The sequence below is a fragment of the Diabrotica virgifera genome, chromosome 2 (assembly GCF_917563875.1).
Source record: "Diabrotica virgifera virgifera chromosome 2, PGI_DIABVI_V3a".
NCBI classification, from domain to species: domain Eukaryota; kingdom Metazoa; phylum Arthropoda; class Insecta; order Coleoptera; family Chrysomelidae; genus Diabrotica; species Diabrotica virgifera.
Window position 1 is genome coordinate 1,469,147 of NC_065444.1, and position 1,153,433 is coordinate 2,622,579.

Consider the following 1,153,433-nt stretch of genomic DNA (forward strand, 5'->3'; position numbering starts at 1 on the left):
GGTCAAGACCAACCTCGGGTTGTCCTGATAGGAAAAGAAGAAGAAGAATAAGCTCAAATATAGAGCAGGAAGAAGATTATGATTTGGGTTTTTTAATGTATTTCTAAAGCGTTTCTGGCTTAATTTAGCGTTGAAATCTTTAGATTTACAGTTTTTTTTATTCATTACTCTTAGCTATTAATAATAAAAATTTTAATCTTTTCTCGTGGATTGTATCAGTAGCAAAAAACAACTCTTAACATTAGTTGTATAAATATATAGATCTAGGGAAGAAAAAAAAAATTAAAGCACTCATGGGAGTGACGACAGAAGTGAAAACTTCGTATAGTATCTAAATTACGAGCTCAATGCTTTTTCCCCATCCAAAAAAGTGCTATAAGTACCTATAATATATACGCGTTGCGTACGTTGTATGTTATTTATGGATACATATACCATATACATAATATACAGGGTGTAACAAAAATACAGGTCATAAATTAAATCACATATTCTGGGACCAAACATAGATCGATTGGACCTAACGTACCTTAATACAAATGTGCACATAAAAAAAGTTACAGCCCTTTGAAGTTATAAAATGAAAATAGATTTTTTCCAATATATCGAAAACTATTCGACATTTTTTATTGAAAATGGACGTGTGGCATTCTTCTGGCAAGAACATCTTAAAGAAAAAATTATAGTGAAATTTTTGCACCCCATAAAATTTTTATGGGGGTTTAGTTCCCTTAAACCCCCCAAACTTTTGTGTACGTTCCAATTAAATTATTATTGTGGTACCATTAGTTAAATTCACTATTTTTAAAACTTTTTTGTCTCTTAGTATTTTTTCGATAAGGCAGTTTTTATCGAGTTGCAGCTTCTTTTTTAATGTGTTTACATAAAAATTTTATGGGGGTTTTGTTCCTTTACACCCCCCAAATGTTTGTGTACGTTCCAATTAAACTATTACTTCGCTACCATTAGTTAAACACAATGTTTCTAAAACTTTTTTTGTCTCTTAGTATTTTTTTTTCGATAAGGCACCTTTTATCAAGATGTGACTTCTTTTTTAATATGGTTCAAAATATGCCTAAAAATGTAAATTATAAATAAATTTTCATACGATTACCAAGTCTCCATAATCGTACTTAACCATTTAAAAATATGTGGTGGATTTGAATAATATTCAAAATATTTCAATAAAAACTGACTTTTCGAAAAAGTACTAAGAGGCAAAAAAGCTTTAAAAACATTGTGTTTAACTAATGGTACCACAATAATAATTTATTTGGAACGTGCACAAAAGTTTGGGGGGGTTTAAAGGAACAAAACCCCCATAAAATTTTTAATGGGGTGTCAAAATTTTACTATAATTTTTTTGTAAGATGCTCCTGCCACAAAAGTACCACATGTCTAGTTTTACTAAAAAATCTCTACGAATTTTCGATATATTGGAAAAAATCGATTTTCATTTTGTAAATTCAAAGGGCTGTAACTTTTTTATGTGCATATTTATACTAAGGTAAGTTAGGTTCAATCGAACTATTTTTGGTGCCAGAATATGCGATTAAATTTATGACCTGTATTTTTGTTACACCCTGTATATACGTACGAAATTTAGTTCGGAAAAGTGATGATGGTCTAAAACACAATACTTTTTCCCTATCTAAAAAGTGCAAAACGCCCCTAATAAAGTTTTCACTTCACAAATTTATTTCGTCGAAGCAATGACGGCCGCTAATTTAATACTTTTTCTCCATCGAAAAAGTGCAAAACGTCCCTAAAGAAGTTTTCACTTCAAAAATTTATTTTCGTCGAAGCAATGACGGTCGCTAATTCAATACTTTTTCCCCATTTAAAAGGGCAAAACGTCCCTAAGAAAGTTTTCACTTCAAAACATTACTTCGTCGAAGTAATGACGGTCACGATGACGGTCACTAATTCAATACTTCTTCCCCATCTAAAAAGTGCACAACGTGCCTAAAGAAGTTTTCACTTCAATAATATTACTATTATTATACGTATACGTATTTCGTCGAAGCGATGACGGTCGCGAAATAAATCCTTTTTCCCCATCCCAAAATAGATTGTACATTAATTTTAAATTTAAATACTTCTACACAATTGACATATACATACACATAATAATTATACGTACAAAATTTATTTTGCCGAAGAGATGACGGTCGCGATGACGGTCGCGAAATAAATCCTTTTTCCCCATCCTAAAATAGGTTTTACTTTTATTTTAAATTTAAATACCTCCACACAATTTATATATACACGCACATAATATATAACATAAGCGACGACGGTCGCTATGAAGGTCGCGAATTCAATGCTTTTTTCCCTATCTAAAAATCGCACAACGTCCCTAAAGAAGTTTTCACTTCAAAAATTGTCAAAAAATAATATGATTACTTGGTTTTTCTATTTTTGATAGCAGCTCTAACAATGTATCACCACCATTCAAATTTCTTATCCATCGATCGATGCTTCCCCATGCGGTCTCCATGCATTTCTACCAATATATCCCAGGCATTGTTACTGAGCTCGTGTCAATGTGTATTTTTCTGTGAATTCTAATGTTGAAATCATTTTTATTATCAATTTTTGTAATTTTTAAAACTTGAATTAACTCTACGACGAAATTTTCAAGGTTGTGAGCATCAAATAAAAACTATCAATATATGTAGATAATTAAAGTAGTCATATACCCATGTATAATTAATTTAAATATTATGTTTACTTATATAGAATTAAGCCACAAATTATTGATTGTAATTCGTCGGCTTAGGGACACACAAACCTAACTACATTTCAGGTAAAGGCGAACTTCCTATGATAATATCATAGGAAGTTCGCCCTTACCCGAAATGTAGTTAGGTTTGTGTGTCCCTAAGCAGACGAATTATATTTGACGTTTCCATTTCCACTTAGGCCGATGCCACATTATGCGTTTTGACCGGATGCGTTGAAAACGCATCCGTTTCCAACGCAACCGGACCGACCTGTCACACTATGCGTTTAGTCTGGTGCAGTTTGTAAGCACGTACCGATGACTCAAAACGCATTCGTTTTCAACGCAACCGGACCGATCTGTCACACTATGCGTTTTCACCGGATGCGGCGGAAACGCATCCGGTCAAAACGCATAATGTGGCATCGGCCTTAGGAAATCGTTCTCAAAATGCAAAACAATTAATAATGTTAATTAATAAGAGTTTATTAGCTTCTACGTTTCAAAAAATATTCATAGTAATTGTGATAAAACTGCCATTAATTTTTTTGTAAAATTGACTTTTAAATACATAATAATTATATTTCTGGCAAAGTCTGAATTAAAGATAATAGCATGAATCATGTATTTCTTTTTGATACTTTCAATAGAAAGTTCTATAATGCTCTAGAATCTAGAATAAATACTACACGAAAAGTCATAATTCATTAAATTCAGTTATTTGGCAAAAACAATGAAACAAAGTTGCACATTAAATTTATTTTTTACCTTTAGCATTTTTAAAATAATAGAAAAGATTCTAAGTAAAATATTAAAATAAAATCTGATGACGTATTCGTATTTAGCGACCCCAAAAACCCCTGAGTAACAAAATCTGGCCCTTAATACACTTATCTAATTTAATTTTATTAGATAAAATAGAATAGACTAGAATAGAATAAAATAAAATAAAATAAAATAAAATAAAATAAAATAAAATAAAATAAAATAAAATAAAATAAAATAAAATAAAATAAAATAGAATAGAATAGAATAGAATAGAATAGAATAGAATAGAATAGAATATAATAGAATAGAATAGAATAGAATAGAATAGAATAGAATAGAATAGAATAGAATAGAATAGAATAGAATAGAATAGAATAGAATAGAATAGAATAGAATAGAATAGAATAGAATAGAATAGCGTATGAGGCGTATAGAAAGAAGCCTTTGTGATGTGGGTTTTTCGAAGGATGTTGAAGATCTCTTGGATAGAGCAGGTGACCAACAATGAGGTGCTGAGAAGACTAAGAGAAAACTCGTAAATATTGTAAAAAACAGAAAAGGAGTTATCTAGGACATATTTACAGAGGAGAAATATACAACTTTCTACAACTCATAATGGAAGAGAAAGTAGAAGGAAGAAAAGACCCAGGAAGAAGAAAATGCTCCTGGTTGAAAAACGTAAGAGACTGGATAGGCATGGTCACACATTCGATACTAAGAACCACTCAAGATAGAGAGCAATTTGCTTTAGTTATAGCCAACCTTTAGTAAGGGAGAAGGCACCTTAAGAAGAAAAAGAAAGGCGAATATTGCCAGATGTAGGTAACATTTATTTATAAATTAATACGAGGAAGACAAATCACAGAAAAAGCCATCGAGTACAATAAACCAGCATATCTATGTTTTATAGACCTGACAAAGGCTTTCGATCACATCCAAGTCGAAGACGTCTTACACCTACTGTATAAAAGAAACATACCAATCAATATTATACAAACCATCGAAAACATCTACTTCCATAATCGAATACAGGTAAAGATAAATGGAAAACTAACACAATTTATACCAGTACAAAGCGCAGTCAGACAAGGTGACTCATTAAGCCCACTGCTCTTTAATATAATAATGGACGAAATAATAGAAGCAGTACGTAAAGGTCATGGTTATAGAATGGGGAACAAAGAAATCCCAATATTATGTTATGCAGACGACGGACGCCGCATTAATCGCCCAGACAGAAGACGATCTCCAAAGATTAACACACATCTTCAATACAACAGCCAAGAAAAACAATATGATAATATCAGCAGAACAAACCAAATGTATGACAGCATCTAAATACCCATTACGATGTAAAATCGAAATTGATGGGAAAATAATAAAGCAGGAAGCAAGGTTTAGATATCTAGAAATAGATATAACTATATAATTACGGAGATTATGAAGATGAAGACAAGGCACAAAAGCAAGAATCTATAAAGCAGCAATTAGACCTATATTGATATACCTACACGGCGGAGACAAGACCTGACACATCTAAAACGAGAAGACTAGTAGAAATAGCAGAGATGAAAATACTTCGACGAATATCAGGGAAAAAGTCTGTTGGATAGAGAGAGAAGCGAAAACATAAGAAGAGCATGCAATGTAGAAGACATAAATGGATGGGTGGCAAAACGGAAACAGGAGTTGAACGAACACATTAGTAGAATGGATATGATAGTACGAATAGCACCAGATAAGTCGCCAAATGGACGAAGAAGTATTGGCAGACCAAGAAAAAGATGGTGCGATAATTTAAACAATTTAGGAGGCTAATATTGAAGAAGAAACAGGCTTTAAAGCCTACATACAAGAAGGAAGAAGAAGAAGAATACGAGGAATCAGTGATGCTAGTGCTGTTTTGGAAAAGATTTACCAACGTACCTCCTGTAGAGACACCAGATTTCAAGACTTACTTTATTTAGAATTTCATTATTGAACTTATACTGTAGATAAACCCAGGCAGAGAATGTGTAGAAATACAAACAAATTTAATAGTTATGAGTTTTTTCATTTTTCACTATCAAGAATAAGATTGAAAATATATTTTTGTGTAATCAGACTTTGCTGTAATAGTTTAAGTTCAATTTTATTTGAATTGTAAAAAATGGCAAATCCGTAAATAAACATTACATTACTAGTTCAGAGAAATAAGGAAAAAATATCCTGTTGGTGACACAACCCCCTCCAGGCCGAAACCAATTTTTTTGAGTAGTATGGACATCTACATTAATAACATATATGTTTCCTGCAGCCGATTTTGATGATATACATAGTTATAAACAAATGAAGATCAAAAACGGTACATTTTCGCTTTTTTCGTCTATAACCAAAAAGTTAAGTATTTTAAACAAATTTGAGAGTGAGAAACTCATAAACCGTATAAAAAACTTTAATAAGGCGTTCGCTGAATATGTCTATCCTTATTGGTTGCTTAGAAAATTGCAAAATAAATTATAAATTTTGAGTTTTTATAAATATTCATAACTTATGTAAAAATTACCTTAGAACATTCTTATTACACGGAATGCTGAGACTTCTGGCGCTTAAATCATACCCTAAATTTCAAAGCAATTGGTCAAATAGTTTAAAAGGTATTTAATTTGTTTATCCCAAATTAATTTTTTTTGCAACGCTATAGGTCGGAAAATGGTGAAGACAATGCAGTCTTTCCAAATATGAAAAAATAATTTTTTTACGGGTAACGGTTAAAAAGTTATTCTAATTGTTTATAAGTAGACAAAAAATCGACGTGTTTTTGCAAAATAATTTTACACTGTTTAAAATTACTTTTTGTCATTTTTTTTTAATTAAGGCACTAAATTAATGTTCTTCCATAAACTGTCAGAAGTCTTATGTAACCTCATAATTCTCTGACTTATAGTGTTACAAAGAAAATGAATTTGGGATAAACAAATTAAATAACTATTAAACCATTTGACCAATTGCTTTGAAATTTAAAATATAATTTAAGCAACAGATGTCTCAGCAATTTGTGTAATAAGAAGGTTCTAAGTTAAGTTTTACATAAGTTATGAATATTTATAAAAACTCAAAATTTATGATTTATTTTGCAATTTTCTAAGCAACCAATAAGGATAGGCATATTCAGCGAACGCCATATTGAAATTTTTTAGACGATTTATGAGTTTCTTACTCTCAAATTTGTTTAAAATGCTTAACTTTTTGGGAATAGACGAAAAAAGCGAAAATTTACCGTTTTTTGATCTTCATTTGTTTATAACTATGTATATCATCAAAATCGGCTGCAGGAAACATAAAGGTTATTAATATTTATAGATGTCCATACTACTCAAAATATTTGGTTTCGGCCTGGAGGGGGATGTGTCACGAGAAAAATTTTATTTCTCTGGACTATACATTCCCTTGAAATTTAATAATCTATTCAAATTTTGCTAGAGCACAGCAAAATTCAGTTTTCGAAAGAAAAATGTGAATAATCTTCATCATTATTTGAAAGAAATGTCCTAATTAGGTGAAGAAAAAGAAAAATATCAGTTTATTGTTTGTTCTTTATGAAATTACCTGTAAGCACGCATTAACAGAGCAAGCGCAGTGGCCACGTACAACAGGCATTCCACTTTTTCCGTACCTACCGGCAAGCAAGAAGCAAAATATCAGTCGTCGCGCGGCTTCTCCAAAAGTAGGTGATAGCGGATACGCTGTCAGTGAGTTCGGCAACGAAACACGTCCTCAAAAGCTCTAACTTTTCGTGAACTGCAACAGACAATTTTCAAACTACGTTCACAGAAAGCTTCGCGCTCAGGATAATGTACTAGTTTCTACGTGTTTTTTAGTGTTAAGTTTTTTGTATATACTCGTATGTGCTGTGTACTAGTGTAAAATGCGGTTCTTCGGGGGCAACCCCGCAGTTTTTAACTACTTCTTCTCGTTGGTGGTGTGCTGTTGGAGTATTTCGCTGATATTGGCCGATACGAGGCTTCTACCGAATTCAGGTGAGTTGACATTTCGAAAAAGTTGTCGGTGTTTGTTGAGAGGTGAATAACCGAACTCAACTGCCACACTCTGCTGTTGTGTGGGTACGTGTGTATGTGTATGCGAGAATGTGGAGCACTGTCAACTTCAGCGGTTTACTGTTGATGGTGATGGTGAAATCCAATCAGGAAAGTTAGATCAGAATCAGAATGTGATAAATGGAAAATGCGACAACGAATTTAATCCTCTTCTCTCTGTAAAGCTTTCATTGTTATAGGTACAATATGTACTGACTTTATTGTCGAACGAGCAAAAAATTTAACAACAGTTTTTAATACTTTTCTTCAGTACCAGTAACGTATCTATGTAAACAATATAATTGAATATTTTTAAATATTTGCCAAGAAACATTGTTAAAATATGAAAAACCGGCTTTTGTTTTACCGGTTTGTGATGTTTGACTGACAATACTTTTGTTTTATTATGTGAATAACATTTTTAAGCTAAAAATTTTCTGACGACAAGTCAACAAGAGTTTTTTGATAAAATTTCTAGTATTTTATTCTTTAGCTACTTTTAATCCGGCATTTTATATTCTTCTGTTTAGCAGCACAATGTTTAAATTTAAGTTTCAAGTGATAGTCTTGTCATTTTTTCTTGGTATGACGTATGACGTTTAATAACAGTTCACTATTTCATTGTTTGCTATATTATGTAATATTTTAAAATTAATTGAACTCTCCAATTTCAGCATATTTTTATCTTAATTCTCTTCCTATTTACTCATCACATTTCTTTAGATCTACATTATTAATGTAAATCTTTCATTAGGTCTTCGTATTTTTAATTTACTTTTTGTATTGCTTTTTTATGATGGACATGCGCTGACATATGCCATAACCCATATCTTTATGTATCTCTTGTAGGTCTTGTCTCAAGATACTTTAGACCAGAGGTCGGCAACGCGGCGCCCGCGGGCGCCACTGCGCCCTTTAATAAATTTTAATGCGCCCTTAAACTATTGTTAATTTAGACAAGAAATTCAAAACGTATATTTTTTATACGTTTATATTTATATATTTGTTAGGTCAAAAAATAGTTGGCGCCCGCCATGAATTTTTAATTTACTTTTTCACTCTTTACATTAAAAACGTTGCCGACCTCTGCTTTAGACAGTTTTTCAATTGATTCTAATCAATATGTATTGACACTTTTAGTTAATACGATACTCTATTTTTTGTATTGTACATATAATAATATCTCTAAAAATGTCTTTTTCCGGTGTCTAGCTTTTCTCTTCAGTCTCTCTTTGACAAGTCTTGCTTTACTGCTTCCAACCATTTCTGACGTCTTCTTCTTTTTCACCTTTTGTTCTTGCTTCCTCTTTGATCTCGTATTATTGCCGTAATTATTGGTTTTCCGTACATCCTCATTATTTCTTAATTGTTCGTCTTCTCCAAATGTTCTCTGCCGCCTGTATTTCTCCGAAGATTTTTCTGAGTACCTTTCTTTCCCATATCTTTAATTTCTGTTCTAATTATAATGTCTCGTACCCTCGCTATTTAGCGGTTCTTGACACATTTTTTGCTTCTCAGTATTGAATTCAGTGACCCTATCGCTCTGCTCCCTTTTAATTATCTTTTGTCTATCTCTTTTTTCCCGTGTTCGCAATGGTTACTCCTGAGTATTCAAATTCTGACACTTTTTCAAAGCTGTAGACAGCCCCTGCTTCCTTTTACCTCTTTGTTTATTCAGGCTTCTTCTATGTTTTTCAATAGATTTTCTAGATGTTCCCGTTTCTTCTTTATGCAAACTCTTTTAACATCTCTTCTTCTAGCCACATAGTTTTCGGTCTTATTTTGAGTATTTTCTTTGTCTCTTTGTAGTTTTGCCCTGTTAGCGGGTATTCTAGCCCACTTTCTTCTTCAAACAGTCTTGACGTCTACATTCTTCATTCTACATTATCTCACTTACGTTTCACCATAATTTTGGATTCTTACCTTGTTATCAAGTATATCTATTATTATATTATGATATTCCTATTATATTTTATTGTAATTATATTACATTGATTCTTATGATATTCCCGGCTTAAGCCTAAGATCTGTTGGTGCAACCAGCCATTAAAGCTCCCGGCTGATATGTACCTCTCACATTCTATGTTCCAATTTTTATTATTTGCTTGGACTGTTATTTTTCTTGTGTGCTTATTTTTACGTTTTCCGTAGTCGTATTCCTTTTTCTTGCCGTTTCTGTATCATACTTCCCCAGCTGTTTTTCTTTTACTAGTTTTTTTTTGGCAATTTTACGTTGGATTTTTACTCTGGTTAAAATCACCACTGTTCTAGATCATTATTGAACTTTCTATTGGATAACAATATAATTGTTGTTTTTCTTGATTACATATCCATTTTTACGATCTTCTATTCTTCCATTGCCTTCTACACCTCGGTTCTAGTCATCGAGTCGTAGGCATTTTTAAGATCTACAAAAGCCAGGTGGACGGATCTATTTTTGGCCATTCTTTTTTCTATTAGTTGTTCGACCATGTAAATGTGATCTAATGCATGCTTTTTTCGCTGTGAACTCTGCCTTGTCTTCTCCGATTTTCTCCTTTATTATTTGTATGAAATATTATAGTACTACTTATTAGTACGAAGTAATTAATTAAAATCCACTTCTGCTTTATTAAATATCTCTGAATTTCTCGAAAGTTAGCGAATATAAATAAAACAGCAGAATGATAAACGTACATAATGAATTGGAATCGGACTACATCATTACAAGTGCCAAGTACTACAGGTTTGTAGCAAGATGTGGGTCAGGTGGCAATGGCAATAAATACAAAAATTGTGTTTATCATACCATAACAGGAAATCCGCTCAACGTCAAACTTTTACATAGATTTTATAAAAAGGAACTTAAGAAGCAGGAATAACGCGAATAAAATGTGTCATATTTTCACTATCAATACACCAGAAGTTATCTATTATGTCATATTATAGATATAAGTCGATTTCTGAGCTTTATAGATCAGTGCATTTAGAACTAAAAACACCGGAATAAATCGATTTTTAAATACAGTACCTAATAGAGACTTGACACTTTTTGCATTGTGTTACCTGGTACCGGAGTACCTGGTGCTCAGAGTCACTGTTAAGGCACTGTAATTTCGAGGGATTTCGACTCTAAATTGTTGCAAACAGAGTATTCGGGGGTTTTGGTGACACGAACTATAATGTACCGGGTGTCCCAATAAGAATGCCCCTCGGACATATCTCAGGAACCGTTTATAGTACAGCTTTGAGAAAAAAATATTTATGACAAAAGTTGCCTCGGGAAAAGCCTGGAAATTATTTTCATAATTGTAGGTCCACCACTAGAGGGCGTAATTGAATATCCAAAAATTAAAAAATCAAAATTTTACAAAATTTGCCCAATGAAAGGGCACTGGAAATCCCATCATCGTATTCTTCATAAAATTCTGCGCATATTTGATTTCACAAGTTTAAGTCTATCTTTGCAAATAAGACGTGGGGGTGAGTGGGAACCTTCTTATCAAAAAATGGCTGTAAGTCCGGTTCTGCTATTTAGAATTTTACATACTTAGTCTTGTTGAAAACAGCTCTTTTTCGTCAATGTAAATGTCTTATTTTCGAAATAGTCTAATAAGTGATATGCCAGCTAGGAGGCGTTATTTAATTATTTTCAGAAATCTAGTTTTCTTTGCAAAATAATAACTACAAGTAAGCATTGTTAATCCTGTATTGCAAAATAAGACAAAATAAGCAACAGAATACTGAAAACCGCATGTCGATACCTTTTTTCTATCTTGATATATCTTAAGAAATGTGTAAATTTTAAACATAACTGTTTCTGTCGCCGGGAAACGAAGTTAAGGAAAAGTAGTGTGCTATGGAAAAAGCAAAGAAACATTTTCCGGATGTAAACGTATATAATTAATTAAAACAACAATAAGATAAACAACACTATAAAATATAACAAAGAAATAAAAGCAACTACTTACTTAATGATGACCTAAATGTTCAAATTGTTGCCCATCATGTTCGATGCAAGCATTTACTCTTTCAAGAGTAGATTGAACAGCAATTAATCTATCAGCCGACAACAATATCGAAGAAGAGGTAAAGGACCAAATAATTAAAGCCTGTAGAACGACCGGATGCCTAAACGACAAAATTATCAAAAACAAACACCTAAGAGTGGAAACAAAGGCCCGAATATAAAGTCAGCTATTAGGCCAGTTATGACTTACACGGCCGAAACAAGACCAGATACAAGCAAAACACATCTGCAAGACATCTGCAGACCAAAAGACCAGAAAAGGTCTACAGGACAGGGTAAGAATTAAGGAAATCAGACGCATGTGTGGGGTAGACAATATAAATAACTGGGTAAAGAACAGAAAAGAAGAGTGGAATTAACACATAAGCAGGATGTCTAAATCAAGGATAGTAAGAATAGCCAGGAACAAGTCACCGTTAGGCAAAAGAAGTTAGTTCAGAGAAATAAGGAAAAAAATATCCTGTTGGTAACACCCCCCTCCAGGCCGAAACCAAATTTTTTGAGTAGTATGGACATCTATAATAATAACCTATATGTTTCCTGCAGCCGATTTTGATAATATACATAGTTATAACAAATTTTAATAAAGATCAAAAAACGGTAAATTTTCGCTTTTTTCATCTATTACCAAAAAATTAAGCATTTTAAACAAATTTGAGATTAAGAAACTCATAAATCGTATAAAAAACTTCAATATGGCGTTCGCTGAATAATATGTCTATCCTTATTGGTTGCTTAGAAAATTGCAAAATAAATCATAAATTTTGAGTTTTTATAAATATTCATAACTTATATAAAAATTAACTTAAAACCTTCTAATTACACGGAATGCTGAGACTTCTGGTGCTTAAATCATACCCTAAATTTTATTTAATTTGTTTATCCCAAATTATTTTTTTTGCAACACTATAAGTCAGAAAATGAAGTTACAGTTATACTTTGGATAGTTTATGAAAGAAGAAGATTTTCACTATTAATTTAATTAAAAAAAAATGGCCAAAAGTATTTCTAAATATTGCAAAATTATTTTGCAAGAACATGTGAATTAAAAAAAAAGGGGGCTAACTTCGTCCTTAGTTGTCCTAGGACAATTGTTTTTCTTTATAAATGTGTATAAAAATTCAGTCTTTCTAAATATGAAAAAATAATTTTTCTACGGGTAACGGTTAAAAAGTTATTCTAATTGTTTATAAGTAAGCAAAAAATTGACATGTTTTTGCAAAATAATTTTACACTGTTTAAAATTACTTTTTGCCATTTTTTTAATTAAGTTAATAGTGTAAATCTTCTTCTTTCATAAACTATCCAAAGTATTACTGCAACTTCATCATTTTCTGACTTATAGTGTTGCAAAAAAAAATAATTTGGGATAAACAAATTAAATAACTTTTAAACTATTTGACCAATTGCTTTGAAATTTAGGGTATGATTTAAGCACCAAAAGTCTCAGCATTCCGTGTAATTAAAAGGTTCTAAGTTAATTTTTACATAAGTTATGAATATTTATAAAAACTCAAAGTTTATTATTTATTTTGCAATTTTCTAAGCAACCAATAAGGATAGACATATTCAGCGAACGCCATATTGAAGTTTTTTATATAATGTATGTCTTATTCTCAAATTTGTTTGGAATGCTTAACTTTTTGGGAATAGACGAAAAAAGCGAAAATTTACCGTTTTTTGATCTTCATTTGTTTCTAACTATGTATATCATCAAAATCGGCTGCAGGAAACATAAAGGTTATTAATGTAGATGTCCATACTACTCAAAAAATTTGGTTTCGGCCTGGAGGGGGATGTGTCACGAGAAAATGTTTATTTCTCTGGACTAAGTATAGGACGCCCATAGGAAAATTTAGGCGCAGAATAAAAGGCACCGTTGAAGAAAAACAGGCAGTACTGCCTACATAAAATAGGAAGAAGATATTACATCTCTTTTTAAAAATACCCTTAGAAATATAAAAATATACTCAACGCGAAAACCAAACTATAAAACTAAAACAAAAAAGTATTTTAAGTACTATAGCTTGGATGATTTTCTTATTCAGATATAATTTAAGCACATTCGCAACAAAGGGGCAGTTAGCGAAATTCAGTTAACAAAAGTTGATAAAAACAGGATAATGGCGGGAACAAAACCAACCTCACGACATTGGCCTAATAAAGGAGCCACTACATATTACATAAAGTTGAAATTCAAAAAAGTGGGACGTCATTATGCTCTACGTCCAACGGAATAATGAATAAAAGCGGGGAACGAAAGAATCCGGATCATTCCATCACATTTGCTTTTCGCGTATTACACTCGAAAGAACATCAGACACGACGTTAACGAGAAAAGAGACAATTAAGTGAATTTTGTTTAAAATAAGAGTAAAACATTAGGAGGAGCTTCATTAAACGAGACAAAAAATGTTTTGCATAAGAATAAAAGTGAGATAATGTATTTGAAAAGATAACTGTGGAAAAATGAATATTTTTTTGTTAGAAACTTGTATTAAGTAATTATTACAAGTTCTATTATTTTATTTATCTTGATATCGGTCTTGTTATTGATACAATTTTGGTCTTTCTTTATGTGAATCATATCTAATATACATCTTTTGTTATAGTTCTGTTCTTTTTCTAAAATCTGGAAATTTTTAAAGTCAAAAGCGTGGTTATTGTACACTATCTTTGTGTGTAACAACTCTTATATGTATATATTGGTATGAACAGTGTTTGCATATAACATATTTGAGTATAGATACAGGGGTATCAAGCCACTATATGAGGGCATTAGCTCAAATAGTACCATATATATATCTTAAGCACATTTTGGACAAATTGTATTATTACCCTCGTATTCATCGATAGCTTGACTTTAGATTAATACATATTTAATATTTCAAATTAACCGCCAGGACTATCTATTTTGACACCTGTCGCTTCATTTACCCTATTTCCGGCGTTGTAAAGGTAGTGGTAAAAATGTCTTTTAACTTTCAGTAATCATAGAATTTGCACATGGTGCTCTGGTAAACCATTCTTATATGACCAACTTACTGTAACATACTTCAGAAAGTTAGTAGCCTTTCAGACTAAGACACTGGTGTCGTGTCTGACAAAGGTGTCCGCTACCGGCAGCAAAGCATTGTTTTAAATGAACGACTACAGACGAGCCTCTTTGAGTCTCTGGCTGATTTTAGTGGCTCAACTATGATTTGCTGCAATTGAACACCGGTGCCACCGGTGGCGGTGTTCAATTGCAGCTGCGTCAGACACCAGTATCTTAGTCTGAAAGGCTACTAACTTTCTGAAGTATGTTAGTAGCCTTTGAAGTATGTATTAACCAAGGAACTACAAATTACAGTAACCGAGACACCAACCACAACGGGGGGTCGCTGATGACCCATTCTTAAAAGCGCCCACAATGCAGAAAACGACATCTAAGCCTGATATTAATGTTACTGTTACAAAATCAAAATAAGCTTTTATTTTTGATAAAAAAGTGTCGGGCTACCTTTAATCTCACTCTTACTTCTTGTTTATAATTAAGTTGATTGTTGAACTAGCAGCCAAGATATTTGTATTTGTCTACGAATTCAAGCTGTTGGTGGTTCACATAATATTCGAAGAGATAATTCTTTGTTCTTTGATTTTTCATAGCTTTGGTTGTTACTTTTTTATAAAGCTCTATAAAGCCTCCTTAAATTACGTTTTTTATACCTCAAAATTAAACAAAGGTAGTTATCTACATTTAATGATTATCACTGAGCAATGGCTCAACAAGTAAATCCTTTTTTAATTCTCCTTGCCCATATTAAACTCTTTTTTTCACGGTCAACATTTTCGCATCTCATGCTATTAATTCCGAACTTCACACAACTTACTTATATAATTTTAAAAATTTAAATAATTATTGTAATTCGGCCATTTATATTCAAAAATATCGCCGTTACACCGGCGATTTCTAAAATTTTTAATCCTTGACTTTGTAAATGCTTTTCTTAAAGCCGATCATTTCTGGCTAGAGGTGGGTAAGTTCGTGAACAAATTGTTCTATAGGACGATATCGCAGTGGAAACCGAATGAGTCGGTTGAATCACAAATTAAAAATCTTCTTCTTAGCCTCGTATCGTCGATTTTTGCACATCGGCCTCTCCCCACTCCTTCCATCGATTTATATCCTGAGCAACGTACATACTGCCCTACTTCTGGCTATTCTTTTTATATCGTCTACCTATCTCATCTGTGGTCTTTCCCTTGGTCGTTTACTTTTGTAAGGTATCCAATGTTGTATTGTGGCGTTCCAACGTTGGTCTTTTTGTCTAGCAGTGTGGCTTGCGAAGCTCCATTTGAGTTTGTCAATTTTTGTTGTGATATCACCGACTTTTGTTTTTGATCATACCCAGTCGTTCTTCTTTTTATCTGACAGCCGTATACCTAACATTGCTCTTTACATTGCCCTTTTTGTTATGACTAGTTTATTCATATTTGCCTTGGTTAGGGTCCAGGGTTGACATATTATGTCATGATAGGAAGGATGCACTGGTTGAACATTTTGCTCCTCAAGTATTGGGTATTTTGTGGTTCGTAAGTATCCAAATAAGTTTCCTAAATTATGCCTTTACCAGTCTGGCACTTCTAGTGATCTCCTCACGTTGTTTCTCTTTGTCAAGTTTCCGAATTTGGCCCATATTCATGGATTTTTTCTATCTCACTGCCATTGATTTATACGTCTGGGGTCGTCTGTGTTTGTCATTGTTTTTGTTTTTGTCATATTCGTTTTTAGGCCGACGTATTTGTTCCTCCATAATAATTTTCAACCCCTCGAATATGCTCGCTATAATCACGATATCGTCAGCGAATCTGATGTGGTTTAACTTTTTGTCATTAAAGGACACCGCACACATCTTATGGAAAATATAATGTCACTCAAATGAAATAAAATTTACATGAATAGATGCGTCCTGAAATTTCAATAATTTGATACCATTCCGCCAACTCTGTATTTTGATTAATATTAATATTAATATTAATTAATATTAATTTTTTGATAATATTTAAAATTATTAACAAGCAAGCTCCTCAATACTTCAATAATTATGTCATTAAAAGATCACTTTTGTTAGGTCAGTATAATTTAAGATTTGATAATTATCATATTGAAAGGTTCAATACAAGTGCCATGGAAAAAACTCTTTTTGTTGAAGGACTAAGAATATTTAACAGTCTACCATCTAGCATAAAAGATTCACCAAATGTTAAAGTCTTCAAAAGTAGGTTAAAAAAATTGTATTTTAAGAATTAGTTGATTTTTCGTTTTTAAGTTATAGTTATTTAAATATATGTAAATGTTTATTTGTAATGTAATAGCTAAAAAGCTAAATAAATCCTATTATTATTATTATTATTATGATTAACAAGAGCGTAAATTGATAAAAATAAATCTAAAATTAAATAGGAATGTACGTGTGTCAAAGAGAGAAAAAGATCATGTGATTCACTTACTCCATAAATCTTTCTGAGAGATTAAGGCAATAGCTTACTCTTATCTTTTCCTATTATTATTGATAAGAAAGTAGGTATAATTTGGTTAGTTGTACCGCCTCTAATCGGCTTAAGCTAGTGGTGAATAGACTGTTTTCAATAGCCTCTAGATTAATATTTATGAATGCCAGTTTTATGGACTTCAAAATGCGAATTCGATAAACTTTAATTACAATTAACGCCCTAATTAATCAAAATTCAGAGTTGGCGCAATGGTATCAAATTATTGAAATTTCAGGACGCATCTATTCATGTAAATTTTATTTCATTTGAGTGACATTATGTTTTGCATTAGATGTGTGCGGCGCCCTTTAAACTGATATGTTGACCAATAATTAGTTTTGAAGACGTCTTCTAGGGCTATATTAAATGGCTTTGGCGATATTGGCTAATTCACAATATACGCTAGATATAGAGCTCGTAGCTCGTATACGGAGAAAAACTGGAATATGTGATTTATCACATGAAAAATTGATCGTACACTTACAAAATAGTTAACGGAAACAGTTAGTGGGACCTATCAAATATTTGTTTACATCTGATAACATCCTTAATCTCTGCCTTTTACAATTTATAAGGCAAGGAGGCGACGAATAAGGAAGACGAAAGGGACTCTAAAATAAATGCAGTCGCAGAAAGGAATTGATTTTGAGCAAGAACTAATATTAAGGATTCGACTCATTAAAAGTAACGATGGTTCCCATTTCTATTTTGTTCATAAACACGTTTTTTGTGGACTTGAGGTATAATAAGAGAAGCGAAAATTAGAAAGGTTTTTTGCATGGAGACTTCAATGCTCCGTTAGACAAGAAACCTCTTTTTTGTGGGTTGAAAAACTGAAAATGTATTAAGCCAAATACTTCACTAACTTCCGAAATATTTAGTACTTAAATGATTTTAACCAGAATAAGTATTGTGAAATTGTAAACTCAAGTTTTTGCGTTGTTTTATGCACTGTTTCATTATTACATTATTTATTATTTTTGTTCATTATTGTTGAGTTTAGTTTGGACGAAATAGATTTTAAAGTATCTTTGTAGAATGGGCTTATAGTTTTGTATTTTCGTCTGTTAGGCATTTTTATAATAGGTACGTTAATGTTATAATATAACATATTATATATTATATCACGGTTCCCGGGAAGGGGGGTTATCGTGGGAGGTCTTGTCACTGGGAATTTTCCGGCGTCAACTTATTTCTTAATGATTCTTTAGTAAAAATTCACTGAGAGCGAAATCGCAGCACATTCTTTTTTTAATTAAGCACGAAATGCATTTTTTCTGCACAAAGCTCTATATTCCGTAAGTATTTTACATGGTTTGATATTCATATTGTATTTCCAATATTTTTTTTCTTTCAAAAACTATCAGAAGTACTTTCGGGGACATTATTACATTAACCCGAATTTTTTTCAGATTTTTCTGAGTACTCTAAGACTACTTTTAGAGGCTTTGAAAATGATTTTTTCACTTTTTTGACACTTTTAAACACTTTTGAGATAGTGCTCTTTTTCCGGGTGTGAGTATATAAATATACTTTATAAAATTCAATGATATATTAGTATATATATAAACACAAAATACAAGCTTAAATTAGGCGCCAATTTGAAAAATAAACTATATACACTCACAGACAAAAATTTTGCATATTTTGAAATTAACGTGTGAAATAAAAAAAATTGTGTTGCCCCCAGTGTTATAGAAATAAGATTTCTTTTCAGAATCCAATGTTTTAATGTTTCATATAGATGGTATAATCGGATTTAAATTTAATGTGGGCTATATGGTGGCCAATATAATTTTTAAATTGAATCTCATCAAGGTAAGTATTCACTATTCTAGAGACATTAAGACCTGCGTCATTGTAAATGGCCAAACATGATCTTCTAAAATGTTTTTAATGTACATATCAGCTGTCATTCACCCAAGCACCTCCACAAGTTCACTATCTTCTTACCAAGAAATACCACTCCATAGCACTATGCCGCCACCACCAAAATTAACCCTCTGTATGAGGTTACATCTGGCATACCGTTCACCATATGGAAGCAAGATTTACAAGACTTCGTCTACAGAAGAGTTGGCGAACAGTATGCCAGTTGTAACCTCATACAGAACGTTAGTTTTGCTGGTGACACCATAGTGCTACGGAGCGGTATTGCTTTGAAAGGATATACCGAAAACGTGAAGGTGATTAGGCGAATGCCAATTAATATGAACATTGAAAACATTTTTAGAAGATCATGAAAGCCGTATTGGATATGACATATTGGTGCTAATGCACTTCTTCATGTATGTCGTTAGCATAGTGAATACTTATCTTGATGAGATTCAATTTAAAAATTTTATTGGCTAGTATATAGCGCAGATCAGACTTAAATCCGATTATAGTATTTATGTGATACTTTAAAAAATGGCATTCGGAAAATAAATCCTATTCCTATGATACAGGGTGGCTAAGGATAGCAGCACAAAAAATTTCATTCCACATGCATATGCAATATTTTTGTCCGAGAGTATATAAGTGAGATACGTATTTTTGCACTATAGGTGTTAAAGGTAGAAATTCGATAACATACATAATTATAATATTATATTATTTATTTATTATATAAATAAATATGCAGATATATGTTGACCGCAAAATATTAACAATTATTAGAGATATTAGATGTATAATAAATTGGCAAAGTGTTTCAACATTTTTTGTACTGAAAAAGAAAACAATTTTTTTTAAATAATAATATTATTATGACATTATAATGCCATTTTAAATATGCGTTCCATTATACCTTTGTACGGCACTAATTTTTTGTCGAATTCGGCATGGTTATTGAATTTCTACCTGTAACACCTGTGATGCAAAGATACATACCTCTCTTATAGTTAATTTTTTAAATTGGCGCATAATTTAAGCTTGTATTTTGTCTTTATATAATATATACTAATAATATTATCATTAATCTGAATAAAGTATATTTATATACCTACTCACACCCGGAAAAAGAGCACTATCTCAAAAGCGTTTAAAACTGTTAAAAAAGTGAAAAAATCATTTTCAAAGCCTCAAAAAGTGGTCTTAGAGTAGTCAGAAAAATCTGAAAAAATTCAGGATAATGCATTAATGTCACCAAAACTACTTCTGATAGTTTTTGAAAGAAAAAAAATATTGGTAATACAATATGAATTTCAAACGATGTAAAATGCTTACGGAATAGTAGAGCTTTGTGCAGAAAAATGCATTTCGCGCTTAGTTAAAAAAAGAACGTGCTGCGATTTCGCTCTCAGTGAATTTTGACCAAAGAATCATTAAGAAATAAGTTGACGCCGGAAAATACCCAGTGACAAGACCTCCCACGATAACCCCCCTTCCCGGGAACCGTGATATATCATATATTATATGACGTACTTTAAAGTTCACTTCTGATAAGACCGAAACGTTTGTTCTGAACAATTTTCAACAATTGTAAAGAATTTGTATTCTTGATTCAATCTTTTCATTAAATTTACAAGATACACTTCTCCAAAAAGTTAACGCACCGCCTTAAAAATGGGTCATTTTTGATCTCTCCAATTCCTAAACCTGTTGTCCGATTTAAGTGATTTTTTAATATGTTATAGCCTTATTCTTTAACAATATCGCTGTAATAATATTTTTGCTAGACAGGTAAATTGTCATTGTATACCGGGTGTACTTATCAAACTGTGATTAAAGCACAGAGAACGATATTTGAGGCATATCGAGAGAATGGGAAGTAAAAGAATGCAAAAAAATAATACTCTCACGAAGACCAATACAAAAGAGAAGGAGAGGCAGGCCAAGGAAAAGATGGTAGGACAGTGTATACGAAGACCTGAAGAAAAGTAACATTGAGAGATGGAAAGAACTAGCATTGGACAGAAGGAGATGGAGGGACGTGGTGAAGGAGTGTGTAAAAAGACTGAAGTGTAATTAAATAAAATTTATAAGATTAAAATAAAATGTAATCAGAAATATAAACATTTTAACCATAGGCTTACAAGGCCTGTTGAGCTTAATAAATAAATACGATAGGTACTTTAACAACTAGCATTGTTTTTCGTCAATACAGGGTGTTTTTAAATAAGTATGGCAAACTTTAAGGGGTAATTCTGCATGATAAAATAATGACAGTTTGCTTTATAAACGTACTATATAAACTTTAAATTTATTTAAACGTGCTTTATAAACTGACTATTTATTTATTGCTCTAAAACTGGTTAATATATGCAAATGAAATTTGGTAGGTTTTAAGAAGTAGTTATTGCGCATTTTTTGACATACAATTAAGAATTTTATATTCACCATTGGCGTGCATACGGGTAATATAACAGATATTACTAATATCTCTTAGTTTATGCTGTGTTCGTGGTGCCTTAGGGTATTTTTTGAAAATATTGTCGTTTTTTACAGAGAATGAATTAAGAATCTATTTATAGGAAGTCAGCTACTATAATTTTTTTTACCAGGTAAAATTTTTATTTGTATCTTATTAAGTACTATCCTGACGACCACAAAAATTAAGTAATAATTAAAGTCTCGGTAATGGTATAACCTCAAATTTAAACCTTTTAATTGCATAACCTGCGGCCATTGAGTTCCTGCTTTTCTATAAGGTAGCTATTAATTTTGTGGTCTGAGATCCGACTACTTTGTGGTTGAAAGCATCACGATACTATTATCTTGAGACAGTCATTTTTAGCTCCTTGAATCAGATTTTTTTCTGCTTATTTTAATGTTATGCTTAGGTATGTATATAATATAGTAAATGTTCCAGAATAGCTTTACTTCTCAGAAGCAGAACGTTTCAGTATTCGTATTTCAATTTGTAAATACACTGCGGGTCATAGAAAACGGGCCACACACAAAATGCGTCATTTTTGATCTCTCGAATTTCCTAAATCTGTTGTCCGATTTAAGTTATTTTTTTAATATGTTATGGTCTTATTCTTTAACAATACCGATGTAATAATATTGTTGCTAGACAGGTAAATTGTCATTATATACCGGGTGTACCAATTAAACTGTTATTTTTTCTCCAAGTTCGCAACACCCTGTGGAATATTCTAGCATTTATAAAATACTGAAATTAAAACCAACTATAGCCTCAGGTTTTCTTAAAATTCTGTTTTTTTATTCATTCGCTTATATATTATATCGGTTTTATAGCATTCTACGCCTTTCCTTTCCTAATCGCCACTCCTTTCTATTGTGACAGTCTTCCTCTCTTAGATTTCTTTCAGACATCGCCTTGTAGATGCTCTTTATCCATGTAGTTGCTACTCTTCCTCGTTTTCGTTTTTCTGTGGGGGTCCATTCTAACACTTTTTTGGGGATTCTCCTTTCGTCCATTCGTCTTACGTGTCCATACCAAACTAGCTGTTGTCTTTCGATGTCATCTATGATTGTTCTTTCTATTTCCATTTGTTGTCTAATGTCGTCATTTCTTATGTGTTCTAGTCTAGATCTTCTTGCTGACCTCCAAAAATCCATCTCAGTGGCTAGTAATTTATCTTTGTACTTGTTGGTTAATTGCCAGGCTTCAGCTCCATAAGTTAACCCTGGTTTTAATATTGTGTTGTAAATTCGTTTTTTATTTTCTGTTCTTATATTTTTTTGCCACAGTATCGAATTCAGGGCTCCTATCACCTGTTTTCCCTTTACTATCCTTTCCTTAATATTTTTTTTGTTTTCGTTTATGCTGGATTAATATTCATTCGCTTATGCCATGGATAATAAAAAGTTAGGTATTTTAACAACTAGCCATGTTCTTCATCAATACAGGGTGTTTCTAAATAAATGCGACAAACTTTAAGGGATAATTCTGCATGAAAAAATAATGAACGGTTGTTTTATAAAAATATGTCCGCAAATGCTTCGTTTTCGAGATACGGGATGTTGAATTGTTTCTTACAAACTGACGATTTTATTTATTGCTCTAAAACCGGTTGAGATATGCAAATGAAATTTGGTAGGTTTTAAGAGATAATTATTGCGCATTTTTGAAGTTATACTTCTTTAGGCGCGATTGAGAGTAAAATTTTTCATAAATCTGCGCGCATGCGCACACAGACAGTATGACGTTTAGTTGCTAATCTTTCAAATTATGTATCAGCGCAAATAAGCCATTAAAATAATATATTAGTGTTTTTTAGTAAATGTACTATTTATTATAATTTTGTGTCTTTGGATTTGTCTTCCTTGGGCGTAAAATAATAAAACATCTATTTTTATATTTCACTTGTCACCGTGATGTGTAATTATGTATATCTGAAACGTCAGTAACGTGCGCCTTGATGGCCTGGTTGGTAGAGCATTGGACCAGAAATCGGGAAATCGCGAGATTGCGTGTTCAAATCCCGGACGATTCATACTTTTTTCTTTTTTTTTATATTTGGCATTGTTAAGTTTTGGTTAATTTTTGGTAATTATTGTTAATTTTTTGTATTGTAACTGTTAAGTATATTTATTTCGTTGAAATTATATAATAGAAGTATAACTTCTTACGTGCGTACAAAGTACACACACACACATTGTTTTTTTGACATGCAATTAAGAATTCTATATTCTCCATTGGCGCGCATATGGGTCATGACGGGCGCGCATACGTGTCATGTCCAGGCGGGATCTGTCGAAAAGCAGACCATAATAGACTTGTTAAATGAAAAGCAGACCATAATAGACTTGTTAAATAACATTCTAAAAAGAAGAAACATATGTCAACTGATGGTGGTGTCCTCTGAATAGATTTAAATCTAAAACTGTCTTTTTTTATTTTTATTTTATATTTTAAGACATTTAAAGAGTTTACATTTATACAGGGTGTCCCGAAAAGATTGGTCATAAATTATACCACAGATTCTGGGGTCAAAATAGGTTGATTGAACCTCACTTACCTATATACAATAGTGCACACAAAAGAAGTTACAGCCCTTTGAAGTTACAAAATGAAAATCGATTTTTTTTCATATATCGAAAACTCTCAGAGATTTTTTATTGAAAATGGACATGTGCCATTTTTATGGCAGCAACATCTTAAAAAAAATTAAGTAAAATTTGTGCACCCCATAAAAATTTTATGGGGGTTTTGTTCCCTTAAACCCCCCCCCCAACTGTTGTGTACGTTCCAATTAAATTATTATTGTGGCACCATTAGTTAAACACATTGTTATTAAAACTTTTTTGCCTCCTAGTACTTTTTCGATAAGCCAGTGTTTATCGAGATATTTTGAATATTTGTCGAATTCACCACATATTTGTGTATGGTGGTTAAGTACGATTATAGAGACCTGTTTTAATAATCTGAAAATTTATTTATAATTTACATTTTTAGGTATATTTTGAAAAAGAAGCTACATCTCGATAAAAGGTGATTTATGAACAAAAGACTAAGAGGCAAAAGTTTTAAAAATACTATGTTTAACTAATTGTAAAACAATAATAGTTTAATTGGAACGTACACAAACATTTGGGGATTTAAAGGAACAAAACCTCCATACAATTTTTACGTAAATATATTGAAAAAGAAGCCGCATCTCAATAAAAACTGACTTATCGAAAAAATACTGAGAGGCAAAAAAGTTTTAAAAACGTTGTGTTTAACTAATGGTACCACAATAATGAATTAATTGGAACGTACACAAAAGTTTGGGGGGGTTTAAGGGAATAAAATCGTCATAAATTTTTTATGAGGTGGACAAATTTCACTATAATTTTGTTTTAAGATGTTCCTGCAATAAGAATGATACATTTCCATTTTCAATAAAAAATCTCTAATAGTTTTCGATATATTAAAAAAAAACGATTTTCATTTTGTAACTTCAAAGGGCTATAACTTTTTTTATGAGCACATTTTGCACTAAGGTAAGTTAGGTTAAATCGAACTATTTTTGACCCCAGAATGTGTGGTATAATTTATGACCAATCTTTTCGGGACACCCTGTATAGTTTGGTGGCTCAAGCATGTATACCTGTAAGCAACACTGATGATGACATTTTTTGTTCGAAATTGTTCTGTAATGTAGCCGGAAAGGGTATTTTTAATACAAATAGGTATCATATCTACCTTTTAAAAAAGATTTTTTTAATAAAGATTTATAATGAATGAGTGATAGTTATTTATCGATTCTCATTGAATAAAAACCATTTTGCTATAAAACTAAACTGGTTTTGGCTATAAATAGACTTACCAATCTCCGTACTATATACCAAGATTGAGGTATATGTTCTTATAGTTACATATTAATTTACATACATGGTACATAGGTAAAAACCCAGCTCTTTCACTCGCTGGTTAAACATTTTAATGATATGGAAAATTTTATTTTGGCGTATACAAAACAAAAATAAGTGGTCAGAAGTAAATATTCAGGTTGTTTAGAAAAACCCAACTGTAGATTTCCACTATTTAAGTAACGATTTTTCAAAGAATTAAAAGGTTGTTAATGCAGTTTTTATAACTTGTTATATTTATAGGATACCACTTTGGATTAATGTTGTTCGTGAAATTGTGTCCAGTAAAACCAAAAGTGGTACTGCTTTGTACCACTTGAGTTGTAATCAAATTAGTGTGGTTAATGTGTAGTAAACAAAAAATTATTTCTCTCTTTGTATTATATTTATCACAAAAACAGGGTGACTACAGGAAGAAATAAAACGTATCTAAAAATAAAACTGAGAAATAAAACGAAGAAATAATCACGATCTAGCAAAAGTCGCTGTAGCAAAGATGTCCAAAATTTTTTCATGAACGCTAAAAATAAGATTAATCAACTGCTTAATATTCCCAATACTGACATAAAGATTAAATAATTAGACCCTAAGATAATTCTTTCGTGTCCTTTAGACGTTTCGTGATCTGTAAGCCTACTATCTGCATGTTTCCAACCACAAAATCCTCTGTGGCTAAAATGTGTACGAACACTATAGATAAGAATTTACAAACTAAGCAATGCACTCACACGGTGGAAGGTGAAAAACATAACCATGAACAATGTATTATATTATCACTTCTACGCTCCTTCATTTTATACATTGTCGAGTTCCTGTATCTCCTGCCAATATCTGCTTAAATGAACCTCTCATGTTTGGGGCTTTGTGGGGGCCCCCGAAATGTGGGGGCCCCGAGCAGCTGCCCAGCCTGCCACCCCTTAAATCCGGCCCTGTTCCCTTGATCTTCCAATTCTGTTTCGAGCCTTTCGTAGCTAGATAGTGTGATGCCTAGATATTTAAACTTCATCACTTGTTCTATTATCTGACCCTCCAACTCTAATTTACATCTTGGTAGTTATAACTACGCGTTTTGTTTTGTGGGGAAATTAACATGTTAAATTTTCTGGCGATTATATTAAATTGGTGCAGCATACGTTGTAAATCATCTTCACTTTGGGAGATTGGACGGGGTCGAGTTCGCTCCCAATGGTAAGAATTTTACCTGAACTAAAAAAGGTAGAGTCCGAATTGGCTCCCATAGACAAAATTTATTTTACCTAAACATGTCGAAAATATCACCCAGCGTTGTCACTTCTTTCAAATTTTCTCTTTTTGTTAGAAACAGGTACCTTCCTAGAAATATCTATGGGAAAGGAGGAAGACCTAACCCTTCGGTCCTAACTTAACTTTCGGGTATTAGAGTGTAGAGCGCAAACCGGCCGATTTCAGGTAAGAGCGCAAAACGGTCGAGCGCATACCGGCCGACACCGATAATTTGTGTTAAAATTGCCACATATGCCAATGTTGAACTAAAACAAACTCTAAAAGTATTTGTCTAAAAGTATAATTTTCCTATAAAAAATCTATATCACTATGTAAATTTCCTAAGCAGTATAAATATTACACGATTTGGCAACAATGTCTAATGTTTCCGCGATTATATGAGAGCCTACCCGCATTCATGCGGGAGCCAATTCGTACCCTTCTAAAATATACCTGAACGAAGCGGAGCGAACTCGACTTCACCCGGGAGATTAGTATTGTATTATCTGCATAACAGATTATTAAAAAAAACAGTAAATCCTGTATAAAAGGTATATTTAAAAAACCCTCAAAAGGGCCACATCAAATTCACATAACTAATTTTCGACTGGTTTACCAGTCATCATCAGTGCTTATCTAAAATGAATATAACCTGATAAAAAAGGCAAAGATGTTGCCTTTTTTTGGCAAAGATGTTGACTTTGCCTTTTTTATCAGGTTATATTCATTTTAGGTAAGCACTGATGATGACTGGTAAACCAGTCGAAAACTAGTTCTGTGAATTTGGTGTGGCCCTGTTGAGTGAGGGTTTTTTAAATATACCTTTTATACAGGATTTACTGTTTTTTGTATCACATGGTATACACGCAACTACAGGAAAACTTTTTGTTTGTGGAGATTATTTTACGTTGTTTTTCTCTTTTTTAGTTCTTACTTTTTTATTATTTTATCCATGATGAGGTTTGACAATAGAGTACTCAGGGAATCCTCTGTCTTATCCTACTGCCAGTTTCAATTGGCTTATTTAATTCTTCTATTTTTACTTCTATTGTGTATGTCACCTCAAAATACTTTTGTGTATACTTATGCACCAAGAATAATATGTACAAATAACCATAAGACGAACTACTTTTAAAAATATTTTTAATCAAATAGATGAATACAAAAAATAATAAGTTCCATAAGTAATTTCTGACACTATAGACAGAGAAATCTCGAAAGCGACCATAGTAATGAGGTTATCGAAAAAACACAATTATATCCGAAAGTAGTCCCCCCTCCCCATCTTTGTTTCTTTCTTATTGAAAATTATTTAATTTATCGATTCGAACAACAATTCAGTCGCTGTTATTTTTTTTTAATGCGTACCGTGACTAAGTTGGGAAGGTACCCAACGGTACTGCTAGAGGTATCTATATCGAATAGAAAGTTACTATTAAAGTGTATTTAGAAGTCATTAGCGTTAGGCCAGTAAATCGGAAGAAAATATATATACAAACGTGAAGAAAATCTACAAGAAACTATTTTATTTTTCTCCATCTTTATACAGGGTGTCCAGAAACTCTACCGACAAACGAATACAGGAGATTCCTCAGATAATTTTAAGATATTTTAACCCAATTCACCTAGTCCGAAAATGCTTCCTAAGGGAGCTAGAGCTCTTTGAAGATGGCGTCTTGTAATTAGTTTTTCTTAAATAACTCCAGAACCCTCCCATTGAGAAAAATGAAAATTGGTATGCGTATTTACTTTCCAGAAATGAATCGATTCCATCCATTGCGAATTTCTAGTACCGGTCATAGGCGTCCGTTTTGGGTAGGGCAACGGTTATTTTATCGCCTAACTTTTTTGTATTTAATTTTTAAGCATTTTTGACTCTGAATTATTAAATTCTGAGGTATTTTAGTACTAAAAGGTACTCTTAATTTAAGTCGATAGGACACACCGTTTTCTAGAAAAATCGATTTGAAAATTTTTCGTTCTTTGAATTTCAAAAAAAAGATTTAAAAAAAAACTATTTAGAAAGATGAAAACTGGTACAATTATTTATATTCCAGAGATTAATCGATTTCATTAATGGCGAATTTCTAGTGCCGGTCATAGGCGTCCGTTTTGGGTAGGTCAACAGTTATTTTATAGCATAACTTTATTGTCTTTAATTTTTAAGTATTTTTGACACTAGATTATTTAGATTATAGATAATTATGAGATATTCGAGTACTAAAAGTTGCTCTTGCTTTAAGTTGGTAAAATACATCGTGTTTTTTTAAATTTTTTTCAATTTTTTTTTTCAAATTGCCCAAACTAAAAACTTTCAAATTGATTTTTCTAGAAAACGGTGTGTCCTACCGACTTAAAGTAAGAGTACCTGTTAGTACTAGAATACCTCACAATTTAATAATCCAGTATCAAAAATACTTAAAAGTTGAAGACAAAAAGGTTATGCGATAAAATAACCGTTGCCCTACCCAAAACGGACGCCTATGACCGGTACTAGAAATTTGCAATGGATGGAATCGATTCATTTCTGGAATTTTCAAATTTCAAATTTTCGTTTTTCTAAATAGAAGCGTTCTGGAGGTATTTAAGAAAAACTAATTACACGGCGCCATCTTCAAAGAGCTCTAGATCCCATTTTCGGACTAGGTGAATTGGGTTAAATTGTCTTAAAATTATCTGAGGAATCTCCTGTCTTCGTTTGTCGGTAGAGTTTCTGGACACCCTGTATATGTAATGAATTACCTTTTTTCTTTGATTCCTTTATGTTTTTAAAAGGGAAAGAGTGTCAAGAAAAATTCACAACCGAAGAGCCCGGAAAGAAAAAAAGAAATAAGTAAAATCATTAGAAAAGAATTGCAGGGAAGCTACACAATACTAGATGTTAATAAAATGAATAGAAATTGAACAACTTCAGGAATGATATGATATTATCTTTAATGTCCATAAAAAAAATAAAAGCAATGACAGATAAACACAGAAAGAGACATGAAACAATATTAAGTAATAATAATAACAAAATAATTAGAGGTACCGAAGATAAACTGGAGTGATGGAAAAAATATACATATTCAGACACTTTTAGTTTTTGACGACAATAGATCTTGTTCTCCACCATCCATAGATGATCGAATAAATGAAAAAGGTCCAGAAATAACCAAAGAAGTTATTGATTCAGTAAAAACTCGGAAAAACGGAAAAAATCTACCGGTCAAGACAATATCAATAAAGTCGAAGTATTTAACTGCGGATAACGAAAGTAAAACCATCTTCCTTAGTCTCAGCATCCGTATGGCTTGCAAATTGTAGAAGCCTCGGAGGTGTAACCAGAGAAGGTTCCCATTGTTTTCATTCTGGTGGGATATGCTATATGCCATTAGAGTGAAAACTTAGTCTTTTGCTAGCAGTTGCCGCTAGGGCATCTATGCCATTTCGTTCGTTGCAATTCGGGACTGCACGCTGGGGTTTGTTTTGGTTGGATCAGGGAGAGCAGCATATGTGCCTCCTGATGAGAGACTAATAAGTTTCGAAACCGGTAGAGGTGCTTGCAGCACTCTCTGATTGGACTGGAATATGGTTCGGCTGTATTTTCGTTTTGCAACGAAATTGAAAATGGTTATTCATTTTTTTTTTAAACCATATACTTGATAACAGCCCTATTATATAAGATATATCACAGCTAAAATACCATCAGACTGGCTAAAATCAATATTCGTAACATTACAAAAAAAAAAACAATTCTTCACAATGCGATGACTATCAGATATTAAGCTTGGTGTCTCGTGTCCTTAAAACTTTCCTCAGAATCATCCATACACGAATTTTCAAGAAGTGTGAGTTTCAGAGGATGAATTCGGATATCGAAACATATTTGGAACATGAGAAGTTCTATTTGGATAAAATGTGTTAACAGAACGATTCACAGACATAAATGTAGATGCATATGCACGTTTTATTGATTATAGAAAAGCATTTGACTGCGTTAACCATCAAAAGATTGTTGAAATTCTGAAAACAACTATTAGTCCATGTGGTGAGACCGCTCCCGTCTGAAAAAAATTTCTGATTCGGTTTCTGTGTGGATTCCTATTCAAAAATGTCCCCTTTAAACAAATCTGAAGGGTGCCCGGCGGAATTTTTGGGCAGAAATTGTTTAAACAATTTTTTTAAACAAATACAAAAGATCATGTTTTTTTGCTCTGGAGCATATATTTTTAGATTTTTTGGGTCAGTCTAAATAAGAAAGGTATCTTGTTAGTTTTCTCAGAAATTGATAGTTTTGGAGTTATAGGCGATTTAATATCTGAAAAATGCGAAAATACGCATTTTCGAAGCTCAAAAACGCATATTTAGATTAGTATTTTTAAGGTTGCCAGATACTTAGATTGGAGACTGAACATTCAGCTTCGAGATTCTGAAGAGTGATCGCGTCTAACTTTAATTTATACCGTTGTTTTTTAATTGTTAAATATGCGTGTTTATCCGATTTTTTGCCGGTGCGGCGCGCTCCACTTCAAAAATCTTTTATGATTCTCCGAAAAATTTTTTTTTCTAGATTATTTGTGATATTCTAAATAAAATAAGTTTCTTGTCATTTTTCTCAAAAATTAATAGTTTTTAAGTTATAAGCGATTTAAAATCCGAAAAATGACAAAAAATGCAGTTTTGGATTTTAAATCGCTTATAACTTTAAAACTATTAACTTTTGAGAAAAATGTCAAGACACTTATTTTATTTAGAATGTCCCAAATAATCTAAAAAAAAATATTTTTCGGGGGAAAATAGGAGATTTTTGAAACGGATCGCGCCGCACCGGCAAAAAAATCGGATAAACACGCATATTTAACAATTAAAAAACAACGGTATAAATTAAAGATAGACGCGATCACTCTTCAGAATCTTGAAGCTGAATATTTATTCTTCAATTTAAGTATCTGACAACGTCAAAAATACTAATTTGAATATGAGTTTTTAAGCCTCGAAAATGCGTATTTTCGCATTTTTCAGATTTTAAATCGCCTATAACTCGAAAACTATCAATTTCTGAGAAAATTTACAAGATACCTTTCTTGTTCAGAATAACCCACAAAACTCAAAAATATACGTTTCGGAGCAAAAAAACGTAATCTTTTGTATTTGTTTAAAAAAATTGTTTAAACAATTTCTGCCCAAAAATTCCGCCCGGCACCCTTCAGATTTGTTTAAAGGGGACATTTTTGAATAGGAATCTACAAAGAAACCGAATCAGAAATTTTTCCAGACGGGAGCGGTCTCATAACATGGACTATATGCAATATGAATCTATATTCAGAGAAGCATTAGACGAGGTCCAACGTGGAATCAAGATTAAAGAAATCAGCACAAACAACATCAGTGAAAAATCTGATTTCCTCCAATGATCCTGAATTACACTAATAAGTACAAAGCAAAAGATCAGTAGGAAGGAGCAGTTTCCAAAGCTACAATTGCCATTTGGATGTCCAACCTTCGAAAGAGACGGTGCTATAAGAAGAAGTAATAGATAAAATGAGGATCATGGTATTAGTGCTTTGCTTATAGGCTATTGATTATGTTGAAAATAAGAGAGCTAAAAGCAACTACAACGTTAACGCCATTGTGCTACCATTTAGATAAGTGCTACCATTTAGATAAGTGCGTTTTTGAGAAAGAGGTGAATTAGTCCCTAGGCACAGGGTGAATTAAAGTGAGTTATATTCACTTTTGGTACAAACACGCCTACAGGAAAATTGTTCTAGGTTAAATTTACTATCGAAATATCACATTATAAAGTCAAAAATGGCGTGTCTCCTCTTCAACATAGCTCTGGAAAAGGCGGTCAGAGATGCCCGAATAGACAACAGAGGAAATATTTTTAATAAATCATCCCAAATTTTGGCATATGCCGATGACGTGGACCTAGTTGCCCGCACAATACGCAAACTAGAAGAAATGTATACCACCTTCTCAAATGCCTAAAAAAATATGGGCCTGATAGTAAACGAGGAGAAAACTAAGATGGTGGCATCAACACCCAACAATAGAGCCAGAAACATCGGTCACCAATTCTCTGTTGATAACTCTACCTTTGAAGTGGTGGACACATTCACATACTTAGGCTCCCTGATCACCAAGGAAAACGTCATGACAGAAGAAATCAAGCGAAGGATAATCCTAGCGAACAAATGCTATTTTGGACTGAGTAGACATATGAGAACCAGAAACTTAAGCCAAAAAACAAAAATAACCATATACAAAACCCTTATACAACCAGTGTTGACATATGGATCGGAGACATGGACCATCTCCAAGGCAGATGAAAACCTTCTGCTTATATTTGAACGAAGGATCCTGAGAGGCATATTCGGTGGCATCTGTGAAAATGGTATTTGGAGGAAGAGGTACAACTACGAGGTATACCACAGATATAAACATATATTTGGTGGAAAAGACGTAGTATCTCTTATAAGAATAGGACGACTAAGATATGCAGGACATCTAGCAAGATCACAGCATAACAACCCTCCTAGAAGAATCCTTATGTCACAACCTGTGGGAAGTAGAAATAGGGGTAGGCCAAAACTTAGATGGAAAGATGGTGTAGATGAGGATGGGAGAAAAATAGGCGCAGCAAACTGGCAACGGTTGGCAATGGATAGGACTGACTGGCGTAATAGACTTGGGAAGGTCGAGGCTCTCTCATAGGGCTGTAGCACCATTGATGATGAAAGTCAAAAATATTTTTTTTACAAAAATATATTCAAAAGAAAAGCAAGAAAAAACACGAAAGGAAGCAATTTTGTTTTTTCCCCATAACCTTTTTCCACAAAGATATAGCTATAGGCATTGCTTTACCGAAAGAGAACTTCCATCCTTCTCTTTAAAATGAAGTTTGGTAAAAGTCTCTAGGATTTATAGTTTTCGGAATAGGATTTTTAGAAGTTCTCCGCTCACAGCATTTTTGGGTCACTTTCCCCATTATTTCGCAAACATTGTTCTGTAACTTTTTTCTACGCACTTTTAGGTATATGCAATAGTACATTTGGTAGAAAGAGAAGTCAATTACCTTTAAAATGGTCTATTGTGTAAGGTTACACGGCTCTTTTTAAGCAAGTTAAGCTTTTTCAAGGTTTTATACTTTTAATGATTTTTGATATTTTTAATGATTATTTTTTAAATTTCTCATTATGACATTTTTTCTTGTACATTTAGGTATATACATACTGGAAAAAAGCCTATCTTCTTTACTTTAAAATGGTGTATTGTAAAAAATTATCGGACTATTTTTAAACAAGATATCTGTAGGATATCCAAGGGTATCCGTAATTTGAGAAAAATTTTAATTTTTTTTATTTTTTTCAATTAGAAGAATATAGTTGCATAATATAACATAATTTTTAATTCCAAATAACTTTTCTTAATAACACTTTCCGATATTGTGAAATATAAATGTACTTTTTACTCTTGAGCGAAATTCATATTTTTTAACATACCTCGTACACTATTGATAAAATTGTATATCTGATGATTGTATCTTAGGTTTTAGACTATGCAGAGCATTTTATAAAGAATATTTTTTTTTCATAAGTTAATAATAAAAAAGTTTTCCATATGGTTTCAACTTAGTGGGAACTATTGCATATGTATGTCACATTTTGAAAAAGCATATCTTGCTTAAAAATAATCCTAGAATTTTTTACAATACATCATTTTAAAGTAAAGAAAATAAGATTTATTTTTTATTGTACGATGTATATACCTAAATATACAATAAAAAAAGTTATAATGAGAAATTTAAAAATAATCGTGAAATATATAAAAAATCATTAAAAGTATAACATTTTGAACAACCATATCTTGCTCAAAAATCGTCATACAGCCTTCTACAATAGACCATTTCAAAGATAATTGTCTTTTCTTCTTAATAAATGTAGCATTGCGTATACTAAAGCTACGTAGAAAAAAGTTACAGAATAGTGTTTGAGAAGTAACAAGGAAAATGGGCCAAAATCGCCGTGAGTGGATAACTTTGAAAAATCATACTTTGGAAACTGCAAATCACAGAGACTACTAGCAAACGGCATTTTAAAGAGGAAGGATGGAAGTATTTTTTCTGTAAAGCAATGCCTATACCTATATCACCGTGGAAAAAAGTTATGAGGCAAAAAACAAAATTGCTATCTTTCGTGTTTTTTTTTCTTGATTGTCTTTTGAATATATTTTTGTAAAAAAAATATTTTTGACTTTAAAATGTGATATTTCGATAGTAAATTTAACTTGGAACAATTTTTCTGTTGACGTGTTTGTACCAAAAGTGCATATAACTAACCCTAATTTGCCCTGTGTCTAGGGACTAATTCACCCTTTTCTTAAAAACGCACCCCTTTAAATGGTAGCACTCTACGGGTTTTTCATATTTAGAGGTCCATTGACTATATGAAACAATAAAACCCCGTTAACGTTGTAGTTCCTTTCTAAAATACATAATCAATAGCCTATTAGCATTAATCCTCAGATGGTTATAGCGATCTGTGTTGATTGATGTACATTTTTCTCTGAATTTTAACACACATTACAATTTTAAATATCAATTTTATTACTTCTAAAACTAGTATTAACTCTACGACCATATTCTCAAGGTGATGCGCTAATGCTACTTATTATGAATATACCTAAGTAATAAAGTAATTCCAATCTAAAAAACATCCTGTACCTCGCCGTACCTAGTCGCAAACAACAACTATTTGTTCATTATAGTTATAGAACAACACACGACGAAATATATAAATATTGCTATCAGCAAAATCAACAAAAATAACATACTTTGACGCAATTTAATAAGTAGCTAGCATCAGCAAAATTGAAAGTTTAAATAAAAGTGGTACGGCAACAGTGGCAACACGATCCAGCAAAATGTGAATTATGTTTTAGAAATCATCGACGTAACGACGGTCAAAAAATTTACACAACTTATTTGCACTTTTTAGTAGAAATTAAAACATTGTAAATGAAGTTAAACAACAAGAAGGAGACAGATATTTAGAAAAACACTTAAAATTACTCTTTTATAAATTTTAATACTTTTTTTATTTTTGGTTTACTACTAGTACAACTACTTGTCAATTTATAGGATTTTTCACCCTTTTTCCGATTTTCAACCATCACTTTCTCTTTCCTTCTGGTTGTCATTTAATATTTCCTTTGGTATTCGTTGTTCATTCATTCTTTGTATATGTCCGAACCAGATAAGTTGTTTTGTTAATAAGTCATCTCTGAGTCGAGGAACAATATACGAATTTCTTGATTCCGTGCCATCTTTTTTTTACTACATGTAATCACTAGTTTACAACGTTTTTTACCCAACCATGGAACCAACGTGTATAAGTAGTATAATCAATCCTAAATAAGGTTAGGTAGTGAAAAAAAAACAGGAGGTCAAGTTTTTTTATATTTATTTTTTAAGTTTTTCATAATTATTCATATAATATGTTAAACAAAAAAAACCAAAAATGACACAGATTACTTTTTATTTTATACTGATTTGTATCAGTTTCTCTTAATGTAGACCAGCAGTAGTCGGCTAGCATATTTTTGTCTCAAAAGCCTTGGTATCTCTCTTCAAAAGTCTTCAAGTCTTGATGAAAACGTTCGCCGTGTTCGTCTCTTACGCTTCCCAGATTTTCAGGAAAAAATCTAGGTCGAGTGTAAAAAATGAATTTTTAGGGACATATTATTGTTCACTCCCATTTTGTGGTAATTCTTAAGCAAATTGGAAACAATTACTTCATATTCCTCCATTTTGTTGTTTCCTAGGAATTGTTTCACTACCGCTTTAAAAGAATAACAAGCATATTTTTCAACATCGGACAAATGGTGGTGAATATTTTCATCTTTTAGTATTTTTCTTATCTGGGGGCCCACGAAAATGCCCTCTTTCAGTTTGGCATCGGAAAGATTAGGAAAAATATTTTTTAAATATTCAAAGACAGTATCATTTTTGTCAAGCGCTTTAACAAAATTTTTCATTAATCCTAGCTTAATATGCAGCGGCGGTAAAATGACATTTTTGGGATCAATCAAAAGATTGTGTTTTATATTCATTTTGTTGGGTATATATTCATCACGTGCAGGCCATTCTTTCTTAATATAGTGATCTTTCCTAGCCTTACTATCCCACAAACACAAAAAACAATAATATTTGGTATATCCGCTCTGCAAACCAAGCAGAAGTCCCACAACTTTGAGATCTCCACAGACTTCCCATTTATGATCCTCATATTTTATTAGATTAATTAAGGTTGTCATAGTTTCATATTGTAACAAAATAATTATTGACCTACCCTCGTATACTAGCTCCCGTCTCCGGACAGACAGAACACTATCGATGTTTCGAGCTACGCCGATGCAGCGCCGATGACGTGCAAGCGGTCACATGGACATAGCTGGAGATATATAGATATTTCTGGAATATCTGTATCGCATATATAAATAGGACATATTTGTAAATAGAGTTAGTCTTAAGCTAAAGTTTGTAAAGTAAACTTGTATAAAGAAAATAAATAAAGTCGTATATAAATTACGAACCGCTAGTTTTATTGTAATTAGAAGTAATTACACTAATAAACGCTACAGTTGGTGTTAACGGTGTGGAGTGTAAATAAATGAAAAGTAAAAAAAAAAGACTTTTGAACTTTATTCGTCGAGAATAATCGGAGTGCGTTAATTGTTCGGTATTCGGAAAGACTTTTAAAAGACTTTTGAACTTTATTCGTCGTTAATAATTGAAGTGCGTTGATTGTTCGGTATTCGGAAAGACTTAGACATTTTGAAAAGTACGTGTGTGCCGACCAAAGATGTTGCTACAAGAACTGACCATAAAACAGCTCCGTGAACAATTAGAAGAGTACGAATTAGACAGCAGTGGGTGCAAGATAGTCCTACAAGCACGACTCAAGGATGTCCTCACGAAGAACGGAGATGACCCAGAGACGTTCCACTTCCAGTCAGCAGAACAAGTAATCTTATCGAAATTAAAAACTGTTTCTGAAACGATCGATGAAACTTCTAGAAGAAGCGACGAGAAACTTGAAGAAGTTAGTAGACAGAACAACGAGAAATTTGAAAGTGTTTCTCAAAAGATCGATGAAACTTCTAGAAGAAGCGACGAGAAACTTGAAGAAGTTAGTAGAAAAAGCGACGATAAATTCGAAAATGTTGCTAAAAGATTTGACGAGACTTCTCAAGTAATTAAAGAAGTTTGTAGACAGAGCAACGAGAAATTTGAAAGTGTTTCTCAAGTAATTAAAGACGTTTGTAGACAGAACGACGAGAAATTTGAAGAGGTTTCTAGAACATTCGATAAGATACAGAAAAGCGTAGACGACAGTAAAGAAATGTTAGAAGATAAGATCAAACAACTAGAGACTATGGTAACCAATACGAAAGTGCTACCTTCAGTTAATGCAGTAGTTTTGGCCGTAGAAGAGAAGATCAAAGAATTAGAGAGCATGATAACCGATACAAAAGTGCAACCGTCAGTTCATGCAGTAGCTTTAGATCCTGTAGTGAAAGATGAACTACCGAGAGAAGAAATGTCGCATAATATGAGATTCAAATTACCACCATTTGATGGAAAGTCCTCTTGGTCCATATATCTTAGACAGTTTGAAGCTATTGCGACCGCCAATCATTGGACCGAACAAGAAAAGGCTGTTTCCTTGACTGCTGCTTTACGAGGTGATGCTGCAGATATATTAAGGTCAATTCCCAAGGGTCAAGAAAATTGTTACCAGACCTTGTTCACTCGTCTAGAAAAACGCTATGGAGATGCCCATCTACAACAAGTATACAAAGCACAACTGCGAAGTAGAAGTCAACGAGCAAGTGAGAATCTGCAAGAATTTGAAGCAGATGTGGCTCGTGTGGTGCGGTTGGCTTATCCAGAGGTGCCAGACAGCGTTTTAGAAGAAATTGCAGTAGATACCTTCGTCAATGGGCTGAAAGATAATGAACTACAGAAAGCTTTACGATTAGCAAGACCGAAAGTTTTAGATGAAGCACTTGCTATTGCATTGGAACACGAAACGGCTAGTCAAACTTCACGAGGCCATAGAGTAAGAACCATTGAAGAAAGTGACGAACACAACGATGAACGTCTGGAGGAAATGATACGGAGAGTATTAAGTAATCAGATGCCAAAGAGACGCGAGCCTAGATGTTGGAATTGTGGAGACGTAGGCCACATTCGTCGTAATTGTAAGAAGATCGTACAGCCGTCGGAAAACTAGAGCGGGTCGACACCAAGGGGCAACTGCCGACCTCGAGAACTAGAGCCCCCATAGTAACTGTCAACCTTACGTCCTCCGGTGGAATCCACAACTTATACATCGAAGGTCGTATCAGTAATAGATGTATTTTGGTGGATACAGGTGCAACGAGAACTATCGCACGTCCAGATGTAGTACGAGACCATAATAAATTATCACCTGCAACAGTAAAGCTTAGAACAGCGACTGGTGAGCTAATTAATACATATGGCGAGGCTAATATGTCAGTATCCATTGGCCAGACCACAGTTGAACATCAAGTATTAATTGCCGAGATCTCCGACGAGTTCATATTGGGGATGGACGTACTACGAAAAGTGGGGGCAATATTGGATGTTCAAAATGGAGTTCTCAGGATCAACGGTGAAGAGTTGCCCTTTCACGACGACAAAGAAGATGTCATCCGCTTACTAACTACATGCGACGTAACCATACCCGGTAATAGTGAGAAAATTCTGATGACCATGCTTGATGGACACTGCCGAGAGGGAAGTTTAAGGATGGTCGAAGATGTAGAAAATGTCGAGTTCCTAACGGCGAAAACTTTGGTAAAAGTTCGAGATGTCATCCCTGTAAGAGTTATGAATTTAAGGGAAACTGCTATTAAGTTAAGTAGAGGAGCTTTGATCGGACAGTGTGTTCCCGTGGCTTCAATTTGCTCTATGAATACCAATGAGAAATCATCAAAGTCAAAGTATCCAAAAGACCTTGTCGAGATGATCATTGAAAGATGCCAAGACCTTGACTATGAACGAACGGAAAAAGTAAGGTCTATGCTGATAGAGTATCAAGATGTTTTTGCTATTGATAAGAAGGATAAGGGCAAAACAAGCATAGTAACGCATAAAATAAATACCGGAGACGCTCAGCCAATCAGACAACGGCCTAGACGACTTCCATTTGCGAAAAGAGATGAAGCCGAAGAGATTATCAAGGATATGGACAAACAAGGGGTAATTGAACCATCGAACAGTCCATGGACATCACCAGTAGTTCTGGTAAAGAAGAAAGATGGTTCAACGCGTTTTTGTATCGACTACCGCCAGCTCAATGCGGTAACAAAAAAAGATAGTTATCCTTTGCCCAGAATAGACGATACATTGGATACTCTCTCCGGTTCTCGTTGGTTTTCCACACTCGATTTAAAAAGTGGATATTGGCAAGTAGACATGGAGCCAGCCGATCGGGAGAAAACCGCATTTTCGATAGGATCAGGGCTTTGGCAGTTTACGGCTATGCCGTTTGGTTTATGTAATGCCCCTGCCACATTTGAAAGATTAATGGAGGCAGTTTTAAGAGGTCTAACATGGAAAACATGCCTGGTTTACTTGGATGATGTAATTGTGGTTGGAAGGTCCTTTGATGAACATGCCAAGAATCTAATAGAAGTCTTTCAACGATTGAGGGCAGCGAACTTGAAGTTAAGTCCGAAGAAATGTCACATGTTTCGACGAGAAGTTAAGTATTTGGGACATATTGTATCGAGTAATGGTGTAACAGCTGATCCCGAAAAGATTGAAGCAATTAAAGATTGGCCAGTACCAAAAGATAAACATGAAATTAGAAGTTTCCTTGGCCTATGTACATATTACCGACGATTTGTCAAAGGATTTGCCAATATCTCCAAGCCCCTAACAAAGTTGACGGAGGAGGGCAAAGAATATACATGGAGTGAAGAGTGCCAAAAAGCTTTCGAACAACTACAAATGGCTCTGATCAGTGCACCGATATTAAGCTACCCGGGACAGGCAGGAAAATTTGTTTTGGATACCGATGCTAGTAACAGTGCTATAGGAGCTGTTCTCTCCCAAATCCAGGACGGACAGGAAAAAGTCATCGCTTATTTCAGCAAAGTCCTGTCGAAACCGGAAAGAAACTATTGCGTTACCAGAAGAGAACTGCTGGGTGTAGTGAAGGCTTGCGAACATTTCCATAAATACTTGTATGGCAGAAAGTTCCTTCTTCGCACCGATCACGCTGCTCTAAAATGGCTCATACAATTCCGTAATCCAGAGGGCCAGATGGCAAGATGGTTAGAACGATTACAAGAATATGATTACGAGATAGAACACAGGGCCGGAAGAGTTCACTCAAATGCTGATGCCCTTTCGAGACGACCATGCAGTGCGAATTGTAATCACTGTGCCAAATTAGAGGAACGATTTTGCCCCGTGAGACGAACCACCGTAATTAATGAGCAATGGCAGCCCCAACAGTTACAAGACGCCCAAGAAGATGATCCATGTATAAAAAGAGTATTGGATTGGATGCGGCAAGGTGAGAGACCTAGTTGGCAGAACATTAGTGCATGTAGTCCAGAAGTCAAGGCCTACTGGAGCCAATGGAATTGCCTGGTACTAAAAGATGATCTTCTGTACAGAACCTTTGAGAACGATGATGGTACAGAATCTAAGCTTCAGTTAATTGTACCTAAAAGTAAAGTGTTAGAAGTATTGCGTCAGTTGCATGACGGTACATCAGGTGGACACTTTGGTATTACGAAGACTCTGCAAAAGGTTCGAGAACGGTTCTATTGGGTGAACTGTAAAGATGATGTAAGAAGATGGTGCCGAAAATGTGAACCGTGTGCATCTGGTAATGGTCCGGTTGGTAAAAAGAGAGCACCCATGAGACAGTACAATGTTGGAAGTCCTATGGAAAGAGTAGCTATCGACATTGCAGGTCCATTTCCAGAAACCGATGCTGGAAATAAATACATCCTGGTAGCCATGGATTATTTTACAAAATGGACTGAGGCCTATGCATTACCAAATCAAGAAGCTGCTACCGTTGCAGAGGTACTTGTTAAAGAATTCTTTAGCCGATTTGGTGTTCCCTTGGAGATCCACTCCGACCAAGGGCGAAACTTTGAGTCAGCTCTTTTCCAAAACGTTTGTAAATTGATTGGTGCCAATAAGACCAGAACAACACCCCTGCATCCTCAATCAGATGGGATGGTCGAGAGGATGAACCGAACGATGGGTAAACACTTGTCCAAAGTTGTATCTGAACATCAGCGAGATTGGGACCAACACATTCATTTATTCCTGATGGCCTACCGCTCGGCCGTAAATGAAACTACAGGTCAAACACCAACCTGCCTGATGTTGGGTCGTGAAGTTCGGTTGCCCTGCGACCTAGAGTTTGGCTGCGGACCTTCCGAGGAACATGTTGCAGGCGAAGACTACGTTGACCGCCTGAAATTACGAATGAACAACATTCATGAACTTGCCCGACAACACATCCAGATAGCCAGTGACAGAATGAAAGATCAATATGATTCTCGATGCAAGAATGAAAGCTTCGAAGTAGGTGATCTTGTCTGGCTTTATAATCCGCAACGTCGTCGAGGCTTGTGTCCTAAACTGCAAAGACAATGGGAAGGTCCGTATGAAGTTAAGAAGAAAATAAATGACGTAATATATAGAATTAAGAAGTTGCCAAACGGTAAACCAAAAGTTATTCACATAAATCGTCTTGCACCATATGCTGGCTCAAATGAAACAGAAGAAGCACGAGTCCTCCAACAGGAGATGAAAGATGTCGCACAGCCAAGTTTTAATCAATTTATGTCAAATTACGCAGAAAGAAAGAGTGCTAGATTCAGCGTGACCACAGAAGTTCAGCAAGATCTGTTTGGTGTTCCAGAAAACGTCTCTCTAGCCCACTGTGTTGCACAAGACCTCGAGATGACTAAAGGAATCTCGTCCGTATTCAATAGAAAGTTCGGCCGCCTGGACGAGTTAAGGAATCAACAACCTAAAATTGGAAGAGTATTGCGATTGGAAGATGGTCCTCGATCTTTGCTGTATATAGTGACCAGGAAGTCTTATACGGACACGCCAAGCTACGAGAACATATGGCGTGCTCTAACTAATTTGAAGAAAATGGTCTGTAATTATGACATCAAAGATTTGGCTTTACCAAAAATTGGCCATGCAGTAGAAAATCTGGATTGGAAGATTGTGAGAAGCATGCTGGAAGTGATCTTCAGAGAAACTGGCGTACGGATTACTGTGTGTTGCATGAACCCGAAGATGTCATACCCTTCAAAGACAGTAGACTGTTACTTCTTTTCTAGGGGTGTATGCAGAGCTGGAGAATCCTGTAGATTCCGCCATCCTGGGCCATCTAGAGTTGCTGATCGGGACGCTCAGATCTTAAGAGGGGAGCAGTGTAACAAAATAATTATTGACCTACCCTCGTATACCAGCTCCCGTCTCCGGACAGACAGAACACTATCGATGTTTCGAGATACGCCGATGCAGCGCCGATGACGTGCAAGCGGTCACATGGACATAGCTGGAGATATATAGATATTTCTGGAATATCTGTATCGCATATATAAATAGGACATATTTGTAAATAGAGTTAGTCTTAAGCTAAAGTTTGTAAAGTAAACTTGTATAAAGAAAATAAATAAAGTCGTATATAAATTACGAACCGCTAGTTTTATTGTAATTAGAAGTAATTACACTAATAAACGCTACAATATGATTCTTTACAATTAACTGCATGTCCTATAGGAATAGAGGATTTTTGTTGCCATTATGTAATAATACAGTTTTAAGGCTTACTTTGGAAGAGTCTATAAACAAACGCCACTCTTTAGCATCGTAAGACTGGCCCATCGAAACGAAAAGAGCAGGAATATCACTGCAGTACTCATATCCATTCTTTGATTCAAAATAAAGATTTCACTCTGTGAAATCATATGTGCTCCTTCATCTCCAAATTCACATCTACTAGCACTAAGCACTACATCATCAGATTCATCCAAATTAATGTTAGGAATCGAAATCGGGTTTTCTGTCTCAGTTTCCATATATGTACTCTGGTTTATTTTCTCTGCAAGAACTGCTAGGTAATGACGGGTAAGGAACTCCGTCTGAATGCAATATAGGCTGTGTCACCGATGCAACATCAGGGTATTGTATGTATATGCTTTGTGTTTTGTGTTGTTAAAGCCTCTTGTTTTGTCAAGTAACAAAGGCAAAAGTAAAAGGCAAGGTTTTTGTTAAAGGGAAAAGTAACAGTCCGTGGCGTGATTTGTTGGTTCTCTCCACAACATTGGGACTCCGAATTGCAAGTATTTTTTATTACCTGCAGCCAAGATCGTTAAAATACTTCTATAATTTTCACATACTAACACCAGGAACCCATTTTTTATCAAGATTTTTTATCGATATTTGGAAGTATTGAAAATGTGCCTGTTTTACTGCTTCTGAGATCGGTCTCTTCTTTTTTGTTAGGATTATTTTACCACATACATGGCAAAAGTTGTTTGGGCTTAATTTACACTCCTTTGATGACATTTTGAAATTAATTTAAATGTCGATAATCACTTTAACACAACAATAGCGAAGGTCAAACCCGTGTTGAGCTGCCCCCCCCCCCCCACTTGCAAAAATCAAAAAACAAATAGCCCTGATTTATGAATGAGATATTTATGAGCTCTCATATTCCGCAAACTAAAAATTTTGAGCTCGTTCCACTGAGCAGGAATTTGATACTTTAGTGGGGGGGGGGGTTGAGTCAGCCCCCCCCCACTTGGGTTGAGTACTTAAAAATAGGAATATTGAATCGGTTTTTGCGGCAGAATTACGAGCTATTTATGAGCTCTTGAAATTATATAGTTTAGATTTTTGAGCTCATCCCCTTCACCCCCAAACAACCCTTTAATTGATTTAACTTAAGAGAAAAATGCTGAGAAAACTTATAGTGTAGGAAACAGAGATTGAACCTTGCAAAATGGACACAAGTCCGGTTTTATTTTTTTTCTGGCATATCAAGGGGTGCTTATTAAAAGACTAACTTTTTCTGAAAACATTTCGCCCCGGAACCCCCCTTTTCACCCCTTTAAAGGGGGTAATTTATGGTTTTTGCAGAACGTAGCCCTTCCTGTACCTTTTACAAAAAATTTCTTTTATAGAAATATGAAGAGGACTATATTTTCTACGATTTATTTCCGACAGCATCTCTCTATCATCCACCGTTTAGCAAGGGTGGCGCCCCAAAGTTGACAAGTTTTTAAAAAAGATGTTTTTAGAAAAAATATATTTTTCGCTAACTGTAACGGAAATTAAAAAGAAATGCTACGGAGATTATTAACAAATATATGATTGATTTTTTCGTATAGGTTTGACTTAAGGGTAATTGCCCTTTTTTTAATTACAGGGTGTTACATTTTAAAAAACCCCTTTTTATACCATCTGAACCGTTTACGCTAGAGTAAAAAGACTTTCAGCGATTACCCATGTACTGGTGTTATTTACAAATTTGTATAATGCACCCCCATTTTTTCCCCGGAACCACCCAAAAAAGAAGAAGAATTAATAAACAAAGTGATTTTCTTGGAATCCTTCACACACAATTCCCTTCATTAATATGCTTCATATATCATTTTGTGCAAGTTATTATTACCCATGCATGGACACTAAACGCGATTTCCTAGTGCAACCCTTGTAGCAAAAAACAATAAATAAAATGGGGGGTTAAAATTTTTTTTTTGTTTTTTGCTTTTTGATCCATATGGGCATATGCTTCATCAATAGTGCTTTTCAAAAATATATATGGTTATTGCAACATCCCTGCGCAAACCACCTCTATCCTTGAAAATATACTGCAGAAACTACCCCTATACCTTATCCAGCATGTTTTTACGATTTTCTCATTACCTATTCATTTTTTTTAAACAAAACTTATACAAGGTTAAAGACCACTATTTACTCTAAAAATTAGGTCCTATTCATTTTTTTCGTTTAAGCAACCGTTACGGCACAGTGGCGCCGTAAACCTCATATATGCTTTGACGGGCTCCAGTTTTTGTTTATTTTTTCGTCATCTGTTTGTTTTATTGATAAAGTACTTATGTAAAATAAAACAACACAGTGTAACCTACAAATCATGACCTATGCACATTTTACATTCTTTGCTCCCCAAAGTTACAGTGGTGGCCCAAAATAAATTTTTTCATATTTTCGCCACCTACACGCATTTTATTGCGTTAGTGCTACCTTAATAGCACAATATTCACCCCTAAGTGGTCGCTAAGCAGTGGCGGATCCAGGGAGGGGTGATGGGGGCGATCACCCCCACCCCTCTCAAACCAAGTGATATTGTATTTGAAGATTATAAAAATATTCATTTTTTTTTTTATAGAAATACTTATATAATATTAATATTATTTTTATAAGAATGACTTTTTATGCTTTAGCGACAGTAGCGGATCCAGCATCGTTAAGAGGGGGGTGCCAATTGGTTAAATTTCTATAAAAATAAATGAATATTTTTATAATCTTTGAATATAATATGACTTGGTTTGAGAGGGGGGGAGGTGTTCACCCCCATCACCCCTCCCTGGATCCGCCACTGCGTAGCGACCACCTAAGGGTAAATATTGTGCTGTTAAGGTAGCATTAATGCAATAAAATGCATGTAGGTGGCAAAAATATGCAAAAATTTATTTTGGGCCACCACTGTGGCTTTGGGGAGCAAATAATGTAAAATGTGCATAAGTCATAATTTGTAGGTTACACTGTGTTGTTTTATTTTGCATAAGTACTTTATCAATAAAACGAACAGATGACGAAAAAAAAAACAAAAACTGGAGCCGGCCAAAGCATATATAAGGTTTACGGCGCCACTGTGCCGTAACCGTTGCTTATACGAAAAAATGAATAGGACATCATTTTTAGAGTAAATAGTGGTCTTTAACCTTGTATAAGTTTTGTTTAAAAATAATACATAGGTAATGAGAAAATCGTAAAAACATGCTCGCCAAGGGATAGGGGTAGTTTCTGCAGTACATTTTCAAGGATAGGGGTGGTTTTCGCGGAGATGTTGCAATAACCATATATATTTTTGAAAAGCACTATTGATGAAGCATATGCCCATATGGATCAAAAAGCAAAAAACAAAAAAAAAATTTTCAACCCCCCATTTTATTTATTTTTTTTTGCTTGAGGGGTTGCACTAGGAAATTGCTTTTGGTGTTCATGCATGGGTAATAATAACGTCCACAAAATGATGTATGAAGCATATTAATAAAGGGCATTGTGTGTGAAGGATTCCAAGAAAATCAATTTATTTATTAATTCTTCTTTTTTTTTGGGGTGGTTCCGGGGAAAGAATGGGGGTGCATTATACAAATTTGTAAATAGCACCAGTACATGGGTAATCGCTGAAAGTCTTTTTACTCTAGCATAAACGGTTCAGATGGTATAAAAAGAGTTTTTTTAAAATGTAACACCCTGTAATTAAAAAAAGGGCAATTATCCTTAAGTAAAACCTATACCAAAAAATCAGTCAATTATTTGTGAATAATTGTCGCAGGATTTCTTCTTAATTTCCGTTACAGTTAGGGAAAAATATATTTTTTTTAAAAACATCTTTTTTAAAAACTTGTCAAATTTAGGGCGCCACCCCCGCTAAGCGGTGGATGATAGAGAGATGGTGTTGGAAATAAATCGTAGAAAATATAGTCCTCTTCATATTTCTATAAAAGAAATTTTTTGTAAAAGTTACAGGAAGGGCTACGTTCCGCAAAAACCACAAATTACCCCCTTTAAAGGGGTGAAAAGGGAGGTTCCGGGGCGAAATTTTTTCAGAAAAAGTTAGTCTTATAATAAGCACCCCTTGATATACCAGAAAAAAAATAAAACCGGACTTGTGTCCATTTTGCAAGGTTCAACCTTTGTTTCCTACACTATTAAAATATATCGTATTGCGGATATAATTCCTATAGCTTATATACTCTAAGAATAAACTATACCACCCTATCTTCCCTTCTTAAGAGAACGTTGTACTTAAAATGCATTAAACTAATTATTTGGCGACTACATATCATTGAATAATTTATAAGCTTCCAAATTACGCGCATTTAGATCAGTAAATTGCAATTTATTTTGTATAGTGCAGTCACTGAAGGTAAAAATCAACAATTACCTTCAATTTCGGTGAACTTTCATCGATTTTCACGAAAATTGGTCAGTGGTTAGAGGATGAGTCAAGAAACAAAGGTGACATGGTACCACCTTGCGCCTTTACCCTGAGGGTGGAGACCGCCCCTTCTCGGGGGTGAAAATTGTTTTATTAAAAATAACTGCACAAATCAATAAAAGAACAAATTAAAAGCAAAATTTATTATATAAAGTTAATAAAATAAGTCAATACTTTTTAAGTTATTAAAGATCAAAGATTTTAATTATTCGTGAAAAAAATGCATGTTATGAAGCGGTTTTTCGTAAATCACTGAAAAACTGTAAGTTTTTACAAAAAAGTTCATAGTAGTTTAATTCGTATAGCTTATATTCTAAGAATAAACTCTTAAATCACGCGCCTTTCGATTATAGAGCTACAACCCCTTCGTAAGAAAACCATCCCATATTCCCGGCATAAGAGAGAGTTGTACTTAAAATAATTTAAATTAATTATTTGGCGACTACATATCGTTTAATAATTTATGAGCTTGCAAAATATACGCATCTCAATTATTGAATTGCCATTTTCTTTCTATAGTGCAGTCACTGAAGGTAAAAATCAACTATGACCTTCGATTTCGGTAAATCTCCATTCATTTTCACGAATTAACAATAACAAGTTGGGGTTTTAACCTGGGGTATATGTCACCCCTTCTCGGGGGTGAAAATTACTTTATTAAAAATAACCCCACAAATCGAGAGAGGGACAAATTGTAAGCAAAATTTGTTATATAATGTAATTAAAATAAATCAATACTTTTTGAGTTATTAAAGATCAAATATTTTAATTTTTGTGAAAGAAAATGCATTCTTTAAAGCGATTTTTCATAAATAACTCAAAAACTGTAAGTTTTTACAAAAAAGTGTTCATCACTAAAATTAAAGCTAATAAGAAATGTAATAAATTGCTTACTTGAAAAACCCTTTAATGTTAATTTAAAGTAAGTTATTGGTAATTAAATGTATATTGTTTCTGCGACTATTAAAATCTAAGGATTCAAGCTTAAATAACGGGAAAGAGATGCATTTTATAACACTTAGGTACTAAATACTTGTCAAAGTACTTAGAAATACCTATCAAAAATGAGCTCCAGAAAAAGTTGATAGCATCAAAATCCGTTCACCAATTTTCGTGAAAATGAATGGAGATTTACCGAAATCGAAGGTCATAGTTGATTTTTACCTTCAGTGACTGAACTATAGAAAGAAAATGGCAATTCAATAATTGAGATGAGCATATTTTGCGAGCTCATAAATTATTAAACGATATCTAGTCGCCAAATAATTTATTTAAATTGTTTTAAGTACAAGTCTCTCTTAAGCCGGGAATATAGGATGGTTTTCTTGCGAAGGAGTTGTAGCTCAATAATCGAAAGGCGCGTGATTTAAGAGTTTATTCTTAGAATATAAGCTATACGAATAAAAGTACTATCAACTTTTTTGTAAAAACTTACAGTTTTTCAGTGATTTACGAAAAACCGCTTCAAAACATGCATTTTTTCACGAATAATTAAAATTTTTGATCTTTAATAACTTAAAAAGCATTGACTTATTTTAATAACTTTATATAATAAATTTTGCTAATAATTTGTTCTTTTATAGATTTGTGCAGTTATTTTTTATAAAATAATTTCCACCCCCGAGAAGGGGCGGTATCCACCCTCGGGGTAAAGGCGCAAGGTGGTACCATGTCACCTTTGTTTCTTGAGGTATCCTCTAACCACTGACCAATTTTCGTGAAAATCGATGAAGGTTCACCGAAATTGAAGGTAATCGTTAATTTTTACTTTCAGTGACTGCACTATACAAAATAAATTGCAATTTACTGATTTAAATGCGCGTAATTTGGAACCTTATAAATTATTAAATGATATGTAGTCGCCAAATAATTAATTTAATGCATTTTAAGTACAACTTTCTCTTAAGCCGGGAATCGGGAAGATAGGGTGGTTTTCTTGCGAAGGGGTTGTAGCTCAATAATCGAAATGCACGTGATTTAATAGTTTATTCTTAGAGTATATACGCTATAGGAATTATATCTGCAATACGATATATTTTAAGTTTTCTCAGCATTTTTCTCTTAAGTTAAATCAATTAAAGGGTTGTTTGGGGGTGAAGAGGATGAGCTCAAAAATCGAAACTATATAATTTCAAGAGCTCATAAATAGCTCGTAATTCTGCCGCAAAAACCGATTCAATATTCCTATTTTTAAGTAGTGGGGGGGCTGACTCAACCCCCCCCCCACTAAAGTATTAAATTCCTGCTCAGTGGAACGAGCTCAAAATTTTTAATTTGCGGAATATGAAAGCTCATAGATAGCTCATAAATCAGGGCTATTTGTTTTTTAATTTTTGCAAGTGGGGGGGGGGCAGGTCAACACGGGTGAAGGTCAAACAGGACGCAAGGAAAAAATGACTGAAAAATTTCATGGGGAAATATCGCAAAAACTTGACGTGATAAAAATTTGTGAGATAGGTTTTGGTTATACGAGGGCAGTCAGAAAACAAATTATGTATGAATTGTTTTTGGGTAAAAGAAAATATATATATTTGTAAACTAGTGAATCAATAAGGTATAAAATACAAAAGAAGTATAATATGTTGGATATTTGTTTTGAATTATTATTGTAGGTATAAAAATATTTGTTTAAAATTTGACATATGTATCCGTTTAGCAGAACTTTTCATCGTTCTGTATAATTAATACCTTTGCCCAATATCACTTACGAAAAGTTCTTCGTATGGGCAAATATTAGTTTACTGTGGCTTTCTAAAATCCAGCAAAGCCGCATACTCTGTGAAGCTGAGGCTCGTGGTTTCTATGGACGACCGATCTGAACATACAATAAACGTGGGTAAACATTCCCTACTACGAATTTTCGAGTTCCTGAGCTCTTAGACATCCTCAGATTCGAGAGAATAGTTGAATAGGGCATCACTTCAACCGTAATGCGCGCTTTTAGGCGAATTATTCTATGCTGAGTGCACATTTTTTGCTCTGATATTAATTATCGCTAATGCGGTGGTTTTTCCGTTTACTGATATTGCATTAATCTGAGCATTACAAAATGTTTACTTATAGTCGGAGAGCTCATCGTAAACAATGGAAGCCCTTATACTAACACCGTCTAATAATTCTGTTCTTTTTTTCAAGGTCACGTAAGGAACTTGTCGACACCAAAACGGTGAATCTAATAGATATTTTGCATGTGTCAAAATCAAAATGTTTTTCAATAGGTATTTAGATTATACAGGGTGTGTGAAAAGAAGCGGGACAAGAATATTTCGCAAAATGAATACTTATCGAATCTAAAAACTGAAAAACACATGTTCAATAGTTTTCAAAAATCTCAAAAACTTTAAAATCTTAAATAAGATTCTTAATTTTTTATTACATATTTGGATTTCTTATTTAAAAATGAGTAACTTTTATTCGAGACATTTTTTCGAATTATTGATAGATGGCGATATAATCGAAAACAAAACAAGATTTATCCGTATACCTTCATTGGGAAAATTATGGAAACAGTCTAATATCTCGAAAAATACAGTAATAAATAAAAAAATCAAAAACACATGAAAAACACATGACCCCACACCCATTAAATACATGGCGTCCAGAGATTTCTAGAAAGAATTAGGTCATCCTAGAAGTTAATACACGGCAGGAATAGTATGGCGAATATTGGAGATTTTTCCGGATGTTATAATATATACAGGGTGTTTGGTAAATAATGGGCCATTAGCTTAACCTCAGGTTCCTGAGGTTAAAATAGGCCGATTTAAGCTAACTTACCTTAGTACAAAGTTTATAATAACCCAGATACAGGGTGTCAAAGTTAAACTTTTTTTTATTTATTATAGAATATTTCCTGACAGGTATGAGTTAACAATATGAAATTGGGTATGTGGGGGTTTTTTGGTTTTCGAGAAAACTAAATTCCCTACCAAAAATTATGTATTGCCCAGAGGGCGCCACATACGCCTTTCAGCACTCATTTATTACGTTCAATTTTTTTTATCCCTCACTCTGCATAATTTTGATATTAAAATTTTTATTCTCCTATTAGTTTTACTTAAATAAAGGTATACTTCTTTCATCTCCCTAAACTAAACTCAACCGTTTTCGAGATAAACTTTAATATACGGGAACACTGGAACAGGGGAAGTTTTAATTGTGGAACAGGTTAAAAATTTGGAATGGTCAGACCACGAAAACGGCACATGTATTTTGTCCGACAGAACAGATTTAAACTCTTCGAACAGAGATTAAACTCTCATTAAAAAATCAGACTGCTATTTATCACCAAATGGGCGTTTTAATGAGTGGAACATGTAGAATATGTCAAATGACAGGAATTATGACAGGTGATAAATAGTAGTCTGATTTTTGCATGAGAGTTTAATCTCTGTTCGGAACAAATTTCTGTTCCAAATTTTTGACCTGTTCCACAATTAAAACTGCCCCTGTTCCAGTGTTCCCATATATCAAAGTTTATCCGACTAGACACCCTTAAGCTATTAACACATTTTCAGCTTGCTATTAATCAACTTTTTTTTTCATACGCGGGATTCAGACCTAATAATAATTGTGCCAGTTCTCAAATTTATGTATTTGCATCGAAAATTCCATTTGAAGAAATTTGCGATACATTTTTGGATAATTTTATGGTTTTAGGTTATTTTTCGGGTGTAACTACAATGATATTATGCTAAAAATGATGGTGTATCGCAGATTTAAAATGCGTTTATCTCGAAAACGGTTGATTTTAGGGACATAAAAGAAGTATACCTTTTTTAAGTAAAACTAATAGGAGAATAAAAATTTTAATGTCAAAATTATACAGAGTAGTTACACCCGAAAAATAACCTAAAACCATAAAATTATCCAAAAATGTTTCGCAAATTTCTTCAAATGGAATTTTCGATGCAAATACATAAATTTGAGAACTGGCACAATTATTATTAGGTCTGAATCCCGCGTATGAAAAAAAAAGTTGATTAATAGCAAGCTGAAAATGTGTTAATAGCTTAAGGGTGTCTAGTCGGATAAACTTTGATATATGGGAACACTGGAACAGGGGCAGTTTTAATTGTGGAACAGGTCAAAAATTTGGAACGGAAATTTGCTCCGAACAGAGATTAAACTCTCATGCAAAAATCAGACTACTATTTATCACCTGTCATAATTCCTGTCATTTGACATATTCTACATGTTCCACTCATTAAAACGCCCATTTGGTGATAAATAGCAGTCTGATTTTTTAATGAGAGTTTAATCTCTGTTCGAAGAGTTTAAATCTGTTCTGTCGGACAAAATACATGTGCCGTTTTCGTGGTCTGACCGTTCCAAATTTTTAACCTGTTCCACAATTAAAACTTCCCCTGTTCCAGTGTTCCCGTATATTAAAGTTTATCTCGAAAACGGTTGAGTTTAGTTTAGGGAGATGAAAGAAGTATACCTTTTTTAAGTAAAACTAATAGGAGAATAAAAATTTTAATGTCAAAATTATACAGAGTGAGGGATAAAAAAAATTGAACGTAATAAATGAGTGCTGAAAGGCGTATGTGGCGCCCTCTGGGCAATACATAATTTTTGGTAGGGAATTTAGTTTTCTCGACCCAAAAAACCCCTACATATCAAATTTCATGTTGTTATCTCATACCTGTCAGGAAATATTCAATAATAAATAAAATAAAAGTTTAACTTTGACACCCTGTATCTCGGTTATTATAAACTTTGTACTAAGGTAAGTTAGCTTAAATCGGCCTATTTTAACCTCAGGAAGCTGTAGGACAACATAACAGGAAAGTTACAACGAAGTGTTCCACGGTGTTTAATGTTTGCTGATGATATGGAGTTAGTATAAAATAATAAAAGAAAATTAGGGAAAAGTACACACAACCAAACTTTATGGAATCATCTGATATTTTTTATCATTTCAAGTGAATTAAAAAATACTTCTACTTCTTCTTCTTCTTCTTCCTAATTTATAAATAGGCTCAATGCCTGTTTTACATCGGTTTTTAGCCTCAATTGACATTGTCTGACCATCTTTTCCTCGGTTGTCCCAATGATCTTCCATTTGGCGATTTGTCTCTTGCTATTCATACTATTCTATTTTCTGTCATTCTTTGTATGTGTTGATTTCATTATATTTTTCTTCTTTTGGTCCACATGTTTATTTCTTCTATACCACATATCGCTCGTATTTCCTCACTTCTTACTCTGTCTCTTAGAGTTTGGTTTGTTATTTTTCGTTAGACTTTCATTTCTGCTGTTTCCGGCAGTCTTTGTGTTTTCGCTGTATCTGCTCTTGTTTCCTCTGTGTACGTCATTATCGGTCTTATTGTTGATTTATATATCGTAAATAAATAATACAGGGTGAGTCATGAGGAACTGTACATACTCCTACCTCGTGTAGAGGCTCCTATGGGGAATAACAAATGACCATTAAAAAGTGTCTGCTGCCATTGTTTAATAATATACAGGGCGAGTTTCGCATTTTGACAGAAATTTGTATTCGTCATAATTTTTGAACGGTCAGATCGATGTGTCTCTTATTTTGGTCAATCGTTACACTATTACCACCTAATCAACTGATTTATTCAAACTAGAAAAAAATCCGGTCCGGCTTCAAAGAAATTAGTTCGTTTGGGTCTTAGAAAAAATTTCACCCTTTATACGCTTTTTGAAAACTATAATATGAATTTTACAAATTAGACAAATAGGCAATTAAAATGGCATATTTATTTTTTTCCCCACACGATTACTTAATTTTTTATAAAAAATCAAATTTGACACTGAATAATTAAAAGTTTGGTAAAGTGAACCATACATTTTAGAAAATTAACTTTTATTACAAAATTTAATTTTTTTGAACAAATATTTAACTTATGTTACCACCCAATAAACTGATTTATACAAACTAGAAAAAAATCAGGCCCGGATTTAAAAAATTAGTTCGTTTTGGTCTTAGAAAAAATTTCACCCTGTACCTATACTCTTTCTGAAAACTCTAATATGAATTTTACAAATTAGACAAATGGTAATTAAAATGGCATATTTATTTTTTTCTCCACACGATTACTTAATTTTTTATTAAAAAATCAAATTTGTCAAAATCGGAATTTTAACCTAAAACTGAAAAAAAAAAATGAAATCACGGTTTAACTCGCTACAACTCTGTTCCATTTTAATATTTTTTTCTGAAATTTTAGAGCATATATCTCTTACCATTGTGAATATAAAAATTGTTGTAGACTTTCCGTCTTCTTCTCATAAAAGTTATGAATTTAAAAAAATTAAAGGTGCAGATTCGCGAATTGCAAAGTTAAATCGCAAAAATTAAGTGAAAAAATTTAAGATTTATCTATTTGATCACGTCTACGTTAAACTATAGAGCCCAAAGAGAAGTGTTATCGGTTTTAGATCTAGACGTGGTATAGAAAAAAAAATGGTGAAGCTTTTAATTTTGAGAAAAACGTTGTTTAATTTTTTTTATTTTTATGGCAAAATTCCGATTTTGACAAATTTGATTTTTTAATAAAAAATTAAGTACTTAATCGTGTGGGGAAAAATAAGTAAGCCATTTTAATTGCCTATTTGTCAAATTTGTAAAATTTATACTAGAGATTTCAAAAAGCGTATACAGGGTGAAATTTTTCCTAAGACCAAAACTAACTAATTTTTTAAATCCGTGCCTGATTTTTTTCTAGTTTGAATAAATCAGTTGATTGGGTGGTAACATAAATTAAATATTTGTTTAAAAAAAATTAATTTTTATAATAAAAGTTAATATTTTTAAATCTGGTTTCTAGTAAATATTGTTCACTTTACCAAACTTTTAATTAATCATAGTCAAATTTGATTTTTTTATAAAAAATTAAGTAATCGTGTGGGGAAAAAATAAATATGCCATTTTAGTTGCGTATTTGTCTAATTTGTAAAATTCATATCAGAGTTTTCAAAAAGCGTATACAGGGTGAAATTTTTTTTAAGACCGAAACGAACAAATTTTTTAAATCCGGGCCTGATTTTTTCTAGTTTGAATAAATCAGTTGATTGGGTGGTAACATAAATTAAATATTTGTTCAAAAAAAATTAATTTTTGTAATAAAAGTTAATTTTTTTAAATCTGGTTTCTAGTAAATATTGTTCACTTTACCAAACTTTTAATTATTCATAGTCAAATTTCATTTTTTTATAAAAAATTAAGTAATCGTGTGGGGAAAAAATAAATATGCCATTTTAATTGCCTATTTATCTAATTTGTAAAATTCATATTAGAGTTTTCAAAAAGCGTATACAGGGTGAAATTTTTTTTAAGACCGAAACGAACAAATTTTTTAAATCCGGGCCTGATTTTTTTCTAGTTTGTATAAATCAGTTGATTGGGTGGTAACATAGGTTAAATATTTGTTCAAAAAAAATTAATTTTTGTAATAAAAGTTATTTTTTTTTAATTTATGGTTCACTTTACCAAACTTTTAATTCATACTCAAATTTTATTTTTTTATAAAAAATTAAGTAATCGTGTGGGGAAAAAATAAATATGTCATTTTAATTGCCTATTTGTCTAATTTGTAAAATTCATACTAGAGTTTTCAAAAAGCGTATACAGGGTGAAATTTTTTCTAAGACCAAAACGAACTAATTTTTTTGAAGCCCGACCTGATTTTTTTCTAGTTTGAATAAATCAGTTGATTAGGTGGTAATAGTGTAACGATTGACCAAAATAAGAGACACATCGATCTGACCGTTCAAAAATTATGACGAATACAAATTTCTGTCAAAGTGCGAAACTCGCCCTGTATATTATTAAACAATGGGAGCAGACACTTTTTAACGGTCATTTGTTATTCCCCATAGGGGCCTCTATATGAGGTAGGAGTATGTACAGTTCCTCATGACTGAATATGAGTTTAATTAAAAAATACCAACGTACGAAGTCAAACAATAGTTATTTTAAAGCAATTTAGTCACCAATACATAAAAATTAAAGAAAACAATACATTCTTGAAATAACCCTTAAAAAGCCCTTGCTCCTAATCAAATTGTCAACATTTTGTTAAGGTTGGTTCTTCCACTTGTCAAGAGCAGCTTGTACTAGCTGTAAGGCGTTTTGTGGATTATCCAGGAGAGCTTCAGTTCGTCATTTAAGCATATATTACATATTATACTCTACAGCAGGGGTCACCAATTAGTTTCCCTGAGAGTCCGTTTCGAAAAACTATGACACTTCCAGGGTCCGGATTTAATGCTACCTGTGTCTGTAGTACAGAGAAATAAGGAAAAAAAATATCGTGTTGGTGACACATCCCCCTCCAGGCTGAAACCAAATTTTTCGAGTAATATGGTCATCTATAATAATAACCTATATGTTTCCTGCAGCCGATTTTGATGATATACATAGTTATAAACAAATGAAGATCAAAAAACGGTAAATTTTCGCTTTTTTCGTCTCTTACTAAAAAATTGGGCATTTTAAACAAATTTGAGAGTAATAAACTCATAAACCGTATAAAAAACTTCAATATGGCGTTCGCTGAATATGTCTATCCTTATTGGTTACTTAGAAAATTGCCAAATAAATCATAAATTTTGAGTTTTTATAAATATTCATAACTTATGTAAAAATTAACTTAGAACCTTCTTATTACATGGAATGCTGAGACTTATGGTGTTTAAATTACACCCTAAATTCCAAAGCAATTGGTCAAATAGTTTAAAAGTTATTTAATTTGTTTATCCAAAATTAATTTTTTTTGCAACACTGTAAGTCAGAAAATGATGAAGTTACAGTAATATTTTGGATAGTTTATGAAAGAAGAAAATTTACAGTATTAATTTAATTTAAAAAAAATGACCAAAAGTAATTATAGATATTGCAAAATAATTTTGCAAAAACACGTGAATTAAAAAAATGGGGGGGCTAACTTTGTCCCTAAATGTCCTAGAACAGTTGTTTTTCTTTCTAAATGTGTATAAAAATTCAGTCTTTCTAAATATGAAAAAAAAAATTTTCTACGGGTAACGGTTAAAAAGTTATTCTAATTGTTTATAAGTAAGCAAAAAATGGACATGTTTTTGCAAAATAATTTTACACTGTTTAAAATTATTTTTTGTCATTTATTTTTAATTAAGGTAATAATATAAATGTTCTTCTTTCATAAACTGTGCGAAGTATTATTGTAACCTCATAATTTTCTGACTTATAGTGTTGCAAAAAAAATGAATTTGGGAAAAATAAATTAAATAACTTGTAAACTATTTGACCAATTGCTTTGAAATTTAAAATATAATTTAAGTACAAGAAGTCTCGGCATTCCGCGTAATAAGAAGATTCTAAGTTAATTTTTACCTAAGTTACGAATATTTATAAAAACTCAATATTTATGATTTATTTTGCAGTTTTCTAAGCAACCAATAAGGTTGGACATATTCAGCGAATGCCATATTGAAGTTTTTTATACGATTTATGAGTTTCTTACTCTCAAATTTGTTAAAGTGCTTAACTTTTTGGTAATAGACGAAAAAAGCGATAATTTACCGTTTTTCGATCTTCATTTGTTTATAACTATGTATATCATCAAAATCGGCTGCAGGAAACATATAGGTTAATAATATAGATGTCCATACTACTTAAAAAATTTGGTTTCGGCCTGGAGGGGGATGTGTCACGAGAAAAACCTTATTTCTCTGGACTACTGGTTATTCTAATTCGCTTTATAATTCTTGTTAAATATGATCTCCTATTAGTCCAGAAAGCCACTGCGCATCCGCTAGGAAAAATATTCTAATTCGGATTTTTTGCACAATCTTACTCAAAAAGGACTCCTTTTAACAAATTTGCATGTTGCCAGGACCAAAAGGTGGTCAAAAATTTTTTAAACGTTTTTTTTTTGTTTTTTTCCTAAAATTATTTTTTTTTGCATGGAACAATTTTTTTTTAGGTTTTTTGAATCATTCCAAACAGAAAAGGTCTTTAATGACTTTTCTCTAAAAATGATAGTTTTTGACATATAAGCGATTAAAAATTGAAAAATTGCGAAATCGGCCATTTTTAACCCTCAAAAACTATGTGAAAAAGTTAAAATTTGAATGTTGCCAAAGTAAGTAGATATTCTTTAAACATCGATTCATGAAATCCCGAAGAGTTTTTTGCAATACAATATTCAAAACTCCTTTGTTTTTTAATTGATAATCAAGCGTGCGCGACACTATTTTCCACCGACAGTATGGTGCAAATGAAAGGAATAAATTCGTTATTTCGTAAACCGGCGACTTTAAGGGAAAATCCCGAAACAGGTCGATTTGTATTTTTATGTTACGATATTATGGCATATATGATATACTAGTGACGTCATCCATCTGGCCGTGATGACGTAATCGATGATTTTTTTAAATGAGAATAGGGGTCGTGTGCTAGCTCATTTGAAAGGTTCTTCAATTCTATATTTAGTAATATAAACATTTATATAATTATTTATACAGGGTGTCCTTCTAATTCTTTTTTGTCAAATAATAATTTAATAAAAATTTTTTGGACACCCTGTATAAATAATTATGTAAATGTTTACATTACTGAATAGAGAATTGAAGAACCTTTCAAATGAGCTACCACACGACCCCTATTCTGATTTAAAAAAATATTCGATTACGTCATCACGCCCAGACGGATGACGTCACTAGTATACCATACATGCCACAATATCATAACTTAAAAATAAAAATCGACCTGTTTCGGGTTTTTTTCTTAAAGTAGCCGGTTTACGAAATAACGAATTTATTCCTTTCATTTGCACCATACTGTATACACATGCAACGGTGGAAAATAGTGTCGCGCACGCGTGATTAGAAATTAAAAACAAAGGAGTTTTGAATATTATATTGCAAAAAACTCTTCGGGATTTCATCAATCGATGTTTAAAGAATATCTACCTACCTTGGCAACATTCAAATTTTCAGTTTTTCACATAGTTTTTGAGCGTTAAAAATGGCCGATTTCGCAATTTTTCAATTTTTAAACGCTTATATATCAAAAACTATCATTTTTAGAGAAAAATCACTAAAGACCTTTTCTGTTTGGAATGATCCAAAAATCCTAAAAAAACTTTGTTCCATGCAAAAAAAATAATTTTAGGAAAAAAACAAAAAAAAACGTTTAAAAAATGTTTGACCACCTTTTGGTCCTGGCAACATGCAAATTTGTTAAAAGGAGTCCTTTTCGAGTAAGATTGTGCAAAAAATCCGAATTAGAATATTTTTCCTAGCGGATGCGCAGTGGCTTTCTGGACTATATAAACAAGTCAGAAGGGTGCAAAATTTTTGGGCAGAAATTGTTTAACATTTTTTTTAACAAATCCAAAACATCACCTTTTTTTCCACGAAAATGTTTTTAGCCTTTTTGGGTCATCCTAAACAAAAAAGATCTTGTCATTTTGCTCAAAACTTGATAGATTTCGAGTTTTAAGCGATTTAAAATCTGAAAAATGCGAGAATAAGCATTTTCGAAGCTTGAAAACTAATGTGTAAATTATTATTTTTGCCGTTGTCAAATGCCTTAAAACATTCAATTTCAAGATTCTGATGAGTAATCGGGGCTTATTTCAATTTAGACCGTTGTTTTGATTGGATTATTTAATTAGCACATTGACAATAATTAATTGAATAAATAAATAAATTATTAAAAAAACTATGTTAATAATAAATTATAAAATATTAATGTCAAGTATTTTTTGGGAACTTTTCGCATAATTACGTATAATATGTATAAGAGCGACAGAGACGCACCATACCAACAAGGGTCTATATTGAAATAAGCCCCGACTACGCGTAAGAATCTCTAAATTGAATGTATAAACTTCAATTTAGGTACTTGGCAACCTGAAATCTAATAATTTACATATTTATGAGTTTGCAAGCCTCGAAAATGCGTATTTTCGCATTTTTCAGATTTTTTTTTTTTGAGTGAATTTGATGGCCTTGGCCGAGCCCATTAGCCAGACATTTTGTTATTTTAAAAACAAACAAATTTGATTTTTCAATCAGAGGAATTTTTTCTGTATTTCTAACTCTAAATACATAACAAACTAACATTATTATCTAAATAATACTCTGTTTTGGTTGTTCATTTTTTTTTGTAAATTTTTATTTTTTTTTGTATTTTTTGTTGCATTTTTTTATATTGTTAATTTGTTTTTTTTTATTTTTTTTATTGTTATTTTGTATAAATTGTTTTTTTTTTACTACGCTAAGACGTAAACCCGATTCATCCTCGCGGAGGTTTACATCTTCTTAGTTTTTTTTTTCTTTTTTTTTGTTGCTTTTTTTATTTGTTCTGTTTTTTTTTCTTTTCTCTTTTTTTGTTCTTTTCTTTTTTCAATTATAATATACAATAATTACTTAAATCTACAGGGTTTAAAACAAAATAACAACAAACAAACATGTTTGTTTTGTTTTAACAAACATGCCTGCTTTGTTTTAACAAAATGTCTTAAATACAGGGTAAATTTTATTGCTACAATCTATAATTTACAGTTTTTGATATGTTCGTAAATTGTTTTTAATATATTAATATCTGCAGAAAATATCAAATTGTTCAGGTAGACGGGAAGTGGAATTTTTAATATATTAAGATTATCATAAAATTTGTTTATATTTACTGATTGATGTGAACATTCGAGGAGAATATGTAGTAGATCACCTTCTTTTCCACACTCACAGTTAGGTGACTCTGTGAGACCCAAACTGTACATATGAAGGGGGGTAAGAGCATGATTACATCTCAATCTATTTATAACTCTTATGAAATGGCGATTTGATACAGAATGAAACCATCTTTTAATGGGAATTTCAGGCTGCATTTTCAGATTTTAAATCGCTTATAACTCGAAAACTACAAACTTTTGAGAAAAATGACAAGAGACCTTTTCTGTTTAAAAGTACCTAAAAAACCTAAAAACACCAACATTTTTCGGACCAAAAAGGTAATTTTGAATTTGTTTAAAAAACCTTTTTTTGCAGATATTCATCTGTAAGCTGAGATCTTACTGATTTTTAATAAAGTTCTTCTTGATAAAGCGGCTTCGAACACATCAGTTGAGCCAAACACACAATTGAGTACACAATTTCATGGCCAAACATTTTCAAAATTGCCAAACATTTTATTCTGAATTTAATGGCGGTCCGCTCAAAACTAGCCCACGGTCCGGATGCAGACCGCGGTCCGCTAATTGGTGTCCCCTGCTCTATAGTATAGGGTTAAAGTCGGGTGAGCAAGCAGGACACACCAGAACAGTGATAATAGTTCTACTTCAAGGAAGTCTGTAGTCACTCTGCTGGTATTAGACTAAGAGCCGCTATAGGTGAAAATTCTTAATCATTTTAGGCACGACGGGACCCTATAACTTAAATAGTAGAACCTAAAAGAAAACGTTTGAACACTGTGCCGTCACTTTTCAGTGGCACATGCGTCTACAGTGGCGCATCAAACTTTCCACTTATGGACGGGATACATAAATTAAAAAATACCCTCCCTAATTACCAGAATTTAATTTTTTTCATTTTTTTAAGTTTTATGTGATTAAGACATAAGATTCATCGTAATTTTAACCCACCACCCCCTTCTCCCTGCCCCCACCATCAAAAACTTTATTTTTAGATTTTATTTTTTTTTTTGGTGGGATGCAATCAATTTTAAAATTTCAAAAATTTACACGCATAGTTAAGGGTTTTATAAAACACGTCTATTTTTTATAGACCTGTAGGTTGAGTGTACATAACCTCAAAAAAATTTTAAAATTTTTTTTTTGAAAAAAAGTATAGAACTTTTTTTTGGGGATAGCTGCAGATCTAATTTTTTCTTAGTCTTGTGTATTTTATCAAACACTATATTTCTAATTTTTTTCAGATTTTTCTGTAACCTTGGTCACCTTCAAAAATCCAAAAAACTGTTTTTTAAGGGGGTTTTGGGGGGTTTGAACGTGTTTTTCTGATTTTTAAATATTCTAAAGAACTCAGTTACTTCAAATTACATATAACCTATAAAAACAAAATTGATTTGATATATTATGAAGTCTATAAAATAGGGAAAATCCCCCAAAACCCCCCAAAAAACAGTTTTTCGGATTTTTGAAGGTGGGGAGACTTACGGAAAAATCTGAAAAAAATTTAAAATATAGTGTTTGATAAAACGCACAAGATTAAGAAAAAATTAGACCGGCAGCTATTCCTCAAAAAAAGTTATACGCTTTTTTGAAAAAAAAAATTTCTTTTAATTTTTTGAGGTCATGTACACTTTACCTATGGGTCTATAAAAAATAGGCATGTTTTATAAAAGCCTCAACTATGCGTGTGAATTTTTTGAAATTTTAAAATTGATTGCATCCCACCAAAAAAAAAAATAAAAACGAAAAATGAAGTTTTTGATGGTGGGGGCAGGGGGGAGGGGGTGGTGGGTTAAAATCACGATGATTCCTATGTGTTAATCACATAGAACTTAAAAAAATAAAAAAAATTTAATTCTGTTAGTAAGTTCTGTTAACTTTTAATTTATTTATCCCGTCCATAAGTGGAAAGTTTGATGCGCCACTGTCGACGCATGTGCCACTGAAAAGTGACGGCACAGTGTTCAAACGTTTTCTTTTAGGTTCTACTATTTAAGTTATAGGGTCCCATCGTGCCTAAAATGATTAAGAAATTTCACCTATAGCGGCTCTTAGTCTATATGTGGAGTTGTAATATCATGAATGAAAGTTAACTTTTTCTCTCATCGCATCTCTCCTTCAAAATTACAGCTTTTCAAAAGAAACAAATATTGGTTTGTTTTTATTTATTTCCTTTTATTTATTTATGTTTATATTTGTTGCAAAAATTACTAAAGATTGTTCGATTTAATTTTACATTATCGATAAATTATTTAACTTTTTATGTAAGAAAAAAATTAAAAAAGACAATACATAATGTTGGTTTTTCTTATCAATAGCAACATTCATATCGTCCTGTAGAATTGAACCGCTTCATTTACTGGCAAAAGAAACAAAATAACTGCATAATAAAAGCCATTTATCGATTGAACATTTTTCTGTCCCTATTTCATGTTGTATTTATTATTCACAATTGCTTCCAAAGTACAGTTATTCATTCTAGCACAAGCACAAGCACAGCGTTTTGTATATTACAGCGATTCAATGTAGAAAAGCCGCAGAACAGCGCGTCAGTCGACATTTTTGATATTGAATTCAATGTAGGTTATGTTGCCGGTAAAAATCCATCTGTGTACCTACAGGATTTATTTATTGCCGCTGATTGTTGAATTTTCAATAGTGAATCGAGAATTTAGTTACCTAACATATGTATACTTTCGCAGTAAAAATATTCAGCTCGACAGAAATGAAGAAAAGTGTAGAAAAAAAGTAGGGGTATCAGGGCATTCTATCTCTGCAATTCCAGGTCTATCTCAGAAATACCAGGCTTTCGAAATAACGGATAGGCACTATAAGAAGAAGATCTCTGAAAAAATCATCGATTTTACGTAAATGTCTTGAACAGGCTTTTGAAAGGTTCTAAAAGTTATACGAGGGATAGCTGATGACCGAACAAAAGATTGAAGACGTGCAGATGATTTTGCTTTGTTTTTTTTTAATAATCGTAAAAGGTGAAAAAATCACTTTTTTCGATTATTAAATTTACCTTTCTTATACATTTTTAAGAAAAATAGTTCAAATAAAAGTGGTAGATCTGGAAAAGTTCTTTAGTTTGCGAGTTCTAAATGAAAATACATAAACAACTGACCGAGATAGGATCCAAGATAGCATTTTTTTCTTAAAATCACATTTCCATTGTTTTTTGTCATTTGTCATTGAGAATTGAAAATTGAACAGATTATAAGTGAAGGTCTAAATTTTATGATCCAATTTATACCTGGCATATGCAGAGAAGGTGTTAAAAGTTAGAACCCGTTAAAGTGATCGAATTTGTAAAATTTCGCCACGTTAAAGTGGGGAAGAGAACTTTCCCAGCTCCCTTTCTTTAGAATGGAAATAAAAGCTCACTGAAAAATTTGCAATATCTCGCCTTCCATGGCACGCAGAATATTAATTTCTTTTTTAACTGGGGTAGCTCGAAAAAATAATAAGAGCTATGCTACTTTCACCTCCGGAAAAATAGGAATATCTCGGAAAAATAAATAATTTTTTACATAAAATTAATAAACTTTAATATTATGACGTAAGAAATAATTAAATATTAATAATGATATTTTTCATATAAATACAGTCGGAAAAATGAAAGAATATCCATGAACGAACATATAAAACACGCTGTATTTTCCTGTCACCGTGTCACAAAGAAAATTGTCCAGTGCAAGTACATGTAACAATAATAATTATTATTACATGTACTTGCGCTGGCCAATTTTTTGTGTGACACGGTGACAGGAAAATACAGCGTGTTTTATATGTTCGTTTATGGGTATTCTTTCATTTTTCCTACTGTATATAATATTAATTACAAAATAATACTCCAAATGTGTTTATTTAAATTAAAATATGGAACGAATTATTTTTTTAAGGAAAAGTTTTTACATTCTCTAAATAAATAGGTTTAAAATAAATTTGGAAACGAATATTTTTGTACTTTACAAGAAGAGTTAGTAATAATTATTATATATAAATACATAATATAAATTAATAAAAAAAACTTAAATTTTTCTTACAAAATAATAGTAGAATTCAACATACAAACGCATAACATCAGAGTCTATAGATCCGCAGAATGTGGAAGTGATCATCATTTAGTAAAAGCCTTGGTAATACCAATAATTCGAAATACCAAGTACCAAAAAAGCCAACTGGATAACAACATACTAATAGAATTGGACACACCTCAATATAATAATTTAAGAGCGAAAATACCACAACCTTATACAAACAGGCATTAGGCAAACTGATCCCACAAGAATATAAACACAAAACAACGGAGAACTTAAACAATTTAATTACTAAAGAAATGCACCAAGCAACAAAAGAATCACTGGGATATAAAGAAACTAGAAAAACAACAAAAAATTTCTGATGGAATAATCAACTTCCAAAAATTAAAAAAAAAACGACTATATCTCAGGTAGTCACTAGTTGCAAAGAGAAGAACATAAGAGAGAATACAAAGATGCATCATCAAAATTTAAGTCTGCAACGATATAACCAATAAATAAAAACTGGGAAGATACAAATGTCATGAATTAGATAGGTACTTACTCAGTAGAACGACAATATAGATTATTTCATTCATAGGAGATTCTGACCAATAGAAAGCTACAGAAATCTGAATTAAATCGATAATTTTTGATAATCTCCTGTCGTTAAGTATATTACGTCAGATGCCTTTCGTTGCTACGAAAAAATACATTCAGTGACATTAATGACAATTAATGTTTTAAAAATTATAAAAGTGATGACTTTCAATCGTCAAATATTTATAAAAACTGTGTGTTTAATGGTACTTACAGTCGGAAAAATGAAAGAATACCCATGAACGAACATATAAAACACGCTGTATTTTCCTGTCACCGTGTCACAAAGAAAATTGTCCAGTGCAAGTATATGAAACAATAATTATTACATGAACTTGCACTGGCCAATTTTTTGTGTGACACGGTGACCGGAAAATACAGCGTGTTTTATATGTTCGTTCATGGGTATTCTTTCATTTTTCCTACTGTACATAAATAAATTACAATAAAATTTTGGTTTTGAACAGTTTTATTCATGAAATAATCGCAAAAAATTGCACTCGACCTCTGAAATTAATATAGAATTTTTGCTCTCGTGGCACTTTGACATAATTTCACTCGCCTTCGGCTCGTGAAATTAAAACTGTCAAAGTGTCACTCGGGAAAAATTCAATAATTTCAGAGCTCTTGTGCAATTACTACTGAGAATCATGCAGATTCATAAAAATATTCGATCGATGGAAATAGAGAAAAATAAACCCTATATCTCTTATAAACCCTATAAACTGTTTCTATCAGCGATAAAAAGTCCAGACAGTCTTAATGATTTCAAATTTCCGATAGGAGCGGTAAAATAACAATAAGAAAATTATTGTGATTATTTCATTCATAGGAGATTCTGACCAATAGAAAGCTACAGAAATAAAAATTAAACTGATTATTTTTTAATGATTTTAACTTTCAATTGTATAGTAAGATATTTGATCACGTGTTTAATTCTGTCCAATTAGATTAAAATTATACTGAGAATTATCTACTGTAGAAAATTACCGATAGAATTTTTTTAAGTAGATTGTTTCTGTTTAATGGTAACCAGTTTCCTAGTTTTGACAACTGTCACATTTAAGAAAATATTCATAATATACGTATTAAAAAATAATCTTACGAATATCACACGACAGTAAGAATAAATAAGAAAATAATGCTTCATTTTTGCTGCGGGCTCTCGTGTCTATTGCCAGACAACAAATTTTCGAAAAACTATCGCATTATTTTCAATTTATTCTCACTCTTTTGTGATATTATACCTGATTATTTTTTAATGATTTTAACTTCAAATCGTATAGGAAGATCTTTGATCACTTGTTTAATTCTGTCCAATCAGATTAAAATTATACTGAGAATTATCTACTGTAGAAAATTACCGATAGAATTTTTTTAAGTAGATTGTTTCTGTTTAATGGTAACCAGTTTCCTAGTTTTGACAACTGTCACATTTAAGAAAATATCCATAATATACGTATTAAAAAAATAATCTTACGAATATCACACGACAGTAAGAATAAATAAGAAAATAATGCTTCATTTTTACTCAAATTTGTTGTCATTGGGCAATAGCCACTCGAGCCCTGCGGGCTCTCGTGTCTATTGCCAGACAACAAATTTTCGAAAAACTATCGCATTATTTTCAATTTATTCTCACTCTCTTGTGATATTATACCATACCCGATAATTTTTGATTTCCCGTCGTCAAGTATATTACGTCAGATGCCCTTCGTTGCTATGAAAAAATACATTCAGTGACAATAATGACAATTAACGTTTTAAAAATTATAAAAGTGATGACTTTCAACCGTCGAATATTTATAACAACTCTGTGTTTAATTGTACTAATTTGTACTTACATAAATAAATTACAATATAATTTTGGTTTTGAACAGTTTTATTCATAAAATAATCGCAACAAATTGCACTCGATCTCTAAAATTAATATTAAATTTTAGAGCTCTTGTGCAATTACTACTGATAGTACCAATCTTTTAAAGAAAAGCGCCATAAAAAGACTTCCTAATAACTAAAAATATATCTATAGTCTGGGCTGATTATCGGAGAATAGGCCATTTTTGGGAAAAGTTATTTACCAGCAATTTTATTGCTGGAATCGAATCTTATGATTGTATATATTAATAATATAGATATGCAAAGTCCGCAGATAGTGTGCTACTTTTTTTATAAACAAAATGGCGCCCGAAAATCGTGTTTTTTTCAATTTTTGGTCTATAACTCCAAAGATTTTAACTTTAGACCAAAAACACCCAAATAAAAATTCACCGCAATTAAATTCTGCATAGCGACTTGTTTTTTCCGATTTACTTCGACGAAAACTTTCCCCGGAAAAAGCGGGTTTTTCCAACAAAATCTTTAATTTTCAACTAAACTTTTAGATAAGTTATTGTTAATCAATAATTAAATAACTTGGTAACGTAAAAGCCCTTTCCGTATATATTATAATTCCAGAAGTCTATGGAAATTGAATCAACAGTTTAGCAACAATTGAAATGTTACTTAAAAATTTACGGTCGCTATAATAACGACAATAATGATGATGCATAAGAAAAACTATGATTTTTTCATAAAAAGACACTATACATATCTAATGTACTTTACAGAAACCGGTCAAAGTTGACCGGAATTTACGGCAAAGATATAAACAATAGGATCATAATTTTCAAACCATCACCTTTTTATTTTTGTCCCTTTTCTCCACACCAATTTTCATATCTTTAAAATCCTCATAACATATATTATTATAATAAAAACTATCGATAATACGTGTGAAAATTGCCAATAATAGCAAAATTCCAATCAAAAATTAGGTTGGAGAAAATGTAACCCTAAAGTTCAAAATCGGTATACATTAACAAAATGCATTTTCTCGCCTTCCCATGGAGCAATTTCCTTCATTCTTTTTTTGTTCCCAAGTAACTCGAGTAGAGCCATCGAACTAATGCATTATTAAATGTCAAACTTGCTTTTGTTTTGTTTTAATAAATTAATTTATTTATTATAACACAATAAATTTAATTTGTTTAAATAAAAATTGTTTAAATAATTATACAGCTTTCAAATGAGAATATTTATGTTTTTAACTTTAAAAGGTACACTCCTAGTAAGTTTATCTAAAAAAAGCCTACAACTGGAAAAAATATGTAATTTTCTGTTCTTATAAATAAATTAATCTATTATAACAAAACAAAAGCAAGTTTGACATTTAATAATGCGTTAGTTCGATGGCTCTACTCGAGTTATTGGGGAACAAAAAAAGAATGAAGGAAATTGCTCCATGGGAAGCCGAGAAAATGCATTTTGTTAACGTATACCGATTTTGAACTTTGAGGGTTACTTTTTCTCCAACCTAATTTTTGATTGGAATTTTGCTATTTTTGGCAATTTTCACACGTATTATCGATAGTTTTTATTATAATAATATATGTTATGAGGATTTTAAAGATATGAAAATTGGTATGGAGAAAAGGGACAAAAATAAAAAGGTGATGGTTTGAAAATTATGATCCTATTGTTTATATCTTTGCCGTAAATTCCGGTCAACTTTGACCGGTTGTATCTCAGGAACCACTCGTCATAATTAAACGTTTTTTTCTTTTAAAAGAAGCATCCTGCCGCTGTCTTTCGAATACCGTTTTCACAATTTAATTTAGTTTAATATTTCCCGAGATATTCTATTTGTTTATAAACCAAAAAATTGTTTATAATTTTAAAATATTCCTGAGGCCCCTTAAATAGTCCAATTTCAATTCTGTAAACTACATTAGATATGTATAGTGTCTTTTTATGAAAAAATCATAGTTATTCTTACGCATCATCATTATTGTCGTTATTAAAGCGACCGTAAATTTTTAATTAACATTTTAATTGTTGCTAAACTGTTGATTCAATTTCCATAGACTTCTGGAATTATAATATATACGGAAAGGGCTTTTACGTTACCAAGTTATTTAATTATTGATTAACAACTACTTATCTAAAAGTTTAGTTGAAAATTAAAGATTTTGTTGGAAAAACCCGCTTTTTCCGGGGAAAGTTTTCGTCGAAGTAAATCGGAAAAAACACGTCTCTATGCAGAATTTAATTGCGGTGAATTTTTATTTGAGTGTTTTTGGTCTAAAGTTAAAATCTTTGGAGTTATAGAGCAAAAATTGAAAAAAACACGATTTTCGGGCGCCATTTTGTTTATAAAAAAAGTAGCACACTATCTGCGGACTTTGCATATCTATATTATTAATACATACAATAATAAGATTCGATTCCAGCAATAAAATTGCTGGTAAATAACTTTTCCTTGTATTTTGCTAATTAGCCCAGAGTACTAATTGTTCCATTATAGGGATAACTACTTTTTACAGCATACAAACTACGGTTTATTGAGAGCAAAGCCCACCATTAAAAGAGATTTTAGCAATTTGGAACGTATAATGTGAATGTGGGTGCTCTAAATAAATAAATTAGCGGCGTGGAAAATAATAATAAAAAAAAAACAATGAACTTGCACGATTACGGTTCATTCACAGCACAGAGTGGCTAATCACAGTACATACACATACGTTGCAATATAAAAGTCTTTGTTGCGTTCAATTGTTCATTTAAATAAACAGTTTTTGTTTATGTGGGTTTACGTTGGAAAAAAATTATACACACAAAATTACGAAAAATGCGCGTGTTTTATTACATTAAGGATTAAAAAGGTTACTGAGTAATACATAAAAACGTATTTATTATACAGTGTGTTAAATTGTCGGATAACACAGTTTTAAGGTGAATACTGGCGAAAACGCAAAATAATAGTATATTGTGCAACAAGTGCAGAAAGGTACTAATTTCTCACGAGTTTGAAAAGTTGCGGTACGAGCGCAAGCGAGTGCCGCAATTCAAACGAGTGAGAAATTACCTTTCTGCACGTGTTTCACACTATACTTTTTCTACAAGCACAGTTTTTCCTAAAAATAAAAATCACAATTTCCAAACGACGATTAATTATAATAGGTACCTATGTGATAAATTTTAAACTGTATTTAATTAATACCTACTAATCAATTTAAATTTCTTATACCTAAATAAATTGTACAAAAATCAGTTAAAAAATTAATGCACTGCCTTAATTTGTTTAAATTTAAACAACTATTACACATTATTGACATTATATTTATGCAGTCACGGATTTACACAAAACCTACTTCATTCGACGTCTCTTGCACAGGTTGCTAAATCCTTATTGGTTATTTGATAATTATAAAATGTTTAATAAGAATAAAATTGTAAAATAAAACAGTTGTAACATCCATAATTTAGTTTCTATGCTATAGTTAAATATAATAATTGTCTTATAGGTTATATATTTGTCTAAAGTTTAACCACGGATGTAAACAGAATATAACGTTACTCAGAATGCGGTAGTCCACAGATGTAAACAGAAAATAACGTTACTCAGAATGAGGTAGTCAACTGTGCAGAAAAGAACTTTGCGGCACAGAAACGTCACTTTTCTGCACACTAATGTCAAATATCTTATACTGTGAGAAAATATCAAGTTTGCTAACATAAAACCGTGCAGAAAAGTGCAATTTGAATAGTGGTTGTAGAAAAAAGTTATTTTCGACACGCTTACAGCTAATCACAGCAAATATACAGACTTGGAATAACACTCAGGGTGATTTATTAAGAATATCCAATCTCTGAGTTGTAGATTGTAGACCTCAAAATATTAAAATATTAAAATGTGGCTCCTTATTGGGATACAGTATGGAGCAAGACTCAGTTGCGCCCAGTACTTCAGGGTACAACACAGGCAGTTCTGATGGCTCTAAAAAGAAGAAACATATGTCAACTGATGGTGGTGGTCCCCGAGTCGAATTTAATCTAGAGCTGTCTTTCCTTATTTAATTTTACTCATATTTCAGTTCTAAGGAGGCAGAATGCTGTTGGATTTTTCTCCCACGTCCGCTTATCGGTCCGTTTGCTTTATAAATTGCAAAAAGCTCAAATTATAGATTGTTACCAAGAATTCTAAGACACGCGCCAACTGACAACTTTTAATGACAAAAATTTTCAAATTAACATGTATACCGGCCAATTCGTAACTTTTCTACTACCTGAACCTGCCAACTCGAAACCTTCTACAGGTGAATTCGAAACCATGGATTAAATCTAATACCGTTCTAATACCTCAGGTAGTTAGGTTAAAACGTAAGAAATAAATTTGAACTGTAACGGATTAAGCCAACACGGGGCCTATCGCAAATGTATACCTTTCATTAATGGTTATTGATAAATAAAGCTCCAATTCTATTTTACTTCAACTCATTTTAAAGCTATTTCAATAAACTGATCGGTTCTTTTTTTCAATTTTTTTGTAAAATGTCGTAACTTATAGACGAAACTTCTTAAAATCGGCTATTTTTCATTTAAATTGTCAATATATTTAGAAAAATAAATTTTCTTATTCTATCCATATAGAAATTAAAACAATTGTTGCATATTATAATAGTTAGTAGTTACACCGAGTTTCATAAAAACCGTGTATTGTTACTCACTTCTTTGGGCTATTTCACGTAATATCGAGATTGAAGTTTTATTTTTACTTGAGTTATTAACGTTTAACTGACTTAATTTATAGTTATATAAGCAACAATTAAGTATAGCAAGATTTATAAAACCGTGTTTAAATTGTTTTACATGCACTATAATGCGGGTATCTTAAATTTGGTTTTAAATGCTTTTCTCCTTACTGGTACATCAAATTGTTGATAACCAACATAAGTGTTTGTTACTACTCAAGATATTAAAAAAAAACTTACCGTCGGTATAATACCGCCTTGCAACCAGATGCAGAACAGTACCTACCATAAATGTTTTCCACTTTTTAGCACTTTCTTTAAGTGAAATTTAAAATTATTTATCACCAATAACTTACACCCACGTTCACTCATTACGAAATCTGTTACAAGAATTTCAGCCATTTTCAGAAAATTTATTTGGATTTTCTCTAGTAACTCTTCCAAGAGACAATACATAAATGATGAATAACTTTTACACCACCTTCAAAGAGGGTAATTTATACAGCTACATACCTGAAATACCGGTATTAGATTATCAACATTACTTAAAAAATGAAAGTTGCAAATTCACCGGTAGTTAGTGGATTATCGAAAAATTAACTGCGCGCCAGAGTTGCCAGTTGGCCTGTAATTAGGATGGGGATTAAAATAGTTACGAATTCACCGGGACCCGAATTCTGCATTTCGACCTAAAAGAGAATTTTCTCTTTTGTTTAAATATGAATACAATTTTTATTTATTTGGATGTGATTTGAACAAAGCTACACTTTATTCACAGTCGAAATATTTAGATATTTTATTTTGGCATTTATTTTATTTCTCGTGTATTTAATAATCGTGCAATAGGAGGAAACAATTTTAGTTGATATTGAACTACACAGAAATGATTAGTTGATTAATATCTGTTCACCGGAGGAAATACTGTAGGTACATAACCATCGTATTGGATTTACACAAAAGACAAACCAATAATAGATATTAGTTTCAATGCCCTCAAGTAAGTGTACATATACAAGGTAGACACCACCAGTGGCGGCTCGTGATTTTTACAATAGGGGAGGCTATACCTAACTGTAAAATATCTAGACAAATTTGCACTAGCAAAATGCAAAAAAATGCGCCAAAAAATGTAATTTAAGGCCCCATCTTTTGACCATTTTTTATTTACATTTCATAATATCATCCTAATTCATAATTTCATGATATCATCATTTTAAAAATAGTTAGTCTAATAGTAAAAGTTTAATACCAAAGTTTGTGTCGTTTATTTGTTAACAATTCCATCTATTTGTAAATAGATACCTATGCATATCAAAATAAATACAGATTTGAAGTTTTGCAGTCCATACATAATGAAGCTTCAAATTTTTTAAGATACTCAACTGAATTTTTTTAATTCTAAACGCGGCCTACTGCGAATTCAAAAACACGATAAATTACCGATATTTTGCTTTGAGTTAGAGATATCGGAAAAAGTTATTTGAGCAAGTTGTTCCAAATATTATTATAACCCCACATACCAAATTTCATAACAAAATTCGGACTTTTAGATTTTTCATTATTTTTAGTCAGGACCCTAAAATTCGTTGTCCCGAGACGCACCCAACCACCCAACGGAGCTGAGAAGCTACACTGCCTCCCTTGGTATATCTCCGGGCAGCGTGTGATGGCGCCGTAGATGCCACTGTTAGGAGACCGGGTCTCCTTAAACGCCTGCTGCGCTGCACGGAGCATAGAAAGCTGGGCTTCTCGGCTCCGTTCGTGCATCTCGGGATAACCCAGGGTCCTGCCTACAATAATATGTAATAAAACTGAGACGGGATCATGCGTTCTAATGCTAATGCTCCGTACGTATGGATAATTAGTGATAATATGGAATTTACACGTTGTATAATAGCGAGAGTAATTGTTGTTTTCGCGATTCATGATAAACAAAACAGTATAGAGTGTGTAAAAAATTTATGGGGAGGCTGAGCCTCCCTTGCCTCCTCTGACGAGCCGCCACTGGACACCACTATGGAATAGAATTATTTCTGTCTCTGTTTTAAAAAATTATACAAAACGCTATACACGTCAATTTTTAAATTTAAGGGGAGGGTGTATGGCTTCAAATCGGGGTCCGGACAAATAATCCCTGGACAAGTAATCCCGGACAAAAAATCCCCACAAATTATCACTGAACAAAAAATCCCCGGACAAAAAATCCCTGGACAAATAATCCCCGGACAAAAAATCCCGGACAAATAATCCCCACAAATTTTTTTGGACAAAATATCCCCACAAAAAATCCCCAAGAAATATTTTGCTGACGAATAGTTCTCTAAAAGTTTTCCAGAAATTTTACCAAATTTGGAATTCCAATTCCATGCTGAAAACTTTAAAATTTACATGACAAATGAGTGTGATATTTTTCAAAAATCGTGGAAGATATGGGGAGTGAGCTAAGGCTCCGTTCTCTTGGCAGGCGCTTGATAACGCGCGTTTTAATAATGCCCGATTACAACTAACGTGAGCGGCTGTGGAGTAACGGCATAATCGCTAGCCTTATACGCCAGTGCACGTGGGTTCGAGCCCTGCCAAAGACAAACCATTTTCATTTCCAATAATGACACGAGCCGTCTCACCGTGCCTCGGAGAGCACGTAAAGCCGTCGGTCCCCCTGGGCTAGTGTACATCGGCAGTAGTTACTTAAAACAGGGTTAAAGATGTAAATGGCGTCGGAACTGTCCGAAAGGATCTCCCCGGCAAAAATGCCATACGATTTTATTATTATACAACTACAGACATTTTACTTAAGACCGTTCACATGCTAACGCGCGTTTTAGGTCATTAAAACGCGCGTTGGCACGTGAACGGTCTCAAGTAAAATGTATGTATGTAGTTGAAATCGCGCGTTATCAAAACGTACGATATGCGACTGTCATGAGAACGGGGCCTTGGCTCATTCCCCATATCTTCCACGATTTTTGAAAAACTCACACTCTTTTGTCATGTAAATTTTGAAGTTTTCAGCATGAAATTGGAATTCGAAATTTAGTAAAATTTCGGGAAAGCTGTTAGAGATCTATTCGGCAGCAAAATATTTCTTGGGGATTTTTTGTCTGGGATTTTTTGTGGGGATATTTTGTCCAAAAAAATTTATGGGGATTATTTGTCCGGAATTTTTTGTGGGGATCTTTTGTCCGGGGATTATTTGTCCGGTGGATTTTTTGTCCGGGATTATTTGTCCTAGCTTCTTGAAATCAACATTTCAAGCACATTTTTGTGATTTTTTTTAAACTATGGTAGAATCATTTTATTTTAAAATTAAATAAACATATTCAGCATAATTTAAAGAATATTCGAAAAAAATTCAAGGCAAAATATTTAAAAATAGGCCAACAGTGGCCAATTTTCACAGACACTTAAAAAAATGTATTTTGCGGTGGACATGAGAATTCGTCATTGGATAATGTGAAACAAAAAATTCAAAAAGATTTTATTAGCTTTTGATTTTATTAGCGAGGTAACGCTTTCGAGTTTTTTAGTTTTAACGATTTTTAAGTTTTTGGTATCACTCAAAAGTCAAAATAATTAAATTTTTGGCAAAAAGGATGAAAATTAACATACTTATTATTGTTAAACAAAAAAAGTATAAAACAAAAAATATCTCGACAGCGTTGCCGCATGAAAGGTCTACAGAAAAGCTGTGTAAAATTTCAGGTATGCTGTTGGTGACACAACCCCCCCCCCCCCTCCAGGCCGAACCAAATTTTTTGAGTAGTATGGACATCTATAATAATAACCTATAATATGTTTCTTGCAGCCGATTTTGATGATATACATAGTTATAAACAAATGAAGATCAAAAATGGTAAATTTTCGCTTTTTTCGTCTATTATCAAAAAGTTAAGCATTTTAAACAAATTTGAGAGTAAGAAACTCATAAATCGTATAAAAAACTTCAATAAGGCGTTCGCTGAATATGTCTATCCTTATTGGTTGCTTAGAAAATTGCAAAATAAATCATATATTTTGAGTTTTTATAAATATTCATAACTTATGTAAAAATTATCTTAGAACCTACTTATTACACGGAATGCTGAGACTTCTGGTGCTGATTAATTTTTTTTGCAACACTAGAAGTCAGAAAATGATGAAGTTACAGTAATACTTTGGATAGTTCATGAAAGAAGAAGATTTACACTATTAATTTAATTAAAAAAAAATGACAAAAAATAATTCTAAATATTGCAAAATTATTTTGCAAGAACATGTGAATTAAAAAAAGGGGGTGCTAACTTCGTCCCTAATTGTCCTAGGACAATTGTTTTTCTTTCTAAATGTGTATAAAAATTCAGTCTCTCTAAATATGAAAAAATAATTTTTCTACGGGTAACGGTTAAAAAGTTATTCTAATTGTTTATAAGTGAACAAAAAATCAACATGTTTTTGCAAAATAATTTTACACTGTTTAAAATTACTTTTTGTCATTTTTTTTTAAATTAAGTTAATAGTATAAATCTTCTTTTATAAACTGTCCGAAGTTTTACTGTAACCTCATAATTTTCTGACTTATAGTGTTGCAAAAAAATGAATTTGAGATAAACAAATTAAATAACTTTTACACTATTTGACCAATTGCTTTGAAATTTAAAATATAATTTAAGCACAAGAAGTCTCAGCATTCCGTGTAATAAGAAGGTTCTAACTTAATTTTTACATAAGTTATGAACATTTATAAAATTTCAAAATTTATGACCTAGCATGCAATTTTCTAAGCAACCAATAAGGATAGACATATTCAGCGAACGCTTATTGAAGTTTCTTATATGATTTATGAGTTTCTTGTTCTCAGATTTGTTAAGAATGCTTCACTTTTTAGTAATAGATGAAAAAAGCGAAAATTTACCGTTTTTTGATTTTCATTTGTTTTTAAATAACTATGTATATTATCAAAATCTGCTGTAGGAAACATATAGGCTATTAATGTAGCTGTCCATACTACTCAAAAAATTTGGTTTCGGCCTGGAGGGGGATGTGTCACAAGAAAAATCTTATTTCTCTGGACTACAAATAGTTTTTGACTTCCAATGTACACCGCCTTTTAAAAAGCAGTTTTGAGAAAAATGCGTTTAAAGTGTTGACAACTTTTAGTTTCAATTCTTTTTTGGTCCATCAAATCGTAAATTGATGCCTACCGGAATATATTTTTAAATCACGGAGTAATTTACAAAAGAGAAGGGGGAAAGCTGTTAAATGTTTCTAACTACGCTCAAGCATGCTGACACGAAGCTGCTGCAAAGTAGTACAAAGCCAGTAGAATTTTGCTCTGATCAATCTGAAATTTTCAGAGTATTTTTGAAGATATGTACCTTCATTTTAAATAAAATTAAAAATCAAAAATCTCAAAATTTTCAAACTATACCCCCACCCCCTTAAATGTGCGTTTTTTTAAAATATAAATTTGAATGTATAAGGTGATTAAGGCAAGTCTAGCATTGTCCAACACCTTATTTCTAATAAAACTACACCAGAGATCTATCTAGAAATCTATATGAAAGGAAAACGTTCATAGTGACCTAAATGTAAGATAAATACTAAACTAAATGAAAAGATAGCTGTTAGAAAGATAAACGGGTACATGATAAAAGGCTGCCCAAAAAATATACCTTATTAATAACTCAAAGCCAAAAGATTTATTTGCAAAAAACAGAAATACAGTGTGAAAAAGAAATATTTCATTTTATATAATTACTGATATTGACATAACTGTGTCAATTAAAATCTCAATAAACAATTTATTTACCTTTATTTGCCCTTTTTGCTTTTTTTCCTTCACTTTGTGCTCGTGTTTCGTAATTATTATCGTAATTATCTCACTTCATTGATTTCAAGTTTCGGGTATCACGTTACGACGCGGCGTCTAAAGCGAATATTTTCCAATCAAAAATTGTAATTTTAATTAAAAAAAAATGAGCTCTTTAATTAAAAATTAATTTTTTATTCAATCATTACTATGTTTATTGGCGTCTGAAATTTTATTTTGAGCAAACAATAATTTAAACGGGAGCTACTAGAAAAGTGTTTAAATTAGTTTTATTTTATATGAGCTTTTCTACAAATACTAGTCCGATAATAGTAACCTCATTTGAAATGAAAATCATGTTTTTCCAGAAAATTCTTTTATTTTATTTGATATAGTCTACTTTATAATATAACGATTTCTGCGATTTTTTAAGTTCTTTATGCTGACCTAATAATAGGTCTGGATACCGCGTAAAAAAAAGTTGATTAATAGCAAGCTGAAAATTTGTTAATAGCTTAACGGTGTCTAGTCGGACAAACTTTGATATATGGGAACACTGGAAAAGGGGAAGTTTTAATTTTGGAACAGGTTAAAAATTTGGAACGGTCAGACCACGAAAACGGCACATGTATTTTGTCCGACAGAACAGACTTAAACTCTCCGAACAGAGATTAAACTCTCATGCAAAAATCAGACTGCTATTTATCACCAAATGGGCGTTTTAATGAGTGGAACATGTAGAATATGTCAAATGACAGGAATTATGACAGGTGATAAATAGCAGTCTGATTTTTGCATGAGAGTTTAATCTCTGTTCGGAGAGTTTAAGTCTGTTCTGTCGGACAAAATAAATGTGCCGTTTTCGTGGTGTGACGGTTCCAAATTTTTAACCTGTTCCACAATTAAAACTGTCCCTGTTCCAGTGTTCCCATATATAAAAGTTTATCCGACTAGGCACCCTTAAGCTATTAACAAATTTTCAGCTTGCTACTAATCAACTTTTTTTTCATACGCGGGATCCAGACCTATAATATGCAAATATGCGTTTGTGCTGTCAATATCTCTTCGTTTCAACTAAATTTCTTATTTTCAAGCCATCTTTGTAAATTTGGGAACATATAATACTCGAAGAGGGCCAAATCAGGAGAATCAGCTGTATCAGAAAACAATTCGAAGCTCTACTCACGAATTTTTATCATTGTCATAACTTTTTATCATTAAAAAATTGAAACTTCTTTGACAAACTGCCCAAATTTCAGCTCTTAATGTTTATAAACAATTGCGCTTATTAAAAAAAAAGAAATAAATATCTCCTGTTCTATGGGTCGTATGAACTTCCCTTTTTTTTTAAAGATGTTTTTTCATAACCTTTCAGAGGGTGTATTTTGTTTATTTGTAGAGGTTAAAACTGCGCAGATAATTTCATTGAATCGAATTAAACAATTAAAAATGACTATATATGAAAAAATGTGAAGAACAATTAGACAACACACAGTTTAGATTTAAAGGTGGAATAGGAACAAAAGAGGCATTGTGACTCTCGGCACAAGAATATAATAAAACATATTCATATGTTATATATATTTCCAAAAAGCGTTTGACAGAGTTTAACATGGTAAACTCATACATGCATTGAAACACATACAACTATTAGATCCCAAGGATATTAATTTAGTCAAAAATCTATACTACAATCAACAGCAGCGGTCGTACACGGGTGGAAGTTAGTAAGACAAACCAAGTGGAAATTTAAAGACAGGGATGCGTGCTGTCGCCACAATTATTTAATCTGTATTCTCAACTAATATAGGCACTATGGAAAAGAACTGAAGGTGTAAGGATTGGAGGGAGCGTCATTATTAACATAATATTTGCAGACGATACCGATATTAACATAAGAATCACAGCAGAGAATATAGACGATTTATAAATTCTTCTAGAAATCATTAACACAGAGAGCAAAAAGATGGGGCTAACAATGAATATAGATAAACCAAATACATGGTGATCTCAAAAAACCATGTTGATGACATACATCTGACATTGGAGGGTAAACCGTTAGAGAGGGTCGACAAGTATAAATACCTCGGAGCAGTTATAAAAATCACAGTTAGATCAGGGTGACGAGATAAAGGTCAAAATAGAAATAGCTCGAAAAAGATTTATAAAATACAAGTCAATGTTTACAAATAAGAAATTCAGTATGGCCATCAGGTTCGTCGAATTATTATATGGGGTAGAAGCTTGGATTCTGACAGCCCAATCCGTAAAAAAATTGGAGGCATTCGAAATGTCGCTATACAGGGTGTCCCAGACTAATTTATCCAGGCTGTACCTCTTAAACGAATAGAGATTTTCGAATGGGACAAAAACCGATCTATTCCATTTGTAATACTCTTTAATATGGCGTAGAAAAAGTCATGCCTAAATATTCATTCCTTAGTTACAACCCCTAACTTTAATTTATTCAATAGTACTCTGTGACTAAGGGCACTGTTATCCGACATTCTCGCTATAGGTCCAGCCCAATTCCACTTAGGGTCTTAGGGACCCTAAAGTAAAGGAACGCCATATCGTATATAAACTTGGTTCAGTGGTATTTTCGTCTGTGACTAATGGACTATTTAAATTGTGTTTCAAAAAAATCAAAAATTGTGTACATTATTTACAAAAGTTAGATTATATTTATATTTTTTCTAGATTTCTTGTATTACTGTGACTATATTCAAAGGAAGAAAGGCACATTCCATGGCCTATTAATTTTTTTTCAAATGCTCCAGACAGCGATTCACGTAATTAATTTCTGTATTTACCTATTCTCGTTTAACATCTTAAATAATAAATGGAAAAGTGTATTATCAAGAGTCTCTTTAAAAGTCTTTTATAAACGAACTGATATCTTTCGGGGACTCCCATTATTGTATATAATTAAAATGGATACATCTGCGGCCCTTCTGTGTCTGCCCTTCCCTTATTTTCCATTTCAATATGACTTATCTAGATGAGAATCGAAATTGTGGTGATGCACCTAAGAAAGGGAATAATGGAGCTCTCCTCTAAAGGAAGATTAAATTTACTCAAGCTCATAAAATTATAATTGAGAAATCTATTGTAATGGCAATCGTCTTGAAATTTTAAACGACTTGCAATTCCACAATGAAATGACTGGCCCCTTTTCTTTCTGGCTTCAACGTCAATCTCCGTTGGCGTTGACAAATAATTATTCAAATATTTTTTGTCCCTCAGTCAAAGAAGGAAAAATTTGCGATGTTGTATGCTGTGAATTTTAATTTGTAATTAAATTTTTTATTCTTTCAAATATTTTCGTATCTTTTATCTTATAAATCTTTTATCTTTGTTGAAGTATAATAAGAATTATTAAAATTATGAGAACTCATTAAGCCAGAAAAAGCTGATATTATGTCCTACTGTATACAAATTTTACCTAACACATAAATACTATGAGTTTCGTGGTCAATAAAAAATGAAGGTACAGTGGAACCCCGATAGGTCGGAAAATATTACCTCAATCATCTAAGATAGCCATCGTGACACCCTCAGCTTAGCTCAGTCACTCAGATGTGTGTTCGTCACGTTGCGTTGGTCGCCAGTGAAACGAGTAAGCGATGTACTACTCCAGCTAATTGAAATAATATTCGAAAATATTACCTCAATCATCTAAGATAGCCATCGTTACACCCTTAGCTTAACTCAGTCACTCAGGTGTGTGTTCGTCTTGTCCTAACCTCAGATAAGAACTCTGAAAATTTAGAATGGTAGCAAACAAAACAATATTTTTAACTAATCATGTTTATTGTTCATAAAGATATAATAAAAATATGACTTAGTAAATTACATTAACAAATGTATTCAAATTCTTGCCAAAAACTAACAATTCTGGATTATCCTTATGGCTTTTGGTATTCGGCTCGATGGTAACTTCTTGATGTCGAATGGTACTGCTGTTGTGGACTTCTCGTAGGCCTGGGCGGATCTTCGGCCCTAGGCCACTGCAGCTAAAGGTGTTGAATGCTGGAGTCTGGATGTCATGGTCCCCATTGTGTCAGCCTTAGTTCCATCACCGGTGTGGATGGCTTGAAACTCCCGAAGGGAGAAAAGTGATTTTATCCAAAAACTATAAAATAGAGACACATATCAATCATCAAGAAGAAAAACCAACGTGTGGCATCTGCCGTTCTAATCGTCAGAAAGAGTAGCAGATGACAAGAATAAATTAAATGAAATTTAGATGAGGAGAATAGTTAAAATTCTGATTACTAAACGTGCATACATGTAAATTAAAAAGATAATATATTTGAAACTAAAATATCAGAACACATGGTCTGACATTGGAAGTTAGGTTAGATATAAAAAAAAACATTAGAAAAACTGTTAGACGGAGAAATGTAATTACAATATAATATTATTCTTACCCCAAGAGAAATGATTTGATGGAACAAAATGATTTAATTTTGGAATTACATGCCTTTTTAAGGATTAATTTTTCCCTTCCAGTTTATGTCAGGGAGTAGGAGTCAAGTCGATGAAGTGACACTGTCATTGAAAACGACATTTAAAATGACAACCAAGTACTATGAAGTAGCGGCATGTTCCGTATTGATATACAGATATTTAGAGAGTATGAATATACGAGGTATGTTCAGTATGTTCAATCGATGATTTAGATTTTAGATGAAAAGAAATACAGTCGGAAAAATGAAAGAATACCCATGAACGATCACATCAATCACTGATTTTGTATTTGCTGTCTTTTTCTATAACAAACGTTTGTTATTTATAGAAAAAGACAGCAAATACAAAATAAGTGATTAATGTGATCGTTCATGGGTATTCTTTCATTTTTCCGACTGTATATTAAATAGAAGATAATAAAGAGGGTAATAAAAGAGGGCGCCAACCGATTTTTAAAGGGGGAAATGGGTAATCCAAATAGAAGAAGATAATTATTAATTAAATATTAAAGGAAATAAGGTAAAATAATTATTTAAAAATAAAATACCAAAGATGTGACGTTTGTAACGTTACACTATAATCGTTGTATATATTTTCCACCACCGAAAGTAACAAATAATAAACTGTAAATTACGATCTTCCCACAACGCCGATTATAACGAAACTAAAACGAATTGTAAAGCACATTCCAGTGATAGGTTGGATACATAAACAAGATCAAAAATTAAATTTTTAAATATATTTGCAGGAATTCTTATATCTGGCGTACAAAATACGCCAGCGCGTGTAGTTAAAGGTTAAAGGAAAGGAAAATAATAAAGAGTTTTTAAGCCCCTTATTTCAGCAACGTTAAACGTTATACGCTATTCTGCTCATACGCATTAACTGAAAAATAACGTATTACTTTAATAGCGGATAAGGTATCCCCTTATTTAGGTAGAAATAAGGTTCACGTTATTAAGGGATTACGTATTTGTAAGATAACCAAATGTCATATATCTAAATCATAAAAAACGAAAAAAGGTCATATGAGCTGAACCAAAGACAACTAGAATAAAAAATATAGTAACGATGTATAAAATTGTAATCAAAATTTGTTCTTCTTAAAAACTATCAGGTAATAAAAATATTATATAATTATAAAATAAAATTTTTATTTTTAATTCAGTTGCAATGCGAAGGCAAAACAATCTTACTTTTCAATTAGAATACGGAGCGCAGTCCAGTCCTCTGAATCGCGATTTTCGGCTCTTATTGGAGCCTCATCGGAGGCTTGTTCTCCATAGAACAAGCCTACGTTCTCTCCGATGAGGCTCCAATAAGAGCCGAAAATCGCGATTCAGAGGACTGGACTGCGCTCCGTATTCTAATTGAAAAGTAAGATTGTTTTGCCTTCGTATTGCAACTGAATTAAAAATAAAATTTTTATTTTATTTTTATATCGGTCTTTACTCCTTCGAGTAACTAGGTACATTTTCTGTTGGAATTTACCAGCTGAACAGACGGGGTCGTGAATTGTAAGTTTTTTGAATTCCCTCTTGTCTTCTTCGCTTCAGCATCCATTTGGCTTGCAAATTTTAGAAGCCTTGGAGGTGTTACCAAGGAAATGGACCAATAAGTTTTCAATTCAAAAGTCTTTTAGTAATATTTTAATATTTTCTAAATATTATTAATAATGTTATTAGGATCGAAAACTTCATCTCTCATTATATAATTGAATATAATCTGCTTGACAACCCTGGTAGAATAATTCTAAATTACACCATTTCTTGAGAAATCTGACACTTGATTGAATTGTCTTGTTAAACTTAGGATGGATGTTTTGTGTTCCTAAAGTAGTAAATTGTCTTTGGTGAACGTCTTAATACATTTTCTTCCATTATGGCAAATAATTCAATAAAATAAGTTATAGCACAAAACTGCCGTTTTATAGGTTACGTTTGCCAAATGTCAATAAACGTTAATCTGTGTGCGTATTTTCTGAAGAGTTTCAAAAACTATTTTAAGCAAACACGTTATCCCTTATTTATCACTCACTGCGCATGACAAGTATAATGTTTTACGTTTGACGTACGTCAAAAAGTAGAGGGTCTAAAATCTCTCTAATAATCAACACAATAACGTACCTGGATTAAGGGGAAAGGCGCAAAATGTCGCCTGTCAAAATTTTCAATGTGTTTTAAATGTATTCACTTTTTTTAAATCCTTAGAAAACTAATAAGTATTTTTGAAAAATTTAAACGCAGAATGAAAGATTACATTATTTCCGAGGGTTGGGTTTTAATCGATGATTTTTTTTAATGAGAATAGAAGTTGTGTGTTAGCTTATTTGAAGGGTTATTCAATTTTCTATTCAGTACGATTTGAGTAACGTACTCTTCAAACGTTTGAGTACGTTCTATTTTCTAAAGTAGTAAATTATATTGTATACTGAATATTTTTATTTTTTGTTTCAGGTAATTGCATTCTAAATAAAACGAAATATAACGGAGTTAAGTTTTCTCAGATTATGTGGTAAGTTGTTGTGTTTTGTTACCTATACTAAACCAGAAATGTTCAAAAATGTGCACTAATGTACACGCGCCAACTCGCAACTTTTAATAACAAACATTTTCAAATTAACATGTATACCGGCCAAATCGTAACTTTTCTACTACCTGAACCTGCCAACTCGAAACCTTCTACAGGTGAATTCGAAACCGTGGATTAAATCTAATACCTCAGGTAGTTAGGTTAAAACGTAAGAAATAAATTTGAACAGTAACGGATTAAGCCAACACGGGGCCTATTGCAAATGTATACCTTTCACCTGTCATTAATCTTTATTGATAAACAAAGCTTTAATTCTATTTTACTTCAACTAATTTTAAAGCTATTTAAATAAATTAATCGGTTCTTTTTTCAGTTTTTTGGTAAAATGTCGTAACTTATAGACGAAAATTCTTAAAATCGGCTATTTTTTATTTAAATTGTCAATAAATAAATAAATTGAGAAAAAATTGGTCAGATTTACATAAATTTTTTTATTCTATCCATATAGAAATTAAAACAATTGTTTCATAATATGGTAGTTACACTGAGTTTCATAAAAACCGTGTATTGTTATTACTCATTTCTTTGGGCTATTTCACGTAATATCGAGATAGAAGTTTTATTTTCACATGAGTTATTAATGTTTAACTGACTTAATTTATAGTTCTATAAGCAACAATTAAGTATAGCAAGATTTATAAAACCTTGTTTAAATTGTTTTACATGCACTATAATGCTGTTATCTTAAATTTTGTTTTAAATGCTTTTCTTCTTACTGGTACATCAAATTGTTGATAACCAACATAATAAGTGTTTGTTACTACTCAAAATATAAAAAAAAACTTACCGTCGGTATAACAGGTTGCCTTGCAACTAGATGCAGAACAATGTTATAAATGTTTTCCACTTTTTAGCACTTTCTTTAAGTGAAGTTTAAAATTATTTACCACCAATAACTTACACCCACGTTCACTCATTACGAAATCTGTTAGAAGAATTTCAGCCATTTTCAGAAAATTTATTTGGATTTTCTCTAGTAACTCTTCCAAGAGACAGTACATAAATGATGAATACCTTTTACACCACCTTAAAAGAGGGTAATTTATATAGGTACATACCTGGAATACCGGTATTAGATTATCAACATTACTTAAAAAATGAAAGTTACAAATTCACCGGTAGTTAGTGGATTATCGAAAAATTACCTACGTGCCAGAGTTGCCAGTTGGCCTGTAATTAGGATGGGGGATTAAAATAGTTACGAATTCACCAGGATCCGCACTGATCTATCTTCCGTATTGTTAATCAGTTTTTCTAAAAACGGACCAAAAATTAACCAAAAGCGCTACTAAAGCTCTTTCTGAACTACATAATAAGGGCTGCACAGCATAGCGCTTACTATGTAGTTCAGAAATACACACTAGTAGCTTTGTTTTATCTGAATACTCTCCGTTCTAATGTGTTCTTAATTTGTGTCTCAAGATCTCTGTACTTGATATTGTTAGGTAGCACCACATGGAGAGACCGAATAAGGAGTGAAGAGACGTGAACAAAATGTAATTTACACAGTATAGAAACTAGTGGACACTAACAGAAAAAAAATTTGAAACAATCACATCAGTAGAATGAGATACACACGAGTTGTTCAAAAGAAGAAGAGATTATTACTATATAAGACGTTGCTGGTAAAAGTTGAGTTGTATTTGAGTTTTAGTTGAATATCTGTTTTGATTTTTAATCCCACATAGACCAGGGTAATCAGCTAGAAATATACCATGTTCGGGACACTCAAAGATCCGGGTAGCTGACTACTTTTTTAGTTATTGTAGACCTATAGGAAGAAAACCTACCTGTTTCCTGCCTAGAGTTCGCGTCTGTTTTTTAATTATTAACAATTTAGTGCAAAAATCGCGATTTTTTCGATTTTTTGCACCCCATTCAAAAGCTAAATAGTTGACATAAAATTACAAAATTTAATTTTTTAGAACATTAAAAACCTTCAAAATGCCAATATTTGAAAGTTAAAAAGTTAATTTGTTGCTACGCAAACTGAAAAATAAGGGAAAATCGTTATTTGTTAATAACTTTTATTAAAACCACCTTAGAACTTTAGTGTTTTAGCCAAAGTTGGGTATTGGAGTACTTAACAAACCCTCAAAATTTGAGACCGATCCATTAATTAGTTTAAGAGTTATTCTAATTGTTTATCCCAGAGACCTTTATTTTGCAATAAGATAAGACAGATAATAATGAAGATAGGGTAATTCTGAGTATGCCAAATGAAAGTAGAAAACTGATACTATCAAAATGTACTAAAAAACGATAAAAAGATTATCTAATATAGTCAAAAATCCTAATGCCAAATTTGTGAAATTTTGTAGTTTAAAAACATTTAGAATAACTTTAAAAATATTTTCTGCAGAAAAAGTCATTTTACATATTATAAAAGCTGGTATTTTACACGAATTTTTAAAAATGTAGTTAAATTGGTGACTAGTCGTGGTAAGTGAAGGGGGAACTGGGAGCCGACAAATGCACGAGTTCAAAAACTATAAAAAGCAACTTAAAACTACTATCATTTTCTATATCTCGGGACCTACTGAATATATTTTGATCGTTCTTTTTTAATTTGTATGTTATTTTTCTGTACATTACAAATATGCAATTTATCTAGATATTTATTAATTAATAAACAGTCTAATTTGTTTAAACAATTGCCAAAAATCCATGATTTTAATCATACTATCCCTATTAATCATACTCGTAGAAACAGTTAAGGTATATTTTAATAAATAAATTATCTTCAATAAATAATTATCTAATAAAAATCATTTATTTATTAAAGTGTACTTTAACTTTTTCTGTGATCATTAATGATACTATGATTAAAAAAATAGATTTTTGTAAAAAAATATTTTTTCAAGAATATTTTAATTTCAATAAATTTATGAACAAATTGCATATTTGAAATGTACGTAAAAATTACATACCAATTAAAAAAAGAAAGATCAAAATCCATTGAGTTGATCCGGAGATACAGCAAATTATATTCGTTTGAAATTGTTTTTTCGGTATTTTAACTCGCTGGATTTGTAGATTCCCCCTAGTAATCGTTTGCACTACATTTTTGAAAAATCGTAGAGGGTGCTGTGAAGGTATAATGTTTGTGCAAATTTTTTAAGAGAAAATACAAATCCCATTCTTTAAAGTGGCATTAATGAGATTCCTTAATTATTATAAACAAATTAGCTGTGAATTAAAATTCGTGTTAAAATACTTTTTCAAATATATAAAAATATTGTTTCTACGGACAACATTTTTAAAGATATTGTAAATGTTTATAAACTACAAAATTTTAAAAATTTGTCATTAAGATTTTTGAATATGTTAATTATTTTTTATCTTTTTTTAATACATTTTGATACTATCGCTCTTCTACTTTCATTTGGCATACTCAGAATTGCACTATCTTCATTATTTTCTGTCTTATCTTATTGCAAAATAAAGGCCTCTGGGATAAACAAATAGAATAACTGTTAAACTAATTAATGGATCGGTCCCAAATTTTGAGGGTTTGTTAAGTAACTAAATGTCCAACTTTGGGTGAAATACTAAAGTTTTAAGGTAGTTTTAGTAAAAGTTATTAACAAATAACAATTTTCACTTATTTTGCAGTTTGCGTAGCAACAAATTAACTTTTTAACTTTCAAAAATCGGCATTTTGAAGGGTTTTCAATGTTTTAAAAAACTGAATTTTGTAATTTTATGTCAACTACTTAGTTTTTGAATGGAGTGCAAAAAATCGAAAAAATCGCGATTTTTGCACTAAATTGTTAATAATTAAAAAACGGACGCGAACTGTAGGCAGGAAACAGGTAGGTTTTCTTCCTATAGGTCTACAATAACTAAAAAAGTAGTCAGCTACCTGGATCTTTGAGTGTCCCGAGAAAATCCTTATTACCCTGGGCCCTGGACTAACAGTGTTTTTGAACAAACTCAACACAACACTGTTTTATATTTATTTGTAATCAAAAATTTTTAGTAACTAATACGTGTTTTAGTAATATTATAACAAGAAACAAGATGATCATATTAAACAATTAACTGCAATTTCTGAAGTTTCAAGTAGATGCTATAAGGCAATACAAGGTATAGTAGTATAGTAGTATAATTCGTATACAAGACTCCTGACTATTCCCCAATTATCTCCAAATTTGAGTCCCTTTGAAAAGTAACTTATAGACTATGGCTGAATTAACACGTATATTAACGAAGTTGAATCAATTTGTGAAACAAGCAGTAAGAGTAAGACTTGGTAGGTAGTTCATTGTGTAAGTTATAAACCGATTTGCTAGGTACGTCTAATAATATTTCGCCCTCAAATTCTCTGTAACTTCTCGAGAAACTCCCGCTGTAACATAGGGATAGAGTGTGTAAATTATAAGGTGCACTTTGGGACATAATCTATATGCAAATCAGAAATATTTGGCGCTAGCTGACTTATGTGTTTCTCAATTTGCTCACTTTCCACACATTCCTAGAGAGGGTTAATTATCTAGGAGGGATTCGCGAGAATAATTACATTATGTTCGCTTACGTTACGCTTCTTTGTCTTTGTCTGGGGATAAAAGTTATGTTTTTGATTAAATAATCTGTGTAACGAACGAAAAAACGAAAAAATTGATACTCTTTCGTATAATATTACATTGTCTTTTGTTTTTAATTTATTTAGTCGTTAATTTTTAACTACATTAGCATTAACTTCTTCTTCTTCTTCCACGGCACTACAGCTCAAATTGAGCCTTGGCCTCCTTTATTTTTTGCCTCAACCCATGCTTGTCTGTGGCTGCTCTTCTCCATACACGGACTCCTAAAAGGGCTTGTGCGTCGCTGTTTACTGTGTCTTCCCAGCGCTTTCTTGGCTTTCCAACCGGTCTCTTTCCCTGCATTCTAGCGTTCAGCGCTCTTTTTGGCAGCCTATCCTCTCCCATTCTTATCACATGTCCGGCCCATTGCAATCTTTGTATTCTAATGAAGTCTGACAGGGGTGCTTCCTTATAAAGTTGATAAAGTTCGTTGTTGTATCGACTTCTGAAGATTCCGTTTTCCCTCACAGGTCCTAGTATTCTCCTCAGTAGTTTCCTTTCGAATGTGTCGAGTTTGTATATTTCAAATTATGCATTTGACGAAAAAAGCTAATGTTTAACATCCCGTATCTCGGTTTGTATTGGTCTTAAAGATATTATTAGAAAAAAATTTGGTTTGTGTTACTAAAAGATACAATTTTGATATCTACAGTTTTTTTGATTAAATGCATATTTTTCGAAATATTCTCAAAAAACCCTCTAAAAAAGTCGATTTTTTCGTCGAAAAACTGTTATTTTCAAGCGCGAATAACTCGAAAAATATTAGTTTTACGAAGAAAAGCATTTTTTTCTTAGAATCACTTTTTCCATCGAATTACATGGTTAAAATGTAATAAAAAATTCCCACCCCCGAGATGGGGTGGCAACCACCCTTAAGGTTTTAGCGTATGATAGCGGCGTGATATAGAAAATGATCCTTGGACTATTTCCTACCTTCTGTAAAAATTTCAAGTAAATCCATGCTGGACGAAAAAATTGCGAGTCAAAATGCTTCATTTCCTCAATCGACTATTGGAACCGACCAACCGGCTCTGTCCCGTTATACAGCTGCCCGACTATAATAACTTTTATTTATATTTAATTTAGAATGTGTGCACCGATTTTCAGCCTTAGTAAATGGATTTAATTACCTTCGTAGGAAAGCAACTTTGATACCCTCTTAGTAACCCCTGTTCTACGTTTCGCTTGACCGACCGCAGTATGTTTCTCTACACACTCACAGTAATCAACTGTGAGAAATCTAGCTTTAGTAAACTCAAATAGATTTTTCAGCGCTGCCTCTTGGTCTATTTGGGACATAATCTATATGCAAATCAGAAATATTTGGCGCTAGCTGACTTACGTGTTTCTCAATTTGCTCACTTTCCACACATTCCTAGAGAGGGTTAATTATCTAGGAGGGATTCGCGAGAATAATTACACTATGTTCGCTTACGTTACGCTTCTTTGTCTGGGGATAAAAGTTATGTTTTTGAATAAATAATCTCTGCACTGAACGAGAACACGAAAAGGTTGATATGGCTACAGCCTACAGCTCTTTCGTAGATTATGAGAAGGTATTCTATAATATAAAATTTTTCTTCTTCTCATGTAAAGGCCCCGGTTGCTGACGATATTTTCAGTTTCGATATTATTTTCACCAGAAATTTGGAGGTAAAGTTTAATCTTCTAATCTCTCATTATATGCTTTAAAAAGTCCATTTAGGACAATATTTTTATCGTCTTAATTTATTATTAATATATCTACATGCCATTCATATGGACTTGAGTCAAATGCTTTCTTTTAGTTAATAAAATCAGTAAAGGGGTTCCTTTTTTGGTGTACTCTGGTATATTTCCAGAAATGACTCGATGATTATAAGTTATTCTTTGCAGTCCATGGAATCTTTAGCGCATCTTTTCCGTTGGGGCTATATGATGTTCAAAGCACAGTGTTGTTAGATAATATGCTGGGCTACACTAGATATGGCCAATTTATACAAAATTGGAAGACAAGATTTTAATGCTTCGGTACTAAAAAAGTGGTTCCCTGAGTACGAAATGATAGTAATTCCTGCAGATTAGAAATAACAAGATTAGTTATTATTGATAAAAAATCATGAACACTCTAAAACTTCTTTTGCCAGAAGATTTAAACTTCGTCTGGTCCAGGGATTTCCAGTTATGAAACTCTTTGATCGCTACTTCTTCAGTGGTGAAGGGTTCGCATGGAATATTACTGTAGTATTGACAGTTCGTCGTACTTCAATCCATCTAGCATTGGTGTTAGAGTAGCCGGCGTTGCAAAGACACTAACAAGAACGACTACAATAAGAAAGTGGGTAGCTCACAAACCTTTGGAATGGTGGAGGAATTCACCAGGTCAAAGACAGGCGAAACAGTTACAGAACATTCGTCAAAATTTACGGCAGACCTAATAAGCAAAGACAGGAAAACCAAAGTTAAGACAGTGGCATTGAAAGTTGATTTCCCCAAAAATTGGGAATCCCCATGGCGATCACCAAGCAACGACACTAAACATAAATCACCATTTTAATGCGTGTGCATTTTACACCTACTGCCAGGGGTCAGTTGTTGTTCCACGGCAGGTATTCCTGTTATCGTATGGGTATTGATGCTAAGAATACCCAGAGAATGTCTCCCCATTCGCAGGGGGCGCGCCTGATAGAAGAACTGACACAAACTCCCACAGGGGAACTAGCAAAAAATTACCATAGGATTATTGTTATTACTACTACTACTACTATCGGTTTACAGCGTTCTCCGACGCCTTCCGACTCCTAACCGCCATTCTTCTCTCTTTTTAATCATAGACCTGGAGGGATTTCTCTTTCCTCTAGTTCTTTTTCAATTATTATATTATATTAATATAGTATATCACTTCAAAAACGTGTTGATCAATTTTTTGGTAATATGTTTTCTTTTTTTTTCTGACGTACAACTAGAAGTTGTTTCTTTTTGAAGTTATACTTCTTCAGGTACGAGGGTAAATGTTTATTTTACTGGACGCATGCGCACACCGACAGTATGGTATAAACGTTATACGGGATCTGATTGGGTGTTAAAATCATCTGTCAATAATTGTTCAATATGGAGATTTTGGATAAACAAATTAATGTTGTGTATATTAGTTTTTATTGTTGTGATGGCAAAGAAAAAAGCAGGTTTATAATATTGTAGTGACTTTTTAAATAGTTTTTCAGTAAATGTTTCAGTATCCTACTAAAAAATTTCATAGGTACCTACCTATTGGGAAAATTTAAAAACAACCTACCAAAATAGTATGTAATGCTTTGATTTACATAATTTGATTACCATGAAAATTTCTATCAATATTCGCCTAATATATTGTTTTCTTACTCTATGTTTTGTTGTATTTTAATATTTCTTTTAATTCTAAATAATTTCATTTCAAAATCAAAATAATTAAATTCAGAACCGTCAAAAGTTTAATCCGTTTAGTTAGTTGATCTTCGCACATGATGACACATGGTCTCCGTGGGTAAAAGTTTAAGGTGAATGAATTTCATTACTAACTGCGCTGATAAGTGGTTTTTTTTTATTTTTTTTTTACATTTTATGATTGTAAGTTTATTTATTATATAATTTTTTTTCAGAACATAGGTATTTAGGTAAAAAATTTTCCTACATTGTTCAGAAATCATTTGTGGCATTTTTTAGTGTGTTTGTTTGTGTGATTTATTCTTTTATTATTTTAATTTTTGGTACTGTTTTAATAAAAAAATTTGAGAAGTAGTAAGTATTAAAATTAGTTTAGTATTTAAATAAAATATAAATAAACGGTTTAAAGTATATCAATTTCGTTGAAATCATATAATAGAAGTATAACTTCTTACGTGCGTACAAAGTACACACACATTCTTTTTTATTGCATATTTTTAAGATATTATCAACTTAGTTCCGTCTTTAATACAATTTTTAATTCTCTTTTTTTATATACAGTTCTACTGCTACGTGTAATTTCCTTTTATTTTTATAAAAAATTTGTTATTTTTTAAACTTTTAACATATTCAGATGTGCCATTCATGTTTAGCTTGCATTTCACCTTTCGTTTTCGACCAATTTTCTAATACTATCGATACCTAAAAGACAAACGTTCCTAAAAGACAGTCCGTCATACTTAATTAGTCGATTTAAATTTATTGTAATGTAGTCTTCGCGGTCTGATATATAATGATGATGACTACTACTACAAACAGAGGAAGTACGTAATTACCGTTGAGTAAAATGCTCTAGGTCAATGCCCAAGACAAGAAAAAGGATTTACGGAATCATAATGATAGTATTTCTGCTGTCTTTTGCAATACCAATAATCTGTATGTTGGTCTAATTACTAGTTTTCACTCGTCTTTGTAAAATATACGTTTTAGAATTGTATGATACGTGTAATAAAGTTTAAGCAAAAAACCGAAAGACAGCGTATACGTAAGAGAGAAAAAAAAAGAATGTGTGTGTACTTTGTACGCACGTAAGAAGTTATACTTCTATTATATGATTTAAACGAAATTAATATAGTTTTTATTTATATTTTATTTAAATATTAAACTAATTTATACTTACTACTTCTCAAACATTTTTATTAAAACAGTGCCAAAAATTAAAATAATAAAAGAATAAAACACACATAAACACATTAAAAATGCCACAAATGATTTCTGAACATTAATTGCCGGAAAATTTTTTAACTAAATACGTATTTTCTGAAAATAAAATTATAAATTATAAATAATATAATAAATATACTTACAATGATAAAATGTATAAAAAAAATAGAAAAATAAAAGTTTTTATTGGGATTCGAACCAGCTATCAGCGCGGTTGGTATATTGGGGTTCATTCGCCTTAAACGCTTCGCCACGGAGGCAATGTGTCATTATATGCGAAGATCGACTAACTAAACGGATTAAGCTTTTGACATTTTGAATTAAATTAAATTATTTTGATTTTGAATTGAAATGATTTAGAATTGAAAAAATACAACAAAACATAGAGTAAGAAAACAATATATTAGGTGAACATTGATAGAAATTTTGATGGTAATCAAATTATGTAAATAAAAGTATTACATACTATGTATTTTGGTAGGTTCAAATAGGTAGGTACATATGATACATTTACAATTATTACGTACCTGTTGCTTTTAAAAAATATTTAAATGTCACTACAATTTTAAACTTTCTTGTTTCTGTCCTCACAACAATAAAACTAATATATTATACATTTGTTTACCTTCATATTGAACAATTATTTATTATTGACAGATCATTTCAACACCCAATCAGAGCCCGTATAACGACTAATACCATACTGTCGGTGTGCGCATGCGCGCAGATCAATATAAATTCACCCTCAATCTCAATCGCGCCTAAAGAAGTATAACTTCAAAAATAATAAATATGAATATTTAAAAATTAAAAGATTGAACTGCAATTAGAAATATATATTATAATCACTAAGACATTTACTACGCCAGTCAATGGGAGCAAGAATAGGATATTACCTCCGAAGCGATCGGAAGCGATCTCCGGAGCCCAGGGTACCTACTTCTTATGGAGTTTTCGGCAAATTCATTAAAAAATTAGTCAAAAATCATTACTCGGGGGATTTTGGGTCGCTGACGACGAATATGACTTCGGAAGTGATCTACGGAGTACCTGGTACCCAGGGTACCTACTGTTTACCTCGTTTTCTGGAGTTTTCGATAAATTCATTAAAAAATTAGTCAAACATCATTAGTTACGAGATAAACAGTAGCTACCCTGGGCGCCAGGTACACTGGAGATCACTTCCGATGTCATATTCGTCGTCAGAGACACCAAAAACCCCTAAATAATGAATTTTAACTAATTTTTTAATGAATTTGCCAGAAACTTAAAAAAACGAGGTAAACAGTAGGTACCCTGGGTACCAAGTACTCCGTAGAGTACTTCCGATGTCATATTCGTCGTCAGCGACCCAAAAAACCCCAAGTGATGATTTTTGACTAATTTTTAATGAATTTGCCGAAAACTCCACAAGACGAGGTACACAGTAGGTACCCTGGACACCAGGTACTCCGGAGATCACTTTTGACGTCATATTCGTTTTCAGCGAACCCAAAACCTCCGAGTAACAAAATTGAACTCACTTCCGCCGATTGACGAGTTCTGAATTTTTTTTATTGTCCGTTTGAGATGCACTTAAAAAATGCATTTTTTGTATGCAGTTTTTCAATATTATATCATGGCTCCGAGTCACAAAGTTTCCTGGCGCATTCACGAATCGAATGCAAAAAGAATTATTAAGAACCGTCTTGCCCTTTTTTTTCGGAGGTTCAGTGCTTTATTCCTTCGACTATATAAGCACTATTAAATTTATTATGCTCAGGATATTCACTTCATAAATAAAACAAAATCTGGCTAATTGGTCCTAACCGAAGCCATCAATACCATGAATAAAAAGAAGAAGAAATATTATCTACTTAATAGCACGAGAAATTGGCGTTACAACATTGGCAAATATTTAAAAAAAAATTGTTTAAAAATCTGACTAATATTACTGAAAATAACTTCTTCATTATATGTCACGTCAATGCAGTGAGTATTTCAAGTAGGTACATAAATTCAACCTTACCTACTTTCATTTACATACAGATCCGTTATACAAGTAAATAGTCTGTAATTAAATGAGGTATGAATTTAATTAGCACTTCAGTCAGACCAAGCCAAGCATGCCGATTAAAAAAATATAAGTGTTCTTTATTGGTTGTAGACGAATTATAATGAATTTTCTTTTAATAGCATACACATTAGTCATTCAGATAGTTGCAATATATTTTCCAGTCAGATAAATACACAATCATATCCCTAATACAAAATTCATTCATTCATTCATTAACCATTACAGTCCCTAGGGATTATTATAGCTAACGCCATGACGCGACGTTTAAAATCCTATTCTTGGGTGAAGTGGATTACTCCTCTGTCATTTTATAGCTTGCTGTGTGTTTTTGCTGTTCTCGTGACTCTTTTCCATTTCTTCCTGTCCTTGCAGTGAACTTTCCAGTCTTTCACATTCATTGCTCGTATGTTTTCTTTTACATCATCCAGCCATCTTCTTCTGGGTCTTCCTCTATACCTGAGCCATATGTTAGTTATCCTTCTCACAGTGGCGGCCGGTCAGGGTCGGCAGGGTCGGCAGTGCCGACCCACACATTTATATAGATAGATTTTTTTAATATTTGTATCTATGAAGTAAAAAAAAATGTGTCAGATAATACAGACTAAATTTTATTCATGGTTTTTAAAAGGATTTGATCAATCCGAGCGTTAAGTGATCCCTGCGCATAACAGACTTCTCAAAAAATGAATGATACGAGCCATTCATCTGACTTTTCGGCTAGCCGTACCTAACTCATCCGTAGCACTCCGTAGCTTGACGATTTACGCGTAAAACTCAACGAAATAACAAGTCGATGAGCAAGCGAACATACATTCTCTCCGTAGGCAGGTACGGCATATTTAAATCTGCCGGTCGGTGTTTCATTTGGCATCGCCAGATCGCATCGGCAGAAATTGTCAAAAATAAATTGTCAAAGTTGTCAGGAATTATTATTTAGTGCAGCGGTTCTCAATCGTTTTGAGTCATGTACCATCTAAAGTTTCTTTTATTATATTGCTATATTTTTAGATTGTATAATCAAGACTTACTATGTACTACTATTTTAAGTTTTTGTGTGTTTTGTGTACCACCGCAAATAATGATATGTACCACCAGTGGTACATGTACCACAGATTGAGAACCGCTGATTTAGTGGACATGATGGATCGAAGCGTTTGTTAAAAATCAAAGTAATTATAGAGAAAATAATGAAATTGTTTTAGAAATATTTACTTTCTGATTCGAAGTGTATTCGTAATACAGAATGAACTAATACATACTCGTATACCTAATCAAATAGTTACATTTTGAATAACGTTATTAGAGAGATATCGAAACCCTATTTAATAACGTCCTTTAATAAAAGATCCTTTATTTTGACATATACGCAAGCGCAGTAACACGTCCTTTATTTTTGTCCTGTAATAAAATGCAGGCCGCCCGTATTTAAGGAAAAATAGAGGAAAAAAATCTTTTAATAAAGGATCCTTTATTTTGACGTAACGTGTCAAAAATGTGACAAATTTGTCAAATTTTGTGAAGAAACAAGAAAAGAAAGTCGTCTAACTTCACTTATATTTATGTTTTTATCAACAAATAGAATTTTATAGGTTATTTTTATATTTACAAAAATATTTAATGTGTCATTTGTCAAAATAAGAGATTCCTTAAAACTGCATTTCCGATAACTCTCATTAGACAAATCCTGTATTTGTCCTTTATTAAAAGATCCTGTAATAAAGGAACTTTTAACTTAGGGTTTCGATATCTCTCTATTGAATCTGAGATTTAGAAAACCATTTGCTTTTCGCTGGAAGTAGATGAAACTTCTGATTATCATGTCATTCACAATTATCAATTATTGTTGTTCGATACGCGTTACGTGGTAATATTTATGAGAGGTTTTTAGGTTTTAGAGACGTGAGTAAAAGCAATAAGGCAGAATATATTTTTGGTGTTTTAAAGAACAGATTAAAATTTTTTGATATCAAAAATAAATTGGTAGGGCAAACTGGGGCAATCTTATGACGGCGTTGCTGTGATGTGTGATGAATTGAATGGTCTCCAGTAAAAAGTTAAAACTACATATTGCATCACAAGCTTTATTTACTCACTATTATGCGCATATAATGAATTTAGTTTTGCATGATACGTGCAAAAAAATAAAGAATATCGTCTTTTCTTGTCAGTTTAGCTCACCTAAACGGATTACTGCTTTAGAACAAATTTGTTTCGAAAAAAAAGCGAAAAGTTTGTCAGACGCGATGAAATTTTAAATCTCGATTAGTTTTATCTAAGCAGATTATCTCTGGTAGTTTTAGTATCTGTAGCAGATTTTCGTGAACAGCTTTTGGAAGTTTTTGATTTTATTATCGAAGGCGACGACGATTTTGAAATTGGCGATACCTCGATCCGTGAAGCAATCGGTTTGAGAAATTTATTAAATAATTACTCTTTTAATATTCTTTTAAATATTTTTAAGACAGAGTTTGCCCAAGATATTCATTATTGTTCAAAATCAGTCAACTGACATTATTTATTCAAAAAATAGAATACGAAATATTTTCAGAAAGTGGGAGAAGTTACAAAATATGTATGTATAATTCTATGTAGTAAGTACTGCAATTCATTATGACAAACTGTTCATCAATTTTCTTATCACCACTACCACCAATTTCTGCCTCAAATAAACGGGATTTATCTTGTCTCAAAAGAATCAACACGTATTATCGAAACACCATGAAACAAGAGAGAATGTTAAGTACATCAAATAAAAAACAAAAAACAACAAAATCTCCTATGATGATTTAAGCCTTTTAGTTTGATGGTATACCTATATGAGACAAAAAAACCTTGCCGACCCTGTCACCAAGGCCACGAGCCGCCACTGCTTCTCAACATATCTAATTGTGGGTGTCTCTGTATATGTCCTATTCATTCTAAGTGAAGCGATTTTATGTATCTAACTATATTTTCTCTCTTTAATTCGCCGCCGTCTACGAAAAGTATAACTCCGAAAAATGCCGTTAAGAATAGAACTTTCAATGAACGCCGCGAAAAATATTATTTTCGATTATATGATTGTGAAAATTATAATTATATATAATTTCTGTTTGTCGGTCCACGAAAATTATAATTAGTAAAAAGTTCTCAGAAATAATTGTTTTCGTCGGCAGAAACAGAAACAGATAGGGAAATAATTGTTTTCGTCGGCATCTATTATGAACAAAATATTTTCATTATAAATATTTTGGGAGTTATAATCTTCGCGGACACGCATATAAAAAAAATTGTAATCGCCAATACTTATCAAAGAGTTATTATTTTCACTGGACATGTATTAGGAATCACATTAATCATAGGTATTATATCAGCGAATTATTCTTCAATTTCGGCATTTGTCTACAATTCGTATTTATCCTTCTCTTGTTACATTGTGGCCCAGTATTGTTCTCATTATTTTTCTTTCAAATTTCAATTTTCTTTCCTCTTTCTTGTAAATCGTTGTTGTTTCCATCCCATATGAAACAACGTCTTATTGAGGTCTTATATAGCTTCATCTTGGTTCTCTTACTTAGGGTTTTGCTTCTCAGCAGATTTCTATTCATTCCATATGTTTTTTTGTCTTTTAGAATTCTTTCCACTGTTCTCTATTTTTCGGTTCTCCCTATTGTTACTTTCAAGTAGCTAAAGGTGCTAAAGGTGGATACAGTTTCAAATTTCCACGAAGTTCCAAGAATATTAATGAAAGTGGTAAAGGCACTCTATACAAGAATATCAAAGTAGCTATCAAAACGGGCAATAGAATATGCAGTCCATTTAAGATGACACAGGAACTGTACAGGGCTGCTCCACATCCCTTATTCTGTTCCAACATATTCCTAGAAAAATCCCTGAAACCATGGAAAAAGTTCGAAGAGGAATGGGCATACCAGTAAGAAAAGAATACCTATATACCACAAGTTTTGTTGACGACCAAATAGTGATCGCACAAGACGAAGTTGACCTCAGCTTTCTGATGAGAAAACTTCTTCTTCTTCTTATGCCACTCCTATCGGAGATTGGAAATCATCAAGGCTACCCTGACTTTGTTTACAGCTGACCTAAAAAGTTCATTAGTGGTGCAGCCAAACCACTCTCTCAAATTCCGCAACCATGACATTGTTCTACGGCCTGGATTCCGTTTTCCTTCTATTTTTCCTTGCATTATATTTTGAAGTAATGCGTATTTATGACCTCTCATCAGGTGACCCAAATACTCGAGTTTTCTTCGTTTTATCGTTAACAAAATTTCTGGGTCTCTTCCTATCCTTCGTATTACTTCAAGATTTGTGATTCTTTCAACCCAACTTATCTTCAGCATTCGACGGTAGCACCACATCTCGAAACTTTCAATATTTTTTATGTTGTTCTGTTTGAGAGTCCAGGCCTCTCACCGTATAATAGCGTGTTAAATACGTAGCCTCTTAGCATTCTTAATCGTAGAGGGATGCTTATATCTCTGTTGCAGAAGAATTTTCTCATCTTTATGCTGGCCCTGGCAATTTCGATACGTCTTTTTATTTCATTGTTTTGGTCTCCAGTTTCGTTTATTAAAGTTTCCAAGTATTTATAACTTGATACTTTTTCAATTTGAATGCCGTTTATACTAATATGTGCTGGTTGTGTCATGATTTTACTGAAGACCATATACTTGGTTTTTTTGATATTAATGTTTATGCCATAATTGTTGCAAGCAATATTTATGTTTGTAAGTAATCGTTGTAATTCTTCTACTCTTCTTGTAACTAGTACAGTGTCGTCTGCGTATCGAATATTATTTACAACCTCTCCATTGATTACGATTCCTTCATTTGCTTGCGCAAAAGGGCTTCCTGACAGATGCTTTCACTATACCTATACATTAAATAGCAGTGGTGACAAAATGCATCCCTGTCTTACTCCTCTACGTATTTCTATTGCTTTTGATATCTCGTTTTCTATTTTGATGTTAGCTTTCTGATTCCAATATAAGTTGAGAATTATTCGCAGATCTTTATTATCTATGTCTTTTCTTTCAAGAATGTCTCTTAGCCTATCGTGGCGTACTCTGTCAAACGCTTTTTCAAAATCGATAAAACATGCATGTACTTCTTGATTAACGTCTAGGCATCTTTTGTGTAAGAACATTCAAACCGAAGAGAGCTTCTCGAGTACCTAGTCCTTTTCTGAACCCAATCTGTGTATTATTAATATCTGACTCCAACTTTTGATAAACTCGGTTGTGGATGATTTTTAGAAATATCTTTAGTAGATGGCTCATTAAAGATATTGTTCGATGTTCTGAACATTCTTTTGCATTGGATTTCTTTGGCAGTGTAACGAATGTAGACAGCAGCCACTCTTGAGGTATAATGTATAATACCAGTATTGTATACTGTGTTAAATAAGTGCAATATTATACCTATTGATTCATCATTCAAGAGCTTTAGTAATTCAGTAGGAACCTCATCGGGTCCATTTGCCTTTCCAGTTTTGGAATTTCTAAGTGCCATTTCTACTTCACATTTTAGTATTTCATGTCCCGTTTCACCATTTACCTTGTCAATGTTATTTCTGTTGTCCTCAAACAATTCTCTTATGTATTCACTCCATCTATTAATTTTTTCTGTTAAGACTATAATAATATTTCCGTCTTTGTCCTTAAGCAAACTTATTTGATGTCTTCTTTGGGTTCCTGTAAGTTCTTTTACTTTTTTATGTATATTGAATGTGTCATACTTTCTTTCATAGTCTTCCATTTCTACACATTGTTCTTTAATCCATAATTCTTTGGCCTTCTTTATTATTTGCTTTATGTTCTTATCAACCTCTCTGTATTTTTCTGAATTATTCTTCAATTTGCGTCTTTCATCCATAAGTTCTAGTATGTCTGGTGTCATCCACACCTTATGTTTCTTTGGAGATTTGGTTAGGTGTTTCTTTCCCGTAGTTCTTATTATAGTGTTTATATACTTCAGTTTTTCATCTATGTTGTCTGTTCTGCGGATTTGGTTTTCTGCTACACTGAGGCCGGTGTTGATTTATTCGCGCACTGTTTGTCGTCGGTGTTCACTTTTAAGCTGACTTAAGTCTAACGCCGGGATGATGGTTTTTCTCATTTTCTTTGGTCTAGCTTCTAACACAGATACTACTGGATTATGATCCGAACCGATATCAGTTCCAGGGTAAGTTTTATGGTAGGGGAGCAGAGTATGCTAAATGTGCAGTCACTCGAGCGCTTTGGGGACCTATTGGGTTGTGATTATTAGGTCCTAAAACCAAAAAAAGTTAAGTAAAACTTCCCATTTTAGCGGGCGCTTGCCATTTTTTAATTTAATTTTCCATTTCCATTAATCGTTGTTTTTTCCGAATATAGCGCCATCTATCCATAATTCGAAAAAATGTTTCGAATAAAAGTTGCTTATTTTTATGCAGAGAATTCAAATCTGCAATAAAAAATGGGGGCTCCCATTTAATATTTTAAAGTAAACCCCCACCCCACCTCCGTGGTGGGTCGCGTTTGATACCATTCGATATATTTTTCAAAAATATTAAATAAGTGTATTTTGCAGTTTTTCGATCTGATGTTTATTTTGCTAAATATCGCGGGATTTGTATTTAAAATTTTAAATTTACCCCCCACCCCTCTCTGTGAGGTGTCGTGTTTGGTATCTATCGATAGATTTTTGAAAAATATTGAACGTGAAGTTTTTAGTTTTTCGATCTGACGTTCATTTCGCGAAATATTCGCCTTTTCCTTGTGAAACTTTGTGACTCAACAATTCCCTTACGCCCCGCTCAAATCGTCAGATTTTTTAAATATACACTGTTTTGCATTTATTTAACTTACCTTATCTTAATCTGACAATTTCGAGTATTTTTAAGGATAGATTTTTTTTTTTCGGGCCCCCCTAAACGAACTCCCCTGTGTTAAGAGCCAATATATGGCAGAGGTACATCTGCAGGGTACCACGTTTCTCCCCATATGATAATCTGACGCGCTCGAGTAACTGCAAAAATCCCCGCTTGGGCTTCCCTACCATTAGTAGATTTCACGGCATTACGGTATCTTTTTGTCACCATTATGTAATCTATTTGGTTTCTGATTACTTTTTCTTGTGTGTGTTGAGGTGACGTCCACGTATACAGTCTCCTTGGGGGTAATTTAAAGAATGTATTAGTTATTATTAAATCTTCGCTTTGACAAAACTGAACTAAACGATCACCCCTTTCATTTCTATTACCTAAGCCGTATTCACCGACATTTTCTCCAACTTTACCCTGACCTACCTTGGCGTTCAGATCGCCCATTACTATGTTAATGTGTTGTCTCTTTGTTGTTCTCATCACCTCTTCTAAGTTATTATAGAATTGTTCTATTTCCTCTTCGTCTTTGTCTGCTGTAGGAGCGTACACTTACACATGAGAAAACTGGAACATTAATATACAAAGAATGGAATGGAAATAAACCTAAAGAAAACTGAATGCCTAACACTTTAGAATACAGAAAAAAAACAGCTGGATATAGACCAAGGTAAACAAATCAAAAAAACAGACAAGTACCTATATTACAAGTATTTAGATTTCATAATATCAAAGGAACAACTGAAGAAGATATAAAAAACTAGACTAGGACAAACAAGAGACTTGAGTGAAAATTGAGCCCGGTACTGTAGGATAAGAACATCAGTATAAAAAAAGAAGAATATATAACACGATGACAAGAAATATTCTGACTTGGGTGTGAAAATTGGATACTAAATATGAAAACCAAAAATTAAATAAGAGCAACAGATATGGAATTCCTAAGGAAAAGCTGCAGAGTAAAGAGAAGACATAAAATAAATTATCTAGAGATTAAAAAAATAATGGGAATGATATAATATACTAATTAGAACAGAAGAGATTAACTTGCTACGGACATGTCAAAAGATCAGACAAACGTTGGATAAACAGAATAACGTGGAGTGCGATAGGAAGAAAGAAGAGATGCAGACCGTCAAGTGGACGAAGCAATGGAAAGAAGAAATCTGCAGGAAGGAGACTGACAAAACAGAAAGAACTGGAAAGAATGATTGAGTGAAAAAACGAGTAAAAACTGTGGAAATACTTAGTATATAATATAATAGGATCAAGGAAACTACGTAGTTACTTGCTTCTTGTCTAGGGGCCCATCAAGACATATCTTATAATGAAATAGAACCGTACAGATATTTACTACATAGAAATTCTCACTATATTTCGATACACATAACACATTTAAACTTATTGCCCCTGATTCATACTACCCGTAAATCTAGTTGGACAGGAATAGTTTTTTATTTTCTTCTTTGGATTTTTTAAACATCGATTTTTGACCGATTCTACATATGCTGCCTCAATGTGTTGATTTGCTGTTAATCTAGTGATTTTAGTTATTTGTATAATATTTGTTGATGATTTGTTGTTGGGCAAAACAAAAATGATGACCAATCTTGTCCCCAATGAGCTAATAGAAATCGAGAAATCGCCCATAGAACTTGTGGAAAAATATGTGTTTGGGTCACGAAATAAGGTGATACAACTAAACGTTTACGTTTTAAATGTCTATTTAAAACATAAAGCTTTTAACCAGTGCGTTCTAACAGTCCTCACATACGGAGCAGAAACCTTAACTATACCCTATTCCACGAACGTACGCCTGTTTTGGATTATTTCGACAATGAATATTTTACTGTGCAAAATAAGAAGAACGAAAGTAAATTGCAAATTACATTGTTGTTTATTGGAATCCAAAACAGGCGTATGTTCGTGGAATGGCCCATATCACAAAAACAGATGAAAAATTGATAAGGACACAACGAAAGATGGAGATCAATGCTTGGAATAAGCTTAAGAAATAGAGTAAGAAATTGGATAGCAGAGGAGCAGAACAGAAAAAGATGGGAATATCTGGAGGAGGTCTATGTTCAACAGTGGACAAATCAGGGCTGATTGATGACGATGACATTTGGTTTGCTGTAGAGGTTATTCCATTTCGTTTCCGCCAAAGAAAGAAAATGTTTTTTCTAATTTTTATAGCTGTATAGAGTATAAACATTCATTAAAATAAGTGTGATGCAAAAATAACTCATTTTAATGAATATTTTTCTTATCAAGTGCGACTCATTGACGTTTACACTTCCTAATTATTATACGATAATTATTAACAAATGCAAAGTTAGCAACATAATAGTTCGTAGTGTTCGTACTAGTCATACTCGTTAGAACATGCATAACATTCTTGACATTTCATCAAAATTGAACCTTGAACTTGCCAATCAATGCTAAGAGTCAACAAAGAACGAGTTTTTTTATAGGTGTAACTGTATAATATGAAGCATTGTATTCTAGACATGGCGACATGGTTGATGGTTGAATGTCCGAAAAGATAATACTCTTCGAGGCATACACACCCACCACCTATACAGTATTTTTACGCAACAACTGCTAGACATACCCATCCACCTATTTTTAAGATTTATCGTTAAAGGATTGAGGTGGACGTCTGTCAAGTTAGTGTTTGCAATAGTTTTGTACATTAATCTCTCCAAAAGGAAATGGATTATTTATTGATATTATTTCTTAAATGTCAACTAGTGTTTAAATTAAAAGCAACTATTTAAAAGGTCTGGTTTTAGATATTACCTTACTTTGATATAATTCTTGTTAGGTCTTATTTCTTATAATACTTTTTTATGTTCTTCAAACTACGCAATCTGAAAAGGGACTGAAGGGGAGGAGATCTTTCTTTGGTCCAGCTTAATCACTGATACCAAATATACATATTTATATTTGATCTCTCAATTTATTGCATATTATGTGGTGTTTTTTCTTAAACTATGTATGTCCAATTTGTGTGTTGATCTGTTCACATTCCGTCTAGCAACTTTTAAAATAATCCTGTTTTTATGATCTGTACAGGGTGTTTTATTAAGAATGTTCAATCTCTGAATTGTTGATTATACACCTCAAAATATTAAGATTTAACCAAAATCACTTAAATAAAATATGGCTTCGTACTGAGTTACAGAGTGTTTTATTTAAAAATTTAAAAAACATTTTTGCTCAGTATATTATATCCTTTTCATACTTGGCAGAAAGTGTAGGTACTATACATTCTATGAAGTTATGTTAAATAAACGTTTCTGGCTATTAACAGAGGCGTACGACATGGGACAGCGAATGGTTGTCCAAACAAATTCCCAAATTTTACGCCACGCACTGGTGGAATTGCCAATTACTTTATTGCAGGCGGGCACCTTATACCCTAGCAACGGCAGTGGCGTAACAAACTCCGTCGGGGCCCCCCCGCAGAATTTGAAGTGGGCCCCTTTTAACCCGGGAGCAGTCGCGCCGTTAGAAAAAATCCAACTTTTTATCATTTTCCGTGATAACCTAATGAAAAATTTTGCAACATAACTTTCCACTTGTAAGTGTCTCGAAGAAGATTGTAGTAATGCGTAGGATTTTTTTTTAATTTTTTAATTTCATTTTTATTTTTTTTTTTGTGGAATTTATGGCTTTGCTGGGAACCAATTAGTCTTAGAATTGTTAGAAATAGGTATTTTTAACATAACAAGCAAACAAAAATATTATAAAATTGAAATTTGTTTTAAATTCATATTGTTAGATTTTGTTCTACGCGCGACTGCTTACGTGACAGAAGTGAGCGCGACTGCTCCCGCGTTAAAAAATTACTAAATAAGACTTATTTAACAAAAACTTTTTTGTGTTAGCGTTATCATTCACTGTTCATAACAACTTAAATTTCTCATCTTTATTGGTATACAGACCCATTCCGACCCGGGTCTAGGACGTTTCATCGCCGCCGTTTCGATGCCGCCAGTTCGATGCCGATGCCGGCCGATTCATCGCCAGTCAATTAATCGCTATCTGATATATTTCCGAATTTTCGACAGTTACAATTATTAGTTATTTTTAGTATTAATTAGGAATTCTAAAAAATGCGAGATATGACGGTGATGAAATGGACTGGCGATGAACCGGCGGCATCGAAACGGCCAGCGATGAACCGGCGGCATCGAAACGTCCCATTCCGTTCCGACCCGGGGTGCAAGGGGGCAGCGTGAGCCGCCCTAATATAGGGAAAAAACAAAAATTTTATAAGGAAATTATAAAAATTATAAAAACATAAATATATGAATAAAGATTTACTTAAGTAGATTATTGATTAGATAACACAAAAATTTTGTAAGGAAATTATAAAAATTATAAAAACATAAATATATGTTAAAATCCATAAGGAAAATTTTCCTGTAGCCGGCTGTATACCATTAATTACAAAAATTGAAGAAAAAGATCTTCTGCGTAAAAGATATATTAGTTTAAAACCCCAATAAAGGGCTACATTAAAATACAGAACGTTTTCGCTCTAAAGAGAGCATCATCAGTGTTCTAAGCAAGCTCTACTATGTTTAAATATGCAATTATATCATTCCAGTTGAAATATTGTGAACTATAAAGGTACTTAACTCTTAGAGAGGAATTCATATTTTTCGACATACCTCCTATAAAGTTGGTAAAATGTGATATATTACGATTGAATCTTCGTTTTGAGATAATACAGAGCTTTTTATAAAGAATCTGATAAGAATTTTATAAAGAATTTTTTCGTAAAATAAAAAAATTAATAATAAAATAGTTATTATAATTGTAATAAAATGATGTCGGTTATCGGTAATTTGAGAAATATTTGGAAAAATTTATTTTTTATTTACAAGGATGTAGTTACATATTAATAAAATTAAAATCGTATATTGTTAAACATAAAAGTACTTTACCCTTGAGTTAAATTCCTATTTTTTGACTTACCTCGTATAAAATTGATAAGCTTTGATATCTGATGGTTTATCTGGCTTATTTTGTATCTCAGATTTAAGACCATTCAGAGCATTTCATGAAGAATAACTTTTTTCGTAAAATTGATAATAAAAATGTTTCCCATATGGTTCGAAGACACGCAGACATACTGTATAAGTGCTCAAAAAAATTTATTTTGAATTTTCAAATTGTAATGTCTGACAGGACCGTAACTATCATTGGGGTAACCGGGGCAGTGCCTCGTGGCCCCCGGCGAAGGGGGTCCCGCGATTTTAATCGCGTTATAGTGCCTATAGGCAATATAATGCGATTAAAAACCTACATTATAGCCGAAGAATGTAAGTAACATTATAGTATGTAGTATATTTTTTATGAAAACAGAAAATATGTTATATTGATGGTAAATATTTTCAAAATATTTAGCTTAAAATAATGTGATTTCAATTTTTTTTTGTGTTGGTCAACTAAAATAGCAATATGTAGGTAGGTACAGGAAACTTCAGTCATGGGGTACATTAAAATGTGTTTTCAAGTGGTTAAGTATCAATTTTCCCGGACTCCTTCTGCTGGTTGATTAACCCCAGACCCCCGGTAGGGGGCCCCCAGATCACGTTTGCCCCGGGGCCCCCAACATCGTACTTTGGCCCTGATTGAATGTCATATTCGAATTCAGCATAATCAAAAAGCAAATAGAAACATTTTTGAACAAAGTAAAATGATGAATTCACCAATATCTTTTAAAATTATTTAATATAAAACAGTTTTATTGTTTAAAGAATTAATAAACAATTAGAGGCATCTGTGAGTAGAACTTTTCACTTGAAGATAAGATATATATAAACTAACAAAAAATGTTTTAGAAAAATATAAGCTTGTTTGATTTTTTCCGAAACCGAAACAATGAAAGTTTTTCTACATTGACTCCCCTAAAGCGTTAAGTGTTATAATTTCCTTATCTTACCGTTTATCTGTTGAGAGATTGTCCAATGATTACACTAGAAAAGTCGTCAATAATTGCTAAATAAATGCGTATCAAACACAAACATAAATAACATTCAATGCAAACAACCAATATGAAATTACTGGCGATAATATTGTATCGAAATACTAAAAGTAGGTAAAGAACAGAGAGAAAGAAAACCCATTTTTAGATTTAAAAATATTCTTCTTAAATTCGGCAAATTGCAATTCTAGTATCTTTCAATAGTCACGTACAAAGCATTATATAGTTTATTGTCGCTGTCATAAAATTTCGGTAGGCCGGAAGGGATTAAGTTTCTAGATATTATGAGATGATTCACTTGGCAAATACGTCTATATATTAGTTAGAAATTTTTACGTTTTTAAATTTAAACAGACCATGTAAAATAATATAACAAGAACAGATTTTTACATAATATCAGATGACAAGATGGGGCCCGCAAGCTTCATGCTGCGGGGCCCTCTGTTACGCCCCTGAGCACCGGGACTGCGCCTTCTGTATGTTCAGAAAGGAGCGTAGAAAGAGAGCGAGCCAAGAGCATAGAGCAAATCGGCGAAATCAAACTACTACTGGGAAACGGAGAAATTTCGCCGCTTTGTTCTTTGCTCTTGGTTCGCACTCTTTCTACGCTCCACTCTGAACATACACTTAGAAAACAATGACGCAAGAGAAAGTTACAACCAAAAGGTAGAAGAAAAACTTGAATCAAAAATTGTTGAAACTCAAACCAAAAGTGGGAAGACATTTTAGAAGCAATTTTACATGAAGCAGTACTATTTTGATGAAGCAAACTATCGAAAACAAATCTTAAAATAGAAGAATCTGGATAATAATAAATTAAATACAAGGAAAAGCTTCTCGAGTATATTAAATTTTTTTTCAAAGATCTGGAAATTAAATACACAAGGAATCAATAGACCAAAAGGTGGGAATCAATAGACCAAAAGGTAGAAATCAATAGATAAAATAGATCGAGCTAGCAGTAGATACTACAAAAATGGACTAGCGCAGTAAATATATGAAAAATGAACTGACGAAATAAAATAGAACAGAAAGCAAGAAAAAGAAAGAGCTAATTTGAATATAAAATTGTCACAAAAAGTTGTTCCAGCATATTGTTCATTATAGTTACGGTGACCATATCTTTTGAAAGAAAAAAAAGTACAAAAAACAAAAATGTATTAAAAACGCAAAATGTATCTTGTTATTGGACAAATATAACTTTTTTGCATTAAAAATAAATAAACTATGTAGCTAAACATAAAAAATTATATCAATTAAACTAAACATAACACATTACTTTAACTCTGAAAAATTTACAGGCCTGTAATTAAGAGTTTTTAGATGAGGGACCTGGAATAGCCTCAACTTCTTCCGATTTTTTGCATCATTCATATTTTTCTGAATAATTTAAAATTAATTTAAGAAGGTGCTTCGACTGAAGTAAATGAAACATTTCATACAAGTCTCATCAGAACTTGCGTACACCAGCATCGCTGCTTTGAGAGTGGATATGGACATTTGTGACTTTTCCGACGTCCAATAATAATTATTTATTACAGAAAATAAACGCTCGATAGCCGCACTAGTACCCGGAAGACAAAAAATAAATTCGCATAATATTTGTAAGTTTTTCAGTTTTAATTGATCTACACACTTAAAAACTTTAAGCCATCGATCCTGACTATTGTTTCTTCTCTGTTCCACTCAGCAATTTTTTCACTTGTAGCCACGTCTTTCAAAATTCCCAGTTCGTCAAAGAGTTGATCTTCGTTTCACGTGGTTGCCTTGGTATACAATTTAAAAGCTTCGAGAGAATAACAAACATCGTTCCATGTTATTTCACTTCTTATGCGAGCTCCACACTCTCGCCGAAGTCGATCGAGGTTCAACAAGTACGAGAGTGTAGACGGCCACCTTGTGTAACTTTGCCTCACTTCGTTCTACTTCCATTCTCTGTCGGTCTGGTCAAAGGGATCTTTGTTGGTATCGCACCGCTCTTTGTCGGTATCACACTTCCTCGCGAAGTAGAACGAGTTTGTAGAGAGGGTACTTCGGACTTCGGTCAACTTTGGCGAAGTAACTTCGCCGAGAGTGTGGAGCCCGCTTTAGGTCTATGCTTTTGAATAGTTTAAATTCATGAAAATTTGTACTCCAGTTTTCTAGGTAGGTTACACTTTTTGTGTAAAAATGTTTCACTTGTGCGGTGAAGTTTTGTGTACCACCACCGCACCATAAGCCTAATGTCTCACACACTTAAAATGTTTTTAAAGATCATTCATAAACGCATTTACCAAACACTTGATATGGATATTGAAGAAACCCACTTTGGATTTACACTACTAATCCAGAGATGCTTGGATGTGAACCAGGATATGTACGTCTGTTTCATAGATTACAACAAGGCTTTCGATAAAGTCCGCCACAAAGAGCTAATGGACGTCCTCAAAAGCAAAACAGTTACAATACAATGACCTTTGAATTATAACAAATCTATATTATAAACAGCAGGCACACATACGCATTAACGAACACACATCAGAAGAGTTCGAAATTAAAAGAGGAGTGCGACAGGGGTGTGTATTGTCACTACTACTATTAAATGCATACTCTGAAGAAATTATGAAAAAAGTTCATGAGGGAGAAACAGCAGGAATAAAGGTACCTAAATGGAACGCCAATTATTAACAACATTAGATATGCGGACGACACTATCATAATAGCGGACACCCTCCAAGACCTCCAAAAGCTAATGAACAAGATAGTTGAGTGTGGAGAACAATATGGATTATCAATAAACATCAAGAAAACTAAATTTATGAGGATATCAAAAACCCAAAATAATGATAAAAGCCTGACAATTAAAGGTAAAACTTTAGAACAAGTTGAAAACTACAACTATCTTGGCACAATAATTAATCACACAAACGATTACTCCAAAGAAATCAAAGTTCGAATAGAGAAGGCAAGAACCAACTTCAATAAAATGAGAAAGGTAGTTTGTGCAAGAGAACTGAAATAATTAAGACTTGAGAGTTAGGCTGACAAGGTGTTATATTTCTGGACTCTGCTTTAACGGGATAGAGCATGGTCAATTAACGCGTCGACTACTAAAAAGTTGGAAGCATTTGAATTGTGGGTAAAGGTACCTGAAGATAGCATGGACCGAGCCTGTAACAAACAACGAAGTCATGAGAAGAGTCAACAAAAGAATGGAAATATTGGAAACCATCAAAACAAAAGCTGCAATACCTGGAACAGTATACAAAGAAATTTGTTTAAAAGTAGTAAAAGATAAAAATATTCATTTTTTAGAAAAAATAAGTACATTCGCGTGTCCTTAGAAAGGTTTTAAAGTACATTAGGATAATATCTAAAAATAAGTACTGTCCTACTTAAATAAGTACATATGGTCACCGTAATTATAGTTTAGTTTTTTCTGTATCACGAAAAACACTCCGATCAATCAAGACATCCTACCACAAAATTTCGTGGACAGGTGTTCAATTTTTCAAGATCAAAACCCTGTAAATTACACTTACTATGTGTCACAGTGATTCATAATCTACTCCTACCTGCTTTCGCCCGAGAAGAGAATATCAGGTGTTACTTTACAAATGCAGAGGCGCTGCTGAATATGACCTTATGCATAAACAAAACAAGAAGAGGAATATAGATGCTTTAAAACGCAAAGCGTTCAAAATTGTCTGAGCAAATATGGGTTGAATGTTCAGAGCAAATATCACGTTTCTCAAGAGATTACACCGGTGGACGGCCTATTAAGATATTAAAAGTATACAGGGTGAATATTTTATTAATTAACACTGTTACAGGAGAATTTTATGTATTTAGAAGTAATTGTGAATTAAATAATAAAAGTGGCTAACTTTGACCTCAATTAACCAAGGCAAAAAGTTTTTCTTTTGAAAATTCGTGTAAAATACCAGCTTTTAAAATCCCAAAGTAGATTTACTCTCCACTCCAGTCAATATTAACAAAGCTATTCAAATTGTTGTTAAGCCAAAAATGACTACTGTAGTAAAATGTCGGAATGATAAAAATGACTTTTTATATATTTTTTAAATGCTTTGGAAATTTAAGTGTTTTGCTTTCATGTGGTTTCCACCGAATTGCTGTATCCTTATTATTTTCTGAACAATAACATTTCAAAAAAGCTCTTTTAGATAAACAAATTGAATAAAATTTAAACTAATTGACGAATCGTATTGAAATTTTTTGTGCATGATATGTACTAGTTGTCTCAACTTTTCATGCAATATCAAAGTCTTAAGTTCATTTTTGCAAAAGTTATAGCACATTTTTTATTTTCTAAATTTTTGTTGTTTGTTTGGGTTTATATGACTGCGGACACTAAATCCATTCGCCAATTTTACTATTTTTTATTTTATTAGTCATTTTTTCGTATCTTATCCTAAAACTAATACTAATATAACAAACAATTCTACTAATAAATAATTATTTTTGTATTTTTTTTTAATAATTTTTTATATATATATATATATTTTTATTAATTTTTTTCCAAATGATGTTCTCAGAGTTCCACAGCAAAAACTGCAACATTCTTCTTTAGCCCTCTACTTCATTCGAAAGCTATTTTACTATGGACTGTCCAAGTTCGTCATTCATTTTTATCTACATATTTTTTTTTTATATTTTTTTTAATTATTATATTTTTTTTTCTATTTTTTTTTATATATCTTTTTTATATTTTTTCTTTCTTTTTTTTTATTATTTTTTTTTTTTTTTTTTTTTTTTTTTTTTTTTTTTTTTTTTTTTATTTTTATTTTATTATTTTTTTTATATTTCTTTTCTTTTTTTTTCTTTTCTTTTCTTTTCTTTTTCTTTTAACATATAACAATTTACAAGAAATACTTACTCTATATTTTACAATTACAATTTAAGCTTAATATCTAAAATATGTTTATACAATAGTCGGTATACCAACTCATTATTTTCTAATGTTAATAAATAATTTAAATTAATGGGATGGTGGACATCAGTCAAAGAATACAGTGAATTTAAAAACATATTAACTTTATTAGAGATAAGAGAACAGGTCAAAATTTTGTGTTGTAGATTGCCCAACTGTCCACAAATACATTGTGGACTATCAGCTATATTAATTTTAAATAAATATGATGGAGTAAGACAGTGGTCAAATCTCATTCTGCATATGGTTCTTATCATATCTTTTGTCGACTCCATTTTAGAAAACCAAGGTTTATCCGTTATATAGTTTCTGATTGATCTGTAGTGGTTTCCTGTATTTACGTTTTCATCAATATACCTTTCTTTCCATTCTTTCTTAATCTCTTTGAATAAATTTGATTCAATATCTTTTGGCGTACAAAGATAATGGGTTAATACTCCTTGTGTCACCGCGTTTTTAGCCAATTCATCTACCATTTCATTTCCAGTTATTCCACAGTGGCTTTTAACCCATGCCAACTTAACAGACTTTCCTTGTTGCTGAAGTTCTTTAATTTTATTTATGATATATAATTCAATGTAGTTCACTTTTGATTTAGGATTTATAGCACTAATTTTACTAAGAGAACTTTTACTGTCACTAAAAATTATAAACTTTGAATGATTTATATTAGATAAATATTTTAGTGCTTCCATTATCGCTATTAATTCAGCTGTGTATATACTCATAATAGAATTTAGTTTAAACATTTTACTAATTTTATTACTGCTATCCCAATAGGCACATCCCACACCTTCAATATTTTTTGATGCATCTGTATATAACATACAATAATCTTTGAACATTTGTGAACTGTCGGAGATAAACACTAATTTTCTTAAAGATATAGGCAACTTGCTATAGTCCCTTAAAAAGTATACCTGAACTTGTTCCATACTATTAAAGTCAATATTATAATTTGGGTTTATGTCATATTTATAAAGTTGTTTATCATATATTGTCATTTTTGAATATAAATCTACCATATTTAGAGTTTTCTTTTTTATCCAATATTTTTCTGTCAAGTCTGCTAAAAACAGTTGATGTATTTTGGAAATTAAACTTGCCTTTTTTTCATACAATCTAACTAAAAGGTTGATGCCAAGTTTTTTTCGTCTTATATCCATCGGCATTTCACAGCATTCAACTTGTAGATTATTTATCGGTGTACTTCTTAGGGCTCCTATACACAATCTAAGGGATTTATTAATGATTTTGTCTATTTTATTTAAATGACACTGTGATGCGTCACTGTATAATATTGATCCGTAGTCGAATATAGCTCTTATATTATTTTTAAATAACAACAAAGAAATATTTGGATCTGCTCCCCAACGTAAGTGTGATACGAATCGAAGAAGGTTTATTCCTTTTTCTGTTTTTTTAACTATATGGTCTATATGTTCTTTCCAGAGAAGCTGTCTATCCAGAGTAATACCCAAATATTTAACATAACTTTGTACAGGATAGGATATATTGTTTATTAAGATGTGATTGGGTATTTCTTTTCGTTTTCTTGTAAAAATACATAATTTGGTTTTGGAATCAGATATATTTAGTCCATGTAATTCACTCCATATTTTAATATGTTTGTCTCCTTCTTCAATGGATTTGACTGCATTTTCTATTTTAATGTTTTCTTGATAAATAACTATATCATCTGCAAATTGTAAAATTTTTGTTGAGTTTAAATTTTTTTCTATATCAGAAGTGTAAATTAAATATAACAAAGGGCTTAATATTCCTCCTTGAGGTAAACCACCCATCGCTAGTCTTGGACCAAATGTGTTATTATTTACCGATATATAAATTTTTCTACAGTCATACAATTTTATTATTTTTTGACAGAAGCATTCTGGCAGACCTATTTGTATCATTTTGTTATATAGTATATTTAAATTAACGTTGTCGTATGCTGCTTCAACATCTAATAAAAGAGCGATTACTGAAGAATTTTTCGTAAACGCTAAATTTATATCTGTTACCAAATGACTCACAGCTTCCACAGTAGAATGATTTTTTCGAAATCCAAATTGTGTTTGTGATAATTTATTGTTTTTTTCTAGCCAACTTTCGAGCCTAAGTTTTATCATTCTTTCCAGTGTTTTTGTTATGCAGGAGCTCAATGAAATACCTCTATAAGATTCTGCTGAATCAGGATTCCGATTTGTTTTGAGAATAGGAATCACCCGGTACTCTCTCCAGTTATCTGGAATATCTTCTGATAACCATATTTGATTAAAAAAATTTAATAGTGTTTCTTTCCCTTTTTGATGTAAATTGGCCAACATAATATAATGTACATTATCTATACCTGGAGAAGTATTTTTCTTATTCTTAAGGCTTATTTCTAATTCACAGAAACTAAATGGAATTGAAAGTGGATGCATAGAGTTTTTTCTTTCCATTACATTAATTTTTGAAAATATATTATCTGGACATAATTTTCTTAAAAACTCCTCAACCCATTCTCCTTCAGTCACTGGATTTACTTGTGGTTTAAAAATGTTTTGTAATCGTTTGGCTTGATTCCACATATCTTTAATTGGTGTATTTTTGTTTAAAGTTTTACAAAAATTTCTCCATGCATTACGCTTACTCTCTAATACAACTTTTTTGGTTTTCGCTACACATTTATTATAATTTATATAATTTTGTATATTAGACTGTAGTTTAAACTTGCGTAAAGCTAGTTTTTGTTCTTCTATTACCTTTTTACAATTTTCATTCCACCAAGTTTTTCTAAATCGTGGATTAGTCCCTGTTCTCTTCTCCGGTATACATATCTTACAATATTCGTTTAATTTATTTAAAAATTGTTGGTAATTTAAATTATTATCTATTTCCATGAAATTATCAGTGATAGAACAGAAAAGAGACCAATCCGCTTTATTTATGTTCCATTTGAATTTTGTATTTACACATTCCGCTTTATTAACATTAATATTTGACTTAATAATAATAGCAAAATGATTTGATCCTAATGTCTCGTCCACAACATCCCAATCTAAATTTTAGTCTTATTTTGCAATATCCGAAGCAACAAATAATCGGACCAAAATTCAAAAGCTGCTATTTTGAACCTTTGCTCATCTACTAAAAGACGAATACTCTAAAAGTAAGATATTTAATTAGCCTATTTTTACCTGTAGCGATTTAAACGAAAAAACTGCCATTTTTGACCCTTATTTGTTAATAACTAAAATTCTCATCCGAACTATGACGGGCATTTTTGTATTTATAATGTATTAGGTATATAGTACCCAAAAAACCTATTTGCAACCTGGCTGCTCAAATGTCCCGACAAAAACCTTACTTCTCTGGACTATAGAGTTCTCTTATTGATTGTTATTCAAGTAATTCATCTCTAACTTTTCAAGAACTGTTGCATGAAACATTGTTATAACTGGTATATATCAGCATTTAATAGAATATGATGAAAGTTGATGGTTTTGTTGAAAGAAAAATGATTTACTTTGTAGTACATTGAGATAGATATATACCAGTATTTATTATAGTTTATTATACTTCTTAGAAAAGCAACACTATCGTAAAGTAAAATTTATATCAAAACCCAGAAGTGCAATAAACTGTTCTATATTACATTTGATATAGGTATACCTCAACCACCATTTATAATTTGTTTTCCTCGGAAAACATACACGATGAAATATTTTATTGTTCTAACTCAGACATAAATAGCGGGAAAAATTATATATGTCGCTTCGGCAACGGTCCGTTCCCCAAGGAGACCTTAACTGGGGGAATTTCAAAGCACGTCTGGCCCGCAGGGGTGACAACTAAACGGATTGACTTTATTTCAGTGTGTAGTTTGTTCCTGTGCGTTGCATGGCCAAGTGGATGTGATAACCCGGTCAGAATTATGTGATACACTTGGTTTTTATTGCCGCCAAGGTGCCTTTTTAGTTTTCCTTTGTACTTCTGCGTGGCGCGTTGACAAATTTATGAAATTAAGGCATATTTTCTTGTACAGGCGACAACTTATTTGTAGAGATGGGCGAAAGAGATGAAGATTACACATAAACTTACTTCATAAATATCTTTTAGCGAAAATATAGCCACGCTGTTGATCGGTCCTCATCATACACTTATTTTACAACATTGAAAATAATCAGATACTTCGCATGTTTTTATGCCGTCTCTGATAGTATAAAAGACCGAACAGAAATCCATTAAAACATTATCTGTGTGTTGAACGAAGGATAACTAATGATCGGGATAGGTGCGCTGAACGTATTCCGAAGCCTTCTGAACCCCGTCGATTTGGTGAGTTGAGCGAAATCGACGAATCCTTGTTCTATCCAATGACTATGTGTGTTGAACGTAGATATTCTTTTTATCTGACGCGTTGAGCCAGATACCTCTTCTTTATACATTAATTGATTCTCGTAACTAATTCTCTCAATCGTCGGTTTATAATTTATATCACGAATATCGTCACACTAACCTTATGAGGTTAGCTTCTGCAAAACCCTATATCCTATATAAAGAACATAATTAGATCTAAATACCGAATAAGTAAAAAAGATAATTATCTTTTTTTTGTATGTTTAGTTCAAAATAAATGTTTTAACAGAAACGAATCTTGTCTCCCTCTGAATTTATTAACCGAGTTTATCACAACTTCATACAAAAAAAATTGTATATCTGAAAAAGGACTTAAAACTTGTTAAACACACTGTACATTCATTTTATATTTAACACAAAATATTATTTAAGGTGCCCAATCAATTAATTTATTTACAATTATAAAAAATCCAGGGCCAGATTAAAAAATATTGGAAAAATGTTCTGACCCAAAACAACAGCCTGTACATTAATTTTTTTAAATGGATTTTGCACAAAAGGGGACGATAAACAAAATGATTTTTCTGGTAAAATTTTGAATTTGAATTCTGAAATTATGTGAATTGCCAGAGCTCGAAGTATAAAAATTAAACTGTAACTTAATTTTAATTAATACCATCATTTAATCTAAATTGGCTAAATGCTAACATTTTAGTGTTTTTTTTTTATTATGGCGACAAATAGTTCATAACAAATATTCACCTTTAATTAATGAATAAATAATAAAAAAAGTCCACAAAAAATACATAACTTTAATCAACGAACTATCTTACAAATTAAAAAAAAACAAAAATTTTCCAAAAAATAACTTATTAAAACTATAGTAATTGTTCAAAATGGCCACCACCTTGTCGAAGACAAAGTCTTGATCTTTTTGTTATTTGTCTGACTGACTTCCTAATATCGTCAGGGTTATTCTTCATTTATTGGAAGGCGTCTCGAACTCGGTCAAGAAGTTCTTCTCTACTATTTATTTCCTCGTTATAAACTTTGGATTTTAGATATCCAAAAGTTATTTTTCAGCAATCTTTTTCTGTTTTTAATGTTTAAGATAGTTCGTTGATTAAAGTTATGTATTTTTTGTGGACTCTGTATTATTTGTTTATTAATTAAAGGTGAATATTGGTTATGAATTATTTGTCGCCATAATAAAAAAAATACTAAAATATTAACATTTTAACAATTTACATTAAATAATGGTATTAATTAAAATTAAGTCACATTTTAATTTTTTTTACTTCGAGCTCTCGCAAGTCACATAATTTCAGAATTAAAATTCAAAATTTTGCCGGAAAAATCATTTTGCCGAAAATTAAAAGTATAACACTAAATTTAGTTTTCATTCTCTTTTCAAATGAAAAATCTATTTTAAAAAAATTCAATGTACAGGGTGTTGTTCTTGGGTTGGAACATTTTTCCAATATTTTTTAATCCGGCCCTGGATTTTTTATAATTGTAAATAAATTAAATGATTGGACACCTTAAAGAATATTCAGTGATAAATATAAAATAAAAATAAAGTATGGTTAGCAAGTTGTAAGTCGTACATATTTCAATTTTTTTCTACTTCGAGCTTTCGCAATTCACATAATTTCAGAATTCAAATTAAAAATTTGACCAGAAAAATCATTTTGCCGAAAATTCAAAGTATACCACTAAATTTAGTTTTTCATCCTCTATTCAAATGCAACATCTATTTTAAAAATATTCAATGTACAGGGTGTTGTTTTTGGGTCGGAACATTTTTCCAATATTTTTTAATCCGGACCTTAATTTTTTACAATTTTAAATACATTAATTGATTGTACACTTTAAATAATGTTTGTGTGACAAATATAAAATAAATATACAGTGTGGTTAAAAAGGTATGGACCAAATAAAAAAATGGCAAAATAGATAAAACACCCAGTATCTTTGGTAATAATGAAGTAAGACCCATTAAGTATGGTATTTTTGAGACCGCCTAAGTGTCCTCTTTCTACAGTTAACGTATGTTACTTTCCCAATGAAACACCCTGTATACTACTCAAGGGAACGTCTGACTGGAACGTAGAGATAGTTGTACCTAATGACAAGAAAGGACATCAAACAATTTGTGATAACTACAGAGTAATTAGGTTCTTCTTCGTCTTCTACGGCACTACAGCCCAAATTGAGCCTTGGCCTCCTTTATTTTTTGCCTCCACCCTTGCCTGTCTGTGGCTGCTCTTCTCCATACACGGACTTCTAAAAGGGCTTGTGCGTCGCTGTTTACTGTGTCTTCCCAGCGCTTTCGTGGCTTCCCAACCGGTCTCTTTCCTTGCATTCTAGCATTCAGTGCTCGTTTTGGTAGCCTATCCTCTCCCATTCTTATCACATGTCCGGCCCATTGCAATCTTTGTAATCTAATGAAGTCTGACAGGGGCGTTTCCTTATAAAGTTGATAAAGCTCGTTGTTGTATCGACTTCTGAAGATTCCGTTTTCCCTCACAGGTCCTAGTATTCTCCTAAGTACTTTCCTTTCGAATGTGTCGAGTTTGTTTTTGGATGTTTCTTTCAGCACCCAGGCTTCACTGCCATAGCATGTTATTGGTCGAATTAAGGTTTTATAGATTCTCATCTTTGTATTTCGGTGGACACTTTTAAACCGAAATATATGGGAGAGGGCCAAATAAGCTCTCTTTGCCTGCGTTATTCTCTTCCGTATTTCTCCATCTTCTGATCCGTCGGCATATATTTCTACTCCCAGGTATGTAAACTTTTCAACCGTTTCAATGTCATCTTCATGTATAATGTTTTCTGGGACTATATTTCTTCTCGTCTGAGTCATTATTTTTGTTTTTTTCTGTGTTAATTTCCAGACCTAGTATTTTTGTTTGTGTTTTTAACTCTGCATATGTTTCCTGTGTTCCTGTTGATGTTCTACTCATAATCTTAATATCATCAGCATAAGCGGCCAGTTGAACCGTTCGGTTGGTCAGTAGATTTCCTCGTCCAGTTTGCATTTGCCTAACCGCATACTCCAGTGCCAGGATAAACAATGTTGGGGGCCAGCTCATCTCCCTGCTTTAGTCCCTGCGAAATTTTGAAAAAGTCTCTCCGGTGGTTTTGTATTCGTACACATGCCTGGGTTTCATGCATTGTGGCTTTAATGAGTCTTATTCACTTGTGTGGTATTGCCAATTCAGCCAATATATAGTATAGTTTGTTCCTTTTGACCGAGTCGTATGCCTGTTTGAAGTCTACAAACACGTTGTGAACATCAACATCGTGTTCCCATGCTTTGCTCAAGATCTGTTTCACTGTAAATATTTGATCCAGTGTCGATCTTCCCCGTCTGAAGCCCGTCTGATACTCTCCAATAATATTTTCTGCTAGTGGTTGGAGCCGCTGGTTTATAATATACGTGAGGACTTTATATGCTGTACATAGTAGAGAGATTAGGTTCTACCTTTTACTAAACGCGACCTACAAAATATTAGCCTATATTCTTTACGATGGACCATCGGGATATTGTGTAAACGTCATAGGCAAATAACGGCCCGCAAAGAAAAATCTATCCATCAACTATTCCTTCCAAGACTAGCTTTGGAAAAAATATATCGACAGAATCGCACTATACAAAGTCATGATAGAATTCAATATCATAATATTACAGAGTAATGAGAAAATAGGTGGAGATGCCTGAAGAAAAATTAAGGTTGGATGACTGAATTGAAAAGAAGCGAATGGTATGTTGCGTGACAGGAAGATTCCAATGAAGCCGAAGGGAAAATTGTATAAAACCGTAAAAATGGATAAAAAATAACAACGTTTGCAAATGGTGAAAAAAGGAAGACTAAAGAAGACCTGAGAAAGACGCTTTAGGTAGGACAAGTTGGTAATGGGGGTTGTAATGGATATGGCCCAAGATAGAAACTTATGGAGAAATGAAATTTATTTATTTATTTAGATCTGTATATCTAGGCTCGAAAACTATATTCTGACTAGATTGTTCATTGTTCATTTTATTTAGTGTTTTCTTGGAAATTACTTAAAAAACCGAGGTGTCATAGACAGCTTTCGAACAATAAATTTTATTATAAACCGTGGGTTCATTTAATGAGATTAGATTTCTTTTTTAATTACTTTTTTTCCACCTTTGAACTTGACCATCATCTTAACCTTTAACATATAGTCCTGTGACCTTATTTTTTTACTTTGGAAACATATACAGGGTGTAACAAAAATACAGGTCATAAATTTATTCACATATTTTGGGACCAAAAATAGTTCGATTGAACCTAACTTACCTTAGTACAAATGTGCACATAAAAAAAGTTACAGCCCTTTGAAGTTACAAAACGAAAATAGATTTTTCCCAATATATCGAAAACTATTAGAGCTTTTTTATTGAAAATGGACATGTTGCATTATTATGGCAGTAGTATCTTAAGAAAAAATTATAGTGGAATTTGGAAACCCCTCAAAAATTTTATGGGGGTTTTGTTCCTTTAAGCCCCCCCCCCCAAACTTTTGTATACGTTCTAATTTAATTATTTTTATAGTACCATTAATCAAACACAATGTTTTAAAAACTTTTTTGCCTCTTAGTACTTTTTCGAAAAATCAGTTTTTATCGAGATATTTTGAATATTTGTCAAATCCACCACATATTTGTATTATATGGTTAAGTACGATTATGGACACTTGTATTATTGGTAATAATATGAAAATTTATTTATGATTTACATTTTTAGGTATATTTTGAAGCATATTAAAAAAGAAGCCACATCTCGATAAAAGGTGCCGTATCTAAAAATACAAAGAGCCAAAAAAGTTTTAAAAAGACTGTGTTTAACTAATGGTACCGCAGTAATAGTTTAATTGGAACGTACACAAACATTTGGGGGATTTAAAGGCACAAAACTCCCATACATTTTGTATGTAAACGTATTAAAAAAGAAACCGCATCTCGATAAAAACTGCCTTATCGAAAAAATACTAATAGGCAAAAAAGTTTTGAAAATATTAAATTTAACTAATGGTACCACAATAATAAATTAGTTGGCACGTAAACAAAAGTTTGGGGGCTTTGAGGGAATAAAACCCCATAAAATTTTAGGGAGTGCACAAATTTCACTATAATTTTTCTTTAAGATGTTCCTGCCACAAGAATGCCACATGCTTATTTTCAATAAAAAATCTCTAATAGTTTTCGATATATTCGAGAAAATCGATTTTTATTTTGTAACTTCAAAGGGCTGTAACTTTTTTATGTGCATATTTGTACTAAGGTAAGTTAGGTTCATTCGAACTAATTTTGGTCCCAGAATATGTATTTTAATTTACGACCTGTATTTTTGTTACACCCTGTAGTTAATAGTTCAGATTTATTTTTGTTAATTGTTCTTTATTCTGAACTAACTTGGACACACCATATATTTGCCAAGCGAAAACAGTTAGTAGAAAACACAGCCGGGAGAGAGGCAACACTAAAGTGACTAAAGAGCCAGTCGGGAATCAGTCTCCCTTCTAACCAGTTTCATCTTGAACCCACCTTCGGGACTGTCAGCTCTTAGATGCCCTTAGTACTGTTTCTTTTTGAGTATTCGTTCACTGGGAGAGACCACGTTTTATGAGAAAATTTTAGAAAATAAATTTATATCAGAAGACCACGAACATTATAGATTTTCATTGCCCTGTATATGACCAAAAATTGTAATAGGATAATTTCGTGAGTAATCAGTGTTTTCGCGGAATAGTGAAATCGTTAAGTTGTTTTTTTTAATGAGTTTTTGAACGTACTAAAACAATGGTGCGGTCAGAGTAGACAATACAGTTTTATTTCGCTTTGCAATGGACAATAAGACATTTTATAAAAAAATTCGAAGAAGCTTAGGCGGTAAACAAATTTATTGATTTTAGAATGTAAGGCTTTTTGTTTATCAACGAGAGTAATTTGATGTCTCCCAGAATTTAACAAATTGAAAAAATCTTTTCTTAAGAAATGATAATATGGGTGTATTGGATAGAAAGGATGTTTGGCGATTGGTGGAAAATGATGGATGAAAGGGATGAGAGTGTTGAGTCTGATTTTGATGAGAGAAAAAATAGGCACTCTGTAATGAATATCTGGAGACAGCAGTCCAGTTTTTGAAAAGTGAAAAGTCAGTGTAAAGTGGTGAAATTGGCCTTTGCGAGCAGAATCAAGTTGAAACGAAATCGTTGACCGGTTTGAGAAGTTAATTTTCCTGTGTCCGAGGAAGATTCCTGTTTCTGTCTAGAACGAGTAGCCGATTGGTATCTATTTGCACAAGATATCGATCAGAGAGAAAACTGAGTCGAGAATTCTAGCGAGTCCTGTTTGTTTGTTTGTGAAGCAGTTTGGACGAGAGGGACCTTTCGCAACATCCTAAGAGTAGGTGTAGGAGAATCGAGGACGACGCAATCCGGGAAAAGAAATAGAGAAGAAATAAAAAGGTTAGTCAAATCATTTGTGAAACGGAGAGAGTTTGTTTATATCCACACCATATTTGCTTAATTTTTGTATTGAACAGTTCTATAACATAATTAGTCATTCCAAATTTTAAAGAAGAAATAAGTAATAAATTCAAAAGGAAAAAAGTAAATTTTATTAAAATTTGTAAGAATACCTAAATAACGAATTATTTAAATAATTTTTTTTTGTTAAAACAGAGTAGATATCAGAATTAAAGCTTATTTATTAGATGAGAAATAGTTGCAACAAATTTAGATTTTAGCATATTTTTAAATTCTATGTTTATGGTATATTGGATAGATAAATAATATTTTTAACATTTATATGACATTGAGTGTGTTTAATTTCCCTGTTTTTTTTCCTGGATGGAGTAATCAACCAGAGATACCAGAAGCCACAAACCAAAGGTAAAGCATCAAAAATAAAATAGCCCTGAGAATAAAGTTTATTAGAAAATTTAATTTAAATTTGGTTGTTTTACATAAGCAGTAATTAAAATAATTGAGTAATTACTTAAATTAAGAATTTGCTCATGAATCTCATAAAAGAGAGAAATACAGAGCATAATAATATAACTTATGACATATTTCTTAGAATACAACAGTTCCTTCCAACAATAACGACTCCATCTTTCCCTCATATTAGCGACACAGCATGTTTTTAAGGAATGCCGGATTTTGACAGTTTTATTCAATGGCTAAGAGGGTGAAAAGGAGAGAAAACAATTTTTTCAGACATTTTTTTTCTCACCCGAAGAATAGAACGCTTGATATTATAAGACTCTGAAGGTTGTAAGTGAATGTAGCTATAATTTCCGTATTGAAATGGGGAAAATGAGGCAATATCATCAGCATTAAGAACTTACAGAGCCTTAGGGGGTGTTTATGAGCGACGTTTTAGTATTATTGTTGTTTTGAATTAGAGAAGAAATAAAAAAGGAAGTGCTTAATGTATTATTAAAAACGTCTTTTCGGAGTCTTTTTATAGAGATTTGTGAAGTTGAAATACAACAAAGAAATTAATTACAAGAAAATACGGCGTAAACATTGTTTACGAAAAAGAAAATATTCTGTAATTATTTGAAAACTGTATTATTTTTTTGTTGTCTCATATACAATATCTATTTGCAACTTTTACCATCTTTGAATAAACATCAAACCAATTATAATTTATAATATTTTTGTTAAGTTTAAACAAACCACATTTTTAAATGCTCTACTGCAGTGGTTTTCAATGCTTCTGAGTCATGTTCCACAAAATTCTTATAAGTAAATTATTTTTGGTACCACCTAATTGAAATACCTATGAAGGTAGGCAATCTAATTAAATACAAATATGCTAGATTTTGCCTGTGTTTTTGCGTTTTCTGTAGCACCATAATGATATGTACCACCAGTGGTGTATGTACCACAGATTGAGAACCCCTGTTCTACTGCCTTCCCTCCTTTTGTAGTATAGGGCTTTTCATCGATTGTCATTTGTTTCGAGCTTCTGTCAAATGTCGTATAATCCGTGTATAATATTAATATACACAGATTATACAACATATGACAGAAGCTCGAAACAAATGACTGTAAATGAAAAGCCCTATTTGGCGCTCTTGATTAGAGTTGCATAAGTTTAACTTGAATGTTTGAACTTGACTTGAGTTTGACTTAATTTCAAGTCAAACTCAAGTCAATCCTTCTGACAAATAATTCAAGTCAAGTCAAACTGGTCAATCGTACAGGTTTGAAAATTCAAACTATTTGTCAAACTAGTTTGAAAGAGTTTGAAAAATAATTTATTTAGTAGATATACTTTTTTGTCAAGATTGACATGTTAGTTGCCAATTAAGATAAGAAAATTAATAATACAATGAGTGCCACATAAAATTATCTTGATACAGGAAGCGATTATAATCAAAATAGGGTAAATTTTTTGAAAATTATTCCTGTATGCTTAGAATTGCTTGCTGGTAAGTTTCGTTTTACCGATATAACTTTTTTATATTTAGGTGTCACTAGATTAAAACAAAGAATTCGTTGGATAGTTTTTTTATCATATCAAGTGTAATTTAATCTACTTTGGAAGCTTTAAAGTATTACGTAACGCAAGTTGGGGGAGGGTAACGCAAGTTAGTAAATGGACTAATTAATCATCTAAGATCTAACAACATCACGAGAAAAACCAAATTCAAAATATACAAAACCCTGATAAAACCGGTCCTTATATATGGATCAGAGACATGGGCACTGTCGAAAAGCGATGAGAACTTATTAGGTATGTTTAAACGAAAAATCCTCAGACACATAATTATAAAGGGGTGAAAGAAAATGACGTATGGCGCAGAAGATATAATTTTTAACTATACGCAGCATACAACGAACCCGACGTCATAACATCCATAAAGATCGGACGTCTGCGCTGGATAGGCCACGTTAAACGGATGTTGAAGACCTAAACACCAAAACATATAATGAAGCAAACACCAGTAGGGAGAAGGTCAAAGAGAAGACCGAAACTTAGATACATGAAACAAGTGGAACAAGATCTAAAAACTCTTGAGATTACCCACTGAAAGAACAAAGCAAGGAACAGAACAGCATGGCGGAAAATCTTAGAACAAGCCAGACCCAAAAAGGGTTGTCGAGCTACTGATGATGATAAAGTTGGGGGAGGGGTCATGTAAAACATTAGGACGCGTTATACGGTAGAGGGAGTTCGAACAGCGCGTTAACATTGTTTTTAACTTAAATAAAAAAAAAAAACTACGAAATCACAATCTCCCAACTTTTCAACTTTCGTTTATATTTTACATAGAACTCCTGGATTGTATTATATTGCCCCTTCCCGCTCCGCTCATGTTACAATAGGACAATAGTATTCAAGTGAGAAAATCTTAAAATATTTGTATTAACCAGATCAAGCACAGTAATACATGTTTGCAATAAATAGCTGGACTTTTCTTCACAACAAAAGATGAAAAGGTATCTACAGATGGGATAAAGAGGTTGTAAAATTGTGTTACGATACTTGAACGGCCCCTTTACAAAAATTTATAAAGGAAGAACAAAATATTATATTTTTGATAGAGTAGGTTTAATGAATTTTTTGCGACTTTGCAATATCGTCTTAAAGAATTAGTTAACTAATTGTCATTTTATAACACTGTTCTTTATTTTTACATAATAGAAGTATGCACTTTTCAATTTTCATTGTTTTGAAATCACCTGCCGCAATATCAAATAAATCAGTATACATATTTATTTTTCTTAATTAATTCTACTGCAACTACAGATTTTTTTCTCTTAATTTTTGCAGAGGAAGAGAAGGGATACCTTCAAAATCAGACTCAATTTGATCTGGTACTTGTTCTGAGCCGAAAAATATTCAGGTTCAGATATTATTTCACAAAGCACACACTTAAAAACGAACGTAATAAACAACCAAGCACATACTTCTTAATATGAACTACAAACTAATTTGCGGAGTAGCAGAGTACAGATTCGGACATACCTATCCAAATAAGTCAAAACAAAAGTCGGTACGCTCTCAATTAGAATTGGAAATAAACACGTTGCGCAATATGATATTCAAACTGTTTGAAGAAGTTTGATTTCAAGTCAAACCTAAAGATATCGAAATCAAGTCAAGTCAAACTTTTTTACAAAAAAAGTTTGGTTTTCAAGTCAGGTCAAGTTTGTTGAATAAAATCAAACTAGTTTGACTTGATGCATCTCTACTCTTGATTTTCTTAGCAAAAAGTGAAAGATGACTGATTGGCATGATCGGCGCATCTTCTTTTGTTTTATTCCTTCGAAGTTACCTCTACAAGTAGTATATTCTATTCCTCTCTATGTCTCGCCCTCTGTTTGATCTTTAATTCTTTCATGGGAGTTGTAAGGCTTTGAAGGTTTGTCATGTTTTGGTAGTTGTTTCTTCCTATCTCCAAGATTCTGCGCCATACAGTAATATACTCTTACAGTTTTTAAATATTTTGATTTTGGTTAATTCTGATATATCGCGTATATTTCAGATTTTCTTTCATTCTTTCACGGTTTTTGCTGTAAATTTTAAAGAACCGCTTGGATTGACATGAAATTTGGCATACACATAGCTAACATGTCAAACAAAAGAAGTGATATTGTGCCGATGTGTGCTTTAGCCCCAGGGGTGAGTTTCACCCTATCTCGGAGGTGAAAAAATGTATGTCCAAAATAAGTCTCGAAGTGGATAAACTGACTAATTTTAAGCAACTTTTGTTTTATAGAATTTTTTCACCAAATTAACATTTTTCAAGTTATTTGCAAGTGAATATGTTCATTTTTCAACAAAATAACCACGTTTTAGACGGTTTTTCGCAAATAACTCAAAACGTAAGCATTTTGTCTAAAAACATATTCTTAGCAAAACTATAGCCTATAAAAAAGTGAACAAAATGGTGTATATGTTAGGTCTCTATACCTAGCAAAAGCAGAGTTATAGCTAATTAAAAATAGGTTCATATTCGAAAAATTCCAAATAGAATAATTCATTGTGAAATATCCAAATAATGAAACATTCTTGGGGAAAACACATTACAACTTTTTTAAAGTGTTTAAAAAAAGCTTTATGTTTTTATAAAAAAAATTTCTAACATCAAATGTAAGCAAGTTACGCTCAAAATAAAGTTGGTCACTTTTGTTTTGGCAAAAAAATCAGGAAGATCACCCCCAATTAGCAACTTAAATGAAATTAATCGTTACCGCTTCACAAGTTACTTTACTTATGTTTTGTTTATATGATCTGTAAGTTTCATCGATTCAAAGTGCTTATTTTTGAAAAATTTGGTTTTAAAGTAAAATTTTTAAAAATTTTAAACTTAAAAATTGTTAGAGATACCAAAAATCTTAAACAATAAAAAAAGTCGGCTTTACTTTTCTGAATATTTTGTATTTTTTTGTTTTCCTGTAAGACAAAAATTGGTTAAGATCGGTGTTTCTAAATTTGCATACACTCTTGATAAGTGACTCGTTCAAGCCCTTTTAACTACAGCTCTTTCAAAAATAAGGACTTTGAACCAATGAAACTTACAGATCATAATATTATCAATACGTACGCGAGTAAAAAACTTGTGAAGTGGTAACAATTAAGTTCATTTGAAATGCTAATTAGGGGGTGATTTTCCAGATTTCTTAACAAAAAAGGGACCAACTTTATTTTGAGCGTAACTTGTTTACTTTTGATGCTAAAATTTTTTTTTAAAAAACAAAAATAAGCATTTTTTAAACACTTTATAAAAGGTGAAATAAGTTTTCCCCAAAAAAGTGCTTCGTTTTTTGGTTATGACACGTTAAAATATTCGATTTGGAATTTGACGAATATGAACCTACTGCTTCTGCTTCTACTGGGTATAGTGACCTAATATATACACCATGTTTTTCACTTTTTTTCGGTGCTATATTTTTGATAAGATTTTTTTTTCGGCCAAATACTTACTGATTGATGTATTTGCGAAAAACCGTCTGAAAACATGGTTATTTTGTAGAAAAACTAACATTTACTCGCAACATTTCACCAAGTGTTAACTTGGTGAAAAAACTTTATAGAACAAAAGTTGCTTAGAATTCGTTATTTTATCCATTTCCGGACTTATTTCGAACATATATTTTTTACTCCCAAAAGGGGGTGAAACTGACCCCTAGGGCAAAAGCACACATAGGCACAATATCACTTTTTTTCTTTGACTTGTTAGCTATGTGTATGCCAAATTTCATCTCAATCCAAGCGGTTCTCTAAAATTTTGAGGTTTTGCAATATTTTACTGGTAAAGAACGTACTATAAGGAATTATATACATGGTGTGCCTTTACAATTCTTTTTCTGCCTCTGATCTACTACCGCCTTTTTTCCATAATTGATTTCAAATATGTAAAGTTATCTACTTACAATACTAATCTCTTATAATGAAGATGCAAAGTTATAACAGCAAATTTACTAAGGTGTAAATTAAAGCTGGAGGGTCAGATAATAAAACAAGTGATGGAGTTTAAATACCTAGGCATCACACTATCTAGCTACGAAAACCTTCTTCTAGAAGTGGAAGATCAGGCGGATATAGCAAACAGAGCCACAAGTTGCGTAAATGATACAATGTGAAGAAATAAAAATATCGGGAAAAAATGAGAGGCAACATTTATAAAAAAAGTCACCAGACCAATAATGACATACGCAGTAGAAACACAAAAAAAGAATGCTAGAAATAGCAGAGTTGAAAACCCTTCGAAAAATCGATAGTAAGACACTATGGGACAGAGCTACAAGTGCAGATATACGACAGAGATGTAAAGTGGTGAACGTTAAGAACTGGGTAAGAAACAAAAGAGTAGGACTACACAAGCCGAATGGCAACAAATAGAGTATTTATTATTTAGCTTCACACAGTTTTTGTATATGAATATAGATAACAGTACATTATACATAATAATTAATTTTTATAAATGAAAATTTAGTTGGTAAATATATTCAATCGACTCATTGATCGCCACTAAAATATCGGACCGATTGCCACTCTGTCCGATCTGATGGGGCATTCCTCCACCAAATGCTTAATCGTTTGTCTTCCAGCACCGCAATCGCAATTTGGAGAAGGTATTTTTCCCCATCCAAAAAGTGAGTCAGAGCACCTACCACAGTTGGTTCTAATTCTGTTTAGTGTCGCCCAAATCCATCTTGGTTAATTGAAACCATCTGGCTTGCTTGTAATACATGGCATATTTCGGATGTCAGGTGGAGCGTGGAGGATCCTTCTCCCAATCTTCTTGCCAACAGTCGGATATTTCGAAGTTCCTTTCAATTAGTATCCTTGCAGGATCCAGAGGGTTTTTCCTTGAACGAAGCCTACTTATGTCTCTGTCGTTAATACCAACGTGAGAGCGGAGCACAGGATCGGCGTTAATTTTTCTATCCTCCATGACAAGGGCATGTTCTCGACGGATGTATGAGGGGGCTATGTGGCTTAGTGCTGGTAGCCAATACGTTGGCGTGACCTTGATTTTACCAAATGGAGTAAGGACGGCAAGAGACGGTTTCTCAAATAGGATGACGATCAGTGGGAAGACCACGAAAACGATGGAAAGACAACTTACTTGAGGCACATTGAAAAATAGTCATGTCTACGCAAAAAGAAGAAAAAGAAGAAGATATTTTAGTTGATTCTTAAAACACAATTTTTGTGTAATCAGAGAGTATTATAGTAATTCTAAACATCCTAAAATAATGTGTATTTCCTTCATCTCTATAAATCCTTGGCCCTTTTTATTTACTTTCCTGAGTAAAATCCTTACTAAGTGACACCATTTTGTGCTGTTAATGTTTCTGAAACGACCCTGTATATATCTGGTTGTGCAAATAGAGTGTGAAGTTCATTAACGAATCTCGTTCCGCTTACTGCTTTCTAGTTCTAGTCTTTGCTAAATCGTTTTTACTTTTTTACAGGTAAGGAAACGGACGATAGATACTGCTCAGAGTTAAGAAGCTACTACGAGTAGATGAAATTGCTTAGCCGGCGATAGATGCTCAAATTGGAATTGGTAATGTACTACTACACGAGAATAATTTTAGATAAGTTCGTTTTTTCGTCTGTTTTTCTAGTGCTACAAGTAATGAGTTATTTTAATTGAAATTAGTGTATTTAATAGTTAGCTTGTAGTAGCTACATACTTTTAAAAACAATAGAAATTAAATATTTGTTTTTAAAGTTTATTTCACAGTAGCTGCTCAGTAGTTTTAGTAGTAGTAGTAGTAAGGAAGTAAGTATTTTTTTTTACATGAAGCCAATTGAATTACACTGGTTTACAAAAAGTTTTCTTTGTACAGGCAGAATCTCCTTTGAATTGGACATTAGAATCACTTCAGAGTGTACATTTTATCATTAATCACGATATTTGACAGTCACACACTTTGTGCTTAGTTTTTTAACTAAAAAAATCTGAAAGAAATCGGAAATTTTTGTTTTTTGCCCCCATACACTTTTGCCTATAAGTCGGAGAGATATGCTCTACAAGGAAAAATTATAATAAAAAATTTTGTGTTTCAATTTTAAATAATATTTGACTAGCTTCAAATTGAAAATTTAGGGCCGGTTGTTCGAACGCTAATCAACATTGATCACTATCAAATATTTAATTACTGTCACAACTGTCAATGTCAACTTTGGTTGGGTTGCTGAAAACATAGTTAATTATAATTATGAGATTAGTTAGTCAATTAACATAATAATTATTAACATAATTGATTAACTAATTTCATAATTGTCATCAATAATTATGTTTTCGGCAACCCAACCAAAGTTGACATTGACAGTTGTGACAGTAATTAAGTATTTGATAGTGATCAATGTTGATTAGCGTTCGAACAACCGGCCCTAAATGTTTATTGTTTAAAAATAGCAATACCTAATAATTCAGGAAATAGTTATTTATGAAACAGTTCGTGAAGTATGCTTTTTGCGAACGCACGCGATGTTTAGAGCACGAGCGACAGCGGAGAGAGTGCTATACATCGCGTAAGTTCGCAAAAAGTACTTCACGCACAGTTTCATACAATATTTTATCTACGATAAACAAATAAAAAAACTGTAACTCTTCGTCACTGGAATTCATTTCTATTCTACAATTTTTAGAACTTTGACATTTAAAAATTCTAACTTCTTTCAAATCACAAAACTGTTAAAACTTTTGTCGTAATTTATTGCTGACAATGTCATCACCATGACAACGCGAAAGTTAAGGATATTTGATTATATGAAAGTGTGCCAAAAAACAGTGCCAAAAAGGAAATCCCATTTAAAATACATTGTTATTTCACGCACACTTTAAATCCTTCACGCACTGCTATCTGTAATGACAGTTTTCACAAACTAAAAACTTATACATAATATGAGATAGAGTAGATAAAGAGTTTTTTCTTTAAATTTTTTAGTTTCCTGTATAGTGTGACCTACTCCAATTGAGTCGAATTCGGGACGAGGCTGAAAAAAATACCTGAAATCCGGGACATTTTTTTTAAATATAGAACTTTAAAATCATCATTTTATTGATTATTTAACATTTTTATGTTGACAATGATATTTTTGATGGAACAATTGGTTGTAATCATAATTGTATTTTTGTTAGTTTTTGACGTTTCGACTTCCAATCCGGAAAACGTTCTCAAAAAGAACAGAAATTTGAAAATCAACTGATGTTGGATTTCCACGTAAATATAGGTAACCTAAGGTTAATATAAAAATGAAATTTTCATTGTGGCTTAATCCCATCAAAAATATAATTTTTTTCGTCCCACCAATTCAATTTGATGTGAATAACGTAATCATAAATTCACATAATAAACTAGAATTCCACCAAAACGTTGAAAATTCGGATGACCCGGAAGCCTTGTCCGGGACTCCGGGACACGATTTCGTAATTCTTTTTTGGACTAGTTGGTCACACTGTATGATGATTCTTGCCCACGAAATTTGGTCGATACAGGATTTTCCCATTATCAAACCTGCTTGTTCATTTCTGAGAGTTTTGTCAATTACGTTGTCGATTCTCTGATCAATGCTAATATTTTATTTATGGAACATAACAGCGTTATTCCTCTCCAGTTTTCGCATAATTGTACATAACATTTTTTGAGGAACTTGAATATAATCCCATTATTCCATTCTCTAAGTAGGTGTTTTTCGGACCAAATACCTCCTAATAATGGTGCTATTAGCTCCACGGTTCCCTAAAGGTCCGCTTTCCACAATTCTGTTGAAATATGGTCAATTCCGCTGCCTTGTGTTGTACCTCAGGTGTCGGATTGTTTCAGTTATTTCTTTCTTTGTAGGTGTCTCTTCATTTATCCTTAGGTAGTTTTCATTCGGCTCTACGTCATTATCCTGTTGCAACCACGGCTCATTTTCTTCTTCTGACATATGTAAATTCCTGTAATACTCTTACCATCTTCGCTTTTGCTCTTTTGTTGTTGTTTTTATACAAAAATTTTTTTATACAAAACTATTAAATAGGTATAAAGAGCAAAATTTAAAGTTTTCACGACTCACGACTATGCAAAGTTAAGCCGTTGTGACGGACCACTTTCAGCCATTAACGCCCACACCACACGTATAATACTGTTTTGTTCGCTTTTCTAACGTGAGTTTCGAAGTAAATATAATCCGAACTCTTAACAATAATCCAAAATCGACCCGAATGAGGCCCCCGACCTTTCCAGATAAAGAGCCACCCCCAACGCCACCGCCAAATTTTCCCGTTAGGGTGTTGCACTCAAGTGTTCAAAGGAGCCACTTTTTTAGAAATTTTCTTTGAGAGTTTCATAGTCGACACACAAAACAAGAGCTTTTGTTCAATTTGTATTTTGCTAAGAGAAAATGGAAAATACCCGCTCCGTTTATTTATAATCGAAATCAGTCACAAATAATATACTTTGGGTTAATTGTTTTGTTTTTACAGTAAAAGCTTTTAGAGAGAACTCTAAAATGTATTTAAGCAGAATTGTGAATATTTATAGTCATTCATCGAAAATAGGGTAGAGTAGATAGATGTAGGAAGGAACCGAATTATCTGAAAAAAATTTAATTTTTGCAAGGCAGAATTAAACATTAGACTAGGAGCCGGTATTAGGACCGTGCAAGTTCGGAAAAGCGACACCTGGTTTCTACGCTCTGCAACATTTTTCGCACTTTTAATTATATTTGCCAATTATATTGGCAAATAAGACACACGAAGAGTTGTAGCGCCATTGATGATGATGATGGATTATATAAGTCCTGGTTGCTGGACAATTGTCAAGGCCATAGCCCAAAAAAATTATAAGAAGAAAAAGTAATATTAAGGTTATGTTATTAAAAGGAAAACAATTGTATGTAGTAAATAAAATTAATTATTAAAATGCACTACTACAATCAAAATACAATTGATTAAATTTACTTTTATATAATAATTGCATAGGTATCATATCAATATTGTGGAGTAACATATAATTTTTCTTCTTCACTGACAGTAGATATGAAATATACGTCAATTTGACAATTTCAATTGACAATAAAAAAGAGAAAAAAAAGCAAAAAAAAAGAGAGAAAAAGCAAAAAAAAGAGGAAAAAAGCAAAAAAAAGGATGAAAAAAAGCAAAAAAAGAGAAAAAAAAAACTAAGAAGATGCAAACCTCCGAGATGTTGAATCGGGTTTCTGTCTTAGCGCAGTAAAAAAAAAACAATAAAAAATATAAAAAAATAAATTACAAATATAAAAAAATACAAAAAAAATAAATATTAAAAAATACAAAAAAATAAATATTTACAAAAAAAATATTTACAACCAAAACAGTGTATTATTTAGATAATCATTGTAATATGTTAGTTTGCTATATATTTAGAGTTAGAAATACAGAAATAATTCCTCTGATTGAAAAAAAAATGTTTGTTTTTAATATAACAAAATGTATGGCTAATTGGCTCGGCCAAGGCCATCAAGTTCACACAAAAAAAATTGACGATATGAATTATTTAAGAAAGTTGCAATATTTCTTCGCTATTCGCGCACGATCGTTTCTCGTATCCCCTCCAAGTACTTGCACACGGCGAATAGGTGCAATTTGCTAATAATTTTAGGCACGATAAGAGTCTATAACTTAAATAGTAGAACAACAAGGTATAATAGGTGAGTTAAGTATATCCCGACCATATTCCAAAACCTACCGAATCTCCTCGGCTTGGCTAGCTGACCGTTTCGACGCATCACAACCCCATCCCCTACGCGAGTTGACCGTAGATCCTTACATGTCTTACCTCTGGCGAGTTGAGCGAAATTTACTGTCCTTATGTATCCATTTCACGTCAATAAATAGTAAAATTACGTATCCAATTTTCACGTAGAAAATAAATTTCTCGTTTAGTATCATTTATTCATGTATCAAATATCGTCACATCGGCCCGAGATTTACGAAAGTCCGATATGTAGATTGTAAATATATTTTGATAACGAAATTAATTTTTTCATAAAAAAACAAAACCAAATTTTTAGTGTTTAGTCGAGACCCACATCCCGATGTAAAGCTTCAATTAAACGGAGTCCAAGTTGAGAAAGTTCACAAAATGACATATTTGGGAACTGTGATAACAGACCAACTAGATCCAGACATAGAAATAAAACGTAGAATAGCAATGACTAAAACTACTTTTATGAAAATGAAGTCATTTGTTTGCAATAATCATCTCAGTTTAGAACTAAGACAAAGAATGGTCAAGAGCTATATTTGGTGCGTACTTTTGTATAGTGAAGAAGTGTGGACGCTAAAAGTATCGATCATGAACAGAATTAAAGCATTGAAAATGTGGATTCATAGACGGATGCTGAAGATACCCTGGACAGCAAGAAAAACTAATGAAGAAGTACTAAGGAAGGTCAACAAAAATTGAGAACTGCTAAAGACTGTTAAACATCGAAAAATGTCTTATCTGGGACATATAGTGAGGGGAAGTCGATATAAAATAGTACAATTGATCCTTAAAGACAAAATAGAGGGCCGAAGAGGTGTAGGAAGAAAACAAGTTTCTTGGTTAAAAAACATTCGTGAATGGACTCAGATATCAAATGCAGGACAACTATTCCATATTGCAGAAGATCGAGAAGCCTTCGCAATGGTGATCGCCAACGTCGGATAATTCTTATATGGCACGTGAAGAAGAAGAAGAACGAAATTAATAAGTAATTAACGCTAATTATATTATCTTTTGTATGTTTGGTTTTAAAATAAATGCCTTATAAAATCCCGTCTTCGACTGAATTTGTTACCCGAGATCATCACAAGTGGTCTACATACAGCGTGTCTACTTGAGTTGGAAACATATGGGAAACTTTTTTATTATTAATTTTACGAAAAAAAGTTATTCTTTATAAAAAGTTCTGCATGCTCTAAAACCTAATATTCAATCATCAGATATCAAATTTTCTCAATATTATACGAGGTATGTCAAAAAATATGAATTTCGGCTAAGGGTAAAGTACCTTTATTTCTCTCAATATCGAAAATTCTTATGATAAAAAGATGTTTGGAATTAAAAACTAAGGTGAAATATGCAATTACATGCTTCTTATTGAAAAAAAAAATATTTTTCTCAAATTCATGGATACCCAACATCGTTTTTAATTATTACAAATATCATAACTCGTTTATTATTCATTTTACGAAAAAAAGTTATTTTTCATAAAAAACTTTGCATGGTCTAAAATCTAAGACGCAACCATGATATATCAACTTTTATTAATTTTATACGAGGTGTGTCAAAAAATATGAAATTCGCTCAATATTATAGCACCTTTATATTTCACAGTATTTCAATTAGAAGGATGTAATTGCATATTGACACATAGTTTTTAATTCTAAACAACTTTTTTAATAACCGTTTTCAATATTGTGAAAAATAAAGGTACTTTACTCTTGAGTGAAATTCATATTTTTTGACATAACTCGTATAAAATTAATAAAATGACATCTGTTGGTTGAATCTTCGGTCTTAGGACATACAGAGATTTTTATAAAGAATACCTTTTTTTCGTAAAAGTAATAATAAAAGAGTTATCGTATGTGTAATGAATAAAAACGAAGTCAGTATCAACAAATTTGAGAAAAATTTGGAAAATATTTTTTTCCAATTAGAAGCATGTAATTACATATTTGAGCTTGGTTTTTATTTCCAAACAACTTTTCATAATAAGAATTTTCGATATTGAGAGAAATACAGGTACTTTACCCTTAGCCGAAATTCATATTTTTTGACATACCTCGTATAATATTGAGAAAATTTGATATCTGATAATTGAATCTTAGGTTTTGGGGCATGCAGAACTTTTTATAAAGAATAACTTTTTTTCGTAAAATTAATAATAAAAAAGTTTCCCATATGCTTCCAACTCAAGTAGACACGCTATATTTCGGAATTGATTCTAGATTCTTCTTACGGTATGCCACAGATCTTCTAAGTTTGCTGGAGCACGTGGTAATTGGTTTAGGTTTTGACCTATCATATCCCACACATGTTTGATGGGTAACAAATCAGCTGATCTTGGTGGCCACTTCAAAGTGTGTATACCAGATTCTTGTATGAACTTCATGGTTTCACAGGCAATATGAGGTCGTGCGTTATCCTGTTGAAATATCACATTTGGAATGGTTTGTAGGTAGGGATGTAAAACCGGTTGCAGTTCTTCACCAATATATCGTCTAGCCGTCAGATTACCTTTAATAAGAACTAGAAGCGATCTGCTTTCCAAACATATAGCACCCAATACATAATGCTTGGTTGTCTTGCTGTATGACGTTCAACAGCCAAGTCCATATTTCGTCTCTTACCTCGAATATGTCTTACCCTTATGCGCCCATCAAAGCTACCCAAAAGGGAGAGAAGTTGCCAGAGACAGGGGTGAAGGCAGGATTATTCTGAAGAAGGCTTTGGCTCATAATGAGCTGTGATGACGATGTTGATGTAATTAAATTAACAAATAAACACAGCAGAACCAATTCAGTTGTTGAATCTAGGTATTCTGAGTCTGGTTATAAAACTCCCTTCTTTTAAAAAATACTGTAACAATACAGTTTAAATTTCAGTTATAAATGTTATTAAGTAACGGAAATCGATTTAAAACAATTTAACATTGTGATTAATCGTTCCATAATCAAAATATGTATTGCAGTTAATAATTCACTGTAAAATTCTAATTTAACGGATAAATACATGCAATGGCCTTGAACGTTCGATTACATAAACATTAATTGTCGTTTTGATACTTTTTATATTCATTGTTACGAAGATTTAATTTCGCGGAAGCATCATAGGTCTATTGTCTATTACAGGTGTGTTCAGGTTTTTCGAAATCCACTTTACTTGCCTTATTTGCCCTTTAAAAATCAAAATTTTTAAACATTTTTTGTTGTAAATTTCAAAGTTTTATTACCAGTTTTTTTTTATTTATCTAGAATTATTTAAACAATATCTATTAAATAAAGACTCTATCATTGGTAACCTCTAAGAGACCCCCCAGATGCGACCTAGCAGCTGATGATTAGGGAAAAAAGAGGTGAAAGGTAGAGAAAAGAAAGTACAAATTAATTATTGGTTTGACAAGGAATTTAACCAAATTACTGAAGCTAACAATTATTAAAATACATGTCAAAATAAACAAGAACATTGACACAGACGAAAGTTTATTAACAAAATTAGCAAGATGCGATGAATCGTTCCCAGGACATGTGGTCATTAGATAATACCTTTTTCCAGAATCATATTTTTACCATCGATGAAATAATCAACAAAAGGCTATCGAAAGGACAAAAGAAATGCCTAGCCGTTTTACACATGAAAAAAGCATTTGATAAAGTGCCAAGTGAAAAGGAGATATTTTTTTTTATTATTTTGCTCAACAGGCCATGTAGGCTCTGGGCGTGAAATACACAATTACATTTTTTTTACTATATACAATATACAATAATAATTTGTCTATTAAAAATATACATTATATAAATATATACATAGCTCTCATTTTAAAGTTCATGGCATATTCTTGTGTTGCAATTTCTCTTGCGCTCTTCTTACCACTTCTTTCCATTCTCTTCTGTCTAATACCTTGTTTCTCCAGTTATCTATTTTTAATTCACGTAAATCTGTTTGGACGCTGTCAAACCATCTTTTACGGGATCTTCCTTTCCTCTTTTTCCCGACTGGTTTCCTGTTCAATATCATCCTGGTCATTCTGTGATTTTCCAATCTTTGAACATGTACCAGCCATCTTATTCTATGCGCCTTTATGATTGCGGTGATTTTTGGTTCCGTATACAGCTCTTCCAACTCTTTATTTATCCTTCTTCCCAATCCCATTTGTGTATTTATGCCTCCGTAAATTGATCGGAGAATTTTCCTCTCCCATCTTTCTAATCTTTCTTCATCTGCCTTTCTCAAAACCCATAAATCAGCTTCATATACAATCGTAGCTCTAATCACTGTCTTGTAAATTCTTTCGTTTTTCTTGAAAAAAACTTAGACTTCATTAGGGATCTCAGTATTCCGTATGGTTACCTTTTGTAATTCTGGATTCTATTTCTTTATCTTCTTGTCCATTTTCCTTTACTTTCACACCAAGGTAGGTAAACTCTTCCACTCTGTCAAAACTGTATATATAATCTTTCTCCCCTTGTATTTTTATAAACTCTTCATTGTCTTGCTGTGTATCCCCCATTATCATGTACTTAGTTTTTTTTTCATTTATCTTTAGGCCAAACCTATTTGCTTTTTTTGTATCTTTTTCACAATGCTTTTCAATTCGTTCTTTGATTTTGCTAATATTGTTAGATCATCCGCGAAAGCTATACATCGATGTTCATTTTTAAATATGCTTTCTTCCATTTTTATGGTGCAATTCCTCATTATTACTTCAAGAACAAGATTGAATAAGTGGTTGACATCGGGTCACCTTGCCTAAGTCCTTGTTTGATTTCGAAGTCCTCTGAGACATCTTTCCACACTACTTCACTTTTCGTTTTTGTCAACGTCATTTCAATCAAGTTAATACATTTTTTGGGAATTTTTAATTCTTTTAGAGCACGGTACATTTCTTTTCTATTTATACGATCATATGCCTGCTTGAAATCTATGAACAGCGCATACAGGGTAGTTTTGTACTCATAGCAATTTGCTTGTAATTCTTTTAGCGTAAAAATCTGGTCTGTTACCGAACGGTTAGCCTGCCTGGTACTCCCCCAGAGTATCCTCCATGAATTCGTTCAGTCTTCCACGTATGCATTGTGCTAATATCTCATACCCTGTCTCTAGGAGTGCTATTCCCCTATAATTTTCACATGTTTGTTTATCTCCTTTTTTATGTATGGGACAGATTGTAGCCAGCCTCCAGTCATTTGGCGTTTTTTCCTCTTCCCATATCTTTTTCACCAACCCATATAGTTGCTCGTACAGTTGTTCTCCTCCTGCCTTTAACATTTCAACTGTTATTTCTTTCGCTCCTGGACTTTTGTTGTTTTTAAGTTGGCTGATTATATTCATTATCTCTTGTTTTGTTGGCGTCTCCACTATCGTATCGTTTTCATCCATGTTCTGTATTATGTACTGTGAAAAGGAGATATACACCTGGTAAAATAATAAGAGATGTTCAATCATTCAAACTTGAGCAAGATGATCGAATGGATTACCTTGGATATCAGGTAAATTGTAACGTATAGGGTCACAGTGAAATTAGAGCCAAAATAGAGCAGGCCAGAACCGCTTTTAGAAGGATATCCAGATGAAAGATAAATGAAGGATTTAGAAGGAAGTATTATGTAACAGAGACCTAAAATTGGCATTGAGGATCAATGCTAGGATCAACCTACTTCTCTGCTACTCGTTTTTTCGGTCTTACTTTATGGTGTCGAGTCTTGGACTGTGAATCAAATTGATCTAAATCGCCTTGCGGCTTTCGAAATGTGGTGCTATAGAAAAATTTTAAATGTCTCTTTGGTGGAGAAGATTCGAAACTCTACAATACTAAAACGTCTCAGAAAGACTACTGAGATTATAAAAAAACATCAAGACGAGAAAGCTGGAGTATTTAGGACATGTAATGAGAAGTCCCAAAAATAGCAGGCAAACGTAGTCCAGGACGAAAGAGGTCTTCATGGTTAAAGAACTTGCGCGATTGGTATGGTATTGATACAAGCATGCTATTTAGGGTGGCAGTGAATAAAATTAAGATAGCTAAGATGGTAACCAACGTTTTGAAAGGATATGGTACATGAAAAAGAAGAATTATCCAATCGTGAGTTTTATAGAACACCAATGGAAGAACCACATTTTTATTTTTGGCAATTTATATTCATATGGAATATTTTTATGGTTTTAAGTAAATCTTTATTCTCACATCCACAAAATACCAGAGCTTTCTAGAGAACTAATAATCATAAACACAATACCATTTCTTGAAAGTGAATTATTACATCGTGTCAATAATAGACATATATTATGAATAATTTCAATTCATTACATTTGTTTACATTTTTAATCCATCCTTTAAACCAGTATGTAATGTTTGTTCATGGTTCTGTGGTACCATCGGTACCATGTCAACGTCACTCGAAATTCCCAGGCATAAAAACACTCAACAAGATAACCTTCATAGGCGGCACCAATAGGAATTAAAGAATTAATAATAAAGTTTTATAAAAGTAATGAATTCAATTACAAAAAAAGTTCAAAGCTTGCAAATTCATATTACGTTTTTTAACTTCACGCTGTTTGATTGAAGGATAAAATTTTGCGATGTAATCCTCTCTCTCTGCTTCATCCAATTTATAGCATGGTACAGGAACGGAAACGTAAAACATTTATAATATAACAACTAAATTATCATAAAACATAAAAGTAAATAAAAATTTTATGCGACTATAGAATTATATACGATTCAACACTATTCTTATTCTAGGGCAATTTCGTTTATCCTACTTTCCAGATATTTTAAATGCAGTATTTGTTCGATATTTTTGTCATAAAAATTTTTACGATATCTATCATATTATTTATAATTAACTATTTTGATTGGGAAATAAGCCACAATTAAATTGAAGAACTAATTTTTTTAACGTTTGCCCAAATCGGATGTCGTTGTCAAAATACAAAATATTAATAAATTAAATAAATTATTAGAAGAATTTTTTACTAAGCAACAACATTTTTGTTTAATTTAGTAATATTTTGTATTTTGACGACGACATCCGATTTGGGCGTCGAAACGTTAATAAAATTAGTTTTTCCATTTAATTGCGGCTTATATCCCAATCAAAATAGTTACTTATAAAAATGCCACAAGGAAATAGCTTCAGAACAACGCTATCATATTTAATTGGAATTAATCACAATCAATTTTAATTTAAAATACGTTTATTTTGAAGTTTAGATTTCCGCTTCAATTGAATTATCTATACTAAATTTAAATTCAAGATGCATGCAGTGGAAATAAGCAAACCAAGACACGTTAAATGCTACTAGGAGCACTCCCGAATCATAATTTACAATGTTTAAACTTTGGAAATCATAATTTTGTGAAAACTATAGAGGGATATCAGTGACTAGTACATTCAGCCGTTTGTATGGACGAATAATTAGAGACCGCATTGAGAAGGAGTACAAAGACCAAGAGGAAGAAGAACAATCCGGTTTTCGAACAGGAATAAGCTGTACTGATAATATCTTCTGCCTCAAACAACTAATAGAAAAAAAATTAAGCACAAATCAAGAAACCCACCTCATGTTTATTGACTTGCAGAAGGCGTACGATACAGTTCCTGTAAACAAACTCTGGAACGTGTTACGACAGACGAATATTAGTGTCACCTTAATAAAAGCCTTAAGAAATTTGTATGAAGGGTCAACATTACAAATAAAAACTGGAAACAGATTATCGCAAAGCTTCCTGGTTAATAAAGGTCTACGTCAGGGGTGTTGTGTATCACCGACCTTATTTAAAATATATGTTGCAAAAGCATTGAAAGAGTGGAAACGAAAATGCAGAGGCATGGGCGTAGACCTTGGAGAGATTTGCTTATATACATTGCAGTTTGCTGATGACCAGGTTGTTATAGCAAACGATAAAGATGATCTAGAGTACATGGCAAGGAAATTACAAGAAGAATATAGAAAGTGGGGATTAGAAATTAATACAGAAAAAACAAAATACCTGCCAATAGGTACCGAACTATCGAACATCACATTAGAAAATAATGAAATCATCATGCCCTGCGACCATTACACATATCTAGGAATCGTTTTTGACACAACGGGGAAAGATGATGAAGAAATAAAGAGAAGAATAACACAAACCAGAAAAACAATAGGTTGTCTAAACAGCGTACTATGGAGTCATGAAATAGGAAAAAGAAGAAAACACAATATCTACGAATCTCTTATTAAAAACAGTCTATTGTACGGAGCAGAAACTTGGCGGATAACCGAAAACAACAGAAGAAAACTGGAGGCAGTAGAAATGGACGCTTTTAGAAGATCAGTAGGAGTGTCACGCAGAGAGAGAATACGTAATGATGAGATAAGACAGCGAATGGGGGTTGACGGCTCTCTAACAACAGACATAGAAAGAAAACAGCTGATATGGTACGGACACGTCCAGAGGATGGATAACTCAAGACTCCCTAAAATAATTATGCAATGGGTACCACCAAACCGCAGAAAGAGAGGAAGACCCAAGAAATCTTGGAGAGAGGGAATAACGAAGGCGATGAGCGCAAGAGATCTTAGAGAGGGCCAATGGGATGATAGAGTGTCATGGAAATTAGGCATCGGACAACGTCGCAAGACGTTTTAAAACCGATTGATATATAAATCATAATTTGGGATTTACAACGTTATTTTTAGATTTTCTATTGGGACCAGGTTGTAGAGGGTGACACCTTTTCAAATTGACACACTGTAATATTGAAGTAAAACATTCAGCTGATAAAACTAAGTCAGTGAAAAGTTATAAAATTAGCAAAAGAACAAGTGGTAACAAAAGAAATGACAGAGAAATGACATTTACATGGCGGTAATTTCAAAAGGTGATCTAGAATTTTTTTTTCTATAGAGTCTTCTTTGGTCTAGATTTGTCATAGGACAGAGATTTCTGAATAGGTTATTGTTTTTGAATACTGCAAATAATATTTAGCCGGCCACTCACGATACTGCGATGTCGTTCAATTTTGTCGATTTCGACTAATTGACAAAAATTTTGATTGTGTGTGACAAAATCGTCACATCGTCAAATTCCAATTTGACCACAGAGAAACTGGCCTGTCTGCTGCAGTACTGCAGAATTGATATCATCGATGATTTTGTGAAGGATGAAGCAAAAGAAGGCATAAAAATCAATGGATAATTGACAAATAACATCCGATATGCGGACGATACAGTCGTACTTGCCAGTAGTATCGATGAACTTCAGTATCTTATGGACATGGTACAAAGAGCGATGAAGAAAGAGGACTTAACCTCAACAGAAATAAAACAAAATGGATGCTGGTCAGCAAAACTCAAAAACCTGCCAGACAATTGAAAATAAAAAACCAACTAATTGAACACGTTGTCTCGTATACACTGTGAGCCGAAGTAAAGGAGTACATTTTTTAGTTGAAAATAACTTTTTTGTTTTTTGGGCGATTTAATTTATTTTTGCAGAGCTAATAGCCTAACAAGTCCTCAACATGACTGCAAATTTGGAAGCAAAAATAACGTACAGGGTCGGACTTTTATGTAACGGTGTATTTGAGCTCGTTGCAAATGAAAACTGTCTTAGCTAAAATTTAACCGATATGCTCTTTTGGTAGGTTAACCATCCAGAACACTTCAGTAAAAAGGAAATTTTTAAAAATTATCGGATTCGCAAAATATCATTTTTTTATTTAAACAATGTTCAGAACACGCCTTCACCATAATCTTTAAAAAAATCCGGAATTTATAATCAACTATTTATAATGAGAAATAAGCCACAATTTTACCAAAAAAAGATTTTATTAACGTATAATATACGTCTTATAATAATGTTACTTTAAAATGTATAATATACGTCTGATTTGCCAATATAAATGAGTCAGATTAAATAAATTATTAGAATAATTTTTTTACTTAGAAACAACATTTTTGTTTATTTTGATTTGGGCTTCGAAACGTTATTAAAATCTATTTTTGGTAAAATTGTTGCTTATTTCCCATTATAAATAGTTGATTATAAAAATGCCACAAGAAAATACAGAACAACAATCCGGAATTTGTAAAATATCATTTTTTACTTAAATTAGGAAATCTTATTCGAGTAGTTTTCGAATATGTTCACCAGAACGAAACCCTCTTAACACTAAATTACATCTTTTCCATCATTTTTGCCTCATATTAGCAGTAATTTTTCTTAAATATTTTAAGAATTTCTCAAACGCTCAAATATGTCAATTTTACTTAGTAAGCCATTACTGCTTAGGTTACCATGGAATATATAGATAAATAAGTAAATTGGCCAGTTCATAATGCCCCTTTTAAGCAAAGAGGATAGAATATTAATTAAATATTACCGTGAAAAATATAATTATGCTGCAAGAAAAATTGTAAATGCATTACATGAGAAAAATTGGCATATTGGAACGATACGAAAGTTCTTAAGACATATAAGGGAAACCCATGGGTCCATTGAACATAAAAGTGGAAGAGGAAGGAAGCGAAGCTCAAGAACTGGGGAAAATATTTCTAGAGCAAAGGTTGTTTTAGGAAATTTGCAACCTGGCCAATCTGTTGGAACAAGAAAAGATTTTCCGCACTTAATTAAGATTACCATCTTAAAGTATTTGAAAAAGTTTACTGTCAAAGACGTACTGCCAATGTAACAGAAAAACGACTAGAAATATGTAATTTGCTACTAAGAAGATTCCGCTCTCGTGCAGACATTAGAAAAATATGGTTTTGAGATGAAAAAATGTTTTATTTACGGCCTCCTAAAAATACTTAAAATAATAGGGTGCATCTTTTAATTGAAAAAAGTCATTTGCTCAAAAGGTGTAATGGCCTCTATGCAGTATCCATGTTGGGAAAGTCTCGTCTGTTTTTTGTTGATGCCTGGGTAAAACTTAATTTAGATAGATACCAAGAACAAATCTTGCAGCACCTATTACTTGAATTTGAAGAAGTATGTTATAATTGTCGGTCTTGACGGTCCAGTTAGCTGGGGCGCAGTCGATCGACAAGTTTAGTGGATTTGCGATTTGCGGTCGCTGGTTCGAGCCTCAGCTAGGTCATGAAATTTATAAAAGGCCAACGCCGTAGTATAAAACTCGATAGAGTCTACGGCTTGGTCTGGATAAACTGGCGTCGGATCGGCCTATGGAGAAGCGGTACGGTAAGAGATAAGGGCTTGCGGCTTGGTGATACTCCTTCATAGATCCCTACCGAAGGGCGTTGACGCCTAAGAACGGTGTATGTTATAATTACACTTTCCAGCAGGATGGTGCTCCTTCGCACAAAATAATAGGGTGTATTTTGACGTACAATTTAAGAGAGAAATTCCTCTAAAGCATATTTTAATTGAAAAAAGTCATTTCTCAAAAGGTGTAATGGTCTCTATGCAGTATCCATGTTGGGAAAGTCTCGTCTGATTTTTGTTGATCCCGGGGTAAAACTTAATTCAGAAAGATATCAAGAACAAATCTTGCAGCACCTATTACCTGAATTTGAAGAAGTATGTTATAATTACACTCCAGCAGGATGATGCTCCTTCGCACACTTCCCATAATACAAGGATATTCTTGAGTGAAAATTGAGCCAGAGATGTGACCACCTAACAGCCCAGAATTAAATCCGGTTGACTATTCAATTTGGGGAATTTTCGAACAAAATTTGTATGACGGACAACAATTTGAAACCATCGAACAGCTCAAGAATGCAGTTTGTTTTGTTTGGAACAATTTTGAACAGGGTGTAATAAATGGGGCTATCAATTTATGGCGCAGACGACTTCAAGAAGCGGTAAAATATAATGGTGGCCACATTCATAATATTTTAGTCTAAGTTTTAAAATTATTAAACTGCTATCATAAATGTGTTATTTGTTAAAATGTTATATTTTCCCAATTTAATAAAAAAAAGTATTTTGCAAATCCTGTAATTTTGGAAAATTTAATTTTTACTGAAGTGTTCTGAATAGCTAACCTACCAAAAGAGCATATCAGTTCAATTTTAGCTAAGACAGTTTTCATTTGCAACGAGCTCAAATGCACCGTTACATAAATTGTTCTATAAGTCCGACCCTGTACGATATTTTTGCTTCCAAATTTGCAGTCACGTTGGGGACTTGCTAGGCTATTAGCCCTGCAAAAAGAAATTAAATCGCCCGAAAAACAAAAAAGTTATTTTCAACTAAAAAATGTAATCCTTTATTTCGGCCCACAGTGTGATATACCTTGTAACAGTCGTCAACTCGAAACGGGATCAAACAACCGATTTTGTCGAACGACACCACAGTACCGTGAGTGGTCGGCTTTAGGAATAAACTTCCTGATGAAAATTTTATAATATAAGCTGTTAAAGTAGTGTTTTTAGATTTTACTTGAGCTAGCTCATAAATTTTCTTATCTATCCGCACATCTGCTAGTTCTGCATAATTTATTTCCCATTTATACCCATATTAATTAAAAAATATCTACTTGCTGCTTATATTTATATTACTTATTCTATGAATTCTATGATTCTTGTCTACAACAGCCGGTATTGTGATTATAACAGTAAATAACATAAAACTACAACTCCATACTTAAGAGACAGAGTCATCAGGAAGCTATTCTTGTAAGCAACAGACCGGGAAATATTTATTCCTCAACCTTGATAATATTATTTCTCCGTGTATACCAGTCGTTTATCTAACCTTTCACATAATTACAATTTAACTTTTATGCCACATTCTAGTGATTGTGATTGAAACATTCGAGATAAGCCATTGTTCGATAGCAAGTTTTGAAATCTTCACGTGCGCCTCCTGAGAATAATGACAACATCCAAACAATACTGTGAAAGTTTAATACTAATTTTTTTATGATAGCGCAATTGCTTCTTCCAAACAAATAATGAATGGAGAAAAAATGTTGTCGTGAGTTGGAGGTAGAAAATGCAGTGTTTCATTAAGAAAATTATCTATTCAGAGACAGATCGGTGAAGTGTTTATGGGAATTTGTTAGAAAAGTTGAAAGTTACAATTGCGGAATACAACAAAACAAGTCTGCTTTTATTATTTTTTAACTGTTTTATCGAATACGGAAAGCCAGCTTTAGATTTAATTCGATTCGGGGGTCACTACCATCGGCTGTCCAAGGTTTATACTTTTCAGTATCGTCAGAGCCGCCTGAGGTGTATTTAGAGTCCGCCGACTGGTGGATTTAGTTCGTTTTGGGATACACCACAGGCAGGCGGCCCTGAAGAGACTGAAAAGTAAAAACCTTAATATTTTACGGTTTTGCAAATTCTTTCATCAAACAGTTGATAATATAAGAAAAAATGAGACCTTGTGCGCTAAAATCAGTGCACTGGACTAAAGAATATAGCTGTTCAAATATACGGTAAAAGAGCTATTTTTGACCCTTTCGAGGAGCATATTGAAGTCCCAGGGTCACCTAGAGGGCTAAAAAATAGGGATTGTCTTCTGTTTTAAGATACAATAATGGGTATAGTAAAGTATAGGACTGCACTGTGCACACGGACCAAACAGTGGCACATAATAGACCAGATCTCGTACTAGTTAATAAATTAACAAAGCAAACAACACTGATTGATGTGGCGATACCTAACAACAATATAATCTACGTATTAAATTTACCGAAAAGATCGCCATGTACAGAGATCTGTAAATTCAAATACGAAGACAATGGAGAATGCAAGGTACCCAGGCGATACCCATTATTATGTCTACTACTGGAGTCATTCCGAAGAACCTCCTCGAAAACATAAAGAAGCTTGGACTAAATGAACAACTTTATAAGACCATGCAGAAAGCTGTACTACTCGCGACGGCCAGATGTGTACGAAAATTTCCTGGAGATACTCCAGCATACCAGGTCACCTAGGGCTGGATAACACGTAAAGAGTCACCTAGAGATTTAAAATTTCCGGAAAAATTGGGTACAGGAAAAAAACCTGTTTTTTCCCGAAAAAAACAGGAAGAAAAGGAAAAATACAGAAAAATTGAAATTTGTTACAATATACTAAACAAATTCTGCATCCCATATTAAAATCGATAAATTTGTAGAATTGGATAGATCTATATTATTAGAAGTGCCTTTTGTCTTTAATTATAAAAGACACAATATTAAATATTCTCCAACAAGTTGACCAGACTAGTTCTCTTATCGAAAGCTTGCTAAAATATGTTGAAGAACGCTACGAATTTTGTTCTAAGTAGATTCACTTTGCAGCCAATCTTTGTGCTCGCTTTAAAGGAGAACAATTGAATGAAGACCAACTAATGGAAGCTATAGACTTACATTTCTGAAATGGCTCATTCACTAAATCTAGATGTAGCGAAGGTGGTGGCAAATCTGGCCCAATTTAGAACAAAAACTGGATTATTTTGGTCTAAATTCTTTATGGGATAGTGCGAATAATACTCATCCCGTTATATGGTGGCAAGGTTTGTGTACACCGCAGCCACTTATGCCAATTGCTTCCCGAATTTTAAATGGATCTCCATCTTCCGCCTCTTCAGAAAGAAACTGGTCTTTACACAGCCTCATACATACAAGCAAACGAAATATGTATATTATCACAGGATAAAATTCAGAAGTTGTTGCTATTCATTTAAATTTGGTTATAAACGAAAAACAGATATTCATTTACGATGCTAGACCAGATCCACTTTTAAAAGAAACTGACAAAAATCATGTTGTTTTATCCGTCCAGGATGATGAGGCAGGGTCTTGCCAGGATGATGGTGTAGGGTGCTTGGTCTGAAGATTCAGACTCCGATTAAAATATACCACTGAGCGCTTTGGTTAAATAATGTACCTTCTACGTTTGAAGTTTCGATTTTGATACTTTGAATTATTAGATAATGATTATAATTTTTGACCGTATATACGTCATGTTTGTACTTTTATCTTAGATATTATTATTATTATTTTTACCAAATATATTTTTTCACGTTTCAAGTCTCAATGAAAAAATATATAAATTTTCCCATTTTTTCCAATTTTTCTAGTGTTTTTCCCAATTTTTCCCGTTTTTTTTTCAGATATGTTAAATCTCTAGTCCCACCAGAGCTCAATCCTTTTGATACCATAGGTATCCGAGATGAGTCAATTTTCCCCTTAGAGGGAGTGTGAGCCGTAAAATTTGTTAAAAATCCGAGGGCCCCCTACAAAAGTGGCCGAAAAGTAAAAATATTACTCATATATTAAAAATTTAACACATTTTAATGTTTTATTTTCAATTTTATTTAAAATTAATAATCGATTTTGTATTCTAATACAAAAATCACGTCTTCTAAGACAAACCTCCACTATTCAAAAATGCCAACCAATTACCTAAATTGCTACCCGTACTTCAATAACAACGTGATTCTGAATTTGACATTTTCAGTGAAACACTTGAAAAATTATATTAAGACGTGCTCTCATTTCGTAGAAGCGCGCGTGAGAGAGAAAGCAACAATGTTATTTATTGTAAACGAATTAATAGTTTTTTTCAGAAATCCTTGAATGTTTGAACGTAACAAGAGTTTATCGTTGTTTTTCTCAATCTAGAGGTTCATTTATCAAAATTTATAGACTTCGTGACACTTGGAATTTTCTGCCGAGCAGATTCGTGAAAATCGTAACATTTTTCAACGATTAAAAGTTGTTTACGGATTTTTATGGATTTATTTTGTAATTATAATTAATTGCAAAAACAATAACAAAGTATATTCAATTGTGTCTTGGAAAACGTCATATATTACAAGTATATTGCGTAATAAAAGATTTTAAAAATTCTGATAGGTATTACAAATTATCTCTCTTTTCTGTTTTAAAAGTTTTCTTATTTCAATGACCTCGACCCGACCTCGCTCATTGAACGTCAGTTTAATTCAGTTTTTTATTTAGATACCTATGTTGTTGCTCGATGGTCGTTTAATTTTTGTCTTCATCGTATTCCACTTCATATTTATGTTGTGAAGATGTTCGTGAATTGTGATCTTGTTTCAGTCCGTAGTTGTGAGTATCTAAATCTTAGATCATGTCCGATCCAAGCTGTTTTTTCTATTAAATATATCCTACTCGTTTCTTATCTGTTTGTTCTACTATTTGATCTTCCATGTATTCGTCTACCATCTTATTTGCAGCCACTTTTGATATGCTTGTTTCTTGTTTTGCACTGCATTAGCGATGTCATTTGTCGACTACAATGGAGTATTCCTTTTTGTTCCTTTGTATCGTGACAAGCGCTTCATAGGCTGTTTCATTGATTTTATTTATTATGTCTTGGTAGGTATTCTGGATTGAGGAGTAGATCAGGTTTGTTAATTTTTGGCTAAGCCGTAACTTACATAAAAATGATATTTCGTCTCATGTAAAAAATCTTACGTCTTAGAACGGAATATCATTAGATATGATAGATATGGGTCCTGCAAGAAGAAAGAAAGATTTAATGCAGACGTGCTCCTGGTAAAAGATAAATGGATTATATAGATAACGTTACCGCATGGTTACAATTCTTCTTCTTATTATTCAGCCTGTTTGCATCCACTTCCGGACAAATGCCTCCCTATGAGTTCTCCATTCTTCTTTGTTTTGTGTTATTTGGTGCCAGTTTCTCCTCATTTTTGCTTTGATATCGTGCAGCCATCGTTTTTGTGGTCTACTTCTACTACGACTCTGCTCGCGTGGTCTCCAATGTACAATGTTTCTTGTCCACCTTTCATTGTTTTGCAGTGAGTGTCCTACCCAGGTCCATTTCATTTGTGCAATTCTTCCAATTACATCTTACACCTTTATCCTGCTTGGCATGTTCTCATTTCGTAAATGTTCCTTCAGAGATACTCCTAACATAGTTCGTTCGATCGCCCTCTGGTTTGTTCTCAGTCTATTGGCTGATACCTCTGTAAGTGTCATGGTCTCCATTCCATAGGTCATAACTGATAGAATACAACTGTTGAATACCCTTTTCTTTAGATTTATTGGATCTGTTTGTTTTTCAACACTTCACTGAGTCTTTCTACTGCTGTCCAAGTCATTCGGCATGAAGACAATTAACACACTAAAAACCTCGCTAAAAACCAATAAAAAAATGCCAAAGTAGGGAAAAATGTATAGAAATAATTTCCAAATTCTATTCAGGAAACGGCACTTAAAGATGACGAAGACGAACTAAATCTATTTTCAACGTTCAAATATATTTACATTTCTTTATCTGAAAACTCAATCTGTGATATTTTTATTTTCTCTCTCTACAATAATTTTGACTGATGTACAACAAATTTACACCATTACATAACTGAAAGTTAAGCACAAAAGTTTTATGGCCAACCAGGACGATAAGAATATTTTGGTGTATTATTTAAATTGCTTGGAAAGTCAATTTACTTCTTTATATAAAGTTTGATGAGTCGTCATTATAACAAAATTAGGCTCATTAGACTTTTTGAGTCTTTTGATATTGCGGTTGCTCGAAAGCGTTGATTAATTTTATAATTGGAAACCCGAAATCTTTGAAAGGAAAATATTCTGAAACAGTTGTTTAATAAAAGTTTTGCAAAATGTATTTAGTGCTGGCAAAGGAATACAATTAATTCGGAAATAATAAGCTGTAATATCCATTTAAATTTGGTGGGTTGAAACATGAAAAGCCTAATACAAGAATATTACCAGGTATTTAAAAAAAAATCAGAAAAGAAGAATATATAAACAGTAAATAAACAATACAGTGATCTAAAGAGGCATTAAATAAAGTCGGTAAAGACTTTAAGAAATAAAAAATTAAGCGATAATTAATAACATAATTAGTAAATTAATAGTAAACAAGGTTTTAGGCCGGGAAAATCACGCACTGACTTTATAGTTATAATGAGGCAAGTTCAAGAGAAATCATTAAAATACACCAAGCCGGCGTACTTATGTTTCGTGGACCTTAAGAAGGTATTTGACAGTGTCAAATTACAGGACGTTATCCATTGATTATACGCAAGAAAGGTACCTGTAGAAATAATTAAAGCGATCGAAAATATCTACCAGAACAACAAAATAAAAGTAAAAGTAGAAGAACAACTAACTAACCCAATTGAAGCTAGCCATGGGATAAGACAGGGGATTCCCAGAGTCATCTATTGTTTAACCTGATCATGGATGAAATAATAAAAAAGCAAGAAAAAAAGGATACCAAATGGGAGAAAAACAGCTTAAAATAATCTGCTATGCAGACGATGCGATACTAATATCTCACAGTGAAGATGATTTACAATGTATGATGCACAAATTTAATATAACAGCCAGAAAATGTAATATGTTAATTTCCCCAAAAAAAGACAAAATGCACGGTTATAACAGCAAATCCAATAAGATGTAAATAAGAGCCAAAGTGTCAGATCAAGTGAATAGAGGAAACAGAGCCGCAGGTTACCTGAATGAAGCAATATGAAGAAATAAAAATATCGGAAAAGAATTGAAAGGCTGAATTTACAAAACAGTCATCAGACCAATAATTACAAACGCGGTAGAAACACGACGTGACACAGTGAGGATAAAAATAATGCTAGAAACAGCAGAGATGAAAACCCTTTGAAAAATCGATAGTAAGTAAGACACTTAATAACTGGGTAAGAAATAGAATGGAATAAACACATAAGCCGAATGACAACAAAAAGAGTAGTAAGGACGGCGAGTAACGGTTCCCCAATAGGAAGATGATCAGTGGGAAGACCACGACCAAGATGGAACGAAAACTTACTGGAGGCACATTGAAAAAACAGAGTCATGTTTATACAAAACGAAAAAGAAGAAATTAGTAATTGTGATATTTTTAAGTCAATTTTTGAGAGTCGTACTTCACTTAATCTCTGAACCCACAGAAGAATGGAATAACAGAAATAATACAGTAGACTACCACAACCAGAAAGTTAAAAACAAACAATAAAACACTTGGTGCAAGAATTGTCATAAATTACACATTGACTGAAGACAAATATCTTTTGGATCTTTTTCATTCTTCTGAGAATCTCCTCATTTGGGACTTGGTGAGTCCACGGGATCTTAAGTATTCTCCGATATAGCCACATCTTAATGAAAAATACTAGATTTGTTGTAAAAGGTATATTTTAAAATACCCTAAATAAGGGTCACAATAAGACAAAAAGTTTTCGGATTAAGAAATCCATCATCAGTGTTCTAAAAGCCAAAAAATAGCATGCCTGAGCCACCAAAATGTGTTTGGTAAAAGCCTTTAAATGTAAACGATTATGTTATGTTACATATTTATATAAAATTTAAATGATGTTCTAGATATGCCTGAATGTTACCAAGGGCAACACAGGACTCTTCCCACGTGGTTGGATTTTTTTTGGAGAAAACCTCACATATTGGATTTCAGAGTTGGCCATTGACATCCAATATGTGAGGTTTTCTCCAAAAAAATTCCAACCACGTGGGAAGAGTCCAGTGTTGCCCTGGGTAACATCCAGGCATATCTAGAACATCATTTAAATTTTAAATAAATATGTAACATAACATAATCGTTTACATTTAAAGGGTTTTTACCCAACACATTTTGGTAGCTAAGGTATGCTATTTTTTGGCTTTTAGAACACTGATGATGGATTTCTTAATCCGAAAACGTTTTGTATTATTGTGACCCTTATTTAGGGGGTTTTAAAATATACCTTATACAAAAAACCTAGTATTTTTGTGCTTTATGGTATACAGCCAACTACAGGAAGTTTATTTTCCTCTTGGACATCTTAATGCTTTCCATCTTTTGTGCATATGTTCGTTCAATATCCACAATTCTTAGTCGCTGAAAATAGCATTGCAGCATATTTACTTTTATACAGAGAGAAGTTGTGGAGACAAATATTTCACTGCAAGAGTTGCAAACTGACAAATATATTTTGTATTGACTTAGAGTAGACCATTGAGATTTTATATAATATGTAGATACACGACAATCAACCAACAGAATATCGAAAGAGTCGAGCAATATACATACATATCTGGGCACCAATTTAAATAGCCAATGGCACCAATCAACAGAGATTAAGCAGCGAATAATAAAAGCGAAAGGAGCATACTGTAACAAAAACGAGCGTTCGGGTATTTATTTACGACTTTATTATTTATTTATACAAGTTTACTTTACAAACTTTAGCTTAAGACTAAACTTTATTTACAAATATGCCCGTATTTATACCCAGTTGTTATTCTGGAACAATCGACGCCCATCTCTAGCTATCAGCGTGTTCCGCCTACGGGTCGTACGTTCGAGAAGTTCCTCCTCCTTTCCGCCGAGGCCTAGATCATTCGATGACGTCATTCTCGAGGTGTTTACTGTTATACTTCGTTTTTTGAATATCTTCGTTTTTTGATTATAACTTTAAAATTATTCATTTTCGAGAAAAGTTGAACTGACATAAAAGTTGCGTAATTAAATTTTTTACAATATAGGATTGGTTAAAAATTTTAAAAATTGTCACCCTTGTTGCAAAATAGCAATAATTGCGAAAAAACCATAAAAAAAACAAGTATTCGCATTTTACGTTTTTCAACCATTTGTGCTAAACTTACGACTTTCATTTTTCACCCAGAAAAACTATATTATATAATAAAACAATACTGTAAATTTTATTAAGATCGGTTTAATAGATTGTGCAAAATAAATTTTGCAATCCAGCATTCGCAAAAAAAAAACCATTTTTTCAAAAGGTTGCAGGATTGAAAATAAAGCAGACAGCAAATTGAATTTTTTTACATGTAGAAGAATACTGTATCTTTCATTTGCAATTTGCAAAATTAAAATCGGTTAACCACCACGACGTCAAGAATTTTTTTATTAAACATTAATTTTTGGTGCTACGCGCAGGACAGCGTATACGTTTGCTCTGATTGGGCATTCCAATGACTTTTGATAATGATTGAGAAATTTTAATTTGTATTAAATTTCGATATAAATAAATAAATTTGTTTATTGCAAAATAAAAACACATACTCTGTCCTTTGAAATAACATTTTTTTAGCAAAAACTTTCTTTGTTCGTATTTTAACTTAGAGAATAAAAGTTTATTATTTTTAAACATATGCAATTGTTTAAACAATGTTTTAAACAATAATCAAATTAGTTTGATTTTTGTGGAATTAAAATATTAAAATACAACAAAATATATTGGAAAAAATTCCAATAAATATTGGAAGAAATTTTGGTGGAAATCAACTTGTGTGAATCGAACACCGCTGTCCTGCGCGTAGCACCAAAATTTATGTTTAATTAAAAAAATTCCTGACGCCGAGGTAATTAACCGATTTTAATTTTGCAAATTGCAAATGAAGGGTACAGTATTCTTCTATATTATGTAAAAAAAATTCAACTTGCTATCTGCTTTATTTTCAGTCCTGCAGCATTTTCAAAAAATGAACTTTTTGGCGAAAGCTGGATTGCAAAATTTATTTTGCAAAATCTATTAAACCGATGTTAATGAAATTTACAATATTGTTTTACTATATCATAAAGTTTTTCTGGGAAAAATATGAAGGTCCTAAATATAGCATAAATGGTTGAAAAAAGTAAAATGCGAATATTTGTTTTTTATGGTTTTTTCACAATTATTGCTATTTTGCAACAAGGGTGACAATTTTTAAAATTTTTAACCATTCTTATATTGTAGGAAATTTAATTACGCAACTTTAATGTTAGTGCCGTCATAACATATGCTATTGAATATGCTGTTGAAATGCTACATATTCACAGTTTTGCTCTACGGAATGGAAATATGGTGTTATAGGCGTTTCTTACGTATATCCTGGGTTGACCGAATGACTAATGTGGAAGTCCCGCGTAGAATGGAGAAAGAGTGTGAAATTCTCATGACCATCAAAACAAAAAAATTAGAATATCTAGGACATGTAATGAGAAATCAAGAACGTTACGACCTTCTCCAACTGATTATCCAAAGGAAGGTAAATGGTAAAAGAGGACCGGAAAGAAGACGCATCTTCTGGCTTCAAAATTTACGAAAGTGGTGTATCACGTCTACCACTGATTGTTCCGCGCTGCAGTTAACACAGACAAGAGATAACCATGATCATCCGGAACGGAAAGGCACTTTAAGAAGAAGATATGGGGTCTGAGTACGGGGAATATACCAAGAGTAAATGGGAATAGAGTCGAAATTGAAGAATGAAGATTATATAGAATATTTAGTAGAGGGAAGGTTGAGCACCAACTATTTTTATAATAAAAATAGTAAAACAAAACAGAAAGTTAACAAATGAATAAAATCAAAAGAAATTGGAATATAATAATTATTATTTGAAGAAAAATGATAAACATGTGACGTCTATAACGTTACAGCTTATTTACAGTCACTTCGTGTGATGTAGTTTGAAATTATAAGATACTGCCGTGTACTGGAATTAAAATAAGGTATATTTTAATGCAAATTATGCCCTTTTGTAACATCTAATTCCATTTGGTTTCACTCAAACCCGACCGTAATTACTTATGCACGGTGCTCTGTATCATTTTCCATTTTAAGTACCTAAGTATAAATTATGAGAAGACCGCAAATCGCAGAAATTTTAGTAACGCGTAACCTAAATGTATAATTACAGAGTTACACGGTCCTACAACAACCGAAACAACAACACACAACACGCAGCGTAAGATACCACCACCACCATATGCAAATTAATGATCATATATTAGGGTTACTTCTCTCTAAATTAACATGTCAACCAGAAATTTACTACGTGGACACAATTTCATAGGTCTAATTAACTGACGGCTTCTGTTTGCATAGAAATAAAGAAAATATGTTTGATACTAATATTCTTTAAGAAAGAGAAACAATGAAGTCAAACTGTGATAAAAATAATAAAAATAAATAGGTCATACATAATTTCTTTTTCTATAGGTACTTTACATATTATTACACTTGTGTCTTGTACGGTACCCATAGTTTTTGTGGGATTTTGCGATTCTCCTTCCTTTTGTACCATACCTAGTGATCTAGATTTCGGAGAACTAATTGTAGAACAACGGTACACAATAGGCTCGAAGGCACCATTGCTCAGTCCGGGGTCGTTCTTAGAGGTGAGAAATATAAGAAAGAAAAGACACTAAACAACAATGAAAGGAAATACGGAAAGAACAACTCTTCAAATAGGAAAGGGCGCCACTGTTTTTAAATATTTCAGAAATCGAATAGTTACAAATCAAAACGCAAGACGGCAATATCATTTTAATAAAAAAGGTAAAATTGACTATATCATATATATATTCAAAAATGTTAATATCACAATTATCACAAAATAGACACAAAATATCCAGATAAATATTCAAAAAATGCGTATTTAAACCTATCAGATATTAATAAAATTATTCTTATAACACATGCAAACTGTCTTTTTAAAATCTTTAAAAAACTACTTACTAAGTCCTTTCTTTGGATTAACTTGTTGAAAAATAATAAAATAAAAAAATACGCTATTCAGTTTTAATTATACGAAAAGAAGAAAAAAATTACTGTTTATTTAATCCACCTAGGATTATGGATTAAACTTGTTTAAAGTGCAGACTGCACACAATTATTGAGTAACAATAAATATCTGAGAATAACAAAAAATAAAGAAGAAAAGAAAGTAGAAAACTCAAAGAGGTACCACAAAATGTATATTATAAAAATGTCATACAAGGACGCGTTTCGGCTCTTACCGAGCCATCATCAGCTTGAAATACAGGAGCAAAGTCTAAAACTGTCCTACAATATAAAGAGAAAATTTTTTAAGCATGTGGTGATCACGCCCACCTCGGCAAAGGAACTTACCAGACCAGGAAGGAGGAAGAATCTAATAGCTTACATTGTATTGGGTTCTTTAGGTTTCATTCTAAGTTATAAGTAGTGTATTGACATTAAGGGTATAAATTCATTTAAATTCATTTAAATCTTAAAATGAATTTATACCCTTAATGTCTAATACACTACTTATAACTTAGAATGAAACCTAAAGAACCCAATACAATGTAAGCTATTAGATTCTTCCTCCTTCCTGGTCTGGTAAGTTCCTTTGCCGAGGTGGGCGTGATCACCACATGCTTAAAAATTTCCTTTTTATATTGTAGGACAGTTTTAGACTTTGCTCCTGTATTTCAAGCTGATGATGGCTCGGTAAGAGCCGAAACGCGTCCTTGTATGACATTTTTATAATATACATTTTTGTGGTACCTCTTTGAGTTTTCTACTTTCTTACCTCGAGACCACATTTGAGAATGGATACTTCTCTTCATGTAAAAAATAAAGAAATATTCACCGTTTCAATATGAGATTTGAAGTATTAATTTCGATTAAAGTTTTAGTCTCTTGTTATATTGGTAACTTTTTTTAAGAAATAAGTTTACTTAAATCGGCTGACATGTATTTACTTTGTGACATGTGCTGTTATGTTTACTCTACCTCAGATTGAGTTACAAAAGAATCGACTGACCGTTGACATGCTGTGTGGCTAACTTTCTTATGATGAAGACTGGAGTAACGAAGAGTACGGGTCTTAATTTTAGAAGATATTGACTTTTCACACTGTCTAGCTACGAAAGCTCGAAGTGGGAGGGGATAGATCAAACAGAGTCGCAAGATGCATGAATGAAAAAATATGGAGGAATAGTAATATCGGAAAAGAATTGAAAGGTAGAATTTACAAAACCGTCATTAGACCAATAATAACATAGGCAGCAGAAACTAGGCCTGACATAGAAGGACCAAAAATAATGCTAGAAACAACAGAGACGAAATCCCTTAGCAAAATCATATGTATGTACGTCTTCAAGAATTTGTTATCATCTATCTCTCATATGCTTACCTTCTAGAACCTTCAAAAACCGGTGTAAGATTTTTTTTCACCCACCTCTACCGAAAGTATACTTTTACGGACCTGATTGTAGGGAGCAAAGTTGTACTTTTCCTCCCTAGTGAGGAAAATATTATCCCTCCCTAGGGAGGAAAAGTAAAAGTGACGTCATGGTATTTTATTCATGAAATATAACTTATTTGACGCCCTGTACACTATCTATTTTCTATTACGTAAGTATCTATTAAGTATCTATTACGTAAGTATAGTCAACAAAGTCAGAATAGCCATGTTAGTGTCCAACATCCGTAACGGATAGGCACCATAAGAAGAAGAAGTATCTATACATTTTAACGTTTATTTATAAAACACCCTGTATTTTGCAGAATGGTAAAAAACAGTAAATTGTTATTTCGATTTAACAATGTTTACACATTAATAATTTGACTTATATTTGACAGTTGACAGTTAGATTGTACCTACTTGTTAGTTTTAGTTTTAATAAATTTTGTTGGTTAGTTACATAAATAAATTAAGTAATAAAAAAATATGAAAAAAAATTTTTAAGAAACGCTTTTCTTTAGTTATGAGTGACTAAAATTTAAAACATTATAAAAAAATTAAGTAAAAAGCAAAAAATAAGAAAATCAAACTCGAAGGATTATTCGAAAAAAACTTTCGTTAAAAAAATGAAAAAATCTAACACATTCGTTAAAGAAAAGCGTGGGGCGCGTCTTCATCGAATAAACGGTTTGAGGATAGCGCCCCGCGCTTTTCTTTAACGAATGTGTTAGATTTTTTCATTTTTTTAACGAAAGTTTTTTCGAATAATCCTTCGAGTTTGATTTTCTTATTTTTTGCTTTTTACTTAATTTTTTTATAATATTTTAAATTTTAGTCACTCATAACTAAAGAAAAGCGTTTCTTAAAAATTGTTTTTCATATTTTTTTATTTGCATTTATTTCAACATTTGATACATTGTACATTTTCTGTAATTTCTTCATACATCTAAATAAAAATCAATATTTCAATTTTCGCAGTCTTTCCATCTCTTCTAATGCTTTACTATTGCACGGTGTAGACCCTGTTAATTTCTCGCAATGCAATTCTTCGATGCGCAAGCCGTCTAATGATCGCACTCGGCTCAATGCAACGTAAGCCTGTCCTTCCGCAAATACTTTCGGGCCCAAGTTTACGACAGCGTAGTCAACAGTCGAACCTTGCATATTATTGAATAAAGAATTGAATGACCTTTCAAATGAGCTATCGCATGTCCCCTATTCTCATTTAAAAAAATCATCGATTACGTCATCGCGCCCAGAAGGATGACGTCACTAGTATGACATATATGCCAAAATATCGTAATTTAAAAATAAAATCGACCTCTTTCGGGATTTTTCCTTAACCCTGGATCGCTACACTTATTTTCTAAACTCAATCTGCTACATCGAGGTACAGTGGTACCCCAAATAAAATCGACCTAAAATATTTATATATGTATGTTTTAAGAACTTATGACAAAAACAATCTTAAGATAACATGCTAAGAATTTGTTTTGTATACAAAAATATTTTATTATATTATTATTCACAAGTTTATTTTCATATTTTCTACACCCACTACTGCAAATTGGTGTAACTTACAAACAAGGTTGGGGTACAAGTGTACCCCAGGTAGCATTCCAGGGTTCAAGTCGCCTTTTTACGAAATAACGAATTTATTCCTTTCACTTGCATCGTACTGTATATACAAATATATGAGTGTTCAAAATTTAAAACTTTATTGTTTATTTATGACGCATAACGTAAACAATTAACGTAAAAAGTGAAATTATGTATAGCTTATATCATTAGCTACCATCCGTAAAAGTTTCAAGTTTCTACATTGTAAAAAACAAGAGAATTTAGGCCTTTTTCCATTAAAATCGTTTTTTTTTTATTTAAACAATTAATAAACATAAACAAAAATTTTTTGTTGTCTATTCGTGTATTGTCACTGCGAATGCATATGTCTGCAAATTTTCATTCATTTGCAAGGAAGAAAAGGTAGTCAAATTAACATCCAAAAATTTGACGCAATCTATTGAACTAAATAAAAGCGTTTAAAAATGAAAAAATGACTTGTTATTTGAGGAAGGTGGAAAAACCATATGTATAACATGGGAGTAAAGTGGCTTTTCCTCCCTTGAATGATTACTGCCCTCCGCTACGCGTCGGGCAGTAAACTTCATTCTCGGGAGGAAAAGTAGCACTTTCCTCCCTTGTTATGCAAATAGCTATTTCAGCTGTTTTTTTTCTTTACTGGCATAATTTTCGAGTACAAACATTTATTGCCCATCTCAAAATTTAACTAATAATCTCTCGTATAAAATTTATTTGACGTTCAAAAGAAGGAATACTTACAAATGAAATGATTTTAACTTAATTCGGATAATTTTTTTTATATTAGACTCTTATTTTTATCCTACGGCTTTCATCGTTTGATAGAAACGACCGATCAAAATTAAATTAAATTATTTTTCAAGGGGTTTCATAACTTTGAAACAAGCTGTAAGGATTCAGATAATCCTATCTTATTTAAATAATTCCTCACTTACATTTACGTAATAAATTCTACCTCTTTACTGCACAGAGCAAATTTAATTAGTCGAGAAACGTCGAATAACCAGAGTAGATTAAAAAGCTTGCGAAAGAGTTTAACTACTTTAATAGCATTATAGCGTTAGTATCCCAAAAATTGCATTTAGAACAGAGGGAAATGTTAAGCAGGGAATAAAATGTAAGCGGAAATGATAAAAGATGAGCTAATTGGGATCCGTTTCATTTTTTCGTTGCAGTTCTATTATGAAGGTATTTTTTTAACACCGCCACGACTAGGAGCTTAGTAATTGTTTCTAATTATTCAAGAGCGACTCCTATTAAAGATTTATAATATAACAGGAGTACATAGGTTTTTTTTTTCGAATTGTATACTAGACCAAAATCTTCTTCTTCTTTTTGTATAGACATGAGCCTGTCTGTGTTTTTGATGTGCCTCTAGTAAGTTGTCGTTCCATCGTTTTCGTGGTCTTCCCACTGATCGTCTTCCTATTGGGAAACCGTCGCTCGCTGTCCTTACTAGTCTATTTGTTGTCATTCGCCTTATGTGGTCATTCCATTCTATTCTTCTGTTTCTTACCCAGTTATTAATGTTGTCCACCTTGCATCTCCGTCATATATCTGTACTTCTAGCTCTATCTCACAGGCTTACCATCGATTTTTCGAAGGGTTTGTATCTCCGCTGTTTCGAGTAATCTTTTTGTCCTCTCTGTGTCGGGTCGTGTTTCTGCCGCGTATGTCATTATTAGTCTGATGACTGTTTTGTAAATTCTGCCTTTAATTTCATTTCCGATATTTTTATTTCTCCATATTGTATCATTCGGGCAACCTGCGGCCCTGTTTGCTCTATTCACTTGATCTTCCACTTTTGTTTCGAGCCTTCCATAGCTAGACAGTGTAATGCCTAGATATTTAAACTCCATCACTTGTTCTATTATCTGACCCTCCAGCTCCAATTTACATCGTATTGGATTTGCTGTTATAACCATGCATTTTGTCTTTTTTGGGGAAATTAACATGTTAAAATTTCAGGCGGTTATGCTAAATTGGTGCAGCATACGTTGTAAATCATCTTCACTGTGAGATATTAGTATTGCATCGTCTGCATAGCAGATTATTTTAAGTTGTTTTTCTCCCATTTAGTATCATTTTTTGGTTCTTACTTTTTTTATTATTTCATCCATGATCAGGTTGAACAATACAGGATTCAAGGAATCCCCCTGTCTTATTCCATTGCCAGCTTCAATTGGGTCGGTTAGTTCATCTTCTACTTTTTCTTTTATTGTGTTGTTCTGGTAGATGTTTTCGATAGTTTTAATTATTCCTAGATGTACCTCTCTTGAGTATAACAAATGGATAGCTTCCTTTAATTTGACCCTGTCAAATGCTTTCTTAAGGTCCGCGAAACATAAATTTGCCGGTTTGTTGTATTCTAACGATTTCTCTTGAATTTGCCTCATTATAAATATAGCGTCGGTGCATGATCTTCCCGACCTAAAACCTTGTTGTTCTTCTGCTAATGTTATAATTTAATTTAGTTTGTTTGTTATCACTTTTGTTGGTAATTTTAGTCTTGTGTTTAATAAGTTAATTTCTCTGTAATTCTCCGGGTCCGATTTTTCTCCTTTTTTAAAGAGAGATATTAGGATGCTTGATCTCCATTCGTGTGGTATTCTGTTTTGTTCTCATATTTTTTGTATTAGGTAGTTTTGATTGTTGTTTAGTTAGATCTTGTCCTCCGTACTTTAAGACCAAATTCGAGTAACCTAATATTTAAGGGTTTTTTAAGGACAAAAACACACGGGCCACTCTGTGGATCCACAAAGCAGCTTCCGATGATTGGCCGTGGGTTCTTATGTGAAATGGACGTTACGCCCCAGATGCATATAACCCACGGTAAACTACTTTTGTGGATCCACAGAGTGGCCGGCCACAGTCTCCCGTCTGTTATGGCGCTAACACTGATTATACAGGGTGAGCCACGCTCAACGGGACGGAGCCTACCGGGGAAACGGCTAAAGATATTAAAAATTCCTTCCGTAGGAATACGTAGGTCAGTACCGGCTACAAATTAAAATTTGTGAAATATATACAGGGTGTCCCAATTTAGCGTAATGATATAAAGTTATATATTTTTAAATGGAAAAACTTATATTTCACTTTAATTTTGAATTCTACTGAACAAAATAATGTTATTTTATTCAACATTCCCTATACCTATTCTTGACAGATTTCGATTTATTTGGGTTTTTCTGAAAATGTACTATTCGCGAAATTAATTATTTACACATTATCGCATGGATTTTAATTAACGTCTTTTTGTCACTTAATTGTCAACTGTCCATGCTTTACATCAGAATATTTACCATTTGAAACTAATCTACAGAGTGTTCGCAATCTGAAGTGTCAATGCTGTACAATATTTTGTATAATTACTTTCTTAACTTAAATGGGACACCCTGTATTTTACTTTAATTTTGAATTCTAATCAAAAAAATAATATTACTTTATTAAACAATCCCTATACCTATCTTCGATAATTTTCGATTTATTTGCGTTTTTTTGAAAATGCACTATTCTTGAAATTAATTAATTACACTTTATTACATAAAGTTAAACAAAACACACTGGAAAAAAATAATTTACATTAAATGTTCAAAATGGTGTCAATTTTCTTCAATACATAACCTCACTCTGTGTTCAAAATTTTGTTTTACTTTTCTTAACATTTCTGGAGTAACTGTTGCAAACGCATTACGAATACGCGTTTTCATGTCTTCCGCAGTTGTAGGTGGAGTTTGATAAACCAAACTTTTAATATATCCCAAAAAAAAAGTACATTGATGTTAACCCAGGTGATCTAGGAGGCCAATTGACAGCACCACCCCTACCTATCCACTTTCCGGGAAATTTTCTGTCTAAATATTCTCTAACATTAGGCGTGTAATTTGCTGGAGCACCGTCTAGCTGCAGAAACATTGTTCTTCTAATATTTAAAGGGATATTTTGCAAAAGTATGACTGTATGACTGCAAAAGTATAACTGATTGAATAACTTCTAATTCGGTATTTTCATCTTCAGTTATGGGATTTATCAATTTTCGTTTAGTATAAACAACACTGCCAGTTTCACGAAACCTTGTTAAGACTCTTTCAAATACTTCTTTACGAGGATGACGTTTTAAGGGAAATCTCTCAGCATAGACTCTTGATGTTAACAAACTGTTTTGATCACATTCATCATGTATTAAAATCATATTTACTCGGTCTTCAATTGAATAATCTGCCATTTCTATTAATTGAGAGCAATAGGGCTTTTCATTCACAGTCATTTGTTTCGAGCTTCTGTCATGTGTCACATAATATTAATATATCTACGTCATACGTTATTGGTATATACCAATGATACAAACCAAAGACGTATGGCGTAGATATATTAATATTATGTGACACATGACAGAAGCTCGAAACAAATGACAGTCGATGAAAAGCCCTATACAGTTAATAGTGTGACTATTAGTTTGACAGCTAGGTACCTTTTGTTTTTTCATGGCATTCTTTATAATGTATAATGAGCTATGTAATTAACGACATTTAATGTTCCAGATAACATAATGCAAATAGATCTGAAGATACTAGATATTAATATAAAATGTTATAATAGTTTGATTATAATAATTGTTACATCATTCAAATATAGGGTATTTTGTTTAAGTTAGAACTTTATGTACCTAATAAAGTATAATTAATTAATTTCTAGAATAGTGCATTTTCAAAAAAAAGATAGGTATAGGGATTGTTTAATAAAGTAATATTATTTTTTTGATTAGAATTCAAAATTAAAGTAAAATACAGGGTGTCCCATTTAAGTTAAGAAAGTAATTATACAAAATATTGTACAGCATTGACACTTCAGATTGCGAACACTCTGTAGATTGGTTTCAAATGGTAATTATTCTGATGTAAAGCATGGACAGTTGACAATTAACTGACAAAAAGACGTTAATTAAAATTCATGCGATAATGTGTAATTAATTAATTTCGCGAATAGTACATTTTCAGAAAAACCCACATAAATCGAAATCTGTCAAAAATAGGTATAGGGAATGTTGAATTAAATAACATTATTTTGTTCAGTAGAATTCAAAATTAAAGTAAAATATAGGTTGTTCCATTTAAAAATATATAACTTTATATCATTACGCTAAATTGGGACACCCTGTATATATTTCACAAATTTTAATTTATAGCCGGTACTGACCTACGTATTCCTACGGAAGGAATTTTTAATATCTTTAGCCGTTTCCCCGGTAGGCTCCGTCCCGTTGAGCGTGGCTCACCCTGTATATGCTCTTTTTCTTTTTTTTTATATAGGTAGAGATATGACCCTGTCTGTTTTTTAATTGGCCTCCAGTAAGTTCCTCCAGTAAGGCCTTCCCACTGATCATCTCCCTATTGGGGAACCGCCCTTTATTTGTAATCATTCTGCTTATATGATCGTTCTTATTCTTTTCTTTCTTACCTAGTCCTTGATTTTTTTCACTTTGCAGCTCCGTCGTATATCTCTACTTCTAGCTCTGTCCCTTAGTGTATTGCCATCAATTTTTCTAAGGGTTTTCGTCTCTGCTGTTTCTAGCATTACTTTTATTCACTCTCTGTCAGACCGTGTTTCTGTCGCGTATGTCAATATTGATCTAACGGCTGTTTTGTAAATTGTAAAAAGACTGTTTTGTAAAAAGAAAAATACTTTATTCTTTTCTTCACATTTAGTCACAACTTCGTCTCTAAACCGAGGGGTTTTGTTGTTTGATATGTTAGTGTTAGTTGCTTTCCTCTCTCCAAGTGCTTCTGTTACTGCGTTATTACGTTATTTCTGAGTTTTCCTGAGATTTTCTTGATGTTTTCTTTTACTAATATTTCATTCTCAGCAATCTTCTTTAATTTCTATTATTATTTTTCTGTATACATAAGTATTTTGTAGATTCTGTATTTAGTCCTTCGACTCTGATTTTCATTTTTGTTGATGCTGCTCAGGTTAGTAACCTACAAATCGTGATGACGAATACTGCTCAAAGGAATCATGTGAAGCCTTGGAACCGGACTGACAATGTGAAGATGATCACGGGAAGAAATAAGGACAAGAGAATAATGAAATGCATTATGAACTACGTTATAGACTTTTCTTTGAACATATTGAATAAGTGTATTTTTCAGTTTTTCGATCTGATGTTCATTTCGCGAAATATCGCTGGATTCGTATTTAAAATTTTAAATTTACCCTCCACCTCTGTCCGTGGGGAGTAGTGTTTACTATCATTCGATAGATTGTTGACAAATATTGAGCACGTATTTTTTAGTTTTTAAATGTATCGTTCATTTCGTAAAATAATCGCTTTTTTTTGTGAAACTTTGTGACTCACCCATTTCCTTACGCCACGCCCAAATCGTCAGATTTTTTAAATATACACTTTTTTGCATGTACTTAACTTATCTTAATCTGACGATTTCGAGTTTTTCGAGGATAGATTTTTTTCGGTCCCCCTTAACGAACTCCCCTGTGTTTAGAGCCAATATATCGGCGCCGCCTACGAAAAGTATAACTCCGAAAAATGCCGTTAAGAGTAGAACTTTCAATGAACGCCGCGAAAAATATTATTTTCGATTATATGATTGTGAAAATTATAATCCCTAATAAAGTGTTAGCGAAAAAAATTATTTTTTGAGGAGTATCGGCAAAAAACATCATTTCTGTTTGTGGGTCCACGAAAATTATAATTAGTAAAAAGTTCTCAGAAATAATTGTTTTCGTCGGCATCTATTATGAACTTAATCTTTTCATTATAAATATTTTGGGAGTTATAATCTTCGCGGATACGCATATAAAAAAAATTGTAATCGCCAATACTTATCAAAGAGTTATTATTTTCACTGGAAATTTATTAGGAATCACAGTAATCATAGGTACCAGCGATATGGTAGAGGTACATCTACAGGGTACCAGGTTTGGGCTCCCCTACCATTAAGGCTGAAGAAGAATGTTTCACTTCTGATATCGGCTGTGTGGCCTAATACTGGCTTTTAGATTGTTTGGTATTTTCTTCTCATCTTGTTTGTTGAATGTAAATTCTATTATTTCAGTTTACATCGTATATAAGAGGATTAAATGCTCCAGCTCTTTTACCAAATGGCACGCACGTTTTTAACTTTTTGTAGCCCATATCGAAAATTAACAGGGGATTTTGAGCCGGTGGCAGTTCCAAGCGAATTCAAATCGAAATGCAAATGCGTCGACAGAAGGGCAGCATCGCAATTTTTCCAGAATGAATGTATATAAATATTCAAACGCAGATAACATGCAAATTGTTTTGGAAAAGAACATTTTCACCGACGATCGACTGCACACGGAAGTTGGCCGAGTGTCGGCCTAGTCTGGTCTGGTTGAATTATTCAACCACGACCAGAGCTGTACTAGGCCTTTGGGAGTACACTAAGAATATTTAACGTCCCAGGGGGTTTTCGTTCGCAGCTATACCTGGAATCGTAAAACAAAGGGAACGGAAAAAAGTAAGCGGTTTTTTTATAAAAATAAAAAGGAAATGATTTGATTTCTATTCAAATGTTACCGAAGCTTGTGTTAGTTTAAAGTTTGGTACAACAGACAAATAAATAAAAAAAATCTTTCTCAATCATATTTATTAAAGAAGGAAACTATTGGTATACATTTCTTAAGAAGGTTTAGTTATTTGTTTGAATTAAACTGTTTATATGTTGTGCAATAAGGTATTTTGTAACAATTTGTTTAATACACTATTTTATTATGTTAACATACTTTTGTATGAACAGTATAATAATATAATGTAATACATTATTTTATTGTTATTTACATTCCAAACATGGCAATTATAATAGTTTCTATAGCGGTTTTAAATTTCTGCATTGGTAAAATTTAAAAAAACTAAAACATTTCTAAAACTAATAGATTACACAAAATTACAAAAGATAGTACAGCTTCATTTTTAGCTAGTACAGCTACATTTTTATGCAGTTTATTCCACTTTCTTCTATCCATTGCCGTCATTCTCCAGTTTCTCGTTCCCATTTGTTGCTTTTTTTACACGCTTGCAGACATTTTGTTGAATGGCGTCCATTTTTCTTTCCTTTTTTCTCTTCTCAACAAGGAATTTCTGCATTTGTTCGTCGCATCCAATCCTTGTTTGTCAGTCTAATTCCACTGAAAAGTTTAAACAAATTTTAGAGATATTGTGGATAGGGTGGATGAACTAAAACATATGGTTTCAACAAGACGCTGCCACATACCATACAACCCATGAAACAATTCCATTATTGCATTAGGTATTTCCTGGTCGTGTACTCTCTCGTTCTCGGTGATCAGAATTGGCCCCCTGGATCGTTTAATTTAACATCGTTGGATTTCTTTTTATGGGTTATTTGAAGTCAAAGGTCTATGCGAACAAACCTACAACTACCTGTACATTTAAAGAGAAAAATCTACGCTGTATCAACGAAATTGAGCTACATTTATGCAAAATAATCATGTAAAATGTCGACAGAAGATTGAGTATGTGCCAGCAAAGACGTGGACACCATTTGTCTGATGTGTTATTTAATCCATAACTCTAGTTTACGATTTAATCAAAAATTACAATCTAAAGAAATAAATAGTGTTTTTAGGTCAGGGTAATAAGACAAAAACATATCCTGTTCGTGACATTTCAACAGCCACGGTACTGAAACATTTTTTCGGCAGGTAATACCTATAAGAACAAATTGTAACTTAATGTTGTTCTGAAGCTATTTCCTTGTGGCATTTTTATGATTAATTATTTATATGGGAAATAAGCCACAATTAAAATGAAAAAAATAATTTTATTAACGTTTCGACGCCCAAATCGGGTGCCGTTGTCAAAATACAAAATATTACTAAAATAAACTAAAGTGTTGTTGCTAAGCAAAATTGTAACTATTTCCTGCGTAGGATCTGGCGGCCATTTTTATTTATAAACAATTTAGTGTCAAAAAACGGCCTTTTTTCCTTTTTTTTTCAAATTAGTGGAAAACAGTAAGACTTCTTAATGTAGGTTTTAAATAAGTAAATATGGTTTTCTTAATACAGACATCTTCGAGAGAATGGAATAAGCTTTAAGATGGCATATTACAAAGGCATATACACTCATTTATTGTTAATATTATTGCGAAAAAAGGTCGAAATTTCAAAGAAATTAGTTTCGCAATAACTATTGTAAAAAATAAGTATAGAGCTTTGACATTTTTGTCAAATGAGGGTTCTTTGGTGCTTAATATGTGACAAAATTTTCAAAGCGATTCATTCAATTGTTTAAATGTTATTCAAATTGTTTATCCCAGAAAGCTTTTTTGCAATAACATAAGTCAAAAAAACATAATGTTAGAACCATTGTACAGTTGTCAAATGAAACAGCATGAACTACGTTTTCAAATTGATTTAAAGAATGTGAATAAAACATGCATGTATTAGTAATAAATAAGTATGCAAAATGGTCGTCAATTTTCAACGAAAACATTTCGTTTATAAATTCGCAAAAGTGTGTGTGTTATTGCGTTGCCGCTCCTGCAATACTCAGATCATATTTATTGATGGATTCTTATGTAGTTTTTTCTTCTGAATCTAAATCTGAAAACGGCATTTCGATATTTCTAACCGTCTTCGAGATAATCGACCTCAAAGTCTAAAATGTGACATCACAATCGTTTTATTTTCTGCCGACACACTACACGTCAGATGAAATCGTTGCTATTAAGTAGGCTAGTTTTTTAATCTCGATTTGTTAAGCAAATCATAAGTTATTTACATTTGAATTTGACACTTCGTGAATGTCAAACTAAATTTTAAATTAAGTATTAATAAAACATCAATGACATTTGATAGTGAATTTAATTTTTATATAAAATAAATAAAATGTTCAAAAATACAATATGAGTATATTTTAAAAGCAATAATTTATTAACAGCTTTAAAAAGGTTTATACGAGTATACGACCTCCCCTTTATGATAAATGGACTGTTCCATTTGCTATGAAATTAAAATATAGTCGGTTCGCTAAACTCAACACAACTGGCTAGTGGTTTTAGTAGGTAATTTTTTTGTTTTTTGCGAATTTTGCCAAAATTGGCAAAATTACTAATTATTTAGTAATTATTAACTAATTAGTAATCATTTTTTTTGACCAATTGGCAAAATTATTGACTAAAATCACTAGCCAGTTGTGTCTGAGTTTAGCGAACCGACAGTATATGAAATAATATTGTTTGGTATAAAAAATTATGGTCTGATATGTGCAATTACATCCTTCTAATGGAAAAAATATTTGAAGATTTTTCTCAAATTATGGATACCAACAACATTTTCATTTATAACTCTTTTATTTTTAATTTGACGAAGAAAAGTTATTCTTCATAAAAAGCTCTTCATGTTCTAAGATTTATGATGCAACCATCATATATAAAATTTTATTAGTTTTATACTAGGTATATAAAAAATATGAATTTCGATCAAGAGTAAACTAGCTTTATAGTTCATAAAATTTAAATTAGAATGATATAATTGCACATTAAAACATAATTATTAATTCTAAACTACTTTTCATAATAGCAATTTTCCATATTATGAATTAAAATACGTAAATAAACAAAGTTTTCGTTATGATAATGCTCGCATTTTCAGCTTGTTCCTTATAAAGTTTTTGAATAATTTTTTTCAAAAGAAATCTATTTTTTACCGTTTTTTAGGTGCACAACTACCAAGTAAAATATAGTGTTATATATAAATGATAATTGATGAAAAATTGTAATATGTAAATATATATAATTTATTATATAAAAAAATAAAAAGTTTATAAGGAAAAATTTTTGCACACATACTTTTACATAATAATTATTACTAATAAATGCATTTTTTATTCACTTTTTTAAACCATTTTGAAAGTTTAGCTCATGATCTTTTATAATAAATAAAATATTTAATAAAATTTAATAAAATCATTTTTAGGTAAAATTGTGGCTTATTTCCCATTTGAATATACTTGATTATAAAAATGCCACAAGAAAATAGCTTCAGAACAACATGATCTTTTATTTGACACCTGCACAATTATTATTGTGCATTATTTTTTTCTAACATTATTTTTTTCTGACTTATGTTACTGCAAAAAAAGCTCTCTAGGATAAACAATTTGAATAAAATTTAAACAATTGAATGAATCGGTTTAAAATCTTTGTCACATATTAAGCACCAAAGAACCCTCATTTGACAAAAATTTCAAAGCTGTACTACTTATTTTTACAATAGTTATTGCAAAATTAATTTTTTTTAAATTTCGTCCTTTTTCGCAATTATATTAACAATAAATGAGTGTATTAAACTTTGTAATAAGCCCTTTTAAAGCTTTTTCCATTCTCTCGAAAATGTCTGTACTAAGAAAACAATAAGTCCTCCTGTTTTCCATTAATTTGAAAAAAAAAAGGAAAAAAGGCCGTTTTTGACACTAAATTGTTTATAAATAAAAATGACCGTCAGATCCTACGCAGGAAATAGTTACAATTTACTCTTATAGGTATTACCTCTCGAAAACACGCTTCAGTACTCTGGCTGTTGAAGTGTCACGGAAAAAAACCTTATTAGCCTGGACTATTTATGTGCAATTTAAATCCTAAGGACAGTCATTACATGGGCCAAAACACCTCTAAGTTATACGTCAAAGCTATCTTGACTAAGCTATAAAAATCACCCAAGATTAGTTTTATTACAGTGATTTGAGTTTATATTAATATCTTTGTACTGATTTCCTTGTAAAAATCTAATTTGGCTATTAAAATTGTGAACTTGAATGATTTGATGGCAGATACTCATAACTCCATCGAATAAGTAAAGGTTTATGACTATATAAAACATATAATATTTTTTATTCCTAGCTAATAAAGTTACAAACAATGGCCTGTAAACAAACTGCTAAAGGAAAACTAATGTTACATTCGTTTTTCTATTCCATAAGTAACTTTATAATAAAAATGCTTAGTTTGTTTGCTATATTTTTTAATAGAAAGTAATTATTTGAAGTAAGCAGAATTTCTTGTTTACCTTTAGTTATACTAGAAATATTTTACTATGTAAAATAACCTTCAAATGCATAGATAATGTGTTTAGTACCTTGTTGTACGTCGTGGAAGCATGAACTCTCAAACGGAACAATATAAAAAGCATTTAGAGTTATGCGAATGGACAAAACGCCTGGAGTAATACCATAAAAGAGAAAATTGGAATATTTGGTCCATCTACTGCGGGGACAAAAATATACATTCCTTCAAAATAGAATGCAAGGAAAGATACAAAATTGATGAACGAAGGAATCTGGGCTACAGAAGAAGATCCTGAGAGAGTAGTTTGATTGCACTACAAACGAACTAAACTTAGGTGCATAGAAATCGGCCCACTTAAAAATTTGGTCATTTTTGATGACTCGTATTTCCTGAACCTGTTGGCCGATTTAAGCGATTTTTTAATATGTTCTATCCTGATTATTTAACAATATCGCTGTAATAATATTGTTGCTAAACAGGCAAATTTTTATTGTATACCGGGGGTACAAATCAAACTGTGTTTTTTTTCTCAAAGTTCGCATCACCCTGTGGAATATTCTAGCATTTATAAAATACTGCAATTAAAACCCAACTATAGCCTCAGGTTTTCTTAACATTCTGTTTTTTGATTCATTCCCTTATGTTGGATAATAAAAAAGTTGGGTACTTTAACAACTAGCCTTGTTTTTCGACAATACAGGGTGTTTTTAAATAAATATGGCAAACTTTAAGGGGTAATTCTGCATGAAAAATAATGACCTTTTGTTTCATAAACATATTATGTCCGCGAGCGCTCCGTTTTCGAGATACGGGGTGTTGAATTTTCTTCTTAGAAACTGACGATTTATTTATTGCTTTAAAACCGGTTGAGATATGCAAATGAAATTTGGTGGGTTTTAAGACGTAGTTATTGCACATTTTTTGACATACAATTAAGATTTTTATATTGACCATTGGCGTGCATACGGTAATATGATCGGTCATATTACCCGTATGCGCGACAATGGTGAATATTAAATTCTTAATTTTGTGTCAAAAAATCGGCAATAGCTATCTCTTAAAACCTACCAAATTTCATTTGCATATCTCAACTGGTTTTAGAGCAATAAATAAATCGTTAGTTTGTAAGAAAAATTCAACATCCCGTATCTCGGAAACGAAACATTTGCGAATACACGTTTATAAAGCAAACTCTCATTATTTTTTCATGCAGAATTACCCCTTAAAGTTTGGCGCACTTATTTAGAAACACCCCGTATTGATAAAGAACATGTCTAGTTGTTAAATTACCTACCTAACTTTTTTATTATCCAACATAAACGAATGAATCAAAAAACAGAATGTTAAGAAAATCTGAGGCTATAGTTGGGTTTTAATTTCAGTATTTTATAAATTCTAGAATATTCCACAGTGTGATGCGAACTTTGAGAAAAGAACACAGTTTGATTCGTACACCCGGTATACAATAAAAATCTACCTGTTTAGCAACAATATTATTACAGCAATATTGTTAAAGAATCAGGCTATAACGTATTAAAAAAATCACTTAAATCGGCCAACAGGTTTAGGAAATACGAGACATCAAAAATGACCAAATTTTTAAGTGGGCCGATTTCTATGCACGTAAGTTTATTTAGAACACTGTAAACAAAGTTCGTAATGCTGTTAAATGTACTAAGACGTACCCAGGAGCTGATATAGGCTCAGATCATAACCCGGTAGTTACTGTGATAGAGGCGAGACCAAAAAAGATTAGGAGACCACACAGAAAGAAACTAGATTTAGATAAACTTAGAAATAAAAATATACGACAAGAAACAGGAGAAGAAATAAATGAAAACCTCAGTTCAGTGCAACAACAAATTAATGATACGGATAACGTTAACCAAAAATTAAAGTACATAAATACAGCTATACAAACAGCAGGAAAGAAACATCTGACAAAAACAACAACAAAGAACAAGGGGTGGATGACACAGGACATACTAGACTTGATGGAACAAAGAAGAAAGATGAAGAATTACCTAGACAAATACAAAGAAATAAACAAACACATAAAAAAGAGAATAAAAGAAGCCAAAGAGGCGTGGATTAAAGAACAGTGTGAAGAAATGGAAACCTATGAGAAAAAGTACGATGCGTTCAATATGCACAAAAAAGTAAAAGAGATAACAGGAAGCATAAAGAAATGCGAAATAGGTAAACTTAAAGACAAAGATGGAAATCTTATTGTAGATCTAGAGAATAAAATAAAAAGATGGACAGAATACCTGAATGAATTATTTGAAGACGATAGAAACAACTTAACTCAGATAATCAATGCAACTGGGCCAGACATATTGAAAGAAGAAGTAGAATACGCAATAAGAAACGCTAAAAATGGAAAAGCAAACGGACCTGATGAAATCCCTACAGAACTGCTGAAGCTTTTGAATGATAAATCCGTAACCATAATATTGCATATATTCAATACAATATACAGTACTGGTATAATACCGCAAGAATGGTTGCTGTCTACGTTTGTCACCATACCGAAGAAAACGAAGGCAATGCAATGTTCAGATCATCGAACAATCTCCTTGATGAGTCACCTGCTTAAAATATTTATCAAAAACTAGACATCGATATTAACGATACACAGATGGGATTCAGAAAAGGATTAGGTACAAGGGATGCTCTCTTTGCCTTGAACGTTCTAACACAGAGATGCCTAGATGTTAACCAAGAGGTACACGCCTGCTTTGTAGACTTTGAAAAGGCCTTTGACAAAGTACGCCACAGTAAACTCAAAGAAATCCTGGAGAGTAAGAACATTGACACCAGAGACATACAAATAATATTAAATCTGTACTGGAATCAGCGAGCTAATATAAAAATAGAAGAACAAACATCGGACGAAATAGAAATACGTAGAGGAGTACGACAGGGTTGTATATTGTCACCGCTCTTATTTAATATCTACAGCGAACAAATATGCCAAGAAGCTCTCTCCTATGCAAACGAAGGGATAATAGTCAATGGAGAAGTTATCAATAACATTCGATATGCTGACGATACTGTGATAATGGCAAGAACAGCGGAAGATCTACAACATTTAGTTGAAACTATGAATGAGATATGTAATAACTACGGCATAAGGATGAACGTCAAAAAAACCAAATATATGACCTTCAGTAAGAATCCAATAAATGACACTAGTATCACAATAAACGGTACCCAACTTGAAAAAGTAAACGAATACAAATACTTGGGAACCCTTATCAATGAAACAGGTGACCAAAATCACGAGATAAAAAGACGTATTGAAATTGCCAGGTCTACTTTTATAAAAATGAAAAAATTATTTTTGTAATCGTGATATTAGTATTCATCTACGAACTAGAATGTTAAAATGCTATGTATTCAGTACTTTGCTCTACGGTGTGGAGTCATGGACTCTTAAACAGAGGAATATTAAAAATCTTGAAAGCTTTGAGATGTGGTGCTACCGCCGTATACTACGAATAAGTTGGGTGGATAAAATTACAAATGAAGAAGTAATACGCAGAATAAATAACGAGCCAGAAGTTCTACGGAGTATAAAAAAGAGAAAACTTGAATGCTTAGGCCACCTGATGAGAGGACGAAAGTACACATTCCTACAAAATATAATGCAAGGAAAAATCCAAGGACGAAGAAATCCAGGCCGTAGAAGAATGTCCTGGATGAGAAATTTGAGAGAGTGGTTTGGCTGTACCACTAACGAATTGTTCAAAACAGCAGTAAATAAAATTAGAATCGCCCTAATGATATCCAATCTCCGATAGGAGAGGCAGTCAAAGAAGAAGAAACAAAGTTCGAATGCCCTTGATCATATAGGAACGGAAAGAAGAACAAGAAGAAGAAAAAAAGCCAAAAGTCATACATTTTTTTTTAAATTCTCAACTTCACCCTTTATTTGAACCCATACAATGAGGGATGCTTGTTATATTTTTTTAATCCTTATTACTTATAAAATAACGTTTTGTTGTCTCTATTCTTTGTCTTTTTATTAGATTTTAAATAAAAAAAAGTCTGCAATTTCTTCTTACATCTGGATAGCGAATTGAAAAAAACCCAGAAAATGTTCAATTGTACATTTACCGGTTCAAAAACATTGCGGATTTTTTCAGGGTAATGAAGTATGATGATACTAAAAGTATCATCATAATACTAAGTACTACTAACTACTAGTAGTACTAGTAGTTAATTTGTACAAAATAATTGCGAAATCGTGAAGATTTTTCCTTGCAGGTTTAAATAAAAAAAGGTGATTAGCAAGTACCTGGTACCTAATAATCAATACCGTAGCAAATATTGTAATTAAAATCAATGACTCCAAGAATCTTTATCACTACACCATAATCATTGTTTATGTAATTAGTTCCATTAATTGCTTTATGGAATTGATAAAAGCCATTGCTCACTGATTATCACTTGCACAGGTATGCATGTTTTGGTACGTGGTACCTAATGGTACCGAGTGCATTAATTAATTACTTTAAAATACCTTGGTGTGATATTTTTCGGTTTGGAAATTCTAAGTATGAAAATAAAACAATTAATATGTCTAATTTGATGTTATCGACCATTTTGGGAATCATTGCAGGGCAAAGTCGATTTTCAGTGGAAAGTAAATAGTCTGATTGATGTTTAATGAACTATGAACCTGTCGCATTACTTCTTTCAGTTGACTTTTTATTAATTTTTGTATTATCACTCTTATCTGCTTTAAAGTTAATATATGATCCTGTATACACCTACCATTTCTAAATCCATTTTATGCTTCGTTTAATTTGTATTTTTTTTTAAGAGATTCATACATGTACATTTGTACATAGCAACATCAATTTTAGGTATTTAGTGCATTTTTTCATATCTCCTTTTTGTATTTGGTTACTGTTAGTGACACTTTCCAATTTTCAGGGATATTTTCATTTCTTTTCCATTTTTTCCCATTTTTTTTATAATTTCTATTGTTATTCTATCCATTTAAGGAGCTATTCTATATTTCAACGTTTTTATTGATTTTTCTAGTTCTTGTTTGTTGATTGAGTTTACTGTATTACCTTCCAATATACCTATTATTTTAATCTTCATTAATGTCGTCGATGTTCCTCCATTTCTTCTACATATTATGTTTGTTTTCCTATTCATAATATCTCGTACTCGTTCATTCGTTTTGTGTGAGACTCTAGAGAGGCAGGCCGACCTTCGCTAGAAGTCCATTTCCAGTGCGAGTAATTTCTGTTCTGTTCGCTTATTCAGTTGACAGATTTCATAGTAGCACGCTTTTAGCTATTATATAGCTGTGTTTTCTTTTCTTTTGATATGGTTTTTGACCAAAGTAGTGAGTTCAAAGCTCATATTGCTTTCTTTCCTCTATTTCGAATTCTGTCCTTCCACTGTGTTAGATTCTCGTTCCAAGATATACACAATCAGAGCTTGGTTCGATAACTATATCATCATATAGTTGTAACTAATTTTTCTCTCCTCCTATTTGTCATAAATAATAGATCATCTTTATACTGGGCAATCACCACCTGATCGTCAGCAAAATGTAGTGAGTATAGTGTTGAGTCGTCATTTAGCTCTATCCCCATGCCAGAACATGATTTCCGCCACTTATTCAAGACCTCATTTATATAGATTTTAAACAGTGTTGGCGATAAGCTGCATCCCTGTCGTAGTTCCTTATTCACCATGAAGTTATCGGATAATATGTTGTTGATTTTTATGTTTGCTTCGATGTTGTTATATTTTATAATTTTTGCACTGCTTTTATTAAAGTTATATTGCCATAATTTATACAGTGGCACGGTATCATATGCTTTAGTTAGATCGACGAATAGTAGATGTATTTCTCTGTCTATAGCTACTTTTTTTTCGTTGAGTTGATTGAACGTGAAGATGTGGTCGATGCAGGATCTTCCTGCACTGAATCCTGCTTGTTGTTCGATGTGTAAAGATGCATATTCATTTTCTATTAGAGCTTTCAAAGTTTTTCTATATAATCTGCTAAAGGTGCTGGTTACAGTAATACAGCGATTGTTCTTGCGGTCTTTTTTGTTACTCTTTTTGTGTATTGGGGTTATCCACCCTTTTTTCCAATTTTCTGGTATGTTTTCTCTATTTGTGTAGTTGTTGAAAATTAAGGCTATTAATCTGATTAATTTTGCAGTTCTGTTGTTTATAAGTTCCGCTGGAATTCCTTCTGAACTACGCGCTTTTTTATTTTTTTGTGATTTTATCATTCTCTCGATAAATTCGTCATGTAATTCTACCCGTGACCCGTCAAAATAGCCCGGTCAAAACAGCCCCGTCAAAAAAGCCCCGTCAAAATAGCCCGAACACAAAATAGCCTCGACAAAATAGCCCGCAAACAAAATAGCCCCGACAAAATAGATCGCACACAAAATAGCCCCGGTCAAAATAGCCCCGGCTAAAATAGCCCGGGCTAAAACAGCCTCTTATAAACAATTACATAATTATTTATACAAGGTGTCCAAAAACTTTTTTTTGATTTAAATTATTTGACAAAAAGGAAGAATGTATTTAATTTATTTAATTTAAAATGCATCTTACTGTTGCCCGAAAACAGAAAAAAATGTTTATATCATAAATAAACATTGATTTTCGCGTAACTTAAATGTTCAAACTTCCAAGAGGCAGGGAAGACAGGACTCGAGTTCTCTGAAAAGACCATTTTTATTTAATGTGGTTAAGATAAAATCTGAATAGAGGATAATTACCAATTCCGAAAAAATGGATTTTTAAGGAATTATTTCATGATGAATTCTGAAGGGAGCTTTTTTGTCGGGGCTATTTTGTCGGGGCTATTTTGTCGGGGCTATTTTGTCGGGGCTATTTTGTCGGCGGGCTATTATTCCGCGGCTATTTTGTCTGCAGGCTATTTTGTCGGAGCTATTTTGTGTGCGGGATATTATGTCGGGGCTATTTTGTCGGAGCTTTTTTGACGGGGCTATTTTGACGGGGGTACCAATTCTACCTCTTGTCCATATGGTGGTTCCTCTTTATCTGAACCATCTCAGATAATTGAGGGGTGGTTACCCCCTACCATAAGGGTTGATGAAGTAACACTACTCACTGTAAATTCATTTATTTGTACGCTGAAGTAACTACGGTAAAGAGCTGGTGGTAAAATATTTATCCGCTGTGATGTTTACCCGTTGGGATCTCAAATACCAATGACTAATCTTTACGCAATGAATTTAAAACTAAGAATGTGGAATCCCCTGTTTAATGTTTTGATATATATAAAAGTGAAAGTGTTTGTATTAAAAATGCTGTGTCGACTTGATTATAAATAAAGAATAATATTTGCTACTGCAAGCTGACCTTGTATCGAAAACTGATACACTGGTGTGGTAATATGGGTCAACCATGTTTATTATAAACAAATGTATTTGTTTTACCAAGGAAATTTAAATATTAAAAGAATTTGTCTTGTACTTAATAAGATGATTACTAAGAGATGCAGTGTATCCCAATACATCCATTTAAACTGTACTGCTTACGTGATCTATTTATTTGTCATTTTTTTTTTGTTTATTTCATTTGTCATTTGCCACATATTTATACATGTCTATTTTCTTGAAGTTCTTTGTAGTGGGTTTTCCATTTCTTTAAATCAATAATTTGAAGGGTCTGTAATAGAGATTTATAAAGAATAGGTACTGTGTTTATTGTGAATACTTCCTATAGCTTATTCACTTATTAGACTATCAAATTAAAAGTCTTAGTATTTTGTTTCTTTATAAATCTCTGTTTTGTCGACATTTAAATATTTAATAGTTTCTATAAAATTAAGGATTAAAAGTAAACATTTTTTTCAATTACGTATTTTCTTTCTAGAATTTTTTGCTATTCACTTTCTATTTTCGTGATGTAGGTCCTTCTTGCGTTAATCCACTTGTCAGATTCAATCTCACGATGTGCTAACCGACAATTGGTCGGTATATTGGCTCTTCGCATTATCATGCGATTCATCTAAACCAAGTGTTTTGGGTTGTTCTTTCTGCTCTATAGAATCTCAAATCAAGTCGAAGAACTTCAGGAGGTTTGATGTGGGGCACTTCGCTCCTCAACTCTGTGGATTTTTCTCTTTCCAATTTTGTTTTATTTTCCTTTTGTGGGGAGAGGATTCCGGTCTCGGTGTATGGAGTCCGCTCGATCTATTCGGGTTTATTTAAGGGACCTGGAGTGGATCGGGAAAAAGCGCATCAAATATTTTCGAAAGGGTTGAAAATACACTGGGAAAAATAGAATTTGAGAGATGGGGACTGTCGATAACAGTAATATTTGATTTTATGCGTAATTGTAGATTATTTATTAAAAAAAAAACAAAAGTTGTGAGAAAATTTAAAATAACATGTCATTTTTATGAAATTTATCAATGATACGCAGATCTTCAACCAATAAAATTAATCTATCTGGTTTTTTTTTCGTGAACGAAGATATACCTGTAAAAAATCGAAATGAACAAATCGGGAAATATGAGAAAGCATATTGTTATACAGTGCACTGGAATAAGTGTTACCCCCCTTATTAACTTATTTATTTTTAGCACTTAAGCAAAACGCTCGGACAGGTCGATTTTTAAAATAATCATAGTATATTATAACATCAACGTTTCGAACTTTGCAATCCCTCTTCAGGTGACAGGCATAACATTAATTTTTTTAAATGGGAAAGTACATCATGTGATACCTCATTTAAAAGCTTTTGAAATACTGATTACAAAAATGTATAATACTTTAATCCTTTTTGAGAATCTAGGCGCAAAATTTCGGTCGAACTCGTTTTAAACGCATTCATTTTTTTTTTGAATCCTGAGAAAACTAATAAGTATTTTTGAAAAATTTAAACGCAGAATGAAAGACTACATTATTACCAAGGGCTGACAGTCCCTTAGAATAAACAAAAAGTTTTTTTTTGATGATATATTTGAAATTAAAAATCAGACTAAGTTTTCTCTTTTTTTTTTCACCCCTGTGACTTATTAAAATAATCATTATAGAAGTTCTCAGGCACTTTTGACCATCGAGAATACTGTAATATTTCATTCTGCGCTTAAATTTTTCAAAAATATTTATTAGTTTTTTCAGGATTCGAAAAAAATGATTGCATTTAGAGAGAGGTGTTACATGATGTACTTTCCCATTTAAAAAAATCAAAGTTATGCCTGTCATCTGAAGAGGGATCATGTAAAGTTCGAAACGTTGATGCTCTAATATACTATGATTATTTTAAAAATCGACCTGTCCGAGCGTTTGACTTATATTCTAAGAATAAATAAGTTAATAAGGGGGTATAACACTTATTCCAGCGCACTGTATATTACGAATCAGTAAATGTATACTATCCATTGTGTTCACAAATCTTCTTTTCCTGCAGATTGTTTTTGTACATAAGTAGCCGAAGGATAAATTCACCACACATTCATAAATATAAATCAAAGAAATTTCGGTAAAAATGGAGTCCGCAAACATTGAAAAGCAATCTGCAAAATCACAAAAACGATATTTAATAATTTAACGACACCTTTAATATTATAGTTCTTAACACCCTGTATAATCGTAGAAAAAGTTTAGGGCGCAAAGTATAAAAACTCGCAAATTTAATACTTGTTGAAAATTTCTAACTTTTTTTAAATTCTTTTTATAGAATCTGTCTGTTGCATATGCTACCCTTATAATCATTTTAAGTTCATTTATTTTTCGACTTATTTATTGCAAAAAAAATATGTTTGGGGTAATCAAATTCAAGTACTTTTAAACTAATATAATTGATGGATCACTCTGAAGTTTTAACCACATTTTTAACACTAAAAGACCCAACTTTCGACGCAATATCAAGGTTGTAGGTTATTTTTTTACAATGGTTATTCATATTTATTGAAGATTAAGAATTCTTACGTTTTATTCTATTTTCTAAGCGACAAATTAGTAAATCAACATTAAACACCGCCATTTTTACCTCCAAATTCGTTCAAAATACTTTTTCGAAAAGAGACGAAAGTTCTTAAAATGGTGCATTTTTGGCATTAAATTGTAATTGGCAATTATCTATAGTAGGATCTAAGTAAACCTATGACTGAACTTATTTGTGAATTTTTCAACGATTTTCAACGAAGCGATTTTTGAGGTTGATTAGTTCAAACATTTTCAACAATTTCAGAGAAATAAGTAAAAAAATATCCTGTTGGTGACACAGCCCCCTCCACGCCGAAAACAAATTTTTTGAGTAGAATGGACATCTAATATAATAATAACCTATATGTTTCCTGCAGCCGATTTTGATGATATACATAGTTATAAACAAATGAAGATAAAAAACGGTAAATTTTCGTTTTTTTCGTTTATTACCTAAAAGTTAAGCATTTTAAACAGTAAGAAATTCATAAATCGTATAAAAAACTCAATATGGCGTTTGCTGAATATGTCTATCCTTATTGGTTGCTTAGAAAATTGCAAAATAAATAATAAATTTTGAGTTTTTATAAATATTTGTAACTTATGTAAAAATTAACTTAGAACCTTCTTATTACACGGAATGCTGAGACTTTTGGTGCTTAAATTATACCCCAAATTTCAAAGCAATTGGGCAAAGAGTTAAAAAGTTATTTAATTTGTTTATCCCAAATTAATTTTTTTTTGCAACACTAAAGTCAGAAAATAATTAAGTTACAGTAATACTTTGGACAGTTTATGAAAGAAGAAGATTTACACTATTAATTTAATTAAAAATAAATGACAAAAAATAATTCTAAATATGGCAAAATTATTTTACAAGAACATGTGAATTAAAAAAAGGGGGGGCTAACTCCGTCCCTAATTATTGTCCTAGGACAATTGTTTTTCTTTCTAAATGTGTATAAAAATTCAGTAAAATAATTTTTCTACGGGTAACGGTTAAAAAGTTATTCTAATTGTTTATAAGTAAGCAAAAATCGACATGTATTTGCAAAATAATTTTACACTGTTTAAAATTACTTTTTGTCATTTTTTTTTAGTTAAGTTAATAGTATAAATGTTTTTCTTTCATAAACTGTCCGAAGTATTACGGTAACTTCATCAAATTGCTTTGAAATTTAAAATATAATTTAAGCACAAGAAGTCTCAGCATTCTGTGTAATAAGAAGGTTCTAACTTAATTTTTTACATAATTTATGAACATTTATAAAATCTCAAAATTTATGACTTATTTTGCAATTTTCTAAGCAACAAATAAGGATAGACATAATCAGCAAAGCCATATTGAAGTTTTTTTATATGATTTATGAGTTTCTTATTCTTAAATTTGTTTAGAATGCTTCACTTTTTAGTAATAGGCGAAAAAAGCGAAAATTTACCGTTTTTTGATCTTCATTTGTTTATAACTATGTATATCATCAAAATCGGCTGCAGGAAACATATAGGTTATTAATATAGATGTCCATACTACTTAAAAAATTTGGTTTCGGCCTGGAGGGGGATGTGTCACGAGAAAAATCTTATTTCTCTGGACTATTATGAAAGTTTCGAGCTTTCGTCCATCCTTGCACGTCTCTCAGTGTTAATAAATTATAAAAACTCGAAAGAAAAATAGTTTTTCCTACATAAAATAAATAAATGATTTCCAAAGTAAAAACAAAAAAATCTTTAATGTGGTATTTTCCAGTTACTGGGCCTCATTATTAATTTATAGGCAACTATAAACTCGTAATAAATGTAAAATATTTCTGATTTAAAATTAATTTATAGCCAGTTAAAATGTCCTCAAGAACTATATGCATGACATCATCCGAATATATTTCGCTTGGCTATAGAACTCCTACAAATAAATTTACTGATGAAGATCTTACGATTTAAGTAATAATTATTATTCATGACATTTCAATAAAATAATTTAACACTTTTCATTATAATTTCAATTCCACTCGAAAAGGTTGAGATACATTTAAGTATGCCCAAGAATACCGTTGAGCAGTATGCTGTTTATCTTATTTTTGCTTAAGTTACCTACCCATTTAAATATTCCCATTGTCTACTTATTTTCCCTAAATATTTAAATTCGACTTCAAAAGCATTTTTCCATTTTTTGGTGCGTTCGTGTATCATTAATGCGATCTTTTCGGGAACTTTTTCGTTAAGAAGTGGGAACGAAGGAAAAGATCTTTTCTTTTGTTGTTAGCAATTTAATAGGCTATGAATAAATTCCGGGCTTGTATGACTATCTTTCATTTATTATAAAAATTTATGGTGATTATGACTTCTGAGAAGTTTCTTGGCAGAAGGATATTTCCGTAAGTAAATTAAAAAAGAAAGTTTTTTTGTAAACGACTGAGCTGAAGGCTGAAATTCAGTGAAAGAATAGTCCAAGCTGTGAGGCCGATTCCGCAGATATAATGTTTCTGATTCGGTTTCTTCTCAAAAAGTTCCTAAAGCGCTGGTTTCCTCGAAAGCGACACCGACAAACTGCAACCGTAGCACTACGATGAATTACGTCAGATTCCATCCATCCAATGGCACTACAGCCCAAATCGAGCCTTGGCTTCCTTCAATAAGCTTCTCCAATCATTTCGATTTACCGCTGTTCTTTTCCATGAACGCGTTCCCAGAAAGTTCCTGGCATACTCATCGACTTCGTTTTCCCATCTCTTTTTAGGTCTTCCAACAGGTCTTCTTCCCTGCATTCTTACATTCAGCTATTTTCTGGGGGGATTCTATTCTCATGCATGCGGACCACGTGCCCTGCCCACCGTAATCTCTGCAGTTTAGTGTGTTGTGCTAGAGTTGATTCGCTATATTGCTCGTATATTTCTCTATTATACCTAATTCGCCAGTTGTTATTTTCACTTATTGGGCCCAGTATCCTACGTAATACTTTTCTTTGAAACACAACTAATGCATTGGCAGATTTCTGTGTCACCACCCATGTTTCGCAGCCATAACTTACTATGGGCCTGATTATTGTTTTATATAACCGGAGTTTTGTTTTCCGGTGTACGTCTCGCGATTTGAATATGTGGCCCATCGCGAAATAGGCTTTATTTGCCAGCACAAGCCTTCTATTTATTTCCGGTTCTTCTTCATTGCTTGCAACCAGATCCATTCCTAGGTACGTGAATCTATTCACATGTTGTATATCGTCAATAAAGTGTTGTTGCGCCGGTCTATTTGATCTGGTTTGTATGAGTAGTTTTGTTTTATTTGTGTTTATTGCTAGCCCTACTGCTTCTGCACTCTGTTTCAACTCAACGTAGGTTTCTTCCGCTGCATTCATTGTTCTGCTCATTATGTTTATATCATCCGCGTATGCTGCTAATTGGGTAGATTTGTTTGTAAGTATGTTATTTCCACTCACCGTCAACCGTCTAATTACATATTCAAGAACAAGATTAAAAAGCGTTGGAGCCAGTCCGTCGCCTTGTTTCAGTCCTTGCGTTATCGTAAATGCATCAGTGATCTGTCCTTGAATACATACCTGTGCTTCTGTTTCTGTCATTGTCATTTGCACTAGTCGTATTAATTTTGATGGTATTGTCCTTTTCATGATCATTTTTCAGTGCGTAACAAATGATAGGAAAAAGGGTAAGTCCGTGATAATACACATTTATGACATTTATTCTAACATGACATTTTACTTAAATCTGACAGTTGTCACATTTTATTTTCAATTTGGAATAAAAACAAATCAAATGTGTTTCTTGCATTTATAAAATGGTATTTTCTTTGATTTGTATAGTCTTATAAATTATACAGATTATATTTGTAATATTATTATCTAATTAAAAAAAAATATTTTTTTATTATGGCGCCATCTATCGACAACTAGAACAACAAGAATAAATGTTATAAAAATGTCACCGACGAAATGTAATCACCGACGTGCCTTTTTTTCTGTCACATACAATTTAATGCTTTAGAAAGAAATCGAAAAACTGTGACGCACTGAAAGATGATCATGAGAAATACTGTATGCCAAATTCTTCCAATATATTAGGTAGAATTGTTCTATCTATTGAATCATAGGCTTGTTTAAAATCTACAAAGAGATTGTAAACGTCCATGTCATATTCCCATGCTTTGGCTAGTATTTGTTTAACTGTAAATAGTTGGTCAATGGTAGATCTATTTTGCCTAAACCCTGCTTGATATTCCCCGATGATTTTTTCCGTGAGAGGTTGAATTCTTCGATTAAGGATGTTTGTTAATATTTTGTATCCCGAACAAAATAAAGATGCCTCTATAATCTGAATTACGTCAGATTACGGTGAAAAATTCAAGGTTCTTCACTGCGGCAATGGAATGTGCAAACTCAGCAAGCGGTGGCTTCCAACGCATCCTTGGAAACCACCGCTATTATTTTGCATGGTACAGATTTTTATGACGTAATTCATCGCAGTGTTATGGTCGCAGTTTGTCGGCACCGCTTTCGAGGAAACCAGCGCTTTAGAAACACTTGAAATTAATTTAAATTTTCTTCTTTTTTCTTCTTTTAATAGGACTAGGTCCTGTTTCTTCTTTTACAGTCTCCGCTGCGATCCGGAGTTCCAGCTCTCGTACCATGGTTTTTGTGTCTTGTTATGGGTCGCTTGGTGTTGGGTTTAGACTGCTTTTTATCACCAACGGAGCATTTTAATGAGTGGAACACGTAGAACATGCCAAATGAAAGGAATTATGACAGGTGACAAATAGCAGTCTGATTTTTGTATGAGAGTTTAATGAAAGGGTAACAAATCAATTGGATGTTCTGTCCGACAAAATACGTGGGACGTTTTCGTAATCTGACGTTCCAGATTTTTAACCTGTTCCACAATTAAAACTTCCCCTGTTCCAGTGTTCCCATACATCAAAGTTTGTCCGACTAGACACCGTTAAGCTATTAACAACTTTTCAGCTTGCTATTAATCAACTTTTTTTGGTACCCGGGATCCAGACCTACAATCCATTATTTAAAATTTAAAATTTAAAATTTTGTAATTTATTATTAAGATATTAATTTAATGCTCAGATTATCATGGATTCAACGGAATTCAAACAGAGAAGTCTTAAACAGAGTAGCTCAAGGCGAAGGTAAATTAATGAAGATGATAAAAAAGAGAAAACTTGAATATCTGGGGCATATAATGAGAGGTAGCAGATAAAGGATACTGCTGTTAATACTATACTCAACGGAAAGATCGACGGAAAAAGAGGAATTGGTAGGAAGAAATATTCATGGCTCCGAAACCTTCGTCAATGAACTGGCTTATCAGCAGATCAATTATTACATGCCGCGCAAGATCGAGAACGATATCAGCAATTGTCATGAAAGCTACCCACGCCTAAAATTTGGGCACGGTACTTAAAGAAGCAGATATTTGTTTAATAAATTGATTATTGCCAATGTGCTAATTAAATACGGCAATCACCACAATATAGTAAGTGTATATAATATGTATAAGAGATACACACGGTATAAATTGAAATAAGGCCAGATTACTCTTTAGATTCTTGAAAGTAAATGTTTAAACGCCAATTTAGGTACTTGGCTATAACTCGAAAACTATTTTTTTAAGAGAAAAATGACGAGAGACCTGTTTTGTTTAAAATGGCCCAGAAAAAAACCTAAAAATAAGTAGTCCGGAGCAGAAAAGATGAACATATTATAATATATGCATATACTATACTGTGTCTTGTGAGTTCTTTTTACTTTTCATTGTCAGGACTGACACGTCTTTTCACGTGTACAAATTGTTCACCATTGTTTATTGTTGTGTGCTAATCTGCTTTTTCTCTTTTCGCGACTGCTGTGTCCCAATCTTCTCTAGATCTTCCTCTATTTCTTTTCTTTTGTATCCTGGCTTCCCATACTTTCTTCACTGGTATCTTGTCTTTCATTATTACATGACATTAAAATTCTCGCGTTAGAGATCTCATAGTAAATCACGAGGGAAACCAGGAAAAACCTCGTGATACTATCCCGACATCGTAAGTATTTGGTCTTCCATTTAATTTACTCTCAAAATTAATACCAAATTCTGACTTTACTATAATTTTGTTTAAATTATAAATAATATCAATAATACATGGGTATATAAGTAATACTAAAATATAATTTTGGGTATTTTCTTTCTATTGACTTCCTCTTTCAGTATGGGTATCCACATCCTACTGCATTCCACCGAGGAATTTGCGACACAATTGGTTTCGTTTAGCATAATTAGAGCCGCTTCTTTGATTTTTCTCTTTTTACTATCTGTTTCTTTCAGGACTATACTTGAATCTCTCCACTGAACTCTATGTTCATTATCCCATGCGTGTTGACATATTTGAGATCTATCAAATTCTCTATTTTTAATATAAGATTGATGTTCACTTATTCTAACGTTTAATGGTCTTGATGTTTCACCTATATAAAACTGTTCGCATTCACAAGGTATTTTATAAATACAATTCTTTGTCCTTTCTTGTTCATTGTTAGGTTTAGTTTTAGATAGAATAGATCTCAATGTGTTGGTTGTTTTGAATGTTGTTGAAATGTTGAATTTATTTCCTATTGTTTTAAGTTTCTCGGATAGAATTAAAATTAAATTTTTTTTTTTTACTAAGCAACAACATTTTTGTTTATATTAATAGTATTTTGTATTTTGACAACGGCACCCGATTTGGGCGTCGAAACGTTAATAAAAATCATTTTTTAATAATATTGTGGCTTATTTCCCATTCTAAATAGTTAAAATTGTATCTTAGTCTTTAGTTTTCTTGTTAATATCCATGATTCGCAGCCGTATGTAAGTACTGGTTTAAATATGGTTTTCAACACAGTTAATTTGGTTTTCCTTTTAATTTATTTCTTGTTTAAGAAGATATTTTTTATTGCATGGAATAGTTCTGATGTTTTACTAATTCTCTCTTCAATGTCTTTGTCCTGCCTTACATTATTTTCAATTTGCAACGCCCAAGTATCGGAAGTTCGATCTCCTCTCCGTTAATTTGTATATTTATTACAAGTGGTTCTTGCGAGATTACCACAGTCTTTGTTTTGAATGTGTTCATCTTCATACCATGTTTACACAATGTGTTATTCCACGTCTGCAAGTTATTTTGCAAGTCTTCTTCTTTCCTGACAAAACAACTACGTCACCTGCGAACGCTCATTCCGAAATGCTTACACTTTGAAGATTCCTGTACCCCATATGTAATGGGGTTCGGTGTACAATACCCCATAATTTCTTTAGGTTTGCTGTACAATATTTCATGATTTCATTCATAAAGATGTTGAAGAGGGTTGGGCTCATGACACCTCCTTGCTTTAGTATTTGAGTTATTTCGAATTATGTTGATTTCATGTTTTTACGTATTATGTAGTTCCTACTTATTAAAAAGATGAGTTTTGGAATTAAGAAAAAATGTTTAAACAATTTCTGTTGAAAAATTTCGCCCGGCAACATTCTGATTTATTTAAAAAAGAACATTTTTGAATAGGAATCCGCAAAAAAACCGAATCAGAAACATTTTCTATACGGAACTGGCCTCACAACCTGGACTAGAAATTAAATGAAGGAATTGCTAGAGGAAAATCAATCCTGATAAAAACGGGGATCTTTTATTTAGTAAATATCCAACTTAAAATGTCATTTTCAACTTGATTATTTTTTGCGAAGTTCAATCTTAAATGAAAATAGTTTGCTTGCGTAATAATGGCAACGCGGAAATTGAAGTAAAATGAAAATTTCCGTTTTTTAGATGTTCGCAAAATTATTAACAAATCGTTAGGTTTTCCTCGTTTTATACTGATGATGGATGATCATCACTAACCGTTGTACCTGATACTGGCAGTAATAAACAAAGTTTCCACAGGGAAGTAACAATTTTGTTTTTTTAAGTAGTTTAAAAGTTCAGCTATATGCAAGCTTTCGATTCCATAGAATAATGCGCAATATTTCATGCACTAGATAACGCCAGAATAAACTACCGATATAGACAGCTATTAGAAAACATTTACAGTAAAGCAAAATTTAAAGTTAAAATAACTAAAACCTTCAAAACTAATGCAATCTTAATAAGAAGAGGAGTCAGACAAGGAGACACGATACCGCCTAAGTTATTTACACGTGGAGGATATTTAAAAAACTGAAATAGGAACAAAAGGGTATTAACATTGATGGCCGATACTTAAATCACTTTGCGATTTGCAGATGATATTGTACTAATTAGCATTTGTGCAAAGCAGTTACAAGACATGTTAAAAGACTTAAAACAAGCATCTGAAAGTGTAGAACTAAAAATTAATATTGAGAACACTAAGGTAATGTTAGCTGAAGAAGTATATAAAACTCTTGGTAAGAAGAGTGCAAATGTAGAAGAATATGTGTCTTTGGGACATAAAATAAAACTATTGGTAACTTTTGGTAAAGAAAATCAAACTATTGAAATAACCAGAGGAGTAAGTAGGTAAACTAACCTTTATTATGAAAGATCCAAATTTCCCAGTTAATTTAAAACGTTAATTTAAAAAGGTTTTTGACAAAGGTATCGTTCCTGTTATTACTTATGGAATAGAAACCATAACACTTACTAACCAATCTTTTAATAGACTTATATCAGAATTAGAACAACTCAAAGAGCTATTGAAGGACTTATAATGAATGTAAGCTTAAGAGAGCATGTGAGAAACGAAGATATAAGAAGAAAAACCAAAGTAAAAGATGTTTTCTAAGTTATCGCAAATGGAAATGGGCGGGATATGTGGCAAGAGAGAGAGAGAGAGAGAGAGAGAGAGATAGAGAGAGATAGAGGGAGAGAGAGAGAAGAGAATCAGACAAAGAATATAATACAAAGGCGTCCAAGAGTACATAAACGAGGCATGGGAGGACCGCAAAATAGATGGATCGACGATATTAAGCAAAATACAGGAAGAAACTGACACCGGATAGTTCAAGACAGGAATATATGGAAAACACAAGGGGAGGCCTATGTTCAGAACTGGGCCGGAAGAGTCCAGTCTACCTAGTTTTATTCCTTTTCAAATACAGACATTTGCTTAGATACTGCAAAATGAAAATTCACCCTCTCTGCTGCCTCGTGTCGAAGTGTATATTGTTCTCAACACATTGTTCTCTTAGTAATTCTCTCCGTAATGATCACTAGTTACCGCGTGGTGAAAAGTACCGCGAATTTCTCTCTTGATTGTTGGCTCCCAAAGGCAACAAAAGTACAAATATCACTCTCTCAGTGATAATCATTAGTTAGTACGCGATGATCCCGAGAGCCTACCTAACTATCGCTGAATAAACGCGTCTTCTATTCGTTAAATAATGTGAAAAGCGTAAACAGTGACGTGTACATGTGTACCCGCAAAAAATATACAGAAAATACATCCCCGTTTTTTCACGATCAACTACCGTGAATGAAGACTTACTATGCCATAATCGAAATCTATTTATCTGAATATCGCCAGTGTATGTGACAGTGTGCAATTAAATCACTAAAGAGAAATAAATCCCCAGGCATTGATGCAATACCATGTGAAATACTACAGTTACTAGGTGACAAAGGATTACGTATCATTCATTCTATCTGTGTCGCTGTTTGGAATTCAGGAAAATGGCCATCTGGTTGGTGTACCTCAATTTATATCCAACTACACAAAAAAGGAACCACTACCAGATGTGAAAACTACCGCACACTGTCACTAATAACACATGCTAGTAAAATCTTGTTGCATACCATCAAAAACAGATTAAAAATCTATCTACATTAACAAATACGTCAGGAACAAGCGGGGTTTGTAAAGGGTAAAGGTACAAGGGAACAAATCCTGAACCTGAGACAACTCGTTGAAAAGTCTAGATAATTTTAAGTACATATGATTATATGCTTCGTTGACTACCAAAAAGCATTTGATTGTGTAAGCTGGATAAATCTGTGGTAAATTTTAATAGAAATGGGCGCACCATGGCACCTGGTGACACTTATTAAAAATCTGTACCAGTCCAATATAGCGACAGTACGACGAGATCAGAAGTTCTCAAACCAATTCAAGACCGAGAGAGGTGTTAAACAAGGATGCGTGTTGTCACCTGACTTATTTAACATTTATGGTGAACATGTCATGAGGATGGGTTCAGAAGGATGGGCCGGTGGAGTAACTGTAGCTGATAGAAAAATCTCCAATTTAAGATTTGCTGATGACACTACACTTATAGCAGCAAATGAGCAAGACATGTTTGATCTTCTGCGAAGAGTTGGTGTTGTCTAATCAATAATGGTGGTCGACAGATTCGACACTATTCGACTGACTAACTTGTTATAGGAATACCAGATAGTAAACACCTTTGTCTATCTCGGGTCTAGTTTAACTAACGATGATAACTGTGAAGCAGAAGATCGGAGACGTATTGGTATGGCAAAAAATCGATGAGTCGCCTAACTAAAGTTTGGAAAGACAGATCTATATCTCAAAATATCAAGATGAGACTGGTGTATGCCCTTGTATTCTCAATATTTCTATACGGAGCAGATATTTGGACTCTTTGCGCATGCGAGTGCCAAAAAATTGATGCCTTTGAGATGTGATGCTGGAGAAGAATGCTGCGCATACCTTGGACAGCTCATAGGACAAACGTTTCCATTCTAAACCAACTCAATATTAAAAAAGGTTGTCCACAATATGTCTGCAAAGAATTCTGCAATTCTTTGGTTCGCACGTGGTTCGCAGAGGTGACGACTGTTTGGAGAGAATAATTGTTTCTGGAAACGTTCCGGGGAGAAGATCAAGAGGACGATCACCAACTAGATGGTCCGACCAAATAAAGAATTCAGCTGAAAACTCTTCTGCGAAGCTCTTAGAGCAGCTGAAGATAGAGACCAATGGCGAAACATTGTTAGGACTATTGAAAGAAATCACGATCCTCAGTAATGGGGAGACGACAAGAGAGTGATTTTCGTAAGATTTTTTAGAAGTCTATTTAGATATGGTCTGTATAAAATAATCCTCTTTCTCGATTCCTTTGAATGCGAAGTCTACACGACTCTGATTTTCACATATGTACATACATGTTTTAATCGTACAAAGTTCATTACAATATTTGATTGGGAAATATTGATGGACAAAAGGATTCAAGTACTGGTTTTCTTTCAGCAGCGTATATTTCAAAAACGTCTTATCTTTTATTATGCTACGACCTAAAATGTGAGTTCGCCGACACAAGTCAACAACGCTTTGTGTTTAAGACGCACCCATCCATCCATCCCCTTTCTATTGCGGAGCAAATTAGAATTCTGCTCCCAGACATCGCAAGCGCTTTTTTCATTTCATCTAAAACACTTTTATCGCAGATTACAAACTAGAACGCAAGGAGGACACATAATAAAAGACCTCATCGAAAAATATCTTCTATAAGTTTTCATTTCTTTCGTAATGGCTGTTACCATTAGCCCCTGCTTAGTATTCCTCTTTGAAAATCATCCAGCGCGAGGTTCAAGAATTTACAATTTGAGAATATTCTCATAGTAATTATGCACTGTAAGTATTACACAAAAAGTTACAGCGCCATTCATAGACGTGCTTTAAAAAGCTTTTGAAACAAGGGATTCAATATTTATAGTACTTTTCATTCACAGTCATTTGTTTCGAGCTTCTGTCATGTATCACATAATATTAATATATCTACGTCATACGTTTTTGATATAACCAATGATACAAACCAAAGACGTATGACGTAGATATATTAATATTATGTGACACATGACAGAAGCTCGAAACACATGACAATCGATGAAAAGCCCTATTGTGCCGGTTTGAATTTATTATTCAGTCTTAGTACTAGACCAGGGCGCATCTGTAAAAATATTAGTAGGTACATTTGGACGTTGAGAGGTGACTCATATTTTTTGCAGAAATTGCTTGGAAATAACTCATATAATAATAACTGAGTTATCCTCCCAGTCAAAAAGGTCCGGAACATTGTTTAAATAATCAAAATGTCAAAATATTAAAGAAAAATTCGATTTTTTTGTTCGTTTTTTGATTATAACTTTAAAAGTGTTTAATTCCGAGAAAAGTATCACTGACAAAAAAGTTTATTAATTAAATTCCCTACAATATAGCATTGGTTAAATTTTTTTTAAAATTGTCATCCTTGTTGCAAAATAGCAATAATTGCGAAAAAAAACATAAAAAAACAAGTATTCGCATTATACGTTTTTTAACCATTTATGCTGCACTTAAGACCTTCATATTTCACCCAAAAACACTTCATGATATAATAAAACAATACTGTAAATTTCATTGAGATCGGTGTAATAGATTTTGCAAAATAAATTTGGCAATCCACCTTTCGCAAAAAAATGCATTTTTTCAAAATGTTGCAGGACTGAAAATAAAGCAGACAGCAAGTGAAAATTTTTTTTTACATATAGAAGAATACTGTACCTTTCATTTGCAATTTTCAAAATTAAAATAGATTCACTATCACCGCATCAGGAATTTTTTTTAATAAACATTAATTTTTGGTGCTACGCGCAGGACAGCGGATACGTTTGCTCTGATTGGGCATTCCAATGACCTTCGATAATGATTGATAAATTTTCATTTTTAGTACATTTCGATATAAATAAATAAATTTGTTTATTGCAAAATAAAAACACATACTCTGTCCTTTGAAATAATACTTTTTTGGCAAAAACTTTCTTTGTTCATATATTTTAACTTAGAGAATAAAAGTTTATTATTTTTGAACATATGCAATTGTTTAAATAATATTTCACAAACAATAATCAAATTAGTTTGATTTTTGTGGAATTAAAATATTAAAATACAACAAAATATAGAGTAAGAAAATAATATATTAGATAAACATTGGTATTCTTTTTCTCATAGACATCTTTCAGTGCGTCACAGTTTTTCGATTTCTTTCTAACGCATTAAATTGTATGTGACAGAAAAAAAGGCACGTCGGTGATTACAGACATTTATAACATTTACTCTAGTTGTCAATAGATGGCGCTAGGATCGAAAAAAATATTTACGAATTAAATAATATAGATAATAATATAATTAAATAATAATAGATATTATCTATGAATATAATCTGTACAATTTATAAGGCTATACAAATCAAAGAAAATACCATTTTATAAATGCAATAAACACAATTGATTTGTTTTTATGCCAAATTGCAAATAAAATGTGACAACTGTCAGATTTAACTAAAATGTCATGTTAGAATAAATGTTATAAATGTGTATTATCACGGACTTACCTTTTTTTCTATCTTTTGTGAGGCACTGAAAAATGCCCATGAAAAGGACTTCAACAGATTTTTTTCAAATCTATTCCTGTTTTCGCTACCTAATAAAATCGCTTAAGAACGTCCATGTTCAACTTTACTTCTAGACTTCTTGTCAGAATCGTTGATTCTACTTTAACTTCAAATAGTATCGTGACCTACTTAACTTGAAATAACATATTCTCTGTGGCTATGATCTATACAATAAACGTAATAGTAGGTACGCTTTAAGGTAGAGACGAAATAAGATAAAATCAAACCATTAAAGTAGAAGATGTATGTACGTTGTAGAAAACGTATTTATTTGCTAGCTGATAGAAGAATTACTAAATAAATTTCAAAGTTTTTTGAAATTAAAATCTAGAAAATTAATAATAAATGTAATTAAAGTTCAAGTTCAAAAGTTCAGTTAAAAATTTAAAGGAGTTTTTAGGCCTAACAATGATGACAAGAGAAATACAAAAATAAAAAACAGGAAAGGTAAAGGAATATAATATAGCTAAAAATTACCTGACAGAAAAAATCAAAATTGGAGAATCATATCAAGAGATCGGTTTTGAAAAAACAGGAAAATTGTAAATAGTAGAGGTCACACAAGAGACTGCACCCTAAGGCTAAGGCTCCACGGGCGAGAAATTGACGCTAGCAGTAGCAGTAAAATAAACTTAAGGTTCCGCAGAACGAAATAGGAATAGCCGAACTGTACCGACTACAGGACTTGTGCGTAGTCGGTTCAGTTCGGCTATTCCCATTCCGTTTCGCGGAACCTTAAGTTCATTTTACTGTTACTGCTAGCGTCAATTTCTCGCCCGTGGAGCCGTAGCCTAAGCGCTCGTACACACATGCAGGCGGTCACTCCGTGGTTTACCTGAAAAACCCAAACGCCGCGGTTCAAGTTAACATTGGAACAAATGCAACCGCTCAAGATGCGTACACATGCAACCGCTCAACGTCTTCAAACCGCGGCGGTTGTAAGTTACTAGGGGAGGAATGGGACCGCCAGTCAAACGCTGTCATGTGTACGGTACAAACTTCGGCTAATTGCGTCGTCAATCGCTCTCAAACCGCCCTCATATGTTCGAGCGCTAAGACTAAATATATTCCTGCGGGTTGTAAGTGTGAAATTCCAGACATTATAATATATAAAATTCGTGAAAAGAAAGAACATGCTTCTGTAAAGACCGTGTTAAAAACATGACTCTGTTTTCTCGATGTGCCTTCATTAAGTTGGTCTTCCCACTTATAGTCTTCCTTAAAAAAATCGGAGAACCGTCTCTCGCCGTTCTTAATACTCTATTTGTTATCATTCGGTTTATGTGGTAATTCCATTCTACTATTTTGTTTCTTACCCAGTTATTAATGTTCTCCACCTTGCATCTCCGTCGTATATCTGTACTTCTAGCTCTGTCCCATAGAGTCTTACCATCGATTTTTCGAAGGGTTTTCATCTCTGCTGTTTCTAGCATTCTTTTTGTGCTCTCTGCGTCAGGTCGTGTTTCTGCCGTATGTCATTGGTATTCCGGTGGTATGTGTTGACGGAATTAATTAAAAATAAGTGTAACAACGAACAGTAATATATTTATTTATTTTGGGTAAACAAGCGTGGTGTGTTGCTTATATCTCGAGAGGGTATTGTTAGCGAAAGCGAGGGTGTGTCTGAATCGTTCGCATGCTGTGTAGAGATTAGAATAGAATAAAATAGAATAGAAATATGCTTTATTGTCATGAAAAATTGTACAATTTTATCGACAAAGCTTATAAAAGTCAAGAAAACCAAACAATAACAATCCAGTTTACTAAAATTACATAAATCGTCAATATATTTAAAATAATAATAATAACAATAATGAAGTTAAACACAAATAATAAATTGCAAAACTTAAAATAAATTTTAAATGCATAGTCTACCTAGTAATTAATAAAAAAAGTTTTAAAAGTTAAGCTGCTGCATATGACACCCAAATACATATAGATAAAAAAATAATAAAAATACTACTCGTGCAAAGGGTACTGTAATTTCTTAGTTATTGATTAAGAAAATCTTCTACTGAATAATATGGTCTTTCAAATAGGTAAGCTTTTGTCAGTTTACGGAATTTGGGGAAAGATGCTGCAGATTTAAGTTGTATAGGAAGATTGATGGTTGTAAAGTTTTTTTGCGGAGTATAATATAGATTGCTTTACTAACTCCGAGGACGGGGTCGTTAAATAGACGTTAAACGTAGAATTTCTCGTGAAGTAGTCATGATTAGGTCTTGGTGGAAAGACATGTAGATGTTTACGAATTAAGCAAACAGTTTCTAAAATATACAAAGATGGAATAGTTAAAACTCCGTGATCTTTGAAGTAACTTCTGCAATGTGTTGTTCTTCTGAGGCCAAACAGATATCTTATTGCTCTTTTTTGTAATTTTAAAATAACATCGAATTGGGCAGCTGTACCAGAACCCCAAAAAGGAAGACCATAACGAAGATGTGACTCGAACAAAGAAAAATATGTTATTTTGGAAGATGCTAGATTGAGTTCATTCGGAACAGATCTTATAGCATAGCAAGGTGAAGATAGTTTAATTCTTAACAAATCGATATGGAGGGACCATTTAAGGTTGCTGTCTAAAAAAATTTCAAGAAATTTTATAGAATCAACGGTACTGATCTGGCTGTTATTAAGAGGTAAGGGTTGAAGAGCTCCTTTATAAGACAATGCTACTGTTTTATCTACGTTAAATGAGAGTAAATTAGAGTCAAACCAGGTTGTTATTGTAAGTAGATCAGAAGTTATAGTAGCATGAATAGAGTTGCAATGTTTGAGTTGCTCCAAGTGATACTGGTATCATCAGCAAAAAGAAAGATTTTTCCATCGATTTTTAAACTAGTGATGTCATTAATAAAGATCGGGAAAAGTAGAGGACCCAATACTGAACCTTGAGGTACCCCACATACAATGTTTTTGAGACTAGAGTCTGTATCATTTGCTCTAACCAGTTGCTTCCTATCATCCAAGTAAGATTGGAACCAATCTAAAGAAATACCTCGAATTCCGTAGAAATTTAATTTTTTTATCAAAATGTTGTGATTTACACAATCAAAAGCTTTGGCGTAGTCACAAAAACGGTGGCAGTGTGAAGATTATTGTTCAGTGCTTGATAAACCTCATGTAGTACAGAAAACATGGCATCAGTGGTGCATTTATTATTTAAAAAGCCGAACTGATTTTGTGATAAAATGTTGTTTTCAACTAGAAAGGACATAAGTCGGGCTTTTATGAGTCTCTCAATAATTTTGGAGACTACCGGTACTAGAGCAATAGGTCTATAATTGCAGATATTAGATATTTCACCACCCTTATGAAGAGGCACTCTGGAAATTTAGCTTTCTCAAAAGAATCATTAATTAGTGAGATGAGGATTTCTAACACTTTTCTGGAAGATTAGACAAAATTTATATCGATAGACCATCAGTACTACCTTGCTTTTGATACTATTGATTGTTTGGATCAATTCAGATTTATTGACTGGTTTTATAAAGAATGAATTCGAGACCTTTCTTGAATTAGGGAGATAGGAAATGGGTTCTTGTTGTGCAAAATAGTTGATGTAATATTTTTACTCACATTAACAAAGTATTCATTTAGATTTTCAGGGTCTGGAAGGGAAACTGTTTGAGCAGTGTGGGTTTTATTTCGAAGATCGTTTATTATGGACCAAGCTTCTTTTGCAACACTTTTGGAGCTTCCCAGACGGTTATGGTAGTAGACTTTTTTAGCTGATTTTATAAGTTTAGGATAGGTTGCCCTGTACTTGGTGATATATTCTTATTGATATAGAGAAGAGAACGCATATTCTTGGAACATATTCTCCGGACCACCAACTATTATGTCAACTGGTTTGCGGTTTTGCGATAATGGCCAGAAAGGCCATAATTTACTGCATCTGCCTTTTAAAAGATGAGAACCTTTTTGTATTTTAATAAGTTGACATGAAGAGTGTGGCAATCTGGCATCGTAATCAATTAGTGTTTCCTTGAAAAAAAAAACATTAATTTTATATAATCTGTTTAGGGATACATTTTGGTTTCTCGAAATCAACGGCCCTTGTTGGCATATGGTTTGTGTATTACATGTGAATTTTAAATGACTAATGTTGTTTCGTTTTGAGAAAAGTTATTAAAAATTAAGAAAATAAGATTAGCAAAAATAATAATTAAAGCGTATCGCTATATTGGTCTGTTAACTGTTTTGTAAATTCTGCGTTTCATTTCTTTTTAGATATTTTTATTTATTTTTTTTTTGTTTGCTTATTCACTTTAACATATTTATAACTAATTTACATCTTATTGGATTTGCTATTATAACCATGCATTTTTCTTTTTTGGAGAAATTCCAATGTTAAATTTTCTATATTAAATGGGTGCAGCATACGTTGTAAATCATCTTCACTTTAAGAGATTAGCATTAGATCGTCTTTATAGCAGATTATTTTAAGTTGTTTTTCTTCCATTTGATATCCTTTTCAGTTACAGTGTACGTTACCAGTTAAAACCATATTTTTGCTTATTTTCGACAGTGGTTCAAATAGTGGAAGAATTTGCTATTAAGTATCTCAGCACAGCTGAGCGTTTAAGTCAATGATTTCATTCCTAATCCAAGATAGTCGCAAACTCGTGAAATATACTATAACTCCACATTCGAACATTTTATTTTCGATTTAAGAAAGCCGTTATTCTACCTGGTATAGCCTCGTAATTTACTTTATTGCACAATACGATTCAAAACCTTCACTGGAAAAAGCTATTTCTCAGTCGTCAATAGAATGAAGACGAACGATAAAAGAGGGAAAGATAGATCAAAAGCTGCCCCCCAGAAAAGAAAGAAATCTACTATATCTACCTCCCTAACTCAATAAAACGCGACGGAAAAAATAATCTGCCTGTTAGTTCAATAAATTTTCTTTTTATTGTTTCTGCTCCTTGAGTCAACTTTTGCTCTTCACGGCTCATCACCCGCTGCGTACTCTATTAGAATTTTAATTAGAGGTGGGGCTTGCCATCGCGTGCGTATTTTGGATATATGGGTTATACCGAAGGAGGACGAATGTGTAGAAAGTACTTCATTTAATGTATACACTGATGGACAAAAACATTGCATATTTTGAAATTATCCTGTGAAATGAAATTTTTTGTGCTGCAATCCTCAGCCCTTTCCTGTCAAAGGTTTAGGATTAATTTTCCGAATGCGATGTTTTAAAGTGTCATATTCGATCAGATTTAAATCTGATATGAGCCTGTCATATCTAATATGGCTGGCAAATGTCACAACATGATCTTCTAAAATGTTTTTAATGTACATGTCAGCTGTTATTAATCCAATCATCTCCACAAGTTCGGTATGTCCTTTTCCAAAAAATACCATTCCATAGCACTATGCCGCCACCACCAAATTAACGCTCTGTATGAAGTTACAACTGACATACCGTTTGCCAACTCTACTGTAGACGAAGTTTTGTCAATCATGCTTCCATGTGGTGAACCGTTACGGTATGCCAGTTGTAACCACATACAGAGTGTTAATTTCGGTGGTGGCGGCATAGTGCTATGGAGTGGTATTTCTTGGAAATGACATACCAACTATAGCGATACGCTTTAATTACTATTTTTGGTAAATTTTTAATAACTTTTCTCAAAACGAAATAATAGTCATTTAAAATTCACATTTAATATACAAACCATATGCTAACAAGGGCCGTTAAGTTTAAGAAACGAAATGTATCCCTAAGCAGATTGTATAAAATTAATGTTTTTTCAAGGAAACACTAATAGATTTCGAGGCCAGATTGCCACGCTCTTTATGTCAACTTCTTAAAATAAAGAAAGGTTCTCATCTTTTAAAACGCAGATGTTAGTAATTTATTGCCTCTCTAGCCATATTGTAAATCCACAAGCATGGTGACATAATAGAGTGTGGTGGTCTCGCAGTATCGACACAGCAGGCGCGCGGTTCAGACACACCCTCGCTAAAACAACAACAAAACCCTTACGAGATAATAAACGAAGCACGCTTGTTTACCCAAAAATAAATAAGTATATTATTGACAATTGTTTGCGTTTTAATTAATATTATTTTATATAATTGTTTCCGTCAACACACCCACCAACGGAATACAACTTATGGAGGTGATTGGGTAAATGACAGCTGACATGTACATTCAAAAGATTTTAGAAGATCTTAGAGAGATTGCAGGGTCAGTTTGGCATTTGCTGTATTACAGCACGCGTTATTTTGATAGTACAGCATGCGCAGATGTGATATTTGGTTGCGTTATTGGAAATAGTGCCTGCCGTTATTATGGGAGCCATTACGCTGTGCGGTATTCGTTGCGCTATTTTTTTTTTCAGGTTATGTTTGTTGTTTGTCTTTCATTTAAACCAAGTTTATTAGTAAGTGAGAAGTAAAAATTACGAACTATTAAGAAATGTAATGCAGGGCAAAATCAAAGACAGAAGAAGCTTAGAAAGACGTAAAATCTCGTGGCTACGCAATCTCCGTAAATGGTTTGGATGTAGTTCAATATTTGAACTCTTCAGGCGCGTAGCCATCAAAATTGTAATTGCCAGAATGATTTCCAATCTCCGATAGGAGCGGAACTTGAAGAAGAAAAAATTAAAGTTAAGCGGAAGAATATCAATATACGGCGTATCTACTTAAGTTGGAAACATATGGGAAACTTTTTTGTTATTCATTTTAAGAAAAAAAGTTATTCCTTATAAAAAGTTCTGCATACTCTAAAACCTAAGATTCAATCATCAGATATCAAATTTTGTCAATATTATACGAGGTATGTAAAAAAATATGAACTTCCTTCAAGAGTAAAGTACCTTTATTTCTCTCAATATCGAAAATTCTTATTAAGAAAAGTTGTTTGGAAATAAAAACTAAGATCAAATATGCAATTACATGCTTCTAATTGGAAAAAAATATTTTCCACATTTTTCTCAAAATTGATACTAACTTCGTTTTTATTTATTACACATACGATAACTCTTTTATTATTACTTCTACGAAAAAAAGGTATTCTTTATAAAAAGCTCTGTATGTCCTAAGACCAAAGATGCAACCATCAGATATCACATTTTATTAATTTTATACGAGGTATGTCAAAAAATATGAATTTCACTCAAGAGTAAAGTACCTTTATTTTTCACAATATTGAAAACGGTTATTAAAAAAGTTGTTTAGAATTAAAAACTATGTTTCAAGATGCAATTACATCCTTCTAATTGAAATATTGTGAAATATAAAGGTACTATAAACTTGAACGAATTTCATATTTTTTGACGCACCTCGTATAAAATTAATAAAAGTTGATATATCATGGTTGTGTCTTAGATTTTAGACCATGCAAAGCTTTTTATAAAGAATAACTTTTTTTCCTAAAATGAATAATAAACGAGTTATCATATTTGTAATAATTAAAAACGATGTTGGGTATCCATAAATTTGAGGAAAAATATTTTTTTTCAATTAGAAGCATGTAATTGCATATTTGATCTTAGTTTTTGATTCCAAACAACTTTTTATCATAAGAATTTTCGATATTGAGAGAAATAAAGGTACTTTACCCTTGACCGAAATTCATATTTTTTGACATACCTCGTATAATATTGAGAAAATTTGATATCTGATGATTGCATCTTAGGTTTTGGGACATGTAGAACTTTTTATAAAGAATAACTTTTTTTCGTAAAATTAATAATAAAAAAGTTTCCCATATGTTTCCAACTTAAGTATACACGCTGTATAACAAGCTCTCCTTTAAAAGTCATGTTTTATTTTTTTAACCATTCCTCGTATACCTTACAACAAATTGTAACAACTTATTTTTACGCGAAGAAAAACTTTTGTAGATAGAAATGACCAAGAAATCCAATAGATCTATCATTATTCATAGACAACCGTAGCAATTGATTGTTACAAAACTTTTTGAGTCTCCTCGAGCCACTTTCCTGAGATTAAATTCAAAAGAAACACGAAAAACGAATTCTCGATCTTCACTAATGAGATACATGGTGTTAGAGATATCTTTCGTTGGCGAAGTCGAAGAGAAGGAGAAAGAGGTAAATGAACTTTGTAAGGTACAGTTACACGGCCTGTCTGTTCTGTTGTTGAGCACTTCCAACACACACTACACACGACAATACGTTTTGAGTCACTCCAAACGTTTTAGTTTATGAGTTGCTGCCCACCTTTCCATTTCCATCCAACAACGCGACTTTTGATAAAGTTGGTTCGGAAAGTTTTAGTTTACCGGGTCAAATGTATCATTTACGTCATATTTAAGAGAATTTAGTGTTCTATGGATTTCTTTATTCTTAGAAAACAGAAGAGAGAAAGTTGGTTTTAACAATACTTGGTTCAATTTAGGGTTTTGTGGGAAAATAACGTAAATTTTTGACAAAGACTAAGGCTACGGCTCCAGTTAGCAGTAGCCGTAAAACGAACGTAAGGTTCCGCGGAACGGAATAGGAATAGCCGAACTGAATCGACTACAGGACTTGTGCGTAGTCGCTTCAGTTCGGCTATTCCTATTCCGTTCCGCGGAACCTTAAGTTCGTTTTACGGCTACTGCTAGCGTAAATTTGTCGCCCGTGGAGCCGTAGCCTAAGGACTATAAAAATATTTGATATAGGTACATTAGGTTTTGCCAATTTGTTCTATTAAATATTAAACTTTAGCCAATAACAATGTTATCATGAGTGTCTAGCTGATCCAAACGACCCTAAAGAAATTAAGATGTATAACTGATTAACGTGATATTATATACAGGGTACTCCTTAAGTAATTACAGGGTACAAAAAGAAACAGCAGTGTCTACACTTTAAAATATTACGATTTCAAAGAATTTGTTGTTGACTTCTTCTTTTAGTATTGGCAATCAAAGCCTGCTGCAAATGGGTTTGTTACACATTTTTCTGCCTTAAGTAGGATAAGGGTTGCTTCTTTTACTTTTCTCTTTTTCGTGTCGGTTTCTTTCATGAATACTGACGCATGTTTAAATTTATATGTTTAACTGTGTTCCTTGTCCGAGTCCTGTTTGCATATCTGGGATTTCTCGAAGTCTCTGTGCTTGATGTATGTTTCATGCTCGTTTATCACAGGGTATTTTATAGATGCAGTTTTTGGATCTTTCTTTTGTGTTGTTGCGTTTGGTATCTAATAAGATCGATCTCGATCTTGTTAGATCGATATTGGTTGTTGTGATACTTATTCCCTATTCATTTAACTTTTTCTGATATCTGATAGTTTTTGATATATATGAAGTCCTTTACATATGGTACTGTTGTCATCTTTGAATCCCTTCTAGTGAGTGTCTCTGGAATGATCGTGGTGTTCTGTTGTTGCTTGTGTTCAATATTGTGGAAGTTCTTGTTTATAAATGACAATGAGTAGTCATTTTTAGTCAAAACCTTTGTTAGCAGCTTTTTTTCTTCCCGAAATACAGTTTTATTGGTCTCCTGTGAGATCTAGGAGAAATATGTCGATGTTTGAGAAGACAAACATAACCTAACAAATCTAGATACAATCTTTCCAGAATTTTTAGAAAATCTTTTTTGAGAACTTTTTCCGGAGTGTAAATCGAAACGCCAAACCTTCGTTAACTCAAAAATGTAATTTTCATTCAGCCAATAATTATTGTGGCTCATCATTCTCTTTGCCTTATCCCTATGTGGGGTCGGCTTCCCTAATTGCATTTCTCCACACAATTCTATCTTGGGTCATGTCAATATTAATCTCTTTACTAACATGTCCTGCCTTATCGTCTCCCCCCAGGTCTTCTTTGGTCTTCCTCTCCTACTCCTTCCAGGAATCTGCAGTTCAGCTATTCTTCGTATTGGGTGACTAACGTCTCGACGTTGAACATGACCAAACCATATTTACCTATGCTCTCTCATTTTGGCATCAATTGGTGCCACACCTTGACTTCCCCTAATATACTCATTTCTAATTTTATCCTTCCTTGTCACTCCACTCATCCATCTAAGCATTCTCATTTCCGCCAGCATTCGTTGTTCCTCTTTCTTCTTCACTGCCCAACATTCAGTTCCGTACATCATAGCCGGTCTTATGGCTGTTTTATAGAATTTTCCCTTCAACTTCATTTTAATTTTCCTGTCACACAGCACATCACTCGCTTCCTTCCACTTCATCCATCCAGCCCTCATTCTACTGCATGCATCTCCATCTATTTCTCCATTACTCTGTAATACCGATCCCAGGTACTTAAAACTATTTCTTTTTACAATCAGTTCACCATGCAAAGATACCATTTTATTTGTAGTAACTCCATCTTTAAATGAACATTCTAAATACTCTGTTTTTGTCCTACTAAGTTTTAAACCTTCTTCCTCCAGAGCTTGTCTCCACTATTCCAGTTTTTGTTCTTTCACTATTTCCTACTAACACGACATCATCAGCATACATTAAGCACCATGGAATGTTAACCTGTAGTTTCGCTGTTATCTGGTACAAAACTAATGAGAATAAATACGGACTAAGCACTGAGCCTTGGTGCAATCCTACTTTCACCTGAAATTTATCAGTCTCTCCCACACCTGTCCTAACACTAGTCGTTACTCCCTCATACGTATCCCTCACAATCTTTACATATTCGCCAGGGACTCCTTTCTTATTGAGTGCCCACCACAGAATCTCTCGAGGAACTCTATCATATGCTTTCTCAAGATCAATGAATACCATATTAGCGTTTGTTTCTTTACTCCTGTATTTTTCCATCAACTGCCTTATAATGAAAATTGCATCTGTGGTTGATCTACCCTGCATAAAGCCAAATTGATTCTCGGATATTTCGGTCTCTTCACGTATCCGTCTATCAATTACTCTTTCCCATATTTTCATGGTGTAGTTAAGCAGTTTGATAGCCCTGTAGTTTGATCATTGTTGTATATCTCCCTTGCTTTTGTTGTATATCTCCCAATAATTATTGTGGCTAAACCCCATATAAACATTTTACTTAAATTAGACATACCGCGAAAAAACAGTTTCGGAACCTTGACAAAAAAGGCTTATTCAAAAAACAGTACTTAAAAAGTGAAAGATATTTATCAAACAAAAACAATGATTATTTATAAAATAATATTGAAGACTTCCCCCCAAATCATGTTTAAGATCGAAAACTTTTTTAACAGATAATGTCTATGAGCATAGATTTGGTTGTTCCAACCCTTAAATTTTCTCATGCCCAGTCTGGTTGATGAATTTATCAAATAATAATAGCCATAATCAAATAAATTTAGTGCATTTGACAAATAATATTGTGCCAAAAAATAACAAGAATTATGCATTTATCATCCTCTATTATTTTATCCCACACAATGAAAATCAGTACTCTATTATTGAATATTCATAAAATAGAAATTATATTATTACGTGTGGCTAATAAATAATGTTATTCAAGAATGAAATATCGATAAGTAATTATTGATTAACAAACTATTCTGTATAGAATATCTGTGAAATAAATGGTGGAAAACTAAATAAAAATGTGCAAACAATAAATTACCTTGTTCTGTACGAGTATTAGTCCAAGTAATGAAGCTTAAAATAGGACAAAACCTCGCAATTTTTACAGAATGGATCGATTTGCTTGAACATTTGAGAATAAGTAGTGGATAGTCCAAGGATCAAAATCTATATCATGCCAAAAGGCGCTTTTACCATGAGGGTGGTTGCCACCCCATCTCGGGAGTGTAAATTTTTTATTTTATTTTGACCGCAAAAGTTGGTAAAAACATTCATTCTAAGCAATAAATGTTCTATACATTTTTTTGATAAAATTAATAGTTTTCGATTTATTCGCTATCGAAAGTGTTAGTTTTATATTAAAAAAATTAATGTTTTTAATCAGTTTTCTGCAAATAACTCAAAAACTTTTCGTTTTATCAAAACAACTTTGCTTAACAAAAATGTAACTTTTGAAAAAATAAACAAAACCATTTTTTAAAATTTTCTTTAAGACCAATAGTAATCGAGCTATACTTTATTATATGTTAGCTCTTCTTCGTCAAATGCTAAATATTGTAGTTTCAAAGTCAAAAGACGGGAAAACTATGCATTTTTCGAGGATAACTTGTTTAAACTAATTTGAAGTATTTAAAAATATCTATCTCCAGAAATCAAACAAAGTCTTTAGCTCAAAAATTAAGTGGCTTATAATGAAAAGAATGTCAGACCCTATATTTTTCAGCGAAAAAGTGATTGAAAGCAAACCCCTAATCACCACCCTGAATAAAATTAGTCATTGACCTTATTTCGTCTTCTTTACTTATGTATTATTAATAGGTTTTAGAAGTTTAACTGGTTTAGAATGATTAGTTTTTAAAAAAATGGAGTCAAAAGCAAATATCGAACTTTTGAAGTGTGGTAAAAAATTTCCTTTTCTTCAGAATAGAAAGACTATCATCATAGATATGAAAAAATATTTAAATATGAAATTGTAGCCCATTTAATTTCCAAGAACATGGTTTGCCAAAATTTTTTCTACGGTAAAAATTGAGTGAGCTATTGACAATTAAATCTTGTAATAACATGCATAAATCACCTTTACCAACCCTTTCAAAGTCACCACTTTTTACGACTAAGGATTTTAAAAGAATTTAATATTAACAGTTTTATAGATCTTGTAAAAACCTACAAAATTATTTTTTAGCAAACTTTCTAAGACAAAAATTAAAAAGGTTACGGTTAAAAAATCAATATATTTTTTTGAGAAAAAAAAAAGAAATCCAATTGGAAGCATAATAATGTAAGTTAGCGTTGCTTTTAGTCATTGGCCTTATTCATTCTTCTTTATTTATGTATTATTAATAGATTCTAGAAGTTTGACTGGCTTAGAATGATTAGTTTTAAAAAAACTGGAGTTAAAAGCGAATAGCGACTTTTTGTAGTTTGGCAAAAATGCCATTTTCTTCAGAATAGAACAATTAGCATCAGATATACGAAAAAATGTTTTTATATGAAATTGTAGGTTATTTAATTCCCAAGAACTTGGTTTAAAAAATTTTTTTCTACGGCTAAAATTGAGTGAATGAGTATATATCAAAAAACATTGATTTTTTCTGTATAAAACTAACACTTTCGATAGCGAATAAATCGAAAAGTATTAATTCTATCAAAAAAATGTATGGAACATTTTTTGCTTAGAATGAATATTTTTATCAACTTTTGCAGTCAAAATATAATAAAAAATTTCCACCCCTAAGATGGGGTGGCAACCTCCCCCATGGTAAAAGCGCCTTTCGGCATCATATAGATTTTGATCCTTGAACTATCCAGTACTTATTTTCAAATTTTCAAGCAAATCGATCCATTTTGTAAAAATTGCGAGGTGAAATGCTTCGGTTCCTGGACTATATGTGTACTTGGAAAGTACGTGTGGTGACTAAATACGTATAAAGTGAACAAACATGCTTTTTGTACAATCACGAGAAATTTTCTCCTTCGAGAGAATAGAGACAGAAGAGTAAGTGCTAAGTTTATTAATTTCTTGCCTCGTACAACGGAGAAAACGAAAAAAATTAACGTGGTATTTCGACTGAAGATCATTTCGCACATCCCGTTTTGAACCATAACAACACAAAATATTAAAATTTTACAGGAGAGCATAAACAAGACATTTGCTTTGATTATTTCCTAATATATTTTTTTAGTTAGTATACATTTAATTTTTCTATGAATATTTTATCTGTTACAACTGGGCTAGAGTAAGATAGAAAAAATATTGGTTAAAATAAAATAACAACTAAAAATCAACATTTTAATTCGAAATAATACAGTTTTCTACCAAAAATTTGATTTACGACACTTTTCGCGAAAGAAACGTTAAAACACATTGGTGTTATATGGTCGCTTTTTGAATTAATAACTTTTTTATTACGTTTTTCACCGGAAATTAGCTCATTTTCTTGTCATAAAGAAGAATGGTACTGCTTTTGCCGGAAAATAATCTTTAATTTATAATTATGGCATATCAGTTCACTCCATCTACTCAAATATTTTAAGATTGCGATATTATAGTTTTTTGAGAACAAAGATAATACATAATGCATTTTGTTGGTGAAATAAACATAAACATAAAATTTTTTGAGTTAATACACTTTTGAACGGAATGTGTTATTTTTTAAACGAAAAATCAGTTTCCTTAATAATTTGTGATGAACTGAAAATATTGAAAATTATATCAGTGAAAACAAGCTCATACGAACCTTTTGTCACCATTAATACCCTTAATAAAAAAGAAAGACACAATCACAAAAGAAGCAATTACATTCCTGAAAGAAGAGCTTACTCATTTTATTTGTACAAGTCGACTTATTCTTGGTATTGTGTATTTTATCAACTTGCGACTATCTTGGATTATCGCTAGAAACTCGGCAGTCAATGCTCCTTTTTTGTCCTACTTGCAGTAGGACAATTATTTAATCTAATATTAACAATTTAAAGACACAATATCTTTTAATTGAATGAACTAATTTGAAATAATTCTAAAAATAGCTGTTTATAACTCCGCTTGAGTATTATGGTGTAGATTAGTTCAATCCAAAAGGAGGATTTTAGAACCCTGATATACGTCAAAATCCAACTTGCTAAAATTCCTTAATATGCGATGCACGAATCTAATGAGAAAAAACAAAAGCAAAGACAAAGATTAATAATGAATACGAGAACACGAAATAATGCAGAATATAAAACACAAGATCAACATCATTGTATCAGAAATAGAAATACGTTAAATGGATGTCGTAACCTTTAACGAAACAAAGAAAAAGGCAGTGTTACTAAACAAATTCATAGATGTTACTAAACATATTACATATCTTTATGTGCGGTGGTTCTGTATATTTTTGCCACATCTCGCAGGAATCAAGAGAATGATTACCACCAAATCGCAAGTCTATCACCCTTTTCGTTTCTGTTTCCCAAATCGTAGTCTACTACACATTCTTCTAATCTTTTCCGTCACATTTTCGTTGTAATCTCTCAGTGTAACTGCTAGGCCTGGGTAATAAGACAAAAATATACCCTGTTCGTGACACTTCAACAGCCAGGGTGCTGAATCGTTTTTTCGACAGGTAACACTTATAAGAACAAATTGTAACTATTTCCTGCGTAGTTTCTGGCGGCCATTTTTATTTATAAACCATTTAGTGTGAAAAAACGGCCTTTTTTCCTTTTTTTCAAATCAGTGGAAAACATTAAGACTTATGGTTTTCTTAGTGCAAACATATTCGAGAGAAGGGAAAAAGCTTTAAAATGGCTTATTACAAAGTTTGATATACTCATTTATTGTTAATATAAATGCGAAAAAAGGTCGAATAGCAAAAAATAATAATTTCGCAATAACTATTATAAAAATAAGTGTACAGCTTTGAAATTTTTGTCAAATGAGGGTTATTTGGTGCTTAATATGTGATAAAAATTTCAAAGCGATTCATTTAATTGTTTAAATTTTATTCAAATTGTTTATCCCAGAGTCATATATATATCCCAAAGTCAATTGCAATAGGATGTCAGAAAAAAATGATTTTGGAACCATTCTAAGGGTGTCAAATGAAAGAGCATGAGTTAAACTTTCAAATTGTTTTAAAAAAAGTAAATAAAAATGCATTAATTAGTAATAAATAATTCTGCAAAAGTATCGTCAATCTTCCTTATAAACTTTTTGAATAACTTTTTTCAAAACAATCTATTTTTTGCCGTGTTTCAGGTGTAAAACTACCAAGTAATGTTATGTATAATAATATGATTATTGATGAAAAATTGTAATAAATATATATAATTTGTGATATAAAAAAATAAAAAGTTTATAAGGAAAAATTGACCATACTTTTGCATAATTATTTATTACTAATAAATGCATTTTTTATTTAAACTTTTTTTAAACCAATTTGAAAATTTGGCTCATGTCTTTCATTCGATACCTGTAGAATGGTTCTAACATTATTTTTTTCTGAGTAATGTTATTGCAAAAAAGCTCTCTGGGATAAACAATTTGAATAAAATTTAAACAATGAAATGAATCGCTTTGAAATGTTTGTCACATATTAAACACCAAAGAACCCTCATTTGACAAGAATTTCAAAGCTGTACACTTATATTTAAAATAGTTATTGCAAAATTAATTTTTTTGAAATTTCGACCTTTTTTCGCAATTATATTAAAATAAATGAGAATATTAAATTTTATAATACGCCATTTTAAAGCTTTTTCCATTCTCTCGAAGATATTTGTACTAAGAAAACAAGTTTTCCAATAATTTGGAAAAAAGGAAAAAAGGCCGTTTTTGACACTAAATTGTTTATAAATAAAAATGGCCGCCAGCTCCTACGCAGGAAGTAGTTACAATTTGTTCTTATAGGTATTATCTGTCAAAAAAACGCTTCAGTACCCTGGCTGTTAAAGTGTCATGGAAAAAACCTTATCACCCTGTACAGTCTTCATTTTATTTAATTGTTTTTCAGAATGTTGTCACTATCTTTGTAAATATTTCAGTATCGATTTCTGGTGTGTCCGCAGTTGGAACATATCCTTCTATAATGTTTACCTTTGGTCTTCTTCACAGTAGTGTTGATGGAACATTGTAGGTCTAGATTTTTCCAATGCACTTACACTTACAGGCATGAGATACACAACAATTTTTAAATATTTCGTTAATTTCTATTTAAGAGAATAAAATATATCTTATTACAATACCTTTTTGAAGTTATACTTCTTTAGGCGCGATATGAGGGTGAATTTTTATATGTTAAAACCTACGATCCCGGCGCATGCGCATTATAACTTTGTTCTGATTGGATGTTCAAATGACATGTCAAAAATTATCCAATATGGCAGCTGTAGCGCAGCTGTGGTTTGGACGGTTGACGGTTTGGTTATGTATGGTTGTTGCGTTTTAAAATTTGTGGGAAGAGAAACAACAAAGGTTAGTTAATAGTTATACTGCCTTTTTAAATAGTTTTCATATTATATTTTTGAAGTTATACTTCAAAATGTTTTAATTTATGTATGTATCAGTCCAGAAAAGGTGTGGAAAGAATATATTAGTGTTTTTAAATATATTTTTCTACAAACGTGTTAAAAATGCAATTTTTAGGACTCCATAGGAGCGTTAAAAATGCTACTTTAAGGCACTCGTGCTTTAAAATTTTTAAGGCACTGCAGTTAAAACTGAATTGTCAAATTGTGAAACGTCAAAATATTTATATTTCATTTATTAACATTAATATTAATAATACAACTTGCGCAATTTGGAAAAGGTGGTTTAAAAGGTTTTTTATTATAATTTTGTGTCTTTGGATTTGTCTTCCTTGGGCGTAAAATAATAAAACATCTATTTTTATATTTCACTTGTCACCGTGATGTATAATTATGTATATTTGAAAGGTAACTAGCATGCGGCTTGATGGCCTTGTTGGTAGAGCATTGGACCAGAGATCAAAAAATCGCGAGATTGCGGGTTCAAATCCCGGACGATTCATATTTTTTTCTTTTTTTTTAATATTTGGCATTGTTAAGTTTTGGTTCATTTTTGGTAATTATTGTTAATTTTTTGTATTGTAACTGTTAAGTAGGTATATTTATTTCGTTGAAATTATATTATAATAGAAGTATAACTTCTTACGTGCGTACCAAGTACACACACATTCTTTTTTATTCTTATTTTTGTGTAGACATGACAGTCTGTTTTTTCAATGTGTCTCCCGTAAGTTGTTCCATCGGTTTCGTGGTCTTTCCAGTGACCGGCTTCCTATTGGGGAATCGTCTCTCGCCGTCCTTACTACTCTACTTGCTGTCATTCGGCTTATGTGGTAGTTTCATTCTGTTTCTTAGTCAGTTATTAATGTTTTTTACCTTGCATCTCCTTCGTATACCGGGTGGTGAATTGGAAAACGGGCCATAGGAAACTCAATGTAAACTGTTGAATTCCTGCTTCCCAAATCATTTTACATCAAAATACATTAGAAACTATGTGTAAAGGATTGAAATCTGTATTGAAAACAACTGTTAAAATTGTTCTACGAATTAAACATATTCCAAAATTTTGTAAAAATTTAATACATTTTTCAGTTTTTCAGCTCAAAATTAGGCCACACATAGTGCAATAATGTGTCACAATGAAGTTATTATTTTCACATTTTTGAGCTGTCAATATTTCTATTTTATCATTTATTGTTTAAAAACAATACAGTTGATAATATACCCTCAGTTGCGGGGAAAGTATTAATAATCAAGATTTTTTATTCAGTCAATGGTGTGAGCACTGTCAGTTAAATGGTAACGTGTGTCCGGTGTTGATTTTAATACAGATTTCAATCCTGTACAATATCCTAATGTCGTTTGATGTTAAATAATTAGGGAAGCAGGAATTCAACAGTTTAGAATTTTACATTGAGTTTCCTATGGCCCGTTTTACGATTTACCCCCCGGTATATGTACTTCTAGCTATGTCCCAGAGTGTCTTACCATCGATTTTTCGAAGGGTTTTCATCTCCGCTGTTTCTAGCATTCTTTTTGTCCTCTCTATGTAAGATCGTGTTTCTTTTCTGCCGCATATGTAATTATTGGTCTGATGACTGTTTTGTAAATTCTGTCTTGCATTTATTTTCCGATATTTTTATACAATACAAAAATAGTAAATTATATTGTATTCTGAATATGTTTTATTTTGTGTTTCAGGTAATTGCACACTAAGTAAAACGAAATATGGCGGCTAAAGTTTTCACAGGGTATGTGGTAAGTTTTGTGTTTTGTTAAGCTTTCAATTTTTCTAAAGAGAAATGGATCAATATATTTTTGGTAATTATCATTATGAATTTCACTCTACTAAAGTTGTGGAAAACCAAGTTTATAGAACGATAATTGCAATAAAAAAAGTCATCTCATTACGCTTTACCCCACGAGCTACAAAATTTTATCACGTTAATATTAAAGACAATCTTAGTGTGGTCTTGTTTAGAAGTAACTCTTCTATTTAATCTGTGAATAATACAAACATTATATTGACGTATATATAGTGGTGCTTTTCTAACTACGCTCTATACTCTATAACATTATCATCATCAGTGGCGTTACAGCTCCTTGTGAGCCAAAGCCGTCTTCAGAACAATTCTCCATTCTTCTCCATTCTGGCAACTCTTCTCCATGCTCTAATTCCAATAGATTTTAAATCGTTCTCTAAGTTGTCTTGGTACCTAAATCTCGGTCTTCCTCTTGCTCGTTGTCCTATCGGCCCTCTTTGGCCAAAAACTTTTCTGACTATGGCCCCTTCCCCTCTTTTGATTACATGTTCCATCAATCTAAGGCGTTCTACCTTAATGAATTTTATAACGTCAGGTTCTCCAAAACTTTATACATACAACTCAAAGTTGTAACGCCTGCGCCACAAACCTTGTTCTTTTATTCCTCCATATATTCTTAGGATTTTTCGCTCAAAACGTTTGAGAAGTTTTTGGTCATTCTGAGTAAGTGACCAAGTTTCTGAGCCATATGTTAGCACTGGTCTTATTAGTGTTTTGTAGACAGTCACTTTAATTTTTCTAGGTATTTTTGAGACCATCATCTGTCTTCTTAAGCCATAGTAACACTTATTGACAAGCACTGTTCTTGTTTTAATTTCCTCACTGACATTTTTATCTTTTGTTAACAGCGAGCCTAGTATATGAAGGTGTCGACACCTTCCAGTTCTAAGTCGTCAATTATTATTTTTGTAGGTGTCGGGTTGCTTGAACAATAGACCAGGGCGCATCTGTAAAAATATTAGTACATTTGGACGTTGAGAGGTGACTCAAATTTTTTTGCAGAAATTGCTTGAAAATAACTCAAATAATAATATTTGAGTTATCCTCCCACTCAAAATGGTCCGGAACATTGTTTAAATAATCAAAATATCAAAAAATGAAGAAAAAATTCGATTTTTTTCTTCGTTTGTTGATTATAACTTTAAAAGTATTCATTTCCGAGAAAAGTTGTACTAACATAAAAGTTGCATAATTAAATTTCCTACAATATAGAATTAGTTAAAAATTTAAAAAATAGTCACCCTTGTTGCCATATAGCAATAATTGCGAAAAAACCATACAAAAACAAGTATTCGCATTTTACGTTTTTCGACCATTTATGCTACACTTAGGACCTTCATATTTCACCCAGAAAAACTTTATGATATAGTTAAACAATACTATAAATTTTATTAAGACCGGTTCAATAGATTTTGCAAAATAAATTTTGCAATCCAGCTTTCTCAAAAAAATCACTTTTTCAAAATGTTACAGGACTGAAAATAAAGCAGATAGCAAGTTGAATTGTTTTTTGCGTATAGAAGTGTACTGTACCTTTCAGTTGCAATTTGCAAAATTAAAATCGATTAACTACCACGGCGTCAGGAATTTTTTTAAATAAACATTAATTATTGGTGCTACGCGCAGGACAGCGGATAGTTTCCTCTGATTGGGCATTCCAATGACCTTTGATAATGATTGATACATTTTAATTTTTATTACATTTCGATATAAATAAATAAATTTGTTTATTGCAAAATAAGAACACATACTCTATCCTTTGAAATAACACTTTTTTAGCAAAAACTTTCATTGGTCATATATTTTAACTTAGAGAATAAAAGTTTATTATTTTTAAACATATGCAATTGTTTAAACAATATTTCACAAACAATAATGTTTGATTTTTGTGGAATTAAAATATTAAAATACAACAAAATATAGTGTAAGAAAATAATATATTAGATAAAGATGGAAGAAATTTTGGTGGAAATAAACTTGTGTGAATCGAACACCGCTGTCCTGCGCGTAGCACCAAAAATTAATGTTTATTTAAAAAATTTCCTGACGCCGTAGTAATTAATCGATTTTAATTTTGCAAATTGCAAATGAAAGGTACAGTACACTTCTATAAGCAAAAAAAAATCAACTTGCTATCTGCGTTATTTTCAGTCCTGCAACATTAAAAAAAATGATTTTTTTGGCGAAAGCTGGATTGCAAAATTTATTTTGCAAAATCTTTTAAACCGATCTTAATGAAATTTACAGTGTTGTTTTACTATATCATAAAGTTTTTCTGGATAAAATATGAAGGTCCTAAGTGTGGCATAAATGGTTGAAAAACGTAAAATGCGAATACTTGTTTTTGTATGGTTTTTTTCGCAATTATTGCTATTTTGCAACAATGGTGACTATTTTTTAAATTTTTAACCAATTCTATATTGTAGAAAATTTAATTACGCAACTTTTATGTCAGTACAATTTTCTCAGAAATGAATAGTTTTACAGTTCAAAAAACCAATAAAAAAATCGAATTTTTTCTTCATATTTTGACATTTTGATTATTTAAACAATGTTCCGGACAATTTTAAGTGGGAGGGATAATTCAAATATTATTATTTGAGTTATTTTCAAGCAATTTCTGCAAAAAAATTTGAGTCACCTGTCAACGTCCATCTCAAAACAGATGCGTCCTGGGCTACTAGTGCAACACATATATTTGGTCTTTTGAACATTTACATTTAGTCGCATTCTTAAAATGCCTCAGTCAGCGATTCTGTGGACCTACCTATGATGTTTATGTCATCAGTCCTCAGCTTTTAGTTTTTCTAAATTTGAGAATTGAAATCAATATTTCTTTGAAAATTGTCGTTGTGAATTTTATTCTACTAAAGTTATGGAAAATCAAGTATGTAGAACGATAATTGTAATAAAAAAAATTGTCATCTCATTAAGCTTTACCCTGCGAGCTACAAAATTGTATCACGTTAATATTAAAGACAATTTTAGTGTGGCCTTGTTTAGCAGTAATTCTTCTATTTAATCTGTGAATAATACAACCATTATATTGACGTACAATATATTATAGTGCTTTGCTAACTACGCTCTATAACAAGGTAACGCAATTATTCGGCTAAGTGAATTGCTTCAAAATCTCGGCTACATCTTCTAAGCTTAGGGATTTACTTAGGGCACTTACTAATCGAATTGCCCTTTGTTCTCTTTTATTGAGTTTTTCTATTAAAAATCTCATATAATCAGAATATGTTGAATGTCATTAAAATGTCGAATATCATGAAACAAAAATGCATAATGGAATATTTTAATAAAACAGCTTTCGTGTTAATTTGGAAAGTTTAATAGCAAAAATTATACTTGCGAATAGTCCGAAAGGATGTCTTCTGTCTATTTTTTTTGACTGACTGTACAACTCTAGGTGATTATTCGCCGAATACACTGTAGCCCTCCATCTTCTATGATGTTCCGCTTCCATTTCCCATTTGGTAATCCTAGATAAATCGGCTTCAACATCATCCTTCCATCTTTTTCTGGGACGGCCTACTGGTCTTTTATCGTCTAGTCCCTCAAAAATCACTTCCCTTAACATGATGTCCTCCTCTGATCTTACCACATGACCTGCTCATCTTATCAGGTTAGCTTTTATATGTCTAACGATATTTTCAGTATCATTCAGAGTCACCAATTCTGCATTTCGACGCCTTCTGCACTCTCATGTTAGTTCATTTCTTTAAAGGCCAAATATCATTCTGAGAACTTTCCTTTTAAATACCAGATATAGTATTTTTACTACAAAAGCGATATTACGTAGGTCAAAATTCTTGACGTAAGAGAACTGTCAAAACATTAGAATGTGACTTTTCATTATTGCCATGTTTATAATAAACATGGCAATAATGGAAAGTCACATTCTAATGTTTTGACAGTTCTCTTACGTCAAAAATTTTGACCTACGTAATATCGCTTTTGTAGTAAAAATACTATACTTAACTTATTTATTTCCTGCTGATGTAGAGTCCATGTTTCACTTCCATATGTAACAATTGGATGAATAATAATTGACATGTACAATCTTAATTTAGATTTTCATTTTAGCAGCTTAGATTTTAATAATGATGATAGAGAGTATAATGCTCTATTCCCAGCAGCTATCCTTGCTAAGACCTCTTTTTATATGTGGTTCTTATCTGTGATTACTGCCCCAGATGTTTAAACTTTTTTACTACTTCTTCGAAGTTGTGGTCATTAATAGTTATGTTCTGCTTAACTCTTTGTCTTGGACATACGAAAGGTTGCGGATGTATAAAATTACTCTAAAACCTGAAGTTACAGGATTCATCTAGGGGGAACATCTGCTAGATCAAGCATCGATATCTAGTAAATATTTAAATTCAAAGTTCTTGAAATGATAATTAAAGCCTCAAATAACTTTCGTTTCAAATAACTCTTATCACAAAACTTAATGAGATAGCCAGTCAATAATCCAGCGAAATATCCAAGCTGACCTGTTAAAATGCTGTTAACTATAAATTAATCTCAAAAGTCAAATAAAGTTCAGAAACGTTAAGCTAAACGTTAAACGTATATGTGGCACTATGCCAGTGCCAAGACGATATAGCCGAATATAGCGTATAGTTTAGTCAATGAGCCAATAATTTTAAGCCATTTGCTAAATAATTTATAGAAAATTTACTGCTCGTAATTTTATTCCAAATTTTAAATATGGGAAGTTATTATAAATGGGTGAATTTGTTTAGCGAATGCAATAAGTTGGTAATTAGAAAAGTATATTCACAACCATTTTCTGCTTTAAAAAATTTAACATAGTTACTTGAGTCTATGTGGACATTTATAATATATTTAGCTTTTCAATTCATCAACGCGACAGCAAGTAAAGGACAGAAAACTATATTATTAAATCGTTTTCGTTTATGGTACCATCAAAGTAGATGGTGCCTTTGTACGTTAACCACTTGAACTGGAAAATAAGCCAAAGACTGGAGATTGATGAATTGTACTCCCTCGCCATATATTTGGCCTTTACATTCATACAAATATAAAAAGAATACAAAGAAAAATCAAATAAAACAAGTTGATACCGAATCTTCGGAAACAAAATAAGAAAAACAGGAAACCTATACAAATTACTTCTTGATTTAATGAATATTTCGTAATTACCCCTGCGAGCCTGTATAATGGCATTCGTTCTTCTTGGCATACTATTTGAAGTTTAGAATTTCATTCTGTGCAATTTCTTCCCATTCCTCTAAAATATCTACTTTCAGTTGAATAGACGTAACCAGGGGGTGGTTTTGGGGGTTATAACCCCCCCCCCTTTTGGATGTACTTTGAGCTCTATACGCTTAACACCATTATTATTCTATACCCCCAGAGACCTTTAAGTAGACGTAACCCCCCCCCTTAGGATCATCCTGGTTACACCTCTGTTCAGTTGATCTAAGCTAAGAAGAGCAAAGGAGCAGGTATTCGGTTTCGAATATTTCAAGCCTTTCCCAAACATTCTCGATGGGATTTAAATCGAGACCGTACGCTGGCCATGTCATATGAGTAATAAGTATCAACTTCATTTGTCAATGCGAGCGGCATGAGGGAGCGCCTTGTAATGAATCAGTGTGACGTTTTCCCTAATAAATGGTGCATATGGGACAACGTAATGTTGAAGTATACTATTTATGTACCTATCAGCTGTGAGAGATCCCCTAGGGACAACGTACAATTCTGAACGCCCCTCCGAAGTCATACCAACACCTACCATAACTCAACTCCCTTGAAAACTTACGCTAGGGCTAAAAGTGCAGTCGGCATATCGCTCACCATCTCTTCTCCAAACTCTTCCGCGACCACCCAGGGAACGTAGTACTACGTAGACAAAATCTGGACTCATCGGTAAATATCACATTTCTCCAGTCGTTTGGATTACAATCGCGATACTCTCTAGCGAACTGTAATCTGGCAACACGATGTTCCCTGGAAAGTTCGGGTCCTGTAACGGGTCTACAAGCATTTGAATTAGCTTCATTTAACCGTTTTCTAACGATTTTTTACCCCTTTTTCGTGGGTGGCCGTTTTTCATGCTGATGAGTGCATATTGATCTTGGATCTTAAAAAAGAATTTGGTAAAATATTTTTCCACCTACCTCTATCGAAAGTATACTTTTCTGGACCTGATTGTAGGGAGCAAAGTTGTACTTTTCCTCCCTAGGGAGGAAAAGTAAAAGTGACGTCATGGTATTTCATTCATGAAATATAACTTATTGACGCCCTGTACAATATCTATTTTCTATTACGTAAGTATCTATACATTTTAACGTTTATTTAAAAACACTCTGTATTTTGCAGAATGGTAAAAAACAGTAAATTGTTATTGTGATTTAACAATGTTTACATTAATAATTTGACTTATATTTGACAGTTGACATTTATATTGTACCTACTTGTTAGTTTTAGTTCTAATAAATTTTGTTGGTTAGTTACATAAATAAATTAGTAAAAATGAAAAAATTACTTGTTATTTGAGGAAGGTGGAAAAACCATATGTATAACATTGGAGTAAAGTGCCTTTTCCTCCCTTGAATGATTACTGCCCTCCGCTACGCGTCGGGCAGTAAACTTCATTCTCGGGAGGAAAAGTAGCACTTTCCTCCCTTGTTATACAAATAGCTATATTTCTAGTTTGATCCTCAAATAATTTATTCCCCAACAGGTGAACAGGTCCTTACCTTAAGTAGGTACCTGGAAAAATTTGAAGAGTATTTTATAATTCTAATTAACAGAATTTAAAAAATACGGTGTGACCATATTGGTACATGCATTTTTTACTTGATTTGGGCGTTTTATCTCATTTTAAATCTTTTGGCCTAGATCAGTAGCCTCATCCCACCAGGGTCGTAAGTGCGTAGATCATGCATCACAAAATTATCCCTAATATCGTTAATTCCCCATTTAAAAGTGTCATTCAAACAAAAGATGCTTGTTTGTTTTGTTTGAGTTTTGACTGAACAAGGCGCGAAATGTGAATGGTCGAACGTTCACTAATAGATTTGATTGAGAATATCCTGCCGTTGCACCTTCCCCCTTCCTTTGTCGCCCCTCTAGCGCCTTGTCTATCGGAGGTTCGCGGTGGCCACGGTACCCATCGGTACCAACTACCGCCTGAAGGCTTTCATTTGTTTCTCTCACGGAACGGCTAGAGGTGGGAACGTACGTTACTGTTACAAAAGTTTGTATCTTTCATGATAAGGTGAAACCGAAATATACAATAACAAGGAAAAATAAACAACAAATTATTTACTAGAAAAATGAAACTGGAAATTCTAATATTTAATTTTCTTAGAACAAACACAAGCGTTTTCGTTCTGTCTTAAGGAGGAGGGCATATCTGGATTCATTCTGCATAATGTGTCTGAAATATTGTATCCTCGAGATTTGATGGAGGTCAGCACCTCGCGGTTCTTGTTCATTTGTCTAAGGACCACTTCATTTGAGACCCGGTCATTCCACGGGATTTTAAGTATTTTCCGATATAGCCCCATCTCAAATGCTTCCAATTTTCTGCACATATATTTAAGGTCCACGATTTAACACCATAAAAAAGGACAGAGAAGAAGTAGCATCGCAGCATTGTTAATTGTATGCCAAGATAGAGGTTGTTGCTCTTAAAAAGAAGCCCCCCCCCCCCCCCCGTCTTATTGAAGGTGGATTTAGCTTTTCTGATGCGCAGTCTAATGTCTTGGTTGTTAATCCATTCTTCATTTGTTATAGTGGCGAGGTAGTTGTAGTGCGTCACTCATTCTACAAAGGTTTGGTTGATATAGAGTTGACCTTCCGTACTATGGTTTCATCTGCATACTGGATGTTGTTTAGCTGGTACCCGTTTAGTAGAGTACCTTTTTCAGCTTCGTGCAAAGATTCGATAAATATTCAAAGTAGAGATTGGAGATTATTGGAGACAAAATATAGCCTTGCCCCACTACACGCATGTTTTTCACATACTATCAGCTCGAAGGCTTGCGATGTGATTCCATCAAAAGGTAAATATTTTCAGATTTTGGTTGTTAATTCCTGCTTCTTAATTCCTGGTTGTTTTGGGTTAATTTGGTTGTTAATTCCTGCTTCTTTTAGTATTTGCACCATCTTGGTGTGCTGTACTCGATCAAACGCTTTCTTGTAATCAACCATGGATGCGTATACATCACAATTGACGTATCTGCATCTCTGGAATAAGACTTGTAATGAGAACGAAGCCCATGTCGTACTAACAGCATTTATGAACCCGAACTGGTTGGGACAAATTTGACTCTCACACAGCTTGTAAATTTCTTATGGATTATCTTTAGGAAAAAATCTAGGAGATGACTCATCAGGCTGATCGTACGGTATTCTTCGTATTTTTTGGCTCCTGGTTTTTTGGAAGTGCAGTCAACTCAGATTTCAGCCAATCTGTTGGTATTTCCTCCAGAGTTGTAATGTTATTATTGAGTACATATTTTTGTGATTCTTGCTATTGATTCATTGTCAATTAATGTTTTGCCATCCTTTAGCTGTGTTATTGCAGAATACAGTTCCTCTTGTAATATTCTTGGTTCATCATTTACTTACCTTTTCTTCTAGCTCAAAGGTATTATCTCTTAGGTCTTCAAATAATTTCTCTAGTTATTCTTTCTAACTTCATTTCAGGAATGAAGGGAATCTCTATACAGGAGTGTTTCGATGCATTGTCCATTACAATGACATTCCTGTGACCATTATTTGGTAAATTTAATATTAAGTGGGTAGGCGCAAAATCTTGGTACGCTATATAAATGCATTCATTTTTTCGAATCCTGAGAAAACTAATATTTTTGAAAAATTTAAACGCAGAATCAGAAAGATTATATTATTAACGAGGGCCGAAAGTCCCTTAGAATAAACAAAAGTTCCTTTTGAAAGAAATATTTGAAATTAAAAATCACACAAAATGTTCTCTTTTTTCACCGATGTAACTTAATGATTAGCCTATATTCTTCTTCTTTTAGTGCCTATTCGTTTCGAATATTGGCGATCATTCTATATCATTCTGTGGCTATAATTATTTTATTAACTGATGCTTTAAATTGATTAGTTGTTGTTGTGGAGAACCATTTCTTCAGGTTTTTAACTATGATATTCTTCTTCTTCCAATTCCTATTAGTTTTCTTAGGATTCGAAAAAAAAATGAATGCATTTAAAAAGTATTGGACCAAGATTTTCCGCCTACTCTCTTAACGTCTCTTTAAACCACGATTCAAAATATGTGGCATCTATTTTATCGTGATAATCTCCATAATTTTTCTTTGCCATACAAACAAACACGCTGTGTGTCAGGAAGGAAACCTCCTTAAAAACTTATACATAGAGTGTATAGAAACAATAATGAATAAATTATTATATTTTAAAAGACAAACGTTTACTCATTAAGTATAAAAAAACTGCACATTGATCTACCTTATCATACTGTTGTAATAAGAACATCCCTTAACGATATTTTTAAAGCATAAAAATTTAAAAGTGTATGTAGGTGAATACCCTAGTGCTAGTGTATTATTATGAATACACATTCATGTATTAAACTTCGCTCGTCCATATAAGTTTCCCACCTCTACACTCATCTTACGAAGATGTTTTCTCGCATCATGGATGCACGACTATTTGCGTGTTTGTAAAATCCTAGAATCTGTTTCGTAACTTGTAACTTATGAGAAGTGAAGTTACGAGAGAAGGAGAGAGGAGATATTGAATGAACTATTGCTCTAATTGCTTTCATAGTTGCTTCATCGATATCCTTCTTGGGTTTATCCCAGATTTTTACTAGCTCTATTACAAGACAAGAACAATAATCCTTTGGCATTTGATCTGTTCATTTTGTGGGATTGTTCAAGAATCGGTTAGAATATCGTGATTTTTATTTTTTTGCATAATTTATTGAGGCGGGTTTTTTGTAATGTTTGTTGAATTTAATTATATAGATAAGTGAATAACTTTTATGACCTCTTCTTCAATTTGCATTTCTATCTATCGGTAATTTATTTGTAATAAGACTTGTATAATTATAATTTCATTACGAATCAGAATCTGTAGGATCAGGATATGTAGGCAAAGATAGGTAATCCTAAGGTAGGCAAAGATAGGTAATCCAGATGGGGGGGGGGGGGGGGGTCACGGGATCATGACCCCCTCAAACGAAAATAAATATCAATGCAATAATAAAAAAAAGACAAACCGAGAGCTGTCAAACAAATCAAATTTAGGCCCATCCAAAAAATAATTGAAAACCCACTTATCTTAGGGGTGGTAAAACTAAATGCCTTGCATCAGAGAAAAGTAATTAAATCATCCTCAAGTTCCATGACCCCTCCACCAAATTTCTGGATCCGTCACTGGTCATCAGAGGGGTATACAATAGTTACATCTGAACGAAAATAAAAATAATCTGTCTCCAATGTCGAATTAAAACAAATATCTTATACGACATCTACTTAAGTTTTATTTCCGGAGAAATAAACGCTTCTATTTGGACCACATTCTGGTTACTCCTGTATCCTTGGTTTCTAATTCTTGCAAACCAAACGAACGATACATTAAAGAAGATTAGGGGAAGTCTAAAATTTGCACTTCACTGTCTGTCTATTGGATGGATATGAATGTGGATGTTCGTTATTTTACGTTGATTTTGAAAAAGCATTTGACAAAGTGGGACATGAAAAATATAAGTCCAATTTCTTAAGACAAAAAACATAGATAAAAAAGAACTTACGAATAATAACAAACCTTTACTGGAATCAAGGAGCACAAATTGTAATACACAACGAACACAGTCCAGAAATAGAAATCAGGAGAGGTGTTAGGCAGGGATGTATTATGTCTCCATTACTATTTCATGTATATAGTGAAGCCATTTTTGAGGAAGCATTACTACCTCAAAGCGAAGGAATAATAATTAACGGGAGATCTATTAACAACATAAGATATGCAGATGACACCGTGATTATCGCAAGCTCTGCCGAACAACTCCAATTACTACTAAACAAAACAAACAGTTTCTGTAAAGAATATGGACTAAAAATGAATATAAAAAAGATCAAATACAATGATAATACTTAGGAACCTGTATTTTCAGATAATAAGGATCAAACAACAAGATAGAAATAGCAAGAAATTCGTTTGTAAAAATGAAAACAATTCTCTACAACAAAGAGCTTAGATTATAACTGAGAGTAAGAGCTTTGAGATGCTAGATATTCTCGATACTGCAATATGGACTTGAAAGCTGGACATTGAAGCAAGAACACATACATAAACTACAATCATTTGAAATGTGGTGTTACAGAAGGATGCTTAGAATAGCATGGACACAGAAGAAAACTAACACGGAAGTATTGCAAGCGCGAAATGTCCAAAGAATACGAAATAATAAACACTGGTGATGAGCTCACAGGTCTCCAAAGGATGCCGGGTGATCAGTTTTTTATATCTGGGAGGGTCGAATAATTTTATTTCTCATTTTTTATATCGGAGGGTCGAATAATTTTATGGGAGGATAAAGTGATGAGTTCATACACGTCCTTACAAACACTGATACACAACCCAGTAGGAGCAAATATTTGCACAAGAATTAAGGTGATGAAAAATGGAAAGTACAAACTTAACATGGGTCTACACTAAAAGAGGTACAGATCAAAGATAAGGGTACTCTAAAGATAAATGATCAACTCATAATCAGAAATAGATTTCTAAAATTTGAAGATTAAATTTTTAATTACATAATATTTAATAATTCACACCATCAAACAGGGCAAATATACATACACATTTACTTTAATTTTAGCTATAGTTGTAAATAAATATTTAAATTAAATGTGTTACAAAATATACACAAATCGCAACGCCTGCAGTTCTATTCAAATGTTTGTAATAAGCAATATAAACAATTGATGCAATGGCAATGCAATGTGCCCTGTTACTGTTATATTATCGCAATGTTGAATTGTTATCGTTTCGATTTATCCAATTTAAATTCAATGTAAAATAGTAGGACGTTTAGATAAAATGCAAAATAGTATTTTTGCAAACGACATACGGGGTGACAACTTACTTGTTAGTTGTCGACATCCACAAACAGTGTTTGTTTGAAGTTTTATTTCCGTATAAATAAACACTTCCCTTGGGATCAGTTTCTGGTTATGCCTGTATTCGTGGTTTCTATTACTTGCCAACCAAACGAACGCTGAATAAAAGAAGACTCTGAGAAGTCTACGATTTCCACTTTACTACCTATTCATCAAAGCAAAACTCCAACGGAATCTTGGTCCCTATACTCAGATGGGAGTAAAACCAATATAAAAGAATTCGCTCAGAGAGGACCACAAACACCTTCACGTACATTTCACTCTTATTAGGGATCGTAGGAGGGGTATATATGGTTACCTTTTAGTTAGAGGTTACCTCTTTCTTTGGATATGCACTCTTTCTTTGGATATTAAATCTTCTTGGAGGAGACTACTAACTCAGTGAGAGCTTTATTAGTGGTAGACGAGGGCATTTAGCACAAAATAAATAAATTTTTAAATACAGTACCTAGAGACTTGAAGTTTTTTGCATTATGTTCAGGATGATGTCAGGAAAAAGTCTACTATTCAAAAATGGGTGGAAATGCATAATTGCACTTTAGAGTGCATAAAATGCATCCAAAATTGCATAAATATAAAAATAAAGTCAAAATCAGTATTCTAAGGAACAAAATTTATTACTTGGGGGGTTTTTGGGGTCACTGAACACGATTACACCATCAGAACTGACCTCCGGATCACCTGGTGCAAAAGGTCAGTGCAAGAGACGTCATCTTCTGGAGTTTCGATGGTTTTCGGCATTAAATCGATGCAAACTGATTATTCACGGATTTTAGGGGTCACTAAATACTAATATGCCATCATAATTGACCTCCGGAGTACCTGGTGCCCAGGGTCGCTACTAAGGCACGACATCTTCTGGAGTTTCGAGGGATTTCGGCACTAAATTGATGCATCTGGACTTTTCGGGGGGTTTTTGAGGTGGTTAAACACGAATATGCCATCAGAACAGACCTCTGGATCATCTGGTGTCCAAAGTCACTGCAAGGGACTTCATCTTTTGAACTTTAGAGGGATTTCGGTATTAAATTGGTGCAAACGGATTACTCGGGGGTTTTTGAGGTCGCCAAATAGGAATATGCCATCAGAATAGACCACCGCATTACCTGGTGCTCAAGGTCGCTGCAGGCGACGTCATCTTCTGGAGTTTCGATTGCTTTCGGTATTAAATTGATGCAAACGGATTACTTACGGGTTTTTGGGGTCGCTAAACACAAATATTCCATCAGAATTGAATTCCGGAGTACCTGGTGACTTGGGTCGCTACTTGGGCACGTCATCTTCTGTGGTTCCGAGGGTTTTCGGCATTTAATTGATGCAAATGGATTACTGGAGGGTTTTTGAGGTCGCTAAATACGGATTTGCCATCATAACCGACACCCCGTGCACGTGGTGCCCAAGGTCACTGCAAGAGACGTCATCTTCTGAAGTTTTGAGGAATTTCGGCATTAAATTGATGAAAACGGATTACTCGGGGGGTTTTTAAAGTCGCTAAACAGGAAAATGCGATTAAAACAGACCATCTTAGCACCTGGTGATCGCGGTCACTGCAAGGGGCGCCATCCTCTGGGCGAAACCGAAAGCCCTCGAAACTCCAGAAGATGACGTTCCTTGCAGTGACCTTAAGCACCAGGTGATCCGGTGGTCTTTTCTGATGGCATATTCGTGTTTAACGACTCAAAAACCGCCAAGTAATCCATTGTCATCAATTTAATGCCGAAATCTCTCAAACTCCAGAAGATGAAGTGCCTTAGTAGCGACCCTGGGCACCAGGTACTCTGGAGGTCAATTCTGATGCCATATTCGTATTTAGCGGCCTCTAAAACCCGTGAGTAATCTGTTTGCATCAATTTAATGCCGAAAACCATCGAAACTCCAGAAGATGACGTCTCTTGTCGTGACCTTGGGCATACGGTGATCCGGGGGTCAGGTCTGATGGCGTAATCGTATTCAGTGACCCCAAAACCCCCCAAATAATAAATTTTGTTCCTTAGTATACTGATTTTGACTTTATTTTTATATTTATGCAATTTTGGATACATTTTATGCACTTTACAGTGCAATTATGCATTTCCACCCATTTTTGAATAGTAGACTTTTTTCCTGACGTCATCCTAAACATAATGCAAAAAACTGCAAGTCTCTAGGTGTTGTATTTAAAAATTTATTTATTCGGGTGTTTTTAGTGCTAAATTCCCTGGTCTATGGACTGTTTAGCATAGGGTGAATTTAAAATAAAATAAATTCTAGTTGAACAAGCTGGAACAGGTCTGCTATTCTTCGTACTGCTGTTGTTGAGTTGTAGAAATCACTCGTGAGGACTATATTTATTTTCAATACACTTTTCGGAATTGTAAGTGACTGCTTACCAAGAGAGTTGGTTGGCGAAAAATCTTTTTTTAAAATGATACGAGTAGGTAGGTAATTATACAAAAAACTTTAAGATTTTTACTTGAAAAAAGATAAAAATGAATACTCACTGAATTTGGTATTAGTCTACTCGTATATACGGTGTGTCCCAAAACTAATAAATAATTAGAAACAATGGAAATAATAAATTCTTTCACTAAAAATTAATTATAATATTGAAAAGAAAATGAATTAAAATATTCTTTACAAAAACAAGAAAATTAAAAATTGTTATTCCTAGTGGTGTGGACGAACCAGATATGTTATACTTTCCTTGGATCCTTACCTGCATAATTAGTTGGAGCAAGTTGTATCTCTCTCCACGTGTCTTGTACTCCACGGAGTTAATCATTGTTCCAAGTTATGCATATTTGTTAAAATATTCTCAAAATTTCTTTGAGTGGTCGATATTCTCATAAATTTTGTCTTCTTGACGTTCGTTGTTATTGAAATTTTGATCGGGGGGGGGGGGGGTGCAAGCATTATACAAGCAGGGTGAGGCAGATAACTGGCCTATTAGAAATATCTCGAGAACTAAAGGCAACAGAATCATGAAAATTGGACTGAAGGGGTTTTGAAGGATGATCTGTTAAATGAAAATATGTTCATCTCTTTGCAACTTCCGGTTATACCGGAAGTTGCTTATAACTTCGTTTTTTTAAATGGGACACACTGTATATTTTACATTTTTGGATTCTCTTCGATGTCTTCTCTCTTAAAATATAAGGATTTGTAATGTTATACAGGGTATTTTAAAAGATAATTACGTTTTTTTTATTAATTTCGTAGCAATATTCACACCCTGTAGAATTGTAGTAGTTTGACAACTAAAACTCTACTTACGTTCAAATGATTTTTAATATAGTCTACTATTGTTAATAATCATAAGTATAGTTAAATTTTTAATTTTAGTATACAGGTTTGGTCGAAACTCGGAATGAGTATTTTCTGAGTTTTCTTAAATGGAACACCCTGTATTTTAGTATTGTAATGAAAGGATAATTTATGGTACTTTTTTATTTCTTAAGCATTCCCTATACCTAACTGCTTTAATTTGTGCTTAATTGTTAGTCGCACCAACAATCTTAACTACGTAGGTATTTTGATAGCTAAACCATTATTGGTAATTTTAAGGATCAGTCTGGATTAATATGTATTTATTTCTGAAAAATTATTTGTGATTGAATATTTTCACGGCCAACCTAATAAAATGTTACGTATTTTTTGTTGCAATTAATGTTTAGCTTGAATTACCAATAACTCACAAATTAAAGCAGTTAGATATAGGGAATACTTATAAAATAAAAAAGTACTATGAAATATCATTTCATTACAATACTAAAATACAGGGTGCTCTATTTAAGAAAGCTCAGAAAATAATCATTCTGAGTTTCGACGAACCCTGTATACTAAAATTTCAAAAGTAGCTATACTAATAATTCTTAACAATAATAGACTATATTAAAAATCTCTTGAACGCAAGCAAAGTTTTTAATGTCAAACTATTACAATTCTACAGGGTGTGAATGTTGCTACGAAATTAATAAAAAAACGTAAATATCTTTTAAAATACCCTGTATAATATTATAAAATCTCATATTTTAAGAAAGAAGATATTGAGGGGAATCCAAAAATGTAAAAATATACAGGGTGTCCCATTTAAAAAAACCAAGTTATAAGCAACTTCCGGTATAACCGGAAGTTGCAAATAGGTGAAAATATTTTCATTTAATAGATCATCCCTCAAAACCCCATTATTCAAATTTTCATGATTCTGTTGCCTTTAGTTCTCGAGATATTTCTAATAGGCCAGTTATCTGCCTCACCCTATATATACAATATATTTATATGCAAACTTAATACAAAATTGATCTATTTTTTGTAAATTTCAGTCATTTTCAGGGTCAGGGGGGAGGGCAAATGACGCCCCTGCCGTAGGTACTCTTGTCCATAGGTATTCCGCTATTCTGGTCACCAGTCTCTGAAGATCTTCAATATTTCCTGCTAAAATGACAGTGTCATCCGCATAGCTACTGTTGTTAATGGGAACTTCCTTTATCTTTATTCCAGCTTCACCCTCAATAGTTCTTCCTAGCGGTGTACATCTTTGGACACGCTGTGTGAGTAAAATCTAGTCTTCCAATCTTCTATTATTAGCTCGCTGAGTAGTATGATATTTTTTATCACAACCATTTTTGTTGCATTGGAATTTTTGAAGCACGGTGTATTTTCCTTTCAATTACTGCACATATCGTTTTGATTTATCAAATTTCAATTGAATACAATATAAAATTCATTATTCGGCGAATCTAGAACTCTATTTTTACAGTCAATAAATATTAAAATTCGTAATTGGAACACGCATTTATAAAATGTATCAGTAAAATGTTTTATTAAAAATAAAACTAACTAAATGCTGTAAAATGCAGAAATAAAATTTAAAAATCTCTATTGCAGTGAATATTAAACTGAACGTACATTCTACCGGGTACATAAATGAAATATCAGACACAAATATGTACATATTGTATACTGAAATGTATATTGTATTAAAATTGAGATCAAAGAATGTAGTTAAATTACAGACCAATATACAGGGTGATTGATTAGTAGAGTAAAGCTCAATAGCTCCGCTATAGTAATAGATAGCAATAAAAGTTAATAACAAAAATTTTAGCCACCTTTGAGCTTCACATTACAAAATTAGTTAGAATGTTACAGGGTGTTCGATAACACAGTGGCAGACCAAACTTATGTTTTTTTTAAATGGAACGCCCTATATTTTATTTTAAATTCGAAATCCTGTTAACTTCTCCATCACAAAAATATAAAGGTTTGTTATGTTATACAGGGTATTTACAAAGTTATAACCAATTTTATATGAAAATCGTAACAAGTTCAACTCCCTGTATAAATAAAAATAAGCAAAACAACAATGGTGTATTAATGCCATATTTTTTAACGTATTGTCAAAATTTTCAAGAATGGTCGATATTGCTAATTTTCTTTATATCAAATACAGGGTGAGTCAAAACGCAAGTACATTATTTTCTCAGTAATTTTAAATGGAACACCCTGTATTTTATATCACTATTGAAAAGTACCATTATCGTACTTTAATTTTTAGTTAACATTTCGTATGTCTAAATTTATTAGTTTTCGAGATATTTTCATTTTTCAATGGACCAGTAGCGTGGCCACCCAAATCACCTGAATTTAATAAACTTTGTCTTCACAAAATATTGTATTTTGTGTTTGTGTGTTTTTTTTGTAAAATTTATTACTAATTTTCTTTGTTTATTTGTTGCATTTACCTAAAAAGATAGTTTTTAATTATTTCAAAAATGTTGCATGCAGTGGTTGTGTTTTTGTTTGTAAAATGTATTACTAATAAATTATTTTTATTTCTTTATTTGCTACAGTGTTACATTGATTACCGGATTGATAATCGGTAATCTTCAATTGTCAATTCAGTCATGACCTACTTTAAATTTAGATAAATTTAAACACCTAAAATAATTTGCTCTGAAAAATGAAAATATCTCGAAAACTAATAAATTTGAGCATAGGGAAAGTTATATAATGAACTTTTCAATAATGATATAAAATACAGGGTGTTCCATTTAATATTACTGAGAAAGTAATGTACTTGCGTTTTGACTCACCCTGTATTTGATATAAAGATAATTAGCAATATCAATAATTCTTAAAAATTTTGACAATAAATAAAAAATATGGCATTAATAAACCATTGCTGTTGTGCTTATTTTTATTTATACAGGGAGTTGAACTTGTTACGATTTTCTTACAAAATTGGTTATAACTTTGTAAATACCCTGTATAACATTACAAACCTTTATATTTTTGTGATGGAGAAGAATAAAAGATATCATAGACAACAGTATGCTAAGCAGATAACGATATTATCGAAGATATTATAGGGAGAATTCAGGGAGCAAACAGATGCAAGTATAGCCTCCACAACACTACACAAGCCTAACACGAACATAAAAATCTACATAATAATATATAAAACAGTGATTACATCGGTGCTCATATAATGGGTGTGAGATGTGGACGCTGACAAAAGCAATGGAAAGAAATCTCAAATGCTGTGAAAAAAATTCTTAGAAGAATTTTTGGACCCTATTATGACCCTATTACAAACCAGTACCAAATGAGAACAAATGCCGAGGTAAAACAGATGTATAGGAATGGCGACATAGTCCAAGAGATTAAATCCCAAAGTCTAAGATGGATTGCCAATGTCCATAGACTCTCTAATAAACTTCTTCTTAACGTGCCCTATCCAGTTCCCTTGACGTTAGCGATTAATATGGCGAAACTCTCTGTCTCGAGCTATTCTAAATAGTTGTTCTGCTTTCTTTATCCCTGTCCACTCCCGGATATTCTTCAACCAAGAGGCCTGCTTTCTACCAATTCCTCTGCCTCCTTCGATTTTACCCATCATAATAAGTTGAAGAATATTATACCGGTCTCCCCTTACTACGTGTCCAAGATAGGCCATCTTTCTATATTTGATGTTATCAAGCAGCTCGCAGGCAGCATTTGCTCTCTAGGGACTGCCACATTTGTCAACATAGCCGTCCATGTCCATGGTATTTTCAGTGTACGTATGTGCAGCCACATGTCAAACGCCTCCAAACCATTAATAGTGGATATTTTTAATGTCCATGCTTCGACACCGTACAAGAGGACTGACCAAATGTAACATTTATTCATGCGCTTTCGAAGTTGAAGTTGCAAATTATCATTACAGAAGAATGACCTCATTTTTAAAAATGTCGTGCGGGCTATCTCGATTCTACATTTTATCTCTTTATCTGGATCTAGTTGTTCAGTAATATGGCAAACAAGATATTTAAAACTGGGTACTCTTTGAATTATATGATCATCAACATATAACCGTGAATCTTGATGGGCCAAACGGCTAAATACCATGTATTTTGATTTTGAACAGTTTATGTTTAGGCCAAACTCTCTTCCCACTGTGTCAATGGCATTTAAAAGGTGTGTAATCCATTCATATCATCACTTAAAATAACTGTATCGTCTACATATCTGATTGTATTTATCAGAATTCCATTAACTTTCACACATTCACACCCTATTCCAAATTATGCAGCGATTCCTTAAATATTATATCTGAATATAACTTGAATAACAGTGGGGACAGTATATAATCCTGTCTGACACCTCTTTGTATTTTGCATATTTCTGTTGATTTTCCATTTATGCAAGCTGTCGCTGTTTGACGCCAGTATAATTTTTTTATGATTCGTACATCTTGATTATCAACTCCTTTATCCTTTAATATTTTAATTAATTTGTGATGTTGTATTCGATCAAAGGCCTTCTCATAGTCCATAAATACAGCAAAGACGTCATTCCTTTGATCTCGGCATTTCTGCAATAATACATTTAGTGTAAAGAGTGCGTCCCGGGTTCACAGTCCATTTCTGAAGCCAAATTGGGTTTCATCCTGGTTTTCTTCACATTTATCTCTTATTCTACGTTAGATGTAATAATAATAACTAGATGTAGAACTGAAGGAAATATTTGAAGCTGATTTCTTAAAATTTAGTCCGCGGATTTTCCGCTAGGTGGAACAAATCAAGAAACAAAAACATGTAAACAATGTTTAAAATTTCACTTTTTTTTAATATTTCCATGGAATTTTGAGTGTTTTTAAAAGTTTACAGCATCTCTTTTGTGTCAACTCCATAACTGAATCCAGACTGTATCACTAATGTCATTACTCAATTTTTTGTACACACGCTGATGTATTAAGGGGATCGGACAAAGTTTCGGCTCCAGTGCTATTTAAATGGGATTCATTTTTTTCGAATCCTGAGAAAACTAATATGTATTTTTGAAAAATTTAAACGCAGAATGAAAGATTACGTTCTTACCGAGGCGAGGGCCGAAAGTCCCTGAAATCTTCTGTAATGTTTATTTTAATAAGTTACAAGGGCGAAAAACTAAGAGAAAATGTAGTGTGATTTTTTATTTCCAATATCTCATTCAAAAGAAACTTTTTATTTATTCTAAGGGACTTTCGGCCCTCGGTAATAACTTAGTGTTTCATTCTGCGTTTCAATTTTTTAAAAATATTTATGATATAAATATTTATTAGTTTTTTCAGGATTCGAAAAAATGGACACCATGTGCGTGGTGATATTTTCCAAATCGAACATTCGCTATCTTTGTCATACAACGCACTGAGTCGAATAGAATATGGTGACAAGACAGTGACAATTTTAAATATTTAACATGGCATCGGGAATATTTTGTGTTATTGATTAAATAATATTGATAGTGTAATATTTGATAAATAATTGATATTGAAGACGTGAACTTAATAAAAAATTATTTATTGTTTATTATTTATGGAATATCCAAGCAGAGAATACACCAGGATATATTTAGTGATCCAAGTATTTTGTTGTTAAAGATGTTCAAAATTGTTAGCGTTCCATAGTAACAATATATTATTAAAAAATCACTTTATTACTTTTCCTCTTTCCTCGATTGAGTATTAGTTTTTGTTGTACAGTAAATAAATTATTACAATCACTGAATACATAGTTAGTGAAAAAATTATCAGTAGTAATTGCACAAGAGCTCTAAAATTCTATATTAATTTTAGAGATCGAGTGCAATTTGTTGCGATTATTTCATGAATAAAACTGTTCAAAACCAAAATTTTACTATAATTTATTTATGTAAGTACAAAATTAGTACAATTAAACACACAGTTGTTATAAATATTTCACGGTTGAAAGTCACCACTTTTATAATTTTTAAAACAGTAATTGTCATTAATGTCACTGAATGTATTTTTTCGTAGCAACGAAGGGCATCTGACGTAATATACTTGACGACGGGAAATTATCAAAAATTATCGATTTAATTTAGATTTCTGTAGCTTTCTATTGGTCAGAATCTCCTATGAATGAAATAATCAATATTAATTAACTGAATTAATAATTTAAGCAAGTAACAGTTATCCAAGAACATTCAAAAGCCATCTCTTTAAAGTTAATGATGACATTGCCAAGTACTGTTTACATATCCATACCAGTGAGAATTTTATTACACGTAATTTGTCGTGTAAAGACAGAAAAGGTAGAGATAGCCATAAAATATTTCCGCCTACACTCTTAAGTATTTTTATCAATTATTCTAATGGATGGTTCATTACGCTTGTGGTTCTGCATTATGGTGTTTATATAATCTTGCGTTAGTTCTCTTAGAATATTTGTCAAAAAGGGTTGATATTAACCATTCGCTGTATATTTAAAATCATTTCACATTGTAGTTGTCAATTCAAATTGTTGTATCTAGCGCATGCCAACAGTTTTATGGTTGAAGAACTTGATGACGCTATTTTAACAATTATCCAGTTTGCTGTCATTAACAGTGAATTTTGCTGAAGTCTGTTCGTATTTGTAAAAACTGAAATTTTAAACCAAATATTGTTTACTTCACACAAAATTTAACATGCAAAATGAACTTTAATATGTTGTGTGCTTGTACAATAATAGCGCAAAATTAATTAAAATTACGAAGTTGTCTGATTAGAAACTTTGAAGGGCTTGTTCTCAAATCAAGTATTTAAATAATCTGTAAGAAAAACACAATTCAATAAACACTAACAATAGGCCAGTTAATATGGAAAAACCGCTGAAAAACTCTTATATCTACAGGGTTTTATAGGTTCTAAAAGGTATATGAGATATAGCTGATAACAAATACTTGAAGATGTACAGCTGATTTTGCTTTGATTTATTTTCAACAATTATAAAAAGTGAAAAATCGTTTTTGCCTATAAAACGTTTCTTACACATTTTAGAGAAAATATGAGTTAAATAAAAGAGTAGATCTTATAATAATATATTATGCAACGAGCATTTAATGATGGTCATTATGAAGCGAGTATGAGGGATACGAAACGAGCCGCCTAGCGGCGAGTTTCGTATAGAGTACGAGCTTCATAATGATAATTAAATGCAAGTTGTATACACGATTTTTTCTATGATCATTCACAACAAAAAATATATTCAGTTTTATTAATTTTGTAACGCAAACAAATTCAGTAGTTTGTCAGTTTGTCAGTTTGTTTACATATTGAGAACTGTCAAAGTGTATGTATTTGACTCGCCATTGGTCACTGCGCGTGTGCCACCTTCATTGCGAATGCCATATCGCGATTCTATTGGTTAAAAATCTGTATCGTAATGAAAATCTGTATCATAATGAAGTTCATTATGATACAGGTCGTGACATCATAATTGATATATCATACAGAGTGTCCAGAAATTCTACCGACAAACGAAGATAGGAGATTCTTCAGATAATTTTAAGACAATTTAGCTCAATTCTTCTAGTTCGAAAATGCTTCCTAAGGGAGCTAGAGCTCTTTGAAGATGGCGTCTTGTAATTAGTTTTTCTTAAATAACTCCAGAACGCTTCTATTGAGACAAACAAAAATCTGACACCCTGTAGTATGAGAATAGAAAAAGTTATTTAATTTATGAGTTTCTCAATTAAAATACATAAAAATTTGACCGGGATGATTTCAAAAAATTTTGCAATAGTGTATTAATGCTACCTTAACCATTTAACTTATTGATATATCATGACTTTTGAATAGTTTAGCCATTTTTGAAATGAAGATCAAGCTTTCTCTATCCTACATTTTTTGTTTTTTTTTCTACATTTTTAATGAAAGTCTGACTTATTTCTGTTATCCTACTCACTAACTCCTAGTAAAGAAATAAACGTTGACTTACGTAAATTTACGTTGAAACGTAAAATGATGATATGAAGAAAAACTACTTCTAAGTAGTAGGTATAATTTAATAAAATGCCAAAAAATTCCAATGGATTGCATAAAATATGTTCAAAAGGAACGTTTTCGGACCTACCAGTCCATCATCAGTGAACCTAAAATAGAATAAGTAATCCCACTAATAAAATTGAAAAAGATGGTTGAAATTTTGAATGTTAAAAAATGTGCTTAAGATTACTTGCTAACTAGTCCCAGAACCAAACAATGATTATAATTATAATTCAATCTACATTTTAAAGAAGTAAAATAAAATGTTGGTGGATAACATCCGGGAACATGATGAATCCCTATTGGGAAACTTAACACAACCATCTTGAGCCACGAATGTCTGCAAAGTGTCAAAAGTTAATAAGGAAGTACTTGAAGTTCGGTGACAGTACAGGAGGAAGGTAGTCGATTTTAAAAGTTTTAAAAAAATGATTAGGATCACCATAATGATCAGATACAATTTTTTTATCTGCAATTTAATGTGATAATCTCAGAAAACTTAAACAATAGTAATCAGCAAAGAACAAATCAAATGTAAAATAGAAATTGATGACATCATTATTGAATTGAGATCAAATACAAAAAGCAATTAACTGGCAGGATACCTAGACCAGGACTAATCTGTAAAAAAAACGTCTATTTTTAGATGTGAGAGGTGGCATTCGGATTTTTGCAGATAAAGTTAGGTGAAACCTTCAGTAATAATAATTGACTTTGCTCCTTCTCAAATATGCCCAGAACATTAATAAAAAAATTAAAATATTTAAAAATTTCGAAAATCATCGATTTTTTTCTGCTATCTTTGCTTATAACTTTAAAACGATTCGTTTTGGAACAAAGTCGTAAAGAAATAAAAAAAGATAATTGAATTTTGTATGATATATGACTGGTCAAAAATGTCTTAAGGTATTACCTTTTCTGCAATATAGCAATAAATACAAAATAAGGAGGCAAAATACGCCTGTTGTTATTCAATGTTTCTTAACCCCTTTGGTGGCACTTAGAACCTTAGTAATTCGCTTAGAAAATTCTTATAACTTACTTAAACGGTCTACCAAATTTCATTAAAATGGACCTAATAGATTTTGCATAATAAATTTGCAATCTAAATGTTTTTAAAAAAGTTCAAATTTTTTAAAATCTTTCTGAACAAAAAGTAGACCATTTAGAAGTTGGCTAATTTTTTTACATATAAAGAGGTGCTTTGCCTATCTAATACATTTTACAGAATTAAAATCGGATTATTTAAGGGGCCTCAGCAATGTTTTAAAATTATAAACAATTTTTTGGCTTATAAAAAAATACCTTTATTTAATAATAAAATAAAATTTTTCTAACAATGTAAATAAATAAAATCGGTATAATTTGACTTAAACTTTCAAATGCTGTCAGCAGAATTGCTAAATTATTGTTTAATCAAAAGTTATTCGCGTTCAAAAATTGCAATTTTTCGATTTTTTGAAAGTTCCACCGCGTTTATCTCGAAAACTATGCATCATACGAAAAAACTTATAACAACATTTTTTGCTTATAATTACCCAAGAAATACAAAAAATATTTTATTTTGCGAAAAATCGATGTTATGTAATTCCTCAAGTTCTTTGTTTATAACAATCTTATCGACATCCGGATCAACTGTTACCCAAAAAATTCGTGTTCTACGGATAAAAATACATAAAAAAACTTGGGTAAGTCCATCTAAATAAAGGAGCCCGTAGCACCCCCTCCTGGTCACAGCACTAATATGTTTATAAGCCAAAAAATTGTTTATAACTTTAAAACATTGCTGAGGCTGCTTAAATAATCCGATTTCAATTCTGTAAAGTGCATTAGATAGGTGGAGTGCTTCTTTATATGTAAAAAAATTGACAAATCTTTGTATGTTCTAGTTTTTGTTGTGCAAGATTTTAAAAAATTTTAATTTTTTAAAAAAAGTTTAGATTGCAAAATTATTTATTTATTACACATTACAAAAATTTTCTAAGCGAATTAGGAAGGTTCCAATAGTAGCCAAAGTGATGGAAAAACATTGAATAAGGACAGGCTTGTTTTGCCGCTTTATTTTATATTTATTGCTATTTTGCAGCAAGGGTGATAAATTTAGACATTTTTAACCAATCGTATCCGATAGAAAATTTAATTACCTTTGTTTTATTCCTATACGACTTTGTTCCAAAATGAATCGTTTTAAAGTTATACGCAAAGAAAGTAGAAAAAAAATCGAAATTTTTTGAAATTTTTAAATATTTAATTTTTTTTATTAATGTTCCGGGCATATTTAAGAAGGAGCATAAGTCAATTATTATTAATGAAGTTATCACCTAACTTTTATCTGCAAAAATCCGAATGCCACCTCTCACATCCACCTAAAAACAGATTCTTCCTGGTCTAACCTTAATTAATTTATAAAGCCAGTTTAAGACCAATAATGACATGTCAACATAGAAAAAGACCTGATACAACCACAACAAAAAGACTACTGGAAACAGCAAAAATAAGGGCACTGAGAAGATTTACAGGAAATTTGCTGAGAGATCGAATTCGCTGAGAGATCGAAAGAGTAGTGAAGTCATTAGAAGAAAATGTAACGTACAGTGTATAAACGAAATAGAAAAAAAGAATGGAATAACTATATAAGCAGAATGGGGAAGACTCGTGTGGTCAAAATAGTAAGGGATAAATTGCCAATAGGCAGAAATATCGGCTGACCGCGCAAAAGATGGAGTGACAACCTTCCATAGAGGTATCAATCCGCCAATGAACAAGCAGAATTGCTAAAAAGAGGACGAAGAAGAAGAAGATTAAAAAAAAGAATGTGTGTGTACTTTGTACGCACGTAAGAAGTTATACTTCTATTACATATTATGTAATTTTAACGAAATTGATATAATGTACTTTAAACAGTTTATTTATATTTTATTTAAATATTAAACTAAATTTAATACTTACTACTTTCCAAAAATTTTTATTAAGACAATACCAAAAGTTTAAAAAAATAAAAGAATAAAACGCACACAAACACATTGAAAAATGCCACAAAGAAAAAATTATTTCTGAACGATAATAATTGTTGGCAAAAATTTTAAATACGCATTTTCTGAAAAAAAAAAAATTATATAATAAATATACTTAAATCATAAAATGCATAAAAAAATATAAAAAATAAAAACTTGCATCGGGATTCGAACCCGCGAATTTGGGGACGCTTTGATTCGTAATCGAAGCCTAGACTCACTCATCCAATTACTCATTATTTGTCACGTGGAAAATAGGGAAACTGAACGTTTTACTGTTTGACAGTTATTCTGAATTTAAATCAAATTATATAGTTTGATTTTTGTGGAAGAAAATATGAAAATATAACAAAACAGTAAGAAAACAATATATTAGATGAAGATTGGTAGAACTTTTGTTGGTAATCAAATTAAGCATGTAAATCAAAGCATTACATACCTACTAGATAAATAAATCTACGCCAAAAAATCATAATTTAAAAATAAAAATCGGACCTAATTTCGGATTTCTCTCTAAAATCCCCTTTCTTGAGAAAATCTTAGATTAACGAAACCGGTAATAAATTTATAAATAAATTTATTCGAACCTAATCCAAATGTATAATTACAATATGATTATAATAAAAACTACTTACCAAATTAGAATGAGTCCTTGTCCAAAATAGTCCAAAAGTCCAAAAATATATATGAAAACTATTTAAAAAGGCAGTATAACTATTAACTAACTTTTGTTTGTTGTTTCTTTTCACACAAATTTCAAAACGCAACAACCATAAATAATCAAACGACAGCTTTGCCACAGCCGACATATTGAATAATTTTTGACATGTCATTTGAACATCCAATCAGAACAAAGTTATAATGCGCATGCGCCCGGATCGTAGGTTTTAACATATAAAAATTCACCCTCATATCGCGCGTAAAGAAGTATAACTTCAAAAAAATTGCTCCGTTAACCTCTTAATTAAAACATTAAATCCAAGTCTAGTATATAAAGCTGATGAATATACGTGTAGGTAGTTCAGGTCCGGTATAAAATCCATATAACATAAATTTTTGTTGATCCAAGTATTTATTATTATAGGGTAAACCTGCGGTATACATGCTAACAACTCGTTCAAACGTTCATAGAAGAAACGGTCGCTAATTAACAAAGTTGTTTGTTCACTTCTGATGGATATAAATATGGTAATTAATATTTGAAACTATCGTCAATGAAGTTGATGAACTCATTCCGGTTAGGAGAGAAAAAAACTGCTAAAAAATTCCTCTAGCTGCTAGCAGGAATCACGAACGTCGGCGCCAATTATTCTTAAGAGAAAATTATAGTTTAATGTGCTTATTTTACACATCGTTCTGGTTGTATGTAATGGAATCGTTTGATGATAGTTCGTATATTGTGCAATAATACTATGGAGAATTTAATGGTTGATTGATGTAAAATGCAAAAAATGTGTATTCTTATATAAAAACAACAGGATATTAACCACAATTATATAACAATAAACCACTGAATAGGTAAAATTTCATGTAATAAACTTAGTCCAATGCACCGCTGTACACTAGACTCCAAATTCCATCAACATGCATCGATGTTTTTGAAATTTTAATAGTAAGTAGAGAATACCTTACAAACTATGGATGCCTTCTTACAAACTATGGATGTCTTTCTTGTAGCCCGCTCGATATTGTTAAAATCCCTGTCATTACGTAAAAAAAAATTGGCCGGATATCAGTAGAACTTCCGAAGACTGTAAAAGCAATGATAAATAGAAAGAATAAATCAAAATATGGTTCAACCGTAAACTGTCTTAAAGGCAAATGGCTGCAGTGTCGAAAATGTAATCAGTTTCCTTTTATATGAAGAGATGATCGTGAGTTTAAAAGAATTCAGCGATTATAACTTTATATTGAAGTTATTTCCTTTACATTTCTAGCCAGTGCCAATATGAATATGGTTTGGGAGGTGTGTGAGGTTACTAAAGAGAAAACTAAGTTTATATACTACCTATAGACAAAGCTTATAGTAGATCAAATCTTAAAAGAGAATTTAAATCAAACTGAAAATGCCCCGAAACGTATGTGGTGAGATAAACCACCATTGCTAAGGTTTAAAGACACGAAGACAATGATAAATAAATAGATGGCACCAAAGTGTATTCTTCTTCTTCTACGGCACTACAGGTCAAATTGAGCCCTGGCCTCTTTTGTTTTTTGCCTCCATCCTTATTTGTCTGTGGCTGCTCTTCTACATACACGAACTCCTAAAAGTGTTTGTGCGTCGCTGCTTATTTTGTCTTCCCAGCGCTTTCTTGGCTTTCCAACCGGTCTCTTTCCCTGCATTCTAGCGTTCAGTGATCTTCTTGGTAGCCTATTCTTTCCCATTCTTATCACATGTCCGGCTCATTGCAATCTTTGTATTCTAATGAAGTCTGACAGGGGTGTTTCCTTATAAAGTTGATAAAGTTCGTTGGTGTATCGACTTCTGAAGATTCCGTTTTCCCTCACAGGTCCTAGTATTTTCGTTTCTAGTGTGTCGAGTTTATTTTTGGATGTTTCTTTTAGGACGCATGCTCCACTGCCATAGCATGCTGTTGGTCGAATTAAGTTTTTATAGATTCTCCCCTTTGTATTTCGGCAGACCGAAATCTTGTTATTTCGATACCAACGTGTATTAGCTCCTGGTTATTAAAAATATCTAGAAACAATAATCATTAATGAAAACAAAGTAGAACGAGAAGTTAAAACGTGAATACTGGTGCAAAAATCAAGATATATAAAACCATAATACTATCACTCACGTATATGCGAAACATGAATGTTAACAAAAAAAAAGAAGTAAATAATTTCTGGTCTTCTTCTTCTTAAAGTTCCATCTCTTATCGGAGTTTGGATATCGTAATGGCTACGGACACTTTGTTGGCTGCTGCTGTGAACAGTTAGGATGAACTACAGTTTAACTATTCTCTAAGGCTCCTCAGCCAGGAGATGCGTTTTCTTCCTATGCTTCTGCTTCTTTGGATACTTCCTTGCATAATAATTCTCAGCAACTCATATTTTTCTCCTCTGGTAACGTGATCCAACTATTCCGGTTTTCTTGTTTTTATACTGTTCATAATTTCCAACTCCTTATATAAACATCGTAGCACTTCAATCCTTTGAACCCACTGAATTTTCAACATTCTTCTGTAACACCACATTTCCCACGCTTCTATTTTTCTTATGTGTTGTCTCTACAATGTCCAAGCTTCCATTCCGTATAGAAATATAGAAAATATGTAGAAATTTCTGGTCAAGGAACGTAAAATCCTTCGAGTAATATAGCAGATATAGCATGACAAACAAATGGAGGCGCAGACACATCAATGAGTTAGTCTTGTTTCGCAAAGGAGAATCTCGTGAGGCACATAAAGACCAATAGATTAAGTTGGGCAGAACATGTGATACGCAGTAACGATAATCCCCTTATAAACCATGTGCATTGGGAAAGACCTGATGGCAGAAGGTCTGTAGGACGGCCTAGAAAAAGGTGGAAAGATACAGTCAGAGAGGATCTGGAGAAAATTGGAATGAAACAATTGGAAATAGTGGCACAGGACCTTCAAACAGATTATGGCGTAGACCCTAGAATTTTGAGCTTTACCACATTTATAGTGAACTTAATATTGGTAAGTCCATCAAAATAAACAGGCTGTCATGTTGCGGTGGCTAGGCTACTTAGAGATAATGAACGAGATGGAGCCGTCAAAACACATTTATAACCAAAGACCGGTTGGAGTAAAGAGAAGAGACAGGCCCAGGGGGCTGAAGGATAGGAAGGAATGGAAGCCTGATTCTGGAACAGGCCAAGACCCACGAAGAGTTGGTTGTAGAGCCAATGAGATATGAGTGAGAACCAGATTCTTTAGCTATTTATTCTTTATTTCATATTTGTCATTTTATTTATATGATCTCTTTAGTTTTAAATTTTTTTTCTACAGTTTTGTAACAAAATATGTTCAAAACATTCATAATAAACTACCAATACGAGAGATAACAGCGACTACACAATTTGGTGGCGAACTAATCTTGTTAATCACGAATCGTAAAATAGCGAAATAAAACCCCATGGCCGTAAATTGCGGGGTAGACGGTATAGAAAGTGGCAATTTACAAACATTCTCTCCCAACTTATGTCATTCCGGATGGAAAATATGATGGCACCTATAAACCTGCTGTAGATATATAAATGTAGTATTTTTCACCGCATTTATTTTAACACCTTATTTGCTAGTAAAATGGGAAATGGTGTAGAAAAGAGTATAATAATGTATGGAAGATAAAAAGGCAACGATATTTTAATTAAAACATTTACACATTATGGTGTGTTTATGTGATTTTAATTAATATACAAAAAATTAACATTTTTTGAGGTTGAACGGTTGAACAGAATAAGTTATGTGACAAATTTTAAGATTTGGCAGTGACAGTGACAGTATGTAAATAATAAGTATTTATCCTTCAAAATACACTGTTAAATTTTCTACAAAATACGCTTTAAGAGTCGTATCAGTTTTTTAGGAACCAGCTGTACAATACAAGCTTCTTCAACAGTTGTGTTATCTCTATACTTTTAAATTTCGTTCTGTAGTCAATCTTGTCTTGCGTTCCAAATGTAAATAACCCAAAAGTTCAGTCATATTGATTTCCTTCAAGAAAATTCAGATCTACTGGCATAAAACACTCGGATGAATTGAATAAGAAGCGTCCTCTATCTATTACTTCATCCAGAAATATTGCCGATGTAAACCATCTGCACGCGATGTTATTCCACTCTGCTGTCCGATTCCAGTAACTTATCAAAGAAAGTTGGGCATTTTTAAAGTTTGCCAGAAGTGAAAGATAAAAACGCCAAGCAAAACTTATTACTCGGTGAAGTTTTAAAAAGAAAATCAGCCGACGACAGTATAGACGGCGGATGGCTCAGAGTACTTAACAAACTCATTCCTATTCAAAGTTAATAGGAGTTTGCAATTTTTTGGAAAAAGACATCGTTGTTTGCGAACTTCTTGTTTTCATTAATTCCGCTAGGACGGAGATCAGCTCCTGACTCCCCAACTCCCAACTCCGGTTTTCGTTTTCTCATCGTGTCGCCAACAGATCTTTTACGTTTAATACATCTTAAATATATACATATACCATTTGCCGCATTCAAAGGAAATTATATACATATTCCGATGGGTGAGTTGCGGAATTTAATTAAAAAATGAATATAATAAAACAAACGGTAATTTTATTATTGGAACGAAAATGTGTTTTGTTTAGGTCTCTCGGAAGAAAGGTCGATTGTTAAAAATGAGAGCGATGGGTGCGACCCAAAGCGGCTGCCTGTCGAGTTGTTACTAAAAAGAAATACCACAACGATTACTGTTATCGTTCTTCCCTTTTGACCAGATGACTGACTAATAAATCATTTATTAGGTCTGGTGTATGCTTTCACAGTTACAACAAAAAACACTCGAATGCATAGTGAGTTGTTGACACACTTTATGTGGATGAGAAAACAGATGGTGACAGGTTAAAACCATGTTTTATATTTGAATGTGCATTTCGAATGACTAACGTTGTTTGGTTTTTGAGAAAAAATAATAAAAGAAATATGATAATATAATTAGCAGAAATAGTAATTATAGCGTAATGCTATATACACACAACCAAACTTATTATATATGGAATCATCTGATATTTTTTATCATTTTAAGCGAATAAAAGCTAAATTTAATTTTCTTTCATTTCACCTCTCTGGAGCCTAACTATAGGTTATAGAACCAAATCAACATACCTGCGAGCTATTAAAGTTGGTTGGATGAAAACTAAAGGATATTTTTACCGATCATAATTCCTCTCAAGAACGTGACCCTTCTTCTTTTATATTTGTGAACAAATCTGTCAGTTTCCGTCCTTGCTTGTCTTCCTCGCCCTCTAAGTACACGAATTCGTTAATCATCTGATTTTACATATCCTACTTTCATTTGAAAATAGCACACTTTTCCAATTTCCCATGTTCCAGTTTTGGTGTTAAAGACACTAATTTACGTGATCCACCTTGTGCTGCCTGGTTAACTCGGGATCCCGTAACTTTCTCCTGCTATATAGTTCTTGGGCACGGCAACTCTTCTTCTTATCGTTTCAACTAAAATACTTACACATACACCTATAGCTTCTAAAAGCTGCAGGTTTCAAATACATAGTGATTCCATATAAGTTTGGTTGAGTATATTATACAGGGTGTCCCGAAAAGATTGGTCATGAATTATACCACAGATTCTGGGGTCAAAAATAGGTTTATTGAACCTCACTTACCTATATACAATAGTGCACACAAAAAAGTTACAGCCCTTTGAAGTTAGAAAATGAAAATTGATTTTTTTTTATATATCGAAAACTCTTAGAGATTTTTTATTGAAGATGGACATGTGGCATTCTTATGGCAGCAACATCTTAAAAAAAATTAAAATGAAATTTGTGCACCCCATAAAAATTTGATGGGGGTTTTGTTCCCTTAAATCCCCCAAACTTTTGTGTACGTTCCAATTAATTCATTATTGTGGCACCATTAGTTAAAAACATTTTTAAAACTTTTTTGCCTCCTAGTACTTTTTCGATAAGCCAGTGTTTATCGAGATATTATAGATAGATAAATAGACTTATCAAAAAAGACTAAGAGGCAAAAAAGTTTTAAAATCACTCTGTTTAACTAGTGGTATATACCACAATAATAGTTTAACTGGAACGTACACATACATTTGGGGGGGTTAAAAGAACAAAACCCCCATAAAATTTTTATGTATAAATATATTAAAAAAGAAGCCGCATCTCGATAAAAACTGGCTTATTGAAAAAATACTAAGAGGCAAAAAAGTTTTCAAACGTTGTGTTGAACTAATGGTACCACAATAATGCATTAATTGGAACGTACACAAAAGTTAGTACAACTAGACGAAAATACAAATCCCATCCCTATTAAGAGAGGCAAGAGACAAGGAGACGTAATATCGCCAAAGCTTTTCAACCTAGTACTAGAAGACGTCTTCAAAACGACAAATTGGTCAACCTATGGCATTAACGTTAATGGCAAGAAGCTAAACCACCTCAGATTCGCTGACGACATTGTGATTATAGCGAGCTCATTCGAGGAATTACAAATTAGGATAGAGGAACTCGCAGGCAGCTCCCAATACGTCGGCCTGAAAATGAACACGAAGAAAACAAAAATAATGACAAACACAGATGACCCCAGACGTATAACTATAAATGGCAGTGAGATAGAAAAAGTCCAGGAATATATCTACCTAGGCCAAATCCTGAAACTTGACAAAGAAAACCAAAGTGCGGAAATTAATAGGAGAGCAAGACTAGCATGGGCAGGATTTGGAAAACTTGGTTGGATACTTAAGAACCGCAAAATACCTCAATATTTGAGGACCAAAGTGTTCAACCAGTGCATCCTTCCTATCATGACATATGGGTGTCAAACCTAGACCCTAACCAAGGCAAATATGAATAAACTAGCCACAACAGAAAGAGCAATGGAAAGAGCAATGTTAGGTATACGACTGTCAGTTAAAAAGAAGAACGCTTGGGTAAGATCAAAAACAAAAGTCGAGGACATAACAACAAAAGTTGCCAAACCTAAATGGAGCTTCGCAGGCCACACTGCTAGACAAAAAGACCAACGTTGGAATGCAACGATACAACATTGGAGACCTTACCAAAGTAAACGACCGAGAGGAAGACCACAGATGAGATGGGTTGATGATATTAAAAGAGTAGCCGGAACGAATTGGAAATATGTTGCTCAGGATAGAGACCGATGGAAGGAGTTGGGAGAGGCCTATGTCCAAACGTGGACGATAGAAGGCTAAGAAGAAGAAGAAGACACAAAAGTTTTGGGGGTGGAATAAAAAATCTCTAATAGTTTTCGATATATTAAAAAAATCGATTTTCATTTTGTAACTTCAAAGGGCTGTAACTTTTTTATGATCACATTTGTACTAAGGTAAGTTAGGTTCAATCAAACTATTTTTGACACCAGAATGTGTGGTAAAATTTATGACCAATCTTTTCAGGACACCCTGTATATATGAGCAATATTTTTAGTTTTTGACCATTTACGTGAGGGGTCCGCGGATTTTTACCAAACTTTAGTATAAAAATTATTGTACCTACCTTAAAAAAGTAGCCTAGGTATAGCTTTTATTATCTCCCTAGGTGCCCTTGGGCCTGAGATATGCCCCTCGAAAGGGTCAAAAATAGCCTTTTTATGCTAGATTAGAACTACGTATAAGGTGGTAACTATTATAGGTGGTCCGATGAGTAACTACTTAGCCTTGCCGGCCGATGGCACCACCAATTTTGGTGTCCGAGGATTTTAGTAAAATGTAAACAGAGCAATATCAGTCAGTGATTCGATTCTTGTTTTTGGAAGGGAAATCAAGCAGCAAAATCAAAGAGCTATTAAGGCAAATATCCACTATAGACTAAGAGCCGCTATAGGTGAAATTTCTTAATCATTTTAGGCACGACGGGACCCTATAACTTAAATAGTAGAACCTAAAAGAAAACGTTTGAACACTGTGCCGTCACTTTTCAGTGGCACATGCGTCTACAGTGGCGCATCAAACTTTCCACTTATGGACGGGATACATAAATTAAAAAATACCCTCCCTCATTATCAGAATTCAATTTTTTTAATTTTTTTAAGTTCTGTGTGATTAAAACATAAGATTCATCGTAATTTTAACCCACCAACCCCTTCTCCCTGCCCCCACCATCAATAACTTTATTTTTAGATTTTATTTTTTTTGGTAGGACGCAATCAATTTTAAAATTTCAAAAAATTCACAAACATAGTTAAGGCTTTTAGAAAACACGTCTATTTTTTATAGACCTGTAAGTTGAGTGTGCATAAACTCAAAAAAATTTTAATTTTTTTTTGGAAAAAAGTATATAACTTTTTTTTGGGAATAGCTGCAGATCTAATTGTTTCTTAGTCTTGTGTATTTTATCAAACACTATATTTCTAATTTTTTTCATATTTTTCTGTAACGCTGGTCACCTTCAAAAATCCAAAAAACTGTTTTTAAGGGGGTTTTGGGGGGTTTGAACGTGTTTTTCTGATTTTTAAATATTCTAAAGGACTCAGTTACTTCAAGTTACATATAGCCTATAAAAACAAAATTGATTTGATATATTATGAAGTCTATAAAATACGGAAAATCCCCCAAAACCCCCCAAAAAACAGTTTTTCGGATTTTTGAAGGTGGGGAGCCTTACGGAAAAATCTGAAAAAAATTAAAAATATAGTGTTTGATAAAACACACAAGATTAAGAAAAAATTAGACCTGCAGCAATTCCTCAAAAAAAGTTATACGCTTTTTTGAAAAAAATTTTTTTTTCATTTTTTGAGGTTATGTACACTCTACCTATGGGTCTATAAAAAATAGGCATGTTTTATAAAAGCCTCAGCTATGCGTGTGAATTTTTTGAAATTTTAAAATTGATTGCATCCCAACAAAAAAAATAAAAACGAAAAATGAACTTTTTGATGTAGGGGCAGGGGGAAGGGGGTGGTGGGTTAAAATTACGCTGAATCCTATATGTTAATCACATAGAACTCAAAAAAATAAAAAAAAATTAATTCTGTTAGTAACTTTTAATTTATTTATCCCGTCCATAAGTGGAAAGTTTAATGCGCCACTGTCGAAGCATGTGCCACTGAAAAGTGACGGCACAGTGTTCAAACGTTTTCTTTTAGGTTCTACTATTTAAGTTATAGGGTCCCATCGTGCCTAAAATGATTAAGAAATTTCACCTATAGCGGCTCTTAGTCTACTATGTTCGCGAAGGAATTTCTACGTCGTTTCGTAACCACTGACGAAACATGGATCCACTGGGACACATCAGAGACCAAGGAACAGTCGAAAGAGTGGACGGCACCCGAAGAACGTACTTCGAAGAAGACGAAGCCATACTTGCAGGGTCACAGAGTTACAGGTCCATACTTGCAGAAAAAACGACTCCATTTGCCGAAGAACAAAGTGCCTTCCACCATAACAACGCACCGACTCATACCTCCGCTGTCGTCATAGCCAAATTGGTCGAATTGTGCTACGAACTTTTGCTCTATCCACCGTATTCTCCAAATTTTGCCCTGTGTGACTTCTTTTTGTTTCCAAACTTGAAAAAGGCACTCGTCGGGTAAAAATTTAAGTCGAATGAAAATGTCATCGCCGACACGGAAGTCTGCTTTGCATAAACGTATTTTTCGGACGCTTAACAAACCCCACAAGATACACCACTTTACAACCAGTGATTCCACAAAGTACCTGGTTTAAGAGTTTTAAAGCTCCACGTAAATAAAAAAAAAAAAAAAAAAAAAAAAAAAAAAAAAAAAAAAAAAAAAAATGAATAACCATTTTCAATTTCGTTGCAAAACGAAAATACAGCCGAACCATATTCCAGTCCAATCAGAGAGTGCTGCAAGCACCTCTACCGGTTTCGAAACTTATTAGTCTCTCATCAGGAGGCACATATGCTGCTCTCCCTGATCCAACCAAAACAAACCCCAGCGTGCAGTCCCGAATTGCAACGAACGAAATGGCATAGATGCCCTAGCGGCAACTGCTAGCAAAAGACTAAGTTTTCACTCTAATGGCATATAACATATCCCACCAGAATGAAAACAATGGGAACCTTCTCTGGTTACACCTCCGAGGCTTCTACAATTTGCAAGCCATACGGATGCTGAGACTAAGGAAGATGAGGGAATTCTACAATTTACAATTCACGTCACATCTGCTCAGCGCGGTAAAGTTCCAACGAGATTGGTTCCCTTCATACTCCACACAGAGTAAATGTAAATAAAAAAAAATGAATAACCATTTTCAATTTCGTTGCAAAACGAAAATACAGCCGAACCATATTCCAGTCCAATCAGAGAGTGCTGCAAGCACCTCTACCGGTTTCGAAACTTATTAGTCTCTCATCAGGAGGCACATATGCTGCTCTCCCTGATCCAACCAAAACAAACCCCAGCGTGCAGTCCCGAATTGCAACGAACGAAATGGCATAGATGCCCTAGCGGCAACTGCTAGCAAAAGACTAAGTTTTCACTCTAATGGCATATAACATATCCCACCAGAATGAAAACAATGGGAACCTTCTCTGGTTACACCTCCGAGGCTTCTACAATTTGCAAGCCATACGGATGCTGAGACTAAGGAAGATGAGGGAATTCTACAATTTACAATTCACGTCACATCTGCTCAGCGCGGTAAAGTTCCAACGAGATTGGTTCCCTTCATACTCCACACAGAGTAAATGTAAATAAAAAAAAATGAATAACCATTTTCAATTTCGTTGCAAAACGAAAATACAGCCGAACCATATTCCAGTCCAATCAGAGAGTGCTGCAAGCACCTCTACCGGTTTCGAAACTTATTAGTCTCTCATCAGGAGGCACATATGCTGCTCTCCCTGATCCAACCAAAACAAACCCCAGCGTGCAGTCCCGAATTGCAACGAACGAAATGGCATAGATGCCCTAGCGGCAACTGCTAGCAAAAGACTAAGTTTTCACTCTAATGGCATATAACATATCCCACCAGAATGAAAACAATGGGAACCTTCTCTGGTTACACCTCCGAGGCTTCTACAATTTGCAAGCCATACGGATGCTGAGACTAAGGAAGATGAGGGAATTCTACAATTTACAATTCACGTCACATCTGCTCAGCGCGGTAAAGTTCCAACGAGATTGGTTCCCTTCATACTCCACACAGAGTAAATGTAAATAAAAAAAAATGAATAACCATTTTCAATTTCGTTGCAAAACGAAAATACAGCCGAACCATATTCCAGTCCAATCAGAGAGTGCTGCAAGCACCTCTACCGGTTTCGAAACTTATTAGTCTCTCATCAGGAGGCACATATGCTGCTCTCCCTGATCCAACCAAAACAAACCCCAGCGTGCAGTCCCGAATTGCAACGAACGAAATGGCATAGATGCCCTAGCGGCAACTGCTAGCAAAAGACTAAGTTTTCACTCTAATGGCATATAACATATCCCACCAGAATGAAAACAATGGGAACCTTCTCTGGTTACACCTCCGAGGCTTCTACAATTTGCAAGCCATACGGATGCTGAGACTAAGGAAGATGAGGGAATTCTACAATTTACAATTCACGTCACATCTGCTCAGCGCGGTAAAGTTCCAACGAGACTGGTTCCCTTCATACTCCACACAGAGTAAATGTAAATAAAAAAAAAAAAAAAAAAAAAAAAAAAAAAAAAAAAAAAAAAAAAAAAAAAAAAAAAAATTGAAAATGGTTATTCATTTTTTTATTTACATTTACTCTGTGTGGAGTATGAAGGGAACCAATCTCGTTGGAACTTTACCGCGCTGAGCAGATGTGACGTGAATTGTAAATTGTAGAATTCCCTCATCTTCCTTAGTCTCAGCATCCGTATGGCTTGCAAATTGTAGAAGCCTCGGAGGTGTAACCAGAGAAGGTTCCCATTGTTTTCATTCTGGTGGGATATGTTATATGCCATTAGAGTGAAAACTTAGTCTTTTGCTAGCAGTTGCCGCTAGGGCATCTATGCCATTTCGTTCGTTGCAATTCGGGACTGCACGCTGGGGTTTGTTTTGGTTGGATCAGGGAGAGCAGCATATGTGCCTCCTGATGAGAGACTAATAAGTTTCGAAACCGGTAGAGGTGCTTGCAGCACTCTCTGATTGGACTGGAATATGGTTCGGCTGTATTTTCGTTTTGCAACGAAATTGAAAATGGTTATTCATTTTTTTTATTTACATTTACTCTGTGTGGAGTATGAAGGGAACCAATCTCGTTGGAACTTTACCGCGCTGAGCAGATGTGACGTGAATTGTAAATTGTAGAATTCCCTCATCTTCCTTAGTCTCAGCATCCGTATGGCTTGCAAATTGTAGAAGCCTCGGAGGTGTAACCAGAGAAGGTTCCCATTGTTTTCATTCTGGTGGGATATGTTATATGCCATTAGAGTGAAAACTTAGTCTTTTGCTAGCAGTTGCCGCTAGGGCATCTATGCCATTTCGTTCGTTGCAATTCGGGACTGCACGCTGGGGTTTGTTTTGGTTGGATCAGGGAGAGCAGCATATGTGCCTCCTGATGAGAGACTAATAAGTTTCGAAACCGGTAGAGGTGCTTGCAGCACTCTCTGATTGGACTGGAATATGGTTCGGCTGTATTTTCGTTTTGCAACGAAATTGAAAATGGTTATTCATTTTTTTTTTTATTTACATTTACTCTGTGTGGAGTATGAAGGGAACCAATCTCGTTGGAACTTTACCGCGCTGAGCAGATGTGACGTGAATTGTAAATTGTAGAATTCCCTCATCTTCCTTAGTCTCAGCATCCGTATGGCTTGCAAATTGTAGAAGCCTCGGAGGTGTAACCAGAGAAGGTTCCCATTGTTTTCATTCTGGTGGGATATGTTATATGCCATTAGAGTGAAAACTTAGTCTTTTGCTAGCAGTTGCCGCTAGGGCATCTATGCCATTTCGTTCGTTGCAATTCGGGACTGCACGCTGGGGTTTGTTTTGGTTGGATCAGGGAGAGCAGCATATGTGCCTCCTGATGAGAGACTAATAAGTTTCGAAACCGGTAGAGGTGCTTGCAGCACTCTCTGATTGGACTGGAATATGGTTCGGCTGTATTTTCGTTTTGCAACGAAATTGAAAATGGTTATTCATTTTTTTTTTTTTTTTTTATTTTTTTTTATTTACATTTACTCTGTGTGGAGTATGAAGGGAACCAATCTCGTTGGAACTTTACCGCGCTGAGCAGATGTGACGTGAATTGTAAATTGTAGAATTCCCTCATCTTCCTTAGTCTCAGCATCCGTATGGCTTGCAAATTGTAGAAGCCTCGGAGGTGTAACCAGAGAAGGTTCCCATTGTTTTCATTCTGGTGGGATATGTTATATGCCATTAGAGTGAAAACTTAGTCTTCTCCACGTAAATGTATAACAACTATAAATCGATTATGTTTTGGGCATGTTTGTTATCCAAGTCATTTATATAAAATAAATGTGATTGAAGACGATAATTGCAAACATTGCGTAAAGCAGGGTGATCTTGATCATATCTTTTTTGAATGTACTAAGTTTCAACAGCATTCAAACTCTCTATAAAAAATTAATTAAACTTGATATGCATGCACCATTCAATAACCAGTCTCTGCTGGCTACAGGCTCACAACAAATATACAATATCATTATAGATTTCTTGTCAGATACACACACGGTCCTATAAGATTTGTACGAGGCCATGATATTTTTTATGATTTAAGTTCAGATTTGCATCCTTTTTTATCATAAATGTTATATCACTTTATCAGAGATCCATTATTGTTTTTATTGTATTATTATTGTATTGTATTATTTATTGTATTACTATATTGTTTCTATTTAATTTTGTATTAGGGATAGGATTGTATATTCTTTTTTGCAACTGGCTGAATGACTAATGTCTATGCCATTAAATAAAAAAAAATTCAGACGGATTAATGAAGTTGGAGCATCGCTGGATCAGGTGTATCGAGCTAAAGGGAGACTATGTTGAGAAATAAATTACCACTTTTCCAAAATTTTCGTTTTTGTTGTGTAGGCTAAGTACGGACCGCCCTAGTATCAGTAATAGAATTTCTTACTTTATTTCTAAAAACCTGTAGTTTCATCAATTAACCGCATAATGATAAGTTGTAACCTGCGTTCGACTTTTATTTTTAATAAAGATCATTAACTCTCATTATCTCCCATCTTGTTGTTTTTATAAATACGTCTTTAATTTTTTCCGTTTCAGTTTTCCACCATTATAATGAATTAGCTTAATTTGCATTTAAATTAAAAATGTTTTCCCCAATAAAAGCAACAAGAAGAAGCATTCTAGTTGAAACAATGACACAAATCTCACGAACGTAAACGGATAATAATAGCCTCGACTGGCATTTTTCTAATTCTTTCAAGTAACTAGCTAGTATTCTTACTAATGAAAGAACCTCGTAACGTACATATAACACTCCCACTATTGTAGATAAAAAATTGCTGTCATTATTGTGAAGAGGTGAATTGTAGACAATCTCAGACTTCCTAACGGTATTTTTCGCGTGTCTCTCACCACATCAACGGGATCATAAAGTAAGTAAGTAAGTAAGTAAGGTATGCTTTATTGTCATAAAATTTTACCAATTTGTGGACAAAGCTTATTCAAAATAAAAAAATACAATAAAAAACAAAAAATAATAAAAAACTACAAACAAACAAAAAAACAGAAACAGACACCAAGTAATTGGCCTGAGTTATATTACTTAATATAATTTTACAGTTATTAAGTACACATTAAAAAATTAAAAATTTTGCAAACAATATGTATACAACGTCAGAGCAAAAAGAAGGCGAACAAGGAAAAGGGAAAGTAAATCAAAAGTTCTATGTCGCTGCAAATATGTACAAAAGTACTCGAAAGTAATAATCCTGCAAGTCAATTTGCTGAATTCAAATCGTTTATAAAAAAGTCATTCACTGTATAAAAAGCTCTCTCTAGCAAATAAGCTTTCAAGGCCTTGCGAAAAGCGGGAAATGCTGTAATAGATTTGATGTTAGATGGCAGGTGATTGTGCATTTTTCTCGAATTGTATAGTATAGAGCACTTAACCAGCTCAGACCGTGGGGTTGGCAGATAAAGATTATGCTCCACGTTTCTAAGGGGATAGTTGTGAGTGGGTCTCTCTGGACCTTCTGATGCATGTTTGCGGATTAAACAAACGGATTCAAAAACAAACAAAGAAGGAAGAGTTAATATTTTAAATTTTTTAAAAATTCTTGGCAATGAACTCTGCTATTGAGTCTCAGGGAGTAACGAAGAGCTCTCTTTTGTAGTTTAAAAATACGCTCAAATTGAGTCGCACAACACGTACCCCAGAATGGAAGGGCGTACCGAAGATGAGACTCAAAAAGGGCATAATAAACGGTCCTAGATGTTGACAAATTCATTTCCGTAGCAACTGATCTTAGCGCAAAACAAGCAGAACTTAATTTTTTGTGTAAGGCATCAAGTTCTGCATCCATTCCATTATATAGTGTGTCTGCGAAAGTTGGAACCATATGGGAAACTTTTTGTTATTAATTTTTTCAAAAAAAAATTATTCCTCATAAAAAGCTCTAGTTCTTCTTCTCCTTTTGGCATCATAACCCTGCATGGACCTTTGCCTGCCTGGCTATGTCCTTCCATTCAGATTTCTCTTGTGCCCTTCTTCTCTATTGTCTTATATTTATGGTTTTCAGGTCTTCTTCCACGCCATCCAACTATCTTGTTCTGGGCCTTCCTTTTCTTTTCGCCTTCCTATTGGTTTCTATTGTAAAATTTTCTTTGTTGTTTTGTCCAAGCCAGGATAGACTTTTACTTTTCACAAATCTTACAATATCAAAACCTTCATTCAATTCATTAACCTCGGCGTTTATAGGAGGTATGTCAAAAAATATGAATTTTGAACAAGAGTTTGCACCTTTATATTCACTCCGAGCGTTAACAAAGTGTCAAAGCAAAATCGACCGACCTGCTCATGGTGGCGGTTGCTTGAATCTTTGTAAGGCCGCTTTATTTTATGTTTAAATGGGACATTAAAAAAATGCCATATCACGTTATTTGTTGTGTTGTTCACTGTAAAGATACATGGAAAACTAGTGATGTGAAATACTTTTATTTTCCTCGTTCCCCCAAAAAAATTAGATCAAAGAATAAAATTAATTGAAGACACAAGTGCATGAAGGGTCTATGTGACAATTTTTTCAAAATATGTTTTTTATGTTAAAAGTAAGTTTTTAGAACCTAGAAATCTTTCAGACAAGTCAAACACGTTTTAAAATTAATATTTTTTAAGTTACTAGAGCGTAAAGGATCTATGTACACCGTAAATTTTAAAATGTAAGTGCATAAAGGATCTATGTACACTTTTTATGTATAAAAAATATATAAAAAATATTTTTTTTATATATTTTTTTAAATATTGTTAATAAATATATTAGTTTTAGGACTACCTATCCTATAAATTTAGTCTATTTATATTTTATAGTAAAAAAGTTCTAGTATAAAAACTTTAACTTCATTTTTCTCGAAAACTTGCAAATGTCACATAGACCCTTTATGCACTTGTGTCTTCAATTAACGCTGTTATAAGAATGAAGTGAGGTTAACTTTTTCTATATATACAAAGGATGTGGCAATATACACGTGATATAATAATATTATTTACGTTTTTATAAGTTTTGTACATATTAAATACACTTTTTAGCTCTGAAAAATCCGAATTGACTCAAAAAAGTACGGATACGGTATGTCCTATATAACTTCACTATCATAATATAAATTATGTCAATAAATCTTTATTAACGACAAAAAATATTTTTGTTGGACTATAAATGACATTATAAAAGAATAACTAATGCATTCTAACAATTTGTATTCGTTTATTATCACTAGAAAATAAAATATTCAAGTTTAACAAAATAATCCCATAAGAGTCAATACTAAAACGTCCTTACAAAGCTGACAGCGTGTCACGTGACTGTAAATTTCTGTAAATAGAGGGGAGACGTACGGAGGCAATATCACAATCAGATCCTTCTGTAGACAGAAATGAAATGTTCATAAATCCTATTTTGGATTCTGCGGTTGGTTTGGCCTATGTAAGATCGGAGGCAGTCTGAACAAGGAATTTCATAAACTCCTTGCTGTTCATTTGAGATGTTGTGTTTGACTGATCGGACAAGAGATGACAGTTTTTATTGGGGAGTAAATATATTTTTTATTGCTTTTGATTTGATGATTCTGTCGATTTTGTCAGTGACACCTGTAATGTCTTTGAGTTGAGATTAAGCGGGAGATTGAAGTCTGTGGATGCTCCTACTGACGTGATTTTCACGGTAACCATTTTGGATGAGATCTTTAGACCTATGATTGATGAAACAGCAGGACAATATGATAGAAACGAACAAAGAGCTCGAAAAACTATATCCAGACGCCAACATCATAAAAGAAATAAAGTCCAGAAGACTCCAATGGACAGGACACTTTACAAGACATTCTGACCAAATAACAGTAAGGGTGGTATGGGAAGAAGTCCCAACTGAAAGAAGACCACGTAGACGCCCTCGACTCTGGTGGCCGGTGGCGAGATAATATAGCAGGAGACCTGAAAGCTATGGGCGTGGAGAATTGGATGGATGGATTGGTTGCTCAAAACAGAGAAGAGTGAAGGCATGTTGTCGAGTCTTCTAAAACCCACGAAGGGTTGTAATGCCACGGAGTAAGTAAATTTTGGATATGGACTTGTTTTAAGGAGGGGGTATGGTTTGAAATATTTAAATTTTTTTATTATTTCAAATAAAATTGCATACTTTCAAGAATACTCTCTGAAAATTTCAAAATAATCGGAGTAAAATTACCAGAGATACAGCGTGTTGAATATCCCTACCTTTGACTCGCTTTGCCGCGGCTTCGCGCCAGCACGCCGGAGCGTAGTGAGAAACGTTAAACAACTGTTCGCCTTCTCTTTTGTAGATTACTCCCCAATTTAAAAAACATATTCCAAGGTTCATCACTTTACGATTTGGCAGACAAATAAGAAGATGAAGATGCAGTTGTCAAAATTTTAAACGCATTTTTCTCAAAATTGCTTTTTCAAATGCGGTGGACATTGTAACTGAAAAACTACTCGGCCAATCTACCTGATATTTTGCACAAATTTTCTTTAGACATTTCGTGAGGTAACAACGTCGAGATATTTTTCGTTTTGTGCTTATTTTTTGTTCAACAATATTAAATCTGTTGGTTTTCACAAAATTTTTATTAAAAATTTCGTATTTTTGACTTTTCAGTGATACCAAAAATTCAAAAATCATTAAAAATAAAAAAAACTCGACGTTGTTACCTCGTGAAACTCATAACCTAATAAAATCTTTTTGAATTTTTTGTTTCGTATAATTCACTGATGAGTTCTGATGTCCACCGCAAAATCCATTTTTTTTGAGCTGCCTGCCAAAATTTGTCGCCAATGGCTTATTTTTCAATATTTTGGATTGAATTTTTTCTTAAATATTCTTTGAATTGTACTTAATGTGTTTATTTAATTTAAAAATAAAATAATTCTACCATAGTTTCGAAAAAAATTCACAAAAATGTGCTTGATATGTTGATTTCAAACCATACCCCCTCCTTAAACAAGAGAGCAAAGTGGATCTATTTGCATCATCGCAAAAGCGAATTGATCTGGAGACAAGGGTATTAATGATAATTAATTTTGCGAAGATAGGTGATGAGAGTTGGCATGCAAGTAGCGGTTGGTATGGGTTGCTTTTTGGTAAACAGAGTGATAAAACGTTGGGATTGGTTTTTCCTTATGAGTACGTTGAGAAACGGTAGGAGTGAATCGCAGTTTCCATCTCCATCGTGAACTGCATTCTAGTATGTATACCATTCAGATGGGTTTGAAAAGATATCAAAGCATCCTTGCCGTGGGGTCAAATGACGAATGTACCTTCAACATATCGTAGCCAACATGTGGGTTAGAACATTGATGTCGATAGTGCTTGAGTCTCGAAGTCTTCGATAAAGATATTGGCAATTACTGGAAATAGTAGGGAGCCCGTTAAGGCACCATTTATTTGTCTGCAGAATTGATTTTGGAAGATGAAATAAGTGTTGGACATGCAATGTTTAATGAGAGATCATGAGATTAATGTGAGATATATAACAAAAGATGAAATTGTAAGTAACAATATTACATTTTTTTAATCACTTCAAATGGGCATCTTCATCATTTTTGACTTGTACAACTCTTCGTGAGTCTTTGCCGCATTTACTAATGTCTTCCATTGGTGCCGATTCTGTGCTACTATTTCCCATGGTCACACTTCCATCTTCTCCATGGCTTCTTTTCTAGGACCTCGAATGATGGTATACCTGACGAAGAATGATTTAAATTTTCCAAACAGTAGGTCTAGCACATAAAAATTACTGGATTAGCAGCAAACTCCACAAAAGAGTTGCTGTTTTCTCCCAGTTCCATTGCTACATCCCTAAGTTTAGACCTAGAATAAATTTTGTATCTCTCTTTACCCAAAGAGCAAATAATATATGATTAAAATTTGTTTTTTTTTGTTTCAGGTAATTATAGACGGCATAAAAATAAAGTGATGGACTCTAAGGTCTTAGCAGACTATTCGTAAGTACCTATGTTTTGTTAACTAAACTACAGCCAAGTTGTAAAGGTTAAAAATTTATGAATATCTTTAGTTTTGGAATGTTACACATATATAATTTATTGGACCCAATACTCTGTCCTGGAATATTTCTTCTAAATAAGTTCCTTCTTACAGTAACAAGAAAATCTCAATATTTTACAGAGTAAAATTCTAAACCACTTCTGGAATGACCAATTTAATTTCAAATTCTTCTTGGGCGATCCTTATTAAAAAATAGGGATGAACATTTTAGTCAAACATAGCTTCCCCACAGATTCCGGATCCGTGTCTATTTCTACAATGGCGAAATCCACTCTTACGTAGTTGAAGAAGAAGTACGACAACAAAGCTTAAAAGCAAGTAAAGCATCGGGATCTCCTAATAACACAATCTGGAAGAACAAACACCTAAGACAAGGCACAGAAGCAAGAATCTATAAAGCAGCAATTATACCTATATTGACATACACGGCTCAGACAAGACCTGACGCATCAAAAACGAAACGACTATTAGAAACAACAGAGATAAAAATACTTCGACGAATATCAGGGAAACACTGTTAGATAGGGAGAGAAGCAAAAACATAAGAAGGACATGCAATGTAGAAGACATAAATGGATGAGTGACAAAACGGGAATAGGAGTGGAACGAACACATTAGTAGAATGGCAGACGATACTACTAATAGCACAAGATAAGATAAGTCACCAAATAGACGAAGAAATATTGGCAGACCAAGAAAAATATGGTGCGATAATTTAAACAATTTAGGAGGCTAATATTGAAAAAGAAACAGGCTTTAAAGCCTACATATAAGAAGGAAGAAGAAGAAGAAGAAGAAGTGAAATCCACTCAACTACGATCTGTTCTAAAGCCTACTGGTTTCATTTAACTTTCTTCAATATAATCCTGCTAAGAATTTTGCTGGACACCCAGAGTAGACTTATGCCTCTCCAGTTATTACAATTTGCAATATCTTTGTTTTTTGGAAGTTTGAAAATATTAGCTGGTTTCCGTTCTACGCGTGACCTTTCTTTCCGCCTTATCCGTTGAATATGGATGTTCACAAAAAATTTAATAGTCATTTTAAACATGTAAAACGATTAAGAAACACCCTAGGAATAATTGTCTAAGATATTAAAAAAATTAAAAAAGCCTTTCTATGAAAAAACTTTATTAGAAATCTAGCATTATTTTAAATTTCAAGAAAACGCTTCTGACGTCACTAGTCGTACTCATATACTCCAGCGCGCGCCATGTCCACAGTATTATTTCTCTTTGGGTACCTGTTTGACGTTAGTTCAGGTCATTTTATTTTGTATTTTGTTCTCTTATTGTTTTATCAGTGCTAACGTGGAGTTTTATGGTGAAATTGTTTAGTTTAAAGTGGATAGACTGTTTCAAAGGACATATTTTGGGTGGTACAAATAAATAAATAAAATGAAAGGTTTTAAAATAGCTGCTTCAATGGTGTCTGATTTCTTGTCATCTTGTAAAGAAATAAATCAACCACAGAGTAGCGGAATGTTTATTTTAATAAGGTACAGGGCGAAAAAAAAGAGAAAATTTAGTGTGATATTTAATTTCAAATATTTCATTAAAAGGAAACTTTTTGTTTATTCTAATGAACTTTTGGCCCTCGGTAATAAGGAAATTTTTAATTCTGCGTTCAAATTGTTAAAAAATATTTATTAGTTTTTTCAGGATTCGAAAAAATTAATGCATTTAAATAGCATTTGCATAGATTTTGCCCTACTAATTTAAATGATGTCTAGTTTATAGGGTCTGTCGGTAATAAATAGGTACCTACTTTATTACTATGTTATGGACACAAAGTCTTTTAAACCTCCAGACAAATTGAAAGATCATAAACTATGTAGGTACCTACTTTTTATTTTTGTAAAAATTTTCTTGCTATCCCATTTCGTTGCCTGGATATTTAGAAGTCCAAAATACGAAGTTTTCGAATGTAGGTATTAAGAATTTTTAAATTTAAATACATCAGAGAATTGGGTAAAAATGAGTAGGTACTTAATTTAAAAACCGATTTATTTAGCAAAAGGTCCATAACTTACAATAAAGAAGTGATCTTCGCAAAAGAAAAGCTTGGTTTTTATTGATACATTATACTTCTTTTTTACGTTTCTTTTTATGATTTAAATTAGCTGGAACTGTAATAAAAATCTTGTCAGAATTGTTTTTAGACGTACCTATTTACACACCAAGGAACAAAACACCACTTATTTGGTTTTATTTTTACTAATTAAATACGTAAAGAACTGCACACATTCAAATACACTTCGTGAATAAGTATACAAAACTAGTCGTCGATCACAGACGATACGACTGCTGACGTCACAGACCGTAGCCTCGCTGCAGGGTACCGTTTTTCTAGCCTCCAAGAAAATCAACATTATGAACTCATTTACCTTAAAAAATATACATTTTTAAACAGTTTTATGATTGTTACGTTTTTATATACCTTATAATCTATTGAATTTAACTATATTTAAAAATTAGTGAACATCCCTATTATCGTGCCTTCATCTGCCCTAATGTCTGTAGATAAATTAAACCAGATTGGTCTTGTTGATTTCTTATTGATATTTCAGACATAATAGTCAGTTTTGACGTTACTTTAAAGGCATACTACTTATTGGTATATATACACCTCAGTAAGAAGAAAGAAAACACGTGTGCAATAAAGAAGAAAAGAAAAAAAATACTTGCATACAAAAAATCATGTAGACCTTTATTGGTTAGTATGTTTGTTTTTCACTCGTGGCATGTCAAACTTATGATTGGTTGATTAGTAATACATTCATCATTCTCTTTGCCTTATCCCTATGCGGGGTCGGCTTCCCTAATTGCATTTCTATACACAATTCTATCTTGGGTCATATCAATGTTAATCCCCTTTACCAACATGTCCTGCCTTATCGTCTCCCCCAGGTCTTCTTTGGTCTTCCTCTCCTACTCCTTCCAGGAATCTGCACTTCAGCTATTCTTCGTATTGGGTGATTAACGTCTCGACGTTGAACATGACCAAACCATCTTAACCTATGCTCTCTCATTTTGGCATCAATTGGAATTGGTGCCACACCTAGACTTCCCCTAATATACTCATTTCTAATTTTATCCTTCTTTGTCACTCCACTCATCCATCTAAGCATTCTCATTTCCGCAACATGCATTCGTTGTTCCTCTTTCTTTTTCACTGCCCAACATTCAGTTCCGTACATCATAGTCGGTCTTATGGCTGTTTTATAGAATTTTCCCTTCAGCTTCATTGGAATTTTTCTGTCACACAACACACCACTCGCCTCTTTCCACTTCATCCATCCAGCCCTAATTCTACTGCATGCATCTCCATCTATTTCTTCATTACTCTGTAATACCGATCCTAGGTACTTAAAACATAATTCACAATCATTTCACCATCCAAAGATACCATTTTATTTGTAGTAGCTCCATCTCTAAATGAACATTCCAAATACTCTGTTTTTGTCCTACTAAGTTTTAAACCTTTTTCCTCCAGAGCTTGTCTCCACTGTTCCAGTTTTTGTTCTAAGTCTCTTTCACTATTTCCTACTAACACATCATCAGCATACATTAAGCACCATGGAATGTTACCCTGTAGTTTGGCTGTTATCTGGTCCAAAACTAATGAGAATAAATACGGACTAAGCACAGAGCCTTGGTGCAATCCTACTTTCACATGAAATTTATCAGTCTCTCCCACACCTGTCCTAACACTAGTCGTTACTCCCTCATACATATCCCTCACAATCTTTACATATTCACCAGGGACTCCTTTCTTATTGAGTGCCCACCACAGAATCTCTCTTGATTAGTAATACATTATATAACTTAAATCAAGTCCACGTGACCGTAAACTTAGCCAGTATATTTACGTTTCATTCTCCTTGACCTTCAATAACGTTGATATTCTCTTTTCTTCGCGAGCATAAAGTTTAATAAATACACGTTTAACCGCTTGACTAACCTACATTCTAGTATTTCAGATAACGATATTGTAGATATTAATGGACTTAACATAGAACATGAAGGATCGTGTGTAACGAAAGTTTCTCTAGGTGGTACTGCTCTTAATGTGTATAATTTAAGATTTTACAAAGACTAAAACGTATGCTTCCGTGTTTTTAGAACAAAGATTATACAGAGTTTGGAATCATTTTGTGATGACCTACTGACGTTAGGTTGTAGTCCAAACGAACTATAAATCAAAAGAATATTTAAAGGAATATAGGTAATATTGATTCAGTACATGTGACCATATTTTAACGATGAAGATATTAATCGAAAAAGCTAACGAATATCATATCCCGCTATACATGGCATTTATTGACTTCGAAAAAACATTTGATAGTGTGGAACACTGGGCAGTAAAGAATTCCCTACAAAACAGCAGAATAGACTACCGATATACCGACTTAATTACAAATATATATAATAAGGCAACAACAACTATTAAACTAATGAAACAAACGGAGATACCATCTCGCCCAAGCTATTCAACCAAACTCTAGAAGATGTGTTCAAACAACTACACTTGGATGGCTTGGGTATAAACATAAACAGGCAATATCTGAATCACTTATGATATACTGATGATATTGTATTAATAACAGAAAGAAGTGAAGAATTACAAATAATGATGGAAGAACTAGATAGAGAATCGACAAAGATAGGACTGAAGATGAATTACAGTAAAACAAAAACCATGTCCAATCAATAAGAAGAACTAATAATTGCAGTGGCATAAACAAGAATAGAACAAGTAAAAGAGTATATATATCTAGGACAAATCACTATATTAAATAATGAAAATCAGACCGAAGAAATAAAGAGAAGAATAAAATTGGCCTGGGCGTCATTTGAAAAACTGTCTTATATTCTAAAGAACAGAAAATATCCGCAATACCTAAAAACAAGAGTCTTCAATCAATGTATACTCCCTGTTCTGATATATGGCTCTCAGACATGGACGTTTACAAAAGAAAATATAGAAAAAATAGCAAAACAGAAAGATCCATGGAAAGACAAATGCTGAACATTAAACTATCCGACAGGAAAAGAAACGAATGGATCCGTAACAAAACAAAAGTGAAAGATGTCTCTACCCAAGTAGCAAAGCTTAAATGGAAGTTCGCCGGACACACCCTACGGCAGAAGGATGAAAGATGGACTAAGTTGATTATACATTGGAGACCGTGGAACCGCAAACGAAAAAGGGGAAGGCCACATATGCGATGGTCAGATGACTTGAAGAAACACACTTGGTCAAAATGGATGCAAATTGCCCAAGATAGAGAGGCATGGAAGAAGGAAGAGGAAGCCTATATCCAAGGATGGATGTTTAGGGCTGATTAGATAGATAGATAGATAGGTACGATTTTTTTACAGTGACTACCTACGAAGGATTCATAAAAAGTAGATGATGGATCTTAATCAGTTGGAAGGGAGTTAAACTTTTGAGATGCTTCTTATTTTGTGTAGGCAAGATTCTGTCTGTTTTTTCAATGTACCTCCAGTCAGTTGTCGTTCCTTCTTCTTTGTCTTCCCACTAATCGTCTTCCTATTGAGAAACCGTCTCTCGTCGTCCTTACTACTCTATTTGCTGTCATTCGGCTTATATGGTCATTCCATACTACTCTTCTATTTCTTACCCACTTCTTAATGTCCTCCACCTTGCATCTGTCGTAGGTATATCTGTACTTCTTGTTTTCATCTATGCTGTTTCTAGCATTCTTTTAGTCCTTTCTGTAACTGGTCGTGTTTATGCCGCATATGTCATTATTGGTGTGATGACTGTGTAAATTCTGCCTTTCATGTCTTTCATGTCTTTCCTGATAGTTTTATTTTTTCATATTGTTTCATTCGGGCAACCTGCGGCTCTATTTGCAAATAGTGTGATGCCTAGATATTTAAACTCTATCAATTTAACAGTCTATCCAGTTATCATAAATAACCATATGAATAACCATATAAAAAAAATACTACTCCGCCTCTGTCACTTCCTTGCCTATTCTATTTTCTTATTCATGTGGCTAGCCACTTATTAACCCACTGATCGGTTTCTCAGAATTCGAATTCAACGCACTAAATTGCTTTTTCTGTAGATTTTTTCACAGCATACTATTCTGAAAAACCTGAGTCCTTATTCGATAAAATTCCTATTTCTATTTCAAAAAGATTTGCGAAATTGTAGGGAAACAAAGACATTCTGAAAATACAAATTGGAAGGAATTTTTTGCCTTTATTTATTGGACAAATATTTTTTATTTAAACATTTCTAGAACACTGTGGATATTTGTAAAGATGTACTACTTGTCAACTAAGAAGCATTTTAAATTTTAGTTAATATCAAATAAATATGAGAAAACTGTAAGAAATTATTTTTTATTGAATATTTTCACGGCCAACCTAATAAAATTTCACATAATTGGTGTTGCTATCAATGTTTGCCTTAAAAAATCACTAATAACTTACGAATTAAAGCACTTAGGTATAGGGAATGCTTAAAAAATCAAAAAGTACCACTAAATAGCATTTTATTACAGTACTTAAATACAGGGTGTTCCATTTAAGAAAATTTATTAAGAATAGGTCCAAGTTTCGACCAACCCTGTATACAAAAATTAAATATTTCGCTATAATAATATTTAATCATAGTAGACTCTATTAAAAGTCATTTGAACATAAACACATTTTTTCATGTCAAATCGCTACAATTCTACAGGGTGTGGATGTTGCTACGAAATTAATAAAAAATGTAAATATCTTTTAAACCTTATATTTTAACAAAAAATATATTAAATCCGATGAATTAACTCAAAAATGTAACAATATACAGAGTGTTCCATTACAAAAAGATAAGTTTGTGTTACTCTGTCAATAGATACGAGTGGCTCTGTATATTCGAAAGTATTTTAGAATTATAGTCCTATCTATGCTTCAACTTTTACCTTAATATTTTTTTCGTATCTCTTGTGACAAAGCAGTAATTTGACTTTCACGCATTACTTTCGCACTCTGTATATTGTTCGTCTTCTTGGATCAATTAAATGGTTAAGTTACCCATTTGGAAGTATCTTTTATATAACACGATATATTACATGTTTAAGGTACGTTCCGTTTTCATATTATTTTTATTAAGTCAGGGGCATCATTTGAAATTTTGATTGGGGGGGGGGGGAGGGCTAGCATTATATTATACAATACATTATACAATACTATACGCTGTGAGCTTCGCTGGTGTCGCTCCTAGCGGACTACTAATTCAACTTTCACCGGTAATTTTTAAATTTATTATTTAATTGTTATCGCTTAATGTTTACAACGCAAAAAAGTAATTAAATTGTAATCGATTTTTTAAGATTTTGCTAATCATTTTGACGTTCTATTGACAAAATATGAATTTCTTACTTGGGATACTTTCACAATTATCGTGTAGATGGCGCTAAGATTAATAGATTAATAGATTAATAGATTAATAGATTAATAGATTAATAGATTAATAGATTAATAGATTAATAGATTAATAGATTAATAGATTAATAGATTAATAGATTAATAGATTAATAGATTAATAGATTAATAGATTAATAGATTAATAGATTAATAGATTAATAGATTAATAGATTAATAGATTAATAGATTAATAGATTAATAGATTAATAGATTAATAGATTAATAGATTAATAGATTAATAGAACATTAAAAAAACTTAAATTCAGTATTTAAAACGTAAGTATATTTAAGGTAAAAATATATACCACAGCTTTGACCAACTAATATTTTTTATAATTAATGTTTTTAATTTTAATTTTAAATTAATCACTTTGACATTTATGTCAAATTTCCGGTAAAGGTTTACAACTTGTCACTACTGGCGCTCGCGAATTTGTAAATATCCCCTCTACGTACGAGCTCACAGCGCATAGCAATAAAATTTATGTAGTTTTTGAAAATTCCAGTCATTTTCATGCCCCCCTGACCCTGTCAAATGACTCCCCTTTATTAAGTAGTGTACTTAGGAGATATAACAAAATTATAAGAATTCGTTTTCATTAATATTAATTGAAACTTCAATTGTGACCGCTTAAATATTTCACCGACAAAATAAATAAATTAGAAACATTAATTGTTAAACGTTGTTAAAACATTAATAAACCCCCTAAATAATTCAATCCCATTATCCCGCAGAAACAACGGACAACACGTTGGCACACTTTTAAAACGAATTCACTTGGCTTTAATAGAATTTTAATAACACTTCCCTTCCTATATAAAATAGCTTTTAGCTGGATAAAATTTTAATCCTGTAGGATATATAATTTACCTGCACGCGAATACTAAATATCAAGTGAGGGATAGGTAATCCAAAATCGAGGCTTTGATAGTATTTGTTAGGCCCTATTGGATTCTATTCTGTCGTCTTGCTAAAAATGCGTCCTGCATTGGAAAATAAACTATGCAATGTAGTTTACATCAGTATATCTTTTAGAATCTTACAGATATACAGACAATATCTAATTGAGTTTATAAAAAATCTTACCCAAGTCACTGTTCACTCGCGCATCAATCAACGTCACATATGCCGGTTTCACTCACAGCTTAATTGTTTTTCGCGTTGCTTCTTGTAGGAGGTTTAATTATTTTTAGTAGATTAGCAGTTTGTATATAACGTATTAACGTTTTAGACTATTGCACAAAGAGAAAAAGCATTTATGCAGCGATGGTTACACCCAGAGAAACGGTCTCGGTATTTTCGGGCGTTAACTAGCAAAGAGACATATTTGGGGAACTTGTCACGTTTATATTACCTTCAAGCGGAGAAGGAAGAGAGAGATATATTTTTCACGTCTGTTGCCTTTGCTGGTCAACAGCGAAGAGAGAATCTCGGTATTTTTTACCAAGGGATAACTAGTGGTTGTTACTGAGAGAGATGTGTTGTATTCGACACCCAATAATCATGAGGGGTGAAATGTTCGTTTTTTGTTCAAAAAAAAGTCTTAGCAATTGTCTGTACTTGGCTAGGGGCGAAACTAGGTAGGGATGAATCTACATAGGTACTAGAAACTATTATTCAGGGTTGGCGTAGAATATATTTAAAATTTAGGATTGCAATTGTGAGTTTACCCTTCGGATTACCAAGCGGGGGAAATTGTGACGCCAGCGTATGTTTTTCTTTAATAAATTCAAAAGTATTTTCAATTTTTAACTCATTATTTTTTTATTTGACTTTAATATCATTCTAGATATTGTCATATTTTGAAATAAAAAAAATTCCCTATATTTTACGAATAAAAAATATATTCTGAAGTTGATGTTTAGTAAAATACCGTTAATAATGTGTAATTCCAAGTAGACTTTGCAAAGTAACAAGACACTTACTGAACATACACACTACACATGACACTAATACTCATGTTGTGACTGGCTAAATGACATAAAGTCCATGCCATGAAAAAAACTTCATTTTTTTAATTGTCATTTTTGACATTTTTGACCTGGGGTCATTTTCCCCCCTTGGTCATCCGTGTAACGAAAAAGAATGTATGTGTACTTTGTACGCACGTAAGAAGTTATACTTCTATTATATCATTTCTTAAAAATAAATATATGTACTTTAAACAGTTTGTTTTAATTTTTTTTAAACACCAAACTAATTTTGTGCTTACCGCTTTCAAAAAAATAAAAAAAAGTATAGGATTGCACTGGATTCGAACTCACGACATCTCGATCTCTGGCCGAATTAGTCGAGGCATTGAAGCACAAAAAAAGGCCTTACTCTCGATTTTTGGCGCAGTAAGACGGATTTTAATGCATTTTAATATCTATTAATGTTACTAAATGAAATATAAATATTTTGACGTTTCACAATTTGACAATTCACTTTTAACTGCAGTGCCTTAAAATTTTTAAAGCACCGGTGCTTTAAAGTAGCATTTTTAACGCTCCTATGGAGTGCTATAAATTGCATTTTTAACACGTTTGTAGAAAAATATATTTAAAAACACTAATATATTCTTTCCACACGTTTTCTGGACTGATAAATACATAAATTAAAACATTTAGTAACGAACTCCATACTACCTGTGTGCGCAGATTACTAAAATTTCACCCTCAATGAAATCGCGCCTAAAGAAGTATAACTTCAAAAAGGCGGTATAACTATTAACTAACCTTTGTTGTTTCTCTTCCCACAAATTTTAACACGCAACAACCATACATTACATAACCAAATCGTCAACCGTCCACACCACAGCTGTGCTACAGCTGCCATATTGGATAATTTTTGACATGTCATTTGAACATCCAATCAGAACAAAGTTATAATGCGCATGCGCCCGGATCATAGGTTTTAACATATAAAAATTCACCCTCATATCGCGCGTAAAGAAGTATAACTTCAAAAAGGTTGGTCATCGGAAGGTTAATACAGTAAACAATATAATATTATTTTTTGCATGTGAAAAATTGAACAGTCAGTTTATCTTGTTTGTTTTACTAATTCTTTGCAATTTTTTCTTCTCCAATTTTATGCGGATTTCAAAGCTCATTTTTCGTAGTATTTTCATTTTATCTGTGCATGTGTAATAATAGAAACTGTTGTAAAAATACATCTTTCATTTTCACAGACTAACAATGGTTTTACTAAATGTAGCGTTCATTAACTGACAAATAAAATACATTCAAATACCATGTTTTACCAGGTTTTGTCGAAAACCTGTTTAAAAATAAAGTGAAACACGAGAGTAAGCCTCTTTCGAGAGTTTTCCATATTATTATAACAGTTATAAAGTCCCGTCGAGTGGCAAAAACGGAACAAATAGCCAGTTTATGGTTTCGGATTTTCAACGGGGATAAAACTGGGTTTATTTTTAAAATTGAATGCTGCGTCATTAACGGGACACTAAAAAGTGCAATCTGTATGGATTAAAGGGGAATTTGTGGTAGAAATAAAATAGTAGCTTTTTTCGAATGTTTGATAAAAAATTGGGTTGTTCCGGGTAAATTTAATCTATGGGAATTTATTATTTAGATATAAATCATCAGTTGCTAAATTCTACTGAAATTTAAATGTATGTATACGTAGTATTACATAAAGGGGTACAGTAGAACCCCGATTATACGTGTTCCTCGGGACCAGAGGGTGGCACGGATAATTGAAAAGCACGGATAATCCGAACATGTATTTCTTATGTATAATACATATGTATGTGTACACATACATATGTACCTACCATAAAAAATAACAGAAAAAAATAAATCTTTCATTATGAGTCTCTCTTTCGTCATATAGAGTTTCCGTCGAGTGATTTCCGATGACTTTATTTTGATAAAACCTCAAAAACGCAACTTGAGTAATAGAAAATCATAGCACGGATAATCCGCAGCACGGATAACCCGCACCCGGATAATCGGGGTTCTACTGTATAGTATGTTTTAAGAATTTGCGACTACATAATAATATTTTGAATTAGGAATGACAGCTTTTGTTGAAGCGGTCCGCTGTGTTCAGAAAGGTAATAGTAAATTCTCCCAACTAAAATTTGTTGGGAAAACAAACAAAAATACGGTTTGAACTGATAATGTACAATTGATATTTGTATTTTACATTCATTTAGAGAAAAAACAATACTTATTAATATAAATAATAGAAGAAAATTACAAATTCTATTGTTTCTAAATTGTAGTGGTCAGTATAAAGACTTTTAAAAACCAACTAGCGGATTATTGGCATACTCAAAATATACACTTTCCCTTTTAAAAAATAAGCAGTCATTAAATTATTCTTATCTCTATATATCCATATGTCTTTTACATAAAAATACTATTAGTATTAATCATTACATTCTAAACATGAGTATAAATATTATAAATATATACGAAAGAGAAAGAGAAAGAGAATATACAACAGGTGTTGGCAGATGTTGATTATTAAAAATTATCAAACCAAAAAGGAAGTAGATGTTGCATACTTCGTCGGCTATGTTAAAACAGATAATGAAACAATACAACAAAATCAGATAAAAAAAATATACACTAAAATGAGGAATCGGAATAAAACAAAAATATAATTACTAATTTAAATATTGTGTTTATATGGGATTAGCAACAGTTGACTATCATAGCAATTACATTTTTACCTAAATCAGTTTCAGAACCTAACTGCTAATATGTCACAAACAATATCCGGACCTCATTACACACATTTTAACCTTCGGTGGTTGAGTAGACGGGAAGCCTTCCTTGGCAGGAGAAAGCTGTTCAAATATCATTGGGGTGTAAATTTTCAAATAACTGGCAATGGGGTCATACATTTTAAAGCTAGTATTTAATTACAAAAAATATAGATTTACTCGTTTCATTCATTTCATATATAGAACAATTATTATAGAACTTCAAAGATGAAACATTAAAAAATGTAGTTAAATTAGTACCAGAAGAATACGTATTGTGCAACACAATGATCTAATATTAAATGTTCTTGATAAAGAAATATAGAAATCTCTAGCTAGATAATAAATAAAATATACGGTATCCGCCAAAATAAACAGTACCGAAATTAAGAGGGCTGGGAAATTGCGCACGCAAGTTACATTTATCATATTTGGCATACTTGTCATTAGATGTCAATTTGACACTACGTTATGGTTAAAATCTTTGTCATTATGGTTCTTTCTACCGAAGAAAAAGATTTTTTTAGTAGAACATAAATTTCCGCTCATACGGAGTTGGACGGAATAATGGTCCACGTTTAAGATGAGTGTCAGAAAGATATCACCTCATTCACCGGATTTAACACCACTACACCACCTGATGCCTACATTTGGGGTATGATGAAGAATTCCATATTTCGCTAGGAAAATCCGCCAGACCTGTTGGAGAACTACGGCACAGAATAATAACTTATTTTCAATATTTGTAGCAACCACTTTTCTTAAATATGTTTAATGATCTTCAGATACGTTATGAAGCTCGTTTTCAACGCCATGGTGCACATTTTGAACATATGTATTATAAAAAGTAATTCATAAATATTTTTTTTATATTCGGTACTGCTTATTTTGGCGGATACTGTAAAAGGTTATCAAATTATGTTATTAAAAAAATGCACAATGTATTTAATGTAATTATTAATAGGTCTGGATCCCGCGTATGAAAAAAGTTGATTAATAGCAAGCTGAAAATTTGTTAATAGCTTAAGGGTGTCTAGTCGGACAAACTTTGTTATATGGGAACACTGGAACAGGGGAAGTTTTAATTGTGGAACAGGTTAAAAATTTGGAACGGTCAGACCACGAAAACGGCACATGTATTTTGTCCGACAGAACAGACTTAAACTCTCCGGACAGAGAACTCTCATGCAAAAATCAGACTGCTATTTATCACCAAATGGGCGTTTTAATGAGTGGAACATGTAGAATATGTCAAATGACAGGAATTTTGACAGGTGATAAATAGCAATCTGATTTTTGCATGAGAGTTTAATCTCTGTTCGGAGAGTTTAAGTCTATTCTGTCGGACAAAATAAATGTGCCGTTTTCGTGGTCTGACCGTTCCAAATTTTTAACCTGTTCCACAATTAAAACTGCCCCTGTTCCAGTGTTCCCATATATCAAAGTTTATCCGACTAGACACCCTTAAGCTATTAACAAATTTTCAGCTTGCTATTAATCAACTTTTTTTTCATACGCGGGATCCAGACCTATAACTCATAGCAGTGAAAATCCTCCTATCATCAGAGTGTGGTAACATTCAAAATATATTTGCTTGCTTTCTCCATTAGCTACCATTATTTAGTCTGCCCATCGTGTTGTAGATCTGCCTCTTGGTCTTTGGCCTTCTACCTTTCTTTCTACTAGCAATGGTTCCATAGTTTCCATTTTTTATTTTTTTGCTCTTTAGCCTTCCAGAATTATCAGGTTGCTTCTGTGTTCTATCCAGCGCAAGCATATAATTAATCTGTAGACCTACATTTCGAAAGGCTAGATCTTCCTTCTATCGATTTGTTTGAGAGTAGGATGTTTCAGCTGCATATGTAGCAATGGGAAAAATAGGTACTTTGACCTACCTCAGCTTAGTATTCCATACAAATATGTTTACCTGCTACTTCGAAATTCACTACTTAAGTATGTGTGGTAGATGATTATTTGCCCTGTCTACTCCTGTTTCTAGTACCGACTCCACTAATGAAGGTTAACTATAACATCATTTCTAAGTATGATATGTTGTCTTTCTCCTTTTAATGGTGGTCAAAAGTTCTGTCACTTTCCATTCTGTGTAACATCATTTCGTTCGTAATGTGATCGGTCCATGGTATTTTCAAAATTCTCCTGAATGGCCACATTTTAAAAGCTTCCAGATTTCTCATTAAGTCAACATTAACAGTCTAAGCTTCGGCACGATAAAGAAGAATAGAGTGGATATAACATTTTACTATCCGATATCGGATTTGCAAATTTAGTCTTTAGTTACTCAGAAATTGCTTCATCTTCAAAAAGGCGCTAACTCCTAAGTATATCATTCTATCCACTTGTTCAATATCTTCATTTTTTATCTGGATCCTTGTTATGGCTTTATCCCTCTTACTGATAACCATGGTTTTTGTTTTCTTTATGTTGATTGCTTTCAGATTCTCCGCTGGTATGCCATCGATACCTGTGGTTTTTCGTGTCTTAGTTAATTACGAGAATTCTCTACTTCTGCTGGTAAAATTATTAGTTCTGTCCCTCTGATTGCATGTTTCTTGAGACTGCATCGTTTGAAGCATCTTTGTATAATTCTGAGTAGTAATTTTTCGAGGTTTTTGCAATGCTCTCGTATGTCGATTTCTTACTTATTACTTATTCTTACGATTATGGTCTTAAATGGCTTAAAGTTGTGGCTTGAACTCTCGGGCCAAATAATTAACTTTTTTTTAAATAGTTCATGAGGTTCATGGTTTCATGTTGACCAGTTCTTGCGAGATATAAAAACGCATTGATAATAGGAGAGATATCGTTTCAACGTAACGGTTGAAACAATATAAGAAAATGAGAATAAGAAAAACATAATTATTAGCTTAATTGTCGAAACAACGCATTTTCACTAGGAGGATTTTCTTTTTTATTTTTGTTATTTTTATTAAGTTGAATGTGAAATAGTGCGACTATGCTTCTAGAAAATGTGGTGGCTTATTCCTCACGGTAGAGCCAGAGCAGAGGTATTTTATAAGCCGAGAGGGATTCCCGCGATGCAGACACTGTTCGGGTTCCCTGAAAATTATGTAGTGATTATTTTGGTATATGGGTACAAAACGAAAATGAACATTGGTGTAATAACACCACGTTACAACAATGTTCTGTTCCCTAGGACGTTTATTAAAATCTTTTGTTAATGCAAAAGCCGCTGGGTGAGAGCTTCTTTTTGTTTTTGGAGGCTTTTGATAAACGTGTTGTTCTAGAGGATTGAAAGATAATATTGCACGATGATAGTGAGAAATAAATACAGTGCGTCCATAAAGTAACGGATAAATTCATTATTTCAAAAACCGGCGACTTTAAGGAAAAATCCCGAAACAGGTCGATTTTTGTTTTTAATTTATGATTTTTTGGTACATATATCATGCTAGTGACGTCATCCATCCGGGCTTGATGATGTAATCGATTATTTTTTTAAATGAGAATAGGGGTCGTGTGATAGCTCATTTGAAAGGGTATTCAATTATATATTCACTACTATAAACATTAACATAAGTATTTATACAGGGTGTTCAAAAAAATTTGAATTAAATTAATTGAGACAAAAAGAAGAAGAATGTATGTAATTTATTTAATTCAAAATACGTTTTAATATTGTCAGAAAACAGAAAAAAAATGTTCATTTTACAAACAAATATTGCTGCCTCTTGGCAATTTGAACATTTCATTTAAGCGAAAATGAATGTTCGTTTGTCAAATAAACATTTTTTTCTGTTTTCTGACAACAGTAAAACGTATTTTGAATTAAATAAATTACATACATTCTTATTTTTGTCTCAATCAATTTAATTAAAAAAAATTTTTGAACACCTTGTATAAATAATTATGTTAATGCTTATATTATTAAATAGAGAATTGAATACCATTTCAAATGAGCTATCACATGACCCCTATTCTCATTTTAAAAAAGCATCGACTACGTCATCACGCCCAGATGGATGATGTCACTAGTATGATACATATGCCAAAAGATCGTAAATAAAAGTCGCCGGTTTTCGAAATAATGAATTTATCCGTTATTTCATGGACGCACTGTATTTTTTAACTTAATAAATTTGTAAAATTTCTTTTAATTTACGACTAAAGCTTTGTTAACACTACGAAACAAACAGGTATAGAATATGAAAAGAACAAAGAGAATAGTAAAAAATCTAGGCAAACTAAATAAACTTGTGTTGGCAAGAAAAAATATACAGTATCGGTAAGTTTTTAACGTAGGTATAAGCTTTCAAGGGTAGGAACTGAAACATATTTGAAACGATATAGCAATATAAGAAAGCCGAGCCATCAAAATAAGTCAACGCGTAGGTATGTTTCTGTAAAATAAGATTTGACAGGTAATTGGAGTCAGAAAATCGTGTGCTGTTGTTCGAATATTATTTGTATTTTATAGTACGAATTATCTGTCTTACTTATATTCTATTTAATAAGAAATTAAAAGAAAAAATAATACAGGGATTTATTTTTTTTTTTGTAAAACAAACAATAAATAGCACAAACAAATTATTTAAAAGAAAAAAACTTCGTAAACTGCTTGCAGTTCACCATCAGCTTTTTATTGTATAAATTGGTGGTATTTTTAGTTGCAACCATTATTTCTGAGCTGTAACCATTGTTTCGAAAAGATCACAAATCAAAAAGTTTATTAAAGAAAGGCACAAAATGTTGCCTGTCAAAATTTTCAATGTTAATTAAATGAATTCATTTTTTTTAATCCTGAGAAAACTAATAAGTATTTTTGAAAAATTTAAACGCAGAAACAACATTACGTTATTACCGAGGGCCGAAAGTCCTTTAAAATAAATAAAAAGTTTCTTTTGAATGAAATATTTGCAATTAAAAATCACACTAAATTTTCTCTTTTATTTTCCCCCTTTAACTTATCAAAATAAACGTTATACAAGTTTTCAGAGACTTTCGGCCGTCAGTAATAATGCAATCTTTCATTCTGCGTTTAAATTTTTCAAAAATTCCTATTAGTTTTCTCAGGATTATAAAAAAATTAATACATTTAAAACACATTGAACATTTTGACTGGCGACATTTTGCGCCTATGCCCTTAAGACATAATATCTATGTAGTTTTACTTTTCAACATTGAAAGTTCAATTCGTTAATAGCATATCGTTATATTTTCGTTCATAACTGAATAACTTCAACACAACGTTGATTAAAACTGCAGTAAACAGACAAGAATATTAGATTCTCTTGTAGTTCCTGCAATTTCCATATTACGTAACATAATAATGTGAAAAATGGCGAAGTATATAGCGCTTTCGCCAAAACTTAGAATGTTACTGCAACTCGTTAATTGTACAATGTGCTCGGTATAGTGTAAAGATCCTCTTTGGCTTGGGGAGTTGTGTTCTGGTGAAAAAGTAAATACAGCGCTATCGTTAGCCAAACGGCGTAAAAAGTGTGTTCTGAAAAGTAGTTTAATGGCACAGGAAGCTACAACGCTGCTGGCTGGTTTTATCTGGCAGGAATAGAGTCTGTAGAGTGGAGTAACTTTCCACTGACGGTTTTGCTTTGTTGAAAGGATACTGCAAGTCCGTTTATAGCTTATTGAGTTCTCGCGGCGCTCTATAAATGTATTCAAGCCAGTTTAGATAGCAATACGAGTTGATGCATTATAAAAGAAGTTTGATAATTTCAATATATACAGAGTATGAAAGTTATCAATATATACAAAGTATGAGGGATACAAGGCGGCTCAAGCAAGACAACAGATATTCTGAAACAAGTTTTAAAATAAACGAGAATTTGAGGAAAGTCAAAGAAGATAATGTAGAAACTCTAACTTTTGGCAAAAATGGGAAAAAATTCAACAAGCCTTTATGTCAGTTGGAAAAGAAACCTTGAAACCACTTGGAGAAACAAGAAAACCTTGGATGACAAAGAAATTCTTGAACTCATAGAAGAACGTAGAAAAAATAAAGCAAAAGGCTGAATAAATACAAAGAAATTTAAAGACATAGTAGAGAGAAAAGTCGAGGGGCAAAAGGGAGGTGGCTCTCCGGTAGATAAAAGAAAAAAGAGGGTCTGGGTAAAAAGTATGATAGCTTTAATTTAAACATAAAAAATCAAAGAAATAACAGGTTCTAGAAAACGCACGAGAACAAGAAGTATTCTTAAAAATGATAAAAGGGATATTATTACTGATGTGAAGAAGATATTTTGTCACTGAACCAATTACATCCAACAACTTTTTAATGATGAAATGGAAGAACTGCGATTAGAATCCACAGAGGTTACAGGACCAACAATATTACGAAAAGAAGTCATCTATGGCATCAAAAACATAAAAGAGGGCAAAACTATTGAATATCCAAAAAATCAAGTGCAACATTCTGCTTTAATGAGTCACACACTTTAAAACAGTTGTGAAAATAATACACAGCAGACTTGGTAAAATTTTAGAATGTGAAATTAGTAACACAAAAGTTGGCTCTAGAGATGATATGGGCACAAGAGAGATTTTATTCTCATAAGCTTCAACATAAAAAGCTTGTAGATATATTAAAAAAGATATTGAGAGTCATGATTTGAAAATTATATCCAATCTGTATTGGAATCAAACTACCAAAGTAAAAATTGATAACCAGCAAACCCGAGATACTTTAATACAGAGAGGAGTCCGCCAGGGTTGCGTACTGTCATTACTCTTAAATGTATACAGTGAAGCGATATTTTAAGAAGAGCTCTCAGATTCAATAGAATCAATGAATAACTTTTAAATAACTAACTTGAATTAGTTCACTGCCATTCAGTTTACTCTGAATGGCAAGTCAAGAGGTTTGAATCTCTTTAACCTACGTTGTTTTTGGGAATTGTCTAGAAGGTTAAGTGCAAACTGGTTTCATGATCCTCCAGCTTGGCAATGTATACAGGGCTACGTTTTTTGATGATTTATATTACCATGTCCATTTTAAGGTATAATATTAATGAATAATTCTTTTATTTATGTACCAAGGTGCATTACTGATAGTTCGGAGGATTTTTGATTGGAAGCGTTGAATGATTTCGATGTTGAAGTGACTGACTGTTCCCCATAGTTCCAACCCATATGTCCAGATTGGAGTAAGTATTGCCTTATAGAGCAGCAATTTGTTATCCAGAGATAGTCTTGATAAACGGCCCCTTAATCAATACATATTTCTGAATTGGAGACTTAGTTGCTTTCTCTTGGTCCAAATATGTTTCCTCCATGTGAGACTTCTGTCCAAAAGAATAGCAAGATATTTTACCTCGTTGGTTGAAAGTAATTAATGATTATTTAAAGTCACAGCATACGTTCCTCTTTGTGTTGTAAATGTAACATGAACAAATTTTCTTTCGCTGCCTTTAATTTTCCATTCCAAAAACCAAACTTGTATTCTGTTTAGATACGCTTAAAACAGTTGCGAGACATAAATAGGGTCAGTATGTGAGGCTAGGATTGCAGTATTGTCGGCAAATGTTCCTAGCATCATTTCTTCTGTAGATGGTCTCTCCTCTAGCGGTTCCTGAAGAATTGTAGTTATGTCTGCGGTAAACAAGAGGTCCAGCACGATACCCTGTGGTTCGCCAGCTTTGATAGGAGAGAGTTTGGAAGTGGCATCTTGATAATTAATGAAGTAACACCTACCGTATCTAATATATGAGTGCTTAATAATATTCCTAATATATAAATATTTCTTCACATCATCTTAGATAAACAGAGTAAAATTAGAACGTGGAAAGAATATTTAGAAAAACTGTTTGAAGACCAAAGAGATAACACCTTTGAGCTAGAAGAAGAGGTAAATGATAGACCAAGAATATTACAGCAGGAAGCTTATTCTGCCATAACACAGCTAAAGGATGGCAAAGCAGCAGGTCCCGATAATATACAAGCAGAACTACTCAAACTGATGGACAACGAATCAATAGCAATAAACACAAAGATATTCAACAACATATACAACTCTGGACAAATACCAACAGAATCGCTGAAGTCTGAGTTTATTGCACTTCCAAAAAAACCAGGAGCCAAAAAGTGCGAAGAATACCGTACGATAAGCCTGATGAGTCATCTAAAATTGTTCCTAAAGGTAATCCATACGAGAATTTACAAGCTATGTGAAAGTCAAATTTCGCCCAACCAGTTCGGGTTCATAAATGCTGTTGGTAAGAGAGAGGCTTTGTTTTCAATAAAAGTCTTATTCCAGAGATGCAGAGACGCAAACTGCGACGTATACGCATGTCTGGTTGATTACGAGAAGGCGTTTGATCGAATACAACACGCCAAGATGATGCAAATACTAAAAGAAGCAAGAATTAACAAACAAGATCTGAAAATAATTAGAAACCTTTACTGGAATCAGACTGCAAACCTCAGAGTTGACGGTGAACTCACCGAATATGTCAAAATCATGCGTGGAGTGAGGCAAGGCTGCATTTTGTCCACCCTAATTTTCAGTCTTTACTCTGAAAGAATATTTATCGAAGCTTTGCACGAAACTGAAAAAGGTATTCTATTAAACGGGTACCGGCTAAATAATATCAGGTATGCAGATGACACCATAGTATTTGCGGACAACCTAGAAGACCTACAAGTACTCATGGACAAATTCACGTATTACAGTCAGCAATATGGACTCAATATAAACGTAAAGAAAACAAAGCTTATGATCGTCAGCAAGAAAAAGATAACAGAAGGTCAACTCTATATCAACCAAACCCCTGTAGAAAGAGTGAGGCACTACAACTACCTCGGCACCATAATAAATGAAGAATGGACCAATAATCAAGAAATAAGAGCGCGCATCGGAAAAGCTAGATCAATCTTCAACCGTATGGGGGCGTTTTTAAAGAGCCACAACCTTTCTCTTGGTATAAAAGTAAGAATGCTGAGATGTTACGTCTTCTCTGTCCTTTTTTATGGTGTTGAATCATGGACCTTGAACGAGGATATGTGCCGAAAGTTGGAAGCATTTGAGATGTGGCTATATCGGAGAGTTCTTAAAATCCCATGGACTCATTGGGTCACAAATGAGGAGGTTCTTAGAAGAATGGGGAAGAACCGAGAAATACTAACCACCATCAAATCTCGAAAGTTGGAATACTTTGGACACATTATGCGAAATAAATCCAGATATGCCCTCCTACAAGCCATCCTGCAAGGAAAAATATTTGGAAAGCAAGGTCCAGGAAGAAGAAGAACATCCTGGTTAAAAAACCTCAGAACCTGGTTCAACACAACATCTGTGCAGTTTCTCCGCGCTGCTGCAAATAAGGTGAAGATTGCCATGATGATCGCCAACATTCGTCACGGATAGGCACATCAAGAAGAAGAAGAATAAATATTTCAGTAATACCAACTTATTGAAAAAGTATTAGGTATAATATTTTCATTAACTTGCCAACGATTGATTCCATTAATAAAACTTCTAATGTCAAAGAGATTATATTTTCTTATCTGATTGACCCAAGCGGATTTCAAGTATAAAATCTCACTGCAGCACATATCTAGGAAAGTCATAGTTGAAATTCGGTGGTTGGGTGCTCAACCGCCTCCCTGATAAAACCTATTTATTAATCTCTCCAACTTTGAAGTTATCTCGAAGTTTTGCAACCTCGCATCTATTCTCGAAACGGGAGAATTTCGAAAAGTTATAATTCTATTATATAATTCATTAATTTTATATCTCATTAGTCTATTTCGTCTACGATCGTGTAACATAGTTGAGTTTTGAGAGTCTACTTAGCCAGGAAAAGGAAATAATACGCTTAGGAGCTTATTTAACAGTCAAATAGTTTAATAAGGCTTAAAACTCTTCTGCGATTTAACGAAAGCATGAACGTAGTATTGAATTTGGAAGGATTTAACTAAACAAGTAATCAAGTTATAAGACCAAGTATAGGCCATGAAAATTCGTATTGATAGGACTTCTTTTAGTCCAAGTAATGAAGCTTAAAATAAGACAAAACCTTGCAATTTTTACAGAATGGATCGATTTGCTTGAAACTTTGAGAATTAGTAGTGAATAATCCAAGGATCAAAATCTATATGATACCGAAAGGCTTTTTTACCATGGGGTTGGTTGCCACCCCATCCCGGGGTGGAAATTTTTTTTATATTTCGACCACAAAGCTTGGTAAAAACGTTCATTTTAAGGAAAAAAAATTAATAGTTTTCGATTTATTCGCTATCGAAAATGTTAGTTTTATATCGAAAAAAGCAATGTTTTTAATCAGTTTTCTGCTAATAACTCAAAAAGTTTTCGTTCTATCAAAACAACTTTACTTATCAAAAATGTAGCTTTTGAAAAAATAAACAAAACCGTTTTTATTAATTTTTGTTTAAGACCAATAGTAATCGAGCTATACTTTATTATATGTTAGCTCTTCTTCGTCAAATGCTAAATATTGTAGTTTCGAAGTCAAAAGACTGGGAAACTATGCATTTTTCGAGGATAACTTGTTCAAACTAATTTAAAGTATTTAAAAATATCTATCTCCAAAAATAAAGAAAAAGTCTCTATCTCAAAGATTAAGTGACTTATAATGAAATAATGAAAAGAATGTCAGTCACCACCCTAATTAAAATTAGTCACTGACCTTATTTGGTCTTCTTTACTTATGTATTATTAATAGGTTTTAGAAGTTTGACCGGCTTAGAATAATTAGTTTTTAAAAAAATGGAGTTAAAAGCGAATAACGAATTTTTGTAGTTTGGAAAAAAATGGCTTTTTCTTCAGAATATAAAAATTAGCATCAGAGATACGAAAAAATGTTTAAATATGAAATTGTAGCTTGTTTAATTTCCAAGTAACTGGTTTGCATACATTTTTTCTGCGGCAAAAATTGAGTGAGCTATTGACAATTAAATCTTGTAATAACACGCAAAAACCACCTTTACCAACTCTTTCAAAGTCACCTCTTTTTAAGACTGAGGATTTTAAAAAAATTTAATGTTAACAGTCTTGTAGATCTTGCAAAAACCTACACAATTCTTTTTTAGCAAACTTTCTAAGATAAAAAGTAAAAAAGTTACGGTTAAAAAATCAATATATTTTTTTTTGAAAAAAAAAGGAGGCATCCAATTGGAAGCAGAATAATGCAAGTTAGCGGTGTTTTTAGTCATTGGCCTTATTCATTCTTCTTTATTTATGTATTATTATAGATTCTAGAAGTCTGACTGACTTAAAATGATTAGTTTTTAAAAACTAAAGTTAAAAGCGAATAACGAATCTTTGTAGTTTGGTAAAAATGACATTTTTCTTCAGAATAGAAAGATTAGCATCAGAGATACGAAAAAATGTTTAAATACGAAATTGTAGGTTATTTAAGTCCCAAGAACTTGGTTTGAAAAAAAAATCTACTGCAAAAATTGAGTGAATCGTAAAAGAGTATATCGAACACATTGATTTTTTCGATATGTAAAACTATCATTTTCGATAGTTTATCAAAAAAATGTATAGAACATTTTTTGCTTAGAATGAATTTTTTTATCAACTTTTGTGGTCAAAATATAATAAAAAAATTCCACCCCCGAGATGGGGTGGCAACCACCCCCAGGGTAAAAGCGCCTTTCGGCATCATATAGATTTTGATGCTTGGACTACTTACTCTCAAATTTTCAAGCAAATCAATAAATTTTGTAAAAATTGCGAGGTGAAAAGCTTCGGTTCCTGGACTATTGGTAGTTTAGTAGTATGTTATAGCATATGTCTCCCTATATAAACAATGGTTATATGTAGTATGTCTAAATTACGTGTCAACTAATAGTTAGCAGAGGAAATTGAAATCAGACGTGGCGTGAGACAGGGATGCGTATTGTCACCAATTATTTTTAATGCCTACTCAGAAGAGATCCTAAAAAACTCTTAAGGGTGAAACAACTGTAATAAAGGTAAAAGAAGTTCTCATTAAGATACATCCACATTAGATATGCGGATGACACCGTCATCTGACCCGAAACTATTGAGGATCTTCAGAGGCTGGTTACTAGAATAGTGGAGTATGGACAAGAATACGGTTTAACAATGAACGTTAAGAAGACAACATTTATGACAATATCGAAAACTTGAAGAAACAAACAACACGGAAACAATGTCGAACAAGTAGACCAATATGCATCTCTTGGAACAATGATCAACTCGACAAATAATTACTCCCATGAGACCAAAATCAGAATAGAAAAGGCTAGAGACAATGAGAAAAGTGCTTTACACAAGAGATTTGAAGTTGGAGCTAAGAGTTAGGTTGGCTAGGTGCTGCATTTTCTCACTTTGTTTTATGGAGTGAAAGCTTGGACCTTGAATGCAGTATCAATGAAAATACTGAAATCGTTCCAGTTGTAGGTGTATAGAAGAATTCTAAAAATATCGTGGACAGAATACGTTACAGCCAAAGAGGTTCTGATACAGATGAATAAAGAAATGGAAATGACACTTCATTTGTCATTACGTTTTAACTAGTCCAAAATCTTACTTTTTCCTTTAATTGCCAGTGTTGTGTTAAACAAGAACTAAGCCGTCTGAGTTATTATAAAATATCGAAAAAATAATAAGGTGAATATTACATCATAAGTAATACCCCCATTGAATTTATTAGAGTAGCAAGAGAGTTTTTTGAGTAAATCGGAGATTAATTTGTGAACTCTTAGAGTTTTAAGCAAAATTTAAATTGCTAATTAATTGGTCCTAAAGATGTATTACAATTGTATAAAGGACCCCGCAGAAACGGGGTTTGGGTTCTGGTAGTCCTTGATGTGTAGAACAAAAGACGCAATGGGCGCATAGCTCCATAAAATCATGGTTTTAAGATATAAGCCTCTGAAGTTATAGATACAGTGAGGACGTTTGAGTTGGAATAAATTCATTTTCTCGAGAATGGGCGACTCTGGAGATAAATTACAAATCAGGTCGATATTTATTTTTAAATTATAATTTTTTGGCATATATATCATACTAGTGACGTCATGCATCTGGATGTGATGGCGCAATAGATGATTTTTTTTTAAATAAGAATAGGGGTCGTGTGATAGCTCATTTGAAAGGTTATTCAATGCTATATTCAATAATATAAACATTAACATAATTATTTATACAGTGTGCCCAAAAAATTTTTGAAGTTATACTTTTTAGGCGCGATTGAGAGTAAAATTTTTCATAAATCTGCGCGCATGCGCACACTGACAGTTTGACGTTTAGTTGCTAATCTTTTAAATTATGTATCAGCGCAAATAAGTCATTCAAATAATATATTAGTGTTTTTTAGTAAATGTATTATTTATTATAATTTTGTGTCTTTGGATTTGTCTTCCTTGGGCATAAAATAATAAAACATCTATTTTTATATTTCACTTGTCAACGTGATGTGTAATTATCTATATCTGAAACGTCAGTCACAAGCGCCTCGATGGCCTGGTTGGTAGAGCATTAGACCAGAGATCGAGAAATCGCGAGATTGCGGGTTCAAATCCCGGACGATTCATACTTTTTTCTTTTTTTTTTTTGAAGTTATACTTCTTTACGCGCGATATGAGGGTGAATTTTTATATGTTAAAACCTACGATCCGGGCGCATGCGCATTATAACTTTGTTCTGATTGGATGTTCAAATGACATGTCAAAAATTATCCAATATGGCAGCTGTAGCGCAGCTGTGGTTTGGACGGTTGACGGTTTGGTTATGTATGGTTGTTGCGTTTTAAAATTTGTGGGAAGAGAAGCAACAAACAAAGGTTAGTTAATAGTTATACTGCCTTTTTAAATAGTTTTCATATTATATTTTTGAAGTTATACTTCAAAATGTTTTAATTTATGTATATATCAGTCCAGAAAAGGTGTGGAAAGAATATATTAGTGTTTTTAAATATATTTTTCTACAAACGTGTTGAAAATGCAATTTTTAGGACTCCATAGGAGCGTTAAAAATGCTACTTTAAGGCACTAGTGCTTTAAAATTTTTAAGGCACTGCAGTTAAAAGTGAATTGTCAAATTGTGAAACGTCAAAATATTTATATTTCATTTATTAACATTAATATTAATAATACAACTTGCGCAATTTGAAAAAGGTGGTTTAAAAGGTTTTTTATTATAATTTTGTGTCTTTGGATTTGTCTTCCTTGGGCGTAAAATAATAAAACATCTATTGTTATATTTCACTTGTCATCGTGATGTATAATTATGTATATCTGAAAGGTAAGTAGCATGCGGCTTGATGGCCTTGTTGGTAGAGCATTGGACCAGAGATCAAAAAATCGCGAGATTGCGGGTTCAAATCCCGGACCATTCATACTTTTTTCTTTTTTTTTTTAATATTTGGCATTGTTAAGTTTTGGTTCATTTTTGGTAATTATTGTTAATTTTTTGTATTGTAACTATTAAGTAGGTATATTTATTTCGTTGAAATTATATTATAATAGAAGTGTAACTTCTTACGTGCGTACAAAGTACACACACATTCTTTTTTTTTAATTAAATTAATGGAGACAGAAAGAAGAATGTATATAATTCATTTAATTCATCACGCCCAGATGCATGACGTCACTAGTATGATATATATGTCAAAAAATTATAATTTAAAATCTCTAATGTAATTTATCTCCAGAGTCGCCCGTTCTTGAGGAAATAAATTTATTCCAATTCAAACGTCCTCACTGTACCTATAACTTCAGAGGCTTATATCTTAAAACCATGATTTTTTGAAGCTATGTGCGCCCATTGAGTCTTTTGTTCTAGACATCAAGGACTACCAGAACCCAAAGTTTCAAAGCATTTGACAGAGAGCCATTTCCCATAAGGTTTCTGCGGGGTCCTTGTGTCCTTAGCACAGAAGTATAGAAAATTAATATATATCTGTGATTAAATTAGCTGTCTTAGAATAGAATAGAATAGAATAGAATAGAATAGAATAGAATAGAATAGAATAGAATAGAATAGAATAGAATAGAATAGAATAGAATAGAATAGAATACAGGTAAGATATAGATATAATTTTTAGCTAATGAAAAATAAATAGAGAGGACAACTATTTTCCGAAGAAAAATTATTAAAACTAAACAGAAAGTTAAACGAATAAAATCGATAGAAATTGGAATAAAATAATTATTTAAATATAAATTAATAAAGATGTGACTGTCACGTTTATAACGTTAAATGGTAGGAAACAATATTTACGTTAGTACTGCAAGATATTTCGCAACTTCCTCGGAGATTTAGCATTCATTAATTTTCAATACATATTCAACACGACAAATTCCTGGTCCCGCAAAGCTACGCAGACTAACTTTAACCTAACTTCTTGTGTTTAGAGACATTTCGGGAGGCATCAGCAGATGACGGCATGTTATTGTCACTTCCAAGCACTGGCAAACTTTGTTATAAATGGTGTTTACACTATGTGATTAACATTATTGTAGGAGAGCGGTAAGAATAATGTTCGGTAGGAATGGTAATTAGAGTTAGTGTTATGTACTTCCGGTATTTACAAGAAGTTTAAGAATGATCAATTACTTAACTTTGTTATTTGATGAAAACACTTCATCTGCTGCATTTGCAGCAGATGAAGTGTTTTTAATATAAGTAGAATGCGCAGTTATACCTACCTAGTATTTTCCACCTAAGAAGACCGCTTTGCAATTAAATGCTGATAACTTTTTTACTAGCGGACCAGATAAGCGGCGATATATTTTACACTATCTGTATGAATAACATTTTACTGGTCTGTTGTGTCAATCAGCACTACTCAACAAGTTTTCGTTTATTCGTTTTAATATGTTATTGCAATCGTACGGAATATACAGTGCTAGTCAAAAGTCCGTACCCCCCCTCGTATCTTTTGAACGGTTTTACCTATAATAGTGAAATTTGGATGGAGGAAATTAACTGACGTAAGCTTCTTAACTAGTTATGACAGGTGACGTAATAGTGACAGATGACGTTACAGAGCCACTGTGACCGATAATTTTAAATGGGACCTTATGGCAAGTGATACCTCGTTTGAAAGGTATTCAAAATACCTACTCAGCCATACTAATTTTTTTGTGTTTTAGTTGATTTTGATTTTGGTGAATAAATTAAATAAATATAATATTGTAGCTTCGCATTTAATTAATAAAAATTCAAATGTACGCCTATCGTTTTTTTGTCAAAAAAGTTGACGTTTTTCGATTCTCTAGTAGTTTTTACGTCAACGTCAACCTTTTTGACAAGTAATCATAGGCGGAATTTTGAATTAATTAAATGAAACTACAATTTTATATTTATTTCATTAATTCGTCAAAATTAGCTTAAACTTAAACAATATTAGTATGACTGAATAGGTATTTTCAATACCTTTCAAACGAGGTGTCACTTGCCATAAGGTCCCATTTAAAATTATCTGTCACAGTGGCGCTGTAAAGTCATCTGTCACTATTACGTCACCTGTCATGACTAGTTAAGAAGCTTACGTCCGTTTATTTCCTATCTCCAAATTTCACTATTATAGGTATAACCGTTCAAAAGATACGAGGGGGGTACGGACTTTTGACTAGCACTGTACATATAGTGCGCTAGAATAAGTGTTACCCCCCCCCCCCCTTCTTAACTTATTAATTTTTAGCACCTAAGCAAAACGCTCGGACAGGTCGATTTTTAAAATAATCATAGTATATCATAGCATCAATGTTTCGAACTTTACGCGGTCCCTCTTCAGGTGACAGTGATAACTTTGTTTTTTTTTAATGGGAAAGTATATCATGTGACACCTCATTTAAAAGCTTTTGAAAGACTGATTACAAAAATGTATAATACTTTAATAATTTTTGAGGCTGTAGGCTCAAAATTTCGGTCGAAATATTGTGAGATGTATTCATTTTTTTCGAATCATGAGAAAACTAATAAGTATTTTTGAAAAATTTAAACGCAGAATCAAATATTACAATATTATAGAGGGTCAAATGTCCCTGAGAACTTCTATAATAATTATTTTAATAAGTCACCGGGGTGAAAAAAAAAAAGAAAATTTTGTCTGATTTTTTATTTCAAATATATCATTCAAAAAAAATTTTGTTTATTCTAAGGGACTTTCAGCCCTCGGTAATAATGTAACCTTTTATTCGCCGTTTAAATTTTTCAGAAATACTTATTAGTTTTCTCAGGACTCGAAAAAAATGAATGCGTTTAAAAACAATTCGATCGAAGTTTTGCGCCTACGCTCTTAAAAAGGATTAAAGTATTATACATTTTTGTAATCAGTATTTCAAACACTTTTAAAGGAGCTATCACATGATGTACTTTCCCATTTAAAAAATCAAAGTTTTACCTGTCCCCTGAAGAAGGATCGCGTAAAATTCGAAACGTTGATGTTATAATATACTTTGATTATTTTAAAAATCGACCTGTCCGAGTGTTTTGCTTATGTGCTAGAAATAAATAGGTTATCTTATTTAAACAGTGAATTTACATGTTAATTTTTTTTAATTTCTTGTGACATATCGTATAATGTAAGTTTAGCCAATAATCAAAGTTATGCCTTTACAAAACCATATTATTTAAAAAATATAATGAGTACCATGTGTCATAATTATTATAATCTCCTTTATGCACGTAAAAAAACTTGTTTAGTAAATATGTATTTCTTAAATCCACCAAATCATTAGAAAATGATTTATGGTATTTAAAAATATCTATTAAGGACACTGTTATCGACAAAGTCGATCAAATTCAAAGTTGTTATATTACACTTTTGTTTATCGTTAAAAATTAAATGATGGTTGTGAATTGTATTGGTGTTATTTAATATTTTAGCAAAATACATAATCAGCAAAAATCTTACTTAAAACATGCGAACCGTTTTTGCAATCACTACACTTGTTTAAACCTTTTGTTTTGTTGAAAACTCGGAAGTGATTTAGTGCCAGTTTGTTTCAAGGTTATATTTAATACAGTGTCTGTAGAAAGTAAAGTCCTGGATGTATTTTATTCAAATTTGGACATACCAGCAACTGGTCAAGTATTTTCCAATTTTACTGGATGCAAAACCATTCGTATAATTCTCTCAAAATCATTCTACGCAAAATAGAGATCTTAATGAACATTTGATGTCGACAAATAATTTCGAGTATTCGAAATATTCCATCCCACTTTTTTTAACACGCCCTGTATATACATATTATATTCATTTTATTAGCCTTTGATAGAGTAAAATCCAATATTCTTACTGAACATAAAAGACAGGGAAATTAAATATGTTTACTTTTCAAGCGATCGGAATTAAATATTAACCCCCCACTGTTTGAGACCCACTGATCATCTCTTAATTGCATATCGGCCGTCATTTTATTGTCTAAATAAAATAAGGCTTCTTCCGAAAATCTAAAACTGATTTGTCTTTTGTTATTATATAGACCGATGACGCTAGCTAAAGTATCATCATAATCATCATGGTATCTACACTCCCAGCGCAGTGATTGCCTCAATCTTTGGACTATTCCGATTCATTGGTCGCGAGGAATCAATCCGCATTAACATTTTGGTTTGAAAAATGGTTGCGTGGCTTGGCATCTTCTACAATTTTTCTCCATTCCTTCCTGTTTTTGCTTATGGTTACCCATTCTCTAACTCCCATCTTCTTGAGGTCCTCGACTATTCTTCCTAAGGTTCTCCCATTTGGTTTTGGGTCTTCCTCTGGTCTGCCTGATACAGGTCTTCGCTTGGTTATTTTCGTGGAGCTGCTACACGGAGCGGGGTTCACTCTTGTATGGATACGTACCTTTACATTTGTGGTTCATCAGTTTTCTAAATTCATTATTACTTTAGTTTAGTGGGACTGCTATCCGCCGAATTATATAATTATATTTCTCTCTAGTATCCTCAATCATTCTTCATCTTTCTGTGTCAGACACCTTACTTCAACACCAATAACTTTACAAAATTCCTTCTTTAAACTGTTTAGATTTCTGCTAATCAATGCTATGTCGTCAGAATACGCCACAAGTTGCGACCTCGGTGTTATAATTATTGTACCTTTTATTTCTGTAGCTCTTATGCTCCCTTCTTTAGCGACATTAAATAGTGACGTTGATAGAGAGTCGCCTTGTCGTACTCCAGTTGCTATTTCTATATTTTTGGTGCTTCCATAATCTGTTATTATTGCTTCAGTCGATCCTTCCATTGTCATTTTCATAAGCTTTATAAGTTTTATTTGGATATCTAGGTTTTTCATGTCTTCTATTAGGTCGGGTCTTGTTAAGCTGTCAAAGGCTTGCTTGAAATCTATGAAAAGGATGTGTAAGTCGATATCATGTTCGTAAGATTTCTCAATTGACTATGTGATTACGTGTATTGCGTCTGTTGTTGACCTTCCCTCTCTAAATCCCTGCTGGTAGTCTCCTATTTTCGTTTCAATGTATTTTGAGAGTCTTTGTCTGATTAATGTCAATATTTTGTACAGGGCCCCCGCTACCATATGTGCAAAGTGTGCAATGCACATGGGCGCCATCCTTTAAGGGCGCCAAAACCCGGGGTCCAAAATTGCAAAAAAATTTGGAATAAAAAACAAACAAAAAAAAACAAAAGTTAATTTTAAGATAAAAGTTGAAAAATTAAATAGGATTAGGTATAAATAGGAGAAAAAGATGAGAAAAACAGAATACTTCGGCCATATAATTAGAGGACCTAAATTCCATCTACTTAGCCTTTAATACAAGGAAAAGTGGAGGGAAAGAGACGGATTGGTCGAAAGAAACTTTCATGGTTGCGTAATATTAGACAATGGTGTGGCACCACAGTAGAAAAATTATTTCTCGAAGCAGCCGATAGAGAAAGGTTTCAGGGACTTGTAAACATGATGATGGCCAACGTCTGAATACGGACACGGCACCGAAAGAAGAAGAAGGTGTAAATACGCACGACATTTTATCAGTATTCCAGTTACTGCTGATTCGTATGTGAGAGAACATGTCAGAAGTCAGGCATTTTAATTTATTTTATTATGATTTTATTCTGTTTGTTTCATTTTGATAGTTTAGTGTACAAAATAATAGTCCATTTACTCACGGTTTTTGTTGTGCATTTTAAAGAACCGCTTGTATTGACGTGAATTTGGCATACACATAGCTAATATGGCAAAGAAAAAAGTGATATTGTGCCCAGAGCTTTTGCCTTGGGGGTGAGTTTTACCCCTTCTCGAGGGTGAAAAAACATACGTTCAGAATAAGCCCGGAATTAGATAAATTGACTCATAATTCTAAGCAACTTTGGTTTAATAGATTTTTTTCACTAAGTCAATACTTTTTGAGTTATTTGCGTGTGAATATGTTCATTTTTCAACAAAAAACCCCGTTTTTCGCAAATAACTCAAAAAGTATGTATTTTATCGAAAAAAAGATCTTGGCAAAAATATAGCTTACAAAAAAATGAAAAAAATGGTGTGTATTTATGAAGTCTGTAAACCCAGTAGAAGCAGATTTGCAGCTAATGAAAAGTAGGTTCTTATTCGTCAAATTCCAAATCGAATATTCCAACGTAAAATAGCCAAAAAATGAAGCACTTTTTGGGTAAAACTCATAACAACTTTTTTAAAGTGTATAAAAAATCTTTATTTTTGTTTTTTTTTTTTAAATTTTAGCATCAAAAGTAAGTTACGGTCAAACTAAAGTTGTTCCCTTATTTTTTTGGTAAAAAAATTCGTAAAAATCACCCCCTAATCAGCATCTCAAATGAAATTAATCGCTACCGCTGTACCATTTACTTTTTGTATATATTGTTTATATAATCTGTAAGTTTCATCGGTTCAAAGTTTGAAAAGATTTGGTTTTAAATAAAATTTTTTAAATCTTGAAAAAAATTCCTTGTTTTCAAAATAACTGAAAAAATATTAGTGATACCCAAAATCTGAAGCAGTAAAAAAATGTAGGTTTTGCTTTTCTGAATAATTTGGATTTTTGTTTTCCTCTAAGACAAAAAATATGTTAAGATATGGCTGTTCAAAATTTGCATTACTACACTCGTGATTAGTGACCGGTTCAAGCCGTTTTAACTACAGTCTTTTCAAAAATAAGCACTCTGAACCGATGAAACTTCAGATCAATATAAACAATTCATAAGTAAAGTAGCTTATGGTGAAGAGGTAACGATTAATTTCATTTGGGATGCTAATTATTGGGTGTAACATTATTTTGGACGTAACTTACTTCTTTTGGTGTTTGAAACTAAAATAAAAACAAAAATAAAGGTAATTTTAAACACTTTTAAAGTAGTAATAAGTTTTCCCCAAAAATGCTTAATTTTTCGGTTATTTCTCGTTGAAATATTCGATTTGGAATTTCACGAATAAGAACCTACTGTTCATTAGCTACAACTCTGCTTCTACTGGATCTACAGAGTTCATATATACACCATTTTTTTCACTTTTTTATAAGCTATATTTTTGCTATGAATATTTTTTCGATAAAATACATAGTTTTGAGTTATTTGTGAAAAACTGTATAAAAACTTGTTTTTTTTTATTGAAAAATGGACATATTTACTCGCAAATAACTCGAAAAGTATTGACTTAGTGAAAAAACTCGATAGAAAAAAGGTTGCTTAACATTAGATATTTTATCCAATTCCGGATTTTTTTTGAACGTATGTTTTTTCATCCCCGAGAAGGGGTGAAACTCACATCCAGGGCAAATCAGACATCGGCACAGTACCACTTTTTTCTTTGACATGTTAGCTATGATATGCCAAATTTCATGTCAATCCAAGCGGTTCTTTAAAATTCGGAGGTTTTGCAATATTTAACCGTGAATGAATAGACTATGAATATGACTTCTAAAGTTCAGTTTTTTGCTTTATTTCAAGCATCTACCTAGCTACCGTCAAAAATACATAAAAAAACATGATTCAAAATGCCTTAAGGGGCGCCAAAATCTTTTTTTACACACAGGCGCCAGTAACCCTTACGGGGGCCCTGATTTTGTAGCAGCTGTGTAACAGTGTTACTCCTCTACAGCTGTTGCATTGTGTGGTGTCACCTTTCTTTAGAATGGGAAATATCCATCCAGTTTTCCATTCTTCGAGCATTCTTTCTTCTTACCAAATCCTTATTATTGGGCTGTATATTTTCCGTTGTAGTTCTTTTCCGCCTCGTTTTATTAGCTCGTTTGGGATTTCGTTTACGTAGAGTATAGGTAGCTCGATATCAGGGGGTTAATCTGCATATATCCTTTAGGCTATTTTTCATGAAACTAACAATAGCTTGACGTTTATTGTAAGACGACGGTAGTATTGAATGGCCTGCTCGTTCACTCGATTTGAATCCCAAAGATTATTTGTATTGGGAATACTTGAAAAGTATTTGCATTCATTGTGCACAATATGCACTCTGGATGCAAACAGAGGAGGCTTATATTCTGCCATGGACTTGTAAGTGCCTTGTACCTTGATCATCTTTACAAAGAATATTGTTACGTTTTTTTAGGAAATATTCCGCGAATTGACTTTTAATTATTATTAAATAAATAAAAGACTTACTTGAAATTGTTTATTTATAACACTTACAATTAACACTTATTTAACAACAATATCTAATTTATTTTACACTTTCTAACATTTAATTTATTTACAAATACGACTTATCTACTTTAAAAATACATACATTTCAGCAACCCGATCAAACAATGAAACAATATATCGCGTCGAATATATTAACTGACTGCCTGCTGCTTAAAAATCATCCGCTTATATAGATACGGCTCTGCTTCGAGAACATTTGGAAGGCCTGAGGCGGGTCCACGCCTATCATCGGGGAAACTTCTGGATTAGCGGAGACATTACTCGTCGATGACGTGTCGCTGTTGTTTGTTGACTACTAGGGGCAGGGCCGGCCTCAGTTAGAAATTCGTCACAATATTATTATATCCAAAAGACCACGGTATTTTAGGCGAGTACTGATTCCTATCAAAATTTGATTTTCTAATAAAAATGTCGACCTATAAAATAGACCAGGACTAATCTGTAAAAAAACGTGTCTTTTTGGATGTGAGAGTTGGCATTCGGATTTTTGCAGATAAAGTTAGGTGACACCTTCAGTAATAATAATTGACTTATGCTCCTCCTCAAATATGCCCGGAACATTAATAAAAAAATTTAAATATTTAAAAATTTCGAAGAACATCGATTTTTTTCTGCTTTCTTTGCTTATAACTTTAAAACCGTTTGTTTTGGAACAAAGTCGTAGAAAAATAAAATAAAGATAATTGAATTTTGTATGAGATACGACTGGTCAAAAATGTCTTAAGGTATTACCTTTTCTGCAATATAGCAATAAATACAAAATAAGGGGGCAAAATACGCCTGTTGTTATTCAATGTTTCTTAACCACTTTGGTGGCACTTAGAACCTTAGTAATTCGATTAGCAAATTCTTATAACTTACTTAAATGGTCTACCAAATTTCATTAAAATCGACTTAATAGATTTTGCATAATAAATTTGCAATTTAAATGTTTTTAAAAAAGTTCAAATTTTTAAAAATCTTTCTGAACAAAAAGTTGACCATTTAGAAGTTGGCTAATTTTTTTACATATAAAGAGGTGCTCTGCCTATCTAATACACTTTACAGAATTAAAATCGGATTATTTAAGGGGCCTCAGCAATGTTTTAAAATTTTAAACAATTTTTTGGCTTATAAACAAATAGCTTTGTTTAATAATAAAAAAATTAATTTTTAGCAATGCAAATAATTAAAACTGGTATAACTTAACTTAAACTTTCAAATGCTGTCAGCAGAATTGCTATTTTATTTTTTAATCAAAAGTTATTCTCGTTCAAAAATTGCAATTTTTCGATTTTTTGAATGTTCCACCGCGTTTATCTCGAAAACTATGCATCCTACGAAAAAACTTGTAAGAACATTTTTTGCTTAGAATTACCCAAGAAATACAAAAAAATGTATTTTATTTTGCGAAAAATCGATGTTATGTAATTCCTGAAGTTCTTTGTTTATAACAATCTTATCGACATCCGGATCAACTGTTACCCAAAAAATTCGTGTTCTACGGGTCAAAATATATAAAAAAAACTTGGGTAAGTCCATCTAAATAAAGGAGTCCGTGTAGCACCCCCTTCTGGACACAGCACTAATTTTTAATTCAATGCAATTCAATTCTGTGCAATAAGTGCATTAGATGGGTGAAGTGCTTCTTTATATGTAAAAAAATTGACAAATCTTTGTATGTTCTAGTTTTTGTTGTGCAAGATTTTAAAAAATTTTAATTAAAAAAAAAAGTTTAGATTGCAAAATTATTATGCAAAATCTAGTAAGTCAATTTTAATGAAATTTGGTGGACGGTTTTAGCACATTACAAAAATTTTCTAAGCGAATTAGAAAGGTTCCAAGTGTAATCTAAGTGATGGAAAAACATTTAATAAGGACCGGCTTGTTTTGCCCCCTTATTTAATATTTATTGCTATTTTGCAGCAAGGGTGTTAAATTATGACATTTTTAACCAATCGTATCTGATAGAAAATTTAATTATCTTTGTTTTATTCCTGTACGACTTTGTTCCAAAATGAATCGTTTTAAAGTTATAAGCAAAGAAAGCAGAAAAAAATGAAATTTTTTGAAATTTTTAAATATTTTATTTTGTTTTATTAATGTTCCGAGCATATTTGAGAAGGAGCATAAGTCAATTATTATTAGCGAAGTTATCACCTATTTATCCGCAATAATCCAAATGCCACCTCTCACATTCACCTAAAAACAGATCCTTCCTGGTCTAAAAATGTTTTTACGTTCAGCAGTTCTATGATTATCTGTTTAATTATTTATAGAAATTATTTTGTTTAAAAATGTAACACGTTTGTAGAAATTATTATATTTAATAATGTATCGATGACTTTTATTAAATTTTTTCTTCTCATTCTCCAATAAATTCACCTTCGTCAGAAAAAATCAACTTCAAAGCTATTGCGAAACCATTCAATTGTATACGTATAGGTATTTCACGTGTCTCCTATATCGTCGGTATACTGCGAAAACCAGATAAATGACAAATTTTAAAATGTTGAGTTAAGTATACCAAAATTCTCAGCTTTTACGCTCTACATACAGGTAAAACTCAATAAATGATACGACTTACTATTCAGCAGATAATTTGTGTAATAAACAAATAAGTTACACCGAACCAACTTTTCATTTTCAAATAAAACAACATATTGCTACTTACTTCCATAAAATCAAAGTTCTGTTGCATGTAAAACCAACTAAGAGCACATTTATATTTGTTGGGCAACAATATATTTCTACTGCTGTATATTTACCATATTCAGTAAAAAGGTGATAAGTGTCTTTAGTGCAGTGTGATTTATTTTGATTTACAGGTAAAACCAGGTAAGTGATTCCACCTGGATCTTAAATTTAGGTTTAATCAGCTAGGTCTCTTAACTTTTTCAAACTAATGATATAATATTATTTCTGATACATATGTGCATCTTTCACTAGCATATCGAATATCAAACACAACTGGTCCGCTTAATTCAAAATAAAGCACTAAACTTTATAAACGTTTTTTCTCGATTTCGGTATTTCGACATTTACCTGGTTTTCGTAGTATACCGACGATACATCAATAATATATCAAGCTGTTCCACTTCTACAAAAATAATATCTTTGTTTTGAGAATCTAAATCTTTAACACGAACACAACATTTTTTTCTCACACATGTAGAATGACGAGTTTGTAACTTACGCCACGACTTAATATTGTGTTATATCATCGTATCAGATGTTTTTTATCGTGATAAAAGTTTGATGTACAACCTGGGAATAAAAAATACAAAAGGAATTGTTGAGCAAAATTTAAAATTATCTCTAACTGTAAGAAATATGTTAAATAAAAATAATAAAAAAATCTAAAATTTTTTTATAGAATTAAAAGGCTAACAAATTGTGCTCATAAGACATATACTGATTTTTTTCAACATTTTTGTTTAATTCATTAATATTTTTTGTATTTTGACAACTATCAACGGCATCCGATTTGGATGTCTAAACGTTAATAAAATCATTTTTTTATCAATTAAATCATTTTTTTTTAGTAAATTTGTTGCTTATTTCCCATTAAAAATAGCTAATTACAAAAATGCCACAAGAAAATAGCTTCAGAACAACTTATACTTATACATATAAATACATACATACAAGCGACAGCACGCTTTTCCAGAAAATGTAAATGAAAAATCAAACATCGTTACTCAGATTTGAGTACCTGAAACTGTCTTTCGGTCCTTTTCCTAGACGAAAAGAATATAAATACGTGACTGTGTCCTTTATTTACTTTCTTCTATATTCGTCGTCTCTGTGCTTATACAGGGTGTCCAGAAACTCTACCGACAAATGAAGACAGGAGATTCCTCAGATAATTTTAAGACAATTTAACCCAATTCACCTAGTCCGAAAATGCTTCCTAAGGGAGCTAGAGCTCTTTGAAGATGGCGTCATGTAATTAGTTTTTCTTAAATACCTCCAGAACGCTTCTATTTAGAAAAACGAAAATTGGTATACATATTTACTTTCCAGAAATGAATCGATTCCATCCATTGCGAATTTCTAGTACAGGACATAGGCGTCCGTTTTGGGTAGGGCAACGGTTATTTTATCGCCTAACTTTTTTGTCTTTAATTTTTAAGCATTTTTGACTCTGAATTATTAAATTGTGAGTTATTCTAGTACTAAAAGGTACTCTTAGTTTAAGTCGATAGAATACACCGTTTTCTAGAAAAATCGATTTGAAATTATTCGTTCCTTGAATTTAAAAAAAAGATTATATTCCAGAGATTAATCGATTTCATTAATGGCGAATTTCTAGTACCGGTCATAGGCGTCCGTTTTGGGTAGGTCAACAGATATTTTATAGCATAACCTTCATCATCATTCTCTTTGCCTTATCCCTATGCGGGGTCGGCTTCCCTAATTGCATTTCTCCACACACTTCTATCTTGAGCCATATCAATGTTAATCCCCTTTACCAACATGTCCTGCCTTATCGTCTCCCCCCAGGTCTTCTTTGGTCTTCCTCTCCTACTCCTTCCAGGAATCTGCACTTCAGCTATTCTTCGTATTGGGTGGTTAACGTCTCGACGTTGAACATGACCAAACCATCTTAACCTATGCTCTCTCATTTTGGCATCAATTGATGCCACACCTAGACTTCCCCTAATATACTCATTTCTAATTTTATCCTTCTTTGTCATTCCACTCATCCATCTAAGCATTCTCATTTCCGCCACATGCATTCGCTGTTCCTCTTTCTTTTTCACTGCCCAACATTCAGTTCCGTGCATCATAGCTGGTCTTATGACTGTTTTATAGAATTTTTCCTTCAGCTTCATTGGGATATAGCATAACCTTATTGTCTTTAATTTTTAAGTATTTTTGACACTAGATTATTCAATTATGAGATATTCGAGTACTAAAAGTTACTCTTGCTTTAAGTTGGTAAAATACATTTTTTTTTTAATTTTTTTTTAACTTTTTTTTCAAATTCCCAAAACTAAAAACTTTCAAATCGATTTTTCTAGAAAACGGTGTATCTACCGACTTAAAGTAAGAGTACCTTTTAGTACTAGAATACCTCACAATATAATAATCCAGTATCAAAAATGCTTAAAAGTTGAAGACAAAAAAGTTATGCGATAAAATAACCGTTGCCCTACCTAAAACGGACGCCTATGACCGGTACTAGGAATTCGCAATGGATGGAATCGATTCATTTCAGGAAAGTAAATATGTATACAAATTTTCGTTTTTCTAAATAGAAGCGTTCTGGAGGTATTTAAGAAAAACTAATTACATGGCGCCATCTTCAAAGAGCTCTAGCTCCCTTAGGAAGCATTTTCGGACTAGATGAATTGGGTTAAATTATCTTAAAATTATCTGAGGAATCTCCTGTCTTCGTTTGTCGGTAGAGTTTCTGGACACCCTGTATATTGTAAAAGCCAGAGATACGGGATGCAGCCAGAAAGGAGTTTCTTAACAAGTAGTCTTGGATTTAAAATATTGTTTATTATTTTTATTTCAATTATTTTAATTATTTAAATGTAGTAAACTTTGTATCTAGGGATTTTCGTAGGCTTCCTGATTTTTTTAATTTAATAACATATGTATTGGAGTTGGTAAGGGGTGTAAGTATTCGCAAGTATGTGAAATAGACCAAGACTGTCCGTATCTATTAACAAGTTTAATTAAAAATTGGGCATCCTGTTGCACCTGAAATGAATTCATAATTAAATTAAGTAGAGTGCATTAACACTACATGTTCTATTCATGTTCCTTAGCAACACTGGCTGGCTGCAGAAGCCACTTGATTAATTAACCAATTATTGACACCAATGTCACGGTCGTAATAATCCTCTTCCATGTGGGTCACTGACCATCGGGCAAAGTAACCAACCAGCCAATGGTTGAGCAAAGCGGAAGTGCTTCGTTGCATATCCGGCAGAGGCGGTGTTGAATTTGGAAGACGCGTTTAGGGGCGAGTGGGGCTAGAACATCTTTAAAGCCAGTTTGTCCGAAAACTTGTTATCGGTGGCATTTTAAAATTTTAAAGGTTATCCTTTCCTCTATTCTTTTTTTTAAATCCGCAAATACACTCAGAGTTACACAACGAGCCATGGAACGTGCAATGCCTTCGAGACCACATAACAAACCAAATAGTCAGGCAAAGATCAAGAGTTCAAGACGTCATCGAAAGAATCACGATGCTTAAGTAGAACTGGGCAGGGCAATTAGCTAGAACACAAGATGCATGGTGGACAAGACGAATTATGGATGGAGGGTCCAGAAACTATAAAAGAAACCGAGAACGACCACCGACTAGATGAACCGACGACATAAAAAGAGTATCGGGAAACTGGCTACAAGTGTAGAGAACACTGGAAAGAACTGAGGGAGGCCTATATCCAGCAGTGGACGCGATTCGGGGTTTTTCAAGTTATACTTCTTTCGGCGCGTTGGGAGTAAATGTATATGTGCGCGAATTCATCAAAAGTCTTAGTCCTGGGCGCAGCTTAAACGTTATACGTCCTCTGATTGGATATTAAAATGACCTGTCAATAATTATTCAATATGGAGGTTATGGGTAAGCAAATGTTGTGTATATTAATTTTTATTGTTGTAAGAACAAAGACAAAAGCAAGTTTATAATTGTAGTGACTTTTTAAATAGTTTTTAAAAGCAACAAGTACGTAATTGTAAAAGTTTCAGTATTGTAATAAAAAATTACATACCTATTTGTAAAATGTACCTAGCTACTTAGTAGGTAATACTTTGATTTACATAATTTGATTACCAACAAAATTTCTAGCAAACTTCACCTAATATATTGTTTTTTTAGTATATGTTTTGTTGTATTTTAATATTTTAATTCCACAAAAATCAAACTAAGGTTAAACTAAGAAAATAAGCAACTGTCAAAAAATAAAACTTTCACTTGGTGTATCTTCTCACATCACTCATAGTGTATCACTGGCTAAATTCTGCGTGCGTTCATCTAACAACCTGATATAAGCAGGTTCGATCCCCAGTGCAAATTTTTATTTTTTTTTATACATTTTATGATTGTAAGTGTATTTATTATATTTTTTTTTTCAGAAAGTACGTATTTAGTTAAAATTTTTGCCAACAATTATTATTGTTCAGAAATCATTTTTTGTTTAATTTTTTAATGTGTTTGTGTGTGTTTTATTCTTTTATTTTTTTAATTTTTGGTATTGTTTTAATAAAAATGTTTGGAAAGTAGTAAGTATTAAAATTAGTTTAATATTTAAATAAAATATAAATAAACTGTTTAAAGTTGGTATGTTGATTTCGTTGAAATCATATAATAGAAGTATAACTTCTTACGTGCGTACAAAGTACACACACATTCTTTTTTTATAATAATTGAATATAATTCTGCGTCTTGTCTTCTTATACAGGGTGTCCAGAAAATCTACCGACAAACGACGACAGGAGATTCTTCAGATAATTTTAAGATAATTTAACCCAATTCACCTAGTCCGAAAATGCTTCCTAAGGGAGCTAGAGCTCTTTGAAGATGGCGTCTTGTAATTAGTTTTTCTTAAATACCTCCAGAACGCTTCTATTTAGAAAAACAAAAATTGGTACGCGTATTTATCTTCAAGATATAAATCTAATCCATCCATTGCAAATTTCTAGTACCGATCATAGGCGTCTGTTTTGGGTAGGGCAACGGTTATTTTATCGCATAACTTTTTTATCTTTAACTTTTATGCATTTCTGATACTGGATTATTCAATTGGGAAGTATTTTAGTACTAAAAGGTACTCTTGTTTTAAATCGGTAGGACACACCGTTTTCTAGAAAAATCAATTTGAAAACTGAAATTTGAATTAAAAAAAAAATTTAAAAAAAAACTGTTTAGAAAGACGAAAACTGGTACATTTATTTAGATTCCAGAGATGAATCGATTTCATTAATTGCGAATTTCCAGTACTAGTCATAGGCGTCCGTTTTGGGTAGGTCAACAGTTATTTTATAGCATAACTTTTTTGTCTTGAATTTTTAGCATTTTTGACACTAGATTATTAAATTATGAGGTATTCGAGTACTAAAAGTTACTCTTACTTTATGTTGGTAAAATACTTCGTTTTTTGTTGAAAAATTCTTTCATTTTTTTTCAAATTCCAAAAACGAAATACTTTCAAATCGATTTTTCTAGAAAACAGTGTGTCCTACCGACTTAAATCAAGAGTACCTTTTAGTACTAGAATATCTCACAATTTAATAATCCGGTGTCAAAAATGCATAAAAGTTAAGGACAAAAAAGTTATGCGATAAAATACCCGTTGCTCTACCCAAAACGCACGCCTATGACCGGTACTAGAAATTTGCAATAGATGGAATAGATTCATCTCTGAAAAGTAAATACGCATACCAATTTTCTTTTTTCTAAATAGAAGCGTTCTGGAGGTATTTAAGAAAAACTAATTTCATGACGCCATCTTCAAAGAGCTCTAGCTCCCTTAAGAAGCATTTTCGGACTAGGTGAATTGGGTTAAATTGTCTTAAAATTATCTGAGGAATCTCCTGTCTTCGTTTGTCGGTAGAGTTTCTGGACACCCTGTATAAGCACTAAATTTATATCCTTTATTTTACAAACTACGATATCTAATTTATTTTTTACGCTAAATCTAATAATTTATCTAATTACAAATTCAAAAATATACCGCGCCCGGTACATATCAAAGTACACCGATGCCGACGTTTTCAAATTCACAACTGTCTTGCTAATTACAAAAACCTACTATTTATACAACATTCAATGTTCTAGAAATAAATAACATCTCGAATATTATTTACAAGAAACAAGAAAGAATTTACTCCAACCAAAAGTCGAGAAGGAATAGAACATCATAAATCATAAAAAAAGGTTACTTGGTAAACAACTCGGGTCTGTTAGGCCGGGAGCTGAAATCAGTCTGTGACATAATTACGGCACAGTATGTCAGACGATTTAATGATTCAGTTTGCCGAAGGCTACCCAAGTCAGTCTTATTCGACGGAGAAGTTCAACGGTTTGGTTATCTTTTTCTATGCGAATCTCATGACCTAAGTATTTATAAGCCATTACCTGGTCTATGGATCTTATTCCTACGCATATCTCTTGGCTGACGTGTAGATATCAAAGACAAATAAAATATAAATATTTTCCACCATTTATCAAAACTGTTGCCCCGTTTCCTCCCATCTAACCGAGTATTATTGGATCTCTAAAGAGTTAAGGAGTCATGAAGAAGTGGAACATGCCGGGCAAACTTATTAGTAAACTTATAAGGATGCAAGCAGGAAGACAGAGCCATCATTCAACGAAACAACGGAATCAACAAAAAACCTGCCTATTAGGACAAAGGTTTCAAGGTGTGGCTGACCATTTGGAAAAACTTTTCACTGAAGCCAATCAAATAGAAGATGAATATGTCGAGATGAATATGTCGAAAATTTTTACCTGGGCCAGAGAAAAGCAGCCTATGCAGTCTCTGATGAACCTCTAACAAGAGGTGAAATCGTCGATAAGAGTGCTGGCTGCACTCTCTGATCTGAGTAAAAATTAAAACAGTTTTGGTTTCGCACCGCAACTGAATAAATAAAAATGGTATACATTTTTATTTCCAATCAAATAGGTTTGTAAATCAATATTAATAAAACCAAATCCATGAAAAGAAATGCCTGAAACAACATACTATTTACTATTAACAACACGCAGATTGAAAATGTGGAAAATTTGACGTATCTTTGAAGTATCAGAAAGCGTAGTTACAGAAGACGATATTCGTATGAGGATACGGAAAGCTCAACAAGTATTCAGCATGCTCAACCCTGTTTGAAGTTCTGGCCAGTATACTAAAAAGACAAAGGTGTTCATGTCTGTTCTATTATACGGATGTAGAATAGGAAAGTGACAAAAGCCCTTATAGATATACTGCAGGTCTTTGTTAATAAATGCCTATAAATAATTGCTCGTATTTTCTGACCTAACATCATCAGAAACGAAGATCTACTACACCTGATTAAACAAAAGAGGGTAGAAAATTAAATAAGTCCAGAAAGTGGGATTGAATCGGCCACACAATCCGAAAAAATAGCTTTAGTATTGCAAATACTGCCGTAGAGTGGAATCCTCGAGGAAAAAGAAGAAGAGGTCGCCCAGCACAAACTTGGAGAAGATCAATCATGGATGAGAAAAGGGGTCAAGGAAAGACTTGGAATGAGGTGAAGGCCTTAGCGCAAAATAGAGCCCGATGGCGCGTTTTCATTGAAGAAAAAAACCATGAAATCCTTTATAAAAAACCATGAAATCCTTTATAGGGGATTCATTGAAACCTCCTTCATTGAAGCTCTATGCTCCATTTAGGAGTTGAAGAACTTTATATTTATATTCATTGTTAACTAATCAGGCTTTATAACGGTATGTAACTTCAAGATTGATGCAAGGTTGATTGATCAAAATTGATTGGTCAGGAAGATCGATGAATACTCCAAAAAAAACTTTGTGATACTTAAATATTTTTGATGTGTTTATAATAAAAGGACTACCTAATAAAACTTCTACCATTTATCAAAAGTGTTGCCCCGTTTCCTCCCACCTCACCAAGAACTTAGAATTATTGGATCCCCAAAGAGTTAAGGAGCCATTAAGAAGTGGAACATGCCGGGCAAACTTATTAGTAAACTCATAAGGATGCAAGCAGGAAGACAGAGGAGAGATTCAACGAAACGGCAGTAGCAGCAGCAGAGACAACACAATGTGGGCGAGATACAGTTGTTATCTCCCTCGGGATAATGAATTCTATCTTTTAGTTTACAAAAGTTTTCCTAAAGAAGAGCATAAAATATTACCAGGAATGTAAATGAGTTCGCATTTGCAAATTTGAAACGGATGAAAAAGTTACGAACTTTGTGTTGTCATATTATGAAGACAACAAGATGCTGTAGGCTAGGTTTTGTAGGGAAACATAAAAATTACTTAGCTAAAGTCCTTTTTCAAGGGGCTATCCTAGTGTGAAAGTAAGAAATACATATACTTTTTTGTGAATTTTTAAAATAAAAAGTATTGTACTAATTGTTTTGAAAATTTTCAGGAGCATTTACTATAAAAAGAAGTATAATATACATATTATGTAAAACAATTCATAAAAAAAATATTAAAAATTAAACGATTTATGCGCCATATACCTACTGGCACCGTGAAAATAAAAACATATGTCCACTGCTGCAGTGATTGGGACTAATAGAGATCCTGACAAATAAAATTTCAAAGTGATTGTTGAAATATAAGTTATTTCCTATACCATCAACAAGGATTTTTGAAAAATATTAAAATTTGGAAAAATGAAGTGCTGATTTTTTTTTAAATTAGCTAAAACATTTTCAGTTTCAGAAACCGCCAAATTGACATTTTTTATCCAATCAAAAAACCCCTAGCTGATGGTATAGAAAATAACTTTTACTTCAATAATAACTTTGAAAGGACATCGCACACATCTTATGGAAAATATAATGTTACTCAAATTCAATAAAAATTATACGGTTAGATTTGTTTTAAAATGACGGTCAATTCTTATCATTGCGCCAACTCTTAATTATGATTAATTACGGCGTAAATTGCAATTAAAGTTTATCGAAATCACGTTTTTGGAGTCTATTAAATGTTAGTTACAATCATTATTGCTCTGAGTGCTATTCAAAACAGCTTAAACCCCGCTGGGCCTAAGCGAATTAGTGAAACTAATCCGCTGATTTATGGAGTACCGATAATCTGGGTATTTTAAAATATTTATTCTCTCTGTAACTTATGTACGTACCCATTTGATTTCAGATTTATTTATACTCGACTGAATTCCGCCGTTGCGTTGCGTTAGCCGTCATTGTGATTTTAAACGAGAACCGTTTTTGCTCCATATCTCCGCCATTTTTAACTTCTCGACAAAAGGTATCAGAAATAAAATTGTTGAAAATGTGATTTTCTATAATTTCTTTCATTACAATTTTTTTCATGCGGTCGATATTTTCATAGTTATGGGGGAAAATAATGACAGTTATTATATAGGGGGAAATAATGGGAAAATAATAACTGTCATTATTTTCCCCCATAACTCTGAAAATATCGACCGCACGAAAAAAATTGTAATGAAAGAAATTACAGAAAATCACATTTTTAACAAATTTAGTTGTGATACTTTTTGTCGAGAAGTTGAAAATGGCGGAGATATTGAGCAAAAACGGTGCCCCTTTAAAATCAAAATGACGGCTAACGCAACGGCGGAATTCAGTCGAGATTTTAAATTTACACTACAATTGACCCCCCCTAAAGATTAGAAAATAAAATTTGAGGCAGCTCGGCATGCAAGGTTAGGCCTGTTATTCGTCTAACCCGACTGGACTATCCCTGCTATCTTTGTTATCTACCACATACGGAAATTGTTGTAAGGAAAAAAGTAGGGCGTCTCGTCAAAATGAAGCTACTCACGAAAAATTAGCTTGTTAGTAGTAAATGGTGAAAATAGGCCTGGGATCCCTGACTAATATCCTAATCCTGTAATATTAAAAGTTTGTAGTAAAAAAATTACTTATCTCCAATATAATTATGAGTTGTAGGCGGCTCAATAACTCAACATAATGGTGAAGCAATTTTATCAAAGATTTTATCCTCTAAATGTTATCCGAATTGTTCATGTTTAGGGTTGATTTCCTATTTGATTCAGTGTAGTTATTTCCAAAAAATATATATAGTAGTTAAAAATATTGTTGTTTTTGCATATTTTAATTAAATACTGTCAACAATACTGCAAAATAATACTGTAAAAATATGCAATACTCTTTATTGTGTTTCAATTTTTAATTTAAAAGTCAATATAGTTTTTCACATCGTCGTTCTCTCAAAACACAACAAAAAAAAACAAATAAACTGCATTCACACATATTCACAGCATCCATAAATTCATCCCGTTCTCCAATGTAACGCTGTTTCTCTACGTAAATAAAATCCTCGTCTATAATTTCAAAAGGCAATATTTCCCGAATTCGATATTACGAACGGAAAAAAGTAATCAAACATATCAACTAAAAAGGGGATAGTTCCCTGGGTTGGCTGTATACCATATAGTTAAAAAACCGTAACATCGAAGTAAAACAACTTCTATGTAATAGGTATAACATAGAAATCCTAAAAAGCTCAATGGATTGTATAAAATATGTTCAAAACGAACGTTTTCGGACCTATCAGTCCATCATCAGTGAACTCATGTACTTGCTAACTAGCCCCAGAACCAAACGATGGTTGTAATTATAATTTAATCTACATGCTAGTGTGTTGAAATTAAGAAGGCTTAACGCCGATGTTAGAAGATACCTATGGGAACATTGTGAAACCCTAAACGAAAACTTTAGCAACCATCTTTGGCCACGAATGTCTGCCAAGTCCACAGTCACTTAGCTTTCCATTAGCCGCCCAAGTCAAGCCTATTCTACGTATTAATTCATTTGTCTGGTTGTCTCTACTTAAACTAATTTCGTGCCCCTGATGTTTGTATGCTGATGTTTGTTCTATACTTGTTCCAGCTATGTTGGTGTTCTCACTCAGAGCGAGGTTTGTCATCACTTGAGTTTTTGAGTGGTTGATCTTTAAACCCACTTGTGTAGAGGCATGGTACAGCCTTTCGCACATTTCGATGACATGATCAATGCGATCTGTTATCAGAACTATGTCGTCCGAGAAACCTGAGGTGACTAAGTTGCTCTCCATTTATGTTTATGCCCTTTTCGTCTAGGTTTGCACTCTTACACATGTATCCCAATAAAGTTGTGAACAGTTTTAGCGAAATAGTCACCCTGGCGAACTCCACGATGAATGTTTGTTACATAAAATAAAGATCGAGAGATGATACTGAATAAATATAATGAATATAAAATGCAAAATATTCAGTTAATCTCTCTATTTCATCTCAGGGATTTCTTATGGGTTAGTAGAAGGTGACCCGGTTATTTCTGAGCATTAAAACAACCTATAACTACAAATATTTATTGAACATAAGAAAAAAACATAAAATGGAACAGAATAGAGGAATTGCAACCAAATATAAGAAAATTTATAATGACTATTGAAACTATTAACTATAAAATAAATATACAGTACTGTTGAGGCTTAAAAGACCTAACTTATCACATTTATACACCCTAATAAGTACCTAGGAATATGGTAAATATGAATATAGGATACACCCGGATCAGTAAAATGTACCTACATCAAGCAAGAATCAGATATGTACCTACAGTAAATATACTATTTTAGTATTATTATCAGATATTGTTAATAATTATTAACACCATGAAGTGTCAAATAACTACCTCTTGCAAGTCTACCTGTGGAATTAACAAGTACAATAAATATTTACTACCCTGTAATTACTCTGTTAAAGTTAATACCCTCGTATAGCGCTAAATTCAGGTGTACAATGAGGGTCACAGGAAGGACTATCTGAACAAAATGGTAGGTATAGACACAGTATAGGGCATAGGGTATATGGAATATATAAAAATAGAGGTGATATGGTTAATACTGACTTCCTCTTCTTGCGTACGGGTCTGGTAGGTGTGTAGTCTAATCTTGGTGCCTCTGGTTACACTAAAGGTGCTAGCTACTAGCTGGTTATTAGCTCTAGATGTTGGTTACTAGAGGGCCACTAGATATGTCCTCAAGAAGGTGGCCTACCAAGGAGAGAAAATACAACTGTCAGTAGGGACTATACGAGACAGTAGAAATACGAGAGGCTATAAGCCTATACCTGTTGGTGTTAGGTGGCCACAAGAGAATTGTCACGATGTCCTTCCTCAATGTCATCCGTCTTTTCTTACTGTCATTCCATCCGAGTTCCAACTCAGACGAACCATTCAAGCACGGAACCACTGATTGATTCAGTTACGTGACAAGGACCTATGCACAGACTTTGAGTCAGAAAAAGATAGCGATACACACATTTCTATTTTCTCAGACATTCCTAAAATAACTCAACAGACCCACTTTGCGAACGAACCAACTATTTCATAGGAACTACTATAGGCGTAACCAGGGGGTTTTAAAGTATTTAAATATCTCTCAATTTAATATATAACAATGAATTGTGAAGGTTTTAAAATAACCGTAACATGTTGAACTTGTATGTATCTTCATGGAGTCTGACGCATGCCGTAGCATTATCGTAGATATTTTTGATGACAGTGATGTAACGGTTATCTATTCAGCATTCATTTAAAGCTTCTAGCATTTTCTGCAACAGCAACAAGAATTCAATATGGCAATTTCATCTCAGAAAACTAAAACAATAGTAATCAGTAAAGAACCAATCAGATATAAAATAGAAATTGAAGGTATCCATATTGAATAAGTCATGGAAGTAAAATACCTTGGAATTACGGAGACCTGGACAAATAAGTGAGAAATCAAGTACAAAAAGCAAATAGACTGGCAGGATGCCTTAATAACACTATATGGTGAAACATATAGTGTTATTAGATGCAAACATATTAACACTGAGATAAAGTCAAGAATTTATAACGACAGTGTAAGGCCAATAATGACATATGCATCAGAAACAAGACCCGATACAGTCACAACACAAATACTACTGGAAACGGCAGAGATGAGAGTAGGTACTGAGAAGAATTACAGGAAATACGCTGAGAGATCAAAAGAGGAGTGAAGACATTAGAAGACAATGTAACATACAGTGTATAAACGAATGCACACTAAATAGAAAAAAAGAATGGAATAACCACATAACCAGAATGGTGGAGACACGTGTGGTCAAAATAGCACGAGATAAATCACCAATCGGCAGAAGAAGTATCGGCTGACCGCGCAAAAGATGGAGTGACAACCCTCCATATAGGTATCAATCCGGTCAATGAAAAAGCAGAATTGCTTATAAAGAGGAAGAAGAAGAAGAGGCATTTTCTGATGGTTTACTGTGTTAAATGCTTTCTCATCCATGCTTCTCATGCTTCTCATGCTTCTCCATGCTCTCTCTCACTAAATGCTTAAATCCACAAATATTAAGACGAGTGGTTTTTGTATTCTATACATTTTTCGATGAGGCTTTTAATAACTTCTAGGTGGTCATTTGTGTCGAAGCCTGACCTGAATCCTGCCAGCTCACATGATTGGTAGTCCATTTTGTTCGAAAGCCTGTTGGTTATGGAACCAACAGAAAACAATTACCCCAAAGTTGGTGAGAGTTGATTCGGGATTCGGGAACAAACAAAAGACTAGGAAGGTATGGCAAAGTACAGGAAGAATCAATCAATAAGTACATGAGAGAACTAACTGATGATGAATGCCACCTTATTTTTCAATTTATGGGTCCTTGATTTTTTTTTAATATTCTTTGAATTTCACTGGATACGGTTATTTAATTTAAAAATAAAATAATTCTAACCTCCTCGACACCGTAAGGTACAAGAGGACGGCTTAAGTAAGTATAATTCTAACCTAGTTTCAAAAAGAATTCACAAATATATGCTTGAAATGTTTAATTGAAACCCTCCCTCCCTGCCCCTTAAAGAAAGAGAAAACGATGTCATATACTTACTAAGTCTGTGGTCTCCAATAGACGCTGTAGGTGTTCATTTTCGTTACTTTTAATAAACTTTGTAGTGACCACCGACTTGACCGGTGGTATTCAATATACGCCGTAGGCTCGTACAGCGTGTATTGGAGACCATCGACTAAACACTTGCCAAACCACTCAGAAATACCTATCAAATCAGCTTGGTATTTTCACGTTCATTCACTTCTTCTTCTTCTTCTTCTTCTTCTTCTTCTTCTTCTTCGCGCGACTAGGATTACTCCTGTTTGTCTGCCTCTTATTCTGTTTCAGTTGTTGTCTTCCACCTTTTCGGCGGCCTTCCAACGGGTGTTCTGCTATAGGGCTTGTTGTTTTTACAGATGTTCGCTAATCTATCTGGTTCCATTCGGTTTACACGTTCGTTCCAGTTTTTCTTTCTTGTTTTTATCCACCTGTTAATATTTTGAATTTTGCATCGTTCTCGTATACTTCTGTTGCTTTGTCTGTCTCGTAATGATATGCCCACTATTGATCTTAATACTTTCATTTCGATATTGTTGATTTGTTGTTTCGTCTTTCTTGTATCGGCCCTTGTCTCCGCTGCATATGTTAGGATAGGTCTTACTGTTGTCTTGTATACCTTTATTTTGTTTTCCGTGGTTGCCGCTTTTGTTGCTTGTGTTGTGGTCTCTGTTCTTATATTCCTGTCACTAGTGATCTCTACTCCTAGGTAATTGAATTTCATTACTTGCTCTACAATTTTGCCGTCTATTTCTAACTTGCATCTACGCGGCTCTTTACTTATCACTATACATTTAGTTTTTTCTACTGATATTCTCATATTAAGTTTATTTGCTGTGATATTGAAAGTGTGGAGCTGCCTTTGTAGGTCATCCTCGTTATCAGCAATTAGTCCTGCATCATCGGCATAGCATAGTATCGTGATTTTATGCGCTCCCATGTGGTATCCATGTCGTTTTCTTACTTCGTGAATTATTTGATTCGTCACCATATTGAATAACAATGGGCTGAGCGAGTCTCCTTGGCGGATTCCTCCTTTTAGTTCTATACGTTCTGTTTCTCCTGTTGACGTTATAACTCTGGTCTTATTGTTCTTGTTAATTTCATTAATTAGCCTTATTATCTGGTGGTCTATTTGTTCAGCTTGTAATAAATTTAAGATATCATTTCGCCTCACCCTGTCAAGAGCACTTTTTAAATCTACAAAGCACATGTATGCTGGTTTTCCATATTCAATAGACTTTTCTACTATTTGCCGTTCATTCACTGTATTATAAATAAAATCCCGTCTAAAATTTCCAAAGGCAATATTTCTCAAATTCGATATTACGAACGGAAAAAAGTACTAAAATATATCAAATAAAAACTGAGAGATGTATTCTGTCCCTGGATAGGTTGAACATTCACCGTAATTTGACATTATTCTCCAAATAGATCAATCTGCTCGAATAGATACGAGCCGTTCGAGGAAAATTGAAAATTTTCAGATAACCCATCGCATCTCTAGCTGAACACTATTCCTTACATAACGATTACGTATCACGATGATTGAATTTCAAATTGAAAGTTCTGGAAAACGTTGACAAATAGTTCTGGTTTAAGAATCATATATTTCCAAAGTTAGGGAAATATATAAGCAAATGTGGAGGATCCTTTTGAGAGATAAGTGGTCCATATCGTTTAGGAAAATATTGAACTACTTATTTTAATGATTAATATTTTTCGATACTAATATAACATAATAGGGCATTCTACCATGCTGTCAAAATTAAATCAATATGGCGGCTGCGATGGAAACCTAAATGTTATTCTATCAGTTCTTAATGTGTTTTAGATAATTTTAGTTGCGTTTCTTTGTAATTTTGTTTTATTCAAGGTTTAATTTAACATTTTCACTAGAAGAATTAATTTAAAAAGATAAATGCCTCATTTCCTTTGTGTTTTTTGTGGAATGCGAAGTATTCATGATAAAGTTCAGTATTATCGGTTACCATCAGTGCCACATTTTAAGCATAAAACTTAACTAAAGAAGTTATCACATCAGAGACAAAAACAATGGTTAAATGCTATAATTGTCCTATAAAAATATAAAAATGCTAAATAACTGACTATGTCCATGTTACTTACGCTTGGAAAACTTTCTCCGCTGTAGGTTAATTCAGACTCCTTGAGGAATCTATAAAATTTATTCTGCCAATCTTTTGCTTATACCTTCTAGCAACATCTGTATTGTCTATCAACAACTTTCAAAAATATTCACTCACGTTTATTTATTCACTGCGTAAAACTAAATAAAGTTGTTCAAGTAGGTACTTCCACAATTAAAAACTACACTTAAAAACTACACAAAATCAACAACAAAATCTTCGGAAAATACAACTAAAAAACTATTAAAGGCAAAAATATTAACAAACAAAATGTTGTGCAAATATAAACAAATACAATGTTTGACAGTTTTACTCCCAGCGGTGTGATAAACGTCAAAGTCTTGGAATGCCCTATCATAATGACACATAATGATTAAATCCATGTCATCTGTCAATCAAAAGCCAACCAAGGTACCCATGGCTGATATGCTGAAACTATCGAGGCATTAACATTGGTACTATAATTTAAAACAAAACACCAAAAACATTTCAGAGACACTCACATAAAGGGACTCAAAGATGGCAACAATACCATATTAATGGCATTGTCAGGAAAATTGAAAAGGATGGGAGACAAGTACAACATCATAACAACATCTAAAACAACCAACACTCTGAGATCTATCCTATCCAACACCCAACTTAATAACACACAAGCAAGATCCAATAACTTCATGTATATTTATGTATAAGATACTCTGTTATTGCAAATATTTCTACGTGGGAGAAACTGCAAGGCTACTAAGTACCAGGATAAAGGAACGCAAAACATGACCTATAAAATCTAGGCCAAGTATGCCAATTTCGCCAAAATCGAAACGTCAAACTGTTTGTTAATTAAAAATGTAATTTTCATTACATCAATAATTGTAGCTCAATCCCATGTAAACACAATCCTGGAGTATTTTTTTTCAGTTTTCAAAAAAAAAATGAGTTAAAAATGTAATTAACTAATTAACTACCTCCAGTCGTCAACTTCTGTCATTACCCCTTTCCATTCTTCAATTTGTACCGTTACAAATTAATCTTTTACTTCTCATTATCACTAATAATAAAAATTGCTATCGTTGCAGAAGGTTTATTGAGGTGCAATAATACCAATGATACTATAAATAACAAGATAATATATTGCACATCCGAAAGTCGTGACGTAACTGGAGACCGGCAAGTTCGTAATGGTTCGTAGTCATTCGTAATGTCCGATTACTTTGAATTGTTCGCGGTTGTATTTTATATTTTATCTTTGATAGTTATTTTGATTGGAATCTCGACTCTAAATTCTTTTCGAATACATTGAAGTTTAATGTTATTTTGCTAATCGAATAATTTCATCACATAATGCATACAAATCCCATTTAACTTTAACAAGAATTCAAATTCAACTTCCGGTCTCCAGTTACGTAATCAATGCGCGAACTCGGACGTATTTTGAGCTACGGGAAAATACTATCTCTTTATTTATAGTATCATGATAATACCATTCACTTCGTTTTGCACAGCTTTCCAAATTTGCTACATAGGGGAGTGCAATTAGAACGAAAACATGCATTGTTTCGGAATAATTCAAACAAGCTTATATTTTTCTAAAACTTTTTTGTTAGTTTATATACATGTTAAAGTAAAAAGTTCAATCGGCAGATTTGGCCGCTAATTGTTTATTAATTGTTTAAACAATAACAATTGTTTTGTATAAATAATTTTAAAAATATCGTTGAATTCATCATTTTACTTTGATCAAATATGTTTCTATTTTGTTTTTGGTTATGCTGAATCCGAATATGGCATTACAATTTGAAAATTCTTATACAGAAGCTCTTATACACTATGTTTGCGTAGCTAAGAACCACATGGAAAACTTTTTTATTATCAATTTTACGAAAAAAAGTTATTTTTCATAAAATACTCTGGATAGTCAAAAATCTAAAACTCAACCACCAGATATCAAATTTTATCAATTTTATACGAGTTATGTCAAAAATATGAATTTCTGTAAAAAATAAAGTACCTTTTTATTCCAGAATATCAAAAAATGCTATTGTGAAAAGTTGTTTGAAATTAAAAACTATGTTTTAAAATACAATTACATTATTCTAATCGAAAAAATTTTTTTCAATTTTTTCTCAAATTACGGATGCCCATCATCATTTTATTATAATTATTGTAACTATTTTATTATCAATTTTACGAAAAAAAGTTATTCTTCATAAAATGCTCTACCTGGTCTAAAATCTATGATACAACCATCAGATATCAAACTTTTTTAGTTTTATACGAGGTATGTAAAAAATATTAATTTTTCTTAAGAGTCAAGTGCCTTTATTATTCACAATATTTTAATTAGAAGGGTGTAGTTGAACACTGAAACACATTTTTCAATTCCAAACAACATTTCTTTATAACAATTTTCAATATTGTGAAATATGAAGGTACTTTACTCTTGAGTGAAATTCATATTTTTTGACATACCTCGTATAAAATTAATAAAATTTTATATTTGATGGTTGCATCTTAGATTATATACGATGCAGAGTATTTTATAAAGAATAACTTTTTTTCGAAAGACTGATAATAAAAAAGTTGTCAATAGGTTCCAAGTTACGCCTACTGTATAAGAGCTAAACAAATTTTTTTTGTTGAAGATTTATTATTGTTGAAGCTTATTATTAAATGTATTTTAGATAAGTTTTACAGAAAAAAGTTTTGATCACTTTGTATAAACATTTTTTTAGCTGGTAATTTTCGGTTTTTGTATTCCATTTTTGTTATCTTTCTTAATTTTCTCAAACAGAAATAGTTTATTTCATTTCTAAAGTAAAATAATTTAGTGAATTTTAAAGACTACATCCTGAGCTTTAAAAAAACATCTATAAAACTGTAATAGATCTGTTGAAAATTGAGTAATACCGTCTTAAAGTGGTGTTAATTCTGTAAAACTATGAAGTTTTTAAAAATTAGATTTTTTGAGACGTCGTATCATTTGAATTACATTTTTGAGATTATTTTTGAATGAAACATCGTTTAGTAAGACGATTGAAAGGTAAGTTGTGCAAAATTGAGAGTTTTATAAGAAAAATTGTATTAGTTACACATTTTTAAATCATTTTTAAACAAACTTCATGTAAGTCTCACTTTCAGCTACACATTTTTAAATCATTTTTAAACAAAATTCATGTATGTATGTCTCACTTTCAGCCCACACCGTACTTATGCCCATACATTTTGTTTCTTTTTATTATAACTCTAAATAGCTTAATTATTCTTCTTTCATGTTCAATTTGTAAAATTTCATTTCATCGATTAATTAAAGAATTACATTAAAATAACTCAACCGTTCACTTCGCCGTACACTAGTTTACAGTACGCCAATGTTTGTGAGAAGGGTGACTTTAGCGTTATAAATAAAAAATTATAGAAGCTATAGATTTAATTTTAGAAAAATCTTTATATAAGGTTTTTTTGTAAAATTTTCTGAATTTTTCAGTCAGTTTTATCAAAAATTTATATTTTTGGAGTTATTTAAAAAAACATCCATTTTAGCAGTTCATTTGTTTAATAAAAAAGGAAGCACCCACTTCTCGAGTAGAACTTTTTGATATGTTGTTTATTAAACATTTTTTAATAAAATTACAAAAAGTTCTATCTTGTTTGATTTTTTCCGAAGTGAAAATCTATATGCACTCCACTAACACGAAAAATATCATTTCCAATCCGTTGGTGAGTTCGATATCGAAGAAAACAAAAGTAAAAAGTACAAACTGCAAACAAAATAAAACTTGGTGAGCTTTTCCGCTCCTATTAAAACAATACTTGGAATAATATTTGAATCCTTTTGTTTACTCGTCGGCTCAGCATCCGCTTGAAAAGATTACGGATATACGGGAGAAACGGAGATTTAAAGAAATCTGAGGCGCTTGATGCAGGAACATAACTTTTCTTTTGATATTCGGGAAAGCTACTATTATAACTTTCCCATACGGTGGGCCGCCGAGCGGAAAACTTTTGACAGCATCGGGAAAGCAATTTTTCATTCGGATACCTCAAGAAATGGCATCTTCTGCATTTGTTGTGTGTGCGTGAATATGGGTGTGGGTGTGCAATATGTCCGGATGTTATAAATAACTTAAAACTCGAATATTTATAATAAAAGTGTATCAAAAAAGTGTATTAAAGTTCTGTATGAAAATTTCCCTACGAAACTTCATAAAACGTTTTCCAGTAAAGCCTTCAGCTTTTTGAAATTTGAGTCTTTTTCTCTTAAAAATAAGTCAAATGAATATTTTACATTTGTGGATAAAAGAGTAAAAACAAAGGTTGTAAACGACATTATAATAGGGAGAACTCAACCAATGAGACTGTAACGTTATAATCGTCACATGTTTATCAATTTATGTTTAAACACTTCTTCTTCTTCTTTAAGTTCCATCTTCTATCGAAGGTTGCAATTCATTATGACAGTGACGATTTCCTTGCATCTTAGCAGTAAGTTATTTTCAAGTCGTTCAGTTTCGCTGTGTAGAGTCCATGCTTTGTGCTCGAGACCATGAACAAAGAGCGAGAATTGATTCGAGCGAGAAACATCATCAATATAAGAAATATATCCAATACTTAAATCAGGGGTTCTCAATCTGTGGTACATGTACCACTGGTGGTACATATCATTATGTGCGGTGCTACACAAAACGCAAGAACAGTGCCAAAGTCCAGCATATTTGTAGTTAACTAGATTGATTATAGATTGATAATAGAGAATTGATTAACATCATCAATATGAGAAATCTAACAATAAAACACTGAAAACGTTTGTTTCCTATATTTCTACAAAATTTATTACAACTAAGTGACTACAGCTGTTTCGGCAGAGTGCCTTTCTCAAGCCATTTAGATTACTATGGGTTTGCCTTTTTAAAGTCTTTAACTGAAGAGGTTGAGGAGTGGGGAGCTGTTTGTCTCGAGTTGGTTATTCAGAATTATATTTGTATTTTTCAATTTATTAATTTCCATAGATTCTAATAAAGATAGCTTAAGGCTTTTATTTTGAATATGCAGAATTTGAAACTCTTCATTAAAAGAATGATTATGATCTAGAAGGTGAAGTGCTTATGTAGAAGTGTCTGTTTGAAAAGAAAAAATTTTTTCTATTGTTGAAAGCCATTTTGTGTTCTGCTATCCGTTTGTCAAAGGTTCTACCAGTTTGACCGATGTAAGTTTTCGGACAGTCACCACAAGTTAGTTTGTAAACACCACTCTGTAGTTGTTTTCTCTTTCGGCTTTTACTGTTCTTAATATATCTGCTTAAGTTGTTGTTAGTTCTGAAACTGGTGTTATTCCTTTCTTTTTTATGTATCTGGCTATTTTTGTTGTTATCTTGCCAGTATATGTGATAGAGCAGAAGGTACTGGGTTCTTTCTGTGGTGGTGGATAGACTAATTTCAGGGCTTTCTTAGGGAGCTTTTGGTTTAAAATTTTGTTAATTGTTTGTTCGTTATAGCCGTTGCTATTTTTTTAATGATGTTCAGTTCTATCTCGAAATTATTTTTTGACATGGGAATTTCTGTCAGTCCATGTATCATAGATTCGAGATAGAACTGAACACCATTAAACAAATAGCAGTAAACAATGGCTATAACGAACAAACCATTAACAAAATTTTAAACCAAAAGCTCCATAAGAAAGCCCTGAAATTAGTCTATCCACCACCACAGAAAGAACCCAGTACCTTCTGCTCTATCACATATACTGGCAAGATAACAACAAAAATAGCCAGATACATAAAAAAGAAAGGAATAACACCAGCTTTCAGAACTAACAATAACTTAAGCCGATATATTAAGAACAGTAAGAGGCGAAAGAGAAAACAACTACAGAGTGGTGTTTACAAACTAACTTGTGGTGACTGTCCGAAAACTTACATCGGTCAAACTGACAGAACCTTTGACAAACGGATAGCAGAACACAAAAGGGCTTTCAACAATAGAAAAACAGACATTTCTACATACGCACTTCACCTTCTAGATCATAATCATTCTTTTAATGAACAGTTTCAAATTCTGCATATTCAAAATAAAGGCCTTAAGCTATCTTTATTAGAATCTATGGAAATTAATAAATTGAAAAATACAAATATAACTCTGAATGACCAACTCGAGACAAACAGCTCCCCACTCCTCAACCTCTTCAGTTAAAGACTTTAAAAAGGCAAACCCATAGTAATCTAAATCACTTAAAAAAAGGCACTCTGCCGAAACAGCTTTAGTCACACAGTTGTAATAAATCTTGTGGAAGTATAGAAAACAAACGTTTTCAGAGTTTTATTGTTAGATAAAATGAACTGCCATCAAGTAACGGTCGAATCCATCAATTATAATATGAGAAATATCCAATACTTAAATCAGGGGTACTCAATCTGTGGTACATGTACCACTGGTGGTACATATCATTATGTACGGTGCTACACAAAACGCAAAAACAGTGCCAAAGTCCAGCATGTTTGTAGTTAATTATATTACCTCCCTCCCTGTGTATTTCAGTTAGGTAGTACCAAAAATAATTATAAGAATTTTGTGGTGCATGACTATTGTTGATAATTCAGGGCAAAATCGAAAGAAAACGCTGGGTTGGAAGAAAACAACTGTCCTGGCTGCGTAACATTAGGCGATGGACAGGTCGAATGGTCGAGGAATTATTTCATCTAGCTGCCGACCAAGAAACATTTCATGAGCTTGTAAGATGACGATAATAAGCACGGCACACAAAGAAGATCATAAATCCATCCTTTCTTTTTAAATTTGCATCCTTTGTTTTAGAGGGATTTAACATATTTCGGAGACATATAAGGAGGCAGACGTTTTCAGAAAACATATATTTCTCCGTATTTTTCTTCTTACCTCAATAGCTAGTGGCCTAGTTCTTTAAATTTGTCTAATAAAACTAAAAATCTTAGTTTATCTTAAAAATGAATTGCAGTGGTTTGAAAAGATTAAATATACCTCTACGTCTTTCTTAAAAGAACTGAATTTGACACGAGTTACTTAAATACGATCCGTCTCCTTTTTCCTATTCTTCTAAAACACATTTTCCGGGCATCTTAGCAGTAAGTTATTTTCAAGTCGTTCCGTTTCGCTGTGTGCTACTAAACTAATCCCCTGATTTTCCGATTTTCATGGTGACCAAGCGTCGTCGCCAGTGCGATAACAAATAGACCGTCCAATATTTCATATTTCCAATGCCTGTGGGAATAATCCTTATAGCGGGAATAATCCTTGCTAGCGACAATAATGCGGGGAAAGGAATATTCTATTTGGTTAAACGTTGTCTGGGCCTTTTTTGGTCCTCTGTTAGATTTTAATCTCATTTTTAGCACGTTCGAAGGCTATTGTGTTCTGGTGTTATTATTTTCAGGGATTACACACGAAGAAAAAATAACTATACTCCTGTGGCAGCTCGGTGTAATACGGTGACATAGGGAAGGAAAAAATAGACACATTATATTTACAACAATTATATTTCTGAAAGACTAAGTTTTCAATCTAATGGCATATAGTCTGGGCTGATTATCGGAGAATAGGCCATTTTTGGGAAAAGTTATTTACCAGCAATTTTATTGCTGGAATCGAATTATAAGATCCTATATATTAATAATATAGGTATGCAAAGTCCTCAGATAGTGTGCTACTTTTTTTATAAACAAAATGGCGCCCGAAAATCGTGTTTTTTTCAATTATTGCTCTATAACTCCGAAGATTTTAACTTTACAACAAAAACACCCAAATAAAAATTCACCGTGATTAAATTCTGCATAGAGACGTGTTTTTTCCGATCTGCTCCGACGAAAATTTTCCTCGGAAAATGCGGGTTTTTCCAACAAAATCTTTAATTTTCAAATAAAGTTTTAGATAAGTAATTATTTACCAATAATTAAATAATTTGGTGACTTAAAAGCCTTCGTGGTTTAGATTATAGTTCCAGAAGCTGGTGAAAATTAAACGAATATTTTAGCAACAATTCAATTGTTAATTAATAATTTACAGTCGCAATAATAACCAAAATAATTATGATACACTGATCAAACTTTGAAATCTTATAAAGATGAGATGCCTGTTTAACATTTTGTCGACAAAATATAAATTTTTTATTTTTTTGCATAATCTTTAAATGTTTAAAAAAAATAACAAATTAACGTTTCTCAGAAAGTTTTCATTATATTATAATTTTAAAAAATAGCTAAAATGCGCATTTCAAATATCTTGAAAGTGAATGCCTTAAAACTTTTTTGCAACCATTTGCAAAAAAGTTATGAAACAGCAAAGTAAACATACGATTACTACGGTGTTTATAATTTTTTTTAATTCTTTCAAAACGTAGAAGTGAGTTTAAGCTAATTATTTATAAAAAAATATCGATTATCAGTTTAATGGTTATATTTTAATTAAAGATTATAAATATATTTTTTTGTAATTTACACGCGCGAAAGTAGAATAATACAGTACCTTAGCTACCCGCCCACATACACAACTCGCGCAAGTTTAAGCGTGTCAGTCGCTTCGAGCGAACATTTTATCTCCGGCTCTGTATCAAGCCTACTTTCGCGCTAAAAATTACAAAAAAAAGTATTTTTAATCTTTGATTAAAATATAACCATTGCACTAATTTTTGACATTCTTTGTGAGTAATTAGATTGTACCATAGACTCACTTTTAAGCTTTGAAACAATTAAAACAAATTATAAACAACGGAGAATTCGTATATTTACTTTGCTGTTTCATAACTTTTTTGCAAATGGTTGGAAATTTTTTTTAAAGCATTCATTTTCAAGACCTATGAAATACGCATTTTAAGAATTTTTTAAAATTGGAATATAATAAACAATTTCTGAGAAATGTTAATTTGTTTATAACAATTTTTTTAAACATTTAAAGATTATGCAAAAAAAAATGAAAAATTTATATTTTGTCGACAAAATATTAAATAGGCATCACACCTTTATATTCTTTCTAAGTTTGATCAATGTCTCATGATTATTTTGGTTGTTATTGCGACTGTAAATTGTTAATTAACAATTGAATTGTTGCTAAAATATTCGTTTCATTTGCACCGGCTTCTGAATTTATAATCTATAACAAGAAAGCTTTTATTTCACCAAGCTATATAATTATTGATAAATAATTACTGGCCCAAAAAATTTATTTGAAAATTCGAGTTTTTGTTGGGAAAACCCACATTTTCCGAGGAAAATTTTCGTCGGAACAAATCGGGAAAAACATGCCTCTATGCAAAATTAAATTGGGGTGAATTTTTATTTGAGTGTTTTTGGTGTAAAGTTAAAATCTTCGGAGTTATAGAGCAGTAATTGAAAAAAATACGATTTTCGTGCGCCATTTTGTTTATAAAAAAAGTAGCACACTATATGCGGACTTTGCATACCTATATTAATAATATATAGGATCTTATAATTCGATTCCAGCAATAAAATTGCTGGTAAATAACCTTTCTTTGTACTTTACTAATTAGACCAGCGTATTATAACTATCTTTTTTTCAAAATTTAAAGATTATGCAAAAAAAAGAAAAATTTATATTTTGTCGATAAAATATTAAATAAGCATCTCATCTTTATAATCTTTATAAGTTTGATCAATGTATCATGATTATTTTGGTTATTATTGCGATCGTAATTTGTTAATTAACAATTGAATTGTTGCTAAAATATTCGTTTAATTTTCACCGGCTCCTGGAATTACAATCTATACCAAGAAAGCTTTGATGTCAGTAAGTTATTTAATTATTGATATATAATTACTTACCTAAAACTTTATTTGAAAATTAGAGTTTTTGTTAGGAAAACCCGCATTTTCCGACAAAAATTTTCGTCGGAGCAAATCGGGAAAAACATATCTCTATGCAGAATTTAATTGCGGTGAATTTTTATTTGGGTGTTTTTGTTGTAAAGTTAAAATCTTCGGAGTTATAGAGCAATAATTGAAAAAAAAATACGATTTGTCGGCGCCATTTTGTTTATAAAAAAAGTAGGACACTATCTGCGGACTTTGCATACCTATATTATTAATATATAGGATCTTATAATTCGATTCCAGCAATAAAATTGCTGGTAAATAACTTTTCCATGAATTTTGCTAATTAGCCCAGAGTAATATAAAACAACATAATGTTACTCTACATCCTACCAGACTGAAAACAATGGGAACCTTCTCTGGTGACACCTCCGAGGCTTCTACAATTTGCAAGCCATAACGGATGCTGGTACTAAGGAAGATGAGGGAATTTTACAATTTATAATTCACGTCCCATCTGCTCAGCGCGGTAAAGTTCCAACGAGAATGGTTCCCTTCGTACTCCAATCAGAGTAAACATGTAAATCAAAATAAACATTGAATAACCATTTTCCAATAAGCACCTGTACCGGTTTCGAAACTTATTTTTGATTTTTGCATTTTTGATTTACAAGTTTACTCTGATTGGAGTACGAAGGGAACCATTCTAGTTGGAACTTTACCGCGCTGAGCAGATGGGACGTGAATTATAAATTGTAAAATTCCCTCATCTTCCTTAGTACCAGCATCCGTTATGGCTTGCAAATTGTAGAAGCCTCGGAGGTGTAACCAGAGAAAGTTCCCCATTGTTTTCAATCTGGTGGGATGTAGAGTAATATTATGTTGTTTTATTTGCTATTAGATTGAAAACTTAGTATTTTGCTAGCAGTTGCCGCTAGGGCATCTATGCCATTTCGTTCGTTACAATCCGTGACTGCACGCCGGGGTTTGTTTTGGGTGGATCAGAGAGAGCAGCATATGTGCCTCCTGATGAGAGACTAATAAGTTTCGAAACCGGTAGAGGTGCTTGCTGCACCTGGAATTATGGATATTCATTTTTGAATTATATTTGTGTTTACTGCGCTTTTATAAATATTCATAATCATCATTGTCTTTATGTTGTTCTGAAGCTATTTCCTTGTAGCATTTTTCTAATCAACTATTTTAAATGGGAAATAACCCACAATTTTGCTAAAAAAATGATTTTATTAACAAAAATGAATAACCATTTTCAATTTCGTTGCAAAACGAAAATACAGCCGAACCATATTCTCCATCCGACGTCCAAATCGGATGTCGTTGTCAAAATACAAAATATTAATATTTTCGAAACGTTAATAAAATCATTTTTTTAATAAAATTTTGGCTTAAACTAGTTGATCATTCTCTTTGCCTTTTTATCTATGCCGGGTCGTCTGATTCCCTAATCGTATTTCTCCATAAGTTCTATCTTGGGCTTACCAATCCCCTGTACTGTCATGTCCTGCCTAAGCGTCTCCTCCCAGGTCTTCTTTGGTCTTCCTCACCTGCTCCTTCTGGGAATCCGCAGTTCAGACATTCTTTCTATTTGGTGATCGTCTTCATCGAATAAACGGTTTGAGGATAACGCCCCCGCTTTTCTTTTACGTTTTTTCATTTTTTTAACGTACGTTTTTTTTTTTCGAATAATCCTTCGAGTTTGATTTTTTTATTTTTTGCTTTTTAGTTAATTTTTTTATAATATTTTAAATTTTAGTCACTTATAACTAAAGAAAAGCGTTTCTTAAAAAATTTTTTTTACCATTTTGTTAACATTCAGTTTTATCTACAATTTCTGCATTGTGGTAAAAAGAAAACAAATTACACTATAACTAGGGAGTAATATTGTCCAACTTATTTCCAGAAAATGCTCGCATAGTTATGTAAATTGCAAGTACTTCATTCCCAGATTGCTAAAAATATTACAAAACCATTTAAATAAATATTACGGTGCAAATACGCATTCACCGTTGTTTCAATTTGCATAGAGATTTACAATTTAACCACCACCTAACTCAATAAAAACCATGCATTTTGTTGAACGAGATGGGGTTGAAAATGTACGCAAATACGTGCGTGAACTATATAGGCAAATATTGGATTTCATTTTGTGTTAACGGCGTAGGCACAAAATTTCGCGCCAATGTATTGTAAAATGCACTCTTTTTTTTGAATCCTGAGAAAACTAATAAGTATTTTTGAAAAATTTAAAAGCTGAATGAAAGATTGCATTATTACAGAGGGTCGATGTTTATTTTAATAAGTTACAGGGGTGAAAAAAAGAAAAAACGTGTGATTTTTAATTTCAAATATCTCATATTCAAGAGAACCCTGGTCATTGTAAGGGACTTTGGGTTTTCGAATGTAATCTTTTATTTTACGTTTAAATTTTTCGAAAATACATACTAATTAGTTTTATCAGGATGCGAAAAATTAATGCATTTAAATAGCGATTAACCAAGGTTTTGCGCCTACCCCTTTAATGCAAATTTTCAATTTATTTCGTTATTTACCAATATATTACAAGTTTTATAGTTCTATTGTTTCACATTGGTTTTAAATTTGCCAGGTCTAGTTCAGTATCATATAAAAAATACAGACGGGCTTCCCGTTTCGGATGAAATATGGTTCCATAATATCATAAAATTGGAATTGATCACTAGATTAGAGTACGGATGTTCAGTCGTTAACAGTAAATAATTCAAGATATTAATTATTTGAATCAAAAGTATCCCTAAAAGGCAGAATTTTTAAAGCTTATTTTGCTTTTTTTAAGTTTTATGCTTATATTACTTTTTGCACGTTTTATAGCAAACTTGATTTATTTATACGGACAACAGGCCGTTAAGATCTAGGGCATTTTTATAAAACACAATTATAAGATTTAATTACAATTATTATTTTAAACAAAACTCGAACTTAAGTATATACAAATTCTTAACTGCTCTGAAGGATCTGATGAACCACATTTTTCCATTCAGTTCTGTTTTGTGCTTTTCTTTTCCAGCTCCTGACCTTCAAGTGTTTAAGATTTTCCTTAACTTTATTAATCCGCCTCATTGTGGGTCTATCTCTTCTTCTGACATAACCAGTATAGGCATTCTATTCATGTGTGTGTGTGTTCACAAAGAGGGGGTGGCATTAGATAAACTTTTTGCCACAGATATTTGAAAGTTGAAGATGTCATATTAAATTTTTATTTTAGAATCTTTAAGAAATTGTATGATAATACCATTAATAGTTTTCGTGTTGAAGCTTAGTAGGTGTGAAATATTCAGCGGTAAACTTACATTCTGTTCCTGAAGTCTAGCAATTAGTGCTTTCGTATGGTATTTATTAACTTTGCAAGTAAAGATTATATTATGATTTAAATCTGCAGTAGAGTAGTTATCACATGAACAGAGAGAGTTGATACGCATTCCTATTTTAGCTAAATGTGCAGGAAAATTGCCATGGTTTAATCGTAAGCTACTTACGGATGTGGAATAAAATCGAGTAACATGATAATCAAATATATGTGGGATATTTTGCGGAAGTTGTGGGTATAATGTAAGTGTATGGATTCCTCGAAGTTTGTACAAACTTGAGCCAAATAGTTTCCCATTTCTTTCTTAATTTTTTATGCAATTCTGGAATGTAATCGCTGGAGATTGTTAAATCTACTATTATTACTAATCCTTTGCGAGTTGACGAATCTGGTGATAGTAGATTCTTTGTACAAAGCCATTAATTCGTTGTTGGTTCTTCTCTCTCACCTGTCTTCTGTCTTACGTCCTTCGAATACGCGTCTCAATATTTTCCTTTTCAATCTTTCCAGAGTAGCTTCTTCCTCCTATTTAATGTCCATGCCCGCAGCCATATTTTACTTCTTCTTCAAATGCTCTTTCCGTTGCGAACGTTGGCTATTAACATGGCAATTCTGATCTGATCTATGTTACTGTGGGTCTATTTATTGGTTTATAAATTCGGAGTTCGCCTTGTCTAGAAACGTATTTTGAGTTCATTAGGACAGGACTCTTAGACTACGTAATTTTTTATTCCCTTCTGCTATTCTGGCATCGATCTCCCATTTTTATTTTCCATTTTCATCGAACACTACACCCAGGTATTCAAAATTGTCCACCCTTTTAAAACTACAGCTTTTACCACTTACAGACCTCACACTAAAGTTTGCTTCTTCTTTTTTCTTCTGTCTCTCCCATGATCATATATTTGGTTTTGTCTTCATTTAGCTCCAATCCGAATTTCTGTCCTTCAATAATTTTCTTCACAACTCTTCTTAATTCTTTCGCGGATCCTGCTAGGATCGTTAGATCATCAGCGAATGCCAAGCATTGGTGCAAATTTTTTGTGATTGCTTCTTCCACTTTCATGCTGCATTTTCTGATCACAGTTTCTAACACTAAGTTGAATGTGATGGATAAGGCATCTCCCTGTTTCAAGCCTTTTACCACCGTAAATTGATCGGAAATGTGACCGTGTCAAGCAATTTCACAGAGTTATTTAGTGACATTTTTACTATCCTGATCTGTTTTTTTTTTTGGATATCCAAAAGTTCCATTGTAGATATATCTTTACACTATTGACTGTATCGTATTCTTGTCTAAAATCCTAAGTAAGCAGAGGAACTTTATAATTAGTTGTTTGTATCTCCTTTAAGGAGAATTAGTAGATCTGTCCTTTCTAAAGCCTGCCTGATACTCATGTAGAATTCTTTCCGTATAGCTACTTAGTCTATTTCTCAATATTTTTGCCAAGAGTTTGTATACAGTATAGTATTTAGTAAGGCTATACCTCTATAGTTGTCACACTTCAATTTGTCTCTGTTCTTATGCAGCAAGCATGACGTAAGCCTCATGCCTTGGCATTATATTTTATTTTCCCACTTGTCCTCTTCAGTTGATCTCCACCAAACTTGATCATTTCTATGTATATACCATTTTTCTTAAAACTTCTGTTATTTTTCATTTCTTGGAGTGCTCTCAGCACCTCAAATAAAAACTGTACCTTGTTTTAATATGTTTTTCTTCCAATTCAGCCATTTATACTATAAAATACACTATCAGATATACACTTTTTATTTAGTTGTAGTTATTTATGCAGAGTTAATAAAAAATGGAACCAACAAACTATTCGAGATTCTAACAGAAGTTTTCAATAGGCACTTGCATGGAGAACCAGTGCCACAAAGTTGGAAAGAAGGATGGATTACATCTATCCATAAGAAAGGAAATAAGGAAGATTGCAATAACTATCGGGGTATAACTGTTACGAGTACGCTTAGCAGATTATATGGAAGAATTATAAAAGAACGCATATGCGAAGAATACCGCCCTTTTGAGTCAGAAGAACAAAACGGATTCAGAGCAGGACGATCCACAATAGATAGTATTTTCTGCTTATCCCAAATACTTGAGAAAAGAACACTGAGATCTCGAGAAGTGCATTTACTCTTAGTCGATTTAACAAAAGCATATGACACCGTGCCTGTTGCGAAGTTGTGGAAAGTATTGGAGAAAACCAGTATCAGCGTTACACTAATCGATGCTATTAAAGAGCTTTATAAGAACACAATAGCAAAAGTTAAAATAGGAAAAGAGGTGTCTAATGGTTTTCAGGTAACAAAAGGACTTAAGCAAGGTTGTTGTTTATCTCCCATACTGTTCAACATATATATCGATGAAGCACTCAGGCACTGGAAGAAGAAGTGTAAAGGGATGGGGCTATCTATTGGGGATGAAACGTTATATACGTTGCACTATGCAGATGACCAGGTAGTTATTGCCCAAGACAAAGAAGACCTGGAGTATATGGCTAGAAAACTAATGGAAGAGTACAAAAAATGGGGCCTCGAAGTAAATGTCCAAAAAACACAATATCTTTGCGTAGGAGGAGAAAATAATCCAGATGACCTCGACTTAGAAGATGAAACTATTAAGAAATGTGACCAATGTACATATTTGGGGGTAAAACTGACAAAGACAGGACGAAGTGATGAAGCCATAAAAGACAGAATAACCAAAGGAAAACAAGTTATAGGTGCGTTGAATTCAGTATTATGGCAAAAAAATATAAGACCGGAAACGAAAAAACGAATATATAATACCATATTAAAACCAGTAATCGTCTATGGCTCAGAAGTGTGGCAGTTATCACAAAAACTTAAAGGTAACCTATTGGCAGTTGAAATGGATTTTTGGAGGAGAGCAGCGGGAAAGTCTAGATTAGAACATGTGAAAAATGAGGACATCAGGAGACAAATGAAAGTACAAAGATCAATTATAGAAGACATCGAAAAACAACAACTAATATGGTACGGACATGTTAGACGTATGGGGGAAGAAAGACTACCCAAAAAGATATTAGAATGGGTACCACCAGAGAAAAGAAAACGAGGACGACCACCAACAACATGGATCCAAGGAATCTCAAAAGCAATGTCAGCAAGAAATCTATCTGAAGAAGACTGGCAGAATAGACAGGCTTGGCGAACGGGAACCCAAAGGCGTATTACGCTGTGAACGGGATATATATATATAGTTATTTAGTTTAGTTTAAAAATGAATTTGTACAGGTTTTTGTCGAGCAGTGTATTTCAAAATAAGGATTTTTTTTGTTCTTACTTTTATGCAAACCTTTTCTTTCCAAAAATTAATTCGATACAGCTTCTAGACATCTAGAGAATACATTATTGAGTAATGCTTTTTTGAAGTATATAAGATTCTGGTACTGTGCCAGTCTGATCAATAAGCCATGCTATAAATTCTTTTTAAAAGACACGCTGCTTTTAACGGCAATAGAAAATCCAGTGAGGCACATAAAACATGCCTGGAACGAGAAAGAAATAGAAATTCACGATATAATAGAAATACATTCGTTCTTTTTTCCGTTGCTATAAGAAATGGCAACAAATTCCTAACCGTCGCGTCGGTGAAAATGGAAGGGTGAAAATGAGCAGATAAGGACGGGGATTTACCGAAAAGAGTTGAGGCTGCTTTGTTAGAAGCTGGAAACAATGGATTTTAAATAACAGTAAGTATATAATAGGAAATCGACGAGGCAAGATAAAATTTAGGAAATACTGCGCGCTAACAAAAGAATAATGACTATAAATACTGGCTTTGCGGGAAATCCTTAGACTCTTCAGGGTGCAAAGTCTAAAATAAATCGCATTCTTATCCGAATATGGAAAAGTTTAAGGAGCGTTTTAAACTACACACCCAAAATCCAAATTTATGCTTCTTATAAAGTATTATCACTAAATCAGGGTTTGTTCTTGCTTAAAACAAATTCAAGAATGTATCAGATAATAATCATTCATTACTAATTAATTTCGTGGCTAGTCTCATTTTCTTCTTCTTTAAGTGCCGTCTCCCAATCAAAGGTTGGATATCATCATCACTATCTTTACTCTATCTACCGCTGCTGTGAAGAATCCTATTGAACTGCATTTAAACCAGTCCTTTAAAATTTTCAGCCATGACACTCTCCTTCTTCCTATACTCCATCCTCCCCTTATTTTTCCCTGTATTATCAGCTTCAGCGTTTCATATCGCTGTCCCTTCATTACATGTCCGAGATATTGTAACTTTCTTATTTTTATTGTTTTTATTTTTTCATATTATGTGCTAATTTCTCGCAATAGTTCCGTGTTCGTTTTTTTCTGTGTCCATACTATTCTAAGATCCTTCTCTAGTATCACATTTCAAATGACTGTAGCTTATTTATGTGTTCTTGCTTCAATCTTGCTCTTACTCTCAGTTCTAATCTAAGATCTCTGTTTGTAGAGAAATGTTTTTATTTTTACAGACGCATTTCTTGCTATTTCTATTACTGGCCCTTATTTCTGTTGTTTTATCATTATCTTCTGAAATTCAGGTTCCTAGGTATTTGTATTTATCAACCCTTTCTATCGGTACATTTCTCGAATGTATGTCTGTTTGAATATTTATTTTTTTAGTTATTAACATAGGTATATTAGTCTTTTTTATATTCATGTTTAGTCCATGGGTCATTCCATTTCAAATCACTCAATTTTGGAGCAAAAAAAATTTTGGACCTCTGATTTGTCTGAAAATTGGTATATAGCTTCTGCGGGACGTAAAAATAAGATATTTAAGGTCAAAAAATCTTCTTCTTCTCTTTTTCTCAAAATGTTATTTTATGCGATTTTACAGTGATTTGGTGTTTATTTATACAAATTTGCATTTTCTATCGTAAAGTATCCATGGAAAACATAATATTTTAATAGAAGGGACTCAAAAATGTCATTATATGGCATTATAACAAGTTACTTTGATTCAAAACAAGCTTTTAATCAAATTTGATAGTGTATAAAACGTTAAAATACCGTTTTTTACATTTTTCTACATTCCCAAAATACATCATAATCGATTTGGCTGAAAATTTTCCCACAGATAGACAAAACATAGGACTTTAAGTGGTGAGAAGGATTTGAATTATATTACAATACCAAAAAAGTTACATGCAATATTATAGTCAAAAATATAGGCGTCTACTGTAAGTACACTTAACTCGAAAATATCGACCTCACGACAAAAATTGTTAAAAAGAAATTGTAATAATTGTAAATACGATTTATTTGGAACAATTTCAGTTCCTACCATTTTTGTCGAAAAGTTAAAAATGGCAGAGATATTGAGCAAAACAGGTTCTCCTTTAAAATCAAGATGGCGGCTAACGTAACGGAGGAATTCATTCGTGATTTTAAATTTAGGCTATTATTGACTCCTCTAAAGATCAGAAAAATAAAATTTTGGGCAGCTCGGCATTCAATTTCAAATGCTCTCCCGACTGGACTAATATATACTTTTGAGTCTGATATTACTGCATGTAACTGTTTTGGTATTGTAATATAATTTAAATCCTTCTAACCAGTTAAAGTCCTATCTTTTGGCTAAAAACGGTATTTTAACGTTTTTTACACTATAAAATTTGATAAAAAACTTGTTTTGATTCAAAATAACTTGTTATAATGCCATATAATGACATTTTTGAGTCCTTTCTATTAAAATATTATGTTTTTCATTGATACTTTACGACAGAAAATGCAAATTTGTTTAAATAAACACCAAATCACTGTAAAAACGCATAAAATAACATTTTGAGAAAAAAAGAAGAAGATTTTTGACCTTAAATATCTTATTTTTACGTCCCGCAGAAGCTATATACCAATTTTCAGACAAATCGGAGATCCAAAATTTTTTGCCTGAGTGATTTGACATGGAATGTACCCCATATTTTTCATAGGAACTGTTTGTTTTGGTTAGTAGTAGTAGTTTAGTTTAGCACAGCTTTCCATAATCACGGTGTCATCTGCTTATCTTATGCTATTAATATTCTTTTAATTAATTCTTTAATTAAGATTAATATATCTTCCGTTAATTATTATTCCTTTACTTTCAGATAGTAATCATTCTTCAAAAATGGATTCACTATATAGGTACATTGAATAGTAAGGAGACATAATACATACATCCCTGCCTAAGTCCTCTTCTGATTTCAATTTCTGGACTGGGTTCGTTGTCTATTACAATTTGTGCTGTTTTACTCCAGTAAAGGTTTGTTATTATTCGTAAGTCCCTTTTGTCTATATTTTTTGGCTTTAGAATTTAGACTAATTTTTCATGTCTTACTTTGTCAAATGCTTTTTCAAAGTGGTCTCCTCTGTTATAGGAATTTTGTAGAGTCATTTCTGAAACTTTTTCAATTTAGCAAAAGTTTTAGCTACCATTATTATTTACATCTGATATTTTCAATTTATATATACTACGGCAGTAAATCGAGAACCTTCCTATTGTAGACTAATCGTTTCGTGAATTCTCCAAACATCTTGATTAACTGTTTAAATGGGAAATAAGCCACAATTAAATTGGAAAAATAATTTTATTAACGTTTCGAAGCCCAAATCGGGTTTCGTTGTCAAAATACGTACCTATTTGGACAACGAAACCAGATTTGGGCCTCGAAACGTTAATAAAATTATTATTTCAATTTAATTGTGGCTTATTTCCCATCTAAATAGTTAATCATAAAAATGCCACAAGAAAATAGCTTCAGAACAACTCCAAACATCTTATTTGGCCGGCAATCGAACCATATTGAATTAATCGAATGTAGACAGCAAATATATGTATATTGTTTATGTGGTATTAAAAGAATTATGTCGTACATTCGGCCGCAGGTATATTTTCAGCTACCAGATGTCTGATGAGGATATCGTGGTCAGTGGATGGCCAGATAACATAACGCTGCCCCCTCCTTAAGAGAGAGTTCCTCCTGGAACCTTGTCGGGACTGGAACTGTATGATTTTATCAGCAATTCTAATTAACAATATTTAACTTTTTAAAGTTTCGAGTGAGTTGTATCCTCATCTACGTAGAATGTCTTTTTGTCGAAAAATCATCCATTTAAACTTTTCCGCATCTGTTGTTGTCACAATCGCTAATTAACCAAAAACTATGTTAATAAATACAAATATATTCCACGTTTGTGATCCGAATCCCACAAAGCGAATAAGTTTGAAAGGCTGTATTGATTGACGGAAACATTTACATTTGAGAGTATAACTTAAATCCCTCTTTTCCCGTCTATCCCCATAAACCTATCATAAAAAGAACGAATGTATGATAATGCTGTTCCCGCTTGTGATTTCAAGCGAAATATTTGAATCCAGGTAAATCCCTAAAATGTAAAGGGAAGCATTACTAAATAAAACAGCTCATACAGGTCTTTTAAACTTCTTTAAAATCCTGAAATTTACGGTGATTTAATGGCAGAATTATATAAAATTGTGGAAAAAATATTCGAAAAAAGATTTCTCAAAAATATTACTTTTGTATTATCATTGATTTATTAGACATATATTGCTACTCTCTGTTATTTAAAATATAAAATATAAGCTTATAAATAAATCGCGTATAATACATCTCAGTGTTATAGAAAAATAGAGTTAAATATTTAACCTAGTTTAAAATTTTACATTGGACAAAGAGGCATTTCGAGCATAAAAGATCATCTGAACACGAAAAATATGAACCCAAATGTGCACTTCACGTTATGTAAAAGAAGTATTTATTTAATGAAAACTTGAGATAAACTTTATGTTTACCATAACCCAATAAAAAAGATTATTCCTTCATCATTTTCTGGGAAAAAACGTTGATGTCAACAATCTTTTATAAATTAGTAAATAAAGATGAAAATTTATAATTGGTGTTAATTAGTTTATTTTTGTTTCAGGTACGTTTCTATTGGTCACTAGTAACTCCAGTAAGGAAAAATTGGATACCAGCTTACCAGGTATGGTAATTAGATATTAAACATAAATATGATGAAATGAGTGATTTATTTATTTATTGAAATTTTCAAAGATAAAGTTGTTTGGGTATCCGAAACAGTCATGTCGATAATTTTGTAAACATCTTATTTTTCTTTTAGCATCATAACCATGGATGGACCTTTGCCTGCCTGGCTATGTCCTTCCATTCAGATTTCTCTTGTGCCCTTCTTCTCTATTGTCTTATATTTATGGTTTTCAGGTCTTCTTCCACGTCATCCAACCATCTTGTTCTGGGTTTTCATTTTTTTTTTCGCCGTCCTTTTGGCTTCCATTTTAATATGTTCTTTGTTATGTTTTCATCTTCTTGTCTATAGACCTGTCCCAGCTATGATGTATATGGGTATCAGTCAAGCATTTATATTCGATAGTCGCATGGAATTGGGTTTTTTGGTAGTGTTGCGAATGTTGATTTTAGCCAGTCTGATGTCTTGGAGAAGCTGGGTTACTATGGGGTCAGGGGAATCGCCCTGAAGCTTATAACATCGTATTTGTCAAACCGTTCTCAAGCTGTAAGTATACATAATTCTATTTCTAATTTTAAACCTATTAATTATGGCGTTCCCCAAAGCTTTATCTTGGGACCACTATTATTTATAATATATACTAACGATCTAAGTAACTACATGCGTCCTATGGAAACAGTTTCCTTCGCAGATGATACTACTTTTATTTATCCAGCCAAGGAAAGTTGGACAGGATCATATATTTGGCACAAAATTGGTTTTTAGCGAAGAAACTTCAGCTTAATAAGGGCAAATCCCAACATTTATGTTTTAAAGGTATGACAGATACCTCAAACTTGGATAACGTAAAGTTGCTTGGGATAACAGTGGATAGTAATTTGACTTGGAGGCCTCATATACAGGGTGTTTCATTAATAATTGTCCATATAGTAACTGGAGAAACCTTAGCACAAAATACGAAGATTTAACCTAAAACACTTAAATAAAATGTGGTTCCTTACTGAGTTACAGGGTGTTTTATCTAAAAATTTTAAAAAAATTTTTTGCTCAGCATTTTAAAACTATTCGACGTATCCTTTTCATACTTGGCAGAAAGTGCGACTACGATACAGCCTACTAAATTACGGTAAACAAGCGTTTCTAGCTACTACCAGAGGCGTACGACAGGGGATAGTGAATTGTTGACCCTTCTCAAATTCTACGCCACTGATGGAATTACTATTTTAGTACCATTATTAGATTCTCCAATATTTTTTACGTAAATAATATACTCCTCATTGGTAACGATAAAGTCATTAGTTTTCGAGATATTTCAAGTTAAATATGAAACGGCACGGTTATTTCGATTAATTTACGATATGATTCATATGATTAAAATTTAAAAATTATTTGTACCCAGTACTTTAAAACTATTTGACGTATCCTTATCATACTTGGCAGAAAATGTAGGTACTGTACACCCTACTAAATTAAGATAAATAAACGTTTCTAGCTACTACCAGAGGCGTACGACAGGGGATAGTGGCTGGTTGACCCTTTCCAAATTCTACGCCACTGACGAAATTGCTATTTTAGTGTAATTTTTTGATTTTCAATACTTTTTATGTAAATAATATACTGTTCATTCGTAACGATAAAATGATTAGTTTTCGAGATATTTGAAATTAAAAATGAAGCGACACAATACATTAATCAAAATAACCGTGTCGTTTCATTTTTAACTTCAAAAATCTCGAAAACTAATGACTTTATCGTTACGAATGAAGAGTATATTATTTTCATAGAGAGTATTGGAGAATCCAAAAATTGAACTAAAATAGCAATTCCGCCAGTGGCGTAGCATTTGGAAAGGGTAAACCATTCACTTTCCCCCGTCGTACGCCTCTGGTAATATACAGAAACGTTTGTTTAACGTAATTTAGTAGTTTGTACAGTACCTATACTTCCTGCTAAGTATGAAAAGGATACGTCGAATAGTTTTAAAATGCTGAGCAAAAATAGTTTTTAAATTTTTAGATAAAACACCCTGTAACTCGGTAAGGAACCACATTTTATATAAGTGTTTTAGGTTAAATATTTGTATTTTGTGCTAAGGTTTCTCCAGTTACTATATGGACAATTATTAATAAAACACCCTGTATATAACTAAAGAAATAAATTAAGTTCTACTTTGTTTCTATTGAGACAATTAAGGAAAGTTACTACTATAAATACATTAAAAACAACTTATTATGCATTATTTCATTCACATATTAGCTATGCTAATATTCTTTGGGGTGATTCATCTGACTCCTTGGTGATTTTCCGTCTGCAAAAGAGAGCAGTACGAATTATATCTGGCGTGAGCTATTTGGAGCATTGTCGCCCCTTGTTTTTTAAACTTGGTATATTAACTTTACCGTGCCTATATATTTTTAGTGTTGTTGTTAAAATACACAGGAGATCTGTATCCCTTGTGAAACAACATGATAATCATAATTACAACTCTAGACAGGCAGATAATATCAGAATTAATCGTTACCGTCTAACTAAGTCCAAAAAAATTCTTTAGATTATAAGCTTTACAACGTGTTGTCAGGTTATATAAAAAATTTAAGTCTAAATGCTTTTAAAAAACCCGTGAAAAGGTTACTGAATAAGAACTGTTTTTTCCACCTACCTCTACCGAAAGTATACTTTTCCGGACCTGATTGTAGGGAGCAAAGTTGTACTTTTCCTCCCTAGGGAGGAAAAGTAAAAGTGACGTCATTGTATTTCATTCATGAAATATAACTTATTGACGCCCTATACAATATCTATTTTCTATTACGTAAGTATCTATACATTTTAACGTTTATTTATAAAACATCCTGTATTTTGCAGAATGGTAAAAAACAGTAAATTGTTATTTTGATTTAACAATGTTTACATTAATAATTTGACTTATATTTGACAGTTGACAGTTATATTGTACCTACTTGTTAGTTTTAGTTCTAATAAATTTTGTTGGTTAGTTACATAAATAAATTAAGTAAAAATGAAAAAATGACTTGCTATTTGAGGAAGGTGGAAAAACCATATGTATAACATGGGAGTAAAGTGCCTTTTCCTCCCTTGAATGATTACTGCCCTCCGCTACGCGTCGGGCAGGAATCTTCATTCTCGGGAGGAAAAGTGGCACTTTCCTCCCTTGTTATACAAATAGCTATTATTCACTGGAGGAATACCTTTAATATTTCAAGTTTCATTGAAGTTCATGGGAAGTACTCATCTATCTAATATCTTTTACTACTGATCTGTGATACAGTACTTACATAATTTATACTATTTAAAATTGAAATTTTTGTGATATACATACTTTTGTGTGAAATAATTATTTGTGTATTTTAGGTACAGGATGATTGATTAGTGGGGTAAAGCTCAATAGATCCGCTATAGTAATAGATAACAATAAAAGTTAATAACAAAAATTGTAGCCAACTTTGAGCTTTATATTACAAAATTAGTTAGCATGTTACAGGGTGTTCGATAACACAGTGGCAGACCAAACTTATGTTTTTTTAAATGGAACACCCTATATTTTATTTTATACTAGCTGACCCGGTGAACTTCGTTGCACCTTAGATAATGTGTCATAATTAGATAATGTGTCATAATTTTAATTCTAGATCAATTGGTCGAACGCAATTGCTAGAGATCAATAACTCAAAATCAACTGCTCGAAAATGAATTGCTCGATATAAAAATTGATCGAAATAAAAATTGCTCGAATAAAAAAGAAAATTATATGTCCAAATATTTATTCACAATAATGCAAAATTTGTAGGTATATAAGAGAGGTACATTTAATAGGACAAATTATTTAATATTCTACGTATATAATCACAGATATTAATTTGTGGTTCATAATATGTAATTGTTTATTAAACGCAATAACCTATCAACACTATCTCTATATCTTCTATGATCATTTTGAGGTTGTTTGCCACTTATGGATACTCGTTATCAGAGGCATCTTTCAGTGCATCACAGGTTTTCGATTTCTTTCTAACGCATTAAGTTGGAAGTGACAGAAAAAATGGTACGTCCGTGCAAATCCGTGCAATCGAACAAAAAATGATTTAGGAATTATATATACGACTATAATCTGTACAATTTATAAGACTATACAAATCAAAGAAAATAACATTTTATAAATGCAATAAACACAATTGATTTGTTTTTATACCAAATTGCAAATTAAAGGGTTAAACTGCAATACCCTTTTCATATTTGGCTGATTACGATTCTAACAACTGTCACAATTAACTTAAATGTCATATTATAATAAATGTTATAAATGTGTATTACCACGGACTTACCTTTTTTGCGGTTACTTGTGACATACTGAAAAATGCCTCTGAGAAGGACCACACTGTTCAATTTTTAGTTCATTTAAACTTTGTTCTTGTTCTAGAGCGGAAATAAATTTCTGCCGTTATTTTTCTTATATTTCCAAAGCTCAAACATATTTAAAATTTATAATAAAGATGTTTTCAGCATAAATTAATATACGATTATATATGTGGAATATCATATAATTTGTTCTATTATACTATCTTTCTTATGTCTATATTTTGTACTATTGTGAATAAATATTTTAGATATACAATTTTCTTTTTCATTCGAGCAATTAACTTTGAGTAAATGTGACCTTTCGGCAGTTGTTTTTCTCTGTAATAATTGTATAAACTCTAAAAAACGTAGGTGTTCTACAAAATATTTTATAGAACAATTTTTTGATCAACAATAGAGTTTGATTTTATGCTTCTGTATTTTGGTAAAATTTTAAAAGCATTAAAAAGAGTAAACTGACGGACGGACCTATTGAGACAGAGAGTGTTCTTGCGAAGTGTTCTTGCGCTAGTTTTTTGGGGAAAAATTATTATTGTAGTAGAGATACACGCCTTCGCAAAAATTTTGATTATTATACCAGAGATGTGCCTCTATAAAAGCATCTGCCAAAATTTTGATTATTATACCAGAGACATGGTCCTTCGGCAAAATTTTGAAATATTTTTGGTACATTAAAAATAGTAATCGATAAATTAAAAACTTCATAATTTCACGGATGTTAGTACAATTTTCGCCCGTTCTTCTCGTGTGCTTAATGTCGTCTCTCGTGCTCTCGTGTTGTCCTACGGGCTCGTTTTGTTATCTCGGAAACTAATTGAGCTAGAGAGACGATTTATATACCGTTGGATAGCGAACTATCAGGGAGTATAACTGCCAAATTTCATAAAAATCGGTCTAGTAGTTTCGGAGGAGTATGACAACAAATACTGAGAAAGAGAATTTTTTATATATATATAGATGTTAAATATTTAAATGGCTATTAAAAAATAACGGTTGAAGATAAAAAAGTGAAAATTTAGGATTGTGTGTATATTTTGGTTCTACATCGTATAAAATTAAGAAAAAAAAAAATTTGGCCAAAAAAATTTAAAATAATTTTGGGGGGGCAAGCCCCCTTTTCACTTAGGTAGAACGTTCCACTTCAGAAACCATCCCGGGATCATGCACAACAACTTTGATTAAGGTCATCATACGATCAAATGCATAGTTTGCGAGTCTATACGGAACATACATACATACAAACATTCATTTTTATTTATATAGATTAGAAATCCTGTTAACTTCTTCATCACAAAAATATAAAGATTTGTTATGTTATACAGGGTATTTACAAAGTTATAACCAATTTTATATGAAAATCGTAACAAGTTCGACTACCTGTATAAATAAGAAAACGCACAACAGCAATGGTTTATTAATGCCACATTTTTTTATTTATTGTCAAAATTTTCAAAAATTATTGACATTGCTAATTTTCTTTATATCAAATACCACCCTGATCACCAGAATTTAATAAATTAGACTGATTTTTTTGGGGTTACCTTAATAATGAAGATTATAAAATACCACCAAAAACAAGGAATGAGATGAAAAATAGAAAACAAAGTGTATTTCGATGTATTAATTTACAAATGCTTCGTAGTGTAAGTAGCTCATTCAATGATCGTTTTTAGGCGTGCATAAATGAGGGGTGTAAAATCAAAGTCGGCAATCTCCCATTTCCATAATTTTGGGAAACCGCGAAAAACTATAGAAACTAGCAAAATTAAATTAACGCAATAAAACTAATAAGAATCATATAAAATTCGGTTTGTGATCGGATGTACAGAAGGAGGAGCTTAAGAAATTATTTATTTTCCTTTTTTTAATATTTTTGTTTGGAGATTGCCGCTTTAGTTTACAACGCTAGTAGATTGACTCATATGAAAATGATCTATAAGGATATTACCAGTTTTGAAACTAATTAAACATCATTGTGCCGGTTACTTAGTGAAGAAAAATATATTTTGATATTCAACAATAATGTAAAAGTAATTTAAACGCATATCACGTAAACCAAAATATCCGGAAGATCGGGTATATATTCACAGGTTTCGACAGAGTTCACGACATTCACAGTTGATCACGTGCGACAACGTGGTTCTTAGTGGCCCGCAGCGGAGATTGCCGTGTTTGGTACGCACTCAGCTATGGATATTGCCGCTTTTGATCCTAACATGAATTTTTCACTGCGATTTGTATACAGTTAAGACCCCTTTTGGTTTTTACAAATAGTTTTTCTAACATATAATAAAAAAACGCAACAAATGGCGTCCCTAACTCAAAACATGAAAAAGTGGAGATTGCCGCCTTTGATTTTACACCCCTAAAATGTGTTAGGAGGTAATTTTGAACACCTTATGTAATTAAATATTAAAAATATTTTATTAAACGCAGTTTTAAATTTTTTCAAACATGTTTTTTTTGCAAAATGATAAATTATTTTTTGTTCTTTATTTGTTACATTGTTACATTTACCTAAAAGTAGTGTTTAATTGTCTTCACAAACTGTTGTCTTTTGTGTTTGTGTGTGTTTTTTTAAATTTATTACTAATAAATTATTTTTCTTTCTTTATTTGTTACATTTACATACAAAAGTGGTCTTTAATTGTTTCAAAAATGTTGCATGTTGTGGTTATATTTTTTTTTTGTAAAATGTATTACTAATAAATTATTTTTATATGAATTGACTGGACCAGTGAATTATCTTTAGTTATTTCTGGACCTTTTTCATTTATTTGATCATCTGTGAATGGTGATGAACAGAATCTATCGTCGTCAAAAAGTGACTGAGTGTATTCTTCCCTGAAGAATCTTTCCTGAAGTTGTTCAATATCTAGGCATGTTGTTGACATACAGTTTTCTTTAGGTTTTCTGCACTTTTTCTAATGATTTTATTGATTCGATTGTATTCCATTGGGTTTGTTTTATGTTTTTGTCTTACGTCCATGAGATCAGTTGTCCTCTTGCGTTATCCCTTATTAACCCGATGTCTTCTTCTTGTATCTTTGTTCTTTTCGTTTTTAGAGCAGTCCATGATAACAAGTACAAAGATAAATTACTAGCCACTGAGATGGATTTTTGGAGAAGGTCAGCAAGAAGATCTAGATTAGAACACCATAAGAAACGACGACATTAGACAACAAATGGAAATAGAAAGAACAATAAGAGATGACATCGAAAAAGAACAGCTGGTATGATACGGACACGTAAGACGAATGGACGAAAGGAGAATCCTCAAAAAAGTGTTAGAATGGACCCTCACAGAAAAACGAAAACGATGAAGACCAGCAACTACATGGATAAAGGGCATCTCCAAGGCGATGTCTGAAAGAAATCTAAGAGAGGAAGACTGCCCCAATAGAAAGGAGTGGCGATTAGGAACGGAAAGGCGTAAAACGCTATAAAACTGATATAATATATACATGATACCTCAAAGTCTGTTTGTACCAAGTTCTCTATCGTGTCTATTTCTTTTTCAAGCTTGATACTTATTTTTTTTTTTTTGACAGTAATAATATTGAAAAATATTAAAAATATTACTAAAAGATTTTTAATTGGAAACTCATTGGCCCATTTCCCTGGTAACACCTCCATGGCTTCTAAAAATTGCAAGCCAGATGGTTGCTGAAGCGAAGAAGACAAGAGGGAATTCAAAAACTTGCAATTCACGTCTCCGTCTGTTCATCTGATAAATTCCAACGGAAAATGTACCCAGTTACTCAAAGGAGTAAAGACCAATATAAAAATAAAATAAAAATTTCATTTTTATTCAGTTGCAATGCGAAGGCAAAACCGTCTTATTGTTCACTTAGAACAGGGAGCGTAAACCAGCACTCTAAATCGACGATTTTCGACTCTGTTTGGAGTCATCATCATCAGAGAGGCGTAGGCCTGCTGCTCTCTGCCCGAAGTGACAAAACTACGAGAAATACTTGCAATGCGGGGATAAGCTTTCGGAGTTTCGTCACTTGGGGCAGAGATCAGCAAACCTACGCCTCTCTGATGATGACTCCAAATAGAGTCGAAAATCGTCGATTTAGAGTGCTGGTTTGCGCTCCCTGTTTTAAGTGAAAAATAAAGACGGTTTTGCCTTCGCATTGCAACTGAATAAAAATGGAATTTTATTTTATTATTATATTTATTGTCTTCTACTGTTAGAATAAGAAATGTGCTAAGAACCATATTTAAATATTTTGCAGTGCCATCTTTCTACATGCTTGCGATGAGAACTTTTATCCCTTCTCTCGTATTCCAGCTAAATTATTTCGTTATAGGCAAGCTACCGTCTAACGATATACCTCTGATAAGAGATATTCAATTAGTAGATTAATTATTAATTCAGCTTGACTTTATCCACCATCTTATCTAATGAACGTAGCATCAACTATCTAGATTTCTACGATAAATGATCATTTGAATTCAATTTCGTTTTAATTCTATTTTGGATGGAGATGAGGGATTTAAAGTCTCATTTCGAAAATCCATCCGTTGGCAGAGACGTTGCATGAAATAGTCTTTTTTTAGTTTGCAAAAAAAGTTAGCTTCAAATTTTTAATTAATATAATCTGGAATATTAACCACAATGTGTAAGATTAGAAATATTTTATTTGACGTTTCCACTTCCAGGTCGGTAAACGTTTTCAAATTACAAAATTTTATTTTGAAATTCAACAAGTTATTTTGTCTTTAATAAAGCTTTCGATTCCATAGAACAATGGGCAATCTTTCATGGATTAGATAACGCCAGGATAGACTCCCGATAAAAAGCTCTTAGAAAACATTTACAAAAAGTAACATTTAAAGTTAGAAAAATTGAAAACTTGGAAATTAATGAGGAGGGGAGTCACACAAGGAAACACGATATAGTCGGAAAAATGAAAGAATATCCATGAACGATCACATCAATCACTTATTTTGTATTTGCTGTCTTTTTCTATAAATAACAAACGTTTGTTATAGAAAAAAACAGCAAATACAAAATAAGTGATTGATGTGATCGTTCATTGGTATTCTTTCATTTTTGTGACTGTATAAGTTATTGACACTTGCTTTGGAGGATATTTAAAAAAACTGAAATGGAAACAAGAAGTTATTAACATTGATGGACGCTACTCAATCACATGCGATTTGCAGATGATATTGTACTAACTAGCACTTGTGCACAGAATATTGAGAAAACTAAGATAATGTCAGCTGAAGAAGTAGATATCACTCTTTACGATAGGAGGACTAAAAAATGTAGAAGACTATGTATACTTGGGACATAAAATAAAACAAGGCAAAGAAAATCAAACTGCAGAAATAACCAGAAGGAATTGGACAGCAGTAGGTAAACAACTATTTAGAGCTACTGCTTCAAAAATTAAAATAGCTATGATGATTGCCAACCTCCGTAGCGGAGATGGCACCTGAAGAAGAAGAAGGTAAACTAAGATGTATTATAAAAGATCCAAATAACCCAGTTAATTTAAAACGAAAGATTTTTGACACGTGTATCCTTCCTGTGTGACTTATGGAATGGAGACCATGACACGTACTTACCAATCTCTCAATAGACTTAAAACAACGCAAAGAGCTATTGAGAGACTTATGATAAATGTAGGCTTAAGAGATCACATGAGAAACGTAGATGTAAGGAGAAGATCCAAAGTAAAAGATGTTAACGAAGCTATCGCAAAATGTATATGGAAATAGTCAGGATATGTGGCAAGAGAAGAAAATGAAGAGAAATAAAAGGGGAAGGAGAGCCCTATGTCCACGACTGGACCAGCAGTGACTGCTAAAGAATATTTTGATTTTGTTACTTATCATACTTCACTCTTCTAATAATTTACATTATCATTGGGTCTATTGAATAAAAAGAAGTATTTGAATGACTTTATTCATTTAGTTTTAAGTAAATACTTAAATACTTGTAAGTAAAAGCAAATACTTCTTTTTATTCAATAGATGGCTTGAAAATCCTTTTTGTGTCTTATTCTCTTGAATTCTTGCTAAAATATGCATTTTACGGGAGTAGTACAAAAATACTTTTTAAATTCATTAATAGAATTTAAAATTTAATAAAACATATTGAAAGTTAAAAGAAAACATGTTACCTACCGAAGTGTGCTTTTAATGAAAATATTAACTTTATACCTTTAATAACTGGCCAATTTGGTAACTACCGCTGTATTTCTGGCGTACCAGATGTGCAGCTGAAATTTATTAATCCAATATGTTTTTGTCAAAGTTTATAAAGATGAAATATATCGAACGTCACAATGGAAGTTTTGAATTTTTAAAACCAATTAACTAACGATGCAGAAACCAATATCCAAACAGGTTCGTACTCGGTGATGTTTACAAAAAATAGTATTCTTTTTTTACAGCAAGTACACAAATGGACTCGAAACTGCAAGGTAAAGTTAAATAAGCAAACTTTGTAAAATTTGGAAATTTGGTCGGAAAATTTACACCGAATATAACAAATTTCAGTTTGGCAACATTGTGTGAATGTCGATACTAACATATCCCTTCTAACACAAACAGTCAGTAAACAATTTAGTCTAGACAAATTAATATATTTTTTTGCCAACAAAAATGAGATGTTTTAACCAAATAATGTTTCAAATATGATGTGCAAAATAATTTTGAATTCGGTTCGGCTAATAAACTTGCTTTCTTGTCATTAGAGTAGAAAAAACGTTAAATTTCTCTTGCATAATCATTACCTTCCAGATATCGTCTAATTTTCATAACTGTCCTAATATCCGTCGACTAATTCAGAATGATTAATGGGATATTAAAACATGTTATCTTAAAAGCTTCTGGAAGGCTTCTGGAGGTTCTTAAACCTATCGAATTTCATTGATAAAATGCGCATTCCCACCGATTTGCGTTTCGACTATACTTCCTCTACGCAAGTCACATACCTCTTATGTTGAATCTAAAGTAAACATTTAATTTAAAATGATTTTTATGTTCTCAACTTAGGAATGCAGAAATTGCTTACGAATATGGCACTTTATTGCCAATTGTGGTTTGCATTCAAATTGTTCTATCTATAATGAAAGACGTCACTCACTCCTCCATAAGGAGAAACATATACAATAATCTACTGCTACAAAAAGACCCTTCTCTTCAGAAGCTCATATCGGTAGAGATGGTAACCACACTCTCAGTGGAAAATCTCAAGATGTTGTCCCTAATACTCAAATTTCATCTTTTAATGATCAAGTTGCTTCGGGATATTACTCGATCTAATAATCATTATATTATCCACAACAATTATTATTCATCTCAATCTCATATACTCAATTATTATCAACATTTACAACACACTCCACATCTGAAGTTCAAGTTCGCCATTAGATTAGGTTCTTCTAGATCAGATTCACAAGGTACAAGTCTCATTTTCTGATCTTACTGCTATTGTAACACTTGAGGACAAAGACAAAAATTTGATTCATGCCCGAGCACTCCTTGATAATGATAGTCAAACAAGCTTTGTAACTCAAGACCTTGTCAGGCTAGTACTTTTTTCCTACGATATAAGGTTCAAAATTTCTACCTTATCCCAAACTTGTTCCACTTCCAACAAGATGTATTATTTCTCAAATATCCCTTTAGGACAACGTAAATGGATTTAACGTCTCATGTGCTATATTTCCAAACATAACTTATAAATTGTTTCAGGTAAAGATAGGTCTAATGTAAACATGCCACATGAGATAAAACGAACAAGAAGCATTACAAAATTAAAACCGGAAGAGAAAAATTAAACACTTTTTTTTTGTTAAACAAAATTATTTATTTCCTTTTTTTAGTTATGACCTCATCTGTCAACTGATGTCATTGACGCTAGAAGACGTCAGATTTAATTTGGTTTCTTGTGTATCTTTGGTTTGTTGGGTTTCTTGTTTATTCTAATATTTTGAGTAATTTTTGTAGTTTTTGGTATTGTTTCCAGTGTTACTGCAACTTGACCAGTGTTCTCAATGATGTTTTAGAATAGAATTTGAGCAATAAGCCCCTGTATACTTTTCAATTACATGCTTCAAAAATAAATATTGTCTTTATCATCTCTGGAAATTTTAAATTACTCAAAATGTATCCAATTTCGGGTGACAGTTAAACCTGCCCTGGAAAGCCATAACAATAGCAGTTGGCTTTGAAAATTCGTTGATATATTACCTCTTGATAGCCGGATTTGTCATTGGCTATTAATTATTATACCGGGCGAACTAGAATATTGATTTTCCGTGATGCTGTCAACTCGCCAAGTTTTGGAAAGCATTGGTAATCCGCAACTCCAATTGGGAGAAATAGATCCTTCTATCCAGAGACGGATTAATATCTTATACATAAGTGCACAATCAAGAAATTTAACATGATTTTATTGTAATATTTGTTGTAGGTCATCCAGAAAATTAAAAAATCGAATTTTTGTAGTTTCAGTAACTGTTAAAAAGTTTTTGTTATAAACTAAAAAGTCAAACAATTAGGAATGCACGTCTTAGATTTAATAACATCATAACCCACCGGTACCAACTTGACATCAAACAAATTCAACAATTTTTTCCTCATATATTAGTTTTTTCGCTACTATCAAGTTTAGCAGGAAAGCTCTGTTGCCAAATAAAAAACATATATTTATTTACCACAGCAGCTACCGCCTACACTGTTTCTCTTTGTCTTTAAGACTGTGAAACAAAGATAACTATCGGTAATATAAGTGTCAAAGTCACGTTATCCTATAGAAGGATTAAGATTTTTGTTTGTTTCTTCTTCTTTTATGGCCTTTGGAAGCTGTGCTCATTTAGCAAGCAGCACTTCTTAAAATTAACGCCTAACTAAACATGCTATACAACAAGATATTACGAACGTATTCGACCCAAGGATAGGGAAGGGAAAGTGAAGTTGGTTAAAAAATAAACTGTCCTTAAAATATAAACTAAATAAATAAAATATAATTTGGAAACAATAGTTTAACATTATATTTAACCTCCAATATTATGACAGACCTCAATTACCATTTCACCAAATATAATAATCAAGTCATAATAGACTCGTCACTACTTCTAGCCAATGAAATGCTCGCTGTCATAAGAATGGCATATCAATAAAATTTGATTATTGCCTATATATTTTTTCAAATTTAAAATATGTCAACAAGGGGAAAATTGCGTGCGAGCCTTATTGTTTGACTTCGATCATACTATTATAGTGTTTTGTGTCTACAAAGGCGCTAAAATTAATAATAATAATAATATGTAAGCACTACGAGCCTAGTAGGCCCATGGCTTGATGTACTATTCTTTTCCACTCCCTTTTGTCAATCGCTTTTCTTTCCCAGTTCCTTACGTTAATTCTTCTCATATCTTCTCTAACTCCATTACTCCATCGTGACCTCGGTCTTCCTCTTCGTCTTTTCCCTGCCAATGCACTAGATAGTACTATTCTGGGAATTCTAGAGGGAATCATCCTCTGCACATGGCCCAACCATCTAAGTATGTGCGCCTTAATTACTGCTAATATGTTAGGATCTTGATAGAGCTCAGTTAGTTCCTTATTTGTTCTTCTTACCCATTGTCCATTTAAGTTTTTCCCATCGAAGATTTTGCTCAGTATTTTCCTCTCCCAAACTAATAACAACTCTTGGTGTTTTTTGAGTTGTGACCCATGTTTCAGAAGCATACGTTACTATCGGCCTTATTACGGTCTTATAAGTTCTTAGTTTTGCTCTTCGTGATATATTTTTACTTCTTAACAACCCATTAACAGCAAATAAAGCGCGGTTGCCCGACATAATTCTCTTTTGTATTTCTTCTTCACAGTTAAGATCTCTTGTAAAGACAGTTCCTAAGTACTCAAATCTCTCAACTTCTTCGAATTTATATTGTGGTCCCTTCGCTGTTGTCATTGTTATGTATTGTCCCCGAACGAATTGCTTATTTGTCCATTCCATATACTTTGTTTTTGCTTCATTTATATACAATCCTTTGGTTGCTGCCCTCTCTTCGAGTTTCATGGCTGTTTCTATCAGTTCTATTTTGCTCCTAGCCAAGATTACTAAATCGTCTGCGAATGCCAAGCACTGATGTTTTTTGTGGTAGATCAGACCTGTTCTATTAATGTGTGCTTCCTGTATAACCTTTTCTAGTAATATGCTAAACATTATAGACGATAATGGATCACCCTGCCACACTCCTTGTTTAACCTCAAAGCTTTCTGTTATAGTATTGTTTATCTTGACTTTATTCATTGTTCTTTGGAGAGTTAATTTTATAATTCTAATAAGCTTTGGAGAAACGTAAATGTCTTGCAATGCTGTGAATAATTCGCTTCTTTTCAATCGATCGAAAGCATGTTTAAAGTAAATGAAAAGAACCATGGTGTCTTTATTATATTCGTAACTTTCAGCCTGTATTTCTCGTAGTGTGAAGACCTGATCCACAGTACTTCTGCCTTTTCTGAACCTACATTGATATTCTCCTATGTTTTTATCAACCTTCGTTGTTAATCTGTTTTTAATATGCTAAAATCGCTAAAATTACAGACGCTTAAAATATCTCAGACCAACACTAGGCGTTAAGAAAATTATCAAAATTAACGACACCAATAATACGAAAGAGGATGACAAATATAAAATAACAAAGATATTCGAAGTAATCTGTGCGCCAATGATGAACATAAAATTCTTAATTGTATGTCAAAAAATGCACAAAAACTACCTTTTAAAATCCATCAAATTGCATTTGCATATCTCAACCGGTTTTAGAGCAATAACTAAAAATCGTCTAGGAAACGAAGCATTTGCGGACATACGTTTATAAAGTAAACTGTCATTATTTTTTTCATACAGAATTACCCCGTAAAGTTTGCCATACTTTACAAGCACCCCGTATTGATGAAAAACAAGGCTAGTTGTTAAAGTACCTAACTTTTTTATTATCCAACATTAGCGAATGAATCAAAAAAGAAAATGTTCAGAAAACAGGAAACTATAGTTGGGTTTTAATTTCAGTATTTTATAAATGCTAGAATATTCCACAGAGTCACGCGAACTTTGAGAAAACAAAACAGTTTGATTGGTACATCTGGTATAAAATGACAATTTACCTATCTAGCTACAATATTATTACAGCGATATTGTTAAAGAATGAGGCTATAACATGTTAAAAAAATCATTTAAATCGAACAACAGGTTTAGGTAATTCGAGACATTAAAAATGAGCAATTCTTAAGGCGGTGCCTTAAGAGGATCGGTACGTATTTTCGGCTGCAATGCTATTCAAATGGGGATTCATTTTTTTCGAATCCTGAGAAAACTAATAAGTATTTTTGAAAAATTTAAACGCAGAATGAAAGATTACGTTATTAGCGAGGGCCGAAAGTCCCTGAGAACTTCTATAATGTTTATTTTAATAAGTTACAGGGGTGAAAAAACTAAGAGAAAATTTAGTGTGATTTTTAATTTCAAATATCTCATTCAAAATAAACTTTTTATTTATTCTAAGGGACTTTCGGCCCTCGGTAATAATTTAGTCTTTCATTCTGCGTTTAAATTTTTCAAAAATATTTATTGGTTTTTTCAGGGTTTGAAAAAAATGAACACAATGCCGTGGTAATATTTTCCAACTCTGTCTTTGTCTTACAACGCACTCAACCGAATATAATATTGTCAGCATATATTGTCAGTCATGTGTCAGTCAGACACTGACAATCAGTGACAATTTTAAATATTTGACATTGCATCGGGAATATTTTGAGAAATTGATTAAATATTATTGATATATAGTGTATTTGATAAATAATTGATTTAAGACGTGAACTTAATAAAAAGTTATTTATTGTGTATTATTTGTGGAAGATCCAAGCAGAGAATACATCAGATATATCCTGTGATCCAAGTATTTTGTTGTTAGAGATGTTCAAAATTGTAAGCGTTCCAAAATAACAACATATTATTAAAAAATCACTTTAACAGTCACTCTTTATCACTCTTTTCTCGATTGATTATTAGTTTTTATTGTACAAATAAATTATTACAATCACTGAAAACATAGTTAGTGAAAAAATTATCACATTTATTAACTGAATTAATAATTTGCAATTATAAAAATAACAGTTATCCAAGAACATTCAAAAGCCATCTCTTTAAATTAATTATGACATTTTCAAGTAGAACGACATTCTAGTAATGTTTACATATCCATACCAGTGTGAATTTTACTACACGTAATTTGCCGTGTAAAGACAGAAAAAGTAGGGATGCACGTAAAATATTTGCGAATTATGTACCCATAGCCTTAATTTCTTGGAAAAGTGTATATCCTGCCAAACATACCAATTTGAGACACTTTGTTCATATCAACTTGTTTATTTCCATGAGATCATAAGGCTCATGTGTATATATCTTTCCTCACGCCAGTCTCTTAATCTTTCAACCACGTTTTGATCACTCCTTTCCGTAATATCCGCTCCGCACCATCGAATTCACGATAGAGTCTTGTCGTTATCGATTGAAGAGCAACTGAGGCAATGAATAGAGCACGAATTAATTTAGCCATTTACTTATAATTACCGTTTCTCAGTTTTAAAAGTTTGCACCAAGAAACCGGAGCATTCATTGAAATAACTCGATTGGTAAGTCGATGGGGTAATTAGGAACTTCTCTGAATAACTTATGGAAGAAAATAGTTTCTCTGTTCTGAGCAGATTGCGCAAAAAAATCCAAAAAAAGTCAACGAATAGAAATCAAGAAAAGATGAAAAGTCGAGATGCAAAATGTATTAAAAATAATAAAAATTCAATTTAATTGTGGCTTATTTCCCATTAGTCCAGGGCGCATCTGTTTTGAGATGGACGTTGAGAGGTGACTCTACTTCTTTTGCAGAAATTGCTTGGAATTAACCCATATAATAATAATTGAGTTATCCTCCTACTCAAAAAGGTCCGGAACATTGTTTAAATAATCAAAATGTCAAAAAATAAAGGAAGAATTCGATTTTTTTTCTTCGTTTTTTGATTATAACTTTAAAAGTATTCACTTCCGAGAAAAGTTGCACTGACATAAAAGTTGCGTAATTAAATTTCCTACAATATAAGATTGTTTAAAAATTTTTAAAATTGTTACCCTTGTTGCAAAATAGCAATAATTGCGAAAAAAACATAAAAACAAGTATTCGCATTTTACGTTTTTCAACATTTCTGCTACACTTAGGACCTTCATATTTCACCCAGAAAAACTTTATGATATGATAAAACAATACTTTGAATTTAGTTAAGATCGGTTGAATAGATTTTGCAAAATAAATTTTGCAATCCAGCTTTCGCAAAAAAAAATCATTTTTTCAAAATGTTGCAGGACTGAAAATAAAGCAGATAGCAAGTTAAAATTTTTTAAAAGTTTTTTTACAAATAGAAGAATACTGTACCTTTTATTTGCAATTTGCAAAATTAAAATCGGTTAACTACCACGGCGTCAGGAATTTTTTTAAATAAACATTAATTTTTGGTGCCACGTGCAGGACAGCGGTGTTCGATTCACACAAGTTGATTTCCACCAAAATTTCTTCCAGTCTTTATCTAATGTATTATTTTCTTACTCTATATTTTGTTGTATGTTCATATTTTAATTCCACAAAAATCAAACTAATTTGTTTAATGTTTGTGAAAATTTTTTTAAACAATTGCATATGTTTAAAAATAATACACTTTTATTTTCTAAGTTAAAATATATGGAGCAAAGAAAGTTTTTGCTAAAAAAAGTGTTATTTCAAAGGACAGAGTATATGTTTTTATTTTGCAATAAACAAATTTATTTATTTATTTCGAAATGTACTAAAAATTAAAATTTATCAATCATTATCAAAGGTCATTGGAATGCCCAATCAGAGCGAACGTATCCGCTGTCCTGCGCGTAGCACCAAAAATTAATGTTTATTTAAAAAAAATCCTGACGCCGTGGTAGTTAACCGATTTTAATTTTGCAAATTGTAAATGAAAGGTACAGTATTCTTTTATACGTAAAAAAATTCAACTTGCTGTCTACTTTATTTACTTTTTTATAACTAAAAATATTTCTGTTAATTATTTACATATTGAAGAAGCTTGGGACATGAACTCCGATCATTCACCCATCCTTCTCACAGTTAGCGATACTGTTATTCAAAGCCAGCCACCTCCTAAACTGACTAATAGACTAACAGATTGGCGGAGTTTTCAGCTTCACTTAGAAGAAACAATCAATCTCAAAGTTTCACTAAAAACTAGATATGAACTTGATGAAGAAACGGAATGTTTTGTTAAACAAGTTCAACAAGCCGCTTGGAATAACTCACCTGAACTGATTCATAGAGTTAAAGGTAATAATTACCCTAAAGAAATTAGAAAGCTAATCGAAGAAAAAAGAAAACTCAGAAGGATCTGGCAACGCTCTAGAGCTCCATCTGATAAAACAAAACTAAATAATGCTACACAACAGCTTAAAAGAGAAATTAAAAAAAATAAAAACGAATCAATTAGTAACTATCTAAGAGAATTGACAAATGATAGCACAACTGATTATTCCCTCTGGAGAGCCACTTAGAAATTAAAACGACCGATAATGCAAAATTCCCCACTAAGAAATACAGATGGAAGCTGGGCAAAAAGCAATTTAGAGAAGGCTAATAAATTTGCTGAATATCTCGAGGAAACATTCCAGCCAAATGAAGGTGATAACACACTGCAATGGGAAAATGCCACACAGGAAGAAGGTGAAATTAAACTAGTCACCCCAAAAGAAGTGGCCGACGAAATTAAATCAAACATCAATCCCAGGAAAGCACCTGAGTTTGACTTAATTACTGGGGAAATCTTAAAACAACTTCCTAGAAAAGCCATAGTAAAACTGACATATCTCATAAATGCCTCGTTCAGATTAAGATATATTCCCAAGATATGGAAAGTGGCTGAGGTCATAATGATCCTTAAATACAGTATCATCGTACAGACCGATTTCATTGCTACCCGTAATTTCAAAGCTGTACGAGAAGCTTTTGCTGAAAAGGTTGAAACCTCTCATAGATGCTAAGGCTCTAATTCCATCACACCAGTTTGGGTTTCGAGAAAGTCATTCAACTATCGACCAAGTCCATAGAATAACGGATATAATAGAGAGGTCGCTAGAAGGAAAGAAAGTTTGCTCAGCTGTCTTCCTCGACGTAGCGCAAGCTTTTGATAAGGTATGGCACGAAGGACTTAAGTACAAATTAAGCAGGATTTTGCCAAGACAATACAGAGAATTATTGGAATCTTATATATCAGAGAGAGTTTTTAGGGTTAAGCAAGAAGAAGCCTACTCGGAACTAAAGGAAATCAATGCAGGAGTACCACAAGGTAGTGTGATAGGACCGGTCCTATACCTATTATACACTAGTGATATCCCTGAAGTACAACATAATACAATAGCTACCTTTGCTGATGACACTGCCGTCTTAGCCGTAGGTGAAGACCATGAAGAAGCAGCAAGAAAATTACAAATATCTCTTAACAGACTTAACGAGTGGACTAAACGCTGGCGAATTAAATTAAACGAAATGAAGTCAGTGCATATAAATTTTACAAACAAGAAAAATCAATACATTCCTGTTAACTTAAATAATACACAGATACCATATGCCGACACCGCAAAGTATTTGGGTATTACACTAGACGCTAGGCTACGCTGGAAGGCCCATGTTAAAAAGAAACGAGAACAGCTTAACATGAAGTATAAAAAAATGTATTGGCTATTGGGAAGACAATCCACTCTCTCAATCTACAATAAAATACTTTTGTATAAACAGATTATAAAACCTATATGGACATATGGCATCCAACTATGGGGCTGCGCTAGTAATACAAATTTAATTATCATTCAACGATTCCAAAACAAAGTGCTAAGGAGCATTGTCAACGCTCCATGGTACTATAGGAACAGTGATCTCCATAGGGACCTAGACATGGATACTGTTAACAAGACCATAGAAAAATTTGCCAAGAGTCACGAACAACGACTTCTTCAACACGTCAATGTTGAGGCCATCCAGCTCCTCGACAACACGGATCTAGCTAGAAGACTCAAGAGGAAGAAACCCTTCGAGTTAGTTAAGTGAAAAATAGTGCACGGTGCAAGTGATGGTACAAGTTAAAATTTGTGCAATATATTAACAGAACTTAGGGGGTACTATCGAGTTTGTCCTTAGTCTTAAGTTTTTTAGTAGTAATTTAGGTTAGAAATAAGTTGCTCATTGATCACATTATTTGATCAGATTGTAATGTTCTTAAGCATCTTATTGGTGTTTAATAAATAAAAAAATAAAAAAAAAATAAAAAAAAATAAAAAAAAAACTTTATTTTCAGTGCTGCAACATTTTGAAAAAATGGATTTTTTTTGCGAAAGCTGGATTGCAAAATTTATTTTGCAAAATCTATTAAACCGATCGTAATGAAATTCACATTATTATTTTATCATATCATAAAGTTTTTCTGGGCAAAATATGAAGGTCCTAAGTGTAGCATAAATGGTTGACAAACGTAAAATGCAAATACTTGCTTTTTTATGTTTTTTTTTTTTCGAAGTTATTACTATTTTGCAACAAGGGTGACAATTTTTAAAATTTTCAGTTAATACTATATTGTAAGAAATTTAATTACGCAACTTTTATGTTAGTGCAACTTTTCTCGAAAATGAATACTTTTAAAGTTATAATCAAAAAACCAAGAAAAAAATCGAATTTTTCCCTAATTTTTTGACATTTTGATTATTTAAACAATATTCCGGACCTTTTTGAGTAGGAGGACAACTCAAATATTATTATATGAGTTATTTTCAAGCAATTTCTGCAAAAAAATATGAGTCACCTCTCAACATCCAAATTTACTAATATTTTTACAGATGCGCCCTGGTCTACATCTAAATAGTTAATTATAAAAATGCCACAAGGAAATAGCTAGAACATTAAAAATAAATAATAATTTACATCTGAAACTTTTCGTAAAACGATTTTCTGGTAACCTGACTTTTATAATTTATAAGACAAAAGACGACGAATAAAGAAGGCTAAAAGGACTCTACAATATGTAGTCACAGAAATACACATCAGAATAGAAATAAATCGATGTGTAAAATAAACATATTATGCAGTTTCAAAATTTATTCATCACCTAAAATTGTGCTCATTTTCATATTTGATTTTTTCCTGAACAGATTAACGGATTCCGCTATTTTTTTTTATTGTTTTAGATTTTTCTTTGATATTTACACAGTTGGGCAAAGGTGTACTCAAACTTCTTTTTTGAAAAAGATAAAAAAGATCAAGGCAGGTTCTTTTTTGAACTTATACCGGGTGGAAGAAAAGAAATGTTTATAGCGATACGCTTTCCATCCATCCTCCTTAAACAGTTGCAGCTTTATCTTCTCGAAAAGATACTATAGCGATACGCTTTAATTACTATTTTTGCTAATTTTATTTTTTAATAACTTTTCTCAAAACGGTCATATAAATTCACATTTAATTTAAAACCAGATGTTAAGAAGTTTTACGGAACCATAATATGTTCTTGGTGTGTTCAGTTTAACAAACTGAATTCCCCATAAATTAATTACCTTATCAGACCTTATGTCGTCAACTTCTTAAAATACAGAAAGGTTCTCAACTTTTAAAATTCAGATGTTAGTAATTTATTGCGTTTTTAGTCATAGTGTAACACCGCAAGCATCATGACAGAATAGAGTGTGGTGGTCTGGCAGTATCATCACAGCGGTCGAACGATTCAGACACACCCTCACTAAAAAACCCTTACGAGATAATAAACGAAGCACGCTTGTTTACCCAAAATAAATAAATATATTACTGTTCATTGTTTACACTTATTTTTAATGGATTCCGTAACCTACCATCGGAACATGTTTTTCTTATGTTAAGTTTGATACATCCTGTAGGGAGGACAAGGTATAAGTATGGGTATACATCGAAATGTATACATACCATTATTGTAGTCTTACGTTTTGTGAATGTCCCTGATATCTTTAGAAGAAAAGAAAATAGACGGAGTGTCTACACTTTAAAATCTTTAACTGAATAAGGTGAGGAGTGGGGAGCTGTTTATCTCAAGTTGGTCATTACATTAACATTATATATGTATTTCTTCATCGATTTAAGTCCATAGATTCTGATAAATGTAGCTTAAGGCCTTTATTTTGAATATGCAGAATTTGAAACTGTTCATTAAAAGAATGATTATGATCTAGAAGGTGAAGTGCGTATGTAGAATTTGTTTTTCTAATATTGAAAGCCGTTTTGTGTTCTGCTATTCATTTGTCAAAGATTCTGTCATTTTGACCGATGTAAGTTGTAAGTGACTGCCCAAAAAGTTTTTCAGTGCTTTAATTTACTTCTCTAAGAAAATGGTTCATTTCTCTAAGAAAAAAATAAAGTAAGAAAATCAGTTACCTATTTTATTTTAATTAAAATATGCTTAAACAATTTCAAACAATAAAATAATTAAGGCGATAATTGTATTTTCAATCCGACATGATCAAATTAGACTTATGGTTATTATTATTTTTTTACTCAAATCCCCCTCAAAACTCCCAAAGGATTAAAACAAAACAGCAAAATTTGAAGGCAGACATAAACCTCACTAACAGACAGTGGAAGTTTTATTTTAAAGCTTACCAACAACAATTAAGCTTTATATGTTAAATCTCTTTGAGTTCATAATAACAACGGAGAGACTTACGGCGAAAAGCCCTAAATTTACTCCGAAAATAACTTTCACTCGCGAAAATATTATGTATTATACAGATTCTCTCCTCATTTAGAAAGAATACGACAATATACATATTATTAAAAACAGAAGATGGTGGTTAGGTATTTAATTTGTTGTTATAAAGCTATTTCCTTGTGGCATTTTTATGATTAACTATTTAGATTAGTCCTGTCGCCAGGGGGGGGGGTACAACGGCCTTCTTAATTCAGATGGACTTACCCAAGTTTTTTTTATGTATTTTGGCCCGTAGAACACGAATTTTTTGGGTAACAGCTGATCCAGATGTCGATAAGATTGTTATAAACAAAGAAGTTGAGGAATTACATAACAGCGATTTCTCGCAAAACAAAACATTTTTTTGTATTTTTTGGGCCATTCTAACCAAAAAATGTTCCTACAAATTTTTTCGTAGGATGCATAGTTTTCGAGATAAACGCGGTTGAACTTTCAAAAAATCGAAAAATTGCAATTTTTGAACCCGAATAACCTTTGAATAAAAAATAAAATAGCAATTCTGCTTACCGCCTTTAAAAGTTTGAGTCAAATTATATCTGTTTTGAATATTTGTATTGCTAAAAATTTATTTTTTGATTGTTAAAAAAAGGTATAAACACATAGTGTTTCCCGTGCCTAATACATGCGTTTTAATGCATGCTACGTAGAAATAGACCCGTTTGCACTTTTACCTATTCTACCTACTCGTTCGATTTTAAATGAGAAATCATTGAAAACATCACTCAAACACTAGGTGTTTGTAGCTTTTTTTACCAATAAAATAATAAATTTTTAGCAATACAAATAATTAAAACCGATATAATTTGACTTGAATTTTCAAATGCGGTAAGCAGAATTGCTATTTTATTTTTTAATCAAAAGTTATTCGGGTTCAAAAATTGCAATTTTTCGATTTTTTGAAAGTTCAACCGCGTTTATCTCGAAAACTATGCATCCTACGAAAAAATTTGTAGGAACATTTTTTGGTTAGAATGGCCCAAAAAATACAAAAAAATGTTTTGTTTTGCGAGAAATCGCTGTTATGTGATTCCTCAACTTCTTGGTTTATAACAATCTTATCGACATCCGGATCAACTGTTACCCAAAAAATTCGTGTTCTACAGGTCAAAATACATAAAAAAAACTTGGGTAAGTCCATCTGAATACAGGAGGCCGTTGTACCCCCCCTGGCGACAGGACTAGATGGGAAATAAGCCACAATTAAATTGAAAAAATAATTTTATTAACGTTTCGACGCCCAAATCGGGTGTCGTTGTCAAAATACAAAATACTATTAAATTAAACAAAAATGTTGTTGCTAAGTAAAAAAAAATTCTAATAATTTATTTAATCTGACTCATTTATATTGGCAATGCAGACATATATTATATAATTTAAAGTAGAAGACTTTAAAATGATATTGCCAATATTAATGAGTTGCGTTCCTGGAACGACTTTACTTTTGTTGTCTTTTGGTTGTCTTTTTAAAGACAGATCACATGCTATGATTTTTTTGTGACGGATATTCTTGAGTTGGGATTGATTTCATGTAATCGAATGAACTATCTTTCAGTAAAGTCGTCCCAGAAATGCAACTCATAAATATTGGCAATATCATTTTAAAGTCTTCTACTTTAAAATATATAATATATATGTCTGAATTGCCAATATAAATGAGTCAGATTAAATAAATTGTTAGAAGATTTTTTACTAAGCAACAACATTTTTGTTTAATTTAGTAGTATTTTGTATTGTTACAACGACACCCGATTTGGACGTCGAAACGTTAACAAAATTATTTTTTTCAATTTAATTGTGGCTTATTTCCCATCTAAATAGTTCAGTATTTAATTTGTTTATTGAAGTTAAAAAATTGCAAAAAAATCAGAATAAGATAACTTGTATCAAAGTTCGCGAACAGTCGAAAATATATAAAGCCATTTTAAATTAACCATTTTTGTCTACATTGTATGCATTGTATGCATAGATGCGTTGTATTTTAGTGTACAAAAATCCCCCCAAAAGTCCTCGGAAACTGGTGGAAAAATATACTGCTAGAGCAATATAAGAATTGTCATCTTTTCACGAATGCTGCACAACTTATCCAATACCAGCATAGCAGCCAGGTTGATATATGACATATTCTAAGGCCAGGTTAAACAACAATGGGGACAGCGAATCTCCTTGTCTCGGTCTAGAATTTACGCAGAAAGCATTGATGTTTTCCTTTTTACTCTAACTTGTTCAAAGGAGTTACTTACACATATTTGCGTTATAGCAACTAGTTTTTTAGGTATCTTCTTCTTTAAGTACCGTGCCCAAATTTTAGGCGTGGGTAGCTTCCATAACAATTTGCCGATATCGTTCTCGATCTTGTGCGGCATGTAACAATTGATCTGCTGATAATCCAGTCCATTGACGAAGGTTTCGGAGCCATGACTATTCCTTCCTACCAATTCCTCTTTTTCCGCCGATCTTTCCATTGATTATTAACTGCAGCATCCTTTATCTGCTACCTCTCATTATATGCCCTAGATATTCAAGTTTTATCTTTTTTTATTATCTTGACTAAGTCATCTTCGCATTGACCTACTCTGTTTAAGACTTCTCTTTTTGAAATGCGTCGAGCCCATGATATTCTGAGCATTCTACGATATAACCACATCTCAAATGCTTCTAATTTGTTCATCATGTTAACATTCATGATCCAGGTTTCACAATACAGGATACACATAACATTTTAAGAACTTGATTCTTAGTTGTAAGTTCAGCTGAGAATTGCTCAGAATAGATCTAGTTTCATAAATGTTCCTCTTGCAATTTCTATACGAGTTTTGATTTCTTATCCGGATTTATTGTCTCATTTATCCAACATCCTAGGTATTTAAAATGGTTAACTTTGGTTATCGGTTCATTACTGACAATTAGTTGTATAGGGCCGACGCGACGTCTTGTTTATAATCTACAAGTAGCTTTGTCTTTGTTGTATTTATGTACATAATACATCGTTTTCCTTCTATAATACCTTTTATTTTAGTGTTCTTTATATGCTCAAAAAATAAGACTGTCTTAAAATGATCTTGGTCTGGTCTTTGAAAAAAAAAATAAGATCATCAAATTATAGAGCACATTTATAAATTTTCTTAAAAATCTGGCTTCTTCTCAGTGTAACTCGAAAATGATGAGGTACAAAAAAATTATTCCGTACAAAAATTTAGGATTTTTTTGCCAACATTTTTGAAGTTATACTTCTTTAGGCGCGATTTCATTGAGGTCGATTTATTAATCTGCGCGCATGCGCACACCGACAGTATGGTATTAGTCGTTATACGGGCTCTGATTGGGTGTTGAAATGATCTGTCAATAATTGTTCAATATGGAGGTTATCGGTAAACAAAAATATTGTATATGTTAGTTTTTATTGTTGTGAGGACAGAAATAAAATCAAATTTATAATTATAGTGACTTTTTAAATAGTTTTGAAAAGCCACAGGTACGTAATTCTAAATGTTTCAGTTGTATTCCAATAAAAAATTATCTTCATACCTATCTATTTGGAAAATGTAAAAAAAATAAAGTTACCTATTAGTAGGCAATGCTTTAATTTACATAATCTGATTACGAACAAACTTTCTACAAATCTTCATCTAATATATCGTTTTCTTACTCTATATTTTGTTGTATTTTAATTCGACAAAAAACAAACTAATAATTTGATTAAATTCATATAAATAAACAAAATGTCAAAAAGTTTATGATGTAAACGTTTAGTTTGTGTATATTCCCACATGACGTATACGCGAAGGTGGTGCAGTAGGAAATCGCTTCGACTTTCGTACGGCGCGATGGACGTGAAGTGGGTTCAAGCCCCAAGCAAGTTGTTATTTTTTATTTTTTGTATAGATTTTATGATTGTAAGTATATTATTATATAATTTTTTTCAGAAAATACGTATTTAATTAAAATTTTTGGCAACAATTATTGTTCAGAAATCATTTGTGGCATTTTTCAATGTGTTTGTGTGTGTTTTATTTTTTTATTTTTTTAATTTTTGGTATTGTTTTAATAAAAATTTTTGGAAAGTAGTAGAGAAACTGTTTAAAATATATTGATTTCGTTGAAATCATATAATAGAAGTATAACTTCTTACGTGCGTACAAAGTACACACATTCTTCTTTTTGCGTCTGTTATGATTAGATACACTTTTAAAGAACATGGAACACTAATACAAAGTCTTGTTTATCTCTTACCCCTACTTCTTTGTATAATAGTTCACCTATATATAACCTATAATAGTCAAGTTCGCCCAAGAATTACAGTACGTATTCGTAATTAGGTATGAGCAAAACAAACCTGTTTTACAACACAACTTTACGAAGGAATAAATTTGCGGTGAGCTGTCGGAAATGTAGCAATGCACAAGTTAAATGCTTTTCATTCCGAAAGTTATATACCCGACCCCCATGTGTAACGACCAGGGACACGTCGTTAGAACAATCAATGTCACTCGAGTGTTGCCTGAGAGAACGAAGTCTACTGTTGACATTGAATAACTACATGTAAATACTTAATGGAGCTTTTTTCAACAGTAAAAAAGATCAAAAATAGTTCTTAACAGCAATAGTACATTAAAGAAAAACAATACAATATTTAGGATAGTTTTTTTTTGCTTGGACTGTAGTCATTCAGCCAGTCTCAATCAAAAGTAAATGTATTAAATATATTGCCAAAATATGGTTATTATAATAATATTACAATATTTTACTTCTTATTTTACCTACTCATTACAGCTAATGTACATACTATGTTAATAAATAGTATAAATATATTATATCTAATGTTTATCAAGAACACATAGTGTATATATTTTACAAATAAAAATATTAATGTTAATTATTTCAAATAAATGCATTCTTTTTTTGTATTTTTTTTTTGTTTTTTCTTTGTTTTTTGTCTTGTTTTTTTTTGTCACAACGATAAGATGTCAACCCGGTTCAACCCCTCGGAGGTTTAAATCCTGTTAGTGATTTTTTTCTTTAATTTTTTTTAATTTTTTTTATATTTTTTGTATTTTTTTAGTTATTAGATTATTTTAGATAGTAGATTTTTTAAATTTAATCATTCTTTTTAATTTATTTTTGTTTCATTTTTTTATTATATTTTTTTTAATTTTTTTTAATATTTTTTTTACATATTTTACAAATACCTATACCTATTTACAATAATATTTTACTATCCGACAAGAAAGATACCAAACAGTCAAAAATTTTCTTTTTATTCAGTGACAGAATAAGAGAATATTTACAGGGAGTGGGATGTTCTGGTCTATAATTCTTTTAATTAGGTGACTGGTTACGTGTTTATGCTTCTTGCATTCAAAAAATATGTGGTTTAAGTCACTTTTAACCTCACATTCTTGACAAATATTCGAATCTAATATTATGTTTATTTTAAATAAATGTGCAGGATAACATGCATGTCCAAATTTCTACTGATGGTGGATATGTATTTGCGAGGGAGGGTGAAATTATCATACCAAGGTTTTTCCGGAATAATCGGTTGTATCAAACTGTATTGTGTTGTTGATATGCTACAGTACCTTTCCCAGTGTATTTTCCAGTTCTTCATCTGTTCAGTTCTTAAACAAGCAAAAGCATCTAGAACGCAGGGCTGATATTTGGTATTTAGGATAGTTGAACTATTTAAGAACAAGATAATTTATCTGGTTATTTTTTAATGATTTTAACTTCCAATCATGTAGTAAGATTTTTCCTCACGTGTTTAATTCTGTCCAATCCGATTATTATTATACCGGAATTTTCAACCTATACGCTCTGAGCTTCGCTGGTGTCGCTCCTAGCGGATTAGTAAAGCAACTTTCACCGGTAATTTTTAAATTTATTATTTAATTGTTATCGCTTAATATTTACAACGCAAAAAAGTAGTTAAATTGTAATCGATTTTTTTAACTTTGACGTTCTATTGATGAAATATTAATTTCTTACTTCGGATACTTTCGCAATTATCGTGTAGATGGCGCTAAGATTAATAGATTAATTTATAATTACATATTACGGAACATTAAGAAAACTTAAATTCAGTATTTAAAACGTAAGTATATTTAAGGTAAAAATATATACCACAGCTTTGACCATCTAATATTCTTTATAATTAATGTTTTTATTTTTAATTTTAAATTAATCACTTTGACATTTATGTCAAATTTTCAGTAAACGTTTACAGACTTGTCACTACTGGCGCTCGCGAATTTTTAAATATCCCCTCTACGTATACTAGGAATATTTTTAGGTAGACTGTTTCTGTTTAATTACAATGAGTTTCCTAGTTTGTACAGCTGTCACATGTAAGAAAATAAACCATAATAAACTTTAAGTTCTGCATCTTATTTCAAATTGTCACGAGGACAACATAAATCGGCACTTTTAAGCGCTCGATTGTACTTTGTGAAGATTATTTCATGAATAGAACTGTATTTATAAATAAGTTTAACTAATATCTTATTGATATATTCGTCTGAATATTTGCTAAACTGTGCTGTTTACTTTGACAAGTTGAAAAATGTGTGTCACATTAATTGGGATAAATGTCACTGAATATTTTTATACAAAGACTTGAATGTAAGTATTAAAAAATGTCGAATATCACACGATAGTAAAAATAAGTAAGAAAATAATGCTCCATTATGTTTCCCAAACTTGTGTCCATTCGGAAATAGTCACTAGAGCCCTCTATTGCATAATATTCTTGAAATAGAACAAATTTAATGTCTTCTAGTGCGTAAAATGCTGCTCTGTATAAAATGAAATGTGGAATATGTAAAAAAAGAGAAAAGAAAAGCAGAACACAAAAGAACTTTGAATAGTAGAAAAACATATTCTACGTACGCACTTCATCTTTTGGATCATAATCATTCTTTCAATGATCAATTTCAAATTCTTTATATTTAAAATAAAGGCCTTTTATCTCTGTACTAGAATCTATGGAAATTAACAGCTCTCCCATCCTCAGCTTATTCAGTTAAAGACTATAAAGTGTAGACGTACAGTAAAAATTCATAAATCTATTAAGGAAGGCACTCTGCCGAAACAGCTATAGTTTACGATTTATATTATAACAGATTTTGTGGGATTGTTGAAAACAGAAGTTGGAGATAATACTCACTAAAAAAGATATAAGAAAGCAAAAGACACTTGAAAACATCTCTTCGAGCTTGTAGAAGCACTTCATTACTCCTATCCATTTTAACCGAAGTGAATAATTTTTTAACCACACGAGCACGCATTTAACTCGTATAAAATTGATAAAATTTGATATCTGATGGTTGAGTTTTAAATTTTTGACTATCCAGAGCATTTTATGAAGAATAACTTTTTTTCGTAAAATTGATAATAAAAAAGTTTCCATGTGGTTCCTAGCTACGCATTCATACTGTATAAGAGCTTCTGTATAAGAATTTTAAAATTGCAATGCCATATTCGGATTCAGTATAATCAAAAACAAAGTAGAAACATATTTTATCAAAGTAAAATGATAAATTTAACGATATTTTTAAAATTAATAATACAAAACAATTGTTATTGTTTAAACAATTAATAAACAATTAGCGGCCAAATCCGCGAGTAGAACTTTTTACTTTAACATGTATATAAACTAACATAAAAGTTTTAGAAAAATATAAGCTTGTTTGAATTTTTCCGAAACAATGCATGTTTTGGTTCTAATTGACTCCTCTAATAACAGATTTTGTGGAATTGTTGAAAACAGAACTGATGGAGATAATACTCACTAAAAAAGATATAAGAAAGCAAAAGACACTTGAAAACATCTCTTGGAGCTTTTAGAAGCTCGTCATTACTCCTATCCATTTTAACCGAAGTGAATAATAATTTTTTTTACCACATGAACACGCATATATCTACCTACCGATTGACCAGCCGCAATTGTCTGTTTCAATTGACGTTAATTGAATAGGGTTGATGTGTATAGGCGTCAAGCATGGTAGTTAGTAATTTGCATATCGAGAGGATTCCACGATTATCTGTATATGTGTCTAGGTAATTGTGGCATGGGCATTATTGTAATCATCCGATCTCGTACAACAAAAGCCTCAAAAGAACTTGACGCTGGAAGGTATCAACGTTTGCATGACTTTTGAAAAAATGTAGACAAAAGGCGAATTTCATTGTCATCAAAAAAGCCGCATACTATTTTGAATAAACGCTTTCATTCTGTAATATGGCGTGTTAGTTATTATTCTCAATACAGTAGAACTTCGATTAGCATCACTCTTTTAACCGTCACTAAGTCCAAACAAAATAAATAAAATAAAAATCTATATTTGACTATAATAAATTATGTCCCTTAATAATCCATTGAAATCCATTGAAATGGAGAAAAACTTAATGTAGATCCAGAATTTACAGCTTTCATTGTACAAATGTATGTAAGAGACTAGAAAAAGTTATAACAGGTCTAAAACAGAAAGATAAGGAGATATACAAGGTAGTAGAGACTGAAGCAAAGCACGCTGTAACCACTGCTAAGGAAATATTGCTGTAAGAAGAGCTGTAAGAAGAGTTGAAAAGACTCGAGGGGATGAAAAGGTTATACAGGGTGTCCCGAAAAGAATGGTCATAAATTATACCACAGATTCTGGGGTCAAAAATATGTTGATTGAATCTCACTTACCTATATACAATAGTGCACACAAAAAAAGTTACAGCCCTTTGAAGTTACAAAATGAAAATCGATTTTTTTTCATATATCGAAAACCCTTCGAGATTTTTCATTGAAAATTGACATGTGGCATTATTATGGCAGCAACATCTTAAACAAAAATTAAAGTAAAATTTGTGCACCCCATAAAAATTTTAAGGGGGTTTTGTTCCTTTAAACCCCCCCCAAACTTTTGTGTACGTTCCAATTAAATTATTATTGTGACACCATTAGTTAAACAAAAGACTTTTAAAACTTTTTTGCCTCTTAGTATTTTTTGATAAGCCAGTGTTTATCGACCTATTTTGAATATTTGTCGAATCCACCACATATTTGTATATGGTCAAGTACGATTATAGAGACCTGTTAATAATCTGAAAATGTATTTATAATTTACATTTTTAGGTATATTTTGAAAAAGAAGCCATATCTCGATAAAAGGTGATTTGTCAAAAAAAGACTAAGAGGCAAAAAAGTTTTAAAAACACTGTGTTTAACTAATGGTACCACAATAATAGTGTAATTGGAACGTACACAAACATTTGGGGGGTTTAAAGGAACAAAACCCCCATAAAATTTTTATGTAAATATATTAAAAAAGAAGCCGCATCTCGATAAAAACTGGCTTATTGAAAAAATATTAAGAGTCAAAAAAGTTTTAAAAACGTTGTGTTTAACTAATGATATCACAATAATCAATTAATTGGAACGTACACAAAAGTATGGGGGGGTTTAAGGGCACAAAACCCCCATAAAATTTTTATGGGGTGGACAAACTTCACTATAATTTTGTTTTAAGATGTTACTGCCATAATAATGATACATGTTAATTTTCAATAAAAAATCTCTAATAGTTTTCGATATATTGAAAAAAATCGATTTTCATTTTGTACCTTCAAAGGGCTGTAACTTTTTTTATGAGCACATTTGTACTAAGGTAAGTTAGGTTAAATCGAACTATTTTTGACCGCAGAATGTGTGGTATAATTTATGACCAATCTTTTCGGGACACCCTGTATACAGTATTAATACAGCTAGGGACAAGTTATCAAAGGACTTGACTCATGTACGGCAGATTAAGAGTGCAGATAGAAGAGTGTTAAGCACCGATGTTGAAATATAGCAAAGATGGTATGAAAAAATGAAAAGTTTTTCAACCTAATAAAAATATATAAAAATATTTTTAAAAGATATTTAATTGAAAAACTTATTGGACCATTTTCCTGGTGACACCTTCATGGTTTTTTTTTATCGGTATAACCGATAAAAAAGAAGAATTGTTTGAAATATGAAATAACTGGACATAGAAGCCGTAAAGATAGGCCTTAATATGAATTACAGCAAGACCAAAATCATAACAAATACAGATGAGGACATCACAATGAGGATCGGACAAGATGAAATAGAACAAGTTCGCGATGATATATATCTGGGTCAAATTATAAAACTTAAGAAGGAAAACTAAACAGCAGAGATCAAAAGACGAGTTAAACTGGTATGGGCGGCATTTGGAAAACTAAGCTACATTCTTAAAAACAAATGATATCCACAACATCGTAAGACCAAGGTATACAATCAATGCGTACTCCTTGTTCTCACTTACGGTTTCCAAACGTGGACGTTTACAAAAGCAAACATGGACAATATCATAAAAACGCAAAGAGCAATGGAAAGGTAAATGTTGCACATAAGACTATTGGATAAAAAGAGAAACGAGTGGATAAGAGAGAAAACCAAAGTTAGGGATGTTAGACATAAAGTTGCGAAGTTGAAATGGAAATTTGCCGGACACGTTATAAGACAAAAAGAAGACTGATGGAACAAAATTCTCATAAAGTAAAGACCGTAGGATTATAAACGAAGCAGAGGAAGACCACAAATGAGATGGGCAGATGATGTCAAGAAGCACGTGGGCTCTAGGTGGATAACTGTAGCGACAGACAGAGAAGAATAGAAAAGGATTGGGGAGGCCTATGTCCAAAGATGGGCCGAAGAAGGCTAATTAGATAAATATACCTCCATGGATTCTAAAAATTGCAAGCCAGTTGGATGCTGCAATGAAGACAAGAGGGAATTCTAAAAGTTGCAATTCACAACCCCGTCTGCACAGCTTGGTAAATTCCAACGGAAAATGGACCAAGTTACTCGATAGGAGTAAGGGCCGGTTGTTCGAACGCTAATCAATATTGATCACTATCAAATATTTAATTACTGTCACAACTGTCAATGTCAACTTTGGTTGGGTTGCTGAAAACATAGTTAATTATAATTATGAGATTAGTTAGTCAATTAACATAACAATTATTAACATAATTGATTAACTAATTTCATAATTGTCATCAATAATTATGTTTTCGGCAACCCAACCAAAGTTGACATTGACAGTTGTGACAGTAATTAAGTATTTGATAGTGATCAATGTTGATTAGCGTTCGAACAACCGGCCCTTAGAGTATTAGAAAAATGGTATGAATACTTTAGAAAGTTTCTAAACGAAGAACACCAGGGAAAAGACAGTGGATGTGGGATCCCAAATTAGAATGTTATACCTGGGATAGCGAGAGAAGGTTGTCGCGGCGTTAAATAAGATGAAGAATGATTAGCCATTAGGACCTGATGGAATACCTTGGAAGGTTTGGAAAATTCTAGGAGTGGAAGGGATGAATGGAAGAAAGGATGCCCGATGCATAGAGAGAGAGTGTTATGGTATCATTGTATAAAGATAAAAGGGGAGTTTCAGCACTGTAAGACCTATAGAGGGAAAAAGTTAATGTCGCAGATAATGAAAATTTGGAAGAGAACTCTAGAGCGAAGGTTAAGGTGAGAGACAGGAGAAGAAGGATAGGATAGGCGAAGAACAGTTTAAATGTATTCCAAGAAGGAGAAAAACGTATGCCTTGTTTTCTTTAAGACAGTTAATAGAGAAATACGCCGAGATACATTACAATACATTTGGTATTTATTGATCTTAAGAAGTCGTACGACACAGTTCCTAGACAAAAGCTATGGAGATGTATGAGATAAATGGGTTCCTGAGAAGTATGTAAGGCTCGTGAAGGATAAGTTTCAGTGACTATTAACGCTCTTTACTGAGTCTCTATTTGTTTCATCTTGTTATGGATGTACTGACAGAGAAAATAAGGAAGGAGGCTTATTGTTCAATGCTTTTTGCTGATGGTATCATATTAGTAGAGGAGAGGAGCAAAGAAATGTTGGAGAAGTTGGAGAAGGGATATTGAAGAGGAAGGAAAGAGGTACGCAAGTCGAAAACAGAGTATATGTGATTTGGAGGAACAGGAATAGTTGGGGACATAGAATTGCTTGTAGAAAAATTAGGACGAGTAGGAGAATTTAAATATCTTGGCTCCTACATAACGGAAAATGGGACACTAGATCGAAAAATTGCCCACAGAATACAGGATGGTTGATAGAACGGAAAGCGGGGTACTTTGTGATCGAAAACTCGATATAGGTCCGAAAGGAAAGATATAAAAGTGTGGTGAGACCTGCGTTGGTGTACGGCGATAACGTGTGGCCTATAAAGAAGATTCAGGAAAAGACTGAAATGAAAATATTACGGTGGACGCTGTGTAAGGCTAACGGGAATAGGATCAGAAATGACTTGATTAGGAAAGAGCCGGAATGATTGCATTTTCAAAAGGGTTCATGAACAAAGACTGCAATGGGTTGATCATGTTAGACGTAGAAATGAAAACTAATAGGCCTGCATCCGCGTACTAAAAAATAGTTTATTAATAGCAAGCTGACAATTTGTTGTATGGGAAAACTTTGATGTATGGGAACACTGGAACAGGGGAAGTTTTAATTGTGGAACGTGATTTTAATTGTGAACGTGTCATCCTGACAAGTTTCTGATTGTGAAAACTAGCAGGTTGTTTTTTAGTTTATTCAATAGCAAACTTTATATACTATATGAAAAAATGTTTGTCCGACAAATATATTGGGCATTTTAATAAGTCCGACACGTAGAACATGTCAAATGACAGGAATTATGTTGGTGATAAATAGTAGTCTGATTTTTGCATGAGAGTTTAATGAAAGGGTAACAAATCAATTGTAAGTTCTGTTGACAAAATACATGGGACGTTTTCGTAGTCTGACGTTCGAAACCTGTAACCTGTTCCACAATTAAAACTTCCCTTGTTCCAGTGTTCCCATACATCAACGTTTGTCCGACTAGACACCGTTAAGCTATTAACAAATTTTCAGCTTGCTATTAATAAACTGTTTTTTGGTACGCGAGATCCAGGCCTATAAGGATAGGTCTTATCTGTAGAATAAGTCAGTGGCGGAACAAAAAGGAGTATTAAATCAATATATGTCTCGTATATATTTTTATTTGAATATAAATTTATTTGGATATAAATTGAGATTTCATACTAATTTAACTTTTATATGTCTCGCAAATAGAAGCACGTAAATTTTATATTTCGAAAAGTTATTCCCTATTGCACTGAAGCGGTAGGTAGTTGTTCAAGAGTACATTAATATACATGGCAGTACGGCTGATGATTTTAACTTCTCCAGGGAATTTCTTGATTGCTTTTTCAGCTTTTCAAAGTATAGTTCATACTCGTAGTAGATTCTGAACTTGTTTTTCTGGCGAAGGCAAAACTTTAGCACAAAGTAATAGAGTTACACAATAATGCACATCATATTCGCAGTCTTTTGTTTGTGGATGAACTTTTCAAAGCAAATAAATTTATTTAATAATTAATTAATTTACGTACGAGAATAAACTGAAAAGTGTGTTAATAATTAATTTATACACGAGACAAGAAAATAGAAAGATGGAAGCAGTACATATAGAAATTATTTAGAGATGAGAGGCAAACAGGACACATAGAACAATGCAGTAGTAGAGAAACTGGGTCAAGTATAACAAAAGAAAACGTTACCTATGCAGTAAAGTTGGCAAAACATAATAAAGCTACATATTCTGACGAGATATCAACAGAAATTATTAAATTAAGCGCACAAGGTCAAATGATATACTAAAAGAATTGTACAATAGCTTAAGCCTTGTTTGCCCTTAATGTGTTGGCAAAAAGATGTATGGATTTTTTGTTAGAATAATCGGAAGGACGATGCGAAGAACTCTCATTTTTTTGGAACGTATTTTGTTTACTCGTTTTACTTTTGTTTATCCCGCAGGAGAGGGATATATATTGAAAAATGAGCGAATCATAATATAAATACGCCCATTTGTCAGAAAGCAGCTTATAAGGAAGAGATAAGTAGTAAGTGATAAGTGGAAAAAGGATTATATTTTATACTAAGTAAGAATAAGTAAATGTTATCGGTTATAACTCCATGTAAATGATAAATATCAATAGGTTTGTTCGTAGTACGATCCAATCGATCAGCAACCGTTGCCAACCATCAGACGCATGCGCAGTTAACAGTTAGCGCTGCGCAGTTAACAGTTCGAGTTCGTAGACTACGAACGCGCTTGCGTCTGACGGTTGGCAACGGTTGCTGATCGTTCTACGAACAAACCTAAAACGATTGTTTTTTTTTGCTTTCACATTATTATTTTCAATTCCCGATTGCATTCGAGTGTGAAAAATTAAAATAATATAAAGTACAACGCCCCTCGAATTATCTGGAGGGTGCAAAATTTGGCCAGTTTAGCGCACTCGAGTTAACTCGAGTGTGTACGTTAAGGGGTTAAACAACCTCTTTATATATGTTTCATTGATTACAACAAGGCATTGGACAAAGTCCTACATAATCCTACAACTACTTCAAGATAAAAATCTGGTTATGAAAGATATTATAATAATATCAAACCTTTTTAATCAAGTTACATCTGTAAAGGTTGGCATCGAACTATCAGAAGAAATAGAAATACAACGAGTGGTACATACTTTCTCCGATACTCTTTGGTTGCAGAATTACAGGTTCTGATAATATAGTTATAGATAGTAGCGAAAAGACCAGACTTACTTTAAATTACAAAAAGACGACATTTATTACCATTGCAAAGACACAGCAACAAGGGATGTTGCACCCATATTAAGGAAGAACTCATTCAAAGAATGTATCCATGAATGAAAGAAGTATTATTATATAGAATGGAAGCTTGGACGCTAAAAAAGGATACACGTAACAGAATAGAAGCGTTTGAGGTGTGGGCTTACACAAGAATTTTAAAAATAAGTTGGATCAATAAGGTTGTGAACAACGAAGATTTAAAAACAATGAACAAGGTAAACGAGATATTAAATACAATTAAAATAATAAAATTGTAGTATCTGAGTCATGTCATGAGAGGTGAGAGAAATGTATTGCGACAGATCATGGAGAAAGATACTGGGCAGAAGAAGCATCGGCCGACTAGTATATCCTAGCTAGCTAAACAGTTTGGCAAAATGGTACAATTTTGAGCTACTTAGAGCAACAATATCAAAGGTAAAGTCAGCTGTAATGATAGCGAACCTTCTTAACCCATTCGCGAACCGCACCTGACTGAAGTAAGCATATGGGTTAAAGAAACGACACTTAAAGAAGAAGAAAGGGGAAATGCGCCAATTATACTATTATACAAAAAGATGGAAGATGGACTAAGATTATTACTTATTACATATTGGAAACTCTCGACATATAAGTAAACGAAAACGAGGAAAACCATAGAGATAAATTGTTCAATATTTATATGTCTCAAGGTTAATATATAAATAGATATTCTTCTTTTTACTACATACATAATTTTTTATTTACTCTAACTCAAAATTTTTATATACTTTTGAGTAGCCTGGTATGTATACCCAGACACAAATTGCTAGCGCCTAATTTAATAGCGCACTTAAACCATAGTTTTTACATAACAAAAATCTTTTCCAGCTAAAAATTTCGTTTGGATAAAGTTCCTTTTATCCTGAACATTCGAATACTTCTCTTTGTTTTGAAAAAAAAACGGCCTGTAATTTTGACGTATATTGCGTTCATTATCGCTTGATTTTCGATTATCTACCACTTATTTGTAGTTTTTTGGATTCAGGGGGAGAAAGAGAAACAATCAGAAACTAACTGTCGTAGGGTGAACATGAGTATTTAATCATTTAGGGGATGGTCTCGCGAGAAGATGTTCCCTGAGGTCGACATAGAGGATGGTTTTCGCAGAGTGAACATCACATTAAGTCTCCTACGAATAAATAGCTCTCGATTAAGCCCTTGAATAATTGATCTGTAAATTCATTTGGGCTGAAGTAACTATTTTTATTAAAAATGGTACGAGGATGGTATGATCCTGCATTTTTGGTGCCTATATGTACCCTATTTTCTGTTATTTTGATGTATAGGGAATGGAATCAGTGCACTGGACATTAACATTGGAGAGAAGGAGAAAATTTCACGTAGATCGGTCAAGTAGTGTTTGAATTTCAATGTTCACCGCGTTTGAAAAAAGCACTTTTGAGAAAAACGCGTTTAAAGTTTTTGACAGCTTTTATTTTTAATTTTTTTTGTTTGTCAAATCGTGAAATGCCGCCGGAATATAGTTTTGAATCGCGGAGTAATTTACAAAAGAAAAGGGGAACAGCTGTTAAACGTTTTTCACTACGCTCAAACAAGCTGGCGCGAGGTGTTGCAAAGCGAGTCGAAGGTAGGGATCAATATTCTTGATGTTATTTAGTTTTATTTACAATAATAAAAAAATCGAAAATTTCAAAGTTTTCAAGCCATCCCCTTTCCCCCTTTAATTTGAAATAATAACTATTTTTTTAGACAGTGTATAAGACAATACATTTGTAGATATTTTTAAAACACTACTCAACGGATGCTTTTACGAGTATCTGCAGATTTTATATACAAAATATATTCCTTACGTTGCATATTATTCGAAACATTGTGCAGAATCATAAATTGAAAAAGGATTCCTTTTGCAGGTGTTCCAAGCGGCATCATATGCCCTTTTGGCACGTTCCGATGTCCTGAAGGGAAGTGTATCCCGTCCCTGTGGGTTTGCAATTACCAGGCGGATTGCGAAAATGGAGCAGACGAGCGGCAAACATGTCGTAAGTTGATTAAATTTTTTTATTTACTGGTTGGAAACTTGTAAACACAACAAAGAAAAGTTGGGCGCAAAGAGAAGTGTTTGTACGCTTAATCGTAAAACATTTATATGTTTAAAGTATGCGAATTTATGTATATTTTGTATTTTTTGTTTCTGTTTTATTACTTTTATTGTTGGCTTTTATGTATTTATGTAGCTACATTTCAGCAGCTTTTCAGGAACTCGGCACTCTTTAACTCATTGTTTTAGGAATTTTCGTCTCTGCTTTGCGGATGCTCTGTAGATATACTCCTCTTATTTTGACTAGACTTTAAACATTAGTTAAGTTAATTCTAAAGCTTTGTCTACACTATAACAGGGTCTTTCAATAGAGACTTCCGAGCTTTGATAGTAGGTAGCGGCCATATTGTTCTACATCTATCAAATTGGCTATCATTTATTCAGCCTGCACGTAAACGTGTTCGATGCAATTAATATCTGGAGAACATGGTGGCCACTCCATTCTTATAATTCCATAATATTCTTGTAATTTATCAATTCGTTCATAAAAGTCGGTGGGTCCATTATAACATAATGCCCCGCAGACACAAATTGATACACCTTCAAAGAGGTGTACATCAGACACCCATTAAAAGTTGATTATATCGTTGTTGTCTTTCTCCCCAGACCAATATTAGTATCATGTTTACTTAAAAAAGTTGAATAACAAACTTTTTAGTTTATAATTTTAACCAACACATCAATAAAATATTATTCATGAAGAAGTTTTTTTGGAAAATTTCAAATCAAGTATGCAATAAGAAAAAAGTTATGTGAATTTATAGGCGAGCGGCACACCCCAAAAAAAAACGCTTATTTCTCGAGATACTGACCACTGTGTGGCGAATGGTTAATTTTTATCGTACTTTATATTTTTGACGTTGCTGAAAATGTAAATTAGATTTATTTTGAATTTTACGTGGGGGAACATTGTCAAAATCGCAATTTTACCCCAAAAATAAAAAAAAATGAAATCACGTTTTTTTGCGTTTAACTCGCTACAACTCTGTTTGTTCCCTTTTTATTTTTTTCTGAAATTTTTAAAGTAGATATTTCTTACCTTTCTGAAGACAATGGGATCAGTTTCAATCTTTCTGTCTTATTATAATAAAAGTTATGGATTGTTTAAAGTAAAAGGTGCAGATTCCTGAATTACAAAGTTTATTCGCAATAGTTGAGTGACAAAATTTGAAATTTAGCTTTTAATCGAGTTTATGTTAAAATATAGAGTACAAAGAACAAAATGTTTTATAGAAAAAAAATGGTGCAACTTCTAATTTTAAGAAAAACGTTATTTCATTTTTTTTTATTTTTAGGGTTAAATTGCGATTTTGACAATGTTCCCACATCTAAAAATCAAAATAAACCTAATTTTTGTTTTCATCACCATCAAAAACATAAAGTATGATCAAAATTAGCCATTCACCACACCGTGGTCAATATCTTGAGAAATAAGCGTTTTTTTGGGGGGAGTGCCACTCGTCTATAAAGTCACATAACTTTTTTCCTATTGCATATTTTGACTTAAAATTTTCCAGAAAACTTCTCCATGAATTATGTTTTAATACTTTGTTGCTTAAAATTATAAACTAAAAAGTTTGTCACCCAACTTTTTTAAGTAAACATGAAACTAACGAAATCTGACGACAAGCTGTTTAAAAATTAACAACTTCTCTTTTAATTTGTTTAAACATCTTGGACAAATTGCATTGTTATCTGAATTCTTTAAAGATGGCACAGTAAAATTTTCAAAAGTAAATATTTACAGCGACCAAAGATACAGCCAGGTAAATATAGTCCTGTCGCCAGGGGGGGTACAACGGCCTTCTTAATTCAGATGGACTTACCCATGTTTTTTTTATGTATTTTGGCCCGTAGAGCACGAATTTTTTGGGTAACAGTTGATCCGGATGTCGATAAGATTGTTATAAACAAAGAAGTTGAGGAATTACATAACAGCGATTTCTCGCAAAACAAAACAATTTTTTGTATTTTTTGGGTCATTCTAACCAAAAAATGTTCCTACAAGTTTTTTCGTAGGATGCATAGTTTTCGAGATAGACGCGGTTGAACTTTCAAAAAATCGAAAAATTGCAATTTTTGAACCCGAATAACCTTTGAATAAAAAATAAAATAGCAATTCTGCTTACTGCCTTTAAAAGTTTAAGTCAAATTTTATCTGTTTTGAATATTTGCATTGCGAAAAATTTATTTTTTGATTGTTAAAAAAAGCTATAAACACATATTGTTTCCCGTGCCTAATACATGCGTTTTAATGCATGCTACGTAGAAATAGCCCCGCTTGCACTTTTACCTCCTCTACCTACTCATTCGATTTTAAATGAGAAATCATTGAAAACATCACTCAAGCACTAGGTGTTTATAGCTTTGTTTTAACAATAAAATAATAAATTTTTAGCAATACAAATAACTAAAACCGATATAATTTGACTTGAACTTTCAAATGCGGTAAGCAGAATTGCTATTTTATTTTTTAATCAAAAGTTATTCGGGTTCAAAAATTGCAATTTTTCGATTTTTTGAAAGTTCAACCGCGTTTATCTCGAAAACTATGCATCCTACGAAAAAATTTGTAGGAACATTTTTTGATTAGAATGGCCTAAAAAATACAAAAAAAATGTTTTCTTTTGCAAGAAATCGCTGTTATGTGATTCCTCAACTTTTTGGTTTATAACAATCTTATCGACATCCGGATCAACTGTTACCCAAAAAATTCGTGTTCTACAGGTCAAAATACATAAAAAAAACTTGGGTAAGTCCATCTGAATACAGGAGGCCGTTGTACCCCCCCTGGCGACAGGACTAACAAAGAAGCAACTGTAAATATTGAAATCGAAGGGCAAAAATCGAGCAAGTAGACCTCTTTAAGTATTTGGGAATAAAGTTAAACAACAAAGGAACACAAGAAGATGAAATTGGAAACAGAATAAAATTGGCAACGAGAACTTATTATTCACTGTATAAAAATTTCCTAAACAAACAAGAAATATCGAGGAAAACCAAAATGACAGTATATAAAATGTATATATGCCAATTACAATATATGGGGCAGAAAACTGGGTACTTAATGACAGACAAAGAAAAAGATTACAAGCTACAGAAATGAGATACTTAAGAAAAGTGGTGGGAGCAAGAAGATTAGACAAAAGAAGAAACGAAGATATAAGACATGAATTACAGGTAAAATCGCTCAACGAAAAAGTTGAAGAAAAGAAGTTAAAATGGGCTGGACACATGATAAGAATGAGTGATGAGAGACAAGTGAAAATGACATGGGAGGCCAAAGCAGTGGGTAAAAGCACGAGGGGCAGACCAAGGAAAAGCTGGAACACTAGTGTAAACGAAATACTCAAGAAAAGAGGAACATCGTGGCAAGAAGCAAAAGTTTTAGCAGCAGATAGGAAGAAGTGGCGTAAATTTGCAGAGAGTATTATATAAAGGAGGAATCCTCGACACCTAATTGTAAAAGAGGCAACCGATTATGTATGTATGTATGTGTATTTTTTCATGTAGAATTCCCCTTAAAGTTTGTCGCACTTATTTAGAGACACCCTGTATTGGTAAAGACATTGCTAGTTGTTAAAGTCCTTAACATTTTTATTATCCAACATAAGCAAATGAATAAAAAAACAGAATGTTAAGAAAACCTGGTTAAGAAAACTCTTTTTCGTGCCGGTGAGTGTATAACCGTAATTTCTAAAGACAGTATAAAAGCGAAAATTTTGAGTAATTTTGAAACTAGACTAAATTTACAATCAAGATACAGTAGTTATAAGCAAACCAAGCTAGTATAGTCCTGTCGCCAGGGGGGGTACAACGGCCTCCTGTATTCAGATGGACTTACCCAAGTTTTTTTTATGTACTTTGACCTGTAGAACACGAATTTTTTGGGTAACAGTTGATCCGGATGTCGATAAGATTGTTATAAACAAAGAAGTTGAGGAATTACATAACAGCGATTTCTCGCAAAACAAAACAATTTTTTGTATTTTTTGGGTCATTCTAACCAAAAAATGTTCCTACAAGTTTTTTCGTAGGATGCATAGTTTTCGAGATAAACGCGGTTGAACTTTCAAAAAATCGAAAAATTGCAATTTTTGAACCCGAATAATCTTTGAACAAAAAATAAAATAGCAATTCTGCTTACCGCCTTTAAAAGTTTAAGTCAAATTTTATCTGTTTTGAATATTTGCATTGCTAAAAATTTATTTTTTGATTGTTAAAAAAAGCTATAAACACATAGTGTTTCCCGTGCCTAATACATGCGTTTTAATGCATGCTATGTAGAAATAGCGCCGCTTGCACTTTTACCTCATCTACCTACTCATTCGATTTTAAATGAGAAATCATTGAAAACATCACTCAAGCACTAGGTGTTTATAGCTTTGTTTTAACAATAAAATAATAAATTTTTAGCAATACAAATAATTAAAACCGATATAATTTGACTTGAACTTTCAAATGCGGTAAGCAGAATTGCTATTTTATTTTTTAATCAAAAGTTATTCGGGTTCAAAAATTGCAATTTTTCGATTTTTTGAAAGTTCAACCGCATTTATCTCGAAAACTATGCATCCTATGAAAAAATTTGTAGGAACATTTTTTGGTTAGAAAGGCCCAAAAAATACAAAAACATGTTTTCTTTTGCAAGAAATCGCTGTTATGTGATTCCTCAACTTCTTTGTTTATAACAATCTTATCGACATCCGGATCAACTGTTACCCAAAAAATTCGTGTTCTACAGGTCAAAATACATAAAAAAAACTTGGGTAAGTCCATCTGAATACAGGAGGCCGTTGTACCCCCCCTGGCGACAGGACTAATATGAAAAATCATCAAAATTGATTTTTCGTATTTTTGCATAAAATTTGATTTTTTAACATGTTCCACCAATTCTAGATAAAAATAAACTTCATATTCGGATTCAGCGGCCTCGAAAACATAAAGAATGATCAAAATTTGCCATTCATTTATTATGGTCACTTTTTCGATTTCTAAGCCTCAAATTAGGGGTATGCCGCTCGCCTATAATCCATTATTAAGTACATTACGAATTTATTAAAGAATCCGAATGGTTGATGTTGACTAAACCTTGGTTGGTTTTTATTTAATTTGTATCCTTTTTATTAATACAGGAATCCGATTTTAATGCCAAAATTTTAAAATCTCTTATCCGGCACCAACACTAATCTGATTTATCGATGACCGCACCTTTTGTGTCAGATTACCTATGAAAATGTGTCATAATAATACGCGGTGCGGCGAGGTACTTAATCTGCACGTGTATAATGATTAAATATCTCCGTGTACATGTACATATTGTTTGCGAAAAGGTCACGAAGCCGTAATCGTCGAAAGCTGTAACGCATGACAATATCGACAGCTCCAAATTTGCGTTAATTTAGCTTCAGTCTTATCAGTTAGGGCAGTTTCCATATAACCCAATTATGCGAGGCGATTATGAATACCAATGCAACTGCTCGATGCCAATGGGTTCGAACGAATATCTGATCTGATATGCAGGTGATAATGCACAAGTGTTTAACATATTCAGGAACTTCATGTCACAATTAAATATTGAACACGCTATTGCGTAGTTTGTAACACTAGTAGATCTATAAAAACAAAAAATTACTGAAAAGTAAATAAAAGTGTCGGTCTATAAAATCAAAAAGGCAAAAGAATCATCTATAACAATTTCTGTAAGAAATTTATCCAAGTGCTCTACCTTCACAAAACCTACTTATTAACTTGTCCCTAAGAAATCCCGGATTGAACGCATTCAACAGGTGCTTTTGCCTAACTAATAGAAATTTTGAAGTTGCCTCCTCAACCCTTGGTAGGTATTATTGCAATTATTATAATTTGTGTCAGTTAGTATCAACTTTAGTACAGTATCAACACTAGTAGCTGGACGCCCTTTTTTAGCTCTCGCGTATTAGTGTAAAACTTGTGACGGATAGGTTTTTCAGAAAAACAGACTCAGTAAAACACAGGTTAGAATAAAATAAATATATTGAGGATATTTATATACAGTTCAAAATTAAAAATAAAATAAAATATAATTCTATCTTCGCCCCATTCCGGAAAAAGCTCCCTATGCGGCCATCTGCAAAAGAAAAAGAAAATTGTATTTATTATTATACTCAAAAACATAATAACAATTTTAGAATAATACAATAATTTTAAAAAAATATACAAAAAAAAAAAAAAAAACTAAAAAAATAAATAAAAAATGTAATAAAAAAAATGTTAAAAAATATAATACAAAAAAATAATAAAAAAAACAGAGTAAAAAAAACAGTAGTACTAATAGTTTTAAATTTAGATACTAAGCATATATTTTGTAAAAGAGAGAATTCAAAACACATTGACTGGCCAGTTGGTTGCTTAAACCAGTGCCAATAAAACATAAACACACACACAGAATAATACAATACACAACACAGTATACATATACAATAGCAATCATGCTATACACGGAATCAATCTATCTACATAATTACACACTCAGAATCGTAGCCCATGACACTCAATCCAGTGTAATCACAATCAAACATCGACACAACGTTACCCATCCGCCAGATCCGGTCGGGGATAGCAGCTACCGCTCACAGTTCCGGCAAAACGCCTCTTCACTTCAGAGCACTTTCACCTCGCCAGATTCCGATATATTGGTATTTACTGTAGTTTTCTTTCTTTAATAATTGTAAGTTCAACTTCTTTACTTATTCTTCATAGTACTTCGTTGTTCGTAACTCTATCTACCCAGGAAACCCTCATAATTCTTCTATATGTCCACATTTCAAAGGCGTTAAGTCGTCTCATTGTCTCTACATGTAACGTCCATGATTCAACTGCATAGTATACAGGGTGATTGATTAGTAGGGTAAAGCTCAATAGCTCCGCTATAGTAATAGATAGCAATAAAAGTTAATAACAAAAATTTTAGCCACCTTTGAGCTTCATATTACAAAATTAGTTAGAATGTTACAGGGTGTTCGATAGCACAGCGGCAGACCTAACTTATGTTTTTTTAAATGGAACACCCTATATTTTATTTTATATTCGAAATCTTGTTACTTCTCCATCACAAAAATATAAAGGTTTGTAATGTTATACAGGGTATTTACAAAGTTATAACCAATTTTGTATGAAAATCGTAACAAGTTTAACTCACTGTATAAATAAAAATAAGCACAACAGCAATGGTTTATTAATGCCATATTTTTTTACTTATTGTCAAAATTTTTAAGAATTATTGATATTGCTAATTTTCTTTATATCAAATACAGGGTGAGTCAAAACGCAAGTACATTATTTTCTCAGTAATTTTAAATGGAACACCCTGTATTTTATACTTATTATTGAAAAGTAACATTAACGTACTTTAATTTTTATATAATATTCCCTAGGCCCAAATTTATTAGTTTTCGAGATATTTTCATTTTCAGAGCAAATGATTTTAGGTGTTTAAATTTATCTAAATGACTGAATTGACAATTGAAGATTACCGATTATCAATCCGTTTACAATCCGTAATACATTTTACAAACAAAAACACAACCACATGCAAAATTTTTGAAACAATTAAAAACTATCTTTTTATGTAAATGCAACAAATAAACAAAGAAAATTAGTAATAAATTTTACAAAAAAAACACAACCACAACATGCAACATTTTTGAAACAATTAAACACTACTTTTGTATGTAAATGTAACAATGTAACAAATAAAGAACGAAACATAATTAATCAGTAATACATTTTGCAAAAAAACATGTTTGAAAAAATTAGAAGCTACTTTTAATAAAATATTTTTAATATTTAATTACATAAGGTGTTCAAAATTATCTCCTAATACATTTATGTACGCCTAAAAACGATCATTGAATGAGCTACTTACTCTACGGAGCATTTGTAAATGAACACATCGAAATACACTTTGTATTCTATTCTTCATCTCATCCCTTATTGTTGGAGGTATTTTATAAACTTCATTATTAACGTAACCCCAAAAAAATCAGTCCAGTTATCAGTATCAGGTATCAGTATTAAATCCTGGTGATTTGGGCCACGCTACTGGTCCATTGAAAAATGAAAATATCTCGAAAACTAATAAATTTAGACATAGGGAATGTTATCTAAAAATTAAAGTACGGTAATGATACTTTTCAATAATGATATAAAATACAGGGTGTTCCATTTAAAATTACTGAGAAAATAATGTACATACTTGCGTTTTGACTCACCCTGTATTTGATATAAAGAAAATTAGCAATATCGACCATTCTTGAAAATTTTGGCAATACGTTAAAAAATATGGCATTAATAAACCATTGTTGTTTTGCTTATTTTTATTTATACAGGGAGTTGAACTTGTTACGATTTTCATATACAATTGGTTATAACTTTGTAAATACCGTGTATAACATAACAAACCTTTATATTTTTGTGATGGAGAAGTTAACAGAATTTCGAATTTAAAATAAAATATAGGGTGTTCCATTTAAAAAAACATAAGTTTGGTCTGCCACTGTGTTATCGAACACCCTGTAACATTCTAACTAATTTTGTAATGTGAAGCTCAAAGGTGGCTAAAATTTTTGTTATTAACTTTTATTGCTATCTATTACTATAGCGGAGCTATTGAGTTTTACCCTACTAATCAATCACCCTGTAGAACAGTGTATACGTAACACTTTGTTAGGCGTACTTTAAGAGCTAATGTTAAATCTTTGCTACATAGGACCTTTTTCATTTTCATAAAATTAGAACGTGCTTTTTCGATTCTGACTTTGATTTCTGCAGTGTAGTCATTATTTTCTGTTATAAGTGTTCCTCGGTAAGTGTACTTTTTTACTCTTTCGATCTGCTGGCCCTCTACTATCAAGATTTCGTTAGTATTATGGTTGTTTTTACTAATTTTCATAAACTTCGTCTTTTTGATATTGAGAGAGAGTCCGTACTCCCTACTACACCTTACTATTTTACTCATGAGTCTTTGCAGGTCTTCTAAACTATCGGCTATTATTACTGTATCATCTGCATATCTGATGTTCTTAACTAAGACTCCATTTACTCTTATGCCGATTGTTTCATCTTCCAGAGTTTTTCAAACATATGCGTACAAATAATTCAATAGAGCATACTGCTTTAATGACATGAAATCCGTATTAATCTCGTAATTTTTGATTTGATCGCATTGATTTTATTTCAACAAACGTGAAATATTAAGAGGATCGGTACGTATTTTTGGCTGCAATGCTATTCAAATGGGGATTCATTTTTTTCAAATCCTGAGAAAACTAATAAGTATTTTTGAAAAATTTAAACGCAGAATGAAAGATTACGTTATTAGCGAGGGCCGAAAGTCCCTGAGAACTTCTATAATGTTTATTTTAATAAGTTACAGGGGTGAAAAAACTAAGAGAAAATTTAGTGTGATTTTTAATTTCAAATATCTCATTCAAAATAAACTTTTTATTTATTCTAAGAGACTTTCGGCCCTCGGTAAGAATTTAGTCTTTCATTCTGCGTTTAAATTTTTCAAAAATATTTATTGGTTTTTTCAGGATTTGAAAAAAATGAACACAATGCCGTGGTAATATTTTCCAAATCTGTCTTTGTCTTACAACGCACTCAACAGAATATAATATTGTCAGCATATATTGTCAGTCAGACACTGACAATCAGTGACAATTTTAAATATTTGACATTGCATCGGGAATATTTTGAGAAATTGATTAAATATTATTGATATATAGTGTATTTGATAAATAATTGATTTAAGACGTGAACTTAATAAAAAGTTATTTATTGTGTATTATTTGTGGAAGATCCAAGCAGAGAATACATCAGATATATCCTGTGATCCAAGTATTTTGTTGTTAGAGATGTTCAAAATTGTAAGCGTTCCAAAATAACAACATATTATTAAAAAATCACTTTAACACTTTTCCTCTTTTCTCGATTGATTATTAGTTTTTGTTGTACAAATAAATTATTACAATCACTGAAAACATAGTTAGTGAAAAAATTATCACATTTATTAACTGAATTAATAATTTGCAATTATAAAAATAACAGTTATCCAAGAACATTCAAAAGCCATCTCTTTAAATTAATTATGACATTTTCAAGTAGAATGACATTTTAATAATGTTTACATATCCACACCAGTGTGAATTTTACTACACGTAATTTGCCGTGTAAAGACAGAAAAAGTAGGGATACACGTAAAATATTTGCGAATTATGTACCCATAGCCTTATGGTAGGGGAGCAAAGTATGCTAAATGTGCAGTCACTCGAGCGCTTTGGGGACCTATTGGGTTGTGAAAAGTAGGTCCTAAAACCAAAAAAAGTTAAGTAAAGTTTTCCATTTTAGTGGGGCTTGTCATTTTTTAATTTAATTTTCCATTTCCAACAATTGTTTTTTCCGATTATAACGCCATCTATCCATAATTCGAAAAAATGTTTCGAATAAAAGTTACTTATTTTTACGTAAGGAATCCAAATCTGCAATAAAAAATGAGGGCTCCTATTTAAGATTTTAAAGTAACCCCCCACTCCACCTCCGTGGGGGGTCGTGTTTGGCACCATTCGATAGATTTTTCAAAAATATTGAATAAGTCTATTTTACAGTTTTTCGATCTGATGTTCATTTCGCGAAATATCGCGGGATTCGTATTTAAAATATTAAATTTACCCCCCACCCCTCTCCGTGGGAAGTTTTGTTTGGTATCATTCGATAGATTTTTAAAAAATATTGGGCACGTATTTTTTATTTTTCGATCTGTCATTCATTTCGCGAAATATTCGCTTTTTTCTTGTGAAATTTTGGGACTCACCCATTTCCTTACGCCAGGCTCAAATCGTCAGATTTTTGAAATATACACTCTTTTGCATGTACTTAACTTACCTTATCTTAATCTGACAATTTCGAGTTTTTTTAAGGATAGATTTTTTTTTTCGGGCCCCCCTTAACGAACTCCCCTGTGTTAAGAGCCAATATATGGTAGAGGTACATCTGCAGGGTACCAGGTTTCTCCCATTTGCTAATCTGACGCGCTCGAGTAACTGCAAAAATCCCCGCTTGGGCTCCCCTACCATAATTAATAATGAACGACACGGAAAACCACCTAGATTAATATTTGGGGTTATGTTTCCTGACCAATAATTTAGCGGTTTTCGCCAATTTGGATAATTATAATTTCGCAAATATGTAATTATCAGGAGCATTTATTATTATTCCAATTAGCCATTTAAAAGAAAATTTAACACGAACACCATTATTGTAACCATGTAATTTTAATTAAATGCAAAATACATATCATTTCACATCATATTTCACGTATTGGCATATTTCAAATCTGTCAGTACAAACCAGGATTAATAATTTCATTATAGTTTTTTTTTTAAACGCTTTTCTTTATTTCAATAGTTTGCATCAAATCTTTAGACGTTAATTTGACTAACTTTTCTTCAATGCAAATAAGCGTTTCTTAAAAATATTTTTTTCATAATTTTTTTTTTTTTTTTTTGTAAATGAGACAGAGTAATAAATCAAAATTATAAGGATAATTCAGTCTCTATGAAATGCACAGGAGCTATGGTTCTAGAGTTTTCGAAATCAATCTTGTGACCTGTGTGATGACGATGTTGACGTAGAGCTAACATTGAATCAGAATTACGAACAAAAATGGAATGTTCATAAATCCTATTTTCGATTCTTCGATTGGTTTGGCCTATGTAAGATCGGAGAAGTCAGCACAAAGAATCTCATAAACTCCGTGTTGTTTATTTTATGCCTGTTGAAGTATGGAAAAAATATGTGAAAGTCGTTTCAATTGAGGATACCTTTCTACCAAAAGAACCTGCGTGATGCAGTTTTTAATCAAATTATCACGCAGCAAGCAGTGGTTCTCTAAAGTTTTCGGTTTAAAGTTATGTTTTAACTTTCTGTTCTTTTCGCATACTTCAAGTTTCAATTGAAGATCAACCATAACCATTGCGTCCTGCGCCTTCCGGTTCCTATTCACCAGCCGCGTCGATCTGTCCAATCTCCCGGTCGGAGATCTCTCTCAGACATGGCTTTCTGGATTCCACTTATCCAGGTTGTTTTCGGTCTGCCCCTTTTCCTTCTTTCCGGGGGGTTGCCATTCCATTATTAGCTTTGGGAGTCGATGTTCCTCCATTCTTTGTACATGGCCATACCAACAAAGTTGTTTTTGTTGGACTTCTTCAATTATGTTTGTTTTTCTATTCATCATATCTCGCACCCGTTCATTCGTTATATGTGAGAGTCTGGAGATGCAGGCCGATCTTCGCCAGAAGTCCATTTCCAGTGCGAGCAACTTCTGTTCTGTTCGCTTATTCAGTTGCCAGGTTTCACATCCATACAGTACCACGCTTTTAAAGATGCTATTATGAAGCTGTGTTTTCTTTTCTTTTGATATGGTTTTTGACCAAAGTAGTGAGTTCAAAGCTCCTGTTACCTTCTTTCCTTTCATAATTCGTTCCTCTATTTCGAATTCTGTCCTTCCACTTTGTTGGATTCTCGTTCCAAGGTATACATAATCAGAGCTTGGCTCGATAACCATATCCTCTAGTTGTAACTCACTTTTCTGTCCTCCTATACACATATATTTGGTTTTCTTCATATTAACGTATAGGCCCCATTTGTTGTATTCTCGAAACAGCCGGTTTGTCATAAATATTAGATCATCTTTATCCTGGGCAATCACCACTTGATCGTCAGCAAAATGCAGTATGTATAGTGTTGAGTCGTCGTTTAGCTGTATCCCCATTCCAGAACACGATTTCCGCCACTTATTCAATACCTCATTTATATAGATTTTAAACAGTGTTGGCGATAAGCTGCATCCCTGTCGTAGTCCCTTATTCACCATGAAGCTATTGGATAATCTGCTGTTGATTTTTATGTTTGCTTGGATATTGTTATAGAATTGTTGCAATGCTTTTATTAAAGTTATATTAATAGGGGATTTTTCCAGGACTTGCCATACTTTACAAAGTGGTACGGTATCATATGCCTTAGTTAGATCGACGAATAGTTGATGTATTTCTCTGTCTCTGGCTACTTTTTTTTTCGTTGAGTTGGTTGAGCGTGAAGATGTGGTCGATACAGGATCTTCCTGCTCGGAATCCTGCTTGTTGTTCGATCTCTAAAGGTGCATATTAATTTTTTATTACAGTTTTTAGAGTTTTCCCATATAATCTGCTAAAGGTGCTGGTTACAGTAAATATTCTATAAAAGAGTAAATATGTATTTAATATGCATTGTTTTCGTAATACATATTCACATCACAAATTAAATTTCTGAAGCGGCCACACCGCATTCAGAACAAGCATGACTACAAGTGTATTCTATCTCTTTCAAGAAACTTTCTATTTTATATGTATATAAAACTTAGAGAGTGATGGCAACAAGAGTATGAATATAACACAAAAGCAAGTCACGATGGACGTCGGCCAGCAGGAAGACTAAGGAAGAGGTGGATAGACGAAGTGAGCACCGATGCTAAAGAGATATTGAGGGTGGATAACTGGAGGAGGGCAGCCAAGGACAGAGATACCTGGAGGCGGATGCTGGGGTAGCCCAGGGATCGAATTTGGCTGTAGCGCCATAGGAGAGAGATATGCAGAGAGAGAGAGAGAGAGAGAGAGAGAGAGAGAGAGAGAGAGAGAGAGAGAGATACCACAAAATTAAATAAGTGAACTCTTGGAGACTTTGACAATCACAAAGACCATTAAGAGGTGAGAAAATAAACTGCTCGTCAAAAGTTAGGGATATAGAAAATTCTGCTGAATTTTCATAGTAGATTTTTTCGTTAACAGATTAACAGTTATGCAAAGGTTTACTCAAACTTTTTTTTTGTACTTATACCGGGTGAAAGAAAAGAAATGCTTTTCTTATGTTAAGTTTAAGACACCCTGTACATTTTTTGTGGACATTTTGTTTTTTGAATGTCCCTGATATCTTTAGAAATAATAAAAATAGACGGTTTTGTAATTTAACATGTGTTTTAACCGAAACAAAACTTTGAGACACCTTATAGGGAGAAAAAGGCACAAAGGTGAGTATACCTCGATATTATGTTGTAGTCACATATTTTGTGAATATTTTATTTTTTTAAATTCTCTAATATCTTTAATAATAAAGAAACTAGACGGTATTACTTTTTAATATGTGTTTTAACTGACGACATGCATCACATCACACATGTGAAACATAGAAACACATATTAAAGAGTAATACCGTCTAGTTTCTTTGTTATTTAAGATATCAGAGAAATTAAAAAAATAAAATATTCACAAAATACGAGACTACAACATAATATCGAGGTATGCTTTGTGCCTTTTTCTCCCTACAAGGTGTCTCAAACTTTTGTTTCGGTTAAAACACATGCTAAATTATAAAACCGTCTATTTTTTTTTTGTTTCTAAAGATATCAGGGACATTCAAACAACAACATGTTCACAAAACATAAGACTACAATACGATTCTGATGTATACTCACATTTGTACCTCGTTCTCCCTACAGGGTGTCTCAAACTTAACATAAGAAAAACATTTCTTTTCTTCCACCCGGTATAAGTACAAAAAATAAGTTTGAGTAAACCTTTGCACAACTGTGTAAATACTAAAGAAAAGGCTAAAATAAAAAAAAATGCGGAATCCGTCTGTTCGCGAAAAAATCAACTATGAAAATCAGCAGAATTTTCTATATCCCTAACTTTTGACGAGCAGTTTAATTTATGAACGGAGGAATTATTAGAACTCCACATCAGAATTTATGAACATTAAATGCAAAAAAGAAAATATATCGACGAAAATCGAAAGTGTATTAATTACACCTACTTTTCTTCATTATTAATGAATGAAAGCCTACATAAAATATTATAATACAATATCATTTTCATAGAGAACAATAAACTATATCTGACATAACCATCATATAGATACGAATTACGACCTATGGAATTTTTGTTCGTTTCAGTTGACTTGACACGAGTTAGTGTGTTGTTTATTACAGAAATGATTAGGTAGATGTATCTATCAACCAGCATCTCGTAAATATCTGCAATTGACTACAATCATTGGGTTTGGCGGATACATTTATAGGCCTGGATCCCGCGTACCAAAAAAAAAGTTTATTAATAGCAAGCTGAAAATTTGTTAATAGCTTGACGGTGTCTAGTCAGACAAACTTTGATGTACGGGAACACTGGAACAGGGGAATTTTAATTGATTGTGGAACAGTTTACTGGTTTCGAATGTCAGACTACGAAAACGTCGTTTATTTTGTCGGTCAAAACTTCCAATTGATTTGTTACCCTTTCATTAAACTCTCATGCAAAAATCAGACTGCTATTTACTACCAACATAATTCCTGTCATTTGACATGTTCTACGACGCGGACTTCTTAAAATGCCCAACATATTTGTCCGAAAACCCTATTTGTATCCCGCATAAAGTACGTGCCTCCTAGTGGCGGGATACGGGCAACAATACATTGGCTTATAGGGCAGTCCTTACAATAGGGATCCTGGCCTATACAGAAAAATGCAGGCGGGTGTGGAGTAATACTGCACTTTGGTTGCATTGGTGGAGTATTGGCTAAACGTGCAGGTCAGGGTATGGTGCTGATAGAAAAGGCATTCAGGCATCAAATATCCAAACAAAATCTTTTCAGGCCATAATAATGAAAAGACCTTCTCCAAACGCAATAAAAACTTATACTGAAATGATGGTATCTCCTGAGGTAAAATGTTCCGGAAGTTAAATGAGCCTCCGTTCGGATCTCCGGGTGAGGACTATCTCAGGGGGAACACCATTACAGGTTAGAAAAATCAGGATAGGGTCTTGGAATCTTGGTAGTCTTACAGGTAAGAGTCTGGAGTTAGTGGATGCGCTCAAACGAAGAAGAGTTCAAATTGCTTGTATTCAAGAAACTAGGTGGAAAGGACAAAGGGCGAAAGAACTAGGTGATGGATATAAATTGTGGTATGTAGGGAGTAGTAACACTAGAAATGGAGTTGGTATAATTGCTGATAGTGAAATGAAAGATAACGTAGTAGAAGTTGTAAGAACGAGTGATAGAATGATGTCAGTGAAATTTGTAATTGATAAAGAGGTATTGAATGTTGTGTGTGTGTGTGTGTGTGTATGCTGCCCAAACAGGTCTGGGTGAGAATGAAAGAAGAGCTTTGAAGAAGAGCTTTGAGAATGAAGAGCTATGATCAATTAGGAGACGTACTGAGTGATATTCCAGCAGAGAAGAAAGTTATAATAGGAGGTGATTTCAATGCACATGTGGGCCAAGCCAAGACAGGATATGAAACAATACATGGGGGATTAGGCTTTGGAACTAGAAATGAAGCTGGAGATGGCATGCTAGAATTAGCAACAGCATTGGATATGGCGATTGTTAACACATTCTTTAAAAAGAGAGAAACTAAACTTATTACCTACAGAAGTGGACAACATCAATCCCAAATAGACTACTTCATGATAAGGAAAGAAGACATACGTGAATGCAAGGACTGCAAGGTAATAGTTAGTGAGACAGTAAGCCAACAACATAAGTTGCTTGTTCTGGACATCGACGTAAAAAGCGAAACTAAACAAAAATATAGGAGAGGACCACAAAAATCAAGTGGTGGATGCTAAAAGATGAGAAGGAAGGTCTATTCAGGGAAAGAATAGTAGCAAAAATATGTTGGAACACGAAAGGAAGCCCTAACACAATTTGGAAAAAAATGGCCAATATTATTAGAGAGACGGCTATTGAAATACTTGGGAAAACGTCAGGAAAGAAGTTTGAGGATAAAGAGACTTGGTGGTGGTCAAATGAAGTACAAGGAAAAATAAAAGAGAAGGGAAAATTATATAAAAACTGGCAAGAAACCAGATCGGATATAGATCTTCAAAACTATACCGTCGTCGCCAAAAAGGAAGCGAAAGTAGCAGTAGCAAAAGCTAAAGCAGAAGCGTATTCAAACCTATACGATCAACTTGATACCAGGGAAGGCAAAGCAAAGATATATATAACAGCCAAACAGAGAGCAAAGAAAGCAAGAGATTTTAATGAGATTAGATGTATCCGAGATGAAAATAATAAAATACTAATTCACGAAAAGGATGTCAAAAAGAGATGGAGAAAGTATTTTGACAGTTTATTAAATGAAGAATTTGACAGACAGCCTGTCGAGTTAACGGATACAGTAACAGCAATGGTTACCAGAATAACAGCGCTTGTGGCAAAATAACATGCGGAAGTTGCTCAAGCGCTTCAAAAAATAAAGAAAGGAAAAGCAGTAGGACCAGATGATATTCCTGGGGAAGTATGAAGAGTTGGAGAGCATTGGGAGAGACAGGAATAAGTTGGCTAGCAGGTCTATTTAACAGAATTGTGGAAGTTGGACAAATGCCAGACGAATGGAGAAGCAGTATATTAGTACCTGTCTACAAAAACAAGGGAGACATACAACAATGCACAAACTACAGGGCTATAAAACTACTTAGCCACACCATGAAAATATGGGAGAGAGTAATTGATAGACGGATACGTGAAGAAACCGAAATATCCGATAATCAATTTGGCTTTATGCAGGGCAGATCAACAACAGATGCAATTTTCATTGTAAGGCAACTGATGGAAAAATACAGGAATAAAGAGACCAACGCTCATATGGTATTCATTGATCTTGAGAAAGCATATGATAGAGTTCCTCGAGAGATTCTTTGGTAGGCTCTCAATAAGAAAGAAGTCCCTGGCGAATATGTAAAGATTGTGAGAGATATGTATGAGGGAGTAACGACTAGTGTTAGGACAGGTGTGGGAGAGACTGATAAATTTCAGGTGAAAGTAGGATTGCACCAAGGCTCGGTGCTTAGTCCTTATTTATTCTCATTAGTTTTGGACCAGATAACAGCGAAACTACAGAGTAGTATTCCATGGTGCCTAATGTATGCTGATGATGTAGTGTTAATAGGAAATAGTGAAAGAGACTTAGAACAAAAACTGGAACAGTGGAGACAAGTTCTGAAGGAAAAAGGTTTAATACCTAGTAGGACAAAAACAGAGTATTTGGAATGTTCATTTAAAGATGGAGTTACTACAAATAAAATGGTATCTTTGGATGGTGAAATGATTGTGAAAAGCAATAGTTTTAAGTACCTAGGATCGCTATTACAGAGTAATGGAGAAATAGATGGAGTTGCATGCAGTAGAATTAGGGCTGGATGGATGAAGTGGAAAGAAGCGAGTGGTGTTGTGTGACAGAAAAATTCCAATGAAGCTGAAGGGAAAATTCTATAAAACAGCCATAAGACCGGCTATGATGCACGGAACTGAATGTTGGGCAGTGAAAAAGAAAGAGGAACAACGAATGCATGTGGCGGAAATGAGAATGCTTAGATGGATGAGTGGAGTGACAAAGAAGGATAAAATTAGAAATGAGTATATTAGGGGAAGTTTAGGTGTGGCACCAATTGATGCCACAATGAGAGAGCATAGGTTAAGATGGTTTGGTCATGGTCAACGTCGAGACGTTAATCACCCAATACGAAGAATAGCTGAAGTGCAGATTCCTGGAAGGAGTAGGAGAGCAAGACCAAAGAAGACCTGGGGGGAGACGATAAGGCAGGACATGTTGGTAAAGGGGATTAACATTGATATGACCCAAGATAGAATTGTGCGGAGAAATGCAATTAGGGAAGCCGATTAGGGATAAAGCAAAGATAATGATGATGATATTTGTCCGAAAACATTTTTTCATATATTATATAAAGTTTGCTATTGAATAAACTTAAAAACAACCTGCTAGTTTTCACAATCATAAACTTGTCAGGATGACACGTTCCACAATTAAAATCACGTTCCATAATTAAAACTTCCCCTGTTCCAGGGTTCCCATACATCAAACTCCGACTAGACACCGTTAAGCTATTTACAAATTTTCAGCTTGCTGTTAATAAACTTTTTTTTGGTACGCGGGATCCAAGCCTAATACGTTTAGGTTTTAAATACCTTCGCGTATTATATAACATCAGTAGAGTGCCTCAATATTATGAACTATAATATTATTAGATACGCCAAAGCTAGCCGGTACTTTAATATGTGACCAATGTATAGCATTTAATAGCTAGATACAATACTGTTTTGCATTTTGATAAAATTTAAGTTGATATCCTTTCCTATTTGAAAATGTCACATTATTATGTAAGGTTTAATCTCAACTTCTTGAAAATTTCATCTCTAATATATATTTTACGAATAAATCTACAAATTGTAAAATATGCTTTGATTATTATCTTTTATAGACTTTAAGGAAACAGACATTGGTGGTTGAGGACAACTTTAAAGTTGACTAGATCGCAAGAGAAAATAACAAATAATTTAAAAGGTAAAAAATAAAATAAAAAAGATTTACTCACAATTAATTAGTAGTATCCATAGCTATGAAATGCTTCGCAATGTTGCTAAAAACAGAATTATTTAATCCTGACTGTCTAATATCTCACCGACAAGACAATGTACGGTGGACGCCTACGCAGAAATGCACGGCACCTTAAGAAGAAGAATTAGTAGTATGTAATTCTAATAAATAAAGCAATTAAAGGGAATGCAAAACGAGACAACATAAGGTGCCCTGAAGAGCTGACAAAAACAAGCAGATGCTGCTGCATGACACAACAGACCTAGAGAGCTATACAAAATTACTAGACTACTAACAAAAAATGGGCCCAACAGTTGTAGCATTGTAAGTTCCAAGACTGGTGAATTACTTACTACAGTTGAGTCCGGGAATTTTACCCGTGCGTCATCATTTAAAGCATACGAAATAAGTCGATGATAAGTCGGAAATTGAAATTTACTAAACGCAACAGCAAGTGACAGTAAGTGACTTGCTGTTGCGTTTAGTAAATTTCAATTTCCGACTTATCATCGACTTATTTCGTATGCTTTAAATGATGACGCACGGGTAAAGATTCCCGGACTCAACCAACAGATAACCAACTAGAGAGATGAAAACAGCATTTTCAGGAGATGCTAAGTACTCCGAGTGATAGCGCAGATGAAATTGTGGAAAAGCCGGAGATAATAGATTTTGAAAAAGGAACTAAAGGAACCTCACAATGTGCAAAAATTGGAAATAAATAACTTTGTTTACCGCCACAAATAAAATTTTACAACCATCATAGTAAAAAGAATAACAAAGTCGAATTTAGCAGGCTTTAGACCAGAATACTCCTGCTTAAACCACATTAATACTATGAGGGTAATACTGGAACAATTAGTTAAATGGAACACACCCTTATACATGATTTCTGTCGATTTCTAGCGTGCCTTTTATAGCTTATCTGATGCTGCTATATGGAAAATTTTAGAGCTAAAAAACATCCCGCAAAAAATAATATCCATTATAAATATACTGTACGTACATTGAGGCAAAATGCAGCGTGACACACAATGGGATTGCAGCGTCACAACAGTGACGAATTTAACATAACTACTGGAGTCAGACAAGGAGGCATTCTTTCTCCGTTTCTTTTTAACATAGCTGTAGACTATATTCTCTCCAAACTAGACTCCGACACAAGAGGTATATAATGGACGTTAACCACACGCCTAAGTGATTTAAAATACGCCGATTAGGACAAAGATTCCAAAATGTGGCAGACCAACTGGAAACACTGTCCACCGAAGCCAATAAAATAGGCTTGAAAATCAATCTTAATAAACCCAAATCCATGAGAGTAAATGAAAGAAACAACATACTATCTACTATTAACAACATTTTTCTTGTTCACGTACCTTGTCCGTTCCGAACGTTGGCAATCAGCATGGCTATTCTGACTTTGTTTACGGCAGATCTGAATAGTTCGGCAGATAAAAATCCGAACCATTACGCAAGTTTTTTAGCCACGAGTGTCTCGTCCTCCCTGGACTCCTTCTGCCGTCTATTTTTCCTTGGATGATCAGCTGTAGTCATTAGATTAAAAATGTAGAAAATTTTACGCATCTTGGAAGTGTATAACAGAAAGCGGAGGTAGACAAAATGATATACTTACAAGGATATGAAAAACTCAACAAGCATTCAACATGCTTAACCCTGTTTGGAGGTCTGGTCAGTATACTACAGAGACAAAAATCCGAATATTCCAGTGAAATGGCATTCCTGTTCTACGATACCGACGTAACAGTGGAAATTGACAGAAACCCCTGCAAACTTCAGGTCTTTGCTAACAAATACCTACGAAAAATTGTTCATATTTTGTGATCTAACACACCAGAAACGAAGATCTGCTACACCTGGCCAAAAAGAGGATAAAAAATGAAATAAAGTGAGGTTGGGTCGGCCACACATTTTGAAAAAAAAATAAATCGAGTATTGCAAAGACCGCCCTGTAGTCGAACCCTCCAGAAAAAAGAAAAAGAAGTCGTCCAGCATAAACTTGGAAAATCTTAATCATGGACGAGATAACAGATGAAGGAAAGCCTTGGAATGTGGTGAAGACCTTATAGTCGAGGCATTTAAGCACAAAAATTGGCCTTACTGTCGATTTTTGGCGCAGTAAGACGGATTTTAATGCAGTTTGGTGCGTTGGATTCGTGAGAATGTCAGGAAACTTTGTGAACTAATATAATGAATAAGAAATCTCAAATTGCATTTGTGCATAAGAAAAATGCAGTTCGGTAAATAGTGGGAAAAATTGACTTAATTTTCTTACTCGGGGGTTTTTGGGGTCGCTGAAAACAAATATGAAGTCGGCGAGAGTGTGCAAACTACCTGGTGCCTGCAGCGGGTGTAAAACGTCTTCCTCTGGAGTATTGTGGTAATTTATCATATAATTGGCTTAAACTCATTACTCGGGGGTTCTTGGGGTCGCTGAAAATGAATATGAGGTCGGCGAGAGTGTGAAATCTACCTGGTGCCTGCAGCAGGTGTAATAAAAGTCTTCCTCTGAACTATTATGGTAATTTGTTAAATAATTGGCCCAAACTTGTTACTCGGGGGGTCTTTGGGGTCGCTAAAAATAAATATCGCAACGACTAAATTCTAATTTCATGGTGGTTTTGCCTTGAGAGAAAATTACTAGATACAGAATGTACTTAATGGTTATTGCCAAAAATAAAAAGATTATCATTGAAAAAATTCTTTCATCTGTTGATGCATTTACCCAAATTTGGCTGCATGGAGAGGACAGTAAGATGAACCCAACCGATTGTGGATGGGAATTACAAAATAATGTACTAATTCCAGTTAGAATGACTCAGCCACCTGGTCCTCCATACATTTTAAATTTAATATTTTGTAGTTGTAAGTCAGACTGCGGCAATATATGCGGGTGCAGGAAGCATGGGTTAGTTTGTAATTTAGCCTGCAAAAATTATGGAAGCTCTGATTGCACAAATATTGCATTGGACTCGAGAGAGGAAGGCAATAATGAAGAAGATGATAATGATGAAGAAAATGAATTTTAAAGATAAATTACGATAAATTTTGTATAATGAACTTTTTTAACCATAAATATAATAATAAAAATTGATGTTTATTTATAATAAAAATACCACCCTTTTCGATCACTATAGTTACATCGAAGAAAATAGATTACCCCAAAAACCCCCGAGTAACGAGTTTAAACTAATTATATGATAAATTACCATAATACTCCAGAGGAAGACGTTTATTACACCCGCTGCAGGCACCAGGTAGTTTGCACACTCTCGCCGACCTCATATTCGTTTTCAGCGACCCCAAAAACCCCCGAGTAATGAGTTTAAGCCAATTATATGATAAATTACCATAATACTCCAGATGAAGACGTTTATTACACCCGCTGCAGGCACCAGGTACTTTACACACTCTCGTCGACCTCATATTCATTTTCAACGACCCCAAAAACCCCCGAATAATGAGTTTAATCCAATTATATGATAAATTACCACAATACTCCTGAGGAAGACGTTTATTACACCCGCTGCAGACACCAGGTAGTTTGCACACTCTCGACGACCTCATATTCGTTTTCAGCGACCCCAAAAACCCCCGAGTAAGAAAATTGAGTCAATTTTTCCCACTATTTACCGAAATGCATTTTTCAAATGCATTTTTCTTGTGCACAAATGCAATTTGAGATTTCTTATTCATTACATTAGTTCACAAAGTTTCCTGACATTCTCACGAATCCAACGCACTAAACTGCATTAAAATCCGTCTTACTGCAAAAAAATCGACACTTCAATCCTTCAATGCCTCGACTATTAGCTCAAAATAGAACTCAATGGCGCCTTTTTGACTGAAGCTCTATGTTCCACTTAGGAGTTCAAAATTCATATTATAAAATTATCAGTCTGATATATCCTATTTAATGGCTAAATTTAATACAATATTAACTGTATGCAAGTGGAGCTAATATCAAAACATCCCCCGACTTATTTTAGTGCGATATACAATTTTTTGATTTTTCCAATTTTTTCCAAACCGAAATTTTGACTCCCTGATGAGTTCGCTGAAAAGAAAATAGCCAACAACGGCCAACAAAAATACCTACGAGCCCCCTCGAAATAAAGTTTAAACGGAACATTACCGTTAGGGGTTGTTATGAATACAAAGTTTTGTTTTATTTGCAAACAAAATTATATTCGTTATAGGAACTTCAATAGATCCAATGTTGTTACATTTTGAGTTCCGTTTATCTGATAATTACAGTTTGGATTCCGGAAGTAATTAAATTAAATTTCCCACAAACAACTTGACGATTTAATATTTCACAGCGAACCTTTATTTAGAACTTTGCTAAATAGTTGGGTCACATTTTATTTTGGCATTAAAACAAAAATGGAACTTGATATTTTCAGTTGAATCCAATTATGTAAAATAGTTTATTATTTTTAGGTATTAACGAACAATAAATTACTACTACGGCTACTATCGGTTTACAGCGTTCTCCGATGTCTTCCGAACTAACCGCCATTCTTCTCTGTTTAACCATAGACATGGAGGGATGTCTCTTTCCTCTAGTTCTTTTTCAATTCCATCCCCTACAGCCTCTTCTCGGCCTCCCCCTTTTCCTTCTCCCTTGTGGTGTCCAAGTTAAAATATGTTTAGGGATCCTGTCATCTGTCATTCTCTGTATATGTCCGTACCATATGAGTTGTTTTGTTTTTATATCATCAATTATTGTATGCGTGACTCCCATGATCCCGTGATCTCTTGAAGCGTTTTAAATGTCTGCTCAGATGGGGTCAGGGATATAAGTAACTACATGAATACTGGGGGGTCGAAATGGTGCTAAAGTAGAAGGAGCAGAAACATTCAAACCTTCACTGCGAAACGACAGCTCAGTGGTTGTTCGGTGGCGGGTCATGGAATCGTTAGGGAGATGAGATACTTACACAGACTGGAGCACTTTCCTACTATTTAAGAAACTTTGGACGCTGTTTGAAGAATCCTCTGATTCACTACTGGGTACTTACTGGACATATCACTGTACTTACGGATACCAAATGGGGGGACATTCATTTGAGATTCCTCTTTCGGGTCTAACTGGGCAAGCTTTAACATCATTATTGGCTTCTATGCCATTTTCCTTTTTTCCTTTTCACTAAAACTCAATTTCAATTGTATTAGAAATCTGGTTAATAATTTTTCAATGTTTATTTAAACCTCAAAACTTTATTTCTATTATTTGGAAAAAACATATTCTTAAAAAAATACTGACTTTACCATTAGCAATGACAATAAAAAAAACTATAACCTTTATATGACTTTTACCAATACACAAAATTTTAAACTTTATTGTGCATGTACTTTATTGACCTACATATTTTAAAGTCTGCTGTCAAATGTCACTGCCATTTTATTTAATTTACATTTTGTAGGATTTTATTTCTGAACAAAAATGCTTAGATAGCTAGAACAACAAAACAAGACAAAGAATATTCGGATATCTAACATGTTACAATTATTCTGTTTACAAAAAAACTTTACCATATTGAAAGCAATATCTATAAAAATATTAAAAAGATTTTACCAACTGCAAATTTTAATATTTACTTGAAATTTAATCACTTTTTAAAAACAAAATCGTACAGTACCTTTTTTTATTTAAAAACATCTCCTTGTCACACTACACAAAACAAAAACTTCCATCTCCATGTGTCAATCAACAGGAAGGGTGGGGGTCGTCTTATGACGAAAACAGGCTCCTTAGAAAATGGGAACAAGACAAAATCTGGAACAAAACCAGACATCTCGTCGGGAACTTCAAATACTATTAAAACTGGACCATATTTGACTACACAGGGCTTCAAAAAAAAAGAACAGAAACTTCCACCACCTACCGGTCACAACTGCGTCACACAATTTATTTGTACTGCGTATCTGATTTTCACCTTAAAAATCCAACATTATGGAGTGGTGAAATTCTTTATGGATATTCTTCAATAGACACAAAATCAATTGTACAGCATTCAATAGACTTCACATAGCGACAACAGCCAATCTATGCCGATAGGTGCGGTTTCTATGAGTTCGACGGGAACCACCTGTGGACGGCTCAAAAATCCCTAAGGTTTCTAAATGTTGCGTAATAATTTGAAATATTTTCAACAGAGGCGGTTTAGGATATTTTAATGAATGATATAACCAACACAAAATACAAGTAATAATTATTTATTAGGCGGGTTTACAAAACATTGTAGCGAATTTTGTACTGCTACACTCTTCCTGATTTGCCTGCTGCTCTTCTGCAGAAGTTCATTTCTATTCCTAGTAACTTTTTCCCTGTTCTTTGTTTCATTGGCCAAACTTCACTGCCATATGTGATTACCCTTTTAAGTATGGTATTGTATATACATGAGCTGTTTGTTCGCTTTAGAAACTGTTTGGTCCCACAGAATACCGTTCATCATGGATATAGCTTTTCTACCCTGTATGTTTCTATCTTTTATAGCAGCATCTATTGTTCCATCTTGAGTTATCTTCATGCCCAGGTACTTGTATTCATCACACAGTGTTTAATTTCTACCATATTGTCTAATGTAATGGACTTCTTTGTCCCTCCAATACACATGGCTTCAGTTTTTTTAATGTTGACTTCGAGACCCCATTTGTTATATTCTTCTATTAGCTTCCGCATCATGTAACTCAAGTCGTCATGATCCTGAGCAATCAGAATATGGTCATCAGCGATGTGTAGTCTCGTCATTGAGAGAGATTCCCATAGCATTACATTTTCTTTTCCCACAGCTTGAGTGCTTGTTCCAGATAAATTTTGAAAAGGGTAGGCGAAATATAGCAACCCTGCTTGAATCCTTTCGTGATCTGGAATCCCTCCAACATCCTATACATCCTATAATAAATTACAATTATTATATTAATTTTTGTAAATAATTCTATAAGATCTGACATAATTTATCCTGCTACTACTTATTTCTATAGGGTGACACCTATATTTTCAGGATCTCTTCCAAGTAACCCTTAAAAGGAATTGGCAGTAATACACATCCCTGTTTTAACCCACGTCTAATTTCAATATCCACTGACAGGTGTTTGTTAACATTTACTTTTGCTCGCTGCTTTAGCATAAATTGGATGTGATGTTGAGGTAATCACTAAAAAACTTTATATAAAAAAAGTTAAAGTATCTTCTTAGCTTTCAGGATATTCATTATTTGTTCATGTCTTGACTGTTTTCAGACTTTTAGTCTAGTCTCTATATCAGTTCAATCAGTTATTAATTTCATCTTGTATGGCCTGGAATAATTTGCTTACTATTGTCGATCTATTGTACTATTCTCACTTGCTAATAGTGACTTACCACCACTATAGCAAATTAAATTTGTTTACCATTTTTTTATCGTTATGGTATTTTTAGTCACATTAATAACAATTTTGAATAATTAGTTCATATTTACTTTAAGTTCATTAGTTTTAAAAATAAAAATTACTAATAATAATACTTTCGCAATTATAATATTTAAGTAAAATTGAGTAATACATTAAATAAATGTAAAATAATAAACAGAGTGCAAGAAACAAAATACATGCAGTTTCAGCTAATATAATATCACCATTGTTTAAATAAAATTAGCATTAGGTATGTTTTCTGTATTTTTAAAATTCAAATATTTTTAAAATTTAATAAAGCAATTTTATTATTTATGTATTGTTCATCTTTTAAACAAATTGTATTAAAATCAACTCAATATATCTCAATAAATTATTATGTTTGCTCCTAACGCCACCTGCTAACTTATCAACAAAGATTACGTTGTTTACTTGTGGCAGACCCGTCAAAGTCAGAATAAATATTAAATTGTTAAGGCTATGGGTACATAATTCGCAAATTTTTTACGGCTATCCCTACCTTTTCTGTCTTTACATGGCACATTACGTGTAGTAAAATTCACACTGGTATGGATATGTGCATATTACTCATAGAGGTATATATTAACATAGAGGGAGCCTACCTTCCGCGCTTCCTGACGACAAGATCTCAGGGACTGGTTTGCTGCATCTCCTTCTAACACATTGTATCGAGAATCTATAATGACATTGTATCGAGAATCTATAATGACATTCAGTGTGAATATAGGCACGGAAGAGGAGGACAACTGTAGCAGCTTTACTATGCGTAAGAGTGAAACAGCACTAATCCAAATAAAAAAGATGGTGTCGTCACTTCGCTCTGAATGACACTCTCTCTATGCTAATATTTAACTCTATGATATTACTAGAATGTCATTCTACTTGACAATGTCATAACTAGCTAAAAGAGATGGCTTTTGAATGTTCTTGGATAACTGTTATTTTTTGTATAATTGCAAAATTCAGTTAATAAATGTGATAATTTTTTCACTAGCTATGTATTCAGTGATTGTAATAATTTATATGTACCTACAACAAAAACTAATACTCAATCGAGAAAAGAGGAAAAGTGTTAAAGTGATTTTTTAATAATACATTGTTACGTATTTCTCATGATCATTTTTCAGAGCGTAACAAATGATAGGAAAAAGGGTAAGTCCGTGATAATACACATTTATGACATTTATTCTAACATGACATTTTAGTTAAATCTGACAGTTGTCACATTTTATTTTCAATTTGGAATAAAAACAAATCAAAAGTGTTTCTTGCATTTATAAAATGGTATTTTCTTTGATTTGTATAGTCTTATAAATTATACAGATTATATTTGTAATATTATTATCTAATTAAAAAAAATATATTTTTTTATTATGGCGCCATCTATCGAAACTAGAACAACTAGAATAAATGTTATAAAAATGTCACCGACGAAATGTAATCACCGACGTGCCTTTTTTTCTGTCACATACAATTTAATACGTTAGAAAGAAATCGAAAAACTGTGACGCACTGAAAGATGATCATGAGAAATACTGTACTATGGAACTCTTGCAATTTTGAACATCTTTAACAACAAAATACTTGGATCACAGAATATATCTTAATGTATTCTCTGCTTCTATCTTCCATAAATAATACACAATAAATAACTTTTTATAAAGTTCACCTCTTAAATCAATTATTTATCAAATACACTATAGGTATATCAATATTATTTAATCAACAACTAAAAATATTCCCTATTCATGTCAAATAATTATTTAAAATTGTCACTGATTGTCAGTGTCTGACTGACAATATTCTATTCGACTAAGTTCGTTGTATGACAAAGATAGATTTGGAAAATATTACCACGGACATTGTGTTCATTTTTTTCGAATCCTGAAAAAACTAATAAATATTTTTGAAAAATCTAAACGCAGAATGAAAGACTAAATTATTATTGAGGGCCGAAAGTCCCTTAGAATAAATAAAAAGTTTATTTTTAATGAGATATTTGAAATTAAAAATAACACTAAATTTTCTCTTAGTTTTTCACCCCTGTAACTTATTAAAATAAACATGATAGAAGTTCTCAGGGACTTTCGGCCCTCGATAATAACGTAATCTTTCATTCTGCGTTTAAATTTTTTTTAAAATACTTATTAGTTTTCTCATGATTCGAAAAAAATGAATCCCCATTTGAATAACATTGCAGCCGAAAAAACGTACCGATCCTCTTAAGGGAAGGCAAATAAATATCATTGATAGTAAATTTAATTATAAATATAAAATAAATCAAATAAATGTTTAAAAATAAAATTTGAATATAGTTTGAAAGGAATTGATTAACAACTAACATAAAAAAGGTTAGTAGAAATTAGACATTTGTATAACGGACTCCCCTTGTTGAGTAAATTGACTCTTTGATCTATTTAAGATGTCGTGATGATTTTTCACTTTACTATAGAGAAAAATGAATACAACTTCACTGTAAAAGCTTCGCTTCAAAAAGTCTTTGGAAAGAGGCTTTAATACAGTCAGATTTTCTGTATTTGTCCTCGGATGCCAATAAAAATTATGTCTTCGGTGAAACTATTTTCATTTGCTCAATTCCTTTGCATCGACCCTCTTGTAAAAAGCAATTTAATCCTTTATTCGTCTACTACAGGCGCACAATCGTTCAGGCTGTTCATATAGTTATATTGATTGCATCTTAAAAGAAAACCATTTCTCCTTTTTTCCTTCTCGTATCCTTAATATACACTGAATTGATTGTAAGCAGTGGATCGATTGTGAATTTGTGTATGTGATTTATATCACGGAGCGTAAACTTATGATTTATATGCCCATAAATCTACATCTTTATCAAAATTAATGCTCATGTGGAATGATGATAGATACAAACAAGACTCTGCGTAGTGTTTAACCCTGAATAATATTCAATATTATTTCATTTAGCCTTCTTCCAGCGAATTCCTTTAGTTAATGGCAGTTTAATCTGCTAGTTTATTGATCACAAAATAAAATACAAAAATTGAAGAAAAATCTTCTGCGTACAAGGTATATTTATTTTAAAACCCCGAAAAAGGGCTACAAATACAAAACAGAACGTTTTCGCTCTAAAGAGAGCCTCATCAGTGTTCTTTGCAAGTTCTTCATGCTAAGCCACCAAAAATACATGGGTTAAGACCCTTAAAATGTCGACTAAAAGTCTTGCATTAAAATGTTATAATGCTAAATCCTGACAATGGATGCAATTAATAAGGATACCCTAAGGCATTATATGACTTTCCATGAAGCACGTGGGTTGTTGAGTCGAATTCTCTGTCTTCACATAGAGAAAGGTGAAAGCCTGGCTTCGTGGAAAATCATATAATGCCTTAGGGTATCTTTATTAATTTCATCCATCGTCCAGGATTTATAACATTATATGGGATTGTTAATCAGGATTATATCATTTTAATGTAAGACTTTTAGCCGACATTTTAAGGGTTTTAACCCATGTATTTTGGTGGCTTAGCATAAATAGCTTACAAAGAACACTGATGATGCTCTCTTTAGAACGAAAACGTTTTGTTTTGTATTTGTAGCCCTTTTTTAGGACTTTAAAATAAATATACCTTTTACGCAGAAGATTTTTCTTCAATGTTGTTCTGAAGCTATTTCCTTGTGGCATTTTTATAATTAAGTATTTTCTATGGGAAATAAGCCACAATTTTACTAAAAAATGAATTTATTAACGTTTCGAAGCCCAAATCGGGTTTTGTTGTCAAAATACAAAATACTATTAAAATAAACAAAAATGTTGTTGCTAAGTAAATTTAATAAATACTAACGAAACCCGATTTGGGCTTCGAAACGTTAATAAATTCATTTTTTAGTAAAATTGTGGCTTATTTCCCATAGAAAATACTTAATTTTTCTTCAATTTTTGTAATTAATGGTATACACCCACCTACAGGAAATTGTTCCTTATGGATTTTAAAATAAAATACAGCATTACTTACGAGCAAATATTGTGAGCTGAGAGCATTGTAGTACTTTTAACAGTTTCTTTTTCTAATTTAATAATAATGATTTTTAACAATTTAAGACTAGTTTTTATTTTCATTTGTTTTACTTTACTATTTACACTAAAAATATAATTTTTCTACAACCGTGTTAAAAATGCAATTTTTAGCACTCCATACGAGCGTTAAAAATGCTACTTTAAGGCACTAGTGCTTTAAAAAAATTTTAAGGCACTGCAGTTCGTATTGACCGTATATGCAATTTTGATGTAATGTCAAAAAAATATAGGTAGGAAATAGTGAAAGAGACTTAGAACAAAAACTGGAACAGTGGAGACAAGCTCTGGAGGAAAAAGGTTTAAAACTTAGTAGGACAAAAACAGAGTATTTGGAATGTTCATTTAAAGATGGAGCTACTACAAATAAAGTGGTATCTTTGGATGGTGAAATGATTGTAAAAAGCAATAGTTTTAAGTACCTAGGATCGGTATTACAGAGTAATGGAGAAATAGATGGAGATGCATGCAGTAGAATTAGGGCTGGATGGATGAAGTGGAAAGAAGCGAGTGGTGTGTTGTGTGACAGAAAAATTCCAATGAAGCTGAAGGGAAAATTCTATAAAACAGCCATAAGACCAGCTATGATGTACGGAACTGAATGTTGGGCAGTGAAAAAGAAAGAGGAACAGCGAATGCATGTGGCTGAAATGAGAATGCTTAGATGGATGAGTGGAGTGACAAAGAAGGATAAAATTAGAAATGAGTATATTAGGGGAAGTCTAGGTGTGGCACCAATTGATGCCAAAATGAGAGAGCATAGGTTAAGATGGTTTGGTCATGTTCAACGTCGAGACGTTAACCACCCAATACGAAGAATAGCTGAAGTGCAGATTCCTGGAAGGAGTAGGACAGGAAGACCAAAGAAGACCTGGGGGGAGACGATAAGGCAGGACATGTTGGTAAAGGGGATTAACATTGATATGGCCCAAGATAGAATTGTGTGGAGAAATGCAATTAGGGAAGCCGACCCCGCATAGGGATAAGGCAAAGAGAATGATGATGTCAAAAAAATATAAAATTGGAATGTCAGTCAAGTTCAAGTAAAATTTTTTGTAGATATTGTCCTGTAATTACGTTTGTAGAAAAAATATTGTATGATATGCGTGTTAAAAAGTACATTTTTAAGGCACTCATGTGAATTGCAGAACTCGCTTTCACTCAATCTGCAAACTTTCACATGCGTGCCTTAAACGTGTAATTTTAACACTTATATCATAAATAATTATTATAATACATTTATCTTCTGATAATAGAATACAGTCAACATGTCCGTAAAATCTAAGCAATTCTATTTAAATGCACTCCAATTATATGTTCTCTAATTCTTTAGACCTCGTCTGGAATAAATAAAATAAATAGAATTGAATACACACAGACAAGGTGGCGTCAAGACTGGGTTTTAGTCTATTCTCGAAGCAGGTAGAATTTCTGGGCCAGAACCGGTAAACAGCTGCGTTCGTTCTGCGTCCTGGAAGGTCAGAGTTATTGACAGGTAGTTAACGTGACATTGCTCCCTCCTTAAGAGATGGTTCCTCCCGGCACCTTTTCGAATCTGGAACTGCATGATGGTATCGGCAACGGGTATCTCTTTTACGACTCCCAGTTGTACAAAAGTAGCAAGTGACGGTTTTCGCTTCGCATCAGTAACCATGAGGATTGCAACAGACTAGTACCTGGACTTCGGTATTTTTAAAGATTTCTTCCACCATATTTCGAGCAACCCTCCAGTCTAGTTAGCGACTCTCTAGCTTTGACATGCATAACTTTTGCAAGTTGGACTTTAACACGTTCTGCCTCAATTGAAGTAATGCATCCGATACATCTTGGAAGTTAGGTTGGTTATGGGCAGTGTCTTTTGTTACCAGAAAAAAAAGGTAACATGATGCACTTGGAGTTTCAAAGCTTTTCCTGGTGCTGACAGTTGGCATCGAAGTTCTGCAACTCGACCAAACTTCTTTCGAAAGGCAGATGCCAATCCTTGTGCATCTTTAATACCGGTCGGGATGATATTATGGGCCAGTAAGTAGCCATCTAAAAGTGCAACTAGGTACTAGAGCAAATTTTAACAAAATGAGGAGAGTGCTCTGCACAAGAGATTAAAAGTTGGAGTTAGGTTGGACCTTAAATGCTGCATCAATGAAAAAACTAAAATCGTTCGAGCTGTGGGTGTACAGAATAATTCTGAAAATATCATGGATAGAACACGTCACAAACAAAGAGGCTCTGAGAAAGATGAATAAAGCAATGGAAATTTTAAATACAATCAAAACAAGAAAATTGGAATATCTCGGATATATTATAAAAAACTATATTATGCAAGTTATTGGCAATAATAATTTCAATCTAATATATAATTTTTTTATATATCCTGGTAACATACATTAACTTTATAAATTACATTTGATATTATATAAAATTGCCGAAAATTTAATTTCAAATTGTTTATATAATAATTGTTTACGAAACTTTATTCACAAATAATTATTACCTTACGGTTTAAATAATGTATATAATTTAATTCGTCACACATAGAACAAATATTTGTAGGAATTATCGATGCATTATCTATGGAAAATTACAATATTAATTGGTTATTTACAGTAGATAATCAACATAGAGTCTGTTATCTAGATATTTGTTTAATAGTGGTATACATTTGTGTTTAAATCATAATTATTTTACACTAAAACACGAAAAACATCACGGAAACAGCTGAGAATTTACAGATACAACGACATTAACACAAATCACTTCTTAGTCATCTCAAAAATAACCCCATTATCTAGCTAGATGGAGAAAACAAATAACACATATTACGAACCTAAGTGACGTAGTATATCTCTTGCAACAAGATAGCATAAGACATTTAGCTCAAAAGACAGCAACATTTTCAAATATATAAAAGATATATTATAGTCCAATATAAAAGAATTTATTAAAAACGCAGCAATTGAAGTAGTAAATAAAAGAAAACATAAAAAAAAAGATAAGTGGCCTAATCAGGAACACAGAAGTGGAAACTGCAATAAAAGAAAAACAACAGACATATTTAAATACTCTTCAAAACAACACACAAAAAACAAGACTAAAATACATACACAATAAAGGCAAAACTATCGTAAGAAAAGTATCTCAAAAATCATGGGATCAGCAAATAACAAATATTGAAAATGATAAATATACATACAGAAGAGACAAGATGTAGGTTATAAACTAATCCAACTACTTAAAAAACGAGAAAGAGAGACAGTGAAAATTCTTACCCAGGTGATCTGATATCATTAAAAGAACTAGAAGAGGCCCTAAAACAAATGAAAACGTGAGAGCATCGGACACATATTTGATAAACGTAGAATATGAAGGCTTAATGTAGCACTTCTTGGACGAATGTTAGCAACAGAAAAATGTACCAGAGAAAGAGAAATGTACTATGTGATATCCATCGAAGACGAAAATGAAAAAGAAGCCCTAACCAAAGAAAACCTGCATGTCAAACATAAGAAAGATCCAGATCTAATGATAGTCCATGAGTGGCTGGACAACGGAGCTAGGCCACAGTGGCCTATTGCCAAGAAGCGGTGAAGGGCTATTGACTTCAGTAGAACTCCTTATGCGTGCTAGATAGCATCATATCTCGTCAATGGGGGAGTCCAGATGGAACAAGAAGTGTGCTCCAAGTTGTTCTCCCAAGGATATATGTAAAGGAGGTGCTTGCAGAACTTCACAATAGCCGCTACGGGGGACATTTTGGAATCAATAGGACTCTTGTGAAAGTCAGTAAGAGTTGTTACTGGGTTAATTGTAGACAAGATGTAGAATAATGGTGCAGACCTGCGACCTGTGTGCATCTTAGAAGGGAGACTTAGTGGAAAATGCAAACAATACATCACCGGGACTCCATAGGAACGAGTTGCTAATATAGTTGCTGTCGTCATTCTTGCACCATTTTCAATAACAACATTGGGAAATAAGTGTATGATGGTTGCTATGGTATGGTATTTTTCCAAATGGCCAGAAGTAGTTGCACTACCTAACCAAGAAGCAAGCACAGTTGGTAAAGCCGTGTTTGAGAAGTCATTTCCCGACATGGGGTTCAATTTCTATTCCATTCTGACCAGAGGTGCAACTTCGAATCGGAAGTTTACAGGACCATGATGGCTTTACTGGGAATTAAGAAGACCAGAACGATACCGGTTCATTTATACTTTAAAGAGAAACTAGGATAAGCTGATTATCTGCAGTATGAACGGTAATAAACATAATGTAACGAAAGAGAACTCTTGGCCGGCGCCCGTATAATAGTAAACAACAAGCGAATGACGTAATCGAATCTTCGCGGCGTTCTGGAACGTGGGCCTGCCGACAGACAATGGATCGACTGGTATAGAGATGGGAGATACATCGAGATGGGCGCGGATATTTCTGGAATATTCCATAATAACTGTATCGCATATATAAATACGGACAGATTTGTAAATAGAGTTAGTGTATAATATAAATTCGATCTGTAACTTGTATAAATAAATTCGTATAAACGAACCGAGAGTATTATTTTAACAGTAATCACGCTGCAATAATAATAAAATAGAAAAAGACAGAAATTGAAGAGCATTCAAAATACTAAATTAACAAATCGAAGTTCACTAATTTATGTTCAGGGCAACAAAGGGAAGAAAGAATGGGAAGAAGTCCCAACTGAAAAAAGGCCACGTGGACCCCCTCGACTCCGGTAGCAATATAGCAGGAGACTTGAAAGCTAGGAGCGTGAAGAACTGGATGGACATTGCTCAATACAGAAAAGAGTGAAGACATGTTGTCGAGTCGGTTAAAACCCACGAATGGTTGTAACGCCACGGAGTAAGTTAGCAATAAATGTAGAAGCCTAGGATGAAGCTTATGAAATCTGAAGGAACCTTATTTAAAAATAATCCGACTATAATATATGAGCAATATACAGGGTGTCCAGAAACTCTACCGACAAACGAAGACAGGAGATTCCTCAGATAATTTTAAGACAATTTAACCCAATTCACCTAGTCCGAAAATTCTTCCTAAGGGAGCTAGAGCTTTTGGAGATGGCGCCATGTAATTAGTTTTTCTTAAATACCTCTAGAACGCTTCTATTTAGAATAACTAACATTTGTATACATATTTACTTTCCAGAAATGAATCGATTCCATCTATGGCGAATTTCTAGTACCGGTCATAGGCGTCCGTTTTGGATAGGGCAACGGTTATTTTATCGCATAACTTTTTTTTCTTCAACTTTTAAGCATTTTTGATACTGGATTATTAAGTTGTAAGGTGTTCTAGTACTAAAAGGTACTCTTACTATAAGTCGGTAGGACACACCGTTTTCTAGAGAAATCGATTTGAAAGTTTTTAGTTTTTGGAATTTGAAAAAAAATGGAAAAAAATTTAAAAAAAAAACGATGTATTTTACCAACTTAAAGCAATAGTAACTTTTAGTACTCGAATATCTCATAATTCAATAATCTAGTGTTAAAAAGACTTAAAAATTAAAGACAATAAAGTTATGCTATAAAATAACTGTTGACCTACTCAAAACGGACGCCTATGACTGGTTCTAGAAATTCGCCATTAATGAAATCGATTAATCTCTGGAATATAAATAAATGTACCAGTTTTCATCTTTCTAAATAGTTTTTTTTTAAATTCAAAGAACGAAAAATTTTCAAATCGATTTTTATAGAAAACGGTGTATCCTATCGACTTAAAGTAAGAGTACCTTTTAGTACTAGAATACCTCACAATTTAATAATTCAGAGTCAAAATGCTTAAAAATTAAAGACAAAAAAGTTAGGCGATAAAATAACCGTTGCCCTACCCAAAACGAACGCCTATGACTGGTACTAGAAATTCGCAATGAATGAAATCAATTCATTTCTAGAAAGTAAATACGCATACCAATTCTCGTTTTTCTAAATAGAAGAGTTCTGGAGGTATTTAAGAAAAACTAATTGCATGACGTCATCTTCAAAGAGCTCTAGCTCCCTTAGGAAGCATTTTCGGACTAGGTGAATTGGGTTAAATTGTCTTAAAATTATCTGAGGAATCTCCTGTCTTCGTTTGTCGGTAGAGTTTCTGGACACCCTGTATAGAAAAACTATAAAATTCATAGGAAAAATAGTAATTAAAACAAATCAATCGAAGGAATTATTTTCAATTTTTATTGAATTCATTTTTAATAAATATTAAAAAGCAATTTTTATTTTTATTATTAAAAAATCTATATTAATATCTAAACATATTTCCCATATTTTCAAGTACTTCAAAGAAATAATATTTGTGAAACCAAAACAAAGCTAAAATCCTATTCATATATTCACAAAATAAAATAAAAGAAAAAGCAATAACTCCAAGTTTGCGTACAGTAATAAGCTTCGATATACACACATTGAAAATGTTTTTCTCATTTGTTTTTCTTGTTGTTTCCAGCTCCACCAGAATGCGAACCGGGCCAGATTACGTGTCGTCAATACAGCTGGAATAGGACGTATTGCATTCCGCCACATTATCGCTGTGATATGACTGTAGATTGTATAGATGGGTCCGACGAAACCGAATGTAGTAAGTATATACTTTTTTGTCGTGTATACAGGGTGTTTCATTAATAATTGGCCATATCGTAACTGGAGAAACCTTAGCACAAAATACGCAGATTTAACCCAAAACACTTAAATAAAATATTCTTCAACGTAGAATGAAGTAAACACTTCTGTTGTATATAGGTATATTATAAATTTATTAAAAAATTTTTTTTATAATTCATCCACAAGGGAGTGGTTGTACAAAACGTTTTCGGTCAAACTGACCATCCTCAGTGTAAACGTCCAGTGTACAAGTAATTGAAACTAGCCACTTGAGTAGGTGTAAAACCTCAAAATAACATTATTGCTACATTATGAGCTGTATAGTAATCGACAATAAGTCGATGTATTAAGATTAAAAATGTATCACATGTGGATGTATGTCATCCTTGCTCGGAATTAGCACAAGGTTGTGATCAGGTGAGAGGTTAACAACCAACTCAGAGTTGGTTGTTAACCTCTCACCTGATCACAACCTTGTGCTAATTCCGAGCAAGGATGACATACATCCACATGTGATACATTTTTAATCTTAATACATCGACTTATTGTCGATTACTATACAGCTCATAATGTAGCAATAATGTTATTTTGAGGTTTTACACCTATTCAAGTGGCTAGTTTCAATTACTTGTACACTGGACGTTTACACTGAGGATGGTCAGTTTGACCGAAAACGTTTTGTACAACCACTCCCTTGTGGATGAATTATAAAAAAAAAATTTTTAATAAATTTATAATATACCTATATACAACAGAAGTGTTTACTTCATTCTACGTTGTCTTAACAAAGGTATACAGCCAACTACAGGGTTTACCCTTTTAAAGTTTTAAAATATTCTTCCTTACCGAGATACAGAGTGTTTTATTAAAAATGTTCTAAAATGATTTTAGCGCATGGTTAAAGTACCTTTTAATATTTTTTGTTCAAACTTGACACACAGTTCACACATGCTAGGGTACTTTAACTAGTCTTAAAAGATAGTTTTCCGCTGTTACCAGAGGCGTGCTGTAGAGATATATACTTCCTTTTCGCCCCTTTTCCCCCCTTACAATCTACGCCACTGTTGTAATAATCATTTCATCATGTTTTTTTGATTCTTCGTTACTTTTTACGTAAATATCATCTGTTGTCTCAATGCGATAGAGTAAGTAGTTTTCAAGTTATTTGCGTTTTAATGTAATGGATTCAATAAGATTATGTATTTTATTAAGTAAAACATTTTTATATACTTGGCTTGGTTGTTGTCACGGTCTCTGCAAATGTTATAATCCATTTTAAAAATAGTTCTAGGCTACCTAGGTACCTGAAATTTTCTGAATAGCTTAGAACTAGCTAACAATGCAATATTTATCTGCTATTATACAGGGTGATTGATTAGTGGTGTAAAGCTCCGTAGATCCGTTATAGTAATGGATAGCGGTAAAAGTTAATAACAAAAATTGAAGCCAACTTTGAACTTCATATTACAAAATTAGTTAGAATGTTACAGGGTGTTCGATAACATAGTGGCAGAGCAAAGTTATGTTTTTTTTTTAAATAGAACACTTTATTTTTTATTTTATATTCAAAATCTTCTTCTTAACTTATCCATTACAAAAATATAAAGGTTTAGTATGTTATACAGGGTATTTACAAAGTTATAACCAATTTTAATTGAAAATCGTAACAAGTTTAACTCCCTGTATAATTAAAAATAAGCACAACGGCAATGGTTTATTGATACCATATTTTTTTATTTATTGTCAAAATTTTCACGAATGATCGATATTGCTAATTTTCTTTATATTGAATACAGGGTGAGTCAAAATGCAAGTACATTATTTTCTCAGTAATTTTATATGAAACACCCTGTATTTTATATCACTATCGAAAGGTACCATTACCGTACCTTAATTTTTATATAACATTCCCTAAGTCTAAATTTATTAGTTTTCGAGATATTTTCATTTTTCAGAGCAAATAGGGGAGTGCACTTAGAACGAAAACATGCATTGTTTCGGAAAAATTCAAACAAGCTTATATTTTTCTAAAAATTTTTTTGTTAGTTTATATACATGTTAAAGAAAAAAGTTCTACTCGCGGATTTGGCCGCTAATTGTTTATTAATTGTTTAAACAATAACAATTGTTTTGTATTAATAATTTTAAAAATATCGTCAAATTCATTATTTTACTTTGATCAATTATGTTTCTATTTTGTTTTTGATTTTAACTATTTATAATGGGAAATAAGCCACAATATTATTAAAAAATGATTTTCATTAACGTTTCGACGCCCAAATCGGGTGCCGTTGTCAAAATACAAAATACTACTAACATAAACAAAAATGTTGTTGCTTAGTAAAAAAATTCTTCTAGTAATTTATTTAATTTGACTAATATATATCGGCAATTCAGATACATATGATACATTTTAAAGTAGAAGACTTTAAAATGATATTGCCAATATTTATGAGTTGCGTTCCTGGGACGACTTTACTGAAAGATAGTTCATTCGATTACATGAAATCAACCCCAACTCAAGAATATCCGTCACAAAAAAATCATAGCATGTGATCTGTCTTTAAAAAGACAACCATATGCAACGGTGACATTAAAATTCTCGCGTTAGAGATCTCATAGTAAATCACGAGGGAAAACCAGGAAAAACCTCGTGATACTATCCCGACATCGTAAGTATTTGGTCTTACATTTAATTTACTCTCAAAATTAATACCAAATTCTGACTTTACTATAATTTTGTTTAAAATATAAATAATATCAATAATACATGAATATATAAGTAATACTAAAATATAAAATATGTACTAACTCGACTATTGACTTACTAATTGTGGTATTTTCTTTCTATTGACTTTCTCTTTCAGTATGGGTATCCACATCCTACTGCATTCCACCGAGGAATTTGTGGATACCCATACTGAAAGAGGAAGTCAATAGAAAGAAAATACCACAATTAGTAAGTCAATAGTCGAGTTAGTACATATTTTATATTTTAGTATTACTTATATATCCATGTATTATTGATATTATTTATATTTTAAACAAAATTATAGTAAAGTCAGAATTTGGTATTAATTTTGAGAGTAAATTAAATGTAAGACCAAATACTTACGATGTCGGGATAGTATCACGAGGTTTTTCCTGGTTTTCCCTCGTGATTTACTATGAGATCTCTAACGCGAGAATTTTAATGTCACCGTTGCATATGGTTGTCTTTTTTAAGACAGATCACATGCTATGATTTTTTTTGTAACGGATATTCTTGAGTTGGGGTTGATTTCATGTAATCGAATGAACTATCTTTCAGTAAAGTCGTCCCAGGAACGCAACTCATAAATATTGGCAATATCATTTTAAAGTCTTCTACTTTAAAATGTATCATATGTATCTGAATTGCCGATATAAATGAGTCAAATTAAATAAATTATTAGAAGAATTTTTTTACTAAGCAACAACATTTTTGTTTATGTTAGTAGTATTTTGTATTTTGACAACGGCACCCGATTTGGGCGTCGAAACGTTAATAAAAATCATTTTTTAATAATATTGTGGCTTATTTCCCATTATAAATAGTTAAAATTGTAAAGATGCCACAAGAAAATAGCTTCAGAACAGCATTATACAGTATATCTGCGTAGCTAGGAAGCACATGGAGAACTTTTTTATTATCAATTTTACGAAAAAAAGTTAGTCTTCATACAAATGCTCTGGATAGTCAAAAATCTAAAACTCAACCATCAGATATCACATTTTATCAATTTTATACGAGTTATGTCAAAAATATGAATTTCGTTAAAGAGTAAAGTACCTTTATATTTCAGAATATCAAAAAATGCTATTATGAAAAGTTGTTTGAAATTAAAAACTATGTTTAAATATACAATTACATTATTCTAATCGAAAAAAATTTTTCAATTTTTTCTCCAATTAGGATACTCATCATCATTTTATTACCATTATGATAACTATTTTATTATCACTTTTACGAAAAAAAGTTATTCTTCATAAAATACTCTCCCTGGTCTGAAATCTAAGACACAACAATCAGATATTAAACTTTTTTAATTTTATACGAGGTTTGTAAAAAATATGAATTTTTCTTAAGAGTTAAGTGCCTTTATTATTCACAATATTTTAATTAGAAGGATGTAATTGAACACTAAAACAAATTTTTTATTTCCAAACAACTTTTCTTAATAACAATTTTCGATATTGTGAAATTTAACGATACTTTACTCTTGAGTGAAATTCATATTTTTTGACATACCTCGTATAAAATTCATTAAATTTGATATTTGATGATTGAATCTTAGATTATATATGATGGAGAGTATTTTATAAAGAGTATTCTTTCGAAACATGTTGTGTCCTGTATCTAACAAAACCGTGTTATTATAAAAAGTACTTTTTTATTATAGTGTAATTTTTGGAATTTTATATCGTCAAATTATTTTATATTCTCTCCTATAAATAAAAAGAATGTGTGTGTACTCTGTACGCACGTAAGAAGTTATACTTCTATTACATATTCTGTGATTTTAACGAAATTGATATAATGTACTTTAAACAGTTTATTTATATTTTATTTAAATATTAAACTAATTTTAATACTTACTACTTTCCAAAAATTTTTATTAAGACAATACCAAAAATTTAAAAAAATAAAAGAATAAAACGCACACAAACACATTGAAAAATGCCACAAAGAAAAAATTATTTCTGAACGATAATAATTGTTGGCAAAAATTTTAAATACTCATTTTCTGAAAAAAAAATTATATAACAAATATACTTACAATCATAAAATGCATAAAAAAACAAAAAAATTAAAACTTGCATCGGGATTCGAACCCGCGAATTTGGGGGCGCTTTGATTCGTAATCGAAGCCTAGACTCACTCATCCAATTACACATTATTTGTCATGTGGAAAAATAGGGCAACTGAACGTTTTACTGTTTGACAGTTGTTCTGAATTTAATCAAATTATGTATGTAGTTTGATTTTTGTGGAAGAAAATATTAAAATATAACAAAACAGTAAGAAAACAATATATTAGATGAAGATTGGTAGAACTTTTGTTGGTAATCAAATTAAGTATGTAAATCAAAGCATTACATACCTACTAGATAAATAAATCTACAACAAAAAATCATAATTTAAAAATAAAAATCGGACCTAATTTTGGATTTCTCCAAAAATAAATTTATTCCAACCTAATCCAAATGTATAATAACAATATGATTATAATAAAAACTACTTACCAAATTAGAATGAGTTTTCCTTGTCCAAAATAGTCCAATAGTCCAAAAATATATATGAAAACTATTTAAAAAGGCAGTATAACCATTAACTAACTTTTGTTTGTTGTTTCTTTTCCCACAAATTTCAAAACGCAACAACCATAAATAATCAAACCACAGCTGTGCCACAGCCGCCATATTGAATAATTTTTGACATGTCATTTGAACATCCAATCAGAACAAAGTTATAATGCGACTGCGCCCAGATTGAAGGTTTTAATCATATTAAAATTCACCCTCATATCGCGCCTAAAGAAGTATAACTTCAATAAAAAGATTTTTTTATAAAAAAGTTCTTTTTTATAAAAGTTTAATTATTTTTATTTCATGTGGCTGTCTCTCAAGTGCCTTTTTAAATAACTGGTCCGAGTAAACAATGAACAATTTTGGAGACAGAATGCAACCTTGGCTGACTCCTCGTTCTATGAGATTTTGTCGGTGTAATTATCTCCAATTTTTACGATAGACGTTTGATTTCAGTACAAATTTTTAATGACAAAAATATCTTTGTCATCTATTCTTATATTTTTTAGCATCTGCATTAACTTTGCATGCTGTACTTTATCGCATGCTTTTTTGAAGTCAACGAAGCATGCAAATATGTACATCTTTTCTTTGATCATGGCATTTTTCTGATAGGATATTTAGCGCAAAAAGTGCCTCCCTGGTTTCCGTAGCATTTCTAAAACCAAAATTAGGTATCGTATCATTGAGATCTTCTTCGCATTTGCGTCTAATTCTGTTCTGAAATATTCTTAGGAATATTTTACGAGTGTGGCTCATTAGGATAAGTTTAATCGATATTCTGTGCCTTTTTTGGTATTGTGTTTTTAGGTATTGCGACAAAGATCGACATGAGCCAGTCTTTGGGTTGGGAATCATTCCTGTAGTATATATTGCATTAAAAAATTTCACTACACTTTTACGTTATCTTCATCTATTAGCTTCATCAACTCAGTTGGTAGGTATATCATCTGGAAAACAAACTTTCCTAATTTTAGCGTTTTATAGCGTGTTCTACCACTGATTTCATTATTTCTGGTGCATCAGTACACTTTTGGTAGATTTCGATTATGTTATTTCTATCATCTTCAAACAATTTTGATATATATAGCCATTCTCTTCTCATTTCGGTCTCATTTACAATAATTTTGTTGTTTTTGTCAACTAGTACATGGAGAACCCGTTTTATAAATATATGTTTCTTATTTCTTTTACTTTTTGTGCACATTGAATAAGTAATGCCTAGATGTCAATCCTCCATTTCGTTGCACATTTCTATCACCCAACTGATACGTAAAAATATATTATTTGCATGGAATTTTCTTATTAATGGAAAGTAATATAAATAACGTATAATAAATGGAAGACGCAATGAATATAAATAATCAAACAATTAATGAACCTCTCTAAACTGGAATTAACTTCTTCTTATTTGCACTATTTTCAGTGCATTAATACTCTCCAAGAAGTTTTCTAGTTACTGAAGTTGCACCATATTTTCAAAGAAACCTAATACAAGTAATTTTGTCTTTATGGATCATTGGGTCATATTAAAGTTTAATCTCGAACCCCGAACAATGAAAACTTTACACAAGTAACTTAACAGATAATATGTACTCATTTGAGTTTGAGTGAACTGCATTAGTAGTCGAATTTATACCAGTATTATAGTACAATAATAGGAAAGTTATGCCGTACGTCATTATACTCGTGCAGTGATGTACGAAAAATAAGCGGGAACATGAGATTTGCATTATCGAGAATTCGCAATATTTGGTGTATTATGGAGCTGATCAACATATGGCGCATGTTAATGTCTAATGCTGTCATAATCAGTTAGACACGAGTGAATAAACGTAATAATAGTTTATGTACATGTGGTAATCGCACTAAAAAAACTTGAAAATTTGATATCATTCGATAAAATTTAACACGAAGCTGTAAAAGTATACTGCTGCAAACTGGATTAATTGTGTTTAAAAAACTCTAACACAGAAGTAAAACAACTTCTATGTAATAGGTATAGTAAATAATTCTAAAAAATCCCAATGGATTGTCTAAAATGTTTTCAGAACGAATGTCCATCCATCCAACCAACCATCCAACATCCGACCTTCGATCTATCATTCATTTCGCGAAAAATTCGCTTTTTTCTTGTGAAACTTTGGGACTCGGCCATTTCCATACGCCCCGCCCAAATCGTCAGAGTTTTGAAATATACACTGTTTTGCATGAACTTAATTCACCTTATCTTAATCTGACGATTTCGAGCTTTTCTAAGGATAGATTTTTTTTCGCCCCCCCCCCCTTAACGAACTCCCCTGCATTAAGAGCCAATATATGTAGAGGTACATTTTCAGGGTACAAGGTTTCTCCCATGTCATAATCTGACGCGCTCGAGTAACTGCAAAAATCCTCGCTTGGGCTCCCCTACCATAGCTATTCTGTCATTATCCCTTCTTATAAGGTGACCGGTCCAGCGCACTCTTTGAATTTTTATACAATTTGCTAATAGAGGGTTCTATGTAATATTGGTACCTATAACTTTTGATTGAAACTTATTCTCCATATCCCTTTATGATATCCAATATGGGTCCCAAAATGAGCCCCAATATCCTCTTTAATATCTTTCTATCAAAAGTATTAATAAGGTTTATTGTCTTTTCTATCATGATCCATATTTCTACGCCATATTGTTGGATGGATGGATGACCTATCAGTCCATCATCAGTGAACTCAAATACTTGCTAAATAGCCCCAGAACCAAACGATGGTTGTAATTAAAATTCAGTCTACATTATAGTTTGTTGAAATTAAGAAGGCTTAACGCCGATGTTAGATTAGAAAATACAAAAATAAAACGGGATAATACCCGAAGGTTGGCTGTATACCATCTAGTTAAATAAAATTAACATGAAGTAAAACTCCCTAGAGTAGTTGGTATATTTAATAAAAATTCTAAAAATTTTTAAAAATCCAAACGGATTACGTTCGTAACGTTTTCGGACCTATCGGTCCATCATCGGTGAACCTAAAAGTAAGTAATCTCACTTAATAAAATTGAAAAGGGTGAAATTTTGAATGTTAAAGAATTGAAAAGTGTGGTTACGATTACTTACTCTCTGTCCTTGCTAAATAGCCACAATGCCAAACACTGGTTAAGATGTCTGTTCTAACTACATATTAAAATTTGTAAATGACAAATTTCAATGGGTCTGCTGAATCCAAAAATGCCACCAGATTTGCTCCATCAGATCGTTTTCAGAAAATACGACAGACCACATCTTGACTGACAAATTACAGCACTATGGATTTAGGGGAAAGGCTCTTAAATGGCTTAAATCATATTTTAATAAAAGAAGTCAGTTTGTAAGGGTTGAGACGAAGACATCTTCTTGCATGCCATTAGAATGTGGGGTACCTCAGGGTTCTGTTCTAGGCCCTTTATTGTTTCTGATATACATAAATGACATCTCTAGTCTGAACATTAAAGGTAAAATATGTCTCTTTGCAGATGATACTAGTATTACTTGGAGTAACACGGATATTATGGATCTTCGCAATACCATAGCTACAGACGTAGTCACCATTAAATCGTGGTGCGATTCGAATCTCCTGTTATTTAACGTTTCTAAAACCAAAGTCCTACCTTACAACAGTATGATGCAGCCTTTAGTACTTAATAACAACAGTCTAGAGGTAGTTGAACCGGTGAAGTTCTTAGGGCTTATTGTGGATAAGTCTCTAAAATGGAACTTGCACATTGATGCCTTACACAAAAAATTAAGTTCTGCTTGTTTTGCGCTAAGATCAGTTGCTACGGAATGAATTTGTCAACATCTAGGACCGTTTATTATGCCCTTTTTGAGTCTCATCTTCGGTACGCCCTTTCATTCTGGGGTTCATGTTGTGCTACTCAATTTGAGCGTATTTTTAAACTACAAAAGAGAGCTCTTCGTTACTCCCTGAGACTCAATAGCAGAGTTCATTGCCAGGAATTCTTTAAAAAATTTAAAATATTAACTCTTCTTTCTTTGTTTGTTTTTGAATCCGTTTGTTTAATCCGCAAACATGCATCAGAAGGTCCAGAGAGACCCCACTCACAACTATCCCCTTAGAAACGTGGAGCATAATTTTTATCTGCCAACCCCACGGTCTGAGCTGGTTAAGTGCTCTATACTATGCAATTCTAGAAAAATGCACAATCACCTGCCATCTAACATCAAAGCTATTGCAGCATTTCCCGCTTTTCGCAAGGCCTTGAAAGCTTATTTGCTTGAGAGAACTTTTTATACAGTGAATGACTTTTTTATAAACGATTTGAATTCAGCAAATTGGCTTGCATGATTATTACTTTCGAGTACTTTTGTACATATTTGCAGCGGCATAGATCTTTTGATTTACTTTCCCTTTCCCTTTTCCTCGTTCGCCTTCTTTTTGCTCTGACGTTGTATACTATTGTTTGCAAAATTTTTAAAAATTTTTAATGTGTACTTAATAACTATAAAATTGTATTTAAGTAGTATAACTCACGCCATTTATTTGGTGTCTGTTTCTGTTTTTATTTTGTTTGTAGTTTTTATTATTTTTTGTTTTTTTATTGTATTTTTTATTTTGTATAAGCTTTGTCCACAAATTATAAATTGTCCCAATAAAGCATACCTTATCTTATCTTATCTTATCACATTTCTAACATACCTATAGGGTAATTTAACGCAGCACTACCTACATAATATATGTAGTAATGTAGAGCTGCTACCCATCAAATAAACAAAACACGAATAAAAAGTAAGATATTTATTGTACAATAATATACTTACAAAAATCATCACATATATCTGCCAAAAAAACTTAACTTTTCATCTAACCAAACCAGCATTGCAGCACAAATCTGTTATTCGGCGTCACCCAAAAACTTCCTTTTATATGATTTTTTTTTGTAAAGGCTTTAAAAGTACGGTCCCTTTGAAGACTCCAGCAGTAATTTGCCATCATGTGAGTGTCCCATCTCCCCTGATACTTCTCTTCCATGGTTTTGATATCTTGGTGGAAGCGTTCTCCTTGTTCCTCAGTAAGATCACCAAGATTTTCTGAGAAACGGTCTAAGTGTCTGTAGAGGTAATGAATTTTAATACTCATATGACAACCGTGTTTGTTAATATTGTTAATCATTTCTTCCACTATATCCCGGTAATTTTTCGATTTATTGTTTCCTAGAAAATTTTTCACAACTTTCACAAAAGACCATGCATTACATTCAATTTCAGTCATCGATTCTGTAAAATGCAAATCTTTTATAAGTTGTCGTATCTGATGCCGATCAACTATTCCGGCTTTCAATTTTTCTTTACTAAGTGCAGGGAATTTGCTGGACAAGTATTCAAAACAAGGACGATTCTGGTCTAAAGCCTTTACAAATTGTTTCATCAGCCCTAGTTTAATATGTAACGGAGGTAATATTATCTTCTCTTGGTCGACCAATGCTTCGTTAACTACGTTAGCTTCTACTTGAACTATAGTATCTCTAGAACACCATTTTTTTCTTCTCCAGTGTTGGTCCTTAGCCCTGCTATCCCAAAGACACAGGAAACAAGGATATTTTGTATAGCCACCTTGTTGTCTCAGGAGAAAGTTCACCCACCATCTTAAAATCAACACAGATCACCCACTGATGTTGGCCATACTTATGTTTTTAGCACCAGCGGTATTGTTTTATAGTCTTCTTGCATTTTTGTAGAATGCCTAATTGGTATACTTCCATATTTTGTTGCCATTATGCAGAAGGATACACTTTAAACCTCGTTTGGAACTGTCGATAAAAAGACGCCAGTGATCTGGTGTATATTCTGATACACTTTAATTAAGTACACTTTAATTAGAAGTCATTAGTAGGTATGCATTTGGCTTAGAATTTGTTAAGTTTGTTTACAAACAAATTGCAATTATAGTGTTGGAATATACAGATATGTAAGAATATTTAAGAATTTGATAAGTATGTTATATCTCGAAAACTAGAGCTGATACAAAGAAAAGGTTTGTATTTTTGGAATCACCACAGATGAATTAACCAAAATCAGTTGATTTTTTTTTCGGCTGCAAGACAATTTTTTTTGTTGGGCTGTGACATTTGCCTAGTTAGATCGTGTGATCGATATTTAAGGTCTTCGACACTTTCGATCTCCCTCCATCAAGTCGATTGTGATATTTTGATTTGTCATCACTTTCGTTTTATTTAAATTCATTTTTAATCCGATTTTCTCATATTCTTGTTTAAGGTCCTTTAGCATGTAGATTAGTTCCTCTGTATTGTTGCTGATGAGTACTATGTCATCGGCAAATCTTAGATAACTTAAAAATCTGCCATCAATTTTGATTTCGCGTTGTTCTCAATTTAACTTCTTGAACACATCTTCTAATGCAGGAGTAAGTAATTGTGGAGAGATAGTGTCTCTCCACAACTCATCTTTCTGTTCTTATTTTGGTTGTTGTTATACCTTCTGCTACATTTATGTGCAAAGCTGCATTGTCGTACATGCATTTTAGGAGTATTCTTTATCTGGAATCTGGAATCAACTACGCGGAAAAAAAATTATAAAGAATCATCGATAGCCTAGGCTCTAACTCGAGACTCTACTAGTAGGAGATACTTTATTTTCTATATTTTTCTGGGGGTTTCAAATAATGAGTTGTCTTATAAGAGGATATAATGATCCAAATAATGTTTATAATAATCATATCTACTATAACCCATTTATCCTCAGATGTTCGAAATATTTCCCGGACGAGTTTAATACAGCAATGTTAATATGACAGTTATGATAATATACGAGAAATATCTACACCGAGTGGCATTTCATAGGTATATTAATTTCACCACAAAACCACAAGCTCATTCTCAATTCAGATTCCAAATAACCCAAAACACTATTAACTCTCTCTAAAAGGTAAAGACAATCTTAATGTGCAGGCATAAATGACGAACTGCCTGCGTTTGAGGATCCTGTTAAGAAGGCGCTAGAACATATTTATCTGCTTTTCGTCTCTTAAGACGAGAATGTCGCGTTTAAAGAGGAAATTTCGCGAATGCAAGCTAAACTCTGCTTTATGCAGCCACGTTGAGACTTTTAACGACAGAAATAGAGAATTAAATTAGTGCACAATACTAAAGCAGAAGGAAGTCAAGTGCTCTGCTTAAAAGCGGTGAGCATGCAAAGAGGATATTAATGCTTACAGACGTTGTAGAGTAATGGAAACAATTTATATTTGAAATACTTTAAAAAATACATGAAATGGATTGTTGCAAACAAAACACTGAAACTGAAAAAGACAGAATTTCCACTCTTTTTGTTGTCATAGGAATTAATTAATTTAGGACACTTATTTCGATTGAAATTCTCATTTTGTAAGAGGAATAATTAAATCTTTGCTTTTAATGTATTAATTTTTTGGTACTATAAGAAAGGAACAAATTCTCAAAATTGATAAAGAACCTTGTCTTGTACGTGCAAGATAAGGTTATTATGAACGAGTGATAAACCGTGATAAAGCGGTTACGCACTGATTAAATTAATTAATTAAAATTAATAATATCCCTCAAGAAATTTCTTGTGATACGCCTGCGATCGATGTAGAACGACATTCATCCGCCGACGGCGCTCTGTGTCCACTGTGGAAGGGAAATCGAATTTCCGATGAGGATCGATGATCGATGAATTTATGAATTAGTCAGAGTCAGATCCAAGCTCGCACAACAGTAACATGCAAACTCGAGCATAAATCTCGAGCTTTCAAATTCTAGGCCCAAAAAGTAGGTTTTTTTTTCTAAAGGTAAAGTAAACTTTTCAAATTCTAGGCCCAGAAAGCCGAGTTGGCGCCCATCTCCTTCTCTCTTTGTCGCACTTCTCATATCACTCCATTTCCAGCGTTCTTATCTAGTTGCCTTCCATTTTTGTATTAACAGGTCTCATTTTCTTCCTTATTTCTATCATTTCATTATCCCATATATCTGTTTTATATCTCAAAGCCTATACTCAGTATTGAAGCTAGGCCGAATACTCACTTGAGATTTAGTGTCTCTCTGCCCGTTTGATTTATTCTTCTGAGCTAAGCCACTCTTTATTAGTGTCTTAAATCTCTTCTCTTCTATTTTTCCCCTATTTCGTCAGTTCTTCCTCTTCAAAATCTCAATACCCAAAGTAGAGAAGTTTCTCTAATACACCTACTGCTCATGGTACCGGCTCAGGAGTCTTTGGGCTGATAGTAACTATAATAAATCTTACAGCGGTCAACATACAACTAACTGTGTTTTAGACTAAACGATCTAACAATGAACGTCAAAAAGACAAAATTTATGAGATTAAAGAAAACTCAAAGAAATGTCTACAATATTTTCATAAACGGAACCAATGTTGAACGAGTAGACCAATATACATATCTTCATATCAACTCCACAAATGATTACTTCTAGGAAATCAAAATCAGAATAGAAAAGACAAGAGCAAATTTAAACAAAATGAGAAGAATGCTCTGCACAAGAGATTTGAAGTTGCAGCTATGAGTAATGTTGGCTAGGTGCTACGCATTCTTGATTTTATTTTATGGAATGGAAGCTTGAACCTTGAGTGCGGCATCAATGAAGAAACTGGAACCATTTGAGCTGTGGGTGTATAGAAGAATTCTGAAAATATTGTGGACAGAACACGTCACAAACAAAGAGGTTCTGAGAAAGATGAATAAAAAAAAATGAAAATCTTAAATATAATCAAAAGAAGAAAATTAGAATATTTCTGGCATATTTATTACACGTGGAGACAGATACAATTTGCTCCAATTGATTATGCAGGGAAAGAATCAAGTAAAAAAAAACGTAAGAAGACGTAGAATATTGTGACGGCGCAACCTGAGAGAATGGTACGAATGTACATCAAATTTTCAGAGCAGCCGTCTAAAGTCCAAATAGCTCTGATAATTGCCAACCTCCGTCGCGAAGATGGCACTTGCAGAAGAAGGAGAAGAAGAAGAGACTAAACTCACCTTGAAATTTTCTAATAATAATTATATAATATTAAAATAATTTCACACAAACTGTAATATTTTAATATGCACTCACGGACAAAAATATTGCATATTTTGAAATTAACGCGTGAAATAATAGTATATTACTTTATGAAGCGGAGAAGCATGACTTTTCTTGACGCGCCCGATATTACGCGCCGAACGAAGTGAGGCGCGTAATAGAGGGCAAGTCAAGAAAAGTCGCTTCTTTGCCGAATAAAGTATACTATTTTTTCTTCAAACGTAGCAATTTTCAACCATAAATAGTACAATTCATACGCTATTTTTACTCGAAATTAACTGTGACAACTATCAAAGTCGTCTAGATGTTAGAAATTAAAATAATTATGTCGTCGGTGGGATAAACCCTCATGATTCGCCAACATCGGGAATGATTGCTGAAAGTTGTGCTCGACCATCAGTATCATCAACAATTACCAATGCGTATCAAGAGTCGGGAACATTTTTGCACGGTTTCAATTTTGAAAATGCCTCATTAACTAATTGTACTTGTAAATATTACTATAAATAAAAATGATGTTTAATTGTTGTTAATGACATTTGTATTGTTGCTTTGTGACATGTTTCATATTGTTGCCATGACAACATTTTTCCCTCCGCCGTAAAGAAATGGGAAAAAAAACTGCTGCCGGCGGAGACATCAAACTTTGACAGGATCAAGTTAGATAAGTAATGTCATCATTATTTGACGTTTGAAGAAAAAAGTTTTTGTGCTGCCCCCAGTGTCATAGGAATAGGATTTCTTTTCAGGATACCATTTGTGTGATACCTTAAACATCGCATTCGGAACACAAATCATATTATGTACTATGATATAGGGGGGCTAAGGATAACAGCAAAAAAAATTTCATTGCACATGCATATGCAATATTTTTTCCGTGAGTATATTTGAATCATCATTTCCCTTAAAAAATTTTAGCTTCTCCGCCACTGCTCGTAGTTTTCTGCGTACAAATTCAAACTCTGTGTCTATTGAAGAGACTCTTCATTAAAACGAAATTGAAATATAAGTTAAAATGGAATTAATTAATATACCAAAATTAAATTATTCGTCCAATCAATATAGTGCTCAATCTACATACTTTATATTCAGAATCGATTGGGTTCGAATTCAAATTATGCACTCTACAGATTGATTAACTTAATATTAATATTAATGCTATTAACCATTACTACTAATTAAAAATTACAGTCTCGTAGGCGATTTAAATCAGACTGAGCACCATATCCAAGATTTATAGACTAGTGAGAAGATCTACGTATTTGTTTTTATCAATAGGTACACTACAAATGAAAAAGAAATATACATTAGATTGAAAGTAATTTTTTATGCTTTTCTGTGATGAGATATATTACAATTTTCCGCCATAGGGAAATTTTTAATATTTTTGGGAAAATTTTGTATTTTTGTGTACCTACCTGTGACACAAAAGGATGAAAAACAACGAACAAACAAGTTTAAAAATGTCCAAAGAGATAACAAATAAGAAAACCAAAAACAAAATACGAGCAACAGAGATGGAATTCCTAAGGAAAAGTTTCCAATTACCAAGAAGATATAGAATAAATAACATAGACATTAAGAAAAGAATGGAAATGAACTCAGGTATAGACTACATAGAAGAGAAGAGATTAACCAGGTACGGACATGTCTGAAAAGCAGACAAAAAACGTTGGAGAAATAGAATACCAGAGTGGATATAATAACGCGATAGGAAGAGGGAAGAGAGGCAAACTCCGAAGATTTTTCAGAGATGAAGTGAACGAAGCAATGAAAAGAGGAAATCTGCAAGAAGAGGACTAGCAAAACATAAAGGATTAGAGAGAACGGTTGTGTGAAGGAATACAGTGAAAACCGTGGATATCCATATAAAAGTAATTTTATCTACTCTATTTGATATTATGTATAAGTTTTTAGTTTGTGAAAACTGTCATTATAGATAGCAGTGCGTGAAGGATTTAAAGTGTGCGTGAAGTAACAATGTATTTTAAATGGGATTTACTTTTTCGCACTGTTTTTGGCACACTTTCATATAATCAAATATCCTTATGATATTGTCAGCAATAAATTACGACAAAAGTTTTGACAGTTTTGTGATTTGAAAGAAGTTAGAATTTTTAAATGTCAAAGTTCTAAAAATTGTAGAATAGAAATGAATTCCAGTGACGAAGAGTTACAGTTTTTTTATTTGTTTCTCGTAGATAAAATATTGTATGAAACTGTGCGTGAAGTACTTTTTGCGAACTTACGCGATGTATAGCACTGTGCGTTCGCAAAAAAGCATACTTCACGAACTGTTTCATAAATAACTATTTTTTAAACGCTTATGTGATGAAATATTTTCGTTACTCTTACAGTTGTAGTAGTTTGGTAGCTTCAATATTTCTACTAGTTTTCGTCTTGTTGTTCTGCTTCACATATTTCTTCATCCGTCAAAAGTTGGTAAGTCTGTTTTTTCGGTTCAGTGTTGCCAATCGGCGGATAATTATCCGATTTGCGTACCTTTTTGAGAGTTGGCGTATCTTCTTCGTATCTTTAAATAAATCGGATATTTGCGGATATTTTTAAGTGTATCTACCATCGACTAAAACTTTCTCATCCATATATTCCCAACACCAACAACTCATTAATTTTGTTTGGTTCCACCCAAATTTTTATAAACAGCCTATACTGGATGAACGTTAGTGACATCCGATACTTTTCATCTTTTGACAAAAGGGACATGTGCCGATTCTTTTGTTTAGAATTTAAATGCACAAGTGCATCCACTTAAGGCATACTAATCCAATTCAAATTTCAAAAACCTTCTGTCGTCCGATGGTATTTATGAGTTTTTAGTTTTTAGTCTTTAAACTTATGAAAGCTAATTCACGCACGATTTAGTTTTATTTTCATTTTATGTAGTGCAGTGCTTAAGTAAACGTTTCCAGATTTCTCTGACATGAGATGTAGTTAAATCTAGTTCTTTTTTGTAAAGTTCTATCAAATCTAATATCTTAAACAAAACCATTTCATCAAAACATGTTATACTTACCTAATTATATTTATGATTTTTTTGAGGAATGTAATGGTTCTATGCAGAAAAGAACTTTCCGGCACAGAAACGTTACTTTTCTGCACACTACTGTCAGTTATTCTGTGAGAAAATATTAAGTTTGTTAACATAAAATTGTGCAGAAAAATGCATTTGGAATAGTGGTTGTAGAAAAATCTACTTATTTGAAACTAGTAATATCTAGATATCTACTCAAATTTTTGATTTGATTAATGATTGGATTAAGTCAGGTGAAACAGAGCTTTTTGTTTATACAGGTACTTTAGTGGGGGTACCTAGACCACCTATGGGTGTATGTACCTATTACCGGGGGTAGGAACGGCAAACTTTTTTGTATCTTTTTGGAGTTCCCAAAATATATATTCGCAGCAATATTTTTAGATGGTTCGTACGATTTTTGGAAACTAAATCTCTGACGACTGGACTATATTTTAAAATCTTTTTATATACTTGGCTTGGTTGGTGTCACGGACTCCGCAAATTTTGTAATCCATTTTAAAAATAGTTCTAGGCTACCTAGACACCTGAAATTATCAGGATAGCTTAGAACTAGCTAACAATGCAATATTTAACTGCTATTATACAGGGTGATTAATTATATAGTGGGGTGAAGCTCCGTAGATCCGGTATAGTAATGTATAGCGATAAAACTTAATAACAAAAACTGTAGCGAACTTTGAGCTTTATATTACAAAATTAGTTAGAATGTTACAGGGTGTTCGATAACATAGTGGCAGACCAAACATATGTTTTTTTAAATAGAACACCCTGTATTTTATTTTATATTCGAAATCTTTGTAACTTTTCGATTACAAAAATATAAAGGTTTGGTATATTATACGGGTTATTTACAAAGTTATAACCAATTTTCTATGAAAATCGTAACAAGTTTAACTACATGTATAAATAAAAGCAAGCAAAATTTCAATGGTTTATTGACGTCATATTTTTTTATTTATTGTCAAAATTTTCGTAAATGTTTGTTTTGCTAATTTTCTTTATATTGAATACAGGGTGAGTCAAAACGCAAGTATATTATTTTCTCAGTAATTTTAAATAGATTACCCTGTATTTTATATCATTATCGAAAAGTACCATTACTATACTATAATTTTTGTATAACATTCCCTATGTGTAAATTTATTAGTTTTCGAGATATTTTCATTTTTCAGAGCAAAATTATTAATAATTACGGGTCTAAATCTTTCCAAATTTTAAGTAAGCCATGGCTGAATAATTGTCTTACAATTTACGATTACTGATTATCAATCTGTAATCAAAGTTGGCTACAATTTTTGTTATTAACTTTTATTACTATCTATTACTTATAACGGATCTACAAAGCTTTACCCCACTGACCAATCACACTGTATGGATAAATCGATTTTTTTTTAATTTCAAACTATTTTAAAAATGTGACGAATTTGGCATATTTTAAAGTACGTTAATAAATCGATATCTACAAATTGATGGTGCCTCAGTGGCATTAGACTGCACATCGAGAGGTCCCCAGTTGGAACCCGGCTGTTGCGTATCTTTTTTTAAATTGTTTTAATAAATAATTAAAAGTTTATATACTTAAAATTATATATACCATTTTAAACAACCGTGGTATGATAAAAAATACTATTTTATACTAGTGTAATTTTTAGAATCATAATTATAAATAACAGTTAATACATCCAATAAAAATTCATATTTTGTCATGTTGTGTCCTACATATTATGTACATGTACAATAACAAAACCTTGATATTATAAAATATTTTTCTACAACCACTATTCAAAGTGCACTTTTCTGCACGGTTTTATGTTAGCAAACTTGATATTTTCTCACAGTATAAGATATTTGACATTAGTGTGCAGAAAAGTGACGTTTCTGTGCCGCAAAGTGACGTTTCTGTGCCGCAAAGTTCTTTTCTGCACAGTTGACTACCTCATTCTGAGTAACGTTATATTCTGTTTACATCCGTGGACTACCGCATTCTGAGTAACGTTATATTCTGTTTACATCCGTGGTTAAACTTTAGACAAATATATAACCTATAAGACAATTATTATATTTAACTATAGCATAGAAACTAAATTATGGATGTTACAACTGTTTTATTTTACAATTTTATTCTTATTAAACATTTTATAATATCAAATAACCAATAAGGATTTAGCAACCTGTGCAAGAGACGTCGAATGAAGTAGGTTTTGTGTAAATCCGTGACTGCATAAATAAATGTCAATAATGTGTAATAATTGTTTAAATTTAAACAAATTAAGGCAGTGCATTAATTTTTTAACTGATTTCTGTGCAATTTATTTAGGTATAAGGAATTTAAATTGATTAGCAGGTATTAATTAAATACAGTTTAAAATTTATCACATAGGTACCTATTATAATTAATCGTCGTTTGGAAATTGTGATTTTTATTTTTAGGAAAAACTGTGCTTGTAGAAAAAGTATAGTGTGAAACACGTGCAGAAAGGTAATTTCTCACTCGTTTGAATTGCGGCACTCGCTTGCGCTCGTACCGCAACTTTTCAAACTCGTGAGAAATTAGTACCTTTCTGCACTTGTTGCACAATATACTATTATTTATGAAACAGTTCGTGAAGTATGCTTTTTGCGAACGCACGCAATTTTTAGAGCACGAGCGACAACGGAGCGGGCAAATTTTACAATATTTTATCTACGATAAACAAATAAAAAAAGCTGTAACTCTTTGTCAATGGAATTCGTTTCTATTCTACAATTTTTAGAACTTTGACATTTAAAAATTCTAACTACTGTCAAACCACAAAACTGTTAAAACTTTTGTTGTAATTCATTGCTCATATTGTCATCACCATGACAACGCGAAAGTTAAGGATTGTCACCATGACAACTCGAAAGTTAAAAACAGTGCGAAATAGTAAATCCCATTTAAAACACATTGTTACTTCACGCACACTTTAAATCCTTCACTCACTGCTATCTATAATGACAGTTTTCACAAACTAAAAACTTATACATAATACGACATAGAGAGTTACTTTATAAAGTACTTTATTTACTCTATGTCATATTATGTATAAGTTTTTAGTTTGTGGAAACTGTCATTATAGATAGCAGTGCGTGAAGAGTTTAAAGTGTGCGTAAAGTAACAATGTATTTTAAATGGGATTTACTTTTTCGCACACTTTCAATGGGTTTTTTGGCACACTTTCATATAATCAAATATCCTTAACTTTCGCGTTGTCATGGTGATGACAATATCAGCAATGACTTACAACAAAATTTTTGACAGTTTTGTGGTTTGAAAGTAGTTAGGATTTTTAAATGTCAAAGTTCTAAAAATTGTAGAATAGAAATGAATTCCAGTGACGAAGAGTTACAGCTTTTTTTATTTGTTTATCGTAGATTCGCGTAGACTCGCTCCGTTGTCGCTCGTGCTCTAAATATCGAATACTTCACGAACTGTTTCATAAATAACTATTTTTATTAGAGTGTAATTTTTGTAATTTTAAGCATTTTATCGTTAAATCGTTTATCGTTAAATTATTTTATATTCTTTCCTATAAATAATAAAAAGGTTTTATTATAAAATGTTCTTTTTTATAAAAGTGTAATTATTTCATTTTGTTTTCAACCACTGATTAACTTTTTTAAAACACATACTTAATCCTACGTTATTTATATTTTTTTATCAATCAAAGAAAATAACCATTTTTTAAAGCTCCTCATTCCGAACCAGCAGGAATCCGCAAAAATTCGTTAATATTACATTAAGCATTTATGCAAAAAATTATGGTTTCCAAAACGACGGGACGCATAGGTACGAAATTTAATTTTAATGGAAATGGGAAATTGTACAAGTGTAGGGTTAAATAATGAAAATAGAAACGTTGACAAAAGGAATATTACAGCAAATTTTCAGTGAAGCTACGAGAGTTTTGTTTTTAATCAATGAGCTCTTTAAAATGAACATGAAGCTAAAAGCTAAAAGCTGTTATGCTTTTTTATTGCTTTAAATGTTTTTTAAGTACAGGCTAAAAATTTAATGATGCAAATTGTTAGTTGTAAAAAGATTGTAAAATTGTTTCTTTCTCATAGTCCTTTTACGTTTTTGAGTCTGAACTGAAATTGTGTAAATAAATACAACAGCACGACAAATTTAGCAAGCGATTTAATAATAGCAAACTGGAGGGTAAATAAAATGATTTTTTTTTCAATAATAAAGATACCTATCTTGAATTTGTATTTATAGAGAGACTAATTATATTTTGATATTGCCAAGATAATTCAAATAATTACATAGTTCGGTTGAACATTTAGATAACATTACATACTTTTTAATAGATTCTCGGACCTGGTAACCTATCAATTGAATGGTTTCTACTTCTTCTTGATATGCGAATTAGTGACGAATGTTGGCGATCATTGTGACAATATTTATCTTATCTGCAGCAATGCAGAAAAACTGCACAGATGTTGTGTTGAACCAGGCTTGCAGGTTCCGTGACCAGGATGTTTTTCTTCTTGGACTTCGCTTTCCAAATATTTTCCTTGCAGGATGGCTTGCAGAAGGGCGTATCTTATTTTGGATAATGGGTCCGAAATATGGTAACTTTCGCGATTTGATGATAGTCAGTACTTCCCGGTTCTTCCTTATTCTTCTGATGACCTCATCATTTGTAACTTATTCAGTCCACGGGATCTTAACTAATCTCCGATATATGTAGCCACATCTCAAATGATTTCAATCTCTTGCACATATCTTTGTTTAAGGTCCACAATTCAATACCATAAAAAAGGACAGAGAAGACGTAGCATCGCAGAGTTCTTGCATTATTAGTTTTTTAGTGTGGCTCTTGCGATTACAATTTTAAGAAAATATTAAATAAATATAGCGAACTGGCAAGGATCAAATTGAATATAATTAATATTAAAATAATTAAGTTAAATGAACAAACGATTTTACATGCATATAACTATGATTATTAAGATTGAAAATAAACGTTTGTTATATTTAAACCTGCGTATATTTGCTTCGTAAACCTAACGAAAGCAGTTGACTTGACAGAGTCAGACTTAGCGATATAATAAAGAAAATTAAGCAAAAAAGGATACCGACAAACATTGTTGAAGTCATAAAACAAATGAACAATAACAACACGACAAAAATTAAAACAAACGACACCACTACGGCCAACATACCAACACCAGGAGGAATCAGGCAGGGAGATAGCCTCAGTTCATTTCTATTCAATATGCTAATGGATGAAATAATAGAAGATGTGAATAAATTCGATATAATCCTGAGGTCATTTTAGTCTATCTTCTTTGATTTCAGGACACGCATTAATTGTTCATGTCATACTTTGTCGAATGCTTTATTATAGTCAATAAAACACGCATTATCTTGATTGACGTCCCGCAATATATGTCTATGACTAATTTAATTATTGCGTTTCAATGAGTTGCGTGGGAAAAAGATAAGGATAAAAAATAATTGAGAGATTAAATAGAATATCCAGTTGATAAAATAATTGAGCGCCAACTATTTGTATAAGAAAAATAGTAAAACAAAACAAAAAGTTAACAAATAAATAAAATCAACCGAAATTGGAACAAAATAATTATATAAATGTAAATAACATGTTGTTACGTTTATAATGTTACAATTTAAAAGATGTTTTGGCCTCATGGCCTCATTATATTGATTTTAGTCTAAGCACAGGTCTATTTATTTAACCAGATCCTGTACTAAATTTTTTGGTTTTTGTTAATTACTTTTTGATTTGAATAGTAAAGAAGTCGTCGTTCCGCAGTCGTTGAATATAGTCGTTTCAGTGGCGTAGCTGAAGATTGAGGGGCCCCCCGCGAAAATTTTTGTGGGCCCCGGTATTATAAACATAACGACAACTAATATCAGTATAACACTAAAATGTGTAAATGACAATATTTGGCCTTCATCAGTTAGTGTTAATACTTAGATTTTTTGGCAATAGACATGAAAACCGATACATGTATCTTAATCCGACAAACACGCTCGGACAGGTCGATTTTGAAAATAATCATAGTATATTATAGCATCAAAGTTTCGATCTTTACGCGATCCCTCTTCAGGTAACAGTCATACTTTTGATTTTTTTTTAATGGGAAAGCACAGTTACGGCCAGTGAATAGTTTACAGGCTGGCTTATCTAGGAGCCGATTTTTTAAATTTTTACCTCGTTTAAACGCACCTCTTGCGTCAAAGTGACGTTGCCAGTGGTGTACCTAGAATAGGTTGATTAAAATTAAAAAATCAAAATAATAAAAATAAATTTTACAAAATTTATCAAAATGGAAAATACAGAAAGAAGTTTTTTTGAATAAAATGGATAATGGTCTTAATATGGTTTAGTTTCTTAGTTTATTTTTCAACGCTCACGAAATTTTTGACAAGCATTGACTTTTTGAGATTTTTTGACTTTGACATTTATCAAATTCGTACGACACTGCAATTTTACAGTATTACAATATAAAAATTAAAGTGTAAACTATTCAGTGACCGTAACTGTACATCATGTGACACCTCATTTAAAAGATTTTGAAATACTGATTACAAAAATTTATAATACTTGGCCAAAATTTCGGTCAAATGCTTTTTAAATACATTCATTTTTTTCGAATACTGAGAAAACTAATGAGTATTTTTTTTAAATTTAAACGCAGAATGAAAGATTACATTATTACCGAGTGTCGACAGTCCCTTAGAATAAACAAAAAGTTTCTTTTGAGTGATTTGAAATTAAAAATCATACTAAATTTTCTTTCGTTTTCACCCCTGTAACTTATTAAAATAAACATTATAGTTTTTAGGGACTTACAGCCCTCGATAATAATGTAATATTTTATTTTGCGTTTAAATTTTTCAAAAATTCCTATTAGTTTTCTCAGGATTAAAAAAAATTAATGCATTTAAAAAGCATTGGACGGAAATTTTGCGCAAGTATTATACATTTTTGTAATCAGTATTTCAAAAGATTTTAAAAGAGGTGTCACATGATGTACCTACTTTCCCATTTCAAAAAATCAAGGTTATGACTGTCACCTGCAGAGGGTTCGAAACATTGATGCTATAATATACTATGATTATTATTTTAAAAATCGACCTGTCCGACCGCTTTGATTATGTGCTAAAAATAAATAAGTTAAGATGGAGGGGGGGGGGGGTGCATTGAAAACATTAACTTCAAAACTTTTTTTGCTAAAGTTATTTTTTCGTCTCAGCTGAGTTCATCGTAAAATTGTTTATACGTTTTATTCGTTTATTTTTAAATTTTGGTGTAATACCCCACTATTCTGCTATTCCTGCTGCTTTTGCTAAAGTTTCGGAAAACAGATTTCTCATTTCTCGAGGATTATCACGAGGTTTTTGAAAAAGTTGAAGGGCGGGCGTTAACTCTGCCATTTCAGATTGCAAAAGTCTTGATGTTAGATTAATAAAGTTAAGTATTTTAGATTGAATAGTAATATTAACGAGAAATTCAAAATTATTCACATGCTCTAATAATGCATTAGCTTGTAATTTTTCATCGTTTTTTAGATAGCAATGAAATTTTCGTTAAAGATTTCATTACTTGTCGGAAAGTTCGACGCAAAGCCCTAACAGACTAACAGCATCATGTCTGGATGACCACCGAGATTCACCTTTTAAGTGTTGGCAAACGGGATGAATCCAAAGTCATAATAGTACATAGTACATACCATCTTTTAATACTTGCGCTAAAAAAACATAATCGTTTAATTAGGTATATCCTAAAAAACAAATCCTGTACACCATCAAAGGCATCATTCAACACTAGGTTCAGATTATGGGATGCACAATGAACATAGGAAGCCGTTTTTTCAATGTCAGTTGTGCACCTTTGTATGCCTGAATATACACCACTCATAACGTCCCATAGTCCCATCACAACCCTTTCCTCTGCAGTTGTGTACGGAAAGGTGCTTTGATTGTAGAAATTTTAAAATTTAATTTACAAGACCTTCTGCACTTTGGTCTAATATGCGAATAAATTCCAAAACACTTTCAACAACTTCTGCTTTGGAAGGTAAATTATTTTCATCGCAACTTATTTTTATATACTGGAAAATAAACCTCAGCTGATCGTGTATTGAAATATCTTGAGTGGTATCAAGAATTATTGAATAAAAACAACAAAATATGTTTTGGTTCCCAATTTAAAGAAAGTAAGTAGAAGTATTAAGCTTGAAGGCTTTAAGGGGCCCCTCCTAACGTCGGGGCCCTCCCGCCTTGCGGGCCTGTCAGCTACGCCACTGAGTCGTTTAGAGGCAATTAATAGTAGTCGGTGCAGTCGGTAGTCAGATACACCTTGTAGAAAAAACGCTGGTTCAGTTATTTCAAAATAAGTTAACCCTATTTTATCCCTCCTTCCTCACCTTAATAATAACTGAAGACAATCTAGATTTCGAGACCTACCAGTTAAATAAGGTAAGAATTTTTGTATAATAATCCTACAGTCCACTTTGAATTTGTTTTGCATAACCAGCATTTGCAACACCAAAAGAACATATATAACCATTAACTAAATATCACTTATTCACTTGCATAAATAGGGCTTTTCTCGTATTCCTTTTCATTTGATTCTAGATATAAAATCTCACTGCACTGCATATATCTCTTTGTCGTTGTAAAGCAATTTACAATGTTAAGGCCCAATTTTCTAGACATATAGACTGCACTTTAAATCGAGGAGTCATAGTCAGTCGTCACGTAGCAGGAAATGCAACCTGATACAAGGAATATATTATTCAATGTAGCGGCAATGCGTGACATTTCGACTATGTTTACAATCAGAATTCGAAATATCAAATCAATACTAAACACTGGACGACAGATATAATATTAACCTATAGTTTGGAGACAACTCACTGAATTTATGATTTTGGTCCATGAGCAAAATATTCAACAGTATGTCCTAGAGTCTAGAGTAAATAATGTTTTTTTTGAAGATATTCTTCTTTAGCGGCGAATCGATTGAGGGTAAAATTTGATTGATCCGCGCGCATGCGCACACCGACAGTATGGTATTAGTTGTTATACGGGCTCTGATTGGGTGTTGAAATTTTGAAATGATCTGTCAATAATTGTTCAATAATATGGAGGTTATCGGTAAACAAAAATATTGTATAATATTAGTTTTTATTGATGTGTGGACAGAAATACAATCAAATTTATAATTATAGTGACTTTTTAAATAGTTTTGAAAAGCCGCAGGTACGTAATTCTAAATGTTTCAGTTGGAAATACCTAATAGTTTCAATACCTATCTATTTGGAAAATGTAAACAAAATAATGTAGTTACCTATTAGTAGGCAATTCTTTAATTTACATAATCTGATTACGAACAAACTTTCTACAAATCTTCATCTCATATATCGTTTTCTTACTCTATATTTTGTTGTATTTTATTTCGACAAAAATCAAAATAATAATTTTATTAAATTCATATAAAATGGTGTAAACGTTTAGTTTGTGTATATTCCCACATGACGTATACGAGAGTTTGGTGCAGTTTGAAATGGCGTCAACTTTCGTACGGCGCGGTAGACGTGAAGTGGGTTCAAGCCCCAAGCAAGTTATTATTTTTTTATTTTTTTTTATAGATTTTATGATTGTAAGTATATTATGTATAATTTTTGAAGATATTCTTTATTTTTGAAAGTGGTAGATAAGAAAGTTAGTTTGATTTTTAAATAAAATAAGTACAAAAATAACCTTTTAAGTATATTTACTTCGTTTAAATTACCTATTATATAATAGAAGAATATCTTCTTACGTGCGTACAAAGTATACACACATTCTTTTTTCTTCTTTTATGGCCTTTGGTTAGTAAATAATGTTACATAGCTTTAAAATCAACTTGTTTACAATGGTAGGGGAGCAAAGTATGCTAAATGTACAGTCACTCACACTCGAGCGTTATGGGGACCGATTGGGTTGTGAAGATTATGCCCTAAAAAAAATTAAATAAAGTTTTCCATTTTAGTGAGGCCTTTCCATTTTTAATTTAATTTTCCATTTCCAACAATCGTTTTTTTAGATTATAACGCCATCTATCCATAATTCGAAAAAATGTCACGAATAAAAGTTACTTATTTTTACGTAACAAATCCAAATCTGCAATAAAAAATGGGGGCTCCCATTTAAGATTTTAAAGTAACCATTGTGCAATTCGATAGATTATTCAAAAATATTGAAAAATGTATTTTTCAGTTTTTCGATCAGATGTTCATTTCGCGAAATATCGCGGGATTCGTATTTAAAATTTTAAATTTACTCCCCACCCCTCTCCGTGGGAAGTGGTGTTTGGTATCATTCGATAGATTTTTGAAAAATATTGAGCACGTATTTTTTAGTTTTTCGATCTGTCATTCATTTTGCGAAATATTCGCTTTTTTTCTTGTGAAACTCTTATGGGGACTCACCCATTTCCTTACGCCCCGCTCAAATCGTCAGATTTTTTAAATATACACTGGTTTGCATGTACTTAACTTACCTTCTCTTAATCTGACGATTTCGAGATTTTCTAAGGATAGATTTTTTTTTCGGTCCCCCTTAACGAACTCCCCTGCATTAAGAGCCAATATATGGTAGAAGTACATTTTAAGGGTACAAGGAATCTCCCCATGTAATAATCTGATGCGCTCGAGTAACTGCAAAAAGCCGCGCTTGGGCTCCCCTACCACAATATTTTTAAAACAATGACTACTATAAACTTCAAAAATTCAAATACAAATTGTTTTTTGAAAACTTTCTATGTTTAAATATGTACGTTTTCTAAATTTTCTGGCGTTCCAGACTTCACTCGACATTTCAAGATATTTTCCGAACTATAATACTTCTTGTTTTTCGTCAAGGGACTTTTCTATATGGGATTAAACTTGGGAAACTGTCGTAACAATAAAATAGGAGATATAATAATAAATAGCAGAGTATGAGAATTATTAAGTGAAAAGAAATGGGCATATGATCGCAAGTATGGTATAACGTACTACATATGGTAAAAAGTACTTTAGAATTCTTCACGTGCCATATCATAATTATTATCCGATCCGATGTTGGCGATCACCATTGCGAAGACTTCTCGATCTTCTTTAACATGGAATAATTGCCCTATATTTGATATCTTTGAGTCCATTTACGAATGTTTTTTAGCCAAGAATCTTGTTTTTTTTTCCTACACTTCTGCAGCCCTCTATTTTGCCTTTAAGTATCGGTTGTAGATTTCCCTAACTATATGTCCAGATAAGACATTTTCCGATGTTTAACAGTCTTTAGCAGTTCTCTATCTTTGCTGGCCCTCCTTAGTACCATTAGTTTTTCTTGCTGTCCAAGGTATCTTCAGCATCCGTCTATGAATCCACATCTCCAATATTATTTTCTGACAGAATTACTGTGTCGTCCTTGTATCTTATTATATTAAGTAGTTCCCCGTTGATTTTTATTCTATTTGGCTGTCTGTAAGGTGTCTTTTTAAATAAGTGGTCCGAGTAAATATTGAACAATGTTGCGGGGACAAAATGCAACCTTGTCTGACTCCTCGTTGTAGATGTCGTAGATGTAGTTGCCCAACCCCAATTTTTACGATAGAAGTTTGATTCCAGTACAAAATTTTAATGACACGAATATCTTTGTCATCTATTCCTATATTTTTTCGGATTTGCACTAATTTTACATGCTGTGCTGTGCTGTGTACAAAAGTGCCTCCCTGGTTCCCATGGCATTTCTAAAACCATTAGGTATCTTCGAGATCTTCGCATTTGCGTTTATTCTATTGTGTAGTATTCTTAGGAAAATCGTAAGAGTGTGGTTCATTAGGCTAATTAATTAGCATATTATTATTAAATGTGTATCAGTATACTGTGAATAGAAGTATTCTTAATACAGAACTGCTCTATTTGATGTACTTGATGACACTTAAATTTGTCATATTATGTTTTCTAATACACTTAGTTCTTATTCTTAGCAAGTTAAAACTGAACGACTCCTATGCTGTTTTGCTATTAACAAATGATATTGATAATGATAATGATACACTTCAATTAGTAATTGGTTTCAAAGCAAAACTAAATGTCTCTAATGGCTCCAGGACAACTGATCTAGGTCACAGAGAACTTTCCTACTACTATCAAAATGTTTGCGGTTTAAATAGCAAAGTTAATAGCAATATAAGTGTTTAAGTGGAACGGTAGAACGAAGCTACATAGTGATGTATCGAACTCTTGAAGTATTTCCGATAATTATATTCCGTTCAGGAAATATCGCAAATTTCAATAGGACGCAAATAAAGAGCCATAAATAACTAATGAATCTAATACGTAATTACAAATTAATAAACTGGTAAGAAAATAAAATCACTGTTCGTTATTGAAGTTATACTTCTTTAGGCGCGTTGGGTGTAAATGTATATGTGCGCGAATTCATCAAAAGTCTTTGTCCTGAGCGCAGCTCAAACGTTATATGGGATCTGATTGGGTAATTACAATGACCTGTCAACAATTGTTCAATATGTCGGTTATGGATAAACAAATGTTGTGTATATTAGTTTTTATTGTTGTGAGAACAGAGAAAAAAGCAAGTTTATAATTGTAGTGACTTTTTAAATAGTTTTTAAAAGCAACAGGTACGTAATTATTGTAAATGTTTCAATATTGTAATAAAAAATTACATAGATACTTACCCATTTGGAAAATGTATGTCCCTATCTAGTAGGTAATGCTTTGATTTAGATAACTTGAATACCAACATATTTCTACCATTCTTCATCTAATATATTGTTTTCTTACTCTATGTTTTGTTGTATTTTAATATTTTAATTCCACAAAAATCAAACTAATTTGATTAAATTTAGAACGGGGAAACGGTAAAACGTTCAGTTCGCCTATCTTCGCACATGACAGGTACGTGTATGTGGCTAAATGAGTAGAGGCTTCGAATTCAAATCCTAAGCACCCGAATAAAGACGGGTTCGAATCGCAAAGCAAGTTTTTATTTTTTTTATTTTTTTTTTATTTTTTTAAACATTTTATGATTGTAAGTATATTTGTTATATAATTGTTTTAAGAAAATGCGTATTTATTTAAAAATTTTGCCAGCAATTATTGTTCAGAAACATTTTTGTGTGGCATTTTTCAATGTGTTTGTGTGTGTTTTATTCTTTTATTTTATTAATTTTTGGTATTGTTTTAATAAAAAATTTTGGAAAGTAGTAAGTATTAAAATTATTTTAATATTTAAATAAAATATAAATAAACTGTTTAAAGTACATATTAATTTTGTTGGAATCATATAATAGAAGTATAACTTCTTACGTGCGTACAAAGTACACACACATTCTTTTTTTTCTAGTAAGTTTTGCTTCTTTTTTAAGTGCCGTCTCCTTTAAGAAGGTTGGCTATCATTACGGCTATCTTTACCTATGATACTGCTGCTCTCAACAGAGTTACAATTATTGTACCATTGTGTCAAATTGTTTAGTCAGGATATACGTCGTCGGCCTATGCTTCTTCTGCACAGTATCTTTCCCTGTATATTAATCTGCAACAACATATATCTCTCACCTATCATGACATTACCCAGATTTAGTGTCTCTGTATTTAGTGTCTCATTTTCTGTGTTCATTAGTTTATTATTTTTAAACTTCATTGTTAAATTGCCGGCCAGTTCTTTTGCCTTTTTATGTAGATTGAAGTCGTCATGCCTTTCCAATAGTACTTCTATTGTCTCACTTGTATGAGAATTACCATTTTTCCATGGCTTCTTTTTTTTTCTTTCTAATTAATTACACTATTTATGTTTTTACACTTTTCGATGTGTAGGTTAGAATCTTATCTTCTCTTTTCCTTCAATTGCATATTGCATAATTGCATATAAATTTTACTATTTTTTTCATTTAATAAAAACCGTCCTTATTTCATTATGTACTACCATCTAATAATTTGCGGATTGATTTTTCAAGTGTACATATCGTATTATATGTTTATATACCAAATATTACAAACATGGTTGATTATCTGGAACGGTGTAATTCAAGCGTAAATACGGCACAGCGTTCCGTTGGCAAGGATAATCAGAAAATGTAAGTCAAAATTTGTTACAACTCAGTTATGAAGAAATCCCACCGGGATATTTTTCAATAAATATAAGAACCAGGATCCACTTAAACTTCCAATAATATCCAATCGAGTTAGCTTCATCTAGAAGACAGAATCGGACTCAAAAATTATCTATAAATGAGAACCACATATTATGGATACAAATAGCAAATAGCAAACAAACTTAATATGAGAATATCAGTAATAAAAACTAAATATATAGTGATCAGTAAAGAGCCGCGCAGACGCAAACTAGAAATAGAAGGCAAAATTGTAGAACAAGTAATAAAATTCAATTACCCTGGAGTAGAGATCAGATCACTAATGATGAGAATATAAAAACAGATACCACAAAGCAAGCAGCAAGAGTAAGTGCCTCAGAGAAACCCTATGGAGAAACAAATATCTGACCACGGAAAGCAAAATGAAAGTATACAAGACAGCAGTAAGACCCAGGGCCGTAACTACCATTGGGGCAACCGAGGCAGTGCTCCGGGGGCCCCCGGCCAAGAGGGCCCCCGTTTGGTTGGCCGTGCATAGATTGTAACGAGGTCAAATAAACTTTTTTTAAACTGCTTTCAGTCAAGTTCTACTTCGAGTTATCCGATTGTAATAAGTACCCGGCATACTAATTCTAACAACTAATTTCAATGATCGATTTTATCCTGTTTCACCTGCACTGTTATAAAAAATTTTGACTCAAAATCTCTCCATGAAATCACCTCATTTTCTTTGCTTTCAAACCACAAAGCAGCTTCGTCTTTTAGATGGCTTCTTATGATTTCTTTGCAGTCTTCGAAGTTCGGTATATATGTTGGAATTTGTTTTTAATTTTAATCACCGAACCTTCCTGCAATCCTACTTTCACTTGAAATTTATCGGTCTCTTCCACGCCTGTCCTAGCACTAGTCGTTACTCCCTCATACATACCTCTCACAATCTTTACATATTCGCCAGGGAATCCTTTTTTATTGAGTGCCTACCACAGAATCTCTCGAGGAACTCTATCATATGCTTTTTTAAGATAAATAAATACCATATGAGCGCTGGTCTCTTTATTCCTGTATTTTTTCATCCCTTACAATGAAAATTGCATCTGTTGTTGATCTGCCCTGCATAAAGCCAAATTGATTATCGGATATTTCGGTTTCTTCACGTATCCGTCTATCAATTACTCTCTCCCATATTTTCATGGTGTGGCTGTGGCTAAGTAGTTTTATAGCCCTGTAGTTTGTACATTGTTGTATGTCTCCCTTGTTTTTGTAGACAGGTACTAATATACTGCTTCTCCATTCGTCTGGCATTTGTCCAACTTCCATAATTCTATTAAATAGACCTGCTAGTCAACTTATTCCTGTCTCTCCCAATGGTCTCCATACTTCCCCAGGAATGTCATCTGGTCCGACTGCTTTTCCTTTCTTTATTTTTTGAAGCGCTTGAGCCGCTTCCTCGTTTGTTATTCTGGAAACCATTGCTGTTACTGTCTCCGTTAACTCCACAGGCTGTCTGTCAAATTCTTCATTTAATAAACTGTCAAACTACTTTCTCCATCTATTTTTGACATCCTTTTCGTGAATTAGTATTTTATTATTTTCATCTCGGGTACATCTAATCTCATTAAAATCTCTTGCTTTCTTTGCTCTCTGTTTGGCTATTTTATATATCTTTGCTACGCCTTCCCTGGTATCAAGTTGATCGTATAGGTTTGAATACGCTTCTGCTTTAGCTTTTGCTACTGCTACTTTCGCTTCCTTTTTGGCCACCTTATAGTTTTGAAGATCTATGTCCGATCTGGTTTCTTGTCACTTTTTATATAATTTTCCCTTCTCTTTTATTTTTCCTTGTACTTCATTTGACCACCACCAAGTCTCTTTATCCTCAAACTTCTTTCCTGGTGTTTTCCCAAGTATTTCAATAGCCGTGTCTCTAATAATATTGGCCATTTTTCTCCAAATTGTGTTAGGGCTTCCTTTCATGTTGCAATATATTTTTTCTACTATTCTTTCCCTGAATAGACCTTCTTTCTAATCTTTTAGCTTTCACCACTTGAATTTCTGTGGTCCTCTCCGATATTTTTGTTTAGTTTCGCTTTTTACTTCGCTTTTTACAAAAAAAATTAAATAATTCTTTCAATAACGATCATTTTTCCTTCAATAGTTTGGAATACAGTCCTGATCTTTTCTGCCTCCTGCTTGTACGTGTTCCAGTGAGTTTCAATTACACCTCGGGAGAGAACTGGAAAGAAAACTTTTTAGTGGAGCACATAACTCAAATATATCCGTAATTATTAGTCTTCTCCTTCGTTTCGTACCAATGGCAAATGGCAAATATTAGGCAGATGGGGATTCTCTATTGCGGATCACCCACTCTAAGAATTGTTTGCGATATAATTCTACTTCCATTGTATCATCAAACATCAAAGAATCAGAAACAGTGTTAACATAAATATTTCACATATTTCATTAGTTACTCAACTGTTGTGGGAAACGAGTCAAACTTAACTAGATTAAGAGAGTATTAACCCCTTGTCTTTAGGGATGGAGAGAAATCGCTTCCAAAGGGTGACGAAAGAAACGCCATCGTCACCCGCATAAGATACGAGAGGAAAGTAGAAAACCATCATATTAATATTATTATTATATTATTTAATATTTCCTTAGTACGAAGGCCCTTCGTAAGATTAGGCCCAGGATAGGACAAAATGTGACGGTCAATACCTTCAATTTCGAAAGAGTAAAATGTTTTAAGTATCTGGGGGCCGTAATCACAGCTGACAACGATGTTACTGAAGAAATAAAAGACAGAATCCAATCGGCAAATCGCTGTCTATTCTCACTGGATAAGCTTATAAAATCAAAAAATCCTACAAGAAGTTCAAAGATCAAAATCTATAAATCGATAGTCAGATCTGTACTAACATACAGATGTGTAAAACGTAGACCATAACCAAAGCAAACGAAGAAAAGCTCAGACGTTTTGAACGAAAAATACCTACAAAAATTGATGGATTCGAAATTAGTCTATCCACCACCACAGAAAGAACCCAGTACCTTCTGCTCTATCACATATACTGGCAAGATAACAACAAAAATAGCCAGATACATAAAAAAGAAAGGAATTATACCAGCTTTCAGAACTAACAACAACTTAAGCAAATATATTAAGCACAATAAGAGCCGAAAGAGAAAACAACTACAGAGTGAAGTCTACAAACTAACTTGTGGTGACTGTCCGAAAACTTACATCGGTCAAACTGGCAGAACCTTTGACAAACGGATAGCAGAACACAAAAGAGCTTTCAACAATAGAAAAACAGGCACTTCTACATACGCACTTCACCTTCTAGATCATAATCATTCTTTTAATGAAGAGTTTCAAATTCTGCATAATCAAAATAAAGGCCTTAAGTTATCTTTATTAGAATCTATGGAAATTAATAAATTAAAAAATACAAATATAATTCTGAATGACCAACTCGAGACAGACAGCTCCCCACTCCTCAACATCTTCAGTTAAAGACTTTAAAAAGGCAAACCCATAGTAAACTAAATCACTTGAGAAAGGCACTCTGCCGAAACAGCTGTAGTCACATAGTTATAATAAATTTTGTGGAAGTATAGAAAACAAACGTTTTCAGTGTTCTATTGTTAGATACCTAGAAAAATGTTCCTAAAAATGTTAACTCACCACGACATCTCCACAAACTAGTGTAGGATCAGAACCAATATCGAATTAAAAGTACTCTACTACAATGACGCTGATATTTTCCAAGAAATTAAATCACAGCGACTAAGATGGGCAGGCCACGTGCACAGACTTGATAACGAGAGACTTGTATGAGAGGAGATCCCTACAGGCAAAAGACCACTCGGACGTCCCAGAATGCGATGAAGAGATAACATCCAAGCAGATCTCCAGAAAATTAACATTCCATTTAACCCTTGGTTGATGGAAGACAGAACAAATTGGAAAAAAGTTGTACAGTCAGCTAAGACACACCCATAGTTGTAGCGATACGTGATGATGATGATGAGGGCCCTTCGTGAAATAAGGTTCCCATGAATTTTAAAAATAGACACCTTTATTTTTGTTCTTTCTGATAAACATTGTTTTAAAATTTACGCTATTTTTCTACATAATCACCGTTTCGTTCTAAACACTTTCGCAAAGGGTGCTCCAATTTTTCTATACCTACCCATGTTATTTCTATCTACAATCTAAAATCCTTTGAAAGAATCTAGTAACCTGTTCCTTGACTTCATCATCGCTACTGAACCGTAAGCTATCCAAGTGTTCCCTTAAATTTTGGGATTAAGTGATAATTACTTGGTGCTAGGTCCGGACTCTGTGGTCAATTTTAATAGAAATGGGCGCACCAATGCATCTGGTGACATTTATTAAAAATCTGTACCAGTCTAATATAGCGACAATCGACAATACGACTAGATCAGAAGTTCTCAAACCAATTCAAGACCGAGAGAGGTGTTAGACAAGGATGCGTGTTGTCACCTGACTTATTTAACATTTATGGTGAACATGTCATGAGGATGGTTTTAGAAGGATGGGCCGGTGGAGTAACAGTAGCTGGTAGGAAAATATCCAATTTAATATTTGCTGATGACACTACACTTATAGCAGCAAATGAGCAAGAAATGTTTGATCTTCTGCGAAGAGTTGAGTACGAAAGCAATAAAGTTGGTCTGAAAATCAATAAAGCTAAGACAAAAATAATGGTGGTCGACAGATTTGACACTATTCAACTGACTAACATATTACAGGAATACCAGATAGTAAACACCTTTGTCTATCTCGGGTCTACTATAACTAACGATGGTAACTCTGAAGGAGAAGTTCGGAGACGTATTGGTATGGCAAAAATGCGATGAGTCGCCTAACTAAAGTTTGGAAAGACAGATCTATCTCTCAGAATATCAAGATGAGACGGGTGAATGCCCTTGTATTCTCAATATTTTTATACGGAGCAGAGACTTGGACTCTTCGCGCATGCGAGCGCCAAAAAATTGATGCCTTTGAGATGTGGTTCTGGAGAAGAATGCTGCGCATACCTTGGACAGCTCATAGGACAAACGTTTCCATTCTAAACAAACTCAAGATTAAAAAAAGGCTGTCCACAATATGTCTGCAACGAATACTGCAATTCTTTGGTCACGTGGTTCGCAGAGGTGACGACAGTTTGGAGAGATTAATTGTTTCTGGAAACGTTCCGGGGAGAAGATCAAGAGGACGATCACCAACTAGATGGTCTGACCAAATAAAGCATTCAGCTGGAAACTCATTCTGCGATGCTCTTAGAGCAGCTGAAGATAGAGGCCAATGGAGAAACATTGTTAGGAATATTGGAAGAAATCGCGATCCTCAGTAATGGGGAAACGACAGGAGAGAGATAAATATCTGGACTTCAGGGGGATGAGGGCAAGCGTTGTCATGGAGAAGCCACATACCATCAGATAATCGTCCACGTAATCTTATTATTTTTTTTACAATTTTCGTTGAAGTATTACTGAGATATAACTATTTATAGATGGAAAGATGTAGTCAAAGAAGATCTGGAGAAAATGGGAATGAGACAATAGTAAATAGTAACAGGATCGACAAACATGGAAATATGGAAAGCAATAGTAAACGCGGCAAAGACTCTCGAAGAGTTATAACGACATTGATGATGATAATTATTGATGATACTAAATATTCTTGACGTTAAATTTACAAAATGGAAGAGATGTTTTTGCATTACTATCGAGATTATCGTTTTCAAGACGAGCAGTTATCATCACGAATACGCAATGTTTTGAACATAGTTATTCAAAGCAGATTGAGCAAAAGATTTAAGCGAATAATTACAACATGATTCCTACAGCCTTAGCTCATTCCCCATATCTTCCACGATTTTTAAAAAAACTCACACTCTTTTGTCGTGTAAAATTTGAAGTTTTCGACATGGATTTGGAATTAGAAATTTAGTAATCGAAATTACAATGCATGCTCAATCTTAATTTTTCGTACCGAAAAGCGGTTTCATGGCGATTGCCATCTATAAGTCTCATACACTGAGGCTGAAAAACATTTTCGTCGATTGCATTCACGGGAAAACTTTTAGAAAATTATTCGGCAGCAAATATTTATTGGGGATACTTGGGGATATTTTGTCCAAAAAAAATTGTGGAGATTATTTGTCCGGGATTTTTTGTGGGGATTTTTTGTACGGGGATTTTTTGTCCGGGGATTTTTTGTCCGGGGATTTTTTGTCCGGGGATTTTTTGTCCAGGAATAATTTGTAGGGATTTTTTGTCCGGGGATTATTTTTAATAGCTCCAATGGAAGATAATAGTACACGCGGCAAAGACTCATGAAGAGTTGTAAAAGCCAAAGATGATGATGATGATTGAAAAATTTAAGATATTGGACTGCTTTGATCTCACTTTCACTGCTTTGAGCTAAGCAAGGTAGATATTACCTAGTTGAGATTACTGGCATCCTTAAATAAAAATAGTAGCTCCAGAACAAGATTTATTTTTTAGTCCATTCATTAACGGTAAAATATTGCAAAACCTTTAAATTTTAAAGAACCGCTTGGATTGACATGAAATTTGGCACACACATAGCTAATAAGTCAAAGAAAAAAAAGTGATATTGTGCCGATATGTGCTTTTGCCCTGGGGGTGGTTTTCACCCCCTCTTGGGGGTTAAAAAATATTCGTCCAAACAAAGTCAGGAAATGGGTAAGCTGGCTAATTTAAAGTAACTTTTGTTCTATAGAGTTTTTTCACTAAGTCAATACTTTTCGAGTTATTTGGCAGTGAATATGTTCATTTTTTCAACAAAATAACCACGCTTTTAGACGGTTTTTCGCAAATAACTCAAATTGTAAAAAAATATAGCCTATAAAAAATTTAAAAAAATAGTGAATACATCACGTTTTTTTATTTAGTAGAAGCAGAGTTATAGCTAATGAAATATAGGTTCATATTCGCCAAATTCCAAGTGGAATATTTTAACGTGAAATAACCAAAAATGAAGCACATTTCGGGGAAAACTCATTTAAACTTATTAAAGTGTTTAAAAAAGCTTCATTTTTGTTTTATAAAAAAAATTTCTAGCATCGAAATTAAACAAGTTACGCTCAAAATAAAGTTAGTCCCTTTTGGTTTTGGTAAAAAAATCGAGAAAATCACCCCCTAATTAGTATCTTAAATGAACTTAATCGTAACGACTTCACAAGTTTCTTGACTCGTGTATATATTGTTTATATGATCTGTAAGTTTCATCGGTTCAAAGTCCTTATTATTGAAGCGGCTGTAGTTAAAAGGGGTTGAACGAGTCACTGATCACGAATGTATGCAAATTTAGAAACACCAAATCTTGATCAATTTTTGTCTAACAGAAAAACAAAAAAATACGTGATATTCAGAAAAGCAAATCTGACTTTTTTTGTATTTCGAGACTTTTGGTATCTCTAACAATTTTTAAGTTATTTTGAAAAAAAGCATATTTTTCAAAATTTAAATTTTTAAAAATTTTACTTTGAAACCAAATTTTTTCAAAAATAAACACTTTGAATCGATGAAACTTACAGATCATATAAACACAATATAAGTAAAATAATTTATGGAGCAGCAACGATTAATTTCATTTAAGTTGCTAATTAGGGGGTGGTCTTCCCGATTTTTTTTGCAAAAACAAAAGGGACCAACTTTATTTTGAGCGTAACTTGCTTAAATGTAATGCTAGAAACTTTTCGTAAAAACATAAATAAAGCTTTTTTTAAACACTTTAAAAAAGTTAAAATGGGTTTTCCCCAAAAAGTGCTTAATTTTTTGGATATTTCACGTCGAAATATTCTATTTGAAATTTGGTGAATATGAATCTATATTTCATTGGCTATAACTCTGGTTCTACGAGATCCGGAGAACTAACGCGTACACCATTTTTTTTACTTTTTTATAGGCTATATTTTTGCTGAGAACGGTTTTTTCGACAAAATACTTACTTTTTGAGTTATTTGCGAAAAACCGTCTAAAAATGTGGTTATTTTGTTGAAAAATGAACATTTCACTCGCAAATAACTCGAAAAGTGTTGACTTGGCGAAAAAGCTCTATAGAACAAAAGTTACTTAAAATTAGTCAGTTTACCCATTTCCGGAGTTGTTTTGGACATATATTTTTTCACCCCCAAGAGGGGGTGAAAGTCACCCCCAGGGCAAAAGCAAACGTCGGCACAATATCACTTTTTTTCTTTGACATGTAAGCTATGCGTATGCCAAATTTCATGTCAATCCAAGCGGTTCTTTAAAATTTAGATCAAAAACCGTGAAAGAATGAACTATTTAGTTATAACAGAAAACTGCAAACGTCAAGATAAAAGATAATTCCCAACAATAAAGTTAGTAAAACTCTGGCAATTCTATAAAACCGTTAAAATAAATGTGATATTGTTTTGTATATCTACACAATCTCCAACACTAGAACTTTACGTCAATCTGTTGGGTACGTGCTTTAAGAAAACTTGTTTATTTTTTCCATAAACTTTATTTTCTATGTAATATGTACATTCAAAATGAAAAGTTCCTTGACCAAATAATATTTTTATACTTTCAATACATTTTTATGACGTCATTTGAAAGTTTAATACTAAACTTCTCACAACACTTCAACTTTTACGACGTCATAGCAGAACAACGAACAGCATGAACACGTATTTTCACGAATGGATAATATATTTCTGAAAATGACATTATTATGCTATCGAAGCCAAACATTTATTGACAACACGGCGCATCCGGCAGAAGATTGAATCTTAATGGAATTTCCACTTTCGAACTGGATGTTTACACCATCCCGTGCTCGTGATGTTGCTCTTGGGCTGTGTTGTGCCGTTGAGTAGTTGTTGCAGATTTGTTTTACATGACAGATAAGTTGGGTGGTTTCGTTTAATGTACATACTTTACTTTATAATAATAATAACATTGATTCTATTACTTTTCACTACTTATTTTACTTTGAAATTGTGAAAGATTTTCTTATTGCAGTAACTAATGTTAGATAATAAAAAAAAACTAATTATTTGATCAAAGACATATTGTCTTTATCTTATCATTACAGAAATGCTACAACAACTATAAATCTGCACGGTCCTACCAAACAGATACATATCAGGAGAGGTATTCGACAGGGAGATACTATGTCGCATGAGTTGTCCATTACTGTACTAGAACATGCTTTGAAGTCACTGGAATGGGAAAATAAAGGAATAAATATTGATGGTGAGATGCTTAGTCATCTACGATTCGCAGATGATATTGTCCTGATTTCAGATGACCTAAAAACTTCCAATGATATGTTGAATGAACTCAGCGATGCAGCACGTAAAGTAGGTCTAAATATTAATCATCAAAAGACAAAAATGATGACGAATTTGGACGTATGGTAAAAATTAACAGAGACAATCAAAGTGTTGAGCTGCTAAGAAGAATAACTCTGAGATGGGCAACATATGGATGACTGCGTGATATTTTTAAAGGTAATATACCTATCAGCTTAAAAAGAAGAGTATTTTAATCAATGTGTCCTGCCTGTTCTTACATATGACGCAGAGATACTTACTTTAACAAGGACATCTACACGAAAACTACAAGTGATGCAACGTAGAATGGAAAGACATAACGTTAAGAGATAGGGTAAGAAACGAAGAAATTAGAAGAAGTGGGGTAGAAGACCTTATAAAACACATAGCCAAAATTAAATTGAAGTGGGCAGGACACTTCGCTAAAATGAAAGATGATAGGTGGACCAAAAATATCTTGGAGTGGAGATCGAGAGCGGATAGACGACACCCGGGAAGACCACTCACAAGATGGACTGACGACATAAATAGGATTTGTACCAACCGGATTGCAGAAGCGCAAGATAGATCTGAATGGAAGTTTTTCGAGGAGGCCTATATTAAGCAGTGGACGACTATGGGCTGATGATGATGATGATGAAAGATATCTAGTCTCATGCTACAATGCTGAATTACTCTGGGCTAATTAACAAAATACAAGGAAAAGTTATTTACCAGCAAATCGAATCTTATGATTCTATATAATAATAATATAGGTATGCAAAGTCCGCAGATAGTGTGCTACTTTTTTTATAAACAAAATGGCGCCCACAAATCGTGTTTTTTTTTAATTATTGCTTTATAACTCCAAAGATTTTGACTTTACACCAAAGACACCCAAATAAAAATTCACCGTAATAAATTATGCATCGAAAAATGTTTTTCTCGATTTACTTCGAAGAAAATTTTCCTCGGAAAATGCGGGTTTTTCCAACAAAATCTTGAATTTTCAACTAAAATTTTAGGTAATTAATAATTATACTTGGTGACATAAAAGCCCTTTTTGTGTAGAGTATATTTCTAGAAGCCTATGGAAATTGAATGAACAGTTTAGCAACAATTAAATTGTTAATTAATAATTTACGGTCGCTATAATAACCACAATAATTATGATACATAAGAATAACTATGATTTTTGTATAAAAAGGCACTATACCAATCTAATGTACTTTACAGAATTGAAATTGGAATTTGGTACTTCAGCGGCCCGGCCTCAAGAATATTTTAAAATTATAAACAGTTTTTTGGCTTATAATCAAATAGAATATCTCGGCAACTATTCGAATACATTAAATTATGAAAACGGTTGCTTCTTTTAGAAGAAAAAACGTTAAATTGTGATGGCTGGTTCCTGAGATACAACCGATCAAAGTTGACCGGCATGTACGGCAAAGATATAATCAATGGGATGGTAATTTTCAAACCATCACCTTTTTATTTCGGTTCTCTTTCTTCACACAAATTTTCATATCTTTAAAAGACTCATAACATATATTATAATAATAAAAACTATCGGAATTACGAGTGAAAAGTACCAAAAACAACAAAATTTCAATCAAAAATTAGGTTGGAGAAAATGGAATCTCAAAGTTCAATATACACTGTGTCCAGGGATAGGGTGCAAGAGGAAAAACTTTTTTATTTTCAATTTTAGCGAAAAATGTCATTCTTGATAAAAAGTTTTGCTTGTTCTAAAACCCCATAAAATGAAATAAAATTCAAGTTTTTCAAATCCTGCTTAATTTTAGAGCCAATTTTATGTAAATCCCTATAAATTTTTGAACTAAGTTCGAAATTGTAACAATAATAACTTGGGAGAACAACCCTTTCGCTTCTCTGGATTATGAAGCCAGACTTTGGCGTTCTCCTTGAATCATCAAATTATTTATTAATTAAATAATTATTAATCCAATAATTTTAATAATGAAATTTAACACAAGATAAATTCTTTATTGAACGCTTAACAATATCGAAAAAAATGATAATTCGCAAATTATTTATCGGAGTTGACAGTTACTAAGCTACATTGTGGCTTGGCAACACTAGATGTTACGATTTCGAACTTAGTGCAAAAATTTATAGGGATTTACATAAAATTGGCTACAAAATTAAGCAGGATTTGAAAAACTTGAATTTTATTTCGTTTTATGGGGTTTTAGAACAAGCAAAACTTTTTATCAAGAATGACATTTTTCGCTAAAATTGAAAATAAAAAAGTTTTTCCTCTTGGGTACCCCAACCGTGGACACACTGTATTATGGTATACGTTAAAAAATGCATTTTCTTGGCTTCCTATGGAGCTTCCTTCCTATCTTGCTAAATTGATATGACGATGATTTTGACTATACTAACATTTAATCTCTTTTGCAGCATATAGAAAGTGCCAACCAGACGACTTCCATTGTGGAACTCAAGCTTCCGATCCATGCATTCCAAAAGAGAAAAAATGCGACGGCTACATCGATTGCCGATCAGGAAAAGACGAAGAAGGGTGTCCCGGTGTCTCTTGCCGTTTGGACCAATTCAGATGCTCCAAGGGAAATCGATGTATAGAAATGTCACAGAAATGCGACCACAAAAACGACTGTGGAGACAACTCTGATGAACAAAATTGCAGTAAGTAGAATTGTTTTTATAAGTTAGAGATTATTACAGCTGCATTTCAACTGCATTTACAACATATTCTTCACACATTCATTAATAAGATATCGAAATATGGTTTGTGAACACTATTTTCCTTTCTTCACGAAAATCTACATATAGTTCAGAGAAATAAGAAAAACAAATATCCTGTTGGTGACACAACCCCCTCCAGGCCGAAACCAAATTTTTTGAGTAGTATGAACATGTATAACATGTTTAACTAACCTACATGTTTCCTGCAGCCGATTTTGATGATATACATAGTTATAAACAAATGAAGATCAAAAAACGGTAAATTTTCGCTAAAAAGTTAAGCATTTTAAACAAATTTGAGAGTGAGAAACTCATAAATCGTATAAAAAACTTCAATATGGCGTTCGCTGAATATGTCTATCCTTATTGGTTGCTTAGAAAATTGGAAAATAAATCATAAATTTTGAGTTTTTTTAAATATTCCTAACTTATGTAAAAATTAACTTCCATCCATCCATCCAATGGCACTACAGCCCAAATCGAGCCTTGGCCTCCTTCAATAAGCTTCTCCAATCATTTCGATTTACCGCTGTTCTTTTCCATGAACGCGTTCCCAGGAAGTTCCTGGCATCCTCATCGACTTCGTCTTCCCATCTCTTTTTAGGTCTTCCAACAGGTCTTCTTCCCTGCATTCTTGCATTCAGCAATTTTCTGGGGATTCTATTCTCATGCATGCGGACCACGTGCCCTGCCCACCGTAATCTCTGCAGTTTAGTTTGTTGTGCTAGAGTTGGTTCGCTATATTGCTCGTATATTTCTCTATTATACCTAATTCGCCAGTTGTTATTTTCACTTATTGGGCCCAGTATCCTACGTCATACTTTTCTTTCAAACACATCTAATGGATTGGCAGATTTCTGTGTCACCACGCACCACCCATGTTTCGCAGCCATAACTTACTATGGGCCTGATTACTGTTTTATATACCCGGAGTTTTGTTTTCCGGTGTACGTCTCGCGATTTGAATATGTGGCCCATCGCGAAATAGGCTTCATTTGCCAGCACAAGCCTTCTATTTATTTCCGGTTCCTCTTCATTGCTTGCAACTAGATCCATTCCTAGGTACGTGAATCTATTCACATGTTCTATATCGTCAATAAAGTGTGTTGCGCCGGTCTATTTGATCTGGTTTGTATGAGTAGTTTTGTTTTATTTGTGTTTATTGCTAGCCCTACTGCTTCTGCACTCTGTGCAGAACCTAAATATTAAAACTCTGTGCAGAATAAAAAATTAACTTAGAACCTTCTTATTACACGAAATGCTGAGACTTCTGGTGCTTAAATTACACCCTAAATTTCAAAGCAATTGGTCAAATACTTTAAAAGTTATTTAATTTGTTTTTCCCAAATTAATTTTTTTTGCATAAGTCAGAAAATGATGAAGTTACAGTAATACTTTGGATAGTTTATGAAAGAAGAAGATTTACACTATTAATATAATTAAAAAAATATTTCATAAAATAATTCTAAATATTGCAAAATTATTTTGTAAGAACATGAGAATTAAAAAAAGGGGGGGGGCTAACTTCGTCCCATATTGTCCTAGGACAATTGTTTTTCTTTTCAAATGTGTATAAAAATTCAGTCTTTCTAAATATACAAAAATTATTTTTCTACGGGTAACGGTTAAAAAGTTATTCTAATTGTTTATAAGTAAGCAAAAAATCGACATGTTTTTGCAAAATAATTTTACACTGTTTAAAATTACTTTTTGTCATTTTTTTTAATTAAGTTAATAGTATAAATGTTCTTCTTTCATAAACTGTCCGAACTATTACTGTAACCTCATATTTTCTGACTTATAGTTTTGCAAAAAAAATGAATTTGGGAAAAACAAATTAAATAACTTTAAAACTATTTGACCAATTGCTTTGTAATTTAAAATATAATTTAAGCACATGAAGTCTCAGCATTACGTGTAATAATAAGGTTCTAACTTAATTTTTACATATGTTATGAACATTTATCAAATCTCAAAATTTATGACTTATTTTGCAATTTTCTAAGCAACAAATAAGAATAGACATATTTAGCGAACGCCATATTGAAGTTTTTTATATGATTTATGATTTTCTTATTCTCCTATCCTCAAATTTGTTTGGAATGCTTCACTTTTTAGTAATAGACGAATAAAGTGAAAATTTACCGTTTTTTTGATTTTCATTTGTTTATAACTATGTATATCATCAAAATAGGCTGCAGGAAATATATATCTTATTAATATAGATGTCCATATTACTCAAAAAATTTGGTTTCGACCTGGAGGGGGATGTGTCACAGGAAAAATCTTATTTCTCTGGACTAATAGAATTTCCTTGTCCTTCCTTTGTCGACTTTTCGAGTTCAGTGCTGGACACCCTTCAGTGTTGGATCCATCAATCTCGTCAATGAGTCATTTACTGAAGGTGTTTCTAAAAATCGTTCATAACCGTGTTTACAGAAAGTTGTAACTTGATATTAGCAAGACATATGAGAGATTTTGCACCTCTTAAAGTAACCGCTGATTTTGGCTCCGCTATGGTTAACTTTATTAAGGTTGATCTGAACCCCCCCCAAAAATAAACTACACATTCAAAAAATTTGAAAAAAATTGAGAAGGTATATGTGATAACTAGAAGTATTTTGACAAATTTTGAGCAAACTTCATGTTTTCGTTTTCGAAAAAACTCAAAAAAACTCCTTTTTTTCAAGTATAAAGCGGGAAAACTAAACATACAATTTTGTTAATTTTCTCACAGCATAAAGATATAATCCTAGGAAATACTTATGAATTTTTTTAAAATTTTTGAATGTACAGTTTTGCCACAGTAGGAAAAAATAATATGTTTCGGCTTATAATAAAGCTACCGGTAAGAAATTGGATAAAATTTCAATAACAACATATATAAAACTGTAACAATGGAAAATATTTCCAATAAAATGTTGAATATTTTTTCTTAAACATATGAAAAATCTCGTTAAACAAGAATTATATCTTGAATTGCCGCTAAGAATTTGTGCCGCCATGACATTGCGCCATCTACACCATCGGTAATATTTATGTTCGATAGATAGCAGTGCCTTCTGCTTGAATCGCGTCACACAGAACTTTATCCTAACAGCGTTGTCATATCAATTACTTTGTACAACAAAATGTTTTAATGTTATTAGGTAATATAAGCCTACTACTATAACGTCTATTTATAACGCATCAACGTGACCTTCTGAAATTAATTTAACTACTTTTGTTGAAATATTTTCAGTCCCCTTGGCCGTATTAGATTTTGATATATGTAGGGCCGGTACTTTTTGTTTCGATTAAACCCTAGTTGGCAATTGGCATTTTAATGTTGTTAAGTACCATAAAGTTGTCTTTTTTTTATTTGTATTTTTTCATGTATCTCTGAAGCTTTGTATTTGACTATATTTTGAATTGGAATTGGAGCATAGTCTTCATTTGTCAAATAGTGTTTCTAATAACTACCATCCATGGTATTTCTCTTTTGTCGCACTTTTATGTTTATTAAAGATTTTAATTGAAATTATTACTTTATCTTTAAAATTTTCATTGTCCATTACTTTTTGCATTTGTGGTGAGCTAGATTTAAGGGAAAACAATTGGGCGATATGTAAATAGATATGGAGTAAGAGCAGTAAATAACCACTTCTAAAATTAATTGAGGAGAGGTTAAAAATATTTTCACCTTCATATTAAAAATAAAAAAGGACCAATATACAAGGAATAATAGGTAATAATCAATTTTAAAAATCTTACATCTATATTGATTTCTTCTCTGTACAGAAACAACAGAAATAAATAAGACAAAAGAAAAAATGTGTTGTCACTGAATAATAGGTAGGTATGTTAAACAAACGTATTGATTAGTCTGATGGAAGTAGAACTTAAAACTGTTATATGGAGCTAATCTGGATCGGTATAAATTAAATGAGAAAGAAAAAAATGTAATAAACAGTTTCTTTAAGAGCAGGAAGAGAAAGATTATGGAATATTAGAAAATGAAAACGGCGCGGCAGAATAATCATCGATAAAGAAGTAAAAAGAGGAAACGCGATAACGATATCTGGAACAATTGTTTTATCTGATAAGAAACGAAGAACAGCCAGAAATTGCTATCAAAATAAAAAATATAGTAAAGCAGTGTGGATTGTTTCTGTGTTTGAAAAAGGTTATGGGTTTTTACGAGCTTGTCCGGACGGGTCAGTAAGTGATAATAATATTGTGGAAGTTAAGTGACTGTATTCATCCCGAGAATATACATCTCTAGAGGCAGCCGAATCCATAAAAAAATGTAGCTTGTTAAGTGAATGTCCCTAAAGAAAACAATAACTTCTTCTTTAGCCTGGTTGCATCCACTCCTGGACAAAGGCCTCCCATGAGTTCTCCACTCTTCTCTGTTTTGTGCTATTTGGTACCAGTTTCTCCCCACTTTTGCTTTGAAGTTATCTAGCCATCGTCTTTGTGGTCTTCCTCTGCTACGACTATGCTCGCGTGGTCTCCATTGTAAAATGTTTCTCGTCCACCTTTCGTTGTTTTGCCGTGGCACGTGTCCTGTCCTATCCAGCTCCATTTCATTTGCGCAATTCTTCCAATAACATATTCCACCTTCGTCCTGTTTCGTACGTCCCATTTCGAATATGTTCTCTCAGAGATACTCCTAAGAGAGCTCGTTCGATGGCCCTCTGTGTTGTTCTTAATATATTGGCTGATAACCCTGTAAGTCTCACGGTCTCCACTCCATAAGTCATAACTGGTAGAATACAACAGTTGAGTACCCTTTTTTCTAGATTTATTGGTATCTTTTTGTTTTTCAACACATCACTGAGTCTTGCAACTGCTGCCCAAGTAATTCAGATTCTTATAGCTATCTCGTCCGTTTGATTCTGTTTGCCTAGTTTGATCGTGTGACTCTTCGACACTTTCGATCTCACTTTTGTTTTATTTAAATTCATTTTTAAACGGCCTTTCTCAGATTCATGTTTAAGCATCTTTAGTATGTAGATTGGTTCTTCTGTATTGTTGCTAATGAGCACTATGTCATCGGCAAATCTTAGATGACTTTCTTGCGTTATTCATTTCGTTTAATACGGTCCAGAGTTCTATTGAATCGAATGCCCCATTGTACAGCAAGAACAACAATACAAATGAAATATTAATGGTAGGCGGTCAGCAGTCTGAGAGAGTAAAAAATATATTTACTGGGAACGATAATCACAGAAAATAACGATTATACTCCAGAAATAAGAGAGAGAATTGAAAAAGCACGTGCCAACTTCGTGAAAATGAAAAAGATTTTATGCAGCAAAGATCTGATATTGGCCCTCAGAATAAGGCTAATTATATGTTATGTACACAGTGTGCTTTACTAAGGAGCTGAATCATGGACATTAAATCGAAATGCAATAAATCGACGAGCAAGACAGAGAAGAACTAGTTTTGGTGTTAGTGAAATAGTTTTGAGTATTTTTTTCTGTTAACAATCATTTTTAATATCTTTATTATAACCTTTTTGGACCTTATTCTGCGGTATCTCATGAAACTGATTACGCAAAAAGATCTCATGGGAATATTTTTCCCAAGAAACACGATGTTTTCGCCTTGCTTAAATATATTTTGCCGAATTTAAAATCAAAATCCTATTCTTTTCTTCTATTCTTTTTCTATCATACATTGACTTTATTCTCTCAGATATTTGTAGTTCTTAACACGTTGATGAACAGAACGTATATAGACGACATTTTTAAAATAACGAGTTATGACAAAAAATCGGTAGATTTTTGTAGATTTTTTGTCACATTACATCTACAGATGCATATGAAATATAATATGACATCCATGGTCGTCGTCCACATGTTTACAAAAAACATATTGTTTCCATAAAACAAATTTAGCAATTTCGCTATTACACTGGCGGACAAAAAATTTAGGTCACTAGATGAATTATTTGATGCCTTGGATTTCCTAAACCTGTTGTCCGATTTGAATGATTTTTTTAGTATGTTATAGCTTTATTATTTAAGAATCCTAGTGTGTTAATATTGTTGCTAGACAGGTAAATGTCATTTTATACCGGGTGTAACAATCATACTGTGTTTTTCCTTAAAGTTCGGAACACTCTGTGGAATATTATAGTATAGATAAAATATTAAGATTAGAACTCAATTGTAGCCTTAGGCTTTCTGAACATTTTCTTTTTTGATTCATTTGCTTATGTTGGATAATAAAAAAGTTAGGTACTTTAACAACTAGCCATGTTCTTCATCAATACAGGGTGTTTCTAAATAAGGGCGACAAACTTTAAGGGGCAATTCTACATGCGAAAAATAATGACAATTTGCTTTATAAACATATGTCCACAAATGCTTAATTTCCGTGATACGGGATGTTGAATTTTTTCTTACCAACTGACGGTTTATTTCTTGATCTAAAACCGATTGAGGTATGCAACTGAAATTTGGTAGGTTTTAAGAGGTAGTTATTGCGCATTGTTTGACATACCATTAAGAATTTTGTATTCACCATTGGCGTGCATACGGGTATAAATATTTTAGATACATCCCGTATGCACGCCAATGGCGAATATAAAATTCTTAATTGTATGGCAAACAATGCGCAATAACTACCTCTTAAAACCTACCAAATTTCAGTTGCATATCTCAATCGGTTTTAGAGCAACAAATAAACCGTCAGTTGGTAAGAAAAAATTCAACATCCCGTATCACGGAAATTAAGCATTTGTGGACAATGTTTATAAAGCAAACGGTCATTATTTTTTCATGTAGAATTACCCCTTAAAGTTTGTCGCCCTTTTTTAGAAACACCCTGTATTGATGAAGAACATGGCTAGTTGTTAAAGTACCTAACTTTTTTATTATCCAACAAAAGCAAATGAATAAAAAAAGAAAGTGTTAAGAAAGCCTAAGGCTACAATTGAGTTCTAATTTCAATATTTTTTTCTCTATGCTATAATATTCCACAGAGTGTTCCGAACTTTAAGGAAAAACACAGTATGATTGTTACACCCGGTATAAAATGACATTTACCTGTCTAGCAACAATACTAACACATTAAGATTCTTAAATAATAAAGCTATAACATAATAAAAAAATCATTCAAATCGGACAACAGGTTTAGGAAATCCGAGGCATCAATTAATTCATCTAGTGACCTAAATTTCTTGCGCGCTAGTGTATATTCTACTCTGCAAAATTCATATAGTGTCACAACACTTGCTTATACATTTGACGCACTGTCCGTCAAGGTGTTAAAAAGTTTATGTATAAACAAAATTTGTGCAAGATTTTTACAAGATTGCAAGCGGTCATAAAATTTTATTACCATTTTTCAGTGTGAGATAAGAGATGACTAACAACTGGAATATTTAGTTACCGAGAAACATAATATGCAAATAGTCTATGATGTGAAGCCGCTCTCGTCTGAAAAAAATTCTAATTTGGTTTCTTTGCGGATTCCTATTCAAAAATGTCCCCTTTAAATAAATCAGAAGGGTGCCGGCGAAATTTTTGGGCAGAAATTTTCTAAACAATGTTTCTAAACAAATTCACAAGATTGGTAATTGGTATTTAGTGTAATTCAATCTGAATCTTTCTGAATCTATTTCGATTATGACTGGTCGATTTTGGCTGCGGGGGGAAACTATGGAGTACGGTTCGGAAGCTTGGGAGTAGTTGCAACTTGCAACTGTGAGTTACTCGAAACCCAGCATAGATCGAGGTTGCGCCTTTGCTCCATCTCCTATAAAAGAAAGTAGTTTTATCTTTTAGACTATGAATAAGGTGAATATTGATTTCTTCGGCCAACTCCAGGAGTTTCCCCCATTTACATGTGGTGACCGCTTAAGTCCTGTAACCTGTAGGTTGGTTGTTGGTTTTCCACAGTTTTGTCGTGCGATATGATTGGCGTATGTAATTGGTACATTGTAAATAATTGAAAAAATAAATAAATTGTTTAAAAAACTATGGTAATAATAATATACAAAATTTAAAGAGAAGTAGTCCCGGTTGTGTGGTAGCTCCCGCATGAAAAATGCCTCCCATTCAGTTTTTCTGGAATTCCTGCTCAAAAATGTCTCCTTTAAACATTATGAGAAGGGTGCCGGACGGCATTTTTGGGCAGAAATTGTTTAAATAACTTTTTTCTACAACCGTGTTAAAAATGCAATTTTTAGCACTCCATACGAGCGTTAAAAATGCTACTTTAAGGCACTAGTGCTTTAAAAATTTTAAGGCACTGCAGTTAAAAGTGAATTGTCAAATAGGGAACTTGCATATATTTTTAAATATTAAAATAATATTAAAAAATATAAGGTAACATGATCTTAAAACGCATGCATGCAAAAAAATCAAATATTTTTAACTCATACGCTTATTACGCAGCTTTGAAAATGCTATAACATTCAAATTTCTTCAGAGACGCGTAAACGGGTCTGACGTCACGACCCACTGTCTACCTGCCATCGACAAAAAAACCGCTAGGATATTTCGAAAATATTATTTACAAATTCATTCACATTCACTTAAAACTCTTATGTAGAAGTCGATTGTATAAATAAAAGTTCAAAAGAAATAAAGGTTGTTTTGGGGATTGTATTAACTCCATTTAATCGTATTTAATTGGAAATTCCAAGGTATTATTTGTGTTCTTGTGGGTATAGTTCATAATTAGTTTATTAATTTCAAACTGAAATTGATCAGGTGTTGAAATAGATATTGTAAATAGGTGTTGAAATAGATATTGTATTGTTTATTTTTAAGCTTTTTTTTCTTCTTTGTTATGAATCTAAAATATTTATAAATGATATGTTTTAGTTTTGTTTATTACAAAATATTACGACTGAAATATATGTATTCGAAAATTTAATTATAATAAGGGACAAACGTTTTGACAAACGTCATAATTTTGAAAAAAAAAATGTTTAAACTTTAATTCAAGCACTTGGCTATTTTAAGTTTTTAAACTTCGAAAATGCATATTATCGCATTTTTCAGATTTTAAATCGCCCTTAACTCGAAATCTATCAACTTTTGAGAAAAATGACAACATACCTTTGTTGTTAGAATGGCCCAAAAAACCTAAAAAAATATTTTCCGGAGCAAAAAGGGTGATCTTTTGAATTTCTTAAAAAAAAAATTAAACAATTTCTGGCCTAAAATTTCGCCCTGCGCACTTCATATTTCCTTAAAGAGAACATTTCTGAACAGGAATCCGCAGAGAAACCGAACGATAATTTTTTTTAGACGGGAGCGGCATCACAACATGGACTAAATGTTTCTTGCTAACATTACATTGTTATTAGGCCGTGATAAAATTACTGTCTAAACAATTTGGCAACAGGACCAATTGAGCCAATGGGTGTAAGGACAGAATAGTGTTCAGGTTTCTACATTATTACAGAGTCATCATGTAGAAATCTACAATTAAGTTGAAAATGTTACCACAGTAACATGCTACAGTACAGCCATCTCTAGGATCAGAAACAAATTAATTGAGGGTTCATATCAACCTTAAGCATAACGATTACGGCAACGTTAAAAAGCAGAGTTTTGCAGCCTGTCAAGTAGGTTTTTCGTGTCATCGTTATCGTTATTTAAACATAACCTCACTTCACAACGTTATTGTAATTTTAAGCACATACTTGAACAGTTTTTGATATTTTAATTTATAGCTCATCAAAATTAGAATCTATGTAAATGTAATTTTACTGATTTTATTACATTCTGGCAACAAAGCAATTTAACCATTACTATAACGATAACGATAAGCACTACTTTAAACCTCCGTAAATTACGGAATCCCTTATGTTTAATAACGATAACGGATCAAATATTCGCTACTGCGCAGACGTAGTATAACGGAATTGCAAAATAAAAGGTGCAAAATCTCTCTAGTGTTGGGAATCAGACAAGGACTAGGCACTAGAGAAGTTCTGTTTGATCTAAATGTTATCCTACAGAGATGCTTGGACGTCAATTAAGAGATATAATATACGCCTGCTTCTTCGTAGATTTCGAAAAGGCTTTCGACAGGATACGTCGTGATTTACTTGAAAGCAAAGGCATAGATAATAAAGATGAGAGAATAATACTGATTTTATAGTGGATTCAGACGTAATAAGAGTAGACGTCAACACGTAGAGTGAAATAAGAATGTATATCTTCGCCACTACTTTTTGACGTCTATAATGAAGAAATTTGCACCAGTTTTATCCAACGCAATTGAAGGAGTAAACGTCAATGAGGAAGCAATAAATAACATAAGATATGCAGAAGATACTTCAACTTTTACTAGAGAATATGAATAAAGTATGCAGTAACACCGACTCACAAGAGTGTTATAACAATGGTCAAAATTCATTAGTTATGCTTCGAATTGCTTTCTCATCCAGCTTATTCTCCTGATTTGGTCCCCTCTGAGGATCATTATCTGTTCCCAAATCTTAAGGGATGGCATGTAACTGTGGATAATAATTAACACTTATAAATAAATTTCTATTTACAAAAAAACTCAATTTGAACTTTTTAGATTTTCCTGTGTGCCACGGGGTCCAGTTCCGTTGTGCCAACGCTCTTTGTATTCCGAGCCAATTCCGCTGCGATGGTTACCAAGACTGCTCCGATGGGTCCGACGAAGTGAACTGTACGTCCATCGTTTGTCCAGACAACAAGTTCCTATGTCCGAAGGGTGGTCCAGGAGGCACGCACAAATGCATTCCGAAGAGCAAACTATGTGATGGAAAAAAAGACTGTGAAGACAATGCTGATGAAGAAATTGCTTGTTGTGAGTATTTTTAATAACTTTACTAGGGCAAATACAGTCGGAAAAATGAAAGAATACCCATGAACGAACATATAAAACACGTTGTATTTTCCTGTCACCGTGTCACAAAGAAAATTATCCAGTGGAAGTACATGTAACAATAATTATTACATGCACTTGCGCTGGCCAATTTTTTGTGTGACACGGTGACAGGAAAATATAGCGTGTTTTATATGTTCGTTCATGGGTATTCTTTCATTTTTCCGACTGTATGTGTTGTTGTTATAAAACTTTTCCAACACTTTTTTATCAACAAGGTGGATTTCGTATTTCGTATATTTTATATATACAGTATGTCCCTGTAAGTTGTATCCATATGGAAAACTTTTTTATTATTAATTTTACGAAAAAAAGTTATTCTTCATAAAAAGCTCTGCATGGTCCAAAACCTAAGAGTTAACCATCGAATATCAAATTTTTTAAATATTATACGAGGTATGTCAAAAAGTTTGAATTTCACTCAAGAGTAAAGCTTTATTTTTCACAATATTGAAAATTGCTATAATGAAAAGTTGTTTGGAATTAAAAACTATATTCTAATATGCAATTACATCCTTCTAATTGAAAAAAATTTTTTTTTGAAAAATTATGGATAACTAACATTATTTTCACTTATTTCAATTCTGATAACTCTTTTATTATTAATTTTACGAAAGAAACTGATTCCTAATAAAAAGTTCTGGATGGTCTAAAATCTAAAATATCTAAAATCTTTTATCATATTTTATCAATTTTATACGAGGTATGTCAAAAAAGATAAATTTGGATCAAAAGTAAAGTACCTTTATAGTTCAGAATATTTCAATTAGAAGGATGTAATTACATACTGAAACATAGTTTTTAATTATAAATAACATTTCATAATAACGATTTTCGATATTGTGAAAAATAAACATATTTTACTCTCGAGCGAAATTCATATTTTTTGACATACCTCATATAAAATTGACAAAATTTTACATAAGATCGTTGTATTTTAGGTTTTAGACCATGCAGAACTTTTTATTAAGAATCGCTTTTTTTCGTAAAATTAATAATAAATGAAAATAAGGTTAGTTATCCATAATTTGTCAAAAAAAAAAATTTTCAATTAGAAGGATGCAATTGCTTACTAGAACAGCGGTTCTCAACCACCGTGGCGCGACACACTGGTGTGCCGGAAGAACCTATCAGGTGTGTCGCGAGATTTACGAATACGATATTTTTATTTATATTTTTTTACTTGTTATAATATACCAATCATGCATTCAACCATTTTTTTAACTATTAGGTAGGTATATATCACGTTATACCAATCAATAAAGTGCCAATCCGTAATTGTTTCATCTCTAACTGTTTTTAAAATTTAACCGACATAACTTGCGTTATGAATATTTGCGCAAAGCGGGAGATCTTGTTTACTGTACTTACCTACTATTACTAGCAAAAATTGTACTTATAAGGATGTCGCGAATCTGTAAGGAGTACGTTAGTGCGTCGCTGAGTAAAAAAGGTTGAGAACCGCTGTACTAGAATATTGTTTTTAATTCCAAACAACTTTTCATAATATCAATTTTCAATATTGTGAAAAATAAAGCTACTTTACTCTTGAGTGAAATTCAAACTTTTTGACATGCCTTGTATAATATCCAAAAAATTTGATATTTGATGGTGAAATTTTCGGTTTTTGATCATGCAGAGCATTTTACGAAGAATAACTTTTTTTCGTAAAATGAATAATAAAAAGTTTTCCATATGGATACAACTTACAGGGACATACCTACTGTATAATCATGAGTCTACAACAAACTATTGTTTCCATACTCACTTTTTTTGGTCTTCCAGCTTTTAACAAAGTATAAACTATTATCTAGATAGATAGATTTAAAGTGGTTGCCTTCTGGCTTATTCCACTGCGACCTTTTTAGATCTATTGTGGTCCTCTAGTCCTAGATAACATTCTCTAGCCTGACCCTTGTTAAAAGGTCTAATAGCTTCGAGACAACCTTCCATTTAACTATTTGCCGGTGGATTTTCTTCTCCTAATGCAAAGAACTGCACATTTGCCAGGCTGTCACACTGAAATAAAATGTGCTCTTCTGTTTCTTCTTCCATGTGTCAGAATCTGCACATGTCATCATCTACATTCCCATCAGCTTCAATTGCCTATTCAGCTTACGGTGCCCTGTTAGCAGACCTACTATGGCTTTGACTGTTTTCCTGTCTTTGGAACCTTGTGATGACACACAATATTGTCTGACACCTCTTTAAATGAGAACTTTTGTCTGTTGCTTTACCATCTACCAGAATGGAAGCTTCTTGATTCCAATATAGATGTTTTAAAACTCTCATCTATGTTAATCATTTCTAGATACAAAAACAGCCCATCATGTTGGACCGTATTAAACGCCTTTTCAAAATCTATAAAGCAGACGTAAATTGGCTTCTCTACTTCCCACGACCTTTTCATCTATCTTCATCTATTTTCGTGAATCCTCTTCTACTCTTTAGATATATTCATTTTACTTTTATTCACAAAGAATAGGTAATAATTCATTTTAAATGAAAGATGAAGTAGTTTTCAATCCTAATAGCAATATTAATAATATTTAAAAATATTAAAATATTACTAAAAGATTTTTAAATTGAAAACTTATTGGTCCATTTCCTTGGTAACACCTCCATGGCTTCTAAAATTTGCAAGCCAGATGGATGCTGAAGCGTAGAAGACAAGAGGGAATTCAAAAACTTACAATTCACGACCCCGTCTGTTCAGCTGGTAAATTCCAACAGAAAATGGACCTAGTTACTCAAAGAAGTAACGACCAATATAAAAATAAAATAAAAATTCCATTTTTATTCAGTTGCAATGCGAAGGCAAAACAATCTTATTTTTCAATTAGAATACGGAGCGCAGTCCAGCCCTCTGAATCGACGATTTTCGAGTCTTGTTGGAGTCTCATCGGAGAGAACGTAAGCCTGCTACTCCATACTCCAATTAACCAACACCTAGAGTTTATCACCCACACCGCAACTGACGTGAATGGACTAGGTGACTAGCGTCATCTTTCATGAAAACTACTTCATCTTTCAATTGCCAGATGACGCTAGTCACCTAGTCTATTCACGTCAGTTGCGGTGTGGGGGATAAACTATCTGTGTTGTCAATTGGAGTATGGAGTAGCAGGCCTACGTTCTCTCCGATGAGACTCCAACAAGAGTCGAAAATCGTCGATTCAGAGGGCTGGATTGCGCTCCGTATTCGAATTGAAAAATAAGATTGTTTTGCCTTCGCTTTGCAACTAAATAAAAATGGAATTTTTATTTTATTTTCATTCTAAATGATTTTACCAAATTATCTTATAAACATTTAATGATAATCACATGTCTGGGATAATGACAGATACTAATAGAATATATATTTTTTAGCTATACTAAACTGTCCAACCCTCAGCTGTGAGTATAAGTGCCAAGCGTCATTAACCGGAGGATCATGCTACTGTCCTGAAGGCAAGAAATTATCATCCGACAATAGAACGTGTACAGATAGGGACGAATGTTTAGAATGGGGATACTGCGACCAATACTGTTCAAATACCGATGGAGGTAAGATTGTTATAAAGAGCCAACATAAATAAAGCAACTTTCCGCACACATTTTACGAAAAATGTATTGCCACTCAAATACTATAAGATTGATATGAATAGATTCGTCTCGAAATTACAACCATTTCATATCTTTGCGCCAACTCGGAATTTTGATTAATAACGACATAAATTGTAATTAGAAATTACATTTTTGAAGTCAATAAAACTGTCATTCATCCATATTAGTCTAGTCGTGTTAAAAACAGCTTAATCCAGCGTGAGCTAAGCCGATTAGAAGACCTATCTACTCTGGTACGACTGACCAAATTATACCTACTTTATTATATATAATATAAGATAGGAGTAAGTCTCTGCCTTAATACCTACCTGCAGAAAGATTTATGAAGTGCCAATTCACAAAATCTCTTTTCTCTCTCTAGCTTACGTACATATCCATTTGATTTTATACAGGGTGTTTCATTAATAATTGTCCATATACACTGGGGTGCAAAATAACCGGACACCTTAAAAATGGGTCATTTTTGATGTCTCGAATTTCCTAAATATGTTGTCCGATTAAAGTGATTTTTTAATATGTTATAGCCTTATTAAAAAATATAGACCATAAAAAGTTAGGTACTTTAACAACTAGCCATATTTTTCATTGAAACTTTAAGGGGTAATTAAAAGTATGGCAAACTTTAAGGGATAATTCTGCATGAAAAGATAATGACAGTTTGCTTTATAAACGGTGTGTCGGCAAATGCTTCGTTTCCGAGATAGGGGGTGTTCAAATTTTTCTTACAAACTGACGATTTATTTATTGCTTTGAAACCGGTTGAGATATGCAAATGAAATTTAGTGGGTTTTAAGACGTAGTTATTGCTCATTTTTTGACATACAATAAAGAATTTAATATTCACCATTGGCGCGCATACGGGTAATATGACGTCTCATATTACCCGTATGCGCGCCAATGGTGAATATTTAATTCTTATTTGTATGTCAAAAAATGTACAATAACTACTTCTTAAAACCCACCAAATTTCATTTGCATATATCGACCGGTTTTAAAGCAATAAATAAATCGTCAGTTTGTAAGAAAAATTTGCTGAGAAACTAAGCATTTGCGAACATATGTTTATAAAGCAAACTGTCATTATTTTTTCATGTAGCATTACCCCTTGAAGTTTGCCAAACTTATTTAAAAACACCATGTATTAATGAGAAATATGGCTAATTGTTAAAGTACCTAATTTTCTTATGATCCAACATAAGCGAATGAATCAAAAAACAGAATGTAGAGAAAACATGAGGCTATAGTTGGGTTTTAATTTGAGTGATTTATAAATGCTAGAATAATCCACAGGGTGATGCGAAGTTTGAGAAAATACAGTTTTATTGGTACAGCCGGTATACCAGGAGCGTCATTTGAAATTTTGATAGGGGGGGCAAGCATTATATATACAATACATTTATATGCAAACATAATACAAAATTGATCTATTTTTTGTAAATTTCAGTAATTTTCAGGGTCAGGGGGGGGCAAATGCCCCCCTGCCCCCTATCAAATGACGCCACTGCGGTATACAATGAAAATTTACCTGTTTAGCAACAATATTATTACAGCGATATTGTTAAAGAATAAGGCTATAATTTATTACAAAATCACTTTAATCGGACAACAGGTTTAGGAAATTCGAGACATCAAAAATGACCCATTTTTAAGGTGTCCGGTTAATTTTGCACTCCAGTGTAGTAACTGGAGAAATCTTAGCACAAAATACGAAGATTTAACCTAAAACACTTAAATAAAATGTGGTTCCTTACTGAGTTACAGGGTGTTTTATCTAAAAATTTAAAAATTGTTTTTGCTGAGCATTTTAAAACTATCCGCCGTATCCTTTTCATACTTGGCACAAAGTGTGACTACTGTACACCCTACTAAATTATGATAAACAAACGTTTCTAGCTACTATCAGAGGCGTACGACAAGGGATAGTGAATGGTTGACCCTTCTCAAATTCTACGCCACTGGAGGAATTACTATTTTAGTGCCAATTGTAGATTCTCCAATACTTTCTACGTAAATAATATACTCTTCATTGGTAACGATAAAGTCATTAGTTTTCGAGATATTTGAAGTTAAATATGAAACGTCACAGTTATTTTGATTAATTTATGATATATGATTCATATATCATATTATGATTAAAATGTAAAAATTATTTGTACCCAGTACTTTAAAACTATTTAGCGTATCCTTATCATACTTGGCAGGAAGTGTAGGTACTGTACACTCTACTAAATTAAGATAAATAAACGTTTCTAGCTACTACCAGAGGCATACGGCAGGGGATAGTGGCTGGTTGACCCTTCCCAAATTCTACGCCAATGAAGAAATTGCTATTTTAGTTCAATTTTTTTATTTTCCAATACTTTTTATGTAAATAATATACTCTTCATTCGTAACGATAAAATGATTAGTTTTCGAGATATTTGGAATTAAAAATGAAGCGACACAATACATTAATCAAAATAACCGTGTCGTTTCATTTTTAACTTCAAATTATCTCGAAAACTAATGACTTTATCGTTACTAATGAAGAGTATATTATTTACGTAGAAAGTACGGGAGAATCCAAAAATTGAACTAAAATAGCAATTTCGCCAGTGGCGTAGAATTTGGAAAGGGTCAACTTTCACTTTCCCCCGTCGTATGCCTCTGGTAATATCCAGAAACGTTTGTTTAACATAATTTAGTGGTTTGTACAGTACCTATACTTCCTGCTAAGTATGAAAAGGATACGTCGAATAGTTTTATTATGCTGAGCAAAAATAGTTTTTAAATTTTTAAATAAAACTCAACTAAGGAGTAACTCAATAAGGAACCACATTTTATTTAAGCGTTTTAGGTTAATTCTTCGTATTTTGTGCTAAGGTTTCTCCAGTTACTATATGGACAATTATTAATGAAACACCTTGTATATTAAGTAATAAAAATGCCGAGTTGGCGCAATGATATGAAATGATTGTAATTTCGAATCTATTCATACAAATTTTATTGGCTTTGACTGACGTTACATTCTCCATAAGATGTGTGCGGTGTTCCTTCTTATTCAAATTTAGCTCTATTTTTATGGCGTCGTTTATTTACCAAAGTGTTATTTTTAGGTTACAGTTGCAGTTGTGCTGATGGCTTCAGTTTCATAAACAAAAAATGCGTGGCAGAAAATTCAAGCTCGTTACTTCTCTACTTCGCCCACGACAAGGCGATATTTAGTATGAGTAATACAGGAAGCAATCTAAAAGTTGTTGTTAATACTACTGGAGCGAGTGGTTTAGATTTCCATTATAGAGACAATATGCTTTATTGGTCAGACACAAAAACGAAAAAGGTAAAATATTCAACTTCATACTAAATGCTCAACCTCAATATTAAAAATTATTCCTTAATGCAACCCTTATCAATAATTCCTACTACCGATTCAGACATTAGAAGTACAGACATTCTAAGACGTTCCAACGGAAGATTCTCTCTCTTGACTGTTGACCGCTCTAGGCAACAAACGTGCAAATATCCCTGTGCCATGTCCATAGACTTCCTAATAACCGTCTGGCCAAGTAAATTTGTGAAGAAACCCCGACAAGGAGAAGGCCCTTAAGACATCCGCGAATGCGATAGAGAGATAACATGTTCAGATTTAAGAACAATGGGGCTACCAACTGGCCCAACTATCATGGACGACCGTTCGAGATGGAAGCGAGATGTGCAGCACTCCGGGTTGTACTGCTACGACAAGAAGAAGAAAATATTGTCTGTATAACAATAACCTCTCTCAATTCCTTTAAACCACACCACGCCCTATATACTCTGGGCTAATTAGCAAAATACGAGGAAAAGTTATTTACCAGCAATTTTATTTCTGGAATCGAATCTTATAATTCTATATATTAATAATATAAATATGCAAAGTCCGCAGATAGTGTGCTACTTTTTTATAAACAAAATGGCGCCCGAAAATAGTGTTTTTTTTCAATTTTTGCTCTATTACTCCAAAGATTTTAACTTTACACCAAAAACACCCAAATAAAAATTCACCGTAATTAAATTCTGCATAGTGACGTGTTTTTCCCGATTTACTTCGACGAAGTTTTCCCCGAAAAATGCGGGTTTTTCCAACAAAATCTTTAATTTTCAACTAAAACTTTAGATAAGTAATTGTTTATCAGTAATTAAATAACTTGGTAATATAAAAGCTCTTTTCGTATAGATTATAATTCCAGAAGCCGATGGAAATTGAATGGACAGTTTAGCAACAATTGAATTGTTAATTAATAAATTTACGGTCACTATAATAACCACAATAATTATGATACATAAGAATAACTATGATTTTTGTATAAATAGATACTGTACCTATCTAATGTACTTTACAGAATTAAAATTAGATAATTTAAGCGGCCTAAGGAATATTTTAAAATTATAAACAATTTTTTGGCTCATAAACAAATAGAATATCTCAGGAAATATTAAATTAAATTAAATCATGAAAACGGTATTGGAAAAAAAGCGGCAGGACGCTTCTTTTAAAAGAAAAAACGTTTAATTCTGATGGGTGGTTCTTGAGATACAACCGGTCAAAGTTGACCGGCATTTATGGCAAAGATATAAACAATAGGATCATAATTATCTAACCATCATCTTTTTCTTTTTATCCTCTTTCTCCACACCAATTTTCATATCTTTAAAATACTCATAACATATATTATTATAATAAAAACTATCGATATTACGAGTGAAAATTGCCAAAAATACCAAAATTCCAATCAAAAATTAGGTTGGAGAAAATGTAATCTCAAAGTTCAAAATCGGTATACGTTAAAAAAATGCATTTTCTCGGCTTCCCATGGAGCAATTTTCTTCATTCTTTTTTTGTTCCCAAGTAACTCGAGTGGAGCCATCTAACTAACGTATTATTAAATGTCAAACTTGCTTTTGTTTTGTTATAATAGATTAATTTATTTATAAGAATAGAAAACTACATATTTTTCCAGTGGTAGACTTTTTTTAGATAAACTTACTACAAGTGTACCTTTTAAAGTTAAAAACACAAATATTCTCATTTGAAAGCTGTATAATTATTTAAACAATCTTTATTTAAACAAATTAAAAATTTTTGTTATAAAAAATAAATTAATTTATTATAACAAAACAAAAGCAACTTTGACATTTAGTAATGCGTTAGTTAGATGGCTCTACTCTAGTTACTTGGAAACAAAAAAAGAATGAAGAAAATTGTTCCATGGGAAGCCGAGAAAATGCATTTTTTTAACGTATAGGTACCGATTTTGAACTTTGAGATTACATTTTCTACAACCTAATTTTTGATTGGAATTTGCTATTTTTGGCAATTTTCACTAGTAATATCGATAGTTTTTATTATAATAATAAATGTTATGAGTATTTTAAAGATATGAAAATAGGAGTGGAGAAAGAGAACCGAAAAAAAATGTGATGGTTCGAAAATCATGATCCTATTGTTTATATCTTTGCCGTAAATGCCGGTCAACTTTGACCGGTTGTATCTCAGGAACCACTTATCACAATTACAACGTTTTTTTTTAAAGAAGCATCCTGCCGCTTTTTTTCTAATGCCATTTTTGTGATTTAATTTAATTTAATATTTCCAGTTATAAGCCAGAAAATTGTTTAAAATAATATAATTATAATTTTAAAATATTCCTGAGTCCGCTTTAATAGTCCAATTTAAATTCTGTAAAGTACATTAGATAGGTACAGTGTCTTTTCATATAAAAATCATAGTTATTCTTATGTATCATAATTGTTGTGGTTTTTATAGCGACCGTAAATTTTTAATTAACAATTCAATTGTTGCTAAACTGTTCAACTAAAACATTCAATTTCTAACGGCTTCTGGAATTATAATCTTTACTAAAAGAGCTTTTATATTACCAAGTTATTTAATAATTGATAAACAATTACTTATCTAAAATTTTAGTTGTAAATTAAAGATTTTGCTGGAAAAACCCGCATTTTCTGAGGAAAATTTTCGTCGAAGTTAATCGGGAAAAACACGTCTCCAGGCATAATTTAATTACGGTGAATTTTTACTTGAGTTTTTTGGTGTAAAGTTAAAATATTTGGAGTTATAGAGCAAAAATTGAAAAAATACGATTTTCGGGCGCCATTTTGTTTATAAAAAAAGTAGCACACTATCTGCGGACTTTGCATGCCTATATTATTAATATATTATTGTGTTTTCAATTTGGTTTGTGTGTTTTTCAAATCAAAGGCAAAATGAAAATTAAATTAATTTTTTTTTAAATAACGAGAGCACACAAATTTAATACACCCTGTATATTGATCTGTAAATATTTATTAGAATTTAGTTTGGATGTAAGTAGATTTCTCTTTTTCTCGGAGATGAGCTCTCCGATGAACTATTAAAGACTTTTGTAAATAATTAAAGTGAAAAGGACGATGCATTTAGTTTTAAAATGGAAAAAGATTGTTTATTACGGAAACTATAGAATCTACAGGTAGAGGGAATTATCAATTTCTAGAAAAGGTGGTTTAAAAGAAAGTTTGGAATTTTAACATTTTTGTTTCAACCGAGTAAATATTGTAGGGTTCTCCGAAAGTAATTAGGATGGTCGGAATAATTTTGAAAATGACTGTTTGTTTGTCGAATGGAAAAGTCGATGTTTCTGATTCTTGGCAATGTGGAAGGGGAAAAGTGGATTGGATGATTGAGAGAGTTTGAAAAAGAAGTCATTATGTTTTTGGTATCGCTGAGGAGCAGTTCGACGTTTTCGTGAATAAATAGTTAGCAAGTACCAGTGGTTGTTTGATAGTGGAGGATAGTGTTGAAAAGTGGAACGAGAGACAGATCAAATTGAGACGAAATACCTCTTTGATTCTGTATTATTGTGAGAAGGAGAGCAGAGAATTTTTGGAGTTTTGTTGGAATCGAGTACGTGTCAAAAGAGGCCCGGCTTGTTGGAGAATTGGTGCTGGTATGCTGATAGTTTTGAAGCTGGAGAACGGAGAGGGCTTTGATGAGTAGCCTTTAACATAGTCAACGAGGGAGAGCTGTTTTGGGTCACGAGAAGACATCAGAGTGAGTGAAGAAAAAGGTCAGTCAACTTATGTGAAAGATATTTTTATGTTCGGAAACTAAAATTTTGGGTAAAAAGCATATGAATTAAAATTCCAATATTTCTAAAAGTATAGCTAATCTTGCGAATACATAAATTTGTTTTGTTTAGTTTGTTTTACCAAAGTCATCGGGAAGAAACCGATAAATTGTTTTTTTTTTACTATAATAAATTTAAGTGGTAAAAATTTCATTCGGACATCTGTGTCCACAGGTTTTAGATTTGATAGATTTTAGAGTATTGATTTTGATAAATAGACAATTCTGTATGTTTATTTTAATATTTTGCTTTATTTATTTTCCCTATTTTATCCCGATTAGGATCAACTAAGAGATACTGAACCCACGAGAGAAGATAAGTATAACGTGAGATAATTTAGATTTTTTTTTAATAGTATAAAAAGGCACCCTGAGATTTTTTATTCATTTTTATGTATGATTTGCAACAATTAAATAATTAATCAAATAAATAATAATTAATATAAAATAAATAAGAAGCAGATCATATCAATATATACAATCATAAGATTCGATTCCAGCAATAAAATTGCTGGTAAATAACTTTTCCCAAAATGGCCTATTCTCCGATAATCTGCCGAGACTAATAAAGAAGTACACATTCACTCTGAGATTATATTAATAATTTCGCATATGTAAATTTTTTCTAGGTTCATTCGCAACAAATAGTGGGCACACCAGGCTTCTCAACTCCAGACATAGATCTCTCCCTGCCAGGCTCGTGGTTACCAATTGCAGTAGCAGTAGATTGGATAGGAAATAAACTCTACGTAGCAGATTCTGTTGGTCAAAAAGTCGACATTTTCGAACTCAGAGGAAAATGGCATGCAGTAGTCTTAGGCTCTAACTTAACCAACCCAGCTGATATAGCTCTAGATCCTACAGTCGGTTACATGTTTGTCGCAGACAGTTCTCAAGTATTAAGAGCCAACATGGATGGTACTAAACCTGTGTCTATAGTATCAGAAGCAGCTTACAAAGCTTCAGGAATAGCAGTGGACATTATTTCTAAGAGAGTGTATTGGTGTGATTCTCTTTTGGACTATATAGAGACAGTTGACTATGATGGACAGAACAGATTTTTGGTAGTAAGAGGACAACAAGTGCCAAGTCCAGCACGCTTAACCTTATTCGAAAATAGAGTATATTGGACAGATGGTACAAAGCAAGGTGTTATGTCTGTTGATAAATACGAAACAAGTAGTATTCAATCAATCTATCGAATGAAAGATATTAGGGATCCAAAAGCTATTAAAGCAATCCATGGTTTGGTTCAACCGCATGTCGTTAATCCGTGTGGTAATAACAATGGAGGTTGCCAACATATGTGTGTCGTTACCAAAACAGGTACCACTTTAGGCTACAGGTGTGCGTGTAACATTGGTTGGAAACTCTCAACAGATGAGCGCAATTGCGACTTGATCGTAGATTTCTTAATGTATTCACAACAGAGGTTCATAAAAGGCAAAGTTCTTAATCCCGTTATCGAAGGTTTCAGCGAAGCTATCTTACCAGTTGTCTCACGAAGAGCCAGATTCGTAGGCTTGGATTACGATGCAAAGGAACAGCTAATATACTACTCAGACGTTCTACAAGATGTCATTTACAGAGTCCATAGAAACGGTACAGATAAGGAAATAGTTCTGGCCTCTCAGAACGAAGGAGTTGAAGGTTTGGCTGTAGATTGGGCTGCTAAAAATTTATACTACATAGATAGTCGTAAAGGAACTCTTAACGTATTATCTACCCGTAATATTACTTACAGAAGAACGTTGCTGAAGAATCTCAAAAGACCTAGAGCTATTGTTGTCCATCCTAATAAAGGTTATGTGTTCTTCTCTGAATGGGACAGGCCAGCGAATATTTCCAGAGCTTTAAGTGATGGATCAAACTTGATCGTGTTTAAAAATTTGACGCTTGGTTGGCCTAACGGTCTTTCCATAGACTTTGCTACTGATAGACTGTATTGGTGCGATGCTCTTCTTGATCATGTTCAGCATTCCAAACTAGATGGTACTGATGTTAAGACAGTCAACTCCAGATTGATCAGGCATCCATTCAGCATCGTCATTTACAATGATTTTATGTACATAACCGATTGGAGACTAGACGCAATAGTCAAATTACACAAACTAACTGGTGCTGATGAAGAAATTCTTGTAAAAGAACCACAAACCAACCGTTTATACGGTGTCAAAATATACAGCGAAAAGGAACAACCAATCATAGAATCCCATCCTTGTTGGAACAACAATGGAGGTTGCCAGAAACTTTGTTTCGCTAATCCAAGAGATAATATGTATGAACTGGTAGCCAAATGCGGCTGTCCTTATGGAGAAAGGCTGGCCTCCGACGAAAAGACTTGTCAAGCTGATCCCAATCATGAACCTCCAGTGCAAGCTTGTCCTAACAGTTGGGACTTCACTTGTAACAACCAAAGGTGTATTCCGAAATCATGGGTCTGCGATGGAGATGATGACTGTCTAGATAATAGTGACGAAAATCAAAATTGTACGAGTAAGTAACTAATATATTCATTAAAAAGTTTAGAAAATATTAAAAAAAATACTAGATTTGTTGTAAAAGGTATACTTTAAAATACCCTAAATAAGGGTCACAATAAGACAAAACGTTTTCGGATTAAGAAATCCATCATCAGTGTTCTTAAAGCCCTAAAATTAAGTATTACCTAATTAATTGAGAAAAAGTTAAAAAATTGACAGAGGTTTTAAAAAACAAGAGTCCATACTTACAAAAAATAGCATGCATGAGCCACCAAAATGTGTTGGGTAAAAACCCTTTAAATGTAAACGATTATGTTATGTTACATATTTATATAAAATTTCAATGATGTTCTAGATAAGCCTGGATCTTACCCAGGGCAACACTGGACTCTTTCCACGTGGTTGGAATTTTTTTGGAGAAAGGAAATATTGTTCTGAAGCTATTTCCTTTTGGCATCTTTTGCAGTTTACTATTTTATTTGGAAATAAAGCCACAATTTAAGTTTGAAATTAAATTTATTTGAAGATTTTCACTGACAGTATATTTCCTACTGTTATTTTCACTGACTATTGGTCAGAATCAACATTCTCATTCTTTAAGCAATTGTAAATTATTTTAACCTCAGAATGTTCTTGAACATAAATGACTGATAATGGCACTTCACTGAACCTGAGGATCTTCTCTTCTCCATTACACGTTGTCGGTACACACCGCGCTTTCATCTTCTTCTTCTTCAGTTGCCATCTCCGCTACGGACGTTGGCAATCATCATAGCTACTTTAATTTTTGAGGCAGTACCTCTAAATAGTTGTTTTGAGCTGCATCCAAATCACTCTCTCAGGTTCTTCAGCCATGAAATTCGTCTTCTTCCGATGCTTCTTCTGACATCTATCTTTCCTTGCATTATGAGTCGCAGGATGCCATAATTCTCGCCCCGCATCACATGTCCGAGATACTGTAGCTTTCTTTCTTTAATTGTAAGTTCAACTTCCTTCTCTTTACCTATTCTTCTTAGTACTTCGTTGTTCGTAACTCTATCTACCCAGGAAACCCTCATAATTCTTCTATAGGTCCACATTTCAAAGGCGTTAAGTCGTCTCATTGTCTCTACATTTAACGTCGATGATTCCACTCCTTAGTATAGTACACTGTATACGTAACATTTTGTTAGGCGTACTTTAAGAGCTAATGTTAAATCTTTGCTACATAGGACCTTTTTCATTTTCATAAAATTAGAATGTGCTTTTTCGATTCTGATTTTAATTTCTGCAGTGTAGTCAATATTTACTGTTATAAGTGTTCCTATGGTAAGTGTACTTTTTTACTCTTTTGATCTGCTGGCCCTCTACTATCAAGATTCCGTTAGTACTACGTCTGTTTTTACTAATTTTCATAAACTTCCTCTTTTTAATGTTGACAGAGAGTCCCTACTCTCTACTACACCTCACTATTTTACTCATGAGTCTTTCCAGGTCTTGTAAACTATCGGCTATTATTACTGTGTCATCTGCATATCTGATATTGTTAACTAAGACTCCATTTACTCTTATGCCGACTGTTTCATCTTTCAGAGTTTCTCGAATTACCTCTTCAGAGTAAACGTTAGATAATAGAGGTGATAGTATTCAGCCTTGCCTGACTCCTCTGTATATTTCCATTTCTTCAGATGTTTCTTTTTCAATTCTTTTCAATTTACCAATTTCTTTTTAATTTACCGTGCTTTAGAAGGTTTCTATTTTGTTTCTCTTTAGTAGGTTCAAACTTCCAACCATAAGTCATCTTGAAGAGGGCACTTACATCTTGAAGTAACTGTCTGACGGTTGATCTGACAATTTTTTAAGGAAAACTCTTAAGGAGCTGGATAGGAAATTTGAGCATTTATGCCGCCAATATTTATTACACTATGGTAAACTATACACAGGTATCTCTTTGTTATCCTAGAAGCCGAATAAGTAGCACACATCTTGTCTACAGTATCCACCTCACCTTTGTTTTGATTGTAATCAATCTATTTTCATAAAAAAAAGTTACTAGAATTTTATTAATATACTTAGATAGAACGGCGCGTGTAGTAAATTTTACGAATATCAGAAATTTTGTAGATATCAAACGCCTGTGCGTACATCCGATACGTTATTAGTTTAGGAACATACCGAACCTCACAAACCTAGAAGCTCGATGCGCTTAAATGTGTGGTATGAGTTGGAGTACGATCACGTGCTTTTGTCGTAAAATTTACGACAACGTGCCAGCTGGAAGTCTAATTTCAATATATTCTTGTCTTTTTAGAACCAACCTGCAGCTCGAGTGAATTCCAATGCAAATCAGGTCGCTGTATCCCCATGACATTCAAATGCGACGCTGAGAACGATTGTGGTGATTTCAGTGACGAAACGGGCTGTGTCAACGTAACCTGCTCAAGCACCCAATTCCATTGCGACAACGGCCGATGCATCCCGAACAGCTGGAAGTGCGATTCAGAAAACGATTGCGGAGATGGCTCAGACGAAGGTGAATCTTGTGCGGAAAAGACCTGTGCCTACTACCAGTTCACTTGCCCCAGAAACGGTCATTGTATACCTCAGAATTGGGTGTGTGATGGTGACGATGATTGCTTCGATAAAGAAGACGAAAAGGACTGCCCACCGATTACCTGCCAGAGCAATCAGTTCAAGTGTACTGATTTGAAACAATGTATTCAGGAGAGCTACAAATGTGACGGTATTCCTGATTGTAATGATGGCAGCGACGAAGTTGGATGTCGTAAGTATTTTATCATAATCTTTTTTAGACCAGGACTAATCTGTAAAAAAACGTGTATTTTTGGATGTGAGGGGTGGCATTCGGATTTTTGTAGATAAAGTTAGGTGACACCTGCAGTAATAATAATTGATTTATGCTCCTTCTCAAATATGCCCGGAACCTTAATAAAAAAATTATAATATTTAAAAATTTCGAAAAACATCGATTTTTTTCTGCTTTCTTTGCTTATAACTTTAAAACGGTTCGTTTTGGAACAAAGTAGTACAAAAATAAAATAAAGATAATATAATTTTGTATGATATACTGGTCAAAAATGTCTTCAGGTATTACCTTTTCTGCAATATAGCAATAAATACAAAATAAGGGGGCAAAATACGCCTGTTGTTATTCAATGTTTCTTAACCACTTTGGTGGCAGTTAGAACCTTAGTAATTCGCTTAGAAAATTCTTATAACTTACTTAAATGGTCTACCAAATTTCATTAAAATCGACCTAATAGATTTTGCATAATAAATTTGCAATATAAATGTTTTTAAAAAAGTTCAAATTTTTTAAAATCTTTCTGAACAAAAAGTAAACCCTTTAAAAGTTGGCTAATTTTTTTACATATAAAGAGGTGCTCTACCTGTCTAATACACTTTACAGAATTAAATTCGGATTATTTAAGGGGCCTCAGCAATGTTTTAAAATTATAAACAATTTTTTGGCTTATAAAAAAATATGTTTAATAATAAAAAAATTAATTTTTAGCAATGTAAATAATTAAAACCGGTATAATTTAACTTAAACTTTCAAATGCTGTCAGCAGAATTGCGATTTTATTTTTTATCAAAAGTTATTCTCGTTCAAAAATTGCAATTTTTCGATTTTTTAAATTAGGTCTGGATCCCACGTATGAATAGTTGATTAATAGCAAGCTGAAAATTTGTTAATAGATTAAGGGTGTCTAGTCGAATAAACTTTGATATATGGGAACACTGAAACAGGGGCAGTTTTAATTGTGGAACAGGTTAAAAATTTGGAACGGTCACAGCACGAAAACGGCACATTTATTTTGTCCGACAGAACAGACTTAAACTCTCCGAACAGAGATTAAACTCTCATGAAAAAATCAGACTGCTATTTATTACCTGTCATAATTCCTGTCATTTGACATATTCTACATGTTCCACTCATTAAAACGCCCATTTGGTGATAAATAGCAGTCTGATTTTTGCATGAGAGTTTAATCTCTGTTCGAATAGTTTAAGTCTGTTCTGTCGGACAAAATAAATGTGCCGTTTTCGTGCTGTGACGGTTACAAATTTTTAACCTGTTCCACAATTAAAACTGCCCCTGTTCCAGTGTTCACACATATCAAAGTTTATTCGACTAGACACCGTTAAGCTATTAACAACTTTTCAGCTTGCTATTAATCAACTTTTTTTTCATACGCGGGATCCAGACCTAAATGTTCCGCCGCGTTTATCTCGAAAACTATGCATTCTACGAAAAAACTTGTAAGAACATTTTTTGCATGGTACAAAGACGCCAGGTACGATATTGCGCATGCGACTATCAGCTGATCGCGTTCTGTCGACGTCACAATGAGAGTAGCCGCTGTTGGAATACATACGTTTATATGGGAGTTTTATCGATTTTTTAGATTTTGGGAGATTTTTGTGAGATTCAGTTGATTAGCAGGCTTGTCAGTGTGAAAGAATTATTATTTACCCCTTAATGCAGAGGTCGGCAACATTTTTAATGTAAAGAGTGAAATACCAAATTAAAAATTCATGGCGGGCGCCAACTATTTTTTGACCTAACAAATATATTAATATAAACGTATAAAAAATATACGTTTTGAATTTGTCTCAATTAACAATAGTTTAAGGGCGCATTAAAATTTATTGAAGGGCGCGGTGGCGCCCGCGTGCGCCCCGTTGCCGACCTCTGCCTTAATGTATTGTCTCCAAAATTAGTTTACTTAAAAAACAACTGAAGGGCATCTTAAAATAAGTTTGTTGTCATTTAATATCCTGAGATGTTTGATAGTTTAAAATTTATTGTTTATAAAGTAAAGCTTTCTTAAAACTTTTGTAAAATGGATGCCGTTAAAAATAATGTACAAATTAGTTTTGAAATTTCATTCGGTCGACAAATTATTGAATTTAACAGAAATGATTGAAATTTAAAGATGGATAACTATATAATTATGTATAACATTGATGATTTGATATACTATATAAATTATATCCAATGTTCTTAATTACAATTTACGCTATATATGTCGGTATACAGGGTGAGGCAGATAACTGGCCTATTAGAAATATCTCGAGAACTAAAGGCAACAGAATCATGAAAATTTGAATACAGGGGTTTTGAAGGATTATCTATTAAATGAAAATATTTTCATCTCTTTGCAACTTCCGGTTATACCGGAAGTTGCTTATAACTTCGTTTTTTTAATGGGACACCCTGTATATTTCTACATTTTCGGATTCTCTTTGATGTCTTCTTTCTTAAAATATGAGGATTTGTAATGTTATACAGGGTATTTTAAAAGATAATTACGTTTTTTTATTATGTTGTTCTGAAGCTATTTCCTTGTGGCATTTTTATGATTAATTATTTATATGGGAAATAAGCCACAATTAAAATGAAAAAAATAATTTTATTAACGTTTCGACGCCCAAATCGGGTGCCGTTGTCAAAATACAAAATATTACTAAAATAAACTAAAGTGTTGTTGCTAAGCAAAAAAATTCTTCTAATAATTTATTTAATCTCACTCATTTATATTGGCAATTCAGACATATATTATACATTTTAAAGTAGAAGACTTTAAAATGATATTGCCAATATTTATGAGTTGCGTTCCTGGGACGACTTACTGAAAGATAGTTCATTCGATTACATGAAATTAACCCCAACTCAAGAATATCCGTCATAAAAAATTATAGCATGTGATATGTCTTTAAAAAGACAACCAAATGCAACGACAGTAAAATTCTCGCGTTAGAGACTTCATAGTAAATCACAAGGGAAAACCAGGAAAAACCCTGTGATACTATCCCGACATCGTAAGTATTTGGTCTTACATTAATTTACTCTCAAAAAATAATACCAAATTCTGACTTGTAACATGTTTAAATTATAAATAATATTAATAATACTAGATATATAAGTAATACTAAAATATAAAATATGTACTAGCTCGATATTATTGACTTACTAATCTTGGTATTTTCTTTCTATTGACTTCCTCTTTCAGTATGGGTAACCACATCCTACTGCATTCTACCGAGGAATTTGCGACACAATTGGTTTCATTTAGCATAATTAGAGCCGCTTCTTTGATTTTTCTCTTTTTACTATCTGATTCTTTCAGGACTATACTTGAATCTCTCCACTGAACTCTATGTTCATTATCCCATGCGTGTTGACATATTTGAGATCTCTCAAATTCTCTATTTTTAATATAAGATTGATGTTCACTTATTCTAACGTCTAATGGTCTTGATGTCTCACCTAAATAAAATTGTTCGCATTCACAAGGTATTTTATAAATGCAATTCTTTGTTCTTTCTTGATCATTGTTAGGTTTAGTTTTAGATAGAATAGATCTCAATGTGTTTGTTGTTTTGAATGTTGTTGAAATGTTGAATTTATTTCCTATTGTTTTAAGTTTCTCGGATAGTCCTTTTATATATGGTATTGATATTTTCCTCGTATTATTTCTGGTGAATGTTGTAGGATCCCGTTCTAAGTTGTTCTGTTCCATTCGATCCAATCTTGACAATTCCTTATTTATAAACGATAAAGGATAATCATTTTTTAATAAAACAGATGTTAACAATTGTTTTTCTGCTAAAAAGGAATTTTCGTTAGAACAAGTAATTTTGGCTCTATCATATAAGGATTTAATGATTCCCTTTTTAACGTTGATGTTGTGATTTGACTTGTAATTGAGATATCTGTTGGTGTGTGTTGGTTTTCTATACACTTGAGTCTCATATCCAATATCCTTCTTTGAGATCAAAACATCGAGGAAAGGTAGGCTGTTATTGTATTCCTTTTCCATTGTAAATTTTATTGTCTCTTCTTGATCGTTTATAATATTCAGGAACGTATCCAACAATTCTGATCTATGAGGCCATATTGAAAACACATCATCTACATATCTCCACCATACTGTGGGTTTTAAATTTTGTTTAGAAATAATATTAGTTTCGAAATCCTCCATAAATATATTAGCCAATAATGGAGATAAAGAAGAGCCCATTGCTAGACCAAAATTTTGTTTATAGAATTCATTGTTTAGTTGAAAATAGGTATTATGGGTACATAATGTCAATAACTCCATTATAGCTGATACATTTAGTCTTGTCCTAGTTGCCAATGTATTATCATTCTCTAATTTCGTTTTGATTATGTTTAAAGTTTTATCTAATGGTACATTTGTAAATAAACTGTTTATGTCAAAACTTACTAAAATATTATTTGGATTAAATTCAATAGTTGACAATTTGTTTAAAAAATGTTTTGTATTTTTTATAAAAGTGTCATCATTATTAGGAAATGGTTTTAGAATGTTTAATAAGAATTTTGATAGTTCACTACAAGGAGAATTGATGGTACTACAAATGGGTCTAAGTGGTATGTTCGCTTTATGAATTTTCGGCACTCCATAAAAATGTGGTGTCTTACTGTAGTGAGGTGTCATTAATTTTCTTTGATAGTATGTTAGATCATTTTTAAATTTGAATAAAGTTCTATATATTTTGTTTTCCAGTGTCTTCGTTGGATCCTTCGTTAATTTGCTATAAGGTCCATTTGTAATTAGATCTGTAATTTTGTCCTCATATTGTATTTTATTCATTATTACAGTTGCATTGCCTTTATCCGCTGGTAGGATTGTTATGGAGTCATCATTTCTTAAAGTTTTTAAAGCTTTCATTTCCTCTTTGTTGATGTTCTGTTCAATTTGATTAGACTTTTCCAATTCAAGTTTACATAGTACCCTATATTGTTCTTTTTCATGAGTTGGTAGACACTGGGATATTTTCTCCACTGAGCTGATTATGTCTAATTTTGGAATAGATGGATGAGTAACAGCATAGTTTAAACCTTTTGACAATACCAAATTTTCCGTTGCATTTAAATGTCTATTTGATAGATTGACAACTGTCGCTAATATGTCATTATTTCTATTTAGGTTATCAAAAGTATGTAAACTATTTTGTTCTAAAAGATTATTAAATTTATTTAAATGTATATTTCTTTGTTTCTGATATGAATTTTCATAAATTATGTGTAAACTAAAAATAATTCGATCAAAATCAGAATTTGATATCATTCCGAAAAGTAAATCTTCAATACTTACGATGTCTTGTTCGATAAAAAATAAATTTGACCTGTGAAATTGCAACCTTTCATTTTTTATTTTTTTTTTTTTTTTTTTTTTTTCATTTTAATTGTGGCTTATTTCCCATATAAATAATTAATCGTTTTTTTATTAATTTCGTAGCAACATTCACACCCTGTAGAATTGTATTAGTTTAACATCTAAAACTCTACTTAAGGTCAAATGATTTTTAATATACTCTACTATTGTTAAGAATCATTAGTATAGCTAAATTTTTAATTTTAGTATACAGGGTTGGTCGTAACTCGGAATGAGTATTTTCTGAGTTTTCTTAAATGGAACACCCTGTATTTTAGTATTGTAATGAAATGATATTTTATGGTACTTTTTTATATCTTAAGTATTCCCTATACCTACTGCTTTAATTTGTGCTAAAACACGTCTCTATGCAGAATTTAATTACGTTGAATTTTTATTTGGGTGTTTTTGGTGTAAAGTTCAAATCTTTGAAATTATAGCGCAAAAATTGAAAAAAACATGATTTTCTGAAGTAAGAAAGAAACACTATCTGCGGATTTTGCATACCTATATTATTAATATGTACAATCATAAGATTCGATTCAAGCAATAAAATTGCTGGTATATAACTTTTCCTTGTATTTTGCTAATTAGCTCAGAGTATTAGTATAGGATACGAGAAGCAATAAAACTTTTTTTTTCTTTTTACTCGTTATCAATTCTGTTTTATTGCAACTTTGTTTTTGTTTTCAGCTTCCATTGCACCTGACCAATGTAATTTGGAAAAACAATTCCAATGTCAGAAATCGGGCATATGCATACCGAAAGCTTGGTACTGTGACGGAACTCCAGATTGCGATGACAGATCAGACGAACCAGAATCGTGCGGCAACATCAACTGCCCGAACAACTTCTACAACTGTAACAGCACGCAGTGTATCTTCAAAGCCTATATCTGCGACGGTAAAAAGGATTGCGAGGATGGATCAGACGAAAGCAGCATCCACGCTTGCGTGAAACCTCCTTTCAGATGTCCTCCCGGCCAGTGGTTATGTCCAGATGTATCTGAGCGTTGTGTTAATCTTACGAGTGTGTGCGATGGTAAACCTGACTGTCCCAACGGAGCTGACGAAGGTGAAGACTGTGTCTTCGACGAATGTTCACACCAAGGAGGACTTTGTTCTAACGGCTGCAAGCAAAGTCCACAAGTAAGTAAAATTGTGTAGGTCTTTAAATTTTCTTCTTCTTTCTATTTTATAATGCCTGTTTTTCTTCGGTTTTTAGCCTCAATTGACATTGTCTGACCATCTTTTCCTCGGTCGTCTCAATGATCTTCTTGCATTTGGCGATATCATTCTTTCTATGTGCTGATTCCATTCTATTTTTCTTCTTTTGATCCACATTTTGATTTCTTCTATACCACATCTCGCTCGTATTTCCTCACTTCTTACTCTGTCTCTTAGAGTTTGGTTTGTTATTTTTCGTTAGACTTTCATTTCTGCTGTTTCCGGCAGTCTTTGTGTTTTCGTCGTATCTGCTCTTGTTTCCTCTGTGTACGTCATTATCGGTCTTATTGATTTATATGTCCTGGTTTTCGTTTCCATTGTGGGGTATTTGTTTCTCCAGATTGTGTTGTTGAGACATCTTGCTGCTCTTTTAGCCATGTTCACTTGTTTATGTACTTCTTCGTCCACTTTTCCGTAGCTTGACAGTTTTATTTCCAAGTTTTCCGTTTCCATCACCTGTTCTATTATTTTGCTATTTACGACCAGTTTACATCGTCTTGGTTCCGCTAATATTACTATCGATTTAGTTTTCTCTGTTGAGATCACCATGTTGCATATGAGAGCCGTGTCTTCGAATTCCTTAATTAATCTGTGTAGGTCATCTTCATTTTCGGCTGTTATTATGGCGTCGTCGGCGTAGCAGATTATCTTTATTTCCTTTTCTCCCATTCTATATCCTCTTCTTTTGTTTAACTTTCTTTATGATTTCATCCACTATCAGATTAAATATTAATGGGCTCAGCGAATCTCCTTGCCTAATAGCCCGATCAGAGAACAATCTGACCCCAAAAAAAATAAAGGAAGGATGAAAATTTGGGAATAGGTAGTTGAAATTGTCTATTAATATATACGAAAAAGTTTACAATTCTACATCCCCTCCATTTTTTAAAAATGGAGGGGAATACCTCCTCTCGAAGGGGAAAAATATACATTCAAAATAAGTCCGGAATGGGATGAAATGACTAATTCTAAGAAACTTTTGTTTTATAGAGTTTTTTCCCTAAGTCAATACTTTTCGAGTTATTTGCAAGTGAAACTGTTCATTTTTAACAGAAAAAAAACATGTTTCTGGACGGTTTTTCGGAGATAACTCAAAAAGTAAGTATTTCAGCAAAAAAAATATTCTTAGCAAAAATATAACTTATAAAAAACTGAAAAAAATGGTGTATGCGTGAGGTCTGTAGACCAGTAGAAGCAAAGTTGTAGCTTATGAAAAGTAGGTTCTTCTTCATCAAATTCCAAATCGAATATTTCAATGTGAAATAACCCAAAAACGGAGCACTTTTCGGGGAAAATTCATTTCAACTTTTTTAAAGTATTTAAAAAAAGGTTTATTTTTATTTTTTTAAAAAAACTTGTAACATTAAAAGTAAGTGAGTTACGCTCAAAATATTGTTGGTCCCTTTTATTTTTTTGGTAAAAAAATCGCGAAAATCACCCCCTAATTATCATCACAAATAAATTTTATCATTACCACTTCACAATTTACTTTGTTTATGTATTATTTATGATCTGTAAGTTTCATCCTTTCAAAGTGCTTATTTTTGAAAACGCTGTAGTTGAAATGACTTAAACGAGTAACTAATTACGAGTTTAGGCAAATTTTGAACAGCAATAGCATAATCAATTTTTGTATAACAAGAAAACAAAAAAGCAAAAATATTTAGAGAAGCAAAACGTACATTTTATTACTCTTTAAGATTTTTGGTATTACCAATAATTTTTAAGTTAATTCCATGAACAATTAAATTTTTTGAAGTTATACTTCTTTAGGCGCGATTGATAGTAAAATTTTATAATTCTGCGCGCATGCGCACACAGACAGTATGTACTTAGTTGGAATGAATTGTTCAGAATTAAAAAACGGCTCCGAACTCTGGAGAGGAAACAGAGGTAGAGCATTGGACTAGAGATCGAGAGGTCGCGGGTTCAAATCCCGGACGATTCACGTTTTCTTTTTAATTTTTGGTAGTTTTAATAAAAAAATTTTGAAAGTGGTAGGTAAGAAAGTTAGTTTAATATTTAAATAAAATGCAAATATAAACAGTTAAGTATATTTATTTCGTTGAAATTATATAATAGAAGTATAACTTCTTACGTGCGTACAAAGTACACACACATTCTTTTTTTTTTATTAAAAAAAATGTTTTATTTTAAGCCCAATTTTTTCCAAAAATGAGCACTTTGAACCAATGAAACTTATAGATAATATAAACAAAACATAAGTAAAGTAACTTGTGAAGCGGTAACGATTAATTTTATTTGGGAAGCTAATTAGGGGGTGATTTTCGCAATTTTTGTACCAAAAAATAAAAGGTACCAACAATATTTTGAGCGTAACTCACTTATTTTTAATGTTAGAAAATTTTTTAAAAAACAAAAATAAACCTTTTTTAAACACATTAAAAAAGTTGTAATGAATTTGCCCCGAAAAGTGCTCTGTTTTTTGGTTATTTCACATTGAAATATTCGATTTGGAATTTGACGAAGAAGAACCTACTTTTCATTAGCTACAACTCTGCTTATACTGGGTCTGCAGACGTCAAGAGTAAACCATTTTTTTCAATATTTTATAAGCTACATTTTACTAAGAATATTTTTTTCTCTAGAATACTTACTTTTTGAGTTATCTGCGAAAAACTGTCCATAAACATTTTTTTTGTTAAAAATGGACATATTCACTCGCAAATAACTCGAAAAGTATTGACTTAGTGAAAAAACTCTATGGAACAAAAGTTGCCTAAAATTAGTCATTTTATTAAATACCGGGCCTATTTTGAACATCTACAAAATGGTCTACAATATGGAATTTAATTTTTTTAGGGACCTCTATGTTTATGTCCAATTGGAGAAACGTTGATGAAAGACGGCATGAACTGTGAAGATCTCAACGAATGCGAACCTCCTGGAATCTGCTCACAGACGTGCACAAATACGAAAGGATCCTACTTTTGCTCCTGCGTGGACGGTTACACTCTAGAACCAGATAAATCCAACTGTAAAGCTTTCAGTAAGTACATGTTTTCTTCTTTTTTCTTAAAATTAATTTTGACATTAAATTTTTTTCAAAATTTCCCCAAATTTGGGGAAAAATATGTCAAAATGATCTGTTGTTTAAGTTCAAATGCTCCGGTTTTCTCCAAATTTGGAAAAAAGTTATTTTTGAGGTCCGATAACGGTATTGGAAAATCAATATCGAGAAAGAAGTAAGACAGAGATGTGTCCTACCACCTTTGCTGTTCAACGTTTATTCTGAGAAGATATTTAAGAAAGCTTTGGAAGGCACCTCGGATGGTATACGCTGTGAGCTCGTACGTAGAGGGGATATTTACAAATTCGCGAGCGCCAGTAGTGGCAAGTCTGTAAACGTTTACCGGAAATTTGACATAAATGTCAAAGTGATTAATTTAAAATTAAAATTAAAAACATTAATTATAATAAATATTAGTTGGTCAAAGCTGTGGTATATATTTTTACCTTAAATATACTTACGTTTTAAATGCTGAATTTAAGTTTTTTTAATGTTCCGTAATATGTACTTATAAATTAATCTGCGCCATCTACAAGATAATTGTGAAAGTATCCGAAGTAAGAAATTCATATTTTATCAATAGAACGTCAAAATGATTAGCAAAATCTTAAAAAAATCGATTACAATTTAATTACTATTTTGCGTTGTAAATATTAAGTGATAACAATTAAATAATAAATTTAAAAATTACCAGTGAAAGTTGAATTAGTAATCCGCCAGGAGCGACACCAGCGAAGCTCAGAGCGTATACTTATAAACGGGCAATGTATAAATAACCTGCGATACGGTCATTCTGGCAGACAATGCCGAAGTACTGCAACGCCTAATGGACCGACAGCCTGTAGAGAATTAGGAATGAAATTGAATTCAAAGAAGACAAAAACGATAATCATCAGCAAGCACCAAAACAGAAGGGTGAAGGTCTATGTCAACGGAACAGATCTGGTAAGAGTAACAAGAATAACGTACCTTGGCAGTAATCTTGATGAAACTTGGGACCACTCACTAGAGATAAGAACACGTCTGGAAAGGGCACGTACAATGTTTTACAAAATGCAAAAAGTTCTATGCAACCCCCAGCTGGGTATCTCATTGAGAACTAAAATACTTAAGTGCTATGTTTTCTCCACCTTGCTCTATGGTGTTGAAGCCTGGACAATGACAGAAGCAACACAAAAAAGAATCCAAGCATTCGATCTCTGATGTTACCGTACAGTGAGCCATACGACAAATACGGAAGTCTTGCGGAGGGTGAATAAGTAAAGATAGTTTATGCTTATAATAAAAGAACGGAAAACACAATATTTTGCTCACATTTGTCCATTAAGGATAAGGATAAGGCAGGATATGGATAAAAAGAAGATAACGGTATAGCCCTTTTACTTCTGATGATAATTTTTATCTCAATCAATTATTTAACAACATAAACGATTTTTGTTTTTTTCCAGATCACACTGCGGCTTTCTTGATCATTTCCAACAGACACTCAATTTTGGTAGCGGACCTAAAAGAACAAGGCTTGGAACGAGTGCCCATCATAGTCGAAAACGTTGTTGCCACTGCCTCAAACATGCACACGGGTACGATATTCTGGTCGGATATGAAGCTCAAGAAAATATCAAAACTGGAAAGGGGCGGTGATCCCGTGGAAATAATTTCTACTGGCTTGGATTTAGTCGAAGGACTGGCCTACGACTGGATAGGCAAGAACATTTACTGGCTAGATTCTAAACTCAACACGATTGAAGTTTCAAAGGAGAATGGAGATAGTAGGATTGTCATCGCTAGGGAAAATATCACTCAACCAAGAGGAATGTGTTTAGATCCAAGTCCTGGGTAAGCATTAATCTTATATATAAAAATCAATTGCTGTTCGTGTGTCTCGCTAAAACTCGAGAATAGCTGGACCGATTTGGCTAATTTTGATGTTGAATTATTTGTGGAGGTTCAGGGAAGGTTTATACGGTTTTATATTGTCATTTTAGTAGCCACCAAAAGTTTTACAGCTATATGTATAAAATGCTCTTTTTACAGTGTTTGTTGCCATACTCCTCCGAAACGGCTTGACCGATTTTTATGAAATTTGGCAAGGGCTTTTTATGGTTTTGAAAGGGTTGGTAAAGATGGTTTTTGCATGTTATTACAAGTTTTAATTGTCAATAGTTCACTGAATTTTTGCCGTAGAAAAATTTTTTTCAAACCAGGATCTTGAAAATTAAATAAGCTACAATTTCATTATGAAACATTTTTTCGTATCTCTGATAGTAATCTTTATATTCTGAAGAAAATGTCATTTTTTTTCAAATTACAAAAATTCGTTATTCGCTTTTAACTCCATTTTTTTTAAACTAATCATTCTAGGCCGGTCAAACTTCTATTAATAATACATAAATAAAGAAGACCAAATAAAGGTCAATGACTAATTTTAATTAGGGTTGTGATTAGGGCGTTTGCTTCTGATCACTTTTTCGCTGAAAAAAATAGAGACTGACATTCTTTTCATTATAAGTCATTTAATTTTTGAGCTAGAGACTTTTTTTCTATTTCTGGAGATATATATTTTTAAATAGGTACTTTAAATTAGTTTCAACAAGTTATCTTTGAAAAATGCATAGTTTTCCCGTCTTTTGACTTTGAAACTACAATATTTAGCATTTGACGAAGAGGAGCTAACATATAATAAAGTATAGCTTGATTACTATTGGGTTTAAAGAAAATTTAAAAAACAGTTTTGTTCATTTTTTCAAAAGGTACATTTTTGTTAAGTAAATTTGTTTTGGTAAAACGAAAACTTTTGGAGTTATTAGCCGAAAACTTATTAAAAACATGGATTTTTTCGATATAAAACTAACACTTTCGATAGCGAATAAATCGAAAACTATTACTTTTATCACAAAAATATATAGAACGTGTTTTGAATAGAATGAATGTTTTTAATACCAACTTTTGTGGTCAAAATATAATAAAAAATTTCCACCCTTCAGATGGGGTGGAAACCACCCCCATGGTAAAAGCGCCTTTCAGCATGATATAGATTTTGATCCTTGGACTATCCACTAGTTATTCTCAAATTTTCAAGCAAATCGATCCATTCTGTAAAAATTGCGAGGTTTTGACCTATTTTAAGTTTCATTACTTGGACTATGATAGAAATAAAGTTAGGTATTAGTCTCTTCTTAAATTTTTCATAAAGAGTTTGTGCATATGTGTCAAGAAGCTGATGAGTCTATAATTGTATAACAAGACTATCACTGCATTATTCTAGTCTTTTGGAATCCTACCCGCATGTGAGCGTTTATTAAACAGTTCGCTTACTGATTTTATTCCCTTAATGACAACACCATCATCACCAGACCATTCTTTATTTTCTTTAAAGCTACTCTTACTTCTGACACTGTAATGGGTAAAAGTACTTCAGATCCTTGGTTTATGATATGAGAGTCTTTACTCGGGTCGAGAAATTCTCTTGTGGTCTTAGGCTGGTATATATAGGCATTTATAAAACTCTCTAGTTATTTTCAGAATGCCTTGTTTATATGTTGTTGTATTTCCATCTTTGTCTCTCAGCTTGTATATTTCTTTTTTACTTTGTGTGAGTTCTCTTTTCACTACCTTTCAAACTTGTTCTCTTGTACTATTTGAGTGATTACATTAGTATTATAACTTCTAAGATCTATACATATGCACTATTATATACTGTAATTTTTATATCATTTTTAGAACCAGATGGCTTTTCTGGACTGACTGGGGAGAAAATCCAAGAATTGAACGTATGGGTATGGACGGCACCAACAGATCAATCATCATAAACACCAAAATCTACTGGCCCAACGGTTTAACACTCGATATAGCCACTCAAAGAGTTTACTTCGCTGATTCAAAATTAGACTTCATCGATTTTTGCTATTACAACGGAACAGGAAGACAACAAGTTCTATCTGGTAGCCATTACCTCTTGCATCCACATTCACTTACGCTATTTGAGGATACCATGTACTGGACTGACAGACAGTTGAATAGAGTATTATCGGCCCACAAGTACAAAGGCAACAATCAGACAGTTGTGTCTCATCTGATCTCGCAACCCCTAAGTATTCACGTGCATCATCCATCTCTGCAACCTATGGCTATCAATCCTTGTGCATCAGCTTCTTGCCAACATATTTGTTTATTGTCTCCATCTACATCTACCGGATACAGTTGCAAATGCAAACCTGGCTTCAAATTAAACTCTGGAGGTACCTGCAGTGAAGAAGATTCCAATTTCTTGATGGTTATGAAGGGTACTCAAATCGTAGATCTCTCCTTGAACCCTGGTGAAGAATCAACTGGATATATTACTCCAATTGTTGGAATCGAACACGGAGTACAGATCGACTATGACAGAAAGACGAATACAATTTACTGGGTAGAAAGCAAAGATGCCGAAGGTGAAAATGTAAGTATGATACATATTATACATTATGTTAAATTATACAGTATGGTGCAAATTACAAATGAAAGGAATAAATTCGTTATTTCATAAACCGGCGACTTCACGCAAAAATCCCGAATAAGGTCAATTTTTATTTTTAAATTACGATATTTTGGTATATATACCACACCAGTGACGTCATGACGTCGATGATTTTTTTAAATGAGAATAGGGATCGTGTGCTAGCTCATTTGAAAGGTTATTCAATTCTCTATTCATTAATATAAACATTAACCTCATTATTTATACAGGGTGTCCAAAAAATTTTTTTAATTAAATTAATTGACAAAAATAGAAGAATGTATGTAATTTATTTAATGCAAAATACATTTTACTGCTCTCAGAAAACAGGAAAAAATGTTTATTTGAAAAATAAACATTGCTTTTCGTTTAAATTAAATGTTCAAACTTCCAAAAAGCAGGTGCCTAGCCGGAGCTGGCTTCAACATTGAATTTAAGCGAAAAGCAATGTTTATTCTTCAAATAAAAATTTTTTTGTCTGTTTTCTATTAACAGTAAATAGTATTTTGAATTAAATAAATTACATACGTTCTTCTTCTTTTGTCAATTAATTTAATTTAAAAAATTGTTTTTCGACACCCTGTATACATATGTTGTTCTGAAGCTATTTCCTTGTGGCATTTTTATGGTTTTATTAACGTTTTGACGCCCAAATCGGGTGTCGTTGTCAAAATACAAAAGACTACTAAAATAAACAAAAATGTTGTTGCTCAGTAAAAAATTCTTCTAATAATTTATTTAATCTGACTCATTTACATATATTGGCAATTCAGACATATATTATACATTTTAAAGTAGATGACTTTAAAATGATATTGCCAATATTATTTATGAGTTGCGTTCCTGGTACGACTTTACTGAAAGATAGTTCATTCGATTACATGAAATCAACCAAAAAAAAACGTTAATAAAATTATTTTTTTTCAATTTAATTGTGGCTTATTTCAACATAAATAGTTAACCTGTGTACATAATTATGTTAATGTTTACATTACTGGATAGAGAATTGAATAACCTTTCAAATGAGCTAGCACACGACCATTATTCTTATTTTTAAAAATCATCGATTACGTCATCACTCTCAGATAGATGACATCACTCAAGTGATATATATGCTAAAATATCGTAATTTAAAAATAAAAATCGACCTGTTTCGGGATTTTTCCTTAATGTCGCCGGCTTACGAAATAACGAATTTATTCCTTTCATTTGCACCATACTGTATAATTTGCGGTATAAATAAAGATAAATATATAAAACAAAAAACAGTTAGTCTTTGAGCCTTTATTTTCATTGCCTGTATTATTTTCTTTAATACTTGCTCCACTGGGACCGCATATAGAAGGGTAGAGTAGCTCTAAATACATCTTTCTTCTGTATGAACTGTATGAACACAGTATATTTTACATTATCTTTATTAAAATGACGGTGTCCTCCTCAGCTCTCTTGACAATCCTCTCTATATGTTTCATCATTTTCTCATTGAGTTGAACCCCAGATACCTAGCCTCTTTTTTGGTATACTTTCAACCCCTTCTAGCCACCTCTGTAAGAACCCTGTTTCCCTTTTCTATAATCCCCCAATCTGTATTATCTTCTACTATGATGGCTAGATCGTCTGCAAAAGCGACTGTTTTCACCCAGTCCCCAAACTTTAACTCCAATACTCCGTTGTACATGATGTTCCACAGTATCGGTCCCAACACCGATCCCTGAGGAACTCCCGCCGTTACGTCCAACTGTTGGGCTTTAAAGATTCTCCTGCCTTTCTTAATTCCTCCATTGTGAAATCTATTGGTGTCTCTTCTAACGTGGTTTGTTTTAGTTTCGCTTTATCCTGTGAAGAAAACAGATTTATTTCTACCTCCCATCTTTTATTTTCCTCCCATCTATAAGGCATTTCTGTATTTATTGTTTTTACGACTATTTTGTTAGCGTCGTTCTAGCTTTCTTGTTCTAGTGCTTCGCATAAAGATTTTCAGCATTCTCTTTTGGTCTAATTTATTTCCTTCTTTAGAGTCTTATATTCTAAATATTCTTATATTTTAAAACTTAAAAATATTTTTATTTTTTACAGTGTACCATATGGAGCACACCTTACAGTGGTGGAAACAAAACCCAGGTCCTCGGGATCGATAATGGCATTGTGGGAGCAGCATCTTCCATTGCGTTTGATTGGCTTGGAAGAAATATGTACGTCGGCAACAGAAAGTCTAGTAATATTGAGGTGATCCGAATAGACGGAAAAATCAAATATAGAACAATAATTTTGGCTAACGATGGAAACACCACTTCTGTAGCAACACCTAGGGCTATCTGCTTAGACCCTGCAGACGGAAAACTTTATTGGACAGATGCTGGAGGGTTCGGGGTTCCACAAAAAATTGGTAAAGCTAATATGGACGGAAGCAATTCGATTGTTTTAACTGAAATAGAGAAACCAGACGCACTGACTATTGATATAGAAACAAAAACCTTGTATTTCAGTACTCAGTATCCTCCTAAGATAGGAAAAATTAGCGTCAATGGAAAGGAAATAACATTTATTGTACGTGAAGAAGATTACATTTCCGCCCCAAAAGCTATTGGTGTGTTAGGTAATAGATTATTCTACATGGATCCAGACTACGAAAAACTAGTGCAAGTCGCTTTACCATCTGGCTCCAATCCAAGAATCATCCTAGAAAACGAGCCAAGTCTAAAAACTTTCACCATATTCAAGAAGAGACATCTTGGTGATCATCCATGCCTACAAAACAATGGAGGCTGTGAACATATCTGCGTCCCAGCTGAAGGCCGATCAAGAACTTGTGCTTGTGGTATTGGATACAAGAAGAACGAGATGAGTTGTGTTCCTCACAGAACATTCGCTGTTGTTTCTCAACTCGACATAACCAGAGGATACAGCCTTAAAGATAGCGCTGAAGCTATTGTACCTATTACTGGTCCAGGACATCATATTCTTCACGTTGACGTTCATTTTGCTGAGCAGTGGATCTACTGGATAGAATTCAATAGAGGCTACTGGAATGGCATATTCAGAATAAGACCAAACGGTACAGAAATAGAACACATTATAAAAGACGGTATTGGCAGCAATGGCATAAGAGGACTTGCAATTGATTGGATAGCTGGAAATATGTACTTTACTAACGTGTTTCCTCATGAAAATTATGTTGAAGTGTGTTGGTTAGATGGACGTCATCGTAAAATCATTGTTAAAACTACCACGGATGCTCCTAGAGAACTGGCTGTTAATCCAATTAAGAGAATTCTGTACTGGATCGATTATGGCCAATACCCAAAGATTGGAAAAGCTAACTTGGATGGGTCAGACTGGCAGCCTGTGGTGACATCTGGTATTAGCAATCCTACAGATCTTACCATTGATATGAACACTCATGATGTCTACTGGGTAGATTCCAAATTGGACATGATCCAAAGAATATCTTACAGTGGTGGAAACAGACAAATAATCCGAAGGAATTTACCAAATCCAAAAGGTATAGCCATGTACAAAACTGAATTATATTGGGTAGACAGGAATCTTAAATCGATACTGAAGGCTTCCAAGTTACCTGGTAATATGTCTCTACCGACGAAAGTACGCAACAACTTAGCTAACTTGAGAGATATAGCAATATACGATATTACGAATCAACCTTCAGATGACTCGAATCCTTGTAGAAAGTTTGGAAATGGAGGATGTGAGCAACTCTGCTTCTCTTTTCCAGTTGATATCGCAACGGGACCAAGATCTTCGTTTAAATGCGATTGTGCTACTGGTAACCTGACAGATGGACGCAAATGTGATTTTGTTAACGAATACTTGGTGTTTACAACAAGAACCGAAGTAAGAACAGTTCATCTAGATCCACAATCTACGAATGTACCATTCGCACCCATTGGTAACCTTACCAATGTTGTAGGAATTGATTTCGACTATAAACATCAAACACTCTTCTTCACTCAGATCAAACCATGGGCTAAAATAGCCAGGATGCCTGCAACTAAACCAGATAGTAATACCATTATTACTTTGAAAAACAAAGGTATAAATCCTGAAGGGGTAGCGTATGATTGGACACAGCAAAAGATATATTGGACCGATTCTTCCAATCGTAGCATATATGCCATGAACTTGGACGGTACTGATTTGGTCATGATTGTTAGGGTTGAAAGACCTAGAGCAATTGTCTTGGATCCGTGCAATGGGACGTTATTCTACACAGATTGGGGCAAATTTGGAACAGCTGGAAAAATCTTCAGAACAACTATGGCTGGATCTCTGAAACGAGTTGTTATAGACAGAAATTTAGCTCAACCCAGCGGCTTAGCTATAGATTACGACGAACAAATGCTATATTGGACAGATGCAGTGAGAGAAAAAATCGAAAGATCTGATCTAAACGGAAGAAACAGAGAGATTTTGGTTTCTGCTACTATATATCCCTTCTCCATAACAGTTTTTGGTAGATACATCTACTGGACAGATCTACAACTTAGGGGAGTCTACAGAGCAGAAAAACATACAGGAGCCGGTATGGTAGAAATGGTGAAGAGGCTCGAAGACAGTCCAAGAGATATACAAGTGTACTCAGACAAACGACAGCGGTGTAGTGTCAATCCTTGTCTTATTAATAATGGTGGTTGTGCACAGAGTTGTCATCCAGGACCGAATGGTACAGCTGAATGTAGATGCGATGAGCATAGTAAACTGGTCAATGAAGGGAGAATGTGCGTTGCCAAGAACCTTAGCTGTGATACTAGTAAATTTTACTGCGCAAACGGCAGATGCATTTCCAGGATGTGGGCGTGCGACGGAGAAGACGACTGTGGAGATAATAGCGATGAAGACACAAAGTATTGCTGTAAGTTTCTTTTTTATTATTAAACATCTAAGCTATGTTGATGCCACTGAAATCTAGTCACAGTTGACCAATTATCAATTCTTCTTTAACTTAAATTAGTAGATCATACATAAATTCTAAGAGCTTAACCCTGTGGTATACTCTTTTTTATCTAACAAATATGCACTATAGGTAACACACAACAAAACACTATGCTCGGCTTGTCCTTTTACCCTATGACGGCCGATATGCAATTAAGAGATGATCAGTGGGTCTCAAACAGCGGGGCGTTAATATTTAATTCCGATCGCTTGAAAAGTAAAAATATTTAATTTCCTGTATTTTATGTTCAGTAAGAATATTGGATTTTACTCTATCAAAAGCAAATAAAATGAATATAATATGTATATACAAGGCGTGTTAAAAGAAGTGGGACGGAATATTTCGAATACTCGAAATTATTTGTCGACATCAAATGTTCATTAAGATCTCTATTTTGCGCAGAATGAAAATTATACGAATGGTTTTGCATGCAGCAAAATTGGAAAATACTTTACAAGTTGCTGGTATGTCCAAATTTGAATAAAATACATCCAGGACTTTACTTTCTACAGACACTGTATTAAATATAACCTTGAAACAAACTGGCACTAAATCACTTCGGAGTCTTCAACAAAACAAAAGGTTTAAACAAGTGTAGTGATTGCAAAAACGGTTCGCATGTTTTAAATAAGATGTTTGCTGATTATGTATTTTGCTAAAATATTAAAATAACACCAATACAATTCACAACCATCATTTAATTTGTAACGATAAACAAAAGTGTAATAATATGATGACAAGTTTGAATTTGATCGACTTTGTCGATAACAGTGTCGTTAATAGATATTTTTAAATACCATGAATCGTTTTCCAATGATTGGGTGGATTTAAGAAATACATATTGTAGCGTGATTAGTGTAATTACTTCTAATTACAATAAAACTAGCGGTTCGTAATTTATATACGACTTTATTTATATAAGTTACAGACGAATTTATCTTATACACTAAACTTATTCACAAAATATGCCCGTATTTATACCCAGTTGTTATTCTGGAACAATCGACTCCCATCTCGAGCTATCGGCTTGTTCCGCCTACGTGACGTACCTTCCAGAATTCTCCGGCGAGGCCTAGCACATCCGATTACGTCATTCTCGAGGTGTTTACTGTTATACGGGGATCGGCCAAGATTTCTCTTCCGCTACAATATTTACTAAACAAAATTTTTTACGTGTATAAAGGAGATTATAATAATTATGACACATGGTACTCCTTATATTTTTTAAGTAATATGGTTTTGTAAAGGCATAACTTTGATTATTGATTAAACCTACATTATACGATACGTCACAAGAAATTAAAAATTAAAATTAAAAAAAATTAACATGTAAATTCACTGTTTAAATAAGATACAGTGCGCTGGAATAAGTGTTAACCCCTCCCCCCTAAATAACTTTAAAGTACGAGTCCGGGTTGACATAATATCTAATTAATACAACAGTAATTTATAATTACTACCCGTTTATTTAAGCATAGGTACATATTACGTAAATATCAGTGACGTCTCGTGATTTTTACAATAGGGGAGGCTATACCTAACTGTAAAATATATAGACAAATTTGCACTAGCAAAATGCAAAAAAATGCGCCAAAAAATGTAATTTAAGGCCCCATCTTTTGACCATTTTTTATTTACATTTCATAATATCATCCTAATTCATAATTTCATGATATCATCATTTTAAAAATAGTTAGTCTAATAGTAAAAGTTTAATACCAAAGTTTGTGTCGTTTATTTGTTAACAATTCCATCTATTTGTAAATAGATACCTATGCATATCAAAATAAATACAGATTTGAAGTTTTGCAGTCCATACATAATGAAGCTTCAAATTTTTTAAGATACTCAACTGAATTTTTTTAATTCTAAACGCGGCCTACTGCGAATTCAAAAACACGATAAATTACCGATATTTTGCTTTGAGTTAGAGATATCGGAAAAAGTTATTTGAGCAAGTTGTTCCAAATATTATTATAACCCCACATACCAAATTTCATAACAAAATTCGTACTTTTAGATTTTTCATTATTTGTAGTCAGGACCCTAAAATTCGTTGTCCCGAGACGCACCCAACCACCCAACGGAGCTGAGAAGCTACACTGCCTCCCTTGGTATATCTCCGGGCAGCGTGTGATGGCGCCGTAGATGCCACTGTTAGGAGACCGGGTCTCCTTAAACGCCTGCTGCGCTGCACGGAGCATTACCAACGGAGAAAGCTGGGCTTCTCGGCTCAGTTCGTGCATCTCGGGATAACCCAGGGTCCTGCCTACAATAATATGTAATAAATCTGAGACGCGATCATGCGTTCTAATGCTAATGCTCCGTACGTATGGATAATTAGTGATAATATGGAATTTACACGTTGTATAATAGCGAGAGTAATTGTTGTTTTCGCGATTCATGATAAACAAAACAGTATAGAGTGTGTAAAAAATTTATGGGGAGGCTGAGCCTCCCTTGCCTCCTCTGACGAGCCGCCACTGGTAAATATAACTAATTGCATGTAAACAATAATGCATCAGGACGCCATGCCCCTATGAAAGTAGTTCGCGCATGCGTGTAAATAATTCTTCGTTGCGTGCGCAAACACGGGCTTGATAGTCAGAGAGCTGGATACATTACAATAACCTATTTATTTCTAGCACATGAGCAAAACACTCGGACAGGCCGATTTTTAAAATAATCAATGTATATTATAACATCAATATTTCGAACTTTACGCGATCCCTGTTCAGGTGACAGGCAAAACATTGATTTTTTTAAATGGGAAAGTACATTATGTGATAGCTCATTTAAAAGTGTTTGAAATACTGATTACAAAAATGTATAAGACTTTAATCCTTTTTAAGAGCGTAGGCGCAAAATTTCGATCGAATTGTTTTTAAACGCAGAATAAAAGATTACATTATTACCGAGGGCTGAAAGTCCCTTAGAATAAACAAAAATTTCTTTTGAATGATATATTTGAAATAAAATATCCGACTAAATTTTCTTTTTTTTTCACCCCTGTGACTTATGAAAATAATCGTTATAGAAGTTCTCAGGGACTTTTGACCCTCGATAATATTGTAATATTTCATTCTGCGTTTAAATTTTTCAAAAATACTTATTAGTTTTCTCAGAATTTGAAAAAAAAATGAATACATTTCACAATATTTAGACCGAAATTTTGCGAATACGGTCTCAAAAAGGATTAAAGTATTGTACATTTTTGTAATCAGTCTTTCAAAAGCTTTTAAATGAGGTGTCACATGATGTACTTTCCCATTAAAAAAAACAAAGTTATCACTGTCACCTGAAGAGGGACCGCGTAAAGTTCGAAACTTCTTCTTCTTCTTCTTCTTCGTCTAGCCATTCACGTCCACATCTGAACATAAGCCTCTTCAAGTCTTCCTTTCCATTATTTTTTGTTGTACGCTACTTGTAGCCAATTTTTCCCGGCAGTTCGTTTCAGATCATCTGTCCATCTCATAGGAGGTCTGCCTCTGGGTCTTTTGTGTTTGTATGGTCTCCAGGTTAGAATTGTTTTGTGCCATTTGTTAAGATCGCTCCTACCTACATGTCCAGCGTATTCCCATTTCAATTTTAGTGATTTTTGTACCACATCGGTGACTTTGGTTTTCTGTCTTATCCATGTGTTTGTTTTTCTGTCCTTAAGTGATATGCCAAGCATTGTTCTTTCCATCGCGTGTTGAGTGACTCTGAGCATGTTCATATTCTTTTTTGCGATTGTCCATGTTTGTGCCCCATATGTTAATATCGGAATAATGCATGCATCAAAAACTTTAGATCTAAGATGTAGTTGAATTTGCTGATTTCTGAGTATATAGTTCAGTTTGCCGAATGCTGCCCATGCTAACTTTCTTCTTCTTTTTATTTCTTCCGTTTGAATTTCCCTATTTAGTATTATTTTTTGTCCTAAGTATATATATTCTTCAACTTTTTCTATAACTTTGTTGTTTATTATTGCCATCGTTTCTTCGGAGTGCATGACTTTTGTTTTGTTTAAATTCATTTTCAGTCCTATTTTAGAAGATTCTGTGTGTAGTTTTGAAAGCATGGTTTTCAGTTCTTGTAGGTCAGTAGCTATCAGGATTATGTCATCCGCAAATCGTAGATTACTGAGGTAGCGGCCATTGATGTTTATTCCCTTATATTTCCAATTTATATTTTTAAAAACGTCCTCCAAAACTAAGGTGAACAGTTTGGGTGATAGAGTGTCTCCCTGTTTGACTCCCCTGTTTAATGGTACAGGGTTCGTGTATTCATTTTCATTTAGGTAGTATGTAGCTGTAGCTTGGTTGGTTGTGAACCAAGCTAAAGTTCGAAACATTGATGCTATAATATACTATGATTATTTTAAAAATCAACCTGTCCGAGCATTTTGCTTATGTGCTAAAAATTAATACGTTATTAATGGGAGTAACACTTATTCCAGCGCACTATACAGGGTGCGCCAAACCTCTGGTCTTCTTTGATTACGGCTAAACTATGAGATATACAAAAAAATGTTTATTACAAAACTAATGTGTATGAAAGAGGTCTGTAATTTAAAATTATTTTCAATTATACAGGGTGAGTCAGAACGACGGTATGAACCAAAGTTTTATTTTTTTAAATGGAACACCCTGTATATTAAATCATTTTTAAATATATTATTTAAAAATATGAAAAATTTGTATAAGGTCTTATAGGCCTAAAGTTAATAATTTTCGAAATATTTACATTTTTATTGAGAAAAATGGTAATATTTATAGGGTTGTGGATTATGTTTCCAAGGAAATAAAAATTTAGGTGATAGGTCAAAGTTTTTAAAATATAGTGTTATTTTTAAATAATTTAATATTTTTTACTTTTAGCCATAAAATATACAGTGTGATCACTATTTGCAAATACAAAATTTTTTCATTTTTTTTAAATGGGACACCCTGTATATTAGTTTTGCGTTTTGTAGTAAATATTACAAACTTTCTTTTGGTGTAAGGTTGTATGTACCTAGCATGTTTCGTTTTGTAGATATTTTAAAAAAACTATAGATTTTACGTTTTTGCGGATTTTTTCTTTAAAAATTTTTTTGCAAAAAAAATAATTATAATCTGGTTTTAGAAACATACACTAAAATATAAAATATGAAAATAAAAACGTAATTAAAGATTAAAATAAATCGTATGCTAGTACAATTCAATTGAATTTAATAACTTTAAATTATTTTACAAAAAATATTTTATCATATTAATGAATACATAAATTAGTTACTAAATTAAATAAACAACCAAATTTTAAATCAATCGTAGTAATTCTTCTACCGCAGCAACTTTCCTGTACCAAATTAATTGTTAGCTATATTGTATTTACGAGTAAGATCAGTTAATAACTTTTTAATTTACCTACATCTTGAGAACGTATAAAGTATGCTTTGAAACAAATGAACGTTATGGAAGTATATTAAGAAGTAAATAGTATCTATGTATCTACTCGTGTCAAAAAAGCTGGTAATAATTTCTAATGGTTTCGCCCAAAACAAATGTCATATCCAAAAATTTTTCGGGTAAAAAATTAAAATTTAACATATAAAAAATTGTTACAAAAATTTCAACTACAAAAGTATTACCAGTTTTTGTGACACCAGTAAATACTATTTATATCAATAAATAATTTGGCTGATACATTTAACATTCATTTGTTTCAAAGCATACTTTATAATAATTTTTATATTCTCAAGATGTATGTAAGTAAATTTAAAAGGTAAATTAAAAGTTTAACTAAATACAATTTAACTAGCAATTAATTTGGTACAGGAAAGTTGCTGTAGTAGAAAAATTACTACGGTTGATTTAAAATGTGGTTGTTTATTTAATTTAGTAACTAATTTATGCATTCATTAATATGATAAAATATTTTTTGTAAAATAATATAAAGTTATTAAATTCAATTGAATTGTACTAGCATACGATTTATTTTAATCTTTAATTACGTTTTTATTTTCATATTTTATATTTTAGTGTATGTTTCTAAAACCAGATTATGATTATTTTTTTTGTAAAAAAATTTTTAAATAAAAAATCCGCAAAAACGTAAAATCTATAGTTTTTTTAAAATATCTACAAAACGAAACATGCTAGGTACATACAACCTCATACCAAAAGAAAGGCTGTAATATTTACTACAAAACGCAAAATTAATATACAGGGTGTCCCATTTAAAAAAAATGAGAAAATTTTGTATTTGCAAATAGTGATCACACTGTATATTTTATGGCTAAAAGTAAAAAATATTAAATTATTTAAAAATAACACTATATTTTAAAAACTTTGACCTATTACCTAAATTTTTATTTCCTTGGAAACATAATCCACAGCCCTATAAATATTACCATTATTCTCAATACAAATGTAAATATTTCGAAAATTATTAACTTTAGGCCTATAAGACCTTATACACATTTTTCATATTTTTAAATAATATATTCAAAAATGATTTAATATACAGGGTGTTCCATTTAAAAAAATAAAACTTTGGTTCATACCGTCGTTCTGACTCACCCTGTATAATTGAAAATAATTTTAAATTATAGACCTCTTTGATACACATTAGTTTTGTTATAAACATTTTTTTGTATATATCATAGTTTAGCCGTAATCAAAGAAGACCAGAGGTTTGGCGCACCCTGTATATTCCGTACTATTGCAATAAAATATTAAAACGAATAAACTAAAACTTGTTGAGTAGTGCTGATTGACACAACAGACCAGTAAAATGTTATTCATACAGATAGGGACAGAGGGAATAAGTAATACAAACCTCTTGCGTAGGTGTAACCTGATAAAAGTAATTAACTACATATTTTCAATGGGAAATAAGCCACAATTTTACCAAAAAACCTGATTTTATTAATTTTTCAACATTTTTGTTTAATTTAGTATTGTTCAATTTTCACATGTCAAAAATATTATTATATATTTGACTGTGTTTAATCTGTTATTAAAACCCTTAACTTTAAATAAATCTCAAGCCAGCCCTTTTCAATAGTACCATTTCATCCCTCCTATTTTTTACCCTCTTTCTTCACCCTTACAGACAGACAATATTTGGACAATTTGCGATTGAGAACACTTCTCCTACACCCGCCAAAGGGTGAGCTTCTCTCTCTCATCAGCCGTTCCACGGATAAGTCGGTACCGCTCATCTCTTCACTCTGGACGGTCCAGCCTTTCTTTTGGGCTGAAACTAAATAGCAATACGTGTTACGTTACGTGACGAACAGTAATTCGCAAGTGACGGCATACATCAGCGCGGCAATCAAAACTCAATTCGTTTGTGACCGCTGCTCTACAACGTTGCACAACCTGGTAAGACTCTTTATATAAATATCAATATTGTCTGTATAAAACCTTATACTTTATACTCCCATTTGAACCTGAACCTAGCAATCCTCATATATACAGTCCACACCCTCTGAAAGTATATTCATACTCTCAAATATGTACAAGTTATCGTACAAGTATTATTTTGTATTTTGACAACGACACCCGACTTTCGCGTCGAAACGTTAATAAAATCTTTTTTTTTTTGGTAAAATTGTGGCTTATTTGCCATTGAAAGTAGTTGATTATAAAAATACCACAAGGACATAGCTTCAGAACAACTGATAAAAGTAAATTAGTAAGTGGTTCATTTTATGGACCACTGTGCAACATGTAACAAAAATTTGGTGGTTCAAATTTCAATCCAGTGTGCCGAAAAGAGTTAAAAAGTGCATATAAGGAATTTTGAGGAACCTTTCGCCTGTAGTTGCCTTTTGAGAAAACTTTCGTATGCAATTTGGTAAAACTAATGTTTAAAATATTTTGTTATTGTATTTCAGCTTTCCACTCCTGCTCTCCTAATGAGTTCAGATGTGCAAACGGCCGTTGTATATTCAAATCCTGGCAATGTGACCACGAAAATGACTGCAAAGATGGCTCCGATGAACAAGATTGCCAGTATCCTCTCTGCGCTGACGGAGAATTCACCTGTGCCAATCACAGATGTATTCCTATGGCCCAGGTATGTCTTTTGGTTTAATCTTTTTAAAAAACCTTTAAAAAGTATAACCTAGACCTCGTTTGGTCACGTGAGGAACGGATAACGGAATAAAAACTCAAGCACAATGACCAACAAGTGTGTATAGAAGTTTTTCCCCACCTGAAGTGTATGAAGTGCAGCATATACAGGGTGTCCCTGAAAATAGTGCGTTCCTTCGTATGGGCTAAGTGCACCATTTAGAGCAAAAAGTCTGATAAATCTTTTTTGTAAAGTCAACCGTTTTCAAAAAAATAATTTATTAATTTTAATGCATTTGATTAATGTTCACAGAAAAGCAAATACAGCCGGCAACGCTGCGTTCCTTCTTCTGTGTTAAAATAATTTTACTGTAACTCAACTATCATGAATCATCGACCATAGTCATAGTATGCTAATATGTAATATGTATTGATAAAATACTGATAACAGTGATAGAAAAACAGCATAATATTTGTGTTTATTAAATATTTAATAAATAAGGTTTGTAGGTACAGTGTTTTAACTTACATGAAAATTTTTTATTACAATAAAGCTACGTCTTCAAGAAGTATCGATAGAACATGTTGCAAAACATTTGAGTACATTTCTCATTTCTCCATTCAATCTTCTGGGAAGTTCGAATGGTTCAATCAGATGATTATAAATAATAATCCCAGCCCACAAATTCATACTTTTGGCAATCATGAAAGTTACACACACCATTCGTAAAATAAACTTTATCTGCACACAAAACTTTACACAGAAATTCGGGTTCTCTGAAGATTTTGTTTTTCTTCGAGGTAAATAGCATTGCTGTGAATCTTGCACCAAACGTAATTAAATCATGATACTTGCGATCGAAATCATGACTAAATCACAACAATCCGATGTACCTATTCTGGGGTTACAGGTGATTATGATATGACTGTTTGTGTTTACAAGTATTGTATATTTTTATCTTCGCTGTATCAAAATAAATTAAACTGCCGTGTTGCCAAATGTACATTTTAGTTAAAGACATTATTTTAATTTTTTGGGGCAACAGATGACTTTAGCACAAAAATTTATAAGAACGTTTTCTTTTAAATGGTGCATTCTACCCACACCTTTAAGGAACGCACTATTTTCCGGGACACCCTGTATATGTAGGCGCCATCTACTCTGATGGCCAAAAATGAAAACAATTTAATAATTATCGTTTTCTCTCCTTGTGTGGACAATGTATTGTTTCCCGTATTATAACTTTATGTGCTGTTATACTCTCGTACTATTTATAATAACTTGTCATAATTTTAGGTATGTAATGGAGTGAACGACTGCAAAGATAACATTACATCCGATGAAACACACGAAAGATGTCCCAACAATACAACATGTCCTCCCAACCATCTAAAATGCGAAAATACCAACATATGTGTAGAGCCCTACTGGTTATGCGACGGAGATAACGATTGTGGCGATAACTCTGACGAAAATCCGTTACATTGTGCTCAACGGACCTGCCCACAGAATAGCATCAGATGTTCAAACCACAGATGCATACCTGCAACCTGGTAATTGATTTTATACATCGTTACTTCAATATTTTTACGGATCGACAGACATATCTGCAACCGCCAAGGTGTTCTTCTTTCTGTGTCGTGCTTGTTTTCAAGCGTTGCATATCGTCGTATTAACAAGCTGATGAAATGTTTCTCGGTCGGCAGCTATATGAAACAATTCCTCGACCGTTCGACCTGTCCATTGTCTAATGTTACGCAGCCAGAACAGTTGTTTTCTTCCAACCCAGCGTTTTCCTTCGATTTTGCCCTGAATGCTCAACCAGAGTAAGCGATATTTAGGTCCTCTCATTATATGACCGAAGTATTGAACCTTTCTCATTTTTATTATGTGAATAATTCTCGCTCTTTGTGCATGGTCTTCAACACACGTTCGTTCGATATGTGAGCTGTTCATGGGATTTTGAGCAAGCGACGGTAACACCACAACTCGAACGCTTCTAATTTGTTGAAATTCTTCATTTTTGTTGTCCAAGTTCCACACGGACCAGACGTAGCACTTCAATACTCTTAGACGTGTGGTCAATGGCAGACTTCTACTGCACAATACAGAACGCTCCATAGGTCGCTGTTTCGAATCCGGCTCGAAGGACCATGTCTAATCTTCGGGCTCAGTGGAGGATGATCGTCTGTTATAGAAACACCAATAGCACTTAGATAGGTACTTTATTGATAACGACTGACACCAGGGTAGTAGAACCAACCCCGGGAGAACGCAGTTGTACTGATATGTGGCTCTTACGCGAATTAGATTTAGTCTGTATAATAGTACATGTTGAATGTATGAAGGAATGAAGTTAAAGGCACCTCTGGCCTGGTTGAAGTGATTCTTGAGAATTATTCTAAAAGTATTCTTTCTCAGCGGTGGCACTAGTATTGGTGTCAGGCCACGCGCTGATTATGTTTACAAAATATTGAGAACAAAGAAATATATTCGATAATCAAATTAAATATGCAATTGCCCGAATTATTGTTTACAATTTACAATTCGTGAACTAAATTAGAGACCCGCACATGTAAATATACAATAACAAATTGGTTCATGTGATATACGGGGTGATAAAAATATACTGTTAAATATCGGATATTAATAATGAATGTTTAAGATTTAACATCAGCTAATAAAGCTTTTTCGTGCAAGTTCTATTCTGGTTGAAATTTCCTCATCCCGCAGTCAGTCCAGCTACCTAGATATCTAAAGTGTTCCACCCTTTCCAGGATTTTGTTATCTAATTTTAGTACCGAATCTTCGATATTAATTTTTCCGATCACCATCCATTTTCTTTTCCTTGTGTTGATTGTTAAGACCTTTGCAATACATTCATTGTTTACAGTACAGCGTTCAACAGGGTTTGAAGGTCTTCCAGACTCTCTGCCATTATGGCGGTGTCATCTGCATATCTGATGTTATTAATGATTTCACCACCGATTATAACACCTTCGCAACGATTGTTCAACGCTTCATCAAAAATTGGTTCGGTGTAGGCATTGAACAATATCGGCGACATAACACATCCCTGTCTGATACCGATACCACGCTTAATAGAAACTTTAGCTGAAACTTCTTGGTCCAACTTAATAAAAGCGGTCTGATTGTAGTAAAGATTTGTGAGCAATCTAATGTCGTACGAGTCCAGACCAACTAAGTCCAAACATTGAAAGGTCAGTCTGACCTCCAAGATCAGACTAATCCAAAACTTTGGTTACGCGATGTTGTCATATCAATCTGGCTTTAAAGGTTTTTCGATTTTTTATTTGTTACCTGTTTCAAGGTAAAATTGCCTTTTGCTTCCTCCTGCGTAAATTTTAAAACATTGTTTATAATTTCACGGGATTGTGCACTTACTGTACTATGTATTTTTTACGGCAATTGTAATATTCATAAAGTAAGTTATCAATCGAAGTAGCACAGAAAGCGACAATAAATATCGTTCCCATACCATCAGATTGACAGCAGGTGGAATACTTTCTTTGGTTACGGCATCCTGATAGATTTATAATTTTTGAAAATCTCGGGAGGTTGTAACCAAAAAAGTAATCCACCTGTTGTCAATCTGGTGGTATGGGAACGATATTTATTGTCGTTTTCTGTGCTACTTCGATTGATAACTTACTTTGTTTTTCAGTAGATGGCTCTAGTACATCCGTGACATTTCGTTCTTTGCAATTCGGAAGGGCCCAAAGTATGATGCCTGGGGAAATCAGAGAGAAGAGGATATGGGACTACTGATGAGAAGGAAAAAACCTTCGAAACCGGTGTAGACTCTTCTGTACTCTCCGATTTAACCAGAGTATTATGCAGCTACTGCATTTTCGTGTTGCAAAGAAATTGAAAATGTTTATACATTGTAATATTCTTGTTTATTAAAAACATATTGAATGTATTCTAAATAAACAACTATTCGACGATTTTATCTGGCAATGTCACAAAACCACTGATTTCGTACACAATTATTTTTAAGCTCTTTGCACCAACACGTTCAGCTGAAGTTCCCTCGCCTTGATTTGCTACCTGAGTGACCTTCGTAGTTTTAGATATTTATGTACAATTGTACTAAGGATTTTTTTATATATTTTATAGGTATTGCGATGGAGACGACGATTGTGGAGACGGTGCCGATGAACCACCAGAGTACTGCAAGAGTGATGGCAGAACCTGCTTTGGAGATTTATTCACTTGTGACAATGGCAACTGCGTTCCAAGAACATACATCTGCGATGGAGATAATGATTGTTTAGACAACAGTGATGAAGATAGCAGACATGAATGCAGTAAGTAACAATTGCTCAACTGTCCGTCTAGCTCACCTGTCCACCTAGCGATACATCAAAAGATATATTTCGTTCCCTTCTATTTTACACAACTTTCGGACATTCTAAAACTATCAAAGTATTCTTTGGGATCTTCCAATGGTAATTCCTTTAGAAGACAATTGGTAGCTCGTATCAGACAATTCGTATCCATAGCTTATTTTTATTAATTACACAAATACCCTCATTCATATTTTCTAAAATAGCTTTTGTTATTCTTCCTGTCCCCTTCTTATTAGAAGGGGAGAGGCAAAACAGAATTAAAGATATGATTATGCTTCATTTATAAAGATTATAAAGATTATGCTTCATTTTTTTCATCAATGAAAGATATTGGGGGTCTGCCTCTGTTTCTACTTACTAGCGGGCTCTACTATGATATTTTATTTATCCAACATTTTGTGTCTGCTCTTCTGACATGTCCATACCAGGTTGATCTCTTGTGTTCTACGTAGTCTGTTATATCTGAGTTCATTCCCATTCTTTTCTTAATCTCTATTTTATTTATTCTATCTCTTTTTGTTAATCTGTAGCTTCTCCTGGGGAATTCCATCTCTGTTGCTCTTATTTTGTTTTTGAATTTCTTATTAAAACGTTTTTATATACTTGGCTTAATTGTTGTCACGGTCTCCGCAAATGTTATAATCCATTTTAAAAATAGTTCTAGGCTACTTAGGTACCTGAAATTTTCAGAATAGCTCAGATCTAGCTAACAATGCAATATTTAACTGCTATTATACAGGGTGATTGATTAGTGGGGTAAAGCTCCGTAGATCCGTTATAGTAATGGATAGCGACAAAAGTTAATAACAAAAATTGTAACCAACTTTGAACTTCACATTACAAAATTAGTTAGAATGTTACAGGGTGTTCGATAACATAGTGATAGATCAAAGTTATGTTTTTTTAAATGGTATTTTATTTTATATTCAAAATCTTCTTAACTTCTCCATTACAAAAATATAAACGTTTAGTACATTATACAGGGTATTTACAAAGTTATAACCAATTTTATATGAAAATCGTAACAAGTTTAACTTCCTGTATAAATAAAAATAAGCACAACGGCAATGGCTTATTAATGCCATATTTTTTTATTTATTGTCAAAATTTTCATAAATAATCGATATCGCTAATTTTCTTCATATTGAATACAGGGTGAGTCAAAACGCAAGTACATTATTTTCTCAGTAATTTTAAACGAAACACCCTATATTTTATTTCACTATCGAAAAGTACCATTACCGTACTTTAATTTTTATATAACATTCCCTATGTCTAAACTTATTAATTTTCGATATATTTTCATTTTTCAGAGCAAAATATTAATTACGGGTCTAAATCTTTCCAAATTTTAAGTAAGCCATGACTGAATTGTCTAAAACTGACAATTTACGATTACTGATTATCAATCTGTAATCAAAGTTGGTTACAATTGTTGATAGTAACTTTAATTGATATCTATTACTATGACGGATCTACTGAGTTTTACCCCACTAATCAATCACCCTGTATGGATAAATCGATTTTTTTTACTTCAAACTCTTTTAAAAATGTGGCTAATGCTATGATATTTTAAAGTACGTTAATAAATCGATATCTACAAATTGATGGTGGGTAGTGGCATTAGACTGCAGATCGAGAGTTCCCTAGTTCGAACAGGGCTGTTGCGTATCTTTCTTTAATTTTTTTAATAAATAATTAAAAGTCGATATACTTAAAATTCATATTTTATAAGTTAATTATTATATATACCATTTTAAACAACCGTGGTATTATAAAAAGTACTTTTTTTATACTAGTGTAATTTTTGGAATTATAATTTTAACAGTTAATACATCTACTAAAAATTCATATTTTATTCAAACAAATGAAATAGAGAATGTGGAAAAATTCCCTTACGAATAACTCACACATCCACTATTTCGGGCTGGGAAAAATTTTCTGAATAGAATCAAAGATCCAAACACCAGTTCTCAGAAATGTGTTTATTCAGAAATGTCATATTTTATTCTTTTGAAACATGTTGTGTCCTGTATATAACAAAACCGTGTTATTATAAAAAGTTCTTTTTTATTATAGTGTAATATTTGAAATTTTAAACATTTTATATCGTCAAATTATTTTGTAATTAATGTGTGTCTACTTTGTACACACGTAAGAAGATATTATTCTATTGTATAGGTAATTTCAACGAAGTAAATATACGTAACAGGTTATTTGTATTTTATTTAAAAATTAAAACTAACTTTCTTATCGACCACTTTCAAAAAAATTGTATTAAAACAACCAAAAATAAAAAAAAAAAATGAATCGCCCAGGATTCGAACCCGCGTCATTCCAATCTCGGAGGTAACGCTCTAACAACTACACCAGCGAGGTCCTTCTAATTGACATGTAAGTTTCGGATATAATTACACAACACGGCGACAAATAGTGTAAATATTTTATTATTTTACTACATAGAAACACAAATCCAAAAACACAAGAATTATAATAAATAATACATTTACTAAAAACACTAATATATTCTTTTAATGCCTTATTTGCACGGATACAGATACATAAACACCTATCTTGAAAGATTAGCAAGGAACTACATACTGTCTGTGTGCGCAGGCGCGCAGATTTATGTACAATTTTACCCTCAATCGAATCGCGCCTAAAGAAGAATATCTTCAATAAAAACGTTTTATAATTAAAAAGTTCTTTTTTATAAAAGTGTAATTATTTATTATACAATTTTCACAATTATAAGTAAAGATACTTCTTGTTATGGTGTTATAATATATTATATTCTTCGTTTTTTATACTGATGTTTTTATCTCACAGTTCCGGGTTCCGGGTTCAATTTTCGTGTGCAGTCTCTTGTTTATCCTAGTTTATTTTTGAAGTTATACTTCTTTTGGCGCGGTTGAGAGTCATAATATTACGCGCATGCGCACACAGACAGTATGGCGTTTAGTTGCTGAGTCTTTCAAGTTATATATAAATATATCAGTGCAAGAAAAGGTGTGAAAAGAATATATTAGTGTTTTTAGTAAATGTATTATTTATTATAAGTATTGTGTCTTTTGATTTGTCTTCCTTAATAATGGGATGGGTTTTATTAAAACATTTTATTATATATTTATTATACTTCACCTTCCATTCTGTTTGTTACCGTGAATCGTCATTAGGTACGTCCGAACCGATACAGACACAGTCCTCGTAGCGTATTTGGTATAGCATTCGGCCAGAGATCGAGAGGTCTTGAGTTCGAGTCCGGAGCAATCCTATACTTTATTTTATTTCTTTTTTAAAGCGGTAAACACAAAATTAGTTTGGTGTTTAAAAAAATGAAAAGAAACTGTTTAAAGTATATTTATTTTTAAGAAATCATATAGCTACCTAATAGAAGTATAACTTCTTAAGTGCGTACAAAGTACACACACACACACACACACACACACACACACACACACACACATTCTTTTTTTATATCTTCTCCAGTTGTTCCTTTGTTTGATAATATGAAACCTAAATACTTGTAATACTTGTCTATTTCCAGCTATTTTATTTCTGTATTCTCCGTTGTTAGGTATTCAGGGTAGATGTGGAGCAGCCCTAAAGTAGTCCCTTTGTCGTGTTAAGTGGACTGCATATTCTATTGACAGTACTGATAGCAACAGAAAAGATATACGTACACTTATACAGGGTGTCCCCGAAAATAGTGCGTTCTTTTAAGGTATGGATAAAATTCACAATTTAGAACAAAAAAGTCCTATAACATTTTTTTCGAAAGTTAACAGTTTTCAAGAAAAAAATTAGATACATTGTTCTCCATATAAGTGAATTTTTATTTTCATAAATTTGAATGACATGGCAACGAAGCCTAGAAGAACTTGCTGTGACTGTGGAAATTTAACCTAATAACCCCTTGTTTATTTACTTTTAAGTGTGGTTTTTGGGGTTGTTGACATCGTAGGTACCTACTGCAAAATAATGGATATGGGTTTGGTTGATATTTACATTATTTTACCTAGCAGATGCAACTGACCTACAAACCTACTTTTTTAATCTTTAGATTTTTGAGTTGCGCGTTGTTGCCAGACATCAATTTGCATATCAAAATGTATTTTCGTTTTTTGCTCAAACGGATCAATTTAGAAAAAAATGTTATAAGACTTTTTTGCTCTACATGGTGCCTTCTACCTATACCTTTAAGGAACTCACTATTTTCGGGGACACCCTGTATATATTATTTGAGCTATTTTTTGGCTTTTCGCTTTTTTACTGTTTGCGCTTTTTCGCAAACAGTAAAAATGTATCTTGTATATAATTTTAGATGATAGAAAATGCGATGAAGAAACCGAGTATGTATGTGAGGCAAACAAGGAATGGCACAGAGCTCAATGTATTCCTAGAAAGTGGATATGCGACGGAGACCCGGATTGTGTAGATGGTGCTGACGAAAACGCTACTATACATCACTGCGCAACACCTCAACCTTGCAGTGACGATCAGTTTACATGTGGTAATGGAAGATGTATCAACAAAGTAAGTAGCTGTCAACATTTTTTTTAATATTAACTTTATCGCATTCTAACTGTAGTTCAGTAAGCTTTTCGAAAAATGACAAAGAAAAACGGCCTTTACATCATCATTATCAATCACCACTGTACACAGGTCTCCCTCCGGACAAGTGATAAAGTAATCACTTTGCACAGCGAAATATTGAAACAGTTGATCCTCAAGGTATCAAAAAATGTGTCTATAATCAACCGGCTATGCTGTTCTAATGTCCTACTAACTGTAACGAACCGGCTATGCTTCTAGGTACATATTATGAACATTAAAGGTTCTAATGTCTTACAAAAGAAAATAAGAAATAGTTATTTATGTACCAAGTCAGTAAAGTGGCTCTTTATTGAACGAGTCTGATATTACGAGAAGAGCGAGCGTAGCGAGCGAGGCGAGTAACAGACGAGTTCGATCAGGAGTCTTTACTGACGTGGTGCATACAAAATTTTATCGTCAACATATTTTTTTTAATATAATGTCGTCCGAACCACTGGGGTATAAACGACAACAATGGAAAATACATATTAAAAATAAAAAGAGATTATAATGTTAAGTAGATACATATATGTACTAACAAAAAGTATACCTGAAAAATTTGTGATACAATTAAATGTCTTTTATTCCTATTTCCGTTAAAAACTGTATATTGTTGATATTTGTATTGTCTATAAGAAGCTCATATATGTCCCTGGGAAGGTTGAGTTTACTTCTCGTGTGCTGGTATATTTGACAATCGGTTAAGATATGTTTTATTGATGTAAAGTATACGTCATAATAATTCCATGGCAGTGATGACAGATAACTTGCAAGATGACTGCTTTCGATTTTTAATCCCTAGTTATCAATATTAAATAATTACTAAATCGGTAAAGTTTTAGTTTATTTTATATGAATATAATTACAAACAGAATTTCACTTTTTGACATAAATTTAATTGATAATATCGCTAATTGCGTACATTTTTATTAATTAAAGTAAATAAATTTTAAGTCCACTCAAATACTCGCCATTCGATTACTGTCATGGACCACTTACATTCAATCTCGGTTAATTTGATTAATCGCGGCAGGTAAATTAAAATTCTTCTTTCAGTACAATAAAGTGTTACTTTACTGCCGCAAATGAGGGCAAATGAGTACAATAATGAATGACTTTAGTGACGGTTGGCGATAAAAGTCGTTTACCTCCAGGATCACTCCAGGTTACGCGAACCCGCGTTTTTTTCCGAAAATCACTATTAAAAAACTCGCAAAGAATTAAACCGTACTCTTCAAATCCTCCTTGTTCGGTGGTCGCCCGCACACTCCTCTCAAAACCGAAAAAAATCGTTAAAACCATTCCTTGAATCCGTTCATATGTTTATCAAAAATTTTAACTTTCCGAGCCCCATCCCATTAACTTTTATCACCTCCTTCCAACCGAAAGAAGGTTCACCCTTATCGCGTGTTATAAAATTTAATTGCCAGTAAAGACGAAAAGAGATCTGATTTTACGTAAAGAATTTTTGAAGCATCGACGAATAACATATTGAGGGTGATAAAAATTATAGACGTTACAGTGTCAACATTAACATTAACATGTTTGTATCTAGGAATAGGGTGACGCAAAATATTAATTAATATAAGATACGTCTTGTAAAACTTTGTCTTTCAGGAGAAAGAAGAATAAAGCCAACGTATTGTATACTTGTATCACCCTTCCTTAGAGGTCGGACTAAAAATTAACATCAACAAGATGGAAATAATGACTAATCTGGTGCTAAATCGTAATATTGTTGTTGATGGAATGGATATTGAGCAGACTGCATCTTATAAGTACTTTGGACATGAAATTCGGTTGGGAATAGACCAGACGTGCGAGCTCCTACGTCGCATAGGATAGTTTGGTAAACTGAGCTATGTATTTAAATCGGACTTACCCATATGCCTGAAAAGGAAAATTTTTGACCAGTGTGTGTTGCCTGTACACATTTATGGAGGAAAAACATTAACACTCACAAAAAAGATAGTGAACAAGATTTGCGTAAGTCAGAGGGCTATGGAGCGCTAGGTGCTGGGTGTCTCCCTGAGAGACCAAATCCCAAACGAAGAAATACGTCGTAGAACAAAAACAACATACGCTGTCTAAAGAATCACGTCACTAAAGTGGAATTGGGCAGGACACGTCGCAAGACTATCAGACAATGGATGGACACAACGTATTGTCGAGTGGAGGCCACGAGAAGAAGCACTACGGAGCAGAGGACGACCACCAACCAGATGTGCCGACGACCTGTAGCATGGTATCGGTAATTGGATGCAAGCCGCACAAAATAGAGATAGATGGAAAGAGCTGAGGGAGACCTATGTCCAGTAGTGGAGGCATACGGGTTGATGATGATTGTATACTTGTAACAAGAGTTACATCATTATTCAAACTAATATCTTTTCTTATCTCGTTCTTTATTTCTTTAGGATAGTATATATTATTTCAACTAATATCTTTTCTTATCTCTGTTAATTTTTTAGGGTTGGGTTTGTGATCACGACAACGACTGCGGAGATGGTACCGATGAAGGCAAAGAATGTAACTCCAAATATAAAACATGTTCTCCCAACGAGTTTGCCTGTCAAAACTTCAAATGCATTCGAAGCCAATACAGATGCGATGGCGAAGATGATTGTGGAGATCATTCCGATGAAGTCAACTGCAGTAAGTATATTAGTCATATAGTGTCCGCTTATAATAAAAACTTTCTAGCTAAAAAACTAGCGAAACAGACATTCAAGTGGAAGGACCGCTATCCTTCACTAATTCATTTAGTTATTGTGCTTATTTCATAAAAAGTCTTTCATTTCACACGCGATGTGATTTCCTCCGGTGCTTTATCGAAGTGTATATCAAGTTATATTACATGACCCTGCTCGAAGGACCATATAATGTAACCGTAACATTTACGATCAAAATCTGTTATAATAATAAATGGGGGAGTGCATATAGATTTTCACTTCGAAAAAAATTAAACAAGATAGAACTTTTTGTAATTTCATTAAGAAATGTTTAATAAACAACATATCAAAATGTTCTACTCGAGAAGTAGGTGCTTCATTTTTTATTAAACAAATGAACTGCGAAATTAGATATTTTTTTAAATAACTCCGAAAATATAAATTTTAGAAAAAAACTGACTTGACCATTGAAAAATTCAGAAAAGTTTACAAAAAAAAACCTTATATAAAGAATTTTCTAAAATTAAATCTGTATCTTCTATAATTTTTTATTTATAACGCTAAAGTCACCCTTCTCACAAAAAGTTTGGCACACTGTAAACTAACGTACGGCAAAGTGCACGGTCGAGTTATTTTAATGTAATTATTTAACTAATGGATCAAATGAAATTTAACAAATTGAACATGAAAGAAGAATAATTAAGCTATCTTATGGTTATAATAGAAAGAAATAAAATGTATGGGCATAAGTACGGTGTGGGCGGAAAGTGAGCCTTATATGAATTTTGTTTAAAAATGATTTAAAAATGTGTAACTAATACAATTTTTCTTATAAAACTCTCAATTTTGCACAACTTACCTTTAAAGCATCTTACTAAATGATGTTTCATTCAAAAAAAATCTCAAAAATTTAATTCAAATGATATGACGTCTCAAAAAATGTAATTTTTGAAATATTCGTAGTTTTATAGAATTACCACCATTTTAAGACGGTATTACTCAAGTTTGAAATAATCTATTACAGTTTTATAAATGCTTTTTTAAAGCATAGGATGTAATCTTTAAAATGCACTGAATTATTTTACTTTAGAAATGAAATAAACTATTTATTTTTAAGAAAATTAAGAAAGATAACAAAAATGTTATACAAAAACCGAAAATTACCAGCTAAAAAAATGTTTATACAAAGTGATCAAAACTTTTTTCTCTAAAACTTACCTAAAATACATTTAATAATAAGCTTCATCAATAATAAATGTTCAGCAAAAACATTTTTTTGGCTCTTATACAGTATGTCTGCGTAACTTGGAACCTATTGATAACTTTTTTATTACCAGTTTTACGAAAAAAAGTTATACTTTATAAAATACTCTGCATCGTATATAATCTAAGATGCAATCATCAAATATCAAATTTAATTAATGTTATACGAGGTATGTCAAAAAATATGAATTTCACTCAAGAGTAAAGTACCTTTAAATTTCACAATATCGAAAATTGTTTTTAAGAAAAGTTGTTTGGAATTAAAAAAATTGTTTTAGTGCTCAATTACATCCTTCTAATTAAAATATTGTGAATAATAAAGGCACTTAACTCTTAAGAGAAATTCATATTTTTTACATACCTCGTATAAAATTAGAAAAGTTTGATATCTGATGGTTGTATCTTAGATTTTAGACAAGGGAGAGCATTTTATGAAGAATAACTTTTTTTCGTAAAAGTGATAATAAAATAGTTATCATAATTGTAATAAAATGATGATGAGTTTCCGTTATTTGAGAAAAAATTGAATTTTTTTTTTCGATTAGAATGATGTAATTGTATATTTAGACATAGTTTCTAATTTTAAACAACTTTTCATAATAGCATTTCTTGATATTCTGGAATATAAAGGTACTTTACTCTTACTCTTTAACGAAATTCATATTTTTGACATAACTCGTATAAAATTGATAAAATTTGATATCTGATGGTTGAGTTTTAGATTTTTGACTATCCACAGCATTTTATTAAGAAAAACTTTTTTTCGTAAAATTGATAATAGCAAAGTTTTCCATGTGGTTCCTAGCTACGCAGACACACTGTATAAGAGCTTCTGTATAAGAATTTTCAAATTGCAATGCCATATTCTTATTCAGCGTAATTAAAAACAAAATAGAAACATATTTGATCAAAGTAAAGTAATGAATTCAACGATATTTTTAAAATTATTAATAAAAAACCATTGTTATTGTTTAAACAATTAATAAACAATTAGCGGCCAAATCTGCGAGTAGAACGTTTTACTTTAACATGTATATAAACTAACAAAAAAAGTTTTAGAAAAATATAAGCTTGTTTGAATTTTTCCGAAACAATGCATGTTTTCGTTCTAATTGCACTCCCCTAAAAGGAATCTGGGGAAGTGATACATGTTTAATGGAATTCTGAAAATGTGGTCAATAATTATTGAAATTTCCATTTTCACACCTGTGTTTATTTTTTAGAAAAAGAAAACCTAACGTGTGCCGATCCGACGCAATTCCGATGCAACAACGGTCAATGTATTAACTACAATTTGGTCTGTAACAAAGTGTCTGATTGCAGCGATGACTCTGACGAACCTTTACATTGCAATGTAGATGAATGTGCCAAAGTCGAGATACACCAGTGTGGCCATAAATGCGTTGATACACCAACGGGATACTATTGTGAATGTAACCAAGGATACAAGTAAGTAAAGACGACATGTATTAAACTTCTTCTTCTTTTTCTTTTATGTAGACAGTACTGCCTGTTTTTCTTCAACGTTGCCGTTTATTCTGCCCCTAATGTGTCGTTTCATCTTTTCTTTGGGCATCCTATACTTCTTTTGTCTATCGGTGACTTGCCCCTGGCTATTCTTAGAATCCTTTATTCAGACATCCTGTTTATGTATTGATTCCACTCTTATTTTCCGTTCGTAACCCAGGTATTTATATTGTCTACCTCACATATGCGTCTGATTTCCTCACTTCTTACCCTGTCCTGTAGTCCTTCTCAAGCAATCCTTCTTAAGATCTTCATTTCGTTGGTCTCCAGATCTCTTTGTGTTTTGCGTGTGTCTGATCTTGTTTTGGCAGTTTAAGTCAGAAGTGTCCTAATATCTGACTTATATATTCGGGCCTATGTTTCCACTCTTAGCTATTTGTTTTTCAAAATTATGTCGTTTAGGCATGCGGTCGTTCTACTGGCTTTAATTGTTTGGTCTTTTACCTCTTCTTCGATATTGTTGTCGGCTGATAGATTAATTCCCAGGTATCTGAAAGTCAATGACGGTACAGTGCCAGTGACAGTACAATTGGAAGAAACCACAAAACCCATACCAATTAACAGAGGAGTGCGACAGGGAGATGTTATTTCTCCTAAACTATTTACATTAGCACTGGAAGATGTTTTCAAAACAATGGAATGGACAAACATGGGAATAAACATAAATGGAAAGAAACTAAACCACCTAAGATATGCAGACGATGTAGTAGTAATAGCATCAAGTTTTGAAGAACTACAAACCATGCTAACCGAACTAGCAAATGAATCCGAACAAATAGGTCTAAAAATGAATTTTGTCAAAACAAAAACAATGGGTGAAATCCATAAAACGTAGTACCTGCTAATGCTTCAAGTATGTACTACATTTTTGAAGATTTTGCTACACTTATAAAGCATTACTACACTTATAAATGCTTTGTATGTGTTTTACTACACTTACAAAGCATTTAATGCCTTGTAAGTGTAATAAAATCTTCAAAAATGTAGTACATACTTGAAGCATTAGCAGGTACTACGTTTTATGCATTCCACCCAATGACAAACACACAAGATAATAGAAACGTAATACTAAACGACACCACAATAGAAGCGGTTAATGATTATATATATTTGGGACAGATAATAAAAATAAATAAGGAAAACCAAACAACGGAGGTAACAAGAATGGTGATATTAGCTTGGGCAGGATTTGGGAAATTAAAAGGGTCCTAAATAAAAAAATACAACAATACTTAAAAACAAGAGTGTTTGACCAGTGCATACTCCCAATTCTCACATACGCATGCGAAACATGGACCTTGACCAAGGCAAACATGGATAAAATAATGAAGACACAAAGAGCCATGGAGAGAGAAATGTTAGGAGTAAAATTAACAGACAAAAAGCAAAACAACTGGGTAAAAAATAAAACAAAAGTCAAAGACGCAGGACAACATATAACCAGACTAAAATAGAGCTTCGCAGGTCATAACGTTAGACAAACGGACAATAGGTGGAATAGCACGATACAACAATGGAGACCATGGACAGGAAAGAGAGCAAGAGGACGACCCCAGATGAGATGGGGAGACGACATTAAAAAGGTAGGAGGAACGCACTGGAAACAGAAAGCACTAAACAGAAGCGAATGGAGGAAACTGGGGGAAGCCTATGTTCAAAATTGGACGAATTAAAGGGCAAAAGAAGAAGATCTGAAAGTCATTACTTGTATATTATTTGCATATTATTGGTTCTTTGACCATTACTAAGCTTTTTGTTTTTTGGGCTGATATTTTCATATCCATTTCTCTTGCGTTAATGTTGAATTCGTGCAGTAATCTGTTTAGGTTGTCTTCGCACTCTACTACTAACACGGTGTCGTCAGCGTAACAGAGAATTTTTTATCTCTCTGTCGCCCATTTTGTGCCCTCTTTTTTTCTTCGTTTTATTTAAAAAATTTTAAATCTATTTGTTTGTTTTAGGTTACTGGACGACGGAAAAGCTTGTGCTGACATAGACGAGTGCATAGAAAAACCAGGTGTATGCTCTCAATATTGTTCGAATACACCTGGCAGTTACTATTGTAAGTGCAACGAAGAATACTACGAAAGAGAACCAGACGAGCACACTTGCAAACGAAAAGACAACATAACACCATGGCTTATATTCACCAACAAGTATTACGTCAGAAATATGTCCATAGACGCTCATATCTACAATCTAGTCCACCAAGACTTGATGAACGTTGTGGCTTTGGACTACGACTTAAAAGAACAAAACCTTTATTTCTGTGATGTAACTGCAAAGACCATATTTAGAAGCGCTTTTGGAAGTAAAGTTAAAGAAGCGGTCATACGTCATGACTCTCACGGCCTAGAAGGACTGTCAATAGATTGGATAGCTAGAAAAATATATTGGTTGGATAGACACTCCAAGAATCTCGATGTTTCGGAACTCGATGGAACAAACAGAAAGACTCTTAAGACTAGTATACAAGACCCAAGAGCTGTAGTTGTTCATCCTGGTACTGGCTATTTGTACCTATCTTCTTGGCACCTGCAAGCTTTTATTGGTAAAATAGGAATGGATGGTTCAAACTTCACGAGGATCTTGACGTGGGAAAACGACATTGCCTGGCCGAATGCTCTTACTATCGACTTCTTCACCGACAGATTGTACTATGCTGACGCTCATTTGGATTACATTGCTCATTGTGATTTAGAGGGAAGAAACAGGCATATTGTTATTTCAGGCATCGCTGTACCACACGTATTCGCTCTAACACTGTTCGACGATTATATATACTGGACAGATTGGAATTTGAAAGCCATTAGTAGATCGAATAAATTCAATGGCAATGGACTACAAATCTTAAGAAACACCACTCACAAACCATACGATATCCACATCTTCCATCCCTTAAGACAGCTTCCTTACACCAATCCATGTGGAACGAACAACGGTGGGTGTTCTCATTTGTGTTTGATCGCTCCCCCACCAGCTTCAAGCTACCTCAACATCGACGGTTATGGCGATGAAGGGACAACTAGCTTCGTATGCGCCTGCCCCAATCAGTACTACTTGGCTAGCGATAAGAAGACTTGCATCGCGAATTGTACGGATGGGCAGTGGCAGTGTAAAGGACATGATGAGAAGTGTATTCCGTGGTTCTGGCAGTAAGTATGCGTTTTATTTTTAAAAGTTATATAGTGTATAAAAATAAAACAATTATTTCTATTCTTTTGCCCAATCATTGTATCACTTTCTTGTGATGAAAAAATAAAATGTTGAAAATTTCAGCCCTTAAAAAAATTTTTTAGAGGTCACTCAAGAATTTTTTCTCCAACAATTGCGTTATTTTTCCCCAAATTGTTTCTCTTTAAATATCATCAAAATCAATGAAAAAAAAGTCTAAAAACAAAATAAATTATCAATCGAAGTAGCACAGAAATCGACAATAAATATCGTTCCCATACCACCAGATTGACAACACGTGGAATACTTTCTTTGGTTACAACCTCCCGAGATTTTCAAAATTTATAAATCATACAGGATGCCGAGGAAATTAAGATGAGAGAATTTTAAATAATTCACAACCGATCTGCTCAGCGTGGTAAAAGTTCCAACAAGAAAGATTCCTTAGTACTCAACAAAAGAGTAAATGAATTAAAATGTATAAACATTTTCAATTTCTTTGCAGCACGAAAATGCAGCAGCTGCATAATACTCTGGTTAAATCGGAGAGTGCAGGAAGAGTCTATATCGGTTTCGGAGGTTTTTTCCTCCTCATCAGTAGTCCCATATCCTCTTCTCCCCGATTTCCCCAGGCGTTACACTTTGGGCCTTTCCGAATTGCAAAGAACGAACTTTAACACCTTTAACTCTTCTTAAGAACTTCATCTCTACAGGTCGTGTCTTGCTCTTTTATCGTTCCGTTAGATTAGATCAGAGGTTCTCAATCTGTGGTACATGTACTACTGGTGGTACATATCATTATTGGCGGTGGTACACAAAACACAGAAAAAATTAAAATAGTAGTACTTATTAGTAAGTATTGATAATACAATTTAAAGATATAGGTGGTACCAAAAATAATAAAAATAACTGTAGGTGGTACATCACTCAAAAAGGTTGAGAACCGCTGGATTAGATGATTCGCTGTTCAAAAGTCAGAACCAAAAGGCTGCTTTGAAAATTTGAAAATTTTCTTTTTTTTTTTTATTCTATGATATTTCTTTTCTGCGTATAAATTTTTGTTCATTGTGTGATACAGTTGTAGGGTTTTCTACTATGCTATTGATTTCTGCTTCTAGAGATCCTGTTTCTTCTATTATTACTCCTAAGTTTGTAAAAGCTTTGACTTGTTCTATTTTTAAATATGTATAAACATTTTCAATTTCTTTGCAACACGAAAATGCACGAAAAGCAGCTGCATAATCCTCTGGTTAAATCGGAGAGTGCAGGAAGAGTCTATACCGGTTTCGGAGGTCTTTTTCCCTTCATCAGTAATCCCATATCCTCTTCTCTCTGATTTCCAAAGGCATCATACTTTTGGCCTTTCCGAATTGCAAAGAAAGAAATGTCACGGATGAACTAGAGCCATCTACCGTAAAACAAAGTAAGTTATCAATCGAAGTAGCACAGAAAACGACAATAAACGACTAGAGCATTATGCAACTGCTGCATTTTTGTGTTGCAAAGAAATTGAAAATGTTTATACATTTTCAATTCATTTACTCTTTTGTAGGAGTATTAAGAAATCTTTCTTGTTGGAACTTTTACCACGCTGGGCAGATGGGTTGTAAATTATTTAAAATTCTCTCATCTTAATTCTCTCGGCATCCTGTATGATTTATAAATTTTGAAAATCTCGGTAGGTTGTAACCAAAGAAAGTATTCCACCTGTTGTTTGTTCTATTTTTGTTCTTTCAACTTCTATATTAAGTTCTTCTCTTCTTTTTGCTATCTGCATAACTTTTGTTTTGTTAACATTTATCTTCTTTAATTTGTTAAGTAACTACTTCTTTCCAATTTCCAAATTGTTCTGTAGTTCTTTTCCATTTTTTGCCATTAGCATCAAATCGTCAGCAAATACTCCTTCTGAGATTTCTACCCTTTGCAGATTTCTATATTCTACATTTAGTTTTTTACTCCTAATCTGACACATGCTCCATCGGTTGTCGGTAAGTTTTATAATTTCGCTGGTTGAGCAACGTGTCCTCATTGGTAAAAATTTGCTACGCAAATTCTTGCGACGAACCTTAGTTCAATACGAACGAAAAATTTACCAGTAAGGATGTATTAATAAAGAATGTATGTGCAATAATATAAATAATATATTATGTTATCTTTCAATAATAAGATGTATATACTTGTAGGTGCGATGGAGAGAAAGACTGCAAAGACGGCTCCGACGAACCTGCAACTTGTCCTCCACGCCAATGCAGAGCCGGTTCCTTCCAATGCAAAAACCTCAACTGCACACCTTCTGCCACCATTTGCGACGGCACCGACGATTGTGGCGATAACTCAGACGAACAAAATTGCGACAAAGAATGCCCAGAACTGGAAATCAAATGCAAATCAAACGGCAGATGTATCTTATCCAGCTGGCAGTGCGACGGAGACGCTGACTGTAAAGACGGATCCGACGAAGATCCAGAAATCTGTCATAAACGTGCCTGTGATCCTGAAATCGAATTCCAGTGCAAGAACGGTCGTTGCATACCTAAACTCTGGGTTTGTGATGCTGATAATGACTGCGGAGATGATTCAGATGAACCTGCTTACATGTGCCGACAAAGGAACTGTACCACTGGTTGGCAACGGTGTCCTGGAAGAGCCAACTATCGTTGTATCCCCAAATGGCTGTTCTGTGACGGCAAAGACGATTGCAGAGACAACTCGGACGAACTACCAGAAAATTGCCCACAATGCAACCCTGAAACTGATTTCAAATGCAAAAACAACAGATGCATACCCAAGCAGTGGAAGTGTGACTTTACAGATGACTGTGGAGATGGATCTGATGAAGTCGAAGAACAATGTAAGGGATCTTACAGGGAATGCTCAGAGTCAGAGTATAGATGTGCTAATGGAAAATGCATTTCTTCACGATGGAGGTGTGACCACGAAGACGATTGTGGTGATAATTCCGATGAAAGCGATTGCAATGGGTTCCAATGTAAGAACGGTACTTTCCAATGTGCTTCAGGACATTGCATTGCTTCGTATTTCCGCTGTGATGGCGACAGGGATTGTAGAGATATGTCAGATGAAAAGAACTGCCCTCCTAGGTATCCTGGAGGAAGATACTGCCCAGAATCTAGGTTCGAATGTGATAATCATCTGTGTATTAGTTCAGCTGATATTTGTGATGGTGCTGATGATTGCGGAGATGGATCAGATGAGTCGCCACTTCTGTGTACCAACTTTAACTGTGATACCTTGAAGAGATACCAATGCGCCAACCATAAATGCATTCCTAGGTACCAATTGTGTGATGGCATCGATAATTGTGGAGATGGATCTGATGAAAACAACATGACTCTTTGTGCTACCAAAATGAAACCATGTGATGGTCTTACAGAATATAAATGCGCCAACAGAAAATGCATCGACAGAAAACAAGTTTGTGATTTTGCTGATGATTGTGGTGACAGTTCTGATGAGCTCGGATGTCATCATAATGACGTTTGTTCTGACGCTACTAGAGGAGGATGCGAACATCACTGTATGAACCTAACTGATGGAGGTTACATCTGCGCTTGCTACTCAGGCTTTATCATATCCCAAGAAAACCGCAAAGTATGTCTAGATGTAGATGAATGTGCCACAGGTACTCACCATTGCTCACAGATATGTATAAACCTAAATGGAACCTACGGTTGTGCATGCAGAGATGGTTTTAGACTGTCAGATCAACTATCTGGTGTCTGTAAAGCAGAAAAAGAAGAAGTTAGTTTATTGGTGGCGAACGGAGGTGAAATAAGATCATTTGAGTTGAAGCGACGAGAAGTTGAAGGAGTAATAACTGAAGAACAACGTATAGATGCAGTTGATTATAATCCCAAACAACAAATGATCTTCTGGGCTGATAGTAGACAAAAAACTATCAAACGGTCCTACATGATAAATGCTCTTAATGGTGAAGTTAAAGCTGGATTCTCTCAAGATTTAGAAATTAAAGGAAACTCTAAACCTGTATCTATTGCAGTAGATTGGGTGGCCAATAATCTTTACTGGACAGAGATCGATAGAAGCGCTAAACCCAAGGGAAGAGTAATGGTAGCCAAAACAGATGGAAGATATCGTAGATCACTTATTAATGTTGGCTTAGAGAATCCATCGTCGCTTGTAGTTGATCCTTCACTTGGGAAGATGTTCTGGACTGATTCTGGTTCAACGCCGAAGATAGAAGTGGCATGGATGGATGGTTCCAAACGTAGAACTCTCATTACGGATCAAATTCGTCATCCCACCGGGCTAGCTATCGATTACTCAATGGATCACGCTGTTTACTGGGTAGATACCAAGTTGAATGTTATTGAAAGAATGAATCCAGATGGTAGCAATAGAAAGACTGTGATAAGAGGAGATATATTGAAGCATCCTATATCGCTGGATGTATTTGAAGCCAATATTTATTGGATAACAAAGAACACAGGCGAGTTGATTCAACAAGATAAATTTGGACGAGGTGTTCCAGTGGTGATCCAGAGAGATATGCAGAACCCTTCAAGTGTTAAAGGTAAGGTATTAAAGTTGTGAAATAAATTACGTGTTTTTAACTTTCTTTCTCTTTCCAGTTTACCATCAACTCAAATACAACGAGTCCATTATAGATCCTTGCACCAACAATCACTGTTCTCATCTTTGTTTGGTGGTTCCGAATGGCCACAGATGCTCCTGTCCAGACTCTGCTACTCCCAGCCAGAAGATCAAGGCAGATATCATTTGTGACGCTGCTTCAGAACGAGAGCGACCTCTACCGAGAATATGCAAATGCGAAAACGGTGGATACTGTCAAGAAGTTGACGATAGCCAAGAACTGTCTTGTAAATGTTTGGAGAATTACCAGGGAGAGTTCTGTGAAATTCATTCAGAGCATAGCACAGCTGGACAAGCAGCCAATACCACTGCTATTGTCGTTCCTATTGTAGTCGTATTGTTAATATTGGGTGCAGCTACTGGTGTCTACTTCTTCATCAGAAAGAGACCTTTGTAAGTATATTGTAATAATCTTCTAATAAATCAAAACGTTTAAGTCAAAGTTTTACGAGAATTAGGACATGTCAAATAATGAAATATTAATATGAAGGTTAGAAAATACAATATTTATAAATTCAGTTTAATAAAGCTATATATGATTGTGAATCAAACTGTGTAAAAAATCAAAACAAACAAAATTCTTACTGTAAATTGTCGGCAACACTGTAAACATTTTTGCCAATCGCGCAGCTGTCATTGAAGTTCGAAGTATTCCCGTATCAGTGGCGTACGATTCCTAATCTATTTAATTACGATTGAAGAAAATAATTTGTGTTCTTTTCAGCAGCAAGGGATCTGGATTAGGCAGTCTAGCAAGTAGTCAAAGTGTATCGTTTAGACAAGGAACCAACGTAGAGTTCGGTCCTCCAAATGCGTTTAACAATGGCGGCGGCCCTTCTGAAACGCTGGATGTAGCTTACAATCTAGATGCGATGAGTGGCAACCCTGGAAACAAAAACCGAGATTTCCATAATCCAATGTATGATGCTGTACAGAATAATCCTGACACGCTTCCTAACGGAAGTGGAGGTAAGTGTAACATTTTATTATTTCAGTTTTGAAAGTGATCTTCCTACGTTATTTCTTTGTGTTGGTGCCCATATGGTGGTAGGTGTAGTTACCCCCTATGATGGGGTTGATTAACTCGAACACTATTACCAGATATATATTTATTTATCAACGCTAAATATACCAGTAACGAATTGGTGGACAAAGTCTATATTCTAACTACTTGATGTCTGAATAATGAATAAAGAAGAATGAATGATCCCTTTACTTTCTCCGTATCTATAAATAAACTCGTGATTGTTTTTATTGTGATTGCTGACACCGAATCGACCATGAAATATTAATAATATCAAAATAGCTGACTAGGTCTTTTTCTCGAAACGAGTGCTCCACATTGTGACATCAATGTCACCTAATTATTCTACTATAAACAATAATGTTTGGGTAAGACTTTTAAAAATTAAATCGATATGAATTGTTCTTAATATTTTTGGATGCTAATATATATCCTGTACGCCCAATTAATGTCTTTTTCCACTATATTAATCCACTTTGTTCTGATCTTCCTTTTCGTTTGGGACCGATTAGTTTTCTGGTCATAACTAGTTAGATATTCTGTTCGCTGCCATTCTTTCTACAAGTCCCAACCATCTGATTCTTTGTGACTTAACGAACCTGGTGAAAGGAGGTTCTGTATACAAAGCATTAATTCGTTGGTGGTTTTTCTCGACCATACCTCTTATGCCTATTTCCTTGTGGAATGTTTATAATAAACTAGTCTAAATGGGAAATAAGCCACAATTTAACTAAAAAAATAATTTTATTAACGTTTCGACGCCGACGCCCAAATCGGATGTCGAAACGTTAATAAAATAATTTTTTTAGTTACATTGTGGCTTATTTCCCATTTAGAATAGTTTATTACATAGATTGTATGAGCTAATTAGATGAGCTAATCCAAGATCCCACAAATAACTTAGTAGAACAACGATATAAAAACAAATTAAACAAAGGCTTTTAATTAAAAACATAAGAAATAATAACTGACAAAATAGAAATTGCAAATGAATTAAATACGCATTACAGTACATTAGGGCAAAAGTATGGACAAAAAATAACCATTTGTAATGATACATCGTAATGATACATATCTGACATCATATCATGTACCTACCTCAGTCACAAGGTGTAAATAAAAATAATATACAAAACAACACAGCAAAATATCTTCGTGCGACTTAATTCTTATTGTGTGAAAAGGACAAGTGCGACAAAACTACGGCACGAGAAATCCCTCGCACGTTCAAAATTCTTATAATGTGAAACAGCACTACTTATTTGTATTTCGTGGCCCAGATAGATGTATTTGTCAACTGTTTCGATAAGGCAGTTTACTAGTTTCTATGGTTCGGTAGGTACTAAATTGGTCGTCATTTTAGTTTTCCCAAAGTTTATTTCCAGCCCTACTTTTTGGGAAACTCGTTGTAGTTCTTGCAGCATTTTGTGGGCTTCCTTTAAGTCATCAGTTATTAGAAATATGCCATCTGCAAATCGTAGGTGGTTCAGCCTTTCGCCATCGACATTCAAACCTCTGATTTCTCATTCTAACATCGGGAATGCATGCTGCATTAAGACATTGAATAGTTTTGGTGACATGTTGTCTCTGTTCGAGCCTTTTAAATATTTAATTAATTTTTGTCTTGTCTGAGGTGTCATTTACCCTGTTATCAGAAATCGTTAATATATTAGGAGTTCAAATCGCTGAATAGACACAGTCTTCTACTCACAGACATATGCGTTTTGTTTTGATAATAATTACGTCACATACAAGTCAGGTCATATTGTTCTGTTTAATCAGCAGAAACGCTGGGAAGAATTTAACCTTGGTGTATCGAGAATTTCGGTCACATAGTGTCTTGAAAGGTTTTGTAGTCAGAACTTTTTAAGATACCTGGCAACGAACGTCAAAATTCGGTGTCGTTGATAATATTTTTAATAGAAGTTCCACAAGATACTGTAATGCACGTTTTGACATTCCGGGTTACGGTACAAACATTTTAATTATTCGTGCGGGTTTTGGAATTATCCATATTTAGAGATATACTGTTAATTTTTCGCCCTTTAATATTTTTGCAAACTGTTAACTCTTTGATTGAAAGCTGAATTATAGAGAATAGAAGTAGTACAAAGACTTTTACTTAATTTTCCGAACCGGGGGTTTGTTAAGAGCGGGTAGCCCTTTAAGAGAGCCCCCACAGTCTCCTTGTCAATGGTTGATAATAAAATGTAAATAATATGAATGAAAAGAATAAGTTTATAAATATATCTTTTTCCAGCTCTCTACGAGGTCTCCGACTTACCAAAACCAAAAGGTGACACATTCCTAGAGCCGCCTAGTGCAGTAATAGCGCCATCTAGCATCAAACACATGTCATCCCCTAACGTCCAAGTAAGACACAGAGAACTAGATCCGGCGACCCAGGATACGGGTAAAGACACTCAAAAACTTGTAGAGGAAGACTGCTGATATCAATTGAAAATCCCAATCTTTAATATAGCATACAACTACAATAGATAATATCAACAAAAGTGAACTTTTTGTATTATAGAGTGACGTTACTTGATTTTATTGACAGGTAAACACTGTTTTCGTATCATTTTACTAAGACAATGTCGAGTTAAAAATTATTTTGTGACTTTTGTAATAATATTCATGTAGAATTAGTGGAATGATATAAAAACCCTGCGTCTAGACTCTTGAGTTTAGAAGTTATTTAGTCAATATCATAATTTATTTTTTCAATGTTTGTGAATAGTCGATGTTGAGAAATATATTTTTTTATTGAGAATGTAAATGTAGTGAGACGAATTTTTCATGAACTGGAACTAGACCTGTAGGACTGTTGCATATTGGGGTTCAAGTGCCATTGAAAATTGAAAGAAAATGAACAAAAATGACATTCTAGTTCCACTCTTATGAGAAATGATTAAATACATTATAATTTTCCGGTAGTACAGAGTCTGTGAAATTGTGAAATGATTTAAAAAAATATTTGACCACTTTTCGGGCTATTGAAAACATTTTGTTTACATCGTTTCTGTGGTATGTAATTTTATTCTTTTTATTGTTGTAAATAGATGTAAACATAGTTTAAAATAACAATTGTACATATTTTAATATCATTTTAACCTTTTTTACTAGGTTTTAATTTTTAGTCAATTATTGGAAAATATATTGACAGTTTTTGGAATTTGTAACAATAACAAGTATCTTTACGTAGTATAGCAAATTATATCCATATAGTTTTTTTACTACAAAAATCTGGTAGGTCTTCCAGAACCCCACAGTGTTACAGGACACAACAGGACAACCCCATACAAGGAGACAAAAGATGTTTGACAAGTGATTCATAAAGAACTGCTCTCCTTTCTGGTCTCTCTCGGGCAATTTCAATTTCCTTGCGTTTGCCATACTGATACTCATTCCCATAAAGAATCATCTAAGGGTACCTCTCCGTTCCGAACGTTGGAGATGATTCTGGCTATAATGATTTTGCTGCTTGTTATATGGAATAGTTGTGTTGAGGTATTTCTATACCATGCTCTCAGGTTAGCAAACCAGGATATTCTTCTTCGTCCTGGAGCCCCTTTTCCTTCAATTTTACCTTTCAAAATGCATTGGAGTAGCTCGTAGCTGCGTTGATTTCTCATTATATGTCCCAAGTACTGCAGCTTACGGCTCTTCAAGATGTTGGCCAAATCTGCAGTTGTGTTCATCCTCCGTAGTACTTTTTCATTGGTGACTTTGTCTGTCCATGGTATCTTCATAATCCTTCTATTCGCGGTGTGCAAGTACTTGGAAGGGAAACGAGAAACGACCGTGCGCGGAAATATTGCAACTATCTTAAATAATTCATATTGTCAATTGAAATTGTCAAATTGACGTATATTTCATACCTTCTCTCATTAAAGCAGAAAAATTATATATTGCTCCCATAGAGTTATATATTAGCATAGAGAGAGTGTCATTCAGAGCGAAGTGACGACACCATCTTTTTTATTTGGATTAGTGCTGTTTCACTCTTACACATAGTAAAGCTGCTACAGTTGTCCTCCTCTTCCGTGCCTATATTCACACTGAATGTCATCATATATTTTCGATACAATGTGTTAGAAAGAGATGCAGCAAACCAGTCCATGAGATCTTGTCGTCAGGAAGCGCGGAAGGTAGGCTCCCTCTATGTTAATATATACCTCTATGATTGCTCCACAATATTGATATGATATGCAATTATTATATAAAGGTAAATTTAATTAATTTTATTTTGCTTGCATTACTGCATTTTAATAACTAATTTTATTTACTACATACAATTGTTTACGTTTTATTAACATAACCTGAATCTTATTTTTTCTTCTTCTTATTTTTTTGGACTATGGCCTTGACAATTATCCAGCAACCAGGACTAATATAATTGGCCAATATAATTAAAAGTGCGAATAAAAGTACAGAGCGTAGAAATAGAGGTCGCTTTGCCGAACTTGCACGGTCCCAATACAACCATGACTCAAAAGCCTGAAGTTTCGATAGAGTTTCCGCCTTCAATGTCCACGTTTCTACTCCGTATTATAGAAGCATTAAGTACACGCAACATTTAAGGAGCCTTATTTTTGTTTCTATGGTGAGGTCATGATTCTTGGACATATAGTTCATAGTCAAGAATGCACTTTTAGCCTTTCTTTAGACATCTAATCTCTTGAGTATTGTCCCACGACTCATTGATTATAGTTCCCAAGTAGTTGTATTGTGAGACACGTTCATTTCTCATTTGGTTCACATACAGATTTGCTCCAGTTATGTTTTCCTTGCTGATGATCATTAGCTTGGTTTTGCTAGTGTTTATATCTAGTCAATATGTTCTACTTGTTTCCGTTATCCTTCTATGATATTGAAAATCACTGTTGCATCATCTGCATACCGCAGGTTACTGAGCTTGACTCCATTTATTGAGATGCCTTCATCAATATTGTAGCGTGATTAGTGTAATTACTTCTAATTACAATAAAACTAGCGGTTCGTATTTATATACGACTTTATTATTTATTTATACAAGTTTACTTTACAAACTTTAGCTTAAGACTAACTCTATTCACAAAAATTATGCCTTATATATCCTAGTCGTTATTCTCGATCATTCCGGGCTAAGCCAGCTCTCCGACTATCGTGTGACCTTCCAACAACCGCGCATCGGTTCCACGTATAGCGTGCTTCGATCTAGACTTTTCTCGGCTTACGCCTTGCGGCTGGTGACTCATTGTTTTGCTACAATATCTTTTTAGAACCTCTTCAAAAATGTGCTCTGAGTACAGATTTTGACCTGATCTGTATATGCCCCATCTATTCGGAGCACTGCTGATTGATTCCAATACAGGTTAGCTGTTATTTTCAGGTCTCTTCAGTCAATCCCTGTCCTCTTCAACACTTCCATCATTTGTTCATGCCTCATCAAACTTCCTTTAACTGTGACGTATCTTGATTTTTGTAGTAAAAAAAACTTTAGTTTCTTTGCAGATGCTATAAAAGATCCGTTTTCACTGTTAATGAATCAAATCCCAATAGCTTTCAATAGATTTTAACCATTACATTTTATTTATTCTGCATAATATTTATTTATACTCACGGTGCAGCAAAAAGTAACACACACTGTTCGCAAATTTCACAGACTAACATTAAGTCCGTACATTACAAATACCGTTGCACGTCATCATTATCTAAGTCAGAGATCTATGTTGACATTGTTGTCCAATTACAAAAAATTCCTGAATTCATTTTAAATAAAATATAGCTGCAGAAGTGAATACAACAAAACAAATTAATATTCAATGTAAATAAATAAAAACATTAGAAATAGAAAACAAGAATTGTTATAATCTTACGTTAAAATAAATAATAAAAACAAATCGGAAGTATCAACACCGCAACTGTTAAATAAGTCAAATGCTTATGCAATATGCCAAAATGTCACCTTTGTTCGATCGCTGCTGTTAAGAGTGTAATCCGAACAAGTATGTTTTATCAAAACACTTTATATTCCACTTATAGAAATTAAATTAAACAACTTAGAATATGTTTCTTTAAATTTACATTAATAGAAATCTTCCTATATTATTTTTATGCGTATATGATAAAATATGTCTAGTGGCTGCAATTCCAGTGTACTCGGCTAAACGATTTTAAAAAGGAACAGACCTACGACTGAAATATTTCGTATTGATGTGATGTCACTCGTTATGACGCGGATGACGTGCAACGGTGTTTATAATGTACGGACCATATATATGTAAATATTCTAAGTAGTTCTCATGTAAAAAATCAAAAACCTTTCCGTTTTAATATTAATGACCTTTTGAACATTCCAATTTTTACGTCTATTAAGCGAAAAACACCGTCCAAACAACGTGGTTGTTGTAATGAAATTTCCTCTGAAACAAATCAGATGCTGTTTTATTTTAGTTTAAATTTTATTGAATTGTTATTTAATTCTATGATTTTATCGATAATAAGGAATATTTATTTTGAGAGGCGATCGGGCTGAGTGATGAACATGTCTTTCATTTGTAAACTAGTCAGTCTTCTTCTTCCTAAAGTGCCGTCTCCTAGTCGGATATCATCATCACTATCTTTACTCTATCTACTGCTGCTCTGAAGAGTTTTATAGAACTGCATTTAAACCAGTCCCTTAAATTTTTCAACCATGATACTCTCCTTCTTCCTATACTCCTTCCTCCTCTTATTTCTCCCTGTATGATCAGTCTTAGTAGTTCATATCGTTGCCCCCTCATTACGTGTCCTAGATATAACTTTCTTATGTTTATCGTTTTTATAATTTCGTATTGTTTGTCCATTTCTCGCAATACTTCCGTATTAGTTTTCTTTTGTGTCCATACTATTCTAAGCATCCTCCTGTAACAGCACATTTCAAAGGACTGTAGCTTATTTATGTGTTATTGCTTCAATGTCCAGCTTTCAAGTCCATATTGCAATATTGAAAACACGTAGCATCTCAAAGCTCTTACTCTCAGTTCTAATCTAAGGTCTTTGTTGCAGAGAATTGTTTTCATTTTTACAAATGCATTTCTTGCTATTTCTATTCTAGCCCTTATTTCCGTTGTTTGATCATTATTGTATGAAATCCAGGTTCCTAGGTATTTGTATTTATCTACTCTTTCTATCGGTACCTACTACCTACATTCCCCAAATGTATGTTTGTTCAGACAAACACTTTTCCAGACTTGTTCTTATCTCTAGTGAGTGGTCCTAAGTTTCATCAAGGTTACTTCCAATGTACGTTATTCTTGTTACTCTTTCCAGATCTGTTCCGTCGACATTGACTTTGACCCTTCTGTTTTGGTGCTTGCTGATGACCATTGTTTTTGTCTTCTTTGTATTCAATTTCATCGACATGTTACTACAACTAAACAATATTTCTATAAGCTCTTAAATTTTTCTAATGTTAATTTCTGATTCCTTGATTCTACTATCTCCTTCTTCTTCTTCTTTAAGTGCGGTCCCTTTAAGAAAGTTGGCTATCATTAAGGTTATCTTCACCTTTGACACTGCTGCTCTAAACAGCTTAATAGAGTTATAATTTAACTATTGATGTAGGACTTTGTATGCAGGACTCTGCCATATGCCTTGTTGAAATCAAGGAAACAGGTATAAATAGTTTGGTTAACATCCATACATCTTTGCGCCAATACTTTAAGGGCAGTTCTTTTTCAGTGTATGTATTTTAATATGTCTACATATACCTAAACTCTGTGTCAATATGGCGCCAAAAGTCTGATTGTATTACAGCTACTTAACTTCTTTCAATGCACATATCAACCCATGTTCATTATTTTGCCCGTAAGCCCTTCAAAAAAGGGTAGCATTGAATGCTTGTAGACTAGAACTTATGACGTACTTACAGCATGAAGTTACCCAAAAATAAAAATATTCATTATGGTCTTGTTGCAACTATATGTAACTTTGTGTAAATATTTTGGGAGCAAAATTGTCTGTTTTACAGAAGATAATATAAAATTGTTTATATACATTGGTTTTATTTAATATCCAGTATCCAGTACAGTTAGCTATCGCAATATCCACTAGAACATATTATGGACTAGATATAAACACCAGCGAAACCAAGCTAATATCTAAATGGGCGCAGTTCCCAAAGGCCATAGATGAAGACAAATACCAAGCTAATGATCATCAGCAAGCAAAACATAACTGGAGCAAATCTGTACGTGAACCAAATCGGAACGAAACCGTGTGTGTGTGTGTGTGTGTGTGTGTGTGTGTGTGTGTGTGTGTGTGCGTGAGTGTGTGTGCGTGAGTGCCGGTGGGTGTGCGTGAGTGTGTGTGTGAGTGCTCGTGTGTGTACGTGAGTCTGCGTGTGTGTGAGTGAGTGGGCGTGAGTGTGTGTGAGTGAGTGTGCGTGTGTTAGTGCGCGTGAGTAAGAGTGCGTGAGTAGGCGCGAGGGTGCGTGAGTGCGCGTGTGTGTTTGTGGGTGCGGTGAGTGTGCGAGTGTGTGCGTGCGCGTGTATGCACGTGTGTGTGTCCGGGTGAGTGTGCGTGATTGTGTGTGTGTGTGTGTGTGTGCGTGTGTGTGACAAATGATATTACTACACATAATTTTGAATTTTCCAATTTTACAGTAAAAGTTTCAAACCGCGAGAGAGCGGTACCGACGAAACCCACAGCCAAAAAAACAGATGTAAACTCTAAATTTCAAATAAACTTTTATTTCTCGATGGCCTCTTGCGTAAGCAGTTATCCAGTCGTACGAATTTATATATTAAATATTAAAATTATAATGAATAAAATAAAAAAAAAGATAATTACTTTTACTATTATTTCTGTGTATTCGTTCAGTAATCAGGTTACAATAATATTTCAGTTCATAATTTGTGTTTTTCTAGATAAATATATATTTTTCTCGTTTTGTATATTTCACATACACCATTTTTATCAGAAAAGTACAAGTTTCAAACCGCGAGAGAGCGCTACCGTCGAAACTCACAGCCAATAATTGGCAGTGTAGATACCATGGATATAATAACAGAATAGATTAGGCCAGTCCGAAAAATAGCGTAACGCGGAACAGTTCGGGTCGGTGGTCTATCTGTCTCTCTCTACCGGCGCTTAGCTTTCTCTCTCTAGCATATGATGGCTGCCGCCTCTGTGTAACTGTCGTTCCATTACTCCCACCTCTTGGTAGATACGCTCACACTCGCACGACAGACAAAGATAGCTAAACCACCGTACTTGATATCGGCGTTACACCCCGATGCATTGAGTGGCATATGACTAGCCAGATCTATTGTTGACATATCTCTGGTAAATACTGTGTTTTGCTTACAACGACAGAATTTTGGTGAACGCGTTTTGACAGTTAAAATTTGGGTCGACCATGTTTCTCCAACTGTCATCAATACGACTAACTTTACGCGTAACTTTGATACGAGAATTATAAAAAAAATATGCATTCAAATCCAGATCCCGATAAATATTTATTTATGTGAGTAATGTCCAAACTAAAACAAAATCAATTTTGTTTTACGTAACAAACGTTACGGTACAAAATCACGAGACACATGTGATCAGAATAGCAAGAGATAAATCAGCAATCGGTAGAATTATCGACCGACCACGGAAAAGATAGAGTGACAACCTTCCATGGACGTATCAATCCGCAAATGAATAATCAGACTTGCTTATAAAGATGAAGAAGAAGATATAAAATAAAAAGCAATATCAATTCAGTTCCAAATATGCTTCATATATTTAACAATAAAATTTACTAATTTTGATACATGTACAAATATGATGAATAACATCCAATATTATTTACATTAAAATTGTAACATTTAAATAATTAAAATAATAAGAATTTAGACTCATTTTAATCAATAAGATTGTACATTTTTACTATTAAAATTAAAACAATTAAGCCCAGAAACAGACGAGCCACTCTGCAGCGCCACAAAGTGGCCTAGACGAGCGATTTTGTAGCGCCAATGAATTTTGTAGTGGACGCCACTAGCAGCGAGGATCGGCAACACTGGCTGGCCACTGTCGCTCGTGTGGAATGGTACGTTTAATTTACATACGAATTTACGGCTAATCATCGGAAGCTACTTTGTGGCGCCACAGAGTGGTTGTGGCGCCACAAAGTGGTTCGTCTGTTTCTGGGCTAATACAATACAGATTTAGGCGACATAATGATCGCTGATCCATCAGTAATGAACACATTAACATCATTTTATTTCTGCAAATTTTGGTATCCTTTAGAACTTTAGACCATTATGTCTATACATTCACTACCCTCGTTTAGGTAGCAATAAAATCTTCATTAATGAAGAAAGTTTTAACTGTGACTATTCTGTCCTCAGTCATTAATTAATTTTTTTAATATTTTATTTTCTGCAGAATTTACAGAATAAAAAAACGTAAATTTGGTATACCAATTATTGTCATTAAGTAAAATAGCAGATGTTGGACGGCAAAACAAGCGTAAAACTCTTAAGTAGTGAGAAAATATGCTTTTTCTCATGAGCATTTTTCAGTGCGTCACAGTTTTTCGATTTCTTTCTAAAGGCTGTATGACACTATGCATTTTCTTGTATCATTTCTAATATCGTTTCTGATATGTCAAAAAAATGTATAGTGTCATACACAGATACAAGAAACGATATCAGAAACGATACAAGAATTTGTGTCAGGCACAGATTCTTGTACAATAACTGCGCCAATTTCTGCGCAAAGAGCAAAAACGTAAAACCTGCTGGTAAAACTTCTAAATGTCATAATGGCGGCTGAAAATGAGATCATATGATTTATGTCTTGATGAATTTATTTGTGTTTTGTAGGTATTATTTATAAATATTTTATTGATACTTAATATACCGTTTGGTATATATGGACTACTGTTCTACTAATAACCATATATTTAGAATAACTTTGGGTTTCATATTGCATAATTTTTTAATAGAGGAAAATACAATAGTTCCAATTTGGATCAAACTGAAGATAATTATAATGCAAATATTTTAGCACAAATATCAAAACAAAATAAAAAACACAAATAATCAACAGTCAACGTAAAAATTCTAGTTATTATAACATTAAAATATTTGTTTTTAAAAGTTTATAAATTTTATAAAATCATTAAAATCAGCTGTAGACGCAGTACTACCATACCAATGTAACGTGACAGGGCGACAAACAAAATTTCGACCAATCACGTGCCGAATTTCATACAGTTTTCGATACAAGAACTTGCATAGTGTCATACAGGGCACAAATGTACGTACAAGAAATGATACAAGAAACGATATTAGAAATGATACAAGAAAATGCATAGTGTCATACAGCCTTTACGCATTAAATTGTATATGACAGAAAAAAAGGCACGTCGGTGATTACTTTGGTAATTATTCTAGTTCGGTGATTATTCTAGTTGTCGATAGATGGCGCTATAATAGAAAAAAATGTATTTACTAATTATATATCTAGGAATATGATCTGTACAATTTATAAGACTATACAAATCAAAAAAAATACCATTTTATAAATGCAATAAAGATAATTGATTTGTTTTTATGCCCAATTGCAAATAAAATTTGACAACTGTCAGATTTAACTAAAATGTCATGTTAGAATAAATGTTATAAATGTATATTATCACGGACTTACCTTTTTTTCTATCATTTGTGACGCACTGAAAAATCCTCATGAAAAGAACCATATAAAGATAAATAAAATGTATCAATAAATAATTATAAAAATACATGCACAATATTTTTGTTTTAGTATAAATGTATAATAAATAAAATAAAGTTGAGGAGTGGGCATTAGTAAAGAGCTATGTGCCACAAACAGACAATTGGACCATTGCTTCTTCTTCTTAAGGTGCCGATCCGTTTCGAATGTTGACGATCAACGTGGTTATCCTTTGCTTGCTGCTATTGTATTTAATATTTCGCACTTACCGCCTACCACATACTTTGGTTTTTTTTCGTATTGAGATCAAATCCATGTTCTCTACGTATGTCTGATTAATATCTGCGCGACATTATTCTTTGCAAACCATCTAAGCTATCTGCAAAAAGTACTGCGTCGTCGGCATATCTAACGTTGTTTAGGCGCACATGCTCAGCATACATATTAAATAACACCGGGGACAGAATGCATCCTTATCTCACTCTATCTATGGAGACTGCCTCTATCAACTGGTCATCCACTTTAATGGTGGCAGTTTGATTGTAATATAAATTATATATGGTTTTCAAGTCTCTATCATCTAATCCCGCTTTTTCTAAGATGGTTGTGAGCTTATCATGTTTTACTCTATAAAATGCCTTTTTGTAGACGATAAAACAAATATATACGTCACAGTTGGCATACCTGCACCTCTGTATAAGCACTTGGACAGTGAATAGAGCCTAATTTTAAGTAAGTGGTAAACTTTATATCTACAAGCATACGTTTGGTGGAAAAGATATTATAACTGTAATTAAGCGAAATCGCCTGCAGTGGTCAGGACATGTAGCCCGGGCCCCTGAATCGAACATGATAAAAAAGATTCTAACAGCTCAACCCGTGGGAATGAGAAGACGGCGTAGACCAAAGGCGAGGTGGATGAACACGGGTGGGTAACACAAGATGCCGAGAAGATCGGAGTCGGTAACTAGAAAATGCAAGCAAGGGACAGAACAGAATAGCGTAGAAAGCTTGAGAAGGTCGAGGCCCTCTAAGGGCTGTAGCACCAAGATGATGATGATGATGATGGAACGTAAAAAAAATATATCTAAAAATAAACTTTTTGTCACATGGCTCTTTATTGGTGCCCAGTCCTCAGTTGTAGCTTATTAAATATTATAAAAACACCATATCAATTGGTTGTAGACATAGTTGAGTATTTTTAGAATACAGATTCCCAATGACAGGAAATAGGCAAACTCAGTTCAGGACAAACAAAGACTTCATGGTTCTCTTGCGAGATTGGTATGGTATTGATACAATCATGCTAATTAGGGTGGCAGTGAATAAAATTAAGATAGCTATGGTGGTAATCAACGTTCTGAAAGGACGTGGTATATAAAGAAGTAGAATGGCAGGAAAATTGTAGTCTTAGCATTTGTAGTGACTTGTTTATTTAAGCTAAGTTTTTTCTACAGATAGTTGTTTAGAGTTTTTTGGATCTTTAAATCAACTAAAATCTCCTTTTTATTATGAATCGGTCATGGGGATCAGGTTGGGTTAAAAATTAATGTGGCGACACGCTTTAATTACTATTTTTGCTAATTTTATTTTTTAATAACTTTTCTCAAAACTGTCATATAAATTCACATCTAATATACAAACCAGATGCTAATAAGTTTTACGAAACGGTATCCCTAACCATAATGTTTTTGGTGTGTTCAGTTTAACAAACTGAATTCCCCATAAATTAATTACCTTATCAGACTTTATGTCAACTTCTTAAAATACAGAAAGGCTCTCAACTTTTAAAACGCCAGATGTAGTAATTTATTGCCTTTTCTAGCCAAATTGTAGAAACACAAACATAGTAGCGTTTGTGGTTTTTTTTTCAGCCACAGTCAGTCGATATATAACTACGGGTCGATTCACAGTCTCCCGTCGAGAGACACAACGCAGCGGTAGTCGGAATAGGTCAACAACATACCGTGTAGGTATATACCATAGGTCGAGATATAAGTAAGACACGCCTTTTTTTTATTGACACAAATAAATATGTTATTGTTCATTGTTTACACTTATTTTTAATTGATTCCGTAACCTACCATCGGAACAGTAACATATCTAAGACAAAGCTAATGACAAATCTAGTTCCAAGTGAAAACGTTGTCATCAACGACTGCGAAATGGAGTTTGCGGAAAAGTACAAATATTTTGGTCACGAAATACGAATCACGTGAGACAATCAAACGTGCTAATTGAAAAGAATTATCCTCTCCTGGGCCGCGTACGGTAAACTCAGATACGTATTCAAAAGTGATTTTCCAATTTGCTTGAAACGGAAGGTCTTTAACCAATGCGTTTGCCGCTTATGACCTATGGTGCTGAAACTCTAACTCTAACATTAACAACCGCATCTGTTAAGAAGCTAAGAATTCGGTGTCATTGCGGGAATATACAACAAACGAAGAACTACGATTGAGAACAGGAGTCACATATGTTGTATGTCAGGTGACTAAACTTAAACGGAACTGGGCCGGTCATGTGGCCCGTCTGACAGATGGAAGATGGACAAAGAGGTTGCTCGAGTGGAAACCAAGAGCCGATAAAAGAAGCAGAGGAAGACCATGCACGCGATGGACAATATAAAAAGAATGACCACAAATTGGATTCAAAGCGCCCAGGATAAAAGACAGTGGACGGAAATAGGGGAGGTCTATATACAGCAATGGATGCAAAGGGCTGATTGATGATGATGGTCACGTGGAATCTGTATAGCAAGCGTCTTAAGTAGCGAAATAGTTAAAAAAAGTAATAAAATATTTGCCAATTACATTTTTCACATAGAAATACAACATATTGTCTAAAATCTGATGGATCTCAATCTCAATCTAGCGCCAAATGCTACAATTACGTTAGTACAATTGATCACAGTCAACTCATCGTAAAAAACGCATCCAACTTAACTATACTTTTTCAAAAATTGGGTGTGGAATTCGGCGAATTTGTCCAGCATGCTCTTTAGTTTGTCGGGTTGGGGTAGGATGGTGGTTCTGAAGTGGTGGGTGCCGGGTTGCTGCCCGAATCCTGATCCTGGGACGATGCAAATACCTGTGGATTCTAATAAATCGAAAGCGTAGAATGCGTCGGGGGCTTGACCCTTCTTCTTTGCTGCTTCTATGGCTTTGGGTGGGAGCTTGAATTGGGGGAAAGCGTACATGGCACCTTGGACTGGGTTGCAGCTGAAGCCTTCGATGGAATTGAATGTGTCGGCTACCATTTTGGCTCTTAACTACAAAATAAACCATTTATAACCATTTATAAAGTCACTAATAATAAAGAAAAAATAATATAACATAATAAGTAGTTCCATTCCGTGGAACAAAAGATTTTTAATATAAATGGCATAGACATTAATCATTTAGTAGGTTGCAATATATTCTCCAAACAGACAAATACACAAGTATATCCCTAATACAATATTAACGGATAATTCTTCTTCTTCTTCTTTAGGTGCCGTGTCTGTATTCAGACGTTGGCCGTCATCATGTTTACAATTTCTTGAAATCTCTCTCTATCGGCTGCTGCGCGAAATAATTCTTCTACTGTGCAGCCACACCATTGTCTAATATTACGCAGCCATGAAAGTTTCTTTCGACCAATCCATCTCTTTCCCTCCACTTTTCCTTGTATTATAAGGCGAATCAGATGGTATTTAGGTCCTCTAATTATATGGCCGAAGTATTCTGTTTTTCTCCTCTTTATGATGCTTATGAGCAGACGTTCTGAATTCAGCATTTGAAGAACATCTTCAGTGGAAGTGTGCGATACCCACGATATCTTTAGGATTCGTCGATAACACCACAATTCGAATGCTTTTATTTTGTTTAACATTGTGGTTTTTAACGTCCATGTCTCACAACCATATAATAGGATAGACCACACATAACATTTCAGCACCTTCTTTCGAATATTCATCGACAGGTTTCTGTTACATAAAACTGGTTTCCAGGTCATAAAAGCCTTCCGTGATATTTCGATCCTAGTTATTATCTCTTCATCAGAGTCACAATTTACATTTAACCAGCTGCCAAGGTATTTGAAATGATTTACCCGTTTTAACTCCTCTCCATCAAGAGAAAGCTGCCCTTGATCTACAATAATCTTTTCCAACTGCCATCCACTTTGTCTTTGAAATGTTGATTTTAAGGCCTCTCCGATAACTTGCTTCACTGACTAGATTTAGTAGTGTCTGAAGATCTTGTAAATTTTCAGCAAGAATGGCTGTATCGTCAGCGTATCTAATATTGTTGATTACTTTTCCGCCTAGCCTTACTCCCTCTTGTCTGTCATCCAAAGCTTCCCAAAAGATTTCTTCAGAGTACAGATTAAAAAGGGTGGGTGATAAAACACAACCTTGTCGTACTCCACGTTTTATCGGCAGTTTTTCAGTACGACTTTCTCCAATTTGGATAGAGGCTACTTGATTGTAATATAAGTATTTCAGCAGTCTTATATCGTAGTGGTCAAGTCCTGCTGCCTGCAGGCAATCGAAAAGTGTATCATGTTGTACTCGGTCGAATGCCTTCTCGAAGTCGATGAAACAAACATAAACGTTCTTTCGGAATTCACAACTTTTTTGTAATAGAACGCACATACAAAATAGTGCTTATCTAGTTCCTAGACCATTTCTAAATCCAAATTGCTTATTACCCATTCTAGTTTCGCACAGAAGGAATACTCGGTTTTGTATAATACGTAAAAGTAATTTAAGTGTGTGACTCATCAAACTGATTAGTCTAAAATCGCTGCATTTGGTGGGCCTGCTTTTCTTTGGTAATGTTATAAACAGTGACTCCAACCAATCATCTGGTATTTTTCATTCGTTGTAAATTTTGTTAAAGAAAGTAGTTAAGTAGGTAATGTTTTCCTCATCTACAAGTTTAAGTAGCTCAACAGGGATTTGATCTGGTCCAGGTGCTTTATTGTTTTTGGCTTGTTGTATTGCTTTTATGACTTCTGACTTCAGTATACTGGGACCTCTGTCTAATTGGTTGTCACAGGTAGTATTTGGAGTATTGTCAAAGGTAGTATTCGAGAAGCATCGTCAAAAAGGTCACTGATGTGTCTCTCCCAGTGTTTGCACTGTTGTTCGTGATCACAAATTTTTCCGTCTGCGGTTTTAAATACGTGAGCATTTTTCTGTTTTCTAATTCCGGAGGTATATTTAAGTTTCTTGTGGAGGTTGAAAGTGTCATGCTTTTTTTGGAGGTCTTCTATTTCTTTACATGAATTCTCGAGCCAGGATTCTTTGGCCTGTTTAATTTTTCTTTTTATGAGTTTGCTGATTTCACGGTATTTGATAATATTTCTATTTTTGTATTTTCGTCGAACTTCCATTAGGTCTAGAATTCCTTGGTTCATCCAGTCATTTTTTCCAGTAGACATTCTGCTTTTAATAAATTTCTGCTCATCTTAAGAGGAGGCTCAGAGGCTTCAACATGTAGTGGTTGTATAGGGGTAAATCTCACAGCACCTAAAACAGATCCTCAAGGCAAAATTTTGAAAAACATCAATTTTTTTTACAAGATTTTTGAACGCAGAACCACAGAGTGTAGCATCATAACCTATAAACAATAAAGATCAAAATCAAAAAGTCTTACCTTAAGAGATTCCAAGACTGAAGCCTTATCCTTTTCAAATTGTTCGTAACTGGGTTCTCCTGGTTTGGGAGGATTCACAATAACATCTAAGGTGGATTGACCGAAAGTAGTCGAACACAACATAGCGCTAATCGCTTTGAAATATTGAGCTTTAACTGCTGGATCCATATTGACCACTTCCGCATAACCTCCTCTAAGACCACACTCGCCCATGTAACCTTTGGAACAAGACATGAAACTGGCAAGCTCCATGCTTCTGTAGGGTTCTCCCATTTCATACATAACCTACAAATAATTTCCTCGATTAGAAAATTTCCTAGCACTAGCAACATTTACTTAATAAAAAATCCATAAGGAAAAGAAAGAATTTTTCCCGTAGCTGGCTATACACCATCAATCAAAAAATTTAATGAAAAATCCTTTGTAAAAGGTATAAAAATTTTTATTAAAATCCCTTTAAGGCCTACATTACAGAACATTTTAGATATTGAAAAATATCATCATCAGTTTTTAGAACCGGTTGCTGAGTGGTATCACTATCTGAGCCACCAAAAACATACCAGGGTATGAACCCTTTAAATTGTTTAAATGGTATAAAAATTTATTATATTAGCATATTTGCTTAAAATTCCATAGGATGGATAATATTTATAAAGAATTAGGCTCTTAGTCAGCATGACGTCCCCATCACGTGGGTTAGCTAAACAGGTACCCTATTCTACCTTTACGGTAGATTCTTATTTAAGAATCAGTTCTTTTCATTCAGATAAAAATGTGAGGAATAATAAAAATATTCTTACCTTTTTGAAAGAATGGAATTGTGAGTTGGGGTCGTATATGTTGTGCTGGTATACTTCATCGGCCAAAATGAACAGCTTTTCTTTCTGTGCGAACTTGACAATCTCTTGGATATTTTCTTTGGTCAAAACCTGTCCTGTTGGATTTCCTGGATTGATAACTACAATAGCTCTTACATTACATTGCTTTTTAGCTTCATTTATCGACCTCTAAAAACGAAAACAGAAAAATCTATGTAAGAAGCTTATACAATTAAAGCATGTACATTTGAGAAATTATTAAAATAATTTTAGAATCGTGTGGACTGTATTAGGTTATGGTTCAAGGGAATTTAGAGGGGTAATTATGTAATAAAGATAATATCTAATTAGGTTTATAAAAAATCTTACTAATATCACCGTAATGGAAAACGAACGATGTAATCACTCACAAGAAGTAAAATGTAGAATAGAGAAAGGTAGGAGTGTATGGTGGTACTCCACCCTCAGGAACGTCCCATGTTGGTTGGGGTAGTTACCCCCTATGATAGGGGTTGATGAAGTAGACACTATTTGCCGAATACTTATTTATTTATAATACTCTAAATCCCACAGTAACTAGTTGGTGAGTTTGGAAATCTGACTGTCTAATAATGTATGTGAATCCCGAATGATAATTGATAATAGAATGATTCGCGATGTTATTTTGTAACTATAAATAAGATAGAAAGTGTTAATGTTTTTAATGCTGACTCGGCTTGGCCGTGAAATAAGAATAATATTGATTAGCTGACAAAGCTAGTTACTAGTGCACTCGTGTTGAGCAATCGGTGTCACCTCATTATTTAACAACAAACGTGATGTTTATTTTGTAAGACATTTAAAAATTAAATGAATATGTGTTGCTCTTATTTTGGATGCTGATAATCCTGTACAAGTGCATTCAGCAACATGGCCAAACTCTTTAAAAGCCGCAACCTTAATCTGGAGATAAAAGTAAGGCTCCTACGATGTTATATCTTCTCAATACTATACTACGGAGTTGAATCTTGGACACTCACTGAAACAAAGTAGAAAAAACTTGAAGCCTTCGAGATGTGGCTACACAGGCGAATCCTAAGGATATCATGGACGGACAAGATAACCAACGAGACCGTACTACGAAGAATGGGGAAGGAAAGAGAAGTATGTAATGTGTACGATTAAAAGGATAAAGTTAGAACTTCTCGGACACAATGAGAAACGGCACTAAATACACCTTCGAGGAATTGGGAGAAGAAGAATATCATGGTTAAAGAACCCGAGGAAATGGTTCTCCACAACAAAAACAGGTCTATATAAAGCATCAGTTAATAAAATAATTATTAAATTAAAGGAAGAAGAAAATCACCGTCCCATACACTCACGGTATTCAGATAAGTAGCTTTTTATTTGCGATGGTTGATTGAGGAAAAACCGGGATGTATAGTCTGTCTGTCTTTCACGGGTACACGTGCACACGTCACTGTTTGCTTTTTACACAATTTCACAAGGAGAAAAAAAGGTTGCTTTACTACGAGAGAGAAATCAGAGTGAGTCGCGATACTTTAGCACGTGGTAGTTCTTCTAGTGGTTATCACTGAGAGGGTGAGAACCGTGTATTCTCTTGGGTGGTCAAGAGTCAAGAGAGTTATTTTTGCACGTGTATTGCCGGTAGCGGTCAACAGGAAAGAGTGAAATTGGCGGTATTTTGCACTACGTCTATTGCCTTCAAACGGAGAAAGCAGAGATAATTACGTCCGCTTACTTCGACACAAGACGAGAGAGAAAATTGTCCGTTTGTAGTTCAAAAATGTCTGTATATCTAACGGAGTGGGGTGGAGTGAGTAGAAGGAATTATTAACAAGAATTGAATTAAGGAGTTATTTAAAATTAAGTATGGTAATTAGGGATTTGATACAGTAAAAATGTAATATTATTTTTCGATGTGAAAAATTGAACAAAGCTTTTCAATTTAATTTGTTAGTTGACTTACCTCTAGTTCTTGTAAAGAAAGTCCCCAGTTCTTAGATTCATCTAGATAATACCCGACTTGGTCAATGTCAAATTCAGATAAAGTTGCGGAATATAGCGGGTACTGTGGAATGGGAATCATCACACCGGGTTTCTTTCCATTTACACGGCATATGAAGAGTTTGAGAACGTTTTTGATAGCGTCACTGGCACCTAAGGCAAAACAATTTTTTTACAAGAATGCTACAAGTTAAACTGTCAAAAAGATGTCGAAAAGAAATTTTACAAGAATAATCATAAAGAAGCCCAACAATAGGCTATACCCACTTCAAAAAGGTTATAAAATTAACCTTACAAAAATCCAGTAATTGATATTCGGTACACAATAAATCCCCAAACGATGTAGCAATTAAGTATATCTTAATAAAAATGTATACCATTTTTATTCAGTTGCAATGCGAAGCCAAAACCGTCTTAATTTTTACTTAGATTAGAGAGTGCAGCCAGCACTCTTATCGACGATTTCACCTCTTGTTAGAGGTTCTTCAGAGAATGCATATACTGCTTTCTCTACTTCAGGTAAAAATTTTCGACATTTATTAGTCCCCCATTGCAACTGAAGTGAAGGTAGTAGGTGCGTAGCGGCATCTGCTAAATGAAAGAACTTAATCTTTTAAGTATATCTTATTCAATAGTAAGACCATAAACATATAAGAATATAATACGATATTTAATTAATTCAGTAAAAGTCTTATTCCATAGATGCAAAGACGTCAATTACGACGTATACACATGTCTGATTGATTACGAGAAAGCGTTTGATCAAGTACAGCACGTCAAGATGATGCAAATATTAACAGAAAAAGCAGTTAGCAACCAATATTTGAAAATAATTAGAAACTTTTACTGGAACCAGACCTCAAATCTCATAGTTGAAGGTGAACACACCGCATATGTGAAAATCATGAGTGGAGTCTTCTCTAATGATCAATCTATACTCTGAAAAAATATTTATAGAAGAAAGAATATTTACAGAAGACAAAGTTCATGATAATTAGCAAGGAAAAGATAACAGAAGGTCAACACTCTTAGTCAAACAAACTCCAGTAGAAAGAGTGAGGCACTGCAACTACCTCGGCACCATAATAGATGAAGGATTAACCAACAACCAGGAGAGAAGAACGCGCATTGGAAAAGCTAGATCCACCTTCAACCAGATGGTAGCCTTCTTCAAAAGCCACAACCTCTATCTTGGAATAAGAATGCTGCGATGCTACCTCTTCTCTATCTTTTTTTATGTTATTCAATCATGGATCTTGAACAACGAAGATATGTGCAGAAGATTGGAAGCATTTTGAGTCACACATGAGGAGGCTCTCAGAATAATGAAGAAAAACAGAGAGGCAGAGACCACCATCAAATCTCAAAAGTTAAAATACTTCTGAAACATTATGCGAAATGAATTCAGATTATGCCCTCCTTGAAAAGCGAAGTCCAGGCAGAAGAAGAAGAAGAACATCCTGGTTAAAGAACCTCAGATCCTGGTTCAACACAACATATGTAAAGCTTTTACGCGCTGCTGCAGATAAGATAAAGATTGCTATGATGATCGTCAACATTCGTCACGGATAGGCACATCAAGAAAAATATTCTTTAATTATATCCCCATACAAGTACATGCCCCTACCAAGAATATTCCTTGTTCTTCTGCTCCTCCGTTCCAAGGATTAGACATTTTTGCATGCTACGACATATTTGCCCGTTTATTTTAAATACTGCATTTTTCACTTTATGATTCAATATAGAACTCAAATATTCATAGAATTTTTCAGTGAGAAACGGCCCCATACGCAGAAGAAGAAAGTGTTGTTTTTTCAAGACAATTCACCGATTTACCGACTCACAAGAACGTTAGGACAATGGCAAAAATTCAATAGTTGGGCTTCGAATTGCTTTCTCGTCTGCTTATTCTCCTGATTTGCTCCCCTCTGATTATTATTTGTTCCCAAATGTAAAGAGATGGATTAACTGATGAAACAACATGGTTTTCATTTCAAAAGAGGTTACTTATCCGACCACTTACTACATAACCAAACCAAATAACATTGTGATTTCATGAATCAAAAAAAGAAACTTACCCCCACTAATCACAATGTTCTGCCAATCGCTTGGAATACCATCCCTGTTCTCGATATACTGAGCTACGTGTCTTCTGATAACTTCAATACCAGGCGAATCGGTATAAGATCCTAGAGAGCTACCCCTGCAACCCTTCAATATAGTTCTTGCGCGCTCTTTAGCATCTTCTGGAAAGTGAGGATCATCTAAAAGTTTCGGATAACCTACCAAAGCCAGCACTTGCCGGATGAAGGTGATTGGAACTTGGCCCATAGCATGGCAATCACCAATGTTGGCTTTTATGACTTCCTTGAATGGTTTGCTTGCTCCCTGGAAGAAAAGTATGTTTGAGTTAAAATGCCAGAAGAAAAACAATCGTGAAGTAAAGCTGTTCCGTCCCTCCACGTATATTTGTCATATTATTTCTTGTTAAAAATTGTATTATTATTCACGTTTATATTTAGTTTATCCAACACTACCACTGTTATTTAACGGTATTTATATTTATATTTATTTAACGGTAGAAATTTTATTAAATTAATTCATGCAATGATAAAAATTCCAATATAACGTCGTTAGACCACTCCATAGTAAAATTAGGACGGTACTGACCGTACCAGCCCCTAACGGAGACCGAAGAATTGGAGGGGATTGAAGGATTGGAGTTTGTATCAGCTTCTTACTTCCTTTGAACCGTGTTCATTTACCGACAAACGATGGGATACTCCGCGCCGATCCGAGCCGGTCATAAATAGAGGGTTCGGTCCTAGCCCAAGGATCGTAAATCGCCAATTTTGAGGGAAAGAACGCTAGGTATTTGACGTTACGTTGATTCCCGTCTTTTGTATTTATATTTTTCTATCTATCCTTCTATAAGCGAGGTTCCTACAGCCTTTGCGGCTACTCGCATTTCGACCGCCATCGTTTCCTTCCCATCCATTCGTCTTCTTTGATGGCTCTATCTCTCATGATGTGCCGTACATTGTCTTCCCAGCCAACTGAAGGCCTTCCACTGCTTCTTCTTTGTTGTTGCGTATATTTATTAATCAACGGTTGTAGTATGTAATTTAAAGCTTTCTTTGGCCATCTATCTTGGTTCATTCGTTTCACGTGACCATACCACACTAGTTGTCTCGTTTCAATTATATCTACACTGGAATATACATTATGTGTCCTCCTTCTAATATCTTCATTCCTGGTGTGATCTTTTTTGGATATACCATACGCTCTCCTTAGATAATCCATGTCTAGTACTTCTATTCTTTTTCTATCTTTTTTCGTGATCCGCCAAACTTCTGCCCCATAAGTCATGATAGGCTCTACCAAGGTACGATAGATTGTCATTTTCGCTTTTTGTCTTACATCTTTAGACCATAGTAGGCATAGAAGGCGAAACGAAGATATTTATATAAAATAGTCAAATAGAGATCAAAGAAAGCAAAAGATTTTAATCAGATTAGATGTATCCGAGATGAAAATAATAAGAGATGGAGAAAGTACTTTGACAGCTTATTAAATGAAGAATTTGACAGACAGCCTGTAGAGTCAACGGAGACAGTAGCAGCAATGGTCACCAAAATAACAAACGAGGAAGTGGCTCAAGCGCTTCAAAAAATAAAGAAAGAAAAAGCGGTAGGACCAGATGATATTCCTGGAGAAGTATGGAGAGCATTGGGAGAGACAGGAACAAGGTGGCTAGCAGGTTTATTTAATAGAATTATGGAAGTTGGACAAATGCCAGACGAATGGAGAAGTAGTATACTACTACCTGTCTACAAAAACAAGCGAGATATACAACAGTGTACAAACTACAGGGCTATAAAACTGCTTAGTCACACCATGAAAATATAGGAAAGAGTAATTGATAGACGTATACGTGAAGAGACCGAAATATCCGAGAATCAATTTGGCTTTATGCAGGGCTGATCAACAACAGATGCAATTTTCATTATAAAGCAGTTGATGGAAAAATACAGGAGTAAAGAAACAAACGCTCAAATGGTATTCATTGATCTTGAGAAAGCCTATGATAGAGTTCCTCGAGAGATTCTGTGGTGGGCACTCAATAAGAAAGGAGTTCCTGGTGAATATGTAAAGATTGTGAGGGATATGTATGAGGGAGTAACGACTAGTGTTAGGACAGGTGTGGGAGAGACTGATAAATTTTACGTGAAAGTAGGATTGCACTAAGGCTCGGTGCTTAGTCCGTATTTATTCTCAATGGTCTTGGACCAGATAACAGCGAAACTACAGGGTAACATTTTCATGGTGCTTAATGTATGCTGATGATGTCGTGTTAGTAGGAAATAGTTAAAGAGACTTAGAACAAAAACTGGAACAATGGAGACAAGCTCTGGAGGAAAAAAGGTTTAAAACTTAGTAGGACAAAGACAGAGTATTTGCAATGCTCATTTAAAGATGGAGTTACTACAAATATATGGAGTATTACAGAGTAATGGAGAAATAGATGGAGATGCATGCAGTAGAATTAGGGCTGGAGCGATGAAGTGGAAGGAAGCGAGTGGTGTGCTGTGTGTTCTAATGAAGTTGAAGGGAAAATTCTATAAAACAGCCATAAGACCGGCTATGATGTACGGAACTGAATGTTGGGCAGTGAAAAAGAAAGAGGAACAACGAATGCATGTGGCGGAAATGAGAATGCTTAGATGGATGAGTGGAGTGACAAAAAAGGATAAATAAAAATGAGTATATTAGGGGAAGTCTAGGTGTGGCACCAATTGATGCCAAAATGAGAGAGCATAGGTTAAGATGTCAGCCAATACGAAGAATTGCTGAAGAAAGGAGTAGGAGAGGAAGACCAAAGAAGACGTGGGTGGAGACGATTAGGCAGGACATGTTGGTAAAGGGGATTAATATTGATATGACCCAAGATAGAATTGTATGGAGAAATACAATTAGGGAAGCCGACCCCGCATAGGGATAAGGCAAAGAGAATGATGATGATCTTTAGACCATAGTAGAGAGCTTAGAATGTTTGCCGCTTTTTTGTCCTGCTGCGTTCTGTTTTCGATGTCTCTTTTGGTAGTGCCTTCTTTAGATATTATAGATCCGAGATATTTATATTCTTTACATGTTTTTGTGGTTCTAATTTCTAACTCTGGATCTTTCTCATCATCCCCTTTTTATCAACAGGTAAGTACTCTGTCTTTGACATATTCAATTTATCTTTTTTTATTATATATTTTATAATTCTCTTCCATGGAATTCCGGCTTAACAGTTTAACGAAGCAGTCATTTTATATTCAATTATTATGTAAAGGACATTACGTTCAGTGGAATTAAAATAATAATCTGGGTAATAATTATACATATAGCTGTTCTTACATAATAACGCTAATTACTTATATTAGCAAAGCAATCACTTACACTTATCCAAATAATACAAATAGGATGCGATAAGATAAACTGGTCCGTATGTACTTATTATCGATTGTTTACTAGAATTAAGTACAACTATTGAATTACATATTACAAAAGTAAAATCAGAGGGTATACAGAAGAATTAAAACCAAAAATTTTTATCTTTGAACCAACTAGGTACTATATTTCGTATAAAATCGCATACATCTTCAGGTACAAGGCTTTTATTAATTTTTGCGCTACCTTTTGTGGAGACAGGCTAGGAGACATGCCAAGAACGGCAATAGGGCCAATAGGGAATTTACAAATTTTTGTATTGCATAATAATGTTCAGTTTTGTTTAAAAATAACATTTCCAAAATTTCACGCTTCAAAAACTCATAATAACTTAGAAATACAAATTTCAAACAACCCAAAAAGTGCGCGAACACTTGTGACGTCATATCATTATATTTTATGACATTTTTTATCGTATGTCATTGTAATAATATACAGTGATGAGCGCGCTAATAACCGGCAAAATAACGCAAAAGATAGGAAAACATATTAAGTTGTAACAATTAAGAAACAATTAACAAGTAAACAATTAAGAAATAAAACTAGTGGAGGTGCAAAATTTAGCAATAAAAACCTATACATTTATATTCTATTTACTGTTTCCCACCTTTAGACGTATCAGAGGAGTGTCAACTGTCACTGTCACAGTGGCATTTGCCAAATTTGTCCGATACGTCTAAAGATGGGAAACAATAAATATAATGTAAATTTATACGTTTTTATCGCTAAATTTCCCACCTCCACTAGTTTCATTTCTTTTTATCTCACAACTTAATATGTTTTCCATTTCTTGCGTTATTTTGTCGGCTATTAGCGTGCTCTGTATACCAGTTTGTTGAGATTGGAGTCTGATACAGTTTTTGAAGGAAAGGAAAGAAATATCAAAATATTTATAAAACTGACTGTTAGAACGAATGCCAAACCTACTGAATTAATGGCGAGGACTTCAAATACTATAATCATATGACGTCACGACCAATGAGGGCGTGTTTTGAGCTGCCTGCTATAATTTTCTCTCGATTTTAATCGTCTTTAGGGGCCAAGCGAAAGACAAAAAAAAGTTGTTTTTTCTTTGATATGTTTTAAATTATGTTCTCTTGATTTATTTTTATTTATTTAAAGACTTTTTAGGAAAAAAGTGCATTCATCGGACAAAAAAATATTAAAGACGAAACTGTGGATCGGTAACTGCTCGCTCACTAATTATTTCACAAAACTATAAACGTTTTCGACGTAAGGTTATGGTTATTTTCATGAATTTCGTTTCGTTATTGTTACCTAGATCAGTAGGTACTCTATGTCTAGGTTAAACTTTTTCAATGGATACTGTTAATAAACTGATTATAGGTATTCCTGACATTCATTGCTCTAAACATTTCTCTTCTATAGACAGAGTCGTAGGCTCTCTTGGAGTCGATAAATATGTGGCGAGTATTTATACCACATTCCATTATTTTTTCACGTTTGCAATCTGATAAATTGGTGGCATAATATAGTGAAGGATATTTTATACGTTGCATTTAGGATCGTAATTCTTCTGTAGTAATTTCATTGTAAAGTATAATCCAACTAACAAGTAGTTGTTTATATCCTTGTTTGTTATCAAGTTATATAGTTGAAGTTGCGCAAATATTAAAATGAGAATTTGCACGTTATTTAACGAATTTAACAATAGGTTTTCAAGGTTTCATTGTCATTAAACTCATTTGATATAAATAGCTTAGAATTTAGAATGTACGAAAATTTTACGAATGTTACGTGGCAGTAAAATATTATTCATATTGTAGATATTCATCCAAGTGCGCAAGTTTCCAGTGTTTTAAAAAAATGCGAAGTAATTTCCTTTTCTGAAATATTGACTACACTTATTGGCTTTATCAATATTTATGATTTTTCTTCCATATCTGGACTTTTATCACAACCTAATTTTCTTTGAAATAATGTCAAATCTATAGTTGATATTTCTCTCAGGTTACTGCCTATTTCTTTAAGTATTTTTTAGGATGAGTATATTTATAACATTAGTAAGTAAGAGTATCTACTTCTCAATCAATTATCTACTTATCCGATAAATTTTGGCACCATTTTGTTGGCATGTGTGTATTACTTACTTAATCATTGTTTTTTGGTGGAATACTACAGCCAGTAGTATTGCTATCGTTATGGAAACGTCCATTTAATAATAAATGTAGATTAAATATTTATCTTTTCCGTTATTGAAATAGAAAATAGTATTTCCGCATTTGTTATTATTATAAACAAAAAAATATAATAATAGTCTCCCCTTTGGAATTATATCCCAGGGTAGTCTGCTATTCTAGGGTCTACCTACGGTATACAAGGAAGCTAATAGGGCCAGTGCTACGCTTCAGCCGCCTATTATTATTACCCCTGGTTTTATCAGGAAGTCAGACATCTATCGCCTGAGCTATCCGGGCCCCTTAGCCAAAAAAATATACCTTAAATAAATTAACGAGGAGGGATTGAATTAATACATATAATAAGCTATAATGTATTGGGCAAATGTTAAATCAAAACGAAGAAGAAAGGAAAAAATATACGTTAAAAATTCAGTATACTGATTACCGAAATATTTTAAAATCGTTGGATGTCTTGGATGAATTACTTAATCAAAATATCATTAATGTTATTTTTGTTAAGTAAATATATAATTATTGATAATATGAACACCGATAAGATTGCAGTTGTTAGCAAAGTATAAACCTTCAACATGTATATATAAGTATATAGGTACTATGTACAGGCCCGCGCCGTCCATAAGGGCGAAGGGGGGCGGAGCCCCCCGGCGCCGTATTCAAAAGGCGCCAGTAGGAGCCGAAAAAAAATTTTTGACAATACCGAAATTACCAGAAATATTAGTTATATTTTATTATCTTGTAAAATTTAAAACTTACCAATCGTAGGTAAGTATAAAAATGGCAGTTAGTATTACTTTGATCCCATAATTGTATGAACCCTTATTTCTCTTATTAAACTGAACCATATTTGTTATCTGATGGTGTAATCGTTGTTTTTTGTAAATATTTATAGTATTCGTAATAATTTATCGGTAGGTATGTTACTTTCCTAAACACATGACAAATATGTAAAAAAACTATGTAAACCCAATAACCACTGAGTTATTGCTCTTTAAAGGGGTGGTTATTTTTGAAGAACCTCGAAATGGAGAACCTTCAATCTCAAATAACTCGAATGTAGTGAAATTTTTTATAAATTGTGAGTTTTTTATAGAATGTAAAAAACGGTTATAAAACGTGAGTTTTTTCAAGGAAAAATGCATAGTTTCAATCGCTAACATACTTGGAAAATATCAACTTTGCAAAAAAAATTGTAGAACAAAATTTACTCAAAATTGGTCAATCTAACGACTTCCATAGTTATTTTGATTGAAAAATTTTCATTTCCTAGATGGGGTTGTTTTCACCCCCAGGGCAAAAGCCCGGTTCGGCATTGGGTAGATTTTGAAGAAGGGGGTCCACCGAGCTTAAATCCAATTTTTTATTAAAATCGGTATTAATTCTCAAAATTCCATGGTTTTACATTTTTTTACCGATGATGACTGACTCTCTATTAACCAATAGAAAAAGAAAAAAAACCAAAATATTCAGAAAAGCAAAACGCGTACATTTTTTTACTCTTTGAGATTTTTGGTATCACTAATAATTTTTAAGTTTTAAAAAAATGTAATTTTTTCCAAATTAAAAAAAATTACTTTAAAGCCTTTTTTTAAAACAAGCAATTTGAACCGATGAAACTTATATATAAACAATACATAAGTAAAGTAACTTGTGAAGCGGTAACGATTAATTTCATTTGATATGCTAATTAAGAGGTGATTTTTACGATTTTTGTTTACCAAAAAAAGGGATTATCATTATTTTAGCGTAACTTGTTTACTTTTGATGCTAGAAACTTTTTTAAACAACAAAAAAAGAGTGTTTTTACCTTGTACGCACGTAAGAAGTTATACTTCTATTATTATGATTTCAGCGAAATAAATATATTTTAAACAGTTTAATTGTATTTTTATTTAAATATTAAACTAATTTTAATATTTAAAATAATACCAAAAATTAAAAATAACGTTAATATGTCATTCTTTATGAACTGTAGCCTCTCCGCAATTACTTTTCCCTTGATCAATCGTAGAAAACCTAAAAACCCTCAGATTTTCTATACAATTTTTTAATTGTCTTTTCATCATATTTTAATACTAATTCAAATCCAAAGATACAAAAGTTAAATAAATATATTTACTAAAAACACCAATATATATTTTTTTAAACTTTATCTGCATTGATACATACGTAACTTGGAAGATTTAGCAACTAACTTGATACTGTCGGTACGCGCCTGCTTCATACTGTCGCTTTTATAAAAAATTCACTCTCAACATTATTTCCAATCGCGCCTAAAGAAGTATAACTTCAAAAATTAAGTTTTTTTAAACACTTTAAAAAAGTTGTAATGAGTTTACCTCGAAAAGTGCATTTTTTTCTTTATTTCTCGTTGAAATAGGCATTTGATTTGGAATTTGACGAATAAGAACCTAGTTTTCATTAGCTAAAATTCTGCTTCATCTGGGTCTACTCACTTCATGCATACACCATTTTTTTTTTCACTTTTTTATAAGCTATATTTTTCCTAAGAATGTTTTTTCGATAAAATATTTTTTGAGTTATTTGCGAAAAACGTGTTTTTTTTGTTGAAAAATGGACATATTCACTCTCAAATAATCGAAAAGTGTTGACTTAGTGAAAAAACTCTATAGAACAAAAGTGGCTTAGAATTAGTCATTCTATCCATTTCCGGACTTATTTTGAACAAATAGTTTTTCAACCCCTCTGAGCAAAAGCACACATCGGCACAATATCACTTTTTTTCTTTGGCATGTTAGCTACGCTTATGCCAAGTTTTATTTCAATCCAAGCTGTGCTTTAAAATCCGGAGCAAAAACCGTGAGTAAATGGACTTATTCACTAAGTTGCAAAAAACTACTTACAAGGGGAGGAGGAAAGGGGCGCCTAAAATTACTTGCCCCGGGGCGCTTGAAAGCCTTGGCGCGGCCCTGACTATGTATAATGTAAATATATCATATTTAGTTTTGTGAACAAGACAAAAACCATAAACCAGCCAAAGCGAGTTCATTGCCTTCAGAATTCCTCCGTGTCTGTGCGCAAAACTTGCTAACTATGTCATGTGACTACGTGTATTGAGGAAAACCTTTTCTAATAGTTTGTACACCATACTACCATACTGAGTAGGGCTATGGATCGGTAGATTTCTGGTTTTGGTTTCTCATTCGGTTTTTCTATTTAAACTTTCTTTTGGAATTATAAGCTTCCTATTCCTGTTTTTTTGTTGGATTCACATATTTCAAAAATATTTGTAAAATACTGGGCCCATTTTTTATATGAACAGTTTTTTTCTTTTCCTATTATTATTTATTTTTTGACTGTATAAATCTTTTACATGTTTCTCTCCTTAGATGAGCCAACCAACCCATCATCTACCTACAACGCCTGAGCAATCGTGCCTCCGAGTATCAGTATTCTGAGCCTATTTCCGAATAGTATTCATAAAAAACAAGAACACTATGTTTGACATTTATTATTATCATCTGGAATATTCTGAATAATCCAAGTAATGAAGCTTAAAATAGGACAAAACCTCGCAATTTTTACAGAATGGATCGATTTGCTTGAAAATTTGAGAATAAGTAGTGGATAGTTCAAGGATCAAAATCTATATCATGCCGAAAGGCGCTTTTACCATATGGGTGGTTGCCACCCCATCTCGGGGGTGGAAATTTTTTATTATATTTTAATCACAAAAGTTGGTAAAAAGGTTCATTCTAAGCAAAAAACGTTCTATACATTTTTTTGATAAAATTGATGTTTTCGATTTATTCGCTACCGAAAGTGTTAGTTTTATATCGAAAAAAATCAATGTTGTTAATAAGTTTTCTGCTAATAACTCCAAAAGTTTTCGTTTTATCAAAACAACTTTACCTAACAAAAATGTACCTTTTGAAAAAATAAACAAAACCGTTTTTGTAAATTTTCATTAAGACCAATTAATAGTAATCGAGCTATACTTTATTATATGTTGGCTCTTCTTTTTCAAATGCTAAATATTGTAGTTTCAAAGTCAAAAGACGGGAAAACTATGCATTGTTCAAAGACAACTTGTTCTAATTAATTTAGATTTAGAGAATTTAAAAATTTCTATCTTCAGAAATAAAAAAAGTCTCTAGCTCAAAAATTAAGTAACTTATAATGAAAAGAATATCAGTCCCTATTTTTTTCAGCGAAAAAGTGTTCGGAAGCAACCCCCTAATCACCACCCTAATTAAAATTAGTCATTGACCTTATTTGGTCTTTATTATTTATGTATTGTTAATAGGTACTAGAAGTTTCACCGGCTTAGAATGATTAATTTAAAAAAAAATGGAGTTAAAAGCGAATAACGAATTTTTGTATCTTGGAAAAAATGTCCTTTTCTTCAGAATAGCAAGATTAGCATCAGCGATACGAAAAAATTTTTAAATATGAAATTGTAGATTATTTAGTTCCCAAGAACCTGGTTTGCAAAAAATTTTTCTACGGCAAAAATTGAGTGAGCTATTGACAATTAAATCTTGTAATAACATGCAAAAAGCACCTTTACGAACCCTTTCAAAGTCACCTCTTTTTGCAAGTGAGGATTCTAAAAAGATTTAATATTAATAAGCTTATAGATCTGGTAAAAACCTACAAAATTCTTTTTTATGACACTTTCTAAAGTAAAAAATAAAAAAGTTACGGTTAAAAAGTCAATATATTTTTTTGAAAAACAGAAAGGGGGAAACCAATTGGAAGCATAATAATGTAAGTTAGCGGTGTTTTTAGTCATTGACCTTATCCATTCTTATTTATTTATGTATTATTAATAGATTCTAGAACTGCATTAGAATGATTAGTTATTCAAAAACTGGAGTTAAAAGCGAATAACGAATTTTTGTAGTTTGGTAAAAATGCCATTTTCTTCAGAATAGAAAGATTAGCATCAGAGATACGAAAAAATGTTTCTATATAAAATTGTAGGTTATTTAATTCCCAAGAACTTGGTTTGAAAAAATTTTTTCTACGGCAAAAATTAAGTGAATAGTAAATGAATACATATATCGAAAACATTGATTTCTTCGATATAAAACTAACACTTTCGATAGCGAATAAATCAAAAACTATATTTTACCAAAAAAATGTATAGAACATTTTTTGCTTGGAATTAATGTTTTTTATTAACTTTTGCGGTCAAAATATAATAAAAAATTTCCACCCCCGAGATGGGGTGGCAATCACCCCCATGGTAAAAGCGCCTTTCGGAATCATATAGATTTTGATCCTTGGACTATCCACTACTTATTCTCAAATTTTCAAGCCAATCAATCCATTCTGTAAAAATTGCGAGATGAAAAGCTTCGGTTCCTGGCCTAATAAGGCAATAACACAGAATATTAAAAAACGAATAAAGGATTTTTCACATAATAGCAAATTGCAACACTCAATATTATTGTATTATGTATGCATCATCGATTAGTAATTAGTATCAATAAAACAACGTTTCTCCATTATAAACAGAACAATCGATAATAATTTAAGGACTGATAACATTATTGAGTGGATCATTTGGACGTTCAAACATGCGAATATTCGTTTATTAAGTACACAGCATTCAACATGCCATTAGTAAATGAAACTTTAACTTAGATAAATGGCTCTATATAACAATGAACTTGAATTATTGTTACATATCTTGTGTAAATACAGATTGCCTAATATAGTTTTTGTTTATTTAATCATTTTAGCAATTTAGGTCTGATAGGGAGAAGAACACAGAGAGATGGGCAGAACACATAGCTAGACTGACAGGTGAGCGATGGACTTCGGGTATTAAATTGGAGATCAAAGGAAGACAAGAGAAGCGTCTGTCGTAACTACACGATGGATTGAAGATTTAAGAAGGCTGCATAAAAACTGAATGAGAGCGACGCAAGAAACTCAAAATTTATGATTTATTTTGAAATTTTCTAAGCAACCAATAAGGATAGACCTATTCAGCGAACGTCATATTGAAGTTTTTTATACGATTTATGAGTTTTTCACTCTCAAATTTGTTTAAAATACTAAACTTTTTGGTTATAGACAAAAAAGCGAAAATTTACCGTTTTTTGATCTTCATTTGTTTATAACTATGTATATCATTAAAATCGGCTGCAGGAAACATATATGTTATTAATATAGATGTAAATACTACTCAAAAAATTTGGTTTCGGCCTGGAGGGGGTTGTGTCACCAACAGGATATTTTTTTTCTTATTTCTCTTAACCAAATGGGTAAAAACCCTTTAAAAGTAATCCGTCAAGGAAACATAGATTAAATATGCGAACTTAAACATGGATGTTCAAAATATTCCTCTAGGTACCATCTGAGCTTTAATTGAACTTGTTCACATGTTGTGATAATAGAAGGTAAAATGAGGATGAAAGGCCGCTTTTCTATAAAATCACCGGGCCGCTTAAAAAGGTCCAGCACGCCACTGGAAAGATGATGTTTCGTTCATGAGAAAAATTATTGAAAAGTGATTGGTATTGTAAAATGCCAATTCAAAACAATGTTGTAGTCATTATTTTATTACTAAATAATAATTTCCACCAAGTAACCCTTAAGATATTCCATGTACCTTGAAATTTCAACATTTATTGATATTCGATACAGAATATTTCTAATACAGTCAGAAAGAGTCGCGTTTTAAAATTTTATATGTAGGTACACTAGGTATAGCTTAATATAAACGTAAGTGATTTGATAAATCGATACATCAAACTAAGGAGTGTTCAGTATATTGTCAGTCAACTTCTGGATTTTACAAATATTGATCATCCATTTTCCCTTTTACTTCTCACTTCTCATTGTGTACTTCCAAATCACTTTTATATTTTTCGTTTACTCACACAATATGAGTAATGAGGAGGTACTATTAGAAATCAGTTCGCTGTGGGTTTTTGCCTAGATAAATTGACGTGTTATGGAATGCAATTTTTAGATTCCTCACGTGAGTTCATTTATCATCTGTTTATTTTGAAAATTATAGAAATAACAGATTTCAAACTTAAGAGGCTACAGTAGCGATCAACAGGTAGCAACAAACGCGTTCCAAGATTGCGGCTCTAATTTTGAATATTTTGTCGAGATATTTGGCACACATATTCCTAATATAATAAAGAATGGCGGTACAGAGCCCAATTTCAGAAATATGTTAGTACGTGGAAATTACTCTATAACTAAATAAAATATTGAAAAAAGGAGCCTGTACCGCCATTAAGAAGAAAAAAAAAATGTGTGTGTACTTTGTACGCACGTAAAAAGTTATACTTCTATTATATGATTTCAACGAAATTAATATACTTTAAACAGTTTATTTATATTTTATTTAAATATTAAACTAATTTTAATACTTACTACTTCTCAAAAATTTTTATTAAAACAGTGCCAAAAATTAAAATAATAAAACACACACAAACAAACACATTGAAAAATGCCACAAATGATTTCTGAACAATGTAGGAAAAATTTTTAACTAAATACGTATTTTCTGAAAAAAAAATTATATAATAAACTTACAATCATAAAATGTATAAAAAAATAAAAAAATAAAAGTTTCCATTGGGGTTTGAACCCGCTTATCAGCGCAGTTAGTATTGAAATTCATTCACCTTAAACTTTTACCCACGGAGACCATGCGTCATCATGTGCGAAGATCAACTAACTAAACTGATTAAACTTTTGACCATTCTGAATTTAACCAAATTATTTTGATTTTGAATTGAAATTATTTAGAATTGAAAGAAATATTAGATTACAACAAAACATAGAGTAAAAAAACAATATATTTGGTGAATATTGATAGAAATTTTGATGGTAATCAAATTATGTTAATCAAAGCATTACATACTATTTTAGTAGGTTCTATTTAAATTTTCCAAATAGGTAGGTCCTACTTATGAAATTTTTTATTAGGATACTAAAACATTTACAATTATTACGTACCTGTCGCTTTTAAAAACTATTTAAAAAGTCACTACAATATTATAAACTTGCATTTTTCTCTGCCATCACAACAATAAAAACTAATATACACAACATTAATTTGTTTATCCAAAATCTCTATATTGAACAATTATTGACAGATGATTTTAACACCCAATCAGATCCCGTATAACGTTTATACCATACTGTCTGTGTGCGCATGCGCGCAGAATTATGAAATTTTACTCTCAATCGCGCCTTAAGAAGTACAACTTCAAAAATAAACTTTTTTATCCCATGCCTAGATTTTGTGTAATCTTGGAACTACTAAAATTTTTTATTTCTAACAAGAAATCGAACATATTATAACTAAATAACTAATTAGGCAACATAGAGAAATTATCACTGTCATTTTGACAAAATTGCGTCAGATTTTCTCTAATCTGTTCTGTCATCTTTATCGATATCTGTTCAGTGCAGTAGTGTGTTAATTTAAGAATTCGTTTTTGTTGTTTCATAGGAAAGTAGTGTTTATTGATAGTTAATTTATTATATATTTGTTGTTGTTGTATAAGTTGTTGGCCTCTTTGAAAGAATAGATTGTTGTTAATTGTGAGATTTAGTTATATGTAGGTTGGTAAGTATATTTTACGTAAAAATATTTCGAATTCTAATGCGAGTATATAAAGGTTTAGGAGGATTTTTTATTCTAAAAATATTATCAATCAACAAAATGGAAAAAGTAAATCAAACGAAAAATAAAGTGAAACCTTCCAAGAAAAAGTCCAATAAAAACCGTGCCAAAATTATGCGAAAATCGAATTTGTTTCGTTTCACAACAAAAAATGATTATTTATTATTGTTTTATTATGAGACAGGTATTTCATGCAAATACCTTTCTAAATACCTATCTTAACATAAAATTTTCACCCATTTTGGTTTATTTTTATAAATATCTATTTATTAATAATAAAATCGTTTTGTATTACTTCCATTTAGCGCGACTATGATATTGTCAAAATATTAATCTTAGATAATGTCAAAGATTACCACTGTTGCCAAAGTTTATGATACTATCTCCCGAAGTTATATTTTGTTGCTACCTGTTGATCGCTACTGTTTACTCTAAGAAATCTTCGGATTTTTATTGTTTTATTAGATGTCGCTGTAGCGTCTTTTGCACATAATTTTTAAATAATTTGATAATAATAATAGAAAGATTTTGTTTCATGCATAGAACTTTGCGCAAGTTCGCTCTGATGATACATAGACCAGGGCGCATCTGTAAAAATATTAGTACATTTGGACGTTGAGAGGTGACTCAAATTTTTTTGCAGAAATTGCTTGAAAATAAATCAAATAATAATATTTGAGTTATCCTCCCTCTCAAAAAGGTCCGGAACATTGTTTAAATAATCAAAATGTCAAAAAATTAAGGAAAAATTCGATTTTTTTCTTGGTTTTTTGATTATAACTTTAAAAGTATTCATTTCCGAGAAAAGTTGTACTGACATAAAAGTTGCGTAATTAAATTTCCTACAATATAGAATTAGTTAAAAATTTAAGAAATAGTCACCCTTGTTGCAAAATAGCAATAATTGTGAAAAAAACATACAAAAACAAGTATTCGCATTTTACGTTTTTCAACCATTTATTCTACATTTAGGACTTTCATATTTCACCAAGAAAAACTTTATGATACAGTAAAATAATACTGTAAATTTCATTAAGATCGGTTTAATAGATTTTGTAAAATAAATTTTGCAATACAGCTTTCGCAAAAAAAATTCATTTTTTCAAAATGTTACAGGACTGAAAATAAAGCAGATAGCAAGTTGAATTTTTTTTTGGTTATAGAAGTGTACTGTACCTTTCATTTGCAATTTTCAAAATTAAAATCGATTAATTACCACGGCGTCACAAAATTTTTGAAATAAACAATAATTTTTGGTGCTACGCGCAGGACAGCGGATAGGTTGCTCTGATTGGGCATTCCAATGACCTTTGATAATGAGTGATACATTTTAATTTTTATGTCATTTCGATATAAATAAATAAATTTGTTTATTGCAAAATAAAAACACTTACTCTATCCTTTGAAATAACACTTTTATTAGCAAAAACTTTCTTTGTTCATATATTTTAACTTAAATAATAAAAGTTTATTATTTTTAAACATATGCAATTGTTTAAACAATATTTCACAAACAATAATAAAATTAGTTTGATTTTTGTGGCATTAAAAAATTAAAATACAACAAAATATAAAGTAGGAAAATAATATATTAGATAAAGATTGGAAGAAATTTTGGTGGAAATCAACCTGTGTGAATCGAACACCGCTGTCCTGCGCGTAGCACCAAAAATTATTGTTTATTTAAAAAATTTTCTGACGCCGTGGTAATTAATCGATTTTAATCTTGAAAATTGCAAATGAAAGGTACAGTACACTTCTATAAGCAAAAAAAAAATCAACTTGCTATCTGCTTTATTTTCAGTCCTGTAACATTTTGAAAAAATGCATTTTTTTTGCGAAAGCTGTATTGCAAAATTTATTTTACAAAATCTATTAAACCGATCTTAATGAAATTTACAGTATTGTTTTACTGTATCATAAAGTTTTTCTGGGTGCAATACGAAGGTCCTAAGTGTAGCATAAATGGTTGAAAAACGTAAAATGCGAATACTTTTTTTGTATGTTTTTTTCACAATTATTGCTATTTTGCAACAAGGGTGACTATTTCTTAAATTTTTAACCTATTCTATATTGTAGGAAATTTAATTACGCAACTTTTATGTCAGTACAACTTTTCTCGGAAATGAATACTTTTAAAGTTATAATCAAAAAACCAAGAAAAAAATCGAATTTTTCCTTAATTTTTTGACATTTTGATTATTTAAACAATGTTCCGGACCTTTTTGAGAGGGAGGATAACTCAAATATTATTATTTGATTTATTTTCAAGCAATTTCTGCAAAAACATTTGAGTCACCTCTCAACGTCCATCTCAAAACAGATCCGCCCTGGACTAACAAGCTAATGGTGCTTTGTATTGAAATTAAATCTTAACTGTTTTTCGTACGTTTTTGAAGTTATACTTCTTTACGATCGAGAGTGAAATTTTATAATGCCGGGCGCATGCGCACACAGACAGTATGTATTTCGTTGCTAATCTTTCAAGATATGTATGTATCAGCGCTGTCAGCGCAAATAAGTCATTAAACGGATATATTAGTGTTTTTAGTAAATGTATTATTTATTATAATTTTTGTGTCTTTGGATTTGTCTTCCTCGGGAATAAGATATTTTATAATAATAGTAAGTATATTTAAAGTATTTTTGTACACTTCACTTGATCTATCAAATTAGTCAGTATGTATGAGAAATCTTGTAACCTGTCAAAGCAAAAGGTATATAGCTCAGTGGTAGAGCGTGTGACCGGAGATCAAGAGGTCCCGGGTTCAAATCCCGGACGATTCATATTCTTTTTTTTTATATATTTTTGATATCGTTTTAATAAATTTTTTTTAAAAGTGGTACGTAAAGAAAGTTAGTTTGATATTTAAATAAAATACAAATAACCTGTTAAGTATATTAATTTCGTTGAAATCATAATAATAGAAGTATAACTTCTTACGAGCGTACAAAGTACACACACATTTTTTTATGTTTATACTTCAATACACAACCCAACATACAGATATATATTTTTTGTGAGAATACAGAAAATAGCGCATTATACGGTTAAAATCGAAGTGCGCGGTGACTGTGGCTGTGGCAGATAGGTAACAGTGACACAGTAACAGTCCACGAACTCATAAAATGACACATCTCTAATAACCAGTTTGATTCAGTTTTTTGACTGGTGTCAAAATAAATAATATAATTATGTTGATATACTACATTCGCTCTCGCGAGATTTTTTTTGACACTGACGTTAGTAATTTCTTTTTTGAAAAATTCAGTTGTCAGAAGTGACTGGAAATTACTACAAAACCAACGCACCTGCTCATATCCAATATTATTAATAGTAAACAGACATAAAAATAACATAAACCTTACGCCAATCAATATTTATTTATTTAAACCATTATAATGTATTGATAGCAAATGAGAAAATTATTTATTGTACAAAATAAAAATATTTTGTAGAAATAAACTTCACAAAATTTTATGAGTTTAGTAGACACTCCCACTATTTCTAATAATTCTTCTTTTTTTAATGAAAGATTAAGTTGATTTGAGTTGATTTTAGCAGTTAATAGTGTGAGGTAGGAATTTTTGTGTTGTACGTTTCCTATTCCGAATGTCTCAAAAAAAATCTCGCGAGAGCGAATATAGTATATCATACGTGCGAATATATTTCTTTTACTGTAATTGAAGTAATTTAAAATTTGTTTATTAATATTTAGATGTCAGTTTAAAGTCCAAAGAACAACTAACTTGTTAAGTGAAAGGAATTTAAATACACTTAGCTGATATTAAGTAATATTTCTTTGAGATAAGAGGACAGAATGGGCTCTTAGTTTTTGGAAAGAATCGATAAATTAGATTAGTCATTAATCTTGAGGGCTCACTAACTTAATCTGGAACCTGTCAGCTACACAGAAAAAAGGAATACAATCCGACAAAACATACGGGTCCTCTAGATACTCTAGATTGTCCAAACAAAAACAGATTATAAATGAAACGAAAAAATATTGTTTGAAATCACTAGATGTTGAAGAACTGAAAAGCTTCACATATCTAGAAATCCAATTAAACACAGTAGAATCCGACATTATAAAAAATAATGATATGTAACAAAGCCTATTTCTCAATGATTTATATTCTGCTCCAAAACCGTAAAATGAAAATCAAAGTTTAAGATCTATAAAACAATAAAACCATTACTGGACCAATAGTATGTTATAAAGGCCAGACATGAGACGGCAAAAAATGCAAAAATTGAGTAGTTAGGTATATATACAAAATAAATACAACATCGATCTCTCAAAAAAGGATAAATCAAGAACTACTGCTAGCTATAATTGGTAAGAGAAAAGGTCAAAATGCAAACATCCAGTGTAAGAACTTAAAAGGCATTATATTACAAAAAAATAAAGATGAATTCAATAAAAAGTGCCAGAGGAAAAAATACTGGATAACCGACGAAATTAATGGAGAACAGAAGTAGCATTAGAACTGTAGATTGTAGACAAAACAAAATAGCCTAAGATACACAGAGAAATACAAAAGAAAATAAAGGAAGCAAAGGAAAATTGGTTGAATGAGAAATTTTGAGAAATAGAAAATCTACAAGAATTACATGACTCGTTTAACAAAAGAAGATCTGAGAAATAACCGAAGCTACAGACGTAGGCACGGAAATAAACTAATTGACGGCAACGGGTAGATAGCAGCAGACAACGAAACAAAAATATGAACATGTAAAAATATACAGAAGGCCTCTTTTAAGATGAAAGACTCGGTCCAACAATTTCAGAAAGACTAGACAGCAGGCCAATGATAATAAATGAAGAGGTACTGAAAGCGATGATGAGAAAATTGGAATTTTTCGAGATGTGGCTTTACAGAAAAATCCTAATAACATCTTACGTAGACAGAGCCACGAATGAAGAAGTGTTGCGAAGACTTTCAAAAGAAACAGAACTGAATACGGAAATAAAGATACGAAAACTACAATAGGTATACCTTTGTCACGTGATGAGACAAACAAAATATTAGCTTCAGCAGAATATCAGACAATCAGATGGATAGATTTTAGGAAAGCGTAGCGTTGGAAGCCGACGAATGTCATGTCTGCGCAATCTAGAGAGTGGTTTAGGTTTACGCTCGTTTAACCTGCTTTTTAGAGCAGCTGTAAACAGAATACAGATAGTCATGGTGATTGCCAAACTTCGAAAGAAGACGGCACAGACGGAAGAATTTACATTTTATCATCATCCAATGCACCCATAGCTAGGCGCGGATACAGGGGGGGGTCAACAGGTCCATGGACCCCCCTATTGTATTTAGTCTATAAGTATTTTTTTATTATTTATTATTTTTTCTGTTAACTCTAAACTTTAAGCCATCAGTACAACACTAAATTACACGACAACCGCTTCCAGAGAATTGAAAGAAGCCATAAAATCTAATAAAACACCCTTCTCTGAAAAATAATCCCAATGCAGGCGCATTTGTTTAGGTACCGGTGGAACCATAAACAACGGAAATATTTTTCTCGATTCAAAGAATAACAAAAATGATATTTTAAAATACATTACACTGGGTATAAACCTTATCTCATGAAAAGTCACGTTTCAAATTTGCGATACAATAAGAATAAAGATATAAAAATTTGTATTGTACTAGATAATCCATGCGTACCTATACATTGATGGTGGAAAAGTTAATCTTTATAGTAAAGAACGACCAGTGATCTATCATTCCTTTTGATACCGTACGTATCTGCGATTATAATATAGTGTATTTTGTCCTTAGAGTAAGTAGTGTGAGTCGTATGGCTAAATCTGGAAAATATATTTGAGTATTTGAGGTAAGTCTGCCCCCCCCCCCCTATTATGAACTTCTAGATCCGCGCCAGCCCATAGCAGACAGATCTGATCGAAACGTTAAAGAATTTTACGAGAAACTACAAAAAGTACTGCGATCAATTCAATCACAGCAGATAAATTTATAATAACAGATGATTTCGACACAAAACTAACACGGGTAGAAGCAATAATAACACTTATTTGTTTCTGATAATAATAAAAATTGAGTAGCAATAAAAAAATATTGTTCATGTTCAAATGGATTTACTGGAACAATCAATAATTGAAAAGTAAAGTGAAATTAACAAACACAACAAATATGCGTGCACAAAGTAGTTAAAAAGTAATATGTACATGATAATAGGATGATAAAAACGTTATAACACTTGTCATGTAAATTAAAGTGTTTAACATAAATTATCATGATATTGTTACGAAACTCAACGATATGAATAATGGAAGAGTCAAGACATAAGTTATTAGACTAGGCGAAAAACTCACATCCGTTTGAAAAAATATCCACATTTTTGCATAATCACTTTCATGAGATACCCTAGAATAAGGTTCAACAGATCTCCAACGCAAAAAGTTAGTCCTGTCGCCAGTAGGGGTACAACGGCCTCCTTAATTCAGATGGACTTACCCAAGTTTTCTTTATGTATGTTGACCCGTAGAACACGAATTTTTTGGGTAACAGTCGATCCGGATGTCGATAAGATTGTTATAAACAAAGAACTTGAGGAATCACATAACAGCGATTTTTCGCAAAACAAAGCATTTTTTTGTATATTTTGAGTCATTCTAAGCAAAAAATGTTTTTACAAGTTTTTTCGTAGGATGTATAGTTTTCGACATAAACGAGGTTGAACTTTTAAAAAATCGAAAAATTGCAATTTTTGAACCCGAATAACTTTTGATTGAAAAATAAAATAGCAATTCTGCTTACTGCATTTGAAAGTTCAAGTCAAATTCTATCGGCTTTGAATATTTTCATTGCTAAAAAATAATTTTTTTATTGTTAAACAAAGCTTTAAACACATAGTGATTGAATGGTGTTTTCAATGCATTTCTAATTTGAAATCGAACGAGTAGGCGCGCATACAGAATTTCTACGTATATTACGTACATTAAAACGCATGCATTTGGCACGGGAAACACTATGTGTTTATAGCTTTGTTTGACAAATAAAAACTTAATTTTTAGCAATGCAAATAATCAAAACCGATGTAATTTGACTTGAACTTTCAAATGCAGTTAGCAGAATTGCTATTTTATTTTTTAATCAAAAGTTATTCCGGTTCAAAAATGGCACTTTTTCGATTTTGTGAAAGTTCAACCGCGTTTATCTCGAAAACTATGCATCCTACGAAAAAACTTGTAAGACCATTTTTTGCTGAGAATCACCCAAAAAATACAAAAAAATGTTTTGTTTTGCGAAAAATCGCTGCTATGTAATTCCTCAAGTTCTTTGTTTATAACAATCTTATCGACATCCGGATCAACTGTTACCCAAAAAATTCGTGTTCTACGGGTCAAAATACATAAAAAAACTTGGGTAAGTCCATCTGAATTAAGGAGGCCGTTGTACCCCCCTGGCGACAGGACTAAGTGGTTCTAATTTATTAATACATGTTTTGTAACAAACTGTCCTTTGCATTTATTTGTACCTATGAAACAATAAGAAATTTCCAGAATGTATCGGAAGGAGAGAAACTTCTGATTGTCCTGCACAATCAACAGACTTGTCCCTATTGGACTTTTTCTGTGGATCATTTAAAGATAAAAATGTTTGCAAGATTGAATGAGTTACGACAACGGATCGTACATGGTGCAATAATATATTCCCGAAATGGTCCAGCGTATTAGAAAACACTTTGAATAATGTCTCTAACACTTCGTGCAGGTTGGTGTCAAAGATTTCTCAAAAAATAATGTCATTTAAAATGCTCTATCACAGGATACTCATATTCATATTTAAGATTTTAGATATGAAGAGAACATCGCTTTGGAAGTCCGAGCGTTTTTTTGCTTTTTATCAATGAGAAAAGAACCTGGATGGAAGGGTTTTGGTGGGCCACTCTGTATAAAAATCTCTTGTTTCTTCCACTGGTTTCTATTTCAGAATGTTGTTATCCATATTTACTTTAAAGTGTGCACCTTTGTATTTTATCAATGTTTATCTGTGAGTGTACAGAGTTGTGCCCATTAAGTGAAAACAGTTTTGATAAAAGAAAGTGATTAGCTATTTAAAAGAAGCAGTTATTATAGTTAAAAATTTTAATTATACAATTAGTCTAGTAAAATAAAATTTCACTACATGTAAAACAAAATGTAAATTCGTACAGGTTGAAACAAATTTTATATCAAAGTTTAGGTGGGTACAAAAGATATTTTCAAGAAAGTATCCAAATCACACAAGGGGATCATTCTTTAAATAATTAAAAAGGGGTCATTTTGCAAAAAAATTACTTTTTTAACTGCTGAGGTCATTCAATTACTAATGAAGGTCTATAGGATTATTTTTTGCAAAGTTGAAGGGTTAATCTTTCACATATAACTTACTAAATTAAATTTGACCCCCTATTTATTTAAATAATTATACATGAAACTTTAAAAACAAATTTGCAAAAAATTATTTTTAGCGTTTTAAATATGCACTATAAAATATCTTATTTTACAGTAGAAGTTGCACTATGTTATCAGTATTAATAAAAAAAAATTAGTCCAAAAATATTTAATATTTTTTGAGATATTGAATTTGTTTATTAAATGTTACTCTATTTTCAATTGCAAAAACGCGGTTGTTGCCAAAGAAATATTCACCTGTATTAAATCTTATTAGTTTTATTTTTATGTATATTTTCGATAAATGTATTGATAAATTCAAATTTCAATTAAACTTCCCCCTAAAATGACATTTGAAAATTATTATTCAAATTTGTTTATAATTTGTTTTTTTTTAATAACGTCGCGGGGATTAAATATTTTGAAATGCCGTTTCGATAATTGGATTTCTGGGAATTTTTCACTAATTAACAAATTTTTTTGTCTTTTTTTCCTCTTCTTTTTTTTTTCTTGGAATTGTATTACTACGGGCCCTTTTAGGGTTAAGTTTCATTAAGAATGTCGAATCTCTAAGTTATAGATTCTAGACCTAAAAATATTAAGATTGGTCTAAAAGCACTTAAATAAAATGTGGCTGGTTACTGAGTTACAGGGTGTTTAATTTAAAAATTAAAAATTATTTTTACCAAGTACTTTCAAACTATTTGACGCATCCTTATCATACTTGTCAGAAAGTGTGGGTACTATACAGTCTACTAAATTGTGACAAATAAAAGTTTCTAGCTACTACCAGAGGCGTACGACAGGGGATAGTTAATGGTTGACCCTTTCCAAATTCTACGCCACTGAGGGAATTACTATTTAAGCGAAATTTTTCGATTCTCCAATACTTTATATGTAAATAATATACTCTTTACTGGTAACGATTAAGTCATTAGTTTTCGAGATATTGGACGTTAAAAATGAAACGGCATAGTTATTTTGATTCATTCATTCATTCATTTTAAACTTCCAATATCTCTCAAACTGATGACTTTATCGATACCAATAAAGTTATTTACATACAAAGTATTGGAGAATCGAAAAATTTCGTTAAAATAGTAACTCACTCAGTGGCGTAGAATTTAGGAAGGGTCAATCATTCACTATCCCCTGTCGTACGCCTCTGGCACTAGCTAGAAACGTTTATTAATCACAATTTAGTAGGGTGTATAATAGCCACACTTTCTGCCAAGTATGATAAGGATACGTTAAATAGTTTTAAAGTACTTGGTAACAATAATTTTTAAATTTTTAAATAAAACACCCCGTAACTCAGTAAGTAGCCACATTTTATTTAAGAGATTTTAGTTAAATCTTAATATTTTTAGGTCTACAATCTAGATCTCATAGACTCGACATTCTTAATAAAATTTAACCCTAAAAGGGCCCGTAGTAATATAACTTCAAGAAAAAAAAGAAGAAGAAAAAACGCCAAAAAAATTGTGTTAATTAGTAAAAAATTCCCAGGAACCCAATTATCGAAACGGCATTTTAAAATACTTAATCCCCGCGACGTTATTAAAAAAACAAATTATAAAGAAATTTGTATGATTTTCAAATGCCATTTTAGGGGGGAGTTTAATTGAAATTTGAATGTATCCATACAATTATCGACAATATACATAAAAATAAAAATAATGAGATCTTAAGCAGGTGAATATTTCTTTGGCAACAACCGCGTTTTTGCAATTGAAAATATAGTAACATTTAATAAACAACTTCGATATCTCAAAAAATATTAAATATTTTTTGACCAATTTTTTTTGCTTAATACTGGTAACATAGTGCAACTTAGTCTGTAAAATAAGATATTTTATGGTGCTTATTTAAAACACTAAAAATAATTATTTGCGAATTTGTTTTTTAAGTTTTATATACAATGATTTAAATAAATAGGGGGTCAAATTTAATTTAGTAAGTCTTATGTGAAATATTTACCCTTCAGCTTTGTAGAAAAAAATCCCATAGACCTTCATTGATACGTGAATTACCTCAGCAGTTAAAAAAGTATTTTTTTTTGCAAAAATGACCCCTTTTTAATTATTTAAACAATGATCCCCTTGTATGATTTGGATACTTTCTTGAAAATATCTTTTGTACCCACCTAAACTTTGATATAAAATTTGTTTTAACCTGTACGAATTTACATTTTGACTTTTTTTTATTTTATTAGGCTAAATACAAACTACAATTAGTCTTATCTCGATATGCTTATCATTAGTTTAGCTAATAGGCACTTGTTTTTGTCTAACATGTATCGTGGTCAATGTACTATTAGTCCAGTAGCCAGAGAATTGATATCTACAAACTAGACCAACAAGCTGAATGTCTCTTTTTGATCCCAAAGAGATGAAAAACAGTTTGCCATTCCTACTCCCAGGCTTCCCCTTCTTAGGGGAAAACAGAAAACAACAATTTACTAAGAATCTGTACATAGTAGAACAAAATGTTTCGAACAAGAAATGTAGCTGAGATAATTTTGAACAAAAATCTTTAATATCACTTTTTATGTAGAATGAACTTTTCTTTCAGAAACAACGCTTGAAGCGACCGGGGGTTTTGAAGGCTAGTTACGCGCGCAAATAATAAAATTTGTAAAAAATGAATAACCATTTTCAATTTCGTTGCAAAACGAAAATACAGCCGAACCATATTCCAGTCCAATCAGAGAGTGCTGCAAGCACCTCTACCGGTTTCGAAACTTATTAGTCTCTCATCAGGAGGCACATATGCTGCTCTCCCTGATCCAACCAAAACAAACCCCAGCGTGCAGTCCCGAATTGCAACGAACGAAATGGCATAGATGCCCTAGCGGCAACTGCTAGCAAAAGACTAAGTTTTCACTCTAATGGCATATAGCATATCCCACCAGAATGAAAACAATGGGAACCTTCTGTGGTTACACCTCCGAGGCTTCTACAATTTGCAAGCCATACGGATGCTGAGACTAAGGAAGATGAGGGAATTCTACAATTTACAATTCACGTCCCATCTGCTCAGCGCGGTAAAGTTCCAACGAGACTGGTTCCCTTCATACTCCACACAGAGTAAATGTAAATAAAAAATGAATAACCATTTTCAATTTCGTTGCAAAACGAAAATACAGCCGAACCATATTCCAGTCCAATCAGAGAGTGCTGCAAGCACCTCTACCGGTTTCGAAACTTATTAGTCTCTCATCAGGAGGCACATATGCTGCTCTCCCTGATCCAACCAAAACAAACCCCAGCGTGCAGTCCCGAATTGCAACGAACGAAATGGCATAGATGCCCTAGCGGCAACTGCTAGCAAAAGACTAAGTTCACTCTAATGGCATATAGCATATCCCACCAGAATGAAAACAATGGGAACCTTCTCTGGTTACACCTCCGAGGCTTCTACAATTTGCAAGCCATACGGATGCTGAGACTAAGGAAGATGAGGGAATTCTACAACCAGGTGTAACCAGAGAAGGTTCCCATTGTTTTCATTCTGGTGGGATATGCTATATGCCATTAGAGTGAAAACTTAGTCTTTTGCTAGCAGTTGCCGCTAGGGCATCTATGCCATTTCGTTCGTTGCAATTCGGGACTGCACGCTGGGGTTTGTTTTGGTTGGATCAGGGAGAGCAGCATATGTGCCTCCTGATGAGAGACTAATAAGTTTCGAAACCGGTAGAGGTGCTTGCAGCACTCTCTGATTGGACTGGAATATGGTTCGGCTGTATTTTCGTTTTGCAACGAAATTGAAAATGGTTATTCATTTTTTATTTACATTTACTCTGTGTGGAGTATGAAGGGAACCAGTCTCGTTGGAACTTTACCGCGCTGAGCAGATGGGACGTGAATTGTAAATTGTAGAATTCCCTCATCTTCCTTAGTCTCAGCATCCGTATGGCTTGCAAATTGTAGAAGCCTCGGAGGTGTAACCAGAGAAGGTTCCCATTGTTTTCATTCTGGTGGGATATGCTATATGCCATTAGAGTGAAAACTTAGTCTTTTGCTAGCAGTTGCCGCTAGGGCATCTATGCCATTTCGTTCGTTGCAATTCGGGACTGCACGCTGGGGTTTGTTTTGGTTGGATCAGGGAGAGCAGCATATGTGCCTCCTGATGAGAGACTAATAAGTTTCGAAACCGGTAGAGGTGCTTGCAGCACTCTCTGATTGGACTGGAATATGGTTCGGCTGTATTTTCGTTTTGCAACGAAATTGAAAATGGTTATTCATTTTTTATTTACATTTACTCTGTGTGGAGTATGAAGGGAACCAGTCTCGTTGGAACTTTACCGCGCTGAGCAGATGGGACGTGAATTGTAAATTGTAGAATTCCCTCATCTTCCTTAGTCTCAGCATCCGTATGGCTTGCAAATTGTAGAAGCCTCGGAGGTGTAACCAGAGAAGGTTCCCATTGTTTTCATTCTGGTGGGATATGCTATATGCCATTAGAGTGAAAACTTAGTCTTTTTAATAAAATTTGTATCAACTCGACGGTGAAAATTCGATATCGTTTGATCAGAGTGTCCTATCGACAAAAATCAAAAGGTGAAGAATGTATGCAATTTTTGCATTTTGCCTCAAATGAAGTAAGTTTTTATAAAGATGTTAAAGGCGCAAAATTTCGCGCCAATGTGCTTTAAATGCATTCATTTTTTTTTTTCGAATTCTGAGAAAACTAATAAGTATTTTTGATAACTTAAACGCAGAATGAAAGATTACATTATTACCGAGGGCCAAAAGTTCCTCAAAACTTGTATAATGTTTATTTTAATAAGTTACAGGGACGTAAAAAACAGAAAATTTAGTGTGATTTTTAATTTTAAATATTTCATTCAAAAGATAACTTTTGGTTATTCTAAGGGACTTTCGGCCCTTAGTAGTAATGTAATCTTTCATTCTGCGTTAAAATTTTTCAAAAAATCCTTATTAGTTTTCTCAGGATTCGAAAGTGAATGCATTTAAAACGGATTGGCGCGAAATTTTGCGAATATGCCCTTAAATAAATAAACGTTTTTTATTTAAAACGCGATAAAAGCGTAATTTTTATCATTTTTACGATTCTGATGAGATGAATAAAACTTTTCACTTCCATTGACGGGTAGCTGCGAAATTTCCATTGCAGAGCCCAATCTTCAATTTTCAATTATCTATCATTCAATTTCGATTTTGAGTTTTGGCAACAAATATGAGGCATTTGAAATATGTATGCGTAAAAGACGCTGAATTTAAACTTTCACATTATAAACAATCTCACGTCATGGGAAATGCTTCCACTAAGGCTGCACCTACATTGGATCCGTATTTCTCCGATCCGATCCGACGTCGGATTGAAAACAAACTCAAGGTATTAAAACGTAGTGCGTAAATTGCCCGATATAGGATCGGACTTCCCACTGCAGTGTAAGCACTACGCTTTAATACCTTGAGTTTGTTTTCAATCCGACGTCGGATAGGATCGGATCTGATCGGATCGGATCGGAGAAATACGGATCCAATGTAGGTGCTCACTAGGACGGCATGGGGTGGAATTTGTAGCTGAAGTTGTGTAGTAGAAAACGTGCTTTTGCAATCAAAGACAAGCAGTAAACATTGTAAGTAGTTTCTAATGTGAAAGTTTAAATTCAGCATCTTTTAGACTTATTTCTAATGCCTCATATTTGTTGCCAAAATTCAAAATATAATTTTCAAGTTATAGGTTTTAAAGATTGGGTCCTTACAATGAAAATTCTACAGCGAGCGGCCAATGGAAGTTATGAATTTAATTTATCTTATGAAAATTGTAAGAAATAGCAAAAATCGAGCAACGTTTATTCATATAGCTACCTATCAGCTTGAAAGAAACTGACTTCATTTGCGACAAAAAGGAAAAGTTACTTAAGAAAGCTGCAACCTTCACCTTTAAAACGCGTTTTGATTTTTGTCGATAGGACACTTCAATCAAAAGATATCGAATTTTTATCGTCGAGTTGATACAAATTTTATTTAAAAAAAATGATTTCGCGCGCGAAACTAAAGCCGGCCACTCACGGTACTGCGGTGTCATTCGACAAAATCGTGGATAATATCAATTCTGCAGTACTGCAGCAGACAGGCCAGTCTCTCGCCGGTCAAATTGTACGATTTTGTTGGATACACGGTCACACACGATCAAAATGTTTTCCAATTTAGTCGAATTTGACAAAATTGAACGACGACGCAGTACCGTGAGTGGCCGGCTTCTCTGTGGTCAAATTGTTACGATTTTGTTGGATGCATGATCACACACGATCAAAATTTTTATCAATTAATCGAATTCGACAAAATTGAACGACGCCGCAGTATCGTGAATGCGCCGGCTTATCATTCAAAATCGCCGGTCACTTCAAGCGTTGTTTTTGGGAAAACGGTTCATTCTACACAAAAAGTGCTAATAAACATTTTTGTTCAAAATTACCTCAGCTACATTTCTTGCTTAAAACATTTTTTTCTGCAGCGTACAGATTTTAGTAAATCGATGTTTTCCGTTTTCCCCCTTAGGAGGAGAATTTTAGGGGGGTAGGAATAGCAAACTTTTTGGCATTTTTTTGGGAACCCAAAATTGACATTTTTAGCAAAATTCACCTTGTTCGTCTCGTTTTAAGAGACTAAGTGTCATTTTAGTCCCTGATGACTGGACTATATAGAAAGTCAAAAGATTTGTTTTTTTTTATTTGAATGTTAAAAAAATGATAATTACACTTTTCAGTGTTATCCAACAACACTATTTGCTTATCTTATTATTAAAATTATATGTTTTATTTTAACATTTGTGCAAAGGTTAAAACCCTTAAAAAATTTTAATAGGTATTAGCTAATCCAATATCAATCAAATCTAAATCAAATCAGCGTAAATGCTGGCAAATTTTCAAGTATCAAAAGTCACGTACATTCTGTATCGTAACAGCTATTAAAATAATAATATACAATAAAATTAGATTATAGATTTCAATCAGAAATCTCCATGTTATTTAATGGTAATTAAATACTTAGAAATAAAAGAAGTTATGGAACGTCAAAGAAAGCTGTGGAATGTAAACGATGTAAACAAATATGTTATAAAACAACTGAACAATGACATTTTTATGAATGTAAAAGTTGTCAATAAAATAGGCTGGCCTGTCAATAAAATAGGCACTTGTTACCAGGATACAACAATTTTGACGTATGTTACAATCAAATTAGGGAAATCTACGCCTGCTATTCCAAAAACGTGTATAAAAAAACTCACCTTTTCCAACTCTTTTTCGATTTCGCCGGCCCTTGTAACCAAAGGTCCTCTGACAGCATATTCCATCACCTTGATACAAGGATTTAAATTCTCGATAGTCAACGTTGGTTTATATGTCGCCATTCTTCTGATATTCTGTTTTATCAACACTGATCGCGAACCGACACCACCAACAGCTGACTTCTGCCTTGTGAGTGACGCAGTGGACTGAAATTTCCCATAATTATGAAGGGGAGATAATAGCCTTGTAGTCGACATTATTATCGTGATGTCACAATATCAATAAAGATAATCAGTGGTTAAATTAGAAAGAATTACTTAGGTATAAAAATTATTTCGCCTTGCGTTATAAGCGCGCAGAATTGTTTTAACGATACACGATCCTACCTCTACACGTCTTCAACCACAACTGAATCTGAATCTATTTCTACAAATGCCAAGAAAACAACTATAATTTCAAAGACAAAATAAAATAATTTCTAAAGATAACAAGTGGTGATTTTTAGAGGATTATCACATCAAAAGTTATCGCGATCTTTTTTTCTTATCGTGGGAGAGTTGTTTACTTCACGAGTTACTCGGTTTATCGATTTTTTGGGACAAATGTGATATTTTGTTATGCACAGAATGTTACTTTATAGATTTTGATGAGAAATGCATTATTTAATTTGTTGGAAAGCAGTCAAAATCCTATAAATAGGTCAAAAAGTGGGCAACTCGAACTCGGTAAAGCTTATCAGGTCAGGTGGTCAGGTCAAAAGGAGACATCAATAATTTATTTCTATTTTTAAAGTTTTAGTTCCATAAAACATAGGGGATTACTGCGTCGGCCAATTGTATATTAAGTTATACATTCATTTAAAACTTTTATAATTATAGCTGGACCACTGTAATAAACTGTTATTTGGAACTATGTTACTGAGATTTGGGTGATCGATATGACTAATACTCGGATTGCGTACAGATAATTTATTTTTTTTACACTTTCGTTTTTACAATATTTTGTACACTGCAAATATCAATATCGTCAAAATTTATGTCGGTTATTATATTATCATATACTATGATAGATCGCAACAAATATTGAGGGTGTATTTAGTTTATTATTAATCATTTTCTTCATCGAAACACATATGGACAGGCAAACTTTGATACATACGTATTAAACTGGTTGTCTAAATCGGTGGTTCCTCCGGAGTTAGTATTGACATAAATCCGGTCCATCAGTTGTCACTCTGACACCTAATCAGCTTTAAAAACCCAATTTTTCGCAATTTTTTCAATAAGAGATTATCTTATAAACACTATAATTTTAAATGTACTGATAACCAGAGGTCAGTTGTAGTAGAACCTTAAACATGGCAGCCCCAGTAGTCATTGCTGCGACCACGAAACACACAGGAACAGTAAGCATTTATTTTTTTTCTTAAATTGCATTTATAATTAATTAATGCTGTTTTAGCTAATTTTCTTACATGGATTAGGAGACACTGGGTGAGTTAATTTAATTTAAATTTGTATGTTTATTCCGTAGTAAGTCAGTGTAACTTGTAAGCAACAAAAATTAATTTAATTTTATTAAATTACTTTTAATTTAATGCTGACCTTTGTTCATATATATTAACGCAATAAAACACTATGATTCTTATAATAACAGTCTTAAGCGTCTATCTTCTAGAGATGACAACCACATTGACCCATCTTATTCCATTCACAGTAGTTCTAAATAGACCAGTCTGTTTCGTAAAATTACCAGCTGGGATCTATGTCCAGGGCCCATCATCTGCTCTCATGTATTTATTATTATGCATAATGTGGCAGAAGTAAGCCAATTTTCTGTTCCTTGCAGTGTTAACCCTTAAACGCCCAAGGGTGGGTAAGAAATGTCCACCTAATGCGTATTCCCTTGTAACATATTTATTACGTGTTCAAAAATTACTTATTGTTAAAAATACAGCCCTTTATCGAATGTTAATTTGGTTCTACCGATATTTTTGAAAATAAAAGTAATATCTTAAGTTAAATATGGGTGGGCACATAAAGTACACCCTTGGTAAAGCTTGTTACTAAAGGTTTCTATATAATTTCTCATTGGTAGGAATGTAATCCATATAATTATCGACGTCTAATTACATAATCGACATAATTATCCACCATTGAGGAGGCTGAAAGGAAGAATGTGTAGAAAATCGACAAATCTGTATTACTGGCTTTTACTGGTATGTTAATTTTGATGTATATCGTAATTTTGTTGTAAGGTTTGTAAATTGTTTATATTAATATTTTAGAAGATGCTGTGTTCAATAAGCATAAGATTAATCCATTTGCAACAACTCTCAATAAATATATTATTTTCGAGGTGGACATTTTTTACCCACCCTTGGGCGTACATGGAACCTAAAAAAGGTTGGGCGTTTAAGGGTTAATAATTTATTTTTCTTTTCTTAGCCTCTGGAGAATAGTTGTTAGTTGTATGGTATATATATATATGAAACCATTTCCTGTTTTGACCCTCTTTGGTTGAGGTGTATGGTGTATTCCACGAATATACGACTGTTTTGGATTATCACAACAACGAATATTTTAGTGTCCAACATAAGAAGTACGAAAGTATTTTGCTCTAATAATTACTCCAATAAACAACAATACAATTTGCAATTTACTTTCGTTCTTCATATTTTGCACAGTAAAATATTCGTTGTCCCGATAATCCAAGAGTGTTGTATATTCGTGGAATGGGGTATATAGTAGTTGTTTATGCAGAAGTCGAAGCTTCTTTTGAGTGTTCGAATTATTAATTTGGACTAAAGCATCTATTCTTGCTAATATTACAAAAAAAAACCCTCTATCTATAACAAACACTTTTTGAACAAAAAACTCCATCTTTATTGGATCTGCTACTCCGAATACTTCTTCCTCTTCTAGCTCTTTGTACCATGTCAGCCATTTTCCGGATCCTTGTTCATTTTAGAAAGCTATAAATAATAATTTGCATAAAAAAAGCAAAATATAATAAAAATAAACAAATAACTCACCAACAAATATTAATCTCAAAATGAAATTCGGAGGTTGCGTGGGATACATATGTGTCCCAAAACCAAATATAACCTCACCAATAATTCTGAACAGAAAACTCACACATATGCATCTCAACAAAGTCTGAGTAAACTGTCTAGAAAGCCTAGAAGCTGGTGTATCACATGCACTATACAAGAACACATTCACAGTTTTCCGGCAAGTGGGATACACTGGTATCCCACGCGAGTACTGCAGGGTTAACATAGATTGGTAGCACCACATTCCAAATGCCTCTAATCATTTTATGGCATCTTCTGTAAGATTCCAGGTTGTAAAAACAGTATATTTCTCCACTGTTTCTAACAGTGTATCACTTATAGCCCAGTAAATGAACGGGAAATTCGCCGATACCGTGTAATTTTCAGGGCAACTCCGAATCGCATGAAAATTTGGATTTAGGTTCTACTTACCCTTCACTTCAAAGTTGAAATTGTGCCGTTGGTTGCTTTTACTTGGGGGGTGACAGTCACCCCTTCTCGGGGGTGAAAAAACATACGTTTAGGTTAAGACAGGAAATGCATAAATTGACTGATTTTAAGCAACTTTTGTTCTATAGAGTTTTTTACGTAAGTCAATACTTTTTGAGTTATTTGCCATTAAAAATGTTGATTTTTCGACACAAAACTACGTTTTCAGACAGTTTTTCGCAAGTAACTCAAAAAGTAAATATTTTATCGAAAAAAATGTCCTTAGTAAAAGTGTGGCTTATAAAAAACCCAAAAAAAATGGTGTATCAGTAAAGTCTATCAATCAAATAAAAACAAAGTTGTAGCTCATAAAAAATACGTTCTTATTCGTCTAATTCCAAATCAAATATTTTAAGGTGAAATCACCGAAAAATTAAGCACTTTTCGGGAAAAACCCATTTAAACTTTTTTAAAGTGTTTATAAAAAGCTTTGTTTTAATTGTTAACAAAAGATTTAGCATTAAAAATAATCGAGTTACGCTCAAAATAAAGTTGGCCCTCTTTTTTTTTGTAAAAAATCATGAAAATCTCCGTGTTTAGCTCCCCAAATGAAATTAATCGCTACCGCTTTACAAACAATTTACTTACCTATCTATTTTTTATATGATCTGTCAGTCTCACCGGTTTAAAGTGTTTATTTTTGAAAGGGTTATAATTGAGAAAGCTTGAATGGGTCACTAATCACGAGTGTATGCAAATTTTGAACAGCCATATCTTAACCAATTTTTGTCTTACGGAGAAACAGAATGAAACTAGTATATTTATAATAGCAAATCCTACATTTTTTTACTCTTTAAAATTTTTCTTGTCACTAATACTCTTTAAGTTATTTTGAAAAAATGAAATTTTTCAAAAATTTTTAAAAAAATTTTTTTTACTATGAAACCAAATGTTTTTGAAAATAAGCACTTCAAACCAATGAAACTTACAGATCATATAAACAATACACATACATTTAAAATAGATAGTAAAGCCAAATGATTAATTTCATTTAGGGTGCTAAATAGAGGGAGGTCTTCACGATTTTTTTTAATAAAAAAAAGGGGCCAACATTTTTTCAGTGTAACTCGTTTATTTTTGATGCTGTAGACTTTTGTAAAAAACAAATAATAAGCTTTTTTTCGATACTTTAAAAATGTTAATAAGGTTTTCCCGAAAAACGCTTCTTTCTTCGGTGATTTCACGTTGAAATATTCGATTTGGAATTAGACGAATAAGAACGTATTTTTCATGAGCTACAACTTTGCTTCTACTCAATTTGTAGACTTTACTGGTACACCATTTTTTTCGTTTTTTTATGGGCTACACTTTTGCTAAAAATATCTTCTTCGATAAAATATTTACTTTTTGAGTTATTTGAGAAAAACGGTCTGAAAACGTAGTTTTTTTGTCGAAAAATCAACATTTTAAATCGCGAATAACTCGAAAAGTATTGACTTACGTAAAAAACTTTATAGAACAAAAGGTGCTTAAAATAAGTCAATTTATCCATTTCCGGCCTTATTTTAAACACGTGTTTTTCACCCCCCGAGTAAAAGCAACCAACGGCACAAATTCAACTTGGAAGTGGAGGGTAAGTAGAACCTAAATCCAAATTTTCATGCAATTCGGAGTTGCCCATGGAAATTACACTCCAAAACGGTCATTTATTGGGCTATTATTGTAATTTGGGCATTTATGTTGTGTGTTCTTTCTAATGTTCATTATTTTTGTCTTCTTACAATTTAGTTTTAGGCCATATTTGTTACATGTTTCTACAGCATTGCCCATCATCCTTTGGAGCCCCTGCGCACTATCTGCCAGCAATACTGTATTGTCTGCGTATCTAATATTGTTTATGAGTTGGTCATTTACGGAAATACTATTTTCTGACTCGTCCAAGGTTTCTCTAAAGATGTTTTCAGAGTATTATGTTCAATGTGGTATGTGTATTATGTTAAATAAGTGACAATATGCACCCCTGTCTAACTCCTTTTACGACTGAGATCTCTGACAGTTTGTTTTCGAATCATACTGTTTTATTGGAGATGTGTTGTACTTTTTATACTCGTTATGCGTTATAATTGTTGGAATGCATTATATTGACTAAAAAATTACAAAATCAGTAAAAATTATGTTTAATGTATATATAATATTTCAGGCAAGGATGGGCAAGTGCTATGGCTGCGGTGAGACCTCCTCATGTAAAAGTAATTTGTCCTACAGCCCCTACAATACAAGTCACTTTGAATGCAGGTTTTCGCATGCCAAGTTGGTTTGATCTGAAATCACTAGACGAATCAGGACCTGAAGATGAACCAGGTATAAAAGAATTTCTAAAATAGGATCAGAAATTGTAGCATGTGTTTTTTTAGAGAGTTTATATAATTCGGATCATTTTTAATATTACATGACTTGTCTTTAACACATTCAACTGTGAGCCTCATTAGAGAGAAAGAACAAGTGACCACACAAATTAATAGACCATTGTATCAGGTACATACACAACGCCTCTTGGGTGGTCCCAGCGTTTTTACGGATATCATGTCAATGCCTTAGAGATCATGGCGGACTGGAATGTGTGTTCTTATCATTTAAGAAATAAAAAGTTTCATTAGACTATATAGATTTTTATATAATACCCCAAGAAACGAAGCCGAATAAGCAGTTGAAAAAATCAAAAATTTTATATTTTTAAATGCTCCGTTTCCTGAGGTATAATAATATGAGTATAGACTCCATAAGCTTAATAAGGTATTAGAGCATGTATAGTATTTACTAATTAAGAAGTTTGTATAGGGCATAATATGTACATCACGTCCACATAACGTAGCACCTATGGTTTCTGTTCAATATTTATCTAACAAAAATTTTCCTTGCAGGTATTAAAGCTGCAACAAAACAAATCCATTCTTTGATTGAAACTGAAGTAAATGCAGGAATCAGTGTAGACAGGATTGTACAATAAATATATTATACACGGCTCACTAAAATAATTAGTTACGCCCCTGTACTACTGATTACTTAAAATTCAAGTAGTATTTATGTAACCTTTCTGGAAACTCCAGGTTATTGTTGAGACTCGCATTTGAACCCCTCGCCGGGGCAGATCGTCAAAAGCTTCCTAACGAGAATCATCTCTAATCTATCGACGCTCCCGCTATTCGTAAAAAGGCCGCATTTTACCGGCTTTTTTTTGCTATCGTTTTATACCGCTCAGATAATTCAATCTGCTCAGTATTATCGACGATGATTTATTTAGCGTATTAGTGAGTGCCTTACAAATGAACCAAATGGATTATGGAATTCAATCAGAGCTCTGATGTGACACGTCATCAAGGAATAAAACTGTAAGTACTCTACATGTATGTGAACATAACTTATTAGTCGTGATACTGTATGCATTTTGAACCATATACCTCTCGTAGCAAATATTCTTTGTGCCATTTATGCAGATAATACTTTAAATTACATATGAAAAATCGTTATCTACTCTTAACCAGCTTACCTATGGGAATATACTCTATAACCGTACAATAAGTATAGGTTACTATTGTTAAGGATACTTTACGTATTGCCTAAACATTTCTGTTCCATCGAGCCGTATCATATTAATTATTTATTAATTAAATCCTCAAGGTCCTTCGTATTTGCATATTTTGATAATCTCTATTCTGAGAATAACGGTTTTTCATTTATAGTGTCTTTCTGTTGCATTTGGAAATTTCCAAGCCACGCCGCCCCGGCACAAAAATAAAATATTCCTCTCTTTCTGCACTCAAATTCTCAGTATTTAACCCAGCACGTCTCTACAATAGCTGGTAGGTTGTTAAGCCCGGTCTACACGTGCAATTTCAGAAACTACTTGCTTTGTTCAAATAAAGGAGTCGTTTTGTTTGTATGAAAAAATATTTGCATATATTACATTATTTTATTTTCGTAAATATATTTTTCTGTTTATAGTATACAAAAAGTGTACTCATTTCTTGGCTGATAGTACGGGTGTTATAATTTTAACATTGTTTGTTCAACCTTTTGATTTAAATTAAATTTATAATTTTGAATCCGATTAAGCCTGGTTCACAGGTTACAAAAATTATTAAAAATAATTTTGTTTTCTTGCATAAATTGTAAGTTTTTGCTACATTTAGCTTCGCTTAAGCTCATTTTACACTTCTAGAAAACTATAGAAAATAAATAATTGTTTTTTCCTTCAATTTAATTAATTTAAATACTTGTTAAGGGTGTCTCACACTTGCTGAAAAATACCCATTTTGGAAAATTGCATATATTTTGAAATTTTATAGTTTTGCATTTCATATACTAATCTGCGCTCATACAGGGTGATACTATTAAGCCAATCTCACACTATTAAACGTGTAATATATAATATATTGTACATATTCTCTCATTTTCGCATCGATTTATAGGTTTAGACATTTGCAAATAATCTATCTAATCTCACATTCTCGCAACATGGCTGACCGATCAAAATATAACCGACAGAGGCTCACCGCAAAACTTGATATAACCAAGTTGGCTGATTCGGTTCCCACAACTCTTAATTCTCTAAACAAATATAAAATTCGTGAAATAATTTCACAACTCAAACATTCTTACGGACTTTTCCGCGATGCTCAAAATGTGCTGGAGACGATCCCCGAGGAACCTACCCCCTCTACTGATTCCTCTGTGGTTTTTGATAAATATTTGGATACAATTTCTCTATTGGAAGAAAGGTTAGAGGTCATTGAAAGTTCTAATGTGACTGCTACCCCCTCCCTCCAATTTGACCCTAATTCTTCTCTAACCTCACAGTCTATGGCTAGGCAACGAACAGTAAACCTCCCTCGTATTCAGTTAAAACCATTTAGTGGCTTAGTTACTGAATACAATTCATTCATTGAGACCTTTGATACAATAATAGGATCTGATACTACATTAAGTGATCTGGAAAAACTCATTTACCTCAAAAGTTTTCTAACTTCCGAGCCTTTGACGCTTCTCGAGCATATCCCACTCACAGGTGACAATTACAAAATAGCCCGGGATAACCTGACACAAAGGTACGCCAACTCTAAATCGCTTATCAAAACTCTCATCTCTCAAATTCTTGATGCGCCTCCTATTTCTGGAAACGCAAATCACTCACAATTAAGAAATTTTCATACGGTCATGTCAAATAATTTCAAGGCCCTATTGAACTTGAATAGGCCCCCTTCAGATCTCTTGCATTTACTTCTCATACATATCGCTACTCAGAAACTCGACGCACCTACCATTAGGGCTCTTGAGTTCCAATCCGGTGGTAGCCAAGCTACCCCTGATTTTGTCCATTTTCTAGGGGAAATCGAGACACGCGTTGTTCATCTTGAGAATATTCAATCTCAATCAAATCCAAAATCGACTACTACTTCCAGACACTCTTTACACCTAGCCTCAGACACTTCTACCAGTAACCTTTCGCCTCGCTTAGGTCCTAAGAAATGTTCCTATTGCAACGACTCTCACTCGATCTACTCTTGTCCTCAGTTCAAGCAGTTGAATTCTAAAGAACGTTTTAGTTTTGTCAAACAAAATAAATTTTGTATTAATTGTCTTGGGTCTCACATGCTCGATCAGTGTAAATCCAAATTCTCTTGCATAGTTTGTAAATTTCGTCATCACACGTTGCTCCATTTCGACAAAACGGGTCATAGTAACCCTTCCGCGGCTGTTGGCCAACACAACTCAAATAATCATAATAAAACCGCTATCTCAAATAACTCCCATATACAGGGTAATTCACAACAGGGGCCCTCACATGTTAGAGCTCCTGAAACGGAAGTTAATCTTCAAAATTCGACTCCACATTCAATGGCTCTATCTGCAGCCTCGCTTGATAATCATTTGGTGTTACTAAGCACACTCCAGGTCTATCTTGTCGCTCCTAGCGGCAAGAGGGTCTTCGCAAAGGCACTTTTAGACTCGGCCTCACAGGTTTCATTTATTAGTGCTGACCTCGTAAAGGAACTGTCACTCACCACTAGAGATGGAAAATTACGGGTCAACGGAATTAACTCCACCTCATCCTCGTCTCAATCTATTGTAGATACAACAATTTTCGCTGTCGCTAACGACGTTCCTTTTGACATCTCGTGCTCTGTACTCCCAAAGATAACAAATCCGCTTCCTCAAATTTCTATTTTAGCGAGCAAACTAAACATACCCTCAGAGATACCATTAGGTGATCCGATGTTCCATGTAACATCCCCAATTGGTATCCTGCTCGGTGCAGACCTGTATAACGATATCATTCAACCTGAAATAATTCGTTTGGGAAAAGGTCTTCCCGTTCTTCAACGCACTCTACTCGGGTACACGATATCAGGGTCAGTTCCAGACTTTGCTCTTAAGTCGAAAAATACTAAAAAGGCTTTGGAATTTTATTCAAACTCTCTCGTTACTTGTTGTTCTCATAACACTCCTTCCGCCGTAAATGAGCCGGTAGTGTCCAACGAGGAACTATTCGATCATTTACAAAAATTCTGGGAGCTGGAAGAAGCCGCTCCTCAGAACACCGATCTCGTTAATGATCACCCCGCTGAAATTAATTTTGTAAAACATGTTAATGTTCTCCCCAATGGACGATATGAGTCCACACTCAATCTCAAACTCCCTATCGAAGATATAGACATGGGAAATTCGTTTCTCTCGGCAAAAAGACGTTTTCTAAGTCTCGAGAAACGTTTTCAACTCAACCCTGATTTATTGGAAAAGTATCAGGACATTATATCGGAATATCTCAATAACGGACAAATAATTCAAGTGCCGTTAAAAATGCTAAATGACTCAGGTAAACCTAATTACTTTCTCCCTCACTTTCCCGTTTTCAAATCCAACTCTACTACTTCCACTCGTATAGTTTTCGATCCAAACAATAAATCGTCTACGGGAATCTCCCTCAGTGACGTCATAGACAAAGGTTATGTCGTCCAACATGAACTTTTTGACATTCTCGCTAAGTTTCGTCAGTTTAAATTCGCACTAGTAGGCGACATCAAGGCTATGTTCCTACAAATCGCCATTTGTCCCACTGAAACATTTCTGTTAAATTTTCTCTTTAGGGACAATGTTCAGCAGCCTTTACGGTGCTATCAATTTCAAAGATTACCCTTCGGGCTCCCAAGTAGCCCATTTATCGCTCAAAGAGTTATCAAGCACATCGCTGACAACAACAAACATACCCACGAACTTGCTACTAGTGTTCTGCAAGAATCTATCTATATGGATGACCTGATCAGCGGTGCTGACAGTCTTCATGAATTAAATTGTCTTTTCGAACAATTAACTTCTTTGCTAGAAACCCATGGTTTCCTCCTCCACAAGTGGAACTGCAGTTCTTCAGAATTTCTGTCTCAACACAATTTAAATCCCGTCTCTGAAGTCAGTCTTAACTTCACGGGATCTGATAAAGTCTTAGGCATATTCTGGGATTCAGAACGCGACCACTTTTCGTTTAAAACTCCTATCTTCAAATTGGCTAATGTTGTTACTAAACGTACTATTCTCTCCTACATTGCTACTTTGTATGACCCGCTAGGATGGTTATCCCCTGTCCTTGTGAACGCTAAGCTCTTGATACAGGAAATATGGTCCCAGAAATTGGACTGGGATCAACCCATTGACTCACCCATCATTATGAAAAATTGGCAAAACCTCTTATCGACATTCAAAACTATAGAAGAGGTCAAGGTACCTCGATGCTTACTTTTACAAAAGAAAGTTGTTGATGTTCAATTAATTATTTTCACCGACGCATCGGAAAAAATATACAGCACTTGTGTGTATCTCAAAGCGACATACTCAGACTTTTCTGTATCGTCGCGGCTTATCGCTTCTAAAAACAAAATTTCTCCGCTAAAAAATAAACTCACCATCCCCAAATTGGAACTTTGTGGAATAGTGTTGGGAGTCACTCTGGCTCATAGACTTTTTCACATCTTCAAGAAAAATTTGAGTATATCTTCATCTCATCTCTTTGCTGACTCTACAATTGCCTTGTCTTGGATACTTTCTAAAAAACACATTTGGAACATTTTTGTACAAAACAGAATTCAAAAGGTCAATTCCTTGTTGGAAACTTTTCCTTGTGATTTCCATTTCGTCAGAAGTCACGAAAACATCGCTGACCCCGCTTCCAGAGGGATAAATGTCTTTGATAATCCCCAGACCACCGAAGACTGGTTATGCGGACCTAGCTTTATTAGAGACAATCCCATCGATTTTTCTCTTCATCAAATTCCTCATTTTCAGGATGATCTTCCTGAATTAAGGAAGTTAGTTGTCTCAAACATAGCAACAAATCACGAACTCAACGACACCTTTGAAAATCTATTCGCTAAATCTTCTTCTTTTCGTAAAATTCAAAGAATTGTCGCTTATCTTTTTAGATTCATCAGTAATATTAAAAAGAAAATAAATAACTCTCCACGAGATACGGATATATTGACGCCACCCGAAATGGAGATCGCTGATCACGCGATCATCAGGTATATCCAAAGTATCTACTTTAAAAAAGAGATTCTTGAATTGAAAAATGCTAAACTCGTGACCAATAAAGCCATTCGTAAACTCAACCCCTTCCTACAACATAATGATGGGCTGATTCGTGTGGGAGGACGTCTCCGACACGCCCCCATATCGTATAATCAAAAACACCCCATTCTACTTCCTTCTAAATGTCGAGTTGTAGAACTAATCTTGACTCAAGCTCATCATAAGTTATTACATTCAGGCGCGCAAACAGTACTTTCGTATGTCAAAATGAAGTACTGGCCAATTGACGGATTAAGACAGATTAAACGCTTAATTCGTAAGTGTGTAAACTGTTTCCGATTCATGACACCCAATTCTGTTCAACAGATGGCAGATATGCATCCCGATCGTGTACTCCCCACTAGACCCTTCCAAGTCGTCTCAGTGGACTATGGGGGGTTCTTCTTAATTAAGTCCTCACATTTGAGGAAGGCACCGCTTTACAAAGCATACGTAGCCTATTTCATTTGCATGAGCACTAAATGTGTTCATATCGAACTCGTCACAGGATTAAGCGCAGAAGCCTATATTCTTACTCTGAAAAGGTTTATTGCCAGAAGATCCACGCCCAGTATTATTTGGAGCGACAATGCCACAAATTTCCATGGGGCAAAAAATGAAATGCGCGAATTCTATGATTTTTTCTTAAATCAAAATAATTCGGAACAGATTAAGGAATTCTGTACTCAAAACTCCATAACTTTCAAGATGGGTGTTCCCCGCAACCCCCATCAATTCGGCCTCCATGAGGTAGGAATAAAGAGTGTGAAGTATCACCTCTATCGAATTATAGGAAATTCCCACTTCACCTTTGAAGTGTTTAACACAGTATTATGCCAAATCGAGGCTATTCTAAATTCGAGACCCATCACTAGGATGTCGTCTGACGCCAATGACTTCGCTTTCCTATCTCCAGCTCACTTCTTAGTTCAAAGAAGTTTAACCGCGCCCCCTGAACCAAGTGTTTCAGAGATACCTGAAAATAGGTTGAATCTTTTTCAGCGTATTAGTAAAATTCAACAGCAATTTTGGAAATTGTGGAAAAAAGACTATCTTTGCCTCCTGCAGCAAAGAAATAAATGGACCGACCCTACTGACCCTGTCAAGATCGGGGATTTGGTTCTGTTGAAGGAGGATGGTACTCCTCCACTCTTATGGCCAACTGCCAGGGTAATAGATGTATTGCCTGGTAAGGATGGTCTAGTTCGTACTGTCAAGATTCACACTACTCACGGTGATTTTCTTCGTGGTATTACGAAAATCGCTGTGATTCCCCTGGAAGATTAAAATCTATCCCTAGGGGGAAAACTTATCGTTTTCCTCCATTTTATCGTTGTTACCCCTTGTGTATATAAACTCTAATTTCTTCAAACATTTCTTATCGTTGTGCACATCTTTGCCAATCCCCTCTCTTCGAGGTGATATAGGCCATCTCTCTCGCCTGTCGCCCCCGGCAATATGTACAATAAATATATTATACACGGCTCACTAAAATAATTAGTTACGCCCCTGTACTACTGATTACTTAAAATTCAAGTAGTATTTATGTAACCTTTCTGGAAACTCCAGGTTATTGTTGAGACTCGCATTTGAACCCCTCGCCGGGGCAGATCGTCAAAAGCTTCCTAACGAGAATCATCTCTAATCTATCGACGCTCCCGCTATTCGTAAAAAGGCCGCATTTTACCGGCTTTTTTTTGCTATCGTTTTATACCGCTCAGATAATTCAATCTGCTCAGTATTATCGACGATGATTTATTTAGCGTATTAGTGAGTGCCTTACAAATGAACCAAATGGATTATGGAATTCAATCAGAGCTCTGATGTGACACGTCATCAAGGAATAAAACTGTAAGTACTCTACATGTATGTGAACATAACTTATTAGTCGTGATACTGTATGCATTTTGAACCATATACCTCTCGTAGCAAATATTCTTTGTGCCATTTATGCAGATAATACTTTAAATTACATATGAAAAATCGTTATCTACTCTTAACCAGCTTACCTATGGGAATATACTCTATAACCGTACAATAAGTATAGGTTACTATTGTTAAGGATACTTTACGTATTGCCTAAACAAGGATTATTTTGGGGGGATTTTCTCAAGGAGGAGCTCTTGCGTTGTACTCTGCTCTTACTTATCCTAAAAAGATTGCTGGGGTTGCAGCTCTATCATGTTGGTTGCCTTTAAATAAATCTTTCCCAGCAGCTAAGAAAACAGAAGACACTTTACCAGTAAGTATATAATATGCTAGAAATGTCTCATAAACATTATACCTATATTTTTTAGCATCTGCATTAATTTTAGATGCTGTACTTTATCAAATGCCTTTTTGAAGTCCATGAAGCATACAAATACATATTTTTTTTGATCACGATATTTTTTTAATAGTATATTTAGTCTAAATAGTGCTTCCCTAGTTCTCATAAAATTTCTAAAACCAAATCGAGTATGTTTGATTGTTAGAATATGAGTCTAATCCTGTTCTGAATGATTCTTAGGAAAATCTTAAGAGTGTGGCTCATTAGCTAATTAATTGATATTCTGAGCATTTTCTAGCATTGTACGGTATGCGACAAAATAAACAGTACTGAAATTCGTATGCCTCAAATTTTATGTGTCATTTGCCGAAACGTATTGAGTGGTTTCTGAACGTTGTTATGTTTGCCAATATCATGTTAGTGTTAGATACTTCAGGGTGGTTTTCAGTTTTGCAGAAAAAATTTTCATAATGGAGTACTATTTTCGGCCATACGGAAAAGGTCACGAAAATGGAACAAGCTTACAATCAACAGTGGTTTCAGCAGGACAAGATAACCTGTCACACTTCCAGAGAGTCTCTTCGAATACTGTGCAATCATTTTTGGAACTTCCACTCATCAGAACTAACGCCACCAGATGCGTACATATGGGGAATGCTGAAGGGGTCACCGTCTGCCATTTCAGAATTGAGGACTAAAATTTTTGCGTGCTAGAGGCAGTGGCGAATCTAGAAATTTGCCTTGGGAGGGGAAATTTGCTTTAGGGGGAACATCCAATGAAAAACCAACCAAAAGACATGAAAAAGATAAACTCAGATTACATAAAAGACATAAATAATAACTTATAGGCATTAAGTTCCCTTAATTTTACTAACTAGCGTGTTTATTGGGTTGAATTTGTCTTTCTATTAGGTCTGGATCCCGCGTATGAAAAAAAGTTGATTAATAGCAAGCTGAAAATTTGTTAATAGCTTAAGGGTGTCTAGTCGGACAAGCTTTGATATATGGGAACACTGGAAGTTTTAATTGTGGAACAGGTTAAAAATTTGGAACGGTCAGACCACTAAAGCGTCACATGTATTTTGTCTGACAGAACTTCCAATTGATTTGTTACCCTTTCATTAAACTCTTATGCAAAAATCAGGCTGCTATTTATCACCAAATGGGAATTATAATGAGTGGAACACGTAGAATATGTCAAATGACAGGAATTATGACAGGTGTCGGACACAAACACACAGACAAAGACACAGACTGTCGGACAAAATACATGTGACGTTTTCGTGGTCTGACCGTTCCAAATTTTTAACATGTTCCACAATTACAACTTCCCCTGTTCCAGTGTTCCCATATATCAAAGTTTGTCCGACCAGACATCCTTAAGCTATTAACAAATTTTTAGCTTGCTATTAATCAACTTTTTTTTCATGCGCGGTTAGCTGTAGCGATTCCACGTCTATTTTTGCATCCATTAGCATATTGAATAAAAATGAGCTGAGGCTGTCTCCCTGCCTGATTCCCCTTGGTATGTTGACCATAGTGTTGTCATTTGTTTTAATTTTTGTCGTGTTGTTATTGTTCATTTGTTTTATGACTTCCACAATGTTTGCCAGTATCCTTTTTTGCCCCATTTTCTGTAATATATCGCTAAGTCTGACTCTGTCAATTACTTTTGTTAGGTGTATGAAGAAAATATACGTTACTACTTAATTTAAATAATAACTTTTTGCAGATATTGCAGTGCCACGGCGACTGTGATCCAGTAGTCCCTTACAAGTGGGGCCAAATGACCGCATCTGTATTAAAGAACATGCTTAAAGACGTTGAATTCAAATCATACAGGGGCTTGTCACATTCTTCTTCGGACGAAGAACTTAACGACATTAAGCAATTTATAACCAAAAACCTACCTAGTCAATAGATGATTCTTTGTGAAACTATTTGTGTTCCTTACATACTTCTTATTCAATTCCCATTAAGGGGGGTTCGAAAATATATTGGTAAATAGGGCGAATTCAATTTAAAAAAAATGTAATTGAATATTATATACATAGTGATAAAAAGTATTTGTAAAATATGACTAGATATGATTAAATCTTCAATTGCTATGTACAAAATTATTTATTACCTGTTTAATTCATACACAAACATGACTATCGATAAGAAAACCATAAATCATTGTCGGAATAATGTTAGACAGTCAATACAACTGTTTCTCACTTATTATCACGTTTAAAATGATACACTAGAAATTATTTTTTTAGAAGAAAAGTAATTATAATCACTTAGAGCGATGTCTGGGTTATCTCATGGACATTTTAATATTTTAAACCTTGTTGGCATATGTCAATTTGTTGGAATTTAGTTAAAAGACCTTTTCCAATGAAATTACTGGTACTATGTCTTATTTTTATACGACTAATGTGACCATGGTGAATGTTTATTGCAGAAAATACTATACTTAGTTAATGAAATGCATTCAGATATTATTAAACACAGTAGCTCTGTCAGATACATGGACTGTATGTCTTGCATGTTTTGGTCTTAATTCCTTTTCTCTTTACTAGTAGTGAATTTATGACTCCTAATGCAAATTCTTTACTTATTCAGGAACCATGGTTCTAACATACACGCCATTTTCAACACAAAATTTGAGCCTCATGATATGATTGTCACTTAATAGACCAAGAGGCAGCGCTGAAAAATCTCTTTGAATTTACTAAAGCTAGATTTTTCAGTTGATTACTGTGATTGTGTAGAGAAACATACTGCGGTCGGTCAAGCGAAACGTAGAACAGGGGTTACTGAGAGGGTATCAAAGATGCTTTCCTACGAAAGTAATTAAATCCATTTACCAAGGCTGAAAATCAGTACACACATTCTAAATTGAATATCAATAAAAGTTATTATAGTCGGTCAGCTGTATGACGGGACAGAGCCGGTCGGTTGGCCCCAGTGAATGTACAGGGTTATTCACTATTTTGGACCCCCTTGTAAACTGCTTTATTTACAGAATTAGAAAAAAATGTAAAATACAAAAGTTGATCGATTTTTAAATTATGATTTTTTGACTTATATATTGTACTAGTGACGTCATCCATTTGGGCGTGATGACGTAATCGACTATTTTTTTTAAATGGGAATAGGGGCCGAGTGCTAGCTGATTTGAAAGGTTATTCAATTCCCTATTCAGTAATATAAACATTAACATGATTAATTATACAGGGTGTCCAAAAAATGTTTTTAATTAAATTAAATGTTTAATTAATAATTCAAAAAAAAATTTTGGACACCCTGTATAAATAATGATCTTAATGTTTATAGTACTGTATAGAGAATTGAATAACTTTTCAATGAGCTAGCACACGACCCCTATTCTCATTTAAAAAATAGTCGATTACGTCATCACGCCCAGATGGATGACGTCACTAGTACGATATATATGTCAAAAAATCGAATAACTTGTATTTTACATTTTTTTCTAATTCTGTAAATAAAGCAGTTTACAAGGGGGTCAAAATATAGTGAATAACCCTGTACATTCATTTGGGGCCGACCGACCGGCTCTGTCCCGTCGTACAGCTGACCGACTATAATAACTTTTATTTATATTTAATTTAGAATGTGTGTACTGATTTTCAGCCTTAGTAAATGGATTTAATTACCTTGGTAGGAAAGCAACTTTGATACCCTCTCAGTAACCCCTGTTCTACGTTTCGCTTGACCGACCGCAGTACGTTTCTCTCCACAATCACAGTAATCAACTGTGAAAAATCTAGCTTTAGTAAATTCAAAGAGATTTATCAGCGCTGCCTCTCCGTCTATAAATGCTATGATGTTCTTTTAGTTAATTTAACAAACAGTGCAACAGGCAATATTTGAGGGGATTTCTTTTGTATAGAACACCTTTAAGCTCACTAAAGTCACTGTATACTGAGGCGAAATACAGCGTGACACACAATAGGATAACAGTGACAAATTTAACATACTTCCTGGGGTCAGACAGGGATGCGTGCTTTCTCTAAATAGCTGTATATTATGTTCTCTCCAAACTAGAGTCCTACACAAGAGATATACGATGGACGTTAAGCTATCTAGAATACGTCGATATCTGCCTCTTGGGACAAAGGTTCCAAGATTTGGCTGATCAATTGAAAACACTTTCCACTGAAGCCAATAAAATAGGTTTGAAAATCAATATTAATAGAATCAAATCCATGAGAATAAAAATGTAAGAAACAACTTACTTTTAACAACATGCAGATTGAAAATATGGAAAATTTTACATATCTTGGAAGTGTCATGAAAAAAAAGGAGGTACAATATTCATATGAGGATACGAAAAGCTCAACAAGCATTCAGCATGCTCAACCCTGTTTGGAGGCCTGACTAGTATACCGCAAAGACAAAGATCCAAATATTCCAGTCAAATGTCATATCTGTTTTTCTTTACGGATATGAAACCTCGAAAGTGACAAAAACCTTCAAAAGACAAGCTGCAGGTTTACTAAGGTGGTATTGTGGTACATCTAAATGGTTAACATTTTTAAATTGAATTCGCCAGTTTGACGATATGTAATGCTTAAAGAGATCAATAGGAACAATTGTGCACATTATTTTTGACTAAAATTAGATATGACAATGCTTTTAGAACCTGACCATCCATGACGATGAAAAAAGTATCCCGATTTGCTTAATGCTTATAAGCATTGAACTGAAACGCTTAAATGGTTTTAAAATATCAGCTGTATAAAGTTCTTCCGTTACCATACTTTAATGTTAGTCCAGTTACAAGTTTTAAAATCAACATCTTTCACTTGAATTTTAAAATTGAGCACACAATACAGAATAATTATTAGCTTCCCAAAAATATATTTTCGAATTCTGAAACATGTTCTAAAATTAACTTAAATATATATGTAGCTCAAATCCCTCCAAAGTAGTTAAGCTATCTATTATCGTGATAATCAGTATATTGTAGGTGTAAGATTTCCTTTTAGTGACAATTTTTATAGAAAAATTGACATATTAAGTAAAATATGTAAGTTTTTTTTGTCTGATCGTCTCGAAGAATCAGTGAAATTATCAATATTACAACCTCACTTAACCTCAAATTTTTAATTTTCGTATATAGGTACGCCAGAGTATTTTAGTCTAAGTTGCAGTTCCATTTGAATTTTACATTACTATGTTAGCCTTTTTGATTTATGGCCAGGTTTTGAACCATTAACCATTTAGATCATTCACAGTAAAGTGAATGCGATTCATCCGCTTGGCTATCTGACCAACTAAAGCATTTCTTTTATCTTATTTATTTTCTTAAGAAGCAATTGAGAATAATCTGATAGTTTTTTAAAACAAAATAGCCCTCCTACCAAATATTAGAGCTGGCAATTTCGAATTATTTGGTATGGCAGAGGGTAAAAAGCAATATTGGATATTCTTTTCATTTAAGCCCATCAAAATATATACATACTGAAGGATATAATAAATATATAAGTATTGTTAACAGTAGAAAAAATATCAATTTAGTGTGTCAATTTTTTTTTAAATTGTGTTTTTAAGTTAATTTAAGAACATAAACGAGAAGTTGTATGTTTGTCGAGGAAACATTCCGGAAACCCCAGAAACCTCAAGATACAACCTGCTTTTTAAGTTATTCATTTGACAGTATGAATAAAACAGTGAAATAGTAAAATTGTTGTTTTGATCTTTCCCACGTACGTTTTTTTTTGTGTCAATACTTATATATGAAAATTCATAGTTCTAGTCACCATTAGATTTGCAGATTTGGTACCAGGCATAGATGTCAACAAAACACCTAGAGTAAATGCGTCATAAAAGCTTTAAAAACTCTTTATTTTGCGTGCCTCTTTGAAGAAATTACACCAGAGAAATGGAGTAGTGCTATTATGATAATATTGTTCTGAAGCTATTTCCTTATGGCATTTTTATAATCTACTACATATTCTAAATGGAAAATAAGCCACAATTTAACTAAAAAAAATATTTTATTAACGTTTCGACGTTCAAATCGGATGCCGTTGTCAAAATACAAAATTCAAAATACAAAATACTACTAAATTAAACAAAAATGTTGTTGCTTAGTAAAACATTCTAATAATTTATTTAATCTGACTCATTTATATCGGCAATTCAGACATATATTATACATTTTAAAGTAGAAGACTTTAAAATGATATTGCCAATATTTATGAGTTGCGCAATAATATGCGTCACAAAAAAATCATAGCATGTGATCTGTTTTTAAAAAGACAATCAAATGCAACGGTGACAGGAAAATTCTCGTGTTAGAGATTCCATAGTAAATCACGAGGGAAAACCAGGAAAAACCTCGTGATATCATCCCGACATCGTAAGTATTTGGTCTTACATTTAGTTTACTGTCAAAACTAATACCAAATTCTGAATTAAATTATAAATAATATTAATAACAATAGATATATAAATAATAATACAATATAAAATATGTATGTAGAATTGTAAATTTTTTAAATTCCCCTGTATATGATGAAAGGGTTGCCAATGCGAGTCCATTATACAATTGGATATGGTAATTGAGTCAATACTCGCAATCTTTAGTTTGTATTTTTATTAGTTGTTACATAATCGTGGGGCAACCGGTTTCGAGTCTTACAATATATGACTCATCATCAGGCCCAGTACAAAAAAGTCTTCTCAATACAAACTACAAGCTAAAAAACACAAAACGAGAGACATGTACACATATATATACAAAACATAAAAACAACATATTGTAAGACTCGAAACCGGTTGCCCCACGATTATGTAACAACTAATAAAAATACAAACTAAAGATTGCGAGTATTGACTCAATTACCATATCCAATCCCCTGTATATATTTTCTTCTTAATTATTATTACGAGAACGAGATAAGAGTCTCGCACATATGGACCTCCGTTGGCCCAGATGAGTGGAACGAATTGGGATTGCTACGATAGCCGGTGAGAACGACTTTTAACTTTATAAGACTTATATATAAAATATAAATTTCAATAATATAAAAGGAACCAATCGCCTTGCATGTCGTTTGGTTACAATATTTGCAATATTATAAAAGGAATCAACTTCCTTACAGGTCGTTTGGTTGCATTTATTGCAAAAATATAAAAGAAACCAACAACCGGGAAATATTTTTTACCATGTTAAAAGTAATAAAAATAATACAAAAACTATTTTCTATCGGTGTAGAATAAACCTATAATACTTATTTTAAAAGTAAATGTAAAACTAATAAAAAACTTGTTTTAAAACCAACAAAAATAACCTAACCAAAAAAACTTACCAAGTTGTTTCTGCTTGTTTTAAGCCGATTCGTTTCAAGGGGAGTGCCTCCATGGATTTTGGCTCTAATAGAGCTTTTTTGAGGATTAATTTGGATCGCTCACTCATTTTTCACTTTAAACCTTTAAGCTAAAGAAAATTGCTACCGATCGCTACAGAATCACATTAAGTTTAAAAAGATCCAAGCGACACCAATAATTTTTCTACAAAGTACCACCACTTGGGTCTTTTTATATTAAAGAAAACTGCCCGATTTACCGATTGTCGCTTGGACCTTTTTTCTACAGATGTCACTAGCAGCTCCGTAGACGTACGGATTTCTTTACACATATAAAGTGAATATCTGGCTATCTATAGGTGCTATTAACTCATTTTTTGTCAAATGTCGCTTGGTTCCTTTTCGATTAGCGCTATCCAAGTAAGAATACCATTCGCTAATGTGAACCAATTTTTATTGCTAATAGGGATCGAAATTTATTGCAGTAGAATTTTAATAGTTTCGGATGAAGAAGGAAAGAAAGGGGACGGTTTTGGCGAGTGTGGAAATGAATACAGGGCAGTCGATTTTGAGATTCTGAGGAAAGACGTTGTATTTGGCAATAATCGAAACGACGAAGTTTAAGACGTACTTATATATTGACAAGCCGGTCATATATTAGGTAGATAAACGCGATTATTTCAAAGATAGTTACTTTAATTAGTATAATTATACTTTATTTAGTTTAATTTTAGTCGCAATTACACAAACACTTTTACATTTCGTTAATTTAATAGTAGCTATAATTTAGTTATCTATTTTATTAATTAAAACTGTTAAGCATCACACGGACTTTAATTACGGTTGTCTTTAACGAATCCTACATGTACTAACTCGATATGTTATTGACTTACTAATCGTGGTATTTTCTTTCTATTGACTTCCTCTTTTAAAATGAGTAACCACATCCTACCGCATTCTACTGAGGAATTTGAGACACAATTGGTTTCATTTAGCATAATAATTAGAGCTGCTTCTTTGATTTTTCTTTTTTTACTATCCGTTTCTTTCAGGACTATACTTGGATCTCTCCACTGAACTCTATATTCATTATCCCTTGCGTGTTGACATATTTGAGATCTATCAAATTATCTATTTTTAATATAAGACTCATGTTCACTTATTCTAACGTTTAATGGTCTTGATGTTTCACCTAAATAAAATTGTTCGCATTCACAAGGTATTTTATAAATACAATTCTTTGTTCTTTCTAGTTCATTGTTAGGTTTAGTTTTAGATAGAATAGATGTCGATGTGTTTGTTGTTTTGAATGTTGTGGAAATGTTGAATATATTTCCTATTGTTTTAAGCTTCTCGGATAGTCCTTTTATATATGGTATTTATATCTTCCTCGTATTATTTCTTGTGAATGTTGTAGGATCCCGTTCGAAGTTGTTCTGTTCCATTCGATCCAATCTTGACAATTCCTTATTTATATTGGGTTAGGGTTGATTTCATGTAATCGAATGAACTATCTTTCAGTAAAGTCGTCCCAGGAACGCAACTCATAAATATTGGCAATATCATTTTAAAGTCTTCTACTTTAAAATGTATAATACATGTCTGAATTGCCGATATAAAAGAGTCAGATTAAATAAATTATTAGAAGAATTTTTTACTTAGCAACAACATTTTTGTTTAATTTAGTAGTATTTTGACAACGACACCCGATTTGGGCGTCGAAACGTTAATAAAATCATTTTTTTAGTTAAATTGTGGCTTATTTCCCATTTAGAATAGTAGATTATGATAATATTGCATCAAAAAGGAGATTTAACAGAAATTGGAACCTACAGATCTATCTTACCTCATCCTTTTCACTAGACACTAGACCAAGCTGGATTTAGGAGTGGCCTTAGAACGAATGACCACCTACAAGTGAAGGGTTTAGAATCAAAACTCGATTTCTCCATCCATGGCCGAAATTGAGTTGTTGATATTTTCTGAATCTGTTTGTTGAACCCTACACGAATCCAGAACTAGTTTGACTCAAAATTAGCTTTTTCCAATAAAAATTCAATGTTAGAAGGCTTTTGCAAATGGTTCTTAAAATATAGGACAACAAACGAAAGGGGAATATAACAATATAAACAAAATAATATACCTTTATTCACAAATAACACTTAACCGCCCAAGACGGTACTGCCTGGAATGCGTGTTCCTTACTAAAACTCTATCTAGATTCTTGGTCGACAATAACGAGGATAGAGCCCCTGCTGTTATGTATCCTATTGCTTTACTTTTACCCGCCAGGAAGCTATATCCGCCATGTTTTACGAAGCCCATTACTTCCCGAGTGCAAGACTTTCTAATAGTAGTTGGTTCAGGTAGCCACAACTTCCTCATCTTGTTGGTGTAGTTTTTAAGCATGTCTTGGTCTATTGGTATTATCTGTAAAAAAAGTAGTAAATAAATAAAAAACAAGGTAGAAAAACAGTGTATGTAAATTTATAAGACAACTGTCATTATGAGAACAGAGGATGGGATGGGCAGCATATGAAAAACTGACAGAAACATTTAAAAGTGAGCTGCCCACATGCCTGAAGAGAAAAGTATTTGCTCAATGCGCCCTTCCAGTGTTGACATAAGGAGCAGAAACACTGACCTTAACGAAAGCCTCAGCTACCAAACTGAGATACACAAGAGAAGAACGGAGCATTCCATTCTGCGAATAAAATAAAAAAGAAGAGATCAAGAGAAGAACCAAGGTGACTAACGTCATCGAAAGGATAGCCAGACTAAAATGGAGATGAGCAGGACACATAGCTAGAATGACAGATGGACGATGAACAAAGAGGTTATTGGAATGGAGACCAAAGGAAGACAAGAGAAGCGTCACCATAGACTGATGATTTAAGAAGGCTAAATGAAAACGAGGCGAGAGTCGCGCTCTCGCCAAGATAGAGGGGTTGGAAACATGAGGAAGAAGCCTATATTCAGCAGTGGACTTTTGAGACTGGGTGATGAAGCTTATTTAATATTTTCATCATTTCCAAAGTCAAAATATAAAAAAAAAATTAAGACATTTTTTATCAGGAATAATTCGTAAAATAATGTATTATTATTACCTTTCCCTTTCTCTTCTCTCTTATCCTACGTTTTCTCAATCTCTTTAACAACTGTTTATGGTCTCGTCTCAGACTCTTCCTTTCTTCTGCGTAAATATCTTTACACTTAGGTTCTTCTGGTTCTTTGGCTAAGTCTTCTTCATGTGGTAAACAAATTATGGAAAACGGTCGACAATTGCCTCTTTTCATTGATGTTATTTGCACAGGGACTAGACAATTATCCTCTAGTTGGATTTGTTCCTTCGACTTTTTTGATAGTACATCCTGCAAGAAAATAATAAGTATATTAAATCTAGCTAAGACTTTTAAAATTTTATGATTTGGTATGACGGTATGATTAGAAGGCAGTTAGTTATATGTGACGTCATCTGACACATTTCTCTCCCCAAATCACCTAACCAAACAAATTTGACGGCTGTCATTTCGTAAAAAAAGATAGTAATTTTTTAAATGTGTGACGAAAAAATAAGTAAAAGTATTAGGTCTTTAGATTAAATAATAATATTTTACCTGAATACTTTTTAAAAGTTTTTTGTCCCTGAGTACAAAAAAATCTGACACTTCTTTGCCGTTTAGTGACCATTCAGTCAACAATATCTTCCAATTATAATCCAGCGGACTGGAGATTGCAAATCTGGCGAAGTTGGTCCGTTTATTAACAGGCATTTTAAAGAATCTCTCTTTACATTTGGAAGACAAGTCATGTTCTTCCTTCTCGCCTGCTAACGTATCAGGATGTAGATGATACTGGTGGCCAGACTCGAACAATATTGAATCAGTTTCTCTTAAACCGCCAGCCCTACCTCCCCACATTACAAGTGAAATCCACATTGGTTGAGCCCAGGCAGAAGGTAGGATTATATCCCAACCGCAGCCATAGCCTAAAAGAGTTACAATAGCAAATAAAAGAAAGTTGGTAAACAAGATCCAAATAACTACAGAGGTATTGCTGTAACTAGCACACTAAGTCGACTATACAGAAGAATTTTTAAAGGCCTCATAGACAAAGAGTACCATCCGTACGAATCAGAGGAACAAAGCGGCTTTAGGCAGATGACTGAATTGTAATTGCGCAGAACAAGGAAGATCTTGAATATATGGCAAGGAAACGCATAGCGGAATATGGAAAACACAATATCTACGCATAGGAAGGAAAGAAATGAAGAACCTGAACTTGGAACCAGGGCTGCTTTATCCATTAGGCAATATAGGCAGTTGCCTAGGGCGGCAAATTATGCGAGGGCGGCAAAAATACTGTACAAAAATATTTGTATATAAAAATTAAAATCGAATAACATTTAAGTACATAGTACATCCATCAATGGAATATAAGTGAGCATTCATTTCTAGAAAACAAATTGCATTTTCTTAACACTATTCATCAAAAAGGACAGAATTCGTAAATTTAGGGTATTGGGCTGTCGGCAGCATCGCAAAGGCGGCGGGCGCATTGTTCTATATTTTTTTTAAACTGAATCCTTTTGGGTTATTCGTGGTTGAAAATTTGCCATTTTCATTGAAAAAGGTCGCCTTTTCGGACGGTTCTTTGCGAATACCTTAAAAATTATGCATCTAACGAAAAAAACTATATAAAACATTTTTGTAGCTTATAAAAAATCAAAGAGATTCGTTCCTTCATAAGTCTTCTAGTGATAACATAAAAAGAGATATTGGTAGGTGAAAAGAAATTTTTTTTGTGCAAGCTCAAATGGTGTGTTCAACTTAATAACAGAGAAATGGTCGATTTTAAGGGTATAATGCTATCAATATATTTTGTAAGTACTGCCCGAAAAGACCTTTAAAATGACCGCACTGTTAAATTTCGAATACATTCAAACTAAGGTAGATAAGGTGCAACAAGAATGGATGACTAATTTATTTTAAAATAAAATGCGAAGTATATATATTTTAACCCCTCATCCACCAGATTTAAATGCACCGTTTTGCTTCTACAATACCTTTTACTATAGTGTTATTTCTATGTTCAACAAGTTGGACGGGATTAAAATGTATGGTTTTTGATAAAAATAAGATCAAATTATAGAGAGCATTTTTAAATTTTTTTTAAATCTTCCTTTTTCTCCATGTAACTCGAAAATGATAATAAGATACAATAATGAAAGGAAAATAAAATTGTTATCTAAAAGAAAACCTACATTTTTGTAAGGTATTTTTTTACGTATCTCTTATCACTTTCGAATCACATGGAGAAAAAGGAAGATTTTTAAGAAAATTTAAAAATGCGCTCTATAATTTGATTTTATTCTTTTCAAAAACCATTCATTTTAAACCCGTCCAACTTTTTGAATATAGAAATAACATTATAGTAGAAGGTATTCTCGAAGACAAACGATGCATTTAAATTCTGGTGGATGAGGGGTTAAATATACTTCTCATTTTTCCTTAAAATACATTAGTCATAAGATTTTGCACCATATCTCGCTTAGTTTGAATGTAACCGACATTTAACAGTTCTCGTTTTAAAGGTCTTTTCAAGCACCACAAAAGGTATTCGTGGCATTAACCCCTAAAATCGACAATTTCTCTGTTTTTTTAAGTTGAATACACCGATTTGAGCATGCACCAAAAAAAATCTTTTTTCGCCTACCATCTCTCTTTTTATTAAAACTAGAAGATTTATGAAAAAATTAATCTCTCTGATTTTTCATAAACTACAAAAATGTTTTATATAGTTTTTTTCGTTAGATGCACAATTTTTATGGTATTCCCAAAAAACAGTCTCCGAAAAGTGTAATTTTTCAATGAAAATGGCAAATATTTAACCACGAATAACTCAAAAAGTATTGAGTTTTCAAAAAAATTTATAAAACAGTTATTGCTTAGAATTAGGTTCTCTGGCCACTTCCGGTGTTAGTTTGTTAAAAAAAAATTCCACCCCCGAGAACGGGTGGGAACCATCCCTAATTTAAAAGCGTCATAGGATATAGCGTATACTTTGTTTCTTGAGCTATTTTCTACTTACAGTGAAAATATTAAATAAATTGATGCAGTAGGATGGAATTCGGGGCCAAATACAATCACTGACTGCACTATTAGATACCTACATCATTCATACATGAATGCATTCACTTAAAGGTTCATTTGGATATCACAATAAAATCACCAATCACCAATAATTGACATACCTAAATATTTAAAGAAGAGTGGATTGAAAGATTTTTCCCTAATTTTGATATTGCTTTGCGCATTTATTTGTGACTCCCAGTTGCCAACCAACGTGTCCGCTGAAAGGTCATTTTCGAAAATTAAATGTCAAGAATTTAAAATAGTCATGAAAATAATTTCCGATCAAGTATGACGCAAGAACGTCTTAACAATTTGTCGATTTTGTCCATAGAAAGTTACGTAACAAAGGCGATAAATTATGACGACATTATAGATGATTTTTCCAAAGAAAAATCAAGAAAAACATCTGATGTGATCGAACTGGAATGACAATTTTTATGTATTCTTATTTAAATAAAAAAATCTGCATGCAATTTTTTTTTGGTACAATGCAAAAGGGTACATTGCAGTGGTACATGCTTGAAGGGCGGCTACTGTAACAAAAATAAGAAAACTTCTGTTGGAGTGAAAGTAAAAAGAAAGATATACTCCAACAGAAGTAAGGAAAAACAAGAAGAAAAGAAAAGACTAAGGTAACTAGTTGGGGCCTCTTATGAAAATAAAAATGAAGGGGCTTCAGCGGTTGAGCCGAAGTAGGAAAAATAAAAAATACTACTTTGCAGTAGTACTGAAGAAAGGGGAATTAGAAGGGATAATAAGTAGACGTGGGAAGAGACAGAGGCAAACTGAATAGAGTTGGCTAGCTATAGATGCAAGAGAGCAACTTGACACTCAAGGATGGATACGGCTCGTTTGCATGCCTGTCGAAGAACAGTAGCTCTATGTAGATAGTAATAATGACTAAAATATGAAATAATAAAATAAGAATAATGTACTGAAGAGGAATGAAGATGAATAATTTCTAAAGACGAACAAGATAAATAAATCTAACAAATCATGGGCGCCATGAAAATGATCTTCGATCATTCTCCCAGGTATCTTATACTGCTGTCAGATATTAAATATATCAAACCTGTAATAATGAACATAAAGGAATAATAAAAATAAATGATATACAAAATAAATAAACATATTTATTAAAAATAACTACCAGATTTTTAACAATCTCTGAGTTAAGCAAGTTCATATTATGCTGTGACTCTAAAATGACATAAGTTATACAAGAAGATATATATATTTTAAAGATAACAACAATAATGTTATCTGTTACAAACTTAAATATAAGTACCTCTTACTAACATATAGGGTACAAAATTACATAAGTCTTCTACCAAATGGTTATAGTACGCCTGCTACGTACAACTAAAGGAAACCGACGAAGATGAAAATAATACAAATAAATAGGCCCAAGCCTCACTAAGAGAAAATACAATACTGAATAAAGCAAAATTAAATATACAAATGAATAAACGTTATAGAAGTGAAGTTAAGAAAAATACCGACAAAATGACCTAAATTAACCGAGCAAATGCAATGAAATAAAGTAACGACGAAGTAACCGAACAAACGAAATAAAGCGAATAAATACAATATTTGGGAAACAAGCAAGTAATGTTACAAAATAAATTTACCCGAATTACATAAACCAATATCAAAGCAATAATAAAGTATTAAAAACCTAATTTTCTCTAGGCTTATTCCTGTGCACAAGAAGTTACCGTAGATACAAAGTTTGGGAACCAAATAATCTAATATACAAATACATATGTCAAAAAAAACAGAGGTAACCTAAATCTGGAAAAAAAACATAGTGTATTTAACAGATAGTCTGAAATATAAAAAAAACCAATAGTTACTAAAACTCCTCACTAAATGTTCCCAAACGAGGTTGCGGTTGCATCCTAGAAAATGAGCATCACTATGATGCACCTCCATGCCCCCCCGTAGGCCCAGGTGGCAGGACGAAAAGGAGCTGGAATGTCCCCCAAAAAGCTTGTTCCCAAAACATACTCCCAGTTTGACTTGGCGGTAGCTGCAATAAGGTCAAGGTGGCTTCCCTAGGTAGTCAAGGTGGGTACGACATCACATGAGGGTTAGTTTTCTTCCAAATGGCGGTTAATTTTTTATTCCTCTTCCACTGATGGTACTCCCATCCTTACTCCAGGAAACCCGTACTCCAGGAAACAAGTGGTGGTAACTTTTTACTATACTTCCAAACTTAGTTGAAATAAAAATTAATTTCGAAGAAATTAACCGCCATTTACGGTACTAACCACCAACACCAACCTGTCAACCTCGCAGCCACCGGCCAAGTCCTCTCATTCCTCCCACAGTCAGCGAGGAAAACGTCAAACTCTCACGGAACACGAATTAAACGACAAGGAACGGTTCAACAACTATGTTCCGTACAGTGTGACGTCACATGAGAAGTCCTTTACGATACATTAAAGAATTTAAATGGGAGGTCAAGAGAAAATAATTATTTTTTTAAAAATAATTACAGCGCTAAAAATGATAATATAACGGGTGGACCGTTACAATCCCCTCCTACTCGGGGAAAAAAAAATTTTTTAACCAAAAAAAATTTTTTTTTTTTTTAAACTTCAAAATATTAACAACTAAATTTACAATAGTCTAACAATCCACGTTGATTCGCAAGATTACTTCTAAATATAAACTAATGGTCAAGGAAAAATAAATCAATACATGACTCAAACTCATACTAAAATGTTACTATGTTACTCTCTGCTACCAAATATTAACATATATTGCTCAAAAGTCAAAACAGAACTAAATATTGCACTAAAGTTCATAATAATGCTAAGTGTCGAACTGGGCACCAAAACCAAAATTGAACTATCCATGGACATCAGATTTATAAAGGGTATATCCAAGGACGGAACAACCAGGAAAAGGTGTGAGCCAATTCGAACCATCACAAGTAAATATACCAAAGTGAAATTTAAAAAAAAATCAGTAACTAAAATAAGTAAAGAATTGAACACTTTATCCAAAACTGAACTAACAATGGACACCAGATTCATAATAGTATATCCAGAGAAGAACAATCAGGAAGATTTATGGAACAATTCTCACTAATGCCAAATAATACCAATGCTGAACATACCAAAGGAATCCAAAACTCAATAACCAAAATAAATGTGGAATCGGACACTTAATCCAAAGTCGAACTATCAGTGGACACCAGATTCATAAAAGGCATATCCAAAGAAGAACGACCAGGCAAATTTATGGACCAATTCACACCAATACTAAACCACATAACAGATCAGGTCTACGTACACCCACATCCGGTAATACGAACCTATCCAACTAAATACACAAAATAAATGAAGAATCGGACACTTATCCAGAATCGGACTATCAATGGACACCAGATTTATATAGGAGTATATCCAAAGAAGAACGATCAGGCAAATTTATGGACCAATTCTTACTAATACTAAATAAACTAAATTATTGGATCCAATGGTAACTAATACTGAACAAAATAAATAAATTAGGTCTACATACACCCTCATCCGGTAATATGAACCTATCTGAACTAAGTAATCCAAAATAAGTCAGACAAAAATTACTAACAGACTAAGTAACAGAGATGTAACCAAACTAAATCAAAGGTAAGATAAATACCTAAAGTGTATTGACTAAAGTATTCTAGAAAATACATAACTTAATTCATGCTGGTATTCGCGAACTATAGCATGTTGCTACAACAGATGTATGAGAATAACCAGACACAGATAAGGTACTAATATAAGAATAAGTAAGAAAGAAAACAGAATGAATAGTGAACTTACAAGGTCTATGGCACTATGATAAATAATAGGAAGAAAAAAAAAAAAAAAATATGATAAGTGATAGGGAAAAAAATTGACGAGAACGAGCACAATTTTAAATAAAACTGCAAATTCATGCGTTCTCACATACGTACATAGAATTATGCAGGAAATATTCCAGAATCTGAATAACAAAACTAATGCCTACGAAAAGAAGTGGGAATATATTCAAATGAACAACTCATCTGTCTAAACACTCCAAATACTGACTTAACGAACCTACTATGTATAGGGATGGCCTAAGCATTGATTTATAAACAAGTGCGCAAGATATTTATCCATGTTTACTCATCAACTCAAAGTACAAACATACTATGAAGCAAAAGGCCTAATATGAACTAAATACTTCCCTATTAAATTGTAAAAAAACTGAAATAAGTAAACTGATTACAGAAAAATGTTTAGGAAATGTAATGATGAAAAGACATCTGCCTACTCTGCCATGAGGACATAGATTACGAAACCGGACAGCAGTGATCAGTTGCTGAATTTCGAACCCACGTATTCACCAACTTTGAGCATCAACAGACTAAGTAGTTTCTAAGAAGAAATATGAAAGACTCAAGAATTCATACATACTTACATCAAAATTCCAAACTAATTCCAGAATCATACTGTGTAGGATAGAAGGATATAAATTATTATAAAGTGTTTAAGATATTGGAGACAAATAATGTTAATAGAGTAACCCAATAACAAATTAAAAACCACATCTTTCCAATCTGGCAAATTCAATAATAAGATATAAATATGATCAAAAAAAAATTAGTAAGTAATCAAATATTCCAAATAATATAACACATAACCTGAGATAAGTAGTGCATAACATACAGTTCCATAATAATATCCATATTAAACAAGAGTACCTACTTGTATGAGCTTACCTGTCCAAATAAGTATATAAATATATAATAATTCAACAACCCTTCTAACTTAAGGGGTTAGGTGTGCAAAAACTAAACAAAAATACAAGTGAAGTTCTGATTAATTGTATAATCCTACTGACAGGATTAGCAATTAATAACATTGACTCATAATAATAATTACAATGCACCATGCCTAATACCAAAAAAAAGTTAAACTCATACATAAAGTACTACATAATAATTAAATTAATAAGTAATAAATTAAAAGTCATCAACAACAAAGCCAAAGATGAAATCAAGCAATGTATGTAGGTACCTGCATTATCAGATGACAAAAAAATATCAGACTAAAATTTCTAACCATACTAAAGATTGAGCTAAGCTAAAGACAAACAGAAGAAGAGATTAGCTTGAACAACACTGTTAAGGTAATCTTCTTCTGAAGACTGTTCTATAACTTAGTAGGAAAATAGTATCAATGTTTCCTAACTAATAAAGAATTTATATTTAAATCTCAACCTAAAGTATCTGATTTCTATGAGCATTATATTATGGTACCCACACTGATATAATATTATTGTCAAAATTAACAAAACTAGAAGCTGAGATGGATAATGGAACTACTTTACCATACAATAATTATAATTGTTATGTTTAACACTACCAATTAAAGAACATAAATTATGGATGAACATCTGTAATCATCGGAACCATGCGAATTCAACGTATCATGTATAGAAGCTAATGTTCTGGACTGATATTGCTTTGTGGTGTGTGCCTGTCTTACCAAACAACCCAAATATCAAAAATAACAAATATAAAATATAATCTAAAGTTTGTAAGACAAATATACATATGGAGAAAATATTAGCGACACACCAACAAATCAAAAATGCCAGCAAAATATATAAATAATCAAATCAATAGCGTAAATAAAATACCTAAATACTGAAAATGATTTCTAGTTATGTATAAAATATAACCATACTAGAAAAAAATGTATGCATATATTCAATGATTAATTGTACGCGCAAACGTACTACCATTGGTAGAAGGAATAAAAATTTAACTAATAGAACATAATGTCAGTTATGTATACTCAATCTAAATACATAAATAAGTTTCCAATAAAAATACAAAATCCAAACTAACATATGAGCTGTACCACTAAAACTAAAAATGAGGTATCGAAATAAACTAATCAAAACCAAAAGCAGCATAAGTCTACCTGTTTAGTATTCGTAAAGTTTTAAAGACCAAAAATAAATCAGAAGTAACATGTATACAAAGATATCAAAAAGTTAATAAAACAGAAAATTCCAATAAAAGAAAATTGAACTAAAAGAACTACTGTCTTAGAACCATAAACGGTTGGCCCCACGTTGGGCGCCAGTGTAACAAAAATAAGAAAACTTCTGTTGGAGTGAAAGTAAAAAGAAAGATATACTCCAACAGAAGTAAGGAAAAAAAAGAAGAAAAGAAAAGACTAAGGTAACTAGTTGGGGCCTCTTATGAAAATAAAAATGAAGGGGCTTCAGCGGTTGAGCCGAAGTAGGAAAAATAAAAAATACTACTTTGCAGTAGTACTGAAGAAAGGGGAATTAGAAGGGATAATAAGTAGACGTGGGAAGAGACAGAGGCAAACTGAATAGAGTTGGCTAGCTATAGATGCAAGAGAGCAACTTGACACTCAAGGATGGATACGGCTCGTTTGCATGCCTGTCGAAGAACAGTAGCTCTATGTAGATAGTAATAATGACTAAAATATGAAATAATAAAATAAGAATAATGTACTGAAGAGGAATGAAGATGAATAATTTCTAAAGACGAACAAGATAAATAAATCTAACAAATCATGGGCGCCATGAAAATGATCTTCGATCATTCTCCCAGGTATCTTATACTGCTGTCAGATATTAAATATATCAAACCTGTAATAATGAACATAAAGGAATAATAAAAATAAATGATATACAAAATAAATAAACATATTTATTAAAAATAACTACCAGATTTTTAACAATCTCTGAGTTAAGCAAGTTCATATTATGCTGTGACTCTAAAATGACATAAGTTATACAAGAAGATATATATATTTTAAAGATAACAACAATAATGTTATCTGTTACAAACTTAAATATAAGTACCTCTTACTAACATATAGGGTACAAAATTACATAAGTCTTCTACCAAATGGTTATAGTACGCCTGCTACGTACAACTAAAGGAAACCGACGAAGATGAAAATAATACAAATAAATAGGCCCAAGCCTCACTAAGAGAAAATACAATACTGAATAAAGCAAAATTAAATATACAAATGAATAAACGTTATAGAAGTGAAGTTAAGAAAAATACCGACAAAATGACCTAAATTAACCGAGCAAATGCAATGAAATAAAGTAACGACGAAGTAACCGAACAAACGAAATAAAGCGAATAAATACAATATTTGGGAAACAAGCAAGTAATGTTACAAAATAAATTTACCCGAATTACATAAACCAATATCAAAGCAATAATAAAGTATTAAAAACCTAATTTTCTCTAGGCTTATTCCTGTGCACAAGAAGTTACCGTAGATACAAAGTTTGGGAACCAAATAATCTAATATACAAATACATATGTCAAAAAAAACAGAGGTAACCTAAATCTGGAAAAAAAACATAGTGTATTTAACAGATAGGCTGAAATATAAAAAAAACCAATAGTTACTAAAACTCCTCACTAAATGTTCCCAAACGAGGTTGCGGTTGCATCCTAGAAAATGAGCATCACTATGATGCACCTCCATGCCCCCCCGTAGGCCCAGGTGGCAGGACGAAAAGGAGCTGGAATGTCCCCCAAAAAGCTTGTTCCCAAAACATACTCCCAGTTTGACTTGGCGGTAGCTGCAATAAGGTCAAGGTGGCTTCCCTAGGTAGTCAAGGTGGGTACGACATCACATGAGGAGTTTGTAAGACAAAGATACATATGGAGAATTTATTATGTATACTCAATCTAAATACATAAATAAGTTTCCAATAAAAATACAAAATCCAAACTAACATATGAGCTGTACCACTAAAACTAAAAATGAGGTATCGAAATAAACTAATCAAAACCAAAAGCAGCATAAGTCTACCTGTTTAGTATTCGTAAAGTTTTAAAGACCAAAAATAAATCAGAAGTAACATGTATACAAAGATATCAAAAAGTTAATAAAACAGAAAATTCCAATAAAAGAAAATTGAACTAAAAGAACTACTGTCTTAGAACCATAAACGGTTGGCACCACGCATTGGGCAGCCAGTGTAACAAAAATAAGAAAACTTCTGTTGGAGTGAAAGTAAAAAGAAAGATATACTCCAACAGAAGTAAGGAAAAAAAAGAAGAAAAGAAAAGACTAAGGTAACTAGTTGGGGCCTCTTATGAAAATAAAAATGAAGGGGCTTCAGCGGTTGAGCCGAAGTAGGAAAAATAAAAAATACTACTTTGCAGTAGTACTGAAGAAAGGGGAATTAGAAGGGATAATAAGTAGACGTGGGAAGAGACAGAGGCAAACTGAATAGAGTTGGCTAGCTATAGATGCAAGAGAGCAACTTGACACTCAAGGATGGATACGGCTCGTTTGCATGCCTGTCGAAGAACAGTAGCTCTATGTAGATAGTAATAATGACTAAAATATGAAATAATAAAATAAGAATAATGTACTGAAGAGGAATGAAGATGAATAATTTCTAAAGACGAACAAGATAAATAAATCTAACAAATCATGGGCGCCATGAAAATGATCTTCGATCATTCTCCCAGGTATCTTATACTGCTGTCAGATATTAAATATATCAAACCTGTAATAATGAACATAAAGGAATAATAAAAATAAATGATATACAAAATAAATAAACATATTTATTAAAAATAACTACCAGATTTTTAACAATCTCTGAGTTAAGCAAGTTCATATTATGCTGTGACTCTAAAATGACATAAGTTATACAAGAAGATATATATATTTTAAAGATAACAACAATAATGTTATCTGTTACAAACTTAAATATAAGTACCTCTTACTAACATATAGGGTACAAAATTACATAAGTCTTCTACCAAATGGTTATAGTACGCCTGCTACGTACAACTAAAGGAAACCGACGAAGATGAAAATAATACAAATAAATAGGCCCAAGCCTCACTAAGAGAAAATACAATACTGAATAAAGCAAAATTAAATATACAAATGAATAAACGTTATAGAAGTGAAGTTAAGAAAAATACCGACAAAATGACCTAAATTAACCGAGCAAATGCAATGAAATAAAGTAACGACGAAGTAACCGAACAAACGAAATAAAGCGAATAAATACAATATTTGGGAAACAAGCAAGTAATGTTACAAAATAAATTTACCCGAATTACATAAACCAATATCAAAGCAATAATAAAGTATTAAAAACCTAATTTTCTCTAGGCTTATTCCTGTGCACAAGAAGTTACCGTAGATACAAAGTTTGGGAACCAAATAATCTAATATACAAATACATATGTCAAAAAAAACAGAGGTAACCTAAATCTGGAAAAAAAACATAGTGTATTTAACAGATAGGCTGAAATATAAAAAAAACCAATAGTTACTAAAACTCCTCACTAAATGTTCCCAAACGAGGTTGCGGTTGCATCCTAGAAAATGAGCATCACTATGATGCACCTCCATGCCCCCCCGTAGGCCCAGGTGGCAGGACGAAAAGGAGCTGGAATGTCCCCCAAAAAGCTTGTTCCCAAAACATACTCCCAGTTTGACTTGGCGGTAGCTGCAATAAGGTCAAGGTGGCTTCCCTAGGTAGTCAAGGTGGGTACGACATCACATGAGGGTTAGTTTTCTTCCAAATGGCGGTTAATTTTTTATTCCTCTTCCACTGATGGTACTCCCATCCTTACTCCAGGAAACCCGTACTCCAGGAAACAAGTGGTGGTAACTTTTTACTATACTTCCAAACTTAGTTGAAATAAAAATTAATTTCGAAGAAATTAACCGCCATTTACGGTACTAACCACCAACACCAACCTGTCAACCTCGCAGCCACCGGCCAAGTCCTCTCATTCCTCCCACAGTCAGCGAGGAAAACGTCAAACTCTCACGGAACACGAATTAAACGACAAGGAACGGTTCAACAACTATGTTCCGTACAGTGTGACGTCACATGAGAAGTCCTTTACGATACATTAAAGAATTTAAATGGGAGGTCAAGAGAAAATAATTATTTTTTTAAAAATAATTACAGCGCTAAAAATGATAATATAACGATATATAATAATTCGGCAACATGGCGGGCGATGACGAGGATGAAAAAAGCTCCGCAAAAATTTGTAAATCTTGCCATAAATCAGTAGTAAGTACTATTGTAAAATGTATTAATTGTGAGGGTGTACTCCATCCGTGCTGTGCACTTCGAGTGACAGGTTTGGTGGTGGTAGGAAAGAATTTGGTGAAATGCGGCTGCGGCAATGAAAGTGAGGTTAGAAATCATTTTCCAATGCAGAAGTTGCTTGACGCAAAAGACGAAATTGTAAGAGGTAAGGATATGATAATTGCTGAGTTAAAAGCTAAAGAGGTTCTCCTTTATAAAAATACCGCTTTATTAGAGGAAAAATTACAAAATATTTTTGAAAGAAAAAGCGAGGCTGAGAAGTCTGGCAACAGTGGGAACATTAAAACTAACGTTTTGACATATGCAGAGAAGACGAAACCGCAGCAGCAGTCAAATCATAACCTCAAAACTATCTCAAAGAAAACAAACTCAAATAATGTTACAATTACAAATCCAGAGATGAGCAAAAATGCTGATAAGACTCCAACAGGTCAGTCAGCTCCGATTACGGTTAATGAAGTTAATGCAGCAGTTTTACAGGCCAAACAGCAGAATATTATGTATAATATTCACAACTTACAAGAGAAAAATAATGAGGCAGAATGGGTGTCTGTGGGTCCCAAGTCTAATCGTCGTAGGAGATTTGTGGTCGGACGTGGGTCTGAATCTACCAGCATTAAGACAGTCCCTAAATTGGTATCTCTTCATGTTACAAGATTGGCTCCTAACACTAAACCCGAAGACTTAATTAACAGCCTTAAAGACAAGTTTCCAGAAGTGACCTGCGAGCCTGTCGAGTCGAAACATCCGCACATTTATTCCTCAATGAAGGTCACCATTAACCAAAATAATTTTAGAAAGGTGTGGAATAGAGAGGTGTGGCCTTGTGGTGCAATAGTTTCTCAGTTTTTTGTGAAGAGGAGGGTCCCAACAGAAAAATAAGTGGACCCTCTCAATCAACAGAGAAAGCAAGGCATACAAACAATAATTCTCCAAAGAAACTGATGTCAATCTACTACCAAAATGTCCGTGGTTTGAGAACCAAAACAAATTCACTATATGCAGAAGTTTTAACGGAAAATTATGACATAATTGCCCTGACTGAGACGTGGTTGAATGAGGGTATTTACAACACTGAATTGTTCGACACAAGGTACACAGTGTTTAGGAAGGATAGGTCAGACCATAGACTGCGAGGTGGTGGTGTACTCTTAGCAATCAAAAATGAACTATCTTGTGAACCTGTTGATGTTACTTGTGATAGTGATTGTGTAATGCTTAAGGTGAATTTAAAAAACTTTTCCCTCTATGTTTCTGTTGTGTATTTTACACCTAATGCTGATGTTATGATGTATGAAAATTATTTTAATTTGTTTGAGAATATTTTATTATCAAAAAACTCAAATGTGATGTTATTAGGAGATTTCAATTTACCCCATTTTGATAATAATAGCTTTATAGATTGTGGTAAAAATGCGCTGATGCAGCAATTTCTTAATATTAATAACTTGCAACAAATAAATAAGGTTCCTAATTTTATGAATAGATTTTTAGATCTTGCTCTGACTAATATAGATGTATGTACTGTGGCAAGGTCTGACTGTCCATTAGTGGCTGAAGATTTGTATCACCCTGCTCTCATCTATAGTGTTGTAAGTGAAATAGCTGAGTTACCAGGCAACAAAAAGGTATATGCATACAACTATGCTCAAGGTAACTACTGTCATCTTTATCATTTAATTTTTCAATACAACTGGTCCTCATTATTCTTATGTCAGGACATTAGTAATGCTTTTAATGTTTTTTATAGTGAAATGTACACATTTTTGAATTGTTCTATACCTAAAACCAAAATAAGGGCCAGCAATTCTACTTCTAAGTTTCCGTACTGGTTCTCTCATGATTTGATTCATAAAATTAAAAAGAAAAATAGTCTTCGTCGTTTGTGCTCATCAACTAAGAATGCTGAATTTCAGCTGTTAAGAAGTGATATTAAAAATCAAACCAAATATGAGTATAAATTATATAAACGTTCACTTGAAAACTATCTAGTTGCTGAACCAAACAAATTCTGGACCTTTTTTAAGTCAAAATATAAAAATAGTGGAATTCCTATAGAAATGACATTAAATAACTCCAAGTTTATTACACCTTTTGATATTGCAAGTGCATTTGCTAAATATTTTGCATCAGTATATGACACATCTGACTGTACACATTGTCACTCTCACATTACTGAGTGGGGTTCATTTACCTTTAAACATATCACAGAATTGGATGTTATAAATAGTATCAAAAAACTTAAACCCAAAAAATCTACAGGCCCTGATGAAATACCACCATATATCTATAAGGGATTGGCAGAACCCTTAGCTAAACCTCTGGCGTTCTTGTTTAATATGTCGATTGAACAGGAATATTTCCCAGATATCTTAAAAATGGCAACAATTTCTCCAATACATAAAAAAGATAAAAAAAATGACATCCAAAACTATAGACCTATCAGCCTGTTAAATAGTGTTGCTAAGATTTTTGAAGGAATTCTTTATGAGGATATATACACTCATGTTAAGAGTAAAATTAGCAAATCCCAGCATGGTTTTGTAAGTGACAAATCAACAGTAACAAATCTCTGTGTTTTTTCTGAACATATTACTAAGGCTATTGAGGCAGGGGAGCAGTTGGATGTTCTCTATACTGATTGTGAAAAAGCATTTGATAAGGTCAATCACTGTATTCTTTTAAATAAACTGGTAGAGTTTGGATTCTCAAGAAAAGCTTTTAATTTATTAAAATCTTATTTGTCAGATAGGAAGAACACAGTTAAAGTAGGTAATTGCTTTTCCCACCAATTTGTGTCATCCTCGGGAGTTCCACAGGGGAGCAAACTTGGACCATTGCTCTTCATTTTATTTATTAATGACTTGCCAGACTGTATTAAATCTTGTAACAGCTTAATGTATGCCGATGATTTTAAACTTTTTAAAACCATCTCTAATAAGAAAGATGTGGTTAAATTGCAGGATGATTTAAGGTCAGTTACTCAATGGTTCAACAATTCAAAAATGACTCTTAACGTTAAAAAGTGCGCAGTAGTCTCATATACTCGAAAACTTAACAGTATTATTGAAGATTATTGTATTAACGGTGATCGAGTGCAGAGAGTGACTGTTATGAAGGATCTTGGAGTTACATTTCAAACAAACATGAAGTTCAATACACATTTTTGTGAAATAACTAACAGAGCCTATCGTGCCTTGGGTTTTGTTATTAGAAATAGCAATAACTTCAGAATAAACACAATTATAAAACTCTATAATGCCCTGGTGAGACCACATATGGAATATGCTTCAAACATCTGGTCTCCAATTGCATTTTCAAACTCAGAAAGGATCGAAAAAGTTCAAAAACGATTTCTAAGATTTTTATACCTAAGGAAAAACAAGGAATATCCATATATGGTCTCTTACAGGGTAATGTTGGATTCGTTTCAGTTGCAGTCACTTGCCACTAGGAGAAACAGTCAGGCCATTATGTTTATATACCTAATTGTTAATAGCATTAAGTACACAGACTGTGATCTAATTGAGTTTGTTTACCTAAGAGTACCTAAAAGTAGGTTAAGGATAACCAACCCAGATCTATTTTATACAAGTTCTTATAGAAATATGTCACCAGTGAATAATATGTTAAAAATATGTAATGAAGTATTCAATGGACTAACTGATATAGACATATTTAATGTAAAAATCAGGGACCTTAGAACATTGCTTACACATCAGCACTAGGTTTAAGGGATTTCATAAAACACAAATACTCCCTTCCTTTTTCATTTACTTAGCTTATTAGTTTTAGGTTTATATTCTTAGTTAGTAAGTACTTCACTTTACATGTAACTACTATTAGTTTATAGTGTTTGTAAAGTTTTAAATAAATAAAATAAATAAAATAAAAAATAACGGGTGGACCGTTACACTACTAGAGAATTGCCTAGGGCGTCAATTGACCTAAACGCGGCCCTGCTTGGAACAGAAGACAATTGCAAAGTGCAATGAATATGTATATCTGGGAATAAAACTAACACGAGTACAGGAAGAAGCGAAGACAATATTAAAGAAAGGATAGTAAAGGGAAGACAGGTGATAGGAGCCCTGAATTCGGTACTGTGGCAAAAAAATAAAAGAACAGAAAATAGAAAACGAATTTACAACACAATATTAAAACCAGTATTAACCTATGGAGCTGAAGTCCGGCAATTAACCAAAAATTATAATTGTAAATTAAAATCAATGGGAAAGTCCCAGTAGCTGGCTGTATACCATGATTAAAAATCATACAGAGCAAGTAAAAACGTCGTTTGTATAATGGTATAAAAAGTTTATTGAAAAACTATTAAAAAGTCATCCAAAAGGATTCGCAAAACGTTTTCGGTCTAGATCAGATCATCTTCAGTGCGTTCTGCTTAGTACATGAAACTAGCAACCTTGTAGAATAGGTGACATCGATTAAAAGATGATGTTAGTGGCGACTCTAAGTCGATGTTAAGCGATAAAATTTAAGAGTGCTCAAAGGGCAACATGATTCACTGCTCGATGGTAACGTGTGGTACTTGCCAGTTAGATTAACACAGACCCACCAAAACCAACCTAATAGTAAATTATTAGCCACTGAGATGTATTTTTGGAGGAGGTCAGCAAGAAGACTACACTAGAACACAAAAGAAACTATGACATTAGAAAACAAATGAGAATAGAACGCACAATCATAAATGACATCGAAAGGCAATAGCTAGTATGGTACGGACACGTAAGACAAATGGAGAAAACAAGAAAACCAAAAAAGTATTAGAATGGATCCCCACAGAAAAACGAAAACTAGAAAGATCAGCAACCACATGGATAAAGGGCATCTCCAAGGCAATGTCAGAAAGAAATTTAAGAGAAGACTTATAAGATTATATTCATTTTAAATTCTATATAATATGGATTATTTGTTTAATTTGTCTTTACCTCTATTTTCTGGACTCTTTTTTCCAGGTCTCTGAATCAGTATAATAGGAAAAAGTGCTGGTGGTTCTGGTAATTCAGTGCCAGGCACGAGCAAATTTTGCCTCGTTTCATTTATTACGGCATTGGAAACTTTCTTTTCCTCAACCTCATTCCTTATGGCATTGTCCCAAAGCTGACTTTCTGAAAAATTCCCACACAATGTGACATCTGTTGGACCAGGGCCTGAAATAACTTCAGATTTGGTTCTCTTTTTGGGAAAAGTGTACCTGGGATCAGCTACTATCAGTGGTAGGATCAAATGAGGTGAAACCTAAAGAATTCTTTAATGTAACTTAGACATATGTAAATTTAAGTTCTATTCTATAAAACTGTGTAGAGCAGCGGTTCTCAATCTCTGGTACATGTACCACTGGTGGTACATTTCATTATTTGAGGTGGTACGCAAAACTCAAAACAGCCAAAATCAGCACCACCATTGCCACAATTATAGTTAATTAGATCACCTAGCTAGACAGGTATTTTAGTTAGGTGGTACCAAAAATAATAAAAAGTATTTGGTGGTACCTGACTCAAAAAGATTGAGAACCTCTGGTGTAGAGAACATTGTAAAACAGTATATTTATTGATAACCATAGACTTATATATTAACATAGATACTGAGTGTACCTTCCGTGCTTTCTGCCGACAAGATCTCTGGACTAGTTTGATGGTTTCTATTTCTAGCACATTTTATTGAGAAACAAACATCATGCAACTAAGAGGAGGGTATAGGCACGGTAGGGGAGGACTAGTGTAGCAGCTTTACTATGCGTTAGAGTGAAACAGCACTGACCCAAAAATAAAAGATGGTGTCGACACTTCGTTCAACATGATACTCTGTCTATGTTAATGTATAAGTCTATGTTGATAACATGCTGTACCTATATGCTATTTTTTCAAAACAATATAAAATTAGCAAGTCAGTTTTATATAATTTGGATCTAATACTTGTTTATTTTTAGGGACATCATCCACATATTTGCGATTATCTGACAAATGTAAATACAGCATGATTATGTATGGCACAGACGATAAGACAAGGAAAAGAGGTGATTCGGAAAATGGGGAATGTAGCAGAAGTAAAAAAAATACCCAGATCAACTGGAAATGATAGGAAACTGGAAAAAATACTAGGGTTTAAATATTCTAACAATAGAAATAAGTGACCTAAGAGAAGAACAAAGAGAGTATAGAGCTGGAATGAAGAAAGTCAGACAAAAAAATGAAAAGCTGAAACAGAAAAACAGGGAAACCAAACAAAAAGTGAAATAATTGGTAAATGAAATAGATATAATAGAAAAGCACAAAAGACAAAATACAGTGGAACCCGATACGTCGGCCTCCGATAACCCGGAAGTCCGGCTAACCTGGACCGATTTTCATAAGAGAAAACAAAATTTTTTTCATTTTGACTGAGTTTTATACCAAGAAATGAACAATACTGTATACAACTGTACGTAATTTAGATGTATTGTGTATTTATGTGTTTCATGTATTTTGAAATTATAATGGAGTTTATCTGTAAGTATACCGTATTTTATTAATTTTTACCATATTCTCTCGCTAACCCAGATTTTTCGATAACCCAGATTGGCCGCAGTCCCGATTAATCCGACTTATCGAGGTTCCCACTGTAATATAATAACACAGGGAGTAGAAATAGATACCAAAGAATAAAATGTAATAAAAGAAAATGTCCAAGATTTCTTAAGCTATTTCTTAATCTCGTGTCAGAAAACTAAAATAATAGTAATCAGTAAAGAACCATCAGATGTAAAATAGAAATTGATTGCATCAGTATTGGGTAAGTAATGAAAATAAAATATCTTGCAATTACACTGACCAGCTATGGAGACTAGGGCTTACAATACCGAGCCAAAATCTCAATACCGGTATTTGGTATTTAAAATTTCAAATACTGGGATCCCGGTATTAAAACTGGTATTATGAATAAAAAATATTATACACGTTATATCTATACTATCCTCAGTTGTTATATCGACTTGTTATTAAATAATATATGAAACCTATTAAATTTTGTTTTGAAATGAGTAGATGTTGTTTATAACATTCCATAGAGAGTAGGAATAGATAGATACAAAAAATGTGCAAATAGAAAAACTATATATTTGATTCTAGGATAAATTTTGCATATAATAGGATAGTACTTTTACTTATGAAATTTGCTATTTGTAAATTAAATTTAAATTTAAAATTTAAAATACTTATATTAATACAAAGATTAACTTACTGTGACAAATATTTTATATGGATTACTCTGTATTTAGACCGCTATATATTTTCAATTATTATTAATAATTCAGAAAATAAGTGAGCCTAATTTATACACCACAATACACAAAAAAATGAAAAATAGATCTGAAAAATGTAAAAACAATTCTGATTAATAAATCTTTCGGTTTTTTTATAAAATAAAGTAGTCTAATTTTAAATATTTAAGAATTTTTATATACCTCATTTTATATATTTGTATACACGAGATTTAATAATTTGGTTGTAGAAGCTGATATTATGTATAACCATTCACCTTAAATTAACGACATTCACGCTTTTAGAAAGCGATATACTTGACTTGTATGTGTAATGAATGTGTTTAATAAATAATTTTTTACAATGATATTTGATATTGGTAGTTTATCTTCAAAAATAATTTCTTTTATTAGCAAAAAATACCTTAGAAAAAAGTTTATTGTGCCTCAATTCCATTTTTATAAATTAAGCTAATACCGAAATACCGGTATTTTTATTATAAATACCGGTATCGAATACCGGAAAATATCGTCCGGGATCCCGGTATTCGGAATCCTGGTATTGTAAGTCCTAATGGAGACCTGGACAAAGAAGTGAGACCAAGTACAAAAAGCAAATAGAGTAGCAGGATGCCTTAATAACACTATATGGCGAAACTGACATATCACAGATGAAATCAGGAATTTATAAAGCCAGTGTAAGACCAATAATGACATATGCACATACAGTGTATAAATGAACGGACACTAAATATAAAAGAAGAATGGAATAAACACATAAGTAGAATAAGAGAGATTCGTGTGGTTAAAAGAGCAAAATATACATCATCAATTGGCAGATGATGTATGGATAACTGTGCAAAATATTGAGTGACAACCTTCCATAGAGATATCAATCTGCCAATGAACCAGCAAAATTGCTTATAATGACCAGGATGAAGAAGAAATTAATTAAGTAGCTTAATTAAAAAACGTAAAATTCATTTATTTACCTCTGAAGCACATGATGCTGTCTTTAATTGCTCCCAATATTCAAGAGAATTACAAATTGTTTCTGCTTTTGTTGCTTGGAAGTAGTCCTTTACCCATTCAGGATTTGAATCACTTTCTTTTGCAATTTTGAATGCGTTATGGAGCACTGCATTCGAAAGTGGTCCAGTCAACCTAAATCTGCTCAGATTCGTATTAGATTTTAATGTCATTCTTTCACTACCATATATTTCATTCCCTGTTGGAGACGTAAGTTGAAAATGTTCAATAAATACATTTTTTAACTCTTGAACAAAGGCTGCATGACACCACAACCAAATTGTCCGTTTATTGTCTTCAATTTTGGGTCTCCAGTTAAAATAAACTAATCCTATAGGCTTGTGATTGTCAGGTCGGACTATAACAGTACTGCCTTCCCTTGAACCATTTAAATATGCTTTGGCTGTGACGCTCAATCCACATTTTTCATCAGTAATGGTTTTAAAGATAGTTACAAGATCTTCAAAGTTACCTGAAATTTCTACACAATTGTAGTAAGAAATATCTTGAATCAAACAGTGACCTACGGTAGCCCTATAACAAGCTCGAAAAGCTTTATCGCAAGGACAATTTGGTAACTTGTATCCCCATTTTTCTATAATGTGGAATCTTTTGGCATGCCAAATGTGCGTATTTAACCAAGCTACTCTTCTTGTTCTTCGCATATACTCACTAATTAGTTCACACGGCCTTCTTCTGTATTTTCTAGAAGGACGTTTAGTTTTCGGTGGCAAACCAGATTTGATCATTTGATTTAAATGAATTTCGCGCAAACGTCTTGGCAGCCTCTTAACGTTGTGCGACATTGCTCTTCTCCTCATATGTTGAGGGAGCTTTTGAAAGGCCAGTTTTACAGCTGAGGAAGTGGTAATGTTTTTATTCATTACTTGAATTTCCCTACTTCTGGCTGCTGCGAATGTGGCTGTATTTAAATGGTTGGGTAATTGGACATTTTCTGCATGTGTGTCGCCCATTTTTGCTGAGTATATTATTCAACTTTCACACAAAAAATAACTGTTGATAACCTAAATTATTATTTGAGGTTATGTCCTTTAATTTTTGGATATTTTCTTCTTTTCTAATTGGCCTTCATTCTCTTGAATAATCAGCCAGTTTTAGGGCCATAAACAAATCATCAGGGGCGGCGATAAAGGGCATACAAGGGATGTTCTGCAGGCAGGCACCCCCTGTCTAGGGGGCGGCAAACTGAGCTTTTTTCATCATTTGGTACCCCCAATAACTGGAAGAGTTGAGACAAAGAGCATTTGGAATGTTCGTTTAAAGGAGTTATTACAAATAAAATAATATTATGATTGTGAAAAGTGAGAGTTTTAGTTTTAAATAGGGCTTTTCATCGATTGTCATTTCTTTCGAGCTTCTGTCATATGTTGTATAATCTGTGTATAATATTAATATACACGGATTATACGACATATGACATAAGCTCCAAACAAATGACTGTGAATGAAAAGCCTTATAGCTAGGATCGGTATTACAGAGTAGTGGGGAAATAGATGGAGATGCATGCAATAGGGCTTTTCATCGATTGTCATTTGTTTCGAGCTTCTGTCATGTGTGACATAATATTAATATATCTACGTCATACGTCTTTGGTTTGTATCATTGGTATATGGCAATAACGTATGACATAGATATATTAATATTATGTGACACATGACAGAAGCTCGAAACAAATGACTGTGAATGAAAAGCCCTATAGATTTAAGGTTGGATGGATGGAAGGTGTGTTGTGTGCAAAGATATTATACACATAGATTTGGCCAGGCCAGCTCCGAAAAATAGCGTAACGTGGAGCAGTTCGGGTCGGTGGTCTATCTCTCTCTCTACCGGCGCTTAGCTTTCTCTCTAGCATATGATGGCCGCCGCCTCTGTGTTTGTGTCGTTCCATTACTCCCACCTCTTAGTACACTGGGGTGCAAAATTAACGGAACACCTTAAAAATGGGTCATTTCTGATGTCTCGAATTTCCTAAACCTGTTGTCTGATTTAAGTGGTTTTTTAATATGCTATAACCTTATTCTTTATCAATATCGCTCTAATAATATTGTGGCTAAACAGGTAAATTTTCATTGCATACCGGGTGTACCAATGAAACTGTTTTTTTTCTTAAACTTCGCATCACCCTGTGGAATATTCTAGCATTTATAAAATACTCAAATTAAAACCCAACTATAGCCTTGTTTTCTCAACATTCTGTTTTTTGATTCATTCGCTTAAGTAGGACCATAAAAAAGTTAGGAAATTTAACAACTAACCATATGTTCCTTATCAATACAGGGTGTTTCTAAATAAGTGCGACAAACTTTAAGGAGTAATTCTACATGAAAAAATAATGACAGTTTGCTTTATAAACCTATGTCCGCAAATGCTTCATTTCTGAGATAGAGGGTGTTGAAATTTTTCTTACAAACTGACGATTTATTTATTGCTTGAAAACCAGTTGAGATATGCAAATGAAATTTGGTGGTTGTTAAGACGTAGTTATTGTACATTTTTTGACATACAAGTAAGAATTTAATATTCACCATTGTCGTGCATACGGGTAATATAAGCACTCATATTACCCGTATGCGCGCCAATGGTGAATATTAAATTCTTAATTGTATGTCAAAAAATGTGCAATAACTACTTCTTAAAACCCACCAAATTTCATTTGCATACCTCAACCGGTTTTAAAGCAATAAATCGTCAGTTTGTAAGAAAACTTTCAATACCCCCTATCTCGGAAACGAAGCATTTGCAGACATATCGTTGATAAAGCAAACTGTCATTATTTTTTCATGCAGAATTACCCCTTAAATTTTGCCAATAATTTTTTAAAAACACGTTGTATTGATGAAAAACATGGCTAGTTGTTAAAGTACCCAACTTTTTTTATTATCCAATATAAGCGAATGAATCAAAAAACAAAATGTTGAGAAAACATGAGGCTATAGTTGGATTTTAATTTCAGTATTTTATAAATGTTAGAATATTCCACAGGGTGATGCGAACTTTGAGAAAAAAAAAGAATGTGTGTGTACTTTGTACGCACGTAAGAAGTTATACTTCTATTATATGATTTAAACGAAATTAATATACTTTTTATTTATATTTTATTTAAATATTAAACTAATTTATACTTACTACTTCTCAAACATTTTTATTAAAACAGTGCCAAAAATTAAAATAATAAAAGAATAAAACACACACCAACACATTAAAAATGCCACAAATGATTTCTGAACATTAATTGTCGGAAAATTTTTTAACTAAATACGTATTTTCTGAAAATAAAATTATATAATAAATATACTTACAATCATAAAATGTATAAAAAAAATAAAAAAATAAAAGTTTTTATTGGGATTCGAACCAGCTATCAGCGCGGTTGGTATTGGGGTTCATTCACCTTAAACGCTTCGCCACGGAGGCAATGTGTCATTATGTGCGAAGGTCGACTAACTAAACGGATTAAGCTTTCGACATTTTTGAATTAAATTAAATTATTTTGATTTTTAATTGAAATGATTTAGAATTGAAAAAATACAACAAAACATAGAGTAAGAAAACAATATATTAGGTGAACATTGATAGAAATTTTGATGGTAATCAATTTATGTAAATAAAAGTATTACATACTATGTATTTTGGTAGGTTCAAATAGGTAGGTACCTATGATACATTTACAATTATTACGTACCTGTTGCTTTTAAAAACTATTTAAATGTGACTACAATTATAAACTTTTTTGTTTCTGTCCTCACAACAATAAAACTAATATATTATACATTTGTTTACCTTCATATTGAACAATTATTTATTATTGACAGATCATTTCAACACCCAATCAGAGCCCGTATAACGACTAATACCATACTGTCGGTGTGCGCATGCGCGCAGATCAATATAAATTCACCCTCAATCTCAATCGCGCCTAAAGAAGTATAACTTCAAAAACACAGTTTGATTGATACAGCCGGTATACAATGAAAATTTAACTGTTTAGCAACAATACTATTACAGCGATATTGCCAAAGAATAAAGCTATAATACATTATAAAAATCACTTAAATCGGACAACAGGTTTAGGAAATTCGAGACATCAAAAATGACCCATTTTTAAGGTGTCCGGTTAATTTTGCACCCCAGTGTAGATACGCTCACACTCGCACGACAGACAAGGATAGCTAGACCACCGTACTTGGTATTGGCGTTACACCCCGATGCATTGAGTGGCATATCCCTATCCAAGTCTATCCTTTTACATGTCTCTGGTTGTGTGACAGAAATATCCCAATTAAAGTGAAGGGAAAATTCTATAAAACAGACATAAGACTAGCTATGATGTAAGGCACTGAATGCTGATCAATTAAAAGACAGGAACATCGAATGCATGTGGCAGAAATGAGAATGCTTAGATGGATGAGTGTAGGAACAAAAAAGGATAAAATTAGGAATGAGTATATTAGAGGAAATCTAGTGGTGACACCAATTGATGCAAAATGAGGGAGCATAGATTATGATGGTTAGATCATGTTCAACGTTGAGACATTAATCACCCAATAAGAAGAATTGCTGAACTGCGGGTTTCTGGAAGAAGTCGCAGAGGAAGACCTGGGTAAGACGCTTAAGCAGGACATGTCGGTAAAGGAGATTGATGTTGATATGACCCAAGATGAAGAAACTTATGAAGAAATACAATTAGGGAAGCCGAATAGGGATAATTGCAAAGAGAATGATGATGATGATGAAAAATTACATAACATTCTAAGGTTTACAATAATTCTGCCAGCGTAACACAAAATAATGAATTTATTTATCTTGAAAAATGTACATGTTACATTGCAGATCGATCTTTCAGTTCGCAATATTAAAACTATGTTATAATATATGTATAAAATATAAAAAAAAACACAACATAAAAGATAAAAAAACGGCATGCAAGGAGTCTACTCCTGGTAACTATCTTAATTAGAGTGACTTTTTCAGTCCCTTGATTCTCTCGTGAATTATTTTTCCCACATCGTAATAGCAGGTAACACCATCTTTTTGATAAGAATCTAAAAAAAAACTGTATATTTCAAAATGCAAATACAAATCACTTAAAAAATGCACAGGTGTCTTATTAAAAAAATTAAGGAATATATTTCTTTCTATTTTGACTGGCCTCCTACAAAATAGTTGAAATAAAAAATAGCACCTTAATTTAAAAAAATAACTAATAAAAGGACAGAATCCCTGTAGTTGGCTGTACGCTTATTAGAATAGCCTTCGTGCCAAGCAAAAGTATTCCTATAACCGAGATATTCTAATAACCGATCATTAGTGGCTAGTAAAACCATTTCGGTACCTCAAATTTCTATTCCTTAAACCGGGATATTCCTATACCCGGTATTCTAATCAGCGGGTTCGACTGTATACCAAAGTTTAAATAAACTTACAGATTACTTTATGAAATAACAAAAACAATCATCGTAACAAAGGCCTCAAACTTTTTAACATACACATCGATCAGGCTTTGAAAAGATGGTAGAGAATTATGTGGAACAATGGGCATAAAGTCCTTTTCATGAGCATTTTTCAGTGCGTCACAAATGATAGAAAAAAAAGGTAAGTCCGTGATAATAAACATTTATAACATTTATTCTAACATGACATTTTAGTTAAATCTGACAGTTGTCACATTTTATTTGCAATTTGGCATAAAAACAAATCAATTGTGTTTATTGCATTTATGAAAATAACAAAAATATATATTTTCTTTGATTTGTATAGTCTTATAAATTGTACAGATTATATTCTAGATGAATTATATAATTCGTAAATAATTTTTTTTCGATTATACCCCCCATACATTACCCCACTATAATGCATACACTAATGAATTAGCCTGACCTAACTTAAACACAGTGCACTTTCTATATACATATACTACCTCACTATAAGTTATCTATCGACAACTAGAATAAATGTTATAAATGTCACCGACGAAATGTAATCACTAACGTGCGTTTTTCTGCCACATACAATTTAATATGTTAGATTGAAATCGAAAAACTGTGACGCACTGAAAGATGCTCATGAGAAAAAGAATACCAGTACACGAAAATACATTACATTCACTACTTTTCGCAGATGACTGAGATGACCAAGACATTTTTGCACAAGATAGGAAGGACATGGAATATATGATAAGTAAGGGAATTAAAGAAGATTGTGAGCTACATGGACTCAGGATAAATATGTGTAAGGCCGAATACTTATGTAATCGATTCGAAGGTTGCATATTTAAACTTAAGTTTAGAAGACACTATTAAGAGTTGTAAGATTTTAAGTATTGAGGGTCAATGATAAGCTGAGAAGGTACTTGTATGAAAGATATAGAAATGACAATAGCACGGAGAAAACAAACCACGAAACCACTCCATGAAGTGATATGGAAGTACAGTCTAACCAAAGAAAACAAAAAAGGATCTTTCTAAGCATAGTGCTGAATATTACCCTAGATGGAGTGGAAATATGGCCAACGACAACAACAATACGAAGTAAAAACAGTTATTGTAGTAAAAAAAAAGAAAGACGTTCTCACAAACAGTTTATTTTACAACTGACGACCGGTTTCGCTGTCTATAATTTGCACAGTATCTTCAGTCAGGTCCCGGTTAAAGTAAAATTAAATGTTTCCGGTATAAGGAATAAATATAGTAGTAGTCAATATCATACTTTTTCTCTGCACTTTGCTAAGAGGAGGGTTGGTAGTGGGACAGATTTGACTGTAATAAACTAACAAAATATTGGCAGGATCTTGAGGGGAGTACGGTGGAAATAGTAAGAAAACACGACATTAAACCGAGAAAACGAAAATTGTTAGTTATATATAAAGTGATATTATTTTTATTATTTGTATAGATTTTATTTATATAGGGTTGTTAGATGTTGTTCAGGATGTTCAAAGTTAGATGTAAAATTGGGTGTGCAATTTTTAGACTAGATTGGTCGGATATGCAATAGTTGTGATCTGATTGTGAAAATTTTGATTTGTTTGAAAAAATTCAAATTGAAAAATTAGTAATTTGCTAAAATTTTAATTAAAAGTGTCAATCAATAAAATCATTAATAGCTAATTCAGAATTAAAGTCAAGTGTATAGGTACCTAATGCAATAGGTGATATTTAATTTACTCTAATCCAAAGTTATAATTATGTGTAGAGGAATGAAACTTTATGGAATATAACAAAAAAGTTGAAAAAGTAATATATGAAAAAATAATATATGAAAAATATTTCATTTATGTTGATATCTGTTGAATTTAATAAATAGTTGAGTAGGTTAAAAATTAATTTAAAATTTTGAAAACATTACCTGGTTAAGCTGAATTAAAAGGTTTTTTGTAATGATAATTTTTTTTTGTTTTAAAGTCGATAAATAACACATAACAGATTCTAGAACAAACACAAAGGAGATGGACATAACAGGAGTTTGGAAAATTTGATGGGGAAAGCAATCTGAGCACTACATCTTATTTCTTTTCGATTTTAAGAATAGGAAATTTACTGTAATTAAGCTTTTTTTTAGAAAGGCTTGATGTCACACATGCAACCCATTCATTATTTTTTTAAAAACAGTTAAATTGGACTTTATGAGAAGATGTCTATAAATCACCAGAGCGGATAGAATACGAACAGAGGAAATATGGAACAGAATGGAAGTAGAATGCCCAATTACAAAAAAAAATGGAAAACATAGCCCTGTAGTGGTACGGGCATGTACAAAGAATGCCAGAGCACGGATGTGCTCGTATATTGGACTGGGACCCACCGGGAAGACAACGAAGAGGAAGATCAGCTATGAGATGTAAAACTTACATAGGAAATGTTATGATAGATATAGAGCTCAGAGAAGTGACTGGGAGAATAGTGTGCTGTGGAGGACGAAAATAGCGAACTCATAATGAGAAAAATCCGAAGAAGAAGAAGAAAAAGAAGAAGAAGAAGAAGAAGAAGAAGAAGAAGAAGAAGAAGAAGAAGAAGAAGGGAACATACTGAAACCCACTCGAAACGAGGACTACGCCTGAGTGTTACGAAAGATACCAGCCACCTTGGTAGAGTCAGAGGTGTCTTGGTATCTTTTCGAGAAGATAAAGCTGCAACTGTTTAAGGGTAGGATGGATGGATATTATGGATAACTTACCTTCATAATAAATCAGTTCACAAAATTGGTTAAGTCCTTTTTGTTCCAATACTCGTTTAAGCGTCAAATAAAACTGTAAAATAATGTCCTTCTTATGTTTGTGGAAATTTTCTGAAACATGATGTAAGATATTTAATAAATAACAACAAGAATGGAATTTATAAGTTATATAATTAGCCACAAAAAATATAGAACTACTAGAGCATGGGTCAGCAACATGTTTTTACATGTAATAGGTACAAAGTTAAGTAAGACTTATAATGCGATTTCTGAGGTTGTACTTAAAAGTTTTTACACATCTGAACGTTATAAACCACTAATATACTTAACAATACCTGAATGTTGTCCTCTATTGTCAAAAACGTCTTTAAAAGTCTTCAAGGGTGTTGCATATTCTGCTGAGACATAAATGTAATCATTCTTCTTTGGACTGATCTTATAAACGGCGTTTTTATATACTCTATTTTGAACCCCAGCAACTGTCATAACTTTTTGTTCTAACGACTAAAAATCAAGTTATAAGCATGTATATGAAAAATATCTTTTAACCATTTATAGCTTTAACAACTTTATAGTCAGACTTCATTAGAATACAAAGATAGAAATGGGACGGACATGTGACAAGAATGGGAGAGGATAGGCTACCAAAAAGAGCACTGAACGCTAGAATGCAAGGAAAGAGACCGGTTGGGAAGTCAAGAAAGCACTGGAAAGACACAGTAAGCAGCGACGCACAAGTCCTCTTAGGATTCCGTGTGTGAAGAAGAGCAGCCACAGACAAACAAGGGTGGAGGTAAAAAATAAAGGAGGCCAAGGCACAATTTGGGCTGTAGTGCCGTAAAAGAAGAAGAAGAATATGAAAAATTGTATGTATTATTATATACGAAAAATGAAGCACTTTTCGGGGAAAACCCATCAAAACTTTTTTTAAAGTGTTCAAAAAACCCTTCTTTTTATTTTTTATAAAAGTTTCTAGCATCAAAACTAAGCGAGTTATGCACAAAATATAGTGGGTCCCTTTTTGTTAAAAAAATCGTGACAATCTCCTACTAATTAACACCCGAAATGAAATTAATCGTTACCGCTTTGCAATTTACCTTATATGTATATACAGTGCGGTGGAATAAGTGTTGCCCCCCCCCCTGTTAACTTGTTTATTTTAAGAATATAAGAAAAACGCTCAGACAGGTCGATTTTTAAACTAACCATAGTATATTATAGCATCAACGTTTCGAACTTTACGCGATCCCTCTTCAGGTGACAGCCATAACTTTGATTTTTTTTTTAAATAGGAAAGTATATCATGTGACACCTCATTTAAAAGCTCTTAAAATACTGATTTCAAAAATGTATAATACTTTAATCCTGTTTGAGAGCGTAGGGGCAAAATTTCGGTCGAATTCTTTCTAAATGCAATTATTTTTTTCGAATCCTGAGAAAACTAATAAATATTTTTGAAAAATTTAAACGCAGAATGAAATATTACAGTATTCTCGATGGTCCAAAGTCCCTGAGAACTCCTATAATGTTTATTTTAAAAAGTCACAGTGGCGAAAAGAGAATAAACTTTCTGTTTATTCTGAGGGACTGTCAGCCCTCGGTAATAATCTAATCTTTCATTTTGCGTTTAAATTTTTCAAAAATACTTATTAGTTTTCTCAGAATTCGAAAAAAATAAACGCGTCTAAAAAGAGTTCGACCGAAATTTTGCGCCTACGATTTCAAAAAGGATTAAAGTATTATACATTTTTGAAATCAGTATTTTAAGAGCTTTTAAATGAGGTGTCACATGATGTACTTTCCCATTTAAAAAAATCAAAGTTATGGCTGTCACCTGAAGAGGCATCGCGTAGAGGCTAAGTTCGAAAAGTTGATGCTATAATATACTATGGTTAGTTTAAAAATCGACCTGTCCGAGCGTTTTTCTTATATTCTTAAAATAAACAAGTTAACAGGGGGGGCAACACTTATTCCACCGCACTGTATGTATTGTTTAATATGATCTGTAAGTTAAAATGTGTTATGTGATTATGTGTTTGATAATGAGTTTGTAATGTTACAAACGTCACATTTTTGATATTTTATTTTTAAATAATTATATTATTTTCTATTCTTTAATATTTCATTAGTAATAATTTTCTTCTATTTGTTTTACCAGTTTTCTTCGTTAAAAACTCGTTGGCGCCCTCTTTTATTATCCTCTTTTATTATCTTCTATTTAATATATCTTTTCATCTAAAATCTAAATCATCATACTGAACGTATCCCGTATATTGTTACTCTGTAAGTATCTGTCTTAATACGGAACATGCCTACCTTTCTACAGTTCACGCCGTCATTTCAATTCTCAAAATGGTGGTGGTAATATTATAAAAGACAATTACAGGTGCGAGAGCACGCCAATAGAATTCTATTTTAGTGACGTCATGTTGCCTAGCAACCGTCGATTCTCCCATTATGAAATTCTATTTTGTGACGTCAGCGAAATAGAATTCTATTTGGCGTGCTCTGGGCCCAGAGCTGATAATAGCTATCTATTTCCAAATCAAATCTTCTTTTGGGGTAAGAATATTCATTATTATTTTTCTTGTAATCACAGTTCAACATCTAACAGCTTTTTCTAATATTTTTTATATCTAACCTCCCACCTAAAAGCATGTGTTCTGATATTTTAGTTTTAGATATATATTTTTAATTTACATATATGCACGTTTAGTAATCAAGTTTTAACTATTCTCCTCATCTTAATTACATTTAATTTACCCCTTGCCATCTGCTACTTTTTGAATACTTTTTGGTAAAGGGTACCTTTTCTTCTTGATGTCAAAACTAATACTCGCATTATTCTTCTAGTTTTTGGGATTAAGATCACCGTCCTCCCTCTGGGGGCTCCAAAAAGACTTCATGACATCTAGACTACAGCACCCAACATCTTCGGCTGCAGGGGCCTAGGGCCGAACATCTGCCCAGGTCTACAAGAAGTCTACAGCAGTACCATTCGACATCAAGAAGTTACCATCGAACCAAACACCACAAAGACATAAGTATAATCTACAAATTGTTAGTTTTTGGCAAGAATTTGAATACATTTGTTAATGCATCTACTAAGTCATATTTTTATTATATCTTTTTTGAACAATAAACATGATTGGTTAAAAATACTGTTTTGTTTGCTTCCATTCCGAATTTTCATAGTTCATTTCTAAGATTAGGACAAGACGAACACACACCTTGAGAGACTGGGCTAAGCTAAGGGTGTAGCGATGGCTATCTTGGATAATTGAGGTAATATTCTCGAATATTATTTCAATTAGCTGGTGTAGTCCATCGCCTTTTTCGTTATAAGTTTTTTGGGTACATAATTGTGAATTGTGTTATTATGTATTGTGTGTTGCCTATGTGTAGTGTTTGATATAAATATGTTTTACATTTTCTTATCCTCTATTGTTGGTATGTTCCAGTGATGTTCCCACATCACTGGTATGTTCTTGTTATTAACCTTTTCTTTAAGTATTGGCAACTAAAGTCTGCTGCATTCTGCTGATTGATTTGCTACACATTTTTCTTCATTTAGTATATTTGATTCTCCTCTTTCCATGCCTGTTTTCTTCATGATTATTGATGCATCTTTCCACTATAGCCTTTGTTCATTGTCCCAGGCACGTTTGCCTATGGGTTGTTCGCCAAAATAAGCGGCATATTGTGTAACTCGCTTTTTTCTTAAGTCCTTTACATACTGTGTTTCAAATTGTGTTGCCAAAGTTAAGTTATATAATAGATGAATGTACGCCACTTAACATTAATTAAAAAAAAAGTATTTTTACAAGCATTGTATGCAATTTTAATGTCAAAATATCAACTCCGAGGCTGTAACCCACCTTGGTTTTTGATGTGTTTTATAGTATTACACACTGAAAAGTTACAAAAGTGCAGATTATTTTATCAATAATTAATTAAAAACCCAATGTAATTTAAAACTGTCAAATTAATAATTCTCATTTTTAAAATTAAACCATAAAAATCTACTACTAAAAACTGTAACCAACTTTGTGCATCAACACCGAGGCCTCATGAAAATATATGAAAATTTAGGCCAAACTGCACTATACTGTATGGCAGGCAGCTTGACAAGAGAGGAACGCTTCAGTCTAACCCAAATTGTAGAAGAAAGTGGACGAACATAATATCGTTAAGCGCTAGAAAATTTTTCAACTTGTCTTAAGCTAAGCGTATGTTTTTATACAGTCAACACCCAAGCCTTCGTAAAAGCTTAATTTTGCTAATTTTTTAATATGTTTTTCTTCTAAGTATGCGCTATAAAGTTTTTTTGACACACGATGAATAAAGCAGAATTATTTTTAATATTTTGTAGAAAGTACATTTAAAAATATATGAAATCATCAACACCGAAGCAATCAACTCCGAAGCCCAGTCGTGCCTTGCATAGGCGTAACCAGGGGGGGTTTTGGGGGTTGTAACCCCCCCCCCCATTGGGATGTACTTTGAGCTCTATACGCTTAACACCATAGCCCTCAGAGACCTTCCAGTAGTTGTAACCCCCCCTTTCAGGTAGTTGTAACCCCCCCCCCCTTAGGATCATCCTGGTTACGCCTATGGTGCCTTGGAGTTGACGAACGTGCCTCGGAGTTGTTTAAAGTGTGTGAATGGTCATTCTTAAACTAAAAAAATACAATTTAAATTTAGTCTGATATAGGAAAAGGGTTACTGGGTAAGCTGTCAAGATGTTTCGGTCGGTTTGGTAATTATCTTCTTTTTATAGAAAATGGCTCGTATACACTGGAGTACGACGAAAAAATGAAGGCGAAAGCCCCCAAAATCGTTAAATAAAGATTTTATGAAAGAAAGTAATTTTTTATGCAGCTATGCTTATTTCTGTAAGAATATGTATACCATTTTGGGTAGTCTTCTCTAATGTTGATAAAAGAGACATCTGCTGTCTATGTAGGCACATTATGTAAAAACATAGAGCTCATGTGTGGAAGCGGATAAAAAATAATTATGTTGACATGGAGAAAAGACAGAAGAATATGTAGAAAGGAAATGCCAAGATTGTGTTCAGAATAAGATTAGATTTTTGAAGTTTAACGGAAAAGACACGGCTACATATTGGAAAGTTTTGTCAACACGAAGGCCGGTCTAAATCAACTCCGACGCAATTGATATTTTACCTATTTTTCATGTTTTTCTGTAGTACTTTATATCAAAATGGAAGTGTTTTGTATAGTTTTATTACATACCAGTTTTAATTTAATTGTTACGATCATAAATTTCAATTAACAGAGAATTAACATCAACACCGTGGACACTTGTCAACTCCGAAGTTACAACATTTCCGTTTTTCGGAAAATATTTAAAAATGATCTCTGCTGGTATCATGGGTAAGTTGAATAGCTCATTTTATAAAAAATATTTAAAAATGAACTAATTCTAAACCATGTTTTAAATTAAATTTCTCTACCTCGAAATTGCCGTCTATTTTGGCGAATCACCCATATCTGTGATTTGTCGAAATCTTTGTTTTTGATGTATGTTTCATGTTCGTTAATCCTATCGTTTAGTGGCATTGCAGTTTCTTCCACATATAAATTGTTGCATTCACAGGGTATTTTGTAGATGTAGTTCTTTGATCTCTCCTGTGTGTTGTTGGGTTTGGATTTGAACAGGATAGATCTGAGTGTTGGTTGTTTTAAATGTTGTGATGTTGTGCTTATGTACTTTTTTCATTATTCTGATAAGCCCTTTACATTATGGTATTGTTGTCTTTTGCCTGCTAAAACTTTCGTTAGCAGGTTTTTTCTTTTTAAATACCTTTTCATTCCTGGTGATTCCTTTTTTGATGTTTACATTGTGATTCAAGTAGGAATTTAAATTGTGATTACAACCAAATATAACACTTAACCTGTTTATCATGTGGATTTTCCAATAAAATATGGCGCCGTGTGGAACGGCTCTAACTTGCGCGGGCCACATCGTAGTGGCATGCGGCCCGCGGGTCGCTGGTTGCCGACCCCTGCTCTAAAGTGATGTTAGTCTCCTACGTTAGAAATCAGTAATATGTATATATGTATAACAATACCTGCATGTTGCCTACTCTCAAGACCATCGTAAAAAGTCTTCACGGGTGTTGCATATTCTGCTGAGACATAAAGGTAATCATTTTTTTCGGAACTAATCTTATAAACGGAGTTTTTATATGGTCTATCTATCACTCCAGCAACTGTCATCACTTTTTGTTCTAACGGCTAAAAATCAAGTCAATCATAAATGTCGTCAATCATAAACTTTGACTTTTATTTAGCAGATGTCGCTAGGCACCTACTATCATAACGTCAGTTGCAATGCGAGGACTAGCTCACGGAAGATTTTCACTAGGGACAGAGATGAGCAAACATATACCTCTCTGATGATGCCTCTAATAAGAACCGAAAATCGTCGATTTAGAGTGCTGCTTGCGCTCTCTGAACTAAGTGAAAATTAAGACAGTTTTGCCTTCGCATTGCAACTGGTATACATGTATACAAATGGTATATATTTTTATTTTCAATCATAAATCTTTACTTTACTGCGAGATGCATTATTTATGCAATCATTACAACAATTACTACGGCATTCCTTAATAGTGTCATGCATCATCTAGGTAAACAATCTTTGAATCGTCACGACCTTTTGTAATAATGAATCACCCTCCAAATTTTCTTGTCAGAGTACCTATATGAGCGTGTATACAGGGCGTACTTTAAAGACAAACGAAGACCGGAGATTCCTCAGATAATTTTAAAACAATTTAATCCAATTTATCTAGTCCGAAAATGCTTCCTACGGGAGCTAGAGCTCTTTAAAGATGACGTCTTTTAATTAGTATTTTTTTTAAATACCTCCAGAATGCTTCTATCTAGAACAACGAAAACGGATACGCTTATTTATCTTCCAGATATAAATCGATTCCATCACTTTCTAATTTTTAGTACCAGTCATAGGCGACCATTTTGGGTAGGGCCATCGTTATTTTATCGCATAACTGTTTTGTCTTTACCTTTTTGGCATTTTTGACACTGGGTTATTAAATCGTGAGGTATTCCAGTATTAAAAGGTACTCTTGCTTTAAGTAGGTACTCTTGCTTCAAGTCGCTAGAATGCTCCGTTCTCCAGAAAAATCGATTTGAAATTTTTTTCAGAAAATCGCTTTTTGAATTTGAAAATATTAAAAAAAAAACGGTGTATTTTACCGACTTAAACCAAGAGTAACTTTTAGTACTAGAATACCTCATAATTTAATAGTCAAAAATGCATAAAAAATAAAGACAAAAAAGTTATGCGATAAAATAACCGTTGACCTACCCACAACGGACGCATATGACCGCTACTAAAAATTCGTAATTAATGGGGATTGAAGAAACAGGTAGTCTGGGGCCTTCGAATACATGAAGAAAAGACAAAATACATGTTCGTAACCAAAAATCCAAGACCAAGTGTTAGGCAGAACCATTGGCAGAACATAACAACTATTAATGACCACAACTTCGAAGTAGCGCCGCGCTATATGCTTTAATGGTTTGTTAAGAAGTAAAAATATATCACGAAGAGCAAAACTAAGAACTTACAAGACCGTAATAAGGCCGATAGTAACGTATGCTTCTGAAACATGGGTCACAACAAAAAAACACCAAGAGTTGGTATTAGTTTGGGAGAGGAAAATACTGCGCAATATCTTCGGTGGGAAAAGCTTAAATGGACAATGGGTAAGAAAACAAATAAGGAACTAACTGAGCTCTATCAAGATCCTAACATATTAGCAGTAATTAAGGCGCAAAGACTTAGATGATTGAGCCATGTGCAGAGGATTATTCCATCTAGAATTCCCAGAATGGTACTATCTAGTGCACTGGCAGGAAAAAGGCGAAGAGGAGTGGAAAAGAATAGTACATCAAGCCATGGGCCTACTAGGCTCGTAGTGCTTACATATTATTATTATTATAACTTCGAAGTAGTAAAAGAGTTTAAATATCATGAGGCGGCAATCAAAGATGACAACATAGAAGAAAAGGTCTCAGCAATGATAACTGTGGGGAATAAGAGCATTATATTCCGTATCACCATTATTAAGATCTAAGCTTCTAAAAAGACGATCTAAATTAAGACTGTAGGTACATGTCAATAATTCGCCCAGCTGTTACATAATGGAAGTGAAACACGAACTCTGCATCAGCGGGAAATAAATAAGCTGCTGGTATTTGAAAGGAACATTCTCAGAATGATATTTGGCCCTCAAATAGATGAACTGGCAAGAGAGTGGAGAAGGCACTGCAACGCTGAATTCGTGACTGTATGGTACTGAAAACATCGTCAGACATATAAAAGCTAACTGGATAAGATGGGCAGGTCATGTGGTAAGAGCAGAGAAAGACAGAGTGTTAAAGACAGTCATTTTTGAAAGACCAGACGGGGTAGACCAAGGTAGATCAGTAAGCCCTTCCATTAGAAACAGATGGAAGGATGATGTTAAAGTCGGTTCATCTAGGATGTGGTTGCAGAGAAGACTCACCCCGAGTTGTAAAGCCAGTCAAGAAGGAAAAGTATTTTTTAAGCTATACTTACTCTACTTTCATCCACAGATGGCGAATATTCGTTCTTTAAACTAACGAAACATTTCATTGACTTCGGTATTAGTATAAATAGTTTATGTACGGCAAACGTTATGCCGTTACTACCTTCGTAGTCTTCCATGATTTCTTTCAAATGCTTATCTTCTCTACCTGTTTTTGGAAGAACTAGATTTAGATATCCAAAGAAAAAGGAATATGCCATTCCAGAGCCGTAATCCAAACCATTATCCTCAGCTATCCATAGAGAGTCGTTAAGCGGGCCAGAATCCTAAAAATATAAAGAAATATTGAATTGATTGGGACAGCAACAATTCCCTTATAGACAGACTACTTAAAGAAAAGTAGAACAATACTATATTGAATTACTATAATGGAGTACAACCAATGAAAATAATAAATAATCGTTTCATTGCGAACCGAAACAAGAGGTCTTTCTTTAGTTAGTTCAGAGAGCGCCAAAAACACTAACTAGTTTCTACCCTTATTGGGGTTTCCTCAGAGAGCGCATATTTGATTAAATTTTCAATTTCTAGCTAGTCAAATATTATACAAAATTGAAAAAGGAAACTTTTACCTCCTACAATTTTTTTGAATGAGCAATCTCTTTTCAGTTATAGGCGAAAATACGGGCGCAAAAAGCAAGATTTTTCGATTTGTTTCAAATTTCGTTAAATAAAAAATTGAGAACAAGGTTTGCGACTGGCCATAGCCACCTTTACTTTACTAGCCACGAAGAGAAAAAGGCAACGTCGCAATTGATGACGTCGGTAGTCTGACTTTCGGACTACCGCTTTCGAAACCACGATTTTAAATTACAAATTCAAGTAAAATGTATAGTATTTTTTGAGTCGAACAGGAAAATATATTAACTAGAAGCTTTTACAAAATCAAATTAAAAGTAATTCCTTGTAAGTAACGTTTAGGTATTATACAAAAAAAGAATGACAAGAAAATGTGTAAAATACTTTATTTTAGATAAATAATATCTTATTTTAAATTATATGCAAAATATCGCTAGAAATAACTATAAAAACAATTGCTAACAATGTTTGATGTGCATTGTTGTGGTTTAGAGTAGATAACTTTCTTTTTTGTTATCGCCCTTATCGTTATTTTTCTTTTTATACTTTTTTGAAGATTCATTACTTTTATGGCTGTTATTTTTGTATAATTATTTAAAAGAATATTACACATAATTTTTATAACAGCAGATAAACTTTGAAGGCATTTTCCCCACATTCACACTAAAATTCAAAATTTAAGTGAAATTCTTCATGCTGTTGTAAACTTTTCATTACCAAATATCATAATAACATCAGGTGACAATAATTGTTTTGCAAAAATAATTTTTTAGGATTGGGATTGTTAATAATAAATTCAAATGTTGAACAAAGGTGATAATAAATAAATTTTACTGAATCCGTTGCTAAGCATAAACCATCCCTTTGCAAATAATCATAGTAATCTGCTCCAGTTCTCTCTCCTTTACTGCAAACAACAAGCTGTTTGAACTAGAAACATCTTAATAACATACCTTTTAATTAAAGCTCTTTATAATTTATAGCACGAAATATTCAAAAATTTTCAGTTTTTTTTTTCAGTTGTCAGAGAACTGACAGACTTAACCGGTCTACCATTAGATGTTGCCAAATTTCAAGTTCATGGCTTGTTCAGTAAAGGTGGCTATGGACCGGCTCATATCGTGATTATAGGGCTTTTCATTCACAGTCATTTGTTTCGAGCTACTGTCATATGTTGTATAATCTGTATATAATATTCGTATACACAGATTATACAACATATGACAGAAGCTCGAAACAAATGAAAATCGATGAAAAGCCCTATTGATACATGGTACATCCTGGAGTGATTTCAGCAAAAAATTGTCCAATTCAGAACATAATAATATATCCCGCCTGGACTATTGCAAGTTTTTTTATTTCACAAAAAATAAATAAATTAATAAAATAATATGATTCCCAAAAAATTAATTTCCTACATAGTCCAGCACTGTTCAATCAAAATAAAATTAGAATATCGCCAAGTAGATACAAGGTTGGTGACCCAAAAGCACCCGGGGAATCCCACAAAGAATATTGTCCTTGTCAAAGTCCTCTACATTGGTTATTACGAGTAGTTGTGTATGTGATGTGAGTGTTTGTTAGGTGAAGTTATTATAGTTGTACGTGATGTTTTCGGACTAAACAACGAATATATCTGTAAGTAACAAATTCAGAATCATACATTATTTTAAACATAATATATAGAATGGAAATTATAGGGAGTATTTGTTTTGCTATTGTGAGAAAAAAAAATTAGGATTTATACACTCATGGACAAAAATACGAAATATTTTGAAACTATCGTAAATACACTGCGCGTCAGAGAAAACGGGACACCCACAAAATAGGTCATTTTTGATGTTTCGAATTTTCTAAACCTGTTGTCCCATTTAAGTAATTTTTTAATATGTTATAGCCTTATTCTTGAACAAATACTCATTTCTAATGTTATCCTTCCTTGTCACACCACTCATCCATCTAAGCATTCTCATTTCCGCCACATGCATTCGTTGTTCCTTTTTCTTCTTCACTGCCCAACATTCAGTTCCGTACATCATAGCCGGTCTTACGGCTGTTTTATAGAATTTTCCCTTCAGTTTCATTGGAATTTTTCTGTCACACAACACACCACTCGCTTCTTTCCACTTCATCCATCCAGCCCTAATTCTACTGCATGCATCTTCATCTATTTCTCCATTACTCTGTAATACCGATCCTAGGTACTTAAAACTATTGCCTTTCACAATCATTTCACCATCCAAAGATACCATTTTATTTGTAGTAACTCCATCTTTAAATGAACATTCCAAATATTCTCTTTTTGTCCTACTAAGTTTTAAACCTTTTTCCTCCAGAGTTTGTCTCCACTGTTCCAGTTTTTGTTCTAAGTCTCTTTCACTATTTCCCACTAACACGACATCATCAGCATACACTAAGCACCATGGAATGTTACCCTGTAGTTTCGCTGTTATCTGGTCCAAAACTAATGAGAATAAATACGGACTAAGCACAGAGCCTTGGTGCTATCCTACTTTCACATGAAATTTATCAGTCTCTCCCACACTTGTCCTAACACTAGTCGTTACTCTCTCATACATATCCCTCACAATCTTTACATATTCACCAGGGACTCCATTCCTATTGAGTGCCCACCACAGAATCTCTCGAGGAACTCTATCATATGCTTTCTCAAGATCAATGAATACCATATGAGCGTTTGTTTCTTTACTCCTGTATTTTTCCATCAACTGCCTTATAATGAAAATTGCATCTGTTGTTGATCTACCCTGCATAAAGCCAAATTGATTATCGGATATTTCGGTCTCTTCACGTATCCGTTTATCAATTACTCTTTCCCATATTTTCATGGTGTGGCTAAGTAGTTTTATACCAATAACGTATGACGTAGATATATTAATATTATGTGACACATGACAGAAGCTCGAAACAAATGACTGTGAATGAAAAGCCCTATTCTAACGACATGAGGACGTACGTTATAGTCTTTATAGTAGTTTATAATGCATTAGGACGAATCTGTCATATCCAATATGGCTGGCAAATAATGGCAAAACATGATCAACCGCCCCATTGAGTTATACCGTCAACACCAGAACTAACGTTCTGTATGAGGATGAGGTACACCTGGCATACCGTTCTCAAACTCTTCTGTAGACGAATTTTCTTCCATTTGACTTCTATAACTGAATTCTGGTCTCATCTGTGTAAATAATAAGTTTAGAGAGATGTTTAGTAATTATTTCAAGTTATGGTGTCGTAACTTCTAACAATAAGACACTAAAAACTTTTGTTTTCAAAATTTTCAATACTTCCACAAAATGTATTACAAGTTAGTGTCACTAGAGCTGTTTCGACAGAGTGTCTTTCTTAAGTGATGTATTTTACTAAGTGTCTGCACTATAAAGTCTCTTAACTGAATCCGTTGAGGAGTTTAGAAGCTGTTTGTTTCAAATTAGTCATTCAGAATTATATCTGTATTTTTTAAATGAAGTAAAGAAACACAGACTTACTCACAATCATTTAATTTACTTCGACGACCGGTTTCGATCTCTACAATATACAGATCATCTTCAGGTTGGCGTTACAAGTGATTAAATGCTACAATTAAAGAAAGGTAGAGTTAGAACATTGTCTGGTTGTATCTAAATGCAAATAGAAAGCCAAAAATTTTGAAAAAGTATGTAACTGTTGACATTTCAGAACAACAAACTGATACATACATATGAGAAACATATGAGAGAGTACACATATGAGAAACAGGTACTCATAGGCACGCATACGCACATAGATGTATGTGGTTTATGACTATTTGTTAAATTAAGTTATATTTTTAAAATTTTCAAAAAATTTTAAAAAATTATTAAAAACCCTTATAATTTTGATCTACTTACATGCCGTTACAAGGGATGCTTTGTAAGTTCATCGATGACATGTTTAAAAGTCCAGATTATGCTAATAGGATAGCTAGGTGAGGGTCTGGGTAAACGGACATGCTTCGTAGGTCAAAACACAGTGAATTGGAAATGGATCCTGAAGGCAGATGTGTGATGTGAAACAGAGACAGATGTATTAGTAATGAGAAAGACAACGTTCGGTTGGGAATGTTAATAAATGCAGCTAAGGTGTAAATTGACATTAATTTGACATTCTCTTTATCTAATTATAATTCTTAATTTTTATTATTTTATTATTTTTCAATTTTCTTATAATTCTCTACATTTCATAGATATCCTAATGTCAGGCAACTACAATGATACAAACTAACTGACATCCCTTAGTCTTTTGACTGGGAACAATATAAACTTGCAACTTATTCCTATTTGTCTTTTTCCTTACTACGACCTTTGCCCATAGCTCAAAAAACACCTAAGAGCAAAGACCTTTACAATCGTACAAGTGCTTACAGTAAGTCAATTTACACCTTAGCTGCATTTATTAATATTCCCAACCGAACATTGTCTTTCTCATTACTAATATATCTGTCACTGTTTCACATCACACATCTGCCTTCAGTCCCTACCTAGCTATCCTATCAGCATAATCTGGACGTTTAAACATGTCATCGATGAACTTACAAAGCATCCCTTGTAACGGCATGTAAGTAGATCAAAATTATAAGGGTTTTTAAGAATTTTTTAAAATTTTTTGAAAATATAACTTAATTTAACAAATAGTCATAAACCACATACATCTATGTGCGTATGCGTGCCTATGAGTACCTGTTTCTCATATGTGTACATACGTATGTATCAGTTTGTTGTCAACAGTTACATACTTTTTCAAAATTTTTGGCTTTCTATTTGCATTTAGATACAACCAGACAATGTTCTAACTCTAGCTTTCTTTAATTGTAGCATTTAATCACTTGTAACGCCGACCTGAAGATGATCTGTATATTGTACAGATCGAAACCGGTCGTCGAAGTAAATTAAATGATTGTGAGTAAGTATGTGTTTCTTTACCTCATTTGAAATGAACTCACATATGCAACCCATTCAACATCTGTATTTTTTAATTTATTGATTTCCATAGATTCTAATAAAGATAGCTTAAGGCCTTTATTTTGAATATGAAGAATTTGAGAAACTGTTCATTAAAAGAATGATTATAATCTAGAAGGTGACGTGCGTACTTAGAATCTGTTTTGCTATTATCACAGATTAACATAACGTTATGTTTATCTGTGCTATTATTAAAAGCCCTTATGTGTTCTGTTATACGTTTTTCAAAGGTTCTGCCAGTTTGACCGATGTAAGTTTTTGGACAGTCACCACATGTCCGTTTGTTTACACCACTCTCTAATTGCTTTTTCTTTTGGCTCTTATTGTTCTTAAATGAGTACATAAATGGAAGAAAAACAACTTAAAACAATCTGCTATGCAGACGATGCAATACTAATCTCTCAAAGTCAAGATGCTTTACAACATATAAGGACATTAAATGTTCCATTTATGTATCAATGGAAGAAAAACAACTTAAAACAATCTGATATGCAGACGATGCAATACTAATCTCTCAAAGTCAAGATGCTTTACAACATATAAGGACATTAAATGTCCTTATATGTTGTAAAGCATCTTGACTTTGAGAGATTAGTATTGCATCGTCTGCATAGCAGATTGTTATATGAAGCATCATGGGATGCTTTACAACATATAAGGACATTAAATGTCCTTATATGTTGTAAAGCATCTTGACTTTGAGAGATTAGTATTGCATCGTCTGCATAGCAGATTGTTTTAAGTTGTTTTTCTTCCATTTATGTACTAATGTACTTAGTTAAGTGAAACAGAAATGGAATAACAACAATGGCCATTCAAAAATTAAAATTGACATGTTTTTAAGATTTTTCAAAATCGTCTGTTTCTGAAAATGATGAATGTATTCCATACTTTTGTATCATACTGTGAATACCAACAACAAATGTTGCAATACAAGTTACATAAAACAGTCATCATATAAAACTAAATCGGGAGGTCAGATAAGGGGATCCCACCCAGGTCACCTTTTTTGTTCATATGTTCCTGGTACATGCTTTTAAGAATTTATATTGGAAAACAAAGGGAGTAACAATAAAAGATGACCATATAACTTCAGTTTCTTCTATGACATATTCCCAGTTTTATAGAAAACAAATTATGTAATCGCAAATTAGAATTTGCAGAGCTTTGCGGACGCACTGTATAATATGAAAAAAAAAGGAGATCATTAGAGAGTAATGACTAATATTTATTATCATTAAACTTGCGCGTGTGAAGATATTGTGATTAAAAAATTGTGGTTCTTAAGATTATCGTATTATTTACCCACAATTTAGATAAATCGATGACTAATTCAACATCTACTATTTATACAACGTTCAATCACACAAACAAAGATTATAAATTGAAACATTTTATTTTACTTCAATTATTCAAATTTGCACTTACGAATAAGTCTTTTTAGTGCAAAACCATTTTTGTTTCTATGAATACTCATTAACCAGTTATGACCTATGGCTATGGAATGGATACCATGACACTTACAGAGTAGTGATGTTGATTATAGTTACTTTCGAGTATTCGTTACAAATCGTTACTTTTGTATAAAGTAATCATTTACATTTACAGTATTCGTTACTTTGATTACTATGATTACTTTTGTTACTTTTGTATTTGAGTACCGGTAATCATATCGAAAATCGTATTTCTCAGTAGGTAGGTATTTTGTATAAAGTAATCATTTACAGTATTCGTTACTTTGATTACTATGATTACTTTTGTATTTGAGTACCGGCAATCATATCGAGAATCGTATTTCTCAGTAGGTAGGTCTGTATAGGTATTCCGATATAACAAAGACCTTGACCAATCTGTTTAAGAGATAAAAATGATTTAATTACTATGATTTCTTTTGTATTTGAGTACCGGTAATCATATCTAAAATCGTATTTCTCAGTAGGTAGGTATTTTATATAGGTATTCCGATATAATAACGACCTTCACGAAGTACGAATTAATCAGAGTAATCAAAGTAATAAAAGTAGATACAATAGTCTTTACTCGCTCTGATACGATTGGTACGAAGTAATCAGAGTAATCAAAGTAACGATTTGCCTCTCTGTATAGTAATCGTTACTTTCGGTATTCGTAAGTAACGAGTGCTTTGTAACGAATAGTTACTTTTTCAACATCACTATTACAGAGGTATCAGCCAATAGATTGAGAACGACATAGAGGGCGATCGAACTAGCTATGTTAGTAATATCTCTGAGGGAACATATACGAAATGAGGAAGTGCCAAGCAGGATGAAGGTGGAAAATGTAATTGGAAGAATTGCGCAAATGAAATGGAACTGGGTAGGACACGTGGCACGACAAAACATCGAAAGGTGGAGAAGAAACATTGTACATTGGAAATCACGCGAGCACAGTCGTAGTAGAGGAAGACCACAAAAACGATGGCTAGACGACATCAAAGCAAAAATGGGAAGAAACTGGCACCAAATAGCACAAAACAGAGAAGAGTGGAGAAGTCATGGGGAGGCCTTTGTCCAGGAGTGGATGCAAACGGGCTGAAGAGGAAGAAGAATACTCATTAGGGATGTAAGGGATATTGATGAACAATGTATAGCCTATCCCAATAAGTGAAAATAACAACTGGCTAATTAGGTATAATAAAGAAATATACCCCAGGCTGTGGGTGAAAAAACGTGATATAATTCAGGAATTTTTGAAACCTATCAGCTGTTGTAAAGGACGATGCCAGGAATAACTTCTACTAAAATGTAACCAAAAATATTGTGCGCTTTTTTTATTGCGATTTTCATTTGTTAAATTTGCAATTTTTAATTATTTTTAATTTTGTAGCTTAGGATATTGATTTTAGAGAAAAGCTTTTTAATAGAAAGTTGTAGTAAATTAAAAAACCTACAGTTTGAGCTATGGTAAGTTTAATTTCGTTAAATGGTTATTGCAAAACAGCCTGCGAAAGGTCCAAAATGGCCGTTTTTTACAATTGCATTATTTATTGTACAAATAATATTTTTTTATTTTTTAAAGCTTTAAAATGAAGATCTTTCAATTCCAAACATAAAAAAAATTGTAAAGCCAGATTAACGAATTTGTTGCTTAGATATTATAAATTGTTTATCCCAAGAGGTCAAATGTCGAAGGCTATAACTTTTTGAAAAAAAAAAAATCGTAGAGAGTTGGTGAAACATCCAATCACCTTCTAAAGAGTTATATTTTCATATTCTGATGTAAATAAATGCGTAAAACATTTTTAAACCTCTAATTTTTGGGTTTGAAAATAAGGGGGCAAATTTCGTTATAAACATTTAGAGCTGAAGCGGCCCTGTATATCCTATGAATTTCTAACTTACAGATTATTGTTGCTGAAGACGAAAAGAAGATTTATAAAAAAATTAAAATTTTCTACAACCAACTGAAGCCGAGATAATTGTTTTTTTTTTCTTAAATCGTAGTGCCTTTATTTATAACAATTAAGAAATTATTTTACAGTCATTCAGCCCTATTCTGTAACTTTTAACAAATCGAATAGAAATGACCAAGTCGAATCGTAATTACCCAAAATCGGAATGTTTGATATCTATCGCGTCATTTTTGTGTTTGGATCGGTATTCTGTAACTCATATCGTAATCGAAATCTCTGACTTCTATTTCACGCGGTTCTGAGGAGGTGGCAACCGCGCAGTAACCAGCGAAATTGTGTTCTGTGACCTATTTTGTTACTTGAAATATGACACCGTTGCCATTTCCTCAATGTTTTCATACTTTCTTCATACTATCCTCAAAGTTTTGAGAAGTAAATAAAATATTCGTGTAAATACTGGATGCAAAAAGCTCAAAAGAGGATAAATGGTTTTAAATTAAAGTTAATTAAAATTGATATAAAAAAGAAGATAATCTGATAAATAAAAAAGATAAGTGAAGATAAGAAGTATAAATGCTTTTAAATCAAAGATATTTAAATTGATGTTATTAATTCATTATTATTAATAAATTATTTAAAATTGATATTACTAATAATATGCAATCTTTAAGATTCGGTTCCAGTTGAAATAACTGCTAAACAGCTTTTCCCAAAAATGGCATCTTTTCTATAATTTGTTCAGACTATGAGCGTTGACTGATAAATATACAAGTATACTGGTATAATATTTATTTATCAATTAACGCATAAGAAGTCTATCGTATGCTATTCTTGTGCATTATACCATTGATTGCAATTGTACAAGAAATATGCGAACAAAATATGGCAACAATGTGAATGGGAAACATTCAGACGCCAAGTAGCAAATAAATAAGGTTAGGTCCAATTATTCATACTCGTACAACATGTCTAAATGAAATATATATAGTTCTCTAAACAAATAACACCACAGACTAAAAATTAAGCAGCTAAAAAAAGGTACAAATACTATAAATAATTATAAATAAGTAGTATGTAATTAATTATTTTTATATATAAAATATAAACGTCAAAACAAAACAAAATGCGCTTGCGTCAACCACAATTCCGATAATCGAAATCTCATCTCGACAGGGTAAATGCTGTCGAAGTGATTTCTATTCACATTACGATTGTAGAGATTCCGAAGTAGTTATGGAATAGGGATTTGGACTATTTCTATTCGACTTGGTCACTTCTATTCGATTTTACTGACTTCTATCATCGAAATGAGTTACAGAATAGGCATGATTGACTAAAGAAAGTCTTAAAATAAAAATTATTATAAAATATAATTATTAAAAATTATTTTTTAAATCGGTGCTTTTGCAAGCGGCCGAATTTTGCAAATCGCCCGGCTCGCTTCAAATCCGCGCGCTCGGAAAATTTTTACGTAACTTGTATTAAATTTTGACAGAAAACAATTTAATAATATTACCATTATAATATACAGTCTATTTACCACTGTATTTGTTTTTCTTGATAAACTTTTATATGTGAAATCCAAAAAGAATAGTCACTACAAGAAGAAAAAGTTTTATATTGTATATTATAGTAATAATATGTAAAAATAATGTATAGTATAGTAAGAAGTAACATTATTATTATTATATTTATATAACAATGAAAAAATTAAAAATATAGTTATATACATATTTCATATAAGTATATGTATCATTTTTGTAATATTATTTCTTCAGAAATGAAATTTCACATATAAAAGTTTATCAAGAAAAACAAATACAGTGGTAAATAGACTGTATATTATAATGGTAATATTATTAAATTGTTTTCTGACAAAATTTAATACAAGTTACGTAAAAATTTTCCGACCGCGCGGATTTGAAGCGAGCCGGGCGATTTGCAAAATTCGGCCGCTCGCAAAAGCACCGATTTTAAAAATAATTTTTAATAATTAAATGTAATTATATTTTATAATAATTTTTATTTTAAGATAATATACGTCTTTCTTTAGTCAATGACTGTAAAATAATTTCTTAATTGTTATAAATAAAGGCACTACGACTTAAGAAAAAAAAACAATTATCTCGGCTTCAGTTGGTTGTAGAAAATTTTTATTTTTTTTATAAATCTTCGTTTCGTCTTCAGCAAGAATAATCTGTAAGTTAGAAACTCATAGGATGTACAGGGCCGCTTCAGCTCTAAATGTTTATAACGAAATTTGCCCCCTTATTTTCAAACCCAAAAATTAGAGGTTTAAAAATGTTTTACGCATTTATTTACATCAGAATATGAAAATATAACTCTTTAGAAGGAGATTAGATGTTTCATCAACTCTCTACAATTTTTTTAAAAGTTATAGCCTTCGACATTTGACTTCTTGGGATAAACAATTTATAATATCTAAGCAACAAATTCGTTAATCTGGCTTTACAATTTTTTTTTATGTTTGGAATTGAAAGATCTTCATTTTAATGCTTTAAAAAATAAAAAAAATTATTTGTACAATAAATAATGCAATTGTAAAAAACGGCCATTTTGGACCTTTCGCAGGCTGTTTTGCAATAACCAATTAACTAAATTAAACTTACCGTACCTCAAATTGTAAGTTTTTTAATTTACTACAACTTTCTATTAAAAAGTTTTTCTCTAAAATCAATATCCTAAGCTGAAAAATTAAAAATCATTAAATTGCAAATTTAACAAATGAAAATCGCAATAAAAAAAAGCGCACAATATTTTTGGTTACATTTTAGTAGAAGTTATTCCTGGCATCGTCCTTTACAACACCTGATAGGTTTCAAAAATTTCTGAATTATATCCTGAAATCGACCTATTTTTCACCCACAGCCTGGGGTAATATACGAACAATATAGCGAACCAACAGTAGCACAATACATTAAACTGCAGAGATTACGGTGGGCAGGCACGTGGTCCGCATGCATGAGAATATAATCCCCAGAAAATTGCTAAATGCAAGAATGCAAGGAAAAAGACCTGTTGGAAGATCAAAAAAGAGATGGGAAGACGAAGTAGATGAGGATACCAAAAACCTCATAAAAACGCGTTCATGGAAAAGAAAAGCAGTAGATCAACATGATTGGAGAAGCTTGCTGAAGGAGGCCAATGCCGGTTTAGGCTGTAGTGCCATTGGATGGATGGCTGTCCGTAATGTGAGGACATATCATCCGGACGTGAGCAATAGGTATTCTCCGTACGTGAGCAACCCACGTGAAGAGTCACGTGGGTGATATCTGGTGGGCGATACCTGGTGCTATATCTGAAACAATTTTAACCATCACTTATAATTAAGTAATTAAGAATTAGATATCTGGGATTAGATATAACCAGTTACGGAGATGTTGAAGAGGAAGTACGACAACAAAGCTTAAAAGCAAGTAAAGCGGCGGGATCTCTTAATGACACAATCTGGAAGAACAAACACCTAAGACAATACACAAAAGCAAGAATCTATAAAGCAGCAATTAGACCTATATTGACATACACGTCGGAGACAAGACCTGACACATCTAAAACGAGACGACTACTAGAAACAACAGATGAAAATACTTCGACGAATATCAGGGAAAAGTTTGTTCGATAGGGAGAGAAGCGAAAACATAAGATCATGCAATGTAGAAGATATGAATAGATGGGTGACAAAACGGAAACAGGAGTGGAACGAACACATTAGTAGAATGGCAGAGGATAGGATAGTACGAATAGCACGAGATAAATCGCCAAATGGACGAAGAAGTATTGGCAGACCAAGAAAAAGATGGCGCGATAATTTAAACAATTTAGGAGGCTGATATGGAAGAAGAAACAGGCTTTAAAGCCTGCATACAAGAAGGAAGAAGAAGAAGACTTATAATTAAATTAATACATATAACAATGTAATTTTCCATAAATTGTACCTACTACTTTTAGAGGGTTTTTACCCACATATTTTTGTAGCTCAACATGTGATTAACCTTTTTCAGCACTGATGATGATCTTTTCATTCCGAAAACGTTCTGTGATTGTCATGTAGTCATTTAATTAAGGGACTTTTAATAAATATATACCTTTTATAAAGGGTTTTACTAAATAATTTTTTTGTGATTAATGGTTACAGTCAGCTATATAATATATTGTTAAGATCTGCTTTCTATTATGTACTTTTATATAAATTATTATTTTTTGATTAATTATTTAATTAACGCAAATCATACATAAAAAATTAATAAAAAATCTCAGGGTGCCTTTGTCATAAAAAATTTAATTAACGTGGCTTCAGTATCTCTTAGTTAATCCTTATCGGGATAGAATAGGAAAAGGGAATAAATAGAAAAATCATAAATAAACACATACAAATACCTCTATTATCAAAAGCAATGCTCTATAAATTTATCAGTTAAATAAATCCTGTGGGCATAATTGTCCAAAAGAAACTTTTACCATATAAATTAATCTAATTCAAACAAATATGGATCGCTTTGTTCTTATACCCTTAATAAAAAACAAGCTAAACAAACAAATTTGGTATTCGCAAATTACTTATACTTCCTATTAAATTTTTGAAATGTTGGAATCTTAAATGCATATGCTTTTACGTAAAAATTTTAACTTCTGATTATAAAGAAAATCTATCACATTCAGGGGTGGCCAAACTGCGGCTCGCGAGCCACATGCGGCTCTTTGAAGGATTACTTGTGGGTCTCGATTGTATCCGAGTTATTTTTCAATTTTGTATTAGATATTATTTAAAAAAATTATTACCGTTCCATAATATGTGTTTCAAAGTGTCTTTTAATTTACTGACAACAAACATGAAAGACTTTGTAACAAATTCCATTTCCATCCAAGATAAGAATGATATGACACATCGAAAACTGCGCTAACGAACATTACATAAGAGTGGCGCAATGTAAAAGTCAGTAATCAACCGAATCCAAACCGATTTTTGTATAACTCTTGTACAGATGTAATTTGTAATTTGTATTAGGTACACATTTTGCATTTAAGTCATTTTACTCGACTTAGAAAAAAATGTTTACCATATTATACTAGAAAAACTTAACGAGTAGGTATATAAAAAAAGCCGGAAGGAATATTGACCGAACTCCAAAATAGATTTGAGGACTTAAAATATGTTAAATCGTCTCTTCATTTTTTTCCGAATTCATTTGAAATGAACATAGTTCATAAGGTGAATTTTTTATTATTACCAATATATGACCCAAACAACATCTGGAGAATTAAAATTAATAGAGACGCAAGAAGATCAAGCTCGAAAATAAAACTATAAGTCGACGCCGAATACCGAATTTTGGAAATTTGTACCAGAATCCAAGAAGGTACCCTAAAAAAGAATGCTTGTCGAATTATTTCCATATTAGGCACAATGTACTTGTGTGGACCATTTTATTCCATTTTATAATTCGTGAAATCCTAACACCGATCAATATTACCTAACCAGCATCTAAAAGAATTACTGAGAAGTCACATATTAATCACCAAATTCTAAAGAATTATTAAAAGAAGGAAAACAAAAATGTAATTAAGTTTAAATATTTCGTAATTGTATTTCGGTTTTCAGTAAGTAAAAGTTCTGTTAAAAAAATTGTAAATACCTTCTATACATAGATACTTTTTGAATAAGTATTTTATTGCGGCTCGCGAAAAACTTCAACTTGTGAAAAGTGGCTCGGACTATTAAGAAGCTTGGCCACCCCTGATAGGTTATTGACTGACCTTTTTGATTCACACACAATGATGTCTCCTCTTGACCCAAACAGCTCCTCCTTGTTGATTATGTTAGGCTACCAATCAAAGCCCTCTCCGTTCTCAGCAAACAATCCAGCAAGATACCAGCAACTATTTCTCCAAAACACAAGCCAGGCCTCTTTTTGTCAGTACTCGTTCAAGAAACTCCAAAACTCTCTCCTCTCTTTCTCTCAACAATAATCTCCTGAGACCCAAGTATCTTTTTTACTTGGTGTCACAAATAATTTTAATAACGATAATTCTTGTAACTTACTCTATTGGACTTTACAGAATCAAAGAGGTATTTTTTCTCGATTTGATTTGTCTCTCGTTCCACTTTCAGCTACTCTCACTATCAAAAGCAACCACTAGTACTTGCTTCTGAACTACGCAAGAAAACTTTTGACTGCTCTTCTCGAATGCCGGTAACACAATAATATTTTATTTTCCAAACTGTCTCAACATTCAAACAAAACTTTCCCCATTCCAAATTTCTAAGCCAATCAGAGACATTTCTTCTTCCCCACTCCTTTTTTCATTCGAAAAACCACTCATACTTTCAAAAATATTCCTACCATCAGAATAATTACTTTCGGGAAATTCTACAAATTTTACTCGGGGTTAAACAAAAAGTTTAAAATTCCAAACTTTCTTTACCTTAATTTTCTAAGAACTAATTACCTATGGCTTCTATCTTTCCCGTAATAAACAATCGGTTTAAAATACTAATCCTAAATAACTTTCACTTCACTTTTATTTACAAAAATGTTTTTAATACTCTTCATGGAAAAATTCATTAAGGAGAAACCACTTTGAGTTAAAAGCTAACTTCTAATAAATATTTACAAATCAATATACAGGGTGTATCAAATTTATGTGCCCGCGTTATATTAAAAAAATTAAAATTTTTATTCTATCTTTGATTGATAAATTGAAACACAATAATATTTAGCTTTTTTACAGGCCTTTTAGGCCTAGAGCTTTGTTGTTCTTTTCCATAGCTTTCTGTTACTTGTCAACTTCTTCCAGTCTGTTATTCCCTTTTCTTTTAGGTCTTCTACTACCGCCTCTCTCCATCGCTTTCGTGGTCTTCCTCTCTTTCTTTTATAATCTGGTAATCTCCATGCTATTTTCTTGACCACTCTGCCATCGTTCATTCTTTCTATACGGCCCAGCCACTGCAACCTTCTTGATTTTATTACGCTATCTATTTGTGGTTCTTTGCAAATATGTATTATAAAAATTTCCTCATTTGTCCTTATATATCCTTCCTCTGTTCTCTTCCCTCCTAATATTCTTCTGAGTATTTTCCTTTCCCATCTTCTTACTGTTTCTTTTGTTGTTTGGTTGAGTATCCATGCCTCACATCCATATATTGCTGTTGGTCTCATAAATCCTACAGTCAGCTATAGGAAATATTTTCGTTGTGGATTTTATTTGCCTATTGTCAAATAATAGTTATTTATGTACCAAGTCAGTAAAGTGACTCCTTATCGAACGAGTCTGATATTATGAGCCGAGCGAGCGTAGCGAGCAAGGCGAATAACAGACGAATTCGATAAAGAGGCTTTACTGACGTGGTGCATACAAAATTTTATCGCCAATCATAAAAACATTAACATTTACGTAACACTTATTTAATTATATCCTTCTAATGAAAAAATAGTGTGTGTACTTAGTCCTTATAATAGTCTAAGTATGTCAATAACCATTAATATTAAACAAAAAAGTTTTCCTTACGGGGGATTCGAACCAAGTACTGACACGTCCGTAACTAGATACACATACCGCTAGCCTACGCAAACACTTGCTAGACACGGCCGATATTAAGTATAAAAAGAACAAATAGGCAAGTAAAAAATGCAAAGAAAATCATCAAATTAAATCATCAAATGAACAGACTGACATCAAATGAAAAGACATTATACATAAATCATGGTAGATTCAAGGATATGAAAAAGAACTTTACGTACAATATAATATGTAATAGTAATTTTATTTTTGTTGAATTACCTTCATCATTAAAAATAGTCGTTATCAGGTGCATTTAATAAGAAATTTAGCACTTCTTCTTTTTTGGGAATTTAATTCCTTCCTTTTTGTTTCAAAAAAGCTGTAAGTTTTTTATAATTGCTTATATCTATGTCTTTATTTGTGGTCAAAGTTGCCTTTAACATTGAATAATAGGACCACATAGTCGATGGAGAATATTCTTTAGGCAATTCAGAGAAATATGCTAGTAAAACACTTTCAGTATAATTTGTAATACAATTTTTTTCATGCCATGCTTCAAATATGTCATATTGCCTATTAGTCCAGAGAAATAAGATTTTTCTCGTGACACACCCCCCTCCAGGCTGAAACCAAATTTTTTGAGTAGTATGGACATCTATATTAATAACCTTTATGTTTCCTGCAGCCGATTTTGATGATATACATAGTTATAAACAAATGAAGATCAAAAAATGGTAAATTATCGCTTTTTTCGTCTATTACTAAAAAGTGAAGCATTTTAAACATATTTGAGAATAAGAAACTGATAAATCATATAAAAAACTTCAATATGGCGTTCGCTGCATATGTCTATCCTTATTTGTTGCTTAGAAAATTGCAAAATAAGTCATAAATTTTGAGATTTTATAAATGTGCATAACTTATGTAAAAATTAAGTTAGAACCTTCTTATTGCACAGAATGCTGAGACTTTTGGTGCTTAAAATATATTCAAAATTTCAAAGCCATTGGTGAAATAGTTTAAAAGTTATTTAATTTGTTTATCCCAAATTAATGTTTTTTGCAACGCTAAAGTCAGAAAACGATGAGGTTATAGTAATAATTTGGACAGTTTGTGAAAGAAGAAGATTTATGCTAATAACTTAATTAAAAAAAAATAACAAAAAATAATTTTAAATGGTGTAAAATTATTTTGCAAGAACATGTCGATTTTTTGCTTATAAACAATTAGAATAACTTTTTAACCGTTACCCGTAACAGAATTATTTTTCGGTATTTAGAAATACTGAATTTTTATACACATTTATAAAGAAAAACAATTGTCCTAGTACAATTAGGGACAAAGTTAGCACCCTTCTTTTTTTAATTCACAGCAGCTTTGTTTATAGCAATTAAGAAATAAAATTAGCCGCATTTGAAAGATCATACTTCAAAGTTTTAACTTACCAAGTATACAAAAGATTTCCTTTCAAGGAAATCGTCCACAAAGCTTCAAAATGTGGCCCTTAAAATCGGCCGGCGTTGAAACTTCGGATAGCGATGATAGGGAGGAAGGAGCTGTTAACTGTATCTCTGGTTCTCGATTATTTATTTCGTTGTTTCTTTTTTTAATTTGTATGTACTTTTTACGTCCATTACGAATAGGCGTTATTTAAATAAACTAATTGTTATATTCACCATCAAATTTGTTTAAACAATTTTTTTTTCAATTTTTTAAATAATATTTGATGTAACTTTCATTGTAAAACGTACATATTAGTTATACAGGGCGTAACAAAAATACAGGTCATAAATTAAATCACATATTCTGGGACCAAAAATAGATCGATTGAACCTAACTTAACTTAATACAAATGTGCACATAAAAAAAGTTATAGCCCTTTGAGTTACAAAATGAAAATCGATTTTTTCCAATATATCGAAAACTATTAGAGATTTTTTATTGAAAATGTAGGTGTATCATTCTTATGACAGGAACATCTTAAAGAAAAATTATAGTGAAATTTACCCTTAGTTTTGTTCCCTTAAACCCCCCAAACGTTTGTGTACGTTCCAAATAAATTATTATTGTGGTACCATTAGTTAAACCCACTGTTTTAAAACTTTTTTGCTTCTTAGTATTTTTTCGATAAGGCAGTTTTTATCGAGTTGCGGCTTCTTTTTAAATATGTTTACATAACAATTTCATGGGGGTTTTGTTCCTTTACACCCCCCAAATGTTTGTGTACGTTCCAATTAAACTATTACTGCGGTACCATTAGTTAAACACAATGTTTCTAAGATTTTTTTGTCTCTTACTATTTTTTCGATAAGGCACCTTTTATCAAGATGAGGCTTCTTTTCTAATATGGTTTAAAATATGCCTAAAAATGTAAATTATAAATAAATTTTCATACGATTACCAAGTCTCCATAATCATACTTAACCATATTTACAAATATGTGGTGGATTTGACTAATATTCAAAATATCTCAATAAAAACTGACTTTTCGAAAAAGTACTGAGAGGCAAAAAAGTTTTAAAAATATTGTGTTTAACTAATGGTACCACAATAATAATTTAATTGGAACGTACACAAAAGTTTGGGGCGGGTTTAAAGGAACAAAACCCCCATAAAATTTTTATGAGGTGTCAAAATTTTATTATAATTTTTTTGTAAGATGCTCCTGTCATAAAAATACCATATGTCTATTTTTAACAAAAAATCTCTTGGAATTTTCGATATATTGGACAAAATCGATTTTCATTTTGTAACTTCAAAGGGCTGTAACTTTTTTATGTGCATATTTTATACTAAGGTAAGTTAGGTTAAATCGAACTATATTTGGTCCCAGAATATGCGATTAAATTTATGACCTGTATTTTTGTTACATCCTGTACTTATTATATACTAAAATTAAGATATTTCATACATTTTGGTATTAAAACAAGACTAATTAAAATAAAATAAAAGGAGATTTATCTAGGAATACTTGTATTTTTATGAAAAACGCAAGTAAAGTCAGGTGTATATGATCCACTCCTATGATTGCCAACAAAGTCATCCTAAAAATACCGTAAAAGAATTTCCAAAAATTTTTTACACAACTTACATAGTTATTTAAATAACCACTTTATTAACAAAAAAACATATCCGTAACGTACACAAAGAGTACATACAGATAAAAAAAAGAAACTACAAAATAGATAATAGAGAAAGATAGAGGTTTTGGTTATCGAAGTCCATAAACTATTTATATCTCTGTACTAACAAGTACTCGGTGCAACCAGTTTTGCAAGAGCAGATAGTTTTCAATTTCAATAAAATATCTGGTATAAAGAAGATCTGTTGATCGGATCGGTACTAACGGTTCTTAGCTTAATTTCCAACCCCAATCAATTAGGTTTATCTCTTGTTTGGTGGTTCTGTAACTTCAGTTTTTCATTCATCTAATAGCATGTTTACCAAAAAAATAAAACCTAGTTCATTTGAGATTTTCTGATTTCCATAGACCAATACTATTTTTAGAAACAATTGAATGGGATAATTTGTTTTTTCATACTTAAATTATTACCAAGTTTAATAAAAAACTATGTATTATTATATTATTTATAAATATTTATGTTTTGTGATTAAAATTACTTCAAATATTATTAAACAAAATTGAAAAAAAATTGTTTAAACAAATTTGATGGTGTATATAACAATTAATTTATTTAAATAATACATACTCGTACTGTACGCAAAAAGTACATACAAATTAATAAAAGAAACGTCGAAATCCATAGGCGAGAACAAGAGATACAGCTAACAGTTCCTTCCCTCTTCTCATCGATCTCCCAAGTTTCAAGGCCGGCCGATTTTATGGGTCACATTTTGAAGCTTTGTGGACGATTTGTTTGAAAGTATATATTTTTTATATTTGGTACATTAAAGCTCTGAAGTATGTTCTTTCAAATGTGACTGATTTTATTTCGTAATTGTTATAAAGACAGCTGCTGTGAGTTAAAAACAGGCGTGGGGCCAACTTTGTCGCTAATTGGCCTAGGACAATTTTTTCTTTTTTTTTAATTTGTATAAAAATTCAGTCTTTCTGAATATGAAAAAAAGATTTTTCTACAGGTAATAGTTAAAAAGTTATTCTAATTGTTTATAAGCAAAAAATCGACATGCATTATTTTTTTGTAATTTTTTTTAAATTAAATTATTAGTATAAATCTTCTTCTTTCATAAACTATCCAAAGTATTACTGTAACTTCATCATTTTCTGACTTAGTGTTGCAAAAAAAAAATTATTTGGGATAAACAAATTAAATAACTTTTAAACTATTTGACCAATTGTTATTAAATTTGGTGCATAATTTAAGCACCAGAAGTCCCAGCATTCGGTGTAATAAGAAGGTTCTAAGTTAATTTTGACATAAATTATGAATATTTATAAAAACTCAAAATGTATGAATTATTTTGCAATTTTCTAAGCAACCAATAAGGCTAGACATATTCAGCGGACGTTATATTGAAGTTTTTTATATGATTTATAAGTTTCTTACTTTCAAATTTGTTTAAAATGCTTAACCTTTTGGCAATAGACGAAACAAGCGAAAATTTAGCGTTTTTTTATCTTCATTTGTTTATACCTATGTATATCATCATCAAAATCGGCTGCAGGAAACATATACTAGGTTATTATAGTCTAAGAGCTAGTGAACCTTTTGACTAACGGTCGTCCTGTAAGGCTAAAAATTTGTAGAGTGATAATTCATAGCACACCAAAGCTAAAAACCATGACCTGGCAGGCCTCAGCGGTGCACGTGTATCTACCAGGTGAATCGAAAAGTGCAAATTTAGGGGGTAAAATAAACTTTCTCCTGTAAGGTTTAAATTTAAGTATGTGTTTGAGTAAGTTATTTAGAAGAAATGTGTACAATGACAGGCGATTCTGAAGAGCATAAGACCTTGCCAGGCGAGGGGAAAGATTAGGGGTTTTTCCTAAAATTATTCTTTTTGCATCGAACAAATTTTTTTTAGACTTTTTGAATCATTACAAACAGAAAAGGTTCTTAGTTATTTTTCTCTTAAGTTAATAGTTTTTGTTATATAAGCGATTGAAAATTTTGGAAATTGCGAAATCGGCCATTTTTAACCCAAATCGGACATTTATCTAAAAATTTCAATATTGGCAAGGTACGCAGATATTCCTTAAACATTGATTGATGAAATCCCGAAGAGTTTTTTGCAATAAAATATCGAAAACCGCTTTGTTTTTTTAATTGCTAATCAAGCGGGCGCTACACTGTAGTATAATTGAGGACGTTTGAGCTTGCATAAATTCATTATCTCGAGAATGGGCAAATTTGAAGAGAAATCCTCAGACAGGTCGATTTTTATTTTTGAATTAGGACTTTTTGGTATATATATAATACTAGTGACGTCATCCATCTGGGCGTGATGACGTAATCGATTATTTTTTTAAATAAGAGTAGGGGTTGTGTGATAGCTCATTTGAAAGGTTATTTAATTCTCTATTCAGTAATATAAACATTAACATAATTATTTATACAGGGTGTACAAAAAAAATTTTTTTTTCTATTTGTCAAATTTAATCAAAGTTAATTTAATAAAAAAAAATTTTTTGTACACCCTGTATAAATAATTATGTTATTGTTTATATTAGTGAATAGAGAATTAAATAACCTTTCAAATGAGCTATCACACAACCCCTACTCTCATTTAAAAAAATCATCGATTACGTCATCACGCTCAGATGGATGACGTCACTAGTATTATATATATGCCAAAAAGTCCTAATTTAAAAATAAAAATCGACCTGTCTGAAGATTGCTCTTGAAATTTGCCAATTCTCGAGATAATGAATTTATGCCAACTCAAACGTCCTCACTTATACTACAGTGAAGCGTCCGCTTGATTAGCAATTAAAAAACAAAGGGGTTTCCGATATTGTATTGCAAAAAACTCTTTGGGATTTCATCAATCAATGTTTAAAGAATATCTACCTACCTTGGCAACTTTGAGATTTTTAGATAAATATCCGATTTGGGGTTAAAAATGGTCGATTTCGCAATTTTCAAAATTTTCAATCGCTTATATAACAAAAACTATTAACTTAAGAGAAAAATCACCAAAGACCTTTTCTGTTTGGAATGATTCAAAAAACTTAAAAAAAAATTGTTCGATGCAAAAAAAATAAATTTAGGAAAAACCCCTAATCTTTCCCCTCGCCTGGCAAGGTCTTATGCTCTTCAGAATCGCCTGTCATTTTACACATTTCTTTTAAATGACTTATTCAAACACATACTTAAATTTAAACCTTACAGGAGAAAGTTTATTTTACCCCCTAAATTTGCACTTTTAGATTCACCTGGTAGATACACGTGCACCGCTTAGGCCTGCCAGGTCATGGTTTTTAGCTTTGGTGTGCTATGAATTATCACTCTACAAATTTCTAGCCTTACAGGACGACCGTTAGTCAAAAGGTTCACTAGCTCTTAGACTATTATTATAGATGTCCACACTACTCAAAAAATTTGGTTTCGGCCTGGAGGGGGTTGTGTCACCAATATGATATTTTTTTCCTTATTTCTCTGAACTATATTGTATTTTTCGATGGATTTTGCTGGGAGAAGCTCTGAAACTGCCTCTAACAATTTCTTGCGTATTTCAGGTGGCGTTCATGTAATTTCTCCCATTTCCAAAGCAGCACTACTGTACTATAATTTGATATTCGTTTTAACACTTATTACAATAAATACAATTTTCAATTTAAATTTTTTAAATATGACAGTGATGACAGGTGACTTCTGCATGCCGCTTTCGATTTTTAATCGATAGATACTAGTTATCAATATTGAATAATTACTAAATCGGTAAAATTTTGATTAATTTTATATGAATATAATTGCAAAATACTACAGAATTTCACTTTTTGGCATAAATTTAATTAATAATAACGTAAATTGTGTACAATATTTTCAATAAAATTAAAGTAAATAAATTTTAAGTTCACTCAAATAAATAATGGATTACTGCCATCGACCACTTACATTCAATCTCAGTTAAATGTGATTAATCGCGGCAGGTAAAGTAAAATTCTTCTTTCAGTACAATAAAGTGTTACTTTACTGCCGCAAATGGCGTCAAGTGAGTACAATAATGAATGACTTTAGTGACGGTTGGCGATAAAACTAATTATTATTGACAATATTTTTAGTCCATATTTGGCAATTTACGTCAAAACCCATTATTATACTTTGGTTTTTTTTATTTTATCATTATCGCGGTATTTTGTGAAGTGTTTATTTATTGATTAATTATTGTCGAGATAAAATAAATTAATACTCTTGAAGTAATCATCAGATTAGAGTTTTATAATACTGACAATAAAAACTATCTAATACAGTTACTGGTATGTATATCTTTTTGTCACATAGATGTCTCAATTTTTAATTTCAGCGAAAAAAAAACATTTCGATGAGGAATAAGTTTATCGATACATTTATAAGTTTTATTTATTGTTACTTATCCATATTTTGCATAGTGAGAACAGATGTGCAGGTTATCTAAGAGTATATAGATATAGATAATATTGCCTAGAAAAATAAAAGTCATGTACAAATGGGTTGGTTGTATTGAGACTCCTATTGAACTCCTAAACACATAATCAGAAAAATTAACACAAAGATAAAATAGAAATTTGAGGAAAGACACTGTTTAAAACGTTTTATAACAGACGATTCAATTACCTGGCAGCGTATTAAACGTGGTAGAGCAGTTTTTATGCTGTGCTCTATTGAGGCTCAGTCCTCAACTTGCGAGATTTGCTTACCTTCTTTGTCTCTAAGTGCTGTCGCCCAATCGGAGGTTGGATATCATCACTATTTTTATCTACCGCTGCTCTAAAGAGTTTTATTGATCTGCATTTAAACCAGTCCCTTAAATTTTTCAACCATGACACTCTCCTTCTTCGTATACTTCTTCCTTCTCTTTTCTTTCGCTGTATTATCAGTCTTAGCATTTTGTATCGCTGTCCACTCATTACGTGTCCTAGATATTGTAGCTTTTTTTAGTGTGTTTATTATTTCGTTATCTTTGACCGCTTCTCGCAATATTTACGTGTTCGTTATCTTCTGTGTCCATGGCATTTTAAGCATCCTTTTGTAACACCACATTTCAAATGAGTAACTTAAGTATTCTTGCTTCAATGTCCAGCTTTCAAGTTCATATTGCAGTATCGAAAACACGTAGCATCTCACAGTGGCGTAACAAACTCCGTCTGCCCCCCCCCCCCAGAATCCGTGGCCCACATAAAAAATTACCCAATGCGACATGTGTAATAAATACCTACATGTGTTACCGCCCAGTAAATCAACGTAAAATATGGCGATACCGTGTAATTTTCAGTGTCACCACCGAAGTGGTCAAGACTTTTCCAATTATTTATGAGTAAAAATGTTTATTGTTTAACAAAAAAAACCACGTTTTTAGGCGATTTTTCGCAAATAGTTCAAAGAATAAGTATTCGATCGAAAAGAATATTGTTAGCAAAAATGTATCTAGCTTATAAAAAAAGTGAAACAAAAATTAAGTCTATCGACTCAGTAAAAGAAAACTTGTAGCTCATGAAAAGTTTTTCTTATTCGTCAAATCCCAAATCGAATATTTCAACGTGAAATAACCAAAAAATGAAATACTGTTCGGGGAAACTCTTTAGAACTTTTTTAAATTGTTTAAAAGAAGCTTTATTTTTTACAAAAGTTTCTAGCATCAAAACTAAACCAGTTACGCTCAAAATACAGTTAATCCCATTTTTTGATAAAAAATTGTGAAAATCTCCCCCTATTTAGCACCCCAAATGAAACTAATCATTATCGCCTTACAAATTACCTAACTTTTTTATACGATTAAAAACATAAGATGTAGATCTTTGAAACACACTCAGTGATTTTTCCCAGCCCGAAATGGTGGATGTGTGAATTGTTCGTAAGGGGATTTTTCCACATTCTCTATTTCATCTGTTTAGATTTTTTATACGACCTGTAAATTTCACCGGTTCAAAGTGCTTATTTTTAAAAGGGTTCTAGTTTAAGGTATATCTTAACCAATTTTTGTCTTACAGAAAAACAAAATAAAGAAAAAAAAATTATAAAAGCAAGACCTACCTACATTTCTCTACTCTTTCGAGATTTTTCGTATCACAAATACTTTTTTTAGTTTGAAAAAAGGCAAAGGCATTTTTCAAAAATAAAAAAACTTAATTTTTTCAAAAATAAATATTTAAAATAAATGGTAAAGCGCTAATGATAAATTTTATTTGGGGTGCGAAATAGGGGCAGATTTTTATGATTTTTTTATCAAAAAAGGGGCGAACTTTATTTTGAGCGTAACTCGTATAGTTTTGGTGCTAGAAACTTTTATAAAAAAAATAAAGCTTTTTTGAAACATTTAAAAAAAGTTTTAAAAGTTTTTCCCGAAAATTGCTTCATTTTTTGGTTATTTCAGGTTGAAATATTTGATTTGGAATTGGACAAATAAGAATAAATTTTTATGAGCTTCAACTGTGCTTTTACTGTTTCGATAGACTTCATGCATAAGTACACCATTTTCTGAATCTTATAAGCTACATTTTTGCTACAAATATTTTTTCGATATCTAATATTTAATTCGATAAATACTTATTTTTAAGTTACCTATTTGCGAAAAACCCGTCTGTATACGTTGTTTTTTTTAATAAACATTTTCACTAGCAAATGACTTGAAAAGTATTAGCATAGATAAAGAAACTCTATAGAAGAACAAAGGTTGCTTATAATTAGTAAATTTATACATTTCCGGACTTATTTTAAACGTATGTTTTTCACCCCAAGGAGGGGTGTCACCCCCGAAGTAAAAGCAACCAACGGCATAAATCCAACTTTGAAGTGGAGTGTAACTAGAACCTAAATCCAAATTGTCAAGCAAATACGTCCGTCGTGACGCTGATAATTTCACTCCAAAACTGTCATTTACTGAGGTATTGGTGTATTCATGCATTGTTTATGACGACTTACATTTTTCATCTTTATTGGTATAGAATAAAATAGAACAAAAATTACTAAATAATTACATTATCATTATTCTATGAGATGAACGACTTTATTCGTGCACTATCTACTATCAGCGAATATATCTACAATTTTATTAATTCGGATGGACAACTTCATTTTCAATACTGCACTGCTTAAAAAACGTATGTATTATATCAATACATTTTTAGATATATTAGACAACAAGATGGGGAATGGGGCCCTTCACATATTCGGGCTTCATGCTGCGGGGCCCTCTGTTACGCCTCTGGATAATTGTATCGAAATATTAAACGTAGGTAAAGAGAAAACCCATTTCGGCAAATTACAATTCTCAAATCTTTCAATAGTCACGCACAAAACATTATAGTTTTATTGTCGTTACCATAAAATTTCGGTAGGCCGGAAGGGATTAAGTTTCTAGATATTATGAGATGATTCACTAGGCAAACACGTCTATTAGAAATTTACGTTTTTAATTTTAAACACACAACGTAAAAATATATCAATAACAGATTTTTACATAATATCAGACGACAAGATGGGGCCCCTAAGCGATTGGGGCCCCCCGCAAGCTTCACGCTGCGGGGGCCTCTGTTACCATCCTGGCATCTCAGAGCTCCTATTCTCAGTTCTATAATGTCTATATTGCAGAGAATTGTTTTCATTTTTACAACGCATTACTATTTCTATTCTGGCACTTATATCTGTTGTTCGATCAGAATTTTCTGAAATCCAGGTTCCCGGGTATTTTATCAACCCTTTCTATGGCTATGTCTCTCAAATGTATGTTTGTTTGTATATATTTGTTTTCTTATCTCGACGCCGAAAGGCTCTTCCACCTACAATTCGCAGACGACATAGTTCTTATAACAGATAACTTGGTTACTGATTAGACTATGCTTACTGTCGCCTGTAAGAAAGTTGGTTTAAACAAATTTAGGAAAGACACAATACATGACAAACCTGGTGCCAAGCGACCATCCAAAAGACGACTTTAACAAAATAGCATTGGTCCGTAAATATAAATATTTAGGACATGAAAACCAAATTGCCAGGGACAATCAAACTGCCGAACTAAAAAGAAGAATCACCTTAGCACGGGCCGCATATGGAGATCTATCAGACATCTTCAATAGGAGCATGCCAAATTATCTGAAAAAGAAGATGTTCGACCAACATGTGCTTCCAGTCATGACTTACAGCGCTGAATATCGTTAACCCAAGCCACAGCAGCAACCAAACTTATAGTGGCCCAAAGAAGAATGGAACGGTCATTACTTGGATTGTTAGCAACGAGGAAATCAGATGAAGAATAGGCGTCACAGATGTCATAGCTTGGCTGAAGTGGAATTGGGCGGGCCATGTAGCCAGAATGAAGGACGGGAGGCGGACCCAAGAAATTTCAGTGTGGAGACCAAGAGAAGACAGAAGAAGTAGAGGTAGACCACCTACACGATGGACAGACGACATCAAAAGGATTGCTGGGAATTGGTTGCAGAAAGCCCAAGATCGACAAAACTGGAAGAAATTAGGGGAGGCCTATGTTATGTTCAACTTTATTGAATAGGATATAGAAGGCTGTATGATGATGATGATTATTAAGGTATTAGTACACTTTAGAAGACCAAAAATAAGCATTTTTTCAAGATTTTTTTCTCAGAACCTTTGTTAAAAATGAACATAAAACTTTTTACATATTAATATCTAACTCTTAGAGAATACAGAAAATATATCTGTTTTCATTTGTGCACGTACACTAATATTGTAGAGGGCGCCAAAATCGAGGCCTAGAAAAAAGCAGTTCCGATGGCGGACAGTTAATCTCAGGATTGGGATCTCCGAAGCAAAAAAATCGTACGGCATTTGAAAAAGAAAAAAAAAGTAAAATCCTGTATAAAAGGTATATTTAAAAACCCTCAAAAGGGCCACATCAAATTCACATAACTAGTTTTCGACTGGTTTACCAGTCATCATCAGTGCTTACGTGCAATGTATATGCTAACCACCAAGATAGTATTACACAAAAATATGTGGGTCAAAGCCCAGTAAAAGTAGTCCGTCAAGGAAACATAGGTATAAAATGCTACCTGAAGCCTGGATGTTTAAAATATTATTTAATTTGCCCTAGGTAACATCTGAGATCTAGATATGACTTGTTCACATGTTGGAAGTGAGACGGCAAGTGATGGCAAGACGGCGGAACTTGCCGTCTCACTTCCAACATGTGAACAAGTCATATCTAGATCTCAGATGTTACCTAGGGCAAATTAAATAATATTTTAAACATCCAGGCTTAAGGTAGCATTTTATGCCTATGTTTCCTTGACGGACTACTTTTACTGGGCTTTGACCCACATAATTTTGTATAATACTATCTTGGTGGTTAGCATGTACATTGCACGTAAGCACTGATGATGACTGGTAAACCAGTCGAAAACTAGTTATGTGAATTTGATGTGGCCCTTTTGAGGGTTTTTAAATATACCTTTTATACAGGATTTTACTGTTTTCTTGTATCACATGGTATACAGCCAACTACAGAAAAACTTTTTCCTTGTGGATTTTTTTGAAAAAGGAAGGTTTCTTACGTGAAAATTTACCACCAAAAAGATTTTACGGAAATTTGAAAAAATGTTGTAAAAAAATCGCCCGTTTTTCTTCAGTTTTTCATGGTTAAAAAATAGTTATTTTTTATTTTTTGGTCAAATTGTGGTAAATTGTCATGTAAGAAACCTTCCTCTTTCAAATGCAGTACGATTTTTTTGTTTCAGATATCCCAATCCTGAGATTAACTGTCCGCCATCATTTTTCGACACATCGACTTTTGCGCCCTGTACAATATTATCGTACGTGCATAAATCAAAAAAGATATATTTTTTGTACTCTCTAAGAGTTAGGTATTAACATGTAAAAAGTTTTATCTTCATTTTTAATAAAAGTTCCGAGAAAAAAATTCTTGAAAAAAATGATTATTTTTGGTCTTCTAACTAAAGTGTACTAGTACCTTAAACAAATCTATTATAATGTCTAAGTCTAAGGTTTCATCATTTATGCAGTCTACGCCTTTCTACTGTGATTTGCTCTGGACCTACTACTGTGGTTATTGTTCTCTGCTACTACTGCTTTACCAATTTTGCTGTGTTTTATTTGTCTAATCGTTTAGTGTTAAAATGAATCGAAGTAATATTATTAATATTAGAATCAACTATTTTCAATGGGAAATAAGCCACAATTTTACCAAAAAAAATGATTTTATTAACGTTTCGACGCCCAAGTCGGGTGTCGTTGTCAAAATACAAAATACGTATTTTGACAACGACACCCGACTTGGGCGTCGAAACGTTAATAAAATCATTTTTTTGGTAAAATTGTGGCTTATTTCCCATTGAAAATAGTTGATTATAAAAATGCCACAAGAAAATAGCTTCAGAACAACATTAATATTGGATAAAAAAGATCAAGGCAGGTTTTGTTTATATTTGATTCAGAGTTGGACCACCATCTCCATATAGCTATTTCAGCATCCTTATGCCTCATCGGTGAAGCTCAGAAGTCTCAACTCTATTCAATATAGTATAGTATAGTATCAAAACCAATTAATATTGGACTTACCAATTTCAAAAGTTTTCCCAACAGGTACATGTTTAGATACATGGACACAATTCTAGGCAGTGTGACACTTGAGTTCCAAAGTTCAAAGGCTGTAGATGAGTAATTATATACCAGGTATATAACACCGAAAAAAAATGTCATATAAACAGGAATTGGAAAATGCAAAACGTCCTTAAACAAAATCCATACGTTTCTATCGTAACGTGATATTAAATGTCGCATTTCTTCACACATCAAAATAAATCGGTAGATCAATTGCAAAACTATAGTCAGCACGACTCCAGTGGTGTATTGTACTGCAAAAGAGAGTTGCTTTTATACAAAAAAAAAAAGAAAATAACACCGCACACATCTTAAGGAAAATATAATGTCACTTAAATTCAATAAAATTTACATGAATAGATTCGTCTCGAAATCACGATCATTTCATATCATTGCGGCAACTCTGAATTTTGATTAATACCGGCGCAAATTCCAATTTTTCAAAAACAACTAGAGTGGGAATCAAAGGGTATTAGCATCGATGGAAAGATATTAAATCACCTCCGATATGTCGATGACATTGTTCTCATAACAGACGATTTAGGAGAAGCTAGTTATGCTACAACAACTACAGCAAGTAACAGAGACAGTCGGTTTAGAGATAAATTAGATCCCGTTATGCAACAAGGAACCAACTAACATTTTTTCGAAAATGGAGTTATTGGTTCCAATTGGCACCTCAGCACCATCTAGTGGACGATAGAACCACATTCTCTCTCTCTCTCTCTCTTGTCGTTTCCCCATTACTGAGTATCGTGATATCTTCAAATATTCTTAACAATGTTTCTCCATTGGTCTCTATCTTCAGCTGCTCTAAGAGCTTCGCAGAATGAGTTTCCAGCTGAATGCTTTATTTAGTCAGACCATCTAGTTGGTGATCGTCCTCTTGATATTCTCCCCGGAACGTTTCCAGAAACAATTAATCTCTCCAAACTGTCATCACCTCTGCGAACCACGTGACCAAAGAATTGCAGAATTCGTTGCTGACATATTGTAGACAGTCTTTTTTTAATATTGAGTTGGTTTAGAATGAAAAGGTTTGTCCTATGAGCTGTCCAAGGTATGCGCAGCATTCTTCTCCAGCACCACATCTCAAAGGTATCAATTTTTGGCGCTCGCATGCGCGAAGAGTCCAAGTCTCTGCTCCGTATAGAAATATTTAGAACACAAGGGCACATAGAACCATATTGCAGAATAGTAAATTCGGTTATACAGGTTTTCAATTTCGAACCAAGTAACTTTGGTTCCTTGTTGCAGGTATCAATCTCTAACATGCGACAGTTGGTTCCATGTTGTTGATTTATTTCAGTCAAATTTCAGTAGGTTTCAGATTATCATTGGCAATCAATAATTTGTGAAAATGTTACCTAACCAAAATAAATTTCCCAAAGAGTGCAAAAAATTAAAGAAATGTAACGTTGATGCCGTCAACTTCCACTGAAGCTTATATTGGCAATGTGCGAGAGGTATGTGCATTAAAAAATACCAAGTTTCTTGTAAAAGGTATATATTAAAATACCCTAAATAAGGGTCACAATACAAAACGTTTTCGGATTAAGGAATCCATCATCAGTGTTTAAAAGTCCTAAAATTAAGTATAACCTAATTAAATGAGATAAAAGTTAAAACTGACAGAGGTTTTCAAGAACAAGAGGTCATACCTACTTACAAAATTTGCATGCCTGAGCCACCAAAATGTATAGGGTAAAAACCCTTTAAATGTAAATAATAAAGATATTTTACATATTTTACATATTTATGTAAAATATCTTTATTATTTACATTTAAAGGGTTTTTACCCTATACATTTTGGTGGCTCAGGCATGCAAATTTTGTAAGTATGACCTCTTGTTCTTGAAAACCTCTGTCAATTTTAACTTTTATCTCATTTAATTAGGTTATACTTAATTTTAGGGCTTTTAAACACTGATGATGGATTCCTAAATCCGAAAACGTTTTGTATTGTGACCCTTATTTAGGGTATTTTAATATATACCTTTTACAAGAAACTTGGTATTTTTGTGATTTATGGTATACAGCCAGCTACAGGAAGTTTATTTTCCTCGTGGATTTTGTATGTGCATTGTTTACATATTGTATATGAGAGGTAAGCAAAAAAATCTACTTTTCATTTATGGCTCGACGGACAGGCAGGCCGTGGACCTCAAGAAGTGGGGTCTGGTCTAAGAAAATAACTATATTATCAGTAATGTTAGCGATAAAGTTGAGCACATTAGATATTCTGTGGATCGACTCTTGCGGGGGTCAAAACAGGAATATTAAAATCGTACTTCTATTAAAATGTCTTCTATCACAGCATTTAAAGACTATTAGGCTGAGATTTTTAGTTCCAGGTCACACGTTTCTTCCAAATGATAGTGATTTTGGAGGTGTTGAATGTGCTCTTAAAAAGCAACAAAATATATTTTCACCTGGCGAATATTGCAGTATAATGAAAAGTTGTAGGCAAAAACGACTCATTAATGTAAATATCATAACACAGGAAGCTTTTTTGAGTACCGCAAAATTAGAAAAGAAAATCGCCAACAGAAAAAAGCCAACCAACCAATAAGTTGGTTACAAACCAAAGAAATTAAATTATGTAAAGATAAGCCTTGTAGCATATTTTTTAAAATGACGTATCAAGACAATGACGATTATACAGAAATAACCATAAAAAAGGGAACAGGAAGAGAACCTTCAACTGAGCCACAGTTTGCCACATATTTAGAACCATTGCGGCCTAAAGGAAAGCTAGTTTCGGAAGCAAAACTTGAAAGGTATACAAAGCTTTCTTCATTTAATACCCTTAAGTTGCCACGATTTTTATACAAATCTTATAGCAGATAGTACTATAGTCGAGGATATAGACGGATTTAGCGGAAATCCAGATTTCGAACCAGATGCAGATTGTTAATGTTATATTTAACAACAAAGAACCACGTGATTTTTTCTACCTTAGGCGTTAATTTTTTAGTTGTTAATTTGATTATAGCATTAATATCCATAAGTATAATAAACGTGTTTACTTTTGTGTCGTTTCTTATTATTTTTATATCCAAATAATTTCCTCGAACAAATAAAACGTTTTTCTTGATTTTCTCAAAACTAAGTTAATGTCAGTTGGTTCCTTGTTGCATAACGGGGTCCAATTATGGTAAATAAATGATTACCAATTTCATCCCCAATGAGCTGATAGAAATCGAGAAATTGCCCATAGAACTTGTGGAAAAATATGTGTATTTGAGACACGACGCGAGACAACCAAACATACGAACTACTCAGAAGAATAAGTTTAGGTTGGGTTGCATTCGGAAAAATGAGAGACCTGTTTAAAACAAATATACCAATGTATTTAGAAAGGAAAGCTTTTAACCAGTGCGTTCTACCAGTCCTCACATACGCAGCAGAAACCTTAACTCTAACCAAAACATCAGTTGCGAAATTGAGGACACAAAGAAAGATGGAGAGATCAATGCTTTGAATAAGCTTAAAAATAGAAAGTAAGTTATCAATCGAAGTAGCGCAGAAAACGACAATAAATATCGCCTCCGTACCACCAGATTGACAACAGGTGGAATACTTTCTTTGGTTACAACCTCCCGAGATTTTCAAAGAAAAATAAATCATACAGGATGCCGAGGAAATTAAGATGAGAGAATTTTAAATAATTCACAACTCATCTGCTCAGCGTGGTAAAAGTTCCAACAAGAAAGATTCCTTAGTACTCAACAAAAGAGTAAATGAATTAATAATGTATAAACATTTTCAATTTCTTTACAACAGGAAAACGCAGCAGCTGCATAATACTCTGGTTAAAGAGGATATGGGACTACTGATGAGGGGGAAAAGACCTCCGAAACCGGTATAGACTCTTCCTGCACTCTCCGATTTAACCGGAGTATTATGCAGCTGCTGCACTTTCGTGCTGCAAAGAAATTGACAATGTTTATACATTCTTAAAAATAGAGAAAGGAACGAGTAAGTTCATAGGCGAACCGGAGTCGAAGATATTATCGAACGTATTACAAGACAAAAATTGAGATGAGCGGGACATGTTGCAAGAATGAAAGACTACAGATGAGTAAAAGTATACCTATAGAAATAACATTTTTGAAGTCCATAAAAATGTTATTCATAAATACTATTAGTCTAGTACAGCGATACTCAACCTTTTTTTTTCCTGGGCCACATACTAGCTATCGCCTTAGCTTGCGGGCCGCATAGGTAGAGTAGTATTTATACAGGGTGTTTAAACGGAAATACTTAAATGGTGAATATAGGTCACTGAGGCGGTTCTAGATATTCTATATTTATTGCCTCACCGATTTTTATAGCCGAGTTACAGGGTGTTTTTATTATCGATTTTGCCCATTTTTGTCTGGATCCATAACTTTATAACCACCTTGTATATTTTTTGATATTTATACAAGTATGTCTTTTTAGAACCCAAACCATAGAACTACTAATAAGAAGAAAAATCCAGGTCCGGATTAAAAAAATTATACCTAAATTCATTGTGACCTTGAAACAACACATCCTGTATGTACATATATTGCAATTTTCAAAACCCGTTTGCACATTTGAAAAGAGCAGAAAGAACTGAGTTTATAGGTTCGCTTTAATGTTTTCCGCAGAAAATTTAGTTACAATTATTTTTAAATGAAATAAATTGAAATTTTTAAAAACAGAGATTACAAAGCAGGTTTTTAAAACAATAATTTTAATAATAAATTGTTGAATATAATGAATAAATTCTCATTTTAACACTAATCAATACATACTTAGTTACTACATTGGAACGACCCACTAATACTAATCACAACAAAAATACATATGTCCAGATTAACAAAAAATATAAAATTGGAAAGAAATCCTTTGTAAAAGGTATAAAAATTTTTTTATTAAAAATCCCTTAAAAGGGCTACATCACAACAAAACGTTTTCGATTTTTTTAAAAAATCATCATCAGTATTCGATCTAAAAATAAGTATAACCGATTTAATGAATATAAAGTTATTATTTAAATATTGACAAAGGTTAGAGCAAGTTGGTTATACTTACAAACTGGATGCTAGCTGAGCCACAAAAGAAAAATATTTGGGTAAAAACCCTTTACATAAAATATAGATGCCTTAAAAGTGCATACTTCAGTAAAAAGGCCTGTGATGGTCACATGGCAAACAGGATAATGCCCTAAGGTAAGGTATACAGGTTTCCCAACACGTGGGATCCAAATTGAGTTGATCACATTTCAATGACTTAATGGCAACTGAATGCAAAATGAGTGATGTTTCTGAAAGGTGTCAAAAGACAGATGGACAACGTGACGTGGAATTTACCCTGTATTCCGACAGCCAACTAATTGTTAGTAAAATATTTAATGAAAATTTACCTAGTAATAACAAACATCAACAAAGTTGTGGCTATAATTACATTTAAGTAAGTACTTTGAATATGTAAGATGAACGTGAAGTATGAAATGATTTTTATAATGAGAAATAGCCAGAATCTATGCAGCCATCTATACATGTTCCTATTCAAATTGAAGTAAGTCCAACTGTGCTGTTGAAAATTTGATTTACTATGAATTAAAAGGAGTGTTTGGTTTGACACCTTTCAGAAACATCACTCATTTTGCATTCAGTTGCCATTAAGTCATTGAAATGTGATCAACTCAATTTGGATCCCACGTGTTGGGAAACCTGTATACCTTACCTTAGGGCATTATCCTGTTTGCCATGTGACCATCACAGGCCTTTTTACTGAAGTATGCACTTTTAAGGCATCTATATTTTATGTAAAGGGTTTTTACCCAAATATTTTTCTTTTGTGGCTCAGCTAGCATCCAGTTTGTAAGTATAACCAACTTGCTCTAACCTTTGTCAATATTTAAATAATAACTTTATATTCATTAAATCGGTTATACTTATTTTTAGATCGAACACTGATGATGATTTTTTTAAAAAATCGAAAACGTTTTGTTGTGATGTAGCCCTTTTAAGGGATTTTTAATAAAAAAAAATTTATACCTTTTACAAAGGATTTCTTTCCAATTTTGTGATTGATGGTATACAGCCAACTACAGGAAAACCTTTTTCTTTTCCTTGTGGATTTTTTAAAAAATATAAAGTGATTGTGACCTTGAAACAACACCCTGTATATTGAAATTTTTAAAACCCGTTTGCACATTTGAAAAGACCCAAGAAACAAATGGTTCACCTTCATTTTTTGCGCAGACAATTTAATGACTTCAATTAATTTTGAAATTATGTCGAATTTTTTAAGAACTCTGAGAAGTCACAACAAAAATTTCGATTTAATTTCGAAATTACTGCCATTAAATTGTCTGCACAAAAAATTGAAGCTCTCATTTAAACTTTGTTTTTTGTACTCTTTTCAAAGGTGCAAACGGATTTTGACAATTTTAATATACAGGGTGTTGTTTCAAGGTCACAGTTATTTTATATTTTTTTGTTAATTCAAACCTGGGTTTTTCTTGTGATAAGTAAGAGTCATTCCAATGTAGTATGTAATTATGAATTATTTTTAAGATGAATATTTATTCATTAAATTTAATAATTTGTTATTCAAAGTGCTTTAACAACCTGCCTTCTAATCTTCCTAAAAGTTCCTAAAAATTGCAGTATATTTAATGTCAAATTAAAGTCATTAAATTTTCTGTTCCCAAAACTAAAGCGAACCTGTAAACTCAGTTTTTGTGCTGTTTTCAAATGTGCAAATAAATCTTGAAAATTTTAATATGCAGGGTGTTGTTTCAAGGTCACAATCAATTAAAGAGTACAGGGGAAAAACTAGGAATGTCACTTTTTCATGAATTTTGGCTTTTATCGCGATGGGGTAGCAAAAGCTGAGTACTATCGAGTGGAGTATCGATTCAGAACAATAACCAGAAAAATCAGTCTATATAAATTTTTTAAGAATTTGTATACAGGCGAAGGACCAGGATTGTCCGCACGCCACTGGACAAAAATAAGGAATGTTAGCAGTTTTTTGGTGCATTATTAAATTAATAACTTAATATAGATCAATATTATATTAAGATTATATACCAATAATTGCCAGAATTCTGCTAAGAATCTCCTAATAGACCAGGGCGCATCTGTAAAAATATTAGTACATTTGGACGTTGAGAGGTGACTCAAATTTTTTTGCAGAAATTGCTTGAAAATAACTCAATTAATAATATTTGAGTTATCCTCCCTCTCAAAAAGGTCCGGAACATTGTTTAAATAATCAAAATGTCAAAAAATGAAGGAAAAATTCGATTTTTTTCTTCGTTTTTTGATTATAACTTTAAGAGTATTCATTTCCGAGAAAAGTTGTAGTGACATAAAAGTTGTGTAATTAAATTTCCTATAATATAGAGTTGGTTGAAAATTTAAAAAATAGTCACCCTTGTTGCAAAATAGCAATAATTGGGAAAAAACTATACAAAAACAAGTATTCGCATTTTACGTTTTTCAACCATTTATGCTAAACTTAGGACCTTCAAATTTCACCCAGAAAAACTATATGATACAGTTAAGCAATACCGTAAATTTCATTAAGATCGGTTCAATAGATTTTGCAAAATAAATTTTGCAATCCAGCTTTCGCAAAAAAAATTCATTTTTTCAAACTGGTACAGGACTGAAAATAAAGCAGATAGCAAGTTGAAATTTTTTTTGCTTATAGAAGTGTACTGTACCTTTCACTTTCAATTTGCAAAACTAAAATCGATTAACCACCACGGCGTCAGGAATTTTTTTAAATAAACATTAATTATTGGTGTTGCGCGCAGGACACCGGATAGTTTGCTCTGATTGGGCATTCCAATGACCTTTGATAATTAGTGATACATTTTAATTTTTATTACATTTCGATATAAATAAATAAATTTGTTTATTGCAAAATAAAAACACATACTCTATCCTTTGAAATAACACTTTTTTTAGCAAAAACTTTCTTTGTTCATATATTTTAACATGAGAATAAATGTTTATTATTTTTAAACATATACAATTGTTTAAACAATATTTCACAAACAATAATAAAATTAGTTTGATTTTTGTGGAATTAAAATATTAAAATACAACAAAATATAGAGTAAGAAAATAATATATTAGATGAATATTGGAAGAAATTTTGGTGGAAATCAACTTCATGTGAATCGAACACCGCTGTCCTGCGCGTAGCACCAATAATTAATGTTTATTTAAAAAAATTCCTGACGCCGTAGTAGTTAATAGATTTTAATTTCGCAAATTGGAAATGAAAGGTACAGTACACTTCTATACGCAAAAAAAAATTTCAACTTGCTATCTGCTTTATTTTCAGTCCTGTAATATTTTGAAAAAATGAATTGTTTTTGCGAAAGCTGGATTGCAAAATTTATTTTGCAAAATCTGTTGAACCGATCTTAATAAATTTATAGTATTGCTTTACTGTATCATAAAGTTTTTCTGGGTGAAATATGAAGGTCATAAGTGTAGCATAAATGGTTGAAAAACGTAAAATGCCAATACTTGTTTTTGTATGTTTTTTTTTCGCAAATATTGCCATTTTGCAACAAGGGTGACTATTTTTTCAACTTTTAACTAATTCTACATTGTAGGAAATTTAATTACGCAACTTTTATGTCAGTACATCTTTTCTGGGAAATGAATACTTTTAAAGTTATAATCAAAAAACGAAGAAAAAAGTCGAATTTTTCCTTAATTTTTTGACATTTTGATTATTTAAACAATGTTCCGGACCATTTTGAGTGGGAGGATAACTCAAATATTATTATTTGAGTTATTTTCAAGCAATTTCTGCAAAAAAATTTGAGTCACCTCTCAACGTCCATCTCAAAACAGATGGGCCCTGGACTATAAGTAGTTTTTAGATACCATAAGAATTGAACCTTTATTGGTGTTTATCTCAATATGTATAAAATGTGACATTCCTTGTTTTCCCCCTGTACTCTTCAATTTATATTTTTTTGTTAATCCGGACTTGGATTTTTCTTGTGATTACTAAACGGGTTGTTCCAATGTGTCTAGTAAATAAGTGTTGATTATTTTTCAAATGGGTATTTGTTCATTAACTTTAATAATTTATTATTATCTAAAAGTTAATAATACCTACTTTTTCATCCCAGAGTTCTTAAAAATTTCAATATAAATTCACAATCACGCACAAACATGCCTTAAACACAGCGGCACACTATCAAATAATTTGACAAACACGTGAAATTTGACAAATAATTTGATCATTTACAGGGCCTTTTAGTGAGCCTTCGGGCCGGATGAAAAACTCTGGAGGGCCGCATGCGGCCCGCGGGCCGCAGGTTGAGTATCACTGGTCTAGTAGATGCTATTCACAACAGCTTAAACCCAGCGTGAGCTACACCGATTAGAGGAAGTATTATATATGTACTTTGGTACGACTGACCTGCAGAAGATTTATGGAGTACCGAATTATAAAAAACTTACGTACATTTGATTTTAGATTTATTTATATCAATTTACGTCGTTATTAAGCAAAATTCAGAGTTGGCGCAATGACATGAAATGATCGTAATTTCGAGAAGAATCTCTTTATGTCGATTTTATCGAATTTGAGTGACATTATATGTTCCATAAGATGTGTGCAGTGTCCTTTGGTGATTCTAGATTATATTTTTAGGTAATCTGTGCACACAAAGATTATAAGCCAAAAATCTTATAGATCACAAATAAAAAGTAAACCAAAACTTACTTGCAAATACGCAAAAACTATTTTCATTGTGGATTAAGTCAACTGGAACAAAAAAAAATTCTGTTTAAAATAAAAAAACAATTTTGTAAGTGGATATAAATAATTCACTGCAGTATAGTTGGTATTAGTATACACTGGTTTCGACACACTTTAACCCTTAAGTACTAACATCTTAAATCAATGACGTAAACACTAACTAACCGCCTTACAGACGGGTCTAACATTTTAGTGGTAATTTTTGTTTGTGTTACATATTTTAATGCAAAAAAATATTTCGATGACTTACTGAAAGTATTGATTATCTAAAAACCACAGTAATTAATCTAGTTTTTCAACGAAAACTTTTCGTTTATAAATTCGCAAAGTATGTGTGTTATTGCGTTGCAACTCCTGCAATACTTAGAGCAGATTTATTGATGGATTCTTATGTAGTTTTGTCTTCTGAATCCAAATCTGAAAACGGCATTTTGATATCTCTAACCGTCTTCGAGATAATCGACCTCAAAGTAAAAAATGTGACGTCACAATCCTTTTATTTTCTGCCGACACACCAAACGTTAGCTGAAATCGTTTCTAGTAAGTAGGCTAGTTTTTTAATCTGAATTTGTTACGCAAAGCATAGGTTATTTACATTTGAGTTTGACACTTCGTGAATGTCAAACTAAATTTTAAATTAAGTATTAATAAAATATCAATGACATTTGATAGTGAATTTAATTATTATAATATAAAATAAATAAGATGTTAAAAATACAATTTGAGTATATTTTAAAAGCAATAATTTATTAACAATTTTAAAAAGGTTTAAAAAGGTACCTAATGATAAATGGACTATTCCATTTGTTATGAAATGAAAATTGTTATTATAGTCGGTTTGCTAAACTCAGACACAACTGGCTAGTGATTTTAGTAGGTAATTTTTTTGTTTTTTGCCAATTTTGCGAAAACTGACAAAATTACTAACTATTTAGTAATTATTAACTATTTAGTAATTATTAATTATTTAGTAATTATTTTTTTTGCCAAATTGGCAAATTTACTGACTAAAATCACTAGCCAGTTGTGTTTCGAGTTTAGCGAACCGACTACCTATATGAAATGTTGTTTGGAATAAAAAATTATGGTCTAATATGTGCAATTACATCCTTCAAATGTAAAAAATATTTGAAGATTTTTCTCAAATTATGGATACCAACAACATTTTCATTTATAACTCTTTTATTTTTAATTTGACGAAGAAAAGTTATTCTTTATAAAAAGCTCTTCATGGTCTAAGATTTATGACGCAACCATCATATATCAAATTGTATTAATTTTATACGAGGTATATAAAAAATATGAATTTCGATCAAGAGTAAAGTACCTTTATAGTTCACAATATTTAAATAAGAATGATATAATTGCACTTCGCTTATGTCGTCTTCTACCTCATCAAACCATTTCAAAAGAGTTTCCTTAGGGTCTTTATTCCCTTATTTGATGTTTTTTGACAAACTGGGGCACAATATGTGTAATGACGAACTGGGCACAAACAATAACACCCCGTCTATTAAACGGAAATCACACTTTGAGCCTAAATATCTTTCGAATAACAACCTGCCGCAAATTGCCGAATTCAATACTACTAAAGAACAACCCAACTTGAAAAGTCATAAACGGGCGACTTTCAAAATTTTCTAGGAAGGAAAATATCCCACTTTCGACGAGCGATGCAGTCTGAGAGACGGAGTGTTAGTACTTAAGGATTACCCTTACCCAACAACTTCCAACGATTCACACAAATCGATGGTGAAAATTCCCAACCTCCTATGTCAATTTTTGGATATTTTGTTTTGTTGCCCTAAAATTAAAGAGAAATATTAATTTTGACTGTTTACAAGCTCCTATGTCGTTAATTCATGTATAGTCATCTACAGGGTGTCCCCGAAAATAGTGCGTTCCTTAGAAGTATAAGTAGAAGGCACAATGTAGAGTAAAAAAGTCTTATAACATTTTTTTCTAAATTGATCCGTTTGAGCAAAAAACGAAAATACATTTTGATATGCAAATTGAAGTCTGGCAACAACGCGCAACTCAAAAATCTAAAGATTAAAAAAGTAGGTTTGTAGGTCAGTTGCATCTGGTAAGTAAAATAATGTAATTATCAACCAAACCCATATCCATTATTTTGCAGGTACGTACCTATGATGTCAACAACCCCAAAAATCACACCTCAAAGTAAATAAACAAGGGGTTATTAGGTTAAATTTCCACAGTCACAGCAAGTTCTTCTAGGCTACGTTGCCATGTCATTCAAATTTATGAAAATAAAAATTCACTTATATGGAGAACAATGTAATTTTTTTCTTGGAAACGGTTAACTTTACAAAAAAATGTTATATGACTTTTTTGTTCTAAATTGTGTATTATATCCATACCGTAAGCCTTATAGTCCATTCTTTCACGGTTTTTGCTCTAAATTTTAAAAAACCGCTTGGTTTGACATGAAATTTGGCATGCGTATAGCTTACATGTCAAAGAAAAAAAGTGATATTGTGCCGATGTGTGCTTTTGCCCTGGGGGTGACTTTCACCCCCTCTTGGGGGTGAAAAAATATATGTCCAAAATAAGTCCGGAAATGGGTAAACTGACTAATTTTAAGTAACTTTTGTTCTATAGAGCTTTTTCGCCAAGTCAACACTTTCTAGTTATTTGCGAGTGAATATGTTCATTTTTCAACAAAATAACCACATTTTTGGACGGTTTTTCGCAAATACCTCAAATTAAGTATTTTGTCGAAAAAAACGTTCTTAGCAAAAATATAGCACATAAAAAAGTAAAAAAAATGGTGTACGCGTTAGGTCTCTGGATCTCGTAGAACCAGAGTTATAGCCAATGAAAAATAGATTCATATTCACCAAATTTCAAATAGAATATTTCGACGTGAAATATCCAAAAATTAAACACTTTTTGGGAAAAACCTATTTTAACTTTTTTAAAGTGTTTAATAAAAAAAGCTTTATTTCTGTTTTTACAAAAAGTTTCTAGCATTAAATTTAAGCAAGTTACGCTCAAAATAAAGTTGGTCCCTTTTGTTTTTGCAAAAAAAAATCGGGAAGACCACCCCCTAATTAGCAATGAAATTAATCGTTACCGCTCCACAAATCATTTTTCTTATGTTGTGTTTATATGATCTGTAAGTTTGATCGAGTCAAAGTGCTTATTTTTGAAACAATTTGGTTTCAAAGTAAAATTTTTAAAAATTTAAATTTTGAGAAATATGCTTTTTTTTCAAAATAACTTAAAAATTGTTAGATACCAAAAATATCGAAAAACAAAAAAAGTCAGATTTGCTTTTCTGAATATCATGTATTTTTTTGTTTTTCTGTTAGACAAAAATTGATTAAGATTTGGTGTTTCTAAATTTGCATACATTCGTGATCAGCGACTCGTTCAACCCCTATTAACTACAGCCCTTTCAATAATAAGGACTTTGAACCGATGAAACTTACAGATCTTATAAACAATATATACACGAGTCAAGAAACTTGTGAAGTCGTAACGATTAAGTTTATTTAAGATATTAATTAGGGGGTGATTTTCTCGATTTTTTTACCAAAACCAAAAGGGACTAACTTTATTTTGAGCGTAACTTGTTTAATTTTGATGTTAGAAATTTTTTTATAAAACAAAAATGAAGCTTTTTTTAAACACTTTAAATAAGTTGTAATGAATTTTACCCGAAATGTGCTTAATTTTTGGTTATTTCACGTTAAAATATTCCATTTGGAATTTGACGAATATGAACCTATTTTTCATTATCTATAACTCTACTTCTGCTAGGTGTAGAGACGTGATATATACACTTTTTTTAAATTTCTTACAGGCTATATTTTTGCTAAAAATGTTTTTTCGACAAAATACTTACTATTTGAGTTATTTGCGAAAAACCGTCTAAAAATGTGGTTATTTTGTTGAAAAATGAACATATTCACTCGCAAATAACTCGAAAAGTGTTGACTTGGCGAAAAAGCTCTATAGAACGAAAGTTACTTAAAATTAGTCAGTTTACCCATTTCCGGAGTTGTTTTGGACATATATTTTTTCACCCCCAAGAGGGGGTGAAAGTCACCCCCAGGGCAAAAGCAAACGTCGGCACAATATCACTTTTTTTCTTTGACATGTAAGCTATGCGTATGCCAAATTTCATGTCAATCCAAGCGGTTCTTTAAAATTTAGAGCAAAAACCGTGAAAGAATGGACTATAATTGTGATGAGTGGTTCCTGAGATACCACCGGTCAAAGTTGACCGGCATTTACGGCAAAGATATAAACAATAGGCTCATAATTTTCGAACTATCACCTTTTTATTTTTGTCCTCTTTCTCCACGCCAATTTTTATATCTTTAAAACACTCATAACATATATTATTATAATAAAAACTATCGATGTTACGAGTGAAAATTGCCAAAAATAGCAAAATTCTAATCAAAAATTAGGTTGGAGAAAATGTAATCTCAAAGTTCAAAATCGGTATACGTTAAAAAAAGAATGTGTATGTACTTTGTACGCACGTAAGAAGTTATACTTCTATTATATAATTTCAAAGAAATAAATATACTTAACAGGTTAATTGTATTTTATTTAAATATTAAACTAATTTTCTTACCTACCACTTTTAAAAATTTTTTATTAAAACGATACTAAAAATTAAAAAAAAAAAGAATATGAATCGTCCGGGATTTGAAACCGGGACCTCTCGATCTCCGGTCACACGCTCTCCCACTGAGCTATATTCCCTTCGCTTTGACAGGTTACAAGATTTCTCATGTGAAAACCACCCCCATGGCAAAAGCACATATCGGCACAATATCACTTTTTTTCTTTGACTTGTTAGCTATGTGTATGCCAAATTTCATGTCAATTCAAGCGGTTCTTTAAAATTTAGAGGTTTTGCAATATTTTACCGTTAAAGAACGGGCTATTTAAGGAACGCACTATTTTCGGGGACACCCTGTACAAGCCAATTAACGAATACGACAAATGAACTGTAAATAGTAAAAATACATATTTTTCTTTAATTTTAGGGCATCAAAACAAAATAGCCAAAAATTGACATAGCGAGGTTGGGATCTTTCACCATCCAAATATTTCTCAGCTCATCCTCCAAGTCACTCTCATCATCATCCAGCCTCAAAAATCCACTTCTGAAAATACGCATCTTCTTCGTGTTTCCAACCACTTCTATCTTGCATCGCTTTCATCGAGTTTTTATTTAAGGAGAAAATACACAATTCAATTCGGTTGTAAATGTGGATGATTCAATTACATTGTTCAATCGAATTGAAAAGCATACGTTAGAAGACGCTTCAATTATTATTTTGGTTCCAAAATATGGGCAAACCCATATGGGCATATGGAGTGTTTTGGCTCCGTATGTCAACACTTGGAGGACGCATTGACCAAATACTTTTCTCTTTAGACATGTGAGCAGCTCACTTTTAAAATTTTCTCTCAATTTTCCATATTTTCCTATTCTTCTATTCAGTTCATGGGTCTGATTATCCCCGCCAATCATAATGCTCTGGTTGGGTACCCAATTTGTCATTATTTTTGTTTTCGAGATGTTTATATTTAAATTTACATTTTCTGTAGCCACAACGAGTTCCTGTACCATCTCTCTTACTATTCCTGGATCATCAGCTATTATGACTATACCATCGGCGTTTAGATATTCTCCATCTATTTTTATTCCCTTCGTTAGCTAATCCAAATTATTAAAAGCATTTTCCAGCACCGTATTAAAAAGTTTAGATGACATTGGGTCTCCTTGTCTAACGCCCCGCTCTTGATTGCGTTCCTTGTGTTTCTTCTGTGTTTTTTCTTTTAAAAGTTTCCCTTTATAAGTTTCGGAGTAAGTAATAAGCAACGATTCACCTGACCAAATAATACAACAATATTTAGGCTGGTGCTTTGGATGGGTAGGGTAATTGATAACTCAAAGATCATAGGAAATAGGCAGATTACAGATTTATAATTATTATTTCTTAACTATGAAAACGAAATTGGTGAGACTCAACATGAACAATGTTAATTATCGTCAAATTCATTTTAAAAAAGGGTATAAAAATAGTAACCCATTAAAATCGCATTTAATCCACAATAACGGCCATATCACTTAGTCATAGTCACGTAGGCATCATTTTATTAGTGAAATGAAGTTTCTTATCTTGCGTTGTATTTATTGTTTCGAATTGTTAACACCTTATATTGATAAGTTTCTGAAAATATGTTAGTAATGTTTTACTGAAAATGCCAATACATACGTGTTTTATAATAATATGTAGATACTCTAGTAACCTACAGAAGAACTTTATTGCGGAAGAAACAATGGTGGTTTTAGAAACTAGCGAATCAAAATTTACATTTGCACTAAATAATGATTTGATAATAGTGATTTGCCGGAAAACGATCACCATTCTATCAAGAATGGAGCAATCAAGAGCAGCCTTTTTGAAGATGAGGAAATTTCTGAGTAACCCAAGACTCAATCTGCCAATTCAATATCGGATGGTAAAATATTATATCCACTCTATTCTTCTTGATGATGTCGGAGCCTGGGCCTGGATTCCGTGCACTGTAGATATCTACACGTAGCTTTCTATCGATGTGAATTTTCGTAAAAATATTTGAATTTTTAGCTTTAATTGAATTATTTTCTAGTTTTGCTAGGTTATACTCTAATTGATGCTGAAGTGACACTTAGTAAAACAAGAAAATATTTGAATTAAAACTAAAAATTCAAATATATTGACATTGATAGAAAGCGATCGGCGCGATGTCAATATATTTTAATTTTTAGTTTTAATTCAAATATTTTCTTGTTTTACTAAGTGTCACTTCAGCATCAATTAGAGTATAACCTAGCAAAACTAGAAAATAATTCAATTAAAGCTAAAAATTCAAACATTTTTACGAAAATTGACATCGATAGAAAGCGACGTGTAGATATCTACAGTGCACGGAATCCAGGCCCTGGACTGTTAATAATGATTTAATGAGAAAGCAGGAAGCTTTTGAGACATGGCTTTTTAGGAGAATTTTAAAAATATCATGGACCGATCAGATTACGAACAAAATGGTGTTGCCCAGAATGGGAAGAGTGTACAGAACTTTTGACTACCATTAAAATCGAAGGCAAAAGGAGCCCTGGTAAACGACAAATATTCTGGCTGAAAAACATTCGCGACTGGACCGTGAACACATAGACGCTTTTAAGAAAAGTGGAAAATAAGGATGAATAATTCATTATTATTGGAAATGGTTATAGCCAACCTTCATTAGAGGAGTTGGCACTGGCACTAAAAGAAGAAATAAATTTGTTAAGGAAATTAAAAACACTATCTATTTCAAACATAGCATATAACTGCTAATAACATTTTTATTATATTTTATTTATTATTAAATATTTGAAGATTCTTCGTTTTATCCACTTTTGGAAACTTTCTATTAAGTATATTTTTCAATATAAGACATTCCTTACATGCTTTATAGTAGACAATAATATAGAGATAATTTAAAGATAAGACAATATAAATTACTTGACTAAATAAAAAAATATGAAAAAAATATTTTTAAGAAACGCTTTTCTTTGGTTACGAGTGACTAAAATTAAACATAAAAAAATCAACTAAAAAGCAAAAAATAAAAAAAAATTGAAAAAATCTAACACATTCGTCAAAAAAAAGAATGTGTGTGTACTTTGTACGCACGTAAGAAGTTATACTTCTATTATATGATTTAAACGAAATTAATATACTTTTTATTTATATTTTGTTTAAATATTAAACTAATTTATACTTACTACTTCTCAAACATTTTTATTAGAACAGTGCCAAAAATTAAAATAATAAAAGAATAAAACACACACAAACACATTAAACAAGCCACAAATGATGTCTGAACATTAATTGTCGAAATTTTTTCTAACTAAATACGTATTTTCTGAAAATACAATTATACAGGGTGTCCCGAAAAGAATGGTCATAAATTATACCACAGATTCTGGAGTCAAAACTAGGTTGATTGAACCTCACTTACCTATATACAATAGTGCACACAAAAAAAGTTACAGCCCTTTGAAGTTACAAAATGAAAATCGATTTTTTTTCATATATCGAAAACTCTTAGAGATTTTTTATTGAAAATGGACATGTGGCATTCTCATGGTAGCAACATCTTAAAAAAAAATTAAAGTGAAATTTGTGCACCCCATAAAAATTTTATGGGGGTTTTGTTCCCTTAAACCCCCCTAAACTTTTTTGTACGTTCCAATTAAATTATTTTTGTGGCACCATTAGTTAAACACAATATTTTTAAAACTTTCTTGTCTCTTGTACTTTTTCGATAAGCCCAGTGTTTATCGAGATATTTTGAATATTTGTCGAATCCACCACATATTTGTATATGGTTAAGTGCGGTTATAGAGACATGTTAATAATCTGAAAATTTATTTATAATTTACATTTTTAGGTATATTTTGGAAAAGAAGCCACATCTCGATAAAAGGTGACTTATCAAAGAAAGACTAAGAGGCAAAATAGTTTAAAAAATACTGTGTTTAACTAATGGTACCACAATAATAGTTTAATTAGAACGTACACAAACATTTGGGGGGTTTAAAGGAACAAAACCCCCATGAAATTTTTATGTAAACATATTAAAAAAGAAGCCGCATCTCGATAAAAACTGGCTTATCGACAAAATATTAAGAGGTAAAAAAGATTTAAAAACGTTGTGTTTAACTAATGGTAACAAAATAATGAATTAATTGGAACGTACACAAAAGTTTGGGGGGGTTTAAGGGAACAAAACCCCCATAAAATTTTTATGGGGTGGAAAAATTTCACTATAATTTTGTTTTAAGATGTTCCTGCCATAAAAATGATGCATGTCCATTTTCAACAAAAAATATCGAATAGTTTCCGATACATTGAAAAAAATCGATTTTCATTTTGTAACTTCAAAGGGCTGTAACTTTTTTTATGAGCACATTTGTACTAAGGTAAGTTAGGTTCAATCGAACTATTTTTGACCCCAGAATGTGTGGTATAAATTATGACCAATCTTTTCGGGACACCCTGTATAATAAATATACTTACAATCATAAAATGTATTAAAAAAAACAAAAAAGAAAGTTTCTATTGGGACTCGAACCAGCGCTGATAAGAGCGGTTGGTATTGGAATTCATTCGCCTTCTCCGCTTAGCCACGGACACCATGTGTCATTATTTACGAAGATCGACTAACTAAACGGATTAAACTTGTGATATTTTGATATTTTGAAAATTGATCAAATTATTTTAATTTTGAATTGAAATGATTTATAATTGAAAAAATACAACAAAACATAGAGTAAAAAACAATATATTAGGTGAATATTGATAGAAATTTTGATGGTAATCAAATTATATAAATAAAAGTATTACATACTATGTATTTTGGCAGATCAAATAGGTAGGTTTATACCCATGATACATTAACAATTATTACGTACCTGTTGCTTTTAAACACTATTTAAAAGTCACTACAATATTATAAACTTTTTTGTTTCTGTCCTCACAACAATAAAACTAATATATTATACATTTGTTTACCTTTACCTCCAAACCACAGCTGCCATATCGGATAATTTTTGACATGTCATTTGAACATCCAATCAGAACAAAGTTATAATGCGCATGCGCCGGGCTGATAGGTTTTAACATATAAAAATTCACCCCCTATCGCCGGTAAAGAAGTATAACTTCAAAAAAAAGCGTGGCGCGTCTTCATCGAATAAACGGTTTTCGCACCACGCTTTTCTTTAACGAATGTGTTACGATTTTTTTTATTTTTTGCTTTTTAGTTGATTTTTTTATATGTTTAATTTTAGTCACTCGTAACTAAAGAAAAGCGTTTCTTAAAAATATTTTTTTCATATTTTTTTATTTTTTACTTTTTAGTCTTACACTTTTCAAACATTAAAATATGTCGTCATGTTTATTAAAATATGTATAAAACATATGATGAACAAATATGATGAACATGAAAAGTAGTCGGAATCGGTAAAAAATTTGAAACTTTATTGTTTATTTATGAAGCATAACGTAAACAACGTAAAAATTGAAATTATGTATAGTTCATATAATTAGCTACAATCTGTAAAAGTTTCAATTTTCTTTATTGTAAAAAACAAGAGAATTTAAGCATTTTCCGTTAAAATCGTTTTTTTATTTAAACAATTAAGCAACAAAAAAATTTTTTATTGACTATTCGTGTATTGTTCCCGCGAATGCATATGTCTGCAAATTTTTAGTCATTTGCATTGAAGAAAAGGCAGTCAAATTAACGTCCAAAGATTTTACCCAAACGATTGAACTAAAGAAAAGAGTTTAATTAATTAATACGACAAAACGAATTCTAATGTTAATTGTAGCACAAAACGTCTCTACCGGTGGTTTTTCTAAGACTACGATAAAAACACGAATTTTTTGAATTCGAGTTTTGGTTGAAGTTTTGTTTCGTATCGTATTGAAATTTGACACGAATAAACGCCAATTTTTATATAAAGAAATATATGAGCGTTCAAAATTTGAAACTTTATTGTTTATTTAAAAAGCATAACGTAAACAATTAACGTAAAAAGTGAAATTATGTATAGCTCATATCATTAGCTACAATCCGTAAAAGTTTCGAGTTTCTACATTGTAAAAAACAAGAGAATTTAAGCATTTTCCATTAAAATAGTTTTTTTTATTTAAACAATTAATAAACACAAAAATAAATTTTTATTGACTATTCGTGTATTGTTACCGCGAATGCATATGTCTGCAAATTTTCATTCATTTGCATTGAAGAAAAGGCAGTCAAATTAATGTCTAAAGATTTGATGCAAGCTATTGAAGTAAAGAAAAGCGTTTAAAAAATATAACGATTAAACAGGAAAAGTTTGATAATACTCCATAACATCATCGATTGAAATTTTGATAAGAATAATAAACAAAAATATTAGCTGCAAGAAAAATATCACTCACCCAAAAATAGAATAAGACAAATTGCAATGGAAATGACTGTCGAAAGTTCTCCTCGTTCTTTCGCTATTGTCTTTGGATACGTGAATCCATCTTTGTCGGATCTGACACAAAGCTGAAAAAGATAAAAGTTGAATTAAATTATAATCTAGTTAAATTAAATATGTAATAATAAAATAATTCGCTGTAAAACGAAATCAAGAGACGTCTTATATTTCAGTTCGTTCAGAGAGCGTCATAAACGCCCTTACGTATGTTTCACTCTCATTACTGTTACAAAACTGACGCGGTTGACTTTACTATTTTATTATTTGTGCTTTTAGGCACTAAGTTTAATTTTAGTTGACTTTATTTATTTTTAATAACTTACTTCTAAACAAATGAAAGACACTGAATGTATATCTTTTATTTTAAAAACTACGATATCTAATTTATTTATTACACCAAAACTAATAATTTATTTACATAATAACAAATTTATCCGCGCCCGATACATATCAAAATACACCGACGTATTCAAATTTACAACTCCCCTTACTAATTCCAAAAGCCCCTATTTATACATTATTACAATGTTCCAGAATAAGAAAGATTATTACGGAAGAATTCATCTTATTCTAGAATGTAGAATAACAATCGAAGGGTTATTTATATAAATATCAAATAAGCATTTTCTAGAAATAAATATCGAGGTTAATATACCTATTAAAAGGTCCCCCTTTTAAATGCATTCATAAATCAAATTCGGTAAACAAGAGCCTTTTTGTTAAATTATAATAAATAGGCAAGGAGCTGAAAACATTCGGGTGACAAAATCACGTCACATTGCCCCCTCCTTAACCCGGCACCTGCCACGTGGGGTGCTACCAGCACCCCAAACACATTTTTATCAAATATTTGGTATTTCAAGTTTGGTAACCGAGCTGTGCGTTATAGTAGCTTTCTATAATATTATATAGCATATATGTGTTAGTGTTTGAAGTGGTTATTTACTGTCATTCTGAACTTACAGCTCTAAAGTCGAATTGGGGTGTCATCATCTGGCACTTTAAGTTTTAAATTTTTTTTGTATTTTTGATAAACAGGTAAAATTTACATTTTTTATTGAAATAACTGATTTAAATTATTAATATAGACTCTATACTCACTAAATCTTAATTTTTTTAGATATTTTACTTGACTTCATTTATTATGGGTTGGTACTTGCTAATTTGCTTATAACACCTTTTTCATTTTATTTTTTAACTTTTATAACATATTAGTGGTTAATAAGTTAATAAAACATGTTTATTTATATTCTTGTGTTACTCAACACATTATTTTGTTTTTTAAACAAGTAGATCACAGAAAATTTTTAATGGGTGCTGTGAGCACCCCACGTGGCAGTTGGCGCCTTGCAAAGCCACGTGGCAGGTGTCGGGTTAAAAGAAGGTTCCTCCTGGAACCTTGGCGGGACTCGAACTGGATGCTGGTATCTGCAACTGGACCCTCTTTTACAACTCCCAGTTGTATAAAAGTGGCAGGGGACGGTCTTCGCTCCGCACCAGTAACTATGCGGATTGCAACAGACTAACAACTAACACCTGGACCTCGGTGTCTTGGAAAATTTCTTCTACCATATTTCGGATAACTCTCCAGTCTAATTGGCGGCATTCTAACTTTGGCATTGCTATATAACAATTATATTGCTAATATAACACATTCTTAAAACAGGAAATTTGTTAATTCGCACCCTGCAAGTAGATACGTTTTTTTCGATTGTATGCGGGCAGCATGACTTGACCACTGTGATATAAGACTGCTAAAATATATTACAATCAAGTAGCCTCTATCCACGTTAGAGATAGTCGTACTAAAAAACTACCTATCAAACGTGGAGTACGACAAGGTTCTTTGTTGTCACCCAGTCTTTTTAATCTGGACTCTGAAGTAATCTTTAGGGAGGCTTTGGATGACAGACAAGAGGGAGTAAGACTAGGTGGAGAAAATTTACAAGATCTCCAGACATTAGTAAATCTAGTCAGTGAAGCAGTTCTCGCAGAGGCCTTAAAATCAATATTTCAAAGACAAAGTGGATGGCAGTTGGAAAGATTCATATAGATCAAAGTCTGTATTCTCTTAGTGGATAGACCGGGTAAACCATTTTGTGACTATGATGAAGAGATAATAACCAGGATCGAATAAGGCTTTTGTGACCTGGAATCCAGTTTTATGTAACAGAAACCCGTCGATGAATATCCGCAAGAAGGTCTGGCAAGAAATGTTTTGTGTAGTGTATCCTATTGTATGGTTGTGATACATGGACATTAAAAACCGCAATGCTAAAAAATTAGAAGTAGGTATTCGAATTGTGGTGTGAATCCTAAAGATATCGTGGGTTTCACACACTTCCAATGAATATGTTCTTCAAATGATGAATTCAGACGGTCTGCTCATAAACATCATAAAGAGGAGAAAAATAATACTTCGGCTATATAATTAGAGGACCTAAATAACATCTACTTCGCCTTATAATACAAGAAAAAGTGGTGGGAAAGAGATGGATTGGTCGAAAGAAATTTCCATTGCCTCGTAATATTATACAATGGTGTGGTTCCACAATAGAAGAATTATTTCGCGCAGCAGCAGATAGAGAAAGGTTTTTCAGGAACTTTTGTAACTATGATGACGGTTAACGTCTGATTACGGACACGGCACCTAAAGAAGAAGAAGATACGTTATGTGGCATTGACAGATATTAATTACAAAAAAGCCTGTCGATGTCATGTAAAATATCTACTTTTATGTAAAATTTGATAAAATTTCATTTTTAGTTAAACAGATCATAAGTTACTAAAATGACTCTTCCTGCAAAATGTCTTAAAGGCATTAAAGAACCAGTGGAAGAAGAGAAACCATCACCATCTGTAATAACGTTACTAGGAGTTACAGTTGGATTAACCTGCCTGTTAGTTATGCTATGTTCTGGTAGAAGCTAATTTAACATTTCTGAGTTTCTGGTATACATTATTAAATTAACGTTAGAGAAAAATTAAAAAAACATAATTTAAACTGAGATTGAGTCGAGTACATTCATTTGTTGATGGCCTACCAATCGGCTAAGCTTGTTTGATGTTGGGAAAGAGGTTCATATGTTGTGTGATATTGTATGATACCTACAAAATATCCCGATAAACAATGTTTAGAGTGGCTACACACCCCCTTAGGGGTTACGCTGCTTACGCTCTCTAGATCTATGTTATGAAGTAGATCAGTACTCATTTTCTTTATTTAATTTTCTGTTATTTTTCTCCATCGTTTCCTATCTCTGTTTTTTTCTTTCTATTGTCGTATACCCGACCTGTTGAGGTAATTTATTACTTCTTGTAAGCATGTAGGTCTTGGTATTCCACGTCTTCTTTTGCCAGCAGGTGTCCATTCCAATATTGAGAATATCGACGTAGATGATTCTGATCATCATCATCATTCTCTTTGCCTTATCCCTATGCGGGGTCGGCTTCCCTAATTGAATTTCTCCACACAATTCTATCTTGGGTCATATCAATGTTAATCCCCTTTACCAACATGTCCTGCCTAATCGTCTCCTCCCAGGTCTTCTTTGGTCTTCCTCTCCTACTCCTTCCACGAATCTGCACTTCAGCATTTCTTCGTATTGGATGATTAACGTCTCGACGTTGAACACGACCAAACCATCTATGCTCTCTCATTTTGGCATCAATTGGTGCCACACCTAGACTTCCCCTAATATACTCATTTCTAATTTTATCCTTCTTTGTCACTCCACTCATTCATCTAAGCATTCTCATTTCAGCCACATGCATTCATTGTTCCTCTTTCTTTTTCACTGCCCAACATTCAGTTCCGTATATCATAGCCGGTCTTATGGCTGTTTTACAGAATTTTCCCTTCAGCTTCATTGGAATTTTTCTGTCACACAACACACCACTCGCTTCCTTCCACTTCATCCATCCAGCCCTAATTCTACTGCATGCATCTCCATCTATTTTTCCATTACTCTGTAATACCGATCCTAGGTACTTAAAACTATTGCTTTTCACAATCATTTCACCATCCAAAGATACCATTTTATTTGTAGTAACTCCATCTTTAAATGAACATTCCAAATACTCTGTTTTTGTCCTAAGTTTTAAACCTTTTTCCTCCAGAGCTTGTCTCCACTGTTCCAGTTTTGTTCTAAGTCTCTTTCACTATTTCCTACCAACACTACATCATCAGCATACATTAGGCACCATGGAATGCTACCCTGTAGTTTCGCTATTATCTGGTCCAAAACTAATGAGAAGTAAGGACTAAGCACCCAGCCTTGGTGCAATCCTACTTTCACCTGAAATTTATCAGTTTCTCCCACACCTGTCCTAACACTAGTCGTTACTCCCTCATACATATCTCTCACAATCTTACATATTCGCCAGGGACTCCTTTCTTATTGAGTGCCCACCACAGAATCTTTCGAGGAACTCTATCATATGCTTTCTCAAGATCAATGAATACCATATGAGCGTTGGTCTCTTTATTCCTGTATTTTTTTATCAGTTGCCTTACAATGAAAATTGCATCTGTTGTTGATCTGCCCTGCATAAAGCCAAATTGATTATCGGATATTTCGGTTTCTTCACGTATCCGTCTATCAATTACTCTCTCCCATATTTTCATGGTGTGGCTAAGTAGTTTTGTAGCCCTGTAGTTTGTACATTGTTGTATGCCTCCCTTGTTTTTGTAGAAGGTACTAATATACTGCTTCTCCATTCGTCTGGCATTTGTCTGTAGATGATTCTGATCTCCATATTATAATAATAAGTATGTCCTAGCCATTTTGCTCTTTGTTACTTTACACACTATATCTTCCTTAATTTTTTTTTTATTTTATTGGTTCTAATATTGCTCTTAGTATTTTTATTTCTTGTATTTTAAGGTTTTCCTCTTGTTTTTTGTCATGCTAAGGGTTTCGGCTGCATACATCATCATTGATCGAATTATTGTTTTGTATACCTACCTTCATTTTCGATTTCTTGCTCCATAATTTATTTTTTAGCTATATTTAATTGCATGGTAGATCTTATTTGCTGTAATTATCCGTTCTTTGATTGCTGTTTCCCTTTCTCCGTTGTTTGTTATTAATATTCCCAAATTTTAAATTTTTCGACTTCTTCAAAATGTTCTCCTACTCTAACTTTTTTGTTCTTAAAGTATTTTATGAAATCATTGATAAAAAAGTGCCGAAATAAAACTTTTATTATTACATGACTGTGTAAATCTAGACAAGGCAAACTTTGTCCAATGTTTATGATTTTTTATTGAATGAGTGTAAAGTAACATAATCAAACAAAATGTATTATTCAGTTTACTATAGCTTTCAATATACAGGGTAAATTTTTTCTTTAAATTTAAACAAATTTTAATGGCTGAGAAAAAAAATAAAATTTTTAAAAATAAAATAAAAATTTTATTCATCTTCATCTTTATCTTTTATGATCTAATAAAATTTTTATTTCAAAAGTAAAAGTCAGTGTCCTATAAATGGGACGCTGGCATAATATAATGGTTTAACAGAGTTGCTGATAACGAATCTCCTTGTCTAATAGTGGTAGTTGATAGACATGGTATGATGAAAAATCAATATATTATAAATTATCTATCAATAGAAATGAATTTTCTTTTAGAATAAGTAGTATTTTGTATTTTGACAAAGATACCCGATTTGGGCGTCGAAACGTTAATCAAATTATTTTTTTCACATTTAATTGAGGCTTATTTCCCATCTAAATCGTTATAATTATAAAAATGCCACAAGGAAATAGCTTCAGAACAACATTTTTTTATAATGTTCTGTCCACTGAACACAACGGCGTAACCAGGATGATCCTAAAGGGGGGGTTACAACTACTGGAGCCTCGGGGGTATGGTGTTAAGCGTATAGAACTCAAAGTACATCCCAATGGGTGGGGGATTATATCCCCCTGGTTACGCAAGACTCAACAAGCAACTAAAATGTTAATTTAGTAAATGAGAGTAAAATATGTATTGTGATAATCTACAGAAGAAAGATCAATATTCAGAAAAAATTGATATCAGGGAACAAGGGGGCTTGTTGTAACATGAGTAAGTAGTAATACAACATTTTTCAACTTATTTAGCTGAGTCAATCTTATCCTCTTATCGCCCTGCCCTGTTTGTCGATATCGATAGTCGTAAATAGTGGGTGTGTGCACATGCTTTATTTTGGTCAGGCATTTACAAATGCAATATTTGACTTTCATAAAATTTTGGTTATATTGCTTTAAACGGAACTGAAACTTTAAGGTACGTATTCATATGTGAATGCTCCTTGCTCGATGTAGCTGCTCAAATGGATACTGCATTCCCCTACATATAAACCGAAAACCGGTTGAATCGAAGAGAGTGAGCGGCGAGCACCAACGTATCCACTATGTGGAGCTGCTACACCGAGCATCGAGCACCCACTTACGTATGGATACGTATCTTTGTGTTCATTTTTTTCTATGTTTAGTTATATAATTTGATGATGCTTAACGATTTTACGATAAGGAAGTTATTTTTAACATTAGCAGAAGAAAAACAAGGTTTTAGGTCGGGTGTAGATCATGCACCGATGCTATATTTATAATGAGCAAGTTCAAAAGAAATCATTAGAATACAACAAACCGGCATATTTATGTTTCGTGGACCGCAAGATGGTATTTGACAGGGTCAAACTAAAGGATGTTATCCATTTGTTACACTCAAGCGAGGTATCTCCAGAAATAATTAAAACAATCGAAAACATCTACCAGAACAACACAATAAAATTAAAAGTAGAAGATGAACTAACTGACCCAATTGAAGCTGGAAATGAGATAAAACAGGGGATTCTCTGAGACCCTTATTGTTCAACCAGATCATGGATGAAATAATAAAAAGTAAGAACTAAAACACGAAACCAAATGGGAGAAAAACAACTTAACATAATCTGATATACAGACGACGCAATACTAATCTCTCAAAGTTAAGATAATTTACAACGTATATTGTATTAACTTAATATAATCGCCAGAAAACTTAATATGTTAATTTCCTCAAAAAAGACAAAATAAAAAAGACAAAAAATCCAATAAGATGTAAATTAGAGCTGGAGGCTCAGTTGATAAAACAAGTCATGGAAGTATCTAGGCTAGGCATCACACTATCTAGCTACGGAACGCTCGAAACAGAAGTGGAAGATCAAGTGAATAGAGCAAACAGAGCCGCAGGTTGCCTGCATGACACAATATGGAGGAATAAAAATATCGAAAAAGAAAAGAAAGGCAGAATTTACAAAATAGATCAGATCAATAATGACATAAGAAACAGAAACACTACCTTACACGATAGGCTATTAATTATGTTCAAAATAAGAGAGCTAAAAGGAACTACAACGTTAATGGGATTTTATTATCTCATATATTCAACGGACCTCTAAATTTGAAAAAACCGCGGAGTGCTACCATTTTAATGGGTGCGTTTTTGAGAAATGGGTGAATTAGTCCCTAGGCACAGGGTGAATTAGAGTGATTGTTATGCACTTTTGGTACAAAGACGTCTACAGGAAAATTGTTTCAGGATAAATTTACAATCGAAATATTACATTTTAAAGTCAAAAATATTTTTATTTACAAAAATATATTCAAAAGAAAAGCAAAAAAACAACACGAAAGAGAGAAATTTTGTTTTTTGCTTCATAACTTTTTTCCACGGGGATATAGGTATAGACATTGCTTTAGCAAAAATAACTTACATTCTATCTCTTTAAAATGACGTTTAATAGAAGTCTCTAGAATTTATATTTTCCGAAATAGGATTTTTCAAAATTCGCCGCTTACAGCATTTTTGGGCCATTTTCCCCATTATTTCGCAAATATTGTTCTGTAACTTTTTTTACGCATTTCTAGGTATATGGAATGGTACATTTATTAGAAAGAGGAGTCAATTACCTTTAAAATGGTCTATTGCATAAGGTTGCTTGACTATTTTGAAGCAAGTTCTGCTGTTTCAAGCTTTTATATTTTTAATGATTTTTGATTTTGTTATGATTATTTTTTAAATTTCTCATTATGACTTTTTTTCTTGTACATTTAGGGATATACATTGTATAATAGAAAACAACATATTTTCTTTACTTTAGAATGGTGTATTGATATCCAAGAGTATCCGTAATTTGAAAAAAATTTAAATTTTTTTATTTTCTTTTTCAATTGGAAGAATATACCTAATTACATATTATAATATAATTTTTAATTCCAAATAATTTTTTTTAATAACACTTTTCGATATTGTGAAATATAAAGGTACTTTACTCCTGAGCAAATTCATATTTTTTAACACACTTCGTACACTATTAATAAAATTTTATATCTGATGATTGCATTTTAGGTTTAAGACTATGCAGAGCATTTTATAAGAATAACTTTTTTTCATAAAATTAATACTAAAAAAGTTTTCCATATGGTTCCAACTATTGCATGTGTATATTATGTCACACTTTGACAAAGCATATCTTGTTTAAAAATAGTCCTAGAATTTTTTTACAGTATACCGTTTTAAAGTAAAGAAAATGAGCTTTCCTTTTTATTACACAATGTATATACCCAAATATACAATAAAAAAAGTTATAATGAGAAATTTAAAAATAATCGTAAAATATATCAAAAATCATTAAAAGTATAAAATTTTGAAAAACCATATCTTGCTTAAATATAGCCATACGGCCTTCTACGACAGAATATTTTAAAGGTAATTGACCTCTCTTTCTACTAAATGTACCATTGCGTATACCTAGAGATGCGTAAATAAGTTACAGAACAATGTTTGCAAAGTAACAAGGAAAATATTCCAAAATCGCTGTGAGTGGCGAAATTTGAAAAATCATATTTTGGAAATTATAGATCACAGGGACTTCTACCAAACGCCAGTTTAAAGAGGAAGGATGAAAGTTTTTTTTTCTGTGAAGCAATGCCTATACCTATATCCCCATGGAAAAAATTTATGGGGCAAAAAACAAAATTGCTATCTTTCATGTTTTATTCTTGCTTTTCTTTAGATATATTGTTATGATCTGCTTCTTATTAATTTTATATTAATTATTATTTATCTGATTAATTATTTAATTGTCGGAAATCATACATAAAAAATCAATAAAAAATCTCAGGGTGCCTTTTTATAATCTTAAAAAAATGTCTAAATAATCTTACGTTATACTTATCTTCTCTCGTGGGTTCAGTATCTCTTAGTTGATCCTAATCGGGGTAAAATAAGAAAAAGAAATAAAGCAAAATATAAAATAAACATACAGAATTGTCTTTTATTTATCAAAATCAAAACTCTAAAAATCTATCAAATCTAAAACCTGTGGACACAGATGTCCGAATGAAATTTCTACCACTTAAATTTATTCTAGTTAAAAAAAAAACAATTTATCGGTTTGTTCCCGATGACTTTGGTATAAAAAAATAAACAAAACCAAATTATGTATTCGCAAGATTAGCTATACTTCCTATTTACTTTTTGAAATATTGGAATTTTAATTCCTACGCTTTTTTCTCAAAATTTTAGTTTCCGAACATAAAAATATCTTTCACATAAATTGACTGACCTTTTGCTTCACTCACTCTGATGTCTTCTCGTGACCCAAAACAGCTCTCCCTCGTTGACTATGTTAAAGGCTACTCATCAAAGCCCTCTCCGTTCTCCAGCTTCAAAACTATCAGCATACCAGCACCAATTCTCCAACGAGCCAAAGCCTCTTTTGACCAGTACTCGATTCACACAAACTCCAAAAATTATCTGCTCTCCTTCTCACAATAATATAGAATCAAATTGGTATTTCGTCTCAATTTGATCTGTCTCTCGTTCCACTTTTCAGCACTATTCTCCACTATCAAACAACCACTGGTATTTGCTAACTACTTATCCACGAAAACGTCGAACTGCTCCTCAGCGATGCCAAAAACATAATGCCTTCTTTTTTAAACTCACTCAATCATTCAAACCACTTTTCCCCTTCCAAATTGCCAAGAATCAGAAACATTTCTCTTTTCCATTCGATAAACAAACAATCATTCTTTCAAAATTATTCCGACCATCCTAATTACTTTCGGGGAAGTCTACAATATTTACTCGGGTTGAAACAAAGATATTAAAATTCCAAACTTTCTTTTAAACCATTTTTCTAGAAAATGATAATTACCTCTACCTGTAGATTTTATAATTCCCGTAATAAACAATCTTTTTCCATTTTAAAACTAAATACATCGTCCTTTTCACTTTAATTATTCACAAAAGTCTTTAATGGTTCATCGGAAAGCTCATTAAAAGAGAAATCAACTTACATCCAAACTAAATTCTAATAAATATTTACAGATCAATATACAGGGTGTATCAAATTTATGTGCCCGCGTTATTTTAAAAAAAAATTAATTTAATTTTCATTTTGCCTTTGATTGATAAATTGAAAACACAATAATATTTTTGTAAAAAAACATGTTTTTGACTATAAAATGTGATATTTCGATAGTAAATTTAACCTGGAACAATTTTCCTACAGACGTGTTTGCACTAAATGTGCATAGAACTCACTCTAATTCGCCCTGTGCCTAGGGACTAATTCACCCCTTTCTCAAAAACGCACCCATTTAAATGGTGGCACTCTTTAAATGGTTTTTTCAAATATAGAGGTCCATTGACTATTTGAAACAATAAAACCCTGTTAACGTTGTAGTTCCTTTCTAAAATACATAATCAATTGCCTACAAAGAGAACAAAAAGATTGCTCGAAACAGCAGAGATGACAACCCTTCGAAAAATCGATGACAAGACACTGTGGGATAGAGCTAGACGCTAGAAGTACAGATATACAACGGAGATGCAAGGTGGACAACATTAATAACTGGGTAAGAAACAGAAGAATAGAATGGAATGACCACATAAGCCGAATGACAACAAATAGAGTAGTAAGAACGGCGAGAGATAGGATACCAATAGGAAGACGATCAGTGGGAAGACCACGAAAATGATGGAACAACTTATTGGAGGCTCATTGAAAAACAGACAGAGTCTGTTCGCAAGAAGACACACAGAAGAACAGAAGGTTGTATAAAAAAAGAAAAAGAAGAAGAGAAGCATTGATGGATATTATTTTGGAAAAATATGTCAATGTCATGTAAAATATATATGTATATGTAAAATTTTATAAAATTTCATGTTTAGTAAATAACTAAAAACAGATCTCAAGTTATTAAAATGGCTCTCCCAGCAAAATGTCTCAAGTCAGTGGAAGAAGAGAAATCATCAATATCTACAGCAATGTTACTAGCAGGACTTGCTGCAGTTGGATTGGCCTGCCTGTTAGTTTACTTTTGTGTTGGTAGAAGATCAGAAGGATCCGAAGGATCGGAAACTTAACGTTCTTGAATTTCTGGTAAAAATTATTAAATTAATGTTAAATAGAAATCTTCTCAGATTTTAAATAAAAAAAAATCAGTCGAGTACTTTCATTTATTCTCTTATTTACTTCTGAAGTGGGCAAAGAGAATAATACAATGCCGACGAAGTGCAAATAAACGAAGTACTTATAGAAAGACCTCAAAATGGATCAAAAATGGATACACGACATTAAAGAAAAGGCAAAAGGAAACTGGCACAGATAGCTCAATACAGGCAAATATGTAAAACACAGGAGGGACTATGTCCAGGACGACCAGGACTAGGTCAAAAGGGGCTGCTAAAGAAGAATATAAAAAAAATAAAGAGAACAGTAGAACTGTAGAACTTTGAGGACCTCATCGTCTGTTTTATAATATATAAATAAAATAAGCACCAAATACAAAGAAAATAATTATAAAAAAATTACCAGAACATTAAAAAAAGTACTATTAGAGATCAATACCAGTATTTTAGGAAAAGATTGTATACGAAGCAATAACTATACTAGTGTAGGAAACATAGGTTGAAAAAAAATTTTTTCTCCTGTCCTTGAAAATAAACTGCAGAAACTACCCCTATCCCTTGGCGAGCATGTTTTTACGATTTTCTCATTACATACCTATGCATTTTTTTGAAACAAAACTTATACAGAATTAAAGACCACTATTTTCTCTACAAATAAGGTCCTATGCATTTTTTTCGTATAAGTAACCGTTACGGCACAGTGGCGCAATAAACCTCAGAAATGCTTTGGCGGGCTCCAGTTTTTGTTATTTGTTTCGTCACCTATTCATTTTATTGATAACGTACTTAGAAAAATAAAAGAACATATCTGCTACATATTATGACCTATGAATATGTTACTTTCTTTGCACCCTAAAGCCACAGTGGTGGCGAAAAAACTTTTTTTTTGATTATTTTCCTTATTAATTCTCCTTTTTTTGGGGGTGGTTCCGGGGAAAATATGGAGGTGCATTATACAAATTTGTAAATAATGCTTCTACATGGGTAATCACTGAAAGGTTTTTTACTCTAGCATAAGCGGTTCAGATGGTATAAAAAGGGGTTTTTTTAATGTAACACCTTGCAATTAAAAAATGGGCAATTGCCCTTAAATGAAACCTATACCAAAAAATCAGCCACTTATTTGTGATCAATTGCCAGCGGGTTTCTTCTTGATTTCCATTACAGTTAGGGAAAAATATTTTTTTAAAAACATATTTTTTAAAAACTTGTCAACTTTGGGGCGCCGCTCACGCTAACCGGTGGGTGATAGACATATGCTGTCCGGAAATAATTAGTAGGAAATATAGTCCTCTTCATTTTATTATTAAGTAAATTTTTTGCAAAACGTACAGGAAGGCTGGCTACGTTTCGCAAAAACCACAAATTACCCCCTTTAAAGGGATGAAAATGGGGGTTCCGGGGCGATTTTTTTTAAGAAAATTTAGTCTCATAATAAGCACCCCTTGATATACCAGAAAAATAAATAAAACAGAACTGGTGTCCATTTTGCGAGGTTCAACCTCTGTTTCCTACACTACTAGTAAGTAAAAAATTGTAAAATGGGCAAATGGAATGGATATAGGCCGCTTACAGACGAACCACTATTTGAAGTCGAAGTCGACAGCAAAAAGGCGATGGCTTATCAGCAGTATCGGGGTTTGCTGTGGTTCTGATCGACTGCTTTTTGTAGTTAACAACGGCGACAAAATGTAGTCTGTACAAGCAGTTTAATTATTACGAATTCGAACGAAGAAACATTGCTTTTCTTGCTCCTTCGAAAGCGCAGACAAAAAGGAAAGGACGTAAATTTTGGGTGTATCCGATTGTCTATGACCATGACCGTTCAAAGTTTGAACAGTCAAGATTTTGCCTTTGCATTTCTGTTGCTATATGAATCACTTTTGAAAACTGCAGCAATGAAAGTGTTTGTGTCGAACGGCTCCATTTTTGTCAACACTGCTTTCAAAATCAACAAACACTCTTGTACTTTTTGTCGCTGCTACCGGCGTTTCATGTTGAAAAGAGAATCGCTACAATTATTGAGAAGTTAGCCTACGGGAGAGACGTCAACCGACGACAGAAGTTGTAGTGCAGTCGAGAAAACGCCCGTGTAAAAAGGAAATGCGTTTTGCACTGTTGTTAAATAATGACGATTTCAAGTGGCGACAGACAACCACAAACGCTCGACTTTTTGCTGCCGACTTCGACTTCAAAAAGGGGTTCGTGTGTAAGCGGCCTTAGTGTCTCCATATAAAGATGCAAGAGCAGCATTTTGTGATGAGATAATTAATTCATCTGTTAAAAATTTATTTGATAAAAGTACATACATACAGTGGTAGAGCGCCCTAATATACGAGTGTTTTGAGATACGAGCCGCCGAGCTAGCTATGTTTTGCTTTGAGATTAGAGCAAAAGGGCCTAGCCGGGTAAGATGGTGAAAAGTGCCCCCAACCCAATTTAAATTCCATATAGGCCACTTTTTAGCACATATAGAGGAACTCACTTTCTGAAATTTTTAACCCCCTATGTGGTCACGTGACCCCCCTAGAGCCTAATTAGGCTTTTTATGTTTTTATTTTTTCTCTCAGCCGCATCAAGAGCTAGCCAAAAACTTTATTTAAAAAAGTTGTAAGTTTCAAAAAGGTCTAGATGAAAAAAATTTTTTTTATTTTTTTGGCGGGAAATTCGAATTTTTAGAACAATTTTAAACTTTTAAATACCTCTGAAAAAAAAACTAAGACACTCGTTTTTACGAAAATTAATTATAATGTGTATTTTTGAATAATCTTTCACCCTTAATTTTTTCAGATTTTTAAAATTGGTGAAACGTACCTTTAAAAATAAAAAACCGCATTTTTTCGGTTTTTTTTTTTCGTTTTTTGATACAATTTTATACATATTTTTCAAAAAATTTAACACCGTCACTAGAATAGGTAAAAAACTGAAAAATAATTGGGGTTTGCTTAATAAAAATTGTTTGTAACGATATCCATTTTCAAGATACAGGGCGTTGAAGAAAACAAAATTTTACATACTTTTTACGATTTTGCCGAAACTACTGGCAACATTGTAATAAAACTTGGCGGGTTTTAAGAGGTAGTTATTGTGCATGTTTTGACATACAACTAAGGATTTGATATTCATCATTGGCGCGCATAGGGGTAATGGTCTGAACTTTTCAAAGAAAAAAAGATAGTACGCCACTGACATATTTCAAATTAACAATCATTTTTGAATTCCTCGTTCAATTTTCAATAAAAAATCTATCTTCTCATTTTTTCATACGACGCGCTGTTTTGCTGCAAAAAATAAAATATCTTAACGCTTCCAAAGTATTCGAATTAATTTTGATAATAATGGATGTTATTATGTAGATGTAGAAAGTACTAGAAGTTCGAATAATTTGTAAGGGTTAAGATCTTTTATTTTTTGAATAAAAATGGCGCGTCCGATGAAAAAATAAGAAGATACATTTTTTGTCACAAATTGAACGAGAAATTCAAAAACTATTGTTAATTTGAAATATGTCAGTGGCGTACTATCTTTATTCTTTAAAAAGTTCAGACCATTACCCCTATGCGCGCCAATGATGAATATCAAATCCTTAATTGTATGTCAAAACATGCACAATAACTACCTCTTAAATCCCGCCAAGTTTTATTACAATGTTGCCAGTAGTTTCAGCAAAATCGTAAAAAATGTGTAAAATTTTATTTTCTTCAACGCCCTGTATCTTGAAAATCGATGGCGTTACAAAAAATTTTTATTAAGCAAACCCCAATTATTTTTCAGGTTTTACCTATTCTAGTGACAGTGTTACCTTTTTTGAAAAATATGTATAAAATTGTATCAAAAAACGAAAAAAAAAACCGAAAAAAACGCGGTTTTTTATTTTTAAAGGTACGTTTCACCAATTTTAAAAATCTGAAAAAATTCAGCGTGAAAGATTGTGCAAAAATACATATTATAATTGATTTTCGTAAAAACGAGTGTCTTAGTTTTTTTTTTCAGAGTTATTTAAATGTTTAAAATTGTTCTAAAAATTCGAATTTCCCGCCAAAAAATAAAAAAAAAAATTTTCGTATAGATCTTCTTGAAACTTACAACTTTTTTAAATAAAGTTTTTGGCTAGCTCTTGATGCGGCTGAGATAAAAAATAAAAACATAAAATGCCTAATTAGGCTCTAGGGGGGTCACGTGACCACCTAGGGGGCTAAAAATTTCAGAAAGTGAGTTCCTCTATATGTGCTAAAAAGTGGCCCATATGGAATTTATATCGAGCTGGGGGCACTTTTCACCATCTTACCCGGCTAGGCCCTTTGAGATACGAGGAACCGCTGTTTATTAAAATTCATGCTTCTTTTTGACTATGTAATTTACCGATTTATAACTTGTATTATAAAATAAAACGTAGTTTTATTTTATGGCCCGCCATATTTTAAATGATCTTTATGGCCCGCCATAAAGATCATTTTACGGGTCTGTACGTGACTATTACTTGAACAGACAAATTAAATAGAGATTGTAAATTAAATCCAACAAAAATTCGTATTCCGTCCGCGTTCCCATCGCAACCATATTGCACTCTCGAACTTTGTGTAATTTACACTGTGTAAATTTTTAGTATAGACCTAGACCCTAGACCTCAATCTGTCGGCTTTGCTTGTTTTCGAAGTATTTTTGATAAAGTTGTTTCATATTTAGTTTTATTTATAAACATGGGTTCGAAGAAGAAGATGATGTCGATTGAATTAAAACGTGATATCATTGAAAAACATGAGCAAGGTGTACAAGTAACTAGGTATATACTGAGGAGGTTTTTTTGGGACTGGAACGGATTAACGACGTTTCAGTTAATTTCAATGGGTTAAATTGCTTTTGACATACGAGCAAGGTTAGGGAACAAATTACCCTCGTATGTCGAGGTACCACTGCTGTGGGAGCACGCCAAATAGAATTCTATTTTAGTGACGTTACGTTGCCTAGCAACGGTCGATTCTCCCATTATGAAATTCTATTTTGTGACGTCAGCAAAATAGAATTCTAGTTGGCGTGCTCGGCGTGCTCTGGGCCCTTTACTTTACTTATCTTTTTATAGTAAGTATACACAGATAAAAATTCAGAATTCAGCAACACAGCATTTTGTGGCAACACAGCATTTTGTGGAGATAAAATTCATTATAGAGCTGGGAATATTTATTGATAAAAGATTATTGATAAAAGATTATATAAAATAATATTGAAATAAAAAACGCTGGACGGAAGGGCCGCCCGAGAACTTTATCGTACCGATCTATTATCGTTATCGTACTAGATACTGGCATTCTATAAAAATAACAAAGTTACTCCTTATTTTGATATTTTAGAAACACCTTGTATACTTGAAAATATTTTATGGTTCTACGCATCATTCATTCCTGCATTTGAGAAAATGTTCGGGGACACACTATAGATTATTGCATAAATCAATAGAATATTAGTCATACTTTCATTTCAAATTACTTCATTTTTCTGAGAAATTAATAGTTTACAATATTTGCATTTTACTGCATGGATTGTAATGAAATTTTGGGAGTAGCCCAATCTCCTAATTCAAAGTCTATCCTATATACTATATACTATATACTATGCCGCTTTTATCATGGGGGCGGTTCCCACCACTTCTCGGGGATAAAACATTTTTATTTTCGAATTGCATGGAGCAAAAGAAAGAATTTTAAGAAAATTTAAAAATGCGCCCTATAATTTGATCTTATTTTTTTCACCCGTCCAACTTTTTGAAAGTAGAATAACACTATATTAAGAGGTATTTCAAAAGAAAAACAATGCATTTAAATTCTGGTGAATGAGGGGTTAAATGTATGTACTTATCATTTTTCCTTAAAGTACATTAGTCATATCTTTTTTTGCACCATATCTCGCTTAGTTTGAATGTAACCGACATTTAACGGTGCTCATTTTAAAGGCCTTTTCAAACACTACAAAAGCATGAGCACTTTGAGCATGCACCAAAAAACAAACTCTTTTTACCTACCATATCTCTTTTTGTATTATAAATAGAAAATCTACGAAGGAACGAATCTCTTTTTTATTTATAATCTAAAAAAATTTTTATATAGTGTTTTTAGTTTGATGCATAGTTTTTAAGGTATTCACAAAAAACCGTCCGAAAACGTGTCATTTTTGAATGAAAATGGCCAATTTTCAACTACGCATAACTCAAAAAGTATTGAGTTCTCGAAAAAAAGTATAGATCAGTTTTTGCTTAAAAATAGGTTCTCTAGCCACTTCCATGCTTATTTTGACCAACAAATTTTCCACCCCCTTGAAGGGGTGGGAATTGCCCCAAGATAAAAAGCGCCATAGTATATAGGGTAGATTTTGTTTCTTGAGCTATTCCCTACTTACTGTGAAAATATCAAGTACATCGATGTAGTAGGATGGAACGGAGCCAAATACCCTCATTGACTGTCCTATAATAATGCTCTGCTATGATCGCGTGAGAGGGGACACACACAAGATTCTAGCAAAATTTAAATTTTCTGTAACTTTTCGAGTTTTTGAGTTACAGCAACGAGTTTTATGTCATTGGAAAGGTAATTTTACATTCTTTCAAAATGTGTAAAAATATACAGGGTGTATCTAAAAAATTAAGATTTTTATTTCATTTTCGGTTCAACCGGAAGCCATATTGTGGGTAAAATTTATTGTGCTAATAGATAATAAAGTACTATATATGTGTGCCAAATTTTAAATTTTAGTTGCTATTACAGAGGAAGTTACGGGCACTCGAATATTTTTTATTAAAAAATTCATAACTCCCCTCCTATGAGGAGTTAAGAAATCTGACTAATGTTATTCAATTTAACAATAGGATGTCAAAAATATGTCAAAAAATAAACAAATTCCTTGGAGTTATTTTTGAGAAAATATAGTTCAAACTTATGTAAAATTTTGACCCCTTAAATATAGGCAACCCATAACTTTTTCTGAAAAACGATAATATTCTTGCTATAGCCACATCTTTAGGCTATATAAATGTTTTTTCAAATTAAATTTATCTTAAACAAGTTTTTAGATTGGTAGGGAAATGTATCGGGTGGGCGGTCGGCCATGCTGGCCGCCATTTTGGATTTGGAAATGTTAAATTCCGTATTTCTATTTACCTGTCGATGAGCTAACTTTAAGTTAAATTTCATTCGTTTCGGTCAAAATTTTCAAAAAGGGCCCCAAATAATCCCTCTATTTCGGCCCCCCTTTGAGAGGTTTTTTTCAAAAGCTTAGTTTCTTGACAAAATTCTCTTAAACTTACTCATACCGAATTTCATCGAAATCGGTCCAGTAGTTTTTGCTGGGCGGTGGCGACACACGTACGTACATACTTCCGACATGTTTTTTTTTATATGCATTTTAGACTTAGGGGGACTCAAATCGTCGAAAAAAAGTAAAATCTGAAAAAAATTTTTTTGCACGATCCTATAACTTTATCTATTATACTCATACTGCGTATGTAGTACGATAAAGTAAAATGGAGCAGTATTGGATATACATATAATACACACACATACTAAATATTCCAATGAACATAAGAATTATCAAATATCAAAAGAGCAAAAATATTAGTAGTCTGGGCAGATTATCGCCTATCGGAGAATAGGTCATTTTTGGGAAAAGTTATTTACCAGCAATTTTATTGATGGAATCGAATCTTATGATTGTATATATTAATAATATAGGTATGCAAAGTCCGCAGATAGTGTGCTACTTTTTTTATAAACAAAATGGTGCCCGAAAATCGTGTTTTTTCAATTTTTGCTCTATAACTCCAAAGATTTTAACTTTACCCAAAAACACTCAAATAAAAATTCACCGTAATTAAATTCTGTATAGAGACGTGTTTTTCCCGATTTACTTCGACGAAAATTTCCCCCGGAAAATGCGGGGTTTTCCAACAAAATCTTTAATTTTTAACTAAAATTTTAGATAAGTAATTGTTTATCAATAATTAAATAACTTCTCAATATAAAATCTCTTTTCGTGTAGATTATAATTCCAGAAGCCGATGGAAATTAAATGAACAGTTTAGCAACAATTAATTACAAATTTACGGTCGCTGTAATAACCACAATACATAGATATGATACATAAGAATAACAATGATTTTTGTATAAAAAGACACATTTGGGTGTTCTTAGACTGTGTCTATCTAATATACTTTACAGAATTGAAATTGGACTATTTAAGCGGCCTCAGGAATAGTTTAAAATTATAAACAATTTGTTGGCTTATAAACAAATAGAATATCTCGGAAAATATTAAATTAAATCATAAAAACGGTATTGGAAAAAAAACGGCAGGGCGCTTCTTTCAAAATAAAAAACGTTTAATTGTGATGAGTGGTTCCTGGATACAACCGGTCAAAGTTGACCGGCATTTACGCCAAAGATATAAACAATAGTATCATAATTTTCGAACCATCACCTTTTTATTTCGGTGCTCTTTCTCCACACCAATTTTCATATCTTTAAAATACTCATAACGTATATTATTATAATAAAAACTTCCAAAAATAGCAAAATTCCAATCAAAAATTAGGTTGGAGAAAATGTAATCTCAAAGTTCAAAATCGGTATACGTTAAAAAAATGCATTATCTCGGCTTCCCATGAAGCAATTTTCTTCATTCTTTTTTTGTTCCCTAGTAACTCGAGTAGAGCCATCTAATTAACGCATTATTAAATGTCAAAGTTGCTTTTATTTTGTTATAATAAATTAATCTATTTATTATAACAAAAATTTTTAATTTGTTAAATAAAGATTAAATAATTATATAGTTTAAATAATTATATAAATAATTATACAGCTTACAAATGAGAATATCTGTGTTTTTAACGTTAAAAGGTACACTTCTAGTAAGTTTATCTAAAAAAAGTCTACAACTGGAAAAAATATGTAATTTTCTTTTCTTATAAATAAATCAATCTATTATAACAAAACAAAAGCAAGTTTGACATTTAATAATGCGTTAGTTAGATGGCTCTTCTCGAGTTACTTGGGAACAAAAAAAGAATGAAGAAAATTGCTCCATGGGAAGCCGAGAAAATGCATTTTTGAAGTTATACTTCTTTACGACCGAGAGTGAAATTTTATAATACCGGGCGCATGCGCACACACACAGTATGTAGTTCGTTGCTAATCTTTCAAGATATGTATGTATCAGCGCTATCAGCGCAAATAAGTCATTAAGAGGATATATTAGTGTTTTTAGTAAATGTATTATTTATTATAATTTTTGTGTCTTTGGATTTGTCTTCCTCGGGAAGAAGATATTTTATAATAATAGAAAGTATATTTAAAGTATTTTTGTACACTTCACTTGTTCTATTAAATTTGTCAGTATGTATGAGAAATCTTGTAACCTGTCAAAGCGAAGGGAATATAGCTCAGTGGGAGAGCGTGTGACCGGAGATCGAGAGGTCCCGGGTTCAAATCCCGGACGATTCATATTCTTTTTTTTTTTAATTTTTAGTATCGTTTAAATAAAAAATTTTTAAAAGTGGTAGGTAAGAAAATTAGTTTAATATTTAAATAAAATACAAATAACCTGTTAAGTATATTTATTTCTTTGAAATTATATAATAGAAGTATAACTTCTTACGTGCGTACAAAGTACACACACATTCTTTTTTTAACGTATACCGATTTTGAACTTTGAGATTACATTTTCTCTCAACCTAATTTTTGATTGGAATTTTGCTATTTTTGGCAATTTTCACTCGTAACATCGATAGTTTTTATTATAATAATATATGTTATGAGTGTTTTAAAGATATAAAAATTGGCGTGGAGAAAGACGACAAAAATAAAAAGGTGATGGTTCGAAAATTATGAGCCTATTGTTTATATCTTTGCCGTAAATGCCGGTCAACTTTGACCGGTGGTATCTCAGGAACCACTCATCACAATTAAACGTTTTTTCTTTTAAAAGAAGCGTCCTGTCGCTTTTTTTCCAATACCGTTTTCATTATTTAATTTAATTTAATATTTTCCGAGATATTCTATTTGTTTATAAGCCAAAAAATTGATTATAATTTTAAAATATTCCTGAGGCCGCTGAATTGTTCAATTTTAATTCTGTAAAGTACATTAAATAGGTACAGTGTCTTTTATACAAAAACCATAATTATTCTTATGTATCATAATTATTGTGCTTATTATAGCGACCGTAAATTTTTAATTAACAATTCAATTGTTGCTAAACTGTTCATTCAATTTCCATCGGCTTCTGGAATTATAATCTATACAAAAACAGCTTTTATATTACCAAGTTATTTAATTATTATTGATAAACAATTACTTATCAAAATTTTAGTTGAAAATTAAAGATTTTGTTGGCAAAACCCGCATTTTCCGGGGAAAATTTTCGTCGAAGTAAATCGGGAAAAACACGTCTCTATGCAGAATTTAATTACCGTGAATTTTTATTTGGGTGTTTTTGGCGTAAAGTTAAAATCTTTGGAGTTATAGAGTAAAAAATTGAAAAAAACTCTATTTTGGGGCGCCATTTTGTTTATATAAAAAGTAACACACTATCGGCGGACTTTGCATACATGCCTATATTATTAATATATATAATCCGAGATATAATCATAAGATTCGATTCCAGCAATAAAATTGCTGGTAAATAACTTTTCCTTGTATTTTGCTAATTAGCCCAGAGTATAGTGCAATTCCCAATTATCTGATAAATAAGTAATGGTTATGATGGTGGTATACCCTATAGCGGGGGAGCCGAAGCGGGGATTTTACGAGATTATAATATCTAGGGCCTACGGTATACAAGGAAGGTAATAGGGCCAGTGCTACGCTTCAACCGCCTATTATTACCCCTGATTTTACCCAAGGTACTAATTATATTCAGGCTGAGTCGACCTGGGGCCTATAGACAAAAATGTCTAAATGTTCTCGCCGGCGCTGGGTTTCGAACCCCGGCCTATCTGCGTGAAAGTCAGACATCCTACCGCCTGAGCTATCCGGGTCCTAAGATTTATCAAATCGAATATCAAAAGAGCAAAAATATTAGTTCAATTCTCAATTAGCTGATAAATAAGTAATGGTAGCCAGGGGCGTAGCAGAGGCCCCCGCAGCATGAAGCTTGCGGGGGGCCCCAATATATCATCTTGTCGTCTATTATATATGTAAAAATATGTTTGAGATATATTATTTCACGCATGCATACGCAACGTTTTTAAGCAGTGCCTGGAAATCTTCAAAAACTTCCCTCGATTCGATTTACCAAAGAATGCAGAAAAACGTCCAACCAAAATCGCTTACTCTAAAAACGTTATCGGTAACTAGGTGGGCATCCAGATTTCAAACTCTGCTTGGTGTAAAACAGAACTACATGAAAATTTTAAAAACACTGTCTAAAATAATATTATCTAACTACCACAGATCGCGACTAGAGAATGACAAAAAATAATTAAAAAAGTAAAATGGAACAGTTTGAATATGTCTTCGCATCTATTTTACAAAATAGCAGTGGCGACGCGTGACTTTTTCTAAAGTGTTACCAAAACCAGATGCAAAAAATCTTATTTAACAAAATGAAGATATGGCTAAATGTATATATATATATATATATATATATATATAGCTTCAATAATATCATTTTGTACTTATATCACTTGAAACTCTCGAAAAAACAGTTGATGTTTCTAGATGTTGGCATATTTTTTTTCTTTTTTTGGCAATTAATGTTAACGATTCCCTGTAATTGCCTCGAATGTCAGAGCCGTCGCCCTCAAAATGACCACGAAACGCTAATTCTTGTTTGGCCAAAAAACATACGGTATCTATTATAAGTGAGCTAAGGATATACCTATCTATTTTTTTAACAAACTCATTATGTTTAGCAATATTTGCTTTAAAAGCTTGGTTAAGAGAACTTTCGATTCTTGTTTTGCCAAACTGAATCAAATTGGGTATACATCTTGCATGTAGGTAACGGAGAAATTTCATGTCTCTTTTTTAAAACTCTAAAACTATTTAAATCGTGAACCTGGTCCACCAATTTTTCTGTAGAAACCACAAGACATGACCAACAATACAGTCTATTTTTCTTGCAACCACATAACCAAGGATTTTCACTGTACCAACTAAATTTAAAATATCGAACTACTTTTTTTGATTCCTTTTTTAAATTGTTTAAAATAGTTCTTTCATTTTCAATAATCTCATTTTTTTTTAATCAGAATTACTTTTCAAGTAGTTGATCGATTACGCAGCGACACTCATCCATGGTGAACTGCACGCACACTTTTTATAGGTACTGTAACCAAATTTAAATCTGGTAACAGCCCTACTAATATACACAGCGCGCTTACGCCCGTCGCTCCTTCAAAATTTTCAGACACTAGCCAACCACAAATGAAACTGGTAACAGAATATAATAAAGTGCAACTGAGTCATATAAACTCGCCAATATTTTCGTGTGTCTAAGAGTAGTTGGCTATTTACTGAATTAGGTACTATTAACACATAATACCTATAATAATATTTCTATTGGTAAAAATATAGATAAATGGAATTATTCATCGTCATAAAATATTTATTTGCAAGATTTTTAACTGTTATCAATGGTAACAGTGGTTACATGGACGCTTCGCCAGTGCAAAATAGTAGTACTTTTACATAACTCTAAGGAATTTTTGTCAAATCTTTAGGCAAAACGATACGTCATTTTGCAAGAATCCAAAGATTTTGCTACTAATTGTGACTTTTCCTGTACTTTTAAATCAAAAGGTTTGGTAGAGAAGAAATATTTTGATAAATTATTACATAATTAACGCATCTCAAACCCTGAAGAAATATAATATTATAGAGTAGGCGTGTTTTTCGGAAATCTCGATGTAGTCATTGAACAAATTCAAGCTGGATTTATAAGTATGTACAAAGTGAACAACAATTTTAAAGTCTTACGTCATAGAAGTGGATATCTTTTCAAATCGGATTCAGAAGTTTTTGCAGTTGCCAGTAAATTAGTTGCTGTGTAGGTACCCGTCAGATTTAAGTAATGAGTTTTTGGAGCAACAGAAATTTGTTAGAAAATCATTAAGGACCCAGTTGGAATCAGCGAACTTAATTTATGATGCAGCCAAAATTATTCTTATAGACTTTCATTGCACTAGCTCTTGCATCTTGCGTTTGCGTACCAGAAGTGTGTCATGCGTACACCTTGTTTTCAACTTTACTTGTTATGACCGCTGGTTCAGAGAGATATATTTCTAAAGTTAAATTAATAAAACCATATCTTCGTAGTACAATGTCAGAAGCACGGTTATCTTCTCTAGCGCTTATAAGTATTGAAAACGAAGTTGCCCATCAGATAGATATTAATAAAATAATTGTAGATATATTCGCTGATAGTAGTGCACAAAGAAAGTTGTTCATCTCATAGAATAATTTTATGTAATAATGTAATAATTTAAAGAGTGTAGGCGCAAAATTTCGGACTAATGCTTTTTAAATGCATTCATTTTTTTTAATCCTGAGAAAACTAATAAAATTTTTGAAAAGTTTAAACGCAGAAAGAAAGATTACATTATTACCGAGGGCTGAAAGTTACTTAGAACAAACAAAAAGTTTCTTTTGAATGGGATATTTGAAATTAAATAGCATATTAACATTCTCTTTTTTCCCCTGCAACTTATTAAATTAAACATTATAGAAGTTTTCAGGGTTCATATGTAATTTTTCATTCTGCGTTTAAATTTTTCAAAAATACTTACTAGTTTTCTCAGGATTCGAAAAAAATGAATTTAAAAAGCATCGGCACGAAATTTTGCGCCTACGCTCTCAATTTTTGTTCTATTTTATTCTATACCAATAAAGATCAAAAATATAAGTTTTTATAAACATTTATTTTTATAAACAGTGCAGTTTTTGTTACACAAGTCGCATTTAGTAAGTTTTTAAAGGGGCCCCATTTAATATTCTGCGAGGGGGCCCCGACGGGGTTTGTTACGCCACTGATGGTAGCGGAGCCCAAGCAGGGATTTTGCGCGTTACTCGAGCGCGAGAAAATCACATGGGGAGAAACCTTGTACCCTGTACCCTATAAAATATCTGGACCCTTAAAACAGTGGTGTGCGTTGGGGACAGTCCGTAAAAATCTTTAGAAAAACTCGAAAACTTCCGATTAAGACGAGGTAACTAAGTTAAGTTTATGAAGAACAGTGTATATTTCAAAAATCTGACGATTTGAGCGATTAAGGAAATATGTGTGACAAAGTTTCACAAAAAAAATTTCTATAAATTCTATAAAAAAAAGTTTCTATAAATTTTGCGAAATGAACATCAAATCGAAAAACTTAATGTATTCTCATTCCACCCGCTGGAGGCGGGGTGGGGGTGGTAACTTTAAAATCTTAAATAGGAATCCCCATTTTTAGCAGATTTTAATTCTTCACATAAAAATAAGCAACTTTTATTTGATACATTTTTTCGAATTGTGGAAATATGGTGCTATAATGGTGCTATTCTATATGGTGCTTGAAGGGCCCAAGAGAGATTTGAATGGAAGGAAACTGCCAGACAGGCAAAGACCCATCCAGGGCTATGATGCCATAAGAAGAAGAAGAAGAAGGTGATATAATGGGAACAAACGATTTATCGTGATACCTTGGGTAAGTTGTAGAAACATTCTAATATCTCGAGAAATACACTTCCAAATGACAAACCAAAAAACACGTTTTTAATATTTTTCAAACACCTATCGAATGACATCAAACACGACACGCTACTCCACCCCCTGGAGGTAGGGTGGGGGTAACTTTAAAATCTTAAATAAGAACCGCCATGTTTTATTGCAGATTTTGATTTCTCATGAAAAAGTAATTAACAATTTTTGGAGACATTTTTAGAATTGTCGACAGATGGCGCTAATAAATCGTATTATTCCGATTATAGCTCCATCTATCCAGAATTCGAAAAAATGTCTCGAATAAATGTTACTTGTTTTTTCATGAGGAATATAAATCTGCAATAAAAAATGGGGGTCCTTATTTAAGATTTCAAAATTACCCTCGCCCCACGGCCCCACCCTTAGAGTTTGGAAGTGCAGGGTAGTGTTTGGTCTTTGGTGTCATTCAATAGGTTTTTGAAAAATATTAAACATGTGCTTTTTGGTTTTTTCTTTTGGAAGTGTATTTTTGGAGATATTAGACCGTTTCTATAATTTACCTAGGGCCTATAGGGTATCAAGATAAATCGTTTTTCCCGATTATAGCGCATCTATCCATAAGTCGAAAAAATGTCACGAACAAAAGTTGCTTATTTTTATGCAAGGAATCCAAATCTGCAATAAAATAATGGGGATTCCTATTTAAGATTTTAAAGTTACCCCCACCCAAACTTCCAGGGGGTGAAGTGCAGGGTGGTGATTGGTGTCATTCGATAGATTTTTGAAAAATATTAAATGTAGTTTTCAGTTTTTCGATGCGATGTTCATTTCGGGAAATATTCGACCGCCCCACTACTTTTGGGACATCCTATATAAAGAGAACAAAATTGGGGAAAAATAAAGGCACTCAAATACGCAGAATATGAATTTTTTATTTCTTTTAGTCAAAAAAACTAAAAATACCGCGTGTTTTGGAGTAAAAAAATTTTTTAAGGGCTGAAACTTTTAGAATCCTGTTTTTTCATCATAAAAAAGTGCAAAAATGATTGGACAAAAGAAAAAAATATATCCATTTATTTTGAAACACTACTTAATGTGAATGCCTACTTACATCAAAGGGGGTAGGCGCAAAATCTTGGTCCAATGCTGTTTAAATGAATTCATTTTTTTGGAATCCTGAGAAAACCAATAAATATTTTTGAAAATTTTAAACGCGGAATGTACATAATTACCGGGGGCCGAAAGTCTATTCTAAGGTCTAATTAGACCTTAGAATAAACAAAAAGTTTCTTTTGAATGAAATATTTGAAATTAAAAATCACACTAAATTTTCTCTTTTTTTTTCACCCCTCTAACTTATTAAAATAAACATTATGGAACTTTTCAGAGACTTTCGGCCCTCGGTAATAATACAATCTTTCACTCTGCTTTTAAATTTTTCAAAAATACTTATAAATGTTTTCACAGGATTCGAAAAAAATAGGTACCTTTAAAACACATTGAAGATTTTGGCAGGCGACATTTTGCGCCTATGCCCTTAAGGAGAAAGGCGCAAAATGTCGCCTATCAAAATTTTCAATGTGTTTTAAATGTATTCATTTTTTCGAATCCCGAGGAAACTAATAAGTATTTTTGAAAATTTTAAATGCATATAATGAAAGATTACGTTATTACCGAGGGCCGAAAGTCCCTTAAAATAAATAAAAAGTTTTTTTGAATGAAATATTTGCAATTAAAAATCACACTAAATTTTCACTTCTGTAGTAACTTATTAAAATAAACATTATAGAAGTTTTCAGGGACTTTCGGTAATAATGATATTCGGTAATAACTTAATCTTTTACTCTCGCGTTTAAATTTTTCAAAAATACTTACTACCTAGTTTTCTCAGGATTCGAAAAAAATTAATGCAATTGAAAAGCATTGGAGCCGAAATTTTGCGCCTACCCCCTTAATCCTAAATTTTTAAGGAAGTAGATAAGTACTTATTTAGAATAAATTCTCTACATACATACCTACTTACTACTACTGCTTTGTACCTAATTATTGGTATTTGTTTATTGAAATATTAATTATTATTCATATGTAAAACTTGTTTCTTTATAATGAATATATTTAAAATGGTACATGTTTTACTTACCCTTTTGTAATTTACTCTTTCAGACATCTCAGCTTCCTGCTTCCACCCACTTATACTATCTCAATAAAACTGAATTCGATCTTCGATCTGGATGGAAGATTCAAACTTCAGCAAAACGCATTGTATCAACTCAACTCAAACCACTTTAGGGATATAAGATATAACCTTGAGGCAGGGAGACCTATTTCATAACAAGTTTAAAAACTTCTATGTTTATCTTATAATAATTTATGGATACACTCAACAGCCGATCTCACGCACTTTGGTATAGATATCAAATTTCTCCCTAAGTGAGAAAGAAAAGAAAAGTGTCTACTCTAGACTTTACCGCATATCCGCATATTAAAAATTAGTGCTAAATAAATGCATTCTGTAGTAGAATTACAGTAGCAGTAGCTTTAAAATGTGCATTTATACGCACACATATACCGATATTCGTTGCATAGACTACGCCAATCAAATAATAATCCCATATCAGTTTGCAATAATTATTTCCCAGAATTGAGATTCAAATACAAAGTATGATATGTCAAAAAAGTATCCCCACTTCCGAAATTCGTTTGAATTTTTAATAGGTTATAAATCCAAAACTAAATAAACATTTTCGCACAAACCAAACATGATACAAAATAGTCATTTTCTTATTAAATAATAATTAAACTTCTCAAAAACTCAAATCAAACCATTATTTCTACCACACACACTGCTGCAAAAAATTTTTGCAGTTTTGACATTTAATGTCAAAAGCGGAAGTAAATATAACCCTACTTTTTGCGAATGCTGTTTACCAAAAGTGACACAACAGAAATGTAAATACAGTTTTACTTAATTTTGTAATAATTATCAATATGGGAGACATTGAAGCTAGGAGGGAGGCGCGAAGGAAAAAGATTCTTCAAAATTCAGAGAGTAGACTACAAAGAATAACAGGCGTTGAAAATAAATCCAAGATAGAAATAGAAGGTAATTTTTTTGAAGTAACTGTTGAATTGGATGTTAAAGGAAATCTTATTGCATTTGGTTCATTTTCTTCTGCGTTATCCCATTATGAGTCCGCCGTTTTCCTCCTCCACAGCACTCTAGTCTCCCAATCACCTTCTATAAGGTCTCTATCCATCATTGCATCTCCTATGTATCCAGTCCAATATTTTTTTCGACCACCTGTGCTGTGGCATTCTTTATACATGCACATACCACTGTAGGGTCTGTTTTCCAAGTTTTTGAATTCCAAGTTTCCAAGAATTAAGCATTCTTCTTCCATTCTGTTCCATATTTCATCAGTTCTTATTCTATTCTCTCTCCTGAGTTGCAAACATCTTCTCATAAAGCCAATTGAAATTCAAATGTTGTTATTTCATTTCGTATTGTTGTTGTCATTGGCAATACTTCTGCTCCATATATTCATAGCCCGATCAAAGAACAATCTGACCCAAAAAAATAAAGGAAGGATGAAAATTTGGGAATAGGTAGTTGAAATTGTCTATTATTATATAAGAAAAAGTTTACAATTCTACATCCCCTCCATTTTTCAAAAATAGAGGGGAATACCCCCCTCTTGAAGGTGAAAAATATACATTCAAAATAAGTCCGGAATTGGATAAAAACATTCGTAGCAAAAATATAGTTTATAAAAAACTAAAAAAAATGGTGTATGCTTGAGGTCTGTAGACCCAGTAGAAGCAGAGTTGTAGCTAATGAAAAGTAGGTTCTTCTTCATAAAATTCCAAATCGAATATTTCAATGTGAAATAACCCTAAAACGGAGCAATTTTCGGGGAAATTCATTTCATTTTTTTTAAAGTCTTTAAAAAAAGGATTATTTTTGTTTTTTAAAAAACTTGTAACATTAAAAGTAAGTGAGTTACGCTCAAAATATTGTTGGTCCCTTTTATTTTTTGGTAAAATAATCGCAAAAATCACCCCCTAATTAGCATCACAAATAAATTTTATCATTACCACTTCACAAGTTACTTTGCTTATGTATTATTTATATGATCTGTAAGTTTCATCGGTTCAAAGTGCTTATTTTTGAAAAAGCTGTAGTTAAAATGGCTTGAACGAGTAACTAATCACGAGTTTAGGCAAATTTTGAACAGTCATAGCATAATCAATTTTAGTATAACAAGAAAACAAAAAAGGAAAAATATTCAGAAAAGCAAAATGTACATTTTATAAGATTTTTGCTATTACTAATAATTTTTAAGTTAATTCCATGAATAATTCCATTTTTTTTCAAAATAAAAAAAAATGTTTTATTTTAAACCCAATTTTTTTCAAAACTGAGCACTTTGAACCAATGAAACTTATAGATAATATAAACAATACATAAGTAAAGTAACTTGTGCAGCGGTTGTTAATTTTATTTGAGAAGCTAATTAGGGGGTGATATTCGCGATTTTTCGCGTAACATTAAAAGTAATAGGTCTGGATCCCGCGTATGAAAAAAAAGTTGATTAATAGCAAGCTGAAAATTTGTTAATACCTTAAGGGTGTCTAGTCGGATAAACTTGATATATGGGAACACTGGAACAGGGGCAGTTTTAATTGTGGAACAGGCTAAAAATTTGGAACGGTCAAACCACGAAAAAGGCACATTTATTTTGTCCGACAGAACAGACTTAAACTCTCCGAACAGAGATTAAACTCTCATGCAAAAATCAGACTGCTATTTATCACCTGTCATAATTCCTGTCATTTGACATATTCTACATGTTCCACTCATTAAAACGCCCATTTGGTGATAAATCGCAGTCTGATTTTTGCATGAGAGTTTAATCTCTGTTCGGAGAGTTTAAGTCTGTTCTGTCGGACAAAATACATGTGCCGTTTTCGTGGTCTGACCGTTCCAAATTTTTAACCTGTTCCACAATTAAAACTTCCCCTGTTCCAGTGGTCCCATATATCAAAGTTTGTCCGACTAGACACCCTTAAGCTATTAACAAGTTTTCAGCTTGCTATTAATCAATTTTTTTTTCATACGCGGGATCCAGACCTATAAGTGAGTTACGCTCAAAATATTGTTGGTCCCTTTTATTTTTTGGTAAAATAATCGCAAAAATCACCCCCTAATTAGCATCACAAATAAATTTTATCATTACCACTTCACAAGTTACTTTGCTTATGTATTATTTATATGATCTGTAAGTTTCATCGGTTCAAAGTGCTTATTTTTGAAAAAGCTGTAGTTAAAATGGCTTGAACGAGTAACTAATCACGAGTTTAGGCAAATTTTGAACAGTCATAGCATAACCAATTTTAGTATAACAAGAAAACAAAAAAAGAAAAATATTCAGAAAAGCAAAATGTACATTTTATAAGATTTTTGCTATTACTAATAAATAATTTTTAAGTTAATTCCATGAACAATTCCATTTTTTTTTCAAAATTAAAAAAAATGTTTTATTTTAAACCCAATTTTTTTCAAAACTGAGCACTTTGAACCAATGAAACTTATAGATAATATAAACAATACATAAGTAAAGTAACTTGTGCAGCGGTTGTTAATTTTATTTGAGAAGCTAATTAGGGGGTGATTTTCGCGATTTTTGTACCAAAAAATAAAAGGAACCAACAATATTTTGAGCGTAACTCACTTATTTTTAATGTTAGAAATTTTTTTAAAAAACAAAAATAAACCTTTTTTTAAACACTTTAAAAAAGTTGTAATGAATTTTCCCCGAAAAGTGCTCGGTTTTTTGGTTATTTCACATTGAAATATTCGATTTGGAATTTGATGAAGAAGAACCTACTTTTCATTAACTACAACTCTGCTTATACTGGGTCTGCAGACCTCACGCGCACACCATTTTTTTCAATTTTTTATAAGCTATATTTTTACTAAGAATATTATTTTCGCTAGAGTACTTACTTTTTGAGTTATCTGCGAAAAACCGTCCATAAACATGTTTTTTTTTTGTTAAAAATGAACATATCCACTCGCAAATAACTCGAAAAGTATTGACTTAGTGAAAAAACTCTATAGAACAAAAGAATTAGTCATTTTATCTAACCTATTTTGAACGTATGTATATTTTTTCACTCAAGAGAAAATATCTTTCACTCCGTATTTCCCAATTTTTGTAAAATGGAGGAGATGTAGAATTGTAAACTTTTTCTTATATAACAATAGACAATTTCAACTACCTATTTCCAAATTTTCATCGTTCCTTTATTTTTTTGGAGGTTTTCGTAAAATTTTGTGTTCCCTGATCGGGCTATCACAGAGTGCTTGGTGGCTTGTTCTCTCTGTGCTATTTTGATTTCTATATCTTTCATACAAGTACCATCTTGATTTATCATTGAGCCTAAATACTTAAAAGTCTTACAACTCTTATAGACCAGTAAGGATCTGTTTTTAGGTGGATGTGAGAGGTGGCATTCAGATTTTTGCGGATAAAGTTAGGTGATAACTTCGTTAATAATAATTGATTTATGCTCCTTCTCAAATATGCCCGGAACATTAATAAAAAAAATAAAATATTTAAAAAGTTCAAAAAATTTCGTTTTTTTTTTCTACTTTTTGCTTATAACTTTAAAACGATTCATTTTGGAACAAAGTCGTATAGGAATAAAACAAAGATAATTAAATTTTCTATCAGATGCGATTGGTTAAAAATGTCTTAATTTATCACCCTTGCTGCAAAATAGCAATAAATATAAAATGAGGGGGCAAAACAAGCCTGTCCTTATTCAATGATTTTCCATCACTTAGGTTACACTTGGAACCTTCCTAATTCGATTAGAAAATTTTTGTAATGTGCTAAAACCGTACACCAAATTTCATTAAAATTTACTTACTAGATTTTGAATATTAATTTTTTAAAAAATTAAAATTTTTTAACATCTTGCACAACAAACTCTAGAACATACTCAATTTGTTTACATATAAAGAAGCACTCCACCTATCTAATGCACTTTACAGAATTGAAATCAGATTGTTTAAGCAGCCTCAGCAATGTTTTAAAGTTATAAACAATTTTTTGGCTTATAAACAAATGAGTCCTGTGGCCAGGGGGGGGGGGTGCTACGGGCTCCTTTATTTAGATGGACTTAGCCAAGATTTTTAGGTATTTTTTGACCCGTAGAACACGATTTTTTTGGGTAATAGTTGATCCGGATGTCGATAAGATTGTTTTAACTATTTAGAATGGGAAATAAGCCACAATATTATTAAAAAATGATTTTTATTAACGTTTCGACGCCCAAATCGGGTGCCGTTGTCAAAATACAAAATACTATTAATATAAACAAAAATGTTGTTGCTTAGTAAAAAAATTCTTCTAATAATTTATTTAATTTGACTCATTTATATCGGCAATTCAGATACATATGATACATTTTAAAGTAGAAGACTTTAAAATGATATTGCCAATATTTATGAGTTGCGTTCCTGGGACGACTTTACTGAAAGATAGTTCATTCGATTACATGAAATCAACCCCAACTCAAGAATATCCGTCACAAAAAAATCATAGCATGTGATCTGTCTTTAAAAAGACAACCACATGCAACGTTTTTTTTTTCCTGGTTTTCCCTCGTGATTTACTATGAGATCTCTAACGCGAGAATTTTAATGTCACCGTTGCATGTGGTTGTCTTTTTAAAGACAGATCACATGCTATGATTTTTTTGTGACGGATATTCTTGAGTTGGGGTTGATTTCATGTAATCGAATGAACTATCTTTCAGTAAAGTCGTCCCAGGAACGCAACTCATAAATATTGGCAATATCATTTTAAAGTCTTCTACTTTAAAATGTATCATATGTATCTGAATTGCCGATATAAATGAGTCAAATTAAATAAATTATTAGAAGAATTTTTTTACTAAGCAACAACATTTTTGTTTATATTAATAGTATTTTGTATTTTGACAACGGCACCCGATTTGGGCGTCGAAACGTTAATAAAAATCATTTTTTAATAATATTGTGGCTTATTTCCCATTCTAAATAGTTAAAATTGTAAAAATGCCACAAGAAAATAGCTTCAGAACAACGATAAGATTGTTATAAACAAATAACTTGAGGAATTACATAACATCGATTTTTCGCAAAATGAAACATTTTTTGTATTTCTTGGGTAATTCTAAGCAAAAAATGTTCTTACAAGTTTTTTCGTAGGATGCATAGTTTTCGAGATAAACGCAGTGGAACTTTCAAAAATTCGAAAAATTGCAATTTTTGAACGCGAATAACTTTTGATTAAAAAATAAAATAGCAATTCTGCTGACAGCATTTGAAAGTTTAAGTCAAATTATACCGGTTTTAATTATTTGCATTGCTAAAAATTAATTTTTTTATTACGAAACAAAGCTATTTGTTTATAAGCCAAAAAATTGTTTATAAGTTTAAAACATTGCTGAGGCCCCTTAAATAATCCGATTTTAATTCTGTAAAGTGTATTAGATAGGTAGAGCACCTCTTTATATGTAAAAAAATTAGACAACTTCTAAATGGTCTACTTTTTGTTCAGAAAGATTTTTAAAAATTTGAACTTTTTTAAAAACATTTAGATTGCAAATTTATTATGCAAAATCTATTAGGTTGATTTTAATGAAATTTGGTACACAATTTAAGTATATTACAAAGAATTTCCTAAGTAAATTACTAAGGTTCTAAGTGCCACCAAAGTGGTTAAAAACATTGAATAACAACAGGCGTATTTTGCCCCCTTATTTTGTATTTATTGCTATATTGCAGAAAAGGTAATACGTTAAGACATTTTTGACCAGTCGTATATCATACAAAATTCAATTATCTTTATTTTATTTCTCTACGACTTTGTTCCAAAACGAATCGTTTTAAAGTTATAAGCAAAGAAAGCAGAAAAAAAATTTTCTGTTTTTCGAAATTTTTAAATATTTTAATTTTTTTATTAATGTTCCGGGCATATTTGAGAAGGAGCATAAGTCAATTATGTCTGAAGGTGTCACCTAACTTTATCTTCAAAAATCCGAATGCCACCTTTCACATCCAAAAATAGACGTTTTTTCACAGATCCTTACTGGTATATCAATAGTTAACTATATTTAATGGGAAATAAGCCACAATTTTACTAAAAAATGAATTTATTAACGTTTCGATGCCCAAATCGGGTGTCGTTATCAAAATACAAAATATTACTAAATTAAACAAAAATGTTGTTACTTAGTAAAAAATTCTTCTAATAATTTATTTAATTTGACTCATTTATATCAGCCATTCAGACATGTATTATACATTTTAAAGTAGAAGACTTCAAAAATGATATTGCCAGTACTGATGAGTTGCGTTCCTGGGACAACTTTACTGAAATTCATGTATTCCATGTATGTATTTTGTTTATATGTCATCAATGTATAGTCCTTTTTTATTGCTTTTTCTTCTAATTCTTTAGTTATCTATGTCACTTCTTGTTTGCTTCTTGCTACTATTGCTATATCATCAGAGAATGCCAGGCATTACTGCTTTTTATGATATATAATTCCTGTTCAATTTTATTGGCTTCCCACAGCCTTTTTTCCAGGAGGAAACTAAAAATAATAGATGAAGGTGGGCCACCTTGCCTTACTCCTTCATTTATTAGGAAACTGTCTGATATTTCATTATTTAATTTTACTTGGTTTTCTGTTCTTCTTAGTTGTCTCATGCTAACAATTTTTCATGTTTAATTCTAGTTCCTCAAGTGATATATACAGTTCCTTTTTACTTTATCAAATGCTTGTTTAATGTCTACAAATATCATGGTTGGTTTCTAGTATTGATAGCTTTTCCCTAGTACATATTTCTTTCAGCAAGAAAATCTGTTCTGCTGTGCTTCTTCCTTGTCTAAGGCCTGCCTCGTATTCACCAATTATATATCTATTCTTTCTTTATTAGTAAAGTTCATTGCAAATATTTTTTATACAGCATTTAACAGTGCTATGCCCCTGTAATTTTTGTATTCGCTCTTATCTCTTTTTAGGAACTAATAGTTATTGTTTATTTTAGGTATCAGTAGCAGTCCTGACCAATTTCAACCAGATGCAGTAGCCACAGAAGCCATACCACGTACCATCCATACAACAGAGAATCACACATTTTTTAATAATGTAGATGAACCTACCAACTTTAACATTCAAACCAATAATTTCAACAATGATGTGCAAACAATCTTTTATAACACTAGAATAAATGAAGATACATCAGTGGCACAGATAGTTCCCCCTCCTCAGACCAACTCTAGACATTTATATATTCTTCTGATTCCGATCTTATGGAGCCTTCTAATAGCAGTATGTGATATTATAAATGTGGACATTAGTGTCTTTTATATAAACAAGATTTTTCTGCCTTTGATAGCCTTCGAAATACATGATTTTTATTTTTCGCCAGATATTCCAGTTTCTTCGACTGTACTCTCTTCGATTCTACTTCTGTCTGGACGTCCATATTCGAGGAAGTTAAACATATTTATTCAGTACTTTATGAGATTGGTTCAAGATGTTATGATATATTTTTTTGTGTTTTTGGTTAGTCGTTTATGTATGATCATATTATTTTTTAAGTTTTAAATATAATTTCGAATAAAAGAATATTGTGGATATTTGTATTATAATAAAGAATAGTTTTCAAGTTTTTTTTTCACTTAACCTCCAGGATTAAATTGACAAACGAGCCTTTTACTCTGTATAATTTTTTGAAGTTATACTTCTTTACGGGCGTAATGACGGTGAATTTTTATATGGTAAAACCTAGCGACCGGGCGCATGCGCATTATAACTTTGTTCTGATTGGATGTTCAAATGACATGACAAAAATTATCCAATATGGCAGCTGTGGGAATGTGATTTGGTTATAATGTATGGTTGTTGCGTTTTAAAATTTGTAGGAAGAGAAACAACAAACAAAAAGTTAGTTAATGGTTATACTGCCTTTTTAAATAGTTTTCATATTATATTTTTGGACTTATCTACATAGAAGAGATGATTGTTGCATGCCAATGTGAAAGCCCATCAAACTGTGACTAGTATGAGTGCCGCAGATCTGGCTTATTCAAAGCTAAAGAATCTTACACTGGTAAGTGTTTTATAAATAGTTGATCAAATTTTGTTATGATATTTGAACATAGCCACTTTGCACGATGCAAGTGATTGCGAAATTTATTAGTCGTTATACAGGCTCCGATACCTACCTATTTGAACCTACCAAAATACATAAGTAGTATGTAATACTTTTATTTACATAATTTGATTACCATCAAAATTTCTATCAATATTCACCTAATATATTGTTTTCTTACTCTATGTTTTGTTGTATTTTTTCAATTCTAAATCATTTCAATTCAAAATCAAAATAATTTGATTTTAGTTAAAAATGTCAAAAGTTTAATCCGTTTAGTTAGTCGATCTTCGCACATAATGGCAAACTGTCTCTGTGGCGAAGCTTTTAATGCGAGTGAATCCCAATACAACGCAAATACCAGCCGCGTGGTAAGTTGGTTCGAATCCCAATAGAAACTTTTATTTTTTATTTGTTTTATACATTTTATGATTGTAAGTATATTTATTATATAATTTTATTTTCAGAAAATACGTATTTAGTTAAAAAATTTTCCGACAATTAATGTTCAGAAATCATTTGTGGCATTTTTAATGTGTTTGTGTGTGTTTTATTCTTTTATTATTTTAATTTTTGGCACTGTTTAAATAAAAATGTTGGAGAAGTAGTAAGTATAAATTAGTTTAATATTTAAATAAAATATAAATAAAAAGTATATTAATTTCGTTTATAATCATATAATCATATAATAGAAGTATAACTTCTTACGTGCGTACAAAGTACACACACATTCTTGTTTTGTAAGGTCAGTGTCTATCGACTGTATCGACATACAGTCCGTCTAATTTACTTACCGTTGCACGTCATTATCTACGCCAGAGATCTAACTTGACAAAGTTGCCAAAGTATGAAAAAATCCTGAATCCATTTTAAATCAAATAGTAGATCACATAATTATTGTAAACGTGGATTATACAACAAAACAAATTAATATTCAATGTAAATAAATAAAAACTTTAGACATAGAGAACAAGAATTAAGTTATAATCTTACGTTAAAGTAAATAATAAAAACAGTAAATATAATAAAACAAATACTTATAGTACCTAAACAAATATGAAGTGTCATCACCGCAACTGTCAAATAAATGTTACCAATTTATTCTAAAATGTCACCTTCGTTCGATTACAGTTACAGTGTGTTCCGGGAAAATTTGCTTTATAAAAACGCTTTATAATCCATTTATACAAATTAAATGACACATATTATTGTGTATTTCTTTAGGTTAACATTAATAGAAATCTTCAAATATTATTTCTACGCGTATATAATAAAATATGTCTAGTGGCTGTAATCCCAGTGTATTCGGCAACTTGATTCTAAAAAAGAACACACCTACCGCGTAAATATTTCGTGTTGGTATCATGTAACATCACAGGCTATGACGCGGATGACGTGCAACGGTAAGTAAATTAGATGAAGTATAGGTGAAAACGAAGGCACAGTAATTTTCGATTTTTATTTACAAATTAGGAATTCCAATGAACTGTCAGTGGTGGCCGGTGGATGGCTAAACTGACATGGCCATAGACATAGTTAAGGGGGGTGATCATGACGTATCTAATGTTTACATTGAATATTGACAAATTTGTAAAGAATATCCTGTTTGGTTTTGTTTTTTTGTTAATTGTTTAGCGAAATTTGTGAAATGGTGATAGGAAATTAAATATGAAGTGGTTTAATAATTGGATACGCCTATGGATGACAGTTTCGCCATCCAGCAGCCATATTATATCACGTGATTTGGAATGCCTAATAATAACAGATGCAAAAAGTGTTGCCTATGTAGTAGATTGAATGTAGGAATTGTTGGTTTTGCAAATATTTTTTAATTGCAAAAATATTGATGAAATATTCAAATTATGATACAATACTTTGTACTGGTTTAATTTAAGCATATAAATTTAATTACAATAAAAAAATAAATGTAATATTATTCTGACGTCAAATGTCAATCATTCTTTAAAGTGAGACACGTTTATACGCGAACTCAAATTACAAAGCGAGACAGCAACATCCCTCGTCGATAACTCGCAGAATAAAGCATCGACAAACCCGTTAAATGTTTTATCTTTTATTAAATGGATATTTTCCCAAACCGCAGGTCTGGGATTGCTCAGTAATTCCCGGGGTTGTACAAAATTACGTTTATTGATTGTAATGTTTTGAAATAGAAATTTTAAGGTACCTGTGTGGAAATTAAGTGGTTTGAGTAATTTACCTTGTTTATAACGTTGCCAAGCACTGGAGATCGAGGGGCCCTTCTATCAGCAAAATATTTTTTCCACGATTTTGAGGTACGTATTTGTGGCTGAAGGAATGCGATTTTTTTTGTGAAAAATTGGAAAATCTAGGTAAAGATCTGTTGATTTTTGTTGTTTATTTTGTTGCTGTGTACCTACACTTATAATTTATTTGACCTGCCTTTCAATATACTTCTTTATATTAATTTTATTTAATAATCTTTCTATCCATCATTCACTAACCATTTATTTATGAGGATGGGGTGGACATTTATAAAAATGTTTTTTAATGTATTGACAAACATTTTTATATTCAATAATATTGTAAAGAAAACATTCGAGTTCTTGTAATGTAAAATGTTGAATAGGCTTGTATTTACAACATTTTTGTTGAAAGATATTTATGTTAGAAATCAGGTGTAAAATTGGTGATAACATAATCTAAATAAGAGGGATAAAAAAGACTTATTATACTTATAAAAAGACTTATAAAGAATTTTTATATATTTTTTAATTCCCCTTGTTTGCTCACATTATGAAAAAGTCCTATTTTAAGTGTATCTATATATTTTAGTATTCCTATTCATTTTTAACAATTTTTCTGCATAATACTAGTTTTTATTTTATAAATCTAGTGGTTAGATTGGTGGTCACATTGTAATCGTAATGCTATGCAGCAGAAAGATTGTTTATCATAAATTTTTTGTACCAACAGTTTTTGTCCACTTGTTGATCAGATTTTGTAGTACTTTTGGGTGGGAAATTACTAGCTATATTTCTGGTGTTTCCGCATCTTCTAGCTAGGAGAATAATGGCAAGTGATCTTTCTTTCATTGTTATTAATTTTATGCTATAGTGGAACCTCGATTATCCGTCAGGGCACCGGACCAAGGGTATGAAAGATAATCGAAAAGACGGTTAACAGAACATTAAAATATAAATAAAAATTCATAGTACATATAACTCAAATTGTATTTGTATGTTTTATTTGACAATATAAGAGGGATTTATGTTAGTACAGTCGAATCAATTTGATTTAAAATATTCCGAAATCTTTGTTTTGTTGTTACTTCAAATTTTGCAACGGCTGAATTTCTTAATCGACGTAAAATCATCAAATCTAATAATTATCGTGCCATGCGTTTTTATTTTCGGCTGGCGATTCTAAAAATAGAACTCTAAAAGCACGGTATCATTTATCATTACCTATTTAAATTGAAATTTAATCCAGAGCCCTGAATAAGAACAAAAATTATTTAAAAATGCGGTGGTGGCATAACTGCACGTGTACATTTCAAGGAATTTTGTTTGGCTTATCGCAATGCTCAAACAAAATGAATTGATGACTAAATTTTTACTTATGTAGTCAATATAACTTATGTATGGACCCTGACGGTTAACAGAGGTGACAGTTAATAGAGAGACGGATAATCGAGGTTCCACTGTATTTTGTTTCCACCCATTTTTCTTCTTTCTTGTGCCCTTTATCCTATGGAGCTACAGCCCAAGTTGGGCCCTGGCCTCCCCCAGCATTCACTTCCAAGTAAATCTGTCCCTGGCTGCTCTCCTTCAGCTATACACCCTCAATATCTCCTTAGTATTGCTTCTCACTTCGTCTATCCACCCTTTTCTTGGATCTGAGTGACGTCCCACCATAATCGTTCTACTAGGTGCTCTGTCATTATCCATTCTTATAAGGTGTCCTACTTAGCTCAATCTTTATATTTTTGAATAATTTGCTATAGAGGGTTCTTTGTAATATTGATACAACTGGTGGTTGAACCTCAGTCTCCACGTACCATTATCACAGATGGGTCCCAACCAGGGGCGGTTTCTCCATTGGTTCACTTGTGCAGTGAACACCCAATGAAATTTCATTAAAATACATATTTTTAAAAATCTCATAAATATCATTAAAATATTTTTTCTCAAATCTCATAAATATCATAGTATCATTAAAATATAACTGTATTTATTAATCACATAATTTGTTTGCACAACACCGCTACGCTAGATGCACGTGGTAAGTGCAGAATTCAAATTGAACCCAGCCACTATACAGTAACACTATAGAAGAACGAGAGCTCTTAAATCCGTGAACCAGGGATTCTCCTATCTTAAAACATTGACCATTTGTGCACTGCACACAGAGACCGGGGCGAAGCGTTTTGATTCACAGTTTGGCATTTTCTGTTGTGGGATTTTATTAAATACAATGATGGTAGGTAGTTTTTTTAGGATGGTGGAGCCTTATTCAGTGAAGTTTATAAAAGAAAATGCAAATAGTTTTGAAAATCGACTTCTTATAAAAAGAATGGACTAACTTGGCCGGAGATAAACTTGGTACAAGAATGTGCAATAAGAAACAAAAAGTTTAAACATTGTTTTAAAGTTGAACAATATAGAAAAACTTAGTGATTATGTGGGTGTGATAAACTACATTTTTTATTTTGTTTTCCATGTTTAGTATTTTCAAAGAATAAAACTAATGTCGGTCTTTGGATGCCGTTAAAATAAACGATATTCGTAACTTCTGCCTCTACCTTCACCACCGAAGAAGCGCCATCATTCAGTAGGTTTCATATTCTGCACAAAACAAAAAAGTGTGTGACATCCTGACTAATCGGGTCAAAGATAGGTTTCATTTTACAGAACATCGTTTGGCGAGGCCCCAAAAATTTCACCGTTCGTATAATTACATTCTTTAATTGAACACCCTCCTTAAATTAACACGAGCCGCCACTGGTCCCAACATCTCTCTTTCAAAAGTATTGATAAGTTTTATTGTCTATTTTCTGTCGTGATACTCACTTCTATGCCATATATTGCTATTGGTCATATCAAGGTTTTATATATTTTAAACTTTACTTCCCCATTGATGTTTTTGGTTCCAAACACCTGCACAGAGAGAAGTATGCTTTGTTAGCAAGCATTATCCTTTTCCTTCCGAATTTTCTTTCTTGTGTTATTCTTTCCTTTCTTTATCTTACAACACTTTGCACCCAGCAATTTTCATTAAATTTGTTGCTGTTAATCTTTAGTTGTCAGCATGGCTATGTTCCATCAAGACAGGTCTTGTCATTCTTAGGGTTTTTTACCATTTTTCTGTGTTCTTTATACTGTAGATATACTATGCAGTAATTTGTACTGATTTAATATTTATATGGCCAGTTACGTTGGTTTTTCTGACTGCCTCAAAAATTAAGTTGAACAGCATGGTTGATAGTGAGTCCCTGTGTCTGACCCCCACATTGCTATAAATAGGGGAGTCAATTCTCCTTCTACTCTATCTGAGGCTTTTGAACCCTTTAACATCATTTTTATGAATCTGATGTATTTGTTAGGTATACATAGATTATGAATATCTTCCAGCATTTTGTTTCTTTTCACAGGATCAAAAGCTTGTTTAAAGTCTGTATACAGATTTACAGATTATACAGTTCTATGTCATATTCATAAGCTTTTTCCTGGATCGATCTATAAGTGTGAATACATTGTATGTAGTGGCTCTATTTGTCCTGAATCCATTTTGATATTCACTGATTATATTCTCGGACTATTCTAACAATCTATTATAGATAATACCAGAAAGAATTTTGTATATTACATTTAGAATTTAATATAATTTATTATATTACTTTTACCTCCTTTATTGTCTTTAAGTTTCTTTATTAACTGAACCACTTCATCATAACTTGGATTTTCAATATTCTACTCCGCTGTATAATGTATTGTCTCATTTTTGCTCATTTTCATTGCCTGTGTTTAGCTTTTCTTCGAAGTATTCTTTACATTTCCTTATAATTTAATGCTTATTTGTTAGTAGTTTTTCATCATTTTCTTTGCATATCATCAATTTTGGTCTAAATGTGTGTTTTCTTTTATATTATATTCTGCTTTCGTGTCTGTTGTTATGCTCTTGGATTTCTTGTAGGTACGTACTTGTTTTTCCAAAACCTTTCTTTTTTCCTCTGCATATTCTAGACGCTTGTATTCCCTTCTCGTTATAAGTTTCCCTGCTACTTCTGGTGTTTCTTTGGAGTTGATTATGTCTAGCTAGCCTTTTTACAAAGTGTGTTCGAAAGCTTGAAAATTTTGGGCCCAGCATAATTTTGCAAATTTTTAATTTTTTTGCGGACTCTGGATTGCAAAATTATTACGCAAAAAACCAGTAAGGTGATACAAACGAAATTTAGCACACATTTTGGTCGTATTATAAAGTTTTTTTGGGCGGAATATGAAGGCTGTAAGTTATCCATAAATAATCGAAAAATTTTTAATCAGAAACTCCATTTTTTGCACTTTTATGCCAATTAGGTATTACTATTTTATAAACAATAAATAGTAAATTTCCAATTTATAACTAGTCAAAAATATTATGTAAAATTGAAAAACCAAACTTTTACCCTGTATAATTTTTCTTTGTTGGAGGAATATCTCTTGAAAAAATTTTTTGTCAGATATTCTTAAATGAAGAATTTAAGCTCAAGGTTTGCGACTGGCACACATCGTGATTATTGATACAAGGTACATCTTAAAGTGATTCCAATAAAAAAATAGACCCATATGGAAATAATACTAGAAATAATAGTACTAGAAAAATCGAGAAGAAAATATGTTTGCTACTTCGGCTTTATCGGCCATAGCATGCTAACACAAAATATAAATTTTCATAAAAAAGTTTTAAACCGTTTTGAAGCAATATTAAAAAAATCGGTTTTATATTCAAACTTTAACACCTTGTAACTTTTTCTGGGTGCACATTTGCATAGGCCGAATCTACTTATTTTTATCCCTGAAATAGTGGTATCGTGGTATGACCAATCTGTTTGTCACACTCTGTAGGTGACTGTGATGCATATGCATGATACATTATCTACGTCATTTGCTACTGTATTAATGGTGTTTTCGAAATAAAGTAATGAACCTATTTTTAGCCTACTTTGATTTTCTAATACAATTAAGCCAAATTGGCAGCGAATGTGTGATCTAGTTAAAACTGTTCTTTGTAATCACCAAATGACAATATGTACTAATTTACGTACAAAATGGAAATCTGCAATAAAGGCTCACATTGAAATTGTTCATAGTTGTAGTTTGGCTGCATGTTTTGATATACATAATCAGATTTTAAGCTTCATTGAAAGCTGTTTTAGAAAATAATATCTAAACATTACCAAAAAGTATTGATACAACATCAGACAATTCAGCGTCTTACATTACAATGTCTTATTACATTTAAATTTTAAGAAATCAGCATTTTACTAAAATTTACAGAATATACACTCACGGGCACAAAATTCTGCCACTAAAAAAGTTTGATTAAGTTTGACAATTTATAACCAAAATATTATCTGTACTCCGATTTTTAAAATTCTTGCATCAGTTTGTAGGTAACATTATTGATATTGTTTGTTATTATTCCCACAACAATTTTTTTTTATTTAGATGGCATTATACGGGAGTAAATGGAAACGTTGTATTTTCTCATAACTTTAAAAAATATTGTGGAAAAATGAAAGGGCTGATTTTGTTTCTCGTGCGCGAATAGCGGAGAAATATTGCAACTTTCTTAAATAATTCATATTGTCAATTGATATTGTCAAATTTACGTACATTTCATACCTACTGTCGTTGAAGAAGAAAAATTATATGTTGCTCCACAATATTGATATGATATGCAATTTTTATATAAAGGTAAATTTAATTACAGTGGAACCCCGAAAATTCGAACTAATTGGGGGGCCGAACAGCCTGTTCGGATTCTGAAAAGTTCGGATTATCCGAAAGTTAGCCTAACTAGTAATTCAAAGCTTTCATTGTCGTTGATTTTGAGTCGCAAGACGTTCTCGTAAGAGTGTGGACAATAATTTTGGACTCAAGTTGACTACGAAAGAACCAAAGTAAGTTTATGTTTAACCTGTATAAGCAGTACATATTAAAGTACGTATTTATTTTTAAGAAATGTTAAAAATGTCAAAGTCCTATTAAATTAATCCTACATTGTTCAATGTTCTGGTTTTAATCTGTATAATAAATATGTTTTTAAGTTTCTGCCTTGAATTTTTTAATTTTTTTCACTTTCCGTTGGTTCGGATTTGCCGAACGTTCGGATTAGTGGGGTTCGGATTTGCGGGGCTCTACTGTAATTGTATTTTACTTGCAGTACTGCATTTTAATAAGGACTATGGCCCTGACAATTATCCAGTAACCAGGACTAATACAGGGTGTCTGCGTAACTTGGAACCATATGGGAAACTTTTTTAATATCAATTTTACGAAAAAAAGTCATTCTTTATAAAGTGCTCTGCATAGTCTAAAACCTAAGATGCAATCATCAGATATCAAATTTTATCAACAGTATACGAGGTATGTCAAAAAATATGAATTTCTCTCAAGAACAAACTACCTTTATATTTCAAAATATCAAAAAATTTTGTAATGAAAAGTTATTTGTAATTGAAAACCATATTCAAATATGCAATAACAGCCTTCTACTTAAAAAAAAATGTCTGAAATTTTCCTAAATTACCGATTCCGAACATCATTTTTATTTATTAGACATGTAATAACTCTTTTATTAATAATTTTAGGAAAAAAAGTTATTCTTTATAAAAATCTGTGCATGGTCTAAACCTCAAGATGCAACCATCAGTTATCCAAGTTTGTTAATTTTATACGAGGTGTGTCAAATAATATGAATTTAGAAAGAATTCTAGAATTGAACACTCACAAGTGACACACCCCGTATAAAATTAACAAACTTGGATAACTGATGGTTGCATCTTGAGGTTTAGACCATGCACAGTTTTTTATGAAGAATAACTTTTTTTCCTAAAATTATTAATAAAAGAGTTATTACATGTCTAATAAATAAAAATGATGTTCGGAATCGGTAATTTAGGAAAATTTCAGAATTTTTTTTTTCAAGTAGAAGGCTGTTATTGCATATTTGAATATGGTTTTTAATTACAAATAACTTTTCATAATAAAATTTTTTGATATTTTGAAATATAAAGGTAGTTTGCTCTTGAGCGAAATTCATATTTTTTGACATATCTCATATACTGTTGACAAAATTTGATATCTGATGATTCCATCTTAGGTTTAAGACTATGCAGAGCACTTTATAAAGAATAACTTTTTTTCGTAAAATTGATATTTAAAAAGTTTCCCATATGGTTCCAAGTTACGCAGACACCCTGTATAATTGGCCAATATAATTAAAAGTGCGAATAAAGTTGCAGAGCGTAGAAACCATGTGTCGCTTTGACGAACTTGCACGGTCCCGATAAATAAAAACATTGCTTTGAAAGTGCTTTTTGAAAACATAAAACAAAATTAACAACAAAACAATTCAATAGCGGGTATGTCTACCTCTCGCAGCAACGACCTGCTCGTAATTTGTTTGGCATCGAATAAATAAGATGTGTTATCTTTGCCTGGGGAATAGCCCGATATTCCTCTACCAGGGCCATAACTGTACCAAATTTTTTGGTGGCCTAGGATGACGGCGAATAGCTATTTTCAATTCATCCCATAAATGCTCAATAGGACTGAGATCTGGGCTGCATGTGGGCCATTCTAATCTCATCAATCCAACCTCTATTTAAGATATTTATGTTTATGAGTCCATCAGTAATTTTATTTACAAGAAAAGAGATATTTGGATAATTCAAAAAACAAAACCTTGGAGATGCCTCCAGGATAATACGAAAGAACTATCAAACAAAATCAGCTCTTCAATTTTTCCACAGAATTTTTTAATACAACGCTTCCATTCTGCCCCGTATAATGCCTTTCAAGCAATTTTTTTTTGTTACCGGAATAATAATACACGATATCAATACATGTAAATACCTACAAACTGATGCAAGAATCTTGAATATCAGAGTACAAATAATAAAATTATAAATTGTCAAACTTAATCAAAAATTTTTAGTGGCGGAATTTTGTGCCGGTGAGTGAAGTATAAAGGTTTCAAATTGGGATATTTTCCAAAGCAAGGTTTAGGTGGAAAGAAATGATTTTTTCTTGAAAGTAGAGGTTTAATTTTAAGGGATCATTGTTGAAACATTGATTAACTCTTTGCTGCACGAGATTTTATAAATTTTCTAGTCTATACCATTGCTGCATTCATTTTATAACGTTGCTAGATTTCATTCCGTATGACGACGACATTGTGAATCCCTCATTAAATATTAATTTGAAAATGCTTTGAAGTTAAAATAATAGGTTTTGAAAAACAACTAACTACTTGTACGATGTCGTGGGTAATATTGATTTTCATCCCTCTCGATATCAAGTTTGAAAACGAAAGTTTCACAAAATTTCTTTTTAATTAAACCTTTAGTCTATTTGGTATTACTGGCATCTTATATTTTTCGAAAATGTTTGCAAGAGAAGTACCGCAGTTTATCTGTGAAAAAATCATCGGTTTCACGTAAAATTTTTATACAGGTTTTTGATGATTCTAAAAAGCATATGAGAGATCTCTCTGCAATCCTGACCCCCGGAGAGAGTGTAGTGGTCGACGTGATGTCGTGTATCGTCTGTCTCCAAAGATCTCTGTCTCTGGTCATTTCTTTTAACTCATGCATAGGTCTTTTGCATATTCCTGTAATTTGATCTATCTATCTTGTTGGGGATCTTCCTCGTGATCTTCGGCCTTCCTCCTTACCTTGTATAATGAGTCTTTCCATATTTTCTGTGTTTGAGTTCATAACATGTCCAAAGTATTTTAATTGTTGGAGATGGACTTTACTGGAGAGTCGTTTGCTATATTTTAGATCTCTTAAGATTGAATTTTTTGTCCTACGATCGATCCAAGGAATTCGTAGCATTCGTCTCCAATAGAACATTTCAGTGGCGTCTACCTTTCATCTTTCCGATTGTGTCAGGGTCCAAGATTCACATCCGTAGGTCAGTATTGGTAATATTAAGCAGTTGATCAACCTCGTCTTTAACGTTCTTGAAATTTGACACTCCTTTCATATTGTGATCATTTTTGCTGTGGCAACTTTTGCTAGATCACATCTACGTTCTATTTCTTCCTGTAGTGACCCTGTGTTTGTGATCAATGATCCCAATCTGAGAGACCCATATGAGAGATAGCTAATAACAAATCCTTCAAGAAGTTCAGCTGAATTTGCTTTGTTTTTTTTTTAATCATAAAAAGTGTAAAAACATTTTTGGCCAAACTTTCTTGTATATTAAAGTGGTAGATCATACATAACCCTTGTTTTTGCATTAATTTATGTTTTATTCTCAATTTTTTTTCATAATGGGTTTGTGTAATGGGTTTGTCCTTTTTCAATTCATGTTCCTTTTCGTTGCCATCTTGTATAGATTTTTATGTTCTTATCATCGTTCTTCATTTTTTCCATAGTTTTTTGAGCCACTACTTAGTCTTTGAATATGATTGTATCCTTTTTTATCCCGTTTCATCAGCTTGCCTTTTCTTTCTAGCTTCTGCTACCTTTTCTTAACTTCGGCACCATTTTTCCTCTTTGTCAATACCAATTTAGTTGTTTAGTTTCTTAATTTCGTTTATTATCACAGCTATGGATATTTTTGTGCCTCTCTGTGAGTTAAGCTTTCCCTTTTTGCTTCAATACTTCAAGTTTGTCTCCTCAATTTATCCTTTCAATCATGAATATATTGTTACAGGTCCCAGCCACAAAAATGACTAAAAACACGAAACTAAAGACCTAAGTACTACCAAGTGCTATTACCAGCATGGATATGAAAACTTTAAGATGGATTATGGAGGGGAGAGTCGAAGGGAGCCAGGTCTAGAAGCTGTGAGGGCGTTGCATCAAACTGTTGTTGCACTTAGAGCTGCCCTTGAGGAGAGTAAGTCAGAGATTTTGCAGTTGAAGAATAAGGCTTGGCCGATCGAAACAGTGCAGGAAGCTTTTCAGATTTTGACTTTGGAAAACCATATTCTTAGGCAAAAGCTGCTAAAAGCAGACAATCAACAATCAGGAGAACAAGAAACCGATGGAAGTCGTGAGGATGTTGGTGATAAGCCCAAGAGTATTGAGGAGGTAAAGGTTTTGGAAGGTAAGTAAACTCACTTTTACTAGATTCTTTTACTTTTACTTCATCATCATTATTATTATAACCTTTTAAAAACATTACAGTGGAAGATTCTTCAAAACCACCAAACGAAACAGTTACACCACAAAAAGAAATCGTTGCCGTAGACTCTTCGACAAAAACTGAATCACCAAAATGTATAAATGAAAAATTATCGCCAAAAGAGCACCATTCTCTAGCCAAACCAAGTTACCAACTACTAGAAGATACTTATCAATCGGAACCAAGAGTAAAAAAAGTTACTATAGTATCTCCCAAGCTAAGTCCCAAACGCATACGTAACTTAGAAGCACGAATTTCTATCAAATCCGAAACTATAAGCCCAGGAAATGTTTCCAGATCTCTAGAAAGTCTCACCGTACTGAAATCTCCGATAGAATCTAAGAATAAACTATCTTTCTCGAAGACCTTCAGTTTCTCGAACTTATCTAGTCATATTAGCCGAGAGTTTCATTTGGATATTGATGAAGAGATGAGCCATAAAGATACAGAACCGGCTGAAAACAATTTAGGGGATGAAGAAGAAAATAGCGAAGTTCATAGTCCTCAAAATGACACGGATCAAGCCGAGGAAGTCGATGATATCGAACTTATTTTTACAACGGATGATACGAAAGATTCAGATTTTAAGGTATGTACTTTTTAAATATGTATAAGTAATACAACCATTTATTATGTTGGCCTGCGCATTGGTCACAAAATTTTTTGTGAGGTCAAGAGATTTTATAGATTTAGTGGATGTTGAATTCAAAAATCAAGTAATTTTGCTTAATCAGGTCAGATTTTTTCTTATCTATCTCAAATTAAAAAAGTCTGATTCTTCTTCTTGACTGGTTTTACAACTCGGGGTGACTCTTCGTCGCATCCACTTGTTCTGAGAACCTTCCTTTCAAATACTGTCAGCTTATTTATGAAAGTCTTCCTTCCATCGGTCGACGTGTTCTGTTTCTATCATTATTAGTTCACCTGCTTCATTTCTCATAGCTTGTGTTACCCCAACAGTTCCACCTTGTCTGTCTTCACTTCCCTAAATAATTTTCTTATTTGATTTGTCTTCTTTCTTCTTAACGTACCATCTCCGCGACGAAGGTTGGCAATCATCATTGCTATTCTAACTTTTGACACCACAGCCCGAAAGAGTTCAATTGAGCTGCATCCAAACCATTCTCTATGGTTGTGGTTTCTCAACCAGGACATTTTTCTTCCACCTACGCTGCTCCTTCCTTGAATCTTTTCCTGCATATCTGTCATCACGTGTTATATGATCCAAATATTATTTATCTCGCCACTTATGTCCATTTCTCGTATTTGCTGTTCTATGTAGCTCCACTTTTTAACTCTGAGTAGTCGCCTTGTCTGTGGTTTTGTTCTGTGAAAATCTGCTTTGGTCTCATCTGTGTAGGGTTTTGTAGCATTTTCAGTCATTTGTGTTTTTATTTCCAGCATTTTCTCACATTGTTTGTCAAACCAAAATTTCGGTTTTTTGCGAATCTTTTTTTGTTTTCAACTGCTTTTTGCATTATTGTCCTATATCTGATTCCATTCGCTGTCAAGCTAGTCCTAAGTCTACAGTATGCTCTTCCTCTCCCAGCAATTGGAATACTCGATCGAATGCCTTCTCGAACTCGATAAAACAAACAGACTACACTGCCCCATTAGTTAGCTAATTATTTTTTATTCTATACTTTTTCCAGGAACAACTGGTCTCCATTGATGGAGGAGATAGTAGAGCTCAGTCATCTAATATTTTGCGGTTGCCGCTCAGCGATATGGATCCCAACTTATCCGATCGCGAACTGGAAGATGATGTATTTAACGATAATTTCGAAAACGAAAATCAAGAAAACATTAATTTTCAGTCGTTTGACATGAAAAGGGACAATTCTCAGCTCTGTGATTCAAGGTAATAAACACGCTAGCGAATCTCTTTTAATATATTATTACACACAAAATTTATTAGAAGTTAATCTCCATACAGATGTTTCGGCAGAGTGCCTTTCTCAAGTGATATATTTTACTGTGTAAACTAGTTTACTGTGTCTGAACTTTAAAGTCTTTAACTGAATATGTTGAGGAGTGGGGAACTCTTTATCTCAAGTTGATCATGCAGAATTATATCTGTATTTTTTAATTTATTAATTTCCATAGATTCTAATAAAGATAGCTTAAGGCCTTTATTTTGGATATGGACAATAGGGATGTTCACAAAAAATTAAAAAGTCATTTCAAACATGTAAAACGATTAAGAAACACACTAGGAATAATTGTCTAAAATTTCAAAAAAATTGAAAAAGTTTTTCTATAAAAAATCTTTATTAGAAATCTAGCATTATTTTAAATTTCAAGAACGCTTCTCTATTGGCCTGACGTCACTAGTCGTATACCCCAAGCGCGCGTCATTCTCCCAGTGTTATTGGGTGCGTTCGGACGACCACAGCGGCTGGACAGCTGAGCCAGCAGTAGCTGTCAGACGTCACCGCTGGAAGCCAGCCGCTGAGAGATTTACTAAGCTTTCCCTATCACGGCTGGATACAACCACTCAGCCGATTTCTGCTGACAGCCAGCCGCTATGGTCGTCCGAACGCACCCATTGTTTACCTGTTTGACGTTTCAGGTAATTTTATTTTGTTCACTTTTTGTTTTATCAGGGTTAAAGTGGAGTTTTATAGTGAATTTTTTTTGTTTAAAGTGGATAGACTGTTTGTAAGGACATATTTTGGGTGGTACAAAAATAAATAAATAAAATGGAAGAATGTTTTCAGAAAGTCGATTCGTATAACCTACCGACTGTAGTGTAGATGTAACAATGGTGTATGATTTCTTGGCATCTTGTAAAGAAATAAATCAACCACAACTTTACTGAGTGTATATTTCATATAATTTTCCATGTCTTCTTTAAGCTAAAAAAATAAATGCTTAATCCTCTACAAAAAAAATTAAGAGAAAGTTGTATGCATGCAGGGCTACATTGGCTGGTTATTAGGGTGCGTTCACTACGGAGACCAAAGGATGGTATCCTAGCCTAGAGCATGGTATCGTACTCTTCATATTTGTGAATTCTCGCATTTAAAATAATGCATTTATTTTACATAGCGATCGATAATATAGTTTCGATTGCCAGGTAAAATAAATACATTATTTTAAATGCGAGAATTCACGAATATGAAGAGTACGATACCATGCTCTAGGCTAGGATACCATTTTTTGGTCTCCGTAGTGAACGCACCCTTACTTTACCTGGCTTAGGTGTAATAAAAATATTTCTATTCTTCATGTGCCTTGTCCTTTGTGGACGTTGGCTATCATCATGGCAATCTAATTTCGTTTGCGGCGTTTCTGAATAACTCGATCGATGTTTGTCGTAGTTTGCTACGTACGTTTAAATTATTAATGATTTTAATATAATATAAAGTCATAGCTACATCCACATGTAGTTATTTCAATGTTTACTTTTACTGTATGTATTATTAGAATCCCGGTTTTAGGGATATCCCAGTTTAAGGAATACAAATTTGAGGTCCCGAAACTTTTTCATTTACTCCCTAAGGGGGTAGGCGCAAAATCTTGGTCTAATGCTATTTAAATTCATTCATTTTTTTTTCGAATCCTGAGAAAACTAATAAGTATTTTTGAAAAATGTAAATGCAAAAAGAACAATTACATTATTAAAAAGGGCCGAAAGTCTCTGGAAAACTTCTATAATGTTTATTTTTATAAGTTACAGGGGTGAAAAAAATAGTAAATTTAGTGTGATTTTATATTTCAAATTTTTCACTCAAAAGAAACTTGTTTATTCTAAATCTAACGGACTTTCGGTCTTCTGTAATAATGTAATCTTTCATTCTGCGTTTAAACTTTCCAAACATATTTATTAGTTTTCTTAGGATTCGAAAAAAATTTAATTAAATTGCATTTGACCAAGATTTTGCGCCTACCCCCTTAATAAATTTATCCGCTTAGGTATAGGAATACGTTGTAATAAAATAGTATCGCCTTATAATATTTTTCAGTGAATCCAAAAACTTTTTATGTACAATTCCCTACAAATTTAAATGATGTCTAATTTATAGGGTCTGTCAGGTAATAAAAAATACTTTATTACTATTTTACGTTATGCGCACCAAGTCTTTTAAGCCTCCCGACAAATTCAAAGATCATAAACTAGGTAATTTTTCATTTTTGTAAATTTTTTTATTAATAACCTATTTCCTTGAAATGATAACAGATAAATGGTGACAGATATTTAGAAGTCCAAAATACGAAGTTTCCGACTGTAGTAGAATTTTTATAATTTAGTTTTTTATAACCAAGCTAATTTAAATCTAAAACATATCATAGAATTGAGTAAAAATGAGTAATTTAAAAACTTATTTATTTAGAAAAAGATCCATAACTTCAATAAAGTGATCTTGACAACAGAAAAACTTGGTTTTTATTGACACTTCCTTAATGTCCCTTCTAGCTACAACAAACCATTTCTTTTTCTGTTTTAAATTGGTTGAAACGGTAATAAAAATCTTGTCAGAATTGTTTTTTTGATGTATTTACACATCCAGGAACAAAACACCACTTATTTGGCTCCATTTTTACTAATTAAATACGTAAAAAACAGCGCACATTTAAATACACTTCGTAAATAAGTACACAAAACTAGCCGTCGATCAAAGCCGATACGACTACTGACGTCACAAGTCCTAGCCTCGTTGCAAGGAGCCGTTTTTCTAGCCTCCAAGAAAATCGACATTATGAACTAATTTATTTTAAAAAATATACATTTTTAAACAGTTTTATGATTGCTACGTTTTTATACACCTTATAATCTATTGAATTTAACTATACTTAAAAATTAGTGAACATCCCTATTTTAAACTGTTCATTAAAATAATGATTATGATCTAAAAGGTGATGTGCGTATGTAGAATCTGTTTTTCTATTATTGAAAGCTTTTCTGTGTTCTACTACACGTTTGTTAAAGATTTTGCCAGTTTGACCGATGTAAGTTTTTGAACAGTCACCACGTACAGTCAGTTTGTGTTACACCACTATGTAGTTGCTTCGTCTTTTGGCTCTTATTGTTCTTAATATTTTTGTTTAGACTCTTATAATTTCTTCTCACAGCTGATTTTATTCATTCTTTTTTTATGTGCTATTTTTGTTAATATCTTGCCTATATATGTAATTGAGCAGAAGGTACTGGGTTTTTTCTCTGGTGGTGGGAAGACTAATTTTATGGCTTTCTATGCAGTCTTTGGTTTAAATCAATCGTACTTGTTTGGTTTAAACCAAACAGTGGATATAGTACTTACGTAATTTAAAGCATTTTTTGTTATAGGTCAGATACTTCTATAAATCAGGAAAAGAGCTTGAAGAGTTACTATTCTTTACAAGATTCTAGTTTCGAAAATAGATCGATGGAAAAAGATGAAAGTTTCGATAGGTTCGAGGAAAGAATTAGGATTGTAGAAACTGATATATCTAAATGCGGTATACACGACGTTGAATACGTCGTTGGAAGAAGAAATACCTGCCCCAATCCTCTTCAGTACAAACCACTGTTACACAGGTAAAAATAGATTTGAATTGTGTAATACTTTAACAGTACTTTCTAATTTATTATGAATTTTAACATTTAATTTATTTAGTTCATTTATTTAATTTATTACATTCACTATGTATTATAATTTAATTTAATTTATAAATTACATTTTACTATAATGTACATACAAATTATTCCCGACAGTATAAAACGCGAATTTTAAATCAGAATAATGAATGGATGAGCGTTTCAAATTATTGTATTTATACTACGGTCATGTGTTCTCGTTTTGACCAGAAATCTCTGCAGACATTGTGACGTCTCTAGTTTAGTTTTTTTTTTTGCAATAATGGCAAAATCCTTATATCACAAGAAACCTATGTCCCGTTACCATGAACTTCTGATCCACAGTGGTAAAGAACTCACTGGTATTAAGTGTTGCATGACAGCAATCATTATAGGGGTTACCAGGGGGTATTGGGGGTTGTAACTCCCCCCTCCCCCCCCATTAGGATGTACTTTGAGCTCTATACACTTAACACCATTATGAGTATTCAAAGGTGTTGCTGACAAATCAAGCCAGTTTGAAATTGTATCCCCCTTTGGGATCATCCTGGTTACGATGTTGGCAATCATAAAAACCTCAGTTGTTATTTTGACCTACACACCTCACACCTGTCAGACCACATCTTTAGAGTTCACAGCTAGAGACAAGTCGATAGACCCTCTTCTTCTTTTCGCCTGTTACGTGTAAACTTTTCATTAGATTTGAGTTTAACTTTTGTTGTTCAATTAAGTAGTCATCACAAAATGCTTTCAAGCTGTCCTGAAACGACTGATTTGGATCGATGTAAAAAATCAGTTTCACTATTCTGTCAACTACATTCACCGGCACAAAATTCCGCCACCCAAAATTTTTAATTAAGTTTGACAATCTATAACTTTATTATTTGTAGTACTCCGATTTTCAGGATTCTTGCATCAGTTTGTAGGTACATGTATTGATGTCGTTTGTTATTATTCCGATAACAAAATATTTTTGCTTAGATGGCATTATACGGGGGGTGAATGGAAGTGTTGTTTTTCTCCTAACTTTAAAAAATTCTGTGGAAAAAATTGGAGGGCAGATTTTGTCTTATACTTCTTATATATTATCCTGGAGGTATTACTAAGGTTATGTTTTTTGAATTATCCTAATATCTCTTTTTTTATAAGAGCTGTAAATAAAAACACTGCTTTGAAGTTTTTTTTTAATTAAAAATATCAAACTCACTAAAATTAACAAAACAAAACAAAATTAACAACAAAACCAAATAATTCAACAGCGGGTATGTCCACCTCTTGCAGCAGCGACTGCTCTCAATCTCTTTGGCATCGAATAAAGATGTGTTATCCTTGCCTGGGGAATAGCCCGATATTCCTCTACCAGGGCCTTAACTGTACCAAATTTTCTGGAGGTATAGGATGACGGCGAATAGCTCTTTTTAATTCGTCCGATAAATGCTCAATAGTATTGAGATCTGGGCTGCATGCGGGCCATTCTAATCTTATCAATCCAACCTCTATTTTATTAGTCATTCAGTGTTTTTATTTACAAAAAATGGTACAGCTCTTAAAAGAAAAGAGGTATCCGTATAATTCAAAAACAAAATTTTAGTGATGCCTCCGGGATAATATGACAGGACTATGAAACAAAATCAGTTATTCCATTTTTCCACAGATTTTTTTAAAGTTAGGAGAAAATACCACGCTTCCATTCACCCCTGTATAATGCCATACAAGCAAAAATTTTTTATTACCGAAATAATACCAATCGATATCAATACATGTACCTACAAACTGGTGCAAGAATTTTGAAAATCGGAGCACAAATAATAAAGTTATAAATTATAAAACTTAATCAAAAATTTTGTGTGGCGAAATTTTGTGCCGGTGAGTGTATATCACGATAGAAATTGTATGTAAAAATTGTTGTTGACAGTATGGAAAACTCCATGAGAGAATACATTAATGTAGATTACATAAGGGTGCAATAAAGTTATAAAACAAAGAATGATGATTGGTTGAATGGAGAATAGTCACAAAAAACAGTTATGCAGAATAAAAATAAATTAAACATCAAGACACACAGAAAATTTATAAACACCGATTTAATAAAAGGGGAATTACATGTACTATTAGTAGTTCTAGAAGTGAGAATATGAAATAGAGGTACCAACTGAAAAAGGTTTCAACGAGTAATCGTTGATAGATAGACAAAAGATAACGGACTGAAAAGTAAAATGGAATTCGGTAAAAATAAAGGAAAAAGACGAAGAAAAGGAAATAACGCAGAGATAATTTTACATATTAGTAAAGAATATTGAAGTAAAAATGTATACCATTTTATACCAATATTGAAGTAATTGTCGAACAGTCATTGTATTTTTTAAAACTTCTATCTGAACTAAGGGGAAGACAGAAAACATATCGTATAGATATATTAAATAATGGAATCATACTGTTTTACCGAATCGAATTTTATTCATTGTGACTACTTATTTTACCAAAATGACACAGGTATTCATTTTTCCTTGAATACCGCACACGAGTTCTTTTTAATATTTCATCACAACCCATGCCACGTAACAATAAAGACTAATACTCTTCAACATTTTGTCAAACACAGAAATTTTTACTCCAAATCCCATTCACGTTGGAGTATATTCGTTTTTTTCATTTCGTGCGCGCCTTTCTATCTACCCACCCATTTTGAGGGTTAAAAAAGGTTAGCGTATGAATTATTAAAGAAGCCACGTTTCTATTTGGACGGCCTTAATAAATAACTAGTTAAAATGATAAGGGTGTTGCTGTCTGAAGGATTTAAAATGGGATCGTTTGTGTAATTCTCGGAGGGATCCGAGGAAAATACTACACCGACTTTAATTTATAGATTTTCTTATTTATGGGATGGAGTGTTTATGGACCGGATGCAATCTATGTGAGAGAGTGATCTTTGGCGGGATATTTCGCTGAAAAATGTAGGATACTGTGATATGAAATCGGAAAGAAAAAACGTGCAAAGACTTTTTATGGATATACCTACACAGGGTATTAGTAAATAAGTGCAACAAACTTCAGAGGGCGATTCTACGTAAAAAAATAATGACAGTTTGCTATATAAACATATGTCTAAAAATGCTTCGTTTCCGAGATACGGGGTATTAAAAGGTTACTTACCCTTCATTAAGTAAGATAGGCAAAATGCCCTCACTTCCAGAATTCAATTTTTTCATTTTTTACGTTTAAAGCGATTAAAAAATAAGACAGCACAGTTTTAATATTATTCTAGGCGGCAGGCAACCCTTAGGGCCGGTTGTTCGAACGCTAATCAACAATGATCGCTATCAAATATTTAATTACTGTCACAACTGTCAATGTCAACTTTGGTTGGGTTATTACAATTATTAACATAATTGATTAACTAATGTCATAATTGTAATCAATAATTATGTTTTCAGCAACCCAATTAAAGTTGACATTGACAGTTTTGACAGTAATTAAATATTTGATAATGATCATTTTTGATTAGAGTTCGAACAACCGGCCCTAAATCTAATTGAATCTCTCGCAATCTAAGTAATAATTATTCCGCGTGTATCTACATATTTATTAGATCGATTTGTTTGTATACAATTTATACTTTCATTTCTATGTCAAGTTTGTATATTTATGATATAATATGTTTACTGCTTACTCAGCAGAAGTCACTGTGTCATCAAAATGCGTGCCCCACATTCGTGGTATACCTTGATCGTCTGTTTGTTATTTAACATTCTATATAAACAATATTGTAACTAAGTATTTCGTATTTTTTTAAAAGGATTCTAGAATTATCTGAATATTGAGGTAAGATATTGTTCATGGTGCACCATTATGCATAAACTATGAGGTTGAGGTGGTTTTTAACTTGTTTCCATTGACGTTGATGCCATTATGTTGACCAATTTGTAGTTTTGACCAAAATAGTTATTAATAATTTTTATTCCAGAGAAGCACTTTCTAAAGGATTAGTTCCTGGTAGGAAAACGAGACCAATTTTAACACAATCAAACGCAGTAAGAAAAGATTCAGGTGCACAAACGGATATATCAGCTCTTCCAGGCTCTAGTTGGAGATCGGAAAGTAGCTTAGCTAATAAAGTAAGTAATCAAATAATACGTAACCACATGCATGTAAATATAAAAGTCATATTAAAAATAAAACATTGTACATTTTGTTACATTCTTTATTTTTAGATTTTAAATATTAGGATTTAGATACTTTCTACCCGTTGACAAAACATATTAATTTCCTTTGCAAATTTCGCAAATAAGGACATCAGTTCTGCACCTGGAACAATCTGTATGGTCAATCATTCTTTGCGGACAATGCATTGTATCCACTTCTCTTTTTTATGTCTTCCAAGAATTTGCCATCGCAATAAAAACAGTAGCATCTTCTTCCTCAGGATTGTCTGCTGCAATATCTGTCATTCCATCATCATCAGAAGAATAGTCTTTCGAACTTACTGATTCGGATTCTGAAGAGGAATCTTGAAAGATTGCCTGCTTCTTGGTATTGAATGGGTGCTGGTCACTGCAGGATAGTTCGTTGGTTATCAGGTTGGCTTCATCAGGTCCTGGTGATTTCCACCTTTAATTCGCTTAATGACCATAGTTACTTCTTCGTTTGTTATTTTTGGGCCGTAAAGATTATCTATGTTGGTCTTCTTGCTGTATCTTCCAATAATTCTTACACGCATTCTTTCCATCTTAACTTATCTTCAATTGTAGTCAAAATATTTCCTTCGATATCTACAACCATGCTTGTATTGCGTTGTTTTCTGGTGTTCTGTACCTCTTTAAGGTACCCCATCAGAATAGCCCCGTCAAAAAAGCTCCGACAAAATAGCCCCGACATAATATCCCGCACACAAAATAGCTCCGACAAAATAGCCTGCAGACAAAATAGCCACGGAATAATAGCCCGCCGACAAAATAGCCCCGACAAAAAAGCTCCCTTCAGAATTCATCATGAAATAATTCCTTAAAAATACATTTTTTCGGAAGTGGTAATCATCCTCTATTCAGATGTTTATCTTAACCACATTAAATAAAAATGGTCTTTTCAGAGAACTCGAGTCCTGTCTTCCCTGCCTCTTGGAAGTTTGAACATTTAAGTTAAGCGAAAATCAATGTCTATTTATGATATAAACATTTTTTTCTGTTTTCGGGCAACAGTAAAATGCATTTTAAATTAAATAAATTAAATACATTCTTCCTTTTTGTCAAATAATTTAAATTAAAAAAAAGTTTTTGGACACCTTGTATAAATAATTATGTAACTCAAAAATGAATAACCATTTTCAATTTCGTTGCAAAACGAAAATACAGCCGAACCATATTCCAGTCCAATCAGAGAGTGCTGCAAGCACCTCTACCGGTTTCGAAACTTATTAGTCTCTCATCAGGAGGCACATATGCTGCTCTCCCTGATCCAACCAAAACAAACCCCAGCGTGCAGTCCCGAATTGCAACGAACGAAATGGCATAGATGCCCTAGCGGCAACTGCTAGCAAAAGACTAAGTTTTCACTCTAATGGCATATAATATAATATAATAATTATGTAATTGTTTATAAGGGGCTATTTTAGCCGGGGCTGTTTTGACCGGGGCTGTTTTGTGTGCGATCTATTTTGTCGGGGCTATTTTGTTTGCGGGCTATTTTGTCGAGGCTATTTTGTGTTTGGGCTATTTTGACGGGGCTTTTTTGACCGGGCTATTTTGACGGGTCACGCCACTTTAATCTATTTGTGTATATGGAAGTCGTATCCCCATGTTTACGTTGTAGTGTTTCAATTTCCGTACATTTCTCCATCACACATAATTGTTTTGCTCTTTTTATTTCCCTTAGTATATTCTTATGAAACTTTTTGTATTCGTCATTTCTACCTTTTAACTTGCTTCGCTCTTCCATCATATCTGCAATATTTTATCTGTCATCCATTCTTTCTTCTTTTCTTTTTGAAGTTATACTTCTTTACGATCGAGAGTGAAATTTTATAAGTCCCTGGCGCATGCGCAGACAGACAGTATTTAGTTCGTTGCTAATCTTTCAAATTATGTAGGTATCAGCGCAAATAAGTCATTAAAAGAATATATTAGTGTTTTAGTAAATGTATTATTTATTATATTTTTTGTGACTTTGGATTTGTCTTCCTCGGGAATAAGATATTTTATAATAATAGTAAGTATATTTACTTTGCTACTTAGCAAAGCAAAGCTTAAATAAAAGTAGCAAAGCTTAAATGGACCCCCTAGCACACCCTACGGCAGAAGGATGAAAGATGAACTAAGACTATTATACATTGGAGACCGTGGAACCACAAACTAAAAAGGGGAAAGCCACAAATGCGATGGTCAGATGATCTGAAGAAGCACACTGGGTCAAAATGGATACAAATTGCCCAAGATAGAGAGGCATGGAAGAAGGAAGAGGAGGCCTATATCCAAGGATGGATGTTTAGGGCTGATTAGATAGATAGATATTTACTTTAAATTTTAAAGTATTTTTATACTTCACTGGGTCTATTAAATTTGTCAGTATGTATGAGAAATCTTGTAATCTGTCAAAGCAAAGGGAGTATAGCTCAGTGGTAGAACGTTCGTCCGGAGATCGAGAGGTCCCTGGTTCAAATCCGTGTGTTATCTAACTTTTTTTTTTATTTTTGGTAGATATTGTTTTAATAAAAATGTTTGGAAAGTAGTAAGTAAAAATTAGTTTAATCTTTAAATAAAATACAAATAACCTGTTGAAAGTATATTTATTTCGTTGAAATCATATAATAGAAGTATAACTTCTTACGTGCGTATAAAGTACACACACATTCTCTTTTTGATTTAAGATTACCATGCCAAAGTGTGGTAATAGATGTCTTCATTTCGTTTCGCTGTTCTTCTATGCCGCTAGCAGTCTCTTAAATTATTTTCGAAGAATTCCATGAATCTCTGAATTTATTAAAATAAAAAAGAAAATACTAAAGATATTCCATTGGAGAAATCATACATGTCGTCATCATTGACTCTACAACCCATAGTGGGTCTTGGCCTGTTCTAAGATCAGCTTGCATTCTTTCCTATCCTTCGCCTTGATATTCAAATGTTTTAACACTTGTAAGTCGTCTTCCAACTGGTCCCAATCATGCTCTGGGCCTGCCTCTTCTCATCACTCCATCCGGTCTTTGGTTATTAATGAATTTCGTCGGTTCCATCTCATGCATTCTTTCCAAGCGGCCTGGCCACCGCAGCCTATTTATTTTAATGAACCTACCAGTACTAGGTTCACTATAAAGGCGGTAAAGCTTAAAATTATAGCGCCTATGCCATAATCCGTTTTTTCTGCACGCCTCATAGCATACATGTGGTGAAATTAAATTTTCAAATCTTGCCTTGTGATATATGTAATCTCTGCCGTTGAACATTTTTTTTTCAATTTACAAATACATATCTATTATATTTACGACGGATTTGATATAAATTCAATATTGCGTGTCTGCTCGTATGTATACAAAATGGTAGAAAATGGAGTGAATAACTTGTCAAAAATATAATATGCAAAATATGTTGTGTACGAGGATGTAACACGCTCATGACGAATAATAGTCCAGGAAAATAAGCAAAAAATACGCGTACTTAGAATAATCCAGGTAATGGTCAAGTGGAAATCGGTGGGACTGCGCATTTTATCAATGAAATTAGATATGTCTCAGACACTCCAGAAGCCGCTAACGATAAAATGTTTTAACATCGCATTGATCATTGTAAATTATTCGACGGATATTAGTACAGTGAAAATAATAAGACGAGAACTGGACAATATTGATAATAAAGAATAAATTTTAAGATTTTTCTACTTTAATGACAAAAAAGCAGCTCGTTAGCAGAAACCAATTCAAAATTATTTTGCACATCATATTTGAAACATTATTTGATTGAAAAATCTCATTTTTGTTGGCACAAAAATATATTAATTTGTCTGGACTAAATTACAGTTCTGTTTATCTTAAAAGGGATATGTTACTATCAATATTCACACAGTGTTGCCAAACTGAATTTTGATATTTTGGGTGTAAATTTTTTCCACCTATCTCCGAGAGTACCTACATCTACAATATCTGACAACTTTTTTTCGAAAGCCGTTCGAAGCCGATTTTTAATTACTAACAATTTAGTGCAAAAAACGTGATTTTTAGATTTTTTGTACCCCATTGAAAAGCTAAATAGTTGACATAAATTTACAAAATTTGATTTTTAGAACATTGAGAAAGCTTTAAAATGGCGATTTTTGAGTTAAAAATTCAATTTGTTGCTTCACAAACTGCACAATCGTTATTTGTTAATGACTATTATTAAAATTAATCTAGAACTTTGGTATTTCACTCAAAGTTGGGTATTGGCGTACTTAACAAACCCTCAAAATTTGAGACAGATCCATCAATTAGTTTCAACGTTATTCTATTTGTTTATCCCAGAGACTTTTTTGCGATAATATAAGACAGAAAGTAATGAAGATAGGGCAATTCTGCGAGTGCCAAATGATAGTAGAAGCCTTACATATAGTATCAATATATAAAAAAACAATATTTATTATAGTCCACAATCCTAATGCAAAATTATTAATATATTGTTTATAAACATTTAGAGTAATTTTAAAAATATTTGTTCTGTGGACAATATTTCCCTCATTTATTTTAAAAATATTGTCCTCAGAAAAAATATTTTTAAATACTCGAAAGCTGGTATTTTTACACGAATTTTCAAAGAAAAAAATGTGGTCTATTGTGTCAGTTTGGGTCAAAGTTAGCCATTTTTTTTAATTCACAGCTAATTTATTTATGATAATCAAGGAACTTGGTGCCATTTTAAAGAGTCCTGAGAAAGTACTGTAAAGAGTTAAAGTCCTGAGAAACATCTTCCTTCCCTGGACTATAAAGGAATGTCACATATTCGATTTTTATATCAATATCAACGAGACTAGAAAGCCTCTGCCGGAATTCCAAGTGGGTGTATTATTTAAATGAGTCCCGATTTCAACTTCAGGCTCGGAAACTTGCCTGCGTGATAACGATAATACCAGCAATTAGGAAAAGATATGAAATCCTTGTTTAGGGATATGGTTTTTTGAATTTATGAAAATGTGTAAAACAGAAACTAAGAATGTGCATTTCCAAAGTGTTTTACAATAAACGTTGTCTGGTTTAATAGGCAAGCTAAAGGTGGTTATATAGTCTGCAAGGGTATACGAGCAATGTGAAAAGTTTTTGACGGAATATTGAACTAAGCTGAAAAAATCGTTAAGAAATGGATGGAACATTGAAACGCTCTAAATATGCAATCATACCTATTTTTTTCTGCTTGAGGCCGTCTGATCCAACAGATCTTCGTTATTACTGAAGCTTATTGTGTTAACTGGCTATTGTTGTTTCCTACACCCAGTTTAGCATTTTTGTACCCCATAAAAGTTTGTACAGTTCTTTTGATTGGATTGTCCTAAATATACCAGGGTCTCCTTTTGGTTGTCCATATAGTTTTTGTCTTTTAAGGCCCAGCTCCTCGAAATTGCATACTACATGTCTTACAGGTTCTGGTGACTTATCACAGAGGCAGTAGTTAAGATCTCCATTGTAAATGCCTATTTTATTCAGGAATTCCCCTACTGGTGCATGCCTGGTCTGTTTTGTGATTCCATTAGTTTATTCAGTTCTTTAATGAAGTCCCACATCAGGCTGTGTGTCACTAATAGAATAGAAATAAGTGAACATTGAGATTGAAGACATAACATAATCAATGTTCCTCTTATACCGGAAGGTGTCGAGGTGTCCTCTTTACTTCGTTATTCTCTGTGAACTTACGCCACTGTTTCTGTCTCTAGCTAATTCTTTGGCTTCCTGCCACGATTTTCCTCTATTCTTCAATATTTCCATCACACTTGTATTCCATGTTTTCCTTGAACAGCCTCTCCTGTTTTTCCCTATCGGCCTCTCTTCTCATGTCATTTTAACTTTGTTGTCATTCATTCTAAATATGTGTCCAGTTTATTTTAATTTCTTTTCATGATTTTCTCCCTTTAATGTTTTTACTTTTTATTCTCTTATAATACCTTCGCTACGTCTTTTATCAGTTCTCCTAGCTCCCACGACTTTTCTTAAATACCTCATTTCCGCGGCTTGCAATCTCTTTTCTTGTTTGTTGTTTAATATCCAATTCTCTCTCAATTGGTACGTCATTGTATCGATAAACATTGTAAATTAGGTGCTCCGTTATTTTCTTCGAGATTGAAGAATAAAGATTAAATTAAATTAATATTTAGTTGATAGAAAGGTTGTCCGCCAATTATTTTTAGAAGAAAAATAGTGAAAACAAAAACAGAAAGTTTGCAAATGAATAAAATCGACAGAAATTGTAATGAAGTAATTATTTAAAGAAAAATAAACATGTGACATTTATAACGTTAGAGTTAGAAGTATCTTAAAAATGATTACTGTTGTCTCTTTTATTTGACCATGTAAAATGATTTCCTTTTAGGCAAGACTAGGAGAAAATTTCACCACTCTCCCTTCGAAACTACCACTGCCAGGATCTCGGTTACGATTATCGGAAAAAACAGTAGAGGCTCGACGAGTGTTGCTCTCAGATATAGGGTTTACGAGCATGGTTCCTGAGCTGTCCCGATCTGCAGATCATCTATTTCCACCAAACGTTAAACCTACTGGAGTGACACCTACATACGGCCAGTTCCTGAAAACTACTGATCTCTATTCCCCTGGATATGCAGTGAGTAAAACTAAAACATTTCATTTTCAAGCTTTCAATTAATTTGTGCCATATTTTTCGTAATCAAAACCATCCAAAACTATATTCAAGTATTTCTTATCTCATTGTTCAATAATAATTTTCTATAAATTTACTAAGCTGTTCAATAAGTTTTGCAGTTCGATAAAAGATGGAGTTGCTCATTTTTAATTTGTTGTGTTGGTACACTATTCATATGAACGTGTGTGAAGTTTAATTTCAATATGTCAATTCATTTTTTGTTTACAAGCCATTTAGTATCGACATGCCACATTATTTTTTCAACGAAAACTTTTCGTTTATAAATTCGTAAAGGAAATAAAAATGTAGTATATCAAAGTGTGTAAATAATTTATTTCTTTAGCTGAGCGCTTTCGACATAAACGTCATCATCGGAGCTAATGCTAAAATAAAAAAAGAGGTCTTGTAAGAAAAAGAAGTACAAAACTCTTTTTTTACTTACGTCAATTGTTAAAAAAGTACCGCTACAAAATTGAGGTGTTAGCATTTGCATCTTGTGAAAATAAATTTTGGTTGGATGCAATTTTCACAAGATGCAAATGTTAACACCTCAATTTTGTAGCGGTACTTTTTTAACAATTGACGTAAGTAAAAAAAGAGTTTTATACTTCTTTTTCTTACAAAACCTCTTTTTTTATTTTAGCATTAGCTCCGATGATGACGTTTATGTCGAAAGCGCTCAGCTAAAGAAATAAATTATTTACACACTTTGATATACTACATTTTTTATTTCCTCTATTCATTCAAGTGTGTACAAACTTATCAGTCTTTCAACTATTGTTTATAAATTCGCCAAAGTCTGTGTGTTATTGCGTTGCCGTTCCTGCAATACTTAGAGCAGATTTATCGATGGATTCTTATGTAGTTTGGTCTTCTGAATCCAAATCTGAAAACGGCATTTCGATATCTTTAACCGTCTTCGAGATAATCGACCTCAAAGTCTAAAATGTGACGTCACAATCCTTTTATTTTCCGCCGACACACTAAACGTCATCTGAAATCGTTTATAGTAAGTAGGCTAGTTTTTTTAATCTGAATTTGTTAAGCAAAGCACAGGTTATTTACATTATTTGTGAATTTTATTTGTGCAGTACCTTCTTCTTCAGGTGCCATCTCCGCTACGGAGGTTGGCAATCATCATAGCTATTTTAATTTTTGAAGCAGTAATCTTTGAGGCTCAGGTTCTTCAGCCATGAAATTCGTCTTCTTCCGATGCTTCTTCTGCCATCTATCTTTCCTTGCATTATGAGTCTCAGGATGCCATACTTCTCGCCCCGCATCACATGTCCGAGATACTGTAGTTTTCTTTCTTTAATAATTGTAAGTTCAACTTCCTTCTCTTTACCTATTCTTCTCAGTACTTCGTTGTTCGTAACTCTATCTACCCAGGAAACCCTCATAATTCTTCTATAGGTCCACATTTCAAAGGCGGTAAGTCTACAGGCATTGCCTCTACATTTAACGTCCATGATTCCGCTCCATAGTATAGTACACTGTATACGTAACATTTTGTTAGGCGTACTTTAAGAGGTAATGTTAAATCTTTGCTACATAGGACCTTTTTCATTTTCATAAAATTAGAACGTGCTTTTTCGATTCTGACTTTGATTTCTGCAGTGTAGTCATTATTTTCTGTTATAAGTGTTCCTAGGTAAGTGTACTTTTTCGTTTCGTTTTAAGATTTCGTTAGTATTATGGTTGTTTTTACTAATTTTCATAAAAAAAAAATGGTCTGTGCCCATTGAATTGGCAAGTACCTAGCATCTTCGAGCAGGGAACCATGGCATCCTTTTAGCATGTGTTCCACTTTATCTATCAACATCGACTTGTAGTCATAAAATTTTAATATATTACATTATGTAAACCATATACGATGATGTTAACACTATTTACAGTGTGCTAGTTTCAAACTATTCGGCAGAAGGCACTGAAGATGTTCTGTTTAGAACGAAAACGTTTTGCAATCCATGACATTTTATAGTTTTAAATAAACGATTTTATACCAGAATACATCTCGAAGTTTTTACTTCTGTATTGGTAATTTTCATAAACTTCGTCTTTTTGATATTGAGAGAGTACTCCCTACTACACCTTACTATTTTACTCACGAGTCTTTGCAGGTCTTGTAAACTATAGGCTATTATTACTGTATCATCTGCATATCTGATGTTGTTAACTAAGACTCCATTTACTCTTATACTGACTGTTTCATCTTCCAGAGTTTCTCGCATTACCTCTTCAGAATAAGCGTTAAATAATAGAGGTGATAGTATGCAGCCTTGCCTGACTCCTCTCTTTATTTCCATTTCTTCAGATGTTTCTTTTTCAATTCTTACTATTGCTCGCTGATTGTAATAGAGGTGTGTTATTAGTCTTAAATCTTTTTTCATCTAGGTTTTTAGTTTTCAGAATTTACATGAGTCGATCATGTTTTACTTTATCAAACGCCTTATTGTAGTCTATAAAACAGACGTAAAGAGGACGGTTAACATTCAGTCATCTCTGTGTCAGCACGTTGAAGGAGAATAATGCCTCTCTGGTACCCATACCATTGCGGAACCCATATTGAGTGTCACTAATATCCAGCTCCAGTTTAGTGTATTCTGGCGCAAATAATTTTCAGCAGAATTTTCAAGGTATGTGACATTAAGCATGGTTCGGTAGTCACTGCAGTCTTTGGCATTCACTTTCTTTGGCAAACACACAAATGCTGATGTCAACATTTCTCTAGGGATGATTCCCGTAGTATAGATAGCGTTGAACAGTTCTACTATTATGTCCAGGTTTTTCTCGGTGACCAACTTTATCAGCTCGCTAGGTAATTCATCTGGACCAGCAGATTTATTGGTTTTCATAGAGTCTATTGCCTGACTAACCTCTGATTTGGTTATCTCTGGGCCCACATCTCCGGTTTGGCTATTTACGGATGTACTAGTTTCTCTCTGGTCATGAAATAGTAGTACCTACAAATTGGTAAAACAATAAATTCTGGATATTATTGAAATCTTTTACACCAACTGAAGGTAAAAAAATCATAGAAAAAGACCCGGTTTTCAGAAGAAACAATCCTTTTCATCAGGACAATGCACCATGTCATATGAGCATTTTAACAATGGCTAAAATCCTTGAATTAAAGTTCGAACTGTTAGAGCATTCACCGTATCCATCAGATTAGTCCCTAGTGACTTTCATCTGTTTCAATACCCAAAAAATTAATGCATGGAAAGAGTTTTTCATCAAATGATGAGGTCATAACAGCTGTAGAAGCGTATTTTGCAGTCCTTCCAGAGTCTCACTTCAGGAATGGAATTTATTTAACTGGAATCTCGTTGGAACAAGTGTATTGATATTCAGCGAGATTATACTGAACAATAAAGTGTATTTTAAACCATAAAATTGTGTTTTTCTCAACGCAAAACTGCAAAACTTATTGAATAACCTAGTATGCTTTATATGGCGAAAAAACATGTAATCTATCTACGTTTTAGTCTCAAAAATTTACTTGGAGCGCCAACACAGCGACACCTAGCGAGGGAAGCCAAACTCATTCTCACTACGGCAGTATGTATCCTCTGACATCATTACCAGTTCCATCTAGACGATGTTCTGCTCCCGTTTCTCCATCTAGAAGAGGAGTCTTGAAGCACACTCCTTCCAGAGTCAGGTTCGCAAATGGATCGTTGCCGGAGCTTCGAGGCGACTGGGGGACTGTCGATAGTGGGGATTCTACTGACAGTTTGGTCGAAGAGGCTGAGAATTATTTAAGGAGATCCATCGATTGTATTATTGGAAGAGATACGATGACTAGTTACAGGTATACAAATAATTACAGGTCGACAGAAATATCTGGAAACGCCAAGGTCAGACCGATCGAGAACTTTGGTTACTCGACATTGTCAGATCAATCGGGTTTCAAAGGTTTTCGGTTTTTTATTTGTTATCTGTTTCACAGTAAAATTGACAACATTCTATAATAGTCCAAGAGGCAGCGCTGGAAAATCTCTTTGAATTTACTAAAGCTAGATTTTTCACAGTTTATTACTGTGATTGTGTAGATAAACATACTGCGGTCGGTCAAGCGAAACGTAGAACAGGGGTTACTGAGAGGGTATCAAAGTTGCTTTCCTACGAAGGTAATTAAATCCATTTACTAAGGCTGAAAAACAGTAGACACACTCTAAATTAAATATAAATAAAAGTTATTATAGTCGGTCAGCTGTATGACGGGACAGAGCCGGTCGGTCGGACCCCCAGAGAATGTACAGGGTTATTCCCTATATTTTGACCCCTTTGTAAACTGCTTTATTTACAGAATTAGAAAAAAATGTATAATTCAAAAGTTATTCGATTTTTAAATTATGATTTTTTGACATATATATATCGTACTAGTGACGGCATCCATTTGGGCGTGATGACGTAATCGACTATTTTTTTAAATGGGAATAGGGTCGAGTGTTCCCCATTTGAAAGGTTATTCAATTCCCTGTTCAGTCATATAAACATAAACATGATTAATTATACCAAAAAAAAATTTTTTAATTAAATTAATTGTTCATTAATAATTCAAAAAAAAAAATTTTTCTTAATATGTATGCGAGTTGGGGTGTTATGAATAGAATCGTATTCAACTTGGTGTCTATGCATTTTGACGTCGCGACCGTGACAGAAATTGTGGGGACATCTGGTGACTGTCTCAAATTGAATCAAACAAATTTTCCTATTGGGCTGACCAACTATCCCTATATAAACAATGTTGATACTTTACGATAGAAAATGCAAATTTGTTTAAATAAACACCAAATCACTGTAAAATCGCATAAAATAACATTTTGAGAAAAAAAGAAGAAGATTTTTTGACTTTAAATATCTTATTTTTACGTCCCGCAGAAACCATACACCAAGTTTCAGAAAAATCGGAGATCCAAAAGTTTTTACCTGAGTGATTTGATATGGAATGTACCAAAAAATATATTAAATACATTCTAAATAAACAACTATTCGACGATTTTATCTGACAGTATCGCAAAACACTGGTTTCGTGCATAATGCTTTTTAAAGGGATGTTTACTCTTTGCACCAACGCGTTCAACTGGAGTCCCCTCTCCTTGATTTGCTACATGAGTGACCTTCTCGGTTCCAGATATTTCTGTACACCTGTACTTCTATACAACATTGTCTATTAATATTTTGTTTGTAGTGATACTCGGACCAAGACTGGCGTACGTCGAGCCTCGGCGCCAGAGCCATCTGGCGACAACGTTCCACCTCCCGGATGGTTGCCGTTTCTGCCGAGAGTTTCCAGAGATCTCAAACTAGACAATTGGGTGAAAGTAATTACGTCAGAAGGAAGAGTGAAGGGTGGAAGAGTGAGATATATCGGACCGGTTGTTTCGCAAACTGAGCATTTCGTCGGGGTACAACTTAGTTGTCCCGACGGGTACTGCGATGGTACTTACAATAATAGAATGTATTTCCAATGGTAAGTTGTTTTATATTGAAATCAACAAAAAAGTCTGAAAATAGCCAAAAATTTCTTAAGTGCCCTGAAAATCTTTGCTTTCAATACTTCCACAAATTTTTTTACCAATTAATGTCTCTACAGCTGTTTCGGCAGAGTGCTTTTCTCAACTGATGTATTTTACTACGTGTAACTGAATAGTAACTATGTGTAACTGTATAGTCTGTAATTGAATAGATTGGGGAAGAGAAAAGCTGTTTGTCTCGAGTTGGTCATTCAGAATATATCTGTATTTTTTTTATTTATTAATTTTCATAGATTATAATAAATATAGCTTACTTAAGGCCTTTATTTTGAATATGTGGAATTTGAAATTGGTAGAATGATCGTTTTTCTGATATTGAAAGCCTTTTTGTGTTCTGATATACGTTTCTTAAAGGTTCTGCCAGTTTGACCTATGTAGGTTTTTGGACAGTCACCACATGTAACTTACACCATTTTGTAAGTGCCTTTTCTTTTGGCTCTTCTTGTTCTTAATATATTTGCTTAAGTTGTTATTAGTTCTAAAAGCTGGTGTTATTTATTTTTTTTATGTCGACCAGAGGTTTAAATTCAATGTAGTCCTGATTTATACAAATTTCAAGAAGATGTAAAATTGCAGATGTAATGATTGGCTTTGTAATATTATTATGGTCTCAAAGGTTTGAACTATAGCAATAGTAGTGTTTTTGTAAACACTATATTGTTTTCTATTGATTTATTTTTAATTTAAATGGCTATTTGGTTTTTTTGTTGTAAAATCACTTTTAAAAACACTTACTTGAGTGACTTGAAAATATCTTACTAAAATTCTGTTTTTTAGTGAACCATACCATGGAATATTCGTTCCCTTCAAGAAGGTGATCATGGGATGGAGACCATAGTAAAGGATTTAGAAGATATTGTTTCTCTTGTTCTACAAATGTTTATTGTTGGTGTTAAGTGTGCCATATTTAGGTACAAAACATGCAAAAAATTTAGAAAAAAAAATCGGTGATAGATACTTTCTAGTCAATACTGAATGGGTTATGGACTATACTTTATTTCAATGAACGTTTCTGGTTTAGTAATCAATATTAGATATATCATAAAGGGCCGGTTGTTTGAACGCTAATCAAGAAGTTGATTATAATCAAGTCCCCTTAACAACCATCAAATAACAAAATCCGTTCGTACGCCAATTAGTTGATTGTAATCAATTATGTTAATTATCATTATGATAATTAACATAATTGATTGATTAAATAATTATTAATTAACATAACAATTATTAACATAATTGATTAACTTATCAATTAATCCCATAATTGTAATCAATTATGTTTTCAGCAACTCAATCAAAGTTTACATTGACAGTTGGTGACAGTAATTAAATATGTGGTAATAATCAGTTGATTCCATTTTTGATTAGCGTTCGAACAACCGGCCCTAAAACTTATAAAAAACCCTCTTTAATCAGATATACAGTCGGAAAAATGAAAGGATACCCATGAACGATCACATCAACAACTTATTTTGTATTTACTGTCTTTTTTTATAAATAACAAACGTTTGTTATAGAAAAAGACAGCAAATACAAAATAAGTGATTGATGTGATCGTTCATGGGTATTCTTTCATTTTTCCGACTGTATATCTGATTAAAGAGAGTTTTTTATAAGTTTAAGGGCCGGTTGTTCTAACGCTAATCAAAAATGGAATCAATTGATCATTATCAAATATTTAATTACTGTCACCAACTGTCAATGTCAACTTTTTTTGGGTTGCTGAAAACATAATTGATTACAATTATGAGATTTATTAATCAATTATGTTAATAATTGCTATGTTAATTAAGTAATTAATCAATTATATTAATTATCATAAAGATAATTAACATAATTAACTACAATCAACTGATTGACGTATGAATGAAGGGTGTTGTTATTTGATGGCTGTTAAGGGGGCTTAATTATAATCAACTTCTTGATTAGCGTTCGAACAACCGGCCCTTTCGAAGGCTAATCAAAAATGGAATCAACTGATTATTATCAAATATTTAATTACTGTCACCAACTCTCAATGTCAACTTTGATTGGGTTGCTGAAAACATAATTGATTACAATTATGAGAGATCACATCAATCACTTATTTTGTATTTGCTATCTTTTTCTATAAATAACAAACGTTTGTTATAGAAAAACACAGCAATTACAAAATAAGTGATTGATGTGATCGTTTATGGGTGTTCTTTCATTTTTCCGACTGTAAGTAGTAACATTAATTATTATCGTCAGTTCCCTCTGTACTAGTTGACAATAACAACAATATTATTGTAAATGAGAATGAAAATTAAGTAAGCTTGTGGTCCAGATAATACACTAACTGCGTTGCTGAGGCTATTAGATGAAGATAACATAAAAGTAGTAGTAAAACTATTTGAAGATATATAACACCGGAGTGACAGAATATCGATTAATTAGCTTAATGAGCCACACTCTTAAGATTTTCCTAAGAATTGTTCACAACAGAATTAGAGTAAATGGGAAGAAGATCTCGAAGATACCCAATTTGTTTTTAGAAATGCTATGGGAACCAGGGAAGCACTTTTTGCGCTAAACATCCTATTACAAAAATGCCGAGGAAAATGAATGCAGATGCCAAAAAATATAGAAATAGATGACAAAGATATACGTGTCATTGAAATTTTGTGCTGCAATCAAACTGCTATCGTAAAAATTAGAGATAACTACACCGATGAAATCTCTATACAACTAGGTATCAGACAAGGTTGCATTTTGTCCCCAACATTGTTCAATGTTTACTCGGACCAGTTATTTACAAAGGCACTTTACAGACAGCCATATGGAATAAAAATCAACGAAGAACTTAATTAATGTAATCAGATACGCAGACGATATAGTAATTCTGTCAGAAAATATTAAAGGTATCCAAATTCTGCTTGATCGTATTCACGAAGTAGGACAGGAAATAAACAAAACCAAATTTTTAGTCTTTAGTCTTAACCCACATCCAAAGGCAGAGCTCAATTAAATGAGGTCCAAGTTGAAAAGGTTTACAAATATCCACGAAGAAAATAAAATTCCTGTAGCTGCCTGTATACCATAAATCACAAAATAGTCTAGGCGCCATATAGAGGTCACCGTGTCCTTTTCAATTCTGATGGACAAACTCAACGGTTTCTTATGGATTTTTGGCTGATGATTACGAATTTCGAGGGTGGATTTCTATCCGAGTTGTCAAAAAATTGTTATAAACAATTTAATTGTTTATAAGTCTCTGGCTCATAAACTAAAAGAGATAAAAAAGTTTTCAAATAAAATTTGTTCCTTAATCAAAGACGAAGAAAAAATCGTTTACTAAACTTAAATTCAACAATTAGAACTCAAGCTATTGTAAAATTAGTGCTCAATACAAATTGCAAAATAAGTATTTTTCGAAGCTTCATCGATCGTAACTCGGCTTCTACGAATTCAAATGAGCCTTAGAACATTTTATTTTAAAGCTTAATTAATAGGCTTCCAAACAAAGTTTGTTAAATTACTTTATCTTTATTTGTTTTAAAGTTATACGCGTTTGAAGTTATAATTTACTTAAAAAAATTATACATTAATTTGTTTATAAGGGTTTCAAGCAAATTTGAGCTTTAACATGTATACTTTAATTAAGAATAATGATAGAAGAACTCAAAAGGAACAATTTGAGCTTATGAAAATGTTCATACGTTTATTTTTGGCCAAGATATCGATATTTTGGCTACGAATTTCATCACTTACTTGACTGTGAGCCGATCTTGCGCCTCATTAAAATATCGATATCTTGGCCAAAAATACACTTACTAACATTTTCTTAAGCTCAAATTGTTCCTTTTGAGTTCTTCTATCATTATTGTTAATTAAAGTATAATTGTTTATAGCTCAAATTTGTTTGAAACCCTTATAAACAAATTAATGTACAATTGTTTTAAGAAAATTATAACTTCAAACGCGTATAACTTTGAAACAAATAAAGATAAAGTAATTTAACAAACTTTGTTTGGAAGCCTATTAATTAAGCTTTAAAATGAAATCTTCTAAGGCTCATTTGAATTCGTAGAAGCCGAGTTACGATCGATAAAGCTTCGAAAAATACTTATTTTGCAATTTGTATTGTGCACTAATTTTACAATAGCTTGAGTTCTAATTGTTGGATTTAAGGTTAGTAAACGTTTTTTTCTTCGTCTTTGATTAAGGAACAAATTTTATTTGAAAACTTTTATCTCTTTTAGTTTATGAGCCAGAGCCTTATAAACAATTAAATTGTTTATAACAATTTTTTGACCGCTCGGATCGAAATCCACCCTCTAAATTCGTAATCAGCAGCCAAAAATCCATAAGAAACCGTCGAGTTTGTCCATCAAAATTGAAAAGGACACGGTGACCCCTCTGGCGCCTATACTAAAAATACGATATTGTTTGTAAAAGGTATATTGTATATTCAAAATTCCCCAAATAAGGGTTACATTAAATCACAGAATGTTTTCGGATTAAAAAAATCCATCACCATTGTTACTAAAAGCCCTAAAATAAGTATAATCTAATTAGTTAAGAAAAACGATTTAAAAAGTTGACTAAGGTTAAAAATGCAAGAGGTCATATGTACTTACAAAAAATAGCATGGCTGAGCCACCAAAATGTTTTGGGTAAAAACCCTTTAAATGTTGAAAGTTGTTGTGTTATACTACATTACATATTAATAAAAATACTTAATGATGCTGCAAATATTCCTGGTTATTACCCAGGACAACACAGGACTCTTCCCACGTGGTTGGAAGTTGAGGATTAAAACTTCACATATTGAAGTTCAATGGCCAACTGAATACAAATGTTTACAAATGTCATATTTGGGAACTGTTATAACAGACCGATAGATCCTGGCATAGAAATAAAACACAGAATAGCAATGACTAAAACTACTTTTATGAAAATGAAGTCATTTATTTGCAATAATCATCTCAGTTTAGAACTAAGACAAATAATAGTTAAGCGCAATGTTTGGTCTGTACTTTTGTATGGTGCAGAAGTGTGGAACTAAAAGTATCGACCATGAATGAACATAATTGAAGCATTGGAAATGTGGATTCATAGACGGATGCTGAAGATACCTAGGACAGCAAGAAAAACTAATGACGAAGTACTAAGGAGAGTCAACAACGATAGAGAACTGCTGAAATTGTGGTAAATGTAAATTTGCCAGAGGCGCTAGTAGTAGAATATATACTTCCATGAACTTGTTTTTTCAACTGTTAGTCTGTTATGTATGAAGTATTGATCCTACTGCTCATTGGAATAAAGTATAGATGGGTTTTATTTGTTTCCCTCGGACATTCTAGTCTAATAAAACTAAATAAATGTATAATAGATGGTTGATATTCGCACTGAAAGTACGTTAGGTATAGGATGATATTCACCTTGTGATTTTTGTTATTTCCCATAAAAATGTTTATTTTTTTGTAATATTTTTGGATAACTATGGAAGATCTGTAAGATGGCTGTTCTATGTATGGTTGATGTTAGACGCTTTTGTGATAAACAATAGGTACTAAAAATGATTGTAAAGCTTATTTTCTGAGAAAATTTTCGAAAAATTGAGAAATTTTTTTTAAAATTGGAGTTTTTGTTTTATATGTAATCTACATTAATACTAGTTTCATATCTCTACAAAAATTATATTAACTTGTTAATTCGGAATTAATTGCCTATTAATTGAAAAAAAAAATAGTATAGAATGGTATCTTTTTCTATTAGAAATGGTACCAGGGAAGCTATTGAGTGACTACAGCTTATCGTGCATACAATCAGAGTTTGATGTTAATATTAAGAGTAAACTAAATGTAAGACCATGTCGGAATAGTATTATTATATGTATTTTCCTCATGATTTATCATGGGATCACTAACAGGAGAATTTTTCTGAAGGGTACTCTTAAAATTTAAAGTTGATCTCATGTAATTGAATAAACTATCTTCCAATAAAGCCGTCCCAGAAACGAAACTCAACGATATTGATAGCATCATTTTAAAATCATCTACTTTAAAATGTATAGTATATGTCTGAAGTGTCAATATGAATGTATCAGATAAAATTAAATTATTAGAAGAATTTTTTACCAATCAACAAAAACACAATTTGTTTATTTATTAATGTTTTGTATTCTGAGAACAACTTCCTAAGTGGAAGCCGATACGTCAAAATAACAAATAACGTAAATAAGTAGATAAACTTTTAAAGTAAAATCAAATAAAATTGTGGCTTATTTACAATAAAAATATTAAGTGAAAATGATGACAAAATTTGCTGAGGAAACACAGAATTTAAGAGATAAATAATCATAAACTATCATGAAGAATGTAGAGTATTTTAGCAGTAAAATGAAAAGAAAAGCAATCAACTACAAATAAATAATGAGGAGGTTTATAATGGGAAGAGAATTCAGAGAATATGCGTAAGAACTTAATGGGAGAGCTTGTAAAAACAAATAGAAGAAATTTGAAAACAAACGCAAACGAAAGAACAGAATTCCACACAGAAATAAATGAAACAGAAAAAAAATTGAAATTCAAATCCACTTTGGATTTTATACTACTGCGGTTGAAAGATTTCCTATTTGGGCCTGCTTCTTTAAAATACTTAGATCGAAGTAAGTCTGAAAGTCCTCCGAGCTATCCAGTGTACCTTTTTGTACTTAACAGTAAGAAAAATAATAATATATCGTTTTTGTAGGATATGTAATTAGTCTTGATCGGTTACTATATTTACATAATATAGTTGAAATTAAAGATTGGCTTTGATCAGGCCTAAAAATTGTGTGTTTTGTATCAACTAATCTCTAAAACTTAGGAATAAGTCTTTACCTTTTTACTCGAATAAGATATTTTATAAACTTGACCATACAAAACAAGTTATTTTTATTTCTTTTCGAATTTCCAAGTGAATAATCGTAGGTCATTGTATGTTAGCTATAATTTAAACGATTTTTATGTATAGATAATCTGATTCAGTTTATGATTAAAAAGTTGTTAATATTTATAAATATTGTGGATATTTTGGGATATTTAATGTTATCTGTAGGAAAATTTGAAAACTACGGAAAATAGTTTTAGGTACGATGGGTACAATATGTATTATTTGAAAGAAAACCACTGTGAATATTCGATGGATTGTACAAAAATTTGCAAAATGGTAGAAACATCTAAAATCAGTGTCTAGAAACATATTGTATGGAATCCTGGATTGTAATGTTTTGGATTTTTATATTTTTTGTCAGCTTTAAACCAAAAGGAAGCCTATGCGTTTACATATCAACAAGAATTTTATTTGTTTCTTGAAGTCGCTTATATAATATACTTAGTTTATAGTTTTTTAAAGATTTCGGCTAAATAACTCAGAAATGCTTTACCATCGATTGTTAACATATACTTCATTTCAGGTTTTTCGCTTAAAAATCACTAACAGTATCAAACAGTTCCATAAATCTTTTCAAGCAGTTCCCTTCAGATAGCCATCTTCCTTCAGTATGAAGTAAAAGTCTCACGTGATCTTCATTTTGTTCTTCATAAAATAGCTTGAAGAGACGTTTTTATTTGGCATTAGATTTAATAGCATTAACACACTTTATTACGGAATACAGTACTTTATTTAGAATAGGCGAGATGTTTTTATCTACAAGTTTTTCCTATGAATAACACAATGCACAAGAATCCTTTCCGCATTCACATCTTTCATCAATTTTAAGCAGGAGTTTTTCTTTCCCATCATAATAGAAGTACCATCTGCAGCACAAGATGTAAGTTATCAATATTACCTCACCGTTTCTTAAAAGTTGATTAATCCATTTGAATTTAGAAATTTCTTGTTTTCAGCTTTCCAACAAGTTGTTTTTCAATATCGTTACTTACTTCGTCTATTCTTCTGCTAATAATATTGTTACTGAGTGGCATAGCTTTTACATCTTTGTCATATTTTCAAGAACCGTTTTTTTTTATTAAATTTTGCATAATTGTTTTAGTTTTTAATTGAATACTATAAAAATCGTTTAAATTTTGGCTAACCTTCCTAATGTGGATAATATGTACTATAGAAATGCTTGCACTTATGTATAAATGGCTGAAGATATATTTTCACTATTCAGCATAAACTAATTGATACTCATAAAATAAAACTGGGGGGTAAACTATTAATGAATATTGATAATGAAGTTGCATATGAGAATGCTAATTTAATGTAATTTTTTACTCCCCAAATTCATATACTAAATTTATATATTAATCGTTACTGGTGCTTTTCTACAACTATAAAAGTATTGTACTGTTTTTATTGTATTGCAATAAATTATCAAAATATTATTTAAAAAAAAATTATTATTATTATTTAAAAAAAATCAGTTTTAAATATATTTGGTATATATTATTTGATCTGCCTTAACATATATTGTAATGTTGCTCCTTTTTGACATGCAATTTAACTACTTCACTTTTTAAATTGTTCTTTTTCTTTTCTAGAACCGTTATTTGATATTCATTAATGTGTTATATTATTATTATTATTATTAAATATATAAATGCTTGAATACTCAATGGAATTGGCTCTTCAGTGATGCATACATCTTAACTTCCCTATTTAAAGTTACGTAGTTCTTTAACTGTAAAAGAACTGTGTTTTATTTGGAATAAAAATCTAAAAAAATTTTCACAAAATCTAATCAGTAGCTCACTCTACATATTTATTTAGATTGTTAAGTTTAATGCACATTTTATTTTTTATAACGGTAGAAAAGCACAAATCTATTAGAAAAGCTATACTTTTCAAGGAAATAATCCGGTCAGACCAAATTATAACTACTTATTGTGAAGAAAAGTTAACACTGAACATAGTAAACTATGAAAATGTATATTTAAAAACATTTTATGTATGTTATCTTTCATCCGGTGTAAATGACCCCATTCAGGTGTCTGTTCTGTAAACTCCAACCAATGTCGATTGTATTTTCAATCCGTTCCTTATTCTATTCATTTTGGGAGCACCTTTAACTCTTCTTAACAACTTCATCTCTATAGCCTGTGTCATGCATTTTACTCTGCTATTGATATTAGCTTCTAGAGATTCTGTTTTGTCTATTATTACTCCTAATGAAGTTTTACTTATTCTATTTTTGTTTCTTCAATTTCTATATTAAGTTATTTTCTATTTTTCTTCTATCTGCATAGCTTTTGTTGTGTTAATATTGATTTTATTCCGTTTTCAGTGAGTACTTCCTTATTTTCAAATAATTCTGAAGTTATTTTTCAGTTTTTGCAATTAGCACCAAATCTTCAGCAAATACTCCTTCAGAGATTTCTACTATTTGCAGTTTTATATATCCTACATTCAGCTTTTTACTCCTTGTTGTGCATTTTTAACAATTTCGTCCATAAATATTGAAGGATAAGGGCTCTTCCCTGTCTTAAACCTCCATTTATTGTAAACATATCTGATGTTGTATTACTAATTACGGCATTGCTATTCGCATTGTATATTTTTTATATCATTCGTAATCACTTATTTCTTCTTAATAACTTGTATCTTTAAAATATAATTTAAAGAATTTTGTTCTGAAGCTATTTTCTTGTGGCATCTTAATACAATTTTTGTTTGGAAAGCCACAATTTTACTTTAAATTGATTATTGAATTTTTTTTTTTTTTTTTTATTTAACTAATGCCTCGACAACTAATGGCCATTGGCATGGTGGGTACGGTAATTTTGAACAGTTAGGTACCTAGTGTCATGTGTATTGTGTGTGTTGAGTAAGTGTCTTGTTACTTTGCAAAGTTGACGTTATTGTCTTTGCAAAGAGACGCTAATTGTATCCGAGCGTCTGCGGTCCCTCCGGTGAGTACCGATCCCACAAGGACAGAAACTATATTCATTTATTAATTTATAATAAATGAAAAATTTCTGACCCTGGTGAGATTCGAACCCACAACCTTTCGGATTTTTTCGATCCAAAGGCAGGCGCTCTTACCACTGAGCCACGGATAGACTAAGAGCCGCTATAGGTGAAATTTCTTAATCATTTTAGGCACGACGGGACCCTATAACTTAAATAGTAGAACCTAAAAGAAAACGTTTGAGCACTGTGCCGTCACTTTTCAGTGGCACATGCGTCTACAGTGGCGCATCAAACTTTCCACTTATGGACGGGATACATAAATTAAAAAATACCCTCCCTCATTACCAGAATTTAATTTTTTTCATTTTTTTAAGTTCTATGTGATTAAGACATAAGATTCATCGTAATTTTATCCCACCACCCCCTTCTCCCTGCCCCCACCATCTAAAACTTTATTTTTCGATTTTATTTTTTTTTTGTGGGATGCAATCAATTTTAAAATTTCAAAAAATTCACAAGCATAGTTAAGGCTTTTATAAAACACGTCTATTTTTTATAGACCTGTAAGTTGAGTGTAAATAACCTCAAAAAATTTTTATTTTGGAAAAAAGTATATAACTTTTTTTTTGGGGATAGCTGCAGATTTAATTTTTTCTTAGTCTTGTGTATTTTATCAAACACTATATTTCTAATTTTTTTCAGATTTTTCTGTAACGCTGGTCACCTTCAAAAATCCAAAAAACTGTTTTTAAGGGGGTTTTGGGGGGTTTGAACGTGTTTTTTTGATTTTTAAATATTCTAAAGGACTCAGTTACTTCAAGTTACATATAACCTATAAAAACAAAATTGATTTGATATATTATGAAGTCTATAAAATAGGGAAAATCCCCAAAACCCCCCAAAAAACAGTTTTTCGGATTTTTGAAGGTGGGGAGCCTTACGGAAAAATCTGAAAAAAATTAAAAATATAGTGTTTGATAAAACACACAAGATTAAGAAAAAATTAGAATTGCAGCTATTCCTCAAAAAAAGTTATACGCTTTTTTGGAAAAAAAAATCTCTTATTTTTTTGAGGTTATGTACACTCTACCTATGGGTCTATAAAAAATAGGCATGTTTTATAAAAGCCTCAGCTATGCGTGTGAATTTTTTGAAATTTTAAAATTGATTGCATCCCAACAAAAAAAATAAAAACGAAAAATGAACTTTTTGATGGTGGGGGAAGGGGGTGGTGGATTAAAGTTACGCTGAATCCTATGTGTTAATCACATAGAACTTAAAAAAATAAAAAAAATGTAATTCTGTTAGTAAGGGAGGGTAACTTTTAATTTATTTATCCCGTCCATAAGTGGAAAGTTTGATGCGCCACTGTCGACGCATGTGCCACTGAAAAGTGACGGCACAGTGTTCAAACGTTTTCTTTTAGGTTCTACTATTTAAGTTATAGGGTCCCATCGTGCCTAAAATGATTAAGAAATTTCACCTATAGCGGCTCTTAGTCTAGGAGGGGGTTAATTATTGAATTGAATTTATTAATAAATTGTGTTTTGAGAACGACTTATGAAGCGGAAATCGAAACGTCAAATAATAAACTTAATTTTAAAGTAAAATTGTGGCTTATTCCCTGTTCCGTGGGTGGTTTACGAAAACGATTAAATGAAATTAAAATAAATATAAACACAACAAACTGTCAATAATATATTTATTTGTGTCGGTAAAATTGCGTGAATATTTCTCGAAAGCGGGTTTGTTATTCTTTGCGAGTTTGGTAGTGACTGCCCCGGGTGCCCGCTGGGACTATACTGAACGAGACCACAAACACTTTAATCTGTCTGGTGTTCTACCATATGGCCAGATAGGCGACAATAATTTATTAGATCTGACGTTTTAAAAGCTGAAAACATTTGTGTGGTTTTTAAGAAGTTGGCATAAAGAGGCTGGCCCTTTATCTGGTACCGTAATTATGAATTTGTGTTTCCCGTGAAAAAGCCAATAATTTTATACATTCTGGTTTTTGTATTTAGGAGCGCAACACATGTGAATTTTAAATGACCCATATTATTTTCGTTTAGAAAAGAAAGTTAATATTTCAAATTAGCAATTAAAAAAATAGTAAAATAATAATTGAAACGTGTCGCCACTTTCCCGACAAACATACTAAATGTATAAATAAAATGGAATAAGTAGAATGCCTAGCAATAATAAATACAACAATGTCTACAACAATTTGAAGTTTTATTTGATTGTCTAGTTTACTATATCTATCAGTGTTAACAAAGCTTTTTAAACTCTAACTCGTATACTAACCTTTCAATAATAATAATCTAAGAATATTTTTTTACTTCTTGGGTCGATCTTATAAATGTTTCGACTATTCATTGAGCGTGTAGTTGATCGCACTTTGAATTATTAAAATAAAATACATATGTAGAGCAGATTTTTCTTATGCCAAAGTTAATGAAGTAAAATGACGCTAGTCAGTGTGTTCCTAGGGTAATAAGATTTATATTTTTTCAAATATGCCGTTATTTTTGGTCTTTAGGTTTTGAAAACGTCAATGATTTTCTGTTGCGATTACAGTTATAAAAAAAACTTAAATTATAGTATTTTTTTAGCTTAATGCCTCGACAAGTAATGGCCATTGGCATGTTATGGTTAATTTCGCCATCAGATAGTGTAATGTGTAGTGTGTGTGTCGAGTAAATGTCTTGATACTTAGTAAAGTCGACTTCATTGTTTTTACAAAGAGACGCTAATTGTATCCGAACGTCTGCGGTCCCCCCGGTGAGTACCGATCCCACAAGGATAGAAACTATTTTCATTTATTAATTTTTAATAAATGAAAAATCCTCTACCCAGCTGAGATTTACCACTGAGCCACAGAGGGGGTAAATTATAGTATTATTTCTCTTGTGTAAGACAAATTGGAAGTTTTATGTAGATAGATAAACTCTATCATCCATATACTTCTCAATTGTCACATACTATCGGGAACCCTTGCCCTTATTATGCAGTCTTCTTACTTTTTACATAAGCTTGCTCTTCTTAACACTTTCTCATTTCTGACTCTGTTCTTCCATGATATTCTAAGCATTCGGCGCAGGCATCACATTTCAAAAACTTCAGGTTTGTTAATGGAGCTGGCCTTTAACATCCATGCTTCCATTCCATACAATACAGCAGGCAAAACTCAACACTTTAGCATCTTGTATCTCAGGTTGAAATCCAAATTGCGATAAGTCAGAAATTTACGAAGTTTTAAAAAAGCATTTGTGGTTTGTTCTACTCTGCTCTTTATTTCAATCTCTCAGGGCTCAGGGTCTCAATTTCTCTCTAGCAGACAACCCAAGTATTTAAACTGCATGACTTTTTCGATTTCTTCTCCGGCTACATATATCTTTGTGTTTGGGTAATTATTTCTACTTATAATCATTGTTTTTGTCTTCTTGATATTTATTTTCAAACCCAAAACTACACTTGTCAGAGTTAGGTCATTCAGAAGGCATTGAAGATCTTCGATGTTATCGGCATCTTCTTCTTCTTCTTACGGGCCTATCCGTTCCGGATGTTGGCGATCAGCATGGCTATCCTAACGTTGCTTGCTGCTATTCGGAATAAGTAGTTATTAACATCGGCATTCTTCTTCTTCTTAAAGTTCCCTCTCCTATCGGAGGTTGGATATCATAATGGCTATCCTCTGAATTACTTTGTTGGTCACTTTTTTGGCTGCTGCTCTGAATAGTTGTAATGAACTACAGTTAAACCATTCTCTAAGATTCCTCAGCCAGGAGAAGCGTCTTCTTCCTATGCTTGTTCTTCCTTGGATCGTTCCTTGCATAATAATTCTCAGCAACTCATATTTTTCTCCTCTGGTAATGTGACCCAAATATTCCAGTTTTCTAGTTTTTATACTCTTCATAATTTCTAACTGCTTATTTAAACGTCATAGCACTTCAACATTGGTAATCCTTTGAACCCACTGAATTTTCAATATTCTTCTGTAACACCACATTTCGAACGCTTCGATTCTTCTTATGTGTTTTCTCTTCAATGTACAAGCTTCTATTCCGTATAGCAATATAGAAAATATGTAGCGTCATAGAGCCCTCAATCTGAGAGGCAACTGAAGGTCTTTGTTTGTAAGCAGTGTCTTCATTTTTACAAATGCTTGCCTTGCAGTTTCAATTCGGACTTTAATTTCTTTGCTTTGGTCAGTTTTGTCATCAACCAGGTTCCCAGATATTTGTATGTCTTAACTTTTTCTATTTGGGTTTGCTCTATCATTAACCTTTCATTTCCATGTTCTGTTTTTGAGACAATCATAAATTTAGTTTTTTTTCTTGTTTATTTTTAGTCAGTATCGAATGCAATAATCGTTAATTCTATTTAGCAAATTCTTGTAGCGATTCCAGGGTGTCTGCCATTATAACGGTGTCATCAGCGAATCTTATGTTATTTACTATTCTTCCGTTTATAGAGATTCCATCACTTAGCTCCGCTATCGCTTCCTGAAATATGGCTTCACTGTACAGGTTAAACAGTAGAAGCGACAGAACACCCGATGTTAAATATGTCGTTTACTTTAATGTCCTTATTAGGGTCTGTCACTATTTCTGTTAAGGCTTTTACAACATTGGAGAAAGTATACAACCTTGCCTTACTCCCTTTCTTATTGAGAAATCTTCTGTTGCGTTGACATTTTGAAGACGTACTGTTGCTGTATTATTATTCTAATACAGATTGGCGATATGTATTATCCTTGACATCAATCCCAACTCTTGTAGATATTTTATCATTAGTTCGTGTTTTTACGTTATCGAAGGCTTTCTCATAATCGAAGAAACAGAGAAAAACATCCTTTCTTTGATTAAAACATTTCTGCAGTATTTTAAAAATTTCGGAATATTTGAAGACGATCTTAAGAAAATTATTGATGGTACATTTCTTAAACCAAAAGACTCCTAGCAATATTGCAAAGTTTGGGTTACATATGAACAAGTCAGTTTGTACCAATATACTGTTAGCAATATGAACGCTTAAAATAACAAATATTTTTGACAAACTGAACATGTCATATTTTTGTTATAGCAGAGTAGTTACCGCTATATAATTTTATAGACTCTATGATCAGATAGCTTTCTTTTTTCAATTTTTACAAAGAAATTCATTTAGAATTTATGTATAACTTTCTTATTTCTTACAAAAAATATTTACAATAGGTATGTACTTATTCCTATTTTTTTTGGAACTGAAAGTTCAGTCATTGCATTCCACATCTGGAATGCTGTCGTACGCTTGTTGGAAATATATGAAGAAACTATGGATGTTTCTATTGAATTCCCACCCTTTTCAAGCAGCTGGCTTAGAGTAAAAATTTAATCTATGATAGCTCTATTTTTTCTGAATCCGGCTTGGTATTTCTATATCTAAATTGTCTACAAAAGGTGTTAGCCTTTCTAATAAGATATTAGATAAGATGTTGTATGCCGTATTAAGTAGGAAGATGCCTTTATAATAATTATAGCACTTGTTTTTATCTACCTTTTTATGGATAGGGATTGTTACACTTTAGTGTTATTTTGTTTTCCATAGCTTCATGTCAGAGCTTGGAGATCGTCTGTCTGTAAATGATTCGTATATCTTTGAGTCGTCCTCCATCAGCAGGTGAACCACAAGGTATATAAATATGCTCTCCATATAATATAGTACCTAACTCTCATTAAGAGTTATTTTACCATATTCTTCTAATCGTGACCAGACATCTCGTAACGCGACAATTGGTAACCGGACAAGTGGTAATGGACACCTCGTAACAGCGACAGTTCGTAACTATACAAATTCGTAACGTCAAAATTTAATTATTCTGTTTATTTTTGTTAACGTGGAAACTAGCGGTTATTACAGTTATATGTAATTGAAATTATATTTATCAATTTAATGAATCAGTACCGGGATAACCATATTTAACACATTTTATATTTCGTGTTTCAGGATATATTAAAAGTCTTTAGGTGTCACAAACAAATATTTAAATACCTACAAACTTTTATCAATATTTTTAAAAGTTTATCCCTCTTATTGTTCCCTAAATTGACATATACCTAGACAAAGGAATAATGAAGTAATTCGTGAAATCTTTAAGCCGACAACCGTCTTTAGACATTCCCAACTTAAGTAAATATTTTTTAAACGAAAGACTATATGTAATTTTAAAAATATTTATCTTAATACAGATTCGTTAAATTTATGGATAAACATAATTTCATTTATAACTGTAATAACATTAGTGTCCCCGTTAACAAAAATAAATTGAATAATTCAATGTGGACGTTACGAATTTGTATAGTTATGAACTGTCGCCGTTACGAGCTGTCGCAGTTACGAATTGTCAGTTACCATTTGTCCGGTTACAAACTGTCGCGTTACGAGATGTCATGGAACCTCTTCTAATATGTGTCTCTTTCCCACATTACTTTCTGAGATCTAATAATATATCCAATTAGCATTCTTCGGTCCATCTTTGGACATAGGCCTCCCCAATACTTTTCCAGTCTTCTCTGTCTGTCGCTGCAGTCATCCATCTAGAGCACACATGCTTCTTGATTCATGTGCCCATCTATTTGGGGCCTTCTTCTGCTTCGTTTATATTCCCACTATAAGAATTTTGTTCCATCGGTCTTGTTTTTGTCTTATATTGTATCCAATAAATCTCCATTTCAATTTTGCAACTTTTTGTCTAACATCCTCAACTTTTGTTTTCTCTCTTATCCACTCGTTTTTCTTTTATCCATTAGTCATATGTTCAACATAATTTGTCTTTCCATTGCTCTTTGAGTTTTTATGATTTTGTCCATGTTTACTTTTGTAAACGTCCACGTTTGCGAACAGGGAGTATGCATTTTATTGACTTTCTTAGAACTGAAATTAAACTTCTTAATTACTTTTTGAAGTGAGCGATACTTGGGTTGTGACATGTCTGTATGAATAACACGTTATTTTACATTTCTACAACTTTTAAGTACTTAACATTAAGGGAAAGCTATCTGGTATCTGGATATTAAATGGAAGTAGGATCTCAATAAATTTTTTATAGGCCTATAGTTATTTTCCCGATGGGAAAAATTATAAAATTATGCTGTCTTCGAAAAAGCTACAAATCAGTATTTAAATAATAAACTTAGTATAAAATGCGTATTGAGCAAAAGACTTCCCATTAGTTGTAATTAAATGTTATAAAAATACAGGGCGTACAATGAAGGATGTAATATACATATCTGTTTAAAAATCTGGAATTTTATTTAGGTATCCTGATTCTTGCTTTTAACTTTTATCCAGTAGCAGGAATGAAGCAAACAAGTCTATCTGTGAAAAAAGCATCTTTGTATATTTTGTCACCGATAAAAACCAAACAGCAACGTTAGAAGCCAATTGTTGTTGTCTCATTGTTCCAGCATCCTACTGCCAAACACCAAGAGATTTTATTGCTGCTATTCTTTCTTCTTAAAGTCCGTCTCCTATCGGAGGTTGGAAATTATCACAGCTATTCTTATTTTACTGGCGGCGCCCTAAATAGGTCGATGGAACTGCAGCCGAACCATTCCCTCAGATTTCTTAACCAAGATATTCTGCGCCTACCGATACTTCTCTTACCCCTGGATGATCAGTCTCAGCAGCGAGTATTTGTCATCTCTCATAACATGGCCAAAGTATTCAAGCTTTCTTCTTTTAACAGTAAGTACAACTTCACATCCTTTTCCGATCCGACGTAAAATTTCGGCATTCGTCACGTGGTCCACCCACGATACACGTAGCATTCTACGGTAACACCACATCTCAAAAGTTTCAATTTTTTTAATGCTGCCCATTCTCATGGTCCATGACTCAACTCCATATAATAAAGTGGAGAAGATATAACACCGCAGCATACGCACTTTCAGATCAAGATTTATGTCACGACTACAGAGAAATATTTTCATCTTGTTAAATGCTGATCTAACTATTTCTATTCTTGCTCTTATTTCTTTTGTTTGATCGCCTGTATGATCCAGGCAAGCTCCAAGGTATTTATAGGAGGATACCCTTTCTATAACGGTGTTATTGACAACCAAATCATTCCTGGCGTGTGGATCTTTTGTTATTACCATCCATTTAGTTTTTCTGAGGTTTAATGTAAGTCCGTAGCTGTTGCAGTAGTGGTTAATGCGTTCCATCAGTCGTTGCAGATCTGCAAGATTGTCTGCTAATATCACTGTGTCGTCAGCGTATCTCACATTATTGCTTGTATTTCCGTTGATCATTACACCACAACTAACCTCCGACAGAGCTTCTTTAAATATGACTTCGCTATAAAAATTAAACAAGTACAAGTGCTGCTATAGAACGTAGCAAAGAGGAATACCCGAATCAGTCTATCCGCCATCATGCACAGTAGTTGGATATGTGTCTATCCACTTTATGGAAGATTTTGTACAAATATATTGGTTTGTCGCCTTACAAAATCCAACTCATTGCAAGAATTGACGCTAGACAATCAACCAACATCCAGGAAAACTGACTGTGGTATGCTTTATGGGCTGGTGGAATCATTAGTCCATACTTTTTCAAAAATGATGCTGGTCAGAACTTTAGTGGCTTTTTCTGGTGATGATTACTGACTTTTTAATTCCTCAATTGAACAACCAAGATCAGTGCAGGGGCTTTGGCTTCAGCAAGAGAGCGCAACATGTCACACAGCTCGTGCCATAATCCATTTATTGAAAGCAACGTTTAGTAACCACATAGTTTCCATTTCGGACCCGTGAATTGACCTCCAAGATCGTGCGATTTAACACCGCTAGATTATATTCTGTGGGGATATGTGAAGTCGCTAGTCTACGCCGATGAGCCTGAAAAGATTGACCACTTGGTCAATCCCGTACAAAATAAGTAAAATCCATTTTCTTTTCATAACAAATGCACATTAGGTTAAATATAAATATAATCATAAAACACTGAAAACGTTTTTTATATATAGTCGGTTCGCTAAACTCAGACGCAACTGGCTAGATATTTTAGTCGATAGTTTTTTTGTTTTTTGCCAATTTTGCAAAAATTGGCAAAATTACTAACTATTTAGTGATTATTAACTATTTAGTAATTATTTTTTGCCAATTTTACTAAAATTGGCAAAATTACCGACTAAAATATCTAGAAAGTTGCATCTGAGTTTAGCGAACAGACTATACTTACACTTTATATATAAAGATTACATTATTACTGAGGTACGAAAGTCCCTGAAAACTTCTATAATGTTTATTTTAATAAGTTACAGGGGTGAAAATAAAGAGAAAATTTAGTGTTACTTTTAATTGCAAATATTTGAGCTTGAACACTCATGTGTAAATTATTATTTTTGCTAACAATAAAACACTGGAAAAAGTTTGGTTTCTATACTTCCACAAAATTTATTATAACTATGTGACTACAGCTGTTTCGACAGAGTGCTTTTCTGAAGTGATTTAGTTTACAATGTGTTTGCTTTTTTAAGGTCTTTAAATGAAGAGGTTGAGGAGTGGGGAGCTGTTTGTCTCTAGTGGGTCATTCAGAATTATATCTGTATTTTTTAATTTATTAATTTCCATAGATTCTAATAAAGATAGCTTAAGGCCTTTATTTTGAATATGCAGAGTTTGAAACTCTTCATTAAAAGAATGATTATGATCTAGAAGGTGAAGTGCGTATGTAGAAGTGACTGTTTTTCTATTGTTGAAAGCCTTTTTTGTTCTGCTATCCGTTTGTCAAAGGTTCTGCCAGTTTGACCGATGTAAGTTTTCGGACAGTCACCACAAGTTAGTTTGTAGACACCACTCTGAAGTTGTTTTCTCTTTCGGCTCTTATTGTTCTTAATATATTTGCCTAAGTTGTTATTAGTTCTGAAAGCTGGTGTTATTCCTTTCTTTTTTATGTATCTGGCTATTTTTGTTGTTATTTTGCCAGTATATGTGATAGAGCAGAAGGTACTGGGTTCTTTCTGTGGTGGTGGATAGACTAATTTCAGGGCTTTCTTATGGAGTTTTTGGTTTAAAATTTTATTAATCGTTTGTTCGTTATAGCCATTGTTTACTGCTATTTGTTTAATGATGTTCAGTTCTATTTCGAAGTTATTTTTTCACATGTGAATTTCTGTCAGTCTATGTATCATGCTATGGTAGGCTGCTAATTTGTGTTGTGTAGGATGGGATGATGAATTGTGTATAGTTGTGTCAGTATGGGTAGGTTTAAGATATACGGAGAACTCATGTTTGTTTTGTAGTCTGGTAATTGTTACATCTAGAAAGTTTATGGACTTATTCTGTTCTGTTTCTATTGTAAACTCAATATTACTATGAACTGAATTAATGTATGTATAATAGCAACAGAACAGAATAAGCCCATAAACTTTCTAGATGTAACAATTACCAGACTACACAACAAACATGAGTTCTCCGTATATCATAAACCTACCTATACTGACACAACACAAATTAGCAGCCTACCATAGCATGATAAATAGACTGACAGAAATTCCCATGTCAAAAAATAACTTCGAAATAGAACTGAACATCATTAAACAAATAGCTGTAAACAATGGCTATAACGAACAAACGATTAATAAAATTTTAAACCAAAAATTCCATAAGAAAGCCCTGAAATTAGTCTATCCACCACCACAGAAAGAACCCAGTACCTTCTGCTCTATCACATATACTGGCAAGATAACAACAAAAATAGCCAGATACATAAAAAAGAAAGGAATAACACCAGCTTTCAGAACTAATAACAACTTAAGCAAATATATTAAGAACAATAAGAGCCGAAAGAGAAAACAACTACAGAGTGGTGTCTACAAACTAACTTGTGGTGACTGCCCGAAAACTTACATCGCCCAAACTGGCAGAACCTTTGACAAACGGATAGCAGAACACAAAAGGGCTTTCAACAATAGAAAAACAGACACTTCTACATACGCACTTCACCTTCTAGATCATAATCATTCTTTTAATGAAGAGTTTGAAATTCTGCATATTCAAAATAAAGGCCTTAAGCTATCTTTATTAGAATATATGGAAAGTAATAAATTAACAAATACAGATATAATTCTGAATGACCAACTCGAGACAAACAGCTCCCCACTCAGACCTTAAAAAGGCAAACACACTGTAAACTAAATCACTTAAGAAAGGCACTCTGCCGAAACAGCTGTAGTCACATAGTTATAATAAATGTTGTGGAAGTATAGAAAACAATCGTTTTCAGTGTTTTATTGTTATATAAAATGAACTTCCATCAAGTAACGGTCGAATCCATCAATTATAAATATAATCCTGACAATTGTCAAATTTGTCTCAAATTTCATGAAATAATTATTCTAGAAATGCCTAAAACACAAAATGTCACGACTGAAAGAGGTCTCTGGGAAGAATCATAGGTGCTAACTGTAGCCTAACCCCATTTATCAAAAAGAATGTAATAGCAACACACATTTATTATTTATTTATCAAACTTATCTCATAAATCTTAAACTTAAAATTATTAAACAAAGAAACTAAATGAAGATTCAGTGGGAAGACTTGATATGTATAGAACTAGGATATTTGGCCATCAATTCTCTTCCAGAATAGCAAGGGTGACTTTTAATAGAATATTAAAAATACGTTCTTTTTTATAAATTTAAAAAACCTTAACACGTTTACATCATAAAACAGATATATTGTATATGTATTTAATCTAAGCATAAAATAAACAAAAATCTTCACGTCATTTCTCACCCGTACTTAAAACTAAAACAAAATCTAAATTTTTCGCATTCTAAATTAGGATTTTTTGAAGAACTTCCAAAACGTTTTGACCAGACCGTCCCTTTTTTCTTCTTTCGCTTGATTATCTTTCTTATCTTCCGGTAACTCTGAAGGTGTTGGTTTATCTTCCTCTTTAATGGAATAGTTAGCCTTTGAGCTGGTTTTCTCTGCCACTTCATTTATCCGATCAAAAGAAACAGAACGAGAACTTAAATTATCAGGATCTTTAGAATCTTTTACAGATTCACTTCTTTTAAAATGATTATTATCAGAAATAGATCCCTGGGAATTGGCCCCTGTAATGACATTATTTTCTGAATTTATCGGGTTCCCGGTGATGAGACTATTTTCTGAATTTATCGAGTTTTGTTGATTTTTATTCATATTTTCGAGACATTCTTTCTCAGTTTGTTTCTTTGTTTCAATATGAAACGTGTCTTCACCCGCAGTAGCGGCAGATGAATCTGAGTGAAGACACTCGAATTCCTATTGTTTACTAGGCTTCTTCCCCTTCAGGTCTAGAATCTGAAATTTAGATTTTTGTCAACAAATTATTGATTAAAATACTCTATCAGGTGATTCACAACATTTAATAAATTAAAAAACATACGAGATGTATGAGGACAACAGTATTTTTGATACATTTATTTGAGGATTTTTTTTACATTAATAGTTTTATTTTTAGAGACGAGTTTAGTTTTTTTTTTCATTTAGCGACAGAACAAATCGGAAAAGGACAAAAATCGGTTAAGGATGCATAATAATTATAGAAGACAAGATGTCAATGGAACTAAAAAATAAACATGATAGAAGCTATAAACAATACAGTGCCAGTTAGTTAAAAAATCTAGTGGAAGAAAATACTTCAAATGGGTTCGACTGTACAAGGAAATAATTAAAATACATAAACTAAGTGAAGAAACAACGAAAATCGGATATAAGCAGGAGTTAGGCAACGAAATGAACAAAGAAGGAGAAATAATAGAGGAATTGAGAAAAATAGAGCGAAATTAGTATGTGGGATTGCAAACAATAATAAAGAGAAAAAACACACAGAAAGAGAAACATGGTGGAATAATGAAGTAAAAATTGAACTAAAGGCAAATAAATTGTGGAAAGAATATGTATAAGACGAACAGCAACAAAAATATGAAAGATACAGAATACAGAGAATGAAAGTTAAAGAAACAGTCAACAATGAGAAATAAAAAAGCTGGGAGAAAAGAAATAGAAAAGTTGGGAGAAAAAAAATAGAAGAAAACAGTAAAGAAAATATAACATTGTTTTATAGAACACTGAGAAACCTACAAAGCAACACAAAAAAAAACTAAAACAATAGAGAGCGAGATATAGATAGGAATGAAAATATTTTTAGAGGAAATTTTGAAGGATTAAAACAGAAGAGGATGATCTGATCCATACAATCAGCTATCTCCAACAAGCGCAAGAGTGTTAATACTCCATAAGAAGGGAAAGCAGTAAAGAGAGATAAAAATATTTAAATACTTTTTCAAAAAATTAAAAGAACCAAGATAACCATAAGAAATATTAAAGAAGTTGTGATATTTACTTCGATAATTACATATATGGATACTTTAGAAGCCAAACGGTGTAAGTCAAGTTCTCCCTAAAAATGACTTATGATATGTAACACCAAAGAATACACCAACGACAAATAGTTTCCTTGTTTATATTTAAGAATATAATATTTATATTATGATCAATAAGGGCGGTTTATTTATTTTTAATTGCTCCTCATTTTCTGCAACTATTTTCAACAACAAAAATCTTATTATCTCATTTCAAACATTTATTGACTTTTACACGGATTGGCTTCTGAGGCATCGATATTATACAGTATGTCCCTGTAAGTTGTATCCATATGGAAAACTTTTTTATTATTAATTTTACGAAAAAAAGTTATTCTTTATAAAAAGCTCTGCATGGTCCAAAACCTAAGATTTAATCATCAAATATCAAATTTTTTGAATATTATACGAGGTATGTTAAAAAGTTTAAAATTCACTCAAGTGTAAAGTAGCTTTATTTTTCGTAATATTGGAAATTGCTATTATGAAAAGTTGTTTGGAATTAAAAACTATATTCTAATATGCAATTACATCCTTCAAATAAAAAAAATTTTTTTTTTTGAAAAATGATATTTATCATTATTTTTTCAGTTATTTAATTTCTGATAACTCTTTTATGATTAATTTTACGAAAAAAAGTGATTCTTAATAAAAAGTTCTGGATGGTCTAAAACTTAAAATACAACCATCTTATATCAAATTTTATCAATTTTATACGAGGTATGTCAAAAAAGATAAATTTAGATCAAAAGTAAAGTACCTTGATAGTTCAGAATATTTCAATTAGAAGGATGTAATTACATACTGAAACATAGTTTTTAATTCTAAATAATTTTTCATAATAACAATTTTCGATATTGTGAAAAATAAACATATTTTACTCTTGAGCGAAATTCATATTTTTTGACATACCTCGTATAAAATTGATAAAATTTGACAAAATATGGTTGTATTTTAGATTTTAGACCATGCAGAACTTTTTAATAAGAATCACTTTTTTTCGTAAAATTAATAATAAAAGAGTTATCTGAATTAAAATAACTAAAAATAATGTTAGTTATCCATAATTTTTCAAAAAAAAAAAAATTTCAATTAGAAGGATGTAATTGCATACTAGAATACAGTTTTTAATTCCAAACAACTTTTCATTATAGCAATTTTCAATATTGTGAAAAATAAACTTTACTCTTGAGTGAAATTCAAACTTTTTGATATACCTCGTATAATATTCAAAAAATTTGATATTTGATGGTTAAATCTTAGGTTTTGGACCATGCAGAGCTTTTTATAAAGAATAACTTTTTTTCGTACAATTAATAATAAAAAAGTTTTCCATATGGATACAACTTACAGGGACATACTGTATAACCTGAAAATCAGTAATAAAACTTTACCCTAGATGGCCTCTCTTCTGGAACTCTGTGCTTGACTCTAACTAATTCTGGATGGCCTTCGCTGATCATTTTCTTCTCCCAATTTTCTAATTCTATCTCATATTTTTCATGTTCCTTAGCGTATTGAGCTCTATATTTCTCCTTCTGGCTGTCTGATACCTGCGCCCAGTCATTCTTTACAGTCTTTATCAGGATATTAAGAGGAACATTTCTAATTTTACTTTGTTCTTGGAGGTATAACAGATAAGGACCCTGTGGTTTTTTGGGTTTGTGAGTTTCTTTTAATAACTAAAAAATAAATACATACAATATAACTTATAGAAAATTTATTTGGTTAAAAGTTAATAAAATTGTTTTAACACATTCGCTGCACATGTCACTTGTCAGTGACATTCAGTTTCTCTCTCCAGTGCAGTTGTCGCCACTTAGTGACATGTGTTTACTTACATTCTATTAACCGTTAGTGTGAATTCAGCATCTGGGACAAGGACTTAAAATATATGAAGCGAAAATTTCAAACAATAATTTTTTTCTCGTTTTTATTAATTTTCTGAAATAACAAGGTCAAATAAAGAAAAAGAATGCAAATCAAGAATGTTGATAAAATACTCTAACTATTTGAAGAACCTCAACATCCAAGAGATGAAAATGGTCACTGAAAGAGTAACTGGATATTAGGAGATTATTAGGTAAAGGAGAATGAACCATGACATACCCATACTATGCCATTGCAATATGCTACAGCTCTACAACTGTAACATGGCCGGTGGGGGTAATCATTTCTGCGTCAAATATACAAACATTATAGTGAACCCTCAACTTGAGGGAGGAGATTATTATCGGCCATGTCAAGACCAGTGAGTGTACAGTAGGAAAAATGAAAGAATACCCATGTGTCATCGATGATATGCATACAAATCAAATCAAAAATTTCTAGTCAAAACAATGTCTAACCTAAGTTAATACTGTAAAAAAAGGATATGACTACTACCCCACCATACGATTTTTCGCTACGTAAATGTGTCAAAAATTTTTTGTGATGTTATTCTTTTTCTGATAATACCTATACCGGGTGGTGAATTGGAAAACGGGCCATAGGAAACTCAATGTAAAATGTTAAACTGTTGAATTCCTGCTTCCCTAATTATTTTACATCAAAAGTCATAAGAAACTATTTGTAGGGGATTGAAATCTACATTGAAAACAACTGTTAAAATTGTTATAGAAACAATAATTATTAAAAATTTTGTAAAAAATATAGTGAATTTTAAACAGTATCACGCCAAATTTAGGCCACACACAGTGCAATAATGTGTATAAGGTTGCATTTGGTGACAATGAAGTTATTATATTAACAATTTGAACCGTCACTTTTTTATTTATTTCATCATTTATTGTTTAAAACACAATAAACTTGATAAGATACCCTCAGTTAAGGAGAAAGTATTAATAATAAAGATGTTTTCTTCAGTCAATAGTGTGCATACTGTCAGTTAAATAGTAACGTGTGGCCAAACTTGAACACAATACCTAATGTACAAATACATTGTATTTTTCAAAATTTTGGAATGTATTTAAATCGTAGAGCAATTGTAACTTTTGTTTTTAATACAGATTTCAATCCTCTACAAATAGCTTCTCATGACTTTTAATGTAAAATAATTAGGGAAGCAGGAATTCAACAGTTTAGAATTTTACATTGAGTTTCCTATGGTCCGTTTTACGATTCACCACCCTGTATATTTATTGGTAATAAACGTTACTTTTAATACCGTAATTAATTATTTGATATAGATTAATAATACAAAAATAATGAGTAAGCAAATATAGTTTTATGAATTTCTCCATGTTAAAGTTGCCAGACGTAAATAGTAACAGGAATTTAAAAAATGTCGTTTATGTCGGCTGCATTAAGTGACTTAAATGAAAGTAAACTTAATGAATTCAGATCATTTTGGTATCCATATCATTTTCCAAACATTATCTGCAAATAAATGTACATTCGTAAAAATATACTAATCTGTAATTTTATACACTATGATTGAAAAGTCAGAGTAATATGTACACGTTTGGCAAACTCATAGACAGAAGTTAACCATATTGAGAGATGATGACTTACAAATTTTATTGACTTATTAATTAAATAAATACTTTCCAAACCAAAAATACAATATAATATCAAAATAGCTTTTAAAAGAACTGAGTTTATTCAAGTAAATACAACTGATTATTAAAATTTATAAACTCTACCGAACCTAACCCAGTTTCCTGTCAAAGTGACAGAAATCGAATCTGTCAGATTATAGTTGACCAGCACGATTACTCAAATAGTAGTTCATACAATGATTATCTCTACTGATGAATGATTTTCTAAGAATGACATTAGAAGTACAGAAATAGTCAAGTGTGAGCTTAAATTTTCTACTAAATTAATATAACTACGTTGAACAATTGTATCGCTGTCTCACTCTGTCAATTATAAATATGTAACTGCGTATGTCTTGGATAATGTTTTTGCTTAGTAGACAACACTTAATAATCTATCTCTCTTGTTTGTTATTTATAGAAAAGACAGCAAATCCAAAATATGTGCTTGATATGATCGTTCATGGATATTCTTTCATTTTTCCGGCTGTAAGTGATGTAAGACAGGAATTCACTGGTCAGCTGAGGTTTGAACCAGAAGAGATCCTAAAACTACCAATAAGAGAACTGTTGGCCTTCATTGAGTTCACAGAATTCATTATAGTTTAAGGAAAAAAGCAAGGTATGGTACAATGGCCTTATGGATAAGTGCCAGAGACTAACAAGCCTCGCCTGATTTAAGAAGAAGAGACTACTGCAATAAAAAGCATAATAATAAATTCCCAAATTGCAAGATATATAAACATAAATTTAAACCGTACAATACCTTCGTAATCTTCCTTTTCTTTCTGTCTTCTTTCTTTTCATTATTAGCTATCTGCAAGATTTCTCTCTGTTCTGCAGTTAAAGCTGTATTAAATTTTAATATGTCTTTATCATATATCTCTGCTTCTTTTTGATACTTTTCCTTCAGTTTCTCCTTTTCTTCTTCAGTCACTTGTTTCCATTCTTCTGAGAGTTTTCTTAATACATCTTTGGGAAGTATATTGGGATTTTCCTTAACTATAGTACTTCGCTTTTGATTAACATACTGTAAATAGGGCGTTAAAGGTTTCTTCGGCTTTTCAGGAATATTTAAGGATTTGAGTCTTTCCTTAGTCTCTGTTTTTATGGTCCTGGTGGGGGTTTGGAAATTTGCCACATTTAACCTGAAAGTAATATAAGTTTAATAGTACCTACCAGTGGCGGCTCGTCAGAGGAGGCAAGGGAGGCTCAGCCTCCCCATAAATTTTTTACACACTCTACACTGTTTTGTTTATCATGAATCGTGAAAACAACAAGCAGTCTCTATTATACAATGTGTAAATTCCATATTATCCCTAATTATCCATACATACGGAGCATTAGCATTAGAACGCATGATCGCATCTCAGTTTTATTACATATTATTGTAGGCAGGACCCTGGGTTATCCCGAGATGCATGAACAGAGCACGAAGCCGAGAAGCCCAGCAGTCTCCGTTGCTAATTAGGAGACCCGGTCTCCTAACAGTGGCATCTACGGTGCCATCACACGCTGCTTGGAGATATACCAAGGGAGGCAGAATAGCTTCTCAGCTCCGTTGCGTGGTTGAGTGCGTCTCGGGACAACGAATTTTAGGGTCCTGACTAAAAATAATGAAAAATCTAAAAGTGCGAATTTTGTTATGAAATTTGGTATGTGGGGTTATAATAATATTTGGAACAACTTGCTCAAATAACTTTTTCCGATATCTCTAACTCAAAGCAAAATATCGGTAATTTATGGTGTTTTTGAATTCGCAGTAGGCCGTGTTTAGAATTAAAAAAATTCAGTTGAGTATCTTAAAAAATTTGAAGCTTCATTATGTATGGACTGCAAAACTTCAAATATGTATTTATTTTGATATGCGAGGTATCTATTTACAAATAGATGGAATTGTTAACAAATAAACGACACAAATTTTGGTATTAAACTTTTACAATTAGACTAACTATTTTTAAAATGATATGATATCATGAAATTATGAATTAGGATGATATTATGAAATGTAAATAAAAAAGGGTCAAAAAATGGGGCCTTAAATTACATTTTTGGCGCATTTTTTTGCTAGTGCAAATTTGTCTAGATATTTTACAGTTAGGTATAGCCTCCCCTATTGTAAAAATCACGAGCTGCCACTGGTACCTACATCAACAAAACTAATAGTAATAGTACGCAACAGCTTCAGATAAGCTGATGACACAGTGTTGATTGCAGATTCTGACTTGGGTCTACAACTATTCACCTGCAGGACCAGCTCGACCTGTGAGCAATTCAATATAAAAATAAACATTAAGACAACCAGTCAAAGTGATGTCAATCCGTAAAAACCAGAATGTACCTCATTATTGTACAATAAAAGGGCACATTTTAGAAGAGGTTAATAGATTTAAGTACCTGGGATGTTGGCTCGACAGCAGCCTAAATCCTGATCTAGAAATGAGATCTAGAATAGAACAGGCCAGAAAATCTTTGGAAAAAATCAAAAGATTGAAGATCAAAACTGAAAATTTTACTGCGTTTATCAAAATGCTCTCTCTCTCCTATGGCGGTACAGCCCAAGTCAGGCCCTGGCCTTCCCTAGCATTTGTCTCCAAGTATCTCTGTCTCTGGCTGCTCTCCTCCAGTTGTCCACCCTCAATAGGTATCTCTTTAGCATCTGTTCTCACTTTGTCTACCCACCTCTTCCTTGATCTTCCTACTGGCCAACGTCCCACCACAGTTCCGCTAAGCGTTCTGCTAGGTGTTCTGTCGTTACCAAAATGCTATGTCTGGTTAAATTTTCTCTATGCAGTTGAAATGTGGACCCTAAATAAATTGCAGGCCTTGGAAAAGTGGACCTACTGGAGAATCTTCAAAATTTCGTGGACATCGCATACTTCAAAGAAGAAGTGCTGCATAGATACGAAAGGAACAAGAACTTTTCAAAGCAGTGAAAGAAAAACATCATACCTAGACAACATACTGAGAAATATTAAGTACCAATATGCTCAACTAGAGTGCTATGAACGAGTGGACTAGGAAGGAAAAGACTATCCTGGCTAAGAAATATCCCACAATAGACAGGGCCAAATTTTGTAGTAACTAGTAACCAACCTCCATTGAGGATAGGGCAATTTAAGATGAAGAATAATAATACATCATATTGGTAATGAATTAGCAATAATACATAAAACTTATAAGGAGTTCTGTGCCTAAAAATCCGTTATAATTGTTTCTTTACCTATTTGCAGATATAATTCTGCTATTGAAAACATTGAATGTTTTGAATAAAAATCCTTGACCAGCCATATTTCTGTTGAACACTTTTCAAGAAATTAATCCATATATAGATAATTCGTCCACAAAAATAGACAAACACAATGAAAAAATTAAACGCACACTTTATAGGTTAAGTTTGGATATCAAAAATAGAAAAAAAGAACGCTCACGCTCAGTAGTATGTCAACTGTCATAATATCAATTTGCAACCGTGTATGCACGTTGCTGTATGCATGGTTGCATATGGTGAAGGTTTGTAAATTTTATTTTTTAATTAACTAATAAAATAATAAAAAAGACAAAGAGATTGTAAACTAAATATTATTTAATACGGTCAATAGACTACAATACAAACTTTTAAGTTAATTACCAATATACAGTAAGGACGTAAAGGTAAGGTGAAATGGGTAATTTTGGAAATAAATCCCGATACTACATGGTATGGAAGCCTAGACGCTGACAATTATAATAGTTCTCGTTACGGCCTGGAAAACTTTGAGATATGGATATTCCGCCAAATTATAAAGTTCTTCTGATCCTTTTTTGGATCCATTCAATACCATATGAACAGGTATAATACCTAAAGAATAGCTCTGCTCCAATCGACATGCTTCCCAAAAAAGCCAATCCAAAAGATAGCAATGAACATCGCACCATATAGCCTTAATGAGCCATGCCTTAAATTTATTTTTAAAAATTATTCACAATAGAATACATAAGAAATTAGACGAAGGCTCGAAGGCATAAGTAATACTCAAATGGGATGTATGTGTATGAAAGGTCTCGGAACACGGGATGCACTGTTTGCAGTGAGTGTTCTTTAGCAGAGAAGCCTAGATATGAATCAGGAAGTATATGCCTGTTTCATTGATTTTGAGAAGGCATTTGATAGAGTGCACCACCAAGTAATTATGTAATCTCTATTCGAATCAAACAACGAAAGTGAAATTTTAAAATGAACTGACTGAGGATATCTAGATTCGCCGTGGGGTGCGCCAAGCCGGCAAGGGTGTATTTATAACCATTATTCTTTAATTTATACAATGAATTCTCCCATCTCAGAATTAGCGTTGGCAGAAGTCAGTGAATAACATAAGATATGCTGACGCTACGTCCTTCTGCTGGGAACACTAAAACTGCAACACCACCTTGCTCAACAACTGAATATACATTGTACCTAACGCTTCTTCTTCTTCTTCAGCCCATTTCTATTCAACTTTGGACATACGCCTTCCCCAAATCTTCCCATTTCCGTATGTCTTTGGCTGCGCTTTTCCAGTTAGTTCCTGCAGCTTTTACAATATCGTCCTTCCATCTTCCATCGCATCTGAGGTCTTCCTCTTCTTCTTTTTCCTGTCCACGGTGTCCAGTTTTGTATTTCAGCATTCCATCTTTTATCTTCCTGTCTCGCATTGTGGCCCGCAAATCTTCACTTTAACCCTGTTATATGTTTCTATTACATTTTTTACTTTTTACGTCGTAACGATTATGGACTAAAAATAAATTTGAAGTTCATGGTATTTACAAAAGCTTCTTCTTCTTCTTCTTCTGTACCGTCTCCTCTAAGGAGGTTGGTAATCATTCACTTTTGAGATTGCAGCTCTGAACAAGTCGACGGAACTGCAAATATAGGTACCTACCACTTTCACTTTCTCAGATTGTTGACTCAGGAGTTGCGTCTTCTTCCAATACTTCGTTTTCCCTGTAGTTTTTCCCTGCATTATGGTTTGTAGCAACACATATTTATCCCCTCTCATATCGTGGCCTAGATATTGTAACTTAAACTTTCTTATCTTAAGTAGGTATCTAGTACTAGCTTAACTTTGATGTTTTGTGCTTTACAAAATAGAGACTAGATAATACAGAATTTGAGCAAATGTCGTCGTACAAATACCTTGGAACATTAATCCCAGAAGATACTGATCAGACAAAAGAAATAAGATACCCCAGGCTGTGGGTGAAAAATAGGTCGATTTCAGGATATAATTCAGGAATTTTTGAAACCTATCAGGTGTTGTAAAGGACGATGCCAGGAATAACTTCTACTAAAATGTAACCAAAAGTATTGTGCGCTTTTTTTTTAATTGCGATTTTCATTTGTTAAATTTGCAATTTTTAATGATTTTTAATTTTGCAGCTTAGGATATTGATTTTAGAGAAAAACTTTTTAATAGAAAGTTGTAGTAAATTAAAAAACCTACAATTTGAGGTATGGTAGGTTTAATTTAGTTAATTGGTTATTGCAAAACAGCCTGCGAAAGGTCCAAAATGGCCGTTTTTTACAATTGCATTATTTATTATACAAATGATTTTTTTTATTTTTTAAAGCTTTAAAATGAAGATCTTTCAATTCCAAACATAAAAAAAATTGCAATGCCAGATTAACGAATTTGTTGCTTAGATATTATAAATTGTTTATACCAAGAGGTCAAATGTCGAAGGCTATAACTTTTTGAAAAAAAATCGTAGAGAGTTGGTGAAACATCCAATATCCTTCTAAAGAGTTATGTTTTCATATTCTGATGTAAATAAATGCGTAAAACATTTTAAAACCTCTAATTTTTGGGTTTGAAAATAAGGGGGCAATTTCGTTATAAACATTTAGAACTGAAGCGGCCCTGTACATCCTATGAGTTTTTAACTTACAGATTATTGTTCCTGAAGGTGAAACGAAGATTTATAAAAAAATAAAAAATTTCTACGACCAACTTAAGCCGAGATAATTTTTGGGTTTGAAAATAAGTGGGCAAATTTCTTTATAAACATTTAAAGCTGAAGCGGCCCTGTACATCCTATGAATTTCTAACTTACAGATTATTGTTGCTGAAGACAAAACGAAGATTTATAAAAAAAATAAAAAATTTCTACAACCAACTGAAGCCGAAATAATTGTTTTTTATTTCTTAAATCGTGGTGCCTTTATTTATAACAATTAAGAAATTATTTTACAGTCATTGACTAAAGAAAGACTTATATTATCTTAAAATAAAAATTATTATAAAATATAATTACATTTAATTATTCAAAATTATTTTTAAAGTCGGTGGTTTTGCGAGCGGCCGAATTTTGCAAATCGCCCGGCTCGTTTCAAATCCGCGCGCTCGGAAAATTTTTACGTAACTTGTATTAAATTTTGACAGAAAACAATTTAATAATATTACCATTATAATATACAGTCTATTTACCACTGTATTTGTTTTTCTTGATAAACTTTTATATGTGAAATTTAATTTCTGAAGAAATAATATTACAAAAATGATACATATATATATATGAAATATATAACTATATTTTTAATTTTTTCATTGTTATATAATTATAATAATAATATTGTTACTTCTTACTGTAATATACAATATAAAACTTTTTCTTCTTGTAGTGACTATTCGTTTTGGATTTCACATATAAAAGTTTATCAAGAAAAACAAATACAGTGGTAAATAAACTGTATATTATAATGGTAATATTATTAAATGGTTTTCTATCAAAATTTAATACAAGTTACGTAAAAATTTTCGGAGCGCGCGGATTTGAAGCGAGCCGGGCGATTTGCAAAATTCGGCCGCTTGCAAAAGCACCGATTTTAAAAATAATTTTTAATAATTAAGTGTAATTATATTTTATTATAATTTTTATTTTAAAATAATATAAGTCGTTCTTTAGTCAATGACTGTAAAATAATTTTTTATTTGTTATAAATAAAGGCACTACGATTTAAGAAAAAAAAACAATTATCTCGGCTTAAGTTGGTCGTAGAAATTTTTTATTTTTTTATAAATCTTCGTTTCATCTTCAGCAACAATAATCTGTAAGTTAAAAACTCATAGGATGTACAGGGCCGCTTCAGCTCTAAATGTTTATAACGAAATTTGCCCCTTATTTTCAAACCCAAAAATTAGAGGTTTAAAAATGTTTTACGCATTTATTTAGATCAGAATATGAAAATATAACTCTTTAGAAGCAGATTGGATGTTTCACCAACTCTCTATGATTTTTTTCAAAAAGTTATAGCCTTCGACATTTGACCTCTTGGGATCAACAATTTATAATATCTGAGCAACAAATTCGTTAATCTGACTTTACAATTTTTTTTATGTTTGGAATTGAAAGGTCTTCATTGTAAAGCTTTAGAAAATAAAAAAAAATTATTTGTACAATAAATAATGTAATTGTAAAAAACGACCATTTTGGACTTTTCGCAGCCTGTTTTGCAATAACCAATTAACAAAATTAAACTTACCATACCTCAAATTGTAGGTTTTTTAATTTACTACAACTTTCTATTAAAAAGTTTTTCTCTAAAATCAATATCCTAAGCTGCAAAATTAAAAATCATTAAAAATTGCAAATTTAACAAATGAAAATCGCAATTAAAAAAAAGCGCACAATATTTTTGGTTACATTTTAGTAGAAGTTAGTCCTGGCATCGTCCTTTACAACACCTGATAGGTTTCAAAAATTCCTGAATTATATCACGTTTTTTCACCCACATCCTGGAGTAAGATGCCGTATTGAAATTGCAAGGTCAATTTTTAACAGAATGAGAAAACTTTTCTGTAATCGCAATATTATATCGCTCCGGATAGGAATGCTTCGATGTTACATTTTTTCCACCCTTTTGTATGGGGTTGAGGCCTGGACACTGAAATACTCCAACATTAAAAACCTGGAAGCATTCGAAATGTGGTGTTACCGACGTATTCTAAAAATATCATGGATGGATAGCAAAACAAAAACACAAGTTCTCGAACAACTAGGAAAACAATGGGAAGTTTTAAATTCCATAAAAATTGGGAAGTTCGCACGTTAGGAGAGGTGAAAGATTCGAACTATTAAGGAAGATAATGCAGGGCAAAATAAGCCTTAAATTTTTAAGCCATTGGTCACGTTTGACCATGGTCACTAAAATAACAAACGAGGAAGTAGCTCAAGCGCTTCAAAAAATAAAGAAAGGAAAAGCGGAATACGTGAAGAAACCGAAATATCCGATAATCAATTTGGCTTTATGCAGGGCAGATCAACAACAGATGAAATTTTCATTACAAGGCAGTTGATGGAAAAATGCAGGAGTAAAGAAAAAAACGCTCATATGGTACTCATTGACCTTGAGAAAGCATATGATAAAGTTCTTCGAGAGATTCTGTGGTGGGCACTCAATAAGAAAGAAGTCCCTGGTGAATATGTAAAGATCGTGAGAGATAGGTATGAGGGAGTAACGACTAGTGTTAGGACAGGTGTGGGAGAGACTGATAAATTTCATGTGAAAGTAGGATTGCACCAAAGCTCGGTGCTTAGTCCTTATTTATTCTCATTAGTTTTGGACCAAATAAAAAGGTTTAAAACTTAGTAGGACAAAAACAGAGTATTTGAAATGTTCATTTAAAGAGGGAGTTATTACACATAAAATGGTGTCTTTGGATGGTGAAATGATTGTGAAAAGCAATAGTTTTAAGTACCTGGGATCGGTATTACAGTAATGGAGAAATAGATGAAGATGCATGCACTAGAATTTAATTAGGGCTGGATGGATGAAGTGGAAGGAAGCGATTGGTGTGTTGTGTAACAGAAAAATTGCAATGAAGCTGAAGGGAAATTCTATAAAACAGCCATAAGACCGGCTATGATGTACGGAACTAAAAGTTAGGCAGTGAAAAAGAAAGAGGAACAAGGATGCATTTGGCGGAAATGAGAATGCTTAGATGGATGAGTGGAGTGACAAAAAAGGATAAAAATAAAAATGAGTATATTAGGGAAAGTCTAGGATGGCACCAATTGATGCGAAAATGAGAGAGCATAGGTTAAGGTGGTTTGGTCATGTTCAACGTCGAGACGTTAACACCCAATACGAAGAATTGCTGAAGTTCAGATTCCTGGAAGAAGTAGGAAAGGAAGACCAAAAAAGACCTGGGGGGAGACGATTAGGCAGTACATGTTGCTAAAGGGGATTAATATTGATATGACCCAAGATAGAATTGTGGAGAAATGCAATTAGGGAAGCCGACCCAGCATTGGGATAAGGCAAAGAGAATAATGAATGCAGGGCAAAATAAAAGGCAGAAGAAGCGTAGGAAGATGTAAAATCTCGTGGCTCACAATCTCCGTGAAAGGTTTGGATGCAGTTCCATTAAACTATTTGGGCGCGTAACCAACAAAAAAGAATGCCAGAATAATTTCCAATCTCTGATAGGGGTGGAACTGGAAGAAGAAGAAGCCTAAAAGTCCCATGCTTGAGTTAAAAAAGTTGACCGTTGGTTGAGGTGATTAAACGTGCGCAAAAAATAAAATCAGCATACTACATAAAGGTATGTTGTTGGGTTTATTCTAAGATAAAATAAATCTTGATAAAGCATAAATATATTGTTTTAAATGTCGCTGTGTGTTGCTATTGTTTTAAATGTGTTAATAATATTTTAGTGGTTTGGTTTTAGTAAGTGACTAAAGATAATCATTTTTTAATAAACCATTTTTCCGCTTAGCAAGTAATTTGAACTCTACCATAATAATGATTTAATGACCCCCTTTTAATATTTATGTTGTGACTCGAATTATAATTTAAACATCTGTAGGTGTGTGTGTTGGTTTTTAACGTCAAATAAATTTTCATTTACATGATTTACAAAATGTACTTTTAAATAATGTATCATACCCATTTTGTGTTAAAAAATACTTCAATGAAAATCTTTCTTCTAAAAAAACTAGGCATTAATTAGGTAATTTTGATTATTTATTATTTATAAAGCTCAAAGCTCAACAAGCCTTGAAGGCCTAGGGCTAAAATACAATAATAGTTGTTTTATTTTGCTTAGCCTAGCCTAGTGCTAAAATACAATAATTGTAATATATGTATTAATTATTAATACATATAATACTTATTACAATAACTTGTATTAAGTGGTGTGGCATCTTATCCAATCATGCTGTTTGCCTACTAAATTGACTTACTACTCTATTCTCCTCTATTCATCCCTTTTTGTTGCTCTTTCTTCCCAACCAATAATCCCCTCATTTCTGAGATCGTCCTGTACGTTGTCAAACCATCGTTGTCGGAGTCTTCCTTTCCTCTTAGAATAAACAAAAAGTTTCTTTTAAAGGAGATATTTGAAATTAAAAATCACACTAAATTTTCTCATTTTTTTTTCACCCCTGTAACTTATTAAAAAAACAACACATTATAGAAGTTATCAGAGACTTTCGGCCCTCTGTAATAAATGTCTTTCATTCTACGTTTAAATTTTTCAAAAATACTTATTAGGTTTCTCACGATTAGAAAAAATGAATGTTAAAAAGCCATTGGCTTAAACTTTTGCGCCTACGCTCTTAATATTTATATATTTGTCATCATCAGCTTTTTTTATTTTTTTTTTGATATCTTTCTAATATGGTAAATTACTTTTACCGTTGATTGAAATATTAATACCTACATCAATCAAAGCTTTTACACTTAGTTAAACAGTAGTTGTTAAACGCCATATCACAACTTTTTTACATGTACAATGTACATACCTGGTTATGAATGTATTTTTTTTTCAATTCCGATTATCTTTATTATATTTTTCTATTTCCTCGTATGTTTTAAACAATACGGAACCTTGTAATATAATGATAAACACTTCTGTAGTAGGTAATTTTAAATAAGCTAATCATTATTTTAAAGGTAAAGGTGGTGTATTATTTAAAACATATGAAAAAAGAATAACAAAAAATAACGAGGTTTGAAAATGATTTTTGCACATATATCAACTTGATTATGAATTGCTATAATCCGTTTGAAAATTATTGATAGCATAGTTTTTATGACACAGCTCATTTACATTTTTTGTTGTATTATATTCAAAGTTTGCCGAGGTGGTCATATACCTCGACAAACTTTGAATACAATACAACATAAAATGCAAAAAAACTGTGTCATAGAAACTCTGCTATCAATAATTTTCAAACGGAGTATACCCTTAGAACTAAATAAACTATCAATAAAAAACACAGAAATATAATTCAAAGATTTTTTATTTTTAATAATCAAAAATGTCATCAACATTAGAAAATATCTGTTTTCAATAGAAATACATAATTATTGCAGTGCATTTGGAAGACATAGAGCCCTATCATTAAAGTAGAAATATCACAGTCAAATATCAATTAAGAATAAGTACTTACATTAACATTAAAAATAATTAAAGCTTCAGATTGAGCAAAGAATTTGAAATTAACTTTGAGAAATAGTCCAAAATCACCACGGTCTCCAAACTGATTGACTCTCTGTGAAACTGGGGCAGTTGATAGGGCTGGATGTACTTCTCGAAGAAGAGGGTGACACTGGTGCTGGGTAGTGGACACCTTCGTCGTAGACAGGACTTGCTGGAGGTGTGTATGCAGCAGGTACGGCGTCTAAATGGTCAACACTCTTCAGGCTTTGACCCAAATGTGTCATCAACTTGGTACCAAGGTGGATGTCGACTCCAGGAATTGAAGCTAGGCACCTCGACACTTCTCTAGCACAAGTGGTGAATCCGGAGCGGAATCTATCAGCTTCCACCAAAGGATTGGCAGATAATCTCTGTTGACGTTTGAGTTTTTGTAGATGGGACACTGTCAGCTCTAAAATATCAGCTTTTTCTAACTTTGAAACGTTTTCTCCATCAGTAGCTAGAGCTGACACCATCAAATCTTTGAGTTCGTCTAAACAACGATTGATTCTGGCTCTTCTTTTTCTTTCTAACATCGGCTTCATCACTTTACGGTACTGTAAAGTGCGTGAAATCGGCTGAGCTTCTTGAGAAAAAACGGCGGGACTTGACATCTTGAATACGTAAACTTTTTAAAAGGCACTAGCGTAAACACGAGACGTGAACACGTTCGAGAACAAACTGAAAATGATGATCGTGCTGGGCGTAGCGCTAGTTTTATAAGAAGGGGAACCCAGGTGCATTATAGGGGCGGTTCTTCCGATCGTGGGAAACAGGGTGACTGTGGCTCGACTCGCATCTATTTTGAATAGTGAAAAGGCCGGTAGACCGATTGTAAGTCCATGTGTTTGGAGTATGTGGAAGTATGACGGATATAATTGGGCGATTGTGTATGGGAACGTGTAGATTTGAAGGCATGGGAACGTGACGGGCGCGCGTTTGACGCGCGATAACAACAGATGACCGACAAAAATTACTAAACAATACATCGAATGTTAATTCCTATGAAATATTTTGGTTTTTTGTGTAGCCATTAATAATTTCATTATAAGACTATTGAATATTTATGTATTTTTCCGACGTACGTACTTTATTCTTTATGTACTCTGCTGTTTTTATTAGGCGACTTAAAACTTAACATGATTTTATTTTATATGTCTTGTAGACTAAGAGCCGCTATAAGTGAAATTTCTTAATCATTTTAGGCACGACGGGACCCTATAACTTAAATAGTAGAACCTAAAAGAAAACGTTTGAGCACTGTGCCGTCACTTTTCAGTGGCACATGCGTCTACAGTGGCGCATCAAACTTTCCATTTATGGACGGGATACATAAATTAAAAAATTCCCTCCCTCATTACCAGAATTTAATTTTTTTCATTTTTTTAAGTTCTATGTGATTAAGACATAAGATTCATCGTAATTTTAACCCACCTCCCCCTTCTCCCTGCCCGCACCATCAAAAACCTTATTTTTCGATTTTATTTTTTTTTTGATGGGATGCAATCAATTTTAAAATTTTAAAAAATTCACAAGCATTGTTAAGGCTTTTATACAACAGGTCTATTTTTTATAGACCTGTAGGTTGAGTGTACATAACCTCAAAAAAATTTTAAAATTCTGTTTTTGGAAAAAAGTATATAACTTTTTTTTGGGGATAGCTGCAGATGTAATTTTTTCTTAGTCTTGTGTATTTTATCAAACACTATATTTCTAATTTTTTTCAGATTTTTCTGTAACGTTGGTCACCTTCAAAAATCCAAAAAACTTTTTTTTAAGGGGGTTTTGGGGGGTTTGAACGTGTTTTTCTGATTTTTAAATATTCTAAAGGACTCAGTTACTTCAAGTTACATATAACCTATAAAAACAAAATTGGTTTGATATATTATGAAGTCTATAAAATAGGGAAAATCCCCCAAAAAACAGTTTTTCGGATTTTTGAAGGAGGGGAGCCTTACGGAAAAATCTGAAAAAAATTAAAAATATAGTGTTTAATAAAACACACAAGATTAAGAAAAAATTAGACCTGCAGCTATTCCTCAAAAAAAAATTATACGCTTTTTTGAGAAAAAAAACAAATTCTTTTAATTTTTTGAGGTTATGTACACTCTACCTATGGGTCTATAAAAAATAGGCATGTTTTATAAAAGCTTCAGCTATGCGTGTGATTTTTTTGAAATTTTAAAATTGATTGCATCCCACCAAAAAAAATAAAAACGAAAAATGAAGATTTTGATGGTGGGGGCAGGGGGAAGGGGGTGGTGGGTTAAAATTACGCTGAATCCTATGTGTTAATCACATAGAACAAAAAAAATAAAAAAAATTAATTCTGTTAGTAAGGGAGGGTAACTTTTAATTTATTTATCCCGTCCATAAGTGGAAAGTTTGATGCGCCACTGTCGACACATGTGCCACTGAAAAGTGACGGCACAGTGTTCAAACGTTTTCTTTTAGGTTCTACTATTTAAATTATAGGGTCCCATCGTGCCTAAAATGATTAAGAAATTTCACCTATAGCGGCTCTTAGTTTATTGCTGTATGCTGTATTCTAGTATTCTACATAATTATTTATTATTTTCTAATATTTATTTACTTATTTATTAATTTTACGGGATACTGATATTTTGCGGGATATTATTACTCACTATGTAGTTTCTGATACACGATATTTGTTAGTTGTAAGTATTCTAAGTGATGAATAATTTTCTGGTTAATTTCTTCATCTATATTTCCATTTTCTTCAATAATTGTTAGATATAGATTATAGATAGTTAGAGTTGCTGACGTGCTGAGCACGTCGTCCTCTAATTCTTTGCCTTATAATATGTAGGTACTTATTTATTCCATGAAAGTTCAAAACTGTCAGTACTGTCACCAGTCTCCCTCCAGCTCCCTCCAGACCCTCCATATCTTTCTGTCTTTCTTTCCATCTCTCAATGTTACTTTTCTTCAAGTTTTCGTACACACTGTCCTTCCATATTTTTCTTGGCCTGCCTGTCTTACTCTCTTTCTCTTTTGTATTTAGGGATTGCAATCCAGCAGCATTTTCAATCCAACTGGATTTTTGCAAGATTGGCCTAAATCCAGCTGGATGCAGCGCGGATCCAGCAGAATATGGAATCAAAATAAAAACACTATTTTAATGTTTTTTGTCTGTATTCTAAATTTCTAAACAACAGAAACATGAATTATTTAGTTTTTGGAAGACCAAGTTTTGAAAAAACATGTTATCTATCGTCTAACCTAATTTGCACAGAACTGTACATGTATTAACCGGTTGCGGAGAAAGCCCTTTCGGCCTCTATGCTAGTCGGTTTTAAGGTCATCAAATAGTCATAGACCATGGACAAATGATCGCCTTTCACCCCATCTGTCTCATAAACGGCAATTTCCTTTTCCAAAATATTTTCGTAATCTTTTAGAAAACCAGTTTTTCTTTGGTTATAAAAGTTTTCTCATTCTCAATTCAATTCAATCTCAAGTTCAAGCTCCGGATTAGTTGACCCCTTTTCTTCCATTATGTCCTCTTGCACTGTTTCCACAATCACTTGTTTATTTATATATACGACTCAACAAATAGGTCTGGATCCCGCGTATGAAAAAAAAGTTGATTAATAGCAAGCTGAAAATTTGTTAATAGCTTAAGGGTGTCTAGTCGAATAAACTTTGATATGTGTGAACACTGGAACAGGGCAGTTTTAATTGTGGAACAGGTTAAAAATTTGGAACGGTCACACCACGAAAACGGCACATTTATTTTGTCCGACAGAACAGACTTAAACTCTTCGAACAGAGATTAAACTCTCATGCAAAAATCAGACTGCTATTTATCACCAAATGGGCGTTTTAATGAGTGGAACATGTAGAATATGTCAAATGACAGGAATTATGACAGGTAATAAATGGCAGTCTGATTTTTTCATGAGAGTTTAATCTCTGTTCGGACAGTTTAAGTCTGTTCTGTCGGACAAAATAAATGTGCCGTTTTCGTGCTGTGCCCGTTCCAAATTTTTAACCTGTTCCACAATTAAAACTACCCCTGTTTCAGTGTTCCCATATATAAAAGTTTATTCGACTAGACACCCTTAAGCTATTAACAAATTTTCAGCTTGCTATTAATCAACTTTTTTTTCATACGCGGGATCCAGACCTAAAATTTTTCATCTCTTGTCGCATTGCATTCTTTTTCGGCATGGGGAAAAACCAGGATTGTTTAGTCCTTCGTCATACTTTTTTGGATTTTGTAAGTACACTAATGTACCTGTAATTTCAGAGAGGCGCCGTTCCGCGATTCTGTTACGTAATGCTTCCGATCGATTGGCACTAAAGCTAGAGTCCTGGCTATTTAGTTTGTCTAAGACAAATTTCATGATTGTGTCGGCCGTTATCAAAGTGGACTCTCTTCTGCAAAGAGCTTCTACAGCCAGTTTCACCAGTTAAAGAGTGGCAATCAACTCATTGATTATTGACCACAATGACCACTCGCCAGCAGAGAATATTATCGCAGAATTAATGTCTATCAACGCTTTATCGATGCAAACTTTTAGGCTGTAGAAACTTTCCAGCATACTGAGCTACTGCTAGAGCGATAGAATGGCAAGTTGCCGACTCACGGCTTTGAATAAAGAGGCTAATGAAGACATTAAGTAACCTATTTCGAATTTGACACTTTTGCGGATCCAGCAGGATGCTGAATCCAGCAATTGAAATCTCTATTTGTAGGTATTGGTCTTCGTGAGAGTACCATTTTTGGCATTCTTTTACTTCCCATTCTCTCGATGTGCCCCAAATATCGTATTCTCTGTGCTTTGATCGTCGTCGTTATCGTTGGCTAATACAGTTTATTGGTTCTTCTTCTCCACTGACCTTCTATTTTCACAGCTCAATATATTGCTCTTTGCATTTTTCTCTCCATCCCTATTTGAACCTTCTTGTTCTTTTCATGGGTTGTTTTTAAAAAATTATCCAGATAAATTTAAGGAATCACTTTAGATTTGCATTTGCAATCTCAGGCTAAAATATTAGTAATTCGATGCAACAAAGACTATAATATACCTATTTTTCATGCTCGGGGGTCAGGGATAGTCTCCCCAAGCATGATATATCAGGGATGGTATCAAAGGACATAGAATGGGTATCCAGGACTAAAATAAAGATATTCTGATTCTATTGTCATAATTTGATATAATGAATGGAAATAATGTCAAGTTACGCAAAATGCTTCCGCGAAGGCAGCATTAGGTGAAATTTCTAGCTGTATTTTTTTCGAAAAACGTATTATATTTGCGCAATCCAAAAAAAGGAGAGTTAAACTTTTTATATCGTTTTGTAATTGTTCTTCTTTTTCATGTACCATGTCCACTCAGAACGTTGGTTACCATCATAGCTATCTTAATTTTATTCACTGCCACCCTAAATAGCATGCTTGTATCAACACCATACCAATCTCGCAAGTTCTTCAACCATGAAGTTCTTCTTCGTCCTGGACTGCGTTTGCCTGCTATTTTTCCTTGCATACTATTTTGTAGCAACCTATATTTGGGACCTTTCATTGGTCTTAAAATTCCATTTCCAAATTTAGGGAATGTTAAATGTGGAAATCACTCTATAGCGATTTAGTTCGACCGTTTGTAATTATAAAGTTTAAATTCAGCGTTTTTTAGGTACCTAACCTATATTAATAATGCTTCTTATTTGTTGCCAAAACTCATAAGCAAAATTTCATGCTATTGGTTTTGAAGATTAGGCTCTAACAATGGCAATTACACGGCGACCATCAATGAAACTGATTAATTTTTATTGGAGTCATGAGAATCATAAAAAATTGCAAAAATCGCAACGTACATTTATTTAACGGTTTTATAGAAACTCACTTTATTTGTGACAAAATTCAAAATTGAATATGAAAGCTACAATCTGCACCTTCAAAACTCACTTCGATTTTTGTCAATAAGACACTTTGATCAAAAGATATCTAATTTTAATCGTAGAGTTGATACAAATTTTATTTAAAAAATTGATTTTGCGCGCGTAGCTGACATTCAAAATCGCCGGTCGCTTCAAGCGTTGTTTCTGCGATTCATTCTACGCAGAAACGGCTAATAAATATTTTTGTTCAAAACCATATTGTTTGTGATGGTAACATGTACCTAATTCTTAAAATTTTAATATTTGGCATGGACGGTATTTAGTTTAATATTAACTAGGATAATATTTGACAGTATTAAAAAGTTCAAAACTCCCTTTTTACGTAATATAAGTTCATACTTATGTCTACATCACTTATTGTGACATTCTAAGCTTAAGCTTATGTTCGCAAACCGTTAATCGTTGTACCAGTATCCGTTGAGTAATTCTGTGCTCTGTGCGTAGAGTGAGTTAAGTCCAAAAATGGTTGAAATGAGGTAATGCACTATCTGTATGTTAGAATTTGATATCTACATGGTGTATAATTTGTAAAGTCCAATTCCATTCCTAAACTGAGATATGCATTTTACACAAATGAAAAACAGTCAATACTAACTGTGTAATGCGTGTTAAGTCCTGAACTTGGACATATCACACTTTACACTAAACATTATTGAAGAAATAGGAAGACACAGTGTGTTAAGTCCCACAGTTTTGAGACTTAACATACTGTACCTGTACACTAATAAGTTATTGCGTTGACTCTTTGTACGCTGTGCGTCGTTAAAGCTGATTTGGCTATTTTACTAATCAGTGGCATATTGATTAGGTCCTTTCAAACGAGCTTGTACTTTAATGAACAACATAACGATTTTAAGATTTTAGTTGGAGTTTTCTTCTGTGATTATTTTGTTGGTCTAGTTGAAGGAATTTAGTTAAAAGTTTAACCTTCTGTGATTATTTGTTGGTTATTTCAAGGAATTTAGTTAAAAGTTTAACCATGTCATCCAGAGCACAACGCATATTGGACATGTTAAAAAACGACGAACTTGAGTCTGAAGAAAGTCTAAGCTGGTAAGTTTTATTTAGATTTTTAATAGTGCTGTAGATTTTGGGCCATGCTACCAATGATCTATTAAACTTTTAGACAAAGAAATATAAAGCTCCCTTTGTTATTTTTTTGATAGATCGTTCATAATACGGTTGTTTTTCTTAACACTAACATACTGTAGTGAGCTATAGTTAATATAGTTATTTATAATCATTCTCTTTTCCTTATCCCTATGCAGGGTGGGCTTTCCTAATTGCATTTCTCCACACAATTCTATCGTGGGTCATATCAATGTTAATACCCTTTACCAACATGTCCTGCCTTATCGTCTTCCCCCCAAGTCTTCTTTGGTCTTCCTCTCCTACTCCTTCCAAGAATCCCAAGAATCTGCACTTCAGCTATTCTTTGTATTGGGTGATTAACCTCTCGACATTGAACATGACCAAACCATCTTAAACTATGCTCTTTCATTTTGGCATCAATTGGTGCCACACCTAGACTTCCCCTAATATACTCATTTCTAATTTTGTCCTTTTTTGTCACACCTCTCATCCATCTAAGATTTCTCATTTCCGCCACATGAGTTCGTTGTTACTTTTTCTTTTTCAGTGCCAACATTCAATTCTGTACCTACATCACAGCCGGTCTTATGACTGTTTTATAGAATTTTCCCTTCAGCTTCTTTGGAACTTTCTGTCACACAACACACCACTTGCTTTCTTCCACTTCATCCATCCAGCCATAATTCTACTGCATGCATCTTCATATATTTCTCTCAAATACTCCAACAAAAGTTGAAAATTCAACCAAAACTGTGACATTTGACATGCAGCAATGCCTTCCCACTCCACTCGTCCATAGTTCTGTAGCCTTCTATAAACGCCAACTTTAGACTTTCAATCTAACAGTGATGGCACAACTTACTGCTACCTTTGGCATGAAGGTATAGCTGGCAGAGGTGCAAATGAAGTTGGCTCATGCGTATACAAATTTATTTCTGAAGCTTTAAAGCCCGTTGTGAAAAGTTTGACCATGTACTCAAACCATGTACTCTACTGGTGGTCAAAATAAGAATACGCATGTAGCTGCTACGTGTATGGTAGCCCTGCAAAATTCTTCTAATTTTGAAGAGATTAATCATAAATTTTTAGTGCCTGGTCACACACACATGGAGTGTGATACATCCCACGCCCTTATTGAAAAAAATAAAACAGCTTTTGATGGAAACATTCACCATCCTCATGATTGGGCCCAACTTATACAAAGTACTGGTAAGAAATGTCCTTTCGTAGTGAAGGAGATGAATCAAGATAGCTTCTTTGACTTTGCTAAGCTGCTAAAAACCGACCTTCAGCAGGGAAAAGATGATGTTGTTGGAAACAATTTTAGCTGGAGAGATGTACAGTGGCTGAAGTTTGTCAAAAACGAGCCTGGAATAATTTACTATAAGAATTCCTTAGACCGTAATCAACCATTTCAATGCATTAGTTTCAAAAGAAGAGGCAAAGAAAACATTAGCAAAATGGACCCTAGTTACCCAGGAAAAAATCCTATACCTAAGAAGAAAAAAAATGACCTCCTCGACCTGCTTCCATACATTTCACCAGTATATCACCAATTCTGTAAAGACTTAATTACCTCAAATGAAGCAGAGGATACCTACCCTGATGACATTCCTGATGAAGAAAATGAAGAGATAGTACAACCAGTTGACAAAAGAAAAGAAGGTAAATGTGAAACCCACGAAAAAAATGACAGTTTCCCAAGAAAATAAACCAACGAAGCAAACTGGCAGGAAGAAGAGAAAAAATGTAAATACTAAATAATAAAAAAAATATTTTGTTTTCCTTTATATTAGCTTTTCTTTATTTTTGGTATTATTTTACTTACTTAGTATTATTACTTACTTGGTTTATGATGAATAAACAGAAGTTTTTATCTTGCGTTTTTGTATTTTTCTATTTTTATTAAAACCTGTTACTTTGGTCTTAAGAATCCCCATTATTATTATTAAATAAATATTATTTTTTATGCTTTTCGTAATAGTTTGTGTTTTGCGTTAAGCGTGTTAAGTTCATGATATTTGTGCAAATTGTGTTAAGTCCATGTAAGAAAAAGTTTATTATTTTTTTTTATAATACCTATATGGTTTATTTATATTATTTATTGACTATTCTATTGAGAGAAATAACTATTTAATTGATCAAAATTATTTAGAAAACTTTTTAGGGATAGGTTATTGTAAAAACTCCAAAAGTATAACTCGAACAGATGATTGTAAACTTTAAACGCGTTTATCTCAAAACAGTGTTTTAGGACTTAACTCTCTTTACGCACAGAGCACAGAATTTGTTTGTGGAAAATTGTTATCTGCCATATTTATGTGTTATCTGTCATGTATTGTTACCGTATTTACGATTTCTTAGAGCGTGCATTCAATGCAACTGAAAAGAAAAAAGGAAAAAATTCTTATCGTGATGCTTGTTTATTTTTCAGTCTAGATTACTGTTTTGTACAAAATCTTGCACAATGGGGTGTTGGTAGTGTTCATGCAACATGCAACTGGTCAAAATATCTTTATTCTAGATTTTATAGTTAGTATAACACTGGCCAGCGTCATTTTTGAGGTCGGTACATTTATACAGGGTGTAACAAAAATACAGGTCATAAATTAAATCATAAATTCTGGGCCTGAGACCAAAAATAGTTCGAATGAACCTAACTTACCTATTAGTACAAATGTGCACATAAAAAAAGTTACGGCCCTTTGAAGTTACAAAATGAATATCGTTTTTTTCGAATATATCGAAAACTATTAGAGATTTTTTATTGAAAATAGATATGTGGCATTCTTATGGCAGGAACATCTTAAAGAAAAATTATAGTAAAATGTGTGCACCCCATAAAAATTTTATGGGGGTTTTGTTCCAGTTAACCCCCCAAACTTTTGTGTACGTTCCAATTAAATTATTATTGTGGTACCATTAGTTAAACTCAATATTTCTAAAACTTTTTTGCATTTTAGTATTTTTTCGATAAGGCAGTTTTTATCGAGTTGCGGCTTCTTTTTTAACATTATGTTAACATAAAAATTTTATGGGGGTTTTGTTCCTTTAAACCCTCCAAATATTTGTGTACGTTCCAATTAAACTATTTCTGCGGTATCATTATTAGTTAAACATAGTGTTTTTAAAACTTTTTTGTTTCTTTGAATTTTTTCGATAAAGCATCTTTTGTCGGGATGTGGCTTCTTTTTTAATATGGTTCAAAATATTATACCTAAAAATGTAAATCATAAATAAATTTTTATATTATTGTCTCCGTAATCATATAGAAACATGTGGTGGATTTGACAAATATTCAAAATAAATCGATAAAAACTGTCTTCTCGAAAAAGTACTACGAGGCAAAAAAGTTTTAGAAACAGTGTGTTTAACTAATGGTAATACCACAATAATAATTTAATTGGAACGTACACAAAAGTTTGAGGGGGTTTAAAGGAACAAAACCCCCATAAAATTTTTATGGAGTGTCCAAATTTAACTATAATTTTTTTTAAGATGCTACTGCCATAAAAATGCCGCATGTCGATTTTCCATAAAAAATCGTTAATAGTTTTCGATCTATTGGAAAAATCGATTTTCATTTTGTAACTTCAAAGGGCTGTAACTTTTTTTCTGTTCACATTTGTACTAAGGTAAGTTAGGTTCATTCGAACTATTTTTGGTCCCAAAATATGTAATTAAATTTATGACCTGTATTTTTATTACACCCTGTATATGTGATCTTTTACATACATGCATGCTGAATTCAAAAATGCAATATTTTTCTGTCAGACTTCATTAGATTACAAAGATTGCAATGGGCCGGACATGTGATAAGAATGGGAGAGGATAGGCTACCAAAACGAGCACTGAATGCTAGAATGCAAGGAAAGAGACCGGTTGAAAAGCCAAGAAAACGCTGGGAAGACACAGTAAACAGCGACGCACAAGCCCTTTTAGGAGTCCGTGTATGGAGAAGAGCAGCCACAGACAGGCAAGGGTGGAGGCAAAAAATAAAGGAGGCCAAGGCTCAATTTGGGCTGTAGTGCCGTAGAAGAAGAAGAATATTTTTCTCAATCAGATCAGGTTTATTTATCTACTATTTCGAATTTTCGGAAAGTCAAATTATCGAAATATGCAATTGACGAAACACAAGAATTACTATTATGGTTATTGTATGAAAACAGATTTACATTTTAAAGTAATATGTAATGTACACAAATTTAGCTATTTATTTCAAAGATACATATTTATAACAGCAACAGCTATTCGTTAATAATGATCGTTTCAAAGACTTGAAAGTTTTTTGGCGTCTTTTTTCACCTGTAGCATCTCTCTTAACACACCAGCAATACCAACGGCCCTGGTATCATTCTTCCATTACTCGACTGTCCTGATGGAAGCATTCCCTTTGCTCTTCACTGTAATTCCCACAATTTTCAGGGAAGTAGTCCAAATATGAGCTGAGAAACTGTATCTTTATAGACACACGTGAGCCAAAATTGAAGGAGATCCTCTATAATAGACGCATAGTCCTGGGTCCTATAGTTGGTCAGAAAGTTTTTAATAATAGACTTCAAGGAATGCCAAGAATTTTTCCTTTTTTCTGCACTTTTCTGCATACTGCAAAATGAAATTTGCATTTATGATTCTTTCTTTTCTTGGCTTCACGAATCGAAAACTTAGGTTTCGCAAGATCCATTCATGGATCAGGCTTCTTTACTACATAGTGTCTACCATCGACCATCGCTACAAACCTGAAATAAACGTAAAAACATAAATGCTCAATGTATAGAAGTATTAATTATTTCTATCTATGTAAAAAAATAATAGATTTTCTTCGAGGGAGAAATAGACCAGGGAAGATCTGTTTTCAGGTGGATGTGAGAGGTGGCATTCGGATTTATGCAGATAAAATTAGGTGACAACTTCAGTAATTATATTTGACTTATGCTCCTTCTCAAACATGCCCGGAACATTAATAAAAAAATTGAAATATTTAAAAATTTCGAAAACCATCGATTTTTTTCCATTTTCATTGCTTATAACTTTAAAACGATTCATTTTGGAACAAAGTTGTAGGAAAATAAAATAAAGTTAATTGAATTTCGTATGATATACGACTGGTTTAAAATGTCTTAAATTATTACCATTTCTGCAAAATAGCAATAAATACAAAATAAGGGGGCAAAATAAGCCTGTTCTTATTCAATGTTTTTCAACCACTTTGGTTGCACTTAGAACCTTTGCAATTCACTTAGAAAATTCTTACAACAGACTTAATCCGTCTACCAAATTTCATTAAAATCGAAATAATAGATTTTGCATAATAATTTTGCAATCTAAATTTTTTTAAAAAAGTTCAAATTTTTTAAAAACTTTTTTAACAAAAAGTAGACCATTTATAACTTTGCTATTTTTTTACATATCAAGAGGCCCTATGCCTATCTAATACACTTTACAGAATTAAAATTGGATTATTTAAGCGGCCATAGGACTGTTTTAAAATTATACACAATTTTTTGGCTTATAAACAAATGCAGTGAGGAGGTTTGACTTGGAATAAATTAATTTTGTGGAGAATATATCATACTAGTGACGTCATCCATCTGGGTGTGATGACGTAATCGATGATTTTTTTAAATGAGAATAGGGGTCGTGTGATAGCTTATTCGAAAGGTTATTCAATTCTCTATTCATTAATATAGACATTAACATAATTATTTGTGCAGGGTTCCCAATTTTTTTTTAATTAATTGAGACAAAAAGAAGAAAGTATATAATTTATTTAATTTGAAATACATTTTACTGTTGTCCTAAAACAGAAAAAAATGTTTATTTGATAAATAACTGAAAAATTAATTTATTCCAACTCAAACGTCCTCACTGTATTTGTTTATAAGCCAAAAAATTGTTTATAACTTTAAAGCTGTGCAGAGGCCGCTTAAATAATCCAATTTTAATTCTGTAAAGTGTATTAGATAGGTATAGAGCCTCTTCATATGTAAAAAAACAGCAAAGTTATCAATGGTCTACTTTTTGTTCAGAATGATATTAAAAAATTTTAACTTTAAAAAAAAAATAGATTGTCAAATTATTATGCAAAATCTATTAAGTCGATTTTAATGAAATTTGGTGTAAGGATTAAGTATGTTGTAAGAATTTTCTAAGCGAATTACGAAAGTTCTATGTGCGACCAAAGTGGTTGAAAAACGTTGATTAAAAACAGGCTTATTTGCCCCCCTTATTTTGTATGTATTGCTATTTTGCAGAAAGGTTTATAATTTAAGACATGTCTAACCGGACGTATATGATACAAAATTCAATTATCTTTACTTTATTTCCCTACGACTTTTTTCCAAAATGATTCGTTTTAAAGTTATAAGCAAAGAAAGTAGAAAAAATCGATGTTTTTCGAAATTTTTGTATCTTTTAATTTTTTTATTAATGTTCCGGGAATATTTGAGAAGGAGCATAAGTCAATTATTATTATTGAAGCTGTCACCTAACTTTATCTGCCAAAATCCGAATGCCACCTCGTACAACCAAAAATAGACGCTTTTTCACAGATGGTCTAAAAAGTCTGTTCAGTGTATTAAAATAACACGACATTATTATGATTTTCCTACTTGCTATTTTTAATTTCTAATAATTTCGACTCTAAAAAACGATAAAAGCTCTCGATAATACAGTTATGACCTGTTGACATGCAACGGCGCGGCGCACCCCTCGTGCCGTGCCAGCAGCAAAACAAAAGACAAAAAAAAAGGGGAGATTCTCTCTCTGTACGTTCGTTCATGGGAACGTGGATATGATCGTGGCCGTGGCCGTAACTGGCCGGGTCACAATCGGAACATTTAAAGAATGTGAATGGGAAAAAAGCATGGGAACGTGACGGGCGCGCGCTCAAATAGAAACATTTGCACATATGTTCAATCGAAAAAATAATAATGGGAAACAGGAGCCACCACCTAGGAGTGGGTTTTTACTACATGGGAACAACGGCCTTTTTATAAGACCGTTAACATGTAACGGTTTTTTCAATCAAAATAAAATCTGAATCGTATAAAAATAGTTACTTATGGAACTAACATTTCATATTTTTAGTTAATGAAATTTTGTGAATTTAACTAGAGCCTTCAGGAATAAATAAAAAGCCGTCGATATGCAGACAATTCAACGAAGAAGAAAGTATAGAAACAAAATCCCAGATAAATACAGAAAAAAACAAATTAATAAGCAACAAAATAATAGAAGCTAAAGAAAAGAGGATGATGAAAACAGAAAACATGTATAGAAGTGGGGGATTTGCAGGAAAGACGTGATCGTTATAATTTACATAAAAAAGTTTGAGAATTATCTGCAAAATCACGAACAAACACACCTAACCGATTAATTAACAAAAACAATAAACCTACGAAGTCATGAGAAGAGTCAACAAAAGACTGGAAATATTGGAAACCATCAAGACACGAAAGCTGCAATACCTGGGGCATGTTATGCGTAATGAGAGATACAACATACTTACTTCAATTGATTATACAGGGGAAAATCCAGGGCAAGAGAAGTGTAGGAAGGAGACGAATCTCGTGGTAACTTACGTATGGTACGGATGCACATCAACCGAACTATTCAGAGCAGCAGCATCTAAGATTAGAATAGCCATGATGATTGCCAACCTCCGTCGCGGAGATGGCACGTGAAGAAGAAGAGAAGAATAAACCTATTAATAGTCCAATCGAAATAAAATAAGTATGGATTAAATATATTGAAGACCTTTTCATGGACACAAGAATGGAATCAACACAAATTGATAGCGAGGAAGCTTCAATAGTATTAACTAAAGTCTGAACTGAGAAATAAGATTTTTCTCGTGACACATCCCCCTCCAGGCCGCAACCAAATTTTTTAAGTAGTATGGACTAGTGATGTTGATTATAGTTACTTTCGAGTATTCGTTACAAATCGTTACTTTTGTATAAAGTAACCATTTACAGTATTCGTTACTTTGATTTACTATGATTACTTTTGTTACTTTTGTATTTGAGTACCGGTAATCATATCGAGAATCGTATTTCTCAGTAGGTAGGTATTTTTTATAAAGTAATCATTTACAGTATTCGTTACTTTGATTACTATTATTACTTTTGTTACTTTTGTATTTGAGTACCGGTAATCATATCGAGAATCGTATTTCTCAGTAGGTAGCTATTTTGTATAGGTATTCCGATATGACAACGACCTTTACCGATCTGTTTAAGGGATAAAACGATTTGATTACTATGATTACTTTTGTTACTTTTGTATTTGAGTACCGGTAATCATATCGAGAATCGTATTTCTCAGTAGGTAGGTTTGTATAGGTATTCCGATATAACAACGACCTTCACCAATCTGTTTAAGGGATAAAAACGATTTGATTACTATGATCACTTTTGTTACTTTTACATTTGAGTACCGGTAATCATATCGAGAATCGTATTTCTCAGTAGGTAGGTATTTTGTATAGGTATTCCGATATAATAACGACCTTCACGAAGTACGAAGTAATCAGAGTAATCAAAGTAATCAAAGTAGATACAATATTCGTTACTCGCTCTGTTACGATTGGTACGAAGTAATCAGAATAATCAAAGTAACCAAAGAAGATATAATAGTCGTTACTCGCTCTAATACGATTGGTATGAGGTAACGAAGTAATCAGAGTACTCAAAGTAATCAAAGTAGATACAATAGTCGTTACTAGCTCTGATACGAAGTAACGAAGTAATCAGAGTAATCAAAGTAACGATTTGCCTCTCTGCATCGTAATCATTACTTTCGGTATTCGTAAGTAACGAGTACTTTGTAACGAATAGTTACTTTTTCAACATAACTAGTATGGACATCTATATTAATAGCCTATATGTTTCCTGCAGCCGATTTTGATGAAATACATATAGGTCTGGATATGAAAAAAAAGTTGATTAATAGCAAGCTGAAAATTTGTTAACCACTTAAGAGTGTCTAGTCGGACAAACTTTGATATATGGGAACACTGGAACAGGGGCAGTTTTAATTGTGGAACAGGTTAAAAATTTGGAACGGTCACGCCACGAAAACGGCACATGTATTTTGTCCGACAGAACAGACTTAAACTCTCCGAACAGAGATTAAACTCTCATGCAAAAATCAGACTGCTATTTATCACCAAATTGGCGATTTAATGAGTGGAACATGTAGAATATGTCAAATTACAGGAATTATGACAGGTAATAAATAGCAGTCTGATTTTTGCATGAGAGTTTAATCTCTGTTCGGAGAGTTTATGTCTGTTCTGTCGGACAAAATAGATGTGCCATTTTCGTGTTCTGACCGTTCCAAATTTTTAACCTGTTCCACAATTAAAACTGCACCTGTTACAGTGTTCCCATATATCAAAGTTTATCCGACTAGACTCCCTTAAGCTATTAACAAATTTTCAGCTTGCTATTAATCAACTTTTTTTTCATACGCGGGATCCAGACCTATTTTTCGTCTATTACTAAAAAGTGAAGCATTCTAAACAAATTTGAGAATAAGAAACTCATAAATCATATAAAAAACTTCAATATGGCTTTCGCTGATTATGTCTATCCTTATTTGTTGCTTAGAAAATTGCAAAATAAGTCATACATTTTGAGATTTTATAAATGTTCATAACTTCTGTTAAAGTTAAGTTACAACCTTCTTATTGCACGGAATGCTGGGACTTCTGGTTCTTAAATCATACCCTAAACTTGAAAGCAATTGGTCAAATAGTTTAAAAGTTATTTAATTTGTTTATTGCAAATTCATTTTTTTGCAACACTATACTATAAGTCAGAAAATTATGAGGTTACAGTAATACTTCGGACAGTTTATGAAAGAAGAACATTTATACCATTAACTTAATTAAAAAAAATGACAAAAAGTAATTTTAAACAGTGCAAAATTATTTTGCAAAAACATGTCGATTTTTTGCTTACTTATAAACAATTAGAATAACTTTTTAAAAGTTACCCGTAGAAAAATTATTTTTTCATATTTAGAAAGTCTGAATTTTTATATACATTTAGAAAGAAAAACAATTGTCCTAGAATTAGGGACGGAGCTCCCCTAGAATTAGCCCCCCTTTTTTATGTTCTTGCAAAATAATTTTGACATATTTAGAATTATTTTTTGTCATTTTTTTTAATTAAAATAATAGTTTAAATCTTCTTCTTTCATAAACTGACCAAAGTATTACTGTAACTTCATCATTTTCTGACTTATAGTGTTGCAAAAAAAATAATTTGGGATAAACAAATTAAATAACTTTTTAACTGTTTGCCCAATTGCTTTGAAATTTAGGGTATGATTTAAACACCAGAAGTCTCAGCATTCCGTGTAGGTAATAAGAAGGACACAGAAATCTGCCAATGCATTAGATGTGTTTGAAAGAAAAGTATTAAGTAGGATACTGGGCCCAATAAGGGAAAATAACAACTGGCGAATTAGGTATAATAGAGAAATATACGAGCAATATAGCGAACCAACTCTAGCACAACACACTAAACTACAGAGATTATGGTGGGCAGGGCACGTGGTCCGCATGCATGAGAATAGAATCCCCAGAAAATTGGTGAATGCAAGAATGCAGGGAAGAAGACCGGTTGGAAGACCTAAAAAGAGATGGGAAGACGAAGTCGATGAGGATGCCAGGAACTTCCTGGGAACGCGTTCATGGAAAAGAACAGCGGTAAATCGAAATGATTGGAGAAGCTTATTGAAGGAGGCCAAGGCTCGATTTGGGCTGTAGTGCCATTGGATGGATGGAATAAGAAGGTTCTAAGTTAATTTTTACATAAGTTATGAATATTTGTAAAAACTCAAATATTTTGATTTATTTTGCAATTTTATAAGCAACCAATAAGGATAGACATATTCAGCGAACGCCATATTGAAGTTTTTTATACGATTTATGAGTTTCTTTCTCTCAAATTTATTTAAAATGCTTAACTTTTTGGTTATAGACGAAAAAGCTAAAAATTTACCGTTTTTTATCTTCATTTGTTTATAACTATGAATGTATATCATCAAAATCGGCTGCAGGAAACATATAGGTAGGTCTGGATCCCGCGTATGAAAAAAAAGTTGATTAATAGCAAGCTGAAAATTTGTTAATAGCTTAAGGGTGTCTAGTCGGATAAACTTGATATATGGGAACACTGGAACAGGGGCAGTTTTAATTGTGGAACAGGTTAAAAATTTGGAACGGTCAAACCACGAAAACGGCACATTTATTTTGTCCGACAGAACAGACTTAAACTCTCCGAACAGAGATTAAACTCTCATGCAAAAATCAGACTGCTATTTATCACCTGTCATAATTCCTTTCATTTGACGTATTCTACATGTTCCACTCATTAAAACGCCCATTTTAATCTCTGTTCGGAGAGTTTAATCTCTGTTCGGAGAGTTTAAGTCTGCTCTGTCGGACAAAATACGTGTGCCGTTTTCGTGGTCTGACCGTTCCAAATTTTTAACCTGTTCCACAATTAAAACTTCCACTGTTCCAGTGTTCCCATATATCAAAGTTTGTCCGACTAGACACCCTTAAGCTATTAATAAATATATATATTAAATATATATAAAAGCGGGTCACTCGATGAGTTATTCAAGTTAGATGTCTCGAATTTTCTAAACCTGTTGTCCGATTTGATTGATTTTTTTAGTATGTTATAGCCTTATTCTTTAACAATATCGCCATAATAATATTGTTGCTAGAGAGGTAAACTGTCATTGTATACCGGGTGTTAAAATCATACTGTGTTTATTCCTAAAAGTTCGGAACACCCTGTGGAATGTTTTAACACAGATAAAATATTGAAATAAAAACTAAATTATAGCCTTATGCTCTCTTAACCTTTTCTTTTTTGATTTATTGGTTTATGTTGGATAATAAAAAAGTTAAGCACGTTAATAACTAGCCATGTTCTTCATCAATACAGGGCGTTTCTAAATAAGTGCGACAAACTTTAAGGGGTAATTCTGTATGAAAAAATAATGACAGTTTGCTTTATAAACATATGTCGGCAAATGCTTCGTTTCCGAGATACGGGATGTTGAAATTTTTCTTACAAACTGATGATTTATTTATTGCTCTAAAACCAATAGAGATATGCAAATGAAATTTGGTAAATTTTAAGAGGCAGTTATTGTGGATTTTTGACATACAATTAATAATTATAAATTCACCATTAGCGTGCATACGGGTATAAACATTTTAGATACATCCCGTATGCACGCCAATGGTGAATATAAAATTCTTAATTGTATGTCAAAAAATGCGCCATAAGTATCTCTTAACATCTACCAAATTTCATTTGCATATCACAACCGGTTTTAGAACAATAAATAAATCGTCAGTTTGTAAGAAAAAATTCAACATCCCTTATCTCGAAACCGAAGAATTTGCGGTCATACGTTTATAAAGCAAACGGTCATTATTTTTTCATGGAGAATTGCCCCTTAAAGTTTGTCGCACTTATTTAGAAACACCATGTATTGATAAAGAACATGGTTAGTTGTTAAGGTGCCTAACTTTTTTATTATCCAACATAAACAAATAAATCAAAAAAGAAACTGTTAAGAAAGCCTAAGGCTACAATTAAGTTTTAATTTCAATATTTTTTCTATGCTAAAACATTCCACGGAGTGTTTCGAACTTTGAGAAATAAACACAGTATGACTGTTACACCCGGTATACAATGACAGTTTACCTCTCTAGCAACAATATTATTATGGCGATATTGTTAAAGAATAAGGCTATAACATACTAAAAAAATCAATCAAATCGGACAACAGGTTTAGAAAATTCGAGACATCTAACTTGAATAACTCATCGAGTGACCCGCTTTTTATGATCGCGAGTGTATATACCCCGAATAATTATTTACACAAGCACTTGAAAACTGTACAAAATCTGTATACGCAAGTCAGGCAGTTTGTTTTAACAATGAACATAAAAACAAAAACCATGGTTATCAGTAAGAGGAGTAAGGTCATAAGAATCTGGATTATTAAAGATCTAAATCTGAAATCAGAAATTCGATCAAGAATAGAGCAATCGAAAGCAGCTTTTTTGAAGATAAACGAAATCTCTAAGAAACCAAAGACTAAGGGTCGGTACTTTCTGCAACTTTCTGTCCCGATTAAACCCCGGTTAGAGGAATTTTGTCATGTAAAATTCCGTTAACCGGGGTTTAATCGGGAGAGAAAGTTGCAGTAAGTACCGGCCCGGCCCTTAACCTGCAAATCCCATATCGGATAAATAGTAAAATGTTGCAGTTACTCTATTCTTCTTTCTGGTGCCGAAGCTTGGGCCGTTAATGTTGACTTAATGAGAAAGCTGGAAGCTTTTGAGATGTTGCTTTTTAGGAGGAATACCATGGACCAATTATATTTACACAAACAAAATGGTGTTGCACAGAATGGGAAGAGATAGAGAATTTTTGACCAACATTAAAAGGAGAAAGACATCATATTTGGGGCACATACTTAGAAATGATAAGTATGAGTTGTTGCGAAGCTAGGACAAATAATCCCCGGACAAATAATCCCGGACAAATAATGCTGGACAAAAAATCTCCACAAATTATCCCTGGACAATTAATCCACGGACAAAAAACCCCGGACAAATAATCCCCGGACAAAAAATACCCACATAAAATCCCGGATAAATAATCCCCACAATTTTTTTTGGACAAAATTCGCAAATTTCGCCAAATTTTATCAAATTTTGAATTCCAATTCCATGCTGAAAACTTCAAATTTTACATGACGAAAGAGTGTGAGTTTTTTCAAAAATCGTGGAAGATATGGGGAATGAGCTAAGGCCCCGTTATCATGACAGGCGCTTAACGCGCGTTTTGATAACCGGCGATTACAACGACATAAATTTTATTTCACATGCCAACGCGCATTTTAATGACCTAAAACGCGCTTTTAATGACCTAAAACGCGCGTTAGCATGTGAACGGTTTTAGGTCATTAAAACGCGCGTTGACATGTGAACGGTGTTCAGTAAAATGTATGTAGTTGTATTGCGCGTTATCAAAACGCGCGTTATCAAGCGCCTGTCATGATAACGGGGCCTTAGCTCATTCCCCATATCTTCCACGATTTTTGAAAAAACTCACACTCTTTTGTCATGTAAAATTTGAAATTTTCAGCAAGGAATTGGAATTCGAGATTTGGTAAAATTTCGGGAAAACTTTTAGAGAACCATTCGTCAGCAAATATTTCTTGGGGATTTTTTGTCCGGGATTTTTTGTGGGGATATTTTGTCCAAAAAAATGTGTGGGGATTATTTGTCCGGGATTTTTTGCGGGGATTTTTTGTCCGGGGATTATTTGTACAGGGATAATTTGTGGGGATTTTTTGTCCGGGATTATTTGTCCCGACCCCCTTGTTGCAGCTGATAATTAAGAAAGTATAAATCAGGAAATTAGAAAACTAAAACTGGAAGAATTTTTTTTTGACTTTACAAAATACGAAAAACAATATTTGAGAACTTTAAATCAAAATCTCACACCTTTTTTTATCATCAAACATATGCCACATTTGTCGACCAGCTCCCTTCAGAACAATTAACCACAGTCACAAACGTAGTCGATTCCCATGAACTTCATGCTTAGGGAATCTCCCCTATATCATTTATTTTGGGGTGTGCCACTACTTGCAACAGGTACATTACATGCAACTGTCTTGGAACGGGTGACTACTTTTGTCATGAGTTGCCCTCTCCCCTATGACTTGTTGAATAAATTAAAACCATTCAGTAAAGAGTAAATGCAACATATGGTATGTGACGTACACGCCAGGATTAAAAACCGGGGAGTATGGGAAGAATAGAGTTTTTGTCGGGACAGAAATAGAAATTGTTTCCTAATAGTCAGATAAATAATAAAAAGTCGTTACTTCTGTCTGAATATTTTTAGATAAAAGTGTAATCATATTAAGAATAAGTGTGCATATGAGATCTACGAGGACATCGACCCACAGAGGAGGTTAAAATACAGACTCTTCTTCTTATATAATATCGCTACTTTTCCATTGAATTAAGTTCCTACATAGTTACTTATTATTTTGTTTTATCTGATGTTTTGTAATCAGTTTAAACGTAGGTGCGATTCTGTTGGTCTTTGATCCTTGAATTTCTTCCTCTTGTCGTCATGTCCCAGTCAGAGGTTGGATATCATCATCACTATCTTTACTCTACCTACTCCTACCACTGCTCTGAAGAGTTCTATGGAATTGCATTTAAACCAGTCGTTTAAATTTTTCAACCATGACACCTATTTCTATCCTGGCCATTATTTCTTTTGTTTGATCATTATTTTCTCAAATCCAGGTTATACCAGCTATTTGTATTTATCAACCTTCTCTATCGGTACATTTCCCAAATGTATGTTCGTTTGTATATGAGTTTTATTAGTTATTATATATTAAGTCTTTTTTATATTCATTTCTAGTCCATATTCTTCACAGAAACTGTTTGTTTTGTTTAGTAGTAACTGGAGTTGTTCAGCAGAGTTTGCCATAATCACGGTGTTATCTGCATGTCTTATGTTATGCTACTCCAAAAATGGATTCCCTAATATTCATTTCTCCTCCTACATGTCATCGCTTTTGAGGTCGCCACTTATCATAGCAATTTCATCTCTCTCATAGATTTAATTGTAGGTATTTAATGGATTAGATGATTTTTGTTTTTTTTTTGGTTCAATTTTTAACGTTTCTAAATATCTGTTATTACAGCTCGTTTATCCTTTTGATTTACTCGGTATCTCTAAAGGTATTGTACTTGATAAAGATAAAGCACTATTAAATGGAACTGAGTCTTGTGTCTTGGAGACCCCTGTATAAGAAGATTCAAGAAATAAGAAATTAATCTTATTGATTTTGTTTTCAACTAAAATTTTACCCATTTTTTAATACCTAAATTTTTAAACATTGTATAATATGTATTTATTTTTTAAATTTTTGAATTAGCTCTCTCTGTCGAGTCTCCAACAAATTGTAGTTGTACTTAATTCGATCTATAGATGGCGCTCGTAGTTAAACTACATGAGTTTCCGTTCATTTTTTAAGAATAATTAAATCTTGTATCAATTTTTATGTAAATAATAAGGCTTAATTGTATGCAATTTGTATAAATTCGTAACTATATATGCTTTGTAAGTACCGACACATATATTTAAAATGCTGATGCTAACGTAGTTCTGATAATGATTAATAATCATGAAAATATTAATAATGACGTGAATTGATGTCATAGTTATTTCACAATGAGACTAATTAGTATTATAATCAATTAGTATGCTTATTTTTGATTACATACCACGCAATTTTAATGTAGGTACTAGGTACCTACCTAATATATTAATAATATAATAAATATTAGCTTATTATGCAGATGACATAGTTTTTATGGAAAGAGGAAGAGACCTAAGATTAAAAGGACAAAGAAGCATTAACAATCCTGCATTTAAGCATTAAAAACAAAATATCTAATTTGATCTAGAATAATAGAAGATAATAACACGAGAGAAATCAAGAGAAGACAAGAAAACTACACATTTGAAAGAGTTCAATATAATTTAAATACTTGGGAGCAATCGTGAATGCCAAAATAAAAGAACTGAAGAATTATTGGAGCGAGTACTAATAGGCAACAAAACATGCCGAAGATGCCACATGCCATAGGCTACTGAAGGACAAGAACTTGTCAAGAAATGCCAGAAATACTAAACTGAGTTGTATTTGTATCAAAAGTTGTAGACCAGTAAATTACATACTCAGATGAGACAATGTGCCTCACAGATAAAAATGAAGAAAGATTAAGATTAAGAACATTCGAAAGGGCAATCCTCAGAAGAATTATAGGCCAGATACGAATGAACAACGGAGAAATAAGGAGAAGAATGAACCAGAACCAGAGAGACATTATGAAGGAAGATGATATAAATAAATTTACTAAAGCGCAGAGACTTTGATGGCTGAGACACATAGAAAGAACGAAAATGACCTACTGATTAAGGTGACCAGATGGAAGCCAGAAACTAAAAGACTAAGATGAAGACCCAGAGAGTGAGAGAGATGGGAGTACCAGGTCATGAGAGATATCAGAATCTTGAAAGTGAAAAACTGAAGGGCACTATGCGCATATCGAAATGAGTGGAAGAAAATTGCAAGGAAAGCCAAGTCATACAACAAACTTTGACAATACACAAGAAGAATGAGGAGTGATTCACCGCGATAAGTGAATCAGAGATCTCTAAGTAAAAGCAGCAAACATTCCCTCCGGAATGAAAGTTCTTGACAGTGTTGCCAATCGCATTTCTCTAGATTATCCGATGATAGCTCGAAAAATATCCGATTTGTCACGAAAAGGTACGCTAGGTTAAAAATTTTTCTGTTATTAAAATCAATGTTGCCAATGTTATTCTTTTAGTCCCCTTAACAACCATCAAATAACAAAATCCGTTGTTCGTACGCCAATCAGTTGATTGTAATCAATTATCATTATGGTAATTAACATAATTGATTGATTAATTAATTATTAATTATCAATTAACGTAACAATTATTAACATAATGGATTAATTAATCAATTAATCTCATAATTGTAATCAATTATGTTTTCAGCAACCCAATCAAAGTTGACATTGACAGTAATTAAATATTTGATAATGATCAGTTGATTCCATTTCTGATTAGCGTTCGAACAACCGGCCCTTTAATCTACTGGATTCTCTATTTCACAGTTTAAAAATTTTCGTTTATAGATGAAAATCTCGTATCCTAGCTGATTATTACCTAATTCATGTATGTAAATACAATTTACTTACTATTATTATATTATTCGTATTTTGTATTATCGTAAGTGTTAAATTCAAGTAAATAAATAAATCTAAATATTTCATTATTTGGATCGTTATATTAATTTATTATAATTATTTAAGTAAAAAAAACACTTTTAAATATTATTTTATTAAAACGTAATAACTACCTAAAACTAGGTACTGGAAAAATAAAAAATAAATCAATACAAAATAAACTACAGCTACATTAATTGCATAGGCGCAAAATTTCTGGGCAATGCTTTTAAAATGCATTATTTTTTTTGAGGCCTGAGAAAGCTAAGTATTATTTAAAAATTTAAACGCAGAATGAAAGATTATATTATTACCGAGGGCCAAAAGTCCCTGAAGACTTCTATAATTTTTATTCTAATATGTTACAGGGGTAAAAGGAAAAGAGAATATTGAGTGTGATTTTTAATTTCAAATATCTCATTCAAAAGAAACATTTTGTTTATTCTAAGAGACTTTCAGCCCTCGGTAATAATGTAATCTTTCATTCAGCGTTCAAATTTTAAAAAAATATTTATTAGTTTTCTCAGTATTCGAAAAAATGAATACGTTTAAAGATTATTGGTTCGAAATTTTTCGCCTACGCTCTTTTAACAACTAAAGATTTATTACAACTAAAACAATAGAAATGTATTTGACAGTCTTGTAGTTATTAAGGCATCAAAGTTATTATCCATAATACCCGTGGTGCGTTCAACGTTAATGCCCGACTAAATAATTTTTATAGGCAAAAAAATTGAAGGATTTTTGAGTTCATTAGTAGATATCTGGATATTACTAGTTTCAAATAAGTAGATTTTTCTACAACCACTATTCCAAATGCATTTTTCTGCACAATTTTATGTTAACAAACTTAATATTTTCTCACAGAATAACTGACAGTAGTGTGCAGAAAAGTGACGTTTCTGTGCCGGAAAGTTCTTTTCTGCATAGTACCTTACCCACCTTAACGTTTTTTATTAACCATTTATCCATTATAAAAAAGTATTTTCACAAACCAAAACTACTTAAGCACTGCACTACATAAAATGAAAATAAAACAAAATCGTGCGTGAATTAGCGTTCATAAGTTTAAAGACTAAAAACTAAAAATTCATAAATAACATCGGACGGCAGACGGTTTTTGAAATTTGAATTGTATTAGTATGCCTTAAGTGGATGCACTTGTGCATTTAAATTCTAAAAAAAGAATCGGCACATGTCCCTTTTGTCAAAAGATGAAAAGTATCGGATGTCACTAACATTCATCCAGTATAGGCTGTTTATAAAAATTTGGGTGGAACCAAACAAAATTAATGTGTTGTTGGTGTTGGGAATATATGCATGAGAAAATTTTAGTTGATGGTAGATACACTGAAAAATATCCGATTTATTTAAAGATACGAAGAAGATACGACAACTCTCAAAAAGGTACACAAATCGGATAATTATCCGCCGATTGGCAACACTGGTTCTTGATGATGATGAATGTGTAGTGAAAGTCCATATCTCTAACTTCTTTCTGTAATCCTATTCATTAACTCCTAGAGGGCTTCATAACTACTGTCAGCGAATACAACAGTGTCGTCCGTGTATCTGGCATTGATACGTTCTCTGTTAATTCGAATTCCGGCTTCAACATCTTCTATTGCTTCTTGAAAGATTTTCTCAGAGGTATATCTTCAACAGCAGGAGTGACAGTATTCATCACTGTCGGACGATAGACGATCTTTAATTCTATTAAAGATTGCTAATAATTATTAGATCACAGGTGTTTATTCCAATAGTTGTTAATATCTTCAACAGCTTGTCGTGTTTTACTGTCGAACGCTTTTTGTTAATCAATGAAGCGTCAAAAAATATCGCAATCTACGTCTTTACATCATTGAAAGAGCAAAGAGCGCTTGTATACTAAATAGAGTCTCTATGGTACCCACTGCAAAGAAAACCTAACTCTGTATACACTAGATTTTTTCTTCGCGCAGTCTATATTTAGGTATGTAAAAAAAACTTTAAATTTCACTCATTAAATCATTATTGTCTGGTTATCGTCTTAATTATTTTAACTGTACTAATATCCGTCGAGTAATTCTGAATGATTAATAGGTTGTTAAAACATTTTATCTGTAGCGGCTTCTGGAATGTCTTAAAAATATCGAATTTCATTGATAAAATGCGCATATCCCACCGATCTTCGCTTCGACATACCTATGTATATATTCTATGATGTTTGATTTTTAGAAATAACTATAAAATATGGCTCATTAGTCATTAAGCTGATTATGCGGAAATCATTGTAGGATTCGGATTTTGTTTTCTTTGGTAAAGCAATAAACGTCGACTTTAGTCATTTTCTTGGTATTACTCCACTTAAATTATATGCCATTAAATATTTTTGTTATAGGCCTTGAGTATCGTTGGTGTTAAATAGTTTGTCAACGGCATGTGGTCAATGTAGGATGGAGGTTGCTCGGACCTATTATCATCAAAGAATTCTTGTATGTATTTTTGGTCCATAAGCAAATTTCTTGATTTTTATCTCTGATGATGTTCGAATGTCTGATGATAAAAATATTATTGATAGGTTTTATATTAAAATTTAAAAAATCCCTAAAAAGCTGTTGAACCTTACCACATCCTCATCCTCATCCTATTCTAAATTAGATTTATTTATTAATATCTCGTATCAGATAAAGGCAACATTTTAATTTACTTATCATTTTAAAGCAGTACTTTGTTGTCCTCTTTAAGTTATCTAAAGTATGTATTTCCTAAATGTTTATTTATGTTAAGAATATGCTGTCTATGTCAACTGGTATCGTATTAGCAAATTGTTTATGTATACCAACCACAATTGAATAATTAATGTAGGAGAAACGAAAGTTTATAAGTCAATAGTTGTTCAATTGTAAGGATAATTTATTTATTTTTCTATAGTAGATTGTTAAAAACAGTAGTTTTATATATACACCTACGTCTCGACACTGAAGTGCTGTGTTTCAAAAGATAAGTGCAAACACTGATTATAGTATTGGATGGAGGCTCCAATACTATGATCAATGGTGCAAATTGAGCAATTTTCACAAATAAAAAAAATTTAACCATTCAAATCGCAGTTTTTACTCTCACAGATCTACTTACTATAGCACTACGTTACACAGTCACTGATTCTTCTCTCCATCAAGTTCCACCTTCTATAGAAGGTTGGAAATCATCATGACTTCTTCTTCTTCAAGTCCGTCTCCTATCGGAGGTTGGAAATCATCACAGCTATTCTTATTTTACTGGCGGCTGCCCTAAATAGGTCGATGGAACTGCAGCCGAACCATTCCCTCAGATTTCTTAACCAAGATATTCTGCGCCTACCGATACTTCTCTTACCCCTGGATGATCAGTCTCAGCAGCGAGTATTTGTCATCTCTCATAACATGGCCAAAGTATTCAAGCTTTCTTCTTTTAACAGTAAGTACAACTTCACATCCTTTTCCGATCCGACGTAAAATTTCGGCATTCGTCACGTGGTCCACCCAAGATACACGTAGCATTCTACGGTAACACCACATCTCAAAAGCTTCAATGTTTTTAATGCTGCCCATCTTGATGGTCCATGACTCAACTCCGTATAATAAAGTGGAGAAGATATAACACCGCAGCATACGCACTCTCAGATCAAGATTTATGTCACGACTACAGAGAAATATTTTCATCTTGTTAAATGCTGATCTAGCTATTTCTATTCTTGCTCTTATTTCTTTTGTTTGATCGCCTGTATGATCCAGGCAAGCTCCAAGGTATTTATAGGAGGATACCCTTTCTATAACCGTGTTATTGACAACCAAATCATTCCTGGCGTGTGGATCTTTTGTTATTACCATCCATTTAGTTTTTTTGAGGTTTAATGTAAGTCCGTAGCTGTTGCAGTAGTGGTTAGTGCGTTCCATCAGTCGTTGCAGATCTGTAAGATTGTCTGCTAATATCACTGTGTCGTCAGCGTATCTCAAATTATTGATTGTATTTCCGTTGATCACTACAGCACAACTAACGTCCGACAGAGCTTCTTTAAATATGACTTCGCTATAAAATTAAACAAAAGAGGAGACAGAATACACCCCTGTCTTACTCCTCTACATATTTTGATCTCCTCAGTCATTTCATCATCTACCTTGACTTGTGCTGTTTGATTCCAATACAAATTAGTTATTATTCTAATATCTTTTTCATCAATGTTCTTTTCGATTAGAAGTTGTCTCAGTCGGTCGTGTCGGACTCTATCGAAGGCCTTCTCAAAGTCTATAAAGCAGGCGTATACATCCTGATTGATATCCAAACACCGTTGAAATAGTACGCCCACACCAAAGAGCGCTTCCCTCGTACCAAGGCCATTCCTGAAGCCCATTTGTGTTTCACTTATATCTTCTTCAAGTTTGCGGAAAATTCTATTATGAATGATTTTTAGAAAAACTTTAAGCATATGACTCATCAAGGCAATCGTTCTGTAATCCGAGCACTCTTTTACATTTGATTTTTTAGGTATTAAAATGAATGTGGACCTTAACCAGTCTTGTAGTATTATTCCAGTATCATATATGTTGTTAAATAACTCGAGTATCATGTTCATCACTTCATCATGACTATGAGAACCCTATTAGCTGCCGCTCTAAATAGTTCTGCACTACTGCGTTCAAACCATTCTCTCAAGCTCTTAAGTCAGGATGTTCTTCGTCTTCCCACATTTCCCACATTGGATGTAAAAATGAGACTTTTTGCCATCTCATCATATATCCTAAGTATTTTTTTCGTGGCATATGTGGCACAGGGGGAAGAGTGTTGTGGACTGAATTCATTCAGAGTCCTATTGGATGCAATAAGACCGGAAAAAGTTCTAATTTTGACATATCTTGGTGATGTAGGTAAAATGTAAAAAAACCTTCCTAGAACATTCGGATTTAAGATGGGTAACACATTCTTTAGAGTAGTTTGCTACGCTGACGATGCTGTCCTTATCGCCGATTCTGAAGACAATCTCAAAAGGCTACTGACTGCATGCATTTAATACTAAAGCTAAAGAACTAAATATACTCATCAACACCGATAAGACTAAGTGCCTAATAATTTCCAAAGAACCGATAAGATGTAAATTAGAAATTTACTCCAAAACTGTAGATCAGGTAAATAACTTTAAATATCTTGGGAAATCTCTCAAAAGAGGTCAGAGAACAAACAATGAAAGCAGCTAGAATCTCAGGATGCCTGAAATAAATCGTATGGAAGAACAAATATCTAAATAAAAAATCAATGGGAAAAACCCAATAGTTGGCTGTATACAGTGTATACCATAGTTTAAAAACTCATACAGAAGTAAAAACTTCAACTTGTATTCTGGTATAAAATCGTTTATTTAAAAACTATCTAAAAAGTCATTCAAATGGATTGCAAAACGTTTTCGTTCTAATTCAGAACATCTTCAGTGCCTAGAATGAAGTATTTCCTCATTAGACTAAAGAAAAAGGTTAAAATTGTGACTGTTAGAATGAAAAAACTTGTGGGAATACTTACATTCTGCAGAGTAGTTTGAAACTAGCACACCATTCAAAGTGGTACCCCATAATATATGGTTTAAATATGTTATTTTAACAAAACATGGTGACTACAAGTCGATGTTATTAGATATAATAGAACACATGCTCAAAGGGCAACATGGTTCCCTGCTCGAAAATGCTAGGTACTTGCCAGTACAATGGGCACAGACCAACTGAGAAATTAGGAAATGGACATTCAATATGACAAGAGTGACATGACATGACAAGATAAAGCCAATTTTTGGTTAAAGCTTAAAAAGTGTAGTTTGGTTTTGAATTTGTAGTAAAATGTAAAAGTTGTTATTAAATATCTGAAAATGCGATTTCAATTATTTAAATATAATAATCCATTGTAAGGTCTCAATTAGCAACTCTCTATTCCAGAAAAACTTATGGATTTTATAGATTTAATGTGGGTATAATTTCATGTTACAAAATGAGACGTCATCGGATGTGAAATGACAAGATGAAAGTTAAATTTAGTTAAATGAAATGAAATAAATTACAAACTAGACAATTAATGTACTGATGTGGAAGAATAGGAAGGTAAATAAACCAAAAATCGGAGTTTTAAGAGATTCTAATTACATGTACTGTTGGTTGCCTAACAAGATGGTAGTGGTTGGAGTATTTAAAGATAGCAGTAGGTATATGCATAAAACAACTATTTTAGTGTGTTAAATTTATTATATAAATATCTAAATACTGAATGCAAAGTCAAAATATATAAAACAACAGTAAGACCTATTATAACATACGTGGCGGAAACAAGACCAGACACAAATAATGGAACGTTAAAAATGATGAAATGAGAACACTAAGAAGTATACAAGGCAAAACTCTACGTAACAGAATAAGAAGTGAAGAGATCAGACAAAACTGTGAAACACAGGACATAGGAAGGTGGATCAGACAGATTCGAAGATATTGGAACAAACATATAAAGAGAATGAAAGACAGCAGACTCCAGACTCGTTAAAAGCACAAAAACGAATAACCCAGTAGGTAAAAGACCACAGAGTAGACCACCAAAACGATGGCGAGAATGCTGGACCTCATCTTCCGGGGAAGACTTGATGGCAATAAACAGGCAGTAGTCTACTACCATGATCGATCATGCTAGAAAGAAGAAGAAAAATATTTTGTTCCTACTGCTGCCGTTATTGTTGTAGTGGAGGTATAAGTCAATACTAGTATCAATAAATAAATAAATAGATTCCTTACATCCGAAGACAGAACAAATTTGCCAGACAGTAGGCTGATTTTTATGATTTTTTAATTTTGGTATCAAATCCTAAAATAATTGTCACATTCAGTGTTCTACCTCCTGTGAATAATTTTAGTCAGCAAGTACATAATTCTGCATCCGTATTAGTGCGATGCTACAATATGCGTTTTGACCGGATGCGTTTCCACCGCATCCAGTCAACCCGCATAGTGTGACAGGTCGGTCCAGTAGCGTTGGAAACGGATGCGTCTCCATCGCATCCGGTCAAAACGAATAATGTGGCTATGCCTCCACTACACATCGGCAGATGCGTCTGCGGATGTATGTAGGTATATCACGTCGACAGACGCATCTGCAGCACATCCGATACTTGTCGGTTTCTCCAGCACAGATCAAAGGATTTCAATGCCAAGACTGAACGACCCTTCAGATGTGTGGTCAGCGTGTTGTGATACATCCGCGGACGCGTCTGCTGATGTGTAGAGGAGGCATTGAGTTTTAGCTTTATCAAATACATTTACAATCAAACAATACACCGAAAGACACAACCAACTTTTCAACACAAAGGCACATGCCATTTGCAATGCAGGCAGATACAAATTTCAAAGAAAAGATTACTGGCACCAAGAAAACAATTATTGCCGCTTCACTTTAAACTTGAGTAGGTAAACAGATTAGGACTAGTAAGAAAGTAATAAATTGCTATTGTGATATTGTGAAAATCTTTGCCGAACATACCTACCGAGTAAACAGTGACCATTCAACATCTAATCTCTGTCTCTAGTAACGGGCAACAATATATTATTATATTCTATTTAATAACTAATCTGGTGGTAACAAATATTTGACATGTAAATGTAAAATAAAAAAAATGTTGGTTAAGATATTATGTGCCGAAAATTAAAAGCATTTGAGATGTGGCTATATCGGAGAATTCTTAAAATCCCATGAGGAGATCCTTAGAAGAATGGGGAAGAACCGAGAAGTACTAACCACCATCAAATCTCGAAAGTTGGAATACTTTGGACACATTATGCGAAATGAATCCAGATATGCCCCCCTACAAGCCATCCTGCAAGGAAAAATATTTGAAAAGCGAGGTCCAGGAAGAAGAACATCGTGGTTAAAGAACCTCAGAACCTGGTTCAACACAACATCTGTGCAGCTTTTCCGCGTTACTGCAGATAAAGTGAAGATTGCCATGATGATCGCCAACATTCGTCACGGATAGGCACATCAAGAAGAAGAAGAAAGTCTTTCGCTACGAACTAAGTAAGGATGTGATGTTTTTCGTATCAGCTGTCGAATATTTGATAATCCTTGTATTAACAAGAAATTGACTGTTGTAAGAATAAAGTGGGAGCAAAAGCAGTAAAAGCACAGTTAAAAATGTTATAAATCGAAGGTATTCGTTTTAAAATGAAGATTATAGTTGTTCATAACCACTTCCTGTTCCTGGAGCCCATTTTACAATATAGGTACATAATATAAACTCTTTCTTTTAAAATAATAAATGATGGTTTTGCTTGTTTTCGATTCAGAGGGTTGCACACCAGCTAGACAGGCTGTTTCTACCATTTCAGGCGTCTTCAGTAGCTTTTGTTAGAGTGCACACCTCTTCAATTTCTTTCTTTTAAAATTATATTAATAATCAATTTCTGTTTTTTGTTTGCTGTATCAATATCAATACTTATTCAATTCAAACATGTATTTAAATCAGACACGTGCTGTTAGCTGTTATTGCCGCACATTGCTGGAAGGGGTGTTTACTTTCAAATCCAAAAACATTTTTTTCAAAAATGTTTTTATTTGGTAAACCATGAAGTGAATATCAAATAAAAATATTATTATTAAAGTGTGTGATATTGTTTTGACTAAAATTATTTCAATATTTGACAAACAGTTATGGTTTTATGAGCATCTTAATAATAATAATCTTTAATTATTTTTAAAATGAATTTTATTTCCTTCTCAACTTTTCCGCAAAAGTTTTACAGTACCAAAAATTATGCTCATTTTGATAGTTGATTTTTTCGCGATTGTTGATAGTCAACTTGCTCTATGCAAGTGAAAAAAAGACAGTTCTGTCTGGAAAAATATAAGAGCAGGATAAACGTAATGCAGATGAGATACCTAGAAAGATAATTGTCTTCTTCTTCCTTCTTGTATGTAGGCTTTAAAGCCTGTTTCTTCTTCAATATTAGCCTCCTAAATTGTTTAAATTATCGCACCATCTTTTTCTTGGTCTGCCAATACTTCTTCGTACATTTGATGACTTATCTCGTGCTATTCGTATTATCCTATCCTCTGTCATTCGTTCCACTCTCGTTTCCGTTTTGTCACCCATCCATTTGTGTCTTCTACATTGCATGATCTTCTTATGTTTCGCTTCTCTCCCTATCCAACAGACTTTTCCCTGATATTCATCGAAGTATTTTCATCCCTGTTATTTCTAATAGTACTCGTCTCGTTTTAGATGTGTCAGGTCTTGCCGCGTATGTCAATATAGGTCTAATTGCTGCTTTATAGATTCTTGCTTTTGTGTCTTGTCTTAGATGTTTGTTCTTTCCAATTGTGTCATTAAGAGATCCCGCCACTTCAACATGTCCGTAACTGGTTATATCTATTCCCAGATATTTAAACTTTGCTTTATTATTTTCCCATCAATTTCGATTTTACATCGTAGTGGGTATTTAGATGTTGTCATACATTTGGTTTTTTCTGCTGATATTATCATATTGTTTAAAACAAAAGATGTAGAAGTTATTGGTTCAACGACCACTCGTACGAAATCAATCAAATGAAATAGAGAATGTGGTCAAAATCAAATAGTCAGAGAAAAGTCGAGTTGACAGTAAGACGCTGATGATAGGGGCAGACGGCCTTTTCATCTTTATAACGACGTACGACGAAATACGATTGTATATTCTTGCTGTAAAACCGTTTTAGATTTCAAGTGTTAATTACCGTTTAGTTATATTATCATTGTAATTTACGAGTTCAAGTTCTACAATAAAGTGTTTGCTGTATCCTCACATCGACCTGTGGTCAATTAATTAATAAACCCTAGACAATAGAAGATAAAAGCCTACATTTTGGGTAGTATGTGTGATGTGTGAATTATTCGTAAGGGGATTTCTCCACATTCTCTATTTCATTTGATTATCATATTGTATATAGATATATAATTGAGAAAGATAATTGGAAAGATAAAATTGGATAGATTAAGCAACGAGACTATTAGGAGAATGGCTAACCAAGAATCAATAATGAATAAAATAGCAAAGATACAAATCAACTGGTATGGGCATTTGATGAGGATGCAACCCAACAGAATTACAAGAAAAGTCCACAAAGCAAACAACATCGTAAAAAGAAAAAGAGGCCACGAAAAAAAATGGATACAGCAAAGTAGAAGAGGCAGGAAAAATTAAGCAAAAATCACTCGAGGAATTGAAAATAATAACAGGAAATAGAAAAAAAGAAAATATGGGTGAATGGAGATTAATATAGCTAGCCCATCATCCGACACCCCGATAGGGTAAAAGAAAGGGGAGAAAGAAAGATTTAAAAGATTTTCTCGTGAACGCATTCCGCTATATTTTTTATTATTTTAGATTTTTCTTTGTTATTTACACTGTTGAGGAAAGGTTCACTCAAACTTCTTTTTCAGCTTACACCGGGTGGAATATCAGAAATGTTTTTCTTACATTATGTTTCGGACACCCTGTAGGGAGAAAAAGGTACAACGGTGGGTATACATTATGCATCAAAATCATGTTTAGTCTTATAATATAAGAGCCGGTCCGGTATAAGGTCCACAAAATATTATTTTGTGGACATTTTATTTTTTAAACTTTCCGGATATCTTTAAAAACAGAAAATGGACGGTTTTACTCGTTAACATTTTTAACCGAAACAATAGTATCGTGTCTAAACATTTATTTTCTTCCACCTGGTCTGGTATAAATAAGCTCAAAAAAGAAGTTTGTGTAAACCTTTTCCCAATAGTTGGCGCAAAATTTTGCGCCAATGTGTTTTAAATACATTCATTTTTTTCGAATCCTGAGAAAACTAATAAATATTTTAAAAAAATTTAAACTGAGAATGAAAGATTACATCATGACCGAGGGTAGAAAGTCCCTAAGAATAACCAAAAGTTACTTTTGAGTGAGATATTTGAAATTAAAAATCACACCAAATTTTCTCTTTTATTTCACCCCTGTAACTTATTAAAATGAACAGTATAGAACTTTTCGGGCACTTTCGATCCTCGGTAATAATGCAATCTTTCATTTTGCATTTAAATTATTCAAAAAAACTTTTACTTGTCTCAGGATTCGAAAAAAAAAATGAATGCATTTAAAACATATTGTCGCGAAATTTTGCGCCTTTACGCATTTTACGCCCTTAAGGAGTTGGCACAAAATCTTGGTTCACTGCTATTTAAATGCATTCATTTTTTTGGAATCCTGAGAAAACATATAAATATTTTTGAAACAGAATAAAACACTATGTTATTACCGTACCGAGGGCAGAAAGTCCCCGAAAACTTCTATAATGTTTATTTTAATTAGTTACTGGGGTGAAAAAATGAGAAAATTTAGTCCGATTTTTAATATCAAATATTTCATTCAAGATACTTTTTGGTTATTCTAAGGGACTTTCGGCCCTCGGTAATAATGTAATCTTTCTTTCTGCCTTTAAATTTTTCAAAAATATTTATTAGTTTCTTCAGGAAAAAAATGAATGCATTTATGTAGCATTGGACCAAGATTTGGGCCAACCCCCTTAAGTTTATTACACGAGTATAACGTGCATAATATAGCAAAATGTTACTATATTACACATACATGCCAAATGATTTTATTTTTATTATTTTAGTTCTCAGATGTTACCAAACAAACTGAAAGAAAAATGATTTCCTGTAAAAATCCTAATAAGTTACTGAAACTGTTAGTCCTTGTAACATGTCAAGTTAAATATTGTCTTTGTATAGGATTAAGCCACAATAATTGATTGTAATTATAATTACATTTTTGAATAAGTTTGACGTTTGTAAATCGAAACGTCAATGCAATTAAAATGTAATTTTAATTACAGACAATTATGACTTAATCCCATACACAATATACAATATTTAACTTGTTTATTGACAACAGGTCTTTTAATTTGACTAAGATTTTGTCTAAAGGGCACATTTAAAATCAAAATATGCAATTTCTTTTCTTTCTGAAATGAAACTTATTATTGTTTTGTATAGGGCTTTTCAACGCTTCTCATTTGTTTCGGGCACTTGTCATATTATGTCGTATATTAATATCATACAACAATATGACAAGTTCCCGAAACAAATGAGAAACGTTGAAAAGACCTATTTCAGCCAATATTTAGAAAATTACATTATAAAACAAAGAAAGTTTTTTGGCTGTTTTTTACCTGAAAAAAGAAAAAGTAAAACAATAGGATAATTGTAACAAATAATATTTATTTTCAAGTATTTTTTCTATTAAAAATACAAACTGTATCACAGTATCGCTCGCAATACAAAAATTACACAAAAAACTCTTTCATCATCAAACATATCAATAAACATTTTTTGATTATGATTGCTTACTTTAACATTGCTTTCAAAATCACAGGTACCAACTTCATATAATATCACAAATAAATTAATAGATTCTATCTCTACTTTACCTAACATTAAATTTAAAGCTTTTCAAAAATGGAAGAGATCTGACTCTATCTTAAATCTAAGATTAAAGCAATTGAGCAATTATTAAACATCGAAAGACACAAGTGAGATTTTTGAATATTTACAAAAAAATAAAGTCTATGTTTCACCAAGGCCTCCACATCGCTTCTTGCTTTGCAACTTTCAGCAAACCTGCAGTGGAACAATCCATGGGTTGATTTGGTGAGGGGCTACACCTCGAAGAACTGGATGAGGCTGGTGTCAAAGGCATTGTGTAATGGTGAGGCACTTCAGTTTCTAGGTTTGGTGAACCAGGAGGTGTATATTGTGAACTTACTTGAATAACTAGAGGAGATACTTTATCCATTTCATTGAGGCGATGTCCAAGGTGGGTCATCAGTTTGGTTCCAAGTTGGATATCAACACCAGGAGTTGAAGCAAGGCACCTGGAGACTTCATTGGCACAGTGTGTGTACCCAGCTCTGAATCTGTCAGCATCTATCACTGGATTGGTGGATAATCTCTGTTGTTTTCTTAGTTTGTGGAGGTGACGCACTGTTAATTCTAAGATATCTGCTTTTTCTAACTTAGAAACGTTTTCACCTTCACTCTGGAGGGCAGTAACCATAAGTTCTTTTAGTTCATCGAGGCACCTATTGATTCTAGCTCTTCTTTTTCTTTCTAACATTGGTTTCATCACTTTCCTGTACTGATAAGTACGGGATATCGGCTGCGATTCTTCGACAGAAGTCGGAGTGATCATTTCATACGACATTTTCAAAACACACGTGAATACGAACGCACAGAGCGGAGCGACAATAGCACAAGTTAACGTTTCGAGAGTGGAACTCTGAATGAAGCGGAAAATGGTAGGGAGCGGGTTTTTATAGCGCGCCCAGGTGTGTAGAGTGAGCTAAACGGGCTTGTGGTGCTGTGCTTCGATCGTGGGAATCTCGGAGGCTATGGTGTTCCCACACTTTAGCCACCTGTGACTATTCGAGCGCGTGCAGCTGCTTTACTTCTGTCTCGCTTGCGGGCGCTCTCTTTTCTGTGTTAGTCAATTTGAACACTGGCGGCGAACAGAGGAATTTTACATAATTTATGCGAGGGATTTTTTTTAGAAAAAAATTTAAAAATAATAAATTAGTTTATGTAGATCCAATAGTTTTTTTTAAATATGAATATTCTGGTTATCTAAAGGAAATATTTTATGATTAAATTTCTGTGCAAATCTTTGATTGCAATAGAGCAATCTAATTGAATCTGATTGAACTAATCTTCTTCGTCTTTAAGTACCGTGCCCAAATTTTTAGGCGTGGGTAGCTTCCATAACAATTTGCCGATATCGTTCTCGATCTTGTGCGGCATGTAACAATTGATCTGCTGATAAGCCAGTCCATTGACGAAAGTTTCGGAGCCATGAATATTTCTTTCGACCAATTCCCCTTTTTCCGTCGATCTTTCCATTGAGTATTAACTGCAGCATCCTGTATCTGCTACCTCTCATTATATGCCCCAGATATTCAAGTTTTCTCTTTTTTATCATCTTCATTAAGTCACCTTCGCCTTGACCTACTCTGTTTAAGACTTCTCTGTTTGAAATGCGTTGAACCCAAGATATTCTGAGCATTCTACGATACGACCACATCTCAAAGGCTTCTAATTTGTTCATCATGTTAACCTTCATGATCCAGGTTTCACATCCATATAGTAATACAGGATACACATAACATTTTAGGAACTTCGATTCTTAGTTGTAAGTTCAGCTGAGAGTTGCTCAGAATAGATCTAAGTTTCATAAATGCTCCTCTTGCAATTTCTATACGAGTTTTAATTTCTTCATCCGGATTTAGTGTCTCGTTTATCCAACATCCTAGGTATTTAAAATGGTTAACTTTTGTTATTGATTCATCATTGACAATTAGTTGCATAGGGCCGACGTCTTGTTTACTAACCACAAGTAACTTTGTCTTTGTTGCATTTATGTTAAGTCCGTTATTGGAGCATTCTCTAGTGACTCGATCTATAAGGAATTAAAGATCTTCGATATTTTCAGCCATGATCGCGGTGTCGTCTGCATATCTGATGTTGTTAATAGTTTCTCCCCCGATTCGAACTCCACATTGTCCTTCCAAGATTCATTAAAAATTATTTCTGAGTATACGTTAAACAAAGTTGGGGATAACGCACAACCCTGTCTGACACCTCTTTGAATGCAAATTTTGTCTGTTTCTTTGCCGTCTACCAGAATAGAAGCTTCTTGATTCCAATATAGATGTTGTAAAAGTCTCAGATCTTTATCGTCTATTCCAATCATTTCTAGATATTCAAACAACCTATCATGTTGAACTCTATCAAACGCCTTCTCAAAATCTATAAAGCAGACGTAAATTGGTTTCTGTACTTCCCATGATCGTTGAAGTAATGTTAACATTGAGAACAAAGCTTCCCTTGTTCCCAATCCTTCTCTGAAACCGAATTGTTTGTTTCCCATTGTCTCTTCACATTTCTGCTTGATTCTATTAAGAATTATCTTAAGAAGTAGCTTGAGAGAGTGGCTCATGAGACTAATTAGTCTAAAGTCTTTACATGATGATGTATTAGGCTTTTTTGGGAGTGGAATAAATGTAGACTCTAACCATATCTGTGGCATCATGCCAGTCTCGTATATATGGTTATAAATGTTTGTTAGTTGTGAGACATTGTCGTCATCCAGAAGTTTGAGCCAGTCTGATGGTATTTGGTCAGGGCCTGGAGATTTCCCATTTTTGCTCTGTTTGATGGCTTTCTCTACTTCCGCTTTTAAAATACTAGGACCAGTATTCGTATACTTTGTGGTGTTAAGTGGTGGCCTCGTATCCAGGAAGAGCTCTTTTATATAGTTAGTCCATTCTTCCTTTTTTTCATCCAAGTCGAGAATTATTTTACCTTTGGAGTTTCTCATAAAGTGAGGAGTTCTTTTTCTGAGTGTAGGTAATTTCTTTAAGCTTTTTATGTATATTAAACTCGTCATGTTTTCTTTGTAGTTCTTCCATTTCACGACATATTTGTTCCATCCAGTCCTCTTTTGCTAATTGAACTAATAGTTACTAAAAAGTCTAAGAGAATTCAGACAATAGGATATATCATATTATTGTAAACCGTTCTCAACTTATTTCTTCTTCTTCTCTTCTTCTTCTTTTTTGTAGACATAACTTTGTCTGTTTTTCAAAGTGCCTCCAGTAAGTTGTCGTATATTGGGAAACCGTTTCTCGATGTCTTTACTATTATATTTGTCATCCTTCGGCTTATGTGACCATTCCAATCTACTCTTCTGATTCTTACCCGTTCCTTGATGTTTTTCACCTTGCATTGTCGTGTATATGTATATTCGTACTTCTAGCTCTGTCCCATAGTATTGTACCCTCGGAGATCGGTGGGAAAATTTACACCCAAAATAACAAAATTCAATTTGGCAACACTGTGTGAATGTTGATAGTAACATATCCCTTTTAAGGATAAACAGAACTGTAATTTAGTCCAGACAACTTAATATATTTTTGCCAACAAAAATGAGATTTTTCAACCAAATAATGTTTCAAATATGATGCGCAAAATAATTTTTAATTGGATTCTGCTAATGAATTGCTTTAAATGCTTTATGCTTTAAATTTATTCTTTATAATCATTATCGTCCAGTTCTCGTGTTATTATTTTCACTGTACTAATATCCGTCGACTAATTTACAATGATTAATGCGATGTTAAAACATTTTATCGTTGGCGGCTTCTGGAGTGTCTTAGACATATTTAATTTCATTGATAAAATGCACAGTCCCACCGATTTCCACTTGAGCCATACCTTACCATCGATTTTTCTAAGGGTTTCCACCTCTGCTATTTCTAGCATCCTTTTTATCTTCTATGTTAAGTCGTGGTTCTGCTGCGTATGTCATTATTGGTCTGATGACTGTCTTGTAAATTCTGCCTTTCATTGCTTTTCCGATATTTTTTTTTCTCGATATTGTGTCATTCAGGCAACCCGTGGCTCTGTTTGCTTTATTCATTTGATCTTCCACTTTTGTTTCGAGCTTTCCGTAGCTAGATAGTGTAATGCTCAGATATTTAAAGTCCATCACTTGTTCAATTATCTGCCCCTTCAGCTCTAATTTACATCTTAGTATATTTGCTGTTATAACCATGAATTTTGTCTTTTGTGGGGAGATTAACATGTTAAACTTTCTGGCGTTTATCTTAAATTGGTGTAGCATACGTTGTAACTCATATTCACTTTGAGTGATTAGTATTGCGTCGTCTGCATATCAGATTATTTTAAGTTGTTTTTCTCCCATTTGGTATCCTTTTTTAGTTCTTACTTTTTTATTATTTCATCCTGATCAGGTTAAACAATAGAGGACTCAGGGAATCTCCCTCTCTTATCCCATTGCCAGCTTCAATTGGGTCAGTTAGTGACCCGATACCTCTACTTTTACTTTTAATGTGTTGTTCTGGCAGATATTTTCAATCATTTTGAATAATCCTAGAGATATCTTTCTTGCGTACAATAACTGGATAAACTCCTTTAATTTGACCCTGTTAAATGCCTTATTAAAATCCACGAAACATAGGTATGCCCGTTTGTTGTATTCTAATGATTTCTGTACATATCAACGAAGTATGATAACCTTCGCTTATAATAACGTATAGTCGTTCTGTCTAACGGATTAGAGATTTCTTTTTTTTTCCAGAGAGCCACTTTTTTTTCTAGTACTAGATTATTACTCTCGCGTATGATTTGACAAATATATCCCATAAAAGATTGTACAAACTTGCAGCAAGTATACATTTGTGCATACCCATCTTTTTAGTTGATTTTAGATTTGTCTAATCACCATCATCAATGGCGTTAGAACTCTTCGTGATTCTATGCCGCGTTTCCATATTTCACTCCATGTCTCACTCCTATTTATCCAGATCCTCTCTGACTGAATTTTTCCACCTTTTTCTAGACCGTCCTACAGACCTTCTCCCATCTAGTTCTTCCCAAAACACATTGTTTATAAGGCGATTGATGTTATTGCATATCACATATCCTGCCCATATTAGTCTATTGCCCTTAATGTATCTCGCTAAATCTTTTCCAAAGGGAGACTCTAATTCGTTGTTGTGTTTGCGCCTCCATTCGTTTGTCACGCTATAAGGGATGCATATATATACTTCTTTTTTGTTAGCGTCCATTGTTGGTCGTATTATGGTTTTTAGATTTGTGTGGCTACAAATTTTTGTTTGATCTCATAAATTCTTACTTAACTCCCGATTATTAAATGTTCTACTTCAAAATACTTCGCAAATGAATTTTCGTAATTAAAATTAGGAATTTCTCACGATTAACATTTATTTAACATTAAACATTTTTGAGAAACAGTAATTTTACATTTTTTTTATTAATGGAAGCGAAGCAATTTAGACTATTTTTTAGTACCTAGATGTATTTGTAATTAGACACATAAATTACAATAATTACCCAAGAGAAGGTCAATGATAACGTGCTAACATTATCATAGTTAGTTCCTGCCTAGGTTTATTTAATTGTAGTATTTTTTACTTACGTAGGCACGATAAGATTAATGGCTTGCCAAATTTTTTGTCAAATTGTCGGAACGTGATCAGGCTGACTGACAGAAGTGTGTTTAATAGATGTTTTTTTTATAAACAACGTATTTGAACTGATAAGTATTTACACGTTTATTGCTTTTGCTGGGTTTTTTTAGTCTCGTTTTTATTGACGAAATCAAAGGTTAACTAAAATTAAGTTAAGTATTTTTAGACTGGTGGTACTTAAATGGAGATATCCAAGTTTAAATTTATTTTTAATTATCTATTTAGTCCTTAACACATCCTTAAACTTGTATTAAAACAAAATCCACAAGGAAAAGAAAAAGTTTTCCTGTAGTTGGCTGTATACCGTCAATCACAAAATTGGAAAGAAATCCTTTGTAAAAGGTATAAAATTTTTTTATTAAAAATCCCTTAAAAGGGCTACATCACAACAAAACGTTTTCGATTTTTATAAAAAATCATCATCAGTGTTCGATAAACTGGATGCTAGCTGAGCCACAAAAGAAAATATCTGGGTAAAAACCCTTTACATAAAATATAGATGCCTTAAAAGTGCATACTTCAATAAAAAGGCCTGTGATGGTCACATGGCAAACAGGATAATGCCCTAAGGTAAAATATACACAGGTGTTGGGAAACCTGTATACTTTACCTTAGGGCGTTATCCTGTTTGCCATGTGACCATCACAGGCCTTTTTATTGAAGTATGCACTTTTAAGGCATCTATATTTTATGTAAAGAGTTTTTACCCAGATATTTTCTTTTGTGGCTCAGCTAGCATCCAGTTTATCGAACACTGATGATGATTTTTTATAAAAATCGAAAACGTTTTGTTGTGATGTAGCCCTTTTAAGGGATTTTTAATAAAAAAATTTTATACCTTTTACAAAGGATTTCTTTCCAATTTTGTATTAAAACATGAATTAAGCATATCATTCTTCTCGATGTATCTAACTATTCAACGAATATTGGCGATCAGCATGGTAATCTTGCAGATGTTGTGTTGAACCAATTTGTGAAGTTCTTTAACCAGGCTGTTCTTATTCTTCCTGAACCTCGCTTTCCAAATATTTTTCCTATCAGGATGGCTTGTAGAAGGGCATATTTATCGTACGATACTCTTTGCATTTTTTGGCTCCTGGCCTTTTTGGAAGTGCAATAAACTCAGACTTCAGCCATTTTGTTGGTATTTCTCCAAAGTTGTATATGCTGTTAAGTATCTTTGTTATTATTGCTACTGATTCGTTGTGCATTAGTTTGAGCAGTTCTGCTTGTATATTATCTGGACCTGCTGCTTTGCAATATTTTAGCTGTATTCTAGCAGAATAAACATCACCATCATTTACCTCTTCTTCTACCTTTGAAGCCCTTGAAACCCTTGAACACCTTTGAAGCATATCATAGCTTCTGCATATCATATCGTAAGATTTGATGTTGAGAAGAAATTATTGATTAGAAAATACAAAGATGGAGAATGACAAAATTATCAGGCACAAGAAATAAAATATAAAAATGATAAATAAGTATAATAAGGTTTAAAAAAATTTATATTTAAAAATATTTTTCAGCAACTTGTTTGGACACAAACATTTTGATTAGCATATGGACATAATGAAGTTGATATATGTTAAAGATTTATTTACACTGGTCCATGTAAACCGTTACACAAATATAATTTTCTGAGGACCTTCTTCTACGCCCATGGATGTATCTATGAAGACCTGTTAAAGGCAATTGTTCTTTCCTTTGCATTACAGCACAACTACGTCTATCTCTCTTCTTCGAGCTCGTGCTGGTAACGTGCTCGGTTATTTTTGTGATTTCTTTGGGACGGGAGTGCCCTGATTTTTTGCCCCTTTATCGGTATTTGGGGTAAAACGGGCGCCCCTTTTTGACTTGTTTCCTGACCCCTGAGGTGAAAGGGTGCGAGGGGAGGGAGATTGTAAACATGGAAAGGTCGCGGATTAGGGAAATTAGCATTATTTGGAGTTTATACAGACAGCTGTACGATTAATTTTGTTTCATGTTAATTTATGATAGATTGATGATTATTTTTTTAGTAATTTTTTTGTTCTGGTAAATTATGTTTTTATTTTAAGTTTTTTGTTTGAAGCTATTTTGATGAAAAATACTGTTAAAATTTTATTTGGGAATGAATCTTTAGAGTTTGTTGCTCATCGATTTCTTTTAGTTTTCTGATCTTTACTCATTGTTCTCATTTCTTTGATAGTATTTCGTTTATTGTATCCGTCCATTTTTTGGTCGGTCTGTCTTTTTTTCATTTCTTGCTCTCTTCGCTTGTACATATTATGATCTTCTTAGTTACATTGTTTTTGACTTTTGCTCATTAGATGTCCAGTACCAGTCTAACTGTTTCTTTTAATTTTTTTTCTAGTAGAAGTTATTGAATTAGTTGTTATATAATAATTTCTTGATTCCTTCACTGGCGAAGCGTCCATGTAACCACTGTTACCATTGGTAACAGTTAAAAATCTTGCAAATAAATATTTTATGACGATCAATAATTCCATTTAGGGGAAGGCGGGGCGGAATGGGGTAGCGGGGCGGAATGAATATTGGTATTTTTAAGTATCAATGACGTTCTGCAGACTAGCAGCGATAAGTAAAAGTATAACAGTGTAGTGTGACTGAAGACCGGTAGGCATTTTTGTCTAGTTCTCTTGACGTTAACAACGTGAATCTATCGTTGCGTGGTTTTTCGCTTATAATTTGTAACTGTTTGTGATTTTATGACCAAGGTAAGTTGCACACGCTTGTTTTTTTTTACGTTAGTTGGTAATACTTGTAGGGTATTTATTTAGCTTTTGTTTAGTCTAGGCAAACGTTTTCTTACCAATTGTTTTCGAGTGACCATAGCTTGATGAAATAAATCATGTGCTTGGGGCGGAATGGGGAAGTCCACTTGGGGCGGAATGGGGAAGTACCCCGTGCCGCCCACATTATTTTTATTTAATAGAAACTTCATATTTAACTATTTTCTTCTATTTCAGATGGTTCTAGTATACAAAAGGAAGACGAATAGACAGCCATGGTCTACTAAAAGTATGAATAATGCTGCCGAAGCAGTTATTTCTGGTCAAGTAGGTTATGTGAAGGCTCCAAAGCAATTTAATGTTCTCCGAAGTACCTGGAGATATTCTGCAGAAAAAAGGAAAGATCCGCAGTACCATATTGACAAAACAGCAGGGAAATTTTAAGTTGTTTTTACCGAAAGGCAAGAATATGAGCTCATAGCTGTTTGAAAATTATGGAGTATCGATTATTTGGTCTAACGATGATAGATTTGCGTACCTTAGATTATCAGTTAGCTGTAAGAAATGGCCTAGCCCACATATACAAGTGAAGTCGCCGGCCAAGAGTTGGTCAATGGATTTTTAAAGAGAAATCCTACTTTATTACTTCGGGAACCTGAGTCAACATCTGGCGCCAGAGTTATGGGCTTTAATAAAGTGGCAGTGATGAACTTAGTTTAACATAACTTAACATAAAATGACTTTTCAACGGTACTTAATAATTGGACTTAATAATTACAATTATTAAGTTATTTTTTTATTAATTTCACTAATCTTGTAATGACTACCCCGTTGTGCCCGGTGCAGGGGCAGAACGGGGCAATTGACATTGTTGAATATTTTAGTAACAAACTTACTGTTCTTGTTCTTATAAAAAATAATATTGTAATATAATGTCAACAACATTACAATGAGTTTATATAATGATATGCAGCTTAAATAATTAATCCTTACTTATTTTTAAAAATCAATTTCAACTTAGTACCCCATTCCGCCCCGCCTTCCCCTACCAATATTTTTACAAATAGAAATATATTGTTAATAGTGTTAATATGTGTTAATAGTACCTAATTCAGTAAATAGCCAACTACTCGTAGACAGACGAAAATATTGGCGAGTTTATATGACTCAGTTGCACTTTATTATACTCTGTTACCAGTCTCATTTGTGGTTACAATGGTTATATCCTCGCTGTCGCTCGGAACCGGCTGCTAGTGTCTAGACGGCGTAAGCGCGCTGTGTATATCAGTAGCCCTGTTACCAGATTTAAATTTGGTTACAGTACCTATAAAAAGTGTGGGTGCAGTTAACCATGAATGAGTGTCGCTGCGAAATCGATCAACTACTTGAAAAGTAATTCCCTTTGTATAATTTTGAAGAAAAAAAATGAGATTATTGAAAATAGAAGACCTATTTTAAACAATTTAAAAAAGGAATCAAAAAAAGTAGTTCCATATTTTAAATTTAGTTGGTCTTCTGGTTTCTACAGAAAAATGGGTGGATCAGGTTCACGATTTAAATAGTTTTATAGTTTTAAAAAGGAGACATGAAATTTCTCCGTTACCTACATGTAAGATGTATACCCAATTTGATTCAGTTTGGCAAAACAAGAATCAAAAGTTCTCTTACCAAGCTTTTAAAGCAAATATTGCTAAACATAATGAGTTTGTTTTCGTGGTCATTTTGAGGGCGACGACTCTGACAATCGAGGCAATTACAGGGAATTTTTAACATTAATTGCCAAAAAAGATCAAACATTTTGCCAACATCTAGAAGCATCAACTGTTTTTTTTTTCGAGAGTTTCAAGTGATATACAAAATGATATTATTGAAGCTATATAATATACATTTAGCCATATCTTCATTTGTTTTAAATAAGATTTTTTGCATCTGGTTTTGGTAACACTTTAGAAAAAGTCACGCGTCGCCACTGGATTCCTTTATCTATCGATTTTATAGTTTCCATCAGTTTTCTCAATCTTCTTCTTCATCAAGTGCCCGTTGCGAACGTTGGCTATTCACATGTCGATTCTAATCTTGCTTGCGGCACTTGTGGATAGTTTGACTGATGTGAGCCCGAACCACTTCCGCAGATTTTGGAGTCTTCTCCTACCTGGCCCACGCTTACTGTCTATTTTCACCTGGACAATAGTGATGTTGAAAAAGTAACTATTCGTTACAAAGTACTCGTAACTTACGAATACCGAAAGTAACGATTACTATACAGAGAGGCAAATCGTTACTTTGATTACTCTGTTTACTTCGTTATTTCGTATCAATCGTATCAGAGCGGGTAACGACTATTGTATCTACAACCAGTACACTTGATTACTTTCTATAAAAAAATACCAATCGTATCCCAGCGAGTAACGGACGGGACCGGTATTTTACGAGTGTTATGGAATATCGTTATCGGTATGAAACCTTTTAAGGGTGTGACAGAATACCTATACAAAATACCTACCTACTGAGAAATACGATTCTCGATATGATTATCGGTACTCGAATACAAAAGTAACAAAAGTAATCATAGTCAGTAGCGTACTGATCGATCAGCGGGCCCTGGTTCCAGTTGGGATGCGCCCCCCCCCAAAACATTAAAAAATATAAATCATCATATTATATCATAAAATATCACAAAAACTCAAGCTAATTTATAGTCCATTTACTCACGGTTTTTGCTGTACATTTTAAAGAATGCTCGGATTGAGATGAAATTTGGCATACACATAGTTAACATCAAACAAAAAAAGTGATACCTATTGTGCCGATGTGCGCTTCTGCCCTAGGTATGTTTTAAAAAACATACGTTCAAGATAAGTCCGGAATTGGATAAACTGACTAATTCTAAGCAACCTTTAAGTTCTATAGAGTTTTTTCACTAAGTCAATACTTTTAGAATTATTTGTGAGTGAATATGTTCATTTTTCAAAAAAAAACACGTTTTGAGACCGTTTTTCGCAAATACGCAAATACAAAATTTTGAAAAATATGGTGTATATACGAAGTCTTTAAACCCAGTAGGTCATGAAATGTAGGTTCTTATTCGTCAAATTCCAAATCGAATATTTCGACGTGAAATAACTAAAAATGAATCAATTTTCGAGAAAAAGTCATCACAATTTATCATTTTTTAGTTTCTAGGATCAATATTAACTATGTAGGTAACGCTCAAAATAAAGTTGGACACTTTTTTTTGGTAAATAAATCGTAAAAATCACCCCCTAATTAGCATCCCAAATGAAATTAATCGTTACCGCTTCACAAGTTACTTGACTTATGTATTGCTTATATGATCTGTAAGTTTTACCGCTTCAAAGTGCTCAATTTTAAAAACAATTTGGTTTGAATTTAAAATAAAACTATAATTGGGAACAAATTTTGTTTTTTTAAAATAACTTTATTAATTATTGGTAATACCAAAAATCTTAACTAGTATAAAAAATATAGGTTTTGCAATTGTGAATATTTTGGACTTTTTGTTTTCCTGAAGACAAAAATTGGTTATAAGATATGTCTGTTCAAATTTTGCATACACTCGTGATTAGTGACTCGTTTAAGCCCATTTGACTACAGCCTTTTCAAAAATAGGCACTTTGAACCAACCAATCTTACATATCTTATAAACCATAAGTAAAGTAATTTGTGAAGCGGTAATATCATTTCGGATGCTAATTAGAAAGTGATTTTCACGACTTTTTTACCAACCAAAAAAAAGATTAACAACATAATTTTGATCGAAATTTACTTATTTTTGATGTTAGAAACTTAAAAAAAACAATAGACTATTAAAACATTAAATTAATATTTATCCTATCGTTTTCATACTCACATGATTGATCACTTTACGCCAGCCGTTTTTATCAATAATGAAACTCAAATATTTTCTATATCCAAAATTCCAGTCTTAATAATTAAAGACCTTATGATTAAAAACCTCATTAATATCGGAAAACTAACATTGGAAACTAACATTAACTTAACATTGGAATAAAATTTATATCAACAAAATAGATTCTGAAATTGCATAAAATGATGCATTTATAAATAAGTTAAATAATTACAAACAAACCTCTAGGGAGATAAAACGCTTAAAAAATATATCAAAAAAACCCCTGGATAAAGGTGGGGTTGATATCTTTTATCAAACGACGAGATTTTCTTAAAAAGAATTTAGTGTCTATATACAGGGTGCGCCAAACCTCTGGTCTTCTTTGATTACGGCTAAACTATGAGATATACAAAAAAATGTTTATAACAAAACTAATGTGTATCAAAGAGGTCTATAATTTAAAATTATTTTCAATTATACAGGGTGAGTCAGAACGACGGTATGAACCAAAGTTGTATTTTTTTAAATGGAACACCCTGTATATTAAATCATTTTTGAATATATTATTTAAAAATATGAAAAATTTGTATAAGGTCTTATAAGCCTAAAGTTAATAATTTTCAAAATATTTACATTTTTATTGAGAAAAATGGTAATATTTATAGGGTTGTGGATTATGTTTCCAAGGAAATAAAAATTTAGGTGATAGGTCAAAGTTTTTAAAATATAGTGTTATTTTTAAATAATTTAATATTTTTTACTTTTAGCCATAAAATATACAGAGTGATCACTATTTGCAAATACAAAATTTTCTCATTTTTTTTAAATGGGACACCCTGTATATTAGTTTTGCGTTTGGTAGTAAATATTACAACCTTTCTTTTGGTATAAGGTTGTATGTACCTAGCATGTTTCGTTTTGTAGATATTTTAAAAAAACTATAGATTTTACGTTTTTGCGGATTTTTTATTTAAAAATTTTTTTGCAAAAAAAATAATTATAATCTGGTTTTAGAAACATACACTAAAATATAAAATATGAAAATAAAAACGTAATTAAAGATTAAAATAAATCGTATGCTAGTACAATTCAATTGAATTTAATAACTTTAAATTATTTTACAAAAAATATTCTACCTTATTAATGAATACATAAATTAGTTACTAAATTAAATAAATAACCAAATTTTAAATCAATCGTAGTAATTCTTCTACCGCAGCAACTTTCCTGTACCAAATTAATTGTTAGTTATATTGTATTTACGAGTAAGATCAGTTAATAACTTTTTAATTTACCTACATCTTGAGAACGTATAAAGTATGCTTTGAAACAAATGAACGTTATGGAAGTATATTAAGAAATAAATAGTATCTATGTACCCACTCGTGTCACAAAAGCTGGTAATAATTTCTAATGGTTTCTCCTAAAACAAATGTCATATCCAAACATTTTTCGGTTAAAAAATTAAAATTTAAAATATAAAAAATTGTTACAAAAATTTCAACTACAAAAGTATTACCAGTTTTTGTGACACCAGTAAATACTATTTATATTAATAAATAATTTGGATGATACATTTAACATTCATTTGTTTCAAAGCATACTTTATAATAATTTTTATATTCTCAAGATGTATGTAAGTAAATTTAAAAGTTTAACTAAATACAATTTAACTAACAATTAATTTGGTACAGGAAAGTTGCTGTAGTAGAAAAATTACTATGGTTGATTTAAAATTTGGTTGTTTATTTAATTTAGTAAGTATTTTATGCATTCATTAATATGGTAAAATATTTTTTGTAAAATAATTTAAAGTTATTAAATTCAATTGAGTTGTACTAGCATACGATTTATTTTAATCTTTAATTACGTTTTTATTTTCATATTTTATATTTTAGTGTATGTTTCTAAAACCAGATTATAATTATTTTTTTTTGCAAAAAAAAAATTTTAATAAAAAATCCGCAAACACGTAAAATCTATAGTTTTTTTAAAATATCTACAAAACGAAACATGCTAGGTACATACAACCTTATACCAAAAGAAAGGTTGTAATATTTACTACCAAACGCAAAACTAATATACAGGGTGTCCCATTTAAAAAAAATGAGAAAATTTTGTATTTGCAAATAGTGATCACACTCTATATTTTATGGCTAAAAGTAAAAAATATTAAATTATTTAAAAATAACACTATATTTTAAAAACTTTGACCTACCACCTAAATTTTTATTTCCTTGGAAACATAATCCACAACCCTATAAATATTACCATTTTTCTCAATAAAAATGTAAATATTTCGAAAATTATTAACTTTAGGCCTATAAGACCTTATACAAATTTTTCATATTTTTAAATAATATATTCAAAAATGATTTAATATACAGGGTGTTCTATTTAAAAAAATACAACTTTGGTTCATACCGTCGTTCTGACTCACCCTGTATAATTAAAAATAATTTTAAATTATAGACCTTTTGATACACATTAGTTTTATTATAAACATTTTTTTGTATATCTCATAGTTTAGCCGTAATCAAAGAAGACCAGAGGTTTGGCGCACCCTGTATAGTGTCTTGTTATCCTTACCACTATATTGTCTATATTTAGAATTTAATTTCAATTTTTAAGAATTACCTACCTCTATAAAAGTACAGGCTGAATGATGACGGTTCAATAAACAGGAGTATTGCCTATTGTATTTGGATTATTTTTATGGCCTTATAAAACTTGCAATGCATATTTACAACTTTGTAGTTTACCTACATCTTATTTATGAATCTTGCTAATATACAAGTGAGTTATCACGTGTCGGTCAGTCTTTACAAAAGTTGAAACATGGGCTTTGGAAAGCAGGTAAAACGTGTAAGGAACCTTACAACAGGGTTCCCTGTATTTCAATAAATTTTGTTTTCAAATTTTTTGAGGAATAGGTATTCTTCGTTTTTATTAAGTACCTAAACAAAAATTAAAATCTATTAAACAGTTACATCTTCTATGTGTGTAGTTGTGTAGTTCAAAATGGCCCCATCAAATTAGAAACAAAAGAAGCAAAAAGCGCATTAAAGCGGGCCCCTGCGGGGCCCGGGCTTTGGTTCCGCTGAACTCGCGGAACCATGCTCAGTACCCCACTGATCATAGTAATCAAAGTAACGAATACTGTAAATGATTACTTTATACAAAAGTAACGATTTATCCCTTAAACAGATCGGTGAAGGTCGTTGTTACATCGGAATACCTATACAAAATACCTACCTACTGAGAAATACGATTCTCGATATGATTACCGGTACTCAAATACAAAAGTAATCATAGTAATCCAAAGTAATGAGTACTGTAAATGATTACTTTATACAAAAGTAACGATTTGTAACGAATGCTCGAAAGTAACTATAATCAACATCACTACTGGACAATCAATTGCAGTAGACGGTACTTATCGTGTCTCAATATGTGGCCTAGATATTCAAGTTTATTTTGTTTAATTGTGCTCACGATTTCTTTCCCTTTTCCGATTCTGTGGATTACCTCTATGTTGGTGACATGTTCGGTCCAAGATATACGAAGAATGCGTCGGTACACCCTCATTTCGAATTCGAATGCTTCTAGTTTTTTCGTGCGCTTCTCTGTCAGCGTCCACGCCTCCACACCATACAATAAGATCGGAAAAATGTCGCATCATAAAGCATAAATCTTTGCTTATGACTCCTATGAGGAGCTTTTTCATATTGTCAAATGCTGCTCTAGCTCGTTCGATTCTCGCCTTAATTTCTCAATCTTATCTTATCAAAACTTATAAAGGGCTGGAGAAAGTGGTATCCCATCTAAGATTTTATAGGAAGGCGGCGAAATACTGAATGGAGGAATATTCCGCTTGACATGAGCAGGTTGGCAAAAGGAAGAAATGCCGAAACAATGGAATAGTGCTTTTATTTGAAAAGGCGACAAAATGGAACGGAATAAAAAATTATCAGGAAAAGAAATATATAAATATAGAAATATATAAATATAGTAAAGTGATCGGAGAATACCAGAGAGGGTTTAGACTTAGACACTTCTTTCAGCTTCTGCTGAAGAATTACTCCGAGAGTATTCCTATTTTTATCTAAATCTCTTTGTAACCAAAAATATTATATAGCACCTCTAGTCTTAATGATAGAGACAAGGAGCATTGAGTCAATTTTCTGCAGTTTCGCGAGCTCCAGAAGAAAGAAACAGGTAAGCTGGTTTATTTTTTCAAACTATTGTAAATATGAATGCCAATAGATGAAAAAGTAGCAGAACACGTATCTACTAAAATAAATCAATTTATTCATAGTCATAGTAGAAACAAAATTTCTATAAACTAAGGAATTAGATAAAACCTTGTGAATCATTTATACAAATCGATATATGTATAGGATTAAAGACAGTCAAACTTCTTATATTATAGACGAATTTTCATAAAATACCCATATAATAGAAATAATGTAATTTTTTTTGCAAAATGTCATTTCTATAACTCAGACTGATTGTATAACGGATATTAAAATTAAAGCTGGGCTTAAATTATTATTTATGCCATCTATAAATCCGAAGAATCATTGGGAATCCATTAAATGTAAAACGTCATTAAGATAACATTTAAAGGCAGCCAGGCGTTTCTTTTGACATTTTGATAATTTTAATTTTGCTGGAGATAATTAACATTTTGTTCCAATACAAAGTTGAGGATGAGTGCTCTCTTGGTATGTGAGAGTGTGAGGAGCAAAATTACATCAGAAAAAAATTGTCACAGAATCTTATTAAACAAAAAGGTTATTAGGTATATACTTCGATTGGTTTTAAACTAATTAAATTATTTGATATAGATTTATATCACCGGGACTCACCTGAGGAACCTCAGATGTTCGGATTCAATAAGCGTCTCTTTGTTTGTAAGACAATCATGTCGACTTTACTAAGTAATAAGACATTTACTCAACACACACACTACACGTTACTCCTCTGAGCTAGTGATAGTAATTACGTAGCTAAAGGTTTCAAAAATGGTTTATATCAATAAGATAATAAATAAATTGCTAAATAAATGGCTACACAGGGGAAGAGACAAATCAGATTTATATAATATTAAATTGTGTAAAAGAATCAAGTAGCAGAACCAGAAGATCTAACGGTTGGAACATATACTTTTGAAGGAGTAAGTGTTCCTATAGCTAGGATCATAAATCAACCAAAGTAATACAGTAACTGCAGATATTAACAATCGTATATACATTTTAAGCGTAGAAATAATATATGCACAGCTAATCAAACGGATATAGTGGCTCTTAGGATAGCGGCGACAGAACACAATCCTGTCTTACCCCTCTCTTTATATCAATATTCTCGGATTCTTGTTGTTCTATCTTTATATTGGCATTTCGATTCCAATACAGATTTATAATTCGTAAATCTCGTCTTTCTATATCTCTCTTTTTCAATAATTCTATTCGTTTTTCATGTTCGACCCTGTCGTGTGTAGTTTTGAGTTATTCGTAGTTGAAAATTGGCCATTTTCATTGAAAAATTACACCTTTTCGGACGGATTTTTGCGAATATGTACCTTAAAAACTATGCATCTAACAAAAAAACTATATGTATAAAATATTTCTGTAGGTTATAAAAAAACAAAGAGATTTGTTCCTTCATCAATCTTCTAGTTAAAATACAAAGAGGGGTATGGTACGTAAGAAGAGTTTGTTTTTTTGCTGCATGCTCAAATCGGTTTATTCAACTTGAAATAACAGAGAAACTGTCGATTTTAGGTGTATAATGATACTAATAACTTTTGTAGGGCTTGAAAAGACCTTTAAAATGAGCAATACTAAATGTCGATTACATTCAAACAAAGCGAGATATTCTGCAAAAAAGTTGATGACTAATGTATTTTAAGAAGAAATGAGAAGTAGGTACATATGTATGTTTAACTCCTCATCCATCAGAACTTAAATACATCGTTTTCCTTCTACAATACTTTTTATTATAGTGTTATTTCTATGTTCAAAAAGTTGGACTGGATTAAAATGAACGGTTTTTGAAAAAAATAAGATTCAATTTATAGAGCGCATTTTTAAATGTTCTTAAAAAATCTTGCTTTTCCTCCATGTAACTCGAAAAAGATAAAAGATACGAAAAAAAGATACCACACAAAAATGTAAAACTTTTTCAGATATAAATTTTCTTTTTATTTTTCATTACTGTATCTTATCATTTTCAAGTTACATGAAAAAAAAAGGAAGATTTTTAAGAAAATTTAAAAATGCGCACTATAATTTGATCTTTTTTTTTCAAAAACCATTCATTTTAAACCCGTCTAACTTTTTAAACATAGAAATAACACTATAATAAAAGGTATTGTAGAAGGAAAACGATGCATTTACATTTTGGTGGATGGGGGTTAAAATTACTTCTCATTTTTTCTTAAAACACATTAGTCATCAATTTTGTTTGCAGCATATCTCGCTTAGGTTTAATGTAATGGACCTCTAATATAGCTCATTTTAAAGGACTTTTCAAGCACTACAAAAGGTATTAGTAGTATTATACACCTAAAGTTGACCGTTTCTCTGTTATTTCAAGTTGAATACACCAATTTGAGAATGTACCAAAAACACAAGTATGTTCACCTACCATATCTCTTTTTGTATTATGTATAACTAAGAAGATTTATGAAGGTAAGCGTCTCTTTGTTTTTTTTTATAACCTATAAAAATGTTTAATACAGTTTTTTTAGTTAGAGGCATAGTTTTTAAGGTATTCGCAAAAAACCGTCCGAAAAGGTTTGTTTAAACGATTATTTTATGTTTAAATGAAAATGGCCAATTTTCAACCACGAATATCTCAAAAAGTATTGAGTTTTCAAAAAAAAATTATAGAACAGTTTTTGCTTAGAATTAGGTTCTCTAGCGAATTCCGTGGTAATTTTAACCAAAATTTTTTCCACCCCTAAGAAGGGGTGGGAACCACCCCCAAGATAAAAGCACACATCAGCATAGGGTAGACTTTGAATTAGGAGGTAAGTAGAGGCTAGGCCCAAAATTTCATTAAAATCCATGCAGTAGGATAGAATTCGGAGGTAATATCCTATTCTTGCTCTTGCTCCCATTGACTGGCGTAAATTTTTGATGAACTAATTTGTAAAATCGTAAAAGATACGTTTTTTCAGATTTTTTAAGCAAAGGATCGCTCAGAATTCTTTTTTCGAAAAAAAAAACACATTTTTTGCAATAGGGATATTCCGGTTGGTGGATGGCGGAATTAATTTAATCCTAGAAATAAATGTTACACAACGAACGGTAAATATTTTATTTATTGTGGTAACGAAAATGTGTTTCGCTTAAGACACTCGGAAGAAGGGTCGATTGTTAGTGAGATAGTTCGGTGTGGTCCGACGCGTTTGCCTGCTGAGCTGTTACTGAATAGAAAAACCACAACGATTACTGTTATCTTTCTTCCCTCTGACCAGATGACTGAGCAATAAATCATTTATTGGGTCTGGTGTATACTTGCGCAGTTATTTACAACAAAAAACACTCTCGAATGCTTAGTGAGTTGTTGACACAAACGTCTGATATGGTAACTAATTTATGTGGGTGAGAAAAACAGATGGTGGACAGGGTAAAGCCATGTCTCTCTTAACATTTGTATTTGAATGTGCATTTCGAATGACTAACGTCGTTTCGATTTTGAGAAAAAATAATAAAAAAATAAGAAAATAAAATTAGCAGAAATAGTAATTATAGCGTAATGCTCTAGGGACATTGGGGACCTGGGGATCTGGGGATCTATGGGGGAATCTCGAATATCTTACGGATATATGCATACAATTTTATGTTAGTCCTGCTGTTTCCATAAATGTAACTTTATTGTACTTTGGTATTGCAGTAATTAATTTGATGTTAAATTTCGTTAAACATCGAAACGAATAATTGTATAAATTTTTATTTAAACATGTTTGTATAAACGTTCTGACACGTCATACACCATTAACGATATTTATCTCTTATTTTTTTTTATCACGTGTAATTTCAAAACGTGACCAATTATTAAAACTCAAAACAGACAGCTTTTTAATGAAGGTAAATATTTCAAAATGACTGAGTGCGTTTCACGTCCAACTATTCACGATTTACAGGGCAGATGCAATAAATAAAGTTCCTTTTTTAAAATACTCCTATTAGTATATAGGTAAAGAGCCTACCATGTTGGGACTGGAAGAAGGTGATTTGCGAACAGAATTATCCCTTTAGCACAGAGCATGAGCATAGGTTGAAACATGACGGATGAAAACAAGCCTGTAAAATGGAAAAACGGACATATTACACCAATTTTTTAAAAAGGGGGACCCAACTAAATGAAACAACTATCGAGCTATTAGGTTACTCAACACAACGTACTACTAACTACAAGGAGCAATCAGACACACAGAGCTGAAAAAGGCAATGATTCCAAGTTCAACACAAATCATAGGATACGCGGACAATCTAATAATGGTAGCTCGTCAATAAAAGCCAGAAGAAACACTCAAAGGATGGAACCACCGAGCAAGAGATAACCAGCAGATTAACACAGACAAGAACATGTATTGTATTAAACAAATGCACGGGGTACTGTGGGATAGACATATTACCAGAAATACAAAGAAGAGAATATATAACACCTTGGTACGTAGTGTAATGACCTATGGAGCAGAGAATTGGGTAATAAACAAACGAATCAGATCCAAAATTACAGCAACTGAAATGGAGTTCATGAGAAAAAGCTGCAAAGTGACAAGAAATATCGCATTAGAAATGAGGAGAAAAAACAAAGAATGGCAGTAGAACAAGACATACTCAGCTACATCGAAGAGAAACGTTTAATTTGGTGTGGACATGTGAGAAGAGCAGATCGTACAAGGTGAATATCAAAGATTTCGGATTGGCGCCCAATAGGAAAGAGAAGAAGAGCTAGACCCCGAAGATTATGGAGGGATGAAGTGGACGAGGCCGTGGAATGACGAGACCTTAAAGATGGAGAATGACAGACCAGAAAGGACTGGAGACGTTGGCTGAAAGTAGGAAGGCGATGCGATGACAACTGTAAAATTTCTTATATAGATAGATAGAAACACGCCTAACGTTGGCAAGGAAAGCAAAGGACAAATAACGAATGAATCAATCTACTTCAAAACTATTTTTCCGGCTAATACGCGTTAGTTTTCATATCTGAAAATGTTAACGTAATTTTGTTTTTAAAAGATGATTTTAAAAGTAAATTAGAATAAATTCCGTATTTAATTAAAACCGAAACAACAACAAAACTGTTTGGAACTATAAATATTAATGGTTACATTGGAATACAATTAGAATAAAGTCGATAAGCACACTTCTCGGATTTTCTATTTGAGATAACATAAATTAGCAATTTTTGTTTTCCATGTATTGAGTTTTTCACTGTATGCTTTTCCCTGCATAATAGCTCTAGAGGATGTCTCTGGTCTTTAGGAGTCTTTTTGTAGCCTGTTGGTAAAATTTTATGACCCTTTTCTCGGCCACCTCTCTGAGTAGTTGAATTGGAGCCTTTCTGCGATGGTTGTATTTGTTACCCTTGCTTCATCAAGTTCTTTCTTTAATTTTGGCCCTTGTTGAGGGGTGGAGAGAATTTCACCTATTCCCCCCATAGATCCGCTACTCGTGGAACCACTTTGTTTTTCGTTTTGTTTCTTTTTCCCTATGAATTTTGTCGCTAGAGTTTCTATGGTTTCTGCTATAGTTTGCTATTTCTGGTTTATTGACAGCTCTACATTTGATATGTCTTCTTCCAGCATCTGAAGCGTATTTTGAATTTGCAATTGGTATTCTTGTTCTTTCTCGTGTAATTCGGGATTTTGAATATCCCTCACGTCACGTTGTCTTGTGCTTGTGAATTCTGTTGTGTTCACTTCGTGCTTAGCTTTATTCTAATCTTAGTTCTTACCAAGATTGATCACAGTCACAGTTACATTCGCTCATGCTATATGCGCTGATAATATTAATAGAGTGCCTTCCATCAATGAGTTTATGATCTATCTGGTTACGAGAAGTTCCGAAATTTGAGACAAACGTCACTTAGTCACTTTATGAATGTCTTTCCTTTGTAACTGTGTAGTTTTTACTACAATTTTGTTAGCTACAGCAAATTCTGTTAATCATGAACCGTTATCGTTAGTAGTATTGTGAAAACTATGGGTGCCAATCATTGATTTTAGATAGTCTTCCTTGCCCAGTTTGTCATTGAAATCTCCCAATACGATTTTGATGTCATGTCTGGGTGTCGGCTCGTATTGTTGTTCTAGAAGTTTATAGACTTCAATCTTTGTACTCTGTCTGTTTCTTCAGTTGGTGCAAGTACTATTTTGAACAACACATACAAAAGTTTTACGTCGTTAATAATACCAATAATAAAGCAGTTGAGTCCAGGTTTATTTACCCTAGCGTCATTAATACCTGGCTAGATAAAACACATACTTTTTATTTAGCATCATTGTCTTCTACGCATGAAACTAAAGACATACCAAATACCGCCTGTTATTAAGTAAAGACACATGTTATTTTTATAAACGCTCTAGAGTCAGTACATCAAAAATAGATAGGTACAAAAAAGACGCTTGGGAACGTTTTCAGATTTTAAGTACAATTTGTGACGTTTCTGGATTGTTTACTTGTCACTGTCAGTTTGTTGGATTTTTTGCTGTTTTTTTTTATCCTGTTTTTGCATTTAGAAGTTATTTATATTAAGTTAACAGTTGTTTTCACAACTAATTTTATACTGGAGTTTGAAATGTTATGGTAAGTGTATTTTATTTTGCCACTACTTTACATACAAAGTTAACCTGATTCACAGTTTTGTTAAGGAATGGTTTTGTTTAAATTTCCATAAAAGTGAAATGAATAACAAAAAGGATAATATTTTAGTTTCAAATATTTATATTATAACAAATATTTAATTACTAATGATACTAAAACAATTTATTAAGCTACTTCAAATGTAGCTGTAATTCTGCAAGAAAATTTTAATTTTTTTTGTTTAGCTAATGCCTCGACAACTAATGGCCATTGGCATGGTAGGTACGGTGAATTTTTGCAAGTGTCATCCAGTGTCATGCAGGGACGTCATTTGGGCGTCCAGGGGGGGCAATTGCCCCCCCTGGCCCTGAAAATGACTGAAATTTACAGAAAATACATCAATATTTATCATAACATCATATATAAGGTATTGTATATAGTGCTTGCCCCCCCCCCAAACAAAATTTCAAATGACGCTCCTGGTGTCATGTGTAGTGTTTGTGTTGAGTAAGTGTCTTGTTACTTTGCAAAGTCGACGTCATTGTCTTTGCAAAGAGACGCTAATTGTAAAAATTTTAAATTCTATTTATTTGATAACGTCAAATTTTATAATATAATCCGTACTCGGAGCAATATTCATTCTGTCACTTGTTGTTGCGTGGAATAGATTTCCGTCTTATTTCGTATGCCATAAATGAGATGACGCACGGTAAAAAATCATGGACTCAACTTGTATTATCATTATTCCAACAAGAAATCCACAAAACTTTTTTAGTAATAAAAAAGTCATTAACTTAAACACGGCAACCGTCATCGTCGTTCTTTAAAAATTCCCACACTCTGACTGAATTAAATTATGCAGCAGCAGAGCTGTTTTTTTTTAAATTATGCAATATACGCGGAAAAAAGACGGCAAAATGAGAAATTGCTCGCTCGGTGGAAGAAACTATTTATATGGTGATTTAAATGCAAGACGGTATAATTTCAAAAAAAAGATATATTTCATTGGCTACACTGATTTGTAGCGTGTTAATAAATAATTTAATAAAGAACGAAGCTTTACTAGTTGATGGCCGGTTTTATGCTTGATTAATTTCTAATTTTTCTTTTATTTTAATTTTTTTATTCTAATTTTTATTTTAATTGTTATAGATTATTTATGATGTTTGCATGAGAGTTTAATGAAAGGGTAACAAATCAATTGGATGTTCTGTCTGACAAAATTCATGTAAAGTTTTCGAAGTCTGACGTTTCAAATTTTTAACCTGTTCCACAATTAAAACTTCCCCTGTTCCAGTGTTCCCATACATCAAAGTGTGTCCGACTAGACACCGTTAAGCTATTAATGAACTTTTTTTGGTACGCGGGATCCCGGCCTATTACGCTATGATTGATTAATAATTGATAATATTTGGACAATAACTTGAAAATAAAACAATTGTTATTTAATAAATAAAGATAATAAACCAAAAATAAAATAATGTTTAATTTAATTCTAGAAATTAAACCTAATAATATAAAATTATATTCATTTTTATTAACCTTTAACTACACGCGCTGGCGTATTTTGTACGCCAGATATAAGAATTCTACTGCAAATATGTTAAACATTTAATTTTTGACCTTGTTTATCTCTCTAACCTATCACTGGCATGTGCTTTACAATTTGGTTTTAGTTTCGTTATAATCGGCGTTCTGCAAAGATCGTAATTTACATTTTATTATTTGTTGTTTCCGGTGGTGGACAATATACGCCACGATTATCTTAATATAAGTAGTAATATAAGTACATATTTCAATTGTTTTTTAGTCATTAGGGCACAAAATATATTTTTCTTTATAAACAATACGTTTTCTCCTGTAAAAAATCAAATTTCAAAAAAAATTTTATTAGTAATTTTATTTCTCATGGAATCCAGTTATTCCATGATTCCAGTTATAAATCCCAATTAGCTTACTGAGAAGGAACTCGAAGTATTCACTGATGCCGAATAAGGTTTATAACAAACAACTAACTGTATTTTTTCAAAAAAAAAAAACAAATCCGCTGTTTTTAAGTGTATTTTCTTGTGGCGTATAAAGTACGCCACGCGTGTAGTTATGTTATAACTTGATGCGCGGGTAGTTAAATGTTAATGTATCATAAAAAATGATTAAAAAAATTTAATTTGTTTAAACAAACATTGTTTAATAATTATACAGCTTTTGTGTGAGAAGTGAGTTATTTGCATTTAGAGCATTAATCTTAAGTTTAGTAAGTTTGTCTAAAGACAAAGTTTACAACAGAGGAAAAAATATGTATGCTTTTTCTCATGAGGATCTTTCAGTGCGTCACAGTTTTTCGATTTCATTCTAACGCGTTAAATTGCATGTGACAGAAAAAAACGCACGTCGGTGATTACATTTCGTCGGTGATATTTATAGCATTTATTCTAGTTGTCAATAGATGGCGCCATAATCGAAATAAAAATTATTTTCGAATTATATAATATATCTACGAATATAATCTGTACAATTTATAAGACTATAAATACAAATCAAAGAAAATACCACTTTATAAATGCAATAAAAAGAATTGATTTGTTTTTATGCCAAATTGCAAATAAAATTTGACAACTGTCAGATTTAACTGAAATGTCATGTCACTAAAATGTGTATTATCACGGACTTACCTTTTTTTCTATCATTTGTGACGCACTGAAAAATGCTCATGAAAAGAAGCATAGTTATGTGTTTGTCTTTATTCAAACCAGATGCACCTTCAATTAAATTTAGTCAAGTTAAAAAAGTTCACCAAATGACATAATATTTGGGAACTGTCATAACGGACCAACTAGACCAGTCATATAAATAAAACGCAGAACAGCAATGACTAAAACTACTTTTTTCTACGAGCGTGCCAAAAGTCTACTATCGCGCACACATTTTAGTTTAGAAAGTTTCACTTTTCCGCACGCGTGTTACTTTTCCGCACGCGTGTTACTTTTCCGCACGCGGTTTTTACTTTTCCGCACGCTTGTTAATTTAGATATGTTAATATGGCCTTAAAGTACTTATAATACATGCAATAAACTAATATTTAGATATTATTTACTAATTTATTTCAAATATATCTTATTGTGTTCCTGGTTTAATGAAATTAACGCGACAATTCGATGAAATAAAATTATTTTGACATAATATTCGAAAGTCAAATCGGTAGACAATAAGAGTCGTTTTGAATCATCGTCATGGAAACCAAGATTGTCGTCATGCTAACTAATTATATTGAAAGTTTGGTTTTGACAACCTTGTCAAAGAATTAATTTGTGTATGTATTTTCAGTAGTAATTGCACGAGAGCTCTAAAATTATTGAATTTTTCCCGAGTGACACTGACAGTTTTAATTTCACGAGCCGAAGGCGAGTGAAATTATGTCAAAGTGTCACGGCAAAAATTCTATATTAATTTTAGAGATCGAGTGCAATTTGTTGCGATTATTTCATGAATAAAACTGTTCAAAACCAAAATTTTATTGTAATTTATTTATGTAAGTACAAATTAGTACAATTAAACACACAGTGGTTATAAATATTTTACGGTTGAAGGTCATCACTTTTATAATTTTTAAAACATTAATTGTCATTAATGTCACTGAATGTATTTTTTCATAGCAACGAAGGGCATCTGACGTAATATACTTGACGACGGGAAATTATCAAAAATTATCAGTCTAATTTAGATCTCTGTAGCTTTCTATTGGTCAGAATCTCCTATGAATGAAATAATCATATTAATTAAATTAATTGATTAAGATTTGGTAATTTTTTAAAGACTCTTAGAAAAAATATTGTTCCTAACTCTTGCAGAAAGTCTCTTTTCCGCGCTCGACTGCTTGCCGAACTCCCGCTTCGCGTCGTTCGGGAAACTGCAGTCGCGTGCGGAAAAGAATGACTTTCTGCACTTGTTAGGAAAATAACTATTATGAAAATGAAGTCATTTTTTGCAATAATTATCTCAGTTCAGAACTAAGACAAAGAATGGTTAAGTGCTATGTTTGGACTGTGCTTTTGCATGATGCAGAAGTGTGGAACTGAAAGTATCGACCATGAACAGAATTAAAGCATTGAAAATGTGGATTCATAAAAGGATCCTGGAGATTTCTTGGCCGGCAAGAAAAGTAATGAGAAAGTACTAAGCTACTAAGGAAGGAAGTTAGAGAAATGTGAAAGAGACATGTGATAAACACAGGGACACCAGAACATGCGAGTATAGTGAGGGCAAATCGATATATAGAATACTAGAACTGATCCCTAAAGGAAAAAATAAGGGGCCATAAAAGTGTAGGAATAAAACAAGTTTATTGGTTAAAAAGACATTTTTTGTAAATGGACTCAGATATTAAATACAGGACAACGTCTGATAATTCACTAGTTTACAACCAATTTGCGACTGGAATGCAATATGTTGTTTTTGTTCATTTTTGCTCTCTGAATATGATTATGATGATAAAAAGTTCCTAACACGTAAGCTTTTTGAGTTATGATTAAAAAAAAAATGAGTTACGATTTTTGAGTTATTATTTTACTAATTTTTTTTAAACAGTCAGTTGTAATATATCGGGGAGTGATGTTATCAAATTAACATTTTTTCTAAAAATTGTGCTTAATTTGACAACACTTAGATATCTAATGCCTACGAATAACACAGTAACATTAAATAAAGAATAAACCAAAGGTAATCCTTAATCGGTAAACCTACCCATTTAAACTTATAATAGTTCTAAACCGTTTTAATGACTGTTACTTCTGCATGACAAAAGTGTCTGTGTTTTCAAAGAAAAGCAAGCATAACATTGAATATTCAGATATTATCTCAGCAATAAAGCCGGTTTTCCATGGAGAAGATTTACCAGTTCCAGGACCCACGGCAAATTGGGAGGAAGATTTGGAAATGTATGGCGATAAAAGTAAACCCGATGATGTATCAGAAAAGAATGATTCTTATTTTCACGAAAGTGACGAAAATCACCTTAGATCTTCACTTGTCCAAAGACATGCTTAACTCTAGGTTCTAGATTACAATAATGGATTTTTTTAAATGGAATTTACTAGCCAGTAAAACTTATAATATTTAGGATCCGTAACCAGGAGCTATCCTAGGTTTTTACTATGCAGGATAAATTGTGTGTTCGTGTTAATCCACATAGTGTTATGGGAAAATTGGGATATGCACAAAATTGTGTACAAAAGATTTACTATATTTTTTGTTTCTAGTTCTGAACTTATGTGTATATAGTGTAAAAGAATTTTTATAATAAACAGCAATATTTGATGCATTCTATAACTCAAAATGTAACATTTCACCTGACAAGACAATGTACGCGTGGACCCCTGCGCAGAAATGCACGGCACCTTAAGAAGAAGATAACTCAAAATATATACGTGGTGGAAAATTTTAGTGTTTGAATTAGCATTCAGGGCGCTTTAAACTCCACGGTAGAGCCATTTTAACATCTGTCGCAAAATTTTTTTATTTATTTGTTGCCTAGTGAATTATTATATGGCCCGCGAAGAAGAAGACTGCAAAATATCTAGCATTTCTATACGTTTTTTGTTTTAGTCGCGTGCTTTTAAAATATCGTAAATGCGTATTACTTTGTTATATCACATACAATATTGATAACAGAAGCATTCATTCAGATCTCTGATATTAATCAAAAAATTACATATATGGTTTTAAACCTAACTATTTCGCCTTATCTTCAGACAATAATAAGTACTTCATAGAAAAGGTATTAAGGACTTAAATGTGATGATTGAAATTTAATACGCAATAAACTCGAGATACTGATCGTCTGACACCTTTATCTGTGGATCTGATGAAATATAAGCGTCTGCACAAATTGTATGAAAAAAAAAGAGATATTAAAATTGATAAATCATTGAAGTGGGTCGAAGGTGTTTCAAAAATTCACGAGAAGTGTTTTATCGTTGATATTCTAAATATAGAAATAAACGATGAAAGTGACAATGTAGTAAATATTTTTAAATTTAAGCAGTTGATGGATGTATCAAATCAAAATATTTGCTAACTAAAATAATAATCTTGTTCTGAAGCTATTTCCTTGTGGCATTTTTATCACTAAGTATTTTCTATGAGAAATAAGCCACAGTTTTACTAAAAAATGAATTTATTAATGTTTCGAAGTCCAAATCGGGTTTCGTTGTCAAAATAAAAAATACTATTAAAATAAACAAAAATGTTGTTGCTAAGTAAAAAAATTCTTCTAATAATTTATTTAATCTGACTCATTTATATTGGCAATTCAGACGTATATTATACATTTTAAAGTAGAAGACTTTAAAATGATATCGCCAATATTTATGAGTTGCGTTCCTGGGACGACTTTACTAAAAGATAGTTCATTCGATTACATGAAATCAATCCCAACTCAAGAATATCCGTCGCAAAAAAATCATAGCATGTGATCTGTCTTTAAAAAGACAACCAAATGCAACGATGACAGTAAAATTCTCGCGTTAGAGATTCCATAGTAAATCACGAGGGAAAACCAGGGAAAAACCTCGTGATACTATCCCGACATCGAAAGTATTTGGTCTTACATTTAATTTACCTTCAAAAAACTAATACCAAATTGTGACTTTAATATGTTTGAATTATAAATAATATTAATAATACATAGATATACAATAAGTAATACTAAAATATAAAATTTGTACTAACTCGATATGTTATTGACGTCCTAATCGTGGTATTTTCTTTCTATTGACTTCCTCTTTCAGTATGGGTAACCACATCCTACTGCATTCTACCGAGGAATTTGCGACACAATTGGTTTCATTTAGCATAATTAGAGCCGCTTCTTTGATTTTTCTCTTTTTACTATCTGTTTCTTTCAGGACTATACTTGAATCTCTCCACTGAACTCTATGTTCATTATCCCATGCGTGTTGACATATTTGAGATCTATCAAATTCTCTATTTTTAATATAAGACTGATGTTCACTTATTCTAACGTTTAATGGTCTTGATGTTTCACCTAAATAAAATTGTTCACATTCACAAGGATATTCTTGAGTTGGGATTGATTTCATGTAATCGAATGAACTATCTTTCAGTAAAGTCGTCCCAGGAACGCAACTCATAGATATTTTAAAGTCTTCTATTTTAAAATGTATAATACAGGGTGAGTCATGAGGAACTGTACATACTCCTACCTTGTATAGAGGCTTCTATGGGGAATAAGAAATGACCATTAAAAAGTGTCTGCTCCCATTGTTTAATAATATACAGGGCGAGTTTCGCATTTTGACAGAAATTTGTATTCGTCATAATTTTTGAACGGTCAGATCGATGTGTCTCTTATTTTGGTCAATCGTTAGACTATTACCACCTAATCAACTAATTTATTCAAACTAGAAAAAAATCAGGTCCGGCTTTAAAAAAATAGTTCGTTTGTGTCTTAGAAAAAATTTCACCCTGTATAAGCTTTTTGAAAACTCTAATATGAATTTTACAAATTAGACAAATAGGCAATTAAAATGGCATATTTATTTCTTTCCGCACACGATTACTTAATTTTTTATAAAAAAATCAAATTTCAATATGAATTAAAAGTTTGGTAAAGTGAACCATGTATTTAAAAAAATGACTTTTTTTAAAAAAATAATTTTTTTTGCACAAATAAGTAATTTATGTTACCATCCAATCAACTGATTTATTCAAACTAGAGAAAAATCAGGTCCGGATTTAAAAAATTAGTTCGTTTTGGTCTTAGAAAAAATTTCACCCTGTATACGCGTTTTGAAAACTCTAATATGAATTTTACAAATAAGACAAATAGGCAATTAAAATGACATATTTATTTTTCCCCACACGATTACTTAATTTTTTATTAAAAAAATAAAATTTGTCAAAATCGGAATTTTAACCTAAAAATGAAAAAAAAATTAACTCACGGTTTAACTCGCTACAACTCTGTTCCATTTTAATATTTTTTTTCTGAAATTTTTAAAGCACATACCTCTTACCATTGTGAAGACTATGAAAATTGTTGTAGACTTTCAGTCTTCTTCTTGTAAAAGGCGCAAACTTTGGCGTAAATCGCAAAAATTGGGTGGAAAAATTTAAAATTTATCAATTTGATCACGTCTATGTTAAAATATAGAGTCCAAAAGAAGTGTTATGGGAAGTTTTAGATGTATACGTGTTATAGAAAAAAAAAAAAAAAAAAAAAAAAAAAATGGTGAAACTTTTAATTTTAAGAAAAACGTTGTTTTTGTAAATTAATTTTTGTAAAAAAAGTTAATTTTTTTAAATCTATGCAAAAACTATGCCAAACTTTTTATGCATAGTCAAATTTGATTTTTTAATAAAAAAATAAGTAATCGTGTGGGGAAAAAATAAATATGCCATTTTAATTGCCTATTTGTCTTATTTGTAAAATTCATATTAGAGTTTTCAAAAACCGTATACAAGGTGAAATTTTTCCTAAGACCCAAACAAACTAATTTTTTAAATCCGGGCCTGATTTTTTTCTAGTTTGAATAAATCAGTTGATTGGGTGATAACATAAATTAAATATTTGTTCAAAAAAAATTCATTTTTGTAATAAAAGTTATTTTTATTTTAATCTATGTTTCACTTTACCAAACTTTTAATTATTCATAGCCAAATTTGATTTTTTTTTATAAAAAATTAAGTAATCGTGTAGGGAAAAAAATAAATATGCCATTTTAATTGCCTATTTGTCTAATTTGTAAAAATCATATTAGAGTTTTCAAAAAGCGTATACAGGGTGAAATTTTTTCTAAGAACAAAACGAACTTATTTTTTAAATCCGGGCCTGATTTTTTTCTTGTTTGAATAAATCAGTTGATTGGTGGTAACATAAATTAAATATTTGTTCAAAAAAAATTAATTTTGGTAATAAAAGTTAATTTTGTTAAATCTATGGTTCACTTTACCAAACTTTTAATTCATAATCAAATTTGATTTTTTTATAAAAAATTAAGCAATCGTGTGCGGAAAAAAATAAATATGTTATTTTAATTGCCTATTTGTCTAATTTGTAAAATTCATATTAGAGTTTTCAAAAAGCTTATACAGGGTGAAATTTTTTCTAAGACCAAAACGAACTAATTTTTTTAAAGCCGGACCTGATTTTTTCTAGTTTGAATAAATCAGTTGATTAGGTGGCAATAGTGTAACGATTGACCAAAATAAGAGACACATCGATCTGACCGTTCAAAAATTATGATGAATAAAAATTTCTGTCAAAATGCGAAACTCGCCCTGTATATTATTAAACAATGGGAGCAGACACTTTTTAATGGTCATTTGTTATTCCCCATAGGGGCCTCTATACGAGGTAGGAGTATGTACAGTTCCTCATGACTCACCCTGTATACGTATGAATTGCCAATATAAATGAGTCAGATTAAATAAATTATTAGAAGAATTTTTTTACTTAGCAACAACATTTTTGTTTATTTTAATAGTATTTTGTATTTTGACAACGAAACCCGATTTGGGCTTCGAAACGTTGTTAATAAATTCATTTTTTAGTAAAATTGTGGCTTATTTCCCATAGAAAATACTTAATTATAAAATAATAATCAATGGCAATAGCGCCTTATAAAAAAAAAACCAAAAAAACAGGGAAGGTGAAAAGTAATGGTAGATGCAAGCAAGCCAGCAAGCAAAAATAGTCCAGCCCAGTGGTGTGCAAACTCTTTTAGGGCACAAAATTTAAGAAATTCTAAAGGATGGCTAGAATTATAGAAAAAATGCATTTTTCCATATACTATCCATGCCAACTATTCTAAATGGGAAATAACCCACAATTTAATTCCCATTTAGAACAGGAAATAGCTTCAGAACAACATTACTATGTCGATGTACACTTTGCGTGCCTGAGATGGCCCGCAGGCCGCACTTTGCCCATCACTGGTTCAGCCTGTAGAGACTTGTATACCCATAACAACATTCAAGCCAGGGCAAACCAACCAGGGCAAATCAGGGACAAATCCTTCGAGTTCCAATGCACCCCAGGCTGTCCACCACCCCACCCACGTCGATGTACTGTGGGAGGCCCCTATTATATTAAGCTTGAAATATGAGAGTTGAATCTCATCAGCCGAAAGCTGGACACCGGCTGGACTCTCAAAAAATCGATAGAAGTAAGATCGAAGTCTTCGAAATGTGGCTCTACAGAAGAATTCTACGAGTGTCCTGGACAGGTATTCATCTAGAATTGATAGGTTGGTTCTAGGAAACCAACCTATTAATAATTCTGGTTTCATGTAGAAGAGAGGCTTTTAAAGAAGTTAACTGCGCCTCATAGAAAATTACTTCGCCACATAGAGAAGAATGGAAACTTGGAAACCATGGGAAAATTGGTAGGAGCAGGAAAGATAGAAGACCAAAGACCAAGAGGAAGATCTCTAACACGATGGGCAGATCAAATGAAGACTATGGTAGGAAAATCCCTACACGAAGCCGTCCATCTAGTACAGGATCATAGCCAATGGAGACAGCAAGCTAAAAATATTTAGAGTATCATCAAGAGCTTAAGGAATGAGGGGAACGATGTGAGCATAAGAGAAGCACTATTTACGTTTATTGTTACATATTTAAGGCTAATGGAGCACTTCAGAAGAGTGTTAAGGATTTCATGGGTAGACAGAGTCACTAATATAGAAGTGTTAAGGAGAACTGGCAGAGAGAGGGAAATTGAAATCACAATAAAAGAAAAGAAATTGCAATATCTTGGGCATGTGATGAGAGGCGAAAGATATAACTCATAATTCAAGGAAAAATAGACGGTAGGAGTTGCGTACGAAGGAGTTGCGTCCTGGTTGAAGAACCTGAGAGAATGGTTTGGTTGCAGCTCAAGGAACTGTTCAGAGCAGCTGTCTCGAAGGTTAAAAGAGCCATGATTATTACCAACTTTCGTCAAGGAGCTGGCGCTTAGAGAAGAAGGAGCACTTCAAGCACGCTCTACACTCTACACTAATCATATGATCTTTAACTACACGTGGCACTTCAAACATCAAGATTTTTTTTTTAGAAATTGTGAATTACTTTCAATCACCCCATTAAAGTATTTTAAGTAAAGCGATTTCAAACTTACAATAAAATTAGAATATTATACAGATAAGCAATACAGTTCAATGAAAAAATGTAAAAACCCAATGTTATATAATATGGTATTGTAAAAAGATTTGAAATAAACTATAGAGAGAGAATAACAAAATCACGCCAAATGATATGGAGTGACGATTAATGATTTTAATTCTGAACTTTTCTGCTGAAATAATTTTGCAGACAGCGAGTAAATATATTTTTGAAGATATTCTTCTTTAGCGGCGAATCGATTGAGGGTAAAATTGTACATGATCCGCGCGACTGCGCACACTGACAGTATGTAGTTCTGACAGTATGTAGTTCATTGCTAATCTTTCAAGATAGGTATGTATGTATCTGTAACCGTGCAAATAAGTCATTAAAAGAATATATATTAGTGGTTTTAGGAAATGTATTATTTATTATAATTCTTGTGTTTTTGGATTTGTGTTTCCCTGTAGTAAAATAATAAAATATTATGTAAGCATAACATTTTTACACTATATGTCGCCGTGTTGTGTAATTATATCCGAAACTTACATGTCTATTTCTAGGGCCTCGCTGGAGTAGTGGGAAATGCGTTAGCACTGAGATTGGAAGGTTGCGGGTTCTTCAATTCCTGGGCGATTCATACTTTTTTATTTTTGGTTGTTTTAATTCAAATTTTTTGAAAGTGGTAGATAAGAAAGTTAGTTTGATTTTTAAATAAAATACAAATAACCTTTTAAGTATATTTACTTCGTTTAAATTACCTATTATATAATAGAAGAATATCTTCTTACGTGCGTACAAAGTACACACACATTCTTTTTTTGTGTTTTTACACTGTTACTTTTCTATCTACAGTTTTCCTCATTATGAAAGATAATACCCCAGGCTGTGGGTGAAAAAACGTGATATAACTCAGGAATTTTTGAAACCTATCAGGTGTTGTAAAGGACGATGCCAGGAATAACTTCTACTAAAATGTAACCAAAAATATTGTGCGGTTTCTTTTTTATTGCGATTTTCATTTGTTAAATTTGCAATTTTTAATGATTTTTAATTTTGCAGCTTAGGATATTGATTTTAGAGAAAAACTTTTTAATAGAAAGTTGTAGTAAATTAACAAACCTACAATTTGAGGTATAGTAAGTTTAATTTCGTTAATTGGTTATTGCAAAACAGCCTGCGAAAGGTCCAAAATGGTCGTTTTTTACAATTGCATTATTTATTGTACAAATAATTTTTTTTATTTTTAAAGCTTTAAAATGAAGATCTTTCAATTCCAAACATAAAAAAAAATTGTAAAGCCAGAATAACGAATTTGTTGCTCATATATTATAAATTGTTTATCCCAAGAGGTCAAATGTCGAAGTTTATAACTTTTTGAAAAAAAATCATAGAGAGTTGGTGAAACATCCAATCTGCTTCTAAAGAGTTATATTTTCATATTCTGATGTAAATAAATGCGTAAAACATTTTTAAACCTCTAATTTTTGGGTTTGAAAATAAGGGGGCAAATTTCGTTATAAAAATTTAGAGCTGAAGCGGCCCTGTACATCCTATGAGTTTTTAACTTACAGATTATTGTTGCTGAAGATGAAACGAAGATTTATAAAAAAATAAAAAATTTCTACGACCAAGTGAAGCCGAGATAATTTTTGGGTTTGAAAATAAGGGGGCAAATTTCGTTATAAACATTTAGAGCTGAAGCGGCCCTGTACATCCTATGAGTTTCTAACTTACAGATTGTTGTTGCTGAAGACAAAACGAAGATTTATAAAAAAATAAAAATTTTCTACAACCAACTGAAGCCGAGATAATTGTTTTTTTTTTAATCGTAGTGCCTTTATTTATAACAATTAAGAAATTATTTTACAGTCATTGACTAAAGAAAGACTTATATTATGTTAAAATAAAAATTATCATAAAATATAATTAAATTTAATTATTAAAAATTATTTTTAAAATCGGTGCTTTTGCAAGCGGCCGAATTTTGCAAATTGCCCGGCTCGCTTCAAATCCGCGCGCTCGGAAAATTTTTACGTAACTTGTATTAAATTTTGATAGAAAATCATTTAATAATATTACCATTATAATATACAGTCTATTTACCACTGTATTTGTTTTTCTTGATAAACTTTTATATGTGAAATCCAAAACGAATAGTCACTACAAGAAGAAAAAGTTTTATATTGTATATTATAGTAAGAAGTAACATTATTATTATTATAATTATATAACAATGAAAAAATTAAAAATATAGTTATATATTTCATATATGTATATGTATCATTTTTGTAATATTATTTCTTCAGAAATTAAATTTCAATATAAAAGTTTATCAAGAAAAACAAATACAGTGGTAAATAGACTGTATATTATAATGGTAATATTAATATTATTAAATTGTTTTCTGTCAAAATTTAATACAAGTTACGTAAAAATTTTCCGAGCGCGCGGATTTGAAGCGAGCCGGGCGATTTGCAAAATTCGGCCGCTCGCAAAAGCACCGAATTTAAAAATAATTTTTAATAATTATATGTAATTATATTTTATAATAATTTTTATTTTAAGATAATATAAGTCTTTCTTTTGTCAATGACTGTAAAGTAATTTCTTAATTGTTATAAATAAAGGCACCACAATTTAAGAAAAAAAAACAATTATTTCGGCTTCAGTTGGTTGTAGAAAATTTTTATTTTTTTATAAATCTTGGTTTTGTCTTCAGCAACAATAATCTGTAAGTTAGAAATTCATAGGATGTACAGGGCCGCTTCAGCTCTAAATGTTTTTATGAAATTTGCCCCCTTATTTCCAAACCCAAAAATTATCTCGGCTTCAGTTGGTCGTAGAAATTTTTTATTCTTTTTATAAATCTTCGTTTCATCTTCAGCAACAATAATCTGTAAGTTGAAAACTCATAGAATGTACAGGGCCGCTTCAGCTCTAAATGTTTATAACGAAATTGACCCCTTATTTTCAAACCCAAAAATTAGAGGTTTAAAAATGTTTTACGCATTTATTTACATCAGAATATGAAAATATAACTCTTTAGAAGCAGATTGGATGTTTCACCAACTCTCTACGATTTTTTTTCAAAAAGTTATAGCCTTCGACATTTGACCTCTTGGGATAAACAATTTATAATATCTAAGCAACAAATTCGTTAATCTGGCTTTACAATTTTTTTTATGTTTGGAATTGAAAGATCTTCATTTTAAAGCTTTAAAAAATAAAAAAAATTATTTGTACAATAAATAATGCAATTGTAAAAAACGGCCATTTTGGACCTTTCGCAGGCTGTTTTGCAATAACCAATTAACTAAATTAAACCTACCATACCTCAAATTGTAGGTTTTTTAATTTACTACAACTTTCTATTAAAAAGTTTTTCTCTAAAATCAATATCGTAAGCTGCAAAATAAAAAATCTTTAAAAATTGCAAATTTAACAAATGAAAATCGCAATTAAAAAAAAAAGCGCACAATATTTTTGGTTACATTTTAGTAGAAGTTATTCCTGGCATCGTCCTTTACAACACCTGATAGGTTTCAAAAATTCCTGAATTATATCCTGAAATCGACCTATTTTTCACCCACAGCCTGGGGTATAATAGGTATTTCCTGGACCAACTGTTTATCATGCCTTTAAGATCACTTAGCCTAGAAACTAAGTTCCTGACAGCTTCCTCTGTGGTATGCGATTAATATCAACGATTTTCCTAGTAGGTCTGGATCCAGCATAAGAAAAAAAGTTGATTAACAGCAAGCTGAAAATTTGTTAATAGCTTAACGGTGTCTAGTCGGCAAACTTTGATGTATGGGAACATTGGAACAGGGAAAGTTTTAATGGTGGAACAGGTTAAAAATTTGGAACGTCAGACTACGAAGACGTCAGATGTATTTTGTCCGACAGAACTTCCAATTGATTTGTTGCCCTTTCATTAAACTCTCATGCAAAAATCAGACTGGTGTTTATCACCAACTGGGCATTTTAATGAGTGGAACACGTAGAACATGTCAAATGACAGGAATTATGACAGGCGACAAATAGCAGTCTGAATTTCGCATGAGAGTTTAATGAAAGGGTAACAAATCAATTGGAAGTTCTGTACGACAAAATACATGGGACGTTTTCGTGGTCTGACGTTCCAAATTTTTAACCTGTTCCACAATTAAAACTTCCCCTGTTCCTGTGTTCCAATATATCAAAGTTTGTCCGACTAGACACCCTTAAGCTGTTAACAAATTTTCAGCTTGCTATTAATCAACTTTTTTTTGGTACGCGGGATCCAGACCTATAGTATTAGAAAGATGAATCTTCTGATTTTTCCTTGTCTGATAGACAATTTACCAAAATCTGACTATTAACGAAATATATTTTTTTCACCATTTTTATAAAAATGTTATAAAAATATATTGTTTTCACCAGTACATCATTGTACATACATACTTGTATCGCCCGGTTCTCCATCAAATAGAATAATTAAATTATAACAGATTACAAATAGAGGTGACAATAGACATCCTTGTAGTAATCCATTGTAGTACATCCTCCTCAGAGTAAATCTTCTTTTTCACTCGTTGGCTATCAGATTGGCTATCATAATTTTATTCACCGCAGCTCTGAAGAGTAACAGCGAAGAGTAGCAACAAGAAATAGCACATTAAATTCAAGAACAACAAGCAAGGATTTATTGGATTATGGTGTCACTTCACGCAGAGTCATCATGGAAAAATAATTTTCAACATTTTATTTATCAGCTTCTACATTCTACATAATAATATAAGATTCGATCTTATATTTGTTCATGGTTCAGCAGATATATTAAATTGTATTCTTAAAAGTGGCTTAATTTAGAACTACATACTAAATAATCTTAGTTTGAAGTGTCACGAGGATTAAAGATATCAAGTTTGATGATCAACATACAGCTAGTGTCTATTTTGGTGCAAAATAATCACATTTGGGGGGTTTAATTTACTATTTTTGGTGGTAATAAGCCACAGTTTTAGTCTAAAATTAAGTTTATTTGACGTTTCGAGTTCCACTTCGGAAATCGTTATCAAAATGCAAATGAACTGAATTATAAATTAAAATTTGGACTTTCATTAAGATGTCACAAGAGAATAGCTTCAGATCAATATTATCAGGTTTTGTTGTACTATCTTAACAGAGCTAAAACAAATATGTATTTGCCATTTAATCCTTAAATATGATATTGTCGATCACAGGAAGAACAGACAAGTACAAGTCTTTAGGTTTCACAATATCAAACAAAAAAGATATAAAAAATAGAATAGGACAAAGAACAGACTTCATACGAAAATTGAACCCGGTACTGTGGGATAAGGACATGGACATCATTATAAAAACTAAAAGAAGAATATATAACACCATGACAAGAAGTATTCTGACTTATGGACGTGAAAATTGGTTAATAAATAAGAAAACCAAAAACAAAATAAGAGCAACAGAGATGGAATTCCTCAGAAGAACAGAATCTCTTCTTAAGGTGCCTTCTCCATTACTGAAGGTTGGCTATAACTACAGCAAATTGCTTTCTATCTTGAGCGGTTCTTAGTAGACATGCCTGTCCAGTATCTTACGTTCTTCAGCCAGGAGCATTTTTTTTCTGGACCTCATCTTCCTTCCACTTTACCTTCCATTATGGGTCGTAAAAAGTTGTATCTTTCCCCTCTGTAAACGTGTCCTACTAAATAGCTCGTTTTTCGGTTTTTTACAATATTTAGGAGTTCTCTCTCAGTCCCCATTCTTATCAGCACCTCGTTGTTGGCCACGTGCTCTGTCCAAGAGAATAGAATAGAATAGATAGAATAAATAACATAGAGATTAAGAAAAGAATGAGAATGAATTCAAACTCAGATAATATTATTATAATATATTATAATAGACTACTTAGAATAGAAAAGATTAACCTGGTACGGACATGTCAGAAGAGCAGACAAAAAACGTTGGATAAACACAATTCAACAGAGTGGAGTACGATAGGAAGAAGGAAGTGAGGCAGATCCCGTAGATCTTACAGAGATGAAGTGGACGAAGCAATGGAAAGAAGAAATTTGCACGAAAGGGACTGGCAAAACAGAAAGAACTGGAGAGAACGGTTGAGTGAAGGAATACGGTGAAAACTGTGGAAATCTTTAATTATATAATGTGCAATTAATTCTTTTCGTGCATAGAAAAATATCAGTCTTTTCACAATATGTATTCATTATCCAAATAAGCAGTAACCTTTGGTTATTATTATATTGCGTCATGTATTTAGATAACATTCTGTGTCTGTTACGTGCCGTCTCATTTGTAGATAAAACAATTGATAAAAGGTACTTTTAATTCATCACGGCACTTGATTTTTTATTTTTACCGTAAAAATAAGAAAGGTTAATACTTTAAAATTAGTGCGACACCACGTTTCAAGTGAATGATGAAATTCCAAATCTAATCCTCCGTCTAGCCTTAATTATTCTACACGCGTTTGATATCAATGATAATAATTTTTATAAGTGATAAAGTAGCGGATCAAGTTTTTATAGTCCAGTCGGGTTAGACGAATAACAGGCCTAACCTTGCATTAGGAGCTGCCTAAAAATTTTATTTTTCTAATCTTTAGGGAGGGTCAATATTAGTATAAATTTAAAATCTCGACTGAATTCCACCGTTGCGTTAGCCGCCATCTTGATTTTAAATGAGAACCGTTTTTGCTCAATATCTCCGCCATTTTCAATTTTTTGACAAAAAGTGTAGAAACTGAAATTGTTGAAAATACGATTTTCTATAATTTCATTAATTATAATTTTTTTGTGCGGTCGATATTTTCCGAGTTATGAGGGGAAAATAGTGAGAGTTGGAGCATAATTATTGAATTATTGAATTATCTCGTTTATTATTAGTTTTACAACAAATATGTATCTATACAAAAATGAAGAGAATTAAATTCTACACAATTTTGATCTCTTTCATTTTTTTGCTAAAATTAATATTTAAGGTAGTACGTATGCGGTAATGGCGCGAGCGTAAGACCGGATTGATTTTATAGCAATTGTTTTTGTTCAATATCTACGCCATTTTCAACTAAAATTGTTCAAAATAAAATTTCCTACAATTTCTTTTTAACAATTTTTTTCATGCGGTTGATATTTTCCGAGTTACATGGGAAAATAGTAAAAAGTGGTGGGGGAAGCATAATTATTGAATTGAATTTTGTTTCCTAGCTGCCCCAAATTTTATAATTCTATCCTTTAGCAGAGATCAATAGTAGTGTAAATTTAAAATCTCGACTGAATTCCGCGTTTGCATTAGCCGCCATATTGATTTTAAATGAGAACTGTTGTTGCTTAATATCTCCGCCATTTTCAACTTTTCAACCTAAATGGTGGAAAAGAAAATTGTTGGAAATGCAATTTCCTACAATTTCTTTGGCATACTTTTTTTATACGATCAATATTCTCCGAGTTAAGAGGGAAAATAATGGAAGCGGAGGGGAAGCATAATTATTGAATTGTCTCATTTATTATTAACTTTACGACATAATTGTACATAAACAAAAATAAAGAGAATTATATTTTATACAATTTTTGAAACTTCCAATGAAACATCAACCAAACTAAGTATATAAAAGACATAAAAAGACATTATATGCATTAAGTTCACTTAATTTTATTAACTAGCGGGTTTTATTGGTTGAATTTGTCTGTCGATATTTTAAGTTTTATGTCAGCTAATATATCGTGATGTTTCAACAATTTTTTTTAAATTTTGGATCCTGTTGGGAGGAATTTTCCCATTTCCCCCCTTGTAAACCCGCCACTGGTTCTCTCGAAAAATTGTAGTAAATCCGTAAATCGTAATTGCAACAATTTCAGTTCTTACACTTTTTGTCGAAAACTTGAAAATGGCGGAGACATTGAACAAAAACAATTGCTACAAAATCAATCAGGTCTTACGCTCGCACCTTTACCACATACGTACTATCTTAAATATTGATTTTATCAAAAAAATGTACGGCATCAAAATTATACAAAATTTAATTCTCTTCATTTTTGTATAGGTATATATTTGTTTTAAAACTAATAATAAACGAGATAATTCAATAATTATGCTACAACTGTCACTATTTTCCCCTCATAACTCGGAAAATATCGACCGCACGAAAAAAATTATAATAAATGAAACTATAGAAAATCGAATTTTCAACAATTTCAGTTTCTACACTTTTTGTCAAAAAATTGAAAATGGCGTCGATATTGAGCAAAAACGGTTCTCGTTTCAAATCAAGATGGCGGCTAACGCAACGGCGGAATTCAGTCGAGATTTTAAATTTATACTAATATTGACCCTCCCTAAAGATTACAAAAATAAAATTTGGGGCAGCTCCTAATGCAAGGTTAAATGCTATCCCGACTGGGCTATTGGGAAAATAAAATATCAAGCTGTTTCTGCTATTAATTAACCAATGAGGAATACCGAAAGAATAATTTGCCAATATAGCTTTGCTTCTTCTCTATTGAAGAATATGCTGCAAGGAAAATTGACAATCGCTTTTCACTGTACAAAAATTGTTTAAAGAAATTGGACAGTTACATTATTGTTAATAGAATAATACATTCAAGTGATATTTATTAATAAATTCTTCTTCTTTGGATGGAAGAGAGTCTCTAGGGCAAGAATTTTTTTCCACCGTTTCATTTCGTTGTCTTTTTAAAGACAGATCACATGCTATGATTTTTGTGGCGGATATTCTTGAGTTAGGTTGATTTCAAGTAATCAAATGAACTATCTTTTAGTAAAGTCGTCTCAGGAAAATGTATACCTAATACATGTCTGAATTGCCGATATAAATGAGTCAGATTAAATAAATTATTAGAAGAATTTTTTACTAATCAACAACATTTTTGTTTAATTTAGTATTATTTTGTATTTTGACAACGACACCCTAATTGGGAGTCGTAACGTTAATAAAATCATTTTTTTGGTAAAATTATGGCTTATTTCCCATAGAGAATAGTTGATTAGAAGAAGAAGAAGAAGATTCATTTTGAGTGTTTATCTGACTCTTCATCTTATTTCCCTATGCCCTTTCATGCAGTAGATGTTTGTGTATTTATAACAGAAATTTATATATTGATCGATTGTTTCTATTATGCCTATTTCCAGTCATAATATCTAGTACAAAAATTTATCTATTTTTTGTATGATGTAGGAAATAGACCCGATGTCTCTATTATCACAACAAACTAGAAACAACAATATTATTTTGTTCGATAAGTGTAATAGGCCTGGATCCAGCGTACCAAAAAAAGTTGATTAATAGCAAGCTGAAAATTTGTTAATAGCTTAACGGTGTGTAGTTGGACAAACTTTGATGTATGGGAACCCTGGAACAGGGGAAGTTTTAATTTGTGGAACATGATTTTAATTGTGGAACGTGTCATCCTGACAATTTTATGATTGTGAAAACTATCAGGTTGTTTTTAAGTTTATTCAATAGCAAACTTTATAATAATATATGAAAAAATGTTTGTAAGATAGATATGTTGGGCATTTTAACTCCGACACGTAGAACCGGTGTTATCGAAATGCCTCCCACATTTTCAGGTAAATATTTTCATACATGAAATGCCTCCCAGGTACAGTCGAAATGTCTTCGTTTCGTTAATCGTTTAGGCTGATATTTTGTCTATTTAATCTCTATACCGGGTGGTGAATCGGAAAACGGGCCATAGGAAACTCAATGTAAAATTCTAAACTGTTGAATTCCTGCTTCCCTATCTATTTTACATCAAAAGTCATGAGAAGTTATTTGTAGAGGATTGAAATCTGTATTAAAAACAGAAGTTACAATTGTTCTACGATTTAAACACATTCCAAAATTTTGAAAAATATAATGTATTTACCGCAGTAGGTATGTGTGGGTATGTTAGGCCACACGTTACTATTTAACTGACAGTGAGCACATTATTGACTGAAGAAAATATCTTTATTATTAATACTTTCTCCTTAACTAAGGGTATCTTATCAACTTTATTGTGTTTTAAACAAAAAATGATAAAATAATTTAAAAAATTGACAGTTCTAATTGTTAATATAATAAATTCATTGTCAACAAATGCAATCTTATACACATTATTGTATTGTGTGTGGCCTAGCTTTGGCGTATTACTCTGAAAATTGTATTATATTTTTACAAAATTTTGAATAATTATTGTTCATAGAACAATATTAACAGTTGTTTTCAATAGAGATTTCAATTCTCTACAAATAGTTTCTGATGACTTTTGATGTAAAATAATTAGGGAAGCAGGAATTTAACAGCTTAGAATTTTACATTGAGTGGCCTATGGCCCGCTTTCCAATTCACCACCCGGTATAATGACACAATGTTGCCAAATCATAATTTAAATAGGTAGTATATATCTATGTTGATTTTTCTAATTCTTAATGCAGTGTACATAAAATTTGTTTCACATACATATTTCACAGTACGACAAATTTCTTTTTAGAAAAGAAAGTTGTTACCCGACAATCTAATATCCAGCTTTTCTGGGTAATTCCAATTCCGATTCTAATCTCTCCCATATTTATAATTCCATTTTATAATTCCATGAATAGGTACTTTTACCTTAAAGTATCTTTAATTCTTTGATGTTGGGATTTACGTTACCAGAATTTTCGTCTAGTTGACTAGAGAAACTTTTTAAAACTGATAATGAGTCGGATAATATGTTTATTTTTTTAGATTTTTATTTTCGGCGTGTTGGCATGCTTTTATGATTTCTGCTGAAAATATTGATGTATTGGAATTTGTACAGTTTAAATTTTTCTTTGACATCTAGTGATAGTATATAAAAAGCACAGCCCACACCATCACTTTGTTTTGAAGCATTCTCGTGGTTATGATCTAATATTGATTCAATTATCGTATTTTCACACCCTTGTGTTTTCACAAATGATTTGCAGGTTTTTTAGTACATGTGTACCGTTTTACTGTAACTTTGGCCAACATTTTTTGAAAACCGAATGTAAAACCATCAATTGATAGTAAAGGTTTGACTGATATTTATCGTTGTCCATTATTTCGGATGTTATGACTTAAACACAATTTGATCTTGAAATCGACGAACTGACAAGCTTGAAATAGACAAACTCACTGATGCAGGAACTAATAAACTTTCAAGTATTTAGACAACATTTAGCCCATTAGCACAATTTACAAAAGAGAATATAAACAAACAAAAATAATTATCTAATCTAACAACTATGCAGTGTAATATAGTATTCACGTGGATTAAAGCTCATATCGGACTCGAAAATAATGAAAAAGTAGATCAGTTGGCAAAATAGAGCATTTTCAGTGGCGAGGAAACATTGAATGATATTTGACTTCAAGAATACCAGACCATAAGTAAAACCAGATTACATGATAACTGGAAACTTCAATGGAGTCAATACTGTATAAATTGTCCGACAAGGTTTGTTTTACATCCGAAACTCTCGGCAGATAATTGGCATAAAAATTTAGATTTTTCAAGGCAAGATATTGTTACTATCTCTCGACTAAAATTTGGACATGCCTGTTATCCCGCACGTCTATATAAAATCAATGTAATACAGTCAGATTTTTGCGAAAATTGCAATACAATAAGTGACTTGGATCATATATTTTTTGCACGTGACAAATATGTGACAAAAAGAAATTTGTTGAATATGCAACTATTGCAAGAAAACGTTTTTCCCCTATATTATAATCTGATGAACTTACTAGCTTTGAACAAACCGTCACTATTTAGGATTCTTATAAAAATAATGGTTATTATAAAATATATTATAATGGTTATAAAACTAATTACATATGTATAAGTTAGTTGAAATTTATAAATACCATATAGTGTCGATAATGTTTAATACAATAAAGGTTGAAAATAAAATAAATTAAATAACAAAATACCAATTTTGCCAAAAATTTACAAAGGGACGAAGATGTGGCAACGTCTCACCTTCACATAAAGATTAGAAGCATGTAACTTATTTAAAGCTTGGGAGGCAATTCGTATGTGACCATTTTAGCGACAGGTAAGAAACCCTTTTTCGGGAGGCATTTCATATGCGGCCCGTAGAACATGTCAAATGACAGAAATTATATTGATGGTAAATAGCAGTCTGAGTTTTGCATGAGAGTTTAATGAAAGGGTAACAAATCAATTGGAAGTTCTGTCCGACAAAATACCTGGGACGTTTTCGTAACCCAATGTTACGAAGTTCCTCTGTTCCAGTGTTCCCTCCCGTACATCAAAGTTTGTCCGACTAGACACCGGCTTAAGCTATTAACAAATTTTCAGCTTGTATTAATCAACTTTTTTTGGTACGCGGGATCCAGGCCTAATATATATGCAACAAAATTTAATCATTGTCATGCACCAAATATTTTTGTTATTGAAACCTCCTTTGAAGAACAATTTCGGAATTTTACACGTTCTTATTACATTGGAGGTTTCGATTAGATTATGTTAATCAGAAAACCAAAAAGACGTAAATAAAAACATCGGGACCCGTGACACGGGACACGCACTGGGGTTATCGGTATCATGAGTTTTTCACTCGTGAGTGAGATATTATTAAATACATTGTTGACCGTTAATCGTCTGAAGATAACAAACCGAGGACCGAGGCGAGGTGGATACACCGTGAATCGCGATTGGTGTCAACGGGGCCAATTTTATGTAATTCAGATAAAATAACACGTGGTGATAATAGGGTTTAGGTAACAAATTAAGTAATTATGGGTGATAATAGGGGCGTTGCTCCAATAGACAAAAAGTAACAGTGGAGACTAACCACCAACCCTTAATATCAATATTTAAAAAACCTTTAAATAAATGTCCTGCAAGACTTCAAAGAATGATGTTGCAGTTACAAAAGTTTAATACTGATCTTAAATATAAACCAGGGAAAGATCTAATTGTAGCAGATGCTTTGTCTCGAGCACATTTAACCCAAAGCAACAATAATGATATTTTAGAGAATTTGGATGATGATATTGAGAGTCAGGTTTGCATGGTTAGACTGGAGTTAAATGCAACAGATGCAAAAAATTAAAGAATTTCAAGACCAAACTACAAAAGATATTGTTTTAAATGAATTGAGACAAGTTATTTTAAATGAATGGCATGGCTGAACGAAATGTACAGACAGCCAAAAAAATGTTTAAAAAATGCTTGGAGAAGGGAAAGATATAAATATGGCTCTTTTCCACTACAGATCAACACCTGTTGTTGATAATATATCTTCTTCTGAACTCTTAATGTCTCGGAAATTGAGAGCTAATTTATTGACAACAAAAAATGAAGCTCTGCCTAAAGTTGCTGACGTACACTATAAAAATATTATTAAGAAAAAACAAATTAAACAACAAAATTATTATAATGTAGGTAAAAGATCATTGCCTGAACTGCAGCCAAATGAACATGTTTATGTCCAAACTCAGCCAAGAGGCAATTGGTTTCCTGGTAAGGTTTTAGATAGAGTTAGGGACAGAACTTATAAAGTGCAAATGAAAAATGGTTCAACTATATTAAGGAATGGAAAATGTATCAAAAAATTAAACAAAACAGACGATGAAATATCAGAGACAAACCATTATTCATTTAGTACAGAGGAAAAAGAAACACCTAGTTGTAGTAGTAGTAGTTAGATCAAATATTATATTGAAATGCCAATTGAGGTTGAACATTCTAGTGAAAACTGTGTAACAGTTGGTATTATTGAATATAATAGGCCCCAAGCAACAACCTCAAATCGTAACAATGAAACTCTTCTGGAAAGTGAGAATATTAGTGTAAATTCGGATCCAGAACAGGACAGTGATGAAAGTGAATATGAGGAGTGTATTACCACAGTTGTTAATAAAAACAACTCATCTGATTCAGATTATTTTTTGGCTTATAAACAAATAGAATATCTCGGGAAATATTAAACTAAATTAAATTATAAAAATGGTATTCGAAAAACAGCGACAGGACGCTTCTTTTAAAAGAAAAAACGTTTAATTATGATGAGTAGTTCCTGAGATACAACCGGTCAAAGTTTACTGGAATTTACGGCAAAGATATAAACAATAGGATCATAATTTTCAAACCGTCACCTTTTTATTTTTGTTCTCTTTCTCCACACCAATTTTCATATCCTTAAAATACTCATAACATATATTATTATAATAAAAACTATCGATAATACGTGTGAAAATTGCCAAAAATAGCAAAATTCCAAACAAAAATTAGGTTGGAGAAAATGTAACCCTCAAAGTTCAAAATCGGTATACGTTAAAAAAATGCATTTTCTCGGCTTCCCATGGAGCAATTTCCTTCATTCTTTTTTTGTTCTCAAGTAACTCGAGTAGAGCCATCGAACTAACGCAATATTAAATGTCAAACTTGCTTTTGTTTTGTTATAATAAATTAATTTATTTATTATAACACAAAATTTTAATTTGTTTAAATAAAAATTGTTTAAATAATTATACAGCTTTCAAATGAGAATATTTATGTTTTTAACTTTAAAAGGTACCCTTGTAGTAAGTTTATCTAAAAAAAACCTACAACTGGAAAAAATATGTAGTTTTCTGTTCTTTTAAATAAATTAACCTATTATAACAAAACAAAAGCAAGTTTGACATTTAATAATGAGTTAGTTCGATGGCTCTACTCGAGTTATTGGGGAACAAAAAAAGAATGAAGGAAATTGTTTCATGAGAAGCCGAGAAGCATTTTTTTAACGTATACCGATTTTGATCTTTGAGGGTTACATTTTCTCCAACCTAATTTTTGTTTGGAATTTTGCTATTTTTGGCAATTTTCACACGTATTATCGATAGTTTTTATTATAATAATATATGTTATGAGTATTTTCAAGATATGAAAATTGGTGAGGAGAAAGAGGATAAAAATAAAAAGGTGATGCTTTGAAAATTATGATCCTATTGTTTATATCTTTGCCGTAAATTCCGGTCAACTTTGACCGGTTGTATCTCAGGAACCACTCATCATAATTAAACGTTTTTTCTTTTAAAAGAAGCGTCCTGTCGCTGTTTTTCGAATACCGTTTTCACAATTTAATTTAGTTTATTATTTCCCGAGATATTCTATTTGTTTATAAGCCAAAAAATTGTTTATAATTTTAAAATATTCCTGAGGCCGCTTAAATAGTCCAATTTTAATTCTGTAAAGTACATTAGATAGGTATAGTGTCTTTTTATGAAAAAATCATAGTTATTCTTATGCATCATAATTATTGTCGTTATTATGGCGACCGTAAATTTTTAATTAACAATTCAATTGTTGCTAAACTGTTCATTCAATTTCCATCGGCTTCTGGAATTATAATCTATATAAAAAGGGCTTTTACATTACTATTATTTAATTATTGATTGACAAATACTTATCTAAAATTTTAGTTGAAAATTAATTTTGTTGGAAAACCCGCTTTTTCCGGGGAAAGTTTTCGTCGAAGTGAATCGGGAAAAACACGTCTCTATGCATAATTTAATTGCGGTGAATTTTTATTTGAGTGTTTTTGGTGTAAAGTTAAAATCTTTGGAGTTATAGAGCAAAAATTGAAAAAAACACGATTTTCGGGCGCCATTTTGTTTATAAAAAAAGTAGCACACTATCTGCGGACTTTGCATACCTATATTATTAATACATACAATAATAAGATTCGATTCCAGCAATAAAATTGCTGGTAAATAACTTTTCCTTGTATTTTGCTAATTAGCCCAGAGTAAAAGAGATTCCTCTTTATACTGTGACACTGGATTGTCTGCTGCAGTACTGAAGAAATTGATATCCTTCCAAGATATTGACGAACGGCGCCACAGTAGGTATTTACCGTGAATGGTCGGCTTAACACGTTAACTATGAGTCTATCGATGTCATGTTTTAATTTTCTTATTTCTTGGTAATAAATCAATTTATAACTGTCTTCAAATAAATCGTAGAAGCATACTGTTTTCCATTCCAATGTTGTCGATTGAATGTAACCTGCGAAATATGTTAATGAAATAGTTAATATAAATATTATTCAAAAGACATCAACTTCAAAGCGATCTAGATTTTTTGTTCGTCAATGTACATACATAAATCGTGACAGAACAAGAAAACAAGTTGTAGGATTAATTTATTTTTTTATATGAAATTATCACAATAATACTGACGGTTGACGCATTTTGCATGACTAATGCGAATAAACAACATTTCCGACATTCGCCGGTCAGATCGGGTTGACCTCGGGTAGTATTATAGCTCAATTATACCTCCATACCACATATCAATAGACCAGGGCAGCGGTTCTGTCTTTTTGAGTCATTAACTATTTTGATTGGGAAATAAGCCACAATTAAATTAAAAAACTAATTTTATTAGAAGACTTTTTTACTATTAAGCAACAATATTTTTGTTTAATTTAGTAATAATTTGTATTTTGACAACGACATCCGATTTGGGCGTCGAGACGTTAATAAAATTAGTTTTTCAATTTAATTGTGGTTTATTTCGTAGGTAATTAAAATAGTTAATTATAAAAATGCCACAAGGAAATAGCTTCAGAACAACATTTTTGAGTCTAAACTTCCTTTTATTATTTTATTATTTTTGGTACCACCTATATTTTTATATTGTATTATCAAGACTTACTAAGTACTACTATTTCAATTTTTTGTGTGTTTTGTGTACCACTGCCAATAATGATATGTACCACCAGTGATACATATACCACAGATTGAGAACCGCTGGACCAGGGCATTTAGGAAAAATTATATCGATTATACAGCATCTATAGATTTTCAACTTTTTGCAATATGTTCAGGATGATGTTAGGAAAAAAGTCTGCAATAGTGCATAAAATGCATCCAAAAGTGCATAAACATGGAAAAATCAGTATATTAAGGGCCAGATATTGTTACTCGGGCGTTTTTGAGGCTCCTGAACACTAATACGCTATCAGAACCGATCTCCGGAGCACCTGATGCCCAGGGTTACTGCTAAAGCCTTGGTTTCCTCGAAAGCGACACCGACAATCTGCGATTTTAACACTGCGATGAATGACGTCATAAAAAACTGTACCACGCAAAATAATAGCAGTGGTTTTCAAGGATGCGTTGGAAGCCACCGCTTGCTGAGTTTGCACATTCCATTGCCGCAGTGAAGAACTTTGAATTTTTCACAGAAATCTGACGTCATTCATCGCAGTGTTACGGTCGCAGTTTGTCGGTGCGGCTTTCGAGGAAACGAAGGCTTAAGGCACGTCATCTTCTGGAGTTTCGAGGGTTTTCGACACTAAATGATGCAAACAGATTATTAGGAGATTTTTGGGTTGCTGAATACGAGTACGCCATCAGAAACTGCACCCTTAGCACCTGGTGCCCAGAATCTCTTCTGAGACATGCATCTTCTGGGGCTCGAAGTTTTTCGGCACTAAATTGATACAAATAGATTAATTTGGGTTTGCTGAACACGAATAATCGACACTCGAAGGATCTAGTGTACAGGGCGACTGCTATGCACGTCATGTTCTAGAATTTCGAAGCCTTTCGCCAGTAAATTGATGCATGGTTGACTCCGGACGGAGGCTCCCCTAAAATATTAAGAATGATATTTTTTGTAACTATACTACAGTTTATGGTAAAATGTGAGGGTGTCGGCGACATGTACTATCATGTATAGTTTAGGCAGTACAGTAAAATTGTCTAGGCAACAAATTCTATAGCTCCACCGTTATCAGGGGTGGATTTACATATGGGCTATAGCGCCTATAGATCAGGGCGGCAGAATTCAGGGGCTGCAAATTTTGGTAAAAAAATAAAAAATGGCGGGGGGAGAGCGACAAATTGTGAATAGCCCAGAGGCGAGAACTCTTCAAATTCGCCTTCGGCCGTTATAAGTATATGAAAATTAATGTGATAAATCATAAATATGTCAATTAATTGTAAATGTAAAATGTTCAGATACACCACCTATGTCATAATAGTACTAAGCAACCCCAAAAACTCCCTTTAACGGTAAAATATTGCAAAACCTCTTACTTTTAAAGAACCGCTTGGATTGACATGAAATTTGTCATACACATAGCTAACAAGTCAAAGAAAAAAAGTGATATTATGCCGATATGTGCTTTTACCCCGGGGGTGCTTTCACCCCCTCTTGGGGGTGAAAAAGTATTCGTCCAAAGTAAGTCGGGAAATTGATAAACTGACTAATTTTAAATAATTTTTGTTCTATAGAGTTTTTTCACTAAGTCAATACTTTTCGATATGTTCATTTTTTCAACAAAATAACCACGCTTTTAGACGGTTTTTCGCAAATAACTCAAATAGTAAGTATTTTGTCGAAAAAACATTCGTATCAAAAATATAGCCTGTAAAATTTTTTTAAAAATGGTGTATATATCACGTTTCTATACCTAGTAGAAGCAGAGTTATAGCTAATTAAAAATAGCTACATAAAAATATTCGTCAAATTCCAAATGGAATACTTTAACGTGAAATAACCAAAAATGAAGCACATTTCGGGGAAAACTCATTACAACTTATTTAAAGTATTTAAAAAAAGCTTCATTTTTGTTTTGTAAAAAAAATTTCTAGCATCAAAAGTAAACAAGTTGCGCTCAAAATAAAGTTAGTCCTTTTTTTTTGGTAAAAAAAACTGGAAAATCACCCTGTAATTAGTATCTCAAATGAACTTAATCGCTACGACTTCACAAGTTTCTTGACTCGTGTATGTATTGTTTATATGATCTGTAAGTTTCATCGGTTCAAAGTCCTTATTTTTGAAATGGCTGTAGTTAAAAATGGTTGAACGAGTCACTGATCACGAATGTATGCAAATTTAGAAACACCAAATTTTTTCAAAAATAAGCACTTTGAATCGATGAAACTTACAGATCATATAAACACAACATAAGTAAGATAATTTGTGGAGCGGTAACGATTAATTTCATTTAAGTTGCTAATTAGGGGGTGGTCTTCCCGATTTTTTTTTGCAAAACAAAAGGGACCAACTTTATTTTGAGCGTAACTTGCTTAAATTTAATGCTAGAAACTTTTTATAAAAACAGAAATAAAGCTTTTTTAAACACTTTAAAAAAGTTCAAATGGGTTTTCCCTAAAAAGTGTTTCATTTTTTAGATATTTCACATAAAAGTATTCTATTTGAAATTTGGTGAATATGAATCTATTTTTTGTTGGCTATAACACTGGTTTACGAGGTCCAGAGACCTAACGCATATAGCATATACCATTTTTTTTACTTTTTTACAGGCTATATTTTTGCTAAGAACGTTTTTTCCACAAAAAACTTACTTTTTAAATTATTTGCGAAAAACCGTCTAAAAACGTAAACGTAGAAATGAACATATTCACTCGCAAATAACTCGAAAAGTGTTGACTTGGCGAAAAAGCTCTATAGGACAAAAGTTACTTAAAATTAGTCAGTTTATCCATTTCCGGACTTATATTTTTTATCCCCAAGAGGGGGTGAAAGGGGGGGTGTATTCTATGCGTATGCCAAATTTTATGTCAATCCAAGCGGTTCTTTAAAATTTAGAGCAAAAACCGTGAAAGAATGGACTACTAAGTAGGTAATCTGTTTGCATCAATTTAGTGCCGAAAACTAAGAAAAATCTAGAAGATGACGTGCCTTAGCAAGCAGTCACCCTGGGCTCCGGGGGTCGGTTCTGATGACGTATTCATGTTCAACGACCCCAAAAACCACCCGAGTAACAAAATCTGGTCCTAATATTCTGATTTTGATATGTTTATGCACTTTTAGTAAACGCAATTATGCATTCCACCCATTTTCCTTTGTAGACTTTTTTCCTGACGTAATCTCGAACACAATGCAAAAAGTTGCAAGTTTCTAGGTGCTGTATTTAACAATCGATGTATTCCGATGCTTTTTGTTTTAAAAGCCCTGGTCTATGACCTCGTGTAGTACCCCCGAGTACCACATATCAAGAAACAAGTAAAAAATAAGGAGTGCACGCGGCATGGTAAACAAGGCAGCCTAAACGTGTGCCTGTGCAAACAAACCAAATCTATGGCACTTTCCCACGGCCTTTACAAGACTGTGCTTACTGTTTATTACTCGTTTGCCACGTACGTCATTCCATTCGTATGGTACGTGTGTTTTGCTCGGTTGGTGTGTTTTTTTGCGATAATGTTATGACTTGCGACTGAGAATGAGTTTGTTTTCGGTTTAAAAGATATATCATTTGAGGAATATAAATAAAGAAATGAGATCATCAGGTTTTTTTATGCGAAAAATAACAAATATACGCGACAACATAGTATTGTATATTTAAATAATTTTTTACTTGGGACATCTTTCCAAAACAAATTATAAACAATAACAATAATTAGTAACACAACATGAATTACATATCACATTTCAAAATTTTAAATAGGTGGTTTTTTAAATAATAGAACCGTTATAAGAAGTAATGTTATTATCTATATTTAGTTTAAAATAAACTTTAAACCATTATATTAAAAAATATACAGGGTGTAACAAAAATACAGGTCATAAATTAAATTATATATTCTGGGACCAAAAATAGTTCGATTGAACCTAACTTGACTTAGTACAAATGTGCACGTAAAAAAAGTTACAGCCCTTTGAAGTTACAAAATGAAAATCGATTTTTTCCAATATATCGAAAATTATCAGAGAATTTTTATTGAAAATAGACGTGTGGCATTCTTATGGCATTATTAAGGCAGGGACATCTTTAAAACAAATTATAGTGAAATTTGGACACCCCATAAAAATTATTTTATAGGGGTTTTGTTCCTTTAAACCCCCCCTAACTTTTGTGTACGTTAAAATTAAATTTCTATTGTGCTACCATTAGGTGAACACATTGTTTTTAAAACTTTTTTGCCTCTTAGTACTTTTTCGAGAAAAGTATGTTTTTATCGAGATATTTTGAATATTTGTCAAATCCACCACATATTTGTATATGATTAAGTACGATTATGGAGACTTGTAATATTATGAAAATTTGTTTATAATTTACATTTTTAGGTATATTTTGAACCATATTAAAAAAGAAGCCATATCTCGATAAATGGTCCCTATCGAAAAAATACTAAGAGGCAAAAAAGTTTTAAAAACACTGTTTATCTAATGGTACTGCAGTAATACTTTAATTGGAGCGGACACAAACGTTTGGGGGGTTTAAAGGCACAAAACCCCCATAAAATGTTTATGTAAACATATTAAAAAAGAAGCTGAATCTCGATAAAATCTGCCTTACCGAAAAAATACTAAGGGACAAAAAACTTTTAGAAACATTGAGTTTAACTAATGGTACCACAATAATAATTTAATTGGAACGTGCACAAAAGTTTGGGGGGTTTAAGGGAACAAAACCCCCATACAATTTTTATGGGGTGTACAAATTTCACCAAAATTTTTCTTTAAGACGCTCCTGCTATACGAATACCACATGTCCATTTTCAATAAAAAATCTCTAATAGTTTTCGATATATGTATTGGAAAAAATCGATTTTCATTTTGTAACTTCAAAGGGCTGTAACTTTTTTTACGTGCACATTTGTACAAAGGTAAGTTAGGCTCATTCGAACTATTTTTGGTCCCAGAATATGTGATATAATTTATGACCTGTATTTTTGTTACACCCTGTATAATCGTAGCCTCCGCCATACCGCCATTTAAGTACAGATAAATGATGTAAAAAGTACCCTGATGGAGACTTTTGGAAATACGCAAATATTGGATGACAAATAAAATTTGAAATGGAATAAAAAGCTGGGTAGGACACATTCAACAGAAAAAGTGCACACCCACACCACGTAAAACTCAAAAGAACAAACATTAGATTATCAGGAAAAACCTTAGAATTTGTGGAAAAAAGAAGAGTTATGCTACAATATACCACAAAAACATGTAACACCACTCAAGAAATAGCGAAGCTATACAGGGTGTCCAGAAACTCTACCGACAAACGAAGACAGGAGATTCCTCAGATAATTTTAAGACAATTTAACCCAATTCACCTAGTCCGAAAATGCTTCCTAAGGGAGCTAGAGCTCTTTGAAGATGGCGTCATGTAATTAGTTTTTCTTAAATACCTCCAGAACGCTTCTATTTAGAAAAACGAAAATTTGTATACTTATTTACTTTCCAGAAGTGAATCGATTCCATCTATTGCGAATTTCTAATACCGGTCATAGGCGTCCGTTTTGGGTAGGGCAACGGTTATTTTATCGCCTAACTTTCTTGTCTTTAATTTTTAAGCATTTTTGACTCTGAATTATTAAATTGTGAGGTATTCTTGTACTAAAAGGTACTCTTACTTTAAGTCGATAGGGTACTCCGTTTTCTAGAAAAATCGATTTGAAAATTTTTCGTTCTTTGAATTTAAAAAAAAAAGATTAAAAAAAAACTATTTAGAAAGATGAAAACTGGTACATTTATTTATATTTCAGAGATTAATCGATTTCATTAACGGCGAATTTCTAGTACCGGTCATAGACGTCCGTTTTGGGTAGGTCAACAGTTATTTAATAGCATAACTTTATTGTCTTTAATTTTTAAGTATTTTTGACACTAGATTATTCAATTATGATATATTCGAGTACTAAAAGTTACTCTTGCTTTAAGTTGGTAAAATACATCGTTTTTTTTTAAATTGTTTTCAATTTTTTTTTTAAATTCCCAAAGCTAAAAATTTTCAAATCGATTTTTCTAGAAAATGGTGTGTCCTACCGACTTAAAGTGAGAGTACCTTTTAGTACTATAATACCTCACAATTTAATAATCCAGTATCAAAAATGCTTAAAAGTTGAAGGCAAAAAAGTTATGCGATAAAATAACCGTTGCCCTACCCAAAATGGACGCCTATGACCGGTATTAGAAATTCGCAATGGATGGAGTCGATTCATTTCTGGAAAGTAAATACGTATACAAATTTTTGTTTTTCTAAATAGAAGCGTTCTGGAGGTATTTAAGAAAAACTAATTACAGGGCGCCATCTTCAAAGAGCTCTAGCTCCCTTAGGAAGCATTTTCGGACTAGGTGAATTGGGTTAAATTGTCTTAAAATTATCTGAGGAATCTCCTGTCTTCGTTTGTCGGTAGAATTTCTGGACACCCTGTATAAAGCGAAAAATAAAAAGTGTATTACATCAGAGATAAAAACAGTTATATAAATAACGTTTGTCAAGAACTGAAGCAATATGCAAACCGCCATGAATGTCGTGAACTTAAAAAATTAAAATGTTGAATGGGTTGCAAATGTGAATTCATGGTAAATTAATAAAAATGAGAAACGTACTCACAATCATTTATTGTAATACTCGTGAAGACCGGTTTCGCTGTCGAAAATTTGCAAAACATCTTCAGGTCCCGATTACAGTAAAGCTAAATGATTTCGTTACAGGGAATGATTTGTAAAGTCTTCAATATCATACCTTCCTGCTCAATTTCTCCTAAAAGGGAACTGATGGAGAAAATTACATTGGTTATCAGGTGTCTGGGCAAGTTCTTGAAGTGAGGGAAATTAGTGTAACAAGCCAACAAACTGTGCTTGATTTTCCTTACAGACATTACAACACTATTCCTTTAGACAAACAAACAAATCAAGCACAGCTTGTTGGCTTGTTACACTAGTTTCCCTCCCCTCAAGAACTTGCCCAAACATCTACTAACCAATGCAACTTTTTCCATCTTTTATATCAGATGGAATATTCCCTTTTAGTAGATATTGAACAATAAGGTATGATATTGAAGATTTACAATAAACTAACTGACCCAATTGAAGCCGGCAATGGGGTAAGATAGGTGGATTCCTTGTGTCCTTTATTGTTCAACCTGATCATGGACGAAAGAATAAAAAAAGTAAGAACTAAAAAAGGATACCAAATGAAATAAAAATGTATACCATTTTTATTCAGTTGCAATGCGAAAGCAAAACAATCTTACTTTTCAATTAGAATACGGAGTGCAGTCCAGTCCCTTGAATCGCGATTTTCGGCTCTTATTGGAGCCTTCATCGGAAGGAACGTAGGCACTGTTCTCCATATTTTAACTGATTCGTATCGAGAGGTTTTCCCACCCATTGCAACTGAAGTGATGATAGTAGGTGGCTAGCGCCATCTGGCATTGAAAGACGAAGTAGTTTTCAATCCTAATAGTAAATTATTAATATTGAAAATATTAAAAATATTACTAAAAGATTTTTAAATTGAAAACTTATGAAATGAGAGACAAACTTTATTGAAACTTACTTACCAAATGAAATGAGAGACAAACAACTTCTGCTAATCTGCTATGCAGACGATGCAATACTAATCTCTCAAAGTGAAGATGATTTACAACGTATGCTGCACCAATTTAACACAACCGCCAGAAAATTTAACATGTTAATTTCCCCAAAAGAAAAAACAAAGTGCATGGTTATAACAGCAGATCCAATAAGATGTAAATTGGAGCTGTAAGGTCAGATAATAGAACAAGTGATGGAGTTTAAATACCTAGGCATTACACTATCTAGCTACGGAAGGTTCGAAACAGAAGTGGAAGATCAAGTGAATAGAGCAAACAGAGCCACAGGTTGCCTGAATCACACAATATGGAGAAATAAAAATATCAGAAAATAAATGAAAGGCAGAATTTACAAAACAGTCATCAAACCAATACATACGCGGCAGAAACACGACCCGACACAGAGAGGACACAAAGATTGCTCGAAACAGCGAAGTACAGATATACGACGGAGATGCAAGGTGGATAACATTAATAACTGGGTAAGAAACAGAAGAATAGAATGAAATGACCACATAAGCTGAAGGACAACAAATAGGATAGTCAGGACAGCGAGAGACGGTTCCCCAATAGGAAGACGATCAGTGGGAACACCACGAAAACGATGGAACGACAACTTACTAGAGGCACATTGAAAAAACAGACAGAGTCATGTCTATACAAAAGAAGAAGAAGAGACATAGCTAGCAAGAACGGGGATTATGGAACTATTAGAACTATTAGAAGGAAAGGTAGAGGGCCGAAGACCAAGAGGAAGATCTTCAACACAATGGGGAGAAATCAAGCCGTACCATGAAGCAGTTCATCTTAGCCAATGGAGACAGCAAACTAACAGGGATGGACTCGGCTCGAGTCTCGAGATACAAGCTCGGCTTGAACTTCGAGCTGCAAGTTGAGCTAAGGCTCGTGACTTGTTCGAGCAGAACCGAGCTTGTAAACATAATAATGAATGGAAAATGTAACATTCGTAGTAATTTACGGAGACACTGTAAATACATATTTGCAGTCTGAATTACTTATTCTCAAACAAAAGTATCAGCTGTAGGAGAAATAAATAAATTCGAAAAAGTATTAGAGCATTAGCTAAAATATTGACAAGCTCGTTATAGAAAGCTCGGCTCGCTTCGAATTCAGCTTGGCTCGGCTTGCAAGAAAAAACCGTTAAACGAGCCGAACCTCGAGCCAAGCCGAGTTTGTGACCATCCCTAAAGCTAACAATATTGCGTCATTGAATGTCACCACGCTCTAGAATCTAGAATGACAAGGCCTCAAGGCGCATCTGTAAAATTATTAGTAAGTACGTTTGGATGTTGAGAGGTGACTCATATTTTTTTGCAGATATTGCTTGGAAAAATCGAATATAATAATAATTGAGTTATCCTCCTACTAAAAAAGGTCCGGAACATTGTTTAAATAATCAAACTGTCAAAAAATGAAGCAAAAATTCGAATATTTTCTTCATTTTTTAATAATTGATGGATTCGACCGTTACTTGATGGAAGTTCATTTTATCTCACAATAAAACACTGAAAAACGTTTGTTTTTCTATACTTCCACAAAATTTATTACAACTATCTTATTACTACAGCTGTTTCGGGAAAGTGCCTTTCTCAAGTGATATATTTTACAATGTGTTTGCCTTTTTAAGTCTTTAACTGAAGAGGTCATTTTTTAATTATAACTTTAACAGTATCCATTTCCGATAAAAGTTGCGTAATTAAATTTCCTGCAATATAGGGTTAGTTAAAAATTTTAAAATTTGTCACGCTTGTTGCAAAATAGCAATAAATGCGAAAAAACCATAAAAAAACAAGTATTCGCCTTTTACGTTTTTCAACCATTTGTGCTACACTTAAGGACCTTTATATTTCACTCAGAAAAAATATATAATATAGTAAAACAATACTATTGATTTCATTAAGATCGGTTTAATAGATTTAGCAAAATAAATTTTGCAATCCAACTTTCGCAAAAAATTTTCAAATTTTCAAAATGTTGCAGGACTGAAAAAAGCACTTGACAGCAACTTGAATTTTTTTTACCAATAGAAGAATACTGTACTTTTCAATACCTTGTTAAAAGAAGAAAGCTTGAATACTTTGGCCATGTTATGAGAGGTGACAAATACTCGCTGCTGAGACTGATCATCCACGGTAAAATCAGGGGTAAGAGAAGTATCGGTAGGGGCAGAATATCTTGGTTAAGAAATCTGAGGGAATGGTTCGGCTGCAGTTCCATCGACCTATTTAGGGCGGTCGCCAGTAAAATAAGAATAGCTGTGATGATTTCCAACCTCCTATAGGAGACGGACTTTAAGAAGAAGAAGAAGTACCTTTCATTTGCAATTTGCAAAATTAAAATCGGTTAACTAACACGACGTAAGGAATTTTTTTAAATAAACATTAATTTTTGGTGCTACGCGCAGGACAGCGGATACGTTTGCTCTGATTGGGCATTTCAATGACCTTTGATAATGATTGATAAATTTTAATTTTTAGTAAATTTCTATATAAATAAATAAAATTGTTTATTGCAAAATAAAAACACATACTCTGTCCTTAATAACATTTTTTTAGCAAAAACTCTCTTTGTTCATATATTTTAACTTCATATATTTAACAATAATCAAATTAATTTGATTTTTGTGTAATTACAATATTAAAATACAACAAAATATAGAGAAAGAAAATAATATATTAGATAAAGAGTGGAAGAAATTATGGAGGAAATCAACTTGTGTGAATCGAACACCGCTGTCCTGCCCGTAGCACCAAAAATTAATGGTTATTTAAAAAAATTCCTGACGCCGTGGTAATTAACCGATTTTAATTTTGCAAATTGAAAATGAAAGGTACAGTATTCTTCTATATGTAAAAAAAATCGACTTGCCATCTGCTTTATTTTCAGTCCTACAACATTTTGAAAAAATGAATTTTTTTTTGCGAAAGCTGGATTGCAAAATTTATTTTGCAAAATCTATTAAACCGATCTTAATAAAATTTACATTATTGTTTTATTATATCATAAAGTTTTTCTGGGTAAAACATGAAGGTCCTATGTGTAGCTTAAATAGTTGAAAAACGTAAAATGCGAATACTTGTTTTTTATGGTTTTTTTCGAAATAATTGCTATTTTGCAATAAGGATAACAATTTTTAAAATTATTAACCAATCCTATATTGTAGGAAATTTAATTACGCAACTTGTACATAAGTGCAATTTTTCTGGGAAGTGAATACTTTTAAAGTTATAATCAAAAAACGAAAAAAAAGTCGAATCTTTCCTTAATTTTTTGACATTTTGATTATTTAAACAATGTTCCGGACCTTTTTGAGTGGGAGGATAACTTAATTATTATTATATGAGTTAATTTCAAGCAATTTCTGCAAAAAATATGAGTCACCTCTGAACGTTCATCTCAAAATAGATGCGCCCTGGACTATAAGTAATAAAAGGTCATTTTAAAAAGGACAAGTGTTTAATTCACAAAACTACAGCAAAAAATCATCGGTTTTTCAAAATCTATTAGTTAAATGATTGCTTTTCATATTGATCCACGTGACAAACAATCACCTCATATTGTAATAACAAATAACAGCACGAGCTCACGAGCAGGAAGTGGACAAACCAATTATTATCTGTTCATTCTAAAAATAAAATTTCTATTGTGATTTATAAACCTATTGCGGAATATAAGCACACGTGCCGCTGTTCCATTGTCAGTACCGGTACACAATACAAAACTAATCTATTGCTTAAATGATAACAGCGTAATTAAAATAGTCAAGTGTCAAGCTGATAAGCCATCGTCTAATTTCTAATTAGAAACACAAACATTCAAATATTTATTCAACATTCAACTCGATCTTTTCGTCCTATTTAAACTTTTCAAATTCTTGATGTGGGCCGGAATTAGGTTGTTCCCTGCTATAACCCTTCCCTTTTCTTGGCAAGCCAAAATAAAAATGTGAAAAGTGTGTTTTCTTTCTATTAATGCCCTTCTACATTCATTTAAAAATTCCTGAAATAGAAATTTTACCTTTAATTTATTGCTAAGTACCAAATTTTAATTTATTACAAATTTGTTACATTTCTAAATATGCGACGATTTTTCATAATTCAATAAACAAAATAACAACTAAAATGTATACTTTTTATTTATAGGATAATTGCACAATATAAAACAATCACCAAAATAAAATAACGCGCGTGCGTCCGGCATCAAGAATTTTGATGTAAAATTCACCCCCATCGCGATGTCCATGAACCTAGCAGAGCAAGGTTAGCAGAATGGAATCAGACCAAGTGCATAAATAGGTGCTAATTAGGTGCTAATTAAGTACCCCAATCGCGAATTTAGTGCTCCTTTTTTTTTTAAATTATGACGTGTTCTGCCAGGTACATATGAACTCAGCAGAGCACAACCATAAAAAACATCAAATCGAAAAGTGACCAAGATTATAATTAAGTACTAATTAGGTGCTAATTTAGTACCCCAATCGCGAATTTAGTGCTCCTTTACTTTTTAAGTTATGACATGTTCTGCCAGGTACATATGAAGTCATTAGAGTACTACCTTAAAAAATCAAAAAAATCCAAACATACCTATCTTAAATTTAGGTGCTAATTAGGTGCTAATTAAGTGCCCTAATAACGAATTTCATGCTTAGTTTTTTTTCCAAATTTTGACGCGTACTGCATTCAAGTTCATGCGAGGTCAGTACAAAGTCAAGCCGTTGAAAACATCATCAATAGAGTTGCTGGCCTATCTCACATTTGAGTGCTAATTAGGTGCTTATGTAGTACCCCAATCGCGAATTTAGTGCTCCTTTATTTTTTAAGTTATGACATGTTCTGCCAGGTACATATGAACTCAGCAGAGCACAACCATAGAAAACATCAAATCGAAAAGTGACCAAGCTTATAATTTAGCACTAATTAGGTGCTAATTTAGTACCCCAATCGCGAATTTAGTGCTTCTTTTTTTTTTAAATTATGACGCGTTCTGCCAGGTACATATGTACTCAGCAGAGTACAACTTTAATAAACGTCAAATCGAAAAATGACCAAGCTTATAATTAAGTACTAATTAGGTGCTAATTTAGTACCACAATCGCGAATTAAATGCTCCATTTTTTCTTTCCTTTAAGCCATGTTCTGCCGGGTACATATGAAGTCATTAGAGTACTACCTCAAAAAATCAAAAAAGTCCAAACATACCTTTCTTAAACTTAGGTGCTAATTAGGTGCTAATTAAGTGCCCTAATAACGAATTTCATGCTCAGTTTTTTTTCCAAATTTTGGCGCGTACTGCATTCAAGTTTATGCGAGGTCAGTACAAAGTCAAGCCGTTGAAAAAATCATCAATACAGTTGCTGGCCTATCTCACATTTGAGTGCTAATTAGGTGCTTATGTAGTACCCCAATCGCGAATTTAGTGCTCCTTTATTTTTTAAGTTATGGCATGTTCTGCCAGGTACATATGAAGTCATTAGAGTACTACCTTAAAAAATCAAAAAAATCCAAACATACCTATCTTAAATTTAGGTGCTAATTAGGTGCTAATTAAGTGCCCTAATAACGAATTTCATGCTCAGTTTTTTTTCCAAATTTTGACGCGTACTGCATTCAAGTTCATGCGAGGTCAGTACAAAGTCAAGCCGTTGAAAACATCATCAATAGAGTTGCTGGCCTATCTCACATTTGAGTGCTAATTAGGTGCTTATGTAGTACCCCAATCGCGAATTTAGTGCTCCTTTATTTTTTAAGTTATGACATGTTCTGCCAGGTACATATGAACTCAGCAGAGCACAACCATAAAAAACATCAAATCGAAAAGTGACCAAGCTTATAATTTAGCACTAATTAGGTGCTAATTTAGTACCCCAATCGCGAATTTAGTGCTTCTTTTTTTTTAAATTATGACGCGTTCTACCAGGTACATATGTACTCAGCAGGGTACAACTTTAATAAACGTCAAATCGAAAAATGATCAAGCTTATAATTTAGTACTAATTAGGTGCTAATTTAGTACCCCAATCGCGAATTAAATGCTCCATTTTTCCTTTCCTTTAAGCCATGTTCTGCCGGGTACATATGAAGTCATTAGAGTACTACCTCAAAAAATCAAAAAAGTCCAAACATACCTATCTTAAATTTAGGTGCTAATTAGGTGCTAATTAATAAAGCCTGCAAATAAGCCTAATAAACCTGCAATAAAAGCAATTATTAATAAGATCTAGAAAAGACATAATGTAGTGTATCTCGATAACCGCACTACAAAACTGTACATATGACGGTATAAAAGCAAGAAATAAAAGGAGCTCTAAATTCACGTTTGGGGTACTAAATTAGCACCTAATTAGTGCTTAATTATAAGCTTGGTCACTTTTCGATTTGATGTTTTTTATGGTTGTGCTCTGCTGAGTTCATATGTACCTGGCAGAGCACGTCATAATTTAAAAAAAAGGAGCACTAAATTCGCGATTGGGGTACTAAATTAGCACCTAATTAGTACTTAATTATAAGCTTGGTCACTTTTCGATTTGATGTTTTTTATGGTTGTGCTCTGCTGAGTTTATATGTACCTGGCAGAACACGTCATAATTTAAAAAAAAGGAGCACTAAATTCGCGATTGGTGTACTAAATTAGCACCTAATTAGTACTTAATTATAAGCTTGGTCACTTTTCGATTTGATGTTTTTTATGGTTGTGCTCTGCTGAGTTCATATGTACCTGGCAGAACACGTCATAATTTAAAAAAAAGGAGCACTAAATTCGCGATTGGGGTACTTAATTAGCACCTAATTAGCACCTAATTATGCACTTGGTCTGATTCCATTCTGCTAACCTTGCTCTGCTAGGTTCATGGACATCCCATCGCGCCTAAAGAAATATAACTTCAAAAAACACACTATTTCTTACAAAAAATTAAAAGTTACTAAAAGCAGTCGAGGGCCTTTTCAAAAATTTATCAAATATATCCAACAGATGATAGATGGCATCAAGTAGAAATGCTCAGAAAACGGTAATAATAAAAATATAAGCCAACTATTGCCATTTATGGATAGTTTCATATTATTAGTAGTCGAGGAAATGAAACTGAAAATGGCAAAACCTCGCAATTTTTTCGTCCAGCATCGATTTGTACAAAAATTTGGGATTAGGCTCATTACACCCTCTAGTTCATTTTCTATATTGAGCCGTTGTACGCTTTCGGTTTTTTTAAGGGTGAAAACTACCCCTAATTGTAAAAAATTATAAAATATGTAACATTTTAAACTTTAATATTGTCAACATTTGGCTCTTATTAGTTACATAATGATTGTTTTATGCTTTAAGATATACTATCATAATATTTCAACCCTTAAAACACCCTTGTTGGAGCTATATATAAAAAATTACTTATCCTAAAAGAATAATTTCGGCTTGCATCGATTTACATAAAAATTTGGGATTAGGAGCATCTCACCCTGTACTTTATATTCTGTAACATGCTCAAGGGCGTCGATTATTTTTAGGGGTGTAAACTACCCGTTATTGCCAAAAATTATATAAAAATATTGTAAACTTTAATATGGTAAAATTTGGTTTTGATTGGCTAAAAATAATGATTGTTTTATGCTTTAGGATATAATATCATAATATTTCAACCCTTACAAACCACCCTTAATAACATTACAATTTTTATAAGTAGATAATTTATAGATCCATACAGAAAAAAAAGTAGAATTAAAGAATCGCAAAAACATTTATTTACAAAAAAATACGAATTTAAAAATATGTACAAATACAAATGCAAATAGTTTTTTAGTCATCTTCCAGTATACTAACCGGCTCTGTGGTATTATAAATGCATTGAAAATGTTCCATAAGCGGAATATTCAAATATTTAAAAAAAAATCGTTTTATAAACACAGCTCCTTAATTTTTTTCGATAAAAAGGTTTTTTCAAAAATAATTTTGTATTACTTTTGAAGAGCTATAAGACTGTGTAAATTAAATTCCGTGAGATCCCTCAGTTTTTAATTGGGGTGGGTTTAAAGGGCTCGAATAAGGGGGTGTTTGCTCGTAAATAGAGGTTCTAAACAGCTATATCTCGCTAACTGTTCACTGTAATGAAAATATGTGCACAATCTAATTTAATTATTAAAAAAGCTACAATCTAGTAATCTACAATTTTTTTCGTATCTCCAGTATTTTCGGAGATATTTTGAAGTAAAAGGTGAAAAATACAAAATTGCAAAAAATAAATTTTTTTTTATCTCCAATTTTTCTAAAGGCCTTTTAAATAGGTCAAACTTCTTGGGTATATTGACAATACAAATATACAAGGAATTACAGAAAGGTGAAGACCAATTTTTAATTAGGAATGTAGTTAAAGGTTATTTTCACTGATTTTTTCGTTGAGAAAAGCAGGTACCGACCTTTTTTGATCATATGTAAGTCGCTCTATTTTCATGCTAGAAATTCTTTATTATTATTCTTTGAAAGGTTTAATTATGTACTATTATAAAAAAATAATTTAAGTTTTCCTCGAAAAATGCAAAGTTTTCCCGTTACTTGGCTTTGAATATTTCAAATTATGCATTGGACGAGAAAAGCTAACCTTTAACATGCCGTATCTCGGTTTGTATTGGTCTTAAAGATATTGTAGAAAAAGAATTTAGTTTGTGATACTAAAAGATACAATTTTGTTATCTGGAGTTTTTTTGATTAAATGCGTAGTTTTCGAGGTATTCTCAAAAAAACCCTCTAAAAAAGTCGATTTTTTCGATGAAAAACTGTTACTTTCAAGCGCGAATAACTCGAAAAATATTAGTTTTACGAAGAAAATGTAAAAAACATTTTTTCTTAGAATTACATTTTACATCGATTTACATGGTTAAAATGTAATAAAAAATTCCCACCCCCGAGATGGGGCGGCAACCACCCCCAAGGTTTTAGCGTATCCTTGGACTATTCCCTACTTTCTGTGAAAATTTCAAGCAAATCCATGCTGGACGAAAAAATTGTGAGCCAAAATGCTTCATTTCCTCGACTATAGTACAAAATATGACTAACAATATATACCTCAAGTTACCTAGAACTCACCTAGGACCTAAAATGAAAATGTTACAAATTTGTTATATTGCCAAGAAGGGTGTTAAGGCGCAGGCACTCATTATTTTTTTTTTCGAGACGAATCTTTTTGAAAATTGTGAAATCAAATAGAAATTAATGCGTTACCTGAGAAAAAGAAACCGAAATGATCAAAATTTTTCTTTTAAGAGTTGGTAAATATTGCTACCAGTGAGGATCTGATTATTTACCATCACCTGAAAATCACTGGAAAAGATTTCTACTTCTACATTTATTAAAGCAGCTTTACATCAAGGCTATGCAATTCTCATGCTATTCAAGTCCGTATTGCATGGCATATCTTTTGCCTAGCCTGACCTTTTTTACATCTGTGCTATTTCTGTGCAATTTTTTATATCACTTTCATTGTTGCCAACAAAAGAAATATATCAAAACACAATAAGGTTAAGTTTTATTCTAAACTGTAAATTTTGTTATATTGGCAACATGAAATTTGACAACTTGTATCAAAATAGCATGAAAAATAGAACATGTTTTATTTTTTCGTCTAGCAGGGGAATTGCATGGAGATATTGCGTGGGCATGCGCAGTTGCATGATCTGTCTTGCATGGCTCTTGCCTAGCATGAAAATAGCATAATGTAAAACTGTCTATAGGGAAAAACATTTCCCATTCAACATTTGGAAAAACATTTATTTCGTACTTGATTTCCGATGATATACCTATAGAAAAAAAATTTTGTACAATACTCTCTGGCATCACATTTCTGGCAAATGGGATTGGTCCTCTTTCCTCTTTATTTCTTATTTGAACTGCAGTTAGTACATCTACGGTAAGTGCCTTTGATTTTGGATCAGTTTTTTTGTATCACCTAAATTCTGATTTTGTGGAAAATGAAACATCCACATCTTCTTCTTATAGTGCCTATCCATTTCGGGTGTTGGCGACCATCATGGTAATCTATACTTTGCACACTGCTGCTCTAAAAATATTTGTGGTTGTCGGATTTTTCAGTCAGGAAATCCTTCGCCTACTTTCCCCTATAAGATTAGTTGCAGCAGTCCATATCTTCCACTGTTCCTCATGATGTGACCAAGGTATCCGATTTTGGCTGTTTTTATTGCGGTTAACAGCTTTTTCTTTTTGCATTCCCAACAACACGCCCTGGTTAGTAACGTGATCGATATGATATCTTCAGGATTTGACGATAAAACCAAATTTCGAAAGCCTCAATTTTCTTGCAGGTGGCGTTTGTGAAAGTCCACGACTCAACTCCGTACAACCGTATAGGAAAGATATAATATCGTAGTAACCTGATTTTATGGGGATTGATAAATCATGATATTTAAATAGCTTAGCCATTTTTTGAAATGCAGATTTTGCTTTCTCTATCATACATTTGATTTCTAGAGAATGGTCTCAATTTTCATTGACGTTCGTACCAAGGTAGGTATACATACAGAAGCGCCAAACAAAAGTGAGAATCATAACGAACAGATCAATAATTATTATGTTCGGCTGTAGTGATGGTTATGGTTTCAGTTACAATTTTAAAAAATCCACAAGAAAAAAAATTTTTCCTGTAGCTGGCTGCATACAATCAATCACAAAAATTTAATAAACAATTCTTTGTAAAAAAATGGTAAAAGTTATAATTTTTTTTATTACAATCCCGTTAGGACTACATCACAAAACGTTTTCAATTTTTAACAAAATCATCATCAGTGTTCAGAACAGGTTAATTGCAAGCTGAGCCACCAAAGAAATGCCAGGGTGAGAACCCTTTAAATGGTATATATAGTCAGTTCGCTAAACTCAGACACAACTGGCTAGTGATTTTAGTAGGTAATTTTTTTGTTTTTGGCCAATTTTGCCAAAATTGGCAAAGTTACTAACTATTCATTAATTATTCTCTAACTATTTAGTAATTATTTTTTTTTGTCAATTTCACCAAATTGGCAAATTACTACTAAAATCAATAGCCAGTTGTGTTTGAGTTTAGCGAACCGACTATAACTATATTATAATCGCATATTTGCTTAAAATTCCATAGGATGGATAATATTTTTAAAGAATGATGCCCTATGGTAAAGTAAGACTTTACCCATCACGGGGGTTGCAAAGCGTGTTGATGTGTGTCTACATGACGACAGTTAGATGGCAACTGTTTGTCATCTAACCAGTTGCCATCTAACTGTCACATGTCATGTGTGTCATGTAGGGACACATCAACTCGCTTGCAACCCACGTCATGGGGAAAGTTATACTTTACCAAAGGTCATCATTCTTTATAAATATTATCCATCCTACGGAATTTTAAGCAAATATGCGAGTATAATATAATTATATACCATTTAAAGCGTTCTCACCCTGGTATTTCTTTGTTGGCTCAGCTTGCAATTAACCTATTCTAAACACTGGTGATGATTTTGTTAAGAATCGAAAACGTTTTGTGATGCAGTCCTTAAAGGGATTTTAATGAAAAATTTTTATATCGTTTACAAAGGATTTTTATTAAGTTTTTACAATTTTAACTTCTTTCACGAAATACTTGTTACTGCAGTTCTCCGTTAAGCATGAAAAATCACAGATCACATCAATATTATGTTCGTTGGTGTAATTCCATTGGCCTGCGGTTAAATCTAATTCGCTTTGTTATGGTAAGTGTAAAGAGGATGGAAATATAAGTGACCGAATGACTTTTCAAAACTTACTTGTTAGTTACTTTTTGCAATCTACTTAGCGATGTATGTAAAAAAAGACAGGAAATCCTTACCTAGGTTTTACCGTTAATGATATTCAGAATTTAGCAATTTAATGAAATAACCATTCGCAGCGTTGTTCTAAAAACTCGTGCCTTAATTAGTGGCTAGAGGGCTAATTTGTTTATGTGAGTACGTGAAAGGGAAACAATGAGAATGAGAAACGTTTATTGTAATTGCCTTCAAGGTCATAGCACTGGTTATACGTGACAAGGGCATTGATCAGACGATAATCACCAAGACGTTAAGCATTTAACAACGAATGACCCAAGGAGTGTTAAACCCGATTTCATAAACAATGTTTTCCATAACATATACCGGGTGTTGTAGGAATAACGTTATAAATAAAATGATTTTGTTAATTTTGTTTAAAACAGTTTCAGAATCTTCTAATGGATAGATTGAGACTTTCGAGAATAAGATCAAGAAAAAGTTTTTCTTCTTAGCCTTCTATCGTTCACGGTTGGACATATGCCTCTCCCAACTCCTTCCTTCGGTCTCTATCCTTCTTCTTCTTCTTTTTGTATAGACATCACTCTGTCTGTTTTTTGAAGATATTCTTATTTAGCGGCGAATCGATTGAGGGTAAAATTTGATTAATCCGCGCGCATGCGCACACCGACAGTATGGTATTAGTCGTTATACGGGCTCCGATTGGGTGTTGAAATTTTGAAATGATCTGTCAATAATTATTCAATATGGAGGTTATCGGTAAACAAAAATATTGTATATTAGTTTTTATTGAGGTGTGGGCAGAAATAAAATCAAATTTATAATTATAGTGACTTTTTAAATAGTTTTGAAAAGCCGCAGGTACGTAATTCTAAATGTTTCAGTTGGAAAAACCTAATAGTTTCAATACCTATCTATTTGGAAAATGTAAACAAAATAATGTAGTTACCTATTAGTAGGCAATGCTTTAATTTACATAATCTGATTACGAACAAACTTTCTACAAATCTTCATCTCATATATCGTTTTCTTACTCTATATTTTGTTGTATTTTATTTCGACAAAAATCAACCTAATAATTTTATTAAATTCATATAAATTTATGGTGTAAACGTTTAGTTTGCGTATATTCCCACATGACGTATACGTGAATGTGGTGCAGTTTGAAATGCCGTCAATTTTCGTACGGCGCGGTAGACGTAAAGTGGGTTCAAGCCCCAAGCAAGTTATTATTTTTTTTATTTTTTTTATAGATTTTATGATTGTAAGTATATTATTATATAATTTTTGAAGATATTCTTCTTTTTTGAAAGTGGTAGATAAGAAAGTTAGTTTGATTTTTAAATAAAATAAGTACAAATAACCTTTTAAGTATATTTACTTCGTTAAAATGACCTATTATATAATAGAAGAATATCTTCTTACGTGCGTACAAAGTACACACACATTCTTTTTTTCAATGTGCCTCTAGTAAGTTGTCGTTCCATCGTTTTCGTGGTCTTCTCACTGATCGTCTTCCTATTGGGAAACCGTCTCTCGCTGTCCTGACTATCCTATTTGTTGTCATTCGGCTTATGTGGTCATTCCACACCATTCTTCTGTTTCTTACCCAGTTATTAATGTTATACACCTTGCATCGCCGTCGTACATCTGTACTTCTAGCTCTGTCCCATAGAGTCTTACCATCGATTTTTCGAAGGGTTTTCATTTTCGCTGTTTCGAGCAATCTTTTTGTCCTCTCTGTGTCGGGTCGTGTTTCTGCCGCGTATGTCATTATTGGTCTGATGACTGTTTTGTAAATTCTGCCTTTCATTTCTTTTCCGATATTTTTATTTCTCCATATTGTGTCATTTAGGCAACCCGCGACTCCGTTTGCTTTATTCACTTGATCTTCCACTTCTATTTCGAGCCTTCCGTACCTAGATAGTGTGATGCCTAGATATTTAAACTCCATCACTTGTTCTATTATCTGACCTTCAAGCTCCAATTTACATCTTATTGGATCTGCTGTTATAACCATGCATTTTGTCTTTTTTGAGGAAATTAACATGTTAAACTTTCTGGCGATTATGTTGAATTGGTGCAGCATACGTTGCAAATCATCTTCACTTTGAGAGATTAGTATTGCATCGTCAGCATAGCAGATTATTTTAAGTTGTTTTTCTCCCATTTGGTATCCTTTTTTAGTTCTTACTTTTTTTTATTATTTCGTCCATGATCAGGTTGAACAATAAAGGACTCAAGGAATCCCCCTGTCTTTGTCTTATCCCATTGCCGGCTTCAATTGAGTCAGTTTATTCATCGTCCACTTTTACTTTTATTGTGTTGTTCTGGTAGATGTTTTGATCGTTTTATTATTCCTAGAGGTAGCTCTCTTGAGCAGTGGCGTAGCTACCGCCGTATCAGCCGTATCAATTATACGGGGCCCACAACATTCAGGGGCCCCAACGAGGCATGTCGAAACAAAATTCCATTTAAAAAAAAATGAACAAAATATTCTACAATTATATCACTATTAATACGCTTTGAAATAGTTTATATTGTTTGGATATCGACACTTCCGTGTAATGAATTCTCTGTCTATATAAACTATATTTATGTACAGGTACCCATCTATTTTCTGTCGCTGCCCTTCCATAACAACAGAGCTTTTTTGTTTTCAAAGCTACTTTTTATTGTCTATTCACCGTTGGCTCTGTGTGAGACATTGTGTAATGTATAATGCCAAATTGCAATATTTGTAATCGCTTTGCCTTTGAATATTTGAAACACTGTATTGTTTGCGTATATTTTCATGTACATAATCTGTTTTTTATCTATAAATTGTTGTGTTTAGGGTATATCTTGCCGGTCGCTCGCCGTTAAAAATGTCGATTCATCCTTAGCTTGTAAAAACTGAATCTGTTTTCAAACAATGAGTCTCAACAATTCAAATCTATTTTTCGACTTTGGTTTATTAGAGTTTATTAAGTTTATCATTTTTATCTATATTAGGGTGTTATACGCAGAACTTATTAGTTTCTGAGGTTGTATTATGCAATTTGCAATTTATTTAAATTATTTTGCAATATACAGGGTGTTCCATTAATAATTGGAAATATTTTAACTGTATATACCTGGGCTCAAAATATTACGGTTTAACTCAAATCAAATACATAGTCCGAAAATGCTTCCTAAAGCAGCTAGAGCTCTTGGAAGAAGGCGTCTTGTAATTAGTTTTTTTTTAAATACCTCCAGAACGCTTCTATTTAGAGAAACGAAAACTGGTACGCCTATTGCCGGTACTGGTACTGGTACGCCATATTCTTATCTTCCAGAGCTAGATCGACTCCATAAATACCGAATTTCTAGTACCAGTCATAGACGTCCGTTTTGGGTGGGGCAACGGTTATTTTATCGTATAACTTTTTTGTCTTTAACTTTTAAGCCTTTTTGAAACTGGATTATTAAATTGTGAGGTATTCTAGTAATAAAAGTTACTCTTGCTTACCTGGTCGACAAATAACTCTTATAGGTATCGAGAAGAACTACTGTTTCCGCTATGTGCCTCTGTTTTTAAAGTTTTATTAACTGCTAGTTTTTATTGTTAGTTTAGTTTTGTTTCAGTTAAAACACATATTAAAGAGTAAAACCACCTATTTTCTTTGTTTCTACAGATATCAGGGAGATTCAAAAAACAAAATGTTCACAAAATATAAGACTACAATACACATTTGTACCTCGTCTTCCGTGTCTCAAACTTAACATAAGAAAAACGTTTTGTTTCTTCCACCAAGTATAAGTACAAAACCGAAGTTTGATTAAACCTTTGTACAACTGCTTAAATATTAAAGAAAAATCTAAAATAATAATATAAAAAACGATATCCGTTAAGTTTACGAAAAAATCAACTTTGAAAATGAGCATAATTTTCTATATCCCTAACTTATGCCTGGCAGTGTATTTATACAAGCGCTTTTGCTTCTTTTGTTAAACATTTTTTTAGCACTATGCCAAATCGGTTATGAAAGAGGGCCCCGCGACAAAATTTGATATGGGGCCCCTGTGGGGCTAGCTACGCCACTGCTCTCGAGTATAACAAATGGATAACGTCCTTTAATGTGACCCTGTCAAATGCTTTCTTACAGTCTACGAGACATAAATATGCCGGTTTGTTGTATTCCGACGATTTCTCTTGAACTTGTCTCATTATAAATATAGCGTCAGTGCATGACCTTCCCAAGTCTCTATCCTGGGTAACATATTTATAATTTGGTCAGCTACTCTTTTAATATTATCAACCCATCTCATCTGTGGTCTTCCTCTCGGTCGTTTACTTTCGTAAGGTCTCCAGTGTTGTATTGTTGCATACCAACGTTGGTCTTTTTGTCTAGCAGTGTGGCATGCGAAGCTCCATTTAAGTGTGGCAATTTTTGTTATAATGTCCTCGACTTTTGTTTTTGATCTTAACCAGTCGTTCCTCTTTTTATCTCGCAGTCGTATACCTGACATTGCTCTTTCTGTTCTGGCTAGTTTATTCATATTTGTCTTGGTAGGGTCCAGGTTTGACATCCATGTGCCGTAAAAGGAATGATGCACTGGTTGAACACTTTGCTCCTCAAGTATTGGGTATTTTGCGGTTCTTAAGTATCCAATTAAGTTTTTCAAATCCTGCCCATGCTAGTCTTGCTTTCCTAGTAGCTCTCCTAAATAGCCCTTATACAACAGTATAAAATATTTTAGCAAAAATTCGTTTCTTTCAAGATAGCATGAAGTCTAGTTCATTTTTTGTTTTTCAATGTGGGCTCAACCATATACTTTTCTCTGTGATTTTGAATCGAAGAAAATATTTGCCTCTGGCATTCAATGAAATTTGAAAGCATGACACCATTTGGTTTCTGTTACCTATTTTACGTTTTCCTGTCACAGAATCACCTATAACTACGGTGACCATATCTACTTATTTAAGTAGGACAGTACTTATTTTTAAATATTGTCCTAATGTACTTTAAAACCTTTCTAAGGACACGCAAATGTACTTATTTTTTCTAAAAAATGAATAATTTTATCTTTAACTATTTTTAAACAAATTTCTTTGTATACTGTTCCAGGTATTGCAGCTTTTGTGTCTTGATGGTTTCCAATATTTCCATTCTTTTGTTGACTCTTCTCATGACTTCGTTGTTTGTTACATACTCGGTACATGCTACCTTCAGGATACCTTCACCCACAGTTCAAATGCTTCCAACTTTCTAGTTGTCGACGTGTTAATTGACCATGCTTCTATCCCGTAAAGCAGAGTCGAGAAAATATAACCCATTGCAAGGCTAATTATTTCAGTTCTCTTGTACAAAGTACCTTTCTCATTTTATTGAAGTTTGTTCTTGCTTTCTCTATTCGAACTTTGATTTCTTTGGAGTAATCGTTTGTGTGAATACATTGTATTGTAATTGTTTTGCTTTGAGGACGTCCATTAGCTCTTTGTGGCGGACTTTACTGAAAGCCTTGTTGTGATCTATGAAACAGACGTACATATCCGTTCACACGTTCACACCCAAGCATATCTGGATTAGTACGTTAAATGCAAAGAGAGCTTCACGGGTACCTACGCCTCTACGGAATCCAAATTGGGTTTCTTCAACATCCATATCAAGTGTTTGGTAAATGCGTTTATGAATGATCTTTAAAAACATGAGACATCTGGCTTATGGTGCGGTGGTCGTGCACAAAACTTTACTGCACAAGTGAAACATTTTTACACAAAATCTGTAACCTATCTAGAAAACTGGAGTACAAATTTTCATGAATTTAAACTATTCAAAAGGATAGATCTAAGAAGTGAAATAACATGGAACGATGTTTGTTATTCTCTCGAAGCTTTTAAATTGTATATCAAGGCAACCATGTTAAATGAAGATCAACTCTTTGACGAACTGGGAATTTTGAAAGACGTGGCTACAAGTGAAATTTTGAATCTGAATCTGGCTACAAAAAAAATTTCTGAGTGGAACGGAGAAGAAAAAAATAGTCAGGATCGATGGCTTGAAGTTTTTAAGTGTGTAGATCAATTTAAACTGAAAAACTTACAAATATTATGCGAATTTATTTTTTGTCTTCCGCGAACTAGTACGGCTATCGAGCGTTTCTTTTCTGTAATAAATAATTATTATTGGACGTCGGAAAAGTCACAAATGTCCATATCCACTCTCAAGGCAGCGATGCAGGTGTACGCAAATTTTGATGAGACTTGTATGATATGTTTTATTTACTTCAGTCGAAGCCGGACCTTCTTAAATTAATTTTAAGTTCAGAAAAATATGAATGATGGAAAAAACCGGAAGAAGATGAGGCTATTCCAGGTCCCTCGTATAAAAACTCTTATTTACAGGCTTGTAACTTCCTCAAAGTTAATATAATGTGTTGTTTAGTTTAATTGTTATAATTTTTTATGTTTAGCTACATAGATTATTTATTTTTAATGCCAAAAAGTTATGTTTGTCCAATAAAAAGATACATTTTGCGTTTTTAATACATTTTTGTTTTTTGTACTTTTTTTTCTTTAAAAATATATGGTCACCGTACCTATAACAGAATCACGTGGAGAGAGGAAAGTAAAGATTACTAATACATATATCAAAAAAGAAAACTACTCTATGATTTAAAGAGGAAGTGAAGAAATGGGAAGGAAAGATGAAAGCCTATTTACAATACAGAACACAACAAGCATACAACCATTATAAACCATTTAGAAATGAAACGAATATTTTAGTCAGGCAAATAAAAAAGGAATACTGGCGGAGCTTCTCAAAACAGATGGAACACAACTTCTACGTAACACAAAAATGGAGACACTTTATGGAGAATGATCAGAAGACAAAAAAAAGCAGATGAACTAATAAAAATTAAACACATTCAGACGGAAACATGGGCAGACTACGTTCGATCTCTATTTGCTAAAGGTGACGATAATGAACCAGCACTACCAGAAGTGAGGACAAACGAAGACATAAACATTAAGGAGGTAGAGGCAAAGGAAGCATTAAGAAAATTAAAAAATAGAAAATTACCAGGACAGGACAGACAACCGATTGAACTCCAGAATATGGAGGATCAGATGTGACCAAACAACTATTAAAATTAATCCAAAAAATACTAGAACAAAACAGAATACTTATCATGAGAATGGAGGATCTTATAATACATACCTCTCTTTAATAGTGATATAATACAATTCATAAAATTCATAGTTTATCGAATTTCACTGTTCATTAATTTTGATCCGTTTAAAACACAAATGGGTGACGTCATGACGCGTCATCACAGTTGCTATTATTAAAAATAAAGGGAGAGCTTAAAGTAGAAAACTAGGAAAGATTTGACAAACTTATAATTAGATGTGCTAATAACACATTCCATGCGGCCTAACCAAATCCTACATTCCATTCTGGACAGAAGAATGTAAAGACTTGTATGAGAAATACGAGCAAACCAGAGATCTAGATGTAGGTGAGCAACTTCTAGAGTCTCTGAATTCCGTAAGAACTACCAGGTGGAGGAAAACTATCGAAAACCTTAATTTCAGGCATAGCAGTTGCACTGTATGAAACCTACTCAGAAAACTGCGCATAGGCCCTACCCCACCACAAAGAAAAAGAAGTCTCAGTAAAGATAGCTGTGGGGAATATACTCCCTATATACTTCCTATCATCGTTATTAAGATCTAAGCTGCTAAAAAGACAATCTAAATTAAGACTGTAGATGTCAATTATTCGCCCAGTTGTTACTTATGGAAGTGAAACATGCGGACTCTATATCAGCGAGAAATAAATAAGCTGCTGGTATTTGAATAGAAGGTTGTTAGAATGACATTTGGCCATCAAAGAAATGAATTGACAGAAGATTGGAGAAGGTGCTGCAAAGCAGAATTGGTGACTGTATGGTACTGAAAACATCGTCAGACATATAAAAGCTAACCGGAAAGATGGACAGATAAGCTCACCTGGGCATCTGGTAAGTTCAGAGGAAGACAGAGTGTTAAAGACTGTTTTTTGAGGGACTAGACAGTAGAAGATCGGTAGGCCGTCCCAGAAAAAGATGGAAGGATGATGTTGAACCCGATTTATCTAGAAGGGGGGTACAACAATGGGAAATGGGAGCGCCAGGTCGTAGAACATGTAGGGCTATAGTGAATGCAGCGAAGACTCAGCCTGATTTGTCTAACCAGACAAGAAGAAGAAGACAGTATATAGTATATACGATGATGCTATGATTTCCGTTGTAATGACTTTTAATTATGGGATGTAAGGCAAGAGCCAATTTAATGGATACAACAAACATATTTACTTCAACTTGACTCATTTTACTAAATGCAAACGTTTTAACGAAGGTCTTCATATCGAAAAACAATAAAATGTCCAAACAGAAACGTGACTCAAGTGTTGTTTGAATGTTTCTGTTATTGGAACACGACACAGTGCTCAGGCACGATACTGATTCACGTGTCGTTAATTATTGTTAACTAACAATTATTGTTTGACTATGGTAACTGGAAAACAGTTTAAAAAAAATATCTACCCGGTCATTAGTGGCAATTTGGTTGGTTGTTTACTAGATAATTTAATCGAGGCCACTATCGGAACGACCGTTTAGTACGTGCTAAAACTAAGGTTAGAAAGAAACCATTAAATGTTGAAGTAGTTTTGTCTGTACAGATTTACGTAGTTTTTAAATTGCTGGGAAACTTTAAATGAGATATGATATCATGGTCAAGAATATATATGTTACCGCCAAACCCGATTTCAGGACAAACTAGTTTGTCCTAAGCGCGTTAGGATAAACTAGTATGGCCTAGGCCAAACTAGTTTGTCCTAGGCCAAACTAGTTTGTCCTAGGCCAAACTAGTTTATCCTGATATAAATACACACACTTCAGGCCAAACTAGTATTCAGTTTCCTTTCTTATCTTTATTTTGTTTTTTATTAGATATCTCAGCATAGTATGAATAATCTTTTGTAAAATAAAATGCTTGCACAAAAAAGGATAATTTCGCTACAATTTTTGCTCCATAGTTTTAAAAACATCATGCAATATATCCAAGGATAGTTTTATAAATAAGAACAAGTAATTGGACTTCGTAAGTCCTAGGTTTTCACCCAAAGTAATCGAAAGTAGAACTGCAAGTCAATATTTGAACTCTTCGTGTAACTTTGCGACGATTAATATACGATTTTACTAATTTTGAGTCATCTTTATTTACATTCATATCATAATTTGAGTGACTTTAAAACAGTACTTACGGTTGCAACTTTAAAACCAGAAGTCAGATGTCAAATTTCTCAACTTTAATACCATCCTTGGGTTATAAGTTATAAGCTTTCATTCGACACCTCTTTGTTAATCTGTATTAATAACGGAGGAGTTGTATTCGCGGACGGAAGGACAGACAGTCATGAAACTGGAAGTAAATATTTGTTCTCGTATAACTTATAATATTCCGGTGACTTTAAAACAGTACTTCCGGCCGCATTTCTAAAACCGGAAGTCCTAGATCAAATTTCTCACCTTTAGTACCATCCTTGGATTATAAGCTTTCATTTGACCCCTCATTTGTCATTCTACCTAGTATTGTGACGGAGGAGTTGAGTTCACGGACAGACAGACAGACAGACAAACGGACGGACAGACGGACGTGGATAATTCAACGTTTTCACATTTTGTCAAAATTGGTGAAAACAATATTAATTCGTACTCAATCTTATTCGTAAGTGTATCTTTTCTTTTAATTTTTGGAGAAAACCTCATCTTTTTATTTATTATTTTTTATATTATTTAATTATACAAGAATATATTGATTTATAGCATGTATCAATATCTTCATTTGATGTATCATATGATACAATATATCGATGTATATTTTTTTTGCCATCCATGTTCGGACGTGATGTGGGAATTCCCCGAATATAAAAGTTTTTACATGTTCGCTAAATTACTCTCGACTCGGCTAAATTGGTTTAGGCTAGGCCGTACTAGTTTATCCTGAAGTGTGAGTCTTTATTATATCAGGATAAATTAGTTTGGCCTGAAGTGTGTGTATTTATATTAGGATAAACTAGTTTGGCCTAGGACAAACTAGTTTGGTATACGCGCGATAGGACAAATTAGTTTGTCCTACCGATTTTATATACCAACGATATTAATGGTCCCAATACTAGTTTGTCCTAAGTCATGTTTGTCCTGAACTCGGGATTCATACCCGAAATGTTTGTCCTGAAATCGGGTTTGGCCGGTAACATATACATTTTGTAGATACACGTTCAACAGGTAAACCAACATTCTGGCATCACCGGAGGGACCGCAGACGTTCGGATACAATTAGCGTCTCTTTGCAAAGACAATAACGTCGACTTTGTAAAGTAACAAGACACTTACTCAACACACACACTACACATGACACTAGGTACCTAACTGCAAAAAATTACCATAGGTCTACCATGCCAATGGCCATTAATTGTCGAGGCATTATCTAGCTAAAAAAAACATTCTGGCATACCGTTCTCAACCAAATCGCACATTTTGATTGTGTTTTTCATACCTAGAATGATTTCTGATAATTGAGGAAATATGGAACATGGACTCTGACCTGATGGTAGGGGAACAAAGTATGCTAAATGTGCAGTCACTCGAGCGTTATCCGGACCTATTGAGTTGTGAAAAGTAGGTCCTAAAACCAAAAAAACTTAAGTAAATTTTTCCATTTTAGTGGGGACTTTCCATTTTTAATTTAATTTTCCATTTCCAACAATCGTTTTTTTAGATTATAGCACCATCTATCCATAATTCGAAAAAATATCTCAAATAAAAGTTACTTATTTTTACGTAAGGAATCCAAATCTGCAATAAAAAAATGGAGGCTCCCATTTAAGATTTTAAAAGATTTTTCAAAAATACTGAATAAGTGTATTTCTCAGTTTTTCGATCTGATGTTCATTTCGTGAAATATCGCGGGATTCGTATTTAAAATATTAAATTTACCCCCCACCCCTTTCGGTGGGAAGTCGTGTTTAGTATCATTCGATAGAGTTTTGAAAAATATTGAGCTCTTATTTTTTAGTTTTTCGATCTGTCATTCATTTCGCGAAATATTCGCTTTTTTCTTGCGAAACTTTGGGACTCATCCATTTCCTTACGCCCCGCTCAAATCGTAAGATTTTTGAAATATAGACTGTTTTGCATGTACTTAACTTACCTTATCTTAATCTGACGATTTCGAGTTTTTCTAAGGATTGATTTTTTTTCGGCCCCCCCTTAACGAACTCCCCTGCATTAAGAGCCAATATATGGTAGAGGTACATTTTCAGGGTACAAGGTTTCTCCCCATGTAATAATCTGACGCGCTCGAGTAACTTCAAAAATTCGCGCTTGGGCTCCCCTACCATGACCATTCTCCTAGCTTTCTCACATTGAGCAATACCGACGAATGTTACATTCAAAGAGATGTCAGACAGGGATGCGTTTTATTCCCGCTTTTATTTAATATTGTAACGAAAGAGTTTCGAATCGGCGCAATAAACAGTCCCCGGCTTGGGAGAATTCCAACCGTCGGAATAACAGTAGCCGTGACGTCACAGAAGCGACGGCGCTGTGAGTGAAGATCTCCAGAATATTCATTAGGCCGAGGGATATGTAGACATTTCGAGAACGGGACCTATTGGCTATTTAAGCGGGGCGCGCTGTTATTAGAGTTTAGTCTTAAGCTAAAGTTTGTAAAGTAAACTTGTATAAATAAAAATAAAGTCGTATATAAATTACGAACCGCTGGTTTTATTGTAATTAGAAGTAATTACACTAATCACGCTACAGTTGGTGTCGGTGTTCGGTTAACTTAGTGCGATATAAATAAGTGAATTACAGAGAGACTTTAAAAGACTTTTGAACTTTATTCGTCGGGAATAACCGGAGTGCGTTAATTGTTCGGTATTCGGAAAGACTTTAAAAGACTTTTGGACTTTATTCGTCGTGAATAGTTAAAGTGCGTTGATTGTTCGGTATTCGGAAAGACTTTTAAAAGACATTTTGGAAAGTACGTGTGTGCCGACCAAAGATGTTGCTACGAGAACTTACAGTAAAACAGCTCCGTAAACAGCTCGAGGAACGGGATCTGGACAGCAGTGGGCTCAAGATAGTTCTACAAGCACGACTCGAGGAAGTCCTAACGAAGAACGGAGATGATCCAGAGACGTTCCACTTCCAGTCAGCAGAACAAGCAATCTTATCGAAATTAAAAACTGTTTCTGAAACGATTGATGATACTTCTAAGATAAGCAACGAGAAATTTGAAAGTGTTTCTCAAAAGATCGATGAAACTTCTAGACAGAACAACGAGAAATTTGAAAGTGTTTCTCAAAAGATCGATGAAACTTCTAGAAAAAGCGACGAGAAACTTGAAGAAGTTAGTAGAAAAAGCGACGAGAAATTCGAAAATGTTGCTAAAAGATTCAATGAGACTTCTCAAATAATTAAAGAGGTCTGTAGGCAAAACAACGAAAAACTAGAAGAAGTTTGTAAACAGAACAATGAGAAATTTGAAGAAGTTTCTAGAACATTCGATAAGATGCAGAAAAGTGTAGAGACCGTAGAAGAAAAGATCAAACAGCTAGAGAGCAGGATAACCGATACAAAAGTACAACCATCAGTTAATGCAGCAACGTTAGATCCTTTAGTGAAAGATGAACTACCGAGAGACGAAACGTCGCATAATATGAGATTCAAATTACCACCATTTGATGGAAAGTCCTCTTGGTCCATATATCTTAGACAGTTTGAAGCTATTGCGACCGCCAATCATTGGACCGAACAAGAAAAGGCTGTTTCCTTGACTGCTGCTTTACGAGGTGATGCTGCAGATATATTAAGGTCAATTCCCAAGGGTCAAGAAAATTGTTACCAGACCTTGTTCACTCGTCTAGAAAAACGCTATGGAGATGCCCATCTACAACAAGTATACAAAGCACAACTGCGAAGTAGAAGTCAACGAGCAAGTGAGAATCTGCAAGAATTTGAAGCAGATGTGGCTCGTGTGGTGCGGTTGGCTTATCCAGAGGTGCCAGACAGCGTTTTAGAAGAAATTGCAGTAGATACCTTCGTCAATGGGCTGAAAGATAATGAACTACAGAAAGCTTTACGACTAGCAAGACCGAAAGTTTTAGATGAAGCACTTGCTATTGCATTGGAACACGAAACGGCTAGTCAAACTTCACGAGGCCATAGAGTAAGAACCATTGAAGAAAGTGACGAACACAACGATGAACGTCTGGAGGAAATGATACGGAGAGTATTAAGTAATCAGATGCCAAAGAGACGCGAGCCTAGATGTTGGAATTGTGGAGACGTAGGCCACATTCGTCGTAATTGTAAGAAGATCGTACAGCCGTCGGAAAACTAGAGCGGGTCGACACCAAGGGGCAACTGCCGACCTCGAGAACTAGAGCCCCCATAGTAACTGTCAACCTTACGTCCTCCGGTGGAATCCACAACTTATACATCGAAGGTCGTATCAGTAATAGATGTAGATCATTTTTGGTGGATACAGGTGCAACGAGAACTATCGCACGTCCAGATGTAGTACGAGACCATAATAAATTATCACCTGCAACAGTAAAGCTTAGAACAGCGACTGGTGAGCTAATTAATACATATGGCGAGGCTAATATGTCAGTATCCATTGGCCAGACCACAGTTGAACATCAAGTATTAATTGCCGAGATCTCCGACGAATTCATATTGGGGATGGACGTACTAAGGAAAGTGGGGGCAATATTGGATGTTCAAAATGGAGTTCTCAAGATCAATGGTGAAGAGTTGCCCTTTCACGACGACAAAGAAGATGTCATCCGCTTACTTACTACATGCGACGTAACCATACCCGGTAATAGTGAGAAAATTCTGATGACCATGCTTGATGGACACTGCCGAGAGGGAAGTTTAAGGATGGTCGAAGATGTGGATAATGTCGAGTTCCTAACGGCGAAAACTTTGGTAAAAGTTCGAGATGTGATCCCTGTAAGAGTTATGAATTTAAGGGAAACTGCTATCAAGTTAAGTAGAGGAGCTTTGATCGGGCAGTGTGTTCCCGTGGCTTCAATTTGCTCTGTGAATACCAATGAGAAATCATCGAAGGCGAAGTATCCAAAGGAGCTTGTTGAGATGATCATTGAAAGATGCCAAGATCTTGATCATGAACGAACGGAAAAAGTGACATCTATGCTGATAGAGTATCAAGATGTTTTTGCTATTGACACGAAGGATAAGGGAAAAACAAGCATAGTAACGCATAAAATAAATACCGGAGACGCTCAGCCAATCAGACAACGGCCTAGACGACTTCCATTTGCGAAAAGAGATGAAGCCGAAGAGATTATCAAGGATATGGACAAACAAGGGGTAATTGAACCATCGAACAGTCCATGGACATCACCAGTAGTTCTGGTAAAGAAGAAAGATGGTTCAACGCGTTTTTGTATCGACTACCGCCAGCTCAATGCGGTAACAAAAAAAGATAGTTATCCTTTGCCCAGAATAGACGATACATTGGATACTCTCTCCGGTTCTCGTTGGTTTTCCACACTCGATTTAAAAAGTGGATATTGGCAAGTAGACATGGAGCCAGCCGATCGGGAGAAAACCGCATTTTCGATAGGATCAGGGCTTTGGCAGTTTACGGCTATGCCGTTTGGTTTATGTAATGCCCCTGCCACATTTGAAAGATTAATGGAGGCAGTTTTAAGAGGTCTAACATGGAAAACATGCCTGGTTTACTTGGATGATGTAATTGTGGTTGGAAGGTCCTTTGATGAACATGCCAAGAATCTAATAGACGTCTTTCAACGATTGAGGGCAGCGAACTTGAAGTTAAGTCCGAAGAAATGTCACATGTTTCGACGAGAAGTTAAGTACTTAGGACATATTGTATCGAGTAATGGTGTAACAGCTGATCCTGAAAAGATTGATGCAATTAAAGATTGGCCAGTACCAAAAGATAAACATGAAATTAGAAGTTTCCTTGGCCTATGTACATATTACCGACGATTTGTCAAAGGATTTGCCAATATCTCCAAGCCCCTAACAAAGTTGACGGAGGAGGGCAAAGAATATACATGGAGTAAGGAGTGTCAAAAAGCTTTCGAACAACTACAAAGGGCTCTGATCAGTGCACCGATATTAAGCTACCCGGGACAGGCAGGAAAATTTGTTTTGGATACCGATGCTAGCAACAGTGCCATAGGAGCTGTTCTCTCACAAATCCAGGATGGACAGGAAAAAGTCATCGCTTATTTCAGCAAAGTCCTGTCGAAACCAGAAAGAAACTATTGCGTTACCAGAAGAGAACTGCTGGGTGTAGTGAAGGCTTGCGAACATTTCCATAAATACTTGTACGGCAGAAAGTTCCTTCTTCGAACAGATCACGCTGCTCTAAAATGGCTCATACAATTCCGTAATCCAGAGGGCCAGATGGCAAGATGGTTAGAACGACTTCAAGAATATGATTATGAGATAGAACACAGGGCCGGAAGAGTTCATTCAAATGCTGATGCCCTTTCGAGACGACCATGCAGTGCAAATTGTAATCACTGTGCCAAATTAGAGGAACGATTTTGCCCCGTGAGACGAACCACCGTCGTTAATGAGCAATGGCAGCCACAACAGTTACAAGAAGCCCAAGAAGACGATCCATGTATAAAAAGAGTATTGGATTGGATGCGTCGAGGTGAGAGACCTAGTTGGCAAAACATTAGTGCATGTAGTCCGGAAGTCAAGGCCTACTGGAGCCAATGGAATTGCCTGATACTAAAAGATGATCTTCTGTACAGAACCTTTGAGAACGATGATGGTACAGAATCTAAGCTTCAGTTGATTGTACCTAAAAGTAAAGTGTCAGAAGTATTGCGTCAGTTGCATGACGGTACATCAGGTGGACACTTTGGTATTACGAAGACTCTGCAAAAGGTTCGAGAACGGTTCTATTGGGTGAACTGTAAAGATGATGTAAGAAGATGGTGCCAGAAATGTGAACTGTGTGCATCCGGTAATGGTCCAGTTGGTAAAAAGAGAGCACCCATGAGACAGTACAATGTTGGCAGTCCTATGGAAAGAGTAGCAATCGACATTGCAGGTCCATTTCCAGAAACTGATGCTGGAAATAAATACATCCTGGTAGCCATGGATTATTTTACGAAATGGACCGAGGCCTATGCATTACCAAATCAAGAAGCTGCTACCGTTGCAGAGGTACTTGTTAAAGAATTCTTCAGCCGATTTGGTGTTCCCTTGGAGATCCACTCCGACCAAGGGCGAAACTTTGAGTCAGCTCTTTTCCAAAACGTTTGTAAATTGATTGGTGCCAATAAGACCAGAACAACACCCCTGCATCCTCAATCAGATGGAATGGTCGAGAGGATGAACCGAACGATGGGTAAACACTTGTCCAAAGTTGTATCTGAACATCAGCGAGATTGGGACCAACACATTCATTTATTCCTGATGGCCTACCGCTCGGCCGTGAATGAAACTACAGGTCAAACACCAACCTGCCTGATGTTGGGTCGTGAAGTTCGTTTGCCCTGCGACCTAGAGTTTGGCCGCAGACCTTCTGAGGAACATGTTGCAGGCGAAGAATACGTCGACCGCCTGAAGTTACGAATGAACAACATTCATGAACTTGCCCGACAACACATCCAGATAGCCAGTGACAGAATGAAAGATCAATATGATTCTCGATGCAAGAATGAAAGCTTCGAAGTAGGTGATCTTGTCTGGCTTTATAATCTACAACGTCGTCGCGGCTTGTGTCCTAAACTGCAAAGACAATGGGAAGGTCCGTATGAAGTTAAGAAGAAAATAAATGACGTAATATACAGAATTAAGAAGTTGCCAAACGGTAAACCAAAAGTTATTCACATAAATCGTCTTGCACCATATGCTGGCTCAAATGAAACAGAAGAAGCCCGAGTCCTCCAACAGGAGATGAAAGACGCCGCACAGCCAAGTTTTAATCAATTTATGTCAAATTACGCAGCGAGAAAGAGTGCTAGATTCGGCGTGACCACAGAAGTTCAGCAAGATCTGTTTGGTGTTCCAGAAAACGTCTCTCTAGCCCACTGTGTTGCCCAAGACCTCGAGATGACTAAAGGAATCTCGTCCGTATTCAATAGAAAGTTCGGCCGCCTGGACGAGTTAAGAAATCAACAACCTAAAATTGGAAGAGTACTGAGATTGGAAGATGGTCCTCGATCTTTGCTGTATATGGTGACCAGGAAGTCTTATACGGACACGCCAAGCTACGAGAACATATGGCGTGCTCTAACTAATTTGAAGAAAATCGTGTGTAATTATGACATCAAAGATTTGGCTTTACCAAAAATAGGCCATGCAGTAGAAAATCTGGATTGGAAGATTGTGAGAAGCATGCTTGAGGTGGTCTTCAGAGAAACTGGCGTACGAATTACTGTGTGTTGCATGAACCCGAAGATGTCGGATCCTTCAAAGACAGTAGACTGTTATTTCTTCTTGAAGGGTGTATGCAAAGCTGGAGAGTCGTGTAGATTCCGCCATCCTGGGCCTTCATCTAGAGTTGCTGATCGGGACGCTCAGATCTTAAGAGGGGAGCAGTGTAACGAAAGAGTTTCGAATCGGCGCAATAAACAGTCCCCGGCTTGGGAGAATTCCAACCGTCGGAATAACAGTAGCCGTGACGTCACAGAAGCGACGGCGCTGTGAGTGAAGATCTCCAGAATATTCATTAGGCCGAGGGATATGTAGACATTTCGAGAACGGGACCTATTGGCTATTTAAGCGGAGCGCGCTGTTATTAGAGTTTAGTCTTAAGCTAAAGTTTGTAAAGTAAACTTGTATAAATAAAAATAAAGTCGTATATAAATTACGAACCGCTGGTTTTATTGTAATTAGAAGTAATTACACTAATCACGCTACAATATCTACTCGAATATAATTTTGAAATAGGCTTTGCAAGATATATTAATAAAGACTTTGGAGTAAAAATCAATAGTGAACTGACGAATAATCTCAGATACACTGACGATACTGTTATGCGACAGTCACCAAGGCCTTCAAGAGTTTACCTATTGAATTGCGTAAACAATTTCTTCTATCTCTTTTAATTGCAACTCATTATGTTATATCTCTTTTTCTTTCTACACAGAGCTTTCAATTTTTCTCAAATTATTCTATATTATTGTTTTTTACTCTATATTATCTATTAATAATTGTTGTCTGATCTTCTTCTTTTCCTTTGGTATCGCCTGACACTCTTCGTTAAACCAATCTATGTTTTTGCTTCTCTTGAAGTCACACTTACCTATTCTCTCGCTAGCTTCTCCTACGACAGATTTAATTTTGTTCTCAGGCTTGCTCTGTTTGTAAATTTTGGTCATATTGTTAGATAATTGTATTTATATCTTCCTCGTATTTCTTTTTAACTTCTACTTCCTTAAGTGTTCATTTCATTTCCGTAGTTCGTAATCCTTTTATTCACATTTTTCGTCTCCATTTGTTTCTTTTTTCTTTTTCCTACTTGTGCTTAATTTTTTGCTTTAGTCTCTACCACCAACATTTGTTTCATGCCATCCCAGTGCCATATTTCATGATTGGAATAAATTTTCTCATATCCTACTTTCACTTTACTCTTTTATTTTCTTAGTTCTTGAACTTTCTATCAGACATATTTCTGTACAATTCTGTCGTTCTTTGATAAGCCATCGTTGATATAAACTAGACTTTCTCTCCGATTTCTCAATTTGCTTTTGTTTAGCATGACTTTTGTTTTATCCTCTTCCCTTTCAAGCTCAACTAGACAGACTTTTCTCCTAAGTTCACAGTCTTCTCTATTTGAACATCTACTGCTAATTCTACCTACATAAAATTGTTTATTGCTTATTTTAGGGAATTTAGGACACATCATGTATCTATCTCCAAGCCCTCTATAACTATACTATTACGCCTTTTTATATTTTCAAACTTCCAAGCCCTTCGTCTAATTGAAAAACTACCTGTTTTAGTTTTGTGTTTTCTTCTCTTAATGTTACATCCTCTTGTCTTTTTTCTTCTCTATATTCTTTTTGCTCTATACTCTATACTCTATACGAATTTTGCTGAGTTCTTTTGTTTGCACTTCGATCTTTATGCTTTCATTTCTATAATTTTTTGTTTGTTTTCATCTATTTTCTCCTTTTTATAGGTGTATAAAAAGATATAACATGCAGATGCAGATCTTGCTTTCTCTATCTATATTTGATCCGGACCTGGCCTGATTTGTTAATGTTTCCTTGGTTTATCTTTTGGTTGGCATGTGCGAATTTTTGTATTAGTTTTTTATTTTTTTTTTTAGTGGCCTTTAAAACTCTTCTTTTGAATGCAAGTAAGCAACGTGTACTTCTTTTAAGTAAATCTACCAACTCTATACTCTTACATGTCATCATCATTCTCTTTGCCTTATCCCTATGCGGGGTCGGCTTCCCTAATTGCATTTCTCCACACAATTCTATCTTGGGTCATATCAATGTTAATCCCCTTTACCAACATGTCCTGCCTTATCGTCTCCCCCCAGGTCTTCTTTGGTCTTCCTCTCCTACTCCTTCCAGGAATCTGCACTTCAGCTATTCTTCGTACTGGCTGATTAACGTCTCGACGTTGAACATGACCAAACCATGTTAACCTATGCTCTCTCATTTTGGCATCAATTGGTGCCACACCTAGACTTCCCCTAATATACTCATTTCTAATTTTATCCTTCTTTGTCACTCCACTCATCCATCTAAGCATTCTCATTTCCGCCACATGCATTCGCTGTTCCTCTTTCTTTTTCACTGCCCAACATTCAGTTCCGTACATCATAGCTGGTCTTATGGCTGTTTTATAGAATTTTCCCTTCAGCTTCATTGGAATTTTTCTGTCACACAACACACCACTCGCTTCTTTCCACTTCATCCATCCAGCCCTAATTCTACTGCATGCATCTCCATCTATTTCTCCATTATTCTGTAATACCGATCCTAGGTACTTAAAACTATTGCTTTTTACAATCATTTCACCATCCAAAGATACCATTTTATTTGTAGTAGCTCCATCTTTAAATGAACATTCCAAATACTCTGTTTTTGTCCTACTAAGTTTTAAACCTTTTTCCTCCAGAGCTTGTCTCCACTGTTCCAGTTTTTGTTCTAAGTCTCTTTCACTATTTCCTACTAACACGACATCAGCATACATTAAGCACCATGGAATGTTACCCTGTATTTTCGCTGTTATCTGGTCCAAAACTAATGAGAATAAATACGGACTAAGCACAGAACCTTGATGCAATCCTACTTTCACATGAAATTTATCAGTCTCTCCCACACCTGTCCTAACACTAGTCTTTACTCCCTCATACATATCCCTCACAATCTTTATATATTCACCAGGGACTCCTTTCTTATTGAGTGCCCACCACAGAATCTCTCGAGGAACTCTATCATATTCTTTCTCAAGATCAATGAATACCATATGAGCGTTTGTTTCTTTACTCCTGTATTTTTCCATCAACTGCCTTATAATGAAAATTGCATCTGTTGTTGATCTACCCTGCATAAAGCCAAATTGATTCTCGGATATTTCGGTCTCTTCACGTATCCGTCTATCAATTACTCTTTCCCATATTTTCATGGTGTGGCTAAGCAGTTTTATAGCCCTGTAGTTTGTACATTGTTGTATATCTCCCTTGTTTTTGTAAACAGGTACCAGTATACTGCTTCTCCATTCGTCTGGCATTTGTCCAACTACCATAATTCTATTAACTCTATACTCTATACTCTTACATGTAAGGCATTCAATATTTTAAGACCCTATCCTGATGTTTCTAACCTGCAATGACATCATAATCAATGGCGTTATTAATACGACTGTTCGTGAGTCTTTGCCGCGTTTACTATTGCCTTCCATGTTTGTCGATCTTGTGGCACTATTTCCCATTGTCTCACTGCATCTTTTCACCTGCAATGTGTTCTCTCTGAATTATATTTTTTTGTATCTTTGTTTTAATTTAACACATTATTTTTAATATCGTACATAATTTTTCAAAGAAGAATTTACATACATATATTTAGGCTGACCTAATGAGGTGTTTAAGAAAAAACGCTGTTGAAACAACTAAATGTAACTATAAATTTACTGATGGGTCAGTGTTTGAGCCAATAAAAATGTGAACATTTAATATCTACTAAAATATTAATTGCGCTATAGATAATTTATGACACCGTAAAAAAGGCTGCAACTTTGTATTTAGTATAATTTTGATAAGAAGTCAAGTTTATAGCAATGTAACTGTGAATTTTTGATAATTAACTATAATAAAACCGTTTTAAAACTGATTAATAAGCAGTTACCGATCATGTCGACATACTTTTAATTACTTATTTTTTATTATGGGTTTTATTGATCATTTTAACGGTTATCATCTCAGCTGGATGGATATGTTCACATGTATCTTGAGTAATTTCAATGTATTACAAACCAAATTATGTAACTATTATGGAGTCAAATGAAATTGTATATCAGACCATCACAAACACGGCAAGGTCATAAAAAATTCTGGAATCATTTTTTTGTTGTAATAGGGAACATGATAATATACACAGATAAGACATTCGCATGTAAAGTCTTGAGATATATGATATATCCCCTATCTTGAAGAACTTCAGCATGATCGCTCTCCTTCATACGTCTGGTATTCTGTTTGAATGCCAGAAATCGAAGTTTAAGGTCTATAAAACCATAGTTAGACCAATAACATGTTTTGGATGTGAGATAGGGGTTGTTTGACCCACTATTAGTTTACCGTGAGTATACGTTGCTATAAAATATTACTTTAGCAAATTAAAATAATATACGACGACACTTTTCGATAGAACTCTTTATTGATTGCTATACGTGTTTACAGATCTAATTTTCGCTCGCTACTGAATACTACTAAAATTACAAAACGGCTCTCGACCAGAAATCCCTGGTGGTGGGGAAAACAAAAATGTCTATATCTGTCCAACAAAATTTCACTTTGGAAAAAACGTAATTACAAAACCGTTGAAAATCGTTTATCACTGTCCTTCTCAGAAGGGGACAATAACCGCTTGACTCGCCTAACTTTCCAAATACCTACTTTCTAAAGAGGATTATGATACAAATGACAAATATGTTTATGTAAATATGACAAATATGACAGTAAGTTTTCAATTTAAAAATCTTTTAGTAATTTTTGATATTTTTCAATATTAATTATTTGCTATTAGGATTGAAAACTTGCTTCGTCTTTCCAAATGACAAATGTTACCCAGAAATATAGGTAAGAATGAAAGTATTTTAATATTTTAAGAAATTTCTGGAAAATAATTTACCCAAACCTTAAGAGTGGTCTGATAGGAATTTACATCGTAAAATAAAATCGAAAAATCTAAAATTAACTAAACTATAAATAAGGAGACGGAACAGGGGTGATGAAAGAAAACGCAAAAGAAAGTTAGAAGTTATCACACAAATAGTCTAAGGAAGACTTTTGAATCCATCACAGAAAACAGTATATGGAGATGTAAAATAATTATGAATTTTACCAACAGATTAGAGAACCACCTATTTCAGAGGTAGCTAGATTTAAGTGACTTTGATGGGTTGGTCGTGTAGTGATTAGTGAAGATATATGATAACCGATTGGCATAACTGGCAGAAAAAGTAGCAAAATTGAAAAGGTATACTAAATGCAGATGAAAGAAGCACATTCACTGAAGAAAAACCAAGTGTAAAAAGAAGATTTCAGCAGATAAGCAACGACTTAAAAAACTTATATGTGAAAAAAAGAGAATGCGAAGAAGAGTAAACAGAACTAGAAATCTAGAAATGAGAAGAGATGCAAACCAACTAAACAGGAAGATCAGAAAACAGCTACAAGTACATAGGAACAAATTCTGGGACAAGTTTGTTCAACATTTACACCCAAGAAGCCGGCTATATGGAAACAAGATAATCTGAATTCACGCAGTAATCTTGAAAAGGAAGAAAAAAACTAAAAGTAAGAGCAGCGAGGAATCTCAAGAAAAACCCCGCAGGGATACTAGAGCTCCAAATGGAGAAAATTCATAAAAGAAAGAGGAAGACTTTTCAATCCCAACTAGGATGAAAAAAGACAAACACCATCAACAGAAGGTGAAAATCCAGTAAGAAGGCCCTAAAGAATCGAAATCAAAACAGTCAGTAGAAGCAAAGAAATTTTCGAGGTAGCCATAAAACAAAAAATAATAACTGAAAACAAAGTGGCCAGAAATTCCAAAAGAATGGGAGAGGATAGGCTACCAAAGAGACTGAACGCTAGAATGCAGGAAAGAGACCGGTTGGAACGCCAAGAAAGCGCTGGGAAGACAAAATAAGCAGCGATGCACAAGCCCTTTTAGGAGTCCGTGTGTGGAGAAGAGCAGCCACAGACAAGCAAGGGTGGAGGCAAAAAATAAAGGAGGCCAAGGCTCAATTTGGGCTGTAGTGCCGTAGAAGAAGAAGAAAACAGATCAAATAAAGCGTAGAGGAATAATGCGGAGTAAAAATTGATAAAGAAAGTTTTCCTTGATGTCTTTTATCTACTTTGAATATTTACTCAATGCAGACGAAAATGATGTTGAGAAAATGATAAAACTTCCATACAAATATTTATAATTAAAAAGCAATTAGTATTTGCTTCTGATTTGTCTGTTTTATTTCAATGGAATGTTTATGTGTATTAATCACGGAATTTTTATCTTTATTTCATTAAGCATTTAATCTAATTCACAAATTTAAGGCATGGTAGAATGGTTCAGGTATTTATAAGTCAATAAGCCAGGATATTCACAAAGTTCAAAGAGCAGCTTGTTCATAGGCCTGGATCGCGCGTACCAAAAAAAGTTGATTAGTAGCAAGCTGAAAATTTGTTAATAGCTTAACGGTTTTACTCCGACAGACTTTTATGTATGGGAACACTGGAACAGGGAAAGTTTTAATTGTGGAACGTGATTTTAATAATTGTGGAACTTGTCATCCTGACAAGTTTATGATTGTGAAAACTAACAGGTTGTTTTTAAGTTTATTCAATAGCAAACTTTATATAATATATGAAAAAATGTTTGTCCGATAGATATTTTGGACATTTTAATAACTCTGACACGTAGAACATGTCAAATGACAGGAATTATATTGTGGCAAATAGCAGTCTGATTTTTGCATGAGAGTTTAATGAAAGGGTAACAAATCAATTGATTGGAAGTTCTGTCCTAAAAAATACATGGGACGTTTTCGTAGTCTGGCGTTCAAAACTTGTAATCTGTTCCACAATTATAACTTCCGCTGTTACAGTGTTCCCGTACATCAAAGTTTGTCCGACTAGACACCGTTAAACTATATTTACAAATTTTCAGCTTGCTATTAATCAACTTTTTTTGGTACGCGGGATCCAGGCCTGCTTTTTCAATTGCCATGTGCTGTTTATTTTTATAACAAACATATCGAAACGTATGTTTGCATCATGCGACGGCATAATAATTTATGAAAAATATTTTTATCTAATAATGTCCAAAGCAAGTTATTTCATTTACAATTGCTACATTGTATTATATAAACAGATAGTGACACATCCAAAGTCCATGCCTCATGGATGGATAATCGGTTTATTTTGACTACGAGATCTAAATTTTTGGAGACCCAATTAACTCGATTTGATATAGTGCTATTTTTGGAAATAAATGTTCTAATATTATATACATATTTAGCAGGTTTCTTTAAATATAAAAGGAATTAGTAAGAAGAAATTGTTTTGTTTTGTTTTGTTTTGCACCGGATGGGAAAAGTCACAGAGGTCGTCAGAACAGTTAAAAATCGAAAACTTGAATATTTTGGCCATGTTATGCGACACCCAGAGAGATATAATATACTCCATTTAATAATACAAGGCAAGGTAGACGGAAAAAGAGGGCCAGGTCGAAGAAGAACGTCATGGCTTAAAAACCTGAGAGAATGGTATAACAGATCCTCTGCATCCCTTTTCCGAGCTGCCGTTAACAAAATTACTATAGCCAATTTGATAGCCAACGTTCGATAATCGAGCACGGCACATGAAGAAGAAGAAGAAGAAATCACACTAAAACAAAACAGCTATACTATTAGGAGGTGAGCAATGATAGCGCGGCTGAAACGGAAGCTTAAATCTAGTTGATAAAATTTACAGATGAAAAAGACATCGTCATGATTTTTGCTTCTTTGGTTACGGGGTTTCAGCCACCCCAATTACATTTTTCCACATGTTACCTTTGGTCACACCAATACAATTACCTTTACTGATACTCTAGAGCCTAGAGTTGTACATGAAAGTGCCATATAGCAGAAATGAAGCAGCTAAGAAAAATAGCTGGAATGAAGCTGGACAGGGAAAGGAACGAAAACATCAAAAACGTGCTGAATTTGAAAAAAATGAATTACAGAATATTCTAGTGAATCAAAAGAGAACAAAACGTCGTGGGCCAGGTCCTGGATATTTCGCAGAATTATATGGTTTCGCAGATTTAGCTTTGAAAGATTCTGCAAAAAATTGCTCTCAAAACTTGCCAGACTGAACAAATCACGAAAATTTATGTTCTCGCGCTTCAATTTTTATTCATTATGCGATCATGATCAGTCCAAAATGATAAAAAGTAGAACTGGTTTTCAGTTTAACTGAAAGTATGAATGTACTGATCATTTAAAATGAAAATGTGTTCTCATGTTCATTATTTGTTCAGTATCACTGAATCAGTTAGACTGCGTCAGCGAAACTGACAAGTGAGAACCCGCCTTTAGTGTAGGGCTCCTAAAGTCTTCCTTCTTCTCGAAATTCGCTTCTCAATTTCTGGGCTTTCTTCCCCTTTGCTTCTTAAGGTTATTCTAAGATATTCAAACTCTGTCACCTTTTTGAGGCAACACTCTTTACTCTCGTTGTTTTTGGTAGTCTTCAGTTGTGTGTCGTGTCTTCATATTATGTGGTCTGCCCCATTTCCATACACATATTACATATTTTGTTTTTTGCTCATTAATACTCAGTCCATACTGCTTAGCCTTCACTTCAAAAGTTTGAAAATTCTCAACAGGTATTGCAATGAGCACCACATCATCCGAAAAGGTCAGAACCTGGCTTTTGTTGTCATTGTCATAGATCATATTTATAATAATGAGATATAGAGCCATAAATGAGGAGGAATAGACGGGATGCAGCAGAGGCTGTAGGACCCCCGTTGATAGAGAGATTTGTTTAAAAAATGAAAGTTAAGAATAAGATTACCAACTTCTTTTGCAACGACATGATTGATTGTAAGTCAAATGGCATCCTTCTTCGAAAATATTCACCACTTATCTACGCTTAATCAACGAGCTGACTTCTAAATTAACTATATTAGTGATCAATTATCTCGTTTTACCACAACAACAGGATATAGCAATTACACAACCTATTTTACGTCAAATTCCATTATAATTTATAAGGGCACAGCCTTCCCATGTTCATGCTTGGACTAATTCCTCATTAAAAGAGGAAACTCTTGAAAAATGGGATAATAAAGGTATTAGTAAGGAAGATCGGCTTGATGAGGGCATCAACTCCATCCAGCCTCTCGATCTCGAAGAAGCAGAAATGTGGGTAGCGGACTATATTACATGTAAATAATAGCCATTCATTTGTTATTATGTACAGCACGATCTGAGAATGAGAACCAGTTCGGTGTCAGCTAGCAGTAGGTCGTGGTTAATCATTTAACAACGTTGCCGATTTTCAGAGATGAAAACTTTAAAGAACAATTCAAAGAAAAAATTTTAATACGTTAGCAACAGGGGTGTTATGTTACAAGGGGTGTTATACAGTGATGAGCGCGCTAATTACCGACAAAATAACGCAAAATATGGGAAACACAATACATTGTGCAATAAAAAGAGATGAACCTAACAGAGGTGGAAATTATCGATATAAACGTATAAATTAACGTTACATTACATAGTTTTACACTTTTAGACGTCTGTGATGTGAGTATTTTATAAAATTCATGACACACAGTGACAGTTGTCATACTCCTCCGATAGGTACGTCTAAAGGTGGAAACTATGTAATGTAATTTTAATCTCTTTTTCTTTTTACTTCACAATGTATTATGTTTTCCATTTTTTGTGTTATTTTGCAGGTTATTAGCGCGCTCATCACAGTACATAATATATGTAGGTATGTAAGTTGCATAGAGTTTCACTAGACATACGAGAGTACTTCCTCAAATTACCAAAAATGAAGAAAAATCGGGGATAATTGATGGATTCGACCGTTACTTGATGGAAGTTCATTTTATCTAACAATAAAACACTGAAAACGTTTGTTTTCTATACTTCCACAAAATTTATTACAACTATGTGACTACAGCTGTTTCGGCAGAGTGCCTTTCTCAAGTGATTTAGTTTACTATGTGTTTGCCTTTTTAAAGCCTTTAACTGAAGAGGTTGAGGAGTGGTGAGCTGTTTGTCTTGAGTTGGTCATTTAGAATTATATCTGTATTTTTCAATTTATTAATTTCCATAGATTCTAATAAAGACGGCTTAAGGCCTTTATTTTGAATATGCAGAATTTAAAACTGTTTATTAAAAGAATGATTATGATCTAGAACAGGGGTGGGCAAAGGTCTTTTAGTAAGAGCCACAAAATATTTTTGGTCTATTACCAAGGGCCGCAATATTTGTTACCTTAACATGTTCGAATTTTTAACTTTTTACTAATTTTGTTTAACGGTGGAGGGCATGGTTTGAAATCAATATTTCAAGCACCTTTTCTTGAATTTTGTTTGAAATTATGGTAGAATTATTTTATTTTTAAATTAAATAAACATATTCAGTACAATTCAAAGATTATTAAAAAAATTCAAGACCAAATATTGAAAAATAAGCCAACGGTGGCAAATTTTTACAGGCGGCTCCAAAAAAAAATTTTTATTATTGTTAACCAAAACATATCTCGGCAGAGTTACCTCACGAAATATCTAAAAAAAATCGATGAAAAATTTCAGGTGGATCTGTCAAGTAGGTAGTTTTTGAGTTACAATGTCCACCGCCTTTGAAAAAAGCAGTTTTGAGAAAAACGCGTTTGGTTTGACAACTTTTATTTCAATTTGGTTTTTGTCTGTCAAATCGTAAAGTGATGCACGCCGGAATATGTTTTTGAATCGCAGAGTAATTTACAAAAGAGACGGGAACAGCTGTTGAACGTATCTCACTACGCTCAAGCTACTGCAAAGTGAATCGAATGTAGGGATATTAAACATGCTTTACTTCCTGTAATTTTACTCCGGTCAAGCTGAAAATTTTAGAAAGTATTCTTGAAGTTTATTTATTTATTTATGTACTTTCATTAAAAATACCGTTTAAAATAAATATAGTGATGTACTTCCATTTAAAATAATAAAAAAATCAAAAATTTCAAATTTTTCAAACCGTACCCCTCCTCCTAAACAGCATTCGCACTTAATTAAGCATGGTATTACCCTTAAATATATGTGTATCTATATATTTATTTATTTTTATTTTATCTATGAACCTATTTCTTTTTTCCCTAATATTGTTCTGAAGCTATTTCCTTGTGACATCTTATGCAATTTACTATTTTATTTGGGAATAAGCCACAATTTAAGTTTGAAATTAAGTTTATTTGACGTTTCGATTTCCACTTCGGAAATAAATCGTTATCAAAATGCAAAACATTAATAAATTAAGCATTTACTTAATTAGTTTAATTTATTAATGCTTTGTATTTTGATAACGATTTCCGAAGTGGAAATGGAAACGTAAAATAAATTTAATTTCAAACTTAAATTGTGGCCTATGCCCAAATAAAATAGTAAATTCTATTTTCACATTGCTATTAGTTACTTAAATATTTGAAGGGAAATTATTCCGTGCTTAAGTAGATGTAAACACGCATCATACGTAATATGCAACACGCGTCATTTAAATCAAAATAAACAAAGTTATAAATTTGAAAAATCTTAGATTCCCTCCATTGTTTTTATTTTCTTTGAAAGAATTAAATAATATAAAAATATGCATGATGATTTAATCATATTGAACGAATAATTAACAATATTAGTTATAATTGAAAAAACGCTGGCGTTGACTACTTGCAAAACATTTTTGCACAATACCTGCTCATGGATTAAGCAGTGAAAAAAATAACTGATGTTCTGAAAATTGTTCATGGACGTAATCTTTGTTTTCTCAACATTACAATATTTGCTCCTCTTAAATTTGGTGATCCGTCAGTTGTTACACTTGCTAGGTGGTTACAGCGGTAATTTAAAATTTCCAAACAGTTCCAGACTACTTTAAAAATATCGTTTCCATTAGTTGAAATTTCGTGGATTTCATTCAGGGAGCCGACAAAACTTTGCCGGAAACCCAAAATTGCCCGCATTATGTTGAAAATTTGCGGAAAAATCACCCGCTGCGAAAGTGTTAATTAATAGCTTCATTATTTATATTTATTTAATAATATTAGCAATAAGTTAAAAAAATCTTTAAATGAAAATAATTCACTTCTTTTCCGCGGGCCGCAAAAAAATGTATAAAGGACCGCATGCGGCCCGAGGGTCGCACTTTGCCCACCCCTGATCTAGAAGGTGAAGTGCGTATGTAGAAGTGTCTGTTTTTCTATTGTTGAAAGCCCTTTTGTGTTCTGCTATCCGTTTGTCAAAGGTTCTGCCAGTTTGACCGATGTAAGTTTTCGGACAGTCACCACAAGTTAGTTTGTAAACACCACTCTGTAGTTGTTTTCCCTTTCGGCTCTTATTGTTCTTAATATATTTGCTTAAGTTGTTATTAAATCCGAAAGCTGGTGTTATTCCTTTCTTTTCTATGTATCTGGCTATTTTTGTTGTTATCTTGCCAGTATATGTGATAGAGCAGAAGGTACTGGGTTCTTTCTGTGATGGTGGATAGACTAATTTCAGGGCTTTCTTATGGAGTTTTTGGTTTAAAATTTTGTTAATTGTTTGTTCGTTATAGCCATTGTTTACTGCTATTTGTTTAATGATGTTCAGTTCCATCTCGAAGTTATTTCTTGACTTGGGAATTTCTGTCAGTCTATGTATCATCCTATGGTAAGCTGCTAATTTGTGTTGTGTAGGATGGGATGATGCATTGTGTATAGTTGTGTCAGTATGGGTAGGTTTATGATATACGGAGAACTCATGTTTGTTGTGTAGTCTGGTAATTGTTACATCTAGAAAGTTTATGGACTTATTCTGTTCGGTTTTTATTGTAAACTCAATAGTACTATGACGTGTATAAAAGAGTATAATTTAGGAGGTTGTGGGTTCATAATATTAAGGTATTTCTGTTCTGTTGGACTTAATATTGATTTTGAATTTTCAATGGCTAGTTTAATTTGTTTTCGGTATTTTTCTGTGGGGTCTTTGTTTAGTGTCATACTATTTTGGTTATTTAAAAATTCTATTGTTTTATTAATATTATAGTCTCTTTTATCTATAGCAATAGTATGTTACCTTTGTCTGCTTTTGTAAATATTATGTCATGTTTTATTGATTTATTTTTAATAGAAACGGCTATTTGGTTCTCTTTGTAACAGGAATTATTAGTTTCACTACAAAAATCGGTAATAGATTTTGCAATTATGCTTTTTTCTATGTTCTTGGCAGTTTTGTTTAACGCTACTTTACATTCTACACCTAAAGATTCTAAATTTTTTTGATTATTATGTTGAGGCAAGTTGTGTTTGAATCCTTTCTCTAAAAGTTCTATCTCGCTATTATTTAATTTCTGGGATTTCAGGTTTAGAGAAAGGATTCAAACACAACTTGCCTCAACATAATAATCAAACAAATTTAGAATATTTAGGTGTAGAATGTGAAGTAGCGTTTAACAAAACTGCCAAGAACATAGAAAAAAGCATAATTGCAAAATCTATTACCGATTTTTGTAGTGAAACTAATAATTCCTGTTACAAAGAGAACCAAACCGTTTCTATTAAAAATAAATCAATAAAACATGACATAATATTTACATTTACAAGAATGGTAAAAACATTTGAAAACAAACAGCAAACAATACGGCAGTGTATCCACCTTAAAGAAGATAATTTTTTCTTTGTTTGATTTGGAAGAGGTGTACCTATGTATCTTTCTTTGTAGGTGCGCGTAGAAGATATTTTTATAAACTTAATATGTTAATACTTTATGACCTAAGAAGGTGTGAACCTATCAAATTTTGGGTTCCTGAACCATAAACTTCTTATAAAATGAATCGTAAATAATTCCACAATATTTATCGTTGTTTTACCATCGAAAGTTTGACAACACGGTTGATATAATCACAATCAGCGAGTGGCTCATGCTTGACGTCATAGGAAAGGCGGTCGAACCGTGGCGCGGCAGTACGAGAGGCAGAGGGGGCGGTAAACTACCGTGGGAACGTTCTCCAAAGCACGTGCTCAATGAGAAAGAGTGCTTGCTGTGTTCACTAATGTCAAGTTATGTCTCGCTTTGTAGACCTGTCGATGAACTTCGATCAAAAAGCGCGATTATATTTTGTCAGCTGTTGGCTACTAAATCGGCTCATTACACTCATTAGGAAACAATACAGGACATAATTTATAAAATATTATAGAATTACCCAACTATAAATTTAATTACTATTATAAAAAAACACTAAGTTTTCAATCTAATAGCACATAAAACAACACCAAAAAATGTTACATCCTACCAGATTGAAAACCTTCTCTGGTAACACCTCCGAGGCTTCTACAAGTTGCAAGCCATAATACGGATGCTGAGACTAAGGAAGACTAAATTCCCTCATCTTCCTTAATCTCAGCATCCGTTATGGCTTGCAAATTGTAGAAGCCTCGGAGGTGTTACCAGAGAAAGAACTCATTGTTTTCAATCTGGTAGGATGTAGATTAACATTTTTTGGTGTTGTTTTATGTGCTATTAGATTTAAAACTTAGTCTTTTGCTAGCAGTTGCCGCTAGGGCATCCATGCCATTTCGTTCGTTGCAATCCGTGACTGCACGCCGGGGTTTGTCCTAATTGGATTAGAGAGAGCAGCGTATGTGCCTCCTGATGAGAGACTAATAAGTTTCGAAACCGGTAGAGGTGCTTGCTGCACTCTCTGATTGAACTGGAATAATGATGCGGCTGTAGTTTCGTGTTGCAACGAAATTGAAAATGGTTATTCATTTTTGATTAATTACTATTATATTTTGAATTAAACATATTCTTTCCAAAAAATACGTAAAAATGAATAATTATCCATGAAAATTAATTCTGAAGTTTTTCTTGCGAATCATAATATAGAACAGAACATAATAATATAGATGTGACGAGGTCACCGGACAATAACAATTCAGGAAAGATATGGGGACACGAGAAGCAATTTTCTGTCTTCAAACTCTCGCACAAAGGTGCAAAGATCAGCAAGCAGACCTTTTTGTCCGTTTTATAGATTTTGAAAAAGCGTTCGACCGGGTGCAGTGCAGGACGTTGATAGAAAGATTGAACGACATCTGATTCGACAAAAGAGATTTTAAAATTATAGAAGCAATTTATTGGAATCACACAGCAATGATAAAGACCAATGGTAACACGTGAAAGCCAATTAAAATACAACGAGGTGTCAGACAGGGTTGCGTGCTATCACCGATACTGTTAGACGTCTACTCTGAAGTAATATTTGCGAACGCTTTATCGCACTTTTCAGAAGGAATCAGGATAAATGTTCAAAGAGTAAATAAAATCCGCTTTGCAGATGACACGGTTTTAGTGACTGATTCAGACTAGTCTTTAGATACTGCTAAATAGGGTTACTGAGAGTTGTGAAAGAAATGGGTATGAAGCTCAATACTGCGAAAACCAAAGTTATGAAAATATCAAGGAACAAAAATTTACCCATTCCACAATATATGTGAACCACCAACATCTTGAATACGTAAACCAATACAAATATCTTGTGTTGGGACTGCATAGCTACACTGATGAAGCATAAGATGCAGAAATAGCTATCTGTAGATGGTGGTCCAACTCTGAATAAAATTAAAACAAAACTGCCTTTCCCCCTTGTTCTTCTTTACTCAGATTTTTGAGTACTCGAAACTGTCTTTCGGCACTTTTTCCTAGACGAAAAGGGAGTAGATACGTGACCGTTGTCCTTTCTACTTTCTTCTATATTCGTTGTCTCCGTGCTTATAAAGCCGGAGATTCAGGATGTATTCAATTCAATTTTATTTCCAAAGAAGAATTTTGTACATTGTAATTAACAATAAGCATCCAGAGAGCAGTTTCTTTTGACGAAAAGTCTTGGATTTAAAATATTGTTTACTGTTTTATTTCAATTATTTTAATTGTTTTGTTACAATAAACTTTGCATCTGAGTCTTTTCGTCGTCTTCCTAGTTTTACTAGAGATGTCGCTGTTTTGCGTCTCAAAGGTGGAATTACTGCATCGCGGTGATTTCCCTTAAAAGGCAGGCTTGTTGATTTTTGTTTCAGAATTGGGACTGCATAGCTACACTGATGAAACATAAGATGCAGAAATAGCTATCTGTAGATGGTGGTACAACTCTGAATCAAATTAAAACAAAACTGTCTTTCCCCCCCCCCACAAATATCTTGGTTGCTGGTTCAACAATCAGCTTGATTATCAACAAGAGCGAGAATAGGGCTAGCCCGACAAGGATTTATCAAAAGGAAAATTTATTTTGTAACAGTAGCATTAATATCAGCCTTAGATGTCGTTTTCTGCATTTATATGCAGAAAGCAGTGGTCAATACTTTTGTATGGAACGGAAGCCTGGAGACTCAACGTAACACTGATAAATAAGTTAGAACTTTATAGAAAAACTTTGAAAATACCTTGGACAATCCACACCACCAACGAAAATGTTCTGAGGAGAATAAGTACAGATAGAGAGCTGCTAAAAATCATCAAAGTCAAAAAAGTTAGCTACCTGGGATACCTAATGTGAAACGAAAAATACCGCCTCACATAACTAATAATCCAGGGTAAGATTGAAGGAAAACGGGGTCCCGGTAGGTGCCAGACGGCTATATTGGCAAAATCTGGACTCGTTTATGAACAATACTGAATGGCATTCATCTCTCCAAATTAAATATGCTCTTGAGTCTAGCCCAATATAATTTTTGACATCGATATCGTAACGTCAATAGTAAACGTCTCAAAGGACGCCTAGATAGCAAACCAAATGTTTTTAAACGTCTTCGAATAGTTAGTCGATTGGAAATAAGGATACCAGTGGCATCTTAAAGGCTCTCCTAAGACCGCAAAAAAGATGGATCGAATCGACGACATTAAAGAAAAGGCAGGCAGAAACTGGCACCAGACAGTTCAAGACAGGCGAATATGGAAAACACAAGGGGAGGCCTATGTCCAGGACCGGACCAGAAGAGGCTGCTAAAGAAGAAGATACTGTTTGGTTGTTTCTTGTATAATGAGTTTGATCTGCTTTCATACTTTCATTCCATACATTCCATGTTTATATACCTAAATACTAATAATAATTTTTCGAGTTGGTTGTTAACATCTCACTTGAACACAAGTACATTGAGTAATTTTCGAGCAAGGATGAAGTACATCCACATGTTAACTTAAAAATCTTAAGACATCGACTTAATGTCGACTGATTTTTAATATCTAATGTAACAATAATGTAATTTAGAGGTTTTTACACCTATTGAAGTGGCTACTACTTGTACACTGGACGTTTACACTGATGATGGTCAGTTTAACCGAAAACGTTTTGTTCATTTTCCACTTCCATGTGGATAAATTTTAAGAATTTTAATAAATTCATATACCTATATACAACAGAAGTGTTTACTTCATTCCACGTTGTTTTATCGAAGGTATAGAGCCAACTACAAGGTTTACCCTTTTTAAAGTTTTAATAATTTTTACAGTTCTTTGGAAAATGACTTTATTATTTTTGAGTAATAGACGACTGGCCTACGTATTAACATATTTGCCGCTTATGGTTATCTCTATAAGTGGTAAAAAATAAACAATGCTAAAATAGCTATGATGGGCTCCACACATTTATCTGTTTTGTTGATGATAATGGGCCGTATGTGTGTGGGTGTGGGTTCACCTTTATAGGTATTATCATTTAAATTATCTGTTTGACTTTCCAGCTTGGCTTTCTTCGTTGTTGAAATAATATGAAGCGAAAAGAAGACATTTATTTATTAAGTTTTGGTTTGAAGGCGTGTTTTTTTTTTGTATAATATTATCATTTATGACACATCTACACGACAATGTGATCAATCAAAATGTAATGTAGGTCTGTAAATGTATTCACAAAAAGCAAATGATATCACTGACATTATTGTAGTAGAGCGTTTACTTTGTAGTTAGATATACCACATTGAAGGAAGCGCCAGGGTTGCCAGATGATTTTTTTTAATTCCCTAGAATTTTTGCCAAAATTTCCCTAGATTTCCCTAACAACTTGACGACCATTTTTACCCTAGAATTCCCTATATATTTTCAATAGGTCTATTCGCGGAGCACATCCTACGCATGCGCATTACAAAACTGGGCGTTGGATAGGTCGAATTCTTCCCTGTGAACAGCAAATGCGCAGGCGTGCTCCCTCTGGGTAAGTTCAGGATGTGCTCTGCGAATAGACCCAGTATTTTTGTATATATGTTACCAGCAAACCCCCGAAATTGGGCAATCCTGGCATTGTACGGAAAATATTGTACACTTCTAGCATTGTACTTCCAAACCGTACAATAATCGAAATGGTCAAAATTAAAAATGATCGAAACGCTGATCGATTCAAATCGATTATTATTGACAAGCGACACAACAAATCAAAAATCGAACATTTATGGTTATCTAATATTTTTATATTTTCTATTTATTTATTAGAGTTGTTCTTTTTCGACTCAAATGTGATAAAATGTTGTGTCCAACTAAATTATAAATAATAATAGTCCAACTATAGAAATTGATTCCAGCATCTCGAAGTTTTATGACAACATCATTGTTTATACCATACTAATGGTAGAACCCAATCCCAGATAAATTTCTTCGTGGATTTTATATATGGACAATAATAATAATTTCACCCTACAACCGAGAAACGAGTAACCCTGATAAATTATGGATTTATAACATAACCTTATTGATGTTTGTTTGCCTTTAATACTTTAATAATAACAAATGGGGAATAATCGTAAAAATTGATCTGAATCGATATCTCATATTCAATCGATATCTCAATCTGTCATATTCTTGTCTCCACTTCTAAACTTTGACGCATCGCTGTGATTCCCCGAATCGCAATTATCGTAATCTGTAATATTCTCTTCACTTCTAAACTTTGACGTATCGCTGTGATTCCCCGAATTTCCGAAGAATACGATTTCCATGTAGATAATATATGCAATTTTGTAAAGTTTATAAAATCCAACAATTTTTTTAAAATCATCTTACGAATATTAAGAATTCCCTAGATTTGTCATAGAATTGAATAAAATTCCCTTTTTCCCTAAGCTGGCTCAAAAGTCCCTAGGTTTAGGGAAAATTCCCTAGGTCTGGTAACCCTGGGAAGCGCTAAAATCATCAACATTGCTTATTATGTATTCCACTACAACAGCATTTCTCAAACGAGTGGGATGCCTCATTTCAAAAGCCTCAATTTTCTTGCAGGTAGCGACTGTGATAGTCCACGACTCAACACCGTACACCAGTATAGGAAAGATATAACATCGTAGTGATCTGACTTTTATGGGTATCGACAAATCATGACATTTGAATAATTTTGCCATTTTTTGTACGAATGCAGAAGTGTTAAGAAGGCTACAAAAGGATTGCGAGGTGATAAAGAACATCAAAACAAGAAAGCTGAAATATTTGGGCCACATTACTATGACATCAGTATTCATTTGGCTTTCGACAAATAAACATCACATCGTATCGTTAGCAAATGAATTAAGCCATAATTACAGTAATTAAGGTGATAATTAAAAACCGATTGTTATTAAAGTTAGAAAGTTTTTATTTGCAAAATTAAAATTCGACTGTGATAAGATACAAAAGTTTTATCTGCACAAATAAATAGTTACACTGTTAAATACTTCATGGAATATATGGCCTGGAATAGTCCAGGCAATCTCGGGCCATAGTGTGAGATGGGTGTACTGAAAAATGGAAAAAGACAATATGGTTTCCCTACCGACAACATCAAGTGAAACATTACTTTTTCAACAAAATCAAGTGCTCTTTACTGAGAATCAAGCCAGAAGTCAAAATGAGCAGATGTTCTACAACGCCTGGTTACAGGAAAAACAAGAAAGAGAAAATCTACATATCGTCATACAACAAATGAAAATCCAAATAGATACCCTACAAAAGAAGATAGGCGAAGAAAAACAACAGCACAATGAAGATATAGAATATCGCACAGACGACGAAGAACTGAGTAAAGAAACGGAATGGATTCGAGTCCAAAATTCAAAAAAAAGGAAGATAAGCAACTCCCCAAAGGAAGTACAGCCCCACTCCCACCAACATAGAAGTAAACCAGATGAGACACAAACGGCACGTAAACCACCACCAGTCATTATAAACAAATTGGAAAAATACGACACCCTAGTCAGCCACTTATCAGGTAAGCAAATATCTTATCAAACTAGCATGCTTGCAGGTGGAAATATAAAAATTAATGTCAAAGACGAAAATAGCTACAGAAACCTAACCAAGACTCTAAATGACACAAATCTCGAATGGTATTCGTTTGAAGATAAACAAAATAGACCTCTAAAAGTGGTTGCAAGAAAACTGCATCAAACTTGCCAAGTTAAGAACATAACGGAAGACCTAAAAAATAAGGGATATAAAATAGAAAACGTAACCCAATTACTAAGAGGAAAGGACAAATCGCCACTGCCACTTTTTGCACTTACTTTTAGTAAAGAGGAAAATACAAAAAAAGTGTATGAAATTACGGAAATTTTAAACATGAAAGTGACGATAAAAGCTTTCAGAAAACCGAATTTGATTCCACAATGTAAACGGTGTCAAGAGTACGGACATACACAAAATTATTGCAGAAGAGAACCGAGATGCGTAAAATGCATCGGAAAACATTTAACAAAAGATTGTAAGAAGCCACAAGATAAAGAACCCAAATGCATACACTGTGGTGGTGCCCACCCAGCTAGTTATAGAGGTTGCACCACTGCTATATCTCTTCAAAAATTACGGAACAAACAGAGACCTACAACCAAACTACAAAACAAGGCAGCAGACATGGAGAATCCTACGCAAATCCATCCAAGAGAGGTTAACCAAAACCAAACATATGCCCAAATAGCCTCTAACCAGCCAAAACAACCAGTAGAGAATGATCTCAATTCGATATCAAACATGCTACACATACTAATAGAACGCATGAACAATCAAGAAGAATTCAATAAAAAAATCCTAGAAAGATTAAATAGCATAGAAACTAGTAGACGATAAAATGGCGGAAGAGTTAAGAATTTTACATTGGAACGCAAACGGCCTCTTGCAACATCAGCAGGAGATGCTGTTTACCTTAAATAACCAAAAAATCGATATATGTTTAATATCAGAGACACACTTCACTAAACAAACATATATTAAACTGAGAGGATATCAAATATATCAAGCTCTTCACCCTAGAAACACAGCTAGTGGAGGAGCAGCAATAATCGTTAAGAGTAATCTAATTCACCTCGAAAGAGAAAATATAGAGACTGAAGCCATCCAGGCAGCTAGTATAAGTGTCAAAACAAAAAAATATGAAGTAACAATAGCAGCTGCATATTTTCCACCCAAACACAATCTAAAAAAAGAAAATTATGTCCATTTGCTTAACACGCTTGGAGAAAAATTTATTATTGGTGCAGACTTTAATGCTAAAAACACTGTATGGGGTTCAAGGTTAACCAATACAAAGGGTAGAGAACTACATGCAGCAATAGAAAAGATAAACGGTAAATGGCACTCAACTGGAAAACCAACATATTGGCCCACTGATCAAAATAAAATACCAGACTTAATTGACTTTTTCATTTCAAGAAAAGTTGCAACAAATTTTATGAAAATAGAAGAAGTTGATGGTCCCAGTTCTGATCACTCTCTAATACTACTCACAATCAGTGAGCATATAATACTAAGAGAAAATAACCCAACATTAACCAATAAGAGAACGGACTGGTCTAGCTTTAGACAGGAGTTAAGTGACAGAATTGAGCTTAATGTACCAATCAAAACTAATGAACAACTTGATGAAGAAACAGAGACACTAACCATAAATATACAACAAGCAGCTTGGAATAATACCAAACAAATTATAAGAAAAACCAAAGGACAAAATTATCCCAAAGAAATTCGAGAACTGGTGCAAAGAAAAAGAAAAGCCAGGAAGACATGGCAAAAAAGCAGAACTGCAGAAAATAAAAATATATTAAACAACCTCACCCAACAGTTAAGAAGGGAAATAGATTTAATTAAAAATGAATCAGTAAACCAATACCTAAATGATCTGACAGATGACCAAACCACTGACTACTCGTTGTGGAAATGTACAAAAAGAATAAATAGACCAACGCAACAGATTCCGCCAATTAGAAAAGAAAATGGAACATGGGCAAGAGATGGAAAACAAAAAGCAAATCTTTTCGCTTTATACTTGGAAAATGTATTCCAAAATAACGAAATGGGAAATAATCATCAAGCCGAAAACGAAGATAATCAAAGCACTGAAATTGATTTGAACAATACTGATCAAGACATAATAAAGCCTACTACTCCTAAAGAGGTTACCAACGTAATCAAAAACAATATCAATCCCAAAAAGGCTCCAGGATTTGACTTAATAACAGGAGAAATACTACAACAATTACCTAGAAAGGCCATCGTAAAAGTCACAAACCTTATAAATGCAGTATTCAGGTTGAAATATGTACCAATAACGTGGAAAACATCTGAATTAATCATGATTCCCAAACCAGGGAAACCAACCAACAAGGTAGAATCATACAGACCAATATCTCTGCTACCAATTTTATCCAAACTATTTGAGAGGATATTGCTAGCACGAATGCAACCTATACTCGACCACAGGGAAATTGTTCCTTCCCACCAATTTGGATTTCGCAATAAACATTCAACAATAGACCAAATTCATCGAATAACAGATATTATAGAGAGATCTCTGGAGGAGAATAAAATATGCTCAGCTATTTTTCTAGACATAGCAAAAGCATTTGACAAAGTGTGGCACAAAGGCTTGTTACTAAAATTAAAAAGATATCTTCCCATCCAATTTGTACATCTAATACAATCATATTTGGAAGATAGAACTTTTAGAGTTAAACAGGAAGGCGAATATTCAGAATTACGGCCAATTAAAGCAGGAATCCCGCAGGGCAGTGTTCTGGGACCCATACTATATTTATTATATACTTGTGACATACCTGTTACAGAAAATATTAAACTGGCAACATTTGCAGACGACACTGCAATACTAGCAGTCGGTGAAACATTCGAAGAAACAACTAGACACCTGCAAAATGCAGTAAACAAAATAAACACCTGGAATAATAAATGGCGCATAAAAATCAATGAAGGGAAATCTGCCCATATCGATTTCACCTACAAAAGAATAAATAGTCACCCAGTTAGAATAAACAATAAAATCGTTCCGTACAAGAAAACAGTTAAATATCTAGGGCTACATTTGGATAGCAAATTAAAGTGGCAGGAACATATCAGAAAGAAAACCGAAGAACTAAAACTGAAGTACAAGAAGTTATATTGGTTATTAGGTAGAAGCTCACAACTTACAATCAAAAACAAAGTATTAGTTTACAAACAAATGCTCCAACCAGTATGGTCCTATGGTCTACAGTTATGGGGCTGTACTAGTGAGAGTAACTATGCTTGCCTTCAAAGAGTCCAAAACCGAATACTAAGAAACATAGTCAACGCTCCATGGTATATCCGCAACAAAGACCTACATCGGGAACTTCGTATAGCAACAATCAAAGAAGAAATAAAGAAGATTGCCAAGGGTCACGAAAAACGACTCCACAACCATACAAACAGGGAAGTGTTAGAACTTTTAGATAATAAAAACCTAGTCCGCAGGCTCAAACGCACCAAACCTTTTGAACTTGTGTGATAGTGATAAATCTATAAAAATGTCAGTGTCAGTTTAAATTCGGACAGTGAACCTAGCCACAACAGTGATGTGTGCAACAATAATTATTAATTTCTAAGGTGAACCGTTGGGAATACCTAGGACAGTACAGTAGTAGATTAAGTTAAATGTAAAATGCTGGTTAGTCTTAAGATTAGGTGCATTGTTAATTTAATAAATAATAAAAAAAAAACATTACTATGTGCGAAACTAGGTGCGTACTAGGTGCGAAATATGAGATATTAAGGCTCATAATGCAGGGCAAAATTAAGGGAAAAGATCCATAGGTAGAAGAAGAATTTCCTGGCCGAGAAACTTAGGAGAATAGTATAGTTGCAGTTCAGTAGATGTTTTCAGAGCTGCAGCTAATAAAGTACGTCTAGCTGTGATGATAGCCAACCTCCGATAGGAGAAGGAACAACGAGAAGAAAAACCATTTTTTAAAATGCAGATCTTGCTTTCTCTATCCTACATTTGATTTCTATGGAATGGTCCCAATTTTCATTGACGTTCGTACCAAGGTACGTGTATGTTTTTACTCTTTCTATTTGTTGGCCTGGATCATTCACATAGGCAGTGGCGGCTCGTCAGAGGAGGCAAGGAAGGCACAGCCTCCCCATAAATTTTTTACACACTCTACACTGTTTTGTTTATCATGAATCGCGAAAACAACAAGCAGTTTCACTATTATACAACGTGTAAATTCCATATTATCACTAATTATCCAAACGTACGGAGCATTAGCATTAGAACGCATGATCGCGTCTCAGTTTTATTACATATTATTGTAGGCAGGACCCTGGGTTATCCCGAGATTGATGAACGATGAACGGAGCCGAGAAGCCCAGCAGACTCCGTCGCTAATGCTCTGTGCAGCGCAGCAGGCGTTTAACGAGACCCGGTCTCCTAACAGTGGCATCTACGGTGCCATCACACGCTGCCCGGAGATATACCAAGGGAGGCAGAGTAGCTTCTCGGCTCCGTTGCGTGGTTGCGTACGTCTCGGGACAACGAATTTTAGGGTCCTGACTAAAAATAATGAAAAATATAAAAGTGAGAATTTTGTTATGAAATTTGGTATGTGGGGTTATAATAATATTTGGAACAACTTGCTCAAAAAACTTTTTCCGATATCTCTAACTCAAAGCAAAATATCGGTAATTTATCGTGTTTTTGAATTCGCAGTAGGCCGCGTTTAGAATTAAAAAAATTCAGTTGAGTATCTTAAAAAATTTGAAGCTTCATTATGTATGGACGGCAAAACTTCAAATCTGTATTTATTTTGATATGCATAGGTATCTATTTACAAATAGATGGAATTGTTAACAAATAAACGACACAAACTTTGGTATTAAACTTTTACAATTAGACTAACTATTTTTGAAATGATATGATATCATGAAAATTATGAATTAGGATGATATTATGAAATGTAAATAAAAATGGTCAAAAATGTGGCCTTAAATTACATTTTTTTGGCGCATTTTTTTGCTAGTGCACATTTGTCTAGATATTTTACAGTTAGGTATAGCCTCCCCTATTGTAACTGCACATAGGCCTGGATTCAGCGTACCAAAAAAAAGTTTATTAATAGCAAGCTGAAAATTTGTTAATAGATTAACAGTGTCTAGTCGGACAAACTTTAATGCACGGGAACACTGGAACAGGGGAAGTTTTAATTGTGGAACAGTTTAAAAATTTGGAACGTCAGATTACGAAAACTTCCCATGTATTTTGTCGGACAGAACATCCAATTGATTTGATACCCTTTCATTAAACTCTCATGCAAAAATCAGACTGCTATTACTAACCAACATGATTCCTGTCATTTGACATGTTCCTCGTGTTCCACTCATTAAAATACCCAGTTGGTGATAAATACAAGTCTGATTTTTGCATGAGAGTTTAATGAAATGGTAACAAATAAATTGGAAGTTCTGTCCGACAAAATACATGGAACGTTTTCGTAGTTTGACGTTCCAATTTTTAACCTGTTCCACAATTAAAACTTCCCCTGTTCCAGTGTTCCCATACATCAAAATTTGTCCGACTAGACACCGTTAAGCTATTAACAAATTTTCAGCTTCCTATTAATCAACTTTTTTTGGTATGCCGGATCCAGGTCTAACACTGATTCGTCCAATTTGCTATTCATTCTTAGAGATCATCGAATACATTTTGTTTTCTTAGCGTTTAGTGAAAGTCCGTATCTCTGGCTGACTTCTGTGATTCTGTTCATTAACTCTTGGAGGGCTTAAGAACTGTCAGCGAATACCACCGTGTCGTCTGCGTATCTTATGTTATTGATACATTCTCCGTTAATTCGAATTCCGCCTTCAACATGATCCACTGCTTCTTGAAAGAATTCCTCAGAGTAGATCTCAAAACTATAGAATAGAGAAATATCCCTATTATGTGTAGTAGCAAAATTATGCGAAATAACAATAGAAAATAAAATCAGGATCGAAATAAAACATAAACTAGATGACGTACAAAGCGGATTCAGAAAAGGACGTAAAACATAAGTCCATAATGACTGGGGATCTCCTTCAAAAGCATCCATTTAAACTTTGAAAAAGTAGAGAAATGGTAACTCCATTTTTCAGGATACTGTATGCAGGTTTCATCAAAGTCATTAACTTTAGTTGTTCTGAAGTTAAGTTCGCCTTATTGCATACTACCACTCTTAAGAATAGATTTTACATTAAATGATAAGCAATGTTCCTCTTTTCTTCAGTGGCGAACCGGTACCATTGGTAACAGTTACAAATCTTGCAAATAAATATTTTATGACTACTACGAAATAATTCTATTTATATTTTTTACCAACAGAAATACTTGTTAATAGTACCTAATTCAGTAAATTTTTAGACGCACGAAAATATTGGCGAAATATGTGAATCCATGACACGTTATCATATGCCGTTACCACTACTGGCACTGGTAACAGTAACGCAGGAGAAACCTCGCTATCGCTCGGGACTAGCTCTGAAAATTTTGAAGGACCGACGGGCCTAGAGACGGCGCGGCGCGCGGGCACGCGGTGCATATCAGTATTGTAACCATTTTGAAGATTGGTAACATTGGTTTAGTACCTATTACAGATTACATTGTGCGTGCATTTAAACATGGAAGAGTGTTGCTACGTATTGCATAATTGATCAACTACTTGAAAAGTCATTCTACTTGTATATTTTTTATATATTATTTTAAAGATAAAAATGATATTATTGAAAATGGAAGAATTAAAATATAAACAATAGTTTTCAAAATTTGTTCTTTTTTCTACTTGTTCATTTTTTTATGTTAATTTTATGGTAGAATAATATGTTTAGTTTGTTTATTATTTATTGTTATACTGCCGTGCTAAGCCCAAAGGCGGTAACTGATTTTTTTATCGAAAATGACATTTTTGTATTTCTAGGTAGGTTTCATTATATTATAATGCTTCTACAACTCCAAAGACTTTGTAAATATATTCTAGATACCCATTATAATAGTTCTACAACTCTAAGGACTTGGTAAAAATATTCTAAATACCTATAATCTACGTAGAAATACAACAATCTCATTTTCGATAAAAAATCAGATACCGCCTTTGGGCTTAGCACGGCAGTATACCTGTTACATATACATAATTACATACATATAATTTGGGAATAGTGATTTGTTTAATTTTATCCCACAGGATTGAAAACAAAAACTTATATTTGGGAGGTTCAAAATATTTTTTTAAATAAGATTTTTTTACATCTGGTTTTGGCAACACTTTAGAAAAAGTCACGCGTCGCCACTGCTTTTCTTCTGCTCAAAGCTGTGAGAGTAGATTCCAATACATCACTAACTTCCATAACACTTTTTGTACTTCTTTCAATCTTTTTAATTCCTTGCTGAAAAATATTGAATTGGATATGGACAAACGACAGACCATAGGTATGCCGCAGCTAAAGAATTATTAAAAAATGTTAACAAAATGTTTGGACCTTTTGTGTATCATCAACTCAACGTAAATACGGGGCATTTGTCCCGGGAGACTTTTTCGGGACCCCGGGTACGATTGTTAAAAAGCGGGACAATCCCATTTTTGCGGGACGATTGGTGACTCTAGTCTCTAGCTAGATATCAATACATCCTTGTTAGTGCAGCCAATATGTGAAACAATTGTGCATTTAATGATAGAAGTATACAGTGTGTCAATTTTAAAACTTACAATGGCTATATCTCACGAACAAAAGCTGATATCGAAAAATGCTTGAAACCGTTTCTAGGATAGTAAGGGGGAACTAAAATGACATGAAAGAGAACTCACCCCCATCAACCCCCTAGGCCCCACCCATCACAACCAAAAAAGTTTAAATTGCAAACCCCTACTTGTGATACATCATTGAAAAGGCTATAAAAAATGCTATTCAATGGTATAAATAATAATTATACAGGGTGAAGCAATAATTGTGAAACTTTGGCTTAAATGAAAAATTTAAGAAGGTTTTCTTGAATTACAAATTTATTAAAAATGTCAATTAAGTAAATATTTAATGTGAATTTAGTTGTTTGGTAAACAATAATACAGCCTATTTTCAAATTCTGCACGAAATTTAGCAAATGTTCTAGTAATAGGACGACATGCTTGAGTAATTCTTTCTCGCAATTCCCCAAGTGAAGCAAGTTGAGTTTTATAAAGAACTGATGTAGGGTAACCCCATAGAAAAAAGTAATATACTATCCTACTATAAAAAGTACTATCCAATGGTATAAATAATAATTATACAGGGTGTTAATATCAGCTGGCTTACTATGGCTTTTGTATTTGTAATGCTATCTCCCGGACTATTATTTTAAATGGTAAGTGTCCGCTCGTACTTTTTTTTGTTAATTAAAACTTAATTTACCATTTTTGCCTTAAATCAGTTGTTTATAAAACTTAACTTGCGTCACTTGGGAAATTGCGAGAAATAATTACTCAAGCATGTCGCTCTATTACTAGAAAAACATTTGTCAAATTGGGTGCAGAATTTGAAAATAGACTGTATTATTGTTTACAAAACAACGGAACCCACTTTGAACATTTACTTAATTGACATTTTTATCAAATTTGTAGTTCAACAAAACCTCATTAAATTTTTCATTTAAGCCAAAGTTTCACAATTATTGCTTCACCCCGTATAATTATTATTTACACCGTTGGATAGCATTTTTTATAGCCTTTTCAATGATGTATCACAAGTAGGGGTTTGCAATTTAAACTTTTTTGGTTGTGGTGGGTGGGGCCTAGGGGGTTGATGGGGGTGAGTTCTCTTTCATGTCATTTTAGTTCCCCCTTACTATCCTAGAAACAGTTTCAAGCATTTTTCGTTTTCAGCTTTTGTTCGTGAGATATAGCCATTGTAAGTTTTAAAATTGACACACTGTATAATTTGGACCACATAATACTGCACCTATAATGGTTCAAATTTAGATATGAGGCCATCTCAGATTTTGCCTTTTACAAAAATGGCGGGGAATCAAAATGGCGACTATACATTGTGAATACTAGCACGATAACTTTTGAACGAGACTTCAGATTTCAACCAAATTTGGCGTATAGGTTATTTTTTTGATGTATAAGATCGAGGTCTTGAACCGGAAGAATCGGTTTACCAGAAGTTGTGTTTTTCCTGGTTATTATATAAAAATATGCTGTTTTTTTTTCAATTCTTTCACCCTGTATGTATTAATTTTTCAAAAAGGTAATACCACCATTGAAAAGAGCGTAAAAATACTTTTTAGGAAATATTTTTAACTTTTTAGTTATGTTAATTACCATTTAATAAATGCAAAACGTATCTTCACATGTACCTATGTGCGGCAGATTCTTTTAAATATTATAAGAATTATTGTGCATTTAATGGTAGAAGCTTTTAATTTGGACCACATATACTACACATATAAAGGTTCAAATTTAGATACGAGGCCATCTCAGTTTTTGTTCCTTTTACAAAAATGGCGCGCATTCAAAATGGCGACTGTACATATGTGACTAATAGCACGATAACTTTTGAACGAAACGTCAGATTTCAATCAATTTTGGAATAGAAGTTTTTTTTTGATGAATAATATCGAGGTCTTGAACCGGAAGAATCGGTTTACCAGAATTTGTGTTTTTACTATTTTTTTTATGTAATAATATATTCTTTTTCAATTCTTTCACCCTGTATATATCAATTTTTGAAAAAGGTAATAACGCCATTGAAAAGAGTGTAAATGTATTTTTTAGGAAATATTTTGAAATTTTCAGTTGTGTTAATAACCATTTAATAAATGCATAACGTATGTTCACATGTACCTATGGGCGGCAGATTCATTTTAAATGCCCGCCATTTTTGTAAAAGACTAAATCTGAGATGTACTCATATCTAAATTCGAATCTTTATATGTGTAGTATGTGTGATCCAAATTATATGCTTCTATCATTAAATGCACAATAATAATTCTTATATTATTATTTGCACGAATCTGCCGCACATAGGAACCTACATGTGAAGATACGTTATGCATGCATGTATTAAATGGTAATTAATAGAACTAAAGAGTTCAAAATATTTCCTAAAAAATTTTTTTACGCTCTTTTCAACGCCGGTATCACCTTTTTGAAAAATTAATATATACAGGGTGAAATAATTGAAAAAGAAACAACATATTTTTACATAAAAAAAAAACAGTAAAAACACAACTTCTGGTAAACTGATTTTTCCGGTTCAAGACCTCGATATTATTCATATAAAAAAAGAACCTATATGCCAAAGGACATCGCACACATCTTATGGAACATATAATGTCACTCAAATTCAATAAAATTTATATGAATAGATTCGTTTCAAATTAACGGTCAATATTTATCATTGCGCCAACTCTTAATTTTCAATAATAAGAGCAGAAATTGATATAAATCAATCTGAAATCAAATGGGTAGGTACATAAGTTAGAGATAGAAAAAAATATTTTAAAATACCCAGATTATCGGTAACTTCATAAATCTTCTCGGGCTATTAAGCATCTTATTATAATAGTTTCACTAATCCGCTTAGGCCCAGCGGGGTTTAAGCTGTTTTGAATAGCACCCAGAGCAAGAGTGATTATAACTGACACGTTTATGAACTCCAAAAATGTGATTTCGATAAACTTTAATTGCAATTTGCGCCGTAGTTAATCATAATTAAGAGTTGGCGCAATGATAAGAATTGACCTTTAATTTAAAACGAATCTATTCGTATAAATTTTATTGAATTTGAGTGACATTAGATTTTCCATAAGATGTGTGCGATGTCCTTTGGTTGAAATCTGACATCTCGTTCAAAAATTATCGTATTATTAGTCACATATATATAGTCGCCATTTTGAATCCCCGCCATTTTTGTAAATGCAAAATCTGAGATGGCTTCCTATCTAATTTTGCACCTTTATATGTGTAGTATATGTGGTCCAAATTATATGCTTCTATCATTAAATGCACAATTCTTATAATATTTGCACGAATCTGCCGCACTCTGTATTCTAAAAGCACACAAATACCGAGATATATTCCACTAAAATTGCATTAAATGTGCATACTATATCATTTGCATATTTTCATAAGTTTGGTAATGATTTTGATTTTCATCATCTGTTTTAAGGTGTTGCTTCTGTACCATGCTTCTGAAGATAATAATAATAATAATAATAAGATAATAATGTAGACGGTATTTGCGGTATACGGTGTACGTACGTACTATTTTGAAAAGAGTAAATTTGGCTAAATTATACGTCCGGTACGTGCAGATCAACATGTTTCAAACCAGAAACCTTATCATTACAACGTACAGAAAAACAATTTACATGTATTATAAATAATATGCAAATCTTTGAACGCGTCATCACCACCTCGATTTCCTTAATGGTTAGTAATCACCATCCATTAATTGAAGAAAAATAAAATGGTTTGTCACGCTGCTGGCTGATTGTGTCTAATCAGATTGGTATATTCACCCTACCAAAAGAGATAGGCTACGGCACATTCAAATAAAAGAAGATTTGAAGATACAGTCAACATTAGGGGGGTGGGGGGTGAATTGGAAAACGGGCCATTGGAAACTCAATATAAAATTCTAAACTGTTGAATTCCTGCTTCCCTAATTATTTTACATCAAAAGACATTATAAACTATTTGTAGATATTGAAATCTGTATTGAAAACAACTGTTAAAATTGTTCTACGAATTAAGCATATTCCAAAATTTTGTAAAAATGTAATACATTTTTCAGTTTTTCAGCCCAAAATTAGGCCACACACAGTGCAACAAATTGTCACAATGAAGTTATTATTTTCACATTTTTGAACTGTCAATATTTCTATTTTATTATTTATTGTTTAAAAACAATACAGTTGATAAGATACCCTCAGTTGCGGAGAAAGTATTAATAATAAAGATTTTTATTCGGTCAATGGTGTAAGCGTCAGTTAAATAGTAACGTGTGGCCCTACTAACTTTTGACTTTTACCAAAGAGATAGACTACGGAACACTCAAATAAGAGAAGATTTGCAAATAGAGTCAACTCAAATGAGACAAAATTTGCAATTAGACTATATAGAAAAAAGGCAACTCAGTTGGTGGGGTGATCTTCACAAAATGGAGAATACAAAACCGGTGACAGAAATTTGGCAGGCAAAAACGCAAAGAAGAAAGTTAGTCCTCGTCAAATATGGACTAGAACTTTTGAAAACATCATCGAAAAAAAAAAGAACAACATGGACAGAAGCAAGGACGCTATCCAGAAATAAGAAGGAATGGGTCAAATTTGTTCATGATGTAAATACATAGTTATTTTTCTTCATTTATTCGAAGACCCGGACTACCTGTTATAGCCCAATAAATGACCGTTTTGGAGTGTAATTTTCAGGGGCAACTCCGAATTGCATGGAAATTTGGATTTAGGTTCTACTTACCCTCCACTTCAAAGTTGAATTTGTCCCATTGGTTGCTTTTACTTGGGGGATGACAGTCACCCCTTCTCAGGGGGTTGAAAACGCGTGTTTAAAATAAGCCCGGAAATTTATAAATAGACCGATTATAAGCAACTTTAGTTCTATAAAGTTTTTTACGTAAGTCAATACTTTTCGCGTTATTCGCAATTGAAAATGTTGATTTTTCGACAAAAAAAAACTACGTTTTCAGACCGTTTTTCGTAAATAACTCAAAAAGTAAATATTTTATCGAAAAAAATATTCTAAGCAAAAGTGTAACTTATAAAAAAAAACAAAAAAAAAATGATATATCAGTAAAGTATATAAATTGAGAAAAAGCCAAGTTGTAGCTCATGAAAAATACGTTCTTATTCGTCTAATTCCAAATCGAATAAGTCAACGCGAAATCACCGAAAAATTAAGCACTTTTCGGGAAAAGCTTATTAACATTTTTAAAGTACCTAAGAAAAGATTTATATTTCTTTTTTACAAAAGTTTCTAGCACCAAAAATAAACGAGTTACACTGAAAAAAAAAGTTGGCCCCTTTTTTTTAAAGAAAAGTTTTTAAGTTGGCCCTTTAAGAAAAATCTTAAAGAGTAAAAAAATATAGGTTTTGTTATTATAAATATGGCTGTTCAAAATTTGCATACACTTGTGATTAGTGACGCGTTCAAGCTTTTTTAACTATAACCCTTTCAAAAATAAGCACTTTAAACCGGTGAGACTGACAGATCATATAAAAAATAGATAAGTAAGTAAATTGTTTGTAAAGCGGTAGCGACTAATTTCATTTGAGGAGCTAAACACGGGGAGATTTGCATGATTTTTTTACAAAAATAAAAGAGGGCCAACTTTATTTTGAGCGTAACTCGCTTATTTTTAATGCTAGAAACTTTTATGAACAATTCTAATAAAGCTTCTTATAAACACTTTAAAAAAGTTTAAATACGTTTTTCCCGAAAAGTGCTTAATTTTTCGGTGATTGCACCTTGAAATATTCGATTTGGAATTAGACGCAGAAGATCGTATTTTTCATGAGCTACAACTTTGTTTTTACTCGATTGATAGACTTTACTGATACACATTTTTTTCAGTTTTTTATAAGCTACACTTTTGCTAAGAATATTTTTTCGATCAAGTATTTACTTTTTGAGTTATTTACGAAAAACCGTCCGAAAACGTAGTTTTTTTGTCGAAAAATAAACATTTTCAATTGAAAATAACTCGAAAAGTATTGACTTACATAAAAAACTCTATAGAACAAAAGTTGCTTAAAATCAGTCAATTTATCCATTCCCGGTATTATCTTGAATATATGTTTTTTCATCCCCGAGAAGGGTTAACTGTCACCCCCCCAAGTAAAAGCAACTAACAGCACAATTTCAACTTTGAAGTGGAGGATAAGTAGAAACTATATCCAAATTTTCATGCAATTCGGAGTTGCCCCTGAAAATTACACGGTATCGCCGTATTTCCCGTTCATTTACTGGGGTAGTAATAAATTAAGAGAAGACGAAATATACATGCTAGTAACCAAAAAACCAAGATCAAGAGTTAGGCTATGGTTACATTGGACGCGTACTCTGACGACTAACGAGTCGGACGTACCTACTATTGCATAGTCGGACGACAGAAACAAACACGGGCAAATAAATAGGAACGGTTATATTGAATAAGTAATAGCCGTCAGTTTACGCACGTGTATGGACGACTAATTTTATAAAACAAATAGGGGGAGTGCAATTAGAACGAAAACATGCATTGTTTCGGAAAAATTCAAACAAGCTCATATTTTTCTAAAACTTTTTTTGTTAGTTTATATATACATGTTAAAGTAAAAAGTTCTACTCGCAGATTTGGCCGCTAATTGTTTATTAATTGTTTAAACAATAAAAATTATTTTGTATAAATAATTTTAAAAATATCGTTAAATTCATCATTTTACTTTGATCAAATATGTTTCTATTTTGTTTTTGATTATGCTGAATCCGAATATGGCATTGCAAGTTGAAAATTTTTATACAGAAGCTCTTATACAGTATGTCTGCGTAGCTAGGAACCACATGGAAAAATTTTTATTATCAATTTTACGAAAAAAAGTTATTCTTCATAAAATACTCACAATAGTTAAAAATCTAAAACATAACCATCATATATAAAATTTTATCAATTTTATACGAGTTATGTCAAAAATATGAATTTCGTTTATACCTTTATATTCCAGACTATCAAAAAATGTTATTATGAAAAGTTGTTTGAAATTAAAAACTAAGTTTAAATATACAATTACATCATTCTAATCGAAAAAAAAATTTCAATTTTTTCTCAAATTATGGATAGATACTCATCATCATTTTATTACAGTTATGTAGGAGCGGCCCTAGAGATTTTGCCGCCCTGGGCAAGATCGGTGACTGCCGCCCCCTTTCTTACTAGGTAGACTCTTGGTACACCAAAAATTGGGAGTCATCTATAATTTACCGCCCCTAAAAATTTGCCGCGCTGGGCAGCCGCCCAGTTCGCGCACCCCTGGGACCGGGTTTGCAATTATGATAACTATTTTATCACTTTTAGGCAAAAAGTTATTCTTTATAAAATGCTCTCCCTGGTCTAAAATATAAGATACAACCATCAGATATCAAACTTTTTTAATTTTATACGAGGTATGTAAGAAATATAAATTTTTCTTAAGAGTTAAGTGCTTTTATTATTCACAATATTTTAATTAGAAGGATGTAATTGAACACTAAAACAAATTTTTTATTCCAAACAACTTTTCTTAATAACAATTTTCGATATTGTGAAATGTAAAGGTACTTTACTCTTTAGTGAAATTCATATTTTTTGACATACGTCGTATAAAATTAATTAAATTTGATATTTGATGATTGCATCTTAGATTATGTACGATGCAGAGTATTTTATAAAGAATAACTTTGTTTCGTAAAACTGATAATAAAAAAGTTATCAATAGGTTCCAAATTACGCAGACATACTGTATAAGAGCTAAAAAAAATTTTTTTTGCTGAAAATTTATTATTGTTGAAGCTTATTATTAAATGTATTTTAGGTAAGTTTTACAAAAAAAGTGTTGATCACTTTGTATAAACATTTTTTTAACTGGTAATTTTCGGTTTTTGTATTACATTTTTGTTATCCTTGTAAATTTTCTCAAAAAGTCTTAGTTTATTTAATTTCTTAAGTAAAATAATTTTAAAGATTACATCCTAAGCTTTAAAAAAGCACTTATAAAACTGTAATAGATCTGTTCAAACTTGAGTAATACCGTCTTAAAGTGGTGGTATGTAATTCTATAAAACTACGAAGATTTCAAAAATTACATTTTTTGAGACGTCATGTCATTTGAATTAAATTTTTGAGATTTTTTTTTGAATGAAACATTATTTAGCAAGATTCTTGAAAGGTAAGTTGTGCAAAATTGAGAGTTTTATAAGAAAAATTGTATTAGTTACACATGTTTAAATCATTTTTAAACAAAATTCTTGTAAGTCTCACTTTCCACCCACACCGTACTTATGCCCACACATTTTATTTCTTTTTGTTATAACCATAAGATAGCTTAATTATTCTTCTTTCATGTTCAATTTGTAAAATTTCATTTGATCGATTAGTTAAAGAATTACATTAAAATAACTCAATCGTGCACTTCGCCGTACGCTAGTTTACAGTGCGCCAATGTTTGTGAGAAGGGTGACTTTAGCGTTATAAATAAAAAATTATAGAAGATACAGATTTAATTTTAGAAAATTCTTTATATTATAAGGTTTTTTTGTAAAATTTTCTGTATTTTTCAATGAAGTCAGTTTTTTTCTAGAATTTATATTTTCGGAGTTATTTAAAAAAACATCTAATTTCGTAGTTCATTTTTTTAATAAAAAATGAAGCACCCACTTCTCGAGTAGAACTTTTTGATATGTTGTTCATTAAACATTTCTTAATGAAATTACAAAAGGTTCTATCTTGTTTGATTTTTTCCGAAGAGAAAATCTATATGCACTCCCCTAAAACTTGTTTGTTTTTTCCTGCGGCAACGCGCGTCTGAAGATGGATCTTGAAAAATTAATTTTGGGGATATTTGAAAGAAAGGCATTAGGACCAAACTAATAAAGATTATCATAATCGAGATAGAATTCGTAAGATGTGGATATCCCTGGTGACAGAAATGAATGAAAACAGTAAATATAGGTAAAGATATTTGCATTATTTTTAATCTAATATTCTTATCTATCCAATTTAATATATTTAAGACGTAAAAAATTATTTCCTAATAAAAATATTCTTCATCCTTGGTTTTATTCATCCTCGGTTTTCTGAACACATAATCGCCGTTAAACGCATGCAATCCGATCACCTAGTCGCACTAACAATGTCGTCCGTTTATGTCCGACTGATTGGTCGTCAGACTACGCGTCCAATATAACCGTAACCTTAGGCAGAACATGACTAGACCACAACTTTGAAGGAGTAAAAGAATTTAAATATACCTGGTGGCGGTAATCACAGATGACCACATAGAAAAGGAGGCCTCAATGCTCAGCAAGGATAGCTGCGAGGAATAGAACATTATATTATATCCACTATCATCGTTATTAAGATCTAAGCTGCTAAAAAGACTGTAAAAAGACTGTGAATGTCAATTATTCGCCCAGTTGTTAATATTGAAGTGAAACAAGGACTCTACATCAGCGGGAAATAAGAATATTTCATCTCTCAAAGAGATGAATTGACAGGAGAATGGGGAAGACGTCGCAATTTGGAGTTGGTGACTCTGTATTATGGTACTGAAAACATACAGACGGAGTGTTAAAGATCGTGTTATTTGTGAGACCATGATGTAGAAGATCAGTAGGTCGTCCCAGAAAAAAATGGAAGGATGATGTTGAAGCCGATTTATCTAGGATTGGGGTACAACAATGCAGTGGCGGCTCGTGGCCTTGGAGACAGGGTCGGCAAGGTTTTTTTGTCTCCTCATATAGGTATACCATCAAACTAAAAGGCTTAATTCATCATAGGAGATTTTGTTGTTTTTTGCTTTTTTTTTATTTGATGTACTTGACATTCTCTCTTGTTTCATGGTGTTTCGACAATACGTGTTGATTCTTTTGAGGCAAGGTAAATCCCGTTTTTTTTTATGCAGAAATTGGTGGTAATAAGAAAATTGATAAACAGTTTGTTGTAATGAATTGCAGTACTTACTACATAGAATTATACATACATATTGTGCAACTTATCCCACTTTCTGAAAATATTTGAACCAGCATAATTTTTAAGTACCTAACTTGTAATAATAAATATCTTGGAAATTCTTTGGCGAACGTAACTTTTAAATTTTAAATCGTCAAAGAGGTCAAAAATTTGCAAATCTTCAAAATTCGAAAAACGAGTATCTATTTGCATATAATAGTAGGTATCCAAAATTTCAAGATATGCTTACTCGTTTTTCGAGATATATATCATGTCGTTGTCTTTTTTGGGGTGGTTCGGAAATATCAAGCGAATCCAAAACGTCACTGCGTATATATTGGAAACTACTATCATTACGAAAATCTCTGAGATTTTGCATCAGCTTTCATATTCTATTTTTAGAATAAATAATGTCAGTTGACTGATTTTGAACAACAAGGAATATCTTGGGCAAACTCTGTCTTAAAAATATTTAAAAAAATATTGAAATAGTCATTACTATTTAATAAAGTTCTCAAACCGATTGCTTCACGGATCGAGGTATCGCCACTTTCAAAATCATCGCCTTCGATAATAAAATCAAAAACTTCCAAAAGCTGTTCACGAAAATCTGCTACAGATACTAAAACTATAAGAGATAATCTGCTTAGATAAAACTAACCGAGATTTAAAATTTCATCGCGTCTGACAAACTGTTCGCTTTTTTTTTTCGAAACAAATTTGTTCTAAAGCAGTAATCCGTTTAGGTGAGCTAAACTGGCAAGAAAAGACGATATTCTTTATTTTTTTACACGTATCATGTAAAACTAAATTCATTATATGCGCATAATAGTGAGTAAATAAAGCTTGTGATGCAATAGTTTTAACTTTTGCCTGGAGACTATTCAATTCACCACTCATCACAGCAACGCCGTCATAAGATTGCCCCAGTTTGCCCTACCAATTTATTTTTGGTATCAAAAAATTTGAATCTGTTCTTTAAAACACCAAAAATATATTCTGCCTTATTGCTTTTACTCACATCTCTAAAACCTAAAAATCTCTCATAAATATTACCACGTAACGCGTATCGAACAAAATAATTGATAATTGTGAATGAAATGATAAGTGTTATCTACTTTCAGTGAAAAGCAAATGGTTTTCTAAATCTCAGATTCAACAACGTTATTCAAAATTTAACTATTTGATTATATGTATTAGTTCATTCTGTATTACGAATACACTTCGAATCAGAAAGTAAATAGGTATTTCTAAAACAATTTTATTAATTCTCTATAATTACTTTGATTTTTAACAAATGCTTCGATCCATCATGTCCACTAAATGATAATTCCTGACAACTCAAAAAAATTACAATATCAATTAAACGACGTAAAACGGCGTGATTATTTTTGACATTTATTTCTACCGATGCATTCTTCCAAATGAAACACCGACCGGCAGACCGAAATGTGCCGTACTTGCCGCTTAACCTGCCATGCCGTATCTGCTATTGCCCACGGAGAAGTAATGTTCGCTTGCTCATCGACTTGTTATGTCGTTGAGTTTTACGTGTAAATTGTCAAGCTACGGATGTTAGGGACGGCTAGCCGAAAAGTCAGATAAATGGCTCGGATCATTCATTTTTTGAGAAGTCTGTTATGCGCAGGAATCACTTAACGCTCGGATTGATAAAATTCTTTTAAAAACCATGAATAAAATTTAGTCTGTATTATCTGATAGATTTTTTTTTATTTCACAGATACAAATATTTAAAAAATCTATATCTATAAATGTGTGGGTGGGCACTGCCGACCCTGACCGGCTGCCACTGCAACAATGTCAAATTGAAGCAAAAGATCCTAGAAGATGGAGGGCTATGCGGCGAAGATTCACCTCAAGTGGTAATGTCAGTCAAAAAGAAGAAGAAGTAAATATATAGTAAGTTAGAGCAGGGGTCACCGATTAGCGGACCGGGGTCCGCATCCGGACCGTGAGCTAGTTTTGTGAGGACCGTCAATAAATTCAGAATATACCTAGTGTTTGGCAATTTTAAAAATGTTTGGCCATGAATTGTGTACTATGTTTGGCTCAACTTATGAGTGAGAAGCCGCTTTATCAAGAATGAACTTTATTAAAAATCGGTAGAGATCTCACTTAACAGATGAATATCTCAACTCCATAATGAGACTCAGTTGCACTAAACTCACTCCAAACTTCAGACAGGTTATACATAAAAAAATGTCATTTTTCTCTCTGATAATTTAATTTTGTAAAGAGTTTCCCCCCTCATTGTTATACTTACTAATCATTAATTTTGAAATTAAGTAAGCTGTAATATAAAATTGTCATGTGCATTTTTTATATTCATTTCCTCTCTACTATATTTTAAGTAGGAGTACTTTTCAGATGTGCATTTAATTAGAATAATTTTCAGATTTAATAAGTTTGCAACAAACACCTTGCATTGAAACTAATGTAGAAAAGATAACATGTTAATTAGCATTTTATACTACATAATGATTATTTATTTTAAATTCTTCAGTTTCCTTTCTACAAAATTGAAGATGTTTAAACTAAACTTCATTAGCATTCAAAACTTAAATTCCTAATTTTTAAAATATTTTCAGTAACAATTTACAATACTGCTGTTTTCAAAATATACTGATAATAACATCAAAACAATACACAATGAATTTATATTTTTATTTATTGTATCAGGAAACCTTACAGAAAAGTATACAGTAACCAAAAAAAAATCAGATATTATTAGTTTTCCTTTCCATATTAGTCCATGTGTGAGGCACTTTCGTATGAAAAATGTTTCTGACTCGATTTCTTTGCGGATTCCTGTTTAAAAATGTCCCCTTTAAACAAATCCGAATCAGAACAATCAGACACAGGCACAGGGGCGTAACAGAGGGCCCCGCAGCGTGAAGCTTGCGGGGGGGCCCCAATCGCTTAAGGGCCCCATCTTGTCATCTGATATTATGTAAAAATCTGTTATTGTTATATTATTTTTACGTTGTCTGTTTAAATTTAAAAACGTAAAAATTTCTAACTAAGACGTATTTGCCAAGTGAATCATCTCATACTATCTAGAAACTTAATCCCTTCCGGCCTACCGAAATTTTATGGCAGCGACAATATAATGCTTTGTACGTGACTATTGAAAGATATTAGAATTGCAATTTGACGAATTTAAGAACAATATTTTTAAATCTAAAAATGGGTTTTCTTTTTCTCTGTTCTTTACCTACTTTTATTAGTATTTCGATACAATTATCGCCAGTAATTTCATATTGGTTTTTTGCAATGAATGTTATTTATGTTTGTGTTGTTTTACGGTTATAGTTGCATCAGTTTGGTACGGGTACGCATTTATTTAACAATTATTGACGACTTTTCTTGTGTAGGTAATCATTGGACAATCTCTCAACATATGAACGGTAAGATAAAGAAATTATAACAGTTACCCTTTAGGGGAGTCAATGTAGAAAAGCTTGCATTGTTTCGGTTTCGGAAAAAATCAAACAAGCTTATATTTTTCTAAAACATTTTTTGTTAGTTTATATAATATCTTATCTTAAAGTGAAAAGTTCTACTCACAGATGCCTCTAATTGTTTATTAATTCTTTAAACAATAAAACTGTTTTATATTAAATAATTTTAAAATAGATATCGGCGAATTTATCATTTTACTTTGTTCAAAAATGTTTCTATTTGCTTTTTGATTATGCTGAATTCGAACATGTCATTAAATCAGGGCCATAAGTACGATGTTGGGGGCCCCGGGGCAAACGTGATCTGGGGACCCCTACGGGAGGTCTGGGGTTAATCACCCAGCAGAAGGAGTCCGGGAAAATTGATATTTAACCACTTGAAAGCGCATTTTAATGTACTCCATGACTGAAGTTTCCTGTACCCTGTACCTACCTACATATTGCTATTTTAGTTGACCAACACAAAAAAAATTTGAAATCACATTATTTTAAGCTAAATATTTACCATCAATATAACATCTTTTCTGTTTTCATAAAAAATATACTACATATAATGTTACTTACATTCTTCGAGGCACTGCCCCGGTTGCCCCAATGGTAGTTACGGCCCTGTCAGACATTACAATTTGAAAATTCAAAATAAATTTTTTTGAGCACTTATACAGTATGTCTGCGTGGCTTCGAACCATATGGGAAACATTTTTATTATCAATTTTACGAAAAAAGTTATTCTTCATGAAATGCTCTGAATGGTCTTAAATCTGAGATACAAAATAAGCCAGATAAACCATCAGATATCAAAGCTTATCAATTTTATACGAGCTAAGTCAAAAAATAGGAATTTAACTCAAGGATAAAGTACTTTTATATTTAACAATATACGATTTAAATTTTAATATGTAATTACATCCTTGTATATAAATAATTAATTTTTCCAAATATTTCTCAAATTACCGATAACCAACATCATTTTATTACAATAATTATAATAACTATTTTATTATTAATTTTTTAATTTTACGAAAAAATTCTTTATAAAATTCTTATCAGATTCTTTATAAAAAGCTCTGCATTATCTCAAAACGAAGATTCAATCGTAATATATCACATTTTACCAACTTTATACGAGGTATGTCGAAAAATATGAATTTCTCTCTAAGAGTTAAGTACCTTTATAGTTCACAATATTTCAACTGGAATGATATAATTGCGTATTTAAAGATAGTTTTTAATTGCGAACAACTTTTTATAATAAAATTTTTCAATATTGTAAAATATAAAGGTGGTATAGGTACTATTGAGCGAAATTAATATTTTTTGATATACCTCGTATAAAATTAATAAAATTTAATATCTGATTATTGCAACTTAGGTTTTATACCATGCAGAGCATTTTATGAAGAATAACTTTTTTTCGTAATATAGATATTGTAATAAAAAAGTTTCATATAGGTTCCAAGCTACGCAAACACACTTTTTTGGAATGGGTCTGTATACCGATAAAGATGAGAAATGTAAGTGGTTATGAACAGTGAATGATAACGCTAACACAAAAAAGTTTTTGTTAAATAAGTCGTATTTAGTAATTGTTTAACGCGGGAGCAGTCGCGTTCACTTCTGTCACGTAAGCAGTCGCGCGTAGAACAAAATCTAACAATACGAATTTAAAACAAATTTCAATTTTATAATATTTTTGTTTGCTTGTTATTTTAAAAATATCTATTTCTAACAATTTTTAAACTAATTGGTTCCCACCAAAGCCATAAATTCCACCAAAATAAAAATAAAAATGAAATTAAAAAAAAATGAAAAAAAATCCTACGCATTACTACAATCTTCTTCGAGGCACTTACAAGTGGAAAGTTATGTTGCAAAATTGTTCATTAAGTTATCACGGAAAATGATAAAAGTTGGGGCCCCATTTCAAATTCTGCGGGTGGGCCCCGACGGAGTTTGTTACGCCACTGCACAGGCAGCATTAAATCCGGACCCCGGAAGTGTCATAGGTTTTCGAAACGGACCCTCAGGGAAACTAACTGGTGACCCCTGAGTTAGAGTATTAGTTAATAAGTTTACAAATAGGTTTAAATCTATACCACTATGTGGTAACAGGGTTTTTGAAAATATCAAAACTTATCAGACTCAAAACCTTATTACAACTACATAATATTAACAGCGTAGAGAAAAACAATTTACATTGTATCGAGTAATATGCAAATGTTTTAACGCGTCATCACCACCTCAATTTTCTTAATGGTACGTAATCACCATCCATTAATTTGAAGAAAAATAAAATGGTTGGTGTCGCGCTGGCTGATAATGTGTCTATTCAGATATTCACAACCTTTTACCATTCCAATCCAGCTCACCACTGCAATTACACGTTCTAATTACGACTCAAAAAACGTCAAACTAGTAATCCTCTGCATCTCATAATTGCTCAATAAAATACAGGTTACCTCGCTTTTTTTATGAAACATTAATTCCAGTGATAAATAACTCTGCAAACGATGAAATTTGTTCCTAAAAGTCAAGGATTAATAAAAAATTCCTATGCAATCCGAGATCAAGACTTGGATGGGCTAACACCTGCTTGATTTTCCCACAGAAGAGAGGAAGTGTGCGAGTGAGATGGATATCTGGCGGTGTGCGTGGAACGGACGAGGACGTATATCTGCTAACAGATTATAAGAACGTGCCAGTGGCATACGCTTAGTGATGGCTATTTACTGCTACTTTTAAATAGATACACAATAGGCGAATCGGTTTGAAGGCAATAATTGGTTAAATACAGTAAATTCATGAAGGGAAATTAAATAAGGTTATAATCTTTTTTTAAAACACTTTTGTACATTATAAAACTGGCGAGTTTTTTATTTTTTAAATTAAAAAAACAACTTTAATATTATACGAATTAAAAATTGCATTATAGCAAATAATATCCAAACAGGACCACAAAAATCAAGTGTTGGATGCTAAAAGATGAGAAAAAAGGTCTACTCAGGGCAAGAATGTGTTGAATTTATTTATTTCAACATATGGTCAACATATGGGCAATTCATAGAAAAATGGCCAGTATTATTTGAGATACTGCTATTGAAATACTTGGAAAACATCAGAAAAGGAGTTTGAGAATAAAGTGACTTTGTGGCGGTCAAACAAAGTACAAGAGAAGATAAAATTATATAAAAAATAGCAAGCAAGTAGGTCGACCACAGATCTTCAAAACTATATGGTTGTCAAAAAGGAAGCGAAAATAGGAGTAGCAAAAGCTAAAACAGAAGCGTATACAAAAATCTATACGATCAACTTGTTACCAGGGAAGGCGAAATAAAGATATATAAAATAGCCAAACACAGAAGCAAAATCCGAGATGAAAATAATAAAATACTAATTCATGAAGAGGATGACAAAACTCAAAAAGGGATGGAAAAAGTACTTTGACAGGTTATTAAATGAAGAATTTGAGAGAAAACCAGTTGAGTTAACGGAGACAGTACCAGCAATGGTCACCAAAATAACAAACGATAAAGTGGCTCAAGCTCTTCAAAAAATAAAGAAAGGAAAAGCAGTTGGACCAGATAATATTCCTGGGGAAGTGTGAAGAGCATTACGAGACAGGGATAAGTTGTCTAACAAGTTTATTTAATAGAATTATGGAAGTTGACAAATGCCAGACGAATGGAGAAGCAGTATCTTAGTACCTGTTTACAAAACAAGGGATATATACAACAATGTACAAGCTACAGGGCCATAAAGCTACTTAGTCACAGCATGAAAATATGGAAGAGAGTAATTGATAGACGTATACATGAAGAAACCGAAATATTCGATAATCAATTTGGCTTTATGCAGGGCAGATCAAAAACAGATGCAATTTTCATTATAAGGCAACTGATGGAAAAATACAGGAATAAAGAAACAAACGCTGATATGGTATTCATTGATCTTGAGAAAGAATAATAATAGAGTTCCTCGAGAGATTTTGTGATGGTCACTCAATAAGAAAGGAGTCCCTAGTGAAAATGTAAATATTGTGAGAGATATGTATGAGGGGGTAACAACTAGTGTTGTTAGGATAAATGTGGGAGAGACTGACAAATTTCATGTGAAAGTAGGATTGTACCAAGGCTCGGTACTTGGTCCGTATTTATTCTCATTAATTTTGGATCAGATACCACTGAAACTACAAGGTAACATTCCCTGGTGATTAATGTATGCTGATGATGTGTTAGTAGAAGATAGTGAAAGCGACTTATAACAACAACTTGAACAGTGGAGACAAACTCTTGAGGAAGAAGTTTTAAAATTTAGTAGGGCCAAATAAAATATTTAGAGTGTTCATTTAAAGATGGTGTTACTATAAATAAAATGATATCTTTGGATTTTGGATGGTGAAATGATTGTGAAAATTGTGATTGTGATTACAGAGTATTGGGTAAATAGATGGAGATGTATGCAGTAGAATTAGGGTTAGGGTTGGATGAATGAAGTGGAAGGAAGCGAGTGATGTGTTGTGTGGCACACCAAAAATTCCAATGAAGCTGAAGGGAAAATTCTATAAAACAGCCATAAGACCGGCTATGATGTACGTAACTGAATGCTGGGCAGTTAAAAAAAAAGAAGAACAACGAGTGCATGCAGTGAAAATGAAAATGCTTAGATGGATGAGCTTAGTGTCAGTCTTTATGGAGTCCTTGTTCATTCCGAGCATGTAAAGCATTACAAATGCGTTTTTAAATCCTCTTAAAATGTTTCGTTGCGGCGTCTCTGTGATATTACTGGAATAAATACGTGACTACTAATATGACAACTTCTGGCATGTGTTTTTATTTTAACGATAATGGATAGTTTAACTGTCATTATCGAATTACTTGGCATTTTTCGTTATTTAAATGTTTCCTTAACTATCTAATATGTACACGAATGAAATTATATGCCCGCATGTACAAACCAAATCTGCATGAGAAATTCTCTTATTTAGTGGCATTCTTGGAATATTAAAATATTTCATTTTATTATCCTCAAAGATTTTATTACACCTACATAAAGATTTTAAACCGAATTTAATTATAATTATGTCTACAAGGAATTAAGATTAAGATTGTCAGAAAAGACTAGTCTGCCTATTAAATAAGACAATATGGGATAGAGCTAGAAGTACAGTACAGATACACGACGGAGACGCAAGATGGAGAACATAAGTAGTAAGAAACACAAGAATAGAATGGAACACCTACATAAGCCGAATGCCAACAAATATAGTAAGTAGCAAGGACGGGGAGAGACGGTTCCCCAATAGGAAAACGATCAGTGGAAAGACCACGAAAACGATGGAACGACAACTTACTGGAGGCACATTGAAAAACAGACAGAGTCATGTCTACACAAAAAGAAGAAGAACCATAGCGAAACAAAATTCCAAATGTTTCCGAATTATTTGGAAATCAAGTGTAGATGAAGTGATAGAGAATATCTAGGTAACCCAATGCTAATAGTTATAGATATGAATTGTTAAAATCAAAATTTCTGCCAATGGTAACAATCAGGGCCTATTTTACCACTACGCCAGTGAGGCACCTGCCTCGGGCCCGCATTTTAATGGGGCCCGGAAAGATCTTCTACGTATCATCCACAGTAGAATCAGAGATAAATGTGAAGAAGACCAGGATGAAACACAATTTGACTTCAGAAATGGACTGGGAACCCGGGTCGCACTCTTTGCACTAAATGTATTATTGCAGAAATACCGAGATCAAAGGAAAGACGAATTTGCTGTATTTATTGACTATGAGAAGGCCTTTGATCGAGTACAACATCACAAATTAATTAAAATATTAAAGGATTAAGGAGTTGATAGTCAAGATGTACGAATCATAGAAAAATTATACTGGCGTCAAACAGCGACAGCTTGCATAAAAAGAAAACTAACAGAAATATGCAAAATACAAAAGAGGTGTCAGACAGGGTTGTATACTGTCCCCACTGTTATTCAATTTATATTCAGATAGAATATTTAAAGAAGCGCTCCATATTTTGGAATGGGGTGTGAAAGTTAATGGAATTCTGATAAATACAATCAGACATGCAGACGATACAGTTATTTTAAGTGATGATATGAATACATTACAACACCTTTTAAATGCCATTGACACAGTGGGAAGAGAGTTTGGCCTAAACATAAACTGTTCAAAAACAAAATACATGGTATTTAACCGTTTGACCCATCAAGATTCACAGTTGTTGATGGTCATATAATTCAAAGAGTACCCAGTTTTAAATATCTTGGTTGCCAAACTGAACAACTAGATCCAGATAAAGAGATAAAGTGTAGAATCGAGATAGCCCGCACGACATTTTAAAAAATGAGGTCATTCTTCTGTAATGATAACTTGCAACTTAAACTTCGAAAGCGCATGATTAAATGTTACATTTGGTCAGTCCTCTTGTATGGTGTCGAAGCATGGACATTAAAAATATCGACCATTAATCGTTTGGAGGCCTTTGAAATGTGGCTGCACAGACGTACACTGAAAATACCATGGACGGTTACTCTGACAAGTGTGGCAGTCCTTAAGGGAGCAAATGCTGCACTCGAGTTGGTTGATAACATCAAATATAGAAAGATGGCCTATTTTGGACACGTAGTAAGGGGAGACCGGTATAATATTCTTCAACTTATTATGATGGGTAAAATCGAAGGACGCAGAGGAATTGGTAGAAAGCAGGCCTATTGGTTGAAGAATATCCGGGAGTGGACAGGAATAAAGAAAGCAGAACAACTATTTAGAATAGCTCGAGACAGAGACAGTTTCGCCATGTTAATCGCCAACGTCAAGAGGACTTGATAGGGCACGTTAAGAAGAAGAAGGTCTTAGAACCTAGAGAATTAATATTATTATTAAATTATATTTAGGGGCCCGAAAATTATGTAGTGCCTCGGGCCTGATTTTAAATAAAATAGGTTCTGGGTAACAAGGAAAAATATCTGCCAGATAAGTTCTGGAATAGGCAGAATCTCCTAGCTAAACAACCTGAGGGCATGGTTTCAAACAATTACTAAAAATTACTTTTTTGCTGCCAATAAAGTAAGAATATCCATAATAGTCACTAACATTCGATAATGAATCAGCACCAAAAGAAGAAGAAATACTGATTGAGGCTCCTAAAGACTATACGATCAAACTTATTATGTAATATCATGTAATATAATAAAAAAAATTAAATACTTTCTTCCTGTTTTCTGTTTCTGGCGACCTCACAAGCAAAGCTCCAGAAATTAGTAGATATTTTAAGACACTCTGTCCATGTTAACCTGTCTAGCTAGAGCACTGATCATATAGATAGCAATTTTATATCAAATAGTACCTACATAATTAGTTAGCTTCTTATGTTGGTGTGACGCTACAATTTGAAAAAATAACATTAACTTAAAACAATAAAATCTCTTATTTCTCATTTCACATAAAAAGATCATTCCAAATGAAATAGTCACTGTCATAATGACTTTGGTCTTAAAAACTGGTTGTGATATTATCGACTAAATTGGTTTTAATACGGGCAGAAAGAAAATAAATTCCATATATTATGGCATATCGGATGAAAAGAGCAGTATTATTTTTAGAACTGAATCTTTAACAAATATAAAGATTTTATTTAACTGCTTACATATTGAGTGTCCACAAACCTCCTTCAAAATTAAATCTGCTAAGAAATATGACAGGTATAAAAATAAAGAAAAAATATACGGAACTTATTTTTTCCTCCAATCCATTTATCCGTTCGTTCTGGGATAATAAAAATATGTAGGTAGGTATATCTAAAAAAATAAAAAAGGAAGAGTAGCTAAATATTTGAAAGTCAACTTATCCGATAAATTAGTTCACCTTCTCACCCAAAACCCAATCAATTGTCGAGCTGTACAAAAAGAGCTCATATGCTACACCGAGAATAATAACATATCGATATCCAATCAATCCGACCAAGAAATCTAGGACCTATTAATCCGAGCTAGAAATCTCGTATTCCTTAAACAGCCCAAAACCCTACTCAAAACAAACCATCCCATAAAACAACCCAGCTTTCACCACAACCAACTTCAACGATAAATTCCACACTGCACAGGCTCATTATCCGAAACCATTTATCCGAAATACACAACTTTTAATCGCCTCTCCAGGCGAAGATTGTGTAGTTACTGATGCAATCGAAATCGGAGGCACTTGTCTTCTTAAGAAAATAAAAAACCTTTTAACATGTTCCTTTTGGATGGTAAAATACCCGACAAATGGCACAATGCTGAAGTAATTCTACTGTACAAAAAAGGAGATCCCCATGAATTAGAAAACTACAGACCTATAAGCCTTCTTAGTCACTTATACAATCTCCTTACAAGAATAGTAACGAATCGTCTTGAGAAAAAACTCGGTTTGTACCAGCCAATGGAGCAAGCGGGATTTCGTACCTTATTTGAAACAAATAATCACCTACAGAGCATTAAAACGGTAATAGAAAAGACTATCGAATACAACCGACCACTCGTTTTGGCTTTTGTAGATTTCCATAAAGCCTTTGACACAGTAGAATTTGACAAAATTCTGGAAGCACTACTAGCATTCCGCATTGACTACCGATACACAAGGTTAATTTACAATACATACAAGAGCGCAACTATGTCGGTGAAACTACGGACCATATCCCAATCGGAAGAGGAGTCCGACAGGGCGATACCTTATCGCCTAAACTGTTTACCGCAGTACTAGAATATGCTTGTAAAAAACTTACCTGGGAAGAGGAGGCCTGAATATTGACGGTAGAAGATTAACAAATTTGAAATTCGCAGACGACATAGTTTTATTCTCTGACAACCTCAAGGAGATATGTACATTTACAATGCTACATGAACTTCAGTTAGTGTGTGCCAGTGTAGGTCTTAAAATAAACATCTCCAAAACAAAATTCATGACAAACCTAGTACCTAGCGGAAATATCAATATTGAAGACAACGAAGTAGAGCTAGTGGAAAAATACATATAACTTGGACACGAAATAAAGATCACAAGAGACAACCAAACATGCGAACTACGAAGAAGAATAAACCTAGCATGGGAGCCTATTAAAAACCGATACGGAAAAGCGATATACCAATTTCTTTAAAACGTAAAACATTTGACCAATGTGTGTTGCCTGTGATGACTTATGGTGCCGAAACTTCGACATTGACAGCTACAACTTCTAAAATGCTGCAAATAGCTCAGAGGAAAATGGAAAGGTCAATGCTGAGTATATCGCTTCGTAACCGAGTTAGAAACGAAGACTTAAGACGAAGAACAGGAGTTACTGATGTAATTTCCCGAATTGCCACCCTGAAATGGAACTGGGCCGGACACGTCGCCCGAATCAGTGATGGGAGGTGGACAAAGAGATTACTTGAGTGGAGGCCGAGATTAGACAAAAGAAGTAGAGGAAGACCACCTACTCATTGGACTGAAGATCTCAAGAAAATGTCGAGAAATTGGATGCAAAAGTGCTCAAAATAGAGCACAATGGACAAAAATTAGGGAGGCCTATGTCCAGCAGTGGACGCAAAGGGCTGGATGATGATGATGAATCGCCTCTATCCTTACATACTACCACACCACACATCCAACAGACCATTTCTACAATCCAGCAAATTACTAGCTGGAATACAGCTGTAGACTCATTGATAATTTTGGCTAGCAGCGGTAAAGGTTCTGGAAATTGTTTGAGGCATCCCCTATGCATGCCATCTGGGCCAAAAGCTTTGTTTTTGCGAAGGCTATAATATAGTCTCCTGACGGTGCAGTGTCTGTGTCTGTGTTTAGTTGTGCCAGTCTATCGTAATAGTTGGGCCCCCGTGGGGTGCTGGATTGTCCATGAGATCGCTTGATAATTATTCGGAATCGTTGTTTAGAATTTGCGTTTTCTGGGGTTATGAATGTGACTAGAAGTGTATCTTTGAAAATTTCAGCCAGGATTCAAAAAAATATCAGTACATAATAGTTTTGTGGAATTATTCTCGGGAAAGAGAAATGTGGGACGTAGGAGGATTTCCTGGTTGCGAAATTTAAGGGAGTGGTATGGGTGCAGTTCAATACAGTTGTTCAGTCAGAGCTGCAGCCAACAAAGTTAAGATTGCTGTGATGGTAGCCAACCTCTGATAGGAGACGGTACTGCAAGAAGAAGGACGTCCAGTATACAATTGCATATATTATATACCTGCCTTTCCAGTTTTACATTCATGTCGTTTTTAATTATTCATTTCGTTCATTATCAAAGCATCATCATCATCATCCAACCAATTCACGTCCACTGCTGGACATAGGTCTCCCTCAATTGTTTCCACACTTCACGGTTTTGTGCTGATTTTTGCCAGTTTTTACTAATCCGCCTGATATCATCTGCCCATCGTGTAGGCGGCCTTCCTCTACTTCGTTTATCTTCTCTTGGTCTCCACTCCATCAGCTTTCGTGCCCATCTTGAAACTTTCAGCCTGGCGACGTGCCCTGCCCAGTTCCATTTGAGCCTGGTGATACGTTCTACAACATCTGCGATACCGGTTGTTTGTCTGAGCATAGTGATAAATAAATAAGACGATAATTAGGATAATCTAAGCAATTTTGTAAGTATACCATAAGTAAGAGACTAATTAAGACATTTGCATTTGATCGGATATCGTGGGTTAGATATATGGCAGATGTCATTCGATAATGTCTCGACAAATCCATGTAAATGAAATATATTTCTTAAAAGAAAGTAATTTATTTAATATGAAAAATTTTGTTTATTAGTTAATAAAATCGTTCTCTTTTTCCGTGGAAACTGCGCTTTGTATTTTTTGTGGATTTTTATGAGTTTTTGTTTAAGCTCAGAAGTAATCAGCCATCATTCTATTATCCCATCTTCCTTGGTAACGTCTCTCCATCTCTTTTATTTATGTCTTTATGGAACCTCTCTTCCTATCCGTCGCTGACAGCTCCAATATAAATAGTCAACGTGGGAATCCAGAAAATGAAGTTTGACGCCCAGTTTATTATAATTTTCGACCATGTTGTCTACAATTTCTTTGTAGTTTGGAGACTTGCTTTCTTTGCAAAGGCCAGCGGAGACTTGCGTAGGCCATGCTGGATTCCCAAGGAAACCGTATATAAGTTCTACGAAAGAACTCAATACTTCAGGTTCATCCTGGATCCTTGTATTCTGGAACAGGTTATACCTGGTATAATGACGGGTCTAAAACTGAAGGTTTGGGCGCAGGAATAGACCTCCGTATTTCAGGCAGAGATTTTTGCAATCTTGCAGTGTGCAAGAGAAAACAACCTGAGGGTCTTCGAACTGCAGCGGGTTAACATATGCATAGATAGCCAAGCAGTCATTGGGGCTCTTATAAGCCCTAAGGTGAACTCTAGGCTGGTGTGGGAATGTCGACAAGAACTTGACAGACTGTCACAACATAACAGTGTTACACTGGTATGGTTTCCAGGTCATCGGGGCATATACGGCAATGAAAGAGCTGATGCACTTGCCAGGAGAGCATCAGCTACAAACTACCTGGGTCCAGAGCCGGCTGTGGGAGTGCCAAAAAGCACCGTCCGCGAACGAAAAAAAAGCCTGGATCCGAAGCCAACACAACTCACACTGAGAGAGTATACCCGGTTAAACACATGGCAAGATGCATATTAGACGGACATGTGCTAGTAGAGCTGAATTACTGCTGAAAACAAGCAGGAATCAGCTCAGAGTCATAACAGGTTTCTTTACTGGACATGCGCCAGTTAAGGGTCACCTGCATACAATGGGGCTGTTTCATGCAGATTTGAGCTGCATGCTTTGTAGCAGAGAACCTGAAACAGTCAACCATATCTTGCATGACGATGAGGCATTGGATCGGAGGCGGCAAACACTTTTCGGAGACATCGAAGTGACTCCAAATATATATGGCACCCACCCACTAGACCACCCGTGTTGAGCTGGCCCCCCCCCCACTTGCAAAAATTAAAAAACAAATAGCCCTGATTTATGAGCTATTTATGAGCTCTCATATTCCGCAAACTAAAAATTTTGAGCTCGTTCCACTGAGCAGGAATTTAATACCCTAGTGGCACTACTTAAAAATAGGAATATTGAATCGGTTTTTGCGGCAGAATTACGAGCTATTTATGAGCTCTTGAAATTATATAGTTTCGATTTTTGAGCTCATCCCCTTCACCCCCAAACAACCCTTTAATTGATTTAACTTAAGAGAAAGATGCTGAGAAAACTTAAAATATATCGTATTGCGGATATAATTCATATAGCTTATATACTCTAAGAATAAACTATTAAATCAAGAGCATTTCGATTATTGAGCTACAACCCCTTCGCAAGAAAACCACCCTATCTTCCCGGCTTAAGAGAAAGTTGTACTTAAAATGCATTAAACTAATTATTTGGCGACTACATATCATTTAATAATCTATAAGCTTCCAAATTACGCGCATTTAGATCAGTAGATTGCAATTTATTTTGTATAGTGCAGTCACTGAAAGTAAAAATCAACGATTACCTTCAATTTCGGTGAACCTTCATCGATTTTCACGAAAATTGGTCAGTAGTTAGAGGATACGTCAAGAAACAAAGGTGACATGGTACCACCTTGCGCCTTTACCCTGAGGGTGGATACCGCCCCTTCTCGGGGGTGAAAATTATTTTATAAAAAATAAATGCACAAATCAATAAAAGAACAAATTAACAGCAAAATTTATTATATAAAGTTAATAAAATAAGTCAATACTTTTTAAGTTATTAAAGATCAAAGATTTTAATTATTTGTGAAAAAAATGCATGTTTTGAAAAGGTCTTTTGTAAATCACTGAAAAATTTTAAGTTTTTACAAAAAAGTTAATAGTGGTTTAATTCGTATAGCTTATATTCTAAGAATAAACTCTTAAATCACGCGTCTTTCGATTATAGAGCTACAACCCCTTCGCAAGAAAACGACCCCATATTCCCGGCTTAAGAGAGAGTTGTTCTTAAAATAATTTAAATTAATTATTTGGCGACTACATATCGTTTAGTAATTTATGAGCTTGCAAAATATACGCATCTCAATTATTGAATTGCCATTTTCTTTCTATAGTGCAGTCACTGAAGGTAAAAATCAACTAGTACCTTCGATTTCGGTAAATCTCCATTTATTTTCACGAATTGACAATAACAACTTGGGGTTTTAGCCTGGGGTATATGTCACCCCTTCTCGGGAGTGAAAATTACTTTATTAAAAATAACCCCACAAATCGAGAGAGGGACAAATTGTAAGCAAAATTTGTTATATAATGTGATTAAAATAAATCAATACTTTTTGAGTTATTAAAGATCAAATATTTTAATTTTTGGAAAGAAAATGCATGCTTTAGAGCGATTTTTCATAAATGACTCAAAAACTGTAAGTTTTTACAAAAAAGTTTTCATCACTAAAATTGAAGCTAATAAAAAATATAATAAATTGCTTACTTGAAAAACCCTTTAATGTTAATTTAAAGTAAGTTATTGGTAATTAAATGTATATTTTTTTCCGCGACTGTTAAAATCTAAGGGTTCAAGCTTAAATAACGGGAAAGAGATGCAATTTATAACACTTAGGTACTAAATAATTGTCAAAGTACTTAGAAATACCTATGAAAAATAAGATGCAGAAAAAGTTGATAGTATCAAAATCCGCTCACCAATTTTCGTGAAAATAAATGGAGATTTACCGAAATCGAAGGTACTAGTTGATTTTTACCTTCAGTGACTGCACTATAGAAAGAAAATGGCAATTCAATAATTGAGATGCGTATATTTTGCAAGCTCATAAATTATTAAACGATATGTAGTCGCCAAATAATTAATTTAAATTATTTTAAGAACAACTCTCTCTTAAGCAGGGAATATGGGGTCGTTTTCTTGCGAAGGGGTTGTAGCTCTATAATCGAAAGACGCGTGATTTAAGAGTTTATTCTTAGAATATAAGCTATACGAATTAAACCACTATTAACTTTTTTGTAAAAACTTAAAATTTTTCAGTGATTTACAAAAGACCTTTTCAAAACATGCATTTTTTTCACAAATAATTAAAATCTTTGATCTTTAATAACTTAAAAAGTATTGAGTTATTTTATTAACTTTATATAATAAATTTTGCTTTTAATTTGTTCTTTTATTGATTTGTGCATTTATTTTTTATAAAATAATTTTCACCCCTGAGAAGGGGCGGTATCCACCCTCAGGGTAAAGGCGCAAGGTGGTACCATGTCACCTTTGTTTCTTGACGTATCCTCTAACCACTGACCAATTTTCGTGAAAATCGATGAAGGTTCACCGAAATTGAAGGTAATCGTTGATTTTTACCTTCAGTGACTGCACTATACAAAATAAATTGCAATTTACTGATCTAAATGCGCGTAATTTGGAAGCTTATAAATTATTAAATGATATGTAGTCGCCAAATAATTAGTTTAACGCATTTTAAATACAACTTTCTCTTAAGCCGGGAAGATAGGGTGGTTTTCTGGCGAAGGGGTTGTAGCTCAATAATCGAAATGCTCTTGATTTAATAGTTTATTCTTAGAGTATATAAGCTATATTAATTATATTCGCAATACGATATATTTTAAGTTTTCTCAGCATCTTTATCTTAAGTTAAATCAATTAAAGGGTTGTTTGGGGGTGAAGGGGATGAGCTCAAAAATCGAAACTATATAATTTCAAGAGCTCATAAATAGCTCGTAATGCTGCCGCAAAAACCGATTCAATATTCCTATTTTTAAGTAGTGGGGGGGGGGGGCTGACTCAGCCCCCCCCACTAAGGTATTAAATTCCTGCTCAGTGGAACGAGCTCAAAATTTTTAGTTTGCGGAATATGAGAGCTCATAAATAGCTCATAAATCAGGGCTATTTGTTTTTTAATTTTTGCAAGTGGGGGGGGGGGGCAGCTCAACACGGGTCACTAGACCTGTATAAGCTGGTACAGGGTTCCAGAATTCTGGAATGGGTTTCATAAATAAATGTAAAATGTACAATAAGCCAACTGGCTGCAGTGCGACAGGATCACAACAGACAGCTGCCAGAAAAAAAAATTCTGGAACAATCTGTCCGATTTTAAGGTTCGAATTTGAGGGCTAACAAAAATTCTTTTTAGGTATATTAGCTTAAGCAAGCCGCTTATTAGGTAAGTTTCAGCTTCAGATAGTGCAGGAAATTTGTCGCATAGGTATTTAAAGCAGACGAGTAGGTACAAGGGACGACCACATATTATGCCGAACTGAGGCTAGAGACGTTTCTCTCAGTTGCCTCTACTTAAGATAGTGAGTTTTTGTGAAAGTCATATCTAAGTAGTGTCCTTGATGTTTTTTTAAATATAACAATTCAGCCTCCATCCAAATCTTTACTAAAAACTACTTAAGAAATTTTTTCAACCTTTTTTTTCGATACAAAAATTGAGATGCCTTTATAGTGGTACTTTAACATTTGACTATAGCTCAGAAGATGGAAATCGCTCAGCTAGGAATTAATAATTTTTACACACTTTAAAAAGTACAAGCTTTTCTTTTCCCAGTCATTCAGTTGTCATAAATTTGCAAAAAAACATATAATCGTCTTTACAAAATATAATCGACTTTTTATTTTTTGCTCCCATTCAAACATTCTACACTCAATCACTTCGTTTAATATTTCATTATTTCAATTAACCCGCATCCACATCCAAATCTACCTCCACACCTACTAATTACCCCGTCAGCAATTAAACCGTCCCATGCTTACAAACAAACAATAAAATTCGAATCAAAACCCTCGCCCCTATTGTCCCAACAAACAACCACCCGAAAGAAGCAATAAATTATTTAATCAAATTAGAAGATAGAAGCGAAAGGAAATAAAAAATTAGGTACGTCCAACCGCACACAGATTCTCCCAAAAGAAGGTCAACAAAAAAAGGGAACTAGTAGAATGTATCTTGAAGCCCAATTATGTGTTGTCCCTTTTAACTGTAATAACCCTCAGCTCAGCTGCACACGAAATACGCACGATTCTACAACTTCAGGACGGGATTAAAGTGTTTTTCTTAAACGGCATTCATGAGAGATAATCTCTAATCTGTTTTTTGAAAAGTTATTTACTATTTTCTTACGGAAAATCTGGCAGGTACATGCGTATTTATTTTTATTTATTTACAAAACTTAACAGGCGTTGAATGTCTAGGGCTAAAATGCAATTAATATAATACTTATATATTACAAAACTTGTATTAAGTGGGGTGGCTTCTTATCCAATCATGCGCCTTGCCCACAAAATTGACTTGCTAATCTCCTTCATCCATGTTTGTTGCTCTTTCTTCCCATCCATTCCTTTTATTCTGAGATCTTTCTACACGATGTCAAACCATCTTTGTCTGAGCCGTCCTTTCCTTCTTTTAGAGTTAAGCGGCGTTTTAGAATCATCTTTGGCTTCCTTTCCTTTCCATTCTCATCACGAGCCCCATCCATCTCACATTCTGTGCCTTTATGAAGCGACTGATGCTTGGTTCGTTATACAGTTCCTCTAGCTCCCTGTCATATATAGCTCTGATCATTTTCCTTTCCCAACTTTCATACTTATTAATGTCACTGTTGGCTTTTACCATTATTATTAGACCTTATTACCGTTTTATATATCATTAACTTTGTTATTCTGGACACATATTTGGAATGCAGTTCCCATTATTTCTGACTTCTCTCTTCTATAATAACTGCCCCTCTTTTGTTTGTTCTGTATTTCAGAGTATCATGTACATACTTTGACTTTTCCTCTTTTATTTTTGGGTCCAAATATTTTGCCTCCTTTCCTAACCTCTATATGGATTTCTTAATTCTTTTCTTGTTTTTGTTAGAATATTAAGACCATCAGCGAAGGCCAGACATTGATTTTCATTGTTGAAGATGGACCCGGTCGTTTTAACTAAGGTATTTCTGATTATTCTTTCCAATACCAAATAAAAAAGATTGAAGTAACTTATTGAGGAAAAATAAAGGACATGACTGGTTACTCATTTTCCAAAGCCAAAAATGCGTAAGGAGAGAGATAATTATACAGAAATAGTTAAACAAATTACTTGGCGCCACTACATCGTTACGAAACAGAAAATATATAAGTGGATGAGGTGGCACAAAGACATAAGCAAAGGAAAAAAAAAAGAACTTTTATGTGGGCAGCGTACGGAAAAAGAGATGTAGGGCGAACATAATTAATTAAATGAAGGTTACGATATTGTAATAAACAAGAAGTTACAAAAACAACAAAGAATCTATAAAATCTATGAATGTAAGACACTGGAGGAGAGGGGTGCACCAGAGGTCTGAATTGGAGGACTTTGCCACACATTCAAAGACCTTTCCATGGTTATGTATGATGCCAAAAGAAGAAGAAGATGGAGAAGAGCATGTAGAATATACAGTTGAAATAAACAGCTAAAGAAATTATCGTGACTGAAAAAAATATGGAGGACATAGAAACACAAAATTTGAAATATTACGGAAACACGGTTCAAATTAAGGCCATCGGTACATAATTCGCAAATATTTTACGGGTATCCCTACTTTTCTGTTTTTACACGGCAAATTACGTGTAGTAAAATTCACACTGGTATGGATATGTAAACATTACTAGAATGTCATTCTACTTGACAATGTCATCATAAAATTTAAAGAGATGGGTTATAATAAATTATAATAAATATATAATAAATTATAATAAATATTATAATAAATATAATAAATTATAATAAATTATAATAAATAAATCATCATAAAATTGCACGGGCGTAGCCAGGGGGGGTTTTGGTGGTTCAAACCCTCCCCGAAAAGTTAAGATATTAACATATTTAAAATTTTTATTATCAATATAAAGGTTATTTTATGTAGTTTTAGTCGTTTTTCTTTTTTGAACCCCCTCCGAAACTAAAACCTGGCTACGCCTGTGATGGCTTGAATGGATGGATTTCTTGGATAACTGTTATTTGTATAATTGCAAATTATTAATTCAGTTAATAAATGTGATAATTTTTTCACTAACTATGTATTCAGTGATTGTAATAATTTATATGTATAACAAAAGCTAAATACTCAGTCGAGAAAAGAGGAAAAGTGTTGAAGTGATTTTTTAATAATATATTGTTACTATGGAACGCTTACAATTTTGAACATAACAGAATATATTATCCTGATGTATCCTCTGCTTGGAACTTTCACAAATAATACACAATAAATAACTTTTTAATAAATTCACGTCAATCAATTATTTATGAAATACACTATATATAATATTATTTAATCAATGACTCAAAATATTCCCGATACCATGCCAAATATTTAAAATTGTAACTGATTGTCACTGCCTGACTGACAATATGCTGACAATATTCTATTCGACTGAGTGCGTTTGCGTTGTAAGACAAAGATAGATTTGGAAAATATTACCACGGACATTGTGTTCATTTTTTTCAAATCCTGAAAAAGCCAATAAATATTTTTGAAAAATTTAAACGCAGAATGAAAGACTAAATTATTACCGAGGGCCGAAAGTCCCTTAGAATAAATAAAAAGTTTATTTTGAATGGGATGTTTGAAATTAAAAATCACACTAAATTTTCTCTTAGTTTTTCACCCCTGTAACTTATTAAAATAAACATTATAGAAGTTCTTAGGGACTTTCAGCCATCGCTAATAACTTAATCTTTCATTCTGCGTTTAAATTTTTCAAAAATACGTATTAGTTTTCTCAGGATTCGAAAAAAATGAATCCCTATTTGAATAGCATTGCAGCCAAAAATACGTACCCATCCCCTTAAGGAGAGTGTCTTGAGAGTTGAGCTACACATTTTCAGAGAGAAGAAAGCAAGGGAAACCGAAAACAAGCTGAGGAGATCACACCAGGAACTGAATGACCACACCTTCAGAGAGAAGAAAGCAAGGAAGATCGGAAACAAGCTGATAGGATAACTCTAGGAATGTAATGAGCATAAGAAAGAAGAAATAAAGAAATCTGCTGAAATAAGAAGAGATAAGGAGGTTTTCCTTAAACAATAAATTTCAGTAACTGATATTTTTCTTTTGGCATTTTGTAGATATAAGGCATTCGAAGAAGTTAATAAAAATTAATCGATGGGCTGTAAAAATTCTTCCTAATTACTGTTTTCACACCTGTTACTACACTACTTATATTATTATAACCAGATATTAACAATTTGGAAACTGATTTTTAAATTTTTGTAAAGATTTTTATACATATTTGTATGAACCGTTTCTTATATTTCTATTTCTATTTCTATTTTTACTTTATTTATAATTCCCACGTTAAGTGAAACGCAATGTTTTAATAGTTATCATTTTGTTAAATTATAGAATATTTTCCCGTGCATTCCAGCTCCAGAAAAACCATAGCATCGCCTTATTTGGCGGGATTATCTACCCGCATCTCGCTCGCTCTCCTCATTAATCACCAAAATAATAATACGCCTCTGGCCACCGTGAAGAAAGAGAAAATATGCACTCGATTTCCTTTTCTAGAAAAGTATTCATAAGGATAAGGGGTGACTCAACCAATCTTTAGGTATTTGAACAAGATTTCATAGTTTCCCACGGTGTTTTGAGTGTGCTGTGCCCGTTGCCCATATGTCGTACGCCGGGCACAAGGAGGGTGAAACCAGGGCCGGATCTATCACCCGAGATTTCATCATTTTTACTTTTATTTTAATGAGACTTTTACTATAAAAAATATTGGATTTTTCATTGAAATTTATTACAAACTAAACGTGATGTCTAAGTTACACATACATTTGATTGCAATCGTAACGCAGGAAAGTCTTGGAGGTTTTCACGGAAGTTTATGGAAGTAAATGGACCAGTGAAACAATAAACCTTCTTCTTTCCGTCTCCGTTAAGAAGGTACGGCTCTCTTCACCTTTGATGCTGCTGCTTTAAACAGTTTAACAGACTGACAATTGTGCCATTGTCTAAAATGATTGTTTAGCCCAGATATACATCGTCGTCCTATACTTCTTCTGCTCGGTATTTTTCCCTGTAAAATCATTTTCAGCAACGTAGATGTCTCACCTCTCATGAATATGACCCAGATATTGCAATTTTCTTTAATTCTATTTAATATCTCCTTTTATTTGTTGATTCTTTTTAAAATGTCGTTGTAACCATATCGACCCATCTTATTTTTAAAATTCTTCTATAAGCCGATATCTTTAACGCATCTATTGTGTTACTTATATCCTTTTTTAGAGTCCAAGCTTCCATTCCATATAATAACATAGAAAACATTTATAACTACAGAAATAAAAATTAAAGTGATTATTTTTTAATGATTTTAACTTCCAATCGTGTAGTAAGATATTTGATCACGTGTTTAATTCTGTCCAATCAGATTAAAATTATACTGAGAATTATCTACTGTAGATAATTACCGATAGAATTTTATTAAGTAGATTGTTTCTGTTTAATGGCAACCAGTTTCCTAGTTTTGACAACTGTCATATTTAAGAAAATATCCATAATATACGTATTAAAAAATAATCTTACGAATATCAGACGACAATAAGAATAAATAAGAAAATAATGCTTCATTTTTACTCAAATTTGTTGTCATTGGACAATAGCCACACAACATTGCCAGACAACAAATTTTCGAAAAACTGTCGCATTATTTTCAATTTATTCTCACTCTCTTGTGACATTATACCCGATAATTTTTGACAATATCCCGTCGTCAAGCATTACGTCAGATGCCCTTCGTTACCACGCTAAAAAGTAAAAATTAAGTGACATTAATGACAATTAATGTTTTACAACTTGTCATAGAGAACACGAAGAAACAGGTTTAGCAAATATGCAGGTGAAGATATCAATAAAATATTAGTTAAAATGGTTTAAAAACACAGTTTTATTCATGAAATAATCTCAGCGAATTACTCTCGATCTCTAAAATTATTATCGACTTGTTCCCTCGTGACACTTTGACACATAATACTGACATAAAACTGTCAAAGTGTCACTCGGGATACAAATCGATAATTTTAGAGCTTTCGTGCAATTACTACTGATAATTACTGCTGGGATCTCGTTAGGACATGTAGCTTTAATATCTTTTTCCAATTTTACTGCATACAAGACTTGTTATATACTTTGCATAGTTCTATGTTTCCTGTTTGCTTCTCATCTTTAAATAATTCCTGTATGTATTGCTTCCATCTTTCCATTTTCATAATGTTGTCAAGGATAATTTTACCTTTTTCATCTAATACGATACTACTATGGTTTGTTTTTTGGATGATAGTGCTCTTTTACTTTCCTATCTAGATTGAAGTCATCATATCTTTCCAATAGTACTTCTATTTGCTCACACTTGTTTGAGTACCATTTTTCCTTGGCTTCTTTTGTTTTCTTTTTAATTACACTATATTGTTTTAATTATTCTCACTTAACCATTTTTTTCTTGAGCAGTTGTTTGTAAACCAGTTCGTATTGCAGTCAGCTAGAGCTTATTAAAAATCTCACATCATACTAAATATTATATTAAGGGGTATTTTATATAAAATTTTTAAGTAACTGTGATTTTCGTAGTTCGGTCCTGACAGGAGCAAAACTGATAATCGAAGAAAAGGTGTTCCAACACCGTGGGAACAAACTTTACACAGTTCCTTTTCAGGATTCCGCAACTGCTCACCTGCCGTCTTTTTCTTATACTTGTAGGGCTTATCTTATGACAACAGAGATAGGTAGAAAAAGTAATTTTGTATGTGTTGTGTGGCAGACACACGAGTATTGTTTGGCATCGGGATGTCGAGCAAAAAAGGAATTTAAAAATGGAAGTGTGGTCAGAGCGTGGTCCACACGATTTTGAGTTCGGCTTGGCAGATGATGTTACTATAGATTAGGTAGAAAAGACATCTCATTTCTCTATTCATTATGTGCTTATATTATATTATTGAAGGAGGTATTCTAGAAATAACGGAAATCTTTTTTGTTATGAAACGAAATACATTAGTATGGGTCTGAGGTAGACATGATTCACATTTTTTTTGTGAAAGAGATCCCTAAACAAAAGGGTGTGTTTGATTGGAAAACCATAGTTACTTTATGTTTACGCCTTTTTATAGATATTTTATTTCGTTAATTTTAATTTATAACTTATATTAAAACATTTTTTCATAACTAAATTTATCAAAAATGTTCTGCAACTGTTTGCTCGCTATGTCTAATTTAAGTATAATGTCTAGGTATATGGTATATGGGATTTAGCCACGATTATTGGTGCAATGAAAATAACATTCGAAATGAAAAATGAAAATAAAATGATAAATGAAAATTAAATCTTAATAATGATGATATTCTAATCGAAGTTTCTTCTCAGCTTTTTTAAAACTTCTCAAATCGTCTCTTCTTCTTATTCAGATACAAATCCACTAATGGATGTTAGCGATCACATTTTCCATTAACTCTCTGTTTCTTGCAACATGTATCAGAGATTGTATATCGTTAATCCCTGTCCATTGCCTTATGTTTCGGAGCCAGGACATTTTCTTCCGTCCCATTCCTCCCTCGCCTTCAATTTTACCCTCGGTTATAAGTTGAAGGAACTGGTATTTTTCATTTCGCATGATGTGACCCAGATGCCGTCTTCCTTTTCTTGATGGTTTCGAAAAGTTGGCGTTCTTGGTTGATTCTTTTAAGGACATCTACATTTGTGACTTTCACCGTCCATGGCATCTTTAGTATATGGCGATAAAGCCACATTTCGAAAGCTTCTAATCTGTTTATATCCCTGGGTTTGAGTCTCCAGCCCTTTACGCCATATAGCAGCACCAACCATAGTAGCACTTAGTAAACCTTAGTCTCAGTTGAAGATCGAACTCTGAACAGGTCAGTACCTTCTTGAATTCTACGAAAGCTTGTTGGGCTTGCTCAATGCGACATTTTCCTTCCTTGTCCGATGCCCAGTCTTCAAAAAGTCACGTTCTCAGGTATTTAAATTTACTCACTCTTTCAATGGACAAGTGGATCCAAGTTTCTGGAGATGATCATAAATTTGGTCTTTTTGGTAAATTATTAAAATGATTAATCTCTAATCCCATTCTCTTACTGTATTCTCCTATTATAGTAACAAGTTGTTGAAGATCGACTATGCTGTCACAAATTAAAAAATAAGACACCATCATCAGCATATCGTATGTTGTTGATCAATACTTCATTCACTTTGATTCCTATCTCTGCATCTTCCAAAGACTCTTGAAATTTGGCTTCCTAATAAATGTTACAAAAAGAGGGGAAAGCACACATCCCTGTCGACAGTGGCGTAACAAACTCCGTCGGGCCCCCCCGCAGAATTGGATATGGGGCCCCATTTAAAAAATTACTAAATGCGGCTTGTGTAACAAAAACGTACATGTGTTAGTGTATTCATGTACTGTTTATAACAACTTACATTTTTTATCTTTATTGGTATATAATAAAATAGAACAAAGACTAAGGACGTAGGCGCAAAATTTCGTACCAATGCTTTTTAATTAATTTTTTTCGAATCCTGAGAAAACTAGAAAGTATTTTTGAAAAATTTAAATGCAGAATGAAAGATTATATTATTACCGAGGGCCGAAAGTCCTTGAAAAGTTACAGGTGTGAAAAAAAAAGAATATTTAGTATGATCTTTAATTTCAAATATTTCATTCAAAAGAAAATGTTTGTTTATTCTAAGGAACTTTCAGCTTTCGGTAATAATGTAATCTTTCATTCTGCATTTAAACTTTTCCAAAATATTTATTAGTTTTCTCAGGATTCGAAAAAAATGCATGCATTTAAAAGGCATCAGTCCGAAATTTTGCGCCTATACTCTTTAAATGATTACATTATTACATAGTATTATTCTCTGAGATAAACCATTTTCTTCGTGCAGTATTATCAGCAAATATATCCACAATTTTATTAATATCTATCTGAAGGGCAAATTCGTTTTCAAATACTTATAAGCGTTAGAGAAGATAACCGTGCTTCTAACATTGTACTACAAAGATATGGTTTTATTAACTTAAGTTTAGAAAAGATCTCTCTGAACTAGCGATCGTGCTGGGTAGAGTTGAAAACAAGATGTACGCATGACACACTTCTGGTATGCAAGCACTAGTACTAGTGCAATGAAAATCTATAAGAATAATTTTGGCTGCATCATAAATAGAGCTCGCCGATTCCAATTATGTCCTTAATGATTTTCTGAAAAATTGCAGTTGCTCCAAAAACTCATCACTTAAACTGACGACTGACGGGTACGCAGCAACTAATTTACTGGCTTCTGCAAAAACTTCTGGATCCGATTTGAAAAGATATTCACTTCTAGGATCTAAGACTTTAAAATAGTTGTTCACTTTGTACATAGGTACTCATAAATCCAGCTTGAATTTATTCAATGACTACATCGAGATTTACGAGAAACACGCCTACTCTATAATATATAATATTATGTTTCTTCAGGGTTTGGGATGCTTTGATCATGTAATAATAATTCATCAAAATGCTTCTTAACTCTACCAAACATTTTGATTTTAAAAGTACAGAGAAAGCCACAATCGATAGCAAAATTTTTGGATTCTTATAAAAATGATGTAAGTATGTTTTTTCCTAAAGATTTGATAAAAATTCTTTACAGTGATGTAAAAGTACTGCTCTATTTTGTAAAATAGATGAGAAGGCAAATTCAAACTGTTCCATTTTACTTTTTAAATTATTAGCTGCCATTCTCTATTCACGATCTGTGGTACCTAGTTAATATAGACAGTGTTTTTAAAATTGATATGTAGTTCTACTTTACACCAAGCTCAGTTTGAAATCTGGATGACCACCTAGTCACCGATAGCGTTTTTAGAGGAAGAGATTTTGGTTGGAAGTTTTTCTGCATTGTTTGCTAAATCGAATCGAGATAAGTTTTTGAAGATATCCAGGCACTGTTTAAAAACGTTGCATACGCATGCGTAAAATAATATATCAATAACACATTTTTACATATATATTAGACGAAATGATGGAGCTCCTGATATATCGGGGCCCTCCCGCAAGTTTCATGCTGCGGGGGCCTCTGTTACGCCCCTGCCTGTCGAACACCCCTTCTTATATGTATGGGTTTGGATATTGAATTGTCTATTTTTATCGTCTCACCATAGTTTTTTTGTTATATTGTAAAAAATTCAACAGAAATCATGATATTAAAAAAACTTACATAAATCTTGCATCTTCTTTTTCTTCAAGTGCCTATCTGTTCCGGATGTTGGCGATCATCATGGCTATCTTGACTTTGTTTACCGCAGCGCGGAACAGTTTAGTGGTAGTGGTGTTATACCACTTTCGTAAATTTTGAAGCCAGGAAATGCGTCTTCTTCCCGGTCCTCTTTTCAGTTGGAGAATCACCTTCCCTTGGAGAATCATTTGGAGAAAGCCGTAACGTTCTTGATTTCTCATAAAATGTCCTAGATATTCTAATGTTTTTGTTTTGATGGTTATGAGAATTTCACACTCTTTTCCCATTCTACGCAGGACTTCCACATTAGTAATTCGGTCAACCCAGGATATATGTAAAATGCGCCTATAACACCACATTTCGAAAGCTTCGAGCCGATTTATAGATGCAGCAGTTAGTGTACACGCTTCGATTCCGTAGAGCAGAACTGTGAATATGTAGCATTGCAACAGACGGTATTTTGTTTTTAATGATATGTCCCGAATGTTGAAAATGGGTCTCATTCTAAGGTATGCTGCTTTCGCTTTTATTATTCGCTGTTTAATTTATGTTGAGTGGTCCCATTGGCTATTTAAATTCGTACCCAGATATGTATATTGCTCAACTCTTTCGATATTTTGTTTGTTGATTGCAAATTGAGTGTTTAGTACTAATTGAGGTTTTTTACTAATTGTCATAAATTTGGTCCTATTTATGTTAAGAGCTAGTCCGTATCGGTTGCCGACTTCTGTTATACGATTTGTTAATATATGTAAATCATTCAGATTATCGGCAAAAACTATGGTGTCATCTGCATGTTATTCAACCATTCACCGTTTATTAATATGTACTCCTTTCGCATAACCATCTAAAGCTTAGTTAAATACCCATTCAGAGTAAATATTGAATAGTAGTGGAGATAAAATACAGCCCTGTTGTACTCCTCGTACTATTGTAATTTTATCAGTTAACTGGTCTTCTATTTTGATTTTGGCCGTTTGATTGTAATAAAAATGTTTCTGATAATTCTCAGATCTTTGTTGTCAATTCCAATTTCTTGCATTAGAGTTATTAATTTGTCGTGTTTTACTCTGTCAAATGCTTTCTGGTAATCTATAAAGCATACGTATTGTTGTGATCTTGATTATTGATATGAGATAATAATTTTATATGTCATTTAATTTAATCAATGCTTTAATAATAATCTAATTAATTAACCAGATCACATATCAATATGTTTTCAATCTCAGGGCGAATTATAAATTAATTACTTACTTTCGTGGCTTCTAGTATTTCTTAATGGTTCCTAATCGGGATAGAAAAGAAAAGAGTAAAAAAAAATACACATATGGGTTACAATTGTAATCAAAATATTGTTTATTTTATTTAAATGGCAATCACTGCTTAATATTTGCTATATCTTATTATTCTTAAACATAACATTTATACATGGGAATCTTATTTTCTTTTGATTTCCAATTGAAAGTTTTTATTAACATTTAACTATTATGATTTATCAGCAACAATTCTATTTAAGTTTGATGAAGCTTTTCTGATATTATTGATTATGTTTTTTCAATTTTAAATGTGGTATTTACTACGAAAAACCCATACATTCATGTCCAAACAAATGAGACTGACCTTTTTCTGGTGCACTGAGAATGTCTTCACACAAGACCCGTTTCCTGCTATCCTTGGCTGCAATCAAAACCTCGTCCTGGCTTCCAGTAATGTTCTCCTCCGAAACTAGCTCGTATAGCTCTCGTTTCCTGCTTCTGTCGTGATGCTGTGTTCTACCTTTTTCGAAACTGCAATCAGCTACCGGAAACTCTTGGCTCAAGGAGGTTCTTTTACTCTCGACCTGGCCTACTTCTCGTTCCACGATAGATACTCCACACTCACGGAACTACAACGACTTTCTCACTCCTCGAACACTACCGTCTACTACTCGACTTCTCTTCTCGCCAGCTCAAAACATTCTGATCTCTATTTGTCATTCATTCCCCTCCTTTCTAAATATCCCTTCCAGATTCACAAATCAAAATTTCACCACCAACTCTCATTCGCAGTATTCCTCAAAACCAATTTTTAAACTTTCTAAATATGCTTAATGGATTTCAAAGAAAATAGTTAATTCCCATTCTAAAATTACTTTCTACTAATTACAACATTTAATGATCTATTATCTACTTTCACTAAGTCTTCTTTAGCATCGGCTAATGATTGAACCTTCCGCGAACAACGATAATGACCTATTTTCGATTTCACTTTAGTTTTATTTTAAGCGCATTGTTCCGAGTATCGTTTTAATCACTTCTTAAAATTAAATATAACAATTTGTTGTATACAGGTTGTTCTAAATTTATATGCCCGTGGTTGAGAAAATTGAAAATATTTTATATTAAATTGAATTTTGTCTATAATTATCAAAATTTAATTTTCATATCAAATAGAAATATAACAAATCCCCGCCTTGTATTCGATAAAATTTATCTGCATTTTTAAATAAATTTTCTCGAGGCAAAACCAACTCCCTGTATATTTCCTTACTTTAATCTACGTCTTATATCCTAACTTACTATCTACTTCATGTAATTCTGTCTTTTATTCGTGATATTTGTATACATCGTGAATATTATAAATTCCTCGGATCTTTTCCGAGTTCCTGTGCCTCAACTCATAACTATTTATCCCATTTTCATTATTCACGATGTACGGGCCTTCGAAAACAGGCATCAACTTTGCGCAAATGCCGCCAGGAAGATTTGATACTCGTAATGCCCTCACGAGTACTTTTTCACCCTTTTGGAAAGTCACTGGTCTTCTTTTTCTATTTTGTTCCTGTCTTTGGATATATTTTTCGTTGCTTCGCCGTAATCTTCTCTGTACGGTTTCAATCACCTGTTCATTTTGTCTACCATTATTTCTGTTTTCTTGATTTGAGCGTGTGGTGTTTCTATTCTGGTATTCTCGATTTCTGTCCTCATTCCATTGCCTATTTCTTTGTTCATAATTTCCTCTTCCGTTGTCTCTATTTTCGTTTTCCCTTCTGGGATTAAAATCTCGTCTTGTATAGTCCCTCCTATTTTGATTTCTATCTCTGTAATCTTGTGTTTCTCGGGGCCTGTAATCTTCTCGCGACTTTCTTGATTTTCTTTCTCTTAGACGTGATTCTCTTATTTGTAGGAATTGGCATAAACTATCTATGTCTTTGTAGTTTTGCAATGTGATATGGTCTTCCAGCGTTTCCTCGAAATGTCTTGCAATCAGTTCGACTAATTGTTCCGATGAGTAATTATATTGTAAATGTTTTGCATTATTGTACATTTGCAAAGCATATGTCCTTTCTGATACACCCATCCTATCATTGTATTTCCCATTTTGCAATTCCTTGTTAATTTCCAATTGTTGGACCTTTCCCCAGAAATAATTCAAAAATTTTTGTTCAAATTGTTGCCAATTGCCGAATTCTTCTTCTTTGCTATCGAACCATAGGCTTGCTTCATATTTGAGATGGTTTCTGATAGTTTCTTTTGCTGTTTCGAAATTTCCGATGTGCTGTATTTTCTTTTTCAGGCTATTTATGAACGGCACTGGGTGTAATCTTTTTACATCCCCGCCAAACCTTATCTTCACGTCATCTGTGCTATGTATAACCATTTCTCTTCTTTCTCCGACATTCTGTTGCGTCCTGTTTTCGGTGACTTGTTTTTCTATTTCTGTGATTCTTTTTTCCACTTCTTCTCTGTCTACTTGAATAGCATTTTCTAACTTATTTTCCAAATTTTCTAGTTCCTTTTTCTGGCCATTCGTTAACTCCTCCATTTTGTTTTGAATTATCATTTCTTGTTCTTTCATGTGGTCCTTCATTCTAATTTCTTGTTCTTGCATGTGATCTTTAATTTTCATTTCTTGCTGTTCTATCTCGTTTTTCATTGTTGTCAAACATCCTTTTATTTCCTTTTCATACTTTTCTATGCGTTCCTCTATTTTCTTATTGTTCTCTTCTATTGCTTGTTTTGTTTCCTTTTGGTTGTCATCCATTTTTTGATCCACTTTATCCATTTTCTTTGATGTTTCTTCCATGGCTTGTTTCGTTTCACGTTGATTTTCATCCAGTTTTTGTTCCATTCTTTGTGACTGGAGTTGCATCATTTGTAATATTTTATCTATTCCTGATAATTCTTGCTGTTCTGATGCCATGATTGTCGTGTCTAAAATGTCTTCTTGGTCTGAATTATTCTCTTGATTTGAATGTTCTTTTTGTTTTTTGTTGTCTTTGCTTTGGCTTCTTGTCACAGACATTTGTTTTCAAGAAGTACTGTCCCCGCCAAATATGAAATTTTACTAGTATGTTACCAAGACGACTTTTTCTCACCCAAATATTATAAATTGTCAATAAATATATCAAATGTAATATCGTAAAAATAAAATATTAAATCAGTTATGTAAAATTTGTACCTAAAGAGATCTAAAATTTTATGTTATCAAATGTAAGTATCTCACTTTTTACCACAGGCATATAAATTTTCAAATACCGGCTTTACTCTTTCTATCCTTCAAATTTGCCACCAGAAATACTTTACAATGCCCTCCACGTTGGACGACAGTTGTTGTGATCTTGATTATTGATATGAGATAATAATTTTATATGTCATTTAATTTAATCAATGCTTTAATAATAATCTAATTAATTAACCAGATCACATATCAATATGTTTTCAATCTCAGGGCGAATTATAAATTAATTACTTACTTTCGTGGCTTCTAGTATTTCTTAATGGTTCCTAATCGGGATAGAAAAGAAAAGAGTAAAAAAAAATACACATATGGGTTACAATTGTAATCAAAATATTGTTTATTTTATTTAAATGGCAATCACTGCTTAATATTTGCTATATCTTATTATTCTTAAACATAACATTTATACATGGGAATCTTATTTTCTTTTGATTTCCAATTGAAAGTTTTTATTAACATTTAACTATTATGATTTATCAGCAACAATTCTATTTAAGTTTGATGAAGCTTTTCTGATATTATTGATTATGTTTTTTCAATTTTAAATGTGGTATTTACTACGAAAAACCCATACATTCATGTCCAAACAAATGAGACTGACCTTTTTCTGGTGCACTGAGAATGTCTTCACACAAGACCCGTTTCCTGCTATCCTTGGCTGCAATCAAAACCTCGTCCTGGCTTCCAGTAATGTTCTCCTCCGAAACTAGCTCGTATAGCTCTCGTTTCCTGCTTCTGTCGTGATGCTGTGTTCTACCTTTTTCGAAACTGCAATCAGCTACCGGAAACTCTTGGCTCAAGGAGGTTCTTTTACTCTCGACCTGGCCTACTTCTCGTTCCACGATAGATACTCCACACTCACGGAACTACAACGACTTTCTCACTCCTCGAACACTACCGTCTACTACTCGACTTCTCTTCTCGCCAGCTCAAAACATTCTGATCTCTATTTGTCATTCATTCCCCTCCTTTCTAAATATCCCTTCCAGATTCACAAATCAAAATTTCACCACCAACTCTCATTCGCAGTATTCCTCAAAACCAATTTTTAAACTTTCTAAATATGCTTAATGGATTTCAAAGAAAATAGTTAATTCCCATTCTAAAATTACTTTCTACTAATTACAACATTTAATGATCTATTATCTACTTTCACTAAGTCTTCTTTAGCATCGGCTAATGATTGAACCTTCCGCGAACAACGATAATGACCTATTTTCGATTTCACTTTAGTTTTATTTTAAGCGCATTGTTCCGAGTATCGTTTTAATCACTTCTTAAAATTAAATATAACAATTTGTTGTATACAGGTTGTTCTAAATTTATATGCCCGTGGTTGAGAAAATTGAAAATATTTTATATTAAATTGAATTTTGTCTATAATTATCAAAATTTAATTTTCATATCAAATAGAAATATAACAGTATATATCACAATTTACATCCCTGCATCTTTGAAATAGCACCTGTACAGCAAAAAAGGCCTCCCGTGTTCCCAGAGCATCACGAAATCCGAATTGTGTTCTTGTTAGTTGTTCCTCGCACTTTGTATATATTCTTGCACAACTAGCCCATTTTCCTGAAATTATTACACTAGTCGATACACTTTAATATAGCACTTAATTAATTTTAATAAGCAGAATATTATTGATCGGACATAAAGTTGTACAAAAACGTTAACGGCAGGAATCTTGGAGTCAAGAACTCGCAATAAACTGAAAATAAAAATCTGGCCTTTATTAAAGTTGGATAATATACACGCATTGCTTCATATCCGCAATTACTTAATGATTCCAGCTACATACTAATTTTTGAAAAAAATCACCGATACAACCGTAAAGGTTATGCCTACCTGCTGCTTTATGATTACGTTATATAAAATTAAGCAGGAAATTTAAGAGCATTGGTGTAATTTGAGTAAAATCTAGACTGTTAAAGGAAATAAAAGAACACTGTAATTTATTAGGCGTATAAAACGGATGAAATTATCACTAAAGCACTAGAAAATGTCAATACTGTTATTTTCGTTAAAGGTATAGAAATTAAAATAAACTTCTGGAGACAGGCCGATGAGAATTAATAATTATTAGTCGATTGAAGTGCTTCAACAGGAAAAACGGAAAGTAAGGAAAACTATACAACATCCCGACGAGAAACAGGAAAATTGTTTACACCGAAAAAAGGAATTACCAACAACAGCAATATGAAGAAATTGAAAGGAATAAACAACAGTCAAATAGGGCCTTTCATCGATTGTCATTTGTTTCGAGCTTCTGTCATATGTTGTATAATCTGTGTATAATATTAATATACACGGATTATACGACATATGACAAAAGCTCGAAACAAATGACTGTGAATGAAAAGCCCTATAGTCGGCCATTTTACAAATCGCTGCGCGGTGTCAAACGAAAAAAACGTACACATAAACAGATAATAGCTATTAGCTATTTGTATAACAAGGGAGGAAAGTGCTACTTTTCCACCCGAGAATGAAGTTTACTACCCGACGCGTAGCGGAGGGCAGTAATAATTCAAGGGAGGAAAAGACACATTACTCCCATGTTATATATATAATTTTTCCACCTTCCTCAAATAACAAGTCATTTTTCATTTTTAAATGAATTATTTATGTAACTAACTTACAAAAATTAGAGAACTAAAAGTAACAAGTAGGTACATTATAACTGTCAACTGTCAAGTATAAGTCAAATTATTAATGTAAACATTGTTAAATCAAAATAACAAGTTACTGTTTTTTAACATCCTACAAAATACAAGGTGTTCTATAAATAAACCTTAAAGTGTATAGATACTTACGTAATAGATAATAGAATATTGTACAGAGCGTCAATAAGTTATTTCATCAATGATATTCCATGACGTTACCTTTACTCCCTAGGGAGGAAAAGTACGACTTCGGTACAATCAGGTCAGGAAAAGTATACTTTCGTTAGAGGTAGGTGGAAAACATACTTTTACAATAATTCTCTAAAATACAATTACATACATGCAAAGTTAAATAGTACCTTATTTGATCAGTAAAGAGTTATGTATTATTAAAACTCCAATAAAACAAAAAATATAATCTTTACTGGATCAGGCCTTAACTCGAGTTAAGGGAAACTCTAAGGGCCGGTTGTTCGAACGCTAATCAAAAATGATCATTATCAAATATTTAATTACTGTCACCAACTGTCAATGTCAACTTTGTTTGGGTTGCTGAAAACATAATTATGGATTACAATTATGAAATTAGTTATTCAATTATGTTAATAATTGTTATGTTAATTGATTAACTAATTTCATAATTATAATCAATTATGTTTTCAGCAACCCAATCAAAGTTGACATTGACAGTTGGTGACAGTAATTCAATATTCGATAGTGATCATTGTTCATTAGCGTCAACATATTTATCGACAATTGATAATTTCCGGACAATAATTCGAAAACAATATAAAGAAAACTCTTTATTTTGAACAAAAAATTAACAGGCGCATTGATAATGGCAGCAAGTCGAAAGTCGAATATTTTGAAAAAAAAATGGTTTTTCTTGGTTCAAGTTTTTTGCTTTAGCAGTCCGTTTCCGAGTAGATACCTTAAATCCAAAAGATTGTTTTCCTGGTTTTCATGTAGCGGAAGTAAACATTAGTAATGAAAAACGTTCATTAATAACACTTAAAACGAGTTTTTATTGTTTTTAAATGATCGCGTCATCTTAGAAACAAAACTTTGATATTTGGCAAAAAATTATTTATAAAAATGAACAGGATGAGATTTACGAATGATCAAAGAGAATGGATTCTTCAGCAATAGAGTGTTGTAATGTTTTCTGACGACTCCCGTTCTTGCTTACGATTTGATCCCGATTTTGCGTCAACGGACGCACTGAATTAATTTTCATCGAACATGGAACTCTAATAGCAGACTGATACATACAAGAGTGTCTTGGAGGGTAATGTTTCCCTCTACGCACCTTTCATTGGGAATAATGTTTAATTTATGCAGGATATGGATGATGGATTACCTAAACACTGTAGGAATTCCCTTTTTGGGATTGATACTCTTGTGGTCCTGACATGAATCTATTAGAGAACATGTATGGGGCATTTTAGGGAAACATTAAAAAGAGGCAACCATTGCCAGAAACGATTCAAGATATGAAAATAGCGTTGAATGAAGAGTAGGAACATATATCGCAAGAGCAGATTTAGCAACTTATTGTAAACCTACATAAATAACAACCAACTGTGGGCAATTAAAATTATATTTTTTCTTTTGCTTAATTTTTTGAACAATGTTGACATTTTGCATTACTTGTTACTTTCTTGTGGATTTTGGGGAATATAGAGAATTAAAAGAAACACATAGAAATTGCAGTTCTCCCCGTTTTTTTGACAAAGATACAGGACATAACATTTCTTTACATTAGAACACACTAGTGCTATCACCAATAACGGCATCACAGACATTCATAAAACCGAATTAAAAATGAGTAATCACGCAAAGCACACAAAAAATCGAAGAGACGTGTACGGAACTATAATACTTATCTCTCGCTCAAAATGAACCAATCCTCGGAACGGAAGCAGTTGCAATATAAATACTAAGTAGTAGTTAAAGAGAACAAAAAGAAAAAAGAATAAATCTTGTAAGGAGCGCCATGAGCCATGAGCCGTGAGTTGTAACCGCGTGATCGTGGGAAAATCGGATTCGTAAGTGGCCTCAGGCCAAGCACTTACTGCACATACTCTGGGCAAATTAGGAAAAAAACAAGGTTTAACGTTATTAACGTTATTAATCTTTGTTAATTTATTGTCATGTCAAATAATTATTTTATTCTAATTCCTTTAATAATTCATTAATTTCTTAACTTCTTGTATTTGTTTTTACTGGTTTTCGTTAAAAATTAGTTGGCCCTATTTCGTTTCTGTAGGCAACTTTCGGTCAATTTGTAATAGAAACATCTGATGTTATCATGACATTTACGTTATATGTTCTATACACTGCTCCATCTCAATGTTAAGCCCCCACTGATTCTGTCAGTGTCAGTATCCATACTTAATTAAATAAGGTGTGAGAGTCTGAAAACTATTTTAGCTATTTTAGGAAATGTAGCCTGGTAATTTCATTTATTTAAGACTGTTAGGGTAAGATCTCTTAGGATGAGTAGTTTATATTTTAGTGTCCGACATATTGTCATAGTTCTTATACTCTCTGAGCTTCGCTGGTGTCGCTCCTAGCGGATTAGTAATGCAACTTTCACCGGTAATTTTTAAATTTATTATTTAATTGTTATCGCTTAATATTTACAACGCAAAAAAGTAATTAAATTGTAATCGATTTTTTTAAGATTTTGCTAATCATTTTGACGTTCTATTGATGAAATATTAATTTCTTACTTCGGATACTTTCACAATTATCGTGTAGATGGCGCTAAGATTAATAGATCAGTTTATAATTACATATTACGGAACATTAAAAAAATTTAAATTCAGTATTTAAAACGTAAGTATATTTAAGGTAAAAATATATTATACCATAGCTTTGAACAACTAATATTTTTTATAATTAATGTTTTTATTTTTAATTTTAAATTAATCACTTTGACATTTATGTCAAATTTCCAGTAAACGTTTACATACTTGTCACTACTGGCGCTCGCGAATTTTTAAATATCCCCTCTAAGTACGAGCTCACAGGGTATAACCATTTTTTCATATTTAACCTCACTTCTCCAAAACCACATGTTCGATTTTATAATTTTATACTTTCTTTACTTATTAGTCCGTTCTTTAACGGTATAATATTGCAAAACCTCTAAATTTTAAAGAACCGCTTGGATTGACATGAAATTTGGCATACACATAGCTAACAAGTCAAAGAAAAAAAGTGATATTGTGCCGATATGTGCTTTGCCATGGGGGTGATATTCACCCCCTCCTGCGGGTGAAAAAATATTCGTCCAAAGATAGTCAGGAAATGGATAAACTGGCTAATTTTAAGTGACTTTTGTCCTATAGAGTTTTTTCATTAAGTCAATACTTTTCAAGTTATTTGGCAGTGAATATGTTCATTTTTTAACAAAATAACCACGCTTTTAGACGGTTTTTCGCAAATAAGTCAAATAGTACGTATTTTGTCGAAAAAACATTCTTAACAAAAATATAGCCTGTAAAAAATTTTAAAAAATGGTGTATACATCATGTCTCTACACCTAGTAGAAGTAGAGTTATAGCTAATGAAAAATATGTTCATATTCGTCAAATTCCAAATGGAATACTTTAACGTGAAATAACCAAAAATGAAGCGCATTTAGGGGAAAACTCATTACAACTTATTTAAAGTGTTTAAAAATAGCTTCATTTTTGTTTTATAAAAAAAATCTCTAGCATCAAAATTAAACAAGTTACGCTCAAAATAAAGTTAGTCCTTTCTGGTTTTGGTAAAAAAATCAAGAAAATCACCCCCTAATTAGTATCTTAAATGAACTTCGTTACGACTTCACAAGTTTCTTGACTCGTGTATATATTGTTTATATGATCTGTAAGTTTCATCGGTTCAAAGTCCTTATTAATGAAAGGGCTGTAGTTAAAAGGGGTTTAAAGGTGTTTAAAAGAAACACCAAATCTTAAACAATTTTTGTCTAAAAGAAAAACAAAAAAATACATGATATTCAGAAAAGCAAATCTGACTTTTTTTGTTTTTCGAGATTTTTGGGATCTCTAACAATATTTAAGCTATTTTGAAAAAAACCATATTTTTCAAAATTTAAATTTTTAAAAATTTTACTTTAAAACCAAATTTTTTCAAAAATAAGCACTTTGAATCAATGAAACTTACAAATCATATAAACACAACATAAGTAAAATAATTTGTGGATCGGTGACGATTAATTTCATTTAAGTTGCTAATTAGGGGTTGGTCTTCCCGATTTTTTTTTTGCAAAAACAAAAGGGACCAACTCTATTTTGAGCGTAACTTGCTTAAATTTAATGCTAGAAACTTTTTGTAAAAACGGAAATAAAGCTTTTTTTAAACACTTTAAAAAAGATATAATCGGTTTTCCCCAAAAAGTGCTTAATTTTTTGGATATTTCACGTCGAAATATTCTATTTGAAATTTGGTGAATATGAATCTATTTTTCATTGGCTATAACTCTGATTTTACGAGAACCAGAGACCTAACGCGTACACCATTTTTTTTACTTTTTTATAGGCTATATTTTGGCTAAGAACGTTTTTTTCGACAAAATACTTACTTTTTGAGTTATTTGCGAAAAGCCGTCTAAAAATGTGGTTATTTTGTTGAAAAATGAACATATTCACTCGCAAATAACTCGAAAAGTGTTGACTTGGCGAAAAAGCTCTATAGAACAATAGTTACTTAAAATTAGTCATTTTACCCATTTCCGGACTTACTTTGGACATATATTTTTTCACCCCCAAGAGAGGGTGAAAGTAACCCCCAGGGCAAAAGCACACATCGGCACAATATAACTTTTTTTCTTTGACATGTAAGCTATACGGATGCCAAATTTCATGTCAATCCAAGCGGTTCTTTAAAATTTAGAGCAAAAACCGTGAAAGAATGGACTATATATGTATATACTTTACAGCACCAGTAGACTTGGTGGCCACATCGGAGCTCAAGTCAACGCAACAACAGTCAACCAACCGATGTACTATGCTACATCATGAAGTACAGTCAAATACAAAATACCATAAGTATAATCCAAATTGTTAGCTTTCGACAAGACTTTGAATATATATTATTAAATTTAATACATTATTTTTTTATATTTTTAATGAAAAATAAACATGATTAGTTAACTAATAAAAAAAATACAAGATCCTTTGTAAAATGTATATTTAAAAGACCCCAAAATGTTATAAAAGTTTACTAAGGTTAAAAATTGACAGAGGCCATACTTACAATAGCATGCATGCGTGAGCCACCAAAAAGTTATGGATGAAAAAAAACCATTTAAAAGTTTCAAGATCTTAAATGATACTACATATTATTATTATTACAGATGGATGTTGCAAATATTCCTGGATATAACCCAGGGCAACACAGGACTCTAACCCACGTGGATGTGATATGCAAGGAATGAACCTGACATATTGAAAATTGAGTGTCAACTGAACTGAAACGTGAAAGAACTTTAGAAGTATGTCAGTGACAGATGATCCTAATAATCCTAATCCTAATAATAAAACATATTTGCCTCAATCTAGATCTTCATAGTTTATATTTTTTATTAAGACAATACGTACTCGCAACCTGAGAGACTGAACTAGGCTAGCATAAATGATGACTATCATAGTTAATTGAAATATTATTTTACAATAGTAGTAGTATTTCAGTTTTCTGTGGTAGTTCATCGTGCCAAAGAAAAAGTTTGTTTTTTATGTCTGTCTTAAACACATATTTTATTGCTGGAATCAAATTCTAAGATTGCATATTAGTAATATCAGTGTGCTATTTAGTTTATTAACAAATTACCGCTCCAATATCTTCTTTTTTTTTCAATTATTGCTCTGTAACTTCGAAGATTGTGTATTATAATTATTGTGGTTACTATCACGAACGTGAATTTTTAATTAACTATTTAATTGTTGCTAAACTATTTGTTCGATTTTCGCCGGTTTCTAAAAATATAATGTACTACAAAAAAGCTTTTATCTCACCAAGTTATTTACTTATTGATAAATAATTACTTCCCTAAACTTTTAGTTGAAATTAAAAGATTTTGTTGGGAAAACGCGGATTTTCCGAGGGAAATTTTCGTCGAAATAAATCGGGGAAAAATATCGTTATGTAGAATTAAATTACGATGAATTTTAATTCGGGTGTTTTTGGTTTAAAGTCAAAATATTCAGAGTTAGAGAGCACCAATTGAAAAAAAGACGGTTTTTGAGTGCTATATTGTTAATAAACAAAATAGCACACTTTCTGTGGACTTGACATACCGATATTACTAATATATCCAATCTTAAGATTCGATTCCAGCAATAAAACATCTGCTAACAACCTTTTCCCAAAAATGACCTTTTTTTCGATAATTTTACCAGGCTATTACTGCAGAGCGCACTCTGAGCTGAGAGCATCAGCGGAAATGCATAATAGATTTAATGACAGTGAAAGTACGGCCGTAATGCCTGTAATTACCAAAGAAGATATGACCTATGATCCTTAATGAGTAGTACGCGAATGGAATGGAATGGATGTATATTGCGGTTAACCGTGATTCGATACCATGGCGATGCATGCGCTCGTTCTTCTTTTACGATCAGAAGACACTTTTTGATTAATATCGATTGTTAGCAAATACATTCGATAAATATTAAAAATGAAATAAAATCCAAAGTTGGGAGACAAAGGATATCCCCGTTAAGATAGACAAAATCCCTCATTCCCAGAATTCAATTTTTTTCATTTTTTTATGTTCTATGTGATTCAAAAATAGGACTCAGCGCAATGTTAACCCTCCACAGCCCTTTCCCCTCTTCTTGTTGTTGTTTGTTCTCATATTGGAGGTTGGCTATCATCACAGCTATCCGTACCTTATTGGCGGCTGCCCTGAAAAGATCTACTAAGCTGCAACTATACCACTCTCTTAGGTTTCTCAGCCAGGAAATTCTTCTTCTACCTATGCATCTTTTACCCTTAATTTTACCTTGCAATATGAGCCTTAGTATCTTCAGAGCCTATTTTACTTCAAATCAGGCCCGAGGCACTACACAATTTTCGGGCCCCTAAATATGATTTAATAATAATAATAACTCTTTTAAATGAACTAATTATTTAATAGAAATATAGTTGAACCAGAAATTAAAATTTTTTAACAATATTGTGTGTCACATTTAAGATGAATTTCTCTAGATTTCGGCTATCAAAATAAATACTGATTTGAAGTTTTGCACAGTCATATAATTTGCAGGTTTACATTTCTTAAGATACTCAACTGAAACTTAATTTTTATCGCGGCCTACTGCGAAGCCACACACAGGGTAAATTTTCTATAATATGCTTTGCGTTAGAGATATCGGAAAAAGTTATTTAAAAAAAGTCCTTCCAAACCTTATTCTAACCCCAAATACCAAATTGCGTGATTAAATTCGCATTTTTAGTTTTTTCAGTATTTGTAGTCAGGATTCTAAAATTCGTCTGTCCTGAGATGCATATCGGGCTTGTCAGTTTTAAGATTTAGGATCCTGACTACAAATAATGAAAAACACTAATAGATAATTTTTTTATGAAATTTGGTATGTGGGGTTAGAATAATATTTGGAATATCTTTTTCCGATATCTCTAACGCGAAGCAAAATATCGAAAATTTGCCTTGTTTGTGGAGTCGCAGTAGGCTGCGTTTAAAATGTAAATTTCAGCTGAGTATCTTAGGACAAAAATTTAATGGTTGCTATTATTCGTTGAAGAACGTTTCTCCAATCCAATGTTCCTTTTCTTCTAAATAACTTTTTTCCATGAATGTTATAATTTGTCCTGCTGTACTAATTTTCTTGATTAGGTATTTACCAATTGATGAAAGATGTTCAGATCACTCATGTTGAATAACTCTCCTATTGATATTTTTCCAGTCATTATACCCATCGAAAGTTAGAAAAACAATTATTTTCGTTGAAATCAATTTAACCCTCCGTTACTCGCCCAAATTTTTTGTGATCGAATATTTGCGCACGGTGCAGAAGACCGGGTCCAAAAATATGGGTGAGCAATATTTGAAATTTTTTTTTTTTGCAAAATTGTGTACAATTATATTATTTAATGTATATATGATCATATAATTTTGTAGATATGCATTTGTGTCAACATTATATTACTTTGACAAAAAGTAACTTTGTTCATCATCACCTTCATACGTTTCCTCGTCAGTCGATACTTCCTCAAAAAATTTTAATAATGTTTTCTTCTCCTTCTCGTAATCCATATCTTAATATAAATAAACAAATTTATAAACCAAAAATGAATAACCATTTTCAATTTTTGATTTACATTTACTCTGTGTGGAGTATGAAGGGAACCAGTCTCGTTGGAACTTTACCGCGCTGAGCAGATGTGACGTGAATTGTAAATTGTAGAATTCCCTCATCTTCCTTAGTCTCAGCATCCGTATGGCTTGCAAATTGTAGAAGCCTCGGAGGTGTAACCAGAGAAGGTTCCCATTGTTTTCATTCTGGTGGGATATGTTATATGCCATTAGAGTGAAAACTTAGTCTTTTTTTAAATTTATAAACATTAAAAATAAGAAAAAGATCTTAAATTACCTTACTAATTAAAACTTACAACTTTTAATTACCTTACTAATTAATAGGTGTTGCCTAATAATAAAAGTACCATTTTTTTTACACTGCACGTGGACTTCACACACAGTTGACTGATGACTGAAGAGGTATATGCAGCAGCAATTCAAAATCTCCACTACAATCAGAGTTATAGGAAGTTATTTAGAGGACCGGTCTCATACACCGTGTGCGAGTAACGGTGGGTTAACAAACGTAACAATAAACACGGCGACATTTAGGACTGTAGTACACTAAAGACTAGCGAAGATTTTTCCCCATGATCTTTCATTTTATAAAAAATTGCACTTTGCTAATATCTGGTTTTATTAGTATCCAGTTGTGTATTTTCTAAGACATTCTCTAATTTTACCAATATATTGATTCGGTCGATTATTTATAAGATATTGTTGAAATTCCAGATTTAAATGTTTTGGCCAATCCCCTATATCGTTAGGAAAATAGTTATTGACATTGTCGTTTTCTATAGGAGGTGACGGAGATGTACTTGTGATAGGTGAAGTCGCTTAAACATCAACAGTGGAGTCATCATTTATCACATCCTGTTCATAAAATGAAAGAATTTTGAAAATTTATTTTGCTATTGCAATAAAGAAATTTTTTGGTGATCTTTCTAGGTCCCATTAAAATGCGGGCTCGAGGCAGGTACCTCACGGGCCTAGTGGTAAAATAGGCCCTGAGTATCTTATATTTCGTACCTCTGGTAATGGTGGCCTAAATACTCCAGCTTTCTTGTTTTGATGTTCTTTATCACCTCGCAATCCTTTTGTAGCCTTCTTAACACTTCTACATTTGTGGGATTCATGGTATTTTCAAAATCATTCTATAGCACCACATCTCAAAAGATTTTAACTTCTTTATATTACCCACTTTTAGTGTCCAGCTTTCCATTCCATACAACAAAGTCGAGAAACACGTCTTCCCTGTCCCCCACCATCAAAGACGTCATTTTTCGTTTTTATTTTTTTAGGAGGGATTAAATCAATTTAAATATTTCAAAAATTTACAGGCATACTTCAGGCTTTTACAAAACATATATATTTTTTATTGATCCCTTATTGAGTGTACATTACCTCAAAATGTATGTTTTTCGAACTTTTTTTGGAGATGGATGCAGGTTTAATTTTTTATTTTGTGTATTTTATCAAAAACTATATTTCTAATTTTTTTCAAACTTTTTCCGTAAGGTGCGTCATCTTCGAAAATTTGAAAAATTGGTTTTTAGGGGGGTTTGGAGATTTTCTTGATTTTATAGACATCAAAATAGATCAAATTAATTTTTGAAGTTATTCTTGTTTAGGCGCGATTGAGATTGAGGGTGAATTTATATTGATCTGCGCGCATGCGCACACCGACAGTTTGGTATTAGTCTTTATACGGACTCTGATTGGGTGTTGAAATGATCTGTCAATAATTGTTCAATATGGAGGTTATCGGTAAACAAAAATGTTGCATAATATATTAGTTTTTATTGTTGTGAGGACAGAAATAAAATCAAATTTATAATTATAGTGACTTTTTAAATAGTTTTGAAAAGCCACAGGTACGTAATTCTAAATGTTTCAGTTGTATTCCAATAAAAAATTATCTTCATACCTATTTGGAAAATGTAAAAAAAATAATGTACTTACCTAGTACTTGCTATGTTATACCCCTAGTAGGCAATGCTTTAATTTACATAATCTGATTACGAACAAACTTTCTACAAATTTTCATCTAATGTATCGTTTTCTTACTCTATATATTGTTGTATTTTAATTCGACAAAAATCAAACTAATAAAAATTCATATAAACAAAATGTCAAAAAGTTGTTCAGTTTGTGTTTATTCCCACATGACGTATACGCGAAGGTGGTGTAGTTTGAAATCGCTTCGACTCTCGTACGGCGGGATACACGGGAAGTAGGTTCAAGCCCAATGCAAGTTATATCATTTTTTTATTTTTTTTATAGATTTTATGATTGTAAGTATATTATTATATAATTTTTTTCAGAAAATACGTATTTAATTAAAATTTTTGGCAACAATTATTGTTCAGAAATCATTTGTGGCATTTTTCAATGTGTTTGTGTGTGTTTTATTCTTTTATTTTTTTTTTTATTTTTGGTATTGTTTTAATAAAAATTTTTGGAAAGTAGTAGAGAAACTGTTTAAAGTATATTGATTTCGTTGAAATCATATAATAGAAGTATAACTTCTTACGTGCGTACAAAGTACACACATTCTTTTTTTGAAGTTCTATCTATGTGATCAATAATAATCATGCGCAATTTTATTTAATTTTTAATAATATATGTATGTATGATTGTATGAATCACTATTAAGCACGAGATTCATTTGTACCCTTGCTTGGTCGGACCAAATAAAGGACATGACTGGTTATTCATTCTCCAAAGCAAAACAACACGCTGAGGAAAAAGATATTTGGACAGTAATATTAATAGTCAACCAAATTACTGACGCCACTACATTCTTACGCAGGATAAAAGATAGAGGAGATCATTTATACCGAATAGGATGAGGCGAGGCATTATCGTAAACAACTATTGAGTAAAGGGGGCAACGCCGTAACCAGGATGATCCTAAGGGGGGGGGTTACAACTACTGGAGGGTCTATGGGGGTATGGAATACCCGCAGATAAGAGCGTATAAAGCTCAAAGTACGTCATCCCAATGGGAGGGGGTTACAACCCCCAAAACCCCCCTGGTTACGCCACTGAAGGGGGGTATATTTGGAGTTAGTTACTCCTTTAGCCATTTGCGGTAATTTGTGGCATTCAAAGTCCAAAGTGGTAGCTTTGGTGGTAGTCACCGGATTTACTCAGACTTACATAAATATTAAATGACCGTTTGGAATAAATCCCATTTCACCACCAGCATGCACATTGGCCCATCGAAATTATTACCAGTCTATCTGGAATTATTATCATTCCAAGTTTTCGATAAAGTATGTCCACTGATTTATGTTTCATCGAGGTAAACAATGGGCCTGTTTTCGTTTCTATAATGTTCAATTTTCCTCTTTTGTGCATACCTATTTACTTATCTTTGCTTATACCGATACAATGTTGTGTAGAAAAATACCAAAAAGTTTGTAACTACTAAAGCAGCATTTCCTAAGGGGGTATTAAATCATAAAATATCGGTTGGTAAGCTACTATCACTATTTTATTGCTCTTTTAAGTACCCACCTTTGGCCGAAGTATGAAGAAAATTATGCCAGAAATGCAATTACAATGTTAAACCACCGAGACAAAGTTTTTAATATTATAACTTCATCATAAAACATGAACGAAAAAATGTTTGAAAATATGGTTAATCAAGCTCGAAACCTTTTCGGAATGTGCCTAGCGAGGCATAAATCCTTTTTACAATCACTTTATCGTTGTTCGTATCTTAATATCCATAAGAAATTACAAGATCTGATTTCTGTATTGAATGTCACCGGCACGCCATAATAAAACTCGAACCAAGAACCAACCAGTTTACACACGTGTGGGATCATAAAAGGTTTTATGTTTCAGTACATTGTTGCACCGCGAATGCACTTGTTGGGCACCTTTATGGAAAAAAATTGATGCTTTATTTGATAAAAGGAATCTTTCGGTTGATGGAGATCCGATTTCGTTGAGAAACAGTTATGGGTTTGTCTGATGGGATAGGTATCGTTAGAAAGACAGTTACTGAAGTGTTTTTTTTCTTATCAATACTCACTAATTGTAAAACATACCAGAATGGATTATTAAAATTTAAGATAGACAAGTAAAAACAAACATTTATTTCACTCAATAAGACGCGTTGAAAATACGGGGTGCGGAAGTTATCTGAAATAGAATTCAAGAACAAGGAATCAGGACGATAAAAATAGGGCAAACCAATGTGTGCAATAGGGCAAACCTGAATTGGCCAGTCAAACAGGCACTAATAGAACATAGAACCAACGATAGAACCCAAAAGTGGGACAATTACGTAAAAGAAAAAGAGAGGAAAGGGGCCAGACAGAAACACTAACAGAGCTAAGATATATTTGACAAACAAAAAAAAACGCCATTTACTTAAAAACACGCTCTTTTCAAACCAATGGAAGGAAGCCCATGTAATCATGATCATGATACCAATGCCACGAAATAACCACATATTTCAGCAAAATTACAGGCCGATTAGCTTATTTCCAGCAGTCAGTACGATAGTAGAGCAATTCATCCAAACCAGACTCAAATCAATGTCTGAGAGGCCAGGAATAATCCCAGAAGCACAATTCGGGTTCAGAGATCAACATTTCAGCGATTTCCAAGTAATCAAACTTACAGAATACATAGCATCTAGATTCAATGACAAGCAATATACAGAAGCAACCTTCCTTATACCGTTGCAGAATGTAAAATGACGGACTGATATACAAAATGAGAGATTATGGATAGAGCGGGGCCATGAAGAAACTCAGCTCCTCGTAGGTACCTATGCGACCGAAGGTGCAGAGTCCATTTCTATCTGAACACGGAATCCTAGAAGCTGGAGTACCACAAGGGGGTAGTCTTATCATCCCTTCTATACAACATAATATACAGTAGACGTTCCAAGAATATCCGGAATACTACCCAAGTAGCACAATAAAAACATTTTAGTTTTATTTAAGGTTTATAAAGGTTTTATTGTGGTAAATAAGAAGATAATGGTTTTAAAGTTACCTTGTAGATGAACTGCCAGAACTTTAAAACTGTTAAGCATTTGTCACTAGTTTTAAAATATCTGATAAGAGTATCAAATTAGACTAATTAATCTTAATAGATAATTTGTTTTATTGTAGTTTTAAAATGGTTTATTCTCAGTTCACTTTAAAACTAATCAGTCTTATCAAAAACTTCCGGACTGTTTGGTTTTATTAGATTTTAGTTTGTGACCTTTTAGTTTTATTGCAGTTTTAAAAATTCTCCTAATATGACTAATAAAACCTTTTATTAAAACTACTTGATCTCAAGACTATCATGTCAGTAAGACATATGCCTTAAAACTATTTTTTAGTTTTCTTTAAAGTTGCTTTCTTAAAAGCAATTAGTAGGCTATATTAAAACCAAACCCTCTTAACTGAATCAATTTGGTTATCGTAAAGACTAAACTATGCTTCTTGTTAGAGACAATAAAACTAAACTTATCCCCTCTTCCTTCATGTACAAAAGGGTCGTCCATTTGTTTTAGAGCTAAACAGTGGTATAGTGTGTTGTAAAAAGTGGAAGTACAGTTAGTATGGAAGAAATAAGTAGCAAGTACTTAAAATATAAATAAACTGGTCATTCTAAAAGAAAAATACAACACACACACAGCACTACGACGCGCGACGCCTCGATTTTAGGTTAGATTCACATTAAAACCGAGTGGCATTATTAACAGCAGCATTAAAACTAAACGGTTTTAATTCCAAGGCAACCTTGCTTTAATGTAGAATATACGCTCTAGGAAAGGTATAAAATAAAACCATTTGATCTTAACAATTCGTTCTCTGTCGATAGACTAAATAGTTTTATTAGGATTTCAGTCATATAGCTTTCTGGAGATGCTGAAACCCATGATAGATTACAATATAAGGCTTACATAAAAATTATAAATAAGCGACTTAAAGACATAAATTCAATTTATGTTAACATTAAAATTATTGTAGATACAACTATTTTTCTTTCAAACTAATATTTTTCGGATTTAAGTTTTTTTATTATTTTTATTTTTTAATCGCCAAAAGTAAGAAATTTTAGGGCGCGTGACTTATTTAGACCTATTTTTGTTAACATTATCAATGGTAGGGGAGCCCAAGCGGGGATTTTTGCAGTTACTCGAGCGCGTCAGATTAGCATATAGGGAGAAACCTGGTACCCTGCAGATGTACCTCTACCATAGATTGGCTCTTAACACAGGGGAGTTCGTTAAGGGGGGCCCGAAAAAAAAGTCTATTCTTAAAAAAACTCGAAATTGTCAGATTAAGATAAGGTAAGTTAAGTACATGCAAAAGAGTGTATATTTCAAAAATCTGACGATTTGAGCCGGGCATAAGGAAATGGGTGAGTCCCAAAGATTCACAAGAAAAAAGCGAATATTTCGCGAAATGAATGACAGATCGAAAAACTAAAAAATATGTGCTCAATATTTTTTAAAAATCTATCTAATGACACCAAACACGACTTCCCACGGAGAGGGGTGGGGGGTAAATTTAATATTTTAAATACGAATCCCGCGATATTTCGCGAAATGAACATCAGATCGAAAAACTGTAAAATACACTTATTCAATATTTTTGAAAAATCTATCGAATGGCACCAAACACGACCCCCATAGATGTGGGGTCGGGGTTACTTTAAAATCTTAAATAGGGGCCCTCATTTTTTATTGCAGATTTGGATTCCTTACGTAAAAATAAGTAACTTTTATTCGAAACATTGTTTCGAATTATGGATAGATGGCGTTATAATCGGAAAAAACGATTGTTGGAAATGGAAAATTAAATTAAAAAATGGCAAGCGCCCACTAAAATGGAAAACTTAACTTAACTTTTTTTGGTTTTAGGACCTACTCTTCACAACCCAATAGTCCCCCAAAGCGCTCGAGTTACTGCACATTTAGCATACTTTGCTCCCCTACCACAATAAAGTTGGCTCAAAATTGGCTAAAATAAAGCCCAAATGTTTTTCTACCTTGACAGTCCGAAATAACCAAGTACATACTGTTTATTATTTTATGGTTACAAATACGTATCTATTGTACCTATCATAAGCCATGTAAAAATTTGTTGGTCTATATGGAGTATATGGGTTTAAAGAATCATTTAGTATGGTAAATTGTCTTTAAAAGATTTAAGAAACCTTTTTAAGTTATAAAACTGCCTGCATTTAAAGTGTCTTTTAACATGGTTTTAAAAGCATCTTCATAGCAGCTTTAAAACCAGTTGCTTAAGAAAACAAAGAAAACGACGGTTTTTATTTTTGGTTCTATTGACCTCTTTCAGAGTGGGGCCTTTTATGCTGAAAGCGGTTTTATTGCAACCTTAAGGTTTACTTAAAAACCAAATGGTTTTCATTTTAGTTTTATTCTACAGTTTTAAAGCATCCTTAAAATACTTAATAAACCTGTTCGGTGCTACTTGGGTAATCAGCCTTTATGCAAACGACATTGCAATCTTGTCAAAACACAGGAACCCACAAAGCTGTAAGAAATCTACAGACGGCACTGGATATGATAGCAGAATGGAATATCCAATGGAAAATAGCAATACATCCAGAAAATATCCAAGCGTATGAGATAACCCTAGAAGTTCATGCAGCTTACAGTGCAAGACGGACCCATCGAATGACAAAACGAAACTAAATATTTAGCAGTCGCAATGGACCAAGGTCAACATTCACACCACATGTTAACGCGACAGTACGTGCCCAGATACGTTGCTTTACCTACCCAGAGACCTAAAACAAATGTGTGTATTGGATATGATGGAGGAAAAAGCCAGAACAAAATTCGCTGAGCTAGAAGACCACCCAAACTGGATCCTGCGAGAGGTATTAAGGTGTACCATAGATGGAAGCATAGAAGATCCGAACAGCAAATATTAGCAAACATACATTTAATAAAGTCTAGATAATCGTAGCTCTATCAAAAGAAGAAAACTCGCTTAGGTTTGGATCGAAGTGTTTTTGCTAAAGTTGATTTTTTTTTCAAAAAACATCTACAAAAAATGGCTGCGGTCACCAAAAAAATTAACAAACACTAACAAAAGGCGCAAGCAACAAAAAATACTAAAAAAACCCAAAAAAATGGCAAGAGAGGTCCACATCTTCGAGAGCCGAGTCATCGAACTGGACGTGGCCCGGAGTGGTGACTCACGCAAGCAATACAGATCACAGATGATGATAAGTCACTAGAGAGATAGCAGGAATAGAGCGCCTAGCTGGTCTGCATTATTGGGGGTAAGATTTCGTGTGGGAGTCGTTGTACCCAGGAGTCCTTAATGATAAGCACTTTGCTGATAGAGAGCTCCTATAGCGCATTAGACCGCTTGGGGGGGCTTATAGAAGTGGATACTCTGGAGCATTGGGGCAGGGTGGAGTGATTCCTGCTTACACGAGTTAATCCACCCCGCCCCAATGAATTGTATCACCCGCATGTCATTCTTAAGGGGGGTGTGCGGTCTCTGAGGCTGGGTTAAACACTATTGTTAGCTTGCATAAATCGGTTTTTTTGCTAAAAAACCGGCTTCTTGGCTGAATAGCGCTACTTTAGACCAATGAATTCAATGTCTCCATCGCTCTTTTCTCTCCATCCCTCTTTTCAGAATACAGTTCTTTACTGAATACAGTTCTTAGTTTTAGTTTTTTACATTTTCTGTGAATTTTTATTTACTTAATTAAACTATCTGAGCATAAATTTCACTTAATTGGAACAAATAAAAAGCAAGTTACATTTTGTTCGTCTTTAAATTGATATCTTTTTCAGTAGCATTTCGATATCAAAGATAATCAATTTTATCACGGTCTACGATCAAAGCAGGACTCCATTAAAACCCAATTAACGTTTTATATAACGAAGTAAAACCAAAATTGCATTAGTTTTTAAAGTGGCCAGTCAATGAAGTGCGGTTGGCCGACCTATGAGAAGAAAAGAAAAACCACTGAAGCAACAAGCATTTTTAGCAGTTTTTCAATTCAAGTATTCAATTAAAAAAATATTGAAGTTTTCTGTATTTCAAAGCAATACGGATTATTCCTAACTATGATCACTATTCTGTGCACAATACTTTTTATCTCTACTTTATGGTATTTTACGATCTTTAATAATAAAACTAAGATATATGTCGTTTGATTGCTATGATTATGAAACAAAGGAAACAATACAAGAACAATGCAGACGAATACAAAGAAAAAGAAAAGCGAATAAAGGATCGATTTTCAAAAATGGAAGAAATAGAAAAGAAATAAGTATGACATGAAAACAAAGATCTTCAGTTGCCTCTCAGATTGAGGGCTCTAAGATGCTACATATTTTCTATATTGCTATACGGATACGGAATGGAAGCTTGGACATTCAAGAGACAACACATAAGAAGAACAGAAGCGTTCGAATTGTGGTGTTACAGAAGAAAATTCAGTGGGTATAAAAGTGGCGCAGTCAGTAGGATTTCCAATTAGATAAAGTAATGCCTTTTTTAATCGATTTTAATCGTTAATTGGGAAATTGGAGAATTAGTGACTTAGTATTTGAGTTCCGAGTGTAAGGCCACGAGGAAGGAAAACTGAAGGAACATGTAAGCAACTTCGAAGAACTCCAGAAGTTCTGGGGAGGCGCAACTAGCAACTTCGTGAAATCCTTTCACCCAGCTTCAGTGAAAAGCCACTCGACCCTGGAAACGGTGAAGCATTTCCACAAAAGAAGCAACAACATCCCGGCTACCATATTGAATACATACAGTTTAGAATTTCGACCAGTTCCAGTGTAAGGTCACTTGATCTGGAAGGTACAACGTGCTCACACCCGTTCTCTACCCGTTCCAGTGTAAAGCCACTTGATCTGGGAAAGTGCAACGTTCTCCACCCGTTCTCTACCCGTTCCAGTGTAAAGCCACTTGATCTGGGAAAGTGCACCGTTCTCCACCCGTTCCGGTGTAAGGCCACTTGATCTGAGAAGGTGCAATGTTCTCACACAAGACAGAGGAAGTACTTGAGGTTAGTCGAATTACTTGTAAACTAAAATTGGACCATCTGGATAAAATATTACAAACAAAAATATAGGATATTCTGCATATTTCGCCTTCGGTTAAAACAAACAAACCGGCAGACGCTCTGTCAAGTGCTCCAATAAACCATATGGCATATCTATTGAAAAGGAAATAAAAGGAATTTGCCGAATTTCAGAATGTTAAAGCTAACTTGGTTTTAAATAATTTTTAATATTTTAACGAGCAAGTCTTTAATTACTTTAATGCATTAAGAATTACAACAAAACATTAATAATAAAAATATTTTATATCTTTATAATGAGAATAACAGAAATTATTTTGAAATACACGATATTTCTCCTAAGTAGTCCTACAGTAGTCCTATTGGTGACTCAGATTTTGAAAAATAGTTAAAATTAAACATCAGTGCCTGGAAAATTTTAATATCTGTCGACCTTTTCTTTTTTTTTTTGATAGGAAATGCTAACTGTTCTTATAGATAATCCAACGAAATTTGCGCAAGCTTTATTTTAACCGTATGATATTATATTTTGTGATGCTATTACCTGAACGAAGTTGAAGTGTAATACGGCAAGTAGTAGATATGAGGTTTCATTTTCCATATTATAAAGGGATTTTAATCAATAACTGCAACATGTAATTCGATTGCCTTGTGGTACACTTCATCTACGGCCTTCTCACAGCAACAAAAGTTGAATGAGTTATTGCCGGTTGGTTTCTTTGTTTCATGTGGCCTTACTTGCCCTGTGCGGAGCATGTCCAGAGAGGCTCTACACTACAAGCCAAAACTTCGAAGCTGCAAAAGAAGCCCTTCTTGGACACCCCAGCTTCGGTCTTCAGGAGGGAGGTGGAGGTGTTATGGCGAGCACGCCACTGTGTGCGTTTTTATTCCAATATCTAGACTACATCGAAGATGAGAAACACCTACGCTGATAATTTCGAGGTGTCAATGATATGTGCCAGGACTATGAAAGATTTTAAGAAATAGTTTGTATTCATTAATTTAGTATCGTTTTGTACCCTAAGCTGTTAACATCTCAATAAACTTGTGCATTTCCTTCAGTAGTTTCGTTACTTATTTCTCCAACGAACACACATCATTTTATACAGAATAAAAGTTAAATAAGGAGGAATGGAACGACCGAAAAAGGTGGAGATCGAAATGCGGAATGCAGCAAAGGCTGCAGGACCCACGTAGATATAATATAGTATGTTGACATATATTTTTAATTATTAGGAAAGAGTATGCTTATTTATTGACAAAAGTTACTTGGTTATCCACTTATCTCAACAATAATTACGAACTGTGATTATGTATAATAAGAAGAGGATGACCAATTAACGAGATTTACTCAATTTTCAAGTCCATACCATACCTACTTTCCAACTGAAATTACTTCATTTATTTGGATCGTAATGAAGGTATTAAGATTGTGCAAAAGAATCTTTTTGAGCTTAATTCTACCATTAACTTTTATGGTACAGGATATCCTCAATTTTTTGTTAACGTAATATCGTGGCTGAATTTCAAATCATAATAATTATGTTTTTTGTTTTTTTTTGTGGTACGCTTTGGCTCTTCTGATATACCTAAAAGAAAGATGTACTGGGTTATAATGGTATGTAATGCAATATACAGGGTGATTCATAAGAAATTGTACATGCTCCTATCTAGTATGGAGACTGGGCCCCTATGCGAAGTAACAACTGGCAAATAAAAAGTTTCTGCTAAAATTGTTTAATAATATACAGGATGAGGTGTGAATTTTGACTGACATTTTTATTCGTCACAACCTTTGAACGGTAAGTTCGATGTGTCTCATATTTTCGTTAAACTTTACACTACTACGACTAAATCAAGATAGAATTGTGTGGAGAAATGCAATTAGGGAAGCCGGCCCTGCATAGGGATAAGGCAAAGAGAATGATGATGATGACTTTTCTTGCAAAAATTAAATTTTTTATTTAATTTTAAACCTTACTATTTGGGCTGCAGTTGCTATCTAGAGTCCAAACATTGAGGTTTACCCATCTATAGACTTAGACCAAGGCGCATCTGTAAAAATATTAGTAGATACATTTGGATATTGAGAGGTGACTCATATTTTTTTGCAGAAATTGCTTGAAAATAACTCTTATAATAATATTTGAGTTATCCTCCCACTCAAACAGGTCCGGAACATTATTTAAATAATCAAAATGTCAAAAAATGAAAGAAAAATTCAATTTTTTTCTTGGTTTTTTGATTATAACTTTAAAAGTATTCATTTTTGAGAAAAGTTGCACCGACATAAAAGTTGCGTAATTAAATTTTCTACAATATAGAATTATCTGAAAATTTTAAAAATCGTCACCCTTAAAAAAACCCAAAAAAACATAAAAAAAACAAGTATTCGCATTTTATGTTTTTCAACCAGTTATGCTACACCTAGGACCTTCATATTTCACCCAGAAAAACTTTATGATATGATAAAACAATGCTGTAAATTTCATTAAGATCGGTTTAATAGATTTTGCAAAATATATTTTGCAATCCAGCTTTCGCAAAAAAATTCATTTTTTCAATATGTTGCAGCACTGAAAATAAAGCCGACAGCAAGTTGAATTTATTTCTACATATAAAAGAATACTGTACCTTTCATTTGCAATTTGCAAAATTAAAATCGGTTAACTACCACGGCGTCAGGAATTTTTTTAAATAAACATTAATTTTTGGTGCTACGCGCAAGACAGCATATACGTTCGCTCTGATTGGGCATTCCAATGACCTTTGATAATGATTGATAAATTTTAATTTTTAGTACATTTCGAAACAGATAAATAAATTTGTTTATTGCAAAATAAAAACACATACTCTGTCCTTTGAAATAACACTTTTTTTAGCAAAAACTTTCTTTGTTCATATATTTTAACTTAGAAAATAAAAGTGTATTATTTTCAACATATGCAATTGTTTCAACAATTTTTCACAAACAATAATCAAATTAGTTTGATTTTTGTGGAATTAAAATATGAACATACAACAAAATATAGGGTAAGAAAATAATATATTAGATAAAGATTGGAAGAAATTTTGGTGGAAATTAGCTTGTGTTAATCGAACACCGCTGTCCTGCGCGTAGCACCAAAAATTAATGTTTATTTAAAGAAAAATCCTGACGACGTGGCAGTTGCCCGATTTTAATTTTGCAAATTGAAAATGGGTACAGTATTCTTCTATTTGCAAAAAAAAAATAACTTACTATCTGCTTTATGTTCAGTCCAGCAACATTTTGAAAAAATGAATTTTTTTTGCGAAAGCTAGATTGAAAAAATTTATTTTGCAAAATCTGTTGAACCGATCTTAAACTAAATTTACAGTATTGTTTTATCATATCATAAAGTTTTTCTGGGTGAAATATGAAGGTCCTAAGTGTAGCAAAGATGGTTGAAAAACGTTAAATGCGAATAATTGTTGTTTATGTTTTTTTCCTAATTATTGCTATTTTGCCACAAGGGTAACAACTTTAAAAATTGTTAACTAATCTTATATTGTAGAAAATTTAATTACGCAACTTTTATTTTAGTGCAATTTTTCTCGGAAGTGAATACTTTTGAAGTTATAATCAAAAAAACGAAGAAAAAAATCGAATTTTTCCTTCATTTTTTGACATTTTGATTATTTAAATAATGTTCCGGACCTTTTTGAGTGGGAGGATAACTCAATTATTATTATATGGGTTAATTCCAAGCAATTTCTGCAAACAAATTAGAGTCACCTCTCAACGTCCATCTCAAAACAGATCCGCCCAGGACTAACTAGAGCTAGAGCCCAAATAGCGAGATTTACCTTCAGGCTAGAGCAACCCACATTGTTGGGAGTTCTACGTTGCCGTGATGCAAAATCAAGGAAAAGTTCACTACTACTACTATCGGTTTACAGCTTTCTCTGACGCCTTCCGACTCCTAACCGCCATTCTTCTCTGTTTAACCATAGACCTGGAAGGATTTCTCTTTCCTCTAGTTCTTTTTCAATTCCCTCCCTCCAGCTTCTCGGCCTTCCTCTTTTCCTTCTCCCTTGTGGTGTCCACGTCAAAATCTGTTTAGGGATCCTCTCATCTGGCATTCTCTGTATATGGTCGTGTCATATGAGTTGTTTTGTTTTTATGTCATCAATTATTGTATGCGTGACTCCCATCATTTCTCGTTATCTCTCATTTGGTAACCGATCTCTTCTTGATTTTCCTGCTGCTCTTCTCCAGAAGTCAATTTCTGTTCCTAGTAACATTGTTTCTGTTCTTTGTTTCATTGGAAAAACTTTACTGCCATATGTGATTACACTTTTAAGTATGGCATTGTATATGAGCTGTTTGTTCGCTTTAAAGATATTGTTTCGTCCCACAGATCGCAGTTCATCATGGATATGGCTTTTCTACGCTGTATATTTCTGTCTTTTATAGCAGCATCGAGTGTCCCATCTTAAGTTATCTTCATGCCCAGCTACTTGTATTAATCACAGTGTTTAATTTCTACCCCATCGTTTTTAAGTCACCCCATCGTCAGGCGCGGATACGGGGGGATCAACGGGTCCATGGACCCCCCTATTGTATTTAGTCTATAACTATTTTTTTATTATTTATTATTTTTTTCTGTTAACTCTAAACTTTAAGCCATCAGTACAACGCTAAATTACACGACAACCGCTTGCAAATAATTGAAAGAAGTCATAAAATCTAATAAAACACCCTTCTTTGAAAAATAATCTGCAGGCGCATTTGTTTGGGTACCGGTGGAACCATAAACAACGGAAATATTTTTCTCAATTAAAAGAATAACAAAAATGATATTTTAAAATGCAAACACATTACACTGGGTATAAACCTTATCTCATGAAAAGTCACGTTTAAATTTGCGATACAATAAAGATATTTGTCTATCAATAATTTTGATACCGTAGGTATCTGGGATTATATAGTGTATTTTATCCTTAGAGTAAGTGTGAGTCTGCCCCCACCCCCTATTATGAATTTCTAGATCCGCGCCTGCCCATCGTCAATACACATGGATTCAGTTTTCTTAAGGTTGACTCGGTTTCGGTTGACTAGGTCCTCCAATAAGGAAAAGTTCAAACATCACATAAGATTAAATACAACAATGTAACTTTATACCATTTAAAGGTTTTTACCCAGATATTTTTGGTAGCTCAACCATGTATACCTCGTAAACAGCACTGATGATGGAATTGTCATTCGAAAACGTTCTATGATGTAGCCCGAAAGGGCTTTTTAATATAAATATACTTTTTATAAAGGATTTTTAATAAAACTTTTGTGATTTATGCCATTTATGGTATACATCCTACTACAGCATTTTGATGTGGTTTTCAATATCAAATTGGCCGAAACGGATAAAACAGACTATAATAAGCCTAATTTTATTTTTTATTGTTGCGTAATATACAGATCACAACATTGAAATAATCCTACTGAAATGTATCGGTACCACTTCAATGACTCTTCTAATTTCTCTATAAAACAGCAAATAATGTTGGGCAACAGAATTAAAATAAATTTGTTCAGCTTTACACTCCAATAGTCTAAAGTGCATTTCACCGAACAATCGCAGAACTAATTAAGTGCAACAGACAGAGTATGATAGAGAAATTTTAATTTTTTGCAATTGAATCACTTTCAAACAATTCGAAACGGAACAATGCAGTTTAATAACGAGTGAATCGTGGACGATTCTGTGGTTTCTATCTCGTTTACTTTTATTAGTAAGACAATAAAATAGTAGCCATAAATAACGTTTAGAGATTGTTTATGTCCTAACCGCGTATAACGAGGAGATGGATAACGTCAGGCCGACTTATTTTCTAGTTCTTCGAAGGAAAGCTGTGGTTAGGAATGAATCAGAACAATTATAAAATAATTTCATTTCTCGGAAATATTTCGTTAATTGTGGATTCCAAAAGTTAAGATAAGTTAGTGGTAACGTTGTATAACAACATAATTTAACGTCATTTAAATAGTTCAGTAAACATATTATAAAAGAAGACTAAGCAATTACACAAATAAAGAAATAGCTGAATACTGAGTACCTATATGGCTAATATTAATAAGTGGGTTGCTTAAATTGACACCTGATATGAACAACATTGTAACTCTACTTACAATGTTTTTCAGCTACGGCTTAAATGATATCTATAAAGGAAACCTTCATTTTGGTCTAAAAACTTTTATCCTATCTTATGTAAATATAAAGTTATTTAACAAAATAACCTCATTGTAAGTGCAAATTTTGGATCACTTGGTAGAAAAAACATTGTAACCAATGTTACAATATTTCAGGCACTAGAAAAAGTTCAGAATAAGTTTCTTCGTTATTTGTATTTCAAAAAACATCATCGATGGCCTGATTATGGAACCATAAGATCAACCATGCTAAGGGAAGAATTTGAAGTTTTGTCTTTGACTAGTAGGCGCAAATTTGTAATGGCAATGATTTTATATAAAATAATTAATAATATTTCAGGTACAATTGATTTACGAATGCGGATACCATTTAATGTTCCTCGAAAAGCAACGAGATATCAGTTGTTGTTTGGAAAAATAAGAACATCTGTTTGCTCTCCTCTAGAGGCCATGTTGAAACTAGCGAACAATATAAATTTAGTAAAAAACATTGATTTTACAATGTCAGTTGGTTGCTATAGACGTATAGTGCAAGAGCACTTTAAACTAGTAGATGGATAATAGATATCATTAGTCTAGCTGTTTTTGTGTTGAAGTCTTCTATATCTGCCTATCAATAGTTGTGCTAATGACTGTATATATTAGTTATATTTGTTATATAAAGTTTATGATTATAACTGTCCATGTAAAAAGGTTTTAGGACCTGTTTGGATTTTTATAAATAAATAAATAAATAAATAAATATTGAAATTTTTTATTATCGATGAATAATAAAAACATTGTAACATCAACATCTATATATCATTTACGACCGAACTAATTTCAACTGATAAAAATAAGATATTTACCTGATGTTCACAGTGGATTACACGCTAAAGAAACATCGACAGCAGAAACTTCTACATGCATCAAAGGTAAAAATGTATCATTAGACACGTGACACGACTGCTAAGAAAAAACACTACCCAAGGAAGAAAAATCTTGTAGGACATTGGATCTTGGACAAAGGGAAATGGATCCAAGTATTGCAAAATGAATATCTTGAAGAAACTGAGGAACTCTGGCCACAGCTATACTAGAAGAAGGGCAAAATTAATGAACAAGAAAGAATTGGGATCTGGATGTAACTATAAATGTAACACAAAATCTAAAGCGGAATTATCTGAAAATGAATAGGTAACTCAATTTATTTAATAATTTTTGGGTAATAACTGATCATGACAAAAAAGCGAATATTTATGTAGATTTGTTCTCAAACAAGAGAGAAAGGTTGCAAAGTTAAAAGAGTCCAGAAGAAACTGGACACATGAATATAATTTGCTGTTAGCAGAACATCGACAGAGACTCCAAGTTTGTAAGAAAACGTTTTTGGACACTTTCAACATAACAGATATGTGGTTAACTACGCCATCAAAAAAATCATAGTCAGGCAGGTGGAGGGCGTATATCTGGAGATATGCGTAGTCGCCATAAGAACAGAGCAAATGCTGTAGACAGGGAAATTCGCAGCAAAACCATACGATTTAAGACCTCAGTCAAAATTATCTCTAGGATTTTAAATCAATGTTAAACCAAATACCGAATTGGGATTTAGACATAGAAAATTTCCATGTTTTCAATATGTATATAAAAATATATAATGAACAACCACATATTCTCAATTTTCAGTACAATTCAGTACAACCTAGAATACAAACCAAAATTGAGCAAAAGAGCTACCAAATCCGTGAATAAAAATATGCAAGATTTATGGAAACTTCAAATTTCTTTAACTTAGAATGGATTACTTCCCATAACAATTTAAAAATATAAAGATCTTGTTACTCTGTGCTCTGGTAAAGCTATACCAGAGCAATATTGCAGTTTTTATTTGAATCTTCCATACTCTCAACAAACACAATATTCGGATGATGACTCTGAATAAAAGTTTGCTAGGCATTTATTTTGTTTTTTAAATAAAATAATATAAACTGTTTTATAATTTGTAAATGTTTATTTTGTAGTAAATAAATCTAATAGATATTATTTCATTTACTTCTTGTTGATATGTATGATTTGTGATATGTGAATTTTTAGATACTTGTTTGAGTAAAAAAATCACGTTTTAAGTAAAATCAATAAAAATACTAATAATAATCTCTTTATTTTGATATTTACTCATTAGTTACCATTTATATGCACCTAATCAAAGACACATACTTTGATGAAATATCATTGTATATACCACTTACAATGATTTTCACCTAAAATTCTTAAAAAAAAGTGGTATTGTAACTTGTCCTAAATCAGGACCAGTAATGTTAACAACAATGTGATATGTAAATGTAAAAAGCTGAGAAAAAGTTATAATATATGGATTAAGAACATTACAAAAAATATAAAAGCTGACGCAGTAAAAAAATAAAATGTTGTGGAAATTTCTTTAAATCGCTCTCCTGTAAGCTAAGCAAAAATGAGTTACAATGTTTTTCATATCAAGTGTCGAATGGTGTACTTGGCTTAAATGTACTTCTCCAAAAATTCCCAGACCAATGTGAAGATATTTTTGTGGCTTTAATCGATTACGAAAAGGCTTTTGATGGAGTACAGCACCAACCTTTCATTCGTTGGTTTGTATCACTCATCGGACGAACTGTCCATTTTTCGAGCCAAGAACACGTACCTATGTTTCCTTAAAGCGTACCTATGAATTTAATAATATTCAACATCTTTGGATTTTCAACTCTTCGTGAGTCTATGCCGCGTTTTATTGTCTTCCATTGGTTCCGATCCTGTGCTACTATTGCCCATGGTCTCACTTTCATCATCTCCAGGTCTTCTCTGACAGCATCTTTCCACCTTTTTCTAGGCCATCCTCCCGATTTTCTACCGTCTGATCTTTCCCAAAATACATTGCTTATCAGTCTGTCGTCAACTCTCTGTACCACGTGGCCTGCCCTCTGCCCTTCTTACTCTATTGGCTTTTATGTATTTCACGATGTTTCCCTGTCCGAAAAGAGTCTCTAATTCATTGTTGTATCTGCTCCTCCATTTATTTGTCACACTGTCCCTGCAAGAACCATATATAACTTGCAGGATTTTGCGTTCCCATACTAAGAGTTTATTGATTTCTTTCTTTCTCAATGTCCATGATTCACTTTCGTATGTCACTACTGATCGTATTATGGTTTTGTACATTTGGATTTCGGTATGTCTTGAGAGAAGCTTTGACTTCATTAGATGCTGAACGACAAAAAAAGATTTATTCCCCGCCAATTTTCGTATTAGTATTTCAACCTCCCATTCTATGTTGTAACTGGTAATTGTTGTTCCTAGGTATTTGACCACCTCAAAATTATGATCGTTTATGGTAATGTTTTGTCTTATTTGCTGTCGTTTCTTTTTTGATACGATCATGTATTTAGTTTCTTCGTTTATTTTCAGGCCGACGACGTTTAGACCAGGGCGCATCTGTAAAAAGATTAGTACATTTGAACGTTGAGAGGTGACTCAAATTTTTTTGCAGAAATTGCTTGAAAATAAATCAAATAATAATATTTGAGTTATCCTCCCTCTCAAAAAGGTCCGGAACATTGTTTAATTAAATAATCAAAATTTCAAAAAATTAAGGAAAAATTCGATTTTTTTCTTGGTTTTTTGATTATAACTTTAAAAGTATTTATTTTAGAGAAAAGTTGTACTGACATAAAAGTTGCGTAATTAAATTTCCTACAGTATAGAATCGGTTAAAAATTTAAAAAATAGTCACCCTTGTTGCAAAATTGCAATAATTGTGAAAAAAACATACAAAAACAAGTATTTGCATTATACGTTTTTGAACCATTTATGCTACACTTAGGACCTTCATATTTCACCCTGAAAAACTATATGATACAGTAAAACAATACTGTATATTTCATTAAGATCGGTTTAATAGATTTTGCAAAATAAATTTTGCAATCCAGCTTTCGTAAAAAAAAAATCATTTTTTCAAAATGTTACAGGACTGAAAATAAAGCAGATAGCAAGTTGAAATTGTTTTTGCTTATAGAAGTGTACTGTACCTTTCATTTGCAATTTTCAAAATTAAAATCGATTAATTACCACGGCGTCAGGAATTTTTTTAAATAAACATTAATTATTGGTGCTACGCGCAGGACAGCGGATAGTTTGTTTTGATTGGGCATTCCAATGACCTTTGATAATGATTGATACATTTTAATTTTTATTACATTTCGATATAAATAAATAAATTGTTTATTGCAAAATAAAAATAACATACTCTATCCTTTGAAATAACACTTTTATGAGCACAAACTTTCTTTGTTAATATATTTTAACTTAAATAATAAAAGTTTATTATTTTTAAACATATGCAATTGTTTAAACAATATTTCACAAACAATAATAAAATTAGTTTGATTTTTGTGGAATTAAAATATTAAAATACAACAAAATATAGAGTAAGAAAATAATATATTAGATAAAGATTGGAAGAAATTTTGGTGGAAATCAACTTGTGTGAATCGAACACGGCTGTCCTGCGCGTAGCACCAAAAATTATTGTTTATTTCAAAAATTTTCTGACGCCGTGGTAATTAATCGATTTTAATTTTGAAAATTGCAAATGAAAGGTACAGTACACTTCTATAAGCAAAAAAATTCAACTTGCTATCTGCTTTATTTTCAGTCCTGTAACATTTTGAATAAATTAATTTTTTTTGCGAAAGCTGGATTGCAAAATTTATTTTGCAAAATCTATTAAACCGATCTTAATGAAATATACAGTATTGTTTTACTGTATCATATAGTTTTTCAGGGTGAAATATGAAGGTCCTAAGTGTAGCATAAATGGTTCAAAAACGTATAATGCAAATACTTGTTTTTGTATGTTTTTTTCACAATTATTGCTATTTTGCAACAAGGGTGACTATTTTTTAAATTTTTAACCGATTCTATATTGTAGGAAATTTAATTACGCAACTTTTATGTTAGTACAACTTTTCTCTAAAATAAATACTTTTAAAGTTATAATAAAAAAACCAAGAAAAAAATCGAATTTTTCCTTCATTTTTTGAAATTTTGATTATTTAAACAATGTTCCGGACCTTTTTGAGAGGGAGGATAACTCAAATATTATTATTTGATTTATTTTAAAGCAATTTCTGCAAAAAAATTTGAGTCACCTCTCAACGTCCATCTCAAAACAGATGCGCCCTGGTCTAGTTTAGTGTTGCTTCTTTAAATATCGAAACTATATCCTTAACTTCCAGTGTTGTCTGTTGCATCTACGTCTTCTGCGAATGCGAGAATAATCTTTGTTCTTCTGGAAGTTATGTTTTTCGCATTGCATATTCCAAGGCTAGATTAAAAATAATAATGGGGACAGCGGGTCTCCCTGTCTCCCTGAGTTCGGTGTTTTTCGCCGAACGTATTTGAAGCTTTGAATATTTAATAACATTACCATCGTTTATTTATTATAATATTGATCTGATGTCATTTTATTGTAAAATAAATAACCAGAAAAAAGTTATAAGGCCTAAAAAAAATTGTATAAACATTTTCAATTTATTTGCAACACGAAAATGCAGCCGCTGCATAATACTCTGGTTAAATCGGAGAGTGCAGGAAGAGTCTATACCGGTTTCGGAGCCGAAACGAAATGCCGCGGATAAACTAGAGCCATCTACCGAAAAACAAAATAAGTTATCAATCGAAGTAGCACAAAAAACGACAATAAATATCGTTCCCATACCACCAGATTGACAACAGGTGGAATACTTTCTTTGGTTACATCTCCTGAGATTTTCAAAATTTATAAATCAAACAGAATGCCGAGGAAATTAAGATGAGAGATTTTTAAATAATTCATGTCCCATCTGCTCAGTGTGGATAAAGTTCCAACAAGAAAGATTCCTTACTACTCAACAAAAGAGTAAATGAATTAAAAATGTATAAACATTTTCAATTTCTTTGCAACACGAAAATGCAGCAGCTGCATAATACTCTGGTTAAATCGGAGAGTGCAGGAAGAGTCTATACCGGTTTCGGAGGTTTTTCCTCCTCATCAGTAGTTTTCGTTCTTTGCAATTCGGAAAGGCTCAAAGTGTGATACCTGAGGAACAGGGGCGGCCCGTCGGGGTAGGCAAGGTAGGCGCTGCCTAACCTCTTCAAATGTACAATACAATAATAAATGGTATTTCAAAATGGTAATTTATAAATTTTGACACAATGCGTAAGTATCTAAAATAAAAAAGCTACTTTTAAATTTCTTTTCGAAGTTGTAATTATTGTACGCTCCTCGTAGTAGTACTACTGACTTCTATTAATGGCACTAACCTATGGTCAGGCACTTTAAAATCCGCCTAAACTAAAGAATAGAACAGAATGATATGCGTCTCTCATTCTTACATTAGCACAGCGCTGTAGCTGTGGCTTGTCTAGCCCTAATGGACGAGAATTTCCGGGAACTTTTTGGGCCTAGGTTAGGCTACATTTGTTTGCGCCTTCGGTAATGGTTGTCCCGAGCTGCATCTCTGGATAGCCAATTGTATGTTTTAGGATCCTGACTACAAATTCTGAAAAAACTAAAATTGCGAATTTTGTCATGAAATTTGGTACGTGGAGTTAGAATAATATTTGGAACAACTTTTCCAAATAACTTCTTCCGATATCTTTAACGCGAAGCAAAATATCTAAAATTCGCCCTGTTTGTAGATTCGCAGTAGATAGCGTTTAAAATTTAATTTTGAGTTGACTATGACTATCTTAAAAAAATGTGAGCCATCACACTTGCTTGACTGCAAAATTTTAAATCTGTATTTCTTTTGATAGCCGCAATATAGGTGTGCCTTCATCTTAAATGCGACACACTGTGTTCATATGTGTGTATATAGGTATACGAGTATATAATATGTACAATGTACAGTATAGTAGAATATAGAGTATATACAGCGTGTCTACTTAAGTTGGAAACATATGGGAAACTTTTTTGTTATGCATTTTACGAAAAAAAGTTATTCTTTATAAAAAGTTCTGCATGCTCTAAAACCTAAGATTCAATCATCAGATATCAAATTTTCTCAATATTATACGAGGTATGTCAAAAAATATGAACTTCGTTCAAGAGTAAAGTACCTTTATTTCTCTCAATATCAAAAATTCTTATTATGAAAAGTTGTTTGGAAATATAAACTAAGATCAAATATGCAATTACATGGTTCTAATTGGAAAAAAATATTTTCCAAATTTTTCTCAAATTTATTGATACTAACTTCGTTTTTATTTATTACACATAAGATAACTCTTTTATTATTACTTTTACGAAAAAAAGGTATTATTTATAAAAAGCTCTGTATGTCCTAAGGCCGAAGATGCAACCATCAGATATCACATTTTATTAATTTTATACGAGGTATGTCAAAAAATATGAATTTCACTCAAGAGTAAAGTACCTTTATTTTTCACAATATTGAAAACGGTTATTAAAAAAGTTGTTTAGAATTAAAAACTATGTTTCGATATGCAATAACATCCTTCTAATTGAAATATTGTGAAATATAAAGGTACTATAATCTTGAGCGAATTTCATATTTTTTGACACACCTCGTATAAAATTAATAAAAGTTGATATATCATGGTTGTGTCTTAGATTTTGGACCATGCAAAGCTTTTTATGAAGAATAACTTTTTTTCATAAAATGAATAATAAACGAGTTATCATATTTTTGTAATAATTAAAAACGATGTTGGGTATCCATAACTTTGAGAACTTTTTTGTATGTGATTGCATATTTGATCTTAGTTTTTAATTCCAAACAACTTTTTATCATAAGAATTTTCGATATTGAGAGAAATTAAGGTACTTTATCCTTGACCGAAATTCATATTTTTTGACATACCTCGTATAATATTGAGAAAATTTGATATCTGATGATTGAATCTTAAGTTTTGGGGCATGCAGAACTTTTTATAAAGTATAACTTTTTTTCGTAAAATTAATAATAAAAAAGTTTCCCATATGTTTCCAACTTAAGTAGACACGCTGTATAAAGGTATATGTGTCGCCGACCCGCATACTAAGGTCACGAGCCGCCACTGCTGAGGAAATCGGAAAGAATACGATATGGGACTACTGATGAGGAGGAAAAAAACCTCCGAAACCGGTATAGACTCTTCCTGCACTCTCCGTTTTAACCAGAGTATTATGCAGCTGCTGCATTTTCGTGTTGCAAAGAAATTGAAAATGTTTATACATTTTTAATTCATTTACTCTTTTGTTGAGTACTAAGGAATCTTTCTAGTTGGAACTTTTGCCACGCTGAGCAGATGGGACGTGAATTATTGAAAATTAACTCATCTTAATTTCCTCGGCATCCTGTATGATTTATAATTTTTGAAAATCTCGGGAGGTTGTAACCAAAGAAAGTATTCCACCTGTTGTCAATCTGGTGGTATGGGAACGATATTTATTGTCGTTTTTTGTGCTACTTCGATTGATAACTTATTTTGTTTTTCGGTAGATGGCTCTAGTTTATCCGCGGCATTTCGTTTCGGCTCCGAAACCGGTATAGACTCTTCCTGCACTCTCCGTTTTAACCAGAGTATTATGCAGCTGCTGCATTTTCGTGTTGCAAAGAAATTGAAAATGTTTATACATTTTTAATTCATTTACTCTTTTGTTGAGTACTAAGGAATCTTTCTAGTTGGAACTTTTGCGACGCTGAGCAGATGGGACGTGAATTATTGAAAATTAACTCATCTTAATTTCCTCGGCATCCTGTATGATTTATAATTTTTGAAAATCTCGGGAGGTTGTAACCAAAGAAAGTATTCCACCTGTTGTCAATCTGGTGGTATGGGAACGATATTTATTGTCGTTTTTTGTGCTACTTCGATTGATAACTTATTTTGTTTTTCGGTAGATGGATCTAGTTTATCCGCGGCATTTCGTTTCGGCTCCGAAACCGGTATAGACTCTTCCTGCACTCTCCGTTTTAACCAGAGTATTATGCAGCTGCTGCATTTTCGTGTTGCAAAGAAATTGAAATTGTTTATACATTTTTAATTCATTTACTCTTTTGTTGAGTACTAAGGAATCTTTCTAGTTGGAACTTTTGCCACGCTGAGCAGATGGGACGTGAATTATTGAAAATTAACTCATCTTAATTTCCTCGGCATCCTGTATGATTTATAATTTTTGAAAATCTCGGGAGGTTGTAACCAAAGAAAGTATTCCACCTGTTCTCAATCTGATGGTATTGGAACGATATTTATTGTCGTTTTCTGTGCTACGTCGATTGATAACTTACTTTGTTTTTCTAAAAAAAATGTTCAACGATCTTTAGTTATTTTTATTTATTTGTTAACATTTATTCGTTTTGTTAACATTTTTATTTTTCATTATACGTAATAGAAATAAAGTTAAAAGCAATTTAGCTACAATTAATGTTTAATAAAATGCCCTCTAGGGTTTATAATTTACAAGATAGATGGCGAAAATCCTTTGCACCCCTTTTTCTAAGAAGGCAGTCGGGGGACAACACAATACAAACTTACACTTACCCCCAACACAAAAAAACTGCGTCCCTTAAAAAAAGCACGCTAAGGCCTAAGGCTAACATTTCAATGTTATTGCATCTTTAGAGTTAATGGGATTACATAAATAAATATTTTTTACTGCTTCAACTTGAATCTGTAATCATTATTATTACAATCGTTCATTTTATAACAGATGCGTTTTAGAGTCTAATGGACACCATTATTTTGCTGTCAAACTGCCGTCAAAAATCACGAAATTGCACTAAAAGCCTTTGTGGTAATAATTTAAGTACGAACATTCTCTTAGTGTGAAGTTTCGTGTGTTGTGTGTGACTAGAGGTGAGGAATGATTGGTGGTTTTGCAATCGGACACGCGATATTTTTTAGAGCTAGAAGATATCAGCAGCGGCCATAACAACTGTTTTTAGTCAAAGGACAATGGGATTGGAACCATCACCTTCTTCGTGCCTCCGTAATGATACGTTATTAACTTTAAATATCTTAAAACTACAGTTTCGTAGAAAGATTCATCGAAAATAAATAAACAGAAATTGCCTCTTATTTTAAATAAATTTGCAGAATTTTTTAAGTTTTGTTAAACTATTTACTTTGTAAAATAAGGTTTTGACACTGTTTTTTTGTGGCATGTCTAAATTAAATATTGTGTTTATTATGGGATTAGGATTAGCCACAGTTGATTGTAATTACAATTACATTTTTACCTAAAAAATTTGACGCCGAAAATCGTTTTCAAAAATATTATTAAGGGGTTGGGTACGTAGTTTCGACTTCATTGCTATTTAAATGTGATTCATTTTTTTCGAATCCTGAGAAAACTAATAACTATTTTTGAAAAATTTAAACCCAGAATAAAAGATTACGTTCTTACCGAGGGCAGAAAGTCCCTGAAAACTTCTGAAATGTTTATTTTAATAAGTTACAGGGGTGAAAATAGAAGAGAAAATGTAGTGCGATTTTTAATTTCAAATATCTCATTCAAAAAACACTTTTTATTTATTCCAATGGACTTTTGGGCCTCGATAATAATTTAGTCTTTCATTCTGCGTTTAAACTTTTTAAAAATATTTATTAGTTTTTTTCAGGATTCGAAAAAAATGGACACCATGTCCGTGATGATATTTTCCAAATCGAGCATTCGCTATCTTTGTCATACAACGCACTGAGTCGAATAGAATATGGTGACAAGACAGTGACAATTTTAAATATTTGACATGGCATCGGGAATATTTTAAGTTGTTGATTAAATAATATTGATAGTGTATTTGATAAATAATTGATTTAAGACGTGAACTTAATAAAAGTTATTTATTGTTTATTATTTATGGAAGATCCAAGCAGAGAATACAGCAGGATATATTCTGTGATCCAAGTATTTTGTTGTTAAAGATGTTCAAAATTATAAGCGTTCCATAGTAACAATATATTATTAAAAAGTCACTTTATCACTTTTCTTCTTTGCTCGATTGAGTATTAGTTTTTGTTGTACAATATAAATTATTACAATCACTGAATACATAGTTGGTGAAAAAATTATCATATTAATTAACTGAATTAATGTTGCAATTATACAAGTAACAGTTATCCAAGAACATTCAAAAGCCATCTCTTTAAAGTTAATGATGACATTTGTCAAGTAGTAATGTTTACATATCCATACCAGTGAGAATTTTACTACACGTAATTTGCCGTGTAAAGACAGAAAAAGTATGGATAGTCGTAAGTAAAATATTTGCACTCATGCCCTTAAGCAAAATAATTGTGTTTAACCCTTTCACTGCACATGGCACGGATCAGTGTCAGGATGAGTTTTCAGTGCGGGTGGCAGGGATCCGTGACATATGCACATTCTCATTTTCATTGCCAGTAGGAACTGAGCTTCTGGACATGTCTTCTAGCAAAATGTAGCTGTGAAAGGGTTAAAGAGTGTATAACCGCGAAGTTGTTGAGGAGGTTATGTGTTGCCAAAATTAAAGTTGACATAATTGGCCATGGTGTTATAGACAAAGTTTGGTTACGCAACCAAAGTTTACAGAATGCCAACCCATAACAGGAGATATTTAAATTTCCACTCAAATCACAAAGTAAACATCAGAAAAGAAATTATCAAATCATTTATGATAGAGCCCAAAACATATGCTCAAATGAAAAGGTATTTCAGAAAGAAAAAAACCTGCTAACAAAGATTTTAACAAAAAATAATTACCCATAATCATTTATAAACAAGGAATTTAGCTTCAGAAATTTTGACATGACATATACCTAACCTGATGTTTTTGTTTTGGTCCAGTATAGTCAATCTGTACTGCTACATTTATTGAAATACATAATAACTGAAATTTGATAAAATTTAAATTTTACATTCCGTCACTTGAATACTTACGTATTTAATTACATATGTAAAATATGTAAATAAAATATAATATAAAAATATAAAAATATGTAAATATAAAAATATTGCAACAATTACTAAAATTATCAGCTTCAACATATAGTGTTAAATTTGTGTGGGTTAAGGGACATTCAGACATATTAGGTAATAGTATTGCGGATTCAATAGCTAAAAATCCACTAAAGTACCCTCAAATATTGATTGAAGAACTTAACACATGTGATCTTTTTGCATACGTTAAACAGCATATTAAATGTAAATGGGATAGACGTTGGATTCAGTTCGGTGAAAGTACAGGCACTAATTTGTTTAAATTACAACCAACAGTAGCTGTTAACCAATTTTACAAAGTTGTTGCACTAAGTAGAAATACAGTGTCGACCATCCTAAGATTAAAAGTAGATCATGGATGTTTCCCGAAGCATCTACATAAAATCGGAGTTCTCCCAACAGGCAGATGTGACTGTGGAACTAGCATAGCTAATCTAAATCATATATTTTTTAACTGTCCCTTAAATCTCAATGCAAGTATGTGGCTGCTACAAGAATTGCTGAAAGCAGGTTTAAGTACTCCCCTAGACTTAAATGTGCTATTAAGTGTGGATAACATTAAAATTTTTAAACTAATTATGACATTTCTTCAAAAAATTAAATTAAAAGTGTGAATGTAAAACTAATCGTTTGAATGAATAGGTATTTCTTTTGTATTATGTAATGTATGAATGAGATATTTACTGTAATTAATTATATTATTTTGTAACCTATGTATGTTTTTAGTTCTTACCGTAGTGAAAAAGAAAAAAAATAATATAGTTGTATTTATTAACATAGTACGTAGGCATTGTTATTTGTAAGCTTTATTTTTTTTTATTTTTTATTTTTAAGTGTATACTGGACAATTTTATACTTATGAACGAATAATAATTGTATATGTAGTTACGTGGCTAAAGGTTCTGAACCAAGGCCAGAATAAAATATATAAAAAAAAATTACATATGTACCAGATATATTAGCAACTCTTTATGGTTTACCCATAGAGTTTGCTGTTTTGTTAGAGAGAACCATTACCTGATTTTACTGTAACCAGTATTATTACCCAGGACTTACCATCACAGCAGCCAACCAGTTTTACCGTGCCAAGAGGACATTCCTATGGACTTCGAACTTTTTACTTTTAAATAGGGGCTGTGAAAGATAAGTTTGTTTACTATTCATTACATATTTTGGTTTATACATATTTGCTTACAGTGTACACTATTGATCAAGTAAGATACATATTTTCTTGATAGATAGGGTTTTTAGGGTCTTCGTTTTGTTCAATATAAGTAGTAGTTTTTTTCAAATAAATAAAATCGGGTCTTGGTAAATAATCATTATAAATAATTGCAATATAAATAATAGGAAATAGGGTTGTTAAAATTTATGTCGAGGTTTTTAAAAATAGGGAATATGTTTAATATAGTTTTTTTTAAATAGGATATAAAGAGTCACTGACCAACTCATTTATATAACTATCATTTTTGCTAGGTTAGATACTTATTTTTGGCAACCGTAGATGTTCTTTTCGTGTATCTCATTCTAGTCGAGTTCAGTTAGGTAATATTACTAACTTTTAGTTGTAAGACTTTTTGCTATTCTAACGGACTTTGATTTGATTGTGATATTAATACCTTTGCTTGGCACAGTGGTAGTGGTTATTTGCTTGTTAAGCGGCTATTAGGTCCTGTTCGATCTTTACACCACCCACCGCCACTGCTATTCAGTTTTTGTGTTATATATGTTAATTGTTTTTGCATATATAACATATTTATTATAAATATATTTGTTATTAGTAAGGTTCATTTTTATTTCAGTCTCTATTATCAGTATAAATATAGCAAGCCAAGGTAAGTTGAGTTTTTGTTTTTCAGGTCATTGTATCAAGTGTCATTTATTTTCTGTCGTTTGTTACTTAAAAAAATCTCGAGCTGTTCAAATTCTAGGCCCAGAAAGTAGTTTTTTTTGCTAAAGGTAAAGTAAAGTAAGCTTTTCAAATTCTAGGCCGAGGAAGCTGAGCTGTCCGAGTTGGCGCCCTTCTTCTTCTCTCATTGTCATACCTTCATATCATTCTATCTCCAGCGTTCTTGTCAAGTTGCCTTCCATTTTTGTATTAACAGGTCTCATTTTCTTCCTTGTTTCCATCATTTCATTATTCTATCTCTCTATTTTTATATCTCAAAGCCAATATTCAGTGTAATGAAGCTAGCCCGAATACTCACTTGAGATATAGTGTCTCTCTGCCCATTTGATTTGTTCTTCTGAGCTAAGTCACTCTTCATTAGTATCTTAAATCACTTCTCTTCCAGTTTTCCCCTATTTCGTCAGTTCTTCCTCTTCAAAATCTCAATACCCAGAGTGAAGAGGTTTCAAAGTGATGGAGTTTAAACATCTGGGGAGACATTGTCTAGATACGAAAAGCTCGAAATAAAGGTGGAAGATCAAACAGGTCATCAACAATTGATGGTAGAACACTATGGGACAGAGCTAGAAGTATGGATTTGCAACGTAGATGCAAAGCGGCGACCATCATAGATTTGGTAAGAAAAAGAAAAGTAGACTGGAACGATTATATAAGCAGAATGGCAACAAATAGAATAGTAAAGTCGATCAGTGGGATGACTACGAAAACGATGGAACAATAACTTACTGGAGGCTCACTAAAAAGCAGACAGAGTCATGTCCACAAAAGGAGAAAGTAATTTATTTTTGAAACACAAAAAATGATACTTTGCACGATAAGGGTGTTAACGAACTGTGCTAGAGATCATGCACAAAGAGCGAGAATGGATCAACATCATCAAAATACAAAAAGGTCAAATCATTTGGTCGAATAATAAGAGGACCTAAATATCGCTTACTCCGGTTGATCATTCAGGGCAATATCGAAGGAAAACGCTAGGTTGGAAGAAAAAAATTTCCTGGCTGCGCAACATTAGACAATGGACAGGTCGAACGGTCGAGGAATTGTTTCATATAGCTGCCGATCGAGAAACATTTCATCAGCTTGTTAATACGACGATAGCCAACGCTTGAAAACAAGCACGGCACACAAAGAAGAAAGAAGGGCGTTAAGAGGAATTGCATGGGTTCGTATTTTACCTTTTTCCAAATATTTTGATTTACGAGTTTGTTTTGAACATAAAACACATGGAAAAATATTAATCTATTTCAAAGTAAACAATGATTGTTTCAAAGTCTAAGTTTTCAACCTAATAAAAATATGTATTTAAAATATTTAAAAATATCCAAAATATTTCTAAAAGATATTTAATTGAAAACTTATTGGAGCATTTTCCTGGCTCCTCCATGGTTTCTAAAAATTGCAAGCCAGATGGATGCTGAAGCGAAGAAAACAAGAGGGAATTCTAAAAATTTTCAATTTACGACCCCGTCTGTTCAGCTGGTAAATTCCAATGGAAAATGGACCTATGTTACTTAAAGAAGTAATACTAAAATAAAATAAAAATGTATATCTTTTTATTCAGTTGCAATGCGAAGGCAAAACTGTCTTATTTTTCACTTAGTACAGAGAGCGCAAACCAGCACTCTTTGCTTTGACTTTGAAAACTTTGACTTTCATTTAGCATATGTCGCTAGGCACCTACTCCATAACCTCAGTTGCAATGCAGGGATAAACTCTTGGAGTTTCGTCACTTGGGGCAGAGAGCAGCAAACCTATGCCTCTTTGATGATGACTCCAATTAGAGTCGAAAATCGTCGATTTAGAGTGTTGGTTTGCGCTCTCTGTACTAAGTGAAAAATAAGACAGTTTTGCCGTCGCATTGCAACTGAATGAAAATGGTATACATTTTTATTTTAATAATTGTTTCCTATTTATGTCTGCAAACTTTTTTTAAAGCATTTCTAAAGATTTTTTCGAATTTCCGGCCAGTTTATTAAAAAGCCATACAATCATATTAACAGTATAACAGCCAGCCCAAATTCGAGACATTGCCAGAGGATATACGCATATCGCTTCTTAAGTACTTGCCACATTTGTGTATAAAACATTGTATTTAGTGTCTTTACAATATAGCATATGCGACAAAGTAGCCTATGTAAAGTCGGAAATAAAAGATAACACATGCCTAATATGCGATTTTCTTTTTCCAAATTACACCTCCAGTTGGTCTATATTTGACATCGACACTCTTTGCAAACCTGACAATCAACTGTCGTCTCGAAATTTACAAATAAAACCCATAAATGTCAATTTAGGCATTATTCTTATGAATTATTCTTTAGAAATATTTGAGTTCGTGCCTTCGGAACCATCAATTTTGGTTTTTGGTATAATGAACTCATCCCCAGAAGGCTTCAAAAGAGTAATTACCAAATTGCCCGTCATCAGACAACGAAACATGAGCCCATTGCTGAAGGATACAACGAGGATTGTTATGCAAATCGAAGACATTAGGAGAACGCAGGCACTTAACAATAAAAGAGGTTAAGTATGGTGTGTGCAGTAGATTGAATCCGTTTTGTCATTCCTTCCAGCCATTCTTCATTGTAACCTATTAAAAATGATTTAAAATTGGTTTTAAAAGAGGGAGCCGGTCTCCAAATGGTTTATTGGGTAATCATTAAGGATATGTTTACCAACCTACTTTGGCTTGTAAATATAAAATTTATACAAATCATGCAGTTTTCTTCTAAAACCGAATAATATCTTGGTTCTTCTTCTTTTTGTGTAGACATGACTGTCTGTTTTTTCAATGTGTCTCCTCTCCAGTAAGTTGTCGTTCCATCGTTTTCGTGGTCTTCACACTGATCGTCTTCCTATTGGGGAACCGTCCCTCGCTGTCCTGGCTACCCTATTAGTGCAGTCACTGAAGGTTTTCACCTCCGATTTCGTTGAGCCTCCATCGATTTTCATGAAAAATGGTGAACAGTTAAAGGATACCTCAAGGAACAAAGGTGACATGATGCCAACTTGCGCTTTTACCCTGGGGGTGTATGCCACCCCTTTTCTGGGGTGAAAATTATTTTATTAAAAATAATATCATAAATCGATAGAGGGACAAATTCTAAGCAAAATTTGTTATATTAAGTTATTAACATAAATCAATACTTTTTGAGTTATTAAAGATCAAAGATTTTATTTTTTCTTAAAAAAATGCATGTTTTAAAGCTGATTTTCACGTATATCTCAAAAACTATTAGCTTTTACAAAAAAGTTATTCTTACCAAAATTGAAGATAATAAAAAATTGTTCGTTGAGTACTCAAATCTTAAGTATTCAAGGTTAAATAACGGGAAAACGATGCATTTTATAAAATATACCTGCTAAATACTTATCAAAGTACTTCAGAATACCTAACAAATGAGCTCCAGAAGAAGTTAATTGCATCAAAATTAATTGCCATTTCCACAAAAATTAAAATTTATAATAATCCTTAGAAAAATTTCTTTGTATTAGCATAAGTAATGATTTTAACAATTTTCACCGGTTTAGAATGCATATTTTTGAAAAAAAGATATAATTTAACAAAATCAGAATTTTTAAAATTATCGCCATTTTCATTTTCTTTTGATAATAACTATAAAAATACTCAATATACGTAAAAAATGGTAAAAAACTAAATTTTAGTTTTTTTTTTATATAAAATATTATACCTTTCTTTCCATTTCTGTAGGGTGAAAAGTAACCGAGATAGAAACGTTTAAAGCTTAAATTTTGCTGCGAGAACCATGTAACCGTGGCCATTTAATCTTTGATTTTTAAAAAAGTAAGGGGTATGGTATAAAAGATTCATTTCAACGTATTTTAATAGCCTTTGGAATTACCTTTCAAACCTTTTTTTAGGTGAACCTGATATCTTAAAAGTTAACAGAGTTATTAAAAAAAATGATAACATTTTTTGGAAAAATTTTTAAAAGATAAAGTTTAAAAAATTTTTGGAGCGTAAACTTTAATGCTATTAACTTGTTCTGTATCTCATTTGATAGATATTTCTTAGTACTTTCACAAATGTTTAATAAGTTTATGTTATAAAATTCATCCTTTCCCCGTAATTTAAGCTTGAATACTTATAGTATAAGAGCTGTGAGACATTTTTGAGTAGGTATTTTAGGCAACCTGAAAATTTTTCAGGTGACTCTTCTATGATAGCCTAATACAAAAATGCCGATCTGGCTGGAGGGTAGCGGTTATTTTCCCCAAAAATCCCCCCCAAAGTTAAAAAAGGGTAAAAATTGTTATTACAAAAAATATCATTGATATGCCTTGAAAGTAAATTTAAATATTCAAATATAAAGAAAATAAACAGGCCAGACAATTTGAGGGCGATTTTAACTCTGCAAGATACTTGCATGGGCGCCCCAGGATTATTTTCAGGGGGTGCATCTGAACTTCAGAAGATTTCATTTGAATCTGTACATACTATTAACGAGTATAAAATATACAACTATACATGCATAGATATGTACATTCCTTCCGGACAGGGAGCTGCAATTGTTATTATGACAGGGTATTCTTTAATTTTAAAAATAAATATTCTAAAAAAGAAAGGTTTTTTTTTGGTAAAATTTTTCAACAAATTACGCGTGCATATAAATGAAAACCGCTATAGGTAAGCAGCAGTGTGAGAAAGAGCGTATACCGCTAGCTGTTTGCGTCCTCTGTTGTAGCTGAGCGAGTCCGTTCGCTCGAGAAAATCACGTGACCTGGCGATATCCATGTTTTTGTGCCTCGAAACGTTAGAGTAATTATTATATATATCATAGTTTTTTAAGTATTTTTTCTTAATTAAAGGAAAATAATACGTACTATACAACAGATTTTGCAAATATGATAGAAAAAGACAAATTTATTATTATAAATATATGTATAGGTAGAAATGTATAAAACTATAAACTAAATTAATTCTGTGTCCGAATCTTGTACTTCTTCTTCAAACTCCTCATCTGAGCTTAAATGTTGATTCTCTTCTTCTTCGTCAGACTCCCCTCGAGACTCAGATTCCTCTTCTACATGATCTGTAAATAGTTGTAATATGTATTTAGAATTAGTTAAAGATTAATCAGTGATTAATTGATTGAGTTGCTACGTATTCTCTGTCCTTTTATACGGAGTCGAAGCCTGGACACTCTGAAGAAAAACTTGCCATTGTTGAGATGTGGTGTTATCGAATAATGTAAAAAATATCATGGGCACAACACTTAACAAACACTGAAACATTAAGAAAGATGAAAAAGACAAAAGAAATACTCAACACAATGAAGGAAAAAAAAATTAGTTAAAATAAATATACATTCTCTTCTTCTTCGTCAGACTTCCCTTGAGACTCAGATTCTTCTACCTGATCTGTAAATAGTTGTAATATGTATTTAGAATAAATGAAAAATTAATTAGTGATTAATTGATTGAGTTGCTACGTATTCTTACTTATATAACCAATGCTTAATACTTTTCCTTATATAACCAAGCACATCACGTTTCTTTCCTTCATAGTGTTGAGTATTTCTTTTGCCTTTTTCATCTTTCTTAATGTTTCCTTGTTTGTTACGTGTGTCCATGATATATTTAACATTATTCGATAACTCCACATCTCAACAACGTCTTTCCTCAGATTCGCCCGTGATTGTCCAGACTTTGAGTCCGTATAAAAGAACGGAGAATACGTAGCAACTCAACTAATTAATCACTTATTAATTTTTAATTAATTCTAAATACATATTACAACTATTTACAGATCATGTACAAGAGGAATCTGAGTCTCGAGGGGAGTCTGGCGAAGAAGAAAAGAATGAATATTTAAGCTCAGATAAGGAGTTTGAAGAAGAAGTACAAGATTCGGACACATAATTAATTTAGTTTATAGTTTTATACTTTTCTACCAATATATTTATAATAATAAATTTGTTTTTTTTTTCTATCATATTTGCAAAATCTATTGTATAGTACGTATTATTTTTCTTTAATTAAGAAAAAGTTACTTATAAAACTATGATATATATAATAATTACTCTAACGTTTCGAGGCACAACAACATGGATATCGCCAGGTCACGTGATTGTCTCGAGCGAACGGACTTGCTCAGCTACAACAGAGGACGCAAACAGCTATCGGTATACGCTCTTTCTCACACTGCTGCTTACCTATAGCGGTTTTCATTTATATGCACGCGTAATTTGTTTCATCAAATGGCAATTGAAAAATTTCACCAAAAAGAACCTGTCTTTTTTAGATTATTTATTTTTAAAATTAAAAAATACCCTGTCAAAATAACAATTGCACCTCCCTGTCCGGAAGGAATGTACATATCTATGCCTGTATAGTTGTATATTATATACTCGTTAATAGTATGTACAGATTCAGATGAAATTTTCTGAAGTTCAGATGCATCCCCTAAAAATAATCCTGGGGCGCCCATGCAAGTATCTTGCAGAGTTAAAATCGCCCTCAAATCGCCTGACCTGTTTATTTTCTTTATATTTAAATATTTAAATTTACTTTAAACTCACGTCAATGATATTTTTTGTAATAACAATTTTTACCCTTTTGTTTAATTTTGGGGGGGATTTTTGGGTAAAATAACCGCTACCCTCCAGCCAGACCGGCATTTTTGTATTAGGCTATCATGGAAGAGTCACCTGAAAATTTTTTAGGTTGCCTAAAATACCTACTCAAAAATGTCTCACAGCTCTTGGACCATTAGATTTGGGTACTCGCCGAAAAAAATATGCATTCAATTACCTATAACTCACTTTTAGTTAATATTAATAGGTTTTTTAGTAAGGAGTTTATTTAATTTTTTATTAGCTTCAATTTTGGTAATAATAACTTTTTTGTAAAAACTTATAGTTTTTGAGTTATCTATGAAAAATCGGTTAAAAACATGCATTTTTCTTACGAAAAAAACTTTATATAACAAATTTTGCTTAGAATTTGTCCCCTTATCTAATTATGGGGTTATTTTTAATAAAATAATTTTCACCCCGAGAAGGGGTGGCATCCACCCCAGGGTAAAAGCGCAAGTTGGACCATGTCACCTTTGTTTCTTGAGATATCCTCTAACCACTCACCAATTTTCATGCAAATCGATGGAGGTTGAACGAAATCGGAGGTAATAGCTCATATCCACCTTCAGTGACTCCACTATATTTGTTGTCATTCGGCTTATGTGGTCATTCCATTCTATTGTTCTGTTTCTTACCCAGTTATTAATGTTATCCACCTTGCATCTCCATCGTATATCTGTACTTCTAGCTCTGTCCCATAGAGTCTTACCATCGATTTTTGGAAGGGTTTTCATCTCCGCTGTTTCGAGCAATCTTTGTGTCCTCTCTGTGCCGCGTCGTGTGTTTGCCGCATATATAATTATTGGTCTGATGACTGTTTTGTAAATTCTACCTTTCATTTCTTTTCCGATATTTTTATTTCTCCATAATGTTGCATTCAGCAACCTGCTGCTCTGTTTGCTCTATTCACTTGATTTTTTACTTCTTTTTCGAGCTTTCCGTAACTAGACAGTGTGTTAAGTGTTACTAGACATATTTAAACTTCATCACTTGTTCTATTATCTGACCCTCCAGCTCTTTATATATTATTGCATTTGCTGTTATAATCATGCATTTTGCCTTTTTATGGAGAAATAAACATGTTACATTTTCTGTTGGTTCTTAGCAATAACGTATGGAAGCGAAACATGGACTCTGAATCAGCGGGAAACAACAAAATTACTGGTACTTGAAAGAAAGATACTGCGGACTATCTATGGGCCTTGCAGAAAAGAGACAACAGGAGAATGGAGAAGAAGACACAATGATGAACTCCAGACAATATACGGAGATGAAAACATAGTACGCTACATTAAAGCAAACAGAATACGATGGGCGGGTCACGTACTAAGATCAAGTGACGAAAGACTTCTAAACGCCACATTCTGGGAAAGGCCCGATGGAGAAAGGTCAGTTGGTCGCCCAAGAAAGAGATGGAAGGACGCAGTAGCCAGCGATCTACGCAAAATGGGAGTACAGCAATGGGAAATAGCTGCTCAGGACCGACAACAATGAAGGGAAATAGTAAACGCTGCCAAGACTCACATAGAGTTGTAGAGCCAAATGATGATGATGATGATGATGATGATCTTAGGAAATTTGCTTCTTCTTGACTAGCTTTACAACTCGGGATGAGTCTTCGCCACATCCACTATAGCCTTCCATCTTCGCCATCTTCTTGGATCTTGCGCTTCCATTTCCGATTGTTGCACCCAAATCCTAGATAAATCGGCTTCAACATAATCCTTTAAGAAATACTGTCTTTAACATTCTGTCTTCGTCTGATCTTATCGCATGACCTGCCCATCCGGTTAGCTTTTATATGCCTGACCATGTTTTCAGTACCATACAGAATCACCAATTCAGCATTACGGCGCCTTACACACTCTCTTATCAATTCATCTCTTTGAGGGTCAAATATCATTCTGAGAACCTTCCTTTCAAATACCAGCAGCTTATTTATTTCCCGCTGATGTAGAGTCCATGTTTTATTTCCATATATGTAACATAGAGTCCTCCCTGCCTTATCTCACTGCTAGCCTCAATTGGGTCAGTTGGTTCTTCTACTTTCACTTTTATCGGACGGATGAGGCCTATATTTATGTATAGATAATAATCGACTCTCTATCTTTTTCTTCTTTAAGTGCCATCTCCGCGACGGAGGTCGGCAATTATCATAGCTATTCGGATTTTAGAGACGGCTGCTCTAAAAAATTCATTTATTGATGTACATCCGTATCATTCTTTCAGGTTGCGCGGCCACGATATTCTGCGTCTCCCTTTGCTTCTTTTTCCTTTAGTCCAGAAAGCCACTGCGCATCCGCTAGGAAAAATATTCTAATTCGGATTTTTTGCACAATCTTACTCAAAAAGGACTCCTTTTAACAAATTTGCATGTTGCCAGGACCAAAAGGTGGTCAAAAATTTTTTAAACGTTTTTTTTTTGTTTTTTTCCTAAAATTATTTTTTTTGCATGGAAAAATTTTTTTAAATTTTTTTGGATCATTCCAAACAGAAAAGGTCTTTAGTGACTTTTCTCTAAAAATGATAGTTTTTGACAAATAAGCGATTAAAAATTGAAAAATTGCGAAATCGGCCATTTTTAACCTTCAAAAACTATGTGAAAAACTGAAAATTTGAATGTTGCCAAGGTAGGTAGATATTCTTTAAACATCGATTGATGAAATCCCGAAGAGTTTTTTGCAATAAAATATTCAAAACTCATTTGTTTTTTAATTGCTAATCAAGCGTGCGCGACACTATTTTCCACTGACAGTATGGTGCAAATGAAAGGAATAAATTCGTTATTTCGTAAACCGGCGACTTTAAGGAAAAATCCCGAAACCGGTCGATATTTATTTTTAAGTTATGATATTGTGGCATATATGGTATACTAGTGACGTCATCCGTCGGGGCGTGATGACGTAATCGATGATTTTTTTAAATCAGAATAGGGGTCGTGTGGTAGCTCATTTGAAAGGTCCTTCAATTCTTTATTCAGTAATGTAAACATTTACATAATTATTTATACAGGGTGTCCTTCTACTTCTTTTTTTGTCAAATAATTTAATTTAATAAAAAATTTTTGGACACCCTGTATAAATAATTATGTAGATGTTTATATTACATACATTAGCACTTCGAGCCAAGCAGGCTCATGGCTTGGTTTACAATCTTCCTCCATTCTTGCTTGTTCTTCGCTTTTTCTTTCCAATTGGTTGCATTGAGATACTTCAGGTCATCATTAACTTCATGGCTCCATCTGGTCCTAGGTCTTCCTTTTCTCTTTTTACCACCTATTGTAGCGCTTAACATGATTTTAGGCATTCTAACTTGGGCCATTCTTTGGACATGTCCTAACCATCTAAGTCTTTGTGATCTTACAACTGCAATTATATTAGCCTCCTTATACAATTCTTCTAACTCCTTGTTTGTTCTTCGTGTCCACTGATTGTTGATTATTTTTCCCCCAAATATCCTTCTAAGTATTTTTCTTTCCCATACTTGTAACATTGATTGCTCGGTTTTTGTCATAGTCCAAGTTTCTGAGGCATACGTAACTATTGGTCGTATCACAGTTTTATACGTTCTTAATTTAGCTGCTTTGGATATATTTTTGCTTCTGAGTATTTTATTGAGTGCATATATGCAACGATTCCCTGACATTAGTCTTTTGTGTATTTCATCCCGGATATTTGGTTTACTAGAAAATAAGGTCCCTAAATATTCAAATCTGTCTACCTTTTCAAATTTATACATTGTTCCTTCATTCGTTGTTATCATTAAATATTGCTCTTGTTCAAATTTTTTGTCGGTTCATTCCATATACTTAGTTTTTGTTTCATTTATATAAAGTCCTTTTTCTCGAGCTGCCTTTTCTAGTCGTTCTACTACCTCTTTTAGTTGTTCCTTGCTTCTGGATAGAATTACTACATCATCCGCGAATGCCAAACATTGATGTTTTTTGTGATATATATGTCCTGATCTGTTAATATTAGCCTCTTTTATTATCATTTCCAATACTACATTAAATAGCAGTGATGACAACGGATCCCCTTGTCGTACTCCTTCTTTCACTTCGAAATTTTCTGTTAGTTTGTTATTAACTTTTACTTTATTTTCTGTTTTCGTAAGTGTAAGCTTTATCATTCTTATTATTTTTGGTGAAACTTCTAGATTTTTTAACGCTTTATATATTTCTTTTCTTTTTATTCTATCAAAAGCTTGCTTAAAATCTAAGAAGAGTGCCATTGTTGGTTTATTATATTCATAGCTCTCAGCTTGTATTTCTCTTAAAGTAAAGATGTTGTCTATAGTACTTCTTCCTTTTCTAAAGCCACACTGGTATTCACCTATGCTATTGTTAAGACTTCTTGCTAGCTTGTTTTTGATGTGGACTGCTAATATCTTATATATTACATTTAATAGTGCCACGCCCCTATAATTTTGACATTCTGCTTTGTCCCCCTTTTTATAAAGAGGACATATCACTGCTTGCTTCCACTCCATTGGTAGTTCTTCCTTTTCCCATATGTTTTTTAGTAATTTGTGTATTTTGTCTGTCAGCTGCGCTCCTCCATATTTTAACATTTCCGCTGTTATAGAATCACTTCCAGGACATTTATAGTTTTTTAGATTCTTAATAATAATTTCAACTTCATTTAGGGATGGTGCTATATCTTCCGTACTGTCTCTTTGCATACTCATTATGGCGTCTGTGTATCCTTCATTATCGTGATTTATGTGTTCTTCATTTCCATGATCTGTGTCTTCTTCATTGTGATTATTTGTGTACTCCCCGTTTAACAATTCATCAAAATATTGTTTCCATCGTTTTAATATTTCTTGGTCATCAAATATCATTTTTCCTTCTTTATCTTTGTAATAAATGGGCTGTGGTTTATATTCTCTTTTTTGATTTTTAATGCCTTGATATAAATTTCTAATAAGATTATTTTTGTAATTCTCTTCAATGTCTTTCAACTTATCTTCGTAAAATTTTCTCTTTTTATTTCGTAAAATTGCGCTGGTTTTTCTTCTTTGCTCTATGTAAAGTGTTTCCGCTGTTTTTGATTTCAGTCTTAGACTTTCTAATCGTAGCTTGTTCCGTTTCTCTATTTCTAGTTTGCATTCATCGTCGAACCATGCCTTTTGTTGTTTCTTGATTGGCTTGTCAGTATCATCTGCTACGGCTTTTAAAGTATTTTTAATTAAGTCCCATGTTTGTTCTACATTGTCATTTTCTGTAATAAGTTCCAGTTTCTTGTTAAGTGTCAACTGGTATACCTTTTTTTCTTCTTCTGTTTGTAACCTGACTAGCTTGTTCATCATGCGTTTTTCTCTGTTTCTGTTTCTATTTATAGGTATTATTTGTTTCATTTTTATTCCCACTAAAAAGTGGTCTGAATCTATATCTGGCCCTCTATATGTACGTATATGCATTATCCTTTTTTCTACATCCTTCTCTATTAAAACATGGTCTATTTGGTTTACCGTTTGACCGTCCGGCGATCTCCAAGTGCCCTTGTGTATTTCCTTTCTCTGGAAGTAGGTACTTTTTATTAAAAGGTTTTTTTCTCTTGCAAAGTCGATGAGCATGTGTCCATTGTGATTCGTTGTTGGATGCAAGCTGTATTTTCCTATAGTAGGCTTAAATATGTCCTCTCTACCTATTTTGGCATTGGTATCTCCAAGGACTATTTTGAGATCATATTTGGGGATGGTTTCATATACTTGGTCCAGTAGGTTATAAAACTCTTCCTTTACCTCTATTTCTTTTTCTTCCGAAGGTGCATGAATATTTACAAATGAAATTTTTTGGAATTTTCCCTTTACTCTAAGAACACTCAGTCTATCGGATATTGCTCTGAATTCGACAATTGATGCTCTAAAGTTTTTATGTATTAAAAAGCCTGTACCCAGCATTCTATTTTGCCCTCCACTATTAAAGAATAAGTAATCTTCTATTTCCTGACTGTATTGCCCTAATTGCTTTGTTTCTTGTAATGCGACAATCTGAAAACTGTATCTTTTAAGTTCAAGTACCATTTGTTTTAATTTTCCTTCTTTGTGACTTCCTCTTATATTCCATGTCGCCATACGTATTACTTCGTTTGATTTTATTGTTTTCTTTTTTGTTCCGTCGTTTCCCTCTTGTCTCCTTTTTCTTTGCCGTGTCGTCTTTATAGTATTGTTCTGTCCGTTATTGCTTATTAGTTTTTTGAGCGGTTATAATTTACTCTTTCCAACTTTTCTCTTTCTCTGTTCCATTTCCATACTTCATTATCCAAAATTAACTTTTGATATCCCACCTTAGCAATTTTCCCTTTGGTCTTCTCTTCTTTAGCAGTTGCTCTAATTTTGGATTGTATTTCTCTTTCACGTTTTGTTAGATCATCATTTATGTATATGCGGTTCGGCAGTTCTTTGAGTTTATGTATGTTTTTCATTATTTTCATCTTTTCGTATTTGCTATCCAGTTCGACTAAGTATATTTTATCTCCCAATTTCCTTGCTTCATTTATTTTTACTTCTATACCCATTTCCTTGTCGATGTTTATATTACTGAATGGATAATTGAAGAACCTTTCAAATAAGCTAGCACACGACCCCTATTCTTATTTAAAAAAAAGCATCGATTACGTCATCACGTCCAGATGGATGAAGTCACTAGTATACCATATATGCCACAATATCATAACTTAAAAATAAAAATCGACCTGTTTCGGAATTTTTCCTTAAAGTCGCCGGTTTACGAAATAACGAATTTATTCCTTTCATTTGCACCATACTGTCGGTGGAAAATAGTGTCGCGCACGCTTGATTAGCAATAAAAAAACAAAGGAGCTTTAAATATTGTATTGCAAAAAACTCTTCGGGATTTCATAAATCGATGTTTAAAGAATATCTACCTACCTTGGCAACATTCAAATTTTCAGTTTTGCACATAGTTTTTGAGGGTTAAAAATGGCCGATTTCGCAATTTTTCAATATTTAATGGCTTATTTGTCAAAAACTATCATTTTTAGAGAAAAGTCACTAAAGACCTTTTCTGTTTGGAATGATCCAAAAAACCTAAAAAAACTGTTTTCCATGCAAAAAAATAAATTTTAGGAAAAAAACAAAAAAAAAAACGTTTAAAAATTTTTTGACCATCTTTTGGTCCTGGCAACATGCAAATTTGTTAAAAGGAGTCCTTTTTGAGTAAGATTGTGTAAAAAATCCGAATTAGAATATTTTTCCTAGCAGATGCGCAGTGGCTTTCTGGACTACTTGAATCTTTCCCTGCATAATATAGTCGACTCTATACATACAGATAAAAAAAACTTCAGGCCATTCATAATAGATAAAATCCCTATGACTCGTAATTTGGGAAAGCTTATTCTACATTATCCTCACTGTGATGAACACTAAAAATCTTCATTTCGATAGTTAACGTAATTATAAAACTATTTCGAAAGAAATATCAAGAAATATCCATGTTGCATTAGGTAAACTTAAGTGCGTTCTAATTCTATATAGAGATTTTTTTCAACTGGATTGCAATATGTCAGCAATATTTCATCCAAACGAATCCGCATCGCTTTTATTATGATTTTCATGGTATTCGTGAGATGTGTTAAAAAACTGACATCAATTATATAAATTATATTATATCACAGTTGCATACATAATCTAAAAATTATAATTAGTCATAATGATGCAAGCTACTTAGATTTTTACAAAATTAGAGAAATTGTCGATAATTCATCGTATCAACCGAGCAAAATTAGATCTGTTCCACTATCGCTCGATTACATCTTTCTTTTGGCATCAGGAATCTTTATACGTCTGTCTGATTAAATTTTTTAGATAAAAAAGTTAAAAATGTTATTAACAGACATGATCCGTGGCCGCTCTCATTAAACAATCTTATCAAAAACTTAGATCGCGTTGCAATATAAGTGGACCAGACAGTTTCCACTTAATTGTCAAGATTCGCATTCTTACATAATTAAAATTTAAATTTTATTCAAAAAATTAACATTAAATGACAAGAGGAGAGTAAAATAATGATAAATATCAAATAAAAAATGACTGAATTAATTAAAATCAGAGAAAATGTTTCGAAGAAATTAATGTTTATCATGGCTCTCAAAAAATCAGTTGAACAAAATCCTTAATCGATGGAAATCAGCAGAAGAAGACTTTTGGCCTTATTTAGAAAAAGTCAGGGTTAAGAAAACAGTTTTGTCATATTTCTGAAAACGTAAAAAATTAGTTGAAAATTCCTGTTTTATGATATCCCTTCTTTTTTGTGTTGTCGTCTTCCAACTGCTTGTGTTGTTTAGTAGTAGTTGGAGTTGTTCAGCAAAGCTGTCATAATCACCGGGTCATCTGCTTAACTTATGTTGTTAATAGTTCTTCCGTTAATTATTATTCTTTCACTTTCAGATAGTAATGCTTCTTTAAACATGAATCGACTATATAGTCGAGGAAATGAAGCATTTGGCTCGCAATTTTTTCTTCCAGCATGGATTTACTGGAAATTTTCACATAAGGTAGGGAATAGTCCAAGGATCATTTTCTATATAATGCCGCTGTACGCTAAAACCTTGGGGGTGGTTGCCACCCCATCTCGTGGGCGGGAATTTTTCGGTACATTTTAACCAGGGAAATCAATCTAAAAGTAATTCTAAGAAAAAAATGTTTTTTACATTTTCTTCGTAAAACTAATATTTTTCGAGTTATTCGCGCTTGAAAGTAACGGTTTTTTGACGAAAAAACGAGTTTTTAGAGGGTTTTTTGAGAATACCTCGAAAAATATGCATTTAATCAAAAAAACTGTAGATATCAAAATTGTATCTTTTAGTAACACAAACCAAATTCTTTTCCTGTAATATTTTTAAGATTAATACAAGCTTTTGTATTACATTATTTTTATTTTATATATATGTTACAGTTCAAGTTGATTCTCCAACTAGTTGGAGTCAACTCCAACTGAAACGAGCAGGAAAAGTTGATTTTCAAAATTTAAATCAACTTTTACTAGTTGGAGTTGACTCTTCCTGGATCGATTCAGTAAATGTTGATTATACGAGAATCTCAAGTGCATTTTTGATGAGTGTGCGTCTCTTTGTTTTGACCGCTTCAACTACTTATTAGTATAGTCTGTAACGTCGCCCCCGTTAGGTAAATTATTCTGATTCGGTTTTTGGCACAAACTTACTCAAAGAAATACATCCGTATAACAATCCTTATAACAAATACATAGGGTGTCATGCGGTACCGCGGTCGAAAAATTGTTTAACTAATTTTTGTTAACCAAATTCACAAAAATAATTTTTATCTACTCTATCTCATATTATGTAAAGCAGCGGTTCTCAACCTGTGGTACATGTACTACTGGTGGTACATATCATTATTTGCGGTAGTACACAAAACACACAAAAACTTAAAATAGTAGTACATAGTAAGTCTTAATTATACAATCTAAAAATATAGAAATATAATAAAAGAAACTTTAGATGGTACATGACTCAAAAATATTGAGAACCGCTGATGTAAAGGTTTTATTGTGTGAAAATTGTAAATATAGATAGCAGTACATGAAGGGTTTAAAGTGTGTCTGAAGTAACAATGTATTTTGTATGAATATAATTGCGAAACACTACAGAATTTTACTTTTTGACATAAATTTTATTAATAATAAGATAAATTTTGTACAATATTTTTAATAATTAAAGTAAATAAATTTTAATTTCACTCAAATAAATAATAGATTTCTGCCATTGACCACTTACATTCAATCTCGGTTAATTTGATTAATAATCCCGGCAGGTAAAGTAACATTCTTCTTTCAATGCAACAAAGTATTACTTTACTGCCGAAAATGAGGGCAAATGAGTACAATAATGAATGATTTTAGTGAAGTCAGAAACTAAAAAAAATCAAAGATTAAAGCCTCTGTAAGATCCTGAAGAAATTTTTGTCATTATTTCATTAATAAGATGTTATTTTTAATTATCAATAATGAGCGCTAAGCGTGTATTGAGGCTAGCGTTACCAGGTGTCCCGATTTGCGCGGGACGTCCCGATTTTCAGGGGTCTGGTGATGCGTACCGATTTGTACCTGATCGGGACACTAAATGTCCCGATTTTCACCCAGGAAAACCAGTTTCAGGAGGACTTGCAGTGAATTTTCTAACTATGTTATAAAAACAAGACACTCCTAAAAGCGGCAAAATCGAATGAAAAATATAATTTTAATAAAAAATAAATAATTTAAGTACTTAATCTACGATTTTTTTGTAATTTCGTCTGATTATTATTAAAATGTAGGATTAAATACAGATTATAGAAACACCTTGTAGTCCAGTAAATGAACGGGAAATATGGCGATGCCGTGTAAATTTCAGGATCAACTACGAATTGTATGAAAATTTGGACAGCTTGTGCCGTTGGTTGCTTTTGCTCGGGGGGTGACAGTCACCCCTAGTTGGGGCTGAAAAACCTCGCGTTTAAAATAAGTCCGGAGATGATAAATTGACTAATTCTAAGCATGTTTAGTTCTATAGAATTATAACTTAGTTAATACTTTTCGAGTTATTTACGATTGAAAATGTTTATTTTTCGACAAAATCACGTTTTCAGACGATTTTCACAAATAACTCAAAAAGTAAGTATTTGATCGAAAAAAATATTCTTAGCAAAAATGTAGCATAATATAAAAAACTGAAAAAATTGTAAACTCGTAAAGTCTATAGACCCAGCAAAAGCAAAGTTGTAGCTCATGAAAAATACGTTCTTATTCTTCAAATTCCAAATCAAATATTTCAACGTGAAATAACCAAGAAATGAAGCACTTGTCGGGAAAATCCAATTAAAACTTTTTTAATAACGCTTTATTTTTGTTTTAAAAAGTTTCTAGCATCAAAACTAAGCGAGTTATGCTCAAAATCAAGTTGACTCCTCTTTTTTGGTAAAAAAAAATCGTGAAAATAAAAGCCTACTTAGCACCCCAAATGAAATTCATCGTTACCACTTTACAAACAGTTTACTTTACTTATGTATTTTTTACATGATTAAAAGGGCCTGAACGAGTCACTAATTAAAATTAAAATATGAACAGCCATATTTTAACCAATTTTTGTCTTACAGAAAAACAAAATGAATCTATCATATTTATAAAAGCAAAACCTACCTACTTTTTACTCCTTGAGATTTTTTGTATCCCAAATACTTTTTAAGTTATTATCAAAAATAAGCATTTTCCAATATTTTAGAAAAAATTTTTTTACTATAAAACCAATTTTTTTCAACGTTAGCACTTCCAACCGGTAAACCTTACAAAGTGTATAAACAATACACATATAGAGTAGATGGTAAAGCGGTTACGGTTAATTTTATTTGCGGTGCTAAATAGGAGGAGATTTTCACGATTTTTTTTTACCAAAAAAAGGGACCAACTTTATTTTGAGCGTAACTCGCTAAGTTTTAATGTTAGAGACATTTATATAAACAATATTAAATATTTTTTTAAACACTTTAAAAAATTTTAATAGGTTTTGCCCGAAAATTGCTTAATTTTTTGGTTATTTTAAATTGAAAAATTCGATTTGGAATTTGACGAATAAGAACGTATTTTTGATGTGCTACAACTTTGCTTTTACTGGTTTTATAGACTTTCTGAACATACAATGTTTTTGCTTTTTTAAAAGCTACATTTTTGCCAAGATAATTTTTTTCAATAAAATTACTCAAAAAGTATTGACTTAGTTTAAAAATTATATAGGACAAAAGTTTTTTAGAGTTAGTCAGTTGATCCATTTTGGGACTTACTTTAAACGCACGTTTTTTTACCCCGAGATGGGGTAACTGTAGCTGTCGCCCCCCAAGTAAAAGCAGCCAACGGTACAAGTTCAACTTTGAAGTAGACAGTAAGTAGAACCTAAAACCAGATTTTCATGCAATTCGGAGTTGACTCTGAAAATTACACTCCAAAATGGTCATTTACTGGGCTATTGTTGTTTATTTGTCCCGATCTACAACCCTAAATCCCGAATTGTTTTTGCTTATGTACCGATTAAAAACAAATCGGACCTGGCAACACTAATTGAGGCGGCCGTCAATGTGAGTGCGAGTGAGATTCACCATTGGACGGCCGGAATGGTGCATCTCTTGCACTCACCATTGACGGCCGCCTAATACGCACATTGTTAATAATTAAAGATAAAGCTTAGTAATAAAATAGTAACAAAAATTTCTGCTGGATTTTGTAGAGGGGTCTATAAACTTTGATTTGGTCACTTTCTGACTTTCATAATAATGGATTTTAACCGAGTTATTTTCGCATTTTTCAAATTTTTAATCGCGTATAACTCGACAACAAATAATTTTAGAGAAAAATCACAAAATACCTTTTTTTGCTCAGAATAACCCAAATGATCTAAAAAAATTACTCGAAGTGAAAAAATTATTTTTGTGAATTTGTCTAAAAAAAATTGTTTAAACAATTTATCGATCAAGGTACTGCCTGGCACCCAGTAGATTTGTTATAAGGACCTCTTTTTGAGTAAGTTTGTGCAAAAAATTCGAATCAGAGTAATTTACCTAACGGGGGCGACAATACAGCCTAGACTAATTTGAACATATTCAGTAACATTTAATTTCTAGAATCGGCTGTTTGCGTGAATCAGAATCAACTTTTACTAAATGGCATTGGGAAGAGTATACTTTTCCTAGTTGGAGTCTACTTTTACTAGTAAATGTTGAATATAAATCTTCATTTTATATTTATAATATAATCAACTTTTACTGAAACCAGCCGTTAGAGTTGACTCCAACTAGTTGGATAATCAATTTGAACTGTAACATATACAATACTAATAAATAGCTTTTTTCGTCAAATGCATAATTTGAAATATTAACAGCCAAATAACGGAAAAACTTTGCATTTTTCGAGGAAAGCTTAAATAATACTTTTCCAATCATACAGTTAGACCTTTCAAAAAATAATATTAAAAGTTTCTAGCATTAAACTTAAGCGACTTATGATCAAAAAAAGGTCGGTACCTGCTTTTCTCTATGAAAAAATCAGTAAAAACAACCCCCTAACTACCCTCCCAATTAAAATTGGTCTTCACCTTTCTGTCATTCATTTTATATTTTTGTATTATCAATACACCCAAGAAGTCTGGCCTATTTAAAAGGCCCTAATTTTAAAAAAATTGGAGAAAAATTGATTTTTTGCAATTTTGCACCTTTTACTTCAAAATATTTCCGAAAACACTGGAGATACGAAAAAAATGATGGACTACTAAATTATAGCTTTTTTAATAACTAAAATTCCCTTGTGCATAGATTTTCGTTATAGTGAATAGTTAGCGAGATATAGCTGTTTAAAACCTCTATTTACGAGCAAACACCCCCTTATTCGGGCCCTTTAAACCCACCCCAATTAAAAACTAAGCGATCTTACGGAATTTAGTTTACACAATCTTCTTATAACTCTTCAAAACTCCTACAAAATCGTTTTTGAAAAAACTTTTATCGCCAAAAATGAAGGAGCCATTTTAATAAAACGATTTTTTTTTTCGAAAAATTCGAATAGGCCTCTTATGGATCATATTCAATGTAGGTACATAGGTATGTATTATGTATAATACCACAGAACCGGTTCGCATATCTTCTGTAATTGTATTTGTACATATTTGTAAATTCGTATTTTTGTGTAAATAAATGTTTTTGTAATTCTTTAATTCTACTTTTTTTTCTGTATAGATCTATTAAATTATCTACCTATAAAAATTGTAATGTTACTATGGGTGGTTTTTAAGGGTTGAAATATTATGATATTATATCCTAAAGCATAAAACAATCATTATTTAACCAATCAAAACCAAATTTTACCCATATTAAAGTTTACAATGTTTTTATATAATTATTGACAATAAGGGGTAGTTTACACCCCTAAAAATTATCAACCCCCTTAAGCATGATATAAAATATTAAGTACAGGGTGAGATGATCCTAATCCCAAATTTTTATGTAAATCGATGCAAACCGAAATTATTCTTTTAGGATAAGTACATTTTTTATATATAGTTCCAACAAGGGTGATTTTAAGGGTTGAAATATTATGATAGTATATCTTAAAGCATAAAACAATCATTACATAACTAATAAGAACCAAATGTTGACAATATTAAAGTTTAAAATGTTATTTTATAATTTTTTACAATTAGGGGTAGTTTTCACCCTTAAAAAACCAAAAACGTACAACGGCTAAATATAGAAAATAAACTAGAGGGTGTAATGAGCCTAATCCAAAATTTTTGTACAAATCGATGCTGGACGAAAAAATTGCGTGGTTTTGCCATTTTTTCAGTTTCATGTCCTCGACTATAATAAACATTGAATAGTAATGGAAACATAGTACATCCCTATCTACTCCTCTCCTGATTTTAATTTCTTAACTTTTTTCATTATCTATTAAAAGTTGTAATATTTGATTCCAGTAAACTGAGTGTCACACATAGAAGAATGGAGCGGTCCATGTTAGAAATAACTCTGCGAGACAGAGATAGAATAAAAAACGAAGAGATCAGGACAAGAACCTGAGCCAAACTAAAATGGGGATGGGCAGGGCACATAGCCAGAATGCAGAATGACATATGAACAATAGATAAAGAGGTTACTGGAATGGAGACCAAGGGAAGACAAGAGAAGCGTCGGTCGGTCGATCACCTACAAGATGGACTGATGATTAAAGAAAGCTAAATAAAAACTGGATGAGAACGGCGCAAGATAGACGTGGTTGGAAACGAGGGGAGGAGGCCTATGTTCAGCAGTGGACTTTTGAGTCTGGATGATGATGATGATGATGATGATTCCAGTAAAGGATTGCTAGTATTCTTAAGTTCCTTTTGTCTATGTTTTTTAGAATTAGGAGTACAGTAGAACCCCGCAAATCCGAACCCTGCTAATCCGAACGTCCGGCAAATCCGAACCAACGGAAAGTGAAAACATTTAAAAATTCAAGACAAAACAAGACAATTCAAGACAGGGTAAACCCAGTAAATTGAACAATGTAGGATGAACAGGACTTTGACATTTAAATTTTTTAAAACTAAATACATACTTTATAATAATATGTAGTGCTTATAAGGGTTAAACCGTTGATTTATGTATTTGAGAGTCCAATACATCAATCAACGGTTAAACATAAACTTACTTCGGATCTCTCCTGAGACCAAAAATATTGTCCACACTCTTGCGAGAACGTTTGAGACTCAAAATCAATGAAAGCTTTGAGTTACTAGTTAGGCTAACTTTCGTATAATCCGAACTTTTCGGAATCTGAACAGGCTGTCCCCCCAATTAGTTCGGATTTTCATGGTTGCGCTGTATTGATATTTTTAATATCCCATATCGATCTATATTTGTTGCAGTTTTCTGTTGTCTATTACCTCCCAGTTTTTGTGTTATTTCTCTTCTACCACAGTCCTGTAATTTTCTTATTCAAATTTTCAAAAAGGGATGCACTCTACTCATTTGTAGGTAGTTGCGTTTCACTACAATTGTATCTATTTGAAACGCATAAAAAACGTGTTGTTGTTGCATAAAGAAAATAACGCATGAGAATTTGTCGACTGTAAAAGTCACATTAATAAACCAGAAAGATAAACATTCACTTCGCACGTTTACCAACCCATAACCTGTTGGTATTTACCAGTTACCCACGTACTCAACTCCTCCGCACACTGATTTGCCAGTGGCTGAGAAGCTTTTTTAAATGGTTTCCACAATGACGTACTTTAAAATAGGTAATATTGTAAAGGCGAATTAAAAAAAATAATTAAAAGTCCTTTACAAACGGTACTGAGTCTAACAAAAATACTACAAATCATCGTCAACAAAGGAACGTTTTTCGAAACTCAAGCAAAAGTGGACGCAATAGCAAGATAACTGGTTGAAATGTTTAACAATAACTACGAAAGGATAAATAACAGAAACGAATTCATAGTAGAAGAAGAAGACAACCTAAAGTAATAAGGAAAATAAAGCACCAGGAATGGAAGACATCTACAACATTGTCCTAAAGGAACTACCGAAGAAAATGATGTTGCAACTGTTCTACATATATAGATTCTGCCTAGACTATGCATATTTTCTGAACCACTAGAAACAAGCAAAAAATATTTCTCTACTAAACCTAAGGACGGAAGAAGACCAGGAAGTTACAGACTAATATCACTACTGCAAGCAATTGGAAAAATATTGGAAAAGATTATCTCCAAAAGAACCTACAAACATGGAGAAAGAAGAAGAGCCATCCGGGAAGATGACTCTAAAATCTAAATAAATTGTGAACTACAATTAGCAAGACTGGCCAGTGACGCCAAAATCGGCATCACCAAACCAGAAAGAAAAGAACAGGAATGGCCATACCGGATATAGAAAATACCTACAACACAGTCTGGAAGAAAGCCCTGCTCTACAAAATGGAAAGAGTTAGACTGCCCCATTGTCAATATATGTGACACTTATTTGACTAATGAAACTTTTCAGGTTTCAACTGACAAAATGATGTCCAGGATACAAGCTGTTCAAAAACGGATGCCGCAGGGCAGCATTTTATCACCGATACTATATACTATTTTTGTTTCAGATTTGTCCACTGATCCCAGAACAAATACAGCCTTATATACAGGCGATACAGCAATCTACACCGCCGCCAAGACAACGTGAGGATTGTCGAGAGACTTGAAAATCACCGAGAACTGCTGACTACGCAGACAAATGGAAGATAAGGATCAACGCAGGGAAGACCCAGTCCATCACCTTTACACAGCAGCACACAGCAGACCGTAGGATCGTACCAACCAGAAAATAATTAACGATGAGAAGAAATAGAAACCAATCAGAAGAGATCGTCAAGTATCTAGGAGTCCATCTCCTTAGAAGACAGAAGACCATCTCCTTAAACTTTACAAAACACATCCAGGAAGTCAAGGAAAAGGCATTAGTGGCGAAAAGATTGATTCAACCCTACATATTATAGGAGCAGTCGTCTATCACAGATCAAGAAAATTCAGTCACACCAGGTCCACGTTAGAGCGGCGAGGTTATATGCAGTCCCAGTATGCAGTTCAACAGCGGAATCCAACTGGTAGAAACTTGTAAGACCAGAAGCGGCATGATACAGTTTCATAGATAATAGAGCCAAGAAAGGCTCTAGTCCACACCACTGAGGAAGGTGAACAGAACCAGAAAGTTCTTCCAGTCGGCCAAAAGAAGACTACTTAAGACCAGGAATATCCTCGCCAGAAACAGAGTGCAGTGTATACATCGTGAAACCCATAAACTGATTGATCATCTAATCATGGTCTAGCCAGGTGATCACCGAAGAAAATCAAAAGAAGGGAAGTAGGTACAGTGCCAAAAATAGCACCTACAGAAACAGATCTATGCCTAAAAATTTAACTTCTTCAACAGAATAATAATGATGTTACTAAGTTTGATTTATAGAGCAACAATTTTGCGTTTTCCCTTCGTAAACCTTACGGCTCCAAACTTGCCCATAGAACGAGGTAGGTCATATTCTAGCACCAATTCTTGCACATTGTACAATGCCATATTAACTTTATTAACCATTGGTTGGATTTATGATCCTTTAACATATGAAACCAAATTTTCAGCATATACATTAATATTTATGCCTTCAGGAAGAATGGTAAGGGAAGAAGCAACTGCATTTTTAATGAATATCGAGCAGTTTTCGTTAATAAATGCACTTTCCATTACTATTTTTGATACACTAACATTTTGCAAGTAAAATCGCGCCGATAAATCAAAAGATAGAAATCTGAAGCATACATTAACATAAATCACAAATCCTTAATAGCATGCTAAGGCTCTCTTCGCTTACATAAACATTTTATGACCATAATATGACGAGAATACGTTTAGTTAACCATTCAGGAAATGCATAACACTTCCTGAATTCGTTAATTCGAAGATGGTAGATATCTTTTCGTCCCATCGAGTCCACGGTCACGCCAATGACCAATGGCTAACGTGCCCAAGCGATCGAGCAACAGTTTTACAATAACAAACAATGAAATGTGTGATTGCCTCCATAGCTTTCGTATAAGTATTTACCATTCGAATATAATCATAATTCGAGACATCAACTCACCTTCTTTGTTTGGAAGGATTGAAGACGGAGGTAACGTTTAAACAGAGCCGGAGTAAACCTTTATCAACTTGGCCAATATAGTTTTTGATGACTGATAGATGGAAGATATTGTTACGATAGTTCCGTGAGGCTTATTCCCTATAGAAAAGGTCAAAAAAGTACATCAAAACCATTTAAAATGTAATTTAGAGAACAAATAGTTGAGTTGGTTGTTAAAAATTAATACCTAAGCTTCTTTATCTAGTATTGTTTAAGTAGCTAATGTCGTATTTGAACAGCAACTTCATCATCTTCCATAGTTAAACCAGGCACAATTAGAACCAGCAACATTTTAATACAAAATACCAAGAGAAATTGTTGGAATACAACAAACCGACATATTCATGTTTCGTGGACCTTAAGAAAGCATTTGACAGGGTTACATTAAAGGACGTTATCCATTTGTTATGCTCGAGAGAGGAATAATTAGAAGCTCTAGGAATAATTAAAACGATCGAAAACATCTACCAGAACAACACAATAAAAGTAAAGGTGGAAGATGAACTAACTGACCCAACTGAAGCCGGCAGTGGGATAAGACAGGGGGATTTCTTGAGTCCTTTATTGTTCAACCTGATAATGGACGAAATAATAAAAAAAGTAAGAACTAAAAAGGATACCAAATAGAAAAAAAAACTTAAAATAATCTGCTATGCAGACGATGCAATAATAATCTCTCAAAGTGAAGATGATTTACAACGTATGCTGCACCAATTTAACATAACCGCCAGAAAATTTAATATGTTAATTTCCTCAAAAAAGACAAAATGCATGGTTATAACAGCAGATCCAATAAGATGTAAATGGGAGCTGGAAGGTCAGATAATAGAACAAGTGTTGGAGTTTAAATACCTAAGCAGCACACTATTTAGCTACGGGAGGCTCGAAACAGAAGTGGAAGATCAAGTCAATAGAGCAAACAGAGCCGCAGGTTGCCTGAATGACACACTATGAAGAAATCAAAATATCGGAAAAAAAATGAAAGGCAGAATTTACAAAACAGTCATCAGACCAATAATGACATACGCGGCAGAAACACGACCCGACACAGAGGGGACAAAAAGATTGCTCCAACAGCGGAGATGAAAACCCTTCGAAAAATCGATGGTAAGACTCTATGGGACAGAGCTAGAAGTACAGATATACGACGGAGATGCAATGTGGATAACATTAATAACTGGGTAAGAAACAAACGGATAGAATGGAATGACCACATAAGCCGAATGACAACAAATAGGGTAGCCAGGACAGTGAGAGACGGTTCCCCAATACGAAGGCGATCAGTGGGAAGACCACGAAAACGATGGAACGACAACTTACTGGAGGCACACTGAAAAAACAGACAGAGTCATGTCTATACACAAAGAAGAAGAAGAAGAACATTTTAATACCACCCATATTCGATGGCAATATAACATACCGGACTTATCGTTTTCAATTCGAGGTTGCAGCTAGAGCAAATGGTTGGACTGAGAAAGAAATGGCAGCTTCCTTGGTAGTGTTGCTTCGAGGACAGTCAGTCAGCAACCGTCCTACAATTTCTTCCCAGTAATACATCCATACACAAAACACTAAATTGAACACTAATCTCAGCTCATGAATGAAAACACTAAATTGAACACTAATATCAGCTCATGAGTATGAACCTGCGAAAAGCATTCCAGATCTTGCCCAAAATAAAAAGACATAAGATTTCAAGGAAATGAAGAAGTCACATCCGCAGACAACCTATTTTGTCTCAAATTTTAAGCATATTGCAAAATCTTCAACAACAAATTCGAAATGGAAACACAAGATATTTTAATTGCGGAGGAATAGATAGGACATTTGCAAAATAATTGCAGAAACCGATCCCAAGTAAGGAAAGAAGAATACAAGAATGAGGTCAAACGATGCCTAGATCGACATGCAGACGCCCGTCATATGTCGAAATACTGGTAGAGATAGATCCTCTAGTCCTCTAGTCCACAGATCTATCCTGTACAAAACCAGACCTAACAACAAACAAGAGAAAACGATGAAGAATTGCATCCATAAAATACCCAGTGAATGCAATATCTCTATAAGGGAGAAACCGCAAGGCCACTAAGTGTTAGGGTATACGATGGTGAGTATGATACATAACGTGTGATCCAAAATTATTGTCACCATCCATAGGTGGATCTGAACGACAGAGATAGCTATACAGTGCATGTCTATTCTTAATTCAGATATACTTTCCAGTTTACGTCAACTTTGCAGTGTACGTCAACTTAACAAGAAAAGTTAGGTTATGTAGAGATGCTGGTGGTGGACATATACAGCATCTTGTTTGATTTTATTTATTATTGTTACTTATAATTTTGTTAATTCTTTATATTTTTGATTAAAGTTCTGTGTTAAAGGTTTTGACTGATTTTTTATGTTTTATATGTTAATCAAAATTAATTGATAAACCAATGATATAAATTCAGATTAAAACAAGACATACGTAATTTTTTGCACACTTTGATACCAATAATTGTGGATCGCTCGTTACATTAAAAGCAGAGACTCAGAAAGATCACAGACAGACAAACATGCCTGGTTCAATCGACATTGAATTTAATGGAATTATTATGAAAGAAACAAATATGAAAAAGAGAAAAATAAAAAAAGCAGCCCTCATCCTACACAATGAAGAACATCAGCAAAATGTAGCAGTCTTTGGTTGTCAATACTAAAAGAAGAAGTCAGTAACAAGAACCTACCAACAAAAGCGGATTAAGAAACACAGAGACACATTTAACAATTTAGAAAAACTCAACCATACCAGTGCACACCAAATTAACACTGGTAATAAGAGCATTCATTTTTCCCATAGCTACGTATGCATCTAAAACGTGGACCCTGAAAAAAGCAGACAAGAACAAAATAGAGAATTTTGAGATGTGGGTATAGCGCCACATGTTGAGAATATCCTGGGTTGAACGTCGAACATCGGTACTTATGCAAATATATACTACAAAAAAAATATGAAAAAAATATTTTTAAGAAACGCTTTTCTTTAGTTACGAGTGACTAAAATTAAACATATTATAAAAAAATCAACTAAAAAGCAGAAAATAAAGAAAATTGAAAAATCTAACACATTCGTTAAAGAAAAGCGTGGGGCGAAAACCGTTTATTCGATGAAGACTCGCCACGCTTTACTTTAACGAATGTGTTAGATTTTTCAATTTTCTTTATTTTCTGCTTTTTAGTTGATTTTTTTATAATATGTTTAATTTTAGTCACTCGTAACTAAAGCAAAGCGTTTCTTAAAAATATTTTTTTCATATTTTTTTATTTTTTACTTTTTAGTCTTACACTTTTCAAACATTAAAATTCGTCGGCTTACTGCCAAAACCAACCAACTCCATTTTTAAAAGTTTTGAGAAATCTACCTTTTAAACTTTAATTTGAAATGAAAAATCGTCTGAATTTAAATAATGATTTAATAATTGAAAAATATGATAAAAATATTTTTCAGTTATTAAATAATTTTTCTAAATTCAGTCGATTTTCAATTTCAAATTAAAGTTTAAAAGATAGATTTCCCAAAACTTTTAAAATGGAGTTGGTTGGTTTTGGCAGTAAGCCGACGATATATCGTCATATTTATTAAAATATGTATAAAACATAATATGATGTACAAACATGAAAAGTAGTCGGAATTGGCAAAAAATTTGAAACTTTATTGTTTATTTATAAAGCATAACGTAAACAATTAACGTAAAAAGTGAAATTATGTATAGTTCATATAATTAGCTACAATCTGTAAAAGTTTCAAGTTTCTTCATTGTAAAAAACAAGAGAATTTAAGCATTTTCCGTTAAAATCGTTTTTTATTTAAACAATTAATAAACAAAAATTTTTTATTGACTATTCGTGTATTGTTCCCGAGAATGCATATGTCTGCAAATTTTTAGTCATTTGCATTGAAGAAAAGGCGGTCAAATTAACGTCCAAAGATTTGACCCAAACGATTGAACTAAAGAAAAGCGTTTAATTAATTAATACGACAAAACGAATTCTAATGTTAATTTTAGCAGAAAACGTCTCTACCGGTGGTTTTTCTAAGACTACGATAAAAACACAATTTTTTTTAATTAAAATTTTGGTTGAAGTTTTGTTTCGTATCGTATTGAAATTTGACACGAATAAACGCCGATTTATATATAAACAAATATATGAGCGTTCAAAATTTGAAACTTTATTGTTTATTTATGAAACATAACGTAAACAATTAACGTAAAAAGTGAAATTATGTATAGTTCATATCATTAGCTACAATCCGTAAAGTTTCAAGTTTCTACATTGTAAAAAACAAGAGAATTTAAGCATTTTCCATTAAAATCGTTTTTTTTTTATTTAAACAATAAACATAAATTTTTTTTATTGACTATTCGTGTATTGTTCGCGCGAATGCATATGTCTGCAAATTTTCATTCATTTTCATTGAAGAAAAGTCAGTCAAATTAACGTCTAAAGATTTTATGCAAACTATTGAAGTAAAGAAAAGCGTTTAATAAAAAGCATATCTTCGTATTCTTTACTGTATTGTGTGCATAAATTTCTTGTACTAAGAAAGTAAGTTAGAGAATGACGGTAAGGAAAAGTTTGAACATGAAACAAAAGCTAAAAGTTTGAAATTCAAAGCTATTTTGAGGACTGGTCATCATTGAAGTAGCGTTTCTTGTGTCTATCTATAGTGTCAGTCCGATGCTGTCGTTTGATTAGTTGAACAAGGAAGACTCGCAGTAAGGTTGCAGAAAGAGATAGAAGGCCGCGAGACCGTGGGAAACAAGTGAAAATCGATGGTCGGACACGCTCCAGGACACAGGTATGCGCTGCGGCCACGGCTTGCTAGACTGGTAATCACAATCGTTGAATGGTTACACGCGTGCTGCGCACGGGTTCCACGGATCTCTCGCTTGATCTATTGAGAGAAGAATAACGAACGAGTAAGTGGCAGAACAAAGGAATGACGGTAATCAACTCGAGAAAGACGACTTAACAACAACGACCTGATCTTGATAAAGTTATGTGACTTTTAAAAAAGTTTATATTATACGAAAGGATGCAACACAAACAAAACTGTGTTTTTAAAAAACAATTTCGAATCTAGTTGAAATTTACAATATTATACAAAAAGAATATTATCGGCATTGCTTAGTAAAATGGAAGGTGGAAGGAGTATGAAAAATTTTATACTGATGCATGGATTGAAATCGGAACATGGAGTTGGATGTGCAGTTTAATATCCTTCTAAAAATATTAAGCTAGCAGAGCTTATTGACATAAAACTAGCAATTAAGCTGTGTTTTGAACAAGAAGAGGATAAAGTCATATCATATTCACAGACTCTAAAAGTTCGGTGGAAAACCTTAAGAACCTGTGTTTAAATCCTAATTTAAATTATGTACATCCTTCTCATGGCCGCGTTTAGGTCAATTGACGCCCTATGCAATTCTCTAGTAGCCGCCCTTCAAACATGTACCATTTTTGCGAAAAAAAAAATGCAGAAATTTTTATTTAAATAAGAATACACTAAAAATGGATGTTCGATCACCTCAGAGACATCGTAAAAAAAGACTTTTAAAAAAAAATGTTTTTCTTGACAAAATCGACAGTGTTATCTAACACGTTCTTGCGTCATACTTGGTGGGAAATTATTTTTAATTCGTCACATTTTCGAAAATGACCTTTCAGCGGACACGTTGGCAACTGGGATGCACAAATAATTAGAGAAAATATCTTTCAATCCACTTAGTGCAGTCACTGAAGGTTTTCACCTCCGATTTCGTTGAACCTCCTAACCTCCATCGATTTTCGAATGAAAATTAGTGAGTAGTTAGAGGATACCTCAAGGAACAAAAGTGACATGATGCCAACTTGCGCTTTTACCGTGGTGGTCTACCCCTCCTCGGGGGTGAAAATTATTTTTTTTAAATAATACCATAAATCGAAAGAAAGACAAATTCTAAGCAAAATTTGTTATATAAATTAACGTAAATCAATACTTTTTGAGCTATTAAAGATAAATTTTTTTATTTTTTCGTAAAAAAATGCATGTTTTAAAGCTGTTTTTCACGTATAAACTCAAAAAATATAAGCTTTTACAAACAAGTTATTATTAAAAATTTGAAAATAATAAAAAGCAGAATATACTATTCACTTAAAGAACTAAACGAATGTTAATTCAAAGTGAGTTATGGGTATTTGAATGTATATTTTTTTCGACGAGTACTGAAATCTAAGTATTCAAGCTTAAATAACGGGAAAACGATGGATTTGGTAAAATATACCTGCTAAGCACTTGTCAAAGTACTTCGGACTACCTATCAAATGAGCTCCAGTAGAAGTTAATAGTATCACAATTAAGCAAGTTATGATGAAAATAAGAGAACCTTTTAGAACTTTTTAGGAAAAAGTGAAAAATAAAACATACGCCATTTCCACAAAAATTAAATTTATATTAATCCTTAGAAGAATTTCTTTATATTAGCATAAGTAATGATTTCAACAATTTTGATCGGTTTAGAATGCATATTTTTGAAAAAAAGATGTAATTTAAAAAATCAGAATTTTTAAAATTATCGTAATTTTTATTTTCTTTTGATAGTAACTCCAAAAATACTCAATATACGTAAAAAGTAATATATGTAAACCAAATTTTAGTTTTTTCTGTATAAAATATTTTACTTTTTTACTATTTCTGTAGGGTAAAAAATAGAAACGTTTCGAGATAGAAACGTTTAACCTTCGGATGACCAAGCGGGGGAAATTGTGACACCAGCGATGTTTTTCTTTAATAAATTCAAAAGTATTTTCAATTTTTAACTCATTATTTTTTTATTTTACTTTAATATCATGCTAGATATCCTCATATTTTGAAATAAAAAAATTCCCTATATTTTACGAAAAAAAAATATATTCTGAAGTTGATGTTTAGTAAAATAGCGTCTATTATGTGTAATTCCAAGTAGTTTTACGCTAATGACGTCGACTTTGCAAAGTAACAAGACACTTACTCACCATACACACTACACATGACACTAATACTCATGTTGCGATTGGCTGAATGACATAAAGTCCATGCCATAAAAAAAATAAAAAAAAAACTTCATTTTTTTGTTAATTGTCATTTTTGACATTTTTGACCTAGGGTCATTTCCCCCCCCCCCCCCTTGGTCATCCGTGTGACAAAAAAAGGTCATCGGAAGGTTAAAGAAAACGAGATAGATGATAGAAACGTTTAAAATTTGATATCTGATATCAGGAATATTGTAAAGATCCAAAGATAGCCAAATTAATCCAGTCCTCGAGTTATAAAATAAAAAAAATTAAAAAAAATAAAAGTAAGAAAAAAATGGAGGATATCAGAAAAAATGGAGGATGGCAGAAAAAATTGGAAGAAGATACTATAAAATAGGAGGATGTCACAAAAATTAAGTGCAGTGACTGTAGAAGGCAATAATTGATTGTATTTAGGCAGAATATAAGGATCAAGAGAATTTGCGCAGCGTTGTATTGTGCTGATGTTTGGTACATCCTGTATACAATTAAAACTTTCAACGTCGTAATAACTAAAATGCGATTAACAACTGGCATCAAAAGTAAAACAAGTCACAAAAAAAATTGATGGTTAACATACGACTACTCTCTTGAAACTATTCAAGCACTGTCATCGATTAATATAAGCGTACCATGCTCACAACACAACATAAAGCATAGCAAAGCATACATACACCATATTGTTGGCGCGTACTTGTCATTAAAATTATCCGGTAATTGCGCTTTTAGATCGAATTAGAAAATGAGATTGACACGTTGTATTTTCTAACGAGAAATTAACAAACAGGTTCGGCCTAAGGACAATAATGGGATTTTCTTTTTTATCGCACTAACTCAAAAATAATAGCCGTAATGAAAATTACATGTTGCAGTATTTTACAATCTCCCAACAAAAGTCCAACAGCGACAAGAAAGCATAACAACACATGGAGAACAAATTAAAAAAGTTGAAAAATATAAATATCTGGGTACAATGATTAATGAAAATAATGAATACACAGAAGAGATTAAAGTAATGGTAGGGGAGCCCAAGCGGGGATTTTTGCAGTTACTCGAGCGCGTCAGATTATCATATGGGGAGAAACCTGGTACCCTGCAGATGTACCTCTATCATATATTGGCTCTTAACAAAGGGGAGTTCGTTAAGGGGGGTCCGAAACAAAAAATTCATCCTTAAAAAAACTCCAAATTGTCAGATTAAGATAAAGTAAGTTAAATACATGCAAAAGAGTGTATATTTAAAAAATCTGACGATTTGAGCCGGGCGTAAGGGAATAAGCGGGTCCCAAAATTTCACAAGAAAAAAGCGAATATTTCGAGAAATAAATGACAGATCGAAAAACTAAAAAATTTATGCCCAATATTTTTTAAAAATCTATCGAATGATACTATACACGACCTCCCACGGAGAGAAGTGGGGGGTAAATTTAATATTTTAAATACGAATCCCGCGATATTTCGCGAAATGAACATCAGATCGAAAAACTGTAAAATACACTTATTCCATATTTTTGAGAAATCTGTAGAATGGCACCACACACGACCTCGCACGGAGGTGGGGTGGGGGGTTACTTTAAAATCCCAAATAGGAACCCCCATTTTTTATTGCAGATTTGGATTTCTTACGTAAAAATAAGTAACTTTTATGCGAAACATTTTTTCGAATTATGGATAGATGGCGTTATAATCGGAAAAAACAATTGCTGGAAATGGAAAATTAAATTAAAAAATGGCAAGCGCCCACTAAAATGGAAAACTTTACTTAACTTTTTTTGGTTTTGGGACCTACTCTTTACAACCCAATAGGTCCCCAAAGCGCTCGAGTGACTGCACATTTAGCATACTTTGCTCCCCTACCATAAGAATAGGACAGGCAAGAAATGCTTTCAACAAACTGAAACAAGCATTCTGCAGCAGGGATATTACAATTTCTTTAAAGATAAGACTTCTGAGATGCTACGTGCTCTCCGTATTATTCTATGGGTTGGATGCTTGGACATTAAAGAAAGATGTTTCGGACAGATTAGAAGTCTTCGAGGTATGGGCCTACATAAGGATATTAAGAATAGGTTGGGTGGAAAGAGTGACGAACGTCGAGGTGTTGAGAAGAATGGGAAAATAAAGAGAGGTTTTAAATACAATCAAAGTTAGAAAACTGCAATATCTGACATGTCATGAGGGGTGAGAGTTATAACGTGTTGCAGTTAATAATACAAGGAAGAATACAGGGTAGAAGCAGTCGTGGAAGAAGACGCATCTCCTGGTTAAACAATCTGAGAACTTGGTTTAACTGCACTTCTGCTGATCTAGCTCTTTAGAGCAGCGGTATCGAAAGTGCGAATTGCCATGATGGTTGCCGACCATCTTCTTAGAAGAGATGGCAGATGATGAAGAAGAAGAAGTATTTTACTTGCACCTGATCTGTTCGCAAGATGGTTTCTCTCAAAGAGGAAGTCACTTAAATCTTAAAATGAATTTATACCCTTAATGTCTAATACACTACTTATAACTTAGAATGAAACCTAAAGAACCCAATACAATGTAAGCCATTAGATTCTTCCTCCTTCCTGGTCTGGACAGTTTTAGACTTTGCTCCTGTATTTCAAGCTGATGATGGCTCGGTAAGAGCCGAAACGCGTCCTTGTATGACATTTTTATAATATACATTTTTGTGGTACCTCTTTGAGTTTTCTACTTTCTTACCTCGAGACCACATTTGAGAATGGATACTCCTCTTCATGTATTTTACTAAAGTTCTGAAACTGGTTTCTTGTAACATGTGTAATAGTCCAGTCGGGTTAGACGAATAACAGGCCTAACCTTGCATCAGGAGCTGCCCCAAATTTTATTTTTCTAATCTTTAGAGAGGGTCAATATTAGTATAAATTTAAAATCTCGACTGAATTCCACCGTTGCGTTAGCCGCCATCTTGATTTTAAACCAGAACCGTTTTTGCTCAATATCTCCGCCATTTTCAATGTTTTGATAAAAAGTGTAGAAACTGAAATTGTTGAAAATACGATTTTCTATAATTTCATTTATTATAATTTTTTCGTGCGGTCGATATATTCCGAGTTATGAGGGGGAAATAGTGACAGTTGGAGAATAATTATTGAATTATTAAATTATCTCGTTTATTATTAGCTTTACAACAAATATGTACCTGCACAAAAATGAAGAGAATTAAATTCTACACAATTTTGGTCTCTTTTATTTTTTTGCTAAAATTAATATTTAAGGTAGTACGTATGCGGTAATGGCGCGAGCGTAAGATCGGATTAATTTTATAGCAATTGTTTTTGTTCAATATCTACGCCATTTTCAACTAAAATTCAAAAGTTCAAAATATAATTTCCTACAATTTCTTTTTAACAATTTTTTTCATGCGGTTGATATTTTCCGAGTTACATGGGAAAATAGTAAAAAGTGGTGGGGGAGCATAATTATTGAATTGAATTTTGTATCCGAGCTGCCCCAAATTTTATAATTATATCCTTTAGGAGAGATCAATAGTAGTGTAAATTTAAAATCTCGACTGAATTCCGCGGTTGCATTAGCCGCCATATTGATTTAAAATGAGAACTGTTGTTGCTTAATATCTCCGCCATTTTCAACTTTTCGACATAAATGGTGGGAAAGAAAATTGTTGGAAATGCAATTTCCTACAATTTCTTTGGCACAATTTTTATATACGATCAATATTCTCCGAGTTAAGGGGGAAAATAATGGAAGCGGACGGGAAGCATAATTATTGAATTGTCTCATTTATTATTAATTTTACGACATAATTGTACATAAACAAAAATAAAAATTTTATACAATTTTTGAAACTTCCAATGAAACATCAACCAAACTAAGCATATAAAAGACATAAAAAGACATTATATACATTAAGTTCACTTAATTTTATTAACTAGCGGGTTTTATTGGTTAAATTTGTCTGTCGATATTTTAAGTTTGATGTCAGCTAATATATCGTGATGTTCCAAAATTTTTTTTTTAATTTTGGACCCTGTTGGGGGGAATTTTCCCATTGCCCCCCCTTGTAGACCCACCACTGGTTCTCTCGAAAAATTGTAGTAAATCGTAATTGCAACAATTACAGTTCTTACAGTTTTTGTCGAAAAGTTGAAAATGGCGGAGATATTGAACAAAAACAATTGCTACAAAATCAATCAGGTCTTACGCTCGCACCTTTACCACATACGTACTACCTTAAATATTGATTTTATCAAAAAAATTAACGGCATCAAAATTGTACAAAATTTAATTCTCTTCATTTTTGTGTAGGTAAATATTTGTTGTAAAACTAATAATAAACGAGATAATTCAATAGTTCAATAATTATGCTACGACTGTCACTATTTTCCTCTCATAACTCGGAAAATATCGACAGCACGAAAAAAATTATACTAAATGAAATTATAGAAAATCGTATTTTCAACAATTTCAGTTTGTATATTTTTGGTCGAAAAGTTGAAAATGGCGGAGATATTGAGCAAAAACGGTTCTGGTTTAAAATCAAGATGGCGGCTAACGCAACGGTGGAATTCAGTCTAGATTTTAAATTTATACTAATATTGACCATCCCTAAAGATTAGAAAAATAAAATTTGGGGCAGCTCCTAATGCAAGGTCAAATGCTATCCCGACTGGGATATAAGTTAAGGAAAAAATACTAAGAAATACTAGGCAGAATTGTAACACCTGAAGTGACGACAAACGAAGAAATAAACATTGAGGAGGGAGAGGTATTTACAGGAAGCATTAAGGCAATTAAAAAATCTCCAGGAGACGACAAAATATCGAATGAACTTCTAAAGTACGGAGGATAAGATCTGACCAAACAACTATTAAAACTAATCCAAAAAAGAATAGAACAAAACAGAATACCACAATAATGGAGATCAAGGATCTTAATACCTCTCTTCAGAAAGGAATACAAATTAAATCCGGAGAACTACAGAGAAATTAATTTAATAAACACAGCCCTAAAATCAACAACCAAAGTATGTAATAACAAATAAACTGAATGAAATTATAACACTAGTAGAAGAACAACAGGGTTTTAGGTCGGCAAGATCATGCACCTATTTGTATAAAAATGAGGCAAGTTCAAGAGAGAATACAACAAATCGACATATTTATGTTCCGTGGACCTTAAGAAGGCAAATGACAGTGTCAAATTAAAGGACGTCATACATTTATTGTACGCAATATCCATTTATTGTACGCAAGTTAGATACCTCTAGAAATAATTAAAACGATAGTAAATATCTACCAGAGCAACACAATAAAGGTAAAAGTGAAAGAAGAACTAACTGACCCAATTGAAGCTGGAAATGGGATAAGACAGGGGGATTTCCTGGGTTCTCTATTGTTTAATCTGATCATGGATGATATAATAAAAAGGTAAGAACTAAAAAAGGATACCAAATGGGAGAAACACAACTTAAAATAGTCTGCTATGCAGACGATGCTGCAAAATGATTTACATTACAACGTATGCTGTACCGATTTTATATAACCGCCAGAAAAATTTAATTTGTTAATTTCCCCAAAAAAAGACAAAATGCATGGTAATAACAGCAAATATATTAAAATGTGAATTAGAACTGGGGGATCAGATAATAGAACAAGTGACGGAATTTAAATATCTATGCATCACACTATCTAGCTACAGAAAGCTCAAAACAGAAGTGGATAATCAAGTGAATAGAACAGAGCCGCAAGTTGAAACGGTTCAAAAGAACTCAATTATTTTTAGCCTCATCCAAAAACCAAAAATTGTAAATGTAGTGTAACACATTTTTATTTCACCCTGCAGACATAAGAATATCGCTCCATATGCCAAGTAAATTCAAGGAATTTATTTCTGTTCCGAAAAAACGTGAGAATAATTCAATTGTAGTTTATCTGTCTTGTTAAAAAAGACGTTATTTATCTGTCTTGTTAAAAAAGACGTTATTATATTTTACAGTCATAGGTACCTACATTCGATTTCCTGTGTTTAATTTCTCGCCCGTTCAGTTTGTGATGTAAAAAAGAGTTACATTGTATTATAATGATCGACTGGCTCCACGAATCTTGGAGTTTAGATACACATAAGTGCTAATATGAGTATCATAGAGTATAGGTGTCGAATCGTGGTATTAGCAATATTTTTCTTGAGGACTGTGGAACTGGGAGAGGTTTGCTGACTTTGCGAACTGATTTTTGATGGTTCCCTACTAAGTAGGTTGGGCTTAGAATATATTTTGTTGTTCCCTACTTGTCGATAATAAGTGTAGGAAGCTTAGTTATTTTTTTATTAGTCAATGATGAAAGAGGGAAGGATTAAACTTTTTTCTTATTGGTTGATTTAATGAGTAGGGTAGAATTAAAGAAATGGGAGAGGGTTTCGGAAGGAAGGGTTTTGGTTTGAAGAGATTCATTCAAGTTGTGAGATTAAAGAATTCAAGTTGGGGCATTCAGGTAGAGAGGTTGGTTGAGCCTCGGCAGAAGCCGCTTTGGCGGTTTTCTGAGAAAGTTAAGATCGAAGATTAAGTTCTGACGTAATTCTTAATCAAGTTTTTTTTGTTCCTGAAAATGTAGTGTATTGGAAGCAGTACCTATGTAGTGTTAGAAACTGTTCTCCTTTCGTGACTTCCTAGTCACAAGCCAAATGCCGCTGTTAGGCAAAGAGCCAGTTTATTTTAGTGTATACTACACTACCTAAGTTTCTTTTTGTAAGCAGTTATAGATTAAGTGCTAAAGATAATCCTAAATACCTCAAAAGTTATTTAAAAGTCATTATGAGCAGAATCATTTGGAAGTTTATTTAGTTTTGCTGAAACTTTTCATGGAAACAAACTTTTTTTGTACTTTTTATGTAAATTCAGTGAAAAGTAGTGCTTTGGACATTCACAACGTGAAGAATAAGGACAGGACTATATAACAAGGTATTGTTCGTAAACTCTTTAATCGTTTTTGTAAACAGGATCTTTAATATTGTACATCTACAAAAGATCCATCATTTGCCTTTTTTATTTTGTTATCTTTATTGTAATAAAATTTTTATTCATTTTGCAATAATGTTTTTGATTGACAATATTGTTGTCTGATCCTTTTCTCTTGGTCCTAAATGATATTCAACTGAGAACACTATGGTAAGTCAAGTTTTATTTATACATATTTATGTAAATGTGTTTGTATCTTATGATAACTATATATTGTTATGATCTACTTTTTATTACTTTAATATCACTTAATCTTTATTTGATTACTCCAATTAATTACTTAATCATTTATCCAATTGTTGCAAATCATACAAAAAAATTAATAAAAAATCTCTGGGTGCCTTTTTATAATACAAAAAAAGTATCTAAATTATCTTATGTTATACTTATCTTCTCTCGTGGTTTCAGTATCTCTTAGTTGGTTCTAATCGGGGAAAAATATTAGGAAAAGGAATTAAAGAGAAATATAAAATAAGCATACAGAATTTTATTATCAAAATCAATACTCTAAAAATCGATCAAATTTAAAACCTGTGGACACAGCTGTTCGAATGAAATTTTTACCACTTAAATTTATTCTAGTTAAAAAAACAATTTATCGGTTTGTTCCCGATGACTTTGATAAAACAAGCTAAACAAACAAATTTAGGTATTCGCAAATTACCTATACTTCCTATTTACTTTTTGAAATATTGGAATCTTAATTCATATGCTTTTACTCAAAATTTTAGTTTCCGAACATAAAAATATCTTTCACATACAACTGACCTTTTGCTTCACTCACTCTGATGTCTTCTCTTGACCCAAAACAGCTCTCCCTCGTTGACTATGTTAGGCTACCCATCAAAGCCCTCTCCGTTCTCAAGCTTCAAATCTATCAGCATACCAGCACCAATTCTCCAACAAAACACAAACTCCAAAAAATTCTCTCCTCTCCTTCTCACAATAATACAGAATCAAAGAGGTATTTCGTCTCAATTTGATCTGTCTCTCGTTCCACTTTTCAGCTCTATTCTCCACTATCAAAACATCCACTGGTACTTGCTATCTAACTATCCACGAAAATGTTGACTGCTCTTCAGCGATGCCAATAACATAATGAGTTCCTCTTTCCAAAACTATCTCAACATTCAAAACAAAACTTTCCCCATTTCAAAGTGCCTAGCCAATCAGAAACATTTATCTCCCCACCTTCTTTTTTTTATTTGAAAACAAACAGTCATTCTCTCAAAAATATTCCTACCCAAACTTACGACCTTCCGGAAATTATCTAAATATTCCTATCATTAAACAAACATATTTAAAATTCCAAACTTTCTTTACATTAATTTCCTAAGAACTAATTAGTGTGGCTTTGCACTCGGGCATAACAAAACATCGTTATAATCTCCAAATACCCTGAACAATTATGGTCTATTCATATCACTTTCTTTCCTAATGTGTTCTATTTTTCAGGGAAAAAGCTTACTAACGATAAATAACTTCTTAAAAACTACTTATAATAAATAGTTACAAATCAATGTACAGGGTGGATCAAATTTATGTGCCCGCGTTATATTTAAAAAAAAATTAAAAATTTTATTCTATCTTTGATTGACAGATTGATCCACAATAATAATTTTATTAAGAGGAAACAGTAGCGATCAACAGGTAGCAAAAACGCGTTCCAAGATTGCGGCTGTAATTTTGAATATTTTTTCGAGATATTTGGCACACGTATTCATAATATAATAAAAAATGGCGGTACAGAGCCCAATTTGAAAAATATATTAATATGTGGAAATTACTCTGTAATTAAATACAATATTAAAAAAACGAGCCTGTACCGCCATTAAGAACAAAAAAATACACTTTCTTCAAATAAACTTTTTTATTCGATGTCTAGATTTTGTGTCATTTTGGAACTACTAAAATTTTTTATTTCATTAGTAGTTCCAAAATGACACAAAATCTAGACATCGGATAAAAAAGTTTATTTGAAGAAAGTGTATTTTTTTGTTCTTCTATAATAATAGAAGTGTTCTTCTATAGTAATAGCGATACAGGCTCGTTTTTTTAATATTGTATTTAATTACAAAGTAATTTCCATATATTAATATATTTTTCAAATTGGGCTCTGTACCGCCATTCTCTATTTTTTGACGAATACGTGTGCCAAATATCTCGAAAAAATATTCAAAATTACAGCAGCAATCTTGGAACGCGTTTTGGCTACCTGTTGATCGCTACTGTTTCCTCTTAACTTTTTACTTTAGTTATTTTTTTTTTAAGTTTTAAGTATGTTTCGTCTTTCATTTTCTTTTAATTATGGCGCCTCCCGAGCATTTGAGTTTCTATTATATTTAAAATCTATTAAGAATCCACCCCCTAGGTCTCTAAAGACTTAAAGCTACCGAGGCACTCCGTAAAGTTAGGTAGCACCAAGTATATTTTTATGTTTGTTTAATTTGTCGAGTTACATATTATGTTTTTTTTACATACGAGGCAGAAACACGACCTGACACAGAGAAGACAAAAGAGAATGCTAGAAACAACAGAGATGAAAACGCTTGGAAAAATCGATGGTAAGACTCTGGGACAAAGCTAGAAGTACTCGTACAGGTATACGACGAAGATGCAAGGTAGAGAATATTAAGAACTGTGTAAGAAACAGAAGAAGAAGAGTAGAATGGAACGATCATATAAACTGAATGACAACAAGTAGAGTAGTAAAGATGACAAGAGACGATTCCACAATAGAAAGACAATCAGTGGGAAGATATCGAAAACGATGGAACGACACCTTACTGGAGGTACATTCAAAAACAGACAGATTCATGTCTATACAAAAAGAAGAACTAGATGAACCTTGTTAATTAATGTTATTAGTTGATCTGTATTATCGCTTCCCCATGTTTTAACAATTTCTTTGGTATCTCATCTCTACCTGCAGCTTTTCTGTTCTTTATTAAAAATTTTCTTATTTTACGTGTTTTTAAATGAGATCCAGTGGAGATTATGAGACACGTTGCGGAAATTTAGTGACACCGATTCTGTATAGAGATCTGGAGAAAACATTTGATAAGATCCTCGTGCTCCATGTGGCAGAATTATTCACGTCGGGCGGCTTTACTTTGAACAAGTTGTCGTGTCAATTTATTAATTAGAGGACTAAATCAGGATCCATATCGCTTCTCGTACTGCACATGTTATATACGGCTTGTGGTCAGTGGTGGAGAACCATCATTTCTATATTTAAAGCATTATTCTAAAGATTGATTTTAATAACCATTACACAGTACTGGAAACTTAAATTTTTAAATTATTTTTCTTGAACTACATATACTTTCATTATCTATATTCTAAATTATTGGAGTGAACTATTTAAAAATAGGATGCTTTAGTTGCTTTAAGTTACTAATGCTTTAAGTTGACACTTTTAGGCCTCTAGATCGGAAGTCGATTTAAAAATGCAATAAATAGAGTTCATAAAAGACTCAGGAAACAGTTTCAGAGTAATGTAAAGTTTTCATCTTACTGGGGTTCGTTGGTAGATATTTTATAAATTCTTTGTTTTCTTAGTAGATATAAAAAAATTAGTGCAGACGATATTTTTATGATTATTATTATCTAAGTTGTCTATAGCGTTCCCCGCCTTTTGGTTCCTAGTTTCCAGCTTCGTCAGTCGTCCAATTCGCCAGGGTGAAGGTCCCTTTCCGACATTGCCTTTTGAATGCCGCCTAGCCAGGATTGTTTCGTCCTTCCTGTCTTTCTTCTTTCCCTTGGCGTTCATTTTTAAATTTGTTTGGCAACCTGTCGTCGTCCATTCTTTATACATGACCATACCAGATCGGTTGTCTCCGTTGAATTTCGTCTATAATGGTTGACTTGACTCCCATACTCCCATTATATTTCTGATTTGGTCATTTTGTATTCTTTGAAGCTTTGATTTTCTAGCTGATCTTCTCCAGAAGTCCATTTCCAATGCAAATAGGCGTCGTTCCAGGGTCAAGTTGACATGTTTCGCATCCGTAGAACATCCTGACCCCACCACTGTTAAGAAGACCAAAAAGGTTGAATCGTCTAGATATCTCCACGCCTAGGAACTAGATAGAATCTACTCATTTGTATAAAATTCAGAAAGGCTATAGCGGGATAAGATGGTCAAAAATGCCCCCGCACCGATCAGCCCCGCTACTTATGTTTTCGATAAAGGATATAAAATTATGCCCTCATGCAAATTTTTAGCTTCCCAGAGGTCCTAAAACGTCTTAAATCGAGAAAAGAAGAATTTTTGGGTTTTATTTTTTTGTGAGCGCAATTTTACTTCAAAAATCTGAAAAAATTCAAGAGCTTGTATCTTTTGAATACAAAACAACCTAATTTTTTTCAGATTTTTGTAATGAAAAATGAGCCCAGGAAAAATTTTTGAAATTTTCAAAAAAAATTTAGGTTATGATAATATGATTTGGCCAACTTTTAAATAGTATTTTTTTATGTACTTTTTGCCGTTCTTTTAAATGGCAAAGGCAGAATTTTTAATATCTGAGAGGAAAGAACGAAAAAATCGAAAAAACCGTTTTTGGCTGTCTCGAGATGCATCTCGGGACAGCCAATTTTAGGATTTAGGATCCTGACTACAACAATTGAAAAAAAAGCTAAAAATGTGAATTTTGTCATAAAATTTGGTATGTGGGGCTATAATAATATTTGGAACAGTTTTTCCAAATAACTTTTATCGATATCTGTAACGCGAAGCAAATCGAATCGCATATCGAAAATTCACCCTGTTTGTGGATTCTCAGTAGGCCGCGTTTAAAATTTAAAGTTCAGTTGACTATTTTAAAAATTGTGAACCATCAACCTGTATGACTGCGCAAAATTTCAAATCTGTATATTTTTTGATAGCCGAAACATAGGGGTGTCTTAATCTTAAATGCGACACACTGTATCTTATCAATTCGATAATTTATTGCAACTAATATAGTCGTATTTTTTATAGATTCAAAATATACAAAGAGAATACTGACTAATTCACTAATTTAATCATAAAAGGTTCAAATTGATTGCATTGAAATTTTGAACCAATTAATGCGTATTAATATAATATTATTATAATTATTATAATAAAAGAGTGAGTTTTATGTATAAAAACCCTCAAGTATCTCGGAAACAACTTGCACGTTTTTCATAGGTTTTGGTGGGTAGGGGTTTTCTAATGCAGCCGATATTACAGTGATATTTATTACATTGTTGTCAAATTTTCCGTTTTTCTGGAAATCTAATGAACTTTCTTATTTCAAAAGAACACCCTGTATATGTTTTGCGTTTCGAAGTCCTTAAGATATACTGATTATTTTTTATGATATATACTCTATACCTAAATGCCATAGTTTCGGAGTTATTGCTACATTTATTAAAAAAAAAAAATTTAAGAAATTATAAAAATCAATTTTTTGGTACGTGTAGACTATTTACGTTCTTTGGATCATTGGGAACAAGAAAAGGTCTTTTGTAATTTTTCTCTAAAGTTAATCGTTTTCGAGTTATAAACAATTTAAAACTGAAAAAAATCGAATTTTCAAGCGATTTGGCGATTTTCAAGGTTCAAAAACAAAAATAAAAAAAAATATTTTTGAAACTGCGGAGTACCCAAAACCCTTCTTCCAGGGGCTGGCTATAAAATTTTTTGGCACGTTTTATTCTAAAACATTGCTTTTTAATAAATGTTAATGAAGCGCATATGAGAGGACGGGCGATCGGGCTGCATTAACAACTAAAAAACAATATTTTAGAATGAAACAAGCTCAAATTACTTATTGGTAACTGATAAAATATGGCTTTAGCTTGAATTTCTATAGGTATTTGGCAGTTTCAAAGATAATATTTTTGATTTGTGTTTTTTAACCTTGAAAATCGTAATTATTCGATTTCTTTTCAGTTTTAAATTATTTATAACTCAAAAACGATAAACTTTAGAGAAAAATTACAAGAGAATTTTTTTGTTCCCAATGGTCCAACGAACGTAAAATAATGTCTACGCAGGTCGAAAAAATTGATTTTTATAATTTATTGTTTAAAAAGTTTTTTAAATAAATGTAGCAATAACTCCGAAATTATGGCCTTTAGGTATAGGAAATATAACATGGAAAATAATCAGTATTTCCTAAGGACTTCAAAATGCAAAAATATACAGGGTGTTCCATTTAAAATAAGAAAGTTAATAAGATTTTCAGAAAAACGGAAGATCTGACAACAATGCAAGTATTATAATATCGGCCACATTAGAAAACTCCAACCCACCACAATCCATAAAATTCGTGCAAGCCATTTCCGAGATAATTGAGGGTTTCTATACATAAAACTCACTCTGTATATTATATTATTACACATAATTATATACACATTATTAATACACATTAATTATTTATTAATACACATTAATAATTAGTTCCATACTTCAATGCAATCAATTTGAACTTTTTATGATAAAATTAGTGAATTAGTCAGTACATACTTTGATTGTATATTTTGAATCTATAAAAATACGACTATATTAGTTGCAATAAATTAACAAATTGACAAGATACAGTGTGTCGCATTTAAGATGAAGTCACCCCTATGTTTCGGCTATAAAAATATATACAGATTTGAAATTTTGCAGAGTCATAGAGGGTGATGGTTCACAATTTTTAAAATAGTCAACTGAACTTTAAATTTTAAACGCGGCCTACTACAAACAGGGTGAATTTTCGATACGCGATTCGACTTGCTTCGCGTTACAGATATCGATAAAAGTTATTTGGAAAAGTTGTTCAAAATATTATTATAACCACACATACCAAATTTTATGACAAAATTCACAATTTTAGTTTTTTTTCAGTTGTTGTAGTCAGGATCCTAAATCCTAAAATTGGCTGTCCCGAGATGCATCTCGAGACAGTCAAAAACGGTTTTTTCGATTTTTTCGTTCTTTCCGCTCAGATATTAAAAATTCTGCTTCTGCCATTTAAAATAACGGCAAAAAGTACACAAAAAAATACTATTTAAAAGTTGGCCAAATCATATTATCATAACCTAAAAATTTTTTGAAAATTTTAAAAAATTTTCCTGGGCTCATTTTTCATTACAAAAATCTGAAAAAAAAATAGGTTGTTTTGAATTCAAAAGATACAACCTCTTGAATTTTTTCAGATTTTTTAAAGTAAAATTGCGCTCACAAAAAAATAAAACCTAAAAATTCTTCTTTTCTCGATTTAAGACGTTTTAGGACCTCTGGGAAGCTAAAAATTTGCATGAGGGCATAATTTTATAACCTTTATCGAAAACATAAGTAGCGGGGCTGATCGGTGCGGAGGAATTTTTGACCATCTTATCCCGCTATAGCCTTTGGTAATGTAAACTAAATATAGGTAAATGGTGCTCACTACTGGGTATAGCTTCCACTTTGTCATTTTTTCTATCTTTGTCAAACACAGAGACTTGTATAGGAGTCAGAGGAAAGTATGGGGAATGTTAAGAAGAAATAAGCTTGAAGTCAAGGACACCGTACAATCTAATAAAATTACGACACAGCAATGGGAAACATACTTTAAAAATCTATATAACGAAAGTGAAGACCTAGAAGAGATACAAAATGGATATGAGGAGGACAATGACATTGAGATAACAAACGATAAGATAGAAAACATCATAAGTCCCTTAAGAACAGAAAAGTCCTGGACCAGACGATATTACCAATGAGATGCTTAAACACGGAGGGAAAAAATTGCAGAAAGAATTACTAACCTTATTAAAAATAACATTAAAGAAGAGAGAATACCGAGCGAATGGAAAAACAGCATAACAATACCCATTTTCAAAAAGGGAGAACACTGCTTAACAGCACTTCCAAAGCATTCACAAAAACTATACTGGAAGAAATCGCCAAAACTATAACCATACGGGAAAAACAACAGGGTTTCCGGAAAAATAGATTTATCATTGATGCAATATTTGTTATCAGACAGATAGCGAAAAATCCAGAGAATTTAATAAACCTGCATATATGTGTTTCGTCGATATGACCAAGGCTTTTGACAGAGTGCGATTAAAGGACGTGTTAGAAATACAGGAAGAAAAAGTGCTAAACCACAGGCTAATTAAAATTAACCTAGTACACGATATTAACAAACAATGTAAAACAAAAATAAGAGTAGGACATTTGAAAACAGAAGACATAGTTATAAACACAGGAATCCGTCAAGGCGATTCACTGAGCCCTTTCATATTTATTTTAATAATGGACAAAATAGTAGAAAATGGGTAACACATTTAATAATAGGTTAAACATTCTTTAGAGTCGTTTGCTACGCTGACGATTCTGTCCTTATAGCCGATTCTGAAGACAATCTCCACAGGTTACTGCATGCATTTAATACTAAAGCTGAAGAACTAAATATGCTCATTAACACCGAGAAGACTAAGTATCTAGTAATTTCCAAAGAACCGATAAGATGCAAATTAGAAATTGACTCCAAAACTGTGGAACAGGTGAATCACTTCAAATATCTTGGAGCGGAAATAATAAGCTATGGAAATCTCTCAAAAGAGGTCAGAGAACAAACAATGAAAGCAGCAGAATCTCGGGATGCCACAAATAAATCGTATGGAAGAACAAATATCTAAATAATGAAAGCAAAGTCAAAATATATATAGAACAACAATAAGACCTATTATAACATATGCGGCAAAAACAAGACCGGACACAAATAGAACGTTACAAATGATGAGAACAGTTGTAATGAGAACACAAAGAAGTATACAAAGCAAAACTCTACGTGACAGAATAAGAAGTGAAGACATCAGACAAAACCATGGAATCCAGGACATAGGAAGGTGGGTCAGACAGAGACGAAGATATTTGGACAAACGTATAAAGATAATGGAGGACAGCAGACTTGTTAAAAGCGCAAAAACGAATAACCCAGTAGGTAAAAGACCACAGGGTAGACCACCAAAACGATGGCGAGAATTTTGGACCTCATCGTCCGAGGAATACTTGATGGTAAATGAACAGGCAGTATGATCGATCATGCTAGAAAGAAGAAGAAGAGAAGTCAAACATATTATTATTATTGTTATATTGATAACAGATTGCAATACATAAAGGAAGTTAAAAAATGTTCTTGTTAGTCTCGATACAAATAACTATGTAAGAAGACATTTTGCGGAATGTAAAATCTCCAGTCTCCAACCCCGTTAATGGCAACAGTACTACATGGTACTACCTTCTAAGAACAAACACATTGAACTTTCTCTAATGGCTATAGGTACGAGTATGTCTTGTCAATCACGTATTTAAGTTGAACACGTAACGCATAAAGAGCAAATGACGGAAATCCCAAAGGTTAACGGATCGCTAACAGAGAATTCTAATTACTAAACTGCAGGTAGACCGCGTAATTGAAATGTTATACTTAACACGAATAAGCCGCTACCGACAAACTAACTCAAAGTGAAAAAATCTCAAGTATTTTAATTGTCTAATAGCCTACAGTTGGTAGATAAAAGTTTGCCTTGTAACAGGTGGAATGTAGAAACTAGAATCCCGTATTATGTATGTACAATGTACGTGTACTTTTGATTCAACTCATCTTACGACATTTCTGTGTTCTATTCCTGTTTTATGACTACTATGAAAGCATTCACTACGAACAGAAAATTCGTAATAAGATAAAATGTATATTACACAGTATGTTTCAGTATATCACCTCCCCTATTTGACATCAACTTGGGATTGAGACAGAGAGACGCACTATCAACCTGTTCAACTAGTTCTTGAGGAACTCATCAGAAAAACCAATCTAACCGGCCATATAAATACCAAAACACTACAAATTACTGCATATGCAGACGATGTAGGATGTAGCTATCATTAGTAGGAGCAAGCAACGATTAATAGAAGCGTTCAAGAAAATTGATCCTGAAGCACGAAAAGAGGGCTTAAAATAAACGAAACAAAAACGAAGTACATGATCGCCAACAGAACAAGGGCGGATCCAGGGAGGGGGCCATGGCCCCCTCCGAGAATTTAGAATAATATAAATTTAAATATTTGCAGTTCAAATGTTTTTAATTTCAAACACATATATACAGGGTGCGCCAAACCTCTGGTCTTCTTTGATTACGGCTAAACTATGAGATATACAAAAAAATGTTTATAACAAAACTAATGTGTATCAAAGAGGTCTATAATTTAAAATTATTTTCAATTATACAGGGTGAGTCAGAACGACGGTATGAACCAAAGTTGTATTTTTTAAATGGAACACCCTGTATATTAAATCATTTTTAAATATATTATTTAAAAATATGAAAAATTTGTATAAGGTGTTATAGGCCTAAAGTTAATAATTTTCGAAATATTTACATTTATATTGAGAAAAATGGTAATATTTATAGGGTTGTGGATTATGTTTCCAAGGATTATAAAAATTTAGGTGATAGGTCAAAGTTTTTAAAATATAGTGTTATTTTTAAATAATTTAATATTTTTTACTTTTAGCCATCAAATATACAGTGTGATCACTATTTGCAAATACAAAATTTTCTCATTTTTTTTAAATGGGACACCCTGTATATTAGTTTTGCGTTTTGTAGTAAATATTACAACCTTTCTTTTGGTATAAGGTTATATGTACCTAGCATGTTTCGTTTTGTAGATATTTTAAAAAAACTATAGATTTTTTTTTGCAAAAGAAAATAATTATAATCTGGTTTTAGAAACATACACTAAAATATAAAATATGAAAATAAAAACGTAATTAAAGATTAAAATAAATCGTATACTAGTACAATTCAATTGAATTTAATAACTTTAAATTATTTTACAAAAAATATTTTACCATATTAATGAATGCATAAATTAGTTACTAAATTAAATAAACAACCAAATTTTAAATCAACCGTAGTAATTCTTCTACCGCAGCAACTTTCCTGTACCAAATTAATTGTTAGTTATATTGTATTTACGAGTAAGATCAGTTATTTAATAACTTTTTAATTTACCTACATCTTGAGAACGTATAAAGTATGCTTTAAAACAAATGAACGTTATGGAAGTATATTAAGAAGTAAATAGTATTTATGTACCTACTCGTGTCACAAAAGCTGGTAATAATTTCTAATGGTTTCGCCCAAAACAAATGTCATATCCAAAAATTTTTCGGTTAAAAAATTAAAATTTAAAATATAAAAAATTGTTACAAAAATTTCAACTACAAAAGTATTACCAGCTTTTGTGACACCAGTAAATACTATTTATATTAATAAATAATTTGGCTGATACATTTAACATTCTTTTGTTTCAAAGCATACTTTATAATAATTTTTATATTCTCAAGATGTATGTAAGTAAATTTAAAAGGTAAATTAAAAGTTTAACCAAATACAATTTAACTAACAATTAATTTGGTACAGGAAAGTTGCTGTAGTAGAAAAATTACTACGGTTGATTTAAAATTTGGTTGCTTATTTAATTTAGTAACTAATTTATGCATTCATTAATATGGTAAAATATTTTTTGTAAAATAATTTAAAGTTATTAAATTCAATTGAATTGTACTAGCATACGATTTATTTTAATCTTTAATTACGTTTTTATTTTCATATTTTATAATTTAGTGTATGTTTCTAAAACCAGATTATAATTATTTTTTTTGCAAAAAAATTTTTAAATAAAAAATCCGCAAAAACGTAAAATCTATAGTTTTTCTTAAAATATCTACAAAACGAAACATGCTAGGTACATACAACCTTATACCAAAAGAAAGGTTGTAATATTTACTACAAAACGCAAAATTAATATACAGGGTGTCCCATTTTAAAAAAAATGAGAAAATTTTGTATTGGCAAATAGTGATCACACTGTATATTTTATGGCTAAAAGTAAAAAATATTAAACTATTTAAAAATAACACTATATTTTAAAAACTTTGACCTATCACCTAAATTTTTATTTCCTTGGTAACATAATCCACAGCCCTATAAATATTACCATTTTTCTCAATAAAAATGTAAATATTTCGAAAATTATTAACTTTAGGCCTATAAGACCTTATAGAAATTTTTCATATTTTTAAATAATATATTCAAAAATGATTTAATATACAGGGTGTTCCATTTAAAAAAATATAACTTTGGTTCATACCGTCGTTCTGACTCACCCTGTATAATTGAAAATAATTTTAAATTATAGACCTCTTTGATACACATTAGTTTTGTTATAAACATTTTTTTGTATATCTCATAGTTTAGCCGTAATCAAAGAAGACCAGAGGTTTGGCGCACCCTGTATGTACAAAACAGGGGATAAATACGTTTTCTGGACTAGAATTAAAAAAAATACCGGAGAAGCTTCAAGAATGACTTCTGCGTTTTTTATAAATCAAAATGTTGATAATTTTACAGAGTGCCAATTGTTAGAACGATCTTTACAACCATCAAAATCGTATAAATTTCCATATTCTATACACACAAAGAATAAAAAAAAAGTGAATCGTTATTTGTGTCACTAGCACTTAGAACAAAGGAGTTGGTTGGTATTTTCGCACAGTCAAAAGGAATTGTTTTACAAATATTGCGTTTCATTTTTCTAATGAAAAATATGGTCACGATAACGGGATGATAGCCCAAAGCCTTGTCATGAAACCTTTAACATCTTTCGCCAAACTCATGAGCAAAGGCGGAGTCATATAAACCCATGAAAAAACATCATACCACAAGGAGTGCGTTCAGGTTAAGCTGGATTTTCTAAAAAGTTATCGCAACCCTCAAAAGTCAGTCATTAACCAGATAGACTCTCAGAGGTCTAAACAGAAACAAAAAATAAAGAAAAACTACGACCAATAGTAGGGTCTATAGTGTTCTTAGGTTGACAAAATATTCCTCTAAGAGACCATCGTGATGCTGGCCTTATGCTTCTGAACGAAGATGCTGGACCTAGGAATGAGGAGAATTGCTGTGGTACTAAGGCAAAACCCGATATGTCAAAAATTATCGATTTTTCGTTTTTAATGTCAATATGTACATTGAGCGATGAAGACTGTGATGACAAAATCCTACATGGCTAAACGCATCCATGTAACCAGTAGATAATAAAATTGTTTCCGATATGTCCACCATTACAACAACACCGCGAACTTTTAAACTCATCTGCTGCAAAATCACGTTTTTTAACATATCGGGTTTTTCCTTAGCACCACAGTGTTAAGGTTTAAAATCGCATCAGGAGATAAGACTCTATCCACAGCATCTTTCTGAGCAACATGCATTAGTAGCAGCAGTCAAAATCAATTAATAACATGTGGTGAAGAAATAATTGAACAAATAATATTTGACGAAACAACTGACGTATCCCACGTGGAACAGCTTTCTCTAAATTTGGGATACATACACAATAACAACATTCGTGAAGACTTTGTCAAATTTATTGACGCTTATGAGAACTTAAAAATAATTAGTGAAAATCAAGAAAGAGGGAAAGAACAAGGCCTGGCAGGAGAAGCATTGGAAAAAATAGCATTAAATTTGTTGAAAGAACTGCACTTGGATCCGAAGAAATGTGTAGGAATCGGTACTATGGCAGGAATGGTGAGTTTTAAGGCACTTCTCAAAGTGTGTGAAAAGTGACTTAAAACTCACCATTGTTACCCTATTCTTTAAAAATGACCCCCGTACTTCTGGTACTCCTCCCCAAAAAAAGTTTATGGGCCCACCCGAAAATCGGTCCTGGATCCGCCCTTGCAACAGAACACCTGAAAATGAAAATAATATCGCAATAGACAACTATACCATTGAACATGTAGATGCCTTCACATAATATGACATGAATGACTAAAATGACAATGTACTAATTAAACCTTTAATGATATTGGGTTTCATCCTAACTCATACTTCAATTTATTGTTGTTCTGAAGCTATTTCCTTGTGGCATTTTTATAATTACGTATTTTTTATGGGAAATATTAAATAAAATATCTTTTAGTAAAGTCGTCCCAGGAACGCAACTCATAAATATTGGCGATATCATTTTAAAGTCTTCTACTTTAAAATGTATAATATACGTCTGAATTGCCAATATAAATGAGTCAGATTAAATAAATTATTAGAAGAATTTTTTTACTTAGCAACAACATGTTTGTTTTATTTTAATAGTATTTTGTATTTTGACAACGAAACCCGATTTGGGCTTCGAAACGTTAATAAATTCATTTTTTAGTAAAATTGTGGCTTATTTCCCATAAAAAATACGTAATTATTCAAATTAATGTTATCATTGTCATCCATCAACTCGGCTAAGTAGCAAATGGCTTGACCTATCTAATGGCTTCGTCACAAAACTAAGATGGATTGTAAAGACAGTTCATGGTATTCTTAGTAAAAAATAGAAGCTGCTTCACCAGCAATTGGACAATAACCTAATACCAAAAGCTGCTCATATGCTAAGATTGCATGATTTCAACACTTTGGTAAACGCTTAAATATTGATAAAGATGACGATGCTTTGCAGAAGATAATTCGAAGAATGTTGGACTCAAAATCGAACGAAAATACATTAGCATTAGAAGCTGAGACAGCTAGATGGTCTGGTCTAGGTCTAGGCGACCCACTACTGCGGTAAAACTAACTGATTAAAAATTGAAGATTTTCCAGAGATGACTGAAAGGGACCACAAAGTATTTTTTTCAGGGACTTGATCATCATTATCTGATGATAATGATAATATCAATTTGGAATACACTAAGATGAAACCCAATATCATTAAAGTTTTAATTAAATCAAGATACCTTCGTTTTTTAGCGTTAATAGCGGTATTTTTAAAAACTGTTTACTTTTCTATTTTCTTCTAAGCTCGTACTACACCTTTTGTGTTCGATGTAAAACTGTTGTAGCTCAGCTTTGAGCTTTGATTGATGTAAAAGTTAACAAAACCACATTAATGGTAAGATTTCAATTAGTTTTTCGATGAACAATCATCATAAAAAGTGTCTTTCAGAGACACCAGTACCAGTCCACAAAGAGCCGACGAGTTATGTAAATAAATCCATTGTCTTAAGAAGAATACCGGCGGCGGGTATTAAAAGTCATGGTGGATTCCCATGGCATGGGCATAGCGAATCCAAGGCGCCCGTGCGCCCATCCCACGTGTAGCAATGTCGAAGGCGCGTGACGACCTCTGACCCATCATGGACGGGGCAAGGTTTTTTCATTTTTGATGTTTCTTACGTTTAAAAAAATAGATTTTAAGTTGTATAAAACTAAAAAACAAGCCTATTCTAAAACGTAGATAACTATAGATTGATAGACCTTCATATTGTATACTACACTGGAAAAAACAATCCGAAACCCAGAAATTGGGTGGCAATAATTCGTCGCTGTGAAATTAAACCGGCATATATTATTATTATCTCAAAAATAAATTTTCGAGTTCTTGGTGTCAAAAAATTTCTTTTTCCCTTCTATTTTTATGTCAAACCGCCATATCATATCTCTCTCCTGTCGTTTCCCCATTACTGAGGGTCCTGATTTCTTCCAATATTCCTAACAATGTTTCTCCATTGGTCTCTATCTTCAGCTGCTCTAAGAGCTTCGCAGAATGAGTTTCCAGCTGAATGCTTTATTTGGTCAGACCATCTAGTTGGTGATCGTCCTCTTGATCTTCTCATCGGAACGTTTCCAGAAACAATTAATCTCTCCAAACTATCGTCACCTCTGCGAACCACGTGACCGAAGAATTGCAAAATTCGTTGCAGGCATATTGTGGACAGCCTTTTTTTAATACTGAGTTGGTTTAGAATGGAAACGTTTGTCCTATGAGCTGTCCAAGGTATGAGCACCATTCTTCTCCAGCACCAGATCTCAAAGCATCAATTTTTTGGCGCTCGCATGCGCGAAGAGTCCAAGTCCAATATCATATAGTCGAATAAAAATCCGTCAGATTGCGTTGAGCTGGTATGCATTTACGTGAAAATGGCAAGTTTGCTTATCGCAGAAGACAGATTACGCCAGTGGCTTCAAAAATTTGAAGGAGGAAAGACGTCCATCATGTAAGTAAAACTGAACTATCTCACAATAGTACATTACACAGATATGACTTATTGGCAGATAATCCGCTTTGTACATAACAAATTAATGCGTTTCTAGCAGCTTCAACTAAACAAACCAGCATATTGTGACATAAAAGCAAACATTACACTGTATTTAAAGTCATAGTGGCATATCTGCATATTTCTCTTAATTTAATATAATCAATTTCCGATTTATTTGCACTACTACTTCCATAAGTAGTACTTGTCTAAATTTTATTCATGCATAAGGTGGGGTCGCGCGTTGAGGTGAACCAAATTGGCGTTATATGGAAAATTTTTCATGTGAATACTTTAAAGTGCTCTCAAATATAACACGAATCTTAAAACACGAATAAAGCTAGATAAAACGTAAATTGGATTCTTACAAAGTCTTTTAGCAATTGCTAAAACACCTTAATAACAAAATGAGGGTCCAAGCCATTTTAAACGAGCAAGTAACTGCAATTAGAGACGAATCGAACGAAGAACAAACGATCAAACAAAGTACAGAAATAATTCAAAATGTAAAGGATAAACTCTTAAAGGCAGATAAATTAATTAACAATTAATTAGTCACAATGTACATATGAAAGTTAAGAAACTCACAGGTGTACTAAGACAGAGACAGAAAGGAAATCTAATTAATTTTGATGGAAACATCATCTTGACCAAACAGAGTAAAATAAGAACGTGGAGAGAATACCCCAGAGAAACTATTTGAAAATCCTGAGATAACACCTTTGAAGAGGCAAATGATCGACCAAGAATATTACAGCAAACAGTTTATTCTGCAATAACACAGCTAAGAGATGACAAACTTGCAGTCACTGATAATATAGAAGCAGAACTAGTCAAACTAATAGACAACGAATCAAGAGCAACAATCACAAAGATACTCAACTTATACAACACTGGAGAAATACCAACACAATGGCTAAAGTCTGAGTTTATTGAACAAAAAACCAGGAACCAAAAAATGCGAAGAATACCGTAGGATAAGCCTCATGAGTCATCTCCTAAAATTGTTCCTTAAGATAAAGAGAATTTACAAGCTCTTTGAAAGTAAAATTTCTCCCAGTTCATAATTGCTGTTGGTGGAGAGAAGCTGCCTTCTCAATAACAGTAGAGAGAGCCAGAGACGTCAATTGCGACGTATACGCATATCATAATTGATTACGAGAAAGCGTTTGATCGAGTACAGCACGATAAACTTATGCAAATACTAAAAGAAGTAGGAATTGATAACCAGTATCTGAAAATAATTAGAAACCTTTACTGGAATCGCACCGAATATGTGAAAATCATGAGTGGACTGAGGCAAGGCTGAATTTTGTCTCCTCTAATCTTTGATCTCTACTCTAAAAAATATGTCGGGATTTTGGGGTAGACCCCTTCCAGCTCTTCAAATATCATTTTGAAGTGTGTATTATACAGTGAAACACGTATTATATTAATTCACCTTTCATTATGATTTCACGAACACTACCCCTTATTAAAAGTATAAATATAATTAACGAACTAAACAATTATAAAAAAATGTTCTAATTACAATAAATGTGGTAGCTTTAACCTCGTGTGAAAACGTCTGGCTCATTTCTCACCTTGATTTCTGCATTGTCCATTGTCTTCTACCAAGTTAATTATTAGGTACAGCTTGTTTTATGTTTAATACATAAATTTATTCCGGACTCGTTTGTAGATGTTTATCTGCGAATCCTAGAAACATAACCCAATTATTTATGAGGTTTGATGTTGGTGTTGATGTGAAATTTTCCGTGTACGATGAGGAATGTTAATCAAATAACTGCCAAAAAGTGGTTTAACCTTTTAATTCAGATAGGATTAATAAAAAATTTTACTGAAATTTTTATTTCAGAAAAAAAGATACTAAAGATCATCAGAAATCAGCTCGATTATATGACAATGAACAAGACAGACTGGACAGGTGCAAAGAATCGATTGAGGAATGGTTGATGATAAAACATAACCTTGGATGAAATGGAAAGAGCTTTAAAATAGTTTAAAACTATCAAAGAATACGAAAGAAACCGGTCAAGATGAAATTCTCAGCGAAATAAAATAATATACGAAACAGAGACTATTATACAGGGTGTCCCGAAAAGATTGGTCATAAATCATACCACACATTCTGGGGTCAAAAATAGTTCGATTGAACCTAACTTACCTTAGTACAAATGTGCTCATAAAAAAAGTTACAGCCCTTTGAATTTACAAAATGAAAATCGATTGTTTTCAATATATCGAAAACTATTAGAGATTTTTTATTGAAAATGGACATGTATCATTCTTATGGTAGGAACATCTTAAAACAAAATTATAGTGAAATTTGTCCACCCCATAAAACATTTATGGGAATTTTGTTCCCTTAAACCCTCCCAAACTTTTGTGTACGTTCCAATTAATTCATTATTGTGGTACCATTAGTTAAACACAACGTTTTTAAAACTTTTTTGCCTTCTAGTATTTTTTCGATAAGCCAGTTTTTATCGAGATGAGGCTTCTTTTTCAGTATATTTACGTAAAAATTTTATGGGGGTTTTGTTCCTTTAAACCCCCCAAATGTTTGTGTACGTTCCAATTAAACTATTATTATGGTACCATTAGTTAAACACAGTGTTTTTAAGACTTTTGCCTCTTAGTCTTTTTTTATAAGTCACCTTTTATCGAGATGTAGCTTCTTTTTCAAAATATACCTAAAAATGTAAATTATAAATACATTTTAAGATTATTAACAGGTCTCTATAACAGTACTTAACCATATACAAATATGTGGTGGATTCGACAAATATTCAAAATATCTCGATAAACACTGACTTATTGAAAAAGTACTAAGAGACAAAAAAGTTTTAGAAACATTGTGTTTAACTAATGGTGCCACAATAATAATTAAATTGGAACGTACACAAAAGTTTGGGGGGTTTTAAGGGAACAAAACCACATAAAATTTTTATGGGGTGCACAAATTTCACTTTAATTTTCTTTTAAGATGTTGCTGCCACAAAAATGCCACATGCTTATTTTCAATAAAAAATCTCAGAGAGTTTTCAATATATGAAAAAAAATCGATTTCCATTTTGTAACTTCAAAGGGCTGTAACTTTTTTGTGTGCACTATTGTATATAGGTAAGTGAGGTTCAATCAATCTATTTTTGACCCCAGAATCTGTGCTATAATTTATGACCACTATTTTCGGGACACCCTGTATATTATATACCAACATACTGGCTACTGTCAACATTTGTAATGATACAAAAAAAATTAACGCCAAACAATGTAGCGATCATCGCACTATCCGTTTGATAAGTCATGTACTGAAAATTTTCTTGAAGACTGCACTCGAAAATTAACAACAAAATATAAGTACAACGGTACAACTAAGTTTGGTTTCAGAAACAACCTTAGAACCAGAGAAGCATTATTCAGTCTGCAGGTCATGGTTTAAAGATGTAGGGATATAGAACAACTGCTATATGTTATATATGACATGTGTTTTATCGACTTTGAAAAGGCCTTTGACAAAGTCGCCAACAACAAACTGATGGATGTGATTCAACAGGTGGGAATTGATAACCAAGACCTCCATATTATCAAAAATTTGTATTGGCTATGTACTATGAATTTATTTTTGAAGAAGCGTTAGATGAAGTTGCTGGAATTAAAATCAACGGAATTATTTTCAACAACTTAAGATACGCAGACGACACGGTACTGATCGCTTCCAATGAAAAAGAGTTGCAAAAAACAGGATGACCGAAGCATGTGATGAACATGGACTAAAACTTAATACTTCTACGACAAAACTTGGTTGTCAGCAAAACGGAGTTACAACCAGAGGCGTGCGGTCCATGGAAGCGGGGGAAGCGCCGCTTCCCTATTATATAGTTCGATATAACAAAGTACATTATTAACTAATTTTCCCCAATCCCAGTAATCTACATATTATTACCTAGGCAATAGTCATTGAAAAATATTAAAAATTAATCGCATAGGAAGGAACTCAATATGCACTATGCACACAATTCAACTACTCGGTCCACCCCTGACAGAAGCGCATCTCAAAATCGCCGCTTGTCATGCAGTTGTCCCTTTTAAAATTGGTCAGGGTTCAATGACCGCAGCCACTAGTCGCGCGAATTTTGGTACCCTGCAGAAGCGATCGTTCGATCGCCTTCCAAGAGTGGGATGCTCTGACTGTTACTGCTTCTAAGGGGTGCTTAGGAACATACATTCGCTTAAAGAATATTTCGATTTAAATTTTTTGCAGAGATTTTTCCTTTTACTGATCTTTTATTTGACATTTTACAGATGAAGTCAATTGACATTGCATTTTGTATAAGACAAATTGATGACTTTATTAATGCGATAATTAAAAAACGAGAGCAGTTTACAAATATTTGGAATAAAACTGAAAATATGGGGTTTGAACATGAAAGAAAAAGAATGAAGATTGATAATGTCGACAACAGAGAGACTTTTTGATAACATTCTGCAAAAAATAAATTTTCGCTTTCAAAATTTTAACGAATTAAAATTTGTAGAATTATATAATATATTCTTATTTAATATTTCTAATTATAATTCATCAAAATTTCCCACAGAGGAATTTATTTCATTACGATTAAATAATGAAAATATTTTGATATGCCAGCTTTGCATTATAAGTTAAGTGTTGTTTATGAAACAACTCACATTAGTGATAAAGATATACTCAGAAATCTGGGTATTTCTTATAACTACTGGTTTAAAAAAGTCCCAGTGTCCAAGTTGTGTGAATTACTACAAACTATCCCAATCACAAGTGCATCAGTTGAACGAAGTTTTTCAGTATTAAAATGCATTAAAAGTTTTACAAGAAATTCAACAGGCGAAGACAGACTTTAAAAGTCCATTGAAAAAGACCGAATTCAACAATTATCAGAAGTTGATAGGAGAATAGAACTCAAGTATAAATAAGTGTCATATTGTTGAAAGTTGTGTGTTGTGGAAAATGCCTTGGAATTAAAAAAACATTTAAATAGATCTCTTCTTTAGGAAACGAAGTCCGGAGCGAGGACTTAAGGCCTGAGCAAGCAATACAGATCAATGATAGGTCGCTATAGTCACTAGAAATAGCGGCAATAGAGTGCCTCACGCATTGATCGGGGTAGGATTTAGTGTGTGACTCCTTGTACCCAGGACGTCTCACATAAGCACTTTGCTGATAGAGAGCCCCTATAGCGCATCAGAGTGTTATCAGGTGGGAAGTGGCTCGACCCTCGACCCTTAAGAAAATATTTTTATATCCTTATTGAATCGCTTCCCCTTTAGAAAAAGTCACTGCACGCCACTGGTTACAACCAATGAACATCTAAGCGCTTGGAATAAAGTTAGAAAGAGTCCACAATATTTCCTATTTGGGCGCCAACGTTAACGATAACTGGGATGTAAATATAGAATAAGAACACGCATTGAAAAAGACAGAGCCGCTTTCTATAAACTAAAGAAAATTCTTATTGATAGAGATTTTACAAAAAAAACCTTAAAATTAAATTAATACGCTGCATATTCTCCACATTGCTGTATGGCATGAAGAGCTGGACCCTTACAGAGACTCTAATGAACGAGGAAATAATTGGTTAACCAGCTGATTATTGGCTACTATTTATACTACTACTGTATTATTTATACTAATTCCAAATATATTTCGCCTATTTTCATAGGCATCAATCATCAGGTCGGTTACTACAGTGATGGTTATTACATAATTTATTATAATAATAACAATGTATTACAAAGTATTTTATTTTAAAGTCCTAATGAACTCACGGCGACTTAGTAATAAAATATCCATCAAAAGATAAATGGATACATTTGAGGGGTCGAACTGCAAAACTCACATTTTTCACATTTTTCAAAAATGACTTTTTAATTGACTCCAGCTGTACATGTTGAAGTACATAATTTGTAATATAGAATTATAACCAAAATTAACAATGTCCAATATAAAATCGAATATAAAAACGCGGGTCATTTTCAAAACTCACATTTTCCTCCCTGCAGTTCAATCAGAGGCACGCATTTCGGTCACATGACCTATTGTGTTTTATTGCGGTTGGATATTATACAAGCTGTGCAGTAGTGAGTCTCTCTTAATATTTTAGTTATAGACCAGTAAGGATCTGCGAAAAAACGTCTATTTTTGGATGTGAGAGGTGGCATTCGGATTTTTGTAGATAAAGTTAGGTGACACCTTCAATAATAATAATTGACTTATGCTCCTTCTCAAACATGCCCGGAACATTAATAAAAAAATTAAAATATTTAAAAATTTCGAAAAACATCGATTTTTTTCTGCTTTCTTTGCTTATAACTTTAAAACGATTCGTTTTGGAACAAAGTCGTCGAGAAATAAAATAAAGATAATTGAATTTTGTATGATATACGACTGGTAAAAAATATCTTAAGATATTACCTTTTCTGCAATATAGCAATAAATACAAAATAAGGGGGCAAAATAAGTCTGTTGTTATTCAATATTTTTTAACCACTTGGGTGACACTTAGAACCTTAGTAATTCGCTTATGAAATTATTTGTAACATACTTAAATCGTGTACCAAATTTCATTAAAATCGACCTAATAAATTTTGCATAATAAATTTGCAATCTAAATGTTTTTAAAAAAGTTCAAATTTTTTAAAATCTTTCTGAACAAAAAGTAGACCATTTAGAAGTTGGCTAATTTTTTTACATATAAAGAGATGCTCTACCTATCTAAAACACTTTACAGAATTAAAATTGGATTATTTAAGGGGCCCCAGCAATGTTTTAAATTTATAAACAATTTTTTGGCTTATAAACAAATAGCTTTGTTTATTAATAAAAAAATTAATTTTTAGCCATACAAATAATTAAAACAGGTATAATTTGACTTAAACTTTCAAATGCTGTCAGCAGAATTGCTATTTTATTTTTTAATCAAACATTATTCGCGTTCAAAAATTGTAATTTCTCGATTTTTTGAAAGTTCCACCGCGTTTATCTCGAAAACTATGCATCCTACGAAAAAACTTGTAAGAACATTTTTTGCTTAGAATTACCCAAGAAATACAAAAAAATGTTTTATTTTGCGAAAAATCGATTTTATGCAATTCCTCAAGTTCTTTGTTTATAACAATCTTATCGACATCCGGATCAACTGTTACCCAAAAAATTCGTGTTCTACGGGTCAAAATACATAAAAAAAACTTGGGTAAGTCCATCTAAATAAAGGAGCCCGTAGCACCCCCTCCTGGCCACAGCACAAAAAAGCTAAGCCAAAAAATTGTTTATAACTTTAAAACATTGCTGAGGCTGCTTAAATAATCGAATTTCAATTCTGTAAAGTGCATTAGATAGGTGGAGTACTTTTTTATATGTAAAAAAATTGAAAAATCTTTGTATGTTCTAGTTTTTGTTGTGCAAGATTTTAAAAAAATTTAATTTTTTAAAAAATGTTTAGATTGCAAAATTATTATGCAAAATCTAGTAAGTCAATTTTAATGAAATTTGGTGTACGATTTTAGCACACTACAAAAATTTTCTAAACGAATTAGGAAGGTTCCAAGTGTAACCTAAGTGATGGAAAATCATTGAATAAGGACAGTCTTGTTTTGCCCCCTTATTTTATATTTATTGCTATTTTGAAGCAAGGGTGATAAATTAAGACATTTTTAACCAATCGCATCTGATACATTTAATTATCTTTGTTTTATTTCTATAGGACTTTGTTCTAAAGTGAATAGTTTTTAAGTTATAAGCAAAAAAAGTAGAAAAAAAAAACGAAATTTTTTGAAATTTTTAAATATTTTATTTTTTTTATTAATGTTCCGGGCATATTTGAGAATTAGCATAAATCAATTATTATTAACGAAGTTATCACCTAACTTTATCCGCAAAAATCTTAATGCCACCTTTCACATCCACCTAAAAACAGATCCTTACTGGTCTATTAGTAATTTATAATGATTTAATACCTTAATGTAATTTTATATTTTTAAATAAGTCTTTTATAAAATGGAATTAAATGTTACTCCAGTTAATACTTCCAACAAAGAAAAATCAAGGAAACAAAACTACGAAAAACGATAATAAACAATACTCACATTATCCAACATTTAATGTTGAATTTCTGCCTTATTAGGCTAGTTACAAATTGTATATGCTATTAAAAATGTTTCTTATGTTACACTATTAAAAAAAAAGAAATATCAAAGGAAAATAATTACTTTTTTAAATTGTATTTTTTAGTTCCTGTAAAATTTGAAAAAGAAGAGAATGTGAGTTTTGCAGTTAAACCCCTCATTTAGCTTGGCCGTGTTTTCCCTTGGAGATCGGCGGCCGTCAGTGGCAGTGCGACCTTTGAAAGGTCGGAAAGGGTCACTGGAGGTCTCGCAGGGTCGCGAACGGGTCGACTGTACCGGTGTGGAGGTCGCGTCGCGTGAAGGGGATGAAAAGGACCAACGCGAACAGGTCAAGGAACATTCGCAGCCTCGTCCTTTGTGCGTTCATTGCGTGTCCTAGTTACCAGAGGTCGAGGTCTTTCAAGTGTACGGTGGGCACGCAGAATATAATATATTAACTCTATAACTGTAACGCTTTGGGAAATGGTGTTGGAAAAACACGAGGGTGACTCTAAAACTAGCTTTTTATTAAAGATTATTATTATTGTTACAAGAGAATCTTCCAAAATGCAATACCAAAATTAGATCATTGTAACAAACTCAGAAAACCTATAATTCGTTTCATTGATCTTATTTCAAACAGAAAAAAGTATTAAGCTGAATATAGAGTAAATCTTCTTCTTTTGTTGACTTATTAGATCTCGCTATAACATTATTTTGTCGCTTATTATTGGAATAAAGATAAGTTCATATTTCTCGATTTCCGATGTTATGAAAATTCCTACTTCATTCCTTCTTCTTCTTCTTCTTCTTCATGTACCATGTCCTTTCAGAACATTGGTTACTATCATAGGTATTTAATTTTATTCACTGCCACCTTAAATACCATACTTGTATCAAAACCATACTTTAACTATTTATAATGGGAAATAAGCCACAATATTATTAAAAAAATGATTTTTATTAACGTTTCGACGCCCAAATCGGGTGCCGTTAATTAGGTATTTTGACAACGGCACCCGATTTGGGCGTCGAAACGTTAATAAAAATCATTTTTTTAATAATATTGTGGCTTATTTCCCATTATAAATAGTTAAAATTGTAAAAATGCCACAAGAAAATAGCTTCAGAACAACATTAAAAAACCATAGGGGAAGGGGGGTATGATGGAGTAGCTAAGGAAAATAACAAAAATACAACATAATTACTACGTTTATTACTATTACTAATTGATGGCACGGTACGTCATTAATCTAATTATGATTTGGTACAATCTTTGGAAAATCAACCTATAACATTTTTCAACAATTAGCCATTAATAAGAACATTATGAAAAACCATCTTGCCCCATACTATGGGGTATGATGGGGTAATGGAATTGGGGCATGATGGTGATGCTAATTAATTCTCACAAAACAAACAAAAATGTGTATTTGCTCCAGATCTTCATTGTCCACCCTAGCACAAGCATTGTGAGCTCAACATCCACAGATCTGGCAGCCTACCCAGGGTTCTGACGATGTCACTTTATCTATGGCTGTTTTCATAGCATCTCTCGACCACTCTCCTCTTTTTGTTTTTTTCTTGTAAGTACGTACCATGGTATTATCTAAAATAATGATCCAATGTTATTTATTAAAAATTTAAATTAACCCAGACTTACCACCAATGTCCCATCATACCCAGCACCCAATACCCCATCTTGCCTCAAAAGGTAACTTTGAACAAAAAAAAAATCACTAATTAAATGTTTAACGTATTCACACAAACAATATGCCATTATCAAAATAAGAATACTAGTAAACAACGATAAAAAAGACATTAATGAGGTGATCATAATTACCTTAAAATAACGATGGTTGTCCTTGCACAAAATAAGATCAACGGGGCGCTAAAACAGTTTTCCGTTTGTAAACAAAAAACGCGTGCACTCTCATTCACGGTTTCCCTTGCAGGGACCGTTAGTCGAATGACTCTTCCTATTGAGTTACTGCATGCTATTCACCAACGTGTAGTTTCTTGTTTGTGTGCGGTACCCCGTCTTACCTCGAGACCCCGTCATGCCCCCCATTCCCCTACTTATCTCGCAAGTTCTTCAACCATGAGATTCTTCTTCGTCCTGGACTGCGTTTGCCTGCTATTTTCCCTTGCATAATAGTACTTAATAGTAATTGTAGCAACTTATATTTGGAACCTTTCATTACATGTCCGAAATACTCCAGCTTTCTCTTCTTAGTGCTTTTTATAATCTCAGTAGACTACTAGTCTTGCTGAGATGTTCTAGTATTGTGGAGGGCCAGACGAATCCAGGTTTTTTATAGAGATGTTGCTTCTCTATCCCTCCTCTTTTTTCGGGCTTAGGATCAGAGGCGGCTCTAGCCCATGTAGCGCCCGTGTGCAGTTGATGCCCTGGCGCCCTTTGGTAGACGCGTAGTCAAAATGGAATAGTCGAATAGGTACCTACCTAGTACCATGATACTATAAATAACAAGATAATATATTGCCCATCCTTAAGTCGTGACGTAACTGGAGACCGGCAAGTTCGTAATGGTTCGTAATCATTCGTAATGTCCGATTAGTTTAAATTGTTTGTGGCTGTAAGCTAAGTGTATTTTATATTTTATTTTTGACGAAATTTTGACAGGAATCTCGATATCCCATTTAACTTTATCAAGAATTCAAATTCAACTTCCGGTCTCCAGTCACGTCATCATGCGCCAACTCGGACGTATTTGAGCTACGGGAAGATACTATCTCGTTATTTATAGTATCATGCCTAGTACTAGTACATAGGGTATTAGAGGGTGTTATATACGCTTATAATGTACACAAAAATCCAGATGCAAATAGTGCAATATTAAATGATGTCGGGAGCCAATAGGTATTCACGGCGTCAGAAAAACCTACCCGAATCTAATCTACGATGAACTACGTATTTGAAGTATTACTAAAAAAACCAACAACAAATTGTTAGTACCTACGGATAATTTTTGAGAAGCTCTGACTCCGCTGAAAGTCGCAATAATAATAAAAAAAACCTTCCTTTTAAATAATTTTAAACAAAAGCTTTACTTTTTATTTACATGTTAACTTAAATATATAATACTAACGCCCGGTTTCATAATCAACTTAAAGTGAACATTAACTAAAGTTCACTTTAAGGTTGACATTTACCCATAACAATTCCATTGATAAAGGTACCAACTTAAAATTTAAGTTGAAAAATTTTCACTTTAACGATTATGAAACCGGGCGTTAATCCATTCCTTCAACGCTTTGAAACGCAAACGCCTTTGAAAATACCCGGCAAGTCCCAAGCAATTTGACCTTTATAGGTTTCACAACCTATTTCGAAATCATTGTCGATATGTCTTCAAACGAATCAAAAGATTGACGCCCATCCATTGAAGCGTTGGACGGACAGACGGGCGGGCGGCAATCTATAAATCGCGCTTAATTGCCTATGTAATTTTTCATTAATCGTTTTAAAGCATATTTTATGTTGAAACAAAGTAAAGGACCCGCTCTTTGGCGCTCGGCGCCCCCAACATGCCGGCGCCCGTATGCACCGCACACTCTGCACAATAGGTAAAGCCGCCTCTGTTTAGGATCGGCTGCTTCACGTGTAGACCTCCTCAGTTTACTTCACAGCCAACGCAGGCAGAGTTAATCGACTTATTCATACAACTTGGTATAAATTATGATTAATATCATTCTTCTCTGCTTCAACTGTCAAGTTCGCGTAGAAGATCGACAACTAATTGCATGATCTGATGCTGCTCGCTAGTTTTTTCTTTTACATCGATTAAAGAATGAATAGAGAATAATGAATGAAAAACTGGAATAAATCCTTTGTAAAAGGTATAAAATTTATTAAAATCCCTAAAGGGCTACATCAGAACAAAACGTTTTCGATTTTATTACAAAATCATCATCAGTGTAAGACCTAAAAGTAAGTATAACCTATTTTATTAATGTAAAATTGATATTAAAATTCTGACTAAGGTTTAAAACAAGTGGTTATACTCACAGTCTGGATGCTAGCTGAGCCACCAAAGAAATATATGGGTAATATATTTGGTGGCTCAGCTAGCATCCAGACTGTGAGTATAACCACTTGTTTTAAACCTTAGTCAGAATTTAAATATCAATTTTACTATTATTATCATTATTATCATTATTATTGATAATAATGATAATAATAGTAAAATAGTAAAATAATTATCATTATTATTGATATTTAAATTCTGACTAAGGTTTAAAACAAGTGGTTATACTCACAGTCTGGATGCTAGCTGAGCCACCAAAGAAATATATGGGTAATATATTTGGTGGCTCAGCTAGCATCCAGACTGTGAGTATAACCACTTGTTTTAAACCTTAGTCAGAATTTAAATATCAATTTTACTATTATTATCATTATTATCATTATTATTGATAATAATGATAATAATAGTAAAATAGTAAAATAATTATCATTATTATTGATATTTAAATTCTGACTAAGGTTTAAAACAAGTGGTTATACTCACAGTCTGGATGCTAGCTGAGCCACCAAAGAAATATATGGGTAATATATTTGGTGGCTCAGCTAGCATCCAGACTGTGAGTATAACCACTTGTTTTAAACCTTAGTCAGAATTTTAATATCAATTTTACATTAATAAAATAGGTTATACTTACTTTTAGGTCTTACACTGATGATGATTTTGTAATAAAATCGAAAACGTTTTGTTCTGATGTAGCCCTTTAGGGATTTTAATAAATTTTATACCTTTTACAAAGGATTTATTCCAATTTTTGTGATTGATGGTATACAGCCAACTACAGGAAAACTTTTCTTTCCTTGTGGATTTTTAATAATGAATGAATGATAGCTTTAACTATCTAACGATGACAACTGCGTATCAGAAGTTCGGGGATGCATTGGTATGTTAAAAAATGGGATGAGCCGCCTAACAAGAGCATGAAAAGTACTCCAAATCTTATCTGTCAAAAAATAAAGATGAGACTGATAAATACACTTCTTGTATTCTCAATATTTTTTATACGGGAAAGAAACCTGGACTCTTCCGGCACAAGAACGCCAAAAAATTAATGCTTGGACTGGTAAAAAATGGACTGACTGTTTTTATATATTTATATTGGAAAATAAAGAGGTTTTAAAATTGGCTGGAACGAAAGAAAAATATCCTTAATTGAAATCCTGCAGATTTTTGATTCCTAAAGATTTTAACTTTGACTAACAATTTTAGTTTTTGTTGTTTGTGTTTTGCAGTAGGTACATAGATATTGTAATAAATAAGTATTCACTGCAAAATTGTTGTTATTCATTATACGCCTCACAATTTAAATTAAATTACATATTCATAAGTAAATTGAAGAAGATCTAAGAGGTCTCAGATTAGCAAAAAGAGCATGTTTTAATGATTAAGTTTCGATGGAGGCCCCTCGGACCCCCTCTAGCTGGATGGTATCGCCCCCAAACCCCTTCTTGGATGTGTCCCGTTTTTTTTAAGTTTATGAATTTGGTCACCCTAATCTAGTTGGTTACCGTCCTTTTGGTTTCTCCCCGGAACGTTTCCAGAAATAAATAATCCCTCTAAATTATCGTCACCTCTGCGAATCACGTAACCAAAGATCTGTAGAATTATTCTCTGCAGACGTGTTGTGGACAGCCTTTTTGAAGTTATACTTCTTTACGGGCGATATGTTATTTACATTTTTATATGTTAAAACCTATGATCCCGGCGCATGCGCATTATAACTTTGTTCTGATTGGATGTTCAAATGACATGTCAAAAATTATTCAATATGGCGGCTGTGGTACAGCTGTAGTTTGATTATTTATGGTTGTTGCGTTTTAAAATTTGTGTGAAAAGAAACAACAAACAAAAGTTAGTTAATAGTTATACTGCCTTTTTAAATAGTTTTCATATACCTATATTTTTGGACTTTTGGACTATTTTGGACAAGGAAAACTCATTCTAATTTGGTAAGTAGTTTTTATTATAATCATATTGTAATTATACATTTGGATTAGGTTGAAATACAGTAGAGCGTCGATTATCCGAACTAATTGAGGGACATAGGTGTTCGGAAAACCGATTTGTTCGGATAATCGAACTACAATATATTGATACATATTTATAGTCATACATATTTATCCACAAGTGAATAAAAGCCATATTTATATAACTACATATTTATTTATATCTTGATAATGCTAGCAACTGAACAAAAAAGTGCAGTCTTTGCAACAACATAATTATTTTTGGATACAATATTGAAGAAAATTGAAGATATTTTAAGCGTCAATTACTAACGCTTGCTCGGTATTCGAGTTCGAATAAGCGGTCGTTCTGTTGATCGACGTTCGGATAATCGACGCTCTACTGTACATTTAGTTTCTCAAGAATGGGGATTTTAGAGAGAAATCCCAAATTAGGTCCGATTTTTATTTTTAAATTATGATTTTTTGTCGTAGATTTATTTATCTAGTAGGTATGTAATGCTTTGATTTACATACTTAATTTGATTACCAACAAAAGTTCTACCAATCTTCATCTAATATATTGTTTTCTTACTGTTTTGTTATATTTTAATATTTTCTTCCACAAAATTTAAACTACATAATTTAATTATATTCAAAACAACTGTCAAACAGTAAAACGTTCAGTTACCCTATTTTTCCACATGACAAATAATGTGGAATTGGACGAGTGAGTCTAGGCTTCGATTACGAATCAAAGCGCCACGAAATTCACGGGTTCGATTACCGATGCGAGTTTTTATTTTTTTATGCATTTTATGATTGTAAGTATATTTGTTATACAATTTTTTTTCAGAAAATGTGTATTTAAAATTTTTGCCAACAATTATTATCGTTCAGAAATCATTTTTTCTTTGTGGCATTTTTCAATGTGTTTGTTTGCGTTTTATTCTTTTATTTTTTTTAATTTTTGGTACTGTCTTAAAAATCACATAATATGTAGTAGAAGTATAACTTCTTACGTGCGTACAAAGTACACACACACATTCTTTTTTTAATATCAAGTTGGTTAAGAATGGAAAAGTTTGTCCGATGAGCTATCCAAGGTATTCTTCTCCAACACCACATAAGATAGAGACTAATGGAGAAAATTTGTTATGAATATTGGAGAACATCACGATTCTCAGTAATGGGGAAACGACAAGAATTAATGAATAAGTGTTGTGTGTCTGCTTTGTTTTATTTTTGCATCTTTTGCAACACTTTTATTGCCATAGTATCTAGCCTAAGCAGTAAAAATTAAAATCGATGTAAAATAAAAATGGACTGATAACTTCAAAACTACGCGACAATGCGACTATTTATTGATAATTGATAATATCATTGTTTACATCAAATTACATCTCATGTCTGTTTAATGTTTTTAGAACGACCAAACAATTCCGTGTGAAATTTTCCCAAAAGAGAAGAAACTGGCGTCGAGACAATCCCCACATGCCTAATTATAAAAACATACGTTTTTTTTTGTTGAAAAACCATTTCTCCAAACCAAACATATTGGCACCATTTGCCCTCCCACTTATTCTCCCGCTCCTACTTTCTGCTTCTGGGAAACAAGTGAAGATTCGCGGCGCTATGAAACGATATGAGAATGTCAAGGCATAGACAACTGCACTCATTTCACCATTATAAAGTATCGTTCTTGTTAAAATTTAATACAAACGACTACTAAGAAAAAGCTGAGTCTAATAGTCTAAAGTCTAAAGAGATAGAAATGAGGAAATCCTTAGAAGGCTGAACGAAAAAACACAACTGGTCATATAATAAAGAGACTCAAGCTGGAATACCATTATAAGTCCCATTATGAGACACCCTGAGAAATATGATCTTTTACATCTGTTCTGGTAGAAGAAGAACATCATGGCTGAAAAATCTAAGGCAATGGTACGACAAATAGCGAATATGGTATCCAATATGTTACCCAACGATCGATAACGGTCATGGTCATGGAACTAGAAAAAGACATAATAAATAGGATAGGAGACATCATACAATCCTGTCAGCGCAACTATGTGAATCTGCATTTCTTGAAAAATTTCCATTACCAAGACCAGTGTGGGTATATTATGGTTGCCAACTGTGGAGCAGTGCCAAAGCTAATAATGAGCTAATAGCTAAGTTTTATTTCTACACAGTCACAGTTTACATCATCTTGGTCTATTTTTTTCCACTTTGCCATGTATGATTTTACTAGAACAACCTCCGTTCTTGCCGTATTCCGAGTTTTCAACGTTTTAAAGTCTAGAGATTGGTCGATCTATTGAACTCGGGGAAGAGGAAAATATTCGAGCGTTCATACTACACTGTTCCGAGGAGGATGTTCCTGGATTTTAGAGTTGAGAGATCTGCAAAACCCGGTAAAATTTAGGTAACTATCACGCATATTCGGCAGTTGAAAAACACAGTGCCTGTGCCGTTGTTCTTAAGACTCCAGAACATGTATGTATGTATCGGTTTTAGAACGTCTTTCGACGTTGTCCGATGCCTAACTTCCACGTCCTTCTATCATCCCATTGGCCATCTCTAAGATCCCTTGTACTCATTGCTTTGGTTACCCCTTCTTTCCACGTCTTTTTGGGTCTTCCTCGTTTTTTGCGGTTTGGTGGTACCCACTGCATGATCTTTTTGGGCAATCTTGTGTCTTCCATTCTTTGAACATGACCATACCAAATCAACTGTTTCCTCTCAATGTCTGTTGTTAAGTAACCATCTATTCCAATTTGTCGTCTTACTTCCTCATTTCGAACTCTTTCCTTACGGGATATACCTAACGATCTTCTAAACACATCCATTTCTACAGCTTCTAATTTTTTCCTGTTGTTCTCGGTTATTCTCCAAGTTTCTGCTCCGTAATGTAGGCTGCTTTTAATAAGTGTTTCATAGATATTGTATTTTCGCTGTATTTCTATTTCGGAGCTCCAAAGTATTTCATTTAGGCAGCCAATTGTTCTTCTAGCTTGTGTTACCCTTTTCTTTATTTCCTCATCGTCTTTTCCCGTTCTATCGAAGATTACTACCAGGTACGTGTATTCACTACAGGATGTGATTTGTTCATTATCCTCTAGTTCGATATTGGATAGCTTAGCTCCTATGGGTAGGTATTTAGTTTTTTCCACATTAATTTCCAAGCCCCACTGTTCATATTCCTCCTTTAGTTTTCTTGCCATATACTGTAGGTCGTCTTTATCATTAGCTATGATGACTTGGTCATCAGCAAATTGTAAGGTATATAAACAAACCTCTCCGAGGTCTATACCCATACCGTGGCATTTACGTTTCCACTGGTTTAGTCTCCAGAACATACAATCCATTTACTTCTCGTTAGTTTCCTGAATGTTAGCTTCTTGATGTTTCTAGTTGTTACTTTCGCTCTCGTTTTTATGTAGTGTTGGCTGTAGGTGAAAGACCAGTCCAGAGTTACTCAAAGATATTTAGGTTGTTCTATGTGTTCTAATGTATTATCATTCCACACATTTTGGAGTTTTCGTTTAGCTTCCTTTGTGCGAAGGTGGAAGTCACACATTTGGGTTTTAGACGAATTGGGTCTTAAGGAATGCTGCATGTAGTACGCAGTCATTGTTTTTAAGGAAATTTCGAGTTTTCTTTACTTCTTCAAAACTTTTTCCTTGAGCACATAATATATTACGAGATCGTCAGCATAAAGGAAGTGCTTAGTTTTAGTTGGTGTGGGTTGGTCGTTTCTATATTGAGAAGCATTTGTTCTAAAATACTTACCTGTGGAAAGCGGTTTTTTTCAACCTTCCATCTTTCTTACTTTGCCCTCCAGCATGACAAGAATCGTGTATTTTCCGAGTCTGAAGGCCAAGATGAGTCTCTCGTATAGTTTGAAAAAGTAACAAGACAAAGGCAATAGGTCTGTAGCTACTGGAATTTTCTGGGTCCTTTCCTGCTTTTAACAAGGTTATTATTTTATATTTTCTTGGATTGATTTTAGATGATTTTGGAATTTCGTAGGCTTTACGACACGTGTTATAGAGTTGCAAGATCCATTTTTTACTCCTTAGGCTTAATCCAAAGAGGTAATGATCACATGAATGAAGCCAAAGAGGATCAAATGAATGAAAATGCGTATGGAATCTTCAATGCACTAAGTCACTAAGTAACCATCTGCATAAAAGTCTAAGGAACTTGACGGAATAAGATAAAACATACCTCCTAATAGAAAAGGGAGTCACGGAGTAGGAAATGGGATTTAACGGGTTGTATGGCAATGAACCTGGCAAGTGAAGTAAAATAGGTTAAGCTAGGGTTAGGTGAAAGAAGTGGCAGAAGAAGAAAAAACAAAAGTGCACTAGTTATTAGTGTAGTTGATCTCCAATCCAAACACCAAGCAACATGTGCGTTTTGAATTTAAGCAAAGTTGTTTATTTAGCGACACTTAACTGGTGTGTGTGATTTATTGTTTTAAAAATGTGCGACGCCAGAAATGGAGTCGATGCCGCCGCCGTCGAAGTGTTTATTTTCCTTTTTTTACTTCTCTTCTGGTAGCGTGAGCGTGAGAAAGAAACACGCGGGAAAATACTCCAGATCTAAATTTAGTTTCGGCGCGAGAATTCCGAAAGAACAGAAGGGAGCTCCCGCAGGAATTTTATTGCACAATGGTGGGAATAGTGTCTGCTTTTATAAACGATGCATTTTGAATGATTGCATATATGAGAATAAAAAATATATATAGTCACATGGATTCAAGTCAATAATTATTGATCCGTTTAATTGTTAAATGGTTAGACTCTCCAAAACAGGATTATTTATTTATAAATCTCAACAGTACAGTACAATTACTATTTACCTTTATCCATATAAAATACATTTGATATTTCTTATAGTCTTCCCATATTCCCATACATTTCTTAACCACTTTATTCCATTGTTTTCTTTCCAATATTTCTTCTTTGCAATGCTCAATATTACTTTGTAAGTCTTTATATATCTACGCTTTGTGATTTGATTACCACCGTTATTTTTGGTTCGTTATGTAGTTCTTTAATTCTTTATTATTCCTTCTTCTCCACTGACCATTTATTTTCACACCTACTATATTGCTGTTTTTATTTTCCTCACCATCTTTCTAAAAGGTTTATGTCGTGATATTTTAAGCACCCATGTTTCTCATGCATATGTAGCTGTAGGTCTGATAATAATAACTGTTTTGTAGATTCTAATTTTTGCTTTTCTTGAGGCATATTTGCATTTCATTCATTGTTCCATACTTTTTGTTTCCTTTTGCTAATCTTGCATTGTATCTCCCCTTCTCCATGTTCCCTTTCATCTAATTTTACCTCCAGGTAAGTATATTATGAAACTCTTTTGAACATGCATGTATTTTCTCCTCCTGTCTCCAATGTGAACTTGTCTTCTTTTTTATCTGTTTCTCCCATTATCATGTATTTTGTTTTTCCTTATTTATTACAAGCCGAAATTTATTTTTCCTTTTATTATATTGTTCATTAATCTTTTTAGTTCTTCTTATTTGTCGTTACTATCGTTAGATCGTCTGCGGATGCTATACATATATTGATGATCAATTTTAAATATTGTTTCCTGCATATTTATTTCGCATTTTCTTTCCATTCAGTATCAGATTTAAAAGAGTAGTTGATAGTGGCTCTCCTTGCCGTAATCCTTCGTTTGTTTCAAAATTATTTGATTTATGACCCTTCCATACTATTTCGTTAGCTATTTTCAACACAATATTAACCACAGGATACATTACTCAAACACTGGCTGGCTTCCCCCAACTTTCGTAACGATTACCAACTCTAAAGATTGCATTGAATATCGAACTATTGTACTTCTAATCCATACATTAAAAACAATTGCAAATTAATGACTTAATTGCTCAGTTTAACTGAGCCAAATCCACGAAGATATCTCACCGGCAGTACGGGTATATTATTAATGAATGCTTTATTTTGGCTATTTACTGAATTCCTGCAATATTCTCTATTGGTACAGTAGACTCCCTCTATAACGAGAACTGAAATGGCGGACTAATTACCTCGTTATAAGCGGATCTCGTTATATTAGATAACAATAATATTGTGCATACCACCAACACTGAAATGTTTTATGCCTCTAAAGTCTGTTTTAGACTATAACATATGGGATAGTACAAGTTCGGCAAAGCGACCCCTATTCCTACGCTCTGTACTTTTATTCGCACTTTTAATTATATTGGCCAATTATATTAGTCCTGGTTACTGGATAATTGTTAAGGCCATAGTCCAAAAAATAATAAGAAGAAAAAATAAGATTCAGGTTATGTTATGAAATCGTAAACAATTGTATGTAGTAAATAAAATTAGTTATTAAAATGGAGTACTGCAAGCAAAATACAATTAATTAAATTTACCTTTATATAATAATTGCATATTATATCAATATTGTGGAGCAATATATAATTTTTCTGCTTCAATGACAGAAGGTATGAAATATACGTCAATTTGACAATTTCAATTGACAATATGAATTATTTAAGATAGTTGCAATATTTCTCCGCGACTTGCGCACGGTCGTTTCTCGTTTCCCTTCCAAGTACTTGGACACCGTAAAACAGGAAACAAAATCTGTTAACAGAAAATGTTATACAAATTAGAACATGTCCTATTTGATAACAATTATTAGTACACAGGCATGCGCATTTAGGTTATTTCCGTTATACTGTCACATTAATTCTTTTAAGGTTTACTTTTCTTTAAGAAATGTTGCAATGGAAGCAGTTGATAATAATAGAGTTTTCTTATCCATCATATAACATATCTTTGTAATATTAAATATCAAAGATAAAACTAACTAGGTTAAATGTTGAGGAAAATGAGGTTAAAATATTCTTAACAGAAAATAAGAAGAAGAAAATTGAGGTTAACAGTACATGTACCATCACAAAAATATAAAAAAAGTACTTTTTTAGCATGTAATGCGCATAATCACATAACATATTCTAATAGGAAAAAGTGACAATGTAATAGGTACACAAAACTTCTTGTATTAATATTGTACACAATCATTTCACGTAAGTTTCTGTTATACCATTTTCTGTTAACAAAAAAAGGGATAGTCTAAAACAGACTTTACGTAGTTTATTTAATTAGGTGTCGATGGTCGACCCAACAATGAAATTTGGCCATCGTAAATTGTAAATTTCCCACAATATTCAATATCGGTCGATAGATAAACAAGAAGGAAGAAGTTTATTACCGGCGGTGGAATTTATTACAGCACTGGTCTCAATAAGCACACAAATGTTGGGCATTCCTGTATACAGGCAGTTAACTAGTTAAGGTATTTATTTATGGCCATCACCACGCCAAAAACAGGTAAACAAATATATTCTTCGATTTCATTTTTCCTCGTTATAACCAAATACGCCTCAATATAGAGGTGTTATAGTTTAATAGGAATTTCATGGGACATCTAGTGTACCTCGTTATAAGAGAAATCTCGTAACACCCGTGTTCGTTATAAAGAGAGTCTACTGTATCAACAAATTCATTTTAGAGAGAGTAAGTTTCATATTATTATATCTTTTTTAAGATTTTAAAAAAGTACCGCAATAACTAAATCGTCGATAAGATGACACTTCAATTGTATTTTTCCGAAATGGAAATCGAAACATCAAATAAACTTAATTTCGAACTAATATTGTGGCTTATTCCCAACTAAAATAGTAAATTGTATAAGATGCCACAAAAAAAATAGTTACAGACCAATGTATTTTTTATGTATTTGATTTTAAAATTATCTCACTTAATTCAAATTGACTTGATTTATTTTTTAGTCTACTTACTTCCTTAATAGAAATACTATGAAAATGATTTCTTTCATCACAATGAATTAAATCTCTAAATATAAGGTTATACTTCAATACCCCTCCAATACAATAATCAATGGTTATACATACATAACATAGTAAGCTACTACAAATTTTGGCGGAGGAACTACAAAAAACCGTCTGTCCACCAAAATTTATTCAACCGAATCAGTTATCTATATTAATTACAGATTCATCAAAAAAACCTTTCAAAGCCATAATGAAAAAAAAAAGAAGACACTCGAGCTCTTCACGGTATACGCTCGAGTTGCGGTTCGAAATGGCAAGAGAGAGAGAGAGTGAGACAGAGAAGGTAACAGATAAAAATGTTTATGCATGGCAATGCGTGATGATTCAGAAGGAGCGATACGCATGCACATCTGCCTTTATTCCCACGATCGAAGAAGGGAACACGTGTTTATCAAGTAGGCTGAGGCTGAGGCTGAGATGAGGCGAGCGCAAGAGCGTGCACGGCGGACGACCGGTAGACACCACCATCACCATCACCATCAACCATCAACCTCTCTTTGGTTAGGTCCTTTTGACCGCTGCTTGGACTTGGACTGCCAGAGGCTCTATTATATGGCTTTTGGCTACTACTACCACTGGCACTGTGTTACGTGTGAATACAAATTTATTTAGAACCGACCGCATTTAGATGACATCGAATTAATTTTAATTGTTGGTAATTGATATTAAGGATGGCGATACTGACGTTTTTTAATCGTTTGCAATTTGCTGTGGAATTTTAAATTTAATTAATGAAGGGGTATCTTAAATAAATATTCTTTATGTTATATGTATGAAAAGATTGAAACTGGTTGGTAAAAATATAAAGGTAGCAACCACTCAATTAGACACTAATTAAGTTTATTAGTATCCTTGTCATATAATATATTAATTTATTAAGTTTTAATTATAATTAAACTCTATTCTATTATATATAATTATACTATATTCAGGAAGCTTTAAACAACTAAAGGAGAAAATGCACAAGAACAGGAATAGAACTTGGAAACATGTACCTACATAACGAATCTTTACTTCGACAATCAAATGATTATGACAAACAATGAGGAAGACATGGATTATATGATTCGAAAGTTAACCGAAGAATACGAACATTAGGGACTCACAATCAATATAAACAAAACGGAATATCTTGGAATAAAGGTCGAAGAAAGAGATCTACAACTCTTGATTAGAAATACATATAAGATTTTGGATTTTCCTCAAAGCAAAACACAATGTGATTCTCGTCTAAAAACAAAGTTTATTTAATTTTCACATAACTAATATCAACTGATAAAATATTAACCTAAAAACAAAGAATCGACAAATAAATGTTCATGCTTTACAATTAATATAAAAACTTAAATCGTCTGTTGAACTTCTAAAAACTTTTAAAATTAAAGCAAATTCATTTATATGAAAATAATGACAAATTGCCAATCTCAGTGTAACCACAAAGCTTACATCAGCCCCCTTCGAAGTGCAAATTTTCTTCATAAAATTTAGTCGCAAAAATTAAAAGTCAGTGAGCATGGGAATGAGCTTTGTGACATGATACAATCCAATTGATCTTGTTCCACGACCGTTATTTATTTTAAAAACTGAATCCGATATTTTTTCTTCTATTTCAAAGGGACCAATTCTAATTTCATCCATTTTTTTTATTTAATTTGTTTCCATAGTCAACAAATACCTTATCTCCTTTTTTAAAATCATACTGCAACCTGTTCCTATCAAATAGGGATTTATTATATTCGTGTGATTTTATTGACATGTTTTTCTTTTAGTTCATGGGGCAACAAGTCTGTAGACTCACCAGATAGCAAATATTTAGGAGAAAATCCTGTTACAGAATGGTTTTTTCATTATATCTATTTCTACATTCTTCTGCTATTTTCGACCAATTTGTCTTGTTATCATCTGGTTTAGCTTTCATAATAAATTCAAATCGTAATTTCTCCATTGTATAGGTATACAATTTTAATTCTTGCACATGTATACGATTTGTCGATTTATAAGATTTTGGATTTTCCTCAAAGCTAGAGTTGCACAAGTTTGACTTGAATGTTTGAATTTTTGACTTGAGTTTGACTTAATTTCAAGTCAAACTCAAGTCAATCCTTCTGACAAATAATTCAAGTCAAGTCAAATTGGTCAATCGTACAGGTTTGAAAATTCAAGCTGTTTGTCAAACTAGTTTGAAAGAGTTTGAAAAATAATTTATTTCGTAGATATAATTTTTTAACAATCCACGAGGAAAATAAAATTCCTGTAGCTGGTTGTATACCATAAATCACAAAAATACAGGATCCTTCGTAAAAGGTATATTTAAAAGACCCTAATAAAGGTTACATCACAAAACAAAACGTTTTCGGATTAACAAGTAATCCATCATCAGTGTTAAGCCAATAACATGCATGCGTGAGCCACCAAAAAGTTATGGATAAAAACCCTTTAAAAGCTACAAGATCTTATATTTACTACATATTATGTTTAAAATAGTTAGATGTTGCAAATATTCCTGGATATTACCCAGGGCAACATAGGACTCTAACCCACGTGGATGTGATATGAAAGGGATGAACCTCACATATTGAAAATTGAGTGTCAACTATATCTTTTAAAGTATTTACCCATAACTTTTTGGTGGCTCACGCATGCATGTTATTGGCTTAACACTGATGATAGATTACTTGTTAATCCGAAAACGTTTTGTTTTGTGATGTAACCATTATTAGGGTCTTTTAAATATACCTTTTACAAAGGATCCTGTATTTTATTTTTTAAAATTTTTTTATATACTTTTTTGTTGAGATAGACATGTCAGTTGCCAATTAAGATAAGAAATTTAATAATACATTGAGTGCCATATAAATCATCCTTTAGTTCCAATAATTTTAGTATTTGTTTCCCTCTACTCATTTTTTAAAATCATGTACAATAGAACACTGACACTTTCACAGTAAACTATTTTTTAGCACGCATAACAAAATTAAATAAAAAAATACTAAATGAACAGTTTTTGGTTTAAATGGGATCTAGCTATTTTTATAATTTTCTGCTTTTATAACCGATAACAATAAACATCGGCACCGTCTTCAACGACAGAACGAAAGTCATAAAAAAAGGTTTAGGAAAGTTAAAAAGGAAGAAAACAAAGAACCTCAAAAATCTGTTTCCGTACCAACCCCTTTTTAAGGATGATAATTCCTTGAAATTTTATGGTCAAATTTGGATTATCTACATTTTTTCAATACAAGCGCCCTAAGAATCTCATAACATGTGGTGTGTACTAAAAGTATAGGTCAAGCTGCGTAAGTGAAAGCAGAAGGTACTAACAGTAGAAGTTGACCTGTACCTTACAAAGCAGACTTTTGAAATTAAAAGTTGTACTGTTGGAATAAAATCAATATTTATACATGATAAACAGGCTATTGATTTATACTCTTAGTACAGAAATGATTAATAGACATTCAAAATTCAAAATATAGAAGAATCCCGAAAGGTCCATTTTATGACTTATACTATATTCTTAGTACATAGCACGTTAGACATAATAAAAAGATTTTATAAAGATTATTTGTATTTTTCAATTTAATTACAATATATAAACACAACATTTTCACTTTAAAAAATTCCATCATTTTTTGACGGAAACTTCAAAATTAATGTGTACATTAATGAGGACAAAACTGTTATTCTGGCCAAACGCTTAGTTTAGCATAAACAGACCAAAGTCGGCGCTTAGTCTACAATTGCGAAACTGTTATGAATGGCAGTTATGGATATATGGCAGTTATGAATGGTAGTTATGAATGGCAGTTAAGAATGGCAGTTATGAATATAGTCTTGTTATGCAAAACTAAAAACCCTTAATAGACAGAATGTCGCTTGGTTTATTTTTGTTTTTCTTAGTAACCGTTAACGTGACAATAACAGGGATTTTTCCAAGATAGTTTTAGCTATGTGTCACCAGAATCCGCTGTTATCTCGATTTTAAAGAAATGGCGTTTGGTCGAGTTATTCATAACGCTGTCCTTTTAAAGAATTAGTTCACTGTTTGTGATTTTATAACGCTGTTCTTTATTTTTACATAACAGAAGTATGTATGCACTTTGCAATTTTCATTGTTTTGAAATCACCTGCCGCAACATCAAATAAATCAGTATATTTATTTTTCTTAATTAATACTGCTTCGACTACAGATTGTTTCTCTTAATTTTTGCAGTGGGAATACCTTCAATATCAGACTCAATTTGTTCTGGTACTTATTCTGAACCGAAAAATATCCACATTCAGTAAATCCGTACGCTCTCGATTAGAATTGGAAATAAACACGTTGCCAATATGACATTCAAACTTCAAACTGTTTGAAGAAGTTTGATTTCAAGTCAAACCTAAAGATATCGAAATCAAGTCAAGTCAAACTTTTTTACAAAAAAAGTTTGATTTTCAAGTCAAGTTTGTTGAATAAAATCAAACTAGTTTGACTTGATGCATCTCTACTCAAAGCTAAACACAATGTGATTCTCGTCTAAAAACAAAGTTTATTTAATTTTCACATAACTAATATCAACTGATAAAATACTAACCTAAAAACGAAGAATCGACAAATAAATGTTCATGCTTAACAATTATTATAAAAACTTAAATCGTCTGTTGAACTTCTAAAAACTTTTAAAATTAAAGCAAATTCATTTATATGAAAATAATGACAAATTGTTATTAATAGATATAACAGGGCAGAAATATGGTAAAAATACTAAACTCGTTACTTTGGTCTCCTAAAATTAGTTTACGAACAGAAATGAAAATCTACAAGTTAGTTGTAGAGTGTACAACCAATTTTGACGTACGGATCTGAATATTGGCAAATCACGTAGAAAGAGAAGAAAAAACTTATTTAATAGAAATGGACTATCTAAGAACATAGTGTCGGATATTCAGACTTGGTCACATCTCGAATGAAGAAATAAGAAGATGAACAGAACAAAACAGAATTGAAGGATTTACAATACCGTAGATACAATAGAATCCAAACAACCTTTATGGTATGGGCATCTAATACGAATGAAAGATAACCGATGGCCAAAACAGGCCTTCAATTATGTTCCATGGAATAGAAGGAGAGGAAGACCAACATTAGAATGGAAAGAAGGGATCAGAGGAATAATGAGAGATAGAGCCATAAATGAGGAGGAATGGACTCATCATTCTCTTTGTCTTATCCCCATGCGGGATCAGCTTCCCTAATTGCATTTCTCCACACAATTCTATCTTGGGTCATATCAATATTAATCCCCTTTACCAACATGTCTGCCTTATCGTCTCCCCCCAGGTCTTCTTTGGCCTTCCTCTCCTACTCCTTCCAGGAATCTGCACTTCAGCTACTCTTTGTATTGGATGATTAACGTCTCGACGTTGAACATGAACAAACCATCTTAACCTATTTTTTCTTAACCTAACATTTTGGCATAATTGGTGCCACACCTAGACTTCCCCTAATATAGGTACTCATTTTTAATTTTATCCTTTCTTGTAACTCCACTCATCCATCTAAGCATTCTCATCTCCGCCACATGTTACTCTTTACCACTCTTTACAATCAGTTCACCATTGAGAAAAAAAATTTTCTTTTCATTATTATTTGTATCCTGAAATTGAGTTTGATTTTGATTTGCATATAAATTAGTAACATGTGCCACTGAATGAAACAAATCGTCAGTAAAGTACTAAGAAAAAAGAACATTGGACTTTGCAGTTCAGTTACTTCATCTCTATATCATACATATTATTATATTTTTATTGCTATTTTATATTTGGCGTAAATGTAAATAACATTTTATTTTTGGATCACAAAACCACAGGAGAAAAATATGAGTTGCTGAGAATTATTATGGAAGGAAGGATCCAATAAAGTAAAAGCATAGGAAAAAGACGCATCTCCTGGCTGAGGAACCTTAGAGAATGGTTTAACTGTAGTTCATTACAACTATTCAGAGAGAGCAGCAACCAACAAAGTGACCATATCAATTATGATATCCAACCTCCGATAGGAGATGGTACTTTAAGAAGAAGAAATAACATTTTATCTCCATGTAACCTCTTCTTTTTTAGTCAATTCATTATTTTCAAAAAAAGTAACAATTTTTTTTTCATATTTATCATTCCTTTCACCTTCAGCTTTTTCTGTCAATTCCTTTTATGGAAGAAAAGAGAAGATCCAGATGTAAACAATAAATCTGAAAATTTTCTTATGTCGAACCACTTTCTGGTAACAACCTTAATATCTGCCTTTTACAATAGGGATGTTCACTAATTTTTAAATATAGTTAAATTCAATAGATTACGTATATAAAAACGTAACAATCATAAAACTGTTTAAAAATGTATAGTTTTTAAGATAAATGAGTTCATAATGTGGATTTTCTTGGAGGTTAGAAAAACGGTACCCTGCAGCGAGGCTACGGTCTGTGACGTCAGCAGTCGTAACGTCTTTGATCGACGACTAGTTTTGTATACTTATTTACTCAGTGTTTTTAATGTGCGCAGTTTTTTACGTATTTAATTTTTAAAAATAAAGCCAAATAAGTGGTGTTTTGTTCCTGGGTGTGTAAATACATCGAAAAACAGTTCTGATAAGATTTTTATGACCGTTCCAGCCAATTTAAAACAGAAAAAGAAATGGTTTATTGCAGCTATGACTTAAAATAACTAACTTAAAAAACTAACTTAATAAAATAAACACTATAGAAGTTTTCCAGAGACTTTCGGCCCTTGGTAATAATGTAATTGTTCTTTCTGCATTTACATTTTTCCAAAATACTTATTAGTTTTCTCAGTTTCAAAATGAAAAAGTTTCGGGACCTCAAATTTGTATTCCGTAAACTGGGATATTCCTAAAAACGGGATTCTAATAATACATACAGTAAAAGTAAACCTTGAAATAACTACATGTGGATGTAGGTATGACTTTATATTATATTAAAATCATTAATAATTTAGTGAAAAGATTGGTTGAAATGAAAATGTATAATACAATACCCAAGTTTAAAAATATTTTTTACCTTGGAACAGTTGTCAACTCGAAATACGAAACAACCGAAATAAGATCTAGAGTTGAAAAGGACAGAGCAACATTTAACAAGATGCATGAGAAATATTTTCACCCATTGCGACATAATATCTCTTTCACTAAAAATGCGGCTGCTAAAATGTTATTATTTCCGGTCTTGCGATATGGCGCAGAGGCCTGGACAATAATGGAAACATTAATGAAAAAGCTAGAGGCATTCGAGATGTGTGTGTACCCACGTATCCTCAAAATATCCTGGCGACCCACACCAACGTACAGGTATTGCATCGAATGGGAAAACAAAAAGAAATCTCTTTTACAATTAAGAAACGAAATCTTAAATATTTCGGTCATCTCATGAGGCATGATAAATATCGTATACTCCAACTGATAACGCAAGGTAAAATAGAGAGCAAACGCGGACCCCGAAGAAAAGACACTCATGACTTAAAAACTTACGCCAATGATTTGGACAAAAATCGATCGAGTTATTCAGAAACGCCGCAAATAAAATTAAAATTGCCATGATGATAGCCAACGGCCACAACGCACAAGGCACATGAAGAAGAATAAAAATAGTTTTAATACACCTAACCAAGGTAAGGTAATAACCAGCCAATGTATGTGTACAATATGCATGCATACAATGCATGCATACAACTTTCTCTATTTTTTTGTGGAGTATTAAGCATTTATTTTTTTAGCTTAAAGAAGACATGGAAAATTATATGGAATATATACTCAGTAAAGCTGTGGTAGATTTATTTTTTTACAAGATGCCAATAAATCATACACCATTGTTACATCTACACTACAGTCAGTAGTTTATACGAATCGGCTTTCTGAAAACCTTCTTCCATTTTATTTGTTTATTTTTGTACCACCCAAAATATGTTCTTACAAATAGTTACAAACAGTCTATCCACTTTAAACTAAACAAATTCACTCTTTAACCCTGATAAAACAAGAAGAGAACAAAATAAAATGACCTGAAACGTCAAACAGGTAAACAATAACACTGGGAGAATGGCGCGCGCTTGGGGTATGCAACTAGTGACGTCAGGCCAATAGAGAAGCGTTCTTGAAATTTAACATAATGCTAGATTTCTAATAAAGATTTTTTATAGAAAGACTTTTTCAATTTTGTTGAAATTTTGGACAATTATTCCTAGGGTGTTTCTTAATCGTTTTACATGTTTGAAATGACTTTTTAATTTTTTGTGAACATCCCTATTTATAAGGCAAGCAGACGACGAATAAAGGAGACGAAATGGACTCTAACAAGATGCAGTCACATTCCGTCTATTCGTCTAGGAAAAAATTCCAACGAAAGTTGGTTCCGTGTACTCAAAAATATGAGTAAAATGAAAAATTAAAGACAGCTTGTGTTTCATTTAGGTTCAAAGGTGATACCACCATCCCCATACGTACGTTTCGGTCTCTCCAGACTTCTTCAGTGGGGTTACTTTAATTTTAATAATCCTTTTATGGAAGATTTTTTCTCAAACTTAGTCCGTTTATTTTCTGACTCCATCAGTTTCAACATTTTCTCTCTGTATATTATCTAGAACATGAAACAATGTAAAAAAAAATATGAAAAAAAAATTTTTTAAGAAACGCTTTTCTTTAGTTACGAGTGAATTTTTTTAAATTTTTGGCTTTTATAGTTGATTTTTTTCATAATATTTTTAATTTTAGTCACTCGTAACTAAAGAAAAGCGTTTCTTAAAAATTTTTTTTTCATATTCTTTTATTTTTTATTTTTTAGTCTTACACTTTTCAAACATTAAAATATATCGTCATGTTTATTAAAATATGTATAAAACATATGTTGTACTAACATGAAAATTAGTCGAAATCGGCAAAAAATTTGAAACTTTATTGTTTATTAATGAAGAATAACGTAAACAGTATCCCGAAATAACCAAAGTACGTGCCTCCTAGCGGCGGGATACGGGCAACAATACATTGGCTTATAGGGCAGTCCTTACAGTAGGGATCCTGGCCTATACAGAAAAATGCAGGCGGGTGTGGGGTAATACTGCACTTTGGTTGCATTGGTGGTGTATTGGCTAAACGTGCAGGGCAGGGTATGGTGCTGATAGAAAAGGCATTCAGGCATCAAATATCCAAAAATCTTTTCAGGCCATAATAATGAAAAGACCTTCTCCAAACGCAGTAAAAACTTATACTGAAATGATGGCATCTCCTGAGGTAAAATGTTCCGGAAGTAAAATGAGCCTCCGTTCGGATCTCCGGGTGAGGACTATCTCAGGGGGAACACCATTGCAGGTTAGAAAAATCAGGATAGGGTCTTGGAATCTTGGTAGTCTTACAGGTAAGAGTCTGGAGTTAGTGGATGCGCTCAAACGAAGAAGAGTTCAAATTGCTTGTATTCAAGAAACTAGGTGGAAAGGACAAAGGGCGAAAGAACTAGGTGAAGGATACAAATTGTGGTATGTAGGGAGTAGTAACACTAGAAATGGAGTTGGTATAATTGCTGATAGTGAAATGAAAGGTAACGTAGTAGAAGTTGTAAGAACGAGTGATAGAATGATGTCAGTGAAATTTGTAATTGATAAAGAGGTATTGAATGTTGTTTGTGTGTATGCTCCCCAAACAGGTCTGGGTGAGAATGAAAGAAGAGCTTTCTATGATCAATTAGGAGACGTACTGAGTGATATTCCAGCAGAGGAGAAAGTTATAATAGGAGGTGATTTCAATGCACATGTGGGCCAAACCAAGACAGGATATGAAACAATACATGGGGGATTAGGCTTTGGAACTAGAAATGAAGCTGGAGATGACATGCTTGAATTAGCAACAGCATTGGATATGGCGATTGTTAACACATTCTTTAAAAAGAGAGAAACTCAACTTATTACCTACAAAAGTGGACAACATCAATCCCAAATAGACTACTTCATGATAAGAAAAGAAGACATACGTGAATGCAAGGACTGCAAGGTAATAGTGAGTGAGACAGTAAGCCAACAACATAAGCTGCTTGTTCTGGACATCGAAGTAAAAAGCGAAACTAAACAAAAATATCGTAGAGGACCACAAAAAATCAAATGGTGGCTGCTGAAAGATGAGAAAGAAGGTCTATTCAGGAGAAGAATAGTAGAAAAAATATGTTGGAACATGAAAGGAAGCCCTAATACAATTTGGAGAAAAATGGCCAGTAGTATTAGAGAGACTGCTATTGAAATACTTGGGAAAACGTCAGGAAAAAAGTTTGAGGATAAAGAGACTTGGTGGTGGTCAAACGAAGTACAAGGAAAAATAAAAGAGAAGAGAAAATTATATAAAAAGTGGCAAGAAACCAGATCCGACACAGATCTTCAAAACTATATGGTGGCGAAAAAGGAAGCGAAAGTAGCAGTAGCAAAAGCCAAAGCAGAAGCGTATTCAAACCTATATGATCAACTTGATACCAGGGAAGGCGAAACGAAGATATATAAAATAGCCAAACAGAGAGCAAGGAAAGCAAAAGATTTTAATCAGATTAGATGTATCCGAGATGAAAATAATAAAATACTAGTTCACGAAAGGGAAGTCAAAAAGAGATGGAGAAAGTACTTTGACAGCTTATTAAATGAAGAATTTGACAGACAGCCTGTAGAGTCAACGGAGACAGTAGCAGCAATGGTCACCAAAATAACCAACGAGGAAGTGGCTCAAGCGCTTCAAAAAATAAAGAAAGGAAAAGCGGTAGGACCAGATGATATTCCTGGGGAAGTATGGAGAGCATTGGGAGAGACAGGAACAAGGTGGCTAGCAGGTCTATTTAATAGAATTATGGAAGTCGGACAAATGCCAGACGAATGGAGAAGCAGTATACTCGTACCTGTTTACAAAAACAAGGGAGATATACAACAATGTACAAACTACAGGGCTATAAAACTGCTTAACCACACCATGAAAATATGGGAAAGAGTAGTTGACAGACGGATACGTGAAGAGACCGAAATATCCGAGAATCAATTTGGCTTTATGCAGGGTAGATCAACAACAGATGCAATTTTCATTATAAGGCAGTTGATGGAAAAATACAGGAGTAAAGAAACAAACGCTCATATGGTATTCATTGATCTTGAGAAAGCATATGATAGAGTTCCTCGAGAGATTCTGTGGTGGGCACTCAATAAGAAAGGAGTCCCTGGTGAATATGTAAAGATTGTGAGGGATATGTATGAGGGAGTAACGACTAGTGTTAGGACAGGTGTGGGAGAGACTGATAAATTTCATGTGAAAGTAGGATTGCACCAAGGCTCTGTGCTTAGTCCGTATTTATTCTCATTAGTTTTGGACCAGATAACAGCGAAACTACAGGGTAACATTCCATGGTGCTTAATGTATGCTGATGATGTCGTGTTAGTAGGAAATAGTGAAAGAGACTTAGAACAAAAACTGGAACAGTGGAGACAAGCTCTGGAGGAAAAAGGTTTAAAACTTAGTAGGACAAAAACAGAGTATTTGGAATGTTCATTTAAAGATGGAGCTACTACAAATAAAATGGTATCTTTGGATGGTGAAATGATTGTGAAAAGCAATAGTTTTAAGTACCTAGGATCGGTATTACAGAGTAATGGAGAAATAGATGGAGATGCATGCAGTAGACTTAGGGCTGGATGGATGAAGTGGAAAGAAGCGAGTGGTGTGTTGTGTGACAGAAAAATTCCAATGAAGCTGAAGGGAAAATTCTATAAAACAGCCATAAGACCGGCTATGATGTACGGAACTGAATGTTGGGCAGTGAAAAAGAAAGAGGAACAACGAATGCATGTGGCGGAAATGAGAATGCTTAGATGGATGAGTGGAGTGACAAAGAAGGATAAAATTAGAAATGAGTATATTAGGGGAAGTCTAGGTGTGGCACCAATTGATGCCAAAATGAGAGAGCATAGGTTAAGATGGTTCGGTCATGTTCAACGTCGAGACGTTAATCACCCAATACGAAGAATAGCTGAAGTGCAGATTCCTGGAAGGAGTAGGAGAGGAAGACCAAAGAAGACCTGGGGGGAGGCGATAAGGCAGGACATGTTGGTAAAGGGGATTAACATTGATATGACCCAAGACAGAATTGTGTGGAGAAATGCAATTAGGGAAGCCGACCCCGCATAGGGATAAGGCAAAGAGAATGATGATGAATAACGTAAACAATTAACGTAAAAAGTGAAATTATGTATTTTTCATATCATTAGCTATACAATCCGTAAATGTTTCAAATTTTTTACATTGTCAAAAACAAGAGAATTTAAGCGTTTTCCATTAAAATCGTTTTTTTTTTTATTTAAACAATTAATAAACATGAAAAATTCTTTTTTATTGACTATTCGTGTATTGTTCCCGCGAATGCATATGTCTGCAAATTTTCATTCATTTGGATTGAAGAAAAGGCAGTCAAATTAATATCTAAAGATTTGACGCAAACTATTGAACTAAATAAAAGCGTTTAAAAATCAATATCTTTGTTAGATCTCCAGATGTTAACAAATATCATTCAAGTCATCAAAAACCATTTTATTTCACTGCAATGAAATCAGTAACTAAGGGGTTAACTTGATTCTTACCTTCATATCTCCTTCATTTATCTTAATTTGATAATACCTTGAACAGTAACACTTTAGGCCCGCCCTGCCTAACGTTTGAAGCAATTTGTAAAAACGTTGATTTCAAAAAACACCTCGAATGGATTTTTAATGGTACAATTCTATCCTAAGCTGGTTCATTATATAATTAAAATCTTAGCATCTCTATTTCACTTCTTTATTAAGTACCTTACACCTGACTCGAAGGTAGTTTATAAAATGTGTGCCCTCGTTTTGTAATATAATACCGAAAAGTCGAAATAATAACCAAAAGATTCCCTGTTAACCCATAATTTTAAAAGATCCATGTCAAAAACGAGCAATTTTATTCGCATTATCTGACGAGTCCATCTTAACTGAAGCAAATCAAACTGTCATACAAACGGTGGGATTAATTATGGTTAAACCATGCAGGGCTGAACTCGGTAAATTAATAAACCTTATAATTATCTCATTAATCAGATAAAATACTACCTACATAAAAAAGGAGCAACTTTGGCCCACTTTTTTGATTTTTTCTAAACATTTTTTTAGTATTTCTTTAACAATTCCCTTTTGTACGTAGTGGCAGCCATCTTGGGGATTGAGGATGTTAAGATTGTAATTTTTACATTTTGAAGATTATGCAAAAAAACCTAAAAATAGATATACCTACATATTTCGAGGTGGGCTAAAGTTAATTGGAATAAAGGATACTTTTGTCATATCTTTCTTTTGTAGGTAATTTTTCATGTTTATTATGTGTCTAAACTATTTGGTAAACTTTATTCTCCTCGGATATTGTAAAAACAGAACAACGAATTATCTAGACTAGGATAAGAGGAGAAAGATACAACTTTTTATGACTCGTAATAGAAGGGAAAATGGAAGGAAGAAAGGGTCCAGGGAGAAGAAAATGCTCCTGGCTGAAGAACGTAAGAGACTGGACAGGCATGGACACACATTCGATACTAAGAACAGCTCAAAATAGAGAACAATGTTTTATAGCCAACCTTTAGTAATGGAGAAGGACTCTTAAGAAGAAGGAAATTCTTCGGAGTGACTCCAATAGTAGAGATATGATATGCAGCAGATATGATATGGGGTGATTAGACCACTCACTGTGGTTTTCCAGCTTCCTGGCATGCGTGTTCAGATAAAACTGGTCCTATTTGGACCCTGAATCTCCGATCACTTAGGTACAAGGAGATGAGTTTCGTCATGGACACACTTTATCAATAATCTAATATTTTATATGTCAATCCTTCATGCTACACTCTGTAGAAGGCTTTGCTTACATCCAGGAAGAATCCCCACTGTATATAGATTGTCGTCGAATCAGAGTTGAACTTCTGGGGTTAATCCTAAAACCTGTCTGTCTCTGATGAAAGTTTGGTATGGATGAATCACTCTACTATCTTGCTGACTGCTTGAAGTAAGCTAATCGGCCTCTAATTTTGCGGAAATATGTGGTTCTTTTCTGGCTACAGTATTATCATTCCATCGGTTTGGGAAAACACTGTATTTTAGTATTTCGTTTGCTTTGTTTATTAAATCTTCAATTTCTTCGAAGCAAGATACTTCAGAGACATGTTCGTGTGAACCAGCATGTGGGATTTATTATTTCTTCTTGTTCACTGAATGTTTCTAGATGTTCGTGTGAACAACTGGTTAGAGCAAATGATACAGACTCTAGTCTCAAAAACATTGTATGCGGGGTACCTCAAGGTTCAGTATTGGGTCCTCTACTTTTCCTTATCTTTATTAATGACATCACTAGTTTAAAAATCGATGGAAAAATCTTTCTTTTTGCTGATGATACCAGTATCACTTGGAGCAACTATTCATGCTACTATAACTTCTGATCTACTTACAATAAAAACCTGGTCTGACTCTAATTTACTCTCATTTAACGTAGATAAAACAGTAGCATTGTCTTATAAAGGAGCTCTTCAACCCTTACCTCTTAATAACAGCCAGATCAGTACCGTTGATTCTGTAAAATTTCTTGGTATTTTTTTAGACAGCAATGGTCCCTCCATATAGATTTGTTAAGAAAGAAACTATCTTTCAAGGATAGTTTCTTATCAAAGAAACAATCTAGCATCTTCTAAAATAACATATTTTTCTTTGTTGGAGTCACATCTTCGTTATGGTCTTCCTTTCTGGGGTTCTGGTACAGCTGCCCAATTCGATGTTATTTTCAAATTACAAAAAAGAGCAACAAGATATCTGTTTGGCCTCAGAAGAACAACACATAGCAGAAGTTACTTCAAAGATCACGGAATTTTAACCCTTCCATCTTTGTATATTTTGAAACTGTTTGCTTAATTCGTAAACATCTACATGTTTTTCCCCCAAGACCTAATCATGACTACTTCACGAGAAATTCTAAGTTTAACGTCTATTTGCCGACCCCGTCCTCGAAGTAAAGAAATCTATATTATACTCCGCAAAAAAACTTTACAACCATCTCCCTCTACAACTTAAATCTGCAGCATCTTTCCCCAAATTCCGTAAACTGACAAAAGCCTACCTATCTGAAAGACCATATTATTCAGTAGAAGATTTTCTTAATCAATAACTAAGACATTACAGTACCCTTTGCACAAGTAGTATTTTTATTATTTTTTTTATCTATATTTGGGTGTCATATGCAGCAGCTTAACTTTTTAAACTTTTTTATTAATTACTAGGTAGACTATGCATTTGCAATTTATTTTAAATTTTGCAATTGATTATTTGTGTTTAACTTCAATATTGTTATTATTATATTCGTCATATTATGGAATTCGTCAAATTCCAAATGGAATACTTTAACGTGAAATAACCAAAAACGAAGCACATTTCGGGGAAAACTCATAACAACTTATTTAAAGCGTTTAAAAAAAGCTTCATTTTCGTTTTATAAAAAAAATTTTTAGCATCAAAAGTAAACAAGTTACGCTCAAAATAAAGTTAGTCCCTTTTTGTTTTGGTAAAAAAATCGAGAAAATCACCCCCTAATTAGTATCTTAAATGAACTTAATCGTTACCACTTCACAAGTTTCTTGACTCGTGTATGTATTGTTTATATGATCTGTAAGTTTCATCGGTTTAAAGTCCTTATTATTGAAAAGGCTGTAGTTAAAAGGGGTTGAACGAGTCGCTGATCACGAATGTATGCAAATTTAGAAACACCAAATCTTAATCAATTTTCTTCTAACAAAAAAACAAAAAAATACATGATATTCAGAAAAGCAATGCTGACTTTTTTTGTTTTTCGAGATTTTTGGTATCTCTAACAATTTTTAAGTTATTTTGAAAAAAAGCATATTTTTCAAAGTTAAAATTTTTAAAAATTTTACTTTAAAACCAAATTTTTTCAAAAATAAACACTTTGAATCAATGAAACTTGCAGATCATATAAACACAACATAAGTAAAATAATTTGTGGAGCGGTAACGATTAATTTCATTTAAGTTGCTAATTAGGGGGTGGTCTTCCCGATTTTTTTGCCAAAACAAAAGGGACCAACTTTATTTTGAGCGTAACTTGCTTAAATTTAACGCTAGAAACTTTTTGTAAAAACAGAAATAAAGCTTTTTTTAAACACTTTAAAAAAGTTATAAGAGGTTTTCCCCAAAAAGTACTTAATTTTTTGGATATTTCACGTCGAAATATTCTATTTGAAATTTGGTGAATATGAATCTATTTTTCATTGGCTATAACTCTGGTTCTACGAGATCCAAAGACCTAACGCGTACAACATTTTTTTTACTTTTTTATAGGCTATGTTTTTGCTAAGAACGTTTTTTTCTACAAAATACTTACTTTTTGAGTTATTTGCGAAAAACCGTCTAAAAATGTGGTTATTTTGTTAAAAAATGAATATATTCACTCGCAAATAACTCAAAAAGTGTTGACTTGGTGAAAATGCTCTATAGAACAAGAGTTACTTAAAATTAGTCAGTTTATCCATTTCCGGACTTATTTTGGACATATGTTTTTCACCCCTGAGATGGGGTGAAAGTCACCCCCAGGACAAGCGCACACACTGGCACCATATCACTTTTTTTCTTTGACTTGTTTGCTATGCGTATGCCAAAGTTCATGTCAAACCAAGCGGTTCTTTAAAATTTATGGTCGCGTCATATTATAATGCACGTCGCGTTTTCGGCACGTAGCGTTTCGTTTGCGAAAAATATAATTTAATGGTTTTTAAATTGAACAATTCATATTGTGCGTATAAGACACGTAACGTAGCGTATAAGACACGTTACGTCTGCGTTCGGTTCATTCGAAAACAATATTTTTCGGATGTTGACAGATACGGGTCGTTTTTCCCTTGTTGTTTATGTAGGTATTTCTTTGAATTTGATACCGAGTATTTAGACCGGTCAGTATCGTCGCCCTCGCTAGCGAAATTATTCCGATTCGATTTTTTGCACAAATTTACTCAAAGAGAGGTTCTTATAACATATCCACAGGGTGCCAGGCGGTGCCGTGGTCGAAAAATTGTTTAAACAATCTTTTTTAAACAAATTCACAAAAATATTTTTTCATTCGAGCAATATTTTTTTTAAATAATTTGGGTAATTCTGAGCAAAAAAGGTTTCTTGTCATTTTTCTCTAAAATTGCGAAAAATCAAGGCTTAATAACTCGATTAAAAATTATTATTATGAATTTCAGTAAGTGACCAAATCAAGTTTCAAACAACTTCTTCAAGGTCCTGAAGAGATTTTTGTCATTATTTTATTACAAAGCTGTTATTTTTAACTATTAACAATTACCGCTATAGTCCAACTGTATCGTCGCCCCCGTTAGCGAAACTAGATTTTTTTGCACAAACTTACTCAAAAAGAGGTCCTTATAACACATCAACAGGGTTCCGGGCGGTGCCGTGGTCTAAAAATTGTTTAAACAATTTTTGTTAAACAAATTCACAAAAATAATTTTTTATTAATAATTTAATTAAACCCAAATTAATAATAATTTGAGTTATTCTGGGCAAAAAAGGTCTCTTGTGATTTTTCTCTAAAATTGATTGTTGTCGAGTTATATGGCCATTTCCGCATTTTTGCAAGATACGTTTTTTGCTAAGAATAACCCAAATTATCTAAAAAAAAATCGTTCGTAATGAAAAAATTAGTTTTGTGAATTTGTTTAATAAGAATTGTTAAAACAATTTTTTGACAAGGGCACCGCCCGGCACTCTGTGGATGTGTTTGTTATAAGGACTCTTTTTGAGTAAGTTTGTGCAAAAAAATCTAATCGAAATAGTTTCGCTAACAGGGGCGACGATACAGTTGGACTATAGCGCTAATTGTTAATAACTAAAAATAACAGCTTTGTACTAAAATAATGACAAAAATCTCTTTGGGACCTTGAAGAAGGAGTTTGAAACTTGATTTGGTCACTTATTGAAATTCATAATAATACTTTTAATCGAGTTATTAAGCCTTGAAAATGGCCTTTTCGCATTTTTCAAATTTTTAATCGCATGTAACTCGACAACAATCAATTTTAGAGAAAAATGACAAGAGACCTTTTTTGCCCAGAATGACCCAGTTTATCTAAAAAAATATTGCTCGAAATAAAAAAAACATTTTTGTGAATTTGTTTAAAAAAAATGTTTAAACAATTTTTCGACCACGGTACCGCCCGGCACTCTGTGGATATGTTATAAGGACTTCTTTTTGAGTAAGTTTGTGTAAAAATATCGAATCGGAATAATTTCGCTAGCCGGGGCGACGATACTGCCCGGTCTAATTTAAAAAGTAGTTTTCGAGGCAATTTGTCATGTAAACATGTGTTGTGACAATAAACACATCTGCACCGCACCAAACTGAAACCAACGGAAACGTTCTATGTATGAAAATGTGAATGGGCAGTCCGATTGCCGGTGTGCAAACGCTACGTGCCGAAAACGCGACGTGCATTATAATATGACGCGACCTTTAGAGCAAAAACCGTGTAAGAATGTACTATACGTTAGGATTAAAGACTAAAAATTTGGTATTGTTTGAGTTTACTGTAAAACACATTTCCTCTCCTATTTCGTGAATACGATCAAGTTGAGTTTGAAGACCTTCGATAACATACTATATATGGGTGAAATTCCGAAGTTATAATAAAATACTACCGTTTCGAAGATGATTGCAGTATTTTTAGCGATAGCGATAGTAGACCAGTAGTGAAGAAGTGAACAAGTTACAACGTCATAAATAAACTCCATTCATTCATAGACCCGTATATGACGAATCAAATCAGTAAGGTGTTTAAAAATCCCAACAGTTTCATACAGTAATCTTCCATCATTTGTCAGTAAATACGCCTACTTGATTCTGTAATAAGAACGCTCATCTTACTTTACCTTTCATGATTAATTTGTACTTTTTCAATTTCACTTTTCTCGCATTTAACAGATAAATCTTGCCTTATTGTTGCATAATCAATCAGCACTCACTCGGTGGATTGAACTACATTATAGCAAAATTGCCGACTATCTTGAGAATTCTGAGGATTCAATTAAGCATTCATACATTCACTCGTGTGTGATTAATCATCTTGATTCGTACGAATCGCAGTGTGCAGGTGATCGAGCCTTAAAAGGTTTTCAGACTTCGATCTTACCGGTATACGAAACAATTAAGAAGGCCAAATCTTCTCACGGTTAACGTACTAATTATGGATTATGTTAATATGATAAAAATCAACGCTTTTGTACATCACTGTATAACAAGTGCAGGGCCGGCGATAACGGGCCTGCAAGGGATGCACTGCAGGCGGGCGCCCCTATTTGGGGGGCGCCAGAATGAGCTTTTTTCTGCTTGTGTTATGCAAAATACTTAAATAGAAAAATTCATATTTTAGATGTGGTTTAAATTTGTCATAATACCCTAATCTGTGTAATCTGTTTATTTTTGCATATCACACATGTAAAATATACAAAAATATGCAATGCCGCATAGAATTCTTACTATTAGGTAGTAATATGTATAATTTATTGGTCAAAGATATCATATTTTAACCAAACAACTTTGCTCTTAATGAGAATGCTTTGTTTATTTTCTTCAAATTCCTTGCAAGTTGTTAGTTTTGTATCAGCAGTTATGAGAGGAAATGAATGATTTGTAGTAAAATAAACAAGATTGTGATACTGTTTTCTTGCCGCCTGTCTAATTTAAGTTTAAGTATGTATTATGTACCTATTAATAGGTACCAAGTTAAGTATTAATCCCATATAAAAACATAATATTTAAGATAAACATTTTACAAAAAATCTAGTTTAGAGCTCTTTATATTTGGTATTATTTCATGTGATTATAATACAGAATAGTTTGCCAGTTATATTCTGCAGTTAAAGAATCTAGTGTTATTATTTATAGTGAAATTATATTTGTTAAGTACTCAGTACCATATTATTAAATTACGGGTTCACATTACTGCAGAAGCATAATCTTGAGGTTTTAAAGTTATTATTTTTGTTTAGTTAAAAATAACAGTGGATTTCAAAAAATATCTGGGGTACAAATCGAAAAAGAAAAGCCGAAAAAGAAGAAATGACAAAAAAACAATCTTAGTTATCTTAGCCAATTTCTTAAAAAAAGTTAAAGTGAAGTTGTTTTGTCAGATGATGGGCCCAATAAAACTGTAACCGAACTTTATTTTCCGTGGATATTTGCGTATAGCGGGACACCGACTTTAGTCGGTGCCTCGTTGCCCGGAACACACATTTTTTGAACACAAGTCCAAAATCAAGCCACTAATGGGGAGAAAATCTCTTCTAGCTTCCCCTAAAATCAGGTGGTATAACCACATAAAGTAATACACAGGATGTCCCATTACCCAGGACATCCAAGGTAACGTTCAGTACAAAGCCTCCTCATTCGTTATGTACTGCGATGGGGAGGGGTGGTGGTATAGCTTGGGGGTCAGATAGATACCACTCCAGGTTATGGGCGGTCAGATAGGTACCACTCCAGGTTACGCAGTGTGACCGGTTTGATCTTCAGACATATGGGTCTCACTTCATTGTTCCATTAGAACACACATAATGTCCCTGAGGCTGGGGTTGTACGAGTATCTGTGTGTATGTATGTGTGATACCTCCACTACACATCGGCAGATGCGTCTGCGGATGTATGTATATCACGTCGGCAGACGCATCTGCAGCACATCCGATTCCTGTCGGTTTCTCCAGCACAGATCAAAGGATTTCAATGCCAAGACTGAACGACCCTTCAGATGTGTGGTCAGCGTGTTATGATACATCCGCGGACGCGTCTGCCGATGTGTAGAGGAGGCATCAGGAGGTGTGGGGCGCCAGTGCTAGTTTTGCAGGCGGGCCCAATATACCCTAGCGCCGGCACTGAACAAGTGCATCAAGTATATGAAGTACACGAAGTACATTAAGTATATCAAGTATGTAGACGGCAGAGAAATAGGCTAACAATCTCTCTTAACACGAGAGTTGGATTCTAAAAATTAATGTACATTTGATACAGTATTGCCTTCAATAAAAATACCAGAGTCGTTTGTCTACTTTACAGTGTCTCGTATATGTATATCTGTCCAATGTCACCTACTGCTACTATAGTATATACGTCCAATGTCTCCCACACTTTGGGGGACATTGAACAAATGCGTCGTACACCTAAAATACGGATCCTGCTTGCTCTTCACCAATTTTACATTCATACCTTTTTCCAATCCATGCCAAAGATGGCGTTAGACAAGGATGTATACTTTCACCTATATTATTTAACCTATATTCAGAGGAAATATTTACTGAAGCCTCGGAAAATTGCGAACATGGAATACTCCTATATGGAGAACACCTAAACTACATCCTCTATACCAGTGGTGGGCAAAGTACGGTCCGCGGCCAACTCCGGCCCGCAAAAGTATTTAATCCGGCCCGCCCCGCCCAGGATCCATTAACATTGATATACATGGTCCGATTTAACGCAAAATGCATTTTTTCTATAATTCTGGCCCTCCTCTAGTATTTTCTAAATTTGGTGTCCCCCCATTAAAAAAGTTTGCCCACCACTGCTCTATACAGACGACACCGTTATTCTTGCAGACAGTTTGAACAGTTTACACTGTTTACAGCAACTAATAAACAAAGTAAATGAAGTAAGTGAAAGATTTGGACTACAAGTAAACATATCAAAAACTAAATTTATGGTCATCAGCAAAAATAAAATTAGAGATGTCCAACTGCTTATCAAGAATACACCAGTGGACCGAGTAAAACAGTATACCTATCTTGGAACAACAGTAAACGAACAATGGGATCACTCACAAGAAGTAAAATGTAGAATAGAGAAGGCTAGGAGTGCAATCAACAACATGGTTAAACTCTTTATAAAATCACAACCCTTATCTGCAGATAAAAGTAAGGCTTCTACGATGTTAAATCTTCTCAATTTTATACTACGGAGTTGAATCCTGGACACTCAATGAAGCGATGAAAAAAAACTTGAAGCCGTCTAAATTTGTGTTTATACAGATGAATCCTAAGGATATCATGGACGGACAAAATAATCAACGAGACCGTACTAAGAAAAATGGGGAAAGAAAGAGAGGTGATGTATACCATAAAAAGGAGAAAGTTAGAATATCTCGGACACATAATGAGAGACGGCGCGAAATACAGATTACTGAAACTGAAGGTAATCATTCAAGGCGAAGTATTCAGAAAGCGAGGAATTGGGAGAAGAAGTTGGTTAAAGAACCTGAGGAAATGGTTCTCCACAACAACAACCAATCTATTTAAAGCATCAGTAAATAAAATAGTTATAGCCAGAATAATTGCCAATATTTGAAACGAATAATCACCAAAAGAAGACGACCTTTTTCCATTTTATTCCTGAGGATTCTGTCATCCACTCTTCCAATCGTAGATGACGCTTATTCCCCTGTAGTATCCACATTCTTTTCTATTTCCTTTCTTATATTCCGATGTTATACAGGAATACAGGCTTCCTGCCAGTGTTTAGGAATGTCCTCTTTCCATGATTTCGGATATCAATATTCTTAATTTCTTTGTTCCATATTTGATTACCTCCGCCGTAATTCCTCCTGGTCCTCCAGCTTTATTGTTCTTCACGGAATTTATTGCTTGTTTCATCTCTTTGTTTGTTATGACTATTTTTACTCCTCTGTGATCATTGTATTTTGTTCCTTCCATCAACGGTGACTTCTGGTCTTTGTTCTATCAGTAGATTTTTATAGTGGTGCTCCCTCTCGTCGTCCTGTATGTATTGTATAAAAGTTTTCTCTTTCCTGTGCTAAAAGCTCGTAATGATTTCACAATTTTCCAGGCTTCTGAGCTTCTTGTTCCTCCCATATTCCGCTCTATACTTCTACATGACCTTTCCCAATGTTCAGTTTTTCCTTTCGTTGTAATAGGCCTAACTTCTCTGTTCCTTTCTCTACATTTCCGGAAGTCTTGTGGATCTTTTGCGCTTAGGTATTTATGTACAATTACTTTTTTTCTTTTATGTATTGTCTCTTGGAGAGCTCACAGGACAAACGTTTCCATTCTAAACCAACTCGAGATTAAAAAAAGGCTGTCCACAATATGTCTGCAACGAATACTGCAATTCTTTGGTCAGGTGGTTCGCAGAGGTGACGACAGTTTGGAGAGATTAATTGTTTCTGGAAACGTTCCGGGGAGAAGATCAAGAGGACGATCACCAACTAGATGGATAGTTGAAAGACTGATAAGTTTGTACACACTTGAATGAATAAGGAAAAATGAAAATGTAGTATGTCAAAGTGTGTAAATAATTTATTTCTTTAGCTGAGCGCTTTCGACATAAACGTCATCATCGGAGCTAATGGTCAAATACTAAAAAAGTACCGCTACATAGAGGTGTAAACAAGTGCATCTTATGAATGTAAGTAGTAGTATGTAGTACATTCATAAGATGCACTTGTTTACACCTCTATGTAGCGGTACTTTTTTAGTATTTGACCATTAGCTCCGATGATGACGTTTATGTCGAAAGCGCTCAGCTAAAGAAATAAATTATTTACACACTTTGACATACTACATTTTCATTTTCCCTTAACCAACTAGATGGTCTGACCAAATAAAGCATTCAGCTGGAAACTCATTCTGCGAAGCTCTTAGAGCAGCTGAAGATAGAGATCAATGCAAGAAAATTGTTAGGAATATTGGAAGAAATCACGATCCTCAGTAATGGGGAAACGACAAGAGAGAAAGAGAGTGAGAGAGAGAGAGAGAGAGAGAGAGAGAGAGATTTTCTTTTTGGTGTCTTCGTGAAATTTTCATTTGTAATTCTTATCACTTGTAAATCTAAAATTACTATGGATAATTATATCAATAATTAAAATAGATATATTTTTAATCATACACGTGTAAAGATCATTGACCCAAGCTCGTTTTTTATTATTAGTTTCTAAAAAGCTCATGTGCACGATATAATCTGAATCTCTATATGTGTTTTATATGTAATATATATTGCAAAACTATCTGACCTGAAATCTAAGCTGGAAAACTTCTAGAAGACCTAATAAAATCAGAGTTTACTCGATGCTCATCATGTCATAGATATCAAATTTAGTTCTGATGCAATATACCGCCATATTCATTACATAACTTTTGTGGTATATCAAATCATCTAAAGTGAAGTGCTTCGTGTAAGCGGCAGGTGGTGAATGCCATATTGCTGTAATTTGTTCCCTTTTCTAAGACTCGACTGTTCTATGATGCATTAGATGTAAGAGGATGATGTAATTAGTTCGCTATTAGTCGAATATTAAATTTCTTACCAGTGGGTAATATTAAATTTTTTTTAACAATTCTACCGTGTACTTGACAACTTGACAACGTGACTATCGTTTCATCTATCTACCTGATGATGGCGTTAATTTTTTCCACTCGGAAGATTGTTTAGAGATACTATGCAGATTATATTAAACGGATGTTATCGCAAAAAATCTTATAAGATTT

General features: G+C 32.9%; 10 protein-coding genes across 12 annotated transcripts; 4 read left to right on the top strand and 6 right to left on the bottom strand.

The window, feature by feature from the left end:
• Positions 1 to 7,170: 7,170 nt before the first annotated feature.
• Positions 7,171 to 546,091, top strand: LOC126879937 (low-density lipoprotein receptor-related protein 2). 2 transcript variants are annotated; one of them, XM_050643311.1, is made up of 25 exons: positions 7,171 to 7,512; positions 379,348 to 379,476; positions 416,958 to 417,089; positions 460,463 to 460,708; positions 471,308 to 471,562; positions 475,010 to 475,186; positions 478,342 to 478,565; positions 483,017 to 484,883; positions 487,161 to 487,634; positions 493,753 to 494,207; positions 497,109 to 497,295; positions 498,765 to 499,152; positions 501,037 to 501,754; positions 503,888 to 506,681; positions 514,630 to 514,811; positions 516,105 to 516,361; positions 518,949 to 519,139; positions 523,506 to 523,717; positions 526,249 to 526,432; positions 528,936 to 529,161; positions 531,201 to 532,394; positions 534,597 to 536,968; positions 537,027 to 537,441; positions 537,773 to 538,017; positions 540,333 to 546,091. In XM_050643311.1, exons 1-25 carry the CDS (start codon positions 7,401 to 7,403, stop codon positions 540,521 to 540,523), a joined length of 13,827 nt encoding a protein of 4,608 aa, XP_050499268.1. In that variant the 5' UTR covers positions 7,171 to 7,400; the 3' UTR covers positions 540,524 to 546,091. The 2 variants fall into 2 exon arrangements, with proteins under 2 accessions (XP_050499268.1, XP_050499269.1); XM_050643312.1 differs by having other exon boundaries at positions 537,776 to 538,017.
• Positions 546,092 to 547,805: 1,714 nt separating this feature from the next.
• LOC126879939 (alanine aminotransferase 1) lies at positions 547,806 to 590,929 on the bottom strand. The gene is made up of 6 exons (XM_050643314.1): positions 590,195 to 590,929; positions 560,318 to 560,627; positions 558,202 to 558,392; positions 556,212 to 556,418; positions 555,412 to 555,696; positions 547,806 to 553,040 (listed from the first exon to the last, which is right to left on the bottom strand). The coding sequence occupies exons 1-6, from the start codon at positions 590,450 to 590,452 to the stop codon at positions 552,711 to 552,713; spliced, it is 1,581 nt and encodes a 526-aa protein (XP_050499271.1). The 5' UTR covers positions 590,453 to 590,929; the 3' UTR covers positions 547,806 to 552,710.
• A 243-nt stretch (positions 590,930 to 591,172) lies between these two features.
• Positions 591,173 to 606,681, top strand: LOC126879942 (acyl-protein thioesterase 1). Its single transcript, XM_050643318.1, has 6 exons — positions 591,173 to 591,600; positions 591,657 to 591,688; positions 595,880 to 596,040; positions 596,601 to 596,671; positions 604,382 to 604,537; positions 606,297 to 606,681. Exons 1-6 carry the CDS (start codon positions 591,553 to 591,555, stop codon positions 606,483 to 606,485), a joined length of 657 nt encoding a protein of 218 aa, XP_050499275.1. The 5' UTR covers positions 591,173 to 591,552; the 3' UTR covers positions 606,486 to 606,681.
• A 7,334-nt stretch (positions 606,682 to 614,015) lies between these two features.
• On the bottom strand, positions 614,016 to 637,490 carry LOC126879938 (ribonucleases P/MRP protein subunit POP1). The gene is made up of 5 exons (XM_050643313.1): positions 636,408 to 637,490; positions 633,107 to 633,416; positions 615,507 to 615,877; positions 614,997 to 615,260; positions 614,016 to 614,319 (listed from the first exon to the last, which is right to left on the bottom strand). The coding sequence occupies exons 1-5, from the start codon at positions 637,416 to 637,418 to the stop codon at positions 614,035 to 614,037; spliced, it is 2,241 nt and encodes a 746-aa protein (XP_050499270.1). The 5' UTR covers positions 637,419 to 637,490; the 3' UTR covers positions 614,016 to 614,034.
• Positions 637,491 to 641,241: 3,751 nt separating this feature from the next.
• On the bottom strand, positions 641,242 to 732,843 carry LOC126879940 (stimulator of interferon genes protein homolog). Of its 2 annotated transcripts, none has more exons than XM_050643315.1 (8): positions 732,553 to 732,843; positions 704,253 to 704,364; positions 693,199 to 693,240; positions 683,413 to 683,708; positions 653,254 to 653,529; positions 644,973 to 645,141; positions 644,638 to 644,748; positions 641,242 to 641,507 (listed from the first exon to the last, which is right to left on the bottom strand). In XM_050643315.1, the coding sequence occupies exons 1-8, from the start codon at positions 732,577 to 732,579 to the stop codon at positions 641,419 to 641,421; spliced, it is 1,122 nt and encodes a 373-aa protein (XP_050499272.1). In that variant the 5' UTR covers positions 732,580 to 732,843; the 3' UTR covers positions 641,242 to 641,418. The 2 variants fall into 2 exon arrangements, with proteins under 2 accessions (XP_050499272.1, XP_050499273.1); XM_050643316.1 differs by lacking the exon at positions 644,973 to 645,141 and adding an exon at positions 650,735 to 650,900.
• Positions 732,844 to 733,233: 390 nt separating this feature from the next.
• On the top strand, positions 733,234 to 741,144 carry LOC114328086 (uncharacterized). The gene is made up of 2 exons (XM_028276837.2): positions 733,234 to 733,515; positions 740,521 to 741,144. Exons 1-2 carry the CDS (start codon positions 733,401 to 733,403, stop codon positions 741,081 to 741,083), a joined length of 678 nt encoding a protein of 225 aa, XP_028132638.1. The 5' UTR covers positions 733,234 to 733,400; the 3' UTR covers positions 741,084 to 741,144.
• Positions 741,145 to 743,604: 2,460 nt separating this feature from the next.
• On the top strand, positions 743,605 to 777,298 carry LOC114328084 (uncharacterized). The gene is made up of 10 exons (XM_028276835.2): positions 743,605 to 743,927; positions 753,543 to 753,938; positions 754,019 to 754,605; positions 755,669 to 755,877; positions 759,307 to 759,537; positions 763,541 to 763,691; positions 770,115 to 770,363; positions 773,891 to 774,216; positions 775,600 to 775,881; positions 776,723 to 777,298. The coding sequence occupies exons 2-10, from the start codon at positions 753,632 to 753,634 to the stop codon at positions 776,781 to 776,783; spliced, it is 2,403 nt and encodes an 800-aa protein (XP_028132636.1). The 5' UTR covers positions 743,605 to 743,927; positions 753,543 to 753,631; the 3' UTR covers positions 776,784 to 777,298.
• A 19,993-nt stretch (positions 777,299 to 797,291) lies between these two features.
• LOC114328082 (transcription factor A, mitochondrial) lies at positions 797,292 to 806,187 on the bottom strand. Its single transcript, XM_028276834.2, has 4 exons — positions 805,974 to 806,187; positions 803,517 to 803,898; positions 800,606 to 800,893; positions 797,292 to 798,147 (listed from the first exon to the last, which is right to left on the bottom strand). Exons 1-4 carry the CDS (start codon positions 806,039 to 806,041, stop codon positions 798,109 to 798,111), a joined length of 777 nt encoding a protein of 258 aa, XP_028132635.1. The 5' UTR covers positions 806,042 to 806,187; the 3' UTR covers positions 797,292 to 798,108.
• A 7,811-nt stretch (positions 806,188 to 813,998) lies between these two features.
• Positions 813,999 to 815,135, bottom strand: LOC126879943 (enhancer of split mgamma protein-like). The gene has a single exon (XM_050643319.1). It carries the CDS (start codon positions 814,806 to 814,808, stop codon positions 814,239 to 814,241), a length of 570 nt encoding a protein of 189 aa, XP_050499276.1. The 5' UTR covers positions 814,809 to 815,135; the 3' UTR covers positions 813,999 to 814,238.
• Positions 815,136 to 851,367: 36,232 nt separating this feature from the next.
• LOC114328080 (enhancer of split mbeta protein-like) lies at positions 851,368 to 852,555 on the bottom strand. The gene has a single exon (XM_028276833.2). The coding sequence runs from the start codon at positions 852,367 to 852,369 to the stop codon at positions 851,740 to 851,742; it is 630 nt and encodes a 209-aa protein (XP_028132634.1). The 5' UTR covers positions 852,370 to 852,555; the 3' UTR covers positions 851,368 to 851,739.
• Positions 852,556 to 1,153,433: the final 300,878 nt, after the last annotated feature.

Coding starts and splice junctions, on each gene's coding strand:
- LOC126879937 (XM_050643311.1), top strand. CDS start 7,401: ATGCGGTTCTTCGGGGGCAACCCCGCAGTTTTTAACTACTTCTTCTCG. Junction 417,090..460,462: donor GTCCGACGAAACCGAATGTA/GTAAGTATATAC, acceptor TCTCTTTTGCAG/CATATAGAAAGTGCCAACCA. Junction 471,563..475,009: donor TGATGAAGAAATTGCTTGTT/GTGAGTATTTTT, acceptor TATATTTTTTAG/CTATACTAAACTGTCCAACC.
- LOC114328084 (XM_028276835.2), top strand. CDS start 753,632: ATGGATTATGGAGGGGAGAGTCGAAGGGAGCCAGGTCTAGAAGCTGTG. Junction 755,878..759,306: donor TCTCAGCTCTGTGATTCAAG/GTAATAAACACG, acceptor TTTTTGTTATAG/GTCAGATACTTCTATAAATC. Junction 775,882..776,722: donor AATAGAATGTATTTCCAATG/GTAAGTTGTTTT, acceptor TCTGTTTTTTAG/TGAACCATACCATGGAATAT.
- LOC126879942 (XM_050643318.1), top strand. CDS start 591,553: ATGGCAGCCCCAGTAGTCATTGCTGCGACCACGAAACACACAGGAACA. Junction 591,601..591,656: donor CCACGAAACACACAGGAACA/GTAAGCATTTAT, acceptor ATGCTGTTTTAG/CTAATTTTCTTACATGGATT. Junction 604,538..606,296: donor AAACAGAAGACACTTTACCA/GTAAGTATATAA, acceptor AACTTTTTGCAG/ATATTGCAGTGCCACGGCGA.
- LOC126879943 (XM_050643319.1), bottom strand. CDS start 814,808: ATGTCAAGTCCCGCCGTTTTTTCTCAAGAAGCTCAGCCGATTTCACGC.
- LOC114328082 (XM_028276834.2), bottom strand. CDS start 806,041: ATGGCTGGTCAAGGATTTTTATTCAAAACATTCAATGTTTTCAATAGC. Junction 800,894..803,516: donor AGAAAAGGAAGATTACGAAG/GTATTGTACGGT, acceptor TTTATTTTTTAG/TTATTAAAAGAAACTCACAA. Junction 798,148..800,605: donor CAGAAGAGAGGCCATCTAGG/GTAAAGTTTTAT, acceptor TCTAAATTTCAG/ATTCTAGACCTGAAGGGGAA.
- LOC126879939 (XM_050643314.1), bottom strand. CDS start 590,452: ATGTCGACTACAAGGCTATTATCTCCCCTTCATAATTATGGGAAATTT. Junction 558,393..560,317: donor GAACATTGTGATTAGTGGGG/GTAAGTTTCTTT, acceptor GTTTTGCCTTAG/GTGCCAGTGACGCTATCAAA. Junction 556,419..558,201: donor TTTCTTTACAAGAACTAGAG/GTAAGTCAACTA, acceptor TTTCGTTTTTAG/AGGTCGATAAATGAAGCTAA.
- LOC126879938 (XM_050643313.1), bottom strand. CDS start 637,418: ATGGGCGACACACATGCAGAAAATGTCCAATTACCCAACCATTTAAAT. Junction 633,417..636,407: donor CAGCATCATGTGCTTCAGAG/GTAAATAAATGA, acceptor AGAATTCTTTAG/GTTTCACCTCATTTGATCCT. Junction 615,261..615,506: donor AACTTTTAAAAAGTATTCAG/GTAAAATATTAT, acceptor ATTTTCTTGCAG/GATGTACTATCAAAAAAGTC.
- LOC114328086 (XM_028276837.2), top strand. CDS start 733,401: ATGGGAGACATTGAAGCTAGGAGGGAGGCGCGAAGGAAAAAGATTCTT. Junction 733,516..740,520: donor ATCCAAGATAGAAATAGAAG/GTAATTTTTTTG, acceptor TGTTTATTTTAG/GTATCAGTAGCAGTCCTGAC.
- LOC126879940 (XM_050643315.1), bottom strand. CDS start 732,579: ATGTCTGAAAGAGTAAATTACAAAAGG. Junction 683,709..693,198: donor TAGTTTTTGCGTATTTGCAA/GTAAGTTTTGGT, acceptor TCTCTTTTGCAG/TACAATACACCACTGGAGTC. Junction 645,142..653,253: donor CATCTGTGGATGAAAGTAGA/GTAAGTATAGCT, acceptor CTTGATTTTTAG/TCGTTAGAACAAAAAGTTAT.
- LOC114328080 (XM_028276833.2), bottom strand. CDS start 852,369: ATGTCGTATGAAATGATCACTCCGACTTCTGTCGAAGAATCGCAGCCG.